The following is a 975175-nucleotide window of genomic DNA, read 5'->3' as shown; positions in this document are numbered from 1 at the left end:
GTTTGAAATTTAATTTCAAAGGAATAATTTTTTTCATATTGAAATTTGAGCCTAAAGGCGGATTATAATTTATTTATAATATATTTATAAAGAGAGAGTTGATCTTTGTTTCTCATCAAAAATTGTAAAATAAACTATTTTTGTTATACAAGTATATATATATATATATAAATAAAAGATGACATATATAACGGTGATCGTAAAAAATGTCGTATAAAATGTTAAATTGTCTTTTGGTGTGTTTGGTTACTGTAATTTTGGAATTTAATCACTTAATCTAGAAAACCATTTCGCACGGTCTTTCTTTGGGTTGTAATTTCTACAAGGATATATATAGAGGGGTTTTGGTTGTGGAGAAAAGGTGTTTTTAGTGTTTTCTCGTGCGGATTTTCAGAATAGAAGGAACATTCGTAGGATGCGCGACCCCATAAACATAAAAATCTTCGCGTACTCGGAATTTCAAGCATTCGGACTTCCATGCATTCTTTATCTCATTTCAACATTCTTCGACTCTCTTCTTTTATTTTCTTTTCTTTTTTATTTTTTTTCTACATTTTCACGTTTTGTGCATTTATAATCAGGTGGCAATGCTGATTTACCAATTAGTGTCCCAAAAGCAGTAAAAGCATCAGGGTTTTCTTTGGTAAAAAAAAATTACACAGTCTTTTTCTCAATATTAATTATTTAAAATAAAATTAAAATTTTTAATGGAAAATTAAAAACTTTTTTTTAATTTTAGAAAACCCTGTAGACTTTTTATGAAATATTTGTAATTTTAGTGATTCTAGATGGGTTATTTAAGTACAAATGAACATCGAGAGGTGAATTTTACGCTTAATAATAATTATGTTTATACAAATGCCTTAATCAGTGAATTAAAGCAGTGTTTGGCTTTTATCATCTTTTTGAGAATCTCGTCTCGGCGTCTTTTAAGAAAGGAGCGACTTTATCGGGCAAAGGGAAATCCACTTTCTCGGATTAACTTTCCGTAAGACTTTATAAAGTTAATTTTCCCTTTTAAACTATAATCTTTCTTTTTTGTTAATAAAAAATGTGATTAAAAAAAACTATTTTGAATAATCTTTAGAATATTTTATTTTCATTAGAATTGAAAAAAAATTGATACTACAACGAGTTCGACTCGAGTTTCAATAAATCCGAGAAATACGATTAGTAGGTGAATTTCTTTGCTTCATGTTATAGAAGAAAATTGATGAGAAACTGGAGAAATAATAAAATAATAATAAAAACGCGAAGGGGAGGGAAAAAGACATGATTTCGATTCTGATGGAATTTATGTAGCTATTTTCGATTCGAGATACACGTCTTTTAGTGTGAGAGTTGCGAGTATAGAGGATTTCGAGAAATAGAGATTTCAGATTGGAGATTATATGGCATTGCTATATAGGGCACAACTGGGACTTATATAGGAAATTCGATAAACGTTTCATATAGAATTTCTTGTTCGATCATTGAAAGCTTCATCTTATGGATCACTGGACAGTCTTTTAATATTATAACGACAGTAATCTCGACCAATGATGTCCTCTTTGGGAATCTCTTCCTCCAATGGCTCCATACCTTCATCTGCCATTTGATCTCTTACCTGTAAGAATAGTCATTGATTTTCAATTTAATTTTTTATTTTTAAATAATTTTTTCTTTTTATTATTTTTTAAACTGAATTTACAATTAAATTTTATTTTTTTCATAAGTTTAATTTGTGGCTTTATTACTGTGTGTAATTCCACGTATATCTATATCGACCATACACTGATTGTTACAAATTGTCCTTTTTTTTTGCCCCCCCCCCCCCTCCCCCTTCTTGTTGAGAAAAAAAGTCGCACACACTGGTTAGGGATTTTTGTGGTAAAAAATCGCACTCGTTTCTATTTAAGTAAAAAAAAAAAAAAAAAAATAGGAAAAAAAATCGCTGTTCGCGTATATCACGCGTGCTCTCTGTACGAGGGGGCCATCAATTTTAGGTAAGCCCATTAACCTCTTCCGAGCGTAACTCGTCCAGAAGTAGAGGAATCGTGTGTGGAGTGGGAAAGTGCAGGAAAAGAGTGCCGAGCGTGTGCAACCGATGTCTACACCTTTTTTTTTCGTTTAGAATAATCAATATCTATATGCATATATATAGACCATCTCTTGTATAATCTCCCGAACGATTTAAAGTCAACACATTTGCATATTTTCTCTTTTTTTTTTGGAAAATAGAGAAAAATGCCTTTGAAAATTACTAGTTGTATTTCAATTTTATGTTACTTTCATTATTATTTAAAGTCCGTTTAGATATTTTCTATTCTTTCCACATTAAAAAAAAATTTTCTTTTTCAAATTTACTTTAATTTAAATTTTTTTTTTCTGAGGATCTCAAATTGAGACCATAAATTGTATCAAAAATTGTTGATAATGCAACGTTTTGATGCTGTTTATGGTCTCAATTTAAGAACTTCAGAAAACTGTGATTAAAATTTATTGATGAGAACGTTATTAATTGTGACAGAATGTGTCGTGTTACAAAAAAAATTTTTTTTTTAGTTCAAAGGTTTTTTTTTTTATGTATACAGCTTTATAAATATCGCATAAACTGAATAATTGGCCTCTGTATGGATATGTACTGAAATATTAAAAGGATACATTTTTCATGAAAGAATATAAATTCTTTTTTTTTTTTGCGTGAAACTGAAAAACACAAATATTACATTATGGAAGAATTGAGTGCGAAGTTAGGTATACATGAACCTTTTAAAATTATATGGCTATTGACAAAATTTTTCATGCTTTTAAAGTTTTATTTTTAACGTAAATCTGCATTGGCACTTTTAACGTATATCTTTTTTAAAGCTTTTTATTTAAAAAAAAAAAAACTTACTATGAATAAATAACATAAAAAATGAGATATGCTTTTATGAGTAATATTGCGTTTGTTGTGTTATATTTTTAATATTTAACTTTTAATAGAAATAAAATTAAAGAACGAATGGTTTTTATAATATAAATAAAAATCAGAATAAAACTAAGTAAAAATAAAAATCAGAATAGAAATAAATAAAAATAATTAATAAATAATAATTAATTTTAAATTTAATTAAAAGTGTAAGGAAAGAAAATTTTCAAACATTAATGTATCCTTTTATGTTTTTAATGTGTGTGTATGCAATATTTATAAATGTATATAGAACATTTAAATTCCGTTTTAATTAAGCTCGAGTCAATAAATTTTTGATTTGTAATTAAAATACGTTCTTTGAAACAAAAAAAGTAATTACGTTTTCACAATAAAAAGTTGAAAAAGGGATATTAATGGACTTCTTTTATATAATAGAAGTAACAAATTTGAAATAGCATTATTGTACTATATATATATAGAGGAAATTTAGTTCAGGGTTTCTGCTCAAAGGTCGACATTGGGGATTTCAATTATATAAATGGCTGCCCAATTTCTCTGGAAAATTTAGTTGACAATAAAGGTTTAAAAGGTAGATTAAATATAATGTACGAATTATTATTATTTAGAAGAGTTTTTATCTATTTCTTACTTAAGCTTATTTTAATGATTCTATAAAATTATTTCAATTTTGGAATATTTTTTTTTTTCGTGTGTATGAAAATTAAATTGATTTTATTTTCTTTTATAAATGAAATAAACAAATTTCTTCGAATTAAAATAATGCTCAAGACAGTAGATTTACCTAAGTGCAGAGCTTACGCACATGAACAATACATAAATTCATGGAGCAACCCATTTGTCGTGGTAGACAAAGCATTCTCACTATCATGCTGAGGAAGAGGCTGAAAGCGATACGCAAGCCGCACATTGTGCTCCATCATCCTACGTGTGAGCTTGCTATTCACGTGCGAACATGCACGTGAAGTTTGTGCAGATTGCGTTGTGAAAATTTTTGTCTAATATTTGTTTCTACAGAACTTTTATTTAAAAATATAATATACAATGCAACGAATACAATTTCTGTTTGCAGCCCTTCTATATATACGCATTCATATTTCGCATATTGATCAAAAGAATTTAAGTTGAAAATAGTTTTTATTTTGAAATTTTTTTCCTATAGTGATTAAAAAATATTCCAAAAAATTGAGAATTCTGAAATTAAGAACAATTCGTACATTATTTGTTATAATATATACTAGCTGTCTAAGCGCGCCTAAATTTAATAACAAAACATGCTTTACAATAATTGTTAAAGTAAAATTGTGTGAATATAGAAATTAATAAATAAATAGTAATATAGTAAATAATTGCATTGAAACATTCATATATTTTCAAAGTTTGAATTCATTTCATGTCACATATTTGTAATTTTTACAAAAACTGTAAAGAATTTTTGTTGTTTTTATTTGAAAAAATTTAGAATAAATTTATAATTTAAAAAACAATTGTTAAACAACACTGAATTTTAAAAAAGTATGTAAACATTACTTAAAATTGTTAGGTATACAATAAAAAGAGAACAAAATTTCGAAAATATTTTCAACAACACAGATCTAGAACTAAACGAGAACAAAGTTCTATAATCTTCTCTCTAAATCTGAATTAGTAAAAATGTTTACTAATTTGAATTAGTGACTCACTTTTTGCTTCTGAATTAGTAAAAGTTTACTAATTATTAGTAACTTTTACTATTAGTAAAATTAGTAATTAGTAAAATTTAACTAATTCAGAAGCAAAAAGTGAGTCACTAATTCAAATTAGTAAACATTTTTACTAATTCAGATTTAGAGAGTTTGCGATTAAAATGTTCTAAAATAATTACAGAACATTTGTTACAGAAAAATTCCAGAACAAAATTTCAGAACTTTTCTGTAACATAATTGTATCGTTCTAGAACTCTGTTACTCCTTTGTTTTAGAATAGTTACATAAATTTATTGGTACAAATATTCTAGAACTATGTTCTTTTCATATTATAGAATAATTGTGGAATGTGTTCATTGGGCAGTTATCTTTTTCTTTAAAAATACAAAAATACATAAAGTTTTACTGAATAATTATAATTGGAATAGTTTTGGAATTTTTTGGATGTATACATATATCACGTTTCATGGGAGGTTTGCCATCTTCGCTAACAAATACAGCAGCTACTTCGTTACAATGCGGAATATTTAAAGTTTTATTATTTAATAATTTATCACGTTTAATCTACATTTCAATATCTCTTATAGGCTTCTCTATTAAAGCCGCTCGCTTTTCTTCTTCAATCTCAAAAGATCGCATAAATGCTTCAGCATATGGATTAATTTTTCGAAGTAAAATATCTAATTCCAAAAATAATTTTGGCAAACTATTATTATATTTATTATTTAACCTTTCCTGAATAGCTTCACTTGTATCAATTATATACAACTGACCGAATCTACGTCTATCATCTTGATTTGGATGAAGAGAATATGTATTATGATAGATCTGACCGTATATACGAAAAAGATAAGGCCCCTTCCCTTTTGGAACTTCTAATTGAGTTTGTTATAATATATATATTACAAATTGGTAGAAATTTTTGTATAGGTATCAAAAAAAAATTGAGAATCTACTTTATAAATATTTAGTATTGTGTTTGTTTACCTGTTCCACTGCTTTGAAGACACGAATTAAATTTAAGCCAGCCAGTTTTTGAATGTCTCTTTCCGACCAGCCTTTCGCAAGTAATTCGGCAAATAATTCAGGATATTTGCTGACATCTTCTAAACCAGTTGGTGTTCTAAAACAGAATGCCATTACTACATTAATTTAAATTTAATTCTCAACGGTGTATTTTGTAAGGATAGTATACAATAATAATATTATTCCAAGAGTCTTATTCTGTCTGACCGTATATTGTTTTACTCTATTGTGAAAATGTAATTTGTTTTAATGGTACTTCGAAAATTAATATCTATATACATACACATTTAAGTTTTAGTTCTGTTATCATCTTCATTTGAGTTTCAACATTTTCCAAAATGTGTTTCCATGTTTAAATTAATTTGCGTTGAAAATGAAAATTTTCTCTTTAAATTAATTTAAAGAGAAAATTTATTCTTTTGTCATTATGAAAAAAGAATTTAAAATTTTTGTTTTTATTTTCTTATTTTTCAAAGATTATTTTCTTATATAGTGTAACGATACACGAAATGAATCTGCCGTTTGATATTAAAACAGTTGAGGAGTGAGTTAAGCTCTCGTTTATTATAAACGGTTTAAGAAATTGACAGTGTAATCGATAGAAACATGAAATGAGTTTCGAAGCGAAAAATAACGTTAAAAATTTTGTACTATTTAAATAAAATATCCACTGGAATTTACATTTCTCTGCAATTTGAAAAAAATATGAATCGTTAAAATTTAAACTAATTAAATTTACATTTCGTTTCCTTTCGCGTGAATTCCGTTATTCTATATTAAAAAAAAAAAATCATTTAGCGACACTTTTTCTTTTATATAATATTGGACTGGAGAATTAATAATGTGCTTTCTCATATGAATTTTATTTTTAATAGCTGACTGAATAGAAATGGTAGCTTTTGTCTCGTAGTTTCAAATGCGCGTAACTTCACAACGGTTAGATATTAAAGTTTCATGAATGGTCGTGAAGAGAAAGAGAGAGAGAGAGGGAGAGACCAAGTGATGAGGCAGTAGATTTTGTAAATGTGTTGGTGCGTGTACGATGAATTTGGTTAATGTTTGTTATATGTGCGCAGCAGTAAGGCATGAGTTGGTTTTGGAAACAGCGTTGGCATATATACTGAAATTTGGCTAAACTTGGTTGTGTGTGACGACATATCCTTCGCTGCGAGTTTCAGGGTTTCATGTTGTATGCTTTAGAATCGATTTTGGCTTGAGGTCTCGTGGTGGAAATGGGGACTTATTCATGGCATGTCGTGATTGAATTTGACAGTTATGTGCGACTACTTGTATTTATCGAGTGTCTGTGGTTTGTGTCCCTCAATCGTTTCTATAAATAGACTAAACACAAATTATCCACTGTATATGTAGGGAGCCATTAATGATCTTTACTGTTCAAAAATTTAAAGGCCAACTCTACGTATGACATATGAATGATCCCTATTCTCTAAGTGGGAAATACAAATTCCTGATATTTTGGTATTGAGCAAAACTCAATTATATCTAAAGTTTATCTAATTTCTTTAGAAGAAAGTTTTTTTGTTTTGAATATATGTGTGCTTTTAAAATAGAAAATGGAAAATATTTTAGAATTGATTTAACTTTTATATTCTTAATCTAAAGAGTATAAAAACTCGATTAACTTTTCTTCCATTATTCTCTACTGCGATCACACATTTTCTTGTCATAGAAATGAAATTGAAGTTCTCTCGTTTATATTAGTTAATGTTATGCGAATGTCCATTTACTTAACCACTCTTTTATAAAGTCGTTCCTTTTTTTAACCTTCTTATTCTTATTCGAGACGGAAAAGATAGAGCTAACGAGATGAAGTGAGTTAAAGGGAAACTGAAAGCTCTTATCCCAGTGAAATCCTATTCGGACCTTCTACCACCCGGAAAAGGAGGGATGTATTTCATTATTTCCCAGAAGAAAAAGTAGGTCAAATAGGTTGTGCAAAGGTTTGTGGAACAGGAATATATATATATAGGAGAGAATTGGTGTGAGATATAAAGATCGTTGTGTGACTCTAGATTTTCAAAGTAGTTGTAGAAGATGAGAGAGAGAGAGAGAGACACGCGCACATGCTCAATAAGCTTTTACGTGAGATTAAAATTCATATTACAGTGTAAGGGCTGGTGGTTGGGGCATTATTGCTATAAGTCTGAATGTAGGGGTACCTTGGTCGGTTCACTTACGGCGAGAGAAGTAGGTGGGTATATCTAAGGCCGACACAGGACTTTAATGTAATAATTACCATTAATTATCCTCGACCCTTCTCTCTCTCACTCTTTGCCTGCTTCTGACCTTTCCAGACATCGTATAATGTTCTCCAATATTGCACTTGTGAATTCCTTCACAACCAGTCTTTCCCGACAAGAGATTCTGCTGTGAAAATTGGGTTACTCAAAAAGATGAAAGTGCTAATGTGACAAGGAATTTTCATAGAGAAAGATATTTATCTCTATAAGAAGTTGTTATTTTTTTTACTATAATTTTGGACATGTCGTTTTTCATTATTAGGAATAGGAAAAAGTAGTTTTCAGTTTTGTATAAAGTACGGATTTTACAAAGTACGGATTTTACAAATTACGGTTTGTACAAAGTGCGGATGGTACAAAGTACGGATTGTACAAAAAACGGATTGTACAAAGTGCGGATGGTACAAAGTACGGATGGTTCAAACTACGGATTTTACAAAGTATGGATTTTACAAAGTACGGGTGGTACAAAGTACGGATTGTACAAAGTACGGATTTTACAAAGTACGGATTTTACAAAGTACGGATGGTAGAAAGTACGCATTGTACAAAGTACGGCTGGTAGAAATTACGGATGGTACAAAGTACAGATTGTACAAAGTACGGATTGTACAAATTACGGATGGTACAAAGTACGGATTGTACAAATTACGGATTGTACAAATTACGGATGGTACAAAGTACGGATGGTAGAAAGTACGCATTGTACAAAGTACGGTTGGTACAAATTACGGATTGTACAAAGTACGGATGGTACAAAGTACGGATGGTACAAAGTACAGATTGTACAAAGTACGGATTGTACAAATTACGGATGGTACAAAGTACGGATGGTACAAAGTACTGATGGTACAAAGTACGGATTGTACAAATTACGGATGGTACAAAGTACGGATTGTACAAAGTACGGATGGTACAAAGTATAAATTTCATATATTACGGATTGCATAAAGTATAAATTGTACAAAGTACAAATGGCATAAAGTATAAATTGTATAAAGTACAAATTTTATAAATTACAGATTATATAAATCTCCCTTTCCTTAAATAATGAAATATTTTAATACTTCTAAATACGATTGTAATAAAATATTTTCCAAGTCTATAAAACTGATCATTCAAATATTAACTTAGTAAACTAGTTTCCTTTGAAGCATTCCAGAGTGTTTTTTGTAAAAAAAAAAAAAATTCTCTTTATACGTCAAAGTATTCTGTTGTACGATAGTTGTAATACTTTGTTCGCTCTCTTTTTTTTTCTTCCTTTACTCGTCGAGGTTATTTCTAGATGCCTTTATTGAATGGAAATCTCTGAGCCTTACGAAGAACGTTGCAAATTTCAATTTCTTCTTAAGTACGTTTAATCGAGTTTAAGTGTAATGTTAATGTAGGCAGAAATGTAATTTGAAATTAAATTCGACGGAAAAGTATATGCGCGCGTATACGATAAAAGGTTCGGTTACATTTACTTTGTGTGTGTATGTGTGTGGCTCGTGTGAAAGAGAGACAGAAAAAAATAGTGTTAGTGGAAATCTCATAAAGACGAGTCAATTACAATTTCCTTACATTAGTAACTATCTCGTTATTTTCAACAATCAATAGTTTCATGCGGATTGAGTGGGGGAAAAGAGTAGAAACGACTCGGGAAATTATGTCTTCTCAAACTAAGTGTATTTTCAATTTTCATCCAATGAGTTGAACAAGAGTGGCTAAGACAGCTTTGGAATGGATAAAGTAGAGAGAAATAAGGGCATGAAAGCAGGTAACGATTCCTGCTACTCAAGAGCAGCGTAAAATTTAATCTAACTGCAGAAGATTAGTTTCCTGGTCAAATAAGAATCTGAAGATTTTTTTTTTTCTCTTCTTTTTTGCGCTTCTTTCCTGTTGGAAAGGAACTTTATTTTTCTCTCTTTTTTATTGTGAGGTTTATTATAATATTTTTATATAATTTTTTAGTTCCTTTTTTATTGTTTGTGATAAATTTTTTAAAGTTGGGAGATTTTTAAAAATTATTCCTGGATTTTTAGAAAATATTCTTTTTTTTGGAATATATATATACTCTATTCTTGAATTATTCAGAGGGGTTTGAAACATTTTAGAGACACGGCATGTCTAATTTGAAACTAAATATTCAACAGTCGGATAAACTAGTTAGAAGAAATTGATCAAAACAAAGGACCATTTGTGTGCTTGCAATTAGGTTTACAAACCAAACGGGTGTGTTTATATTTAGGCAAACAAGCTTTCAATTGTAAACCATAATAATATTGGCAAATAAATTTAAAAATTTCAAAATCTATTCTATTTTTATTAAGTACTATTTTTTTTTGGTTTCAGATTCAGTATTTTCAAAAGGTCAACTTGGGATATTTTTCAATTCACGAGAGTCCAGCATCTTTGGGAATGTTCAGACACATTCAGCTGAACGTAAGTTTTTTCTTTTTAGTATTCATAATAGTTTTACTATTTTTTATCCATCAAATCCTGTTTTTTGAAATATTACTTTTATATTTTTGTTTCAAAGTTTAAATGAAAATTAAGAATAGAATTTTCAAATTCTTGATTTTTGTTCATTTAAAACTTTGAGCTCTTATTTCTTTGCCATGTATATATAAAGATGAAAACTGTGAAATGTTTTTACTGATGATTTAAACAAGAGATAGGGGCACTCTATGTTTATTTAATAACCACGCGCCCAACTGCTAAATCCCTGCTGTGCTTACATAAGTATTCTTGTGTGCAAACTAGGAAGCTTTCGGTATGAAATGCAAATCGCGTTTACGAATAAATAACGTGAGTTAGTAATAAAAAGAGAAAAAAAAACAAGATTCCCTTTGATTATAATCTCAAAAATAAAAAAAAAAAAAAATTTCCTTTTTCTTCAAAAACAAAATTTAATTAAATCCGTCTGTTAGTAATTTTAATTTTTATTATATCGAACAAAAAAAATTTACAAGCGTATATCAAATTAAAAGAGAGAGAGAAAGAGGATATATACATGAAGTATTAAAAAGTAATATATTTAAAATTTATGATCGAATGGAGACTATTTAATTATTGGAAACATTGAATAATTTAACAACTTTTTCAACTACCTTGTATTTTAATATTCTGCAAAATTCATATTCATAAACTTTAACTCATTATACCTTTGATACAAAATATTTATTATAATTTTTCTCTAATAATTTTTATTTTTAATAAAAGAGTAATTAAATTTACTTCTAAAATGTACGACAGAAATTATTCAATTTGTTCAAGCCTTGTTCAAATAAAAAAAAAAAAAAAATTGTTAGGGGGGAATTTGCCCTTGTACTTTCAATACAATATTTAATTAATAGTGATAAAAGTAATCGAAAAATATACTCACAAATTGATCCCATCGTAGCCAGCACCAATTCCCACGTGATCGATTCCAGCCACTTTTCGTATATGGTTGATATGAGCTAGAAAAAAAATCAATTTTTTTTCTCTAAATTTAAAACAATTTTTTTTTTTTAATTCAATTTTAAAAATTTGTGATTATATGTGTTTCTTTCTTTTTCTTTTCGCAATGTAATGACTTTAGTTGAGTGAAATAAGGATATACAGGTTGTATATATATATAGTCTTCTTATACTTTTCCCGTTTCTTACTGTTATACTCATAAGTTTCGTTCCAACTCTTTTACATAAAAGACTCTTAAAAGGGTAAAAGCTCAAACCCAGCAAACTTTAATTACTTTTTTTTTTCTCAAAACTTCTTTTCATTTATATTTTAATTATTCATTGAAGGCACTTTCTGCGGAAAAAGTTATTTATCGACTTTGGTTTACCTTTTCTGATGAACAGTTAAATAAATCCTTTAAATAAGTATATTAGTTTAATAAATAATTGTCCGAGAATTAAAAAAAAAAGAGTGTGAGTGATTATTTCTTTAAAATAATTAATTTTTAAAAAATTATTTTTGGTAGGCAAGAAAGGTTTGAATTTGGCATTAAATAATTTTGTTTAATATACGTGCAAATTGTGGACGGAACAATAAAATTTTTTCCAAAGAAAAATGAATCAATTTTGGTTAACCAAATGTTTGGTTGTGCCAACTATAAAGTTTTGACAATCAAATTTTGTTGACGCAACAAAAAAATTGCACCGTATATTAGATAAAATGTTTTGTTGTAATTTCTCTGAAAAAAATTTATTTGAATCAAATAATCGGTTACTTATTATCAAATAAATATTTACCCAAATAATTTTTGAAATCAAATAATTGAACTGTATTTGAAGCAATAATTTCTGTATTTGAAACAAATACTATTTAGTTGACTTAATATAATTATGTAATACAAATAAATATTTATTTGATAAAAATCGATTATTTGAATCAAATAATTTTTTTTTCACACTGTATGCAATGTGAGGAATCTTATATTTTTTTTAGATGAAATATATGATCTTTGTAATCTAAACATCATTAGGGATTGATTTACTAAACATTAGCAACGAGCTTAATTGATATTGTATATGAAAATTATTAATGTTCAATGATATTGAAATGTTGCTTTGAGATATACATGTATGTATATTGATGAGATAATGTTAGAGCATACCGTTCGCATAATTTTCCCTATATTCAAGTAAACATTATATTCGAGCACGGTCCATAATCTCGTGGTTGATCCCGTAATTTCACGATGTGACTAATCGACTGAAGTTCCGCTTCCACATCGACATTGTCATTTATGGGAGGGATTGCTCATTATAAATTTTCCAATTCTCTTATAAAGCCAACCGCCACAAAATATTCGTTTTTTTTATAATTATTTATTCTTTTAATAATTCAAATTATTAAAAAAAAATTTTTTATTATTTTTTCTTTTAATATTTCAAATTTTCTATGAATTTATTTATTTTAATAATTTAAAAAAAAAATTTTATTTAAAAATTGTATTTTATTTATTGGAAACATTTTAATTTAATTACCTTAAGGGTTTGTTTTTGTTAAAAATAGAAATTTTGAATTTTTGCTCAAATAGACAAAATTTTTTTATTACAATAAATAATTTATGGAATATAATTTTTTTTTTTCATGACAATGTAATCTGTCTGTTATTTTTCCCATTCATAAGCAATATTTTAATCGGTTGATTGGGAATATTGATTGTGAAAAATCGGGATATCGACACGCTGATATGGTTCACTAAGCGCGAAAGAATTATAAGCTCAGTGTTGCATGAATTATTGCTGGGATGAACTGTGCAATTTACCTTCTACATATGAATTGAATATACGTGCGAAAGATTTTTATTTACGGTCAGTTGACAATTATTGATCTCGTATGAGGGGAAAAAGTAAAATTTTTATAAATGTTTATAGGATTCACTATAATATTTTTATAATATTTTCCTTTTTTTTTGGCGATACAAATTTTGTTCAAGATCGTTTTTTTAAATCAGATTTAAAAAAAAATAGTTCCTTTTACAAATAATAATTATATACTGAAATTTGAGGCGCGAAAAATCTTCTCGTTAACTACCGCAAGATTTTTGAGTGCCATATTGCCGTCTCGCTTTCTTTACTTTGCCACATTTCTTTTTTGGTTAAATCTCTCTCACTCTTCTCTCTTCAATTACTTCTTACTCTTCACATAGGTTCAGAGTTTTTATGGAGACTGAATCACGGACGTTTTTGTATTTTTTTTTTCGCGGGACGAAAAGGATAAGGGTCGCTTTTGCGCGGAGTGAAAGGGAGATTAAAAGCTATTTGTCAGTTAACAGAACGTGCAAAAAAAATCTCACCAGCTACGTCTTCTAGCGTAGACTTTTCACCACAGCTGATGAAATATGGGTAGAATGATACCATTACTATGCCACCTGATTGTGCCTGTAAAAAAAGTAAATTTTTTCCAAAATTATTATTTTTTCGGTAATGTTAGGCTTTATATAATTTAATTATTTAAATTAAATTTTGATAATTGCGTTTGTTAACATTGAATCATGAAAAAAATATTCTAAAATTAAAAATATAAAATTGGGATAAATTCACTTTGATTTGAAAATTGTAGCTATTGCTGAAAGTTTGACTGACTTAAATTGACTTTTACTACTTGCGACAAAATTAAAGTCATTTTGATAATCTGTGTCTGACCAAAACCGAATTCTACTACTTATTTCTGAATTACAAGAATTTAGAAAAAACTCTGTCTGACTAAAACATACTCTAACTACTGATTTAAAAATTAATTATATTCGTAAACGCGTGTCTGACTAATACCGAATTATACTACTGATTTCTAAATTATATATAAATAAATAAAATAAGAATTTGAGAATATTTTTTTCTGATGCAATTTTTAACAATTTATTTTCCTATTTACTATTTTTATTTTTATTTACTTAATATTCACTTTGATTTGAAAATTGTAGCTATTGCTGAAAGTTTGACTGACTTAAATTGACTTTTACTACTTGTGACAAAATTACAGAAATTTTTATAAGTTGTGTCTGATTAAAACCGGCTTTCACTACTTATTCCTGAATTATAAGAATGACTGAAACATACTTTAACTACTGAAAATCATTGGCTTACACTGCAAAACGAAAGGTATTATTTTAATACCAACTTTAGGTACTAAATTGTCATTTGGTTCTACTTTAATACCTAAAAGTGGTACTATTTTAGTACTTTTTTTTACAGTGTAAATTTTGTCTGACTCGAAACTGACTTTACTACTTATAAATATAAATATTATATATTTAATAAAAATTATTATTGTTATACGTAGTGTAAATAGACTTTATTGCTTTCTCCTCCTAGAAAGTATTAGTCTGACTTAAATTGACTTTTACTACTTGCGGCAAAATTAAAGTCATTTTGGTGTCTGACTAAAACCGAATTTTACTACTTATTTCTGAATTATAAGAATTGAGAAAAAATTCTGTCTGACTAAAACATACTACTGATTTAAAAATTACTTATATTCCTAAATGCGTGTCTGACTAATACCGACTTATACTACTGATTTCTAAATTATATAATAATTAAATAAATAAAATAAGAATTTGAGAATATTTTTTTCTGATGCAATTTTTAACAATTTTTTTTCCTATTTACTATTTTTATTTTTATTTACTTAATATTTAATTTGTATAAATTAAATAATAGTTTGCATAAATTAAATAATAATTCGTCTAAATTCAATAATAATTTGTATAAATTAATTATTAATTTGTATAAATTAAATGTCAATTTATACGAATTAAATAATAATTTGCTTAAATTAAATGTTATAATTTGTACAAATTAAATATTAATTTCCACAAATTAAATATTCACCAATTCAGAAATCAATGAAAAAGAGAATAAAAAGGATTTTTTGATATTCTATTTTTTTTTTCTCAAATATAATATATTATATATATATATAAATTTTCTAGAAGAATTCTGAGAGAATTGCGAGCGTATATAACATATAAAAATCTCTCCTTTAAAAGAACTATGCGGTTTGCCAAAGAAAAAAAGTTGTGCACATCTGTGTGTGCGCTTTTGAAGTTGAAAAGGATTCTCTGAGCCCTTATTTGCATAGGTTTAAAGTTACTTTTCTCTCGCGCACGCCAACTTACCAAAAGACGTAATGCGTGGTCTGGTACATTTCTTGAGGAATTACAGAGGGCGTGAGCGCTACTATGACTAAAGATCACTGGAGCTTTTGATGTGCTCATGGCATCTAACATTGTGGGCACCGATACGTGTGATAAATCCACCATCATTCCCAGTCTATTCATCTCCTGGACGACGCTCTGAATAAGAAACAAACAAAAAAAAAAAAAAAAAAGACAAAGAATCTTTTGTTAGTGACAAGAATGATTTTTTTTTTCGTGAACGCCAAGAATGAGGGATAAAATGTGAAACAATCATTTAAAAAAAAAAGAGAGAGAGAAAAGAGTGTTTGCGGAGGTTTTAGATTTACGTTGGTATGCTGCATTATAAACCCATGTTACAAGTCTTGACACCTATTGGCCCGAAACACGACGCAGGAGATTGTGCTTTTTTTTCTTTCTTTTCTTCTTCTTATTTTTCTTGTTTTTTCTTATTCTACTCTTTTCTGTGCTTGATATCCAACTTTCTGCAAGAATTTCAATGTTCTTTGCGTTTTGTAAATTTCTTTTTTGTTTTTGAAGTCGCAACGTGTATAACATTCTTGAATATTTGAAACAGGAGAGGGGGAGTCATTTAGAGTACGTTAGAAGAAGTGGAAAAAAATTTTGTGGTCAAAAAATATCTGCTCTTTAAAAAATAAAGTTAATTTGTTAGAAAAGAATTTAAAAATAATTAATATTATCGTTTTACTCTCTAAATTGGAATTGGTAAATTTTTTTAACTTGTTTGAATTAGTGACTTTTGCTTCAGAATTAGCTGAATTTTACTAATTTGATCTGTAAATAATTTTTTTTTACTATTAATTAGTTATAGTTTAATAATTCATAAGGAAAAAGCAAACTAATTAAAATTAGTTAAAATTTTTATTAATTCAGATTTAGAGAGTAAATTAGTTAAAAATAACTAATCGTTAGTCAAATGTTGGCTATTTATTTTAATAATTATTAAAAAAGAAATTTTTATTTGTAAAAAAAACTAATTTTTAGTAGAAAAAAATAAACAAAGAATAATAGAATTAGTTGTAAATAAATAATTGTTAGTAAAATATTGCAAATTTTTGTTTTCAACAATTAGTTGTGGTCAAAAAATATTCGCTCTTTAAAAAATAAAGTTAGTTTGTTAAAAAAAGAATTTAAAAATAATTAATATTATCGTTTTACTCTCTAAATTGGAATTGGTAAATTTTTTTAACTAGTTTGAATTAGTGACTTTTGCTTCAGAATTTGCTAAATTTTACTAATTTGATCTGTAAAAAAATTTTTTTCCACTATTAATTGGTTATAGTTTAATAATTCATAAGGAAAAAGCAAACTAATTCAAATTAGTTAAAATTTCTATTAATTCAGATTTAAAGAGTAAATTAGTTAAAAATAACTAATCGTTAGTCAAATGTTGGCTATTTATTTTAATAATTATTAAAAAAGAAATTTTTATTTGTAAAAAAAACTAATTTTTAGTAGAAAAAAATAAACAAAGAATAATAGAATTAGTTGTAAATAAATAATTGTTAGTAAAATATTGCAAATTTTTGTTTTCAACAATTAGTTAAAAAATGAAGTAATTATTAGTAAAAAGTAACTAATTTTTAGTAGAAAAATAATTTGTAAAAAATATAGACAAATTCGACTAATTGAACTAATTTCAAATAACTAAATTGTTATTAAAATATAGGGTGATTATTTGTTTCAATAATTAGTAAAAAAATAATTATTAGTAAGAAGTAGCTAATTTTTAGTAGAAAAATAATTAGAAAAAATAAACAAATTCGACTAATTGAATTAGTTATAAGTACTCTCTAAATCTGAATTAGTAAAAAAGTTTACTAATTTGAATTAGTGACTCACTTTTTGCTTCTCAATTAGTAAAATTTTACTAATTATTAGTAACTTTAACTAACAATTAGTAAAATTTAACTAATTATAAAGCAAAAAGTAAGTCACTATTTTAAATTAGTAAACATTTTTACTAATTCAGATTTAGAGAGTAAATAGTTAGTAAAATGTTTGCTATTTAGTTTAATATTTAGTAAAAAAAAGGAAATAATTATAAGTTAAATGTAGATTTTTGATAGAAAAAAATAATTTTAAAAAAAGCTAAATTTGACTAATTGAATGAGTTAGAAATTTTAGTTATTTTGACTGAAATTAGTAGGTAGAAATTTAAATTATCTTGAATTAGTAACTAACTGCTATGAATTAGCGAATTTTTTTTTTCGACTAATTGACAGTAAAATTTATTTAAATCTAACTAATAGCAGTTAGTCCCTAATTTAAATTAGACTCTAAAACAGAAATAAAACTCAATTGCTTCAAAAAATATATATAAAAATAACTTTAGTTTTCTCTTCGTTTAAGAAAAAAAAACAATCTGAAATTTCATACGTTTGCAAAAAAAAAAAAGTAGAATTTTTTTCGAGTTGTTAGTAAACACGTATACGTTGATGCCTGATTTATTTATTCTTTTTGTGCATGCATAATTTTGCTAACAGTAAAAATGGCGAAAAGGTGCTTGACGCTCGTTAGCAAGATGTTCGTGTGTGTATAGACCACCCCCTTCCCCTATCTTTTTTTTTAACTCTTTATATGCGTTTCTCGAAGCGCTCAAGGCTATAGAGAGAAAGAGAGAGAGAGTAGTGTGTAGCTTTGAGATAAATATTTTCCCAAGCAAGGAAATATACAAAGTTGAATATGAATATGATTTAAAAATAATTAAACCTCATTGTTCTCTATACCGAATTCGTAGAAGGGTGGGGGGGGGGTGATTTTTTTTTACATTTTTTGTAGTATAAAATTGTTTCAAAAATTTTTCAATGCATTCTTGAAATTTATGAAAGCATCTGGTTCATACTTTCTCTCTTCCTCTCTGTCTGGTATTATAAAAAAGTTCTCGTTTCTCTCTATATATATATGACAATGTGTGATAAAGTATTTGCATACTTTTAGAGCATTTTTCATTTAATAATACCACTATTTTCGTAATCTGTTTGGATATAAATGCGTAGAAATAACTTTAAAAATATTATTTCGACAAAATGTTGTATAAAAAAAAACTTGAATATGAGTTAAATATCGTGGTTTTTGAATTGATATCTTGTTTTAAATTAATCTCTATTTTAGTGCTTTATTTATTTTTTTTTAATTAGTTAGTTTTTTATTTATTTCTCTTTTATTTCTTTTTTTATTTATTTATTTTTATTTTATTTATTTATTTACAAAATCAGTTTATATTTTCAAAAAGTAATTTAATATATAATTATGAAATTTTCTATTTTTTTGATAATTTTAGAAACGTTAAAATTATTTTCTGCTGGCGAAATTTTTATTTTGTAAAAAAAAGTTTGGAAAATTATGCCTGACAATGTAAAAAATGTATACTACTTAAAATAGGATGTTTTTTTCTTGCACGATGACTATTGTTTCTCATATTTTCTTTTGTTCTATTTTTTTTTTAATTTTACAATTTTGGTTTTTAAATTTGCGAGGCAAGCATTTGAAATTTTTTTTCTCTTCCTGAAACATTTTTTTTTTAATTATTTTTTTATTTAGTCATATGACTCAACGCATAAATATTGCATGCTCATATATGTGGTCTTTTTATTTTAAATGTATATATCATGTGAAAAATTATGCGTTCATATTCATTTCCATTCGTACAGCAAATAAAGCAAAAACGTTTCTTTCAAAAAAAAAAAAAAAACGAATTATTTATTTTTCGCAAAAAACGAAATATTCTCTCAAAATCCTAATTTTTTTTATTTCATTTTATTTTAATTTTTTTATTTTATTTTAATTTATATTTATAATTATTTTAATTTTTTAATCAGAATATTTTTTTCTTGCAATTTTAGTAAAAAAAAAAATCTCTTAAGTTGGATGAATGCTGCTCTATCATTCAAAACTTTATCACACATTTTTGGCTTATTCGCGGTGAATATGTGTTTTGAGTAGATGTCTTTTTCATATATATATGTATTTGTGAAAAGAACGCATTTCCTCTTGTGGGATTAACTTCCGCGCGTCTTAGATGTGGGGGGGGGGGGTGTGTGTGAAAGAGGATATCTAAGTGACAAGGACTGAAAGCTTTTTGTCGTTTAGAGGTAATAATTTGATTGACGTTCTCTTTGGCGCCATATTTGTCCATATAACATGAGCTACCCTTTGCGAGCTATTTCCTTTTCTTTCACTGCCAAAATTGCTTGGCCTCATTCATGAATAGCGATGCCGGATTTTGCGATATATATGTATATACAAAAGTCTCGAGACAGAATGACAGATGCGACTTTACTATCTTGTGCTTTACGCGCGCGAAAAGAGGATATTCATTGAATTGAAAAATGGTATAAGAATGTTTTCATCGCCACAGTCATATACTTGAAATTAATCAATCTTATTCATCATCTAAAACAGAGAGGGATTTTCAGGGTTTTTGAGAAAAAGAAAAATACTTCAACCGATCTTAATTTTTTTTCTTTACTGTTTTTATTCAGACAATGAAAATTTTTTTGAAGCAAATAAAAATATATTTTCTAAATCTGAATTAGTAAAAATGTTTACTAATTTGAATTAGTGACTCACTTTTTGCTTCTGAATTAGTAAAATTTTTACTAAGTATTAGTAACTTTTACTAACAATTAGTAAAATTTTACTAATTATTAGTAACTTTTACTAACAATTAGTAAAATTTTACTAATTCAGAAGCAAAAAGTGAGTCACTAATTCAAATTAGTAAACATTTTTACTAGTGACTCACTTTTTGCTTCTGAATTAGTAAAATTTTACTAATTATTAGTAACTTTTACTAACAATTAGTAAAATTTTACTAATTATTAGTAACTTTTACTAATAATTCGTAAAATTTTCCTAATATTTAGTAACTTTTACTAAAAATTAGTAAAATTTTATTAATTCAGAAGCAAAAAGTGAGTCACTAATTCAAATTAGTAAACATTTTTACTAGTGACTCACTTTTTGCTTCTGAATTAGTAAAATTTTACTAATTATTAGTAACTTTTACTAACAATTAGTAAAAATTTTCCTAATATTTAGTAACTTTTACTAAAAATTAGTAAAATTTTACTAATTCAGAAGCAAAAAGTGAGTCACTAATTCAAATTAGTAAACATTTTTACTAGTGACTCACTTTTTGCTTCTGAATTAGTAAAATTTTATTTTTGCAGAAGCAAAAAGCCTAATAACTTTTTATTTATTTCAAATAAAAAAAATTTTCTTAGCACAAAAATTATATTTAACGAAAATAAAATTTTTATTTAACCTCAAATGAAATTTATTTTGAAATAAATAAATATTTATTAAACTCCGAGACATTATATTTTCTCTGGGTGCAGAATTGCATATTCCAATTTTTATAATACTTTTTTTTTTTTTTTTTTAATTTAAACATTGAATGGTAATTAAAAATATGATATTGAATTTTATTATTTATATGAACTCGTATATAAAATATAAATCTTTAAATTGACAATATAAAATGGAAAAAAAAATTTGTTATATTTTATTTTGAATGGTTAACAAAAATTTGAATAAATTTATAATTGTCTGAATACTCCGAGGATTTTCTATTACTCATTAAAATTCATCAAGTTGTGTATATATGGAGTATATATATAATATCTGTTCAAAATGAAAATGCTTTGCAACGGATCTATATGTAAATGAAAAAGAGATTTTGTCGGGATTAAAATAATCTTTTTTTTCCAGTTTTACACATTGTTAATTAGTCTTTTGTCTTTATAATATGATTTAATTCAAAGTAGTACAATATTTTTCGTGCTTTATCTAAATGCGAGAACAGTATTTTTTTGTTGGGAAAAAAATTATTTTATTATTATTATTATTATTATTATTATTATTATTTTTAAGAGGTTTAAGAATTTTTTTTTAAACAATGATTATTAAATAATAAAATAAAAATTTAATTTCTTATCTCTTCAATGAAATCTAATAGAAATTAGTTAGTAATTTAAAAAAAACCAATTTTCTTCTAATCTTAATCTCCGTTGGGGTTGCTCATTCTAACTAAAATTTTACACATAAATTACGAGAGAAAGATATGATCTTTCTCTCTCTCTCTCTCCCTCTCTTTCTCGTTCATTCTTCTCGGTAAACTCTGCTAATTCGTTGTCAACGGTATTTCCTTTTTTTTTCCCAATCTTCTTTTTGAAAAGTTTATCCGCTTATAGTCAGGCCTTCGCTATATCGTTTTGCTCGTATTGTAGGGACAACTTTAGTTTGAAAGCTGGAGAGAAGCTTGTTCCGCTTAATTAGGAGAGAAAAGTTTTGCTAGGCCAGCAGCTGGTCTCAAAGGGTTATATCCTATACCCAAGAAATACATGTCTCGAACGTTATATGGAAAACTGATTGTCAGATTATTAGTTGTTAATTCAAGGGTCAAGATTTATAAAACACATAAATAAATACTGACAGAAATCCAGATTTCTCTGATTTACATTTTCATTTAATTTAGATGGTATTAATTAAATTTTTTTTCAAAAAGTCTAGTGCAATTTCATTTTTGTTAATTAGTTTTTAAAAATTATTTTTCTCTGGACAAAGTGAAAAGAGCAATTTATTTATTTAGTTAAAAACACTGTGTGTACTAAATCATGAAAATTTATTTGAATTAATTATATGTTTGCAATTTTAAAATATGTAAAAAGATTGTTTTGTTATATTTTTTTTTACAAAGCAAAATATTTTTATCAAAGAAAATTTAAATTGAAACAAATTAAAGTAATATACGAGTTTTTTTTATCTAAAAGGAATTCTTATATTCAACATTAGTAAAAGAAAATAATTTCTAAAGAAAAATGTCTCGGTTTTTATATACAAAAAAATGAAAAGCTTAATTCTCACGAAAATACATTTAAATATTTTTCTGTATCATAATATAGGCGCAAAAATGAACATCAAAGTAAAAAAATTTCTTTGCTAAATACTTTTATCTGCATTTTTTTTTTATCAAATGTTGCACTTTAAGACCATTTACCTTAATAACGCTAACAGCTTCTTTAATCTTTGAAATCTCGGAAATTTATAGTCATATTTTATCTTTTTTTTAAATATAATATTTAACTTACTAATTTTCATTAAATGTCCCTTTTTAAAAATAATTTTAAAAAAATATATCTGGACATGAAAATAAATTGCCTGAGTGAATAATTCACTTGCTATAACCATAAAGAAAACCATGCTTTGTCTCATCTCGGGAAAAGTTAATTAACCAACGGCTAAGAGTTGAATCCTAAAATTAATTTGCTTATAAAGGATCGCATATGGTTGCATATAGTATTTTCAGAGTGTCCAGTAAATTCATTGCTCTTTTCACCTCTCGGCAGAAATAATTTACCACTGAGAAATATATACATATATAGTAAGCAACAAATTGTTCTCGTGGCGATTAACATGAAACTATATCCGCTTTACTTCAGTACCAATGTGAACCAGAATATTATTAAAACTTTGTTATATATAACCGAGTTTAATGAAAGTCTTGATACATTTAAATTTTATTCCCCTTTTTGATATTGTCCAGACAAAAATTAATAAAAATTCGCAATTATAATTTATTGATGGAATATGTAAAACGTTTTTTTTTTTTTTTTTCTTTTTTTTTAAACGGGAAACCATTTTTAAGAGTCGAAATTATACCAACTGATATTTGTTGGAATGATTAGCGTGTCGCTCGTAAGTATTTTATGAGCACTTAAAAATATACCGAGTAGAGCGGATTATAGCAAACGATTAGCAATAAGCTTTTTACCATTACGAGCAATGAAAAAACCATTGCAAATACTTACGTATATTAAAAAAAAAATATGAAGACGCATTATAACAAAAAATCAATAATATGTATATTAAAATTTCTTTTTTTTTATCATATTATTATAAGATATTAAATGTCATCTTAAGCTTTAAGAATGATAAAGAAAGGGAAGAGGAAAATTTTTGCATAAATTAAATTTCTGAAATAGATAAAAGAGAACGAATTTCTTTTATCTTCTTAATATGTACATAAAGAAAAGATAAAATTTTCTTTATTCCTAAAGACAAGAAATTGAATCAACTTAATATTATAGTATAGATACATTATTCTGTATAATTATCTTTTTTTTTTTTTTTTTTTAAATGAAGGTATTTTTATATTAAATTTTTGAAAATTTCAAATTATAATTTCATTAAAATATTAATTATATTATTTGTAATTTAACTCGTTTTAAATTAAAAAATATTTATTATTTTGAAATTTTTTTTATTTTTTTAAACAAAGGGGTTAAAAAAATAAAATGCGTGACATGATGTATGACGTGTATTTGCGTTGTGGGAAATGAAAAATTGCTCCACCTTGACGTGTTTTTTTTTCACTATATATATATTGTAAATTATAAATGAACTAAAGTACTAAAGTGTGTATATACTTTGAAAACAAAATAATAGACAAACTGAAAAAATTTTCTTTTTTCAAATAAAATTATATTATTATATTATATTATTAATTAATAAATTTTTTCAAATTACTATATATCTTGTAGGAAATTTTCTGGTGCATCTTTATTTTCATCATAAATTTTTTTTTTGTTTTTGTAACAATTTTTGAGAAAAAAGCAAAAATCTAAATTTTTCATAAAATCACTTTAAATTAAAATTTTTACTTTAATTCGTTCTAAAATGAAAAGTTTTGAATATTTTTCCATACAATTTACAGGAGTTATAGTTTAAACCATCCTTTAAATGATTCTTAATAATAATTCTTCATTTTTTAATTAGAAAAAAAGTTATTAATTCCTCTGAATAAAATGTTTATTGATACACAATAAAGATTATTGTAAAGTTTTATTTTAATACACTTTTTTTTTTATTATCAATGAACATTTTATTCAGAGGAAGGTTTTTCCTCAGAGAAAATTCCCTAGATAAACGAAGCTTTTAAATAATATTAAGTCTTGCAGCACTGAGCAACAAAAGAATTAATAATTTTTTTAAAATTAAAAATGAATTATTATTAAGGATCATTCAAAGGATAGTTTAAACTATAAATCCTGTAAATTGTATGTAAAAGTATCCAGAACTTTACATTTTATAACGAATTAAAATGAAAATTTTAATTAAAAGTGATTTTTAGGAAAATTTAGTTTTTTGCATTTTTCTCAAAAACTGTTACAAATACAAAAAAATTTATGAAAAGAAAAAAGATGCGCCAGGAAATTTCGTACAAGATAGTAATTTTTTTTTAAAAAAATGTTTTTGTTGATAAACGTTGCGTACTTCAGCTTCGTTTCAATTCTATTAAATATTATATAAACATATAATTTTCATTATTATCATTTTATATGTAATAATTTTCTGATAAATTTAAATTATTATTGATAATATTAATTTTAATTTCTTTATAACAAACAATTGCACAACAATTGCGCGCCTTTAACTTTGCTAGTTAATTAATATTTTTTGATTAAATCAAAGAGAGGAAAATATTGAAAAATTTCTATCCTCGAGTTTCAAATGTTTCGGACAATTGAATATTGATTTTTGTTTCATGATCATTGACATTTAACATCAGTGAAGTTACAAATACAAAATCTACACACTTGTAGTATTGGCAACTAATCTAAAAAAAACACAGAATAGGTTGAGACTCAATTTCAATACAATTTTTTTTTGTGTTTGCTTGAAAATAAACAAATATATCTTCATATGTATATATATATATGTAAAAACAGTTTTGAGAAACGTTTTTCATTTGAAAATGCATCAGTTTGTGTTTCCGGGACTGATTACATCTAAAGGTAATTTCCTTGCTTTGAAGCATGTTGTTTGTACAAAAGAAAATCTCTGTATATTCTTTTTTTTTTTTTAACAAAGTTAAGTTCGTTTTGTTTTATTACATGTGTGTGGGAAAAAAAAAAAAAAGTTTTCAACTTTGCGTGATTGAAATTTTCTGAGAGAAAATTTTCCAATTATTTCACATGGTAGAATAGGAAAGCACACATCAAATATGAAGCGATGTTTATACTTCACATTATTTTATCTTCTCTTTGTTTCTCTTTTTCTTTGTATATATAAAAGAATTTCTGATTGTATAGGTGATGAGAAAATTTTTGATATTTTTTTCGAAATATGGTGAAAGATGAAAAAAAAAGTGTGGCTAATTGAAGAAAATGTGTTTTAAATGATAAATTATCGTTTTTTCTTGTATTCGAATTTGCAAAGAATGAAAAGGATAATAAATTTGAAAAAAAGTCTGAGGTGGCATTTAATTTATCGTTAGTGTTCGTGTCACAGGTTTTTTTTTTTTGTAAAGCACACACCTGGTTTCCTAATTTACTTTAGATTTGTTGGTTCGATGCATTCTTTGGTATTTTTTTCTTCTCTTTTTTTTTCTTCTTCTGAAACTTAAACGGGTTTTGCACTCTTTGCGATTGGTTGCCACAGACGTAATTGTTCTTCCCTATCACGTACAGATCGAAATCAAATTCTAAACCAAACACTCGGAACTCATTTCGCAACGATTGGTTAAATTCTTTATACACACTTCTTTTTTTGTATTTAAATTTTATAATTGAACAAAACTAAAATTTTAATTTAATTTTTCGTTATGGAAAATTGTATCATAAAAAATAGATAATTGAAAATATTTTGAAAATATTAATTATAAAAAGATTTATCTGTTATATGGAAGTTTATGTTGAAGAAACATTTCTTTTTGATGGGAAGTGTTTCATATTGCATTTTGCTCGATACCAAAAAAACATTCTGTTTAAGACTGTTCGAGGAATAACAGTTATTTATTTTCTGCGATTGCTTATGTCATATCCGTAACGATATTTAATGTACCGGATATTTTTCCACTTTTTTTTGACATTAAAATATAATTTTTTTTCTTTTTCTAAACATACAGTTAAAATTTGTTAGTTTCTTCGTGAATTTGTGAAAATTGAAATACAAAACATTTTCTTGGGAGGAGAAATTATTGTAATTCTTTGAAAAATTTGAAGTTATATTTAAGAATAATAAATAAATTAATATTTTTAATTGAATTAAAAATATTACTAATTTAATTAATGTTGGTTTTTTTTTAGTGAAAATTAAAAAAGGAAAATTAAATTACGGAAATGTAAAAAAAGGAGTAAATTATAGAAGAGAATTTTCAAGAGAATGTTTTGCTTGAGTTTCTTTTGTCTTGACACACTTGGGTTGGTTATATATATATGTAGGGGATGATAAATGAAATGTTAACTCACCTTTCCAAAATTGGAAAGACCGCCGGTGTGAGGCACTTGACCTGGTTCATCCGCCGTGCTGCAGTCTGCCCTACCGAACCAACAGGTCAGTAAGGCATTTTTCAAATTTCATTTTATTTGTAAAAAAAATAATTATAAAATGTTATTTGAAATCTCAGAAAACAGTTGAGAAAGTTTTTCTTTTTTTTTAATTCGAGAAACAATAAGAAAAAAATTATTTTCCCCACTCTTTTTTTTTTGTAAATAAAAATTTGATCAATACAATCAAATTTGGGTTAAATCAAACAAACTGTTGCCTGAATCGAAGGGCGAATAGAAAAAGCAGTGAAATTGTATTTTTTTTTTTTAATTAAAACAATTTTTTTTTGGTTTTGTTTTCATTTGGATAATTTTTGTTGATTGAAAAAGAAAATTCATTTCGTAATATTATTTCGAAAAAAATACGTTTTTCGAAAATTTTGTAACAAACTTCAATTATTATATAAATGGGACGTTCCACGTCAAACGGAACAGAGCTCTAGCCAAAAATTGGCTTGATAAAAAAAATCGTTTAAGGGCTGAAAAAATTTGTACACTCTTGTACTTTCGAAAGCAGATGGGCGATTTCAGAAATTCAATATGGCGGCGCCTGTAGATGTGATATAAGTCATCAATGTCACGATTCGACAAATACAAACATGAATAAAATTTCCAAAATTAATTAAATTGAATCAAAAAATACACTTTTAAGCATTTTTGGGGTCGCTGAATACGAATCTGAAGTCAGATTTTAAAAATTCAAAATGGCGGATCCAAAATGGTGGTCGATTTTTAAAAATTTAATATTTTTCCTCAAAACTTACTACTTGGGGGTTTTCGGGGTTGTAGAATACGAATCTGAAGTCAGATTTTAAAAATTAAAAATGGCGGATCCAAAATGGTGGTCGATTTTTGTTAAAACTAAATATTTTTTCTCAAAACTGGTTACTCGGGGGTTTTTGGGGTCGCTGAATACGAATCTGAAGTTAGATTTTTAAATTCAAAATGGCGGATCCAAAATGGTGGTCGATTTTTGTTATAACTCAATTTTTTTTAACAACTGGTTACTCGGGGGTTTTTGGGGTCGCTGAATACGAATCTGAAGTCAGATTTTTAAATTCAAAATGGCGGATCCAAAATGGTGGTCGTTTTTTGTTAAAACTCAATTTTTTTCTCAAAACTGGTTACTCGGGGGTTTTTGGGGTCGCTGAATGCGAACATGTTGTAAATAAAATAATAATAATAAAAAACTAAGCGCATATGAAAAATAAAAAAATAATATGTAAAATTAATGAGTAGTAAAGTGTTTGTAAGGACTTTTGATATTTAAATCTTTCTTTTACAAAGGTAAAATCATAAAGCTCTAAAAAATATACACTGTTAATTACAATGCTATCGTTCATAAAAGGTTTCAAAGACACTTGGCTAAAAAATATACAAATGCTCCTTTGTTTTAAAAATAAGCGACCTTTAAAACACCCGAATAACATATTTAATCAAAAAAATCTAATTTTATAATTAATTCATCCACACCGAAAACCCTAAATAACAAGTTTCGAAGAAAAAATTGAATTTTAACGAAAATGGACAGCCATTTTGGATCCGCCATTTTGAATTTTTAAAATCTGACTTCAGATTCATATTCAGCGACCCCAAAAACCCCCGAGTAACCAGTTTTGAGAAAAAATATTTAGTTTTAACAAAAATCGACCACCATTTTGGATCCGCCATTTTGAATTTTTAAAATCTGACTTCAGATTCGTATTCTATGACCCCGAAAACCCCCAAGTAGTAAGTTTTGAGGAAAAATATTAAATTTTTAAAAATCGACCACCATTTTGGATCCGCCATTTTGAATTTTTAAAATCTGACTTCAGATTCGTATTCAGCGACCCCAAAAATGCTTAAAAGTGTATTTTTTGATTCAATTTAATTAATTTTGGAAATTTTATTCATGTTTGTATTTGTCGAATCGTGACATTGATGACTTATATCACATCTACAGGCGCCGCCATATTGAATTTCTGAAATCGCCCATCTGCTTTCGAAAGTACAAGAGTGTACAAATTTTTTCAGCCCTTAAACGATTTTTTTTATCAAGCCAATTTTTGGCTAGAGCTCTGTTCCGTTTGACGTGAAACGTCCCAAATATATAATTATATCTGATTTAAAGTAGCAAGTTGAAGGAAATTTACAGTGATGACAATTTGTAAGTTGAAAATCGCTCAGTGAAACTTTGAAGACATTGAAATTTCAAAGCTCGTAAGAGAAAGAAACAGACATTCACTGTTAAGATTCAACTAATGCGTTCTCTTTCTCTTTCTTCCCATCTTGTGAAATTAAACAAAAGAAAATGGAAGCTATTCTATATAAATTGCTTTTGCACATTTTCGAGTAGCTTTCAGAAAATTACTTCTTGTAAAATGAAACAGCCATTGATGTGTTTTTTTTCTTGTATAAATTTTTTCTTACCAATTTCTGTTTAGTGTACACACAATGAGTGTGTTTTAATAATAGTTCAACAAGGAATTTTTTTTTTTTTATTGTTTTATTTTAGTTAATTTTTCCATTATTGGATAAATAAAAAAAAAAAACAATTTGTTCATATTTCTGAAATGAATGTTTTTAATTGAAAATATGAAAGAGGTTAAATGCAGTATGTAATTTGAAAATAATTGATATATATGAATAAAATTTCACGCTAGAGAGAATGTAAATTTATTTTTATTGATTGCACAGACATTATGGAATTAAAAGATTTGAATTAGTTTCATCCTATTTGCACTTTTGCGTTGATTGTTTTTGTCAGTCGAGCTATAAATTAATACTTTTTGATTTTGATTCTATATACAGTTGAAACTATTCGAGAAAAGAAAATCGGATAACGACCAATCGCTCTATATATATATATATACACGAATGGTAACAAAAGCAACATGCTATCAGCGTATTTATACAGATATTGGTTGTATGTACTATGTGAAACTTGTTTGCAATTATTGTAGAACGTAAAATCGTTTTTAAATACAATCACTGATTTCACTGCTTTTATGAATATCCACCAATTATGCAAAATTTTACATATATAGAGGTGTTGTTTCCAATTCAAACGTTTACTCGGAAAATTAAGTTTTATTTCTAAAACACGTAAAAAATTTTTATGAAATAATTATATTTGTAATGAAATTTTCATAACAAAATTGTTTGTGAAATGTAATTCATTTTTAATTATTGGTGTATTTTTACAAATTTAAGTTTTTGAATCAAAGAGATAGAGAGAGAGTAGGAAAAAAAGTAATTAAAATAAAGATTGAAATAAGACTAGACTTTTGAAAAGTCGATTAAACTGGAGGAAAACTACTTTTACGAGGGGGGGGGGGCTGGTTTTTTTTCCCTCCAAGAAGTAGTTTTTAATTTTCTTCTTCTTGTTTTCAAAAGAAAAGAAAAAACTTTTCAACTTTTCGTATCCGATACTCACCAAGGTGTATTACACGTATGAGTTAGAGTGAGATATCTGGCTCCTAACTCGTACAGCATCCGCAGCACGGCGAGACTTGCTCCAACTGCATGACCCCCTTCTACCCCTATGAGACTTGCTAATCTACCATCTTTGTGAGCTTCTTCTATCCCTGTAATTTCAATTAAAAAAAAAAAAATTTCTTATTACAACTTTTCATAAATTGAGAAAATTTTTTTTTATTGATTTAAATTTCTGAAAATAGTTTTCAAAAAGAAATTTTAAAAAAATGAAATAATAAAAAAATAAAATGATAAATATAATAATAATAAAAATTTTTATTATATCATAAATTAATTATTGTTGCGATTTTTCTATGTTGCAGATTCCATATTGTGATTTTGAAGCGCCTTTCCAGTGATATGCAAATTGGTGAGTAGTATTTTTAATTTTTTAATTGTAGTTTTAAATCATTTTTTTAAAGACCTACAAAAATTTATTACAAATTCCGGTTACGTTTTTTCGTATTGAATATTTTGTTTAGTAATTTTTTTTATTGCTTTTGCAATTATAACTCTCTAAATCTGAATTAGTAAAAAAGTTTACTATTTTAAATTAGTGACTCACTTTTTGCTTCTCAATTAGTAAAATTCTACTAGTTATTAGTAACTTTTACTAACAATTAGTAAAATTTAACTAATTCTAAAGCAAAAAGTGAGTCACTAATTTAAATTAGTAAACATACTAATTCAAATTTAGAGAGAATAATTGTTTACCCGTCTATATTAAATAAATATATAATACAAAATTCAAATTATAATTTTAATGTTAAAATTATAATTTTGCCATTTTTGTATTAATAATTCAATCTATTTTACAAAATACCTATGTTTATAATTAATTGGTGATAAATATTAATTACTGTATCAATTACTAATATTAATGAAAATCTCTATATTACATATTGTAATAGCAAGAAATCAATCACTAATTTGAAACACAAATAACCGAAATATTGTCTAATTTATTGGTTAATTATTTAATAATATTGAATAATTTAGAAAGAGTAAATTCATTTTCCGATTATTTATTTATTTAAGGCATTATTTTCATTACAAGTTCAATTCGACTTTTTTTTTTTTTTTTTTTTATTCGTGTCTAGATGGGCAATATCGTTTATCTAAACTGATTTTACTTACGCGGCGAAATACCGCAATCAAATCGAGAGATTACACGTGAAAGTGGGTTTATGGTTGTTCATTTGATTACACATAACTGTCCAGTTCAACTTCTCGTCAAATACATCGAAGCATATTCACTTGAAAACTAGTATCGGAGAATAAAATTGTTGACTTTTTTTTTTTCCCCCGCCCCATTCCAGATGTTCCCTCTTATTTAATTGAAAGTGACTATTTGCTTTTATATATATATTTTAAAATATGAAAAAGAATTTCGAGTTTATTTTTTTTTCTTCTAATAAAATGAAATTCTTTTCTATTTTTTTTAATAGTTTTTGAATTATTATAATTAATTCTTGACAAATTATTAATTAATTTGTTAATTAGTTGTCAATTATGATTTTCTTGTTTGGAATCGAAAAAAAATTGTATAGGTATTCTAAAATATATAATTTTCTCGTTTTTATTTCACGCCGCTATAAATTTTATCATTTTACTATTTTCGAGAGTTTCAGCTCACTTACTGGGTACTCGAAAGTTGTTAAGCTGCGAAAAGTGTTTATTTAAACAACTTGAAAAGTGCTTGATTCGCACACTTGTGATATATCGATATGAGAGTGATATATATATATATATATATATATATATATATATATTTATTTGTTAGAGAATTAATCGTGAGATTTTATTCCTCGATTCAGCAAACTCGAAACGTGTCAAAGGGATTGCACGAGTGAGTATTGAAGTTCAATTATAAAATTTTCTATCGTCAGGGTCGTTAAATTGAACTAGAAAGTTATAATTGCTTTACCCGAATTTAATTTCGTTTACCGGGGTATGAACAATTTTTTGAAATATCTGATTTTCTTTCTCGAAATTTTTTTTTGGAAAAGAGAATTTAAAAAAAAAATAAAATATAATAAATAAATATATAATAAATTGCAATTTAAATTAATTGGTTCTGAATTTTAAAAAATAAAATAATGAACGAAATAAAAATTGCAAAATTAATAAATTTAATAAACTTAATAAATTAAATAAATTAAATAGATTTAATAAATCTAATAAATCTGATAAATCTAATAAAACTTAATAAATTAAATAAATTAAATAGATTTAATAAATCTAATAAACTTAATAAATTTAATGGAATTAATAAATGAAATATTTGAAATAATGGAAATATTCATCTTTAAAGGGTTTTTACAGTTTTAAATTGGCAGAGAAACATTGTGTTATATATCTCACTAAACCCGTTAAAGGTGGAGGAAGACGCTGAGGATACTCTGTTACAAACACTGACGTTGGCTGTGTGTTGTCTTTTTCCGACTTGTGCGGGTTAAGAGAGATATATGTCAGGGCGTCTATCAGACGTTCCACGTCCGTGTAAAAGCTCCCTTATCGTGCTTTCTACTTATTTCAACTTTGCGAGTATAAAGCTTATACTGTGTAACTAAGTTTCAAAATTTGTTTGTCAAGAGAGAATGTCCGTATATTAATAATAATTTCATAATGTCAAGTATTTCATGTACAAATATTTTCAACAGAAGAATTAGTGTTGAATTTTATCAATCTTTGAGAATTATTTGCAATTTTTCTAAATTAAATTAAAATTGTTTTAATCTTCTCGGAATTAATTTTTTTAGGTCCTCCTTTTTTTGGGGGGGAAATTGATTTTAGAAAATTCATAGAGATTTTTTTTCGCACTTATTATTCTAGAGGTAGATAAAAATTTGTATTCTAATTTGGCTAATTTTATAATTTACGATTAATTCGATAATTTTCGATTTTTATATGAATTACTTTTTTTTCTGTGGCGATTGAAAAAAAAAATCTAAATCCTGATTCATTTTTAGTAGATAAAGGTTGTGTTGTAGCAAACGTTCTTTTGGCAAATGGCCAGAAAATTCTGGTTTTGTGCGTCGAATACACTTGAATCGAAACAAATACATCGAGTGGATACTTGAAGCTCAAAGTGGCATATCTACTCTTCTATTTCCCATATTCGCATTTGAGATTTCGCCTCTCATGCAAAGCAGATTTAATTCTCTTTTGGTCGCAGAAAATTGAAATCAACTGATATGTTTGACGTTCATCCAAGAATCAAATTTCACAAAGTTTATATCTTCTTTGTAAAGGATTTATCCTCTAGAAAAAATTATATTTTTATTTCCATTAATTAATAAAATAAAATAATAATAATAATTACACAATCATAACAGTTTTTATCAGTTTCTTAATATTTCTCTCGATTAATTCCATTTCTATGAAAATTGCTTTTATTTCTACACACAAAACGATTAACTGGGATTTTTTGCATCACTTGTTAGTTTCGATTTTAAAGTGAATAGCAAGACGAATCGAAAATCAAATAGGTCGGAGAGAGAGAGAGAGAGAAGGGTTGAAAACGACTGGACCAGCGCCAGACAAATGGACCGGGTTTGGAATTTTATCATCATTCAGGAACGTTCGCGATGCTTGACCCAATAACGCGAGATATTTTCTCCATTTATCGTATGGTCGTTTTGTCCAGCCTTCATATATAGAAAAGTGCCGTTTGACAAGTACGCGAATTGCGCCTGAAGCTCAATTTTTATCAGACAAATTTTATTTTATTTTTTTTTTCAAACTTTATATGTCCAAACATCAATTTAAAAATTGACAAATATTTTCACAACAGTTAAACTAAAAAAAAAAAAAAATAATAACAAATGTAAGCTCTAACTTTTTATAGATATTTCTCGTTATTTTCTGTTTTACTTTTCGACATTTTTTTTTATTGTCCCGTCGACTTATTTAAATAAAATATTAAAAAACTAGTAATTAATTTAATAACGCGATGGGAATATAAATCTATTTTTATTTTTGTAAAAAAAAAATAATAAACTACTAGTTATATTCTATAGGTCATATTATGGGATATATAGCTTCAAACCCAAAAGTATCTTCCATAAACATGAAGACAGTATATTTCTATGTCGCATAAATTTTTCGACATATATATTGTACCATATGTAGAAATTTATGTATTCGATACTGAAATCTATAACGAAAATCATTTCTCCTTTAGAATTTATAGCCTATGAAATTTATATAAATTATACTCAACAATTTTACATCCCCCCCCGTGGCAGATGTATAGCATAGAATGAAATTGCGTATCACTTTTTTTTTTTTTTTTTTTTTTTATTTTTTTTAATACACTATAGAGTTAAATAATAAATGCGTGAATTAAGTAAAGTTGAATTGCAAATTTTTTTTTTGTAAAGTAAGAGACGATAGAAAAAAAAAAGATGTTGAATATGTAAATGGATGAAAGGTGCGACTTGCATTTATTAATGATAAAAAAAAAAGAAATTTAATACAAGAAGCTTTTACATAATGAAACCGTAAAGTAATAGCAAGTTACTGGTTAAATAAAGCGAAAAGTAATTAAATGCAATATATAATAAAAAGGGGTTAAATGAAGTTGAACAGTAAAGTAAAATTTTTTGTAAAAATATACGCGAAACTTATATAATTTTATTTAGTTCAAATAAAATAATAATGATAATAAAAATAATAATCATAATAGTAATAATAAATATAAATAAATACACTGAAAAAAAAATTTATTTGATTCAAATACTCGATTACTTGACTATTATCAAATAAATATTTATTTTTTATCAAATAATTATTATTTGAGTCAATTAAATGGTATTTGTTTCAGAAATTATTGGTTCAAATACAATTTATTTAATTCAAATAAAAATTATTTGGTTCAAATAAATATTTATTTGATAATACTCAAGTAATCGAGTATTTGAATCAAATAAATTTTTTTTTCAGTGTAAAAATGAAACTAAAAAGAAATTTATTTGGGATTAGAAAAATTAAATTATTAAAAAGAAATAAATTTAGAATAAATTTTTGTTTGGACGATAAAGTTTAAAGAATGAAAATTTAAAGTGACGTGAAAAAGTGTGCGACTTACCCTCGGCAGTAGTAACGAGAACCATATTTTGGGGATGTTTGTTGACCAGTCTTCGAATTAGGTCGATTTGCTCGAGGGCAAGTTGTACCGAGTCCAAATGCTGTGAGGAACATGGCACATATGCCGACCAAAACTGCAAAAAGCATATATCATAAAAAATTTATTATTATTTATTATCATTCTTTTTTTTATAACGTAGAAAATCCACATGTGCTTAAAATACATAATCATAAAAGGGAACTCTATTTATTACATAATAATGTAATTTTCAAAATGCAAGCACATATAAATTTTGTAAATTATAAATATTGAACAAGTTTCAATTAAATTTCTGTTTTTTTTTTGTAGAGTACAAAAATATTTAGGAATAATATATATGTAATTTTAATAATTTGTCTCTACGGGTACAAAGGAGATAATTAATTTCACAATTTGCACACGTTAATTATTTTATTGTATATATAAGCGGGAAAAGAAAATTTTTTCCTCCAAATTAGGATTTAATTAACAAAATTTGTCGAATTATATTCTTTTTGCGGTAAAAATTTTAACTAAAATTAGTGATTGACATATTGCACATTTTTAAAAATTAAAAAAAGTATTAAAAGTTTTGTATAAATAACTAATTTTTATTGGATTAAAAATTGAGTGAATTAATTAAAATTTTTAAATAATTTTATATTTAATTTCATTTTTATAGTTTTTAATATTTTTCTATGAGATTTTTAGAAATTAAATTTGTTTACTGTAATTTGCTTCAACTCACTTTGAATTCAATTAAGTCGCTATTAAATTACTATATACATGACACGTTCTACAGTGTCGCTGTTTATGAAAAGAATTCCTTTTTCTTTTTTTTTCTTTTTTTTTTTTTTTTGAAACATTACAATTTTTTGTACGATTATAGATAAGCGTATATATGTAGAGAAAAATACGCGCGCTTGTAGGCGAAACTAATTTTTCACTGGTCGTAGCATAGAATATAAATGTCGACGAGTAAACTTTTATTTAACGACGCGAGACGATATTTATGTTTAAAAACGTGTCACTTGCTTTTTAAAGCAAACGGCTGAAACGGATGTGGAAATTTTTTTTTTAATATAGATGTTGATGAACTTCATTTTCGGTCGCAGAAAGTGTTGGATAATTTAGCCAAAGAGTCATTTATATTTTCTAAAACTATTATATTATTAAAAATAATATAATTATAATATAAAATATAATATAAAATATAATATAAAAGTATTTTTATACTTTTAAGATTTAAGAATTTTTTTTTATTATATTTTTATTATCTTTCTATTATCTTTTTTATCATCTTAATTTTTTATTATCCCCCTGACTTTTGGCGGGGATTTTCTTTTTCATCGATTTCGACGCGTATGAAAGTAATTGTAATAATCGTTCTTCGTTTTTTTTTTTCTTTTTTTTTTCTATAAAGGTCTTTCTTGGTATTTTGTAATGAAACTTGACTCTCGTAAAAGTTAAATGCACTTCAATTTATTTTGATCCACGGAGCCTTTATTTATTGCTCTTTGCTCTCGCTTCGGGGATGGGAAAATTGCCATCTCGCTAGCAGAAGACGACGACGACGGGGACCAAACAGCCTTTTTTTCCTATGTGTCCTGCGGAAGTGCAAGATCCGTGCGGCTTCTGGCTGAGCGAGAATACTTGTCGGCTATGGATCTTCGATATCGAAAAGCAAAGTGCTTCAGGTCTATGCTTTCATTCTCATACCCAGACTTTTCCTTCACTTGTGAACCATTTTCCTCTTATTTTCTCTCTTTCTCTCTTTTGCTCTGTCCAAGACTGGAAACTTTTGGGAAACTACTTCGATAAAAGCACCCCTGCTGAAACAGTGGCCTGTGTGAAAGAGTATGGAGTTTGATCAGGCCATTCTCTTTTTCACTGCCACCCCTCTCTCGTCCGCCCTTCAACATTCTCTCTCTCTGTATATATACCTTTAAGATTCTTAAGTACTACTCATTCGTTTTGATTTTTATTACTTTTCTTTTCATTTTCTTCTTTCCTTTTGAATTTCTTCTCACTTTCTCACTCGTTATATATACCTCTTGTGATTTTCTATATAAAAAAGTCGTCTCGAAAGTATATATGTATATTGGATCGATAAATTTAATTTTCCTTGAATAATATGGGAACGTCAATGATATCTTTCTCACTAAGATAAACAGTAGATCAGATGCTGAATTAATTTCGAATTTTTTTGAGATATTTGAATACTTTTATAATACAGTATCGAGAGTAGGAGGAGGTGATTATTCCTTTTGAATAACATTTGAATAATATATTCAGTGTTTTTGTGCGATGGTGTGTAATTTTTTCGATTTTTGAAAGATTTGTTTTTTTAAAAATGTGAATTTTATTTTTCTTTAATTGTGCGCGCATAGGCATGAAATATTTTAGGAAAATATATATTTATTTAAATTAAAATTTTACTGACTGTAACTGACCTTTACTACTTTTAAACGAAATAGTGAAATTAAATTAATTAAAGAAAGTTATAATTAATTTAAATTAGTTTCTAAAAATTAAATAAATTAAAATTATTATTACAACCGAGTTAATGTGCTTTGTGTCTGACTGCAACTAGATTTTACTACTGATAAACAAAATTACGCCAATTTAAATTTATTGCCCGTCTAAAACTGGATTTTACTACTTATAAACAAAATTACGACAATATAAATCGTTTTGTCTGGCTAAACCTGGCTTTTACTACTTATAAACAAAATTACGACAATTTAAATCGTTTTGTCTGATTAAATTTCTATTTTATTTACTCGTTTTCAATTTATTATCATGTTTACTACAAAATAACAACATTTAATGAATTTAAATAGTTTTGGCTGATTGTAAATGTTTTTTTCTACTGGCAAACAAAATTACTAAATTAAATTAATTAAATCATCGAATTAACTAAATTATTAAATTGAATCAATGAAATTATTATATTAAATCAATAAATTGAATTAATTAAATTATTACTTTAATTTATTGAAATTATTAAATTGAATTCATGAAATTATTGAATTAATTTAATTAGCTTCATTTAAAAAAAATTAATTAAAATTATTATTTTTATTTATTAATTAAGCTTCAGCCTTTCGGCCCAGAAGTGGACTTGGTTTAATACAAAATTAAAAGAATATATAATTAAAATTATTATTATTATTGTTGTAACAAAATTAATGCTTTGTCTGACTGAAACTGGATTTTACTACTGAAAAACAAAATTACATCAATTTTAATTGCTTTGTCCGACTAAAACTGACTTTTACTACTTATAAACAAAATTACTGACAATTTAAATCGTTTTGTCTGATTAAAACTTCTATTTTATTTAACTGGTTTTAAATTTATTATCATCATCATCGTAGACAATAATACTCTCTTAATCACATCCATTTATATTTGATTTTCATCACATTATTTATATAGCTCTCTTTCTCTCTTTCTCTTAATTCAACTAATATAAAAGTTAAATCCTCTCTATAATTTTCCAAAATTCTTATCTTAATTTCTATTTGAAAACTTTTCCCTCTGACATTATAAAAGGCGAAAACACACGCTTTTTCCGAGAAAAACATGTTTATAATGAACTTTCGAATCTAAAATACACACGCAAGTTTCTGATCGAATGAAATGCAATTTCGAAAGTGGCAACGGCGGAAAATAATATAAAGGTTTAGTTTTATCTTTTCCTTTTCTTTTCAAGAAAAACTTGAAATCTTGAGAGCTGGCACGTCTTTTTGATAAACTGGACGTGAGATGACAGATATGATAGATAGGAGAGAGGGATATATATATGATATATATATATAGAAATATAAAAGAAACTTTTTGAATTTTTGCGAAAACGGGCAGAGAATAAAATTGAATATTACAAAAGTTAAAAAGAAACTTTCACCAAATTCTTATACTTTTTATTTTTATTGAAGTCACCAATTGATAAACAGGGTAATAATTCATATTCTTAAAAATTAACAATTCCAAATTTGTCTAGTACAAAAATTGTTTTATTTTATTGATTATTTTTTGGATTTTTCAAAAATTTTTTCTTGGTAAATAATTTTTTTTAATTTATAGATGGAATTTTTTTAATATGAAGAAAATTTATTTGATTTAAATAATCGTTTATTTGACTATTAGCAAATAAATATTTAGTTGAATCGAAAAAATATTTATTTGAATTAAAAAAAATTATTTGTAGAAAAAAATATTTTATTTGTTTAAATAAATATTTATCTGCATTTAATAATTATTCATTTGTATTAAATATTTATTATAGTTAAATTGTTTTAATTTTTTCAAATACAGAAATTACTGGTTCAAATACAGTTTATTTAATTTAAATAAAAATTATCTGGTTCAAGTAAATATTATTTGGTTTAAAGTTCAAAGAAATATTTATTTGCTAATAAGTAACCGATTATTTTATTTTAATAAAATCTATTTTAATTAAATACAATTTTTTTCTATATATAGAAAATTTAGAAATTTTGCAAAAGTTGTTCAATTTTTTTTTTTATTATTATTTTGCGATCAGAATCAAGGGCTTCTTGATAAAGTTGGTCACGATTTAACACAATAATCTTAATCTAGTTATGAAACAGATGGACGTTAATTTTGTTAATGGACTTGACTTTTGGGTGGGAATAGTTAGTCAGGCGCTTGATTCTCGAGGTTGTGGTTTACGTTCCCACCGTTAAGCTTTCCTCTCTCTCTCTATCTATCTCCCTCTCTTTCTCTCTCCTTCTGCAACGGTCAGGCAAATAAGGATTAATTAAGCGGGTCACGGGTGCTCGGAATATCCCTTTAATTCGATTCACACACAGTGTGTACTTCCAAAGTTTCTCTATAGTCGCATTTTATTTTTTCTCTTCATATGTGTACGAAGAAAATTTTCACAAATTTGTCCTAAAATTACCTTTGTAATGTTTGACCTTTGCTGGACACACTTATCTTCTCTTGACTTGTAATTTTCAATGTAAATTTTCACTTTCAAAATTAAAGGCTCTCTCATTCTCTCAAATTGTTTCAGAATATTTGTTGAAAATAATTTAACAAATTATTAGAGGAAAAAAGAAAATTTTCAAATTTTTTTTTATTTATTAATCTTGAAATATTTCTAATAAAATAATTATAATTTTAATAACATATTTAATTATTTACCGCATATAATTTAATATGCTTGAGATATTAAATTTACATTTTTGTTTTATATAAAACAAAATATATATATATATATATATTTATAATTATGTTGTAAAATTATTGACATTTTACATGGGTTTTGATCATAAAATCTTTGATAGTGTACATTTTATTATAAACTATTATATAATTTTATAGCGAGGTGGAATTTTATTGCGTGAAAAACTGATAAACTAAACGCAAATAAAACATGATAAATGCATTAAAATGAAATTTGTAAATCCTGAAATTATTTTCAAATTTATTATTACGTGTATTATTATTATTATTATTATTATAAAATACAAAACGTAATTAATTGATATAAAGGGACCATTTATATATATATTATTAATATAAAAGAGAATTATAATTTTAAAATAAGTGATTACGCAAGTGAATATTAATTTTCTCCTTTTGAAATTTATTACATATAATAATAATTATTATTATTATAATAATACTGTTCATTATTTATTTTTTTTATTCCATATTACATGTTTTAGTAGGTCTTTACATTAATTTTCAAACACTTAGAGTTTAATTATATAATAATAATAATAAAAATAATAAAAATAATAAAAATAAAAATAATAAAAATAGTAAAAATATTAATACTATTATTATTATATATTTATTATTTAACATTTTCCGAGGAATTATGTAATTGTGATAGACAAATAACGATTCTAATTATAATTGTTGGCAAATAATGACAAATCATTATTTCAAGTGACTTCAAAGCCGAACTGAAAAATCAAATTAAATTGGAATAATTTATTTCCCAATTGAATTTTCAGTTACTTTTGTAATTATCATTTAAATATCAATTTGTCTCTTTGAATATGAAACAAATTTTGAAATACTGTTTTTAATATTAAGTGATTTTGAGTTTACTTGTTTATAAAAAATATTTTTAAATTATAATTTTTATTATATTATTTTTTATATTTGACAATAATAATATATTATTATTTTATAATTATAATTATTATATTATAATTATTATATTATAATTATTATTTTTATTCTTATTATTTTATAATTTAATTATAATTGTGAAAAATTAAGAAAGGATTATATTCTGTCTTGAAAATTGGAATGCAAAGATTATAAAGTGAAGTAGAAAAGTTTATCACTTTTTTCTTTTCTTTTTTTTTTTTTGCAAAAAAGTGTAAGTTGATTCAGGAAGTTAAATTGAGTAGATAGAGTACCTGAGCTGCAACCATGCCTTCCTTTAGTCTCCGGAGATCTGTATGACTCCAAGCACTCTGGGACCAAGGGGGTATGTTTCTGAGGTCATCAAACTTGAATTCTCTCAGCTGATTCTTTAGGAACTTTCGTATATTCCAGGGTAAATCGTTGTGTCTAGAATCAAAAAAGTAATTCACTTTTTTTAAAAAAATAATATATTTAAAAAATACCCGAAAAAATCTTTGTTGTTGATTATATGATATTTCTATAGAAAAAAAAAAATAATCTCATTTTTAGAGAAAAATTCATCTTCTGATAGCATTTCATTGAAATTTGTTTTTTTCCTTGTATTATTGAAATTTTTGTTGTATATATCGACTTGGAACAAAATTTATATAAAAAATTAAATACATTGTGAAATAAAATTGCATTCTGAGTGCTTTTAAGTAAGTACATTTCAATGTTGTGTTTGTACAGTTTCTGAATGCAGAATATATAAATTATAAAAAAAAAAAAAAACTCGAGCACTTGAAAAAGCAGAAACGTGTTTGGCATTTGTAAATTCCTCGTCAACTCTTTATGTATATTTTAGATATTTACATTTATATTTTAAAACAAAAATAATGAGAATTTTTTTTTTTCATTTAATCCGTAATAACCTTTTGTCGGTGGATTTTATTTTTTAATTGATTTTATCTGGTTGTTTATTGGTTTTATTATTAAAATTTCTGTATGAAATGAGCTTTTTTATTTGTTTACTATTTTTATTATTGTTTTTTTTTGTTTTTTTTTAATAATCACGAACCGTCAGTAAAATATGAAAGTAAATTAAAAATCCCTTTTTTCTCGTTTTAACTGATGAACAAATAATACTCGACTACACAGAAAAAAGTTGGTGTTATTTTTGTGGCGGGTAATTTTCTCTAATGTTAAAACCCATAAGATTTAAGCCACAATTTGGGTAAAATTTGTTGCGTGTTATTTTAACACCAATTCTGATGTTAAAATAACACTTTCTTTTTGATGTAAATATTGCAATTTTTTGTTTTTATTTAAAAATTTTCAATTTAAAACAAAAAAATAATTTTCAATTTTTGAATTTTTATTTTTAAATTAGAAAATTAGGTATTAAAATTGAAAAGATTGGGAATTTATTTCTGCTATATCACCCCTTTTTTTCTTTGGGCTAAAAAAGTAACTTTTAGAGGAGATCCTGTCAGTTTACTCGTTTTTTTCAAGCATCTGTGTTTGTATTGAGAAACATCTTAGAAACTCGTTTGAAAAAGTTTTTCCTCGTGTGCGGATTTTTACTTCCTGTAACTTTTCACCGTGTGGCAATTTGAAAGTTTTTTTTTCTCTCTCTCTCTCTCTTTCCCTCTGCCGGAAACCAGAACGAAAAGTGCCACACCCTTAGCGTTCACGCGTGCAAAAGTGTTCTCGAAAAAGAAATTGAATAACGATCAAACAAAATTTTTCCAAAGCTTGACATTGCGCGGAAATTTTATATTCATATATCAATAAGTTTCGAATTCTATAATTTGCAATATAGAAAACTTTTAATCTCAAGTGGATTTTTTTTACTTCCCTTATATTTGTATTTTTACTCGATTTTTTAAAATTTATTTTTGAGAACTGTTTTTTTGGGATTTAATTTTGAATTTTTGGAAAACAAGGTTAAAGTTTTGGATTGAAATTAGCAGTTTGTAGGCGAGTCAAAACGCTTTTGATCCCACAAAACCCACCCTTTACCCTTGGAGTTCATGAGTCGTGTGTCTGATCGAAAATTGCTTCCCTTGTAGTTGACCAACTTTAACGTTACCATTTGAGAATTTAACTTTAGAATGTTAGCAAGCGTCGTTGAAGTTTAGCAAGTATGTGCATGTGCATTTTGCTTTCTACTGACTAAAGTTTGTTTTAGTCCCGACATTAGCCCAAGAGTAGACTTGTGTTTTGGTATAGTTACAATACCCGTTCATTACATGACTTTACAAGTTTCTTGCTCTCGCACCCATATTTGACCCACCGCCGTCAAATACTGGAACTACACACGAATGAAATCAGTTTTAGAAAGCTATTCCGTCCTGTAAAAGCATATACATATATATACCTTGATTAAATTTTGACATAAATGAAATAGAGATTGAGGAATTTCGATATGGGAATTTTCATATGTGTGTATAAATTTTAGAGAAACTTTGTGTTAGTCTCTTTGTTATTACATGTATACTGTCTCTAAATTTGAATTAGTGTGAATTTAGTTCACTAACTTAAATTAGTAAAAATTTCTACTAATTTTTAGTTTGTTTTCATATAAGAATTTAATAAAAAAAAATATTACTAAATCAAATAGTAATATTTTGCTATAAATTAGTAAAAATTTTACTGTAAATTTCGATTAATTTTGAATCAATTTTTACTAAAATTTTAGTAAACCAAAATATTACTAAATCAAATAGTAATATTTTGCTAAAAATTAGTGAAAATTTTCCACTAACTTTAGTTAATTTTCTGTACTGATAACTTCTATTAAATTTTAGTCATTTTTTTTTATTAAAACTTTAGTAAACAAAACTATTACTAAATCAAATAGTAATATTTTTCTAAAAATTAGTAAAAATTTTACTGTAAATTTCGACTAATTTTGAGTCAATTTTTACTAAAATTTTAGTAAACCAAAATATTACTATATCAAATAGTAATATTTTGCTAAAAATTAGTAAAAATTTTACTAAAAATTGCGACTAATTTTTACTCAGTTTTTACTAAAATTTTAGTAAACAAAAATATTACTTAATCAAATAGTAATATTTTTCTAAAAATTAGTAAAAATTTTACTGTAAATTAAATTTCGACTAATTTTGAGTCAATTTTTACTAAAATTTTAGTAAATCAAAATATTACTTTATCAAATATTAATATTTTGCTAAAAATTAGTGAAAATTTTCCACTAACTTTAGTTAATTTTCTGTGCTGATAACTTCTATTAAATTTTAGTCATTTTTTTTATTAAAACTTTAGTAAACAAAAATATTACTAAATTAAATAGTAATATTTTGCTAAAAATTAGTAAAAATTTTACTGAAAATTGCGACTAATTTTTTTTTAGTAATTATCCTCTAAAAAGTAAAAATTCTCAATAATTTAAATTTAGAGACTATACAATGAGATATAAGATAAAAGTTTATATTTTTTTATTAGATTTCCTATTCTTCGTGATTTGTCTGACTATACACTGATCTTACTACTTGTCGACATTTTTCCTCTGTCTGACTGAACTCTGATCTCTTTCACTGTAAAAATTTTCCTTTTCTCTCTTGCAGTGAATTGAACAATTTTAATTTTAACTCCGCCAATTTTTGCTTAATTAAAACTAGAAATTTTAATTAAGAATTTAATTAAAAAGGAAAAATTTTGTTTTATATATATAACAAAAATAATTGTAACATTTTTTTTCGATCGCAGTTTATTGAATTAATGTTGTAAAAATAAAATTTAAAAAAAAATGTTAACCAGAAAAATTTGTACGTTGTAAAAAGGATATGAAATTTGATACTGCGTGCGAACGTAAAAGTATTCTAGCAAATGAATTTTCTTATTGTTACTTGTATAGTTTACGGGTTTTTATGGTTTTTTTTCAGTGTAAACTCACGCCAACCGTCAAGCCACATTTCTTCAGAAAAGAAAATAAAACTTTTGCTTCCTCACAGAGGAAGCTTTATGAAAGTGATGATTTTCGCCTTTTTAAAAATAGATGCGATATTTTATTGTTACAAAACTAAACCAAAAATAAAATTGCGTTATTTTTTCTTTAATTTTACATTAGGAAAAAAAATTTTTTTTGGTCCACTTTAGTCAATTATATGTCAGAGTCTGATATCTTGAGATTTTTCTTTATCAGTTTTTTTTTACATTTTTTTCAATTGGAAAAAATGTAAAAAAAAACTGTTTAATATTGCGCTCTTTTTTTCGTTATAAAATTCTTCAATTAAAAAAATTAAGTCGTATAAACTTTGTATATAATTGTTTCGTTAAGGCTAATGTGTTGTGATATATATTTTTCACTTAATGCACTTGAGATTGAAATTGAATATTTAAAATTTGCCTGTATGGAGATTTAAATAATTTAATGTTCATCTCTGAAGTGTACAAATTGTGATATATTGCGCGAGATTTTAAGTGGGTACAATTTCGCATGATACATTACTCGAAAATCTCCCTTCGAGTTCATATATATGGAAACATATTTCCTTTGGGTATAACGTGACTGATCTGACATAGTGGACAGTAAGTGAATTTTCACTGCTCCAGCCCTTAAACGTTACCATAAAATATGCTTATGTAAATAGAAGACGGCATCACACGATTTACCTTGCGAAGCTTTCTCTCTCTCTCTCTTCTCTCGTGGTTGTGTAGTTTCAGAGGTAAATGTCAAAGACACAATTTTTCCTTTTGAATAAACTTTTCTTTTGGACTCTCCGCGACGACCCATGAGAATTTAAAATATTGCTTTCTTTATAGATACAATTTTTTATTCTCTAAAATTGTGTATACATTCTTTTCAATTTTTCGTCTGATATTTTCTTTTTTTTTCCCTTTTGTTAGCTTTTATTTTCATTTCGAAAAAAGTGAATTATACACACTGAAAAAAGGTATCGTTGATTGAAGAAAAGAATTTATTTTGTATTTGATCAATTTTCTTAATTCAGGAAAATTTACTTCAAACTATAGTAAAATTTTATTGGATCAAGAAAATATAAATATGGACAAGTAGATAAATAAAAATAAGACAATTTTCAAAAGAATCGCCCTGAAAATCTTGGATAAAAATTAAAATGCAAATTTAAAAGGGAGAAAATCTTAGAAATAAGGATTTTAATAATTTAAATTTCCTCGTTTAAAGCATACAATAAATAAGAAAATTTTCAAAAGAATTGTCCTGAAAATCTTGGATAAAATTTTTTAATAAAATATATTAAAGAGAAAGAAAAATAATCTCAGAAAAATCAGTGCACAGAATTTTAAATATCTCAATCTTCTCTTGTATTGATTCCTGTATTATCCACGCATATTATATATCCACGACATTATCCTTTTGACAACACTTTTATCTTGCGCACCGCCTCTGGTTTTGGCGTTTCATTTCGTTTTCCGATTGTCGTAGAGGAAGAAAATTGAGAAAGAGACGAAAATAAAAAAAGGGGAGAGAAAGGTTTTTAAAAAAGACAGAAATAAAAGAATAAAGGAAAAAGGTAAAGGATCAACCTTCTTTTCCATCTAGAGTTGTTTTCCAGGCAAAGCTTGGAAATCGATTCTTTCCACGTGTATCTATATATAGTTTGAACTCTGAATTCGGCGTTTGATAAGAAAACACGAGGAGATGACGAGAACAAAGGGATATAGCGGGCAGTAGTTTGGAAAGAGAGAATGATGGAAAAAAAAGAAGAGAGAGAAAGAGTATGGGAATCGTCTATAGTACTGGCGGTTGCTTTTGAATTGTTTTTTAGAAGTTTCTCTTTCTCTCTCTCTCTCTCTCTCCCTTCAACTGTATCGGTATTTCTCTGAAAACTATTTCGTCCACACGATAATGCTCCAATAACTCGAAAATACGTTGAAAACGTATTGAGGTCTCGATCCGTTCGATAACACACACGTGTATTTTCAATTCTACAATTTTGCGAACCTGAAAACTCGAGCTTGTGGAAATTAAACGTGCATTTATTTCAAGTATTAAATTTCTCTTCTGTTGAATAATAAAACATCACACTGTCAATGATAGATTCCAATTTCAAACAATGGAATAGTTGTGCCTCGAAAAATACTTTCTAAATTTGAATTAGTAATTCTAATTAATTTTAATTAATGACTCATTTTTGGTTTCGAATTAGTTAAATCTTACTAATTGGATAGTAATTTTTTTTTACTATTAGTACAATTATTCTAAAGAATTAGTAAAAATTTTTAACTAATTTTAATTAGTGACTCACTGTTTGTAAATTAGTTCAATTTTACTAATTCGATAGTAAACGGTTTTTTTTTACTATTAGTACACAGAGAAAAATGGAAAAACGAATAAAGTAGCTTTTACTATTTTAAAAGTAAAACCTGAACTGTCCCTAGTTTCTGCACATTTCTGTCAATTTTTACTCTAGAAATAGTAAAAATTTACTCCTGAAATAGCAAAAATTATTCCGGAAATAGTAAATTTTACTAAATATTTCTGTATTAAAAATTACCAGAAATGTACAGTAACTGCGGACAGTTCAGGTTTTACTTTTAAAATAGTAAAAGTTACTTTATTCGTTTTTCCATATATATATTTAACTAATTAAAAAGCAAAAAAAAACTAGTTAAAATTTTTACCAATTCGTGGTAAATTTCAGAGAAATTTTTTTCTTTTATACAAAAAATTATTTGCTTAATTTTTATCCGAGTTTTATTTTTTATATATATATTTTTTTTAATTAGCATTCCGAGGGGCAAATAGAAATTATATTTGGTTGGAAAAAACAAAATTAGAAAACACTTGAAGAAAATAAGTCTCCCCTGTCGGGGTTTTACATTATACGACCATTTGGTTGGAATCAATGGAGCAGAGACAGTTAATGGATTATATTGCATTAGCAACCGATTTCTTTCTCTCTTCTTTCTTTCTTATCTGCGTGTAATCTTGTCGGCGTTTTATGGTTTTGGAAAAGTTTTAAAATGAGTTTGGCTGAAAAGATTGCTGAACTTGCTCAGCGCGCGCTTGAGCCTTGCGCGTACATTTTAATGCTATCCTCGTTTCCACTTTATACTCATCTCCTCCTCTCTTTTCTCTCTCCTCCTTTTTTTTTTAGAGATGGAGTTGTAATTAAAAATTTTAAAGCTCATACCAGTTTTCAATGTTTCTTCTTTCAGTGAAAAAGAAGAAAAAAAATTTTTCTTTTTGCTGAAATTACATTTTTTTTCGCACTCCCCTTTTCTTTATTTCTAGAACATAAACTTGATATCTCTTGTGTAATTCTAGAAATTCAATCATTTCCCGTTGGCTGACTATTCACTTGCGTTACTACTTAAGTTGCAATTTTATCTTTTTTATTTTGTATAGAATTTCAGTTAATGCATTTTTTTTTTAGTTGTTCAATAAAATTTTGCCTAGTTAAAACAATTATTTACAGTAAAAATTTTTTTTGTGTAATTTTTGTTATAAGAAATTAAATTTCAGAAAAATGGGGAAAAAAAAAAATTTGTTTTGTTATATAATTTATACCACGCGTCAAAATATATATATAGGAAGGTGTTAATTTTGAATTTCTGGTGTCGACACGTTTGGGTCCATGTTGGCTTGACGGAACCATGCTGATATAGGAAAGTTCCTCTATATATGTATACAACATAAGCATTAGCTATACAAGCTCAAAGTTTGTGTGTCCCGACATTGAACTAACGTGAACGTGTTATGTAACTGTCCGTAAAGTACGGATGTTAGGAGTAACGTCTGACACCTCTTTGAACTTTACCATCTCAGCAAAATCTGATTTTGAGATTCAGAAATTCTCCGCTTTGATTAAATTTAAAAAAAAAAGATTTTAATTTAAATAATTTTATTCCATATAATTATTTTTTAAACGAATTTTTATTTTTCGACTTATTATTTGATGGGAATTTTTTTTTTAAACAAATGTTTATTTTACAAAATTTTTAGGTACTTTTTATTTGGTAAAATTTTCATTTAGTAATATTTTTATTTGGTCAAATTTTTGTTCGTCCGTGTAATGAATATACAGACTGCGGTTTAATTTCTTTTTCGGTACAAATAGTCGTTTCTCTTGTTAATAAATTTATTATGTCAGGGAAAAATAATATTACTGTCGTGTATATATATGTATGAGCAGATGGATGGTCATGAGAAATTGGTTAGGGTGCAGGAATGGAGTAGGAGAGAGAGAGAGAGTAGAGCAAGTGTAGAGTCGGAAGTGGCATTTGCATCCTGTGACTGTACCGTCTCTCGAAAACGGAACACTCTATTCATATGCATATCGCGCAAGCCACCTTATCGCGCTTTGCCAATTAACCCCCTTGCCGCTGCCTTCATCAAGCCGTGTAGTTACCACTTTAACCCTTTGTGTGATCGAATTAACGCGCGAAAATCGAAAAACGACCATATTTGCATTTCCTACCAAAATTTCCATATAATAACTGCAAATTGATATTGAATTTTTAATGAGAAGGAGAAAAAAAACAGGATCCATTCAATAAATTCTTATTAAATTACTAGCAAAATTAAACGCGCGCAAGCGCACCAAATTGACTATTTAATTATTTGTTATAAAGAAATTAAAGATTAATATTATCAATAATAATTTAATTTATTAGAATATTATTACATATTAAATAATACTAATGAAAATTACAGGCCTCGGATTATACGACTTTTTCCGACTTTTTTCAAAAATACATACAACTTTTATCGACTTATTTTAATAAAATGCGACATTTTTTTTACATTTGAAAAAAAATGTAAATAAAATACATTTTTTTTAGTATAAAATTTATATCTTCTTCAGATCTTCTTCAATTCAATTATTTAACAAATTTTGAACTAAAATGATTCTTCACTAAATTAATTTTTTTGAATAATTTTAATGAAATACATTACAAATTCAATTATATCAAAATTATTTTTCAATTAAAATTTTTATGAAATTTAACAATTGTTTATAATTTAAAAAAAAATATCACAATAAAATTGAATTATTTTTTAAAAATGTCAATTCAAAATAAACTAAAATTCAATTACTCTCTAAATCTGAATTAGTTTAAAAAAGTTTACTAATTTGAATTAGTGACTCACTTTTTGCTTCTGAATTAGTAAAATTTTACTAATTGTTAGTAAAATTTACTAATAATAAAAATAATTCTCTAATAAAAAAATAATTGTTAGTAAAATTTACTAATAATTAGTAAAATTTTACTAATTTAGAAGCAAAAAGTGAGTCACTAATTCAAATTAGTAAACTTTTTTAAACTAATTCAGATTTAGAGAGTATTACCTGAAATTTTAATTCAAAATCAATTAAAAATCCAATTATTATCCAAAATTTTCAATTTAAAATTTAATTATTTACCAAGTTTTCAATTTAAAATGAAATAAAATTCAATTATTTTCTAAAATTTCTATTCAAAATTAATTATCCAAATTTTCAATCAAAAATGAACTTCAATTAAATTATTATCCAAAATTTCAATTAAAATTCAATTATTTTCCCAAAAATTTTCAATTTAAAATCAAATAAAATTTCATTATTCTCAAAAATTTGAATTCAAAATTAATTGAATTTTCAATAATTTGAATTTAAAAGCATCTAAAATTTAATTATTTCTAAAATTTTCCATCGAAATTTTTTTTTTTGAAATTTAATAATTTTAATTATAACTCTACGGAAATTCAATTATTTTGAACTATTTTAATAATATTCTTTGAAAATTCAACTATCTGAAACCATTTTTCAATTAAAAATGATTTTCAAATTATTGTATTTTGTCCGCATTTTCTAATAAATTTTTAGTGAAATCATCTAAAATTTTAATTAAAAATCACTTAAAGTTTCAATTAATTTCAAAAATCTCAATTTTAAATCTTTGAAAATTCAATTAATTTTAAAAAATGTTTTCCAAAAATTATTTGATAAATTATTTTTAGTTCTGTAAAATTTAATAATTGTTTGAAAATTAACAATATCTTTTGAAATTTAATTATTTCTAAAAATTTCAACTTTTTACTTCGAAAAGGATTATTATTAAAAAAAAAATTTTTATTTAAAAATCTGTAAAATATTTTTGTTAAAATAAAAAACAAATCCACTTTTTTTGGAATATAAATCGACTAAAACGACTTTTTTGTGTCTTTAAGTTGATTCGAGGCCTGTGTTTTTATAATTAATATTTAATAGGTATTCGTTGGCCCCTGGTACCTTAAAAATAAATTTTTAAAAATAAATTTTTTTCAAATTACTATCTTGTACGAAATTTCCTGGCGCATCTTTTTTCTCATTATAAATTTTTTCTATTTGTATACAATTTTTGAATCAATATACAACTTTAAAAAAAATTTCGTAGGTAAACGTTGTGTACTTCAGCTTCGTGAATTGAATTTTCGAATTTGAAATTTTAAAGAAACTTATTCCGAAATTTGGAAACACAATTATACAACTTTGGCAAAAATGAGAAAAAGAATTGTCAAAATTTGACACGTCATAAGATTACTATTCAAAAAAAAACGTGAAATCAGAAAAGGCCAACTTCAAGTTAGGACAGAAGGACAGACCAAGCATTTTATTATTATATAATAATTCCCCTTAATTTGAAGCAAAAATTCGATTATTTTTTTTTAAAATTAACTTTTTTCTTCATTAATTAATTTAAGACGTTTTTAATTATTATATTTTTTATTTACTATATAATAGATTATTATATTCTTATATAAAGTATAATATTCAGATGAGAAATCTAATTATGGTTTATTAAAGCAGTCCTTTGACATTGACTAGAGTATTTTGTATATTATAAAATTAATTACTAAAGTGAATATTAGAGGGATTTTGTTGAAAAAATTGTCTAGAGAGTAAAGATAAAGACAAAGAAGAAGAAGAAGAATAAGAGAGAGAGGATTTTGTAAATACGACCTCTTGACTGTAACAAGGTATCATGATCGTGAGGACAATGAGACTTCGTGAACAGATACGAAGCCCTTTGTTCACACACAAGTTGTTATGATCGTAACTAGTGCTCAATGATGGCCGCCCTCTGTTCGTTGGTCTATCTGATATACTATCAAAAGGAAAAGCCCTTAAATTCCCTTAATATGACATAAATAACAATTTATTCAAACATGAAAATTCATGTCAATATTTTTATTTTCGTAAAAAGATATTTCAATAAAATAAAACTAAAAAAAGATAAAATTAGTTTCTAATTAAAAAAAAATCAATTTAAATTTACATTTTTTTTTTTATAATAAAATAAAGAAGGAATGTCATTAATAGTATGCACGTAGTTGAAAGACATTTTTTTTTTTTTCGTACGCAGTTGAGAGAAAGAGAGAATAGTAGAAATGAGTAAAGTGCAACGTCAAGGAGAGACTAGACGAGAGCAGTCTCTCTCTGTACTTGTCACGTTTGTCGTTTCGTAAATTCGTCGACTCCATTCGTCTAGTGTTCTCAAAAGAAGCCACTTCCAACATTCTCACGTTTAACCTCGGCATAAGTCTTTTACTCCGATTTTCAGCTAGATATAATTTTAGACTTGACTTTCAGACTGTTTTCATTCATTTACTAAACGAAAATTATTATTTTCTTTACACTGAAAACTTTTTTGTTTTCATATACAAATTTTTTTTTTTTTTTTTGATCGCAGAAAAATTTTCTATTTTCCATATCAAAATTTTTGAACCACAAAAAAATTTTGTTCTCCATATCAAAATTTTTGAACCACAAGAAAATTTTGTTCTCCATATAAAAATTTTTGGATTACAAAACAATTTAAAAATTTGTTTATTTTTAATCGAATAGTAAACAGATTATTATTGATTGAGTGAAATGAAAAATAAAAGAGGATGTCCTATTCTTTTCAAAGAGAATACGATATACTATTGGTCCTATCAAGAAATCTAAAATGAAATGAAATCGCATTGTTACGTTCCTTAAATTTCCCTTTTTATGAGGACACTATACTTGCGCTGCGAGAAAATCTCATTCTATTGTATAAAATAGCGTAAAAGTTGTGCGAACTTTTTACGACAAAGACATAAATCTCTAAGCCGATCTAACGCGCTTCAATTTTGAGAGTATCGTGTCTATGTCAAATGAAAATGTAATCAAGTCGATCGTTGAAACAATGGCAATTTTGTTCTACTCAATCAATGTCGTAAATCTCGATTGTTATTGCTAGGAACCTGCAAATAACCTATTTCGTTTTTCTTGATATGTCAATTTCAGATAAACGACTAGCAGATTAGATAATATTTAATTTCTTTATTTCTTTTTTTTGGTATGTAAAATTTTATATAAGAGAGCGACATAAAAATATTAATAATCATAAATATTATAAAAAATGATTAATATTCAGAGAAAATTAAAAGACATTAAAATAAGCTGCAACGCTTATTATTTTAATCCATTTTGCTATTAAAATAAGCAAAATTGGATTTAAATAATAAACGTTGCAGCTTATTTTAATGCTTTTTAATTTTCTGTGTTATTAATATCATAATTTTATTAACAATAATTTCTTTATTGAAAAACTTTATTTACTTATTCGAAAAATAAATTTTACTCTTTAAATTTTAATTAGTTAAAGATAACTAATTTGGTAGTAAAAAGTCAGTTAGTGATTCAAATAGTAATATTTCTACTAATCTTTCAGTTAAAAATAATTATTTATTAGTTAAATTCACTTTTAGGTTAGGTTAAAATAACTAAAATTTTTTAGTAACTAATTCAATTAGTCAATTTTGACTTGTTTAAAAGTATTTTTCCACTAAAAATTGGTTAATTTTAATTAATAATTTTTGCAAATAATAATTAATTAATTTTTAGTAATAATTTTAATATTTACTAATAATTAGTTAATTTATACTAATAATAATTAGTCAGTCTTTCCTAATAATTAGTTAATCTTTACTAATAATTAGTTACTTTACTAATAATTTGTTATTCTTTACTAATAATTAGTTAATTTATACTAATAATAATTAGTCAGTCTTTCCTAATAATTAGTTAATCTTTACTATTAATTAGTTACTTAACTAATAATTTATTATTCTTTACTAATAATTAGTTAATTTATACTAATAAAAATTAGTCAGTCAATAATTAGTTAATCTTTACTAATAATTAGTTACTTTACTAATAATTTGTTATTCTTTACTAATAATTAGTTAATTTATACTAATAATAATTAGTCAGTCTTTCCTAATAATTAGTTAATCTTTACTAATAATTAGTTACTTAACTAATAATTTATTATTCTTTACTAATAATTAGTTAATTTATACTAATAAAAATTAGTCAGTCAATAATTAGTTAATCTTTACTAATAATTAGTTACTTTACTAATAATTAGTTAATATCTACTAATAATTAGTTACTTCACTAATAATTAGATAATATTAACTAAAAATAATTAATTTTTTACTAATAACTAGTTATTTTTAACCAATTTAAATTTAGAGAGTAAAATAATTAAAATTCCATTAATAAATTTTTTTAAACATAGTTTTAAAAAAGTATTATTAAAAAAATTATTTGAACTTTAATTTTGATTCACTTTATTTTCAAATGTAAAAAGAACTTGACGGACCACTTTTGTGGTGTTTAAATTCATACCCCTCTTATGTTGGCAAAGAAGCCAACATTTATATAGAAAAGCTGAAACTGCAAAAGTTTTTCGCTCCAAAGCATCGGGGGAAATAAAAAAAAAAAAAAAAAAAAAAAAGAAAGGAAAACTACGCCTCGAACCTGATTAAGTCCTGTTTGCAGTTGACGGGGCTTTTTAACGTCTCTTCTGCCTAATCTTACATTTTACGTTAACTGCTCGACTTAAGCTCCTTCGAATGCTTGTCCCACAGTAATTTAATATTTCCTCTTATACACGTTAAAGAATACTGTTAATTGCCCAGCAACTTTGTAATTACAGAACACTGAAGAATGATAAAGACCTTTTTTATTTCCATTATGACTTCAGTTATCTGCGAATTTTTCTTTCTCCTTTTTTTTTTTTTATTAAATGAACGTCCAGTTTTTTTTTTTCATCATTGTCCAGGATTCATTTTCATATTTTTCTCGTAATATCTGTTTTTTTCAAGTTTCCTCAGCTAATTGCAGGTATTTAAAAAAGTTGTGATTATATAGAATAATTATTTAAGGAAAAAAGTTTTTAACACAATTATTTTTTTGCTGTGAAAGAAAATGTGCCCTCTAAAAAATATATTTTTTTTAATTATAAAAATAGTTTTACAAATATTAATTTTTTGCAAAATAAATATATTTTTTAAAATAATAATTTGTCAGGTATTTCTTTGGTGCTTTGATGTCAGTATAGTAAAGTAAGATACCTTGTTGGATGGAAAGTGGGAGATAAAAAAAATAGTGTATTTGTGTTTTTTTTTTTAGTCCAACCTTTTGTTGAAAACAGTTTGAAACTCTCTCTGGGTTTTCCTAACAGAACCATTAATCATAAAAGCACCTTGACTACAACGGTTGACACATAGCTGCATAAATACACAATACACATATCCGAGTCGATATTAACACGATCTGAGTTTTACTCTATGGCACGACTCGGCAATAATTTTTTTTCATTTCTCTATTTATTGTTCACATGGGATCAGTAGTGGTAGTAACATGTTTGAAAATCGACATCAAATCCTTGTATTTCAAACTCCTATTCATATTCATTTATATACTTTTGAAAATATATTTTATCCCTTCATATATGTGCGTGTATCGCGTAAATAATGGAAGAAAATTTTGCAATAGTTGTATAAATATTGTGAATGATAGAATTAACGATGTATAATGTTAATTTATTTTCTTTTTGAATATGGAAAATTTTTTTAATATTCAATAAAATTCTTTCTTTGTTTGAAAAATTTATTAAAATTAAAAATAAACATTTGGTTTATTTCGATAAATTTTTCTAAGAATTTTTTTGAAACAAATTTTGTTTTAATAAAAAAATTGTATTAATGTAAAAAAAAAATTGAATATTTGTTTCAAACAAAACTTTTCCAGTATTAAAATTTATATAAGAAGCTTATTTTCCCAAACATCAAATATTCCATTTAAATTTATGAAATATTAAAAAATATATTCCATAAAAGCAAATTTTCCATTGGTTTTTGAATCTTACATTTTTTTTACTGGAGAAAAAAAAATACTAAATAAAAAATAAATTTTTTTGTTGTAGAAATTGGAGAATCGACGAAATTTACGGTGATAACGAGTGGTCATCTGGCACAAATTGTTCACAATCGCCGCCAGATCCGATATCCTGGTCCAGTGGAACTAAACATTTGTAGATCATAACTTCCGTTTATGATCTGCTTTCTGTCTGTTCCAGAGTTTAAAGGTATGTGAGTATATATATATATATTTTTTTATACGTTCTGCTATTTCATATACATATATATATATTTTTTTTTTTACATTTTCAATTACAATTTACATAGTTTTAGCGATATTGACATTTTTACATATACAGCCAGGATTGTTTATATCGTATATTCATTTAGCCGCGGCGGAAAATTGTTTAACTAAATTAAACTACAAACACATATAGACCCTCACTCAATTTCGATAAAAGTTCTGCATATTTGTTTTGATTAATTTTTCCTATTTGCTTTTTTATAGTACAATGTGAGTGTACTATCTCTAAAAAAAAAATCCATTTTTGTATGATTATACATTTCTTTATTTTTTTTTTATATTTCATACACATTCTTCCGTGTGTATAAAAATTTTGTATTATAATATTTCGATGCGAAAAATTACATTGAAATGCTTATTATAATAATTATACATGCGCGGTAATTAAAAGAATTTGTTTGTTTTTTTTAATTGGAGAAAACCTCGAACAAATAAAGCTAAACAGAACTCTTGAGAGTTTTAATTAAAAATGAAATGTTATCATTGTTAGATAATTAAAATTCCATATATATATAATTTATAATTGCATTTAAAATAATTTTCATTTCTTTTATAAAAACTATACATATTTCACTTGGTTTTTTATTTTATTTTACTAAAGAAAAAGTTTTGAACATTCTGTCTGCTTGCTTAAGCGTTAGTAGATAAATTGCTACATGAAAAGTATAAGCTCTTAAAGTTTGCCGCGCCTTCATTATACAAAAAGGATACTTTAAGGTTCCGATCATAAAAATGCGATAAAGTCAATACTTTGCATATTGAAGAAGCGCGAGCTTATACCCATCATTTAATTTTTTTTTTCTCTTCCTCTATCACTCTCATATTCTTTAAGATGATGAGTAAAAAAAGGAAGGTTTTTTTTGTATATATAGGTCGAAAAAATGATGTATAAATACATTTTTAAACGTTTATGCAAAGTCAAAAAAAAAATTCGTTTTTTGTAATCGATGTGAAAAAAGAAATTTTTAATAATAAAAAATGTTAATCTATGAAAATAATAAATGTGAAAGAATTTTATTAATACAAAACTCGGAGAAATAACGATTCTATATTCGTTAAAGGTATTGTCTAAAGTTAGCAATGTTACGCATTTACATACTTGATTTTGCAATTCAAAGAGAGATCAACAGTGAGATTGTGCTTTCTAAAATAAGATTAAACTCCATTTGAATCGTATTTTGAAATCGCATGTTTATGCGCATGTTTAAAATCACAAGATAAAGACTTATTGTCTAAATTTTCGAATTATATTCCCTTTTTTTTTTTACAGAGAATAAAATAAAAAACTAAAACTTTTTACATATGTCAATATTTAAACGTAATTAAAATTTATTAGCATAAAATAACATATATATATGGCTTTTATGTTTTATTCAATTTTTTTTGTTTATTTTCCATTATAGCCAAGAAAAAAAAAATGTCGGCTTTAATAATATTGATGGATAATTTTACAATATAGAGAATATAAAATATCTTCACATTTATTATTCACGATTTAGCGAAACGTGCAAATACTTTTTTAAATAATAATAAAAAGGTATTTTTTTTAAATAATAATAATTATAAATAATTTTTTTTGAATATTTTTAAAAATTTCTTTTTTCATCAATATGTATTGCGAAAATACTCCGCGGTAATGTTTGAAATATTGTGGGAATATTTTTTGGAATAGTTTAGGAATACATTATGCAATACTTTTTGGAATATTTTAGGAATACTGTTTGAAATATTGTAGGAATACTTTTAGGAATATTGTAGGAATACTTTTTGGAATATTTTTGGAATACTATTTGAAATATTGTAGGAATACTTTTCGGAATATTGTAGGAATATTGTAGGAATACTTTAAGGAATATTTTAGGAATACTTTAGGGAATATTTTAGGAATACTGTTTGAAATATTGTAGGAATACTTTTAGGAATATTGTAGGAATACTTTTTGGAATATTTTTGGAATACTGTTTGAAATATTGTAGGAATACTTTTCGGAATATTGTAGGAATATTGTAGGAATACTTTAAGGAATATTTTAGGAATACTTTAGGGAATATTTTTGGAATACTGTATGAAATATTGTAGGAATAGTTTTTGGAATAATGTAGGAATAATTTTTGAATTATTGTTGAAATATTGTAGGAATACTTTAAGGAATATTTTAGGAATACTATATGGAATACTTTTTGGAATATTTTAGAAATACTGTTTGAAATATTGTAGGAATACTTTTAGGAATATTGTAGGAATACTTTTTGGAATATTTTTGGAATACTATTTGAAATATTGTAGGGAATATTTTAGGAATACTGTATGAAATATTGTAGGAATAGTTTTTGGAATAATGTAGGAATAATTTTTGAATTATTGTTGGAATATTGTAGGAATACTTTAAGGAATACTATATGAAATACTTTTTGGAATATTTTAGGAATACTTTATGGAATATATTAGGAATATTGTAGGAATACTATATGGAATACTTTTTGGAATATTTTAGGAATACTTTATGGAATATACTAGGAATACTTTTTGGAATATTTTAGGAATACTTTATGGAATATATTAGGAATATTGTAGGAATACTATATGGAATACTTTTTGGAATATTTTAGGAATAATTTATGGAATATACTAGGAATACTTTTTGGAATATTTTAGGAATACTTTATGGAATATATTAGGAATATTGTAGGAATACTATATGGAATACTTTTTGAAATATATTAGGAATATTGTAGGAATACTATATGGAATACTTTTTGTAATATTTTAGGAATACTTTATGGAATATATTAGGAATATTGTAGGAATACTTTTTGGAATATTTTAGGAATACTTCATGGAATATTGTAGGAATACTTTATGAAATATTTTAGGAATACTGTTTGGAATATTGTATTAATACTTTTTGGAATATTGTTACAGTATTGTAGGAATATTGTAGGAATACTGTATGGAATACTTTTTGAAATATTGTAGGAATACTTTATGGAATACTTTTTGTAATATACTATGAATACTTTACGGAAAATTTTAGGAATGCTGTTTATTATATTGTATGAATACTTTTAGTAATACTCTTTTTGTGTATAATTAAATAATTATTTTTAAATAAAATGATTTTTAAAACAGAAATTCAAAAAAAAATTTGAAGAATTTTAAAATGAAAAATTTTTCTCTCGTGAAAAAAAAATAATCTTACCCATCGATAAGAGGGACATCGCGAAGAATTTTGCGAGCCGCCGCAAGACGATCGACTGTATGTGCTGCGAGCAGGATTCTTGTCAGTAGCTGGCCAAGCACCATCACGCCCACCACCATCCTCATCCTCCTCCTCGCAGGGCCCGAAGCTCCTCACTAATGTCCTCATGCCATCGCCAGCTAATCGCCTCAATTGCTGTCTCTCCACTTTCTCTCTCTCTCTCTCTTAGTTACACCTTTTCTTGTCTCTCTCTCTCTCTATAATAATCTCTAATCTTCGCAAACTCACTTCACTTGCTCTTCCACTTTGCTCATAATGTCCTGTCTCTTAATAATAAGTTTACCTTTTGTTTCTCACTTTTTTCCCCTCTTTTTCTCTTAATTACAACATTGCTTCAATTTTTTTCCTATTATTCTTTCATTTTCCGCTGAAATTCTCTGTTTCTCTCTTTCTCTTCGTGTTTTTCTCGTTTTGCTCTAGGTACTTACTTAAATATCTCTCTTGGTATCTCGTATTTCCGTCTTTTGTATCTTTATCTTTTGTTCTCGTATTTATATTTTTACTCTTCTTGTACTTACACTTTTTTTTATCGTTTTTTCATATATTGTGCGTATTTTTTTTTAACGATATCGATCTTTTATATTTTGTAATTATTTATATTTTCTAATTTTTCGCTAGCGGCGTTTTTGTATAATCTTTTGGAGTAAACTTCTTGATTATTCTTATCTTATTCTTGTCTTCTAATTCTTTTTATCTTCTGATCAATTTTAACTTTCATTATCTATTCTGTTCATTCTTATCATCAGATCTTCTAATTTTGGAAGTCTGATCTTGTAATTTTATCTTCTAATTTTAGAAGACTCTTCTGATTTTGTAGTTTTATCTTCTAATTTTTTGCATTATTTTTTTTTTGTGACTAATTTTTTTTTTTCTTAAGTAGAAATTGCTTTTTTTTGGTGTATTTTTTTTCCTATTTTTTGCTAACTACTTTTCTATACTGTTTTTTTTCTATTCTACGTGATTTTTAGTTAGATGAATATTTTCACAAATTTGTGTTGGTTTTGGTTAGAAATTTTTAAATTGAAATTTTCTATTAGGGTTTTCTGGGTAGAGGCTTTTTTTTTTTTGTTGGTCACACGAAATGTGAGACGACGTCGTTCACTTAACTTCCTGCTACACGTATCAACATGACCAAACACCTTTTAGGGTAATAACTGTCTTTTAGGGTCACCAACATGAACATCGATAGCCTTCAATTTAACACCTCTGTTGGTCAAACTTTTTTATACATATTTTTTTTTTATTTCTTATTTTTTACCTCTTCTATTTTTCTTTTTATTTCCGTTTTTTATCACCTTTGCTTTCCTTTTTCTAGTTTATTTCTATTTTTTAATTTTTTTCTTCTTCTTTTTTTCTATTTTATTTCTATTTTTAATCACCTTTTTTCTTCTCCTTTTTCTATTTTACTTCTATTTTTTAATCACTTTTTTCTTCCTCTTTTTTTCTCACCTATTTTTTTTAAACTTTTTTCTTCTTTTTTTTTTATTTCACTTAATAAATTTTTTTCTTCTCCCTTTTTTTCACCTATTTTTTTAATCACTTTTCTTTTTTCTTCTCTCTTATTTTTCTCTTCGTTCTTTTTTTTGGGATTTTTCGTCTAGAATAGTAAGAGACCTTTGGCCTTTTTTGTGATCGACTCTTGGACCTTTGATCGCCAACGCCCCTTCTATGATCGTTTTAACTAAACCCTGACACTATCACAAACTTTTTCTTGTCTTTTTCTTTTTTTTTTTTTTTTATCACCGCACTGGACTATCGATCCATGATCTCTCGTGAGTATCGTTAAGCAAAATGTTCTGGCTCATCACCACCGACCACAAACCGATCCCAGAGTGCTCGTTAGCGCCTGAGATTAATTAGTGCGACTGCGGGATCTGATCACAGTCCTTGCTCAAGAAAAGTCCCTCGCGACAACCTTAACATATTGACTCTAATATATATATGTATATACATATATACTCTTATCCAAATCAGATTCATGATTCACTAGAGACTATTTCATTTCGATTTTTTTTTTTTTGAGAATTCTTCTTTTTTTTCGTTATCGATCTTCTTTTATTTGTATTCAACCGGCACTTTCTTTCACATGCCATTGCGGTTTGATTTTCATTTTTTTTTTTACTACTGTTTTTGTCACATTTTTTTTTTTTTGGTTGGTATTGTCAGGAAATTGCAGTTCTTTTTTGTGTGGGATATTTTTTATTTTAAGAAAGAGTTTAAATAAGTGCTTTTTTTTGGGGTGAAGAAAAATACACTTCCTACTTTTTCCTTTGGACTGGTATATACTGAAAGTGAGAAATCAGTTGAGGTATACTTTCATTTCACGAAACCACCCTAAGACATCAACTTTAAGGTCTCTTTTTGCTTTTTTGAATTTAAGTGCTTCAATTCCGGAATTTTTATCTCTCGGGCACTTATTTTTTGTGTGAACCATTTTTTGAAATAGATTTTCTATTTTATTTATTTTTTTTTGATTTATTATTACTAATATTATTATTATTTAGTATTATTTATTATTACTTAGTTTTTAGTATAATTTATTATTATTTAATAGTATTTAGTACTATTAAGTATTATCTAGTAGTATTTAATATTATTTAGTATTATCTAGTAATATTTAGTACTATTCAGTATTATTTAGTACTATTTAGTTTTATCTAGTATTTTTTAGTATTATCTAGTATTTTTTAGTATTATTTGGTATTATCTAGTAATATTTAGTACTATTTAGTTTTATCTACTATTTTTTAGTATTATCTAGTATTTTTTAGTATTATTTGGTACTATTTACTAATATTTGGTACTATTTAGTATTAATTAGTACTACTTAGTTTTATCTAGTATTTTTTAGTATTATTTGGTACTATTTAGTAATATTTAGTATTATTTGGTACTATTTAGTAATATTTAGTAATATTTAGTAATATTTAGTACTATTTAGTAACATTTAGCACTATTTAGTACTATTTGGTGCTATCTAGTATTATTTAATATTACTTAATATTATTTAGTATTATTTAGAATTATTAATTCTTATTATTTATTTATTTATTTATTTTGTCTTTGTTAATATTTTTTTTCAAAATGATTTTTTTTAATTGTATCAATTTCTAAGGGAAATATTCATTGTGTCACAGCGTTACATACACACGGCATAATTAAAAAGTTCTTTAAGTGTAAAAAAAAAATCTTGAAAATGAAATTAAACTGTTGTCGAAGACATAAAAAAAAGTTAAGACGTGAAAAATTAAATTTCTTTTTTTTGTACCTACAAACATGGTAATTTCTAGTATGATTTAAGAGAGGGCCCATAGTAGGAACCAGCTTATCGTGATCATAATGAAGAATTACTAAATGTAAAACGTGATATATCGTAAAGGGAAATGTTTTTGGCTTTCAGCCAGGACCTTCATCCTCGAGTTCACTGTACTTTCGGTTTAAGTTTAGAATTCTAAGGCAACGCTCGAAGTCATTGATAAATTATTATTATTATAAATTTTATTGTTATTATTATTATTATTATTATTATTATTATTATTTATTACTTCTATTTTTATTATTGTAGTAAAAAAAGTAAAATTTTCGAAATTTTTTTGATATAAAAATCTAAATTAGCAAAATTCCGTTAAAATTATAAATATATTGTAATAATTAGTCAGATAATAAATTAGGCAAATTTGTTTTATATATAAGATTAATGAAAGCAATTTTCAAAATTGGTTAATGTCATTAAAAGTAATCGAATCCATTTTAGAATGACAAGTCGTTAATTTAAACTAACGAATGACAAAAATGTGTTTATCGCGACTAAATTCAATTGACATTTGTTCATCAAGATAATGTTTCAATTGGAAACATAAAATAAATTACATTTGAAAATTTTAAATTAATTTGAAATTTGTGCGCGTGTGTGTATTGTCAACCCAATAAAATATCCGTTGCGTATACATATATATATATATATATCCGGTGAGGCAGAAATCATTATTTGAAATCCGTAATTGCTTCATTATTAAACTCGGCTTGTTTTCCTGATAGTCACCATAAATGTTCGCTTCATTGAGATCAGTTATATATCATATGTCAGATAAAAGTAAAGTTTTTAATTCATTGGAAAAAAAAAGAAATTCACTTTCTATACTTAAAAATTCGTTGAACCGCATATATATCTCAGTAATTAACGCGAGTTTATATTGTCATCGATAAACTTGACAATATTTCTCTCTCTCTTTAATAAATTTCTCTTTAAAAAAAAAAAAACCAAATTGAATTACTTCCATTGAAATAAACTTTAATCAATTGCTTTTCAATGAGCAAATATCTCATTGTTCAAATCAAATTGTCATCATGAATTTAAATTTTTTATTTCATTTCTATTTGTCTTTGAAAAATCTTTTATATTATTTGGATAATTATTATATAGTAAATTTTTTGGTTCAATTTTAATGTTTAAATATTGAAAAATATAAAGTAATTCAATTTATATATAACTGATAATATAATAATAATAATAAAATAATAATGATAATAATATTAATAAATTTAATTAACTTTTGTGACGCGAATTGTCGAAATTTGTGTTTTGTGAAAAAAGATGTCGGGGAAATGATTAAATTGTGTGTGTGTGTTTTTTTATGTGTTAATATTTCTCTCTCATTTTTTTGTCATTATAAAGTTTCCTTAATTTTTGTTTTTATGTTTTTTTTCGGGTTTGAACAATTTACTACTGCAATCAGTGCATTTAGAAAAGTTTTGCGATTGTTCCTGTGTGTGCCTGGGGAACAATAAACGCGCGTTTCTGGTGATGAAGGCACACACACACACACACATACACACAAACGGAAAATGCCCGTTAATCGAAGAAGTTCGGGTCCGATCGACATCGCAACAATCGACTGTAACTAACGAGTTATCCCACTCCATAATTATTGGTAAATGCGGCGGATAGTGAGTAATTAGATAGATGCATGTAGTCACGTATAATACTGATTGGTTACCATATATCATCAAATATATATATAGAGAGAATTTTCAGAGATCGATTTTTCATATGCTCTAAATTTAAAGAAAAAAAAATTTTAATTTCACAAAATTTCTAAATATTTTTAATTTAAAGAAAAATTCGTTTTTATAATATTAGAAAAAAAATTATATTAATTATTTAGCAGTTTATAAATAATAATTATAAAAAAATTATAATAATTTAAAAAAAATATAATAATTTTAAAAAAATATAATAATCATAATATTAATAATAATAGTTAATAGTTAATAATAGTTTAATATATTATTATAATGGTTTAATATATTTTTTAAAGCACTGTAACTTAATTAAAATTTCATAGTTGAATTTTAATTAAATTCCGTTAATATGTGCTTTGATTTAAACAGTTCAGCTAATACATTTTGATTGAAACGCTTTAAACAATGAATTTTAATTGACGCAATTAATTTGTTACGCACTAAGAAATTCTTTACATTTATGATGCCATATAAAACAAATTAGTTTTTTTTTAAATATATACGAGAATTAATATTTAAAATTACTGCTTTTATTATATTTAAAATTTTAAATATTTCGAATATTTTTGTTTGCAACTTTTTCGAAAAGTAAAAAAAAAAAATTGAAAATCACATTCGTTATTTAATTTGACTTTTAAATATTTTATTTGTTCAAAAACTCGTTGTTTTATTATTATTATTATTATTATTATTATTATTATTATTATTATTATTATTATTATATTTATTATTTAGTAGAAATATAATATTGTATTTATTATTATTTTATTTAATATAATTTTATTATTATATTTATTTTTTAATATATATATATATATTTATTGTTTAATAATTTAGAAAAGTGAATTTTTTATTATTTGAATATTTTCCTCGGTATATAATTTACACTTTATAATTTGGTAATATAGTAATTTAATATTGAGATAAATTTTATTCACCTGAAAATGACTCTTATACAATACATATTAAAATTAATTTATTCCATTCGAGGAGGAAATAAATTTAAATTATTTGCTAGTAGATTAAATTTTATTTTTTAAAAATATATTTCATCGTAAATTGAATCACAATTCAAATATCCTATTTATATGTTGATAATTTAAATATTAACGTGTATATTAGATAAATAAATTGAATAATAAATTATATTCTATATAATAATAAATAATATAAAGTCTACTATAAATACTATAATAAATGTATAATTAATAATTAATAATTAATAATTAATAAATTATATACTAAATAATAAATATATAAAAAATTTATAAATAAATATTAAAAAATAAATAATAAATAAATAATAAATTCATAAATTATACTATAAATACTACAATAAATGTAAATTATCAATTTTTTAAAATTCATTTCAAAAAAATATTTGATTACTTTTAATATTTTTAAGTATGAAATTTTTTTTTTATATTCAATTTTTTATTCGAAAAAATCGTCTTTTTATTATAATTTAAATATATGTATATCTATGTATATATGAATATGCAATTTCATAAATATTTTCTCATCAACTCAAATCTTGATCCGGTGTTCAATGAACCGGGAAATTTGAACGCGAGCTCGTGGAAAAAAATTCTATCTTTCATTCCTGTGTCACAGAAAACAATTTTGAATTTTTTCCATTTTTGTTTATTTATGTATTTGTATAAAAAAAATTTTTTTCCACTAATATTTTAAAAAAAAATGGTTCACACAATTTTTTTATTAAAAATAAAAAAAAAAAAAAAATTTTTTTTTTAGGGAACCTACTATTATGAGTCTATATATATATGTTAATTTTCGTATGGGGTGGTTCCGTGAAGAAGTGTTTAGTTATTGTCGCGTAAAACGAAATTCCAAACACGTGTACACCGAACGGGGTTGAAGACTCGACTGTCAGAATCGGCGTCCAACAAAACTCTCGAGGGGGATGGTTAAAGGACGCACGCGCATTTCAAGTCAGTTTGGGGGGATGATCTCCCCCCTCTCTCTCTCTCTCTCTCTCTGTGAGAGTCTTGGTTCCATATCGCGGACACTGGCGCATCGTCGTGTTCTGGTCCCGTTTGCCAAACTTGGGTGTCAGCATAAACCCATTGTGTATAAGGATGTCAGGATACATATATAGTAATGTCGACCTTTTACGATATAGAGAGTTCTATATATATATGTATACGAGAAGAGGAGAGACATTCCTCATTCCTTGTTTGGAAATTCACCCCCCCCCCTCCCCTTGTGAAACTTTTCCCCCGTCACCAATCGAAAGTCAAGCGCGCGTCAAGGGGTTTGACTAGAAGTTTACTTTCGAAAAGTTTTCCGTCTCCAATCGACTATGGCACTACTTGCATATATGGAAATTAAATGTCCGGCTAGGGAGTCATGGAACCTCCCTTTCCCTTCCTAGGTCCTGAACATAATTTTCCTAACTGACTGATATTTATATATACATTTTTCTCAAATACCTTCCTTTTTTTTTCCTCTAGACGATTTTTATTATTATTCTTTTTTTTTTTTGTCGTGAGAGAAGAATATTATATGGCTGGAGTAATATATATATATGCGACTGGTTTTTATTATACGTGTGGGTCTTGTGCCAAAGTTTCCTATTAAGTTCGATATGAAGGGCGTGTTGGTAGCCAAAAAAAAAAAAAAAAAAAAGTTGGAAAGGGTATAATAAAAAGAGAAGGGGTATTGAGAATGAGAAACTTTTCGTTGGAATCGAAATTGGAATTTAAAGAAAACACGAGTGTCCGCAAGTGAAGTATTGCTGAATTGATAAGCAAAAAAAAAAAAAGAAAGAAAAGGGAAAAGTTTTACTTGGGAAAAAGACACACTTCTTGGTTTGAGATAAGTTGAACTTGACCGAGAGGCAAATGCTTCTCGTTTGTGAATTTTTGACTCAATTTTTTATATGCAAGGAAAAAAAAATATTTACCTGAAACAGCAATATTTACCAGTAGAAAAAAAATTTCACTAGAATAGCGAAAGATTTAATTGAAACAAGTAAAACTTTTTGACTTTTCTTTTTATGTATTTGCTAATTTTATTTATTCTTATTTATTTGCGAAAAAGGTTTTAGTCGGACATAGGATTCAAAATTAGAAAATCAGTAGTAAAGGTAAATATTCGGTCGGACATTCCACTTTTGTAATTTTATGCGTATGATAGAATCGGGATTATACTCAGACAACTTAATTCGCAAATTAGTAGTAAAAGTAAATATGAAGTCAGACTTTTCAAAATTAATCAGTAGATTAAATCGGTTTTCGTCAGACATGTGGTGTAAAATTCGAAATGAGTAGTAAAAGCAAAAATTCAGTCAGACGGCGATTTTTATAATTTTATCAGTAGTATTAATTGATTTTAGTCAGACTGACTTTTATCGGACAGAACGTGAAATTTGGCAAACAGTAGTGCAAGTAAATATTTAGTCAGACTTGTATTTTTGCAATGTTAGTATATCAAAACGGTTTTAGTCAGACATAATAATTGAATTTGAAAATAAGTAGTTCATCTCAATATTTAGCCACACATTAAATTTTTCTATTTTTTGTCAGTAGTACAAGTTGATTTTAGGTAGACATGAGGAGTAGTATTTAAAAATCAGTAGTAAAAGTAAACATACAGTCAGCCATTTTTTAATTTTTCTACTTTTTTCAGTAGTATTAATTGGCTTTAGTCGGACAAATAATAATAAAATTCGAAAATCAATAATAAAAATCAATATTTAGTCAGACTTTTTTTAATTTTCTCCTTTTATCAGTAGTATTAATTGGTTTTAGTCAGACATAAAAATTTAATTCGAAAATCAGTAGTAAATGACAATATTTAGTCGCACATGGAGATTAAAATTCGAAAATCAGTAGTATAAGTAAATATTCAATCAGACTTTAAGTTTTTCTATTTGCTTCAGTAGCACAAGTTGGTTTATAGTAAGACACGTAGGAATTAATTTAGTTAAACTTAATAACTAAATTAGAAAATTAGTCGTAAATAAAAAAAAAATTAATTAATTAATTAATATAAAATTTTGTAATTTTATTCGCAGTAGGAATAAATGTTGAGTAAGGCTAGTTAAATTCTAGTAATTTTGTCAGTAGTAAATTTTAGTTTTATGTCAGACATTATCAATAAATTAGAAAATCAGTAGTAAAAGTAAATATTTTGTCAGACTTTTATTCTTTTAATTTTATGAGTAATAAATGTTTGTTTTGGTCAAACATAACGGCTGAAATGTCAAATCAGTAGTAGAAGTAAATAATCAGTCAGACATAATTTTTTTTTGTAATATTAGTAGATAAAATCGGTTTTAGTCGGGCACAATAAATAAATTTGAAAATCAGTAGTAAATGTAAATATTTACATATACTACTTTTTTTGTATTTTTTTTATCAGTAGTACAAGTCGGTTTTAGTCAGACAAAAATATAATCTCATTTAAATTCTTTGAATTTTTCATTTTCTGGGAATATTTCCACTTTAGTAATTTTTTTAATAATTAATAAGAAGACATTACTTGTCATTGCACGGTTGTAAAGAAACTTTATGAAACTCCTCTCTCTCTCTCTCTCTCCCTCTCTCTCACTTAAACTCTCAATAGATGAAAACTTGAGAATCCTGTCAAGTAGTTTGTTTGAAAAAGCTTCTAAATGCCCTCATGAAACAATAAACTTGTGAAATTGCATGAAAATTCTTATCCAAGTCTCATAAACCGTTATCTCCCCCCCCCCTCCCTCTCTCTCTCTCTCCTCTCTTCAAAAGCCACAAACTTTAGAGAGATTACATCTTTACTATTTCCTTCCTTTAAACCTTTTTACGCTCTTTTAAATCGTTTCATTCTTGAATAAATCATTTACACATTAAACGTGTATTTTTTTGTTGTGAAACAAAAAAATTCCAATTACACATATATATATTTATAAAACAACGGGATTTTTGGGGACAAATTCTTTTCACATTTTTTGTTGTTTTGTTTTACAAATAACGGATTGTGTGACGTGTGCGCTGTGTTGCGTGAAATTAAAATAAGCTCGTTGCTGATAGTTCGACAGACTATATATGTTCGTGTGTCACATTTTCATGCAAAGATAACAAAGAGGTTGTCAGAGAAATGACACTATCGATATTATTCCTGGGTCAGAAACATTGCGCGCAATTTAATATCAAGATTACTTTCCTATATGCGCGGACTTTTTGTGTATTGGGAATAATAATTTTGTATTATTTGCAAAAAAAAATAAACATAATCTTTTTTTATCATCAAAAAAATTGGGAATCTTTGTTCCTCGATAAGAATTTTTTTTTTTTAATTTTTCTTTTCATATATTGGATTCGAAAATATAGGGAATCAATTTTCTTCTGATTTAGCGTCTCTATTTTCTATATATATATTTTTTTTTCGTATTCTTTTCTTCCTCAAGGTGCTCTCTTATTTCTTTTTCCATTTTTCTCAAACGGATCCTGAGAAAAGCTGCAGAGTATTATTACGTTATCTCTGATTCAGCAACGGGCCCGGCTGTGTAGAGAGAGAGAGTGAGAGAGTGAGAGAGAGAGACTTCAACTCGACATACGTGCAATGCAAATTTCGGAAAGCCTTCCCCGTCGGCCATAAATCGTGTTAGCGTTATCCACGTCCGTCGCCACGCGACGCTATATTGTACAAGTAGATATGCTGTATATTGCATATCACTCCACTATAAAAGCATCTAAAAAAAAAAAATTTTTTTTTCTTTTTGTAAATTTAATTTCCTCCTATATACACTGTCAGCTTATGTTTAAATCAGGGTTAAAAAAAATTTTTAATTCCCCTCTGATATGAATTAACGTACATCCAAAAATATACAGTTAAATAAATTTTATTCACGCTAAACAATATTATTAATAATTCCATTATTTTTAAATTAATTAATATCACGAAAAAAAATTCTATGGAACAGCGATATGTTTCTTTAGTATAACGAAAACATTTTGTTTTAGTTAAACATATCGCTGTTCCAGGTGAATATTTTTTTCCGTGTAGTTTCAATATTTATTATAAAAATTATTAATAATTTTAATATTTAATTAAAACTGCTTAATAATAAGAAAAATATTAGTAATATAAAATTATTAATAATTTTAATATTTAATAAAAACTGCTTAATAATAAGAAAAATATTAGTAATATAAAATTATTAATAATTTTAAATTAAATTAGATTTTACGATTTTGGTAATTCAGATTTAGTAGAATATATACATATTATAACAGGTAAAATTAAATAAATGTTATTAAATTATGTCAGGCAATAGAAAAGAAAAAAGATTTTTTTTTAAAATGTATATATATATATGGCAACAAGTATTATACAATTAAATCAAAATTCCCTTGAGGTGATAGTAATTCGCGAGTATAAATCGCATCTGTGAATTGTATTGTTTGGGAATACTGTAACTTTGGTGTCTGCTTTCGCCTTTCCGCGACGCTAAATGCATTATCATAATGCACCGTTGGTTGGTGATACAGTGCGCGTAAGTAAGTAATAAAATTATCTCTTGCAAATTTGGTCGTTAGTTTGTAGAGATGCAAGTTCCGTTTTGCAAATTACAAGCATTTATGGCCAATGTTTTGAATTAGTAAATATCAACGTTCCTTTTCCAAAAATTTCACTGGAAATTCATTTTTTTTACTTAAAATTTTTTATTTTCTTACACTTTTTTTTTTACCAAAAACTAAATAAATAGTAAATAATAATAATAAAAATAATTTTAAAAAAATAAAAAAAAATAAAAGTAGATAATGACAATAATAATAATTATTATAGGAATAAAAATAGTAATAAACAAGTTGTAAATTCAGATTCGATTAAAAAAAATTTTTTGGAAAAAGACGATAAATTTTTATTTTTTTTGGTATTTTTTAAAATCCTTTGGTCAGATTTGAGATATTAATATGATAAATGAGCCTACCAAATTTTATCTAAATCCATTAAAACCTGTTGAAGTTATCTTCTAAACACAAAAAGGATCCATACACACACATACATACATCCGGACAATTGATCAGGATCTCATATAACATGTTTCTATATAGAGAAAAATTTGTTTCCGAAACTTTGAAAATTTTTATAAACGAAAGAACTACAAAGCTTCCTCCACGAGGAAGCAAAAAATCGAAAAAAAACTTATTATTCTTACTCTCTTGCAATTTAGGTTTAATTGGTAGGGTTTTTTTTAGAGGTAATATGTTTTGTTTGAAGGTAAAAAAATAATAGAGACATGATGTTTAATTTTATTTGACTATGTAAGGGATTTTTTCATTTTCCAGGAAAACATTCTATCCACAGTACAAGTAGTAGTACAAGTAAATATTTAGTTGGACGGGTTTGCAATTTTGTTAGTAATATAAGTAAATCTTTAGTCAGACATTCTGAATGTTTGAAATTTTCTCAGTAGTATCACTCAGTAGTATTACTCAGCAGTAGTACAAGTAGTAGTACAATATTGTCAGTAGTAGAGGTTAATAATAATTAGTTGGACGGGTTTGCATTTTGATAGTAATACAAGTAAATATTTAGTCAGACATTCTTGATTTGACCTTCAAACGACCTTGAATGACCTTGACTTGACCTTCAAATGACCTTGAATGACCTTGACTTGACCTTCAAATGACCTTGAATGACCTTGACTTGACCTTCAAATGACCTTGAACGACCTTGACTTGACCTTGAGTCATGCTTTTAAGTAGTATTACTCAGCAGTAGTACAATTTTTCCAGTAGTATTTCTCAGCAGTAGTACAATTTTCTCAGTAGTATTACTCAGCAGTAGAATAATTTTCTCAGTAGTATTACTCAGCAGTAGTACAATTTTCTCAGTAGTATTACTCAGCAGTAGTACAATTTTCTCAGTAGTATTACTCAGCAGTAGTACAATTTTCTCAGTAGTATTACTCAGCAGTAGAATAATTTTTTCAGTAGTATTACTCAGCAGTAGAATAATTTTCTCAGTAGTATTACTCAGCAGTAGTACAATTTTCTCAGTAGTATTACTCAGCAGTAGTACAATTTTCTCAGTAGTATTACTCAGCAGTAGAATAATTTTCTCAGTAGTATTACTCAGCAGTAGAATAATTTTCTCAGTAGTATTACTCAGCAGTAGTACAATTTTCTCAGTAGTATTACTCAGCAGTAGTACAATTTTCTCAGTAGTTTTAATCAGCAGTAGAATAATTTTCTCAGTAGTATTACTAGGCAGTAGTACAAGTAAAAATTAAGTTGAACGGGTTTGCAATTTTGTTAGTAATACAAGTAAATATTTAGTCAGACATTCTTGATTTGACCTTCAAACGACCTTGAATGACCTTGAATGACCTTGACTTGACCTTCAAATGACCTTGAATGACCTTGACTTGACCTTCAAATGACCTTGAACGACCTTGACTTGACCTTGAGTCATGCTTTTAAGTAGTATTACTCAGCAGTAGTACAATTTTTCCAGTAGTATTTCTCAGCAGTAGTACAATTTTCTCAGTAGTATTACTCAGCAGTAGAATAATTTTTTCAGTAGTATTACTCAGCAGTAGAATAATTTTCTCAGTAGTATTACTCAGCAGTAGTACAATTTTCTCAGTAGTATTACTCAGCAGTAGTACAATTTTCTCAGTAGTATTACTCAGCAGTAGAATAATTTTCTCAGTAGTATTACTCAGCAGTAGAATAATTTTCTCAGTAGTATTACTCAGCAGTAGTACAATTTTCTCAGTAGTATTACTCAGCAGTAGTACAATTTTCTCAGTAGTTTTAATCAGCAGTAGAATAATTTTCTCAGTAGTATTACTAGGCAGTAGTACAAGTAAAAATTAAGTTGAACGGGTTTGCAATTTTGTTAGTAATACAAGTAAATATTTAGTCAGACATTCTTGATTTGACCTTCAAACGACCTTGAATGACCTTGAATGACCTTGACTTGACCTTCAAATGACCTTGAATGACCTTGACTTGACCTTCAAATGACCTTGAACGACCTTGACTTGACCTTGAGTCATGCTTTTAAGTAGTATTACTCAGCAGTAGTACAATTTTTCCAGTAGTATATCTCAGCAGTAGTACAATTTTCTCAGTAGTATTACTCAGCAGTAGAATAATTTTCTCAGTAGTATTACTCAGCAGTAGTACAATTTTCTCAGTAGTATTACTCAGCAGTAGTACAATTTTCTCAGTAGTATTACTCAGCAGTAGTACAATTTTCTCAGTAGTATTACTCAGCAGTAGAATAATTTTTTCAGTAGTATTACTCAGCAGTAGAATAATTTTCTCAGTAGTATTACTCAGCAGTAGTACAATTTTCTCAGTAGTATTACTCAGCAGTAGTACAATTTTCTCAGTAGTATTACTCAGCAGTAGAATAATTTTCTCAGTAGTATTACTCAGCAGTAGAATAATTTTCTCAGTAGTATTACGCAGCAGTAGTACAATTTTCTCAGTAGTATTACTCAGCAGTAGTACAATTTTCTCAGTAGTATTACTCAGCAGTAGTACAATTTTCTCAGTAGTATTACTCAGCAGTAGAATAATTTTTTCAGTAGTATTACTCAGCAGTAGAATAATTTTCTCAGTAGTATTACTCAGCAGTAGTACAATTTTCTCAGTAGTATTACTCAGCAGTAGTACAATTTTCTCAGTAGTATTACTCAGCAGTAGAATAATTTTCTCAGTAGTATTACTCAGCAGTAGAATAATTTTCTCAGTAGTATTACGCAGCAGTAGTACAATTTTCTCAGTAGTATTACTCAGCAGTAGTACAATTTTCTCAGTAGTATTACTCAGCAATAGTACAATTTTCTCAGTAGTTTTACTCAGCAGTAGAACAATTTTCTCAGTAGTATTACTAGGCAGTAGTACAAGTAAAAATTAAGTTGAACGGGTTCGCAATTTTGTTAGTAATACAAGTAAATATTTAGTCAGACATTCTTGATTTGACCTTCACACGACCTTGAATGACCTTGAATGACCTTGACTTGACCTTCAAATGACCTTGAATGACCTTGACTTGACCTTCAAATGACCTTGAACGACCTTGACTTGACCTTGAGTCATGCTTTTAAGTAGTATTACTCAGCAGTAGTACAATTTTTCCAGTAGTATTTCTCAGCAGTAGTACAATTTTCTCAGTAGTATTACTCAGCAGTAGTACAATTTTCTCAGTAGTATTACGCAGCAGTAGTACATTTTTCTCAGTAGTATTACTCAGCAGTAGAATAATTTTCTCAGTAGTATTACTCAGCAGTAGTACAATTTTCTCAGTAGTATTACTCAGCAGTAGTACAATTTTCTCAGTAGTATTACGCAGCAGTAGAATAATTTTCTCAGTAGTATTACTCAGCAGTAGTACAATTTTCTCAGTAGTATTACTCAGCAGTAGTACAATTTTCTCAGTAGTATTACTCAGCAGTAGAATAATTTTCTCAGTAGTATTACTCAGCAGTAGAATAATTTTCTGAGTAGTATTACTCAGCAGTAGTACAATTTTCTCAGTAGTATTACGCAGCAGTAGTACAATTTTCTCAGTAGTATTACGCAGCAGTAGTACAATTTTCTCAGTAGTATTACTCAGCAGTAGAATAATTTTCTCAGTAGTATTACTTAGCAGTAGTACAATTTTCTCAGTAGTATTACTCAGCAGTAGTACAATTTTCTCAGTAGTTTTACTCAGCAGTAGAACAATTTTCTCAGTAGTATTACTAGGCAGTAGTACAAGCAAAAATTAAGTTGAACGGGTTTGCAATTTTGTTAGTAATACAAGTAAATATTTAGTCAGACATTCTTGATTTGACCTTCAAACGACCTTGGATGACCTTGAATGACCTTGACTTGACCTTCAAATGACCTTGAATGACCTTGACTTGACCTTCAAATGACCTTGAACGACCTTGACTTGACCTTGACCTTGTGTCAAGCTTTTAAAGCACTTCAAAATTTATTTAGTGGTTCAAATAAATATTTAGCCAGACATTCTAATGGTTGAAATTTTCTCAGTAGTATCACTCAGTAGTATTAGCCAGCAGTAGTACAAGTAAATATTTTGTTAGAAACGTTCTTTCTATAAAAATCGAATAAAATTGATTATTCTTATTCTCTTGCAGTTCAGGTTTAATTAGTAGGTTTTTTTGAAGGTAATTTGTGTTGTTTGAAAGTAGAAAAATAATAGCGACATGCTGTTTAATTTTATTTGACTATGTAAGGAATTTTTTCATTTTCCAAAAAAACAACCATTTTAAACAAGGAACACAATTAGTTTATATTTAAACTTGAATTTAAATAAATAAACAATTTTTCAACTATAATATGTATTTTCTATTTTTAACTTGCATGAATTTATTAAATTTACCTCAAATGTAAATATAATAATAACCTTAAATATTTATATTTAAAATTTTTTTTGAATAAAAAAAATTTTTGGAAAAAAGACGATAAAACTTTTTTTTTTGGGTATTTTTTAAAATACTTTGGTCAGATTTGAGATATTAATATGATAAGTGAGCCTACCAAATTTTATCTTAATCCATTAAAACCTGTTGAAGTTATCTTTTAAACAAAAAAGGGATCCATACACACACACATACATACATCCGGACAATTGATCAGGATCTCATATAACATGTTTCTATATAGAGAAAAATTTGTTTCCGAAACTTTGAAAATTTTTATAAACGAAAGAACTACAAAGCTTCCTCCACGAGGAAGGAAAATTGTAGTAAAAATAATAGTCAAACAATTTTTTTAAAAAATTATGTTAATTAAAAAAAAAAGATTCACTTAATTTAATAATTAATCGTGACGAGAATAATATTATTCGCCCATTAATATATGAATATTTAAAATGTGTTGAAAAAAAAAAGATTTCTAATCAGTCCTTTGCGTGTTATGCAAATTGACGATTTTTATCTTTATTACTTCTTAAGGACTTAATGTAAAGATAAATACAAAAAAAAGATTGAATATACAATTCTTCAAAGTATTTTATTATGAACGAAAGAAAAAAAAATTATGCTATTTTTCTAGTGAAATTATATTGGAAAATGTTTCGTTATTATTTATTTTATATGAGATAAAATTTATTCCTTAAGTGCGCGCGTCAAAGTGGTATATTTCGAAGCGTTGGCTGACTTAAATGGGCTTTTACTACTTACACACAGTTTGAGGCAATTAATTTGCATTGATATAAATATGCAAAATCACACTTGAAACTTGAGAAGTCAAGGCTTTAATTTATCCATTAGTTGGAAATTTACTTCACTCGATGGTGCACTTTATGTATATGTGTGTCTGACTTAAAAGTACTCTTACTACTTGTTCGCTTCGAGTGTACAAAAAAAAAAAAAAATGGTAGAAAAAAATAACAAATTTAATGTAAATTTTTTTAATTATAGTAGAAAATAATAAAAATAAATACATTTGTTTATTATTATTATATTTCTGTAATAAATAATAAATAAAAAATAAAATTAATAATACTCAGGTAAAAAAAGTCATTAGGCAAAAATAACAATACAAGTTAATTTTTTCACTAATTTATATTTCACCAATGTCTGACTGAAAATTTATGTTTACTATTTTGTACATATATAGAAATTCGCTTTATTGATAAAAAAAAATTAGGGGAAAGGCTACAAAATCACGTGTGAATAAGTAAAACGATAAAAATAAATTTTGTAGTTTCTTTTATGCATAATAAATATACACACACACATTCTATTTGAAACCATTTTCATTCTCCTCTTTTCTTTTTCGACACCTGCACACACACATAGAAAGGTTTAGAGACGAATGAAAGTTCGCGAGAGGGAATCGACACGAAACGAAATGGGCGTGAGTCATGAGAATGTGATCCACTGAATCGTTCACCATAATGGATCTCAGAGACGAATTCGTGGATTTAAATTCTTCTTGTGGGGTTTGAGTTGAGTGGAAGGGTGGGGGGGGGAGAGACGCAAGGGTTTATCAGCATGCATTGCTTGGTTTTTCAAATGTTTTTCTAGAAACTTTCTTTTTCTTAATACTACTGTTTATAGAAAAATTGCGAGACACAATAATAATAATATAATATAGGATTATGCAAAAATAGGATAGAATTTTTTTTTTTGTAATATTATTAAGAGGGGCAAACATGTTTTTCGTGCGTGAATATTTTTTTGGATGATAACAAAAAAATGTGAAAAATTTGTTTGAGTAATGTTCGAAAATCAGTGGTAACAGTAAATATTTAGATTTTTTAATTTTTGGTATTTTATCAGTAGTAAAGCAAGGTTCAAGTCGGACATGACTTAGTTAGAAAGAAATCAGTAGTGAAAGTAAATATTCAGACTTATTTAATTTTTTACAATTTATAAATGTTTTGCAAAACATTCTAAAAAGTAATTTTATCAGTAGTAAAGGACGGTCCAAGTCAGACATAATTGACTTCATTAGGAAATGAGTAGTAACAGTAAATATTTGGTCAGACTTTTTTAATTTTTTCTATTTGCCAGTAGTAAAATTTGATTTTAGTCAGACATGGGGAATAATATTAAAAAATCAGTAGTATAGGTAAATATTCAGTTAGCCGTTTATTAAATTTTTCTACTTTCATCAGTAGTATTTATTGGTTTTAGTCAGACATAATAATTAAATTCTAAAATCAGTAGTTAAAATCAATATTTAGTCATACATTTTTAATTTCTATACTTTTATCAGTAGTACAAGTTAATTTTAGTCAAACGGAGGGGATTAAAGAATAAATTAGAAAATCAGTAGTAAAACTAAATATTTCGTCAGACTATAAATTTTTCTTTTTTTTATTAGTAGTACATGTCACGAAATGAGGGTGTAGAATTGCGAATTGTTCTCAAATTCAATTTAATATATGAGCCAGAATTTCCAAGAATTAAATCATCTACCTAAGGAATAAAAGTTTCATTTAATCATACAAGTTAATTTACCCAGTTGCGAAAAGTGCGGCAGCTTCATTGGGTTGAAAAGGTTAGGTTACAAATTTATGTGTTACTCGGCTCGCTAAAGTCTCAAGTTTTTCAGAAGTAACTAGTTAAGACGTTAGTGTAACTGTAGTGTATGTGTGTGTGTATATTCACGTCCCCGAGTTCGTTCAGTTATATAAGAAAAAGAGGTTATGAAAAGGCAAAAAAAAAAAAAAAAAAAAAAATTCACATAAGGAAAGGAAAAACGTAAAAAAGAAAAAAAAAATCTAAAACACCTTTTCCTGTTAATTCTATCCAATCTAACTTAAGCGTTGTTTGTTCGATGTTTCACACCTTAAGCGAATTTTCAAGAACAGAAAGAAGTAGAAACAAAAAAAAATTATTTCATTATTTATTTTGTTAACTTATTTATTTCTTTAGATTTTATTTTTATTTCATTGTGCCAACTAAAGTTTTGATTGAAACAACCAAAATTTTGTTGCTTCAAGAAACAAAATATAATATTAATTAAATATTCTTATTTTATGAATTTCTTTTTTTAGTTTGTTTTATTATAAAAAAAGTTATAAATGGCAGTTACAGAAAATTTTTCGTCTTTTTCTTTTTCTTCAAACTGAGATTGAACAGGAAATCGGAAATTGTGACGAAATATCAGTTTTGCGTTCGTTTCAATAGTTTTGTATATAGTATATATATATATATATATGCGCATGTGTTTCTCTCTTCCATCAAAAGTGGCTCGTCTGAGAAGTTAGAATTGCAAAATTAATTTGAACTAAAGTTTGTCGAGTAAAAGAGAGTAAGAGAGAGAGAGAGAGAGAGAGAGAGAGAGAGAGAGAGAGGAAGAAGGGTGAATCCGGAAGGCAATGTGGCGCCAGTCGAAAAGTGCTCTCTATAGCTGTTTTCGTTTTTCCGGCTTTCTCCTTTATATACCTCTCTTATATATATATACACACACAGGTCTTTCATAAATAATTCAGGCCGCAAATACTTTAATTACGACGCTCGTTTCGGGAACAACGCTCAATTCGCGCTCCGAGTCGCGAGAAGGAGAGAGAGAAAGAGAGCTCCTCAAGTATTCTTGAAATATTTTTCAAAGAGAAATTAATTTTTATTCTCTCTTTCATAGTGATTTTTATTAGGTGTTAATGACGTTTTTAAAAAAAACAATGTTAGCTCTATTAACTTCCAGTATTTAGTTTTTTTCATTTCGATTATAAAGTCCAGAAAAAAAAGTGTTAAAAAAAATTTATAATTCTGTTTTAAAGAATAGAAAATAATTTTTAGTATTAGCATAGACTTAAAATTCATTTTAATATGTCTAACGTAGAAAAAAAATTGGTTGAGCCAATTAAAATTTTTATTGAATCAATAATTTGTTTAAATAAAAATAAATTTATTTCGTTGATTCAAATAAAATTTAATTGTTTCAACCAAATTGTTTTTTGAGTTGAATTTTTCCAAATTCAAGTACAAAAATTATTTTTGTATAAAAATATTTTTTTCTATTTTTTGTTAATTTTTGTCAGTTTATTAAAAGAGAGAGAGAGAGAGAGAGAAACAAAATTCAGATTCAAATAATTTACCAAAGTCTTTTAGTTTAATTGCAAATGCGAGAGTAAAATTTATCATGTTTCTTTCTTTCTTTGTTGCTTTCCTGTTTTCTTCTACGGGAAATTCTCACTTTATACTTTTTCTCCTATGTTTATTATATACCTATATTCTTCTTTGAACTTTTTGGAGTTCGCATAGAAAACTTTTTGGTGAACTGAAAAGTGATCATAAACAGTAGTTTGACTTTGTGCACAACTCGAAACTTGAGAACATGCATTTCTTGTAACTTTATGACTTCGAATTGAATAGGTCCTGATGAAATCCCTCCTCTTTCAAACAAATATCAAATATAACCGGAATAGATCCATATACTTTTCTGAATTTCCTCATAAGATTGGGAAATTCTATATTAAATTGAATGTGAATTCAGTGATGCGTAATTTAATTCAATTATTTTCAAAAACTCCAAACAGTTTTCATATATTGTATATTTATTTTCGAATAATTTTTGTTTTTTTTTTGTTTTAAGAAAAGGTACCAGTGAAATTTTAACCTTTTGAAATAATAATTTATAATAATTTATTGAGAAATGATTTATAATTTCATTATGTATTTTTTAAATATTGTTATTATTAAAAATTAATTAATTTAATAATTAATTGATAATAACGAAAATTTCAATAGGTTAAAATATCAGTGGTTCCTTCCTTTAAGAGTTGTTCTTTTTTTTTTTATTTTTGGCTGTTGAATTATTTATAGAAAATTAATTAGTGAATTGAGTATATTAAAACATTTAAATTATACTTAAATACATAAAATTTTAATTGGATTGCGCAATGAGATGGAATGTATAGGGAAATTGAGTTTATCGAATATAATGTATGTACAAATCTCTAAGGACGAAGGAGAACCAATTACGGTCAAATTTGTATCTTGAAACTCAGCTTTAGATTGCCGTTGCACTTTGGCTGGGCTCATAATTAGACGATAACTCTAGAAACAGGAGGCTTCTATTTAAATACATACACCGTCATTATCAATGAATAATTAAAATCAATTATTTTTAAAAATTACGTTTATTAATATATTAAAAATTCCCTCCAAAAAATGACGATAAATTGAAAAAAAAAAAATTATTTCAGTACAGTTATTAATAGAATTTTAGAATTTGGTTAAATGGATTTTCGAAAAAAAAATCTGTAACAAAAATTAAATATAAATATAAAATAAACAATTAATTATACCTAAATAAATTAATTAAAATTTAAAAAAAATTACAATTTCTAATTTTATGAATTCGTTTATAATTAAAAGTTTAAAAAAAAAATTCAAAACAACACACTGGGGAAATAAAAAAGTCATCGTTTTTTATAAATTTCTATATAGACTCATAATTATTATTATCTCGATATATTTACGAGGAATGGGGACTTTATATTGAACTTCTTTGGATATAAACCAAAGAACTTTGCAAATAATGCGATACAATTCTCGTGGTGCTTTTATATTTATATCTATCCAATAGTTTGTATTTCGAATTGGAGTTTCTGTTTGTTTTAAGTGACCCTCTAATCATGACGTTTATAGTTTCTCTCTGTTGATTTACAACTGATAATAAATATATATATTTTTTCTCAATTGAGTTTTTAGTAGTTTAAATTTAGTTAGAAATTAAAAAAAGAATTTACTTTTTTTTTTTTGAAGAAAAAAATATTAATAAATTTAGAATGGAAATTTGAAATTAGAAAAATAATTGCAACAGTCTTTTTTCTTTTTATAATTAATTTCACAATTGTGTTGAATTTTCCTCGTTTTCTCATTTCAACGCGGGTGCTGTAATTTTGAAATTGAATGGAGGCATATAAAAACGAGTAGATAGAATCTTTAATTTTACAAGTTGTTTCTCGTAAAATATATTGTATGTGTAATTTGACCACTTATGTGTGTATTTCCACATTTAATGTTCATTTATAATTTTTCTACTGTAAATATATACTGTTACAAATGGAAAAAATCATTTTTTTTTTTTATTATCGATTGACAGTCTCAACAAGGTCTTGCAAAAATTCTGATGTTAATCAAAGAAAAAGAAATTGAAAAAAAGAAAAGATTTGCTGATTAAAGTGGCTAATTATTCCTTTAGAAATTGCATTACTATAGCATAAAGTGCTTTATTGCACGCAATGAATGGAAAATTCAATTGTGGTTATTCAAATTTGCATCTCTAATAGAAATACCAACGTAACTAATCAAGACAACGATAGGGCGAATTTCCAACAGAAGCCTTGCTTCTCTAATGACTAAAAGAGTATTAATTTCTTTTATTCCCATTTTATTCGCTTTTATTCCCTTCTTTTTTCGCATCTTATTCTTTATTTTTTGATTCTCTTATTTATTTATATTTTATTTTCTTATTCCTTTTTGCTTTGTTTTCTTGTTCTTATTTTTTTTCTTTTTCTTATTCTTTAATTTTCAATGAAAAAAAAAAATCTAGAATGGAAAAGAAAAGGAAAGATAATAAATTTTTGAATAGAGACGCCTAATAGAATTTGTAAGAATAGGTTCTTATTCGATTTCAATATACCTTTTTTTTGTGGGTTATAACATTTTTAACGACGTGATTTTCTTTTTTGGATAAAAAAAAAAAAAAAATTGTTTGATTCACGGTAAAAAAAAGAAGAGAGGAATTTTATTACGCCCTGAGGAAGAAAACGTCTTGCCAGACATGAAAAGAGGAATTACGCAAAATGATCTAAGGTCACAGCTTTATGAAAAAATTTTGAAATTGCTCTCTTTTTCTCTCTTTTTCAAATAAGCCCGCGAGTATTTCAAAAGAACCACCAGATTATATATTTTTATTATACGAAATTAAATATATTATTCACTTTTTTGTGATTGAAAACAATTTTTAAATTGGTAAAATTTAACTAATAGTAAAAAAAAAAATGTTGTGGTAAAATTTAACTAATTTTCTCTTTCTCATTGAAATATGAGATTTTAATGTTTTCCAATAGGGTTTTTGCTTTGATAATATTTTCTATTTTTTAAATCGCAAGTCTTGATTTTATATATAAAATATGTTGGGATGATGTATTATATAACATGCGTGCAGTATCACAAGGCAGCACCTGGTAGGATGACAGAAACCGTTTGAAGAATGACTTGCGTGTCACTGTGCAATTTCTCAAACTATATATATATATATATATGTAGTGAGACTTGGATTTTCTAGCAAGCTTCCTGCACTATAGTCACTAAAGCAATCTGACACTGACAGAATGTACATTCTTTGTCAAGATCTATTCTCATGTCCTGCTAAATACATAAACTTCATAGACAGTTTTCCATTTCATTACTCATCTAAATTTAAAATTAAATTAAATTAAGTTATAATCCTTAAAATAGCATGTTTTTTTACCAATAAAATTTTTTTTTTTATAATTATATCAATACTATAAGAAATAAATATTTTTCCTTGTAATGCGTCCAAAATTTTGAAAAATAAAACTATAAAAAATACGGACACAGAAATCTACATTACCGACGGATGGTAAAACAGTTTTTTGGAAAAATGAAAATATAACAAATTACCGACACAGAAATCTACTTTACCGACTGACGTAAAACAGTTTTTGAACAATAAAAATATAATAAATACCGACATAGAAATCTACCTTACCGACTGACGGTAAAGCAGTTTTTGCAAAATGAAAAAATAAAAATACCGACATAGAAATCTACCTTACCGACTGATAGTAAAACAGTTTTTTCCTAAACGAAAATATAAAAAATACCGACAGAAATGTACCTTGCCGACTGATGGTAAAACAGTTTTTCAAAAAATGAAAAAAATAAAAAAATTACCGACACAGAAATCTACGTTACCGACTGACGTAAAACAGTTTTTGAACAATAAAAATATAATAAATACCGACATAGAAATCTACCTTACCGACTGACGGTAAAGCAGTTTTTGCAAAATGAAAAAATAAAAATACCGACTTAGAAATCTACCTTACCGACTGATAGCAAAACAGCTTTTTGAAAAATGTAAATATAAAAAGTTACCAACACAGAAATCTACCTTACCGACTGATGATAAAAATTCCCAGTTTTCTCAAAAAATTTACCATCAGTCGGTAATGTAGATTCCTATGTCGGTAATTTTTTATATTTTCATTTTTTATAAAACTGGTTTACCTTCGGTCGGTAAGGTAGACTTCTAGGTCGGTAATTTTTAAAATTTTTTTCTCAATATTTTTTACTATCTTTACTATCTATTAAATAATTGTATTTAGCTATCAATTAATTAATTATTATACAAAACTGCTAATTAATTATTTAATTATATATAACTGCCCATTAATTTTTTTATTATATTCAACTATTTTTTAATTATTTAATTATATTCAACTATCAATTAATTATTTAATTATTTAATTATTTAATTATTTAATTATTCGTTTAATAAAGACGAAACGTGAAAAAAAATCAAAAAACATACTTTTGCAAATTGAAAAAGAATTCCAAGAGATAGAGAGAAATTTCCTTTGTGATAAACATGAGAATGAAAATTTCACGTATTTAATAGTCGAGTGACAATAAATTCCAATCGTATTTATTGACAAATCCATTTACAAAAGCATTCCAATATAAAAAGAAAAGAAAATGATTTTCTGCAATTTCCCCTTTTCTATAGTTGACGCGCTTAAATTTTATGATAATAATGAACGTTGTCAATATTACAGACCTCGGGTATCTAATAAATTTTTTTTTTTTTCTTGAGTCGATTAGATGCGGTCGATCAAACTTGAGAAGTAGTGAAAATGAAAGTGAAAAAAGAAAGAGACAATATCATCTTATAATATAGAAAAAGTAGAAAAAAAATTAGGTTAAAATGAATTTTTTTTTTATGTATAAGAAAAAGATTGACCTGGTACGATCTTACTCCAAATGTTATACATCAGTCTTCACCTTTGCAATACCATTTTTATTTATATTTCTCACGCTATTTCTTCCAATAATCGAGTGCCATCTGGCATTGTGAGCAGTTATTTTGGCATTCAGCCAAAATAATGGCTAGACCAGTTTACATATATATGTATATACACTAAAATGGTAACATGCTGCCAAATTGACCGGATTTTCAGACAAAGGTTGGCAAACTAACTTTTCAAAATGAATACGTTTCTTAATATTTCATTTTTATAATGTCCAAATTCGAATCTTTTGATAAAGTGCTTATTATCAATGATAAATGTCTGTGAATTTACAACGAAAATCGCTTTACAAGTTTTCAAATAAGAAACTAGTTTTATTTTTTTAAAATTTATTTCAAAACTTTTAAAATTAAAAATTAATTAAAAAAAATTTTTTTTTTAATTGAAATTTACATTTGAAAAAATTGGAAATAATTGAAAAAATAACAATACCAACAAAATTGGCAGTGACATTTTATTTCTGCAATAGTGATAGAAAAGTACAACAAAACAATGGTAACAAAGAACGAAGAGCATATATATAGCACTTCTTTTGAGTGTCGAAGACGTTTTATTCTATGCAATTTTTTTTTTTTTTTTTTTTTGCGTTAAAATGGCCAACTATTAAAAAGACTCAGAGAGCGTGAGAGACTATATATCGTTCAAAGTATACCATTATGTATAGAGAAATTGTTATTAAAAAAGAACGTGCAAATTCGTCGGGAAAAGTCAAGCTTCAACAATTGGCTACAATCGAAAAAAAAGTATGGAAAAATAGAAAATAAAAAATCAATTCTCCTTTTTATTGTACAAAACGTCTTTTCTAACTGCACTCCAAGTCGACCAGCGACTTTTCGACGATTCTTTTTTTTATAAAAAAAATTTCTTTACGTCAACAGTGAAGGGAAAAATTTATTTTAAGACACGTTTGAAATTAATAATTATTGAATAATATAGTTTTTGAAAAAATGTTTTGAAAGAAAAATATTAAAAACACTATCAGAAAATAATAATTTAAATTTAAGTAAATTTTTTAAAAATTATTTAAGTTTAAAATGTTATCAAGTGTCTTAATATCAGTACATTTAGTGCTTAAAGTAAGTACATTAATCTTAAAAAATGTTTGCCCTTTAAAATAAGATTTTCTAAAAATAAAATTTTCCATTCACAATAATTCGTAAAATAGAATCCTCTCGAGAAGGTTTCAAAGTTGATATTCGTTTTTCTTTGTTATCATCATTATCATACTCGTGTCGAGAAGGGACTGGTACTTTCAACAATTGTTGGAGCATTGACAAATTTAGGTGCAACAATTGCTGTCTTCGATCCAATAGGCACACTAGCATCAGGAAAAACGTATTCCTCGAGATTTGGTGCTCCAGCGAATGGATTTTCAAATGTCCTATGTCCATGTGAATGATGTAGATGTTTCTCAAAACCATGATGATGATGATCCTCGTGATGTTTATGATGATGATCCTCATGATGCTTGTGCTTGTGATGATCGTCATGATGATGCTTATGTCCATGATGATGATCGTGTTTGTGTTTATGTCCCTCGTGATGTTTATGATCCTCGTGATGCTTGTGATGTTCATGATGATCGTGATGGTGTTTATGATGATGACCATGTTTGTGTTCTTGCTTGTGATGATGTCCATGTTTGTGATGCTCATGATGATGATGCTTGTGATCCTCATGATGATGGTGTTTATGATCCTCATGGTGGTGATGATGATGATCTTCCTTGTGTCCGTGTTTGTGATGATGACCATGTTTATGATGATGGTGCTCGTGATGTCCATGTTTGTGATGCTCGTGATGTCCGTGTTTGTGTTCTTCATGATGACCGTGTTTGTGATGATGTCCATGCTTGTGATGATGATCCTGATGATGTCCGTGTTTGTGATGCTCGTGATGTCCGTGTTTGTGATGATGTCCATGCTTGTGATGATGATCCTCGTGATGTCCGTGATGATGTTTCTCGTGATGACCGTGTTTGTGGTGATGATGATGTCCGTGATGATGACCGTGCTTGTGTCCGTGTTTGTGTCCCTCTTTGTGTTCGTGTCCGTGATGATGGTGATGACTTTCTTTTTCTTTGTGAGTGTGATGGTGATGATGTTCATTGACGTGATGGTGATCGTGATGATGGTGGTGTTCATTTTTGTGGGCGTGTTTGTGATGATGATGATGTTCGCCATGGTGTTTGTGTTCTTCGTGATGTTCGTGTTTTGAGTGATGTTCATGATGGTGTCCGTGATGATGGCCGTGGTGATGACCGTGTTTGTGACCATGTTTGTGTCCGTGTTTGTGACCATGATGATGCTTGTGGTGATGACCGTGATGGTGTTTATGATCTTCATGATGACCGTGCTTGTGTCCATGATGATGTCCGTGTTTGTGATGATGATGATGACCGTGTTTGTGATCTTCGTGATGTTTATGATCAGCCTTGTGATGATGTCCGTGTTTGTGATGATGGTGATGACCGTGTTTGTGTCCGTGGTGATGATGATGGCCGTGTTTGTGATCGTGTTTATTGTCGTGATGATGACCGTGTTTGTGACTATGATGAGCGTGATGGTGATGATCATTGTGATCATGATGACCATGATGACCAAAAGTGTTGTAATGATTTCTACTTAATTTAGAGTCTCCTATGTCGGGTGGATTTTTTAGATCAAAATCAATTGGCCCGGGTGATTCGAGGGGTGAATTATCATCAAAGTTGCCAATATTGAAATCATCAAGTTGTCGTTTTTGATGACTTCCAAATTGTTGTTCGGGTTTTAATTGTCTTATTGTTCTTGGCGGTTCTGTTGATAAAATAACAGGTTGTACTGGTTCTTGGATTGTTGCTTTTGGATCTAGTCCAGCTGTGAAACCGGCTGCTGCTAATAGCCCGAGGACCCATATTGATGTCTGTAATAACAATTTGTTTGCATTTTTTTATTATATTAATGAGATTTAAAGAAAATTCACGATCTGGAAAAAAACAAAATTAATATTTTTTAAAATTGGAATTATTTCTTTGGTATAAAGAATCAAATTTCAAATTAATAATTTTTATTTCTATAAATATAATAAAATACAGAAATATCGTAAGGACTTATAACAATAGGCACGTGAAAAATTACATACAAATGTCGATTTCTACGATACAATATCATTAATAATATCAGACTTTCCATAATTAATTAATGTATAGTGTAAACTCGGGTGAAATTATTGTGCATCACTAGGAATATTCCAGCGTCAATTCTAAGTACATTTTTTAAATCATTAGAATTAAAAACAGTCATTTAAAGAATCTTTATCATAAATGTTTAAATTTATCTCCAAATTTCAAGAGTGGTGAATTAGATATTGTCACTGGCATTGAAACACTAGCTTCGGGGAAGACAGATTCCGGTTGAAAACGATCACCAAAATTTTTGTCACCATAGAGAAGATGTTGCTCAAAGGCATGATGATCGTGACCCTCGTGATGTTTATGATGTTGATCTTCATGATGTCCATGCTTGTGATGATCGTGATGATTGTGACCGTGCTTGTGATTGTGATGATGTCCATGCTTGTGTTTCTCGTGATGTTTATGATCCTCGTGATGTTTGTGATGTTCATGATGACCATGACCGTGTTTATGCTCATGGCCATGTTTATGCTCTTGTTTATGATGATGTCCATGTTTGTGATGTTCGTGATGATGATGTTTGTGTTCCTCATGATGTTTATGATGATGATCCTCGTGATGATGGTGCTTGTGTTCTTCATGATGTTTATGATGATGATCCTCGTGATGATGATGCTTGTGTTCCTCATGATGACCGTGTTTATGATGATGTTCTTGTTTGTGATGATGTTCCTGTTTGTGATGGTGCTTATGTTCATGGCCATGTTTATGATGATGATCTTGATGATGTCCGTGCTTGTGTTCCTCGTGATGGCCATGCTTGTGTTCGTGTCCGTGTTTATGATGATGTTCTTGATGATGATGATGTTTATGTTCTTCGTGATGACCGTGTTTATGCTCGTGTCCATGATGATGATGATGACCTTGTTTGTGTTCATGTTTGTGGTCTTCCTTATGCTCATGACCGTGATGATGATGATGACTTTCGGTTTCCTTGTGGGCATGATGATGATGATGTTCATTGTGATGATGATGATCGTGATGGTGGTGGTGCTTATTGTGATGGGCGTGTTTATGATGATGATGATGTTCTCCATGGTGTTTGTGCTCCTCGTGATGCTCGTGTTTTGAGTGATGGTTATGTCCGTGTTTGTGATGATGATGATGCCCGTGTTTGTGATGATGGCCGTGCTTGTGACCGTGTTTATGATGATGACCGTGCTTGTGATCTTGTCCATGATGGTGGCCATGTTTGTGATGATGTCCGTGTTTGTGGTGATGATGATGGCCGTGTTTGTGATGATGATGAGCGTGATGTTTGTGTCCGTGATGATGTTTGTGCTCGGCTTTGTGATGATGTCCGTGCTTGTGACCATGATGATGACCGTGTTTGTGATGATGATCTTCATGATGGCCATGTTTGTGATCATGTTTTGCGTGATGATGGTGGCCGTGTTTATGATGATGGGCAGAGTGATGATGATGTCCATGCTGATGATCTTGATTGAGAAAGGTTCGTAGTTTTGGTTGTAGTGCTAAATTTTCATCTGGATGAATGCCAATGTCATTTCCTCTTAGAAATAATGGTCTTCTTATTCCACTTTCTTGTGATCCTTTTTGTGGAATTGGCAGGGACAGGAGACTTTGTCTCAATTTACCGAGGTGATGACCTAATTGTCGTCTCTGGTTGTTTTTATCGTTTCCAAAGTGGAATGATGGTATTTTTGGCTTTTGAGCTGGTTCCGATAAGATATTGTTACCGAATGGCTGTGAAAATCGAAACTTCTGGTTCTTTGATCTTGGATCTTCGCTAGCTACCAGGTTGGTTGCTGCCAATAAACCGAGGACCAATAGCCACGCCTGTAACGGTAACATAAATTTTGTTTTTAAATTCATTTCGAATATTTAATTTCAAGTAAATATTTTATTGAAATATATTAACCTGTGAGTGTCAGATGTTGAGTGATAGTGTCGAGTGTGCTGATATTTGTTGCGTTTATGTTGTATTTCACTTTTGCTATTCACTTCACGTTATAAATTTTTGTTTTAGTTTTTCACTAAATTTTTCCTAGTTTTTGCAATTTTTCACTCGTTTTTTTCAAATTGTTTTACATTAGGGACTAAAGATTTTTTTAGTTCAAAGGTTATTTAGTATAAAAAATAAATTATTACTACTCTTTTTAATTTTTATACAAATAATATATTTACATATATTACAATTACTAACTACAATATCTAATTTACTAATACTAATAGATATTTACTAATTAATATATTAAATATTAATTTCTCTAATAGTATTTAATAAGATGCAACTATGTTGGGGTAAAAAAAATTTATTAGACTTACCACTAATAACTAATAAAAGAAAAACAATAATAGATAAATTCATTACTTGAAAAGATGTTTTACATTTCTCTGTACCAATTTTATGATAATGAAAAATTGAATCCGCTTATTTTTAAAGTTCTCTTTATTAAAAATATGTCGATGACAATTTGATATCGATTGATTTATATTTGTAAGGCATGTGCCAAACTTATTTCAAAGAATATAATTTAATTTCTTTGAATGAGCTAAAATAAATTGAAATAAGTAACTAGTACCTCAAGTTATATAAAAGTATTGGCAATCAATATGATAGGAAGCAGTTTATAATTCATGTTCTCTCTCGATATCAAAACTATGGCATATAAACCCACAGGGTTAAGATTGAATTACACATCTTTTCATATAAGGAATAGTAAGAAAATTTTAATCAGTCTCTTCAAAAATCGTCTCAAAAAACCATTTTAAAGCTACTAAAAAAATTTTAATTAATTTTATTTTAATACCTTTAAATCAGAATATTTAGTAAGTAACGATTTTTAGCCAATTGCAAAAATAGTACTTTAAATAATTAATTTCTTGAAAATTAATTAAATTAAATTAAATTAATTAATAATAAAATTGAAAAATTGTCAATTTTAGAAATACGTTATTAAAATTATAACCTAAAATCGTAACGTAATTTCAGTTCTTAACTTTTAACTCGAATAATGAAGGCACTATTCTTCTTTGTTGGTTTAACTTTTGTTAGGTTAATAGAGGTTCGGTTAAGAGAGGTTGTTACAGTAATTGGTGCGTTTGTAGTAACGGAAGCGGATACAATGGATGAACTTGCTACAAGAGGTGTCCTTGCTACATTAGGTGCGCTTGCTACAATCGGTGCACTCTCCTCAGGAAAAATATATTCACCCGAGCCACTTGCGTACGAAGCAAAATTATTATTATTATTATTATTATTGTTATTCTGATTGCCAAGTATGTAGGGATTATATTTCTCGAGAATATTATTGATATTAAATCCTGCATAAGTTGGATGAATAAGTTCATGATATTTCTGATGATGATTTTTCTCAATTCGTTGACCGTGTCCATTATAAAGACTGTGACCATTATGATGATGATGATGATGTCCATTCTCATGATGATGATTATGTTCATGATTATGTCCATGATTGTGATCATGATTATGACCATGATTGTGTCCATGATGATTATGTTTGTGATCATGTTCATGATGATGACCATGATGGTGTCCTTCATGATGTTTGTGATCCTCCTGATGTTTGTGTTGCTCGTGATGATTGTGATGATGTTTATGATCATGATTGTGTTTATGTTCCTCTTTATGAAGATGTCCGTGTTTATGATGTTGATGATGTAGATGCTTGTGATCTTGATGATGTTCATGTTTGTGTTCCTCCTGATGATTGTGATGATGTCCCTCGTTGTGCCCGTGTTTATGATGATGACCGTGTTTATGTTGATGTTCCTCGTCGTGATCGTGTTTGTGAGATTCTTGATGTTCGTGTTTATGTTCTTCATTGTGATCGTGTTTGTGTAGATGTCCGTGTTTATGATGATGTCCCTCGTGATGTGAGTGTTTGTGTTCCTCTTGATGATTTTGCTTATGATCGTGGGCATGATTGTGATGATGATCTTGTTTATGCTCGTGTTTGTGTTCCTCTTGGTGGGCGTGTTTATGATCGTGTCCATGTTGATGTTGATGTTGCTCTTGATGCTCGTGTTTGTGATCCTGTTTGTGCTCGTGTCCATGATGATGATGATGCGTTTCGGTTTCCTTGTGGGTGTGATGATGATGATGTTCGTTGTGATGATGATGCTCGTGATGATGATGATGTTCATTGTGATGGGTGTGTTTGTGATGATGATGATGTTCACCGACGTGTTTATGTTCCTCGTGATGTTCATGTTGGGAGTGATGTTGATGACCGTGATTGTGATGATGACCGTGTTGGTGGTTGTGATTGTTTTGATGTTGGTGGGTGTGTTGATGATTGTTGTCGTGTTTGTGATCGTGATTGTGTTGTTCATTGTGATTTTCGTTGTGAGTGTGATGATGATCTTGATAGTGACCGTGTTTATGTTGATGATGGGCTTGATGTTTGTGACCGTGTAGATGATTGTGTTGACTTGAGTGTCCATGATGATGAGCGTGATGATGATCGTGTTTGTGATCATTACTGGTGAGATGATTGTTTCCATGATAGAAGCCATAGTCAGTGAAATGTTTTTTATTGTAATTGTATCCAGTGGTTTTATGATTGTACCAAGGCATTTCGTAATAGGTACCATAATGATTTCGTTTCTTGAGAATACTATTGGGTTTTGTGATAATTGACATTTTTGCCGTTGGTGTGTTATTTGCCTTGATTAACATGGATTTGAAGCCTCTTTGATAGGGTCCTGGCGTTACGAATGAAAGAGATTGAAAATTTCCAAGTCCTAAATGACCCAGCTGTCGCATGTAGGAAATATTTTTTGACGATGGAACAATATTGTAAAATGGTTGTTGATTCCTGAGATGGATGATTGGTTGTAGTTGTCTAGGTGCTCTTAGTGTTACTATTTCTATAAATGGATGCTGCAATGACTTCTTATTGATCATTGTGAGATCTTGGGCAGTTGTTTGGCAAGCAGCAGCCAGGATAAGAAACCATTCCTGTAATAGTGATATTACTGATGTAGGAATAATTAACTACTGTATTTAATCTACTGCTACAAAAAATACAACAACAAATAATTTGCACTAATTTTATAAAATATTTTCTAAGTGAGTGCAATTCAAACTATTATCTAATTATAAATTAGTAATACAATTATTACGATATCATTTACGAAATATTCAACTTGCATAATTACTACTTAATAAGCCTAATTTTTTTTTTTTTTTGCTCTAAATACTGATTTACAATCAAGTTAAATGATTTACAACTTACCCCAAATAGTGTAAACTCGTCCTTAAGTGATAATGTCCAGTATTAATTAAGGAAAAAAAATTTGCACTCTTTTATTTCGGTTCTATATATATAAATTGAACCTTCTTGAAAATTATTTTTTTAATATCATTTTATTTAATATCAGAGGTTGAATTAAATTCACTTTTGGACAGGTTCACTCTACGTTTATTTTTAATTTAGTCGAATTAATTAAAAATAATTTTTGGCTTCCCATTATATATATTCAGCAAGAATTAAATTTAATCGAAAAATACATTTACCTTGGATTTAAATATTAAGAATAGAAATGAAAATGCAAATTCTTAGTCATCTTGCGTATTTTCAATAGGTGAGTTCTAGAAATGATGATTTGAATATATATATATATAGAATCAACACTCTGATGAGGACTTTAATGAAATAAAGTTTCGGTAGAAAATTCACTTTTGAAAATTAAATTTTCATCACGTGTTGTATTTAATTAATTTAATCATAAAATACTATTTCGAAACTGGATGGTTTTAAATAAAATACTTTATTGTTAATAACAGTTATTAGTGATTAATAATCATTGTTATTAATTAATAATTGTTATTAATTATTTTTAATTCCTAATAATTGTTTATTAAGAATTATTAATTAGCAATAATTTTAAATTATTATTAATTTAATTAATTATTATTAATTAAATTAATTATTATTAATTAATAATAATTATTAATTCTTGAACATTATTATTTTGTTGAAATATCCACTTGTTCGATTCTCATTATGTTGTAATTGTCTCTTGCTCTGTCTCATTGACTTTGACGGAAATATTAGAAAGAAAATAGATATTATATTTTATCTAATTGCAAAGACGAAAGTAAAATTCTAGAAACGAACACTAATAACGGAAGTGATAATATTTTCACAATTCTCTAAACCGGAAAATAATTATAAAAGTGAATTAAATATTTAACAATATTTGTTGTGTAAGTAAATTTTATTTGATATCAAGATTTTTATTAGCGAAAGTAGTAGTGGTAGTAGTAGTAGTAGTAGTAATAGTAGTAGAAGTAGTAAATCTTTGATTATTACTGTTGAAAGTGATAAATTTTTTTTTTGTCAGATAATTGTTACTCCCTCGCTTTTCGCTTGAACGATTTGCAGTAAAATCCCTTTCTTGTGATTACAACAGCAGTTTTGAGGTTGTGTAAACGGTTATTAAATTTTAATAGGAATTTCCCCATTAAATTATGTTAATTTTATACAATGTTTGTTTGACCCTATAAACTGTTATATGTCACACAGGTATTAATATCAAAATGTTGAAGGAAAATTTGATTTTCATTGGTTATTTTTGTCACGTATGATAATATATTATTTATAATATTTTTTATAACATTATTCTTAATATTATTTTTAATATTATTTTTAATATTATTTTTAATATTATTTTTAATATTATTTTTAATATTATTTTAAATTTATTAATTATAAATTTTTTATTTACCGCATTTTTAACCAATCGAATTTTATCCAATTTTGTACGTTTAAAATTTTTGAAAATTTAATTTTTCAAAAATTATTAGTTACATTTATGTAATATTTAATACTAGGTGAATTTTACTTAAAATTTATTATTTAAAAGCACTTTTTTAAAGAGATGTTTTAATTAATTGTATTGTATTAAAAAAAAGTATTAAAAAAAAAATTGCAGTTAATTTTCCAGTAATAGACAATTGAGTGTTTATTGTATGATCAAATTTTTCGTTGAATTATTAAATATGCACGTATTTTTAGATATGTCATTGATATAATTTTTGAGTAAAAATAAATTCTTTTTTTTAAATATATTTTTGTCTCTCGGAAATCGGATAAAATGTCATTTTATACAGCTTCATTTTTTGAAATAATTCATTATTATTTGAGACAAGATAAGAGAATTTAATTATATATTACGATCGATTTTGTATAATCACATTTATAAATCCGAGATGTTCACTAATTATTCACTCGATTTTATATTTCAAGTTCCGATGTATTAATTTTCATATATGTTATATTATATATGCTTATTGTGTTTCTCGATATAGTTATATTATATTACACGAAAGTGAAGAAATGAAAAATTTTAAATATTAATTAAACTTTAATAATAAACATTTTTTTTTCCGATTTCCGGGAATCCAAAATAACATCACTGAAACTTACCCACGTAGCCATGTCGCCGTGTTTGGGGTGCAGCCAGCGAACAACTGGATGCCAAATATCATGAACAATGAACTTTTATAGAGACTATTGCTCACGGGGTACTTTCTTCCGTGCTAAGGTACCAATGTCGTTTATGAGGCGACAAATATCTTAATTGTTGTCATAATGCGCGTCGAAGCGGGACCAAACTGTTATAAATCTAGAGAAGGGAGATTTTGTCGCAAAAAGTCATTCATTCATTCATAATAATTATTATCATTATTCTAACCAAGAGGATTTGTTATTGAAACGGAAATCATTCGTGAGTTTAGTAATCTTACTTTTTTCATAGAATAAGAATTTGTAATTCATTTCCTATATATATATATACAAAAAGGAAAGTTTTTTTTTCCCTTCATTTTTTTTTAGACGCACATATTTGTGTGAAGTTTATAATTTTTATCTACATTTCATTTTATGAGAGGAAAATAAGAATTCATTGGGTGCTTTTATGGGTTTTCATGTTGTTTGTCGAACAAAACATTGCGATCATTTTGTAGATATATGAGTAGAAGCTATAAATAATTTTATTGATATTAAAAAAAAAAAAAAAAAAACAGTATTCCGATTGTAATTTGGATTTTATTGTTATTATGGGATTGCACTTTAATATCGAAACGCAATACCACTCTTAGGGAAAATATTAAATTAAATAATATATGTATTGGATTATAAAAATATTGTAATGATTTTTTTATTGTGATAATTTCACTTTTTGATATGTGAATTTTAAAATATTGATGCAAGGTAATTTTTATGTTTTTTTTATTGAAAATTTTATTTTATTAAAATTCGTATTTTTGAAAGTATCGAAGGTATAGGAAGGGATTTCTTATTTGTAAATTTGTTTATAGAATAAATGTAATCGATTTTGGAGAAATGGAAAAGAACATCTATATACATGTTTTTTTTTTTTTTTTTTTTTTTCATTCGTAAAAGTGTAATGCTCACTCAGCGTTTTTGGAAGCAGTCAGCTTTTGTGAACTATCATGCACGTGGAATCAAGCGAAAGGTAAATCTAGCATCGATAGTAAATCCAGGCCCGCGTGGTTAAGGTACATATACCTAAACCGCACTTCTACTTCCGGTACCCACAGCGATTCCTATGCCCTCGAATGCCTCGTAAAACTTCTCCCCCAAGACCATGCTCCAAATACTGAAGATTCTCGAAAAGAGTCGCTTAGAATGCAGCATCTGTTTTCCTCCTTTTCGATATATATATAGAACTACTATTTGCGAATAGTTGTTCGAATAATTTTTATATTTATTTTAAAAATTAAGAATTTTTATTTTATTTGTTATTTTATTTATTTGTTTCAGGTCGAAGGAAGAAAAGGAAAAAATGGAATGGTCCTGCTGCTGCTATTTCCAAAAGATCGGTAAGTTTGGTTTGAATAATAATTTTCCTCTTAAGATGAGAGTACCTATTTTTTCGGTGTGGAAAAGAAAAGGTTTTTTTTATTTTTGATGAATTCTCGTAAAATTTGTTGCAGAATTTTTATGAAAAATTTTTTTGCAGAGAAAGGGATTTTCACATAGAAAAAAGATATCACTGAAACAGTGAATGTTTTTACTGGAATAGGGAAAGATTTAACTGAAACAATAAAAATGTTTGCTTTTATAGGTAAAATTTTTTTTTACCCACGAAATTAAGATTTTGAAAATAATTTTTTCGGTATTTTATTTCGCTGGTTCAGGAAAATCATTTTTACCTACAAAATTTGGATTTGCAAATTTTTTCGGTAATTTATTTCGCTGTTTAAGGTAATTATTTTTTTACCTACTAATTTTGGATTTACAAATATTTTTTTCGGTATTTTATTTCGCTGGTCCAGGTAAATCTTTTTTACCTACAAAATTTGGATTTGTAAATTTTTTCGGTAATTTATTTCGCGGTTTAAGGGAAATATTTTTTTACCTACTAATTTTGGATTTACAAATATTTTTTTCGGTAATTTAATTCGCTGTTCCAAATAAATTTTTTTTACCATCCAAATTTAGATTAGCAAATGTTTTCTTTTTTTCTGTAATTTATTTCAATCCGTTACAAATATAGACATATATTTATATAGAGAGAGAGAGAGATGAAATAAAACGAAGTGCATATAGATAATAAATGAAGAAACTAAATCGATTTTATTTTATCGACTTGCAAACAGCTTCCGTTGTATAGATCCCCGTAAAAATGGGAAATGGCAAGAGATTTTGTTACCCTTATGGAAGATTTCGTGTTTTTTTTTTACTTTTCTTTTTTTTTTTCTTTTATATACAAATGGCTCGTCTATGTTTTTATGGTCGATTTATACGCACACGCGTCATACCATTTCGTAAAATTTATATGTTCACGTACGAACAGTATATATACGTTCTTATAAGTTTATGCGACGCCTGAAATGCGCAGCTGTTCTATAGGTAAGCACCACATAACAGTGGTGTTCTTATTGCTGCATAAAATCTGCAGAGTTTCGAAAGAGAGTGAGATAAAGCAAGTGAGAGAGAGAAAGAGAGAGAGAGAGGAGAAAAAGAGGGAGAAGGGAATTGAAGCTCAAAGCGTACCAGAAACTGTCAGAATGTGAGATACGGCATTTCATAGAAACAGCAATTGGAAATCGATAAATATTATTACCCTTCAGAATTCGATAGATATTCGTGACTAACCTCATCTCTTGTAACGCAAAAAAGGAAAAAAAAAGATTCAAGATTTAGAATCTTGGTATTATTTAGATACTTGAATACATTTATTCCTTTGTTATTGCACTTTCGTGACTAATATCGCTTTGAATTTTGAAATAACTCACTTTTTGATGAAAGAAGTGAAATAAAATAGTTTTTTTTGTATTTCAAATACAGAAAAGAAATTATTATTCAAATAGCATAATGACTCAATAAGTAGTAAAAATTGAGCTTTACTGCGTTAGAAAAGTGTTGCGGAATTACTTTTCCATTTTTTATAACTTTTGTCCAATTTGGTATTTTATCTTTTGTTCTTTCTCTCTCTCTCATTATTTTTATCCATTTTTGTTATTGTAACTTGTTCGAATTTTAATTCGTTTCATTTTTTCCATTTTTGTTATTTTAATTTTTTTTCTTATCGTTAATTTTTTTTTCCTCCTTTTGGTTGGAAAAAGAAAGAGAGAAAAATATGTGAAATTCGAGTAACTATCACTACTATATAGTGCACATTTATGACGTCAATAAAAAGTGATAACAGACTTCTATGACACCGGAAGTTCCTTCGGGTCAATGCATTTCCCAGCTGGACAGCGTTGTCCCAACGAGAGAGAAACTTCTTTTCTCTTTATGTTTCCCATCAATAAAGTCAATAGAGAGACAAACCACTTGCATATACGCGTCTTTTCTTTTTCACGTTCAATTGTTCGTTGTGTGGCATTATCTTCTCATTTTTCCCTTTTATTATTATTTTCGCATCTACATTTCAAAACTATTCCATCGAATAAGGTAAAAAAAACTATTTTTTAAATGTGTTTTATCATGGAAAAAAAATTTGCTTCTATTTATTAAATATTTCTTTATTTAAAAAAATATATTTATCAAATATTTTTTAAAAGATAAAAAAAAACTTTTCACCTTTTTTTTTAAGAGATGTGCTTCGATTTGAAAATTGTGACATACATCTGGAAAAATGATGTGAAACTGATGACAGATAAAGTTAGGAATTTGCTTCTCGTTTTTTTTCTTCGCAAAAAGTTCATTATTTTCCGAGTACATAAACTTTCGTCTTTTTTTTCGTTGCTTTTTTTATGTATCTATCAGAAGAGTACGACGATCTTGCTAAAACCTCTAAAATCGACTTATCACTCAAGGAATTACACATTTACGTCTTATGGGAATTTTTTCCAACATCTTTCAATTATATCTTTACGAGTAACAGAGAATGAGTGAGAGAGAGAGAGAGAAATTCAACGGTTACACTCTCTTGAAGCCAATTCAATTAAGGCGGTACTTTGACAGAGTCGAGATGAATGGCATTTGGAAGATTTTATGAGCACTGGATTCTGTATCTTGTTTCTTTGTAGCGACGCGAAACTGTACTCTAAGAGTCTAATTGAACGTTTTAGGAGATTAGCCAGCATGTTTTATTTCCTTTTGGACATTTGTCAAAAATTAATTTTTTTTTTAATTAATTTTTTTAAATTTTTGATGACGAGTTGCTGTTTTAATGTTCCTTTCAATTTTAGAATCACACAATGTTAAAAAATTTTTTTTAAAAAGGAAAAATAATGATTAAAAAACTAAAAATATGAGAGAAGGGTTTCGTGGACAATATTAATATTATCGTTGCTAAGGAAAAAAAATTTTTTAGCAACCGTAGTTAAGAAAAAAAATCTTTAGCAACGGTTGTTATTGAAATGGTTGTTATGGTAACGGTTGCAATGGAAACGGTAGTTATGGTAACGGTTGCTATGGAAACGGTAGTTATGGTAACGGTTGCTATGATAATGATTGTCATAGAAACGGTTGCTATGGTAACAGTTGTCATGGAAACGGTTGCTATGGTAACAGTTGTCATGGAAACGGTAGTTATGGTAACGGTTGCTATGATAATGGTTGTCATAGAAACGGTTGCTATGGTAACAGTTGTCATGGTAACTGTTGCTATGGTAACAGTTGTCATGGAAACGGTAGTTATGGTAACGGTTGCTATGATAATGGTTGTCATGGAAACGGTTGCTATGGTAATAGTTGTCATGGTAACGGTTGCTATGATAATGGTTGTCATGGAAACGGTTGCTATGGTAACAGTTGTCATGGAAACGGTTGCTATGGTAATAGTTGTCATGGAAACGGTAGTTATGGTAACGGTTGCTATGATAATGGTTGTCATGGAAACGGTTGCTATGGTAACAGTTGTCATGGAAACGGTTGCTATGGTAATAGTTGTCATGGAAACGGTAGTTATGGTAACGGTTGCTATGATAATAGTTGTCATGGAAACGGTTGCTATGGTAATAGTTGTCATGGTAACGGTTGCTATGATAATGGTTGTCATGGAAACGGTTGCTATGGTAACAGTTGTCATGGAAACGGTTGCTATGGTAATAGTTGTCATGGTAACGGTTGCTATGATAATAGTTGTCATGGAAACGGTTGCTATGGTAATAGTTGTCATGGTAACGGTTGCTATGATAATGGTTGTCATGGAAACGGTTGCTATGGTAATAGTTGTCATGGAAACGGTAGTTATGGTAACGGTTGCTATGATAATGGTTGTCATGGAAACGGTTGCTATGGTAACAGTTGTCATGGAAACGGTTGCTATGGTAATAGTTGTCATGGAAACGGTAGTTATGGTAACGGTTGCTATGATAATAGTTGTCATGGAAACGGTTGCTATGGTAATAGTTGTCATGGAAACGGTAGTTATGGTAACGGTTGCTATGATAATAGTTGTCATGGAAACGGTTGCTATGGTAATAGTTGTCATGGTAACGGTTGCTATGATAATGGTTGTCATGGAAACGGTTGCTATGGTAATAGTTGTCATGGAAACGGTAGTTATGGTAACGGTTGCTATGATAATGGTTGTCATGGAAACGGTTGCTATGGTAACAGTTGTCATGGAAACGGTTGCTATGGTAATAGTTGTCATGGAAACGGTAGTTATGGTAACGGTTGCTATGATAATAGTTGTCATGGAAACGGTTGCTATGGTAATAGTTGTCATGGTAACGGTTGCTATGATAATGGTTGTCATGGAAACGGTTGCTATGGTAACAGTTATCATGAAAACGGTTGCTATGGAAACGGTAGTTATGGTAACGGTTGCTATGATAATGATTGTCATAGAAACGGTTGCTATGGTAACAGTTGTCATGGAAACGGTAGTTATGGTAACGGTTGCTATGATAATGGTTGTCATGGAAACGGTTGCTATGGTAACAGTTGTCATGGAAACGGTTGCTATGGTAATAGTTGTCATGGAAACGGTAGTTATGGTAACGGTTGCTATGATAATAGTTGTCATGGAAACGGTTGCTATGGAAATAGTTGTCATGGTAACGGTTGCTATGATAATGGTTGTCATGGAAACGGTTGCTATGGTAACAGTTATCATGAAAACGGTTGCTATGGAAACGGTAGTTATGGTAACGGTTGCTATGATAATGATTGTCATAGAAACGGTTGCTATGGTAACAGTTGTCATGGAAACGGTTGCTATGGTAACAGTTGTCATGGAAACGGTAGTTATGGTAACGGTTGCTATGATAATGGTTGTCATAGAAACGGTTGCTATGGTAACAGTTGTCATGGTAACTGTTGCTATGGTAACAGTTGTCATGGAAACGGTAGTTATGGTAACGGTTGCTATGATAATGGTTGTCATAGAAACGGTTGCTATGGTAACAGTTGTCATGGTAACTGTTGCTATGGTAACAGTTGTCATGGATACGGTTGTTATGATAATGGTTGGCCTGGTCCACGAAACCCTAAAAATAGGAAACAAAAAATAAAGATTAAAAAAGGAAATAATAAACGAAAAATAAAAATTAAAAAAATAAAAATAAGAAACGAAAAAGAAAGATTAAAAAGAACTAAAAATAAAGGCAAAAAAGTAGAACTAAAGATAAAGAAAATGCTTCTCATCGCGCTGAGAGAGAAAACTGCAGAAGCTCTTCAGTTTAAAGTTGACATTTTTTCTAAATTAAGATTTTCATTATTTTGCTCAGTAAATTGTCGTTGTTCCAAGCACACAGGAGGTGAGCAGATATTCTTTTATTTTATGTACCTATATATATATATAGAGTTTCGTGTCATTTTCTTATCTTTGTAAACACGAGGAAATTTTTGTTTCTCTTTTTTCTCTCCCCCCCCGTTCTCTTGGAAAAAAGGTGGTCAAGATAAAGAGGTCTCTGGCAAATAGGCGCGAGATACACGATCGTAAAACAACTGGTACGGAAGCATGAGATTCTGTCTTGTTCCTTCCTCGCTTTATTTTCTCTCTCTCTCAAACCCGAGACTTCAACTCATCCTCACCTTTCACTATATAACGTCCAACTTTCTCTGAAATGAGAGGGGAGAGGGTGTTTGAGAACATTGCACACAGTATGGAATGAGAAAGTTTTGGGGAATGAGAGAAGGATGATGATGAGGGAAAGGGTGAGAGAAAGAGAGAGAGAGAGAGAGAGCAAGAGGGGGTAAAAGTTTTACTAGTGAGGGAGGATTTGAGTAGAGAATAGGTGACGGAGAATTCGATGTTTAGCAGACGTTATCTCACCACAATGTGCCTGATTACGGAAACGCCTTGAAACCATTAGCTCTCTAGAACTATAGATATATATATATATATTGTGAGGAATTTTCTTCTTGTCTCTTTCTCCCTCAACTCCACCCTTCTCGTCTACACGATTTGTGGAATTCAGTTTGATTGTCGACATTTGATGAAATTACTCCTGTACACAGCATCCATCTTTCTCTCTCCATCTCTCGGGATCGTCCTTCCTCATCTTGTTTCGAAGTGCTTCAATCGATATAGAACTATTGTACATGCTTATAGTACTCAGCATCTTAATGCATCTATATATATATATATATATATGTATAGAGTACCTGTAAGTGGATGAAGCTAAGCAACAAGGTATTAAACCGCAACATAATCAGAATTCAGTTAATGCATCGAATTCCCGACATGTTTTTGAACGATTTAGCTCCTATATAGATTTAGTTCAGTGAATTAACTATTTATGCTCAATTCGAAATTAATTGGTTCTTTTTGTGTTTGAATTAATTTTCTAAATAGGGAAATTAATTTCAATTTTGATCCTTTCTTCATTTTCCAGTTGAGTGTAAGGTGTGTTTTCAAGATTTTTTTTGTCATTCGTTCAATTTAGGGTCTAATTTTAAAGCTGCATTAATTTTTATCGCGAAAATTTTGAAATAAATTTCTAAATTACCAAAAGATTGAATATATACAACAGATGGCGTTGCGTTAGTTGGAACAATTAAATAACAAACAAATTAACTATACAGGCTTCATTTGAAATTAATTTTATTTCATTAATTGCATAAAAAAAGATCGTTAAAAAATTAACAAGATGGTAGAAAATTTTGAAAAATAAAAGTGTAAAAAAATTACCGACTTAGAAATCTACCTAACCGACTGATGGTAAAACAGTTTTTTTTGTAAAAAATTAAAATATAAAAAATTACCGACACAGGAATCTACCTTACCGACTGATGACAAAATAGTTTTTTTGGAAAAGAAATTATAAAAAATACCGACATAGAAATCAACCTTACCGACTGATGGTAAAATAGTTTTTTTTTGAAAAATGAAAATATAAAAAAATACCGACATAGAAGTCTACCTTATCGACTGATGGTAAAAAAATTTTGAGAAATTTTTTTAGGAATGTTTTACCATCGGTCGGTAAGGTAGATCTGTACGTCGGTAATGTTTATATTTTCATTTTTCAAAAAAAACTGTTTTGTCATCAGTCGATAAGGTAGATTTCTATGTCGGTATTTTTTATATTTTCATTTTTTAATTAAAATAGTGACTTAAATTAATTAATCGTTAATTAATTAAGGCTCTGTTCAAAATTAATTATATTTCATTAATCGATTCTTTATGTTTTTAATTTGGGTAAATTTTCTTTTCAGTAAATTTAAAAAAAAAAAACTGCTACTAATTTATGAAAATCGCTCATCATCAAATTTTTCTAGCGTGTTTTTTTCTTGCTTTCGTGAATTTTACAAAATTACAAAAAAAAAGAGCAAAGAATGCAATATTCGTTTTGTGCGCTCAATGTGAAACTGACTTCTTCCAGACGTTCGCAGAATTTCCCAGGGAAACTCGAGTATAACCGCGCGCTTTTAGAGAAAAGAGATAGAGAATTTCTTCAACAATGCTATCCAAAGTGTGACGGGCAGACGATCGCAGGTATTTTAGCACACTTTCCTAGTCGCCGTTGCAGTAGACATTACCCCGATAATTGCAGACTCGTTTTTGCAAAGCGCACTGAGTGAGTTCCACCCCCCACCCCCCTTTTTCTCCCCCTGAAAGAGGGTAAAACTCGAAACTTCAACCTCTTCAGGAATGAACGCTAATTGAAACCTCACTAGCATTTGTTCCTTCCATTTTCGTCTCATTGAGAAACAACTAATGTTTAAAATTATTTTTCTCTTTTTTTTTTTTTGTTTATATTTTTCTTTTAATGGAAATTAGAATTTTCTTAAATATTTCCGAGTAAAAAAAAATTTACAGGCTAATGGAATTTAGTTTAACACTTTTTTTACTGTTTTAAGAAAATAAAAAATTATATAATAATAATATAATTTATTAAGGAATATATTATCTGTATTATTGAAATTAAATTCGTGGTTCTGTTTTATAAATAAGAGAATTATTTACTTAAATATAAGAATAATTAAATAAATAATAAAATAAATAATAATCGGTTGGGTCTTTATTGTATTTTCCAGGTATAGTGGAACAAAGCAATAACTCTGCGAGCGAATTCTTGTGTCCATCTTGAGTTGACCTTCATTTGTGAACTAGACCTCGGGTCGAACATAGCAGGTCATAACCGGTAATAAATAAAATTCATAAATAAATAATTTCAGTTTAAATTCTGCTGCGAATAAATTTTTGAACATTTTCGTGTGCGCGTATTTTATTTTCTAAAAATCGCGAATAATTTTAGTATTTTTAAAGATATTTAAAAAAAAATTTTGTTTTATTTTTTTTCTAATTATCATTTCTTAAAAAATTTATTTTTATTTCGGGAGTGTTGGAATTTATTTTCAAACGCGATCGTATTAAAATGTATCTAATTTTTAAATTTTCCTTTTTTCGATTTTAAACCCCCCCCCCCCACGTGGTCCCGGGAGTGTTCGAATTTTCTTAAAACCGCGTTCGTTCGCTATAAAGTATGTAACCCTAATTTTATCGCATAGTATTTTATTCGAAAAATTTTAAAATCGCGAGTGTTTTTTTTCTAATTTGAAGGAAGGATGCCACTACAGAAGAATGGAAAAGAGCATTCGTTTAAGGTAGAATTTTTCTAAAAATAGTTATAATATTATTAGGATACATATTATTTTTTAAAAATATAAAAATGTTTTTTTTTAAATAAAAAACGCAACCATACATTTTTAATTTGTAAAATATTAAATTTACAAATTAAAAATTCTCATATTTATGATCGAAATATAATTATTTTTCCAACATGTTATTTATAATCTTCTCCAAAAGTGACGCATCAACAGATGTTGAAAAAATATTTAAAAGCCACGTGTATTATAAAAATGAAACTTTTAACCAATAGATTAATAAACCAGAGGGTAAAATCTCTTTTATTTTTCATCGTAAAAAAGTATGGAGAGTAATCGGGTGGAGTTTTTTCTTCTTCTTTTTTTTTTTAACAAAAACCGTTTGCTACAATGCGTTAAATAAAATTATTTCAGTTTTTACGAGTACGAGAATTTTTTTCAAATCTAAATTTATTTGTCTGTGATTCACATGGGTGCATACTTAATCCTCTTTAAAAAGGGGTTTTATTGCCTCTCTACAATAAAAAAAAAGATGTCGTTAGTTCATTACCTGTACAATATTATTTTTAATCGATTCACGTATTTATAGTATTCGTGTAAAATAAAATAATATCTATTCTAAAATTATATTTATAGAATTCTATATATATATTTTTTTAAATATTTAAAATATATTTTTAATTTTACCTTTCTTTTAAAAAAACCGTTACTAACCCTATATTTTATAAAAAAAAATTTTACAGTACAACTATTTTTTAATTATAATAATGGGAACAAAAATTTGTAATTCGCTCCAAAATCTTTCTGTCGATTGTTTTTTCGAACATTTGAAATTTCGGACAAATGAAAATTCGGTAAATTAGAAATTTTTACATTTAAAAATTCGAATCCTTGAAAATTCTGTTGAATGAGAATTAAGCTAAATTCGGTTAAATTAGAATTCTTTTAAATAAAAAGTTGGCTAAAAAAAATTCTGTGAAATAAAAATTCAGCCGAATAAAAGTTCGGTAACTAAACATTTATTCTAGCAAATAAAAATTTTGCTATTGTAAAAATTTGTTTAAAAAAGCTGGTAAAGGCTAATTTGAAAAATAATAAAGAAAATAATCGAATAAAATTCGTTAAATGGAAAATTCTAATTATTTGTTGGAATAATCACATGCCCCTAGAAATTATCTAATTAATTTTATTAAAAAAAAAAAAAAACGTTAAATAAGAATGATTAATTAATCGGAAGAAAAAAAATATTTGAGCGAAACAAAAGGAAAATTTTAAAGCGGAAATCATGTCCAATAGATTAAATACCAAAAGCGGACGTGTACATAAACGATTCTATTATCACGGCGTAGCACTAATGTTTAAATCGATAGTCGACGGCTGTCGTCGACGGAAAGCGAATTGGGACCCCGTGCTGAGGTGAAGGGAGGTAAAGAGAGGGAAGACGTTCTCCTGATACTCGACGCGATGTTCCGGCTCGTTACCTTGATACATTTCGCACAATTACATTTTTACGTTTACGAAATCGCTTCTTTTTCTCTATATACAGACACATATACACACACGCTCGCCATATCCAGGAAAATTGCGTGGAAATAATTACAGACCTTTTGTTTCAACGCTCGAACGTATTCGGAAAAAAAAGAGGGCGGGGAGGGGGGGGATTTTTCTCTCTTCAGTTGGACGAAAGGGAAGATAGGTTCGGTTCGGGAGATCGCGCTCTGATAAAGATAAAACCGATGGCTCGACGAGCCTCTCGTAATTCTTTTGTCTCATTTGGTAAATACCTGGAAATTACTTTAAATGATGCTTAAAAAAAGAATACATCTTCCCTTTTTTTGCGATAAAATACGACTTTGAAAAAAAAAATATATATATAATTGTTTTTTTTCCTTACTCTCAAATTTCTTTTTTTTGTTTCAACTATATAGAGTTGGAAAATAAATTCTAAGCTCTCAGGATTCGATCACGATTCTTTTTCCCATTTTTTTGTGGCTCGGGACTTTAATTAATTGGATAATTTATAGAAGGGGAAAAAAATTCTCATTGTGGGGGGTTAAAATAGACGATTCTTTAAAATGGTAATTGTTTTTTTTTTAAGTAATGTAGAGAAAATTGGGATATAGTACTGAGAAAGTAAATGTAAAATAAGGAATGTCAGGGGATGTAAATATTGGTATACGAATTATTTTTATTTTAATACTTTTGCTAATTAGTAGTAAAAGTATTTTTAGTCAGGCTGGACAAAATTTAAATTACCGACATTTTTTTGTATCAGGATAGTCAGTTTTAGCTAGACAAAAATATTTAGAAATTTTTTTCTATTTAAATATCAAGGTAAATATATAATTCCACAATCGGTAATAAAAATTCAGTTTCTGACAGACGAAATGTTTTGAATTCCTGAAATTTCTTAACAATAGTAAAAGTACCTATGTTTTAGTCAGATATATTTTTATCACGAACTCTCACAAGTTTTGAACATCGTTAACAATAAATACAATAAGAAAATATTTAGGAGATCGCAATTTTATTTCCCCCTTTGTGAAAAAAGTTGTGAAAATAATATTTCAGCGTCCTTCTACTGTGTGTGTCAATTTGAGCGTGAAATCCGGGTAAAAAGGAAACGTACATGTTCTGAAATAAAAAAAAAAAAAGTGTGATTTATTATGACGAGGCGTTTTCAGTGTAATATATATAGAGAGAGAGTTAGAAGGAGGGTTAGTCATACTACGTCCGCAGTAATATTTCGATGTTCGATGGACGTAAACTCATGGTGCCACTTGCAAACTCCACATTCGGTCCCTTGTTCAATGTTGTGGTTCGTGTGAACCTTAACCTCCACTCGAGTTTAGCGCACTATAACGAGATAACGACCAACACTGAAAGATATATCGTATGGCAGGGTACGAAATTAACTAAAGTTACCCCTCCCCCCTCACCCGTACTCCTGACAAGTCTCAAGGACAATATAACAAACTCCTAAACTGTTCTCTCACTCTCCATACATTCTTGGAAATTATTACATTTATTTAGCCGAATTTACTTTTGGTCAAATTTTTTCATAGTCATGAATAAGCTCTAAAATTTGTTTGTTTGAATTTTATTGGATAGAATTTATTTTTGAATTTTTATTTATTCGAATTATTATTTAGCAGAAATTCCATTTAACCGAATTAATTTTGGCTGAATTTTCATTTGTTCAAATTATTATGTAACAGAAATTCCATTTAACCGAATTACTTTTAGCCGAATTTTGATTTATCCGAATTATTCTTTAGCAGAAATTCCATTTAACCGAATTACTTTTGTCCGAATTTTCATTTATTCAAAGTATTATTTCACAGAAATTCTATTTAACTGAAATTACTTTTGGCCGAAATTTGAATTTTCCAAATTATTATTTAGCAGAAATTCCTTTTTAAATGAATTTTTATTTGTTCGAATTATTATTTAACAGAAATTCTATTTAACCAAATTACTTTTAGTCGAATTTCGATTATTCCAAATTATTATTTAGCAGAAATTCCATTTAACCGAATTACTTTTAGCCGAATGATTATTTTTCAAAAATTCCATTTAACTAAATTTTTTATTTTTCTAAATTATTATTTAACAGAAATTCCATTTAACCAAAATTAATTTTAGCCAAATTATTATTTAGCAGTAATTCTATTTAACCGAATTACTTTTGTCCGAATTTTCATTTATTCAAAGTATTATTTCACAGAAATTCTATTTAACTGAAATTACTTTTGACCGAAATTTGAATTTTCCAATTTATTATTTTGCAGAAATTCCTTTTTAACTGAATTTTTATTTGTTCGAATTATTATTTAACAGAAATTCTATTTTACCAAATTACTTTTAGCCAAATTTCGATTATTCCAAATTATTATTTAGCAGAAATTCCATTGAACCGAATTACTTTTAGCCGAATGATTATTTTTCAAAAATTCCATTTAATTAAATTTTGATTTTTCCAAATTATTATTGAACAGAAGTTCCATTAACCCAAAATTACTTTTAGCCAAATTATTATTTAGCAGAAATTTTATTTAATCGAATTACTTTTAGCCGAATGATTATTTTTCAAAAATTCCATTTAATTAAATTTTGATTTTTCCAAATTATTATTTAACAGAAATTCCATTTAACCATAATTATTTTTAGCCGAATTATTATTTTGCTGAAATTCCATTTAACCAAAATTACTTTAAGCCGAATTTCGATTATTCCAAATTATTATTAAGCAGAAATTTTATTTAATCGAATTACTTTTAGCCAAATGATTATTTTTCAAAAATTCCATTTAATTAAATTTTGATTTTTCTAAATTATTATTTAACAGAAATTCCATTTAACCATAATTATTTTTAGACGAATTATTATTTAGCAGAAATTGCATTTGACCAAAATTACTTTTAACCAAATTAATATTTAGCAGAAATTCCATTTAACCGATTGATTATTTTTCAGAAATTCCATTTAACTAAATTTTGATTTTTCCAAATTATTATTTAACAGAAATTCCATTTAACCATAATTATTTTTAGCCGAATTATTATTTAGCAGAAATTCCATTTAACAGAATTTTTATTTTTACATTCTCTTGAGTGAAAAGAAAATGAAATAAAAATTTGACATGTTGACGAATCGCAATTTTTCTGAATTAAAATTCGATTTCTGAAATAAAAAAATTGAGAAATATTCCAACACCCCGGGGGAGGGGGGGTAATTTTTGACATTAAAATAGATAAAAAGCCATAAAATTATTTGACACGGATATGTTTGAGAGAGAGAGAGAGAGAATGGGATATATTATTTTGACCCTAAAAACAAACAAAAACGAATAGACATTGTATATATAGGGCAAAGAGGGAATCCGTTCGACCAAGAGGTATCAAAGATCCTTAGGGGGTTCTATGTGAAAGTCTGACAGACGTGAGGATAAAACTTTTGGAGCCATCTAAATCAACAGTGTAGCTATACAGATTCCAAAGATCGGTGAGCAAGCCCATTGGCTAGCGCCGATCTCCCCATATATGCGGATTCTCCCTTTTCATTTCTCTCTCTCTCTCTCTCCCATTTTATCTTTTTTTTTCCTCTTTCTTTCTTTGTGGTACAATTCGCATCAACCATAGATCTCTTAGGCTTCTCCTCTACCCCTGGAGACTCCAATTCCACTTTGAAAACCCCTCACACACCTGTACGAAGTGCTTCCATTTTCCTTTTGGCTCTCGCATCTCCAATTTGATCCGATTCGTTGAGCACCAACACTAGTTTAAATCAGCCACACATTTCCGTTCTACTTTTTCTCCATTCGAATTCGAAATTGCGACACTCTTTTCCAATTAGGGTGGCATCCAAATTGAAAAATGACGACGACATTTCAACTTTGCGTCAATTTTATTTTCTTTACAGTGAATAAAAAAGAAAAAAATTTTTATTTGTTTCAAATAATCGGTTGACTATTCTCAAATAAATATTTACTTGAAGCAAATAAATTTTGAAACCAAATAATTGAATTTTTGCATATAATAAATAATAATTAAATAATTGGATTTTGCTTAAAGAAAATTTTCATTTAGCAACTATTCAAGAGGATTTAAATTTTAATAAATTTGCTAAACAGCAAATATCTGGTTAAATTTAAATTCAGCTTAATAAATATTTGTTCAAATTGAAAATTTTGCTAAATGCAATTTTAGATTAAATATTGGAATTCGATAAAATTTTAATTTCAGTAAATTAGAATTATGCTCAATATTTTCGTGCAGAAATTTTGCCAGGGCCCAGATCGGGGCCGAATCAGGCTGCCCTATTAGGGAATGAAACGCCACGCTTGATGTGGCCCTAATTAGGAAATCCACATTTTCTGGTCGCCTTGATTTGGCCCTGATTAGATGTGGCGTTTCATTGCTTACTAGGGTCCTGCTAGGGCAATTTCTACACGGAATTAATTTGGTTAAATTTTAATTTTGATAAATTATCGTAGTGTTAAATATTAGGTTAAATATATTAATTTCGGTAAATTAAAATATTGTTAGATACAAATTTGGTTAAATATTAATTTCAGCAAAATTATAATAATGTTAAATATAAATTTGGTTAAATATTAACTTCAGCAACATTATAATAATGTTAAATATAAATTTGGTTAAATATTAATTTCAGCAAAATTATAATAATGTTAAATATAAATTTGGTTAAATATTAGTTTCAGTAAATTAGAATAATATTAAATACAAAGGCTAAATATTAATTTCAGCAAAATTATAATAATGTTAAATATAAATTTGGTTAAATATTAGTTTCAGTAAATTAGAATAATGTTAAATACAAATTTGGCTAAATATTAATTTCAGCAAAATTATAATAATGTTAAATACAAATTTGGCTAAATATTAATTTCAGTAAAATTATAATAATGTTAAATATAAATTTGGTTAAATATTAACTTCAGAAAAATTATACTAATGTTAAATATAAATTTGGTTAAATATTAATTTCGGTAAATTAGAATAATGTTAAATACAAATTTGGCTAAATATTAATTTCAGCAACATTATAATAATGTTAAATATAAATTTGGTTAAATATTAATTTCAGTAAATTAGAATAATGTTAAATACAAATTTGGCTAAATATTAATTTCAGAAAAATTATAATAATGTTAAATATAAATTTCGTTAAATATTTAGTAAATTAGAATAATGTTAAATATAAATTTTTTTCGCTAAATACAAAATTTTGTTTATTAAAAAATTTTGTCAAAAATTAAAATTTTACCAAAACTGTTAAAACAATTGTATGTTTATATTTTATTAGTCAATTATAATGTGGAATTTTATCGACTTTCCGTCTGAATAAAGTATCATTATCTGAAATAACTTTTCATTGCGCGCGTCTCATAATTTGCGCTCAAACGACTCTTCAACTGATTTCATAACAGAACAAATAGTGCGTAAATTAATTTTGTGGAAATAAGTAATAGAAGCTTCATTTATAATCAGGGTTTTATTTTCCTTTTTTTTTTTAAGAAACGAAATATATTCGTGAATAAAAATTTAATGACTGAGAAAAAAAAATTAAATGGAATATTTTTTTTTAATTAAAACTAATTAAAAATTGTTCCATTTTTTTTGAGGATAATTATTTGTGGTATTTTTTTAAAGTCATATTTACTTGTATCAAAATCCAGATATAAAATATTCTCGTCTTTTATAGTGAAGAGCACTTTTCTCTTATTCTTGGCGTATGTATATATATATATATACATTTTCTCGTGCTCACATTGTGAATTCCCGCTCTCTTAGGAGACGAAAGAACCAAGTCGTTCCTCTCGAGGTTTCAAACAGACTCCACCTTGGAGTCTCATAAATATTTAAATCTAATGAACTTTACAGTGAGCTACCCGTGTAGATTTAAATCACAACTTCCGTTTTCCTCCATCTCAGTCCAAAACCCGTTGATTCTCTCTTTCTCTCTCTCTTTTCTTTTTTTTCTCTCTTTCTCTTTCTACAATTCACCTTTTCGTTTTTGGCCACAGTCATACTTATGACAATCGTCCATTTTCCACTTCCTCAGCTCGACAGTTTCTTCCTTCCTTTAATCGGTAGATAAACTTGCTCAACGAGCACCAACAGTCGAGTGAACAAAATTATCCGGTTCAATGGTATTTCCGGTTCTGATTATGGAGAAATCGCGTTGTTGCCTCGTCAATGAAAATGAAGTGAAAAAGATATAATTTTTCAAATTAATATATTTGTTACGTTTAGTTTTAATATTGGATCTTTTAATAGTCGGTTAAAATATAATTTTGTGGCATTATAAAAAAAAATTATTATTAAGAACCTTTTGTTAACTTTTTATTATATTTTACTTCCGCATGTTGTTTTCGTATCATTTAGTTCTTGTTTTAGGTTATAGTTATATTATTATATTGAGAATTTTATTTAGTTTTCTGTTTGGATTTTTTTTTGTTCCGGTTATTATCACTGTTATTCTTTTATTTGTGACTAGGAGCTCCGGAAGTGTATTTAACTAATTTTTTTTCTAGTTACATATTTACTAAATTCTTGAATAATAATTTTTAGTTTAAGTAGTGAAAAACAGTTTTAGTCAGGCGAAAAATTGAGGAATTTTATTTAAATATCAGTAGTGTAGGGAATTTTTAGTGAGACATGAGGTTTACAAATTTTTTTTCAGTAGTGAAAAACATAGTTTAAGTCAGATGAAGAATTAAAAATTTTTTATTTGAATTATCAGTAGTACAGGTCAATTTTAGTCGGACATAAATTAAAATTTTTTTATTCAAGGTTGTGAAAATTATTTATTGACACTCGAAGAATTGAGGAATTTTTTTTAAATATCGGTAGTACAGGTAATTTTTGTCAGACGTAAATTTAACAAATATTTTATCTGAGTAGTAAAAACCAGTTTCAGTCAGACAAGTAACTAAAATAATTTGTTTTTTTAAATATCAGTAGTACAGGTAATTTTTAGTCAGACATGAATTTAAAAAAAATTTCTAAGTAGAGAAAACCAATTTAAGTGAGACAATTAAGAAAACATATCTTAAATATTAGTAGTTTTTAGTCAGACATGAAAAATTATTCTAAGTAGTAGAAACCAGTTGAAGTCAGACACAGAATTAAGAAAATTTTATTTTTTTCATTATCAGTAGTACAGGTAAATTTTAGTCAGACAATAAATAATATGAATATTTGTCATTTAAGAATTAATAATAATTTTAAAAATAAATAAATAAAAAATAATATAATTTAAATAATAAGACAATAAAAAATAATAACAAGAAAATAATAACAAATATCTTAATATAAATACTATAAATTTGTACCGGAAGAAACGGAAAAAGAATATTCTTTTTTTTTTGCTCCTTTTTGCGGTTTATGTTTTATTATTTTTGTAGTTTATCCGTTGTATTGCTTCAATGGGGGAAAATAAATAAAACTTTTGACGATGACGTGAAAAGACAAGTTTTGAAAGGAACTTTTCGTTCTTTTGAGAAATAAAAAGTTTTACTCTCCAGAGACTGCAATTGATACAAGCAAGAATTATTTTTAGATTTCATTCTATTTTTATTTTTCTCACCTTTTTTTTCATTTGGTTTTTTTTTTGTTAGTTTTAATTGCCCTCGTATTTATTTCATTGTTCATGAAAATGAGAAATTCTTGTTGATTCCTTGTTAATGTAGTGAAAAAAAATTAATGGGAAAAATAAAAAAAAAAAAGGAAAAAAAGATGAGAAGAAGATAAAAAGAAGTAAAAAAAGTCAAAAAATTAAAAAAAGAAGTAACAATTAAATAAAATAACAAAAAAACTATAGTAAAATAATAGTTATTTTTATGGCTTTATGAAAGTTAGAAAGATAAATAAAAATATTTTGACAATGATGAAGTTACTATAATTGCATTTAGGCTCGTTATGTTATTTTAACTATGTTAAACTGGAAGAAAGTTTTTGGGGGATGAAGATGGATGAGTTTCCTTCCCTTAAGTGTTATAGTTTTCTTAATTTTGCTTTACTTTAGGCATTATTTTGACCCTAAAATCGTGTTTAGAATAAAATCTCTCCCCCTAAGGATATATTTCCACACTGGCATTAAAGACTATAAAACAACTTGGGGGGAATTTTTATCACATTATACCAAAAATTCTGTTCTATATCTTAACAAAAAAAACTTGATCATTAGATAAAGTTTCATAAGAATCTAATTTGTATGCTTTTTTTATTACGTCTTTCAAAATATATAAATTTTATTTTTGTAAATATATAAAAAAAATATTTTTAAATGAAAAAAAGAATATAATTGAAAATAATTATGTAAAAATTAAATAATACTTTTTAAATAAATAAATAAATATTAATTAAATAATAATTATATAGTAGATAATAAATAAATTAAATATTTTTTAAAAATATAAAATACACTTTTTTTGTATACTAATTAAATCAAATGAATTTATTTCAGAACTTTTTTTTTACTAATATACTTATTCTGACACCAAGAATTTTTCTGCATAGTATGATACGCGAAATTTTTGTCTGAGTGCACACTGCTTAATTTACTGTTATTAATTCCCATCAACATTGAAAATTATTTCATCCAGAAAAATTGGCTCTATTTTCATTAGCGTTCAAAAAAAAAAAAAAGAAAAATTCATGTAACTTTATTTTAAAAACATTTTTCTTTTTTTGATACTCACCACGTGATAAAAGTTAAAAATATCTTTTTAATCAACGACAAATATTCTCCTCAAATACTCTTCTTTTTATCTTATTTCCATTTTTTTTTATTTGTTATACATTTTCATCGTCAAAAATTTTATATTGTCAACAAATTCTATTGCTACAAATTTCATATTGTCAACAAATTCTATTGCTGTAATTTTTATTTTTTAACAAATTTTATTTTTTTTTTACAAATTCTATTGTTAGAAATTTTATTGTTATAAAAATTCTATTGTAGGGAAAATTTTATTTTTCCCAATAGGCCTCGAAATTTTATCACTATTTTATTTTTACTTTTTTTGACATAGAAATTTTTACTGATTGCCTAGAAATTAAATTGATATAGAAATATTTTTGGTATTTTTAAATATTTTTTGATATTTCTAGTATTTTTGGTATTTTTGATATTTTTTGGTATTTTTGATATTTTTGGTATTTTTGGTATTTTTGATATTTTTGGTATTTTTGATATTTTTGGTATTTTTGGTATTTTTGATATTTTTGGTATTTTTGATATTTTTGGTATTTTTGGCACTTTTGATATTTTTGGTATTTTTGGCACTTTTGATAGTTTTGATATTTTTTGATAATTTTCAAAGTTTCTTCTTGTTTTATAGAAAGAGAATAATTATCACCCCCCCCCTGATTCAATCTCTTGTTTTGTCGCTCTTTATTTTTTTGTATGATTAAAGTCGCGAAAATTTCACTTTGAATTAGGTTATGTTCTTGGAATTATTCATGGAACCGTTTCGCTATCCTGGGTCACTTCCGGGTTTCCATCTACTTAGGGATATTCATGTTATCCGGGGGTAAATAGTAAAACCAGCTAGCGTCTCATCTCCTGTTGCCCGCAAGATTATAATAAATTTGAACGCGTGCCTAACTGACAATGAGGAAGTGAAGAGAACGGTCACAGGATGTAGGGACTTCCTGTAATATTAAGCGGGCCGTCGTAGTACCGTCGTAATTAAAGTTCTGAATTATTTCTCAACTTGTTAAGCGGGCGCGAACATCGTTAGCGCCCAGAGATGTTTCACACATATATATATATAGAGCATGGTCCAACCAATGTATATTATGGGTTTTTTTTTTTTTTTTTATTCACTTTTGTCTCCTCTAGCAAATTAATAAATTTTATCGCAGTGTTAATTTAGTTTTACCTTTTTTAAAATTAATTTATTATTTATTTATTATTTATTTATTATTCAATAAAAAAAAATCTTTATCTGGAACAGCGATATGTTTCTCTAGAATAGCTAAAACTTTCGTTGTTTTAGCGAAATATATCGCTATTCCAGTGAAACTTATCGCTGTTCCAGGTAAAGATTTTTTTCCGTGTTTATTAATTTATTTTTTTTCTATTTGGCTAATTTATCGTTTTTTAAAAAAATAAATTTTTTTTTTATTCAAAAGTATTAAAAATGAAAAAAAAATGGAAAAATTGTGGCGAGAATGGTAAAGTTTTGGTTTACGTCGTCTAGGTGCCAATTACTCTTGCTGGCTTGTATCCAACAAGAACTTGTCGTCATTGAATCTAGTATCCCTCGCACAAATACAATTTCTAAAGTTCGAATGTGTGTAGTTGTCACAGAAGTAACACGCGTTGCATTTTGAACAAGGGGTGACTCGTCCGATTCTGTAGGCGCTCTTTGTGGCATATATGTATATATATATATATATATATATTCTCTCGCGCAAACTCTCCTATTTCAAACATGACAGAATTCAACGGCTGAGAACAATTATCGAAATCCGAATCGTTAATTGCATTTTGACTTGAGTTTGTGAAACAATAGTATCGCGTTGCTGACCGGAAACGAATTACTCTCTCTTTCTCTTTCTAGATAGCATTTATTCTATCTGCATAAAATTTTATACCAATTTTTATTATTATTATTATTATTATTAAAAAAAATAATAATAATATTACACTGAAAAAATGGTTTGGTATTAATAACCAAACGTTTGGTTGGTATTTAAGCAACCAACATTTTTTTGTTGAATCAACAAAATTTTGGTTGTCCCAATCAAACTTTAGTTAGGACAACAAAAATCCTTCTTTTCTAATTTTGATTGTGTCAAACAAATTTTGATTGAGACAATTAAAATTTTGTTGATTAAAGAAAAAAAATTTTGGTTGCTTAAATACCAACCAAACGTTTGGTTGTCAATACCAAACCCTTTTTTCAGTGTATTATAATTATTTTTAAATAATAATAATAATAATTTAATAAAATACCATGTGTTACGCTTCTGTATTTATAGATATAGACACGTGACTTTTAACTATTCACATTGCGAAGCAAGTATTTTGTTAATAATTAACTACTCGGTTTTGACGTGACAAATTTGAGATGACTTCTATATATATATATATATATATATATATTATATGTGAAAGAGGAAAGGTTAGGTATCATCTCAAGCGATTTAAACGTGTACTTCATTGGACGAGAGATCGGAGGCAGAGTAACATTAATTTAGATTAATCGGGACCCCAACACAAACCCCTCTTGTACCTGTGGCTGGTTTATTCGACTCCCACGAGCCTTGCTATGAACTATAAATGTCACTTGCTACAGATACTATCTTGACTAGAATTTCTAGCAGAACAAGGAAATAGCCTCGTCAATCTTGTCTCTTCTCCTCCTCCCTTCCATTGAAGGAGTTGTAGTGGAGGGGAACCATCAACGCCAACATATGTTGTTAATTGACGTTCAAAATTGTCACTTTGAATATAGAATTACTCTTGCAGCTGCTGACTAGCTAATATTTCATATAGATATATATTCTTGATACAAATCTTGGTAAATTTTAGTTAATTGTTAAACGTTGCTTAAATGTTTCGCTAGTTTTCATATTGGGTGCATAGTAAAGGATATTTATTATTGAAAAATTATTTTTTTTTATTAGTAATTGAAGTCATTTATTTTTAGGCAAAATTTTTCAAAAAAGTTGTAATTTTTTTTTAGTTAATTTTTGAGTTAAAATATTGAAATTGATACTAAAGTATCAAATTGGTACCAGAGGTACCAAATGGTACCAAAGTATCACATTATTACCAATTGGTATCAAATGGTACCAAAGTATTAAATTGGAACCAAATAGTACCAAAGTATCAAATTGGTACCAAATGGTACCAAAGTATCAAATTAGTACCAATTGGTATCAAATGGTACCTAAGTATTAAATTAGTTCCAATTGGTATCAAATTAGTACCAATTGTCATCAAATGGTACAAAAGTATCAAATTGGTACCAGAACTACCAAATGGTACCAATTAGTATCAAATGGTACCAAACTATCAAAATGGAACCAAATAGTACCACAGTATCAAATTGTTACCAGAAGTACTGATTGGTACCAAGTATCAAATTGGTACCAAATGGTACCGAAGTATCGAAGTATCAAATTGGTACCAGAAGTAACAAATGGTACCAGAAGTAACAAGTGGTACCAAAGTATCAAATTAGTACCAATTGCTATCAAATGGTACCAAAGTATCAAATTAGTACCAAAGTATTAAATTGGAACAAAATAGTACCAAAGTATCAAATTGGTACCAAATAGTACCAAAATATTAAATTGGAACCAAATAGTACCAAAGTATCAAATTGGTACCAGAAGTACCAAATGGTACCAAACTATCAAATTGGTACTAAAAGTATCTTTTTGACTTTGCGACAGGACCAACAGCATCCGCTCTGCAATGGACCACAATAGACAAAAAAATGTTTGAAATAAACCATTTCGAATTATCCATTTATAGACACTTTAGAGAAAACTATTTTTGTCATAAAAATAAAAAACAAAAAATATTTTTTTCAAGTTAAAATCAGCACAAAATAAAAGAAAATAATTTTATTCCATTTTTGAAGATATTTTCTTCTTCTTCTCAAATAGCAAAAGTGTATAGAGTAAATGTGCTAAACCTAAAAACAGCAGCCACTTTTTTTTTTGCATCTTGAGTGTGAAAACTGACTCTCTGCCAAGAATGAATAAAAACCAAAAAAAAAAAAAAAAAAAAAAAAAGATGTGCTCGGCATTTAAGTGCAATCTCACGGTCTAAGTAGAACCTCGTATCTATTGTTTGTGTGAAGTAAATACCAGGGTTTTATGAGGTGCAGCCGACTTCTTTTCAGTTGGACTGTGAGAGTATTTTCTAGTTTCTTTTTTTTTTTTTTTTTAAATGGACTTGTTGCATCACAAAACATACTTTCATAATCAATTTTTCCCCCTATAGCAAAAATAAATATTTATTTACCACAATTTTATTCCCTCAAAAGAGCAATATATATGTGAAAAACAAAAGCTGTGCAAAAAATACTTTGATGTGTTGATTTAATTCATTGTCAATATCTAAAAAAATAAAAAAAAAAAAAATGAAATGAAAGCAAATTGAATAAAATTTTGACATTTGCATTTGAAAGATAAATGTAAATTTAATATTACACTTTTGCCAGAAAATATATCGAAAAATAACGTTAGCAAAATTGTATTTTATATATATATATATATATATATGATATCGATACTCCTTTTCACAGGTAAATATGTGCATTTCGTACAAAAGCCGTGATTAAATAAAGTATATATAGATATGTATAATAATTCACTGAAAATACAGTTTTCACACATATTGAAATGCTTTATTTGTAAATTTGTAATTTTCAATTTTCAGGAATCGTAAATTATTTTTATTTTCTTTGATGTATGTGTATTATTTTAAACACGTGTTTAAAGCAATTTTTTTCAACAATATTGTTTAAAAAAATTATCCTAGTTTTTAAATTTTTCAAAAATCTTACTATTGAAACTTTTTGGTACTTGATACTTTTGGCATTAATTTGATACTTTGGTACCAAATTTGATACATTTGGTACCAATAGGATACTTTGGTACCAACTGAATACTTTAATAATTTAATACGTTGGTACCAATTTGATAATTTACGAATTCAATACTTTGGTACCAATTTGATAATTTACTAATTTAAGTAGTTGGTACCAAATTTGTTACTTTTGGCACCAATTTGATACTTTGCCAATTTAATACGTTGGTACTAAATTTGATACTTTTGATACCAATTGGATTTTTTTAGTACCAATTTGATCCTTTTGGTACCAATTTGGTACTTTGTCAATTTAATACGTTGGTATTAAATTTGATACTTTTGATACTAATTGGATTTTTTTAGTACCAATTTGATCCTTTTGGTACCAATTTGAAACTTTGGTACCAATTTGATAATTTACCAATTTAATACTTTGATACTTTTGGTACCAATTTGATTTTTTTTGGTACCAATTTGATTTTTTTGGTACCAATTTGATACTTTACCAATTTAGTATGTTGGTACTAAATTTGATACTTTTGATACCAATTGGATTTTTTTAGTACCAATTTGATCCTTTTGGTTCCAATTTGAAACTTTGGTACCAATTTGAAACTATGTTACGAATTTGAAACTTTGCTACCAATTTGATAATTTACCAATTTAATACTTTGATACTTTTGGTACCAATTTGATTTTTTTGGTACCAATTTGATACTTTACCAATTTAATACTTTTTTTGCAACAACAACTGTGTTAAATAATTATTTAAAACAATTGCTTTAAACAATTATTCTTTAAAATTTTTTTTAAATCTTTTACTATTGAGAGAAAAATGAAAAAAAAAATAAATGATTTTACTTTCATATAATAATGAAATATGGTTGTATTTAATTAACCTTGACAGAATAGTGGCTCGCTTGAGTTCCCTCTGTGAGATAAAAGATATAACTACATGAAATAGACGAGTTTGTCGTTGGGGGTTTCCATTTAGTTCAAGTTGCGATATTGCGTGATATTGCACCGTCTAGAGCCACAAGATAAATATACGCTGCTCAACGTTATTTCGCGAAAATTGCGAAAGCCTCTCTCATCTCTTCGACTTAATACAGAATTTCGTCATGAGAAAACAACTTGTTTGTTCAAAGATTTAAGGTGGTTCAACTCTTGAATTTGATTTTCTATTGCTCTCTCTATCTCTCTCTCTTTCTCTCTTAAGGAAAATGTCAATATGATCTCGTTAATAGATTATGCAACATTTGCAAAATTCTCACAAATATTTTCAAAAAGGATTGTCAACTGGATTTTGAAAGATACATAACTTTAATAATGGTCTGATTGTAAACGACTTTTACTTATTTATTTGTCCACTTTGGTCCATTGTACCTCGGATGCTGTTGGTCCAGTTAAAAAGTTATTTTTTGTAGATGTTTTTTGTTATCTTGGGATAACTCCTGTGTTCATTCCATAGATTTATCTTGAAAATTAAAAATTTTCTAAATTTTTTCTTTTTTTTGGTCCATTGTAGCTTGGATGCTGTTGGTCCTGTCAAAAAGTATCCTCATAAATTTTTTGGAAATTTTCTTTCTTGGAATAACTTCTGTAGGTTTGTCTCGAAAATTTAGAATTTCGAAATTTTTTTTATCGACTTTGGTCCATTGTATCTCGGATGCTGTTGGTCCAGCCAAACCTCATATATTTTTTTGTAGATTTTTTGTTATTTTAGGATAACTTCTGTGTTCTTTCCGTAGATCTATTTTGAGAACTAAAAATTTTCTACATTTTTTCTCTTTTTTGGCCCGACATTCTAGGTCGAATGCTGTTGGTCCTGTCAAAAAAGTTAGCCCATACATTTTTAGAAGATTTTCTTTCTTGAATTAACTCCTGTGTTCCTTGCGTAGATTTATTTCGAAAATTTAGAATTTGGAAATTTTTTTTCAACTTTGGTCCATTGTAGCTTGGATGCTGTTGGTCCAGCCAAAAAGTGCCTCATAGATTTTTTTATTATCTTGGGATAACCTCTATATTCTTTCCGTCGGTCTATCTCGAAAATTTAGAAATTTTATTTCTACTTTGGTCCATCCTATGTTGGATGCTGTATCGTATCTGGAATTATAATCCACTAATCTCATAAATTAAATATTATATTTTTCACTCATTACACTTTTTTTTCTTTTAACATAATTTTTAATATTTTTAAAAACTTTCGATTATTAAAAATCGTGTTGAAAATTCCTCTCTCTCTCTTTTAGTAATCCAATTTATATACCTTGGTGCTGTGAAGAAAATTTAGCTGTAATCGTGAAACCCTTAACAAGGTGTGAGAAGGGAGGGGGGGGGTGAAATAAATGACGTGGTCACGTGCAAAGTCACGTTTTATGTGAAACGTTGAGTACAGAGTAGACAAAGTTATCAAAAAGTTTTCAAGAAAAATACATGGGAATAGACGATATATTCTTCTTAAGGTGGTCATTTTTGCCCTCGAGCCCGGTTGAGCTCACTTTAACCTTATACACACCATGAACCCCTTTCTTTCTCTCACTCTTTTCATTTTTTCTCTCTCCTTTTTTTTCTTCCTTTCCATTTCATTCCACTGTTTTTAATGACGACATCGTTACTTTTTGAGATGAAAATGTTTTTTTTTCTTAATTCTGAAATATCTTTCTCATCCCCCTTAAGAGAGGGATTAAAAAGAAAAACTTCAATCCTTCTTAATTTCGGAAAATTTTAAATTACTTAATTATAATATAAGGCTTATAATAAAAATTTTATTATTAGAATTACAATAGAATTATAATAAAATATTAATAATAATAATAATAATTGTTGTTACTATTGTTATTTTTCGAATTTACAAATTTTCAAAGCGTTCATTGTATCAAGTATCAAAAATGTATCAAATTTTGCAAAAAATTATTTTCTTAAAATTATTTGATTTACAACGACAAATATAAAACAGAGACTTTGGAATTACTTTGGAATGCGAATATTGCGAAAATCAAATACAACGTGAAATTCACAAGAGGAAGGGAAAAAGTTGAGTCGCGCGCGCGCGCGCTTTTACTCTTGGTGTTTACGTGACCTAAATGCTTTTGCAATTTTTCTCAAATCGGACGTAAACCTTTTGTGAACCCATTTATTTGATGAAGCCAATTGAATTATATTATTTTTATATAAATGTATTCTTAACAAAAATAAATAATTAAAAAATGAAAAAAAAATAATAGGGAAAATAAAAAGTTAAAACTTGTCCCGTCAACTTTCTAAATAAATAAATAAACAAGTTGTAAATTCAGATGTCCATTACATGAACATTTTGCTTCCTCTTTACGATCAGCAAAAAAATTTGCTTCCTCGTGGAGAAAGCAAAATTTTATTGACAAATGTGAACAAAAAATGTATGGCGCACTTTTTGATTGGTCCAGCGGATGCTGAGCTACACTCAAAAACATTTTTGAAAAATTTTGGAAAAATTAAATTTGCGAGATAACTGCTCCGGAATACCGCCAATAAAATAGGGAAAAAGTTTCGAACAAAAAATGTATAGCGCACTTTTTGATTGGTCCAGCGGATGCTGAGCTACACTCAAAAAGATTTTGGAAAAATTTTCGAAAAAAAAAATTTGCCAGATAATGACTCGGGAATATTGCCAAAAAATTGAGCAAAAAGTCTCGAACAAAAAATGTATGGCGCACTTTTCGATTGGTCCAGCGAATGCTGAGCTATACTCAAAAAGATTTTTGAAAAATTTTGGAAAAATTAAATTTGCGAGATAACTGCTCCGGAATACCGCCAATAAAATAGGGAAAAAGTTTCGAACAAAAAATGTATAGCGCACTTTTTGATTGGTCCAGCGAATGCTGAGCTACACTCAAAAACATTTTTGAAAAATTTTGGAAAAATTAAATTTGCGAGATAACTGCTCCGGAATACCGCCAATAAAATAGGGAAAAAGTTTCGAACAAAAAATGTATAGCGCACTTTTTGATTGGTCCAGCGGATGCTGAGCTACACTCAAAAAGATTTTGGAAAAATTTTCGAAAAAAAAAATTTGCCAGATAATGACTCGGGAATATTGCCAAAAAATTGAGCAAAAAGTCTCGAACAAAAAATGTATGGCGCACTTTTCGATTGGTCCAGCGAATGCTGAGCTATACTCAAAAAGATTTTTGAAAAATTTTGGAAAAATTAAATTTGCGAGATAACTGCTCCGGAATACCGCCAATAAAATAGGGAAAAAGTTTCGAACAAAAAATGTATAGCGCACTTTTTGATTGGTCCAGCGAATGCTGAGCTACACTCAAAAACATTTTTGAAAAATTTTGGAAAAATTAAATTTGCGAGATAACTGCTCCGGAATACCGCCAATAAAATAGGGAAAAAGTTTCGAACAAAAAATGTATAGCGCACTTTTTGATTGGTCCAGCGGATGCTGAGCTACACTCAAAAACATTTTTGAAAAATTTTGGAAAAATTAAATTTGCGAGATAACTGCTCCGGAATACCGCCAATAAAATAGGGAAAAAGTTTCGAACAAAAAATGTATAGCGCACTTTTTGATTGGTCCAGCGGATGCTGAGCTACACTCAAGAAGATTTTGGAAAAATTTTCGAAAAAAAAAATTTGCCAGATAATGACTCGGGAATATTGCCAAAAAATTGAGCAAAAAGTCTCGAACAAAAAATGTATGGCGCACTTTTCGATTGGTCCAGCGGATGCTGAGCTATACTCAAAAAGATTTTTGAAAAATTTTGGAAAAATTAAATTTGCCAGATAACTGTTCCGGAATACCGCCAATAAAATAGGGAAAAAGTTTCGAACAAAAAATGTATGGCGCACTTTTTGATTGGTCCAGCGGATGCTGAGCTACACTCAAAAAGATTTTGGAAAAAATTTCGAAAAATTAAATTTTAGAGATATTCTTTTCGGAATACAACCATAGTATTTAGAAGAAAGTTCTGAACAAAAAATGTATGGCGCACTTTTTGATTGGTCCAGCGGATGCTGAGCTTTACTCAAAAAGATTTTGGAAAAATTTTGGAAAAATTAAATTTGCGAGATAACTGCTCCGGAATACCGCCAATAAAATAGGGAAAAAGTTTCGAACAAAAAATGTATGGTGCACTTTTTGATTGGTCCAGCGGATTCTGAGCTACACTCACTAAAACTGGGAAAAAATTTTCGAAAAACAAAATTTGCCAGATAAAGACTCGGGAATATTGCCAAAAAATTGAGCAAAAAGTCTCGAACAAAAAATGTATGGCGCACTTTTCGATTGGTCCAGCGGATGCTGAGCTACACTCACTAAAACTGGAAAAAAATTTTCGAAAAAAAAAATTTGCCAGATAATGACTCGGGAATATTGCCAAAAAATTGAGCAAAAAGTCTCGAACAAAAAATGTATGGCGCACTTTTCGATTGGTCCAGCGGATGCTGAGCTACACTCAAAAAGATTTTTGAAAAATTTTGGAAAAATTAAATTTGCGAGATAACTGCTCCGGAATACCGCCAATAAAATAGGGAAAAAGTTTCGAACAAAAAATGTATAGCGCACTTTTTGATTGGTCCAGCGAATGCTGAGCTACACTCAAAAACATTTTTGAAAAATTTTGGAAAAATTAAATTTGCGAGATAACTGCTCCGGAATACCGCCAATAAAATAGGGAAAAAGTTTCGAACAAAAAATGTATAGCGCACTTTTTGATTGGTCCAGCGGATGCTGAGCTACACTCAAAAACATTTTTGAAAAATTTTGGAAAAATTAAATTTGCGAGATAACTGCTCCGGAATACCGCCAATAAAATAGGGAAAAAGTTTCGAACAAAAAATGTATAGCGCACTTTTTGATTGGTCCAGCGGATGCTGAGCTACACTCAAAAAGATTTTGGAAAAATTTTCGAAAAAAAAAATTTGCCAGATAATGACTCGGGAATATTGCCAAAAAATTGAGCAAAAAGTCTCGAACAAAAAATGTATGGCGCACTTTTCGATTGGTCCAGCGGATGCTGAGCTATACTCAAAAAGATTTTTGAAAAATTTTGGAAAAATTAAATTTGCGAGATAACTGCTCCGGAATACCGCCAATAAAATAGGGAAAAAGTTTCGAACAAAAAATGTATAGCGCACTTTCTGATTGGTCCAGCGAATGCTGAGCTACACTCAAAGAGATTTTGGAAAAATTTTCGAAAAATTAAATTTGCCAGATAACTGTTCCGGAATACCGCCAATAAAATAGGGAAAAAGTTTCGAACAAAAAATATATGGCGCACTTTTTGATTGGTCCAGCGGATGCTGAGCTATACTCAAAAAGATTTTTGAAAAATTTTGGAAAAATTAAATTTGCGAGGTAACTGCTCCGGAATACCGCCAATAAAATAGGGAAAAAGTTTCGAACAAAAAATGTATAGCGCACTTTTTGATTGGTCCAGCGGATGCTGAGCTACACTCAATAAAACTGGGAAAAAATTTTCGAAAAAAAAAATTTGCCAGATAATGACTCGTGAATATTGCCAAAAAATTGAGCAAAAAGTCTCGAACAAAAAATGTATGGCGCACATTTCGATTGGTCCAGCGGATGCTGAGCTACACTCACTGTAACTGGGAAAAAATTTTCGAAAAAAAAAATTTGCTAGATAATGACCCGGGAATAATGCCAAAAAATTGAGCAAAAAGTCTCGAACAAAAAATGTATGGCGCACTTTTTGATTGGTCCAGCGGATGCTGAGCTATACTCAAAAAGATTTTTAAAAAATTTTGGAAAAATTAAATTTGCGAGATAACTGCTCCGGAATACCGCCAATAAAATAGGGAAAAAGTTTCGAACAAAAAATGTATGGTACACTTTTCGATTGGTCCAGCGGATGCTGAGCTACACTCAATAAAACTGGGAATAAATTTTCGAAAAAAAAAATTTGCCAGATAATGACTCGGGAATATTGCCAAAAAATTGAGCAAAAAGTCTCGAACAAAAAATGTATGGCGCACTTTTCGATTGGTCCAGCGGATGCTGAGCTACACTCACTGAAACTGGGAAAAAATTTTCGAAAAAAAAAATTTGCTAGATAATGACCCGGGAATAATGCCAAAAAATTGAGCAAAAAGTCTCGAACAAAAAATGTATGGCGCACTTTTTGATTGGTCCAGCGGATGCTGAGCTATACTCAAAAAGATTTTAAAAAAATTTTGGAAAAATTAAATTTGCGAGATAACTGCTCCGGAATACCGCCAATAAAATAGGGAAAAAGTTTCGAACAAAAAATGTATGGCGCACTTTTTGATTGGTCCAGCGGATGCTGAGCTACACTCAAAAAGATTTTGGAAAAATTTTGGAAAAATTAAATTTGCGAGATAACTGCTCCGGAATACCGCCAATAAAATAGGGAAAAAGTTTCGAACAAAAAATGTATGGTGCACTTTTCGATTGGTCCAGCGGATGCTGAGCTACACTCACTAAAACAGGGAAAAAATTTTCGAAAAAAAAAATTTGCCAGATAATGACTCGGGAATATTGCCAAAAAATTGAGCAAAAAGTCTCGAACAAAAAATGTATGGCGCACTTTTCGATTGGTCCAGCGGATGCTGAGCTATACTCAAAAAGATTTTTGAAAAATTTTGGAAAAATTAAATTTGCGAGATAACTGCTCCGGAATACCGCCAATAAAATAGGGAAAAAGTTTCGAACAAAAAATGTATAGCGCACTTTTTGATTGGTCCAGCGGATGCTGAGCTACACTCAATAAAACTGGGAAAAAATTTTCGAAAAAAAAAATTTGCCAGATAATGACTCGGGAATATTGCAAAAAAATTGAGCAAAAAGTCTCGAACAAAAAATGTATGGCGCACTTTTTGATTGGTCCAGCGGATGCTGAGCTACACTCAATAAAACTGGGAAAAAATTTTCGAAAAAAAAAATTTGCCAGATAATGACTCGGGAATATTGCCAAAAAATTGAGCAAAAAGTCTCGAACAAAAAATGTATGGCGCACTTTTCGATTGGTCCAGCGGATGCTGAGCTACACTCAATAAAACTGGGAAAAAATTTTCGAAAAAAAAAATTTGCCAGATAATGACTCGGGAATATTGCCAAAAAATTGAGCAAAAAGTCTCGAACAAAAAATGTATGGCGCACTTTTCGATTGGTCCAGCGGATGCTGAGCTACACTCAGTAAAACTGGGAAAAAATTTTCGAAAAAAAAAATTTGCCAGATAATGACTCGGGAATATTGCCAAAAAATTGAGCAAAAAGTCTCGAACAAAAAATGTATGGCGCACTTTTCGATTGGTCCAGCGGATGCTGAGCTACACTCACTGAAACTGGGAAAAAATTTTCGAAAAAAAAAATTTGCTAGATAATGACCCGGGAATAATGCCAAAAAATTGAGCAAAAAGTCTCGAACAAAAAATGTATGGCGCACTTTTTGATTGGTCCAGCGGATGCTGAGCTATACTCAAAAAGATTTTAAAAAAATTTTGGAAAAATTAAATTTGCGAGATAACTGCTCCGGAATACCGCCAATAAAATAGGGAAAAAGTTTCGAACAAAAAATGTATGGCGCACTTTTTGATTGGTCCAGCGGATGCTGAGCTACACACAAAAAGATTTTAGAAAAATTTTCGAAATATTAAATTTGCGAGATAACTGCTCCGGAATACCGCCAATAAAATAGGGAAAAAGTTTCGAACAAAAAATGTATGGCGCACTTTTTGATTGGTCCAGCGGATGCTGAGCTACACTCAAAAAGATTTTGGAAAAATTTTCAAAAAATTAAATTTTAGAGATATTCTTTTCGGAATACAACTATAGTATTTAGAAGAAAGTTCTGAACAAAAAATGTATGGCGCACTTTTTGATTGGTCCAGCGGATGCAGAGCTACACTAGAAAACAAATTTGGAAAAAATTTAGAAAAATTAAATTTGCGAGATACTCGTTCCGGAATACCGCCAATAAAATAGGGAAAAAGTTTCGAACAAAAAATGTATAGCGCACTTTTTGATTGGTCCAGCGGATGCTGAGCTACACTCAAAAAGATTTTGGAAAAATTTTCGAAAAATTAAATTTGCCAGATAACTGTTCCGGAATACCGCCAATAAAATAGGGAAAAAGTTTCGAACATAAAATGTATGGCGCACTTTTTGATTGATCCAGCGGATGCTGAGCTACACTCAAAAAGATTTTGGAAAAAATTTCGAAAAATTAAATTTGCCAGATAACTGTTCCGGAATACCGCCAATAAAATAGGGAAAAAGTTTCGAACAAAAAATGTATGGCGCACTTTTTGATTGGTCCAGCGGATGCTGAGCGACACTAGAAAACAAATTTGAAAAATTTCCGAAAAATTAAATTCGCGAGATAATGTCTCGGGATTATTGACATAAAATTGAGCAAAAAGTCTCGAACAAAAAATGTATGGCGCACTTTTTGATTGGTCCAGCGGATGCTGAGCTACACAAGAAAACAAATTTTGAAAAAATTAAGAAAAATTAAATTTGCGAGACATACATTCATCCGGACAATTGATCAGGATCTCATATAACATGTTTCTATAAAGAAAAAAATTTGTTTCCGCCACTTTGAAAAGTTTTATAAACGAAAGGACTACAAAGCTTCCTTCACGAGGGAGCAAAAAATTAATAAATATTTGAAATAATAATAAAAATTAAAAATAATAATAGAAATAATAAATAAAAATAATAATTGATAAAAAAATTAAAATTAAAAAAAAATTATATAAGAAATGAAGTGGATTATACGAACAGGTTGTCGTTATACTGATAACTTGAATCGTGTCCTGCACAAGGATTGCAGTTCTTATCGAAAGATCTCGGTATACTTTTCAGTGGTCATGAACGTGTCTCTGGTATGATTCTAAAATCTAGATGACATTTTTTTTATCACGTATCCAAACGTGCAGAGCAATATAAATATTGCATTTAAAAACAAAAAATAAAATTCCTTTTGTTTTTTTCTTTTAGTTCCAATTGGCAGTGAAAATTTAAGTTTCTGCGCAAAATTAAATTTTTTTATTCTATTGTTTCATTTTGATTAATAGTTTTTGTTTTATATCGAATTTTAGGCTGAAAAAAAAATTTTTAATTAAAATTTTTTTTCAAAATTACAATTTATTTGTAGGTATTTAGAAAAATTTTGAAAAATCGTTCATAAATTTTTTTTTGTCTTAGATGGCAAATGAAGAGGGAATTTGTACAATTTGCGTTCTCTTTAGTACTGTTTCAACTTGTATATTGTGTATACGTATATATATATATATATATATAGGAAAACCTTGCCTTCCACCTTTTGCTTATAGTATTATTCACAGCGCGTCGCTAGTGAAATCGTTCGCAATTTCGAGAGTGGATATTACCAGTGGAAAGCACTGCAAAGTTCCCTATTTCCGGTTAAGGTCCGATGGTTACATTCCAATTTGAGTACAAGCGATATCATTCGGCGTAATGGTCTTGGAAATAGAAATGCCTATGGGGGGTCCTGCATAATGTTTTCAATGAGATTTCAAAACCCTCCCAGAGAAACACTATAGCCTTTCTCTCTCTCTTGTACGTTTCCCTCTCGATATAAAGTCCTTGAGAATTAGAGATCCGATAAATTGATATTAGACTATTGAAAATTAGACTCCAATTCAGTTGTGCAAAAATGGACCAAATAAATTCTTATTGCAAAAAATTTTCGCAAATTAAATTTAATTATTACAAATAAATTGTTACAAAATAAATAGTTACAAAATAAATTATTAATTTAATATAAAATAAAAAAAAAATTATTGAAATCGTTCATAATGAAAGATTGGTTGGGAAAAAGTTTTTTTTGAAAAGTTAAAAATTATATGGGAAGCAAAGTTGAAAGTATACATACAGAAATGCTGCGTGAATGTTAAATATTAAATTCACGTATAAGAAAGTGTTTAATTCCTGAAGTTGAAGGATAAATTTCGAGAAGTTGCTTGAGTGTAGGTTTCGTAACTTTGCTGAGAGTAATATCCCAAATACAGTGTTGAGTGTTGCTGCTCCTTTCAAGAGGGAAGACTTGAGAGGGTGCAGATTTAATATTAGTTTCTCCTCAAAGTTCTCTCCTCTCTCTTCACTCTCGTGACTATCAAAAGATCTGCAGATTCTAAAGTAATAGCCGGATAAATCAATTTTCTTCCAAAAAAAAACAAAAACGTCAAAATTTTTTTTTTGTATAAAAAAATAAATACAATACAGTTGGAAATTTTTTTTTTTTTTTGAAGATATTTTTTTAAATATCTATATATAAATATTAAAAATGCGCTATTTATTATAAGGAGAGAAAGAGGAAAGAAAAAAGAGCAACTAAAAAGAAAAGTAACGGAAGCTTAAAAGCTGACAAGCACTACTTTATAAAAAGCATGTCTTTCACATATAAGAAAAGAAAGGTGGAAAAGTGTTTTTTCCGTATAAAAAGTAAAATACCAGATAACCTCAGCAGCTGCGACAATTTTTTATTTTTTTATAACTCCCCGTGCTTTCGAGTCTATATTCCATTGCATAAGTGGAAACGAAAAGAATTATGCAGTTATACTTTTAAATTATGGCAAATGTCCCGGAAATGTTTTACTCGAGCTTTAAAGCAAGAAAGGAAGATGCAAATAAGCCTTGGTATATGAAAAATAGCGAAACAAAAAAGAAAAAGAAAATAAAAAGCAAAAAACAAAAAAAGCAGAAAAGAGGAAAAAAAGCAAAAATAAACAAAAAGAGCAAAAAATAAAGAAAGAAGGCAAAAACAAATTAAAAAAGTAGAAGCGAAACAAGAAGCAAAAACTTGGTACGAAAATATTGAAACAAAATACCAAACAAGAAGAGGACAAAATGAGTACGATAAGAGAATAAAAATAAAAGAAAACAAACAGAAAAATAGGTAAATAACAATAAAACAAAGCTGAGAATAAAAGAAACAAAATCTCGATAGGAAAATACAAGAAATTAATTAATTATTTAAAAAATAAGTAAATAAAAAATTGTATCAATTGAAAAAAAAAAATTATTTGATTTTATATTTTCAATAAATTTTAATTTTCAAACAAGTGTTTTCGAACCGATTTTTCTAATATTCAATAAACAAAAAATTTTCCCCTATTTTGAAAAGTCGAAAAATTTTTGGTGATAAATAATGAAATAATAAATAAAATAAATAGAAAATAAATTTGAAAACAATTTCGAAAATAGAAGAAGAGGAAAAAAAAATTTTATATTTATTATCACGAGAGAAAGAAAAAAATAAAGAAGTAGATGGAACTTGAGAAAAGCAGTTGTGAGAGTAGGAAAAGTTTACAGCTAGGCTATTTGACAAGATGCAAGAGAGAAGGAGAGAGTGAGAGAGAGAGAGAGAGACCTTTGGAATTCGCAGCATCCCTCGAGTTTCTCCCGCCATCAGAATCGGGTTCCTGTGGGTAATTTCCTGTACACGATCACTTTACCCCCCTTCCCCCTCTTCTGTGACGTATCCGACGCAACCAAAACCAACGGAATCTTACACGAATAATAGCTTCAAAATATTTTATATATATATATATATATATATATATTGAAAATAGGCCTTAATTTTTTTTTCTCATATTGCTTTCATTTCCTATTTTGTGTTGCATTTTGTGGTTGAATATATTTTATATATGTATATTCAAGACTTCCTTTTCGTGATTTCCTCTCGTCAAGAGAGAGAGAGAGAGAGAAAAAAAAAAAAACCTCGAGTCTTTTATACACTATATACTCATATGCTCCATCTACTTCTTTCTTCAATTTCTTCCATTTAAATAAATTGCGATGCGCATAAAGTTCCTTCTATATTTGCAAGAAAATAGTGAATTGTTCCTTTTTACTTGTGGTTCCAGTTCAATTCACAATTTTCTCCGTTTCTTGATGTATATATATATATGTACATTCTCAGACAATGCTGATTTTCAGTTTATTTTTGAGTTAAAGAATTTTGTCCTGAAAAGTCGTGTGTATTTTTTTTTATACAAAAAAAATTGCTGTGCTATATTATTTTGGTTGGTAATTTAAAAGAATTCGTTTTTTATTCAATTTTATGTTTTTTTCTGCAATTGTAAAATAAAGTTATTTTTTTTTTACACTAAAACAACCAAATTTTTTTTAATCAATTAGAATTTGATTAAAACAACCAAAAATTGCTTGAAGCAACCAAATTTTTTTTTAATCAACCAGCATTTGATTAAAACAACCAAAATTTGTTTAGAACAACCAAATTTTAATTAAATTAACCAGAATTTGATTAAAACAACTGAATTTCTTTCAATTAATCATATTTTTTTGTGAAACAATCAAATATTTTTTTAAATCAACCAGCATTTATTTAAAACAACCAAATTTTGATTGAATTAACTAAAATTTGTTTGGAACAACCAAATTTTAATTGAATTTGATTCAAAAAACTACAAATTGTTTAAAACAACCAAATTTTAATTGAATTAACCAGAATTTGTTTAAAACAACTAAATTTCTTTCAATCAATCATAATTTTTTGTGAAACAATTAAATATTTTTTAATCGATCAGAATTTATTTGAAATAACCAAATTTTGATTGAATTAACTGAAATTTGTTTGAAGGTACCAAATTTTAATTAAATAAACCATAATTGTTTTTAAAATGAATCAAACAGAATTTATTTAAAACAACCAGCATTTGATTAAAACAACCAAAATTGGTTTAAAACTACCAAATTTTAATTAAATTTGATTCAAACAAACTGCAAATTGTTTGAAACAACCAAATTTTAATTGAATTAACCGGAATTTGTTTAAAACAACTAAATTTCTTTCAATCAATCATAATTTGTTGTGAAACAATCAAATATTTTTTTAAATCAACCAGCATTTATTTGAAACAACCAAATTTTGATTGAATTAACTAAAATTTATTTGAAACAACCAAATTTTGATTGAATTAACTAAAATTTGTTTGAAGGTACCAAATTTTAATTAAATCAACCATAATTTTTTTAAAATGCATCAAACAGAATTTATTTAAAACAACCAAATTTTGATTTAATCAACCAAAATTTCTTTGAAACTACCAAATTTTAATTAAATCAACCAGAATTTGTTTGAAGAAAAAAAATTTTGTTTAAATCAATCAAAATTTGTTTGAAATAACCATATTTTCGAATATTTAAAAATTTGATTATTTTTTTCGAAATATATTTAGAAAAAAAAACTCAACTTCTAAATATTTGCTAAAAATATGATATATACCAAATAATCGTAAAAATTTCTATATTTTCTTTGTAAAAACATGGAAATTGATATCTACTATTTGGAAAAGTGATTTAAAATAACGTGAAGTCAAATTCATATTTTTCCGGTTTCTATTTTTGAGAAAAACGGGTCACGAGGATAAATAGAATTTGAATTTATTGAATTTTCTTCAAAACTACATATATATATATATGCGGAGAATTTTACTTTCTGGTATATAATAATCTTCCTTCAGTGAATATTTCATCGAAGGGTTTAATAAAATATATGCTGTATATGTTTTTCTTTAAAAAAATATAATATCCAATGTATTTTTCTCGGAGATAAGAATAGAAATTTTTTTTCTACAAACATTAACAATAATCTAGGAATTTTTTTTTGTAATTCTGTTTAAATAATTACATTTTTACTATATTTTTTTCCTTAATTAATTTTATAAGAATATAGTAACTTTTTTCCGCTTAGAATAAGGTGTTTATTGTAACTGAAATTGATTAGAAACAGTTTTTTTTTAAACTGAAATTGATATTTTTGTTGTGTCTGACTAAATATTGACTAGTCTACTTAGAGAAAATAATTTTTGAATGTGTCTGACTAAACATCGAATTTACTACTTAATTTGTTTCAATTTGACTGACTAAAAACGGGAGTTTTCTACTAGAAATAAAATTCCATTTGTCTGACTGAATATTGACTTTTCTACTTCAAGTCAATGTTTCGAAAGTCTGACCAAAAATTGCCTTTTCTACTAGAAGCAATATTTTGTTTACGTCTGATTAAGAATTGATTTTTCTACTCGGAGAAAATAATTTTTAAATGCGTCTGACTAAACAGTGGATTTACCACTTTAAGTGAATTTTTCGATTTGTCTGACTAAAAACTGTGTTTTCTACAAGAAATATAATTCCATGTGTCTGACTGAATATTGAATTTTCTACTTCAAGTCAATGTTTCGAAAGTCTGACAAAAAATTGACTTTTCTACTAGAAGCAATATTTTGTTTACGTCTGATTAAGAATTGATTTTTCTACTCGGAGAACATAATTTTTAAATGCGTCTGACTAAACAGTGGATTTACCACTTTAAGTGAATTTTTCAATTGGTCTGACTAAAAACTGTGTTTTCTACTAGAAATTTTTTTTCTGTGTCTGACTAAACAAGGAGTTTATTACTTTGACTCAACGTTCCAAAAGTCTGACTAAAAATTGAATTATCTAGTTGGAAACAAACAATTTTTGAATTCGTCTGACTAAACATCGAATTTACTACTCAGAGTAAATTTTTTCATTTCGTCTGACTAAAAACTGAGTTTTCCACTAGCAGCAATATTTTCTCAGTTCCAAGAAACTTTAGTCAAAAAAACTATTCAGTTTTATACCCATAAAAGTATTTTCCAAAAACTATTTCTCAGAACCAAGTAAAATAAAGATATCGCGAATATTTTTTTCTCTTAAAAAAAAATAAAAATAAATACAGTCTACATTTAAAAATTATAGTTCCTGAAGATTACTTCCCGTTTTTGTATATATGAAATGAAAGAACCAAGAAAAAAAAAAAGAAACACTCGTGCATTTATATACGTAACAATAAATTGTCTTTCTCTCTCTCTCTCTCTCTCTCTCTCTTGTGGTTTCTTAGTAGGTTGTACATTATTTCGTGCAACGACCCTTACTTAGTTTGTGGCTCTGAATGTCGCACTAGTGCCGGTTAGCATACTGCCGAGATACGGTGCTTATGGTTGTAAAGGAGCACTGAACCGTATTCATCGTGCGATAGTCGGGGACGCCTTGCACGATTATCGATAATGCTCAGGGAATTCTCGTTAAGTCGTCTGCGGATAAAGTTATCAGGGATCAGACACGTTCAAGACTGTGCACCAGACAGAATTTATCATAACAATAGATAACCTTTCGAATCCTTTATGTTTACTCTCAAATACCAAATATAATATACAGGTTGATTTTTTATGTTCCGGACCCGAAAAAAATGTTTTTTTTTCCTAAATCGACTGTTTTTGCCCCGCGTGGAAATGAAACTATGCACTGTAAAAAAAAGGAGTTGAATTTCAACTCCCAAGGGGATGCTATAAAAGTCCCACCCTTTTGGAGTTGAAGCGTAGGGAGTTAATGCTTTGCGAGTTAATTTTATGCCTAGGGAGTTAGTTTTAAGGAGTTAATTTAATTATTAACTCCCTTTTTGAGTTGATTTTTAACTCGAAAAATTTAACTCCCAACTCCTCGTGCCGTTAACTCCCTAATTTTTTTTACAGTGTGGGTAAAATCATAAAAACCAACGGCGAAATCGATTGCCAAGGAAAAAACGATTAGACCCATGGTTTAAAACTTGGCAAAAATCTCAAAAACCATTGCTTATGTCCGTTTCCCATGATACAATTTCCTATAGGAAATTTTTTTTTAATTTTACGGATTTTTAACCATATTGCTAAAATCTTGGAAACCATGGGAAAATTAATTTTTTAATTTTACTAATTTTGGGCCATTGCTAAAAATTTACGAACCATGGGAAACAATTTTTTAATTTTACGGATTTTTGACCATTGCATAAATCTTTCGAACCATCGGAAAATTTTTTTTTTCTTTTTTTTACGAATTTTGGACAATGGCTAAAAACTTGCGAACCATGGGAAAATTATTTTGTTTAATTTACGGATTTTTGACCATTACAAAAATCATGCGAAATATGAAAAATTAATTTTAAAAAATTCCTAATGGTTCGCAAGTTTTTAACCATGCTCCAAAATCCGTAAAATAGAAAAAAAAAATAATTCCATAGTTCACAAGATTTTAGCAATGGTTTAAAATAAAAAAAAATTATAAAACTTTTTCCCATGATTTTCAAGATTTTAGCAATGGTCCAAAATCGGTAAAATTAAAAAAAAATAATTTTTCCATGGTTCGTAAGATTTTTATCAATGGTTCAAAAACTGTAAATTTAAAAAATTAATTTTCCCATGGTTGGCAACTTTTTAGCAATGATCCAAACCCTCCCCATAAATTTATTTTATTTTATTATTTATTATTATATATTTGTTATTTAAATTTGAGCCTTTTCACAAAATACGTAACGTTTTTTTTTTTTGAAATTTCAACCCCCCTCCCTCCCTCAATGTAACGCACAGTTACATAAATTTGCGCCATTTTTTGGCTGGCTGTAACAAATAGCTTAACCCCCCTTTCCCCTCCTGGAAACGTTACGTATTTTGTGAACAGCTCCTTTGTTGTTATTATTATAAAAAATATATATATATATATATACATATATGTTATTAAAAAAATATTTCTCTTTTTTTACAGATTGACCTCAACCAAATTGACGTTTCCAGTTCAATATTTCGGTGAGTTTTAATTTTTGACAAATGAATTTTCTATTGTGATAACTTTTTTCATTTCTTTATACAAGAAGGTTTTTTGTTTGAAACATTTTTGTTTTGTTGATTCAATGAAAATTTGGTTATTTGAAACAAATTTTGTTTCTGAATGTATAAACTAAATTAAAATTTGAAAAATGCGAGATAAAACTAAATCTTGTAATAGTAGGAATAGAATTTTTCTCAATTATTTTCTAAAAATGAAAAAGAAAAGAATCTAAATAAACGTTTTGTAAAATTGAAGAGAAAAACCGTTTAGTACCGGAAACTTTATCAAATTTCCGCAGATTATTTTTTCTTTTTTTTTTTTTTTTTTTACAAAAAAAGAGTATAATTTCCCAGGTTGAGAATTAGATTTTAAAAAGTGATACCAGCCATAAAAGGCACATATTGTGTGTTTTTTGGATGTGTAAAACATGGTCTCATTCGGAGAAGTATAATTGAATGGTGTAGAGACACGCGACTCGAATGAACGAGAGAAAAGTATATATAGAGAGAGAGAGATACAAGGGAAAAATGTTGGAATAAATAGAAAAATTGTTGTTAAAAAAAAGAGAGAGCAATAATTTTTCCCGTTAATTTTTTTTAATTTCCAATTAATATTTTTTTATTGATTATTTTGAATATTTAAATTTTTTTCCAATACACTGAAAAAAAAGTCTGGTTAAAATAACCAGAATTCTGGTTAATCTAACCAGAATAAAAAGTTATATATACCCTTACTACTTTTTCTGGTTAAAAGTACTAGAAAATTTGGTTAAAAAATTCTGGTTAATTTTACCAGAATTTCAAGTTAATCTTACTAGAATTTCAAGTTAATCTTACTAGAATTTTTCTAGTTAAAAATTTTTGGTAAAAAAATTTCTGGTTGATCTTACCAGAAATTCTAGTTAATCAGAGAATTAATTAAATTTATTATTATTATATTATATTCTAAAATATTATAAAATATGAATTAAAAAAATTTGTATTATGTACATATAAATGCAATCAAACAATAACACCTTTACACTGCAATTCTCTTAATAATGTTTATTTAAATATGATTATTCAGAACTAAAATTCTGATAAAACGTGTCGAACACGTTTTCAACATAACCTTCAAACTATTTTCCACACGAACGGGTTTGCCGTTCGTCAACAATTTTTTCACTTATATTATAAAATTAATTAACCATCCTTTAAACAGATCTTTTAATTCTCCCAAACCCCAATTTTCCAGAGCTTGGTTAACTTTTTCATCCATTCTTGCGATCCGCACGATAAACTATTCGAAAAAGAACAACAGACGCTATGCAGTGTCCGCGAACGCGCGTTTTTAACCAGAATTATTTTAACCAGAATAATTTAACCATACTTATTTAACTAGAACTGTTTAGTCTTTTTAACTATATTTTCTTGTTAAAATAACTAGAAATTTTTTAACCAAACGCATCTAGTAACTTTAACCAGAACTTTTTTTTCAGTGTATATTGAATTTTTTTAAAGAAATGTTTTTCTGTTTCCGTAATGTGAATAAGAATAGCTTGAGGTACTTTGAAAGTTGTTGTCCATAAAACTTGTAGTTCTCAACTCTCCGGAGATACATTTTAATAGTCTAGGGGACTAGACACACAAATCAAACGATACCGCTTTCAAAAATTTTACATCAGATAGACAATTTCTTTTTTTTTCCTTTACTTTTTTTTTTATATCGCTTTTTCTCGTCACTTTTATTTTAACTAGAAAAAAGAAGGTAGAGAAACAAAATAACAAAATAAAATTATTCGTAGGCCTGAATAAAAGTAGTGAGAAAATGTTTATTAATTTAAATTAAATAATTTTCGAGTCATTTTTTTTTTACTAAAACTTTAGTAAATAAGTAAATTTTAAATATTACTGAATTATGTAGTTAATATTTTACAAAAAAAAAAAAAAAAAAAATTATTGAAAAATTTTACATAAGTTTTAGTCATTTTTTTAGTACAATTTTAGTAAAAAAATATTACTAAATTATATAAATTATATAAATTATATAAGTTTTAGTACTTTTTTTCGTACAATTTTAGTAAAAAAAATATTACTAAATTATATAGTAATATTTTACAAAAAAAAGTGAAAATTTCTACTAATTTTCACTAAAATTTTAGTAAAAAAAAATTACTAAAAACTTATTGGGAATTTCTACTAATTTTAAGTTATTTTTTTTACTAAAAATAAATTACTAAAAACTTATTGGGAATTTCTACTAATTTTAAGTTATATTTTTTACTAAAAATGAAGAAATAAAACTATTTCAAAATTAGCAATTATTACATATATATTTACTATAAGGGGAGAGTAAAAAATCTAGTTAATATTATTGCTCACTCTCGAGAAGGAGAAAAAGCAGTAGAGAGGATTTTCCGTGCAAGTGTATGTGTATTTTTTTTTTCGCTATATATGAAAGAATTGTATTCACGTGTACATGAATTACGTTATGGTACCGCTCGTTGGGAGTAGGTGAGAAATTGTAGAATGCTTTTACGTGGATGGCAAACGGAATTACAGACTCCTAAAGCCGATATAACAACTAAATATATATATATATATATATATATATATATATATATATATATATATATATATATATATATATATATATATATATATATATATAGTTTCAACGAGAGTCAGCTTGCACGCATGACTGACGCTTCTTTAGTCAAGTATAGAGAGTGAGAGAAATAGCACAAGAAGTGACCAGTATAACGCTATATTAAGTTAGGTTAGGTTAGGTGTGTGTTCTCTCACTCTCTAAAAGCTTCACTGGGCTTTTCAAGTGCTGTATTATTACGTTACTCCCCGTATTATTCTTATCTGAGCTCGCAGCCAAGAAGGACGCGCTTCATCCCTTCTGCCGGCTCAAAAACCTTCACAACTTTCCGGCCTTCAGTCTACGTTCTTATCTTTCGAACCGATGCTAGCTTTCAACTACAGAAACTGCAATCTTCACTTCAAAAGCTCTGATTCTCAAACACTGTGTATATATATATAGAGACTTTCAACTTTTATCGGTTCAAAAAAAGTTGTTCAATTCCTCACAACAGTGCAAAAAAAGAGGGGATCTTTTTTTATCTTGTTAAAATTGGATTAAGTTTTTTCTAAACTTGAAAATAGAGGTAGAAGGCAATCGAAACGCGTCGGAAGTGATAAAGTCAATTTTTAGTCAGACGGAATCAAAAAATTGTCCTCAGGGTGGAAAAGTTTTCATAGTCAGGCAAATTGTCTTGGTGTAGTAAACTTAACGTTTAGGCAAACACATTTAAAATTATGTCTCCAAGTACAAAAGTCAATTTTTAGTCGGACGAAACCGAAACATTATTCTCTGGAAGTAGAAAACTCAACGTTTAGTCAGACTCGTTTAAAGTAATTGTCTTGAAGTAGAAAAGTCTATATTTAGTCGATGGAATTCGAAAAATTATTGCCTCGAAGTAGAAAACTCAAAGTTTAGTCAGACGCCTTCAAAATAATTGTATACAAGTAGAAAACTCCATTTTTAGTCGGACGAATCCGAAAAATTATTGTCTCGAAGTAGAAAACTCCATTTTTAGTCGGACGAATCCGAAAAATTATTGTCTTGAAGTAGAAAACTCATTTTTAGTCAGACGCCTTTAAAATAATTGTTTACAAGTAGAAAACTACATTTTTAGTCGGACAAATCCGAAAAATTATTGTCTCGAAGTAGAAAACTCCATTTTTAGTCGGACGAATCCGAAAAATTATTGTCTTGAAGTAGAAAACTCATTTTTAGTCAGACGCCTTTAAAATAATTGTCTACAAGTAGAAAACTACATTTTTAGTCGGACAAATCCGAAAAATTATTGTCTCGAAGTAGAAAACTCCATTTTTAGTCGGACGAATCCGAAAAATTATTGTCTTCAAGTAGAAAAGTCTATATTTAGTCGATGGAATTCCAAAAATATTTTGCCTCGAAGTAGAAAACTCAAGGTTTAGTCAGACGCCTTTAAAATAATTGTCTACAAGTAGAAAACTCCATTTTTAGTCGGACAAATCCGAAAAATTATTGTCTCGAAGTAGAAAACTCCATTTTTAGTCGGACGAATTCGAAAAATTATTGTCTCGAAGTAGAAAAGTCAATGTTTAGTCAGACGTAAAAAAACCATTATTTTCTAGTAGAAAATTCAGTATTTAGTCAGACACAATCAAAAAATTGTTTCGAGAGTAGAAAAACATAATTTGTAATCAGCCAAATCGAAAAAAAATGTTTTGAAGATGTCAAATTTTATGTTTAGGCAAACAAATTCAATAATTCGCAAAATATAGAAAAAGTGGAAAATTCAATATTTAGTCAGACGCGAGTATAATTTTCCAAAATATAGAATATAGTAGAAGAGTCTATATTTGGTCAGACAAAATATTGCCTCCAAGTAGAAAAGTCAATTTTCGTGTAGCCAAATTTAAAAATTGCCTTTAAGTAGAACGTTCGATTTTAAGTCAGACACAGCTAAAACACCTCTAAGTAGAAAATCCAAAGTTTAGTCAGACACATTTACATTTTTTTTATCGAAATATAAAAAAATAGTATAAAATCCTACAAATCTTTTATTTGTATATATTAGAACCACAGTTATAAATTAAATAGAATTTATATAATTAAATATTCAATTCGAGTGCATATAGTTTAAACCCTTTAAATCCTCAAAAGTTTCAAAATGAAGTACTCGTGTAATTTTATGTAATTTACTTGGCGAATTATTGTATTTCCTTATGTAATCAGTGGCGTTTTCTCTTTAAATATAATCTCCAACCAATCTCCTGTGATTCATTGTAATTCCTGGTGCAAGCTATTGGAAAGTCCCTATATAATCCCCAAAATTTCTCGCAGACTTTTGCCTCTAAAGCTTTTCTAATCACTTTTTAAACTTTTAAATCTCTTGTCATAATCCTTTAAAGTCACTTAAAACTTCTTTTTTTTCCAAATGGCAAATCAGACTTAATTATTGAGTTTTCAATTTATTTTCAATAGAATAAAAAAATTTTGTTAGAATTAAAAAAAAAATAAAAAGTACTGCCCAATTATTTTGAAAAAGTCCTGAGCCGGAAAAATGAAGTGTTGAGTGTGCGAAGATAATAAAACTCCCTTCTTCATGGATCAAAGTTGCGTCATTGAGATTGCCTTGTGGAAAACGTGTGATGCATAGGAAAGCCAGATAAGAAGGTTCGGAGAGAATCTCAGTGGGAATTACAGGGTGAAAAAAACGACCGAGGAATTCCCTTCGTATTACACAGTAATCCATTCTTGAATAGAAAATGTTGAGCTGTGAAATTGCAATAAAAGCTGATCATATGTCAAGTGCTTTTTTTGAATTAAAAAAAAAAAACGCTAACAAATGGTAAAATTTTGAAAAAAATATATTTCTATCTTTTTTTATGTTAAATATTTTTTACACATACGAAAAAAAAAGATTTACCTGAAACAGCGAAAAAGTTTCACTAGAATAGGGAAAGATTTTACTTTAAACAAGTAAAACTTTTGCTACTACAGTGAAATGTTTCGCTGTTCCAGGTAAACGTTTTTTTTTCCAAAAAACAGTCAGTTTTTAAAAAATTATATTTTTATTCTCTCTTTTATTTAGAATATAATTTTTTTTATTTATTAATTATAATTACTATAATTACTATAATTACTATAATTATTATATTTATTATAATTATTATGTTTATTATAATTATTATATTTATTATAATTATTATGTTTATTATAATTATTATATTTATTATAATTAGTATATTTATTATAATTATAATATATTAAAAACATATTTTTATACCCTCCTTTATAACGAAAATAAAAAAACTTTGTTACACATTAGTTTAGGGTGCGACAACTTTGAACGCAATCATTTTTTTCCTTCTCGTGTCTTAAGCGTTTTTTTTTCTTTCTTGATTTTTTCTCTCTCTCTCTCTTTAATAATATGTCTCATATTTTTATTTTTCTCATTTCTCTCCCCCTTATATATCTCCAATATATATATATATATATATATAGTTTTTTCCAAGCCTTGTCTGGGCTGTTTTTACGATCGATTGAAAATACCTACAGGTGTCCTGTACCAATATGATGGTGTTTCAAACTGGGAAAATAATAATAGAAATAAATCGGAAACATTTCTCTGTTTCCTCAAAAACAAAACATTTTCCCAATAAAAAGAAATGTGCGCAGATGCATAGTGAGAGAGATAGAGAGAGATCTGTCAGCAATTCAACCTACTGGGATTATGACAACCGGAATATTGAATCGTTGTTCACTTCCAAAGCTCATAGTCTTGGGGGAATTGATCGACGAACCAATGTGCCCTCGAACTGTATATATATGAGAATTGATAGATAGATATATATATAAATTATTCGCTATTCCCTTTCTAACAGTAGTTTTGAATTATTAAAATTTTTCTTCCGTTAGAATTTTGGAAAAATTTTCCTTTGAATTTCGTTTCAATTTTTTTTTATGTTTTCGGTTAGATGAATTAGAATTACTCTCTAAATCTGAATTAGTAAAAATGTTTACTAATTTGAAAAAGTGACTCAGTTTTTGCTTCTGAATTAGTTAAATTTTACTAATTGTTAGTAAAAGTTACTAATAATTAGTAAAATTTTACTAATTGTTAGTAAAAGTTACTAATAATTAGTAAAATTTTACTAATTGTTAGTAAAAGTTACTAATAATTAGTAAAATTTTACTAATTGTTAGTAAAAGTTACTAATAATTAGTAAAATTTTACTAATTGTTAGTAAAAGTTACTAATAATTAGTAAAAGTTACTAATAATTAGGAAAATTTTACTGATTCAGAAACAAAAAATGAGTCACTAATTCAAATTAGTAAACCTTTTCACTAATTCAGATTTAGAGAGTATTTTTTAATATTTTATGTATAATTATATGCTATTATAGTATTTTAGTTGTCTGACTGTACTTGGCTTTTTCTACTGATAAAAAAAATTTGTTAGAAAAATTTTTCTGTTTGAAAGATTTTCCACTTGGAGATATATTATTTTTGTGTGTCTGACCAAAAACGGGTTTCTCTACTTAAAATTCAATTTGTTTTGCGTCTGATATTGAGAGATATTTTCTACTAATTTCATTTACTTGGAATTTTTCCTAGAAAATATTTTTTAATTCCAATTTTTTTTACAGTATTTGTCTGACCAATATAGGATTTTTTCACTGAAAAAAATATTCGATTTATGTCTGTTCAACAGTGGAATTTTCTATTTTGACGTATTTTTTCTGTCTAACTATAAACGGGTTTCGCTACTCTAATTATTTTAATTTGTTCTACGTCTGATAGTGCGACGTATTTTCTACTAATTTCATTTACTCGGAATTTTTCCTGGAAAAGATTTTTTTATTTCTTATTATTTTTTACAGTATTTGTCTGACCACAATAGGATTTTTTCACTGAAAAAAAAAATATTCGATTTATGTCTGTTCAACAGTGGATTTTTCTACTTTGACGTATTTTTTCTGTCTGACTATAAACGGGTTTCGCTACTTAAATTAGTTGAATTTGTTTTACGTCTTATAGTGCGAGGTATTTTTTATTTGGAATTTATCTTGGAAAATATTTTTTAATTCCAAATCTATTTCACAGTATTTGTCTGACCAAAATAGGCTTTTTTCACTGAAAAAAATATTCGAAGGAATTTCTGTCAGTTCAACAATGCAATTTTCTACTTTGACGTATTATTTTTCTGTCTGACTAAAAAAGGATTTCGCTACTTAAATGAGTTTAATTTGTTTAACGTCTGATAGTGTGAGGTATTTTCTACTAATTTTATTTACTCGGAATTTTTCCTGAAAAATATTTTTTAATTCCAAATCTCTTTCACAGTATTTGTTTGACCAAAATAGTCTTTTTTCATTAAAAAACAAATATTCGGAGAAATCTATGTCTGTCTATACGTGGAATTTTCTACTTTTGAAATATTAATTTTCCGTCTGACCAAAAATAGATTTTTCTACTTATAATTAATCAAATTCAATTCATCCTTTGTCTGATAGTGCAATATATTTTCTACTAATTTTATTATTTTTTTTTCGAATACATCTGAAAAAAAATAGGAAATTTTCTACTTAGGATCAAGTGAAAAAAGAAATGAAAATAAGATAGGAAAATAGATGCTAAAGATGCAGAATTCTCGAATAGATGTTTATCTTCTTTTTTCTCCTATTTTTATTCCGTCAATAAAATATTTATACTAAAGTGCAATTTTTGATCCTACAACGATTCCCTCGACGAAAGATGAGTAAAAATTCAGAAAATTGATATGTACACTTTCGTAAATGTTCTTAATCTTTCAAACCGCTGGTCTATCGAAGTAAATCGTCTTCTATCCCGTTGCTTTTCAAATTGATATACGTGTGTGGTTTATATATATACAAGAAATCTTTATTTGAAACTTTGTGAAAAAATAATATCAATTTAGAAAATAAATATAAATTTTTTTTAATATTTTTATATTTCAATGTAACTTTTTTAAATGTCTAAACAAAATTTTTTTATTATTTTTATTTTTCAATGGAATTTTTTTAAATGTTTAAAAAAAATTTTTTCGATATTATTTTATTTACTGATGTTTTTGCATAGAAAGAGTTAGTTATACATAAAAGTATTAAATTACAAGAAAAAGCCTTTGAAAATATAAATAAAATCTTAAAAGAGAGTTAATAGTTTTGCAAAAGTGTCGTCACAGTGATAAATTAAAATTAAATAGTTTCATTTATCATTTACCACTGAAAAAACTGAAATATGGTTTTTCGAGGTCTTTTTAGTTATTCTTGAAAGTGTGATATAGTTCTATATTTGGAATTTTATTTTCGCAAACTATATATAAAATAATTTCTACAAAAGTCTGGATATTATCCTAGATATTCTTTTATCTTCCATGATGTTTGACCTACTTCCGGTTTATATATAAAAAAAAATACACACGCACATCCAAAATAATATTTTCCGGACGCTCATTTTTTTTTTTTTTTTTTTTTGTTTATTTTCTTATATAATTTATTTTCCACGCGATATCACGTCTTTAATCATGATTTTATTTTATTTTCTTTAAAAATTCATTTTCATTGCGCTTGGAAGAATTTTTACTCGCGCGCGTCTACTTGGCGAACACGCGAGATTAATTTAGATTTTCCATTTGCTTGAACGTAATTCTTTTTCTTTTGCGCCGTCGCTTTGTGGAAGCGTGTGAAAATATCGTGTTGTTTGCGAAATAATGAAATTTAAACGTATACCGTGCGGAAAAATGCTTTTTATCCCTCCCTGCTTCCCTCCCCCCCCTCCAAATTGGAAGGAGTAAGTGAGAGGGAGAGAGACACCATTCTCCACACATTTTAGTGGAAAACACAATTTTCACGTTTCAACGACAACGACAAATGAACACTTAAAACACTGTCCTCTTAATTGTAACTCCCAGTTTTACTTCTTTTTTTTCTACATCTACTTTCCATTTTGAATTAAACTGAATAAAAATTGCTCAGAGAATTTCGCTCGCAATTTTTTTTTATGAAATTTTTTCCGGTACATTTTTTTTTTACATTTTAGAATCAAATTTTAGTCGATAATGATAATAATATAACAATGATAAGAAGTTAAATAATAGTATAACAATAATAATAATGACAATAGTAATAATAACAATAATAATAATAATAATAATAATAATAATAATAATAATAATAATAATAATAATAATAGTTTTCCCTCTCTATTTACACTGAAAAAAAATTTATTTGATTCAAATATAATTGGTTACTTATTATTATTGTCAACTAAATATTTATTTGAACCAAATAATTTTTTATTTGAGTTAAATAAAATTTATTTAAACCAATAATTTCTGTATTTTCAAGCAAATACCATTTAATTAACAAAAATAATAATAATTTGATATAAATAAATATTTAGTTGATAATAGTCAAGTAATCGATTATTTGAATCAAATAAATTTTTTTCTGTTTATTACAGTGTACTTTCTACTTTAAAAAAAAAATTTATTTGTTTCAAATAATCGATTACTTGGTTATTATCAAACAAATATTTATTTGGACCAAATAATTTTTATTTGAATTAAATAAACTATATTTGAATCAATAATTTTTGCATTCAAATTAAATATCTTTTTAATTGACTCAAAAATTATTAGGTTCCAACACCCAGAGAAATGATTTATTTGAACCAAATAAAATATATTTGAGTTAAATAAACGTATATTTGTTTCAGAGCCTACTAACTTATTTATTTGGCATAATTAAAAATTTTATTTGTCATAAATAAATTTTTCTTTGGTTCAAATAAATTTTTTATTTAAACGAAATAAAATATATTTGTAACAAATAAATGAGTTAGTAGGCTCTGAGACAAATATACAATTTCTCTAAGTGAAGTAAATATTTATTTATAGTCAAGTAACTGATTATTTAAATCAAATAATTTTTTTTTCAGTGTACAAATGGGAAAATTTTGTTATCCTGTTTACTCATAAAAAAATAAATAAATGATAAAAATAATTTTTTTAAAGTGATAATTTTTTTTTTTTGTCTATAAATTTTTTTTAGCAAAATTAAATCAATATCTAATTAAACGTAATTATACATTATTAAAGTATGGATTGAAATTTGAAAAATTTATAGATTTTGTAAAAGAATTTATATAGACTTGTAATTTGTTGATGAAGTTTATTAGTGATATTTCTTGGGGAATTTTGAAATGCTTTACAATTTTATATTTGAAAAAGCTTCGCTTCGCGCTTGGGAAATCGAAATGAAAAATCAAGAACTACGGAATTCAATATTTGAAAAGATATTGCATATATATATATATAGGGCAATATTCGTTATATCGAGTCGGAAAATTGTTATCCAACAATATTCGTTCATGTACATTTTGAAAATATTCACTATATTTTTCATTGAAATTGTTGTATGACAAAAATTTATTTGATTTTAATAATCATTTTTTTGAGCTATTAAAAAAATATTTATTCAAAGTAGAGAAATTAATTTATTAAAAATTAAATTGAAAAAAATTGATTTATTGGGAAAAAAAAAAAATTGAATAAAAATTGTTTTCAAATTTTTTTGCAAATTGTAGATGTGGTTAAAAGTGGAATCGCGAAATACTAAAAAAGGGGACATTCTTTGAATTTTATATAAAAAGGTAAAATCTTTTCTGAGAAGTCTGCGGTAAAGCAGCTTCGTCTAATACCTGAACAATGTGCGGTTTACTTAGCTGTTGAGAGTATCGAACAATATAGTTTGCCAACTCAAGTAGAACGTTACAACTTTCGTGTATCCTTTCTGTCTATATATATATATATATCTATATATTAGGATCGAAATTTATTTTCCTTTTTTTACGATTTATTTTTCATTTTATGTTATTTTACAATGTTTTCTATTTATCAAGAATATGCTCAGTGTGAAAATTTATCTTTTTATAATGAAATTTTTTTTAATTTTAATAACAATAAAATTTTAATAATTTTTTATTTATTTCTAAATGTTAATTTTTTTTGCCCTTATATTCTGGGACGCATGATTATGTTCTAAAAATCATTAGTCATAATTTACATTTTATCGAATTTTATTTGTCCTAATTAGTTTTGAGCCGAATTTTTATTTGTTCGAATTAGTATTTGGCATAATTTTCATCAATCCGATTTTTCATACTACAGAATTTTTACTTAACCGACAAATCATTTAATAGAATTTCTAAATGATAGAATTTTCATTTGTTCGAATTTGCAAATGTCCGAAAAAACAATCGACAGAAAGATTTAGGCGCGATTTTTAAAATAAACCAATCACAATTTTATGGATAATTTTTGATTGGTTTATTTTAAAAATCGCTCAACACTAATTAGGACAAATAAAATTCGATAAAATGTAAATTATGACTAATGATTTTTAGAACATAATCATGCGTCCCCATATTTTCTAAAAATTTTAATAATTTTTTATTTATTTCTAAATGTTAATTTTTTTTGCCCCCATATTCTCTAAAAATTTTAATAATTTTTTATTTATTTCTAAATGTTAATTTTTTGTTGCCCCCATATTCTCTAAAAATTTTAATAATTTTTTATTTATTTCTAAATGTTAATTTTTTTTTTTTTATGCCCCCATATTCTCTAAAAATAGTTTCTATAATGAAACAAATGGAAAATTTCTTTTTATAAATGGAAGTGACAGTCGATTAATTGAACTTCGACGTGCTATCGATTTGTACGCATCGTCCAGACTATGGAATTAGTTTGATGGATACTCTAAACCGAGCAGTTCCGCAACTTTTTAGCGGAAAATTGGCACCAATTTACTACCAGTAAATGTAGATGCGCGCGTAGTTGTCCTCAAATGGTACAAATTCCTCCCCCCCTCTCTCTCTCTGTATAAAAGTTGTGAAACACTATTGAAATCTGTTGCCAATTTAAATAAAAATAAAAAAAAAAAATTGACAACTTTAATTAGTAACAAGAAAAATACGAATTATTATTTGCAACACAAAAATATAGGTAAATTGCATTTTCGTTTTTTTTTATTGCTTTCTATTTTAAATTCAGATTGTTTTAAACATTATTTCGAAATAGATTTATTTTAATAATAATAATAATAATAATAATTTTTAAAATAATCGTGTAATGAACCAATGGATAATTAAAAATATAATAAATTTTTTTTATTGAATTAGAAATTTTTATCGATTATAATGAATTTTTATTTTACTGGTACATTTATATATATATAGTTAAAAATATCTGATTCAGAAGGCATACAATAACTTGAAAGTTAGTGCAACAAATGAAAATATATATAATTTAAATTCGTATATACTCTCCTCATTTCTCTCTCTTGCTCTCGTGTAACTTCTGAAATAATATCTCCCCGGTGTGTTAAATTCATTATGGTCACAGTAAGAATTTTCAGAGAGTGGATGTCAGCTCAAAGGCTGATGGAATGTTAAACACAGATGCGTGTATATATATTGCGCTTTTACATAATAAAATTTAATTATTTCATTTACCTTTGCTAATTTTCGCGAATATTATTTTTATTGTTTTTTTTTTATTCTTTTTATTTATTTTTTTAATTTTTATTGTTTTTTATTATTTTTATTTATTTTTTTAATTTTTGTTTTTTTTATTTTTTTTTATTTTTTTTTATTTTTCATTACGAGCGATGATAAAATATTGAATCCTCTATATTATTTTCTTTTATTATATTTGTTATTACATAAAGTAAATACGAGTTTTAGAATCGAAAAAAAATTAAAGATCTATAATTAAGTCGATCAATATACAAAAATAAAATTTAAGAATCCACTTTTTTCACTAATTTTTTTCTCTCGATAATTTGCGAAATATATTCTCTTAGATAATATTTAACTCAAGGCCTCTGTTTACTTTTGTTTTTTTTTAATAACCTCATAATTTTGTTGTTTGATGTGAATACAGGGACAAACTAATACTAGAGGAAAATCATAAAAGTAGATTTTTATATTCCAGACAGGAAACAGTAAATAAGACAATTTTGCAGTAAGAGAGAGAGAGAAAGAGAAAATATAAAACTTCTTGTAACGTCGTTGAAATTTTATTGTCGTGGACTTTCATCTTTTTCTGCTTGATTGAAGAATGCGGGATTTGAATCATAATAGTGTTTTTTTTTTTTCCTTTTTTTTTCTCGAGAAGTTCATAATTAGAATTTTGAAAATACTATAATTGCAATCAAGGGGAAAAATAACATACTATTAAAATGTAAAGTATAAATAAAAAAAAATATAAAATCAAAATGTCAAATAATTTACATTTTAATTGTACATTTTTTTTACTAGAAATTTTCATACTAATTATAAAATTTTTCTGTTATTTTCTGTTTTTGTTTTATGATTCTTTGTTCTTGACAATTTTTAATATTGATGTTATTTTTTGCCTGTTTAATATTTGTTTAAATATATTTATGAGGTTCTAAAGGTGAGATTTTCATTCAAAAAAAATTTTTTCGAAATCTATAAAAAAAAATAGGCACTCAAAACAATTTTTTTCTAAAACCGTGATATGTTTCAATAAAACAGGGAAAGTTTTCGCTATTCTAGAGAAACATATCGCTGTTATATAAAAAGTTTATTTCCCATGCGTATTCTTTATAAAATAATATACCTAAAATATATTTATAAAATTTTGTGGATAAAAAATATGAAAAATAAATTTCAATACAAAAAAAAATGATCTGTTAAATATAATGATTGTCTCGATAGAATTCGGACAATTGAAGGTTTATATTTATATATAAATAAAGAGAATGTGAGCGTGGACAAGAAAAAAAAAAACAAGAATTGGATGTGTTCTGAGTACAAGAATTTATTTCTGCTCACTTACCGCGAAATGCTCGAGCGATTCATATAAAAGTTTATTATCCCAAGAGAGCTATTTCGAGACGCGCGCAACGTATTGCGAGAAAAGAAACGAGAAAAGAACTCCGGCACACAAGAGCAAACTTAAGAGTTTGATCGCTCCTCGGTACCTCTACCGTGTTCATCTTTCGTTTTCATTGCGACCTTTCGCTTTTTTTTTTACTCTTCTATATTTATGTAATAAATTAAATGACATATCCTTCACAGTTTTATTATTATTAGCTTCGTTTCGTTAATCATTCAAAAAAAAAAATAAGGTATAATACAAGCAGGGGAAAATAAATTGAAATCTTTAATAACTTTTCCGGCTCATTAAATTTACTCGTTCACACTGTAATGAAAAGTTTATGAATTTTTTTTCTTTTTTTATTTCATTTTTACTTTTAGTTTTTTTTTTTATATTTCTGTGTCTATAAAAGGAGATTTAAATATAAAAATAATGAGATAAGTGGAATACTTTAATTTAAATTTATTTTCACACTGAAAAAAAATTATAGATTAATTAATTATTATTATTATTATTATTATTATTGTATGGTTAAAAAATTTCCAGCTAAATTAACAAGAAATGTAACCAGATTTTCCAATATTTCTGACCAGAAAAAGTTTTTTAAATTCTGCTGAGACTAAACCAGAATTCGAGTATTTTTTTTATATATAAAAAAAAAGAAAAATTTATACGAAATTGGAAAAAAAAATTAGTGTTGAATTTCGTTTTAAAATGAAGAAAGAAGTGTTTGTTAATCCAGTCGAAGGTTGAAAAAAACCTGGAAATAAAATCTCTTTGAGTATAATACTTGTGAAAATCGACTCTGCCACTTTGATTTCTTCATTCTGAGAATAGGTGAAAGAAAGAGAGTAAGAAAAAAAAGAGAGAGAGAGAGAGAAAAAAAGAGAGAGAACCAGTGCATAGTGTTGGTTCAATTCCGGAAAACATAGTGCTAGAATATAAAGGACGTGACTGGAAGAATGAATTTGGTTTTTGTGAAAAAGTCAGATGAATTGTCGAGACATTCAAGCGAATCGGATGATTCCACTTTTTTCACACTTTTGAATAAAAAATTTCTTGTTTGCATTTTTCTCACAATATAAATAATAATTATTATCATTTTTTCCCCCAATTTTTTAAAGTTAGTTTTTTTTTAATTTCTACTGTGATAAAAATTGTCTGAATATATATGAAAACATTTTTTTTTACGAAATTTGTTTCTTGAAGTTAAAAAACAGTTGAATTGGTTGATTCTAAGAAGAAAATCGTCAGCAACGGTTGTCATGGAAACGGTTGCTATGATAATGATTATCATGGAAATGGTTGCTATGGAAACTATTGCTATTAAAACGGTTAATATGGTACCGGTTTCTTTGGTACCAGTTACTTTGGTACCTGTTACTTTGGTACCAGTAACTTTGATATTAGTTACTTTGGTACCAGCTACTATGGTACCAGTTACGTTGGTGCCATTTAGTTACTATGGTACCGGTTACTTTGGTACCGATTACTTTGGTACCAGTTACTTTGGTACCACTTACTATGGTACCGGTTACTTTGGTACCACTTACTATGGTACCGGTTACTTTGGTACCAGTTACTATGGTACCGGTTATTTCGGTACCAGTTACGTTGGTGCCATTTAATTACTGTGGTACCGGTTACTTTGGTATCAATTACTTTGGCACACGTTGGTGCCATTTAATTACTTTGGTACCTGTTACTTTGGTACCTGTTACTTTGGTACCACTTACTATGGTACCGGTTACTTTGGTACCACTTACTATGGTACCGGTTACTTTGGTACCAGTTACTATGGTACCGGTTATTTCGGTACCAGTTACGTTGGTGCCATTTAATTACTGTGGTACCGGTTACTTTGGTATCAATTACTTTGGCACACGTTGGTGCCATTTAATTACTTTGGTACCTGTTACTTTGGTACCTGTTACTTTGGTACCACTTACTATGGTACCGGTTACTTTGGTACCAGTTACTATGGTACCGGTTATTTCGGTACCAGTTACGTTGGTGCCATTTAATTACTGTGGTACCGGTTACTTTGGTACCGGTTTCTTTGGTACCAGTTACTTTGGTACCTGTTACTTTGGTACCACTTACTATGGTACCGGTTACTTCGGTACCAGTTACGTTGGTGCCAGTTACGTTGGTGCCATTTAGTTACTATGGTACTGGTTACTTTGGTACCAGTTACTATGGTACCGGTTATTTTGGTACCAGTTACGTTGGTGCCATTTAATTACTATGGTACCGGTTTCTTTGGTACCAGTTACTTTGGTACCTGTTACTTTGGTACCACTTACTATGGTACCGGTTATTTCGGTACCAGTTACGTTGGTGCCGTTTAATTACTGTAGTACCGGTTACTTTGGTACCGGTTTCTTTGGTACCAGTTACTTTGGTACCTGTTACTTTGGTACTACTTACTATGGTACCGGTTGCTTTGGTACCAGTTACTATGGTACCGGTTACTTCGGTACCAGTTACGTTGTGCCATTTAATTACTGTGGTACCGGTTACTTTGGTACCAGTGACTATGGTACCGGTTACTATGGTACCAGTTCCTATGGTAACGGATATCATAGAAACAGTTGTTATGGTAACGGTTGCTATGGATCAATTAACGGAAAAGTAAATGATTTTCTTGAATCAATGATACTTTTCTTCAGTGTATTGAAAACAAAATTTTAATTTTCCACTATTTTCCACAAAATCGTAAATACAGAAACAGAATCTACTCTAAATCTGAATTAGTAAAAATGTTTACTAATTTGAATTAGTGACTCACTTTTTGCTTCTGAATTAGTAAAATTTTTTACTAAATATTAGTAACTTTTACTAACAATTAGTAAAATTTAACTAATTCTAAAGCAAAAAGTGAGTCACTAATTCAAATTAGTTAACATTTTTACTAATTCAGATTTAGAGAGTAGAAATATATTTTACTGTTGTCAAATGGATGATTGAAATTTGATCAAGGAAAACGTAAAATCTTTTTTTTTTCTTTCTCTCTTTCTTTTTTTTGGGGTTTCCTATTTCATCTCCTTTTATCCCCTCAGTTCCATTTGAGTATCATTTCTCTTCGCTTTTCTTATCTTCTTTCCTATTTTACGTCTCGGTGCAGTACATCTTACTTTCAAAGTCAACTGCATCGACTGAATCGAACGAAAGAAGTGACAAAAACGTAGCCGTTTCTTCTTTTCGACTTTCGACCTTTTTATATATATATATTTCTCGCGAGATCAAACCAACTTTATACTTGAAACTTCAAGAACTAACGGACACAACTTGCATATACATAGAGAGAGAGAAAACTTGTTCGGGACAAGTTTACACTGAATTGCCTCAACTCTCACGAGGGCAACTCTTCTTTATTGATAAGTTTCTTGGACTTGCATATAACCCAAAAATAATGTCAAAACAATTTCTGTGAAATTTTAATTTCAAATTGAGTGCTTGTCACAAAACTTTGTTTTTCTATAAACAATATATGAGGTATTAAAAAGCATTGGAGATTAAAAAATATTTTTCAACTTCCATATATAAAAATTGTTTTATAAAAAATGTGTCAAAATTGAAATAATTTACGAAAGAAATTTTTTGTGGTTGTCTTATGTCACATATAATGCAAGGATTATTTAGCAGTTAATTCCAATTTTCCGTCTACGGCAGTAATAAATCTGAATGAATTCGTGTCTCATGAGACAATGCTCCATGACCCCTTAATTCCTTCTAAGCTACCCCACAACTCTCGTAAATACACAGACGTACTTAGAAACTATGGTCGACGTTTTTTTTTTTTTTTTTTTCATCTCCCCACTTTCTCAATTCTCTCTATTTCCTGTGTTTAAAGAAAACCCGTGACTTCTGATAAAAAGTTCCACATAAACAGAGTAGTCTCTAAATTCAATTGTAAACTTTCTTTTTTCTTTTAAAATTTTATAGACTCGAAAAAGCATTAGGAATTTATTTCAGTGGATTTGTCACAATTTGAAGTTTTCTTCGAATAAATAGAGTGAGAATAAGGATTTGAATTAACAACAACAAAATTTTTGTTAAAATATATGTGGATATTAATTTTTTATTGTCCCAAACAAAATTTAGTTGAAACAATCAAATTTTTGTTGTCCTAAACAATATTTAGTTGGAAAAAACAAATTTTTATTGTTCCAAACAAACTTTAGATGGAAAAATCAAATTTTTATTGTCCCAATCAAAGTTTATATGGTTCAACCAAATTTTTATAATCCAATCAAACTTTATTTTTGACAACAACATTTTTGCTGTCCCAAACAAGTTGGTAAGACCAAATTTTTATTGCTCCAGTCATATTTCAGTTGTCACAACCAAAGTTTTGTTGTCCTAACCAATCATAAGTTTGCACAACCGAATGTTTTTGTCCTAATCAAAGTGTATTTGCTAGTATTAAATGTTTAGTTGTCCCAAACAAGTTGGTAAAACCAAATTTTTATTGTCCTAGACATATTTTAATTGGCATAACCAAATTTTTCTTGTCCCAACCAAAACTTAGTTTGCAGAACCGAATTTTTATTGTCCTAATCAAAGTTTAGTTGGCCCAACCATATTTTTGGTTATTCTAATAAAATTTTAGTTGGCATAACCAAATTTTTGTTGTCCCAACCAATCATAAGTTTGCACCACCGAATTTTTTTGTCTTAATCAAAGTGTATTTGGTAGGATTAAATGTTTAGTTGTCCCAAACAAGTTGGTAAAACCAAATTTTTATTGCTCCAGTCATATTTCAGTTGTCTCAACCAAATTTTTGTTGTCCCAATCAATCATAAGTTTGCACAACCGAATTTTTTTGTCCTAATCAAAGTGTATTTGATAGGATTAAATGTTTAGTTGTCCCAAACAAGTTGGTAAAACCAAATTTTTATTGTCCTAGACATATTTTAGTTGGCATAACCAAATTTTTCTTGTCCCAACCAAAACTTAGTTTGCAGAACCGAATTTTTATTGTCCTCATCAAAGTTTAGTTGGCCCAACCATATTTTTGGTTATTCTAATAAAATTTTAGTTGGCATAACCAAATTTTTATTGTCTCAAACAAACTTTAGATGGAAAAATCAAATTTTTATTGTCCCAATCAAAGTTTATATGGATCAACCAAATTTTTATAATCCAATCAAAGTTTAGTTTTGACATCAACATTTTTGCTGTCCCAAACAGGTTGGTAAGACCAAATTTTTATTGCTCCAGTCATTGTTCAGTTGTCTCATCCAAATTTTTATTGTCCCAATCAATCATAAGTTTGCAAAACCGAATTTTTTTGTCCTAATCAAAGTGTATTTGGTATGATTAAATGTTTAGTTGTCCCAAACAAGTTGGTAAAACCAAATATTTATTGTCCCAGACATATTTCAGTTGGCATAACCAAATTTTTCTTGTCCAACCAAAACTTAGTTTGCAGAACCGAATTTTTATTGTCCTAATCAAAGTTCATTTGGTAGAACCAAATATTTAGTTGTCCTAATCAAAGTTTAGTTGGCCCAATCATATTTTTGGTTGTTCTAATAAAATTTTTTTTGGCATAACCAAATTTTTGTTGTCCGAACCAAACCTTAGTTTATACAACTGAATTTTTATTGTCCCAATCAAAATTAATTTGGTAAAACTTTGGTTTTACCAAATTAATTTTTGTTTAGTCAAAGTTTACTTAGTCCTACCAAATTTTTGGTTGTTCTGATAAAATTTTAGTTGGCATAACCAAATTTTAGTTGACAGAACTGTATTTTAATTCGCAAAACCAAACCTCGGTTAAGATTTAAAAATGTTTATTTGTATTTAAAATTAAGGAAACATTGTTTTTTTTTTGTTTCTTTCGAGACAAGAGTATTTTTTTTTATTCGCGTGTAAAAAACGAGGGGTTTGTGCGACAAAAGTTTTCCCTTTGACTACCGATTTGCGTACGGGAACTAATGACATGGTCGTCGACATTTGTACGCGTCAGAAACAGCAATCCTGGGGACGAGAAGACGACGTGGAATGGGAACTATCGAACCAAACATTAATAATGTAGAGAGAGAGAGAAAGAGGAGATGCAGAAATCGATTCACGATCGTCTGGGTGACCTTCTTTTAAAACTATTCTTTACAAATTAACCTCACTGACCCAAAAGTCACGTAGTGAATTGATTTTTAAATATTTATTGTCAGTTAAATTGAAGTTTATTGGATTTTTTCTTTTCTGTTTTTTTTAATTACAATTGATTAGTCTTTATCTACACACTGAAACAAAAATTGGAACAAAATCGTTTGGTTTGGCAATTATGGTTGTTTTAACCAAATTTTAGTTGGCTGAAACAAAGTTGTAGTTATCTCAACCAAACATTTAGTTAGGCTAAGCAAACATTTTTGCTATGCTAACAAAAAACACTCAATCAAAATTTATGGTAGACACAACCAAAATTTTTTTCTAGACTTAACCAAATATTTTTCATTAAATACCAACTAAATTGTTTTGTGGGCGTAATAAAATTTTTAGTACACTGAGAAAAATGTTTAGTCAGAGCAACCAAAATTTGATTGGGCCAACAAAAATTTTTTTTTGGTATTTAAGCAACCAAATTATTTGTTTGAGTCAACCAAAAAATTTGGTTGAGTATTTTTTGTTGGCATAACAAAAATTCTTGTGAGAGATTTAAACTAACTGTTCTCTTAAGCTATGAGCTGAGAGCGAATCAAATTATTTGGTTGTCGCAACCAAATTTTGGTTAGAACAACAAACGATCATTTGGTTTTTTCGACCAAAATATTTTGTTGTGTTAGCCAAATTATTTTGTTGTCGTAACCAAATTTTGATTGGAATTTAAAAATGTTCAACCAAATAATTTTGTTGGCCTAACCAATTGTTTGGTTAAGATAACTCAACGACTTTGTTTCAGCCAATCAAAATTTGGTTACAAGAACCAAAATTGACTAACCAAACAATTTTGTTGCAAACACTAAATTTTTTTTGTTAGTGACATTAAAAAATCTATATCGTCGATGTCAGATTAACATTTATACACCAGAGATAGAGAGTACATTATGTTTGCAGGACTCTCAAGTCCTTTACGTAAGATAACATCTCATCATTTGCCATTCATCCTTTTGTTTACATCGTTAGCATTGTCTCTTGAATCTTGAGATAGATAGTGCATATTCTCCCCCTATAATATATTCTTGGTGCAAAGGGATATGCCATCAGCAGCACGTCTTTGGTCATTGAGATATTTGGGTTAATTTATATAATACACAAACACACATCAAGGAACTTTGAGAAGTCACGAGAATTATGCGAAGGTCGCTTCTTGCTTTCAGAGGCTCATTATTATCGTTACACCTGTCTCTCCTCATTATAGCCCATTTTGCACAAAGGACCGCTTGGGATGTAATAATTGAGCAATTTAGTCTAGACGATGCTATTATAACTGCTACTATTATTATTGTTATTATCATCAGATGTGTGTGTATATATGTATGTGTCTACATTACCCCGTAAATTCTTATCCAGACAGTATTACAACTTGGAAAGTGCTTACAATAATTGTATTTTGAGTTCTCTGTAGTTTAATGTCGGAATTGAGAAACTGTTTCTTCGCTTCATTTTACGTTACTGTGATAAAAAAATTCTGGTTGGAGTAAATATGAAGAATTCGGGTTATTACAACCAGAGATTTGGTTATTTTAACCAGAATTCTGTTTATTTCACCTAAAATTCTGGTTGGGGTTTTATTCAACATTAGGATTTTGGTTATTTCAAGCAGAATTTTGGTTATTTCTACCAGAATTCAAGTTTCGGTTTTATTTAACATTGTAATTCTGGTTTGCTTTAACTAAATTTAATTTTTATTATGGTTCCTTTTACATTAACCAGAATTCCTGCTTTCCCAACTAGAATTCTGGTTAAGATTTTATTTAACATTAGGATTTTGGTTATTTCAAGCAGAATTCTGGGTAATTCAACCAGAATTCTGGTTAATTCTACCAGAATTCAAGTTACGGTTTTATTTAACATTGTAATTCTGGTTATTGTTTTGTTTAATCAGAATTCCTGATATTCCGAATGGAATTCTGGTTAGGGTTTTATTTAACATTATATTTCAGGTTCGACTAATTAGTATTCTTCTTATTGCAACCAGAATTCTAGTTAATTAAACCAGAATTCAAGTTAATTTAACTCGAATTCTGGTTAATCCAACTGGAATTCTGGTTCTACCAATTTGAATTTTTGTTATGGATTATTATTATTATGATTCTAGTAAGATTACCCAAAATTTATGCTGTTCTAAAGAGAATTCTACTTAGGATTATGCTTCTTATCAGATTAATCAATATTCTGGTTATTTCAACCAGAATTCTATTTAATTTACGCAAAATTCTGGATATTCCAACTAGAGTTCTCGTTAGGGTTTTATTTAACTTTAGGATTTTGATTACTTTAGTAGAATTCTAGTTAATTTAACCAGAGTTTTGGTTATTGAAACTAGAATTCTGGTTTTTTGTTCCAGAATTCAGGTTACGATTTTATTTAACCAGAATTCTGGGTAATGTAACAAGATTTTGGGAAATTTCTACTAGGATTCTGGTTTGCTTTAACTAAATTTAATTTTTATTATGGTTCTCTTTACATTAACCAGAATTCCTGCTTTCCCAACTAGAATTCTGGTTAGGATTTTATTTAACATTAGGATTTTGGTTATTTCAAGCAGAATTCTGGGTAATTCAAATAGAATTTTGGTTAATTCTACCAGAATTCAAGTTACGGTTTTATTTAACATTGTAATTCTGGATATTATTTTGTTTAACATTATGATTTTGGTTAGATTAACAAGAATTGCGGTAATTCCAAATTAAATTCTGGCATTAGTTAACCAACGTTAATTTTCATTTGATTCTGGTTTAATTAATCAGAATTCCTGATATTCCGAATGGAATTCTGGTTAGGGTTTTATTTAACATTATGTTTCAGGTTCGACTAATTAGTATTCTTGTTATTGCAACCAGAATTCTGGTTAATCCAACTAGAATTCTGGTTAGAATTTTATTTAACATTAGGATTTTGGTAATTTCAGCAGAATTCTAGTTAATTTAACCCGAATTCATGGTAATCCAACAGAAATTCGAGTAATTACTACCGGAATTCTGGTTTGGATTAACCAAATTTAATTTCCATTTGATTTTGGTTACATCAACCAGAATTCCTGCTTTTCCAAATAGAATTGTAGTTAAGGTTTTATTTAGCATCATGATTCTGGTTAGCTTAATCAGTATTCTGGTTATTTAACTCAGTATTCTGGTTATTTAACTCAGAATTCTAGTTAATTTAACTAGTATTCTGGTTACTCCAACAAGAATTCGGGTAATTCCAACTAGAATTCGGGTAATTCCAACTAGAATTCTGGTTTAATTTAACGAATTTCGATTTTCATTATGATTCCGGTTAGATTAAGCAGAATTTCTGCTTTTCCAACCAGAATTCTGGTTAGGATTTTATTTAACATTAGGATTTTGGTTATTTCAGCAGAATTCTAGTTAATTTAACCCGAATTCTGGGTAATCCAACAGAAATTCGAGTAATTACTACCGGAATTCTGATTTGGATTAACCAAATTTAATTTCCATTTAATTTTGGTTACATCAAGCAGAATTCTTGCTTTTCCAAATAGAATTGTAGTTAAGGTTTTATTTAGCATCATGATTCTGGTTAGCTTAATCAGTATTCCGGTTATTTAACTCAGAATTCTAGTTAATTTAACCAGAATTCTGGTTACTCCAACAAGAATTCGGGTAATTCCAACTAGAATTCTGGTTTAATTTAACCAATTTCGATTTTCATTATGCGGTTAGATTAAGCAGAATTTCTGCTTTTCCAATCAGAATGCTGGTTAGGTTTTTATTTAACACTATGCCTGTGGTTATTTCAATTAGAATTCTGGTTAAAAAAATTAAAAAATAACATCTACAATAAATAGAATTCGGTGAATCGAATTTTTTTTTAGTATACATGTAAATATTTGCTATATAAATGAGAAGGCGTCCTTTTCTTTTGAAGTTGACGCTACCCCAGAGCGTCAAATATCGTGTTCGATTTTTGCTAGTGAAAATCCTTTGAGGGGTGGGGGGGGGGCCAGCATTGAGTCGTAAATTTCAGATAATCGGACGAGACTTTGGTGAAGGAGTAAGGGAATTAGAATGGGAGGAGGAAAGGGATCGCGAAGGGGTTGAATTGAGAAGGAGTGTGCAAGAGTTGACCGAGAGAGATAGGCAGAGAAGAGGCCAGAATCCGGCTTAGACCCATGCCTATTTATCAGCTATTGTCTCAAGATCCCATTGGCACCAGATCTCTAAGCTCCGAGTTCTGTGACTATCTTCTTGACTCCCCCACCTTTCTCTCTCTCTCTCTCTCTCTCTCTCTCTCTCTCTCTCTCTCTCTCTCTCTCTCTCTCTCTCTCTTTCTCTCTCTGTATCTCTTACATTCTCTGTCACATTCTCTCTCGTTTCCTCTCTCTTATTTTCTCTGTCTCTCTCGGGAAGATTCAGGAATTCGCGATATACGTATACATATATATATATATATATATATATATATATATATATACGTTTCTCCATTCGACTTCGTACCTTCTGGAATCTCGGAATTCACCACATATGTATAGGAAAACAATATGTTTCCTGATTGTATTGCTTACCCCTTTTCTCTATCTCTGTCTCTCTTTCTCCCTTTCGTTCGATCTCCATCTTCCCACTAATAATAGATAGCGCACCGAGTTCAAATGTAATTTTACAGCAATGTATCGAAACACATTTCGTAGCATCTAACCGCGCATTCTCGCGAGTTATATTACCTTCAATAGTGAACACACTATAGGCAACTTTGGCTAAAAGACATTAATCGATTAATCGATCTAGTTCCGATTTACTCTCTTGGGCGGCTTCTCTCTCTCTCTCTCTCTCTCTCTCTCTCTCTCTCTCTCTCTCCCTTGAGATTTTTATTCGGCATTCACGTACCAGAATTCCATTTAGATTCTGTGTTCGTAAAATTTCGAAACTTTTGAATTTTGCAGAAATTTTCTTTTTTATTGCACTCAATTTTTAAATTAAAATTTTAAATATGTAAGCAGTATAGATGTGGGGAATTTTTTTTTTTTTTTTTTTTTTTACAAACTTAGAGAAAAATTACGAGAAATCGTAAAAATGTCATTTGCTATTAATGGCAAAAATTAGGCGATAATTTAAAAATACATTTGATTATTTAATTTTTAAAATTGGTTTGTCTGACTAAAACCTACTTACACTACTGCAAGAAGAAATAACTGGAGTTCTGCTAAATAATAATTCAATTAAATAGAAATTCGGTTAAATAAAAATTGGGTTAAATTACAATTTAGTTCAATAAAAATTTGGTTACATAATAATTCGGTTAAATAGAAATTCTATTAAATTATAATTTAATTAAATATAAATTCGGTTAAATAGAAAATCGGTTAAATAACAGTTTTAATAAACACAAATTTGGTTAAATAATAATTTGGTTATAAATAAAAATTCGGTTAAATAATAATTTAATTAAATAGATATTTGGTTAAATAATAATTTAAATAAATAGAAATTCGGTTAAATAAAAATTGGGTTAAATTAAAATTTAGTTCAATAAAAATTTGGTTACATAATAATTCGGTTAAATAGAAATTCTATTAAATTATAATTTAATTAAATATAAATTCCGTTAAATAGAAAATCGGTTAAATAACAGTTTTAATAAACACAAATTTGGTTAAATAATAATTTGGTTATAAATAAAAATTCGGTTAAATAATAATTTAATTAAATAGATATTTGGTTAAATAATAATTTAAATAAATAGAAATTCGGTTAAATAAAAATTGGGTTAAATTAAAATTTAGTTCAATAAAAATTTGGTTACATAATAATTCGGTTAAATAGAAATTCTATTAAATTATAATTTAATTAAATATAAATTCCGTTAAATAGAAAATCGGTTAAATAACAATTTAAATAAACACAAATTTGGTTAAATAATAATTCGGTTAAATAAAAATTCGGTTAAATAATAATTTAATTAAATAGATATTTGGTTAAATAATAATTTAAATAAATAAAAATTCGGTATTAACACCAATTTTTTTTATTACTTCAAACAAAATTTGTTTGCTTCGAATAAATATTTTATTTGCATAAAATATATATTATTTGATTGAAATAAATATTTCTTTGTTTCAAATAAATATATTTCTTTGTTTCAAATAAATATATTTGTTTGTTTAAAATAAATATATTTATTTGATACAAATAAATATTTATTTTCTCAATTAATTTATTGAAAAAAAAAAAAAATTAATTTTCGAATTTGATTTAGAAAATGAAAATTCGCGAAAAAAAAAAAATATATATATATAAAACTGTGATGCGCAGTGTGATACGAGGTGAAAACTTGCCGGGTGCCAGAATCTACTAAAAGCTTCCTGTGGCCTGTTCGTGGGTCCATTTGCTTTGAAGAACCCTCTTGCACAATGTGTGCCGATAACTTTAAGTGCGGAGTTAATAGTCGAACGTGACTGCTAGCTTTTACTTCAACTTTTACCCCATTCGATGCTATATGGAATCTACTTCAGCCATAAAGAAGATTTGCGCTCGAGTAGTAATGGAAATACTCTATATTTGATCAGAGCAAAAATCTGCAAATGAACCAAAAAAAAAACTTTCAATGATGACATTTTTTCCTTATTCTTTTAATTCCATTTTCGCAAAAAACTTTATTATGGAAAAAAAGGGAGAAAAGAATTTTCTTTCAATAGATGAAGTGAAAATTTAAAAATGAAAATTACATAAACAATAATGAAATTAAGAAAGTGATGTGATTATACATATTGTTCTTTGGATATATCAACAAATCGCGTTCACAGAACCTTTTGAAAATCATTAATTATTTTTCAAAGTGTAATTAAATACGAGGTGAGAGTTGCTTAACAAAAGTTAAACAAATAGCCTTCTAGAAAAGTTGAAAAGCGAAACTTTGAATCCCGATAAATTTTCGTCGAAGAACTTTCTTTTGCACACGGGGAAAACCGTACATTCGTTAAGTCGTTAGCAAAAGATAAACGATCCTTGCTTTCAAAAAAAAAAAAAAAGAAAAAAAAATAGAAAGAAAAGAAACGAAAATGAAGGAATGGACTTGCAGGAAAAGTCGGACCCCCTTAAAAGCACTTGTCATCCATCTTTTTTAACATTTTATATGCTCCTTTGTCTTCACCAACCATCCTAGTTCACTGTGGCATCGACTAATGAAGAACTTCCTTAAAAAGAAGAAAACATGCGTGAAAAATTTTTGCCAAATGTGTTTAAAGAGTATGATTTTCACGCTTGAGGGAAAAAAAAATATATTTGAGAATAAGAAGTGGATTTTTTTGTTAGTGCGATTTATTTTTATTATTTTCGCTTTCACTTTCACTGATTTTTTTTTATTTATATTTTTTCATTCACTTCTTTTTCTAATTCTGTTTCTAATTTCCACTGTTACTTCCATCTTTTATTATCATTTTTACTTTTGTTGATTCCATTTACAGTTTCATTTTCACTTTTGATTTCACTTTCACGAATTCAGATTTTTATTTACATTTTCACTTTCACTTATTTTTCTAATTCTGTTTCTAATTTCCTCTGTTACTTCCATCTTTTATTATCATTTTTACTTGCGCTGATTCAATTTACACTTTCATTTACACTTTCGCTTTCACTTTCACTGATTTTTTTTTTTATTTAAATTTTTACTTTCACTACTTTTTCTAATTCTGTTTCTAATTTCCACTGTTACTTCCATCTTTTATTATCATTTTTACTTCCGCTGATTCAATTTACACTTTCATTTACACTTTCGCTTTCACTTTCACTGATTCAGATTTTTATTTACATTTTCACTTTCACTTATTTTTCTAATTCTGTTTCTAATTTCCACTGTTATTTTCCTTTTCACTTTTACTTTCACTTCACTGATTCTAATTTTCTCTCTCATTTTCACTTTCGCTGATTCTGATTTTCTCTTTCAATTTTACTTTTACTAATTTCTAATCGGTAATAGTAAAACGGAAATTAAAAATGAAAGAGAAAATTAGAAATTTCACTAATTTCTACCCAGTGAAAGTAAAAGGAGTATTAAAAATAAAAAAATTAGAATCAGTGAAAGTGAAAGTGAGAGTGAAAATACGAATCAGTGAAAGGGGTATTAAGAATGAAAGTAAAAATAAAAATTACTGAAAGGGAAAATAAAAATGAAAATAAGAGTAGGTGAAAGTGAAAGTAAAAATAATAGTGAAAATAAAAATCGGTGAAAGTGAAATGAAAGTCGAAAATGAAAGCAAAAATAGGAATCAGTGAAAGCGAAAATAAAAATAATATCGAAGCTAAAAATCAACAAAAGTAAAAAAAGGAATTGAATTGTTCTAGAATTTAATTTTCAAAAAAAAAAAAATAATAAAATCCACTAGTGCAATAAATTTAACATTTTACGAAGGATTGTTTGGTGGTTTAAAATATATAGGGACAAGAAGATTTGTGGTGTAACGCGCGGTGGGACAAACGTGGTTAGTTATAATGTAATGAAGTCATTTGCGTGTTTCTCCGGGTGCATCCGAGTTGGGTATTGCGTGCTAGGATGAAGAAGGAGTTCCGAGGTGAGGTTTTCCTGGTATTGTACTGCAGAGACCCCGGTAGCTAATTTCACCCACTGCTTCTCTTGTACAAATTAAAAAAAGAAAAAAAAAAATAGAAAAGAAAAAAAAACATGAACAAAAGACCAACATAGAAAAGAGAGAAATAACAACAGGAAGAAAAAAAAAATTCCCGAGTATTTGCTTTCGTGACACCTCTGCAGCAGCAGCAGTAGCCAATGTATTTGTAGACAATTCGAGAATTTTCTCTCTATCTCTCACACACACACTCACTGTCGAAGAAGTTACAAAAAGTTTGGTTATAATTTAATAAATCAAAATTCTCCCAACGAATGAGATTTATTGCTTAAGTTAAGTGATATAATATTTGGTACAATTAGAGGTTTAATTTATTATAGAAAATCATTACAAATTCTTGAACAATTTGTTCTTGGAAAACATTTTCCACAAAATTTGCAGATGAATTATTGATATATACTAGGGTGAATGTCTTTTGGAAAAGTTATTATTTCTTAAAAATATTATTTTCAGTTTTTAAGTTTTCCTTGAAACTATTCGAAAGTTGATATTGTCCAATTTATTTCTGCGATTCAATTATTAAATTTTTATTGTTTTATTACTATTATTATTATTATTATTATTTTTATTATTTCTATTATTATTTTGTTATTATTTCTATTATTATTATTATTATTATTATTATTATTATTATTATTATTATTATTTTATTATTTCTATTATTATTATTTTGTTATTATTTCTATTATTATTATTTAATTATCAACGAAGAAGATTAAAAAATTGTTTTAATTTCGAAATAAAATTTTACGGTAAAATCTTTATATATATTGGTAATTTGAGCTTATGGGTATAATAATAATAATTATAATAATAATAATTACTATACTCTTTCATTAAAATCGACCAAAACTTATTAAAAACTTTTTTTTTTTGTAGATAAAGATATTTTTTAGGTGGATTAATATATTGCGCTGAAAAATAATATCCGCTCTGGTTAATCTTTTTATGATACTCATGTATATATATATATATGTGTGTGTGTATGTGTATGTGCGAGGCTGAAATTATATCGGCGAATGGCTCATATTCCTTTTAAAAATCAATAACACCTGAAAAAACAAAAATCGCCCAATTGAAAATTTTAATTACTTCTTATTCTCTCTTCTTTTTTTAATATCACTCTGATAATACAAATATATTAATGTGTAATAATTAACATTAATTAAAAAAAAAAATTATTTTGTCGAAATTAATTAATTATATACACCTAGAAAATTTCTTTGATTCAAAGAAATCATGTTTGACAAATTTTTTCTTTGATACAAAGAAAATTTATTTGTTTTTAACAAATTATTTTTGACTCAAAAAAAAAAAAATTAGCATCGTTTCAAAGAATTTGATACTTTCAGCACCAATTTTTAGGATTAATGTCATCACTGTAAAACGAGAGGTATTAATTTAATACCAACACTCAGAAAAAAATTCGTTTGAAGCAACCAAAACTTTGGTTAAATCAACAAAATAAATGCATTGATATACAGTTAACCAAACATTTGGTTGCATAAACCAAACGTTTATTTAGCTCAATCAAATTTTTTCTTTGTTTAAAAAATTTATTAAAATAAATCAAACAGTTATTTAGATCAAATAAATATTTATTTGAATTAAACAAATTTTGTTTGAACTAACTAAAAAATTGGGTAAATATAAAAAAAAATGGTACATTTGGTTCAAACATATCTTTTTTCTGAGTGAACTTTAGGTACTAAATTGCCTTTTGGTTCTATTTTAATACCTAAAATCGGTACTATTTTAGTACCTTCTTTTTACAGTGATACTGTCAAGTTAATTGCGATTAATTAATTAATTAAATAATTAACGAAAATAAAAAAAAGTAGTCCCCTTTTCTATTTATCAAAAAAAAAAAATTTTCCTTGTGTCTATTATTTGATGATGGGCTCAAGAAAAAAAAATTAAAAAAAAAAAATGAGGAAAAGACACGTACATTGGCTAAAGGTTTTTGGATGAGCTTGCAGACATAAAGGAATGAGAAGATGTCTTACACGCTTTTTAGAGTTAGTTATAAATCAAGCCGAGTGAATGTATGTCGCATGAAGGTGCTGTGTCGTGTGTTATATGCGAGAGCACGGACTGCTTTTCTTTTCCTCCTCGCGCGTCGAGAAGGAGCCTCTCTCTCTCTCACTCTCTCACTCTCTTGCTCTCCTTTTTCTTCGTCACACCGACAACAGCCAACACACATCCCTCGTTTCGCTCTTTCCTCTGAAAATTGACATAATTTATGAACCGACTGATAGTATTATGCGACGCCATAATTACACTTTCCATCCTTCCCTCTCCTTCATTTTTCTTTTATTACTTATGCTGAACCAGACTCTATTCTCTCTTGTGGCATTTTTCGCGTATATATATATATATATATATATACCATTTCCATTTGGATTTATTTTCACTTTTGATAAAATCCAGGACACAAAATATGTGACTAGATTTTTCTTCATCAAAACAAAACAAAGACAAAAAAAGAAAGAAACACTTTGTATCTGATAAAAAAAATGTATATATCTTTTCTCCAAAATTCAAGATTTGGGGAATTAGTTTTTTTTTCGAATATTATGGAATTTTACTGAGAAAAGAAGAAAAAATTTTTTTTTTTTAAGTCTGATTGAATATTTAGTTCTACTACTGTTATTATTTTTGGTGTTTATGTCTGACTAGAATGGTGTTTTACTACTTATTCGATTAAGAAATTTTTTTGTATAGTCTGGCTAAATATTTACTTCTACTACTGATAAATTTACTAAAATTTGAAAATACTGACTAAATATTTACTTGTACTACTTACAAAATTGAAAAATAAATTTAAACTTCTGACTCAATATTGACTTGTACCTACAAAATTTACTAAAATTCAAACGTCTGACTAAATATTGACTTGTACTACTTAAAAAATTAAAAACCATTTAAACGTTTATTTACTTAAACTACCTAAAAATTTAAAAAAACAACTTGAATGTCTGACTAAATATTGACTTTTACTACTGAAATTATAATTTAATCACTGTATCTTATTAAAACCGTATTTATTTACAAATAAAATTACAAAAATTTAAAGTCTGACTAAATATTTACTTATACTGTTGACAAAATTAAAAAACCGATTAGTTTATATTTAGTATGACTAAATATTTACTTGTACTACTGATAAAATTACAAAATTTTAAAAAGACTGACTTAACATTTACTTGTACTACTAATTTTTTAATTTTCTTTTTCTTTTCCTTTGTGCTACTAATAAAAATACAAAAATCTTGAAAGTCTGACTAAATATTGACTATTCTACTGATAAAATTAAAAAATGTTTAAATTTTTACTAAATATTGATTTGTACAACTAATAAAATTACTGATTTTTACGAAGTCTGACTAAACATTTACTTGTTTTACTTTAAAATTAAAATAAACAATTAGAATGTCTGACTACATTTTTACTTCTACTACTTAAAAAATTAAGAAATAAGTTAAACGTCTGATTTAGTCTTTATGTTTGACTTAAAACATATTTGATCTACTTAATAAAATTGTATTAACTATGAAAATATTAGGCACATCGATAGTCTGACTAAATATTGAATTGTACTACTTAAAAATTAAAAAAGACATTAAAAGGTCTGACTAAATTTTTACTTGTATTACTGATAAATTTACTAAAATTTAAAATGACTGACTAAATATTTACTTAAAAATATTTACTTAAATAATTATACTAAATATTTACTTAATTGAAAAAATTTAACCATCTAACTGAATATTGACTTATACTACTTAAAAAATGAATAACAATTAGAACGTTTGACTAAATATTTAATTATATTACTTTAAAAATTGAAAATAAATTTAAACGTCTGTGTAAATATTGACTTGTACTACTTAAAAAGTAAAAAAGCCATTCAAAGGTCTGACTACATATTTACTTATACTACTGATTTTCTTATTTAGTTTTTATGGCTGTCTTAAAACTACTTGTACTACTTAAAAATTTAAAAATTAAACGTCTGACTTAATATCGACTCTTACTACTGATAAATTGACAAAAAATTTAGCAATTCTGTCTGAGTAGGTACTATTTAAAAATCATGCATAATTTTTTGCCGATGCCTGTATAAAGAAAATTAAATGATGAAGGATAAATAACAAAAAAAAAAAAGAAAAGAATCTTCTCGGGCAAAAAAAGTATAATATATGAAAAGATGAAAAATTACTAAAGGAAGATGAAGTGTTGCTCACCTAAGCCTTGAGAAAAGTAGAGGATTATTTGAAAAAAAAAATGAACGCAGCATTTTTTTTTTTGCTTTAGTTCAAAGCAAGAATTCAATATAATGAAGAGAGCCGAGGGTAAAATATAATAATTCATCTTTTGTACAACATAATTATTTCCTAACAAAAAAAAAAATTTCTCCTCTTTGTCAATTTAAAAAATTACAAAATATTTGAATACGCTCTTTTTTAATTGAAAAATAATTTTATTTACATACTTTTAATTTATTTACGTAATTACCAATTTACTTACGTAAAATAATATTTATAATTATTAAATAATTTCTAATTAATATTTTTTTTTATAAAATTAAAAATTATAATTCATAATTATAAAATTGAAAATATTTATTAATCGGGGGAAAAAAAAATTGGAAATATTTGTATTGAGAAAAATAAAAATTTTTGTATATATGTAAAACTAGATTCGGCACTTTCTTGAAAAATTGAATTCGTGAATAGTTCAGTTGCAGGCAGCGCGCAAAAGGTTCGACAAGTACATGTCGGAAAAAGAGGTCGTCGTCGTTGGGTTTTCATGTCGCCAGGATTTTTCTCTCCCCTAAAGTTTCTGCCCGTATACCACGAAGAGTGGATCTATTGCCGACGGCATTGACATTGATGGATACGAATTGAATAGCACACAACGCGAAAAACGTCGATTCCTCCCAAGTGGGTTGGAAGTGTTTCCGTCAGGCAAAACTGGCCCTTTAACTGTAGATACACACACATTTATATATATACACACATTATGGTTTCCAATTACATTCATATATATATATATATATATATATATATTGAAACCCAGTATTTCTAGATTTCGATGAATTTCCTCCCAATATATACATATTGACTAAAATGTATTCCCGAATGAACATCAATATTATACGTTGATTTATATTCAACGTACAACTAATGGATGTTTAAATAGCCATTTTGCGCCATTTTGTTAGATTTCTGATTCATAGTGTTGAAAAAGTGACGTGTGGAGAATTAGACTTTTTTTTATAGAAAAAAAAAGTGGAAAATGTCTTATAAAAATAAAAATAAAATGGAATATAAATTTACCTGGAATAAATAATTAATAAAAAAATAATTAAAAAATTTAAACAAATAAAAAAATATATACTGAAAAAAAAGTTGCCGCTCTCTAAATCTGAATTAGTAAAAATGTTTACTAATTTGAATTAGTGACTCACTTTTTGCTTCTAAATTAGTTAAATTTTACTAATTGTTAGTAAAATTTTAAATCTGAATTAGTAAAATTTTACTAACAATTAGTAAAATTTAACTAATTTAGAAGCAAAAAGTGAGTCACTAATTCAAATTAGTAAACATTTTCACTAATTCAGATTTAGAGAGCGAGAAATTCAACTACCATTGGGTAGTTAACTAGAAGGTAGTTAAAATAACTACTTTTTTAGTTAATCTAATCATGTTCATGTAGTTAATGTAACTATTTTTAAGAAGTTAATAAGTAATAGTTGATTTTACGCAAATATTTAGTTAAAGTACAACTAAAGGTCGGTAGTAAAATTAACTTTCTTAAGGGAGTAAAAACAAGTGGAATTGTAGTCAACTCAAAATTTGAAGATTAGTAAATCCAATTACTATTCAAAAATTATTATATCAAAATATATAACAAAAATTGTTAATAATTTTTTATTTATAAAAATATAATGTATATAATTAATTAAAATATTTTTTAAATAAATCATATAATAATTATATTTATTATTTAATTATTTTAATTTATTTTCTTTGGTAGGAAAAAATTTAATATATAAAAAAAAGTATAAAACTTATAAAAATTAATTTAATAATTTTATAAAGTATTTTTAATTTATATAAATTAAATATATTTCATTACCTCGAAATATTAGATTATAAATTATTTATATAATTCATTTTTAAAACTTTTTTTTTGAAATAAATGAAATAATGTTTAGGAATTAATAATATTGCAAATAAATTAATATATCATTTTAGAAAACAAATGAAATGATTATTTTATTAATCAAATTATTATAGAATTTTTTTTTTTAAGTATTTAAAAAAAAAATTATTCAATCTTCAAAAAAATTAAACAAATTTTTTTTTAATATTCATAAAAACAAAAGTAATATATTAAAAAAGAAAACAATGAAAATAAGAAAGGAGATTTTTTGAAATATAGTAAAATGAATTATTTTCTTTAATTAATATAACTGTTTTTTGAGTAGTAAATTTTTTATTAATTTCTATGATTTTATAGGCTTCAATAAAATTCTTGTTATAGAATTAACAAGTCGTCTGTAATTAAAACTACTACTTTAAGTAGTAGATTTTTACTATTTTAATTAATTCGATAAACTTAAAGAAGATTTTTGATGTTGAATTTACAAATCGTTTCCAATTAAAACTACTACTTTCAGTAGTAGCTTTTACTACTTAAAGTGGTTCAATAGGCTTAAAGAACATTTATGTCGTAGAATTAAAAAGTCCTTTGCAATTAAAACTATCACTTTAAGTAGTAGATTTTACTGCACTATGCAATTAAAAACAACTTATAATATAATTAAAAGATGAAAAATTTACAAGTTCTTTTCCTTTGTGCTACTAATAAAAATACAAAAATCTTAAAGTCTGACTAAATATTGACTCTTCTACTGATAAAATTAAAAATGTTTAAATTTTTACTAAATATTGATTTGTACTACTAATAAAATTACTGATTTCTACGAAGTCTGACTAAACATTTACTTGTTTTACTTTACAATTAAAAGAAACAATTAGAACGTCTGACTATATATTTACTTGTACTACTTAAAAAATGAAGAAATAAGTTAAACTTCTGATTTAGTCTTTTTATGTCTGACTTAAAACTTATTTGATCTACTTAATAAAATTGTATTAACTATAAAAATATTAGGCACATCGATAGTCTGACTAAATAATGAATTGTACTACTTAAAAATTAAAAAAGACATTCAAAGGTCTGACTTAATTTTTACTTGTATTACTGATAAATTTACTAAAATTTATAATGACTGACTATATATTTACTTGTATTACTGATAAATTTACTAAAATTTAAAATGACTGACTAAATATTTACTTGTCCTACTTAAAAAAATTGAAAAAAAATTTAACCATCTAACTGAATATTGACTTATACTACTTAAAAAATGAAAAACAATTAGAACGTTTGACTAAATATTTAATTATTATTACTTTAAAAATTGAAAATAAATTCAAACGTCTGACTAAATATTGACTTGTACTACTTAAAAATTAAAAAAACATTCAAAGGTCTGACTGCATATTTACTTATACTACTGATTTTCTTATTTAGTTTTTATGGCTGACTTAAAACTACTTGTACTACTTAAAAAATTAAAAACTTAAACGTCTGACTTAATATCGACTCTTACTACTGATAAATTGACAAAAAATTTAGCAACAAAAAAATATTCTCTGTAAAATAATAATTCGGTCAAATAAAATTCGGTTCAATGAAAATTAGATCTATTGGAATTCTATTAAATGAAAATTCTAACAATTGATTTTTAAAACTTATTGAGTTTGAAAAAATTTTCTTTTTATACAAATCTTGATTATTTTTTTATTTGGAGAAAAAAATCTACTTTCCGAAAAAAAAAATTTAAAGGTCAAAAAATTGATTTTTTTGAGAAAACTTTCCTCATCACGTTTGAATAATAATCTTTGTTCTTAAACATTTAAGTTAGATCATTATTCAACCTAATAATGTCAGATACGTTCATGTCTCATTTTGCTGTTACCTTTTGATGGTATATACATATATATATTCCACCAGACGTGTAAGAATAAATGATAGAACTGAAATTCTATAGTAGTAGTTTTCTCATTGATTTTACAATTTTACTCTACAATCTAGTTTGCATTATTCCCATCATTGTTATATATTTGCATTCAAATTTTATCCAATTTTCTTTTACTGATTTTTATTTTCCAAGTTTCAATTTCAATTGTTTTTTTTTTCTTAATTTCTATTTTTTTATTCTTTACCTATTTTTATTATTTCCCAATTTTTCTTCTTTTCTTTATTCTATTATTTTTTTTTCACAAAATTGCATTAAAAATCTTTTGTTTCCAATTGAAAAACTTTTTTCATTTCCTTTTGATTTACTGAGAAAATTTAACGAGATTATTTTAATAATAAATAATAATGAAATTTATATGGCAAAATTCTGTATATAGAATATGAATGTAAAGAATGATTGAAAGTCGTAAAAAATAAGTCCATCGTACGACTGAACGAAGTTCTATATATATATATATATATATATATATATATATAGAAAATGTGACAGGAATAAGAAAACAGACTTTCTAAAAATGATCACAGAATGTTTCAAGATTGACTTTCACCCTTGCTCTCATCTTAAAAAAAAAAAAATAAAATTAAGTTCAAACCCCTCTAATTTAACATCTATTTTTTTTTGCCAATCACTTTCATGTGGCGAAAAAGATGCTGGGCAAAAGGAACATGCGACAATTCGCGTTCTACGATAAATTCGTGTCCTGATGGTGTCCTATGGGTTACCTATATATATAGTGTGTGTGTGTGTGTTCGTTTTCGTCGATGGCAACGAAGATGAATCGCGGTGATTCTAAAAAGGAGAGAAGACGTGACCCGAATTGAACACACTTCGCATCATAGGATTTTATATATATATATATATATATATATATATATATATATATATACATGAAATAGAAAGTGGAGGGGAGGGGGTAATACAAAAGAATTTTTGCCAAAAAAAATAGATAAGAAACAAAAGAAATAAAAATAGAATTTTTTTTTTCATGTATTTTTAAATTTATTTTTTTATAATAAAAAAATGCGAATTGAGTTAGAAAAAAAACAGAAAATAATTAGAAAAAATAGATGTCTAAAACAAATTTGTATTACTGATACAATTTTAAAGAATGTAGAGCTAAATATTGATTTTTACTACTGAAAACTTAAAACTCTGACTAAACATTTACTTTTTCTACTCATTTTCTAATTTCTGCTTCATGGCTGGCTAAATATTTACTTGTACTACTGATAAATTTACTAAAATTTGAAAAGACTGACTAAATATTGACTTGTGCTACTTACAAAATTGAAAAACAATTTAAACGTCTGACTAAATATTGACTTGTACTACTTAAAAAATTAAAAACCATTTAAACGTTTATTTACTTAAACTACCTAAAAATTAAAAAAACCATTAGAATGCCTGACTTAATATTGACCTGTACTACTGAAATTTTAATTTAATCACTGAATCCGATTAAAATCGTATTCATTAACAAATAAAATTACAAAAATTTAAAGCCTGACTAAATATTTACTTGTACTACTGATAACATTACAAAATTTTAAAAAGACTCACTTTCATTTCCTTTGTGCTACTAATAAAAATACAAAAATCTTAAAGTCTGACTAAACATTGACTATTCTACTGATAAAATTAAAAATGTTTAAATTTTTACTAAATATTGATTTGTACTACTAATAAAATTACTGATTTTTCTGAAGTCTGACTGAACATTTACTTGTTTTACTTTAAAATTAAAAGAAACAACTAGAACGTCTAGCTAAATATTTACTTTTGCTACTGATAAATTTAATAAAATTTAAAAAGACTGACTAAATATTGACTTGTACTACTTAAAAATTAAAAACCATTTAAATGGCTATTTACTTAAACTACTTAAAAAAATTAAAAAAAGAATTTGAATGCCAGATTTAATATTGACTTGTACTACTGAAATTTTAATTTAATCACTGAATCTGATTAAAATCGTATTTATTAACAAATAAAATTACAAAAATTTAAAGTCTGACTAAATATTTACTTATACTACTGAGAAAATTAAAAAACCGTTTAAAATGTCTGACTTAATATTTACTTGTAACATTTGGCAAAATTATAAAATTTAAAAAAGACTAACTTGTACTACTACTGATTAGTGTCTGACTAAAATTGATTTATACTACTGATAAAATTATAAAAATTGTGTGAATAACAATTAAAAATTATTAATAATAATTAAATTTCACTTCTGTAAATAATAATTGTGTTTTTTTTAACAATTTTTCAGAATGGATAATGCAGAGATGATATAATTGCTCCAACGAGGACTATCACAATCGGTAAGTCAATTTTTTTTTTTTTTTTTGAAGAAATATTATATCGAATCTTCATAATTTATAAATAACTATTGTTCGTTATAATCTTTTTGCACTGAACATCAATTTCGCCACCGTAAATTCATGTCAATAATAATTCACTTTCTATTCTCAATGCAATAAAACTATTAAATCTTTGCAAAAATTTAGAAAGTCGAACTAAATATTGACTTGTACTACTGACAATAGTAAAAACGTTTACTACTGAAAAAATTATAAAAATAATTTCAAGTCCGACTAAATATTTGCTTATACTACTAATAAAATTGAAAAAAATTAAAAAGTCTGAATAAATATTTACCTTTACTACTGATTTGCGATAATTTTTGTCGATGTCTGAAAAAAAATCGATTTGTACTACTGCAAAAAGTACAAAAATTTAAAAAGTCAAACTACATATTGACTTGTACTACTAAGTTACAGAAAATTAAAAAGTCTGAATAAATATTTATTTTTACTATTGATAAAAAAAATAATTAAATTTCTATAAAAATAGAAATAATAAAAAATTAGCCTGACTAAATATTAACTCATACTACTGATAAAATGGAAAAAAATTAAAAAGTCTTTATAAATATTTACCTTTACTACTGATTTTCTACTTCCACAATTATGTCTGACAAAAACCGACTTTTACCACTGAAAATATTTTTAAAAAAATTAATAAATCTAACTTAATATATGTTGCTTGTCATGTACTATTTATACTTTATTAGAAAATATTTTTTTTATTCTCATTTTTCTCAAGAAAAGTGGGATAAAAAAAAAGAGTTGAGGAGTTTTAGAAGAGTTCTTATATTGCGTGTGGCGGCTGTTGCATTCAATAGCCCGGCAAACGAGAAAAGTTGAGGAAACACGTGCTGAAAATATGCACTATCACTCTCGTGTCTCTGTCACTGCTTTTCAATAAGCAGTAATAAGGCTAACATCTCGAATTGAGAGCGTAGACACTATATAATACAGAGAAAAGTTTCCACTATATGAATATTGAAAATCGAGAATTTTTATTTTTCAAAAAAAAAAAAGAAAAAGAAATTTGTTCCTTGTTTAATATTTCCATATAAAAAAAAAATAAAAATTATTTTTTCATTTAAAAATAAATTTTTTTTCTCAGTTAATTTTTATTTAAATTAGTTGATCTGTTCCTTAATTTTCTCATATTAAAAAATTAATATTTTTCATTATTAGAAAAATTTTTCATTATATTTTTTCATAAAAATAGATTTAAAAATTCGTTTATTTTTTTTTGGAATTAATTGATCTTGTTTTGGTAAAAGACATGTAACAAAAGAATTCCTATTTCGCAGTAATATTATTCTTTCATCTAAAAAGTTATATACACTTTGCTTTGGTAAACTTTTATAACATCATAAATCGTAATATAAAAAGTTGTTTCTCAACTTGTTTGTTTTATTTTTTATGTTTGTCATTTTTTCGATAACTTTAATGTACACAGTTTTTATTCCTGTCTTGTAGATAAGTTAATTTCAAGTTTTCTTCTTTTTTTTAACACAAAATATAAAAAAAATAAAAGTGTAAACAAAGTTATCTCAAAGGTGTCAAACATTATTATATAAATAAGAGATAGTAATTTTTTTTATTTTTTTACGAATTTTGAAAAATAAAAATTTTTTTTCTTTCATCTCCATCACACATTTATGTATAGAAGCCAGATGCTTGAAGTGCAATTTCCGGGGGTTTGCAGTCGTGTGTAAATGGCGTGACACTGACAACGATGTGTGTCCAGAACACTAAAACCTGCTTTCGCATGTAATATGCCTTCTAGTGTATAATATTCCTCTGTATTCAACACTTATCGTGAATATTGATTTTAGCTTTGAAAATTACTTTTCATTGTGTTATGATACAAAGAATAATTTTAATATTAATTTAGTTTTCTTTTTTTTTACAAATTCTTACTATAAATCCTACATTTTTTTTTTTTTTAATTTTGAAATTAATTTTTATTAGTTTTGTTTAACCATTTTTCAGTTTTTGAGGTTATGTTAGGGCCACCACTCTCCTTATAACACAATATTTTGGTTACTTAAACAAAATTTGACTCAAGTAAATTATTTATTTGCTATAAATAAATATTTATTTAAATAAATGTTTACTCCCACTTGGAAAGATTCCCCGGAAAGTGCCCCCTGGAGGTTCTATCAGAATTCCGCCGGAACTTCCAACGTAATTCCGTCGGAATTCCATCGGAGTTCCTAAGAATTTTCGATGGGATTCCGACGAAATTCCGATTAATTTTTTTTACAAACTTTTTAGAGTCCTAATTCCGTTGGAATTCCGTTAGAAATTCTTTGGAACTCCGATGGAATTCCGACGGAATTACGATGGAAGTTCCGGCGGAATTCTGATAGAACCTCAAAGGGGCACTTTCCGGGGAATCATTCCAAGTGGGTAAAACTTTTGCTACCATAATGAAACGTTTCGCTGTTTCAGGTAAATCTTTTTTTTTCGTGTAAATAGAAATATTTATATAAATAAATATTTACTTGTTCATAATAAATAATTATTTGATGTAAATAAACCGTTGAGTTTCTTTAAATAAATTTTTCAATTGAAGAAAGAATTTAATTTTAATCAAATTGATTGATTCAATCAAAAATTTAGTTAACTGAAGAACAAATACATTTATTTGATTGAATCAAAAAAATTTGGTTGTTTCAAACAAATTTTTTTTTTCTCTGCGGTACAATTTGAATTTATATAGTTCAAAATTTGAAACTAAAATTAATTATTAAAAAAAAAATAGAAAATTAAATTAAAAAAATTAAAACAAAAAATTTAATTATTAAAAAACATCTTTAAAATAAAATTTATTAAAATTAAACACTACTAAATAATCAAATAACTTGTTTAGAGAAACTATCTAATCGTAAATAATACGCTTTTGTTTAAAATTATACACAAAACAGTAAATTATATCCACCGCAAACTATTTTGAATTGTGAAACGTTTACAATTTTATCATCGCATACATCGACTAATTCCACATATATATATATATAGCTTTAACAAGCAAATATCAAACTAATTGCCTTGTTTCTATGCAAACATTGATGAAAGATGAAAATTATTGGAAATTGTTAATTGAATTTTGTCCCCAAGGATAATAACTTGTATGAGAGAGAGAGAGAGAGATTTTTTTTTTGGTCCGCTTTTAAATTAATAATAATAATAATAATAATAATCGATTATTATTGTATATATATATATATATGTTATAAACAAAATTGATTTCACTCTCGCGAATTTATAAGCCCAGAGAACGGTGAAAATTAGCCTGTGAACGTGCGTCAAAGTTGGTTTAGTAGGGTTAGCCCGTGATGTATTCACGAGCGTGTAATTTTCATCATATCCACGAGGTACGTGAGGTCGAGGCTCGTTGCCGTTGGCAAGCGTTAGGCGCCGTGTAATAACCACTACCATCACCCTCCCCCCACCCCACCCCTTTTCAAAATCCCTGTTAACGCTTCACTCTCTTGTCCCTTTTGGTGGGAGGCTTTTGAACGTTTGCAGCTCTAAGCATTCAAGAACACATCCACTTATTCTATATGTATATATGTAGGTACAAATGTGAATTTTAAGCAGAGGAAAAAAATTTTTCAACCCCTCACCCCCCAAAAAAAAGAAACCGAAAAAAAAGGAAATCTTTAATTAGTGAAAGTAATTATAATTTATAATTGAAAATAATTAATTAATAATATTTTATAATTTGTTGATTATCAATTATAATTAATTAATTATAAATTATAATTAGATTATAATAAAAAATAATTAATTAATAATAATAATTTCTGATTAGTTGATGATAATTTACTAGTATTTAATTATAATGCACAATTTATAATTAATAACTTACTAGTACTAGTAGTAGTAGTAGTAGTAGTACTAGTACTAGTAGTAGTACTAGTAGTAGTAGTACTAGAAGTAGTAGTAGTAGTAGTAGGAGTAGTAGTAGTAGTAGTAGTAGTACTAGAAGTAGTAGTAGTACTAGTCAATTTTAATTAATAACTTACTAGTAGTACTAGTAGTAGTAGTAGTAGTAGTAGTACTAGAAGTAGTAGTAGTACTAGTAGTACTAGTCAATTTTAATTAATAACTTACTAGTAGTACTAGAAGTAGTAGTAGTACTAGTAGTACTAGTCAATTTTAATTAATAACTTACTAGTACTAGTAGTAGTTCTAGAAGTAGTAGTAGTACTAGTAGTACTAGTCAATTTTAATTAATAACTTACTAGTAGTAGTAGTAGTACTAGTAGTACTAGTCAATATTTGTCAGACATAATGTCGAAATTAGAAAATCAGTAGTAAAAATAAATATTTAGTACGACTTTTTAATTTTTTCTATTTTTTTGCCGTAGTAAAAAATATTTGGTGCAAAATTTTTTTAAATTTTCAGTAGTATACATCTGTTTTCGTCAGACATAATAGCAAAAACAGGAAAACAGTAGTACAAGTAAATATTTAGTCAGGCTTTTTAATTTTTTAAAACAAATTTTCAGAAGTAAAAAAATTCATAACCACAAAAAAAGGTAAATAAAACAAAACACATGTGTATATATTTTTTGTTAAAAAAAAACAAATATTCGTGAAGAGTAACGCGACTCAAATGTTGACAGGCAGATAATGTACGAATGTAGTATATATAGGTATATTTTATCGATTGAATATATTGTGTCATTGTGACAGTGATACATTGATCAAAAGTCAGGACTTTCAAACTCTAAACTCGTGTTATCAACATATGTATACATAACAAACCGTTACTTTTGTTTACGCGTTGATTATACTATATATGTAAACTGAATTTTCATTCTACAAAAGCGAATTTCGCTTTTTCATTTTATTACAAGGAAAGAAAAAAATTATTTGATCAGTGATTGAAATAAACAAATTATCGTGTATAAATTTCATTCATTTGCAAAGCAACGTAATTGATTTGAATATACATTAAAAAAAATTTATTTGATTCAAATAATTGCTAACTTTACTGTTATCATATAAATATTTATTTGTATAAAATAATTATTATTTGAGTCAATTAAATAGTATTTGTTTCAAATAAAGAAAAAATATTGGTGTACATACAACTTTATTGAATTCAAATAAAAATTTTTTTGGTTCGAGTAAATATTTATATGGTAAAAATATTTAGTTAAATTTACTATTTTTATATTTTCAGTAGTATAAGTTGGTTTTAGTGAGACATAGTGGCAAAATTAGAAAATGTATAGTAAAAGTAAATATTTAATCAGCCTGCTTAATTACTTGTCATTTTTTCAGTAGTAAACAAATATTTAGATTTTCAATATTATATTTTTTTCAATTTTATCACTAGTATTTATAAATATTTTGTTAGATTTTCAAAATATTTCTAATTTTTTCTACTGAGAAAATTATTCAAAAAAAAAATTAGAAAGTCTAACTAAATATTTACTCATACCACTTAGTTTTTAATTTTTTCTTTATGTCTGACGAAAATTGACCAGTACTACTTAAAAAATTAAAAAGTCGAACTGATTATTGCCTTATACTGATGATATAATTTGGAAAAATATATAAAAGTCTGACTAAATATTGACTTGTACTACTGACTATAGTAAAAACTTTTACTACTGAAAAAATTATAAAAATAATTTCAAGTCCGACTAAATATTTACTTATACTACTTATTTTCTATTTTATTTTCGTTATGTCCGACGAAAATTGACCACTACTACTTAAAAAAATTAAAAAGTTAAACTAATTATTTTCTTTTACAGCTAATAAAATGAAAATAGTTAATATCTGTTTTTGTATCTATTTTTTAATCGTTTTTTAAATTTGTAATTATTTTTCTAACTTGTATATAAACGATAAATCGTGGTTTTATTATATATACATATATATATATATATATATATATATATATAAAACGTGTGTGGCGATAAATTGAAAAGTTGTTTGTTGGCAAAACATAAGGAGACAAGTGAAACAGGACATTGGTCCCTGGATTGTATTTGCTTTGTCAGATGTAAAGTGCGAGAGAGAAAGAGAATGGAAATAGCAGAAACTAGGAAAGTGGGCGATAACACTATATGTGTGTGTAGATATGTATGTATGGAACGGATGCGAAAGGCGCACTAAAAATATCGATGCGACGCGATATTCACTCCCAGGAAATGGAGTTCTCTAGAGAATCGACCACACCATGGTCGGCACTCGTCCCATTCGCGGTCCCAGTAGCTCCTGGCACGTCGCATACTTTATCTCGAAAAACAGAAGGGGATAAAAGTGCTCTACAATTTTATTTCCTTCTCTCTCTCTCTCTCTCTCTCTCTCTCTCTCTCTCTCTCTCTCTTCGTTTCTCTCTAAACATGTCTATATAAATAACGCATCCAACGATATCTCGATGTGTGAAACTTTATTATAATCTTCTTTTTCTTCATCTTCATTTTCTTTTCTATATACATATAGTTATATCTTCTCAGTAAAGGAGTAATTTTTTTTTTAAATTCCTTTACATAGGGGAATAAACGATTCTCGTAAAATAAACGTTTCTTGACTTTATCGATGCATAAGTGCCGTTAAAGGTTTTTTCATTGTGAATCTATATGTAAAGAGGTTTTGAAAAACGATTTATGATTTTCCCTTGGAATTTATGATATCTCTTTGATCTCTCTTTTTTTTAAGTTGTCTTTCATTGTGTTCATAAGATTTTTAGGAGGAAATAATTTTTTGGTAGAGTTTTTTTTATATTGCTTTACTCACATAGGAGCACAAAATAACAAACAATAAATAAACAATGATAATATAAATAAAAAAAATACAAAATTTGTCAAGTACGAATTACATCCGCATACCCTATTACTCCCCCTTAAGGCCAGGTCCAAGTCGTGTCAGCTGTTTCATTGAAACTTCAAAGGAACAACTGACTCGACTTGGACCTGGCCTTAAGGTAGTATTACACTTTACATCGTCAAAAAAATCAAATTTTTTTTTTGCATTATCCTATTCCAAATCATCTAGAAAATATAATCTCAAAATATTAAATCAAAATTCGACAAAATAAAAAAGTTACAGAATAAAATGCAGCGCAGTGTATTCAACACAAAGCGCCAGTTTTGCATTTTTTATATAAAGAAACAAGTATAATTTGTTTACTTAAAAATTTGCAAAATTTTCTTATGCACCATTCAAAAGAGCGGTTATTGGCACATAAGAAATAGCTATTGCAAACTATTTTTTTTATAGAATTTAATTGCGAAAATACAGCGTCAAACTTTGCTTTAGGAGTTAAAACTTTATACGCGTTTTCCTGCACAAAATACACCCAAAAGTGTATAAAAAAAATCGACAGCCCGATCGGAGTAGAGGAAGAGCCCTATTACCACCTTTAAAGCACATTTCGTTATAAAAAAACTATTTTTATTATTTATTTAAATAAATTAACAATTTTTCAGCTAAAATGTGTATTTTCTATTTTTAACTTTTATTAATTTATTAAATTTACCTCAAATGTAAATTTTATATATATTAATCGATTCGTTTTCATGTTTTCATGCCAGACATTTTAAATGTTCGACATTTTCTCAGTAGTATCACTCAGCAGTATTAGTCAGCAGTAGTACAAGTAGTAGTACAAAATTGTCAGTAGTACAAGTAAACATGTAGTTGGACGAGTTTGCAATTTTGTTAGTAATACAAGTAAATATTTAGTCAGACATTCTTGATTTGACCTTCAAACGACCTTGAATGACCTTGAATGACCTTGACTTGACCATCAAATGACCTTGAACGACCTTGACTTGACCTTCAAATGACCTTGAACGACCTTGACTTGACCTTGACTCATGCTTTTTTCAGTAGTATTACTCAGCAGTAGTACAATTTTATCAGTAGTATTACTCAGCAGTAGAATAATTTTCTCAGTAGTATTACTCAGCAGTAGTACAATTTTCTCAGTAGTATTACTCAGCAGTAGAACAATTTTCTCAGTAGTATTACTCAGCAGTAGAATAATTTTCTCAGTAGTATTACTCAGCAGTAGAACAATTTTCTCAGTAGTATTACTAGACAGTAGTACAAGTAAAAATTTAGTTGGACGGGTTTGCAATTTTGTTAGTAATACAAGTAAATATTTAGTCAGACATTCTTGATTTGACCTTCAAACGACCTTGAATGACCTTGAATGACCTTGAATGACCTTGACTTGACCTTCAAATGACCTTGAACGACCTTGACTTGACCTTCAAATGACCTTGAACGACCTTGACTTGACCTTGACTCATGCTTTTTTCAGTAGTATTACTCAGCAGTAGTACAATTTTATCAGTAGTATTACTCAGCAGTAGAATAATTTTCTCAGTAGTATTACTCAGCAGTAGTACAATTTTCTCAGTAGTATTACTCAGCAGTAGAACAATTTTCTCAGTAGTATTACTAGACAGTAGTACAAGTAAAAATTTAGTTGGACGGGTTTGCAATTTTGTTAGTAATGCAAGTAAATATTTAGTCAGACATTCTTGATTTGACCTTCAAACGACCTTGAATGACCTTGACTTGACCTTCAAATGACCTTGAACGACCTTGACTTGACCTTGACTCATGCTTTTTTCAGTAGTATTACTCAGCAGTAGTACAATTTTATCAGTAGTATTACTCAGCAGTAGAATAATTTTCTCAGTAGTATTACTCAGCAGTAGTACAATTTTCTCAGTAGTATTACTCAGCAGTAGAACAATTTTCTCAGTAGTATTACTAGACAGTAGTACAAGTAAAAATTTAGTTGGACGGGTTTGCAATTTTGTTAGTAATGCAAGTAAATATTTAGTCAGACATTCTTGATTTGACCTTCAAACGACCTTGAATGACCTTGACTTGACCTTCAAATGACCTTGAACGACCTTGACTTGACCTTGACTCATGCTTTTTTCAGTAGTATTACTCAGCAGTAGTACAATTTTATCAGTAGTATTACTCAGCAGTAGAATAATTTTCTCAGTAGTATTACTCAGCAGTAGTACAATTTTCTCAGTAGTATTACTCAGCAGTAGAACAATTTTCTCAGTAGTATTACTAGACAGTAGTACAAGTAAAAATTTAGTTGGACGGGTTTGCAATTTTGTTAGTAATGCAAGTAAATATTTAGTCAGACATTCTTGATTTGACCTTCAAACGACCTTGAATGACCTTGACTTGACCTTCAAATGACCTTGAACGACCTTGACTTGACCTTGACTCATGCTTTTTTCAGTAGTATTACTCAGCAGTAGTACAATTTTATCAGTAGTATTACTCAGCAGTAGAATAATTTTCTCAGTAGTATTACTCAGCAGTAGTACAATTTTCTCAGTAGTATTACTCAGCAGTAGAACAATTTTCTCAGTAGTATTACTCAGCAGTAGAATAATTTTCTCAGTAGTATTACTCAGCAGTAGTACAATTTTCTCAGTAGTATTACTCAGCAGTAGAACAAGTAAAAATTAAGTTGAACGGGTTTGCAATTTTGTTAGTAATACAAGTAAATATTTAGTCAGACATTCTTGATTTGACCTTCAAACGACCTTGAATGACCTTGACTTGACCTTCAAATGACCTTGAATGACCTTGACTTGACCTTCAAATGACCTTGAACGACCTTGACTTGACCTTGAGTCATGCTTTTTTCAGTAGTATTACTCAGCAGTAGTACAATTTTTCCAGTAGTATTTCTCAGCAGTAGTACAATTTTATCAGTAGTATTACTCAGCAGTAGTACAATTTTCTCAGTAGTATTACTCATCAGTAGAACAATTTTCTCAGTAGTATTACTCAGCAGTAGAACAATTTTCTCAGTAGAATTACTAGGCAGTAGTACAAGTAAAAATTTAATTGGACGGGTTTGCAATTTTGTTAGTAATACAAGTAAATATTTAGTCAGACATTCTTGATTTGACCTTCAAACGACCTTGAATGACCTTGAATGACCTTGACTTGACCTTCAAATGACCTTGAATGACCTTGACTTGACCTTCAAATGACCTTGAACGACCTTGACTTGACCTTGAGTCATGCTTTTAAGTAGTATTACTCAGCAGTAGAATAATTTTCTCAGTAGTATTACTCAGCAGTAGTACAATTTTTCCAGTAGTATTTCTCAGCAGTAGTACAATTTTCTCAGTAGTATTACTCAGCAGTAGAATAATTTTCTCAGTAGTATTACTCAGCAGTAGAATAATTTTCTCAGTAGTATTACTCAGCAGTAGTACAATTTTTTCAGTAGTATTTCTCAGCAGTAGTACAATTTTCTCAGTAGTATTACGCAGCAGTAGTACAATTTTCTCAGTAGTATTACTCAGCAGTAGAATAATTTTCTCAGTAGTATTACTCAGCAGTAGTACAATTTTCTCAGTAGTATTACTCAGCAGTAGAATAATTTTCTCAGTAGTATTACTCAGCAGTAGAATAATTTTCTCAGTAGTATTACTCAGCAGTAGTACAATTTTTTCAGTAGTATTTCTCAGCAGTAGTACAATTTTCTCAGTAGTATTACGCAGCAGTAGTACAATTTTCTCAGTAGTATTACTCAGCAGTAGAATAATTTTCTCAGTAGTATTTCTCAGCAGTAGTACAATTTTCTCAGTAGTATTACTCAGCAGTAGAATAATTTTCTCAGTAGTATTACTCAGCAGTAGAATAATTTTCTCAGTAGTATTACTCAGCAGTAGTACAATTTTTTCAGTAGTATTTCTCAGCAGTAGTACAATTTTCTCAGTAGTATTACGCAGCAGTAGTACAATTTTCTCAGTAGTATTACTCAGCAGTAGAATAATTTTCTCAGTAGTATTACTCAGCAGTAGTACAATTTTCTCAGTAGTATTACTCAGCAGTAGAACAAGTAAAAATTAAGTTGAACGGGTTTGCAATTTTGTTAGTAATACAAGTAAATATTTAGTCAGACATTCTTGATTTGACCTTCAAACGACCTTGAATGACCTTGAATGACCTTGACTTGACCTTCAAATGACCTTGAATGACCTTGACTTGACCTTCAAATGACCTTGAACGACCTTGACTTGACCTTGAGTCATGCTTTTTTCAGTAGTATTACTCAGCAGTAGTACAATTTTCTCAGTAGTATTACTCAGCAGTAGTACAATTTTCTCAGTAGTATTACTCAGCAGTAGAACAATTTTCTCAGTAGTATTACTAGGCAGTAGTACAAGTAAAAATTAAGTTGAACGGGTTTGCAATTTTGTTAGTAATACAAGTAAATATTTAGTGAGAGATTCTTGATTTGACCTTCAAACGACCTTGAACGACCTTGACTTGACCTTCAAATGACCTTGAATGACCTTGACTTGAGTCATACTTTTAAAACCCTTGTAAATTTTTTCAGTGGTTCAAATAAATATTTAGCCAGACATTCTAAATGTTTGAAATTTTCTCAGTAGTATAAATAAGTTATAGCAGTAGTACAAGTTAATATTTAGTTCGACTTTTTTTTTTGTAATATTTTCAGTAGTGCAAGTCAGGTTTAAGTCACCCACAATGGCAACATTAGAAAATCAGTAGTAAAAGGAAGTGTTCACTCAGACATTTTAAACTATAGAATTAGAGACATTTTAAAATTCTACTGCAATTGTAAAAAAATTAAAATTAAAAAAAAGAAAAGAAATATGCTAAATGAAAATTAAAATAATGAGTTAAATATGTTAAACTTTTGTAAGAATGACAACAGTTTCACTAATTTCCTAAGGGATGTTGCCAACATCTTATTTGTCTTTCTCTGTCCAACACACACACACACATACATTTTCTTGGGAAAGTAGGAACAACATATATATATATATATATATATATGTATATAGAAAGATAGAATTCTTTTAACAGAGGTTGTCTAAAGGGGAACAGACTAACGAAGTAACAAACACAGAATTGGGAATTGGACTTCTCTTTTCCCTTTTCTTCTCCAACCATCCGAGAACGCGCGGACAAACGAGGGAGCATGAGATAAAGGGAGAGAAAGAGAGAGAGAGAGAAAGAGAAAAAAAAAGAAAAGAGTCCTGGACTAACGAGGACGCAAGGGATTGCGCAAAAGAAGACTTCCGGTTCAGAATAATGCCATTTACCAATCAAGATGATGAATTTTTGTCCTCCTCTCTTAAATCGAACTTTTCTTCCAAATATTTGTCAAAGGCAGAGAACAAAAAAAAAACGATTTTCTTTTTGATCAGAGAGTCTTTTTATTAAAGGCGTTAATTCTAATTATACATTCCGTTCTTTTCTTTTTTATTCTCATTATTAAGTTAGCGATAGTATTCTCTAATCAGGTGAATAAGTGAAGAAAAAAATTTTTTTTTCACCTGTTACAGTATTCCGTGACTAGTTACTTTTCATAATTTGCAAAAATTTTAATTTCGCTCTAATTAGATTTTTTTTTCTGTGTTATACGATTGAATTAACTTTTCACGAAAAAAAGAAATATTTTTTTCTATTTTTTTATTTATTGGAGAAAAATGGAAAAATGAATAAAATAACTTTTACTATACTTTAAAAGCAAAATCTTAACTGTTCGGAGTTTCTGCTCATTTTTGGGAATTTTTACTACGAAAATAGTAAAAATTATTCCAAAAATAGTATATTTTACTATTTTTGGAGTAAAAATTACCAAAAATGCGCAAAAACTCCGGAAAGTTCAGGTTTTATTTTTTAAAATAGTAAAAGTTAATTTATTTGTTTTTCTATTTTTCTCCGTGATACTATTATTGTGTGAGATAAAAGAAAAGAATTTTTTCCGAATTTCGTACCAAGAAAAAAATATAATAAATAATCTAAAATCAAAAAAATAAATATATAAACTTTTTATCAGAGTTTTGTTTCATTAAAAAAAAAAACATCTTTTAAGCATCAGGCATTTGGTAAGCGGTATTTTTTGAATTTAAATTTATATCCACGATTCAAACTGGACGTTCGTCAGTACATGACGAGTGTTCAACTCTCTATCTTTCTCTCTCTCTCTCTCTCTCTCTCTCTCTCTCTCTCTCTCTCTCTGGCTCTCTCCCGATATCACGAACACATGCGAGAATGTTTGAGCGAGTCGTTTTATCTTCTACGTCCGATGAAATTGCGAGATTTGCATATCGTGCTCGAACCGCGGATCGTCGCTTCTCCACGAACTACGTTATTGAAAATCCCTCCCCCTTTTCCCTTCCATGAACCCCTTTTTCACCCTCAATCCCTCTCTCTCTCTCTCTCTCTCGTCGTCAGGGCTTATGCAAACTGTTCCCTTGGGTATGACTACTGGCATCTTAATGCATTTCTAGTTCAGATCTTGTAACATGGAAAACAACCCATGAAAGCTTTCGTTTTTGAAATACTCCTCTTGGTATTATTATACATTTGTCTGTATGACTTTCAATGCCTTGGTTATGTGTGAATATTTTCTGCCCGGAAAAAAAAGATAAAGAGAATATAAATAAAAGAGAGAGAGAGAGAATAGAGAATATAAAAATTTTTTTCAATTGCATTTTTTAAGAGTTTCTGTTAAATTTAATATTTTGGTTTTTTTGAATAATATAATATATACATAAATATTTGATAATTTATTCTATTAATTAAACATTAAATCGTATTAACGATATCTTAAAATTAAGAAAATCAGTAGTTAAAATAAATATTTAGTCAAACTTTTCAATTTTCACAGAAAATTATAAGGTATTAAAATAAGCTGCAACGCTTATTATTTTAATCCAATGTTGCTTATTTTAATACCAAAATGGATTAAAATAAGCAAAATTGGATTAAAATAAAAAGCGTTGCAGCTTATTTTAATGCCTTTTAATTTTCTGTGTTCTGTATAATTCTTTTAGTAGTAAAATATATTTATATAGATTTGCAATATTTTTTTTTATATTTTCAGTAGTATAAGTCGGTTTTTGTCAGACATAATAACAAAATTAGAAAATCAGTAGTAACAGTCAATAATCAGTCAGGCTTTCTAATGTTTTTTAATAATTTTGTCAGTAGTACAAGTCAATATAATTGGGGTACAAAAGTTCCAATGCCTAAGGGCCCAAAGTATTATTTTCCCAAACGACATTTTTTTTCAAAAATTCTTTTTCCCAAAGTATTGTTTTTCCAATAGTTGTTTTCTTTTATTTTTCAAAATAAAAAAAATTCCAAGTTTTCAGTTGTAAAAGTAAATAATCAGAGAGACTATTAAAATTTTTTAAACTATCAGTATAGTATAGGTCAATATTTAGCCAGACTTGCTAATTTTTATTTTAAATAGTAATTTAATTTGAAAATATAATGTAATTTTAATTATATAATAATCATACATATATGAATAATTATATATATGAGGCATTCTTTTATCAAAAAACACCCCCTCTGGACAGAATAGATTTAATTTAAAAAACCTCTATATGGGCTTAATTTATAGTAAATTTTGGCTATTTTTAATGCCGTATAGCAATTTTTAAATATTTAAACATGGGGGACCACAAATGTTAAAAAAAACTTCAATATTATCGAAAAAAATAATATTTCTTTAATACAAGGTTCAAACATTTGTTTAAATAAAAATCACATCCCACACAGTTTCTAAGGTACTTGATAACAAAGACATTAATAACATTATCGACTGATGGTAAAAGCAGAAAAATAATAATATAAAAAATTACCAACTGTTTTACCATCAGTCTGTAATATAGATTTCTATGTCGGTAATTTTTTTTATATCATTTTCCTGATTTTACCATCAGTTGATAATGTAGATTTCTGAGCCGGTAATCGATTCGAATAATCAGTTTTAATCTTGCAGTAAAAAAAAATATTAGTTTTTTCCATAATATTGAAGGTATTTTTTAACATTTATGGTTTCCCATGTTTAATAGTTAAAAAGTGCCATACCGCATCAAAAATAGACAAAAGTTTCCTTAATTTAAGTCCTTATAGAGCTTTTTTCAATTAAATCTATTCTGGGCAGAGAGGATGTCTTTTTAACAAAGAATGACCCATATATATCGCAGAATATATATATATATATATATATATATATATATATATATATAATTAATAATAATTATGTTAAATTCTAAAGGTAATTACCCTTAGCGTGTGTTCTACCTGCTGATGTCAATATTATATTAATATGACATCCTTATTAGCGCATAGTCAAAATTGACGTGGCTGACTATTAAGGTTGCCAGCTAATGCATTTAATGTGTCTGTGTGTTACCGTTAATTATTATCCAAATGACAGGAACATGATGATAATCCTTGTTAATCTTTTGACGTTACATAATTCATAATATTAACAAGTGTCGAAATTCACTTCAAAAAAAAAAAAAAAAAAAAGAAAGAAAAGAAACAAAATAAAGTTCAATAAACTACTTGAGTAATATTCGGTTTCGAATTTTGTATTTTTTCTATTTTTTGTATTTTTTTTGCGCAAGGGCAAGCGTGGAAATCGTATTTTGTATTTTTTATTATTATTATTATTATTTTTTTTTAACTTCACCTAATATCTTAATTTTGACTTGTGATGACAGTTTTATAACTTCATCACTTTTTTCTCTCTCTTTTTTTTTCTCTCATAAAACTTGAGGAATCAAGAACTTTTTTCCATAATGTCTTTTAACAGCGTCATAGCAGCTTTTAGAATTTACCAATTTTTTTTTTTTTTTTTTTTTTTTTTCAAAAAACAGATGAAAGCATCCAACAGTTTTTTTTTTGTTTTTTATTTTAACTACTATATGGAAAGCTTTTTTTATGTCGAGTTTTAGAAATAAGAAAAAAAAACAAAAAATGAAACTTGATTTATGTTATTCTATTCCGTCTTTTTTTTTTATCTTCTTGTCATTTTCTATTGCAATGGAATAAGTTTTAGTTTTGTCGAAAATTTCCCAGCAATGGATTTTCTATATCTATATATATATATAGTAATCAACCGCGTTATGTGATAGAATCTTCGATTAACGTGTTTGCAACGCGAGCCAAACGACATTTTCCACAAAACAGTTGACGGATCGTTAGTTCCGGAAATTGGAAATTGAGAAATTATCGATAGGGAACACTTCTTTTGTTTTAAACCAATTGGTGTATTTTCGTGTGAATTGAATTTCCCCCCCAAAAAAAAATGGGACTCGAAATTATTTCCTTAATTTTTTTTTTATTAATTTCATAATAATTAATATTTAAAAATATAATTTTTTTTATTAATTTCATAATAACTAATATTTAAAAATATAATTTTTTTTATTAATTTCATAATAACTAATATTTAAAAATATAATTTTTTTTATTAATTTAATTGAAATAATTAAATTTTATTTAAAAAATATATTAAATTGTTTCATATATTTTGAAACGTTATACTCTTTTAATGAATGTTTTTACACATTTGTCGTTTAATTTAATTATTTTTAACAATTTCATTTTGTAATTATAAATTTTAACAATTACAATATTCGTTTTATAATATTCGTGAAAATAATAAATATTTAAATAATTTAATGATTAAATGTAATTTTTTTTTTTTTCATTATACAAAATAAAATTTTAACGTTTCGAGAAAATGAAGTGTCGTATTTTCGTATATATATATATATATATATATATATATATATATATATATACATATATATATATATATATATATATATATATATATATATATATATATATATATAAAATTAAGTGTTATTTGAATAATAACATTAGACAAAGTTTAGGATTCAGTAAACCTGGTGGGGGCTTATCGTCAAATACAATTTATCCTTTTATAGCAGCGTTAAATCTCAATAAACGTTGGCTATTGCCTTTAATCCATTATTTCCAACTATTACTGACAAAAACGACGACGAAGGATAATAAACGTTTAAATTTTAGTTGTAACTCAATTTAAGGGCCACACACATAGACGGGGGCTTAGAATATATTTATATCGCAATTTTTTTTTTTAAATCCACCAAAAAAAAGGGAAAGAAAATTTAAATGAAATTTCCGAAAAATTATATTTTCCTAATCGAATGTATTTTTATATTTATTTATTTAAAAAGTAGAAATATTTTAATTAGCCTAAAACATTGATTTATTAATTAATTAATTTAGTTAGACAAATTTTGGTATTAATTTAGTTTTATTAATTAATAATAAATAATTATAAATTATTATAAATAATTAATAATTAATAAAATTAATAATAGATAAATTAATAATTTATTAATAATTTTAAAAGCCTCTATATGTGGGATTTAAAAAATTCCATACTCCAAATTTCATATGTCGAAATATCAATTGGATTTTTGAAATTCATTCAATATCTACAATTCCATAACTATATATATTTGTCAGCTGATCGATTGTTGGCATAGCCAAAGCTCTTGTGCATGAGCCAAAATTGCCGCAGGTGGTGTCACTGTGAAGCTATCAGTTTGCGATTAACCCCCCCTCTCTCTCTCTCTCTCTCACAAGCATCGACAGCAAAAAGTTGAACCGGGCGTAAACTTTAATCGACGACGGCTTTGTACACTCGTACACGCGGGTACATATCAAACATGTCTAATCATCTCAAACTATATTCAGTTTCAAAATTATCGACATTGTTTTATCTCTACTTGTATAAATTTTTTATTTTATTTATTTGATTAAACAGACTAAAAAGTCCTTAAATAAACAAATAAAAAATAAACAATTAAAATAAATAAATAAAAAAATAAAAATAAACTAACAAATAAAGAATTAAAATAAAGAAATAAAAAATAAATTTACAAATAAACAATTAAAATGAATGAATAAATAAATATATGTTAAATAAAAATCTGAATTTTTAAATTAAATCACAATTAAAATCAAAATTAATTTAAATGTAATAATGAAAATTAAAAGAAGAGAGAACCTTTTGAAAAGGAGGGATTAATAAGAAACTTGAACAATTTAGCAAATATTAGGATAATTACGAGCAGGTGTAACGTGAGCTGAATTTTGGTTCTCGGGCGCTTAAACTGAGCTTAAATAAGCTCGGAAACCTGAAGAGAGGGAAATAGAGAGGGAAATAGAGAGAGAGAGTTACCTCAAAGTTACCTCTTCTCTCTTTAAGAGCCGTGTTCCCTCGACATACCCCCCTCTCTCTCTCTCTCTCTCTCTCTCTCTTTTGTGTTAGCGTGCGCAACACTTGGAATTTATGTCGAGGGCCACCTGTGCCAAACGTGAAACCAAAAATATCCCCTGAGAAGAAGATCTTTCTCTCTCTTTGCGAGAAATTTTTTTTTTTTTTTTTTAGGTCCTCTTTTCCAAATTCAACCCGCGAGAAAATGGATGTGTCGACCTTGTGCGCGAGAGTTAAGTGAAGAAAAACGACTTGCCATCTTTTCTCTAAAAAAAGAAAAAAAAGAGGAAAAAAATTCAACCGAAAGTTAGAGGGCTGATCTTTAACGCTCGTAAAAGATGTTTAGGTGGCACGCAAAAAAAAAACAAACATTTTTTTCCCCCACAAAAGACAATTTATTCTTATACAGATGAAAATGGTTTACCACCAGCGAGTAAAAAATACGACTGGGTTAAAAAAGAACTTTTAGAATCAAAATGATACATTTTTTATATAGAGTGAACATTTTTCGTCAACACTTTTTAACGCGAATGATTTATTTTACTTTGCTTCTTATTTTTAAAAAAATAATTTTTTTTTTAATTTTGTTTTAGTTTTATTTAAAAAAAAAACAGAAAAAAATAATATTTTTATTTTACTTTGCTTCTTATTTTTAACAAAAGAATTTTTTTTCCCCCAATTTTTTTTGTTAATTAACAAAAAGGGTAGAAATGTAAAAAAAATAATTTAGTAATATTTTTATTTTACAATAATTTTCTTTCGGTGTTTTTTGTTTTTCAACGAAAGGTAAAAATACAACAAAAAAATTCCCACAATAAGAATTATTTACTCTTACTTATATAAAGAGTGAAATCATTTTTCTTCGCGGATAAAAAAAAAATATAAAACTAAATTTAAAAATACTCTTTTCAAGAAAACGAATAGAAAATATTTTTCATAAATCACAATTTCTTTATTTATTGACAATGAAAAGATTTTTCATTTCATTTGTAAAGCTGAATTCAAGGTAAATATAACCCGACCATGAGAAAGAAAATTTTTGAATTGAAAGAAATTGCACTCTTGATCATATATAAACTTGAAAAGTGACATTGATCGATTGTTTAATAATAATGATTGATAATGCGTTGCATTTCAATTTTTTTTTTTTTAAATTTCTATTATCACATAGAAAATTTTGATTTATATATATTTAGAAAAAAAAAATGTGCGAATAGTTCTTGATAGTATTCTCCGATAACTGCTTTATCGTCGCGTTTCAACTTCCGTGTCGACCAAAAGCAGGAACTTTATTAGCTCCTGAAACTCTCAATATCGAAATCAGAACCAGTCGAAGGAGAGAGAGAGAGAGAGAGAGAGAGAGAAAAAAAAACGATTTTCCACGGTTGAAATATCAATTCCCGAAATCGAGCGGAAATGTCGAATTTTCTCACAAAAGGTCAAACTTGAAATTAATCTTCAAAAAAATAGAAGAGAAAAAAATTTCTCCTCAGTCCCATTTTACTGATATATTATTAATATTAATTAAATTATTAATAATAAACATATAATATTAATAGCTACCTCGCTTCCGGCAGGAAAATATTAATTAAAAACAAGTTGTAAATTAAGATGTTCATTACATAAACATTTTGCTTCCTCTTTACGATCAGCAAAAAAATTTGCTTCCTCGTGGAGAAAGCATTAACATTGAAATAAACATACAAAAATATTATAATATAAACATTTCAGTCCCTATACATTTGAGTTAAATTTAAAGAATTAATGGAAGTTAAAAAATCAAAAATTCATATTTTAACCGAAATTTCTAAATATTAATGAAAAATAATATATAATTTATAATTATTTACAATTATATCGATTCGTTATAAAGCAAGGAACATAATTATTTTATATTTAAACTTGAATTTAAATAAATAAACAATTTTTCAGCTAAAATGTGTATTTTATTTGACTATGTAAGGGATTTTTTCTTTTTCCAGGAAAACATTCTATCTACAGTGCAAGTAGTAGTACAAGTAAAAATTAAGTTGAACAGGTTTGCAATTTTGTTAGTAATACAAGTAAATATTTAGTCAGACATTCTTGATTTGACCTTCAAACGACCTTGAATGACCTTGAATGACCTTGACTTGACCTTCAAATGACCTTGAATGACCTTGACTTGACCTTCAAATGACCTTGAACGACCTTGACTTGACCTTGAGTCATGCTTTTAAGTAGTATTACTCAGCAGTAGTACAATTTTCTCAGTAGTATTACTCAGCAGTAGAATAATTTTCTCAGTAGTATTACTCAGTAGTAGTACAATTTTCTTAGTAGTATTACTCAGCAGTAGTACAATTTTCTCAGTTGTATTACTCAGCAGTAGAATAATTTTCTCAGTAGTATTACTCAGCAGTAGAATAATTTTCTCAGTAGTATTACTCAGCAGTAGTACAATTTTCTCAGTAGTTTTACTCAGCAGTAGAACAATTTTCTCAGTAGTATTACTAGGCAGTAGTACAAGTAAAAATTAAGTTGAACGGGTTTGCAATTTTGTTAGTAATACAAGTAAATATTTAGTCAGACATTCTTGATTTGACCTTCAAACGACCTTGAATGACCTTGAATGACCTTGACTTGACCTTCAAATGACCTTAAATGACCTTGACTTGACCTTCAAATGACCTTGAACGACCTTGACTTGACCTTGAGTCATGCTTTTAAGTAGTATTACTCAGCAGTAGTACAATTTTCTCAGTAGTATTACTCAGCAGTAGAATATTTTTCTCAGTAGTATTACTCAGCAGTAGTACAATTTTCTCAGTAGTATTACTCAGCAGTAGAATAATTTTCTCAGTAGTATTACTCAGCAGTAGTACAATTTTTTCAGTAGTATTACTCAGCAGTAGAATAATTTTTTCAGTAGTACTACTCAGCAGTAGAATAATTTTCTCAGTAGTATTACTCAGCAGTAGTACAATTTTCTCAGTAGTTTTACTCAGCAGTAGAACAATTTTCTCAGTAGTATTACTAGGCAGTAGTACAAGTAAAAATTAAGTTGAACGGGTTTGCAATTTTGTTAGTAATACAAGTAAATATTTAGTCAGACATTCTTGATTTGACCTTCAAACGACCTTGAATGACCTTGAATGACCTTGACTTGACCTTCAAATGACCTTGAATGACCTTGACTTGACCTTCAAATGACCTTGAACGACCTTGACTTGACCTTGAGTCATGCTTTTAAGTAGTATTACTCAGCAGTAGTACAATTTTCTCAGTAGTATTACTCAGCAGTAGAATAATTTTCTCAGTAGTATTACTCAGCAGTAGTACAATTTTCTCAGTAGTATTACGCAGCAGTAGTACAATTTTCTCAGTAGTATTACTCAGCAGTAGAATAATTTTTTCAGTAGTATTACTCAGCAGTAGTACAATTTTTTCAGTAGTATTACGTAGCAGTAGTACAATTTTCTCAGTAGTATTACTCAGCAGTAGTACAATTTTCTCAGTAGTATTACTCAGCAGTAGAATAATTTTCTCAGTAGTATTACTCAGCAGTAGTACAATTTTTTCAGTAGTATTACGTAGCAGTAGTACAATTTTCTCAGTAGTATTACTCAGCAGTAGAATAATTTTCTCAGTAGTATTACTCAGCAGTAGTACAATTTTCTCAGTAGTATTACTCAGCAGTAGAATAATTTTTTCAGTAGTATTACTCAGCAGTAGTACAATTTTTTCAGTAGTATTACGTAGCAGTAGTACAATTTTCTCAGTAGTATTACTCAGCAGTAGTACAATTTTCTCAGTAGTATTACTCAGCAGTAGAATAATTTTCTCAGTAGTATTACTCAGCAGTAGTACAATTTTTTCAGTAGTATTACGTAGCAGTAGTACAATTTTCTCAGTAGTATTACTCAGCAGTAGAATAATTTTCTCAGTAGTATTACTCAGCAGTAGTACAATTTTCTCAGTAGTATTACTCAGCAGTAGTACAATTTTCTCAGTAGTTTTACTCAGCAGTAGAACAATTTTCTCAGTAGTATTACTAGGCAGTAGTACAAGTAAAAATTAAGTTGAACGGGTTTGCAATTTTGTTAGTAATACAAGTAAATATTTAGTCAGACACACACACACACATACATACATCTGGACAATTGATCAGGATCTTATATAACATGTTTCTATATAGAGAAATTTTGTTTCGGACACTTTAAAAAATTTTTATAAACGAAAGGACTACAAAGCAATATTAATAAAATTAATTATAATATATCAATAATAATTATTAATATTATTAAACATATTTTGGTTTTGTATTTGAAATTTGTTTATGAAAATGAAATGAAATTTGTATAGACAATTTGCTATAGTGATGTAAACGTAATAAAATTTATTTTCAAATACACTGCTCGATAATTTTCATTCACGGTAGCAATTTCTGTTTGATGATCCTTTTAATTGAACCATCAGAGTCTCATTAAAACTAGATACGCTTATGATAGCAATCAGCTACTTCGACTAACTATAACATAGAACCTTTCAACGATATAATAAACAGTATTGTTTTTGAAATTTTCTAAAACAATATTTTCTTTCGATTTATTTAACATTTTATTTTATTTTTTTTAAATTGAAAATTAATAAATTATAATTATTTTTTCTACTATTACTAATTTAATTTTTATTTAATTCAATAAATATTTAATTGACCGAAATAAAAATTATTTGATAATATAGTTAAGTAATTATTTGAATTGAATAATTTGTTTATTTTCTTGGATTTAACTGAAACAAAATTCCAAGTAAATCTTTTTTTTTTTTTGAGTAATAATAAAATTTTGAATAATTCATTTTTTTTAAAGAAATTTTTTTTTTTTTTTGTTTTGCAAAGACAAATATTTGAAAAATAGAACTGATATATATATTTTTTTCGAAAAAATTTAGTTAGGTTTTGCATCCTTTGCCTTATGCAAACACGAACACCTTTGAGCATACCAATATTTATTTTTCGTCGAGCGATAGTTTCTATTTGTATAACTTGCTTGTAGAAGCAAGTTGGAAGCGCTTTCAGCAAAATGACCATACGTTTTCAGTAGTATAACTCAACGCTTCGCAATACTGCGGTTGTAAACTGTAGATACTCCAAAAACTCTTTGCCATTATACATGATTTTAAATTTTTTCTCTTTTTCCCACTAATAAAATGGAAAATTTATCTACAAAATTTTTTTTCAAATTACTATTTCTTTATTATTATTAATAATAATTTTCCTATATTAATTTTTATTTGTTTTTATAATTTTGTTGTAATTCTGCCTTTTGTAAAAAATTCAATAAAAAATAAATAAAATAGAAAATAAAATAGAAATTGAAATAAAAATAAAAATAAAAAATTAATAAATAAAAATAAATTTTTTAAAATAATTTAAGAATATAAAAATTAATACTGTCTTATACAGCTTTGATATTTTTACTAATATTTCTGATCGTAACAATTGAAGTGAAAAACTAAAATATTTAAAAGAAAGAGAATAATGGAGTGAAATTAACAAAAAAAAAAAATCAAGCTCGTTGGTCCTTGATAAAAGTTGCTTCAACCACCTGTTACAAATCAACTTGCGTTTTATCGTTACCACTTTAACTCACGAGTAAAAGCTCTCTTTCTCTCTCTCTTAACACTTTTGTAACCACATTGCATTCATTATTAAAATAAACCATTACTAAAGAAAACGAATGAAAATTCGACTATAAACACTTCTTTTGTACTCTCCTGTACAAAGATAAATGTGGGCAAATATTTATTTTTAATTAATATCGTTAAACATTATTATTAATTTTTATTTATTTACAAGATTTTTTATTTTATTTTTTATATATTTTACAATTTCGGTAATGCGAAGCAAAATTAAATTTCTTTTTTTTTCACGACAAAAAGAAAATTACGTTCCACCATTGATAAATATAAATGACACCTTTTTGTTTATTATCTACGAATTTATTTCCAACTTTTGTGAAGACAACATTCCTCTTAACTTGAACATAACTTTTGAATAGCATTTAAGCGCATCCTCAAGTTGAAAGTTTTCAAGTTCCACTCTCATCTCGAAGAAGATCCATGAAATTCTCGAAATTCCGTACATAATTGATGGCGCTTGTCTCAAAAGAAAAAAGAAAAAAATTTTTTTTTTTTTGATAATGACATATATAGAATAGAAAAGTTTGTAGTACGCAAAATAATCTATAATAGTCCACTAAAATCTTTTCAGAAACTTTTTTTTTTTAGTTTAAATTGAAATTTCAACTTTTTTCACAATTTTTAAATTACACACCCTAAAAAAAGTAATTTTCAATCTAGAGGATTCCTCTAAAATAAATGCATATTTTCCTCTTAATTTTGGTATCAAAATTATTATTCTTCATTTAAGAGGATTTTCCTCTTAAATTAAATGTTGACATCCAAACCTCGTAAAATTGTTTTTAATGTCAAAGCCATCAATAAAATATTTATAATTTCAATCAAATAATAAAATCTTTGCAGAAAATACATTTTTAAATTAAAATTATAATAGTTCACTTCAATATAATAATAAAAATTGATTTTTAATATAACATTAACAATGTCATGTTTTTGGTTAATTATCAACATTTTATATTGATAATTAAAATACAAAAAATAAGTTTTCATTAATCATTTGTAATGATCAAAGAGATTTTCAGCGCAAAAATAATTTTAAAACATGATGATATGTTTAAAAGTTAACATTTTTTATAGGACAGAAAAAAATTTCATATATGAAATTATTTAACGTTTTAAAACTTTTTTAAAAAAATAAATAAAAAGATTTAAAAAATTCGAAAGATTCAAAAATAGGGTTATAGTATTTCTATTTACCTGAGTAGTAAAATTTCACAAGAAATATCCAAATTTTTTTAAATCTAAAAATAGCGTTAAAAATATTAATAATAATAATAATTTGAATTTAACTATATTTTCTGTATTTTTAATAAAGCAAATCCATTTTTTTGTTCTTTTTGTTGACATTTTACCAGAAATATTAAAACTGAAAGGTTAAAAAACAACTTCACAACTATCATATCCAGGGAAAGGGATCAAACGATTACATTATTTTTTTCCGTTTCCTTTTTTTAAATCTTCTAAATTTAAAACAGAAAATCTTAATTAAAGAGGAAAATACAAAAGGAATCCTTTTGTCATTCTTCCATTAAAATGAAGAATAAAAATATTCTACATTTCAATTGAATAATCTTGTTTTAAGAGGAAATATTTAGAGGATATTAGAAGAGGAATTTTCCTCTGAATATAAGATTACTTTTTTTTGGGTGCATTTAAGATTTTTTTTTTCTAAAATATATTTTTTGAATTTCAATAACACAAAACATGTTTAAATAATAAATAATTTTAGAAAAAAAAAGTTGCCTAATAACAATGAAAATTTTTATCCTTAGAAAAAAATAGAATAATTTTTTTTATATTTATTATTAAATCTAAGTATCGATGATAGACAAAGAGAAAAAAATAAACTTAAAGTAAAATATTGTCAAAAAAAAAAGTGACGGAAGTAGGTAAAAAGAGAGAAAGAGGGGGAAGGGTTGATTTTTTACCTGGTCGTTGGTTCGATGCGTCGATAAAATTTTCATTTCGCGGTTCGCTTCGCGTCACCACCCTTTCTCGCATTTTTCTTCAATACCTCACCCCCCTCTTTTCTCAATTCTCTGTCACTCCATTTTCGAACCTCGCACCCCTTCCTCCCCCTTTCCCCCATTGCCTTCGCATTCTATCTCACATTATGGTCCACTGGGACATTGATTTGATCTTTCGAAAGTATCCCAACGCCTCTGGTGCGCTTTTCACACACACACACACACACACACACACACACACACACACACACACACTCTTATGTATATATTTCACGGAAAAAAAATCTTTATCTGTAACAGCTATATGTTTCTCTAGAATAGCGAAAACTTTCTCTGTTCCAGTGAAACATTTTTTTCCACATTATACACCAAGTAAAATGATATATTCGTCTCACAGTCTAATAAATATTTATTTGATTCAAATTAAGTTTTATCTGATTTAAATAAAATTTTATCTAATTTAAATAAATTTTCATCTGATTTAAATAAATTTTTATCTGAAATAAATTTTTATCTGAAATAAATTTTTATTTGATTTAAATAAAAAAATTTATATACGCTAAATAAATAGGTTAGTAGGCATAAGTAAAAAAAAATGGACAGAGGAGCTACAAACATGAAAATCTTGCTTTCTATGAGAAGGTGGAGTTTGAATATTTTTTTTTTTTTTTTTTTTTTTAACGTAACTTTGAAAAAAAAGGAGTAATTCAGCACTTTTTAACGATTGTATACACGAGCAATGACAGGATCTTGATTAAAATGAAAAAAAAAAAAAACAGTTGCCAATGAAAAATATTGTCTGTTCAAAATAATAACGAATCTCTTGTTTCTCGATATTTAACAAAAGGAAACTTTTTCACAAACTCCTTTTTTTTAATATTTGACAAAATCTATATCAGCAGTGAAAATAAAATTTATTTTCTAATTAATTATCACTGCTGAATGTTTAATAAAAAATTTTTTTTTTATATATTTATTAATAAATATAATTTTTTTTTATATTTTTATATATAATTGTTAATAATTTTACCACTATTATTATTAATTAATTTTATTTTTTTCAGATTCTCCATTTGTCCGTTCATCGACTGGTAAGTTTTTTATTATTATATTATTGTGAAATAATAATAATAAAAATAATTACTACCTATATTATTTTTGTTAATAACTATAAAAAGAAAAATGCTTTTTTATTTTGTAATTATTATTACGAAAACAGTTTTAATAAAAAGTAAATATTATTTTTATTACAGTAATAATAATAATTATAAAATAAAAATGCCGTTTTATTTTGTGATTATTAATACAAAAAACGGTTTTTAACAAAAAGCAAATTTTATTATTTTTATTATAGTAATTATTTTTATTATTTTTATTATAGTAATTATTGTTATTATTATTATTATTTGTCGTTGTCGTTTGTTCATGCAACTATTTATTCGATTAAATTTGCAATTCTTTTGAATACAATATATATGTAAATTGTCATGAATTCATTAAAAGAGAATATCTGGTTCTCTTTGTATGTTTCTTTATATCATGAGTCGCGAATTTAACTGTACTTGCATATATATATATATAATGTGGGTAGTGTTAAATCTGTGGTTGGTGGTTTGAAAATGTGTACATTGCTTTCTATCTCACTCTCGGACAGTGAACACAAAATATTCACACAGAGGTATCTGTGTGATACTCATTCTAAAATCCAACCCACTTTATCAGTGTCGGTGCTGATTTCACATTGCAATTGAGCAGAAATGTAATGAGGCGAGTTAATTTTCGAAAATTTCTCACGTTATACACACAAAATACATTACAGGAAATTTTATTTTTCGAAATAAATAAAATTAGGATAATTTACATTTTTTTCTAATCTCTTAATTAATAATAATTTTTTTTTAAATTATTATTGTTAAAAATAAAATAATTATCTTAATATTATTTATACACACAGAGAAATTTTTTTATTTGATACAAATAAAAATTTATTTGTCTCTGAGATTATAATAATAATAATAATAATAATAATAATAATAATAATAATAATAATTAACTAAATAATAACTAATAATAAATATATAATTATATAATTTTAATAAAACTCTTAGATACCTTTTGTCTTTTTGAGCCAAATATTGGCCTAAATTTTGAGGTTATGTTTGTTTCTTGGTCATTTCTCGACAAAATAACTTAACCTCAAAATTTAGTTCAATTTCAGAAGAAAATCCATCTCTCCTTCAACGTAAGGAAGGAGGGGGGCCTTGCGACTATATTCACAGTCTTGAAACGAACATAACCTTTAAATTCAGGTCATTTTTGGCAGGAAAAATTTTTGGCACTTGCGGCTATATTGAAAGTCTTTGAACATAACCTCATAATTTATGTCATTTTTGGCGGGAAATACGGAGAGAGATGAGGAAAGGGGGAACGACTTGCTGCTCTATTCAGAGTCTTGAAACAAACATAACCTCAGAATTTAGGTCACTTTTGGCGGGAAATACGGTGAGGGGGGGAGGACTTTCGACTCTATTCAGTTTTGAAACGATCATAACCTCAAAATTTATGTCATTTTTGGCGGGAGACGGGGGACTTGCGGCTATATTGAAAGTCTTGAAATGAACATAACCTCAAAATTTATGTCATTTTTGATGGGAAATACGGAGAGAGGGTAAGGGAGGGGGGAGGACTTGCGGCCCTATTCAGAGTCTTGAAACAAACATAACCTCAGAATTTAGGTCACTTTTGGCGGGAAATACGGAGTGGGGAGGAGGACTTTCGACCCTATTCAGTTTTGAAACGATCATAACCTCAAAATTTATGTCATTTTTGGCGGGAGACGGGGGACTTGCGGCTATATTGAAAGTCTTGAAATGAACATAACCTCAAAATTTATGTCATTTTTGATGGGAAATACGGAGAGAGGGTAAGGGAGGGGGGAGGACTTGCGGCCCTATTCAGAGTCTTCAAACAAACATAACCTTAAAATTTAGGTCATTTTTTGCAAGGGAGGGGGAGGAGAAGGGGGGGGGGGACTTGCAGCTATATTAATATGGGTCATACCATATCAAGTATATATATATATATATATATGATTCCTGTAGATATGTATGTATACATTGAAATAACGAGCATGAAACGAGTTTTGGTGTATGATATGAAACGAGGATGTAAACATAATTTAAAAATTTAAACCGATATCCCCCGCTTTTATTTCGAATACGTATTAGCCTTTTCGCGTATGTTCGATTTCTCATACATATTCATTGTGTCACATGAATATTAATTTTTATAAAACGGTTCCTCGGGATCTCGAATACGGCCGTTAGTTAAAAAATGGCCAAATAGAAATTTATCGCTTAACAGATTTTTAAGTATAGTCTTCAAAAAAAAAAAAAAAAAAAAATTTCTACCCCGCCAAAAAATTTATTTTCTCCCGAATGTGAAAATTTAATTTAAAAAAAATTCTATCAATGAAAAAATTTATTAATAAAAAAAAATTGTCCATTTCTAAAAAAAAAGATTATTTTTCTTTTTTTATTCAAAAGTTAAAAAATAAATATTCAGTGCAAATAGTCGATCGTTATTCGACACATCAGTATTGCGGTTGTTCGTATCGTGTTTCTTTTTCTTTTTTTTTTTACTTTCAAAGAACGAAATTTCATGTTATAGACGAAAGAAAAGAACGATCTAAGTGTGCTGCACTTTTATAAAAGAGATGTCGAATGCAATACGCGTTTAAAAGATTTTTTTTTCCCCGATATTCTCTTTTTTATCTAGATGAGTGAGAAAATTGGAGAAAGTAAAACCGGAAAAGCGACAGAAAAAATAGATTTATAAAAAAAAAAATGAGATTTAAAAAGAACAAGAATTAATGAAAAAAATAAAATAATGTCACATTGGAAAAATGTTACTCAAAAAATATCCAATCAAAAATTTACTAATGGCGCAGTACTGGCACAGTACTGACAAGTGTTGGCGCAGTTATACAATTAGCTATTTAATTATTTTATTATTCACTTTAATTATTTGCATCAAAATAAATTTTTGAAAAACTTTTTTAAGAAAATAAAAGTTGATTTTTAATTTTTAACAAGTGTTGTCAAGAAAATTTTTTTAAATTTTTATTTTAAAAATTATTAATTTTTTTATAAAAAATTTTATTTATTTTTAGTTTGATCGTTTAAAATTTTTTTTGATTTATTGCATATCTGAAAAGAATAAAAAAAAACTTGCAAAATATTTTGGAATTAGTCTCAGGAAACTTTTTGTTTAAATAGTTTTACCCACAAAAAAACAAAATAAAATACCTTTTAATTTTCAAAAATAAAATCAAAGTGAACAAAATTTTTATAAACAAAATATTTAAACAAAAAGATTCATTAGGTTCACTATAGAATTTTTTGTAAACTATTATTAATCAAAAAGAAAATCTATTTGAGCCAGTACTGGCTCAATATCGGCTCAGTACTGGTTTGCCAGTAATAGAGAAATAGAGATATAGAGAAATAATAGAGATAATAGAGAAATGTGATTATATAATTTTTGAAACAGAGTATTAATATATATTTAAAATAATAAAAAAATTACATTTAATAATTATTCGAAATATTTATTTAATAAATAGAGACAAAAATATAAAGTTGAATTTTTGAGAAAAAAAAAACTAATTTCACGAGATATAAAGGAAGTTTTGATATAGTCATTAAAGAAAATGTTACTTGAGGAGAAAAAAGTTGAAAAAGATTATTTCGCAAAAAAAAAAACTGTAAGAATCAGCAGCTAGAAAGTTAGAAAATTCGTGATTTATTTGTTTACCAAAGTCAAGGAAACGTGCATCAGTTTGTCTTGTGAAAATTTTCAGAAATAAGTAGATCAACTCTCCTTCTCTCTCTCTCTCTCTCTATCTATCTTCTCATTCAAGTGACCCCATTACATTATTCTTTATGTTAAAATTCTCCACGGAAATAGTGTATATACTCTTATTACTTCGTTTGAATTAAAATTATACTCTCGCAGAGCTTTACATATAAATTCAATTTTGTTTACTCTCATAAATTATATTTTTTTCCTAAAAAAAAAAAAAATATATATATATATATCTTTCCAACCAACTTGCTTTCATTTAAAAAAAAAAATCTCTTTAAATAGAACGAAATATTTTTCTCGGAAAATTATTTTTAATTGAAAAAAAAATTTTTTTTTTTTTTTTTTTTTTTTAATAAAAAAACAATTTTTTTTCACTGATGAAAATTAAGGAAGCACCTGTATTAATATTATATATTTCGTGTGTGTGGTTTGTAAAATATGGCTTAAATGAGCTGAGCTTTTCATTATGTAGGGTGAAAGGGACGACCACCAAAACCACAAACGATTCGTTGCTCTTTTGGTATGTTGCCAAAAATTTCGATGATTATATTATTTTCACCAACAGTGACATTTTTACAGGTAGGGGGAGTAAAAATGGGGGGGGGGTAAAATAGATTTTCTGTCTCATTTAATTTCTTTTGCGTCAATAAAAAAAAATTTATTAAATATTAAATATTAAATTAAATATTAAATTTATTAATAATATTAAATTAATTTTAAAAAAAATTTATTTTTTAGCCCCAAATTATTTATGCCCATTATGTAGTAATTTTTGTAATTTTTCTGTCTAACTATTCTTTGTGTAGACTACTGAATTTTTTTTTTATTTATTTTTATTCGTTTACTTATTATTTAAAAAAAATAAAATAAATAATAAATAAAAATATATTACTATAATTATAAAATTAAATTAAAAAATTTTTAAAATGGATTTTTTTTTTTAAATTATAAATATTCTTTATTTTTTGTAAGAAGAAAAAAAAATTGAATATTGAAAAGAAGGTTGTGTGTTTATGTATCAGCAAAGTATCAGGTTTTTGTGAGTGGTATATTTCATTTTAGTTTTGAAATACCAAGTTGTCGAGGAGCAATAGAATTTGTATTGAAATGATACAAAAGTATTCATCCAGTGTTACACACCCGATATATATATATATGCATATGTATATTTACAAAGCTATATTTTCGTTAAACGCTCCCAAATCCACTTTGATATGTATTCACTGTGTCCAAAAGCATGAATTGAACAGCTTATTTATATATATATATATATATATATATGTGTGTGTGAAATAGCGACCAGTTTCCATTGCTTTAAACTTTACATCATAATGATTTATATACGTTTTTGAAAATGTAAACACTTATTTATAATACCTTCATTTTCAATATAATAACTCTGTCTATCATATCACGAATTAACAGTAAAATTAGTGGATTATTTATTTTTAGTCATTTATTTATTCATTATTTTTATTTATATAAAAATTAGTATTCATGTTAAGTTTTTTAAATAAAATAAAATTTTAGGATATAAATTTGAATTTTTTTTTTTTTTAATAAAATATATCTAACAAATACCGTCTGACTGAATGTTGATTTTACTACTAATTTCATGTAATTTTCCAAGCCAAATCCAAGCGCAAAATTATTCATAATTTTATTTACTTATTTTTTATTTAACAATTATTTAATATTTATTTATTATTTATTTATTATATATTATTTAATATTTATTTATTATATATTATTTAGTATTTATTATTTATTATTTATTTATTTATTATTTTGTATTTTTTTTTGTAGTTTTTTTAATTTTTTAATTTGTAAATTTTATTTATTTTGTATAATTTCCCTTTTTCCGGTAATATATTCGTAATTTTTATAGGTAACGACTTAAATTTTTATTGTCTGACTAAACGTCGAGTTTTCTACTGATTTAATGGTTTTTTTGCCTCCATTATGTTTATTCAACAAAAAAAAAGTATACGTAGGTACAAGATAAATTATATTAATCTCCTTATCGCAAATTACCCCTTTTCACATTTGACACAAGTTTAATATATACGTATATTAATTTGCAGCAAAGTATATATATATATATATATATATATATATACAATTGAATATTAATATTCATGATACGCTTATCGAGAATAAGAATAGGAAAAAAAATTGCATATTTCAGAAAGAAACGATTTAATAAATAAAAGAATTATTTTCTTTTTGCGTGACTTACTGGTATTGACATTAGGGAAATTGCTGTAAAATATTAATTAATATTTATAATTCCTATGAATAATTCCTTTTTTTCACGTACCTAGACGTATATGAATCAATTTTTCAGTTTCATATTGTGGAAGCAGTACTAAAATTTAATTATAATATAAAATTAAATTATAGTGCAAAATTTAATTACAATATAAAATAGAGCTGTGCAATGTTCGAATCGAATCGAATTTTGTTCGGTTTTTAATGACCCTGACTCGAATTTCGAACTTTCGCCATTCGAACTCGGCGTAAAAATTCGAACAGTTCGGTTCGATTTATTTTGCACAGGTCTAGATTTTTTCATTTTCCAGGAAAACATTCTACCTAAAAAAATGGAATAAATTTGATTATTCTTAGTCCACTGCAATTTAGGTTCAATTGGTAGGTTTTTTGAAGGTTCTTTGAAGATTCTTTGAAGGTAAAAAAATAATAGAGACATGCTGATTAATTTTATTTGAATTTGTAAGGAATTTTTTCATTTTCCAGGAAAACATTCTATTCAAAAAAATCGAAAAAAATTTATTATTTTTAGTCTACTGCAATTTAGGTTCAATTGGTAGGTTTTTTTTAAGGTTCTTTGAAGGTTGTTTGAAGGTAAAAAAATTATAGAGACATGCTGATTAATTTTATTTAAAATTGTAAGGAATTTTTTCATTTTCCAGGAAAACATTCTATTCAAAAAAATGGAATAAAATTGATTATTCTTAGTCTACTGCAATGTAGGTTCAATTGGTAGGTTTTTTTGAAGGTTCTTTGAAGGTTCTTTGAAGATAAAAAAATAATAGATACATGCTGATTAATTTTATTTGAATTTGTAAGGAATTTTTTCATTTTCCAGGAAAACATTCTATTCAAAAAAATGGAATAAAATTGATTATTCTTAGTCTACTGCAATGTAGGTTCAATTGGTAGGTTTTTTTGAAGGTTCTTTGAAGGTTCTTTGAAGATAAAAAAATAATAGATACATGCTGATTAATTTTATTTGAAGTTGTAAGGAATTTTTTCATTTTCCAGGAAAACATTCTATCTAAAAAAATGGAATAAATTTGATTATTCTTAGTCTACTGCAATTTAGGTTCAATTGGTATGTTTTTTTGAAGGTTCTTTGAAGGTTCTTTGAAGGTAAAAAAATAATAGAGACATGCTGATTAATTTTATTTGAATTTTTTTCGAATTTTTTCATTTTCCAGGAAAACATTCTATTCAAAAAAATGAAATAAAATTGATTATTCTTAGTCTACTGCAATTTAGGTTCAATTGGTATGTTTTTTTGAAGGTTCTTTGAAGGTTCTTTGAAGGTAAAAAAATAATAGAGACATGCTGATTAATTTTATTTGAATTTTTTTCGAATTTTTTCATTTTCCAGGAAAACATTCTATTCAAAAAAATGAAATAAAATTGATTATTCTTAGTCTACTGCAATTTAGGTTCAATTGGTATGTTTTTTTGAAGGTTCTTTGAAGGTTCTTTGAAGGTAAAAAAATAATAGAGACATGCTGATTAATTTTATTTGAATTTTTTTCGAATTTTTTCATTTTCCAGGAAAACATTCTATTCAAAAAAATGATATAAAATTGATTATTCTTAGTCTACTGCAATTTAGGTTCAATTGGTATGTTTTTTTGAAGGTTCTTTGAAGGTTCTTTGAAGGTAAAAAAATAATAGAGACATGCTGATTAATTTTATTTGAATTTTTTTCGAATTTTTTCATTTTCCAGGAAAACATTCTATTCAAAAAAATGAAATAAAATTGATTATTCTTAGTCTACTGCAATTTAGGTTCAATTGGTATGTTTTTTTGAAGGTTCTTTGAAGGTTCTTTGAAGGTAAAAAAATAATACAAACATGCTGATTAATTATATTTGACTTTGAAAGGGATTTTTTTCATTTTCCAGGAAAACATTCTATTCAAAAAAATGGAATAAAATTGATTATTCTTAGTCTACTGCAATTTAGGTTCAATTGGTAGGTTTTTTTTTAAGGTTCTTTGAAGGTTCTTTGAAGGTAAAAAAATAATACAAACATGCTGATTAATTATATTTGACTTTGAAAGGGATTTTTTTCATTTTCCAGGAAAACATTCTATTCAAAAAAATGGAATAAAATTGATTATTCTTATTCTATTGCAAAATAACTTCAAATAGTAGGTTTTTTTTAAGGTTTTTTTTTAATATAAAATTTAATTATAATACACAATTTAACTATAATATAATAATTAAGAAACTTAACTACATAAATTGTAAAATTAGGGAAAATACACGAAACAAAAAAATAAATTTGATTCAAATAATCGGTTACTGAATTATAATCAAATAAATATTTACCTGAACCAATCCCACTTGGAAAGATTCCCCGGAAAGTGCCCCCTGGAGGTTCTATCAGAATTCCGCCGGAACTTCCAACGTAATTCCGTCGGAATTCCATCGGAATCCAAATAATTTCTGATGAGATTCCGACGGAATTCATATTAATTTTTTCAAAATTTTTAAAGTCCTAATTCCGTTGGAACTCGGTCGGAATCCCATCGGAAATTCTTTGGAACTCCGATGGAATTTCGACGGAATTACATTGAAAGTTCCGGCGGAATTCTGATAGAACTTCCAGGGGGCACTTTCCGGGGAAATTCAATTATTTGCGGTTTCAAAAATTATTTGTTTCAAGTAAATATTTATTTGATAATAGTCAATGAATTATTTGGATGAAATAAATTTTTTTTTTTTTCACTGTAGTCAGTAGAGGAAAAAAGTTTATTTATATCAATATAGATAAATATAAAGGTTGAATTGAACTGGGTCTCAGGGAAATTTGTGATATTTGTTGTGAGAGCGGTTTAAAGTTTTGGGTTTTGGAACTATTGTGTGCTGAACTCTCTTTGTGTGTATATGTGTGTGTGTGTGTCAGTTTCACGCGAATGATAGAAAGTCAGAACGTTTGCAATAAAGTGAGACGTTGAAATAGAATTTAGAAAGACTTGGGGGATGCATAAACCGGACAGCCAGTCACGAGGGAGTGAGCAAGCGAGTTTGTGTGTACTCGGAACAGCGTCGAGCATCGCGACGCATATAAATCAGCATAAATTGCAATTCTGGATTCCATAGGCGGTATGCACGTTCAGTAGTTCTCTGCTGCTGCTGCTGCTACTGCTCCTGCATGGCATGGCGATCTCCTATATACAGTGCAAGCAAAACGGTTATTACTTATTTTGAGAACTCAGACAATTACTAAACTTGTTGTTGTTATTTATTTATTTTTTTCAAAGTAATATAAATAAAATGTTTCAATATTTTTTTTTTATATAAATTTTCTACAAAACAAATTTAAAATTAATTTAAATTTTCTCTACTGAAAAAAATATTCACAGTACCGCACCAGTATTGTGACAATAGTCAATTTTTAATAGGGATTAGAAAACAAAAAAAAAAAATTAAAATCTGAAACTATTTTGAATTTTTTTTTTTTTAATTTTTTTAAAATGCACTATTTTTGAATAATAATAACGTGGAAAATGACTTGTTGAAAGATAAATAGAACCTTGGTCTTAAACTGTGTGTATATACGTAAGGCACATCATATTTATCTTACAGGCTAGCTCATGAAATTTGGCTAAATTACACAACCCCTTCAGCTGACTAAGGCAGGATGTGTCTACTATACTCGTGAATACTGCAGTACAAACAATGCTAATAACATTGTTAAATAATTAATTACAATGTTAGATGAAAATAATGAGAAATTAATATTACTTAAAATTAATTAACAACAATTGAGAACATTAAAAATGAGAGGGCAATTTTAATATTTATTATAATTATTCTTGGAAAAAGAATATTAATAGGAATAATAACAAGAAAAAAAATAATAGTAATAGTAATAATTATAGTAATAGTGTAATAGTAGTACTAGAAGCAATACTAGAAATGACAGTAATTGTAAAAGTGTAATAGTAGTATTTGCAGAAATAGTAGTAATAGTAGTAGTAGTAGTAGTAGTAGTAGTAGTAGTAGTAGTAGTAAAAATAGTAAAAAAAAGTAAAAATAGTAGTAATAGTATTATAGTATTTTTCGCAGAAATAGTAGTAATCGTATACTAGTAGTAATAGTAGTATTAGTCAAAATAGTAGAAAAAATAGTAATATTAGCACAAATAGTAGTAATAGTAAAAATAGTAGAAATAGTAGTATTAGGGAAAATAGTAGTAATAGTAGTATTAGCAGAAATAGTAAAAATAGTAATAATAGTAGTATTTGCAGAAATAGTAGTAATAGTAGTATTAGTCAAAATAGTAAAAAAATGTAAAAATAGTAGTAATAGTATTATAGTATTTTTCGCAGAAATAGTAGTAATCGTATACTAGTAGTAATAGTAGTATTAGTCAAAATAGTAGAAAAAATAGTAATATTAGCACAAATAGTAGTAATAGTAAAAATAGTAGAAATAGTAGTATTAGGGAAAATAGTAGTAATAGTAGTATTAGCAGAAATAGTAATAATAGTAGTATTAGTAGTAATAGTGGTATTAGTCAAAATAGTAAAAAAATAGTAATATTAGTAATAGTAATATTAGTAAAAATAGTAGTAATAGTAGTATTATCAAAATAGTACAAATTGTAATATTAGCAGAAATAGTAGGAATAGTAAAAATAGTAGAAATAGTAGTATTAGGGAAAATAGTAGTAATAGTAGTATTAGCAGAAATAGTAATAATAGTAGTATTAGTAGTAATAGTGGTATTAGTCAAAATAGTAAAAAAATAGTAATATTAGTAATAGTAATATTAGTAAAAATAGTAGTAATAGTAGTATTATCAAAATAGTACAAATTGTAATATTAGCAGAAATAGTAGGAATAGTAAAAATAGTAGAAATAGTAGTAATAGTAGTATTAGCAGAAATAGTAATAATAGTAGTATTAGTAGTAATTGTTGTATTAGTCAAAATAGTAAAAAAATAGTAATATTAGTAAAAATAGTAAAAAAATAGTAATATTAGTAAAAATAGTAGTAATAGTAGTATTATCAAAATAGTACAAATTGTAATATTAGCAGAAATAGTAGGAATAGTAAAAATAGTAGAAATAGTAGTATTAGAGAAAATAGTAATAACAGTAGTATTAGCAGAAATAGTAAAAATAGTAATAATAGTAGTATTAGTCAAAATAGTTGAAAAATTAGTATTATAGTAGTATTAGCAAAAATGTTAAAAATAGTATAAATAATAATAGTAATAATAATAATAAAAATAATAGTAATTATAGTAATAGTAATAGTTTCATAGTAGTAATAATAACAATGTAATAATAGTAATAATAATAGAATTTTACTTGTATTTTAAAGAAAATAGAAAGGTGCTTACTCAATGCAAGTAGTAAAAGAACAGTTTAGTCAGACACAAGTAATAAAGAAAATCAATTTATCTCCTATTTTACAAGTAGAATAGTACGCGTCTAGTCAGACGGTATTTTTTCAATAAAGAAAAATTTCATCTTGTATTTTTAAGTACTAAATTATTTTTTAAGTAGTAAAACAAACGTTTAGTCAGTCACTATTTTACACTTGGAAATCCCATCTTTTCTTAAGTAGTAAAAGACTCATTTAGTCAGACAAATGTATCCTCCAGGAAAGCACATTTTATCTTCTATTTTGTAAGTAGAACACTAGTTAGGCTTTTTTTAACATAGAAAAATTTCCTTCTTTTAAGTAGTAAAAAAATTTCTAGTCAGACATTCCATTTTTTAAGTAGTAAAGGGTGTGTTTAGTCAGACGTAAATTACACGTGAGAGTGTCTAAATATAATATATTTTCACACTTATGTTATACGATATATATATATATTTACCTTTTTTTTTAATATAATGTTAGAAACATTTGTCTCTAAATAATAAAAATAGGATACACACTCATGTGGAAACGATGTGAAAAGGGTTTTTCCGTTTTACTTCTCTACTTTTCAAGAACATTATTGTGTCAGCGACATTTACCACGTTCGATGAGTTATCGGCTCCTTTTCCTCCATTCTTCATTTATAAAAATATATATAGCCGCAAATGGATAAATCCTGCACATCCTTTGAACTTTATTTTCCTCTATGCGAGATTTATTTTTTTTCCACCTTCGTTATAGTAATAATAATTTAAAAAAAAAAAAAAAGAATCGACACTAAATTTTCATTTGCGTGGAAATTATTATAAAATTAATCAAAAAGTACTTGGAGAAAAAAAATTTGTTTTGAATCCTGTGTAAAGAATAAAAAAAAAAAAAAAAAAAAAAAGATAAATTGATGCCAAGTCTCGGGTATAATTAACTTTTTTTTTAATTCCAGCGCTTTTTCTTTATTTTTCAAGCGCAGATGAGCACACACGTAATCGTAGAGAATTTTTTTTTTTTATTTTTTTTTGAGTTTTTTTTTCCCCCATGTTTGTTGTATAAAAGATGAAAAAGTTTATGTAAAAACTTTCAACTTTTCCATTCCATCCATTGTTGGCTTTCCATTCCCACTTTACATTTCTCATTCGCTCGTAAATTTGTAAAATTTCCAGCCTTATTCCTGCCAAACTGAGTTTTCAGAGTCTACTCTCGACAGCACGTCGCCTCATAACATGTTTTTCACGTAAAGAGAAGAACTGCCGATTGTATTATCCGTTATTTGTTTCGAAGTGAAACAGCCAAAAAAAAAAAAAAAACAAAAACAAAAAAGTTATCATTATTTTTCATGATTTATATCGATTGTCGATTTTTTCCCATATGAAACTTTATTTTCTTTTTTTATTGCGAGAAATCATTTATACTTTTCATTTAATTGAAAAGAAAAAATAAATAGAAATATTAAGTAAAAAAAAATTAATTAAAAATTAAATTAATTAATAATAAAATTATAATTAATAATTAGGTTAATATAAGGAGACAGATTTTTTTTTGTATATATTTTTTTTATTTATTTCGCAAAAAAATGTGTATATATATAATTTTTTTTATCATTCTCTCTCTTTTTTTTTATCGTTGTCGCGCACGCGCGTACTTGTAAATTTTTTTTTTTGACACACTCATACACACACAAAGACCGCACAATTCGAGAATATATAAATTTATTCTTATACATAACAAGAAAAAAAAATTAATACTTTCCACGTCGACATACTGCTAGTATCACTGTATGTTTGTGTACATCTTGCTCTCATATATTTCATTTTTAAATAATCAATTTGAAGATAAAAAAAAATTACCCCTCATTACAAAACAAAAAACACGAATTCAACAAATAGTCATGAACACTTTTTAGCTGTAGCAGCAAAAAAAAAATTGACACATATTTTATTATAGTCAAATAATTTTTTATTTTAATATTTACCACCACAGCGAAAAAAAACGTGTCAAGCAAAAAATTTGTTCAATATTCTTTTTTTATAGTATTTTTTTTCACAAAATTCGTATTAAAAAACAAAATTTATTCTATTATTTTGTTCGCAATTATACAATTGATTAAAAAAGTTTTTTTTTTTAAACGAATAACAAAGAAAAAACTTAGAATCTAGGAACAATTTTCATTTTAAGGCACTGATTAATTAATCAGTTAATTTGCCAAAATTTTGATTATCAAAAAATTTTCGATTCGTATGTTTTTTTTTTCTACTAACATGCACTATAACAACTTTTATCAGAAATCGAAAGCACATAGGGAATATTACAATTGAAACTTGATAAAAATATATAACTTTCTAGACATATGAAAAAATATTCATGCTAAATCTCTATTAGAATTATAATAATAAAAAAAAAAACGAACGCCATCTTATATATAAATGACTACATATTGTCATTGCGGCAAAGCAGTTATAATTAAGTATCGCATTTTTAAGTAGGTCTTAAGTTGATTGGATATAAGAAGTGATATATATATATATATAAAGGCACCTGCATTATGAACTGGAATATAAAACAAAAATATTATATCTTCATTCAAAAAATCTTATTTCTCAAATCTATTTCCGCTTGATTAATATATAATTAATAAATTTACTTATACAATTCTAATTTAATCAAAAGTTTTTAAAAAAATATGAATGAAGTAAAAATTTCAAAAGAGGAAAAAATAATATTTTTCTCTTTTTTTTATGAAATACATACTTTTATAAAAAAATAATTTTAATTGAAAGTTAAGAATTTAATTTAAAATTTTTATTTAAAAACTTTAATATAAAGAACATAGAAAAAAGAATGGATCAAACAAAAAGTGGAAAAAAAATTCCCAAGTAAAGAAAGGAATTAAAAAATGAAATAAAAAAAAAGGAGGAAAAAAAAATTAAATGTTATCGTAATTATTAATTTCCTTCGGCAAATTAATAATAACAGTTTTTAAAAAAAAAGGAAAAAAGAGTTTGAAAAGCAATTATGTGCTGCTTGTTTTTAAAATTGGTTTTTTTTTTTTGAGAAGCGAAAGTGAATTATTCTTGTGACTTGGGAAATGAGAATCGACTGTAACTCGAGATTAAATTAGAACTCTATAAGTATTGGAAGCTGATTGGAAATGAAAGTGGAAGGCACAATTTTCTAATGAAGCCCCCCCCCCACCTCCCCTCTATTCGTTAACGAGACTACTAATTAGCTTACTTTGTAGCTACACTGTGATTCGCACCACCAAGTGGAAATACATGGGAAGAGCACCTACTTGAAACTTTCGGGGGCAAAAAAAAAAAGCTAGAGATCCTCAACTTCAAGATTAAAAAAAAATATCCTATACATTAAAGCTCATTTTCTTTTATCTTAACAATGACTATTGATTATTATAATTTTCAAAAAATCTACTCTCATATTTTTTAAATCTTTAAAAATGATATTTCCATAATTTAATTTTCTAACTAATTTAGCAGTTTTTTAATTTTCATTTTTTTAAAATGGAAAAACCTTTTTTTTCTAATCGAAAAAAAATTTTACAAATAAATCAGAAATTATAAAAAATTAACAAAATGAAATTTTAAGAATTGAAATAATTATGGTAGCAAAATATTTCTAATGTAAATTTTCGCAAAAAATTAAGTTAACATTATTTTGAATGGTAATTTTGGCAAAAAATTAAGTTAACGTAGAATAGAAATTTTTGCAAAAAAAAATTATGTTTAAATTTTGAATAAAAATTTTATTAAAAAATAATAAAAAGAAAAAATTTCTATTGGACGATACACTTGGCACGTATATGATATCAATAAATTTCGATATTTTCAAGTCGTGATCATATTTGTTTTTTTTACGATTGAGGCTCTATAAATTTTTCTCCTCGGGCAGGTTAAAAGTTTTTCTCATCGCGTGGGAATAACGGTGAATACTTTTTTTTTGATACATGATATTCGTCTTATATCAATAAAAATATATATTTCAAAGTCAGAAATTTTCTTTCTTTAATTTCGTTTAAAAAAAAGAAGAGAAAAAAAATGTCATAACATTAAATAAATATTCCCTTGAATCTACACGATGATGAAACATTTAAAAGTCTATAACAAAAAAAATTATTTTAAACCTCCAAAAAAATTAAAATTTTATTTTATTAAAAATTATATCCCTTTTTTATATAAAAAATTTATCTCCTATTATTTTGGAATCTCAAAATTTTTATCGAATATTTCTAAAATATTTATTTTGTTTGTAAATTGCATTTTTTCAAGAAAAAAGAAATTGAATTTTTTTCTATTGAAAGAGAAACTTGACTAAATTACATATTGAAAAAAAAATTGACTTTCTCATTTATTCGAGTTGATTATTTCGACGATAAAAAAAAATTTTTTTTTCGCCATTGACATGAAAAAGTGTCTTTTTTGTGCCTGTTTTGGGCAGATAAAGTAGCACTTTTTAAGGCAGTTTGGGCCAACTGCCTAAAAAAGACTTTTTTAGGCAGCAAACTGCCGTATAAAGTCTTTTTTAGGCAGTAAACTGCCCTATAAAGTCTTTTTTAGGCAGTTGTTAATTTTTGCATAATTTTTTTTTTTGCTTTTATTTTATTTATCAATTTTTATTATTTTTTTTCTTTAAAATTGTTTCACTTTTTCATAACAATGGCGAAAAAAATAGCGTATGTGGCTCGCACGTAGTAATTTTTAGGTTCGGATGATTTCAATACTCGCTGTCTGTGCGACTTCGGTTCGACTCGGCTCGCTTTCGGCTCGACTCGACTCGCCTTCGGCTCGTCTTCATCTCACCTACAGCTCGCCTTCGTCTCACCTACGTCGCACTAACGACAGCTCGTACTGAAAATTACATCCTCACCTAAAAAGTACTACTTTACGTGCTTGCCACATAATATACTATTTTTTTTTTTCATCCGCTGCAAATACTAATTTGTCGATTACTTTTTAATAAACTCGACGCGAAACTTAGAATATAAGTTTATCGTTGGGGAATTGCCGAGAATTTGCACTTAAACATAAATATTCTAGCGACCGGATGGCAGTACAGTCATGAAGTAAGTTTATCGAGGTATAGAAGCAAACTGAAGGAAACGTTTTGAATATTACATTAAAGCAATCTTGACAACTTTTTTTTTTTCCTTTCTTTTTTCTTCTTCTTAGAAACTGATTTTTCAAGAAAATTTTAAAAACATAGTTTCGCAGTAGCGTTATACATAAATGATCGGGAAATTAATATTAAAAATCACTACCATTAAGAAAAAAAAACAAAAAAAATCGTAATTCAATAAAAATTAATTTTTTGTCGATTGTTTTTTTTTGACATGAAGGCACTGAAGTTTAAAACAATATTTCCAGATTGTCCAATCGACCAATAACTTTTCTCGAGAGCTTTTTCAAAGAGCAATTACGAGGATAATAGAGAGATTATATGTTTCCTAGATATAAAGAGAGAGAGAGAGAGAGAGAGAAAAAGGAGGGCAAAAAAAGAATGGATTTTTAAAGGATAAAGAATTTTTCTGTCTCTTCGAGAATCTTTTCGAGTTTTTTGCCAAACAGGCAATCAATATGAGAGAGAAAAAGAATAGGAGACACAGAGAGAGAGGATAGAGAAATTTTCCGCATTTTCCTAGTGAAGTGTGAAAAACTTTGTGTGATCAATGATTACCCTTCCATGGCAGTTTCCTGAAGATTGTGCAAATGAGCGTAGAGACCATCGGCGGCGATGAGATCGTCGTGTGTTCCCATTTCGGCGACTGTTCCTTTTTCCAGGACACAAATCACGTCAGCATTCCTTATAGTGGCCAATCGATGAGCGATGGTTATGCAGGTCCTTCCCTCCATGGCTTTGTCCAAGGCAGCTTGCACCACCTGAAATAAAAATAGCCTTGGAAATAAAATCTGCTGCTTTTGAACAATTTTTTTTTTTGGAACAATATTTAACAATATAAAAATATACCGACACAGAAATCTACATTACCGACTGATTGTTAAACAGTTTTTCTTAAAAAAATGACAATCTAAAAAATATCGACATAGAAATCTACCTTACTGACTGATGGGAAAACAGTTTTTTTGGAAAAAATGATAATATGAAAAATCACCGACATAGAAATCTACCTTACCGACTGATGGTAAAACAAGTCGTTTGAAAAATGAAAATATAAAAATTACCGACATGGGAATCTACTTTACCAACCGATGGTAAGGCAAATTTCTATGTCGGTAATTTTTATGATAATTTTTCAAAAAACTTTTTTGCCATTAGTCGGTAAGGTAGATTTCTATGTCGGTAATTTTTTATAAAACTGTTTTACTATCAGTCGGTAAGATAGATTCATATGTCGGTAATTTTTAAACAGTAGGATTCCGGTTATCCGAGCTAATGTGGACCGGACCTACCTCGGATAAGGTGAAAACTCGGATAATCCGAATTGTTATTACAATTTAAAATTATTATTTTTTAAACAATTATTCTTTTATTATAAACGGGAAAATAATATTGTATATATTTCATAATAATTTAAACAATTTGAATTTATTAAAAATAAACTCATATTTATAAAAAACTAAAATTAAAAATAACTCGGATGAAGTAGACAAGACTCAGATAATACAGAATTTCCTACTGGGACACCACCTCGGATAATCGAGACCTCGGATAAAGCGAGCTCGGATAAACGGGGTTTTAGTGTATTGTCTTTTTTATAAAACTGTTTTATCATCAGTCGGTAAGATAGATTCCTATGTCGGTAATTTTTATATTGTTTTTTTTATAAAACTATTTCACCATCAGTCGGTAAGGTAGATTCCTATGTCGGTATTTTTTTATATTGTCATTTTAAAAAAACTGTTTTATATTTTAATTTTTCAATATTTTTTATCATCTTGTTAAGTTTTTAACCATCTATGTATTAAAATTGATTTATTATGCATTTTCTTTATTGTCTTTTTTTTCCTAATAACTTTTATAATTATTCTGTTTGTTTATCAATTAAATAATTTAAATAATTTTCCTAAAAATACTGCTCTCGCTATTTTGCCTTCGCCAACCATTTTGCCATTACTTTTTATTTGTAAAAATAATCACATATTTTCGATTTCTACTAAAATTTATTAACGTAAACAGGATTTAAATTCAATACCACGGAATTTACTTTTCTCGAAATGTATTGTTACGGTAAAACAATAGAAGATAATAATAAACAGACTATGCTTTTTCATTCCTTGTTGATTTGGTGAAAATCCCTTGAGGAAAAAAAAAGAGTGAATTCTGATTTTTCAAAAAAAAAAAAGGCACAATATTAACGCAGTGAATTGAAAAAATAAATCTTTATCTTAAAAAAAGGAAAATAATTGAAAATAATTGAAAATAATTGAAAAATCAAATTGAAAATAAAAAAGGAAAAAAAAGATAAAGATCTCTCTTTCTTTTCTATTAGAAATTTTCTCATTTTCTCTCTACTGTCTGGTCGTTTTATAATTATAAGACTTTTTTTGCCCTACCGGATAATCGTTTTCCAGCACTTCGTCAACTCTCTGTAATTCGTTTAGCTGGCAAGCTCAGCATTCGTGGATCTTTTCATGATTAACAGTATTCTACGAAATTGTCTTTTTAACCATCACGATGAAATGTGCGTTCGTCGAAAGGAACCACAATCGTTCCACACGATTTCATCGAAATTCATTCTGTGCTATTCTATATATATATATATATATATATATATACGTATATTTACTATATAGTCCAGTAGCAAATTTTCCCAACTTGAAGAGAATCGCACGCGATCATAAAGCCTATACGTACTTCCGATTGTCGACAGTATTGCACGTGCAAGTATTACTCGATGAGGCGAACGAGTGCGACAATCCACTCATCGATTGTATGCGCGACGCCAAAGAAAATTCTAAATAAAAAAATAAAAAAAAAAAAAAAACTCCAACAAAAATCCTCTCTCTTTATCAAGAAAAATATTTCACATTTATATTTAAGCGAAAAATTCCAATAAATGATTTTCTAAATTTTAAAATATATACTATAATTAAAAAGTACCGCATTAATAAAGCACCATAAATAAATATAAAATATAAGAATAAAAAATGAATAACCAAAAAAAAAAAAAAAAAACTATAATAACAAGAACATAAAAATAAAGTATATAATAATAAACTATAAAATTTTTAAAATGTTCTTCTTTTCTTCTATATATTTGAAGCGTACATATTTTGAAGAGGAAAAAGAAGAAGAAGAGAAAAAAAAAGAATACTCATTCTTGCCTTTCTAAGGGTTTATTAACTCAGCAACGAAGAAAACACCATCCGAAACTCTATCCGCCTAGTAAATCCCCCCTAAGACCCTTCATCGGATCGTTGTAATCCTATGTTTACTTTTCCTTTACTTCTTATGATCCTCCTGACAACTTATTGATATCTCATAAAGCCTACTTTATCGGAAAACTCTGATTCTCTATTTTTATTAACTCCACATCTTCTTATCTCGCAAACATATTTTTTCACACACACAAATACACTATAACATGAGAAAAAATAAATTTTTGTACAAGATTGAAAAAAAAAGATGAGAGCAATTAGAAGAATTTTTATATTGATTCTAATTAAATAGAAAAAAATTTATATGAGGGTCAGAATACTCAGAATTTCTCAAACGGATCACCTAAAATTCAGAAATTTTTTTTTTAATCAAAAAATTATTTCTTTTGACTCCTTACATGGTAAAAATAAGTCCCTGAATTTTTTAGGTCAAAAAAAATTTTTTTTTTTAAGTTATAAACAATTGAAATTTTTTGCAGTCTTATTTTAAAAAATTTTTTTCTCGAGTTCCTGTTTACCAATTAAAAAAAAAAGGTTTTTCTCGTCTTAAAATGTAGTTTCTAAATATAATTTTTATTTTGAAAAAATTTCATATTTAATAAATTTTTATATTATTTATTTATAAAATGTTATTAAAAAATAGTGTTCTTGACGTCCTACAGAAAATTAAAATTTTTTTTTGAATAAAAATATAAATAATAAATAATATAATATAAATAATATAATAATAATAATAAATAAAAATAAAATATAATTTTTATTTTGAAAAAATTTCATATTTAATAGATTTTTATATTATTTATTTATAAAATGTTATTAAAAAATAGTGTTCTTGATGTCCTACAGAAAATTAAATATTTTTTTTTTGAATTCCCCACACAATTTTGTGTAAGAAACCGTTGAGAAAAAAAATGAGACTAAAAAAAAAATTTCTGAATTTTAGGTGATCCGTTTGAGAAATTCTGACCTATGAATTAAAAAAAATTCCAAACCAACATAAAGAATAATAAGAATAATAGGATTTAAAAAAATCAAACAATTTCGAATCAAAATTTTGATGTTTATTCCCCTAAAGAGAGAGAGAGAGATGGAAAAAGAGGAAATTAACTTTTTAACAAGTTCCCATAAAGATTTTAACCTTGGCCATAAAGTTATTCTTTTTCTTACAACAATAAAGCTTTTATGCATTTTTTGCGGACATTAAACTACCCTCAATTTCATTTCTGTTTTGGAGTTATGAGATGTTTAATGGGGATGTTTCATAAAAGTGAAGTAAATAGCTCTTTCTCTCCACATACACTCGGCTTTGTTTTCCCGTATGGCTTCCCCCCCTCCTTCTCTCTCTTTTTGCCTTTGAGGAGATGAGAGACATACTTCAAACAAAATTACATATACAATTATTTGATAAACGATTATAAAATAATAATAAAAAAATTATTAAATAAAAAAGTAACAAAAAAAAATTAATAAGATAAATAAATTAATAGAAATATAATAATTAAATAAAAAAAACAATAGGAAATAAAAAAATTTAAATAAATAGTTTTCAATTAACCGTAAAAAAAATTCTTATTAAACGCAAAATACTTGTTATTCCAATTAAGAGAAAAATGTATATTCTTTTTTTTTTGTTGAATTATTTGATATGCAAATAATTGATCCAGCAATATTTGTTTTCACTTTATTCGCAAATAAATCGAAAATGTATATCAATTTCTTGAAAATACACGAGGGGGAAAATGGACAAATTAGATTAGCAAAGTTGCATTCGCGGAACGTTAACGTATAATTGTTGGTCGATGAATCACTTGAATACTGATTAAAGAACGCAGTTACCGTGAATGGGAATGAATCCTCGATTTAGTCCACGTACAGCACAGTAAATACATTAGCACTAATTCGTGTTCATTAGAATAATGACATTAAGTGGTTTTCCGTTTAAGCCTCAGTGGAGTGTAAAGAGAGCTATAGAGAGAGAGAGAGAGAAAGCTACCCGAATGTACATAGACTATAAATTGTATCTCAAAATGATTATGGCTAGTGATTTGTTTCGCAAATTAGTGCCAATTAAGACGAGGATAATTAACTATTACTAAAACAAGAGAGAGAGAGAGAGGAAAATTATATTTAACCCGCTTCAATGTTACGATAATCGAAAATTTTTACTTCAAAAACAGTTCAGTGATACGTGCTTTCCAAAGAGGATCAAACATTTCCCAATTTAAAACTTGTTGACTCACCTTTTCACTTTGTGTATCCAGCGCAGAAGTGGCTTCATCCAACAGCAGAATTCGAGGATTTCTGACTAAAGCACGTGCAATAGCGATTCGCTGCTTTTGCCCGCCGGATAGTTGCGTTCCCTTCGTACCTAATCTCGTATCATAACCCTGCAACAAAAAAAGGGAAAAAAATCCTCTAACTCGATTTTTCGATAATCAAAACTCTCCAATCTCCGAAAACCAATTTTCCAAAATTCACTTTATCTAAATTACATCACAAAAGATTTTTTTTTGCCTTCTTGTAGAAAATATTTTAAATAACCTTCTGTAAATTACTGTCAGGATTAAATATATTTAAATTTATGTGAAACTCACCAAAGGTAGAGAGCTAACGAAGCTGTGAATATTGGATTTTTTTGCAGCTTCAATAATTTCATCCATTGGCACATATCGATCATTGGCACCGTATGCAATATTTTCAGAAATTGTACGATCAAAAAGCACTGGCTCCTGACCAACAACACCAAGTTGTCGACGTAAAATAGGAAGTGAAACAGACGATATGTCACGACGATCCATTGTAATTGTTCCCGTAAGCGGATCGTAGAGCCTTTGCAAAAGTTGAATGCAAGTGGACTTACCGCAACCGCTCTGACCGACCAGCGCTACCATTTGCCCTGGCTTCACAATTAAATTGAGACCCCTGAGAATTTGCATCTCCGGCCGTGTTGGATAGTAGAATTCAACTTTCGAAAACTGAATCAGTCCATCCGCTTTCTGTTAGAACAAAAAACAAAAATTAACAAACAAAGTTTCTACAAAAAAAACAACAGTTAAACTAACCCAATCTTTGTCCTTTTCATCATACTCCGGCGGTGTCATAATTTCCGGTACACGATCAAGCAATCGAAATATTCTACCAGCTGATATTTTCGCTGTATTAAAATTCGGAGCAAATGCAAGTGCCTGTCCAAGCATCCACGAGCCAAAAATTAAAGCCTCGGATACTTTGATAACATTCTCATAGGCTAAACCTTCTCGCGCTGCCAAATAACCACCGTAATACAAACTCAATGCATAACCAAAATAGGGTGTTGTTTGACCACAAGAAAACACCAAACCACGAAGTCGATTTTTAATTCTCGTTGCTCTTGCCACATGATCCAATTCAACGCAATATCTCGTTAAAAATGCCTCCTCTTTACCTAAACTAGCAACAGTTCTTATATTCGATATCGCTTCAATTGCAATTCGTGTTGCACATTCCATTTTTCTCTTCTCCTGTAATCCCTGTCCGCTCATTATTCTCGCCTCAAAAAATACAGCACCCAATACCAATGGTATTGACACAACTGACACCAATGTCATTTTCCACGTGTAATACATTGATATTCCAATACCCAATACCAATGTTGAGAGAGCTTGAAGTATTGCACCAATACGACTTCCCGTTGCACCTTGAACTGCTGCAGCATCCGATGATAATCTTGCACAAAGTGCACCAACGCTATTTGTATCCTCATCGTACCAACCCATTTCTTGTTTTAACATTGCTGCAAATGTCATTGAACGAATTCGCGTTGTCATTCGTACGCCCGCCAAACCAAAGGTGTACATTTGTAGAAATGTACCGAGACCAGTGAATATTCCCACGAGAATAAAAAGAATTGCATAATTTACTGTTCTTTGATGTACCATTGTTTCATCTCTCTCGGTAAATACACCGTATACCTCACCGAATAGTACGGCAAACGCGGGAAATGATGCACCAACTGTGGCTGCTGCAAGGCAACCTAAAGCAAATGGATAAAAGAAATATTTTTCAAAATTCTATTCTTTTGAGAATTTTTCTAGAAAAATAGTTAAATTTTTTGTATACGCGAAAAAAAAGGGAGGTGGATTTTAACTGTCAATGGGGAAAAAAATCCTTAGCAACGGCAGGAAAGGATACTTAACAAGAGGAACCCACTAAAAATCAGAATTACATTACTTAGGATTCCTAGTTATTATGACAAGGAATTTGTTTGTCACATCCTAGTTAATGTGACTCTGATTTTTAGTGGGTTCCTCTTGTGAATAGGAGCATATAGCTAAATCGCCTAGGAATTTTTTTCAGTGTACCCAGAAAGCACGGAAACTTGCGGCAAGCTTACCGTGGAAGCTTATCAAGCTTGCCGCGCAAGCTTGCTGCAAGCTTGTCTGAGCTAGCAAAATGTCCCACCCAGGGCAAGCTTGCCGTGAAAGCTTGCTGTAAGCTTTCCAGGAAAGGTTGCTGCAATCTTGCCATGAAAGATTGCTACAAGATTGCTGCAAGCATAATAAGAATGAATGCGGCAAACTTGCCGTGAAAGATTGCTGTAAGCTTGCTACGTAAGGTTGCAGTAGAATTTCAACAGGCTTCTGGAAAGGTTGATGCAAGGTTGCTGCATGCTTGCTGCAATTTTAAAAAAATACATTTTAAATTAAAAAAAATTTTATTTGTTTTCTAAATTTGAAAATCCTTGTGACGTTTATTATTATTATGTCCTGTTTATTTTCATTTGGAAACTTAACGAGAAAATTTTCGAAATAAATTTGAGGAGACTGGGAATTGAACCCGGGTTCGACAGACACTAACCAAAGACCCTAACCGAGAACCTATTCGATCAACTATCAGAGAATAAAAAAATCTTGCTCTTAACCCTCGTTTTTCAATTGTCTTTCAACTCATAAAAACAGTCGAGGGTTAAGAGCAAGATTTTTTTATTCTCTGATAGTTGGTCAAGTAGGTTCTCGGTTAGGGTCTTTGGTTAGTGTCTGTCGAACCCGGGTTCAATTCCCAGTCCCCTCAAATTTGTTTCGAAAATTTTCTCGTTAAGTTTCCAAATGAAAATAAACAGGACATAATAATAATAAACGTCACAAGGATTTTTAAATTTAGAAAACAAATAAATTTTTTTTTAATTTAAAATGTATTTTTTAAAAATTGCAGCAAGCATACAGCAACCTTGCATCAACCTTTCCAGAAGCTTGTTGAAATTCTACTGCAACCTTACGTAGCAAGCTTACAGCAATCTTTCACGGCAAGCTTGCCGCAATCATTTTTATTATGCTTGCAGCAATCTTTCATGGCAAGATTGCAGCAACCTTTCCTGGAAAGCTTACAGCAAGCTTTCACGGCAAGCTTGCCCTGGGTGGGACATTTCGCTAGCTCAGACAAGCTTGCGCGGCAAGCTTGCCGCAAGCTTGCTGCAAGTTTCCGTGCTATCTGGGTAATTCAGTGATTATCATTTTCGAGAAATCTCACCAATGACATTGTATAGCCATTCAGGTCGATTCAGATTAAATATTCTCATTAATGGTGCATCATAAGGCTTCTCATGCTCCTCCAATTGAATTTCTGATGTATCTGAACCTCCAGCCAGGGACAAACGATGAGAGTGCATAGACAATGTTGAAAATTGTTTCTTTAATGGAGGTTTTGGCTTGACAGGTTTAGTGGCAGTGACAGTTTTAGCAGCCGATGCTGTTGCTTTTGCTGTAAAACAATAGACAAATTTTCATCAGTGATAATGATTTATTTATTATTATTATTAAAATAATATTTACAATAGTCTTAAATTTTTTTTTTACATGAAGAAAAAATGGGTAAATATTAATTTTTTTTTTCTGTTCACCTTTGGCAATTGCTGTGGCATCAGCTGAAACAAGACCATAGTAATGTTGGCCAAGAAGCATTAGTTCTTCATGTGTTCCCATTTCAACGACTTGTCCCTCTTTAATGAAAACAATTCTATCAGCATTTGTAATTGTGGAAAGTCTATGAGTGACAACAACAGTTGTACGTCCTTTTGCTGCAGCATCCAATGCACGTTGAACAGTTGCTTCGCTATGTAAATCTAAAGCCGATGTCGCTTCATCCAATAATAATATTCCCGGTTTACGAACTAAAGCTCGTGCTATTGCTATCCTCTGTTTTTGTCCACCTGATAATTGTGAACCTCTTTCACCCACTTGACTGTCATAGCCCTTTAAATCAAAATTTTATTTATTATGCTCTACACTGCGTTGAAAATTTTGCTTTTCAGTTTTAAAAACAGTTTTAATCGGACGTGTATCGTTTTTTGTTACAGTAGTAAAATTAGTAGTTAGTACTTAGTACTTAGTAATTAGAATCAAATTTAGTACTTTATTTAAATTAGTAAAAACTTTCTACTAATTTCTAGTCATATTTCCCTAAAATTTTAGTAAAAAAATATTACTAAATAAATTAATAATATTTCACTAAAAATAAATGAAAATTTCTACTAATTTCAACAAACTAATTCGAAATTTAGAGATATGGAAATGTTAAATATGAAAATCAGTTATATAATATAGTTTTCAGCTATGAGAATTATGATGAAAAAATTGTCCATTGTCATGTACAATACTGTCTCTCTTTGCGCTTCAATAGATGTTTAACAGTTCCAATCCTGCCGGAAACAATAGCCATTGTACATTATACCTAGGTACCTCTGAGAATTTAACAAAGGGATCGGTAGAAGGAATCCTGAGAATTTTGACCAGAATAGAGAGCGATACAATATCTGAATTACTATTCTTGATTCAAACACATGCTGCTCATTGCAGTTTACAATATATATATATATATATATAATAAAAATTTAAATCCAAATATTTTATTTGTTTCTTTCATAACGAAATTTTTAATAAATTCCGATAAAATGGCATTCAAAATTGAATATATGCTCAAGGTACACGGTCACTGTACCCGTTACCCTTTATTAGACGAAGAAATAAAATAGGGTAAGGGGTACAGTGACCGACACCCTGGGCATACTTTCAACTTTAAATGACATTTTATCGTAATTTATTAAAGATTTAGTTATAAAATAAATTTTAAATAAAAGATTTGGGTTAAAATTTATAGTACACAAGTTTAAAATTAAAAAACACCTTGATAAGAGTTTATAATATTAATTTAAAAATGTATGGTATGAAAACAGTGAACGACACCCTTTAATAAAATAAAAAATATTTAAACTTCTATTTAAGTAACATGATATTTATTAGTATTATCATAAATTTTATTATTCAGACTTAATGTACAAAAAAAGTTGCTTTTAAAATATAATTATTTAACAATTTTTTCATATTTATAAAAATTTGTAATCAATAAAGCAAATTTTTTGAGGTTAGTTTTCTAGAAAGTATTAAATATTGAGGAAAATATAAATATATAAAATTTTGGATAAACTGTATAAGTTTTTAAATATTGTATATTAATTAATTTACTAGTGATATTTAATTCAATATTATTATTTTTGTAGTTATTATCGTTTTTAATAGCAGGTGTCGTTTACTGTCTGGGTGTCGGTCACTGTACCTTTTACCCTATATTTAATAGAATTATTAATTTAATAAAGTATAGAATATTTATTCTTTATTTGAAAAACTCTGGAGTAGAACTTAACATAATTATAATAGGAATTAATTTCTTGATACTTTTAATAATAACAGGATTTTGCAATAAGTCGACAAGCGCAGGTAAGAAGTAAACAATAGTGCAATAAAACAGGTAATAAACCACACTGTTTGTTGTGACCCCTTAGATCACATAGTACTTATCAAAGTTTATAAATAAAATAAGTTAACTTTAATATAATATTTAATGTATATTTTAGCTATTTGCGTTCATATCGACAACAATTTTTTGAAAATTATAAAGTCATGTTTTCAAAATTTTTGTATCATTCGATTACATTAGGTATAGTCTCGATGCCAGACTTATTTTTTTCAAATTTGGAAATGAAATTTTTTATAGCTTTCTATATGATAATTCTATATAATAATATAATTTATAAAATAGCACATAATATGGTATATAATATAAGAATATAGTAAATAATAACTTTTAGCCAATCAACGCCTGGCGTTAATAGCGAAAAATGTGTTCCACCCCCATACAGCTCCGCGCGCCAATTTCAGTAGAATAATAATTATTATATTAATTATATAATATAATATGAAATATAAAATAGTATAAAATAAAATCTATAATATAATCTATAATATAATCTATAATATAATCTATAATATAATATATAATATAATATTTAATATAATAAATAATAATTTTCAGCCAATCAACGCCTGGCGTTCATATCAAAAAATTTGTTCCACCCCCTCCAGAGTCGCGCGCCAATTTCAGTAGAATAATAATTTAATATTGTATTAATTATATAATATAATATAAAATATATTTTAGTATATAATATAATATTTAATATAATAAATAATAATTTTCAGCCAATCAACGCCTGGCGTTAATAGCGAAAAATGTCTTCCACCCCCATCCAGCGTCGCGCGCAAATTTCAGAATAATAATTTAATATTGTATTAATTATATAATATAATATAGAATATAGTATAGTATATAATATAATATATAATATAATTTAATATAATTTTATATAATATTTAATATAATAAATAATAATTTTCAGCCAATCAACGCACGGCATTCTCTACGGGGTCCACCGAAAGCACATTTCGAGGCTTCAACCATTTAGTCCGCCATTAGCCACGTGCCTGCATCGTTCTGATTTTGTGCAAGTCAGTAGGCACGTTTTTCAAGATGAAGAGGTCCGGAATTTTGGTGAGTCTTTCTCAATTACTTACACCCAGATACCACACTGTGACTTCTACATTTAAAAAGGAAAAAAATTAACTTTTTATTGAATGGTGATTCTGATAGAAAAAAGTTTTTTCTATAAGAATCACCAATCAATAGAAAATTAATTTTTTTCCCTTTTGTAAATGTCCAAGTCACATCCTCCTTTTCCAGGTTGTTAACCATGTTAAGTTCCATACTTAACTCTGTTAACTTCCAGTTAATTTCCTTGAATGTCTATATTCTCTCCTTTTTTTTCTTTCCTTTGTTAATTTTCTAGTAATTATCAATAATTTACTGGAAAAATGCAAGGGATTTTTCTGTACAATATTAAAGTGTATTTTTTAAAGATTATAGTTTTAAATTTTTCATGAAACTAAAAGTGACACCTAGTTATCAGCTCCAAGTTAATTTTGAAAAAATTTATGTTAGAAATAACAGAAATAAAGTTAACTCTATTAATATTAATTTATTAATAGAGTTAAATTTATTTATGTTATTGATAACACATATTTTTTCAAAATTAACTTGGTGCTGATAACTAGGTGCCACTTTTAGATTAATAAAATTGGGAAACTGAAATTGCACCTACCAATCAGCTCCAAGTTAATTATGAAAAAAAAAATGTTATGAATAACATAAATAAAGTTAATAAAATTCACTCTATTAATAAAATAATAACATTAATAGAGTTTATTTTATTAACTTTATTTATATTATATTTCTAATATAATTTTTTTCAAAATTAACTTGGAGCTAATAGCTAGGTGCCAATTTCAGTTTCCCAATTTTATAGAACTAAAAGTGGCACGTAGTTATCAGCCCCAAGTTAATTTTGAAAAAATATATGATATGAATAACATAAATAAAATTAACTCTATTAATAAAATAATTATATTAATAGAGTTAACTTTATTTATGTTATTTCTAACATAAATTTTTTCAAAATTAACTTGAAGCTGATAACTAGGTGCCAGTTTTAGTTTTGAAAAGTATCTAATCAAAGTAATTACATGTGAATTTCCCCAAAAATTAAATAATTAATTTTTGGTAAATGGGACATTCTACTTGAAGTAGATAATCTTGATCCTCGTTTGTTTTTTAATATTATTCTTTTAAATAAAATTAATTTATTAAAAATTTATTAAAGAAAGGAAAATCGATGAATACTTTGCATTAAATTTAATACAAAGTATTAATCTACTTTCCTTTTGTTCGATAGAATTTTAATAAAATAAGAATATGCTAAATGTAATAATATTAAAAAGAAAAAAGAGGGGGTTGTTTTGCTTCATCTAGAAAGCCCCAAATGTCATTAGATAAGTTTAATATATGTTGATATAATAATATTTATCTATATGCAATATTTTTTTACATTATTTATTTAATTAAAGTCTTAGTCACACCAAGAGCATTAAATTTAAAACATAGACGTAATAATCGAAGAGAATATATTCGCGTTTGATACAAACATTCTGCACAGACGCTAATATACTATCCTCGCTTCCTACGCCTGTGTCTTAAATTTACAGCTCTCGGTGTAACCAGACTGTATTTTTGTATAATTATTATTAGATTTTTTTACTATATATTTCTTATTTCTTTAAATATGTTTAATATATAAAATTAAATGAATTTAAAGAAATAATAAATAAATAGTAAAAGAAAATAGAAAAATAGTAATAATTAGAAAAGTACATACAAAAATACTAAATAAATGTAAAAAAAATAAAATATAAATAAATATTAGAAATAAATATATAATTAAACTTATTTAACTGAGGAAATTCAAATGTAAACAAATATACTTTAAATAGATACTTTTAAAGAAAAATTTAAAACTATAAACAGTCTTTAAAAATTAAGACTTTAATATTTTGCGAAAAATCCTCTTTATTTTTCAAGTAAATAAACATTGATAATTACAAGAAAGTAAACAAAGAAAAGAAATAAAAAAGAAGAGATTATAGACATCCATGGAAAATCAACTGGAAGTTCGCAGAGTTAAGACCGGAACCGAACATGGTTGACGAACCTGAAAAAGGGGGGGCTGTGGTTCATATCTGGGCTGTGAGGAGAGAGAGAGAGAGAGACCACCAGATGAAAGGACCCTACCAGAAGGGGAACCCACGACGAACGAAATAATGAACAAATAAAGAAAATTATAAACAAAATTTATATCTTTTTTTCTTTGTATGTCTGTCTGTCTGTCTCTCTCTCTCTCCTCCTCCTCCTCCTTTATCCACCTGCCTGCTGGTCCTTCATTGGTGCAGTCCTCCAAATTACTGCCCAAATACCACGTATTCTTCTTCTTCCAATTTGCTAACATGCGTCGTCCCTGTTTTAAATCTGCAACTTGGCGTTCATTTCCCCGTATATCTATATTTACAACTCCTTTTTTTTCTTTGTTTTATTTCTTGTAATTATCAATGTATATTTACTTAAAAAATACAAAGGATTGTTTCTGAATTATAAAAGTGTTAATATTTAAAGACTTTTTCTAGTTTTAAATTTTTCTTTAAAAATATCTATTCAAAGTATGTTTGTTTACATTTGAATTTCCTCAATTAAATAAGTTTAATTATATATTTTATTTTTAATATTTATTTATATTTCATATTTTTTACATTGTTTATTTATTTAGTATTTTTGTATGAATATTATTAATATTTCTTTTTTATTTATTTTTATAAGATTAGTTTTTCATTTACTTATTTCATATTGTTGTTCTCTTTATTTTTAGATTACTATTTCACAATCTGAAGAGGAGAAAAATCATTTTGAGAAGGTCTACCACTGGTAATTTTTTTAAGTTAATATTGTATTAATAATTGATAGAAAATAAATAAAAATATTTATAAAATATGAGTATGTTATTGAGACAACCCTATTACACCTGTAGTCAAAAAACCAGCAAAATTATTTTTTAAACTTTACTCTCTAAATCTGAATTAGTAAAAATGTTCACTAATTTAAATTAGTGACTCACTTTTTGCTTCTGAATTAGTAAAATTTTACTAATTATTAGCAACTTTTACTAACAATTAGTAAAATTTAACTAATTCTAAAGCAAAAAGTGAGTCACTAATTTAAATTAGTAAACATTTTTACTAATTCAGATTTAGAGAGTATAATTATTGGACATTATTACCATTTTCAGTTTTACTTTATTATTTCAATAAAATTATATTTGACATTTTTAAAAATTAAAAAAAATTATTTTTGTGTATTTAAAAAATTTTATTTTTTGTAAAAATTGCAATTTTTTCAAATAAATTTTTAAATAATCTGAATTGTGAAAGAAGTTGGATTTTCAAAGACTCACTAGTAAAATTTAAATTGCTATTAAACAATTTTGTAATTGATAATATTCATACAAAAGTATTAATTAAATAAATAAAGTAAAAAAATATTGCGCATATAGATAAATATTATTATATCAACATATATTAAACTTATCTAATGACATTTGGGGCTTTCTAGATGAAGCAAAACAACCCCCTTTTTTTCTTTTTAATATTATTACATTTAGATATTCTTATTTTATTAAAATTCTATCGAACAAAAGGAAAATAGATGAATATTTTGTATTAAATTTAATACAAATTATTCATCTATTTTCCTTTCTTTAATAAATTTTTAATAAATTAATTTTATTTAAAAGAATAATATTAAAAAACAAACGAGGATCAAGGTTATCTACTTCAAGTAGAATGTCCCATTTACCAAAAATTAATTATTTAATTTTTGGGGAAATTCACATGTAATTACTTTGATTAGATACTTTTCAAAACTAAAACTGGCACCTAGTTATCAGCTCCAAGTTAATTTTGAAAAAATTTATGTTAGAAATAATATAAATAAAGTTAACTCTATTAATATTATTTTATTAATAGAATTAATTTTATTTATGTTATTCATATCATATATTTTTTCAAAATTAACTTGGGGCTGATAACTACGTGCCACTTTTAGTTCAATAAAATTGGGAAACTGAAATTGGCACCTAGCTATTAGCTCCAAGTTCATTTTGAAAAAAATTATATTAGAAGTATAATATAAATAAAGTTAATAAAATAAACTCTATTAATGTTATTATTTTATTAATAGAGTGAGTTTTATTAACTTTATTTATGTTATTCATAACATTTTTTTTTTTCATAATTAACTTGGAGCTGATTGGTAGGTGCAATTTCAGTTTCCCAATTTTATTAAACCAAAAGTGGCACCTAGTTATCAGCACCAAGTTAATTTTGAAAAAATAAATGTTGTCAATAACATTAATAAATTTAATAAAATTAACTATTAATAAATTAATAGAGTTAATTTTATTAACTTTATTTCTGTTATTTCTAACATAAATTTTTTCAAAATTAACTTGGAGCTGATAACTATTTGTCACTTTTAGTTTCATGAAAAATTTAAAACTATAATCTTTAAAAATTGCACTTTAATATTTCATTATAAAAATCCCTTGCATTTTTCTAGTAAATTATTGATAATTACTAGAAAATTAACAAAGAAAAGAAAAATGGGGTGAATATAGACATACAAGGAAATTAACTGCAAGTTCAGAGATAAGTACGGAACTTAACATGTTAACTTTCTGGAAAAAGAAGGTGGTATTTGGGTTAAGTAATTATAGAGGACTCACCAATTTTCCTGGACCTTTTCTTCCTGAAAATCGTGCTTTCTGACTTTGATACAGTCAGGACGATGCAGGCACGTGGATAATGGCGGACTAAATGGTTGAAGACCCGAGAAATGTAGAAATTGCGTGCGACGCTAGAGGTGGTGGAACACGCCGTGCGTTGATTGGCTGATAATTTTTATTTATTAAATTATTAAATTATTATATATTGCATTACGTATTATAGTATATATTATATTATTATATTATTATATAATATTCTTCTTTACATATTATATTATATATTATATTTTATATTATTATATAATTAATATAATATTAAATTATTATTCCACTAAAATCGGCGTGCGACGCTGGTGGTGGTGGAACACGCCGTCGTTGATTGGCTGATAATTATTATTTATTATATTATATTATATTATATTATATTATATTATATTATATTATGTTATATTATTATATTATTATATTTTTCTTTACATATTATATTATATTTTATATTATTAATATATTATTAAATTATTTTATAATTTAATATTTAAATTTAATATTTATTTTCGCTATGAACGCCGTGCGTTGATTGGCTGAAAATATTATTTCATTGAAATTGGCGCGCAACTCATTTAAATTTGAATTTTCCTATGACAAAAATTATTGTTTTTATTAATAATTTATAATTAATTTCTTTTCGATTTCCTTGAAAAATTGTTTCCAATGTCGATAAATTGTAACAATTTATATAAAATTGTTATTTTCGACTTCAATATTTTTATTATTAATAAATAAAATAAATAATAATTATCAATTTTCTTTATATGTTTATAATAATTTATCGGAGATAATTTTCAGATTAAATAATAATTCTGAATTTAATATAAAACTTTAGTAAAAAGTTAATATTGTTTAAACATTTTTTTAAAAATATTCTTAATGAGATAAAATTAAAATTGAATATTTATTATATTTACAGTTTTCTTAACTAATTAGCTGTAACTATTATTTTATATGAAGAAAAGTTCAATTCATTTTTAGTTTATTCGATATATTTATATTATTTCAGGGAAATGTTTAAAAATAAAAATTAAAGTTTTAAAAAATAAAATAAGAATATTCCTTTTTTGATTAGGTACACCCTATATATATTTGTAATTTTCCATAAAGTATGACGTCAGAACAAAAGATAAAGAAATACTTTAAGTAATATTGTTATATGTACCTATAATTCCAATATGCAGGTATAAAAGGACAACTAATACAATAGAGTATCATAAATGGTTTATTATGACTAGATTTCTAGTCAATTTTATTGTTGTTATGTACCCTTCCCTTTTTATTTTTGCTTTTAAATGTTTAATATTTTAATTTAATTTAATATTTTAAAACAAATTAACTTTTAGACTACAATAAAATTATGAACCTTTAAAAATTCTTGTTTCCTCTAATTCAAAACTTAATTCTGAACAGATTAAAAATATAATTCATTTCTGACCAAAAATTTATAAAATTTGTTTATATAAATGATAAAACAAATTAACATTAATCGTATAAACCAGATTAAACAAAAAGTCAATTTTTCATTTAAATTTGAATTTTTCTATGAAAAAGTTATTGTTTTTATTAATAATTTATAAATAATTTCTTTTTGATTTCCTTGAAAAATATTGTTTCCAATGTCGATAAATTTAACAATTTATATAAAATTGTTATTTTCGACTTCAATATTTATTATTAACAAAAAAAATAAATAATAATTATCAATTTTCTTTATATGTTTATAATAATTTATCGGAGATAATTTTCAGATTAAATAATAATTCTGAATTTAATATAAAACTTTAGTAAAAAGTTAATATTGTTTAAACATTTTTTTTAAAATATTCTTAATGAGATAAAATTAAAATTGAATATTTATTATATTTACAGTTTTCTTAACTAATTAGCTGTAACTATTATTTTATATGAAGAAAAGTTTAATTTATTTTTAGTTTATTCGATGTATTTTTATTATTTCAGTTAATATAGGAAATGTTTAAAAATTAAAATTAAAGTTTTAAAAAATAAAATAAGAATATTCTATAGGTACACCCTATATATTTGTAATTTTCCATAAAGTATGACGTCAGAACAAAAGATAAAGAAATACTTTAAGTAATATTGTTATATGTACCTATAATTCCAATATTCAGGTATAAAAGGACAACTAATACAATAGATGGTTTATTATGACTAGATTTCTAGTCAATTTTATTGTTGTTATGTCCCCTTTCCTGTTTATTTTTGCTTTTACATGTTTAATATTTTAATTTAATTTAATATTTTAAAACAAATTAACTTTTAGACTACAATAAAATTATGAACTAAATTTGAAAAATTCTTGTTTCCTCTAATTCAAAAACTTAATTCTGAACAGATTAATAAAAATATAATTCATTTCTGACCAAAAATTATAAAATTTATAAAATTTTTTTATTATAAATAATAAAGTTAATTGCAAACAAATTAAGATTAATCGTATAAACCAGATTAAACAAAAAGTCAATTTTCCCAACTAATTTCCTCTAAAAAAAAATTTTCGTCTTAGATTAAGATACCTTAAAAAATAATAAATTAATACTTACTTATTAATATAATTAGTAATAAATAATTAATAACTAATGATTACTAATTAATAATTAGTAATTATTATAATAATAATTTAATACCTCATCTATAAATGAGAAACAAGTTGCATTTCAAGAGGATACATTTCTTATAATAGAAAGAGGAAAAAAAAGAAAATTAAGTGGTAAAAAAAGGTAACATTGAAAATACGCGTAAAAAAAATGAAATGAATGGACTCGTAGAACCGAGAGAAATTATCTCGTTCGCGCCATGCTCATCCGTAATCGCATGGGAGATATAGCAAGGGACGATGCTCTCGGGCTATCAGGTCGTCAATTGTCCGAATTGCTTTCGAGCGATTTGCGGTTAGAAATTCGCGGAGGCGCGATTCAAAGTGGAATGGGCATTTTAATTAACGCACCAGTTTCTAGTCCAAAGTGAAAATTACATCGACGAGATGAACAGCATTTGATAAAGGAGAATATATATGTATATATATATTAAAGAAAATTCAACAAGAAAAAAAAAGAAGAAACCAAATTTATTCCAATTTATTCTCATTTCAGGGCGTGCAAAAAACCTCGGAACATCATGAAACTGATATTTTACTTCGATATAAAATCGACGAAAAGAGGGAAAGAGAGAAAGCGAGAGAGAAAGAGAGAGAGAGAGAGAGACTAAAATGAAATTGTATCCGGTGTATAATATTTCATGTTATTGTACTTTTAAATATTTTTATTTGAACTTTTTCTTTTTTTGTTTAGAAAAAAATACTAAAAATTTTATGAATTGTTTTTATTTTCGTATTTAAGTAGTCAAAGTCAGTCATAGTCATACAAACCTAATTCGTGGAATTAGTAAAAGTCAGTAATAAATTAGTCAGTAGCAAAAGTCAGTTTCGGTCAGACGCAACGTTTTTAATTCCTTGTAATTTTAATATCAGTAGTAAAAGGCAGATTAAGTCAGCCAGAATATTTTTAATTAGTGTAAGTTTAATATCAGTAGTAAAGGTCAGTCATAGTCAGACGGAATAATTTGAACTGTAGTAAAAGTAGTAAAAATTATGCTCAGTCAGACAAAATTCTTTAAATTTACCTAATTTTAGTATTAGTAGTACAAGTAAATCATAGTCAGACGCAAACGTTTTTATTTATTATATTTTTTGTTAGTAGTAACATTAACTTCTAGTCAGACAGTCCTAGAAATATCAGTAGTGAAGCTCATTTTCAGTCAGGCAGAAGGGTTTTAATTCACGGAATTTCATTAGTAGTAAAAGTCTGTTTCAGTCAGACATTCATAATTAGTAGAATTTTTAATCAGTAGCAAAAGTCAGTTTCAGTCAGACATTCCCAAATAGTGGAATTTTTTTATCAGTATCAAATGTCAGTTTTAGTCAGACATTTCCAATTAGTGGAATATTGTGATCAGTAGTAAAAGTCAGTTTCGGTCAGACGCAACGTTTTTAATTCCTCGTAATTTTAATATCAGTAGTAAAAGGCAGATTAAGTCAGACAGAATATTTTTAATTAGTGTAAGTTTAATATCAGTAGTAAATGTCAGTCATAGTCAGACCGAATAATTTGAACTATAGTAAAAGTAGTAAAAATTATGCTCAGTCAAACAAAATTCTTTAAATTTACCTAATTTTAGTATTAGTAGTACAAGTAAATCATAGTTAGACGCAACGTTTTTATTTAGTATAATTTTTGTCAGTAGTAACATTCACTTCTAGTCAGACATTCCTAGAAATATCAGTAGTAAAGCTCTTATTCAGTCAGACAGACAGTTTTTAATTCACGAAATTTCATTAGTAGCAAAAGTCACTTTCAGTCAGACATTCCTCATTAGTAGAATTTTTAATCAGTAGTAAAAGTCAGTTTTAGTAAGACATTTCTAATCAGTGGAATATTTTTATCAGTAGTAAAAGTCAGTTTCGGTCAGACGCAACGTTTTTAATTCCTTGTAATTTTAATATCAGTAGTAAAAGGCAGATTAAGTCAGACAGAATATTTTTAATTAGTGTAAGTTTAATATCAGTAGTAAAGGTCAGTCATAGTCAGACGGAATAATTTGAACTATAGTAAAAGTAGTAAAAATTATGCTCAGTCAGACAAAATTCTTTAAATTTACCTAATTTTAGTATTAGTAGTACAAGTAAATCATAGTCAGACGCAACGTTTTTATTAAGTATAATTTTTGTCAGTAGTAACATTCACTTCTAGTCAGACATTCCTAGAAATATCAGTAGTAAAGCCCATTTTTAGTCAGACAGAAAGTTTTTAATTCACGGAATTTCATTAGTAGTAAAAGTCAGTTTTAGTCAGACATTCCTCATTAGTAGAATTTTTAATCAGTAGTAAAAGTCAGTTTCGGTCAGACATTTCTAATCAGTGGAATATTTTTATCAGTAGTAAAAGTCAGTTTAGTCAGACAAATTTTCAATTTCCTTGTATTTTTTTTTTACAAATAATTTCTCTTAAAAGAATAAAATTATGTTTCATTGTTGTCTTTCAACTCTAAAACAGTATCGTTGGCAGTGAAATGACAAATTTCCAAAATTATATTTGCCTTCTGGCTTAGTGAAATATGAATCTCTTGTTGACATAAATTACGAAATGTTTGTTGACATATTTTACTACGTTTGCACTGGATTCAAACGCAACTTCTCGAGCACCTGGGGCTTGAATATAAGCTTGATGGAATTAGATAATGATATTATCCTTCCAATCCATTGAATCATCTCTATTACAATTTCAAATGACAAATTCACAAAATCATCCACGATTCGACAATAATAATAAAATTTTCAATATTTTTAGAAAAATTTCATTTTTTACTTCAAATTTTGTCTTTGAAAAAAGATTAATAAAAGAGGAAAACGCAGCATTAAGAAAATGGAAAAAAATAAAATATCAAGAGACCAAATGCTCTTTGTATCGAATTATTATGGATGGTTCATCAAACTTTTGAAGGAATTTTACTCTTGAAAGTTTTCACTTCAAAGTGTGTGTATATATAGTATATGAAGAGAAAGAGAGACAGAGTGGATGGGGTTTAATTTAATTTCAAATGTTTCCGCTTCCCATCAATTCACTTTAAAATATAGTCTTTGTATGCTTATTTTATGAAAGTTCTCATTACAGCTTCTATATTGAGAAGCAAAATAGAAATGAGGCGTGGAAAATGATTCGAGAGAGAGAGAGAGAGAGAGAGAGAGAGAGAGAGAGAGACTCACCTCTGGCAGTTTACTGATGAAATCGTGAGCGTTTGCTTCCTTGGCAGCTTTAATCATTTGCTCTTCGGTAACGCTGTCATTTCCGTAACGGATATTCTCGCGTATTGTCGTGTCAAAAAGAACTGGTTCCTGACCAACAACACCGATATGCGAACGAAGCCATTGTACATTCAATTTTCCAATATCAACACCGTCAATGAATACCTGAAAACAGAGAGGAAAAACGGTTGTCATTTTTTTTTTTTTTTTTGAAATAACAAAATATATGATGAAATAGAAAAATATTGAAAATTACAAGTAGTAAAAGTCAGTTTCAGTCAAACGTAATGATGAAAATAATAAAGAATATAATTATTAAGATAAAAAAATTAGAAGTAGTAAAAGACATTTTTAGTCAGACGTAATATTCACAATAAAAAGAAGGAGAAATAGTAAAATTGAATTAAAAATTACAAGTAGTAAAATTCAGTTTCAATCAGACGTAAACAATTTTTGAACCAGTAATACAAGTAACACAGAAAATTATAAGGTATTAAAATAAGCGTTCCCTCATAACAAAAGGATATCCCTAGGATATCCATATCAATGGTCGATATCCTAGAATGGTCCCCAGGATATCTTGGGATATCCATATGATATCCCTAGGATATCCAAACCGCCGGTCTGTGGGACATCAATAGGACATTCATAGGATATCCCTAAGACATCCACAAAATATCTATTGGATATTATATCGCAGGATATCCATGGGATATCCTCAAGATGTCCGTGGGATATTCTTAGGATATTCACGGGATATTTAATATCTCAACATATATTTTTAAAGGTTGAAATTGTTAAGCTAATATAATGAATAATAATTATAATAAAAACAAAAATCTTATGAGCTTCTAATTTAATTTAAATGAAGATTTGAAACGCATTTTTCAAAGTTTTTAAATAAACTCATGCACTTAATGTATAATTAATATTAATAGTTATTCGTTATTTGCGGGGAAAAAAAATTAGTTAATAATTTTTCAAATTAAACAACTTTCTCGAAAAACAAGTTGCATTTTATTTTATTTATATAAAATTTAATTCACAAAATATTCTCACTCGTAGTCTCATAATGATTTTAAAAACAATATCCTGAGAATATCTTCTTGACATCCAGAAGATATACTGAGAATATCCTGACGATATCTATGGGATATCTGGAGGACATTTATGAAAGTCTATAGAGATATCCAGAATATATCCTGTGGATATCCTCAGATATCCATGGAATATCCAAAGGATATCCAAACCGCCGATTTTTTGGATATCCTTAAGAGATCCTTTTGATATCCATAGGACATCCCTAGGATATCTGCGGGATATTATCAATATATCCCAAGATATCTTGTGTTATTAGGATTGCAGCTTATTTTAATGCCTCTTAATTTTCTGTGAATGTTTAGTCAGATAGAATCTTTGATTTTTTGAATCAGTAGTAACAGCCAGTTACAGTCAGACAAAACGTCTGTAATTTTTTTTTTACAAAAATAGTAAAAAAATTTAAAAGTAAAAATTAATTTAATCAAATTCTTATAAGTGCTGATAGTTTTTTCGTAGTTTTTGTTTATCAGTAGTAAAATTCAGTCAATAGTCAGACAGTATAAATTTTCCCATCATTAATATAGTAGAAAAATTCGGGTCCAGTGAAAAAATTTCTTCACAATTTTTTTGTAATCATTAGCAGTAAGTTGACAAAAAAATTATAATTTTTATAGTCTAAATTGTAAAATATAGTAAAATTCACTAAATAGTCCGACAAATTATTTCAAATTATCATTCTCATAATACAAATTCTAGAGAAAAAAAAAGTAGTAAAACTTAGATTCAGTCAGACAAAACAGACTTTTAACTTTTATTCACCTCTTATTTTTATTTCCCGTCTTTTTTTTTATAAAATTCTATTCCTTTAATTATTACCCCTTTTAATTGTACTCTTTTATAATTTCTATAACAGAAAAAAAACAAATAACTTCTCTTTTATATATTCTCTTGCTTATACTCGTGAAATTTTTATACCTTCTATTTTATTTAAAAACCCTTCTTTCGCAGTTATTAAAAGTACAAAGCCTCTTCCGAAAGAGGAAGAGTTTCTTTTCTTACCGAAGAAACTAAATAGGAAAAAATTCAACAATTTTTTTTTTCAGATATAAAGAAGAATTTAATTGGATAAATCAAAATAAAAAAAATAAAAGCAGAAATTTTCAATTTTTATGCAAAAAAAAAATGTATAATTTTTTTTACTTATCCTACAAAGGTTTTTTAGGGGTGGGGGGGAAACTCGTAAAATAATTATTCCTTATGGATCATAAAAAAGAACCGTTGAATATAAGGAGGGGGGTGGCAGGGGGTTTCTATATGCGCACGTGGCTTTAAGCGACTGCCATTCGTTGAATGTCCACCATAATTTCTCTCAAGATAAAAGTGTCGCTTGGTTATTCATGACGTTGCTCTTCGATATTAACTTTCCGCTCGTAACGCTTAGAAATGCTCAGATATCTACAAGCATGAATATATATATATATCTATATGCAACTCATCCTTCGTTTTTTCTCTCTATGCAATTTTTTTTTTCATTCTTTCTCGTAAAACATATCAATGGAATTGAAACGATAAAAAATCGTCGATGAATCAAATACACTTGAATATGTAATCTTCAAAACTGTTCATGATCAATTGAATTATTATCTCTGTCACTTTATTTTTCAAAAAAAAAAAAAAATTTCTAAATACTTTAACTTCAATATTTTTTTTAATTACTGTTAATTTTTTATTACTATTATTATTTTTTTATTACTATTATTTTTTATTTAATTATTTATTGTATTTTGGGAAAAAAAATCAACGTAAATATTTTGTTCATTGAATAAAAAAAACGACTACTATTTCAAAACAATGAGAGGAAAGAGAAAAAAAAGAAAAAAATAAAATAAAGGGCGAATGAAGTTGAGATATTTCTAAAGTTTTGAAAACTAACCTGTCCCTGAAGAGGATCGTAAAGTCTCTGAATAAGTTGAAGGCACGTAGATTTTCCACATCCTGAACCACCAACGAGAGCTACGGTTTCACCGTGTTTGATCTTTAGATTTAAACCCTGAAGTACTTTGACATCTTTTCTAGCAGGATATCGAAAATGAACGTCCTTAAATTCAATCTCTCCATTAACCATTTTCAATTTTTGTCCTTCCTTACTCAAACTATCAATTATTGGTACACGATCCAACACCTAGAAAAAAAAATTGAATTTTCCATTCATAATTTATTGCAAAAAAAATTTTGTATGTAAAACAACTTGAAAATTCATTTTATAAAAAATTACCGACATAGAAATCTACCTTACCGTCTGCTGGTAATTTTTTTTTAAATATAAAAATTACCGACATAGAACTCTACCTTACCGTCTGCTGGTAATTTTTTTTTAAATATAAAATTTACCGACACAGAAAGCTACCTTACCGACTGTTTTACTGTCAGTCGGTAAGGTAGATTTCTATGTCGGTAACTATTTATATTTTTCAAAAAAAAACTGTTTTACCATCAGTCGGTAAAGTAGATTTCTGTGTTGGTAATTAAAAACAAAAAATTCCAAACCTGAAATATTGCAGCCGCAGAACCACGTGCAACGGCAAATGCCTCGAGATGAGGCGATGTGAGACCCATATTTTGTGCACCGGCAAGAACGCCAAAAAATACAATAACAAGTACAGCCGGTGTATATGCCTTAACATCCTTGGGACGATCTTCAAGTATTAATTGTACACCATACCAAAAGGCAAGTGCATAACTCAAATAAATAATAAACCACATTACACCACCACCAACGCCCGACCATAAGCCACGTTTGATTCCTGTTTTTTCTGCTGGTATTAATTTTGTTGAATATCTATCGACTTCCTTTTGTTCCCCATTGAATGCAATCACCGTTCTCACAGCGCCAAGTACCTCTTCGGCGACACTACCCGCTTGACCGTATGCCGCCAATTCTAATGCTGACAATGAACTTTGAACTTTGGCAACAATTGCCGTTGCAATGACAATTACTGGTGCACAACTCAATACAACAAGTGTCAATTTCCAACCGTATATAAATGAAATTATTATCGATGAAATAAATGATACCATTAGATATGTGAAGATTCCCAATTTTTCGCCGATTCCATCTTTCATTTTGTCCAAATCTCTGGAATTGAAATATTTGATTTGATTTGATTTCAGTCTGACAAAACGTTTCTAATTCGTAAATTTTTAGTATTAGTAGTAAAAGACAGTTATGGTCAGACGTAACGTTTTTTGATTCGTGTAATTTTGGAAATATTCTCTCATAAGTAGTAAAGGTCAGTTTCAGTCAGACGTACATTCTACAATAGAAATAATAGAAAAGGGGAAATAAAATTAAAAATTCCAAGTAGTAACAGTCAGTATCAGTCAGACTTAATGCACACAGCAATAAAACCAGAAATAGTGGAATAAAAATAAAAATTACAAGTAGTAAAAGTCCGTTTCAGTCAGACGTAATTTTGATTATAGATATTTTCTTATAAGTAGAAAAAGCCACCTTCAGTAAGACAAAATTTTCAATTCGTGTAATTTTGGTAACAGTAGATATTTTCTTATAAGTAGTAACAGTCACTTTTAGGCAAAGTTTTTTAATAATAGAATTTTAATAGTATCAGTAGTACAAATCAGTTTTAGTTAGACAATGATTTTAATTTTTCTAATTCTAATAACAGTAGTACAAGTCACTTAAAGTCAGACGGAATTTTTTTTTATTCGCGTAACTTTACATTCAGTAGTAAAAGTCAGTTTCACTTAGACGTAACATTTTTAAAGTGTGTAATTTTAATATCAGTGGTAAAATTAAGTTAAAGTCAGACAGAATATTTTTAATTCGAGTAATTTTAAAATCAGTAGCAACAGTCACGATTAGTCAAACATTACTAATTAGTGAAATATTGTTATCAGTAGAAAAAACAAGCTTTAGACAGACATATTTTTTAATTCGTGTAACTTTGTTAACAACAAATATTTTCTTATAAGTAGTAAAAGGCAGTTTTGATAGGACAAAATAGTTTTAATTCGTACGATTTTAGTAATAATAAATATTTATTTATACACAGAAAATTAAAAGGCATTAAAATAATCTGCAACGCTTATTATTTTAATCCAATTTTGCTTATTTTAATACCAAAATGGATTAAAATAAGCAAAATTGGATTGAAATAATAAGTGTTGCAGCTTAATTTAATGCCTTTTAATTTTCTGTGTAAGTAGTAACAGTCACTTTCAGTCGGACATAAAATTTTTAATTTATAGAATTTTAGTATCAGTAGTACAGCTCAGTTGCAGTCAGGCATTCCGTACTAGTAGAATATTGTTAACAGTAGTAAATGTAAGTTTTAGTCAGACGCAACATTTTTGTACTTTTAATATCAGTAGTATCAGTCCTTCAAAGTCAGACAGAATGTTTTTAATTTGAATAATTTTTCAATCAGTAGTAATAGTAAATTTTAGTCAGACATTATTAATTAGGCAAATATTCTTATTAGTAGTAAAAGACCGTGTTACAGTCAGACAAAAAGATTGCTAGCCGACTAATTTTTAAAATTAGTAGTAACAGTAACTTCCAGTCAGACTTTACTAATTAGTCAATTATTGTTATCAGTAGTAAAATTCAGTTTCGGTCAGACAAAAAATTTTTAATTACGAAAATTTTAGTATCAGTAGGGAAAGTTAGCAGTCAAACGTTGCAAATTTGTATTATTAGTATTAGTTAAAAAATATTCCGATTCAGTGAAACAAAATTCCTTGCATAATTTTTGGTAACAGTAGTAAAAGTGGGTTATAGTCAGACACTAAATTTTTTTGTCAGACATCAACAGTGGTAAAAGTCAATTACGTTCCTTCCGTTTTTAGGAAACAATAGTAAAAGCAAATTTTGGTCAGACAACGCATTTTGAAGTATACTTTTTGTAAATCAGTAGTATAAATCAGTAGTATAGTCAGACAATTCTTTAATTCTTAATATCAGTAGTAAATGTCAATTTCAGTCAGACAATATGTGAGTAATTTTTATAATAAGGAATTTTTTACTATTAAAAATTAAACATTTATTGAGTAAATATTTATGGAACAAATATTTATTTGTGGTAATAATTTAATTAAATTAAATTAATTTAATTTAAATGAAATAATTTAATTGAAATACCGTCTCAAAACGAGAAACTGAAAACCCCTGAAATCAGTTCCTTAATTCTCAAAGGCTTAAACAAACGGGAGTTTAAATTGTCAAAGGATTTAACCCTAAATTGAAATTGAGATGGGGGAAATTGGTTGGCAGATCGTTTAAAAGATGCGTAACTTTAGCTAAAGAGAAACACAGAAGACAAGCTTTTAGGGACCTCTTAACATCACCTGTTGCACCTTTCGACTTACTAACTTTTCTCTTTTGCAACTCTGTTCCGTTTACTTTGTTAATTTCATAAACTATACATATATTTCATCTATACATAAATTATACTTCTAATCTTATTGAATTTAAAGACTTCTACTTGCTATTTAACAGTTACTATAAAAATTTCTCCAGGATCATTTTTTTGTTTAACGATAATAATTATTATTTTGTATAATTTTTTTTTGTAAAGAATTTTTTAAATGTTACTTACTCGGTGATTCGGCTGGCAAAATTTGTGGAAGTATTAGTGTCATACCATGACATATCCTGTCTGAGAACTGCTTGAAGGAACATTTTTCTTAATCTTGCAATTTGTCTCGATGCAGCAATATTAAGTAAATCAACAGTGAAAATTGCAAAAACAAATTGAAAACAAGACAATGCTGCGCATGATACTCCAAAAGCTACTGAATCATCGTATAAGGCATCCATCCGTTCTTCGTATGTTGAATTTGCGTATCTGTAATTAAACAAATGAATTTTTTTTTAAAAGTTACATAATTCTTACACAATTTATTATTTAAAAGTGTATAATGAAAGAAAAATAGTATAGTAAACGTCATTTTTAGTCAGACAGAACGAATTTCTTTGCAAACTTTGTTTTTTTTTAGTCGAAGTAGTAAAAGACAGTTCCAGTCAGACAGAATATTTTTTTCAATTTGAAAACTTTTAGTAACAGTAGTCAAAGGCAGTTTCAGTCAGACAGAACATTTTTTTCAATTTGAAAATTTTTAGTAACAGTAGTCAAAGACAGTTTCAGTCAGAAAAATGTTTTCCAAATTTATTTTACTATCAGTAGTGACATTCATTTTCGGTAAGACCTAAAAATTCTTATCTCAATTAATTGAGTTATCAGTATCAATAGTGAGTTATAGTCAGACGAACATTTATTTTGCCATCAGTAGTAAAAGTCATTTTCAGTCAGACAAAAATTTAAGATTCATTTAATTTCAGCGTTAGTAGTAAATGTTATTTTTTGTCAGACAGAACGAATTTTTTTGCAAAATTTGTTTATTTTTAGTAGAAGTAGTAAAAGACAGTTCACGTCAGACAGAATATTTTTTTAATTTGGTAATTTTTAGTAACAGTAGTCAAAGGCAGTTTCAGTCAGACAGAACATTTTTTTATTTTGAAAATTTTTAGTAGCAGTAGTAAAAAGGCAGTTCCAGTCAGACAGAATATTTTTTTAATTTGGTAATTTTCAGTAGCAGTAGTAAATGACAATTTCAAACAGACAGAAAAAATGTTTACAGGCATTTTTACTAGCAGTAGTAAAAAACAGTTTTAGCCAGACAAAACATTTTTTTCAATTCAGAAATTTTTAGTAACAGTAGTCAAAGAAAGTTTCAGCCAGACAGAACATTTTTTTGATTTGATTATTTTCAGTAGCAGTTGTAAAAGTCAGTTTCAGTCAGGCAGAATTTTTTTTTGCATTTTTCTCTAGCAGTAGTAAAAACAGTTTTAGTCCGACAGAACATTTTTTTCAATTTGAAAATTTTTAGTAACAGTAGTCAAATGCAGTTTCAGTCAGACAGAACCTTTTTTTATTTTGGAAATTTTTAGTAACAGTAGTCAAAGGCAGTTTCAGTCAGACAGAACATTTTTTTCAATTTGAAAACTTTTTGTAACAGTAGTCAAAGGCAGTTTCAGTCAGACAGAACCTTTTTTTATTTTGGAAATTTTTAGTAACAGTAGTAAAAGACAGTTCCAGTCAGACAGAATATTTTTTTAATTTGGTAATTTTCAGTAGCAGTAGTAAAAGACAATTTCAAACAGACAGAAAAAATTTTTACGGGCATTTTTACTAGCAGTAGTAAAAAACAGTTTCAGCCAGACAAAACATTTTTTTCAATTCAGAAATTTTTAGTAACAGTAGTCAAAGAAAATTTCAGACAGACAACATTTTTTTAATTTGATTATTTTCAGTAGCAGTTGTAAAAGTCAGTTTCAGTCAAACAGAAATTTTTTTTGGCATTTTTATCTAGCAGTAGTAAAATCAGTTTCAGTCAGACAGAACATTTTTTTGAATTTGAAAATTTTTAGTAACAGTAGTCAAATGCAGTTTCAGTTAGGCAGAACCTTTTTTTATTTTGGAAATTTTTAGTAACAGTAGTAAAAGACAGTTCCAGTCAGACAGAATATTTTTTTAATTTGGTAATTTTCAGTAGCAGTAGTAAAAGACAATTTCAAACAGACAGAAAAAATTTTTACGGGCATTTTTACTAGCAGTAGTAAAAAACAGTTTCAGCCAGACAAAACATTTTTTTCAATTCAGAAATTTTTAGTAACAGTAGTCAAAGAAAATTTCAGACAGACAACATTTTTTTAATTTGATTATTTTCAGTAGCAGTTGTAAAAGTCAGTTTCAGTCAAACAGAAATTTTTTTTGGCATTTTTATCTAGCAGTAGTAAAATCAGTTTCAGTCAGACAGAACATTTTTTTGAATTTGAAAATTTTTAGTAACAGTAGTCAAATGCAGTTTCAGTTAGGCAGAACCTTTTTTTATTTTGGAAATTTTTAGTAACAGTATTCAAAGGCAGTTTCAGTCAGACAGAACAGTTTTTTCAATTTGAAAACTTTTAGTAACAGTAGTAAAAGTCATTTTCAGTCAGACAAAAATTTAAGATTCATTTAATTTCAGCGTTATAGTAGTAAATGTTATTTTTTGTCAAACAGAAATTAAACAGCACTCAGTTTTAAGAATATTTTTTTTTTCGAAATTAACACAGAAAAAAAAAACTTACAAAATTTTTCCTCCTCCGAACCATTCCATAATTATAGTTTCGGTACTTGTTTCATTTTCATTGTTACGATCAACCAATAATGTTGTGAACTCTCCATACTGAATGGTAGAAATGGGAATGCAAAGTCCAGTGAGGGTTCCCATAAAGAGACCCCCAAACACAAGCATCAGCTCCCCAAACGTTGCAAATCGAAACTAATAAAAAAAGTTTAATTAAATTTTCAAAAAATATAATTAAAAAAAAAATTTTAAATACGTTTAAAATGCAATATTCTTAAAATATTTATTTTTTTTGAATTAAAAATAATTTCACTATAATTTTCTAAAACGTAAGAATAAAATTCTTATGGAATTTATTCTTGAAAAAAAAGAATAAAGAGGAAAAATTATATATTCTTAAATTTAGAATATCGTTTATTTGGATGGAAAAAAAATTGCCACTTACTAGTCTGTAATAAGGTACGGGTGGTAGTATAGGTGCTGTTGGAACGACCTTCTCCTCTTTGGTTTGAGGGGGCACGAATTCACTGTGGACAGAAGAAATTGATGCTTCATTAACATCGTGCTTGAATTACAAAGTCATGCCCGCCCCATTATTATCGATAAAGAAATAGAAAAAAAAATGAAAGATGAAGAGAGAACACTTCCGACATAACGATTCATGTTTTTCCAATATTTAAATATATTTTACATTGATCCTTTGAATATTTTTTGTCCCGAAAAATTAAGTCAATAAATATTCATTTCATCAATTTCTATAGTTATAATTATAATAAATTAATTATAATTATAATTTAATACAATTTGGTACAATTTAATATAATTTGACATAATTTTATATAATTTGATATAATTTAATACAATTTAGTACAATTTAATATAATTTGACATAATTTTATATAATTTGATATAATTTAATATAGTTAATTATATTTATAATTAATTAATTATATAATTAACTCGTAATTTTAAATTTATATTCAAGCTTCTTTTCACCCAATAATCAGAAATTGATGAAATATCAATATTTTCCTTGAGATACTAATTAAAACCTCGTACTTCGTTTTACGAATATTTCTACAATATATAAGATAATATTTGACATAAATTATTATTCGTTTAAGAAAAATGGAAGCAGTAATAAAACCCCAAAAATTGAACAATGGTTTTTTGTAAACAAAAAATTAATTTCAAAACTATTTTAAAAAATTTAAATGTTATCCATATCATCAAGAAAAAAAAATTAAAATTTCTTTTTAAGAATTAAAAATCGAATTTAAATTATTTTTACAAAAAAAAAAAATTTTTTGTCTTTAAAAAAATAATTACTTTTTTGTACGAGAAAAATAATTAAAAATAATTTTGCAAATTCGAATTATTTTTTAAAAAAAAATAATTTTTCGTCAACTTTTCTATATGAGAAAAACCACTTAGAATGATTTTCAATCTTTGAAAATATGTGTAAATTAGCCAATTTAAAAGCAGAAATGCATTATCAAGTCTAATCACGGGGTCCAATCACGAGTCAACGTTCTGGAAAATATCTGCAATTCAATCTCATGAAAGACGCAGAATCTTCAAACCCCCCCCCCTCCCCTCTCTCTACCGGAAGTGAAGAAAATTGAAGCAAAGCATTTCTGTCGGAAGTGCTCTCAAGAACCTATGCAACTGTTCCAATTGAATGGAACCATGTATCTCTTTGCTTGTGAAGAAAGAGAGAGAGAAAGATTTGAATCTCTCTCTCTCTCTCTCTTATTCGCACCAAAAGCGATTTTCAAGCGACCAGCACAGTAACATTTCCTTTCATGTACCATTGAATTTTCGTTTATTTCTCTCTCGCTATATATACACTGCTTTTGCATTTTTGAGTTTTATTTACTTTCCCTTATACGCTTGTTTTTTTTTTTTTTTTTTTTTTTTCTTTCTCTATATACAGTATTTTTTTTCTCCCTCTATATATAGTATATTTATTTCTTCCGTTTCATTGATAAATTTGTAATTTTTGTCATCTATATTTGTGTTTTTGTGTACTATTTGAAAAAAAGATTTTCTTTTAGAAAAAAAAAAAAAATTCGTACATTGGTTCTCCATTTTCTTGTAGCATATATTCCACTTCTCCATTAGCCTTGTCCTTGTCTCGTTGTGTGTCTGGAAAGCGAAATATTTTTACCGTAGACACACGCGTTTATTGTTACTTACTCTCATTTTTGCACCAGAGAATTATAATTTTTTTCTAAATCGAACTTTTATTTATTTTATTATTAAACTGCAAAAAAAAATTTATTCTTTAATTTTTCTCTCTAAATTTGAATTATATTGTTTCCACAACGGGGCGCCAGAAGGAGGTTTAAGGCCAGGTCCAAGTGAGGCAGCGCCATCTACATTGAAACTAAAATTTTGGAAAATTTTCAATAGCCTTTTCTTGAAAACAAGAAGGTAAAATGCTTTTTTCTTTATGGATAATTGATTATTGGCAAGATATACACACCAGCTAAAACTTTTTTTGAGTTAAAATAATAAAAAAAATTCCATGTCAATAAATTAAATATGAGCACTTTTTTCACCAAAAACTGTAACAGTACTTTCTCAGAAATTACAATGAAAAATGCAATTTCCATTTGGAAAATTAATAAACGCTAAAAAATACACGACCTAAGATTTACCAATCACGAAAATAACAAAAAAAAAAAGTATTTTAACATAACATATTTTACTCATTATGACAGCCGTTTGGCAGGTTATATATGTCACCAGACGTTTCGCAGTTTTGCCGAAAGGAGGAGATTGGCGCTGTTGCTAACCACCTGAAATACATAATCTTACCAAAGGGCTGTCACAATCAGTAAAGCAGTATCAATATGTTAAATATTTAATAAAATTTTTTTTTGTTATTTTCGTGATTGGTAAATCTTAGGTCGTGTATTTTTTAGCGTTTATTAATTTTCCAAATGGAAATTGCATTTTTGATTGTAATTTCTGAGAAAATAACTGTTACAGTTTTTATGAAAAAAGTGCTCATATTTAATTTATTGACATGAAATTTTTTTTTATATTTTAACTCAAAAAAAGTTTTAGCTGGTGTATATCTTGCCAATAATCAATTATCCATAAAGGAAAAAGCATTTTACCTTCTTGTTTTCAAGAAAAGGCTGTTGAAAATTTTCCAAAATTTTAGTTTCAATGTATATGGCGCTGCCTCACTTGGACCTGGCCTTAAAAATTCTTTTTGATTATGGTTCTAAGATGAATAAAAAAACTTTTCTCAATAGGTTTTAAAATCAGCTTTTACGTGCCCAATTTAAAACAAATTGAGTTTTAAATATTTAAAAATAGTATTTTATGAGAAACCAGAATTTATTTAATGTATACTTATATGCGTATAGATAATAGATGTTTTAGATTTGGGTTCATATAAATTTATTAACAATGAAGTTATATTCTTGTTTCGTTTTTATATTTATGCTTTTTTCTCGAAACACGAACACTTTTAACAAAATCAGCCAAAATCCTCATCTTATAAACTTCCTAAATCCAAAAAACTGTACGAATCCATAGAAAAACATGGTTGCAAAACAAAAAGTAGAAAAGTAATCTAATAACAGCTGCGACTTTGTGCGCCCTGCATGCTGCTGCCATCTGACGGCGGCAGGAGGTAATGAACCCCTCATTATATTACTTTTCGTTTTGCAATCGTGTTTTTGTATGGATTCGCATAATCATTCGGAATTAGGAAATTTATATAAGATAACGATCTCTAGCTGCTTTTGTAAAAAGTGTCCGTCTTTCGAGAAGAAAGTATTTTAAAATCAATGTTTATCATTTTCACGTTTAGTGCCGTTTTTATAGAGCGATAATTAAAGGTCTCTTCTTGTCAAAAAATTTCAGAGATCATTTGACTCTCAAATAAATTTTGTCACTCTTAAAATCGTTCTTTTAACATTATAATTTAATTTTTTAAAATACACAAACACTACAGCAATATAATTATTTATATGTAAAATTGAAAATAAGTAATTATTTTATCATTTATTGCAGTATTTATTAGATTAAATAAATTCTGATTCCCCATAAAACACTGTTTTAATATAAAAACTCAATTTGTTTTAAATTGGGCACGTAAACTGATTTTAAAAACTATTGAGAAATGTTTGTTATTCATCTAAGAATCATAATTCTAATTTTTTAAAGTTTTTAATTATTTTCTTCTTATATACAGATTTAATTAAAAATATTTTTTCAACGTTTGAGTTATGAATTAGAATTAATTTGATACTAATTAGTAATTATTTATTTACATATAAAACATATAATTCAAATTTAAAGAGTAATTCTCAAAAAAAAAATTTTTGATTGACTAAGGAAAAGAAAAAAAAAACTAAGTAAAACTACACGGAAAAAATCTTTACTTGAAACAGCGATAAGTATCACTAAAACAGAGAAAGTTTTCGCTATTCTAGAGAAACATATCGCTGTTCCAGATAAAGATTTTTTTCCGTGATAAGAAAAAAAATTGTTAACAGAACGGAAATCAATTTCAAAAATAAAAAAAAAATGTAATTTTCCATCCAGTATTATATAAAATATGAAATTTCTTCAGTATTATATATTTAATAAAACTCAAATCTAAATTTACTTTTTATATAATCGAGATTTATATAAAACAATTTATATAAATAAATCAATAAATCCAGAATAATCTGAGTTTTATTAAATATTTTAAACTTTGAATAAATATATTTCTTTAGAAACAAAAAATAGAAAATGACAGTATTTTCAAATATTTTTTCAAATTTTCTTTTTCGAATAAAGAAAAATTACTATTACTAAAAGATCAATATAGTTTTTTTCTTTTTTTTTTGAAAAAGAGAGAGAGAAATTTTATAACGTAGTTCTGGGATCAAAGGATTGATCTCGAGTGATATCAATGAAAAGATAAAAAAAAAAAAAGGAAAAAGGAAATGGTAAAAGGTCTTAATGGAACTCGAACGGCCAAAGAAGAATGTATACACACGCGGGGGCACATCGACAACAAAAGGGATTGAATCGACATCTGTACGTCCGATTAAAGTCGTGATAGACGTTCTAGACATGGATTCGTTTCCTTGCCGCGGTGAATCAAACGCTTCATAAATCACTCAATATGTGTCTACAAAAAAAAACCCCTCTCACATTCATCAATACTTTTAGTATTTCTACTTGAGATATAATAAAAAATTAAATTATGATTCTTTTCTAAATATTTTTATAGCTTTAGAAAATACTTTAGTAATAAGAGTGAAAAATACTTTAATCGTAAGCTTTTGAATACTTATAAGTATTACTTATTACTTACTTTAGTAATACTTAGTAATTCAACATTTTTTTCGAAATATTTTCGAAAAATTTATTTAGTAATACATTAGCAATTACTATTATTTTTAGTAATTACTTTCTGAATATTTAGCTATTTTTAGTAAATTATTACTAAAGTAATTTAGTAAATACTATTTAAGGCAATACTTAGTAATTTAAATTCTTTTCGAAATACTTTTGGTAAAATTTATTTAGTAATACATTAGCAATTACTATTATTTTTAGTAATTACTTTCTGAATATTTAGCTATTTTTAGTAAATTATTACTAAAGTAATTTAGTAAATACTATTTAAGGCAATACTTAGTAATTTAAATTCTTTTCGAAATACTTTTGGTAAAATTTATTTAGTAATACATTAGCAATTACTATTATTTTTAGTAATTACTTTCTGAATATTTAGCTATTTTTAGTAAATTATTACTAAAGTAATTTAGTAAATACTATTTAAGGCAATACTTAGTAATTTAAATTCTTTTCGAAATACTTTTGGTAAAATTTGTTTAGTAATTAATTAGCAATTACTTTTATTTTTAGCAATTACTTTCTGAATATTTAGCTATTTTTAGTAGATTATTACTAAAGTAATTTAGTAAATACTATTTAAGGCAATACTTAGTAATTTAAATTCTTTTCGAAATACTTTTGGTAAAATTTATTTAGTAATTAATTAGCAATTACTTTTATTTTTAGCAATTACTTTCTGAATATTTAGCCATTTTCAGTAAATTGATTACTGGAATAATTTACTAAATACTATTTAAGCCAATACTTTAGTAATATACTCAGTAATTGTAATTTATTTTGAAATACTATAATTTTTAAAGCTTTAAAAAATACTTTAGTCAAAAGCTTTTAAATATTTAAGTAAATACTTTAGTAATTCTTAGGAATACTTAGTAATTACTTTAGCAAATACTTTGGTAATTAGTTTCTAAATAGGGGAGACCGGGGCTGAAAGTGCCGGGGGTAAGTTGTGCCGATAGGAATATCTCAAAAAGAAAATTTTTTTTTTGAAAAGTGGAAGTGAGAGAAGTATTGTTTTACTTATGCGCATCTTTGGCAACTATTTTGATTTTGTTTGCTTTATGGAATAATTAGCTGTTAGTAATTTGGTGCTTTGGCGTCACTTACGTGCAAGTTTTCATGTTTACACTTTTTGGTCTATTTTTTGCATTTTTAAAGATATCGATACGTATTTTTTTTTAAAATGATCCAAATTTATCGAGGGATTCAATGGTGTATTGATCTTAACATTTTATTTATCTACTTTTTTAATATATGATAAAAAGTGAGCGTTGACGCAACGAGGTTAATTGTGCCTTTCGCTTGGGGCTGGTTGTGCCGCTGTCAATCGCTACATAACCATAATCTATACTATTGCCTCGTTTGTTCGAATAGTTATTCCAACCCGAAATCAAGAGAAAAGTTGATTCAATGCATAGTTTGCAAAAACTGGGCACATTTAAAATGTGTGAAGTGTAAAAAAAGGGTCAATTGTGTGTCAATTGTAATTTCAATAAATCGCATTCGGAATAAGTATTTACGCCTTAAAAACTATTTATTAATCAGAAAGTAGAGTTTTTACACTTAATTAACGATACAAATAATTATTTGAAAAAATATTTTAAAAGACTGATTAATTATGTAATTGTAAAATTTAAGTCAGAAATGTTTATTTATTTATAAAAATCTATAAGTGTTACGATTGTTGGAAAAATCTTTTGAATGTTTATAATAAAAATACTTATTACGAAAACTATATTTTAAGTGACTGACTAACTATGTAATTATAGAATATAAGTCAGAAATTGTTTATTTTTACCTACTAAAAGTGGTACTAAAATCTAGAAATCCTAAGATTGTTCACAAAAACCTTTAAATGTTTATAAAAATATATTAATAAATAATATTAAATCATATATTGGAAATAATTATTTTATTTCTTACACGTAAAATCATTTGCTTCAAGTTAAGCAACTACAAAATCTGGGCGGCACAACCGACCCAGGCGTCGGCACAACTCTCCCCAGGGCGTAGCTCGATGTGTCGCTTCGCCTCGCTGCAGAAAATCAATTTTTACAAAAAAACTATTCAATATTATCAAAAAATAATACTGGATTCAAAAACTACATTAAATTTCACAAAAGATAGACTATGAAGTAAAATAAAAAGTTGTCATTTTACTAGTATTTTCTTTAGTTTTCTCAAAATCGGCACTTTCAGCCCCGGTCTCCCCTACTTCAATTAAATATTATAGTAATTTTAAAAATTTGTTATTAAATAATTCAATAATATATACTAAATATTGTTTAAATACTTTAGTAAATACTTTATTAGTAAAGGATTGAAAATTATTAGATAATAAGGTTTTTTCATTTTTAGCTAATACTTTTGTAGTTTAAATACCTAAGCAAATACTTTAGTAATATCAGATAATTCGTTTTTAATTATGTAAATAAAATTTGCCTTGTAATTATTTAGTAAATACTTTAGTAAAATTTAATTAATATTTTCTAAATACTTTACTGAATACTTAACTAAATATTTTAGTAATTTTCACCAAAATGATTATAAATACTTATTTTTAATACTTGAACAATATTTTATATTTTTTCAAATTCTTTAGCAAATACTTTAATAAAATTCAGTAATAATTGATTTCGGAATACTGAATTGAATTACATACTTTAGTAAATACTAAAGTATTTGATTTTAGTATTTTCTTTCAGTATTTTTTTCAGTATTTGCTTTTAGTATTTCCTTTTAGTATTTGCTTTTAGTATTTGCTATTAGTATTTTCTTACTAAAGTAATACACAGAAATAGTAATTTTTCTCTAAATACTTTAGTTGGACAATATATTAACCTATTAATTCATAATTAATTTTCTTATTTATTTAGTAATTTATAATTAGTTTTAAAAATTAGTAACTTTTTCAGAAAAAAATTTATTAACTCTCGCAATTTTTACTAATTTTAACCCCACTTGGAAAGCTTCCCCGGAAAGTGCCTCCTGGAGGTTCTATCAGAATTCCACCGGAACTTCCAACGTAATTCCGTCGGAATTCCATCGGAGTTCCAAAGAATTTCCAAAGAATTTCCTATGGGATTCCGACGGAATTCCGATTAATTTTTTCAAAATGTTTAAAGTCCTAATTCCGTCGGAGTTCCAAAGAATTTCCTGTGGGATTCCGACAGAATTCGACGGATTCCGATCAATTTTTTCAAAATTTTTAGAGTCCTAATTCCGTCGGAATTCCGTTGGATTTCCGTCGGAAAGATTCCCCGGTAAGTGCCCCCTGGAGGTTCTATCAGAATTCCGCCGGAACTTCCAACGTAATTCCGTCGGAGTTCTAAAGAATTTCCCATGGAATTCCAACGGAATTCCAACGGAATTCCGATTAATTTTTTCAAAATTTTTAAAGTCCTAATTCCGTTGGAATTTCGTCGGAATCCCATTGGAAATTCTTTGGAACTCCGATGGAATTCCGACGGAATTACGTTGGAAGTTCCGGCGGAATTCTGATAGAACCTCCAGGGGGCACTTTCCAGGGAATCTTTCCAAGTGGGACATAATCATTAGTAAATACTTGGATAGAATTAATTAATTTTTCTTATTTTATCCTTAAAATTTCTTTCATTCTTTTTTACCACCTAACAAATTAATTAGTTCCTCTTTCTAATTAAATTAAATTCTATGAGAAAAGTTGTAAATTTTTTTTCTTTTTTTCTTTTTTTTTTAATACAATTTCATTCGAAGTGCATTCACGCCCGAAGGGTTTAGTAAAATTTACTGGAATCTTGAAGGAAAAATGGGATTTAAGATACTGCTTCGAAAAGTCGTGTCGAGGAAATTCCCGATGGAGCTCCATTAGCGATGTAATTGCCATTTTCCAAAGTTTCTCCCGACAAAACTACGCGATCGCGGCTGACTGAATCTTTATATATCATCGCGGAACCAGAACATCCTGATTACCGATTTCAAGTCTCGTTTCTATGTGACCTAAACTTTATAAATATACGAATGAATTCACATATAAAATGTGAAATGACGATTTGATGTGCCCATAATAATTTTCTGTTTCTTTTTTTTTCATCCCTATTGGGTACAGGAAAAGGATATCGTAAAATATACAAATTTTCTACGTTCTAAATTTTCTCTATCTTTTTTTGTTTTTCGTGAATTTATATTCATTCTCGATAATCTCATTTAAATAAATTTTCAATTTTCTTCGATATTTACAAATTATTGAAATTCAACAATTTTTTCAAAAAATAGTCCAAGAATAAAAATCATTAATTTATCATTTATAATTCTTAATAGAAATTAATAGGAGAAAATTTGTAAAAAAAAAAAATTACATTTTTTTTTACATTTCAAAGAATAAATAAATTAAATATATATTTTTCCCCAACTGAATATTAAAATTAGATTCGAGATAATATTTACTTTTTAAAAAAAAATTTTATTATTAAAAAAAATTGATTAAAAATAATTGATAAATAATTAAATGATAAGAATTACTTACACCTCGAGTGGATTTTTTCTGATCGTTTGGAGTTTATTTTGTGGGGTTCCATTTGGATATCCTGTGGATGAGTCTCGCGAGGATTCGAGGACCACTGATAAATTCGCTGTGTCATCGCGCATTCTCAGTTAACAACTCTGTAATAAAATAATAAAAAAATTATTATTTGCAACATTTTCTTTTTTATCCTTAATTCTATAATTACAAGAATTTATTTCCATAAATATTATTTTCAGATTTTTTCATTATTTGGCAAAATAAATTTTTTTTTTAAATAAATTTAATTTAATTTAAAATTTCATTTAATTTTTCAAAAAAATTATTTTTCGAGAAAATTAGAATAAATAATTCTTTATTCTGTATTAATTTTGGATTAAAATATTTTTTAACACTTATATAAATATTTATATAGAAAAAAAATATAATTTTGTAGATAATTTTTTTTATAGTTTTTTTTTTTTTTTAATTTAAATAATATATTTCAATTTATTAACCATATTACCTAATAAATAATAATTTTTTAAGAATTTTACAATATAAAAAACAAATAATTGAGCAATATTAGAAAACGAACAACTGTTTCTATAAATTATAGAATTTAAAGAATATATAAATATTTTATCAAAAAATATTATATCTATAAATATAATTCTAGGCAGTATAAAATGGCAAAAATTTATCATCAATTAAATTATTATAATTCTCTTATTTCTGTTACAATAAAACAGAAAGTGAATAAAAAATTTTTTATCTCGTTTGGGTAATTTTTCATTTCAAAAAAAAAAAACTGATTAATAATTTAATTAACAACTATAATTGATTAAAATAATTGGATAATTTATTTGAATAAATTAATTTATAGTTAGATATAAATAAATATAAAAAAAAATATATACATAATGAAAATATTTACATTTGTGATATTATGCATTGTGTTAATTACACTAAATTTTCACTGGACCGATGGATCGGGAAGTAATTGGTTTTCTTATTATGACCTTACCAGCTACGCAGCAGCAAAAAGTATATAAAATATTAATATTATTATTAATAAAAAAAATTAAAAATATTTTGTTTTATAATTGGTCTTTATAAAAATAATTGAATGATTTTTGTATTTTTATAAGAATTTTTTTTCCTTTTGTAGGATACTGTTATAAAAAGACAGATTCAGGAACCTATAAATGTGTATTTAACACCGGAGAATACAATGAGGAACAGCATGCTGCGTGTGAGTATTTTTAAATCATATTCGTAATTGATAAAAAATATTAGAGCTATATTAATAATAATAATAATAATTATTATTATTATTATTATTACTATAGCTGAGACAATTTTTTTTCTTTTTTATAGGGCACTGCATTGAGGAGACTGCAACTACCTTTCGTTGTAGATAAAAATATACCTATATAATATAACCAAATTTTATTTTTATATAAGAATAAAAATAAATAAAAATAATATACACAAGAAAAAAAATTTTCGTTTTGTCATATTCACAATGAAAATTATAATAAAATAAATTAAAATAATTATCTTATTTGTTTTGAGTTTTATTTCCAATATATAACCAACAATAGATTTTTATTTCTATTTATTTATATTTATAAAAAAAAAAATTTTTCAGTAAAAAACATATTAATTTTTTTTTTAAATAAAAATTTTTATTGTTATTTTTATAAACCTTTGCATTTTTTTGTGTACTAAAAAATTTTTATTTGTCGTTAAATTATTCACTTGGAAAATAAAAGAAAAAAAAAGGAGTAAAATTTATCATCGATTACATTAGTTTGAAAGTTTCTGTTACAATAAAACAGAAAGTGAATTAAAAAAAAATATTAATCCATCGTATCTCGTTTGTTAATTTTTCTTTACAAAAAAAAAATGATAATTTTGTTAATTATTATTTACCCGAATTTTAATATTATATATTTATAATTATAAAATAAAATACCATATCTTAATTCAAAAAAAAGAAGTATTTTTAAAAATTAAAAGTCATTAATTCATTTTTATTAATTTATAAATAATAAGGTAATAAAAAAAAAATTTAGAAATTTTTGCGTGCAATTTAACAAAAACCGGAAACTTTTTTTCTGATTATTTGAATGTTCTCTTTTTGAAAAATGTACTTTAACCTTTATACGATTGTTAGTCTTTTGCTTGCCAATAAACGTAGGCGCGTGCAATGATGACCTGAAAAGATGACTAAAAATAATTTTCACGAAACCTTTGCCAGAAAAGAACATTTCGCTAATAATTCCTCATTTCCTTTTCTTTAATAATATATATATATTTAAATTTTCACATTTATTAATATACATGAATAATAAAAATAATACTGAATTATTATAAACATTTATTTTGTCTCTATAAATAGACGTTTCAAAAATTTAAATTCAAGAAAAAAATACTTATATCTATTTTTTATCTTTTCATGAAAAAAAAAATTTTAATTAAAAGAATTAAAAATTTTTTGTTGTATTTTCCTTCAGTTGGTGAATTTTTTATTTGTTTTTTAGTTTTAGTATAAAATAATATGTTTTAGTTTAGTTGGACGAAGGATTACTATATATATATATATATATATAGTAAACCATGTGACACAGAGGAAGTTGCTTTTCAAGGGGTAATTGAGTTGAGAGGGTGCAAAAGTGGTAGGATCCATTCTCGTCCTGCGGTTCAACTTGTGGGGGGACGTACCACGCTCGCGGGTGCGACAAAACGCTACGAAGCCTGTTCTCGTATCTCTCTCTCTCTCTCTCTCTCCCTCAAACTCACTTCCGCTTTTCCTTCCGGTTCTATGCTCATTGATGATTTACAACTATTGTTACAAAATTTCTCAAACTCAACAAGCCTCATTTATTATATGTCCCTATAGGTATTTTCACCATCAAAAACTATTTTAAACACCTTGCTGTTCAAATTATATATTCAATAATTAATTAATCTGAATTTTTAGTTTTTTTTTTTTAAATAATTCCAAAACATCCCCTTCTGTTCTCTTTAAAATTGATGATAAGTAAAAGTTGAACTCCAATCGAAGGAAATTCGATCGAAAGAAATTCAATCGTAGAAAACTTGATCGAAAAAATGTCAATTGAAGAAATTTCAATCATAGGAAACTCGATCGAAGAAACTTCAATCCATGGAACCTTATTCGAAGGAACCTAATTCGTAAGAACCTAAATTAAAAAAATTCATTCGAAGGAACCTTATTCGAAGAAACCTAATTCGTAAGAACCTCAAAAAAATCCATTCGAAGGAACCTTATTAGAAGGAACCTTATTCGAAGAAACCTTATTCGAAGGAACCTTATTCGAAGAAACTTAATTCGTAAGAACCTCAATTAAAAAAATTCATTCGAAGGAACCTAATTCGTAAGAATCTCAATTAAAAAAATTCATTCAAAGGAACCTAATTCGTAAGAACCTCAATTAAAAAAATTCATTCATAGGGACGTTATTCGTAGGAACCTTATTCGAAGGAACCTAATTCGTAAGAACCTCAATTAAAAAAATTCATTCGAAGGAACCTAATTCGTAAGAACCTCAATTAAAAAAATTCATTCATAGGGACGTTATTCGAAGGAACCTTATTCAAAGGAACCTTATTGGAAGGAATCTTATTCGAAGGAACCTTATTCGAAGAAACCTTATTCGTAAGAACCTAAATTAAAAAAATTCATTCGAAGGAACCTTATTCGAAGAAACCTAATTCGTAAGAACCTCAAAAAAATCCATTCGAAGGAACCTTATTAGAAGGAACCTTATTAGAAGGAACCTTATTCGAAGAAACCTTATTCGAAGAAACTTAATTCGTAAGAACCTCAATTAAAAAAATTCATTCGAAGGAACCTAATTCGTAAGAATCTCAATTAAAAAAATTCATTCAAAGGAACCTAATTCGTAAGAACCTCAATTACAAAAATTCATTCATAGGGACGTTATTCGTAGGAACCTTATTCGAAGGAACCTAATTCGTAAGAACCTCAATTAAAAAAATTCATTCAAAGGAACCTAATTCGTAAGAACCTCAATTAAAAAAATTCATTCATAGGGACGTTATTCGAAGGAACCTTATTCCAAGAAACTTCAATCGAAGGAACCTTATTCTAAAGAACCTGATTCGTTAGAACCTCAATTAAAAAAATTGATTCATAGGGACGTTATTTGAAGGAACCTTAATCGTAGCCACCTCAATCGAAGAAAGCTCAATCAAGGAAATTTTTCGATCGAAGGAACCTCAATCAAAGGGATTTAAATTGAAGAAATCTAATTCGAAGGAACCTAATTTGAAATAATCTCAATCGAAGGAACTTCCATCGTAGAATTCTAATTCGAAGGAACCTCAATCAAGGAGGCGCGATTTGAAGGAATCTCAATTAAAAGAACCTCGATCGAAGAAACTTCAATCGTAGAATTCTAATTCGAAGGAACGTCAATCAAAGAAACCTCAATCGAAGGAACCTTATTCGACGTAACCTCGATCAAAGGAATACAATTTGAAGGAACCTCAATCGAAGAAACCTCAATAGAAAAAATTTTAATCGAAGAAACTTTGAGTCGTAGAAATTCCAATCAAAGGAACAATAAAAAAATGGTTTATTCCCTTTTTTATGAAAAATATAAATGCTTTGTTGTGTTTGATTTTTTTTTTTTGTTTTTTGTATGTCAAATATAAACGCATACAATATATATTTAAAAAAAAAGAAAATAATCGCTTCTTTTGAAATATGTTTTCTGTTAAAAGGCAGGAGGGAGGGGAATTGTAAAAAACTTTTCTACGTGCCAAACCAATGGAAATTCCCTTCAATGTTATAACATACGCGACATATAATCGTTAAAAGCCGAAGAGACATGTCTGTATTTTGCCTACGGCTGCGTTGCGAAAACTTGTCTGCCAGATTTAAAGTTGAAAACTGGACCCGTTTTTTTGGGAGGGGGGGGGAAAGAGAAATTTTAAATAAAATATTCAAAATAATTGAAAAATTTACAAATAATTTCATTGTTATTTTTTTAAAAAAATCAATTGAATTAACAAATAAATATAATTTTATATTTTATAAATATATTTTTATATTTTGTAAATATATTTTTATATTTATTTATATTTGTTTATATTTATAAAAAAAAAAAAAATTTCCAGTGAAAAAATAATTTTTTTAAGATAAAAATTTTTATTCTTATTTTTATATACTTGTGCATTTTTTTTGTGTACTAAAAAATTTTTATTTGTCGTTAAATTATTCATTTGGAAATAAAAAAAAAAAGTAAATAATAATGACTATATTGTAAGGAAAAAAAATTATAAAATAAAATTATGTTCACGTAAATGATAAAATCTTTTCAAATAGAACGAAAGAGTGATTTATATTTAATGAATAATAATGTTTAAACCTGACACAATGGAAAATTAAGTTAACATAATACTTAAAATTCCATTTCATTGTTCAATATATAACTAATCAATTTAATTTAAAAATCTACTTTACAATCCTGTCCATTTGCAAATTAATTATAAACCGAATTTTTTTTTTTTTTTTTTTTTATAAAATTATATAAAATTCGTAATTTAATATTAAATAAATTTAAAAAAATATATTTTTCAGAAAAATTACAAATTGAATGTTAAATAAAATTTGAAAATTAATTTGATTTTATTTATTTCTAAATTTATGTATATATTAGTTTCGAAAAAAAAAATGTTTTCAAAACTCTCTGCAAAAATCTATTTCTCCTGAGTTCACATAAAAATCTCAAACAGATGCTCGCGCAAGTAAACTAAGAAAAAAAATAGCCTGCTTGGAAGCTTCTTAGCTTGAGAGTGAAAATAAACGAGAGCTTTTTGGGTTGAAAAACGAGAAAATATGAGGGGAATATAAATTCGAAAAAAAATGTGGCTTCCGAGTTTTAGGATAAATTTTTGACTTTTTTTTTACATATATAATAAAGCCTCGAGATAAACTAAAGTATTAAATGTGGAATGGGATGCTTTAATTGGTCCAGGGAGTTGCGTTATAATTGGTTCTGGGACTCGACGCAGCCCTAAGCAAATAATAATCCTTTTGGATAAGACTTGACCTAATCTCGGTTATGGGAAACCACCTGATATATATTACACACGTATATATTTAATATATAAATTGAATTACAAAATTTTATTATTTAGTAATAAAATCATTAGAAAAAAAAATTAATTAATTTATTGAAATTATTTTAATTATTAAATGAAATAAATAATAAAACAATTAATAAAAATTTATAAAATAAGGACCAATTATGCAAAAAAAGAATGAAAAATAAATTTGACTATTAGGATTTTTTTTCTCTTGATATGTTCAAAATATTAAATTTTGAAAAAAGGAATTTTTTTTTTTTTTTAATCAGTCACAGAAAATTTCTATTGTGAATTGAAAAAAATGTGAAAGAATTGACGTTACAATGGATCGTCTGTTAATCTATCTGATGGAGTGGATTATTTTTCACCAAGTTTTTTTTTTACAGCAGAAAAATATTTTAATCAAAAGCTATTAAAGACAAATGAATAGGTTTTGTGAAAAAAAAAAATTGTGTAATTAACACGACAGCTGATTGATATAATATTTATAAAAACATGGAACTAAAAAGAAAAATGCAATTGAAAATTTTTCTAAATACAATTGAATTAATAATTCAATTGAATAAATAATAATTGTTTCTTTTTTTATTATTTTTTATCCCATATATAGTCCAGTTAGGACGGCGGGAAGTTATTATTACTGTAATAAATAATAAATAAATAAATAAATAAATAATTAAATTATTATATTAGTAATATTATAAATAGTTAATTTATTATATAAAAAACAAAATTAATAACTATTTTATTATATTAGTAATATAATTAATTATAATTTAATTAATTATTTAATTAATTAATTAATTTTTTTTTTTTTTTTTTTTTTTTTTTTTTTTTTTAATAAATATTGATTAAAAATTCCAATTTTCCAATTATTATAAATGTGGGAAAATTAAAAACAAAAAATGGCTAATTTAATGTATTAACTGTTTATCATTGTCAGTGAACAATAATTGAAAAACATTAATAGAAGAAACCTCTTAAGAATGATTGATAAATGAATCACAGATTAGAGGCTTTTATTTGTTTTCCTCAAGTGTAATGCAGTAAGTTTCCGATTTTCATAATTTTCATCAATCACATCTATATATATATATACAACATTTATGATCTCCCGGAAATTTGAGAAGAAAGCAAACAATCATAACGTGGAATTTTTGTTTTGATAAATGACACGTTCTTTATTATGACCAAAAGTATTCGCGAAGCAATGTTTAATTGATTCAACATTATCATATATAATCAAATTTCCATTAGGCTTCAAAATCATTATGCAATAATTAATTAAAATTTTCAATTTTTTTTTTTAAATTTATAAAAATTAAAATTTACAAGTTTAAAAATTTATAAAAATTAAAAATTATAAATTTAAAAATTTATAAACATTAAAAATTATAAATTTAAAAATTTATAAAAATTGTAAATTTTTTAAATTTACAAATTTATAAAAATAAAAAATTTATAAATTGAAAAACTTATAAAAATTTGTAAATTTACAAATAATTTTTTTGGTTCTTTTATTTAAATTTTATTATACTACAATTTAATTTCATTCATAAGAATTAATTTTCTACTGATCATCAATTATTTTGCATATTTTTCATAGAGGTAGTATTTTTTTCACGTATTCATTTATTTTCCCCAATATTTTTGTATTAACAAAAATTGATCCTTTTTTTATTTTTCAAAGTAATTCATTTTATTTTTCCTTTTTTAGAAATAAATTTTAGAATTTTTTTTTTTTTTTTTTTTAGAAAAAAATAATAAAAAAAAAAACAAAATCAATCTATAAAGAAAAAATACCTGAACACGGCTACTGTTTCCAATCAATATCCCAAATGTGTCTGATATGAACGACTCTTGTGAACTCTGATAATGAGTTAACCGGGCCCTTCATAAGTGTCCTTCTCGATAAACGTGATACACTTTTTTTTTTCTTTACTTCCGTCTTTTCTCGCGCACTCACAGCACACTTATAAAAGCACTTGTGAAAAAAAAAAAATTACTCGAGATGAAATTTTTTTTCGAGGTTAACTATTTTTCTATTTTCTATAAAAATATATATATATACATATACAATGTCAAAAACACTGCGATATAATTTTCGCGGTTTTTTTTTTGAGTAACGTAAAATAAATTAAAAATTCAATTGATCGCGCAGTGACTGTGTGAAATACTGAAGATTTCCTCTGTCAGTCTTTCCTTTTATACTAAAGTGGAAGACACCTTAATGAGCCGATAACACGTATTTATATGTTGACAATATTAACTTCGTTGACACTGCTTTGACAGGAAATTAGGAAAAAAAAAAAAAATTTTTTTCAGTTACGGTCAACTAAATTACCATATCGTTAATATTTTTCCTATTACTGTTTACTAAATATTATACAATCACGAAAACTGCATTAAAAAAAAAATTATTAATTAATCTATTTATTTTCAAACAAGAAATAAATTGTTCCTGTAAAAAATTTTATTCACAATTTTTCTCAAATTTTGATTTAAAAAAAAAAAATAAAGATCACTAATTTTCTTTTTTTGCCAAAAAAGTGACGGAAAAAATTTTTTTCGAGAAAACTTTTTTTTGTCACTTCTCGGCGAAATAAATAATTAAAGGACTAAAATTAAAGAGACAGAAGTATGTAATTTAAAATATAGGTTATAATTTTCTTGTTCTGATAATAATTACTGTCGAGTGACGCCAATAATAATTTTGATGGGATAATCATTATTATATTTTGAAATAAATTGACTTATTAAAGCAATATTGAATGACAAATAATTTCTCATCAGAGGTTATTAAAAAACAAATTTAAGAAATTTATAAGTAATTTCTAAATTGAAATTTAGAAATTCTAAATTAAAATAATAAATTTGAAATTTCCATGTAAAAAATGATTTTTTTTTAGCTTTAAAAATAAATAATATTCACAATATTACTATTAATAAAAATACGAAAAAATTATTCTGCAGAACTTATTTAAAATTTTATTTTAATTTCATTCCAACTCGATAGAACTATTATTTTTCCAAACAAAAGTGAAATATGTTTCTCTCAATTCCTATTGATGTTTAAAATTGAAAATAATAAAATGAGACAATAACATTGTATAAAGTGCAGGAAACTCGTAACGAGTAATTTAATTTTTCTTCTCTTTAAAAAAAAAAAAAAAAAAAAAAAAAAAATATCTAATAAAATAATAAAGCCCTTAATTGTTAATTAGAAATTAACATAAAATAATAATAAATAATAATAAATAATTGTAATGAAAAATATTAATAATAAAAAATAATAATAATAATATGCGAAAGTTGTTGAAAAATGAATATAATAACAAGGGAGAATTTAATTGATTTGATTTTTATGAAAATCAGGAAATGCGCCACGATCTCTTGTCTAGGGTAACATTGACCCCTAAAAAAAGAAAGAGGTTCAAGGCCACGTGCTCGAAGGCACATCAAGGTCTCAAGGTCTAGGTCGTCGGTGAAGCAGACACCTACCCACTGCAGAACTATCGATTACCCCACTTTTTTTCTAAAACTCTTTTTTTTAATTTTCTCCCCAAAAAAAATGCATTTTTTATACAGTTAAAAAAAATTTCACTACTCACTATATTTCAGTATTAATATAATAAAACAATTTTTCAATTACGTTTATAATAATAATAATAATAATTGTAATAATAATTATTATAATAATAATTATTATAATAATTATTATTATTATAATTATTTTAATAATTATTATAATATAACCAATATTATTAAAAACAACGAATAACGAATATTATTAATAACAATAATAAAATAATTAAAATTTGTTTTTTTTTCTTTTGTTTTTACTCAATTATTTAATGAATGATATATTAATTTTTTATAAATTACCATTTATTTTTCTTAAATTTCATATTTAAATTTTATATTGTTTTATTTATCGAAACAATATGGAAAATTATTATTAAATTAAAAATATGAATATAATATGATATAAAATAAAATTTGGCGAATTTTTTTAAAATAAAACTAAATTAAATTTTTTCATACATATAAATAGGGTAAATATTAAAAAAAAAAAAAAAATTCAAAAATTATTCATTGCAAACATTTAAATAATTAAATATAAAGCTTTTCTGTTAATGACAAACAAACGAATAAATAAAAAAATTAAATGAATAAATTCCATTGTCGATGATGTTATATATAAAAGCACAAAAATAATTTTAATTTACAAACAGAACATAATTGATATAAATAAATTCATATATATTTTTATAAAAAAGAATAATTTCAATAAATTTTATTTAAAAATTAAATATCAATAAATTAACAAATAAATGAAAAATTAAATAAATAATCGATTTAAAAAAAATAAGGACTAATTATTTAATTATTATTAATTTATTGATTAATTCATTTATTCATTTGTTTATTAAATTATTTATTTATTAGTTTTTTTTGATAAAAAATATTTTTATTATTTATAATTTTATATTATTGTTATTAATTATTATTTTATTATTTATTATATTATTGTCCTTAATTATTATTTTATTATTTATTATATTATTGTTATTAATTATTATTTATTTTTTTCAACATTGACCTTGTGAAAAGGTCAACTGTGAAGAAAATAAGGAAGCGCTTCGCGTTGACAAATCGCGTCGTTGCCGATATTATACAATGACCCGGTATTTTTTTTTTCCTATGTCTACCTATATATAAATTTTTTTTTTTTTCAAACGGAACCGTAAGGGTTAAAAGCGTTCGAACGACTGACGCCACAACGATTCAACATCTAGACAGTTACGCAACGGCGCCGCTCTTACCCCTCAATACATAAAGCATCGTCGTCGACGTCGACGACAACGACAACGACGACGACGACGCTCTCAGCATGTCCACGGGAAGAAGATCATCTCTTAACGTCTAGACAAACTAGTTGAAACCGGCGCGATCTAGTAAAGGCGTGTCATCAAAGAAATTGCGTTACGATGCGGGGGCGGATGTCGCGATACAAGGGTTGCTGTACTTCCCAAAATCACGTCATCATCATCACTTTTCTGACGAACCAATAATAATAATGATAATAATATTACTAAAAATCATCATTAATTTAAAAAATAAAAACGAAATTTATTTGAAAATTTAATCATTAATTAATTAATTATTTATAATAAATTATTTATTACTAATTATTTATAATTAATTATTAATTATTTGTAATTATTTATGATTAATTATTTTTAATTAATTACAATTAATTATTTATAATTAACTATTTGTAATTAATTACAATTAATTACAATTAATTATTTATAATTAAATATTTATTATTAATTACAATTAATTACAATTAATTATTTATAATTAATTATTTGCAATTAATTACAATTAATTATTTATAATTAATTATTTGTAATTAGTTACAATTAATTATTTATAATTAAATATTTGCAATTAATTACAATTAATTATTTATAATTAAATATTTATTATTAATTACAATTAATTATTTGCAATTAATTACAATTAATTATTTATAATTAATTATTTGTAATTAGTTACAATTAATTATTTATAATTAAATATTTGTAATTAATTACAATTAATTATTTATAATTAAATATTTATTATTAATTAGTTGTTACTAATTATTTATATTTATTTATAATTAACTATTAATTAATTATGCTTCATACTTAACAAATTATTATTAATTATTTGCAATTAATTAATTAATTATAAATTAATTGTTTGTAAATAATTATAGTAAACAATGGTGAATTTGTTTGATAATTTTTATCAGCGCGATTTAATAAAAACTGCTATCAATAATGATGGTACCAAATTGTAATTTGAATCAATGGTAATTTAAATTAATAATAATTGCAATTAATGGTAATTTTAATTTATTATAATTTAAAACAATTGTTATTTAAATAAATTTTTATGTGAAATAAATTTTTATTTGAATAAATTGTTATTTAAACTAATTGTTTATTAAATAAATTGTTATTTAAACTAATTGTTTATTAAATAAATTGTTATTTAAACTAATTGTTTATTAAATAAATAGCTATTTAAATAATTTATTATTTAAAACAATTATTATTTAAATCAATTGTTTTTTAATACAATTATTATGTAAATCAATTTTTATTAATACAATTTGTTATTTGAATCAATGATTGAAGTTTAAATTTAAATCAATGATTAAATAAATCGATGGTATTTAAATTTATTTTTCATTTATTTCAAGTACTTTAAATCACTGTCTGACTAAATATTTACTTATACTACTTATTTTTCAAGGATCTTTCTCCTAAATTGTAAAATTTGATCTTTTCTACTCTAAATAAATACTATGATTATTTAAACAAATTCTCGAAGGTCATTTTACATAAATAAAATCTCAGTACAATGACTTGCATCAAGATGAAAATAATTAATAAATAAAAAATTAAAGAATAATTAATTAATAAAAAAATTAAATAATTAATTATTAAAAAAATTATAATATCAAAAAATAAAAATTGTATTATTCAATGAAAAAAGGAAATGACTTGCATTGTCTACAATTACATTATTGCAATTATTTAATATCACAGAATTGATAAGATAATTTTAAAAACCATTGAACTATTTTTTATCGATAGTGAAATTTTGATGAAAAAAATTAAATATAATTAAAAAAAAAAAAAATTTTCACTTCAAAAATAGTCGCTGTATTTTTCTCGCATTTACTATACCGGAAACAATGGGAAACACTATTATTTAAAAATACCGATTTTTTTTATTTATATACCTAATTAAAAAAAAAAATTCGCGACTTTTTTTTTTTGTCATATAATATCCATACGCCGTAGACTTCGATAAGAACTGAAAAATAAAATGTGGGACCATTCGTGAAATTCCACGAGAGATTCGATTTGAGGTCGGAAAAAAAGCGCTTGACCCTGACAAGTAAAGCGCAGGCTTGGCGCAAGTTTTCTCACATCAAGGTTATGAATCTCGTGTGTATGTGTGTGTATATATATATGATTATAAAAAGATGAAATCTCACTTCAAAATTTCCATCATTTTTTTTTTTTTAAATTAAATCCGACTATAATTATTATTTAATCCAGGTGACAAAAATAATTAATTTTCTGCTTCCACTTGAACTCAATTAATTACTATTATAATAAATGAGAGATTAAATTTTGCCTAGTCCAAAAATATATGTTTTAGTTCCGGCACTTGTTTTTAAAAATTGAGAAAGCAAACGAAAAATTTATCGATTTTATTTATTTTTCTTTGTATTTTTTAATAATAAAAAATTTTTTAGACCAGTTTTTTTTATTTTCTATAAAAAAAAAAAAAAAAAATATTACCAATTTAAAATTTAGTTGTAAGTTAATTTAAGATAATCTTGTGAAAAATCGAGAAAACCATTTTTTTTTTAGTAAAATAAAAAAAATAAAGTCGATTCAAAATTAACTCATACAAGTAAATTTAAAAAAAAAAAATACGAAATTTAGTAATTTGTATCGCATATGAAAATTATTATTATGATTATTATTATTATTTTTTTATATGTTATTATTATTATTATTATTATTGTTTAACGAGGTTGACTCGCGTGTCACAAAAGTGTTATTTGAATTTTAGAAAACATTGTTTCGCTTTATAATTAGAAACTCATTCGAGTTGAAAAGTTGATGATGCTTTGCATCAGAGAACTTGTCAACTTTCATTACGCAGTGAATGCCGGAAAATGTACAAGAGTTCATCCCCCCATAATGAGAAATTATATCTCCACACAAACACATATAAAACAAATGTGTCTCTCTTTCTCTCCCTCTCTCTCTCTCTTCGAAACGGATTCACCATTGTGACATTCAGAAATATTTATACGGCAATTTTACACTCGAAGTCGTCTCAACCAAATTTTCCTCACAATATTGGATGTACATAACTCACGTCGAAATGGCAAATTTGACACTTTATTTATTGCCCTTTTCGATGTCATGTAAGCAAAAAAAAAAAAAAAAAAAGAATCTACGTCTTTTACAAAACAGTGGCAAAATATTATTATTTAGAATTAGTTTTATTATTTTATGAATAAAAAACATTTTTTTTTTTTTTTTTACTAATTTTTAGTCGGCTTTCACTAAAACTTTAGCAAAAAGAAAAAATATTACTTAAATAGTAAATATTTTACTAAAAATTAGTTTAAAACTCTACTAATTTTTGGTAATTTTTTTTTAACAAAACTTTAGTGACAAAAATATGAGGAAATCAAATAGTAATATTTTATTAAAAATCAGTTAACATGACTAATTACTAAATTGAATAGTAATATTTCACTAAAAAATTAGTTAAAATTAGTAGTTACTAAATCCAATAGTAATATTTTACAGAAAAATGAATATAAAATCTCTACTAATTTTTATTCGTCCTTTACTAAAACTTAAATAAAAACTATTACTAAATAAAATAGTAATATTTTACTAAAATTTAGTTGACATTACTAATTACTAAATCGAATAGTAATATTTCACTAAAAATTAGTTAAAATTAGTAATTACTAAACCTAATAGTAATATTTTACAGAAAAATGAATATAAAATCTCTACTAATTTTTATTCGTCCTTTACTAAAATTTAAATAAAAACTATTACTAAATAAAATAGTAATATTTTACTAAAAATTAGTTGACATTACTAATTACTAAATCGAATTGTAATATTTCACTAAAAATTAGTTAACGTTACTAATTACTAAATCGAATAGTAATATTTCACTAAAAATTAGTTAACGTTACTAATTACTAAATCGAATAGTAATATTTCACTAAAAATTAGTTAAAAGTAGTAAGGGGCCGTCCATAAACTACGTTACCACTTCTTCACTCTTTTTAGACCCCCTCCCCCCCTCGTTACCATTGCGTTAAATGCATTTTTTTTAGAATTTTTGACCCCCTCCCCCCCTAAAATAGGTAACGTAGTTTATGGACGGCCCCTAATTAATAAATCCATATAAAATCTCTACTAATTTTTATTCGTCCTTTACTAAAACTTAAATAAAAACTATTAATAATTAAAATAGTAATATTTTACAAAAAATTAGTTAACATTACTAATTACTAAATTGAATAATAATATTTTACTAAAAATTACTTAAAATTAGTAATTGCTAAATCAAATAGTAGTATTTTACTTGAAGAAATTAGTTTAAAATCTCTACTAATTTTTATTCGTCCTTTACTAAAACTTAAATAAAAACTATTACTAAATAAAATAGTAATATTTTACTAAAAATTAGTTGACATTACTAATAACTAAATCGAATAGTAATATTTCATTAAAAATTAGTTAAAATTAGTAATTACTAAATCCAATAGTAATATTTTATAGAAAAATGAATATAAAATCTCTATTAATTTTTATTCGTCCTTTACTAAAACTTAAATAAAAACTATTACTAAATAAAATAGTAATATTTTACTAAAAATTAGTTAACATTACTAATTACTAAATTGAATAATAATATTTTACTAAAAATTACTTAAAATTAGTCATTACTCAATCAAATAGTAGTATTTTACTAAAAAAAAATTAGTTTAAAATCTCTACTAATTTTTTAGTCGTTCTTTACTAAATTAGTAATATTTTACTAAAAATTTAGTGAAAATTTCTACCATTTTTCAAGTATTGAACAAATTCTCACGAATCAAATTTAGAAACTAATTACTACATCATAAAGAAAAAATTGCGATTGTAATTACAATATATCATTGAAGACTATTAATAAAAAAAAAAAATAAACAAAATCATAAAACAATTAGCAAATCGTGATCCACCATTTTTGATAAATAGTCTAGACGTTTGTTATCACAATTTTCAGAATTGATAATACTAATCATTGTATATCAAAAAGGAAATATTTATGTGAATCTTTCTCTATTAATATTGTTAACGTGAGTCAACAAAATTTTTGAGAAATATCGGAAAATAAATAAATCGCGATATATTGAATATATCCAAACAAAAGTATAGCTGACGTTATAGGAAAATTTTAATATCCATATATTTTCTAAAAAAAAAATTGATGTGTTTGTATTTTCTATACAGCAGGCTATTAAATTTTTTTACTTTCCTTTTTTTCGCACTTGAAAATAGATAACAAAAGAAAAGAAGGAAGAAAATATTGTGTTTAAATATTTTATAATTAGAAACACTAAACAGGTACTATTAGTAAACTACCACGTACTTGGCATTGCAAAAAAGTCACTGAACGTCAAAAAAATGACGTCAAAAAATTTATTTCTATTTTAATGCAAAATTGTTTAATAATAACGTCAGAAGAAAATCGTATCTCCTACGTAAATTGAAACGTAAACAAAGAAATTTATTTTAACTCGTTAATTAATAAAATATTTAAAAAAATTAAAAAGATTTTTTATAATTAAAAATATTTTAATATTTTCTTTTCTAAAATTAATATAATTTATTAGTATTTTTTTCCTTATATTTTTTCTTTTATTAAGATGAAAAAAATCATCATTTACAAGGAAGTGAAAATTTTAATACGCGAAAAGAGAAAAGTAGCCTACTTTTGATAAAACGATTCTTGAAATGATTATAAAAGATATTTCCCGATAAGATGCGATGATGAAATAATTATAAAGAATTGCTATTACTAATGTCATCTGTTTCGGAAGATTGTTCATTGCACACAATCTAATCTAAATGCAAACCTCGATGCAAACTAATACATGAGACACTTTTTTCTCTTGGGTGATTTTTTAAAATTTATTTAAAATAAAAAAATTTTTCCCCAGATTTAGTTTTCAATGAAAAAAATAAAGATTTTACTTATATATATAATAATAAATATTATAACAATAAATAAATAAATACAATATTTATATAACTAATAATAATATTATACTTATAATATTTAGTAAATTTACTAATTTAGTAATTTAATTTAGTAATATTTACTTTCTAAATTTGAATTAGTTAAAAATAATTTATTTTTTGTGGAAAAATAACTGAAAAATTAGTCAAAATTATTTGATTTAGTTATTAAAAATTTTAGTTATTTTAAAATAAAGCTAAAAATTAGTTACTACTACTAATTAGTTATTTTTAACTAAAATAATTTATTAATAATTAATAATTTATTTAAAAATAATTTATTTTTTGTGGAAAAATAACTGAAAAAATAGTCAAAATTAATTGATTTAGTTATTAAAAATTTTAGTTATTTTAAAATAAAGCTAAAAATTAGTTACTAATACTAATTAGTTATTTTTAACTAAAATAATTTATTTTTTGTGGAAAAATAACTGAAAAAATAGTCAAAATTAATTGATTTAGTTATTAAAAATTTTAGTTATTTTAAAATAAAGCTAAAAATTAGTTACTACTACTAATTAGTTATTTTTAACTAAAATATTAGTAGAACTTTTATTTTAGTTATTTTTAACTAAAATATTAGTAGAACTTTTATTACTTAAATTAGTAACTAACTTTTTGCTATAAAATTAGTTATTTTTAACGAATTCAAATTTAGAGAGTAAAAATAAAAAAAAAATCTGACAAAAGTGGAGCAACTAAAAATAACAGATTTTTTCTCCTTAAAATAAGAATTTTTTTTTATTGTTTGCAAAAACGGTGAAAAATTTCAAAAAAAGGAAATTTTTTTTTTAATTCTATTTAAAGTTAAAATAGTCCTATATATATATTAAATATATATATATTGCTGGAAACAATATGCGAATTCCTAAATCAACTGCACAATGCTTTAGTGAAACTTGGGATATAATATTTGCTTAAATTCTCTACTCGCAAGACTTGAGAAGCATTCAGAAACGTTTTATTTACCTAGCACAGCGACATTGCCCAGTATACCGACATGAATTTCTTACCTTCTTTTCTTTATATTCGAGCCGGAGGTAATACGAAAGTTTAATCTGGACAGAATATATACTTTTTCTTTTTTATGAAGATTGCATATAAACAAGTCTGTATATGGCAAAAGTTATATCTCACAAAAAAAACCAACAACAACAACAACGCGAACAATTCACGAACGCGAAGTATAAAAATAAATCAATTTTGTAAAAAAAATAAATCCCATATTTTTCTTCTAAAAAAAAAAACGCCAAAAACTTTATATGGTTACAAAATTTTTAATTTTCGTCAAAACTAAAAATATTTCTGTAAATTTTTTTATATAAATGTATAAAAAAAAAAAAATTTTTACTACCTGAATTTTGTAACAGAAATAAAAAAAAGGTGATTTTTCATTACTGAAATATTTTAATTTTTGTACTAAAAGTTATGTACTTTGACATTGGGTCATTTTCTTGATAAATATCTTTTTTTTATTACAAACAAAAGTTTTTTAATAAAATTAGTTTAAGTATAGTTTTATATAATAATAAAATAAAAAAGTTGAAGTGCTATTTTCATTATTACAATTTTAGTATTTCTATAGTAGAGATATAAATTTTTTGATATATTTTTGGCGAAGACATTTAATTATTGATAAAATAATTATTAATCAATAATTAAATAAAAATAACTGAATATATAATTAAATAATTCGAAAATTTATTTTTATATTTAAATTAGTGAGATTTTGTTCAGTAATTTCAATTATAGTGAAAATTTCTACTAATTTTTAGCAACTTTTACTAATACTTTAGCAAAAAAAAAAAATATTTCTAAATCAAATAGGAATATTTAATTATACATATTATTATTTTACTAAAAATATTATTAAATTAAATAGTAATTTGTACTAAAAATTTGTACTGAAAATTTGTACTGAAAATTTCTACTAATATTTAGTCACTATTGACTAAAACATTACTAAAAAAATATTACTAAATTACATAAAAGTATTGTACTAAAAATTAGTGGAAATTTCTACTAATTTTTAGCCATTTTTACCAAAACTTTAGCAAAAAAGAATATTACTATATCAAACAGTAATATTTGACTATAAATATTATTAAATAAAATACTAATATTTTACTAAAAATATTACTAAATCAAATAGTAATATTTTACTAAAAATTAGTAGAAATTTCTACTAAGTTTTAGATATTTTTACTAAAACTTTAGCAAAAAAGAATATTACTATATCAAATAGTAATATTTGACAATAAATATTATTAAATAAAATACTAATATTTTACTAAAAATATTACTAAATCAAATAGTAATATTTTACTAAAAATTAGTGAAAATTTCTACTAATTTTTAGCAACTTTTACTAAAACTTTAGCAAAAAAAAAATATTTCTAAATCAAATAGTAATATTTAATAATAAATATTATTATTTTACTAAAATTATTATTAAATTAAATAGTAATTTGTACTAAAAATTTGTACTGAAAATTTCTACTAATTTTTAGTCACTCTTCACTAAAACATTAGTAAAAAAAAATATTACTAAATTACATAAAAGTATTGTACTAAAAATTAGTGAAAATTTCCACTAATTTTTACCAAAATTTTAGCAAAAAAGAATATTACTATATCAAATAGTAATATTTTACTAAAAATTAGTGGAAATTTCGACTAATTTTTAGACATTTTTACTAAAACTTTAGCAAAAAAGAATATTACTATATCAAATAGTAATATTTTACTAAAAATATTATTAAATAAAATACTAATATTTTATTAAAAATATTACTTAATCAAATAGTAATATTGTACTAAAAATTAGTGAAAATTTCTCCTAATTTTTAGTCGTTCTTCACTAAAATTTTGTTTAAAAAATTATTATCAAATAAAATATTAAATAAATAAAATAAAAAAATAATTTTACTAAAAATTAGTGAAAATTTCTACTAATTCAAAATTAGTAAACGAATTCTATTTCAAATTTTATTCGTATCTTATAAATTTCAATTCCTTTAACAAAAAAAGGGGGGCGGATATTCAATAGTAGATGAAAATACACATATATATATATATATAGAACATTCATCAAATCTTGATTTGGAAGATTAAATTCGTGTTGATATGTAGCGTGTAATTAGAAGCTTTACTCACGGGGTACTCGAAGCCCTCGTTACGCGTCTGTTCAACTTGACCAAGTATTTGGCATCGTTATCGACGTTAAGCAAGGATTCGCAATATACCCCGTAATGAGTAGGCAGAATGATGTACGTGTATGCAAGTATGATCTCACTCTAAATCAAGCGCGATAATATAATTTCGATATGCATTTGAGAATATAACGTACAGAGAGAGAGAGAGAGAAAGAGAGAGACAACTGGGCAAAAGGGGGGTAAGGTGTATATACAAGTTTCATAATCCGGAAACATTATTATTATTATTATTATTATTATATTGACCAATATCAAATAATCATTTAATCATCCGTCACTACCACAATCACTGTACTGCCAAAAACACACTCATTTCATCTTCAAAATTATATATAATAATAATTCTGTTCGACCATTGCAATATTTTTTATTTGGAAAAAAAGAAAACTTAATCCTATAAAAATAATTACGATTTTTATGAATTTTATTAAATATAATTATTTTTTAAGACGAATTTCCATTTTTCAAATTAGAATTTGATAGAATTTTTAAAACGCCGAATTTTCATTTGTCCGAACTTGTAAATGACCGAACGAACAAACGCCAAAAAAAATCGGCGCGATTTTTAAAATTCACCAATCACCATTTTTTTGTTATAATTTTTTATTGGTGAATTTTAAAAATCGCGCCATTTTTCTGTCGATTGTATATTCGGTCATTTACAGTTTCGGACAAATGAAAATTCGGCGTTTTTTATTTTTTTTTTATTCGGCAATATTTTTTATTTGGAAAAAAAGAAAATTTAATCCTATAAAAATAATTACGATTTTTATGAATTTTATTAAATATAATTATTTTTTAAGACGAATTTCCATTTTTCGAATTAGAATTTGATAGAATTTTTAAAACGCCGAATTTTCATTTGTCCGAACTTGTAAATGACCGAACGAACAAGCAACAGAAAAACGGCGCGATTTTTAAAATTCACCAATCACCATTTTTGTTATAATTTTTTATTGGTGAATTTTAAAAATAAAAAATATTGCCTAATAAATAAAAAATAAAAAAATAAAAAACGCCGAATTTTCATTTGTCCGAACTTGTAAATGACCGAACATACAATCGACAGAAAAATGGCGCGATTTTTAAAATTCACCAATAAAAAATTATAATAAAAAAAATGGTGATTGGTGAATTTTAAAAATCGCGCCGTTTTTCTGTCGATTGTATGTTCGGTCATTTGCAGTTTCGGACAAATGAAAATTCGGCGTTTTAAAAATTCTATCGAATATAAAAATTCACAATATAAAAATTCCGTTAGGAAAAATTTGTCAAAAAAAAAAAAAATTCTGTCAAATGCAAATTCGAAAAATTAAAATCCGTAAAAAAATTATATTTAATAATATTCTAATTAATTACTAAAAAATTTTACTAATAATTTCTAAATTAAATTAAATTTATAAATATAATTGAAATTTTTAGCTGGCTTAGAAGAAAAAAAAATTTTCTCGAGTTGACAAATTTTAAAAACAAAAAAAAATAAAATTGATTCAGTAAATAAAATTGTCAATTTAATTTTACGGATCTGTAAATGTATAATGAATTTATAACTCTAGATAAAAAAAAACAAATTTTTTTATTAATAGAAATGAAACATATGTTGTCTATTAATATCAATTTCCCTGTGTGATCATATAGTCAATTAACACCAACCACAATTTCTATTTACAGAAGTATTGAGAACGCAAAATTATACGAATCATCGTCACCAAGTGAAGCTGATGTTTAATTAAAGCCAACACTATGCTATATACATTTGCAAATTTATATATATATATATATATATATATATATACTGAAACCCAAAGAATTTCACTTCCTCATAACTGATGAAAATTCAATAATTGATATATACAATTATTCTAATTACTATTTAGTAATTAAAGCTGATTTTGTGTGAAAATTAATTATATAAATAAGTCAGTCTCTCGAAGTTTATATTTAATTTTGTTTTCGTGTTTCAAAAAGTATTGAACTCTTATTTAAAAAATAAAGAAGAAATAATATTTATGTTTTTCCAATGATGAAATGCGACGAAAAAAAAGTGTAAAAATTATAAAAGCAACAAGGAAGAAATGTGAAAAATTAAAAAGAAAATTAAGAATTAAAAATTAAAAAATTAGCAATAAAAAAATTAACAATGAAAAAATTTAAAAAAAAAATTAAGAACAAAAAATTAAAAAATTATCAATCAAAAAAATTAACAATCAAAAAATTAACAATCAAAAATGTAAAAAATTAAAAAATTAAAAAATTAAAAAATTAAAAATTAAAAAATTAAAAATAAGAAAATTAAAAATTTTTTTAAAATATACACAATTGTCTGTGATTTAAATTTTCGGATGACAGAAAATTGTTTCTTCTTCTTCTTCTTCTTTCTATACATTCAAATATTTATCTCTCTCTCTCGTTCTTTTTAACCCTTTTTTATTGCCTCAGGCAAATGTTGACAATCTGACGCGTCAACGCAATTTATAAAATGTGAGAAAAAATAAAATTTAAAAAAAAACCCCAAAAAAAAAATAAAAAAAAAATCTACTTTTTCAAATATACGAATCAACTTTTAAAGTATTTAAATTTTGAATATTCTTTTTGCCATAAAATAGACGGACGTAAAATTTTCTTTTTTATGGAAAAGTATATTTTTTGAAAAAATTGAAAAGAAAAATATAGAGTACATTTTTTCGTACTTTGAGAGCGTGGCTATCATAAAAAAAAAAAATCAGGGAAACTATATCACTGGTGGATATAACAACCATCATGATTTTGAAACTACCACTAAACTAAAATTATACTATTCTACCACAAATATTTTATAACTCCCCCAATTGATTTTAATTACTTTTTTATTACTATTTTGATTTACTAGATAGTCCATATGGCAATGTTACTTCCATTCATCATAGTGTATTATTTTATTGATTAATATAATTTCAATCCAGATTAACATTGATTATAATTTATTTATTTATTTAATTATTTAAAAACAATTTATTTATTTATTAATAATATTATTTCTGTCCAATTATAATTTATAATTTTTTTTAATTTATTAACAATTTATTTATTTATAAACAATTAAAAAACAATTTTTTTTTGCAAAAAATATTTATAAATAATTGAATCTGACGAAAAATGTTATAAAAAAATAACTAATAAAGCAAATTTTCACTCTTATGAGGAAGTTTTCGCTTTTATTAAATATTTATAATCGAATTTGGTAAAAAAAAAATTTTTTTTTTTATTGTTATATAAACATTTAAAAGAAACATGATTTACAGTTTGTATGACTAAAAACCAATAAGTGGCTCCATCCACAGGCTAAGTTATAAAGTTCAGATAATGAATAATCGTTGAATGGATAATAAATAAAGAAAAACGAACATATGTGTTGATATCGATAAAAAAAAAATTGCTAAATGATGAAATATTACAATTTCACATTTATTACTATATATATATAGCAATCATTATGTAATGAATATACATAATCTCTCTAAGGTTAACGCGAGAGTATTACAATAATATCAACTTAAGAGAAACAGAGAGAGAGAGAGACAGAGATAAAGATGAAAATATTAATAAACACGAGATGCAAATAGCAAGCATGTGCTTTTTTTAATGAAAAATTTTTATTTCCATTTTCAAAATTAATTAAAAAAAATACTTCAATTTTTTTTTTTAATCAGATTGTTTATAATTTCAGATTGAAATTTTTCGTATATTTTTAAATTTACCTATTGTAAATTAATAATAATAATTATTATTATTATTATATTATTTTATTATTATTATTATATAATTATTATAATTATAGTATAATAATATTATTATATATTATATATTATATATATTATATTATAATATTATTATTATTATTACAAAAATAATAAAATTATTATTTATTTATTTAACAAGATTACGGACAATTATTAATAAAAATATATTTTGTATTTAATTACAATAAAAAATATAATAAATATAATATTATTATATTAGAGCCCAAAAATTATAAATAAATAAATAAATGATTATTATCAGTAATAACAATTATATATTAATAATATTAATTATATATATTATTATATATTATATTATATATTATAATAAATAATAATTATTATTTTTAATATTATCATTGTAGTTAATATATTATTAATTATTATTATTAATAATTAATTACTAATAATAAATAAAAAATTCGAATAAAAAATTTAGAAACTGCTATATTTGTATAAATATCTAACAAAATATAGAGTGAAAAATTAAAAAGTATTTTATGAAATCATGACACCAACAGTTGAACCCGATTGTGATCAATTATAATTGACATCACTTGCTACCTGATCAGAGAGCATTCCTCGAGGTCGTTCATGATCTCATTGTATCGAATCGATAAATCAATTTAACGTTCATTTTTTAAAATCATTTTAAATCATTGCCATATACGAAAAAAAGCTCTAATTTGTGCCATTTATTTTTAATTTTTCACTAAAATAAAATAAAAAATTTTAAAAAAGACAAAAAACTAAAAAATGCTTTTAATTTGAAATAATTTACGTCTGGTAAATTCAAGGAACATATATTGATTGGTGATAATTTGTGCTTTTATGAGGTTTGCATTTGACACGCGATATATAACCAGTACCAGGAACAGTCTCACAAAAAAAAAAAGAAATATAGAAAAAAAAATTGTGACAGAAATTTTCTAAGTCTTTTTTTTTATAGCGAATAATAACTAAATTAATTGAATATGATTTATGTATATTCGAATCAAATATACGTATTTTTTTTATATACTAATCATTTTGAATCAAATTGCAAATCGTATGTATATATATCTTATCAACAGGAATGCTGAAACATTACATATTTCGCTCTCTTATAATTTTTTTTTTTCGTTTATCTTTTATGATTCGATTTATATTAAATAATTGTCTTACAATTTACATAAATAATAATGAATTAAAAAATACTAAATATAAATAAAAATAAATAAAAACAAAAAAAAATTAATAATAATAAACATATAATAAATAGAAAATAATAAATAAACAATATTAAATAAATAATACTAAAATAAAAAATAATATATAAAAAATAATAAAGAAATAATAATAAATAAAATAAAAAATAACGTAGGGATTTAAATAAAAATTTTGTTTGTAAAATTATTTATAAAAAATCAGTTTACTATTTTCTTAATACTTAATTTTCTTTTTTTAAATTTTCAATTTGTACTTTATAATTACTTTTTTTTAGAAGAAAAAAAGAAAGAATTGAGAGCAAGTTTACAATTTCTCTGCTTCATGCTTGAATGACATTGAAGTTAATTTGTATAAAATATAAAGACTAAATTCAACAACTTGAAGAATTTATAATTTTTTTTTTTTTTTTTTAAGGTCAATTCATTTCTCGTCTTATATATTATATATGAAAAAGAGTAAAAAAAAAAATCGTCTGTTTGCGTACAAATGTAGATTGCGTAAGATATAATATGAACGCTCTCTGACTATCCTCCTCTGACCTTCTCTAACAAAGCTAAAGTGATGTGTGAAAAACAACGAATCTAAGAAAATAAAATTTTAACCATTTAATTTTTTCCACTATATTTAAATTATAAACAAAAATTAATTTTTTTTCCCATTTTTTAAGGCGTTTATAATTTTACTTGCTTTCTTTATTAAAGAAGAAATTGTAATTAAAATAATTTTATTAGAATAAATAAATAAATTTTATAATTTTATAATTTAATAATAAAATAATTTAAAATAATTCGTATTGTAATTTTAAAAAACTGATTTTTGAATATTTTTTTGAAAATTATTTTTGAAAAAAAAAATATGGAATAATTATTGATTTCTTAAAAAATGGAAAATTATTGTCTCCTTGCGTATTTCTCTCTTTCTATCTATCTATATATATATAAAACTTGTAGGTTCGAATATATAACGTTTTCGAGAATCGCGTTCACTGGCCGCTTTTGCCAGCCAGTGGAAATTTCCGCTCCATCGAGAAATGCCGGCAAACCCAAGCAAGACGGCATTTCCGATTGAATGCTACCTTTTTTAAAACTCAGTCCACGACTCCGTGAAAAAACGGAAAAAATACTGTCATGCGAAAATGCAATTTATCTGATATATGACCGTTCACTCAGGACCTTCATTCTATTATATAGAGTGAAATTCAATTGCAAAATAAAAGAAAAAAAAAAAAAATTCCGGAAAAAAAATTTTTTTTATTCCCTAAAACATGTGAGAAAATTTTTGATAAATGGGGAAAAATTTCCTAAAACTGAAAAAAAAATTTTTTAGTTAATTCAAATATGATTATTATATATAAATATTTACTTGAACTAAATAATTTTTGAAATAATTGAATTAAATAAACTGTATTTGAACCAATAATTTCGGTATTTATAACAAATACATAAAATACAAATAAATCTCAAATAAATATAATTATATTTAATACAAATAAATATTTATTTAACTGCCAAAAAAATAATAATTATTTGATACAAAATAAATATTTTTATTTAATTGCCGCAAATAATAATTATTTGATACAAATAAATATTTATTTACTTGACTCAAAAATAATTATTTAATACAAATAAATATTTATTTAATTGACAAAAAATAATTATTATTTGACAAAATTAAATATATTTATTTAATTGACAAAAAATAATTATTATTTGACAAAAATAAATATTAATTTAATTCGCGAAAATAATAATTATTTAATTCAAATAAATATATTTATTTAATTGCAACAAATAATTATTTAATACAAATAAATAATTATTTAATTGACAAAAAATAATTATTATTTGACAAAAATAAAAAATTAATTTAATTCGCGAAAATAATAATTATTTGATACAAATAAATATTTATTTACTTGACTCAAAAATAATTATTTGATACAAATAAATATTTATTTAATTGACAAAAAATAATTATTATTTGACAAAAATAAAAAATTAATTTAATTCGCGAAAATAATAATTATTTAATACAAATAAATATATTGCAACAAATAATTATTGAAAACAAATAAATATTTATTTAATAATAAAGTACAAAATTATTTGAATCAAATATCAATTTTTTTTACTAGTATATAGCGAATAAACAATTGAAAAATTATATAACGCATAATTAATTTAATAAAAACGCTACGAACAAAGGAAGGATGTTGCGATTAATTCTCTTCAGTCGGAAATGATAAAAAAAAGAAACATTTCTAGAGAGAGAGAGAGAAAAAAAAAGATGAAAACTTTTCTCGTATTGAGAGAGAGAGAGAGAAAGAGATGGAAAAAAAAATTTTATACTTCCATCCATATTAATGAAATAAATGCCATTAAGTTGATGGGCATTTTTATACGACTCATGAGACAAGAAAAATCAAACTATTTCCAAGAAAGAACTAACAAAGCTCAAATTATGCCTCGTATAATTTTTTTTTTTTGCAGATAAAAAGAATAGTAATTGAATCCCTTTTTAATTGGACTACTGTGTGTTTATATATATATACAGTATAAAGGCAATGCATGTCTATTTGTCATTTGCATTTTTCATTCAAGGTTTTCTTTTGAAAAATTCTCTATTTTCAGATGTTAATTACATTCACTTTGTCATTAATAAGTAATGAATTTCATAAACCATATCTAATTTCGCAACAAAATAATGTTTTTCCTATAATTTTTAATTAGACTTTTCTAATTTATTCACCAATCGCTCGCATTTGGTTTTTAAAAAATATTTTTTTTTTCTAAATAATTGTATGTAATTATATAAATAGTTAAATAAATAATTGAATTTTTTATTTAATTATTTATTTAATAATTTTTTAAATTATTTATTTAATTATTTTTTTAATTATTTATTAATTTATTTCTTTAATTATTTATTTAATTATTTTTTTAATTATTTATTTAATTATTTATTTAATTATTTATTTATTTATTGATAAAAAAAATTTTATCTTGTGTATAATTTTTTTCACACAAAATTTCCCAAAAAAAAATGTGAAACAATTTTTTCAAATGAAAATTAGATATAAAAATTTTTATAAAAAAAAAAAAATAATTGTACTCACCATTATGAAGAAACTCTGCCTTGACGGCACAACAGTTGAAAAAATAAAATGTTCCGTTTAAATTTAGCGCACAAGGCGCATCCACAGTGTTTTTTTCGATTTTGCCACAAAATTCTTATTTCAATCAAAATCACAAGCCGATTTTTTTTTCTATATATATATATATAATATGTAGAATATAATATATAATTAGTAATTCTTATTTCGTCCTTCTTCTTCTTCCTCGGTGTATATTAAAAAAAAGAGAATAAAAATCAAAAATATCACTGATTCCTTTGGCTTTTTTTTCAATTATTTCCTGCTTAAGTCTCTTTGCGTATATACCTAATAACCTGGAAAAAAAGAAATTTTTCTTAAATTATTATTTAAAAAAAAAATAGTTTTACTGAAACATCGATATATTTCACTAAAACAGCTAAAAAAATTTTCCCTATTCTAGAGAAACATATAGCTGTTTCAGATAAAGATTTTTTTTTTTCTATTATATATACCTGTGTAAAAAAAACAGCACGTCCAAAGCATGGGAAACTTACTAAATCACAAAAATAATCACTGCTGGATCAATATTGATTCAGCGAATTCGTTTTTTTGAATACCTATTCAATACCTGAAAAAACATAAATCAGCAGAGAACTGCTGCAAGCCTGCATTAATTGCTATCTTACGAATGCAGGAACGCATTCAGCGTTTTGTGTGGTTTTTTTTTTTTTTTTTTTTTTTTTTGTTTTTAGACTTTCAGGTCCTTTCAATTACATATCAGATGCCTCATGCACTTATTGGATTATAAATGTTCCCGTATATTGATCATCTTATTATTTGTATTGCCGATAAACCTCCTCTGCTTCACCATATGGCCACCTGTCAATCTAACCTGTATCGATAAATGCAAAAAAAAAATATTTTTTTAACATATTTATGATTTTTTTTTTTAATATAAACGAGTACAAAAAAAATTATTACAATAATTAAAATTATTTAAAAATAATTCATGGAAAAATTTTTTTATCTAAAACAGCGATACGTTTCTTTAGAATAACGAAAATTTTCGCTGTTTCAGTGAAACTTATCGTTGTTCCAGGTAAAATTTTTTTTTCCATGTTGAAATTAATTAACAATTAATTAATAATTATTTAAAATAATTGAAATTAATTAGTAATTATTAAAATAATTATTAAAATAATTGAAATTATTTACAATAATTACTAAAACAATTGAAATAAAATTATTAAAATAATTACAATTATTTTAATTAATTAGTAATATAATTGAAATTATTTTAATTAATTAGTAAAATAATTGAAATTAATTAATAATTGTTAAAATAATTATCAAAATAATTGAAATTATTTACAATAATTACTAAAACAATTGAAATAAAATTATTAAAATAATTAGAATTATTTTAATTAATTAGTAATATAATTGAAATTATTTTAATTAATTAGTAAAATAATTGAAATTAATTAATAATTATTAAAATAATTGAAATTATTTACAATAATTGAAATTATTTACAATAATTACTAAAACAATTGAAATAAAATTAATGAAATAATTTTTTTTTTTCTATACTAAAATAATAATTTTTTATTTATCGAAGAATAAAAACCAAAAATTTCTAAATTATATAGTTTATATACGAAATGAAAAAATTTGTTCTGAATTTTTTTTTTTTTCTACATTTGATAATATTTTTAGGCGTTATTATATATTTATTTATTTCACTCTTTCTTATTCATTGGAGGGTATTTGTTTTTCATTAAAGTGAAAAGGTAAAAATTCAAAAAGTAGTTAAAACTTTCAAAAAGTGTGTCTTTCTTGCGGCAGTGAATCGCAACTTAAATAAAGTCGAGAGAAAGAGAATTTTAAAAAGAAATTCATCTGATTTTGTAAAAGGAGAATCTTGTTAAGATTTTTAATGGCCAAGTGGATTTTGCACTTATTTCATTTAATTTAAAATGAAAAAAAAAATTGCAATTGCTAATTGTCGAACAGAAATTTTTTTTTAATGAACTCAATTTAAATTAATTAACAAAAAAAAATTTTTTGTGACATTGAAGACAAAAATAGTAATGGGCGGTTGAATTCAATTTTGTTTAATAAAAAAAAATGCAAAAATGCATATTTTCAATAAATAAATTAATAAATAAATAAAAATTAAATTACAAAAATAATAAATTAATAAAAAAATGAAATAATAAATTAATAAAAAAAATGAAATAATAAATTAATAAAAAAAAAATGAAATAGTAAAATAATAAAAAAATAAATTAAGAAATTAGTAAAATAATTAATTATTTAATTAATTAATACCTAAATTAATTAATAAAGTATACATTCTAAATTTTCAACTCAAGAAGTCTTTAATATATAGCTTTATGTAAAATGAAAATTCCCTTATCAGCAATTATAATTAGTCATATACTATATGTTAATATAGTTTACTTAATAATAATAAAATACATTTTAATTAGCAATAATTTTTCTTTCCATTTTAACATGTGCCGCGATACAAGCAAATATATGCCTCGAATTTAAATGAAAATATTCCTATATATTGAGAAAATCAAATAAACCGTATTTTTGAATAGCAATGTGAAATCGAGTTTAATTAATTCAACCTTTATATATAAAACGTTCAAATATTTTATTTAAACAATACTCATAGTATATATATATAAATTTGTATACTTACACTCATCGGTTACGGGCTGTGGTTTTGTTTTTCTTTTGTTGTTAAAAATCAACAAATTGTCCCACCAATTCTCAAATGCTTTTATCCATTCACAGCTTCTTCTATATCAACCTGTAACAATAAAAATAAAATGTTTTTTTTTTAATTATATTTATTATAATAATAATTATAATAGTTTATAAAATAAAAAAAAAATATATAAAATTAATATTATTATTATTATATATATAAATTATTTTTAAAGTAAAAAATTATTATTTTTTTGTATAAAAAATACCCAAGAAGCACGTAATATATCGTCAATATCAAGGTAATATTACACGTGAGATTCGTAATATAACGCTGTAATTACAGTAATATTACAGACTGATTTGAGTTATTCATAAAGCATAAATAACATAAATATATTATAAGTCAATTTGGCTTGTTGGTAAAACTCTGGACTTGTGTGCTTTGAGTTCGGGGTTCGATTCCCTGGATGGGTAGATTTTTTTCGTAAAGAAATGTTCCCATAATATTACTGTAATATTCTCTTGTAATATTACCTTAATATTACGGTATAATATTACTGCAATATTACTGTAATATTACCTTAATATTAGCGCGTAATATTACAGTAACATTACCGGTAATATTACCTTGAGGCGGACATTTTAAGATCACTGTAAGATTACTGTAATATTACAACGTTATATTACGAATCTTACATGGAATATTACCTTGATATTGAGGTTATATTACGTGCTTCTTGGGTATTTTTTCGGGGGGTAAAATAGGAATTAAAATACGTGTTTTTATAATGTTAATTAAATGTATTTTAAGAAAATATAAACACACTCCTCCTTTTGGAAACAAGTGACTTTGACTTTAATTTGACAAAATATATATATATGTATATGTATAATATTCATCTCTAATGTAGAAGCCGAGAAGCTGAAAGACAATAACGTAACAGTGTCGTCAAGTTAGAATAAGCACCCCATGGTTCTGTTCTCAGATGTCTGTTGCAGATTTGCATCTCAATCGCACATCCTGGCGTCTCAACGTTGGAAAATGCCATGAATTTTATTCTCGTTTCTTCGCATATAAATAAATATATATAATATATATTCGTCGACCTCACAATATGACTGTAGCAGATTTCACCTCCCCCCCCCCTCCCTCTATATCTATCATCGAGCTGTCGTTTGCCCCCCCTCCCCTCTCTTTATTTCCTAAGGGCATGTATACATCATAAACTCTCCTCATATGTGTTTATATCTTTTTTTTGTGACTTCCGGTTTGACATATATATATGACATTCCTTTCAACTCTTTTCGTTTTTTGTCAATTCGTGAAATATTTTTTTTTTTTTCTTTAAGACCTTTTCATTTTAATCCCCAAGGGTAGAAAAATTACTTTTTTGACACTAGAGAGTAAAAGAGAATTTTTAACCCTAGGGAGTAAAAAATTATCTTTTTTTTTGCTCTAAGGAGTAAAAATGCTTTTTTCAAGATTAGGAACTGAAATTAATCACAGAAAAATAAAAGGCATTAAAATAAGCTGCAACGCTTATTATTTTAATCCCCAAGGGTAGAAAAATTACTTTTTTGACACTAGAGAGTAAAAGAGAATTTTTAACCCTAGGGAGTAAAAAATGAACTTTTTTTTTGCTCCAGGGAGTAAAAATGCTTTTTTCAAGATTAGGAACTGAAATTATTTCTTTAAACCCTAGGGACTAAAATGAACCTTTTTTACTCTAGAGAGTAAATAATAAAATAATTTCTTTAAATTCAAAGGACTAAAATGATCTTTTTTTTTGCTCTAGGGAGTAAAACGATCTTTCTTTACCTCAAAAAAAAGAAAAAGTTCTATTATAAAATCTTCTAAAAATTCTTTTTTCCAAACTTTGGTACGAAAATGATTTCTTTTAACCCTAGGAACTAAAATGATGCTTTTTTATCCTAGGGAGTAAAACTATATTTTTTTCACTCTAGGGAATGAAATTCCCTTCTTATTCTCTATGAAGTAAAATACTAAATTTTTCTTTTGTAGAGAAGAGAATTATTAACAATTTTTTTTCTCTCTCCATTTTTTTCAGAAACTTTATGGATTCGATGTGGGGAATTTTATAAAATGGCGACTCGATACGTTATCAGCGGTGATTGGGACAAATTTCTTTTCATGCGGGTTTACATTTTAATCCCCAAGGGTAGAAAAATTTCTTTTTTGACACTAGAGAGTAAAAGAGAATTTTTAACCCTAGGGAGTAAAAAATGATCTTCTTTTTTTGCTCTAGGGAGTAAAAATGCTTTTTTCAAGATTAGGAACTGAAATTATTTCTTTAAACCCTAGGGACTAAAATGAACGTTTTTTACTCTAGAGAGTAAATAATAAAATAATTTCTTTAAATTCTAAGGTCTAAAATGATCTTTTTTTTTTTGCTCTAGGGAGTAAAACGATCTTTTTTTACCTCAAAAACAGTAAAAATTCTATTATAAAATCTTCTAAAAATACTTTTTTCCAAACTTGGGGTACGAAAATGATTTCTTTTAACCCTAGGAACTAAAATGATGCTTTTTTATCCTAGGGAGTAAAACTATATTTTTTTCACTCTAGAGAATAAAATTCCTTTTTTAGTATTTAAAATACTAAATTTTTTTTTTATAGAGAAGAGAATTATTAATAATTTTTTTTCTCTCTCTATTTTTTTCAGAAACTTTATGGATTCGATGTGGGGAATTTTATAAAAAGGCGACTCGATACGTTATCAGAGGTGATTGGGACAAATTTCTTTTCATGCGGGTCAAAACGAAAAACTGTCACGTGTTCTATTGAAGAAGCACAAGAATGAATGAAAGACACAAAGTTTTTTTTTGGGGAAAATAAAAAGATAAAAATTATATCCTTAAAAAATCAATCACTCGTCATTTAAAATAGTTTTTCACGTTTTTCTTCAAACATAGTAATTTTTTATTTTATTAATTTAATATTAATATAATAATTTATTTTCATAATTTATTAATTACTTAGTGAAATTTATTTTATTTACATATTTTTATATTCGTTAATTATTTTAAAAAAAATTATTTTATCGTTTTTTTTATTAAAAAAAAAGTTATTTTAAATTTAATAAAAAAAAAATTGCCGAGAGAATTTAAAAATATGCAAAAAAAAAACATTTCGTTTATTGGAAAATAAAATGGCAAATGTATGAATAGTTTTTAAGATTTTCGCACTCTGTTTTGTGTGAAAATCTTTTCAGGGTGCCATGTGCAAGTAATTTAAAATCGATCCCTTGTTCTCCAGTTAGGAAAAGCATGACTTTAGTCTAGGCGCTTTGACTGTAGTATAAATTTACTTGCGTCATGTTGCCACTTCTCGCACTTCCTGCACTCTGCCCATTTTTTTTTCTCTCTCTCTCTCTCTCTCTTTGTTTTCACGTAAATCTAATTTTGATTTTCCCTTCAGTCGCATTGTATAAATAGAACTTTAAAAATTATTAAAATGTTACCATTTACAATAAAATATATTATTTTACCAAAAAAATTATTTTATTCCAAGAATATATATTTTTTTTATTTTATTTTTTATTACCCTTAATTTTTTTTTTATGGAAATAATGTATTTCCCTTCGATGTATATTTCTATAATTATATTACGAGAATAACTTTTATGTTTTATATTAAATATACATAAACTTCGAAAGTAATATACTTTTATGAAATAATAAAATCACTTTTCGCTAATTTAAATTTATGGAGAATGAAGAATCTCAGCTTTATATATATATATATATATATATATATATATATACACAGAGAGAAAGGGGAAAATGAATTCTGCCGCTGCGCGTTTTATTATCCCTTTAACCCTCTCTTCGCGTCCTAGATGGAACTTAAACTTTCTTCTTCATATAGGGCTAATACAAAATCGCGTGAGAATTTAAATAAGTGGAGGAAATTCACTTCTTAGTAAATGCAAAAAGGGTTAATACAATTTACAACTGTTTAAATTATACCTACATCAAGATTCGTGATACTAAATTCAGAAAACTTAGGAAAATTACTTCTGGCATATAAAAATTCTTATATCTCCAAAAAGAATATTTTAAATTTCATTTTTTTTTTATAATTTATTAAGAGGGCTTTTATTTTATTAATTATATGTTTAATTAAAAATTATTCAAATAAAATATTTAATTATTAATTATTAATTATATAATAATAAAATGCTTGGTCTGTCCTTCTGTCCTAACTTGAAGTTGGCCTTTTCTGATTTCACGTGTTTTTTTGAATAGTAATCTTATGAAGTGTCAAATTTTGACAATTCTTTTTCTCATTTTTGTCAAAGTTGTATAATTGTGTTTCCAAATTTCGGAATAAGTTTCTTTAAAATTCCAAATTCGAAAATTCGTTTACCAACGAAATTTTTTTTAAAGTTATATATTGATTCAAAAATTGTATACAAATACAAAAAATTTATGATGAGAAAAAAGATGAGCCAGGAAATTTCGTACAAGATAGTAATTTGAAAAAAATTTAATTTTAAAAATTAATTTTTAAGGTACCAGGGGCCAACGAATACCTATTAAATATTAATTATAAAAACACAGGCCTCGAATCAACTTAAAGACACAAAAAAAGTCGTTTTAGTCGATTTATATTCCAAAAAAAAGTGGATTTGTTTTTTATTTTAACAAAAATATTTTACAGATTTTTAAATAAAAAATTTTTTTTTTAATAATAATCCTTTTCGAAGGGTTAAAGTTGAAATTTTTAGAAATAATTAAATTTCAAAAGATATTGTTAATTTTCAAACAATTATTAAATTTTACAGAACTAAAAATATTTTATCAAACAATTTTTGGAAAACATTTTTTAAATTTAATTGAATTTTCAAAGATTTAAAATTGAGATTTTTGAAATTAATTGAAACTTTAAGTGTTTTGTAATTAAAATTTTAGATGATTTCACTAAAAATTTATTAGAAAATGCGGACAAAATACAATAATTTGAAAATCATTTCAATTTTGAAAATTTGAAAAATGGTTTCAGATAGTTGAATTTTCAAAGAATATTATTAAAATATTTAAAAATAACGAGTTATAATTGAAATTATTAAATTTCAAAAAAAAAATTTCGATGGAAAATTTTATAAATAATTAAATTTTAGATGCTTTTAAATTCAAATTATTGAAAATTCAAATTTTCGAGAATAGGTAATGAAATTTTATTTGATTTTAAATTTGGAAAATAATTGAATTTAAATTCATTTTGAATTGAAAATTTTTGGAAATAATTGAATTTTAATTGAAATTTTGGATAATAATTTAATTTAAGTTCATTTTTTATTAAAAATTTGGATAATTAATTTTGAATAGAAATTTTAGAAAATAATCGAATTTTATTTCATTTTAAATTGAAAACTTGGTAAATAATTAAATTTTAAATTGAAAATTTTGGATAATTATTGGATTTTTAATTGATTTTGAATTAAAATTTCGGGTAATAATTGAATTTTAGTTTATTTTGAATTGAAATTTTTAAAAAAATAATGCAATTTTATTGTGATATATTTTTTTTTAAATTATAAATAATTGTTAAATTTCATAAAAATTTTAATTGAAAAATAATTTTGATATAATTGAATTTGTAATGTATTTCATTAAAATTATTAAAAATAATTAATTTAGTGAAGAATTATTGTAGTTCAAAATTTGTTAAATAATTGAATTGAAGAAGATCTGAAGAAGATATAAATTTTATACTAAAAAAATGTATTTTATTAACATTTTTTTTCAAATGTAAAAAAAAATGTCGAATTTTATTAAAATAAATTGATAAAAGTCGTATTTTTGAAAAAAGTCGGAAAAAGTCGTATAATCCTATAATTTTCATTATTATTATTTAATATGTAATAATATTCTAATAAATTAAATTATTATTGATAATATTAATCTTTAATTTCTTTATAACAAACAATTAAATACTCAATTTGGCGCGCTTGCGCGCGTTTAATTTTGCTAGTTATTAATTAATATTCAAATTGATATTAATAATTAATTATTATTCAAATTAAATAAATATTTTTTAATTAATATGTAAATTAATTATTATTAATTTACTATTTATTATTTAATTTAAATTAATTTAGTGTAAATTCATTTTACATATTTTATCAATTATTTCAATTCGAGAAACTATATTATTGTAAATATTTTTAATTTTCTATGCGCCACTTTAGATGAATATTCCTGCATTCTCAATCATCCGCAGAAAAGTTAGAAACTAGTTTATATATATATTGTATGTTGCTTTTGTTGTATTATTATTAAAGTTATAAGCACGCTATCGTGATTCATTAACAAACGCATTATATATCGCATTATTTGATCTATAACGAAAATTATCATATAATTATTCTATTAATAAATAGGTGAAATATAATTAGAATTAAATTTATAGTAATTATGCAGCTATTCATTGATTATTATTATTAACAAAAATCGTATCCTAATGGCAGAATTTATTACCTTTTATAAACAGATCCATTATATGTATATATATTTATATATAGAAAATTATTAATGAGGTTTAATAATCACTCAATTATTTCAAAAAATATTGAATGTAATAATCATACTAAAAATAATAAAAAGAATAATAAAAATTATAACAATAATTAAACAAATACTCTCTAAATCTGAATTAGTAAAAATGTTTACTATTAGTAATAATAAATAAATAATAATAATTAATAAAATTTTACTAATTATTAGTAACTTTTACTAACAAAATTAGTAAAATTTAACTAATTCTAAAGCAAAAAGTGAGTCACTAATTCAAATTAGTAAACATTTTTACTAATTCAGATTTAGAGAGTAAATTTTTAATTCGGAAATGAACTAGATATAATACATTACTGGATGTATGTGTAAAAAATTGTTTGAACAATAATTAAAAAAAACTAATAAATAATCGAATATTATTAAAAATAAATAAATAAATTTTTCTCTACTTAAAAAATTATACGTGTTTTTGCAAAAAATAAAATTTCCCATTTTCTTTTGTTTAATACTAAAAAAAAAAAAAATTAATAACAAAAATAAAATTCATTTATAGTGACTTTAAAAAAAAACGTTTCACGTATTTTGACATAGATTTTTGTTACATATGTGGATATTTTTTTTCTATTTTTTTTTTTTTTTTATTGTAAAATACGCGAAAAGGAAAAAGCAATTACAGAAGCAATGAGAAAAAGACATTATTTATCACCAAAACTGAATTGCTGAAAGGAACAGTCGAATGACTGACAAACAAAAATTTATCACACGAAAAACAATAACTGTCGGATGTTATATTTATTGATGCTATTAATCCGAATGTATTGCTTTTATTTGTATTTAGAGACATCGAACTGATCCATTTTTTTCCCAAAGCATTTTTTTTTTCGTTTTCAAATAACTGAATAATTCATATTACTCTTTCGAAACGTATCAAAAAAAAAAAAAATGAAAAAGAAAGAAAGTTTTTCAGATATATATTCTAAATTCTAGTTTAGCTGCAAAAGAAAAAAATTCTATTCTCTTAAATACAAGTAATTTACTACGTATTCAATTAATTAATTTTACAATTAATTCAAAAAGTACCAAATTTATACTAAAAACAAATAATTTTTGTTTTCTTTTTTTCTAAATAATAATGTAAAATAAAATTTATTTTTGTAATTTGCTTCTGTAAGGACCCTAGAAATATTTAAGAAATTAAATAAATAATTATAAAAATTTTGATCAATTTGATACTTTTAGTATGATACTTTTAGTGTATGGTATTTTTAATATATGGTACTTTTAATAAAAGTACTAAAGTACTAAAAGTATCATATACTTAAAGTATCATTTGCCAAAAATATTATATAAAAAATATCATACTAAAAGTATCAAAACGATTGAAGTATATGGTACTTTTAGTATATGCTATTTTTAGTATATTCTACTTTTAGTATATGGTGCTTTTATTATATGATACTTTTACTAAAAGTACTAAAGTACTAAAAGTATAATATACTAAAAGTATCATATGCCAAAAATATTAAACTAAAAATATCATACTGAAAGTATCAAATTAATTGAAGTATATGGTACTTTTATTATATGGTACTTTAACTAAAAGTATTAAAGTACTAAAAGAATCATATACTAAAAGTATTATATGCCAAAAATATCGTACTGAAAGTATTAAATTAATTGAAGTATATGGTACATTTAGTAAGTGGTATTTTTAGTATATGTAACTTTTAGTATATGGTACTTTTACTAAAAGTACTAAAGTACTAAAAGTATCATATGCCAAAAATATTAAACTAAAAATATACTGAAAGTATCAAATTAATTGAAGTATATGGTACTTTCAGTACATGCAACTCTTTGTTTATGGTACTTTTATTATAGGGTACTTTTACTAAAAGTACTAAAGTACTAAAAGTATTATATGCCAAAAATATTAAACTAAAAATATCATACTGAAAGTATCAAATTAATTGAAGTATATGGTACTTTTATTATATGGTACTTTAACTAAAAGTACTAAAGTACTAAAAGAATCATATACTAAAAGTATCATATACTAAAAGTATCATATGCCAAAAATATCGTACTGAAAGTATTAAATTAATTGAAGTATATGGTACTTTTAGTATATGGTACTTTTATTATATGGTACTTTAACTAAAAGTACTAAAGTACTAAAAGTATCATATACTAAAAGTATCATATGCCAAAAATATCATACTGAAAGTACCAAATTAATTGAAGTATATGGTACTTTTATTATATGGTACTTTAACTAAAAGTACTAAAGTACTAAAAGAATCATATACTAAAAGTATCATATACTAAAAGTATCATATGCCAAAAATATCGTACTGAAAGTATTAAATTAATTGAAGTATATGGTACTTTTAGTATATGGTACTTTTATTATATGGTACTTTAACTAAAAGTATCATATACTAAAAGTATCATATGCCAAAAATATCATACTGAAAGTACCAAATTAATTGAAGTATATGGTACTTTTAGTATATGGTACTTTTACTATATGCTGTTTTTAGTATATGGTACTTTTAGTATATTGTACTTTTAATATATGATACTTTTAGTATTATGATACTTTTAGTACATGAAAATTTATTATCAATTTGATACGTTCAAGTTATAAAAATAACCACAAAAAGAAATCATTAAAAAAAAAAAAATTGCGTAAAAAAATAATGAAAACAGAAATTCTATTTTTTGTTTATGTAAATGATAAAAATTTATCATTCATTTGCAAAATTTAATTAAAATTTAAAAGTCAAAGTACCACTGTGCGGTTTTATGTCAAAATTATTGTTTACAAACATTGTGGTTTTTGAATTAATCAACTTATGCAAGCTTTTATGTATATATATATGTAAATTACATATTCCTGTATAAATGAAATATTTTATATATAAAATGTATTTCATGCTATTATTTTCTTAGAAAAAAAAAATTTTTTATGTAAAAATTTTCTATAGAAATATAAATTAAAAATCGAAAAATGAAAAATTCTAAATTAAAATAAGGCTATCATAATAATTTATAACTATTAAAGTAAATGATCTTTTGGAGAAAATATTTTAGGTTCAAGGAACGTTCTGGAAATAGCCTGATCGTGCTACAAGACACTGTGTGTCTATTTCCATGCATTCATGACGTAAAACCATATGTATGATACACACACACACATTTTGAATAAAAAAAAAAAAAAAACACACATTCGTCGATCGCTACAAATTCACTGATTAGTATCAAAATGAATACATTATGTATATCATTGCAGTCACTGATACATTTGAATGCAAATCATCTCTCCCCCTTTCACTATATATACATATATATCCATAGTTCAAAGACATTCATTTCCATCTACAAAATTCTTTATCATCATTCCACACGTGTGTGTATGTATATATATATATATAGATTTCAGCAAAAAAAAAGAAAACTATGATTTTAAAAAGGGATCCTTTGTATTGAAAGAAAGAATTGAAAAATCGATAAAACAAAATTTTACTCTAAAAAAAAAAAAGAATTTGCATTGCAAAAAACAAATTCTTTTTTTATTTGCATTGAAATAACAGTGATTTAAAAAATTGTGCATTGAACATAAAAAATTATCTGTTAAATTAAATATTTTTTAAATAAAACTGTTTTTTATAATTTAAAAATTTTTTTTTTAATGTAATTTTTTTTAATAATTTTTTTAAACAATTTTTTTAAACAATTTCTTGAATTTAAATTTTCGCCACAATTTTGAAATAATTTAAATAGAAATATAAATTTCACTATGTGAACATAAAGAAAATTATTTTATATATTCTCACACACACACACACTGACATTTTCATACACATATATTATAGAGATAAGAAAATTGTGTGTCAGTGTAAAACGTGCTTCCCAAAGCCACACAGACATTTGCGCAAAAATATGTGTGTTGAGGTAAATTTTTTTTTTACAAAAAAAAAAAATCCAAATAATTAATAAGTTCACTGACACAATGAAAATACTAAATTTTCCCATATAAAAATTGAAAATCCAATAATAAACATTTAATACCTTTTGTTTTGCTTTTAAATGAATCCGCGGCTTTTGAACTTGTGTGCTCGGGTCAAGTAATTGACACACAAATACACAGTTATATACGATCTCTCTCTCTCTCTCTCTCTCTCAGTATGTGTCTCTGTCAGTCCTTGATTGTGTCTATATACAACACATATAAAAATTTTAATATATATATATACTTTCTCTTTACACTCTCCCCTATGAAAATAAAAAAAAAAAATTACCCAAAAAATTAAGTCGAATGAGATAAAACAAAAAAATTGCAAAAAAAAATTGATTTGTTTGAAAAAAAAAAATGGTTGAAAAATTGAATATCGATTGGCTTGCTCGATCGGTAAATCGTAATAGCGCACTTTTTTTTTAAAATAATATTCGATACCGTGCCGACAGAAGGCCGTTTTACACTGGCTCCTTTCGCTGCTGGAGACTCTATGTATACCGTATATACCAATCGTCCTGTTGTCTGCCTTATAAGAGTGTGGGCTTTTCGACGGCGACGTGTGTGTGTTTATGTGACTCACACTGTACAGCATGGTTAATTAAAGAAACACGAATATTGCACTTCAAGAACGTCTTCACTTTTGACATTGAATGAGAAAAGATAATATATACTATCAATTAAAAACAGAAAAATAGATTTAAAAAAAAAACACCACAAATTGAAGCTGACGGTATAAAAACTACCATAAATTAAAGCTGCCAATGTAAAAATGAAAATAAGTGAAATTACTAATAATTGAAGCTACTAATAATTATAGCTACTAATAAGTGAAACTACCAATAATTGAAGCTATCAATAGTTAAAGCTGCCACAGATTAAAGCTAACGATATAAAAATTACCATTAATTAAAGCTACCAATGTGAAACTAAAAATAATTGAAACTACCAACAACTGAAGCTATAAATAATTTAAACAACCAATAATTAAAGCTACTACTAATTGAAACTACCATAAATTAATGCTAACGATATAAAACTATAATTAATTAAAGCTACCAATGTAAAACTGAAAATAATTGAAATTACTAGTAATTGAAGCTACTAATAAGTAAAACTACCAATAATTAAAGCTATCAATAGTTAAAACTACCACAGATTGAAGCTAACGATATAAAAACTACAATTAATTAATGTTACCAATGCAGAACTAAAAATAATTAAAATTATCAGCAATTGAAGATACAAATAACCGAAACTATCAATATTTAAAACTGCCATAAATTAAAGCTACTGATATACAAACTACCATTAATTGAAGCTACCAATAAAAAAATAAAAATAATTTAAACTATCAGCAATTGAAGCAATAAATAATTGAAACTACTAAAAATTATAGATATAATTAATTGAAACTACCAATAACTGAAGCTATAATTAATTACAAACTACCACAAATTAATGCTACTGATATACAAACTACCATTAATTACAGCTACCAATGTAAAACTGAAAATAATTAAAACTATCAACAATTGAAGCTATAAATATTTGAAACTACCAATAATTGAAGCTAATAATAGATGAAACTACCACAAATTGAAGATAACGATGTAAAAACTACCATTAATTACAGCTACAAATGTAAAATTAAAAATAATTGTAATTACCAACAACTGAAGCTATAAATAATCGAAACTTCCACAAATTGAAGATAACGATGTAAAAACTACCATAAATTACAGCTACGAATGTAAAATTAAAAATAATTGAAATAACCAACAACTGAAGCTACAAATAATTGAAACTACCGATAATTGAAGCTAATAATAGTTGAAATTACCAATAATTGAAGCTACTACTAATTTAAACTACCATAAATTAATGCTAATGATATACAAACTACAATTAATTAAAGCTATCAATGCAGAACTAAAAATAATTGAAATTATTAGCAATTGAAGATACAAATAACTGAAACTACCAATAGTTGAAACCACCACAAATTAAAGCTACATATATACAAACTACCATTAATTGAAGCTACCAATAAAAATACTAAAAATAATTAAAACTATCAGCAATTAAAGCTATCACTAATTGAAACTACCGTAACTTGAAGCTAACTATATCCAATCTATCATTAATTAAAGCTACCCATATAAAACTACCAGTAACTGTAGCTACCAATAATTGAGATTACAAATAATTGAAATAACCAATAAATAAAGAGGTACTCATAATTAAAGCTATACTAATAATTAAAACTACCAGTAATTGAAACTACATGTAGTTAAAACTATTAGTAATTGAAGCTGCTAATAATAATTGAAGCTAATTCAAGTAATTGAAGCTAAAAAAAATGGAAACTTATAGTATTTTAACTACCATAAATTGAAGCTACTAATAATTAATACTATTAACATGTGAAACTACCATAAATTGAAGCTACTAATAATTAATACTATTAACATGTGAAACTACCATAAATTGAAGCTACTAATAATTAATACTATTAACATGTGAAACTACCATAAATTGAAGCTATCTATAGTTAAAGTTGAAAATAATTAAAACTACTAACAGAAAACTACCAAAAATTAGAAATACTAAATTTTGAAGTACTAAAAGTTATAACTACCAAAAATTATAACTACCAAAAGTTATAACTATCAAAGGTTAAAATTACCGAAGGTTAAAACTACCAAAGGTAAAAATTACCAAAATTAAAAATTGCCAAAGTTTAAAACTACCAAAGGTAAAAATTACCAAAATTAAAAATTACCAAAGCTTAAAACTACTAAAGGTAAAAATTACCAAAGGTTAAAACTACCAAATCCTAAAATTACCAAAATTAAAAATTACCAAAGGTTAAAACTACCAAAAAATTCTATGTTTTAAAGAAACAAAAAATAATTTGATAATTGTACAAAAGAAGAACTTTTATATTTATTTTGGAACAGTGACTTTTTTATCACTATTTTATTTGTAAGCTAATTGCCATTTTATCATTTATAATTGTATAAACTCTATATATAGAAATAATTTCCCTCGCAATCAAACATATATATTTCTTCACTACTAATAAATTTCAACCAATTTTCGATAAAAACTTTTCTTCATCAATGGCACTAAATTGCAGTTAGTTTCCAATTCACTTCGTCTCTTTTTTTCCCCCCATGAGGTGTAGTGGTGGTAATTACAATTTTGATTCGTAATCCAAACGTTCTTATATACTACATATATACTGCTGATCTGGACAAAAGTTTATCAAACTTTTGATATCAGAATACGAACTACTAATTTTTTTATTTAATTAATTAAAACTGCTGTATAAATTTAATTTTGTTTTCTATTCAAAAAAAAAAAATTATAAATATTTGCAAATCCCTATTTGTAAAAACAAAAATATATAAACGTTCCAATTTCTATATATATTTTCCTCAATATGAATAAGTCGAAAATACATATTGCGATCTTTCGATTTAAATATAGATGGAAATATAGTTTAAATAGTATATTTTAAAATAGGTAGTGCCAAAAATTTTCTTAGAATTCAATTTCCAAAAATAAAGATTTCACATATTGGATTTTATGAAAATTAAAATTGTAATGATTTTTGTATTTAAAAAAAAAAAGAAAATAAAAATAACCACATAAATCTGCATTTGACATTTTAGAACAGATTAGAGTAAAAATATAAAAATGAAGATTAATCTTCATGAGTACGATATGTGAATGGTCGAATGGATATTAATAGTTGATATAAAAAAAAAAAAGTTATTCTTCTAAGAAGTATAAGTTAACATAACGTATTCATAAGGTCAATTGTATGTTTTTTTGTATAATATATATGTGTGTGTTGTTAATTGTGACAGGCACGCGTTTAACAATGTTATAATTGCTCAAAAACCAGTTAAAACCAGTATCTTGGTATTTTACCGAAATGAATCGCATATGTACATGACTTAAAATAGATTCCTCGGACTTTTGTGTATATATATATATATATACAATAAAATGCAGGCAGAGGAAATATTATTTTAAAATAAAAATTATGCTCCTCTTAATTTAAATTAGTCACTTATAACTAATTCAACTAAACCGATTCATTCATTAAATGAATTAGTAACTGTTTTGACTAATTTTTAGTCAAAAGTGTCTAATTCTTAGTAGAAAATTACTAATTAGTAGTGGAAAACTAATAATTTATTTAGTAAGACTACTATTTTAATTAGTAAACTTTAATAATAAATTAATCATTTTCTATTTAATTTCTATTAAAAGTTATTAAAATGAATTAGTAACAATTTTGACTATTTTTCAATCAAATCTGACTAATTAGTAGTAAAAAATTACTAACTCTTAGTAAAAAAGACTAATTATTAGTAAAAATTACTAACTCTTAGTAAACAATGACTAATTGTTAGTAGAAAATTATTAATTTATTTAGTAAGCAGTACTATTTCAATTAGTAAAGTTTAATAAATTAATTAGTAATTTTCTACTATCAATTAGTCATTTTTTACTAAAAAATTAGTCAAAAATGACTAGAAAACTGCTAATTTTTTTAGTAAGGTTACTATTTCAATTAGTAAACTTTAATAATAAATTAATCATTTTCTATTTAATTTCTATTAAAAGTTATTAAAATGAATTAGTAACCATTTTGACTATTTTTCAGTCAAATCTAACTAATTAGTAGTAAAAAATTACTAACTTTTAGTAAAAATTACTAATTATTAGTAAAAATTACTAACTCTTAGTAAACAATGACTAATTGTTAGTAGAAAATTATTAATTTGTTTAGTAAGCAGTACTATTTCAATTAGTAATTAGTAAAATTTAATAAATTAATTAGTAATTTTCTACTATCAATTAGTCATTTTTTACTGAAAATTAGTCAAAAATGGCTAGAAAATTGCTAATTAGAAAGGTTACTATTTCAATTAGTAAACTTTAAAAAATGATTTACTTAATAGTTTTCTATTTAACTTCTATTAAAAATTATTAAAATAAATTAATAACAATTTTTACTAATTTTTAGTTAAAAATTACTATTTGATAAGAATACTACTAATTTATTCACGAAAGTTTACGAAATAAAACAGCAACCGAATTAATGTATTACTTTTTATATTAAAAGAATTTTAAAAAAGTTCAGATTCTAAAATTTTTATAAAATTCACTACATCTTTTTTTAAGTAGCTTATATTTTTAAAAATATTCGTCTCCTCTCGCTTTTATTTCATTTCCTCTCTCTCTCTCTCTCTCTGTGTCTTTATACCCACATATATATAACAAAGTAAAAAGCTATTTTTCCATCAATTTTATACAAATTGATTTTCTACCTCATCATCAAGTTTCTATCCCTTAATTAAGGAAGAAGAGAATGGTTTCAATTTCGCACTATAGGGGAACTATTGGATACTTAGTTAATTTGCATACGATTAATCCTGATTGACCTGGCTTGATTATACTGTGGTTTATTTGATCTTTTATTTACAAAAAAAATTTACACCCTATTTATACACTATATATATATATATATAAATTTATTTAAAAGATCAGTATACTTTTTGCTAAATAAAAATAATCCTTTTGAAATAATTTTATACGACATAGATATTTTTAATATAATTATAATATTATAATAATATAATAATATTATAATTTTTAATTAATTATAAATAATGTAATTATTGATAACTATTTTTAATTATAATAAATAATTATAAATAATCTAATTAATTATTTATTTAATTATATTGAAAATGTTCTTAAAAATTTTTTTTCACTGCTCACTTTAATTTTATCTGAAAAAATAGAAAAAAAGTGTTTTTTGAAAAAAAAAATATTTTCCTACCAAAACACCTTGACGTTTTTATAGTATATATTTTTTCTTTTATGTAAGATTTACTTTCAATCACTTCAATACAAATATATATATATACATATATTTTGATGTCCCACAAGTTTTAAGCTCGCTTACACATGCATAGAATTTTTCAATAGACATGTTGACTCAAGGGAAATTTCATGCATGCACGCACATACATATATATAAAGTGGCGACTGCTATTGTATATATATATACAATATAATTCTTTTTTTACTCCATTTCCCTAAGGTCTATATATAAATCATTATTATCACGAATCTGATTTTGTTGTGATTATAAAATTTAAATAGTGTATAGTAAATTTTGTTACTAAAAAAAATAAAAGCAAAATGTTTAATTATTTCGAAAATGCATTTTCAAATCTGAATTTCCACTTCTCAAAAAAAAAATTTTTTAAAATATATAATTAATATAAATAAATATAAATATGTAATTATAATAAATTATATTTATTTATTTATTTATTTATTTATTTATTTATATATAAAGTCCTGTAAAAAGAATATGAATTTTTGCTATCGATTTAAAAATGAGGTTGGCAACGTCTCGACAGTGGTTATAATAAAAGTGCAGAAAAAAAATCAATACCACGCCATTTGCATAAAAGATTTAGCATTGTTACATTTGCAGTAGAATAATTTTTTTTTTCGCTATTTTGGCTTCTATTTCAGAATAAAATCTAATGCATATTGTTATTAAAATTAGAATATAATTTCCTAAAATGAGAAACTATTTTTTAACTGAGAAATATGTTAATATAATATAAATATAAATGTAAATGTATTATATGATATAAAAGAGTATTATAAATTAAAGAAGTATTTTTTAATTCAAAAATATTGTATTTTAACTTAAAACTACCAAATGCTAAAAAATATCACGTTTAGCGCCTTTTGGGTCTGCTGGACCGGGAAATAAAATCCTTACACTACTAGAGCTATTTATTTGTAGATAATAGTAACTATTCTATCAGATTTTACACCTCTCTATTAAAAAAGTAATTTCTGTACTCTTTCTTTTAAATTTAATACTTTTTTGAAAGATGAAAATATAAAAATACCGACACAGAAATCTACTTTACCGACTGATGGTAAAAATTTCGAAAAATAAAAATATATAAGTTACCGACGCAGAAATCTACCTTACCGACTGATGGTAAAGTAGATTTCTATGTCGGTAATTTTTATATTTTCATTTTAAAAACTGTTTTACCATCAGTCGGTAAGGTAGATTTCTAGGTCGGTAATTAATTTTCATTTTTCAAAATTTTTTACTATCTTATTCAATTTGTTAACACCAAACAAGTTTCAAAAATCTTTTATTTTTCTTTAAAAAAAAAGAAAGAAAATGTTCACCACGACAATGAATATATTTACTTCGATCTATTATTTATATAAATAAAAACGAAGACAACGAATTAATTAGAACCTCGCTAATTTCAGTGAAACATTACAGCAACGAAAGTGCACATATATATATAGTACAGCGTTAATGTTTCAGTGCACGTAGTGTGGCGGTTAAATTTTTCAGGACATTACACATTAGCATTTCCAAGTTGTATAACATTATACGAAAGGATATAGTGCCATTCTGGTAAATACAGTAGCGAGAGTATATATATATATATAGTAAAATTGGTCTTAGTCGCGAGTCGAGCATCTGGAGATGACAGCGATTGTTCCCAAGTTTAACCGTGGCTTAAGTTCTCGTAAGCCGCGCCGCCACCACCACCGCCAACGACGACGACGACGACGACGACGCTAGCAATCTGAGACTTTGGGGAGATGGGAAATTCAACTCACAGAGAGTATAATCGCGACCGCCCTACATCTGATCCACTGAATTTGCAAAGTCGATTTTAAACCGCTATATGCGCGAGTAACAGCCGGAAGTGAGTATGCTTAATAACAATTTATCCTCCTTCCTTATTTCCTTCCTTTCTCATATATATAGAGAGAGCTAGCTAAATACTCAAAATCACTGGCAATTCGAAAGATAATTTTCGGAAATTTATCCTTAGTCATTATTTTAAAAGACCAACTGAGAAACTGGTGAAAATTTTCCAAAAATTAACCTTCGCCGATTTTTAATTGTTTAAACAATTTATTATTAATAATTTACTTTTGAAATATACATAAGTAGCAAAAATTTCTATAAAGTCAACTTTTCACAGTCATTTATTTATTTTTATTTATTAAATTATAATAAATAATAATTTAATTAATTTAATTAAACAATTAAATTATTCAAAATTGTTTAAACAAAAGTAACAATTATTTTTTTAAACAATTGTTGAAACCGTAATTTTATTTTTAATACCTATATTATTTTATTCAGCTTGATAAATTGCAATATTAGGAAAAAACTGCTTTGTGTACTAAAAAAGTTAGTAAATAACAACAATTATTTGTTTAAACAATAGTTAAAAAAATAATTTAATTTTTAGTATCTGCGTTATTAGATTCAGCTCGATAAATTGAAAAATTAAAAAAAAAGCCGCATCTTTTTTTTGATAGTAAAAAAGTTAAATAGTTAACTAATTTGTTAATAAAATATTTTTGTCACAATAATGATTTGTTTAAACAATTTATTACTGGCCTAATATAATAACAAAAATTTAATATTTAATTACTGTTTCAACAATTGTTTAAACAAATTATTATTGTTACTTACTTATGTTTAAACAATTGCGTAAATAATGATTTAATATTTATTTGTTTTTATATTTATCTAGATCATTATTAGAAAAAAAAAACTCTCATCTCTCTAGTGGTGCTGAGTGAAAAGTATGTAAATAATAACAATTTGTTTAAACATTGAAATAATGTACTCTTCGAAAAAACTTAGTAAATAGTAACAATTATTTGTTCTACTATCTATGTGTATTTAAAAATATTATAAATTATTAAAAATTTAAAAAAAAATTAATTATTAAATTGTTTAAACAAATAAAAAATGCAATATAAAATTGGCATTATTTTTTAATTCTAGTAAATTCTAGCGAAATTCTAGTAAAATTCTAGTAAATTCCAGTTAAATTCTAGTAAATTCTAGGTAAATTCTAGCTAAATTCTAGTAAAATTCTAGCTGAACTCTAGCTAAATTCTAGTAAAATTCCAGTAAAATTCTAGTAAAATTCTCGCAAACTCTAGTAAAATTCAAGTAAAACTCTAGTAAATTCTAGATAAATTCTAGTAAATTTCAGTAACATTGTAGTAAATTCTAGTAAAATTCTAGTAAATTCTAGTAAATTCCAGTAAAATTCTAGCTAAATTCTAGCTAAATTCTAGTAAAATTTTAGTAAACTCCAGTAAAATTCTAGTAAAACTAAAGTCTAGTAATGCTGCTTCCAATGAAATTCTAGTAAATTGTAGCTAAAGTCTAGTAAAGCTAAATTCCAGTAAAATTCTAGTAAATTCTAGCTAAATTCTAGTAAAATTTTAGTAAACTCCAGTAAAATTCTAGTAAATTCTAGGCAAAGTCTAGTAAAGCTAAAATCCAGTAAAATTCTAGTAAATTCTAGCTATATTCTGGTAAAATTCTAGAAAATTCTAGCTAAACTCTAGCTAAATTCTAGTAAAATTCAAGTAAAATTCTAGTAAAACGCTAATAAATTCTAGCTAAATTCTAGTAAATTCTAATAAAATTCTAGTAAATTCTAGTAAAATTCTAGTAAAACGCTAGTAAATTCTAGCTAAATTCTAATAAAATTCTAGTAAATTCTAGTAAAATTCTAGTAAATTCCAGTAAAATTCTAGTAAATTCTAGCTAAATCTATTAAAATTCTAGTAAATTCTAGCTAAATTTTATTAAAATTCTAGTAAATTCTAGCTAAATTCTAGTAAAATTTTAGTAAACTCCATTAAAATTCTAGTTAAACTAAAGTCTAGTAAAGCTAAATTCTAGTAAAATTCTAGTAAAAAAATTTGATGATTAAAATAAGTTGATTAAAAATAAAATACAATTGGCATCCCCAATAAAAATCTCTAGATCGGCGAAGATTAAACCAAAAGTTACAAAAAAAAGAAGAAAATTAAATTATTAAGTAAATTGGGACACATTTACAGAACCAAAATAATTTCAATGTAGAATTAAAAAAAAAACACTACCAAAAATTGATACTAATATTAATTTAGAAGAAACTAGACAAATACCCAATTAAAATAAATACGAAATATTAATTGAATTAGAAGATTAAAATACCAATACGACAAAACTTAAAAATATGAAAATTATTAATTTTTCCTCTTTATATACAGAAATAATTATATATTTATAGGAATTCTTCTGTTTCAACAGAATTTTTCCTATTCGAGATTCTTAATTTCCTCTCAAGTTTCATCATCATTCGCAAGAGACGACAAAGTCCCGAAGAGAAAAATTCTTCCAAGTGCGAAAAATTGCATAAAGACATGACCGGTCGAGTGTAAACTAAGTGCTATTTCAACGAAGCTATTATATCTACCATCTCGCCACCAACTGCTTTCTTTGTCAAGCAATCTCGTGGAAAATCGGTGTTTCCTTGCTCTCTGATGGCAAATATTCCTGTCAATTCATTTTTCCCATTTGGGCTTAAAAAAAAAAGAAAAAAAATTCCAGCATAGCGAAATTTTATATTTTTTTTTCTCACGATGAATTTAATTTCAGTAATTGGCATTAAACGTTGCATGAAAGGAAAATTTCTTTCTGAGAATCTTTAATATGAAAAAAAAAAAATCTTACGCTTACATTTAAAAAAAATAATAATTTTTCTTATAAAAATTATTTTTAAAAAATATTTTAAATCTGTCGATAAATAATAAAGAAGAAGAAGAAGAAAACAATGAATATTGCAAAAAGGGCATAGACGCATTTTTTAAGAGTGAAGGCGAATTTAACGAAGCTGACGCAATATTTACTGCGACAGAACACATTAAAAAAGTGTTGAAGTGAGAGCTAAGCCTGCAAACTTTAAAAAGGACGACATTGTAAAGCTCACGACCGAGGCGCGCATCCTGGTAAAAAGGGCTTTTAATAATAAAGTCGCACGAACTCTCGAAAGTTTTATATATTTTTCCAGGCCTGCGAGAATTTAGCGCCTTTTCTCATTCGCAACTTTTATTTATTTTTTTTTTTTTTATAAAACCAGATGGTTGCATCTGCGCTTATTATAACCAACTTTGATAATGTTCCTCTGCGACATCATACGACAAAAAAAAAAAAAAAAAAAAAAATATGCTAAATGAATGCTTTTCATCGCAAAAGCGACTAGAATTCTAAGTATAATTTTTTTTTCCCCTAACAATATATAAGAAAACGTCAACTTTTTTCGATTTTATTTTTTTTGTAACTTTTTTTTGAAATTTAATGATGATATAAAGTTTAATAAAGTTAAATTCAAAATATATTATAGATATTTAATTATATATGCTTAGAGCTATTTTCATAATATAGATTCGTTAAAATTACTATATATATATATATACAGCAAATACTGTGACAATATAACTTTATAATAAATTATACGTAACTTCGAATTAATATGAAATCGAGGGGCTGTTCACTGAAAATCCAATTGAACAATATTGGAGAATTCATTAAAGATTTTTAGGACTCGTACGTATTCGGCTTCGGATTCGAATGGAATCGCACGGACTCGTTGATATTCACAGTATTTTCACAAATTCCTTCTTTGCGCTGCTTCGTGTTGCAGACTAGATAATAATAATAATAATAATAATAATAATAATAATAATAATAATCGGCTGCCGCCGAATTCGCTCGTATTTCTCCGTAACCATTCGTGACTCGCAACAATTCTTACTGCATGACTTAGGATTTTACTGTAATCGACGAGATTTGTTGGATTCGCATAGTATTCGACAAATTCGAACGTCCTTTTCAGTAATCGCCGGTAATCTCCACTTAAAATACAATTTATTCAGAATCAAGAAATTTATATTTTCTTATGTTAATTGATGAATATTCGGAAGATACCTAGTATATTCTCTACATTACAAATCGGGTATTTGAGAGTGAACAGCCCCTCGTATGAAATCAATAATTCTAATTGCGATGCAACCTCGTTACAAATGGACGAAATTTGTCACCGCAAACAAATTACCCCCGGAGCTTATAACAATTTGAATGATGCTATGTATTAAATATACCACGATTTTCTTTTTATTTAGAAAATATTATTTTTTGTACACTGAAAAAAAAATTTATTTGATTCAAATACTCGATTACTTGACTATTATCAAATAAATATATTTATTTGTATCAAATAATTATTATTTGAGTCAATTAAATGGTATTTGTTTCAAATACAAAAATTATTGGTTCAAATACAATTTATTTAATTCAAATAAAAATTATTTCGTTCAAATAAATATTTATTTGATAATACTCAAGTAATTGAGTATTTGAATCATATAAATTTTTTTTTTTCAGTGTAGCTACACTCAAAGAAATCATTTATTTGAGACAAATAAAATTTATTTATTTAAAAAAATAAATTATTGAACAATTATTTATTTCAAAGTATTAATAATTTTTTATTTGTTTCAATTGGTCCAGCGGATGCTGAGCTAGGTCAAAATAAATTTTTCCAATTTTTTTGAAATACCACTTTTAAATTTTGAGAATTTTTTGAAAATTTTTCATTTTTGGAAAAATTTTTAATATACTAATTATTTTTTTACAAAAGGAAATAAATCTCTTACCTTAACCTACATGTTAACATATTTGTTTTGGACGCATAATTTCTGCAGGAAATGCACACGCGATTTAAAAAATTTCGAACACTCCCGAAAACGAATTTAAATAATTAATAAAAATACTTTTTTCATTAAGATTTGAACGATCGCGATTTAAAGAATTTCGAACACTCCCGAGGTAAAAAAAAAACTTTACTAAATTAACAAAAAAAAAAATAATAATTTAAATAATAATAATTATAATATAATAATTGTAATTATAATAAATTATTATATATTATATTATTATTATTATATTATTATATTATAATATATATTATAATATATTATAATATATTATAATATAATTATAATATAATATTATAATTATAATTTAAAAAATTTAAATTAAATACAATACATTGAAAATATATTACATTGATTTTAAAATAATATTGACCACGTCTAAACAGGTCAATACACGAATGACAACGGAATTAATTATCTTTGGAATTTTATGACCTTTGGTTTATTATTTTTCCCTTATTTACCTCAATAAATTCAGCTCGGGATGCAGGTATATATAATTCCAAAATCGCTTTTGAAACATTTTAAATAATACTTTGGAAATTATAATTATTTTTAAAAGATTTGAATTTAGTTTTGTAATCATAATTTTCTGATTGGATAAAAATTCCCAGCTTTTTTCTCACAAAAATCCAAACTAAATAATTAGTAATTCAGTGAAAAAAAAACCCTGAATAATAATATTTTTATAATTGAAAAAAAAATATTTGAATTAATATTAAAAATTTTTTTGATTCGTCAACAAAATTTTTATAATCTCTACACCCAGAGAAATAATTTTCCATTTATTTATTATTCTCCTTCTATATTTTGGGAAAAAATTTTTAATTATAAAAATAAAAAAAATCGTGTGAAGTTCCGATTAAGATTTTCAAAAAAAATTTCCAAAAATCTAAAATTGAATGAAAATTTAATTTTACCTTTATGAAGAAATTTATCAAGTTCATTGTTAGCTCAGTCCACTGAGTCCTTACCAGAGAACCTCTAAATAGAATGATTTAGGTGTGCCGGCAAATACGACCTTGTCTACTTTTACACCGGCATCAGCTGGATCAAACTGACTTGATTGTAGATGTGCAAGTATAAAAAAAATACGCAGACCAATTGTGTCTATTAGTCATGTCTATAAGTGAAGATTTTTCCCTAGACGGTAATAACGATTCTAATATTTCAATCATTTTCTTCCATTCTTCGACGTGCAATCATTTCTCTCACACAGTTTTCTTTTTCTCACAAACTGTACTCACCTTGATATTCTGAAAAATAAATAAAAAAAAAATTAGTATTTTTTTCGAAATATAAAAAAAGTATTGTTTTTGTCATGTATTTTATTAGCAAAAAAAAAAAAAATAAAACTAATAAAAAAAAAATTCTAATTTCTAAATTAAATTCGAAAATTTTATCACGTTTTGAAAAATATACATCTTGTATAAACAGTTTTTGAAAATATTTTTTTAATACCTAATTTTCATATATTTATAACGAATATACGAGTTTATAATAAGCGTAATTATCGATAGCACCCCTACATACAAATCTCACTTTCACTGACGACACACAAAAATAATTGGCTGCGGTACAAAAAAATATGATAATAAATTTTCCTTTTTTTGAATTTTTTTTTCCAATCATTTACATTTTTTATAAATTCTCTTTTATGATTGAAACAATTTCTGCTACCAATTTTTCAATTTTGAATATTATTTTCTATACTTTTCTCTTCTTACTTATTTTCTATTTCTTCTTATTCTAATGGTTTGAAAAAAATTCTAATGAGAAAAAAATCGAAGATTATAAAATCGCACTCTTTTTATAAAGAAGTGAAAGCTTTCTCAATTGCAAAACTTTACTTTTATTGTCGGGTAATACTTGGAAAGGCACTATTTTCTTTGCGGAGTAGAACAAAGAGGAAAAAAGGGAAATTGCAAATCGAAAATTCAGGATGAGTTGTAAAAAAAAAAAAAAGAAGACAACATAAAGGAAAATGGAAGAAAAGCGTAAACCTTGTCAGAGCACTACACACAGAGTCTTATCCTTTCTAAGTGCACTTGAGTTTCTTTTCGTTATACGATCGTTTAAGAAAATCAAATTTCTGCTACCACGTCTCTTCCACAAATCACCAGTTTCACAATTTTTTATCGATTTCTTTTTTTTTTTTACAATCGATTGATTATTGAATTATTTTGAACAATTTCAATATACAACTAAAAAATAATAATTCTTATAGAAATAAAAATTTATAGAAAATAATGAATAAAATTTATATACAAAAATTAAAAAAAAAAAAATATTCAAAAATTCAATATTTATATGAATTTAAATGATAATTCGTTACCGCAGCCATAAAATATTAGATTATTCGAAAAAATATAAATGTACACATCGATTTTTCTTAAATACCACTTAAAATTAAATCTATAAAAAAAATACTAGACTTCTAAACCAAAAACTCCAATAAAGAAGATAAAAACACTATAACTAGTAATTCGACGAAAAGTAAAAATTAAAATCATTTAAAATTACTTTCTTTCAAGAAGAGTCGTTTTTTTTTTTTTTTTTTTGTTCGAGAAGAAATATACTGGCATCGTGATGAAAAATATTTTCCTAAATAATTTTTAAGGAATAAAAAAAAAGAATTTGAAATATTAAAATGTATCTAAATGAATGGCATCACTGCTGACACACGTGTTTATAAAGCACATTGCACTGTCAGAATTGTCTTCCAGTTGTTCTGAAAAGCTGACCAGAACCTGGAAAAATAACAAAGCTACTTTATTCTCCACTGATGAGGCAAAAATATAATAATTAACTTTTCTAATAATAATAATAATTAGCGTACTCATTAAGGACCAAATGCTTCTGACAATTTTTTTTCCCCCAAAAAGAACAATTTTTAACATAAAAAAAATTTAACAAAATATAATTAGATAAACAGAAAAATTTTTGTTAATTTTAAAAAATTAATTAATTTTCCAATTAATTTTAATTATTTAAAAAAATGTATTAATTTTAAAAAATAAATAAATTTGATCAGTATTTAAAAGTATAATAAATTGCGTTTGATATAATGAAATGAAAATGAAGGATTTTGTTAATTTTGAGAAAGAATCACGTTCATCTGTAACTGACTAACAAAAACAGTTGGAGAGCTTGGGGTTCATTTAGAACGAAACTCGTGAATCGATCCATCAGACGAGACAGTTTCGCAATCTTGTGATAGTAGCAACACCGCTTGTAACGTGCGACGAACTCTTATCGCAATTACCTGCCGTCTACGAACATCGATTTCAAGTTAAAACGGTTAGGTATAAAGACGCGCACGTGATGCGACCCAAAAAAAATAAAAAAAAAAAAAACTAATTCGTTTCCGCAAATGCCACACGAAAATTAATAGATTTTTCCCAATTTTCACCGCATCTTTTTCATCATATAATTTTACGTTCAACAATTCGTCTGAAATAAATTTCCAAAAATTATCAAATAAAATTTAATTTACTAATTTTTTTCCCTAATAGAAAATTTATTGAATTTTATTTAGAAAAAAAAAAAATTATTAATTACTTTTCTTAATAAAATTTGAATAGTTTAGAAATTATTTTCCAGAATGGAAAATTACAAGGATAATTGTAACCGGAATCACAGATTGTTAAAGGGGATTATGTAATATTACAAAAGTTACGCAGGAGTTTATAGGGATTACAAAAGATTAGATTAAATCATCACATTGAGAAGGAAATTAGATCTGCGCAATTTGGAAATTATTTTCCCTCATCAGAAAAAAAGGAATATAATTTTTTATTTTGCATTTAATTGATTTTAAAAAAAAAAATTGAATCAATTTTTTTTAAACTTTGAAAAATAAAATGAAAATTTTATTCAAAGAAATTAACTGAATCGAGTGTTTTACGACTGATTTGCATTTTTCCAATAACATGTTAACGAAACAGAGAAAGAGAGAGAGAGAGAGAAAAAGAGAACAATAAAAGAAAAAGACTCAAGTTCAGATAAATTTATCCTGAGGAAATTTCCATTCGTCGTTTCCATATTCTTTTAATAAAATCCTGAATTCTTTTTTTCTCGATAAGCTTATGAAAGAGAAAATCCGCATCTAATAAAATCGATTATATATATACAAAATCATTTACTTTATCCTATATATTATTACTTTTTATTTCGAAAACCTTGATCTAAATTTCCTTTTTTACAACCAAACAAACCAATACTTATTTTTATTTTTATAACTTCTTGAATTCTAAAGTTTTCAGAAAAAAAAACAGAACAATCCTTATACAATTTTTCTTATTTTTCAAGAAGAAAATAATTTATTGTAGCTGAATAAAAATTACTTGAGTTTTAAAAATTACTCGCAAGAAGAAAATATTCCAAAAATTAAATTGTCTGACTGAAATGGACTTTTACTACTGATACTATAATAATACGAAAATTAAATATTTTACGAATATATAAACGTCTGACTAAAATTTACAACGAATGCAAAGATTACAAGAATTTTCCACCGCTAATTAAAATTTACCTTCACTATTGACGCGAAGATTACAAAAAAAAAAAAATTTCCAACGTTGTCTGACTAAAATTTATCTTTTCTACTGCTACAAAAGTTACAAAGAACTAATTGCTACTAATTTCAAATTTATCTGTAATTTTTTTCCCTTTTTTTCTATAATTAAATTTTTTAATCCCATTAAATGATTAATTCGACAAAATCGAAAACAACGTTTTTTTTGTTATCAAAACTAATGAAGAGTGGCTGACAAAATAATAAAAAAGGGACAAACCCTTAATCTCTCGAAATCAATAATAATAATAAGAGAAAGAGAATAAGTGGATTAGCCTTGGACATGGGCTATAATCACAAATCGAAGAATTTATGATTTATGTGAACATCGCGTATAAGCGGCTTCAGGTCATCGTGTCATTAGTTTTGCAAGCATCCTGCCCAATCGCATATATATGTGGATGCTTGGTACACAGAAGCGAGTTTCCGGTTTGGCTACGACGACGAGGCTCATATATAGGACCATGTGAGCTAACCAGATCCATTAATATCCCTCAGGATAGGTTGGAAATGGTATGGGTGGTTCTCTATGGTAGTACATCATCTGCGAGAGACACGACCTTAGAACATCAGCCGTTCGAGGCGAATATACCATGACTATACATATATATATATATGCCTATATCCCTGGAAACCCTTAAGTCAATGCTCACATTCTGTCGTCCCTCAGATTTCAGACTAGTCTGATAACGATCAATAAATGACACCTATTATTCACGATGAAAATTATGCCTTGGATAAATTAATCATTTTCAAGTCCTTCGCTAGAAATTCATATAAGAAAAATGTTATTCATAAAATTATTATTGTTCTTGCTAATTTTTTTGTAATATAATTACTTTAATTATAAAATAGTTTAATACCAAAAATATATTCAGAGAAAAAAAAAATGTTTTCCATTTTACAAACTCAAAAAAAATTGCTCTTAATTTTTATCGAAAAGCTTTTTAAATAAAATTCCAATAGAAATTCAATCAATTCATTTATATGATATAATTCCCAAACGTTCACTTATTTTCAGATCGCACCACGAAAAGCCTTAGAAAGTTTCAATTCCCTCAAGTCTCATTCAAAACTAAACGCAAGTTGTGATACAATTAAAAAAAACCCCAAAAAGAGTCAATTAAACTCTTAAGAACTAAAAACCAAAAAAAAAATTATTTACTTATTAATTAATTAAATTTATAAATTTAATTTTGTTTAAATGGAAATTTAATTAAACGAATTGAAATTGAATCCAAATCCCGAAAATCACTAAGCACCATATATATATGTATATTTACATTTTCAACTGAAAATGAATATATAAGCGAATATGGTAATGTACATATATAATAATTGAACAAAACGATATTTATATAGAAACGTAATTCCGAGGCATCAATAAAATTTTCACAATATATATCAATTAATTGTTTGATTTAGTTATATAGTTAATAAATCAAATATCATATTTTGAATTTTCCCTGTTTGTAATCAGAAATAATTTTCGTTCAATTTGACATATAAATATTTGTATATATATATATGAATATTTAAAAAATTGTTAATGGAAATTTTCATGAAAAATTTATATATACTATATTTATATATTAAGAGATGAGGTTTCAACTGACCTGATCTAAGGAACTTTGTGTTAAAGTGAAGTCAGTGGCTTGAAGATCCTCAGCGAGACTCTTCACTTTCGTGAATGTGACACTCAAAGTTATATCCTGACCTCGAGGTATTAGAAGACGTGCGGTTCTTGCTTGCCTCGAACATACAATAGCTTTTGGAATGTACTTTGAAATTGCTTCCTTCAAATCATCAACCGTCAATGACTGATTCGTTCTCAAAAAAACGATATATCCTTCACCAAATCTAAAATAAAAAATAATTTATTAAAATAAATTTTTCCAATCAAAATAATTCCATGTCTGGAACTTTTTTGTCTTCTTTTTTTAAATAATTTTAAAAATTTTTTTCTCAATTTCAAAAAAAGAAAATAAACTTTCAAAAAAATAAAATTTTGTGTAGAAATAAAATTATACTGCAATTGAAAAATAATTGAACGATTTTAGATTTGGTTTCAAATTCTAAGTTATATATAAATATTCTCCCTCGTCGTACTATTATCCAGTTTGCCAATGATTATGTCTCTCGCAGTATGTAGAGATTGCTCATGGTTGTAATCAGCCTAACATGCAGAGTGAGTATCGATAACCAATAATGGATACTTCCCCCGATTAATACCTCCTAATTTTGCAAAATATCGACGTTGTTTAAGAACAAAGTACACGCCATATAGAGAAGATGCAACTTGATATTGTAATTATTATCAGCCAACAAAATATACATAAAAACACATTTTTTTTCTATTAATAAAATTTTTTCATTAATAAAAAAAAATACTGTAATTAAAAAATAGAAATCAAATTATTTTACTCTTTCACAAATTTTTTAATCACAAACCGAATTTTAAAAAGTGGAATTTATTAAAAAAAAAAAATTTATTGCAATATTGTATTTTATTCTCACGATATTTACATATTTATGGACTTTTTTTTTTGGAGACACCACAGTGTCTAAAATTACAGCATCTTTGTGTATATGTATGTAAAGGCATATCTCAAGTGTAATGTGTCTCAATTAGAGTAAATAGCTGTTGGGTAAGTGCCTTTCCTCTTCTCTCAACGTCTTTCTTACCATTTCTTACCCACACCCCGAACTACAAAGTTAGGTGGCGAGATAAAATAATATATTACAACTTCCACTCTCTTGAAACGATACAGACTTCCAAAAAAAAAGAAAACTTTTTTTCACTTTACAATAAAACTATTTTATCAATCAATTTCTTGTTTTTATAATTTGATTTAAAAATAAGAATCAAAAATAAAAAAATTTTAGAAATTCTTCTTAAAAATGGAAATTGAATAACGAAACTTTTCTTTTATTTAAAGAAAAGAAGAAGAAGAATCGCGGTGATTTGCACAGCAAAAGAGCCATTTTCTCATTTGGTCGGGGGTATTCTTATCGTTAAAGAGAAACACAATCGAAACTCACGTAAAACTTTATATATACAAGGGCACAAAAAGAAAAGTGGCTGTTGAAACTCAAGAGGGAATACAAATAAGTCCGATATAAAAGCCACGCATTATTCGAACATTTATCCACTGCTGAGCTATCAGTCAAGAGACGAAACGATCGTTTTCCAAGTGTGTGTGTACTTTCCTGCAGGGTTATTAAGGGTTTACGGTGCCAATTTTATATCCACCAAGTAGTTTACCGATTTCTCGTAAATGAGCAAGAGTATTTCTTCCTCTTTCCTTAAAATGGATTCATCAAAAGAACAAAAAAAATAATTTCTACCTACGAAAAAAATTAATAAATAAAAATTTTTGTGATTTTTTGAAAAAAAAAATGAATGTAACTTGATGTACTATTTTATCGTTCTTATAACTGTTTTTATCTTCGTAGCAGTATTTTTTCTTCACAACGATAAAATGTATGTGACTCAAAAGATTACGTAATTGTTCAGACAAATATAAATATACAAAAAAATTAAAGCGAAGAGAGAAAAAAAAATTGTGTAAATTAAAATCACCTGTGTTTCAAATGTTGAGGACTGCCAATACATCTGAGACCCGCTTTTGCCAAAATTCCAACTCTTGGACAAAGTTTCTCACATTCCACAACACTGTGCGATGTCATAATCACTGATCCCTGATTTCTTGTCACATGACGAACAGCATGTGAAACCAATTCCTTGGACGCTGGATCCATTCCACTGCAAGAGAAAAAATTCATTTTTTATCTTTTTTCAAAATTATAAAATTGAAATATAGAATAACAATTAACCTTGTGGGTTCATCCATTAGAACAATGGACACAGGAGCCATTACACTGATAGCAGCGCAAAGTTTTCTCTTATTTCCCCCACTTAGACTGTCAACCCTCTGATGAGCATATTTAATAAGATCAAATCTCTTCAACATTCTTTCCACAGCCTAAAATAGAAATATAATTTTTTTTTTTTTATTCACAATCACAATTATTCTATAATAATAAAATGCTTGGTCTGTCCTTCTGTCCTAACTTGAAGTTGGTCTTTTATGATTTCACGTGTTTTTTGAATAGTAATCTTATGACGTGTCAAATTTGTGTCAAATTAAACTTGAAAATTTTAGAAATAATTAAATTTCAAAAGATATTGTTAATTTTCAAACAATAATAAAATTTTACAGAAATAAAAATAATTTATCAAAAAAATTTTTGGAAAACATTTTTTAAATTTAATTGAATTTTCAAAAGATTTAAAATTGAGATTTTAGAAATTAATTGAACTTCAAGTGATTTTAATTAAAATTTTATATGATTTCACTAAAAAATTTATTAGAAATTACAGACAAAATACAATAATTTGATAATCATTTTTAATTGAAAAATGGTTTCAGATAGTTGAATTTTCAAAGAATATTATGAAAATATTTAAAAATAATTGAATTCCCTTAGAGTTATAATTGAAATTATTAAATTTCAAAAAATTTTCGATGGAAAATTTTAGAAATAATTAAATTTTAAATGCTTTTAAATTCAAATTATTGAAAATTCAATTAATTTTGAATTCAAATTTTTTAGAATAATTAAATTTTCTTTAATTTTGATTTGAAATTTTGGAAAATAATTAAATTTCAATTAAAATTTTGGATAATAATTCATTTTTAGTTGATTTTTTATTGAAAATTTTAATAATTAATTTTGAATTGAAATTTTAGAAAATAATTAAATTTTATTTGATTTTAAATTTAGAAAATAATTGAATTTTAGTTGATTTTGAATTGAAAATTTTGAAAATAATTGAATTTTCTTTGATTTTGAATTGAAATTTTGAATAATAATTTAATTTAAGTTCATTTTTTATTGAAAATTTGGATAATTAATTTTGAATAGAAATTTTAGAAAATAATTGAAGAATTTTATTTCATTTTAAATCGAAAACTACGAAAATAATTGAATTTTAAAAGATTTTGAATTAAAAATTTGGAAAGTAATTGAATTTTCTTTGATTTTGAATTAAAATTTTGGAAAATAATTGAATTTTTGTTAATTTTCAATAGATAAATATAGAAAATATTTGAATTTTAGTTGATTTTAAATTAAAATTTCGGATAATAATTGAATTTTATGTGATTTTAAATTGAAAATTTGGAAAATAATTGAATTTTAAAAGATTTTGAATTAAACATTTGGAAAATAATTGAATTGTCTTGGATTTTGAATTGAAATTTTGGAAAATAATTAAATTTCAATTACAATTTTAAATAATAATTCAATTTTAGTTGATTTTTGATAATTAATTTTGAAATGAAATTTTAGAAAATAATTTTATTTTATTTGAATTTAAATTGAAAATTTGGAAAATAAGTGAATTTTAGTTGATTTTGAATGGAAATTTTGGGTAATAATTGAATTTCATTTGATTTTAAATTGAAAATTTGGAAAATAATTGAATTTTAAAAGACTTTGAATTTAAAATTTAATAATTTGAGAATTAATAATCTGTGGCCTATAAACATATAATTTTTATTTTTATCATTTAATATGGAATAATATTCTAATAAATTTAAATAATTATTGATAATATTAATTTTTAATTTCTCTATAACAAATAATGAAATACTCAATTTGGCGCGCTTGCGCGCGTTTAATATTGCTAGTTTTAATTATAATATCAAAAAAAATAAAATAAAACCTTACCCTGGAGACATCAGCAAGACCGCAAACTTCACCGTGAATTGTCAAACACTGATGTGGAGTTAGAAATCCATCAAGTGCATCGCTTTGAGGACAATATCCAACTTCACCATTACACAATGGACCCATTCCAATTTCTTTGTTATTAATAAATATTTTTCCACCCGTTGGCATTATTTCCGTTGTTAACATTTTGAATATTGAACTTTTACCAGCGCCATTAATTCCCAATAATCCAAAACAAGTTCCAGATTCAATGCCAAAACTTAAATTTTGTACAGCAATATTTTTACCATAAAAACTTTTATATTCTTTGCGTAATTTCACAATTTTCAAAATATCTTCAACTAATTCCTTTTCCACACGAAGTCTCTCTCTTGCAACATCTGGATCTTCTTTCACTTCCTCGTAAGAAACTTTATGCCTGCAATCAGTCATGGTTTACTTTATTTCGTACGCTACTTAAATTTATTTCCGTTTCTACAATTCGAATGCATTTCGGGTTGAGGGTCGAAAGGCATTTTAATTACTTTATTTATACGAATAAAGTAATTAAAATTTTAATTACTTGAATTGTAATTACAAATTTAATTAATTTTTATATAAATTTATAAATAATAAATCTTTAACGGAAATTTTCCCTCAAATATATATTTAGTTGTAAATTTAAATAGTACTTCATTGACAATTAAAACGACTTAATCTTTCGGAAATTAACCTATTAACTCGTCTATATATTTGACGATTAATAAAGTTATCCTGTACCGGATATTGAGTATCTCTCTCGAAACTCTATCTTCGATAATATGATAGCTGTTAATATTGAACTGATGCTATTACAAAGCCCTTTGAAGCTTCAGATGATACTCAGAAGTATATCAAATTATATTCTCTTGAATACATAGACAAACTAAAATATCAATTAATCATTCTTTTAATACTAATAATTAATATTAATTATTCAATAATTTAATTTAATTATAATTTAATTTAAAAAAAAGAATTTTCTTAATATTATTGTCCATATAAATGTGAATGTAAAATTTTAATGGAATTTAATTACCTCTTCCATGAAATGTCAGGCAGTAGTCGGCACTCAATGGCAAGATTTGCCAAATATAGAATAGTACCAACTACGAAGAGGCAGACATAATGTAAGCCAATTAAATCCCAACCTAAGGGAGATTTGTACGTATCCATGTTGAATCTACCGAGTAGTTCAGCAGTGATGTCGTTCTTCGTGATTTGCACAAGAGCATCGCCGAGTGCATATTGAGGTAGTAAAAGCAGTACGTGATGTAGAAAATCACGAACGTCTGCTGCCGTTTGACTTTTGCCGAGAATGTCAATTACAAGGATCGTCGTTAGAGATGCTACACCCAAAAATGTATTCACACAAAAGAGAACCATATTTGATAAACTTGAATCGTCAAAGGCCTTTTCTACAAGATGAGTAAATGGCACCACCGCCCATCTGTGAAATATTCAAATAATAATAAATTAATAAAAATAAAAATTAACATAAAAAAAATAAATTTCAATATCAAAAAAAAATACTTACGCGAACATACACAATAATAAAGTAACACCCATTAAATTATCTCTTTCAACGTAGGCGGGAAGACCAAAAATTTCAAAAACAATAATTGCCAATGTAATTGCAGTTTGAAAGACCTAAAATCAGATTTTTTTTTTTGTTTTTTTGTTAATTATTTTTTTTGAAAAGAATTTTTTTTTTAATTTACCATGTTGTCCCAGATTAAAGCTGTCGTCCAATAAGTCACAGGATGCACGCCAGCAAGATATAAGATTCGTTTCTCCTCCGATAATCTCTCTCTAACCAATTCCTTAGCTCCTTGGGCTCCAACCAAACTAAATGCGACCAAAAGAACTAAGGCGATTCCAACATCAGCCACGTGTTGCAACCTGAACAAAGAAATCTCTTTCGAATTATGTCTCTTTGAAAATTTACTTCCTCTCTTAAAGAGAAAGAAAATAAGCTCTTTGCAAAATTAAAAACATCTTTTTTTTCATTATTCAATGATGCAGGAATATTAAATTATTTATTAAATATTCAAATAATTTGAAAATTTATAAAAAAAATTAAATAAACAATTTTTCTAGAAAGAAAATTTTAATTTTCATCACCAGTTATTTTATTATAATTATAATTTCAATAAAATTGGAATTTATAAAAAAAAATATATATATCACGTTCGTTTCGATTGTTAATGAATTTCAGTAAATAACCAAATGTCTCATGAATAATATGGAAATTGAATTATTTGTAATAGGTAAATTCGGTTCACAATGGACGATTTAATTATTTCTCACTTTGCCATAATGAGGCTGGTGATAATGTTTCAAAAACAGAACATGTCGCGGACTTGGCAATAAATGAGAAAACAATTCACAAAAGAGAGAGAGAATTCAAAATCAAAATGATTATTTAATTGTTCTTTTTTCAAATTCAAAATTTTTTATTAATTTTTCATTAAAATAAATAAAAATTTTTCAATAATTTCCAAAAATTTATAATTCTAACGAATTTGAAAAATGAGAGTATTTTTTTATAAAACAAAAATAAAAAAGCAAATACACAAACGTGATTTACGAGGCAAAAAAATTTCGTTTTCCACAGACAAATGGTTCTAGATTTCACTGACGTGGCAACACACAGTGATTCATACAAATTATGGAAAACATTTCTATGATCAATTTTATCTTTAGATTCGCGGTAAGAAATTAATGAGAAGTGAAGAAAATGAGAAAGACGCCTTTCGGATTTAATAAAGCATCAATGTTTTAATTTTTTTTCTCTTTAGAAAATATTTTTTGATCATTTTATATTATTTTATAAATTTTATAAATTTTATAAATTTTGCAAATAGATAAAATTCGTTTTAATGGAAAAAAAATATTTTTAAAGACAAATTAATCGTTTGAGACAAAATTCAAAGAATTTGAATACTTACAATGTAGTTCGATTTAATTGATCACTGGACAACTTCAAAGGATGATTAATAGTAATCAAATATCCATCAACTCCTGAAGCTCGCATGATCGCTTCGTTCAGAGCATTAAGGTAAGCTGGCAAGGCATGATGTCCTTTATTATTAAACCAAACAACAAAGAGAGGATCATCTTTCCAATGCGATAATGACCATCCACCATATCTAAAAAAAAATACCAATTAAATATCTTCAAATAAATTAAATATTATCTTTTTTCTTACTTTTCTAATGATTTCTAATTTTTTTTAAAATTTAATTTATCTAAATTCTTATTATATCAAAACATCTACTTTTCTAATATTTAAATTAAAATCTAAAGTTAATTTTCTAATTATATTTGAGAATAATTTAAAAATTAATTTTGCTGATAAGATTTTCCTGAACTGATTCTTCTAAAGTGGAGTTTAAATTTCAAGTGGGTAACAGAGAAGTGGATGTTAAACGAGAGTGCAAATGATTCCTTTCCAATTTGTAGATCAATGTTTGCCAGTCACCTCTTCTCTATGTACTCCTGATGAGTTGAAACTATCCAGTCAAGAGTTGGACGTCCAGGTGGGGTTTGTAACAGACCCTCGACAGCTTGGGACACTCCACGACAAACTTGTTGACCCTCGAGACATTCGCACGTGCCGGTGTCCTGAAAATCGAATTCAATTCAAACTTGTCTATGTGTGAATCAAAAAACAATTATTAATCCAATTTTATTTCCCCTTTAGAATTGAAATACCAAAACTTTTTTTTTATACTAAAAACAAAAATAATTTAAATCATTTCAAAATTATCCTAGTAATTTAATTTAAAATTTCTTTTTAATAAGAATAGTAAAAAAGAAAAATTAAATATATCGTACATTTGGAAGAGTTTGCCAAGCTCCTGCCGTATCGCCTCCAAATCGATCCTGAAGTTGCATTGACACGTGTTGAAGAAATGGATCATAGTCATTGTCAATACTGTAAGAAAATAAAAAATTTTTTTTTCTAAAAATTTTTTTTGGATAAAAATTTATTTGTAAAAATTAAATACTTGTAAAAATGAGTTGGATGTGCATTGTATAGTTTGGGCTTTAAAATTAATGGTGGTTCATTCTCGGATGGTGGTCTAATTAATGAGAATCCCATAGCTACAGCAACGAACACTGTTGGCAAAATTAAAGCCGCCAATGGTGATCTCCAATCTCGAGTAAAATGCCATATTCTCTTTTTTATCAAAGCCTTTCCTTGTCGATAGGCCGATGGTTTTGGTTTCGGTTCAAGGCCAATTAAATCCACATCATCATTCATTGGATATAATTCTAATATAATAAAAAAAATAAAATTAATTATTATCAATAATAGAAATTATCGCAAAAATAATAAAATAATAATTTACCAATTGACGGTGCAGAGACAATGCTATCTTGACTTGCTCTTAAAATTGACGATGATCCATTTTCAGCATCGGAACAAAGATCCAAAAATACTTTCTCCAATGTATCACATTCGAGCGAAAAATGTGTAAAACCAATTAAATCCTTATTATCCTCGATAATTTTAAGAGCCGCTGCAATACTAAAAAATAATTCCAATATTACTGAAAAAAAAAAATAATTATCGAAAAACTACATTTTCGAAACTTACTCATTCATAACACCATTTGTACCGAGGAATGGTAAAATAACAAGTATCTCGGTTTTCGATTCCTCGCGAATAAAAGCATTAGAAACGACATTTTTGACAAGTGACGAAACACATTCGTAGAATTTTTTATTAATGGATTTCGATTCTTCTGTAATCGAGAATGATATATGAATTTTATATCCCTGGTTGAGGGTCATCTTTAAGGTTAACGGTGATCCGGCACGAAGGATTTTCCCTTTGTGCATTATGACAACAGTGTCACTTAACATGTCAGCTTCATCGAGATGATGTGTGGAGAGAAGGACAGTTCTGCCAACTCTATGTTGATCTATTAATCTCCAAATCCTACGTCTCGCTGCTGGATCAACTCCCGCTCCCGGTTCATCAAGGATCACAAGCTTTGGCGAGCCAAGAAAAGCAAGAGCAACACACAATCGTCTCTTTGTCCCACCAGAAAGACGATAAATTGGCTCATGCTCCTGACGACCCAATTCCAACGATGCCATCATTCTAGAATTTTCATTTTTATTCCAAAATCATTTTTTAAATTCTAATTTTTTTTCTAATTTTAAAATCAGAATTTAATTTAATTTTTTTTTTTAAATTATCAATTTAACTTACATATCGACATTTCTCGTCATTTCCGAATGATCGGAGGGTTTTTTCAATTTAGCGTAAAATATCATGTGTTCTCGTGGTGTTAAAGTTGGAATGAGAACATTGTCCTGTGGACAAACTCCAATATCCGGTTTAGTACCTTCTTTTCCGTTTAAACGAATTTCGCCAGTGGTTGGAGCAATCATTCCAGTTAACATTTTTCTAAAAAGTAAAAAAATATTTAATTTCAATTTAAAAAAATAAAAATTGAATTCGATTTTGATATTTTGATAAACTCACATAATTGTAGTTTTTCCAGCTCCATTTCTTCCCAAAAGACTTGTCACTTCGCCTTCGCAAAGCTTCAAAGTAAAATCATCTACAGCGACTCGGGTGCCTTGTTCGATTTGATATACTTTACGAACTCCTTCGAAACTAACGCCAGCTTGTGCCTCATTCACTGTCAAACTGCTCGAGTCAGTTTCCTCATCTAAATTTCAAGATGAAAAATTTAATTAAGAGGTCATTTGATTTTTATAACTTTCTCTAATCCCAGGAAAATTTTCTTTTTAAAAAAAAAACTAACTTAAAAGTTAGTTCCTCGGTAAAAAAAAAAATAAAATCAATTTTCAACTCACGAAAAAGATGATTAAATACTTCAGTTATTATCAACCCAGCAAAAGCGTAATGAATTATCTACTAAATACTGATGATTACGAAAATATGATCCTTTTTTTTAAACTAGAAACAATAATAATTAAGATCCTCAAACAAAAAGGGTTTTTTTTTTATAAGCGAAAATGATAATATTTTGAGGATCGAATTTTTTTTTGAAGCTTTTTAATAGCATGCGAATGTGCTAGCGTGAGGATGAAACCTCAATACCTTGATAAGTGTCTGAAGGGTGTAGAACGTCGTTAGTGAAATAAAGGTTGTTGATGAAAGCTAGATAGCTAGGTAGACCATATAGGGTACGGTTGTTACCCCACCATAAACTGCGAGATCGTAATCCATGAAAACCCTTGCCTGTAATTTAGTTAACTTTGGACAAACAGTACTTACTTTTTTTTTCAAACGACCCCGTGATTTTTTTTTTTTATTATTATTAATTATTATTTAGTAAAAATATGACCAAACACAAATATGACAACTGCACAATATCCAAGGTAGTATTAATAATATATTATCAAAAAAAAGAGTATTAAAAATTATTCAATAATATTATAGGCGTTAATATTAAATTAATATTTAAAAAATAAAAAGCAATTATAAAAAAAATTATCAACATCCACCGTATTATTTTACGATTTTATAATAATTATTGATGTGACGTCAATGTGCCCGGAAGCACATTCAAAGCCAAAAGGCAAGAACTACATAATCATCCACCAATAAAAGACAATAGACAATGATCGATAATGAATTTTCCATTATAATTTCTTCACAATCAGAATTTACGAGTTTTTTATTTTTCCGAAATTAAAAATTTTGAATTTTTAATGTTTTTAAAAATTTTAATTTTTGTTAAATAAAATCTGATTGTATTTAGTGGAAGAAATTATAATTATATATAGACAAACACAAATACTTGATAATATATAATTTATAACAATAATGAGAATTGAAATAAAAATTAATTGAAAAATTTGGATAATACGAAGTGATTAAAATAGAATTTGATAAATATTTTTCGTTACCTGAATTGATGTATTTGGCTATAAGATAGCCAATGAGAGAGTAAATGCAACCATCTACGAAAATCATAATGAGCACCAAACCTAGTGACATTGGATCACCGGGAGTCGATTCCTCCCACATTGAATTCCATTGTAAACCAACTCCCTGTACTTCTTTTCGAACGGCAAAAAGACATCCATAGGAAAAACTCGTTGACATACTCAAACACTAGAAATAAAAATCAACAATTTTTTTTTTTTTGTTCTTATTGTTAATGAATTATTTTATAAATGCAAAATTTACAAAATATTGATTTATCAATTATAAAAAAAATTAGTAAAGTAAATAATATGTTGTTCTTACGATAAGTAATTTATAACCAAGACCCATCGCAGCTTCCATGGCAATTACGATAATATAAGGCATGAACGTCAGCAAAAACATGGTCACTGCTGTAACAGCGGCCAAACTTGCTGAACTGAACATTATTGAAATCATATAGCTGAAAATAAAAAATATTGACAAAAACAGGTAATTTATTTTCAAAATTGAAAAAAAAATAGAAAAAGCTTACCAGAAAGCAACAATTGAGAAAATATAATCGAAAAATAATGTCAAAAGCAATAATGGATCAGATTTTGGAAGAATTTTTCCAGCTACAAGTATTAGGGCAATACATAACATTATTATTGATAATTCAATGAAAGATGTTATCCACCATGCAGCAGTGTTCCTCCATGGTTTCAGACCCATAACACTCATGACCTGAAAAATTACAAAAAAAATTGTAAACAGAAAATTTTTATTTTTATTTTTCAAAACTTCTTTTTTTATCCATTGAATATAAATACCATTGAATTTTGAGATTCTCGTTCCCAAACAATGTGTCGAATAGAAGCTCCAACACACATCATCAAAGCAAAAAAGAAACAAACTATCACTCCTTGCGATTCATAAAGTGTTGATTGGAATCTGCAATAAAATTATTTTTCCAATAGAAATAATAATTAATTATTTTTATCCTTTTTTTTTAAATTTTACTATTTTTCATTATTTCACTTACGGAGCAAATTTCCAGCAAGGATAAGGCATCTGTCGAATAAGTGTCATCCAATCTTGATTGGTGCGTGATTTAACTCTAATAATTGCACGATCTATTGAATCTTGCAATTGAATAAATCCTCGCATATATCGTAAATGTTCCAAAAAATCGGCTTCCGGTCCAGGTAGCCAAAATTGATTTTTCAATCTTGTTGTCGTTTGTACATAATCAACATCCATTCTTATTTTATAAGTCACATTATGCGGTAATTCATATTCCAATGATCTCTTATGACGATTATCATCAATAAAAACAACTCCCGCTAAAAATTCATGTGTTTCCATTAAATTCTCAGCCTCCATTTCTAATTCCTCCTCTGTTGCAAATCCATGATATCGATCCAATAAAACACAATCCATCAAATCGTTCAACATTTCAATCATATTTATTAATCTATTAAATAACATATTCAATTTTAATATAACAATTTTTAAAATCAAAAGCAAAATAAAAAATAAAGAAAAAAGAATAGATTGACCTTAAAATTTTACCTTTCAGAATTCTTCAATTCCCAAGCGATTTCCGTGAGATCAATATTTGACAAATCCGTATTAACATTTGATTCACTCGATCCACTCATGGATTTGACGGCAACTTTCATAACATCCGATGACATGATATTTTCCAAATCCTTTAAACTGTCACCCATTTTTGCGAGATTTTTCAATGCAACGAGTGTCATTTGAAAACTATTCATGAGCGTTGAGAATTTTTCAAATTCAATAAAACTTTGATTGGAAATTTTTATCACTTCCTGAATTAATGTTGTATTTGGTGTAAAGAGAATACGTCCTCTTAATAATGGTTTTACATATGACCAAATTATTTTACCACCGGGCATACTTAAAACATTTTTATAAGTGTCTCTGCAAAATTCAGCTGTTGACAGACGATTATTAAATATATATAAAGGATTTTTCGATTTTTCATTAAAAAAAAGAAAGAAAAAGAGAATTTTTTTTGGAAAAATAAAAATTTAGAGGACTTACTCGGCAAGGTGCTAAGTTCTCTCTCATCAGCGGCTTTTCGATTGTCTTCCAAAGACGTGATCACCTTGTAAAATTCTCCGCCTTCTTGGACCAAAGGTTTGCTGCACAACATTTTGCTCGCCTCTCCCAGAAATTGACCTCCTGAAAGAAATTTAAAAAATATTTTCATGAAATTTAATTTAAAAGTATATTTTTAAAAAACAATTTTTTTTTTAAATAAAAACTTTTATAAAAATAATTTATTTTAATTATTAAGAAATTATTAATATTAAAATCTGTCGATATTATTTTAAAAATAAATAACTTACTCGACATCGATTCAGAAGAATTTTTATTGACTTTAGCTCTCGCTGAAGAGAGACTCGATGTGAGTTTTTCTTTAAAATATGGCACAAGTTCAGCAACAACTCCAAGATTATCCAAAATAGCTTTTCCATCAGATTCTGTTAAATTTGCATTTAACAAAATATTTTTTACATTCGCACTCATTAACTACAAAAAGAAAATAGAATTTTAACAAAAAATAACGAAATTAAATAAATAAAATATATTCTAAATACGTACGTTTTCGAAAATATATTGAAAATTAAGATTTGAAATAAGCGTAATAGTCATATTTTGACTTTGTTCACTGTCCATTTCGCATAAAATCGAACTAACTTCTTCGGCGGAAAGATGTGAATTCTCAAAACTCAACATTTCATTTAATTTCGTTGGCGAACAAATTGTATCCTTTAAACTTACGGCTTTTTTTTCTTTTAAAAATACAGAAATCATGTCAACTTTAGCCCCACTCATAATATTCATTGCTTCATTTGGAATACCAGCTTTTTCAATGAGATATTTCTTAAGCACATCCCAATTTCTAAATAAATCATTCACACCATCTGAAAATTATTCAAAATTATTAAATATTAAAACAATTAATTTTGGTAATTAAATTTGTAAAAAAAAAATTACAAACATTTCATATTCAGGAGTCCTAGATTTTTGAAAATTTCCATTGATTCAAATGTTTGTATCATAGTTCGAAGATCTCTTTTTACCTCAGGATCTTCAATAAATGGCTCGACATCGTCAAGAATTTCGTTTATTCTATTCGAGGAAAAAAAAGAAGTTTAATTTATAAATAAATAATTCATAAGAAAAGTATTAAAATATTAATTTAAAAAAAAAAATAATTTACCCCTCAAACAATTTGTCTATTGTTTTTCCATTGACAATACTGACAACATCGTCAACAATATCAGGAACTCCAAGTGTATTGGAAACATTTTCAAAATCAATTTTTCTTGCAACGTCAAATAAATTTCCTCCCTCTTCCATGACAGTGGACACGTGTTTTAAAATATTTCTTATCCACGTCAAATTAGTGGCAGCTTCCTTTCGCCAATTTAAAATTTCACTTTCAATTAATTCAAAATTCAAACTCTTTGAAAGTAATTCGGCAATTTCATTCGTTGAGTCAAAATTTGAATTTTTTCCATTAAGAAGAATGAGTTTCTTCACTTGCCTGCCACTGAGAATATCATAAAGAATTGTTAAATTTTGACAATGCTTCGGAGGATAACATAAAGTATCTTTCACTTCACCAGACAATAAATTTACATTGATTTTTCCATCTGGAAGCAAATTATTCATTTTCTCTATGTCTGAAGTTTCAATAACTTCAGAAATTGGTTTCCAAATGGGCAAATATTTCTCAGCCAGGGCGGTTAAATTTTTTATTTTCTCATACGTCATAAAATTGTTGAAAATTTGAACATTTCTGTCTAAAGTGTCGAGGATTCCGTTCATTACCATTACATATCTGCAAAATAAAAAATTTAATTTAATTATAATCTGAATTAAAAAATATTTTCAAATTTTTAAAAAATTTTCTATTATAAATCAATTTTAACTCACAATCCTGGTCTTGAAAATGAAGGGCCTCCAACTAATTTATAAAAGCATTCTGTCACTTCATTTTTATATGTTTCATTATGATAATCAACTAAAATATCCGCTATATAATGTAGAGAATTTTCCAAAGCCCCCATAAAACTTTTCAATGTTTTCTTGTTATTCAAATATTTATAATCCTTAATCTGCAAAAAATAAATCAATTTAATAAAAAAAATTTTACACACGATATATATTTTTTTAACTCTCACCATATTAATTGTTTTATTCCAATAAAAATCTCGTAACATTGTATCTTGAATTTCCCTCACATTCATTCGTCGCATTTTACAAATTAATTTCGAATATTCCGAATGTTTTATTAGTTGAGAATTTACAATTTCTATCATAAGCGTATGACACCAGGAACAATTTCTAAAAATAGAATTTTAAAAATTACTTTAAAAAATTTGTAAAAAAAAATAAAGGAAATTAATTATTAAAACACTTACTCCTCGTGAGGTGTCGAATTTAAAATATTATATAAAACAGCAACAGATTTTTTCATTGATGAATGTGCTAATTTTCTCATATCCTTGCTTTTGTATTTTAATAAAAATTCTTTTAAAGTTCCCTCTTTAAACGAAATCCACCAATTAGGAACTTCAATTTCCTGAAAACCTTCCGATGCAATTTGTATCAAAATTGCTTGAAGTTGATACATTTTTTCCACAAGATAAGTTTTATTATAAATTATCAAATTCTCCGGTCCTGAATTTATTCTCATTTCATACAAATGTTCTTTCTGAAAAATTCATTTAAATGCAAATCTTCTTTTTTTAAATTCTAGATTTAAAAAATTGTTCCAAAAAAATTTCCCTACCTCAGCATAAAAATCCAAAGGTAAAAAATCCTCAGCCTCAAGTTTCTCGGCGCCATTCACAAATTTTTCACAAACATTCGTGATACTTGTAAGAATTTTTTTCTTTTTAACAAATTTCGATGGTATCAAATATTTATCAATATCGCAAAGATTCACTTTTCCGGCAAAAAGTAATTCAGCAAAATCATTGAGTCTTTCGGAATTGACAAAAGTATCGACAACAGTTATCACAAGATTTGGTAAATCTTCAACGATAGTCAATAGGGGTTTTATTTTTGAATCTTTATAAATTATTTCCAATTTTTGCCAAATATCACCACCGGATAAAAGTTTTAAAACTGATAACAAAACCTGAGGAACCCTGTATAGAAAAAAAAAAGAAAAAGAAAGAGATTTATGATAAAAGTCAATTTAAATTGAAATAAGAGTAATTTGTTGAATATAAACAAACCTGTACATTTGCCCCATGAATGAATCATTTGGAAAATATTCACTGACAAATTTATTCACCCACGAAAGTTCCGTACGATTAATTGATCTCCAAGTGAGGCCGTCAATTGGAATATCCCTCCAAGTGGTGGCATTAAAAATATTTGATTTGAAAATTACTTTTGGATTTTGAGATCGTAATTTTATAATTTCGTTTAATAAAAGTGAAACTGATTTTGAAAGTGGTGTTACTCTTTTTAACACGTCCGTGTGACCGTTTGCTACCATCTGAAAATTATATTTTTCATAAAATCAAAAAAAGAAATAAGTTTTTCTTTAAAAACACTTACGAATAATTCCTCACTGGTTAGTGTTTTTAGCAATTGATCAAAATCAAAAGAACAAATACTGCTTAAAAAATGAGTTGCATTTGGTTGAATCCACATTCCAGATTTTGGATGAGTTGTACACCAATTTTTTTTAAAATGTTTGATTGGATAAGGTTGCATCGTTTCCGGATCAATTTCACTAATAACAGCAAAAAATGAAATCGCTTCCCTTGGATAACTTTCCAATAGTTTCACAAGCTGATGAACATCACCTTTTTCAAATAAATCCCAACTATAAAGTTCATTATTCTTCAATTGCAATTCACTCAATGTTTTTGCCATTTTGTTTATAACTTCCGAAATACCTTCCACTGCTAAACGATAATTTCTACCTTCTGGATTATTCTGTAAAAAATTTGAAAAAAAAAATTATTAATTTTAAAATTAATTCTTACAACTCAAAACTTACACGAAGTATTATTCCACCAACTTCTGGAACATCATCATTAAGCTCACGACTCAATGTCCTTGCAATATTATTCAAATAATTTTCATCGAATGGAAAAACAATTTTCATGCCATTTTTAGTTCGATTTACAATTTTTTTCCCCAAATCAGATAATTCAATGGCTAAACTGAAAAAATATGATTGATAATCAGCCAGAGATTTTCGCCAAACTGTCGATTCTTTCATATAGAGATCAGTGAATGCATTAAAATTATCAGCGACAAGATCGCAGGTGAAATTTTTCAATATTCTATATTCATCAACAGTGAGATCAACACGTGAATTATCGAACCATGAAAATATTTCCGAACAAGATACACGTCCATTTTTCATTGCATTTATTGCTTCACTGTCAATTGTTGGATCTGACATTCCATTTATAAATGTTGCTAAAATATATGGTAAACGTTCATAAGCAATTGCAATTGCACTTTTGTTCTTAAATCCAAGAAGTGTTAAAAGATTTATATTCTGTTGATCTGAAAAGTATAGAAAAAAAAAATTAAATATTTACTAAAAAAAAATATTAATAAAATTAGTTAAGAGAATTTTACCTCCGCTGAATGAATCAGAAAAAATTGTAAAAACATCATGTAAAACGTTAGAAAAAAATTTTCCAAGCGCTAGAAAATAATCAAAATCCCTCGGAGTTCCCATTGAATCCCAAACATTTTTTGCCGATAATTGACTATTTAAAATATCCACTCCTTTATCAATTTTATGATCGATAAATTCCACTATTTTTCTGAAATTAATTTACATATATATTAAAAATAATAAATTTAGGATGAATTTAATTAGTAATTAATTTTACCTGCTTTGATCTTCAGACTCGGGAAGACTTTCAATCACCATTTTCTTCACCTCGGGTAAAAAGTTTTTTATATAAACAGAAACACTTGGCGCATTTAAAAGTTCAACGTCTTCCGGCGAGTCAATTAAAGTATTCATTTTTTTTACCAATCGACGAAAATTTAAATAACCTTGTGTCCAATTAAAAGGTGGCATTTGAACATTACTGTCACCCTGAAACTAATTCAAGAATATTGTAAAATTTATTTTTTATTTTATTTAACTATTTAAAATTTTTTAATTATTATTTTCAATTTATAACTTACGATCTTATTAACTTTTATTAGTAAAGGTTGTTCATCCCATTCGGTCACTAAAGGACTAGGATCGCAGGATATCTTTTCAATTTCTCGCACCAATTCTCGACTTCCTGTTCTCAGTTCCAGAGCCTCTCCAATACTCTCATTCATGATGCACGGCCAATTTGGTTCACGATCTTTATAATCATCAATTGCCGACATCTAAAAAATGTTTTCAAATATAAAAATTTCTTGTATATTAATCATTTAATTATTATATTAATTATTGATCATTTAATAATTAATTTTTAAAAAAAACAATTATATTATTTGAAAAAGATTAAAGTATTTTACTTACAAAATGTACAGGAATTTTCATAGTCATATCAACAAAATCAAGTGTTATTGGTGCAAGATTTCTCAATAGTTTACTTAATAAAATTTCTGTCTCTGGCATTTCAATGAAAATATCCTTTAAATCGACACTGTTATTTTTTCTCTGAATTTGATCGACAACATTTTCAATATTGTCAGCAATTAAAGATGAACCCCAAGCGACTGCATGTAAATCCGACCAATTATCTATTGTTTTTGCATTAAAAAGAGGATATTCCATAATGGTGAACAATTTACACAAGACGCCTACGCTGCAAAAATAATCAATTGTCATCAAAATTAGAGTATTTTTTCATAATTCACAAAAAAAATATATTTCACAAAATAAAATACAAAAGTAGTTTTTCAAAAATATTACAAAAAATACGAACCTTGCTTCCCATGCATCTCTCGCTGTCACATAATCAGTCCAAGCTTCTCTAAATTTCTCCACTACATTATTTAAATATGTAACATTTCCTTCATCTTTTTGATGTACAAGTGAATCAATATAATGATAAATTTTCACAATTTTCTCATTAAAAAGAGTCCAATTGAAATTTTGATTTTGAAACGATAGAGTTGCATCATTTTCCACATTTATTAGATCCAAATTAAGAGCTGATTCCACTGTTCTTATTGGACGACAAATAATGTTCATTAAAAAAGTAGCATTTGTTCCCATTGGAAAATTGAGAAAATTTGACGAATTCTTATCCATACAAACGGTTTCTGTCATATTTGAATATTCCAATAATTTTAATACCTAAATTTAAATAGGAAAAAATAAATTTATTAAAAAAGGGAATAAAAAAATATATATAGGAAATAAAAATGCAAACCTTTGGTCTATCAGCGACAGTTAAATAAAATGATTCAATTAATTCAGATTTATGAAATCGAACATCAGCGATCCATTCAGTGGGATGAGTTTCAAGATCTCTCAAAACGGAACTTGCAATAAGATCCATTTTAATTAAACTTGGTAAAATTGTTATTATTGTGAGACTTATTGATCCAATTGATTTTGCCACACTGAGATGAAGACTCAATCTATTAATAAAAATTAAGAAAACTATTGAAATTAATTTACCTAAATTAATTAAATTTAAAAAGAATTATAATTTTATATTTTAGAAATGAATAAATAATTAGTAAATAAAGTAAACTCACATGTCTTGACGTCCTTGAATTTGTGTTTCCTCAAACACTATTTTCCATTCGTTTGGAATTGAAATTGAAGACGACAAATTCGCAGATTCCAATCTTTTTGATTCGGGATCTTGTAGATAGGTCACAAAAGAACGAACACTTCTCACCATTGCTGTGAGATTTGATTTTTCAAAAATCATCGGCTTTCTTAGAGCCATAGTTTTAAATGTATTCAAAGTATTGTCAACCTGAAAATTCGAAAAATTTTTAAAAAATTCAAAAAAAAAAATTTCTGAATTCAGATTTTTTTAAACTTACAATTTCACTGAAATTTCTTAATTCCATGGCATTATAAATATCGGAGAGGAATTTTTTTCCTTCCTCGCTACAAAGTGAATCGTTCAATTTTGATAATTGACTATCTTTGTTTTCCAAATTGTAAAATACTTCTTTGAAAATATCATCTTCACAAAACAGATCTTCAGCATTCTTTGATGGTAATTCCTCGACAAATTTCTGGGAAAATAAATCGATACTTTGATCAAAGATGATTGAAAAAAAAAAAAAAATGACACTCTCATTAGTCAGGAGAATGTAATAAAATTCAATAATGACAATTTTTATCTCATTTTTAAAACTGACCTCAACAAAATCCAATCGAGAAAAAGAATTTATAATTGTCCTATAAACATTAGGTTCAATAGTTGTAAATATTTTTTCCACAAATGATTGATGATTGACTACAATATTCTTGAATTTTATCAATAATTCCTCGTGAATAATGGCAACATGATGAGTCATTTGAACCACATTATCAATCATTGATACCAAATACGAAATGTTATAAAGTATCTTTTTTGAAAAGAAACTTTTTAATCCATCTAATATTTCTGCTGCACTAAAAAAAGATATTGAAATTTTTTTTTCATATCTAAAAATAAAATAAAAGAAAAATTTCCATAAAAATTCACTTACAGCTGAAATTGATCTTCATATTTCTCAATTAATTTTTTTGTAAGCTTAATACTATCCACTAAAATAAGATATGAAATATCCAAAATTTTAGTGACATTTGTCTCATATTCATGATAATATATTGATACAGTATCTTCCACATTTCCACCAATTCTTTTCATCACACTAGAAATAGTTTCATTATTCGTGTCCATTTTTTTAATAATATTCTTCACCAAACTAAGAAGATCATTTAATTTCAAAAAAGCACTTCGAGCAGTTTTCCAATCATTTTCCCCCTTAAAAATTGGATCCAATATTGTTACCGTTTTATTAATACTGAAAATAAATAAATTAAAGCAAAAACATTAATTTAAAAAAATATATATATATAAATTACTATTTGCAAAAACTTACAAGAAAATATCAATTTCTTTGAATGAGGTATTTTTAAATAAAGGAATAATCTTTGGCACCCAATCACGCAGTCTTAAATAATCGGGAACATATTTCTCAACAATTCCCAAATTGAGAATAGTCTCAACGGTTTTTTTAATATCTTTAAGAAAATCATAATCTTGGAATTTGGCCATAACACGACTGACCATTTCCAAAAGTGAAGTGAAATCTAAATGATTTGTCAATTGTTCAAAAATACCGGGAATCTTTGATGGATCTATTTCGCAAAGTACTTTTGATATTTTGACTAGATCCATTTCCTTTGGCACAATTAGAAATTTTTTTAAATTCTCCGGAACGCAAACAGTGTCTTCAATATTTGTCGAACCAAGACCCTCGACTAACTGTTTCGAAAAAAAAAATTAATCAGTATTTTTTTAAATTAAAAAAATAATAATTGATTAATATTTACAAATTTAGAAACTATTTTTTCGATATAATAATAATAAAAAAAAATAATACTCACGTAGATCAATTTTATTGAGGAATTAAAGAGTCCATCGAGCAAATGATCAGTTGCTTGTGGTATTTGATTTTTCAAGGATCTTTTAATTGTTTCGTGATTGTTAAATAAATCACCGAGAAAAATTCCCCTGTCTAAAAAAACAAAATTAGATTATTATAATGAATTTTTCGATTTAAATTCAGAATCTACTTTTTTATTTTTAAATATTTTTAAATCTTTTAAATTTATAAATTTTTATTCTATATAATTTTATTAAACTGAATAATATGAGAGAAAATAAATTCTTCCTCAGTGAAAAAGCAAAAAATGTACAAAAAAAAAAGAGTAAAATATAATTTAATTAATTAATTTTAAAAATTACTTACCAAACAATTTTTTAATTTCCGGCTTTGTAAGAATTTGAGCCATTGATGTAAAAAGTTGAACGCCTTTTGGTAAATAAGAAACTGCTGACAGAATCGTATCATTTCTCAAAACTGTTTGAAGTTCCACAATCAAAGGACTCAACCTGAAATACGCAATTTTTTTTTATTATTTATTTTACCTAATTTACAAATTCTATTCTAATTTAATTTTTATAATTTATCATTTTTTCAAAAATTCTAATTTTTTACAATTACATTTTTTTAAAATTATTTTTTGGTATCGAAAAAAATATATCTATTCTAATTTAATTTTTATAATTTATCATTTTTTCAAAAATTCTAATTTTTTACAATTACATTTTTTTTAAAATTACTTTTTTGCTATCGAAAAAAATGTTTAACAATATGAAAAATTAGTTTCAATATATAGTGAAAAATTAAAAGATATCTGATGAATACTAAAAGGACGATTAGTAATTTTTTGCAAAAACAAACTTTAATTTCCCGTGATTATGCAAAGATTATATGAAATTGTGTTAAATAGTCCTCATTGTACTGTTATAGACTTACATTGCATTTTTATAAGATGGTACTTCCTCGTATTCTGACAGTGGTTCACATGGATTTCCCACACCGCAAACGAAGCTTTGAACAAATGGCAAGATTCCATCTTGAGGCATGAATCTTGCCGGGAATTGACATGTGGGAAAATATTCTGGATCGATATTATCTCTCACCGTATAAAGAAGCATAAATACAAAAATTGGCCATAGAAATACCAGGCTCATAATACCCTGAAATGCAAAAAAAAAAAAAAAACAAAAAATTAATCGAAAAATAATTACAATTGATTTAAATTATAAAAAATTAAAAACTCACCGGTTGACGTTTTCTAACAACATAATTCTTCCAAAGGAGGAGACCAAGCTGGTCACCTCCCATCTTCCTGCTTCGAGAACCTAAAATTAATAATTTTAATAATTAATGACATGTAAAATTTAATTTTCGGAACGGAAATAAATGTAGATATCAAGCTAAAATTAGAATTTTATCACAAATTTTCTTTCCGGTTTGATGGAAGATAATTTTGACAATTTGTTTTCTTGCTGTTTTAATAAATAATATATAATATATGAATCATCAATAATATAAAAATAATGTAAAAAAATTTTAATTCTAATAATTAAACATCGTTTTTTTATAAAAATAATTAATCGTTATCGTTATCAAATTCTAGTTAATTAAATTTAGAATGAAATTTTATATGTAACAACACCTTCCTTCTTACTTTATCAGCAAAAAAGTGCAAACTAATAATGAAATTTAAGCACATGTGTAGACGTTGGGTCATTGTACTTTATTTCTCAATTTTCTACAATTAATTATATATTTTGTTTTCTTTTAGCAAAAAAAAAATATTCAAATACCAAAAATATTTTCTTTTTTTAATTTTTTTTTTTTATTAGGGTTTTTATTTACTCTTTTTAACAAATAAATTATATATTTCCTAAAATTACCTGAAATTGGCAGAATATCAATAAAATTTGAATACAGTCAACCCTCCCAATAAAGCCGCTCTCAATAAAGCCGTTTCTCCACTTGACGCTCGAACTCGTACCCCCACTCACGCGCCAGAAAGTCCGTCGCTTGAATTTGATCTACCTGTCTCCCAATAGAGCCGCTAAGCAAAACAACTTTTTGTTCTCTTACACATGTATATTTTTTGTAATAATGCGCCGGCATTATTGAGATAGTGTGCGGAAAACTTTTCGCAGCTAGGAAGCATGAGTAGTGGGGGAACTTGAGTTCCACGAAAAACGCTTCCCCTTTCCGCGTAGACCGGCTTTATTGGGAGGGTCGACTGTATATTGAATTGAATATATTGAGGAAAACGTGAGTACTTTTTTAAAATTCAAGACAATGAAAGTTCAATGGAAAAGACAATGAATTTTTAAATCCTTAACTTGTCAGATCATTGTTTATTATATTAAAAAAAAAATAACAATATTTCACTTGCGTGATTTCCTATATAAAGTTAATTCGATGCACGTGGTATTTTTTTTTTATCAAAAAACTTTCATTTATCACTCAACAAAAAATTTCCTGACAATAATTTATTATAATTTATAATCCTTGAATTTAAAATATGAATTTTCGAATGTCAAGATTTTCAAATTACGATTTTTTTTTTGTAAATTATCGTTAAAATTGAAAATATTTTTGAAATTTATCCAAAATGCTCAAATTTGAAAATATTTTGACTGATATAAAAAAAAATTTGTTTTTTTTTAAATTTTTTCTTTAGAAATTAATTAGAAATTAATTTTATATGAAATTTTACAATTACGCGAATTCAAAAGGCGAAGAAGTTCATGGTTCAAGGCCATCGACCTGAACGTCATCAGTTGAATGTAACCTTAGCCTTCCGTAGGAAATAAGGAAAATCTCGGAAATAGTGGTCGAACTAGTTTCTCATCAAGGAAAAGAGACAAATCTTGGTGATGATAATCGTATTTTTTTTATCAAATATTTTTATTGTTACGTAAATTTAAATAAATTTATAGAAAATAATTATAATTAAAATACAAATGTCACGGAATTTGAAAAAAAATTAACAAATATTAAAAATTTTTAAACCAATAAAAAAATGTATATGTCTAATAAATAATAATAAATAGAAATTAACATTAATTAATTAATTGAAAAATTAGATAAAGTAAAATTTTAATTAATTAAAAAATTAAATTAAAATTTTTAACAAATTTCTTTTTTATATATATTTATTTTCTACAATAGAAATGAAATCAAATTCTAACGAATGATAAAAATGGATATGATTAGAATATTAAAAATTATGATTTGAAAAAGGAAAGTTTTCATTAGCATTTGTTGCTAATTAGAAAAAACAATTCATTTTGTATGCCTGACAGAATTTTGCAAGACAAATTTACAACTGATAATTGTGTCAGTGACCGCGAGAGTATACTTTCAACTTATGAGAATTACTAATTTATTATGTAATTAAAAAAAAAACCATGTCACTATTAACAAAGGGATTAATTAGTCCTTATATTTATGATCGGATATTATTTTTAAAAAAAATTCAATTGTTAAATAATTTGAAAAAAAATCATTAGTAAATGTCACGTATAAGTAATAATAATTATATAGTGTCGCATCTATTATTTCCTCAATGTTCGATAATTAAATTTTATTACACAGGATTTTTATTTTTTTCGAATAATATTCTATGAACTTTGATTTTAATTATTAATTATATATGAATAATTATTATCAACTCGAAATATTGGACAAAGAGCATAATAATTTTTTAACAATAAATCTTTTGATATTTAATTTTTTTTTCAAATGATAAATCCTTTCTTGATTGTTACTATATAGTCAGAAAACATATACATTGTAAGATAAAAGATTAAATTGAAAAATTTCCTCGAATTAATTAACACAATTTATGCAGATATTTTTTTTCGATATTTCTAATAATTTTATATTCCAGATATAAAATTTTGTTTAACGTTAAATTAATTATTATCAGAGAGAAAAAGAATAATATTTTATTTGCATACTAATGATAATTTATTCAATTTACTTTTTATTGCGTGATCTGAATTGTTAATAAAATGGTTTTCATATTTTTTTTTTTTTGCATTTGTTACTCCTAATTTATAAAAAACATTTTAATAAATTACAAAAGTGTCTCTATTAAAAAATTTTAGTAACGATTTCTAGTTATTAAAATTAAGATTTTATTTTGCAAAAAGTAAAATAGAATATTAGACAAATCTCTGTCACCTTTGCTAGAATTTTTTTTTGATAAAGTTCAACACTAATGACAAAAAGGAAAATCAAAAAATGTTATTGAATCTCGACGTAATCAGGCTATTATTATTATTATAAACAATGATGTAACAGTATTTAATTCATTGCAATATAAATTTACATTGATTGATAATCAATTTAGTTTAAAATAGAACGTGCGCAAATTAATAAGTTCCAGTAAATTTTAGTTCGTTCAACTATATTGCAAATAAAAATTTTTCAATTTCTCTCTTACTTTTTGAAAAATTAATTAGAAAAACAAATTTATTTATGAAATTTATTAATCTATTTGATTTAAAAAAAATAAAAAATATTTTTTTTACTCAAAAATGAAACTGTAATAAAAAAAAATAATAAACAATGTTAATTATATATTTGTAGAATAGAAAAAAAAATAACATAAAATCATAACTTTTGTTGAAAATTGGGCCTATGCTATATTATATATCCGCAGGCAATTATGTATATACATTGTTACATTTTATGAATTGTATATGTGAATAAAGAGAAATATTCACTGGACCATAAAAATCCAATGCATTCTTTATACTATACACAGCAATTATAAAAAATTTTTACAACTGTTTTCCTATAGTTAAAAAAAAATTATTATTTTGTATTTCCTTTTTCATATTAGAATAACATAATTTTTATTTTTGAAAAAATTTTAGTTTTTCTTTAGCTGATTTAATTATAATTATATATAATTTAACTGAGTCAAAATTAATAATTGTATTAAATGCAAAAATTATTAAATTAAATTAAAATTTAAATAAAAGAAAAATAATTTTGCAGAAATATTTTACCGGCTCCAGAAAGCTGACAAAGGGTTTCATCCGTACGAAATAGCCTTGGAGGGAATATTAAAAAAAAAAACTTTAAAAAGTAAAAACTGAAATTATCTTTTGTTACACGGGTTTTTCTTTTTAATTTTAAAAAACACTTTTCTTTCACTCCTTGCTTCTATAGTATATTAAAAAAAAAATTATTTCACTTTCTTTTTCAGTCAGTATTATTAGCTATTGTATACAAAATGATATATTGTATATAAACTCACTATAAGAAATATTCGCGTGCCTCTGTGGCGAACGGCGGCTCGAGTTCGACTGTCGACCTTACGAACCGCAAGGGAGTACATGACCACGTGGTTTCACTCTCTGTAAATCGACAACGTATTTGCACAAAACTTGCAATTTTTATTTCTTCACTTTTTTTTTTTTTTTTTTTGATTTCTTTGAACAGTGCCTCCAATTGTTTGGAATGAAGAAGAAGAAAAAAAAGAATGCAAAGAAGGACGTTCGTTTAGGGAGAAGAAATAATGCAATATTTATACAGATACGGCACTGGACCAACAGAGAGATTCACACAGACCATGGCTGTTTACTATAAACAACCGCGGCAACCGGTTAATCAAAAATCAACGATTGACTCTCGAGGTCGACGACAATCGATCCCCCATCTCATTTGTAAACTACCTGCTTTTACTTTGATTTTAAATATATTATAATAATGGATAAAGAGGGATTTTGAAATTTCATTTACAGTAAAACCTCTTTAAGTGGGCACATTTGCTTTTTCAATGCTCGTTCACTGCCAACTAATTTTTACTGACTGTTAATATTATAAACACTATTTTTTGTAATTAACAATAGCAAATCCTATTTTTTGTAATTACTACTAATTGTAATCAGTAATTGTAATTGCAATTGCCACTAACAAACCCTATTTTTTACTATTTTATTTTTATTTTTTTTTATTTTTTTATTTTTATTTGTTTTTTATTTTACTATTTTTATTTTTTACCCTATTTTCCTATATTTGGTAATTACTACTAGTTGTAATCACTAGTACTTGTAATTATTACTAATTGTAATTACTAGTACTACTAGTTACAAATCCTATCAGTTGTAATTACTATTAATTGTAATTACTATTTTAATTTTTAATTGATAGTTCAGTTGTAACTACTATTGGCTGCAATTATTTTTTTTCGTCGTACTGTAATCTCTATTAATTATACTATAAATAACTATTAATTTGAAATATTCTATTAGTTATTAATACTATAGTAGTTGTAACAATTAAACATTAAATTTATACATACCAATTTAATTAATCTTGCTGCGCGAAAAAATCCAACACTGCAAGGGCTCGAACTCCCGAACATTGTATCACAAGACAAGAAGGCTTACCACTCGGCTACGAACCCCAACGAAGAAACTTTAACCCAAACGTTGTGTAGCTCCGAATAAAAGTCCTGAAAAAACAAGAAATAAATAATATTAGTAAATGAATAAATAAATATAATAACAAATAAATAAATATATTAATAAATAATTTAAATATTATTAAAATAAATATATAAATATATAAGTAAATGAATAAATAAATATAATAACAAATAAATAAATATATCAATAAATAATTTAAATATTAATAAATTAATTTACGAAAAATCAATAAATAAAATGAATTAATTATTAAATTAATTTAATAAAAATTAACAGTAACTTCTATTAATTGCAATTGCAAATGACAAATGATGATAACAACCAACAATTAAACATTATAAATTCACAATCTGTCACAGAAACCAGATGTTTATTCATTTTTTTTTTTATTATTATTATTAATTCAATATTTTTCAAATTAAGTTCTTATAACTGAAAACTAAATTTTTCTAGAGGCCAGGAATGCAAATCGAATTTTTTCTTTACATGTGTCAATTTTTGTATTTTTTTTTTTTTTTTTGCAGTTTATTATTCAGTAATATAGAATACAGAGAGGAGATGATGAAAAATTATAGTATATATCAAAAAAGAATACGTAATTTATTGTTTTCATAAGTAACCCGAACTAAACGGTTACATATCATTATGCACGAGCATTATTTATGCTTTAAAATCACTTTATACCATGAGTTTGCATAAAAATACCAAAACTCATTAAACTTTAAAGAAACATTTTTTTACCACAAAAATCTACAATCGAGATAATTACAAGTATACTCTACTATTAGATTTTTTCTTTGCAAACGATCGTTTTATCAACAAATTTTTATTTATTTCTTTATAGTAATATATTTTCAAAAATGATTACACAATTAATAATTCATTTTTCTAAACTTTAATCCAAATATTTTAATTTATTAATTAGAACTAGATTGTTTTTTTTTTAAAGCAAAATTAATAAATTAAATTGTTGTTTTAATTATAGTAAATTAAATTCTATTCCATTTTAATGATAAATTAGTATACAAAGTTAACGAAGCTAAAGTACGCAATGTTTGTATAAACGATTTTTAAAGAAATAATTTTTAAAAATGAAAAATTCTATAATTTTTTGCCTAAAAAATATTTCTTGTAGTTTTCATTAATCAACAAATTATAAAAAAATATTTCTTGAGCAAAAAATTATAGAATTTTTCATTTTAAAAAATATTTTTTAAGCAAAAAATTATAGAATTTTTCATTTTAAAAAATTATTTCTTTAAAAATCGTTTATATAAACGTTGCGTACTTCAGCTTCGTCAAAGTTATGGATCAAATTAATAAAAAAATTTTAAATAAACATATTTTTAAAAAAATTAAAACTGTGAAGGAAAAAACGGCCTAAAAAAATTATTATTAATAAACATTTTGATTAATTTTAATTTTGTATTGTCGAAATGGTGAAAAATTAATTTGAAATCAATAAAAAAGATTTATATTAAGAAATGTTCTTAATTATCCTCTAATGATATATTAGAGAGAATTCAACGTAATTGAACATCAGTAAACCAGCATCGCGTTATTTTTTATTAATATGATCATCGAATAATCACTTCCGTCGAATTCAGATTGCGAAACGCTTTTATTATAATGTACAACTCGAGTTGTTATTATCAAAAATAGAAAACACTTGAATTCTTATGGTGTTCTTCATATTCAAGAGCCCCTATAAAATTAACTATTATTAATTTATTTTATAATTAACATTTTTTTTTACATTTATTTATTTAAATGTATTTATTTAAATTTAAATTTTTATTTATTTATTTAATTTGATTTCTTATTTTAAAATTACAAACGATTCCAATTTTCATAAATAATTATTAATTTATTTTGTAATGTAATTTTTTTTAATTTTATTATTTTTTCACCATAACTTTAAAACATTCGTGAATCTAAAAATACCACAGAGTGCCACTTAAAAGAGAAAGAAAGAAAAAAAACCCATAAACTCGTCCAACAAGTGCGGGCATAGAGTCAAGCCACAATTGTTATTATTCCTGGAAAACTTATTACCATTTTGTTCACCATAAACTTTTAGTAATATTTCTTTCAAATAGAAAAAGAAAGAAGAAAGACGAAAAAATATATAGTGGGTGTTCAATTAAAATTATTTAAAAAAATATTAACTGAAGTGTTAACAGCTCACATTAACACTTCATGAATTCGCAAATATACGTCATGGAGAAAACGAGATTATATATACATATATATATTAAAAAAAAAAAAAAAAAAAAAAATTTGCAATATTATGAGTATTGTATTACGTATTAGAGGTAAGATGATATGCAATCGTTCGTGAGGCAAGTATCCAGACTGCACACAATACAACAAAAAAAAAAAGGTGTAAAGTGAAGACAACATAATTTAAAATTTTAATCACGTATTTTAAAGATAAAATAATTTATGGAGTGTCAAATTTTTTTTTAAAAAAATTAAAAATGTTTTAATCACTCGCTTCTGAAAAATAAATACAGATTTTTATGGGTAGGATTTTTGACTACACAGAATATATAATAAAAGAAATTTTTTTATTATTTGAAGAGAAACACTATTTTAACAATATAGATACATTTTATTTGTATATAAATATTATAACATATTAAAAATATGTAAAATTCGATGATAAATTAAAGAATCAGGCACACATTTTCAAAAAAAAAGATAATTTTTCCAGATTCTCGAATTAAAAGAAGCATGAAGAAAAAACCGACAAAAAGATTTGTCAATAACATGCATTTTATAAAAGTCAGGTTCAATGTCAAACTATTACGACAAGGATTACCAGCAAAAAAACGTAATAAACAATTTAAACAGTTATTTTACAATTACATATTACTGCTCTGAATCCAGGCAAAAATTAAGGATTATAAAGAATCCTAAAAAAAAAAGAAAAAAAATGCTGAATCAATTTCTATCGAAATTGTAAAATAAAAATAATATTTTTTTTTTTAATCACATTGGATTTTTTCATTTTCTACTCTTATATATTAAAAATTTTTCATTCTTGAAATATTATTTGATATCTATATAACTTATAGATAACTTTCTTTGAAAATTGAATTTTAATATTTTTTTTTTATTTAATTTAATATTTCCTTACATTTTTACAAATATTATGCAATTATTTAACTAGAAAATGGCAACTTAAATTTATATTATCAAATTAACTTATAGATTATGCTTTTTTCCGAAATCACATTAAATATTATATTGAACCAATTAGAATTAGAATTATATTTAATCCATTCATTTATTATATATACAGCGATTTCAAAAATCAATTTCAAATCGAAATTATATTCGAAAAAAGTAAAAATTCGATCCATATGTAAAAATTTTTTTTTTAAATATAAATATGTAAAATAATTTTTGGATTGAATTGCACTAAAAAATATCAAAAAAATTTTTTTTAATTTTCAAAGGAAATTAAAAAAAAAAACTAAAAATACTTCAAACTAAATACTAACTGAAAAAAAAAATTATAAAAAAAGAGATTTAAAATAGAACACGCAGAGTAAAATATTTTATACCATTATAAGAAAAAAAAAAAAAAAAAGTAAAAATTTTCATGTAATAGCATAAAAATAAAAAATATTATGCCTAGTACAAAAAAAAAAAAAAATGTACAATATTTCAGTCTTATCTTTAAGAATTCTTTCTCCTATAAAATTCTTTTTCTTTTCTTTTCCTCAATCTTTTTTCAAATAGGAATAAATTCGTTTTGTCTCATGTTCATTATTAGTTGATGTGGAAATATAATAAAAATCATAAATTGTTGGAAAATATCCATTATAATTACTTGTACAATCAACAGCATAATGTATCATTTGCTTGAGACTAAGCATTGGTGATTTTCGTTTAATTTCCTTCATTTTTATTGATGTACGATCAATGGATATATATAAAATAATACCATTTTCACGTCGTCTCGTTGCATTAATTGCTGTTCTCACTAAATCTTTACTTATCAATGAACAACCACTGAGATTTAATATTTTTAAACCATTTGCAAAACGAATTATTCCCATTAATGATTCATCAGTTATACTCATACAATTTTTACAATCCAATACTTCTAATTGTGGTATTATTCCAAAATATTTACCACTTACATTATTTATTCCACCCAATGCTAAATAATTTAAATTTGGCAATGTATTTAAACGTTTTGTTCCCTCGTCCGTTACACTTTGACAACCTGTTAAAAAAAAAATACAAATAAATATAAATATAGAAAAATATTTTTATTTTTTAAAAAAATTACTCACCACTAAAATTGAGGAAAGTAAGTTTTTTGCAAAACGTTGACAATTTGTAGAGAAATTCATCATTAACATTGTCGTTCAATTCAATATTTAATTTCTCAATATTTCTCAATTGGCCAACTGACAGTGACCACAGTAAATTATTCGATGAAAATGACATAGTGATTCCTAAATTTTTTATCGGAGAATTGGCGGAAAAATTTAATCTATCGCCAGCTGTTAAACCACTCGAGCAAAATGTATGTAATTTAGTCGATTTTTGTAATACCTAAAAACAAATATTAATTAACAAAAATAAATATAAAAAAAAATTAAAAAATTAATACTCACATCTAACAATGGATTAAGTTCAATTTGACCGCAATTTTCCATTATTAATTCCTCAAGAGATTCAAGTGGAAGATATTTAATAAAATCATCACCAATAATACTGTCAATAAAAAATAATTTCAAATTTTTCATCAATGACAATAAATAAAATAACATTTTATCCGTTAATATCATTGATTGATGTGCATAGCCAAATTTTGTTAATTGTAAAGAATAATATTTCATCCATTTAATAAGTTCATTTATTTTATCATTATCGGCAGTAAATGGATATGTTAAAAATAATGTATCAATTTTGTGACAATTTTCCAAAACATCACAAAGAAATTGTACACTTATTTCTTGTCGTTTAACTATTGGATATTGACGACTCAAATCAATTGATGTAATATAACGTGCCAATCGCATTATTATTTTTTTCGATGTATTATCATCGCGAAATATATTACATGGTAAATTCCAAGAATCATGATTTATTGAGAGATTTTTAAATTGATAATGACACCATGCTTTTTGACATAAATGTTGCCATCTCTTGCAAACTGTAAAGAAATTTCGAAATTAGAATTTTTTTTTCTAGTATTAAAAAATATTAAAATTTTTTTTATTATTAAAAATTTAATTATAGATCAATTAGAAAAGAGTTTCAAAATATTTATAAAATATTTCTTCTGTAATAAAGTAAAATCGAAAAAATAGAAACAATTAATAAATAATAAAAATAAGAAAATAAAATATAAAAATAAATAAGTTTCAAAAGGACGAAAAATCAAAACGAAATTACAAAAAACATACACAATTTTAAAAAGGAAAATTTTCTAATTAGAATATAATGAGTTTTTAAAGACTTACCCTCCTCGGCATTGAGTTTATCATCAACTGTCAAATATTCAAAAATATGTATCAAACAGTAATCGTTTAAAATTTTAATATTTCCAGAATCCACAAATGTCACCTCATCATTAAGGGACTCCATTTTCTAAAATTAAAAACACTGTTATTTATAATAATTAATTAACTAAAAAAAATTCCCTTAAAAAACATAATATATTTTTACTTAATTTTTCAAGTTACTTAATGTTAAATTTTCTCCTAACCTTTTGCATTTTTAATTATTCTCCATAGAATTGAAGTCAGTCGAAGAATAATGCAGCCCTTTTATTCCTTTGTCAATAGGGTAAAAGTCATATACAACTCCAGGTAAAAATCTCAAAATTCATCTATTTTGGAAAGCACGAGAAAGTAAAATATACTCCGAAATATTTACTCTAGTATATTGATTGAATGAAAAATTAATTGTTAAAACTGAAATAGAAAAAATTTTCTTATAAATAAACAATATTTAAAATTATTATTTTTATTATTATATTTACCTGATTTTTCGCATTGTTATATTATTTATTTTTTCTCCAAAAAAAAAAAAAAAAAAAAATTGTTATTTACACACTTTCAACACTTGACGCGACTACACACCGTATGAGAACTCACACCATGATGATCATAGCTGGGAAACATTTTGCATAAAATTTTTTTTGAGAAAAATTTTGATATTTTGAAATTATTCATTTATTATTTCAATTGTCATAAAAAAATAATAAAATAACAAATATTACAAATATTTGTATAGTAAATAATTTATCCAAAAATTGTATAAATATTAAAAATTAGAAAATGATTGCAAATTTTCAAATTTGAACTACCCAATCCTGACTCTTCAGGAGGGGACATTGAATAAAAATAACCAGACCCTTAAAATTTTGAAATTATTTTCGCTTTTAATGTTAAAAAAAATAATTATTTTTTATTATTAAATCTCTTTTATTGGGTAAATAAAAATGTTAACAACAAAAGAATAATTTGGTTGAATTTTGACAAAAAAAAAACCTAATTTTTATTGCGTAAAGATTTTTCAAATATATTTGTAATTACATCCCTGAATCAGGAAAGTAACAAGAATATTGTGGACCCTAAGGTATTTTATTTAGAAAGAAATATTTGAAATATTTAAACATATTTAAATATAAATTATTTAAATAATTTACATATTTCGAAAATTTCAATAAAAAAGAAGAAGATAATAATTAAAATTTTTTTTTTAAATAGTATTAGGTAAGAAATTCTTCATAAAATTATGTAGTTCTTGATTTCCAGGCTTATTTTTTTCAGCATAACCCGGAAGATTTTGCTCACATAATTTTAGCCATGCTTGAATATTTGGATATTTGTCCAATGATCTTAAAGCCTAAAAATTTTATAGAAAAATAATAAATTCAAATAATTATTAATAAATAATATATAAATATAAATTCAAATAATTAATTAATAAACAATTAATAATTAATTCTAATTAATTTTAGAATATTTTTACAATAAATCAATTTTATGTAAATTTCTTTACTATAAGACTGGAAAGAGTTGAAGCACAACTAATATCAGCCAAAGTATAAGAATTGCCAACGAGCCATTTTTTTCCTTGAAGGCATTTTTCCAAAATTTCAAATGTATTATTTAAAAGTTCAATTTTTTCCTCAGGAATATCGTATTTTCCAATTATAAACCATGGTCTCTTAAAAACCATATATAATTAATTAATTCAAATATAATTTTTTTTATTTAATTAATAAATATATTTGATTATTATACTTTATTTTGTTTATTAATAATAAATTGGTTGCTTATTTGTATAAAATATTTTTTTTTAATTTTCTTACAGTAATATTTGCCAATGTACCAAATAGATATTCATTATCAAACTGAAGAAATTGATTAATTTTTGCTCGAGTCTGCAAATCCTTTGGATAAAGAGAATCATTTTTGGCATATTTTTCCACTAAATACTGCGATATTGCGTGACTAAAAATAATAAAAAAAAATTTTCTTATCTACAATTAGGAATAAAAAATATTAAATAAAAATATTTTAAAAATTTTTAAATAAAATACCTGTCCCAAAGAATAAATCCATTATCATTCAAAGTGGGAATAGTGTGTTGTGGATTTATCTAAAATTTTATAGAAAAAAAATAATTTGGAGAATAAAAAAAAATTTTAAGTTAAAAAAAAAAATGTTTTTTGAATTTAAAAAAAAATTATTAAAAACCTTAACAAATTCTGGTTTCATATTTTCTTCAGTATGAAGATTAATTTCACGAATTTCTAAATCAAGTCCAATAGCTGCTGCTGTTAAAAAAACACCTCTACATGGAGGGCTTATATCTGTGGCATATAAAATAGGACGTGGCATTTTTCTAAAAAAAAAGTAGAAATTAATTTAATTTTAATTAATTTAAATTTTATATTATTTATTATTTTAAATAATATTATTTTTTTTATTATTTTATTTAAATTTAAAATTTTTAATTTAATTTTTTTTTTATCGTTATTTACATTTATTTAAATTCATTAAAACTGTATATATATATATATATATGTTATGTAATTTTAAGGTAATTGAGAATTCACAAATTTAAATTTCAAATCAAACAGAATGAAAAATAAATTAAATTTTAAATTTTCCAGAAGAAAATACAAATTTTTTTAATATTTATTTATACGTAATTTTGTAAAAAAAAAGTACCTTTTTTTATACCACGTTACATTAAAAAATAAAAAATAATTAATTAAAAACAATATGTAGTAGAAAAAATTTTACTAAAGAATATTTATCCATTAAAAATTATTAAAGTGGAAATAAATAGTATATTCATTTTGGTAATTAATTTCAAAATTACAAGTTTTATATTAATTTATAAATATCAAATATTTAAATTTAAATAAATGAAAAACTTACAATTTTTTTTTTAGTAATAATAGTTTTAAAAAATGTATGCTTCTTCTCTTACAGTTCACTTTAAAATGAATATAATCATTCATACAAATTGCAAAAATTAACATACAAGTATAATATATTGAGAATCATTAATATTAATATTAAAAATAATATTAAAAATATTACGAATCATTTTCATATTTTAAAACAATTTTAGTATAGAGAAAAATTTTTGCAATACAATTTTTTATATTATTATTTTTATTTAAAATTTTTTTTTTAATATGCCTCTGGAATAAAAGAGAAAATATTTAAATTTTCAAAATTAGAGAGAATGAGGCAAGATATTCGTGAAAAATTGTTCCACTAGCTGATTTCCAGGTGCATTTTTTTCTGCATAACTCGGAAGATTTTGTTCGCATGTTTTTAGCCAAGCTCGCATGTTTGGATATTTGTCCAAAGGCCTTATAAACTAAAAAAAAAGAATTGGAAAATTTAATTATTTCACACATAGGTTTCAATTTTTTTTTTTATTTTTTTTGAAATTTCTTTTTAATTAATAATTTTTATTAATAATTTAAATTGAAAAATTTAATTAAAAAATTTCTTTACTATAAGACTGGAAAGAGTTGAAACACAACTAATATCAGCCAACGTGTAAGAATCGCCAACAAGCCATTTTTTTCCTTCAAGGTACTTTTCAAAAATTTCATATGCATTGTTCAACATGTCAATTTTTTCATCCGTGACACAATATTTGCCACTTAAATACATTGGTCTCTATAATAATTTTTCAAAAATAAATAATAATTATTATTACTATAATAATTACTATAATAATTATTATTAATATTATATAAAATAATATTATATCAATAATTTCTTACAGCAAGGGCTCTCATTGTACCAAACAAATATCCTGTTTCAAAATGAAGAAATTGATCAATTATTGACCGAGTCTGTAAATCCTTTGGATAAAGAGAATCATTTTTGGCATATTTTTGGACCAAATAAACCATAATTGCATGACTAAAAATAAAATTTGTTTATATTAAATTAAAAATAAAATATTAATTAAAAATAAAGTATTTTTACCTTCAATTAAAAATAAAGATAATTAATTTAATTTTGTTCAATTATATCATTAATCAATTTTTAATTACCTATCACAAAGAATAAATCCATTATCATCCAAAGTGGGAATAGTGTGTTGTGGATTCATCTATATAAATTAAAAAAAAAAAAAAAATTTTAGCAAAATAATAATTTCAAAAATTTTTTAAGTTTGAAAAATAAAATTGACAAAAAATTTAATTTGTTTGAATTTTATTTAATATTAATTTTTGACAAACCTTGATATATTCTGGTGTCATATTGTCTTTTGTTTGAAGACTAGTTTCGCGAATTTCTAATTCAAGTCCAATAGCCGCTGCTGTTAAAAAAACACCTCTACAGGGAGGACTTCTGTTCGCGGAGTACAAAATAGGTCGGGACATTTTTCTAAAAAAAAAAAAATATATTTTGTTAAATTAATTTTTTAAAATAATATTTTATTAATTTATTCATTAATAAATTTTAATTTATTTTATTTATTTAAATTATTTTAGACTATTATATTCTACTAATTAATTTATAGTTTTCATTAATCAACAAATTATAAAAAAATATTTTTTAGGCAAAAAATTATAGAATTTTTTATTTTAAAAAATTATTTATTTAAAAATCGTTTATAGAAACGTTGCGTACTTCAGCTTCGTTCTTTTTGAAGATATCACCTAATTTCTTTTAATATCTTTTTTCTTCTCTTAATATGTTAAGATGCAATAACATTTTTATTTTCTTTATAAAATTAAAAAAAATTAAATTTAATTAAATAATATTAAATAAAATTAAATAAAAAAAAATTTTAATTGAAAATTAATAAAAAATTATATAAAAATAAATAAATAAAACAAATAATATAAAAAATAAATAAATAGAAAGTTCTCAAGGAGTACTTTTCTCGTAGACAATGGAAAAATGACCTCAAGATACATTTATTAGTACTAGTAAATATGCACACAGAAACCGATTTTTAATTAGTAACACATATTTTATTCTTTTTTGAATTTTCTTATTTATTATTTTTTATATTAATTGTTCAATTTTCAAATTTTTCAATCCTTTATACATAAAAATATTTATACTGATAAACTCTACTCTATATTGATAAAAATTTAACAAATTTTAATCCTTTCTACAAATTTAATTATTATTAACTACTTAAAAAAATGTGAATATGCATGATATAATTTCATTAAAAAATACCACGAGAAAAATTTTCAACGATGCTGAAGTACGCAACGTTTATATAAACAATTTTTAAAGAAATAATTTTTTAAAATGAAAAATTCTAAAATTTTTTGCCTAAAAAATATTTCTTGTAGTTTTCATTAATCAACAAATTATAAAACAATATTTTTTAGGCAAAAAATTATAGAATTTTTTATTTTAAAAAATTATTTATTTAAAAATCGATTATAGAAACGTTGCGTACTTCAGCTTCGTAATTTTCCATAAATATTATTTTATAAAATATGCAAAAATAATAAATAAATTTAAATGAATAATAAATTTTTAAATAAAAAAAAAAACTTACGAAGTTTATCACAATGATGATATTAAGAAAAAAAAATTGCGTGCTTCTTCTGCTGCAGTTCTCTTTAAAATGAATGAAATCATTTAATAGAATCATTGAATCATTGCATTCATTTTAAAAGGAACGTAACATTTAATACAAGAACCAGAATCAAATTTTTTTTTTACAAAAAAATCTATATTATATATAATTATTGTATTACATAATAATATATAATGCAAAAAAAAAATAAATTTCATTATCATATTTAAAATAAATCATCTACAATTCTCGTTATGTAAATTTCATATATGTTCAAACAAGATATATATAGGTAATATCATCATTTAGATTATGCAACAATTACCTTGAAACAATTATTAAATGACAATTGAAGAAATTAATAATAAATAAAAATTTGAAAAATTTGTAAATTCAAGGAATATATCGAGAATCATTAATATTAATATTAAAAATAATATTAAAAATATTACGAATCCTTTTCAAATTTTAAAACAATTTTAGTATAGAAAAAATTTTGCAATACAATTTTTTATATCATTATTTTTATTTTATTATTTTTTAAAATTAAGTTAATTATAACTTCAGTATATAAATTTTTTTTAATATCCCTCTCGAATAAAGAGAAAATATTTAAATTTTCAAAATTAGATAGAATGAGGCAAGAGATTCGTGAAAAAATTATGCAATTGCTGATTTCCAGGTGAATTTTTTTCTGCATAACTCGGAAGATTTTGCTCGCATGTTTTTAGCCAAGCTCGCATGTTTGGATATTTGTCCAAAGGCCTTAAAACCTAAAAAAAAAGAATTGGAAAATTTAATTATTTCACACATAGGTTTCAATTTTTTTTTTTATTTTTTTTGAAATTTCTTTTTAATTAATAATTTTTATTAATAATTTAAATTGAAAAATTTAATTAGAAATTTTCGTACCATAAGACTGGATAGAGTTGAAACACAACTAATATCAGCCAAAGTGTAAGAATCGCCAACAAGCCATTTTTTCCCTTCAAGGCACTTTTCAAAAATTTCATATGTATTGTTCAAAATGTCAATTTTTTCATCTGTGACACAATATTTGCCACTTAAAAACATTGGCCTCTATAAGAAAAGTTTTTTAAAAATAAAAATAATTATTATTATTACAGATATTAGAATTATTATTATATCAATAATTTCTTACTGCAACGGCTCTCAATGTACCAAACAAATATCCTGTATCAAAATGAAGAAATTGATCAATTTTTGACCGAGTCTGTAAATCCTTTGGATAAAGAGAATCATTTTTGGCATATTTTTGGACCAAATAAACCATAATTGCATGACTAAAAATAAAATTTGTTTATATTAAATTAAAAATAAAATATTTATTAAAAATAAAGTATTTTTACCTTCAATTAAAAATAAAGATAATTTATTAAATTTGTTCAATTATATCATTAATCAATTTTTAATTACCTATCACAAAGAATAAATCCATTATCATCCAAAGTGGGAATAGTGTGTTGTGGATTCATCTATATAAATTTAAAAAAAAAAATTTTTAGCAAATAATAATTTCAAAAATTTTTTAAGTTTGAAAAATAAAATTAACAAAAAATTTAATTTGTTTGAATTTTATTTAATATTAATTTTTGTATTGGCAAACCTTGATATATTCTGGTTTCATATTGTCTTTATTTTGAAGATTAGTTTCGCGAGTTTCTAATTCAAGTCCAATAGCCGCTGCTGTTAATAAAACACCTCTACAGGGGGGACTTATGTCCGCGGTGTACAAAATAGGTCGGGACATTTTTCTAAAAAAAAAAAAATATATTTTGTTAAATTAATTTTTTAAAATAATATTTTATTAATTTATTCATTAATAAATTTTAATTTATTTTATTTATTTAAATTATTTTAGACAATTATATTCTACTAATTAATTAAAATTGATTAATTAGCGTAATTAATTTAATTTAATTCATAATTTAAAGAGAAAAAAAATTATTCTGATTTTTATTGAAAAAATTGGAATAAAAGAATCATTCATAAGATAAATGCTATTCACATTTTTTATTGAGTCTTTATCTCTTTTTGAAGATATCACTAATTTCTTTTAATATCTTTTTTCTTTTTTTAATATGTTGAGATGGAATAACATTTTTATTTTCATTATAAAATTTAAAAATATTAAATTTAATTAAATAATATTAAATAAAATTAAATAAAAAAAAATTTTTATTGAAAATTAATAAAAAATTATATAAAAATAAATAAATAAAACAAATAATATAAAAAATAAATAAATAGAAAGTTCTCAAAGAGTACTTTTCTCGTAGACATTGGAAAAATGACCTCAAGATACATTTATTAGTACTAGTACATATGCACACAGCAACCGGTTTTTAATTAGTAACACATATTTTATCCTTTTTTGAATTTTCTTATTTATTATTTTTTATATTAATTGTTCAATTTTCAAATTTTTCAATCCTTTATACATAAAAATATTTATACTGATAAACTCTACTCTAAAATTGATAAAAATTTATCAAATTTTAATCCTTTCTACAAATTTAATTATTATTAACTATTTAAAAAAATGTGAATATGCATGATATAATTTCATTCAAAAATACCACGAGAAAAATTTTCCATAAATATTATTTTATAAAATATGTAAAAATAATAAATAAATTTAAATGAATAATAAATTTTTAAATGAAAAAAAAAACTTACGAAGTTTATCACAGTGATGATGAAAGAAAAAAAAGAAAGAAAAAGAACTAAGAAAAAAAAATTGCGTGCTTCTTCTGTTGCAGTTCACTTTAAAATGAATGTAATCATTTATTGGTTACTGTGATTCGTATATGATATTATATACACGATACTATATAGAATCATTGCTTTCATATTTTAAAGGAACGTAACATTTAATACAAGAACCAGAATCAAATATATTTTTATAAAAAATTTCTATTATATACATAATATTATATAATAATAAAATGCAAAAAAAATATATTTCATTATCATATTTAAAATAAATCATCTCTACAATTCTTTGTTATGCAAAATTTCATATATGTTCCAACAAGATATATAGGTAATATCATCATTTACATTATGCAACAATTACCTTGAAACAATTATTAAATGACAATAGAAAAAATTAATAATAAATAAATAAAATTTTGAAAAATTCGTAAATTCAAGGAATTATATTAATATTTTCTTTATATTTAAAGAAAGTTCTTATAATTATTAAAAATATTCGTTAATAGAATAAATCAATAATAAATTTTTTTTTCAAATTCATTTATATTTTCTAATTTTTTTTTTGAATTTTTTAAATACAACACTAATTAAAAATGGAAATTCTTTTTTTGAATTTATATACAATTTTCATTTTCAAATTTCATCGGGAAGTACACTTTTTATGAATCCAAGAACCATTTTCCTTCCTGGTTCATTTTTCTCAGCATATCCCGGTAGAGTCTCTTCACATCTCTTCAAATATGCTTTTATATTTGGATATTTGTCAAATGATCTCATTGCCTGAGAAACAAAAAAACAAAAAATAATAATTTGTTTTTTCATTTTTTTTATAATTTATAAAATAAAAAATTTACCTGTATAGTAGATATAGTAGTAGCAATACTTATATCAGCCAAAGTATAAGAATCGCCCACTAACCATGTGCGACCTTCTAAAAGTTTTTCTAACGAATCATAAGCTTCATTTAATTTTGCAATTTTGTCATTTGAAATTTTTGGATCTCCCGATAAGAGTCCATACTGAAAAAAAATAAATACAATGAAAATTAAATTAATCAATAATTATAATTGTTAAACAAATATTAAGAATATACATAAATTTTTTTTATAACTTACGAAAATATTTCTCATAGAAGAAAATAAATATCCATTGTCAAATTGCATCATTTGATGAATTTTTGCTCTCACTTGTAGATCTTTTGGATAAATTGCCTCGTTATTGCCATATTTATCAGCCAAGTAACAAATAATTGCATGACTAAAATTAAGAAAAAAAAAACAAAATTAGAAATTTTTTTTAAAAAATCAAGTATTTCATTTTTTTTTTTTCTCTCACCTGTCCCAAAGATAATATCCATTGTCATCTAAAAGTGGAATTGTATGTAATGGATTCATCTAAAAAAAAAAATTACTCGATACAGATCCTCAATTATGAAAAATTTTGAAAATATTTATTTTTTAAAATAAAAAATTTTTTATTTAATTATTAAAATTTTTTTTCAATAAAAAAAATTTACCTTCATAAATTCTGGCGTAAGTTGTTCACCTGCTTGAAGATTTACTTGACGAAAATCTAAAGCAACTCCAAGGGCAGTAGCTGCCATTAAAACTGCTCGACATGGAGGACTTGGATCCGTTGTGTATAATATTGGAGTCGTCATTTCACTTCTATAAAAAAAAAAATATTATTATTTAAAATTAAAAAAAATTAATTAAGGTAATTAATAAAAAATTAAAAATTTGGAAATATTTTTCTAATCTTTTTATTATCAGTAGATAAATTATGTTTTAAATTCAGGATTCCTACAGACCCGAGTAAACCTTGAAAACCTGGAAAATAACCATGAATTTTTTTTACAAGTTTCTAGAAAACCTGAAAAATATCTTAAATTTTAAAAATGTGTCTAGACAATTTTTCGATAATGCCCCCTTTAATTTAGTTCTAATTAAAATTTAAAAACAATTAATAATAAACAACAATAAAATTTATATAAAAAAAATTATAAAACTGATAAATTAAAATTTAATTTAAAAAAAATTTGACTCCCCAAAAAATAAAACGCGAACTGCTAAAAATAATTATTAAAATAATTATTTAATTAAATTTTGACCTGGAAAATCTGGAAAAGAACCGGAATTTTGTACCCACATATTTTCTATAGGAACCCTGAAATTTGTTTTTTAATTTAGTTTAGTAAAAAAAATGTATTTTAAATAAATAAAATTTTAATTTATTTATTGAATATGTAATAAATAAAAAAATAAATAATTACTTATATAGGATTTATATATGGTTTTTTTTTGTACTTACATTATGAAATATCAAAGTTAATAAATTTTATATTCACTGAAAAATTTAGGAAGTGAACAAGCTAATTTATATTGCAAGTTCTTGTGGTACGGGAAATTTACAATTTTGACATAAAACGATAAGTCATCAATTGTAATGATATTGGATTATATGGTCTTTTGAGCACTAAATACATCCTTTGATAATATGTTTATGTTCACTGATTTAACCAGACGATTGTATAATTTTTCATATTCCCTTTAAGTAATTCTTAAATTAAATCCAATTCACCTTTTAAAAATAAAAAAAAAAATTCTCATTATAATTTTTTTTTTAATTTCATAAATATATTTACGAATTGGTATTTAAATTCAAATTTATTTTTAAACTTCATTTAATACTGCAAACAAAGCAATAATTAATAAAGCAGAAAATAATTAATAATAAGTTTAATAATTATAATAATAATAATAAAAAAAAAATAATAGTAATAAAAAAATAATAGTAAAAATTAACTAAAATATTGAAAATTTTATTTACTTATTTTATTTATTTATTATTATTTATTATTATAATTATTAATTAAAATTTTTTTTTTATTTTAAAAATATATAAATAAAATGACATTCCGAGTAAAATAAATAATTTATTGACTCGAATTTATAGGTATTTTTAAATTTATTTTTCAATAAAATTTTTTTTAAATGTTTTATGCAATATACATATTATACGCACATGTAAAATGCACTTATATGGCAGATACATTTTCTGTATAAAGGGACTTGCGCGAGCTTTCTCGTTCACACGTTAGTCGAACATTGGCAGTCTCTTGAACTATAAGTTCTTCGTTTATAATCACTTATTAAATTCAATAAAATAATTAAATTTTTAATTAGTGTTTTAATTTTCCACTAAAATTTTGCCAATGACAATTGAATTTCAAATATAAATTTTCTGAATTAATAAAAAAAATTTGAAACGTGATAAAAATATTATTTACCAAAAAAAAAAAATAGAAGCATGACATGTATTATAATCAAAAATCAAAAGAGTTTCGGCTTTAATGATATCGTAATCGATGTTTATTAAATAAATTAATCGTACCCGGAAAAAAGTTGTTATTCCCATTAGAATGGCGTGTCCGCTTGGAAATGGATTGTAAGTTTTTCTTTTTTTTTCGAAATTTTTGTTTATAAATCAAATTTAATAATAAATAATTTCAAAATAATTTTTTTTTATTAAATTAAAAATCATCAACTTTTGAAATTTAAAATATGGTAAATTTTTTAATTTTTGAAATAAAGGAATTTTAATTATTAATATAATGTTATTTTTAATTGCGGTAAAATTAATTATTAATTTGGGGAATTTAAAAAAATTTTTAAATTATATTTTCAGTGATGATTTTGGACAAGATGGAGAACAATTAACGGAAGGTCCAGGACTACTTTATGGAGAATATCTTCACCTTGATAAAATTCTCTCGGCCCAAAGATTATTGAGTGCAGAATATAATAAAGAAGTGCATGACGAGCATCTTTTTATTGTAACACATCAAGGTTCAAATTAACAAATATTATTTTAATTAATAAAATTAGATTAATTAATGTATATTTAATTAATTGTAAATTCTAATAATAATTATAAACTAATCAATGATAATAAAATTTATTATTATTTTATTATCATTATTAATAATTATTTAAAAAAAATTTTTAATTAATTAATTAATTTTTTAATTAAAAAATTTAAAAAGCAATTTTTTTTCTCATTTAGCCTATGAATTATGGTTCAAGCAAATAATATTCGAATTGGACTCAGTGAGAATGCTTTTCACATCGGAAAATGGACAAGAAAATTTACGGGACCAAGAAACTAATATGGAACAATCATTTGAAGGACTTGATGAATCAAGGACATTGGAAATTTTAAAGAGACTTAATCGAATCGTTCTTATCCTCAAAGTATGTCAAGTTATATCCTAAAGATCTATATTAGTAATTTTATTATGAAAGTAAGGGGTCAAGTATCTGCTTGATAAATAAAAAGTTCAAGTCAACATTCAAGATCATTTCGATATCTTTAAACTATTTAATTATTTTAATAATTATTTAAAAATTATTTAAAAATTAATTTTTTGAAAATATTTTCTATAAATAAAATATAATTTCACAAATAAATTAATTACAAAAATTTAATCCGTAAAAAACTAATATAAACTCAGGTAAATAATTCTCTATCAGTTCTATACTAAAAATATACAAATTTGAAGATTGCATCTCTTATCTTATCATTAAAAAAAAAAAAAAAAAAAAAAAAAAAAAAAAATGGATTCATTTTGAGAAAATTTAATCTTTTATTAAATGTTCCACTAATGAAATTTTTGTTTTTCATTTCGGAAAAAAAAGAGACACTTATTAACTATACATTAATTTTGCAATGAATCTTAATCATGAGTAAAGAACATGATATGACTAGTGTTGCCACTATATAAACCATTCATAACGCAATCGTTTTGACGTAACTCAAGAACATTTTCACATTTTTCCAGTGTCAATAAAATTTATAAAAATAAAATTTCTCTAATCAGAATATATAATTAATTCTTTTATTCTAGTAAATATTATTCATGTAAAATTTGCTATTAGCAAATTTGCTATTAGCAAATTTTTGAGTTGTTTAAAAATTTCATTTTTGAAAAATAAAAATTATTTTTTTTCACAAATTTTTTGCAAAATAAATGCTTCTAATCATATTTGTGGATGACAATGAAAAGAGTGTTTTGTTCCGAGGGTGAACAACCCGTAAACGTGAAGCCGATTAGTCAACTGGAGTGTTGAGGGTGTCCCCTTACCATTGCAGGGGTTCTAATCGAATTTCTCTCCGCAAATAACGAGCAAACTAAGCAAAGAAATGTTTTTTTTTCACCTATTTTTTTTTATTTTAAATAAAAAAAAAAAAAAATAAATTGGGTCAAGGTATCGTGATAAATAAATTTTTCATATACATATAAGCTCATTTGTTATGGTTTTTGATTGGTGAGAACCCATAGTGCAAAATGGTCACTCCACAGTAAATTGAAAGGAGACACCATTTGACGATATTGGATACCAATGAGTGACACTGGCCAGTTCTTATATCTCGTTAGGTAACCATCCCATTGGAGTTCTTTTATATATACCACAAAATGTGGTTAATGCAACTGTAGTCATTTCATCTCATTCCTTGTACTACAAAAGTATTATTAAATATTACTTAACAAAAAAAGTAATAGAAAAAAAAAAGAAATAGAAAAAATGAAAAAAAAATAATAAAAGAAAAACAATGCAAAAAATAAAATAAATAATATTTTTTGATAAATGGAGAAATAATAAAAAAAGAAAGAGAAATCGAAATATTTTTTTTAATCAAAAAATTTTTCTATTGTAGAATTTACGAATTTTCTTTTTTCCCCACTTTATTGTGTATAGTTGTACTTTAATTTTCTCAACTCGCGAGAAAAGGAAGAAGCCCCACATATTAGTGTCTTGTATATACAAATGTACTTATTTAAAAAGTGAAAATATTTCCCACACACAATAGATAATAATTAAAATATAAATTTTTGCAATATAAAATTAAATAAAAAATTTTAATTTAAAATTTAATTTCATAATTAAAAATACATTAATTAATAATGTAAAAATTATTTAATTTCACAATTTAATAAATATAATAAAAAATTTATAATTTTTAATTAAGAATAAAATTTTCAATTTAATTAAAAAAAAAAAAAAAAAAGTTAATTAATTTAATTTTCAGCTACTTGTGGATCAAGTGACAATTTTGGAAACAATGACACCATTGGATTTTATGGCATTTCGCGATTATTTGTGTCCAGCATCTGGTTTTCAATCATTGCAATTTCGATTATTGGAAAATAAATTGGGTGTAAAACAAGAGCATCGTGTAAAATATAATCAATGTTACACACGAGTTTTTGGAAAAGATCCAAAAGCAATAGAAGCTATTAAAAAATCAGAAATTGAACCAAGTCTCAGTTGTTTGGTACAAAGGTGGCTGGCACGAACACCTGGTTTAGATTCAAATGATTTCGATTTTTGGGGAAAATATAAAAGAGCTGTCGAACTCATGTTGGATGAGCAAAAAGATGCAATTGATGTAATTCAATTTTTTTTTTTTTAATTAAATAATAATAATAAATGCAAATAAATATTTATAAATAATTTATTACTATTATTTATTTTTTAAATAATAATATTAATTATTAATTATTAATTATTAATTATTAATTATTAATTATTAATTATTAATTATTAATTATTAATTATTAATTATTAATTATTAATTATTAATTATTAATTATTAATTATTAATTATTAATTAATATAAAGTACGAGAATAAATATTATTTTTATTTTCAGAAACAAACAAACGAGCAACATCAAAGACATTTAATGTCAACATTATCGTCACGTCAGGCGGTTTTTGATACAATTTTTAAGGAATCATTGCACAATGCCCTTGTGTCGAGAGGCGAGAGAAGGTTCACATTTTCAGCATTACAAGGAGCAGTGATGATTACTCTCTATCGTGATGAACCACGATTCAGTCAACCACATCAAATTCTCACTGCTCTAATGGATATTGATTCTCTTATCACAAAATGGAGGTGTAAGACACCACTGTTTAAAAATTTTATTTAAAAAAAAAACATAATTAATAATAAAAAAATAATTCCCCCAAAAATTAATTAAAAAAAAAAAAAAAAAATCTAAAAATTTGCAAATTTTAGTCAAAATTCATGATTTTTCAGATAATCATGTCATTATGGTTCAGAGAATGATTGGATCACAACAATTGGGAACTGGAGGATCGTCTGGATATCAGTATCTAAAATCAACTCTAAGGTAATTTAATAGTAATCAATTTTATAAATTTTATAACTGATTAATTCTTTTCTTTTTTTTTTAAAAAAAGTATGAAGCATTATATTTATTTAATTAATTAGTCAAATATGTAATTAAATAATTATTTTTATCAAATATTAACGGTAATATTATTTTCAGTGATAGATACAAAGTTTTTTTGGATTTATTCAATCTCTCAACATTTTTGATTCCACGACCTTTGATTCCACCGTTAACAAAACAAATGAAAACTAAATTATCAATTGGTTGGGGCTGTTGGGTACCAGAGGATGAGCAAAGCATCTCTTCAAATTCCGCAGAAGCGTCATTATGATGATTTTTTTTTAGAAAAAAAAAATTCATTCAACTATTAATAATAATAAACATTGAAATTTTTAAATAAATTATTTTATATTTCTATTAACAAATTTATATATTTTAGATTGTATACAGAAAAAAAAATCGTAAGCAATTTTTTAAATTAATTTTCCAAGGTTATAAAAAAAGTAAAAAAATATGAGTCTTCAGTCTATAAAATTTATTGTTTCAATTTTTCATTAAAACAATTATTGTTCTTAGTTTCATTTTCATTAAATCACATCAATTGAAGAAACTTGATTTGCAATTCCTGAAAAAAATAAAATATAATTTTATTTGAAATTTTATATAAAAAAAAATATATATATATTTATTCATAAAATTTATTATATACAGATTGTGTTCAATTAGCATTATGCTAATATAGTTCATTTAGGATTAGTTTCCACGTATTGTATATATATAAACTAATAGTGTAAATTTGTAGAAATAAAAATTAAATGAAATTGCGTTAATAAAATAAAATATATTAAATAAATAGTAAATAATACTGTTAATCATCTGTTAATTAAATTAAAAAAATAAAAAACTAAAAAATTATATTTTACTAAAAATTTTAAATTTTAAATTATAATTTTTTTTTTTTTGAAACAACACTCACCACACATATTGTTACCAATAGAAATATATAAATAGCCGTTATCACCGAAAAATGTTCCCCATGAATTTCTCACAATGTAAAAAGGAGTTGGTGCTGAATTGTCATATCCCACGATTTGCACTGCATGATTTAAATTACTAAATGCACCATCGCAGTGAAATTGAATCACTCCGCCGAGATAATTTTGCCAAGATAGGGCATTGACTGCTGCTGCAACTGGTCCATGTGTTGCAATTGAATTTAAAAGTTCATCTTCCGCACCTACAAAACTAATAAAAAAAAAACATTTTTCTTAATATTTAATACATTTTTAAAATTATTTATTTATTAATTAATTATTTAAATTACAAAAAAACAATATTGTTGCAAATATTATTATACTGACTGCAATAATGTCAAAGTGTTATCTTAGAAAGATTTATATTCCTTATTGTGGTATAACAATAATGATTATAACCATCAGACAAAATAAATTATAAACTCAAATAAAAAATTTTAAAAACCTAATAAAAAATAATTTTCTAAATTTAATTATTTTAGGTTTAATTTAACAAAAATTTGCAATAAATTTGTTTAAAATTTTATTTTATAATTATTTGTTTATTAAAAAATTGAACTTACTTGTCACATGTAAATTCCGTTATTTTTATTCCCTCCGTTTTCGAAACTGTTCTAAAAATTGTATAATTTACATTTTATTAAAAATTTAAAAAAAAAAATAATAATTGAATTTAAACAAATACTTACTTATTAAATTTACATTGATCGGTCCTTCTTGTAAGTGGATATGAAATTTCTGGGAATATTTTGATTTTTGCTTTCAACAACCAATTGAGAAGACTACAAATATCACCACCGTCACATCCTAAATTTCCATTTCCCGCACAATCAATCATCTAAAATAAATAATTTATATAATAAATATTTAAAAATAATTAATATAATAAATATTTAAAAATAATTAATATAATAAATATTTAAAAATAATTAATATAATAAATATTTAAAAATAATTAATATAATAAATATTTATTTAAAAATATTTTTTAAAAATATTTAAATACCTCTTGAACACTAAAAGAAGTAAGACTTCCATTTTTAATTGCAAACATTGTTTCAGCAACTTCAATTGTACTGAAAGCCCAACATGCTCCACATGTTCCCTGTGCTTTTACAGGTGTTATTAAATTTTTTGTTCGCCAATCGAATTTTATTGGAATTTCATTATTTATTGTTCTTTTCAATCGAACAGTTACTCTTGATAGTGACATTGATTCATCCGAATGATGTGAATGATAATGTGGACTTATCACATGTTTTGCACCTCTCACCGATATATCAGGTCGTAAATGTAATTTCAAAAATTCCTCCTCACTCAAATCCGAAAATTGAGTTAAACCATAATATGCACTATTCTCAGATGTTCTCATTTCATTCATTTTATTGATGTGTCGTAAAGATCTCTGAAAAATAATTCAATTTTTAAAATATTTAAAAAATAATAATAATTAAAAATAATTTTCAATTTATAAAATACTTTATAGTATATGTTACACATTGGCGATAAGGTATATCAAATATCAGAAGCCCTTGTGAAAAAACGAAGGGCGCACAAAAACAAGTTTATTTCAACTTTCACCGAAATTAAGTAAAAAATTTTGCTTAAAAATTTTATTTTATTAAAATTAAAATTATTTTATTAAAAATTAAATTTTAAATTTGCTTTAAAATTTGCAAAAATATTTTTATTAAAATTAAAATTATTTAATTAAAAATTTTATTTTATTAAAATTAAAATTATTTTATTAAAAATTAAATTTTAAATTTGCTTTTAAAATTTGCAAAAATATTTTTATTAAAATTTTCTTTAAAAAAAAATGTATAAATACTTCTGCAATTGAAAAGCAGATTAAAAATTATATTTATCTGATTCAAAATATATATATACATATATCACAACTCACCTGAAATCGTTGAAATCTCTTATCATATTCATTGGGATTGTGTCTATATGATTTATTAAAACGAACGACGTATGATTTAAATAATTTTAATTCCTGATCGGAATTATTATTTGGACCAATTCGAATGGGCACAGCAAAAAAACACAAACTCACTATTAAAATTGTTAATACCACTGTTTTCCACTGCATGACTTCACAACAGCCATGCAAACATGATCATCAAGTCTGTCGATGTGAACTGACTTATATGCTTAAGAAAAAAAAAAAAAAATTCAAAGCATCGTATTATAAATCCGTACACTGCATGACTCAACATTTGCTCTCACTGATAATTAAATAATGTTTATTATTTTTAAATAAAGAAAAATTATTTAATTTCTATTTTTTGAAAATTATTAAAATTTACTGGCATTTAAATAATTAATTATTGTCTAATTATTTAAAATCAAATTTTTATTTAAATCACAATTAAATTAAATAATTTTAAATAATTAATTATTGTCCAATTATTTAAAATCAAATTTTTATTTAAATCACAATTAAATTAAATTTTACTTATTAAGACATAAAAAAAAAATTAAATAATTGTTTCCAATAAACAAAATTTTATGAATTTAAATAATTGTCTGCCCCTGTAAAACATTCCAGTTCAACACCGAATTTTTAAAATTTCGCGGCACATTCGCTGGTCTTTATTTTGACTTGCCATTGCATCCGGTTTTACGGTTTCCGGCTTCTATGGCTCTTTTTCTTTTCTCTTTTTCTCTGGACACAGAAACATGGCTGCACGCTCAATATCAAAGAAAAGGAAGGTTAGTTAAATTAATGTTTAATCCAAATAAAAGATAAAAAATACAAAGTGTCACGTTTTCTGTGGTGTTTCATTTTTCATATTTTTTCGAAATATCACCAAAAAGTGAAGTTTAATATTGCAGATGACAGGGATAATTTTACACTTTTTTATAACCTATAAAATGTTATGTTTAGCATTATTGAATAGTAAAAACAATAAAATATAAATTCAAGTGATAAGTTTTTATAATAGTGTCAAGTGTTTATCAACAAGAATAATTAATTTTCATTGTTGATAATTGTTTTATTTGTTTACTCAAAGTTTGGATTGATACGCGGATTTAAATGACATTTTGAGGTTATGTATGACCTAATAACAAACTGACGTTGAATGTGAATTATTACTTTTCTTTATTTTTATTTAATTCTGAAATATTTTAATTAACAAAAAAACAAAGTAGTTTGTATTTAATTACTAAAAACTAAAAACACTTTTTATATACGAAATATTTTGTAAAGACATAAATTTTTTTTTGGGAAAGATGAAAATCTGGAATTCGTGCACCAAATTATAATTAGAATAATAATAATTCTATTAAATTATATTAATAAACGAAATTTAATTTTATTTCAGTTTGTTGGAGACGGAGTCTTCAAAGCTGAGTTAAACGAGTTTTTAACTCGTGAACTCGCTGAAGATGGTTATTCAGGAGTTGAGGTACGCGTTACTCCACAACGCACTGAAATTATTCTTATGGCCACACATACCCAAAGTGTCCTCGGTGAGAAAGGACGCAGAATCAGAGAATTGACTTCTGTCGTTCAAAAAAGATTTAATTTTAAGGATCACAGCGTAGAATTGTACGCTGAAAAAGTTGCAACCCGAGGTCTTTGCGCTATTGCTCAAGCCGAATCATTGAGATATAAATTGATCGGAGGTCTTGCTGTTCGAAGGTAAATTTTATTTCATGATATAAAATACTATTATATTCGTCTAATTGGAAGAATTAAAAAAAAAAGCAGTTTCGAAATTTATTTCGTTTTCTAGGCGAAACATTTAATTAATTTTCATTCATTACTTTTTAGAGCTTGCTATGGAGTTCTCCGATTCATCATGGAATCGGGTGCTAAGGGATGTGAGGTCGTAGTTAGTGGTAAATTGAGAGGACAGCGAGCCAAGTCCATGAAATTCGTCGATGGACTTATGATTCATTCCGGAGAACCAACGAATGATTATGTTAATACCGCTACACGGCACGTACTCCTCAGACAAGGTAAATATTTTATAACATCATTTTTATTTGAATAAATTATATTAATTTGAAATTAATATTTGAATTATCTCCTTTTTTAAAAAATCTAAATTTATAATATATATTAAAAATATATTACAAATTTAAATACAAAAAGAAAATATAATTTAATTTATAAAATACTTTAAATAGTTAACATTATTGTCTAATTTTATTTTTATTTTTCAGGTGTCTTGGGAATTAAAGTTAAAATTATGCTTCCGTGGGATCCAAATGGCAAAACTGGACCTAAAAATCCATTGCCTGATAATGTTTCGGTTGTTGAACCCAAGGATGAAGTTTTACACTCCCAACCCTCATCTGAAATTAAAGCAGCGAAGGATCTTCCTCCAGCTCCACAAATTCCCGTTTAAATTAAGTATGTTCAATGTTTTGCATTGTTCATAATAAAATTTAAAAAAAAAACACACATTTCTCTTATTTTTTACAATAATCCTAGAAAATTCACATTCTCCAGAAAATTAATAGACAAAAGAAAAAATAATTTTATATTACATATAAAAGATTAAGGTATAAAATAATAAACAATTTTCTTTTCTTAATAATTTAATTATAAACTGTGTAAATTTATAAATAACCACAGTGAATAATGAACATTTACAATTAATACAAAGTGTAAAAAGAAGGCCAGTAATAATATAAAATGAAATTTTTAGAACAGACAGTTTTATTTTTGGTTTCATTGTTGAAAAAAAAATTTGAAATGTATTATAAAATTTAATTATTGCTGAAATAAAAATAATTATTTCTAATTGTAGATTATTTATAAAATAGAAATTAAATTATATTAATTTAAATTTTTTTATGTTAATGTAAAGATACATTCACACTTGTTTAATTAATAATAATAATTAGCATTTTATTAACTATATAAACACACTTCACGTTTGTGCAAAATATATACGATATTATTGGAAATTATTGAGCAATAATAATAATAATAATAATTTAACATATAATTCACTGCAAAAATTTATTATGGTCATATTATGTTTTTAAATTAGAAACATTTAGCGTAATATTTCATTTTATTGTACAAAAAAATATTTTCAGTACGTGCAAAATATTTTTCACACTTTAGTCAACAATGAATTTATTACTAAATACTAGTTTACAAAAGCTATCCAATATTAATTTTTTCGATAAAAATATAAACTGTCTGATCTAAATTATTAATATGATAAGCAATGAAAAAGATCTGTTGAATATAGACATTAAGACAAATTCTTTTTTTTTTTTTATTTTTAAGATTTAAAATTACGGTAAAAATTGTAAATGTCTAGCATAACTAGCATTCGATTAATCACTTTATTTGAAAGTTACGCCTAGTTTAGTTTTAATGAAAAAGAAAATACTTGACAATAAAACATCCAAGAAACAAATTTTTATTAATATTTACTCTCTGAATAAATAGGAACTATCAAATTATTATTTTCGAGAGTAAATTTTAATATATTTAAAAAATTAACCCCTAAAATTTAATCTTATAGAGAAATGGACAATTTTAATTTCATCGAAAAAATAGCAACAAGATGAAATTTTTGACACAAAAACTTTTCTCAATTACTTCTCTTTGTTGTAAAAATGTTGTTTTTTTAAAATAATTTCTATATATATATATAGATTATTATTCACAAAATTGTTTTCAAGATTAATTTGAAAAATAAATTAAGAGAATAAAAAATATTGGTATAGCTTATAATGCAAACAGCATTAAGTTTCTCAGTGTCTTTCAATTTGAAATGTGCAAGTATCACATTACGTGAAATGTCTATAACAAATTTGTGGGGCTTAAATTTAAGACATCACGTATACAAAAATCCTTGACATTCCTCACAGACATTATATTTATATTTATATATATATACCTAAAACACGATCAAGGAACATTTTAAAATTGTAATCGAAATTTTAAATTGTTCCTCAAAATGAAAAATTTACAATTTTTTCCCCTCTCCAATCACGCATTATTGTTGTTGTTGACGAACAGGTTCCATCATTTGAAGAAAATGTAAGAAATAACTTAAAACACTTCTTATAATTGGAGGTATAGATTGTTTTGCAGCAAGACTACTGATTGAATTTTTAATTTCATAAAAAACGTTGCGTGTATAGGGATTTCGTCTTGAATTGAGACGTAATCTCAAAAAGTGGTAATAGATAAATGGCGTTAGTAAACCGGCACGACCCCTAAAAAGAAAATTTATATAATTAAAAAGAAATCTAATAAATTTTTTTAAAAAATAATTTTTATTTTATTTTTATCATAATACTTACGAGAAAACTAAAAATATTGAAATTGGCATTAAAATGACCTCAGTCAGTGCAATGAAACGTAAAATGTTGCCTGATTGAAATTCCACCAACGAGATCATTAATCGTGCTGCCCACATGCGATTTTGACCTATACACTGTGAATAAAAATTATATAATTAAAAACGATGACCAGAAATTAATGGTCTATAATCAATTTATATAACAATCTAATAATAAATTACAAAAAAAAAAAAATACTACTTACGTCGAGCAGTGTGAGAGAATAACTTGAGAAATGAAGTAATGCGAATAAAAATATGGGAATAAGAACCACTATTTTTTTTAATTAAGGAAATAAAATTTCTCAATAGTAATTAAAATAAAATTATTTCAAAGATTAAATGAAAAAAAAAATTGTTATCCTATATTTAATATTTTGAATAAAATTTTGTTCATTTGAACTCTTTTTTTTTACCACAGAAAAAATAATTTTATGCAATAATGCATTGAAAAGGATACACGCTATTGGAGAAGCATAGAGGAATATTGATGCATAAAACAAATAATGGAATGAATCTTCTAAACACAGCTCTGCAAAAAATGCTGCTGAAAATTGAATAGGTGGCATTCTTTGATGCAGTCTCAATGCATTGATTGCTGAATTACTAATTAACGCTTTATAGTATACATTGTAGGGATTTCTGAAAAAAAAATATTTACAATTAGAAAATAATTTTTTTAAAAATGAAATATAAATATAAAATTTTTTTTTAAATTGAATAAAATTGACATAATGTATAATTTTTCATTTAGGCCTATACTTTCTTTTGAGATAAAATGTCTGAAGGCTAATACAAAATAATTGGATGAGCCTTGATGGGAAAATCAATAACACTTTTATTGATTTCTTTCATGTTTATATTAAAAACTGTCCTCTTATAGGCATTTATGAATGAAAAATAAAAAAAAAAAAAACAAGAAGAAAACAAAAAAAAACTTACCCAAATATAGGAATGAAATACGCTACTGTAAAAAGTATAGCGAGTAGTCTCAATGCCCATAATCCAGCTTCAATTTTATGTTCAACCACATGTTGTTTCAAATTTGCCCATCCTCTCTCAGGTTGTGTCGTAGTCGTTGGCTCTGCCATAATTCTAAAATTAAAAGTGAGAAAATTTTATTACTACTTTTGTTTTATCGTTTATCCTTTCACTGAATCAATCTTAAAAGATATACACACGCGAGCAGAAATGAGGACGTGTAAAAAAAATTCAAATCACGAGGTTTTTTAATAAATAGAGAACATTTAAGAGAGCGCAGTAAACAGAGTGACAAGGCAAATTAAAATAGTATTAATAATGTCCCTGATTTTAAATTATACAATATGAGAAACTTCTTTTAATTTATTTTTAATTTTTTTTTTTTCAAGTGATGTGTGACGTTTACAGAAATGTTGAAAATGAACGGTAAAATTTTAGACTTTGGAGCAGGTAAAAATGTACTTACCTTGGAGATGAGCAATTGTTATAGGTTAATATTTCACTTTAAAAGCTCTTCTTTATTAAAATAATTACTTTTATTATATGTACAAAAAAGCAAAAAAAAAAAATAAAACTTTCTCAACTGTGATCACTTTTATATAAATATTCACATAAACTGCTATGAACGTCCGTTTATTGCAATTAACGATATGCAATTTAATATTTGATCAACCGCTTTCGCTTTTCCACTTCTATGAGCTGTTGCTGGCTGCTGCTGAGTTGCCGTGTTTTACATTTGAAAGTCAAGCATCCGTCAACAGATAGCTCTGCATTTATGTTTTGATTTTGTTGTGTAAATGTCAAAAAAAATTTTGAAATTTTTTTTTCAAAAACAAAACAGTTTAAACTCAAATAAAAATATAATGAAGAAATATCTTTTAAATAAAATAAATGTAATATTTTACATAAATATACAATAAATATTTTAATTTAATTTTCAATATTAAATATGATTATCCATTTATTTATAATTGTAAATAAATTACAAAAAAAATTATTTTTTTCAGAAAAATAAAGAGAAATTGTTGGTTTTATTTTTCAAAATTGTCATATAAAAAGACTATAGGGAAAATTAAAATTTTAAATTGAAAAAAAAAAAACGTTTGGAGTAAAATTAAATATATATATGTGTTGTAATATATTATTGCTGACGTTTTTTACGTGGAATAACGTTAATAAGCATCGACCGAAAGCAGTGAACGAACTATTGCAGTGTGATTCCTTTCTAAGCTCAAAAGAGACCACACAACCGTTTTGACAATGATACTCATCGCAGGTTCGGCTCTTGCTTTTATCGCGGGTATTTTACTTTTTCATAAACCACGAAATAAAATGATATTTTTTATAAATACAATTATTTATGAAATTAAATACAACACTATGGGAGTACAAGAAATTGTCAGAGAATTTGTATTTGCAAGATTCAACAAAACTGGTGAGAAAATAATTATATTTTTGAATAATTAATTTTTTTTTTTAATTTACCACACATTAATTTAAAATGAAAATTATCTAAATATAATAATTTAAATCAAATAAAAACATTAACTAATAATTTTATTTGATTTTTTTCTCTAGAAATTGTCCGTGACCTATATTTTATTCAATTTCTCATAATTTCTTTAAAAATCGAACTTTTATTATTTTATATTAAAAAAAAATAATTTTTATAAAATCTTAATTTATTAAAGAAAATATTTTTTTACAATATTTATTAAATTTTAATGCTGACAATATGAAAAAAAAAATAACAAATGTTCCAACATTAATTCGGTCAACGAGAAAAGAAAGTTATACGAAAGTTGTGAAATAAGATTTTGGTTTTTAAAGAGAAAATGAAATATAATTTTACTGTAATATTTATTTTTTTAATTTGTAAATTATTAAAACTAAATTTCCAACAAGAATAAAAAAAATTAATAGAAAAAAAAAATTTATAAATATTCGATATTTTATTGAGAAAAATGATATGTGGTAATTTTAATAATTAATTAAATTTTATAATTTTTTTTTTGTTATTTAAAGATTTACCTCAACGAAAGGGAAAAGTGGCAATAGTGACAGGTGGTTCTCGAGGAATCGGATGTTTTATTGTAAAAATGCTAATGCAATGTGACATGGAAGTAATCGTTGGTAATTAGAATTTTTTTTTTTTTTTTTAATAATTAGGACTTTAAATAAGACAATTTTTTTTAATATTGTTAATTATAGCCTGCAGAAATATTAAAGCTGGTGAAGATGCTGTTCGAAAAATCAGAGAATCAGGCGTGACCTCAGGCACTGCAAAAGTTTATCATATGGATAATGCTAGTTTGGAATCTGTTCGAAAATTTTGTCGAGAGATTAAAAACGATTACACAAGAATCGATACTTTAATAAATAACGGTAATAATATTGAGAAATTTTAGAAATAGTTTTCTATATTTTTTTTTCTATATTAAAAATTCAAAATTTTCATCCAAAACGTATTTTAAATTTTAATATTAATTTTTTTTTAATTTTCAGCTGGCATTATGTTTACTCCTTATTTAAAAACCAAAGAGGGCTTTGAACAACAATGGGTAGTCAATTATTTATCACATTTTCTATTAACATCATTATTATTACCTCTTTTGAAAAATTCTGGAAATTCAAATGAAAAGGCAAGAGTAATTAATGTCACATCTTGTGCTCATTTAGTTGGGACAATTGATTTTAATCATGTGGATGATAGGTAAATAATGTTTTTATTAATTAAAAAAAAATTTTTTTTTTAATAAATAAAAAAAATCTTGTAAATAAATTAAATTTAAATTATGTATCGTAATTTAAGTTCATGAAATTTATATTTCATTCCTGATAGGAAATTTTAGATAACAGAAATGTAAATTTTCATTTACATTCTTAAAAAATATATATATTTTTCTAATATTCTGGGAAATTATAATTTTTTTGCATATGGTCAATGGGTCATTCAAATATTACATAAACATATTTTCAAGGGTTCCTTCTCCTTTAGATACTTACGTAATACTTGAATAACACCTTATTAAACCTGTTTTCTATACATAGTACTAAACTAATTTATATTATTAAAAAAAAAAAAGAAAACAAAAAATATTTTTAAACAAATAAAAATTAATTTTCCAAAATATATGACTAATGATTTTTATAAATTTTTCACAGTCAAGGATTTCTTAGAAAATTTGCCTACGCTCGAAGTAAACTTGCTCAAGTTATGTTTACAAAGACAATTCAAGAACTATTTTCCAATAAAAATTTACCAATACAATCTTATGCCGTTCATCCAGGACTTGTTAATACAGAAATTTATCAACATACAAGCATGAGGCATTTAAAAATTTTATTTAATATCCTTTTTAAGGTAAATTTGGGTTTTTTTTTATATGAAAAAAATTAATTATATAAATAAGCAAAATAAATTATATATGAAAAATTAATTTCAGACTCCTGTACAAGGAGCGACACCAGTTATATACGCAGCTGTGAATAAATCAATTGAAAACAAAGGTGGAATTTATATTACAAATTGTCTAGAGTGTCCAGTAAATTCTGAAGCTCACAATTCAAAAATTCGAGATCGTCTATTTAAACTTTCCCTCGAGCAAGTTCAACTCAAAGACTTTTTCGAATCGATTAGTAATTAAAATTCATCGTATGTATATTATTTTTGTACAAATTATCCATTCCTTCCATGTCCGATAAAATCAAATATGCATTTATTATAATATTACAGTATTAATTTTAATAATGTTAAATAAAATAATAATATATTAAAGAAATTTTTAAATAAAAAAAAAAAATTTGTACTAAATATTTAATATAAAATAATCTAATAATAATAATTATTATGATTATTATTATACTATATTATATTCTATTTTTTATAAACGATTAATAATTTATTTTACGACATCGAATTTTGTAAATTCGAAAAAAAATATTTTAAGGGGACCAATAAAATTAACAGTTATGTTTTCAAATAATTTAATTATAAATGTACGCCTACATTTGTAGCAAGTGAGTGTGTTTCATTACGCCGTCTAGCGTTAGCATATAAGTAGAATCATAAATCTTTAAAACATTCGTACCATTCTAATTTTTTTTTTTTATGTATATAAAAAACACTTATTCTCTCAAACTTTTCAATGTTCACATGCATTTCATAGTATAAATCGTGAAACTCATTGTAAATCAATAACAAAAAGAAAAAACAAAAAATGTCACGACTTTTTTAATAATAAATATTTTACTATAGCGCAATATCATAAATGCGTAAAATTTCATCGAAATTTTTTTTTTTTACAAATAAGTCCCCTTCAGAAAAATCTCAATGCAGAGAGGCACTAAACTTGGTATTACATATTAATTCGCAAATGTTCCTCAATTTCCAAACGTTATTACATTAACAATAATTTTTAATTAAAAAAAATTTTTTTAAACAATTTAATTATTAAATTAATTAAATATCAAATTAAATATTTGAATCGAATAAATATAATCGTAATGTCATAATCGTTTGGTACTCGAGGACTTTAAGTCTTTGATTATCGAATCAAGAAAGTAATTTGACAATTTTTTTTTTTTTTTGTTATCGCAGACTTCATTTCAATATTTTTGGAAAGTCTTATAGTTTTGTATATTTTATTGACGATTCGAATAATCTTATACAATTAATATATTATGTATGTAAATGGAAGATGCACGAATTTTTATCTAATTCTTATGTGTGCAGACAAGGGGAATCTAAATAAGTGTTTTCATGAATAAAACACTAAATAGATTGACAATAAATTTGAAATTAAATATTTATAGGGACCACGAAATGTGATATACATATTATAAATTACGCGGTATTTGATACATTAATAACGACGATTATCATTTTCGACGAATAAGCAATTGTTTTTTTTTTTTCTTACAAAAAATTATAATGCCCACAAAAAGCCGCTACATTAATTTATTGCAATGTAAATTAAATTATTTTTTTTTCCTTTTTTTGAATTGATATGTCTTTTTTTTATAACTGTATATCTTCATTGAAATATTATCAGGAGAATATTGCAATGAAAAAAGTATTTGTCATTTTTTAACATAATAATTAGCAACTCGAGAGAATTACTCGCAACATTGAAAACTTAAACAATCAGCGATTTTTATACAACAAACTTTTAAATTCGTTATTTTTAAACAATTTTCATAACAATTCACTTTTATCAATTACCAATATAAATGGATTATTTTACTTAAAATTTTTTGTTTTTAAATAAAAAATTTATTTTTGATAAAGAAATAAAAATATGTTCTTCATCGTAGAACGTACAAAGAAATTAAAGTATTTGAAAGAAAATAGAAACAAATTGCGTCGTTTATATTTATAAATTATAAATCAATTGAAGCAATAATTTGTCGCAAATTTGTTAACTAATTCTTTTTAATAATTTCAATATTTTTTGTAAATTGTACATAATTTTGTAATTGTAATTAAAAATCATCACTCATTTCTTTTAATATATAATTAATTAACAAATTCGTGGCTACGTTTAGCTTTATTAGACTTACAAAATTATTCGATTTTTTTTAAACAAATTGTATTTTTAAACAATCTAAAATTATATGAGGCACTGCGAAATGTTTAAACAGTTAATGTTTAAAAATAATTTTATTTAAAGTTTACTTTCGGCAAAAATAAATAAAATTAAACACAATGTGCATTTTTTTTTTCAAAGGCAAACATTATATCAAGAGAGTGAACTTTTGATTATTATTATACTATTTCTAAATTTTTTGAACTTTTACAATTGGTCGTTGAAAATAGAAAAGTTCGCTATAATGCCTCATCTATAATTTGATAAAAAAATACAAAATGTGCAAATCGGAGTAAAAAAAAAAAGGAAACTCATGAAATTACTTATAGCACCAATCTACATGTCTACTTTAATAAATAAGTTTCAAAAAATTACGATTTCGATAAATTGTTACATGTTCTACTTTCATATATCGTTTTTAAGTTTAGAAATTTATTACATACTCATATACGCAGTAATTGCTAATAATGGAGTATATTCAATAATATTATCTACTAATAATAGATTGACTAAAAGGTTCATTTTCGTTGTTACCATTTAAATAACTTTTACAGTTTTTTTTTTTTTTCCCAAAAGATCACGCAATCATTCATCTTCGGTAACAATGTAACTGTTTTGCGATGAGTAAACAAATGTAACGATTGCGTTTGCATAATATAAATGACGAATATTTTCGTACAATAAAAAGTTGACCTTTTTTTTAATCTTAAATGTGTGTGAAGAGACTAGAGCAATGATTTAACAAAAAATATAATTATATATAATATATGTAATCAAAACTGCAAGAAGAAACTCCCAAAAGAAAACTAAATCACAGTCAAGAAGAAAATATATATTCTCAGTCAATTTTTCATTTATCAAATAGTTATGAAAAATCTTTTTCAATAAAAATAAAAAACAAGTATAGCATTATTTTTTTTAAATTGAAAAACAGTCGTAAATAACATTTGAATATGTAATTTCATAAAAAAAAAATCTTTGAAATACTATTCATAATTACTGATTTTTAGAATTTAAGTCTTGATTACGAGAAAAAGAAACGTCGAAAATCATCAATTGTTATATAATTGCTAATTTTTTGTGAATTATATAATAATTCAAAATCATTGATGATTAACGACGTTATTTCTTTTATCTTGTGCAACATAACTAATAAGCCTTTAAAATAAATATATACCCACTAAAAAAAAAACTAAAAATGCTTAAATGAATCCAAATTACTAGCTTTTAGCTATAATAAATGGTTATTTAAGCAAGATTCAAGTAGGCGATAGGAAATTATTTTTAGTCAAGTCTCAATTAATTAGAAATTAATTCTACCTTCTAGAATTGAAATCCTATGAAAAATTAATTTAAACAAATTATTTCGTACCGCCTAAATAAATTTATACTCAAAGTAATAATTGAAATTGAATGAAAATACAATTTGTAAATTTCAATTCCTCTCAATAATATTTTCGAGTGAATTAGAAAATTGCAAGTGATGTGTAGGTAGAAAATAGTTTGAAGTTGGTGTAGAGAATAAAGCACTTTGGTGAATTTCCATAATTAATGGAACAACCTTGTCAACTGAAATCTGTCCCTTGTTTTTCTTTTTCGTTAATAAATCAAGCAACTAAATAAATATTAAATCACTTAGGTAAAACGACCGCATCCACAGTTGGTATAATCTCCTATTGATGTTGTTTTTCCTTTGATGGAAGTTGTATTCGTTTCATATCGCGGTAACTCCTTGCAACGTGCTTGCTGTAAAGAAAAATTTAACAATTTAATTAAAATAAATTTTAATTCGCCAATAATTTGTTATATTAGAGAAAAATAAAAAATTCACCTCCATAAGTTCAGCTGCAATTTCCATAAACAGCCTTTCAACATTTTCTGCCTCCTTTGCCGAAGTTTCTAGAAAATACATACCATGACGTTGAGCAAAATCTTCGCCAACATGCGTCGGTATTTCTCTATCTTCACGATCAATTTTATTTCCTGTAAATTATAATTACCATTTATCAATATAGTAATTTAATAATGGAGAAAGTAGGAAAAAATTATTTAAATCTATTATATACCGACCAACTAATATCCTCAGTACTTTATTACTCGCGTATTCTTCGATTTCTCTAAGCCAATCAGGTAGACAATCGAAAGTTGGTTGACAAGAAATATCATATACTAAAATTAAAGCATGAGCAGATCTATAATAACTTTGAGTAATTGAACGAAATCTCTCTTGTCCTGCTGTATCCCAAATTTGTAGCTAAAACAATTACATAAAATTTTTATCTTCGTCAAAAGAAAAAATTAACCATTTTAAAAGAAATAAATTTTTCTTTTTATTATTCATACACATATGAAAATTAGAGATGTACCTTTACTTTCTCATTTTCCACTCCGACAGTTTTTATCATAAAATCAACTCCAATCGTTGCTCCTTGTCCAGGTGGAAATAATCCCTAAAAAAAATTAGAAAATATTTAATTTAAAAAAAGAAATGATACATGAAAGCAAAAAAAAAAAAAATTATCTTTACATATATTTCTTTTAAGACGCGCATAGAAGAAAAAAGAAACTTTTTTTTTATCCTGACATACTTCTTAAATTAAGCATCAAATATTATATTATGATAGTTGCTTATCTAACTTTCATCGATTTTTGTTCGAGATAAAGGTGTGTAATCACATTAAGTATACTAACAATAAAAAAAAAGAGACAAGCATTCTGCAAAATATAAAAAATGATATGTGTAAGAAAAAAAAATCAAAATAAATAATAAAGAGAAATCGTTTATGTACAGGTGAAATTTAATATAATGAAGCAATAATACTCACTTGAGTGAATCTTCGAACTAGACATGTTTTACCAACACCGGCATTGCCCACAAGAACAACTTTAAACAAAAATTTATAATCTTCCATCATTTTTAACAACACTCCAAAAAAAAAAAAAAAAAATCAGAGTGATGAAAAAATTATTCTTTATCGTTGCATTTACAGAACTAAAAATGCACAAATTATCCTTGAAATTTATCCTTGATAGATTATTGTAAAACACATTAACTTTTTTCAATTTCTTGATCACTGACACTATTAGATTCTTAAAATGATCGCATGATTCGTTACGATTGGTTAATAATCACTGATAAACAATCAACAACATACACTGTAAACTTATAAAAAAAAAACAATCTGACAACGGTAAATATAGCAGAGTCTGTGATCTGTCATCAGGTCATCACGTCTAAAGATAGGGAGTGAAGTCAGACTTATATAGTAGAATCGATTCACGAGATTCAACATTTTCCGCGATTTATTGTGTGGGAAATTCAAAACATTTTGTTAATAAATAACGGCGAATTAATTTATTTAAAAAAATATTAATTTAGATTGTTTTTGACAATCTAAAAATGATAAATTTTTGTTTTAACACTCTCAAATGAAAATTTAAACAATTATAAAATAATTTATTATTTTTATTTTATAATTGTCAAAGTAATAAAAAATAATTAAGTAAATTGGAATTAAAATCATAAATTATTATAGTTCCTTATAAATTATAATCATCTTCAAGTATCTCTTTGTTTTTTTGTATGAGCTTAAATAAATATTGTTAATCATTTTATTTATTCATTGAAATCAAAAATCAAACTAAAACGAAACACTAAATTATAAAAAATCCGGCCTCAAATCGAAGAGACACTTTGTTATTATGCATTTGTTGTCACACTTATCGAGGGCATAACAAACAAAAGTCGAATATAATTAATAAGAAAACCAGAGTCAAGTGTGTGATTTCAAAATATAAACATTATAACCTCTAACAATATTTGATGGAAAGTAAAAGAAAGTTGCAAAAATTCACTCACCGGTGTTGCCCAGCATCCACCAACTGAAAAATTAAACATACATATTTATTAATTACAATGCTCATTTGATTTCTAAGAGTACATATATACACAATTAATAATGTTAACAAAATTTGCATACCTTTGGCGATGCTGAGAATAAACATAGCGATGATTTTCCTTATAATAATCCTTTTGGCGCTCAATTTTAACACTCACTGACACAATTATTTCCACATACATTTTGCACTTTTCTCATTAACAAAATTTCACTAATTCACTTAAATAAATACACTAAAAGAACCAAAATCTCATTATTCTTTGGAGAAATAATGATAAAAACACGTATTCACTGTGAAACACTGCGACAAAGAAACAAATGATGTTTAGCGACAATTTGCATAACCTAAAAATGACACCATCCTGATTTGGCAACAATGTCACACTCCCGAATAGCGCGGAATGTAAAGTAATTATCTGAAAGTGATAATTGAATATTGACAATTACTTTAATCACATTAATATCTAAAATTAACATCACTGATTATTCTAAAACTAGCGAAAATAATTGCACAACTGAAACTGGTAACCGCCAAAGACAAGAGAAAATTTTCTACTGTTCAAATTTCGAGAGTATCGAATGGTCGTAGCTTTTGCGCGCACAACTTCAGACTGTTCTGGTAATTTCGATTTATTTGGCGGCAAAATTCAAAATTTATTTATACGTAACAATAAATATTTATTATTTATTTTGAATGTAAAATTATAATATATTGACTATAATTATTATTTTATATGAAAAATATATTTACTAAATAAAAAGTTTCTTTATAATTATAAAGAATTATTTATATTGCAAAAATGTTATATTTATTTACTAATTTACAATTTAAAAAAAAAATAAGTTAAATATCAAACTAATAATTAATTAACAGAAAAATATAATTAATAGGTACTATCAATGAAATTTAATTTGTTACAAATTGTTCTTTTTAATTGTAATTTAATATTACTGATAAATATTAAGATTAAAATTTAATAAATTAGATTTAAATAGAACATAATTTAAGTAATTTTCTCTACTAAACATTTAAATTAAAAGCTACAATTTATTTTTATTAGCAAAACTTTTAAGTAAAGTATTAAGACGATTAATTTTTTTTAATTTTAATTTTCTTTAAATATTAAAAATGAATTGCTTATTTTAATTATTTAATTTTCTATTAGAAATTTATCAGTTTTTTTTAATTCAAATATTAACAAATAATTTAACGTAATTGTTCATAAAAATTCTTATTCTAATTAACAATTAGGTAATAAGGGGAAATTATTTATAAACAAAATTGACATTTTATCTTTTTATTATAATTAAAAAAGTAAAATACAAAAATAATGTAAATTACTTTTTGCCGGACAATATGATACCATCATATTTCTGCTGGAACCATTTCATTGCGTCTTCTTTATTCAGCCTGTGTGGAGCGCCAACTTTTCCTGTCTTTCTCCTCCTGTGAGCTACATTGAATCCTGAAAACAAATTTTTTCAATTTTAGAAAAATACTCTTTTATTTATTCAAATTATAATTGTAATAAAACAATATTCTTTCTTATTAAAAAAATCAAATAAAACATTTAATCAGTTAAGAATTTAAATATTTATATTCTATTAATATTATTTATTTTATTTATATTGTCGCCTCCATTAAGTAACACACCCAGTAAAAGAAGTGGGCATGGGTTGCAAATAAGAAGCTTTTTCTCTTGCACATGTTTTATAAAAAAAACTTTAGATAAAGCATAAATCAGCAGTGTCTAAAATACCAGAAAATGTGCGAAAAAAAATAATAAATTTTTTTGTCAGAAAAATCTTTAAACATACCAGGTCGACCTAATACGACGTAAAAGTCCAAACCGTAGATTCCAATGCTTGGATCGTATTTAATTCCCAAGTCAATGTGTTCTTGGATTCCAAAACCGAAGTTTCCAGTGTCAGAGAAATTCTCCTTACGCAATTCGTATTCTCGTACCTAATAAATAAACAAACGAACATTATTGTTATATTATAATAATTAAAACAAAATTTGTAAATTAAATCGAATGATAAATTAAAAATGCATAAACAAATGCAAAATAAGTAAATAAAAACAAATGTTTTTTGTAAATTTACTCACTTTCAAACCACGTTCAAGAATTTCCTCGGCCTTAGCTCCTCGAACTGTGCAGTGTACGGCAATTTTTTCATTCCTACGAATACCAAAGGAACGAACAGTGTATCGAGCTTTTGAGAAAACTGGTTGTTGACCTGTCAATTGTTCCAATACCTAAACAAAAACAATGTTTTTTTTTTTAATGTTTATTAAATCAATTTATAAAAGATTCAAACATAATTTATGTATCATTTAAGTTTGAAAATACAACTCCAAAAGTCAATATTATCAATTTAGAGGTTATGTTCCCTTGAATACACAAATTAGAAAAAAAAATTAACACAACAAAATAGAAAATAAATAAACTTACTTTGGATGCACGAGTTAATCTATCTCCAGACTCGCCAACACAGATATTTAAACATAATTTACGGATACGGACTTCTCGCATAACATTTTTTGATGGATCTTTAGGTTCCTTCTTGGTTTTATCTTTTTTCGCACTTTGCTTGGGTGGAGCTTTTGCCGTGTCCTGTAAAAATAAAGAATACTTAAATTTACATTTTTAAATAACAAAACTAAAAAAAAATTACGATTAAATAAACAAAATTAAAAATAGTTTGTCATATGTATAGGTTAAGTGACAACAAGCGTGACACGTCGTTTGTTGTTAAAGATTCACAACTATCACTGAGATAAAAACGATTGTTGATTATATAGAATAACATATATTTTATATTGTTTTCGAAAATTAAATAACCATTTTTATTATTGATTTCGATGATAATGAAGGATTTTAGGAAAAAAAATTGACAGACTTAAAGAAATAGATTTCACTCACCGCCATCTTGGAGAAAAAGAAATATTTTCCCAGTGCCCTCTAGCGGCGGACGACAAAAAACATGGCGACTTCCGTTTCCGGAAATTGACAGTATTTAAATTTTTAAACAGGTACTAAAAATTAAATAAAACATTTAATTTTATTTTTTTCCCTAATTAAATTAATTAAAAATATTAATTTATTGCAAGAAAAATAAATAACTAATAACTAATTATCAATAATGGAATTAAAATAAAATGCAAAAAAATACAAATGCAAATTATAATGGAAAAATATTCACTATTGTGCATAAGATTTTATCGTATTAGAATTTAAATATTCATGAAGTGGTATAAAATATTTTTTAAGTTAATAAACATTTTTATTTATTATTTACACGAAGTTTCCTTTGGTAAAGGGGATTTTTAAAGAAAATATGCCCTTTTAAAAAATATACGCAGTAACATTATGCGCAACAAAAATCTAGTTTTTTAAAAAATGTGTTTTAAATCAGTATTTACACACGCACATATCAGATAAATTTAAAAAAGAGGTGGGGTCGAATTACAAAGGTATTAGTTACTCTTTGACCTTGACAACATCCTCTCCTGCCAATCGAAACCTCCAATTTTGGGAGCCCATTTGGAATAATTGCATTGCATAATGTGTGTTATAAATAAAAAACAAAGAAATCAAATTGACCATTTTTTTCAATGAATTGTAGATAAAAATTTTTCATCAGTGCTGCTACCGTTTTCCATTAAGTAAGTATATATATTTGTAAAAAAAAAACAAATGTGACAGGTGCAATGCGTAAATAAAACCGTTTCTACTCCCACTTTTTTGGTGGAAGGTCGGCTGCGCGCGAGGTTATGTTATTGTAATGTCATTCAGTGTTTCGAGTCTTCCTATTATAAACGTGTGTGATTTTTTTTTCCTTACTTTTCCTACTTGTTTAATTGTATTTTTCTAACTTGTATTTTTTTTGATCACAGGAAATAAAGGCCTAGACGGATAAATAAACAATCATCGTATGTGAAGTGTGACAAAAAAAGCTACAATACTATTAGACAAAAAAGGTATATTTATAATTTGGTCCTAATATATTCGTTAATTCAATATCAGGTCAAGGCTTCAAGTTTTTTTTTTTTTTGATTTAATGAATTTCACGTGAATTTTCTATGTGGTTTGATGTTTTCTAAAAATTTTAAACTGGTGAAATATCGATTTCTTTTTTAAACTTTGTCATTTATTTGAAAGTTGGCACAAAAATTGTTTCCTATTTTTGTAACACAAGTAGAAAATACATTTTAGTCTCATATAACAACACGGGTTATTTATTATAAATTACATTTTTTGCAAATTTTTAAATAATTATAAATATTTAATTATTATTTATTTAGTTATATTAAAGTATTATTTAAGTACAATGTTTTAATGTTATTCTATATGTTTTAACAGGTTTCAATAAAATCATTAAAGAAACTACGTATGGGTGTGCAAATGCAAGAAGTGAACACACTTTTACTTTGTAAGTATTTGTAAATTTTTAGACGAATGAATATTGCGTAACTTGAATTATAATTAATCGTTTGTCTAGTGTTTCTTCTATACCAAATATGAATTGTTTTGAAATTATTTTCCACTGTTGTATAGCGTGATCGCATAAGTTTAAATTTGAATAATAGAACTGATGATATTTTATTTAAATTAAATTCATGTTAAATAATTGTTAAATTATATAGAAGAATAGTTATGAAGTTTTATTAATATTAAGGGAAATTTTTAATAATTCAATTAATATTTGGTTTTAGATGTACTTTGAAGTTTCTTTTTTCTGTAAATTTAATAATTCTTTTTTTTTCATTAATAGAATATTGTTATGAGTGGAGTATTATCCATGTACGATGGTTTGGAACAAGGGACTACTTCAAATAATGGTCCCTTGGAAACAGTTGAAGGAGCTCCTAAAAAATTATCCAGAGGCATTTCCCGTGCGACGGAAAATGATGCCCTTGTGAACAAAGCACGTTCTCAATTAGCTTCTGATGGTTTAGAAGCACCGGAATTTACGTTTTCATTGCCTGACTTATCAGTATATCCAGGTAATTTTAATTGAGATTTTTATCAACTCTCAATTATCAGGAATCGTTAAGAATTGACTTTTTTTCTAGAAAAAATATGATTTCTATTTTTAAATTTAAGGAAATAAAATTTCAATTCTGAATTATTAATATTAATATTATTCGTAAATGAAATTAATATTAAAAATTATTTAAAGATCCATTTCTTCAGTTTTTGGAGAAGGATCTATTTGAGGCGGGCTGTATGTCATCATTAGAGGCTGCTGGTCGGCTAAATTGGTGGTGTGGAGGAAAAAATGATGGATCGAGAGCACTTTGGCCTTTGCAAACTATCGGCGATGGAAATTGTCTTTTACATGCAGCTTGCCTTGGAATTTGGGGTTTTCAAGATCGTAATTTGACAATGCGTGAACATCTTCATAATATGCTTGCCGAGGGAAAATACCGTGACGCAATTTTCAGGTATATTAAAAATGTAATCTACATTAGTCATCGTTAATTGTTATCATTAGCTAATATTAGAAAACTTAACTAAATATAACCTAATCATTATTATCTGATTGTGAGTAATTAAATAAAATAGTTAAATTATAAAAAAATTTTATATTTGTATTTTAGGAGATGGAAATGGCGACAAACGACATTAAATGCAACGGCAGGTTTGGCATATACAGAAGCGGAATGGCAACAAGAATGGCAAAGTGTTGTTGACATGGCTTCGATTAATCCACGAAATCAAACAATAACGTCTTATCAAAGTTTAGAAGAGGTATATTTCATAGAAATTTGTCATTTTAATTTTTATTTATGATTCTTTTTTTTGTAGGTACACGTATTAGCTTTAGCCCATGTTCTTCAACGTCCAATTATAATCATAGCCGAGACCATGTTAAGGGATTCCGAGGGCGTTGCTTTGTCACCTATTAATTTCGGTGGAATTTATCTACCTTTGGAAATTCATGCTTTCGAATGTAAACGAACGCCTTTATTATTGGCCTATCATTCGGCACATTTTTCGCCATTAATCTCCGTTGCTAAAGGACAAAATAACGAGGAAAGAATTTATGTACCTTTAGTTGATCCTGAAACAGGACAACTTTTACCTGTACCATTTGCTGTTGATCCTGGACCCGAATGGGATTGGTCGGCATCTCAAGATTTACTTTCATGTTCACAAGATACGGTATGAATATCTTTTTAGTAAATTTATAGGCAAGAAAAAATTAAATTGTTTAGAATAAAATTGAGAAAATTAAGATTTTAATTCGAATTTTGTAGATGGAGATTTTAGTGAGGAAATATTTGGACTGTGAATATCAATTATTAGCAGTTGATGACATGGAACGTTTTTATGATGCTGATGGTTCGACTGTAAATAGAAATAAAACCGCAAAGCAGCTTTTAGATGTAACAAAACACTTTGAATCGTTCAGTAGATCGCTTAGTATGAAATTAGGATTTAATTCACACAAGAGACCAAAGAGCCCTCCATCGTCTTCGTCATCGTTTCCAACTGGTCCAATTGGCGACGGCGTTCTAAGTGTCAAAGTCAAAATCACAAGAATTGATTACATGAACCAAATGATACAAAATTATCTCGACTGCGCACAAGAAAGGTACTTTTTTTATATTAATATTAATTTCGTTGCAAAATTTGTAATTTTTTTTCTAAATATTCAGATTTTTGCAAGATCATCATTCGGATATGACTGGTACAGTGATGAATTACGGAGCTGGAAAATCCAAATTTTACACAGCCAGCGATAGTTGCAGTCACGCAAGTGTTAATAAATTGACACCGAGTACGAATTCTAATACTCCAGATGCTCTTTACCTGGCCAAGTAAGTTTAAAAATTCTCTTTTTCTTAAAATAAGATTTCAGTTCTCGGAGTTTGATAACTGTTTGATTTACAGTTCAACTTTCTTCGTAAAATCTTCAGAGGAGGCTGACACGCCGAATTCTGAACAATGGCATAATAAAAATACTGTGCGCAAATGTCGTAATGACAAATGTACTTTTTATGGAACTCCTGAACATCAACACTACTGTTCACAATGCTGGGCAAATAGACGACAACGTTAATCTGCCTAAAAAATTTTTTTTTATCTCTCCATGACAATAATCACCGTCTGAATTATCTAACCAGTAGGAATATATCGATATAATTATCTTTCTAATCGTATTAAATCGCTGTCTGACTGAATAGGTTTTTTTTTTTTTAAATGTAACGTCTTAATAATACTTTGCTTTATTTATTAACTATTACAACTTGACCGCATTAAATGAAACGTTACATTATTTTTATGATACGATACATATCTTTAATGACTCTATTAAGAATCTCAGTTTTCGGTATTATCAACAAATTAATATTCGATTTTCAATATAAGTAATATCATTCGACGAGATTACAATTTGTTTAACAAACAATTCTTCCATTGTTTGGAAAGAATGTCAATTGTTTCTGATTATCATTGTAAAAATGAACAAATTTACTTAAAACTGAGTACAAGTTTTAGCTGATAGCTTTAATATTATTCAAATTTTAATATAAATGGAATTTAAAATAAGTTTTATATAATCAAAGAGAATATGTTGGAAATTTTTAAAATTTCGTTATTCAAAAAAGAATTTTTTAAAAATAATAATTAGTCTATAGTGTTATAGTCACTAGAATTACTAGTAGTACTAAAAAAAAAAGAAGAAAATTTATCAAACAATACATATATATATTTTAATGAGAAATCTTAAAGTACAAAATTATCGATTTTTCAAGATATTGTTTTTTTTTTTAAAGCTACAGATTTATCGAACATTTTTCATAAATCGTGCCTTGTCTCGTAAATTTACTTTAGAATTCCACTTTATTCATTAATTCTCGCTTTATATCGTGCACATATATATATAAAAAAATATATATATTAATAAGAATATTGCATAATAATTTCAAAGATTAGCGCTACATAGTTTTAAAATCAAGAAAAAGATATTTAAGAATCACGCGACATTTCACGCACTCTCTTATATTATCAAAAACATATTTGACTCGTGCCTTGTCAAGTTTCAAAGAAATACTCCATACTAATATTGTGCTGTGATTATTCTTTTTTTTCTTTCTCTATTTCTTTTTTTTTCATTACTACATCTTGTAGAAATTAAAATAGAAATCTATAATTCATTAATTTGATTTCAATTTTCGTGTAAAACTTGACTGGTTTTTTTGTATTTATATTATGATTAATGAAAATTAAAATGCTAAATATTTCAACTAAAAAAAAATCTCCGTATAGTAACTTCAATATATTGTTCTTCGGATTCAGTCGTTCACAAAAAAAATAGTTGATCTACAAAAAAAACTCAGTAGTTTCACTTTGAAAATGACTGTAAAACTGTGTGAAAAATAAAATAATATTTTTATACAGTGCTTGGATAATTCTCTCTTAGTTTCCTCTAAAAGGAGTTTTATTATTTAGCGTTTAGTTAGTTTTCTAATTAATTAATATTATTAGTTAATTTAATAATAGGTACTTTATTTCAATTAAATGAAATTATTTTCCATAAATAATTTTTTAATTTTTAAAAATTATTTTACAATCTAATTTATTGGTAGTATATTTTTTTTTATAAAGAATTTTACATAAATATAGAAAATTGGATGTTCTCGTATATAGGATCAGAAGATTTAATGGGGAAGACGGCTGATATTATAATTTATGAACTAAAAAGATACCAGGTGCTTCAAAAGACTTTTCTGTTTTTTTTTTTTCTTACAGATTCTTGCATATTCCACTTGTAGCAAGAAATCACGTTCTTGTAGGTTCATCAAATATTTACAACGAGCTTCATTATGTTTTTAACAATGGTAAACTTTTATCTGGAATAGAGTCATTAATTTTCCACACAATAACCACACAATTGAGGTACGTATCAAAATAATTAATGAAAATTACTTAAAAGTTTCTCAGTTAAACATTTATCAAAAAAAATATGACAGAATATAAATTATAAAATTTTATTTTCTTTATTAATAAGTTTTAATTTAATACAGAAAATTAAATCCAGAAAATTTGAATTATTACTATTTTTTCTTTTATATTCTGAATTGAAAAAGTAAAATTTTTGTGAGAAGTAATAAATTGTTTATTTTTCAGGTTGCAATTAAAATATATCAGTTTGATTGGTTTTTTTTTGGTTTGGAACGCGTCTGGAAAAGGAAATCTTTCTCTTGGGTCACGAACAGACGCAAATGTATACCTATATATAGACAGTGAAGGATAATTCACGACTTGAGGCATCATGTATTCGCTCAGCAGTCGGGGGTGTAATTTGCGGGTTGTAATACCAAGCGCATCGTTTGTAACCCGCTCGCGACAGGAAGCCAGGTACACGATTGGAGTGAGAAACATCCCAGAGAACTATGTAACCACATCGTCGTCTTATCGGCCTGATGGCTCCCACTGGTAACTGTCCTCTCGTTGGCATCGTCCTGTGCCAACAGACGATTAAAAATTCAAAAAGTCAAATTTCAAATTCCATTTTATCGTAAAATCTTGAAATTTTTACTCTTTCAAGATCTTTAAAAATTTTATCTCACTCAAAAAACTTTATTTTACAATCCCTGAAAATTTTTTATAATTTTTATTGAATAATTTATTTCTTTTAATAATTTTTTTTTTTGTAAAATAATTAATTACAATTTTTTTTATATTTTCAGGACAAAAAAAAAGGAAAACAGAGAGAATTTTACCGGACAAGGAAATAAAAAGTAATTTTTGAATAATTAATTAGATATATTTTTGGAACGAGGGAAAAACGAAGGAGGCGTTTAATAATGCAGGGGTTTTATTTAAAAAAAAAAAAGGAAGATAAACTTTTTTGTTGGGGAAATCGGCTTGGCCGACATTTATGAAGTTCGCGGCGTCTTTTCTTTCCCGACAGGTACAGCTCTTTCTCACTATTCCCTGGAGACGAGTCGTATGAAGCGTCAAAAAAAAGTAGCATATCCAAAAAGTTGAAAGTACGTTCTTGTACGGATGGTTTTGCACGGATATTCACACACTGTGTGAAAAGTTTGTGAGTGTCGGGGAGAGAAAAAAAAAAAAAAAAAAAAGAAGTGGCGAGAGTAGGCGATTCCGAGGCCATGGAATAGGGGGTTAACTCGTCCCCAAAGTGCAGTAACCTCAGCGAAGAGACTCACCTTCTCTCGTGCGCGCTACTCAAGCCGCCAGGAGGACCTTATGACCCGTGCAAAATGTATACCCTGTCCTCATCCTCATGTTCTCTCTCTCTCTCTCTCTCTCTCTTTCTCTCGACCCGGATAAATCGAGCTCAGAATTTCATTTCGTATCACACTTTCTTCATCCTTCGCTTTTCAATGAATATTATCAATGATCTCAACGATTCCAATATTTTTATTTTTTATTAAAAAAAATATTAACAAAATTTTATAATTTTCATTTACATTTATAATAGAATCACAAAAAATTGTCTGATTTCTTTTTTGTAAATTTTCTATTAGAATTATTTTTATTCAATTTCTTTTTTTTATTATTATTTTAACAAATATAGTATTAAATTTTTTTTTAATATTTTCTATATTTATTATTATTTTTCCTTTTCTTTTTCGCAAAAAGAAAATGGAGTGAAATTCGATATATTGAGATTAGAATTTAGGTCATTTAAAGTCCATTTTTAGAATTTCATCAAAAATTGGAGGAAATAAATTTGTATGAAATGACAAAAGTGTCCGGTTATCGGAACAGTGACTGAAGGACAGGTGGGGATTAGCTATTTCCGTGGAGAGCAGTTGGGGTGGGGGATTGGGGGGAGGGAGTATAAATGGGCAAAGTGCGGAAGAATCGGATTTGGGGACAATTGCAGAAAAAGAAAAATGCTGCTTTATGAAAGTATCTTTCCTCTTCGCACCACCTTTTCTCTATTTCGCATTGTAACCCCTTCCCACAATCCCTCTTGGATGAAACTTCACTTTATACATTTTTTTTTCTTTGGAAATCGCTTAAGAAGTAGAACAAAAAAAGAAAAAAACTCTTTTCTTTTCCAATGTATCTTTCTGCGAAGACGGAAAAATGGAACAATTGATATCGAGAAAATGGTTTATTAACTGTTAAAAGTTTAAATTTTTCGTGAAATTGAAATATTCTTATTTTTTAAAAAATTTCAATTTCTCAATACTTTTTAAGTGTTAATAATTTGTTCTTTATTTTAATTTATATTTAATATTATTTTCTGACAGAGTGAGTATTATAAAATTTTTATTTTATGCATTATTAAACGCCTCAGAATTACGTAGATTTATTTTAATTATTTTTAAAATTGTTGTTGTTAATGACAACAATAATATTAAATTCAAAAATTTGAATCGACTTTCGCGGTAAAATTTTAAAATTGTGCGCAAGCGCATTGCAGTGTTGCTGATTTGACTAGTTTATATAGATGTGAAGTATTTTATCGCTTATATGGAATTCCCGGGTTTTTAATACTAATTTTATCGAAAATGTCCTTTATTTATTTACAAAAGATAGATTATCGTAATTAGTACACATTATTTTGTTAGCAATACATAAAATATAAGCCAAAAATCATAAGATGACGACGTAAGTATAAAAATTGTCAGAAAATTACTTTGTTATAGGTTTGGTTGAACAATTCACAAAATTTTCATTTATCGAATAAATCAATGATTTTTTAAAAGTTTTTTAGTAATTAGATAATATATTTTGTTTGTATTTATAAAAAATTAGATGTAATTTTTATTTTAAAGAAATTTTTTTTATAATTATTTCACATCTGCGCATGCGCAAAACAAAGTTCAATTGTTGATTTGACTAGCTGCCCATTCTTGTCGATCTTGTTGATCTTGTTGAACAGTAATCACATCATGTGATATTCCGAGTAATATTTTATTAATCTATTGCAAAATTTGTGTTATTTTCCAGTAAATGATCGATCATCGTAACTAGTGTACATTCATATACAGATAATGAATAAAATTTTGGCTGAAAATCGTAAATTGGCAACGTAAGTATGAAAATTGTCAAAAAATTCTTTTTTAGGTTAGGTTAGACAATTTACATTTATTGAATCAATCGATTATTGTTTTATAGCTCTTTTTTTTTAGTAATTCGATCATTTATCTTGTTGTATTTATAAAAAATTAGATAAAACTTTCATTTTAAATAAAAAAGTTTTAATCGCATTATTTCTCATCTGCGCATGCGCAAAAGTAAAATCAAGTTTCCAGTTGTTGATTTGACTAGTTGATCATTCTTGTCGATCTTGTTGAACAGTAATCACATCATGTGATATTTCAAGTATGATTATAGTAATTTGTTGCAAAATTTGTCTTATTTTCCAGTAAATGATCGATCATCGTAATTGGTGTACTTCCTTTTAATATCAATGAATAAATTTTTGGCCGAAAATCGTAAATTAACAATGTAAGTATGAGTTATTTTTTTAGGTTAGATTAAACAATTATCAAAATTTTCATTTATATATCGAATCAATCAATTAATGTTTTTAAAGTCTTTTAGTAATTAGGACATATATTTTGTTGTATTTTTGAAAAATTAGTAATTAACTTATTTTAAAGAAATTTTTCTATTACATGAGATATTTCACATTTGCTCATGCGCAAAGCAAAGTTGTTGTTTTGACTAGTTTATTTATATTGTTGACAAATAATAATTATCTATTGTCATTATTGAGTATTATTATATTAATTTAATGAAGAAATTCGTGTTATTTTCTTACAAGAGATTAATTATATAGTAATTAGTGCACATTTTTTTAATAATGAATAAATTTTTGGTCAAAAATCGTAAGTTCACGGCTTATAAAAGTTATCACAGTAACTTTTTTTTTAGGTTAGATAAAAAAACATGATGCTTTTTTTAATTGTGATAAAAATATCTTAAAGCTTTCTTTAAAAATATTTTGTCCTTTGTCAAATTTTTTCTTAGTGATGTGATATATTTTAAGTAAATCATAAATTATTGAAATATTGAAAATAACTACATTGTTATGGTAAATTGAATTTTTTTTTTCTTGTAAATGGAAATGAAATTTCTTTTCTATTTGCCAAAAATTCCCGAAATTCATCAACTCCATTTCAAATTGTCCTTTATCTATTTAATCTCCCTTTATTCACCTTTAATTGTCAGGCCATCGACATTCGATTGGCTTCAACCCAATATTGATGATTTCAAAATCAAATAATCCAATTCTAAAATTGCATTATCTGATAATTCGTAGGCATTTGCAAATGGATAAATCATTTCATGATATTTTGTCAGAAATATGTCATTCTAAAATACGTATATATTGTCATATTTATTATTTGTCGCTATAAATACAATTGAGAATTAAATTTTAATTCTTGTTTTAATTGAAATTTATTTTTAAAAAATTTGTAATTATTGATTAATAATAATTGAATAATGTGATTATTTTTACTGTCTAATTTGTAAATTTTAATAATGATGAGGGCTCGTTTTTTTTTATTTTTAGCAAGTCTGGAGCAATTCAAGAATGAAGAAATCGCAAGGGAATTGAAATTAAAATTAACGTCCCTGTGGGTCAGAATGAAAAGTTAGCTTTTTGCGATTAAAGCTTTTTTCTCTTCAAGTTGGTGACCACCTTACCCTGACGATTCTTGGTTCTTTTCTTCTTTCTGGTAACATTTGGTTGCTAAACTGCTGGATCTCGCCTCTCGATAGTGCTTTGCCGTCTGCCAAATGAAATTTTAATTTTTGATAAGGCGCCAGACGCCGTGACGTCCTTTCTTTTTTTTCCTGACCTCCCTTCTTCCTCCTCCTCAAACACTCTTTTACACTCTTCACTACCAACAGTTTTGTTCCACTTTCTGTTCACTTTGTCCTTATCGTTTTTCTCACAATATAGTTAAAGTTTACGTTTAGAAGGAAAAAGAAAAGCAAAAGTCAAACTTAAAAAAAAATTCATTTTTGGCATGACGTAAATGTAATATCGAAATAATCTAGTTTACATTTAGTTAATTTTGTAAAATTTAGTTTAATAATTGTTTTTATTTTTTTTAAGTAATGTTTTTTAAAAGTTATTTTTGTTTAAAAATTTTTAAAAATTGATATCTAAAAGAAATTCAAGTATTGTTGCGTATAAATAAGGAACTTATTATTTCATTATTCGGGAATAATTTATTGACTAATTTGATTTCAGGGCTAATTAATCTTGTGTGGTGGAATCGTTTTTGGAAATTTTCAATCAGAGCACCATCGACTGTCGGAGGAGGGTTGATATGCTTGTGGTCTGGTGAAACGGAGTGAGAGAGAGAGAGGAAAATCGGATAGAAAATGCAAAAGAAGAGAGCGAGAGAGAGAGAGAGAGATGACTTCCATAGGATTGAACGAAAACCAAGTGCAGGGGGGAATTACGTCATGTGTGAAATTACAATCACCCTCAACCCTCCTTTCTCGCTAATGTGTTCACTCGCCTCGCTTCAATATATTCGTATCCTCTTGTTATACCTGTACATATAGGAATATTGTACCCTCATATTCGGATATTTTCTGAACAAAAAAAAGGTATGTATAGCGAAAAGCATCTAAGAGCTTTCGTCAAAAAAAAAATAATCGTTCCTTATTCTTTATCTCTCAATTACGTATATTTTTAAAAAATATTCAATTTCTACACACAAAAAAAAAGGATTTTTAAAAAAAAATAATGAAAACCAGAATAATTTAAAAAAATTAAAATTATTTTAAAATCACATTCAATTTTTCCTTTTTTTTAAATTCAATTTTTATTTTACCACGAAAATTTTTTTTTATTTCCTAAATGGATTTTTTTAAAATAATGTTTTGCGAAGAATATTTAAAAAATAATTTTCGTACGTTTAAAATATTTTTTTTTTTCAGAAAAAAAATGAATTATTTTCTGTCTAGCGTTAAGAGATAAAAATAATTGTATGTTTTAAAAAGTCTTTCCAATTTTCAGGATTAATTTTTGTCAGTATATATATAAATATAGGAAAGTGTTGCAGTTGAATTGAACTTAATACTATAATTTGAATTATAAACAAGTGGAGAGTCGTGCTTAATTTTGAAAGGGTCAAAACAAAAACAAAAAGTGTATGACGATATAAAAATGAATTCATATTTCATTTTTGTTGGGACAGTTTTATTATGGAGAGAACGTGGATCCACCAGTTTTCAAATAAATAGAAAAGTGACAAAAGGTTGTCTGGGTAAGGCAGCAGTTAATTACAAAAAATCGGTAGATCATTAAAGCCGTACGCCTCACGCCAAATCCTTTTTTTGTTGAGGCATTATATTTCTTCTCGTTCCAATGCAATCCTCCTCCCCCTTCTTTTTTTTCCTGGCGAAACTCAAGGTCGTAGACTGTGCTAATTCAATTTTCCCTGAAATACGCAATCTCAAATTTATGACTCTCTCTCGCACAATATTATACCCTTTGGAAAATAAACGGAAAAATCAACAGTGGAAAAATATGAATCAACATTGCATCTCTTTCAATCATGACATTTCATTGTCTTCATCATATATTTGCAAACTCGTAATTATATTTCACTCAAAAATCTTTGTAAATTATTTTTGAAATTTTTTTTTCAATTTCTTTTTTTTTTTGAGAATGTTCCTCGCTTTTTTTTTTGCAGAGTAGAATGTAATTTGTTGTGTATTTCAAAAAATGTTTTTTCCCTCGAGCTGCGGATAGATTTATGATATTTTTTTTTTTGGTTTAACAAAAAAGGCGAAATTTTGTTGATTTTATATGAATGTAGGAGCAGGTGAATTCTGTTGAGAGAGAAGTTGTATCGATTTTTATACAGTTGTTGTTAGAGTTGCGCTCGCTTTTGTAGCCATCCGTTTTCACTGGTACAATCAACTCTCCACAAACCATCAGTGTGTGTTGTTTCTCCCTTCTGTTCTTTCTCTTTTGGTTTCTCTCTGAATTCTGAATTTTTTCTTTTATAATTCGAGTCACTTCCCACAAGTTTTGGTATATCTATTAGCTTTCTTTAGAAAATATAATAATAATAATTTATAATGAAAATACAAAAGGAGGCGAATTTTTAGGAAAGTACAAAAGACAATTCAAATTATTAAAATAATAATTGAAGAACAATTCAATTATATTTATTTTATAAGGCATTTGTTTTTTAATAGAATTTTTTTATTTTTTTTATTATTATTCGAATTATTAAAATAATAATTAAAAAACAATTCAATTATATTTATTTTATAAGGCATTTGTTTTTTAATAGAATTTTTTTTTATTTTTTTATTTATTTCTTTTTTTAATCGAATTATGAATAATATTGTTTATATGCAGGATATTTCAGAAACTGAATTAACTTGTATAATCAGAATATACTTGTAGTATATTTTCAACACGTATAATTTATGGTAATTTAAATTTAATACATCTTATAAAGGAATTTTTTATTTGTTACATAATTTACTTTATTTTGTCAATTATTTTTTAATTCATATTTTAAATTAAAAGAGAAAACATTAATTTCTAAAATATACATATAAAAAGTTTAAATTAAATTGATAAATAAAAATTAGTAATTTATTAATTTAAATTAAATTTAATATTTTTTTAATTATTTTATTCAGAGTTTATATGTATTTTTTCTATTGTTTTCGAGAATTCAAATTTGAATTAATTTTCGCGGTACATTTGTAACATTGTGCGCATTCGCAGAAAATTTGCTGATTTGACTAGTTTATCGATATATCGATGTAAAGTATTTTATCATCGTGATTTTATCTTAGAGCTCTTAGAGAAACATTCCCTGTTTTATTATACTAACATCATTTAAAAAGTGTTTCATTCTTTTCCTAAAGATACATTATCGTAATTAGTCAACATTTTTGTATTAAAAATGAATAAATTTTGTGCAAGAAATCGTAAATTGACGTCGTAAGTATGAAAATTTTCAGAAAGTTACTTTGTTAGGTTAGGTTATATAAGTAGGAAAATTTTCATTTATTGAATCAATCGACGAATATTTCTTAATATTTTTAGTAATTAGGTCATATATTTTGTTGTATTTATAAAAAAATTAGATAAAACTTTCATTTTATTCAATTTTTTTATTACAATAAATGTTTCGCATCTGCGCATGCGCAAGGCGAAGTACAGTCGAATTGAACTGACTAGTTGATCATTTTTGTCGCTTCTCTCAAGCAATAATGACGTCATGAGAAATTCCCAGTTTTATTTTATTATTTTACTGCAAAATTTGTCTTATTTTGTCGCAAAAGAATGATCATCGTAATTGATCCACATGCTTTTAATAGCGATGAATAAATTTTCTGACGAAAATCGTAAATTAACAGTGTAAGTATGAAAATTGTCAGAAAATATTTTTTTAGGTTAGGTTAGATAATTATCAAAATCTTCATTTATCGAATCAATTAATAATTGTTTTTAGAGGTTTTTAGTAATTAGGGCATATATATTGTTGTATTTTTGAAAAATTACATGAAACTTTCATTTTAAAGAAATTTTTCTACAACTTGAGATATTTCACATCTGCGCATGCGCAAAGCAAATTCCAATTGTTGATTTGACTAGCTGCCCATTCTTGTCGATCTTGTTAAATAATAATCAGTTTTTTATGATTCCAAGTATTATTATATTAATTCAGAGTAAAATTTGTCGTTTTTTCTCACTAAATATTGATCATCGTAATTAGTGAACGTTCTTTTATTATCAATGAATAAATTTTTGTATGGAAATCGTAAGTTGACGATGTATTTATAAAAATTGTTATAAAAATATTTTGTTAGGTTATGTTAGACAATTTACAATTATCAACTAAATTTTCGAATTTAATTTTGTTTATCAAATGTTTGGATAATTTGGTAAAAAAAAAATTCGAACAAAATAAAGATTTTAGAAATTAAATACTTAATAGATTCTCACGCACAATTAGTTATTTCGTATTATCTTATTGATGGTTTTAAACATTTATTTTGTCATATTTCTAGTATTATTAGTTACTTATTAATAATTTTCTATAAAATGGGTTACTTTTTAAAGGTAACAATTATTTTTCCTGAAAAAAGTGAAAACTTTATTTAATTTTAAATAAATTATTTTTTGTTGCTAGTTTGTATTATTAATTTGGAATATTTTTTGTCAAATTATTTTTTTTTATAAATTATAAATGAAAGTTAATTGAATAATAATTTTTTGTTTGTAAATCTAAATAAATAAATAATTTTATTATTTCTTTTATGAATTAAAAAAAGATTGAAAGTATATTTGAATTTCAGAAATAATTTTTAATTAAATTAAAAAAAATATATTTTATGATAAAAATTAATTTTGTAATGATAACTTTTGTTTGTTTATATATAAATTTTTTTTCAGTTATCCAGTGTTTTTTTGATGGGTGTTTGTTGCGGAGCAGCTCCTGGAGGAGATCTTGCATGGCTGAGCGCAGTTCAATGTAAGTTGATAAACATTTTTCCTGTAATATTTTACATCTTGAGATTATGCAGTTGAAGTAATTAAGAGCAACGTGTTTTCAAAAAATTAATTATATCGATTAATTGACAAAATAAATTATTTTTTTTGTATTTTTCATAATATTTATGAATTTTAATATTAATTAATATTTTATTATAACGTTATTAATTATTATATTTTTTTCTAAAAATTTTCAGACAGTTGGTGCAGTGCAGAGGAAGTTTCGTCTTTTTGCTGTCATCGTATCTATCTTTCACAGTGTGTAAATAAGTGAAAGTAAGTCTTTTTTTCAATAGTTTATTTTAATATTTAAAAAATAATGTCGAAATTATGTGTAAAATTGAAACAAAAGTTAGTGATTTTAGTTATTTTTTTATAATTAATTAATTTATAAAAACGCAGGTGGTTGCGATTATATTTTTACCATTACCATGTGAAATTATTTATTCTTTTTTAATAAATTTTTTTTATTTTTTCAGAGTGTGCTCAAGAAAGAAAGGACATGAAGGAAGGATGTGGACGAAGAAAAGTGGCCCCAGCATGCTGCCATATTATTTTCCAAATGTAGTCTATTTTTTTTTATTTTATTTTTTTGCTGGCAGCATCCCCCCCGACCTGTGCAGAAGTGCAGGAAGAGACAGGGATCTCGGGGGTGGTCCAAGAAGAAGCCAAGGTAGGGGCATTGGTTATCATTGCTCCAACGTTGGATCGCCGATCGGTGAGTCGTATTTTTGTTTAAAACCTTCCCTGTTTTAATTTGTTTCTTTAATCAATTTTCTTTGCATCAAAAAATTAATTACAATGAAATTTAATTCATAAAATGAAAATTAATTTGTTTTTAATATTTTTAATTTATTAATTTTTGGAATAATTTTTTCTACATTACGAAAAAATGAATGAATTATATTATATTATATTCATTCAATCGTAATATTAAAAACAGGGAGGGAATCCTTTCAACATGGTGACATCATTGACAAAATTTATTATTTTATGTAGTAATTTTTATAATTACTATTTTGTCTCGAAATTTGAATTGTTGGTTAAAAATAACTAATTGTTAGCAAAAGCTTGGCTCACTTTTTTTTTATCAATTCTTTAACAATAACTAAATTTCAGTAAAATATTAAATAAAATTTTTTTTTTATTTTATAAAAATTTTTTTTTTTTAATTCTTTAGTGATTTGTTACTTCCAATTAAATAATTAGTAGAAACTATTTGAATCAGTGACTGATTTTTTTGCTATCAATTTACAGTTATTTTTGATTAATTCAAATTAAGAGAATGAATTAATATTTTTGTCAATTTTTTCTTCTTTATTGTTATTGTTTGTGTATGTATGTGTATGATTTTGAGCTCAGGTGACGGTAACGGTCCCGGGACGTTAGCCCTAGTTTAGGTCCTTTGCACCTGGGCGGTATGTGAGATTCGGCGTTTGAAAAATAAAATTTTTTATTTTAAATATAGCTATAGGTAGGAAGGAATAGCTTTTTTTTGTATGAGTGTGTTTTATTTCGATTTAAATTTACGGGCAGGTAGGAAAATCAGGAATACACACATAATTTGTGTGTGTCACATTTACTGGTGAATCCAGTAAAATATACTTTACTATTTTCTTTATGTCACTATGTTGTTGGGATATATTATTTCTTGATTTTCTTTCTGAATTGTATATTAAATATTTTTTGTTTGTTTAATTATTTTCTTTTTCAGTTATTTTGGTGAGAAATATTTTTATGTTTTTTTATCTTTTTAATTCTATTGTTTATTTTTCAGGAATTTATTAATTAATTTTTATTTATTTTCAGTTTTTTTCTAGAAAATGATTACAAATATTATAACACATTCTCTAGAATTTATAATATTTTGTAATTATAGTATTATATAATAATTTCGTATTTTAATATTGTTTAGAAAAAATCATCATCATGGAGTTGTGTGATGACATTATTGTAATGTCATCACACAAAAAGGGAGGATGTCTATTTCCGGGTTACCTGTGATTCGTCATCTTGATTATTTTTGTAAGTTAGAGTGAATTTTTGCAAAATTTTTTTTTATTCTATATTAGGTGAAAGCGTCATTTTTCTAGTTTTATTTTTTTGATTATTGACTATTTAAAAACAGTTTTACTGGTATTTGATAAAATTTTGTTTTTACCCTAAAATTTAAGCATATGGAATTATGGCAAATTTTCTGTTGTAATTATACACGCAGAGAAAAGATTTCTTTGATTTAAAGAAACCAGTTTCTTTCACTTGTTTTCTTTCATTCAAAATAAAATTTTCTTTGAAACAAAAAAATCTTTTTAGTTTCAAAGAAAATTTCTTTGATTCAAAAAAAATTTATTTTAAATGAAAGAAATTTGTGCATTAAATCGAAGAAATTCTAATATTGATATAGGGTCAAAGGAACATTTATTTGAATTAAATAACAAATTTCTTTGAAACGAAGATAATTTTTTTTTGAATCAATAAAATAATTTGTTTGAAACAAATAAATTTTCTTTGAATCAAAGAAAAATTTGTCAAAGAAATTGATTTCTTTAAATCAAAGAATTCTTTTTTCTCGGTGTATATTTCCTACTCTCTGAATCTGAATTAGTAAAAATGTTTATTAATTTAAATTAGTGACTCACTTTTTGCTTTAGAATTAGTTAAATTTTACTAATTGTTAGTAAAAGTTACTCATAATCAGTAAAATTTTACTAATTGCGAAGCAAAAAGAGAGTCACTTATTCAAATTAGTAAACTTTTTTACTAATTCAGATTTAGAGAGTATACTGTATTTTGGTTGAATTATAATTCGATATTAGTGAATTTAGAAAGAAGGGAAATTTTTTTATATAAATATATTACGTGTTTAATAAATTAAGAAGGTAATTCCTATTTTTCTTGTTCTCTCGTATATCGTTTAAATTCTGGTGATTCAGAGTTTGAAATATATATATAGTATACTGTACTATATAACAGTGTAAGAAGAGGGATGAGTTAGAAGGTTGAATTCTCTATATAGGTTGGTTTGCGCAGGGGTGTTAGTCACAATTGTTCGTCCCTGCTATACTCTGGGTAGAATGGAGGGGTGATTATTTAGGGGTTGCTTTGCGCCGTTCTTCAACAACAACACTAGCGCCACTGTGTGTTCTCCCCTAGAACTATTCTTCGTTTTTCGTCTATAACCTTATCATCTGGTTTTGCTGCTGCTGGCGAGAGAGAAGAGAGAAAGAGAGTTTCGTGCGCTGTCACGTTTCTCAATTTCTCGTGTTATATACTTGTTCGTTTTGTTATTATTTTTTTCCATTCATCACGCACACAATTATTTGTTGCAATATTGCACGCGAATTATTCCAAGTTTATTTGTAAAACGTAGATTAGGAAAAAAAAAAAAGAAAGGTAGACGTGTTGTGAAAAACAGTGACAAACAAGAAGTAGAAGAAGGGTAAAAAAAAAAAAAAAACGAAAGGACGATCATCCCTGAAAAGCAGTGCCCGGGAATTCTATCAACAGCTGCTTGGCCTTCATGGCAAGTTTCATTAAATATTTATATCTGTTTATATTGTTTTAATTGTTTATCTTGTATGATATTTTGTCCTTTTGTTTTTTAAAAGAATAGTTTTGTTATTTTTCATCAACGTGGCTTTCGTTTGGTTGTTGTTGTATTTGAAAAATGGTTTTTTTTTACTATTTAAAATATTCCTTATTTAGTTTTTTTTATTTTAAATTATTCTTTACTGGAAATTTTTGTCGTCCTGAATTTATGTTTATTTTGTTTTTTACTAGTTTTTATTTTTTGAGAACGAATTTTTTTGTACTCGAAAAATTTATTGTTTATTTTCGTATAGAATTATGTGGAAAATATTTCGAATATTATATATTGTTTATTGGATTTTTTAATATAATAATACATACAATAATATAATAATAATAAATAATATATACAATTAAAAAAAAATTTGATTCAAATAATCAGTTACTTGACTATTATCAAATAATTATAATAGTTGAGTCAACTAATTAGCATTTGTTTCAAATACAGAAATTATTCGTTCAAATACAGTTTACTTGATTTAAGTAAAAATTATTTGGTTCAAGTAAATATTTATTTGATGATAATCAAGTAACCGATTATTTAAATCAAATTTTTTTTCAGTGTATATAATATATATAATAATAAATATATATTAATATATAATAATTTATAATAATACTTATTATATAATTACTATATTATTATTATTATTATTATTATTATTTTATACTTTGCTTAAGTTTTTTATTATAATTAAAAACAATATGTAAAATTTGTATTACATATTTTTTTTTCAGTAGGTTAGGGGCGAATTTTTCTTTTCTTTTTTTTTTTAATTTAAATTTTGAATTTGTTGTCAGTCAAGTATAAATTATAGAAAGTTGGAGACGAAATAATTTATGGAATATCGATGTCTATCCTTTTAAAGGCAAGGCTAAATTTCTCTTGTCAGTAGAAAAGAGCTTTAATGGAACGTCAGTCTGACCAAGTCAGACAAGCTATTACTACTGAACCATTATTCTCTTTTCCAGTTCTCATGCTGTATGAAGATGAGAGATATAGAAAAGAGCTTTTGGTAGAAACTACTTTTTCCCAAAGGTTTTCTTAATAGGTAATTCTTGTTCAATTCCAAACTCTTGTGATTACAATTTAAATTATGATATATTCTTATAGAAATCGTATAAAAATGCCAGATAGCAAGTTTATATATATATATATATTACTATGATGATACCCGGTTTATATGCTGTTTGAATCATAATTTTTGTTCTTTTATCATTTCTTTTAAAAATGGATAACTTCATAAAATATTATAAGAGAATTTGTATTTGAAAAAAATACTTTATTGCAATTTATTATTCATTTATTAAATTTAAAAATTCCTGATTTATCAAATTATATTGAATTTAATTAATTTTTAATTAAAAAAAAAATTTATATTAAAATTTAATATATAAAATTTAATTTTTAAATTAATTTCAAATTTAATATATAAAATTTAATTTTTAAATTAATTTCAAATTTAATTTCAAAATTCCAGTTATAAATTAAAATTAATTAATTAATTTTTGAAATTCTTTGCTCATTTTGCAATGATTTTATAATAGAGTGTCATTAATAACCAATCAAAGTTTTAATAATAAAATAAAAAGAAAAATTCGATTTTAATCTAAAGTTCGCGGTATTAAAAAGTATATCAAAAGTTTATTTTCACTATACAAAGGAGATTAAGAAAACTTTAGGTATTCAGATCGCATATTCCGTTTTTGTATCTACATATAAAGGCTTCCTTGGTTCAGAGCATGGTCGAAACTAGAAAATAGGTCAGGGATTTTATTTGAGTTTCCCTTGAAGCAATGTTCTCTCTCTCTCTATATATATAATATATATTTATATGAAAAGAACGTGTTACAAATAGAGAAAAAAAGAAAAATTTTTGAAAATCAAAAAATGTGCTAGACATTTTTGTTCTCGTATGATTTTATTTTTTGTCGTCGTTTTGAATTTTAAATCTGATAAATCGAACAATACAAATTTTAAATTTATTTTCAAAAGTATTTTAAAATTATTTATATAGGTATTTTAAATTTATTTTCAAAAGTATTTTAAAATTATTATTTTTTGGTATTTTAAATTTAATTTTAAAGTGTTTTAAAAATTTGTTTAAAAATATTTCTTGTGGGTGATTTGTTGATAAAATTGTAAAGTCTATATTTGTCATTAAAAATTTTTTTTTTAAATTGGAAACGTATGTAAAAACGGCCATTTACATTCTAACACTTTCAGTTTGATTGCCAATCGAGTTGAAACGTTTCACAGTTTAGTTTGTTCATTTTCTGAAGTGTTGTTTTACTTCGTATTTAATTGTTTCGAAAACCAAACTGTCGTTGAAAAGCCAAAAAGGTCTTGTTGATTTGTGTAAATTTATTCTAAACGACTTAATAATGTATAGAGAGTTGAAAAGTTTAAATTTGAAAACTATATATTTAGAATTCTTTGATTTACATTTTTAAATTTAGAATATTTTTTTTTGTAAAATTAAAAAAAATATATATTATAAAATATATATTAATATATACTAAAAAGAAATTTATTTGGTTGAAATAATTGGTTACTTGACTGTTATCAAATAAATATTTATTTGTATCAAATAAATTTTATTTGAGACAATTAAATGTTATTTGTTTCAAATGCAAAAATGGTGCAATAGTTTATTTAGTTCAATTATTTGGTTTCAAAAATTATTTTAAGTAAATATTTATTTGATAATAGTCAAGTAACCGATTATTTGAATCAAATAAATTTTTTTTCTGTGGCATATATATTTTTAAGTTTTGTATTCATTGAATTTAGGAATAAGTTGGAAATATATTAAAATATTGAAAATACCATGGATTTATTAATAATTCAAGATAATTTTTTTCTTCGGTGTATATATATATATGAAATCCGGAAAATTGACGACGAGAGTATATAATAAATGCATTCTTTTTCCGAGGAGTCTTGTGTTTTAGAAATTCGACTCTTGTCTGGTTGGAAGGAGTCTATTTGCTGTATCCTGGGTGAGCCGAGGCCAGGGATATTTTTCTTTCTTTCTTTCTTTCTTTCTTTCTTTCCTCTGACTCTCCTTTGTCTCCCTGGAAACCTTGCGGTAGTTATGCGACGTTCGGCTCCTAAGGAAACGCTGGTGTGCAGCATAGACGGTTGCGGGATGAGGGTACGATCCAGAAACGTGACTTGGATGCAATATTTAAAAGCAGCTCTCGGCGTCAATACTCTCTGGCGACATCCTTACGCACGAAATTCAAAGTTTTGCTTGTCTTTCGCTTTCTACACTTTTTTTTTCCTTCATTTTATTACCAACACACTCTGTTTTTTTTCTTTTTACTATACACAGTGTAATGTTCTTTTATCTCTATTCTCTCTCCTTGGCTCTTGTTCTTTTTCTCGATATGCGTCTGCCTATTTCTTTCAAGGTCTGACCTTAACCTCAAAACATTTGATCTTTTTTTTTTTCAATGCAATACAATGCTCTTGTTTGGTTATATTAAAGAAAATATTTAGTGTTTATGGTTGATGGGATAAATTTCGTTTTGACGTTTAGAAGAATTAATATGTGAAGAGAAATTGTTTAAAGTTACCACAGAGGTGTTTAAGTTTTTTTAATTTTTTCTAATTTTAGTAGATCAAATCGTTTTTAGTTAGACACAATAACTAAATTAGAAAATCAGTAGTAAAAGTAAATATTTTGTCAGACTTTTCAAATATTTCCAAAATTCCATTTTTTCAGTAGTACAAGTCAATATTTAGTTCGACATTCTATTTTTGTAATTTTATCAGTATTACAAGTGGGATTTAGTCAGACTTTTTAGATTATTGGAAATATTATTTTTTTAGTAGAACAAATCGTTTATAGTCAGACACAACTTAATTTTAAAAATCAGTAGTATAAATATGAAGTCAGTCTTCTTAAATTTTCCTCATTTTATCAGTAGTACAAGTAAATATTTAGTCATACTGTCTATATGATTGCAAAGTTAGAAAATGTAATTTTGTAAGTAGAACAAGTAAATTTTTCGTCAGACTTAGAAAAAATTTGGAATTTTATTAGTAGTAGAAATCAATATTTAGACAAAATTTAAACATTTTTAAATTTATATGTAGTACAAGTCAATATTTAATCAGACTTTGTAAATATTTGTTATTTTTTCAGTAGTAAAACTTGGTTTTAGTCAGACTTTTTTGTTTTTTTGTAATATTATTTATTAGTAGATCAAATCGATTTTAGTCAGACTTTCTATACATTAGTAATTTTTTTAGTAGTACAAGTCAATATTTAGTTCGAAGTTTTGCATTTTTTTTCATTATTAGTACAAGTTGGTATTAGTCAACTTTTCTAGTTTTTGATAATTTTACTAATTGGTAAAATCGTTGTTAGTCAGACACAATAATTAAATTAGAAAATCAGTAGTAAAAGTAAATATTTAGTCAGACATTCGTATAATTATGACTTTTTTCAGTAGTACAAGTCAATATTTAGTTCGACGTTTTGCATTTTTTATTTTAGTTAATTTTTTTCGCCTTTTTAATTTTTTGTAATTATACTAGTAGATAGAATAGTTTTTAGTCAGGCACAATAAATAATTTAGAAAATCAGTAGTATAAGTAAATAGTTAGTCAGACTTTCCAAAGATTAGTAATTTTTTCAGTAGTCCACGTCAATATTTAGTTCCACGTTCTACATTTTTATTTTACTAGTAGTACAAGTTGATTTTAGTCAGCCTTTTCAGTTTTTTTTTGTAATTTTACTAGTAGATAAAATCGTTTTTAGTCAGACACAATAAATAATTTAGAAAATCAGTAGTATAAGTAAATATTTAGTCAGACTTTCCAAACAGTAGTAATTTTTTCAGTAGTACAAGTCAATATTTAGTTCCACGTTCTACATTTTTATTTTATTAGTAGTACAAGTTGGTTTTAGTCAGACAACGAAAAGTATAAAAAAAGTAGTACAAATAAATATTTAGTATGACTTTAAATTCATACAATTTCCTTTAATTAATCTTTTAATTTGCATTGAAATATATTCTCAAATAATGCCAGTTATAAATTTTCAATTTTAAAATTTTCTTTTTAATTTCACGATGTTATGAATATTGCTTTGATTATTGTGAAAATAATTTGTTTGTGTTTATAAATTTAATTAATACGAATAAGGCAAAAAAAAAAAAAAAATAACAAAATTTCTCTGGTGTATTTCGCTTAAACGTATTCATATTTAATACCCACCATTGTGACGTAATGGCATTTGTGAATGTTAACTCTCCTCTCATTTCAATATAGAGCACAAAGCAATGAACTGCAAAACGGGATTAAAATGATCTTTGGAGAACTTAAATCATTAAACCGCTCCGATATCGAATTAAATTTTCATTCCATTTGCTCTTTCATTTTCATATGTGTATATATATATGGGAATTTTTCCAATTTAACAAAAAAAAAAACTAATATTGAGTTTCAGTACGTATGGCTTATAAAATTCATATGCTACTTTTATTTTCCTTTTATTGCTGAAAAAGGATTATGTATATATGCATGTTTCTAGTAATGAAAGCATTTATTTACATTATTTACTTTTTTATCTGTTTGTTTTTTTGTAAATCAACAGATTTTGTATTTTTTTATTTATTCTCTCTCGTCGCTTCAAAAAAAAATTTTTAATTAAATTCTGTTTAATAATGAGAATAAATACAAAATTTTCTCATACTGTAATATTTTTAATACAATTTTCGAATATTGTGATTCAATCAACAAATTAGATTTCTCCTTTTTGGAAGAGACAAAATATTTTTTTTTTCTGAGTCATTCGGTTGTATTTCTACCCTCCAATAGGATTTTTTTTATGACACATTTGGATTGTACTTTCCTCTCATTTTTTACTCTTGGTTTGTTTTTTTTTATTTTTCTTGAAATCCTGTGTTTTTGGTTGTCGTTTTTTTTCTATGTTTAGTTTTATAGTGACATTTCAGGTGTAATAAATGTTGACTCTGTAAAAAGTGTGGCAAATTTTGGCTATTTCGACTTATTAATAATTAATAATTATTTTTATTAATAATTGTTTTTATTATTAATTATTTTTATTAATAATTATTACTATTAATAATTGTGTTTATTAATAATTATTACTATTAATAATTGTGTTTATTAATAATTATTACTATTAATAATTATTTTTGAGTGGCGCGAAAATAAGACAGTTTTTATATATAGATGGATATAAGGATAAAAAGTCAAGGTTATTGGTATAACGAAAGAGATGACTAGTGCGGTGCTAAAGAGGGAAAATACAGAGAGTTACGACAATTATGGTCGGAGAAACGAGAAAAATGTGACGTGTTTGGAGGTTGGGGTTGAGCCATTGTGCAACGGAACGCGAAATGAAACTGGGAGATGGGTGATCGTTTATATAAGTTCGACAGACGTATTCGCAGTCTCCCGCGCGTTTCTAGCGTTAACTTCGTGGAAATTCAACGTTGAAGATAGAAATTCTATTGAACTCGACATTGACGTAAAACGTATTTTGTCCAGTGATCTATATTTGTTAAAACTTTCTCTCTATTTATTTATTTATTATTTATTTATTAAAAACTTGTTTATAATAAAATTAATATTCAAATTATTATTATTGTGATTAGGCGTATATTTCGCATTGGGCTTTTAATATTTAAATAAGTCTATAAATATTCAAGAGTAATTCTCAACTTTCAATTTGACTTCAAAATTCATTAAATACTTAGTCTAAAGTTAAACAGTATTTAGAAGTAGTAAATTTATATTTTAAAACTTTGAAGAAAGCATCAACTTTTTTTATTCATTAAATGGAAAAGTAATTCACTTTTCCCTTGATGTTTTCACTCATGTTTAATTGCTTTTTCAAGTTTTCAAATATAAAATTTTTAATTGCTTTCATTTTCTTTTTTTTTAATATTTTTATAAAATAGAAATTAAAATTAGGATTTTTTTATCATTAAAAAATAACGTTTTGATGTTTCAACTTAGTTTACCAGATTTGGAGATTTTTAGCCCCTTTTATATCCTCGATGAACTCAAGTAATTAACTTTTCGTTCTGGTAATAGCAAAAGTTTTCCTTAACCACGATTAACGTTTAACGAATCACCTACACGCAAAGTTTTATTCGGAGGGATTTTCTGAGTTCTGTCGTTAGGATTTTTGTTGAAATGTAGAAATTTATATATGGATTAAATAAAAAATTTGTTTTTATTTAAGAGACAATTTTTTGGGGTTTTTAATTTTATAATGAAATCTATTTTTTTTAGAAAAATTCTGTTTGAAACAGATGTCAAATCTTTCTTGTTATATATATATATGTATATATGATATAAACTAAATCCTTTGAGGAGGCTCAAATTCATTGACGTCTATTAATAAAAAGATTGCCTATAAAGTTGAAAAGTGTTCAATCTTTCGTGAAATTATCGATTGGCTTCAACTCGATTCACCACTTTACCTCTCAATTTGACCTAATTCAGTGAATCCTTTCATCTTATATTGCTTTTACCAGGCCAGTTAACAGCCATTAAATATTTCAATATTTATTTAAAAGTTCATATTGCCTTTGAGTTCGAAAACCTCCAATTACATTTCCGAGGAAACTATTTTTTTTTTTTTTGCAAAAGAGCATCCGACAATTTCTTTTTTTAAGGATATAATTAAAAACAAATGCTAATGAATTTTTAAAGCATTTTTTTATTCAAAAAACAAATTTCGAATGAAATTATAATTTATTTAATATTTGTTTTTTGAGGATTATTCCTCGCTGTAAAATTTATGGGAGTGTTTGAAGAAGTTTCCTATACCAGAAATTCGTGAAATTTAGAGCTTAGTTGAGACACAAAGGTCAACAGAGCGAAGGGCGTTAAAACGTTAACACCCCAACCTTCATTCTCTTGGTACCCTCTTGTTTCCGTGTGTTTCAGGATCCTTTGTATCCTTCCGCATTATTCTAAACCACACCCAATTGTTTATAATTAGAAATCTGTCGCTTCTAATTTTGCAATTAATTTGTCATTATTTTGAATGAGAGGAAATTTTCAAAAAATTTATTTAAAATTATATTTATTTAAAAAAATATATTTAAAATTATATTAAAGCAGTTATTATGTAATAATTTTAATTGTATTGAAAAATAGAGAAATTTTAGATTCTTCGTTCTAGAATATTATTTTTTTTTTTTAGTTCAGTAATTGACTTATTCAGTGTTTTGGGAAAAATTTAAAAGGTAACGAATTATGATTTGCTTCGCTTTACATCCAATTTCTATATATATATATGTACATACATATATCGCGTTGCCTGCAGATTTCTTCGGTTTCTGAAATTCCATCGACTAAATTTTTCATTCGATGGTAGGAAAAGGCTCGTTTCCGGGATTTCGACGGAAGAAATCACGATATAAGCTGCATGATTTTTCCAATAGGCTGTTCAAAAAAATATGACTAACAAAATTTCACTGTCTGCATATTTATATTCGAGACTTTTAACGGAAAATGTAGATTTAACATTTTTTTTTTTTTTAATATTTCAAAAAAATATTTTTTTTAGTTTAAATCTGTTATTTAGTTTAGTGAATTTGGTTGTAAATTTTTATTTAATAGAAATTTATAATAAATATAAAAATTTGTTGTTTGTTCGGAATAGTAAAAAAAATTATGATTTTTAAAAAGTTATTAATCTAGAAAAATTGTTCTCTATTTTCTGTAATTATTGTTAGCTTTTGTCGATGAGTTTTGGCAAATTGATGAAATTTTAGATACTCAAGTCGATTGGATTTCGGAATATAGGTTCATATATATTTTCTATTAAAGTCCAATAATTTTTCTGCGTTATTGGATCTAATTTTTGGTAGGATGAGGAAAAAAAAGGATCAGCCAAACGCTAAACGAAATTCCGAGTATATATATATATATATATAGTATAGCAAAAGCTATGAAGGTACTCTTAACCTTAATAAATCTTCTCCCGAGAAGCTTCGTGTGTGTGTGTGTGGGGATGCGAGTTGCGGTGTTAAGGATGAAATATTTATTTTAATGTTCTGTAATTATGTAACAAGCCTCGTATAGTGTAACGTAATTCACTCTCCTAAACCTTGATATAGAAACACGATAACATTTACCCCTGAATTCTTTTACAAGATTAGCTATCTCGTTTCTCTCTTTCTTTTTTTTTCTTCTTTTCTTTAGAATTGTATAATAGTCACATACATTGAAAGACAATTTTTTCTTTTCTCGAACTTGAGTAGATCATTATAGGAAAAATATATTCTTTCACATATATAGAAATGTGTTTTGTATTATATATATAAGAATATAATGGAAAAAGAAAGTAGGATTGTTGGAGAATTTTAATAAAATTTCTTTTGAGATATTTTGTAATCTTTTTTTTTTTTTTTTTCTTCAATATTTCTTTCTTATGTTAGCTAAATCTTTAAAATTCAATCCCGCGCGCTTTATATTGACGTCATAGAGTTTGTATAGAGGAAAGTCTATTAATTGGAGTTATCAATAAATCTTCTTCTTTATAGAAAGATAAGGCACGTTCTTCTATCAATCTACTAGAAACCTTATTTTTTATAAATTAAATAAAGAAAAATTTTTTTCATACATTGGAAATTATTTTCTTTTTAAAATTGTTTTAAATTATTTTAAAAACTCTTTATTATTAATAAAAATTTTTGTTGATACGATTTTTTTAATTGAAATTTTTTTATCACTTCGGTATAAATTTTCGAAAATTATTTAAATTTGAGTGTAGAAAAGAAGGAAAAAAAGTGGATAAAGTAATTAAATAAATATAGGAAACTGAAATTATTGTTTGCTCGTTTACATTTTTCATTTAGAGAAGAAATTTTTTAAATTTCAATCTAAAAGTTTGAATTGGTCTTTGCAAAAAAAATAAAAGTAGAAATATTGTGGTGGAATTGAAATCAAATAGTGCTTTATCAGTATAAGGACATGCTTACAGAAGGCATTGTGACCATTCAAGATTAGAGCTTTTGTTTCGCACTCTGTTCGCTTGAATTGAATGGCTTTGCTTCAATGAATAGAGAAACCTGCTCTATCCATTTTGATGAGAGCGCTTCTTCACTTCAGTGCGCATCATATGCCATTGTCAAAAATTTTCAGAAACACACATATATAGAATTTTTCTCATATTTTTGTGACATATATATGGTTTTTTTTATAGATTTTTCTTCGCTAGAATAGAAAAAAAAGATAATTTCATTTTGAATGCGATAAAAATTTATTTTCTGATAGCATTTAAATTGGTGAACAAACAAAATATTTTAGTTTTTTTTTTTTTTATTAGGGTTTGTGAATTTTCGAGATGCGTGCGAATAAGTTATAAAATTAATTTGCAGGAGTTTTCATTTGATTGAATTTCATTAGCTGGAATTTACTTATTAGAATTTACTTTGAGAATTTACTTTTAGCTGAATTTTTATCTCTTTCAATTATTATTTGTCAGAAATTTCATTTAAACGAATTTTTATTCTACTTTTTTATTTGTTCTAAAGGGTGCAAATTTAAAAATTTAATCATAATTTTTTTTGATACTTTGGTTACTTTTAAAATTAGCAACTTTTCTGACAGATGAAAGAAATTTCTGACAAATGAAAGTTCTGTAAAATAAAAATTCCGGCGTTTTAAGAAACTTGTAAAATGTAAATTCGAAAAAATGTAAATTCGGCTTGAAAAGAATTCTAATATTTCTGTAAAATAAAAATTCTTCTCCATGACTGTTCTGACTAATAAAATATAATAATTCTGACAAATTCAAAGACAAAAATAAAAATTTAAGTAACAATTCTGTAATGTAGAAATACGGTTATAAATGGAATAAAATAATAATGCGGGGAAATTAAAAATTTACCAAACATAATTAATTTGGCTAAATTATTCTAGGTAATGAAATTTTATCGAGTGAAAATTCTGAAAAATTAATTTATTGTCAAATTTATTTATTGTATTATAAATTGTGGTTTAATTTGAGTTTTTCTCTGCACCTGGTTAATATATATAATGTTTTATATAAGTTTTGTGAATCATGAATGATTTACAACTCGCATGTTTGTAGATCGTCAAACATGGTTGCAGGTATCACACGATATAGTCATTTGCAAACGGAAAGTGGAACTATAATGCAAGTTTGTTTTACTTGAGCGTATATATATATATATATATAGTTATTTGCACTTTCCCGTGCGTCACAAGATTTTCAAGTGTCAACGAAAATACAGAGAGGCGGAAACATATATATACATTTTTGACAAACTTTGCTTTTATGTTCCTTCTTTTTATTTCATGTACTCCACACGGGAAAAAGAGAAAAATATGAAGAATGTAAAGAAAATTGTTTTGTAAACGCTTTTCGAAAATCATTTTTTTTTTTTTTTGTAGAAAAAGTAGATTTATTTTTATTTAGCCTATTTTAGATAAGAACTGATTTCCAGTGGAGGTTAAAAATTATATGCGGATATTTGTTTGGGAGAAGTGAAATATATTTTATATTTTCTTTTCTGATTTGCCCGAAGCGTTTTTCAGATTAGTATAAGAAATATTTACCGCAATATTTACTTGGTTCTTGTATTGCTCTCGGTAGTCGACGACACGTTATCACGTTTTGCCATCCCTTCTTTCGTTTTTTTTTTTGCCACATTTTTCATAGAGACACTCTTCTGCTGTATATATATGCATCCAATATTATTCCGCTTCGTCATTATCCGGAACGTATGTGTGTCGAGAGGCTGCGACGAGGATTATATATATATGGAAAAGCTAGATATGGAGGCTGTAGTGAAACAGGTTTGGATAGTAGAGAAGGAAGGAGATGTGAAAAGCGACAAAGCAAAATCCGCTTTGCATGGTGCTATTTGAAGCAGAACTGTGTATATAGATGTGTATATGTGTAGGAAAAGCAGCAACCTTCTAATTGCATACCAAAAAGAGATAGGAGTATTTGCGAGTCACATCCCCTTTCTTCTTCTTCTTCTTCTTCTTCTCGGTGAAAATTCATCCTTGCAGCATCTCTCTAAGGAAAACCCTAGTGGTATAAGAAACGTTATTGCGCCACTTGGTGAAATTTCCTAGTTTCATCCCTCTCCTTATATACATTCTTCATTCCATCTCTGTTACTTCCTTGGTCTGCGGTGCATTTGGCACGAAGAAGCATTTGGTATGCTGTATTACTTGCAAGGTTGACGTTCCTCGAGGCAACTCTCCGAGATTAGGAGTTTCCTGGGATTTTCAACTTCCTTGAGGCATCTAAAATCTCCGATCCGACTCATGCAACCTTGACGTTGCTTATACTCTCACAGAATGTTATACTCTGGATTTTTTTTTCTTTTTTTTATTAAATCTTATTGAAACGGGATTTCAAATTTCTGTCGATATTTTTCTTTTATTATGTTTAGTGATGAAAGAAAATTTTTATATTTATCTTCGTTTTTTAGAATTTCTTTTTATACGAATTTTTTACTTAATATAATTCTTTATATCGAATTTTATTGCACAAAATTTTGAAAAAGTTGAATTTTTATTTTTCCGAAATTGTAAATGTTAAACAATCGATTTTGGCGCAATTTTTAAAATTGACCAATTAGAAATTATACAGAAAATGCGGTGATTGGTCAATTTTAAAAATTGCGCTGAAATATTTCTGTTGATTGTTTGTTTGGCCATTTGAAATTTCGGACAAATTAAAATTCGGCGTCTTATAATTCTATCAATTAAAAAAATGTACAAATTTAAATTCCGTGAATTTGTAATTTCTTTCATTAAAAAATTTGTATCATAAAATATGAAATAAATGTAAATTCTGCTAAATCAAAGTTCTGCTTAATTAAAATTCTCTTAAATAAAAAGTTAGCGAGTATATTTAAATTTTTAACATCTATCACTGAGAGAAACAATTGGTTGCAATTACCATTTCGTTAGTAAGAGTATTTTTGCTAATTTATATTAGTTACTGTTACCATTTAGTTAGTAAGCCTAATCATTTCGTTAGTAAGGTAACTAGTTATTCCAACAAACTAATTAGTTATTCCAACCAATAAAAATAGTAACCACAACTAATAAATAAGTAGCAGTATAGTTTACTAACTAAAAATGTTCATATCAAAAATGGTAATACCAACCAATTTTTTTTCTCAGTGTAACTTTTTTAATTTTTTTTTTGTTTGGATGAAAAATTTTGTTGTAAACTTATAAAATCAGTTCAGTTCAGCAAATAGAAAATTTTGAATTTTTGAAAATAGAGAAAGTATATATATATGAAAAATAAAAGAGGTGCAAATGGAAAAAAAAAGAATATCTATTCCGTGCGTCTGTGACTTTGGAGTGGATTATTGTTTTTCTGAAAGTAGCCAGAGGGTCATGGGATTTCGAAAAGCTTTGACAACAAAGGGTAGAAAGTAAGGTATACTTTGAGGGTTTCTTTTCTCAAACATATTTCGAAAGTTATATTCCTTCACATAAGTCCAGTGGACTTTTGCGTATATGGCTTTGAAAATTTTCCAATATACATTTTGTATATTATAAACCTGTTGATCCGAAAGTTTAGAAATGAAAACGAAAAAGATGCCCCCCCTCCCTTATAACATTTGAAGCTTTGAGTACTAGGCGATAAAATAAATCATTGTGTACATATATATATACATAGGAACAAGTAGCATTCGACGACTTCTTTTACCTTATTTCTCGTTTGAAAAACTAGGGAGCAAGATGGATAAAAGCATCCTTTGGGAAATCAGAGAAAGATGCACTGCGACAGTCTCATATAGTTTTCTATTCGTGATTTCCGGTCACGATGCGTAGGAAAAATTTTTTTTGTGAGAAAATTCACAGTTTAAAGTTTTTAGTTTTGATTTCTCGTTTCCATTAATCATTGCCGACACAATGGAGATGAAAATTTTCCAAGGGATGAAATATTGATAGTATGGAATTATCGGTTTTTAATCATAACGTAATTTACGTTGACATAAAAGTTGTGTTTTGTTTTTCTGTTTTTATTTATGACAGTTTAAATTGATCGTTAATAAATCAATATTTTTATGTGTGGTGATAATAAATTATTTTTGAATTATAAATGGGAATTTGTTTTGTAAGATTTTAAAAAATAGTTTATTTTTCAAGGTTTTAAAATTTATATTTCTATGATATATATATATATAAATAAATTCTCCTATATATGGTGTTTAAATCTTTTAGTTAAAAATGAAACGAAACAAAAGCGAGAGAGAAAGAAAGGGAGATAAAAATGACAAAATGAACCGAATTTCTTGTCGAGCTATCAAAAAAGCGCAAAGCAAAGGTGTTCTTTACCTTACTTGGTCCGTATTTTCCACGTGTGTGAGATATGGTGACCTATGTCTCAGACATACCCCAACGGGCTGCTTGAGTGGTTTCTCGTGTTTCTTCGTCGTCGGGTACATAACCCCCTCGATATATATATGTATTATATAGTACATTCGTATTCTTATTTTTTTTTATATGCACAACGTGTTTTACCAAAATTTATACTTCTTTGTTTCCTGTTTGCTCGATTTAAAAATAGTAAAATGTCATTTTTGATTTTTCTCAAAATATATTCGAAGAGAATTTTTTGCGAAGAAAAATTAGTTAAATTTTTACAAAAAAATTTAGTAATTTTTTAATGAATATTATTCGTATTTGAAAAATTATTTATTATTTGGATTAAATATATATATACACTTTGTGTACAGTATGCAATACAATTTAATTATTGTTGAACGTATTGAAAATCATAAATTGGATTATGTAGAAAATTCTATTATTTGCATAAATTTTGCAATATATGTTAATTAAACATGAATTTCTATTATTTTCGTGTAATTAAATAAGATAAGTGATTTTTGTGAAATGAAGTTAAATACATTGTAGATTTGGTTTGCATTCCAAAATGTCCAATTAATTTTCTGGCAGCGCAATTACTTTAAAACTTGCCTTAAATTACGAAACGATATCTTCTACTTTGGCAAACTATATATATATATATACTTTTGAGATAAAGGAAATCGATATAGTTCACTGTGTTCTGGACCACTAATCAATCTTATACTGAGACATTCTTGATTACGGCTAATGATTCAAATTATTAATTCTCTTTGCACGGCCTTCATTAAGATAACAATTACTCTTACAATCCTTAATTTATTATCATCTCATTAAATCCTAGATTGCAATAAAATAAAAATTCTTCTTCTTCTTGATTCTTTTCGTATTCGAGGGGATTTTATTCATTATTTTCATTGGCAATTAGAAGAAAAAAAATTTGTAGTTATAATTAGTTAATTAGTATATACAGTTTAGAATTAGTAAAATGAATACTTAATTAATTTAATATAAAAATTAGTTTGTTTTTCTTGAGTTTTTTTAGAATTCGAGGGGAGTTTATTAATTATTTTTATTGGTAATTATAAGAAAAAATTTAGTGGCTAATTTATTATCCTTTTTATCGTTTCTATATATATATACTTGACGTTGATGCTGAATGAATATTGCTCCAGGGCTATGTTATATAATAATTATTTCAGATTAAATGTGAAATGATGTTTTGAAGAAATGATAAAAAAAAATAAGTTGTAAATTCAGATTTTCATTACATGAACATTTTGCGTCCTCTTTACGATCAGCAAAAAAATTTGCTTCAAACATTTGAGTACCTATACATTTGGGTTAAATTTAAAGAATTAATGGAAGTTAAAAAATCAAAAATTCATATTTTAACCGAAATTTCTAAATATTAATGAAAAATAATATATAATTTATAATTATTTACAATTATATCAATTTGTTTTAATGCAAGGAATGATCTTGACTTGAACTTCAAATGACCTTGACTTGACCTTGACTCATACTTTTAAAACACTTCTAAATTTTTTCAGTGGTTTAAATAAATATTTAGCCAGACATTCTAAATGTTTGAAATTTCCTCAGTAGTATCACTCAGTAGTATTAGTCAGCAGTAGTACAAGTAGTAGTACAATATTGTCAGTAGTACAAGTTAATATTTAGTTGGACGGGTTTGCAATTTTGTTAGTAATACAAGCAAATATTTAGTCAGACATTCTTGATTTGACCTTCAAACGACCTTGAATGACCTTGACTTGACCTTCAAACGACCTTGAATGACCTTGACTTGACCTTCAAATGACCTTGAATGACCTTGAACGACCTTGACTTGACCTTGAGTCATGCAGTAGTGGTTTTAATAAATATATAGCCAGACATTCTAAATTTTGAAATTTTCTCAGTAGTATCACTCAGTAGTATTACTCAGCAGTAGTACAAATTTCTCAGTAGTATTTCTCAGCAGTAGTACAATTTTCTCAGTAGTATTACTCAGCAGTAGTACAAACTTCTCAGTAGTATTTCTCAGCATTGGTTCATTTTTCTCAGTAGTGTTACTCAGCAGTAGTACAAATTTCTCAGTAGTATTTCTCAGCAGTAGCTCAATTTTCTCAGTAGTATTACTCAGGAGTAGTACAAATTTCTCAGTAGTATTACTCAGCAGTAGTACAAGTAAATATTTAGTTAGACAGGTTTGCAATTTTGTTAGTAATACAAGCAAATATTTAGTCAGACATTCTTGATTTGACCTTCAAACGACCTTGAATGACCTTGACTTGACCTTCAAATGACCTTGAATGACCTTGAATGACCTTGACTTGACCTTCAAATGACCTTGAACGACCTTGACTTGACCTTGACCTTGAGTCATGCAGTAGTGGTTTTAATAAATATATAGCCAGACATTCTAAATTTTGAAATTTTCTCAGTAGTATCACTCAGTAGTATTACTCAGCAGTAGTACAAATTTCTCAGTAGTATTTCTCAGCAGTAGTACAATTTTCTCAGTAGTATTACTTAGCAGTAGTACAAATTTCTCAGTAGTATTTCTCAGCAGTAGCTCAATTTTCTCAGTAGTATTACTCAGGAGTAGTACAAATTTCTCAGTAGTATTACTCAGCAGTAGTACAAGTAAATATTTAGTTAGACAGGTTTGCAATTTTGTTAGTAATACAAGCAAATATTTAGTCAGACATTCTTGATTTGACCTTCAAACGACCTTGAATGACCTTGACTTGACCTTCAAATGACCTTGAATGACCTTGAATGACCTTGACTTGACCTTCAAATGACCTTGAAGGACCTTGACTTGACCTGGACCTTGAGTCATGCAGTAGTGGTTTTAATAAATATATAGCCAGACATTCTAAATTTTGAAATTTTCTCAGTAGTATCACTCAGTAGTATTACTCAGCAGTAGTACAAATTTCTCAGTAGTATTTCTCAGCAGTAGTACAATTTTCTCAGTAGTATTACTCAGCAGTAGTACAAATTTCTCAGTAGTATTTCTCAGCAGTAGTTCAATTTTCTCAGTAGTGTTACTCAGCAGTAGTACAAATTTCTCAGTAGTATTTCTCAGCAGTAGTTCAATTTTCTCAGTAGTGTTACTCAGCAGTAGTACAAATTTCTCAGTAGTATTTCTCAGCAGTAGTTCAATTTTCTCAGTAGTGTTACTCAGCAGTAGTACAATTTTCTCAGTAGTATTACTCAGCAGTAGTACAATTTTCTCAGTAGTATTACTCAGCAGTAGTACAAGTAAATATTTAGTTAGACGGGTTTGCAATTTTGTTAGTAATACAAGTAAATATTTAGTCAGACATTCTTGATTTGACCTTCAAACGACCTTGAATGACCTTGACTTGACCTTCAAATGACCTTGAATGACCTTGACTTGACCTTCAAATGACCTTGAACGACCTTGACTTGACCTTGACCTTGAGTCATGCAGTAGTGGTTTTAATAAATATATAGCCAGACATTCTAAATTTTGAAATTTTCTCAGTAGTATTACTCAGCAGTAGTACAAGTAGTAGTACAATATTGTCAGTAGTACAAGTTAATATTTAGTTGGACGGGTTTGCAATTTTGTTAGTAATACAAGTTGTAGTTATAATTAGTTAATTAGTATATACAGTTTAGAATTAGTAAAATGAATACTTAATTAATTTAATATAAAAATTAGTTTGTTTTTCTTGAGTTTTTTTTTAGAATTCGAGGGGAGTTTATTAATTATTTTTATTGGTAATTATAAAAAAAAATTTAGTGGCTATAATTAGTTAATTATAATCTTAGTTTAGAATTAGTAAAATATAATTAATAGAAAATTAGATTGTTTTTCGCCTATGTTAAAATTTTTTAAGAAAAAAAGACGAAATCACTTTCTTGATTTCTCTTTTTATTTAAGTTGGAAGATATTCTGCACTTAGGATTCTATATATATATATATGTGAATGCACGATATCTTGGATAAAAGCCGGATTACTACAAAAGATTAGAGAAAAAAGTAGGATAAGAAACTAGAACATTTTTCTCCATTTCTTGATTTTGAATAAGGCAATTTTTCTTTATAAAAATATTTTTAAAAATTATAGTAATAATATTAATTATATGGAAAAAAATTTACCTGGAACAGCGAAACGTTTCGCTATAGTCGCAAAAGTTTTATTTTGTTTTTATTTTGCTATTCTAGTGAAACCTTTCTCTGTTTTAAGTAAATTTTTTTTCCATGTAGTAAACAATTTTTTTTAGTAAAATTTAATTCGTAGTAAAAAGTGAATAAATGAAATTAATTACAAAAATTTTATTGAGTGTTGAATATATTTCTGTATTAAAAAAATATATTTAGATAAAGAGAGAAAATAAAAATTATATAAAAAAAAAAGAGAGAGAGAGAGAGGATTTTTAGTTCAGGGGAAACGATGAATTGGAACTAGCGATAAAGTCGAGCAAGGCAACTGATCTTCTGCTAAGTGATAACTTATCTAGCTCAATAGAAAAAAAGTGAAATGTGGAGAGGGTTTAGAGTAAAAAAAAAAAAGAAATTCTTCAGATAGAATTCGCTATAATAAAAGTATCTTTAGATTATTTATCTGGATTTTTTTCTAATTATTCAAAAGATTAAAGAATTTTTCTTTATAAGATTAATTGGAGAATTTATTGTAGATTATTACAATTTAGTATTTTGTGTCTCTATTTGTTTTCTGAAAGAGTAGATTTTTCAATTAATTTGAAAATGTCATATAAGCTCCTTCGAAAATTCCCCACGGTAATAGTAAACTTTCTCTCCCTGATAAATTTGAAACTCGATTCACCTAGATTTTAGGACCTCAATTAAGCAAACACAATCTAGCGCAGAGAAAGCCCTTCGATGATTATATCTTACTACTATAACACACAAATAGCCTGTTGTACGAAGCAAATGAGCTATTTTGATTCTGAATTGAACGAGACAATCTCTCCTCTTCTGATAATGCGTGTACCAAACGCTAATCAATTTCATCCTTCATTTGTTTGCATCCACTTGATTCACCTCATCCTTTTCGGCTTAATTTTCTATTAATAATAATTTAATTGTCGCATTTTAATTGAAAAAATATTTTCTTGAATAAATTATAAGTTATTTTTCTAGAAGATAATTGATTAAAAAATGATTTTATTTTCTAATTAAAATTTTTTAAAAAATTGCCAATTAACGTAACTTTGAAATTAAAAAGAAAGAAAAGAAAACATCTGTGGTATTTAACCTTGGAATTTCTCTGTTTATGAAAGGTATTTTGACGTTTAATTAAGAAATGTTTTAGAACATTCTAAGTAAAGTGAGAATTTTAGGAGTTATTTAAGGTCCGCACTCAGTTAAACTTTGAGAGTTTTGGTATATAATGAAATTAATTTACACATATGCATATATATAGTGTCATTAATGTTTTGATGCAAAATTCTCCATTTGTTAGAAATGAAATTATTGTCATACACATTTGTGGTTGACTTGTGACCAAAGGCTATATATATGCATACATCGATCGACACGAACTTACGAAAGTCAACTTTGGAAACATTAAGCAAATCTCCAACCTCTAAAATGTAATTAAATTTCAAACTTTCATAGTTAAAAATTAGAAAATTAATTGAAACTATATATTTTTATAATTGTTGAAATAATTAATTAATTAGGAAATATCGTTTTGTTATTTCGATAAAAGGAGGAAATTAAAGTGTATTTTATTTAATTGCTTTAACAATATATTTCCTTTGCCTCGCATATAACGTACCGGAGAACGAGAAATAAATGGAAAATTAATTTATGATAATATCGCTTTGGTATACGCGCGGCATTATTTCTGTTTGGTGATTAATTTTTCTGAACTCTCATCGTCCAATTTTCTAGTTAAATTTCACTTCTCTCATTCTCGAATTCGTTTATTCGGGATATTTTGTGGTTAATTGAAATTCATTTATTCATTTATATGAGAGAGATAAGAGTAATTTCAACGAAAAAAACTTGTCAATACAAGAATTTTCATTTATAGCATGTAATTATTATATGACTGCACATATAAAAGGGGAATATATATAGGGTGTGATCGCATTCATTACTCCTGGTTATATAATTCATCTCTCAAGACCTGCCAGAGCACTCGTCAGCGACATTAATCCGTGTGTCGTGAAAATTATTATAATTATGAAACCGCACACACATTTATCGTACCTCGTTGGGTATTTCCCTTTTCTGCTTTTAAATAAAGGTACACCAAGTGTTTCTGGTAAAGATTACTTCAAATTTCTATGTTAATTGCGGTTTCAAGTTTTTGAATTTCCTTTTTTTGAAAGTAAATTTATATAAAAAAAAAAAATTCGGTAATTTATAATTTTAGACATAATGAAAAAAATTTATTTGTCGATTACTTTCACGGAAAATTAAAAGGCATTAAAATAAGCTGCAACACTATTTAAATCCAATTTTGCTTATTTTAATCCATTTTGGTATTAAAATAAGCAAAATTGGATTAAAATAATAAGCGTTGCAGCTTATTTTAATGCTTTTTGATTTTTTGTGTTATTATCAAATAAATATTTATTTGAACTGAATAATTTTTATTTGAATCAATTAAATATAGTTTTAAATACAGAAATTAATGATTTAAATACAGTTTAATGTAACTAAAAATTATTTGGTACAATATTTATTTGCTAAGTCAAGTAATTGAATATTTGAATCAAATTTAGTTTGAATAATTATTTTTAGTTTAACTCAATTGTCGAGTATAATATTAATAATAATTCCCGGCATCGTAAAATAGAAAACATAAAGCTTCTTCTTCTTTCTTGACTCATGACCTGAGCTTAAATACATATATAAGTGAGCTTTGCAGCTTTATTCTCATATCACATAAAATGGGAGAAACAGCTTCATGAAGTAATGGCCAGGAACGTTACAACTGACAGAAATTATCAGACTTGGGTTCATTGTTCATGGGTTATTTCAGTTGAAACTACTCTCATGGATTATTTCTGTTTTATTCTCTCTTCTAAGCCTTATACTCTGAGTTGAGATGCAAAAGGTGCCCTCTCAAAAGACTTTTCAAACTTTCGAGGACGAGTTTTGGAGTCGATTTAGACTTTAGTATATATATAGTAAACTTCTAAAACAACTTAAGTTTTAGGGATTTTGATTACTGGGATGTGTTTTCTAAACGACTTTGTGTCATTCTATAGAACAAAAGAATTTGTTTTTCAAATGTGATTTTTTGATTATTGGAAAATATTAAAAAAAATTTGATACTTTCTCAATTTTGTAATTTCTCAAATTACAATTTCTCGTAGTTTTGTCAAAAGCAGTAAAAAGAGGCAGATGTATTTTAAGAGCATAATTTGGGAATTTACTACTATTGGTTGACATAATTTTGAGTGTCTGCGTCATTAGATGACAGTATATATATATAGAAAGAGAGATGTGGTAGGTCACCTTTACTAGATACATTCTCGAGGAATCATATAAGAGCTCGCATAAACTAGACCAAGTACATTCTTTCTCTTTCTCTCTCTCTTCTTATACCACTTTGAGATGGTTAGGTCTAGAGCTTTAGAGTCATTCGTTGTTCTCTACTGTCACTGCCTCTCATTCTCTTCATTTTTGCCCCTCTTTGATTTTTTTTTCTACTCCTTTTACTCTCGCACCACTTTTACGTTTGCCACTTTAATTTTCTCCTCTACTTCTCGTCTCTATGTTCAAATTAAGTTCTGTGCTTCTCAAATCTGACAAAGAATTTTTTTTTTTAAACCCCCCTTTTCTTTTTCAACTCATCATCAACCTTTGAGCGTTTCACAAATATATCTGTAGAGAGAGAGAAAGAGAGAGAGTGTATGTTTATAGTTTTAATTAACTACATTTGTCAAGATTCATTAGTGACAAAGGGTTTCTAATTAAGGACAGTGTACACATTTACGTATGGCGTTAAAAAAAAGTAGTTTTTTTTCCCCCAAATTATTTTGAATATCATTTAGAATTTATTTGTGAATTTTAAATTTTTACATAATTTTGAAAAGTGATATTAGAAGGGAAAAATGGAAGTAACAAATTTTGTTTAGTTTTGTTGTAGTAATTCCTTAGTAACAATATATTTGTACTAACAATATATTTGTTGGTGACAATACAAATTTTGTTGTAACTGAAAAATTGGAACAAATATGTTGTGCAATACAGATTTTTTTGTAGCGACTAAACAAAATTAGTTCCTGGTTTGGTATTCATTTGTTTTATGTAGTGAAAGGTTGTTTTTTTTTAAATTTAAACAAACAATGTTTGGGGTTAAAAACAGTTGAGAAACACTGAATGGCGCCAAGTAGACTGGCGCCCGACGTACGATCAATCAACCTGCTCTGCCCTGACCCTTGCACCCTCTATTACTGGCTTCGAACCTTTTACCTGAACCTACTGCATGAGCGCTGATATTGGCGTGAGGGGGGAGGGGGTATTGAATTGTGGTTAGGAATGACATATTGTAATTTACGATCAACTAGGAGTTCGTGTATGTTTGGAAACTTCGGCCTGATTCAGATATGAGGGGAAATCAATTGGGAGGGTGGCCCCAACTAATTAGATACAGATTAAAGTCCCAAACTTTCCATACAAGTTAATTACAAATCGTTATACACAGCTTTATCTATGTATTTTTTTTTCCTTTTTGAATTTTAATTTTTAATTAATCAAAAAAGATATGGGAAAACAGTTTTTAGTAATTTTTAATAATTTCTAGTATTTTTTAGTAATCAGTTTAGTAGTATTTTAGCAAAAAAAAAATGAATATTTTATGAAAGAAAAGCAATGAGCATATAGATTACGAGGCAATTTATTGAAATGAATATTTTGTTATCATCAATATTTATCATAAATATAATCGATAAATAATCCTCTCGATATATTTTAAAGAAACGTTGCAATTTAAATTTTCCGGTATCGCGATGTATATGCATCAGATGCACTTTCCTCTTCTATACGTATACTGTAATAATCGTGTTTCAAATATATGTATAGTTTGTCTATCACATATCGAATTATTCCTGACAATATCTATTCATTTCCATTGGCATTGCTTGTATATAAATTGTAAAATGGATATTCTGAACATGCACCCCTAACCACTCGAGTAAATACTCACTAGCGAGCAAACACCACATCCAATCTGTTTTGACGTAATCTGCCATTTGTTTATTCAGTCTCACATGAAACTCGCTCATTCAAATAACTGATATCACACTTCAGAATGGTACTAGGGATTGAAAATGCCCAATATAGAATTTCCATTTTCATTGGTGCGGTTAAAGAAAACTTTTATTCCTTATAATTATTTTCTTTTAGAGACAATCTTCTGGTCATAAAAAAATCTCCTTATATTATGATTTCGTATATCAAATCTGTTTCTAAAGATTATTTTTATGTTTATTATCCTTTTTATCGTTTCTATATATATATACTTGACGTTGATGCTGAATGAATATTGCTCCAGGGCTATGTTATATAATCATTATTTCAGATTAAACGTGAAATGATGTTTTGAGGAAATAATACAAAAAAAAAAGTTGTAAATTCAGATGTTCATTACATGAACATTTTGCTTCCACTTTACGATCAGCAAAAAAATTTGCTTCCTCGTGGAGAAAACATTAACATTGAAATAAACATACAAAAATAATATAATAATATAAACATTTAAGTACCTATACATTTGAGTTAAATTTAAAGAATTAATAAAAGTTAAAAAATCAAAACTTCATATTTTAACCGAAATTTCAAAATATTAATGAAAAATAATATATAATTTATAATTATTTACAATTATATCAATTCGTTTTAATGCAAGAAATGATCTTGACTTGAACTTCAAATGACCTTGACTTGACCTTGACCTTGAGTCATACTTTTAAAACACTTCTAAATTTTTTGAGTGGTTTAAATAAATATTTAGCCAGACATTCTAAATGTTTGAAATTTCCTCAGTAGTATCACTCAGTAGTATTAGTCAGCAGAAGTACAAGTAGTAGTACAAAATTGTCAGTAGTACAAGTAAATATTTAGTTGGACGGGTTTGCAATTTTGTTAGTAATACAAGTAAATATTTAGTCAGACATTCTTGATTTGACCTTCAAACGACCTTGAATGACCTTGACTTGACCTTCAAATGACCTTGAATGACCTTGACTTGACCTTCAAATGACCTTGAACGACCTTGACCTTGTAGCTTCAGTAGTATTAGTCAGCAGTAGTACAAGTAGCAGTAGAATATTGTCAGTAGTACAAGTTAATATTTAGTTGGACGGTCAGTAGTATTAGCCAGCAGTAGTACAAGTAGTAGTACAATATTGTCAGTAGTACAAGTTAATATTTAGTTGGACGGGTTTGCAATTTTGTTAGTAATACAAGTAAATATTTAGTCAGACATTCTGATTGTTTGAAATTTTCTCAGTAGTATTACTCAGTAGTATTACTCAGCAGTAATACAAGTAGTAGTACAATATTGTCAGTAGTACAAGTTAATATTTAGTTGGACGGGTTTGCAATTTTGTTAGTAATGCAAGTAAATATTTAGTCAGACATTCTTGATTTGACCTTCAAACGACCTTGAATGACCTTGAATGACCTTGACTTGACCTTCAAATGACCTTGAACGACCTTGACTTGACCTTGACCTTGTGTCAAGCTTTTAAAGCACTTCAAAATTTATTCAGTGGTTCAAATAAATATTTAGCCAGACATTCTAATAGTTGAAATTTTCTCAGTAGTATGACTCAGTAGTATTAGTCAGCAGTAGTACAAGTAGTAGTACAATATTGTCAGTAGTACAAGTTAATATTTAGTTGGACGGGTTTGCAAATTTTGTTAGTAATACAAGTAAATACTTAGCCAGACATTCTAAATGTTTGAAGTTTTCTTAGTAGTATCACTCAGTAGTATTACTCAGTAGTATTACAAGTAAATATTTTGTTAGACACGTTTTTTCTAAAAAAAATCAAATAAAATAGATTATTCTTATTCTCTTGCAATTTATGTTCAATTGGTAGGTTTTTTTGAAGGTAATTTGTGTTGTTTGAAGGTAAGAACCATTCTAAACAAGGAACACAATTATTTTATATTTAAACTTGAATTTAAATGAATATAAAATTTTTTAGCTAAAATGTGTATTTTCGATTTTTTAACTTTCATTAATTTATTAAATTTACCTCAAATATAAATTTTATATATACCAATCGATTCGTTTTCGTGTTAGGAATACAATTATTTCATCTGTATTATTAAATTTAAATAATCACAAAATTTTATAGCCAAAATGTGAATTTTTTGATTTTTTAACTTTCATTAATTCTTTAAATTTATATTAAAACTGTACTTTATATATACTGATCGATTTGTCTTGATGTAAGGAATACGATTTTATTATATATAACCTTAAATTTTTCTATTTAAAATTTTTTTCGATTAAAAAAAATTTTTGGAAAAAAGACGATAAAATTTTTTTTTTTGGTATTTTTTAAAATCCTTTGTTCAGATTTGAGATATTAATATGATAAATGAGACTACCAAATTTTATCTAAATCCATTAAAACCTGTTAATGTTATTTTCTAAACAAAAAAGGGATCCACACACACACATACATACATCCGGACAATTGATCAGGATCTCATATAACATGTTTCTATATAGAGAAAAATTTGTTTCCGACACTTTGAAAATTTTTATAAACGAAAGGACTAAAAAGCTTTCTCCACGAGGAAACAAAACAAACAAAGATTGTTTGAACGATCTCGCGTTCAAAGAACATGTAATTTTCGTACCGGGAAAATTAAAGTTTGCTAAAAGAAACTTTTTTTTCTCAAGAGTTTTCAAGAGCAAACATTTATCAGCGAAAAAACACTTTCATTCTAAAGTAAATCGAGCCAAAAAATTATCATCGCTCCTAGCAAAACTTATTCCTTTTCTAACACTAGAATTAAAAAAGTTTTCGTTCAAGAAACCCCATTTCAGGATCGAAAGTTTTCAACTGAAAAATACTATAAAGCAATTGCCGATATATATATATTTAAAAAAAGAAAACCATCAGAAAAGTTTAATTCAAAATTGATTATCAATTTTTGTTAAAAGTCAGTATGGTTTTTAAAATCGGGTTTATTATTTTTATTAGTTTTATTATTATAATTATTTACTATTTCTTTTTAAACGAATTTTTATTTAATAGAATTATCAAAGAGACGAATTTTTATTTGTCCGAAATAGAAAATAGCCGAACACGCAATCGGCAGAATGATTTCGGCGCGATTTTTAAAATTGACTAATCAGAACAATTGTTAAGAAAATTGTGATTGGTGAATTTTAAAAATAGCGCCGTAATCTTTCTGCCGATTGCGTGTTAGGCTATTTTCAATTTCGGATAAATAAAAATTCGGCTGTTTAAGAATTCTGTTTAATAAAAATGCGTTTAAAAAAAAATCCTATCAAATTTTAATTCGGAAAATAATTATTCGTTAATAAAATTATTTAAAATGAAAATTCAAATTGATTTTTATGGGATAATCATGCAGTGCTAAAATTTTGTGTAGGCGTTTATTATTATTTAATTACCACTGTAGAATTATATTTATAACATATACACTGTTTAACGGAATTGGAAAATGGTTTTAATCAGTGAAAAACACTAATTACTGTAAATCTTAAGAAATCTGTGGACCTTTCTGCTTGAGTTGAAATTAAATCTTAATTTTCAAAGATTGAAGACGGTTGCAGAAGGATTTAATGTCCTTTTTACGTGAGTGCCTTTGCCAGATGACCAAGTGGTAAGCACGGTGTAAAAGTAAAATCTCATTTTGTCGAAGGGCGCTGGGGATACAATTACATCGAGTTTGCAGGGCTTTACGAGCTTTGCCAATACGACGGGAACCAAGACAATAGGGTCGTATATGTGGGAAGGAAGGAGAAACCAGTAAATTACGTCTCTTCGTCCTTTACTGATCCGCGGTGGGCTTAAGATGGCACAATGTCTGAAAATGGAATTGATCTAGATACCTTTTTTTTTTTGTTGTTGTCTCATCTTTGTTCACGTTTTTTTTTGATTCTTTTTTCGTTTTGTTTCTCGCACCTTTCGTTCGATTTTTCTTTTCTCCTCTAACTTACTATACTCTCTTTTCATCTTGGCAGGGGAGCTTTAGAGATCTCACTCTCTTTTTTTATATATATATATATATATAGGATAGCAACCAGGTAAATGGAATAGATCCAAGAAATGGTCGATTTACGAACCAGAAGGAATGGTTCGATCCTGCTTTCCATTATATACGTTTCGACTTTTGATAGTGTGAAAGCTTTCGATTCTCTGCCTGATATCGACTTTATATTGTCTGCAAAGGATTTTTGTAACTTTGAGGAAATTCCACTATAGCTTGATTTGTTTAAGATAGTGTCAAGATCTTTTTTTTTGTAAGATAATTCGAAATTTATTGTTTTTGATGGAATAGTAAAAAAAAAAGAAGTAAAAAGTTAAGAAATCAGAAAACTTATTTTTGTAGACATTTGCACTGGACACTTGGAATAAATTTCTTTTCACGTTGCGCAAGAGGGCGTAAAAATGTAAAAAAGGAAAATTCACCTCTCTGATGAAGCTGTCAGCTGTTCTCGAGAGTTTCTAAAAGGCAAAACTTGAAGGTATAAGGGATGCTTATTTTTCTGTTTTTAAATTTTGTAAAATGAGAGAAGCCATATAATCTTAACGGGTTGTATTATACCTTTTTTTTCCTTCTTTTTGGGACTCGAAAATTTCTTTTATTTTATTATGCACTTTACGCTGCTTAGAGGAGTTTTGCAAAGGCGTTCCCCGACCACCCCAATTCTCGTACCTTCTCGGTGTGAAATGTATTTACGTGAAGAGAGAAGGAGAGAGAGAGAGAGAGTAGGTTTCCTTGGGTCAAAGCATTCGGGGTTGATGGGGAGGAGTTTGATGGCGCCCGCACGTCTACCGTGCGCTCCTGCTCTACGGTCGAAGGAACCTTGCATCAAGTCCGGGACTCCACCGTTTCCAAGGAACCTGTATATTCAGTATTGCTATTGCAGTGTAGCAACATTTTCCTATATACGCGTTCGTTATAACTGAAATCGAGGGAAAAAAAGACAATAAAAGAGAGAAACGAAATCGAAAAAAAAAATGGGGAAAAGGTGAATGAACTTTTTGAAAAAGGTTGCAAAAAAAAAAAAAATTTATGTATATGTATGTAGGTCATGTGGTATATATTCAGACAAATGGCCATATAAAACTATAGTGGAAAATGTCTAGAATTTTTGTGCATAAAAGTTGTCCATAAAAACGGTGTATGTTCTTCTGTACATATATAGAGAGAGAGAGATCAAGTGACTGGCATTCTAAATTTCTCAAGAATCAAAAATTTCGTTTTGTAATGTAAAATATGTTAATTTAGTCTTGAAATGATATAACAGATGAGTTTCTAACTATTCCACAGGTTTTCCTGCGAATCTAATACATTTATACTCAATTTTAATTTTTAGATTCCAGAAACAAAATTTCACTTCGGCTCTCTATTTTTCTCTCCACTCGTTGAAAAAAAATTTTTTATTTCCTTTTCAACATGAAATTAAAATGACTTCCATTGGGAAATATCGGGGATGTTCCTCGTAGAATAGAGATTATCATTTCAATTTCCTTCTTGTCAGTCTCGACACATTTCCTCATCAAGATTTTTTTTTTTTTCAACCGTCATCTATATTCAATATTGGAATTCATATAACCTGATGTAAAAAATCGTCTCACGTAGTTCACACACTTTAGGGATGCAGGTGCAAGTGTTGTGTATATGTATACTATATATACATAGGAATCCCTAACACGTGAGAGTCGTTTTCATCGAAATTACCCGAACATCTCCCAACACCATTGAATTCGCATAATCTTCCGACTGTGACCCCCACTGGGATATCTTCATTTCAGATTTGGGTCTCGACTAAATTCCTACCTTAAATGCGAGTAGCGGCTGTATTGACATTAATGGATATTTCCCATGAGTTCTCTCTCTCACTCTCTCTCTCTCACTCTCTATTGCTGCGTTAAATCGCGCATGATATCGTGAATAGGAAATTATCTACCTTTGAATATAGAGAAATTTCCTGATCATATATGAAAATGATATACAAATGGACGTAACAAACGTAAATTTAATTCGGAGATAATTTTACGAATGCAAAATATGACTAAATTATTTATGATATGCGCGAAATTATTTTCGTTTAATATTTTTTTTTTTAGTGGAAAATAATTTATGAGTTAAATGTAGAAAAGAGAAAATAGAAAAATGACGTTTTGATGATTTTTTAGGGTTTTGTGGCTCAGGGTCGAAACTATAGCAAACGTTTCCATAGCAACGGTTTCCATAGTAACTGTTTGCATAGTAGCTGTTTCTATAGTAACTGTTTCCATAGCAACGGTTTCCAAAGTAACTGTTTCCATAGTAACTAACTGTTACCATAGTAACTTTTGCTATAGTAACTTTTGCCATAGTAACTAACTGTTACCAGAGTAACTTCTGCCATAGTAACTTTTGCCATAGTAACTTTTGCCATAGTAACTGTTTCCATAGTAACTGTTTCCATAGTAATTGTTTCCATAGCAACTGTTTCCATAGTAACTGTTTCTTCTGCCATAGTAACTTTTGCCATAGTAACTGTTTCCATAGTAACTGTTTCCATAGTAATTGTTTCCATAGCAACTGTTTCCATAGTAACTGTTTCTTCTGCCATAGTAACTTTTGCCATAGTAACTGTTTCCATAGTAACTTTTGCCATAGTAACTAACTGTTACCATAGTAACTTCTGCCATAGTAACTTTTGCCATAGTAACTGTTTCCATAGTAACTGTTTCCATAGTAACTTTTGCTATAGTAACTTTTGCCATAGTAACTAACTGTTACCATAGTAACTTCTGCCATAGTAACTTTTGACATAGTAACTTTTGCCATAGTAACTGTTTCCATAGTAACTGTTTCCATAGTAATTGTTTCCATAGCAACTGTTTCCATAGTAACTGTTTCCATAGTAACTTTTGCTATAGTAACTTTTGCCATAGTAACTAACTGTTACCAGAGTAACTTCTGCCATAGTAACTTTTGCCATAGTAACTTTTGCCATAGTAACTGTTTCCATAGTAACTGTTTCCATAGTAATTGTTTCCATAGCAACTGTTTCTATAACAACTGTTTGCATAGCAACTATTAAAGTAATAGTTGCTATGGAAACCATTGCTATGGAAACAGTTGTTATGGAAATGGTTGATATAGTAATAGTTTCCATGGTAACGGTTGCTATGGAAACGGCTGTAATGGTTTACAATTATGATTAATATAACAAAGCCACGTAACCCTTTAATGAAGACACTGTTCACCTTGTTTATTAAATTAATTTTTATTATTGATCTAAATTTTTATAATTTTTTTCTTTGTTTTTGTTTCAGGTAGTGAACGTTTTGAGTGTGACAAGATTAGGAACGAAGGAAGATCGCAGCCGCGTCTCCGATAACCTATGTTGTGCGGAGAACTTTTGAACGGCGGCCTCGTGAGTGCAGGTGCAGTACCTTTAGTGCCCTGCAGTTTCCTTGGACCTTGGCTTCCAGGTTTTCTGCGAGCCACCAGTCCAGGATCACTCACATCTCCGTATTTGACATTGTTGGCCGAATTGATAATATCAAATTCATTTGAAGAGGAAGAGGAGGATATTTGTGAATTGAAAAAAAATCAAATGGACCTCACCACAAAAAATCATCTTCCAAATGGTTCTGTCAATCTTGATTTGGATCTTGATATCCACGATATTGACGAAGACGTTCTTCTCGGTGAGTTTTAATTTTCTATTTAACAATAAAAAATTATTTTCTATATATTATTGAAATAAAAAAAGGTTGGTTAATGATGTGCTTAAAAATGAAATTTATTTTTTTTGTTCTTGAAATTAATTTTTGATAAATTTATTTCATTAATTTGAATATAACATTGTGGCGTATAGTAAACAATAAAATATAGTGATGTTACTAAAAACAAAGATTCATATCTAACGACTGTTTGGAGAAATTGTCCATGGCCTCTGAACAAAACAGAAGTCTGGCATTGGTCCAAATTTTGGCTCTCTTGGTTTGTTCTTCTCAACATTCCCAGTAGAGCTGTGTGGGCCGCTCTCTCTCTTTCTCTCTCTCTTCGCGAAATAATGGAGAGCGTTAACAATCTTTGCGGCTGTTTATCAAGATTTAGTCTCACAACTGGACCGCGGGGGTGCCATTAGTTCGCGCCACGTAGACTGAAAATTCGTCGAGATTCTATCTTACGACAACACGAATTAAAGGGGCTTTTATTATTGACTCTCTCTCTCTCTATCTCTCACAGTGTAGGTGTCCAAGCGTACAATAATCATCTTCATAAAACATTATCTATCAATTTCATTTTTAACTTTATTTCAATCTCATTTTGTCATATAACAATTTTGTGCTTTAATTATTAATTTTTTTTTTGCTTTTATTTCTTAATTATAATTATATATATACTCGAGAGGAGAAATTCATCAGCTTCTATTTATTTTGTAGTCTCTTCAACAAAAGTTTAAATACTGAGGAAATTGTTTAACTTGAGAAAATTTCTGAGTTTCACTTAACTTACACTTTGCTTATAAAGTAAATATTTTAATTGCTTTATATTATTTCTTGATTGTATCTTTCATTAAAGTTTGTAAGAATTTTAATAATGTAGCAAAATTCAGTAGAGTGGCAAATTTTTAATTAAATTATTACAATGCAATTGTATAATTAATTACTATTTGTTATTTTAGAGATAAAGTAATAGAAAATTATTTGTTTATATTTATACAAATTAGAATATTATTTTCTATTGATGTTTTTAAAAAATCAAAAATGGTTTAACTTTGAAATTTTTTGAAAGTCTTTTTATCAGTTGAAACTTGTGTTTTTCATTATATTAGGATTATTGTTTTTTTGATTCTCATGCGCATCATTTATCAACAAATATTTTGTTTTAAATATTAATAAATTATAATAAATAAATATCAATATGAATTTTATAACTATTAAAAATTAATACTTAATTTAAAAATTAAATTAATAGTTAATAATTATAATTAATAAATAATTGTCATTAATAATTATTAGTGAGAATTATTTATTTGTTGTAAATATAATTGAAAATCATTTTCACATTCATTTTTTAATTTTTGTTTTTCTCTTTTCATTTCAGGTCAAAAATTGGGTAAGTAATCATTCAAGCCGATTACATCATTATATTGTAAGTTTGCACAAAATTTATACATTTTCACTTTATAACTCTGATATGTACCAAAAAACATTTATATATTTTTGGGAGGGAAAATGAATATTATTTAACGAATTTATTTACAAGACCATCTTTTTTTTTTGTTGACTCGTTCTTATATTCAGTTACCCATCGCATTTTTGAAATTGTAAGGAATATAACGTAGAAAACTTATAGAAAATAGAACCCGACAGCTCTATATAATATCGAAAAACTATATTCGTCTCGTAATAAAACATAAAATTTTTTATGATTTTCACGTCACATATATAGGGAATAGATATTTTAGTCATCCAACATAGATCTTTACAGTTTTTCATATTTTTGACATTTGTTATATCCACTTTTTATTTATTTTTACAGTGAGTATTATATAGAACTTTTTTTTTTTTTACTACTTTATTTTTTTTTTTATTTCATATTTTACAATATGAAAGTGCTTTGAAATTTATTTTTATAACTTCTGCTAAAAGTTTTATATATTCTTTTTTCTAAATTAAATATTAAAATGGTTAACTAAGAATACGTTCTTTCAAATGTATATAGAGAAATTCGAAAAAATATTGCAAATTTAAAAGATTCCAACTTTATTTTTATCGAATGATGAGAGACGTGTTTTATTGATTTATATTTTCTATTTTTATTTTATGGGCAAAACGGAATCATTTTTCATGTTTCTCTCCATTTATGGTAAACAAGTCTGTATTTCAAAATATTTTTTTTATTACATCTTTCAAATTAACTTTGTCATTTGTAAAATAAAAGTAAATAAAATTTAGATAGAATTTTGTTAAAAATTAAATAACTTTTTTAAATTTAAATATTTTGTAAAAAAAATTGTTGAATTCAATTTAACTTTATTTATTAAATTAGAAAAAAATTATTTTATATTATTTTTTTATATTATTTCTTTAAAATTAATTTTATAACGAAAGGAAAGCAAGAGATAATATTTTATTTGAACCTCTTTCAATTTAATTTAAACTGGTAAAAAAAATTTTTTTTTTTTTTTTTTATTATTTTCACCAAAGGATTGAAACTTGATTTAACGACATAAACCAATGAAAGAAACGTTATCTTTTAGTGAAACTCGTTTTTCGTGAGAGTCGTCGTTCTTTGCAGCGGTCAAGCGAAAATCTCGAGTGAACCCCAAGTTCTTCTTTTTTTTTTTTCTTACTCTCACTCTTTCTCTTTTTGCTCCTTCTTCAAGCTTTTCCTTCAGAGGATCCTCCCCTATTTCGGATCTTAATAAATCGACCTCAGTTCGTTCTTACCTCTGTAAACCGAGTGTTGCTAGAAAAAGTCCGATCAAAAGAAAAATGGAGTCCCACGATACTAGCCCTTCATTACTTTTCTCAATCGGAGTCTCCATAAACTTTTAATCCCTAGTCACTTTTCTTGTAACGTCTCGTCTTTCTCTCTCTTTCGAAGCTTCATGTTTTTGTAAACTGTTTTCATTTAAAAAAAAAAAAAAAAAAAATTGTCTTTAAAAATATACTGAAAAAATTATTTTGAATAATGCTACAGTAAAGTAAATTATTATTTTTTATAGATTTATTAATTGAAAAAATAAATAAAAAAATTATTTTAAATTATCTTTCAAGTAATTTATTTATTAGCTAATAATTAATTACTTCAATATTTACCTTTATATGTGAAAAGTTTGTAAGCTATAAAATGTAATGTAGGTAAATTTTGGAAAATTATTTTTTATTATTCAAATTAAAGTACTTTCTGAGTATATATAGGGATTAATATTGCAAATCAATATACATATACATATGCTCTTCAATGTGAATATTTCAGTAAAATATTTTCTGCTTTGTGAATTCGATTTTTTTTTTTTTTTTATTTTTTATTAAAAAGGTTTCAATTTAAGTTGTAATCCGGTGATATGTTCCAGTGCAAAGCTGACATGATTCTATTTCCATTTTTATTCTGCTTCTGTTCACAATACGAATTTTCCGCATGATTGATAAAATTGAAGTGCTACTATATGTATCAAAATACTCCAATTATAACTTTTCGTTTGACACAATTCAAAAAAATATTTTTGTACTTCAAAATAAAACTCTAATAAAAAAATATGATACTCTTTTGGTAGAATATTAAATTCTCATTTTGAGGGTAGAGAATAAAATGCGGGGTATTTAATTCTTAAATAAAGGATAAAATTTATTTAGAATTAATTTTTTTTGAAAATTTCTTTTTGAAAATTTCTTTTCGAAAATTGAGTTTTTGAAAATAATTTTTTCTTTTTGATATTTGAGTGTAATATATGAGTTTCATCGAAAGTTGCAAACTCCTCTCTTCTCGAGAGTAGAATTTAAGGCAGATTTACATCGCTTCTGATGTCGGGTGGTAGTTGTCGTTCATGTTGAGCACTTTGTGAGTTGAGTGCTAAGTTTGTAAAATTAAATCGTCCCGCTGCTTATGTCTCGTAAAACTTCATCTCTTTTATATTCCAAACTCTCTCATCTTCAATTTTCATCTTAAAATATGATATACGTGACTGAAATCAATATTATCACTTTTATCATTATTCTCGATATTGGAATCTGAATCTTCATTTTTCTCTCGCATGTATTAATAATTAATTTTTTCAATTTTTAATTTGAAATAATCGAAAATTATATAAATATAATTATATTATATTTTATATAATATTATAATAATATTTATATTTTCTTTTAAAAATGAGATTTTTGCGATGCTTTTCGATTACGTTAGTTTTTGATTATTTGGTATCTTATCGGCTCCTTTGTATTCTTCACCGTTGAATATTTGTGATTTCAAGATATGGCTGCGAGTATATAAACGTTTGCCAAATAAATATATAAAAATAAGATCGAAGTCTTATATCCGCGCTATATTCTATATTATTTACCACGCTAATAAATCATATTCTATATTTTATTTTGTTCTCGCGGCGCTTAAAACGCTGACAGTAAAACTCGTATTATAAGGCCGCAGTGACTCACGTCTCTGACCATATAATACTTGGAATGCTTTAATGGTTTCTGCTTTGTCAGCAATCGATGTTTGAGTTCTATTTTATGATTCCAGTTCTGAATTTATGATTTTTTTTAAATTACACCAAAGGCAAGACTAAATTCGAAAATGCTGTTGGTTTTTTTTTAATAATATTACTATTATTAATATAATAATTAATAATTAAAATTTTTTTTTGAATTTATTATTGGTTTTTATAGAAAAAGTCGATTGTGAAAAAAATGTTTTTTTTTGGGTGGTTTCCCAGTATATTTTGATATGTAAAAGAGATGGAATTTGTTTAAAAAGCAAAATTTATTTAATACTGATGGAATGTTTGACTGCTTCTCTGTCTTAACGCTTCTTTGTCACGTTTTTAATTACTTCCGCATCCTCGACTTGTCAGAATACTTGGTCTCTTTGTAAAATGAAACTATTTGCAATTAAGCGCATTCAGAAAATGTCCTCAGTCTTTATCCGTCCGATGAGTTCTTTTTTTCATTCACATTTTTTCCCCAGTATCTTTCTCGGGCAAAAAAAAAAAAAAAAAAAAAAAAAATGAAAATCGCAGGCAAAACTTAACGAAGGTTTATTCTCTCCATTTTTTTTTCTATTTGACGAGATGATTTTTTTTATGCACAAATTTTCTATTTAAGACGTTAATTTTATTATTAAATACTTTTTTATTATATTCACAGAAAATTAAAAGGCATTAAAATAAGCTGCAATTATTTTAATCCAATTTATTTTGCTTATTTTAATCCATTTTGGTATTAAAATAAATAAAATTGGATTAAAATAATAAGCGTTACAGCTTATTTTAATGCCTTTTAATTTTCTGTGTTTAAATATATTTTTCTATTATATAAATTTTTTATTATATTTAAATTTTTTTTTTCTTTTTGAGTATGATAAAAAGGATAATATATAAATATTCAAGTGGAAAATGAAAATTTAAAGCTTCGAATAAATAGCGTTTCAAAATGAATTAAGAAACAAAGAACTTTTAGCAAAATTAACGTCTAGAAAAGCACGTGCGTGGAATTCTCTACATTGTGTAAGAGTTGCTGAGGGAAAGCGGAGGATTAATAGCAATGGGAATTGGAAGCTAATTAATGCCTCTGAACGGGATTACTTCGCGTAATTCGGCTTCTAGTATAGGGATCGAGATCCTCGACAGAGAATGGGAAGACATTTGAGCTTGCAAATAATGGTGAATTGAGTGATTTAAAGTATCATTTATTATCGTTTCTTTAATTCAAAATCAATATCTTCTTTAGATTTATAAACCAAATAGTTGGGGGAAAAATAAAGAATAATTAAAATTTATTTATTTTAGGTTATAGGTATTTTTCTGATCCTGCGGTCTGACTATTCATTGTTTTTTCTATTATATTTTAGGAAAATTTCTTCTTTTTACATTTTCATCGTAATGAGAAAGTATTTGTTGCAAATAAATTTGAAATGATTTAAATAAATATTTATTGATTGCAAATCAATTTTTTTTCGATTTAAATATAAATATTTTATTTATGACAAAATTTATTTGAAATAAATAAATATTTATTTGGCTCTGAAATACATTTATTTACCTCAAATATATATTTTATTTGGTTCAAGTAAAACATTTCTTAGGGTGTATAATTGAGTGTATTAAAGGATCATTTATTATCGTTTATTTAATTCAAAATCAATATCTTCTTTAGATTTATAAACCAAATAGTTGGGGGAAAATAAAGAATAATTAAAATTTATTTATTTTAATATATAGGTATTTTTCTGATCCTGCGGTCTGACTATTCATTGTTTTTTCTACTTATCGCATTATATTTTAGGAAAATTTCTTCTTTTTACATATTCTCATCGTAATGAGAAAGTATTTGTTGCAAATAAATTTGATTTTATTTAAATAAATATTTATTGCAAATAAATTGTTTTTCGATTTAAATATAAATATTTTATTTGTGACAAAATTTATTTGAAATAAATAAATATTTATTTGACTCTGAAATACATTTATTTACCTCAAATATATATTTTATTTGGTTCAAGTAAAACATTTCTTGGGGTGTATAATTGGGTGTACAATTTATGGGTACATTTTGAAATGCGTGTGATGCGTTCTCTCTTTTTTTGAGAGCGAATTTCTTTTTTTCTCCTCTCTATATTTATTTTAATTTGTTTTTTTTTCTATTTTCGTGTCGTTTAGTAATACTAGACTTTTTTTTTTATTCGTCAAGCCTCATGAATTTAGTTTTCCTCGAATCTACCATATTGGAGGGAGGAAAGGCAAACCGGAATATGTCGCTAACGTAATAACATTTCAATTCGAGAACGGAAATTGCTCCAGGGCAGAATGGTTCGTCCCTAGTAGTCAGTAAGTTGACCATTCTTCTCGCGTTGTTCTTTTCACTGCATTTCCGGAACTCCCGTAGTGAAAACGTATTTCCTGTTTTGGTGTTTTTAACATTTTATTGAAAAAAAAAAAATGATATCATTTTTAAATGTTCAGTTCAATATTAAAATTATGAATTTTATTTAAAAATATTAATTTTAATTAAAATTTTAATTAAAATTATATACATACTGATTTATTTATATTATTAATTAAAATAGCTTTTCTATCGCAAAGTTATTGTAATATTCTAACTAATTAAATGTTGTCAAAAGTTGTCATTCAACGTGTGTTAAAAGTTAATTTGAAACTTGAATTTTGTTTTAGTTATATGAGCTTTTATTTCGATATTATTCGTTTTATAATTAATTATGTGACATGTCAATTTATTAAAAATATTTAAATAAATAATGTCACTTTTTAATTTGAAAATTTTGGATAAAAAAAAATAGTTTTTTTTTAACTAAAAGGCTATTTTATAGTCAGTTTGCAAATTTGTTTTTTGTTTCATTCAAAAACAAAAAATTTTTTTTTTATCCTGCGTTTGTTAAAAGTTTCCATCAGAGGGAAAATTTTTTTTATCTATATAGAGAATCGTTATTTTTAAATAAAAATTCTAGGTGAATAAAAAGTTGAAAAAAAAGGAGTGCGCGGACTGGTGCGAAAAATGATTTCGTTAGTCGTTGGCGAAAAAAAAAAAAAAAAAAGTGTGACGTTGCGTTGTTAGTTCTTTCTTTCCAATAAAACTCGTAAATTTGAATGGCAAATAGTTTCGAGAATTTTTTCATGCGAAAAGTATTAAGTACTTAAGTACACAAGAGTAGCAGAGTGACATATTTACTTATCTCTTCTTTTGCGTTTCAACAATTTTCCCGTTTAATAAAGATTTTCTGTTTGTACACTTTTGTATTTCAATTTAAAAACATCAGAGACATTTTTTTTTTCAAAAAAGTGTTTGCAATAAATGTAAATTTTTTTATTTTGCATTTATAATAAAAAAATTAGTTATTTTTTTTTCTTTTGCTTTTTGTAAAGAAATTGTAAAAGAAATAAGATGATTTATTTGATTTTGCTCATTTATGAGTAGGTATAACGCGCGAATGATAAATTATAAGGGCTCAAAAGAAATAATTAAGCTTTTCTACTGCAAAAACGTTAGAGTTGAAAACGATCTGGCGCGACTTATACGCTCGCGGCGTAAGCTTTAATTAATGCGACATACTTTCCATCTCTGAAATGATAGTAGTTCTCCTCTCATATTTGAAAATTCGCCTCTCACTCTCCTGGCTTTTCAACTTCTCAGTACTTCCTCTTTATATAATATCTGAAAAAAATAAATGTTACTCTAATCTATGAACTTTAAATCCCAATATTTTTTTAAATTTTATTTTCTAAAAAAAGTGAAATAAAATTTCTTGCCTTTGTTTTTATGTAAAAATGAAACTTTTTTAATTTTATTAATTGTGAAATGATTTTTTTTTATTAAAAAAGAAAAAAGGTGAAAACTAAATTTTTTTATTATTTACATGGAAATATAGAGTAAATATTACTAAAAGCACAATTTTTATTTTTTGAATAATAAAAGCCACCTTGAACGTTCAACAATAAATCCTTTTATAACAACAGCCATTTAAAATTTAATTCCCATCGCGCACATTATTGGAAACGTTCGCCAATCAACATTTTTTTTTTTATTTTTTGCCCAGAAAATATTAAATGTAAACAAAAATTTAATTTCAAGCTTCAAGCTTTAAAAAAAACCAGGAATATTGTTATATACATATTTTCTATAATTAAATGTTGAACTTTTCGACATACGTGTTTGAAAGAATTTAATAATGAAAAAAAAATAGAATAAAGTTTCTGGAAAAATAAAAACATCGAACTCTTGTCAATAAAAGATGTGTTGCGAATGAAAAATATTCGTATTCATTTGTGGAAAATTATATGTCGGATTTTTTTTTTTTTTCATAAAAAAAAGAGCGATAAATTTAAACTGAATTTGAAATGTCAGTGAGTTGGTAGATTATTATCAAGCAAATGTTGCCTCTCATCTCTTTTTTTTTCTTTTTTTTTTGTTTTGAGCTGTGAATTAGCGTAGACAATTTCTCGAAATTCGTGTCGCGCTGAACGATAGCAATGATTCGGTACGACGTATGCGAATGCCAGGTCGTGATTTATGTAGATTATTATGCACCAATTGTCGTCCTCTCCAGCAGGGACTCGAGGTTCAACATTGCCGAGGTTCTGCGTTTAATGTCGCTCTGCACGAAGTCACCCTGGCGGATCGTAAATTTTCCCTGGATGTCCATTGTCTCTCTCTCTCTCTCTCTCTCTCTCTCTCTCTCTCTCTGGCTCGCGAATTCTCGCGATCTATTCCCCATGTATTTCGTATATACACAAATACGTATGCAATATCTGACAAATAAAATTGTTCGACAGTAATTGTTGCGCGCGCGCTTCGCACACGCGGAGACGTCGATATCCCATCAATGTACATTTTGATGTACAATAAACACATTTTATAGTCACTTTTTTTTTTTTTTTTAGATATTGTGAATTATCAAGTTGAAATGAGGCTTTTATAAGAATTTTATGACGAGCATAAAAAATTCATGCGTAGATCTCTTTATTTTCTTGTATATTATTCTCTCTGAATTTTCGAAAATTTGTTGGAGATTTTTTTTTTTATTTAAATTAGCAACTAACTTTATTAGAGAATTTTAATTTAAGCGAGGAGATTTTATTAAACGGAATTTCTAATTATAAACGCATTTTTTTTTTTTATTTCTAGTTTACTATTTTTTTCCTTCTTTGAGAGTAGAATTTTTATAGGGCAGAATATATAGAAAAAAAATCTTCAAACAGCGATAAGTTTCACTGGAACCGAGATATTTTTCACAAAAACAAAGAAAGTTTTCTCTATTCTAGAGAAATATATAGCTATTACAGATAAATATTTTTTATTTTATTTTTAATTATAATTAGTTATAATTTTAATTCTGATTTTGTATTTAATTTTTTTTTTAAATTTTCTCTCTCATACTCATTTTTAATACCATCCTTGAGAAAAGTGTGATTATAAATTTGCGTTTTTGCGATTAACAATTTGTCCTCCTTATATCTATATATTTCTTAAGATGTGAAAATCAGTTTCCCATTTCATCACAGAAAAGTGAATTATAACTTTGTGTAGTTAAAATTAGATCTCGTTGAAAATTTCCATTTAATGACAAAGACTCTCTCTCTCTCTCCCTCTCATCAAAATGTCGCTTGAAAATTGTTTTCAAAAAATTAGGAATGTTCTTGTCTGGTTTATAAAATCGATTAACTGATTTTTCTTATTTTTACTAACGGAATTTTTTTTTTTTAATTATGCAAATTTAGTCAAATATTTAAAAAGAAAAAAAATGCTAAAAGTTTTAAAATACCAATATTTTCGATATAAGAAAAATAGAATATTACTTCTGCGACTGTTTTATTATAAAGGGATTAATTTTGAAAATATACATATATTGGATTTACAAGAAATAATCGATGAGACATTTTTGTATATATCCTATATGTAATATCCAAGGTGGCCTATTTTCCAAACTCCACGAACCTGACCACTCTCACGTGGATTCTCTCAAAAAGTTGGCAATTTTTCAAGAGAAATCCACTGATTTATCCAGAGCACGTCATCCATGAATGCCTCCGGGTTATGCAGGGAGGAATTTCATTTTGGTGAATGCTCCTGGCGTTCGCGAAAATACCCTTGGCTTTTCCACTCCTGCTCTCTTTCGTCCCTTTTTTTCAACGCCCTCCACTCCTCCTCCTCCTCCTGTTCGCCTTCAACCCTTATGCTTCTTGTAATCCTTGCTGGTTTTGCGACTCTCACAGTGTGCACTATATTGTATATGCATATATATATATATATATGTTCAGTCAAGTTTTCTTGTTTTAATTTTGTCTCAATGAGAATGCTCCGCATTTCGTGACACTTGTTATATAACAAGTGTTGCACTCGTTTTAGAATTGAAAAATTATTTTATGTTCTGAATAATGTTTTTTTTTTTGTTTTAGTTAGAAGTAATTTATTTTGGCATAAAATTATAATTTTGGTTTCAGTGGAAAAAGATGGTTTTAGTGAGACTTCAGAATTAAGTAGTGAAAGGCAGATTTAGTCAGACAATACTTTTTTTAATATTAGAATTACACTCGTATTAAAGTATCATACTAGTAGTATTACTGATTAGTATTATATTAGTATTAAAGTATCATACTAGTAGTATTACCATTTAGTATTATATTAGTATTAAAGTATCATACTAGTAGTACTACTTAATATCATACTAGTTTCATACAAGTATTATTATTAGTTATAGTAAAACTTTACTATTAAGTAGTAAAGAGCAGATTTAGTCAGACAATACTTTTTCTAAATATTAGAATTACACTCGTATTAAAGTATCATACTAGTAGTATTACTATTTTGTATTATATTAGTATTAAAGTATCATACTAGTAGTATTACCATTTAGTATTATATTAGTATTAAAGTATCATACTACTAGTACTACTTAATATCATACTAGTATCATACAAGTATTATTATTATTAGTTATAGTAAGACTTTAGTATTAAGTAGTAAAAGTCAAGTTTAGACAGACAATACTTTTTAAAATATTATAATTATACTAGTATTAAAGTATCATACTAATAGTATTACTAAGTATTATACTATGATTATACTAGGATTAAAGTATCATACTAGAAGTGATTATTAATAATATACTAGTATTATATTAGTAGTAGTACTTAACATTATACTATTATTATTATTAATTTTAGTAAGACTTAACTATTAAGTAGTAAAAAGCAGATTTAGTCAGACAATATTTTTTATAAATATTATAATTATACTAGGATTAAAGTATTATACTAGTAGTACTACTTAATATCATATTATTAATATTATTATTATAGTAGCATACTAATACTATTACTCAGTATTATACCAGTATTATATTAGTATCAAATTATCATACTATTAGGGCTACTCAATATTATTCTAGTATTACTATTTAGTATTATAATAGTTTTATGCTAGTATTAAAGTATCATATTAGTAGTATTGCTTAGTATTATACTAGTCTTAAAGTATCATATTAGTAGTAATGTTTAGTATGATACTAGTTAGTATCATAGTTAGTTAGTTTTATTCATTTTGAAATTATTCTGGGTATCAGTAGAAAATGTCAGTTATGATCAGACACAGGATTCTTGTACTTTTCACATCAGTAGTAAAAATTACATACGGTCAGCCATGATTATTAAAATTCTCTCTACCTTCCAATCAGTAATTTTAATTCTGTTACTAGTAGTAATTAGTTAAATTATATTAAATAATTAATAGCAATTAATAATAATAATAATTAATTATATTTTATATTTCCTATTTTAAGATGAGTAATTAAAGATAGTGTTAGTCAGACTTTTTTCGAATATCATAACTTTTTTTTATCAGTAGTGAGTCCATGTATCAGTCAGACAGAATGGTTATCTCGTTATCTTCACTTTATTTCTGACGTATAATTGAAATTAAGTGATTTAAAATTTTTTTCCTCATCAATGTGACTTCTTTTACATTATTAAAACTAAGACTTAATTTTCTCTCTCTCTCAAAAAAAAAAAACCTTATCTTCGCTAACTTTTTTTGTGCGAGCTAATAATTAATCATCCAGTTGCGTTTGATTTAACAGTGAAGCTAATCTCCTCTCGAGATGAATCCTAAATGATTTAAAATTCCATCTTCGTTCTAAAGAAGAGAACGAGAAACTTAATCTTAATCGATGCTCTCTCTCTCTCTCTCTCTCTCTCTCGTGTTAACAAGGTTACTATTCCCACGATGTAGGAGATGCAAAGTCCTGTAGAAGCTTTGATAAGAGTATAAAACGTGCAAGGGAAGTCGATCGACGTTTTACGTCACGTGTGTGTCAACGTAAACGTTTCCTACATTGGTGGAGGATACACATCAGGAAATCTTTTTTTTCTTTTTTTTTTTGGGGGGGGGAGAGACTTTATACAATCCCTCCTACCCTCGAATGTAAATCTCTCTCTCTCTTTCTCTTTTGCGCGCTCTCTCTCTCTCTCTCTCTTGTGTTGAGAACCTCTGGGTGACGTACGAATGAAATCTGATTGGCCAGCGAAAGAATCACGTGACCACTACTCCAATGTGCGCCGCGAATAACGAATGGAGGTAAAAAGAGAGAAAGAGATGGCCAATCCCGTTTCGTGAGACAGAATGAAGAGTGGGAGAAGGAAGAAAAATTAACAAGAGAGTGAGAGAGTGGGGTGGGAAAGGTGGAAGAGAGATAGAAGACGTGAGAAAGAGGGGGTTGCCCGCGATGCTCGCCAGTCACTGCGACGCCCGCGACGCCCCAACGTCTCGGGGTTTCATTGGTCCGTGAGATAAGCGAACACGAAATCGCGATTAACGAGAGCAATTTTACCATCGCTAATTCATTATCGTCAAAACGGTTTGACATTTTTTTCCTTCCTTCCATCTCACTCACTCTCTCTCTCTCTCTATTATTCTATATAGTAAATTTATAATTTGACGGAGGTTGGCGGAAAAAATCGGAACGTGAGATTTGAATTCTTTTTATTTTAAATAGCCCGCTTTTTTTTACATTGACGTTGCGCATGAAATTTGACGATGATTTTTCGATAAAATAATATAGAAAATTAAAAAATAAATTGCGTTCGGAGAACTAATATTATAATGAGTTAAGTTTCCTGCGCAGTACGCAATTTGCTTTTTGCATAATATACGTAGACAGCTTTTTCAAATTCGTCCTTCGAGATCGTTTCGAGATTTGACAAAGACACGATGGTCCTACATACTGTTAATCGTAAGTTTTTTCTGGAGTATTTTTTTCGTATAAATATATATATATATATATAGATTTGTGTATATATAGTCTTATGAAACGAATTATGTAACTTGTTGAGGGTAAATTTAATTTGTAGCTAGAGGAATATGATTTGAAAGTAGTTCAGTTGGGTTATCACGTGACCGGAGGGTTTTTTTTTCTACCCTATTTCATATAGTTATGCATTAGTATGAATAATTAATAAAAAAAAATATATAGTTGATGTCTAATTTTGCCTCGTTTATAGTGACAAAATTTTTTATTACTTGATTATAATGAAATATTTAATTGAACCGAATTATTATATTTGTGTCAAGTATTTGAATTTATTTGAAAAAAGAATATTTAATTTATAAAAATGATAAATATTTATTGTAAATAAATATATAAAAAAATAATTAATAATTATTTATTAGAAATATAGAAATAAATATAAAATAAACATAAAATTTATTTAGTTAAGGAACCGATTATTTGGGTCAAATAAATTTTTTTTTCATTGTTCAATAGAGAATAATTATTTTATCCTTTTTTTCAATGCACGAATAATAAAATTAGTATTTTTTTCCCTTTATATCGTTATCGGTAAGATATTGTTTTTTTTATTATATTTATTTTTTATTTTAGACTAATTAGTGATCTAGAATAATACATGTTAAATGAAAGTTTTTAGAGCTTAGAGTAATTATTGTTGCATGTGAAGAAAATCAATAGAAATGTAATGAAATTAACTGAAATTTTTTTAATGTAAAAAAGATAAATAATGCGAGAATTAAGTTTTACCGATAAAAAATTTACTAAAACAGATAAAATTTTCGTTGCTATAGAAAAATATTTTTATTCATTGAAAAAGAATTTAATTCAAATAATTAGTTACTTGATTGTTATTAAATAAATAATTATTTTTATAACATATAATTATTATTCGTTAAATGATATTTGTTTCTAATAATTATATTTATTTTATATTTATTTATATATATTTCTAATAATTATATTTATTAGAACTAATGATATTTATTAAAAATAGTAATATTTATTATAAATAATTATATTTCTCGTGATATTTGTTACTAATAATGTTATTATTTACTAATTCAAATGTTATTTATTTTAAATACACTTGCAAAAAAATATTATTCGGTTCTTGTAAATATATTTATTAACGATTTTCAATTCAAAAAAAAATATTTAGTTTTCTAAACAAAATTTTAGTAAAATTTCAGTAATTTTTATTATTTTATTTTCTTTATAAAATGTATAAGTGTTTAGTATTAAAAAAAAAGATTTTCAATCTATTTGCTTTCGTATTATTTTCACGAAGATTTTTACGACTGTGACCGAGAAACACTTATACAGATATATACGAAAACATAAAAACAAATTGTCGCGTGACACATGATAGACAGTTGATCACGCGAAATATCAATGTGATATTCGTTTGATATAAGGCGACGTTGAAAGAATTCTGACCGCGATTGTTATAATTTTAATAGAAAAAAAAATGACTAATTTCGAATCAAATTTCTTTTATATTCAAATTGTTCGTGACAACAGTGAAAAGATCATGACTAAGTTTTATTTTTGTTTCTTGTCTTTTGAAATTCTTGTCGATATTGGAAAAATAGCAATTTTTGAATATTTTAAATCTCCAAATTATGATTTTAATCATTTTTTAATTTAATTCCATTTGTAATTAATTTTATAAGGAATTTATTCTTTATTTTATATTAATTTAAATTTTGCCTTTAATTAAATTCACTATCTTAAATTATTTATTAAAATTAAATTCTAATCTGAAAGTAAATTTATTCTAAAATTGTTGCATAATATAATTCTATTTTGTGTTTGAATTTATTGAATTATATACGCTATTATAATTGAGTGCTTTTTGGCTCAAAGATTGTCTCTATAATTTTGTATTATCATTGGAAATCTCATTTTCGCATTTTTTTTTTTTTGGTTATTAATCATAATGTGGAGATTAATCAATTATTTTCCAATATCCGCTTTTAGTATTGAATCATGATTGTAATTTGAAATTGTTGTTGAATTCAGTGCCAAAACCACAGAAACCACTCTCAGATCATCACAAGCGCTTTTGTGCTTGACAGTAAAACCGTCACAATACAAATTCACTTTTGAAACACCAATTATAATATACGTACTATGAAAATTAATTGTATTTTCGTAAATATTTAGAAAAAAAAGAAATTAGAATTTTTTTATATAATTAATTTTTGGCTTTTTTTTTATTATCGTTTGCTGTATGCAAAAATAAAACAAAAATATAATCTTATTAAAAATCGATAATATGAATCTGATAATAATTGGGTCAAGTATTTTTATCGTCTTATGCTAGCATTGATCAGTTTTTGTCGCTTTGTTGTAATTATTAGCTGTAGCAACAAATTTATTTTCTATTATATATAATCTTTTTGAATTTATTATTAGCTTTATAAAATTATTTTATACTGTATTATTTTAAATGATTATAATAATAATTATATTCTAATTATTGCAGTGTATAAAAAGAATTTATAAAGGATATATCTTAATTCTCTTAATACAAATGATTTTAAATATAGCCAAGTTTCAGAATTGATTTTCCATTTCATTTTACGATTCTTACTGAGAATTCCAGGTTGGAGAATGAAAAAGTAATATTACACTTTTTCCGGGAAAAATAGCTAACACGTATTGTAATTTACTGTGTTCTACAAACTGAACAAACATTTGCGAACGAGAGACGAGTTTTATATATCTTTTTGAAAGTATCGTGCATTTTATTTAGAAAAATATTTGTTGAAATTTTTCATTTATTTGCATTAAAAAAAAAACGAAATTTTGTCATTTGAAAATAATTCAAAGTAAATATTTTTTGCTTTTTTAATTAAAAAATTTTGAACCAAAAGAAAAAAATTTGAATAATTTATTAAAAAATTAAAAATATTGTTATATTTATTACGAAATGGCAAAATTTAAATCAGATTTTTTTTTTTTAACAACCAGAGATTTTTTTAAATAGAGAAATAAAAGTACTCTTTTTATTATTGGTCCGGATCAAACTTTCGTCCTGACAATCTGTCGTCACGAGATATATCCGGCGCGTGCTAATAAAACCTTTCTGTCGCCTGTATGAGCGGCTCGATTTTCTCCTGAATGTGACGATGAAAAAACGAGTTGCAAAAAAAAAAAAAAGAAAAAAAAAAACGAGAAATTTTCCGGACTCGCGCATTGCGAAACTGGAGACGTGCCAATATGAGGGGGGCAAGGTGGGGGGACAGGCTTTCTGTCACTTTCCAACTGCACTGGGTGTATAGTATTCGTGCTGTATTTTTTTTTTTTTTTTTACTGATGGAATGGGGAAATCGCGCTTTATGGTCTGCAATTATTGGGGGAGTTTAACTCAGCGAGAGAGTGAGAGAGAGAGAGAGAAAAACTCGGAGTTTCCTCGGGGAGGGTGAAACTCGTAAAATCCGTATCTGTAGCCACACGCCTCGATGCATTAGCTAATTGTTGCGCCACTATATGCGATTTGTTCAATTTGTCCAAGAGACATGTTACTTCCGAAATTTTTTTTTTTTTTTTTTTTTTTTTTTGTCTCGCACGTTCGTCATCCATTGCTTTTCCATCCATTTAAAAATTCATTCATGTCAACCCTCACCCCATTGGCACAACAACCAATTCTATATTGAGATATAACTTTTTCAAGGAGAATTGAAACTTTAACAAGAGAGGAAGAACAGATTTGTTTTTTTTTTTCCCCGATAATAATTTGTGGTCGAGGGTATAAATGAAAAGCTTTCATTTTTAAAAGCGGGGTGAATATTTTAATTGTTTTCCGAAAAAAAATTTATAGCTTTTTTTTTAACTTGTTTATTTTTTTTTTTAACGAAACGTTATTGGAATTTTAATAAAGGAAGTAATTTATTTATTTTTTTTTTTTAATAATTTAGTTTGTTGCAATTTAAATTAAGAAGTAAAAATGAACTTCAGTATTTATTTGTTATGTTACACTAAAAGAAAAAATTTATTTGAGTCAATTAAATGGCATTTGTTTCAAATATAAAAATCAAATAAATATAGTTTATTTAATTCAAATAAAAATTATTTCGTTTACGGAAAAAATTATTTCCCTGAAACAGCGAAAGGTTTTACTAGAACAGCGAAATACTTAACTGGAATAAGTAAAACTAATATAGTGAAACGTTTCGCTGTTTCAAGTAAATCTTTTCTTTTTCATGTAAAAGTAACTATTTGATAATAGTCAGGTAAATGATTACTTCAATCAAATAAATTGTTTTTTGACTAGACGGAAAGTTAAAAAAAATTTTCCTAATAGAATTTTGTGTAAATAAAATAATTTCATTAATTAATTATTAATTTCGCTTCGTTTAGATTATTTCGTTGTAGGTGTGAAATAATAGGCAAATAAGGAAGTTATTTTTCAATTTAAAAAAAAAAATAAATAGAAAAAATGAAATAAATTCTCGTGAGAGAGAACAACCCCTTAAAATTAGATCAATCTGTTATATTCGGAAATCTGTGTGCCCATAAATCGTTTTCGAGTGGGAACAAATTTTACTGAAACTTGCGGGAATATATATTGTACTGCTGTGTATATATATATATATATATATATATATATAGTATCATCAGCTATAAATCTTGGAGATGAAAAAAAAATACTGAATACCTTTAAAAATTATATTTCTCTGACTCTAAAGAGGGATATATATATATATATGTTATTTGAATATTATATTTTCTTTTCTCAACATGCAAAAATTATGTGCAAAAAAAAATTTTTATGTACTGTTTTATTATAGTTAAAAATGACAAGTGTCTAGATGTGAAATGAATTTTTAAAAATCTTGTCTCGTTCCAGAACCGGTTTTTTTTGGGGGGAGGGTGAAATTTATTTCAATTTTGTGTTTTTTTTCCGTGGTTTATTTTCATGCAGAGCTTGTCATTTAATTGTCACACACCATCAATCAATGTTAATGGAGGTCACAATACTTTGACAAACAAAGCTGGTTTAATTTAACAAAAGTACTATATAACGACGTGTGTGGCTTTGATATAAAAATGTATATACATAATTGTCGATGGTCAGCACATTTTCCTCTAATTTTTTTTTTTTTTTAATCAATTATCAATTTATGTTTCCATATTCCTGGTGGAAAATTTTATTTTTTACTCCGTGTGGAAAAATTTCTTGGTAGACTATTTCGATACTGTTGAAAATATTTATAATGTTACTGTATAAACTTTTTTTATTGAGAGACTAGATTTTGTCTAGAAAACCTATTTTAAAACTATTTTAAATAATTTGTAGATGCATTGGATAGATTCCACAAAGTTCAACTATTGAGAAACTAAATAGTTTTCATATATTTAAACTATCCAGAAACTAGATAGTTTTCATATAAATAAACTATCCAAAAACTAGATAGTTTCCATATAGTTCTACTATCTACAAAGTAGATAGTTTCCATATAGTTTCCAAGCAGTTCAACTACCTGGAAAGTAGATAGTTTTCATATAGTTCTCCTATCTACAAAGTAGATAGTTTCCATATAGTTTCCAAGCAGTTCAAGTATCTAGAAAGTATGTAGTTTCCATGTAGTATCTAAACAGTTTAACGATCTAGAAAGTAGATAGTTTCCATACAGTTTTCAAGCAGTTCAACTATCTAGAAAGTATGTAGTTTCCATGTAATATCTAAACAGTTTAATTATCTAGAAAGTAGATAGTTTCCATATAGTTCTCCTATCTACAAAGCAGATAGTTTCCATATAGTTTCCAAGCAGTTCAACTATCTACAAAGTATGTAGTTTCCATGTAGTATCTAAACAGTTTCACTATCTAGAAAGTAGATAGTTTCCATATAGTTAAACTATCTAGAAACTAGATAGTTTTCAAATAGTTCAACTATCTAGAAACTAGATAGTTTCTAAATAGTTCAACTATCTAGAAACTAGACAATTTTCATTTAATTTAAGTATTTAGAAACTTGTTCGTCGTAGCGTTACATTTGTAACTGGTTGCGGTATATTTCAACTATGCAGCGACCATATAGAAAATATTAAAACAGTACCGTTACTTTATAGAAACGTCAAATATTTCTACACAGAATTCTTTTATGACAATTTATTAGCATAAACTCGATTTTAATTTACATTTTCAAATAGTTCTCTGGGTAAATTAATTAAATGCAATAAATGTGATTATCTAAACAAATTGGAATTGATTTTGGTCTGATAATAATTCTCATCTTATAGTGAACTACTATAACAAGACAAGTGGAAGTTTGTTTAAAGTCGCGCTTGTTTTGGTGCGATATTCGACGTTGGCAAGAGTCGTTCGTTTTAATGAGGTTGTAGCGTGGCATCTCCAATGTTTCACACCTCCCTCCCTTCCTCCATTCTTGCACTTCTCTGATCGCTGTTAAGAAAGTAACAAGACCAAAGACTCACTCGGGACCCCTTTATAAAACACAATTACGAGTTTCGGACAAGTTGTGACTTGCGACATACTTAATTATCTGAAAGTTCCTTTATTCTTTAGTCCAAAGTACTTGCGCGAGTTCAAAAAGGATTTTGCAACATTCTTTGACTTCCTTTATGTAAGCATAAACTTAACATTGTCCTGGAAATATTGAGTTTTATGCTCATTAAAAGAGAATTTAAAGAGACTGGTATTTTTTGCTGATTTTTTTATACTATAATAATGACCGTGAGAATGTTAGAGACAGAAAAATTGTACTAAAAGCCGGAGTTTAATTTTTAGTGATAGTAGTAACGGGCTGTTATAGTCAGACAGAATGATTTTTAGTTGATTTGATTTTAGTATCAGTAGTAAACGACGGTTATAGTCAGACAAAACTATAATTCATACACACGAAAAAAAAGTAGAATTTTTACCCCAAAATCGGTATAAAAATTACCTGCAACAAATTTTATCCTAGTTGAGGGCGCCACCGTCTATGTGAATTAGCATTGGTGAAAATTACCCGCAACAAAATTTACTCAGCGTTTTTTCTGTGTATAGATATAGTGACAGTAGTAAAGGACATTTTTAGTCAGACATAATAATTTCGATATTTATAGTTTAGTATTAGCAGTAAATGTAAATTTTAATTTTAATGACAGTAGTAAAGAACTGTTATAGTCAGACATAATTATTAAAAAATTGTATAGTTTCAGTGTCAGTAGTACAAGTGATTTATAGTCAGTCTGTTTATTTTACAATTTGTTTAATTTCAGTCAGAAATGATTTTAATTCGTGTAGTTTCAGTAACAGTAGTACAAGTGAGTTTTAGTCAGGCTTTTTTTGCAGAATTTTAGAATTTTAGAATTAGTAGTTTTAGCACCAGTAGTACAAGCGAATTTTAGTCAGACAAAGTACTTTTATTTTTTTGTAGTTTTCGTGTCAGTAGTTAAAGTAAGTTTTAGTCAGACATGATGGTAATTTGTTTTTTTTAGTATCAGTAGTAAACTTCAGTTATAGTCAGACAAGTAGTTTTTAATTCCTATTCGTTCAAATGTCAGTAGTAAAGGGCAGTTTTAGTCAGACACTTCGATTTTGCTATGTGTAATATAATATCAGTAGTAAAAATAAATTTCAGAGTCAGTAGTGAAGGACAGTTTTAGTCAGACACATAATAAATTTTATTGTTTTAATTTCAGTAGTAAATGTAAATTACAGTCAGACATTTTTTTTCAAAATTTTCTTGTACTTTTATGTACTAGTAGTAAAATTTTTTTCTTTATTTTATAATATAGTGAAAAAGTCCTTGGAGTTGGGATTATTTAATTTTAAAAAAGTTTTGCTATATATAGAGAGAGAGACATAGATGTACAATTCTTGATACGTTTCTGTGGCAGGAATACGGAAGTATATGAGGTATACGGGCAAGTCACAACCTCTCCGTATTTTCAGGTTGCGACAGGGTCGTATTTTGTGTGGCTTCAGCCATATCTCTGTGAAGGTGGAAGGATGAGTCCACACACGTGTAAAAGCGGCTCTTGCGGTTTCGCTCGACGCGGTCTAGGAATGTCCCCTTGTCCGTTCGCGGTTCTGCACCTAAATCCTATTCGCTCCATAAATTACGGGGCAGACTGAAATGCAACGATATTTTGCTCTTTCGAACTTCTTGTATACGTACAAATACTATTCTCGTATATATATATTGTAAAATTCGACGAGGTTAGACTTCTTCTAATTTAAAGTTTCCTTATCAGAAATTGACTTTTGGTTTTGGTACCAGTACCGCGACAGTAGTGAACTCTGGCAATTTTTAGTAGGGTTAAATAATTTTTGGTATTGTGAAATTAGTAAAACTATAATTCAGGTTTTCCAAATATTGCTTTAAAGATTTTGCTATCAATAGCGAAAGTTAGTTTTAGTATTATAAATAAATTATTTTTTTTATTTATTTAGATAAGATTAGATTCTTTTTAGATTCTGTATCGAACTGTATTATGACGTTTTACTGACGCAATATACGTTATATTAAAACTTGTTGCTGATAAAATCTTACATAAGATTTTTTTTTATCTTTTCCCCTTCTTCTTATCTGCCTGGTAAGAAATTCCACTCTTTGATAAATTACGTAATATTCAGACGTATTTTATCATTTAATTGTGAATATTTTGTGAAATTATTTAGGTTTTTTCAAAACTAATTTACTAAAGGGTTTTTAAAATTCGATTTAGAAGAATACAGTTCGAGATGCTGTTTTTTTAGTAGGGGAAAGCGAGGTAGGTTATAAGTCTGGTTGAACCAATGGAAACAATGGAAACAATGGCAAGTAACAACAATGGGAAATTTTCATTTTCCTATGCCTTCTATATATATATAGTATAAGAAACAAGCGAGCAACTCGACATGGAGCCATTCGTGTGTGGAAAGTTTGCATCGACTAGACGAAAATTTCTATACTTCTGAGTTCAGGAATGGTGGAAGGAAGGTGGAAAATGGAGGTGGAGGGAGGAGGTATAGTTGAGACGAACGAGCTACTTGAGATGCATCTCGAATGAGCTTGCTCGCCTCTCTCTCTCTTTCTCTCTTCCAGTTTCCACCTTCTCTGGTAGTCGAGGCTTTTCTTCTGGGATTAATATCTTTCCGCTGTTTGATGTCGGCAAGAGGGCCGAGAAAATGCGCGCGAGAACGCCAATAAGTGCAGACTCTCTCTCTCTCTCTCTCACTCTCTTTTTCTCTCGCTTGCCAACCCGTTTTGTCTCCTATGGGTAGAGAATTTAAGCCCCCAATGAACAATGCGCAGCTTAACATTTTTATTCCACTGGCGCGCGAACTTGGAAAATTCTTTCATCGCCTCTCAGGAAATTTGTTTTCTTTATAATTAAAAATTCAGAGTGACCGCAGGTCAGGGATTTATAAGAAGGTAAAAAACTTGATAAAATAAAAATTTGAAAAAAAAATTAAAAAATAAGGATAACTTGATAAAACTTTGTATTTAAAAAAATGTAAAATGTCAAAAATTTTATAAAGAAGAGTTTCTTTTTTCCGTTGTATAAAAAAATGAATTTTTTTTCGTCGAATTTTAATTTTAAAAAAAATTTGGATCTTTATTTCATTCGGGTAATTTTTTTTTATATTCTTCTGGGCTTTTACAGATTAACCCTTCTTTTAGTTTCCCTAGTTTTTTGGTTAGTTTTTTTTTAAAGCCCTTTTTTCAACTTTCTATATATGCTTGCAATAGTTTTTTAGAAGCCATTTCAGTTAAAAGCAGATTTAATTCTAAAGGGCTTTCAGTTTTTTAAGCTTCTTAATGGATAAAAGCATTTTTTGATTTTGAATTTTTTTCTGAAAGAAAATTTTCATTTTTTCAAAGGAAAAAAAATAAATCTAATTTCCGTTATCGGTACGGTATTAAAAATTACTAAATTAGTGGGAATTTTTATTAATTTTTAGTCGTTTTTCACTAAAACTTTAGTAAAAAATATTACTAAATAAAATAGTAATATTTTACTAAAAGTTTAGTAAAAAAACATTACTAAATAAAAAATACTAATATTTCACTAAAAATTAGTGAAAAATTTTACTAATTTGAATTAGGCAAGTTCCATTAATTTAAATTCAAAGAGCATTATGCCTACAATTTTCAGTACAAGTTGGAAAATTTCCACAAAATTAAAAATTTAATTTTAATAATAATAATTTTTAGATATATCGTTGTCATCATTTTTTTTTTTTTTTAATATAATTCACAATTTAAAAAGAAAAGTGTTTTGCAATTTTAAAACAGCAATTTTCACACAAAATTATGGTTTATGAAAATTGTGAAATGTCGTTGTCATAACTTTCATGGTCATATTCTAACCACATGTTTTCCGCGCCTCTCCAATGGCACACAATATCCATATATATATATGTGTGGGGGTGGGATTTTAAAAATCTGATGCATATTTATATTTGTCGACAAAACATAAATCGCAGGAGAGAGAATATGCCTTTAGCGTTTTTGGTATATATGGAACATTATCGGTTTTGCATCAAGGGCAGTTTACTTTCTTTCCATATATATGGTATTTGTCCTTTGCCCTTATATTCATTTTTTTTTCTGCCCTCCTTTTTCATCCTTCCGGGCTTTCACAGCATCCCATCTCTATTCTTTAAGCATCTCGTGTCGTTACATCTTACACAGGAAGCATAACACAAAAAAAAGGGTTACCCTTTATCTGCCCTTTGGTAAATGTGTCAAATCCTCAACCTTACGACACGAATGTCGAAGGTGAAAAAGGACAAATCTAATGTGATCGCTAGAGGGTTTTCCCTTACGTGCGATCTTATTTTTCAGCATCCTTTAAGCGTCACATGAACAGAAAAGTGATATGATTCGATTTCGAAGTGCGAAAGAGAGAGATTTCAAACAGTCGATAAAAATTGAATTATGATAAAAAAAAAATGAAATAATTTTTTTTTTTATTCAATTTTTATTTTTTTCAATTAATTTAATAACAAAAAATAATAAAATTTTGTGACGTGTTTAGTCAAGTAAAAAACAATTTTCGTTGCAATCAAATGAAAATGCATTTCGATGGAATAATAATAATTAAATTGAATATTTCTTTTTTTTTACGATTTTTGAAATTTGCAATTGACTGAATTTTATTCGATTGAGTAATTCAAGAATTAAATTACATAAAACATATTTCGATTATTATTTTTTCAATTATATAAAAAGAGGAAAAATTGTTTAATAAAAAAAAAAGACGAAATTGTTTTTTGCGCTAAACACTATTTTGCGTTAAATCGAGTGTCCTCTTTCGTGAAAGATGAACTAGGAAATAAAACACAATCTTTTAATGGCTTCTCGTAAAAATTTAAATGGCCGTAAATTCATGCAAAAAGTAATGATTTTTCAACGGCATATTTGTGCTTTGAACCAAACATTTTTTTTAACGAGGTACTTGCATTAAATACACATCTTTTGCCATGAATATTCTCTAAATTCTACACAGTTTATGAAGGGAAAAAAAATAGAAAAAAGTGAATTTAAATTAAAAATTATGGAATATTTATAAATGACATGATTTATTATACTATTTATAAAATATTTTTTTACAGAAATTTAGAAGGAATTTTAATTGACCTAGTCTAGGGTTAATGTTTTAAATTCTTGAATGTGTTGGGAAAATTTTTTTTCTTTGATGTCCTTCAACCACACAAAGAAAATTTTTTTTCGGATTAATAAACCTTCCAACAGACGCCTCGACCTTTTCATGCATAATACATGTCGTGTGCAGCAATATGTTGCTCCTCTCCCTCCTTTCTTTGTTTTTATAAATCTTTTTTATACCACCAAGGTTCTCAGTTGCTTTTTTTCACAAAAAAAAGAATCGTATAGCTTTTATTAGCATTGTTAATTAATTTCGTTTCTAAAATACGACAAACTTTCGTTTTTCTCATCACAAGGTGAAGAATATAATTTTTCTTTTTGGAATTAAATGAAATTCTTTGGTTACTGAAAATTGTGATTCAAAAAATTTCCTTTTTTTCAAGTATTTTTGTAAAAAATCTTTACTATCAGGATTGTAAATGAAAGATTTTTGAAAGTAAAAAATTTTACATTTGCTCTTTGCAGTTTTGGAGAAAATGTATATTTTTCACAAATAAATGGTATAGGGAAATATTACGATAATAACGGGTGCGGCAAATACTGGTCGCAATTGTGGTACATATATAGGCTCATTCGTGGCTGAAGCGGTTATCGTAATTCCAATGAAATTCACCGCAGGTTTCGCTATTACGAATTTTATTAATATCACACTGCAATCTATTATGTATTTCAGATTTTCACATTATTTTGTTATACCATTGTCTTTAACTGTACAAAGTATAACCAATTTGTATGTTTCCTTTCAATTTGTTTTTAATTCGTTTCAATTCGTGATGAAATATTCGGGGCGCATAATTATTTCTTTAAAAAAATAGGTAGAAGTTTCAATTTAAAGAATTTTATTAGAGTTAATTATTATTTAAACGAATTTTTGATTTAACAACATTTTTATGTACCGAACTTTTATTTGGCAAAATTTTTATTTGTCTGAATTTTTATTTGACAGAATTTCTTTTTACCCAACTTTTAATTAGAAGGAATTTTTATTTAACCGAATTTTAATTTAGCATAAATTTTATTTAACAGAATGTTGGAGCAAAACGAATTGTTAACTGTCAAAATTTTTAATTTGCCGAATCTTCATTTGTTCGAATTTTTATTTGCCCGAATTTTTATTTGACAGAATTTTTATTTGACAGAATTTCTTTTTGCCCAACTTTTAATTAAAAAGAATTTTTATTTAACCGAATTTTAATTTAGCATAATTTTCATTTAACAGAATGTTGGAGCGAAACGAATTGTTAACTGTCAAAATTTTTAATTTGACGAATCTTCATTTGTTCGAATTTTTATTTGCCCGAATTTTTATTTTACAGAATTTTTATTTGACAGAATTTCTTTTTGCCCAACTTTTAATTAAAAGGAATTTTTATTTAACCGAATTTTAATTTAGCATAATTTTTATTTAACAGAATGTTGGAGCGAAACGAATTGTTAAGTGTCAAAATTTTTAATTTGCCGAATCTTTATTTGTTCGAATTTTTATTTGCCCGAATTTTTATTTGATATAATTCTTAAAACAACGGTTGGTTAATTTTAAAAACAGCGCCTGTTTCTGTCATTTGCAATGTCTGATAAATGAAAATTCAGCGTTTAAAAAATTCTATCAATTAAGAATTCGTAAAAAATTTTGATAAACTAAGAATCAGTGATTGGAAATTTAAGACTTTAAAAATTCGAAAGCACTTAAAATTCTATAATAATAATTCTGTATAATAAAAATTCTACCAAATTTTAATTGGTATAAACCTAAACCTAAAAATAAAAGTAAAAATTTGTTTTAAAATTAATTTTGTATCTTTCTAATTTGTATGGCTTAAAATTTTTTTTGCAAATTTGATGAAAATTGATAGTCTAAAAGCATTGTGACACAATTTAAGGGAAATTATCTATATATAGAGGAAATAGATAAGCAGTGCTTCCATTGTGGAGTTGATGAACTCTTGTTGTGGACACTCAAAAGACCGCAAGGAACCCTGAAATGGGTACCTTGAATTCTGGGGTTTCGTCGTGTTGTCATGTGTGCGAATTTTCTCTCTCTCTCTCTCTCACACACTCGCAAGACTCCCAATGGGTTAGTGTGAATGCCTCTCTGTATAATGCAATGCTTTAATCGCAACCCAGGGACGATGATGATCCAGCTGGATGAGGATTGGGTTGCGCCTCATGTCTGTTAGTGCCAAGGAGATGAGAGGTTGTCCTAATAGAGCTGGACAACCCTCGGGGCAGCTTCAATTTCGACTAGATCAACTAAATTTCCGACGAGTCAGGGGGTCAGAATGGAACCCGAAAAACGAAGAGTAGACTAAAACTCTCATCCTCCTCTCTCTCTCTCATTTCTGGCAACCTCGATACAAATAACCTACAATTCTCAAATGGGTTTAGAATTAAAGCTGAGAGATGCAAAGAGAAAAAAAACTTTAAAGTCATAATCCTATATCAAAAATTGACTACTGGCGCAGTACTGTACCAGTACCAATAGTCAATTTTTGGTACGGAAGCAGCTGAATTTTATTTACATCCAAAAAGTAATTTTGAAAAAATAGAATTTATTTCGTTGCAGTTAATTTATAAAGGATGCATTATTATAAAATTGTAAATTATTTATAAAGAAAAGAAGATTTGAAATGCTAAATGAGGAGCAAATTTAATTAATCAAAGTATACATGGTACAGCATTGCATGGGGGCAAACGCAGTTCTCTAATCGATATTCTCACGGGAGACAAACATAGTTGGAGGAGCATCATCATGGCTTAGGTACAACCTATCCATCTAATGGGTTAAAGACACATGACACATGCAAGCATTTCACTGCGTCTCTCTATATATATATATTGTTTCCTTTCCCTCAGTCAAAGATCGTACATGAAGTAAATCGCTCGTGCTGATCGGAGCACGTTCACACATGTTTGTTTGCACTTCTGCAACACGAATTCAAGTACAAATACGTGTTTACTACTAAAGTATCACTTTAAAATGGTAATTTCAAGAAATAGAATATAAATTTACATATGGAATTAAATTTTTAAAAAAAGAGAGGAAATTATTTTTTTATTGGAAAAAAATATAGTAATTCCATTTTGTTAACATATATATATATGGAAGATATAACTTGGGAGTAACATTGTCTATAGTTTGTATGAGATGGATCGAAATACAGTTGACGTGTGTATAGACACGTCAACTAAGATTGTATTTCCATATTAATATTCTCAGACAGCAACGTCCCCGCAAGGCATTTCAGGACGTGATACTTGTTCGACTCTATATTTCCATGCTCTAATCCCCAAATTTCTCAGAGAGGGAGAGAGAGAGAGAGAGAGATCCCTCGTCCAAGATCCATTTCAGAACCACGAAATCGTAATTCTCCTCTTCCCTAACCAACAATCTTGCCACAAGATCTGTAACATTCTTCCTCAATCAGAGACAAATATTTGGAAATTCTGTATTGGATTTGTTTTTCTTTAAATATTGTTGCGAGGGAATTTAAATAATTTGGATTAATTTCTTGATAATTTGGTTAACTAGTAACATATAGTAACCGTTGCAATGGAAACAGTAGTTATGGTAATGGTTGCTATGGAAATAATTACTATGGTGATGGTTGCTATGGTAATAATTACTATATTAATAGTTGCTATGGAAACCGTAGTTATGGTAATGGTCACTATGGTATTAATTACTATGGTAATGGTTGCTATGGTAATAATTACTATAGTAACCGTTTCTATGGAAACAGTAATTATGGTAACAGTTACTATGATAATATTACCATAATAACCGTTACTACGGTATTAATTACTATAGTAACCGTTTCTATGGAAACAGTACTTATGGTAATGGTTGCTATGGTATTAATTACTATGGTAACAGTTGCTATGGAAACCGTCGTTATAGTATTGATTACTATAGTAATATTACTATAGCAACCATTTCTATGGAAACAGTACTTATGGTAATGGTTGATATGGTATTAATTACTATGGTATTAATTACTATAGTAACAGTTGCTATGGAAACCGTCGTTATAGTATTGATTACTATGGTAATATTACTATAGCAACCGTTGCTATGGAAACAGTAATTATGGTAACGGTTACTATGATAATATTGCCATAATAACCGTTGCTACGGTATTAATTACTATAGTAACCGTTTCTATGGAAACAGTACTTATGGTAATGGTTGCTATGGTATTAATTACTATGGTAATAGTTACTTTAGTAACCGTTGCTATGGAAAGCGTAGTTATAGTAACGTTTGCTATGTTAATATTACTATAGTAACCGTAACTGTTTCTATGGAAACAGTAATTATGGTAATGGTTGGTATGGAAATAATTACTATGGTAATGGTTGCTGTGGTAATAATTACTATATTAATAGTTGCTGCAGTAACCGTTGCTATGGAAACCGTAGTTGAGGGGCCGGAAACAATAACAACCAGTACGCTCGGCCGGTCGCTTTGAAGCCAATCAACACCTCAAAATTGAAACTCAAAATTCGGATTTTTCAGAAGCACTACTTTATAGAAGATAAAAAAACATATCTTTTTTCTCTTAGAAACTTTTTTTTAAATCCAATATTTTTGATAATAAAAGCAAAAAGCCCAAAAAAAATTTTATCAAATGTAATGAAATTTTAAAATGTAAACGATTATTTTTTTCACAAATAGTATAATAAATTTGTTTACAACTTGGTATACATACTAAATTAGGTCTAATAAAGCCATTAAAACATTAGAAAAGGCAAAAAAAATTATTGTTTTATTATTTTTAATTAAAAATTGAAAGAGGTCGATATTCACATTTTCTAACTTTTGACGATAAAATGTCTGCAGGGAATTTCAAAACTGTAAGAACTTCTCTTATAATATTTATATTATTTATATTTATTTATATTATATTTATAATATGCGTATTTTAAATATTTACAAAATATCAAGTATGAATTATAAATGTTACTAATATTAATATTGTTAACAATTCTAATACTAATGTACATACATATAAGATACTGATCACAAAAAATAAACATAACTTTCTTCTTATTTCACTAATTTCTTATTATTCGAGCCGAAATAATTTCACATACTTCAAGAAAGAGTCTCCAGCGGGTTAAGTGAACGCGATGGGCTATCCGCTTTTTCTTGAAAATTAATTTTTTTAAAAACTATAACAGGAATTGATTTGGAATTTTGCAGAAAACTTCCTGAAATAGTAGTGAATAAATATTATAAGAGAAGTTCTTACAGTTTTGAAATTCCCTGCAGACATTTTATCGTCAAAAGTTAGAAAATGTGAATATCGACCTCTTTCAATTTTTAATTAAAAATAATAAAACAATAATTTTTTTTGCCTTTTCTAATGTTTTAATGGCGTTATTAGACCTAATTTAGTATGTATACCAAGTTGTAAACAAATTTATTACTATTTGTGAAAGAAATGATCGTTTATATTTCAAAATTTAATTAAATTTGAGAAAATTTTTTTTTGGGTTTTTTGCTTTTATTATCAAAAATATTGGATTTAGAAAAAAATTTCTGAGAGAAAAAAGATGCATTTTTTATCTTCTATAAAGTGAAGCTTTTGAAGAATCCGAATTTTGAGTTTCAATTTTTTCACCTTTTTGACGTGTTGACTGGCTTCAAAGCGACCGGCCGAGCGTACTGGTTGTTATTGTTTCCAGCCCCTCAGTTATGGTAATGGTCACTATGGTATTAATTACTATGGTAATGGTTGCTATGGTAATAATTACTATAGTAACCGTTTCTATGGAAACAGTAATTATGGTAATGGTTGCTATGGTATTAATTACTATGGTAATAGTTACTTTAGTAACCGTTGCTATGGAAAGCGTAGTTATGGTAATGGTTACTATGATAATATTACTATAGTAACCTTTGCTATGGTATTAATTACTATGATAATAATTACTATAATAACCGTTACTGTAGAAATTTTCGTAATAGTTTGATAGAGTAAATGTTTCCTGACAATTTTTACTAATTTCAATGAAGAGAGTGGTTGATGAAAAAAAAAATTAGATGCTTGAAACAGTTATTATTTTAAAGTAATATATAAGCAAAACATTAGCTATACACTTCATTTTTAAAAATGAAAAGAGTAATTAAGAATTTCCATTCATTCTTGATGGTATCATTAATCATTTTCCGAAAAAATTTACATAAACAATATAAGTTAGCGCACTCGCGCTCTGAATTTCGAGAGTTGCAATTCTCCGCAGTGTCATTTCGCACAAATACAATTGTATTCTCAAGAGAATTTCCACGAAAGAGGAAAATAGCTGGCAATTTTGAAGAATTATGAATATACCCTGGAACATATGAATACTTTTCTAACGAATGTGGGAATTTTTTTTTTTTATCTCCTCTTTTTGATATATTCTCTGATTAATCTTGAGTTCTATTTATATAGAATAGATATAGATATTTTTAGGAATAAATATAGGTATATTCAGGAATATATATATATATATATATAGAGAGAGAGAAAGAAAAGTGTATATACATGAACTGAGAAACAGTTGGGAAAACTGCTTTGGAGAACGATTAGATGCTCGTTCGCAGACGAGCTCGTTCGGATTAAGAGGGTAGGTATCGCTAGTAACAAGATTATCCTTGGAGGGTGAGAAGAGCAGTGGGAGGAAAGAGGGGGGGGGGAGGGAGAAGGCGATGGGTTGGAATTGGAGAAGGAGTTTGAAATGCGCGTGCTCTAGTTGAAGCCTTAGCAGAAGATGTCTGCTGATGTTGTACATTGATCTCGTTACCGACACTCACGGAAAATTTTCCAGTCTTCCTGATCCGTTCAACCCCATTGATTCACTGTATCGATATATCTATATATATATATATTTCAGTTACAGTTCACAACATGTTAGAACCGGAAATCTTGCACTGCTCGTTTTCACATTTTTTTTTCCTGTTTTCCTCTTACTATTTTTACTTGAGACTCTTTCTCTTATCAATCCAATGGTCTCGATTAGTATCCTTTATATATATATATAGAAAACAATGTAACGCCTCAATTGTTACTGGGCAAAATGAGAGAAACTTTTGTCTTGTTTTCCTTTTTTCTCCAACCCCCCCCCCCCTCTTTATACTCACATCTTCTTCTTATTCTTCTCTTTGGAAAATTGGTTTTATAGGCGGAATTCTTTGAATTCCTTTCTATATACGCAGGAATTGCGGTTGATAAAGGAATGAAAATGAATTTTCGTTTTCGAAAGAGGGAAATTTGTCCAGGGGCGAAAACGTTTCTGGGGGCTTAATCTGAACCATGGAAAATTACGATCTTGTCTTATTTAAAATAGGGTGAAGTAAAATTTTGTTAACTAATTTCCATTGTACACAAAGTGAATCTTTTCTTATAATGGAAATATAAATTGAGTTTCGTTGACGAATGTTTACTTTTAATTTTTTTCTTTATTAATTGGTTTTTATTATGTATAGGTTTTGAATATTATTTATTAATTTTTAATTAATTGGTTTTATTATAGATTTTATAATTTAATTTTTTTCTATTATTAAAATGAGAAATTTTGTTTCGAGTATAACTTTATTTTGAATTTAACTTTGATAGAAAAATTATTTCGTGCCGTTACTGGAGAAATGAGTTTCCTTTTTGGGGAAAAGTACCGTGAAAAGCTTTAAGGAAACGAGTTTCGAGATTTTCTCCCTTTAATATATATATATATATATATATATATATATATACATATATACCACTATTTCCTTTAACAGTAAGAAAAGTTTTACGTATATAGAAACCCACAGGTTTCTCGTCTGCAAAGTTAAGTTACAGCCTCGATTCGGTGGGTTAGCTCTTAACCCTGAATCGACAGGGAAAAGTTTTCTGAGCTTTGCTTCCTGACATCGGACCAATTTTAGATTCCAGTAACAGATAGTTAAATAGATAATGGAGATAATAATTACTCATTCGCTTTTGTACCATTTTCTTTTGAATTTAAACTTTTAGTACTTTGTATATTTTTCCACATTTTTGATATAATTATATTTTGTTTTCTCTTAATTATATATTAAATTATTAATTAAAGAAAATTTAAACTAATTTGATAAATCTTTTTCTGTTTCAGGTAAGTGTCTATTGATTCGCTAAAGAAAGTATTCCTTCTATTTTTGTGGTAAGAAATTATGTTTATATAAAAATATAAAATTTTTTTTTACTGTTTTAACTAAAAATTAATAATTTCACAGAAAATTAAAATGCATTAAAATTTTATTATTTTTATCCAATTTTGCTTATTTTAATCTATTTTGGTATTAAAATAAGCAAAATTGGATTAAAATAATAAGCGTTGCAGCTTATTTTAATGACTTTTAATTTTCTGTGTTGAAATAAATTTTCCCAAATTGTAGTGAATTAATATTATTGTTACACGTATTTCGGTAAAAATATGTGACTTTAAAAAAATTTTTTAAATTACTTATTATGAGAATAATATATAAATGTAGGTATTTTTTTAACGTATACATATATATGTATGTATGTATACATATACTTCATTTTGAAGTATAACGAACTTGGATACGCGCATTGCGCCTCGAGTAACTTGAAAATTTTCCGACAAGAGCTTTTCTCACTCTTCGCTAGTTTTATGTAAAAAAAAAAAAAGGAAAACGCTGCTGTAAACTTTGCTTCTAGCACTGCACCCACGTCGCGAGTACTTGTTTCTCTGGTCTTTTATGCATCGACCGGAAGTTCTCGCCTTGGAAAATGCTCTTGTGTCGACTACTCCGTTATTTTCATCTTAAAAACTTTCGAAATTCTCGTGACATGCATTTATTGAGCATTTCTCTCTCACTCTTGTTTTATTTCTATTTTAATTTCGCATTTTAATTTGTAGTTATATTTATCCTCATAATGAGAAAATATATTCTTACTTTAAGAATAAATATATTCTTACTTTGAGAATAATTATAATATTTTTACTTTAAGAATACTCCTTTTTTTAAGAATAAAATAATTTGGATTTTATTCTTATGTTATTTCACATTTTCTAAATGGATTTGTTATGGGTCTTTGGACAATAAAATGTTAAATGATAGTCGTTCTTTTGAGATAACCTTTCAGGTCATATCCTCTTTATTTGTTGCGATGAAGCTTTCAATATGGATCATTTGTTTTTATAAAAGAAAATTTTTCTTAAATTATCTTTTTTTAATAAATTGCTTATTGAAATTTATATGGATAAATTAGACAACATATTTTTCATAAGTATTTCTAATATAAATAATATTGGGTTATATTTATCTAATTTTTAATTTTCTAACAATTTTCAAAGTCGATAAAAAAAGAAAAAAATTTCATTTATAAAAATACAAATTCTCTATACGATTTATACTTTTCTGTACTAGAATGCGTGTCTGACTGATTAATGACTTATACTACTTGTTTAAACTCCTTTTTAATAGTTACCAGTATTCTTTGAAATTTGGGGAAAATTATTTCATTATCGGAAAAATTAGGTTTGATTATGTTATTTCGTGAAGTGTAAAATAGGTTTCGGACTGTCTGACCATATATTGACTTTTACTACTTGTTTTAGCTACTTTTGAAAATTTTCAGTACTCTCAAAATCTAAATTAGTAAAAATGTTTACTAATTTAAATTAGTTACTCACTTTTTGCTTTAGAATTAAAAAATTGAAATATTTTTAAAAAATAATTTAATTATAAAATTATAGTATTAAAAAAAGGAATATTTTTAAACAATAATTTAAATATAAAATATTTAAAAAAATTGAATTTATGGATTGGGGTAAATTATTTTCTTTTTTTCTCTCTTTCTAAAAAAATGAATTATAAGTGCTCTTGTATATATATATATATAAATGTATAAAAGTGTACTAAAATGTCCACCCCCCAGGAAACGTGAAAGTATGTGTATATAGTACGCGTGTGGAGACATCTTCAACTCCTACGCAATTTTTCTTGTTTGCCGCAACCCTCCCTTTTTGTTTTCTGAATACTCTCGCTTTCGTCCCTTTTTTTTCTTTCACCTTTCCACGCGTCTTTAGTTTCTCTTGGACACATTTCCTGTCGAAACGGCCTCAATAAGAGCAGCGAAAATGCTCGCGGGAGATTTCCCTCAACAGTCATAGATTCTGGTTAAAAAAAAAAAAAGAAAAAAAATACAAAAGGGAAACAAGGATATATATATATATGTAGTTTCGACCTTGAGACACACTCGATATGCTTCAGATAAAATTCACTAGCATTCCTTTTTCTCCCCTGCTACTTGAATTATTATACTTGAATACTTATTCTCTTTTCTTTCCGCACACTTTGAATAAAACATATATATTTCCATCTTGAAGAGATGAAAAAAATTTTTTTTTTTTATTTATAATATTATGCAACGTAATTTAATTTTCTTTTTTTATTATTATTTTTAGTGTACATGGAAAAAAATTGACCTGGAACACCGAAATGTTTTACTATAGTAGCAAAAATTTTACTTGTTTCAGTTTAATCTTTCGCTTTTCTAGTGGAACCTTTCGTTGTTTCAGATAAATTTTTTTTACCGTGTAAAATAAATTCAAGTGAAGAATATTATATAATTATAAAATTATAATTTTAGTATATAATTTAATTAGAAAATTGTAATTGAATTATATAATTTAATTAGAAAATTGTGATAATTAAATTAATTAAATTAAAAAATTATCAGATTTTAAAATACATAAATTATAAAGTAGATATATATATTCATATTGGAAATATTATGTTATTTTTGAAATGTAACCAAATTTCGCCTAAACGAAACCATTTAGTGTAAATTAATTGTTCTTGCGGCAGTGGAATAATTTATCTTTGCCAGTTGCACAATGATTAATCATATATAACGGTATTAATATCTCGAAATTTGCATTTTATAAAGATAGCGTATAATTTTCCATAATAGCGATTATATAGGAAATTTACACTCACATTATTTTGAGAAATAAAACCAGCCCCTTTTTTGATAGAGAAAAAACTCAAAATATATTTTTTTTCTTTTATTTAAAAGCTGATACTTAAAAAATGCCACTGCGAATTTTTTCGATACAAGTTTTTTTTCCAATCACAGAAAATTAAAAGGCATTAAAATAAGCTGCAACGCTTATTATTTTAATCCAATTTTGCTTATTTTAATACCAAAATGGATTAAAATAAGCAAAATAAATTGGATTAAAATAATAAGCGTTGCAGCTTATTTTAATGCCTTTTAATTTTCTGTGATTTTAATTAGAATTTTTTAAATTTTGAAAAATATTTTTTAAAAATTAGAAATTAAAAAATTAGAAACAAGTGTAAAAAAAGTAATTTAAAAAATGTTCTTTTAAATTAAAATTGAAATGAAATTTTTCGAATTTATCTTTTTTATTTATTCAGGCGAGAAAATATATTTTCGATCTCATACCCAACCCTAAGCTGTTTGTATCTGCAAATTCATCGTGAAGCAATTTATTCTTTATGTACTTGTGTACTATACTTTATATCTTACAATGAAATAATATTGCATACTCAGCGTTGACACTCGTAAATATAAAGTTCATTTTAAAAATTTTTTCTGTTATATAATCAAAAAATAAACTATAAAATAATATATTTTTATAATATATTTAAAAAATATATTTATTTTTCTAAGATATATTAAAAAAATTTATTTTATTCTTTGTTTATTTATTTTACATTATAAAATAATAAAATTTATAAATATATATAATAAAATTTTCTTGAAAATTTTACAAGATTGAAAATGGAAAACGTAGATCAAAACCTTAGTCATATATTTTACGAGCAATATTTTACGCATCAGAACTTTGCGGTATATAGAACATAAATAACTTTTGCTGAAGGCGGATGTCAAGTCAAGTCCGGAGGACGTTTATATACGTGTTTATACGCGAGTTTCTCTACCTCTATTGCCACACACACACACACATATATATACACACAGTTTCGAGGGTAGTAACGACATCACTATAAAGGAACCGGAAAGACCAATAGATCCGATCTATCTTAATCGCAATTGTAACAAATTGAAATCACCAATTCGATACTAAATTGGCTAGATTTTTTTTTTTTCATTTATTATTAATTTTTTCGATATATTTTTTTGGAATTATTTTTATTTTCGTTTAAATAAAATTAGAAATATTCCTAATTTTATTTTTATAATACATATTTCCTATTCTCGATATAAAATATTTTTCTTCTTTTTATTTTCATGAAATTTTAGTTGAAAATTTTTCGCAAAGTGACGATTATATTTTACTTTATAGCCAAGGTAGACAACTTTTATAGCACGCAATGTCCAAGGGACGTCTAACTTTTAAAAGATGAGCTAAATCATGAACGATTCTTTTAAAAGATTCATTTGACGTGTTCTCCTCTCTCTCTCTGGCTTTTTTTTTTGAATTAAAAATTCAATTTAATCGTTTTGAGTGAGACTCGTCAATTTTCAACGTTGAATAATTATTTATAATTTTTTTTTTTACTACCATGATACTGGTTTGAGAATATTTAAAATTCATTCGAGGAATTTTATAATTTTATAACGTTGATTTTTTAAATGAATTTTTATTTTCTAGTTTTTAATATTTAATTATTACGGAATTTTTATTTGAACGAATTAGATAATAAAAAATAAACTTGGGACAGAGATAAGTTTCACTCGAACAGCGATATGTTTCACTAAAATAGAGAAAGTTTTAGCTATTCTAGAGAAACATATCGCTGTTCCAAATAAAGTCTTTTTTCCGTGCAACAATGAGAAAATAACTCAGAGTTTGATGAACGATTTTGTAAATCTGTGTTATTTTTTTTTTATTTTATTTTTTGAAGTTTTTATATATGCGTTTAACTTTTCTCAGAAACTCTATTACAAAAGCTCTCGCTGGAAATAACAAGGAAAATTTTCAAGAAACGAGCAAATTCCAACTTGGGACGTTGCACGTTTGAAAATAATCGTGAATTTCACACTCGTTTTACAATGTATATAGAACTTGTGTGAGATTATTGCCAGAGTGACTTTATACATACATACATTGAAATGGTGTGCCACACTCGTAAAATTCTACCCCCCCCCCTTCTCTTCTTTGAAAAAGACATAAAAGTCTATAAGAAAAGGATAAGAAATGAGTTAGTGGTGAACGAAGGAAAAATATATAAGGCCCAGAAACTAACTCGATTACAAGCGAAAAAAAAGGTTGTAGAACATGAAACCCATTCTTTGATTAACTTGCGCGCCTCTTTTGTGAGAGTTCACTCTTTTCATTAAGTTTATGACTCTCGGTATTTTTTCACATTTTCTCTCTCTGTGTGTGTGTCACCTGGCACTTATTTTCTACATCTTTATTTTTTATAGTTTGCTAGTTCAACCTCGTCTTACTTTGTTTTTTTTTGTAACTAACTTTTCTTTATTAAAACTCACATATATATTATTTAGAAACTTTTTTTTATAGTGTGTTTTACATGATGTTAATTCAAAATTATAACAGTGGACAGAAAAAAAATTTGATTTAAATAATTTCATACTTGACATATAAAATAAATATTTATTTGACTCAAGTAAATTTTTATTCGATTTAAATAAAAAATTTTATTTACGACAAATAAATAGGCTAGTTGAATATAGACAAATTGTAAAAACTACAAAGAAAACAGTGTTTGGAGAAATCACAAAAAAAATCTATTTTTTCACTAAAAAAAATTTTCGCGTGTGCTAAAAAATTTTGTTCTGTTCACAAATTCGATTTGTGTATTTCCCAAAATCGTCTGTTTTGTGGAGACAACAACTGCAGTTTGTAGATAACACAAGAAAATTTTTTCCCGTGATTATTATTGGTTAAAATCAAAATTGATTCAAGTAAATATTTATTTACATCTGTCAAGTAACCGATTATTTGAATCAAATATTTTTTTTCAGTATAAATAGGTTTTTGTTAATTAAAAAGAGTCAAACGATAAGTTTAAATATTTTCCTTTTGTTGAAATTAATAATTTTAATTCTAAACGACAGAATAATTATAATATTTTAAAATGCAGCTTCATTTTGAGTTGTATTTTTCTATTTTGTATGCAATGCGACATATCAAGTTTCAAGAGCTTTTCCTGGACAATTGGCATTATCGCGCAAATATGTATTTATAGACTTCTTCTCGGAAAATGGGAAAGACGCGAGAGAGAGAAAAAGAGAGACAGAGATAGGGGCAAAAAGCAGGAGAATTTTGCGAAGCACGAGCGAGTAGACGTGCCGGCAGCTAATATCGCGAGAAATACTGTTATTACTGGTAATATTTTGTGCAAACTTTCGTCCGTGTTCGACTAAGCTCCAGGAGCACGAGCGCAGCTCCTCCGACTCTCGTCGCGGAGGATTTTAAACGATACCTCGCCTCGTATTTCACGTCAGCTCTTATTTAGTCCTTTTCGTTGTTGGAGGTGGAGAGCAAAACACACTGAGCGAGAGAGAGAGAGAGAGAGAGAGAGAGAGAGAGTGAGAGAGAGAAATTGAAGTGTATAGGGTGAAACTCATCGCCACCGGTCTTCATTGGGGCGACTTTAACTCCAACCAAATTATAGTTCTACCCACGTGTACTAGGCACGTTCTCAAACACCTTGCCAACTTGTCCAAACAGTCTTAGACACTATTCCAATTTAAAGTCGCAGTTCTCTAAACTGTTGACAAATTTCATCGTATATATATTCGAGACAAAATGAAATTAACTCTGACTGGAATTATTTGATTCGAATTATTTGCTTTGTAGTAATAAAAACTTTTTTTTTAAGTTCAAAAGAATTGTTCTATTTTTTCAAGAAGTAATTGATTAGATTCATTTTAGGTAGTAATTCTGTTTTTTTGTATCCTATAGAGAGTAAAATTGCATTTTTTTGACCCTAGGGGGAAATTTTACTAAACGCTGAAATGAAAAATAATCTTTGTGTAACAGCTGCGAAAAAATGACACTTAATTTTATCGTGGATAAATTAGAAATTTGTTTATTTCTGTGTACTGAAACTATACCTATGGAGAAAAGTATACTTTCCCGCACTGTATTTTAGGTGGCTACATACTATATTAAGAATAGTTTTCGTTTTTACGTATACTATGCAGAAAAGCTTTCTTTTCCGCACTTTTTTTTATTTTGCTGTACAAAGTATACTTTTTTCCACTATTTTTGTGTAACTGTGCTGAAGACTATGCAGAAAAGTATAGTTTTCCGCACTTATTTTTTTTAGTTACATACTATGCAGAAATAGCTTCTTTTTTCGTAGTGTTTTTATTTTGCTATAGACTATGCAGAAAAGAATACTTTTCCCCACTGTTTTTGTGTAACTTTGATGAATACTATGTAGAAAACTATATTTTGCGCACTGTTTTTTTTACCTTGCTACATACTATACAAAAAATACTTTTCCTTTTCGTGCTTTACTTTGCTGCACACTGTGAGGAAAAGCATACTTTTCCGCACTGTTTTCTATAACTTCGCTGCATTCTATGTGGAAAATTGTAGATTTTTGCACTGGTTTTTACTTTACTACATATTATGCAGAAAAAGCATACTTTTTCTTACTGTTTTCTTGTAACTTTACTGTATACTATGTGGAAAAGTATACTTTTCCGCACTGTTTACTTTGCTACAATTTATGTAGAAAAAAAATACTTTTTCTTACTGTTTTTTTGTAACTTTGCTGTATACTGTGTGGAAAAGTATACTTTCCCGCACTGTTTACTTTGCAACAAATTATGTAGAAAAAACATAATTTTTCTCACTGTTTTCTATAACTTTGCTGTATTCTGTGTGGAAAAATATACTTTTCTGCACTATTGTTTATTTTGCTGCATACTATGCAGAAAAGCGTACTTTTTCGCACTGTTTTTATAACTCTTCTATATACTGTATGGAAAAGTATACATTTCCGCACTGTTTTCTATAACTTTGCTGTATACTGTGTGGGAAAATATACTTTTCTGCACTATTGTTTATTTTGCTGCATACTATGCAGAAAAGCGTACTTTTTCGCACTGTTTTTATAACTCTTCTGTATACTGTATGGAAAAGTATACATTTCCGCACTGTTTTCTATAACTTTGCTGTATACTGTGTGGGAAAATATACTTTTCTGCACTATTGTATATTTTGATGCATACTATGCAGAAAAGCGTACTTTTTTGCACTGTTTTTATAACTCTTCTTGTATACTGTGTGGAAAAGTATACATTTTCGCACTGTTTACTTTGCTACAAATTATGTAGAAAAAACATAATTTTTCGCACTGTTTTCTATAACTTTGCTGTACACTGTGTGGATAAATATACTTTTCCGCACTGTTTACTTTGCTACTAATTATATAGAAAAAACATAATTTTTCGCACTGTTTTCTATAACTTTGCTGTATACTGTGTGGAAAAATATACTTTTCTGCACTATTGTTTATTTTGCTGCATACTATGCAGAAAAGCGTACTTTTTCGCACTGTTTTTTATAACTCTTCTGTATAATGTATGGAAAAGTATACATTTCCGCACTGATTTTTTACTTTCCTGTATAGTATGTGGAAAACTTTATTTTTTCGCACTGTTTTTTGTATAAATTGTAATTTAAAAAGAAGGAAATCTTTTTTACAGTTCATCTATAGTTTTACAATAGCGAAAAAAGAAAATGTTTTCTCACTTCTATCAAAACTACCTCATTTTTAATGTCTTCATTCACTAAATGGAACAAATAAAAAAAAGTTCCTCTCACTCTTTTTTTGCAAATAAAAAAAAAAATTATGGTGTGAATTTTATTTTTGCATTTGGATGTCATGTTTGGTAAAACAAAAGTATAAAACTGTCTTTTCCTTTGAAAGGTGTCTTTCAAAGTAGCTTAGCTTGGAAGACAGTGCTCTCAAACAATGCTAATCTCTTTACAGAGGCCTTTTCTTCCTCTCCTCTCTCTTTCTATCTCGCGCTCAAGGTACATTACGAAAAGATAATCCAATTTGTCATCGTCTTCTCTGGCCTACTTGGGGGCTCTACCTTTTAAGTTTTACGTTATATTTCGTAACAACTTCAACCTCGACTGGTTCGACCATGGAAATCGATAGTTCAAGGATGTCTTGACGCTCCGAATGAAAAATTGACGGTGGGTCGCGTAGGAACGACCGATCGATCAGTTGTGTGCAGTCGATTTTAAGACAAAAAAAAAGTACGTTTTATCATTTTTTTTTTTATCCCGGAAATATTTTTATATTAATTTTTTGTCAATCGTTTGAAACAAAATTTTAATTGTTCTTTTTTGAATTGATTTTATTTATTATTATTTATTATTGTGACTTTTATAATCGCATTTGGTAAAAATATTATAAAAATTTAATTATTTTTCTAAAATCTTTTTTTTTTTTTTAGATACTGAATAATATAATATTCTGAAACGTCTATGTATATAATAGACGATAAAAACAAGTATTGATTTTGTTTCATATACAGCTTGAATTTTATTTAGATATACAATAGAAGAGTTCAGTGAAATCAGTACGTGACACAAATCAATAGAAAAATAGTAATTCTGGAATTCTTTTTTATCTTTTTATATTTATATTATTTAGAATAGTTCACAAATATATATACGTAGGGAATTGCAAAATGCAGAATGGAGTTTTGGTAAAAGAATCCCTTTTAGATTCAGATTTAGATTAGAAACTGCTTTCTCCAGTAATGACCAAAAGTTTAGTCATTTTTTCTCCATTTCCTTCGCAATTCAAAACTTTAGCCTTTGCGACCGCGTGTATGTGTGTGTGTATTTGTATATATAGTAAATGAAGCAGATATTATACAAAATTTAATTTCCTCTCCTTGGATACAAATTTTCATTTTAATTCACATTTTAAAATTAATAATTTTTATTTTTCAGTTTAAATTTTTTAATTAGTTTTTTCAGATATTATTATTCTCTAAATGTTTATTTATTCGAATTGGAATTTATTTTGTAAAATTCGAATTCGAATAAATAAACATTTAGAAAATAATAATTAATATATTCTGAAAAAAAATTATTTGTATCAAATAATTATTTACTTGTATCAAATAAATATTTATATCTATCATATAATTATTATTTGAATCAATTAAATGTTATTTGTTTCAAGTAGAAAAATTATTGGTTTGAATAGAATTTATTTAATTGAAATAAAAATTATTTGGTTCAAGTAAATATTTATTTGATAACAGTAATTGAGTATTTGAATCAAATAAATTATTTTTTTCAGTATAATTTTACAGAATTCTTATATCATATAATTTAATATCTAGAATTTTATTTATTAATTCAATATTCAAATATGATAAAAAAAAATGTATAAATATTGCTTTGATCTTTAGAGGAATATATTTCCATCTCAATTTCGCTGTAATATCTTAATTCTGTTGAAACTCATTTTGGCACGTTCAGCTATAGTAGAATGTGTGTTTTTTTTTTTTTTTGCTTTTGCGGATTTTACCGCATTCCCCATAAAACCGATATTGCAATGGAGAAATTTTCACAACCCTCTGAACGCGCAAAAAGCAGGGAATTGGGGTTTTGGACATCTTACTATAAGGAAAATGTCGTGTATGTTGTTCTAAACTTATATTGGTGTGTGTGTGTGTGTATTTTCGGTCTTCTAGACTAATCCATTTAACTGCTTCCAGTGCAATGACTTATTATACGTGTACACAATTTTACGACATGAATGTACTTTATCGACAATCTAAACATATATACCTCGTTTCTCTGCGGTAACTTATTAAATGATATCCTCACATCACAATTTGGGAGTGGCTATATGTATACGATAAATGTTCTATTTCATGATGTCATCAAAGTTACATCGTAAAAATACTTTAGTGTCGTTTAGTTGCCCGAATATAATTTCGATAATATATATATATTTCGTTGAATACCGTTTTACTTTCGTCACTCCCTTATTTGGTGAAAAACGTTTCTTTTTCAAATTTATAATTAATTAAAAAAAAAATTTATAAATTAGTAATAAAAAAATTTTAATTTATAATTAATTAGAAACAAATAATATTTATTTATATTCATAATTAATTAAACCAAATAATTACTAAATTTATTTGGTACTATATTTATTTATTACTATAGTACTATATTTATTTAGTACTATATTTACTATATTTATTTGGTACTATCCCACTTGGAAAGATTCCCTGGAAAGTGCCCCGTGGAGGTTCTATCAGAATTCCGCCGGAACTTTCAACGTAATTCCGTTGGAATTCCATCGGAGTTCCAAAGAATTTCCGATGGTATTCCGACGGAATTCCGATTAATTTTTTTTTCAAAATTTTTAGAGTCCTAATTCCGTCGGAATTCCGTCAGAATTCCGTCGGAATCCCATCGGAAATTCTTTGGAACTCCGATGGAATTCCGACGGAATTACGTTGGAAGTTCCGGCGGAATTCTGATAGAACCTCCAGGGGGCACTTTCCGGGGAATCTTTCCAAGTGGGATATTTATTTAATATTATATTTATTATATTTATTTGGTACTATATGTACTAAATTTATTTGGTACTACTCTCTAAATTTGAATTAGTAAAAATTTTAACTTATTTGAATTAGTGACTTACTTTTTGCTTTTAAATTAGTTCAATTTTATTAATTCGTCAGCAAAAAAATTTTCAACTATAAATTAAATTAAAATTAGTTACATTTTACTAATTCCATAGTAAAATTTAACTAATTCGAAAGCAAAAAATGTATCACTATATTTGAAATTAGTTAACATTTTTAGAGTATTTTTGTTATTTACCAAATTTATTTGGTACTATATTTATTTGACAATTGTAAAAAATAACCAATTTAATTGAATCAAACAATTTTCCTATTGGCATGTAGGAAACAAAAAGTTTTGTAAAAAAAAATTTTTTTTTTTGTTTTTTATTAAAAAATAAAGTAGAAAGTTTTTGTTTTAAAAGAGGGGAGTAAAATTCAGCGAGCCTCGCTATATGAGGAAGTAAAACTGGACCTTGAAAGTTATTGGTGGATCCTCAGGGCACTCTTAGAAAGCATATAAGGTAGCATATGGATAACATATTTGGGGGAAGAGCAGCTGGCAGCAGATGTGTATATAGGAGCCGAATACATTTAAAATGTATTTCGAACTATACTATTTGAAATACTATATTTCAAACTAAATTACATTCTGAACTTATACTCGTTGAAGATTCACTCGAAAATATCTGTATTGTTATAGTATCGCTTTTTCATCCTCCTACAATAATATCTTTCTGACACTTCTATATTTATATGTGGAATATTCATATATATATATATATATATATATATATATATAACTACTTCCCATTTGTGTCTTTGTATATATAATTCATATCCATTATATATATCTTGTTAAATATCCGGTATCGTTCCTAAAGTAGAAACGAATAATTTAAAGAGGAAATTGCAATTACAATTTTGAGAAATATAACCGTTTTGACTAATTTTTAGTTATAAATGACTGATTGAAAGCAGAAAACTACTAATTTATATAATACTTATAAATAAATGGAATAGAAGCCTCACTAAATGTTTTTAGTAGTTTTCTACTAACATCAGTAGTTTGCTTCTGGAAATTGGTAGTTTCTTCTAATAATTAGTAATTTTCTACTAACAGTCAGTAATTTCTACTAACAATTAGTGGTTTTTCTAACAATCAGTTTTTTCTACTATGAATCAGTATTTATTATAAATAATTAGTAGTGTTCTACTAAAAATTAGTAGTTTTGTACTAAAAATCAGTACTTTTCTACCAAAAAGTAATATTTTTTCTGCTACTAAATAATAGTAGTTTTTAATTAACCATCAGTAATTTCTACTATCAATTATCAGTTTCCTACTAACTATTTGTAAATTTTCGACTGATTAGTAATTTTTTACTAACAATCAGTGGTTTCTACTAATAATTAGTAGTTTCTTACTTAAAAACCAGTAGTTTTCTACCAGCTTTTAGTACTTTTCTGCTACTAAATAGTAGTTTTCAATTAACAATCAGTAGTTTCTACTAGTATTTAGTACATTTTCTACTTACAATTAGTACTTTTCTACTAAAAATCAGTGTTTCCTGTTAATTATTAGTAATTATCTGCTAACAATGAGTAGTTTTCTACTAAAAATTAGTAGTTTCTACTAACAATTAAAATTTTTCTACTAAAAATTAGTATTTTTAATAGCAAACAGTCGTTTCTACTAATAATTAGTAATTTTCTACTAACAATCGGTAGTTTTCTACCTAAAATAAGTAGTTTCTTACTAAAAACCAGTAGTTTTCTACCAGCTTTCAGTACTTTTCTGCTACTAAATAACAGAAGTTTTCAATTAACAATCAGTAGTTTCTACTAACATTTAGTTAATTTTCTACTTACAATTAGTACTTTTCTACTAAAAATCAGTGTTTTCTGCTAATTATTAGTAATTATCTGCTAACAATAAGTAGTTTTCTACTAAAAATTAGTAGTTTCTACTAACAATTAAAATTTTTCTACTAAAAATTAGTATTTTTAATAGCAATCAGTAGTTCCTACTAATAATTAGTAATTTTCTACTAACAATCGGTAGTTTTCTACCTAAAATAAGTAGTTTCTTATTAAAAACCAGTAGTTTCTACTAACATTTAGTACCTTTTCTACTTACAATTAGTACTTTTCTACTAAAAATCAGTGTTTCCTGTTAATTATTAGTAATTATCTGCTAACAATGAGTAGTTTTCTACTAAAAATTAGTAGTTTCTACTAACAATTAAAATTTGTCTACTTAAAATTAGTATTTTTAATAGCAATCAGTAGTTTCTACTAATAATTAGTAATTTTCTACTAACAATCGGTAGTTTTCTACCTAAAATAAGTAGTTTTCTACCTAAAGTAAGTAGTTTTATTATAAATATCAGTAGTCCTTTTTACTATCAATTAGTGAAAATGCTTACTAATTAATTTAATGATCAAATTCGACACGCTGAATTATTCATAAGTAACTAATTCAGAATTAGAGAATATTTTACTGCATTCTCATTAATAATTCAAAGAGTATCGCAAAAAATTAAAATGTCAAAACTCATCTAATTTTACACTATCCTTGATCATCAATAATAAATGTAAAATTGTATTCAATTATAGAGGACACTGTGTGTGTGTGGGAGTAATTAGATGAAATTTATTTTCAGAATTTTCGGCAAAAGTTGTATAATAAATTAAATATCATATCGAAATAAAATTCCCTTTGAGAGAGAAAATAAATGTGTTTTAAAATAGAGTTTGCGCAAGATCAATTGCCTATATCGTAATTCGATTTGCAACAAGACAGGTACACGTAACTTCCGGTTTCTGGTCGTTGCCACTTCGCAACAGCGAATAACATCATGCTATAGAGAAACGCTCGCTCAAGGCATACAGACGTCGCGGCGCCATTTGTACGGCGCCGCACGCAACCCTTAAACACTATTACTACCCTTCCCCTCACTCTCCCCCTCACCTTTATTTCTTCGCTATTCTATATTATAGTTACATACAGGCCTTTCTAGAAGCTATATGTTTTCACCTTTTTAGTATATCTACAACTACCTTCGTGAAGGTGGTTTAGAAAAAAAAAAAAAAAAAAAAAAAAAACCAATCGGATTATTGTCAATATATATATTGTGAAAAATAATCTTCGTGGCAGTGTTCATCCCCCTCTTGGAAAAGAATAGATTTTCGCCCACTAGAATTCTCTTTATCTTTTTATAGAATTTTTATTCCACCTGAAAGCGTATGGTTTATATAGCTTTTGTTATATTTTTCTTTTCTTCCTGCTCGGAGAATATAAAGTTTATTTAATAAAAAAAAAAAAAAAATAGCGTTTTGTTAGAATGTCAATTAAAAGAAAGCCGATAGGAGAAATTCTATTTGTTGAGAAAAAAAACAAAGAGTTTTTAAATGTTCTATTTTTAAATTATTATTTTATAAAAGTTTTAAAATGATCTTTCACAGACTTTTGTTTGAGATTTATTTGCACATTTCGTGAAGTAGATGCAAAAAGAGAAATGAGATAACAATTTTCATCATTATTGTTTTTTTTTTTTAAACCGTGTGGCATGCAATGAATTAAAGGTGAAGGTGAATAAGGTTCGAAGGATGTGTTTATATAAAATGATTGTGTGTGTGTGTATTTTATTTAAAGATAACCTTCAACATTTTCAGAGACTTTTCTCGATCAATTTGATACACTATTTTGCACACCATATATGCGTTTAGGTTTTTTTTTTCTCTCATTTGTATTTCAATTCAAAGGAAAATTGATAGATTTATCTTTGATTTAAAAAAAAAATGCAATTGAAAATTCTTTTTTCATTTTTTTGAAGAATTATTTTTTTATGCTAATTTTGTTCTACAAAGGAAAAAAGAGGAACAAAATTAGCATCTGGTTTTTCTAGGAAAAAAAAGATTATTAATTTTGTTGATTGATAATAAAATAGTAAGGAATTTCCAAATTGGCAGTTTCCTGACCATGAAATTTAATATCAGGATAAACTGTCTGAGAAAAAAAAGAGGGAATCGCCTCTTTTTTTTGGAAGGGAAAAGTCCTTAGACTCTCCTCTTTTCGAGAGGAATCGATATGGTGACTCATCTAGGGCGGTGACAGCAGCAGCAGCAGCTCTTGCACTCTCGTCTTCTTTCGTTTTTTTTTTTTGCTTTTTTCTTTTTTCTTTTTTTTGCTCCTCAAGCCCTCACTTGCCATCTTGCTCTCTTCTACTCTCACCCTCTTTTGCCTTAACATCGAAAGCATGTCCAAACTTTTCAAGTTGACTCGTACCCTGCTCAGAAAGTCTTGCTCTCACCCTCTATCTTTCTCTCTCTCTTTCGCTCTCACTGAACTTTGTCTCTCGTTAACGAGAAACAATTGAACAGTGCAAGAGCAAAATACAAATACAACCACTATATAATTTCTCATTTCGTGAGTCATAATTTTAATGTCACTCTTCACGACTTGATAATGAGCAACGTTTCATATAATGAAAATGTCATGGTTTTCCTTGTAATTTTCGTTGTTTCTTGAAATTATTAATTTTACTAATTGTTGCTATTAGTGATAATTGAATTTTTTTTAATTTTTAATATGTAAATTGTGAGGTTTTAAAAAGCATTGCAAATTTTAATAATAGCCATAAATATTACCATAATTAATATAATTATAAAAAAAAATTTTTATTTATCTCAAATAAAATTTTTATTTAACTGAAATATTTATTTGGCTCTGAGAAAAATTTTTTTTCTGAATATAAGTTCATTTTTTAAAGTTTGAAATTTAAATCCTTTAATGAATTATTTTTACCTCACAATTTACTGTAATAATAATAGAAAAAAAGACCATTTTTGAATGGAATTAAAAATTGGCTTTAATAAAAAAAAAAAATTAATTGTGTGGAATTTTAAAATCTATCAATTTAGAAAAGTGGGTAATTTTTTTTTTTTTGCTAGATACGCAGCGTACTTTGAATTCTATTCATTTTCATTGCTCCTCTCTTCATTCTTTTAGGCTGCCTTGAATGGTGGCCCATTGTAGACGCAAATTGAATGCGAGACAATTGGTCGAGAGTAATTCATATATATTTTTTTTTTTTTTGATATGAAAAGAAAGTAGTACTTGAAAGCAAATGGTTCATTTCAGAGTAGTTAGTTTCGGTAATTAGACTCCTAACGAGAGATCAATGTGACTTGAAAATAAAAAATTCCTGAGGATTATTCGCTATATACTTGAGAAGAAAAAAATAATTCTCATTTATTTTAATTTTTTATTTATCAGAAATTTTATTTATCCGAATTTTCATTTTTGAAAATTTCAACAAATAGAATTTTGAACGAATATAATTTTTCAGTAAACGAAATTTTGGACGAAAAAGATGTAAAAGAGCTTATAGAAATTCGGACCAATGTAGTTTTGGACAAATGAAATTTTAAACAAATGTACTTTCGGCCAAAAGTAAATTCGGACGAATGTACTTTCAGCCAAAAGAAAATTCGGACAAAAGAAAAATTGGACAAATATACTTTCAGCCAAAAGAAAATTCAGACAAATGTACTTCCAGATAAAAGAAAATTCGGACAAATGTACTTTCAGCCAAAAGAAAATTTGGACGAATGTACTTTCGACCAAAAGAAAATTTGGACAAATGTACTTTTGGACAAAAGAAAATTCGGACAAATGTACTTTCAGCCAAAAGAAAATTTGGACAAAAGAAAATTCGGACAAATGTACTTTCAGACAAAAGAAAATTCGGACAAATGTACTTTCAGCTAAAAGAAAATTCGGACAAATATACTTTCGGCCAAAAGAAAATTCGGACAAATGTACTTTCAGACAAAAAAAAATCGGACAAATGTACTCTCAGCCAAAAGTCAATTCGGACGAATGTACTTTCGGCCAAAAGAAAATTTGGACAAATTTACTTTTGGACAAAAGAAAATTCGGATAAATAAAGTTTCGGTCAAATGCAATTTCGGACAAATGAAATTAAATTGTTCAGCCAACATTTACTTTAAATACATTTCAAAATAATTTTTTTTTAATTTAATAAAAATTATTTTTCTCTTAAAATATGAATTAAGTTTTTGTTTCTTGCAATTAGTTGTTTTTTTTGGGAGGAATTCTTTTTTTTTAACTGCGTTTCATTTGGCGAATGGGAATCAATACAAAGGCCCCTGTATAAACAGACAGAAATCCAAGAAAGAAATTGTGAATAGAGAAGGATGGAAGGGAAAGAGGCCAAGGAGATTCGACTTAAGTAGACTTGTACACGTTTTAGCCGCAGTTCTCTGTGTAGAAACACACATCGTGCCTGCAATACCGAAAGAGAAAAGAAGAAAACGTGCGCCTACAAAAGGGTTTCTGTTTTTTTTTTTTTTTTTTTTTTTTATTATTTTTCACGTTGCCCTATTCGCGATACCGAACGAGGGTGATTTTCCCGGCAACATGAACGCCAACACGTCGTTATGGACGTACTTTGCCGCTACCTGCATAGTGTCGTGTTCGCCGCCTTTTTCATTCTAAGAATCATAAGTGAGTTTTCTCTCCTGTGAAAAAAAGTCCAAGTGTTTTGAGAAGAAAAAGGGGAAAATAATGAATATATGAAATTTAATTAATTAATATTTAATTTGAATTGTACCTGTGAAAAAAATTCGCTAATCTCGCGCTAAACTGGCTGAAACAGGGAAGTCGATTTAGGGCCTAATCAGAATCTGATGTGTCCTCGATCGGGCTAAAATGGGACTTCTTCCGTAACCCAATCAGATTTTCATACAGTCATGGGCCTTCCTATTTTTAGCCCGATTAAAATCGATCAAAACCGGGGCCCGATCAGGGCCTGGTGCGGCCCAGGCCAGAGCCTGATTGGCGAATTTCTTCACGACTAATTTACTAAGAAATTTTCCAGACGGATTGTTTATCCATTAATTATGAAATAATTATATTATTAATTATTTAGTAATTATATTATTAATTTTTAAGTTAATATATATAATTAAAATAACGTAAGGTCCGTTCTTCCGTGGAGCGTCACATATAATATATTTGTCATATATTTTTTTCTATTATATAAGTTTCTAAATTTTGGTATTAAATAATGTTTAATTATTATTTTTTTTTTGCAAAAAATTTATAACAAAAATGGAAATTTTTGTTTTAGAAAATGGCCTCCTCTCGTTTGAAAATCCAAATTATCATTTGGATCCAGCGCGTTTGGACGATGCAATAAATAGCAATGACAATGGCAGTACATTGTACGATGAACTCTATCAAGGAATTGTCACAAGTGGTGGTAGAAGTGGTGAAGTGACGGGTGGTGGTGGAGGTGGTGGTGGTGTCGTCACCAGAGTGCAAACTCGAAGAACCTATGCATCATTGGATCTTGGTAGCATGGGCGTTGATGTCACACAAGGTCCAATATCAAAAAGTTCTGTCAACGAAGCAATTCCCAAAAAAACGGACAATCATATCTTGGGGTGAGTTTTTACAAATTATAAAATCATTTCTTTTTTTTTTTTAAGGATTTCGTGGCCCGGGTCAAAAAACCTTTCATAGTTTCGCTTTAGCGTCCGCCCGTCCGTCCGTCTGTCGTACACTCGTAAGATTGCTATGGTAATCGTTACCATAGCAACCGTTTCATGACAACCGTTACCTTAGCAACCGTTTCCATAGGAGCCATTTCCATAGAAACCGTTTCTATGACAATAGTTAACATAACAACCGTTACTATAGCAACCGTTACCATAGCAACAGTTACCATGGTAACAGTTATTATAGTAACAGTTACCATAGCAATATTTATTATAGCAACCGTTACCATAGCAACAGTTATTAAAGCAATAGTTACTATAGCAACAGTTACCATAGCAACAGTTATTATAGCAACAGTTACCATAGCAATAGTTATTATAGCAACAGTTACCATAGCAATAGTTATTATAGCAACAGTTACTATAGCAACAGTTACCATAGCAACAGTTATTATACCAACAGTTACCATAGCAATAGTTATTATAGCAACAGTTAACATAGCAACAGTTACTACAGCAACAGTTACTATAGCAACAGTTACCATAGCAACCGTTACCATAGCAAAAGTTACTATAGCAAAATTTACTACAGCAATAGTTATTATAGCGACAGTTACTACAGCAATAGTTATTATAGCAACAGTTACCATAGCAACAGTTATTATACCAACAGTTACCATAGCAATAGTTACTATAGCAACAGTTAACATAGCAACAGTTACCATAGCAACCGTTACCATATAGCAAAAGTTACTATAGCAAAATTTACTACAGCAATAGTTATTATAGCGACAGTTACTACAGCAATAGTTATTATAGCAACAGTTACCATAGCAACAGTTAACATAGCAACAGTTACCATAGCAACCGTTACCATAGCAAAAGTTACTATAGCAAAATTTACTACAGCAATAGTTATTATAGCGACAGTTACTACAGCAATAGTTATTATAGCAACAGTTACCATAGCAACAGTTATTATACCAACAGTTACCATAGCAATAGTTATTATAGCAACAGTTACTATAGCAACAGTTAACATAGCAACAGTTACCATAGCAACCGTTACCATATAGCAAAAGTTACTATAGCAAAATTTACTACAGCAATAGTTATTATAGCGACAGTTACTACAGCAATAGTTATTATAGCAACAGTTACCATAGCAACAGTTATTATACCAACAGTTACCATAGCAATAGTTATTATAGCAACAGTTACTATAGCAACAGTTAACATAGCAACAGTTACCATAGCAACCGTTACCATATAGCAAAAGTTACTATAGCAAAATTTACTACAGCAATAGTTATTATAGCGACAGTTACTACAGCAATAGTTATTATAGCAACAGTTACCATAGCAACAGTTATTATACCAACAGTTACCATAGCAATAGTTATTATAGCAACAGTTACTATAGCAACAGTTAACATAGCAACAGTTACCATAGCAATCGTTACCATATAGCAAAAGTTACTATAGCAAAATTTACTACAGCAATAGTTATTATAGCGACAGTTACTACAGCAATAGTTATTATAGCAACAGTTACTATAGCAACAGTTACCATAGCAACCGTTACCATAGCAAAAGTTACTATAGCAAAATTTACTACAGCAATAGTTATTATAGCGACAGTTACTACAGCAATAGTTATTATAGCAACAGTTACCATAGCAACAGTTATTATACCAACAGTTACCATAGCAATAGTTATTATAGCAACAGTTACTATAGCAACAGTTAACATAGCAACAGTTACCATAGCAATCGTTACCATATAGCAAAAGTTACTATAGCAAAATTTACTACAGCAATAGTTATTATAGCGACAGTTACTACAGCAATAGTTATTATAGCAACAGTTACTATAGCAACCGTTACCATAGCAAAAGTTACTATAGCAACATTTACCATAGCAATAGTTATTATAGGAACGGTTACTATAAAAACTGTTTCCATAGCAACCAATACCATGGCAACTATTGCCATAGCAACCATTTCCGTAACAACTCTTTCTATAGCAACCGTTTCCATGACCATTTTTTCATTAGCAACGGTAATATTGCTGCAATATTGTGTCAAATATGTAGTTCTATTTGGGTTTTTATTTTTTTTAACATAATTATCAATTTCAATTTTAATTTTTTTCTAAATTGAAAAGAACATTTTTATCAATTTTTTCTTTGAGATTCTTAGAATTTGAAATTTTTTTTTCAAATCTAAATTGCTTGCGATTGACTTTGGGTGTAATTTATGTATTGCTTGTGGATATTTTTCTTCCTCTAACAAAGTAATCGAATACGGTCTCGAATATGGTTATTTGATCTGTTTTATATTTCTGCTTTGAATTTCTTTTCGGATATATATATATATATATATATATATATATATATATGTATGGGTGTCAAAGGAATAGGCTTGTACAAAAGGGTGGGGGAAGTATTGATTTTCGATGGAAGATCTCGTCTTTTTTTCTCATTCCATTTCTTGGTTTGTCTCGCTCTTTTTCTTTTATCTGTAAAAAAATATACTGACACTCGATAAAAAAAAAAACTTACAGGTCGAACTTGATCGTGATACCGTATAAAATTTCAATAAATCTGACCCGCGCGCTAGCGATGAAACTTATGGCCAAATACTTCGTATAGTATTAAGGACAGTTATTCCTTTCACAAAGGAAAATTAAGGAGATCGATTATAATTTGTAAATTTCGATTTATTTTTAAATATCGTTTTATTCGTTGAAATTTTTTTTTATTCCTCTCGACAAAATAAATTTTTTTTTTTAATACAAAAATTAAAATATTTTTTATTAAAAATTTATTTTTCGTTTTCCTTTTTCTTTTTGCCAAAGTAAGAAGGGAAAATCCAGTAATTTTCATTTAAAAGTTGTTTGAAAGCAATTCTCCGCGGCTATTTTTTTTATTCTCGAGAATATAAATAGATATCTATCCATCGTCTGGTGGAACTTAATAGAAATTGGTTTGGAAAATCCGAGCAAGTATAAAAATGCAATTAAGAAAATGTCGGTCGACTTAAACGAGACCTCAACTATATAATGGAGAGGAATTTCACTGAGACATTTCTTTGGAAACTTATTTCTATCATTAAATTTCCATGTATATAGGAATTGAAAAAAAATAATCTAATCACTTTTGGTGCGGTATTTTTAATAAAAGGAAAACAATGTCGCTATATAAACAACCTTAAATTGATCGTTAAATATCATTTTCCGTCAATTTCCGGTTGATCTTTATTTATATAGAAATATATATATTTATAGCGAATACGGAAACATGAAGGGTGCATGAGAATTTAATGAGATTGATTATATTTTTTTTTTTTTGTTGTTGTCTCGAGGAAAATGAAATTTCTATGTTACGTCAGTCCATCGATAATGAATTTGCTTCCCAACAGGAGAAATTGAATTTTCATGAAGGCATTGTGATGTAGACGAAGCCATTATCGAGGATTCCTGAATTAACTTCGTTAGCTTATACGAGTCAGTAACATTACATCGTTATGTCCTCTCGACTGATAGTTGTCCTTCTGACAGTAGAGGAAACTTGCTTCTCGACTGATGTATATAATATATATATATATATATATATATATATATTAATTGAGACGATTCAAACCTCGGAGAAATTCAAACACGCGCTCTCTCCTTGACATAATATATATATGCAAACGTTTTGAAGGGTGAGCGAAATCAGGATCTAATATATAAGCATTTCCTATGTACCGTAAATTTTAACAAAAATCCAAAACGTGGAACTCATTTTTTGAAATTTTTTTGCTTTTGACAAAATTAATAGAAAATAAATTAAATAATTTTTTACAAATATATTTATAAATATAATATAATATATAATATATTTTTAAATTTAAAGAATAGTAGAAAATTTAATTTTTGAAAATTAAAAAAAATTTAATTTCTACTACACTGAGAAAAATGTTTAGTATCATCTACCAAAGTTTGGTTCTCTCTACCAAATTTTTTATTTGATATATGTGCAACTAATCCGTTTGGTTCGGGCTACTAAATTTTTTCGTTGAATCATTTTGTTCGGTCTACCAAATTTTTTGTTTTGCACAACTAACTTATTGTTTTTAAGCAAACAAAAAATTTAGTTAAATGAAAATTTTTTTTTTGTTTTCTCAACCAACTTATTTTTTTGTTTCACCCTTTTCTCTTTATATAACCTACCTATGCCTACTTAAATTAATTTCTATCGCGGAAAAAACCTAACACTGCTGGGGCTCGAACCCTCAGACTACGCAACGCTAGTCGAGAACGCTGACCACTACTCTACGAATCCTACTAACAATTTGAGATTAAATCATTTTCACAATGTATAAAAGCTGGAAAAAAACTTTCGTTCTTGTAACAAGTTTTATTTATTTATTTTCACTACACAAACTTTTTTTTTAAAAAAATGTCTGAAAAACATAAAAACTTCAACACTGAAACTTCACGACGCGAACGACATATGGTTAATGTTGACATCCCGTGAATGGGAAGCGACGCCATATTTACGAGAAGAGCGCGTGCGCAATACAGCATGTCAGCTATTTAGTACTGGGAACCAAACTATTTAGTTCCTAAACATGAAAGCTTCAAATATATTTTTTGGTAGAGCCAACTAAACTTCCCGATTTATTGCCACTTTCTATTCTGTTGTGACAACCATATTTTAGTAACGCCAACTAAAAAAGCTCAACTAAATTATATTCTTATTATTACGAAATTATTTTTCTCAGTGTACTAATACGTTTTTAATTCAATAATTATACTATTATAAGTAGTGCAAATAAATATTTGGTCAGACATTTTTTTACCGAATTCTTATTAACATTCAAGTAGTATAAACAATATTTTTTTTAAACTTTTATTAATAGTCAGGCGATAAAAAGAGACTAAAAAAATTACCTTGTCTGACAAAATTTAGTTTATACTACTTAAAAGTTGAATGAGCTTTGGAAAATATACTTTGTCCGATCAAATATAATTTATACTACTTAAAAAATATTTAAAAATTTATATGTGTATTGAGGTTACTATAAAATATTTTTCTGACCAAATATTGATTTTACTACTTAACATTGATAATAAAAAGATGGAAAAATACTATGGCTGACCAAATACTGTTTGTACTACTTAATTTTTTAACGAACGATTGTTAAAATACTTTGTCTGACAAAATTTAGTTTATACTACTTAAAAGTTGAATGAGCTTTGGAAAATATACTTTGTCTGATCAAATATAATTTATACTACTTAAAAAAATATTTAAAAATTTATATGTGTATTGAGGTTACTATAAAATATTTTTCTGACCAAATATTGATTTTACTACGTAAAATTGATAATAAAAAGATGGAAAAATACTATGGCTGACCAAATACTGTTTGTACTACTTAATTTTTTAACGAACGATTGATAAAATACTTTTGTCTGGCCAAATATAGTTTATTATTATATTAAGCCAGACTGAGTATGTTTTTTAAACTTTCCTCAATTTTTTAGTAGTATAAAGAATATATTTTACAAAACTCCCTAAGTTGTATTCACTATATTTAGGCAGATTTTATTTTATACCAAATTCTTTAAGTAGAATAAAGTATATTTGGGCAGACAGTAAATTACCAAACGCTATTTGAACTTTTAAGTAGTAGAAACTTTATTCGATCAGACAAAGTATTTTACCAAAAGGACAATAACACTAATACTAATTTATAATATAATTATAAATTTATTATTATTGTAATTATAATATTATTTATAATTATACATTTATAAGTATTATTATCATTATTTATAATTAGTTATAATTATTATAATTATTATTTATAATTATAGTTATTGAATAAAAAATAATTAGTAGAAATTAATACCCCCCTCCCTTAAATAAAGACCAAAAAAAAACAGAATATTTTTCTTTTTTAATTGAATACAAATTATTAAAAGCGTTTAAATTTTATATTTACATCATAAATAATTTTGTTTGTGAATATCTTAAAGAATTTATATGTAATATTAAATTATAAATATAAATAACATGACTCTTGAAATATAGGCAAAATTCGCGAAATTCAAACGAAGCAAAGTTTCTATATACAGTGAATAATTGAATTCCCCGTGGCACTGGGAATAATTGAGATTCAATGAGGATGAGTTCAATGTTCGAACATTTACTCGAAAACAGAAACAGTCTGTAATACTGTACTTTACGCGCTCAATACTATGGCTGTGAATCTAATTTCAACTATAATGGGACATAATGTTTCGAATTACTTGCATTAGTTTCTGTTTAGCTTTTTCCTACTCTCTCTCTCTCTCTCTCTCTATATATATATATAGAGAATACATGTATAGATTTCCAATTTTGCTGTGTGTTCATTAAGCTAGAGATATTTTAGGTTTGTGTGTGTCCTCCTTTTCTGAAAATAGCCTCTTTTTAAAGGGTTCTAATTACTTCATAAAAAAAGGTAGAAGTTTCTTCGATGCTATGTATTTTTATGGTGTTATTATTTTTTAGGAGCTCTATTTTTTAACGGAAGTGTTGGGAATTTTTTTTTTAAATTAAGAACCTCTTTTAGAATATTTTCAAAGAATTTATTTTTAAATTTACTGTTTCATTTATTTTTTTATTTAGCTTTTCGCTGATTTGTTTATTTTTTTAATTATTTTTTTTTTGTTTATTTATTTTCGATATTAAACATCTTTTCAGTTTTCATTTTGTGATTTAACAAGTAATTAAATTTTGAACATTTATTGAAAACACATTTAAATAAAACGAAAAAAAAAACTTTTATGAAATACATTTTGTTGGAAAGAATTTTCAATGTAGTTGAATTCCACAAGGGGAAGTGTAATAACATTGAGGGAAGAACGAACTCTTTGCAAACTAAATTTGTGGATGAAGGAAATCGTGTAGATGATAGGGAAAAATAGTATAAAAAAAAAAATTCTTTATATTGGGCCAATCAGTTTGTTCGTGGTATTCCCGCTTTGAATCTGCGCGGATATTAGACGATTCGGTGAAAAAGGATGGGTCGACACTCGCATATTCCCAACAATCTAAACTTCAGTCAAAGTTTAGTTCCACTTTTCCATTTCTGCGTCAATTTCTCTCGTCGAGATTTTTCATTTTTCTTCTCTCTCTCTCTCACTCTTTTGCACAAACGTGATATACTTTGTTATGCAAGGCAGAGAATTTTTCTTTTTTTTTTCTTGTAAAAGAAAAAAATTTCTCTACTTTTCAAAATTATTGTAAAATAGTTAATTTTATCACATAAAAATAAATTTAAAAAAAAATATTTTTTTTTCTCGAAACGACAAAATTAGTTTGAAAAAAGTTCTTTGTTGACAAAAAAAAAAAAAGTTTTCCTTTTTTGACATTAAATAAAATGAAATATTGCGATTTTTCTGGGTCAATTTTGTAAAAGTTTGTTTACCCTCGTTTTTTTTTACCTGTGACAAAAAAAAATCTTGTTTCTCGCTACAAACGCAATATCGAGAGGAAAGAGAATTTTCATCGAAATGTATTACACGAAGCTCGTTTGGTAGACAGAAGGAAAGAAGAAGGATAGAGTAAAAAAAAGGAAGAAAAGAATAAAGAAGGAAGACTTTCCTATTTCTTTCATGTCTTCCGAAAGCTGAATTCCCAGTCTCGAGAAACCGCGAAGTCTGAACCGATCGATGAATAATTGCTTCACTGGCGTAGATCCAATGAATTTTTTTTTTTTTTTTTTTTTTTTTCGTCGAACGAGGAAATTCGTAGCTTATGACCAATAACGACTACCTTTAGACTCTATATCTTATAACGGGAAAAATTGCCCGGAAACTGTTTATTTTTTGAAAGCAAATATTCTTTCGATGAGAAAAATTTATGCTGCAGAGGAAAAATTAATTATTTTTTATAGAATTTTATTAATTTTAGAAAATAATTGTTTAACGAAAATCTGAATGTTAATTTTTTGAAAAATAATTGTTCCTATTTTATTTATTTATTGTTTTTTATAATTAATTTATTATTTAGTTGTTATTTATTTATTATTTTTTTTATATAAATTCTTAGTGTAAATAGAAAGTATAAAAAAGTAAATATTTAAAGAAATAACATAATAGAAAAAAAAATGATAAAAATTTTATTGAAAATGAAAAATCAAATAGAAAAAAAAAATATCAAGCACAAATTAGATGTAAAATACAGATGGAAAATAGAAATGACAAAAATAACGAGAAATCAATAATAGAAAAAAAAAACCAAAAGATCTGAAAGTCAATCCATCATGTTGATTAAGAAACGTGCGACTGAAAATATTGGAAAATATAAAAGCTATATATATATATATATATGTGCGACTATACTAAATGTAAGTGAAAAACGGAGTGGAAAAGCTGAAGTATATAAATACGAGGTGGTTTCTCAAGGGTAATCGAGCCTTCAACTCTGATGGAGATTGATACGACTCGTATTAATCTATCCTTGTCTGTTCATCCGTTGTATAGAGGACGGAAGAAATGTCCTAACCGTGTTTTTCACCTGAAAAATAATTTAGATATATTACATTCCCAAAGCGTTACTGTAAACATCAAAATAATTACTTTTTATTAAAAGGAAAAAAATTTAGGTCACTATTTTTATTTCTATTTTTTTTTAAATATTCTATTTAATTTGAAATATAGAATAAATAACCAAGAAAAATCAAATTAAAAAAAAAATTTTTAATACACTCGAACTCGTCTTACTGAGACACTCGTTGTGTCCCAATAACACGAGTTTCAGTGTAGTAAAAAAAAGTAAATTAGAAATAAAAAAATAATGGTTTAAATTTTCATTAAGTCAATTTTTGTTATTGAGACAAAAAAAAAGTTTGTAACCCTTTTTTTTTTGCTTCAAAGTGAAATGTTTGTGTCAGTGTAAATTTCTGCTGTTTTTTTTTCGTTAGATTCGAGCTATAATTCAATCGTTAAATCCAAACTTTTACATAAGCAGTAAAAAGAGTTTTCTCGAGATTTTTGCTCTCTGTTTTTTTTCCTCTCTTTTTTTTTCCTAGCCATTCTTTCAGGGTGTACTTCGTAAAATATAATCTTCTTATCCCAGCGACCCGATAACCTCGTTGGAAACTCCTGAAGTGCTGCGCAAAAGTAAACCTCTCTCACCGTTCGTTTTCATTGTTCACTTGTATATATATGTATACTTGATTCTTAAAATCTTGGATTGCAATTCTTCTTTATACTTAGGTATTTCAATTCTTCTTCTTTTATATATTTTTGTAAATATATCGGAAAAAACGAATATATTTTAAATTCGAAAATATAATCTTTAAAAATTAAATTTCGGAAAAGATTAAAAAAAAAAACATTGAGAAAAATGGTTTAAGGTTTCTTAATCCATTAACATAACCTCAAACTGAATAACAAAAAATTGTATTGATTGTCCGTCCGTCCGTCGTAAACTCGTATGGTTGCAATGGTAACAGTTATCATAGCAACCGTTATCATAAAAACTGTTACCATAGCAACCGTTTCCCTGATAACCGTTACCATAGCAACGGTTTTTTCATGATAACCGTTACCATAGCAACCGTCCTTTTCGATAGCAACCGTTTCCATGCCAACCGTTACCATAGCAACTGTTTCCACGACAACCGTTACCATAGCAACCGTTCTTTTCGATAGCAACCGTTTCCATGTCAACCGTTACCTTAGAAACTGTTTCCATGACAACCGTTACCTTAGCAACCGTTTCCATAGCAACCGTTTATATGACAATAGTTACCATAACAACCGTTACTATAGTAACCGTTACCATAGCAACAGTTACTATAGCAACTGTTACCATAGCAATAGTTATTATATCAACAGTTACTATAGCAACAGTTACCATAGCAACTGTTACCATAGCAACCGTTTCCATAGCAACGGTTTTTTTCATGATAACCGTTACCATAGCAACCGTTCTTTTCGATAGCAACCGTTTCCATGCCAACCGTTACCATAGCAACTATTTCCATGACAACCGTTACCGTAACAACCGTTTTTTTTCCATAACAACCGTTTCCACGACAACCGTTACCTTAGCAACCGTTTCCATAGCAACCGTTTATATGACAATAGTTACCATAACAACCGTTACTATAGTAACCGTTACCATAGCAACAGTTACCATGGTAACAGTTATTATAGCAACAGTTACTATAGCAACTGTTACCATAGCAATAGTTATTATATCAACAGTTACTATAGCAACAGTTACCATAGCAACTGTTTCCATAACAACCGTTTCCACGACAACCGTTACCATAGCAACCGTTTTTTTCCCTTAGCAACGGTAATATTAATTTTGGTTTTTCTTTTTGTTTTCTTTTTTTACATTTTATTTATTTTTTGTGTATTTTGTTTTTTTTTGTTTTTATTTTCTTTTTGTTTCTTTTTATTTTTTTCTGTTTAGAATATCGTTGGGAATAGGAAAAATTTATTTGAATATTTCAGTAGGATAAATTTTTTTTTTCATCCCTCTTTTCGCAGAGAAATTGAGAGAAATTGAGAGAGAGAGAGAGAGAGAGGGGGGGGGCAGGGGTCCCTTTCGGACTGCATTGAATTCGTAAATGGACTACGTGATCCGGAAGTGAAAACAGAATGCGTTTCTCATTTTTGGTTGAGACTTATCGAAATCGTTTTGGACTCAGCGTTTCCTTGAAATGTCCATTTTGGCGCATAATCGTGCGAGTTTACAAAGCACTATAGGTCGTAAGGGCGAGAATCTCCGGATGTCTTTCGATAACGGACTTTTAGTCCCCGGATATAGGAAACATAAACCCATAAGAAACGACGTTGAACGGTCCAAGAATAGGAAGTGAAAAGACGATTTCATGTTGATATTCATCTTAACGATATCTTCAATGTCTCTCTATAACAGAACACGATACATTCGATTTCTCTTCTTACAAGTTGTAATTCTTTGCAAAAAGAAATCAATTCTAGTCTTATCGTATTTTTTTTTCTTTGTTTTTTTCCTGTAGTGTCTTGAGTAGTATGAAGAATATTCGGTCAGACGGGAAAATTTTGCTTTGATACTTTTATTCAACTATTAAGTAGTATAAACTGTATTCGATCAGACAGGAACATTTTTGTGATTGTTTTAATAATCTCCTAAGTAGTATAAACTGTATTAGGTCAGACAAAGTATTTTTACATAAGTTTATTTAGGTATTCAGTAGTATAAACTATTTTTGGTCAGACATAATATTTTTCCAAAGGCACACTGAAGTTTCAAGTAGTATAAACCACATTTGGTCAGACATATTTTCCAAAAAATTTCATTGAATTTTCTAAGTAGTATAAAATATATTTAGTCAGACACAATACTTTTCTATGAAAATTTCAAGTAGTTTAAACTACATCTGATCAGACGGGATATTTGCCTATCAAATTTTTAAAGTAGTATAAACTATATTTAGTCAGACACAATACTTTTCTATCAAAATTTCAAGTAGTTTAAACTTCATTTAGTCAGACAAAGTATTTTTGTATAGGCCTAGTTAACTATTCAGTAGTACAAACTATTTTTGGTCAGACAGAGTATTTTTTCCAAAAGTTTATTGCATTTTTCAGTAGTATAAACTACATTTGATCAGACGGGATATTTGCCTATCAAATTTTTAATATAAACTGTATTTTGTAAGACAGAGTATTTTTGCATAAGTCCACTGAACTATTTAGTAGTATAAACTATTTTTGGTCAGACTGTGTATTTTTCTAAAAGCTCATTGAATTTTTAAGTGATATAAAACATATTTTGTCAGACATGATATTTTCCAAAAATATCATTCAACTTTTAAGTAGTATAAATTTTATTTATATCGGACAGATTATTTTTCGAAAAGCTTGTTGAATTTTTTAAGTAGTATAAACTATATTTAGTGAGTCTGTGTATTTTTCGAAAGGGACAATAAATTTTAAGTGGAACAAACTATATTTTGCCAGACAGAATTCTATTTAAGTGACGTTGAACTCTCGTATGTAGTATAGACAATTTTTGGTCAGACAATGTTTTACTAAACGTCTTTAATTAAAATATAAATAAAATATAAAAGAAAAAATATTAAGTAGTAATAAAAATAATAATAATTATTATTACTATTATTATTACTATTATTATTACTACAAATACTACTACTAGTACTACTATTATTAGTATTAAAATATAAAAGCATATTTAGTCATACTGTAATTTACCAAATACCTGGCAAACTTTTAAGTAGTATAAACTTAATTCGGTCAGACATTTTGTATATTTGAATAAGTTTATTTAATATTCTTCTTTAGTGTTAAATCTTGCGAATGATATTTGTAAAAAATATGGAAATAGTTTGAAAATAATGAAAGGCGTTAAAATTGTAGGTATATTGCGAACTTTTGTTTGCTAAATATGGATAGACGTAAATTCTGTTATTGTATATCTTTCGAAATAGCCACTACAAGTGTTTTCATTGTGCCAAGGATGATGATGTGGATAGGAAGTGATTTCAAGTGTGTATACGATCAAGAACATCTTCTACAAACTTTAAGCTTAATGAATATTCATAAGCGCTTCCCAAAACAAAGGATGTCGAGTGGAGAATATACTAAAGACCTAAAGACCGGAATTTAATACCTCTACTAGATATATATAAATATATAAAATGTGAATTCGACTTCTTTTGATAACAATCGATTCAAACTGTAATTATATATTTTCAAAATTTTTATTTTATTAAACGTATATAAAACGAATAAAATACCATATTATATAATATAAAATATATAATATATAATATGGTATATATTAATATACTAGAAAATTTAAAAAATTTCTAATAATAGCAAAAATTCTAAATATAGAAAATTTTTTATATTATTTTCTTTATATATTTTTTTGATAAAATATATAAAATAGATTATCGCAATATATATGTATATCGAACAGATTATTATAATAATCCTTATTATCAATGTTTGATAATAATGTTCGACATAATTGCATTTTCAGACTCGATTTAGTGGCATTATTGATCTAAAATCTTTGTCGTAATCTATTACATAATCCTATATGTTAAAATTTTCTTCATTATATGAAAGAGGCTATATTCGCTGTGAATTGAGATAAAATTTTTAAAAGCATTTTTCGAATCCAAAGAACAGCGTCGAATATTTCATTATCATAATCCATTAATACCATCAACCTTCGATCGTTCAATTTTTTTCAAACGCGATATGTTATCTAAATGTTGGAAATATTTTTTCTACTTATGAAGACAGATAACGAAAAAAAAATCTGAAATCCATTTAAAAGATATTTTTTTTTATCGTGAATTAAATCAGTTATTATTTGATAATTAGAGGAATTATTGAATTGCGTTTAAATTGAAATTCTAATTGATTGTAGTGGGTGTTTTTTTTTAATTAATTAGTGTATTAATTAATATAAAATATTAATTTTTGATAGAATAAATAAAATAATAAAAAAATCCGTAACATATTAACGTATGTAGTACATTTTAATATCGTATTAAAAACTATTTTGTGTATATATAAAATTCGCTTCCATCGAATTTTTGGGGAATTTTATTTATTTCTTTTGGTTTTTTTGGTAAAAATTAAAAAATTTCTATAAACAAAAAAATATCTAATGTTATTTTTTATGTTTCTCTCTTTGAAATCAATTTATGTTTGTTCCCATTTCTCAAACCCTGATATGTATTCGTCCAGCATTTGCTTATAAATGCCAAGCGTTTGATGGACATATGTCAAACTATAATCTTCTTATATGTCACATGAAATATTCAACTCGCTCCTCACGTCACTATGACGAAGATTTTACTTCGTCAAGTTTAATATATCCATGTTCTTGAAAAAAAAATTGATGTTCTGTTTTTAAAATATGATGTTTAGAAAAAATAAACTTATAAAATTAATTATGTAATAACAATACTATTATAATTATTATATTATAATTATTGTTATTATTATAATAATTATATTCAACTATTATATTTAAAATTTAATAAATTACACTTTAAATATTTAATTTCTTATAACAATAAATCAAAATATTAATTAGACGTACGTAATTTGTAACATAAAATACAAGCAATAATTTTAGTCGGTAAATTTGAATTGTTGGTATATATATATACAATTCAGTGAAATAATTTTAGAGAACGTTATTTGAAAACTTAATTAAAGTACCAGTCGTAAAATTTCACATAAATCGATCTTAATGTGAGTAAATAAATTCTTCCTCCAAAGGCAAAACAAGACACTTTATTTTTCTCCAACGATTAATTATAAAAGTTCTGTTTCGATTAGTATTTAACAATTCATTATAATTGATTTTGTAATTTATTTATATGTACTTGTAAATTTATTATTTACATTTAATTTCCTGGTGGAATTTTATTGAATCAGGAAATGTGTTAAATTTTCCAAATAGTAAAGTTAATTAAACAAATACAGAAAAAAATTAATTAAAATTTTATTAATTACGCATATTTAAAAAAAATTACCGTAATTATTTTAATTTTCGAGTAGTGCAAACTATTAGGTATTTAAATACAGAAATTATTATATTAATGAAAATAAATAAATTAATTAGTAAAAATAAAAATTAATTAATTGAAATAAAAATTATTTAGTACAAGTAAATATTTATTTGATAATAGTCAAAGAAACGATTATTTGAATCAAATAAATTTTTTTCAGTAGCACAGAAAATTAAAAGGCATTAAAATAAGCTGCAACGCTTATTATTTTAATCTAAGTTTGATTATTTTAATCCATTTTTTGGTATTAAAATAAGCAAAATTGGATTAAAATAATAGCAGCTTATTTTAATACCTTATAATTTTCTGTGATACTAATTCAGGGGACAATGAGAAAGCATTTTCAATGACATAATATATTTTTGTTATATATGTAAAATATTTTTTATGATTGTTTCAATAAAAAATTCAATTTGTGATTTTCATTCTATAATGAAATTCCTAGTTGATGTCTACCATCGGGCGAGTTTCAATTTCATGCAAATTGAGGATGAGCGTGTGTTAGTGAAAAACGAGGTACAAAAGATACTTGTCAAACTCCAATAAAAATATAAATAATAAGAAATAAAATAAATAAATGAAAAATAAAAAATAAAATAAAGAAATAAAATAAATAAAAAATAAAATAAAGAAATAAATAAAAAATAAAAAATAAAATAAAAAAATAAATAAAGAATAAAAAATAAACTAAAGAAATAAATAAAAAATAATAAAAAAATATATACAAAATATATTTAATTAATAAAATATTTAAAAATTATTTAAAAAAACGAATTTGAGAAAATAACACAGATTTTAAATTTGAAATTATAGGATTTTGGTAATAAAAAAAAAAAATTTCTAATTTACGACATAAAAAAAATATGTCTAATCATTTTTTTGTAGATATTTTTTTACTACCCTTTTTTTTTGCTCCAATTTTTTTTTTCAATTTCTTTTTGTGCACCAAGCACAGACCACGTAAACACTCGATAAATCTTATTACAGCGGTTCTGTTTTCGCAATTTTCTTTCTCTTTCTTTTTTTTTTTTTTTTTTTCTTCTTTCGGTTTCTCTCTGTCTCTTTTTCTCGCATTTCTTCTCTCTCACACTATATATATACTGCTGTTATAATATAGGCGAAAGCCGAGCGGCTTATTTTACAACATTTAAATACTCGTTAGCTGGTTCAAACCGGTGAAAACTTCTCATTCCACTCTCGTGAGCGCGAGATCCATTGTAACACGCGCGCGGAAAACGAAATTTTCTGGCAGAGCATTGTTCTCCTTTATTAAAATTTAATTCCATGCGATTTAACGAAGCCCATTGCTAAAAATGTTGCCATTTCTTTTTTTTTTTTAGCTCTATATATAAAAAAAATTTTTTTTACCTTATTCTCAATTTTCGATATTATTAAATCACTTGCGAATCTCAATTAAAAAATAAAGAAATTAAATTAAAAAAAAAAAGTCTTTTATTGAAGCTGACGCGCACGGTGGTTACTTTTGTTGAGTTGTGTGTAATTGCAATTAGGTGCCTTATAGTTGCAAGTGCGTTTTCGTTGGTCTGACGAGAAACTTACTTTACTACTCAAGAAACTTGGATGTGAAACTGAGCTAATTTCATTCTTGTGTGGTAAAACCTTTGTTGCTTTCATTGTCACTTTATGTCTGGGAAATTCTCACAATGTCCCTTGTAGAAACTCTTTAATTCGTTTATACATAAAGGAAACATAATTTTTTGTTGTTATAATAATAACCATCAGTGAAAAGAATAACAAACAGAATAGGAAAATTTATTTACTTTTCGAAATTGAAATTTATGGAATAATTTTTTAAAATAAAATATAATAATAACCCACTTGGAAAGATTCTCCGGAAAGTGCCCCCTGGAGGTTCTATCAGAATTTCACCGGAACTTCCAACGTAATTCCGTCGGAATTCCATTGGACAATTCACAATTTCAACAATTTCCGATGGGATTCCGACGTAATTCTGACGGAATTCCGATTAATTTTTTTTCCAAATAAGAGTCCTAATTCCGTCGGAATCCCATCAGAAATTCTTTAGAATTCTTTTCCAAAGAATTTCCGACATAATTCTGACGGAATTCCAATTAATTTTTTTCCAAATTTTTAGAGTCCTAATTCCGTCGGAATTCCGTCAGAATCCCATCAGAATCCCATCAGAAATTCTTTAGAATTCTTTTCCAAAGAATTTCCTATGGGATTCCGACGTAATTCTGACGGAATTTCGATTAATTTTTTTTTCAAATTTTTAGAGTTCTAATTCCGTCGGAATTCTAAAGAATTTCTGATGGGATTTCGACGGAATTAGGACTCTAAAAATTTGGAAAAAAATTAATCGGAATTCCGTCAGAATTACGTCGGAATCCCATCGGAAATTCTTTGGAATTCCAACGGAATTACGTTGGAAGTTTCGGCGGAATTCTGATAGAACCTCCAGGGGGCATTTTCCGGGAAATCTTTCCAAGTGGGAAATAAAATATATATTAAATAATAAAAAATATTAAGAATATAAAATAATAATAATATAAATAATTATAACTAATATAATAATTATATTAATTATTATATTATAATATAATAATTAATAATAATAATTTTAGAATAATGACAAAAAAATAATAGTGTATTCGATTTTTTGTCATGAATGTAATTAGCGTGAAGGTAAATTTTTTTTTTGCACAAGTTAATATATATTATATGATTTAATGAACTTCAAATAATAATTCCGATTGTATGATAATACAATGAAATTATTTATAAAGCAGTTATCATTTTTAATGTGTGAGATTTATATTTATATATCCCTTTAAAAAGTAAATTTTTTTTTTTTTCGTAAGAAATTCTATCGATTTTCTCGTAGGTTTATTATATTTTAGAATGAATCCAAGCGTTAAGGTCATGAGGTTAAAGGCAGCAAAAAGGGCGTTAACTTGATAAAATTTAATCACTTTGACCTTGAAGTAAATTTAATTTAACTCCCAAAACAAAGGAATACTGTTTTTTTAATGAAAAATTTTCATTCTTAATTTTTTATAACTAATTCTAAATTTCTTAAGTAATTTCGAATTTTTATTAATTAGTTCTGAATTTATTAAGTAAATTTTGAATTTTTATTAATTAGTTCTGAATTTATTAAGTAAATTTTGAATTTTTATTAATTAGTTCTGAATTTATTAAGTAATTTTTGAATTTTTATTAATTAGTTCTGAATTTATTAAGTAATTTTTGAATTTTTATTAATTAGTTCTGAATTTATTAAGTAATTTTTGAATTTTTATTAATTAGTTCTGAATTTATTAACTAATTTTCTATTTTTCCTATTCTATTATAATATTTTTATTTATTTAAATTTATAAGAGTTTTTTTAATTTAATTTTTTTTCTCTATTGGAAATTTAGTGTTTTATGTGTGTGAGAGAGAAACTAATTTTTTTTTCTTTTTTTTTTGCAAAAGTTTAATGACTCTTTTATTAACAAGAACGATAAATAAACGTAATGTGAGAATTGTTCATTTTGTGCGTGACACACTTTATCGCATATTTCTTTCAAAACATTCTTTTATATATATTAGAGAGAGAATCGCATATAACGAATGCTATGTAACGCTCGTGTACTTTGCTCGTTAGTCGGTTTATTAATTAAGAGTTAAATTTCTACCCCTATATATATAACTAACCTTAAGGGAATTTGTCTTTTCCAAAAGAGGTAAAGAAGAAAATATCAGACTCGGTATTTATAATATATAATATATCTCGCGAATTACGTCGCTATTTTAATAGGATCATTAAAAGCTTCCTTCAAAAAAAAGTGATATTCGTTATTTTTTTTTTCATGAATTTGTCGCATATTACAAGAACGAGAGCTTTTTTAATATCATTATTTTTTATTTTTCCTTATTTATAATAGTTTCTGTTATTTTTGTTTCTGAAAAGCAAATCTCGAAAAAATTTCTATAGAAGCAATTTTTTTATAAAAAAAAAAATTTCTTAGAAAAAATTTTCTTTTTGTTCTAAAAAAAATGATTTTTAAAATTATTTCTTTGCTCAGAGGAAATAATTATTTAGATAAAAAAAATAAATTTTAGTATTACTAAATTGAAAAAAAAATTAAACCAAAAATAGATTATTTTAAATTTTTTAAGTATTAATTTAATCTGCAATGCATATTAATACTGGCACCAAAATATTTTATTCGCGTTTATTTGAGACAAAATTTATTTTGAAGAAAATAAAAATATATTTGTCTCAGAGCCTATATATAACAAGTATTTATTTGTATTTTGAATAAAAATATTTATTTAGCACGAATAAAATTTAATTTAGGACATATAAAATTTTTATTTAGCACAAATAAAATTTTTATCAAGCACAAAAAAAATTTTATTTATCGCAAATTAAATTTTTCATTAAATTCAAATAAAATTTATTTGAAAGCACTAAATTATTATTAAATTGACACAAATAAATATTTGTTTGACTTCTTTTCACACTGCTACTGTGAATTATAAAAAAATGGATTTTTGAATAAATGTACGTGGAAAAAAAGACGAGTAGAATAATAAAATTAAAAATCGAAACCAAAGGAGTGGAACAATATATTGTTAATAAAAAAAAAAAAGCCATAGAGAAAAAAAAGCTTTTGGACTATATGAACGAATTAATTCCAGAAGGTTGCGATCAAAAGCGCGGTCGACTCAACGTCCGCTAACTAATATAGTACGTGCCAGCACAATGAAGTAAATATCGATCTCAATTCTGCCCGAGTACTTACCGCCCACTTTGGGGTTACCCTTATAGCGATTTACCGTTCCAGCTTCGACAGCAGGAATGCACACACAGTTGGTGGGTGTTTGTATGTGTGTTTGGTGCGAATAGGTCGCGGGAGCGAGAGGAATCTTAAAGGGCAAAAAAAAGGAGAGAGAGAGAGAGAAAAAAAAATAAAGGATAGAGGGCAGAAACCCCAGATTCTTCCCAACACAGAGGAGAAAAGGGGAGGGTTTGTCATGTTGGACACGTGTAGCGAGTAGTATGCCGTAAACATTTCTCTTCTTTTTTTTTTATTCTACAAAAAACCCTTTTTTTTTTATTTTTGTTCTGCTCCAAACCCCCTTACACCTTTTAAGAAAGACCGGGTGCGACACCTCGCGTTCATAAAGTACCCTCAGGTGCCAGTTTATACCATGGAGAAAAAAGTTTCACGTTCAACGATGTTTTTTTCCTGAAATTACGTCAATATCCTTAGGAATTGTAACTTTTTTTTGTGAATTTTTTTTTTATTTTCAAAAATTGTGGTTTTGTTTCTCAAATTTTTATTTATAGAAACTAATTAATTTTTATTTATAATTAATTATTGAGATAAAAACTTATTACTTTTTATTTATAAAAACTAATTAATTTTTATCTCAAAAAATTAATCAATTTTTATCTAAAAACTAATTAATTTTTATTTCAAAAACTAATCAATTTTGAACTAAAAAAATACTCAATTTTTTGTAGGAACAATTAAAGTAATAGCTAAAGAAAAATTGGAATTAATAAATTTAAGTAGTACAAAGTTTATTTGGTCAGACAATGTATTTTAGTAAGAGGTAATTTAATGTTTAAGTAGTAAAAACTATAGTCTGTCAGACAAAGTATTTTACCAAACGTAAATTAAAAAATTAAGTAGTAAAAACTTTATTTAGTCAGACAGAGTATTTTATTCGGAATTTTAGTAGATTTTAAGTAGTATAAATTATATTTAGTCAGGCAGAGTATTTTTTCAAAATTTTAGTAATTAAGTAGTATAAATTATATTTGGTAAAACAAAGTAACTTATTAAACGTTCGTACAAAATTTAAGTAGTACAAATTTGTATTTAGTCAGGCAAAGTATTTTTTCCAACTAAGTAATATTTAAGTAGTAAAAACTATAGTCTGTCAGACAAAGTATTTTACCAAACGTAAATTAAAAAATTAAGTAGTAAAAACTTTATTTAGTCAGACAGAGTATTTTATTCGGAATTTTAGTAGATTTTAAGTAGTATAAATTATATTTAGTCAGGCAGAGTATTTTTTTCAAAATTTTAATAATTAAGTAGTATAAATTATATTTGATCAGACAAAGTAACTTATTAAACGTTCGTACAAAATTTAAGTAGTACAAATTTGTATTTAGTCAGACAAAGTATTTTTTCCAACTAAGTAATATTTAAGTAGTATAGTTTATATTTGGTCAGACAAAGTATTTTTTTCAAATTTCCATAAAAAATTAAGTAGTATAAACTGTATGTGGTCAGACAGATTAATTTTCCAAACTTTTATTAATATTTAAGTAGTACAATGCATATTTGGTCAGCCAAAGTGTTTATTAAAAACTCATTTATTTATCAAGTAGAGTATAATCTATATTTGGTTTGACAAATTGAAATATTTTTATATAAAATATAGAGTGTTTAATTATTTATATAATATTGAAAAAAACTACTTCATTATTATATTAAACATTCGTCTCTCTCTCTACTTGATAAATCTATGTCCCAGTTATATTTATTCATAAAAAATCAATATTGCTGTTATTTAAAAAACAATATAAAAATAAATTTTTAATTTATAAGATGTTTTATATTAATTATTATTTATTTAATAATTTTTCTTATATTTTTATGTTTCAGGTGAGTCTTCTAATATTTTGTACTCTCTTATCTTTTGTTGGCACGACGGTAAGAAAAGCAAAAATAATTAATTTTAATATTAAAATAATTTTCATTTTTATTTTTTTTCAATTTTGTTTAATCAAAAACATTATAATAATAAAAATATCAATAATACCTAAATATTATTATTATTATTATTATTATTATTGTAGTTATTATTACTATTTTTATTTTTATTAAGATTATTATTATTATTTTTTTATTATTATTTAAGATTGTAATTTACAATTTTGTTTTTAACTTAAGTTATTTAAATTATATTTATAATTGATATTTATTTTTAGAAATATATTATAAATTTTTCTTCGGAAAATTAAAATTATAATTAAACTAAATTATCATTAAAAGCGTCAATTTTAGTCGGTTAAATTCAATTGAAGTAGTATAAAATAATTGAGGTCAGGCATTAAATAGCATCAGGTGAAAAGCTTATCATTTACATTATTAATAATCGCGCGCTGCGAATAATATTAAATATCCACTGAATATTTTTATAGAAATTTTAAATTTTACTTGAAATTTCGCTTGGTTTAAAAAAAAATGCACTCAACATTGATAAAATTCTTTTTAATTTCAACTCTAAAAATATTTAAAATTCCATCATTCTTTATTATTAAAAATTAACTATTTTCACAGAGAAAAAAAAATATTATTTCTCTTTTATTAAAAATAGATAAAAAAATTTTCTATAAATTAAATATTATTAAAAAATATTACTAGAAACAAAAAAAATGGTTTATTTAGTAGTATAAAATATCTTAAGTCAGACATTAAAATAAAATAATTCTTAATTATTAACATAATTTTTTTTTCACCACAGTATAAAAATTTATGTTACATTTTCTTATAAAAAAGAAACTTGTACAAAAATAATTTGAGTATTATTTTTTTAAATTTTTAATTAAAGTTTTTAATTAAATTTTCTTAAAGTGAATTTAAAGAAAAAATTTTCTATTTGTAAAATGAAGTTTTTGAATTGGTATATTTCACAAGCACATGGTATAACATGAGACGATAGAATAATAAGAAAAATCGATATAGAGAGAGGAGCAAAAGCGCACAGGTAGAGAGAGAATGCGGTAAAGACTATAAGCGTGGTAGGTAAGTAGAACAGGCAGATATAAGCTGCCCAGTTCTATTGCAGGTAGCATCGTCGAATAATGAAGGGCCAATGACCTTTCCTACCCTCTGACTCAGTTAGCGTTCAAACACATATATAGCAAAACTTTTAGTTGGCTTCCCTTTAATTTCTGCCAATTAAACTCAACATTTTTACTATATTTATAATATAATTAAGTTACAAAATTAAAAAAAAAAATGAAGACAGATTTGTAAAAGAAAATTTAAAAAAGGGAAAACATTTTTTAGAAATATTTTCTAAAAAGAATTTTTGCAGTAGTTTTTTAAAAATATATATATATATATATATATATTCTCATAAAAAAAAGTTGATGAAATTCTTGATTTTTTTGAGAATAGAATTTAATATTTCTTTCTTTTAAATAAAATTTTTAAGTGAGATAATATTTATTTAATTAATTTTTTTTAAACTATTTTTTTAATATTTCAGTTTTTTACATCTAAAGAAATGTTTTATTTGAAACAAATATAATATATTTAGGTTAAATAAACATATATATTTGTCTGAGAGGCAACTAACTCATTTATTTTGACGTAAATAAAAATTTTATTTTTCATAAAAATAAAGTAAATATTTATTTGCAACAAATAAATAATTATTGGTAACAAATAAATATTTATTTGCATCAAATAAATAATTATTTGCAACAAATAAATAATTATTGGTAACAAATAAATATTTATTTGCATCAAATAAATAATTATTTGCAACAAATAAATATTTATTTGGCTCATAAGATAAATATATTTCTTTTCTCTGGGAGTAAATTGTAAATGAAGACTAAAATTTTTTTATTTACAATTAAAAATAACTTTTTTTTCTCTTCTATCTCTCTCTCAATCTTTTTCTTCTTTTTTCAAAAGAATCGATAATAAAATGTATTTTTACTTCAATTGCGCGCAAGCAGTTTTTTTTCTCAACGTTTGGATCTTTTATATAAAAAATAATTCCTATAATATTTATCGAATTAATAATAATTTAATTATAATTTCTATAATTTCTACAATTAATAATAATAATAATAATAATAATAATAATAATAATAATAATAATGATAATAATAAATAATTATCTAATTATAATAACAATATATGATAATTATATATAATTAATTTCTATAGAATATTTATAAAAAAAAATTGAACATGAAAAAAGTTTGACGCTTTTCTTTTTTTTATTTGACACTTTGAATAGAATATAGTTGTACTGTCTTTGAAAATGGGTAAAATAAAAGTGAAAAAAATGGATAAATATATTTTTTTTATATGTATTTTGATAACATCTAATATATAAAATGGGTAGAAAGCGATCTATATAAAGGGTGGGGGAGGGTGATATAGAAGGAAACTATGAATAAATATTCTTGAAAGTCACACACACACACACATACACACACTTCGATAAAAATTGCCCTCGTTCGCCTAAAATTTTACCGTGCTAGAGTGCAACCCTCCTCGTTTCGAACAAGAAGGAACCCTTTTTTTACCGTCATCAAAAGCTTCCGTTAAATAAATGGATAGCCCGCTTACCTCGTTCTAATATAACAAATCAATCTCATTTACATAACATATACATATTTTATATATGAACTCTATGACATAGCACAAAAAATATTTCTATGAAATTTTATTTTCAATGTCAAAAAAAAAAGTTACTTTGTATTATCAGGAAAATATAGAAAAGTGGGTCAAAACGTCACCATTCAATTTTAAATAAATAAACTCGTATTTTAACAAATATTAACTTAATACGATTTTATCAAGTTTTATTTTATTTTATTTTTATTTATTTATCTTCTTTATTCATGTATGAAAATCCATTGGATTTATGTTTACCCATTTGGGTAATATATTTACCCCACAATGATAATATTTACTAATAAAAAAATAATAATAATAATAATAGTAATAATAGTAATAATAATATAATAATATTATTTCTCTGTTTTATAATATAGTAATATTATTTACCTTACAATAGTGTATAATTTACATATGTGATATTTACATATCTGTTTTATCTAAATAATAAATAATTACACAAAAGTAAATTCTCATTACAAAAGCAAAAATCTTTATTACAAATAGTAATTCTTATTATTATCAGAAAAGAATCCAATATTCCTTTCGTTTTTAATATCGCACATTTATTAATGGCATCTCGTAAAAAAAATACAATAAAATAAAAGCTCGTTAAATTGTGCTCTCAAAGTTTTCTAGGTCAGATAATAATTTAAAGCAAAAAAAAAAAAAAAAAAGGTATAATTCTCTTCTATATAAACTCCGAACTCAATTTTGCCATTTTACGTTTCTTTGAAAACTGATATTATTGTGAAAAACTTTCAAGTGTTTTTTTCTTTGTTGCCCCCACTTTTTGAAACGTGAATTATATAGTTTCCTTAGTAAATATGTGCAGAGGAAAAAAAAATTCATTTCTAATTAAAAACTTGAGACATTTTTTAAAAACTAAAAAAATATATTGTATTTTAGAAAATTTATTTCAGAAAAAGTATTTTATTATTGAATTATTTAGTGGAATAAATTTTATTTTGTCAGACAAAAGATTTTATTGAACGTTCCTAAAAATTTAAGTAGTAAAAATTGTATTTTGTCAGTCGGAGTATTTTTCCAAAAACTGATTAAATTTTTAAGTAGTAAAAATTATATAATGACCAGACAAAGTATTTTATTAAACTGTGAAAAGTAGTATAAATCCGTATTTAGCCAGGCAGAGTATTTTTCCAAACTTTTTAGTAATATTTAAGTAGTATAATTTATATTTGGTCATACTAAGTATTTTATTAAAAGCACATTAAATTTTTAAGTAGTACAAATTCTATTTAATCAGACAGAGTATTTTTCCAAACTTTTAGCAATATTTAAGTAGTATAAATTATATTTGCTCAGACAAAGTATTTTATCAAACTTCCATAAAAAAATGAAGTAGTACAAACTGTATTTGGTCAGACAGTATTATTTCTCCAACTTTTGTTAAAATTTAAATAGTACAATGTATATTTAGTTAAACGAAATATGTTATCAAAGCATCAGTAAATTTCTAAGTAGTATAAATCATATTTAGTCAGACCGAGTATTTTAGAAAGGTTTATTATTATTTTAGTAGTATAATTTCACTTTGGTCGGACAAAGTGTGTTTAATTTATATAAAAAACCTCAACAAAAATTGTCAGTAGTATAAATTTTATTTTGTCAGACAAAAAAGTATTTTATTAAACGTACATGAAAAAATTAAGTAGTGAAAAATGCATTTAATCAGACAGAGTATTTTAGAAAGTTTTATTATTATTTTAGTAGTATAATTTATATTTGCTCAGACATAGATTTTTGTTACCAAAAAAAACTCAGCAAAAATTCTCAGTAGTAATATAAATGTTATTTTGTCAAAGTATTTTATTAAAATTTCAGTAAATTTTTAAGTAGTATAAATTATATTTCGTCAGACAAAGTTCTTTACCAAAAGCACATTAAATTTTTAAGTAGAACAAATTGTATTTAGTCAGGCAGTGTTTTACCAAACTCGTAATAATTGTTAAGTAGTATAAAATACATTTAGTCAGGCATACAATTTCACCCAAAAAAAAACGTAAAAATTAATTAAATATTTTCTTGTGTATTATAAATTTATATTTACTAAATTTAGACAATTTTTTTTTATTTAAAAAAAGAAAATTTACAGAAATAAAAATTTTGTTTCCGTGGTAAAATTTTTTCAGTATTTTGTAAAAAAAACATGTTTCGGCGATATTTCGTTATTTTGCGAGTTTTTACGAATGATACTTTCATTTCCATATTGGGTCGGTGACTTTCTCGAATGTTGAGAATCTGGATAACAGTTTGATAATACGCCAGTTCTATATAGACTCGACTATATATATATATATAAATGTATATATACACTACTGTCTGTAAAGCTGCAGCCCAGCTTTGAGCTCTCCGATATCTTCCGGATCGGTAGTTTCATTGCTCACATGACCCCTCACTTAACCCCTGAATCTATCGCTTTCATCAATCACTCCAAATAAACACAAACGCGAAGAGAGAGGTTCGTTATAACTCCATTTTAACTTTGTGCGAAATGTTTTTCATTCTATTTAATTGCAATTCACCTTTTTCTTTTTTTTTCCTCATTTTTTTTAGTAAAAATAACCATTCTCGATTTTAAAATGCTCATTTTGTATATACTCGCGTATGTGCTTTCATATTCCAACCAGTTAATTGCATAAAATGCTTCTGAAAGCTCGTACATTCTCACTTTCAATTTATAAATTGGAACAATTTCCTCTCTTGGAATTTCGCCATTTTCACGTTTTCATATGTGTGTGTTTATATATATAGATGAATATGAATATATTGTACTTGCTGTTCAATTTTCGACATGGGGGAAAAAATATGCTCAAATTAAGGATTTATGAATTTCGAATAGATTGTATAATGTTTCTGTAAATCTTACAATATGCTTCTATTGTAAATGGTACAAATATATTTTTTTGTAAATTTTACAAATTCTTTTTTTATTGTATAAATAATTTTTTTTATTATAAAATTATATTATATTATAACCGAAAGAAAATCTTTATCTGGAACAGAGATATTTTTATCTAGAATAGCAAAAACTTTCTCTATTTTAGTGAAACATATCGCTGTTCCAGGGAAACTTATAGTTGTTCGAGGTAAAGATTTTTTTTACATATATTTTTTTTAATATAATATGATATATCATACTACATTGTATTATATTATACTATATTATACTATATTATATTATATTATACTATATTATACTATATTATACTATACTATATTATACTATATTATATTATATTATACTACATTATATTATACTATATTATATTATACTATATTATACTATACTATATTATACTATATTATACTATATTATACTATTTTATACTATATTATACTATATTATACTATTTTATATTATATTATATTATATTATATTGTATTATATTCTAAAAAAAATTATTATTTATATTGTCTATTTTTTATTTGCTGAATAATTTGCGACTCTTTCATACGTGTGAAAAGAAGTTAATGAAGCAACTGAATAAAAAAAAATATATATATCTATATGTAACAGTGATCTTTTCGATATTATTTTTTTTTTTTTTTTGCAGTACAGACAATGTGAATAGGGTTTATGCATATTTTATAGATACTCACATAACAGTTTATAACAGTGAATATTCGGAAAGAAAAGAAGAACAATACAAAATAGTTTAAGGTTCACGTGTAAGCGTATATAAAATTCATAAAATGACCTGTAAAAATAGTTGAAAGCAAGTCAGAAGCGCAGTTTTTATAGTAAAAAAAAAATATGTTTGTAAAATATGCCTTGAACCGTAACCTGCATTAGGAGAACGTTATAATATATATAATATAAATAAATTGTTCTTTTAACGAGGTGTCAGATATACAATGTATGACTCATATATAATTGGAAATTATAGTAGTTTTTAAGTAGTATAAACTAATTTACGTCAGACTCAATACCAAAAAACAAGTCATATAATAATTTTAATAAATTATAATAATAATAATAATAATAATAAATAATAATAATAATAATAAATAATATTAATAATAATTATAATAATTATTATTATAATAATAATAATATATAATATATAATAATATAATAATACATTATATAATAAATAAATAATTATAATTGAAAAAAATATTTTATTTGATTCAAGTAATCGGACACTTGACTATTATCAAATAAATATTTACCTGAACGAAATAATTTTTATTTGAATTAAATAACATCTTCGAAAAAAATATTTACCTGATACAGCGAAAGGTTTCACTAGAATATTGAAAAATTTAACTGGAACAAGTAAAAGTTTTGCTACTATATTGAAACGTTTCGCTGTTTTAGGTATAAATCTTTTTTTTCGAACCAATAATTTCTCTATTTGAATCAAATATCATTTAATTTACTTTCAATAATTATTTGATACAAATAAATTTTGTTTTCTATTTCTAAAAATTGGAAAAAAATTGTATGTTTAAATATATAGTTTTTCTATAAATAAAAAAAAAATCAGTCAAAAAAAAAAGAATCAAATTCTCATTTTCCGAAATTTATCGCCGGTAAATTAAGCACTTTTTTTCTCGCGAAGTAAATAACAAGTCGTTGGTATATAGAAAACTTTTTTTTTTTTTTTTTTTGGAACCCTTGTTTGGGGCGGCGCGTTGGAAATGATTTAATGTCTCGGTACAATCATGCTCGAAGAATAAAGTAGATTAGATTCTTGTAGTTTTGGCTCAGTGGCAAGAAAAGGGAGTTTTGGCCTTTAACAAAACTTCCTTTAGTTCTCTTGGTGTTTGGTTCTTCCTATATATATATATCACCATAACTTTTGTAGAAATTCTCCTTCATTATCCATTTGTTATCCAAGAGTCTTAACCAGCGCCAATATAACTCCAAACCCACCAAGTCTAGTCAGTGACCTCCCTTTTGCTTTTCCTATATATATATATAGTTCTCCCTTATTTTCTTTTCATCCATTTTGCAGGCTTCAAAGGGTGAGAAGGGGGTGAGAAAGAGAAAGAGGGGAGGGGGGGTTGGAACAACCCTCCAGAGCAATGTCCGCTTAGAGAGTGGAGAATGCAAGCTCGTTTTGCCTCGGGGTATATCTGCCATCGAGAGAATGCACTCTCGATAAGACCAGAGTTTGAGGGGGACAGAGAGAGAGAGAGAGAGAGAGTATCCTATTGATTGGGCTGCGGCATTCTGTATCGAATGCCGACAGTAATTCTCCTACGCGAGATATACTAGCTGGACATTTCCAGTTTAAAATATATATATACAAAATGAACAAATATCCGATATATACTTAAACAGGCCAGTACCTTTTTAGGCCGGAATTTGTTCAGGGAATATATATATATACTTTAAACTACCTCGATTTACTTCAACAATTCGCCTTTGAATTCTATTGAATTTGCCAAGTTAAATCTTTTTTTTCTTTGTATTTATTTTGTTTTATTCGTTTGGAACAGTGCGAAAGAAAATTTTATAATATTTATAAATTTTATGGGTAAAAAAAATATTTATCTGGAACAGCGATATGTTTCTCTAGAATAGCTAAAACTTTCCCTGTTTTAGTGAAACGTATCGCTATTCCAACTTATTACTGTTCCAGGTAAAGATTTGTTTCTGTTTTGTTTGAAAGGAACAAGTAGTATAAACTATATTTCATCAGACAGGGTTTTTTTTTTAAAAGAATTTCATATTTAAGTAGTACAAAATATATTTGGTCGCACTGAATACATTTTCTACTACTTAGTTTTTTTACAGACATTTAGTAAAACACTTTGTCCGACTAAATATCAATTATACTACTTAAAAGTTTACCAAGCTTTTAGAAAAATAGTTCGTCTGACTAAATATTGATTATACTACTTAAAATGTAATTAAAAACTTGAAAAAAATACTCTGTCTGACCAAGTTTGGTTTATACTACTTAAACTCTAAAACAGCTTTTGGAAAAATATTTGGTCTGACCAAATGTAGTTTGTACTACCTAATAATAATAAAAGTTAGTTATAATACTCTGTCTGATCAAACATAGATTTTACTACTGGAAATTTAAAAAAAAATATGGAAAAATACTCTGTCTGACCAAATACACTTTGTACTACTTAGTTTTTTACGGTCATTTGGCAAAAATACTTTGTCTGACCAAATATAATTTACACTACTTAAAAGTTTACTTTTAAAACAATATATTTTGTCTAACTAAATGTAATTTATACTACTTAAAAGTTTACCAAGCTTTTAGAAACATATTTCATCTGACTAAATATTGATTATACTACTTAAAATGTAATAAAAACTTGAAAAAAATAATCTGCCTGACCAAGTTTGGTTTACACTACTTAAACGCTAAAATAGCTTTTGGAAAAATATTTGGTCTGACCATGTGTAGTTTGTATTACTTAATAATAATAATAATAGTTATAATACTCTGTCTGACCGAACGTAGATTTTACTACTGGAAATTTTAGAAAACGTATGGAAAAATACTCTGTCTGACCAAATACACTTTGTACTACTTAGTTTTTTACGGTCGTTTGGCAAAAATACTTTGTCTGACCAAATATAATTTACACTACTTAAAAGTTTACTTTGAAAACAATATATTTTGTCTAACTAAATGTAATTTATACTACTTAAAAGTTCAATGAGCTTCTGAAAAAATACATTGTCTAATCAAATATAAATTTTACTACTTGAAATATATAGACAAAATTGGAAAAATACTCTGTCTGATCAAGTACAATTTATACTACTTGAACGTTTAAAAAATCTTTTGAATAAACATTTCGTCTGACCAAATACAGTTTGTACTACTTACATTTTTACTTATCTGTTTATAACTAAATATTTTGGCTGACCAAATATAAATTTTACTACTTAATTATAAATTTAATAAAAGCTTGGAACATTGTAAAATCAATCGGCAAACTAAATTCTATTTTAAAATATTATTTTCTATTTTTTTATTTTTTTATATTTTACTAAATTAGAGTACATTGTTCTATTTTTATAATACACAAATGGAAAAAAATATTCACCTTGAACAGCGATAAGTTTCACTGAAATAGCGAAATATTTTACTACAACAGGGAAAATTTTTGCTGTTCTAGAGAAATATATCGCTGTTCCAGGTGAAGATTTTTTTTCGTATAATATATCGAGTATTCTTATATCAAAATTAAAAATAAGATGAAAATACAAAAATTAGTAGTAAATAAAAAGCAGAGTGGGGGTAAAAAATCTCGTGATGATATAATATAAAGCCTTGCCTTTTATTTATTATTATTATTATTATTATTATTTTCCCTCTCTCTCTTTCTCTCTCTCTCTTTTCGTAACAAAACCCTTTAATCATACTTCACAACCCCCTTAGTAGCGAGTGACTGCATCGGCTGCAAGGCGCCAGTAGTAAAAGCACGCGATGGTACGGCATATGATGACGTCACACGAATCACCGAAATTCACCGAGTTTATACGATTTTTACCGAAGCAAGGTTGTTCGTTTCAGCCATTGGTGATCAGTCTTTCGCGAACCACCGAATGGCCCTGACAAAATTTCATTCATTTTTGTTTGTGATTTTTTTTTTGTGGTGAGCTTCTCTATATAATTCCGTAGTTATAAATAAATTTAAAAAAAAAACACGCTTGACATAAAATTCGAATGTGTAAATTTAGAAGAACAAAAAAACCCTTATTTGTGATTAATGAGCGTCTAATTTTAATTGAAAATCGTGAATCGATTGTTTGCTAATATTTTTCGAATATATATTTTTTGAAATAAATTACAAAAAAAAAAAGTTCAATGAATAATAATATTCGAAACGTTGAAGTTAAGGTGATGAGAAATTTAGTATTAGCTGCAGATCTTCAAGGCAGTGGTACTTGATTGTGAGTTATTTTAAAAAAAAAATTTCATGGAAATATTAATTATTACATAATTTAATTAAAATTTATTTTTTACAACTTTTTTATTTTCTTACCATTAAATGTATTATCATACAAATGTTATTATAATAATAATAGTAATAACAATAATTTATTTGTTTAACGATTTCAGTTATTATTTTTATTATTATTATTATTATTATTATTATTATTATTATGATTATTTTAATAGTATTACAAATAATAATTCTTTAAAAAAAATCGTTTTTTATTTTTATTGGCAAAAATAATTAGAGCACTTAGAAAAATTATAATATAATAATAATTTTTTGATCAATTACCTATGAAAGTAAATATTAATTAGCAGCTGGGGATTTTTTTTTTATTAAAACCAAATAAACAATTTTCTGTATTTGAAGATATAATTTTTTATTATTGTATTATTCGATAGAATTTTTATTTTCTGCAAAAAAAAAAAATTTATAAAATTATATTTTTCTTTATAGTTTTTTTTTTTGAATAAATTTTTTTTTTAATAAACATCTGTAAAAAATAATGGTCAAGAAAAAGGTGAAATAAATTTTAAATGATTTCACGCAAACAATATTCTCTCGTGTGGAAGAAAAAAAAAAGAAAAATCGTGTAACGAATTTTTAAAACTCTTTTGAGAGCACTTTCGTTGGTAGAAAGTTTAAATTTCAGCTATCTCGTAAAATCAAACGGAAACGCGCACATCCGATAGTTCTTAAGGTTGGCAAGGCAGAAATCGTTACAGAATGTAAGTGTGCTCCAGAGGGAGGTCGATAAAAGGGAAAATATGTATAGAGAAGCCTCTTGTTATATTCTTATAATCTCAAATCGAAAACAGAAACTCTTTTTATTATTCCATTTTCTAGGAAAATTTTGTTATTTTCTTTTTTTTAGAATTAATAAAAAAATTGACAAAATTTTCATTTTTTTTTAAATTAAATTAACTAAATAAGTAAAAAATTATTTTTAGTTAATTACAATTATTTTTTTTTAATTTAATTTTTTTTTGCAATTTTCATTTTGTTTTATATTTAATAAAAATTTCCCCGAAGGAAAAGAAACTGAAATTCATTCATTGAATGAAAAATTCTTTTGAAGAAAAATTTTTCATGTGAAACATTTTTTTTTTTTTTTCTTTTTTTTTTTGTACAAAGTGTATACACAAGGAGTATAAGGGTCCTCGTTAGTGAAGAGCACCAATAACAATAATAATTATCCAGTGATCGCATTGCTCATACTTTCATTGAACAAAACTTCCCTCATTAACCGCAGTTTGCAGTGCATGCAATCAATTCACAAACGAGTTTGCCAGCTCAATGTATACCTATTCAATTGTTTATTGGACGCATTGATGATCGATATCTCTAAATCGTATCTCATCCTTTTGATGAATCTATCATCATCAATGTATATACGATTTTGCAAATAAATTTATATATATATATATTGTCTGGCTATGTACAGTCACTGAAAATGTGAATTTTAAATACTCGCTCCCCTGCGAAATAGTAAATAATATTCCCAAAGGTAATTTTAATTAATATTTTTTTTCAATTTAAATAAATATTTATTTAGTAAATATTTATAATGTAAATTTTTATTTTTAATACGTATTTTTTTATTTCTAATAAGGTTCTAATTAATTGGTTGTGATATTTAATTAATTATCTGTAACATCCAATTAGTTGGAATTAGAAATTGATTCTTACATCCAGCTAATTGGAATTATAAATTAATACTTACATCAAATTAATTGGAATTAAAAACTAATTCTTACATCCAATTAATTGGAGTTAATTATTAATTCTTACATCATATTAATTGAAATTCAAAATTAATTCTTACATCCAGTTAATTGTAATTATAAATTAATACTTACATCAAATTAATTGGAATTAAATTAATTCTTACATCTAATTAATTGGAACTAAAAACTAATTTTTGCATATAATTAATTGAAATTCAAAATTAATTCTTACATCCTGTTAATTGGAATTATAAACTAATACTTGCATCAAATTAATTGGAATTAAAAATTAATTTTTTCACATAATTAATTGGAATTAAAAACTAATTTTTGCATATAATTAATTGGAATTAAAAATAATTCTTACATCCAATTAATTGGAGTTAATTATTAATTCTTACATCATATTAATTGAAATTCAAAATTAATTCTTACATCCAGTTAATTGAAATTATAAATTAATACTTACATCAAATTAATTGAAATTCAAAATTAATTCTTACACCCAGTTAATTGGAATTATAAATTAATACTTACATAAAATTAATTGGAATTAAAAATTAATTTTTTCATATAATTGATTGGAATTAATAACTAATTTTTGCTTATAATTAATTGGAATTAATAACTAATTTTTGCATATAATTAATTGGAATTAAAAACTAATTCTTATATCCAATTAATTGGAGTTAAATATTAATACTTACATCATATTAATTAGAATTATAAATTAATATTTACATCAAATTAATTGGAATTAAAAATTAATTTTTTCATATAATTAATTGGAATTAAAAATTGATTCTTTCATCCAATTAATTGACCGTGAATCATAATTCATTCTTTTCATCTTAATAATTCAAAATATACCCAGAGAAATATTTTACTTTTAAATAAATTAATATATTTGAGTTAAATAAACGTATATTTGTCACAGAGCTTAATAACTTTTTTATTTGACATAAATAAAAATTTTATTTGTCATATAAATAAAAAAAAATAAAAAAATAAAATTTTTATTGAATTCAAATAAAATTTATTTGCAAAAATAAATATTTATTTGCAACAAATAAACATCTATTTGAAACAAATAAAAATTTATTTGAAACAATTAAAAATTTATTTGGCTTCAATTATTCAATTTGTTTAATTACAAAATATATATTTTGATTTATATTTTTATAATATTATTTTATTAATTTTTATTTATATTATATTTTTATTTGTAAAATATTTATTTTGTTGTTTAATATATATATATAGATAGTGGAAAATTTGATATGATTCGAACTAAAAAAAAACCCACGCAAAAAATGAAATACTGTATGAAGGAAATATAAAGAAAAATTTTTATTATAGCAACATTCTGCAAATATTGAGAAATTTTTGTGAATGGTAGTCACTTAATCTTGTATCGCGTATATATATATATTTTTTTTTCTGCAGCGATTCTTATATATATATATATATATATATATATATATATATATATAGTTCATGAACATTCTTTCCAGACAACGTAACTGATTTTCTTGAGAGCCTTTAGAAATTAATGACCTGTGAAAATAAATGCGCGTATGTTCTTATCGACGTCTGGCTTTTACGTACTCTCAATGTTATTTTTTTTTCGTTTTCTTTTTTTATTTTAAGTTGGCTATTAAAATAAGTCAATGCTCTTCTATTCTTCTTCCGGTTGGAATAAATTATTTTCTATAAATTAGAAAAATACGTAAAAGGAAAATAATTTTTTTTTTTTTTAATAGAATGTAGAAAAAAAATGTGTTGAATAGAAAAATTATTGGTTCAAATACTATTTATTTGACGCGAATAAAAATTATATTTGATTCAAGTAAAAATTTATCTTGTTCAAATACTATTTATTTGATGCGAATAAAAATTATATTTGGTTCAAACAAAAAATTTTAGTTCAAATATTATTTATTTGCCGCGAATAACAATTCTATTTGGTTCAAGTAAAAATTTATTTGGTTCAAGTAAAAATTTATTTGGTTCGAATAAAAATTTATCTGTTTCAAATAAAAATTTACCTGCTTCAAATACTGTTTATTTAATACGAATAAAAATTATATTTGGTACAAGTAAAAATTTATCTGGTTCAAATACTATTTATTTGATGCGAATAAAAATTATATTTGGTTCAAACAAAAAATTTTGGTTCAAATATTATTTATTTGCCGCGAATAACAATTGTATTTGGTTTAAGTAAAAATTTATTTGGTTCGAATAAAAATTTATCTGTTTCAAATAAAAATTTACCTGCTTCAAATACTGTTTATTTGATGTGAATAAAAATTATATTTAGTAGAAGTAAAAATTGTATCTAATTCAAATACTATTTATTTGATGTAAGTAAAAATTTATTTAGTTTAAATAAAAAATGTCAAATAAAAATTTATCTGGTTTAAATAAAAAATGTGGTTCACTTTAAAATTTATTTGATTCGAATAAAAAATTTGGTTTAAATAATTATTTCTTTGCGTTAAAAAAATATTTTTTTTACTTTTTTTTAAAATAGTTTTAACTGTATTTGCATTATTATTCGAGTTAAATTTTTCTCCCCAATGTATTTCTAATGGTTTATAAATTATAATAAATTAGTATATAAATAATATGAATATTTCTATTTGAAGAAGAGGAGAAATTTTTTTTTTTTTTTCCTGGTGAAAATGAAAAATGTTTGAATTTATCATAATAAAATAGTGAGGAGGTGAAAAGAAAATGAATTTCATTTCAATGATTTATGTCGATTCACGTGCAACTACGTGACTCGTAATGTGCACCCGAGAAAGTCGTAATTTCTCAAAGCTTCAAGTAATACGAGATGTGTCACGCAGTATTACAGTTATAGTTTCACTTCCTTTGATGAATATATTCGAATGCTTTTTCCTTCAATTTTCAACTTTTCTGAATGAACCAAAAAATGAGTTGTTTCATTTTTTTTTCTACATTCATTGGAAAATAAAATTTATTTTATTCGAAGTAAACATTAAATCAATTTTTTCTTAGTTAAAATAAATTTTTTCTTTTTATTATTATTTTATTTAATTGTCTCAATTTATTTATTTCTAAATAGAAATAAAAATTTATTTCCTGCAACTATTTTTAATTAATAACAACTAATAACTATTTTTAATTAATAACAATTTTCTTTTCAATGTTGAAATAGTTTTTGACAAAATTTTTAAATAATTTTCTTTTATATTGATAGACAAATATTTTTTTTTCTCCCTGAGGGAAAATTGGAAAAAAAACTAAAAAAAAAAAAAAAAAGATATTTCATCTAGAAAATGATGTCTGCAGACTGTGTCTAATATCGACAGGGATTTTCGTTGAATTTCGTCTCTTGAAAGTAGACAGAACGAGAATGCATGCTTGGTTTTATGTTTGTACTTTAAGTGTTGTGACACACCTTGACTTTATATATTGTTTCTTAAATTAAAAAAGAAAATATCAAATATTAGATTTTTCTTTTTTTCTCCAGTCAGTTGTAAAAAAAAAATAACATTTTTGACTTTTATAATGAAAATTTATTAATTTTACACAAAACAATTATTTCGACAATAAAAATAATTTTAAAAAAACAGGAGTAAATTAAAAAAAGTAAAAACCAATTTTTTTTTTAAATCGACTTTGTAATTTAAGGATAATTTTCTTTGACGTATTTTTTTTAATAAATAAATTTTTTAATAATTTTTTTTTAATTATTAATTAATAATTCTGTAATTTAACTATTTATTTTTTTTATATGTTTATTAAATATTATAGTATAAATTATGTAAAAAATAATTATAATTAATTAAATAATAAATAATTCGAAAATAACAATGACATATAGAGGTAATTAAAATTGTTAGGAAAAAATCAAAGAAAAGTAGAAGAAAAATGAAACAAAAGCTCAGTGAAATAAAGGAGTCGAATTTCGATATCGATCCTCAATTGTTGTCTCGGCATTCACCTTTGATACAATGTTCCGAACCCTACACCAAGGCTTTTTTTTCTTTTTTTTCTTTTTTTTTTTGCAACAACCACCTCTTTGTGGTCTGTTAGTAAAATACCGTTAAACCGCGTGTCACGTGACAATTCAGTCGTCTCCTTATTATTCTGCATTATTAATAGTTCACACATTCAAAATAAGTGACTCATTTTTTTTTACATTGCGTGAATTAATTTTAAGATAAAATTAAATTACAATTTAGAAAATTGTCAATTAATAATTATTACTTAATTATTATGTATTTATTATTTATTTATTTATTATTAATATTAATAATTAATAATCAATTAATTAATATTTAATTAATTAACAATCAATTAATTAATAATTAGTGGTATTCTCAAATCAGTTATGTGTGACATCCAATTAATTGGATGTGACAAACATTTAATTAATTGGTAGCATTTGGAATCAATTAAGTGTTACATACGGAATTAATTGATTGTGACACACTTGTAATTAATTGTTACTTTCAATTTATTGTTTGTGATATCAATAATAATTGGTTGTAAAGATCCAATTAATAGGAAATAAAAAATTAATTCTTATATCCAATTAATTGGAATTAAGAAATTAATTCTTATATCCAATTATTTGGAAAAAAAATTAATTCTTACATCCAATTAATTGGAATTAAATTAATTCTTATATCTAATTAATTATTTCTTACACCCAAATAATTGGTAATAAAAAATTAATTCTTGCATCTAATTAATTAGAAAAAAATTAATTCGTTCACCCAATTAATTGGAAAAAAAAATTAATTCTTACATCCAATTAATTAGAATTACATTAATTCTTATATCTAATTAATTGGAACTAAAAAAGTAATTCTTACACTCAAATAATTGAAAATAAAAAATTAATTCGTTCACCCAATTAATTGGAAAAAAAATTAATTCTTACATCCAATTAATTAGAATTACATTAATTCTTACATCTAATTAATTGGAACTAAAAAAGTAATTCTTACACTCAAATAATTGAAAATAAAAAATTATTTCTTACACCCAAATAATTGGGAATAAAAAATTAATTCTTACATCCAATTAATTGGAAAAAAATTAATTCGTTCACCCAATTAATTGGAAAAAATTAATTCTTACATCCAATTAATTGGAATTTAATTAATTCTTACATTTAATTAATTGGAACTAAAAAAGTAATTCTTACACTCAAATAATTGGGAATAAAAAATTAATTCTCACATCCAATTAATTGGAAAAAATTAATTCTTACATCCAATTCATTGGAATTAAAAAATGAATTATTACATCCAATTAATTGACCGTGAATTTTAGTTTTTTCGACTCATCTTAATAATTCTAAAAAAAAGTATCTTATTATTATCCAATTAATTGGCAGTGATAATAATTTGTTACTATATCAAAATTTATATAAAAAAAAAAAAAAAATTTCCCTATATTTACATTTTTATTAAATAAAAAACGCCCCTTTAATTATTCCAAAATTTTTATCCTATATACTTACATTTTTATTAAATAAAAAATCCTCTTTTAATTGTTCAATTCTTTAATTAATTCTCTATTGAAAATATAAAAGCATCTAATTATCTCGTGTCCAATTTTCGATAAAGAACAAATAAAATTAAATAAATCAAAAAATATAATTATGATATTTAGTAGAAAAAAAAGGAAGAACATAGAAATTTTTTTTGAAAAATGTTTTATTTTAAACGAGAGAAAGAGAGACGTATATAGTTGCTAGTAAGTGGAGAATCGATGGGGTACAAATCAACATAAACTTAATTACCCGCCACCCTGGTTGAGCGCTTTGAGCCACCTACATAAGGGTGAGCCACCTTATATATACACGACTAGCTAGCCGGTAAGACGCCAGTACCGTTCGTGTACGATATATACATATATACAGCAACGAAAGCAAGTTAGAGAGGTAGAGGTAGTTCAAGGGGTTGAAAAGAGGAGGTGATGGGGAGGAAGGAGGGGGGGGAGTAAAACTCTGGTGTAGAGGGGGTTGGAAAATGGTAGTGTGTATTGATCGACCGAGCGTCATCCCGACGCCACTAGGACTCTGCATCACCATTCTCTACAATACGCAGATATACCTCTCGTTACTATACTCCGTATAGCTATATTTCCAATATATATATATATATATATATATATATAATGTAGTATTTATTATAACAATATAAAATTCAGGACACAACTATTTTTATTTTTCTCTATATTTTTAGGAATACAAAAAGACGTGACGTCCGGGTCGTTGACGCTTTACATAAATTTTAAATGTAGGAAATCTTTAATTATTTCACGATTCTATTTTACAATTTTTTTTTCTTATAATTTAAAAAAAAAAAACATTTTTCTATTCATGGAAAGAATTTTTTTTATTTATTATATTAATAATTTTATTTATTGGGAATTAATACAAGTTCGTAAATTTATTATTATTAATAATAATAATAATAATAATAATAATAATAATAATAATAATAATGATAATAATTGTTTAATAAAAATAAATAATTATTCAATACAAGGAGATATTTATTTAATACAAGAAAATATTTATTTAATCCAAGGAAATATTTATTTAATCCAAGGAAATATTTATTTAGTTCCAATATTTATTTACACTCAGAGAAATGGTATATTTGTCTCCGAGCCTACTAACTGATTTATTTGTTGCAAATATATTTCATTTCATTGAAATAAAAAATTTATTTGAGCCAAAGAAAAATTTATTTCTGACAAAAAAAATTTTTATTTACCCCAAAATAAATAAGTTAGTAGGCTCTGAGACAAATATACGTTTATTTAACTCAAATATATTTTTTATTTGGTTCAAATAAATCATTTCTCTGGGTGTAATATAAATAAATATATTTATTTGACATAATAGTCAAGTAAGCGATTATTTGAATGAAATAAATTTTTTTTTCAGTGTAAAATTAAAATATAATCTTGTATTGAATTTCTCTGGTAAATATAGAAAATTTAATAAAACATTATTTGATCATTATGATAAAAAAAAAGGTTATGTAAACCTGGTTTTTTTTTCGTATATCGTAATCTTCAATTCTCGTTTCCACCCCCTTAAATTTAACATATTCTTTCTTTTTTTTTTCCTCCCCCTCGAAAAAAACAACCAATTCTAACTTGAAAAGTCTCGTAAGAGAAAATTGTCATTTGCGAAGGAAACTACCATAAAAGTTTCATTCGCCCCCCCCCCCTCTCTCTCTCTCTCTCTCTCCCCGTTACCCCTAAATCTTCCGGAACAAGGAAAAATATCCATAAAAGTCTCAAAACCATGACGTGTACAAATTTTAGTCCAGTATTTTTTTGAGTAATTTTTTTTTTTAATAATAATTTTAGTCCAGTTTTTTCTTTTAAGACAATTTTTTTTTAATATAAAAATTTTTAATATAAAATTTAACGTAATGAAGTGAAAAATAAAATTAATATATAATAAAATAATAAATTTGTATTTGATACAAATATAATTCTATGGAAAATTTTACAATTTCAATTTTTATTTGGAGAAAATTAAAAAAAGAAATTTTCTCTCTCTATGTGTTTTCTGTAATAGAATTTTTTTTTTGAAAGTCTATGAATTTTTCATTTCGATTTTGTTTGGGAAATTTTTTTTTTTTTTTTTTCGTCCGCTTGTTTCTAGAAGACACGGTGAATGTTATGAGAATCATATATGAATTCGCAATGGTCATTGTAAAATGGAATAGGTGAAATGCTATCCCTTCTGCGGCTTCTTTGATATTCCATTTCACACACCAATATTCACCCCTATATAGTTGGCGACTATCCAACTTATATGCATGTGGTTAAGTAACCTTCATATTACTTACCGCAAAGTAGTGCTTCTTCCCACATTCTTGTTCATAGGAATTTCTAATTTACAATTTCTTTCTTTTTTTTTTTTTATTTCTGTCACAAAAGAAAAATTTAACAAAAAATAATTATTAAAAAATTCGATTTTTTTAAATTTATTATTATTATTATTATTATTATTTATATATAATTTTTTATTTAGTAAAACATTTATTTTTTTCCAAAAAAAATAGTAAAAAAAAATATTTGTTTTTATAATAATAATAATAATAATAATAATAATAATAATAATAATAATAATAATAATAATAATAATAATAATAACAATAATAATATAATGGTTCTGTGCGTTTTTCTAGCGTTAGTCAGCAAATACTTTGCTAATCCTTTAATTACGTTGACATGGTAGGCGAATCTAAAGTAAATGTGTTTTAGAATAAAGGTCTTAGTTGGAATATATATATATATATATACATATATATATGTATATTTATAAAGAAGGGTAAAACAGATCTGGCTGTGTTCCCTGATCGTTAATTAAAATGGTGCTAGCATAAAGAGAAAGCGTTAATTTTCCTATTATACGAATATCCAATAATAATAAAAAAAAAAAAGTAGACAACGAAATTTATGCAAATAACCATGAGGACTATGTCACGGACACCAAAATAGGGTCACAAAACTTTTCATTCAATTCACCATTATCACAAAGTTATGAAAATTAAAAAAAAAAAATTTTCTTTTGTTTAATTTAGTTGAAATTAATTTTCAATTTTTTTTGTTTTTTTAATTACATTGTTATTTTTTAAATATCTTTATTTTTATTGATTTTCTTTTCGAAAAACAATTTTTTTAATTAAAAATAAAAATTTTCATTTAAATTCAAAAAAAAAATTTTTTCTACAATTATCCGAATGCTGAATAAAGTATTAGAACAGAAAAAAAATATGCTATTGAATCTACAGTATTTCCACCGCAAAGGCATAGAAAATTATTTATTCAAAAGCTTATACGTTATAAAATTTGTAAAATATGAGATATAAATTCTACAGCAGATGCTTTTAAAATAATATTTTTTATACTTTTTTTTGCAAAAATACTGTTGAGCATATTTTTCTCAATATAATTATTATTTAAAATATATAATAGAATTATATTATGTAACTCTCTAAATCTGAATTAGTAAAAATGTGTACTAATTTGAATTAGTGACGCACTTTTTACTTCTGAATTAGTAAAATTTTACTAATTATTAGTAACTTTTACTAACAATTAGTAAAATTTAACTAATTCTAAAGCAAAAAGTGAGTCACTAATTTAAATTAGTAAACATTTTTACTAATTCAGATTTAGAGAGAATATAATTTTTATATTATTAAAATTGAAATTATAAATAATATTATATAATTCTATATAATTATATAATTATTATTATAAATTACTATTATTATTATTATTATTATTATTATTATTATTATTTTTTTTATATAATTATAATTTATATAACATTCCATAATATTATATTATATAATAAAATAAATAATATATTTTTTCCAAATATATTAATCCTATAAAAAATAAAAGGGAGAAATTTTGTGATTTTTTTTTATTATTGTAGGATATTTTTTTTTTAAAAAAAAAGACAGGATATTTTCCTAATTTCAATAATACCGTGATGATTCAGATACGTCAATGAGGGTGTGGCAGTGGTCGCTGAATCCACTTTGATCGACGACACCCTCAATGGGAATCCCCGATCGACTAGCAAGCTTCTGCCGAAAGCTTCCACTCTGGAAAATCATGGAGAACCAGTCGCCAATCCTTCCGGCGCCGACGTCATAAAGTATGTACGAATTCGTCGTACACTTTTTCTAGATCTCCCCCCCCCCCCACCATCACCACCCCACTTAGGAAAAAAATAAAATTAAAAAGAAATTTCTGTCTGACTAAAAATGTTTTTTATAAAAAAAAAATTTTTTTTGTATTTTATTATACATTTTTTTTTATATTTCTTTGAAACAGTAAATTATTTTTTTCTGTCTGACTTAAACCGGCTTTTACTACTGATTAATAATAACAAATAAAAAAATTAAAACTTTATGTCTGACTGAAACTGGTTATTACTACTGATAAAAATGACTTTTAATGAAAATAAAAATAATCAGAAAAATATTTTGCCTGACTAAAGAATAATTTTACTACTTAGAAGAAAATTACAAGAATTTTTCATTATTACTGTAATAATAAATAATTAAATTATTAATAATTAATAATTAATAATTAAATTACAAAAATTTTGAAATGTCTGACTAAAAACTGACTTTAACTACTGATTTATACTGAAGAAACAAAATAAATTAAACCATTATGTCCGACTGAAACTGTCTGTTACTACTGAAAAAATTGACTTTTAATGAAAATAAAAATAATCAGAAAAATATTTTGGCTGACTAAAGAATACTTTTACTACTTATAAAAAAATTACAAGAATTTTTAATTATTACTGTAATATTAATTAATTAAATTACTATATATCTTACAAAAATTTTGAAATATCTGACAAAAAACTGACTTTTACGACTGATTTTAAAAATTATAAAAAAATTCTGCAAAATTCTTTTTAATAATTAATAATTCAAAATTATAGAATTTAGAGAAAGTTTTGTCTGACTACAACTATCTTTTACTACTGATACTAGAAAGTTAGGAAATTCTTGAATGTCTGACAGCTACTGACTGTTACTACGTCCATATAAAATAGTTTGAAAAACTAAATTTTTTTACTCCTGATAACGAAATAACAAGAATTTATAATTAATAACAATTAAAAATAATAATAATAGTAACAATAATTAATAATAATAATAATAATAATAGTAATAATAATAAAAAAAAAAATAATAATAATAATGATAGTAATAATAATAAAAAAAATAATAATAAATAAATAAAAAATAATAAAATAATAATAAAAATAGTAAAAAGTAATTTTTAAAAACATTGTTAATAAAAAATGGAAATTCAGGCAGAATTTATATTTTTATTCTTGAACTTTTTAATATTTCTTTTTTCTATGCAACAAATTCAATCGTTTGTTCACTTCTTCGGTCCTAAAATTTTTTTTTGCCTCCTGTATTTTCGCTTCTAGATTCTCGTAAAGCTTCTCCTAGTGCTTTTGATGCTTCAGCACTACTTGAATAGCTCTCTAGAAATTTTCAGGACCAAAGCACTTTACAGCCTCAGGATATGCGTAAAATACTCTCTATATACACTCGATTTCATCATCAAACCTCCACTGTTTCTGACATTTCAAAAAACTATAAGTATCGTCACAAAAAAAAAAATTAAATAAACGCGCGTTGAATGATAAAAATTTTAAAATAGAAAAGAGGACAAAAAAAAATAAATATTTAAACACTCAAAAATCAAAGAAAATTAAAAGGCATTAAAATAAGCTGCTATTATTTTCATCCAATTTTGCTTATTTTAATCCATTTTGGTATTAAAATAATCAAAATTGGATTAAAATAATAAGCGTTGCAGCTTATTTTAATGCCTTTTAATTTTCTGTGTTATATTTTAAGGAATTTATTTAAAGTTTAAAAATAAATTCGATTAAATTATAAATATATTTTTTGAAAGAAAGAGAAAAAAAAGGCCAAGATATTAAAAGTTAATTACTATTTTGTAATTATTGTTTGAATATTTAAATTTTCCACTTGACATGGTATATAAATTAACGAGGCAACTTGATCACAACAACGTGATAATGCCGCATTTAACGGTCGTTAAACTTCCCTGTGAAATCTTTATAGTTCCTTGCTTGGTAATTGTCGCATATATTCATTTAGGCCAAGTTGCTTTATCGTCCAAGTTTGTATTTCTTAGATTAACGACACCCTAAACACCATTCTATATAGGACTCGTAAAAATGTCTTGTTAAACCCTTTTTTGTCTAATATTATCGAAAAAATTACATATTTTATTAAGTGCTCATTAAAATATATCGACGTTAAAAAAATATATTCCAAAAAAAATTTAATATTCCAAAAATTTATTTTTACTATTTTTAATATTTTTGAAAATTTTATTTTTAAAATATACACGGAAAAAAAAGATTTACCAGAAACAACGAAAGGTTTCACTAGAATAGCGAAATATTTAACTGAAACAAGTACTGTACAGTGAAAAAAAAAATTTTTTTGATTCAAATACTCGATTACTTGACTATTATCAAATAAATATTTATTTGTATCAAATAATTATTATTTGAAATGGTATTTGTTTTAAATACAGAAAGTATTGGTTCAAATAAAAATTATTGGTTCAAATACAATTTATTTAATTCAAATAAAAATTATTTGCTTCAAATAAATATTTATTTGATTCAAATAAAAATTATTGGTTCAAATACAATTTATTTAATTCAAATAAATATTTATTTGATTCAAATAATTTTTATTTGGTTCAAATAAATAATTATTTGATAATACTCAAGTAATCGAGTGAATCAAATAAATTTTTTTTTGAAACGTTTCCCTGTTACAAGGAAATTTTTTTTTTTCCATTTATTTTTATTTTTAAAATATATTTTCAAAAAATAACAAAAGTCAATATTTTTGGGACAAAAAAGAAAATTTATTAATTTTTGTTATTTATTTAAAAAAAAAATGTTAAGTACCTGATTTTTAATGAAAAAAAAAAATTTTTTTTTGTTTCAGTTTTTGCGAGAAAGGTGGAAATATTGACACAACCGACATGGGTGGAACACCGCACGTTGAAGGTGGATTAAATGAATTACACAATGTTCCTGTAAAAAGACGACAGCCTAAGGAGCAAAAAAATGCAAGTTTACAAAATAATGTTACGGAAAAACCACCCACTGTAATTGACGTTGAAACAATTGAGTCCAAGGCCAAGGACGAAAATTTACCACACGGATGGGAAAAACACGAGGGTGAGTATTTCATTTCTCTTTTTTAATTATTTCAATTTATTACCAAAAAACAATTTTTTGTCCTCTTGATTTATTTCAAAAAGAAAATTTTGCAAAAAAAGTTCGTTTTACAATTTTCAATTAAGAATTTTAATATTTTTTTTTTTATTTATTTACAAATAAAAATAAAAAATAATTTTAATTGAAACTTTCAATTTTTAATTTCTAAATATATTTCTAATTTTTCGAATTGTTGAAAATTTTCATTTACAATTTTTATTTAAAAAATTTTTTTTACATTAATTTATCCTTCTTAATTTAATTCTTTTTTCTTATTTTTTAATTTAATTTTGAAAATAAAAAAATAAGTGGGAATTGTGTAGGAGATCTATTATGTATATCGTTCAACACACTTCCCAGCTATATATATATATAGTCGAGAAGCGCAACAGGTGACTGACCGACCGAATTCTAAAATGATTTCAGACCAGGAAGGTCCTTATTACTGGCACATCAAAAGTGGCACTATCCAGAGAGAACCACCAGAACCACAAATCATTTCAAAAACGGAAAATCGTCGTTCACTGGTCAAAAGCAATGACAGTGTAAGTTCTTAAAATTTAAGATTTTTTTTACAATTTACAAAAAATAGAATTTTTTTTTAGAAGAAAAAAAGTAATAAATATTGAGAGAAAATTTATATAAACCCTTATTATAAATACCTATTAAAACAATCAGGTATTTTTTTTAATAAATTTTTTTTTTTTTTTTTTTTGAAAAATAAAAATAATTCTAAAAACAATTAAGAGCATAATTTTTAATGTTGTACATTTTTTTTAATAATAAATATTATAGGTATATTTTTTTTTACATTTCTACATTTTTTTCTAATAATAAATAAATCATTTTTATAATACACTGAAAAAAAAATTTATTTGATTCAAATACCGGTGTATTTGGTTATTATCAAATAAATATTTACTTGAATCAAATATTTCTTATTTGAATCAAATATATAATATTTGAATCAAATATTTCAGTATTTGAAGCAAATACCATTTATTTGATTCAAATAAGAAATATTTGATTCAAGTAAATATTTATTTAATAATAACCAAATACACCGGTATTTGAATCAAATTTTTTTTTCAGTGTAATAAATACTTAAATAGGTAATTAATAAAAAAAATAAATAAAAAAAATGAAAGAAGGAAAAAAGGAAAGAAAAAATGAAATTAAAAATAAAATAATTTTTAAACCAAATTTTTTTTTTTAAATAATAATTGTATTTAGTATTTATTTATTTATTGTTTAATTATTTCAGGTGGATAATTTTCATTCTTTGAGTGGAATGACAAACACTGTAACACGTAGCAATACAAGTTCAGCTCTAAGTCAGGAATTGAAGAACAAGAGAAAAGAAGAATTAGCACTCAAGTACTTTTTATTATATATATATATATTTTTTAATATATAATTAATTTTTATTATAATAAAAAATTCCCATGCATAAAAATAAAAATATAATATTTAATGAAAAAAAAAAAATAATAATTTTTTATTTTGCAGAAGAAGAAGTTATCCAGCAAGAGCTGATTCCGAGGGTAGAGACAAAAGAATTAGATTCGCAGTACGATCATTTGGTTGGGTTGAAGTTGCCGAGGAAGATGTCACTGAGGAAAGAAGTAGAAAAACTGTTAATAAATGTATCGTTGATCTCACCTTGGGAAGAAATGATCTTCTCGATGTTGTTGGCCGATGGGGAGATGTGAGTTTTTTTTTTTTTTTTTTTTAACAATTCCAGATTGGGATGAAAAAATTTCCCTCAAAATCAATCTGTCGTCTTGTTTTTATAGGGTAAGGATCTCTTCATGGATCTTGGCGAGGGGGCTCTTAAATTAATTGATCCCGAAAATCTCACTGTTCTCAATACACAGCCATTCAGTACACTCAAAGTTTGGGGCGTTGGACGAGATCAGGGAAAGTAAGGAAAAAAAAAGAATTTTTTTTCTGAACAATAATTAATAATTTTAAAAATTAATTTTTTTTAAAATTTATTTATAAAAATTGGAAATAAAAATTAAAATAGAAAAAATAAATTTAAAAAAAAGAAAAATTAATTTGAATTTGAAGTATTAATTCTCTTGTGCTTTTTTTTATTCTGCTTCTCTTCTCTATTTTTTGGACAACTCAATCAGTGAGAGGTAATTTATCACAATAGTAGATATAGTTGGTTAAAAGAAAAATGGAAATATAGTAAATGATTTTTTCTTTTTTTTTTTTTTTTTCGTCTACCATCAGGGATTTTGCATACGTGGCAAGGGACAAATCAACCAGAAAATACATGTGTCATGTATTTCGTTGTGACATTCCTCCGCTTACTATTGCCAACACATTGCGAGATGCATGCAAAAAAGTTTTGATTGAACGTGAACTTCAACAAAATCCAACAAGGCCTGTGGATATTAATGGTAGAACAAGTTTAGCTGCGAGGCCAACAAATCTTCCAACTGAGCATCGACGTTTTCACCGAAATGGACAAGCACTCGTCAGTAAGTTGAAAAAATAAAAGAAAAAAGAATTTTTCAAACCAAATTTATCTACAAAATAATTGCAAAGCAAAAAAAAAAAAAATTTTCAAACCAAATTTATCTACAAAATAATTGCAAAGCAAAAAAAAAAATTTTTTTGAAACCAAATTTATCTACAAAATAATTGCAAAGCAAAAAAAAATTTTTTGAAACCAAATTTATCTACAAAATAATTGCAAAGCAAAAAAAAAAATTTTTCAAACCAAATTTATCTACGAAATAATTGCAAAGCAAAAAAAAAATTTTTGGAAACCAAATTTATCTACAAAATAATTGCAAAGCAAAAAAAAATCATTTTTTTAATCCATATCTAGAAAATATTTTGCAAAATAAAAAAAAATTTATCCTTAAAATAATTGCAACGAAACAAAAAAAAAATTTATTAAAATTTATTTACAAAAAATAACTGCTTTCAAAATATTAATAATAAAAAAACATGTAATTTTTAATAATAATAATTTAATAATTAGTTAATTTAATAATTTTTTTATGTCAATTTTTTTAAAAAATCAAAAAGAAATGAATTTCTCAATTTGTTAAACAAAAATTGAAAATTATTTTAATTATTATTTTTTTTTTTTTTTTGAAGCACAATCGTTTCCTACACCAATGGAGGAGCCTAAGAAGGTGCTTCGAGCACAATACCTTGGATCGATGCAGGTCAACCAAGCCAGTGGAATGGAAGTATTAAATAATGCAATAGACCACACTGTTACCAATACACCCCTAAGTCAGTGGCGAAATGTCAACGTTGCTGTTGCGCCGAGTATGATTTCTATATTAACACCAAACGTAAGTGACGTTTCAACATTTTTTTTTTATATTACAAAAAACAATATTATTAAAAAGAAATTATTCCGAAAAAAATTTATTTGATTTCCCTTTTTGTAATTTCATTCATTTCAAAAAAAAAAATTTATTTTCTGTAAATAATAATTATTATTTAATTAATTTATTAATTATTTATTTTGTATTTATTTATTATTTACTTATTATTTATTTATTAATTTATTAAATAGAAATTATTTTTTTCTAAAAAGAAAATAATTTAAAAAAAATTTTAATTTCTATAAATAATAATTATTTATTATTTATTTACTAATTTATTAAAATAGAAATTATTTTTTTCGAAAAAGAAAATCATTTTTAAAAAATTTTAATTTCTATAAATAATAATAATTATTTATTATTTATTTATTAATTTATTAAATAGAAATTATTTTTTTCGAAAAAGAAAATAATTTCAAAAAAATTTTATTTTCTATAAATAATAATTATTTATTATTTATTTATTAATTTATTAAATAGAAATTATTTTTTTCTAAAAAGAAAATAATTTCAAAAAAATTTTAATTTCTATAAATAATAATAATTATTATTATTAATTTACATAGTTTACAAAATGAAAAATTCCTTCTTTTATTTTTAATTTACGAAAAAATGATTTCTTTTTTTTTCTAATTTTGAAAATTGTTAATTTTTTTTTGTTGTCAGGACGACAAGCTAATCACAGAGTGTCGAGTTCGTTATTTATCATTTTTGGGAATTGGTCATAATGTGAAGCAATGCGCTTTTATCATGCACACAGCGCAGGACACATTTATCGCACACATTTTCAATTGTGAGCCAAGCAGTGGAGCTCTCTGCAAAACAATCGAAGCTGCGTGCAAGGTGAATTTTTCTTTTCAAAAAAAAAAAAAATCAAATAAAATCAAAAATCTCATAATTAATTGTCTAAATTAATTTACATGAAATTTTTACAAATTAAAAAATTTACCTACACTTTTTTTTGCAATTAATGTAATAATATAAAATTAATTTGAAATAATTTATAAAAATCATAGAATTAATTTGAAATAATTTATAAAAATCATAAAATTAATTTGAAATAATTTATAAAAATCATAGAATCATTTTGAAATAATTTATAAAAATCATAGAATCAATTTGAAATAATTTATAAATTTAATCATAGAATTAATTTGAAATAATTTATAAAAATCTCTCATAATTAATTGTCCAAATTAATTTACATGAAATTTTTACAAATTAAAAAATTTACCTACACTTTTTTTTGCAATTAATCTAATAATATAAAATTAATTTGAAATAATTTATAAAAATCATAGAATTAATTTGAAATAATTTATAAAAATCATAAAATTAATTTGAAATAATTTATAAAAATCATAGAATCATTTTGAAATAATTTATCAAAATCATAGAATCAATTTGTAATAATTTATAAATTTAATCATAGAATTAATTTGAAATAATTTATAAAAATCATAGAATCAATTTGAAATTTATAAAAATCATAGAATTAATTTGAAATAATTTATAAAAATCTCTCATAATTAATTGTCCAAATTAATTTACATGAAATTTTTACAAATTAAAAAATTTACCTACACTTTTTTTTGCAATTAATGTAATAATATAAAATTAATTTGAAATAATTTATAAAAATCATAGAATCAATTTGAAATAATTTATAAATTTAATCATAGAATTAATTTGAAATAATTTATAAAAATCATAGAATTATTTTGAAATAATTTATAAAAATCATAGAATTAATTTGCAATAATTTATAAAAATTTAAAATAAAAAAAAAATTCCAGTTAAGGTATCAAAAATGTTTGGACGCTCATCCACAAGGTTTTCGAAATGCCCGAAGTTTAAATACACCAAATGGTCGTGGCTTTGGTGCAACTTTAAAATCACTTGTTGGTTCACTCACGGGACGTAGAGGTAAACAAGGTGAATCCTGAGACGAAGCTCTCTCGCTACAGGTAAATTTTTGATATTATTATTATTTTCGTCTAACCCAAAAAAAAAAAAAAAAAAAATTTGCCCCCCTCCTTTTTGAAAATTATTATCCAATGATCATATTTCTGGCAATGTTGTCAAAGGAATTGCATTCCAGGAACTCTGGCCGTTGCCTGAGCGAGAGATCATCAAACACACACACTTGCAGTCGCCTTTGACCCTGTTGTACTTTGGTGATTCCTCTCCAAGTGATTCTCTCAGATCGTTACTCTCACCTTCTCTCGACACAAGACGTAAACAATTTTCACGCTGGGAAAGCAATCCATAAAAAAATTCGAGAGAAGAAGAAGAAGAAGGACTGACAACGCAGAATTTGGAAATCGAGCGTTTAATATTGAAAATGTATCACAGAAAAAAAAAAATTTATAGTGATCTACGCTTACGTGTATGTATGTTATCGCAGTGTCTTGATTAATTTTCGAGCAAAGCGTTGCAGTTCCTTTTCAAAAAAAAAAAAAAATTGTATATACAATCGAATTCGAATCTATTTTTTAATTAAATTTTCAAAAAAAAGATTCGTTTTTGAGTTAAATAAAAAAAATAATGGGAAGGGGGGATAGAAAAAGGCACACACAACGTTTCCACGAGGCATTTTACGAGAAAGCTTTGAGAGCTTAAAAATAAACGTGTATTCTGTACAGACTAGCAAAAGAAATGAAAGAAAGATGAGAGAAAGAAATAGAGTGAAAAAAAAAAAAAATGACGTTGTCGTCGTTTGTCCAACACGGTTAGCTAATAGGGAATTTATTTTTTATGGCAAAAAAAAAAAAAAATAAAAAAATAATAGAACTCGTGTCTCGAGAGGTGATATGACAAATATTAGCGCGAAGTTGCCCGAAATTTTGTCGGGTCTCCGCAACGTATGTACGTTAATAATAAAAAAAAAAAGTTTCAAAAAATAAAAAAATGAAAAAAAAAAAATAAAAAAAAGTTGTGCGCTATATACATATTATATATATAAATATATATAATATATTGACATATAAAAATATATGTACGTATAAATAAGTTAAGCTCGGCAAGCCGGATCTGAGATCTAGTGTGATCCAAAAAATTAATACCTAACGTCCGACGCACCCTGCACACTTCGCATGCATTTCTACATACAAAAATAAAAAAAAAAGGACAGGCACGACAGATACCTAATTACAATGTATATTCGTCGATTAATCATCTTCATTCCACACACGAAGCACTTTACACCTTTTCATGGAATACTAAAAAAAAAAAAAAAATAAAAAATAAAAAAATAAACTGTTACAAAAAACTTTGTGCACGCGCGCGGTTATCGAGTAGATCTATGAAATATAGTCGAAAGTTCGGCTTGCTCGAAGTCGTCCGAATATTCGAAAATCGAATTTCTTTGCCTCCAAAAAAAAAAAAGAAAAAATTTCTCAGCGACTTTCGAATATTCGTGTCGAATGTGTATATTCGTTCGCTTTGACAATTATCCGCACGAGTGTTAAAAAAAAGGAACCTCAGGGGAGGGAAAATTCGAAAAACTTCTACGTTTTCTCTAAGTCGAAAACACAAAATATTTCCGTTCCAAAATTAGAGAATCTATTTTTCACTTTAGAATTCAAATTGTTCAATAAAAAAAAAAATTGAGTCAATTCGAATTTTTATATTAAAAATAAATTTTTTTCGAAAATTTCTGTTTATTAAAATAAAATAAAAAAAAAAAGATTTCTATCCAAATTCCAAAATTGTAAGGAATTAAAAAATTGGGAAATTCTCTTACCTCGATTGTTCCGAATTCTGGTTCTAACACTCGTTAAAAAAAAAAAAGAAAAAAAAAAAAAAAGCCCGCGTTTATCATATCGTAGAAGTACGATCTGAGCTTGACCGCAGGTCACATTAGAGAGACGAAAATGGAATAAAAAAAAAAAAAGAAAATTTCTTTTTTTTTTTTTTGAAAGCAGCACAATATCTTATGCATATTTATATAATGAACCGCATTTTGTCCAGTAATTTACCTTCCATGTTGAACTCCGAGCTTGAAAACTGGAATTTTCGAAAGGGTAAAACGGGCCATGTAAACTTTTATTGGGATTCGACGGATTGTTATATAAAATAGTCACATGGGTATAATATATAGGCGTCGATCTCACAGACTGAACCGGTTATTAAAAAAAGAAAAGAGAAAAAAAAAAGAAAAACTTGAATATCAGAAGCGGCACAATAAATGGAATGGATTAAAGCAAAAAAAAATTGAATTTTATTTCTCTATCCTCTATCCACAATTTTTTCTTTTAGTTTATTATATTAACTAGTGAATTATTTTTTATTATATATTTAATATTTATTTATTAAATTAATTATTTTTTAATACAATAAATATTAATATATAAATATATTTACATGAATAGTAAAATAGATATTTATATAAATAGTAAAACAAATATTTATATAAATAGTAAAATAAATATTTATGTAAATAGTAAAATAAATATTTATGTACATATAATAAAAAATATATTAATATAAATATAATAAAAAATATATTAATTTAAATATTATAACTAATAGTCATTATTAAAATATTATTCCATTTGTCTAAAAATTCACAATTTGAATGTAAAAGTGCAAAATTTTTATAGGAAAAAAATTCTGATTACAAAATAATTTTCCAAATTATTATTTCTCAATTTAATTTTTAATAAAAAAAAGTCAATGATGAAGGTACCATATTCTATGAATAATAGAATAATAAAAGTATCAACTGAGACAATATTAAATTAGAAAAAATTAAATTATTGAAATAATGAAAAAATTGGATGCTTTAATTATTAACAATTATTTTTTTACTTATTTAATAAATTGTTAATAATTATTTCTTTTATTTATTTAACAAATAATTCATAATTTATTTATTTAACAAATTTTGAATAATTTATTTATTTAACAAATTGTGAATAATTTATTTATGTATTTAACAAATTGTTAATAATTTATTTATTTATTTAACAAATTGTTTAATTATTAACAAACAAAACCACTGTTTTTTTAAACAATTGCAAAAAATGAAAATTTCCATTTTCCATCATTTTTTTTTTTCAAAAGAAAATTTGATTCCTTTTTTTTGAAAAAAAGGAAAAATAATTTTTTTTTTTTATTTTCCAACTGCTGAAAATATAATTTTCCCACTGGCTATCCAGTATGTGGCTCCACCTGTGTAGAATTTTATTCAATATTCCCACAACGTAGACCACAGTCAATGTACTAATAGAAGTGTAACGTGACTCTAATAAGAAAGGTAAGTCGACATTTCTTTCCTAAAAATAAAATTTTCTCATTTAAAATAACTGAAACATTATATTATTAAATTTATTATCAATTCACAATAATTGTTGTTATTTAATAAAATTTCCAACACTAATTAAAAATGTCATTGTTTAATATTAATAAACTGGTCTAATTAACTTACTTGTCATAAATGTTTATGTACATAAACTCTGATTATTACTCATATTAAACGTGTGTTTAAGTCATTAATAAACATTTATTGTAAATTTTGCCTTAGAAATTCACATTACTATTGTTATTATAATTATTATTATTATTACTATTATTATAATTATTATTATTATTATTATTATTACTATTATTATAATTATTATAATAATAATTATTATTTTTATTAATATTATTATTTTTATTATTTTTTTATTTACTTTTTTTTATTTTTTTTTTTATTTTTTTTTTGTCAATGAAAAATAGAAACTAGAACATTCTGAACATTTAATGGCAATTATTGTGTAATAATTCTCAGTTGTTATATATATTATACAAAAGTTGGAGAAAATAAATCGATTTACCAATAGACTATACAATGAAGGTTGACAACAGATTTAATTAATGTCAAGGTATATATATATGTATTGCAAAATTGCGGAAAAAAAAAGAATTTATTTATTGATAATAATTCTTTTGTTTCGTGTAATGGAAAAAATTAAATTATTGCCTTTATTTTTAAATATTCTTGCATAAATGTGATGTCATTTTTTTTTTTTATTTTTTTTTTGCAAACAAAAGAAAAAAATAACAGATTGTGTATCTTAGACTTATCTTTTTTTAAATGTGGTCGGATTAACGTACACGGAAAAAAAAACGATAACCATATCGTCTAATTTCAGTCTTAATTGCACATTCTTTCTTTTTGCTTACTATTTTTTTTTTCACCATTATTTTTCTATAATAATTTTGAAAAAAAAACACGTTAGTTTTTATTTTATAAATAATTAAAATGGAAATATTTTTTTTCACCATTATTTTTCTATAATAATTTTGAACAAAAAAAATACGTTAGTTTTTATTTTATAAATAATTAAAATGGAAATATTTTTTTTCACTATTTTTCTATAATAATTTTGAAAAAAACAAGTTAGTTTTTATATTATAAATAATTAAAATCGAAATATTTTTTCCAAAAAAAATATTAATAAAATAAAAAAATTATTAATTTACAAAATTCGTTTTTTCAGAAAATGTCGAAGATTGTAAAAAAACAAACGGCGAGAGAATCAACGTACACTGAATTAGATGTTGAAAAGGCATTGGCGGCAATAAAAAATGGCATGTCAATACGAAATGCAAGTAAAATTTATCAAATTCCAAGAACAACGCTTTTATATAAATACACGGGTAAATCGCCAATATCAGCTAAAAAGGGACCAGCACTTGTATTAACAGAAAAAGAGGAAAATGAACTTGTCTCTTGGTTTACAATGATAAGCGATAAAGGATTTACATTAACGAAACAACAACTTTTGGATAGTGTACAATTATTAGTGAATAAAATAGAAAAACGAAAAACTCCATTCAGCGATGGTCGTCCAGGTCGTCATTGGTATGAAAAATTTATTTTACGTCATTCAAAATTAACGAGAAAAATCGATGATAATACACGTGAACGGCGTAGTGCAATGTTAAGTGAAGAGAAATTAAAAAATTGGTTCAATGAAATAAAAATATATTTAATTGAAAATGAACTTATTGACATTCATCCATCGAGAATATTTACTTGCGATGAGGCGGCATTTTTTCTCAATCCTGAAGGTGATAAAATTTTAATTCAACGTGGTTCAAAGACAGTTTATAATTTAGCAAAAAGTAATAATAATAATGAAAGGGAATGTCTTACAACAATGTTTATGGTTAATGCAAATGGAATAATTGCCCCACCAATGGTAATGTTTCGCTATCAAAGAACACCGTACAGTATTAATAGTAGTATTCCTGACGATTGGATTCATGGAAATTCATTAAATGGATGGATGAATGGTGAAACATTTTATAATTATATAACTGGTACATTTTATCAATGGCTTGTAAAAAATGAAATTGAATTTCCAATTATTTTATATATCGATAAGCATTCATCAAATATGACAATGTCATTGAGTCAATTTTGTGATGAAAATCAAATTTATTTAATTCCATTGCACGCAAATGCAACGCACATAATACAACCATTGGATGTGGGATTTTTTCGTTCAATGAAACATGCATGGAAGGATATTGTTAAACAATGGAATGAGGAGAATTTTGGAAGAAAATTTCGTAAAGAAGATTTTTCATTTGCCTTAAAACAAACAATTGATTTTGTTTATGATCAAGAATTTTTGCAAGCCAGTTTCAAAAGTTGTGGATTGTGTCCATTTTCTCATGAGGCAATTGATTGTTCATTAATTAAAGATTCGGAATCTTATAAAGAAATTCGATTAATTGGTTCGAATAAATTATTATCAATTGTTGACGATTATGAAAATGAGAATATGAAATTTCTTGAACTTTTGGAAAAATATTTGCCTGATGATAAATTAACGGCATTCAAGGAGAATGAGGAAAATCCATTGTGGATTGGCGATGAAAAAGATACAAATCTTTTTTATTTTTGGTTAAATATTCGTACACTTGCATATTCTGCTGGCGATAATATGTAAATGAAAATTATATATTTTTTTTTTTATTTTCAATCGTTTTACAAAAAAGGAGTTTTTATTTTATTCTAATTGTTAGAAAAAAAATATTTTATTAGAATTTCAGAAAATATTACTGAAAAAAAATGTTCAGTTTTGAGAGAATTCAAAGCAGTTGAAAAATGTAAGAAAAAGAGAATATAATAAAGTTTTGAAAAAAAAAGAATCTCACACGTGAGTATTTTTATTGACACAAAACTGTGATTTTTATGTGTTCAATAATAAAAATACCAAAAAAAAAAAAAAACACTGTATATCTTGTCAAATAAAATTGTTGCACTATTTACTAAGTTTACTACTATTTACTTAATTCTGATAAAACTAGAGATTTCACAGCCACTTCCTGAAACAAAAATGTATCACAAAACTTCAATTTTTTATTAAACATTTTAAATCACTTAAATAGTTCAATACAATTTAACTGAATTTTAAAATTTTAATTTGAAAACATTTTTTAAATATCAATTAAAAAATGTGTTAATCTGTAAATTACTTTTTGAATGGAAATAAATAAAAATTATTTTCATTGAAAGAGATAATTGAAATAAATTTAAAATCAATTAAATACTAAATGATTTTATATTTATTTTTAAAATCATTTTTTAATTGTCAATTAATTTATCTGAATTAAAAATTCAAAGCTTTTAGGATTTTTCATTTATATAAAAAAGAATCGTTAAATGCAAATCAAATAAAAATGATAATAAAAAAAATTACAGAATTAAACTGATATTTTCATTGTGAATATTAAAAAATAATTTTCCAAATCATATCTCAATTTAATTTTTCAATAAAAAAAAAGTCAATGATGAAGATATTGTATTCTATGAATAATGGAATTAATAAAACTATCAACTGAGACACTAGTAATTGAAGAAAAATTAAATTATAGAGATATTCAAATAATTGGATACTTAAATTATTCACAATTAATTATTCAATTATTAACAAAAAATCGTTTTTTCAAACAATCGCAATGAATAAAATTTTCCTATTTTTCCAATTTAAATATTTAATTTAATTTTAACGATTTAAAATTAATTTTTAAAATCTTTTTTCAATTATCACAATTAAACAATTAATTAACTATCGATTAGTGAACACTTTTTTTTTGAATAGAAATAATAGAAATTTAGTTAAATAAGAGAATTTAGTTTGGAAAAATGAACCGAAAAAATTCCGAATAAATACAAAAAAAGCTTTCTTATTTGTACAATTTTTTATTTTTTTTTATTAAATAAATAAGCGACACTGAGTAAAATCGATTTTTATCGATTAAGTCACGTGCGCGTTCATCACTTTCTCTCTCTCTCTTTTTTTCTAATATCTTACAAATTTTATCTAGTCGTTGTTCTTTAATTTATATAACAATATTTCATTCTCTCACTTTATTAATTAATTTTTTTATTTTTTTTTTTTTTGCAAAAGGCACACGACTTTTAAGTACACATGTCCATTCAACTTTTAATATTGCACTATATATTTATATTTTTTTGTATAAAAAGGATAAAAACTTTTTTTTCTTTTAAAACTCCTATTAAAATTCTAAACGCACTTCCATTCGCAATTTTTGGTTGCTTCACTTTCCGTTGGACGGATAATAATGTATAAAAAAAAAATTTACAAATCTCAACTCTTTCAATCCGAGAGTCACAAACTCAGATTATATGATTCAAAAAAAAAAAAAAAAAAAAGAAGAGATCATTTCAGTTAAAGAACATTTCCGTTCTTGTCGAGGACTCAACGCGACACAATATGCCCATTATTATCGATAATAAAGAAAGCATTCATGCCTCACTTCTCTCGCAATAATTCCATTTAAAAAAAAAACAGTATTACAAATTGTCAAACATTTTGCTACCGAAGAAATAATTACGGAATTCAATTTACATAAATTTTCTTTTGCAGGAAAATAATTTTCCCAAAAAAAAATTCAATTTGAAAATAAAAATAGTTTTGAATTCTTTTTTTTTTATCCTTATTTTTGATTCGGCCATAATGAATAAAAAGAAATCTCTAACTTTCAAAAAAGTCCAAATCTCTTTTTCGAGGTACTTGAATTACGCTTTTTTCTCGCCGGTGCAACAATATCCGATCCATCACCATTTGATGATGATGATAAGGCACCAGGTGTCAATTTACTTCTAACGTGTTCATCGAGCAATGCTTGCATATCCATTTGCCATTGTTCGAGTTGTTGGCTTAGTTCAATTTTTTGCTGAATCGCCTCCATTAGTTGACTATTTGCTTGAAGTACATCGATTCGTGTCCTTGCAAGTTCAACTTCAACTCTATTTTTCCTTGCAATCGCCTGATCTCTACTTTGATAGGCCTGTGCAAGGATCTCGTCCTTTGTCAATTCAGAGTGTTCAATATCGCCCCTTGCACGATCACGTTCCTCACGTGCACCACGTAATTCAGCTTCAGAAACACTCAATTTACTCGTCATTTCAATTAGCGCCTCACCCCTACGCTTCAATTCATCTTGCGTTTGTTTCAATTGTTCCTTTGTACTCTCAAGTTCCTCACGCACACGATGAAGTTCAACAGCAAGACCCAATTCACTTGGACCACCACTTCCGGGTAATGCGAGACTATAGAGTTCCTCTATTAATTCGGATAGAGCACCCGGACAATAATTCACCTGCAAAAAAAAAAAAAATTGAAAATTCTAATTATTATAGTTTAGGAGAGAAAATTTTCATTTGTCCGCATTTTTAATTGTACGAATTTTAATTTGTATATGAATTTTTAATTGATAGAATTTTTAAGACGCCGAATTTTTATTTGTCCGGATTTTTTATTTGTACGAATTTTAATTTGGACGAATATTTAAGACGCCGAATTTTTATTTGTACGAATTTTAATTTGGACGAATTTTTAAGACGCCGAATTTTTATTTGTACGAATTTTTACGACGCCGAATTTTTATTTGTACGATTTTTAAGACGCCGAATTTTTATTTGTCCGGATTTTTTATTTGTACGAATTTTAATTTGGACGAATTTTTAAGACGCCGAATTTTTATTTGTACGAATTTTAATTTGGACGAATTTTTAAGACGCCGAATTTTTATTTGTCCGAATTTTTTATTTTTACGAATTTTAAAGACGCCGAATTTTTATTTGTCCGGATTTTTTATTTGTACGAATTTTAATTTGGACGAATTTTTAAGACGCCGAATTTTTATTTGTACGAATTTTAATTTGGACGAATTTTTAAGACGCCGAATTTTTATTTGTCCGAATTTTTTATTTCTACGAATTTTAAAGACGCCGAATTTTTAATTGATATAATTTTTAAGACGCCGAATTTTTATTTGTCCGAGTTTTTATTTCTATGAATTTTTACGACGCCGAATTTTTATTTGTACAAGTTTTTAAGACGCCGAATTTTTATTCGTACGATTTTTAATTTGTACGAATTTTTAAGACGACAAGTTTTCATTTGTCCGGATTTTTTATTTGTACGAATTTTTAAGACGCCGAATTTTCATTTGTCCGAATTTTTATTTGTCCGGATTTTTTATTTCTACGAATTTTAATTTGGACAAATTTTTAATTGATAGAATTTTTAAGACACCGAATTTTTATTTGTACGAATTTTTAATGGACAGAATTTTTAAGACGCCGAATTTTTATTTGTACGGATTTTTAAGACACCGATTTTTTATATGCCCGGATTTTTCATTTGTACGAATTTTAATTTGTACGAATTTTTAATTGATATAATTTTTAAGACGCCGAATTTTCATTTGTCCGAGTTTTTATTTCTACGAATTTTTACGACGCCGAATTTTTATTTATACGAATTTTCATTTGTCCTAAATTCGAAATGGCCGAACGTACAATATATACATAAAAAATTCGGCGCATTTTTAAATATTTAAAAATTACCAATCACAATTTTTTTTTTGATAATTTCCGATTGGTCATAATTTTAAATATTGCGACAATATCTTTTTGTCGATTTTTTATTTGGTCATCTAAAATTTCGGACAAATAAAAGTTTATCGTTTTAAAAATTCTATTAAATTCGGACAAATTAAAATTCGGTGCATTTGAATTTCTGATAGTTAAAAAATTCGAATTACTCAAAATTCTAGACTAGATTATAGAACATTTAGCGAAATTTTTGAAAAGAGTTCATTTTCCCGTGTCAAGTGCATATATAGAACATGAAACCAAAAGGAGATCTTGAATTTCATTGACCACCCACATATTGTCTTTTGAATGGGGTAAAAAAAGGAAATGCGAGCCAATGAGATAAGGGGACTAAAAAAAAAAAAGGTATATTTTTATTCACCTCGGCTTCGGTGCCATTGGCAATGACGAGCATCGACTCGTCACAATCACTCTGAAGACCTGAGTCGTCCTCGCCCCTACGTAGTCGGGAACACAATTCCCTCAAACGCTTACACGATCGTGTCACTTCCGCTCTAAGGTCTTCTTGCTGCTCCCCCAGTGAACTTCCGCTCTCCTCGCATTCCATTTCCGCTTGCAGTGATCTCGGTGGCTTCTGAATCGATCCTGATCTTCCTCTTCGTTCGGCCTCGATTGTTGCTAAAGCCGCCGACAGTTCATCTCTGTTGAATGAAAAAGAAAACATACATAAAATAAAAAAAAAAAAAATAGCAGATGGTCACGTAAAGATTATGTTTTTTTTCCCCACCCTATTATTCCTTTATACAATGGATGATCAGAAATCTATTTACAAGTTTTCTGCACCTTTCTTTCCTTTCACTTCTCTTTTTTTCGAAATTCTATTCTTTGATATTTTAATACGAAATTTTGAAAAAGCGTGAATATCTAAAATTAATTTTTTTTAGAAGAATTTTTCATGTTTTAATTTCGATATTTCAAATTTTCATTTAGAGAATTCTTAAATATACTAATTTACCGTCACAGACATCTACCTTACCGACTGATGGCAAAACAGATTTATTGAAAAATGACAATATAAAAAATTGCCGACATAGAAATCTACCTTACCGACTGATGGTAACACAGTTTTTTAAATGAAGATATGAAAAATTACCGACATAGAAATCTACCTTACCGTCTGACGGGAAAACAGTTTTTTGAAAAAGGGATCATATAAAAATTACCGACATAAGAATCTACCTTACCGACTGATAGTAAGGTAGATTTCTATGTCGGTAATCTTTATATGGTATTTTTTCAAAAAAAACTGTTTTACCATCAGTCGGTAAGGTAGATTTTTATGTCAGTAATTTTTATATGATCCTTTTTCAAAAACTATTAAACTGTCAGTTGTCAAGGTAGATTTCTGTCGGTAATTTTTTATATCTTCATTTTCAAAAGAAATGTTTTACCATTAGTCGGTATAGTTGATCTCTATGTCGGTAAATTTTATATGATCTTTTTCAAAAACTGTTTTACCATCAGTCGATAAGGTAGATTTCTATGTCGGTAATTTTTTATATTGCCATTTTTCAAAAAAAACTATTTTGCCATCAGTCGGTAAGGTAGATGTTTATGTCGGTAATTTTTTATATCTTCATTTTCAAAAAAACTGTTTTACCATTAGTCGGTATAGTTGATTTCTATGTCGGTAATTTTTATATGATCTTTTTTTAAATAACTACTTTACCATCAGTCGGTAAGGTAGATTTCTACATCGGTAATTTTTTATGTTGTCATTTTAAAAAAAACTATTTTGCTATCATTCGGTAAGGTAGATGTTTATGTCGGTAATTTTTTATATATTCATTTTAAAAAAACTGTTTTACCATTAGTTGGTATAGTCGATTTCTATGTCAGTAATTTTTATATCTTTATTTTTCGAAAAACCGTTTTATCAACAGTCGGCAAGGTAGATTTCTGTTACAGTGTAAAAATACTAAAATCTTTTACTATAAAAATACTATTTCGAAATGTAGAAGAAATGTAAAAAATAATCTAATATAAATTCAAGCAAATAAAAAATTACAAGAATATAAATTCCTTTTAATGTTCTTAAAGGTAAAATAAAAATTCTTTTAAATAACTTTTCTTAATCTTTGCTTCTGAAATGAATAATACAAATAATTTAGATTTCATAATAAAAAAAAAAACAGAAAATTCAATAAATTGGTAAAAAAGGGCCTCAACTTCGTTCAAGCAACTCTATAACATCCGGTATATCTTTTTATTCATTAAAATAATAATAATAATAAAAAAAATCAAGAAGCTACGTGTTTAGACTGTGGAAAATCAGGGTAGGTAGCATGTCCGGTATAAAATGAAGCGTGGGCGTTGAAAACGCATTAATGCAAAATGTCGTAATAAAATTGAACCGATCAATCGTTATCTCTATATAGTTTCAGTTTTACTATATATACAAATAAATATATATATATATATATATATATAAAACAGACAAAGCTATAGATTTTTAATAATGATATACATTATATAAGTATTGGTTTGTCTTTGCGAGAATAATATACCTTTCTTGCTCGGCTACTCTCGCTCGGTGTTCTGCTTCGTTACCTAGTCGCTCCAAGGCCGCGGCCCTCTCTTCGGCTTCCTCGAGGGCTGCCAAGGCTCGAGCCCTTTCCTCCCGTAATTCCAAAGATCTCCTTTCCAATTCTGTTCTTTGAGCCGAGACTAATTGCACCTATAAAAATGAAGAAACATTAGTTTATAGCCCCCAAAAAAAATCTGATAACAATCTTATTATTATTATTATTATTATTATTTCAAGTTTTATTATCTTTCGAAAACATAATAATTATGCTCACTCGTCAAATATTTTTCATACAATATTTTTTTTTTGTATTTATTTCAAACTGTTATTATTTTATTGTTACTATTTTTTTTTCTAAAAAGAAACTATTTTTTCTATAACGAATTTTCGAAAATACGATTTCTTTGAATATTTTTTTAAAGAGTTTTTTAGTAATAAAGTTTTCAATAAGAATTTTTTTTTTTCTGAAAGACAGTTTGTTTTTTATTTTTTAACAGAACGTTTTCGTTTAAACAAAAAGATCATATGTTTGTCACGTGATTATAATTTATTTGAGGAAGAAAATTCAGAAACACTTGTCTAAACACAAGATTGTCAAGCATACGTCAATTTCTTTTTTATGATTTTGTTTTTTAACGTTCGTTTTATCAAAAAATTTTTTTTTTAAATTAGAAATATTTGATAAAAACAAAAATTAATGTAATTTTTTTTTTATCTATGACAATTTATTTAAATTTTAATAAAATATTTTCCTATTGTTAGTGTAGAATACTAATTATTGCAAGTTGGAAAAATTTCCATAACGATCGATTTTTGACGTAGGAGGAAAATTGTATATAATTTATAAAAAGAAATCTAAAAAAAATAAAGAATAGAAAAAAAATAGAAAGAATTTTTTTTTTTTGGATTTCCGATAAAATTAGAAAAAAAGTTTGCAAAAAACAATTAAAGATACATGAGATGAACTTGGATAATATTTTTTGAAAGTAACACGCATATTGTGCCCTAGAAAAGTTTATGTCTTAAAATCCAAGAATATTTGGCAATCTTAGTCATAGGTTTGACCTTCAAACATTTTAACGAGTATAATCCCGCAACTATTTTGAAACTAGGCCATATTAACTGATGTAATATTATATATATATATATATGGTCTAAATTTTTCACCAAAATTTCAAGTGAATTTTTTTTCTCCAATTAGAAAAAAAAGACGTCACCATAATCTCATATTAAATCAGAAATGGATTCTATTTTTTTTTCTTAATTCGATTAAATAATCACTTTCTATATCGAAAATATAAAAATTTTCGTCATCTTTTTTTTTTCAAAATCTTCTTCTTGATTTAGCAAAAGAATTACTAAATTCTTTTTTTACAGTTTCGGTTTTTATTATTAAAATTTTGTTTTTAGTACCTATGTTTCATAAAGATTGAGGTTTTTTCGAAAGTAAATTTTTTGCCTCCTTTGTAGAGGAAGTATTTTTTAATTTATAATATTATTATAATAAATTAATAAATAATAATTATTATTTATTATTTTATCAGTATTATAATAATTATTATTATAATAAATAATTATAATAATAATAAATTGAAAAGAATTATCGATCATTATTATTACCTCGTCTCGAAGGACTTCAAGACTGCTGACATGATCTTGAAGGGTATTATTTCGATTGGCGCATTTTTCCCTGAGAACTTTTACTTCCATAAGGAGTTGTTCTTCTTGTTTTGCAGCTTCTCTCAACTGATCAGCGAGTCGCGTGTTCTGGGCCGTTAATTCGACAACTAAAGTCGCCTGATCCCGTTCAGCTCTTCGTGAACGTTCGCTTTGTTCCTCCAATTGGCTTCTTAACGATTCAACATCAGCCTCAAGTTCCAGGGCTCGAGCATCACTCTCGTCCCTCGCCTCCTCCAATCTTCTTCGAAGAAGATGCCTCTCTTGCTCCAGATTCTGTTAAAATAAATCGTTTACAGTCAAAAAATTTTTAATTCAATATTATTTCTTTATTAAATTTAACCATCAATTTTCATTTTAAATGGCATTTTAATTTGGCTAAAAAAATATTTGGAAATTCAATTTTAGCGAAAAAAAATTTGGCTAAATAAAAATTTCTGGAAATTAAAATTCAGCTAAATGAAAAGTTGGCTAAATAAAAATTTCTCTAAATTAATCTTTTGCTAAATAAAAAGTTGGCTGAATAAAAATTTCTCTAAATTAATATTTTGCTAAATAAAAAGTTGGCTAAATAAAAATTTCTCTAAATTAATCTTTTGCTAAATAAAAAGTTGGCTAAATAAAAATTTCTCTAAATTAATCTTTTGCTAAATAAAAAGTTGGCTAAATAAAAATTTTTCCAAATTAAATTTTTTGCTAAATAAAAAGTTGGCTAAATAAAAATTTCTCTAAATTAATATTTTGCTAAATAAAAAGTTGGCTAAATAAAAATTTCTCTAAATTAATCTTTTGCTAAATAAAAAGTTGGCTAAATAAAAATTTCTCTAAATTAATCTTTTGCTAAATAAAAAGTTGGCTAAATAAAAATTTTTCCAAATTAAATTTTTTGCTAAATAAAAAGTTGGCTAAATAAAAAATTCTCTAAATTAATCTTTTGCTAAATAAAAAGTTGGCTAAATAAAAATTTTTCCAAATTAAATTTTTTGCTAAATGAAAATTTGGCTAAATTAAAATTCTATTAGAATGAAAATTCATGAAAATAGAAATTCCATTAAATCCCATAATAAATCACATTTTTTAGAGGCACATTTTTATTTACATTTTTCTTTTTGTAAAGTTAAATAAAAATGTAAAATATACATCTTTGTTGAAACTCAAAGATGAATAAGGTATATATATATATATAAGCGGTAACAGGTTGTAAATGGATGACAATAAGTAAAGTTTAAAGACCCTTCTCTCTCACAATGGAAGTTTGCTGAACAGGTCAGCAAATTATCATTTACACTGCGGGTTTAGTTACTGAGAATCTTTTCTAGTGTGAAAAATTTCTTTTGTATATTATTTTCTTTCGTCAAGCCTATATTCTTTTTCAAAAATCCCATCATAAAAAAATACGTGAACAGAAATATTAAAGGAACAAGTGAAAAATATAATAAAAATTCCAGTGGGGATTATTCGATAATTATCGGAACAAAAAAATAAATAATAAATAAAAATAAATAATAAATATAAATAAATAATAATAAATTAAATAAATAAATAAATTTTTGAAAAAATATTTCTTTTCTAATTTTGCAAAATATTTTTGTAGAATACTTTGCAATAATCATTTTACTATAACTAAAACGTTAGAATCGCTCTATTTAACATTCTTCTTGGGCAATTTTTGTTATTTATCTTTTGTGATGACTATAGACAATATAAACTAGTCAATAAAAACCAAGAGAAAGTAATAAATTGTTAAACCATAATTTTTCAGTTGCAATTGAATAATTTTATTTTGTGATCTTCGTGAAATTAAAACTCATATTTTTTTTTTGTCTCGTGAAAAAATAAAAGAGACAAAAATCAAAATAATATATAACAATTATTATCTCTCCTTTTTAATTATTTAACTTTATCTTTTTAATATAATAACATAAGAATAATACATTGTGTAACAATTGGAGAGAAAAAAAAAAATATATAAGTATATCAATTATCAACTCTCGACTAATTTGATAGAAAGTATTGCCTTTTGTTTATACTAATTTATATGAAATAGGAAGCATTATATTAAACTTTTTAATATTTTTCACACACACATTTAATAATTAATAAAAAAATATTTTGAAAATCACGATTTAAAAAGAGCGATTAATTATTCTATTTGGAGAAAAAATTATATATAGCATTTTCTCAAATTAGTAAAATTTTATAAAATAATTTTTTTTAGAATTTTTTAAAATTTTTTATGAGAAATTAAGAAATATATGCAGTATTAATTTTTGTTTTCAATTTTAAAAATTGTTTTTTTTTTTTTTTTTAAAGAGAAAGAATTTTGAAGAAACTTTTAGTGAGTGTAAATTATTGTAATGTTAAAAAATAAAAATGATAGCAAAATTTCTCATTATAAGATAAAAATAAAGTTGACGCATATAAAAAAGTAGAAAACTAGAAAGAGGGAATAAATCTCAAGTGTATCATTGTGCCCAATGTCCAAAATTGTAACCCACGGGTTACCATCAGAATAATTTTTTTATGAGAATAATAAATACTTGTGTTCTTATTATCATCATCTGAATCATTATTCGCATAAATTATTATCTATAGACTAACAGTATTTGAAAAGGGAAATCATTATTTATTTATTTATTAATTTATTAATTAATTTATTTATTAATTTATTTATTAATTTATTTATTAATTTATTTATTAGCAATCATCATAGAAAAGATGCGGGTGTAACGATGATGAAAAGTCAACTTTATAACCATGTTTACAAAACTAGAATAATTGCAATTATCCAGAATGACAAATGAATTGTTTTCACAAGTAAAAGTAAACGAGAAAAAACAATTATGTCATTTACAAAATTGCTATTATTTTTAATATAGAGATCTTTTACAAAAAATTATTAAATTATTTTTTAAAGTAAAAATTAAAAATAAATTTTTAATTTTAAAGGAAAATTTGCCAAAAAAAAAAATAAACAAAAAAGTGTTTTGTATAAAATCTGATAAGTTTATAGCAATTGCAAAGTTTTTTTTTGCAGATTTAGAGAAAGCGTATATAATAAATAAATGAATTTTTATAGCAGCGTTATAATTGTAGCGTAATATATATCTAATATAAAGAAAGAGAGAGAGAGAGAGAGAAAAGTTTCGAAAAAGGTGAAAATGATTCTTATTTCGCGTCTTGATTTCTCAAACATTGTTGCAAATATATGCGCTCTTCGTGACGTTTTATATATATAGTTTCTCCTTTTTATATTTTATGTTACACAAGACAATATCATCGACAACATTTGATTGAATTGATGATTGTCTATTACAGCAATAATCCATCAAAAACACTTAGATAAATTATTTCTAAAATATAGAGCAAGGATTATTTAAAATCGAACAATATGATAATATCTCAAAGATAAGATAATATAAGAAAAATAAATGTAATTTTATTTTTTTGCAAATCACTACAATATTTATAGCCAACTATATATTTATTTAATAAATTTATTTATTTATTGTTTATTATTTTTATTATTTGTATTACTTTTATATTTTTATTATTTTTATTCTTACATTTAGAAAAAATTAATTTGATTCAAATAATTGGTTACTTTACTAGCATTAAATAAATGTTTATTTGTATTAAATAATTATTATTTGAGTCAATTGCAGCTAGCTTACTATTCGACCTTACATCAATCTTACAGCAAGCTTACGATGCAAACTTGCCGAGCAATCTTGCGGCAATGTTACCGTGCAACATTGCTGCAAGCTTGTGGTGCAACCTTGCCATAACCTTGTGGCAAGCTTACTGTGCAATATTGAGCAAGGTGGGACATTTTAATGTTGTGGCAACATTGCTGTAATGTTACAAGGCAATATTGCGAAACTTGCCCAGCAATATTGCCGCAACATTGCCGCAATGTTATGTGCTGTCTGGGTAGTCAAGTAACCGAATATTTGAATCAAATACATTTTATTTACAGTGTATTTAATTTATTTAATTAATTTAATTTATTATTATTATTATTATTATTATTATTTTTATTTTTATTTTTATTATTTTCTTTTCTTTAATTTTTAATTTTTTTTAAATTTCTTATTTTTAACGACAATCTGAATAAAAATAAATAAATAAAAAATAATCTGAAAACAGTTAAGATAGTGACATTTATCGAATCTCCACCCGCGAGAATTCTTGTCATGGGCATTGCTCATCTGGAACTCATTAACATATAACATACACGCCTATTATTATTGTAATAAATTCATATGATCATAACATCATATCCACAATGAAGGAAAGTAATAAACTTTTGGTATAATAATACGTACACTAATTTGGAAAATGTTGAGGGAAAAATCGTGAAAGTCAATAAAAAAAAAGAAGATAAATTATTTCCTCGATTTTACTACCGTATTTTATACTATATGTATATCGTGTATACATAAAATGTCAAAAGTAATCGATGTTTCCTCTGTTCTTTCACAAATGCTTGAAAAAAAAAGTTAAATATTTTTAACATTTGTCATATTAATTACGAGCAAGATGACAATCCAAAAAAACCTACTTTAATAAAAAAAAAGTAAATGTTAATAAAATAACAAAATTACAATTTTATATAATTTTTTTTTAATATTATTCTTATTTGAAAATTGAATTATTCAAATTAAAATTAAAATTTGTATTTTTTTTTAAATCTCTGAGATTTAAATTTTTTTTAAAGTATTTACGACTTTCATTTTCAAAAACTAGTTCTTAACGCGAATATCTTAATTTTAAACATATTCGATTTTTATTTCAAACATATTTGTGTAATTTCAAAACAAATATTGATAATAATTTCAAAAATAATTTCTATTTTTACTGGTCAAATGGGTTATCTGAAAATTCAAATTCTATTTTTAATTTAAATAATATGAATTTAATTTAATATTTTTTTTCTTTTTTTTGAGAAAGTTTCTTTATTAATGTAATTTTTTAAATCGAGAAATCAAATCTTTTTTCTACTCTCTGTTTTATCCACTTTTGTATCGTGCACTTGAAACCACATAGTCGTGCCTAAAAATGGAGTTCAGAAAAACCGCATTCAAGTCTGCGCGAGGTTTAAAAAAAAAAAAAAAAATATCGCATCCTGTTGGATTGAAGAAGTCACGAAACGCCTCAGACCTTCGAACTTATAAACGGTACATTTTCAAACGCAAAATCTATATAGTCTAAATCTTCACTTTTAACTCACAAAAAATATTTTCCTTTCAATAAAAATTTGTTATAAATTTTCTATTTTTTTAACCAGAAAATTAAAATCCCAAAAAATTTATTTCAATAATATTATAAACATTCAATAAAATGAAATTAAATAAACAAATTATTTATTAAATTAAATTTAATAAATAATTTTATTTAAGTTAACAATTAATTTACTAAATTAAATTTAATAAATTGTACATTTAAATTAAAATTATATTTATATAATAAATATAAATTATTATTATATATAAATTATTAAATATTATATATATTTATTTTTTCCTTAAATTTATTTTTATATTTTAAACCACATTGTGAAAGAATCATCATCGTATTTTTAACGTGACAACATTTTTTCAATTATATAGAGAAAGTCAAAAATATGATGGATGATTTTTTTTTTTCCAACTGTCAAGTTCGTCGTCCCTTCTTTTATTGTTGCATTAAAGACACTCCTTTGAAAGTTGCGTGGGAGTGGATATCATAGACGAAGGAAAAAAAACGCCCTCCCCAAAAAAAAATAGGAGAAAAAAAAATATGGGAGCGTTTTGAAGAGATATTGGAATTTATTGAGCCGTGTAAAGTATAATAATATGTCCTTGGTATCCCGTGGTAACTCATCGACCAATTGCCGTGCCAGAATCGACGCACAGAATATATAACGCGGAGTCATTGTTCTAACGATCAGTTTATACACGATTTACATACTGGGGCACATTCCACTGTTCAATATATTATCTTCACCCTTTGACAAAAACAAACCTTGCTCGTTTTATATCGATTTTTACAGATCTTTCTTTTTTTTCAACACTTGTACTTTTGTTTATTTTAATTTATTTATTTTTATTTATATTTATTTATTTATTTTTATTTATATTTATTTATTTATTTTTATTTATATTTCTTTATTAATTTTTGTTTATTTTTATTTATTTACTTTTGTTTATTTATTTTTGTTTATTTACTTTTATTTATTTCCCGTAAAGAAATTCGCCAACCTGGCCCTGACCTGGCTGAAACAGGGCACCGGGGCCAAACCAGGCCCTGGTGGGGCCCCGGTTTTAATCATTTTTTTTTAAATTTTCCATTGATCTTATTTTTCCAAATGAACCACCTATTTCAAAGAATTATTATTACAAATTCATTGAAATCTGAATAAATATTATTAAAATTAAAATTATTAAATTTTAATTAATAAATTAATTAAATTAATAATAAATAAATAATTAAATAAATTAAAATCGACATTAAGAAATTATTTTTAAAAATAATTTCAATGAAATTGCCTAATAACCATAATAAATTATTAAAAAGTCTTGAAACGAACATAACCTTTAAATTCAAGTCATTTTTGGCGGGAACTCAACCTCCACTTGCGGCTATATTGAAAGTCTTAAAATTTTCATAACCTCAAAATTTATGTCATTTTTGGCGGGAAATACGGAGAGAGATGAGGGATGGGGGAAGGACTTACACTGCTTTATTCAGTCTGAAAACAAACATAACCTCAAAATTTAGGTCATTTTTTGCGGAGGAGGGGAAATGAGAGGAGGGAGGGGGGACTTGCGGCTATATTCAGAGCCTTAAATCGAACATAACCTCAAAATTTATGACATTTCAGGAGGGGGAGGGGAGGGGACTTGCGGCTATATTCAGAGACTTGAAGCGAACATAACCTCAAAATTCAGACTATTTTGGCGGAGGAGCGGAAATGAGAGGAGGGAGGGGGGAATTGCGGCTATATTCAGAGTGTAGAAACGAACATAACCTCAAAATTTAGGAGGGGGGACTTTTTTTGGGTGGTTTCCACTAAATCGAGGCAGAACCTAAAATATACAATTTATTTCTTAAAAAATAATAAGCCTCCTTTTGAAAATAATTCAAGTCAGAAATTAAGAAATATATTTCATAAACGGAAATTTAAAAACCTAATTAATTAAATTTTGATTGACAATGATATTTGCCTCTCAGATATTAAAAAAAAAGAGTTAATAAAAATTTTATCCCCACGCATATAAATTAGGTATACATATGAGCAAATTACTTGAATAGTGTGACTCATTCTCTCTGTATGATATAAAAGTTATTTTAAGTAACAGGTAGTAGAATTTTATTTTAAAAAAATGAAGAAATTTTATTAAAACAAAAATTTTGACAAGTTACTTGAATAGGTAATAAATATTAAGAAACTAAATTTTTATACAATCCAACTATTTAACTAGAAATTATTAAATGTCACTTATTTTATATAAAAAAATATTTTTTTTTTAATTTCATAATTTAAATAAAAAATATTATTTATTTATAATTCTGTTTTAGAAATTGTTAACTATTTTTTTTTTCTAAAACTATTAATCATGTTTTTATAAAACTGTTAATTATGTTTTTATAAAAAAAAAAAAAAATGCTAATTGAACGTTTTCTAAAATTGTTAAATAATTTTTCCACACGCAAATGTAGATAATTACTTTGAGTAAACGCTAATTACTCAGATCTATATAATTGTATAACGCAAATACGTTTTTTTTGTGTCATTAACATCATTATCTATATATATTATAGATTATAGTAAGCAGTGTATAGTTTATTATCGAGTATTAGAAAAAGATAAAGAACATTTTATTATTAACTGATAAAAACAAATCTCTTTTAAATATAATTTTTTTTATTAATTGTTATTAATTATTTGAATCAAATTTTCTTTCAAGTAAAAAAACAAAAATTGAAATTTTAACCTCATTTCCTATCAGAAATTATTATTAACAAATGAATAATTATTTATTTATTTCTAATAATTATTTAATTTCAAATAATTATTTATAATAATAATAATATTAATAATTTATAATAATTAATAATAAAATAATTAATCAATAATAATAATTAATTAATAAAATAATTACACGCAAAAAAAATCTTCATACCTAGAACAGCGATATGTTTCACTAAAACAGCAAAAGTTTTGCGGCTATTTTAAAGAAATATATATAGCTGTTCCAGAGAAACTTATCACTGTTCTAAGAATTTTTTTGCGTTTATTTATTATTAATAATAAAATAATTATTAATTATTTGAACCAAAGAATATTTGTTTCAAATAATTTTTATTTTGTACACCCAGAGAAATGATTTATTTGAATCAAATAAAATATATTTGAATTAAATAAACGTATATTTGTCTCAGAGCCTACTAAATTATTTATTTGGCGTAATTAAAAATTTTATTTATCATAAATAAATATTTCCTTGCCTCAAATAAATTTTTTATTTAAATGAAATAAAATATATTTGCAACAAATAAAAGAGTTAGTAGGCTCGGAGACAAATATACCATTTCTCTGAGTGTACTAATTATTTCGAATAAATTTTCTTTTGGTAATAAAACGAAAAAAAAAAAACATAGTATTATTGAAACTTCATTTCCTATCAAATCTAATATTGTAACGATGAAATTTTCTACAAAGCACGTGTGCTGGTTTCATAATTTTAACGTTTATTTTTTACGATAAACTACATGTTTATATATATACACGAGCACATTGTAAAATTTACCTGCACGGGATATACTCGGTTAAAATGAAGAGGGAGGCAAGGATAACCATGACTCATGCCCACAGAGACCTGTTTTCATTTCCACTTTCAATTCTATATATCTATTCCAACTCACGTTTCTTTTACTTCTTTATGCATATGTATTTTGATCTCTCGCAGAGTCATTGAAAACTACCTGTAAATGCGAATCACTTTACGTCCAAAATATATATATATATATATATATATATCTATACACTTATACACATTTACAAAAAAGATACATATATATATTTCTATACAATAATATATATATTTTCAGATGTACATTCACCTGAGTGTTAATACTATATATATAATGCGTATATAAAACAGGTCCAGATTATAAACTGAACCTTGAGAAAATAGTCTTTTAAATCTTTGCTTCCATGTGTTTGTATATAAAATGATTTTAAACTTCATATCGTTAAATCTCCTTCACGTACTATTTAATATAATATCTATAAGCGTTTTTAATTATATTAATTACAAGTGGCACCTATTCAGAAAATTGTTGAAACTCTAGTCGAAAAGGTATTTTACGACTCATATTTCAACTAATTAAAAATTAAGAAATTTTAACCCCCTAAATAAAAAAAATTGAAAGTAATTTTAGAATTAAAAAAAAAATTGGCTATATAATAATTATTAATAATAATTATTTTAGCAATTATTAATAATAATTATTTTAGTAATTATTAATAATAATTATTTTAGTAATTATTTTATTTATTTATTTATTTCACAAATAGAAATTATTTTAATAATTATTTTACTAATATTAATGATTAAATAAATATTATATAATATTGATATCTATAATTATTATAATAATTATTTTAATTTTTTATATTAATAATATTTTAGTTTTTTATAATAAAAATAATTATTTTACTTTCTTATTAATAATGCTTCTTTTTTCTTTTTCAAAGTAGAATTTTATAATTATATATGTATTTATCATCAATTTATTTAATTTGAAAGGCCCCCCTAAAAATACAGATACAGAAAAAATTGATGAAAAAAAAGTTTTTAATAAAACATTATTTATTATTCTATTATTAAATACGTAAAATACTTGTATTACGAAATTTATAGAGAAAAAAAATTTAAAAAAAAACTAATACGTAAGGCGTTAATGTACTTTTGATTATGTATATAGACAAAGAAAAAAGGATTTAAACAGATTCTCGCGAGTCTAATTATTTTCGTCTATATATATACGAAGCATTAACCTTTTTATGAAAACGATGTTCTTATATAGGTGATCATTTTATTATGCAACTTTCAAACTGAAATCTGTAATTTATTTTATAAATCTCCTGACATTTCACATCTCTTGGAAAAAGCATTTTATTTGTATATATAGGTATACTATTTGAGATTCTCTGGTGATGAATCGATTATAATCTTGACAATAATTTTTGCGCGCGATTTATAATCAAATATACGCGGTATTTTTATCAAGTAGAGAGAGAGAGAGATAAAAAAATAATTACTAACAATTTAATGAATTTTCCAGAAAATTGGAAAATAATAAAAGAATTTGATTTATTATAATAAAATAAAAAAATAATTAGTGAAATTAAACAAATAATAAATAAAATAATAAATAAAATAATAAATAAAATAATAAATAAAATAATAAATAAATAATATAAATAAATAAAATAATTTTTTGAAAATTAATTAAAAATTTTTAAAAAATAATTTTTTTAAAATAAAAATATAGTTTTCAATATAAAATTTCCACGATATTAAATCTGTGATAATAAAACATGACTCATATTGAGGAAAGTAATAAAGAAGCGCAAAATTACTTTTTTGTTACACTTTAAATATTTCCTTATGTTTAATAATAATAATATTTCGAATAAAATTGACAACAAATCTATATTTCGCTTTGTTTAAATAATAAATTGATCTTATAATATCTCGATAACAAGGAAATTAAATTTAATTCCGTAATACAAAATATCTATAGTACGATCAGTGATAAAGATTTGAAAAAAAAAATAGTTAAAAATTTTAATAATTATTCTTGATATATAGTATAGCATTATTCGCCTTAGAATAAAAATAATTATTATTACAAATTGCCTAAAAAATATTAAGAAATTTTATTCCAATTTTAATAAGAGAAAATAATGGTAATTAAAAATAATTACAAAATTGTTAAAATAATAAATAAATCGATATAAAAAAAAAATAATAAAAATAATTGCAATGATTAAAATAATAACTGAAATAATGTTAATTACAATAATTATAATTATGAAAAAAAAAATTTATAAAAATTTAATGTAAACTTAACATAAATATAATAATTGCTGAATAAAATAAAATATTATTTTAAAATAGAAATTTAATTTTGAAATATTGTCAAAGTTAATTAAATTATTTGCAAAAAATAAAAAAAAAATTTTTCCCAAATAACCTACTCTTTCTAAAAATCTATTTCGAATCTAATTTGATTGAAATAAATAAAATCATGTTAAATGAACTATAACTAATTAGAGAGTATTGGACCTCAGGGCAATGAACCTATCATCCGCACAGAACAGTGCAAATTGACAAAAGAAAAAATAAAATAAAATGGTCATTGAACTAAATTGAAAAGAGAAAAGAAAATTTTTTTTTTCCTTTAAATTTTAAATAAAGACAAAATTTTTTTTTTTTATAACGAATTAACGATTTCTACCTTATGAGGAATTTAAAAATTAAATGCGGCTCAAAGAGAGAGAGAAAAAGATAATAAGTGAGTGTAGCAGAAAATTTTTTTTTTTTTTTAACTTGCGACATGTAACAATGCTGTTCATAACAATAGCGAATTTAATTCACAAGCAGAGTATAAATAAGTTAACGATTCACAACGCACATCGAGTATACATATATCGTTGCACAGTCAAACGCCAACTTAAAATACCATTGTTATTTTTTTTTTATTTGCATAATTTAATTGTGGTGTAAGATATTACATTTTTTTTCTTCTTTTAAATACTTAATGTTTACTTTATGCAAGAATTAATGTCACAGATAATGAATTATAATTTTATAAAGAATAAAATAATTTTTTTTAAATAATTATTTGTTAAACAATTTTTTAAAATAATTTTTTTAAAATAATTATTTGCTAAACAATTTTTTAAAATAATTTTTTTAAAATAATTATTTGTTAAATAATATTTTTAAATAATATTTTCAAATAATTATTTTAAAAAACATTTTTACAAATAATTATTAATAAAAAAAAAATCCTCTAATTTGCATTATAAAAAATATAATAGAAAAAAATTAAACAATTAAGTTTGGACAAAAAATGAATTATTATTGAAGTTTATTGAAACTATAAATATTGTAATTTATATTCTCTCTAAACTGTAAATTCAAATTAGAAAATATTTATAGTAGAAACAATTTTAATTATGTATAGAATAAAAATTATGAATATACTTTATGAAATTTTAGATTTTTTAAGAATTTGATTTCTCATTAAATTATGTGTGATAATTTAACAAGATATGACTTAAGAGTAAATTTTTCATTGAAAATAATAATAAAAAAAAAAAAAAAAAAAATAATAAACTAGAACCGTTTTCTAACAACTCGTGTGTGGAAATAACGATTGAAGTTAAATTGGATTTCCTAATATCTAAATTAAAAGTAATTCGATTGAGTAAATTTCGGGCATTTATATTTAAATAGTAAATAAATTACTACTAATTTAATAAATAAATTACTATTAATTTATATTAATAAATAAATTATTGATTAATGAATAAATTACTTATTAATAAATAAATAATTGATTAAAAAATAAATTAGGTGCTCTTTAGTAAATAAAATTACTGATTAATGAATAAATTACTAATCAATAAAAAATTACTGATTAATAAAATAAATTAGGTACTCTTCAGTAAATAAATTACTGATCAATAAATAAATTACTAATCAATAAAAAAATTACTGATTAATAAATAATTTATTGATTGAAAAATAATAATTTACTGATTAAAAAATAAATTACTGATCAATAAATAAATTTCTAATGAATAAAAAATTACTGATTAATAAATAATTTATTGATTAAAAAATAATTTACTGATTAAAAAATAAATTACTGATGAATAAATAAACTATTTGTAAATTTTTCTAAAAAAAATAAATAAACTATCAAAATGAAAAAATAATAAATATTTCGTTTATAAAAAGAAATAAAAATAAATATAATATAATATAAAGAATATATAAAATAAAATATATATTATAAATCATTGATTTATATAAGGTAAAAGATTTGAAAGTAATTTAACAATGCGAATATTATATATATACACCAATTTCACATAAATATGCATCTATTATCCGAATAAAGAATGATAACCATGAGACTAGATATTATTACTATATATAAAATTGCTTCCCATTCACTTATATATATATTATAGTGAAAATATTATATATAGAAATTTTCAACTCCAATTTTTCAATAGAATCCTTTCTTTCAATTTTTTTTTTCAATATATAAAAGAATAACCTCAAACTCGAAACGCTCGTCGATTCTAAAGAATGGAAAGTAATTGAAGGACTAACCGTCCCCGAAATTTCATTGTAACAAAAAAAAAAGAACGCGATTCCATGGACACGCGCATAAAAATTCTATTAGCCTTTTACTTTCATTATAACGTCTAAATCACACATTAAGCAAATTGCTTATTAACATACATTATCATTTAATCGCCGTTTTTTTTTAAAGAATTCTTTTGTTAAAAAGAGAAAAAAGCAAAATTCTTTTGTTTTCTCGAAATTTTTTTTTTCAAAAATATCTTTTATTGTTCTAATTTTATCAATGAATTTTAATCAGTAACTGATTGTTTGTTAAATTTTAATAATACTTGAGAAGAAAATAAATTCTTTTTAAGAAAAATAATTTTTTTTTCGGAAATTTGTTTTTAAATTTAATTTTTTAAAGAAATTTTTTTTAAAAAAAAAGAACAATTGGAGAAGAAAAATTGTTTGTATTTTTTTTTTAATTTCCACTTCTAAATAAAAATTTGGAATTATTACCACACGGAGAAAAATGGAAAACGGGAATAAAGTAACTTTTACTATACTTTAAAAGTAAAATCTCAACTGTCCCCAGTTTTTGCGCATCTTTGGTAATTTTTACTTTCGAAAATAGTAAAATTTACTATTTTCGGAATAATTTTTACTATTTCAGGAGAAAATTTTACTATTTTTGGAGTAAATTTTACTATTTCCAGAATAATTTTTACTATTTTTGGAGTAAATTTTACTATTTCCAGAATAATTTTTACTATTTTTGGAGTAAATTTTACTATTTCCAGAATAATTTTTACTATTTTTGGAGTAAATTTTACTATTTCCAGAATAATTTTTACTATTTTTGGAGTAAATTTTACTATTTCCGGAGTGAATTTTACTATTTTTGGAGTAAATTTTACTATTTCAGGAGTGAATTTTACTATTTTTGGAGTAAATTTTACTATTTCCAGAATAATTTTTACTATTTTTGGAGTAAATTTTACTATTTCCAGAATAATTTTTACTATTTTTGGAGTAAATTTTACTATTTCCGGAGTGAATTTTACTATTTTTGGAGTAAATTTTACTATTTCAGGAGTGAATTTTACTATTTTTGGAGTAAATTTTACTATTTCAGGAGTGAATTTTACTATTTTTGGAGTAAATTTTACTATTTCCAGAATAATTTTTACTATTTCAGGAGTAAATTTTACTATTTCTGAAGGGAAAATTACCAGAAATGCGCAAAAACTGCGGACAGTTAAGATTTTACTTTTAAAGTATAGTAAAAGTTACTTTATTCTTTTTTCCATTTTTCTCCATGCAATTGGAGAATTTTTTGAGAAAATATATAAATTTTGAGGAGAAAAGAAAGTGAGTCTCCCACGAATAAAATAAAAGACCAATAAGGAACTAACATATATAATATAATTGTGAGTCACGCATTCATTTAGGTATGAATATGTAACCTGTAACATTTTGCAAATAAATAAGACGTAACACTCGAAATAAATAATAAAGAAATTAAATATACAATTGGATTAGACAATGCAAAGTTCCTCATTTCACTTCCTCTATATCCTCGTTCTCTCTACTTCGCGTATTTTATAATATATGTTTACACATTTAGTGCCAGAGAGAGAGAATATATAGTCGAAGAAAATAAAGTGAATGTCGTTTGCATACAAATTCATTCACAACATATATATATATGTATATTTTACACATATACCAATTCAACTATATGCATTAAAAAAAAAATAAAAAAAAACTACACATATAGTGAAAGTAACAAGATTTTTCATTATTTTACCTCGAATCTAATCGTCAGTCATGATCCATGATTAGTAATTAAAAGAAGTCTACTCCCGCACAATAAACGAAGCGTACATATATGAAAAAAAAACAAACATTATTCTATTTCTTGTTATTAATTGCCATTTGCAACGATTTATTAATCTTTATAAGGAAAATTAATTTTACTTTGTGTATATATATATACTTTCCCTACATTATTATTATATAGTTTTATAATAATTATTGAAGTAAACAAACTCTTTCCTGAAAATAATTAAAAATTATTTTCACATTTTTTTTTCATAATAATAAAAGAAATATGAAAATAATATTGTAATTTAATTCAGGAAGTAGTAGAGAATTAAATAATGTGTTTAAATGAGCTAATAATAAATGTAAACATTTAGAAAAAAATATGTAGTGGAAAAAATGCGAGAATTTAAAATTGAAATATTTTATTTTATTTTTTGTATTGAGCTTTTAAAGAGGATTTCACGATCTTTAAGAGGTAAGCGCGCGCGCGCTCTAGAAGTTCATTCATATGGAAACATATTTTATGGAACACAAGGAGAATCACACTTAACTGATCTTTAACGATCATTTATAAACAAAATAAAATTATTTTCACTGGAGTTTAATTCAATTCATTTTAATTCAGTTTAATTCAACGATTAATAATAAATTATATTAAATATTTAAATTTTTTAAAATTAAAAAAATGTATTTTTAAAAACTAACAAATTGTATTTTTAAAAAATACAAAATTTTTAAATTTCAATTGATTTCAATCAGTTTTTTTTTATTTTCGTTTAGTACTACAATTTTAAGAAAATTATGTCAATGAGTTACTTCCTAATTTTATATATATATATAGTAGCCTCATTATCATTCATGCGGGAAGACGGAAATTGACTGTGAAAATAATTAGCATTTATGGTAAATCACATGTACCTTATTACCTCTCATAGTTATCTGCCGCGTCTCTCGTTTTACCTCTCATTTAAAATTTTTAACATTTGACTCTAGAGAAAGATAATTTTTCTACCTCTTTATAGCGTTTTACCTATAATAACGTTTTTAAACTGGAAAACTTATTTTCCACCATAAATATCTGCAATTATTATTTTTCAAATATTTTTATTTATTTTTACTACTACTATTTACTACTACTATTATTATTACTATTATGTTTACTATTATTATTAATATTATTTTTACTATTATTATTACTATTATTATTACTATTATTATTACTATTATTTTTACTATTATTTTTACTATTATTTTTACTATTATTATTACTATTACTTTTATTTTTACTATTATTATTACTATTATTTTTACTATTATTTTTACTATTATTTTTACTATTATTTTTACTATTATTATTACTATTATTATTACTATTACTTTTACTATTATTTTTACTATTATTGTTATTATTTTTATTGTTACTATTTACTATGACTATATTTACTATTTATTAATATTATTTATTGTTACTATTATTATTATTATCATTATTATAAATATTTTACATTCAGTAATAATCAGATATTGTAGAATTGAACAATGAAAAAAACCTAACTCTGCGAGGATTCGAACCCTTGAATTTCGTATCACAAGTCGAGAACGCTAACCACTGAGCTATTTTTCCTTTTCTTTGAAAAATAAACCTTATCAATATAATATAGTAAATAGAAACCACTAGGCTAAGAACTATAGTAGAAATGAACAAAAAAAAATGTTGCAGATCCTTAAAAAAAATTATATTTTTTTTTTCTATCAATCTAATTGAAGAAAATAATTTAATATATGAAATATTAATTAATAATTTTCACAATTTTGCGCACCTGGTGACCACCTGGTTGCATGAGAAGTATATACAAATATAAAATACTTTGGTTTACTTTCCCTTTAAATAGAGGAGAGCTGTTCTATTAGTGTCTGTCTATAATCTCTATATATATAAAGTTGCGATAGCAATAAAGCAATGAACCGTGTCTTTTTTCTCTCTCTCTGTTATATTGTCAGTCAGTAAGTCAGTCACTATTAACCGATTCCGATTCATCCGCACAAACGTCACTTTGTTTTCTACTTTTTTATATTTTCTATAAATAAATAAATATATCACCAATCACCATAATTACATCATTTAATTGGTACCACTATATTGCAAAATCTCACTATCGTCGCAGATTTCCAGTATTACTGGAATATAAATATATATATTCCTGTTTTATACTTGCTATATATAAACACAATATATTATTATCTGGGTCCAACAAGTTTACACATACGCAATTATACCGGAAGTAACGGGCCAGGAATCTTAGACCGGATACGAAAAGTTTAGTACAGTTGACAACGTAACTGTTTTCATAATCTATATAATTATTTCTATCACATTGTCACTGTAAAAAGCCAACAACAATTAACACTTCAATTTTTTATTATTTATTTCAATTAATAATAATAAAAATAAATAAAAATATTATTAATAGTTTAAATAAATAAAATAAATAATATTTATTATTATTATTATAAACATATGATTTTTAAATTAAAATTTATCATAGCAATAAAAAATGATTCAATGATAAAATACATGGAAAAAAAAATACAGCAAAAAGTTTCACTAGAATAGCTAAATATTTAACTGAAATAAATAAAATTTTTGCTACTATAGCAAAACACGTTTCGTTGTTCTAGGTAAATTTTTTTTCCGTGTATAAAAAAAAATAACAGAGTCAAAATAGTTGACGATAAAATCAAAAGGCAAATAAATGCTAAATATATATTGTAAACATAAAAATGTGTATCTGGCGTAACACTCCAGTTAAATTTAACTCAACGTGCATTTATTAGTTGCGCTAACTTTGAGGACCTATATAACCTTCTCGCGTTAAATTCCCTCTAAAAGAAAGAAGAAGAAAAAAAAACAATCACCTCTGCTCACCATGCACAAAAAAGGATTATACAATTTTTCTTTCGAAAAAAATGACAGAGAATTTCTTTTTTAAAGACGAGAAGAAAAATAGAAAGACTTCCTTTTTTTGAAAAAAAAAGATATGACAATAATCATAAGTTCCTTCTTCTCGGATGCAACATGAAAACAAAGGATTCTTCTTATTATTACATTTCCTGTAATTGTAACGGCATAAACGCAAGCGTGGTAATTAGTTCTAGTAAGCGGAGAGATTCTATACAATATATATATATATATATACGGACCTCGTCATAGGAGTTGTATAAATATATTTTTTGAGAAATTCGTAGAGAGAATACGATTGCAGTCTCTACTTTATATAGGAAGATGTGCAAATGTGCGATACAAATCAGAACTGTTGCTATATAATGTATATATATATGTGTGTTAAAAAGCTGGAAAATCTTGCGAAACAGTTCCCATATGTAATTGAGACATTTAAGGAGGCGAGGTTGCTTGAAAGATGGCTAATGATCTTCACAAACGTGGAAAAGAGACCAATTAATGGCAAAAAAAAAAGAAACGAAAAGAAAACAACTTTGGTCGTGAATATTTAAAGATAAGAATTTTTTCATCACTCTAATTTCTGCCTACATTTCAACAATTGCATTCATTAACCAGGTTATTAAACAAAACAAAAGTTTTACTATATACAAAAATTCAGTGTTTTTAAAAATGAGATAATTTATCCACACTGTAAAAAAAAAGGAAAACTCATAATATGTGCAATTTTTAATAAAAGATTTATAAAAACGATTCTGAAATTGAATAAAAGAATTGAGAGTACAAATGCGATAAAGAGAGCGTGACAAGAAAGAAGTCACCATTTTAGAAAAGTGTAAGTCAAAAAAGGAAAAGACAATATATATATTATATACTAGTTTTGTAAGCAGTGATTCGTAACGTACTGTATAACTATGGTTCTCCAATTACGTCTTTGTAATTCAATATAAGTGCGAGTGAAGTTTAAAACAAGAAATCGTGTGCCCTTGCAAAATATGTGTGCGACTTTGTAATTTTACACCCGCATTTTATTGACGATATATGACAGTTTCATGATCGCGTATGTCGAGGTCTCGCGGAAGATAAAACGGAATCAATGACACTTAATCTGTAGACAAAAATTACCATATTAACTAAATGGTATCACAGTAATTGGTACCATAGTAGTTGGTACCAATGTAACTGGTACCAATATAACTAGTACCAAAGTTACTAGTACCATAGTAACTGGTACGAATATAACTAGTACCAAAGTTACTAGTACCGTAGTAACTAAATGGTACCATAGTAACTGGTACCAACATAACTGACACCAATATAACTAGTACCATAGTAACTGGTACGAATATAACTAGTACCAAAGTTACTAGTACCGTAGTAACTAAATGGTACCATAGTAACTGGTACCAACATAACTAGTACCAAAGTTACTGGTACCATAGTAACTAAATGGTACCATAGTAACTGGTACCAACATAACTAGTACCAAAGTTACTGGTACCATAGTAACTAAATGGTACCAAAGTTACTGGTACCAACATAACTGGTACCAATATAACTAGTACCAAAGTTAATAGTACCATAGTAACTGGTACCAACATAACTGGTTTCGAAGTTATTGGTACCATAGTAACTAAATGGTACCAAAGTAACTAATGCCAACATAACTAGTACCAAAGTTACTGGTATCAAAGTTACTGGTACCAAAGTTACTAGTACCATAGTAACTAAATGGTACCATAGTAACTAATGCCAACATAACTAGTACCAAAGTTACTGGTACCATAGTAGCTAAATGGTACCAAAGTAACTGGTACCATAGCAACTAAATGGTACCAAAGTAACTGGTACCTAAGTAACTGGTACCAAAGTAGCTGGTACCAAAGTAACTGGTACCAAAGTAACTGGTACCAAAGTAACTGGTACCAAAGTAACTTGTACCAACATAACTAGTACCAAAGTTAATGGTACCAAAGTAACTAAATGGTACCAAAGTAACTGGTACCATAGTAACTAAATGGTACCGAAGTAACTGGTACCTAAGTAACTGGTACCAAAGTAGCTGGTACCAAAGTTACTGGTACAATAGCAACTGTTACCATGCCAACGGTTACTACAGTAACTATTACCATAGCAACCGTTATCACAATGGTTACCATAGCAACGGTTGCTATATGAACTGTTTCCGTAGCAACAATTTCTTTTCTTTTTGGAAGAAAACAATACAATTTTCCATATAAAGTGAATCGTTCCTTTTAAACTCTAATTTTAATGGTAATCATCTTTTTAAAAAAACCGGATATTCCCTAACATTACAACATCTTTTAGCCTTAATAAGATTTACTAGTTTTTTTTTTTTATTATGACGTTTCAAAGGCAGGAAATGCGTTTCGAAGGATCTAAAAAGATCCTTATAGCTGCGAAACTCACGCGCAAAACCCGTTAAAATCAAGACAAAAGCGATAAAGAACTAGGTATTATTCAAAAGGTCATTTTCCCCAGAACGGTATACTGTATTCTTTTTTTTTGTAATTAAACATTGTTTTATTACGTAAGAAGCAAGTAACCATATTAGTTTACCTTTTTTTTTTGCTTCAAATTGTAAAAGCAATATTTGTATACAAATATTATATTGTATATATTTTATTGCTGTAATTTGCTATTATTCTAAAATTGATACTTTTATATTAGAACCCCATAAAACGAATTGGTTTCTGCTTTATAACTTTTTATTACTAAAATTTATAATTAGAATTTCGAAGAGTTGAAAAAAAAAATTATAAATTAGTTCTTATAAAAAAAAATTGAAAATTTTTTTTTTTTTATTAAAAATACTTTCCTTCATAATTTGGAACACATCCAACGCTCTGTTTACTTCATGTTTCCTCGATAAAATTACTTTTTTCCTCACCCCATTAAAAAGTCTACAAACTATATATATAAGACTGTGTTTCGAGCTTAATTCCGCTAGCCTACATATTATAGTCTCCACAACATTAATTATAATATATAATTTTTAATTTCAATTTTTCATTGAATAATAAAATAACAAATAGTAGTAAAAATAATAAAAATAAAAAAAATAATAATACATAGTAATAATAATAATAGTAATAATAATAATGATAGTAGTAAGAATAATAAATAAATAAAATAATAAAATACAGGAAAAAAAACAATATATGTGTGAAAAAAATTAGATGACGAATAAAATAAAGTTCATGGTAACATTTTTCAATAGCGCGTATATGCGTCGACCGATTAACCGAGATATCTTTCTCATATATTGTTTTTATTTACTCTCTCACACATGTGGAAAATGTCGAAGAAGATATGCACACGAAAGTTATTCCTAGGAGTGAGTAATTATATTATATTATATTAAAACAAAAGTCTACTTGATTTATCAAGAAGAGAGACAATTGAAAATAGTTACATGCGCGCACAAAAATTCTCAAGATGTCGTGAAATCTTAACTTTCTATATAGACCTTGCTGTCGAATCGAACAAACGTCAACTATGCGGTTATAGTTTTTTTTTTTCACCTATAAACATTTCCAATCACGTTTACTGGCCTTTTGCCATTAAAAAAAAAAAAAAGTGAACAACTTTTCAGGGACGCAATTATTATAACGAAAGGATAATTTTTTTTTTTCATTTTAAAAATAATAACTAAAAGAAGAAATGATCTATGAATTTTTAAATTAATGACAATAATAAAGAGGAACTTATCGTATAGGGAAAAAAAATTTTTATCTGGAACAGGGATATTGTTCTCTACAAATTGGGAAAACTTTCGCTGTTTTATTGAAACGTATTGGTATTTCAATGAAATTTTTCGCTGTTTCAGGTGAAATTTTTTTCCTTGTAAGATTTGAAGAATTTATAGTATTTAACAGTTGCTATGGTACCAGTTACTTTGGTACCATTTAGTTACTATGGTACTAGTAACTTTGGTCTCAGTTATATTGGTACCAGTTACTTTGATACCATTTAGTTACTTTGGTACCAGTTACTCTGCTACCAGTTACTTTGGTACCATTTAGTTACTACGGTATCAGTTACTTTGGTACCATTTAGTTACTATGGTACTAGTAACTTTGGTCTTAGTTATATTGGTACCAGTTACTTTGGTACCATTTAGTTACTTTGGTACCAGTTACTTTGGTATCAGTTACTTTGGTACCATTTAGTTACTATGGTACCAGTTACTTTGGTACCATTTAGTTACTATGGTACTAGTAACTTTGGTACCAGTTATGTTGGTACCAGTTACTTTGGTACCAGTTATTTTGGTACCATTTAGTTACTATGGTACCAGTTACTTTTGTACCAGTTACTTTGGTACCAGATACTTTTGTACCAGTTGCTTTGGTTCCAGTTACTTTGGTACCAGTTAGTTACTATGGTACCAATAACTTTGATACCAGTTATCTTGGTACCAGTTACTTTGGTACCATTTAGTTACTATGGTACTAGTAACTTTGGTACCAGTTATGTTGGTACCAGTTACTTTGGTACCAGTTACTTTGGTGCCATTTAGTTACTATGGTACCAGTTACTTTGGTACCATTTATTTACTATGGTACTAGTAACTTTGGTCTTAGTTATATTGGTACCAGTTATTTTGGTACCATTTAGTTACTATGGTACCAGTTACTTTTGTACCAGTTACTTTGGTACCAGATACTTTTGTACCAGTTGCTTTGGTTCCAGTTACTTTGGTACCAGTTAGTTACTATGGTACCAATAACTTTGATACCAGTTATCTTGGTACCAGTTACTTTGGTACCAGCTACAATCCTAACTTTTAACGATGACCTATATTTTTCAATACAAAATAAAAATCATAATGAAGAACGTATTAATCAAATAAAGTAGACCAATAATTATTTTCAATGACTAACTAAAAAAAAAACTCCCGAAAAAATATAAAGATCCTTTTGAAATACAAATAGTAATTCAATATCAAGGAGAGATTTCAGTAAACATACTTTCGACTTTTATAAAGGATGTAGTGTACAATGATGCAATTGTGTAAAAAAGACAAACGAATTCCTGATGACCTAACTAACCATTGTACAAAATAAATATTTTTATGAATCATATTTATTATGTAATAATTATATTCATAAAAATGAAAAGAAAAATTGCAACGACATTTTTCTCAATTATTTCAAATTTCAATATGAATTTTATTACTATATATATATATAGTAAAAGAAGAGAAAAAAAAGTCAATGAACAAAGAGGAATTTTCATTAAACGATAAAAAATTCTCAAAAGAGGATGTACTAATTTTTCTCATTGTTTATTACCACGACTCTATTGTATCATATAGAGAATTTAAAAAAAAAGACAAGAGACAAAAGTGAGAAGACATTTTTATATGCGTTCCACTGTACCAGTAACCTATATACATATATATATATATGATAATTATTTATTTATTTATTTTTATTTCACTTAATTAAAATTCTGAATCATTAAATTTTCTTTGAAAAAGATAAATTTTGTTGAAAAAAAAATTATCTTTTACTTTTCTCAGAAAGTAATTATATGTTATACACTTTTTCTGTATTAAAATATAACAATGCGAAAATGTTTCATACTTAAAAAAGTGAAACTCAAAAGAAACGGATTATTGTTTACATAATAATTGAAAATATTTTTTTTATGAATTAATTATTGTGGAACAAAAAATAAGTTTATATTTAAAATTTAATATAATTTTTTAATATTAATTATTAATATAATTAATTAATATTAATCTATCTATATTATTATTTTTTTTATTATTATTATTATTTTTAATTCAATTTTTTTTTTAGCTGAATTGAAAAAAAATAGGACACCTGGTAATGACCTCCTCCTGTATATAGAAATAAAATAATATAATACCAAGATACGAAAATTTTATTATGCTAAAATTTTCATAAATATGACACAGAATTGATAATATATACGCGTGTTGGAAAAGTTTCCTTACCAATAATTTCGTCACGCGATGTTCAAATAGCGTTATACCTGTAAATATGAAATTCACGATATATCTACTCGGCAAAAAAAAATGTCCCCTGATCTATTAAATATTCATAATAGTAATTTAAAAAAGAATTTTAGGAAAATTTCTATTAAAAAAAATATATTTTTTTTGTCATTTTTTGAGTGCATAAAAAATATATTTAAAAAGAAATACATATGTAAAAATATAGGTTAAATTTACACCTGATTTTATTTTAAGATCACGCACAAATTAAATTCCAAAGCTGGAAGCGCAAACACGAAACTTATAACTGCTTTTTTGCGTGCGTTTAATGACGTATTTTTTTTTTTTTTTAATGAAATTACTTTACGCACATGATTTAATTTTAATGAGAAGTGTACGTATATTTTGTTCATCAAATATGTGTCGATTCCTTTCAATTTTTTTTTTTCATTGTTATTAAAAGACGAGATTTGAAAGAAAGAGAAAAATCAAAAGTAATTAACAATATTAAATTAAGGTAATTAAAAATTAAATTCTATAAAATATTAATTAATAATAATTTAAAATTAGCTTTATATTTTTTTTCTGATATATTATTAGTACCTTAATAATATAATTAATATCATAAATAATTTTATTAATTAATAATAATTATTGTTATTTATATTAATATTATATATTAAACTTATATTTTTTCCCTTTGTTTTATTAATTTAAAAATAGAAAATTAAATATAAATTTTTTATATAAAAAATTTTTTAGTGTTAAGAAAAATAAAGATACAATAAAAAAACTTTTAGACAGTAATTAGTGCTTTTTTCACTATAATAAGGAAACATAATTCTTTTATAAAGTGGTAAATATAAAATTATATAAAAAAAATAAATATATGATGCTTCTTCTTAGAAGGAAGTAGTGAAAAATAATGATGTGAGTAATTAATAAAAATATAATAAATTATAAAATGAAGTATAAAATGCATAATTAAGTTGCAATTATATATATATATATATTAAAAAAAAGAGCATTTAAAAATTATATCAATGACCTTAAACTTGCTCGTTGAAAACAGTAACAAATTTTCTTATCTACAAATGAACTATACGTCAATGACGACACAAATGACGTTTGTATAATGTCACATGTAAAAGTTTATTACTTTTGTTTTTCCTCTACTTTACATCTCGCGTAATTTGTTTTTCATTAGATAAAAAAAAAAAAAAAAATTCCCAATTATTCATTAATTTAACAATAATCGAATAATAATAATAATAAATAACAATAAAAAAATACTAATAATATTAAATAATAATAACAATAATAATTGTACCAAAGGGCTTTCGGCCCGTTGGAGTATAAATAAATAAATTAATAATAAATATAAAAAATATAAAAAAATAAAAAATAAAATACTTTGATACCGTTGGTTTTTAATATGTGGGACAACGGAATAATAGAAAATGAAAGTGAATTCCCAAATATGGAGCATATTTTTTTTTTTTTTATACAAAGGTCAAAAAACAGGTGACAATATTTAACTCGGAACAAAAACTAGCCAGACAGACGTATACACAGAGAGCGTGATACCGGGCATTGTCTTTTAAATTATGTTGCCCAAGTGGCTTATTTCCACGCTTTCATAGGTTTCGCGAAACATGCGCGAAATACCAGTTGAATATCATTTGAGCTTAAAAAACATTTATAGTTACATATATACAGTATATGCTCTCTCAAATCCAAATGCTATATAATTAATTCTACCTGCAGCTCTTCTGTTTGTGAATTCACTTTCAAGTATATATATATACAATATTCATCATAACAAAAATCATTCATTATTTTATTTATAGTTATCATAAATATATATATATATATATCATTACTTTTATTTACCATAAGTCCATAACAATAATTTGTTATTTATATTTAATATACTCTATAAATCTGAATTAGTAAAAATGTTTACTAATTTAAATTAGTGACTCACTTTTTGCTTCTGAATTAATAAAATTTTACTAATTATTAGTAACTTTTACTAACAATTAGTAAAATTTAACTAATTCTGAAGCAAAAAGTGAGTCACTAATTAGTAAACATTTTTTTTACTAATTCAGATTTAGAGAGTAACCATAAATTATTATTTATTACTGATGAATAATATATAATAATAATATTTAATATTTACTAATAGTATATTATAATATTATTAATTATTATTATTGTTATTGTTATAACTATTATAATAATTATTATTATTTTTATAATTATCATTATTATTAATTAATTACTATTAATAATATTTATTACCAATTTTATAAATTATTATTTTTTATTATTATATTTACTCTACAAAAAAATATTTTAATACCAACAAATTGGACAAAAAAAAAAACTAAAAAAAATATTTCTAAAATTTTTTCTAACAAAGTAATTATGTATGGAAACAAAGTGAATAGTGTCAAGTTAGACAAAAATTATAACGTAATTCTCTCGCGGAGTAATAGAAAAGGTTTCTATAAACATACGTAATAATAGTGGATTTCTTGCACCCATGTCAATTATACATTTTTTTTTTTTTACATATATTAACAGTCGACCTGATTCTATATATAATAGCGAAATCTAACAGAAACACATATGTTTATAATATATATATATACATATATATAAATATATGAACAACTTTCATTCTTTTTCGATTCACTTTCCAAGTGTGTAACTCGAGAGAGCTTAGTGTCGGTTATAAATGCATTTGCACTTGACAGTAATGAGTCTTTCTTGGTATATATATCGTCTTTCTAAAAGTGAATTCAAGATTTATTTCATTTCAAAAAGGATCGTTATCGCGTCATCGAAGCACGACTATATATATATTTTCTTTTTTTTTCTTTTTTTTTTTTTTTTAATAATCTTCACATATCCAACGTGTCAAATATCGCGAAATCTTTTAGAATCTTTAAATGCAAATTGAACATTCAAACCTGTTTTGCATAATTCAATAAATTCAGGAGAAGAAAAAAAAGAGGATAAATATCGAATTTTAAACAAAAAGATTCGGGATCTTTAATGGAAAGTAAAATAAAGATATATATAAAGATTTTTGAATTCAAAAGAGTGCAATATTTTGTGAATTTAACTTTCAAATAAATAAATAAATATATATATATATATATATATATATATATATATATATTTGTATAAGAATGCACTAATCAACATGCAGTACAAGATTTCCACATAAACATTCCACTCTCAGCCTTCAATCAACGTCAGAATGTCAATATAAACATTTGTAGCATCTTAAATGCTTGTAGGCGTTTGTTACATGTTCCATTTTTTATAAAAAAAAAGAAAATAATGTCATTATTTTATTTATTTTTTAAATTAAAAAAAAAATTTTTTATCGTTAAATTTCAATAAAAAAAAATTTTGCAACTATTTATTCCCACACCCAGAGAAATGATTTATTTGATCCAAATAAAATATATTTGAGTTAAATAAACGTATATTTGTCTCAGAGCCTACTAAACTTATTTATTTGGCGTAAATAAAAATTTTATTTGTCAGAAATAAATTTTTCTTTGGCTCAAATAAATTTTTTGTTTCAATGAAATAAAATATATTTGCAACAAATAAATGAGTTAGTAGGCTCGGAGACAAATATACCATTTCTCTGAGTGCAATTTCAATTTTATTGAATTGAAGAAAAGGAAACGAAAAATTGCATTTTAAATAAAAATTTGTTAACATTTACAATCATTTGTTTTTGTCAAATTAATAATTTTATTTCAAATACAGTAATACCTCGGACTTAGGTGGGACCGAGCGACGACCGCGTGTAAGTCGAATTCGCGTAAATCGGAGTTTAAGTTTTCATATAAAATAAATACAATAATTTACACCCAGAGAAATGATTTATTTGAACAAAATAAAATATATTTGAGTTAAATAAACTTATATTTGTCTCAGAGCCTACTAATTTATTTATTTGGCGTAAATAAAAATTTTATTTGTCAGAAATAAATTTTTCTTTAGCTCAAATAAATTTTTTATTTCAATGAAATGAAATATATTTGCAACAAATAAATGAGTTAGTAGGCTCGGAGACAAATATACCATTTCTCTGAGTGTAGAATTTATAAGAAATATGTTTAATAAAATATCAAGTAATAAAACTATTTACATTTTTATGAATAAAAACAACGTAAAAAATAATAATAAATTATTTATTAATTAATTACGAGTTAATTCGCCATAAAAAACGCGTATCTCCGAATTCGCGCATAAAACGGGGTGTAGCGTAAGTTGGGGTTTTACTGTACAGAAATTATTGGTTCAAATATAATTTATTTAATTCAAATAAAAAATTATTTTGTTTAAGTAATTCCAAATAAAAATAAGATTTTAAATAAATAATAATTTCAATAATTTAAAATTGTGTTATACAAGAACAAAATTGAAAGTAAAATTCTCATACCCATCTGAATGGAATTTCAAAATTCCTTTTTTTTCGGCAATAAAAAAATTGACCCTGACACAAAATTAAGACTATATTATTCTATATTATATATATATATATTTTTTTTATCGTATATACTTGTTTTACATCATGTGTATGATTAACTGTCTGAGCCACCCCCTTAATTAAATTAGAATGCGCAGTGAACATGCTAACAGATCAGAACTTTTATGGACTTACAATTACATCGATCAATAATACAAGAAACTTGATTCCTATTGTAATCCACCCCGCCTCGTTTTATATATATTCAATAAAATCAGTGTCACACTATTAAGAATTGATTCATATATTCCCTCTTATTTTTATATTACCGTATCATATAGAAAAAAAGATGAAAAAATAATCTTGAAAAAGATAAAAGAAATCAATATAAAAAATGATAGATTCAGATAAATAAAATTAATTTTTTCGAAGTTAATTTTTGGTTTCTTTATTTTTTCCCTTGATTAAAGCTCAGTGGACCATCTAAAGAATTAGGCTAATCGGATGCCATAAAAGGTTTATCGTTAACTCGCAAATAAACTCTCAAGGCTGCGTGTGCACAACTCTATTGTATACAATTTGCAAAAATTCTTTCTCTATTTTCAAATTGATCCTCTAATCGCGTCGCACTTGTGAAAAATTAAAGTTGCGAGCATAAAATTTAATTATAGAAAAAAATGATGAAATAGTAATTTTTTTATTATAGAAAAAATAGAATTTTTCCGGAAATTGTCTTTTTTTTTGCCAATAATGTCTTAACAGAATTAAGCAATTTTTTTTAATATCTTATTGTTTTCATATATTTTAATGGGGAAAAAAAACAATTGATCCTTTTAATGAATATTTCATTTACAGCTGAGTTATTTATAAAAAAAAATTACGCAAAAATATTTATTAATAGTTGTTGAATAGTTGCTGTAAGAATCTACCACTAATTTTTTTTATCGATTCAGAAATAGATAAAGACTCAAGGACTCTTTGCATTAGCTATAATATATTTTTCCATTGTAATCAGAATGAAATTTATGGATTTGTCTTTTACATTAATTTATGATGCTACTAATAAAGAAAGCAATTATTTCCCTCTATATTTGACCCAAAATTAGTCTTTCCATAATTCCGAACTAATTTAAACTATAATTATATAAATTTCAATTATTTTTTTTTCCATAAAAATTAGCAAAAATTAAGAAACCTATAAAAAAAAAACCTTATCGTACAAAGAAATCTGCTTTCCTTTTTTTTTTTTTAGAATTATTGACAAATAGCGTGTTTTGCCTACACAATGGAAAATTGTTTAATCTCGTTACTTTATAAAATCGAAGAGGAAAAGAGCAGATGTATGCAAGATAAAAGGAGAGTTATATAGATTTAGAACGATGATACACGAGGGTATGGAAGAATTATGGAGCTAAGGAAAAAAAAATAAAATTCCTTATGTGTTCATAAAGAAAGTAAAATTTACCAAAAAGAAATAAGTATAACTAATAGAAAAATAAAACATAAAAATGAATACCCAATTAGTTTTCAGGATTTTCCTATTTTAGATGATTTACAACGAAGCTCTATATTATTATATGCTATTACCACTCGTTACCTAACAATTGTTATTTAGATAAATTTTTTTTTACACAATTTTCACACTCTGGTGCAATAATCTAAAAGCAGAATTATTTTTCATTCACAAAACAAAATCGATTTCAAGAAAATAAACTCCATTGAAATTTTAACATATGTGTATACGTAAATTATAACGTCTTTCTATATTGCTAAATCAATGTTTCATCATTTCCCATTATTATAACCAGGTTTCTAATGTTGAAGTACTAAAACGCGTTTATAAATTGCCATTTATTATTCACTCGTTATAATTTACTATCAGGTATTAATCTGAACGCCATCAATTTCGAATAAAAGTTGAAAATTAAAAAATTTTTTCCCAACAGTAAATTATCAGCTACCTCATGAGAAAGCAAAATTTATTTTTACTCTCTAAATCTGAATTAGTAAAAATGTTTACTAATTTGAATTAGTAACTCACTTTTTGCTTCTGAATTAGTAAAATTTTACTAATTCTGAAGCAAAAAGTGAGTCACTAATTAGTAAACATTTTTACTAATTCAGATTTAGAGAGTAAAATTTTGATTCAATAGCATATTTTTCTCTTCAGTTATCAAAAACGTGTTAAAAGAATTTAAATATGAAAATTTATTGTCAAAACAAACACGTGTTAAAAAAAATATAAACAAAAGAGTAAAAATTATTGTAAAAAATACTTTTGTAAATCAGATACAAAAGAAGATAAGAAAATACAAAACCCGCATCAGGTTCAGTAGCTGATAAAATTCTATATATAAAAATCATACACGCGAATAAAAGATAATTGTTAGGAAAATTTTAAGAAAATTTTTTTCGATTTTTCTGCCTTTAAAATATATTCTTTAGAATCTTAATCAAAAATTATAAAGAAACAATGGAATGCAAATTTTTTACGAACCACATATCATGAAAACTGGTTTTGTAAAACCCCTTCAGGGACGGATATAATACCTCAACTTTATTCATCTTTAATATTAAAAAAAAAGAAAATATTAACGAAAATTCTCGATTCGTCAAGAAATATTTATTTATTCATCAGGAACTATTTGTTTTGAAATAATTTTTATTTTATTCCGTTTCGAAAAGATAGTAAATCTTTATCATGTTAAAATGACTTTCAAAAAGGTGCAACAAGTACATACATGATGATGACTCATCATAAGAGAACAAAAACATTCATATATACAACTAACCTCTAATTTTGCTGCATATTCCTCGGCAAGTGTATCACTTTGTTTCGTTAATTCTTGATTTCTTTCTAAAAGTGCTTTTCCTAATTCAGCAGCAAGTACCAAATCCCTTTCTCTTTGTTTGAGCAATTCCAAAGGATCACCCTCATCATTATCGAGGGAATTCCTCCTCGTCTGAAGATCAGAGATCATATCCTCAAGAGCATAGGGCTCAGGTTGTCCCTCTTTTCTTGGCAACATATTTCACAATTTTTTTTTCTATTCACTAAAATTGATACCCAATTGGATATAGTATTTATATATGTTAATATTTTGTGCAACAAGTGGACGTCTTTAATAAAAATTTACACTTTTCATGCTTCATCTCATTTTTCACAAACATAATTCATTAATCACTTATTTCACTATTTTTGTGCTTCTAAAACTTTTTTCAAAAAACTTTTTTCCACTTAAGAACATCATCTTGAATATCCAATAATTCGTTTTATGGTGAATCAACTCTATAAAACTGGTTTTTCGTCATTAAAATCTTAAGTCGCCGGAAGCTAAAACTTTTTTCACTCCTTGCGCGTTTGACATTGAATCTATATATGTGTGATGCAACAGTGCGAGACGTTTCTTCGCGAACCCATTTAATCTCGTTGTTCTAGATTTCGCGCCGACCGTGACTTCATCTATAAAGAATATATATATATAAAATAGGGGCATAAAGCAACCTGCGCGACCCAAAAATTTTTATTCCGCTCCGAAACACAAACAGACACCTGTGTTCATCGACGCATAGATACTAAAGTTTTTTTTATCAGCAGATATCAAATCTGATTATTGGATTTTTAGTTTATCTCTATGGATTACTGAAGCTAATTTTGATAATGAAGAACACGATTCTATTGATGTACCAACCTCTTTAAAATCATAAATCCTTTGTGTGACTAACAAAATGGTTTTAATTGTATATTCTGGAAGCAAATGAGTTTCTACAACAGATTTGTTTGTAACTTACTTACTAAGTACTATTTACTACTAATAGTTGTTCCCTTCAAATCATTACTTCTCATCCAAATCTAATCAATTCTTATTCCTAATCGCACCACTTCTAAAAATCGAAATTTTATCTTTTTGAGAGTATTTCCCTCAAATTGAAAAAACGAATTTCCATTCTCAAGAATTGTTGGCCTTTTTGGAAATGAAATGGCAAGTCTAGCCTGGTAGTACATCGATCGTGCCGCACCTGCGAAGGTTATGAATCCTTAATGCCTGATAAACACTGGCGCATTTCCGTTTGTCGTTATTATTTTTGTATTAACTTCCTGTCACACTTGTTAATCGATGTTAAAAATTTTTTTCTGCTATTGTTGTCAATTGATTTCTAAATCTCACTTCACTATCACAACACGCGCGCAAATAGCTTCACGAGGACACAAAAGAAATATTATATATACACGTAGGTGTACACGGCGCCGCAGTCGGCCAGGTAGTGACTCACGGTCGTAGAGTGGAAAATAAATATTACGGAATCATGCCCTGCTCCCGGAACGAACCCACAGCGTGTCCCCTCCCCCCTTCTTCTCCTCCTCCTTTCCCTCACAATACCCTTCTCTCCTATAGACTTCAATTCCCCACACCGCTTTTGTGGTTTTACAACAGCTTCTGGGATAGGAGACTTAAAAAAAGACTTAAAAAAGGACTTAAAAAAGGACTTAAAAAAAGACTTAAAAAAAGACAAAAAAGATTTTTTTAAAAAAAGGCATAGAATACTTTTACACTCCCTATGTTAGCCGGAGACTTGAGACTACTAAAACTTATTTCAGACTGAGACTAGACGGAACTACCCTTCGGATTTCTCTCTAGAGCTCCTTCTTTACTATATATATATGTATACTACAAATCATCCCCTCCTTCCTTATTTTTGTTTTTCTTGAACGCGTGCCAAGAACATTTTCCCCCCTCAAGGATGGTATATAATCTTCTATCGAGACGGTGACCTATCCCCACAAAACAGGGTGGTCCAATATAACAGAAGGAAAAAAAAAAGACATGTGTTTTAGGATTAAGAAGCAGATGCAGAAAAATAAATATACCGAATATATAAGAAAGAAAAAGGGGCCCGAATAGAAAATCTATTTTGGATTTTTGCTTAAAAAATAATAAAATATCTGCCATTTAGTTGCAAAAATTTAGTAAAATTATTTATAATATGTGACGCGATCTGAAGAAAGGGACCTTAGAAGCAAATGAATTATTGGTTATGTTTACAATAGTTTTACTTGAACTAAAAGTTTATTTTTTTTTTTTATTTATTTTTTTTTTTTTTTGTAAAACTGAAATCAGTTTTTATTGAATATTTTGGATGCAATGAAGACCTAAATATCATTAGTTTGCATTACGAGTTGAACGTCTTTGTGTATTTTCACTTTAAAATTTCTTAACGTAACCTATAATTTTTTGCTTCTAAGGTCCTTTTCTTCAGATCGCGTTACATATTTATTTTATAGAAGAAATTTTTCAAAAATCTGTTTTGAAAGTTTAAGCAAGTCATGAATAATAATATGTTTGTCTTAGTCGATCGGTTAGTGTTCTCGATTATGGTGCGACGAACACGGGTTCGATTCCCCATGTCTTAATAATTTTTTAAGTATAATATAAGGAATTCAAAATCAAATTAAGGACCTACTGAACCATGTATGTAAACTAAATAATAATAATAATCAATAATTATAACAATAATTAATAATAATAATAATAATAATAATAATAATAATAATACACTGAAAAAAATTATTTGATTCAAATAACGTGTTACTTAACTATTAGCCAAATAAATATTTACTTGAACCAAATAATTTTTATTTGAATTAAATAAACTATTTTAGAATCAATAATTTCTGTTTTTGAAACAAATACCATTTAATTGGCACAAATAATAATTATTTAATGCAAATAAATATTTATTTGATAATAGTCAAGTAACTGATTATTTAAATCAAATAAATTTTTTCTTCTATGTAGTAATATAATAATAATAATAATAATAATAATAATAATAATAATAATAACGCTTGCCCTTGCGCAAAAAAAAAATAATAATAATAATATAGGGAAAAAATCTTTACCTGAAACAGCGATAAGTTTCACTGGAATAGCGATAAATTTTACTAAAACAACGAAAGTTTTAGCTATTCTAGAGAAACGTATATAGCTGTTACAGATAAAAAAATATTTTTCATTTTTGAATTAAATACATAATTAATATTAAATTATTAATTAAATTAAATTAATTAAATAATTAAAGTAATTAATATTGTAAAATTAACTTAAACAATTTTACTAATATAGGTTTTGCAAATAAAACAGCAAATATTTTCATTTTCAATCATTAAATGAGAAATTTTTGTTTGTAATTTTTTTAAATAAAAAAAAAAAAATTGTTTAAAAATTATTATTTTTTTTTTTTAACGTCTAATTCTTGGTGCCCGTTGAATTGTATATGGAAATTATCAATAAAAAGATAGTTCAAGGACAAAGGAGTAATCAATAGTCATAAAAAATATATGTGTGTGTCTTTAAAAAGAAGGTATATTTTTGAAAAATATTCAAAAAGTATTGTTTAAAAAAAATGGGGTTAATTTTTAAATATATAATTCTATAGATTATGTAAATAAATATTCTATTAAGTTATAGATTTTTGATATAATATACAATATTTCGCTAATTCGCTAAAATCGTTTAAATATTTAATTTAATAAAAATTTAACACAATAAAAAAAGCAGGCGCCAAAAAAATGCATATGGAGAAAAATTCAGAAAAATTTTCTTTATAGAATTTAACGATAAAATGACATGTTTTTTTTTTTTGTATAAAAATGACACAATCAGGAAGTTGCCTTAGTAACCATTGAACCAACGGTTCAAACAGCTGACATATATATATAGTGGCTGCGCGCCTCTAGTGCTTAGTAACCGGAAATTCACTTCGATGGGGTTGTATTGGTACATCTGCCCAGGGTTGTTGTATAAAGTGACAGAAATTTTTAAAATTCAAAAAATGTTAACCGAAATCTAAATTCCGCGAAATTATTTTTTTTTTTCCAAAAAAAAAATTTATAAGAGAAGAGTCGTCATTTTTTTTTGTGGAATTTTTTAACACTGGAAACAAGTTACAGGTTAACAATAACAAGTAACGATCTATAAAAACAAATACTAATTTTAACAAATATTCAACTTGTGAAAATTTTGCATAAAAATTAATTTTTTGACATTTTGCAAAATTTAATAAATTTTAATAATTGATGGAACTATTTTTAAAATTCGTTTTCTGATTGAACGAATTTTTTAGACGATTGTTTCTTATTTATTTTTTATTAAATTAAATTTAATTAAAATTATAAAATAGTTATAAAATTATTATAAATTTATAAAATTATTATAAATTTATAAAATAATTATAAAATTATATTTATAATTAAAATTATTATTAAAATTATTATTAAAATTATTATAAATTTATAAAATAATTATAAAATTATATTTATAATTAATATTATTATAAAAATTATTATTAAAATTATTATAAATTTATAAAATAATTATCAAATTATTATCTCCTTCTATATAATTATATAAAATTTCAATGAATATTAAAGTATGTTCAGTATTTGGTTTTAATGAGAAGAGAGTGAGAGAGAGAGGAGGCACTTGACTCCCTTTTAGAAGATGAACAAAGTAGTCCTTTCATCGAATTTGCATCCGAGTATATATCAAAGGGTTTGCCAGACCCACTTAGCAGATGTCTATTTTTGCTCAGTGGAATCTATCTCGTGATTCATTCTCGATGAGAACATCATAAATGTACACTCCTTTGGCACGCGTTATTTTCTTCAAAACCTTTCAATTATTCTTTTACAATTTATTCAATGTGCGTCATCTAAATATACAGTAATTTTAATCCATCGAAGAAACATTCTTTTCAAAACACTTACTCACAGAAAATGCAAATTCATTACTAAATCATTTGTTTTAAAGTGGCATGTAATAATACATTACATAGAATTCAATCTTTTTTTTTTTTAATAAAAAATTATTTTCCAAGAATAAAATTTCTATAATAAATAATTTTAATAAAAATATTCTATAAATAATAAAAATAAATAATATTTTATAAAAAATAAATAATTATAATAAATAAAAAAAATTTAATAAATAATAATATTTTACAATAAATAATTATAATAATAATTTAATTAAAAATATAATTAGATAATGAATTTTTAATAATTTATTTTATCAAATTTTTATTATATAAAATAAATAAATTTTTTTGTAAGCATGACATTTTTTTTTTATCTAGAGATAAAAAAATGTCCTATCGACAGCAGAATCAAGTTCAAGATGAGATGGAATTAGAAGCAATGGCTGAGGCTGAACTTGCTAGATTAAAAAGACAATATAGAATAATGGAAAATGATCGAAAATCATATTCAAAAAAAGTTGAATTACAATTAAATAAACAAGAGCAAATAATCGATCAACTTGAACGTGAAAAATCGGAGCTTCTATTGACAATAAAAGCAATTAAATCGCCGGCAAATTTGAAAAAAGATGAAAAAGATCGTGAAGAAATTAAACAACTATTGGAAAAAAGAGCCAAATATATGGAAATACTTGAAAAAGAAAAACAACAAATTGCCGAACTCGATGAACAAATTTCCAAGGTAAAAATGAAAAAAAAAAAAAATTAAATTTATTTATTATTATTACTATTATTTATATTATTATTAATTATAATACGAAAAGGCATAGCAAAAAATTAATAATTATTATTATTTTCATTATAGTAATTTTAATTAATAATAATGAGATTAAGACTGAGACTAAAAGTGAATTGCAATTCATTAATTTGCCATATAAGTATACATCATGAAATGAGACAATTTCCTGTTTAATTTATATATATATATATATATATATATATACAAAATAGAAGTTGAGAAATTCTCAGTTGATTTACAAAATTTTACAGAAAACGTGCAGGCTTTAATGCAAAGGTGGAGGTTAATTACAGGTATCGAAGGAAGTGAATGCCCTGAAGAAGAAAGTTCGCACGGATGCTCAATCAAAGGAAATGGTGATGAAGCACAATAAATTTGTTTCTATATTGGAAAATCGTTTGGAAGTTGCAACAAAAAAATTTAATTTAACAATAGCAAAAAATACTGAATTACGTAAGGAAATTGATAGTCTTCTTAAAGAGAGAGCACAATTTAACGCTCTTTATAATAAGCTTGTTAATAAAATTAACGCTGGCAAACAAGTTATTAATGATCTCATTGAACAAGCAACAATTGCATTTAATCAAAGAGATGAGGAACTCAGTAAAATTTATGCACTACGCGAAAGGTGAATTTTCATTAATATATTATAAAAATTTTCATTCAACATTATTTTAATATTATAATTAATTACAATTAATAATAAAAATAATAATACTAATACTACTACTACTAATAATAGTAATAATAATAATAATAATAATAATAATAATAATAATAATAATAATAATAAAATAATAATATTGATAATAATATTAATAAATAATTAAAAAATAATTTTTTATTATTTAAATGGTAATTTAATTGCTAAATAAAAAAAATAATAATAGAAATTGATATTTATAATAAATATAAAATATTGAATAAAATTAATTAATTATTATTAATTAATTTTTAAATATAAATAATTTATATTTAAAAATTAAAAATAATTATTATTAAAAATAATTTGAATAATAATTGTAATAATTTTTTTTATATATAATAATAAAACAAATTATAATAATAATTATAAATAATAAATAATTTGAAATTATTAATTTAAATAATAATTTCTCCCCTAATTTTCACGTATTATTTATTAAATTTTTCAAAAATTTCTATTATTAAAATTCTACTCGTGAATTTGTTTTCAATTTTTCTGTACTGAATTCTAATTTTCTTTATTTTCCCACTGCTTCTATTTAAAAAAAAAAGAAAAAAAAAAAATTGGAAGTGATGCGAAAGTTAAGGTGTTTAGATGATTATACCCGATTAGACATTCATTTGGCTTCCTTGTGTGTTAATTATCTGAAATTGATCCTCATTCTATGTATATAAAAATACAAGTAGGCTTAAAAATCAATGAAATTAGATACGAAATTGTATAAAGCGATAACAATCTAATAAAAAGTGAAACCAATTGAAATTAATTGGTCTAGAGATTAAATTCTTTTGCATTCGGTTAAATATTTACAAGAGAAAAAAATTTTAATTTTTTTTAAAAAAAAATTAAAAAATTTTAATTTTTTAATAAATTTTTTTTTTATAATTTTGAAAAAAAAATTTTTTTTTTTTACAGGGGAGCACGTGATTTAAAGAATCACACGTCTGAAATGTGTGAACTTCAACGAACCCTTGACAATGAAATGAAACTTCAAGAATTTTTGGGTGTGAAAGGTCAGTGTCGAGAGATGACGAATTTAAATGCAAAAAAAGACGCTGAGGAGGTTGCCAAGAAAAAAGAAATGGAAGACAAAGTTGCGGAATACACGAAAATTCTTACAGAACTCAAAGAATTTACAGGTTGTAATTAAAATTTTCAAATAAATTTCCAATTAAAAGTAAAAATATTTTTTTTATACTTTTTAGGAAAAATTTATATAAAAAAAAAAATTATTTTCATTCTTTTATAATATTAGTGAAAAATTTAATTGAAAAATTAATAATAAAATTAATTAGAGAAATACTTATTAATTATTATATATGTACTATACAATGTTCCGCAGGGGAAGAAGATGTAGATAAATTGGCTGCTAATTTTATAAAACAGGAAGAAGAGAACTTTGCACTCTTTAATTATGTGAATGAACTGAACGATGAACGTGAAACTCTTCAAAATCGTGTTGAACAATTAAGAGCAGGAATTGAGGAAGCTAAAGCACAAAATACCGAGGAGGGTCAAAAACAAGCTGAAACTTTAGAGAAATTAAAACAAGAACTCGAAGATGAGACTCGACTTGCAGACGAAGCGGAAAAAGAACTAAAGAAAGTGATTATTGAATTTATTAATATTATTATTCACTTAAAAAAAAATTAAATAAATAAATAATAATAAATTAAAAGATTTTAATAAAAAAATTTTCAATTTTTTTAATAAATTTTTTTATTATTATTCCAGTCCAATGAGGTAATGGATAAACTTCTCAAGAGTGTTGACGACATGTTCAAGGCAATAAAATGCGATAAATCACCAATTTTAGAATTACTTGGTGATGATACACAAGTTACGATGAATAATGTTATGTTATATCTTGGTATTATCGAGAAAGAAGTTTCCAATATGTTAAGTAAACTTTATTGGATTGACAAAGCAAATGGCGATGAGAGAATAAGTGAAGAAAAAAGGCCCATTTTTGTGCCACCTTTACTTTCCGATATTGCACCCACCCAGCCTTGTCCTTTGTAAGTTAACATTTTTTTTTTCTCCAAAAAAATTCCCTTTTTAATTTCCATATTAATTTCCTTTCACACTATCCAGTTTTAATAATTTTTTTTTAATAAATCAAAAAAGAAAATATCTATTTCTTTGTTGATTAAAAATTTTATAGAATTTTGAAAAAAATTTTAAATTTTAAAAAAATTAAAAAGAAAACCACGTACCTTTACAAACAGATGTTTTGAGAAAGAAGAATTTCAAAAAGTTTCCGAAGGTTTAGAAGCACCAATGACTCAGGAAGACGCCACTGAGAAACTGAAAAAAAGATTGAATAATGATATTACCGAATTATTGCACAGTGTATCTGGTTGTAATTTGCCAGCGGCAAGAAAAATCATGCAAAAGAGATATCAATAAAAAAAAAAAAAAAAAAATAGAAACAATGAAAAAAATAGTAATAGTAAAAAATAATAATAATTACAAAAATATTAGTAATAATAAAATAATAATAATAACAAATAGTAATAATAACAAAAAAATATTTGGGAACAGGGCGTATAAGAAAAATAATAATAATAATAAAAATTAGTAATTTTAAAAAATAGTAATAATAAAAAATACTCGGGAGAAAATTTTGCTACAGGGCATAAAAAATAGTAATAATAAAAAAAATAAAAAAATATTAATAATAACAAAAAAATACTCGGGAGAAAATATGCTGCAGGGCGTATAGTTATATAAAAGTGGGATATAAAATTACATATTATTGAGAGTCTTATAAATCAGGGTTATTAACTAATTATTATTGAATTCAAAAGAGTCACGTCAGTTCTAATTTTGCTATAGGTGAACCAACAAGAAAAAAAATATACAAGATTGTTTCTATGATAAATGAAGATTTTCAAATCAAAATAATTTGTGAAAATCGTCATTTATATTATAATTCCTTTTTATAATACTCTATAGTTATAAAGAATATATAAATTATTAAATTAATTAATTTATTAAATTTATTAATCAGTTATTATTAAATTATCAAATTAACTATTTAGTATTTAAATTTATTAATTATTAATTCCTAATTATTAATTATTAATTACTAATTATTAATTATTTATTATTAAATTAAAATAATACGATTTTAATTTCAATAAATTTCTATATTTTAATTTACTATTTTTTTTTATTATTTGTATTAAAATTATTTTTTAAACATACTTACACTGGAATCTCGATTTTATGAAATTTGTCTAAAAAATCGAGGTTACAGTGTATATAAATAAATTTATCATTTTACATTGTATAAATGAAGTTATAATTAATTATAATATTATGCTTTTAATTTTTATTCTCTCTTGATAGGCTTCGTAGCTTTCTTCTTGGCAACTTTGATGATTCTTTTCACTTCCAAGATAGTACGTTTAATTTGTAATAATTGTTGTTCATAATCATTAGGATCTAATTCAATTGCAATTCCCTTTCTCTTGCAAATTTGCGAATAAAGATTCCAACAGCACGCTCGCATTTGTGTTAATTCAGAATTTTTTACAGCCGCCGATGCTTTTATTCGTGCAACAATTGTTTCCCATCTTATTGCCAATGCTTTTGCTCTATCATATCTTCCTTGAAGTTGTGCCAATTCATTACTCAAATCCATTAGCATATTTGTTTTTGTTTGTGTCATTTCGTGCTAAATTGAAAATATATTCGAAAATCAATTTTTTATTCTACCATTTTTTTAAAAATTTAATTAATATAAAATTAAAAAATTAAAATTAAAAAATTAAAATTAACATAAAATTAAAATTAATATTAAAATTAAAATTAAAATTAAAATTAAAATTAAAATTAAAATTAAAATTAATATTAAAATTAATATTAAAATTAAAATTAATATTAAAATTAATATTAAAATTAATATTAATATTAAAATTAAAATTAAAATTAAAATTAAAATTAAAATTAAAATTAAAATTAAAATTAAAATTAAAATTAATATTAAAATTAATTTTAAAATTAAAATTAATATTTTTTAATTGAATATTATTTTAAATTGTATCTAAAAAATTGTAACTGACCATATTTTTACTAGCTTCTTCTAAAATTGCAAGACTTTTATCTTGATTCTCAGATAATAATTCTTTAGCCTCAATTAATGTTTCATAACGATTAAAAATTTCCGGTATTGATTGAAATTCATTAGTTTCATTTACCACTTTTTCAAGATAATTTTGATAAATTTTATAATCATTGACGTAATTTTTCATTTTGTCACGAGCTTCAGAGAATTTCTCGATATTTTTTTTTAAATCTAAAATCTGAAAAATGACGTATTAAAAAAAAATAATAATTTAATTTATAAAAACAAAATTAAAAAAAAAAAAAATTTCCTTACTTCTTTTTCTCTTAATTTTTGACGTTCTTCTTCATCAGAAATTTTTTTCTCAGCTCGTTCTCTTTTCTCACGATTTTCTTTAACAAGCTTATTATATTCTATAAATGATTGTCGCAATGAATTTTCTTTATTTCTTAAATCGCTCCATTGTTGATTTATATCGATTTTTTTAATTTCTTGTTCTTTCCATTTTTCTTTTAACTCATTTTCAGCCTGTATTAAATCTCGTCGTGCTCTCATTAATTCTGCTTCGGGAGTTGCTCTGGCAACATCCATATCTGGATATTTTCTATATATATATACATAGAATAATTATATTTATCAGATAAACTTCAATTTTCCAAAAATTGTAATAAAAATATTTAATTATTTAATTAATAATTTATTTTATTTATTTATTTTCAAAATCTAATTTCTATTTTATTTTATATTCATTTAAAAAAAATTAATTAATTTCATTTGTTTATTAATATAATTAATTAAATAATTATTTATATAGTTGAAATATTTACTTTATAATCGGACGATCTCCTTTTATATGAAATATTTGTGTCAATGTGTCATTTCGTTTTGGCTGAATCAAAATTTTTGATTTTTGATTTTCTTCCAAATTAGCCATTGTTAAATTAAATTTCAATATTAAATATTTCTGGTATTTATTTTCTAAAAAGACACTGATATAATTTTAACAAAATAATTCCATTACATTCAATACCATATGAGTATTGATCAAACATTTTCTATTTTAAAATAAAATTCAAAAATAATTTTTCCAATAGAAAAAGAAATTTTTCAATAAAAAATATAATTTTAAATCTTTTAGATTATGTAAACAAATAAAAAAAAAATTTTTATATACGTTTTAATAAAAACAAAATTGAAAATAAATTTAAAATTTCCCGCCTAAAGTGACGTCATCTAGGTATGTAAATGTAATCACAAGAAATACTCTAGAAATCACTAAACCTCTAGGGAATTTAAATTTTCCTTGTCAATTGATTGGCGACGCTTGGTTCCAAAATGGCGATCTCGTTTCGCAAAAGAATTGTAATCAAAACCTCCGGTTCAATATTACAGCTGTTTAACATTTGACATGTGAATACACAAAACAATTTGATAGTGATTTATCATAAAATACAATTTCATAATAGTGTTATAATAAAAATATTAATTAAATTTTCAATGAAAATACGTATGATACGTTTTTGACAGCGTGTTTGCAATGGCCGATGAACCTGTCCCAGCACCAAAGAGGCGACAATTGGTAAACAAATAAAAAAAAAAAAACAGTGTAAACATTTATTTTTTCATTTATAAATCTTGTATGGTAATTATTTTTTTCTATTGAAATTTTAGCGAGAGAGAACTAAGAAACTTTATACAGATGATTGGGCTATTGGCGATGAGGATATTGAAGGTAGAAGGACATTTCAACTTGATGAAAAAATTGAATGTGAAAGATATAATTTGAGCAATTTTACGGGATTATTTCGCGAAATGACTGGACATGAATTAAATGTTGCTTATTTACAAAAACACGGTTTGGGAATACCACTTTTATTTAGAGATAAAGCTGGTTTGGGACTTCGTGTACCAAGTGCAAATTTTACAATTAACGATGTCAGAACTTGTGTTGGTATGTTAATACTCTTTTTCTGAAATTTTTTTTAAATATAATTAGAATTAAAATAAACGTTAAATTTATTTAGCCCGCTAGCGGGAGAAATGCAAGATTTTGGCTATTTAGCCCGCTTATTTTTAAAAAATCACCAAAATGAGAACTATTTAGTTTGCAGTAAGTATATTTAAAATATTTTTTGTTTTTATTTATTTATAATAATAATAAATAATAAAAATAAATAAATAATAAAATATATTTTATTATATAAAATGTATATTAAGTGCAATTCAAAATAAGGCAATTGTTTATTAAAATATATTAATGTGATTTAATACAAAGTTTATTTACTCCAAAATGAAGTGGTAGGATTGTTTATTTAAAATATATTATATTATTTAATTTAATTAATTATTTAATTAAAGTTGTGGTAAAAAAAACAATTTTTTTGTTAAAACCAAATTTATTGTAAGAAAATTGTTTAACTACAACAGGTATATTTATTTTTTAATAAATTATTAGAAAATAGTTTATGAAGGGTTAAAAATAAATAAATTTCTTTGATGGGAATTAGAATCCTTATCTTTTATTTTTTTCGTTGAATCAACGTTGGTAACTTCAGTTTTATAAAAAAAAACATGATTCGAACAAAAAAATTTTTGAATGAAAATTTCCCGTGGAATGATGCCCCATACGTATTTATAAAATACAAGAATTTTAATTGTATTTCAAAAATTAATTTTTATTTGGAAATTTAAAGTTTCAATAGAAAACAATTCCATAAACTATTTTCTAATAATTTATTAAAAAATAAATATACCTGTAGTTAAACAGTTTTCTTACAATAAATTTGGTTTCAACAAAAATATGTTTAAAAATTAATTAATTAAATTAAATAATATAATATATTTTAAATAAACAACCCTACCATCATTTCATTTTGGAGTAAATAAATTTGTATTAAATCACATTAATATATTTATATAAACGATTGCCCTATTTTGAATTGGACTTAATATACATTTTATATAATAAAATATGTTTTATTATTCTAGAATAAATAAATAAAAAAAACAAAAAATATTTTAAATATAATTACTGCAAACTAAATACCCAAAATCTTGCATTTCTCCCGCTAGCGGGCTAAATAATCTATCGCCACTATTCCTCCCGTTAACGGGCTAAATAGACACAGCGTAAAATAAAAAAGTAATTTTTGCATTTTTAAGGTTCAAAAAGAATATTAGACGTAATGGATGTAAATACACAAAAAAATGAGGACATGACAATGAAGGAATGGCAAAAATATTACGAGGATCCAAATAAGGGTCGACTTTTAAATGTAATATCATTGGAATTTAGTCATACAAAATTGGAAAATTATGTACAATCACCAACATTAGTAAGACAAGTCGATTGGGTTGATGTAATATGGCCTCGTCATTTAAAAGAAGCTCAAGTTGAGGCAACAAATCTTTTAGAGGATATGATGTATCCAAAAGTGCAAAAATATTGTCTAATGTCAGTTAAAGGTTGTTATACTGATTTTCATGTGGATTTCGGAGGAACAAGCGTTTGGTATCACATTCTTCGTGGTGGAAAAATTTTTTGGCTAATACCACCAACTGAAAAAAATCTCTCACTTTATCAAGAATGGGTTTTAAGTGGTAAACAATCGGATGTATTTTTTGGCGATATGGTCGAAAGATGTGGTCGTGTTAGTTTAAAAGCTGGTATGACTTTATTTATTCCAACTGGATGGATACACGCTGTATATACACCACAAGATTCACTTGTTTTTGGTGGTAATTTTCTTCATAGTTTTGGCATTGATAAACAATTAAAAGTTGCACAAGTTGAGGAACACACGAAAGTACCGCAAAAATTTCGATATCCATTCTTTACGGAAATGCTTTGGTTAGTAATTAATTAATTAATTAAATTTTAATTTAGAAATTTGTTAATAAAGTAAAATTATTAGGTACGTTTTGGAAAAGTACGTTCATGTTCTTTTGGGAAGAAGTCATTTGGATATTCCTGAATCGCATCCTCAACATTCAATGCCATTGCAGCATCATCATCATATTCATTTGACTCCATACGAATTGCATGGATTAAAATCGATAGTAATGTACTTGCATTCTTTGCCTTCGACAAAAAAAAATGTACCGGATTTAATACGTGATCCTGTGGCCTTAATACACGATGTAAGGTGTTTGGTTGAACAACATCGACATGATAATCCAGAAGCAGCTGTTACGGGCATTCCTGTTTTACCACCACCACCACCAATGACAATAGCCGAACGTGTAAGTTTTAATTTTCACTAAAATTTTTTTTTCCCCTATTCGTTATTTTTAATTTTCAAAATTTTTTTTCCTATAGGAACGTTTGAAAGCGACTAAAAAGACATTGACAAAAATTCAACGTCAGCAAATAATAATTGAAAAACAAGATTCAAAATCTGCTTGTGCAAGAAGACGACGAACACGTTGTAAAAAATGTGAGGCTTGCACGAGACAAGATTGTCAAGAATGTGTCTATTGTCAAGATATGGTGAAATTTGGCGGTACAGGAAGAGCAAAACAAACATGTCTAATGAGACAATGTCTAAGGCCAATGTTGCCCGTTACCGCTGCTTGTAAAATCTGTAATCTCGACGGATGGGGTCAACAACCTTCGCCTCTAATGGGTTTGTAATTATTTTTTTTTAAATCTCAAATAGTACAGAATTGAGAATGTAAACCATTTCAGGCAAACCGATCCCAATGACACCGTCTGGTTTATCAGAATGTCAAGTCTGTTTCGATATTGTTCATCCACAATGCGTTGGTGTTGATCCCTTGTCAATATCATTTAACGAAGATTTGCCAAACAGTTGGGAATGTTTGAATTGTTGTGAGAAGGGACGAAATTTAGATGGAAAACGTCAGGGAAAAGTTCGTGCGAGAAAACTCTCGGTATCGAGCGCCGCTTCATCGGTACCGACAACAGATTCCGAAAGAGCTACAACGCCAAGTAAAAGATCGAGACCTGATCCAACAGAGGTAGGTCTAAAATTTAATTTCAAAAATAATTATATAATAATAAAATGCTTGATCTGTCCTTCTGTCCTAACTTGAAGTTGGTCTTTTATGATTTCACGTGTTTTTTGAATAGTAATCGACCTGTCAAATTTGTGTCAAATTAAACTTGAAAATTTTTAGAAATAATTAAATTTCAAAAGATATTGTTAATTTTCAAACAATAATAAAATTTTACAGAATTAAAAATAATTTATCAAAAAATTTTTTGGAAAACATTTTTTAAATTTAATTGAATTTTCAAAAGATTTAAAATTGAAATTTTATCTGAAATTAATTGAACTTCAAGTGATTTTAATTAAAATTTTATATGTAGAATTTATATGATTTCACTAAAAAATTTATTAGAAATTACAGACAAAATACAATAATTTGATAATCATTTTTAATTGAAAAATGGTTTCAGATAGTTGAATTTTCAAAGAATATTATAAAAATATTTAAAAATAATTGAATTCCCTTATAGAGTTATAATTGAAATTATTAAATTTCAAAAAATTTTCAATGGAAAATTTTAGAAATAATTAAATTTTAAATGCTTTAAATTCAAATTATTGAAAATTCAATTAATTTTGAATTCAAATTTTTTAGAATAATTAAATTTTCTTTAATTTTGATTTGAAATTTTGGAAAATAATTAAATTTCAATTAAAATTTTGGATAATAATTCATTTTTAGTTGATTTTTTATTGAAAATTTTGATAATTAATTTTGAATTGAAATTTTAGAAAATAATTAAATTTTATTTGATTTTAAATTTAGAAAATAATTGAATTTTAGTTGATTTTGAATTGAAAATTTTGAAAATAATTGAATTTTCTTTGATTTTGAATTGAAATTTTGGGAAATAATTGAATTTTAATTGAAATTTTGAATAATAATTTAATTTAAGTTCATTTTTTATTGAAAATTTGGATAATTAATTTTGAATAGAAAAGAAAATAATTGAAGAATTTTATTTCATTTTAAATTGAAAACTACGAAAATAATTGAATTTTAAAAGATTTTGAATTAAAAATTTGGAAAGTAATTGAATTTTCTTTGATTTTGAATTAAAATTTTGGGAAATAATTGAATTTTAGTTGATTTTTGAATTGAAATTATGGAAAATAATTGAATTTTTGTTAATTTTCAATAGAAAAATTTGGAAAATATTTGAATTTTAGTTGATTTTAAATTAAAATTTCGGATAATAATTGAATTTTATGTGATTTTAAATTGAAAATTTTGAATTAAAAATTTGAAAAATAATTGAATTGTCTTGGATTTTGAATTGAAATTTTGGAAAATAATTAAATTTCAATTACAATTTTAGTTGATTTTTGATAATTAATTTTGAAATTAAATTTTAGAAAATAATTTTATTTTATTTGAATTTAAATTAAAAATTTGGAAAATAAGTGAATTTTAGTTGATTTTGAATGGAAATTTTGGGTAATAATTGAATTTTATTTGAATTTAAATTAAAAATTTGGAAAATAATTGAATTTTAAAAGACTTTGAATTTAAAATTTAATAATTTAATAATTAATAATCTAAGGCCTATAAACATATAATTTTTATTTTTATCATTTAATATGGAATAATATTCTAATAAATTTAAATAATTATTGATAATATTAATTTTTAATTTCTCTATAACAAATAATGAAATACTCAATTTAATATTGCTAGTAACAATAATAAATTAATAATTTTTCAGACTTGGGCGGATCGAGAACCAGCTGAAGGTGAACAAAGAACAGCCCTAAGAACACAATTAGCATCACAACTAACAGGATCGAGTAGTAAATCTCTAAAACGACCGAGTGTTGTTGTTCGACCGATGCCATTGCCTCCAATTCATAGACCAAATCACGACAGTAGTGGACAATTTTACGTGTACAATAAAATTGCAATTCTCTCAATTTTCAGGTATTTACCAATCAAGGACCTAGTGAATTGTGCACTAGTTTGTCGTGCCTGGTCCAGATACACGATAGATCCATGTCTTTGGCGACGACTCGATTTATCACATGTTCAATTGACACCGGCACATTTAACAGGTATAACACGTCGTCAACCCGAGAGACTCACGTTAAATTGGACAAATGTTACAAAACGACAACTCGCCTGGCTTCTCAGTCGATTACCACAATTGCGTAGTCTTTCACTTCAAGGTTGCACTTGGTCTGGTGTTTGTGCCCTTCGAACATGTGCCTGTCCACCATTAACATCACTTGATTTAAGTCATGTCTCTGGTTTAAATGATTCGAGTTTACGTGAAGTTTTAAGTCCACCAACTGATTCACGTCCAGGTTTAATTGACAAGACATCGCGTTTAAAATATTTACGAAATTTATCCCTAGCTGGCTGTGACATAACCGATGTTGCTTTACGTTATGTATCTCAACATTTACCTCATTTGGAAAATCTCGATTTATCATCGTGTGGTCGTGTTACTGATGCTGGTGTTGCACAATTAGCTGCACCACCCGCACAAACAATGAATCATCTTGTCTCATTGAATTTATCAAATTGTAAATTACTCACTGAAACCACACTCGATCATCTATTGAGATGTAATGCATTAAAACGTCTTGATTTACGGCACACAACTCAAGTTTCAACGCAATCAGTTATTAAATTTGCGGCAAAAAGTATTCATAATTTACATGTGACAGATGTTAAATTAGTTGAGGAGAAAAAAGGTAAAAATGAAACTCGAGGAACGTGAGACGAAGCCGAAGACGATGAAATAAACGAGTAAAAAATCAACTGGATCTCAAAAGATTTTTTTCAAATCTTATAAAAGGTGAATAATATTTGATGTATTAATTATAGCCGATTTTAATTTTAAACGCACAATAATTTTTTTTACACCCTTTTAAATTGATATGATTTATAAAAAAAAAATATATATATATAAGAATTTTATCATATAAAGTGGTGTAATATGTGAAAATTAGAGTGCTTTAAAATTTCACTGGGCAGTATTCTTTCTTGTTGTTATAATTATAACAAGTGATAAAAATGCTGGTAACATTTTTTTGTATTAATTGAAAAAAAATGTACTGGCAAAAAAAAATAACCGTCTATATACTAATTAACAATTCTTATAAAAATTATTCAAGTAATTGTTGTGAAATTATTGTTAGAATTTTGTAAATCATTAAGATTCGTCAAATTGTAAATAGTTTATCATTTTTTATCTCTCTATTCAAAATGAGCATAATTTTTATTTCTCTAAATGTATATTTAAACAATCATATAAATTTACGTTAGGCAATAAATTTATCGTCCAGAGTATATAATTAAATGAAAAAAAAAATATATATATATAGAAATAAGCAATAAATTAATGCAATATAAAAAAAACATAGTAACGCTAGTATTCTATATAGACAACGATTTTTTAATTAAATTTCTATTTTTTGATTAAATTCCATTTTGCCAAATTAATTTTTCATTGTACAAAAGAAGTAAATTTTTATATCTTCAAAAAATTTATATTTTTTTATTTCAATTATAATTTATCTCAAGAAAAAGTTAATGAAATTTTATAATTTTACTTTAATAACATTAAATGAATTGTAAAGAAAAAAATGAGATAATTCCGTTCATATAACAGCGAAAAAAAAAACAAGAACTGATTGTTAACACCTTTGATAATTTTTGGGTATTTTCTAATAGAAATTTTATATAAACAAAGATTATTTTTTATTTCTAGTTAAATTAACTAGTATTCAAAATATAGTGTCTTAGTTTAATACACCAAATGTATTTCTGAAATATGTTCTCTATAATAGAAATATAATTTAACATTATAAGCTTAAAGAATGTTTAAATTTTTCCCATTTGCATTTTTTTTTCTAATGTATAATTTATTTTTCAATATTTAGAATTCTAAATATTCAGAAATGTCAAATTTTTTTTTTTATAAATAAAATTCTAAAATTTTTTGGAACTATAGGTGAAAATCTATTAAATCAAATTGGATTGTGTTAAAATATTAATTTATAATTACAGAAAATGCGTATTTACAAAATATTAAAATTAATAATATAAAAAAGTAAATTTATACTATTTCTTTTAGTTTCCATTATCGTGTGTTTTTGTTCCTACATTAACTGCACTTGCAAGATCTTCCTGAGTCATTTTTAATCTATCTCTGATTAATTCCGCTATTGCTTTTTGTGTACGCCTTTCTAATTTTTCTAGTTTCTTATCAACATCTCTTTTTAAATCCCAATCAGGCTTTCTAGGTGCTAGATTATGAATATCCTGTAATAATAAATTACTCGATAATTTCCAAAAAAAAAGATTGTTTATAAGAAAATTAAAAATCGAACGAATATTTAAATAAAACTCACAAGTTCTTCGATAACAGCTTTTGTAGTAGCTGCTTTTAATTGTTCCGCAACTTCAGATTCTACATCACCTGGTTTAGCATCGTCTAATATTTTTTCTTTTAAACTTTCATCCTGTGGTCTATAACTTCGAAATTTTGGTCTAAAATAAACGAAGGCAAAATGTGGGCAAAATAAAATTACAAAATAGATTTTATAGGTTAGTTTTGGAGTACAAGATGTATAGTTATTAATTTCTGACTAGTACTTACGTTGGAAGTTTCTTTGAAGGTTCAAGTTTTTCATTAGATACTTCATTTTTTCTTTTTAATGCTGCTAATCTCTCTTTTCTTTTTAAAGCTTCATCAGTAAGAGTACCGATTTTATCGTCATCTGTCATTTTTCACTTTTTTGAGATAACACAACAAACAAAACAATCCCCCCTCGTGTCAAATATTAGCGCATGCGTCGCTCTTATTTCCGATTATTTCCCCGCGCTCATTTGAAAAAATAATTAATATTATAAAAATCAAAAAGTTACAATCAAATTTAACTCATCATGGAGGTAAATAAAAAAATTAATTCAAATTAAATTCCTAATTTTAACGAATTTTTATAGGAATCAAATGTAAAAAATGTAATTTGTTAAATTTAGTTTATAGATTAAATGATAAATAGTGGCCCTGACAAATAATTTTCAATTTTTTCTCGTGAAATAATAATTACCCTTAATATTTCATAATATATAGCAAATAAATCATAGTATTAACAGTAAAAATCAATTATAAAAAATTCGAAAATAACCATGTTTAGTTTTTTCATTTCTAAAAAATAATAAATTTTCACACTTTTCTGACCTTACAATGATGATAATAATGTTGAGAAAGATTCTCTCCTCTTGTTAACACGTCCCATTAATTTATTTAATCACAAAACACTTCACTTTACGAAAAAAAAGATACTTTAAATTCGCGTGCAAAAAATATACTTTGACTTTATCCGTTGAATTGTCCGTTACTATTGATTTCTAAGGGCACATACACAGTTGTTGGAAGAAATGGAATTTACCAAGGAAAACAATTTGATTGGTCCTTCCAGTAGAACACTTTTTGAGACTGATTGTGAACAACCAATCAGGTTAGTGGATTTTCTTAGCGTAGGTTTTTTTGTTTTGACAAAGTTGGTACTACTGATCCCGCGCGTTGTAGCAAGTTAGCAACTGTGTTCAAGTAATAGAAATCAAATTCTACGCAAATCCAAACGCAATTTTATTTGTAATCATCGTAATCTAAATTAATTCTGATTATATTGTCAAAGGAAAATTGTTTTCAATCTTCATTAAAAATCAGGTATGAAATCTATAGTTTTATTATATCTGTTTTATTTGTACAATGAATACTGGGCAATCGACAGGCTCATCGCCATGTGATTAAAGTTGATTAAATTTAGTGCATTTTTTGTTTACTTAAGTATTTTTTTTTGGTAAAATAATCATGTGTAATTCTATAAAGCAGAATATCTTTGGATTTGTATGATACTCGATATTATTTGAGGTTAGAAAGCTATGACATTATAAACTTTGGTGTAAACATGTATAAATTCCATTTGTTTAATATTTTTCCAATCAGTTTTATTTCCGTTTTAGTGCATTTATTATTTATTTTTGCCATACAGAAAGTTTATCTAATTTTTATAATATTAAAATTTATCGGAAAAAATTAATTAGATATAAAAATGAAATTTGTCAAGAGCAATTTTTATAACCTCACACATTTTTTGTAGTGTGAATAATAATAGTTTTAACGAGTTTTATTTTTATATCATTTAATAATTATAAAAATAAATATGCTCTCAATGGAAAATATTAATATTGGAGATATAATCCTAGGTAATAAAATAATTTATTATTATTATATTTTATTTCATTTTCAAAAGAGAAATGATTGTAATTTTCTCTCCAAATGGCAAATTTATTGTCTCTCTAATTAGTAAGAACTTTTTTTTGGCAATTATAAAATTATAGACGAAATTTACTTTATTGAATTTTTTTTTCTAACAAAATTTCGTTGGAAAATTTTTTTTTTTTTGCTCCAGAATAGGATGATGGCAGTTGTTCTTTTAAACGTAATTTGAAAGAGAAGTTCCTTAATTCCCAGTAGTATTTCGCAAAGTCAGCTTTAGGTTGGTGATTAGCATCGTGGAATCATTGACCTGGATTTCTTTAATAATGAGAGTATCCAAGTACAAGTGTGCAAGGGAAACAGAGAGGAAAAAAAAAAAAAAAAGAGGATGTTTTAAAGGGTCGATGGCGTCGTTCTGCCATACATAGTAAAGTTGATTTCCACTTTAGTTCTGGCCACGTGGTTGGGCATTTATATTGACGATTTAACCCTCCTCGTTCTGTTAAAAAAAAAGTCGTTAACCACCCAAGTAAAGACCGTTACACGCGCCATCGCCTCCTCTCATATAACTATATATATGAGAGATGATTGGATAAATTTTCGTCATAAATTTCTATTTTCTCTTTTCCTCGATCAAAAAAAAGGATAGGAATTTTCTTCGATTAAAAACAATCACTTGTCAAAAATCTTTATTTTATCTCGATAAATTATTTTGATATTATTTCTTTAAAAATTTTAAAAAATTCAAATTTTCTATTTAAAAACGATTATTGATTATAATTTATATACTATATATCAATTTGATTAAAAATTTTCCTTTTCTTTTGGACAATGGAAAAGACAACTACATTAACAATAAAAGAGTCGTATAAAAAGTTTTGCCCCAAAGGCTTACGTTTGAATAGTTTTAAATCCAGAAATGGACAAAGGCAATGGGGAAATAAAAGCAAAGTGAGCCACACTTTTTCGAAACGAAACTGTTATATCGAGTAAATCGAAAAGGACAAATAGATTTTTCGTAAATGCTCAAGTGGTCTCAATGATACTCAAAAGAGAAACCGAGAAAAATAGAAACAGATGGATAGTTTTTATAGTAAAAAAAATATACTCAAATCATGAAATAGAAAAAATCTTTTCCAATGATAAAAATTAGTTATATAAATATATTCTCATACAATATATGAGAGATTCTTTTTCAATCGCCCCAGCCCAAAAAGTCAATGTTCTGGGATTGGCTTCATACTTTGGTAAATTGTTCTCCTATATGATAGTAATAAATCCCTAAAATATAAACTCATTAAAAAAATATTTGTAGAAAGTAGAGGGGGTTGAAGTTTTGACGTTAAGGGTAACATTGTCATTTTCAAATCCGTTTAACTATGACAAAAGTTAATGGATTTTAATTTATCTATAATGAATTTTATTGCATTTTTCACGTACTTTTCAAAAATGTATACGAAATTTAAAAAAAAAAATTTTTAACCCCTTTTTTTTCAAAATCAACCCTTATTTTTCGATTTTCACCCCTTCGGGTATTTTTTTTTTTTTTTTTTATTTTCATTGGAAAGCTGAGGTTTTTTCCCATGAGCTATGTAAATATGAAAATGGGACAACAATAATTTTGTGAGTAACAGAATATTAAAGTAGGCGGTGCCGATAAGGGTGCCGTTAAGGGTAACATTGTAATTTTCAAATCTGTATAACTTTGACAAAAGTTAATGGATTTTAATTTATCTATAGTGAATTTTATTGCATTTTTCACGTACTTTTCAAAAATGTATACAAAATTTAAAAAAAAAAATTTTTGACCCCCTTTTTTTCAAAATCAACCCTTATTTTTCGATTTTCACCCCTTCGGGAATTTTTTTTTGTTTTTTTTTTATTTTCATTGGAAAGCTGAGGTTTTTTCCCATGAGCTATGTAAATATGAAAATGGGACAACAATAATTTTGTGAGAAACATAATATTAAATTAGGCGGTGCCTATCTAAATCCTCAAAGATGATCTCCAGGTACACCCCTTATCGGCACCGCCTACTTTAATATTCTGTTACTCACAAAATTATTGTTGTCCCATTTTCATATTTACATAGCTCATGGGAAAAAACCTCAGCTTTCCAATGAAAATAAAAAAAAAAAAAAAAAAAAATACCCGAAGGGGTGAAAATCGAAAAATAAGGGTTGATTTTGAAAAAAAAGGGGTTAAAAATTTTTTTTTTTAAATTTCGTATACATTTTTGAAAAGTACGTGAAAAATGCAAAAAAATTCATTATAGATAAATTAAAATCCATTAACTTTTGTCATAGTTAAACGGATTTGAAAATGACAATGTTACCCTTAACGTCAAAACTTCAACCCCCTCTACTTTCTACAAATATTTTTTTAATGAGTTTATATTTTAGGGATTTATTACTATCATATAGGAGAACAATTTACCAAAGTATGAAGCCAATCCCAGAACATTGACTTTTTGGGCTGGGGCGATTGAAAAAGAATCTCTCATATATGTATTGAAAATTGTGTTAGAAAATTCTATATAACAGCGAGTTAAATTAAAATCCAATTTGAGAGAATATAGTTTTTGTCTACTGTTTGGTATGAAAGAAAGAGTTTATATAAAAAGAGTATGAATGTGTGTGTGTACAATGGAAAATAGAAATCGGTTTCGAGTTTCCATATATTTGACGATTTCCCTTTAAATGCAATGGTTGAATTTTGTTTCAGTTCGTCATAGTTCATTCGGGACGGATCCAGTTCGATGAGTCGAAATATTGGTGAAAGACCCCAGGGGTATGAGGTGAAAGCAATAATAAGTCGTGAAAACAGAGAAGGGTTATATAATGTCAACCGCTTTGTCTAGGGATTGACCAAAACTTGTCGCTTTACATTTTCATCAATTCTCATGGGTAATACAATGTGTGAAAAAAAAGGTGAGTTCAATTAAAAAAAATTTTTTATTTATTAAAACAGTACAAAATAAAATAAATATGATTAATTATAATTTTTGAATATTTTCAGCAAATTCACGAAGAAGGAAGATTTATCTGAGAATGTTGAAAAAAAACAATGAGGAAAAATTCTTAATAGTAAGACTCTTAATTTAATTAAATACAAATTCAATTTAGTTTTTATTTATATATTTGAATGATTTTTTTTTACAAAACGTTGAACTAATTGACAATTATTGTTTTAGAAAATAATTATATAAAATTTTTTAATTTTTAAAAATTTTTCAGTTCTTCAAATAGAAAACAAAGAAGGATGGAAAAGATGTCGACAACGAAAAGCTGTTATATTTTTCCAAAATATGTAATTCATCTTTCGGTGAGTCTTTTACTTATTTATTTTTTTTATTTAATTTAGAAAAAAAAATCTGGAAGGGAAAATTAATTTTATAAACAATTATTATTTTTATTTGCTTTCGCAAATAAATTGATACATAGAATTTTATTTATAGGACAATTAGCAATTTTTTAAAAATAATATTAAAGTTCTAAAATAATAATAATAATTTGTCGGGAAAAATAAGATCGGCTTTTTTAAAAACTCGTGAATATTTTATTTTTCTTTTATTTTAAGAGAATTTAATTTTCTTTTACTATTCATATAGTTCCAAATATAAATATTGTTACATGAAATTTTGAAGAAAATTGTCTGGAAAATTTCTGTAAAGTGATGAAATTAAAAATAATTAAAAAAAAATTAAAATTATTTTTTTAGTTTAAAAAAAATTGTTTAAAAATTATAATCACACGAAAACTAGTTGAAAATTCGATATTTCTAAAAAAAAACAAGTCTTGTTTCATTAAATAAATCAAATATATTAGCAAATAATTTTTAAATGGAATTTTTATATTTATCCCGTAGATTTTTCTTCGCAAGTAAAACGTTTCTTTCTTAATCTTAATGCCAAAAAAGTGGTGAATCGTGGAATGGTATGATACTCGTAGAAAAAAGGAGGATTTATGAGAAAGAGAGGAGAGAGAGAATATCGAGGAAATCCATTTCGATTGAAGGACACAAAGAAAATGCTCTGCTTTCGTATTTTCTGCTCTACTAATTCTTTTACAGTGTCCTTTATACTTTTCAGAGTTGCAATATGTCATTTTAGTTTTCTCGCTTTTTTTCTAATACAATTAAACTTGAATTATCCAATCTCTTATAATTGATGTGTGATATTTTTTTTGCTTTTTCAATTTTCTATTGTATGATTTTTTTTTAAACTTGCAGTTTTCTTCATTTTCTAATTTTTCAAATGTAAATAGACAATTTTCTAAAAGGAAATTTTACAAGTGAAAAACGATCAGATCTTATAATACTGCGTGTAACAAAGCAGTTAACGTATTATGGTAATCGGACCTATTGCAAGAAGCTCGTAATTTCCACTAGAAACTCGGTAATTTCTTAGACCATCGAGTTCCGCACCCTCTCTCTCTTTCTATATATATATCTCGTTTTTCTTTTTTTCTATATATTCGCTTGCTTTTGCAGCTCTTGTTTTCTTACCATGTTGACCTCTCTTCTTTTTCTTTCTCTCTCTCTCTCTTTCTCTCTGGGTCTTCAAATACAGTGTAGCACGTTCTTTGGAATCGCGATCAATTCTTATAGATCGAAGCTAAGAGAGAGGACGGCCTTTTTTTTTACGGCTAGTCTACGTGACTGACTATAAAATTTATCGACAGACATGTTATATACATTTAGAAAAAAGAGAGGTATATGTATGAGGGAGAACATTTTTTGATCCCCCTCTTCGTCCCCTAATTTGTCTATTTTATGACCATAAAAAAAAGAGAGAAAAAAAAGAAATGAATAAAATTTTCAGTATATTTAAATTTTTATTTTATTTCTCTTGAGAGAAATATTTTTTTCGCTATCTAATTTATCATGATATAATAAAAAACCTTTTTTTTGTAATTTTTTGATAGAATTCTCATGAAATAATATCTTTTACAAAAAAAGCCCAAAAACTAGTTAGAATTTCTCTATTTGAGAATTGTTTTAACACTTTTTTTTAATTTTTTTTTGCAAATCACTCGTCACGCAAACATATAACCAACATTGGTGCATTAGTCGAATGTATATATATATATATATATAAGTATAAGGGTTTCCGCTCACGCGAAGAAACGCGCAAAACGCGCGATTTGCTAACGATGTGCAAGCTTTAAACTTCCATTAGATTGTTCTATAGTGCAAGTTGTTTTTTCTTTTGCCTTCAATTCTTTTTCCGCGAGCGAGCACGTCATTTGAGAAGGGAACAAAAAAAACAAAAAAAACAAAAAAAAAAAAAAACCATAGCCTCCCTGCAATGCACAGATCATTGTTCTCAGTTAAAATGGAAAACTCCTGACACTACTATTGTATATACACTCTGGGTGATATAGCCTGTAAACGAACTTACCTTTTTCTCTTTTTTATCGCGAACAAAATTTTTTTTTGTTTTGTTTGTTTAACATAGATTAAAATTATATTGAAAAAAATTATATTCTTAATTTAAAAATGTTTAATCTCTCATTTTGAATTAGTGAAAATTTTTATAATAATTTGAATAATCCATAATAATAATTAATAATTAATAATTAATAATTAATAATTAATAATTAATAATTAATAATTAATAATTAATAATTAATAATTAATAATTAATAATAATAATAAATTAAGTAATAATTTAATTTAACAATTTTAATAATTTGTTTGCTTTTGAATTAGATAAATTTTATTAATTAAAATAAATTTAAATAAAAATAATTCGGTAGTAAAAAAATAGTTAAATTCTATTAATTCGTTAGTAAAAAAATAGTTAGTTTATTAATTAGTTAGTAAGAAAAATAGTTTAATTTTATTAATTAAAAGCAATTTTATAAATTAAAAATATTTTATCAAAAAATAAAAATAAAAAATTTTTTTGTAGTGAATCTATATTAATATTTGAGGCTTCGTTATGATAACCTGTAATTATTATATAATTAGAACTTCTCAAAAATAATTTGTACTAATATTAATTAAAAGACTATTAATATTTTGTATCAATATATATATATACGTATATAATTTTCTAGAAAATCAATTGAAAGATATAGAAATCATTGATGAAAAATAATCCCCAAAGGTATATATATACAATTCGCAACTTTTGTATGTGTGTGCAAATTTACAAATATCAATATTCTATTATCAACCTATAGTAAACAATTCGAAAGTGAATTTTCATCGCTCTTTCTATTTTATTCTTCTATCTTTTTTTTTTCTTTTTTCTTCCTTTTTTTTTTTATTTTTGAACTCCAAATTGAAGTTTTCATAAATTTTTATTTGATAGCCAATACATTCAAGTTTGAAATTTTTGATATATATTTTCTATAATCATTGTCTCTTAAACGAAATAATTCGTGGATTTCAAATTAATTTTTTTTTGCGCGAATAGAAATTTTTTTAAATTTTAATATAAAGAAATTTATTTATTTAATAAACGGGACTAAAAATAGTGAAATAAAAATTTTTTACATAGTTTCTCTTCATAGGGAAGAAAAGGGAGAATATTTTTTTGGCACCTATTTGGGAATATTTACCATGCATTTTTATTCTTTGTTAAAAAAAAAGACGATGCTAAAGTTTATGATCAATTTAAAGAAAAATTTTTTTTTGAACGAAAAAAATAAATTTTCGTTTTAAAGATGTTTTTTGCCTTCTTTTTTTGTAAAAAATTTGTAATAAATATTTTCTTGATAAAAAATATAGTTCTACGTGGTAAAAAATATTTATTTTTTTCTAATTGTTGATGATAAAAGTTGTGAACTTCAGAATCATAGAAAATAATATTTTTATTAAAAGGATTCTTAAATTAGAAAATAGTTTTTGAATTATAAAAATAGTTTATAAATTAAGAAATAGTTTTCAAAATTTAGAAATAGAATTAAAAACTAGTTCATAAATTAAAAATTAGTTTTTAAATTAAGAAATAGTTCTTTAATTAAAAAATAATTAAACTAAAAATACATTCTTATTTAGTTAAAAATATTCCCATTTAGTTATTTTAAAAAAAAAAAATATTTTTTTTCCACTTTTCGGAATTTGGTATAATAATAAATTTTTTTCGGGGATATTTATATTATTTTCTCATTAGGCAAAGGGGCGATAATTTGTAATTATTTTTCCGGTAACGCCCTTATGTATATACACAACTTCCGTGTAAGCTACCATTATAATGGATCAGGATCACAATGGAATTGGTTAAAGCCGTATTCAGTATAGTTCTTCGCATCCCCTAGTTATATAGAGGAGTTTTCTCTCTTTTTTTCTCTCTCTCTCTCTCTCTTTCTCTTTCTCTCTCGCTTTATGTGCCCCCATTTCAACCATTGAGGCGTGCTCGTCTTTTCTGCGCCACAATTTTTGCTTTCGTTTCTAGAGCTCTTATTTCAAGCTGCGAGGTCCGTGATCATCCTTTCGAGTTTTACCTCTTTGCGTGTGCAACAACCGCCTTCTTTTCTTAAGCACCTACAACTTTCATTCTATATATTCTCTATATATACATCGAGTATTGCTAAACTCACTAAAAGAATTGTTCTTAGAATTCCACGCAGTTCCTTTTCTACAATACCAATTTTGTATTTTCATTGCATCGATCTTGCGTAATTTTCTTCGAAAAAAATGTTTATATTATTACTTTGAATTTCAGATGCAAAATGAATATATTCTTCTATTTTGTTCCAAAAAAATAAAAAAAAAAATTTTTTTTATTTTTTCAAAACAGGCCCTAAATAGAATTTTCTATTTCAGTTCCTGTATTTTTATATTTATATGAATTTTTTTTATTTTGAACGAGATTTTTTTCAATAACTGATTGTAAATTTCTCCATCTTTTTTTTCCATTGGAAAATAATATTTGAATGGAAATGTAGTTGATGCGCGGGTATATTGTTAGAATATTATTGATAAACTAAAATTGTGATATTATTCTTACCACGGCGATATTCGTATTGATTCTAGCATAAAATTATATTATATGTATGAGGTTTCATATATTATATATATATATCTTACGAGATAAAATTCGTTTCTTTTTTCGCAAAAAAAAATCTCACAAATTTATTTATTTTTTTTGGTAATAATTTTTAATTAATTTTCATAAAATTACAAATGTAATTATCTTTTTTTTCCCCTGTTAATAACACTCGAATAAATGCAATTTTTGAAAACAAAAAAAAAATAGAAAATTCTACAACAAAAGAGATGATTAACTCGATAATTTATGTACATTTTAATCGCATAATAAAATCAAAGAGATAAAATTGCAAACTCTATAATTAATACGATACATACATATAAATATATTGAAAAATGTCATTCCCCTTTCATTACATAATTCTCCGTTCAATTTACATTTACTTTGAGATAATTAAAAGCATAATTTATAATTTGTTTTTCCAAATTTTCGTATACGGGAAAAAAAGAGATAAAATTATAATTTTAAATTCATTTCTAAACAAAAAAATTGAATATTGGTAATAATAAATCATTAAAATTAATAATTTGAAAACAAGGGCGGAAAACCTGATCAAATTAAACTCATTAAAAGTTACATTATAAATCAATTTTCTCCGTTTTATTTAATGTTTTATCACGTTTCATACATATATATATATATATATATACACCCAGTTTCGAAACTATTTTGCACGTTTCCCGCAAAAAAAAGAAGAAAAATAAAAAATCATAAAAAATGAAATACGTGACCCGATCACCCGTTTGCCTGTTTCGTTATCAATAAAGAATTTCAAGCTCAATTAAAATAGTGCTAGAATGTTTGAGTTTCGGCTAGGGTACATATGCAACTGAATTAATTGCAGTCGATTGCATTTTTTTTTCAAAATCATACTCAAATCTACAATACAACAAATGGACGTTAAAAATCAATTGAAGATTAGCTTTTTTGTTTAAATAATAATTATATTAGAAGCAGAATTCAACAAAAAATATAAACCAGATTTTAGGGAAAAAAAATTCTTTTCTGACTATTCAGAACGAAAATCAGAATACTTGAAGAAAACGCAAAGAACGAGGTACATGTAGTGTTTCCAGTTGGTGGTTGTATATAAAGGTTTTTGGAATTGGAGAAAATGAGCTCTAGATTCAAGACCCTGAGTCGAGTCAGCAATTCGGGGTTTTTATCCTTTTTATTTATTATATATAAAAAGAAAAAAAGTAAAGGACATCAATCAGAATCTACACGAAAATAAATATACACATATAATATATGTCGAAGGCAAATAAAAATCTTTTTCAAACGCGAGAACTATATGTTATTCTGATTGACTTAAGGCTGTATGTATTTTATACACACATAGAAAATCGATCTCTTGGGACACTAAAAAATAAAAAAAAATAGGCGTCTGTTACCACCTATATATACAATATACACACATCGAATTCCACAATTTCGTATTCAGGTTTCGTTTCACCTCTTTCTTGATTTCAAATATCGTTTGAGATTTTTTTTTTTTTATAAGAAAAATTTGTCAAGCAGACATTCTTCTAGGTGGCAATTAATTGTATTTTCAATATTAGTTTTGAAAAAATTTTCGTTTTGGAACTATTTTTAAATTATTAGGAATCAAATTGTTTTTCTGGAAAAGAGTTACCAGTATGTCTGATCATATATTGGTTTCACTACTGAATTTACACACGACTTTTATTTAACAATTCAATTCTTACAATTGGAATAGTAAAAATAATTTTAAACAATTTTTTTTGGATTGAATTGAAAATTTAAATACCTAAGTGAAAATTTTTACTAATTTTTGGTATTTTTTATTTATTAATATAATTCTTTAACTTTGAAAAAAGAAATATTAATCAAATAGTAAAATTCTACTTAAAAATTAGTGAAAATTTCTACTAATTTTTAGACATTTTTCACTCAAACTTTAGTTAAAAAAATATATTACAAAATCATGTAATAATATTTTAATAAGAAATTAGTAGAAATTTCTACTGATTTTTAGTCGTTTTTTATTTAAATAATTTAATTTTTTTTACTTTGATAAAAAATATTATTGAATCAATTAGTAGATTTATTTATTTTTTTCATATAAATTTATTTGAATCAATTAGTAAAATTTTACTAAACAAGTTGTAAATTCAGATGTTCATTACATGAACATTTTGCTTCCTCTTTACGATCAGCAAAAAAAAAATTTACTTCCTCGTGGAGAAAGCATAATAATAATATAATAATATAATATATAATATAATATATATAATATAATAATAATAATAATAAAAACATTTGAGTACCCCTATCACCACCATTAAAGCACTTTTCGTCATTAAAAACATCCCAAAAAAATTCATTTTTTCTTACAGGCAAAATATTTCATTGCAATTTCTTGCACAAAATACACCTAAAAGTGTAGAAAACTCAGTAGTATTACTCTGCAGTAGTACAAGTAAATATTTTGTTAGACACGTTTACAATATTGTCAGTAGTACAAGTAAACATGTAGTTGGACGAGTTTGCAATTTTGTTAGTAATACAAGTAAAAATTTAGTCAGACATTCTTGATTTGACCTTCAAACGACCTTGAATGACCTTGACTTGACCTTCAAATGACCTTGAATGACCTTGACTTGACCTTCAAATGACCTTGAACGACCTTGACTTGACCTTGAGTCATGCTTTTTTCAGTAGTATTACTCAGCAGTAGTACAATTTTATCAGTAGTATTACTCAGCAGTAGTACAATTTTCTCAGTAGTATTACTCAGCAGTAGAACAATTTTCTCAGTAGTATTACTCAGTAGTATTAGTCAGCAGTAGTACAAGTAGTAGTACAATATTTTCAGTAGTACAAGTTAATATTTAGATGGACGGTCAGTAGTATTAGCCAGCAGTAGTACAAGTACTAGTACAATATTGTCAGTAGTACAAGTTAATATTTAGTTGGACGGTCAGTAGTATTAGCCAGCAGTAGTACAAGTAGTAGTACAATATTGTCAGTAGTACAAGTTAATATTTAGTTGGACGGGTTTGCAATTTTGTTAGTAATACAAGTTAATATTTAGTCAGACATTCTTGATTTGACCTTCAAACGACCTTGAATGACCTTGAATGACCTTGACTTGACCTTCAAATGACCTTGAATGACCTTGACTTGACCTTCAAATGTCCTTGAACGACCTTGACTTGACCTTGAGTCATGCTTTTAAGTAGTATTACTCAGCAGTAGTACAATTTTTCCAGTAGTATTTCTCAGCAGTAGTACAATTTTCTCAGTAGTATTACTCAGCAGTAGAATAATTTTCTCAGTAGTATTACTCAGCAGTAGTACAATATTCTCAGTAGTATTACGCAGCAGTAGTACAATTTTCTCAGTAGTATTACTCAGCAGTAGAATAATTTTCTCAGTAGTATTACTCAGCAGTAGTACAATTTTTCAGTAGTATTACTCAGCAGTAGAATAATTTTCTCAGTAGTATTACTCAGCAGTAGTACAATTTTCTCAGTAGTATTACTCAGCAGTAGAATAATTTTCTCAGTAGTATTACTCAGCAGTAGTGCAATTTTCTCAGTAGTATTACTCAGCAGTAGTACAATTTTCTCAGTAGTTTTACTCAGCAGTAGAACAATTTTCTCAGTAGTATTACTAGGCAGTAGTACAAGTAAAAATTAAGTTGAACGGGTTTGCAATTTTGTTAGTAATACAAGTAAATATTTAGTCAGACATTCTTGATTTGACCTTCAAACGACCTTGAATGACCTTGAATGACCTTGACTTGACCTTCAAATGACCTTGAATGACCTTGACTTGACCTTCAAATGACCTTGAACGACCTTGACTTGACCTTGAGTCATGCTTTTAAGTAGTATTACTCAGCAGTAGTACAATTTTTCCAGTAGTATTTCTCAGCAGTAGTACAATTTTCTCAGTAGTATTACTCATCAGTAGAATAATTTTCTCAGTAGTATTACTCAGCAGTACTACAATTTTTTCAGTAGTATTACGTAGCAGTAGAATAATTTTCTCAGTAGTATTACTCAGCAGTAGTACAATTTTCTCAGTAGTATTACTCAGCAGTAGAATAATTTTCTCAGTAGTATTACTCAGCAGTAGTGCAATTTTCTCAGTAGTATTACTCAGCAGTAGTACAATTTTCTCAGTAGTTTTACTCAGCAGTAGAACAATTTTCTCAGTAGTATTACTAGGCAGTAGTACAAGTAAAAATTAAGTTGAACGGGTTTGCAATTTTGTTAGTAATACAAGTAAATATTTAGTCAGACATTCTTGATTTGACCTTCAAACGACCTTGAATGACCTTGAATGACCTTGACTTGACCTTCAAATGACCTTGAATGACCTTGACTTGACCTTCAAATGACCTTGAACGACCTTGACTTGACCTTGAGTCATGCTTTTAAGTAGTATTACTCAGCAGTAGTACAATTTTTCCAGTAGTATTTCTCAGCAGTAGTACAATTTTCTCAGTAGTATTACTCAGCAGTAGAATAATTTTCTCAGTAGTATTACTCAGCAGTAGTACAATTTTTTCAGTAGTATTACGTAGCAGTAGTACAATTTTCTCAGTAGTATTACTCAGCAGTAGAATAATTTTCTCAGTAGTATTACTCAGCAGTAGTACAATTTTTTCAGTAGTATTACTCAGCAGTAGTACAATTTTTCAGTAGTATTACTCAGCAGTAGAATAATTTTCTCAGTAGTATTACTCAGCAGTAGTACAATTTTCTCAGTAGTATTACTCAGCAGTAGAATAATTTTCTCAGTAGTATTACTCAGCAGTAGTACAATTTTTTCAGTAGTATTACTCAGCAGTAGTACAATTTTTCAGTAGTATTACTCAGCAGTAGAATAATTTTCTCAGTAGTATTACTCAGCAGTAGAATAATTTTCTCAGTAGTATTACTCAGCAGTAGTACAATTTTTTCAGTAGTATTACTCAGCAGTAGTACAATTTTTCAGTAGTATTACTCAGCAGTAGAATAATTTTCTCAGTAGTATTACTCAGCAGTAGTACAATTTTCTCAGTAGTATTACTCAGCAGTAGAATAATTTTCTCAGTAGTATTACTCAGCAGTAGTACAATTTTTTCAGTAGTATTACTCAGCAGTAGTACAATTTTTCAGTAGTATTACTCAGCAGTAGAATAATTTTCTCAGTAGTATTACTCAGCAGTAGTACAATTTTCTCAGTAGTATTACTCAGCAGTAGTACAATTTTCTCAGTAGTTTTACTCAGCAGTAGAACAATTTTCTCAGTAGTATTACTAGGCAGTAGTACAAGTAAAAATTAAGTTGAACGGGTTTGCAATTTTGTTAGTAATACAAGTAAATATTTAGTCAGACATTCTTGATTTGACCTTCAAACGACCTTGAATGACCTTGAATGACCTTGACTTGACCTTCAAATGACCTTGAATGACCTTGACTTGACCTTCAAATGACCTTGAACGACCTTGACTTGACCTTGAGTCATGCTTTTAAGTAGTATTACTCAGCAGTAGTACAATTTTTCCAGTAGTATTTCTCAGCAGTAGTACAATTTTCTCAGTAGTATTACTCAGCAGTAGAATAATTTTCTCAGTAGTATTACTCAGCAGTAGTACAATTTTTTCAGTAGTATTACTCAGCAGTAGTACAATTTTTCAGTAGTATTACTCAGCAGTAGAATAATTTTCTCAGTAGTATTACTCAGCAGTAGTACAATTTTCTCAGTAGTATTACTCAGCAGTAGTACAATTTTCTCAGTAGTTTTACTCAGCAGTAGAACAATTTTCTCAGTAGTATTACGAGGCAGTAGTACAAGTAAAAATTAAGTTGAACGGGTTTGCAATTTTGTTAGTAATACAAGTAAATATTTAGTAAATATTTTTTAACTTTCATTAATTCTTTAAATTTAAATTAAAACTATACTTTATATATACCGATCGATTTGTCTTAACGAAGGAATACAATTTTATTATATATAACCTTAAATTTTTCTATTTCAACATTTTTTCATATAAAAAAATTTTTTGGAAAAAAGACAATAACGATTTTTTCATAAAAAAAAATTCAAATATAGAGAAATATTTTACTTAAAAAAATGAAAATTTCTACTAATTTTTTGTATTTTTCAATTTAATTATTTAATATTTAATTTTCATAAAAAAAAATTTAAATACAGAGAAATATTTTACTTGAAAAAAAAATTAGTACTAATTTAAAATTAGAATTCTCACTTAAATTAAAATTTAGAGAAAAAAAATCTTGCATTTTTTTTTTATTTCATATACAGTTGTGCATAAAAAATTTGTCCTCACTGTATAATTTCAATTTTGCATTTCAAACTGTCTAGGCGCGCACACACAATATGTGCAAATGTCGACATTAATTGCATTTTAAAATTTTCTATACATATATATATATAACTTTCGCTTGAAAAGAGTGACAATTGCCATGATAAAAATTCTATTGACATGATGAACTTGATAAAATTTTTTATGAAGGATAAATGATGTTTGTCATTTTTGAAAAGAGGTCCGTGTTTGAGTGTAAACGTAAAAATTCACGCTAAATTATCAAATAATTACATAAATGATCGCTTCGTGTTCCTTCAAATGTATATAAAAACAGCATTTAGTCGAACAAAAACATTTATTTCAATCGGAAGTAATCTATTATATTTGCATTCTCTCTTTCTATGTATATATATATATATATATATATATATATATATATATATATATATATATACAGGTAAAATTATATAGAAATTATTTTCCTGATATGAAAGAATCTATGCTCCATTTATTTAAAGCAATTTTTTTTGTGCCATTATTTTCTCTTTGTATGGTGGTTACTCTGTTTAAATTAAAAGCCATTTATATTTATTTTGTTTGGATATTCGGTGTCTTGATTTTGAAATAACAAATAAAATTTCACTTTTTTATATAATGCTTTCTTCCAAATTTAAATTTTCCTCAATAAGAATTATTTTATTATTTTTATTGTTATTAGGGTAAGGGGTACAGTGACCGACACCCTGGGCATACTTTCAACTTTAAATGACATTTTATCGTAATTTATTAAAGATTTAGTTATAAAATAAATTTTAAATAAAAGATTTGGGTTAAAATTTATAGTACACAAGTTTAAAATTAAAAAACACCTTGATAAGAGTTTATAATATTAATTTAAAAATGTATGGTATGAAAACAGTGAACGACACCCTTTAATAAAATAAAAAATAATTAAACTTCTATTTAAGTAACATGATATTTATTAGTATTATCATAAATTTTATTATTCAGATTTAATGTACAAAAAAAGTTGCTTTTAAAATATAATTATTTAACAATTTTTTCATATTTATAAAATTTGTAATCAATAAAGCAAATTTTTTGAGGTTAGTTTTCTAGAAAGTATTAAATATTGAGGAAAATATAAACATATAAAATTTTGTATAAACTGTATAAGTTTTTAAATATTGTATATTAATTAATTTACTAGTGATATTTAATTTAATATTATTATTTTTGTAGTTATTATCGTTTTTAATAGCAGGTGTCGTTTACTGTCTGGGTGTCGGTCACTGTACCTTTTACCCTATTATTGTAATTAAATTATTAATTATGGAAATTAATTAAATTACTATAGCAATTACTAAAATTAAGAAAATAAAAATTTTAAAATTAAGATAAACAAAATTAAATATTTATTAAATGTAAATTTATTTTTTAATTCAAAAGGCAAAAATTTTTTTTAATAAAATTTGAACTCAAGTAGTAAAATAATTTTCCGTTTATTTAAAAGTTCAGAACTTGGAGAACAATTAAAATTTTTTATAATGAGAAAAAATATTAAACGAACTTTTTTTTTTAAATTATTTACTGAAAATATAATGTAAAAAACTCTTTACAATAAATCTGTTTTCATTTAACTTTTTTTTAAAAAAAATTGTATTTTTACAAGTTTTTTTTTTTATTGTACGCACAAATATGTATAAAGTGAAATTTAGTTGTAGGTCAACCGTATCAAAATGGTTTAATGTATTTTTGTTTGAAGGGATCATAATTCATAAAAAAAAAAAATCGATTATATAGTTTTTGGTATAGACGCAGGGACATAAATGCCCGGAATAAATATCGGAAAGAAATAAATGCTTCCCGTTTCCGTTTAGTTTATTTTCTCTCGTCTCTTCTTTAGTTCCGCGCACGCATCACTGATTCCTATTATTTGATTTTTTTTTGTTTTTAATCTTTAGATTTAAACGTTTCTTTGTAGCTTTGATTTCCATAACAAGAATCATCTTTAAAAAAAAAGTTTCTTCAAATAAATATCATTTTATCTGTCAGAAAAAGGAGTTCAATTTTTTTTTCTTTAGTCAGAGGTCTTTTTGAATATATTTATTTATTGAATTTTATTAAAAAGGAAAAAAGAATTGATTTCCATAACTAATTTCCTTTAATTTTTTTTTTTTTTTTTTTTATCTTTAAGAATTGTTTTAAGTTTAATTTCACGATATGGATTTCGTTTTGTGTATAATATATAGGAAAGCCCTTTGGGGGATTTTAAATATATGCGCAATGCTTTTGAACAGTTTCATTTTATCAATATACCGGAAAAGTTGAGGCGAAATAATGAAGTCACTTTATATAAGAAAGGAATTTCAAACGATGTGCTTTTATTACAAATTGGCGAGTTTTTTTTGGGGGAGGGGGATGAGTTTATTTCTTACAATTGTTGAATTGAAATGTAACTTTACACAGGGCTCGACATAGATTTGTTACGGTTCTCGATCTCAAGAGTAAAGTTCTGCAAACGGAAATCTCTTGCGACAGTTAAATCTTCAGAATTTCCTTTCGTGTCTTTTCTAAACTGAAATTCTCAGTTTTCATGATATTTCCTTTATTACCTGAAACTTATATTTATCTTGTTATATATATATTCTTTTCTGTTAAAAATAATTAAAATCGTAAAAATTTTTTTTGAGTTGTCATATTTTTTAAGATTTTTGTATTATTCGATTTGCTTTAGGTTTAGTCTCGATGCCACAGTTATTAAAGTCAAATTTGTAAATGAAATTTTTTATAGTTTTCTACATTACCGACCGGTTAAAAATTTAACAACGTACAGCGCTGACAGCCGAATTTTAAGTATAAAATAAATAAAAATTTTATAAAATGAATTTTAATTACATTAAAAATTTTTTTTTTTGCAGATTCTATTCTCGATGGCTTGTGGTGTTTCAAAGATAAGGGCAAAAAAAGAGGGAAAGGAAGGACACAATTTCTTCATATTCAGACTTTTTAAAACTCGGTCTATTTTTACGGTTAATTTTCGCATTTTCCAAATGGAAATTTAACTTGAAAGTAGGGATCTCCGAGGGCTATTTAGTTTTGAAAGAATCTCATTGAAGCTGGAAAATTCGTCATTAAGGTAAATATTTATTTATATAAGGAAAAAATTTTTTTAGTATACCAATTTTTTTTGACAATTAGGGAAATAATTGTTACTCTTTTTTTTCGCACATTTAGAAGAGGATATCTCTTTCAAGTAGATTAAATATTTAGAGATGTGTGTATATATTTTTATCGCGTGAGAAAAAATGTTTACGAAGCAGGTACACACAGCTTACCTTTCCAGTCTATAATCTGTATTGTAGATTATATATTCCAAGCTCGTAGGGAATTTGAAAAATAAAATGTATGCCATAAATTTTTCATACTCCAGTATACCAATTCAGCCAGAAAAAGAGGTTAATCCCCCTTTCTGTAATCCTTTAAATTTTATAGTCCTTCTCTTAATCTGTGAGGCAACATCGATTCGGAATTTAACTGTTACATATTTATCCTTCTCTCCTATATATATATATATATTCGTGAATCTGTCTTATATACGCAATGATTAACGCAATTTTTTTTATATTTTTATTTTTTCCTTTAGTTCGTCAATTTTATAATCGAAAATTATTTAAATTTAAAAAAAAATTGAATTCTTTTTCTTCAGAAAAATATGAATTTAAATAATTTTCAATTTTCCCTAATTTGTGGCTAAAAAAAATCAAATTCACTCTTCTGTGTCAAAATTCAAAATTACTCCAAATTCTCTGAACTGATAAGAGCCTTCAATTATTATTTTGCCTTTGGAATACATATTATGAAGTGCGATGAAAACAGTGTTTTGATATCTCTGATGATGTGCACATCGAATTTTATCGGTGTATTTTGTTCTTGTATAACCTGGGAAAATGAACGACTTTACGGTACGCTTAACAAAATGAATTAAAAAAAAAAAAATAAAAAAAAAAAACGAAAAAAAAAATATATGAAACTGGTTGTATACACGTTTATTGCGGTGTAGATGATGATGGTATAGTCATATACGACCAATTCATGTTTCCATGCACGACGATTATTATTTGCCATTTTAACTGATTTACACATTCATATGGTTTTGGTTATCATGTCCGCAGAACCATTTTCGATGTGGCGAAACACAAACAAACAAGTTCTCTGGGTTATATTCCCCACTTTGAAATCCGCACCGGTTCGCACAATTATTATTGCTGAGAGCTTACCTGGAAAAACTAATTATTGTCTTCATTGTTTTAAGCCCGACATAAACAATTTCGTTAATTTTCGCGAGCAATGTTAATCGACGTTGTGTATGCCGGCAATATCTATATTTATATATATATATATTTGTTAAATTCATCCACTTGAAAATTATACAAAAAGTAAATTTTACATTTGCGTTCGTATTTCTTTTTTCGTGGAAAAATTTTTTTCTTTTGAAATTTAATGATATTGATAACAAAAAATTTATTTCATTCAAATAATAATCGATTGCTTAATTAAAAATAAATATTTTCTTGAAGCAAATAATTTTTATTTGCCTGAAATTTTTGAGTCAATTTAAAATTTTATTTCATTCAAGTACATAATATATCTATATATAAGTCAACATTATAAGTTAACAAACATTATTATTATTATTATTATTCATAGTTCATATGCCTTTCGGCTTTTGAACGTTATTATTATTATTATTATTATTATCAAAAAATATTAATATTATATTATATTTGTCAATATAGGGGAAATACCTGAGTAATATCGGACCACTCCGTAATCAATTATATTTGACTATTATCAAATAAATATTTTCTTGAGCCAAATAATTTTTTATTGACTCAATTAAATTTTTATTTGAATTCAAAAATTTTTAATTTTGTTTCAAATATCGAAATTATTGGTTTAAATATTTATTTGAATCGAATAATTTTCTTTTTTGCTATCTTTTAGTATTATTTTCAATTAGAAAAATTAATTTTTTTTTGAGATAATTAAAATTTTTTTGTGATTACAATTAATAACTTAATTTGTATATAAATAATAGAGTTATTAATAGTTGTTTGTAATATACAATTTCCTTGACGCAAAATCTGTATACATTTATTTTTACTTAAATTGAGAGAAAATTCTCTTCAATTTAGGGTATTTCAGTCTCTAAAATTTGCAAGCAGGAAGCAACAGTTTCTTTGTAAATTAGCTCTATTCAGAGAATCTAGAACTACAGGTACTTGCTTCTCTGATTTGCAGAAAAGATCATGAATTTAGAATTTTTTTTATCCTTATCTTTGAAATCTTGAAAAAAAAATAATAAAAGAGCTCGGAAAATGACACATTGTTCGGGATTTTTTCCTCTATTTTTTTTTTTTTTTTGAAATATTTTTTTTTTAATAAAACGCAATATATAATTAATGAAACGAAATATTTTTACAAAAATATAAAATTATTAAAAAAAATATAAAAAAATATGTTTCATATTTAAAAAAAAAATTAATCTCATATTTTGCGGTTGGTTCTAAATATAACAAGTCAATTAAAATTTTTGAAATGCTTTAGGAATCATATCAATTTTTAACGAGGTTTATTATTTAAAAACAAAAATTATAAAAAAAAAAAAATAAATGAAAAATCGCGTTTCATTCCTAAATATTTTTTCAAATAACATTTTTTAAAATGATTTTTAATTTATGGGAATGTTTAATTATTTTAATTAGCAATTAAATGTATTTATATTTTGTGAATGCAAATACTGTAAACTCTATATATATTTAATCGAATGATAATAATATATGGAATGAACATTGGCTTTGCCTTCAATTTAAATGGTTTATATAAGTTGTGTTTAATCACAGTAATATTTTGTTTAATTATGTATAAAGGGGGGGGGGGAATACTTTTTTTGAAACACTTTTTCTGTATTTAAAAATTTTTTTTAATCAATTCATTATTATATATAAATATTTAATAAGAGAATTTTTTTTTCTTTTTTTTTCAATGAAATGGCAAATAAATCAGCTATAGATGTAATTAATCCAATATTCTCTTTAGCCACTATACTGTTTCTAAAGTAGTATTTGTGTCACACACAGAAATTGCTTTGTGAACAATTATATATTTCATGATTTATGCGCGCGAATTTAGCTTATCAAACTATTGTTACCAGCATTAGTTTCCAAATATCATTAGCAAAACAGACATGATATGTTTGTTTTAGTATTTATGGTTATTATCATACTCACACAAATGAATAATATATAAAATAATAATAATAATAATAATAATAATAATAATAATAATAATAATAATAACAGTAACAAATAATAATAATAAAAATAATATAATTATTATTATATTAAATTCAATTTTTTTATTTATTATTATTCTTTTTATTTATTATTACTATTATAGTAATAATAATAATAATAGGGGAATATACTCAGGGTTGGACACTTCGCTTTTCTTAAAATAAGAACACTAGCGCCATCTACGCACGGACGTGGCGAAGCTTCTTGTAGTGAAACCTAACTTTTTGTGCCATTACATTTTTTGGAGGATCAAAAGTAGCGTCTGCTGTGACGTCGGTGCATTTGTAGGAACGAAAAAAGTTTTGTAAGCGATGTGATTAAACATAAAAAATGAATAAAGAAAATAAGTAAGGAAAGTTTATCGCATGTATTGTGAGGTTCATGATTGAAGAAAAAAATGAAGTGTAAAATCGAATCGCGAAACATGTCTGGTTATGGTTAGCACAATTTGAAAATGTTACTTCTACTTAGGGTTGGACATTTTGTTAATTATGAATTTGACATTTTGACAAAAAAATAACTTAATTGACTAAATTTTTTTTTCTTTTTTTAAATTATAAACAAAGTCCAAAACGGTGTCCAACCCTGAGTATATTCCCCTACATTATTTATATTATAATATTCATTATATTATTTCCAATTCGATTTATTATTATATTAGAAATATAATATTGAAAATATAATTTATTCCGTTTTGCTGGATTTATATATATGCGATAGTTCCACACATATATATATATATGAGTCGACAAATTATCGAAATTGTAAGCTCAGCACTTGAATATCAGTGTTGAATGTTGGCAAGAATGTTTTCTGAACCGAGAAGATAATTAGCAGACTCGCGAAAATTTGGAATTAATCTAATGGGCGTTATGAGCGCGCTTATGTAATTTATCCCCCACGAGAGTCGTTTTATATTCATTTGAAAAAAAAAAATTCGTGTCATTTCTTTTTAGAGATTTTTATTGCCGAGAAAAAAAAGGGAAAAATCTTAAAATATTTTTTTTTCATCATCGTAGATTACATAGTCGATTTAAATAAGAAAAAATTTAGTTAAAATATTTATTATTATTATTATTATTATTATTGCATGGGAAAAAAATCTTTATCTGGAACAAAGATATGTTTTTCTAGAATAACGAAAACTTTCGTTATTTTAAGGAATTATATCACTGTTTCAGTGAAAATTATTGCTGTTACAGGTAAAAATTTTTTTCCGTGTGTTATTATTATTATTATTATTATTATTTATTATTTTATTTATTCATAGTCCACACCTTTCGGTTTCGGACGAACTTCCGGTTTACATCTTTCTATTCTTATATTTTTATATTATTATTATTATTATTATTATTATTATTATTATTATTATTATTATTATTATTATTTGAAACAAGAATAAAAATCCCTGAACCTGTTTGAGGACAACTCGTGATATTTATCAATACAAGTTTCATTGATGGAAAATTATAAATATATATATATATAGTTGAGATTGTAGATTTCCTAGCAAATTCATGTCCCTGTTCAGTTCTTTTAAAAGGGTCAATTCCCACCGACTACGTTATCTGATGTCAATTGATGTCAATTAACGCAATGATCGTACGATTTCGTATCAGCCAATGAAATTTAAGAATTGAATCGAGCCTCCGTCGCTGTCAACGAAGAATAAATGATTATTTAACTTAAACTCGTAAACATCTTGTTGGCATTAATCTTCAAAACCGCGTCGCTGACGCGCTAAAATCTCTCTCTCTCTCTCTCTCTCTCTCTCTCTCTCTCTCTCTCATCTAATTATAGATTCTTTGACGTATGGAGCTTTATATTTTTGAAATTTATTATTATTAAATTTTTTATGTTTCTTTATTCTTGCAATTAGAAAAAAAACTGATGCTTCCTGTCGAGTCAAATATTAAAAAGAAAAACAAGAAAAAAATTGTATATAAAAAAAGTATATAAAAAAAAAAAATTGTATGCGTAATTCAAATAAGTAAAAGTCAAGAAAAATGGTAAAATTAATTAGGTAAAAAATCCCTTGGCTAAAGATTTAAATTCTCATTTTAATGAGTTGTTAATGAAACGAATTTTTTTTTCTCTTTTTTAAAAAAAAAAAAAAATAATAAAAAACAGAAATTTCGGTTACGTTGTGTTTTGTAAAGCACACGGAAACAAATTTTTCCTCATTATAAAGAATTCGAAATATACGAGGAAAATGTTAGTATTTTTCAGGAAAATGCGTTCTTTCTAGGACCAGAAAAATTATATCTACTTTCCTGCTTTTTCTTTTTTTTTTCGTGACAATGTACACTCTACATTTAGTCCATCAAGTTTAACTCGCAGTTTTTTTTCCTCTTCTTATTTTTCCTTATACATATATATATATATATATATATATATATATATATATATATATATATATATATATATATATATATATATATATATATATACACGAGGGTAGAAAAGTGAATTTTACAAGCTCGTCTCTTTTTGAGTAATGGTAGTTATGCACTAGACTACAATTAACAAATACATTCGTGGCAACCCCGTAGACTTGAGTATATAATTTAGAATAATATCGTGAACATATGTGAACTTTTTCATGCAGATATTATTTATATATTAAAATTTAATAGGGCTTTATGAATTATTCTCAAAGGAATTTTTGAGCGATTTAATTTTGAAATAGTTGAATTTAATTATTTTATTTTTTCTTTTGACTAATATTAATTATTATTATTATTATTATTATTATTATTATTATTATTATTATTAATTATTATTATTATTTATTTAATTATTTTAATATTAATTTATTATGTATTATAATTATTGTTATAATTATTATTTATAATAACTATATATAATTATTTATTTATAATTATTGTAAATAATAATTTTTAATAAATAATTATTATAATTTTACTAATTATTGAATTAAAATAATTTAATATTGCTTTAATCAATAAATTAATTAAATAATTAATAATAAATAATAAAAAATAATAATAATTTAATAATAAATTAATTAAATACTATACTTTTTCAATTAAATATTTTTTAATTCAAAGCAATTATTCAATTTTTCTATATTTATATATTTTCATCAAGTGTTTTTTTTAACATTTAAGAAAAATTTTTCTGATCCAAAGCAGTGTTTTTTAAAATTGTTTATCGATTAAATTTTTTTTTTCTATTAAAGACAATTTTTTTTATTCATTATTAATGTTCTCTACAAGAGAATTAATGTCATTCTCAATTCTCAATCATATTTCTAAAATAAGAATAATTTTTAAATTAAAATAGTTTAAAATTAAAATATTTCTAAAATAAAAATATTTTTCAAATTAGAACAGTTTGCAAGGGAAATATTTTTAAAAAATGAATTTTTTGCAAATTAGAATAGTTTGAAATTAGAATATTTTTTTTCAAATTAGAAAAGTTGCAATTAAAATATTTAAAAAAAAAAATATTTTATAACTTAAAATTCCTAAATAAATAAATAAATAAATAAAAATAGTTTGAAATTAGAATATTTTTAAAATGAGAATATTCACGAATTTAAAAATTGTTTCTTATTTTAAGAATAAAATAATTCTTACCTTAAATTTAATGAATTTACATTCTTCTATATATATATATATATGATTTATAATAATATAAAATTAGTGTAAATTTTGGAGAAATTCTAAAATAGAGCCGCGTATATATGTATATATGTAACGTGAAGTAAAACAAATAAGTAGTTACATTATTTGTGTGCTCATGCACATAAATGTATATACATATGTATATAATTATACACACATGCATATTTATGTATCAAGCGTTAAATCTTCCTAATGCATGCCATGCATCACTGCATTGCAACGCACCCGTATATACGATAGAGCTGTATATGGAAACGTTTTGCAACGTATTCCACCGTACAAATCTACAGAAATGTGTGAATATACTAGAAACCGACTGGGAAATTCATCTCACTCTCCTAGGGGAAATGGTCCTCTTTTCTATTCTATTATTATAATGAATTCTAATGGAATTTATTGTCGAAAATTTTATTCTTCTTTTTTTTTTTTTTTATTTTAAATTTTAAAAGAAGTACCTAATTTTATTAATGGATTAAATTTTTTTAGCATTTGAATATAATTTTTTATAAAAAAAAAATATAAATTTTTATAAAAAAAAAGTTTTCTCTTATTCATACATTCAGAGAAATATTTTATTTATTTGCAACAAATAAAATTTATTTGAATCATATATTTGTCTCATAGCCTGATAACTTTTTTTTTTTTATTGTTATTTGCAAACAAAATTATTGAGCACAGTCAAAAGTTTCATATAAAAAAAATTTAATTTAGCACAGACGAAATTTTATTTATGGCAAATTAAATTTTTTTTTTTTTTATTTATATCAAATAAAATTTATTTAAAGAGAATAAAATTTATTTAAAAACCAAATAAAATTTATTTCAACCAAATAAATAGTTATTTACCTCTGAGATAAATATATAATTTCTCTGGATGTGGAAATTATATTCTTTAAATAAGAAAAAGTTATCTCATGGAATTATATTCTGAAAATAAAAAAAAAATGTCTTTAAATCGAAAAGAAATTTGTTTAAAAAAAAATTTTTTTTAATATCGCAAATATTTTTTGATTTCAAAAAAAAGAGTACAGTTCTAAATTTAAATAATTTCAATAGGATTATATTTCCTTTGTTTTGTTCTTATAAATTGCAAATATAATTGTAAATTATGAGACGAAACTTTTGAAACTGTGTCAGACTTTGTACTTATCGACATTCTGTCAAAACTTGCTTCAACGCCTCAACAAATATAGTCATTTATTTTCTTATATATTAAGATCTATTTTCATCATGAATCAATAAATTAAAAAAAAAACACTTATATTCTTTTATCGAAAAATGAAATTATATTTTTTAATTTAGAATAATTTTTTTTTCTTTAAATATTAATAAATAAAATATCAAATATATAGCAACAAATAAAAATTTATTAATAATAATAACAATAATAAAATATTAATAAATGAAATATATATGTCAATTTCCAGGAATTATTTTTATGAAAAAAAAAGAAAAAAAAAATTTCACATATTTTTTTATAAAGCGCTTTTTAGCTTTGGAAATCAAGTAATAATAAAAGTAACAATTTTATTTTGTTTGTGAAGCATTTTAGTACATGAATGTATATATATATATATTGGTATTGGCGATATGTATAGTACAAAATGGTACGAATAGAAAACCACAGAACAGATTTAGCAATAATGTTGCATGTTACATCGTTACACATTTATATACGAGTGATCTGACGCGAATATCTCTGTTTCACCGAAACAGAAGTGCAAAACCTACAAAGTGAAATTCGTTTCATGGACCCTTGAACATTATTCGCTTTTCACGATTTTAATCAAACTATATGAACTTATCTGACCTCGTTCTCCAAATTTTCAGGTAGATTTTTTTTGATTGAATGTATATATATATAGATTATTGAAAAGCAATAGCTCATTTCATTAAATTATATTAATTACACTTTTATATAATTTAATTTAAATTATACGTGAAATCGATTAAAGAATCAATAAAAGAAAATATTTTAAAATTTTAATAGAATATTGACTTCTATTTGAGAATATTATAATCCATGCATTTTATTCGTTATTATATTTATTAAAATATATTATATATAAATTATAAATAAATTATAAATATTTTTAGTTTGATAATTTTTTTATATTTGTTTTTTTATTAAAAAAAAATTCCATCTACTTTTAATTCGTTAAAATTATTTTGATTCGATTTTTTGAAAAAAATTTTTTTTTTTTAAATCTCCACTTCTTAATGAATAAAATAATCGAAACAAATATAGAAATAAAGACCGAGTAAATGGATATTGTTAATTAACAATATAATACAAGTGTTTCTCGTTGGTTTAAATGAATTAGATCGTTACAGTTAAAAGCAACAATTCAATAAAATTTAAGGAAATGAAAGGTAATAATGTAGTTTATTTCTGAGTCTTGAATTAATTTATGAGAAATGAAGTTTGTGATAAAATGTATATTTATAGTAAAATCTAATATTTTATTATTATATTATAATTATTATAATATAAATTAATATAATTTATTATATTACAAGAAAGCAATTTTTGAGTTTCTTGAATATTGCTAAATTTTTTTTTTAATTCCCTTTTCATTATAATAACAATTTTTTTTCTTCTCTTTTGAACTTTTTCATTGAATTTTATATCAATTGTCTGAAACAGAATGACTTTTTTTTTGTTATCTTGAATGATCTTCTTTGTGCTCTCTATTTGAAATTCAGAGAATATATTGTAATGATATTTAATCAAATTTTCATTTGAAATTTAATTTTGAAAAATATTTTAACAAAATTATCATTAAACAATCGTTAAAAAAATATCTTTCAATTTTTGTTATTTAAATTAGAAAAAAAATTATTTGATTCAAATAATCAGTTACTTTACTATTATCAAACAAACATTTACTTGAACCGAATAATTTTTATTTGAATCAGATAATAATTATTTAATATAAATAATTATAATTATAATTATAATTATTTAATATAAATAATTATAATTATATAATTAATTGGTAATTAGTAATTATTTAATAAAAATAAATATTTATTTGATAATATTAAAGTAACCGATTATTTAAATAAAATAATTTTTTTTCAGTTGCTTAAACTGTTTTTATTTAGAAATAAATTAAATTTTTTAATTTTAATTTATATTTTAGTTAAAAATACGAAAAAAAATGTTTGCAATTGAACTCAGGAAACAAAAATATTCGCACTAATGTGTAATTAATATAAAATTGAAGTTTCAATTGTTGTTTATTAAAAGTATAAAGTGATGACGTATAGAAACGAAGGGAGAGAACGTAAAGAAAGCTTCATTAAAGAAAACTTGTTGGATGAAAGTTTAACTCGACGAAGTACGAGACTAATAGTTAGGTAGTCGGTCCAATACGACTGCCAAGTAATATCGACTTTTCCATCCTGTTGTCCACGTCTCTCTCTCTCTCTCTCTCCTCATTTCCCATCTTTATTTTATTTTTTCTTTCCTCCTTTTCTCCACGAGAAAGGAGGAATTGTTGAGCTCTGTATAGTCTCTTTCCTTTCTCTCTCTCTTTCTCTCTTGCACTCACTGTAGAACGAGAAGACCTTAATTTAAAGTTTAAGTCGATCCTCAAAACTCATTAATTATAAGCTTAAACTGCATAACTCGTTGCCTCGAATAATGTACGTGGGGGGGGGGGAGTAAAGATTTTTCACAAATCAATAATTATTCGAATTTCAAATAATTATTATATTCTACCTCTGCCAGTTATAGATTATTTTATTATTTCGCAAGGAAATTTTAATTAACAATATATTGAAATTTTATTAATTTTTTTTATTGAATTTTATATATTTTTAATTTTATTACAACTGCACAAAACGAAACTCTTTTGAGAATATTTTCCATGCATTTTATTCTTAAAAAAATTAAAAATTGAAAAAAGAAATAAAATTTAAGAAAAAAAATCAAAATTTCTTAAATTACTATTTTTAATTTTATAATTATTAAATTTTTTTTTAATAAAAGTATAAATATTTGAAAATTCTTATTTTGGTATTATTTTAAATGTATCGAAACAATTTTGGAATTTTATTACCTTTATAGTACCTGCATCCTAAGCTGAATGTTTACATTGTTAATACAAAGCTGAGGGTCATAATAACATAGATAGGAAATCCCAAAGATAATTATAAATCAGTTGTAATTTGCGTAGTGACCTGTTTAGACGTAGCTAGTGTAAATTTTATAATTTTTAAACCAAAATTTTTCTCTACTTTTTTCTTTAACTTTTTTTTATTTTATATTTTTCAGATTAAAATACTTCACGAGTGTTCGAATTTTTAAAATCGCGATCGAAAAATTTGTGTTTAAATTCATTTCTTTTTCATTTTAGTAAATATTTTTTTTCGGGAGTGTTCGAAATTTTTAAAACCGCGATCGCTTAAATTTTAAGATAAAAGTATTTTGTTTTCAAAAAATTTTTTTAAATTCGGGAGTGTTCGAATTTTTTTTTTTAAATCGCGTGTGTATGTTTCCAGAAGATTTCCATCATCCAAAATAGATCATCAACTGGAGACTATAAGGTTAGAGATTTATTTATTTTTTCTAGATAATAATATTTTTTTTCTACCCGAAAAAGGATAATTTGGATTATTCAATAAACTATCCAACAAGCGAATGATTTTTTCTTATTATGCCCCACATATTAAACGGAAAAGAAAAAATTATCATATTTCTCAGTGGTTACGTGCGGTAATAAAAATCTTAACCACTCAAGATCTTAGGAAATCAATACAACAGGTGCCGATAGAAGACTCATCAAAATAAAAATATTAAAGGTAACCATACCAAATATTTAAAGAAAGAATTATTTGATTGTACAAATTGTCAGGAACATTTATATTCTTTAAAATAAATAATTTTTATATTATATTATTTTCTTATAAGAAATTTTCATAAGGGATTTATAATTAATATTATTACTTAATAATTAATTAATATTATTAGTTCAAATGCAATTTATTTGAGGTAAATAAAAATTATTTGATTTTAGTAAATATTTGATAATAGTCAAGTATAAACGATTATTTGAATCATAAAAATTGAGAAATAGATGAAAAAAATCGGAATTTTTTTTTTCGAAATTGTTTACAAAAAATCTATAGATTTGTCGATTTAGGAAAAAAAATTTTTTTTAAACAAAAGAAAATAGGAAAAAAAAATGAAAAATACATCTGTCGACGTATAAAGGGTGGCTTCTCGTAAATTGATTATTCATGGGTGTCTAGTGCTTTTCAGTTTTGAGAGGATGTACACATCGTCCGACAAGCGATACTAGTGATGGTGGTGGTCCTAGGATGCAATAGAGAGTCAAATCGTGAATAATCTAACAGAAGCCAAAAGCCTCTTAGCTTCTTAGAGCTTGTTGCAGGGCCTACAGTGTCAAAGAGCACTTTATCACAAATGCGAGGTTCACAACAGCTGAAAGGACTTTCAGATATATATATATATATATATTACGTATATAACTGCTTTTCTATATATTGTTCCTTTGAGCCATATTTTTTATTTTTTTCTGCAATGAGGTCACAAAATTTTTCCCATTTTTCATCGAAAAATATATTGCGAAATTTATTAAAACGGAAAGTTTCTCTTAAAACTTTTCATTAAAAATTTCTATTCAAAAAGAAATTAAAAATCTATTTTTTATATAAAGTGAAACATAATAGTAAATTAAAGGCTAAATTCATCCGGCTAAGATAAATTGACTTTTATAAGATAACAAAGATTTTCTGCATATAAGAAAATTCACTTCGTTAGTTACTAACTAAAAAAAAAAAAAACTATATACACATTTTAAGAAAATTGTAAGGGAAAATTTTCAATCAGATGATTTCGATTGAAAAGGGAAAAAAATTTTATTTTATTGAAATAATCGCGGTTACTTTACTATTATCAAATAAATGTTTACTTAAATCAAATAATTTTCTTTTTTGAGTCAATTAAATTGCATTTTTTTTCAAATACAAAAATTATATTCGTTCAAATACAATAATTAATAATTAATAATATTAGGAATAAAAAGAATTATTATAATTATTATAATAATTATAATAATTATTAATAATCATAATAAAAATAATTATATTATTATTAATTAAAGTAAATATTTATTTGACAATAGTCAAGTAACCGATTATTTGAATTAAATATTTTTTGTAGGAAAAATTTTTCAATAAAAAAAAAAATTCCTCCCAATTCTTGTTTTTTGGAGGGGGGCGGTGGAAAAAACAATTCTTTATCTCATCGTGACGTTTGAAAGACTTAATGAAGTACTTTGAAATTATTCCGCCCTTCCAACTGTTGACGCTCTTCCTTTTTAAGTAGACACAGAGCATATCTTCACGTTCTTATTTAAATTAAGAGAAAGACGTTTAGATTCTTCTTTATATAAGTTTGATGAGGAACTTTGTGGTTGTGCGAGGATCAGTAAAGGGTTAACTTTGCAGAAAAGCAATAACTCTTTGAATCAGGATTTCTTCTTTAAAAGCGAGGAAATAGATTCTCTCTTTTGCTACTGTCTCTTCGTGGCCGAATATCATTTAAACGTTCATCTCGAACAAAATCCTTATTCTCTCTCTAGCTAGATGAAATCCAAACAAACTTTCTTGTAAATCCCAGATTTGCCCGGTACTATTTTTTAATATTTTTTTTTTTTGATAAATAATAACAATAATAGACAAATTGACTTTTTTTACAATTTTTTTTATATTCTTTTGTTTTTAAATTTATTTTTTAGTTCGATAAAATATTTATTTGGTTCGAATAAAAATTATATTTGGTTCGACTAAATATTTATTTGACAACAGTAATCGATTATATTTAAATCAAATCAATTTTTTTCTGTGTATAATAAAAAAATACATTTGGACTTTTGGCCTTATTCGCCAATTTTTTTTTTTTTTTTTGAACACATTTTATGTAAATTTGGGACAAGTAGGTTTGACGAGAGCAATGAATGCAAATGCGGAAGCTGTGTTTAATTAATGATTGAATCATGTATTTTTACGATAAAGGAAGTACCTGATAAAATAGTTTGAGAGTTTGGGAAAATTATTAGCTCTCTCTCTCTCTCTCTTTTCCTCTTTTTCATTCTCTCTATGAGCGAGCGCGAGTGTCTGTGCTTTCACACCGCAGTTCAAGTTTCATCGATTCGCAACCTATGATTAACTCTATTTAACGATGGCCCAATTAACGCCTTAATTAGAATCGGTCATAGTCCTCGTCATCAGATATTGTTCCTCTACTCTTATTACCCTATAGTGCTCATTCGTTTTTTTCTATATTTATTAAATTTTTTTTCTTTTGTTAATTTATACGAAAATGATGAATATTTTCTAAAACTAATTTACAATGGGTAAATTAACAATAGAAATTTTACAATTTATTAATTACAATTTTTTTTAGAATATTAAAAAAAGGGAGTGTAGATTCTAAATTCCAGATAAAATGAATACGAACTTATTATAAATAAAAGAAGAGATTTTCTTTTTTAATACCGATTCTTAAATTGTCGTTTGTTTTTTTGAGTTCAAAAAGTGTGTGTGTGTGTGTAAGTAACAAAATTATATAAACGAGATGATAATGTCGCATTTCCTGTATGAATCCATATAATACAATAATAACTGCAACCGCGAGTAGTTTTCCTTTTTTGTTATGGTTCTATTTTATATTCTCGAAAAATTCTCTTTTTCTCTTTTATGACGTTCATTACACAAATGTAACTTGGTTTAATATGTTTTTCCCTTTCGCCACTTCAAAGAAAGATTTTACCTTTTTATGCATTTTTTTTACTTCAAAATTCTGTGGGGAAAATAGTGATGATTCACACGTCACAAATATTATTTGATAAAACATTATTTTAATTTTAAAAAGAAATAAAAATTATTCTAATTTAATTCCGGAGCGAATGTCTCGACAATTCAAAAAGTCTAAAAATTTATTATGACCTAGCTCAGCATCTGCTGGACCAATCAAAAAGTGCGAAATACATTTTTTGTTCGAGACTCACGGGTTTATAATTTGGCGGTATTCCGGAACAATTATCCCGAAAAATTTAATTTTTCTAAATTTTTTCCAAATTTGTTTTCTAGTGTACCTCAGCATCCGCTGGACCAATCAAAAAGTGCGCAATACATTTTTTGTTCGATACTTTTTGTTCATTTTATTGGTGGTATTCCGGAAGGATTATCTCGATAATTTAATTTTTCGAAAATTTTTCCAATATGTTTTTTAGTGTAGCTCAGCATCCGCTGGACCAATCAAAAAGTGCGCCATACATTTTTTGTACGAGACATATTGCTCATTTTTTTGGCGGTATTCCCGACCGGTTATCTCGCAAATTTTATTTTTCGGAAATTTTTCCAAATTTGTTTTCTAGTGTAGCTCAGCATCCGCTGGACCAATCAAAAAGTGAGCAATACATTTTTTATTCGAGACTTTTTGCTCAATTTTTTGGTATTATTCCCGAGAGATTATCTTGCGAATTTAATTTTTCGAAAATTTTTCCAAAATGTTTTTTAGTGTAGCTCAGCATCCGCTGGACCAATCTAAAAGTGCGCCATACATTTTTTGTTCAGAACATTCTTCTAATCACTATGGTGGTATTCCCGAACGATTATCTAGCGAATTTAATTTATCGCAATTTTTTCCGAATTTGTTTTTTACTCTAGTTCAGCATCCGCTGGACCAATCAAAAAGTGCGCCATACATTTTTTGTTCGCTACTATTTGCTAAAGACAGTTATGGTATTCCGGAATGATTATCTCGAAAATTTAATTTTTCAAAAATTTTTCCGAAATTTATTTGAGTGTAGCTCAGCATCCGCTGGACCAATCAAAAAGTGCGCCATACATTTTTTGTTCGAAACTTTTTCCCTATTTTATTGGCGGTATTCCGGTACGATTATCTCGCAAATTTAATTTTTCTAAATTTTTTCTAAATTTGTTTTCTAGTGTACCTCAGCATCCGCTGGACCAATAAAAAAGTGCGCTATACATTTTTTGTTCAGAACTTTTTGACTATTTTTTTGGCGGTATTCCCGAACGATTATCTAACAAATTTAAATTTTCGAAAATTTTTCCCACTTTTTTTGAGTGTAGCTCAGCATCCGCTGGACCAATCAAAAAGTGCGCAATACATTTTTTGTTCGAGACTTTTTGCTCAATATTTTGGAATTATTCCCGAGAGATTATCTTGCGAATTTAATTTTTCGAAAATTTTTCCAAAATGTTTTTTAGTGTAGCTCAGCATCCGCTGGACCAATCTAAAAGTGCGCCATACATTTTTTGTTCAGAACATTCTTCTAATCACTATGGTGGTATTCCCGAACGATTATCTAGCGAATTTAATTTATCGCAATTTTTTCCGAATTTGTTTTTTACTCTAGTTCAGCATCCGCTGGACCAATCAAAAAGTGCGCCATACATTTTTTGTTCGCTACTATTTGCTAAAGACAGTTATGGTATTCCGGAATGATTATCTCGAAAATTTAATTTTTCAAAAATTTTTCCGAAATTTATTTGAGTGTAGCTCAGCATCCGCTGGACCAATCAAAAAGTGCGCCATACATTTTTTGTTCGAAACTTTTTCCCTATTTTATTGGCGGTATTCCGGTACGATTATCTCGCAAATTTAATTTTTCTAAATTTTTTCTAAATTTGTTTTCTAGTGTACCTCAGCATCCGCTGGACCAATCAAAAAGTGCGCTATACATTTTTTGTTCAGAACTTTTTGACTATTTTTTTGGCGGTATTCCCGAACGATTATCTAACAAATTTAAATTTTCGAAAATTTTTCCCACTTTTTTTGAGTGTAGCTCAGCATCCGCTGGACCAATCAAAAAGTGCGCCATACATTTTTTGTTCGAAACTTTTTCCCTATTTTATTGGCGGTATTCCGGTACGATTATCTCGCAAATTTAATTTATCGCAATTTTTTCCGAATTTGTTTTTTACTCTAGCTCAGCATCCGCTGGACCAATCAAAAAGTGCGCTATACATTTTTTGTTCGCTACTATTTGCTAAAGACAGTTATGGTATTCCGGAATGATTATCTCGAAAATTTAATTTTTCAAAAATTTTTCCGAAATTTATTTGAGTGTAGCTCAGCATCCGCTGGACCAATCTAAAAGTGCGCCATACATTTTTTGTACGAGACATTTTGCTCATTTTTTTGGCGGTATTCCCGACCGGTTATCTCGCAAATTTTATTTTTCGGAAATTTTTCCAAATTTGTTTTCTAGTGTAGCTCAGCATCCGCTGGACCAATCAAAAAGTGAGCAATACATTTTTTATTCGAGACTTTTTGCTCAATTTTTTGGCATTATTCCCGAGAGATTATCTTGCGAATTTAATTTTTCGAAAATTTTTCCAAAATGTTTTTTAGTGTAGCTCAGCATCCGCTGGACCAATCTAAAAGTGCGCCATACATTTTTTGTTCAGAACTTTCTTCTAATCACTATGGTGGTATTCCCGAACGATTATCTAGCGAATTTAATTTATCGCAATTTTTTCCGAATTTGTTTTTTACTCTAGTTCAGCATCCGCTGGACCAATCAAAAAGTGCGCCATACATTTTTTGTTCGCTACTATTTGCTAAAGACAGTTATGGTATTCCGGAATGATTATCTCGAAAATTTAATTTTTCAAAAATTTTTCCGAAATTTATTTGAGTGTAGCTCAGCATCCGCTGGACCAATCAAAAAGTGCGCTATACATTTTTTGTTCAGAACTTTCTTCTAATCACTATGGTGGTATTCCCGAACGATTATCTAGCGAATTTAATTTATCGCAATTTTTTCTAAATTTGTTTCCTTGTGTACCTCAGCATCCGCTGGACCAATCAAAAAGTGCGCTATACATTTTTTGTTCAGAACTTTCTTCTAATCACTATGGTGGTATTCCCGAACGATTATCTAGCGAATTTAATTTTTCTAAATTTTTTCTAAATTTGTTTCCTTGTGTACTTCAGCATCCGCTGGACCAATCAAAAAGTGCGCTATACATTTTTTGTTCAGAACTTTTTGACTATTTTTTTGGCGGTATTCCCGAACGATTATCTAACAAATTTAAATTTTCGAAAATTTTTCCCACTTTTTTTGAGTGTAGCTCAGCATCCGCTGGACCAATCTAAAAGTGCGCCATACATTTTTTGTTCAGAACTTTCTTCTAATCACTATGGTGGTATTCCCGAACGATTATCTAGCGAATTTAATTTATCGCAATTTTTTCCGAATTTGTTTTTTACTCTAGTTCAGCATCCGCTGGACCAATCAAAAAGTGCGCCATACATTTTTTGTTCGCTACTATTTGCTAAAGACAGTTATGGTATTCCGGAATGATTATCTCGAAAATTTAATTTTTCAAAAATTTTTCCGAAATTTATTTGAGTGTAGCTCAGCATCCGCTGGACCAATCAAAAAGTGAGCCAAACATTTTTTGTTCGAAACTTTTTCCCTATTTTATTGGCGGTATTCCGGTACGATTATCTCGCAAATTTAATTTTTCTAAATTTTTTCTAAATTTGTTTCCTTGTGTACCTCAGCATCCGCTGGACCAATCAAAAAGTGCGCTATACATTTTTTGTTCAGAACTTTTTGACTATTTTTTTGGCGGTATTCCCGAACGATTATCTCGCAAATTTAATTGTTCGTCATTTTTTCCGAAATTTATTTGAGTGTAGCTCAGCATCCGCTGGACCAATCAAAATGTGCGCCATACATTTTTTGTTCAGAACTTTCTTCTAATCACTATGGCGGTATTCCCGAACGATTATCTAGCGAATTTAATGTTTCGAAAATTTTTCCAAAATGTTTTTTAGTGTAGCTCAGCATCCGCTGGACCAATCAAAAAGTGCGCCATACATTTTTTGTTCCGAACTTTTTGACTATTTTTTTGGCGGTATTCCCGAACGATTATCTCACAAATTTAAATTTTCGAAAATTTTTCACAGTTTTTTGAGTGTAGCTCAGCATCCGCTGGACCAATCAAAAAGTGCGCAATACATTTTTTGTTCGAGACTTTTTGCTCAATTTTTTGGCATTATTCCCGAGAGATTATCTTGCGAATTTAATTTTTCGAAAATTTTTCCAAAATGTTTTTTAGTGTAGCTCAGCATCCGCTGGACCAATCTAAAAGTGCGCCATACATTTTTTGTTCAGAACTTTCTTCTAATCACTATGGTGGTATTCCCGAACGATTATCTAGCGAATTTAATTTATCGCAATTTTTTCCGAATTTGTTTTTTACTCTAGTTCAGCATTTGCTGGACCAATCAAAAAGTGCGCCATACATTTTTTGTTCGAGACTTTTTGCTCAATTTTTTGGCATTATTCCCGAGAGATTATCTTGCGAATTTAATGTTTCGCAAATTTTTCCAAAATGTTTTTTAGTGTAGCTCAGCATCCGCTGGACCAATCAAAAAGTGCGCCATACATTTTTTGTTGGAAACTTTTTCCCTATTTTATTGGCGGTATTCCGGTACGATTATCTCGCAAATTTAATTTTTCTAAATTTTTTCTAAATTTGTTTCCTTGTGTACCTCAGCATCCGCTGGACCAATCAAAAAGTGCGCTATACATTTTTTGTTCAGAACTTTCTTCTAATCACTATGGTGGTATTCCCGAACGATTATCTAGCGAATTTAATTTTTCTAAATTTTTTCTAAATTTGTTTCCTTGTGTACTTCAGCATCCGCTGGACCAATCAAAAAGTGCGCTATACATTTTTTGTTCAGAACTTTTTGACTATTTTTTTGGCGGTATTCCCGAACGATTATCTAACAAATTTAAATTTTCGAAAATTTTTCCCACTTTTTTTGAGTGTAGCTCAGCATCCGCTGGACCAATCTAAAAGTGCGCCATACATTTTTTGTTCAGAACTTTCTTCTAATCACTATGGTGGTATTCCCGAACGATTATCTAGCGAATTTAATTTATCGCAATTTTTTCCGAATTTGTTTTTTACTCTAGTTCAGCATCCGCTGGACCAATCAAAAAGTGCGCCATACATTTTTTGTTCGCTACTATTTGCTAAAGACAGTTATGGTATTCCGGAATGATTATCTCGAAAATTTAATTTTTCAAAAATTTTTCCGAAATTTATTTGAGTGTAGCTCAGCATCCGCTGGACCAATCAAAAAGTGAGCCAAACATTTTTTGTTCGAAACTTTTTCCCTATTTTATTGGCGGTATTCCGGTACGATTATCTCGCAAATTTAATTTTTCTAAATTTTTTCTAAATTTGTTTCCTTGTGTACCTCAGCATCCGCTGGACCAATCAAAAAGTGCGCTATACATTTTTTGTTCAGAACTTTTTGACTATTTTTTTGGCGGTATTCCCGAACGATTATCTCGCAAATTTAATTTTTCGTCATTTTTTCCGAAATTTATTTGAGTGTAGCTCAGCATCCGCTGGACCAATCAAAATGTGCGCCATACATTTTTTGTTCAGAACTTTCTTCTAATCACTATGGCGGTATTCCCGAACGATTATCTAGCGAATTTAATGTTTCGAAAATTTTTCCAAAATGTTTTTTAGTGTAGCTCAGCATCCGCTGGACCAATCAAAAAGTGCGCCATACATTTTTTGTTCCGAACTTTTTGACTATTTTTTTGGCGGTATTCCCGAACGATTATCTCACAAATTTAAATTTTCGAAAATTTTTCACAGTTTTTTGAGTGTAGCTCAGCATCCGCTGGACCAATCAAAAAGTGCGCAATACATTTTTTGTTCGAGACTTTTTGCTCAATTTTTTGGCATTATTCCCGAGAGATTATCTTGCGAATTTAATTTTTCGAAAATTTTTCCAAAATGTTTTTTAGTGTAGCTCAGCATCCGCTGGACCAATCTAAAAGTGCGCCATACATTTTTTGTTCAGAACTTTCTTCTAATCACTATGGTGGTATTCCCGAACGATTATCTAGCGAATTTAATTTATCGCAATTTTTTCCGAATTTGTTTTTTACTCTAGTTCAGCATTTGCTGGACCAATCAAAAAGTGCGCCATACATTTTTTGTTCGAGACTTTTTGCTCAATTTTTTGGCATTATTCCCGAGAGATTATCTTGCGAATTTAATGTTTCGCAAATTTTTCCAAAATGTTTTTTAGTGTAGCTCAGCATCCGCTGGACCAATCAAAAAGTGCGCCATACATTTTTTGTTGGAAACTTTTTCCCTATTTTATTGGCGGTATTCCGGTACGATTATCTCGCAAATTTAATTTTTCTAAATTTTTTCTAAATTTGTTTTCTAGTGTAGCTCAGCATCCGCTGGACCAATCAAAAAGTGCGCCATACATTTTTTGTTCGAGACTTTTTGCTCAATTTTTTGGCATTATTCCCGAGAGATTATCTCGCGAATTTAATGTTTCGCAAATTTTTCCAAAATGTTTTTTAGTGTAGCTCAGCTTCCGCTGGACCAATCTAAAAGTGCGCCATACATTTTTTGTTCAGAACTTTCTTCTAATCACTATGGCAGTATTCTTGAACGATTATCTAGCGAATTTAATTTATCGCAATTTTTTCCGAATTTGTTTTTTACTCTAGCTCAGCATCCGCTGGACCAATCAAACTGTGCGCCATACATTTTTTGTTCGCTACTATTTGCTAAAGACAGTTATGGTATTCCGGAACGATTATCTCGAAAATTTAATTTTTAAAAAATTTTTCCGAAATTTATTTGAGTGTAGCTCAGCATCCGCTGGACCAATCAAAAAGTGCGCCATAAAATTGGTCTGGACCGATTATCTCAATGATTTTAAAATTCGTCATACATTTTTTGTAGACAACTTCCGGGTAAGCGTTTGGCTGTTTGTCGGTACGATTATCTCGAAGTTTTATAAAATCCCTAAATTTTTTTTGTTCTAATTCAGCATTTTCTGGATTAAACAAAAAGTGTCCCATACCTGTTTTGTTTGAAACTGCCCGAGACTAAAAATTTTTAATTTACTTTGATCTAGGACAAATAACTATGACTAAAAAATTTGCGTATTTATTTTCTTATTTTTTCATTGAAGTGTAGTTTTTTATTTTTTATGAACGATTTAAAATTTGGAGGAAAATAAGATTTTCGAATGTTTGAAAATGTAATAATACGACTTTGCCATGTAAAGAATCTAATGAGTTGTGGTAGTGGGGAACGTTTTAGTATGTCGCTGGGGTTAAAGACGTATATGGCAGAGAGGTTTTCTGAGGTTCATGGAAAACGACCCTGCAGTAGATAAACAAGTGGTAACAAGCTACGTGCTTTGGCCTCTCTTTTTCTTTCGTAACCGCATGTCGACAATCTCTATGACAAATTTACCCACTGCGTCTATTTTCAAATTGACTAACTTCATTTTCTATATATATATATATACTTAGATATCTTCATTCTTAATCCGTTGCTACAAATAAAAATAAAATTCAATTTGGTAGTTTTTTTTTTAAATTAATATTTAATTATTCTTCCTTTTCATATCTCGTCAATTTTATGCGCACAATTGGGTGTCATTCAGAAAGGCTTTTTTTTATCCTTTAAGGAAGAATGAATCGAAATTTCATTTTGGTAGAGATTCTCCGCTTCAATAGTCTCTCCGGGGATCGTTTATTTGCTGGAAGATGGGAAAACTGTAGTTACCTTAGAAACGAGATTCTTTTCTTGTTAGTTATTGTTGAGCTTAAGGAATTCTATTTAAAGTCTTCTGCAGAATTGTTTAAATCTGCTTCTTTTGTTATTCTATATAGTGTCTCGTCAATTAAAACTTCGTTGTTCTTATGTAGGATTGAATAGAGAGAATTTTGTTCAATTTTTTTTTTAAATTTATTTATATTCAGCTAAGAAACGATATTCTTTTAGGGATATGGCTTCTATTTTTACACTTATACTATTTTTTTTATATTGTCACTGTATAGTTTAACTATATTAAAACTAGCTAGAAATGTAATGCTACGCCTAACAAGTTTTTGTATAGTTATATATGTAAACTAGTGTAGGTTATTTAGAAGGGACAGGAAAAGTTATACTATCTTGTTGTAGATACTTATCTAAATAGAAAGTTTCCATATAGTTTACCTATCTAGAAACTGGAGCATAAAACTGTCCTGATGTTTCTAAATATTGCAGAAGTTCAAGATAGTTTCCTCATAGTTTAAGTGTCTAGAAACTGGATAGTCGTAGCGTTACATTACTAGCTAGTTTCTTTATAGTATAACTATACAGAAACTGTATAGAAAAAATATAATTTTACTTCAACTGTACGGTATTTTACATAGTTTTCATGTTGTTTAAATATCCAAAAACTTGTAGGGCGAAGCGTTACATTTCTGGATAGTTTCAATATAGTTTCTATCTAGAAACTAGATAGTGGTACTTTTTCTGAACTTTCTAAATAATCTAGATGCAATAGTTTCAAAATAGTCCAAGTATCCTGAAACTAGATAGTATCTAAAAACTTGCGCGTAGGGTTACATTTCTAGCTAGTTTCTGTATAGTATAACTATACAGAAACTGTATAGAAAAAATATAATTGTATTTCAACTGTACTGTATTCTATATAGTTTTCATGTAGTTTAAATATCCATAGGGCGAAGCGTTACATTTCTGGATAGTTTCAATATAGTTTCTATCTAGAAACTAGATAGTGGTACTTTTTCTGAACTTTCTAAATAATCTAGATGCAATAGTTTCAAAATAGTCCAAGTATCCTGAAACTAGATAGTATCTAAAAACTTGCGCGTAGGGTTACATTTCTAGCTAGTTTCTGTATAGTATAACTATACAGAAACTGTATAGAAAAAATATAATTGTATTTCAACTGTACTGTATTCTATATAGTTTTCATGTAGTTTAAATATCCATAGGGCGAAGCGTTACATTTCTGGATAGTTTCAATATAGTTTCTATCTAGAAACTAGATAGTGTTACTTTTTCTGAACTTTCTAAATAATCTAGATGCAATAGTTTCAAAATAGTTCAAGTATCTTGAAACTAGATAGTATCTAAAAACTTGTTGTGCGTTGCGTTACATTTCTAGCTAGTTTCAACATAGTTAAACTATAATAAACTATTTATTAGCTACATTGAAAATAGTATAATTACAGAAACATCAAGTTTTTCCACAAATAACTAAAATTCTCTATATAATACATTTTGAGATATAAAACAGTTTCGTTTTACCCCCTACCGAATTACCCCGTCTCTTATTTTATAACCTATTTACGATGTTAAATGATGTACATTATCTCATATATATGATGATGATAATGATCTGAATATGATCATATAGACTTTATGACAGATACGTGCAATATATATATATAGATGAGATAAAATTGTTTACAAGTTATATTGTGACAATGGATAATGAACTTGGAATAGGATGATTTAATTTGATATATTGAGTATGAAATGTCAGATACGGTGTATATTGGAGGTATATACGTATGTCATAGTGAATCGTTCTTGCAATGATGGTATTGTATAGTTTGGTTATATTGAATACATAACATCATATCGCACTACGGAAACGTGCACCATAAACGAGAGGTGAAGATTTACTTATACGAAAACTCTATTAAAGAAACGATAACACAAGATTGATATTGTATATACATGGAATAAGCAAACTTTGATAAGAAATATAAAAATTGTTTATGTACTATCGAAAATGAAATTGCTTTTCAAATTTTAAAATTAAACAATTTTTTTTGTATTTGAAATTTATAATTTTAATAAAAAAATTTAATAATAATAAATATTAATAATTAAAAATAATAATTAAAAAAATAATTAAAAATAATAATTAAAAATATGTATTACAATATCAATTTTTAATATTTATAAATAAATTTTTTTTAATAAATATTCTTAATATAAATACGAATATAAACGATTTTATTTTCAAATAAATAAAAAATTATTACGAGATATTAAAAAGCATTACAGATTAAATTAAAAGCAAAAATACAATTAAAATAATCCATTTTATAATTAAATTTCATTTATATTAAACTTGTTTTCCACCATAATCAAATTCAAAATGTCAAACGGATAAATAATAACGGTAATAAAATTTCTATTTTAATACTTGATGCTGGTGTTTAAATTTTATTTTACTTCAATTTTTTATTTTGGTATTAAAATTATATTTGAAAAATATTTTCAGTAAATAGAAGCAATAAATTTTTAAAAGGAAGAAAATTTTTTTTCTTCTATTTATTCTACGTTAGAATCAACTTAAGAATGTGTTTAAAGAAATGTATTTAAAATATAAAATGAAAATGAAGTTTTAATTTAAATGCACTACTAAGTGAGTTATAAAATTCTGTTTTATATAAAAGGAGAAAAAATAATTAAAAGCAAAGTTGATAAATAGACAATGCGACGACGCGTATACTTTTATTTTGAAACTAGGTGAATAAATTTTAAGAATATAAAAAGATTCAATTAAAAAAAAACAAAAAAAAAAAAAAAAAAAAACAATAGAAATCTAGGTCGGGTCGCAATGAAAAGAAGGAAGAGAAAGAATGAATACCTCTTCGATTTATTTCAAATTATCAGCTTTTTAATTATCAAGTTTTTTTTTTTTTTTTTCGTTAATATACATCAGAAAGTTTGAAGCAAATTCATTGTGTCAATATTTTATTTATAGAAAAAAAAAAATGAAATTGAACGCAACAAATTGCGTTTGAAAAGTTAAATTAATTCAATAATTTATTTTATATAACTTTTTATTACTTTTCAAGCGAGGGGGGAAATATAATAAGTTTTGAAAGAGGAAAATCGAGTCCAATACCGGAAATGGTAAAAATATATTTTTATTCTCTCTAATCTTGCGGTTGTCTCATAAATATATAATTCAAATTTGAGAACCAAATTAGAAACAATTATAATTTTTTAATAAATAATTCAGGTTAATATTGATTTCATTTAAATTTGTAATAATTTAATTAAAAATTAACGTAAAATTATTTGACATTTATTTTAGAGTGTTGAATTTAATTATTAAAATTTATGAAAAATAGAAGAGAAAAATTCTTTCTTTTTTTTTTTTGATTTATAATATATTTAAATGAAATTAAAAAGAAAAATTTCATTTTATTTGCAAATATTCAGATATTTATAAAGATAGTTGAGAATTAAATGTAATGAATTTTTTTTTGTAAGATTAATGAAAATTGACAAGTTGATAATAATAAAATATATATATATATATATATATATATATATAATTTAATTTAAATAAAATTACTATGCAGGGTATTTAAATATTTATTATTATAAATTATAAATATAATATAAAAATATATTTTATTTTATGCTGTAATAATTAGGGAAATAAAAAGAGAGAATAGTATATTTGTATAAATAGGGAGAGAGAGAGAGAAAGAGAGAGAGAGAGAGAGAGAGAAAGGGGAGAAAAGGCAGTAGTTGAGTCCCGATCTCTGTCTGACCAGTCGGAGTCTAATACTACTGAGAATTCGCTTTTAACCACAAAGCTTCTGGTCTGACGCGTAACGACCTAACCACTAGACATTGCGCACCCCTTCATTTCCGTTGAAACTTTTCCACAGCAAAGGCGCTCTGATTTTCTGGATTTCTTCTTTTTAACGACTTTTTATTAGCAGCTATACATTTATTTCCCCTCTCTTCTTCTTTTTCTTTTTTCTTTAATTAATTTTTTTTTTTATTCACAAATGAATGAATATTTAGGTAATTTAAAGGAAAATGCAATTATAATACACACATGGGTGGCTTTACTAATTTTTTTTTATATTAGTTTATCAGCAGTATAAGTCAAAATTTAGTTCCCATTTTAGGAATTTTATCAGTAGTAAAGGTTAATATTTAGTCAGGCCTTCTATTTTTTTGTAGTTTTATCAGTAGTACAAGTCAATATTTAGTCAGACTTTCCATTTTTTTTAATTTTCTCAGTAGTAGAAGTCAATATTTAGTCAGGCCTTTTATTTGTTGTAATATTAATAGTAGATTAAATCGTTTTTAGTCAGACATATTCTTTAAATTAGAAAATCAGTAAAATATAAGTAAATAATTGGATTTGGTAATTTGTTTTCAATGTTTTTTCAGTAGTGCAAGTCGATATTAGTCAGACATAGTGAAAAAAGAAAGAAAAGAAATTTATTTAGACTTTTTTTTTAACTTTTTTGTACTTTTATCAGTAGTACAAGTAAATATTTAGTCAGGCCTTCAATTTTTTGTAATTTATTAGTAGCACAAGTCAGTATTTAGTCAGACCTTCTTTTTTTGTAATATTAATAGTAGATTAAATCGTTTTTAGTCAGGCAAATTCTCTGTATTAGAAAATTAGTAAAATAACTAAATAATTGGATTTGGTAATTTTTTTCAATTTTCTTCAGTAGGGCAAGTCGGTATTAGTCAGACATTGTTGATAAAAGAAAGAAAATAAATTTATTTAGACTTTTTTGTACTTTTATCAGTAGTACATGTAAATATTTGATCAGCCGTTTTAAATATCTGTAATAATATTAGTAGTATAAATAGATTTTTGTCGGACATTTAACTAGTTCAATTAAATAGTCTTTGTAATTTTTTCTAATTTTATCAGTAGTAAAGGTTAATATTTAGTCAGGCCTTCTATTTTTTTGTAGTTTTATCAGTAGTACAAGTAAATATTTAGTCAGATCTTTCATGATTTTGTAATTTTATCAGTAGTACAAGTCAATATTTAGTCAGACTTTCCATTTTTTTGTGTAATTTTATCAGTAGTAGAACTCAGTATTTAGTCAGGCCTTTTATTTGTTGTAATATTAATAGTGAATTAAATCGTTTTTAGTCAGACATATTTTCTAAATTAGAAAATCAGTAAAATATAAGTAAATAATTGGATTTGGTAATTTTTTTTCAATTTTTTTCAGTAGTGCAAGTCGGTATTAGTCAGACATAGTTGAAAAAAGAAAGAAAAGAAATTTATTTAGACTTTTTTTTAACTTTTTTGTACTTTTATCAGTAGTACATGTAAATATTTGATCAGCCGTTTTAAATATCTGTAATAATATTAGTAGTATAAATAGATTTTTGTCGGACATTTAACTAGTTCAATTAAATAGTCTTTGTATTTTTTTCTAATTTTATCAGTAGTAAAGGTTAATATTTAGTCAGGCCTTCTATTTTTTTTGTAGTTTTATCAGTAGTACAAGTAAATATTTAGTCAGATCTTTCATGATTTTGTAATTTTATCAGTAGTACAAGTCAATATTTAGTCAGACTTTCCATTTTTTTGTGTAATTTTATCAGTAGTAGAACTCAGTATTTAGTCAGGCCTTTTATTTGTTGTAATATTAATAGTGAATTAAATCAGTTTTAGTCAGGCTATATTCTCTAAATTAGAAAATCAGTAAAATATAAGTAAATAATTGGATTTGGTAATTTTTTTTCAATTTTTTTCAGTAGTGCAAGTCGGTATTAGTCAGACATAGTTGAAAAAAGAAAGAAAAGAAATTTATTTAGACTTTTTTTTAACTTTTTTGTACTTTTATCAGTAGTACATGTAAATATTTGATCAAACGTTTTAAATATCTGTAATAATATTAATAGTATAAATAGATTTTAGTCAGACATATAACTAGTTCAATTACATAGTCAGCCTTGTAATTTTTTCTAATTTTATCAGTAGTAAAGGTTAATATTTAGTCAGGCCTTCTATTTTTTTGTAGTTTTATCAGTAGTACAAGTAAATATTTAGTCAGATCTTTCATGATTTTGTAATTTTATCAGTAGTACAAGTCAATATTTAGTCAGACTTTCCATTTTTTTAATTTTATCAGTAGTACAAGTCAATATTTAGTCAGGCCTTTTATTTGTTGTAATATTAATAGTGGATTAAATCAGTTTTAGTCAGGCTATATTCTCTAAATTAGAAAATCAGTAAAATATAAGTAAATAATTGGATTTGGTAATTTTTTTTCAATTTTTTTCAGTAGTACAAGTCGGTATTAGTCAGACATAGTTGAAAAAAGAAAGAAAAGAAATTTATTTAGACTTTTTTTTAACTGTTTTGTACTTTTTATCAGTAGTACATGTAAATATTTTATGAGCCGTTTTAAATATCTGTAATAATATTAGTAGTATAAATAGATTTTAGTCGGACATATAACTAGTTCAATTAAATAGTCAGCCTTTGTAATTTTTTCTAATTTTATCAGTAGTAAAGGTTAATATTTAGTCAGGCCTTCTATTATTTTGTAGTTTTATCAGTAGTACAAGTAAATATTTAGTCAGATCTTTCATGATTTTGTAATTTTATCACTAGTACAAGTCAATATTTAGTCAGACTTTCTTAAATTTTTCAGTAGTGCAAAATAAAATTTAGTCAGACTGAATTTTTTTTCTATAATTATCAGTAGATTAAACCGGTTAAAATCAGCCAAAATAACTAAATATGAAAATCAGTAGTACAAGTAAATATTCAGTCGGACTTGGTAATATTTTATTAGTAGATTAAATAAATATTTGATCTGACTTAAAAAAATTTTTTTTTTGTTACTTTAGCTCTTTGTTTTGTTGGTAAAATCGGTTTCTGAAATTTATATTGTATCAAATTATATTTAGTTTTCGTTTTCCAAAAAGTCGTAAATTTCATTGTAAGAGAAAAATTGCAAAATTTAATATTTTTCTGGTATATATATATAGCTCAACAATTTTCAACAAAGATGGATATGCATTGTTTTTTGTTTTTGACATTAAACAGCATCCAAGTCAAATTAGTGAGAGAGAGAGAGGTAGATATATAGATAGAGGAAAACTGCCTTCTGGCATTGGAATCCCTTTCCATTACATTTCCAAACCATATTTCATAATGCGACCGCAGTTGAGAACGAAAATGGAGGAGTTCTAGTCTGCCTTAAATATAGATTCGACCGGAAATCCATGTAACTTGGAGCTGGTTTCTCATCGATGTTGAATTTTCGTAAATTTATGACTCTCAATTTTAGTCGAAATTTTCCTTGTATATATATAGAGAGAGAAGTCCCTTGTATAGAAAACCACAATTCTATATATATATATATACCCCAGCTGTCACTTCCTCAAGGCTATTTTCATTTTCACAAATATTTCTTTCGCGTATTAATTAATTTACCTTTTTTTTATTTTAATTTATAAACCTTTTTTACTTCAATACATCAATAAACTATAATATAGTAATAATATAATATTATTAATAGTAATAATAAAAATAATAATAATAATAATAATATAATTATATTATATTATATTATATTATATTATATTATATTATATTATATTATATTATATTATATTACATAAAAATAAAATAATGTTAAAAAATAAAATTATTTATTATGAGACTTTTTAAGAAGAAAATTACTTTTTTTTCGTAGAATATATATTGTATAAAAAATTATATACCATAATATGTTCATTGAAACGCAGAAATGGGAATGAGGTTATCTTTCGATATATAGGATATATAACCGTCTGTCATTCTATATCTGGCACGCATCTCCGATTTATCAGAGTACCAGTATTTCCTTACAATAAATTTTGAGAATTCTCGCTGTACCGAGCAGAAAACGACTAGCTCTTTTCCGGCGTCATTTTTATATTCGCGGATGTGTTATAACCGAGAAAGAGAGAGAGAAAAAAAAAGGAAAGAAGCTATTACAACCGTGAATATTTAGCGCGGGGAAAAAAGAAATTTTTTTTTTTCTTTTCGGAATTTCTAACCTTTATTGTTCATATATTACACATATATAGTCTTTCTTTTTACTATTCTCGAGCGCAAAATCTGAGTTTGGTCCGACGTATAATATTATAAACTACCTAATAAAAAAGTTTCAACCGTAAATGTATATATCAAATGGTGTGTGTGTGTGTGTGCATTTTTAAGTCGTCGAATGGCCCGTTAAAGATTACTTTTTATGCATTTTTATCATTATATATTAAAAAAATGAAAATTATTTCCGTTTATAATAGTAAAAATGTATGTCAAATTAAATTATTTAATATAAATAGAATAATAATATAAGTAGAATATAAATAATAATAAAATGTCTGACTTAACATTTACTATTACTACTGATTTTCCCATTTATAAAAAGTCTGACGTCACATTTACTATTACTACTGATTTTCGGATTTATTTCATTTATTCAACAAATCCAACAGTCAAAGACCAATTACAGGATTATAGTAATTATATAAAAATAATCTAAGTGGCGGAGAAACATACAAAAATTTACATAATAAAAAAAATTAATAAAAAGTTTGACGTAACATTGACTATTACTACTGATTTTCTGAATTAGGATTAAGTCTGACTAAAAATCACTGGTACTACTGATAAAATTACATCAAGTTAGTAAGTCTGACTAAATATTGACTCGTACTACTTATTTTCTAGTTTATTAATATCGTCTGACTAAAACCGTTTTTATCTACTAACCCATTTGGAAAGATTCCCCGGAAAGTGCCCCCTATAGGTTCTATCAGAATTCCGCCGGAACTTTCAACGTTATTCCGTCGGAATTCCATCGGAGTTGCAAAGAATTTCCGATGGGATCCCAACGAAGTTCCGACGGAATTCCGATAAATTTTTTTCAAAATTTTTAGAGTCCTAATTCCGTCGGAATCCCATCGGAAATTCTTTGGAACTATGATGGAATTCCGACAGAATTACGTTGGAATTCCATCGGAGTTCCAAAGAATTTTCGATGGGATTCCAACGAAGTTCCGACGGAATTCCGATTAATTTTTTTCCAAATTTTTAGAGTCCTAATTTCGTCGAAATTCCGTCGGAACTCCGTCGGAATCCCATCGGAAATTCTTTGGAACTCCGATGGAATTCCGACGGAATTACGTTGGAAGTTCCGGCGGAATTCTGATATAATCTCCAGGGGGCATTTTCCGGGGAATCTTTCCAAGTGGGAATAAATTTACAAAAACAAATTATATAGGCTAACTAAATATTTACTTCTACTACTGATAAAATGACAAAAAATTTAAAGTCGGACTAAATATTTTCTTTTACTACCGATTTTGAAATTTACTGATTATGTCTGACTAAAACCGACCTGTGCTACTGATAAAAAATCGTGAGCGTAGAAATTATTATTATCTTGTACTACTTGAAAAATTACAAACTTTTAAAAAGTCCGACTATATATTTACTTGTACTACTGATTTTTCTTAATTTACTCATTACGTCTTACTAAATATTGACTTATACTACTTACGGAATAAAAAAAATAGAACAAAAACTTAATCAGTTAAAAACTCATTTTTACTACTATTTTAGACTTTATTTGTTATGTCTAACTAAAACCTAATTTTACTACTAATAAAATAAAAAAAATTACGACTGACTGAATATTTGCTTGTACTACTAATAAAATTACAAAATTTTTAATACTTATTGTTCTTTTTGCTTTGAAAAAAAAAATGCGTACGAAAAAATACGAGTAAAATAATTGTTTTGATCGTGAAAGAAAATAAATAAAGAGAAACAAAGATATATAATTGCCTTTGCAGGGAGGCAATAAATATTGTTTCTTCCAATATTCTCCACACGGATAGAAAACAGGTCCTTGCAGAATATAATTTCAAAAAAAAATTGCTTTTTATTGTTTCCCAAGTCGCTCCCCCTTTTTTTTGTGAACTAAATTTAGCAATAGAGAAAATTTATTCTTATTTTCTATATCGTGACGAATCGATAAGAGAAGATATTGAAAATTTTTGAAGCTAAAACAAGTAGAAATTTTGTTGGTAAAAAAGATCCGCGCTCAAGAATAAGATATAACAGGGATTTTGAGGCGACAAAAAAAAAAAAAAAAAAAAAAAAAAGATATGGAGGCTCGTTCACTGGGGAAAAGGAAAACTAAATTTGGATTCGTCTCGGTTCTTCGACTCCTTTACACGACCCGATTTTTGCAAGCCTATACATATATTGTACTTGTACGGGATTTTGTATTCGTAGTATGTTGGTTCTTGCTCTCTCTCTCTTCTTTTTTTTCTCTCTCTCTTGAAACATCTGTATCTATATACAGTATGGGGACATGTAGCAAATCTAACCTCTGTAAACACGTATACAGAATTTTCTTCGACCTCTCGTTCACTACGTGTCTGGGACGAAATACTCGTTCCCTTCTTGAAAATTGGAGTAGTTGCTGCGGTACTTTTCTTTTATTCTCTTCCTGTTTTAAGACCCACTAAAAGATCTCAATCATTCTCTAAAATAAAGTGCACTCCACAAAAATGCCATACCGCCCCCCACCCAAAAAAATGCAGAATTTTTTTTTTTTTTTTTGGCAAATTTTCTATTATTTTTTGCGAAAAAAAAAATTTCATCCCTTGCATCTTGAGCAAAAAAAAAAAATGGTTGCTCACAACTTTTCACAAAAAACGCGAATTAGATTTTTTCGGTTGAACATAAATTTGTTACCGAGAAATATAATTTTTTTTTAATAATTGAATGAAGGAAATATTCAGTCGGAATTAAAATAAAATTTTTACTCTCAAAATTTGTGAATTAGTGAGAAATTGTTTAACTAATTAATTCAAATTTGTTTACACCATTTAAATATGTAGAAATTTTTGACTAATTTTTCGTAAAATAGAATCTTATTTAAATTAGTATTTTGCTTTACTAAAGTTTTAGTGAAAAACGTATAAAAATCAGTAGAAATTTTTTTTTAGTAAAATATAATACATACTATTTTTAATTCACATTTTCAGTAGTAGAGGAAAATATTTAGTCAGACCTTCTAATTTTTTTCTGTAATTTTATTAGTAGTACAAGTAAATATTTAGTCAGACTTTCCATTTTTTTGTAATTTTATCAGTAGTAGAAGTCAATATTTAGTCAGGCCTTTTATTTGTTGTAATATTAATAGTAGATTAAATCGTTTTTAGTCATATTCTCTAAATTAGAAAATCAGTAAAATATAAGTAAATAATTGGATTTGGTAATTTTTTTCATTTTTTTTCAGTAGTGCAAGTCGTTACTAGTCAGACATAGTGAAAAAAAAAGAAAAGAAATTTATTTAGACTTTTTTTAAAACTTTTTTGTACTTTTATCAGTAGTACAAGTCAATATTTAGTCAGGCCTTCAATTTTTTGTAATTTATCAGTCGCACAAGTCAGTATTTAGCCAGACCTTCTATTTTTGTAATATTAATAGTAGATTAAGTCGTTTTTAGTCAGGCAAATTCTCTATATTAGAAAATTAGTAAAATAACTAAATAATTTTATTTGGTAATTTTTTTTCTAATTTTGTTTTAGTCAGACATAGTGAAAAAAGAATAAAAACCATAGTAAAAATAAATATATTTATTAAATATTTATTCTTTTTAATATTTATTTATTATTTAGTCTTTTTTTTTAATTTTTTGTACTTTTATCAGTAGTACATGTAAATATTTGATCAGACGTTTTAAATTTCTGTAATAATATTAGTAGTATAAATAAATTTTAGTCGGACATATAAAAAATAAGTAGTTCAATTAAATAGTCAGTCTTCATAATTTTTTCTAATTTTTATCAGTAGTACAAAATCGGATTAAGTCAGATATAATCAATGAATTAGAAAATAAGTAGAAGTAATAAATATTTAGTCAGACGGTAATTTTTTTCTTTTAATTTTTTCAGTAGTGCAAGTTTATTTCAGTCAGACATAATTTTTTTTGCTATATTTATCAGTAGATCAAAACGGTTTTAGTTAGACATAAAAATTAAATTAGTAAATAAGTAGTAAAAATAAATATTAAGACAGACTTTTTTTGTAATATTTTTTATCAGTAGTAAAAGTAAATATTTAGTCAGCCTTTCTGAATTTTTGTACTTTTATAAGTAGATCAAACCGGTTTTAGTCAGACATAATAATTAAATAAAATCAGTAGTATGAGTCAATTATTAGGCAGAGTTTAAATTTTTTTATTTTCATCAGTAGTACAAGTAAATCTTTAAAGAGACTTTTGAAAATTTTTCAGTAGTACAAGTGAGTTTAGTCAGACATAATGAATAAAATTTTTAAAAAAAGGCAAATAAATATGTATTCGGTTTTTCTACTTTTTTTTGTAATTTTCTTAATAATACAAATCTTTAGTAAAATATTCTAATATTTTTTACTAGTAGTATAAATAGGTTTTAATCAGACTGGTAAAATCAGTAGTACAAATAATTTAGTCATACTAAAAAAAAAATTTTTCTTTGGCACTAAGAAGCTTTTTTTTGTTTCAAAGAAAATTTTATTTTGAATGAAAAACTTTTTGTAATTTTATTCGTATTATCATAAAAACGATTTTAGTTCTGGCATAAACAATAAATTAGAAAATCAGTAATACAAATAAATGTTTAGTCGGACTTTGTAAAATTTTTTTGTAATTTTATCAGTAGTACAAGTAAATATTTGGTCAGAATTTTTAATTTTTAGTGCTTTATCAGTAGATTAATTTAGTTTTAATCAGACAGCAATAAATGAGAAAATCAGTAGTACAAGTAAATATTTACTCAGACTTAAAATTTTTGTAATGTTATTAGTAGAACAAACCGGATTTAGTAAGACATAATAATTAAATAAGAAAATCAGTAGTATGAGTAAGGGCAGAGTTTAAATTTTTTTATTTTCATCAGTAGTGCAAGTAAAACTTTGGAGAGGCTTTTGTAAATTTTTCAGTAGTACAAGTGAGTTTAGTCAGACATAATGAATAAAATTTTAAAAATAGGCAAATAAATATTCATTTGGTTTTTCTACTTTTTTTTTGTAATTTTCTTAATAATACAAATCTTTAGTAAAAATATTCTAATTTTTTTTTACTAGTAGTATAAATAGGTTTTAGTCAGACTGGTAAAATCAGTAGTACAAATAATTTAGTCAGACTTGAAAAAAAAATTCTCTAGTATTTTTTCAAAAATTCCAATTTTATTTCTTTGGCAAATTTTTTTCAAATTTTTTTTTTCTTCAACTACAAAACTAGATATTACACTACTTTGAGGATTCACGATAAGAAATTTGAACAGCATACAATTAATGTGTGTATGTCTACTATATATACTAAAGCGAATGTACCAAAAAATAGAGCTTATTTTGCTTTGTGATAATGTTTTATATATATATATATATATATATATATATGTGTGTATGTGAAATCCGTTGTGTGTCAAGTATATAAGAGGATCTGAAGATGGAAGCTTAGAAGCTTTCTACCCTCGAAAATTCAGATTCGCCTTGAGTTGAATAGGATTCTGTTGTTGGATTTCCAGCAACAAGCAGACGAAGCATGAACAGGGACGTAATACGCGATCCGTTTCGACGGCTATGGTGGGCATACTCCTTGTTTCCTGACGGGCTGACGTTGTAATTTCACACTGCATGCGCCCTACAGTACCTATGTCGCGTAATACCATACCCCCCACCCTCCTCCCTTTGCCTCATTCCAACCCCACCCCCCCACCCTTCTTCACCAGTTAAATTACCCTTTCTCTCATCCATATTGCTTTGTGTATATCGTTTCACGCGCTCACCAATTTCCGGTCTTGGTCTCCTTATGCATCGTTACATTCTACATTAAATATTGTATTGTTCCATATCCTCCACTTATTCTCTTAGTAAGATGGAAAATTATCTTTTTCTTTTTTTTTTTTGTAATCAATTTTATTTTTACCTTGTCATTCTGGGTTAATAGTTTAGGACAAAAAAAAACATTTATTTACACTTAGAAAAAATAATTTTTTTGATTCAAAGAAATCAGTTTCTTTGACAAATTTTTTTGATTAAAAGAATATTTCTTTGTATCGAAAAAATTTTCTTTGGCACTAAGAAGCTTTTTTTTCGTTTCAAAGAAAATTTTATTTTGAATGAATATTTTTTTGTAATTTTATTCGTATTATCATAAAAACAATTTTAGTTCTGGCATAATCAATAAATTAGAAAATCAGTAGTACAAATAAATGCTTAGTCGGACTTTGTAATTTTTTTGTAATTTTCTAAGTAGTACAAGTAAATATTTGGTCAGACTTTTTAATTTTTAATGCTTTTATCAGTAGATCAATTTAGTTTTAATCAGACAGTAATAAATTAGAAAATCAGTAGTACAAGTAAATATTTACTCAGACTTTATTTTTTTGTAATTTTATTAGTAGTACAAGTAAATATTTACTCAGACTTTATTTTTTTGTAATTTTATTAGTAGTACAAGTAAATATTTGGTCAGATTTTAAATTTTTTGTAATGTTATTAGTAGATAAAAACGGTTTTAGTCAGACGTAATCACTAAATCAGAAAATCAGTAGTACAAGTAAATATTTAGTCAAACTTTTTAATTTTTAGCGATTTTATTAGAAGATCAATTCAGTTTTAATCAGACATAAGCAATAAATTAGAAAATCAGTAGAACAAAACGGTTTTAGTGAGACGTAATCACTAAATTAGAAAATTAGTAGTACAAGTAAATATTTGGTCAGACTTTAATTTTTAGCGATTTTATTAGTAGATCAATTCAGTTTTAATTAGACATAAGCAATAAATTAGAAAATCAGTAGTACAAGTAAATATTTACTCAGACTTTAAATTTTTTGAAATGTTATTAGTAGTACAAGTAAATATTTGGTCAGACTTTAAATTTTTTGTAATGTTCTTTGTAGATAAAAACGGTTTTAGTTAGACGTAATCACTAAATTAGAAAATTAGTAGTACAAGTAAATATTTGGTCAGACTTTAATTTTTAGCGATTTTATTAGTAGATCAATTCAGTTTTAATTAGACATAAGCAATAAATTAGAAAATCAGTAGTACCAGTAAATATTTAGTAGAAATTTGTATTTTTTGTAATTTTATCAGTAGTGCAAGTCAATATTTGGTGAGACTTTTCAATTTTTAGCGATTTTATTAGTAGATCAATTCAGTTTTAATCAGACATAAGCAATAAATTAGAAAATCAGTAGTACAAGTAAATATTCAGTCAGTCTTAATTTTTTTTTGTAATTTTATTAGTAGTATAAATAGGTTTTAGTCGGACATAATAAAGAAATTAAAAAAAAAAGTATAGTAAAATTAATTTTTTATTATTTTTTTGTTATTAATAATTTTGTAAGTAGTGCAAATCAATATTTAGTAATGACTAAATTTAAAAAAAAAATTAGTTCTGCAAATTAAATATTTTCTAACGTCTAAAAATCAGTAGTAAAAATAATTATTTCCTAATGGCTAAAAAATCAGTAGTACAAGTAAATATATAATCAGACATTAAAACAGTTTCTAATTTTTGCCAGTAGTTCAAATCAGTTTTAGTCAGACGTAACGAATATAGAATAAAGAATTTAAAACAGTATTAAGTTTAGTCAGACTTTCTTTAATTCTTTAAATTCCAGTAATAGTAGCACTTAATATATTCATACATTATTCTTTATTATTACATAATTTCTCGTGTCTGGGCAAATACTTTTGCAAAAATGGAACATGCATTTATAATCAAATTTATTTTTAAAAAACGAACAGATTTTCTAAAAATATGAAATTATTTGAAAAAAAAATTTAATTAAATTAAAAAATTTCTAAATTTATTTCGAAAAAAATAGTTTCTTAATTTTATAAAATAATAATAAATAAAATTAATTATATCAACTGTATTTTTTTTAAAAAAAAAAGTTTTCTTATCCAATAATTGTATAGTAAAAACAAAATTTTCTTTTAAAATCGATTTCAAATAAATTTTTAATTCTACTTACTTGACATTTTAAGAAAATTATAAATACACGACCCAATAATTCTAAAGTTGTGTAAAAAGCTTTTATGATTATAAATATTCTAATTTCTTTTCTTAACATACGAATATAAAGATCTATTTATAAATAATATTTGCAGTTAATTTAAAATTAGTTTCTACTTTTAGTGTTAATTTTGATATTTTCAAAGAATTTATATAATTAAAAATTTAGATTTTTAAAAATAATAAAAAATTTTTAAAATGATAATTTAATTTTGAATTATTATAATAATTTGATTAAAAAAAATATATATATATTTGTTTATTTATTATGTTAAAAGTAAATTTTTCATGAAAAAAATTATGTTTTAAGATCCCCTCACGTATTGTAGACGATTTTCTATAAAAAATTTAAGATTCTCTCTCCTTTTATAGAATCTTTTTCTTAAAGGTTGACAATGACACCTAATCCGCGCGCACAAGCCAGAAATTCGACCATATTCCCTCGTTTAACGTACATAATTGACAACTTGATGGACATTCGAAGTTAGTGACAGAACGAAATTCACTAACCCTGTATTTAGACTCTAGGGGACTGCAAATCTAATTTTCCTCAGTATCTCTACTTACACTGTATGTTACAGATCCAAAGAATTTTCCACCAAAAATAGTATTCAACAAAAAAATTCGTTTTCATTTTTGTCATAAATAAAAAAAAAAATTTTGTTTTACACTGAAAAAAAAAATTATTTCCTTCAATTAATCAATTATTTTCAAATATAGTTTATTATCAATTAAATATTTATTTTTATTAAATAATCAATTTTATTGAATATTTATTCGTATTAAATAATATTATTTGTATTAATTATTTATTTATACATTTACTGCAGTATTAAATAATTATTTATTGGAATTATAATTATTATAATTTATATATTTAGTATAAATTATTATTATATTTTATTACAATTATAATTTCTATTTCGTACAGTAATTATTTATTGTAATTATAATTATTATAATTTATATTTAGTATAAATAATTATTATTTTTTATTACAATTATAATTTCTATTTCGTACAGTAATTATTTATTGTAATTAAAATTATTATAATTTATATTTAATACAATAATTATTTATTACATTATAATTATAAAACAATAATTAATTCATAGAAGAGATAAATAATTATTTTCGAAAAATCAATTAAAATAATATAATCTATTTTAAATATATAAAAATTATTTCAAATTAAAAAATAATTACCAAAATATGTCTGATTTTAATTCTTTTGGTAATTTGTGTTTAATTTTCTGGAAAATAAGTATATAAATTGTAATAAGAGATATTCTCTATTTTTGAATATATGTTAAATATATGTATATGAAAATTATGGACAAGTACTTTATTAAATTGTTGGTACATATATACACAATATTGGATTATATAGTTTTCGAGATCGTTGTGTGTTGTGTATAATATAATTTTGGGGAGAATTTAAACAATAACGAAAATTAGAATATTATTGCATGAATGATAATGCTATTGTATTCATCTTGCGTTTGTGGAATGCATAATAATCATCATTAAAACGTAATATCTAACATTGATGTGTCAAACAGAGAACGACCACATTTATATATCTGTTTTCCACACATATGTGTTTGTGTATATATATATATAGTAAATAGATGCAATTTATATACACGAAATATTCGTATCTATTCTCATGTAAATTGGTTACGATTACAATCTTTACATATTAACGTTTCTCACTATATATATATAATATAGTTAAATCGTTATATAATGTAAAACGTGTTAATAATAATTATTGTCTATATTTTCATTATCAAATTTCACCAAATATTTGATATAATTATTTTATTTACTTTTTTTTATTATTTTATTTAATTTATTTTTTTCTTAATATTGTTTATTTTATTTTGTAATTTTTTTCATTTTTATTTTTTATTCTATTTATTTAATTTATTATATTTTATTTTTTTAAATTAATTTTTTTTTCATTTTGTTTTTTATTCTATTTAATTAATTTATTATATTTTATTTTTTAAAATTAATTATTTTTTCAATTTTCTGTACAAATTTCGAAAATCTTCCCTTGGATTTTAATTCTCAAATTATATTTGAGTGATTAAAACATACAGCACCAAAAAAAAAAAATTTCTAAATCTGTTTTTAAAAACCAGAAAAAAATTAAAAATTTTTTTTTTTTTGTTGTCTAATACATTTTGATATTACTTTGGATATGTGCACTGAAAAAAAAAAATTTTATCTGAATCAAATAATCGGTTACTTGGCTATTATAAAATAAAATATTTGGATCAAATAATTTTTATTTACAATCAATAATTAAATTTTATTTAAATAAATAATTTCTGTATTTGAAAACAAATATAACCAATTTAATTGACTCAACTAATAATTATTTAAAAATATATTTATTTAATAATAATCAACCAATTATTATTTAAATCAAATAAATTTTTTTCCAATGTGCGTATTATATTTATTATAAATAATTATAAATAAAAATACATATTTATTATAATAATTATAAATAAATATAAATATTTATTAAAATACCTTATATTTTTTTTATATATATATTTTTTTTAATTTCCTTTTTTTTATATTTTATTTATTTTTATAATTTCATACAATTATTTTTTAAAAATCGGTTTCAACAAAAATAAAATATAATTTTTTTTTTTGTTCTTATTTGACAATAATTAATTAATGACAGTAAAAAAAATAAACAAAAATTGTTAGATACTACTTCTGTGGAAAAATTCCTTCGATCTGTAATAAAAATAATTTTAAAAATAATAATAAAAATATTAATAATAATAAAAAAATTAGTAATAATAAAAAAATTAATAATAATAAAAATATTAATAATAATAATAATTTCAAAATTATTAATAAAATAAATTATAAACGTGTTAAAATATCGAAAATTTTTATTGATAAGATTCTTATTACCGAGAGGAAATAGTATCATTAATAAAAAATTATAATTCCCGTTTAAGCTCTCGATTCTCTTCATTAAAAAATAATTTAAATTATTTCCCCTTTTAAATTGATTTTTCATATAGAAAGTACATATTGCAAATGAAATAAAAAAAAAAATAAAAACAAATCAATATTCGACTACTATAGTGTAATTTGACTTCACACAGAGTAGAAATGTCGAAAGCCAACTGTTTCCTGACAGTTACATGATTGCTTGTATAATAGGTCCCATACACACACACACATACACACACCTATATACTGTCTTATTGGAATGTTTCCAAAGTAAAATTGCTTTCCAGTTTTCAAGACGTTTTGTTCGAAACTATAATCCTTGAACGATTTAAAATTCCAAAGTAGTTTTATATAGCAATTTTGCTCCATCATAAAAAACAAAACTTTATGGGTATAACGTTTAAGAGGGAATTTATGAAAAGTTTTGTCATCAGAAAAAAAAAAATGTTTTTCTTTCTTTCGATAGATATTGATAATAATTGCTCGTAAATAAAAAATAAAAATTTTTTCGATGAAAAAAAATAATTCAAAGAAAATTTAATTAAAATTTGAAAGGATTGAAAATAAAAAAAAAATCTTTTTTTTTTTTTGGGTGTATGGGAAATTAATTTAATTATGAAACTAAAATTTCCATTTCGGGTAAAGAGAATATATATACATATATATTTGTCTGAGGGTGAAATACAAAGAAAAGAAGAGAAAATTTAGCATCGTCTGCTAATATCGGTTTGAAAGGTAATTTAATTGAAATCAAGCGCTTGCAGCGATTTACCTAAACGGCTGTCGTTTGATATCCACTGACGAGATGAAATGGAAGTTGAGCCACTGCCCGAGGGTTCCGGAAATAGATGAGCAATGATAGGAAACGAGAAAAAAAAAGATAACTGAATCGATTAATAACTTCTTCTTCCATATTGAGTTTCAATGTTTTTTTTTTTTTTATTTTCTCTTCTTTTTTTTTGTATTTTTTTTCCTAATCAGTCGCAAAAAAATTAAATACAATTTTTTTCAAAAATTATTTTATTTATCGAAAAAAAGAATTTTTTTGTAATTTTATCTTTTTTTTGCAAATAAAAGCACAAAAATTTTACGAAATGGAAAATTTATTTTCAGTAAAAAAGAAAGCAAAAGAAATAGCTTTTTTTAATTAATTTTTTATTTTATTAAAATAGAAGTATTTTTCACTAAAAATAAAATTCTTTTTCAAATAAAAATATATTATTTGCAATAAAGAAAATTAAAAGTAAAAAAAATGAAAAAATGTATTTAAAAAAAAAATTTATATTATTTAAATATGTCGCAAATAAACGTGTTTCCTGAATTAAAAAATTAGAGAAATTAAATTTAAACATGTGTCACTTCCAAATTTAGAAAAAATCCATTTTTTCTCAATTTGAATAATACATTTTTTTTTCAACAATTTTATAATATGAAATTAAAAAAAAAAATTACATAAAGTTTTCATTGAAATATATTTCTATTTTCATAATGGAAATATTTTTAACATTATTGATTTCATAAATATTCAGTTTTTTTTTATTCTAAATTCACATTATATCACGTTGACATATTAAAAATTTAATGGAATTTTAATTATAATTGACATTAAATTATCCGTTTACATATTAAATTAATTTAAATTAAAATTTTTCGAAAGTTTTAAATTTTAACAATTGTAGAAAAATATTTAATTTAATTTAAAGAAAGGAAATCACTTATTTATTAATAATTTATGAAATAATATAATAAAATAAATGTGAAAGAAAATTAAGAATAAACGTGAATTTTTAATTTAATGGAAGTTGGTATGAAATAAAAATTATTATTTTTTTTTTTTTAAGATAAATTTTGTCGAATAAGATTTTTTTCCAAAAAAAAAATAAAAGGACTAAAACTTTTGTATATGAGATAGAACGTTTTTCAAAACATTTTCGTTTGATCAGCGAACTGTGGTTGGAAAAATAATTAAATCCCTGCTTAATCTGTTTTGTTTGAAAGTATATTAACAAACAAAAAAATTCCCTTAATACGAGCTTTAAGAGTCATTTAAATATGATGGGGGGGGAAAAAAATAAACAAATAATTTGCAGTTTTTCTTAATCTTCCACATCAATTCGCAAATTCGTAAAAAAAAGGGTGAATAAAAATTTTTTTCTCTTTCTGCAAATCGTGAAAAATTATCTAACGAATTATCTTTATAGATTTCTATTTTAAAAATTAAAATTAAATTAAAATTATTATTATTATTATTATTATTATTATTATTATTATTACTATTATTATTATTACTATTTTTATTTATTACTATTTTTATTTATTACTATTAATATTTATTACTATTAATATTTCTATTATTAAGATTATTTTTAGAATTATTATTAGGATTATTATTAGAATTATAATTATGATTATTGTTAGGATAATTATTAGGAATATATATAAACATTTCATATGTAAATTTTTATAATTTTTTTTTGTAAATGCCATTTATATAGAAGAATTTAATTTGTGTTTGAATTCTATTTTCGGCGAGAAAATTTTATCCTTAAACAGGTTTGCTTCACTTTAACGCAGGAAACTTGAACGTAAATTGTACTTAAATCCCAACCAACTTGGAATTTCCCCTTCCATAACTTATTGCAAGCCAAAAAAGCACTTGAGTGCATCTTCGTTCGTTACGGCTTCAGGTAATGCAACATGTTACTCTGGAGCTTCTTTTTCTTTTTTTTTTTTACTTTTTATATCTATCTGTTTTTTCTTTTCTTTACTCTTGTTAACATTATATAGAAAAATGTGTGGAAACTTGAAAATTTATGACCAGTGAAAATACTTTTATCATTTTATTGATTATTATTATTTTTGTAATTATTGCTTTTTTTTAAAATTATTTTTATTATTTTCATGATTATTTTCATTATTATTCTTAATATTTTTTTTATTATTTTATTATTATTTTTGTTATTATTATTATTATTTTTTTTTTTATTTTATACAAACAATAATTTTCATTGAGCAATTTGACATCACTTTATTATTTTGACAATTCAAAATGTCACTTAGTTCTTATTTTCCATTTCAATGGCATTTGGTGTTCCTTTTGGGAAATATAGTTACACAAGAAACGTCAGAGATTCAGTTTCTAAACTTTGGATACACATAGACGTAGTAGATATAGGAAAGGGAATATATATATATATATATATACATATATAGACGTTATGGCAATGTCTAAAAGGAAACTTGGAACATTTATCAAAAGAAATAGTATCTCTGTAAAATATATAGTTTGAATGCTGGCGATTTTCAAACCTCGTGTAAAGAAACAAAAATTGGGTAAATAAAACGACTTGTTTTTTTTTTATTTTTTTTTTTTTTGATGAAATAGCAAAACCTTTTTCAGTGATTGCTCGGAATTTTTGAATTGGAAGCATTGATAGATCATATTGAACGGAAATTTAAAAGCGAAGGGAAAAAAGTAATTTTTTTTTAAATTAGTAGTACTTTAAAAGCAAAATTTTAAATTCAGTAAAAAAATTCTGAAATTAAGATTAATTTTCTGTATTAAAATCAGAGGTTTTTAAATATTAAGAAAAAATTACTAATGTTTGGTCCTTTTTCTACTGAAATTTAGTTAGTGACAACTGAAATTAAGAAAAAAGTTACTGAATTACTGAAGTTACTGAATTTCAGACTCGTTTTTTGAATTTAAGACACTGGTGTACATGAATTAGGAAAATATTTTCTGAAGTTGAAATCTTTTTCTTGAATTTTTGACAATGTTCTTGAAACAAGAATTGAAAACTTACTTGAATTAAGAAAACATTTCATGAAATAGGTAGGTTTTTTTGAAGATATTACGTGTTGTTTTAAGGTAAAAAAATAAAAGCGACATGCTGATTAAATTTATTTGAATTTGTAAGGAATTTTTTCATTTTCCAGGAAAACATTCTATTCAAAAAAATGGAATAAAATTGATTATTCTTAGTCTACTGCAATTTAGGTTCAATTGGTAGGTTTTTTTGAAGGTTCTTTGAAGGAAAAAAATAATAGAGACATGCTGATTAATTTTATTTAAAATGGTAAGGAATTTTTTCATTTTCCAGGAAAACATTCTATCCCAAAAAATGGAATAAAATTAATTATTCTTATTCTATTGCAATTTAGGTTCAATTGGTAGGTTTTTTTGTAGGTTCCTTGAAGGATCTTTGAAGGTAAAAAAACAATAAAGACATGCTGATTAATTTTATTTGAATTTGTAAGGAATTTTTGACATTTTCCAGGAAAACATTCTATTCAAAACAAGTTGTAAATTCAGATGTTCATTACATGAACATTTTGCTGCCTCTTTACGATCAGCGAAAAAATTTGACACCCAGATCCGAGTAGAGGAAGGCCCTTTTTATGACCAAAAACGCATCCAAAAGCATAAAAAACTAACCAAAAAAATTCAATTTTTCTTAGGCAGACGATTTTATTGCATAATCTTGCACAAAATACACCGAAAAGTGTAGAAAAAAATTGACACCCAGATCCGAGTAGAGGAAGACCCTTTTTATGACCAAAAACCCATCCAAAAGCATAAAAAACTTTCCAAAAAAATTCAATTTTTCTTAGGCAGACGATTTTATTGCATAATCTTGCACAAAATACACCGAAAAGTGTAGAAAAAAATTGACACCCAGATCCGAGTAGAGGAAGACCCTTTTTATGACCAAAAACCCATCCAAAAGCATAAAAAACTTTCCAAAAAAATTCAATTTTTCTTAGGCAGACGATTTTATTGCATAATCTTGCACAAAATACACCGAAAAGTGTAGAAAAAAATTGACACCCAGATCCGAGTAGAGGAAGACCCTTTTTATGACCAAAAACCCATCCAAAAGCATAAAAAACTTTCCAAAAAAATTCAATTTTTCTTAGGCAGACGATTTTATTGCATATTCTTGCACAAAATACACCGAAAAGTGTAGAAAAAAATTGACACCCAGATCCGAGTAGAGGAACACCCTTTTTATGACCAAAAACGCATCCAAAAGCATAAAAAACTAACCAAAAAAATTCAATTTTTCTTAGGCAGACGATTTTATTGCATATTCTTGCACAAAATACACCGAAAAGTGTAGAAAAAAATTGACACCCAGATCCGAGTAGAGGAACACCGTTTTTATGACCAAAAACGCATCCAAAATCATAAAAAGTTACCAAAAAAATTCAATTTTTCTTAGGCAGACGATTTTATTGCATATTCTTGCACAAAATACACCGAAAAGTGTAGAAAAAAATTGACACCCAGATCCGAGTAGAGGAACACCCTTTTTATGACCAAAAACGCATCCAAAAGCATAAAAAACTAACCAAAAAAATTCAATTTTTCTTAGGCAGACGATTTTATTGCATATTCTTGCACAAAATACACCGAAAAGTGTAGAAAAAAATTGACACCCAGATCCGAGTAGAGGAACACCCTTTTTATGACCAAAAACGCATCCAAAAGCATAAAAAAGTTACCAAAAAAATTCAATTTTTCTTAGGCAGACGATTTTATTGCATATTCTTGCACAAAATACACCGAAAAGTGTAGAAAAAAATTGACACCCAGATCCGAGTAGAGGAACACCCTTTTTATGACCAAAAACGCATCCAAAAGCATAAAAAACTAACCAAAAAAATTCAATTTTTCTTAGGCAGACGATTTTATTGCATATTCTTGCACAAAATACACCGAAAAGTGTAGAAAAAAATTGACACCCAGATCCGAGTAGAGGAACACCCTTTTTATGACCAAAAACGCATCCAAAAGCATAAAAAACTAACCAAAAAAATTCAATTTTTCTTAGGCAGACGATTTTATTGCATAATCTTGCACAAAATACACCGAAAAGTGTAGAAAAAAATTGACACCCAGATCCGAGTAGAGGAAGACCCTTTTTAGGACCAAAAACGCATCCAAAAGCATAAAAAACTAACCAAAAAAATTCAATTTTTCTTAGGCAGACGATTTTATTGCATATTCTTGCACAAAATACACCGAAAAGTGTAGAAAAAAATTGACACCCAGATCCGAGTAGAGGAAGACCCTTTTTATGACCAAAAACCCATCCAAAAACATAAAAAACTTTCCAAAAAAATTCAATTTTTCTTAGGCAGACGATTTTATTGCATAATCTTGCACAAAATACACCGAAAAGTGTAGAAAAAAATTGACACCCAGATCCGAGTAGAGGAAGACCCTTTTTAGGACCAAAAACGCATCCAAAAGCATAAAAAACTAACCAAAAAAATTCAATTTTTCTTAGGCAGACGATTTTATTGCATATTCTTGCACAAAATACACCGAAAAGTGTAGAAAAAAATTGACACCCAGATCCGAGTAGAGGAACACCCTTTTTATGACCAAAAACGCATCCAAAAGCATAAAAAACTAACCAAAAAAATTCAATTTTTCTTAGGCAGACGATTTTATTGCATATTCTTGCACAAAATACACCGAAAAGTGTAGAAAAAAATTGACACCCAGATCCGAGTAGAGGAAGACCCTTTTTATGACCAAAAACCCATCCAAAAGCATAAAAAACTTTCCAAAAAAATTCAATTTTTCTTAGGCAGACGATTTTATTGCATATTCTTGCACAAAATACACCGAAAAGTGTAGAAAAAAATTGACACCCAGATCCGAGTAGAGGAAGACCCTTTTTATGACCAAAAACCCATCCAAAAGCATAAAAAACTTTCCAAAAAAATTCAATTTTTCTTAGGCAGACGATTTTATTGCATAATCTTGCACAAAATACACCGAAAAGTGTAGAAAAAAATTGACACCCAGATCCGAGTAGAGGAAGACCCTTTTTATGACCAAAAACCCATCCAAAAACATAAAAAACTTTCCAAAAAAATTCAATTTTTCTTAGGCAGACGATTTTATTGCATAATCTTGCACAAAATACACCGAAAAGTGTAGAAAAAAATTGACACCCAGATCCAAGTAGAGGAAGACCCTTTTTAGGACCAAAAACGCATCCAAAAGCATAAAAAACTAACCAAAAAAATTCAATTTTTCTTAGGCAGACGATTTTATTGCATATTCTTGCACAAAATACACCGAAAAGTGTAGAAAAAAATTGACACCCAGATCCGAGTAGAGGAAGACCCTTTTTATGACCAAAAACCCATCCAAAAGCATAAAAAAGTTCCCAAAAAAATTCAATTTTTCTTAGGCAGACGATTTTATTGCATAATCTTGCACAAAATACACCGAAAAGTGTAGAAAAAAATTGACACCCAGATCCGAGTAGAGGAACACCGTTTTTATGACCAAAAACGCATCCAAAATCATAAAAAGTTACCAAAAAAATTCAATTTTTCTTAGGCAGACGATTTTATTGCATATTCTTGCACAAAATACACCGAAAAGTGTAGAAAAAAATTGACACCCAGATCCGAGTAGAGGAACACCCTTTTTATGACCAAAAACGCATCCAAAAGCATAAAAAACTAACCAAAAAAATTCAATTTTTCTTAGGCAGACGATTTTATTGCATATTCTTGCACAAAATACACCGAAAAGTGTAGAAAAAAATTGACACCCAGATCCGAGTAGAGGAACACCCTTTTTATGACAAAAACGCATCCAAAAGCATAAAAAACTAACCAAAAAAATTCAATTTTTCTTAGGCAGACGATTTTATTGCATATTCTTGCACAAAATACACCGAAAAGTGTAGAAAAAAATTGACACCCAGATCCGAGTAGAGGAACACCCTTTTTATGACCAAAAACGCATCCAAAAGCATAAAAAACTAACCAAAAAAATTCAATTTTTCTTAGGCAGACGATTTTATTGCATAATCTTGCACAAAATACACCGAAAAGTGTAGAAAAAAATTGACACCCAGATCCGAGTAGAGGAACACCGTTTTTATGACCAAAAACGCATCCAAAATCATAAAAAGTTACCAAAAAAATTCAATTTTTCTTAGGCAGACGATTTTATTGCATATTCTTGCACAAAATACACCGAAAAGTGTAGAAAAAAATTGACACCCAGATCCGAGTAGAGGAACACCCTTTTTATGACCAAAAACGCATCCAAAAGCATAAAAAACTAACCAAAAAAATTCAATTTTTCTTAGGCAGACGATTTTATTGCATATTCTTGCACAAAATACACCGAAAAGTGTAGAAAAAAATTGACACCCAGATCCGAGTAGAGGAAGACCCTTTTTATGACCAAAAACCCATCCAAAAGCATAAAAAACTTTCCAAAAAAATTCAATTTTTCTTAGGCAGACGATTTTATTGCATATTCTTGCACAAAATACACCGAAAAGTGTAGAAAAAAATTGACACCCAGATCCGAGTAGAGGAAGACCCTTTTTATGACCAAAAACCCATCCAAAAGCATAAAAAACTTTCCAAAAAAATTCAATTTTTCTTAGGCAGACGATTTTATTGCATAATCTTGCACAAAATACACCGAAAAGTGTAGAAAAAAATTGACACCCAGATCCGAGTAGAGGAAGACCCTTTTTATGACCAAAAACCCATCCAAAAGCATAAAAAACTTTCCAAAAAAATTCAATTTTTCTTAGGCAGACGATTTTATTGCATAATCTTGCACAAAATACACCGAAAAGTGTAGAAAAAAATTGACACCCAGATCCGAGTAGAGGAAGACCCTTTTTAGGACCAAAAACGCATCCAAAAGCATAAAAAACTAACCAAAAAAATTCAATTTTTCTTAGGCAGACGATTTTATTGCATATTCTTGCACAAAATACACCGAAAAGTGTAGAAAAAAATTGACACCCAGATCCGAGTAGAGGAAGACCCTTTTTATGACCAAAAACCCATCCAAAAGCATAAAAAAGTTCCCAAAAAAATTCAATTTTTCTTAGGCAGACGATTTTATTGCATAATCTTGCACAAAATACACCGAAAAGTGTAGAAAAAAATTGACACCCAGATCCGAGTAGAGGAACACCGTTTTTATGACCAAAAACGCATCCAAAATCATAAAAAGTTACCAAAAAAATTCAATTTTTCTTAGGCAGACAATTTTATTGCATATTCTTGCACAAAATACACCGAAAAGTGTAGAAAAAAATTGACACCCAGATCCGAGTAGAGGAACACCCTTTTTATGACCAAAAACGCATCCAAAAGCATAAAAAACTAACCAAAAAAATTCAATTTTTCTTAGGCAGACGATTTTATTGCATATTCTTGCACAAAATACACCGAAAAGTGTAGAAAAAAATTGACACCCAGATCCGAGTAGAGGAACACCCTTTTTATGACAAAAACGCATCCAAAAGCATAAAAAACTAACCAAAAAAATTCAATTTTTCTTAGGCAGACGATTTTATTGCATATTCTTGCACAAAATACACCGAAAAGTGTAGAAAAAAATTGACACCCAGATCCGAGTAGAGGAACACCCTTTTTATGACCAAAAACGCATCCAAAAGCATAAAAAACTAACCAAAAAAATTCAATTTTTCTTAGGCAGACGATTTTATTGCATAATCTTGCACAAAATACACCGAAAAGTGTAGAAAAAAATTGACACCCAGATCCGAGTAGAGGAACACCGTTTTTATGACCAAAAACGCATCCAAAATCATAAAAAGTTACCAAAAAAATTCAATTTTTCTTAGGCAGACGATTTTATTGCATATTCTTGCACAAAATACACCGAAAAGTGTAGAAAAAAATTGACACCCAGATCCGAGTAGAGGAACACCCTTTTTATGACCAAAAACGCATCCAAAAGCATAAAAAACTAACCAAAAAAGTTCAATTTTTCTTAGGCAGACGATTTTATTGCATATTCTTGCACAAAATACACCGAAAAGTGTAGAAAAAAATTGACACCCAGATCCGAGTAGAGGAACACCCTTTTTATGACCAAAAACGCATCCAAAAGCATAAAAAACTAACCAAAAAAATTCAATTTTTCTTAGGCAGACGATTTTATTGCATATTCTTGCACAAAATACACCGAAAAGTGTAGAAAAAAATTGACACCCAGATCCGAGTAGAGGAACACCCTTTTTATGACCAAAAACGCATCCAAAAGCATAAAAAACTAACCAAAAAAATTCAATTTTTCTTAGGCAGACGATTTTATTGCATATTCTTGCACAAAATACACCGAAAAGTGTAGAAAAAAATTGACACCCAGATCCGAGTAGAGGAACACCCTTTTTATGACCAAAAACGCATCCAAAAGCATAAAAAACTAACCAAAAAAATTCAATTTTTCTTAGGCAGACGATTTTATTGCATATTCTTGCACAAAATACACCGAAAAGTGTAGAAAAAAATTGACACCCAGATCCGAGTAGAGGAACACCCTTTTTATGACCAAAAACGCATCCAAAAGCATAAAAAACTAACCAAAAAAATTCAATTTTTCTTAGGCAGACGATTTTATTGCATATTCTTGCACAAAATACACCGAAAAGTGTAGAAAAAAATTGACACCCAGATCCGAGTAGAGGAAGACCCTTTTTATGACCAAAAACCCATCCAAAAGCATAAAAAAGTTCCCAAAAAAATTCAATTTTTCTTAGGCAGACGATTTTATTGCATAATCTTGCACAAAATACACCGAAAAGTGTAGAAAAAAATTGACACCCAGATCCGAGTAGAGGAACACCCTTTTTATGACCAAAAACGCATCCAAAAGCATAAAAAACTAACCAAACAAGGAGGGGGTCCTTTATGTTTATTTCATAAACATTATGCTTCCTCATTGTGTGAAGCAAAAAATTCGCTTCCTCGTGAAGGAAGCAATGAATTTGTCCAATTCAATTGATTGATTTAAAAAATTTCGAGTTAAAAATGTTTTAAATTAATTAAATTTTTTGAAAAATAAAGAAAATTTTAATTAATTTTGAGTGAACATAAACTTTATATATACGAATCGATTCGTTTTAATGCAAGGAATACAATTATTTTATTCATCAACTTGAATTTAAAAAAAACACAAAATTTTTTAGCTAAAATATGAATTTTCGATTTTTCAATTTTTATTAATTCTCAAATTTTAAATCAAATCTATACTTTATATATACCAACCAATTCGTTTCAATGCAGGGAATAAAATTATTTCATATATAAACATGAATTTAAATAAACACATCATTTTTTAGCTAAAATGAGAATTTTTGATTTTTTAACTTTCTTTAATTCTTTAAATTTCAATCAAATCTATACTTTATATATATGAATCGATTCATCTTGACATAAAGAAGACGATTATATTATATATTACCTTAAATTTTTCGATTTAAAAAATTTTTCAATTAAAAAAAAATTTTTGGGAAAAAGACGATAAAATTTTTTTTTTGGGGTATTTTTAAAAATCCTCTCGTCATTTTTGAGAGATTAATGTGTTAAATAAGCCTACCAAATTTTATCCAAATCCATTAAAACCTGTTAAAGATATCGTGTTCACAAAAACGATCCACACACACATACACACACACACACACACACACACATACACACACACATACATACATCCGGACAATTGATCAGGATCTCATATAACATGTTTCTATATAGAGGAAAATTTGTTTTCACCATTTTTAAAAAGTTTATAAACGAAAGGACTACATAGCTTCCTCCACGAGGAAGCAAAAAATTCAATTTTTCTTAGGCAGACGATTTTATTGCATATTCTTGCACAAAATACACCGAAAAGTGTAGAAAAAAATTGACACCCAGATCCGAGTAGAGGAAGACCCTTTTTATGACCAAAAACCCATCCAAAAGCATAAAAAAGTTCCCAAAAAAATTCAATTTTTCTTAGGCAGACGATTTTATTGCATAATCTTGCACAAAATACACCGAAAAGTGTAGAAAAAAATTGACACCCAGATCCGAGTAGAGGAACACCCTTTTTATGACCAAAAACGCATCCAAAAGCATAAAAAACTAACCAAAAAAATTCAATTTTTCTTAGGCAGACGATTTTATTGCATATTCTTGCACAAAATACACCGAAAAGTGTAGAAAAAACCGATTCTTAATTTAAAAAAAAAAATTTCCCTATGTTGAAATAGTATTTTCTAAATTGAAAACTAGTTTTCAGTCAACAATAAGTCTTAAAAAAAAATTAAAAATTGAAATATGTCACCGAGCATGTTTTAAATATTAAAAGTTTTCTAGAGACAAATTGAACGAATTCAAAAGAATTATATATTGACAAAAAAATTGTCTAGAAATTCGTAAACGTGATCGTTTCATCTTATACAGTTTACAGGTCACATAAAGTACGATATCATCGTCTGAAAAAGAGAATATCATAAAACGAAATATATATATATATAGTGAGAGAACAAGTATGCGATTTTTTTTCTTTCTTTTTTTTGCATATTCTATATATTTTCCAACAAACTTTTCGTTTCATTTTACTTCAATTTTATGGTTTTTCATTTTCTGCATGCTTTATATCAAATTGAAGTAGGATAGAATGAGGCTCAAATATCGCAAAACAATCGAAATGCGCGACATGCATATGTACCTTAAAATTGACTATTGGAAAAAAAAGAAATTTTATAAATTCACAATTTATTGTGAAAAAGATTTATTTTTTTATTTTTTTTTTTTCTAAATATTTTTCTTCTTTTTATGATATATATCTTCTCTCATTATTGATGGATTGATGAAATTCTCTTGAATTCAGCTTACGAGTTTCTGAATTCTATATGTAAATTTCAATTCATTAAACTTGAAAATCCACAGGGGGGGATTTAAGTCATTTTAATTATTAATTAAGTCTCCTTTCTCTAGTTTACCTCAAATATAACATTTGAAAATTCAGTATTATAATAACGTGATTATAGAATTAAATTAGAAATCAAAATTATTAACTGGAAAAATATTTATTTATTAAATAAATAATAATTATATGGAAATTATTGTTATTTTTATTATTATTATTATTAATAAATAACTAAATAAATAAAAAATATCTCCTCAATATAAGAACTTTTTTCTTTATATTATTATTATTCTATTTTTTATAATAATTATTATTTGTGAAAAGATTTTTTAATAATAATAATAATAATTATTATTATTATTAGTATTAAATTAAATTAATTTAATTAATAATTAAATTAAAATTTGAAAAAATTTAAATATTAAAAAAATAAAATTCGGCGATTTTGTAGGATTGTAAAGGAAGGTGGAGAGAAATGAAATAGCATTTTTAAAGAAAAATAATCGATTTATTACGAACGTCTTAAATTATGTTACAGCATCCCTAAAAAAAACGATTTTTTAGGTGGTGCACTTAATAAAAATTATATTTACAACGACTTTCATTTATATTACAAATAAATATTGCTCCTGAGATCGATGCACTCGTCGGCAAAACACAAGTTAAAATTTTTTTTTCTTTTTTTTTTTTTCATGTTGCATTGTCAGTTGCTCTACAACATTCTTTCTTTCGTTTTATTCTTTCTCACTTCGGTTTTCACTCATACACAAGTTCACACTTATTCTCTCTTTCTCTCTCTCTCTCTCTCTCTCTCTCTTACTCGATCGGTCGCCGTCACGGAAATAAACGGTGCAATGATCTCTATACTTAGTATATCTTTAGAGCAGTAATGCGGAGTAAAAGGTACAGATGAACTTGTTGAATAATAATACTATAGATTTCGATTTTAAATTACATACGATGAATTCATTTTTTTTTTTTTTTTCGTCATCTCTATACCCCAGTAATGCAATATAATATGATAAATTTTCATCTAATAAATATATAGTCTGAACGAGCGCAATAGGTAATTTTTATTTTAGTTTTCAAATTCCAATTATTTTCTATATGTAATAAATTTTTTTTTTCATAACAAAAAAAAAATTGGTTTGTAAAACAATTTTTCATATAATAATTAAATTGTTGTGTAATTAATTAATATAACAATTGTTTTATACAACAATTATTTTATACAAAAATTATTTAGAAAATAATTATTTCACATAATAAATATTTCATACAATAATTATTTTACACAATAATTATTTTATACAATAATTAAATTGTTGTGTAATTAATTAATAATTAATTAATATAACAATTGTTTTATACAACAATTATTTTATGCAATAATTATTATATACAACAATTATTTTATAAAACAATTGTTTTATACAATAATTATTTTATGTAATAATTATTAAAAACAATAATTAAATTATTGTGCAATTAATAATTATTAGTTAATTAAAATAAAAAATTGTTTTATATAATAATTATTTTATACAACAATTATTTAATAAAACAACTATTTTATAAAACAATTGTTTTATACAATAATTATTTTATGTAATAATTATTAAAAACAATTATTTAATTAAATTATTTAATAAAAAAAACTATTTTATAAAACAATTGTTTTATACAATAATTATTTTATGTAATAATAATCAAAAACAATAATTAAATTATTGTGCAATTAATAATTATTAATTAATTAAAATAAAAATTGTTTTATATAATAATTATTTTATACAACAATTATTTAATAAAACAACTATTTTATAAAACAATTGTTTTATACAATAATTAAATTACTGTACATTAAATAATTATTAATTAATTAAAATAAAAAATTGTTTTATACAATAATTAAAATTTTGTCCAATTAATATTCATTATTAATTAACGTAAAAATTATTGTTTTTTAACAATTATCTTATACAATAATTTAATTATTGCATAATCAATAAATTATTAATTAATACAACAATTGTTTTACATAACAATTATTTTATACAATAATTAAATTATTGTATAATTAATTATTATCTAATTATTAATTAATAAAACAATTGTTTTATGTAACAATTCTTTTAGAAAACAAATGTTATATAAAAAAAACTTTTTTTTCTACGTAATGAATTTAAAAAATTTTTTTTTTAATTTAAAAAAAATACTACTGTAATTTTACGTTAAAGGACATTAATTTTGAGCGGATTATAACTATATTGCTTTTTTTTACATTTATTTTCAAAATTTCTTGAAAATTTTCTTCTTTTTTTTGTAATTTTAATTTTTCTTTATTTTTTAAAAAATATATATTTATATTTCTGGGACTAAATTGTGCTAATTTAATTTGTATATATGTATGTATATATATATAGTGATAACGCGCTCGTTCTGATTCACTTTGAATTTATTGTGAGCGCATATTAATAAAATCTAATCGATCGTGTCGAAAGAATGGAGGAGCGTTTTATATGTTTGTAAAACACGAGAGCTTTTATGAAAACTAGAAATGAAGGAAGCATCAAAGCGTCAAAGCCCAGTTTCCGGAGAGAAGCTGAGCTTTCAAAAAAAAAAACGAATCATTTATATATATATATATAGTTTTATCTTTTATATGTACACAGTACAAAAATAACGAACACGCTCGCATTTTCTATTCGATCGTTTTCCAAGATGTCTGGTTTGAAAAAAAAATTGAAATAAACTTTTTATATATTGTTAATTTACTATGCACATAAAATTGTAAAATTGCAATTTATTTTTTATATATAAAAAAAAAATTTTTTTTTCTCTTTTCAAACATCGTGAAAAAGTCGATCTTTGGTATAGAAGCGAGATTTAATCTAAAAAAAAAAAATGTTTCTTAGAAAAAAAAAACAAAAAAAAAAATTCGAAAATTAACTACACTTAATAATTAACTTTGACTTCCATTTCTATAAGACATTTTTTTCAACATTATACATTTATTTAGGTACTGAAAAGAGAACAAATCACAATTTTCAAAAAATGCAAATATTGATAATGGAAAAATTATAATTTTTTTTTGTTTTCAAATTGAATATTTTTTAGTTAATTATTTCTTTATAATTTTTTAATAAAAAAAATATTTTTCGGTAAATGTTTATAATAAAAAATATTTTTTTGGAAAATATTTTTCGGAAATTTTTAAAGAATGTTTTTGAAAAATAATTTTCTAATAAAAGAATTTTTAAATGAAGAATATTTTTTCGAAAAATAATTTTTTTTTTTTACTATAAAAGGAGAAAATTTGACAACTTTTAAAAATTGGATTAAAATTATAATTTTTGAGGTACTAATAAATATTGATTGTTTTATGTAGAAATATTTTTTTTTTTGGAAATATTGATATAGAGTGATTTTGCGTTTCTGATAATTTATTTTTTTTCTTTTTTTTTTTTAATATTGCAGAAGTACACCAAGCAGTGTTGCTGTAGCTTATATTTTACTATAAACGAGTATTAGAATACATATGCGATGTATACAACGTGTACGAATTTTTTTTTTTTTTTATATATGTTATCGGTTCCCAAATTTTACGATTCCCATTTTTCGCCTCGCGGACGGAACTCAATGAATATATTTGTTGTGATTTTTTTGAAATTTACAATTTTGTTTTCATTGAGAAAAAATAATTTTTTTTTCTAATTATTGAAATTAATTTAATTAATAATTAATTTAATTTTTGGAATTTTTAATATTAGAATTTTTGCCATTTCCAATATTAGAATTTTGTTAGTTTTTTTTTTTATTTTTTACTCGAGAATTTTTTTTTTTACTAAAATAAAAAAGAAAATAGTCATGAGTGGCTTTGTTTAAAATTCCGAGACGAGAGTAAAAACAGATTTAACGGGAATTAATATATATATATATATCTGGGAACACTCTTAGATAGTCACAGCCATGTCTGCGACCCTATAGAGAATACTTTGCTAAAAGGACTTGTTGGAGCTTCCGCCGTTAATTAGAATCGCTAGATGGATTCGGTTTTAACGAATCTCCTGGATTTTCGCATTCACCTCGCCTCTCAGATCTTTTTTTTTTTTTTTTTTTTTTTTCTATTTCTGTTCTTATACATAATCTTATAATCTTTATCTTCATCTTTTTCAATTGATTCTCTTCATTTTGCTTCCTCTTTTTCTATACTATACCTATATGTGTGTATACTTTCATTTCCTTTCGTGCAAAAATCGAAAGCATCACAGACGAGTGAGAATAGTTTTTTTTTTTTTCGTTTTTTGCAAATAATAGTTGTTTAACGTCGAAAAAAAATTTTCGACACTTTTTTTCTCTCTCTCTCTCTCTCTATCTCGAGGTGGCATTTCATTTTATTCGCCTATTTATTCGTGAATCGACGCGGGGAAGAATATTTTTTTTTTTTTTTAATAATCATTATTTTGTGTATTAAAAAAAATTTCCACTTCCGGTTCACGATAATTATTTCAATTTATTTAAGTGAAATATCTGCTCAATATGATAAGAACTGGAAGTAGCAGGCTGGATAGGCTAATGGACGAACTTGAACTGCTTGGACATGTCGAGAGTGGATAACTTTTACAATGTGACTGAAACAAAAAAATTAAATAACAAAATCACTTTGGGAAATTTTTTTTTCCAATAAAAAAATTTTAATTTTTAACTGAAATTTCAAATCATGGTAATTGGATTTAAAAATTCGAATCTTTTTTGATCGAAATATAAATGAGATCCCGTTTACTTTAATTATATAGTTTTTTTTTAAAAAAAAAAAAAGTCATTTTCATTTTCCCATTCAAGTGGGTAACATTAGCCTTTTAATTTGTAAATGTATACAAAATGTAATTGAAGTTTCCTGGGCAATACTCGTTCATAAGTATTCTCCAGTGTAATGACAATGTTTGGTCCCTTAACAAGAATTAGCCAATTTTCTTACTTTTATTGCAACTCGCAAATACAAATTCAAAATCGTATAATTTAATTACAACTCATTTGGTCGCCATATAATCGTGGTTTTTCTCTTGATAAAAAAAAAAAAAAAAAAATCCTATATTGTTATTTTTTGTACTCACCTCTTTCAATGAATTTGACATTCGATCCAAAAAATCTTTTGTAAATTCCGCCGTGTCTGCACCACATTCTCTCAGTACAACATTGTGCGAACAATCCAAATATGTTTGGAAATAACTGAAACAAAAATAAAGGCAATAAAAAATTATTAATTGTTGACACTTGTCAATTTATTTTATTTTTTTTTTTTTAAAAATGATATTTTTGCAAATATAAAAATCCGTTAAATATTTTGAAAAATAAACAAAAAAAGAAGGTTCTAATTCTGAATTATTGCTCGCTTTATTTAAATTTTTTTCTTTAATTCTATATTTTATTAATATTTGAATTTAAAATTTATTATTATTTTTTTACTAAAAATAATTTATTTATTTATATACGGGGCCCTTTCGTACAAAGTACTAGAAAATACAAAAATTATAATAATAATAATAATAATAATAATAATAATAATAATAATAATAATAAATAATAAAATAATTATAACTACACTGAAAAAAAATTTATTTGATTCAAATACTTGATTACTTGTCTATTATCAAATAAATATTTACTTTAACCAAATATTATTAATTAAATAAATTGTATTTCAACCAATAATTTCTGTATTTGAAACAAATACCATTTAATTGATTCAAATAATAATTATTTGATACAAATAAATATTTATTTGATAATAGTCAAGTAATCGAGTATTTGAATCAAATAAATTTTTTTTTTCAGTGTAAATAAATAAATTTCGAATAATATTAAAAAATTTATTTATATATTTTATTTAATTTTTAATTTAATAATTAATTTTTTTTAATTTAAAATTTTTTTATTTTAATTAAATTTAATTTTTTAATTTTTAATTAAAAATAATTTTCCTTTGTTTTTCAAAAAAAAAAGAAGTCAATATTCCGAGATTGATATATATATATTTTTTTTTTTGTTGTATTCGTTTTAACGAAAAATGACAATTTTTTTTTTTTCAATTATAGCATATTACTTTTCGTTAAATGGATAAAATTATCAAAAAAGAAAAAAAAATTAAAAAGAGAAAAAAAGAAGAAGAAAAGGAAAAAAACTGTTCATTTCCCGACGGGGTAATACTTTTTCGAGAAATGACGACTTTACTGGAAGGGAAATTGCCGTCGCGCTTTACTCGGTCAGCCGGACATTTCAATATACGGGTATTTCCACGTGCAGACCCAGTAAAGTCATTAGCCTATCTATGCCACGGTCTGCTGCAGCTTTTCAACTCGTTCCCCCCTGGGATCCAATTGCAGGGATGAAGGTGTCGAGAGTTAGGCATGAAAAACTCATAAAAGTTATTTGTTACTCACGTATACTTATTCATCTCGGTATTATTATAATTAGAGCAAAAAAAAAAGAAATTTTCATATTTTTTAATATTAATATTATGCTGAATTAATTTTTTTGAAATATTTTTTTTTTGTGGAAAAAAATTATTTTTTAAATCAAAAGAAAATTCAGCTTTCTAATTGGTAGAATATTTAACCGAATTTGCCAAATTTAAATTATATGAACCAAATTCCAATTTAGCTGAAAATTTAAGCAAAAATCTCTTTTAATAAAAATTTGGTTCATTTAAAATTTTGCTAAAGTCCGGCTAAATAAATTTAATAAAAATTCCGCCAAATAAAAATGTTAGAAAATTCAGTTTTTATCAAAAAAAAATTCTGCTGAATTAATTTTTAATGAATAAAAATTCGGCTAAATAAATTATTTTTATTGTAAATTCTGACAAATAAAAATAATGTCAAAAATTCAGTTAGAAATAAGTATTTGGCAGAAAAAATTTATTTAACAAAAATATTCACTAAAATAAAATATTGCTGAATAAACAAATTGGCTAAATAAATTCTTTTCAATTCTAAATTCTGCCAAATAAAAATCATGTTAACTATTCAGTTAAATGAGCATTTTTCCAAAATAAAAATTTGCTTTACAAAAAAATCTGCTCAATAAAAAGTCGGCAAAATAAATTCTCTTTAATGGAAATTAGTTAAGTAAGAAATTTCCTTCGACGAAAATTTGTTGATTGAACAAAATTTTGGTAAAATGGAATTTTGCTAAATAAAAGTCCGGCTAAATAAATTCTCTTCAATGAAAATTCTGCCAAATATAAATGTTAAGTAGTGAATTAAATAATAATTTTCCTAAAACAAAAATTTATTTACCAATCAAAATTCTGCCAAATATAAATGTTAAGTAGTGAATTAAATAATAATTTTCCTAAAACAAAAATTTATTTACCAATCAAAATTCTGTAAAATGAAATTTTGCTAAATAAAAGTTCGGCTTAATAAATTCTCTATGATGGAAATTCTGCCAAATAAAAATCATTTTAGAATTCAGTTAAATGAGAATTTGCCTATAATAAAATTTTGTTAAATAAAATTTGGCTAAATAAAATTGTGCTAAATAAAAGTTCGGCTTAATAAATTCTTTATGATGGAAATTCTGCCAAATAAAAATCATTTTAGAATTCAGTTAAATGAGAATTTGCCTATAATAAAATTTTGTTAAATAAAATTATGAAAAATAAAATTTTGTTAAATAAAATTGTGTTAAATAAAATTTTGTTAACTAAGATTTTGCTAAATAAAATTGTGCTAAATAAAAATTCGGCTAAATAAAAATTCTGTTTAACTAACTCTTTTGAAAAAAAATGTTTAAAAATGGAAATTCGGTTAATTAGCATATTTATCCTAAACGGCCAACTATAGTTTCTATTATTTTTTTGTTTGTAAGGGAAATGAATAAATAACCATAATGGTATGGCAATATACCTTAAGGTGAAATAATGATTGCATTATATTTCTCATTAAAGTGAAACTAGAAATTTGACGATAATGACCTTGACGTTCCGCAAGGGTCTCAAGTGCATCTATATAGTCGATTTACATACATAACGTGCGAGCACAGTTTCCGGTGAAGTATACATATATGTATATACTATATAGGAAGTAGTATGATTACATTTCCTCATTTGCATGAGATTCATTAGGAAACATGATCTTAACATGTTGCTACGACTGCGCATTTAAATAATTTTGTTTATTTCACTTAAAAGCAATAGAAATGTACATTTACATATATCCAATGATATAATTAATACTATAATCGTCTTAATAATTTTTTTTTTTATTAATTTTTTCAAAAAAAAAATAAAATAATTTTCATTCATAATTTACTAAATAATAATAAATATTTCCTTGGACCAAATAATTTTTATTTAAATTAATTTTTCAAATACAGAAAATTATTTGGTTCTTGGAAATATTTATTTGATAATAGTCAAGTAATTATTTGAATTAAATAAAAAAAATTTTCCCATTACAGTGATGATTATTAATTTTATTAAAAGTTTAGAATATTAATTTTTTCAATATGTCAAGGGTGAAAATTCACAATATTCATTAGCACGTGTCACATTGTAATGATTCATTATTAAAACAAAGTATAATATACAATGTGAGAAAATTGATAATTAAAAAGCATTTTTTGTATATTATTAATGGACTTTCTATTGTGAAAATTGTACATTTTAAGATGTTAATATTTTCAATGTCAATAGTTCATTTGAATATTAAAAATTTGTGTAACAATATTTAACCTTTCATTCAATGTTTATATTTATATTTTTTAGTATTTATTAATTCAAAAAAAAAAAAAAAATTCTTTAAACGAATTCTAAACAATTATATTTTAATTAACATTAGCAGTAAAATTTTAATAATTAATAATTATTATTAATAATAATAAAGTTAACAATATTAATAATTAAAAATAATTTTCATTCATAATTAAATTGTTTAATATTAAATTAATTAATTTACAACAATTGAAGAAAGCTGAATGTATAAAAAATTCAATTTCCCTTTTGTTTTTAATTAATTTTAATATTTAATGATTATTTGCTTTTTGTTAAAAAAAAATTTAATTGTTTAATTTCGTCATTGTTTAAATAAAATTTACTAAAAAAATTATTATTATTATTTATTTAAAATTTAATTGTAAAATTTTGTAAATTTCTATTTGCCCTTCACAAGAATATATTATAAAATAGAAATATATTTTTTTAATGTTTCTCTGGTTTGCTTTAGGAAAACAAGGAACTTACCAGCAGAGTGATTTCAGAGAAGTTGGACCTCCACGTCCGGTGAGTGATGAATTTTCCATTTCCTTTAATCCATTTTGGTAAGCGTCCGAGCACTTATTATATTCTCTCTTTACTGTCTCTTTTTGCATACATGGAACGTGCTCCAGGAAAGCTGGACATTCATTAAAAAAAAAAAAAAAGAAGGAATTTTAATTGAATTAATGCAATTCACAGTTCTTTTTATATAATTAATTTTTTTCTCAAAAAAAAAATTTCTCCTAATTTCATTATTTTCTTTTAAATATTTAAAAATATTTATATTTATTTGAAATAATTTTTTTTTCCTTTTTTTTTAAACGATAATTAACAGTCTATATTAAAATTAGTATAAATAATTGATAGAGAAGGAATTCGTGATTTATTCAATCGTTATCGCACTTTGAAGTTAAAATTTATAATATTGATTAAAGGAGACTGGAAATGTGATTAAATTTTGAATATACGATTCAGTTTCATTAAATAGAATTACAGTTGTTAAACACATGAGAGGAGAGTGTTTGTAATTAAAAAAATATATATATATATATATATATATATATATATAATTGAATTTTAACGCTGACTTTACCATTGAAAATTAATTTATTAAATTTGCTGTGGTTTTCACAAAAATTTTTCACTTACCAAACAATTTTATAAACAAATTTTATATTTTTCGATAGAGAAAATCAAAAATTACTAAACATTTTTTTTTCTAAACAATTATTTAAAAATATTTTTCAATAAACAGAAAAAAAATTTAGAAATTAAATTGGAATTTTAAATCACCAGGGTAAAAAAAAATAAATCTATAGAATGATAATAATTTACGTTAATTTGTTCTGAGTGCATTGAAACAGTGAAAGAAAATTTTTGAGGTCACAATAGAAACTAACATTAAATTTTGAGTGTTGAAATGACGCAGGAAATGTATATTTTGTGGTCTCTAGTCTTTGAATATGTTGCAACGTCAAAATAATCTCGTGATTTTCTTGGTCATAAATTTTAGTGAAGAGAGAATATAATATATATATATATATATATTGTCTTTGTATATAACATTCGAGTTGAATTTTCCAAAATTATGAGGAAAATAATTAAACAGCGAGAGCCTATCTAAATATATGATAATGCACTTCGCATTCTCTACATTATTGGAATGATTACCGGTTAGCTTTGATTTTGACATAGTCTAAACCCTCCTCTCACTCTCATTAATAATCAATAAATCGATATATTCGCCTTCCGATCTTTCTCTGATTAAGAGTCAATCCTTACCTTCTTGATAAATTCCATCTTGACAGAGCTCTCTAATTGCCATATTTGTGCTTGCATAGAGTGCATTGAATTGATCTCTCTGTTGCTCCTTCATACACCTTAATGTATAGAAATTAATGCACTTAACACTGTCCTCCAATTTTCTGTAATTAAAAAAAAAAAAAAATTTTTAATTATTTTTTTCTATATTAATTAAAATATTTGACGTGAAATGAGGAAAAAATATTTATTTTTTTGTCCTAGAAAGGAACAAAATTATAGGTTATGTTTATGATAGTTTAGAGCCAAAAAGGTAAACATAACCTATAATTTTTTGCGTCCCTTTCTTCAGAGGCCGTCACATTTTATTATTTCTATTAATTAATATAATAATTAAATTATAATAAATATGGAAACAAAATTATAATAAATTATAATTAAATTATAATATTATTAAATTATTGAACCTAATAAAAGTTTTGTATTCTTTTTTTTTTATTTAATATTAATTAAAATATTTGACGTGAAATGAGGAAAAAATATTTATTTTTTGTCCTAGAAAGGAAGAAAATTATAGGTTATGTTTATGATAGATTAGAGCCAAAAAGGTAAACATAACCTATAATTTTTTGCGTCCCTTTCTTCAGAGGGCGTCACATTTTATTATTTCTATTATTAATATAATAATTAAATTATAATAAATATGGAAAAAAAAATTATAATAAATTATAATTAAATTATAATATTATTAAATTATTGAACCTAATAAAAGTTTTGTATTCTTATTTTTTTATTTAATATTAATTAAAATATGTGACGCGATCTGAAAGAAAAAAGTTGCCAAGCAACTAAATTATAGGTTATGTTTATGATAATTGCCTGAGAAAAAGGTAAACTATAAACATAACCTACAATTTTTTGCTTTTTTTCAGAGCGCGGTATACATTTTATTATAACATATTTATTTATTTTCAATTTACCGGCAATTTATTTAATTAATTATTTAATAAATTAATAATTTATTATTCAATTAATTATAATTTAATAATAAAAATAACTAAATTTTTTATTCGAAAAACAAATTCAAAAAATTTTGAAAAATACTCAATTGAATAAAATTGACTTTTAACCAAAAATGTAAAAAAAAAAAATTCACTACCAATTTTTCCCTCCGAAAAAAAATAAAATAGTTTGCCATTTATCTTTCATCTCGTTTAATATATAATATTTTTTCGATTTAAATATAGAATAAATCTGATAATAGGGTGAATAGAAGTGCAAGGTCTCACCTCAATTGAGGTAGAAGGAAATTTTTTTTTTTTTTTTTTTTTTCGAAAATCCCATTCGATAATTCAGCTACATCTGCTGCTATCTGAACCAACCAATCGTAGATTCGTATTATCGAAGCCGAAAATTATGAGGATTCGATAAATTATTTCCCCCTAGATAGTCAGATAGATAATACACGCGAAAACTTTCCAAGTTTCCTCATGGAAGTAAATTTTCAAAAGCACATGTTGAAATTACATTTGCATTATTTGTTTAATATATGAAAATTTATTTAAGATTTTCATAATTATTTCATATAATCTTTATATATAATGTTTTTGAATCAAAAATAAAAATAATACACAGAAAAAAAGAAAAAATAATTTTTACTACTTTCATAGTAAAATGAAGTTTCTGCGCATCTCTGGCAACTTTTACTCCAAAAATAGTAAAATTTACTATTTTTGTAGTAAATTTTACTGTTCCGTAGTAATTTTTACTATTTCTGGAGTAAATTTTTACTATTTTTGGAGGAAAAGTTGCACAGAAACTTAGGACAGTTCCCGTTTTACTATGAAAGTAGTAAAAATTACTTTTTCTTTTTTTCCGTGTAATAATAAAAATAATTTAAAAATTCTTTTCTGTCGCAATGTTCAATTTTTTATTAATTTTGAAAAATATAGATATTATAAATACAATATTTTATTTATAAATAATTTATTGTAATAAATAAGTTATTAGAAAAATAAATAAAATATAAAAAATTATTAAATTAATTTAATTAATTGATTGAATTTATTATTAAATAAATATAAAAATTATAATAAATGAAAATAAAAAAAAAAATGGTGAAAATCGAGAAATAATTTTCTATTTAGGGAAAAAAAATTTCGAGAAAAAAATTCTCTTTTTTTACAAAAGGAAAAAAATAATTTGCAATGGGAATTTAGAGGCGGAATTTTCTATTATTTTTTTTTTCACTATTCGAAATCTTTGATGCGCTTAAAGTGAGGACACGTGACTCGAATCTCTCACGAGAAGTGAAATTAACTTAAGAGCTGTGGTAATTAGTGACATTCATCTTTCTCTTTGTCGTCCCATTCCATACTTTGTGTTTGAGAGATACCTCTTCACATGGCCACGGCCAAGAAAATCAGAACCAACAAAATTCAGTAGTGAACAATCAAGTCCCCTCTAAAGTAAATCGTTTCCATTTACAAGGTATCTCCTTCTCTTTCTCTTTCTCTCTCTCTCTCTCACTCTATCTTACCGCATTTTGCCTTAACCGAAAACTTGTCGAGTGATTCTACGATTAATCGCATTTAAAGTGGATTCTCCCACGACTAACTTTTCAAGTTACTTAAAATAATTTATTTTACAACATTCTTATAAGATGAATTTAACTTTAAAGTTAAAAGCAAACAAATTTCCTCTTAACGAAAAAAAAAAAAATTTCTTTCAATCTACGATTTAGTTTTTTTTTTTTTTTGAAAATACAAATACTTTTCAGATAATTGCTTTGAAAACAAACAAAACATGTAACAATTACGCTAAGTGGAGAAAATTTCAAAAAGAATTTATATAATCCCTATATATATATAGAGTGTATGGATTTGGTATGGGGGAGAAAAAAATTAATCTAAGTGGGGTATTTTTTTCAAGCTTAATTAATTAACAAAAAATTTCCTCTATTATTGAGAAAAAGTATTATTTTTTCCAAAAAGAAATTAAATTTCCCTCCACAAATTTTTAATGGGATTAATTAACAAAACATTTCCTCTCCCATTGGAAAAAAATATTTTTCCTCTATTTTTTCTAAAAAAAAAAAATTAAATTTTCCGCTGCGAATTATAAAAAATATTTTGTTTTTTTGAAAATTATAATTTTAAAAGAAATTTAATTATTATATTTTATAACTAATTACTATACGCTCTCTAAATCTGAATTAGTAAAAATGTTTACTAATTTAAATTAGTGACTCACTTTTTGCTTTAGAATTAGTTAAATTTTACTTATTGTTAGTAAAAGTTACTAATAATTAGTAAAATTTTACTAATTTTTAGTAAAAGTTACTAATAATTAGTAAAATTTTACTAATTGTTAGTAAAAGTTACTAATAATTAGTAAAATTTTACTAATTGAGAAGCAAAAAGTGAGTTACTAATTCAGATTTAGAGAGCGATTATAGACTTTTTTAAAAAAATAAAAAAATAATAAAAATAATAAAATAAATAATAATAAATAAAATAATAAAATAATAAAATAAATAATAATAAATAAAATAATAAAATAATAAAATAAATAATAATAAATAAAATAATAAAATAAATAATCCCGAGTAATGCATATTGAAGTAAAGAATAATCGTTTTTATAAATTTTCATTTAATTGAACCCCGCCGCCTTTTGTTTTCTGTTATACAATTAAATAAATATTAATTAATTTAGAAAAGCTGGGAAAAATACTCACGGGCAGACAACTTGATCGAGTTCTTGTTTCTTGATGAAAAAGCTCAGTTCGCTGTTGCGGGTGATTTCTTGAAGTGGCTTGGCACATCTGGATAATTCCTCGTGTCCGCACTCCTCACCACGGCCACTAGCCAGAACTGAAAACAATTGAAAAAGAAATGAAAACAAAAAAAAAACCAGATGAGACTTGGTACTTTCTTTTTTTTCTTATATATATATAGTACAGGGTAAAATGGCTTTTATATATCGCGAGCGTAACCTTACCGTCAGTTCAACTTCTGGCAAAACACAACAACAATTTCAACTAATTTTATTCGACGACTTTCATGTTCAAGTTATAAAGTATTTTATGAAATTCGTATATAAAAGTCAATTTTCCCATTTTATTTATAAAAAAAAAATATATTTTTTGTATGAAATTTTATTTCCTTATCAAAATTTTTTTGCAAACAAAAAAATTATTTTTTTTTTGACAAAAAAGAAAACTTTTTTTTTCTATTTGAGGGAATAAAAAAGAAAGGAAAATTAATATTTTGAAAAATTTTTTTCTAACCAATATTTATTAATTAATATTTTTATAAAGATCAAGATAAAATTTAATAATAATTTTAATAATTAATTATTAATAATAATTATTATTATATAATTATTAATAATAATAATTATTATATAATTATTATTTATTTCAATTATTTCAATTTTCTAAACAATTTTATTTTATCGGATAAGTATAATAATAAAATTTATATATATACAGAAATAAGAAAAAATACGATTTAAAAAAGGGAAAATAAAATGAAAAAAAGAAAATTTTTTTTTTTCTATATATGAAGTTTGTAATCTGTCGAGGGTCGTATATAAAGTAGATGTCGGAAAAAGTAACACTACTGTATACGTCCGACCAAACACGGAGTTGATCCACTTAAATCTCCTTACTTTTCCTTTTTCTTGAATTAAAGAAGGATTACAACTATATAAAGTTCTCGTCCAAAACATATTCAATCTATTTTTTATTTCTATTAAATATTTCCGCCCCTCGATTGAAAAAGTAAATTTCAAAATAAAAAAGCAGTTTCATAGTTAATTTAGAAAATTATCATATTGATATCAAAAATTATTAAATTGATTAACAAATTAATCAATAGGCCGTAAAAATTCTTAAATAAATTAATAAATAAATTAATAAAAAAATAAATATTTATTAATGCAATAAACTAATTTTATTAACAAATATTTATTAATGCAATAAACTAATTTTATTAACAAATATTTATTAATACAATAAATTAATTTTATTAAATATTTATAAATAAAATTGTTTTTTTTTTAATAAAATAAATTTTTCAAACTATTGTTGCACAAAATTTGCTTATATTCAATAAATATATTTCTTATCATGATTCAAAGTAGAGAAAATTGAATTAAAAATCCTTTACTCTTCCATAACTCTAAAAATAAACTTTTGCCTTAAATATTTAAATTGAACTAAATTTTTCATATTCGATATATACACAAACCTCTTTTGCTCACATTTATTTATATCAGAAACTAATTTTATCCGAATCATCGAATTCTGAGAAAGAGAAGAGAAGAGGAAGAAAAAGTCATTTAAAAATATCTTGATACCTTTTATGATTTATTGTATGTCCTGTTTTTATTCTTGTGCGCCAAATGTGGAAAAGTAGTTTACTAATTACACTTGTATTCGTGGAAAAAGGTTTTTTTTTTCTCTCTCTCTTTTTTTTCATATAATAGAGGAAAAGAAGTTTCTATAGATATCCGTTCAATCATTTATTTCCGAATTTGGAGAAAACAAAAGCAGAAAGTGATTGAGAGAGAGAGAGAGAGAGAGGGGGGAGAGAGTTGGCAGGAATGAAACGAAAAACAAAACCCATTAAATCCGTATCAACTTCTTAATTTGAACGAATGGTTTTTGCGACTTGCGTTCAGAGACCTATGGTCCACACTGGTCATATAATATTACGTTCATCCTTCATCGTTAAGCGACAGAAAATGCGCTTTCTATGTTTTGTTTTCCACTTCTTTTTATATTTTCCCCACATGCAAATCCGTTTCATTTAGACAATCTCGTCTTTTTTATATATATATATATACGTTCGCATATATTGACAAAAATTTTAATTAAAATTGGTGATTGCAATTTTTCTTTATTTTCAATCTTTTATCGAGATTTTCAAAAATAGGGAAAAACAAAAACCATTTATCTGAATAATAATTAAAAAATTACGAAAATTAATTTCGATTAAGAAAAAAGAAAAACTAAATAATAATTATGTGCAATCAAAAAAAATTTATTTGATTCAAATAATCCATTACCTACTTATTATCAAAATAATAAAATTTCTATCAAATAAATTTTTTTTCAGTGTAATAAATTTATAAATTATAAAAATTAATTTTTGGTTAAAAAAGAAAAACTGTAATATAATTATAAAACAAAAAATACAAAATAATAAATAAATAATTAAATAATAATTAAATAATAAATAAAATAATATATAAAAAATTCTACACTTGTCTCAAGTTAAATACAATCTAGGAAAATTTTTCGTATTCTGTTGTTTCATCCGCTGTCGACTCAGTTTATTCTATTTTTTTTTTCCTCCTCTACCTTATAGCAATAATATAAAGTAATTAGACTTTTTAAGGTCCGGAAAAAGGTGAGAAAAAAATTGCCTAATCTAATTTCTCGATTTTTCCGTCCATTGTTCTTTCTCTTAAATTCAATTTCTTTTACTCTCATATATATATCTACCTCTCAAGAATTTCGTATTAAAAATAAAAAAAAAAAAACTATTTTTATTTTTATCAAAATTCTCCCGAATTAAAAAATAAAAAATTATTTACACTTCCATTTTGTATTTTTTAAAAAAAAAACAATATTCTTATATATTGATGAAAGTGTTCAATATCTAATTTAAAACAATTTTCAACATTGAGAAAAGAAATTGTGCGAAGACAATTTTCAAGCTCAATTTTATTTTTATTTTCTCGTGAAAAAGAATTAACTGCAAGTAACAATGTCGTAAAACTGTAATAGTTTCATTAAGTGACAAAATGTTTCATGTACCGGAACAATTTATTATGTATGGAGAGTAAAAAAAAAAAGAGTCACATATATATGACCTTTTCTATCCTGTCCTAATTAATTTTTTTTTTTTTAAGGTAAATTTTCCCTAAAAACAGTCCGGTGAATTAAAAATAAATGTGAAAATGAAATATTAAATATAATCAATTGACAAAAAAAAAACGAATTGAAAAATTAAATGGATGAACGAAAATTAGAGATGAAAAAATAAATATTAAATTCTTAGGATATATAATAGCTTAATTAAATTAGAGCCCCGCTATTTTAATTCATATTTAATTTCTATTTAACATTGGGGAAAATTGAATAAAATTTGTTTTAAATTAAAATAGAAATTTAAAAACGTTTTTAGACCATTTTCATAAAAAAAAAAATAAATATAAATAAAAAGTAATTAAAATAAGAGAACAAGAATTTAATTTCTGGTTATGATTTTAACCGAACATGTTATAAAATAAATAAATAAATTGAAAGTCTTATCAAATGCCAACTCGTAATCGTGAAGAGAAGCACAAAAATAATAAAATCTTCGACCCTCATCTTTTATTCTTTTATTTCACCTCCTGGACCACCGCGTATCTTCGCGAGAGATTTCTTCTTTTTTTTTTTTTTCCTCATTCTTTCTCTCGTTCCACTTTTCTCTCTTGGCAAACATTAATTTTTTTGTACGCGAGAAAAAGATGAAGCACGATCAGAAATTGTAAAAGAAAAAGGATTATATTCGATCGCCATTAAAATAATAATGACATGAAAAATCCTCTGCGAGCATCAAAATCGTGTCTATATATAGAGATATCTTAAAAGGGAAATGTTTAAAAAAAAAAAAAAAAAAAGAAGTGCGATATTAACTCTCTTTCAGAATTGTCCTAACGAGTTTCCTCTAATTTGCGCGCGCCAAGCTCTTATATACCGGAAAATCCTCATTACTATCAAGGAAAAGCAGGGCGCTCACAGTCATAAATCTGAGACACTTAAGTTCCCTGGATGCCATTTATTTAATAAAATTGTCGACAATTTTGCCCCCAGACACTTAGAGGATTCTAAATTTTAGAAAAGCGGATACAAGTCTATGGAAAATGTGCGATAACGCTATTATTGAGCTGATTAAAAAGAAAAAGGCTATTACAAAATCTCTAAAAAATACTTCCTTTAAAATTTTTTTTTTCCATTAGAGTATTTAATTTAAAAATCGATTCAATTAATGCCTTATAAATTAATGCAGATATTAATTATTAATTAATTAATGCCATGGAAAAATATGATATTAAATCAACAGTATTTCTGCCAATGGTACACTGAGAAAAATATGCTTTTGAATCAACAGCATTTCTGACAAAGGTATAAAAATTATTGATTCAAAAGCATATGCTATAGAATCTATAAAATATTTTACAAATTTTATAGTATATGCTTTTGAATCAATAATTTTTATGCCTTTGGCAGAAATGCTATTGATTCAATAGCATATTTTTCTCAGTGTATATAAAAATTATTGATTCAAAAACATATGCTATAAAATTTGTAAAATATTTTATAGATTCTATAGCATATGCTTCAGAATCAATAATTTTTATACAGAAATGCTATTTGAATATTTTTCTCAATGTACTTTTTAATAATTTTGAAATTAAATTATTAAAAAAAAAATTTTTTGTGCAATATTTAGAAGAAAAAAAAAAATTAAATTCAGTGTGAATTTATGTAATTGAAAAAAATATCAACTATTAATGTGTATGTGTGTGTGTTTCGGATTGTGGGAGCATTTTGCAAGGTAGAAGGACATTTTAAAGGGAACCGCGATGTTACGGCTCCCGCAGGTCCGAAATTACGAGGACATTATGCAACCGGGCATTAGTTAATTTTGAATGCCACGTGTGCATCCTTGTAATGTCCCACAGGCACACCAGACACCATGTCGGACGACATTATTTATACTGAAGATCTACTACCGTGTTCCATATACATATTCCAAAAAGCAAAATACCTAAACATGAAAAAAAGAGAACACAATTTTTCGCTTCATTCATTTTAAAAGAAAAAATTGTCCCTGATATCATTTACGATATATTAACCTTCACACCTTTTTTTTAAATTTATTAATCGTGGCGTATAAAAAAAAATTCCCAACAAACGTCCTTGTATTTAATGCACCCTTGTGTTATTGAAAAATTTCCTATATGTTGCTTTTACATCAGAATCTGTTTTTATAATCTTCTAATTACTTTTATCAGAAGCATTTTTAAAATTGTTTCCATAAAATTTTGTCGATCATCAGTGAAACGAAAATTTTGTTTCTATATCCTTAACAAAATTTGAAACAGTAAAAATAAAATAGAAAATAAACGGAAGTTATTAAGGGGAATAAATAATAATCCTTCGGTTCAATAACATCTGCTGCTCTTGAACCCTTATTCTATATAATATGACGTGTCACATCTTTTATATCCATTAAATTTTATAACATATATATAGATGTCTAGTAGAGGAAAATTTACGATCTATTAAAATCCATTAAATTATTAACTATGTGTTTCATATATATCAATTGAATCGTGATTAAATGATCTATTGCTATAAAAGAAAAACAACGCGTAGAGAGGAAAAAAAAATGATTTAATAATTAGTAAACCAGTTAATAGATAATAATTTATGTTACAAATTATTTATCCCATAACTTTTTCATAATCACTATAATATGTATTTAGATTTTATTTTCTCGATAAGTTTATTTGATTCATAAATACGTTTGTTTACAATTAATAAGGGCAAATATTAGTTAAAAAAAATTGTATATATATATATATAACTTGGCGTGAATACATTAAACTCCCTGACAGCGGATATTGTGAGTCTAGAATAATAATTATGCAATTGATATACGCAGTAGCGTGTCTGTAAGTGGCTTACAACCTGTCATGGTTAGTTACTTATATATGAAAAAGTGTGGAAACCACAAAAAATAACATTCAAGTTCTATTTTTCAAATGTCGAGTTTATCTTGATCTCTTGTTTGCCTTTTTTTAAAAGTTAGAAAAAACTGCAATTACAGATAATTTTAACTTTCAATTGCTTCAATTAATCATCTAGTAATTCCAATTTCCTGATGATCAATGGTATCAGAAAATTAGGTTTCAAAATCGCTACATTAATTCACAAATCTAGCACTAACCTAATCTAAATAACCCTAACATTAAAAAGCACGTGCTTAACCACGTGGAGTAAATGTGTAAATTTTTGTTTTCTTTTTTTTTCCAAAAAGAAAAAAGGGCGTGAACAGGGTCAAGAAGCTGTGGGATCATTGATATAGAAATATGTATACTTAGTTTGTATATGAAATAATAAAAAAAAAAAAAAAATTATGAGATTCTCGGTCGCAGACGAGTTTAAAACTTGTCTAGTGTATGTGCGTGAAACGGGCCGCAAGGCCAGACCACAAGATAGCCGCTGATTGGTGGAACCGGCATCGTACGATGGTCCTGACGTGTTATAAATAAACGCGCCTTCAATCCCCCCCTTTCCCCCTTTTGCCCCTTTACCAATAACCCCTTCCTAACACACACACACACCGTATATTGACCACCTCTCACTCCCTTGTGATTTCTCATGCATGACCGTATGCGTGAATAACCAACGTTCATTTACACGAATAACTCTCTATAACATGTGTGTGTATATGAATCCCGTATGTGTCAAAAATTTTAACATTGATTAAAGAAATTTAACATGAATGTGTGTGTGTTTCTTATATGTAATTTTGTCAGATGTATGTCTCATGCATAGAGATGTATGTTTGAATACATACTGCTGTGTTACAAATATGTTTTCATACATATAGATTTGTTACGTGTTTTCGTGTTACATACATATGCATCTTCTAAACATACATGCTCCATAAATATGTTTCTTATGAACATAGGTGTTTCGTATGTGCATTGAGATGTGTTTCTGTATGTACATACAGGTGTGCTTCTGATGTAGAGGTATTTTTTGATAACGTACAGAAGCATTTTACTCTTATGGAATCCGTACAGAAGTATTTTGTACGTACGTAATTATTTTGTACGTTCAGAATTAGCTGGAACTATTTTGTATTTAAAGGAATACATGCGGAAGTATTTTGTGCGTACAGAATTATTTGGTACATTCAGAATTATTTGGAGCATACAGAACCATTTTGTACGTACGGAATACGTATTGCAGAATTTCGTACCTAAAGAATTATTTGGGGTATACAGAATTGTTTTGTATATCCAGAACCATTTGGTACGTACTGAATGCGTACAGAAGTATTTTGTACCTAAAGAATTATTTAGGGCATACAGAACTATTTTGTACGTCCGGAATACGTATATTGAAGTATTTCGTACATGCAGAATTATTTTGTGCATACAGAATCATTTTATACGTACGGAATAAGTACAGAAGTATTTTGTACCTAAAGAATTATTTGGTACTTACAGAATTATTTTGTACATCCAGAACCATTTGGTACTGAATAAGTACAGAAGTATTTTGTACCTAAAGAATTATTTGGGACATACAGAATTGTTTTGTACATCCAGAACCATTTGGTACGTACTGATTTCGTACAGAAGTATTTTGTACCTAAAGAATTATTTAGGGCATACAGAACCATTTTTTACGTCCGGAATACGTATTGAAGTATTTCGTACATGCAGAATTATTTTGTACATACAGAATCATTTTGTACGTACGGAATAAGTACAGAAGTATTTTGTACCTAAAGAATTATTTGGTACATTCAGAATTATTTGGAGCATACAGAACCATTTTGTACGTACGGAATACGTACTGCTGAATTTCGTACCTAAAGAATTATTTGGGGCATACAGAATTGTTTTGTATATCCAGAACCATTTGGTACGTACTGAATTCGTACAGAAGTATTTTGTACCTAAAGAATTATTTGGTACATACAGAATTATTTTGTACATCCAGAACCATTTGGTACTGAATACGTACAGAAGTATTTTGTACCTATGGAATTATTTTGTACATACAAAATTAAATTCTACCTACAAAACTATTTTTGTACGAAACACATAAAGAAGAAATTTATGAATACGTATATCATATACAAAGTAGTAAATGTGTTCAATACAACATATAAATTTATCAATGCTTATGTTAATGAATGTTAAAATATCAGCGTCTGACACATGCAACCATATTTGTGTAAAGGAATGTTTGAAAAATACTCATGTACACACGTGTCATATGTGATAGGTGGAACATTATTACAAATTCGTACGGAATGAGAACTACTTATATGCACTTTTCAACACAATGAATCATATTTTCATGGACGAACATTATTTTCACATATCGATATATATTTTGTATACATTTTTCTTCAGCAATATTTGTATACATCTGTAAAATTCCTTCTTCACATATTATAAATTCAAGTATTGTACACATATACAACAGATTTCGATTCGTTGTATTAAATTTTCCCCACAATTGTACATACAATATACTTTTGGGTTTCTGGGTCATTGGGTTTCCCCAAAAAAAAATGTTTAATCAGATTAGTATTGCGTCATATTAATTTGGATTGTATTCGAAAAAAATCTTTCAAAATCATCCTTATTTTAATAATTTCAAATCTTTCAAAATCATTGTATGCTTTATCCAACAAAAGATCTAATATATTTTATAGATTAATTTTAGATTTTATCATTAATTTAAAATATGGATATTTTTTTCCACTAGACATATTACTTGAATATGCGTCTAGAAGATAAAAAAAAAGTACCGCACACGTTAAATTCATACGCAGATAGGATAATGAAGACTGGTAATGCTTCTAAAGCATTTTTATGCAAATTAAAGCTGGCGGTATCATTTGTCCACTAATTCTTTGAGGCCTTTTTATGTCATGCTGTACAGTCCGTTATATTATTCAAGATTATATTCAACTCTCTTTTGGATGTATATTACAGTATATATATATACATATGTTTTTGAATGTGTTTTTTTCCAAATATTTTCTTCCGGTATTCTCTGGAAAAATGGCACGTTCCTTTGGCAGAAGAATTTTTACTTTCGAATAAATAAATAATTTGCGAATTACATAAGATTAATGTAATAACGAGTTATTAAATGCGTAGTAAACGAGATCCATAAACCTTGATAGGCTTAGAGGAAATATTTCTTCGAAAGATTTCCGCAAATCCTTGATGTGACACTGTTTGATGGTATTCAATAAAAATGATAAATAATATCAAAACAACTTTTTCAAAAATTAGTTATTTAAACAAATCGAATTCCATTTCTCTAGAAATTTTAATTATTAAATCAAAAATAGTGTTGTATTCGCGAGTATCATTTTGTGACGAGAGTCTAATAATAAACTTTCGAAAGTACTGTAAATGTGTATGATGATTAAATTAATCGCGTGTTAATGTACTTGGTTCTGCAGAGTATGCATAGCGTGACAGTAGGTCTCTCAACTTCGTCCTTGCTTTTAAAAATAAAATCAGAAGTTGAGAATCAAGATAACCTTTCGCGCAATTTTGTAATGACAACAAGACAATTTTTTTTTTCCAAGATGTTTCCGTTACATATCTATAGACGAATGTAATACACTAGCAGTATTAAATTATCATCAGAGGTATTTATAACAAAGCTGATGTTGTATTCTTGTGGATTGACAAAAAAAAAAATTTTAAATTAATCTGCTACTGCTTTTTCTAAAATCAAATGATTTTCAAGGGTTGTTTCTTTTGGATTATATTTTTGAAAGGTTTCTCTTAGGTATAGTAGCAGTTTTTTTTTGTGTTTTCATTTATTTTTTGAGCCATTAAGATTTGATCAATGCTCTCTCTTCTTAGAGTAAACGTTTTCAAAGGCCAGAATACTCTTTACATTTAAATTCAACTTCAAAGTGGATACATGTTTGAGTATCCAATAAATCTTCAGCGCAAGTAAGACGTGGATATATAGAGAATAAAGGGTCAGAGAACAGAATAACATTGTCAATTTTACATGACAGACGACCCTCTTGTATATGCTGTGACGTCATCTTGAGTATAAAATTCAATTTGTTTCAGTCATCAATTTTTTTATATTGTAATCAAATTTCAAACATTTGGTGGTTTTTCTCGTACATTTTTTACCGAATTCAAAATCACTGTAGAAAAACAAAAAAGGAATGCGGTCTAACAGACCGGAAAAGGAGCCTTTTTAGCATCTAGTTAAAGATTAATTTCCTTTTAAAATTTTGATTTAATTTTTATATAAAATTTTTATTAACATAAAAATTGTACATAAAAATTTGAAATACACTTTTTAAAATTATATCTGAAAATGTATTTTATAATTATAAATAATTGTACACGTACAGGTGCATTCCTCATGGTTGCGAATGTATTTGTGTGTTTCACTGACATGGGTAAAATTTGCAACGTATGTGGCGCACGCCCATCGTCTCGACCAATCGGAATTCTTGACGTCACATCGTACGATGTAACGGAGACACTTACCCACGTGGTGAGTCTACTTCTTCGTTTGCACCACACATACACATTCGCTATTTCGGTATCATCGTTAAAGAGAAATTTTTTGCACATTCGCTCATCACTTGCACGATCATTCTAGAATTCTCTTGTCGTTAAATCTTCTTCTTCTTTTTTTTTTTAATTTCTCATTCATATACAGGATCGAAAATTCTCTAAATATAAATAAATTATCAAATAAAACCTGTTTGTGTATATATATATATGTCTTTCCCGGCGAGTTTCTCAACCAGCTGTTGATCATTGAATGAAAGTGACCAAAGTTTCCTTTGTAAATTGTATGGAATTTTGAAAATTATTTTCCAAAAAAATTAGAGATGTGGGAATTATTTTTTTTTGGTGCTAGATCCAAAATTTTTAGATTGTTTTAATTAAAAATTTTGATAAAAATTATGGGGATGTCAACCATAAAAATGTATGTTCTCTAAATCTGAATCAGTCATATTTCACTGATTAGCAGTAGAAATCTACTAATTGCTATAGCGAGAATTGAGCAACTGATATAATTAGTAGAAATTTACTGATTCAATTAGTAAAATATCAATTACTGATTGAAACTTCAGTTAAAATTAAAAGTACTGATTGAATTAGTAAAATTTCTACTGATTCAGATTTAGAGAGCAGAGAATTTTGCTGCCACAGCAAAACATTTTAGCTATGGAAGCTAATTATTAGCTGTATTAGCTAACAATAATTGCTTTCCATATAATAGCAATTGGGGTTAGCTAAAATAACAAAATTTTAGCTAATATAGCTATTTTTCTCCTTGTAGTTTTTATTTATTTTTTATTTTGTTATTCAACATATTCACATATTTTCATTTGTTTTTCAAATTCTACAAGAATTAAATTCTATATAATTCTTCTATATAGAAATTATTATTCCATTAGATATGCTCCGATTATATATTTGTTCTTTTCATATATCATTCGTCTTCGAAAAGTATATATATATATATTGTATAGTGATTGCATATTATAGATAAAGTTGGACCTACTTTTTAATGGTAATAACTGAGTTATAAATTTCGTGGCTCTCTCAGATTGAGTGCGATATTTACATTTTCATTGAAATGTCTTTTGCGTGTTTGTGATTTTGTGCCAGAATATTACACGCGAGATTGATAAAAAGATGCAACATTTCAATTCTATATTATATACTTGACGTTGAATCAAGATTTCCTCTCTCTCTCTCTCTGATTATAAAGATTTGATTTAAAATTAAATAATAATAATTATATTTAGTCTCGAATGCACCACGTGGAACAAAATATATATGACAAGGAAAGAGTAAATAAAAACAATATATTATTTATGAGGAAAAAGTGTCGCATCACTAAATCTTTAAAAAAAAAAGTTGTCAGTGAACTAATGAATATTCTTCAGTGAAAAAAAAATATAAATTACTATTTAAGTAAAAATAATAGAAAAATTATTTTTGCAATTGACTAGGTCAGTTTTTGTTTTATTGAAAAAATTCCTATTATTATAGCAAATTGCAGATAATCATAAAAGCATTGGGAAAAAAAAAAGAAATGCAAACAGAAATTGAAAGGCTCTAGTTTATCGCCAATTATGTCATGAATTGCTTCCACAAACACTTTTCTGTGAGAGGGAGAGTTGTTGAGACGAGCGACTTTTTTTTTCTCTCTCTCTCTCTCTTGTCTCGTCTGCCGATAAGGCAAGGCCACAACTAAATGCTATTCACACGCAAGAAAAAAAAAAAAATTCACCGATAAGCGGAAAATTATTATTCATAACTCGCGATTCAAATTTCCCGCTCTTTTTCGTTGCCCAATAGGTAAAATTTCGGAAATTTTTTTAAATTAAAAAAAAAAAAATTAAACTAACAGAAAGTTAGGAAAATTTTTAATAATTCTCACCAGAATAGAAAGCGGTCAAAAACAACGCGAACCAAGATGTATTTTGTCTCTCCATAAGATTACGCATCTTCTTCTTAAAAAAACTTATTTCAAAAATTCACCCTTTACAAAAAAAAAAGTGCAAATTGAGAAACTTTTTTTTGAATCTCCACTATAGTACACTGTTTTTTTTTCGATTCCCACACACGCGGGGAAACACACTTTCAAAAAATTTTTGTCAAATTAAAACGATTATATCGTTTCTAATTTTTTTTTTAATAACTAAAAAAAACTTTTAGACCGGTAAAATTTTCAATACAATTGAAAATCGATCACGATTTTTTAATTGACAATATTTTTGATAGAAAATAAACTTTCTTTTTTTACACACAAGTTTTTTTTTAAAATAATAAATACACTTTGTGAATCGATAACGATAAATATATAAATATATGTCCCGTATCGTTCACAACGGACGGCCGTTCACGACTAAAACTCGACAACTCGCGGAACGTGATTTTGGCGGCAGACAGCTTTGAAGAAACTTAAGTTTATGCGCATGTGCAACGCTCACGCCACTTTATTCCCTCCCTCCCCCCTCAGACCTCGTCCCTCTTGTTACAGAACCTCTTACCTTCCCACCTAAGCCGGTCATCGCGCGCCTTTTGCCCCCCCTTTTCCCCTTTGCTATATATATATATATTTTTTATACCCATATGTATGAATACATATATTTATTTTTTTATTTATATTTTTTTTTGCTGTAAAATTATACCTTGTAATATAGTTGTTTTTTATTTATAATGTACTTGACAATGAAAAAGAAGAAAAAAAAACGTTTAAATAACGTTCGTATATTCTTGAGTTATATTTGGTCCCGTGGTTAGTGCGTTGGATTTGTAATTTTAAGGGTCCTGGGTTCGATTCTTGGTGAATTTGAAATTTTTTCAATTATTTCACTTCGAGAAATTTTCTTTGAATGTTTGAATTGAAAAAATTATTCAAAAATTTGCTTATATTTCAATTAATAAAAGTGGATAAATGTCAAATTAATAATTGCAAATTTTATACTAAAATCGATGAGTAATTATTTACAGTATTTTAAATATAGAAATAAATTGATTAAAGTTGGGAGAAAATAATTTATGTAATTAAGTAATTAATCTGATAAATTGCTGAATTATTTGTTAATAATTAGTAATTAATTGCTTAATAATTAGTTAATATAATTAGTAATTAATTATTAATAATTAATTACTAATTTATTCAATGTTATTATCTCTATTTTTTATACTAATTATTTTATTATAAAAGAAATATTATTAAATAAAATAAAAAATTTTATATTAATTTTTCAAAGTAGATTTCCAGTTACAAAAAAAATTATTGACTTTTTGCAAATAATATTGTGTGCGTCCTTTAGTTATTCATAGTGCACAAGGAAATCGATGTTCAAATTGAAAGATTTCCTTGAAACGAAAAATTTTTCCTCAAATAGCGTGAAAAACCTTTTTTGACATTACAATATGAGAACTACGTTTCCTTGTATGATGAGAAAATATCAAATAGTCATTATTTTGTATTTGCAATCACGTGTGCGCTATATAACTTCACATTTATCATCTTTGACTTATTTACGAGTTGTTTATATGTTTTAAATTTTTGTTTCAAGAAAATTAATTATTCACTTAATTAATGTAATAATTTAATTATTAATAATTGTTTTTAATAATAATAATTTACTGCATAATTTTTTAAAATAATAATTTCTTTCATTAATAATATTTTTTTTAATGATAATAATTTTTTTATTAATTAATAATTAATTAAAAATTAATTAATAATAATTAATTAATAATAATTCCATTATTTATTAATGATTTCTTTAATCAATAATAATTAATGTAATTATTAATTTCCAAGCAGTTGGCATTTTATATATATTAATTTTTATTATTAACAAATATAATTTGAAAAATTTGACGATGAAAAATATTTCACCTCCATCGGGAATCGAACCCAGTACCCATCAAATTACAAATCCAGCGCTCTGACCACGGGACCAACATTAATCTACAAGAATATAACTTTTTTTTCTTCATTATCAAGCATATATTTGGTATTGTTGAAATAAAATTATCAATAATTATAATTTTTATTAACAGTTAATTGAATAATAAAAAAAAAATTCTAATTAAAATATATTTTTTCTCAATTTCAAAATTTAGAGAATCTTATTTGAATATCGAAATAACATTTTAATGGAAATTGACTAGTAACCTATAGTTTAATTGTCACCGATATTGGCGTTATTATTTATCAACAATGTAATTATCAGTGATTCACATCGATAACAACAAGTTAATAGGTATTTTACTAAAACGTGATCAAATCTTGTTTTAGTGGAATAAAAGTATAAAGCTAATTTTTTTAATCATACGTTAGACAAAACTGCATTTCAATTACTTCGCACGTGTGAATTAATTATTATTGTTTTTAAAAATTTATTATTATTATTATTGTAGTTATTATCATTATTATTATTTAATTTTTAATTATTAAAAAAAATGCAAAAATTCTTTGAAATATTTGCCAAAGAAATAAAAAAATAATATAACGTATGTCGTCAGAGAATGTTTCAATAGTTAAAAAAAAAAAAAAATTTGTTCTGACGTGTCTTCTTCATTTTACGTTTCTGACTAATCGTATGATCAAGTGGCGTTGTCATCAACATATGTATATACGTATTAACCACGTGTTTCTTTATTCATAAGACGCGGGAATGGAAAATTATTTTTTCATTTTAAAATTAAATTTTTTAAAAATTATTTGATAGTTTAAAAAAAAATATTCCAAAATTTAAAAATATACAATCTTGACTTTCATTCAAGAATATAATTCATTCTTACAGTTAAAACATATGTACCTAATATTTTTAGACGACGAATAAAGTATTTCTTAAAATAAAAAAAAAATTCTATACAGAAAAAATATTATACCAAAATATAAATTTCAGATAAGAATAAAAATTTAAATTAAAAATTAAAAAAAAAAAATTAAAAATATAAAAAATAAAAAAAAATAAATAAAAAAAAAAATAAAATAAATAATAATAATAATTTTAAAATAAATAAATTTTTTTTCAAATTATAATAAAAATAATAATAAAAATTATTTTAATCACGTTTTTTTGGAATTAAAATAATTTTTTATTTGAATAATAATTTTAATATTTTCTTAATTTTTTATTAAAAATTATTTATGTTTTATATATGAAACCCTGTATATTTAAAAAAAAAAAAGAAACTAATCTTCTATTCACTTTATTTTTTTTCTGTTTTTACTATTTTCCTTAATCAACTTTTAACCCCTTGACCAATAATGACGCATTAGAGGCATTTCTTATGAAGATTCATGTCACAGATTTTTTTTTGTTTTTCTATAGTAATCGATAGCAATTTGGGTACTAAATAAGTGTACCAAATTTGAATTTGAAATTTTTATATTTTTTCCCTTTTAATAATAGAGAAAAAAATTATTCAAATATTTTATATGCAAAAAATGTTAAACTTTTAAGTTATTGTCAAAAAAAAAAATTTCTTTTTAATAATAATAATAATAATAATAATAATTTAATTCACAGTAAATTATTGTAATTGTGTTAATTATTGTAGATTATCGAAAAATTATAGAAATAAATAAAAAAAAACTTATCTATTTTGATTAAACTATAAAATTATTCTTTTAAATGGTTCTGGATTTAAAAATATATAATTTATATTACTAAAAAGCTTTTTTATCACTTTAAAGTACTTTATGTCTATCAATCATCAATATTAATATAAAACTCATATATTAATCGATTCTTGATATTTAAGCTTCAATCTTGATATATATATATAAAATTCGTTATTGCAATTGAGATCTATTTTTCCATTGAATGATGAAAAGCGCGATTTCACGGTTGCTAGTTAAACCATCTATCACTGATAAATACTATAAATTTCCATTTTCTACTTTTTTATCTTTTTTTAAATTTTTTATTCTTCTTTTTTTTCATAAAATGTTATTCTTATAGAATTTTTTTATATACAAAGAAATTTTTTTTATGTAAAAAAAAAAATCTTTTTTTTATTTGCAAAAAAAGGAACTGAGTTTTTTTTTTTTATTACTAATTTCAATGTTATAAAACTCGACGTGTAAAATCTTTTGAAAAAAAAAATTCCAATTATTCCTTTGATCATTTGGAATTGAACATTTTTAAAAAATACAAAACTTTATTTTTCTTTCAGTAAACTGTTTCGTGAAATTTTTTAACATTGAAAAAGTATTTTTTTTTAAATAATCTATTAGTCAAATAAATATTTAAATAATTTTTGCTAACGAGATATTATTTAATAATTAAATAATTATTATTAATTAATAATTTAATTAATTAAATTATTATTTAGAATTTAATAAATAAGTGATTATTTGAATTAAATTATTTATAATATTTATTTATAAATATTATTTATAAATTTTATTTATTTTTTTGTTTATTTTTTATTGATTTAATTAATTTTATTGGTGAAAATAGTTGGATGAAGGAAAAATCAATTATTATATACGTATAAAAAAATAAGAAAGACTGAAAATTGTTTAGAATATATTAAAAATTAGAAAAAAAAATACTAATATGAAAGTACTGGAGTTTTTAAAGAAGTAAAAGAAAAAATACATATTCATGTATTATTAATAAAAGTCTGAAATTCATATTTCAATAAATGTAAGTAAAAGCTTTGACTCAGAACATTTTTTACTCAAAAGAATATCCAAATCAATAAAAAATCATTCAAGGAGTATATATCTTGAGTTCTATTTTCGCAATAAAATAATAAAAAAAAAATCGAGTTCGATTTCAAAAGAATGAATAGTAAATATTTTTATTACATTATTTTTTCAATTTTTATAAAATTATTATTATATATTTATTAATAATAATTTATCTTAATAATTAAAAATTAAATTTTTGAATAAAGAAAAAAATTTAAAAATCGAAGTCAAAACTAAGGATGTATAATTTATAACATATGTATAAATAAGTTAAATAATTCCAATACATGGATATTGGAATTCTATAAATTTGAATATTTTAAAGACATTATATATTTTAAGATGTGAAATTTAATGTTAAATAAATTTTATCAGTTCCCCTTTATGAAAATGGTTTAGTCTGCACTTGAGAGGCCAAAGAAGATAATATTCTGCTATCGTTTCAAACATTTGAATGATATGTTTATAAAAACCCATAATACAGACATTATTATTATTTTTTTTTTTTTTAATTCTTTTTACATTTATTATTTTTACTCTTTATTCATTATTATCCGGGTATGTAATTTCAACGTATAATCATATATTTTAAAATAATTTATACTTATATATTAAATTTCATTTCTTTCTTTTATATTAAATATATTTTACATATAAAAATATATTAAATTTATATTAAATTAATTGAATTATATTAAAATAATTAAAAAAAAATAATAATAATTATTACTTAATTTATACGATAAAAATTTTACCTATATCAATAAATATTTTGAAAAGAAAATGGAAAATTTTCTGCATTTTAGACGCGGGAGAAAAAAAAAGGAATTTAGAAGCTTTATAAACAGTTCTTTGGCTTCTATATGCTTGGCAAGCACATTTTTGTAGGTTATTGTGTTAATAGGGTACAAAAAGTAGCATAGTTCTAAATATTGGCTTGCAATACTTGAAGCAAATGGAGATGAAAAAAAAAATTTTCCATTTAGTAGGATTTAAAAAAAAATTCAATGAAATTCATTTGAAAATTTCCCTTGAAATTCTCTTAAATGAAAATTCCGCTCAATGAAAATTTGATTTAAACAAAAATTCGCTTAAAGAAAAATTAAGCTAATTACAAATTTGGTAAAATAAAAATTTTTTCTATGAAAATTCTGTTTAATAAAAATTTGGCTCAATAAAAATTCGGTTTAATCACAAATTTAGTGAAATAAATTTTTTTTAATGAAAATTCGGTTTAATATATATTCGGTTTGATAAAAATCCAGCTTAATAAAAATTCGATTTGATAAATATTCGGTTTGATAAATATTCGGTTTGATAAAAATTCGGTTTAATAAAAATTAAACTGAATACGAATTTTATAAAATAATCTTTTAAATGAAATTTCGGTTAATAAAAATTTAGTTTAATTAAAATTCGGCTTAATAAAAATTCGGTTTGATAAATATTCGGTTTGATAAAAACTCGGTTTAATAAAAATTAAACTGAATACGAATTTTATAAAATAAATTTTTAAATGAAATTTCGGTTAATAAAAATTTAGTTTAATTAAAAGTCGGCTTAATAAAAATTTAGTTTAATTAAAATTCGGCTTAATAAAAATTCGGTTTAATAAAAATTAAACTGAATACAAAAAATACAAAAATTTTATAAAATACTTTTTTAAATGAAATTTCGGTTAATAAAAATTTAGTTTAATTAAAATTCGGCTTAATAAAAATTGTTTTAATAAAAATTCGGTATGTTAAAAATTCAGTTTAATTAAAATTCAGCTTAATAAAAATTCGGTTTAATAAAAATTCAGTTTGATAGAAATTCAGTTGAATAAAAATTCAGTTTAATAGAAATTCAATTTAATAAAAATAGGGTTAAAAAAAATTCTATATGTAATTTTTTTCGCTACATATAATATCGATAAAGTAAATTGATATACGACATTAAATTTTTTTTTTATATAAATATTATAGAGGAAATATATTTAACATCAAAAAGAGGGGAATATTTTTGTCCTTGCCATATCATCTGTATCCTTTTGATTCTATCACAAGGGTGTATCATTGAATTGACGTCACAAGGACGACGCCGCGACGCCACGGCGCCTTTACATCGTTTTCTCTTTTTTTCTCCCTCTATATATATATACTGTTTTCCTAACCACCCCTTTCATATGTTAGAACCGACCTTCTCAAAGATGGACTTCTGTGAAAATTTACATGTATTTCAATCTCAAAGATTCGCGACTAGGTCAATTTAAATATAGAAGAAAAAAAAATCATTATTTACAAAAAAGAAAAAAAAATGAATAATAAAGATAAAAAAAATTTATTCCTTTCTCTTTCTTTGCGCGGCTTAATTTTACCTTTAACCATCATCAAAGGTAAATTTAGAAATTCTCAAAAGTCCACCACGAGTTTTGTGTATAATATAAAGCGGGCTTTTCCATTATTCATTTGTCAAATTGTAAAGGTAAAACTTGATTTTCTACTTTGTACAATTTATATATATATATATATAGCCAAAACTTTATAATATATATAAATGCACTCGCACACATTCACATTCACCTACACATACACATATACATATATCTCGTTTTCAATTCTGTTTTCCATCAACTCCACTCTATGTTTCATTTAATTCTTTGAAACCACAAAGTGAACATTTCTTTGCTTATTTTACCAAACTATAGCCAAAGGTTTTAATTGTTAATTATAACTGTTAATTACTTTAAAAAAAAATATTGTAATTTTTTTTTTACCTTTTTTATTAACCTTTTCGAATTATTTTTAGAATTTATTGGCATTAAGAATATGAAATTTTTTATTTCAAGTAGTTACACTGAAACCTTAGTTATGTATGATTCGGAGGGGAAAGGAGGGTTGTCCACTAAACCGAGGTTTCAGTGTAATAAATATTTTATTTTTTAGAAATTTAGGTAAATTAATCTTTATATTATTTTTTTCTTTATTATTTTTATTACTTTTTGCTTCCTCGTGGAGGAAGCTTTGTAGTACTTTCGTTTATAAAAATGTTCAAATTGTCTTTTTTCCAAAAAATTTTTTTTAATCGAAATAATTTTTAAATAGAAAAATTTAAGGTTATATATATAATAAAATCGTATACCTTACGTCAAGACAAATCGATCAGTATTATATAAAGTATAGTTTTAATTTAAATTTAAAGAATTAATGAAAGTTAAAAAATCAAAAATTCACATTTTGGCTATAAAATTTTGTGATTATTTAAATTTAAGTTTATAGATGAAATAATTGTATATTCCTTATATAAAAACGAATCGATTGGTATATATATAAAATTTACATTTGTGGTAAATTTAATAAATTAATGAAAGTTAAAAAATAGAAAATATATACATTTTAGCTGAAAAATTTTGTATTTATTTAAATTCAAGTTTAAATAGAAAATAATTGTGTTCCTTGCATTAAAACGTATCCATATAATTGTAAATAATTATAAATTATAAATATTATTTTTCATTAATATTTAGAAATTTCGCGTAAAATATGAATTTTTGATTTTTTAACTTCCATTAATTCTTTAAATTTAACTCAAATGTTTATATTATTATATTATTTTTGTATATGTTTATTTCAATGTTAAATGCTTTCTCCACGAAAGCACGAAGCAAATTTTTTTGCTGATCGTAAAGAGGAAGCAAAAATGTTCATGTAATGAACATCTGAATTTACAACTTGTTTAATATTATTTTTTATTATATTTATTTTTATTATTTTTTTTTATTTTTATTTTTTATATTATTTAATTTATATTATTTATTTACTTATTGTATTTAAAATTTTATTTATTTATTCTATTTGCATTTTTATTTATTTATTTATTTATCAATTAAATTATGAAATTATTCTAAAGAAAAACAAATTTCTTGAGAAAATTTAGAAATATCGTATACATTGTTTAAATAATTTAAATAATAATTTTATAAACAAGTGAAGCATGAAAAAGGCTATATATATATATATATATATTAGTCTCGTGCAGATATGATTAGTTGTTGACGTTAAAAATTTTGTTCAGTGACCTAAAATGGTCGTCAATCATCTTTATATGTATATATGTATGCGTTTACATATGCATATGTTCTTACGTCGCGTTTAACTTAAATTGATTGAAGTCTTGTGAAAAACAATATACTCTCATATATATATATATTTATATATATATGTACTACGTTCTATTATATATCATCTCCTTAAATATCTAAATACAACTCGTTTCCGTGAATTTTTAATTCAGAAAAATATCAATTGCAATATATATATATATATATATTTATATTTGTGTGTGTGTAAATATTTCATTAGCATTTCATATATAATCTCAGCTAATGATTAATTATTCACGTATATACAGTTATTTCTGACGTTTATTAAGTAAAGTGAAATGATTGATCAACTGGAATAATTATAAATTTTATTTTTGTATTCATTCCCGTTGAAGTCATAAAAATATATATATATTTACGCAAAATATTACGTATATATATTTTTTTAAATATTTAAATGGTTTAAAATAGTAATAACATTTTTTTATATATTAATAATTATTTATTTTATTTATTTATTTTAGATTTATTTTCTCTATTTTTTTTTGTTTAATTTTTTTTTAAATTGTTTAATAAATTCAAATAAAAATTATTTGATTTCAAATAGATATTTATTTGACAATAATAAACTATTATTTCAAATAAATTTTTTTTCCATGTAATAATAATACAAAATAATAATTATATAATTTCAATATATATATAATTATCATAATTTTTTATTATAATTGGAGAAATTTTTATTTATTTAAAATAAATAAAATATTATATTAATAATTATGTATTTTTTTTTTATTTTTTTTTTATTTTATTTAAAATAGTATTGAATTTAATTGTTAATATTAATAATTTTATTAATTTTTTTTTTTATTAATCGTGGAACAACAGATGTTGCATATATTAATAAATGTTCATTAAACCTAATCAATAGACTTTTGTTCTACATAAAAGTTTTTATTCCTGACACTCACTGATCTTTGTATAACAACAGTTCAATTAAATATTAAATTGACAGAATAATCCCTTAATATCTTTTTTTCAAATTATGAAAAATTACACAATTTAGAAAATTATTTATTTTTTAAATACTCGAGATTTTGTTGTTGTAATTATTACTCAATTGTTTAAAAAAATAAATATTTGACAAATTTTTATAACCGTTTTTTATAGAGTAAACTTTTAAACTCAACTTTGCAAAAAAAAAAAAAAAAATTATCAATGTTATATATTTGCTCGTGAAAAAAAAATTGTGCAATGAGATTTAAATATTTTTATCAAATATTATCAGTAATCTAATTAGTGAAAAAACAGTCGTACAATGTTTGAATACAAGTACCAAAAAAAAAAAAAAAATAATTCTCCAGACGAATAAGTTATGTAAATACTTTGCAAGTGAATTTATCTCGCGCTCACACATTTTCTATATATAAAATATATATAATGATCTGAAAACTATACTTTTACTTGTAGAAATTTTACTTTACATCAAAAAGTGACTTATATGAGCAGTAAAAAAAAAATCATTTAATAATTTATTTTCTTCATCCAAGACGAATTATGATAATTTATGTAATAATAATAGAAATAACTTCAATTAAATATTTCATACAAAATTTTCATTTAAATTTTAATTGCGGAAATTTTTTAATTAAATTTTCTTTTATCAACTTATTTTATATTATAAAAAATTAAACACAGGAAAACTCCAGTTTTACTCGGAACGAATTAATTGAAATCTAATTTAATTTTGTAATTAAAAAAAAAAGGAATAAAATATTAATTCGATAATTGGCAATTTTCTATAATTTAGTCATGTAATTTTTGATATTATTTCATAAAACAAAAAAAAATTCTGTATTTCATACGAGAATATAAATGAAAGTTTTCCAAGCATTCGAATATATAAGAACGGGGACACAATTTGTTTGGTTTTTTTTTTTTCAACACACATTACGAGGGGCATTTAATTTGGAAACTGGAAATTTGAAAAGCTCTGTTTCTAGGAATATAAAAAGCGCACAATAAATCCGTATATTTTACGAGGGGTAGAGGAGTTGAACGTGAGCCATATATAAAGGTGGGTAGAATCATAAAGCTTCAGCTAATTCCAAGTTGTGAACTTTTTTAAAAGCACGAAGAGGATATCTCCTCACTCTCTTTCTCTCTCTCTTTGTGGGTCTTCAGCAGCCCTTCTCAACAATTGTCCTTTTTCTTAAAATGCGCATGTGCGGAAAAAAATTGTGGTTTGAGATAAAAGAGACCAGTGTCGTCTTCAACTTTTCTGATATCATACAACGAACTATGTTCACCAGTCTCGAAAGGGGCGTCTTTTTTTTTTTTTCTTTCTTTCTTTCTACTTTGCAAATCGCTTCTGAGCCTATGCTTTAAATCATCATCTTCCCTCTACTGAGACTAAACTTTTTCCTTCAAATTCAATGCACAAGATGAAAGAGAAGGAAAAATTCATCTCATATTTTTTTTTTTTTTTTCATGTAGTTTTATAATCAAATTAATAGCAATAATAAAAAAAAAAAAACGGAAATTATAGTTGGAGAAAATTTTTTTGAAAATAGCCAGGTGGGAATAGTACTCTGCCGTCAGTGAAAAGTCATTGCGTTCGAATCCTGCCTCAATTTTTTTTTAATTTTATTTTTTATTTATTATTATTATTTATTATTTTCATTTATTATTTTTAAATATTGTTATTATACGGTAACTGTAATAATTTTTTATATAAAAATTTTTTTTTAGCTATTTTTATTCTATTTGAGAAAAAAAGTTAAATTTTTTTATTTTTTATGTAAAAAAAACCTATTTTAATTATTCTTATTTTATTTTACAATGTAAATGGATTTTATAAAAATTAAAAATTAGAAAAAATAAATTTAAATACCCGAGGGAAATTGATTAAATAACGTTATCATTGTAAAATGATTAAAAAAAAAAGGGCCGTTATTGTTCCCACTTGGTTTAATTATAATATTTAAAAGAAAGTAAATTAAATTTTTTTCCATTTTGACTCCCTTTTTTTCTCTCTCTCTCTCTCGTGTAAAAACTTAAAAAATCTCAAGAGCCATTTCGGAAGTTAGAGCGCTATCATGGGAACGGTTCCTTTCATTTAAAGTCTACGTTATGTCTCCAAAGTGCTCTTTAAAGTCACAAGAAAACTGCCCCCGTTATATATATAGTATATATATATATATTGGAAGGATGACAAACTTTTGTCAAAGCGAGAGAGGGGAAGAAAATAGATGAAAGAAACGTTTGTCAACATTGCCACTTTTTTGTAACAATTTAAAAAATTTAATATTTGTAAAAAAAAACGAAAATAATATTTTTTACACATTACATATAATATTTTTGGGAAACTGTAAATTACTTTTTTCCTAATTTTTAGAAATAATATTTTATTATTTTTATTATTATTTATTTTATTTTTTTTTTTATTGTTAATTTTATTATTATTTTATTTATTACTTTTATTATTATTTATTTTATTATTTTTTTTATTGTTAATTTTATTATTATTTTATTTATTACTTTTATTATTATTTATTTTATTATTTTTATTATTGTTAATTTTATTTTATTTCTTAATATTATTTTTTATTTACTTAACAATGGATAAAAATATCAATTTCTTTCCCAAGGGTTAGTTAAGCAAATTTTACTGTTCGCGGGGTTAAAAGAAATAATTTTACTCCCTAGGAATTAAAAAGGAAATTTCATCCCCTACGATTGAAAAATCTGTTTTAAAATTCGGCAAATTAATAAAATTAAAAAACTATTAATAATAATAATTTTAAAAAAACACTTTTACAATTCTGCAAATTAAAAATAATAAAATCAATTATCAATAAAAAAAAAAATTTCATTTGTTAAAAAAAATTTGTATCATTAATTAATTTTACTAAACTCAATACAATAAATGAGACTTTTCGCATTTTGCAATAAAATCAGATGTTACAAATTTTGACACAAAACTCAATATTGAAATGCATTGTTCTGCTTTTGTTATAATAATACTCTCGATTAATGGAGTTTGACACTTTAAAAATGTTATTCATTTTTTTTTCTGTTATTGTTGTTGTTGTAAAGTACGTATAAAGCTAACGAGATTTTTTTTTTTTTTTTTTTTTTTTTTTTTTAATGAATAATGAACTTTGCGTACATTTTATGTTACTGGCGATGTACAGCATTGTTTGAAATTGCATATACAGATGTATAGGCGAAAACAAGCCTCGTTATATTTCAAGAGAACCGTTTCACAGACAAGTTTAACGAGAGCGTTCAGAAGTAGTTACAGTTTCCCATCGTTGCTTTTCCCTCTACTCTCTCTCTCTCTCTAAAAGTCCGCGGAAATTTCCGGTTTTCCTACTGGGGTATTATTATTCACCCCCTTTACCCAAAGTCATTTTTTAACCCCCCACCCTCAAAAACAAAAAAAAAATAAAATAAATTCAAATTAAAAACCTATTTAATAAATAATTAAAATAAAAATATTTTTGTATTTTAATTTTTTTATTAATATTTTTATCTCGATTTTTTGTTTTATATAATTATCTCTTTTATTATTAAATAATAAAATTTCAATGTTTCATTAAAAATTTTAATATAATGGTCATTAAATTCATTTGAATTATAAAACAACTATAAATTCACAAATAGTCCATAAAAAATATTTTTAAATTTGCAAATAAATAAAAATTTTATAAATAAATTTTTAATGCAAAAAATATAATTAAAATTATAATTAAAAAAATTTATAAATATATTTTATGAAAATTTTACAATTTTTATTTTTGATTATTAGAAATGAGTTTAAATAAATTAATAATAAATATTCACGACGAACAAAGAATAAAATATTAAAGTTTTTAAATTTCCAGATTTTTTTTTTTTTCAAATAAAATAAATCTTTCTTTTCGACATTGTATATAACATTAACAAAAGAAGCAATCTAGTGAACTTTTCCCATTTATCTTAAAACGGTGTACTAACGGGTTTAGAACCTCGGAATGTAATTTTGAGTTCAAACGTCCCTTGAAATATGCAGGAAAAGGGGTTGATCGCGCTAGTTTCCGATCGTGTACTCTATCCTATGTATGAGTCACCAAAGTTATAGTTTCTACAGTGAAACCTTTAAAGGTGCGAGCTAAAAGGATTTACATTCCAGACGAACTCATCAATATTCTAACAACTCTATCAAGTGAAAAAAAAATTTTTTTTTTTTTTTTTTATTTTATTTTTTTAACGTACTTTCTGCCATCTAAACTTTCAGTATTATATTCACGATCGTCCACAATCAATTTCATTCTGTTTTTATTGCTTGCGGTTGTTTTTTTATTTTTATTTTTTTTTTTAATAAAGAATTACAAAAAAATAAAAAATTATTGATAATGAAAAAAAAAATTCAAAAAAGGAAGTAAATAAAAAAATTATCTCTTTTCTGTAAGTCAAGATGAGAAATATCTGAAGATGTGTAATAAGAACAATACTCAAGGAGGAAGCGTAGGTCGACAGCTGATCTCATTGAAGCTTAAGGCAAACTCGATCTGCAAGGAACAGCGGTTTGCCTCATTCCAAAGAAGTGGAATGGGACGCAAACCTCTTTTTGGTCTAACTCCGAAATCTCGTGGATTTCGAAACTGTCTCCTAAACTATTACTAAGATAGTTTGCTAAACCTAGTCTTCCTTTACGTGCAAAATCATTAGGATCTCTTCCCTTAACCGAGTGATCTATCTCTTCTATATATATATATATCTTCCCTCAAGTTATATATACTCATATATATGTATATCATTATTGAACTTCGAAATTAATATTTTTAATAATTTATTCTTTATCTAAAAAATATTTTCGTAAAGTCAAATTAAGAAAAATTCATACAGAAAAAAAAATCAAATGAAAATAATCATTTCTAACTATTAACGCAAACTGACGCTAAAAAATAGAAAGAGAAAAAAAAACTTGATGTGTTCATCCTGGATAAAACGATTTCTTTTTCCTCGCGCTTTCCGACCATGAAAAGTGAGAAAAGACAAAACGTTTTCACCTATAAAGGCGGTTCTTGGCAGACGCAACGCTAACTTGGCGAAAATTGAATAGATAAAACCCATTGAAAAAGAATTCTGCTAAATTTTCAAGAGAAAAACTTGCTAGTAGAAATTTTACATTAAAAAAAAAAAAAAAATTGCAATAATAAAACAATCAAAGAAAAATTATTCATTGAAGAAATTTGGTAAAATTTTTAATCAAATGTAAATAAAATTAAAAATTTTTTTCACCAAATGAATTTTTAATAAAATAAAAAGACAAATTTCTATTTTACCGAAATTAATAACTAATTTTTCCTTAAACTGAATTTTTATTAAAAAATCACAAAAATTAGAAAAAATGTGTTTAAAAATAGATTTTGTTATACTCACATTCTATTTTCCTTATATAAAATTCGATTAGAAACTCGGCAAACCATTGATTCAAATTAAAAATAGTCCTCCACGGAATTTGATATAACGCTAAGTCATCTGAAATTATTTAATTTTTAATTATATCAATAGTCAATGAGAGACAATGGAGTTAGTCTTGAGTGCAATTTCAGATGTCCTTTAATTAACAATACAAAACTTTAATTTATAATAAACTTTGAACTTTTGATCCATATTTGTTCGCAATTTACAATATTTCAAATGTTATCAATTTTTATAATTCAATATTTTTAATGAAACGATAAAAATTGATATAAAATAATTTAATAATAAAAACCTTTCTTATCTAGACACATTTTTTCTCGTGAAAAATAAAAATCTTTAAAAAATTTAACATTAAATTTTTTATGTACATGTATTAATTCTTGTATTTTAAATAAGAAAAAACTTATTTAATTATTTAAATATAAAATTTCATTTACAAGTCTTTGTAAGAGCAATAACCTAATTTTACTATATTCTTAATGAAGAATTGATTTTTAATTAGATAAGATGAGAATTTAATTTTTCGTTAATTTTATAATTATATTTTGAAAGAACGAAATATATTTAATTGTTCAATAATTATTATATTGACAGTAATAATTTAAATGACAGGTTAAAAAAAAGTAAGGTTAGAATCGTTTACATCGAATATTATTATAGATACAAATATTGAATAATTAAATTACCTTTAAACTTTCTGAAGCAACAAAATATTTTAATGATTCCAATATATCCATGACATTCATAATTAAAAGAAGTAAAAACAATAATGTAATATGGCATAATAACAATTATCAAAATAATGACACCAACTTCATGTACATTGAATAGTAATAACTTCAACCAATCACAGAGCACTAAACTAATTTTCAAATATTTGTCCAATTTTACGTAAAATTCAAATAGTAATGAAAATCGACCAATCGAATATTTACAAGAATTACAAATCTAAAAAATAAAAACCCCTAGAAAGTACTAAATCATAGCGCGGGAATTTAAAAAGTTCGCCTTGTCTAAAAATAATTCTTAATTATTACAAATATATTACTGAATACAATAACATATAATTAGTAAATAATTCTAATAATATTAATTAATAAATTTAAATATTAATAGAAAATATTTATTAAAAAAAATGAACTATGTTTTGACCAATCAGAATACAACTTTAGGACCTTTATGTTTGCGCGTGCGTAGTTTATTAAGTCGTCACCAGGCAGGACGCCCGACGCCATTTTGCTCTGCCATTTTCAGCAACACTATCGTGAAGCGTGGAGGTTCTTTAAATTAAAAATATTTCCTTGAATTTTCATCAATATGAGTGTAAAGTGTTTATTTATTTAATGTGAAAGTTTTAATTACGTCAAAATGACACAATATTTGCCTCCAAATTTATTCGCCTTATTTGCCCCGCGTGACCCAATTCCTTATTTGCCACCGGCATCAAAACTTCCCCATGAGAAAAAAAATTGTGGCTATTTGGGTGTTGGATCTTTTCTTAAATACTTTGAGGTTAGTATATATGATATAATATACTGAAATATATATTCCATCGATTATTATGTTCAAATACTGGTTTCCATTGACTACGCATTATCTTTACATTATTACATTCATCAATTATTTACAATCACTTTGTTTAATTTTTTTCTTAATATCAACTAATTTAAATTTCTTTCGTAATAACAATATTATTGAGTTTACTGTTATTTAGGTATAACACCTTTTTTTTTGCAGCTTTGCTTCTTTTAACGGTATTATTTATAAATATCTTATTATTGATTCCTGAGTATTGTATTGACAAAGCTTACTCTTTTTGAGAATATAATATAGTCGAGTTTTATTGCTTAACGACGAGTGCATTCTTTTCACCTTGATGTTTATTTTTGTCATGATTTAATTACGTTAACTTCGAATTAAAAAACAAATTAGAAATTGCAATTTTTTTATTGCTTTAGAAATAAAATACTGTATTTTAGAACAATATGGATACTTTATTAGTTTTTTAAATTAGAAACTTAAAAATAGAAAAAAGAAATTGTGAGATAAAGATTATTTTTTTTTTTTTATCAATTTTAAAAACTTGCAGTACTTATTATAAACTTACAAGTACATAAAAATTTATTATTAGAGTTGTGTATTCTGATAAAAACGTTATCACATTTTTTGTAATTTGTTTCACAAGTTTTGAATTAACTCTATTTTAAGAAAATTTTCTTTTAGAATAAAAGTTGTAATAAAAATAAAATTTAAGATTTTAATATCTAAAATTGTGTATATTTTCTATGAAATATACAAGAATTTCTAATTTTTCTTAAATTATTTTATTTTATTAAATTAATCATTAATTTTATTAACAAAATCGAAATAAATAATTTAAATGAAATTTTTTTTCATTATTTCCTCTTTTTTGTGGAAATGATATTTAAGTTTTTTTGGGAAAAATAAATTCTATAAATAAGAATCTTTTAGTATGTACAAAATTAAATTTAAAAATTGTTGATTCAATGAAATTAATTAGTATTTTTTTTTGTTAGGATCCCAAAGATACACCGCCTCCTGTTCGAGTAGAGACACGTGAGGAACGACTTGAAAGAAGAAGACGAGAACGAGCTGAACAGACGGCCTACAAATTAGAGCAGGAAATTGCAGTTTGGGATCCTGCAGGAATTCCAAATGTCACAGCTGATCCTTTCAAAACACTTTTCGTTGCCCGTATCGTAAGTTATTATTTATTGTTTTCAAAATAGAAAAATCACAAATTCACGTATTTTTATTTTAAAAAATATACATTTTGTTTGTTACATTTCCAAAAATGCAAATATTCTTTTTATATTCTTAAAATTAATTTTTTGTTTACTATTCTAATAATTGTTTTCGATTTTAGAACTACGATACTTCGGAGTCGAAACTAAGAAGAGAATTTGAAGTTTACGGTCCAGTGAAAAAGGTATTTTTACGTTTTACAAAACACTTAATTAATTCAATCAAAATTGAAAAATATTTCTAGAGAATATTTACAAATTTAATAATATTAAAATAAAAATTAAAATATTTTAACATTTTTCTATTAAAGAATAATTTAAAAACAAAATAGTTATTAATTTTTTCTTTAATAAATAAATATTCCATTAAAAAGTTTTATTATTTTAGATTGTGGTTAATCATAATACAATAAATGGAAAGCCGAGGGGATACGCTTTCATTGAGTATGAGCACGAAAGGGATATGCATTGTAAGTATGCAATTGAAAAATATAATCTCCATTTTATTCATCGATGATCAAAAAGATAATTTCAAAAGTTCATTCGCGTTAGTGTCACTTTATTAGATTAGCAAAAAAAAAAAAGGGTTTTGGGAGCACGAGATAAAAAGAAACTTACCCAATTTTTTCGTATATATTTCGAAAACGAAATCGGTGATTAGGTTAGTGTTTAGGGTGGGATAAATCCCGACATATCCAATACAGGATTTCAATACTTAAGAAAAAAGAAAAAAAAATTACCTTTGTTGATAAAACGATTCAATGAAAAGAAAATATTGGCTATTTTCATTAATACAGTTTTTATCTTGTTCTTGGTACAGCGTGGTGGCCGCTGCCGGCAACTAGTGCCGTTCGCTATTCCATGCAAAATCCCTGAACCTGCCTGATATGATAGGTTTGTATGTGTATGCAACATACAAGAAAGTTTCTTAGAGTCTATGCTTATCCTGCTTCTATTTTGATAAGAAAAAAAATAATTAAATTAAATTTTTTAAAACGTTTGTGGACTAAATGAGCCGAATAGGGATTTATAAAAAAAAAATCTTTGGCCACACTCGTTAAAAAAAAAAAAAAAAATGCTCTCGAATCTGACAATTCTTTTGCTATTAAAAATTCCGTTTTCTTAACGTTCTCATCGTTAATGAAATTAGCATTCTATATTGAAATTGATTCTTGGGCTTTAGGAAAAAGGTTCAGGGACTTAATTTCTTTATTTTATTTTTTTTTAATACACCGCGTCGGGAAAATTTGTCCGCGTGGGGACCCAGTCTTAATTTTCTTTAGCACAAGATTCATTAATTATTCTCAATTTTAGGTGATTTTCAGTATAATTAATTTTTCTTTGATTAGAAAATTGAATAAAGCTTTGATTAAATTATTTTTAATAGTTAATTAATTGAACAAAATTAAAAATTGGTAGGGCATTATTCTATTTGGGAATTGAAAAAAAAAAACTCAAATGTCGCCAATATGACTTAAGAAATTTCCTGAAATCTTTGAGTTTAAGAAACATTTTTTAAGGTAATTTGAAAACCTTAAGGAACCTTATATTAGGCTACAAATACTACATTTTGTTTTAAAAAAATTCGGCAACTCTAATTTAAAATGTTAAAATATTCCTTTTAAGTACGAAAATTTTTTAGATGCGAATTTAGAATGAAATTAAAAAAAAGGGAACTCGTTAGTCAATTTTGTAATACAATTACAAATAATAATTTATAATAATTATAATTTTTGTTAATTGTTAATAATTATTTATATTATTTGTAATTGTATTTCAGGTATTTTTTTTATTATTCATACCAAAGAGAAAGTTTCATAAATCATAATTATTAATTAATAATAAATAATAATAATATTAATAATTTATTAACTACAATTATATATTTATAATTGTATAATCAATCCGAAAGATTATATTTTATATATTTCGACTAAGAGGTTTTACATTTTTTTTTTTTGTCGATTTTCATTTTATTCGTGGTAACAAAAAAAAAGTTAGCAAAGAGAAGTCGCGTTCTAAAATTAAATTTGTTTATTTAGCTAAAAACCTGGCTCCTTAATAGTCTTTAAGACTCAATTTCGATTTAGAAGACTAATTTTAAAAACTTAATTTAAATAATTTGTCCATAACTTTTTATCTTGTTTATTTTCTTTTCTTTTCTTTTTGTTATTATTTTTTATTGTGTGCTCAGAAAAAAGTAATGTATATTTAAAGATTTATATTTCGACGAGTTTGTGAAAGAAAAACCTTTTTCTCTCAAATTGTCTTGTCCGAATAGTAAATTATTTACTCATACATTTATTTTTGAAAAAAAAAATTAGAAGAATAACATTAGAATCATGTAATAAAAAAAAAGAAAGTAAATGCGCACGGTCTGATAGTAAGTAAACAAATTAATAATATTAAAAATAAAAAAAAAAAAAAAATGGTAAGCGCACCAGGTAAATGCAAAATAAACTTCTCTGGAAATTGAACGAACTTAAAGGAAGACTGGGCTCGCGAGTCACAAGTTCATTTCACGATTAAAAGTACTTCTAAACTTTGTGTTAAACTTCCGTACGTAAGTAGCCGCGGTAGGTATTTTTTGTATATGATAATAATCTCTTTTTCCAAATAAATTAAAAAAAAAAAAAAAAAAAAATTCTAGGTTTAATGTATTAAGAGTCTGTTCAATTCGAGAACTTGATCGAGAATTCGATTAATTTTTGTACCACATCTGAGAATCGTTTAATATAAACTTTATCAATTTAAAAATTTTAACGACATTTCGATTCAACTTCCATTGATAGAAATTTATATTATGATTCACAGTGTTGTGCAAATAAAATTGAAAATTGATACCTAAAAAGAACCAACAAATTCATTTTTTTATTTTTATTTGCTCATTTATTTATATATGTTTTTTAAATTAGTTTCTTTTCACTAAAATTTTTTAATTGTAAGAAAAGAAATATTTGTTCTTTTAAAATATGGAAACAATTATTATTTAAATACTATTGCGATAAATTGTCAATTTTTATAATATTTTGAAATATTTTTGTTTTAATTATTTATTTATAATAATATTTGAATTGATAATTTTGTATCATAAAATGATTGAATGATTGAATTAGCAGATCTCTTAACAACCTAAATAAATTGCGAAAAAAAAAAAATAATAGTCATTGGGTAAGGTGACTTAAAGAATCGTCAAAATAAAGATCTTCAGGAAACTTGGTGGAGAGAGAAAATAATATGAAACTCGGTAATATAATGTTCGGTAGGTTTTTTTTGCCATCAGAAGTATAATAATTATTTTTTTCAAACTAAAAATTTCCTCATTGAAATTAATTATCTCTAGTTGTTTGCATATGACACAAACCGATACCAGGCCAAGTATATACAATTTGGATTAATTCCGTTGAAAAAAAAAATCTCTTAATTAGTAAATTTATTAATTTTTTTTTTTTGAATTCTGAAGAATATAATAATTTTTTCCTTCATTACAGTATCGATTTGTTCTTTAACGTGCACGCAACAAGTATATACAATATACATTAGAAAAAAAAATACTCGTTCTAGTCGTGTCGAAAAAATTTTTTTTACAAAATATCCCTGCGTTTAAATCGATTATTATCATTTAGTCCAAAATGGAAAAAAAAGTATTTTTTTTACCCATTTCACGTCCAACTCCTCCTTGGAATTGAAAATTATTTCAGGTATTGAAAATTTCCTTTTTATTATAAATTATGAATAAAATTCATAATATGGGAATTTATTTATCTATAGATTTAGATTATTATTGTATTTTTCTTTATTTAGATCGTTTAATATTATTTGCCAATTAGTTGAAGCTCATATTTAAAATATTGAGTACTTTTTTTTTGTGTAAATTTTTTTTTTTATAGAAATAATTGTTTTTAATTTGTTAATTCAATTTTTTGAAAGATATTTGTTTTAAGAAAATATTTTACAATTTAGTTAATATTATGAATTAAATTTTCTCTAATTATAAAAGTAAGTATAGTATATGAAAATTTATTAACTAAATTTGAAAAAAAAGGAAGAAAGGAGTTACTTTTTCGAAAATGAAAATAAAGATCAAGTTTTTATAAGTGATATTATCGACACGACTTGTAGGTATTTATGGGAAAATAATTTAGATAAAGTTACAACCAGAATATTGGAAATTTTAGCTGCATACAAGCATGCTGATGGCAAAAAAATAGATGGACGACGAGTATTAGTGGATGTTGAACGTGCAAGGACGGTAAAAGGGTGGCTTCCCAGAAGATTAGGAGGTGGACTGGGAGGTACAAGAAGAGGAGGTCCGGAGGTAAATATTAAGCACTCAGGCAGAGAGGATAACGAAAGGGAAAGAGAACGATATCGACTTGAGAGAGAACGGGAAGCCACCGGTCGCTTCGATAGAGACAGGTATTTATTATCATCATCTACTTTTTTTTCCCCCACACTCAAATTTTCATCTAACATGAAAAAGGTGTGAATTCAAACGCCTCAATTTAATTTAATCTTTGTTTTTTAATTAAAAATATATTTAATTTTGTCAATTTCAAAAATTTATCATTGAAATTGAATTTTAATTGATTTTCAGAGTTTTTTTTTTTTGTTCCTAAAGCAAATAAATTAATGTGAAATTGTTTTAATTTAGGGATCGCGATCGAGCTGATAGGGAAAGACGAAGATCACGGGAGAGAAAGAGACGAAGTCGAAGCAGATCTCGCGATCGTAAGAGAAGGCGCAGCAGAGAAAGAGCATTTGATCCTGATATTGAGGAAATTGAGCGTCCACCGCGAGATCGTCGTGATCGTGAAAGAGATCGTGAACGTGATCGGAAAAGAAGACGTTCAAGAAGCAACGAGAGAGAAAGGGACAGGGAAAGGAAGAGGGATAAGCGAGATCGTGAACGTGGTGAACGTGGTGATCGTGAACACAGGGATCGTAAGGATCGTGGTGATCGTCCCGAGGAGGATACTAAGGTTCAAATTAAAGAGGAGCCACTGGATGGTGAGTTGAAATTATTTTCCCCAACTTCTATTATTATAAAATCTAAAACATAAATGATATTTTAGATTTATCTGAATAAATAAATTAATTATTAGTTGATAAATAACAAATTATTAATGAGAGGAGAAATAATTTTTAATTAATTTTTTCAGATTATCCCGAGTATACAAATAATTATCCGAATCCTGCGTATTTCACTGCTGTGAAATATGAAAACGATGAAGAAGAAGAAAAATACAGAATCCCAGATAGAATGATGTATGATTCTATGGCTTCTTAATGATTCAGAACGATGATTTTTTTTTTTTTTTTTGTTAAATTTAATGTGTAAATTAAATTACAATTAACTAGGCGTATTTTTTTCAAAATACACACACAAAAAAAACACATCGTTTTGCTAAATAATTTAAGCGATTAAATTTGATCCCTTTATGTGACTAGGACTATGACACACATTTAATTGTTTGACAAAATAGAAATTGTTTTTTTTCCTATGGAAGAAAGTGTAACAGTTGAAATGTTTTTTTTTTCAATTTTTTCTTGTTTTTAATTAAATATACATTTGTTTTTTTTTTCCTTCAGTTTTTCAAAAAAACACACGATTATTGTCAATTATTATTAATGGATTTTTAATAAAAAAAACAATTTGTATTCAAGAATTAATGAGAATTTTTTATTTTTTTCTTTGATGAAAAAATTACGAGGGAATTTTGTCGACTAGAAAGATATAGCGAATTGTGTGAAGTCAACTATCGAGAGGGTCGTTCTTGTCCTATGAGGCATCTTGAATCACTTGGAACAACGAAGGTGTGAGAGAAGCAAACAAATGGCTTACAAATTAGAACAAGGGATCACTGAGTGGGATTCTGCTACTGGAATTTCAAATGGAAACTTTGGCACGAATTTCAAGTCAATGGCACTTTCGATCCACTTGAAAGATTGTGGCAATCAATTTAAGAAAACTTGAATCCAACTTCAATATTAGTGGGAAAAAAAAATTTATTTTCATATTCATTTGATGAAAATTCATTTATTATTAATAATTTATTTAAATATGATTTTTATTTTTCGAAAAATTGAAAATCATTCATTATTTTTAATCGATAAATATTTGATTAAATAATAGACTTTTTTAAAATAATATATTTTATAAGAAAATAATTTTTAAAATTAAATAAATTTTAAAAATATTAATTTGTTTGTAAAATTGAATTTTTATTCATTTTTTGAGTTTAGGAGACATTTTTTTTTTACAGAAAGTCAAGTAATTTTTCTTCTCTAGTTAAATTTTTCTTTTTTCAGTGAAGTGAAAAAATATAAGAAAAAGTTACGATCGGTAAAATGAAGAAAAATGTATTCTTCAAAATGAACTAGAGTCAGTCTTTTATTCAAACGTCTTTCAAATACTCTTCATGTTCTCTCATCTATTGTTGAGATGCTTTTTGTGAAGAGAAGCTCTGGTGTATTCTGTTTACCACGTTGGGCTTTATAGAAACGTTTGCTCTTTTTTTTTCAAGTGTTTTATGACAAATGTTCAGCAGTGCTTTTTTATTGACAATTTTTCACACAAAGATACATACTTGGAAATTAACATTTATTTATTTAAAATTTGATTAACAATTTTAATTTGAAAATCAACTTTAATTTACTTTAAATATTAATTCAATATTAAAATAGTTGTTAAATATTCATTGAAAATAATATATTTAATATTATTGAAATATATTTAATTACTTTTAATTAATTTAAAAAATTAATTAAATTCGTAAAATAAAAATACTTATTTTAAATAATTTCACTCTAATTAATTAGGCAGATTAATTAATTAATATAATTAAAGAAATACAAATCTAATTATTAAACTTAATAAAAAATTATTAAGTAAATATCAAAATAAATAGAAAGTTGTTAAATATTCATTGAAAATAATAAATTTATTAATAATTACTTTTAATTAATTTAATTGTTTTTAATTAATTTAAAAAATTAATTAAATTTGTAAAATAAAAATTTTGATTTTAAATAATTCCACTCTAATTAATAAGGCAGATTAATTAATTAATATAATTAAAGAAATACAAATCTAATTATCAAACTTAATTAAAAATAAAAAGATTTAAAAATTCAAATTTAGCGCCACTTTATAAGGTTGATTTAACTTTGATTATTTTTTTAATTAACTTCGGTTTTGTTTTTATGTTACATAAACTCTTATTATTTTAACTAAATTTAAATCATTTTATTAAAATAAAAACAATTCTTTTCTATTTAACATTATTTAACTATTTCAAATTTTTTTTTATTCATGTTGGTATTCCTGACAAAGCGAAGCGTCGTCATTCAGAAGTAAGATGGCAGCCTTTCATCAGTATCCTCGAAGTGTCGCTAAAGTTTTCACTTAATCGTGATAATATACAAAGTATTTCTATTTAAATATTTGGTTTATCAAGTTCAGATAAGATTTTTAAGTCCACAGAAATAAAAAGTTTCAGTATATTTTGCAAGATGTGGCAAAAATAAGTATTTTTCATATGATGCGACCCAGAGCTCCTGATTTGCAGGTAAATTGCATTTATACATATTTTGAAGTATCTAAATAATATTTTTGTTTAAATTGAGTCGTAATTAAATAATTAGTTATAAATTTTTCCTGAATTTGTGTAATTTTATGAAAAAAAAATTAATTTTTAATGTTAAAATTTTTCACATAGCAAAGAATTGGTTTGCGCATGCGCAAACGCCAAATACGAGTTTTTCCTTTCTCTGGGTGGCAGCCCTGATGAATAATTAAAATGGCTGCCATCCTTGTACGAAAGTGTTTGTCGTTAGTGATTCTCGTCAAATTTTTTGATATAATCGTGTCTTTTTACATACATCCGGTTAGTTATTTGATTTATACAATTTAGCTCGGTCTTTTTAATCATCCGCAATAAAAAGATAAAGTATTTTTTTGAAGATAGTGACGAAAATCAGTATTTTCCAAATGACGCCATCCGAAGGTCACATCTTGATGGTAAATTATTATTTTTTTTTAATATTTTGATATATAGTTTACCACTTCGTTTACAAATGACAATTTAATAATAGATCGTGATTATTTTTATAATTGTATTTTCGTCAAAAAAAAAAATATATATATATATATATATTGGTATTGAAAATCAGTAGAAAAAAAATCCACATCTGCACATGCGCAATCGAACAATCTTCCAAATTTGGAAGTGATTAATTTATTTCTTTTGGAAATTTTTTTTTCTAAATTTTAGGGCATATTACAAGGTAAGAAAATGTTAAATACATTAAAATATGTATTTTATCAATTATTTGCTGATTTTGTTAATTGTTTTACTTTCTTTTCATTTATGTTGGTATTTCTGATGAAAGTAGGCGTTATTTTTTTTTTTTTTGCCTTGTTTTAAGTTGGCACACGTGATTATTTCTCATAAGAATTTGGCGCAATTTCATTTTTGGTCGCGTCCTTTTTATTGTCAGTTAAAATCAGTGTTTTATGAAAGTTAGAAGGTGTTTTTTATAATTAGTAATACAATAATCGTGAAATATAATAATCAGTTTATCAGCATAAATGAAGGCATCACTAAATTTTACCGGAAAAGTCATTTATTTCTTTCGGGAAAAATTTTTCTATCAGATTGGCGGTTATGTTGCAAGGTAAGAAAATGTAACGAAGTGTGCAAGCTGGTATTAATTTATTTTTTAAAGTTAAAATGTGGATTTATTTAATCAATTTGATGATTTTGTTAATTTATTATTTGATGTTTTAGTTAATTAATTGCTTTTTTTACTTTGTTTTATTTATGTTGGTATTTCTGATGAAAGTAGGCGTTTTTTTTTTTATTTTGTTTTAAGTTGGCACACGTGATTATTTCTCATAAGAATTTAGCTCAATTTCATTTTTGGTCGCGTCCTTTTTATTGCCAGTTAAAATCAGTGTTTTATGAAAGTTAGAAGGTGTTTTTTATAATTAGTAATACAATAATCGTAAAATATAATAATCAGTTTATCAGCATAAATGAAAGCATCACTGAATTTTACCGGAAAAATCGTTTATTTCTTTTGGAAAAAATTTTCTATCAGATTGGTGGTTATGTTGTTTGGTAAGAATTTTTTCTCCACATTTTCCATTGATTTTGTCGTTATTTTTTTTATCATTGAAATATTGTTTTAAAAAGTTTTCTGATTAATAATTTTGATAATAGTAAAATCGTGATATATATATATATATATATATATATATATATATATAATATTCAATCTGTTCGGAAAAACAAAGGTATAAGTAAATTTTAGGAAATTATCGTATAAATTTGTACAAATTTTTGATAAAATTTATGGTTATATTGAAATGTAAAAATGAATTATTATCGATATTTTTCAAATAGAAATAATATTTTTATTTATTTTTTATTCAAATATCATTCACCAATGATGAATAATTTGAGTTTTTTTAAAATATTTTTTTTTTTTTATTAATAAAAAAGAAGATAATTTTTACAACATGAATAACGGATTAAAAAATATTTGGATAAAAAATGACTAGAGTAGTAAAATACGATTAAAAATGGCTGCCATTCGTTGCCGGTCGGTGTTTATTATTTACATCGCAAAGAGAATTTGTATATACATATTTTGATTTATATTTGTTAATATCCGAAAATAGTATATTATCTTGATCTAAAATGTAAAGTTTAACCATGCAAGTGTTCGCGTGACTGCATTTTATGGAAATTATCTTTATAATCCATATATGTGGTATATACATATATAATGGTGAAAAAGTTTTTGTGTAAATTTGAGGTTACGTTTGTTTTAAAATCGTAAAAAAATCACACAAGACTAAAATAATTAAATATATATGTATATTTAACTTTTTTCGTTTCGTTTTTTTTTTTACAGAAAAGAAAATAACGATTCTAAGTTTGTTTACAATTCGAACAAATGACTGTCATGATAAAAACAACTCCGATGTTTCTTGCGACGACAATTTGGACTCATTTCATATATGAACGCAGCTATTTTTATTTTATTCGGAGGATTGAATAAGGTATTTTTTTTTTATTTAAATTTTTTTATTTTTACAAAAAAAAATTTTCCAATTATGTTTGTAATTTTTTGTATTTTTTCTAAATTTAAAATTGAATAGGTTCTGCATTAAATTCAGATTGAATAGATAATTCGTTTAGATATAGTAAATTAGTTTTCAAACGTGTGTCTATATATATGTATAAAAAATATTTAAGACATATTTTCTATGTTTGAAAATTGATGCAATGACACGCTCACTAAGTAAACAAAATCTCTTTAGCAAAGGAAGTGAAACTAGTAATGTTATGCAAATGACGCGCCTTCTGAACTGCTTCAGGATCGGTGAAGAAAGTTATCTGAAAGTTAAGACCTTTTTTTTTTCCATTAAAAATTTTTTTTTTTTTTCCCTATCGTTTCCACTTATTTTCTCGTCTCTCTTATATATTATTATCAACTAGATTATTCACTTTTTTAAAATAATTCTTCTACGATTATTCTCTTTAAAAAAAGAAAATTTAACTTTTTTTCTCTTTGTGAACATTTTTCCTCCCTTTTATTTTTTTTTCTTCAACAATGTTTAAAATTCTTTAATTTAATAAATTTCTAATTTATTAACTTCGTGAATTTTCCTTTGTTAATAAATTAATTAATTAATTAATCTAATAATTGACAATAATTTTTTTTTAATTTCTTAAACAAAATTGAGAAAAATTATTTTTCAATAAGAAAAGATAAATTTGGTAAATAATTGTTTTTTTCTTTAAATTCAAAGTAAACAAAATTGGGAAAAATTATTTTTCATTTTGGTAGAAAAGATGAATTTGGTAGTTTTTTTTTTTAACAAAGCTTCTCATGGAATATGTTCAAGTTTGAGATATGTATAATATTTTATACATACGCCACATTATGAAACTTTTATGACCAACTGTGTATATTACAATTTTAAATTTTTGTCCCCGGCTTAGTCATAGGCTCACTTGAAAATAACACGTGTTAAACTTGTTGAAGAAAAAAACAAACTTTTTTTTTAAAAAGTAACTTTTTTTTTTAAAAAAAAGTAACTTTTTCTGTTCATTTAAAATTATAATTTATAAACTAAAATTTTTATTTATTAAAAAAAATGGTCTTTTTTTAAATATTATTAATTTCTTTTTAGTTGGAAAATAATTTTTTTTCCTCGAAAAAAAAAATTGAAAATTTCTACTGTGAAAGAAATTTAATTTTTTTCCAATAATCCTGAATATATATGTTTAATAACAAAAAATTGAAAACTCGAATTTCTTTTTCGTTATATAATGAAAAATATTAGATGTTCGTGCTCTTTTTTAAATGTGTTGAATTTTTTTTTTTTTTTTTTTTTTTTTCCTATAGTAAAGTCGAGTGATTTAATTTGCGGTTATTGAAATTTCCTGTCCAACCACATTTCCGCACGTTTATAGTCGAGTAATACGGACTACCGAAAGGATTTTGGTTATTACCCCAATAAATCTCGCTTCTAATGGCTATCAGCATTTTGAACAATCAAAACTTTCTGTTGCAATTTTCGCGTGTCGGATTAAAGTCAATTTAAATTGTATTACAATAGAACTTCGATATAAGTTAAATTTTGAGAAAATAGAGAGAATGAAATATTTTACAATTTTGAATTTTTTTTTTTTTGAATTTTGAATTTTGAATTCGAAAAAAAAGAAGTTTTGACTGACAGCAAATTTAATTATTAATTGATTCGATTTATTGGGGGCTCATATGAAAATTCCCCCCAAAAATTCTATTTACTAGAATTTCCATTTTATATACAGCAACTCATGTAACCAAATTTTCGTTTGATCGAAGTTTTGTTTAACAAAATTGTCGTTTAATCGAATTTTCTTTTTTGGAAATTTTCATCAAAAACCAAATTGACATTTGATCAAATTTGAGTTTGATAAAATTATCATTTAATCGAATTTTCATTAAACAAATTTCCATTTGGAATTTTCATTTGCGACTAGAATTTTTTTTTTTGACTTTAATTTTCTTTTAACTTTTGTTATTCTATTGAATTTTTGTCTGACAAAATTTTCTTTTACGAATTTTTTGACCAATTTTCGTAAACCGAAATTTTCATTTAATTCACAATTATTTTTTTAGAAATATTAAATTGCTTTCCATTCAAAAAAATGTTGTACAAAAAAATTTTTAAATGGTTTATTCTTTTTATTAAAAACAAAAATTTATTTTTTAATTTTGAATTTGAAAAACAATTTTTTAGTAAACTTTATTTAAAAATAAATTTTAGTTATTTACCGAAGGAAATTTTCGTAATCATTCAAATTAGAATTAATTAATTTTTCTTACTCTCATAAAACTAAATTTTGTCATATAAAAGGTACACAATTAGACTTTATGATCAGTTTCGTGGACGTTAGTTTAACGTGATAGTGGAATTTAAGTTGTAATTCAAAGGAAATTATTCTTCAACGTTTGAGTACAATTTAAGTATGAATTAAGTTCAAAATCCTGAAATTACTGAATGGTATTATACATTTCACACGCAGAGAGGCTATTTAAATCTTTTATGACGCGTAAAATACATACTAAAATGTTATAGTCATTTCAAGTTTGCTAATGTATGTATAGTCGAAACGATACATCTTTACAACATGTTTTCTTTATAAATCATTAGAATAGTTTTTTGTTTTGTCGAAAATCGAAATATATATTATTAAAAATATTAAATTATAAAATAATTGGAGTTTAATTATTTTTCACTTTTAGTTTCTTGTGGTAAATTATGTTTATAAAGAAAAAAAAATTTTTTTAATTAAATATTTTTTCTCGATTGTATAGAAAAAAAAGTAGTTTTTCAGTAGATGAAAATATAGAAATAAATTGTTTATTTTAAATATTTATTTAAAAATTTAATTATTTATAAAATTCTTTAAAAATTGAAATTACTTTCAAGGAAAATTTTTAAGTTGACTAGACACATGACTGATCGGAGGGTTTATCATTTAAGTAGGCTACAGCTTGGGGCTAAAAATTCTAGATCTAAAAAATCTTTTGATATAGCAAAAATTTCAAATTCTGATAGAAAAAGTAGAAATCGGGACATAACGATTATATTTTTACAATTTACAATAAGAAAATATTTTTCAATAATTTACCTTTAATTGAAAAATTATTTTCCGTAGTGAAATTACTTTTTTTTTTAGAAAATTAATTCAAATGAAATATTATAATTTTTCTTATAAATATTTTATAATGAATTTTTATTTAAAATTTAATTTTTTAAAAATTGAAAAACAATAAATTAAATAAAAAGATTCAGAAGAATAAAGCATATTTAAATTTTTTTTAAATTATTCTCCAATAATGAAGTTTAGTAAAACGTTCAAAATGAACAAAATTTAAAAAATACATTCGTCCAATTAAATCGTAATTATTGTTTATATATATATTTTTTTGGAAAACAAAACAGTTGTAAACAATGGTTTAATATTCGAATTTTCAACATTCTGTTCGCCATTTATTATTCAATTATTCCAAATGAACTGAAACGCATGGGGATTTTCAGTATGTGATACCTTATATGGATGCAAATCGCGCTTTCATATTTGAAAGTTTAAAATAGATTTATGACACTGAAATAATATTTCCTTTAAAAATAAATAATACCTCTAGATTTAATAATAATAATAAAAAAACTCCCAAAATAAATAATTTAATATTTTATATATATATAAAGTAAAATTAAATGTCATTTTCTTCTTTTGTTAGAAAAAAATATTTTCTTTTATTTCCATCCAACGAAATTAACAAAGATAAAAAAAAAATTTTAAAAACATGGAAAAAAAAGATGGTTGAATGTGTATTTCAAAGGAAAATGTGAATGTAGTCTTGAATGTGAGTGGATTGGTCGAAGGTAGAAGAAGGAATTCTCATCTCGTATTCCTCTAGATTCGCTTTTAGCTTCACAGGAAATAGGAAGCTTGAGATGAAATTTATCTCGTCGATAATCTTAAAATCCTTGATTTCTATTCGTTATTTAGAAGATATATATATAATATAATAATTTTTATTCGATATTATTACGATCATTTTTATTTCACGTATATAATTTTGATTTTTAATAATATATTTTTTTTAATTTCAAAATTATTAATACAATAATTTTTAATAAGTGATTTGAAAAAAAATCTATCACACTTTTTCTTGCATTTCTCAAAAATGAATGTTTATGTCACAAAAGGAATTTGTAAATTTCTATTTTCGTTGAATTGCGCTTTATAAAAGTTTCGAATTTCTCCTCTTTTTTTTTTTTATATTTATTTATTTGACGTGAAAGAAGAGCTCGTTCGATTTTTATAGATTTTTGTCGCCTCTACAAAATATATATTCTAGAGAACACACTCTGCATATTTTTGGGTATCTCGTGCAAAATATGTGTGCGGGCGGTTCCAATGCGACCATTCTATTCAACCATGACAGGATGGATTTTTCGATGACACAGCCAATTTCATTCTGGTTAAAATTATTATAGTGTGAAGTGGTTTTTTTTCAAGGAAATTTTTTTTTAAGTTTTGAACAAAATTGTTTTAAAGAATTAAAAAATTTTAAAAAATAAAAAAAAAATTTATTTGATTCAAAAAATCGGTTATTGCAAAAAAAAAAAATATTTACTTGAACCAAATAATTTTTATTTGAATTAAATATTTGAATGAATAATTTCGATTTAAAATAGAGTTTAATTGACTCAAAAATTATTTGATTCAAGTAAATATTTATTTGATGATAGTTAAGTAACCGGTTATTTGGATGCAATAATTTTTTTTCCAGTGTAATTGTTAGACAAAGGAAATTTTTTTTATGCAAAAAAAATTTATATACACTGGAAAAAAATTTATTTGATTCAAATAATCAGTTATTTGACTATTATCAAATAAATATTTACTTGAACCAAATAATTTTTATTTGATTATAAAGTTACGACATTAAAAAAGAAAATTTATATATTAAGTTTAAAAAAGTGTTTTTATAATATAAATACAGTGACAAAAAAATTTATTTGTCTCAAATAATCGATTATTTGACTATTGTTTTTTTTTCAAAGAAATTTTTTTTAAGTTTTGGACAAAATTTTTTTAAAGAATTAAAAAATTTAAAAAAAAAAAACAAAAAAAAATTTATTTGCTTCAAAAAATCGGTTATTGACAAAAAAAAAATATTTACTTGAATCAAATAATTTTTATTTGAATTAAATAAATTGTATTTGAATGAATAATTTCGATTTGAAATAAATAGAGTTTAATTGACTCAAAAATTATTTGATACAAGTAAATATTTATTTGATGATAGTTAAGTAACCTGTTATTTGGATGCAATATTTTTTTTCCAGTGTAATTAATTGTTAGACAAAGGAAATTTATTTTTATGTAAAAAAAATTTATATACACTGGAAAAAAATTTATTTGATTCAAATAATCGGTTACATGACTATTATCAAATAAATATTTACTTGACTCAAATAATCGATTATTTGACTATTGTCAAATATTTATTTGTATCAAATAATTATTATTTGAGGTAAATAAATTTTTTTTCTATTTATTTATATTATAAAAATATTTTTTGAAACTTAATATATAAATTTTCTTCTTTAATATCGTAAATTTATAATAATTATTAATTAATTGTCGGTGGAACAAAGTTTTAACTATTTCCGTACAACTTGTATCAGCATATTTCTATATATGATCTTGTATCAGAGCTTAAGGGGACATGATCTTGGATATGTCCGTCGTAAAGTTTGCTCTAATGTCCTAATTTTAGATTACTGTTTAATCGCTTCAAACTTCACTAATGCTTTTCAGACTGTTAGTCGAGAAATTTGTGTAATGAATTTTAAATGTTCTAAACTCTCTCTCTCTTGCATCGTATGTCAGACGCGAGTTGAAATTGTTAATTCGATAAATAAAGGTTAATTTGAGTGTTTGGAAAGTGCAGATATTTAGCTTGTTTTTTTGTTGTTGTTATTATTATTATTATAACTTCAACATGCAATTTTAGCATAAAATTATAGTTTCGATAAGGCAGTTATGATCTTGCTGTTTTTCTTTTCCTATATATTACGAGGGTCTTAAAATTTCTCTTAAATTCTGTATTTTAATATCACGATATTGTTTATGTGAATGGATCCAAATGAAATCAGATGGAATACAGAAAAGGGTAGATTGTAACTAGTACGTGATTTGTGTGTATCATTCATGTGAATTACTAATACGTTAGTAGGGTATTACGTGACTAGTGTACATATAAGGATGCAGTTTACTATGAACAGGATCCTGTTTACAATTCAATATCCAAGATGGATGAAAGCAGAAAGCGTTCAGTCAGGATTTGTTTACTTCTGTGACATTGAGATACATAATAGACCACGTATATATATAGATATATTTATTCATCGTCTATTCAACTTTTGTTCATATAATTTCTAAACGGTAAATTTCTATTATTTTAGAGAATTCATTTGGATTTAAAATAATTACCAACTAATTTATATTATAATTATTATAATTATAAAATTTTAATTATTATAATTATAAAATTTTAATTATTATAATTATAAAATTATTATTATTATTATAATTTTTTATAATTTATTTAAAATAATTATACAATTTTTTTTAAAAATTTTAATCAAAATTTACATTTTTGTAATGTTCTTTTTTTATGATATGTAATATTGTATGTTGCGAGGAATAATTTTTAAGGAATACCATTTTTATTTTATATACAGCTATATACTTTGTCGAAACCCTCACACCCTTTAGAATTCAGAATCTGATCTTGTGATTCTCTTAGGAGTCATCCTCTTTTACTAGTTTCTACAACCCTTCTTAGAAAAAGCCAAGCTTCTCCTATCGCAGAGTTTTTTCTCGCTTAGAATAGATTTTCTTTCTTTTTTCTTTTTTTTTTTTGGCAACTAACCTTTTCAACATTACACACATAAAAATATAATACAAACCATACGAAACGAAAAATACATATAGTAAAACCTATAGAGTAAATATTGTTTTTTCTACTTTTTCTCTACAATGAAAAATTTCACCACCTTTGTTTTCCTTTCCAAAGTAAATAATCACTTGTTTTTTTTGTAGAATTTTTGTTTAAATTTTTTCCATCTTATTCTCTCTTTTTTTCAAGAATTAAATTTTATTATAATGTTTATTCATTTTTTATATATCTTATTATTGTATAAAAATGTAATTTAAATGGAAATATTTTAAGCTAAAATCATATTTGAATAGATGAATTATGTAAGACAAATTTCATCTCTAATTTATCTCTCACAGTGCCTTATTCGAAGTGGTTAAAAAGTGGAGAGGTGTCTGGCAGTGTAGGGTTTGAAGGAAGGCAAATTTTGCATAAAATTGGAAATCTAGACGCCTGTGAGTGTCAGATGAACGAAACTGTTTTTACATTCAACATTCTTGTCAAATTATAAATTAGGTTACATTAAAATTATATTTTCAATATTTGTCAAGAGAAAATATTAATTTTATTAATTATTCTGTAATTAATTTATTATGCACTTCGTATATAATTATGTGAGTTTAGTTATACTCTTGTTCAATAAGTTTATTACAGGAAGCATAATGAGTTTCAAAGATTATGTTTTAGTTACACATTAGTTCTTTCAAGCTCATTTAAATTAATGAACGTGAAATTTAATATAATATTTTTTACATAAGGGTTTATAAAACTTTTTTTTTTTTACCGTTTTAAATAAAACGAATAAACTTTCTATTTTTCCGGAAATAAATGAACAACATCAATCATTGTTACTGCGACAGTATTTGTATTGCAAATATTTTTTCGTGTAAAAACGATAAAAATGTCAGTAAAAATAGAAATAAAAAACTTTGTAATTTATTTTTGTTAAAAGAATAGAAGTATTTTTTTAGAATTAGAAAAATTATTTTAAATCCATTAAATTTATTGAGTTTAAATGAAATAAGTTTTCTTTTTTTGGTCCAGAATGGAAAATGAAACACTAACTAAACTGTTGCATATGAATTAGGGTTTCGAGATGAATGAAAATTGAATTTAGGTTTTATAATTATCAGTAGATTTTTGTCTCATGCAATTTGAAGTTAAAATGTCCTCTAAAAGAGTATTTGGCAGATATTCTTCCGAGTTGGCTCAAAAATCTAATTAACATTCCTAATGGCTTCTTTTTACTCTGCAGTTTTGATTTAAAAAAAACTATATCTACATTCACGAGTGCCAATTTTAGGATAAAATATATTTCTTCCCTTAATTTTACACGAAAAAAAAACTATAGAGTATGTTCATAAAAAATTAATTGTAGCTAAAAATTTAAAAATTATTTAACTGTGAGTTAATGCAGTGCATATTAGGTGTTTTAAACAAAATATTATTTAGTTTTTATAAAACATAAATCTCACTGAAAAACTAGTTTGGATTCATTTTTGTTGGGTATTTTAGCTGAGTATCAATTTAAGCTAAAAGCAAACAAGTGATTTTGATAAGAATCAAATGTCAGTTTATATGCCATAGTAAATATTTAAAGACACTAGGGAAATTGAAATACATAAAAAGTTAACTTATTCAGATGCGAGAATTTTTTTTTTTGGTATTAATGTTTTCTTTTTTTTTAATTTTCAGGTACTTGGACCAGGAGACGAAAAATTTATCTGTTTGGAGAGAGTAAAAGAGAAAGAGGATATGCTGTCATCGTATTTCTGCCACGAGACATGGAAATCCGTAGTGGTAAGTCTTCTGTTTCATTGTTTAATTTTATAAAAATTTAAAAATTAGGTTCCGTAAACTCTTGCCCCCCTTAAATACTTTATTTTTTTTTAAAAAAAGAGTGCTTAAAATTCGTACACACAGGTATTTTCATATATAGATTATAGGAAAAATATATAGATTAGTGATAGTGAGAGTGATAGCGCTGTAAAAGAAAAACCATGATGTTCTACGAAAAATGATACAGTTCCCAATCTAGCGGACAAACTTTCTGACATAAAAATCTGAAATTGCGTATACATATGTATTAACAGGTCTAAAAAACAAAAATAATATAGAGAACTTGATTTGATATGATGGACACAGCGTTGTTAATAACAACCAAAACTGGAAAAAAAATTTTACATAATTTTTCTGATATATGATGTAGGGACTACACTTCAGTAGTAGTGTACTTTAAGTTGTAGTTTACAGAAAAATTTTTTACTACATTAAAAATTAAATATATTGAGGAAAACAAAGACAAAAAGGAAATACAGGATTCGACTAATTAGAACGACCATTTAACTCCCCAGTAGGAATATTTTTTAATTTAGAGATTAGAACTTAGGAACGTTTAAATATGAAATCATTGTTAAATTATTTTTCAATTAGTGATTTATAGCATGGGATTATATTTTTATTTTATATATATTTTTAGTAGTGCTTTTGCTTGTAGTTTTAGTTGTTATCAATGGTTGTAAAAATCATTGGTAATTTTGCTTGTAGTTTTAGTTGTTATCAATGGTTGTAGAAATCATTGGTAATTTTTACATGTAGTTTTAGTTAGTCGTTACCAATGGTTGTAGATATCATTGGTATTTTTTTGCATGTAGTTTTAGTTAGTTGTTATCAATGGTTGTAGAAATCAAAGGTAACTTTGCTTGTAGTTTTAGTTATTATCAATGGTTGTAGAAATCATTGGTAATTTTTAGCATGTAGTTTTAGTTAGTCGTTACCAATGGTTGTAGAAATCAAAGGTAACTTTGCTTGTAGTTTTAGTCGTTACCAATGGTTGTAGAAATCATTGGTAATTTTTGCATGTAGTTTTAGTTAGTCGTTACCAATGGTTGTAGAAATCATTGGTAATTTTTTGCATGTAGTTTTAGTTAGTTGTTATCAATGGTTGTAGAAATCAAAGGTAACTTTGCTTGTAGTTTTAGTCGTTACCAATGGTTGTAGAAATCATTGGTAATTTTTGCATGTAGTTTTAGTTAGTCGTTACCAATGGTTGTAGAAATCATTGGTAATTTTGCTTGTAGTTTTAGTTGTTATCAATGGTTGTAGAAATCATTGGTAATTTTTGCATGTAGTTTTAGTTAGTTGTTACCAATGGTTGTAGAAATCATTGGTAATTTTTGCATGTAGTTTTAGTTAGTTGTTATCAATAGTTGTAAAAATTGTTGGTAATTTTGCTTGTAGTTTTAGTTGTTATCAATGGTTGTAGAAATCATTGGTAATTTTTGCATGTAGTTTTAGTTAGTTGTTACCAATGGTTGTAGAAATCATTGGTAATTTTTGCATGTAGTTTTAGTTAGTTGTTATCAATAGTTGTAAAAATTGTTGGTAATTTTGCTTGTAGTTTTAGTTGTTATCAATGGTTGTAGAAATCATTGGTAATTTTTGCATGTAGTTTTAGTTAGTTGTTACCAATGGTTGTAGAAATCATTGGTAATTTTGCTTGTAGTTTTAGTTGTTATCAATGGTTGTAGAAATCATTGGTAATTTTTGCATGTAGTTTTAGTTAGTTGTTACCAATGGTTGTAGAAATCATTGGTAATTTTTGCATGTAGTTTTAGTTAGTTGTTACCAATGGTTGTAGAAATCATTGGTAATTTTGCTTGTAGTTTTAGTTGTTATCAATGGTTGTAGAAATCATTGGTAATTTTTGCATGTAGTTTTAGTTAGTTGTTACCAATGGTTGTAGAAATCATTGGTAATTTTGCTTGTAGTTTTAGTTGTTATCAATGGTTGTAGAAATCATTGGTAATTTTTGCATGTAGTTTTAGTTAGTTGTTACCAATGGTTGTAGAAATCATTGGTAATTTTGCTTGTAGTTTTAGTTGTTATCAATGGTTGTAGAAATCATTGGTAATTTTTGCATGTAGTTTTAGTTAGTTGTTACCAATGGTTGTAGAAATCATTGGTAATTTTGCTTGTAGTTTTAGTTGTTATCAATGGTTGTAGAAATCATTGGTAATTTTTGCATGTAGTTTTAGTTAGTTGTTACCAATGGTTGTAGAAATAATTGGTAATTTTTGCATGTAGTTTTAGTTAGTTGTTATCAATAGTTGTAAAAATTGTTGGTAATTTTGCTTGTAGTTTTAGTTGTTATCAATGGTTGTAGAAATCATTGGTAATTTTTGCATGTAGTTTTAGTTAGTTGTTACCAATGGTTGTAGAAATCATTGGTAATTTTTGCATGTAGTTTTAGTTAGTTGTTACCAATGGTTGTAGAAATCATTGGTAATTTTGCTTGTAGTTTTAGTTGTTATCAATGGTTGTAGAAATCATTGGTAATTTTTGCATGTAGTTTTAGTTAGTTGTTACCAATGGTTGTAGAAATCATTGGTAATTTTTGCATGTAGTTTTAGTTAGTTGTTATCAATAGTTGTAAAAATTGTTGGTAATTTTGCTTGTAGTTTTAGTTGTTATCAATGGTTGTAGAAATCATTGGTAATTTTTGCATGTAGTTTTAGTTAGTTGTTACCAATGGTTGTAGAAATCATTGGTAATTTTGCTTGTAGTTTTAGTTGTTATCAATGGTTGTAGAAATCATTGGTAATTTTTGCATGTAGTTTTAGTTAGTTGTTACCAATGGTTGTAGAAATCATTGGTAATTTTGCTTGTAGTTTTAGTTGTTATCAATGGTTGTAGAAATCATTGGTAATTTTTGCATGTAGTTTTAGTTAGTTGTTACCAATGGTTGTAGAAATCATTGGTAATTTTGCTTGTAGTTTTAGTTGTTATCAATGGTTGTAGAAATCATTGGTAATTTTTGCATGTAGTTTTAGTTAGTTGTTACCAATGGTTGTAGAAATCATTGGTAATTTTGCTTGTAGTTTTAGTTGTTATCAATGGTTGTAGAAATCATTGGTAATTTTTGCATGTAGTTTTAGTTAGTTGTTACCAATGGTTGTAGAAATCATTGGTAATTTTGCTTGTAGTTTTAGTTGTTATCAATGGTTGTAGAAATCATTGGTAATTTTTGCATGTAGTTTTAGTTAGTTGTTACCAATGGTTGTAGAAATAATTGGTAATTTTTGCATGTAGTTTTAGTTAGTTGTTATCAATAGTTGTAAAAATTGTTGGTAATTTTGCTTGTAGTTTTAGTTGTTATCAATGGTTGTAGAAATCATTGGTAATTTTTGCATGTAGTTTTAGTTAGTTGTTACCAATGGTTGTAGAAATCATTGGTAATTTTTGCATGTAGTTTTAGTTAGTTGTTACCAATGGTTGTAGAAATCATTGGTAATTTTGCTTGTAGTTTTAGTTGTTATCAATGGTTGTAGAAATCATTGGTAATTTTTGCATGTAGTTTTAGTTAGTTGTTACCAATGGTTGTAGAAATCATTGGTAATTTTTGCATGTAGTTTTAGTTAGTTGTTATCAATAGTTGTAAAAATTGTTGGTAATTTTGCTTGTAGTTTTAGTTGTTATCAATGGTTGTAGAAATCATTGGTAATTTTTGCATGTAGTTTTAGTTAGTTGTTACCAATGGTTGTAGAAATCATTGGTAATTTTGCTTGTAGTTTTAGTTGTTATCAATGGTTGTAGAAATCATTGGTAATTTTTGCATGTAGTTTTAGTTAGTTGTTACCAATGGTTGTAGAAATCATTGGTAATTTTGCTTGTAGTTTTAGTTGTTATCAATGGTTGTAGAAATCATTGGTAATTTTTGCATGTAGTTTTAGTTAGTTGTTACCAATGGTTGTAGAAATCATTGGTAATTTTGCTTGTAGTTTTAGTTGTTATCAATGGTTGTAGAAATCATTGGTAATTTTTGCATGTAGTTTTAGTTAGTTGTTACCAATGGTTGTAGAAATCATTGGTAATTTTGCTTGTAGTTTTAGTTGTTATCAATGGTTGTAGAAATCATTGGTAATTTTTGCATGTAGTTTTAGTTAGTTGTTACCAATGGTTGTAGAAATCATTGGTAATTTTGCTTGTAGTTTTAGTTGTTATCAATGGTTGTAGAAATCATTGGTAATTTTTGCATGTAGTTTTAGTTAGTTGTTACCAATGGTTGTAGAAATCATTGGTAATTTTGCTTGTAGTTTTAGTTGTTATCAATGGTTGTAGAAATCATTGGTAATTTTTGCATGTAGTTTTAGTTAGTTGTTACCAATGGTTGTAGAAATCATTGGTAATTTTGCTTGTAGTTTTAGTTGTTATCAATGGTTGTAGAAATCATTGGTAATTTTTGCATGTAGTTTTAGTTAGTTGTTACCAATGGTTGTAGAAATCATTGGTAATTTTTGCATGTAGTTTTAGTTAGTTGTTATCAATAGTTGTAAAAATTGTTGGTAATTTTGCTTGTAGTTTTAGTTGTTATCAATGGTTGTAGAAATCATTGGTAATTTTTGCATGTAGTTTTAGTTAGTTGTTACCAATGGTTGTAGAAATCATTGGTAATTTTGCTTGTAGTTTTAGTTGTTATCAATGGTTGTAGAAATCATTGGTAATTTTTGCATGTAGTTTTAGTTAGTTGTTATCAATGGTTGTAAAAATCATTGGTAATTTTTTGCATGTTGTTCTTATTTATTTATTTTTTTTTGTTACCAACGGTTTCATATTTAAATTGCAGAAAGACATAGAAAATATAGGTTATATTAAGGATAATGAATTTAATAGGAAATCTCACCGAATAGATAGTGGTAGTCTTATACAAGAGTTTTTAATATTTGCCCGATAGTTTTAATAGATATATTAATTTTTTACAAAGTTCGAAAATGATGTTTTGACCTGTTAATATCTATTCATTACGTCCGTGTAATAAATACAGACCCTAATTTAATTTTTTTTTGTTTCAGATTCTATCCTGGATGGCTGGCGGTGTCACTTCAATGATAAGGGCAAAAATAAAAAACGGTATCTTATCTTGAAGGACACCGAATTCTTCATATTCACCAGTTTCAGACTTATTAGAACTCGGTCTATGTTTACGGTTATTTTTCACATTTTCTAAATGCGGAAATTTAACTTGAAAGTAGGGATCTCCGAGGACTTTTTAGTTTTGAAACTGTCGGCTGGAAGTTGTGAAATTCGTCATTAAGGTAAATATTTTACTTTACTATAAAAATTCTAATCCAAAAAATTTGGAAATTTTTTGTGTGCAAATTATATTTTATCATAATGCTAACATTATTTTTTAAATTTATATTTGTATTGCAAATAAATTCGACGGGTGTACGGAACTGATTTTTTTTTTTCAAGGCGATAATTCGTTTTTATACGACAGATGTATATGAAGTGATAAAAAATTTTATATTCCTCTTAAAGTAGATTTTTTTTTTTCTATATGATAGTTTTTGAAAATAGAAAAGAAATTGATTTGTGACTTTTTGTTTTACTGTTTATTTAGGTAGAAAATAAAAAAATAGAAATTGCCCTTCTGAATAGTAATAATTTAGGACAGAAATGTTTTTTTTAGAAAGTAATGGTTTAAATGCATTAAATATTTTTTGTTTCAGTTAGTGTTGTAATAAGAAGAGGAGGAAAAGCGGCATACAAGCATGCAGAAATGGGAGAAAGCAGCAGGGAACTTCGACAGTGGCTCAGAGATTCACCGATCGGTGAGTGTTTTATTAATTTCTGTATTAGAAATAATTGCGTATTTAGGCCTTCCTAACATGATCATCACTACACTGAAAAAAAAATTTATTTGATTCAAATAAGAAATATTTGATTCAAGTAAATATTTATTTGATAATAACCAAATACACCGGTATTTGAACCAAATAAATTTTTTTTTCAGTGTAGGGCTGATTAAAATTTTCCACACTGAAAATAAGTATAGAAGAAATTATTTTTGAATTATATTTTTCATGTAAGATATTTGAATTCTATAATTTTTTCCCGGTATATTTTTTTTCTCGCGGAAAATAAATTTTCTTTCTTCGCAAGTGAAATGGAAAAAGAAAATATCATTGGCATTAATTGACATATGATTCTCTGTGTTTCTTTATTTTACTTGGATAGATAGTGTTGGTGCGTGCTTTTGGCATGCAGTATATAGAGTTGGTGCTATGGCGTATATGCATGCACCGGCAGTGCTCGCTGGGTACGGCGCAGGCGGCAGGTGTGCGGCGTTGGCCCGGCCGCTGCTGTTCCGTACACGTCTCGTGTACGTACTTGAGGGATTCGTAGGTGAAAGAGGAGGAGGAGGCCGGGTGGTAGAGGGTTAGAGGGGAGGGGGTTTGGTGAGATAAGGATAGAGCCGCTGGCGGTTGTTAGATCTCGCGCGAGAGAAGAGAGAGAGTGAGAGAGAGAGAGTACTCTTGGGGGTGAATATACACCACCGGCTTGAGGGGAGGGTGGTTTGGAGGCAGTTTGTGTTAGAGAGGGTTGGAAAGGTGGTCGCCGCAGCGAGGGAGCAGGGAGGCGCGGAGGTAGAACAGCAGAAGTAGAAGGGGATGGTGCGTCACAGCCTGCAGTGAGCCCGGCAGTGAGGCGGAACGTTGGACTCCGCGCGGGAGTCTCGTGCGTCCGACGAGACGCTTCCTTGCTAAGCTGGCTCGGCCAGCCTGCCTGGCTCGCTACTTCCTTTTACTTCCTCTCTCTTATATACCCTCTTACCATATATACTCGCTTCGGGCAATTCTCGTTCGAGACACGCGACTTAACCCTATATCGTCTCTCATATACCCGGACCAAGTGATTCCTATATTTACATATAATTATTATTAATTATTATAATATATAAAAAAAAGAAAGGAATAAGAAGAAGAAGGGATAAAAAAAACTACGCACTGCCCAATTTGGCAAATTACGGTTTTTATAAATAGAAAAAAAAAATTACGCTCAAGCAACGTGAGTTTGATTACACACAGACATGTGTCTACAATCAACCGGAATGATTCCTAGATGGCCATATTCGAGTAACTGTTAACTGCTACTGCAACTTGTACATGGAATCAATTAGATGAGAATCTGCACTGAAAATGGGGGCGTATTGACAGTTTGGCTTAGCTCTTATTCTTAGATGTGGATCGATTGACCACTAAAACCTCTGTTTTTGGAATGACCAACGCTCTTCTCTACAATCTATTGTTTTCCTTTTTTTTTCCTGAACTGTTTGTGTATACCGCTTAGTGATGATTTCCGCGCGCGCGACGAGACACATCTCGTTTTGGATAGACGAGATTTTCTTTTTTTGACAATTGCGGTACTAGCCGCTTACTATATATAGTAAACACGAGCTTTTTAAGCTTTACTTTTTTTTTTTTTTTTTTTTTTAAAGAACTCACTTTTGCAGTGCCTTGAAATCACTGTGCAATTAGTTAATTCAGGATTTTTTCACTTTTTTGTGATTTGCTTGCCGAGTATACAATTAAAAAAAAAAAAAAAAATCAACACTCTTTTACGCACAAAATTTTTTCTTATCTTCTTTTTATATTCTTCTTCTATATTTCTTCTTATTATTCTTCTTTCGTATCTAAGCATCTTAGCATGCATTTTGCACGCAAGGATATATACTTCCCCTGAATGCCAATTATATATTTTATCTTGTACCTCTTACATACATTGATACGTCAGTTGTAGCTAATACTTCCCCCTTCGTAATTTTTTTTTTTTTTTTTTATTTTTCTTCAATATCTCAGTCACGGAATATCGAAATCATACAACACCTTTAAAAGTCAATTTCATTTACGAGGGGATGATAAAAGAAAAAATGGTTTTTTTTATATTTGTAATTTTTTACTATCGATAATATTGAGCGATAAATGTTTTCCATCTTAATTATTTTATAATTCTTAATATATTTTCATATTTTATATATTTTTTTCTATTAATAATTTTTTCTTAATCTTAATATTAATACTTTTTTCTTAATATTCTGCTTAATATTTTTTACTCAATATTCTTATAATATTCTTTTTTTTTGTTTTTTTTTTTTTTGATATTCTAAATATTTTTTACTCTCAATATTCTTATAATATTCTTCTTTTCGATATTCTGAATATTTTTTTCTCAATATTCTGCTTCAAATTTTTCTCAATATTCTTTTTGATCTTACTGTTTTTTTATTTTATATTTCCCTTTTTTTTTTGTTGAAAAATACAAATCCGTCATTTTCTTTGTAATATATGTTATTATATTCTCTTTAAATTTATATTTAAAACAAAATTATTTCTATCCGAATAATTAAGATTATCAATAGTAATAAACTTAAAAAGTTTATGAGTCCATATGTAACATTTTCTGACGTCATTGCACTGAGACATTAAAAGAAGTTAACTGTAATTTTATTTTAAGCAAAACGAAGATGTAAATTGCATTATTAAATAATTTCAACATTTTTAAAATGATATGAAATTCTATTTATTTGAAATGTAAAATTATATTTAATTTTTTTTTGTATTTATTTTTCTTGAAAATTTTATATATTTTTTAAAATAAAAGAAATATTATTAATTATATACAAATAAACAGTATTACATTGAATGGGGAAATTATTAATTAAATCGTAATTTGAACCTTCAGTTTGAAAATTATTAGACTGCTGAGAATGTTTAATGTTCTGTTCTATATGACGTCATTGAATGTCACGTATGCCCTTTTGTAGGATTTATTAACTATAAATTTTGAGGTTACTATAATTTCAATTCTAATTGAATAATGATTTATTAATATCATGTTTCATGATTATTATGATTTCTTGTTTATAATATTAATTTGTCTTGAAACACACAGTTCATATATATAACACTACTTGATATTCTAATTATTTCTAATTATTAAATTATTAAATTATTAAATTATTCTAATAATTAAAATAATGATTATTCTTGTGAGAAATGGGAAATTTTAATTAGAAAATTTATTAGTTCAATTTATTAAAATTCTATTAGATTAATTTATTAAAATTTTATTAGTTTAATAAAGCAATTATTAAATTATAAAGTAATAATAATAAATAATTTATAAATAATTTATAGAATAATAATTTTGAATAATAAAATTTAATTAAACAGGTATATTTAATTATAAAATATGGGAATATAATTTGGAAAAAGATAAAAGCGCGCCTTTAACTTGTACGAGTAATTTTCTTTAGTAGCACACACGTGTTACATTATTTGAATTTAACAAACGTAAAATGAAAAGTTTTAATTAAAATTCCAAAGTACGTATTGTGCGTTGAGACGTATATTTATAGTTTCACAATATGAACCACTTAAGAAAGACGTTTCTTATAGTAATTTTGCATTCCAGATAACATTGTTTCGATTGGTATTCGTAGAATGTTCCGAATCCTTTGAAGATGACGGAGAGCAGATGCTCAGGGTATCCTGAGAATGATCCAGTTACTCAATGTTATGTAGGTTAGGGAACATTCATTCATTCTCGTTTTTCTTTGTCTTCTTATATATTCTCCATTTTCTTCGTCTCCTTTATTTTCTTCGATTTCTTCTTCATTTTCTTTGAGATTATTATTTTTTTTTTTTTTCAAAATGAAATTGAGAATAAAGTGGCTTTTCATCATGAAAATTATTGTAATATCAATGTGAGACTTTCATCCTTCAAACACAACGAGATTTTCTCTAAAAAAAAATATAAAACCCTTTCATCCTCAGGTTCCTTGAAACTAAATTGATTTCCATTTGAGAATTTAATGCTATTGAATTCCAATCAGCAAGGATGACACCAGTATAACTGAATCACAACCCCTTAGCAAACGATTCAATTATATCTCACCAGGGGTTTCAAAATTATATATATATTATTCTCCAATTAAGTGGAAATATTGTAAACATTGAATAAATTATTTCTTATATAATAATTATTATATTCTAATAATTCTTATAATTATATTCTAATAATTCTTATAATTATATTATTATAATTATTTGAAAATAATTATATTCTAAAAATGAAATATAAAGAGGATTAGAAGTGACGTTATTTCTTTCGATTTTATCCAGGTGTTCTCGCATACCTTTTGAATTTCATTGAAATAGTTATGGATTAGATGAAAACGAATTCTTTGTGAGAGAAGAAAATTTTCAACAATTATTTATGAAGAAGACTCGTATTATTCCATTAATAAATAATAGTATTTAAATTTTCTTTTTGATATAAAATTTAAAAACGATTGAAAAATTAATAATTTATTGAGAGTGCCTGATATTTTAAGTAGCAATTAATTTTTTATAACAATCGACGAGACATCGTTTGTTCTGTATAAATATAAGACAGTTGAGAAATGAAATGACCTAAAAAAAATTTTCTCCTCAAATCTTCTTAATAGTATTAATAAAAAAAAAAAATACTCTTAATCGAAGAGGAAAATAAATTAAAACTTAATAAATAATAATATATTTTATTATTAAAATAATTAAATTATTATTTATATAATAAATAATAATAATATATTTTATTATTAAAATAATTAATTAAATTATTATTTATATAATAAATTATAATTCTAAATATTATTTGTAAATTTTTTCCCTTTAGTGATAGTAGTAGCAATGAAATAAAGTGAATATATTTACATAATGTGGGATTTGCTGGATTTCACACTGGTTTTTGATGAATATTAAGTAAATTTTGGCAAGGCCACAAATTAATCCGAGTGTTAACGCTTGATTAGTGTATAACCCGTCGATCATTGTCAGTGAATTGAAAACGAGGCAACACCTGTTGTCGCGTGCTCATTGTTTTAATGATAAAGGGGGAATTGCCAAAGCAATATAAGGGAGCAACTTGCGACCCAAAATATATATATAGAGAGAGAGGTTGTTTTCTTTGAATTTGATAAATCGTTACAACTCGAGTATTGTGAAATAGCTAACGCGGATAAAAGGGATAAAACATAATGGTTCGCTCTATATATATATCTATCTATAGGAACGCATTAATACATACAGACAAAAGTACGTGCTGAGAATATTTCAAATATATAGCCTTACTCAAAGATCTGCACATGGCATTGTCTCCGTCTCTATATTGCATATTATATCGCATATATATATATATATATATATATATATATATATATATATGTACATAAAGTTATGTAGAGAAGTCTCTTTGGTACTGTGTGTGCATTACGTTTTCAAGATGTGATTGAGTTGAAGTTTCGAATATATATGTATGCATTTCAGCTTAATGGTTTTCGACAGTTATCGCGTGAATATCAACATTATTGCTTTTTGAAAATGAATGCGAATTATTTATTACATACCCAAAAGTGTGAGGTAGATAAAAACAAAATTGAAAAAAGGGGGAAATAATTGAATTTTTAGGACGAAAATGTTCTTTTTTTAATTTCTCAAAAAAAGAATTTTTTTTAATATCAACAAAACGGTTTTTTTTCAAATTTTTTTTATTTGTTTCAAAACAAAATTTTGTTTAGCCGGAAGGCTATTCTATATGAGTTCGAATTTATAAAATTACGAATTTTTAAGAGTTCAGGTTTCCAAAATTTAGAATTGTTATGAGTTCAAGGTTCCGAAAATTAGAATTATGATAAGTTCGTATTTCTAAATGTTTGAATTTCCATAAGTTAGAAATGTTATGAGTTAGAATTTTTAAGAGTTCAAGTTTCCAAAATTTAGAATTGTTATGAGTTTAAGCTTCCAAAATTTAGAATTGTTATGAGTTCAAGGTTCCAAAAATTAGAATTGTGATAAGTTCGTATTTCTAAATGTTTGAATTTCCAAAAGTTAGAATTGTTATGAGTTAGAATTTTTAAGAGTTCAAGTTTCCAAAATTTAGAATTGTTATGAGTTCGAATTTTTAAGAGTTCAAGTTTAAAAAATTTTTAAATTGTTAAGAGTTAAAAATTGCCAAAATTTAGAATTATTGTAAGTTGAAATTTTTAAATGTTGGAATTTCCAAAAGTTTCCACTGAACAAAAAATTTATTTTATTCAAGTAATCGATTATTTGACTATTAAAATAAATATTTACTTGAACCAAATAATTTTTATTTGAATGAAATAAATTGCATTTGAATAAAAAATTTCTCTATTTGAAACAAATATGATTTAATTGACTCAAATAATAATTATTTGATAAAAATAAATATTTAATTTATAATAGTCAAGTAATCGAGTATTTGAATCAAATAAATTTTTTTCAGGATAGAATTGGTAAGAGTTCAAATTTTCAAAATTTCGAATTTTTAAGAGTTCAGGTTTCCAAAATTTAAAATTTTGAAGAGTTCAGGTTTCCAAAATTTAAAATTTCGGAGTGTTCAAGTTTTCAAAAGTTCCAATAATAATTGTTATAAATTCGAATTTCTGAATATTTGAATTTCCAAAAGTTAGAATTGTTATAAGTTCGAATTTTTAAGAGTTCAAGTTTCCAAAATTTAGAATTGTTATGAGTTCGAGCTTCCAAAAGTTCGTATTTTTAAGAGTTCAAGTTTAAAAAATTTTTAAATTGTTTAAAGTTAAAAATGCCAAAAGTTAGAATTATTGTAAGTTAAAATTTTTAAATGTTGGAATTTCCACAAGTTTCCACTGAACAAAAAATTTATTTGATTCAAATAATCGATTACTTGACTATTATCAAATAAATATTTACTTGAGCCAAATAATTCTTATTTGAATGAAATAAATTGCATTTGAATCAAAAATTTCTGTATTTGAAACAAATACGATTTAATTGACTCAAATAATAATTATTTGATAAAAATAAATATGTAATTGATAATAATCAAGTAATCGAGTATTTGAATCAAATAAATTTTTTTTCAGTATAGAATTGTTAAGAGTTCAAATTTCTAAAAGTTAGAATTTTTATGAGTTCAAGTTTGAAAAATTTAGAATTGTTAAGAGTCCAAATTTTACAAAAAAATAAATTTTTTATAACTGGTATTTAAAATTACCTAAGTTTAATATTTTTTTAAAAATTTGCATTTTTTTTAACTTTGTACTTTAATGCAAGATTTTTAAAGTTTTAAATAAAAAAAAATATCGACTTAAAAATTATCATAACCTATTTACATTTGTCATATCAGAAAAAAGCATTGTTATTTTGTTCCTTTAATAAATGTACAACTTTAAATTAAAGAGTATACAAATAAGCTTTACTTGAAAATTATTCAATATACAATATGTTTGAAAATTATACACCTTTAGAAATTACTTTTAGTTTTAGTTCCTTGATTTTTCTGATTACTGTTTGAACCCCTATTATTGACATCTATTATTTTCTTTATTATACACAAATCTGAAAAATTTATTTTATTAAAAAATATAAATTAGAATTAAAGAAAATATTTTTTCATTAATTTTCTTTTTTTTGCGCAAATTTTTTTGTGTTTATTTTTTTGATTTAAATTATTTAGAAATAATAATGAGAAGTAAACTTCTGTTTTTTAAAGAAATGAGTAAATATTGTGACATTCAGAAAAGAGTACATAAAGTAATTTTTTGCTTATTTGTTTAGAAAAATATTTTTTTTTTTTGTTTTCTTTTTTTCAAAAAAATACTGACATATTTCGTGCACAGGATATTTGAAGTTGAAATTATTAGGGATGACTGTGACAGACGAGTTCACAGGGCTAGCTGAATTGGAAGGTATGGCTTCCTGCCAAAAATGAGGCAATTTGTTGCGTCCCGTTATATGATGCAGTAGTTGAGTTCCTCTGACCCTGTATGATGATAGATTTTTCATTCTCATTAAAATTTCGATTTGAAAATATATGAAGAGAATTTTACTCACATATTCATTCATTGTTACTCTCTCTCTCTCTCGCTGAAAGTAGCTATTTTTCAGTTTTGTAAATTTTTTTTCGTTTAAAATTTTTTTTTTTAATTCTCATTTTCACAAAGGTTGTGTATAATTTTATTTTCATTTAATTAATTTTATTTAATTAAAATATAATAAAATTTTCATATGAGAATTATTTTTTTTAACTCCTCGAAATAAAAAAAATGTTTTAAACATTTTGCTCGCTCGATATTCCTTGAAATTATTCAATTGGCATTTAATTGCAGGAGAAGTATAGAAATAGTTTACGAGGTAATCAATAAGGGAAGGTATTTTTTTTTTTTTTTTATTTATGTCCTTTTATTCATTTAGGTTTAGAGGATCAATTTTTTTTTTTTTATATTTATTCTTGGTAATCGTAAAATTTATCTCTCTCTCCTCCCCCCACCCCACCTTATTTTCTCTTTCTCACTCTCTTGAAGCGTATATAATTCATTTCCGGTTTGGTAACTCGAGTAGATAAGAAAATCGTGTATTAGAAACACTTGGATGGCTGACCATGTCCATCCTTTACTACTGTTAGTAGTGTATGTATTCGTTTTCAAGTAGTGTTGCCAAGGCTTAGTTCAGACATACGTTCCGCCTGACTCTGATTCCCTTTATCTACTTCGCTCGACTTGTCGATCGAATACCGATCGAAAATTCCAATTTAACATTAATTGAGTTTAGATTTCGTTTACCCTTTTTTTTATTCATCCAAGTAGTTTCACACTAAATTATTTATTTTTCTTGAAAATGATAAATGAATTATTATTATTATTGTGAATAATAATTTTATTGTTAGGTAAATTAAAATTTAATAAAATTAATAGAAATTAATTAAATAACATAAGAAATTTTAATTATAAATTTATAATTTTTTATAATTTAATTAAAAAATAAAAATTGTAAATTTATTATAATTTTTTTTAATAAATTTATAAATAAATTTTTTTTGCTTTAGCATAATGTACATACGCTTTGTTCAAAAGTTTATATTAAAAAAGAAATTAGAAATTAGAAAAATATAGACGCTCTCTGTATTTGACGAATAAATAAAAAAAAAATAATCACTGTAATACTTCATTGACGATAGTTTTAAATATTTGCCTGCCCATATAGTTTCCTTTAGTATTTCCAAATTAGTGTAGTACTATATAGATGTTTCTTTATTTATAATCTTTCTTTTAAAAATTTTATATTTTTCTCTCTATGTATTTTTCATCATTTATCTATCAATTTCTTTTTTTTTTTGAAAAATTTATTCTTTACAATTCTTTAAATATTTAATGAAAATTAAATTTTCTAAAATTTAATGTCTAATTTTAATTATCTTCTCTTTACTATTTAGCATTGTGAATATTTCGTTTTTATTTCCAAAATTGTTTTGACATTTTTTTACTCTTACATTCGTTATGTTGAAATTAATTTTATTTATTTACAAATAAAATTAATCACTAAATCATTTGCTGTAGGAAAAAAAAATTATTGAATCAAAGAATTTTTCTATTGGAAACAAATAAAAAAAACCGTTTTGTTGAAATTAAAAGAAATATTTTTTAGAACTGTAATATAATAATATAATAATAATAATTAATAATAATAATAATAATACAATAAGTATAAAATAATATATAATTAGATCGAATTTTCGATAAATATAATAATTATCAGTTGGAAATAAATATTTCTATTCTCAGATGAATTAAATGACAAATAATGATACATATGTTTTTGTGAATAAATTTTCGCGACACCTCTTTCAAAAAGAGACCCTTGAGAAATTGCTGACTGAATAATATGTTGTTCGAGAAAAAAATATTAACCTTGAAGTCCAGTAAAATTCGCATATATATATATACCAATAGTCCTTGAAATAATACAGTGTATACATTTTTTTTTTATTTTCCTTTTGTTTTTTTTTTTTTTTTTTTTTTGTTCACTCCGTCTCGTAGATAAAAAAGAAGAATTATTATCTGCATGTGGATCGAAGTGAAATATCTATGCAGTGCACGCAATATAACAAAACGGAAGTCCTGGACGAAATCCAAATGACTTTAAAAAACTTCTTATAAAAATGCATGCGCGCTTGAAATCTTATAATATATTTATATTTTTTTTTGTGTATATATCTCGCTCTTATCTTTTATTCGAATGATAAAAAAAAATTAGTGTAGGCTCAAAATTTTAATTATTCAGAAAAAAAAATAGAAAAATTTTGAATTTTGACAAAAAAAATTTGATTTTTGCCAAAAATATAATAATAATTACGACGAATATTAATAATAATAATAATAATAATTAATAGTAATAATAATAATATTTCTTTTGCGATACTTTTATTATTGATTATTATTCATAAATGTTAAATTTATATTTCTCGATGCGCTACATCGGTCAAGTTGATTTTACATTGTTTCTAAGTTATCGATTATTATTATTTATTACATTCCTATATATATACAAATATATGGAAAAAAGCTTTAACTGTCAGACATTGAATATGAAGCATAAGATTAAATATTTATTCTTTCTTGATTTTTTATATATGTATGTGTTACGATAAATTTTATTCGAATTATATTTATGTATATATATATATATTTATGATATGCATATTTTATATGCACGCTATATTATTTGTCAAAATCTGCTGCTTTAGCTGACAAAATAAATCTAACGGATCACTTGATGTGATTTTCGCGCTTGAATACATTACATTACACAGACACATATATATACACACACATGTGGGACGTGGATCTTTTTGTTCTAAATTTCCATTCAGCTCACTCGCAGTTCCCTTTAACTTAACGTTTGGAAAAGTTGAACGAAAAAGAATGAAAAAACTTCAGTTTCAAAGTAATGAAAAAGTTTTCAAAAAAAATGTTCATCTTTTATTTTTTCAGAAATTTTTAATAATAACTACAACGTAAATAATCAATGTTCTTTTTAAACACTTGTTAACAACTTTACTGTTAATACACCAACTGTTATTATTATTTTTATTATTATTATTATTATTATTATAAATATTATTTTATTATTATTATTATCATTATTATTATGATTATAATTATTATAATTATTATTATTATTATCATTATTATTATTATTATCATTATTATTACGATTATAATTATTATTTTATTATTTTTATTATTATTATTATTATCACTATTATTGTTTTTACTGTTGTTTGGTTTTATTATTATTATGAAAATTTAATGTTTATTTGTGTAAATTATGTAAATTCACATACACTGGGGGCAAATTATGTAAATTTATTTCGATTAACATAAATTTATGGAAATTTTAGTATATAACGCGTGTAAATATAATAATTAACATAATTATGTTGACAAATTTAAAAAAAAAAATTAATTTTTTCTCCTTTAGAGATTAAGTTACATTTCAATAATAAAACAGCAAAACAATAATAAAAAAAAAATAGTAAGTAATATAGAAAAAAGAAATTTTTATTATTTTTACAACAAAATATTAAATTATTAGGAAAAAAAATGATAATTTTGTTTATTCACAAAATATTCGTTTTTTAAAAAGAATATTTTATTTATTAATATTCTTTTTTTCATTTTTGATTATTGGAAATCATATCAAAAAGCTGAACAGCTTAAAATTGATTATATAAGAGTTTCAATTAATTTTCTTCGTTTATTTTTGACAGATAGATACATATATATGTATATTTTTTTTATAATATTTTTGTTATAGTATTGAAAAACTTTTTTTTTTTAAATATATTTGATTGAAGTTTTATAAATAGATTTGAATATGGTTTTTGTTTGAGGCTTTTATGATCAATTTAAAGTTGAATTGTTTGACAGATACGAGAGGAGAACTTGTTGCTTTTCAAGTTTCGATACACGTACTGACTCTCAGTTTATATATATATATATATATATATATATATAAACAAGACCAACTTGTATGCAAATTTTATTATAATGATTTTGACCTACTACCTTATAAACACTTTGGGTGTCTTCAGTTTAATCGTTGCTAATAGTGGCAACGTTTTATTATATAGACTTTACGAACCCCACTTTAGTACTAAAGAGAAAATTATGACTTCACGTTTTCATGGAAGGCCATCTTTTTCATCTAAATCATCTTCTTAAAAGTTTCCTCCTATATTTTTTTTTCTGATAATAATTTGTATTCTCATTTTAAACTTGATAAGTTTTTTCCTATAAGCGTTGAATTTTTAAAATATCCAATTTAATTTTTCTGTCAATTACAAGATTAATTTTTTTTTTTCGTTAATTAGAATATCAAATTTTTACTCTATATAATATATAATTTTACTCTATATAATATATATATATATATATATATATATATAATATATAATAATATATATAGATTATATATTATTATATAAATAATTTAGAAATTTTTATTAATTAATTTTTGTTTAATTATAATTAAATTAGAAAATAAAACGTTGATTTATGAATAAAAAGTACTTGTTGATAATTTGATTATTCATCATAGCAATGAGAATTTTAAATTAGAAAATGTAAATTTATGCGCAAGTATCATGTAGCAGACAATTTGAATTTGAAAAAAAAAAAAACAAAAAAAAGTGTTTCATGAATATATTTGAAACATTTATTTTTTTTTACAAAATATAGAATATGTATATAGGTGAGAAAAATTGTTTTATTTTTGCTGCAGTACAAACTCATTATCATATATTGCCATAAATGTGTAGTGAAGGTTTTTAAATTTGAAATTTTCACTTAGAATCCATCCAAGAGTATGATATTGAATTGCTTGAGAGACAGCACTATATATATATATATATTTCTAACTCTTTTGGGACATATGAGGAGAGAAATTTGTTCCGATTTCGGAGGTCATCCCTCTTTTTTTTTTGCTTCTAAACTCTGATTTGAGAGGGAAGACAGGCTTCTCTTCTTCTTCATTTTCTTATTTCTTCTTTTTTATTACTTCTTCCTCTCTGCTCGTAGTACTGCAATAACCTTGCTCCAAATAATTTTTGGAAAATTTCCTCTCTTTAATTCATATCCAATTTGTAAAGATTAATTTTTTTTTCTAACGTCTCATTAATAATTTTCGTTTCAAATTTTAACTTATTGTTTATTTAAACACTTTTTCTATTCGTTTTTATTTTATAATTTATATTTACTATTTATCAAAGGGTTATTAATTCTATTCGAAATTCTCGATAAAAAAAAATTTATTTTTATAAATCAATCATTTTTATTTATTATTATTATTATTTATTATTTTATTTATTATTTTATTTATTAATTTATATTTATTTAAATTGATTAATATTTATTAATAAATAAAATAAATATATATTTTTATTTATGTTCGGTGTGAACAAAAAATTATCCATTCTAAAAACCATTGAATTTGCGTTTGATTTCATGCTCGTAAATTGAATGTTATACATTTTGTTCCATTTGACCGCACTCTGAATTATATATTATTTCTCTAAAATAAAACATTCACTGAATGTAGAACCTTAAAATTTTTTCTTCTACTATAGGGTTAATGTTTTTCTGGTCATATAATTCAATAAAAAAGTGAGGTTATTGATATCCAATATTATAGTTTACTATTCCCGACTCGAAGATGAAGATAAAAAATGGGTGCATTCTGTTATTGATCAATGTTTGGTATTTTCTTGTCACTATTACATACATATAGATATTGTATTATACTCGGAAATATATTATTTTTCATGACCTCTAGTGATTTTAGTAGAATTTTTCATTAAAAAAAAAAAAAAAACCCCTAACTGATTAGAATTATTCGAAAATAGTTTTTTTCAAAACCAAATTATCACTAAAATACTTTCTAATTAATTATAAAAATAGATTTTGGGTAATTTTTTAATAATTCGATAATGGTCATCTAGTGAATCTAAAAAGAAAATTATCAATTTCTAAAAATTTTCCATTAAATACAAATATATAGGATATGTGCGACAAAAAGAAAAATATTCAAAAACAGTTTATAAGACTGATTTGATGTTCAGTGTGCTCTTTAAATATTCTCATGTGTGTTATGTATACGAAATTTATTTCCGGATAATATGTGTTTAAAGAATAAAATAAAAAAAATTACAACAAAATGAAGAATACGAATAGAATGAAGAATAGTAGAAAGACAAAGACTAGTAAACGGATAAAAAATAGTATAATAAAAAAGCAAAGAGTAACAAAAGGACAGAGAATAATAAAGAGATGGAGAGTGTAATCCCAATGTAAATGGAAAAAAACGAAAGAAAAGAGGAATTTTCTACAAAGTAAAGTCACCTAAGAAAAAGAGAGAGAGAGAGAGAAACAAGGATCAAAAAGAAAGCGTCGAGTGCTCTTGGAAAACGAATTAGGAATACATATCGATTGGATTTATTTTTCTTTTCTTTTTTTTGTTTCGTTTTACGAAAAATGCTATACAATATGGCTGTGTAAAGTGAAAAAAAAGTGTATTATCAAAAAGTGAAAAACGATATTGTGTGGAAAAAAAAATGAAATAAATAGAGTGGCGGATGAAGAAGAATCGAAGATGTAGGTGGATGAACGAAATATCGGATAGATTAGATGTCCGAGGTGATTATTTGTCGGTGTTGGGAGCCCAAGGGGCCGTGCTGGTTATCTTGCACTAGCCCATGTCTCCCGAGTGAAATAAAAGAAGAAGAAAAAGAAAAATTAGTGTCAAGTTTATTGTTTTGTTTCTCTATTTTCGTTGACAACAACAAGTCAACGTTTTATTGTTGGTATATAGTGTCGCACAAGTTGGAGCCTCAGCGAGGTTCCTTCTTGTTATTGTGCGAGGCTGGCGAGCGCAATGTGGCAAAGTGGGGGCATGGGCACCCATGCGGCCAACAATCCATGGATGAAATTAATGGGCATTGTGCACAGCAAAGAACGAAGACATCACGAAAATGTTGCCGGTTCTGGAGCGCAAACAACTGGAACCAATCTCAATGCGGAACGGGGTCTCAATCAGTGAGTTGTTTTTTTGCATTTCATAAGCACTCAAAACACAAATTTTTGCCAGGAAGTAGAGAGACACTTTTTTTATATTTATTTTCACCTGATGAATATTATTATCGTTCAATTATAACATTTGATTCATAATCAGCGATCCCGAAAAACCAAGAGTGCAAATTTTCAAGGCAGATTTGATAAATAATCGAAAAATTTTCCACCATATTGGATTCGCTATTTTGAATTTTTAAAAACTAATACCGGATTCGTAATCAGCGACCCCAAAAACCCCCAAGTGATAATTTTCAAGGGAATCTGATAAATTTAAAAAAAACTTCAGCCATATTGCATCTGCCATTTTGAATTTTTAAAAACTAACACCGGATTCGTAATCAGCGACCCCAAAAACCCCCAAGTGGTAATTTTCAAGCGAATCTGATAAATTTTCAAAAATTGTCAGCCATATTGGATCCGCCATTTTGAATTTTTGAAAACTGAGGCCAGATTCGTAATCAGCGACCCCGAAAACCCAAGAGTGCAAATTTTCAATGCAGATTTGACAATTTTTTGAAAAATCTACCTCAATTTGGAATCCGCCATTTTGAATTTTTGAAAACTAACACCGGATTCGTAATCAGCGAGCCCAAAAACCCCCGAGTGGAAAGTTTCAAGCGAATCTGATAAATTTTCGAAAAATCAGCCGCCATTTTGGATACGCCATTTTGAATTTCTGAAAACTGAGGTCAGATTCTTAATCAGCGACCCCGAAAACCCCCGAGTGGAAAGTTTCAAGCAAAGCTGATAAATTTTAATAAAATTCCGCCATATTGGATCCGCCATTTTGAATTTTTTAAAACTAACACCGGATTCGTAATCAGCGACCCCGAAAACCCCCGAGTGGAAAGTTTCAGGCCAATCTGATGAATTTTTGCAATCATCCGCCACATTGGATCCGACATTTTGAATTTTTGAAAACTACTTTCAATTTTTTAGTTATTTTTGATTTTAGTTTTTAGAAATTCAAAATGGCGGATCAAATATGGCGGATGATTGCAAATATTCATCAGATTCGCCTGAAACTTTCCACTCGGGGGTTTTCGGGGTCGCTGATTACGAATCCGGTGTTAGTTTTTAAAAATTCAAAATGGCGGATCCAATATGGCGGAATTTTATTAAAATTTATCAGATTCCCTTGAAAATTACCACTTGGGGGTTTTTGGGGTCGCTGATTACGAATCCGGTGTTAGTTTTTAAAAATTCAAAATGGCAGATTCAATATGGCGGACATATTTTTTAAAAATTGCTTGCATTTGCTTAAAAATTTGGTACTCGGGGGTTTTTGAGGTCGCCGATTACGAATCCGACGTTAGTTTTTAAAAATTCAAAATAACAGATCCAGTAAGACAGAATTTTTTGAAATTTTTTTTTAAATTGTTACTCAAATGAAAATTAAATTACTACTTAATTAAATCATTAATTAAATCAATTACTCTGTAACAAGTGAGATAATTGATAAAATTAACTAATCCATAATAATTATATTTACATATTGAAATAAATTAAATCGTTTAACTGTAAAATATGAGAATAACAAATTTGCTACGAAATTTTTAAATTCGTTAAAATAAGTGATATATAATTTTCAAAGAATAGATTTGTATATTACTTGTTGTAATTTATTTGTATAATGTACAAGTCTGCATTGCAGTTGAAAATTTGAAATTTTATATTATTTGAAGTTGAGAGTTTGTAGTGCCCTTTTTTTTACTGTGTTAAGTTAAGAGAGAGAGAGAGAGAGAGTATTCCAGATTTAAACTTCGTAGAAAATGCTTGTGATCAAGTAGAGGAAATGATTTAAAAGAAAGAAGGAGAAAAAAAAATTATCACAAGTGCCGTATAGAATTAAAGTTGAAAATTACCTTCAAAGGGGAAAAAGAGAAAAAAAAAATTTTTCTCTAGAGAAATTTAAAGAGGGAAATTTTCTCTAGAAAAAATATAAGTATAATTATATTTCACAACTCTATTTTAACTAATTTTAACGTTAAACAAGAAAATTTCTCTTAAACATAGATAAAAGTTTATTAAAAAAAAAAAAAAAATTCTTGATTTTTTTTCTATTAAAAAAACGTTAATTAAACTAACAGTAATTTTTAACTGTTTTTGTTGTAAAAAAAAATAACATAATTTTTTATTCTAAAAGTATAACAGGGGTATTATTATTATTATTATTATATTTAAGTATATTACTAAAAAAATGGTTTTTTTATAGTTTTTGGTTGTTAAAATTTCTTTAACGTTTTCTTTTAAAGTAAACTTTTATATTTTTATAGTGTTGTCTATCCGTATAAAATACTTCATGTGTCAGTAGGTGGAAAGTGGATATTGAAGAATGGGTTCGAGATCAAGTAGACTGTAATATACATTGCATATTATGTATAGATAAAAGACAATTGAGAACGTCCGATATGTAAAATTAAATTGAAAATGCTTATTCAAGTTAATGCCACGTGAAACGTAAACAGAAAAATATTTTATATTATATTGCCCTCGGGGAAATAATTTTAAAAACGGATATTAGTTTCATTCTTTTTATAATAATTTTACCGGAAATGAAAAATATGATAGTTCGAACAATAATTTCAAAATATAAATTTTTAGTTAAAATAAATAATAATAAATTTTATTTATTTATAAATTATTATTTTTTAAAAAATATTATTTAAAAAATATTTACTTGAAACAGAGAAAGGTTTCACTGGAATAACGAAAGATTTAACTGAAATTAGTAAAAATTTTCCTACTATAGCAAAACGTTTTGTAATTTTAGATAAATTTTTTTCCATGTATATTGGATATTGGATGGAAAAAAATTTATCTGAATTTGAAATCTGAAAAAAATAAATTTTTTTCCATGTATAACTATACATGGAAAAAAATTTATCTGAAATTACAAAACGTTTTGCTATAGTAGGAAAAATTTTACTTATTTCAGTTAAATCTTTCGTTATTTCAGTGAAACCTTTCGCTGTTTCAAGTAAATTTTTTTTTTCGTAATCATAATAGTGAAAAATAATAATTAAATGTTATAATAAATATTATATTATTAAATAATAATTAATTATTTTAAAAATATGTTTTTGTAATAAAAAAACATTTTTTTAAATAATTTTATTTTGAGGAAATTAAAAATGTTTTGTAAATATATAAAAAAATAAGTTATAATTATATATACTTAATAATGTTCTCTGTATATGTAAAGTTTACATTAAAAAATTTGCCTCTTTATTATTTGCAGTTGAACGAATAAACAGAAATCTTTATGAAAGGAGAAAAGAAAACCGTCTATATGTATAAGATAGGAAAGACGTAATATTTAGATTGCAAGAAACATTTCCCTTTCATAATATATAATGAAAGTAGAAATTCTTGTTAAAACACTTGCTGTACCAACGAATATATATATAGATACGTACTTTTGATTATGTTTCGGTTCAACATATTTCTTTTTTTCAGAAAAAAAATTTTTTTTTTAAAGAAAAATATATATATATATTTGTAATTATTGTTTCGAAAACATATTTTTTTGTAAAATATCTCTTAGATTATAATTAATTATTTATTAAATAAATATAATATCTTATTTTATAATTAATAATTAATAATTAAATATAATCTCTTATTTTATAATTGGCACGAAGTATTATTAGTACTGAGTTCAATTTATATATTAAATATAAAGCTTTGAGTATTAAAGTTTTGTTGAGAATTTAATGGATTTTCATTGGGAAAATTTCGCTTGTACGAATTCTTGAGAATATTCGGTCTCATAATTCTTGTTAATCTCCAAATAGTAGGTAATCTCTAGGTCGATTGTTCTCTCTCTCTCTATCTCTCTCTCTCTCTCTCTCTCTGTCTCTCTTTCTCTCTTCGTACATAAGGTGGGCGGAAAATAATATGTTGTGGCTATCCATGGGTGGTATAATAATTAGAACTTGCAGAAAGTCTAGAAGTTTTAAGCTAAGCGGTCATCAACACTGCATTATATTGCTACTAAAATACAGAAAAGCAAATTTCCATCTTATCTTATAATTTCTTAATGAAAATTTTTTTTCAAAATTTACTTCACTATATTTTTACCGAAAAAATGTTTTGAAAATTTTGAATTTTTTAACTCTTCATTTTTTATATAGAATTTTTTTTTTAATATAGAATTATTAATAATGTTGAAAGAATGCAAATATATACATATAATAATAACGAAGAGGATTGAAACATAAACTTTCAACTTCCTTTATAAAGCAAATATTATATCCCACTGGTTTTTGCTAAAATTAACTCTCTCTCTCTCTCTCACATCATTTTAAGTTTCAAGCTTTGATATTATAAATTTCGTTGGAATTCACGCTATAATTGCGCGTCCCTGATTTTTTTTAATTGCTGCAATTAATGACTTTTGATGTTTGAAACGAGAGTAGGAGGAAAAAAAAAAGATTTTTGCATTTTTTCTTTTTCGCGCATTCAATGCAATTATATGGCAATTATAAACTTTCGTGTATGGAAATTTAGTTTTGTTTATAGTTCCATTAAAATCGTTTATGTTTATTTTTATTTTTTTATTTATATTTTTATTTGTTTTTTTTTATTTATTTTTTATTTTTATTTATTTTTTCTATTTTTTTTAATTTTTTATTTATATTTTTATTTGTTTTTTTTTATTTTTTTTTTTAATTATAATTGTTTAGTTCCATGATTTATGGTTCCATTTGGTTCCACAAAATTGTGTTTATAAATGATTATAATTATCATTAAAATTTTATAATTATATATGTTTATGATTTTATATTTTTAATGATAAAAAATTAGCGTTTTTTTTTTTTTTATTATGCCAATGTTTTTTTTTTTTTTTTTTTTTTCTAAAATCGTATACATTATAATTTAGCTTTGTGCGTGTATAGCTTGACAGAGGAAACTATGCTTCTGTGTTGCCGGAAACAAGGAGTACATAACTTTCAGGGGGAAAATCTACCATTAGCCTCCTCAGGCAATACGTTTTCCCTTTGCATTATTTAGTTAGCCTCTCACTGTGAATTTCATCATGTACCTGATTTTACATTAATTATTAAAATTAAATTATTCCTTTGATAAACAAACATTGTATATATAGTGGCGACAATAGAGTAAGTTGCGAAACCAACAACCATAAATATAAAATTTTTTTACAACATTCGACTAAAGTCATTTTTTTTTTCATTTCGAAATGATTTACTAATTGAAATAGAATTTCAATTTTTTTTTTTATTATGAAAATACAATTAAAAATAAATTCATTAACTAAAAATAAAATTTAATAATAAATAATAAAATAAAAATAATAAATTTGTTATTTAATAACAAAATAAATATTAATCCATTATTATTTTATAATTAGAGAGTGAAAAAGGGTGAAATTATTTTTTTTTTTTAAATATATAAACAGGATTTTTATTTTTGAAATGAATATTTGTCAAAGAAACAAGAAGCGCGCATGTATTAGAGTAGATTTCAAAGTTTCATTGTTTGAAGACACTTTTTGGACTTAACATTTTGGTCCTTAACTTTAGTCAAGTTTTCATCACTAGTCTTGAAGTTCAAAGGTTCAACAGAGAGAGAGGCACGTAGCTTGAAAATTAACTGCTCCAGGTATATATATATATATATATATATATATATATAGGTAGGATGTCAAGCTTTTTTCTTTATGAACTTTCCTAAGAACATAAGGAGAGAGAAAACAAAAGACCACGAGCGCGCTAATTTCAAGCTATACTATATACTTAAAGAGAGAAAGAGAGAGAAAGGGAAAGAGAGAGAGAGAGAAAGAGAGTGAACGCTGCTTTCAATATCGCATCTTTACTCAACAACGTTGGCAGCAAAATTTACCAATTAGTTGGTTCTCCATTTTGCTATATTCGCCTTTTGACATATTTATTATTTTCCTACTTCCTTAAAAGCACGACTTCAACTTGAACAATATCCTTAACTAGAAAATGAATCTTTGCGAGAGAATATTGTATTTTAAATGACGCTCTTTTCAACCAAATGCAACAAAGAGCATTTATTCTCGTGATTCTTTACGTCAATTTTTTTTCGGTTTTTTTAATTGAAATTAACTTTGAGAAATTATTTAATTGATTTGAATTATAAATTAATTTAGTATATATATATAATTACTGGTTAATTAATCCAGATTATTTGTCCGCAAATCGAATTTGGATGAATTTTTAATAAAATCTGAATTTTCATTGAATCAATTAAACCGAACATTAAAATTTCCATTTGACCGAAATTTATATTTTGACCGAATTATTATTTAGCCGAATTTTCATTTCAACGAATTGCTTTTAATTGAATTTCCATGAATTCTAATTCACGTTTGACCAAAATTTACATCTGACCGAATTTTCAATTTCAACGAATTGCATTTAACTGAATTTCCATTAAACTGATGACCAAAATTTATATTTTGGCCGAATTATTATTTGAATTATTTAAATATTTGAAAAACTGAAATTTTGTATTTGAAAATATTTTTTTAATTAACCGCATTAAAATTTCGGTCAAACGGAAATTTAGTTTAATGGAAATTTAGTTAAATGCAATTCGGCCAAATGAAAATTCGGTTAATAAAACGTATACGAAAATTTCGGTTAAATAATAATTCGGTCAAACGTGAATTTGGTTTAATGGAAAATAAATGCAATTCGGCTAAATGAAAATTCGGTTAATTAAAATTCTTATCAAATGAAAATTTCGTTAAAATAACAATCGGGTCGAAATACAAATTTCGGTCAAACGGAAATTTGGTTTAATGGAAATTAAATGCAATTCGGCCAAATGAAAATTCGGTTAATTAAACATATCCGAAAATTTCGGTTAAATAATAATTCAGTCAAACGGAAATTTGGTTTAATGGAAATTAAATGCAATTTGTCCAAATGAAAATTCGGTTAATTAAAAATATCCCAAAATTTCGGAAATTTAGTTAAATCCAATTCGGCCAAAGGAAAATTCGGTTAATTAAAATTCTTATCAAATGAAAATTCCGGTTAAATAACAATTCGGTGAAAATATAAATTTTGATAATGAATTTGTTTTAATGGAAATTTAATTAAATGTAATTCTGCCAAATTTGATTAATTAATAAAAATTGAAATTAAAATAGTATTAAATGCAAATTTCAGTTAAATAACAATTTGGATAAATAAAAATTCGGTTACAAAATTCGACCAATTTTTTTTTAATACAATGTTTGTATAGAAAACACTTTTGCTCTAACAACTTTATATTTATTTATATATATATATATATATATATATATATATATATATATATTTATTAAGGTAGACACAATTCGCGTTAAACTCATGTCTCTGTTTGCAGACCTCTGCCCACGGTCTCTTTGCTATTCCCAGACCAACTATTTACCTCTGATTCCAAAATATACTTCTCTCGTCTCCCGCTTTTCTCAAATATAATTCAAGATCGTATGCACCAATTCTCAGTGCCCTTGTATTTGACATCCCATCACTTTTTTTTTTCTTCTCTTTTTTATTTTTCCCCTGTCACTTGTTCCTGAAAAAAAATTCTATTATAAAATAAATTACGTTTTTTTTTTTAATTTAATTTGCAATTTTTCTAATTAAATATTAAAATTTCAAAGTATTTGAAAATAATTTTCTTTATAGGATTTTTTTTTTATATATTTAAAATAAATTTTTTTTTTCGTTATTTTTTTCTGTTAAATTTAGAGATTTTGAAAAAAAAATAGATGAGTAATTTTTTTTTGAAACGAAAGAAATGGGATGATTTTTTACAATCTCTTATGACGATAGGTTAATGGTGGGGGGAGGGGAGGATTTTTTTCTTATTCTTGTCAGGCAATCCCAGGGCATCAATTTACTTAAGCACTGCCAATGATCGTCTCTGTTCTTTTCTCTTGCACATACAATGAGGTGGTGGGCATATTATGTTCAAGTGTCGTTTTCTTAGTTCAGTGTCGATTTGTTCTTTGCACTTGACATTCATGATTTTTTTATTTTGATTTTCTTTTTTTTTTGTTTGGTTAATAATCTCTTGTACACAGTTGACAAGGCTAAATCGATCGATTATTAATGAATTTTATAATCTGTAGCCGATTTACCATGAAAAACCTTCGAGAATATTTCGGGACTACCTGGTTGTGCAGTGACACGTGATTAACGGATACCGGGAGTGGATCCTTCAACTCCAGTATCAGAGCACTTTTTTTTTTTTTTTTTTTTTTATAATGTTCGTTTTCTTTTTTTTTTTTTTATCCGGCTTTTATATAAATTGAACATTTTCATTAAAAGAATAGTAATAAAACAAATAAATTGAGAAAATGAATGAGAGATAATTTTTTAAAAGGATTAATTTCTTAGAGCTTAAAGAGAAAAACGTTTTATTTTTTTATTGCAGACGAAACTGATTAGATTTTTATTGATATATTGAATTTTCGTTTTAATTGGTAGTTTTAATTTATATTTTCTACTTTATTATCTGAATTAACTGATTTTATTACTCGTATAATAATTTTTAATTAGATTTTACTTTTATTTTTTTTTTTTTATCATCATTTGTTAATAATTTTATTTCAATTAAATAATAATATTTAATGAAGAATTTTGATTTCATTTAAATAATAATTTTTAATCATAATTATAATTATTGTTTATCAATAAAAAATCAGTATTTTTTAATTTTAATTTTTTAAAAAACTATTTCTCTAATATTTTATTTAAAAAATTTTTTTTTTGGATTTATCAAAACTAAATATTTGATGTCCAAAAAAATTTCAGTATTGAAGAAATAAATGTTATTTTTTATGATTAATAATTTTAATATATTTTAAATAAATTTTTAATAATAATAAACAAAGAAATTTATAGATAATAAATATTTTTTTTAATATTTGTTATTTATTTATTTATTATTATGTATTTAAATATTAGAGAAAGTTTTTTATTTCTTTTTAAACAAATCAGAGCCGGGATACGCGAAAAATATTCTAAATTTGTTGCTAAAATATACATATAAAATATAGTGATAGTGTTCCAATGATTTCTGATACATAAGTGTAAATTTAGTGTGCTTTTGTTTTTCAAATATTGAAACTCGGAATAATAGGGAAATTAAACAAGTTTTGCGTGAGCTTGAGCAAATTTTAAGAATCTAAAAATAAAATTTATATATTGACGAAACTAAATTTGTATTTGCAAGAGAGAGAAAAAGAGAGAGACAGGAGACAATTTCACAATAAAGATTTTGTTAAAAATATTTATTTAAAATGTCCAAAGGCAATTTGTGAAAAAAAAAATTTATCAAAGTACATTGTGCACGGTTCAAGTCTTTTTTTAATATTAAAAGAATAAAAAAAAAAAAAAATGCATGCTGGAATGAGAAGTACTATTTTGAATACTGCGAGAGTAGGACCACCAAGCTTTCGCAGGTAGGAGCAGGTAATGCCAATTAGTGGAATGAATTCAATTAATATTTTAACAAAATTTTTTAAGCGGACAAGTGATTTTTATTCACTTTTCAACGCCACTCTTTATTTTTTCCCCTTTTATAATTCAAATATATTTATGAGTGACATCAATTTTTTTTTGTTGTTTTATTTTTAAATACTTAATCGATTAATTACCGATATAATCAGTGTGTTATTTTTTGATGAATTATATTACGAATTAAAATTGTCATTTAACAAATTGTTTACTAATTAGAATTAATTTTTCTTAAATTTTTTATTACAGAAAAAATTAATTTTTACTATTAGCAAAAAAAATTTTAATTTTTAAACTGATTTTCTATTTTATCGAATTTTAACCAAATTACTATTTAATCAAAACTTGGTATGACCGAATTTTTTTTACAGCCTAATTTTTATAAAATCAAAATAATATTTAACCGAATTTCTTTCCTAACTGATTTTCTATTTTATCGAATTTTAACCAAATTACTATTTAAGCGAATTTTTTTACAGCCTAATTTTTATTAAGCTGTAAAATATTTAACCAAATTTCTTCCTTAACTGATTTTCTATTTTACCGAATTTTAATCGAATTATTATTTAATCGAAAGGTCGTATGATCGATTTTTTTAAAGCCTCATTTTTATTAAATCAAAATAATATTTAACCGAATTTGTTCCCTAACTGATTTTCTATTTTATTAAATTGTAAATTAAAGCAAAATTCCATTTGATTGAATTTTCATTGAACATTCGTTTAACCGAAATTTTATGTAACTGAATTTTTTTCCCCCATATTTGAGTTTAATTTTATTTTACATTTAACCGAAATGCCATTTGGCCTAATTTTTATATTAATTTGCTTTTGATTGCAGTGAATTTTGAATTTTTAGAATTTGTATTTGATGTAACCAAATTTTTTTTTTATTAATTTTCTAAAACGTAAATTCGTTTAAATGAAAAATCAAATGTAAATTCGGACAAATGGATATTTAGCTTAATACAAAAAACAATTCGGTGAAATGAAAATTCGGTTAAATAAAAATGCGATTAAATAACAATTCGGTGAAATGAAAATTCGGTTAAATAAAAATTCGGTAAAATGAAATTTCGGTCAATTTTGTGACCGAATTTTTATTCAAGCAAAATTTTCATTAAACCAAAATTCAATTTAATCGATTTTTTTAAATCGAATTATTTATTTTATTATTTGTTATTTCCAAGTTAAATAATGAGCATTAAAGTAGAATTTCATAAATATAATTAAATGAAATAAATTATTTTTGTTATTGTTAGTATTAATAAAAATAAATTATACATAAAGTTTTGAATATTCATTTGTTTGTATATATGTATACAATGTGGGAAAATGGAAAGTGAATAAATTCGTGTAAATTGAAGGTGATTTGTAATACAACACGCGGATTCCCTTCAATGGGCTATTCACTAGAGTTGCTAATTGTCTGTGCGCACACACGAAAAAAAAAAAGAAAAACTTTTTCTCGTCGCTTTACTGAATACTATTGTTCGGCTAAAATCACGAAACGTCTACCGTAAAGCCTATACAAGTGTAATGTATAAACCCATGTCATATATATATATATATATATATATATATATACATTGCTTGTTCATTTCTCTTTTCAAAAAGCTCGCAGGGGGATAAATAAAGCTCGATACACTCATAGCAACACCGCGATATCTCTATATACTTAAATGTAGGTCGTAAAAAGGCTTCCTCAATTTTATTAAAGTAAATCTCAATTTTTTTTTCTTTAATCTTTTGAATTTTTTTCTTCTCTTTGTAACAATGGATTTACAAAAGTTAAATTTTTTGTATTTAAACAATTTTTTGTTTCTATCGTTTTTGCAAAACATTTTTATTTTTATTTTCAATTTTTTTTTTTTTTTTTCTTTGAATCGATTAAAATACTCGATTTTAATGTCGGAGATAAATATCTTTGACAAAATTAAATTCCGCAATCTTAATAAGAAAAATTCCAAATTTTTTTCCAACAAACTTTCTCATATTCTTATATAAAGAATATTTTTCTGATAAACAAGGAATTTAATTCACATTCTTTTGGACAAATAATTTTCAAGTATCGATGACTAATTCATTAATTAGTAATAATAATTAATCGAGTGTTTAGATTTAATATTAACGAGTTTTTTTTTTAAATTTATTAATAATAACTTAATAATTTATTAATAAAAAAATTAATAATTTATTAACAAATTAAATATTTAAATTTAAATTAATTTTTTTTTTCTAGAAAATTGTCTCTATTGGAACTATTCAATAAAAATAATAATAATATGGAGAACTAAATTGCGGAAATGATTCGCGAAATTTTCATTAGAGTTGAATTAAGTGTTTGCGATGAGGAAAACTCATATTCGCAAATTAAGCTAATGATATCACTAAAAGTAGATTATATCCGCTTAATTTGCAAAATTTCGAATATGTAGAAAATTATATTTTAGATAAAATTTTTTTCTCGTTTTTTTTTTTTTTTTTGTGGAAAAATAAACGCTTGTATGAAACAGTCAATCTTTAAAAGGGAGTTATAAAAACCGAATTGGGAAAATTAGTATAATTTTTTCAGTTCTCGCTTTACACGAGTCATAAACCTCTATTTTTATTATGAAAGCTTTCAAAAGCTAACTTTCGAGATAGAAATGGCAGAAAAAAGAGAGAGAAAAAAAAAAATTAGAGAAATGAAAAAAAGTGTTCCAAAATCCCTGTTGCGAATACTGACTATTGGAAATCTATCATCTCTCTACTTTCAAGCAGTTCATTGGAGAGTTCTAACTAATGGGTGTCAATAGTAATTATTTTTTCTGTTTACCTTAGAGGTAGCACGGTGGTACTTTCAAAAGTGATATTTTTCACAATGATAATAATCTTAATACCAAAATCATTATTTTATGTATATGCAAATTGTGTCACAGATAAAAAAAATGCTATACTTTACCTTCTATTTTTTTCAAATGAATTTTAATTTTTTTTTAGAATTTAAAAAAATTAATTTTAAATTAAAACTTTGTTTATCATTTTAAAATGATAAAAATAACGTATAATTGATTCTCTGTGAAAAAAAGGGGAAAATTATAAAATATTTATTACGAACCCACTTGGAAAGATTCCCCTGGAGGTTCTATCAGAATTCCGCCGGAACTTCCAACGTAATTCCATCGGAATTCCATCGGAGTTTCAAAGAATTTCCGATGGAATTCCGACGGAATTTCGATTAATTTTTTCAAAATTTTTAGAGTCCTAATTCCGTCGGAATCCCATCGGAAATTCTTTGGAACTCCGATGGAATTCCGACGGAATTACGTTGGAAGTTCCAGCGGAATTCTGATAGAACTTCCAGGGGGCACTTTTCGGGGAATCTTTCCAAGTGGGAAAAAAAGTATAAAATCCAAATTAATTAATAAATTAATTAGTTAATGGAATCTTTAAATAAAAAACAATATAATATTAATATTAATTAGTGATTAATAATAATTATTAATAAAAAAAGTAATAGAATAAAAAACAAATAATAAAATAAATGAAAATAAAAAATATTATTAAAAAAGAAAAAAATTAATTTAGCCTTGAATTATTTATTACTAATATTATTTTTTTTATTATAATTTTTTTATTAATTTTTTTATTTTGTTAATAATTAATTAATCATTACAAAATATTAAATAATATTATTATTTAATATTTTGTAATGATTAATTATTATTGATTAAAAAAAATAAAATAATTGATAAATAAATTATAATAAAATAATAAAAATAGAAAAAATAAAGAAAAATAATAAAAATAGAAAAAAATAATAGAAAAATAATAAAAATAAAATATAATATTAGTAATAAATATAATTCAAGGCTAAATTAATTTTTTTCTGTTTTAATATTATTTTTTATTTTCATTTATTTTATTATTTAATGTTTTTTATTCTATTTCTTATTTTATTAATAATTATTAATCACTAATTAATCATTAAAATGTATGAATTAATATTCTGATCGACTTAAACTCCTTTTTTTAATTTACGAAAACTTGAATTCGAATTTAATGCGAGATAGGATTATATTACACGGAAACTGAGTTAGCTTTTTATTATTTTGACAATTTGAACTAGCTTCATATTGAACTGAGCTCGAGTTGGCATTTTATTATTCTGACAAATGAACGGGCATCTTATCAACGGGAGGCGTCGAATTGTAAATAATTATAAATATAAATAAATAAAATTAAAAATTATTTTTATTAAATTTATATATATACCCGTGTGGAAAAAGCCACGATCTTGCCCTCAAGAGTTCGGGGCCCCCGGCGGGGGCCCATGAGGGCTGATCCATATGGCGAATCCATGAGGGGCACCGTAGGGGCCCCGCATGGATCGCCCTCATGATCGATTAGCAAAATTTTCTAAGTCCAAAATTCAAATATTTTTTCGTCAACAAAAAATGAATGTTTCCAATGATTCAGAACAACGAAAAACGCGTTTTTAATTAAAATATATTTTCACTTTTTTGAAAATAACACTCACACTTATGGCGAATCCATGAGGGGCACCGTAGGGGCCCCGCATGGATCGCCCTCATGTTCGATTAGCAAAATTTTCTAAGTCCAAAAATCAAATATTTTTTGATCACCAAAAAATTAATGTTTATAATGATTCAGAACAACGAAAAACGCGTTTTTAATAAAAATATATTTACACTTTTTTGAAAATAACACTCACACTTATGGCAAAATAGATGAGGGCCACCGTAGGGGCCCGCATGGATCGCCCTCATGATCGATTAGCAAAATTTTCTAAGTCCAAAAATCAAATATTTTTTTATCAACAAAAAATGAATGTTTCCAATGATTCAAAACAACGAAAAACGCGTTTTTAATAAAAATATATTTACACTTTTTTGAAAATTCACCTGAGATGATTCATGATAATAATCATAAAGCATATAATTAATTATATTTTATAAATTGCATTTGATTGGAAAATATAATTTAATATCTTAACTTTAACTAAATGATGTTAAGCACTTTTCTTTGTTAGGTATTTTTCAAGTTTAAATAGCATCAAGAAGTTAGCATTCGTTTTGAAGTAGCGTGCGTAGCGTAGTTGGTAAAGCGTTAGACTCATAGTCCGTAGGTCGTAGGTTCGATTCCCCCCATGCGTTAGATTTATTTATTTCTCAGGTTTGCGTTTAATCATTAATTCTATGTATGAATTAATTGAAAAATGAAAATATCCGTTAATAGTATGCATAAATTACATATTTTTTAATTTTTTAATTAATTAATTTATTATTACTTTTAATTATATCCGACAGTTAATTAATTAGAACGTTAATTAATAAATTCAATTTGAGTAAGAATTTAATTTAAAATTGAATAATTATTAAATAAATATGTTATTTATTCATAACTTAAGCTTATTTATTATTAATTAACTTTTATTATTAATATTATTGATTAAAAAACATTATGGCAAACTTGAGGGCAAGATGAGGGCAAACGTGAGGGCCCATAAGGGCGCCCGTAGGGGCACCCTCATGGATCGCCCATGCGGGCGCCCTCATCGATGAGCATGTCGTTTCCATGAGGGGCCCCTATGGATCATCCATATGCGGCCCTCATGGCATGAGGGCGATCCATAAGGGCCCCCGCTGGGGGCCCACATCACTTTTCCACACGGGTAATTAAAAGAAATTATATATTTTCTTATAAATAGTTTTTAATTGTAAATTATTATTATTATTATTTTTTTTTTTGTTGATTATTTTATTTTATCATAGAATTTCAAGGATATTCACAAGCAATATATAGAGTAAATTGGTATAGAGAGAACTAGAGTGCAAATATCCAGTTAATGTTAAGCCCAACACTAATTCCATCCGGTCCAAAGGCGCCCTAAAGGCCTTCTGGATATATCCAGTAATTAATTACATGATGTAACAATTGATTTCATCTGAAATTTGTAATCTATCCACTTATCATTAAGTGCCAATTATTTTAAAAAATATTTAACTCATTTATTTTTGTTATATTTGTTTTCAAATTATAATAATTGTTTTATTTTATGTTTTGTTTCATTACAGCTGAAAGAAAAATTTATTTTATTCAAATAATTAATTACTTAAATCAAATATGAATTTTTTTTCAAATTTTTATTAATATTAAAATTATTTGTATTTTGAATAATTAAAAACTAATAATTAATTTATTATATAATGGAAATAATAATAATAATAATAATAATAATAAAAATAATATGAATAGTAATAACATTTAATTTTATAAATACTAATTGTAATTAATTTAATTAAATTCAATACTAATTGTAAATTTTTTTTCTTCTTTGTTTCAGGTAAGTTTTTTTTTATTAAGTCTTCTTAGCTGTATCACCGCCATCTACAAGTTTGCGGTAAGAAAAAAAAAAGGTCACTATAATTATGTTTCTTGTTTAACAAACTAAAAAAACTGTTTCTATATAGAAATTATCACGAATTAGAAAATATTCGCGTTTTTAAAAGAAAAATAAACTTAATAATTGTTCGGTAATTATGAGAGATCAATAGTAGTTATTTTCTGAACTCAAAGAAAGAATAGTTGCATTTATGTATCGGTCATATATGCACTATTCTAAATTTACTTAATAAATAAAACTAAAAAAAAAATTTATTTATTATAAAAAATTTTTTCAATTGCCAAAAAAAAATTTGCTATTCCATTTTAGATTTAAAAAAAAGTATTGATGCGCATAAATTTTTCATAAAAAATAATTAGAATTTTTATTTTCCTTTTAATTATATTGTGATAATTATTTTTTATTTTTCAAATTTTTGATTTATTTATTTCAATAAATATCTAATTTAATCGAATATTAATTTAATAGAATTTCCATTCAATGGAATTTTAACTTTTAAGTGATTCGAATTTTTAAATGACAGAATTTCAAATTTCCATTTGTCCGAAATTTACGTCGAAATTTTTCTATCGGTCAAATTTGAAATTTCGGACAAATAGTAATTCGGCGTTTTTCGGAATTCTGAATTCTTACTAATAAAAATCTAAAGAAATTTGAAAAAAAAAAATTTTAAATAAAATTATTAAAATAATTATTATTAATAATAATTTTTTAATAAAATTATTAAAATAATTATTATTAATAATAATTTTTTAATAAAATTATTAAAATAATTATTATTAATAATAATTTTTTAATAAAATTATTAAAATAATTATTATTAATAATAATTTTATTAAAAAAATTAGTTTTTTCAAATTTCTTTAGATTTTTATTAGTAAGAATTCAGAATTCCAAAAAACGCCGAATTACTATTTGTCCGAAATTTCAAATTTGACCGATAGAAAAATTTTGACGCAAATTTCGGACAAATGGAAATTTAATAAAATTATTAAAATAATTATTAAAAAATAATTATATTTAATAAAATTCTTTGAAATATAAATTTTAACTAATGATTTTTATGATAAATTCATGCGGAACAAATTATTTATATTTTTCCGGATCTAGAAATAAATAAATAATTAATTTGTTTAATATATTTTTTCCAAAAAATAATAAATAAATATTTGTTTTTATATTAAGTAGATATTAATTAATTTATAATATTCAGAATTATACTCAGAAAAAAAGTACAGTTGAACTAAATAAACAGAAAAAATTGCACTTTTGCAAAAGTTTAAAATGCAATTTTGTTGATTTAAAGAAGCAGTGAATTTTAGTTTTATATATATATATATATATATATATAATGTTACAATTTGTGTGTATAGAGCAGGGTTAGCGACTCGCACGTGATTTATGCAAGATTATACATGCACTTCGTGCATATAACGTATTTAAAAGTCAGGATCATTACACGCACTCACGCGAAGTAGGATTTTGTTATCAAACAAGCTGCGAGAGGAAGGAAAATAGTTAACCTATACCAAAATCATTAACCAACTGGTTTTTTATATATATTTTTTTTTAAAAGAAACACCTTTTTTTATTATTATTATTATATTTTTTTTTTCTTTTACGACCTATGTCATGAGACACACAAGTTACCGCAGTCAGTTACTGTGTTGCCGTGAACCGATCCGCATGCACCAAAAAGTATTTCCAGTCACGTTTGATTCGTGTATCAATATCGATTCCCTTTCCTATATATGTGATATATAGGTATATATATATCCACTATACACTAATATCATACAAATTTCGGTCAAAATTACTCCCCTAACGATTTTAGTGACCTAGGTGTTTGGCATTCTAATTGGCGAAGAAAATCTCTTAGGTAAACTTTGAGCACTTCGTGATCTCTAAATGAGAAAAATTACTGAAACATTTTTTTTGGAGATTTTTTTCTTTTCGGATGAAAGTATTTTATTTGCTGTAAAGAAAAAGAATTATTTGATTTAAATAATCGGTTACTTAAAAAAATAAATATTTACTTGAAGCAAATAATTTTTTTATTTGAATTAAATAAATTTTATTTGGATAAATTTCTGTATTTGAAATAAATACAATTTAGTTGACTCACAAATAATAATTATTTAATACAAATAAATATTTATTTGATTTTATTATACACTGAAAAAAAAATTTATTTGATTCAAATACCGGTGTATTTGGTTATTATCAAATAAATGTTTACTTGAATCAAATATTTCAGTATTTGAAACAAATTCCATTTAATTGATTCAAATAGGAAATATTTGATTCAAGTAAATATTTATTTTATAATAACCAAATACACCGGTATTTGAATCAAATAAATTTTTTTTTCAGTGTATTAATCATAATATATATTAATTATAATATTAATCGAAATTTATTAATTATAATTTTAATTAAAATATATTAATTATAATATTAATCGAAATATATTAATTATAATTTTAATCGAAATATATTAATTATAATTTTAATCGAAATATATTAATTATAATTTTAATCGAAATATATTAATTATAATATTAATCGAAATATTTTAATTATAATAATTTTAATATTAGTATTATAATATTTAATCGATTATTTGAATCAAATAAATTTTTTTCAGTTTAGTTATGGAGGGAAAAATCACATTTGACTGTGTTAGCAAAAATTAATTTTAGAGCACAAAAAGAGAATAATTTTTTAAGGAAAAAAACTTATTTTAGCAATATTTTTGAATGGTGGATTTTTCTTCTTTCTCCTAATGTCAGTGATATTTAATATACATTAAATTAAGACAATTATTACACATAAAATCAGATTAAATTTCGGTGGAACCTTTTTAAATTAAGAAAGAAATATTAAAGAAAGGAAAACTAAAACTAAAAAACGGTTTTTAATTGAAAAAATATAAATTAAATTAAAAAATTTTAAATTTATAAAAACTTATTTGCAAAATATTTCAAAAAAAAACCACAAGATATAATTTTCCGAGGTCTAAAACAGCTGGCTATGATTTAAAATTTTTTTTCCCCCTTTGAAAGTGCATTTAAAGTTACGAAATTGTCTATAAACGAATTCCCTCGAGTTTTGATGGAAAGCATAAATGCAATTTCTCGTTGGGGTTTTTGCAGCACATACACATAAGCTTCTCTCTTTTCTAGTGTTTGAAAATGCATAATTTTCCAATTTTCAACATACGTATAATTTCGTCCAGTTGAAACATTATAATCCTCGCATATGATCTCCAGAGTCTCGACATTATATATATATATATATATGAATATATATATAACCAAAGTCGCAGAGGGAGAATCATATTTCTATGTGACGTGCTAAATTTCAAACCACGACAATACTAACAGGCATAATTTCACTCACAGTACACACCTATATATATATATATACATATAGAATAATTTTGTTTTCATAGTCGAGTAGATTGAGTAGAAGGTTAAACTTGAAATCACTGTTTTCTAGTTTGTTCCCATCAGACAAAATTTTTCCCATGCGATAATTTTCATCACACTTTCGTTGTTTTAAAAAAAAATTATTCAATGTTTTTTAAAACATTTTTTTATAGAAATTTTTAATTAGTTATTTTAAAATTTTTTAATAATATTTTATTATATTTTTTCATATTTTATTACATTTTTTATATTTTAGTTTATTTTTCACATTTTATTACTTTTTTTTATACTTTATTTTATTTTTTCATATTTTATTGTATTTATTTTTATTTTCATATTTTTATTATGGGGCGTATGAATTTTCCATAAAAATTGTTGGAGAATTTTCATTTCAATGAATAATTTTATTCGGTATAATTATTTTTAAGGCAAATTTTCATTTTTCGAATTAGGAAATATTCGATGGAATTTTTTTTTGAACGAATTTTTAATTTAACCGATTTTTTAATTATCGAATTTTTATTAAACAGATTTTTTTTATAAAACAAAATACAATTATTTAACAAAAATTTTGGAATTTAAAAATTCGAATCACTTAAAATTCTGTTAAATGAGAATTCTACTAAATTATTATTCGATTAAATTAGAATTTTTGAATAAAAATTTCGACAATGAAAAATTCTGTTCTAAAAAAAAAAAATAAAAAATTCAGGTACTAAAATTCGGTACCTACAAAATCTGTTGAGTAAAAATTCGCTTCAAAAGAAATTCTTCCAAAAAATGCTAATTTGCAAAATGAAATGTTTTCTAAAACATAATTATATTTTAGAAAATTCTTTAAAATGAAAATTTGAACTAATTATTTTTATGAAAAATTCATGGACCCCTTATTTATTATTATTTATTATTTATTTTATTTATTTATTTTTATATTTTTAGAATATTTATATAGATTAGATTTATATTCATTTTGATAATCTTTTTATTTATTTATTTTTTTTTTTTTAATTTAAAAAATTTTTCGCTCGTTCAATTATAAGAGGATCATAATTTAAAATTCTTTTATGAACGAAAAAGGAAGAGCTGATTATTATTCTAAAAGTGATGTGACTTTTATTAAAAAGGATTTCTCTTTTTTTTTATAGAAGAAATGAGATTTTCAGATATAGCGAAATAAGTATAGGAGGTAATTTGTTTAACTATAAAAATTTCATCATGTTTCGCTTTAAAATCCCCATGGCTTTAAGCCAATGTTGAGAGAGAGAGAGAGAGAGAAAGAGAGATGTAAATTAAAGTATCGCTTTCAGAATCTGAAAAAGCTTTTTTGATAGGACAATTTATTTGCTTCATAAGGTCGTATCGGGTATCTAACGTTTTTCCAATACGGTGCAAACCGTGACAAAAGTTTCAATAAACACACATACATATACACACACATATATATAGTGTAGAATTTAATGCACGTTAATTACACAGTAGATACGCCTGGTTTTGGTCAGCCATCCAACTCAAATTGATTTCACTCGCGTCGTTTCAAGGAAACATGGAACAATTTTTTAAAAAAAGAGAAAAAAAATTGAAAAAACACATTCTACTTTATAAAAATCTATATTTCACACTAAAATCTCATTTTGTTATTGAAAATGATTAACGATTTTTTTATAGGTTTTTTTAGGAACGATTAATTATATATATTTTTTTTTGTATAGAAATATATATAGATTATAATAGATATTTAAATTTAAATTTTATTTTAATTATTATTTTAATTATTATTATTATTATTTTAAATTTTATTTTCTTTTTATTTTCATTTTATTTTCATTTTATTCTCATTTTTTTTAACAAATTTAATCTTTGAAAAAATTTCGATTAATAAAAATCAATTTTCGACTTAACTTCAATGTTCCCTTATCCACAGATGGTAAATTATAATTTTTATCAAATATAATTTTTTTATATATATAAAATTTTCTAGATTACTAAAAACATTTTTTTTAATTTTTCCTATTTAGAATTTTTAATTTAATTTCTAGATTTAGAATTTTTGTAATTTTTGTAATTTTAATTTAATTTTTTAACGTTTTTTTTGCAACAATTTCTTTTTTCACTTATTTTTTATTTCTTTTGTACATTTTTTTAGTTACAAAAATTTTTTTTTTTGAAAGAATTCTTTTGAAAAAATTAATTAAATTTTATTGGAAAAATTTTATATTTTATTTACTATTCTTAAAATATTTTATTTTATTTTTATTAAAAACAATTTTTATAGAGTATTGAATAAATTATTTGAAAATAAATTTTTTGAAATAAATTTTCTCAACAAATTTTTGATATAAAAATCTTTTTTTTTAGTCTTTTTTTTAGAAAATTAAATATGTGGAAATTAATATTGCATAGGTGGATATAAAATTAAAAATAGTTCAAAGGTCAAATGAAATAATAAAGACCGACATTAGGAAATGAAAATTTTCTCTCTTTGACTGATTTTCTTTGATTAAAATAAGTGAGATGGCATCACGTGATTCATCTCGCGCATTCTAGAGAGAATAAAGTCGATTGCCTTTATTCGACGTAGTTCCCAAAGAATTCAACAGAGGACAGTATCGAACAGGACCCTATTGTAGAAATTGAAAAAAATTCATAAAAAAAAATTTTCATTTAGTTATTTTCGAATTTTTTCTCTATATTTGTATTTTAATTAAATTAATATTTCTAACATTTTTTCTAATAACAATAATAATAATAATAATAATAATAATAATATTTTAAATAAAATCAGAATTTTTTTTTATTTTTTAAGAATATTTAAAAAAAAATTTTTTTTAAATTTATATTTTTTTTATATTTATTTTCATAATTTTTTTTTAAATAAAAAAATAATAAAAATATTTTCAATTGAATGACGAAAAAAAATTTATATAAATTTAAAGCTTATTTTTATAGTATTTGTATATATATAGTATTAATTAAGGTTTGATTGCAAATATTTGCTGAAAGTGTTGTGTCGAGTTTATTGTTTCCACTTTGCCTGGCTGACCAAAGCCGCTCTTATCTACTGTTATATTTATACGCTTCACTTGGAGTAAACAGATTATCACAAAATAACCACTTATTTCTCAGCTTATATATAGTGATCCACATTTTAACACCATTTAGTCAATTAAATTTTGAATATTCACGAAATTCTCAATTAAAATACAAAAAAAAATTTATGTCGCGATAAGATTTATTTCGTTTTATTTATTTCGATTAAAATAACTTATTTTTTTCTAATATTCAATTAAAATAATGAATTTAATAATAATAATAATAATAATAATACTAATAATATAAAAAATAATATTTATTAATTATTATTATTTTTATTATTATTATACTATTTTTATTATAATAAAAATTATAATTACAAAATTAAAAATAATATAATAATATAATAAATATTCAAATAAAAATAAATAAGAAAACTTAAATCGATTAAATGATTTTAATTAATTAATTTAACATGATAATGCTTTTTGAAAAAACATTAATATACAGTTTTGTCCCAGAAAGGGCGACAAGTTTAAAAATTAATTAATAATAAAGTCTAAAAATATGCTTTTTCAAATAAAATTTATTGAGATCATTTTAATAATGTTGAACGAATTTAAAATTCACATTTTATATATGTTATGTTTTTTTTTCTTTTTATCTCAACATTTTGAATAAATTATTTTCTATATATATTTTATATGTTGTGAAATGTAATTTTTACGTTCTATATAGAGATAGAGAGAAAATGTAATTGAAATTTCATTAAACGTCAAAGTAAGCCCAGTAAATAATAAAATAGATTGAATTTTTCGTTAACGGAAATTTTATTATTTATTTGAGATTTATTTCAAACGTTTGTTGAAAAAAAAAAAAAAAAATGTTACAAATAAAAGATATGCGATTACCTTTTTTTTAAATTAATTATATGATACTGGATTTTTAAATATAAAATTTTTATCTCACAATTTAGAGTCGATAGAATTATTTGTAATATTTATTATTTATTAATTATTCTTATTTTTTATAATATTTATTATTTTTATTTATAATTTTCATTTATTATTTTTATTTATTATTTTTATTTTTAATTTTTTTTTAAATTTATTTTCTTTTATATTTTTCTATGTTAAAAAAATTTGATTAACTTGTAATTCGATTAATTATTGAAAAAATCATCTCTCTAGTTTTGCTAAATAAAATTTTGATATAAATTTTTTATCCATAAATTTTTTTTTACTATTTATCTTGTACGATACATGATTATATATATATACGTCAAAAGTCTTATCCTCCTGTCAATATAAGAAACATGAAAAATTATTTTCGTGTTAATACTTTTCGTAAACTGTCAAAAAAAGAAAATGTCGATCAATATAGAGCTTTCTTGTTCGATGAAGGAGTGAAATAAAGTAGGATGTTCAACCTTCACTCCTCTATCATCACTTCCTTGCACGATAAATCTCAACTTTGAAACTTGCTCTACTTTCTCTATATTTAAAACCCACGTGCTATCCTAACCGTCACAAGTTTCATTCAAGTTTTTTTTCCCCACCCCCCTTTTAAAAAGTATTTTTTTTTTGGCAAACACGAATTTTTCTCTCTCTCTTTTTTTTTTTATTTTCATTCTCTATTTTTTTATCAGAAAAAAAATTCCCATAATCGAAACATATCTAGTTTCTAATCCAGGTTATCATGTCGACAGGACGTTTGGTATTGACCGGGCTTTAGCACCATAAGGGTTGTTTTACACATTTCCTGTCAGTGCTGCCATCTTCCAAGTGTCCCGCGAAACTTGAGCTTGCAAGCTCGGAAAACCATTTTCATGAGACAGAGAGAGAGAGAGAAAGAAAAATAGAGAGAAAATGAGAGCAAACTGTCCTTCGTTATCTCTGTGCCTGTGGACACAATTCCTTTTTCCTCATCATTCCCTTGAGGGAAAATAAGAAAACAAAACAAAACAAAAAATTATCAAGAAAATGAAAAGGTGTATTTTAAGGGTTCTTTATGAAAAAGGTGTTACGGAAAAACGGCGTTAAGCGATGAAAAAAAAAAAAAAATAATAATGATAATAAGGAATGGCAATGTGAGGAAGCACAAGGTAGGAATACTCTGTTGCATTGTTGCATAGAATGTAGTACGAGAAAGGAGAAAAAAAATTGAATGTATAAATGGATGAATGTGTATTCTATATATATAAAGAAATTGTGTGCTTTTAATGGTTATATATTCTGTAAAAGCAGAAAATATATTGAGTGTGAAAAATAAAGGAAAAATTATTCCAGTGTATAGAGACTTGTAAAGATAATGAGTTTGGTAAAGAAAAGTTTGTTATTTTTATGTACTTTGAAACATAGTTTCTTGGATGTAATAATGATAACTTGAGCGTATATGAAAAGATAATAGGGAGATAAAAATCCATTCATTCTGATGAATGAGAAGCCATTTTCCTTTTTTTCTTTGAGAATTTGCTTTTTTTATTTTTTTATTGTTTGTTTTTGTTGCATTATATTTTTTTTCTCTGTTTGGATTTTTTTGTACTTTTTTGTTTTGCTTGTTTGTTAATTTTTATTTGCTTTTCAATTGTTATTAAGTTAAATTTTTTTTCTTTCTGTTACCTTTTTTTTATTATTTTGTTAATTCTGTGAATTGTTATTTTTTTTGCCTTTGTTACTTTTGTATTTTTTGTTATTTGCATTAGTTATTTTTGTATTCTTATTTTTTTTGTATTGGTTACTTTTGTATTTTTTTGTTCTTTATATTTGATATACTTTATTTATATTTTTGTTGGTTACTATTGTATTTTTAGTCATTCATATTTGTTACTTTTGTCTCGTATATTGTTTTTTGTTTCTTTTAATACTTGTTGGTTACTTTTCTATGTATAGTTGTTATTTTTGTCTCTTAGATGGTTTTTTTCTTTTTCTTTGTTTGTTACTTTTGTATATTTTGTCATTCATTATTGTTACTTTTGTTTTGTATATTGTTTTTTAATTCTTTTAATCCTTGTTGGTTACTTTTCCATTTTTTGTCATTCATAATTGTTTCTTTTGTCTCGTATATTGTTTTTTGTTTCTTTTAATCCATGTTGGTTACTTTTGTATGTATAGTTGTTACTTTTCTCTCTTAGATTGTTTTTTCTTTGTTTGTTACTTTTGTATATTTTGTCATTCATATTTTATACTTTTGTCTTGTATATTTCTTTTTGTTTCTTTTAATCCTTGTTGGTTACTTTTGTATGTATAGTTGATACTTTTATCTCTTAGGTTGTTTTTTGTTCTTTCTTTGTTTGTTACTTTTGTATATTTTGTCATTCACGTTTGTTACTTTTGTCTTGTATATTGTTTTTTGTTTCTTTTAATCTTTGTTGGTTACTTTTGTATTTTGTCATTCATAATTGTTACTTTTGTCCCATATATTGTATTTTGTTTCTTTTAATCCTTGTTGGTTACTTTTGTATTTTGTGTCATTTATATTTTTTACTTTTGTCTCGTATATTGTTTTTTGTTTTTTTTAATCCATGTTGGTTACTTTTGTATGTACAGTTATTACTATTCTCTCTTAGATTGTTTTTTCTTTGTTTGTTACTTTTGTACATTTTGTCATTCATATTTGTTACTTTTGTCTTGTATATTTCTTTTTGTTTCTTTTAATCCTTGTTGGTTACTTTTGTATGTATAGTTGTTACTTTTGTCTCTTATATTGTTTTTTGTTTTTTCTTTGTTTGTTACTTTTGTATATTTTGTCATTCATATTTGTTACTTTTGTCTTGTATATTGTTTTTTATTTCTTTTAATCCTTGTTGGTTACTTTTGTATTTTGTGTCATTTATTTTTGTTACTTTTGTCTCTTTTATTGTTCTTTGTTTCTTTTAATCCTTTTTGGTTACATTTGTATCTATAGTTGTTGCTTTTGTCTCTTAGATTGTTTTTTGTTTTTTCTTTGTTACTTTTGTATATTTTGTCATTTATATTTGTTACTTTTGTCCCGTATATTGTTTTTTGTTTCTTTCTATCTTTGCTAGTTACTTTTGTATTTTTTGTCATTCATAATTGTTACTTTTGTCTCTTAGATTGTTTTTATCTTTTTCGTTACTAATTGTTTTATTATTTTTTCCTTTGTTAGTTACTTTTGTTTCCTTGATTGTTTTTTGCTAGGGTTACTTTTGTATATTTTGTCATATCTATTTGTTACTTTTGTTTCGTTCATTGTTTTTTGTTTTTTTTTTAAATCTGTGTTGGTTACTTTTGTACTTTTTATTTATTTCCTTGATTGTTTTTTCTTTGTTGGTTACTTTTGTATATTTTGTCATATTTATTTGTTACTTTGGTTTCCTTGATTTTTTTTGTCTTCGTTGGTTACTTTTATTCTTTTTGTTTCCTTAATTGTTTCTTCTTTGTTGGTTACTTCTGTATATTTTGTTACTTTTGTTTCGTTCATTGCTTTTTTGTTTCCCTTTAATCCTTGTTGGTTACTTTTGTACATTTTGTCATTTACAATTGTTACTTTTGTCTTCCTAAATTGTTTTTATCCTTTTTAATTACTAATTTTGTTTCATTATTTTTGCCATCGTTAGTTACTTTTGTTTCCTTGATTATTTTTTTTTGTTTTTGTTGGTTCTTTTTATATTCTTTGTTACTCATATTAGTGTTACTTTTTTCCCTTAGTAATTTTTTTTTTGCTAACTATATTCTTTTGTCATTTATATTTGTTACTTTTTTCTCTTTGTTTGTTTTTTATCTTCGTTGGTTACTTTTGTACTTTTTGTCCACTATGTCTGTTACTTTATTCTCCATAATTGTTATTTTCAGTAATTTTTTTCTTTGTTAATTGTATTGATATTTTCTATTAATTTTTTCTTGTCTTCTAAAATATTTTTTGTCATTTTCATTTTCATTTGTTACTTTAATATTATTATTTTCTTAACATTATTCCCATTGTTCTTTGTTTAAATCATCAAAATTATTCCACAAATCAATAAAAAAAAAAAATCGATTTCTCAAACCGTAATTATTTTTTTAAAATAACAATTTCCAAATATAAATTGTTTTAACCTTGTATGAAAATTTAGAAACAAGAGAAGTCGATTTTACGTCGACTTTGTTAGTATATATATATATCTGTTTTGATATAATGTTTGTATGAGTGTATGTGTGTGATGAATGTTATGGTTGGTCATGAATTAGAACTCTATTCTATAACCTAGCTTTTTGACCAACAGACATACATATATAGATATATTCACGAAGGAAGAGAAAAAGGGGAGCACAGGTAGTGTGAAGATTCTCAAGGGTTAGAGAGAGGGCGTCAGTCTGTGTAGTGATCATCGAGTTGAATGGGTGGGCCGGGCAACGAGCAGACTAAAAAGCACGAGCTAAATGTCTTGCCACAAAAAATATCATATGGGAATCATCCCCCGATGACACAGGATTCATCTTCTTCTCTTCTTATTGGCACGTGTCGTCGTTATTATCAAAATTATCATCAACGCTCATTGCTTCAATATCATTCAATTATTAATCCTCTTAATTATTTAATTCACGACATCAGTTACAATAAAAATAGTAATAATAGTACTAATAATAATAATAAAAATAATAATAATAGTAATAATAGTACTAATAATAATAATAATAATAATAATAATAATAATAAAAATAATAATAATAGTAATAATAATAATAAAAATTGTAATAATAACAACAACACGGAAAATAATTATCTCATCATTGAAGAAAAAGATAAAAATTACGAGAGAAATAATAAAAAGAAAAATAGAAGATTTGAAAAGAATTTTGAAAAAATAAAAACGATTTCTAAAGATAAAGTCAAGACTGCAATGTCTTCACCGCCTAAACATCGTCGGGGATTTGATAGCAACGATCCAACTGGGAAAGATTTTCGCCGCTATCGCCGGTTTAAGATGCGACAGCGGTGAGTATTTGTCTTTTTCTTTATTTTTTCTGTATTTTAATATAAAATATCTCAAAAGCATCCGCTGATAGATTATATTGTATATAAAAAAATATAATTATTATAATAATTATATTATAAATAAATAAAAAAATATATAATATATATATATATATATATTATCAACAGGTGCATATTATGGGGAATTTTGTTTGAGCACAGATTGTTAAGGTTTTTTGCTATTTTTTTTTTTTTTACGAGGCTATCAATTTCATTGTCAGTAGGTACAAGGAAGCCTTTTGGTCAACGGCTGTGAAAGCAATATAGGATTTAGGTATATATATACTTTTGGAATGTAAAAAAAAAAAAAAATATCTCCTTTCATAGAATCGATTTGCGTGAGAGCTTTGTAAAGGAATTTATGTGTAAGAAACCGTGAAAATCCCTCGAATTTTCACTATAGAGGATATAAAAATCGGATTCAGGGAAAATTGTATTCAATGGTAAACGGAAAATGTAGTAATTTTTTTTTTGTGGGTAATTTTTCAGTACGATTAAAATTTTTCATTATTTCTATTTTTTAGTTTTTTTTTAAAAATATTTTACAATTTCTAGTTATTCTGTTTTTTTATTTTGAAAATTATTTTTAAATAAATTCTGATTTTTCATGTAAAATTTTATATTTATATTATTTAATTACTTGAATATTTGAAAAAATAATAACTCCCTCTTTTATGAGAGTAAAAATTCAGAAATATTTTCATTCTAATATGCAAGGGGTCAAAAAAAAGTATGTGTTTTTAATACCTTTGTCGTTTTTCATCATGCTTGTTCAACGTCTGACCAAAATGGATCGTATCTACTGAAAAATGTATTCAACTTTATCTCTTCTTTATTTTAGAGTAAAATCTACTAAAAAAAAATAAGAGCAGATATTTTTCATAATATTGAGCTTTCTTATATATATATTTAATTTAAAGTAAACGAAAAAAATTTCTTAGTGCAATATTTCGCGTAAATATTTGTGATTGTAAACACGCGGTCTTTTTTTTTAACGCTTCTCAAGATTATTTGACGAGTTAATATTTAAGTATTGCGATGAAGAATTTTTTACTTTCAACCATTTTTGCTCCCTTTTGAAATTAAATATTGAAAAAGTAAATATTTCTTTTTTTTAAATTATTCTAATTTATTAATAAGAATAATTTTTATTCGAATTTTAATAATTGAAAAAAATTGATTTTAAAAAATGTGTTTATTTTCTATTTATTTTTTTTTTTTGATTGCACTTAAAATTCTCGAGTGTTACATAAATTTTCTATAGTCCAGCATAAAGTAGAAGAAAGAAGAACCTTATTTTAGTTTTGAAAAATGACTGCTCATATTTTCTTTCTCTTATATAGCCTCAGTATAAATCACAAAGAACCATAAAATTCGCTTTTAATGTTGAAGTGTATTAAATAAATTCAAATTTCACGCGAATTTATTTAGAAGCTTTCAAAAAATAACTATTAGCTTGCTTTATAGAACAATTTATTTTCTATATTAATGAATTTTTCAAAATTTTCCATAATTTTTCAATTAAAAATAAATTTTGTTTTTTATAAATAATTTTTTTATTAAAAATAAATTGTTCTATTTTTATAAATAAATATTTCGTTTATGAAAATTACTTTTACTTAAAAAAAAAAGTATCTTTCAAGTTATTGGTATTACAAAATATTTTTTAAAAAATTCTGTCTTGTGCTTTTTCAAATTCCGCTTTTTTTTTAATGTTGATAACATTTTTTAAACGTTGCAAAAAAAAAGTTTAATCGATTTTTTAACCATTCGAGCGTAAATAATGAAAGCACCAATAAAGGAGAAAGTGGAAATGTGAATTTTTTTGGAAAATTAAAAAAACTGAATATAAATGAAGTTTTTATCTATACTTGCATTTATATTAAAAGTTTGGTATATTTTTTTTTCCAGAAAAATGAAATGATCCACTGTAAACCACTCTTCTTTGTATATATATATATATATATATATATAGACAGAGAGAGAAAGGGGGGGGGGATGAGTGCACAGAATGCCGAATTCACATTGCAGCTTCACTGATGCTGAATGCACAATGTTCACAGAAGCTTTGCATATCTCACACCGTTGAGAGACAGAGTGGACGCTCGGAAACAGACTTCCGCTGACTTCCTGATGCGCATCCAGCACGACATGCTTGATGTTTAAACAGTGGACCGCTTATTCGAGTTGAAACCACAACACACCTGGTCAACGACGATCGATGTGCCTTCTGTATTTTATCATCGCTTCTTAACGTCAATGTTGCTGATGTAAAACCACTCTGCGTGTGTGTGTGCTTATATGTTTATTGTACATATACATTCTTCGATTCTTAACGTCCAAAAAAAAAAAAAAAATATCTCCTCTCTAAATCTGAATTAATGGAATTTTTTTTATTAATTCATTAGTAAATTCTTACTTTTAAATTAATTTTTTACTAATTCGAAAATTTTTACTACAAGAAATTGAAATCTGGTCCTGATTGGGCTGCTATCAGTATTCCCTATCTGGTATTTTACAGCGAAACTTACTAGTACCCGACTGGATTGTTACGCTGTTACTGACCTTCCCCTGATCCCTACTTAGGGAAAAATTTGGCAAGCCCCTATCAATTTTCCTTTCAATTGCCCTATTTTGAAAGATTTTTATTTTAAATAATTAGCTATTTATAATTTTTATAGTTTTAATTTTATAAATACTTATAATTTTATAATTATAGAGTTATAAATATTTTTAGCATTATAAATATATGTTTATTATTATTTTTAGTATCATTTTAAATTATTATTATTATTACTATTATTATTACTAAAATTATTATCATATTAATTCATATGATATATTAATTATTATATATCATATTATAAATTTTCAGAAACAGGTAAAGCAGGTTTTATAAAAATAAAAATATAAAAAATTACCAACATAGAAATCTACCTTACCTACTGATGGTAAACCAGTTTTTTTAAAAATGAAAATCTAAAAATTATCGACATAGAAATCTGCCTTACCATCAGTCGGTAATGTAGTTTCTATGCCGATAATTCTTTATATTTTTATTTTTTCAAATACCTGTTTTACCATCACTCGGTTAAGTAGATTCCTATGTCGGTAATTTTTAATATATTATTTTTTCAAAATTTTACCATCAGTCAGTAAGGTATATTACTATATCGGTAATTATTTATATCTTCATTTTAAAAAACTGTTTTATCATCAGTCAGTAAGGTAGATTCCTTTGTCGGTATTTTTTTTATATATTTATTTAAGAAAAGAATGTTTTAACATTAGTCGGTAAGGCAGATTTCTTTGTCGGTAATTGTTAGTTTCATTTTACAAAAACTTGTTTACCATTAGTCGGCAAGGTAGATTCCTTTGTCGATATTTTTTATATATGTATTTAAAAAAGAATGTTTTATCATTAGTCGGTAAGGCATATTCCTTTGTCGGTAATTGTTAGTTTTATTTTACAAAAACTTGTTTACCATTAGTCGGCAAGGTAGATTCCTATGTCGGTAATTTTTATATAGTCAATTTATAAAACTGTTTTATCATCAGTCGGTAAGGTAGATTCCTATGTCGGTAACTTTTTTATTTTTCAAAAATCTGTTTTACCATCAGTCGGTAAGGTAGATTCCTATGTCGGTAATTTTTTTATCCGATATACGTGGGTTTAACTGTAATTATACTGGATATTCGAAATGAGAATTTTTTTTTGCCTCTTTGAAAAGATAGGTGCTTTGTTATGAATAGATATATACAGTGCAAGTCAAATGGAGGAAGCACGTAAGCTGTGATTTTTTCGCAAAGATAAAATGAATATTTATGGTGTGGATTCTTCTATACTTGTAAGGAGAAAAGTTTTCTCAGATTACGGTGCTATAGGTTGGGAGAGTTTTTTTTCAAAGAACTTCGTCTTTTTTTATGGGAAATATCATACATGAATGTAATTATTAATTTCGCAGTAGTTACAAAATTTTAAAATTCGGTTGATTGAAAATAAATTCAAAATTCGATGAAATTTATTTTTAATAATTAATTTAATTTTAAATAGAAAGTTTCTTTTTTTTAAAGAAAAGCATCTTTCATTTTTTGCTGCTAAATTATAAATTATAAATTAAGTAAAATAACAATAGCGGGAAAAATATTAAATAGAAAGTAATTAAAATTATTGGATGAATTATTATTATTATAGTTGAACTTTATAAATGAATTTTGAAATATTTATAACCGTGTTTAAAGGTATATTGTGAATTATACATATATTTGTACATGTTTTCGTTTAGGAGGCTTGTCCACTCATGGACAAGTGTGAATATACATACACATATATATATATTCCATTTATATACATATAAATGTACTGAATGGTTGTTCCTCCATGCATTGCTGCCAATTTGATTCGCCACTATAAATCACTGAAATCGCATATACATATATATATATATAGTATATGTGTTTTGTAGCTTTTAAACAAATATGAAAATGGATTTCATAAAATCCATTTGTAATATAAAAATTTCGACGCTCACAAATTGAAATGACTTTATATTTTGTACTGTATATTCCATTGTTTAATAACGAATTTTCACTAAATTAATACTTTTCCCTCTCTTTTTCTCTCTTTTAATTCTCCGCGTTTTAATATTTCGAGTTATTTACTTTCAATGTATTTTATTTTTTTTTGTTATCAATAATAATCAACCGGCAGTGCAGAGGAATTAATTTGCACTTTCAAATTAACGAGTTTTTTTAAAATATATTTTATAATTTTGAAAAAAAAATTAATTTTTCTTTAATTTGTTCGTGATCCTTTGATTAAAAGGAGTTAAGCCCCGGGAGTTAAAAATTTTACTTCCTTACAATAACTATGAGAAGTTAATTATAAATTATGATTTATTTTTTTATTATTAATTTTATTATTTCAAATTATTATTTTTTAATTAATTTATTAAATAAATTAATTAATTAATAAAATTGATTATTAATTAATAATTATTAATTAATTATTATATTTATTAGTTAAATATATTAATTTCTAAATTAATTTCTAAATAAATTAATCATTATCTTTTAAAATAATTATTATATTAATTAATTATTTTGCTTTCTTATACAGAAAGTATTTATTATTATAATTTTAAAATTTTCTTAATCGAGAAATTTTTTTATACTGCACCATAAATTAGTTTCAGTTGTAGATTATATTTAATAAGATTTTCATTTGATGTTATCGATTATAGATAATTCGGAAAAAAATGCAAGCTCAACATTATTTTTTTTTTTTTTTTTAATATTATTATATATTGTCATGTCAAGTTATACAATCAAGTTTGTCTTCCATGTGTGTATACTTATTCTGGAGGCCGAGGGACCTCAAAGCTCCCCTTCCCCTTATCCATCTCTTTTTAGTATCGTGTCTTTTGTCATTGGTTACTAGCTTTAGGAAGCCAACTAACAGTCTTTGTATTGTAAACTTACACTGTATATCGAAGACAGGGTCGTATCTGTTGATTTCAATTTCTCTTTTTTCTAATTATATATGTACTTTTTAATACATATTTTCTATCCCTTTTTTTTGTTAAAAAAAATTTAATAAAAGTAAAACAAAATTCTGGAAAGGAAAATTACAAAAGCTCTAATTTCTCTTTATTAATAAAATAGACAGAAAATATTTTTTTTTTATAAGGTAAAATTTTTCTTTTACTTGGTATAAAAATTAATAAATATTTTTATTATTATATATTTTTAATTATTAATATATTATTATTAATTATTTTAATATTATCTTGTACTATCCACTACTATCTTGTACTATTTTAGAAAATTATTTGGATTTCATTTAGTATTTTTTTCAATTTTTTCTAATATTTTTTTTGTTTTTAAAATTTTTTTTTGGTTTTTTGAAATATTAATTATGGAACTGATTTTTTTTTTATACAGCACTGAGTTGTCGCTGACAGCTGCTAATATTTGTATGTCATTCTCTTCAGTAGTTAGTAGTTGTCGCGAGAAGATAGTTTCAAAAGGGGTGCGTTGAAAAAAAAATTTTTTTTTTTAAAAAAAACCCCATCTGCCCCATGATTGAAAAATGTTTTATAATGTATTTTATTTGTATCGGACATGACACACAAGAGTGATATGGGCGTGGGAACTATTTTGGACATTGTGATTTTATTAATTGCTACTAACATTGCACTTAAATCATTTGGAATATGTGACGTTTGCATACCATATTCAATTGTTATCACTTTCTTCTTCACAGGATGCTTACTCTTGTAAGTTCATTCATATTTAAAAAAAAAAAACAAAAAAATTTCTTTAAAAAACTAAATTTATTAAATTACGAGATTTTTTTCCCTAAAGTTCTGAACAATTTTATTTTATTTATTTTTAATTAATTAATTAATTACATTTGTTAATTTTTTCTAAAATAATTAATTTATAATAATAATAATAAACCGCGAATATATATATATATATATATATATATATATATAAGTCAACATTATAAGTTCACAAACATTATTATTATTATTATTCATAGTTCATATGCCTTTCGGCTTTTGAACGTTATTATTATTATTATTATTACTATCGACAAATATTAATATAATATTATATAATATTAGTCAATATAGGGGAAATACCTGAGTAATATCGGACCACTCCAATAATAATAATAATTATTATTATTACTGTTATTAATATTTTTTATATTAGTTTATTTATATTTTTATTTATTTATTTTATTATTTATTTTTTATATTTTTATATTTAAATTTATATTTTCCGTAAAAAGTTATTTTGAAATTAATGTAAAAAAACAAAGTTCAGAACTTTAGGAAACTTTGTATAAGATATTTAGTTTTTACTTTTCTTTTTTAAAGATTTTTTTTGTTTTATCTTTTGTTAAAAATAATTTTAAAACTTCAAAAGTATCATAATTTTTTTTTTGTATGTAAAAGAATATATAAAAAATATATATATATAAAAAAATATATATATTTATTTATTCGTCGTGTGCCATATCGCGTGTTTATTCCATTTCCGGTAGTAAATACTTGCGGTACGACTGTTTTTGTTTTTTATGGCTTTAAAAAGAAAAAGGGAATAGGAATAATATTGGTCCCTGTAGGAGTAAATATCAAAATCAGAATAGTCTGCCAAACCACACGCGTTAGGCACGGCAAATTGTGGAATCGTTTCTGGATCGTGACCAGAAAATCTTTTTCCAACTTTACTACAGGTTGTTGAAATCATTCCCTTAATTTTATTTGACGATTATCCTCAACAAGTTTACCTTTCTTGGTCATAGATTTATGTAATTTTATTTTTGTTTTTTCCTTTCTTTTTTTTTGGAAATTTAATAAATGCAGAAAAATTCTTTAAATACACGAAAAAAAAAATTTATTAATTTAAAATTTTTTAATTAAAACAAAAATGGCGTAAATTTTTTTTTATGAAAAAATATTTTAAAAAAAAAAAGGAAGGTTCTGACACGTAACGTGGTGTTGCTTGGCAGCTCCTACCTACGAAGTGGAAAGAGCTGAAGAGGATGTCGATGGAGATCATCAAATTATGCCTAGCATGGGTGCTGCTTCCTGGACAGGGAATCACTGCCTCTTATCCGAGGCCAAAAAATCGGTGATAATATTTGAAAAATACAACTTTTTTTCCCAATAATTTAGCAGCTAGCTGCTTATTTATTAAGCTCATATTATCGTGAATTCAAATAATTTTCTTCTTTACAAAATTCTTCATCGGACAAGTGAATTTTTTTTCTTTTGTTCGATTAAGAATTAATTCATTGTCTCGTATGATTTCATCCACTCCGAAGAAAAATAGTTTTAGTTGTTTTCAAAATAATAATTCTCAATAGAAATGGAAAAATAGAAAATTTTTCTTTTTTATAATTGATGCTTAAAAAATAGTTTAGAATTTTAAATATTCAAAAATTTAAATATATTTATTTGCTGAATAATAAAATTATAAATTCTAAATTTATCAATATAAAAAATAGATTTGAAAAATTAAAATTAATTAAAAATAATTAAAAATTTTTCAAATGTAAAAAAATAAAATGGAAAAAAATTATTTTCGAAATAAAAAATATTAAATGATTTGGATAAAATAAATTTTGAGAAAAAAAATATTGAAAACGTAAAACTATTTTTTTAGGCTCATTTCCACGTAAGTAGGAGGATTCTGTATTTTCGTTTAATGTCATTCTTCTGAATATATATATAATTTATATCATCTTCATTGTTGTATTTGTATTTTTAGGAAAGAAATTTTTTTTACATACACAATATTGCTAATGAATTTTAATAATTTATATAATTTAATTTAGTTAATATTTTCAATTTTCCTTAACAGATTTTTGAGTACTGAATTTGTTAAGTTAAAATTTTCTTAATATTCTTTTGAAAACAAAATATTGTCAAATTTGAAAAATGAAAATTTGTCTAAAAAAAAAAAAATTTTAAACCGTGAAAAAGAATATAAAATTAGTGAAATAATTTTATCAATAATTTATAAATGAGCCACTCTGGATTATAGTACTTTTCCCGGGATGCTTTTGAATTTAGTATACCCTTGTGTTAAGCTGAGCTTTAAATGCCCATTAGGAGAAGAGCCTTCAAATTAGGTCTGACTATTAATAACCACAGATAACATCAAAATTAAGCATGTATTGCGCGCTTCATTAAAGTAAGATTAGCACACTTATGTGGGAAATTTTTATATATATATATATATATCGTACACAATCCATTTTTCAGGCAATTACTTAAAGTAATTTGAAACTTTTGAATATTTTACAGTACTTGATGAATTTATAAAGAATTAATTTTTTTTATTGAAGAATTTCTCTTTTTTATTAATCGAAAATTGATTTGAGTCAAAGTAAAATTAAAAAAATTTTATTTTAAAAACTTTTAAAGTAATCAAAATGTAATTTTACTTTGATTCATTATTTATCGATTAATCGATAAGTAAATAACAAAAAAAAATTACTAAAAACAGTAAAATTTGACTATTTTTGGTATATTTAATTTTATTTTCGGAACTATTAAATTTTAAATAATTTACTATTTAAATATAACTATTTTTAATTGCTCTCAAGTTTTTATTTAGTTTACTGATAGTCAAGTTTTACTGATTTTTATAGTCAATTGGTTTTAGTAAAAATTTTTTGTCAATTTTAACTGATTTGGATAGTAAAAATTTTGTACAAAAATTATTAGTACTGTATACAAGTAAAATTTTTTGATTGATAGTTAAAATTTTACTGCCTTCTAGTCGAAAAATTATTTGATATTAGTCAAAAATTTGACTATATCATTCAGTAAATTTTGACTATCAATGAATAATTTTTTACTATCATTCAGTAAATTTTGACTAACAATGAATAATTTTTTACTATAATTTAGTAAATTTTTACTAACAATGAATAATTTTTTACTATCATTCAGTAAATTTTGACTAACAATGATCAATTTTTTACTATCATTTAGTAAATTTTCACTAACAATGAATAAATTTTTACTATCATTCAGTAAATTTTGACTATCAATGAATCATTTTTTACTATCGTTCAGTAAATTTTGACTAACAATTATTAATTTTTTACTATAATTTAGTAAATTTTTACTAACAATGAATAATTTTTTACTATAATTTAGTAAATTTTGACTAACAATGAATAAATTTTTACTATCATTCAGTAAATTTTGACTAACAATGATTAATTTTTTTACTAATATTTAGTAAATTTTTACTAACAATGAATAATTTTTTACTATCATTCAGTAAATTTTGACTAACAATTGATTAATTTTTTACTATAATTTAGTAAATTTTTACTAACAATGAATAATTTTTTACTATCATTCAGTAAATTTTGACTAAAAATGAATAATTTTTTACTATTATTTAGTAAATTTTCACTAACAATGAATAATAATTTTTTACTAGTAAGCAGTAAAATTTGACTACCAAAACAAGAAATTTTACTCAACTGATATTATAGTACAAAAAAAAAATTTTTATACTGTACTTCAGTGATGTTACTTGATTGATAGTCAATTTTCACTGATTAGAAGTCAAATTTTATGGATTGTAGTCAAATTTTTACTTATTAGTAAAATTTACTAATTGTTAGTAAAAATTTCTGATTGTTGGACAAAATTTTTGATTAATAGTCATTCTTACTAACTATTAGTTATAATTTCTAATTGTTAGTAAAAAGTTTTGAATAGTCAAATTTTTTTTGTAGTCAAATTGTACTGACTAGTAGGCCAAATTTTTCTTCATTTGATAGTCAACATTTTACTGCCTTATAGTCAAAATTTACTGAATCATAGTACAAACTAACAGGCTAATAATTTTACTAATAGTAATACTCTACTAATTTTTCGTCAGTTTTTTAAAAAATATTTTTAGTCAAATTTTTACTAAAAGGACTAAAAATAATTTTCTTTTTTGTTTCCAAATATTCTATTTATTGAAATAGTAAATTTTTTTTATTTTTTTAATAAATATAATAAATAAATATAATAAATATAATAAATATAAACTATTAAATAAATAAATTAAATAAATTTTTTTAATTTTATTTATTGAGGAAAAAAAGTAGATACAATATGGTTACAATAGAACAATATGGTTGATAAAGGCAAAATATTTGATAAAGGAAAAAGAAGATTATAAAGTAAAGATATGGTATAAAGTGACTCGCGGAAGGGCAGGAAGCTGTTAGTATATACTTAACCCACTCTAGTACTCAAAGCCAAGTCCTTGTTCTTCTGAGTGGGGAACATATTACCTTCTTCAAGAACCAAAGGCAAGAAGGCACCCTGACCTCTCTCTGTCTCTCTCTCACTCTCTCTTACTCTCTCAGTCGCACACCATCTTTTTTCCACCCCACCAAATTCTTGAAGAACTTTAGTGAAGCAAAATCTATCCGATGGTATTAAAGCTCTCTCCCTTTCTCTCTCTCTCTCGCGTGCTTTCGTCTAAAACTAAAATAAGCTTCTTTTCTACCAGCGAAGCTTTATCTGCTTTGTCGGCATTTATATTGATTCCTCGCTCGTCTGCCAGATGGCACCAGTTCGTCTCTTTTTACTATTTCAATATTAGAAAAATGTTTATAAAAATATTTTTTTTAATATTGGATATAAAAAAATTGTTTTTTTTTATAACTGCGTTTTTTGATTAGTTTTTCCGTAAATTTTTTTAATTTATTAATGACTAATTAAATTTTATATAGTTTATTTAGTAATCAAATATTTCTTTATCTTTTTAAATTAAATTTTTGCAAATAATTAAATATTTATTTTTTTAATAAAAATTTATTTATTTTTCTAATTATTTTTATTTTATAATAAAATATTTATAATTTTTATTATTCAATTAAAAAAAGGAATATTTATTTTTTATAGAAAAAAGTATGGTATTAATATAAAATGCAACGCTATTAAATAACAAATTGGAATAAAATCAGCTATTTGATTAAAATAATTTATTTTATTATTTTTATTAAAATGCATTGCATCTTATATTACGAAATATTTCTTTTGTTTAATGAATATAAAAAATAAAAATATTTGAATATAAAATAAATAAAATTTTTTCAGTTTAAGAAATATTGAAAACAAAAAAATAATAATAAATAATTTTTTTGTTTTTTAAATGAGCTGCATTATGTCAAATTGTACATCTGATGATGTAGAACTTTATTATTTTGACCTCCTCAGTGTCGCCCTAATCTTATAAGTTGGCGTGCTGATTTGCTCTATGCGAAACGTGTAGCTTCAACGTGTGTATTTCAAATTTATGGCTGTGAAGCTATCGATCTGAATCTCTCTCTCTTTCTCTCTCACTCACTCACTCACTCTCTGTCCTTCCCCCCTTATAACTGAAAATAGGACATGTCACGTGTGTTTCCTTGATATTACTCTCTTGGGTAACACGTGTTCATAATGATTTGCTTTGGAAAAAAATGCTCATTTTACAAATAAAAAAAAAAAAAAAAGAAAAAAAAACGTTTCTCTTTTTTACGTCATATATAGATGGAAAGGAGGTGGGTCCCACTTGTACAGCCCCCAGAAATTTATCCGCAAGACCATTGAACAAATGTATAACTTCAATTCTCAATGTTTACAAGAACTTTCTTTACCCCCGTTTTTTTTCATTCTTTCTTTCTTTTTTTTTGGCTCGATAAATTTCTTTTCTTGAAATGAATTTTTATTCCCAAAAGAATTGAGAATTTCATGCTCTATAACAAAAGAGTAACAATTCCACTCAACTTTTATTGGATAATTCTTCACTTGAAGTGAAATGGTCGTGTTTGCAGTCTTAAATGGTAAATAATTAAAAAAAAAAAAAGTAGTGTGTATGGGGTTGGGGGAAATATTGACAGTTTTTTATTTATCTTTTCAAATTTTATTACTTTTAAATTAATTATTTAAATTATTTTAAGTCAAAATTTGTTGTTATTTTAATAAGAAATTTTGAATCAAAATAATTTTTACCAACCGTACGGTTTTAAAAATTTGCTCAAATTAATTTTAGTTTATTTATTTTTGAAAGAGACGTTTTTTACTCCCTAAATCAGAATTAGTCACATTTGACTAATTCAACTGAATTTTTTTTACTACTTTTTAATCAAAAATGACTTATTGCTAGGAGAAAACTACTAATTTATTTGGTAAGGCTGTTAATTTATTTTAGTAAGGTTACTATTTCAATTAATAAACTTTAATGAATTTATTAGTAGTTTTTTACTATCAATTATTAGTTTTCTACTATTCTACTACCGATTAGTAGTTTTCTACTACCGATCAGTAGTTTTCTACTATTGATTATTAGTTTTCTACTATCGATTTTCAGTTTTCTACTATCGATTATTAATTTTCTACTATTAATTAGTACTTTTCTACTATTAATTAATACTTTTATACTATTAATTAGTCTTTTTTTTCTAAAAATTAGTCAAGAGCGAATACAAAACTGCTAAATTATTTTAGTAAGGTGAATTAGTAGTTTTTTACTATCAATTTTTAGTTTTCTACTATAGATTAGTAGTTTTCTACTATTTATTAGTAGTTTTCAACTATTAATTAGTAATTTGAGACTAAAAATTAGTCAAGAGCGACTACAAAACTGATAAATTATTTTAGTAATGTTACTATTTCAATTAGTAAACTTTAATAAATTAATTAGTAGTTTTTTACTATCAATTAGTAGTTTTCTACTACAGATTAGTAGTTTTCTATTATTAGTTAGTTATTTTAGACTAAAAATTAGTCAAAAGTGACTCATTAAAAACTAGAGAATTTATAATTTGCTAAATTTTTTACTAATTTATAGTAGAAAACTATTAATTTATTTAGTAAAGCTATTATTTTATTTAGCAAAATTTAATAAATAAATAAGTGGTTTTCTAATATCAAATCAGTAGTTTTTGTACTATGAATTAGTTATTTTTGGTTAAAAATTAGTCAAAACTTACTAAATCAGAGTTAGAGAATTTATACTTTGCTAAATTGTTGACTAATTGATAGTAGAAGACTACTAATTCATTTAGTGAAGCTGCTATTTCAATTAGTAAACTTCAATAAGTAAATTAGTAATTTTTTTACTATCAATCCGCAGTTTTCTAGTATCAATTAGTAATTTTCTACTATTAATTAGTAGTTTTCTACTATCAAGTATTTGTATTCTACTATCAAGTAGTAGTTTTCTACTAACAATTATTAGTTTTCTACTATCAACTAGTAGTTTTCTACTATAAATTAGTAATTTTCTACTATCAATTAGTAGTTTTCTGCTATCAATTAGTAGTTTTCTACTATCAATTATTAGTTTTCTACTATTCTACTACCGATCAGTAGTTTTCTACTATTTATTATTAGTTTTCTACTATCGATTTTCAGTTTTCTACTATCGATTATTAATTTTCTACTATTAATTAGTACTTTTCTACTATTAATTAATACTTTTATACTATTAATTAGTCATTTTTTTCTAAAAATTAGTCAAGAGCGAATACAAAACTGCTAAATTATTTTAGTAAGGTGAATTAGTAGTTTTTTACTATCAATTTTTAGTTTTCTACTATAGATTAGTACTTTTCTACTATTTATTAGTAGTTTTCAACTATTAATTAGTAATTTGAGACTAAAAATTAGTCAAGAGCGACTACAAAACTGATAAATTATTTTAGTAAGGTTACTATTTCAATTAGTAAACTTTAATAAATTAATTAGTAGTTTTTTACTATCAATTAGTAGTTTTCTACTATAGATTAGTAGTTTTCTACTATTAATTAGTAGTTTTCGACTATCAAGTATTTGTTTTCTACTATCAATTAGTAGTTTTCTACTATAAATTAGTAGTTTTCTACTATCAATTATTTGTTTTCTACTATTAATTAGTAGTTTTCTACTATCAATTATTAGTTTTCTACTATCAATTATAGTAGTTTTCTCCTATCATTTTGTAATTTTCGGCTAAAAAAATCATTCAAAAAATGATAATTTACTAATTCATTTAATGAACTAATCGACGTATTTATAGTCAAAAGTGACTAATTCAGATTTACATTGTATTTTGAGGTTATTTTAATCAAATCTTCTTAATTATTAATAATATTTATTTTTCCTTGAAGTGGGAGCAATTATTATGAAATAGGAATTATTAATTTTAAATAAAAATTGCAAATGATGTATATAAAATTATTTTCTTTGCTTTAAAAAAAAAAAAAAAACTTTCACCCAGTGTGAATTTATTGACAGTTACTTTAAAAATTAAGATTTCATTGATGCAAATGGTGTGTATTCATATCTGATTTTCACGCTTTGAGTGTTATTTTTTTTTTTTCTTTCCTTTTTTTTTGACATGAATCCATTCATATAAAATATTGTTGGTATATCAGTTTCAATATAGTTCGCGCGAGGATTATATTTTTTATCGCGTTTGAATCTTAAGGTCAGATTTAAGGAGCATGTTTCTAACAAAGCTATTGGCGCCATGCGATGGCCTATATTATTAGACCTAGGCTAGTAATTGACAGACCTTGATTACTTAGAAACTGCATTAGTATGGAAATAACCGTATCGGTTCATTTATCTCACACTAAGCTATCTCTCTCTCTCTCTCTCGCGTCCTATCGAATCAGCCCCATTCACACTTTACCATTTTGAATTGAAAATAATGGCTTAAAAAATACGACCTTTCACGTAAAGAAGAATGTTCTGATGAAAGAAATTACCATTTTAGATCTTTTCCTCTCCAAGGAGGTGAGGTGAAAAAAAAAAAAAAATTGGAATAAATGCAAGAAATTGGCCAATAGGTAGAAAAAAAAGAGAGGAAAAAAAAAGATGAATTTCATTATTAAAGTGAAAAATATTTTTTAATCTCCTTGGAATATGAAAATAATTTTCTTTGATTTTTTGATTCAAGAACACATTTAAGTTCAATGATCGGTTGAACAGTTCATTGTTAGTGATTTAATGCTTTTCTATATACATATATTTCCTCATCGTTTTTCCAAGAGCCGCACACACACGGCAAAATATGATGACCCCAATTTTCTCCAATGGAACTTCACTTTTATTTGTGAATATTTCATTGATTGAAATTTTCACTGAAAAAAAATTCAATTTTTTAAAAAAATATAATTTTCACTTAAAATAATGTAATCACTTTTAAAAAAAATTTAATTTTTCAAAAAATTGTATAAAATTTTCATTTTTAAAAAAGAAATTTAAAAATATATACATGTCATTTGAAATCAGATTTCAAAGAATTATTTTTGTATTTTTTACACTGAAAGAAATTTCATAGGAAAAAATAACAAAATGCGTATTACATTTTAATATATTCTTTTAGAATTTAGGGAAAAGTGTACTTTTTATTAAAATTCAATATACTTTATATTAAAGTTCCAACTTAAAATCTTTTTTCAAATATTAATAATTATTGTAGAAAGAACGTAAAAAGATTACCAATATTTGAAAATATTATATTAAATTCTCATAGAGTTGTTGCATTATATGGAATGTAGCGTTCTAATATTTGTAAAACTTTATACGAAAAATTCAGAATGTCGGAAGAAAAGGGAAAAAAAGTGGAAACTCGGACGTTTCCGTTAATTCTCGGGAGGAAGAGGAGTGAGACTAGGAACAACACATTCACACTTACGATACAGGTTAACACACATACTAATGAACACGCACGTTCATTTCGCTTATACATAGACATTACACGATCGCAACGAAACCTACACTTACAATTCTATACGCATAACGATAAATTTCGCTGGGGGTCGGCATATATCGTTTTCTTATATACTAACTACTGAATATTTTTACCACTTGCGAGAAAGAAGTTTACTTATAATAACTTAATAATAAAAAATAGTTTACTAGTGCCAATGGTGTAATTTTATAGAGGTTACGCTGGGTTCATTTTTATTATTAATTGTTTATATAGATTTTTCTTTTTTTTTCAGATTAAAAATTATGATTGTTATAAAAATTTTTATTGCAAATAAAAATTAAATAATTGTAAAGATGACATCAAAAAATAAAAATTAATAAAAATAATAATAAATTTAATAATTAATAATAAATTTATTATTATTAAATAACTTTAATAAAACATTTTTTATAAATTGAAAATAAATTTAAATTAAAAAGAATTTAAAACACTATAAACATTTGAAACACGTGTGTTGACAGTTGATAGGTACGTTCTGCTGGTTAACAACACTTTCGAAAATCGGATCAAGTCGTAGAAGTTCGAGTAGGACACGAAGCCGCAAACAGACAGAACTTCGGTTAAATTCGTAGTCTCTCGGGAAAATCCGTGACTTTTAATATAAAGTTTTACAAAATGTGAAATAAGTATACGGATATATGTTATTTTTCTTACTATTTTGTGAAATTATTTATTATAATATTTCGTATTCTGTGAATTCATAAAGAAAATACTAATTTTTAAAATAAATATACTAATTCTTATTTCTTAAAATAATAGTTACTCTTAAATTCATTATATATTTTCATAAAAACTGTAATAGTAATCAGTATAGGTGCACTTTTTCCCTAAATTGTAACATTTATATTAAACTCTAATATGAGTTTAATACTTAGTAGTATGAATTTTCTTTCAGTGTAGAAACAAAAATGTTTTCTCTTTTTATAAACTATAATGATTTTCACATTATATTTTTTTGATGAGTTATTTTATTAATTTTTTTCTTTACTATTCAAATTTTCAGTTTTTTTTGACGTTAGGCCTTGAAATTTATTTTTAATTTTTATGAAGCTTGTTTCTTTTTGTGTAGAATGACGTCTTAAAGATTATTTTCATCTTTTACGACACACTCGTGAGTTTCATTATTCATTTTTCGTTGGAAATTTTTTATTCTTTTTTTCCTTACGAGTATATTAATGTATTACTCCTTGGATGAAAAAAAAATGTAAAAAAAAAAATTCTCTGCTCTTTGTTTATAATTTTTTTTTCAGTAAAAAAAATTTCTACTTTTTTCTTTAGTAATTTTTTTTTATTAATATTTAAAAAAAATAAAAATTTTATTTTTTATTTATTTAAAATAAAAAAAAAAATTCAATTTTTTTTATCAAAAATAGAAAAAAATAAAGTTCCCCTTAATTTTCTGTATAGTTTGATTGTTTGTGTTGCTTATGCAAGTACATTTTGTGCTTTGATTGCTAAACATCACAGTCGGAAGTTTACATGTTTGCACTTCGTTGGTTTTACAATCGCGGGTTCGTATATTTTATAGTTTCCACCAAACACTAATTTATCTAGTTAATTGAAAATCGTATACAATTGATTTGATTGAACGTAGAAAACAATTTGAGAGCCTGTAAATAGAATTCAATTGTTTTTAAAATCATTTATATTTTTTATATATATTCATTACTAATTACTGTATAATAAAAATAATAATAAAAAATTTTTTTTAAACATATTACCACTATAATACAAATAAAATAATAAAGAATAAAAAAAAATTGCTCGAAATAGAAACAAAAAAAGTAAATATTACGGAATAAAATAATCTCCTCTGAAAATATATATATCCGCAGTAAAATATATTTTCGTCTATTTAACAATAGTTCTAGGTTGAAAAAAATATATATCAATCGTCGAAGTCAAGTTGTCAGAAATAAAATAAAAAAAAAAACTTCAAAATATTATTTTATCGAGTGACAAATTTTCTATTATTACTATAAATAATTCTTTGTTAGTTTTTTCTCATCTTATATAAAAAACACGATATAAATTTAAAGGAAAAAAAACGAGAAAATTTATTACTAATAATAATAATTTATTTATTATTATTATTATTTAAAATAATTTTTTTTTAATATGTAATTTTAATTACAATTGTCAATAAGTGAATGTGTTTGCATCACTCTTGAATAATTATTTAATATTGCAATCGTTTGCTAAATCTAACCAATTATAAATCAATTTTCAATTATTCAAATGCCCCTTTGACATAAATCAATTTAATAAATGTATTATCGACCAACATGTCAATAATTTTTTTGTTTTACTATTGTAATTAATTAATTTGAAAAAAATTGAACAAAATTATTTGTAATAAAAATACACTTTTTTTTTGTTAATTAAATATTTCATTTTCAATATTATATAACAATCAATCAATAACAATCAATTAATAACAATCATATAATATATAAAATAAATAAATAATATAAATTAATAATTAATTATTATCAATTTTTTTTAATAAAATAATTTAATTATTATTCATTTTATTATTATATTATATTTGATTATTATTATAATATATTATATAATAATATAAATATGAATTTTTGCAATTTTTTTTTTAATGCATTTTAATATATGGTAGAATAAAAAAAAAAAAGTTTCTCACGCTCAAAATTTACATGAATTTATGGTGAAAATTTAACATTTTATGTGTATACTACGTATGATTTGAAAATTCAGATGCATTCATGTAGAAATTCACCCATATTCACGCAACACACGTTTAAGCATGCACTCATGCATGTACCCATGAACGATTGTACTCGTGACTACAAACGTGGATACTTGCAGGTCTATGAACACTGGCATCTGTTAACGACAGAGATGTAAAATTTCCGTCTAAATTGAGTTTCAAGGTAACTCTCAGATTTTGAAAAAAGACTCTCACCCTTTCCCCTCTTTTTTTCCCTCTTGTTGCAAAACACAAAATTTTTTTCATTCAAAAAAAAATATCGAATAGGAAAATTTATTTTTATAAATGATTATTATTTTATTATTAATAATATTTTACAATTATTATTTATAAATAAATAGTATTTTCTAATGAATTTTATTTATTTATTTAATAATAAAATAATAATGATGAAAAAAAAATAGTGATATAAATTAAAAGGCGATATAATATCTGTAATGAAACTATTGAAAATTTATTTACATTTAACGCTTCCTCTAGAAAATAGAATAATGTATTCGTGTTGAATTACTGCACCTGGTGTACTTTATCGATAATGAAGGACGTTCCAATTTTGAAACAATGGAGTTTGAATGGATTAATTTCCCCTTTGAGATCGTATTCGTTTTTATAGAGAAAGAGAGAGGAGGGAGGGAGTCTCTATAAGTACATTTTACACTCCGTCAAAATTAAAACTCCCGATAAATATCTTAATACACAAAAGAATGGATAATGAAGCTCAGACCTTAATTAACAGTCCGGGGAATTCCTCATATATTTTTTTTTCTGCAAAATATTCACTGTCAATTTTTCTCATTTCACGAATGAACAAAAATTTAACCACTTTTCGCCTATCAATTTTTTTTGCTTCCTTTTTCCTTTCATTTATTTCAATATTTCTCTTTTTTTATTATTTTTAATTGATTTATTTCAATTGGTAATTTTTTGTATTTTCATTTTTAAAAAAAACTATTTTACCATCAGTCGGTAAGGTAGATTTCTGTGTTGGAAATTTTTATTCTTTTTATTTTTCAAATAAATATTTATTTAAAGCACCCTCCGTCATAGAAAAACATCCTAAAAAAATTCAATTTTTCTTAGATAGACTATTTCATTGCAATTTCTTGCGCAAAATACACCTAAAAGTGTACAAAAAAATTGACAGCCCGATCCGAGTAGAGGAAGACCTCTATCACCACCATTAAAGCACTTTTCGTCATAAAAAACATTCCAAAAAAAATCAATTTTTCTTAGGCAGACTATTTCATTGCAATTTGCATTTTATTTGCAATCACACAAAAGTCTACCTTACCGACTGACGGTAAAATATCACCATCAGTCGGTAAGGTAGATTTCTGTATCGGTAAATATTATTTGAGTCATTGCAATTTCTTCAACTTAAATCCAAAAAAAATTTATATCATTTTTTATATTCTTTTTCTTTTTTTACTTTTAAAAAATTTTCTACTTTATGGAGAAAAAAAAATAACTTCAATGATTTATGAAATTTTGCATAAAAATATATCTAAAGAAATAAAAAATAATGTCGAGACAGGAGAAAATTAGTAGACTATTTATAGTTTTGATTTATTCAGAGCGTTATTTCAACTTTAGAAAATTGTCTCTACTATAAGAATAATAAGAGAAAATAACACGAATAGCATTTAAAATAAGCACTACCTTTTGCTTATAGAATAAGAAAGCTCGAATGCAGACGACCAAATTGGGCCAATCGTAATCCGGGATCTTCCTTATCCTATTTAATTTAATCTCCTACTTTCATCACGAATATAATCTCTCTAATATGATTAATTGACTTTCGCTCATATTCGCGACAGTAAAATGTAAAATTTATCTATATATCTATATATATATATATTACGTTTATGAATTGGATCTTTTTAATTACATTATTCCACTTTGCGCAATTTTAATTAAAGTGATGATAATATTAACTGCTTTATTAACTTGAAAGGAAAAATTTTTAAAAAAATTTTTCGACAAGGTTTCTATTTATAGAACACATGTATGAGTATTTCTATTCTTAATTAGCCGTTTTATTTTGTGGTTCTCTTGTCTGTTAATAAATTTCTTGGCAGTTTATTTTTAATACTTGTCATATTGAAATTAATTTCTTCTTTATATATAGTAATTTTTTACAATAATAATATAGTAATTTTTTTTGTTCTCTTGTCTGTTAATAAAATTCTCCGCAGTTTATTTTGGTACTTGGCATATTGGAATTAATTTCTTCTTTATATATTTCAATTTTTTATCATAAAAATATTGCAATTTTTTTTCTCTTATCTGTTAATAAAATTCTCCGCAGTTTATTTTTGGTACTTGTTATCAGATTTTAACTTTCTTTATTAAAAAAAAAAATTTATTTGATTTAAATTCTCGGTTACTTGACTTCAAATAAATATTTCTTTGAACCAAATATATACAGTGATTCCCACGTATACCTTACCAATTGATGGTAATTTTTTAAATATAAAATATAAAAATTACCAACACAGAAATCTACCTTACCGACTGACGGTAAAATATCACCATCAGTCGGTAAGGTAGATTTCTGTATCGGTAATTTTTATTTTTTCATATTTTTTACCATCTTGTTAATTTTTTAACGTTTATTTCTTTGAACCAAATAATTATTATTTGAGTCAATTAAATGTTATATGGAAATTTTGTTTTCTTGATAAAATTCCTCGCAGTTTATTTTTGGTACTTGTCAGCAGAATTAAAATTTCTTCTTTCACATTTTGTTCAGTTTATAATTAGTTTAATTTTCTTTAATAATGAAGAATAATTTTTCTTCTGTTAAAAAATAAACGTTTATAAAAAATTTAAATGTGAATATTTGAAAGGAGAAAAAATGAATTTCAAGGGAAATTTTCAATGTGTGAATTGGTCGAGAGAAATATTGAGACACGACAACCATTTCTCTTCCTCTTGAACTTTTATATTACATAGAGATAGAGAGACGTCATGAGCATCTCTGATGGACATGTCACACCTTTCTCTCTCTGTCTCTCTCTTTTTCTATTTTGAGGGAAAAATTTTTCAAGTGACTCTCGCTTTGTTCAATTGTCTTTTTCTGGTTTTTTTTTACAGTCACTGGTTTCTATAAAGAATTTTTGACAGTAATTTATTTTCGCCACATACATAGTCATTTTTCAAAATGCATTTTATATTTAAATATTGTTTTCTAGAAAAATAAACATATACAGTGTTATAATTAAGTTTATAATTAAATATAAAGTGTCACATGTATTAATTATAAACTCGGTAGGAGAAGAAAATATGCTTTAATTTAATTTAATCAAGATTATTGTGACTAATGGGTCAAGGTACTTAATTAGCTGGTCCGGCGAATTGTAATGACAAAGTTTACGAAAGTTAGTATAATATGAAAACTTGGGTTCTCATTACCGCAAAATTATATATATATATATAAATTTTTTCTTTTTTTTGTAAAATTTTTTGAAATTTCACTAAAAAATCTGGTAGTTTAATTAATTAAATATTTATAAAAATAGTTTTGCAGATTAAATTCCTTTTCAGTTTATTCGGAGAAAAATAATTTCATAATTTATATATTAGTGAAATATTATTTTTATTTATTTTAATTTCCAAGTATTATTATTATTAATATTATTATTGAAAAATAAGTCGAAGAGATTTTCAAATTATATTTATACCGTTATGTTTACATTGAAAAACAAAGGCGCTACCCTTAGGCTGAAGGTCATAACAATATGCGATGGGGAAATCACAAAGATCATTAAATCAGTTGCAATTCGTGTCTTTACCTGTTAACATGCGTTCAACGTGAGTCTAAAATTTGCAAATTTAGTTTATCAATTTTTTCATTCTTTGTTATTTTCTATTTTAATATTTGAAAAAGTAATTAGCTTCGAGAGTGCACGATAATTTTTAAAATCGCGATCGTTTTTAGGAAAAAGTATTTTCTTTTTTTTTTATTCGTTTTCAATTTCAGGAGTGTTCGCAAATTTTTTAAATCGCGAGTGTTTTGCAGAAGATTATCGTCCGAAATAATACATCGGTTACAAACAAAGGTTAGAGATATGTTTTTTTTTATAAATAATAATACATATGCAAATTTTTTTTTAAATAATTAATTAATTTAATTAATTTTAAAATTTCTATAAATTTTTAATACTTTACATACAAAATTTTTTAGAAAAGTCCTGAGACAAAGCCATAATAATCCCTTAACTACAATTAATTTACAAAATAAGATAGTTCCATAAATTATTAAAAGCGCCAAATTAGTTGAATATATTTTGTAGAAGTTAGTAGCAACTATGTTAATGCATAGAGTTAGAACTGTATACAACAGATGTTCTAGAAGACCTGTCACATGCATTAAAAAAATTATAGTTTGAATAACCAGAATTCTGGTCAATATTCTAGTTAATTTAACCAGAATTCTGGTTATTTTGATCAGAATTCTAGTTAATTCAACCAGAATTCTGTTTTTTTGGACCACAATTCTAGTTAAATTAACCAGGATTCTTATTAATTTAACCAGAATTCTAGTTAATTCAACCAGAATTCTAGTTAATTCAACCAGAATTCTGGTTTTTTGGACCACAATTCTAGTTTAATTAACCAGAATTCTGGTTATTTTGATCAGAATTCTAGTTAATTCAACCAGAATTCTGGTTCTTTGGACCACAATTTTCTAGTTAATTTAACCAGGATTCTTATTAATTTACCGAGAATTCTAGTTAATTCAACCAGAATTCTCTTTTTTTGGACCACAATTCTAGTAAAATTAACCAGGATTCTTATTAATTTAACCAGAATTCTAGTTAATTCAACCAGAATTCTGGTTTTTTGGACCACAATTCTAGTTTAATTAACCAGAATTCTGGTTATTTTGATTAAAATTCTAGTTTAATTAACCAGAATTCTGGTTATTTTGATTAAAATTCTAGTTAATTCAACCAGAATTCTGGTTCTTTGGACCACAATTTTCTTATTAATTTACCCAGAATTCTAGTTAATTCAACCAGAATTCTTGTTATTTAAATACCAGAATTATAATTGATTCAACCAGAATTATGGTTCTTTGGAGCAGAATTCTAGTTAATTTAACCAGGATTCTTATTAACTTAACCAGAATTCTCTTTTTTTGGACGACAATTCTAGTTTAATTAACCAGAATTCTGGTTATTTTGATCAGAATTCTAGTTAATTCAACCAGAATTCTAGTTCTTTGGACCACAATTTTCTAGTTAATTTAACCACGATTTTTATTAATTTACCCAAAATTCTATTTTTTGGACCACAATTCTAGTTAAATTAACCAGGATTCTTATTAATTTAACCAGAATTCTAGTTAATTCAACCAGAATTCTTGTTATTTGAATATCAGAATTATAATTGATTCAACCAGAATTATGGTTCTTTGGAGCAGAATTCTAATTAATTTAACCAGGATTCTTATTAATTTAACCACAATTCTAGTTAATTCAACCAGAATTCTAGTTTAATAAACCAGGATTCTTATTAATTTAACCAGAATTCTAGTTGATTCAACCAGAATTCTTGTTATTTGAAAACCAGAATTATGGTTCTTTGGACCAGAATTCTAGTTAATTTAACCAGGATTCTGGTTCTTCGGGACAGAATTCTAGTTATTTAAACCAATATTCTATTTAATTTAACTAAAGTTCTAGTTAATTCAATCAGAATTCTTGTTATTTAAGAGCCTAGATTGCTAGTTAATTTAACCAAAATTCTGGTTATTTGAATCAGCATCCTAGTTAGTTTAACCAAATTTCTGGTTAGCTTAACTTTGCTGTAACACTTCTTCCAGAACGCTATTCTCTTCAGAGTCTATAACTGTTTCCAGTACGTACACACTGTGCATAAACTTATAACAATATACAAACTAAATTGAACTTTATAATACTTTAGTTCTGTTAATTAATTCCCATATATGCTTTTGTGCATTGAAATTCAGATGATGTAGTATACAAGTACCTCTCCTCGAGAAATTAATATTGTATCAATTATCGCTTAGTCAGTACACATATATATATATATATATACAAACAAGGGTCACTTCAATCCCAAAACTGCTGCAGATGATCAAATTCAGCTTCCATTATATTCAATGAGTTTTGTTTTTGAACTCCTGTATCCTGTTTCCGTTTTACCAAAAATTTATCTTATTGCTCTTCATCCGTCTATTATATATATATTTAAAGAGTGAAAAAATCTCTATAAACATTTTGGGTTGAGGGTTGGATAAAAAGTACAAACGATTGTCGTTGAGCGCGCAGACTCACAACGTCCCTTCCCCAAGATACTCGGGGTTAGGTGCAGCTGCACCTAGAGAGACTGACAACGTCCGACACACACGGGTAGGTCAGGAAACGACCTACCTCGACCTGTGATGCGTGAGGCTGATCATCCTCGGCCTTGAGGGAGATAGAGTGAGAGAAAAGATATAACCGGCTTTTTTTCTACTCTCTTTTTTTTTGATAATTGTATAGCTGTAAATCAAGGCTGTGCACTGGGGGTTGATTTTTGGGGGGGGGTGTCGCTATAGTCACATGGCGCTGATGGGTGCGAGAGGGTAGAGTGGAGAGAGGGGCAGGGGAGGGGGTTGATATCGACTGGAGACTGAAGGGCAGACCCGCGCGCGTGGATACCGAAGTAAGGGTGGTTTGGCTGCAACGCGAGGTACTTTCTCGCTCTACCTGCAAGCTCACTTTGCCCCACTCCTTCTTTTCGTCTTGCTCTTACACTTGCTGTTTCTTGATTTTCCTCTCTCTCTCTATTCCCCCCTCTCTTTCGATTCCTCGTTCTATTTCTCTTTTATTTTTTTTTGTCTGTTCCTGTCTGTACTTTTTTTTCTTCTCTTACTCTCTAATTCTGCTTCCATTTTCTGTTTCTTACTGTCTGTATTTCTCGATTTTACTGTCTGTACTTTCTTTCTTCTACTGTCTGTATTTTTCATTCTCCTACTGCCTGTACTTCTTTCTTTGACTGCCTGTATTTCTTTCTCTTACTGTTTGTATTTTTTTTTCTCTTACTGCCTGTATTTTTCTCTCTCTCTCTCTTACTGTATATATTTTTCTTTCTATTGCTGTCTGTATTTTTTTCTCTGAAACTGAAAAAAAATTATTTCATTCAAATATTTAGTTGTCTGTTTTTTAAAAAATGTTCATTTGTATCAAATGATTTTTATTTGTACTAAATAAACTGTATTTAACCAATAATTTCTGCATATGAAACAAATAAACTGTAATTGACACAAAAAAAACAATTATTTGGTTCAAGATAATATTTATTGGATAATAGTTAAATTAGCGTTTACTTGAATCCAATAAATCAAGTTAATTCATCTAGAATTCTGGTTATATAGACCATAATTCTAGTTAATTTAACCAGAACTCTGGTTCTATAGACCAGGATAACCAGATTTCTAGTTAATTTAATCAAAATTTCAGTTAATTTAAGCAGAATTCTGGTTATGTGGAGCAGTATTCATAATAATTTAACCAGAATTCTAGTTATTTAGATCAGTTCTCTGGTTAATTTAACCAGAATTCTGGTTCTTTGGACCACAATTTTCTAGTTAATTTAACCAGGATTCTTAGTAATTTAACCAGAATTCTAGTTAATTCAACCAGAATTGTTTTTTTGGACCACAATTCTAGTTTAATTAACCAGGATTCTTATTAATTTAACCAGAATTCTTTTTATTTGAATACCAGAATTATAATTGATTTAACCAGAATTCTAGTTATTTAGATCAGTACTCTGGTTAATTTAACCAGAATTCTAGTTATTTAGATCAGTACTCTAGTTAATTTAACCAGAATTCTGGTTGTTTGGACCAGAATTTTATTTAATTTAATATGTATTTTGGTTGTTTAAACCAGAATTCTGGTAAATTAAACCAGTATTCTTGTTAAGTTAACCAGAATTCTATTTAATTTAAACAGAATTCTAGCTATGTGTGCCAATTTTCTAGTTAATTTAACCAGAATTCCAGTTCATTTGAACATAATTATGATTATGTGCACCACTTTTCTAGTTAATTTAACCAAAATTACAGTAAATTTAAGCAGAATTCTATGTTAACCAGTATTCTAGTTAATTTAACAAGTATACTGGTTACTTAGATCAGCATTCTAGTTAATTTTTACCAGAATTCTGTTTTTTGGACCAGAAATATAGTTAATTTAACCAATATTCTTATTAATTTAACCTGAATTCTTGTTAATGCAACCAGAATTCTGGATATTGGACCAGAATTCTAGTTAATTTAGCCAGTATTCTTATTCATTTAACCTGAAATCTTGTTAATGAAACCAGAATTCCGAATATTGGATCAGAATTCTAGTTAATTTAGCCAGTATTCTTATTAATTTAATCAGAATTCTAGTTACACAAACCAGTGTTCTTATTCATTTAATCGGAATTATTGTTATTTGAATACCAGAATTCTAGTTAATTAAACCAGAATTATAGTTAATTAAAACCAGAATTCTAGTTATTTAAACCAGTATTCTTTTTAAATTAACCCGAATTCTAATTAATTTAAGCAGAATCAGAACTCTGGTCATGTGGTTCCGTTTTTTAGTTAATTTAACATAAATCCCAGTTTATTTAACCAGAATTCTGCGTATTTGGACCAGTATTCATAATAATTTAACCAAATTTCTAGTTCAACCAGAATTATAGTTAATTCAACCAGAATTCTAGGTTTTTAAAAACCAAATTTCTAGTTCAACCAGAATTCTAGTTAATTCAACCAGAATTCTAGGTTTTTAAAAACCAAATTTCTAGTTCAACCAGAATTCTAGTTAATTCAACCAGAATTCTAGGTTTTTAAAAACCAAATTTCTAGTTCAACCAGAATTCTAGTTAATTCAACCAGAATTCTAGGCTTTTAAAAACCAAATTTCTGGTTCAACCAGAATTCTAGTTAATTCTACCAGAATTCTAGGTTTTTAAAAACCAAAATTCTAGTTTAACCAGAATTTTAGTTAATTTAGCCAATATTCTTATTAACTTAACCACTGTTCTTGTTGGTTGAATACCAGAATTCCCAATTAATTTAACGAGAATTCAGGGTATTTAGACTACTATTCTATTGAATTTAACCAGAATTCTTTTTGTTTTAAAAACAAATTTTTAGTTAATTCAATCATTATTCTATTTAATTGATTCAAATAATAATTATTTATCAAGTTTTTTCTTGCAATTTGTCAAGTAACCTATTATTTAAATCAAATAAATTTTTTTTTTGATTTTTCCTATATTTTTTTGTTTTTGTTTTTCCCTCTCTTACTGTTTGTATTTCTCCCTTACTTACTGTTTATTTTTTTTTCTCTTTTTCTTTTTTTTTCTCTATTACTGCCTCTATTTTCCCTCTCGCTCCCTGTCTCTCTTGCCCTCTCTTATTTTTGACTATTTGTCTCTCTCTCTCTTTCTCTCTTGTTCTGCGTCTCTGTTACGCTCTCTCCCTCCGTTTTCCTCTTTCTCTCTCTATTTCTCTCTTACTCTCTCTTTCTCGCTCTCTCTCTCTTTCTATCTTGCTTCTCGTCTCTGTAGGCTCTTTCTCCCTCTTTCCTCCCTGGCAAAAGCTCTTTGCGCACGTCGGGCTTTTCCCGCGTGAGTGGCGCCATCGCGTTACGTTGCCGCGCGGCATTAACCATCCGCGCTCGCTCGTATCCTACGTTCTCTTCTTCTTCCTTATTCTTCTTCTTCTTTACCTCTTTCTCTTGTTCCTCCTTTATTATTCTCATCTCTTACTGAAAATTTTTCCAATTTTTCTCTCCTCTCCTCTCTTTATCTCTCTTTCTCTCTCTCGCATTCTCTCTTATACACACATATACTGATTTACTCGCTAATAAATCTTCATTTCCATTTCTCTCCCCATTGCCAACTGATCCCGGTCACTGGTACATTGGTTATAACGTTGGACACAAAAACCCATCGCAGTTTCTCCCAGAAGGTAGTGCACACATCATCGTTGTGATTGTGTCGGCGTGCGCCACATACGTCATATACTCTCTCTCTCTCACTCAGTTTTTCAACGGGGTGCGCGTGCGAGAGAGAAAGAGAGATAGAGAGAGGAAGAGAAAATAGGAGAGTGAGTCTGATCATTGAACACACTACAGTTCGCGTGTATCCCCCACGAGAGAGACAGAGAGAGAAAAATAGTAGTGTGTGTGTTTGTGTGTTGTTATGAAAAATAAAAAATTTAATAATTTTTCTTGCAACAGAGAAGAAAATTGTGATTTAATTTTTTGTTTTCTTTTGTTTTTTTATTTCGGTGTGTGGGATTAATAAAATGTGCATCTTGAGGGAAATTGTTATAAATCCAGTCCACTTGTACCAATTAATGTCCAATTTTATATTATCTTTTTTGAATTCATACCTTTCATTATTATTATTATTATTATCATCAGTCCATATTGTCCGTCCTTGATAAAAAAAAAGTGATTTTTGGGATCCTTAACGTCCATCTCGAGAGAGAATTTATTATTCTTTATATATATACAAAATAAGAGGTAAAGCTAGGGAGAAGGATCTTCTACTTGTAACTGGGACCGAAACAAGCAGCCGCCCCCATGCAACATGCAGATGATCCTGGTTGCTGGCGGGTGAGTCCAATCGTTTAAAACTGATTCTCGGTGAAATTTTCCTTTATCGATGTTGGAAAAATTGAAAATTTTTTTTTCCCCATCCCTTGTGTGGAGTGATGGGTGATTATTTATTTATTTTGAGAAGCACGTGGTGGAAGATAGAAAGAGTGAATGAGAGACACAGTGTGTATGTGTATGTGTGTTTGTGTATAGAATGAATGATGTCATTAATATTTTAGAAAGTGTTTTGATTTTCATAAATTCAAAAATGATTCATATCTTTAGTGAATTTTGTTCCGCTTGTTTGTTTTTTTTTTATATTATCTGTTTTGCTCAAAGTGAAATTGACAGATTTTCAATTTAATCCTGACCCGGTCAATAGTACCGCACTTGTTAAATCAAGGTGGCAACGATTCTAGATATATATATATATATATATATATATATGTATTGGTGATTTATTGAGAGTAATGAGAAACGATGTAGTAGAAAATCTGAGAAACGGAAACAATTCGAATTTCAAATATTTTCCTGTGAAAAATTGCTTTTCATTTCATTACTTATGATACGGAAAAAATTACTGTTTTTTTTTTTTATTTGTGAAAAAATTTGTTAAAAAATAATTTATTTGTAGTAGAAAAAAATAGTCAAATTTATTAGACAAATAACTAACTAATACTAAAAAAAAATAACTAATTTTTGGTGAAAAAATAGTCAAATAACTAATACTAAAAAAAATAACTAATTTTTTTAAAGAAAAATAATTGAAAAAATAGTTAAATTTATTAGTTAAATAACTAATACTAAAAAAAATAACTAATTTGTAACAGAAAAAAATAGTCAAATTTATTAGTCATATAACTAATACTACAGAAATAACTAATTTTTTGAAGAAAAATAATTGAAAAAAATAATCAAATTAATCTAGTTATTAGTGAAATAACTAATACTAAAAAAAATAACTAATTTTTGGTGGAAAAATAGTCAAATAACTAATACTAAAAAAAAATAACTAATTTTTGGTGAAAAAATAGTCAAATAACTAATACTAAAAAAATAACTATTTTTTTTTGAAGAAAAATAATTGAAAAAATAGTTAAATTAATTTAGTTAAATTTATTAGTTAAATAACTAATACTAAAAAAAATAACTAATTTGTAACAGAAAAAAATAATCAAATTTATTAGTCAGTTAACTAATAATACAGAAATAACTAATTTTTTGAAGAAAAATAATTGAAAAAAATAGTCAAATTAATCTAGTTATTAGTGAAATAACTAATACTAAAAAAATAACTAATTTTTGGTAGAAAAATAACTGAAAAATTTAGTCAAATTTGTTAGTAAAAAAAATTAACAGTTAGTAAAAAAAGTAACTAATTTTCTAGTAGATAAAATAACTGAAAAAAATTATCAAATTTGACTACTTGAATTAGTTACAAAAAATTTTTGTTATTTTGACATAACCTAAAAGTAAATTTTAGTAATAATTACAATTATTTTTAATTAACTGATTAGTAGAAATATTAGTATATTTGAATCAGTGACTGACTTTTAGTTATCTTCTTAAAACTATTTCAAATTACGAGTAAAGAATAATTACAAATTTTCACAAAATAAATAATAAAAATAAATAAATATAATAATAAAAATAAAAAAATAATAATAAAAATAAAAAAATAATATTAAAAATAAAAAAATAATAATAAAAATAAAAAAATAATAATAAAAATAAAAAAATAATAATAAAAATAAAAAAATAATATTAAAAATAAAAAAATAATAATAAAAATAAATAAATAATATTGAAGACTTTGTCAATGTAATAAACATTTTTATATAATTCTTGAATGATGTGTAAATCTGGATTTTAATTTCTTTTTTTTTTTTTAATAACCAAAAAAAAAGTCTTAATTTCTTTGATGAATTATTGCTCTTTTGATAAATTAATGTAAATGACTGTTTATTACACAAAAATAGGGGAAAATTATTAATGATATTTTATGAATGATTGCGTACATAATATATCTCTAATATGTATAAAATGGAGATTTATTTTGATAAATAATTTTTCAGTTAGAAACATTAATTTTTTTCCTATGGATATTAATTTTTAACTTATTTATTTATTTATTTATGAGTAAACTTGATAACAAAATTTTCCCTAACGTATAAAGTACTATGATGGAAAGAGGGGGAAAAAAAATAAAAATTGATTTAAAAAATTTGACAAAAAAAACAATTGAATTTTTTTCTATATATAAAAATCTTAAATTTCAATGAAAACCTATCAGTGAGAAGATTAAGTGTAACTTGAGTTTTATTCCCATGATTAAATAAAGCCGATTAGATTAAAATTTTTTTAAAGTTTGTTTTTATTCAAATCTATTCGTTTATTGTTTATTATTTATATATATGTAATTTTGACTGTGAAAGTTTAAATTAAAGAATATAAAGTTTCAAAAAAAAATTCAAAATGATGTATTACGTTTGATTTGAAGAAAAGTTTATTTCACATAAATGAAGGTACTTCATCATGTTTTAATGAATATTATTTTTTTCATTTTTAGTTAATTTTTTTTCTCTCATAAAGAAGGAAATGAATAAACTTTGCTTATTTTCAACGTGATATCATTTATTTCAATTATTATCATTATTATAACTTTTAATTTATAAATTTAAATTATATATATATATATATATTTATAATAAACAGAAATTTCAAAAATGTAATATAAAATATATAATAATAATTAATAATAAATAATAAAAAATAATAAAAATAATACTATTAATATAATTATATTATCAATAATAATTTTTTTTTTTTCTGAAATATAAAATTATTTATTTATAGAAAATAATTAATATTTTAAAATTGTTTAATATTTTGTTTCAAAACGAAAAATTTGAATAATTTATTTACCTTGAATTTATACAATGAAATGAAACCAGTTTTCCTAAATGTTGAATATTGTAATAGAAAATATGTTCAAATACACTGATTTTGAGAACATTTCTCTTCAATAATTAAAGCAATTATTCAAATATATTAACGGATAATATTTTAGATTATTATTTATTTTTTAAATCAATTTTTATAATTAATTCACTCAATCGTTAATTCTCCATTAATTAAAAATTCTAACTTTAATAAATATTAAATAATAAATACATAATAATTAAGCTTGTGCGTAATTATCATTTTTTTTTTTTTTTTTTTTTTTTCAAATAGAAATTTTTAATTAATTTTAATTTTTAAGGGTTTCTTTTTTGAACAAAAAAAAAATTCTTTTGAATTATGAAAAAGTGGAGAAAAAAATGACGAAAGAGTACAAAAAAAAAATTAATTCAAGGAACAATAAATTTTTTTACCAATATAAAAGTATAGTAACATAATAAATTATTGTACGTGAAAAACTATCACATAAAATTTTATAGAATTGGTATTAGTACACTAATGTCAAACTACCAGTGCTTTATCATATTTCTGCGGTCAATTTTATTATGATTTCCGGCCGATTTAACCATAATTGCATTTTTCTTTCTTCTAATAAATGATTCTGGAAAATCGTTTTTTTTTTCAACATCACAATTTTCGGAAGCAATTTATAATAAAAAAAAAAATGTAATTTTAATCTTATTGCAATTTTCTTTATATGAAATTTGTCAAAGGAATAGAATTTTTTTTTGAAAGTTTCTTTTGAAATTATTATTATTATTTATTATTTATTATTATTATTATTTATTATTATTATTATTTATTATTATTATTATTATTATTTATTATTATTATTATTATTATTATTATTATTATTATTATTATTATTTATTATTATTATTTATTATTATAAAAATTTTATTCCCAACAGTTTTTGGTAAAATAAATTTACACGATACAAGTAAAGAAAAATTGTTTCGAAAGAATGACGTAATATTTTTTTTTTTTTTTTTGACCTATATAAAATGAATTTAAAAACTTTCTTCGCAGTGTTCCTTTTTTTTACGAGCAAACGAAATTGAGTAAATTTGAAAAAATCTCTGAATGAAAATTGCAGATTGTCACAAGTCAAAAGTTAGTACGTTACTAAAATGAAAATTTTTTTTCATGTTTCTATTTCAAATTCCCACGCTTCGACTAACCAACTTACACTATATATGTATTCGAGAGAGAAAGAGAGAGAGAGAGACACAAATCCCTGTAACCCATATAAAGGTCTTCTTGGAATTTGCAATAAGGAACCTCCAAGGTTTTTTGGCAAGCATTGTTTGCTGTTTTTAAAAGTGACGCAAAAATTTTCCTGACCTTAACCCATTAACCTCTAACGACTTTTCTTTTTAAACATATTAAATTACACTGCAATAAAAAAAAAAACTAAAAAAAAAGTCAAAAACTCCAAAAATCACTTAAAATCTAAAAATGACTAAAAAAAATTTTAATTTTTCTATCTCAAAATTTTTTAAAAATTTTTTGTACTTTTTTTTCAATGATTTTTTTAAAATTGTTAATTTTGGAACAATTTTTTTTTTGTTAACTTTATTTAAAATTCTTTTTTTGTTTTTAAAGAAATAAATTTTTTTTTCCGCATTTGGAACTATTTTGTAATTAATATTTCAAACATCGAATTCTATAAAGTTTATCTCAAAACAAACTAGAAACTGACTATGGATTAAAGCGAATATATACGCGTATATCTTGAAACTTAAGAGCATTGCAAATGATTGTATTAGTTTAACTAAAATGTTGGCAACAATTTATACAACAAAATGAGACATTTTCCGTTAAATCAAGCGTTAAAATTCAATTAATCACTTTTATTTTCTAATTACTCTTTTCCAAGACTTTTAATTTACTTTTCCATTTATATTTCAATTAAAGTTTAATTAATACAATTTTTAAAAATTTATTACCAAATCTGTAACAAAAAACGATTTTTTCTGCAATTTCAATTTTTGTAAAAAATGTTTTTTGCAATTTTAATTTTCTTTAATTAATTAATTAAAATTAATTAAAATTATTAAAATTTTTTTTTTTAAATATTGTGTAACTTTTTTAACATAACGATTTATATAAAAAAAATTTTTAAAATCGTTTTATTAAATTTATTAAATTCGAAGATTATATATTATATATTATATACAATTTTTTTATTTCGCAATGAGAAATCGTACAAGTTGAAAGTGATACGTAAAACGATAAATGTCAATCAAAAAAAAAATTTTGTTCTTATATCACATGGAGAATATATAGAAAATAAATTGACGATATTCTTCAGTGCCAAAAATTTCATATTTTCTTCGCGCAGAGTTGTATTTCTGACGTTGGCAATCCTTCAACAATATATCTATAGAAGAGGATGATCGAAACAGTTCAAAAGCAATTTTATTAACTCAATTTATATTGCTGGGGAATTTTTACGCAACCTTCATTTTTTTTTTTTTTTTTATGAAACATTAAACTCCTTCCGAATCTTCCATCAAGTTTATAATCGATTTTATTTGATTAAGCTTCACTCGATCATTTCATCAAAAATGTTTGTATTTTCCTAATGGTTTATTCTTTCTGAAAGATCAAATATAATTCCACTTCTCAATTTAGTTGTAGGTTTTTTTATTAAAAAAAAAAAAAAAAGAAATTACAATTTTTAAAAATAAATTTAATTTTTATTTAATTTTTAAAACGGTTTTATTGTAAATATTATTATTTATTAGTAATTAATAAATATTATTAATTATTAATAAGTATTATTAATTATTAGTTAGTAATAAATAATATTAATTATTAATTATTAATAAATAATATTTATTTGACAAGAAAATATTAATTATAAAATAGAATTATTTAACTAGAATGAAATGGGAAATTAAAAAATTAAATTGGGTCAAGGTCACTTTTTTTTTTTTTTTTAAGCGAATAAGAATTTTCCGCGGAATAATCTTGAATACTTGAAGCCGAATATCCGATATCTTTTTTTTTCAATTTAAAAAAAAAAAGAAGACGAGTTTCTTGTCAATAAAAAAAAATGAAGCGCGTTAAATGAAGAGTAGTAGATTCTTAAAATAGAACTTATTTTTCTTTCATCAAACTTTTAACAATTTTTCTCTATATATCGAGAAATTCACTTTTTAGTTTCTTAAAATTATTATAAATTTTATTTTTATAATATTTATTTTATATTTTATATAATAATATAAATATTAAATATTATAAATATAAATAATATTTATAAAAAAATATTTATAATAATATTAGGCAATTATAATAATATAATTATAAACAATTATGTAAATTTATATAATAATATAAATATTAAATATTATAAATATAAGTAATATTTATAAAAAAATATTTATAATAATATTAGGTAATAATAATAATATAATTATAAACAATTATATAAATTTATAATATATTATAAATATTAATATTTTATCTTTATATATTATAAATATAAAAATTGAATTAAATTTTATTTGAAATAAAGTTCAAATAAAATATATTTTATAATTAAAATTGTAGAGTGAAAATGAAAAATTTTGAATTTTTTTTACATAAACATTTTTTTTTGTTTTTTTTTTTAAATTCGTTTTCAGTTTATTAATGTTAATATAATTGTGCCCTAGTTTTTTTTTCGTCAATAAACACAATTTCATTTGTATGTATGTGTGTGTGTTTGTGTATTTTTTTTTTTTTATATCGAATTTTCCAGCATCAAGTCTCGAATGATACATATACGCGAGTATAAATCGCACCCCTATAGTAGGTCAAAGAGGTTTTAGTGAGAACCTTCAATCGAGCACCATGTTTTTCGATAGGCAAAATCAGGACATTTAAAAAAGAATACGAAAAGATTTTTATTATTTTAGAATAAAATTCTCCCAAGAGAATATATGTATACGATAAAATCAATTGTATATATATATTGTTAGAAAATTTCTAAATTTTATTAAAAAATAAATATATGTTGAAAAAAATTAAAAGGGAAAAAAATAAAAAAGAGGTTAAAAATTAAAAACGAGGATAAAAAAATAAAAATAAATAAAAATTAAAAAAAGAATGTAAAATAATAAAATAAATAAAAATATTAGCTACTAGAGAAAAAGTTTGTTTAATAAACAAAATGAAAAAGTGGAACAGAACATTTTTTAAAAATTTTATTTACATATTATTTTTTTCTAAAATAAATAAAAATTTTATACTTAATATAAAATAAAATAAAATAAAATAATAAATTTATATAGTAATTAAAAAATATTTTATAAATAATACCAATATAATTAATGTAAATAATAGTAATATAAATAATTTTAATTTAATTAATATAAATAATAATTTATTTATTTATTTAATTTATTTAATGAACCAATTAATATAAAAAATAATTTAATTATTATAAATAATAATGATATAATTATTATAAATAATAAAATAATTAATATAATAATATTAATATAAATAAATATATCGCTTTTTTTTACATGCCAATTAAAAATAAGTCTTCTAAATTCACGAATATTTGAGATAATATTTTTTATTTAAATAGCATAGCGCACAATTGCACAAAACGACATATAAATATAGAATCACGCAAGTGTAAATATTACATCTTTTGTTGTCATCATATATTTCTGGGAATGTTGACAAGATTTAATGGCTCGCTATGACAGGCAAACTAATGTTTTCACTTTAATGATATTTGGTTTACAGGAGGAAAAAAAAAATTAAAAAAAAAAAAAACTAAAAAAGGGAGAGATTTATTAAAACAGGTGTTGATAAATTATATCAGAGAGATATTGTTCGATATTTCGTTACACATTGTAGACTGACAAAGAGAAAGATGACTCTCAACGAGCATTAAAGAATCATTAATTGGAAAACATTAATTTCTCTCCAGAGTATAAATACTAACAATCAATCAAGATTTTCAATTATAAATTGGCTTTTTCACTATGTATATGTATATATATATATATATATATAAATTTTGAAAATTCTCTAGAGTGACATCAGAATCATTTTTTATACATTTTAATTTGTCCCAAACGTTAAATGAAGCTAAAAATTGAAGGCATTAAAAGTTACTTGGGTTGTAATTAGTTGTTTAAGTGGAAAACTTTTTTAATTAATGCAAATCGACCCTGGATCTTTGAATTTTCACAAAGACAACTTTGTGACAGTGGGATAGTGGCTGTGTCATAAATTACATATGTTTATGTATCATTGTCGATTTATCAATATTTATATAGTTATGTTAAGCATCCAAAAATATTGCTGTAAATTAAGTGTTAAAATAACAAATTTTGTTATTCTTGGCTCACATCTTGTGTATATGTTATTCACACTGTGTAAATCTTGATTTGTATGATCGATTCCATATGTAATTGAAATTTTCAATATTTTGGTTAAAATTAATAATTATTAATTCTAATTAAATAATAATTTTATTTTTTATTGTTTACATAGAAAAATATACATATAGAGTAAAAAAAAATATTTATTTGATTCAAATAATCGGTTATTTGACTACCCACACAGCACGTAAGCTTGCAGCAACCTTTCGGCAAGCTTACCACGCAATATTGCCAACCTTGCACGGCAAGTTTGCCGCAAGCTTTAAATGTCCCATCTAACTCAAATTTGCATGGTAAGCTTGCCGAAAGATTGCAGTGTAAGGTTACTGCAAGATTGAACAGTAAGATTATTGCAAGATTGCATTGTAAGCTTATTGAAAGATTGCAGTGTAAGGTTACTGCAAGATTGAACAGTAAGATTATCGCAAGATTTAATTGTAAGCTTATCGGAAGATTGCAGTGTAAGGTTACTGCAAGATTGCATGATAAGATTATCGCAAGCTTGCATAGTAAGCTTGCATGGTAAGCTTGTGTCAAGGTTGGTGCAAGGTTGCCAATAACTCCCCCCAAAATTATTTTTGTTAAATTCCGCAAGCTTGCGTTAAGCATGCCATAAGGTTGCCGAGCAAACTTGCATGGCAAGCTTGCTGCAAGTTTGCTGCAACCTTCTGTGCTGATTGGCGAGGTTATTTGACAACCTTGCACCAACCTTGCAACAAGTTTACCGTGCAAGCTTACTGAGCAATCTTGCGATAATCTTACTGTGCAATCTTGCAGTAACCTTACACTGTAATCTTTCGGCAAGCTTACCATGCAAGCTTGGATTAGGTGGGACATGTGAAGCTTGCGGCAAACTTGCCGTGTAAGGTTGGCAATGTTGCGCGGCAAGCTTGCCGCAAGGTTGCTGCAAGCTTACCTGCTATCTGGGTATTATAAATTATTTATTTGTATTAAGTAAATATTTATTTGTGTTAAATAAATATATTTACTTGTGTTAAATAAATATTTATTTGTATTAAATAAATGTTTACTTTTGTTAAATAAATATTTACTTTTGTTAAATAAATATTTACTTTTGTTAAATAAATATTTATTTGTATTAAATAAATATTTACTTGTGTTAAATAAATATTTATTTATATAAAAAAATTATTATTCGAGTCAAATGTTATTTGTTTCGAGTACATAAATTCTTGGCTCAACTAAAATTGAAATAAAAATTATTTAGTTCATGTAAAAATTTATTTTGTGCAAGTAAAAATTACTTGGTTCAAGTATATATTTATTTCATAATAGTCAAGTTTTTTTTTTTTTTTTAATTTTTTAAACTAATTATGACAAATATTTAGGATTTTTAAACTAGTGAAATGTTGAAAATTTCTTTTTATAAAATTTTTGACAGGGAAAGGAGAAAGTGATCCTATATGTATGAAATATATATATATAGAAAAAACCTCTTGAGCCTGAAGGGTCGTCAGTGCTCTTAAACATTTTGCTCGTGACTTGAATGCAGGGTTAAATTAAGGGTTTAAAACCATTATAGATAATAATGAACTCTCGCTTATATATATATAGCCGTAATATTACACATCCGTTATTATTTGCCAGGAGTAATTCATCATGTCTCGAAAAAAAAAGATCTACAAATAGGAAAATATAACACATACTCTTGTAAAAAGTTTTCTCATTATTTCTTTTTATTATTTTATATATGTATATTTCACCGTAATTCTTTTTACATTATTTTTCACATAAAAAAAAGACAAAACAAAGAAAATTAGATATAAATACTACAAAGAAAAAAAAAGTTTACCTTATATTTTAATTATAATAATTTATAATAATAATAATTTTAATTTAATATAAATAAATAAATTTTTCAGAAAAATATATATTTATTTATTATTATTATTATTATTATTATTATTATTAAATTAACATAATTGTAATTATTATTATTTTTATTATTAATAAATAGATTATTAATTAAATAATTAAATTATTAATAATAAATTAATTAATTATAAAATTAAAATAAAAGATAAAAATTGATTGTTACTAAGTTTAAAATAAAATCGATGATTCTTAAAAAGTAAGACCTATTTTACACAAAGTATATATACACAAAACGTATATATGAAGCTTTGGCATTTTGTGATTTCTCTCATCACACAAGAATAAACTAAATAGCATTGAACTCAGAATATGCGTCAGTTATGTTTAGCGCAAAGTTGAACCAATTCGATCCCCGATATTTTTGGATTCAAGTATAACTGTCTAGGCTTCTCCCATTGGGATCGATCAAAAATTGAGACACGTTTTCTCTCTTTGCAAAAACAAAACATTTCACCTTCACAAAAAAATATCGTTTCACTTCAAAAAAAAAAATATCAGTTATTAATAGTAGGCATTATCTGTTTTTACATTCAATCTTTGTTTCGACTAAAAAAATCAAACTTCTTTTTTGTCTCCATTTTTTTTGAAATTGTTTTATAAATTTTTAAAGGTCCTATATTTAATTATAAACGTAGTAAAAAATATTTTAAAAATTTTCATTTCAATTTTATGATAATTATTTATTATTTTTGGTTTTTTTTATTTATTATTTTTTAATTATTATTTTCTATTTATTATTTTCTATTTATTATTTTCTTTTTATTATTTTCTATTTATTATTTATTATTTTTTAATTATTATTTTCTATTTATTATTTATTATTTTAAAAATAGGTATGAATGATTTTTTTATTTTTGATAAATTTATCGCATAAATAATTTTGAAGCAAAAATTATGTAACGTTCATTTTTTAATTTCTTTATAAATCTTCTCTTTTGAATTGAATTTTTTTTTTGTATATTTATTCTTTCGAAAAGTCTCCCCTGTAATTATATACTCTATACGTTTATTTAGTTCTCCAAAGAAGACTGCGCTAAAGTCATAAAATTTTTTTTTTCTTATATTTTTGCTTTAAATAAGCATGCAATGAATTCTACTATACACAAATTTCTTATTTTTCCAGTAAAGTTTTCTTTATTCTAAAAAAAGCTTATTTTTTAAAATCGTTTATAGAATATTATATTTTTAAAGTCCGTTTTGTTAAATAAATATAATATTATACAATTTTTTTTTCATTTTTAAAAATTTATTATTTATTTTAAATTAATCATTTTTTTAAACTTATTATTTATTATTTTTAATTTATTTTTATAAAATTAATAAATTTTTTTGATTTAATATTTATTATTTATTTTAAATTATTCATTTTTTTTTGAATTTATTATTTGTTATTTTTAATTTATTTTTACAAAAATTAATAAATTTTTTTGATTTAATATATTTATTATTTATTTTTTTAAAAATGTTAATATTTTCAAATTAAATGATAATTTGTTGATAATTATTATAAATATAATTTAAATATTAATTTGGAAGTTGGAGAATATTGCACATAATTTCTAAACGAATTCTAATTAAATAATCAATTTTGACCTAGTAACGTTGTAAACAAATTTGAAACTGGAGATAAACTCGGAAGCATTTTGCCGTAAGGCTTTATTTCGGTTTAGGAGGTCTTCATTGCCTGTTACGAGATATAACATATATAATAACGTTACCATGTTATTTCGAAAAAGCGATAATTATAATAACAGAATGAAAAGATTATATTTATATATATAAAGAGGGAGTGGAAAAACTATATATTGTTCCGTTTTAGAAATTGCTCAATCACGTGTTAATGTTAAAGATTATGGGATAAAGTTTTATAGGTATGAAATATATGTCAGGAATTTTCGTTGCCAAAAATAAGCTATATAAAATCGTAGAATAGTTGAACTATTATTATTTTTATATTTCATCTTTTTAACTTTGTTAATTAAATTATTTTTAATTTTTCTTCAATTAATTTTTTCCACATTCAAATTTTTTTATTTTTTAGTTAATAATAATAATAATAATAATAAAACAAAAAAAATATAATAGTAATAATATTGGTAATTATTATTATTTTATAATAATTATAATTTTTCTGACAATATATAATTTATATTTTTTTATGTTTTAATAATATGAAAAAAAATTTAATTAACCTTTAAAAAATATATTTTTTAACTTTCATATTGTTTTAAAATAAATTATCTACTAAGGACAAAGATTTTCTCTTTTTTAATGTCAATTTTCGACAAACTCGAGGGAAAATGCTTTGAGAAATATTCTATAAACTTGAGCTCTCCTCAAAATCTTGTAAATGGACTTAAACAGTTTTTGAAATAAGCTCTTGAAATTTTAAATGAAAGTCAAGTATAACGGATTTTTTTTTTTTTTTGGGATAAAAATAGGATATGGTTTATAGTGTATAATTTATCACTATAATCCATACTGAAACTGAAATGAATTATTCACTGCTAAATTCCAATAAGACAATGAATAATTCATTTCAAAATATTGTACACACTACTATATATATATATATAAAATAAGAACAATATACAAATTATTTTTACAAAATATTGCCATTTTTTTGGGGGGGGGAGGAGTTAAAAAAAAAGAATTTACTCCCTTTTGCCAAAAGACGTATTTAATAAATATTATTCCACTTAAATGAACATTTCACATTTTTCAAGGATTTTTCTCTCACACTGTTTATATTAATTATAAGAGTCGTATTTTTATATTCTTTGAAGGATTTTTTATTTTTACACGCCTATAATTATCGATTTTTGGATCCATTCTTTTTTCTATTTACAGAAAAAAAAATAATTTAAAAAAAGAGAGAATAGAAAAAAAATTCTACATATTATTGAATTTTTTTTTTTTTTTGCGCGGTTAATTATTGCGAATATAAAATTATTAATAACTTCATTAGTAAATTATTATAATTAACGTTTTATAGAGGATTATATCAATATATTGGAAATATTTAATATTACCCAATTGCGTCAAATTAAAAATAAAATATATATACTCTAAATACTGAAAATAGTATAGAAAAAATAATAATTAATAAATTAAAATTAATTTTAATTCACCGATAGGTCGTTTATTTATTATTTAATTAAATATTTCCGTCAGAAATGAAATATTAAAAATAACTGGAGAAAAAAAAATTGTTTTTCATATACATCCGTTAGTTTATCAAAAAAAAAAAAAATGATTGAAATTTCCAAAAGGATTTTCATTTTCCTCCTTCGAATATATTGTACGTGCCTAGTTTTTCGTATCCAATTGAAATCATGTGGTTTTGATATTTTCTTGGGTCTTTTCTGTCCTTAAAATGATCTTCTACAGACAGTACGTGCAACAAAATACAATATTTCACTTATTTTCGATCATATTTCATGCATTTTCATTTATTTCAATCGATAACTTCACGAGCATTGAATTTCAATTGTTTTCAATATATTTTATATATATATACTTTTTTATAATTATAGTAGCTTCAATTATTGGTAGTTTCAATTAGTAGTTGCTTCATTTAATAGTAGTTTCAATTAAAAAATTTTTCAATTAAAAGTAATTTCAATTAACAATAGTTTTCATTAATAGTAGCTTCAATTAAAATTAACTTCAATTAATGGTAGTTTTTATTGTAAGTAGCTTGAATTAATTAATTGTAACATCAATTAATTGTTTCCATTAATAGTAGCATCAATAAAAAGTAACTTCAATTACTAGTAGTTTCAATTATTTGTAGTTTCAATTATTTGTAGTTTCAATAATAGTAGTTTCACTTAAAAGTAGTTTTAATTAATTGTAGTATCCATTAATAGTACTTTATATTAATAATAGCTTCAATTAATTATAATTTCAATTAGAAATAGTTTTAATTAATAGTAGTGTTAAATAATAGTTCTTTTAATTAATTGTAGTTTCCATTAATAGTAGTTTTCATTAACAGTAGCTTCAATTAATAGTAACTTCAAATAGTTATAGCTGCAATTAATAGTAGCTTCAATAAAAAGTAACTTCAATTATTAGTAGTTTCAATCATAGTAGTTTCCCTTAAAAGTAGCTTTAATTAATAGTAGTTTTAATTAATTGTAGTTTCCATTAATAGTAGTTTTCATTAACAGTAGCTTCCTTTAATAATAGCTTCAATTAATTATAATTTCAATTAAAAATAGTTTTAAATTATAGTACTGTTTATTAATAGTTCTTTCAATTAATTGTAGTTTCCATTAATAGTAGTTTTAATTAACAGTAGCTTCAATTAAAATTAACTTTCATTAATGGTAGTTTTAGTTAATCGTAGCTTCAATTAAGATTAACTTCGATTAATGGTAGTTTCCATTTTAACTAGCTTTAATTAACAGTAACTTTAATTAATTGTAGTTTCCATTAATGGTAGCTTCAATTAATAGTATCTTCTATTAATTATAGCTGCAATTATTAGTAGCTTCAATTAAACTTAAATTCAATTATTTGTAGTTTCAATTAATGGTAGCTTCAATTAACAGTAACTTTAATTAATTGTAGTTTCTATTAACAGTAGTTTTCATTAATAGTAGCTTCGATTAATTATAGCTGCAATTAATAGTAGCTTCAATTAATAGTAGCTTCAATTAAAAGTAACTTCAATTATTAGTAGTTTCAATTAATAGTAGTTTCGATTAATAGTAGCTTCAATTAATTATACTTTCAATTAAAAATAGTTTTAATTAATAGTAGTTTTAATTAATAGTTCTTTCAATTAATAGTAGTTTCAATTAATATTAGTTTTCATTAAAAGTAGTTTCCATTAATGGTAGCTTTAATTAATAGTAACTTCGATTAATTATAGTTTCAATTAATAATAGCTACAATTAAAATTAACTTTCATTATTTGTAGTTTCAATTAATTATAGCTTCTGTTAACAATACTTTCAGTTAATTTTAAATTCAATTAATGATACTTTCATTTAATTTTATTTTAAATTACTGATATTTTTAATTAATAATAGTTTAAAAATAATTGTAATATTAATTAATGTGTGCACTTATTTATATTTTTTTATTAATTGTCGTTTAAGTTAATTGTAGTTTTTGAAAATTATGCTCTTAATATTTTTTATTTTTATTTAATTACAGTATCAATTATATATTAATTATTGCTTCCATCAATTGTAATTTCTGTTAATGACACTTTTAATTTATTATTGTTTCTATTATTTATAGTTGCAATATTAATTGTAGATCCAATAAATGATTGTTTCATTTAATTGTAGTAATCAATTGTATTGAATGGCAGTTACAATCGGTTTTAGTTATAATCATTAGTGTAGTTTATTATTAGTGGTAGTAAAAATAAAAAAAAATTTCCTTTTTCAGTTCTATAGTACCTAATAATAATTTAGTAATAATTATTATTTCAGTAATAATTTTTATTTTAGTAATAATTTTTACTTTAGTAATAATTATTACTTTAGTAATAATTTTTATTTTAGTAATAATTATTACTTTAGTAATAATTTCATTATTATACAGTTATTCTACCGAAATTTTTTATTCAAATTTTTTTTTTTTTTATGATAAATGTGTAGAATCAATTTTCTTTTATTGATGGTAACCTTAAAAAATGACTTGAAAAATATAAGACTGTGAAATATTGTGTTTGCCTATCTAGAATGAGATGGAATCATTACTTATCTATATATATGTATGTAGTCGAATAAATATTATTATAGATTGTCTTTAACGAGAAAACTCAACCCATTCATCACATTGAACACATATGGCTTTCAAGTACTTCTTACAAATGTTGGCGAAGTATCCACAAAGAGTATAAAAGTTAACGATTTCAAAAGAGTCTATAGACGATCAATAGTGCTTCAGAGTTTATCTTGTGAAAAGCATTATGACTCGACTTTCATAAAAAAAAAAAAAAATTTCTTTTTTTGCAATAACAGATTTCATCTTTTTATTATTATAATTATTATCATCAAATTACATATGGTTTATTTCTTTTGTCATTTTTTTCTTTTAAGACTTTATCAAGAATTTTTAAAGTTTAGTATATTTGCAAAAATTAATTGTAGAACAAAATTATCCTCTTCAATTATTTATTATTATTATTATTTTATTATTATTAATAATATAATTATAATTAATTTATAATTGTAATTATTATTTGGAAAATTTCGCAGACAATATTTTTAATTTTTTTATCAATTATTTATTAGTATTATTATTATTTATTATTATTATTATTATTATTTTATTATTAATAATATAATTATAATTAATTTATAATTGTAATTATTATTTGGAAAATTTCGCAGACAATATTTTGAATTTTTTTTGGCAATTATTTATTATTATAATTATTATTATTATTATTATCAAATAAATTATTAATATGGTAAATTTTGGGGGAAATCTCTTTTAGATGATTTTCAAAAATAGCTTTTGGCAAACAATTGAAGAAAATCGTTTTCAAGTTTCTTTATGACAATTTGAAACACTTAACTATTATACTTTATTCATTGTCCTTAGAAAAGCTTTTCTTTTATATAGATACGTATAGATATATAAAATACTGAAAGTTGAAAACACAATTTGAGAGAAAGAAAATTCAATTTCAATGTTGGAAGATGTTACTGTCAATAAAATAGGTCCCATTTTTCAGAAAGAAAAAAGGCCAATTCTCTAAAATAAAAAATGGTTTTGTCGATTCGGAAACAATGATTATAGGGACAATTAGGAAATGCGGCGCTTGTTGATTATAGTTTCAACAGGTATACATATATATACAAAAGTGAGAGAAACAGTTTTGTATTTTTTTTTTTTTTACAATCCCCGATTCTATTTTTTTTTTATTAATTATTATTTTTTTTCATTTTTTTTTTTCATATAATAATTAACAAAGATAATTTTTTTCCCAAACATTTATTTCGAGTATTTTTCGAATATTTTTTTGCCTAATAATTTTTAATTAAATGATAAAATTGTGTTTTTTAGCGAAATTCGAGTATTAAAAAAAAATTAAAAAGAAAATTAAAAATTACATGAAAAAAATTTTCATTGTTTATTTTTCAAATTTTCATACATTTGATTTAAAAAAAAAAGTTTTATTACTGTCGTAGTTTTCCAAGAAAAAAAAAGAAAAGAAGAAAATTAAAAATTACATGAAAAAAATTTTCATTGTTTATTTTTCAAATTTTCATACATTTGATTTAAAAAAAAAAAAAAAAAAAAAAGTTTTATTACTGTCGTAGTTTTCCAAGAATCTACGTAAATCATGAAAATTAATGTCTAAATGAAGTGCACTAAGTTAAATTCCTTGGTTCGTTCATTAAAACAAAATTTATGAAATGCAATTGCATTTAAGTAAATTGAACTGACTTTTAAAATTAATTGAAATGAATAAAATAAAGTGATTTAAGATTAAGTGAATTTTTTTCGACACGGGTAAAAAATAAAATAAAAATTAAAAAAATGAAAGAAAAAAAAACACAATTTCAATAAAAATTAAAAATTAAAAACAGAAATAGAAATTTTTTTTATTTTTTTTATTTATTTGCATAAATTATAATTTATTTATTATAATTATAATTCGAAAAAGAAAAAGAAAACCAAAAAAATCTTAAATCTGTGTATTTGTACATGTCAATTTCATTGAGTTTGTGATTTATAAAAAGAAAACTTTTTTTTTCTGTTTTCTTTTTTCCCTCAACATGTGCACACGAAGGAAAACGATTTTTCCCAACTTGAAATTCGTCTCTTTTCCTCGCGAAGCGCTAAGTAGAGCGCGCAGGAAATTCACACAATGCCGTTTGACGAACGTCATTCGTTTTTCTTCAACTCCATCTCTTTTATCTCAATCCCGGTGACTTTCATGCATTATCTTTTTACCATTTCCTTCCATCATTCTCTTCCCCCCACTCACCCTCCTTTTACCTCCAAGAGGGAGATTTCTCGTCTCAGTGCCTTACTTTTTTCTCACGACACCAATATATATATATATATATATATATATATGCTTATTAATAAGTAAAAAAAAAGAAAAAATTGCAGCAAAGGAAACGCAAAAGAACTTATTAATAAAAAATTCTTTTTTAAAATGAAGCAAAGAAAAAGAAAAATAGGAGAAAAAAAAGGAAAATAACGTCTACTCTCAACAAAACACGGCAACAGTAATCAATTAAAAATGAATTTTAATAAAAGTACCGGTAATGAAATTGTTTTTTATTTTTTATTTTTTTATTTATTTTTTTTTTTTGAACTCTTTGACAATTTAAATTCAAAGTTAATTAATTTCTTATTTTTTAAATTAATTTTTAATTAAATAGATTTTTAATATGGCAATGGTTATAGATATAAAGAAAATTAATTGTAATTTTAATTAATAGAAATTTCAATTAATAGTAGATTCAATTAATAGTAAATTCAAATAACAGTAGTTACAATTAATAGTAGTTTTAATTAACAGTAGTTTGAATTAATAGTAGTTTTAATTAACAGTAGCTTTAATTAACAGTAGTATTTATTAATTGTAGCTTTAATTAATAGTCAATTCATTAATAATAGTTTCAAATAAAATACTATTAATTGAAACTACAATTAATTAAAACTACTGTTAAGTGAAACTATAATTAATTAAAACTACTTTTAGTTCTGATTATTGTTTATTAAAACTATTATTATTAGTTGAAACTACTATTAATTAAAATTACTATGAATTAGAGCTATTTTTAATTAAAACTACAAATAATTAATGTTAATTTTAATTGAAGATACTATTAATTAAAACTATAATTAATCAAAGTTATTATTAATTTAAACTACTATTCATGAAAATTAGTATTCATGGAAACTACAATTAATTGAAGTTACTATTCTTGATAATTAGTATTAATGGAAAATACAATTAATTGACGTTACTATAATTTAAAATTACTTTAAATTAAAGGAAATTTTATTGAAAACTACTATTAATTAAAGCAACTATTGTTTAAAACTACTATTAATTAAAACTACTAATAATTAAAACTATTAATAATTAAAATTTTGAATTAATAGTGACTCCAATTAATAGTAACTTCAATTAATAGTAAATTCTACTGTCAATAACTTCAATTAATAGTAAATTTAATTGTTAATAACTTCAATTAATTGTAGTTTCCATTAATAGTAGTTTCAATTAACAGTAACATCAATTAATTATAGCTTCAACTATTAATAACTTCAATTAACAGTAGATTTTCTTAATTATAACTACATTAATTGTAGTTTCCATTGTAAGTAGCTTCAATTAATAGTAACTTCAATTAATTGTAGTTTCAATTAATATTAATTTGAGTTAATAATAGTTTCAATTAATAATAGTTTTAATTAATAATAGTTATAATTAATAGTAGTTTTAATTAATTGTATCTTCAATTAACAGTAGTTTCAATTAATCGTATTTTCAATTTGAAACTATTATTAATTGAAGTAACTATTAATTAAAGCCACTATTTATAAAAACTACTATTAATTAAAGCTGCTATTAATTAAAACTACTGTTATTTGAAGTTACTGTTAATTGAAGCAAATATTAATTAAAACTACAATTAATTGAAGTTACTGCCAATTGTATTTACTATTAATTGAAGTTACTATTATTTAAGCTACCATTAATTGAAACTACAAATAATTGAAGTTACTATTAATTGAACCTACTATTAATGAAAACTACATTTAATGGAAACTTTAATTAATTGAAGTTGCTGTTAATTGAAAGTACAATTAATTGAAGTTACTGTTAATTAAAACTACAATTAATTGAAGTTACTGTTAATTGAAACTACTATTAATTGAAGTTACTGCCAATTGTATTTACTATTAATTGAAGTTACTATTATTGAAGCTACTATTTATTGAAACTACAAATAATTGAAGTTACTATTAATTGAACCTACTATTAATAAAAACTACTTTTAATGGAAACTACAATTACTTCAAGTTACTGTTAATTGAAACTACAATTAATTGAAGTTACTGCCTGTTGTATTTACTATTAATTGAAGTTACTATTATTGAAACTGTCATTAATTGAAACTACAAATAATTGAAGTGAACTTTAATTGAAGCTGCTGTTAATTGAAACTATTATTAATCGAAGTTACTTTTAATTGAACCAACTATTAATGAAAACTACATTTAATAGAAACTAAAATTAATTGAAGTTACTTTTAATTGAAACTTCTATTAATTAAAACTACAATAAATAAAACTACAATTAATTGAAGTTACTGCCAATTGTATTTACTATTAATTAAAGTTACTATTAATTGAAGCTACTTTTATTAGAAATTACTATTAATTATAACTTTTAATTATTAGTTTTAATTGATAGTAGATTTAATTAATATTAGTTTTAATCAATTGTAGCTTCAATTAATAGTAGTTTCCATTTTTTAATAGCTTCAATTGACAAATAGTTTTAATTAACAGTGGTTTAATTTAATAGATGTTTTATTTAAATAATAATAATTTTATTCAATTGTAGTATAAATATGCATATTTCTCTTCAATCGATTCTTTACTTAAAACTCCATAGAAAATAATTTAAAGTAAAAAAAAAGAGCAACTTCCGAGTGACTTTTTTTTCCCCCCCTTTCTTTTTTCTTCTATTTGCCCCTTTTATATTTTGCGTTCTCTCTCTCTCTCCCTTGTGTAGAGATTTCTCGTCTCATCGACTTATTTCAAAGAAGAATTCTCACGACACCAATATATGCTTATTATTAACTGGTAAAAAGAGAAAGAGAGAGAGAGTGAAAAAAAAGAGTGGAGAAGTAGAAGAAAAAGATAATGACAAAAAAAAATGTTGATAATAATAACAATAACAACAACAATAATAATAATAAAAAAAAAATAAAAGCAACCAACCCTCAAATGATGCTGGTTGCTATAACGCAATAGAAGGACTAGCGTGGAAATATCGAGCTGATGCTAGTGGGGTGGGGGGGGGTGATGAGGAGGATGGGTGGAGGGGGTTAGAATCGAGAAAAGAGTAGAGGGGTGGGGGGTTCAGGGGTTGAGGTAACGGGGTAGAGGACAGCGCGTGTAATGGAAAAAGAGTGAAAATGCGGTAAAAGAAGGAAACGCGCTAGAAGGGGGTTAACGAAAGGGTCGAGAGTGAGTAAGAGAGAGAGAGAAGGAGAGAAAATGAGAAAGGGAAAAAAAGAGAGAGAGAGAGTTAAAACAGCTCGAGTAGAATGGCACGCCGTATGCCCTATCAGTGGAGCCACTAGACCACCACTGAAGCTAGTATAGCAACGGTTACGTTCCTATATTATATATATCTATATAAAGAGCGACTGATCAACCAGTTCCGGTCTGCGCGCTACTATATACCGGTTGCGTCGTCTGATCACTAAACGACAATCTGTCAACTCTATATAGTATAGTATTCAGTCACTCAGTGCCAGTAAGACGTTTGCAATCGCCACGTCAGTTACTTTTCTTTTTTTTTTTCTTTGCCATTATTATTATTATGTCATATATATATTTTTTATATTTCACGCTCGATTACTTCCGGTATTTTTTTTTCATTTTTTTTTTTTTTATAACTGACATCCGGACATATTTACAATGTCAGCGGAAAAAAAATTGCAAATTTACGTTATTCTGTTGTTTTTGTTTTTTTTTTATTTTTATAATATGGATAAAAACGACGATTGCTTGAAAAGTGCTGAGATTTTGTAAAAATTTTTTTTTCTTTTTATGATTTTTGGTGCGATGGCAATTTTTTTTTTCTTGACCTTTTTTTATGACGAGAGTGATTGATTTACAATTTTTGAGGCAGTTTTATTTTTATTTGTAATTTTTTTTTTTTTTTTTAATTTAATTTGAAAAAAGGGATTTTTTATTGTCCTCGGAATCAAGATAAGAGGGAACATTATTTTTCAAAGTGATTTTAATTTGTTATTTAATAATAAATGGGGGACGAGTTTTAATGTATTAATTAAATTGTTAATATAAAATATTACTGTAAAAAACTACTATAAAATATTAATAAAAAATATTACTATAAAAAAGTACTATAAAATATTACTATAAAATATTATTATAAAATTTTATTATAAAATATTATTATAAAATATTATTATAAAAAATTACTATAAAATATTATCATAAAATATGATTTTAAAAAATTATTATAAAATATTATTATAAAATATTTTTATAAAAAATTATTACAAAAAATTATTATAAAAAATTACTTTAAATTATTATTATAAAATATGATTTAAAAAAATTACTATAAAATATTATTATAAAATATTTTTATAAAATATTATTATAAAATATTATTATAAAAAATTACTATAAAATATTATTAAAATATATTTTTACAAAAAAATTATTACAAAAAATTACTATAAAATATTAATATAGAATATTATTATGAAATATTTATAAAAAAAAATTACTATAAAATAATAATATAAAATAATAATATAAAAAATAAAATAGTTGTTAATAATAAAAAACAAATTGTAATTGCAAATTTTTTTTAAGTGTTAAAAAAGTCAAATAAAATTTTAAATTTTAATAAAAATATATAAAAAGTTGTTCCCTCCCAAAAAAAAAACAAAAAAGAAAGGAAAAATTTCCTTGTAAGAAAATATTAAATTTTATATTAACAATTTTTTTTTTTGCCCAAAAAAAAGGTATTCTAACTTTACTAAATAATTTTATATATACTTTGATCAGAACTTGTAGGTAATTAGTTTAAAAAAAAAAAAAAAAATTCTAAAAGATACACAGAGAAAACTTTTATATGTAAACTTTTAGAATTCCTTTAAATTAAATTTTTTTTTACTATCTTAACTTTTGTTTAAAAAAAAAGACTTTAATTAAATACAAGTTTTATGTTCAGTATTTAATTTTATTTACAAAGTGATTTAATATGTTAATTTTAATTTAAAATTTCCCCTTTCTTTTATTTTCTCCCTTTGTCTAATTGTTTAGATTTCTAAAAAATAACAAATACAAAGTTTTTTTTGAAAATATTTTTCAAGAGTTTTTTTTATTCATTTATTTAATATTTATTTATTTGACACATTTAATATAAAAAAAATTGTTTGAAAATAATAATGACAAAAAAAAATATTTCTAATAGTATTTTTTCAAATTCTCACAATAATCATCAAAAAAAAGAAAAATACTTTCTTAACATTGTTATAAAAGTTTCAACACGCAGTTATAAACTTTAAAAAAAAAAAAGACAATACATTTATAGAACAAATGTGAAGACTATTTTTTTTTTTTTTTTTATAATGATTATAACATCAGCTTACTTATTTTTTTCCAAGAAAGATAAAATAATTGTATTGGAAAATAAAATATGAACTAAAATAGAGAGGAAAAAAAAATATATATATAATTTATAAACTATAACAGTAGTATTATTTCAAATGGAAAAATATATTTTTTGTATATTTACTTGTTCAACTTGTCTCGAATTTCAGTTTAAAAAGTGATGAATAATTGAAGGCAAAAGTCAGTGGATTATCCTTAATACTTTCACACCCCGTGAAACTAAAACTCGGTATTTAATTCATTTTCAAAGCCTCTTATATTTTTTCAACACATGACGAATTTGATACTGAAAAAAATAACTCTTGAAAAATATATATTATTTTTTTTTTATTTCGCATTGGATTTTTATTTTACTAAATTTTAAATATATATATATTATAATAGAGGGAAAAAAATGAAATTTTCTCCTGAGAAAATAGAGAATTCTATATATATATATATATGTATTACTGGAAGTCTATCGATCCTGAAAATTACAGCTTTTCCTATCTCTTACTTTAGACTTCCGTGTTTTAATAAAACGAAAGAGTGAAGTCACTGGCTATAAAATATTCTACTAGTATTTGATATACATAATAAATGATAAAAATCATTGTAAACCAATTGAGAGGGTAAATTTTTCTGATTTTTTTTTTTAATCTGCAAAAAAAATTTTTTTTCAATTTTTTTTTAATAATAAATATATATTTGTATTTTTTATATACAAAAAATAAATTTTTTAAAAAATGAAAAAAAATTTATTTACATGTTTAAAAAATGACATTAAAAAAAAAAAAAAAAAAAAAAAAATGTAGAAAAATTTTCTATATTTAAGTTATAAACTAGTGTCTTAATCTATTGATCGTGTAAGGTGTCTGTCTGGTAAACCTTTGCATAAATTACTTAATATTGTCTGCAAAATTTGCAAACAATAATTTATATCAATTATAGAAAAATACTTTACAGAAGCTCGTTAGATTCAACTAATTTATTTATTATTTTTTTTTATTATTAATTTTGTTTATTAATTTTTTTAGAAAAAATTTTTTTTTTAATTATAAAAATATTTTTTAATTTTTATATTAATATAAATATAGTAATAATAGTAATAAAAATAATAATAAAAATAAAAATAAAAAGTAATAATAATAATAATAATAATAATAATAATAATAATAATAATAATAATAATAATATGAATATTAATAATAATATTAATAATAATAATTATAATAATATGAATATTAATATTTAAATAATAAATAATTTTAAAAAAAAATTGTTAATTAAAAAAATTGTTTAATCATATATGAAAATTTTCATTTATTTTTATAAATAATCTCTTTAAATCGATATAAATATAATAAATGAAATGATTGACTATAATAATAATAATAATAATAATAATAATAATAAAAAGTATTATTGCAACGTTCAACAATGGAATTTAATTTAAATTCAATTTAAAATTTAATTCCCTCTTCTTCAAGTTTCAAGCGTTCAAATGGGGATAAAAATACATTCAAGAATATTGGTTTATTGGCAAAGAAATAAATAGATATGAAATTTTACTGTGAGAAAAAAATGACAAAAAAAAACGATAGAAATATAATATACGTGACATAAGAAAATTTTTTTTTTTTTTTTTTTATTTAAATTTAGAATAGAATACTGTTTTCTTTGAATCAAGTTAAAAAAAAAATTTTCTTTTTGCAAGTAGAAATTATTTTTTAAAATTCCGAAAAATTGATTATAATTTTTTTCCAATTTAAAAAAAGATTTTCTTTGATAGAAATTTTCTTTTTTAAATCTAATATTTTTGTTCAAAAATATTTTTAAAAAATTTAATTTTTTTTTTAATTTAATTTTTTTTTATTTAAAAAAGCTTTTCTTTGATGAAAGAATTTTTTTTTGCCTAATAATATTTTTACAGTAGAGGTTAAAAAAAAGGAGGGGAGTTTTTTTTTATTATTTATTTATTTTAAAAAAATCATACAAATTTTCACTCATTGAAGACACAATTTGGAATTTAGAAAAAAAAAATCCAAAAATATAGGGAAAAAAAAGAAATTCTCTAGGAAATCAATATAAAATAGAGAAAGTCAAATTTGTTCGAGTTTATTTGAATGATTTCAATTTAAGATTAATCGAAGTACGATTTTCTCATTGTCGCTTTTATCCATTGTTTAAACACCACTGAGAGAGAAATTTTGTGTATGTGTGTGTGTTTACGAAAGTTTCTCGGGCTCGACAAGTATTTAACGTTGATTTTTCAATCTGGCAGGCTGTTTTATTCAAGAATAGAGAAAACGTGCACTAGCCACAGTGAAATTGACTTTATATTCACGTCACAACATCAATTTCTCACAAGTGGTAAAAGGAGATTGAAAATTCGTTCTTTTCGAATTTAAGGATATATAAGGAATGTGAAAGTGATTTGTGATTGTCGATATAAATATATATAGTAGATTTCATGAAAATTACGTGCGCGGATTTTTTTTTTTGGGTAAATAAATTTTTTTTTTTTCAATTCGGCGACAATTTTTCATGTTTTGTTTACTTTGGTGAAAAAAAATTTTAACCATTACCGTTACAATTATTGAATTTTTTTTTACATTTTTGAATTTCTAAATTTATAAATAATTTATAAATAATTTATTATAATAAATAATTAATTAAATTATTTATAAATAATTTATTTATAAATTTCATAAGTTTCAAATTTTACAGATTTTTAAATTTTTAAATAAATTAAAATTTTTTTATATTTTAAATTCGTAATATATTAAAATATTTAAATTCAAAATTTTTCATTTCCTAATTAATTTTTTTTACCATTGAAACTACAAAGAGAATTAATTAAATTTTGATAAAATTTCTTTAAAATATATTTTTTTCAAATTCTAAATTTTTTCTGACCCTTTCAAGCAGAAATTTTTTTTTTTTTAGAATACTTTCTAGTGAGACAAAATTTTGCTGGACCTTGCAAAAGACTATATATAAAATAAATCCAACACTGAAGCTAAAATTTATGCTGATTCATTAAATAGAGAAAATTTAACAGTCCAGTCATGAGATTTTACTCAAAATATACGAATTTCTGAAGATTTATCATATACGTGATTTTTTTTTCTTTTGTTCATATATGCAAAGTTTTCATTATATTTGAATTTAATTTTAAAAATGTCAAAAATATTTCAACATATTCTTTATATAAAAATTTTAAGATTCAGAGACAAGATAAAAAATGAATTTCCTGTCCGAATGTGATAAAAAATGTTCTATATATCGCATCTTCTTTTATCAAAGAATTTTCGATATTAAATGACGCTTTCATTTCGTGATATTTTAATTAAAATTGTATTTGAAATGGTCAGTGTTATTAAAGAAAAAAGAAAAAATTAAAAAAAAAGAAATGTGAAAAGAAAACTAAAAATATTTAATTTTTTTATATGAAAAAAGATATTTATTTTTACAACTAAAAAATTTATCATTTATCGTCTTCTAATATTAAATATTTAATTAAAACTTAATTTTAAATAAAAAAAAAAATGGTAATTAATAAATTATTGATTTTATCATTTTGACAGTTAATTAGGAAAAGTTAATTAAACATTGCGAGCAATTAATGCAATATTATTAAATTGAAACCTTAAAAATTTATTTTCTCAAAAAAGCCAAAGTAATAAACGTAAAAACAAATCATGAGAAAGTTATTGTACTGATATCGTTAAATTATAAAACAGAAACTTGGTGCGCATGAATTTTCCTTAAAGTGGAACTGTGAGCTGAATAAAAGAAAAATTAAGTGAAACAATAACAACTTTCCATTGACATAATATATTCAAAAAAATACTTTACTATTAATTTATTTGAAAATAAACTTAAAAATCTCTAAAAAAAAAAATAAAATATGGAAAAAGTAAAAAATTTTCCCTTAAAAATTGAAAATTTATTTTTTAAAAAAGTGAAATTTCGTCATTAAAAACTATGTATTTCCATAAAATCAATGTGATAATGAACCGAGTGAATTTAATAATGAAAACTATAATAATAATAATTATTATTAACATTATAAGTGTGAAAAAAATAGTGTTAAAAAAAATTAAAAACATCTGTGATAAATCATTAAAATTACAATTATTTAAATTTATTAGTTTAATAATTTCTTTGAAATTTAATTATATTTGCAATTTCAATTAATTATGATGCTTTTCAAGAAAAAAATTAAAAAACTTAAATAAAAATTTGTATAATGGCAATAGCTGAACTTTCTTAAAAAAGGAATGGCCGCAGTAGCGGGCATATACGGAATTACTGACGATCGACATTTGAAACACCATGAATTACGATTATATACGTAAGTTTATTTTAGAAATTAAAAAATAATTATTTGCAAAAATAATTTTTTTTTAAATTTAAATTTATCTTATTTTTTCAATTCTCTTTGAATAGAAATTTTATTTCACCGAAATTGCGCAATTTATTTATTTTATAATTCGATAATTTAGGCGAATTTATTTTTTCGGCAAAAAAAAAGAATTTTATTTGACCGAAATTACGTTTGATCCAAATTTTTTATTGACCGAAATTCTATTTAGCCGAATTTGTTTTGGTCAAAAAATTTTGATTTGACCGAAATTCTATTTAGCCGAATTTGTTTTGGTCAAAAATTTTAATTTCACCGAAATTCCATTTAGCCAAATTTGTGCTTTGGACAAAAAATTTTATTTGACCGAATTTTTACTTGTATTTTTATTTGATTGAATTTTTCTTTTTTTTTAATAGAAATTAAATTAAAGAAAATTCAAAATAATGGGAATTAGAAGTGAAAAAAGTTTTTCTTTCTTTGCTTTAATAAAATACTTATCACTGAAGTAATCATTGGAAATGATAAAACGAAACAATTTAAAGAATTAAATGTTCGCTTTTGTATATAGATGAGCTTGGCACGTGACTTATTACTATGAGAATGCCAAGCAAGTAATTTCCTGACTTTTAGAAGTGGGCAATTAAGAGTGGATTTCATTGTCAAGTTTATGACTTTCCGGATGATGTATTTTGCCTTACGCTTCAAACGTAATTGCCGTAAAAGGAATTTAATCCTTTCCCTCTACACTGATCAGTCAGGAATCTTAAGCTTAATATATAGATATACAAAAAAAAATACAAAAAAAAATATTTTCCACACTGTATGCCAGGAAATTTCAATTTTTTAAAATTTATATTAGAAAAAGAAGAATTTTGCTGTGTCAGCTAATTTTTTTTGCTACTACAGTGAATATTTTTGTTGCTGTAGCAAATTTTTTTCAGCAAACATTCGTTAGCATTTGTAGTTAATTTATTATTTTCCATGAAAGTAGAATTTTTTTTATAATACTGTATCAAAAAAGAAGAAGTTTGCTATTGGCAACTAATTTTTTTTTTGCTACCACAGTGAACATTTTAGTTGCTGCAGCAAATTTTTTTCAGCAAATATTCGTTAGCACCTGCACTAAATTTATTCTTATCCGTGAAAGTGGAAAAAAAATTTTTTTTATTGTAGTATATCAGAAAAACAAGAAATTTGCTGTGGCAGCAAATATTGTTTTACTACCACAGCAATTATTTTTGTTGCTGCAGCAAATTTTTCTCAGCAAACATTTGTTAGAATGTGTAACTAATTTATTATTTTCCGTGAGAGTAAAAATATTTGTTTATATATATTATATTAAGCAATGGTGAAATTTGCTGTGGTAGCAAATAGTTTTTTGCTACCTCTGCAAATATTTTAGTTACTACAGCGAATTTTTTGTACTAAACATTCCTTAGCATCTGTAGTCAATTTATTCTTTTCTGTATAAGTAAAAAAAAATTTTTATATCCTATATCAGACAAAGAAGACATTCGCTGTGGCAGCAAATATTATTTAACTACCACAGCAATTATTTTAGTTGCTGCAGTAAATTTTTCTCAGCAAACATTCGTTAGCATCTGTAATTAATTTATTATTTTCCGTGAGAGTAAAAATATTTGTTTATATATATTATATTAAGCAAAGGTGAAATTTGCTGTGACAGCAAATAGTTTTTTGCTACCTCTGCAAATATTTTAGTTACTACAGCCAATTTTTTTTACTAATCATTCCTTAGCATTGGTAGTTAATTTATTCTTTTCTGTATAATCAAAAAAAAATTTCATATTCTCTATCAGGCAAAGAAGAAATTCGCTGTGTCAGCAAATATTATTTAACTACCACAGCAATTATTTTAGTTGCTGCAGTAAATTTTTCTCAGCAAACATTCGTTAGCATCTGTAATTAATTTATTATTTTCCGTGAGAGTAAAAATATTTGTTTATATATATTATATTAAGCAAAGGTGAAATTTGCTGTGACAGCAAATAGTTTTTTGCTACCTCTGCAAATATTTTAGTTACTACAGCCAATTTTTTTTACTAATCATTCCTTAGCATTGGTAGTTAATTTATTCTTTTCTGTATAATCAAAAAAAAAATTTCATATTCTATATCAGGCAAAGAAGAAATTCGCTGTGGCAGCAATTTTTTTTTTGCTACCACAGCAAAGATTTTAGTTGCTGCAGCAAATTTTTTTCAACAAACATTCATTAGCATTTGTAGTTAATTTAATTATTTTCCGTGTAAAAAAATTCATTTTTATTTCCCGAAAACTATAAATGGAAAAATCTTTTTTGCGTCAATAAATATTTTTTGCGAGATAACAGAGAGAATACAACATATTTTTGAAATACAATCCCGAAGTTTCAGGCGCGCGTTTACATGGAAATTGCGGTTGAACTACAAATTTTCAACGGTTGAATGACGTTATATGTGTATACGTATATTACATGCACTAGAGAATATGCTTCATATATATATATATATATATATTATATAATATTTTTTTTCTCTGCTGTTAATCCCATATTAAAGCCGATCTTAGTTTACTACATATTACATTTTTTGTATATATATATGCATTTACTGCTGAAATTAAGAAGATTAAAGTTTTATAAAATGTGTGATATTTAAATTTCACAATGAATATTTCAAAATAATTTATATATTTTATTCTCTTAGAGTATAATAATCGTATATAATAATAATAATTTTATAAATAAGAAATTTAATAAATAATAATATTTTATTTTATTTTTACATATAAATTTTCATCTCAATACCTTTTCGCAACTTTATTGGAATATTCTAATCTAAAATTAATTTTATTTTAAAAGGAAAATTTCTATATTGAAATTTTTATTTTTTTTTGTATTTTTTTATTTCTATGTACAAATTTTCCTCTTAAAATGAAATAAATTTTCTATTAGATTATTTGAATAAAGTTCCGAAATTTTTTTTTTTTTGAAAAAATATAGAAATTTTCCTCTCAAAATGAAATTAATTTTTATCTAACTTGAAAAAAGGAAAAAAATACCCTAATTTGAAAAAACATAGTTTTCCATTCTTTTTAAAAAAATATATAAAATTAACTACGTGAAAAATCTTTTATTGGTGGCAGAGAATAAAAAAAAAACCCAGGAGCTTTTATAAATAGAGAAAGATGTCTAACGAGATATAAATGAAAAGTTTATTATAGTGGAAGGCCATATAAATGTAATAGAAAAAAAAAATCCTATACTTTTTCTTTCTTTGTTTTTTTTTTTTTTTTTCGAAAAAACTTCACGGGAGTTTAAAAAAAAAAAAATGGGACAAGGTTGAATTAATGTTACAATTTTTTTTTTCTTTGCAAAAACGAGCGCAAGTTAATCTTGTAACTTGGTGCGTTTGAGAATTGGGAAAACTAGCCATTTAGAAAGCAAGTTGGCACCAACTTCGTCTGCCATTCCTTATCTGTTTGACAACTTATGGATCGTTTATTAGTACCATAAAGACCTCTCCTTTACTAAACTAGATAGGCGTCATTAAGACGCTGAGCATCTATAGTTATATATATAGCATTTATATATATATATATGTGTGTACATATATTCTCACCCCCCTCAAAAACCTATTGTTGTCGTGTCTCTTCTCACGTTCCTAAACTCTCTCTTTAACACGCTCATTCAACTCTCCTATTAAAATTTGCATTTGGAAACTCAACATAAATGTTCACAATCGACCGAATTTATGCAAATTTCTACTTTAAAACGTGAATTACTTGTTTAGTTTAGGAAACTTAAATTTATATATATATATATATATATATATATATATATATATATATATATGTTTGTGTACAAAACCAAAATTCGAATTTCCATTTATCTTTGCATTTCAAATGTGATGTGCATTTAAATATTATTTCTACTGTTAAATTGCAAAATTTGTTTTTATTATCTTATGAAAAGTGTTTGTTTGGTATTTTTGTCAGTTTTTTTTTTAAATAATGTTAATTATTGTAACAGTGACGTAATTTTCCCCTCATACTACATTGAAAAAAAAACATATTGAAAATATTCGAAATATTTTTCATGTTCTCAATTTTTTTGGTAGTTTTTGTCTCAGTAGTAACAGTCATTTATAGTCAGACATTTTTTTTTCCAAAATGGTTGATTTTAGTATCGATAATTTTTTTTCGGTAAATTTTATTTTTATTTCAAAAATTTTTCTTAATTTTCAGTAGTAACGGTCAGTTTTAGTCAGACATTTCCAAATATTTTTGTAGTTTTTGTCGTAGTAGTGACAGTCATTTGTAGTCAGACAAAAAATTACGAAAATTGTTAATTTTATTATCGGAGGTGAATTTGATTTTTATTTCAGAGAGTTTTCTTAATTTTAAGTAGTATTGGCCAGTTTTAGTCAGACCGTTCCAAATTTTTGTAGTTTTTATCTCAGTAGTAATAGTCATTTTTAGTAAGACAATTTTTTTTGTCAAAAATTGTTGATTTTAGTATCGATAAATTTTTTTTTGTTAATTTTTTTTTATTTCAGAAAATTTTCTTAATTTTTAGTAGTAACGGTCAGTTTTAGTCAGACATTTCCAAATATTTTTGTAGTTTTTGTCGTAGTAGTAACAGTAATTTCTAGTCAGACAAAAAATTACGAAAATTGTTAATTTTATTATGGGAGGTGAATTTGATTTTTATTTCAGAGAGTTTTCTTAATTTTAAGTAGTATTGGTCAGTATTAGTCAGACCGTTTCAAATTTTTGTAGTTTTTATCTCAGTAGTAACAGTCATTTTTAGTCAGACAAAAAATTACGAAAATTGTTAATTTTATTATCGGAGGTGAATTTGATTTTTATTTCAGAGAGTTTTCTTAATTTTAAGTAGTATTGGTCAGTTTTAGTCAGACCGTTTCAAATTTTTGTAGTTTTTATCTCAGTAGTAACAGTCATTTTTAGTCAGACAATTTTTTTTCAAAAATTGTTGTTTTAGTATCAATAAATTTGATTTTTATTTCAGAAAAATTTCTTATTTTTCAGTAGTAACAGTCAGTTTTAGTCAGACATTTCCAAATATTTTTGTAGTTTTTGTCGTAGTAGTGACAGTCATTTGTAGACAGGCCAAAAATTACGATAATTGTTAATTTTATTATGGGAGGTGAATTTGATTTTTATTTCAGAGAGTTTTCTGAATTTTAAGTAGTATTGGTCAGTTTTAGTCAGACCGTTCCAAATTTTTGTAGTTTTTCTCTCAGTAGTAACAGTCGTTTGTAATCAGACAAAATTTTTCAAAAATTGTTGATTTTCGTATCGGTGAGAGATTTTTTTTAGAAAGTTTTCTTAATTTTCAGTAGTAATGGCCATTTTTTGTCAGAAATTTCTAAATTTTTGTACTTTTTGTCTTAGTAGTAACAGTTATTTTTCGTCAGACATACAAGTTTCGAAAATTCTTGATATTATTATCGAAGGTGAATATCATTTTTATTTCCAAAAGTTTTTTTTTTATTTTCAGTAGTATTGGTCAGTTTTAGTCAGACATTACCAAATATTTCTAGTTTTTGTCGCAGTAGTAACAGTCATTTAGAAACAGACAAGAATTTTCAAAAATTGTTGTTTTTAGTATCATAAATTATTATTATTATTTTCAAAGGTAAAGGTGTGTTTTATTTAAGAAATTTTTCTTTTTTTCTGTCAGTAGTAATGGTTGGTTTTAGTCAGACTTTCCAAATTTTTGTCATTTTATCAGTAGTACAAGTAAATATTCAATCAGACTAAAAATTTTTTTTTAATTTTAAAAGTAGTACAAGTAAAAATTAAATCAGACCTTTAAATATTTACCAGTGGAACAAGTCAGTTTTAGTGAGAAATAACTAAAGTTTAAAAAAATCAGTAGTAAAAGTAAATATTCAGTCAGACATACGGAATAAATTAAAATCAGTAGTATAAGTAAATATCCAGTCAGACATGGAATAAATTAAAAATCAGTAGTATAAGTAAATACTCAGTCAGATATTTCTAAATTTTTACAATTCTATTATCAGAAGTTTACATGAAAATTATTTAAAAATTTTTTTTCTTTTTATATCAGTAGTAAACATCAGTTTTAATCAGACATTTACATTATTATTGATCACACATATATATCGTCTATTATCTATAAGATTTCTAAATCAATTACCAAAGAAATGTTATTTTTCCTTTTCCTCATTTTTTTTTCTCTGTCCTCTCCAATCTATGAGAGAATATTATTTTTCTTTTCCACCGTATCTGGGTCAATATATAATGATACATTTTTATTTTTTTATTTTTTTTTTTTTGGTAACAGAATAGAAGATATATATATATGTTTTTTTTATTGTAAAAGAAATTCTTTTTTTTTAATGATGTTCCTCTATACATATATATATGTATATTATGCAGAAAATAGATAATTCTATTCTCGTCCCGTGCATCTAGTATATATACATAATCAGAATATCCATTATTGACTCCTTGGGATTTCCTGTTCCTAATCTTGCAATTGGATTGATAACGTGTAACAGTATAAACCACTATTCGTCCTACAACATTCCAATACTGAATATATTTACATTATTGTGAATTGAGCTCGGTTGGACACATTATTGGTTCAATTTTGATTCTCAAGTGAAAGGTCAATTGTTAAATGTACGAGGAAATGTATATAACCCACTCCATACGAATATATTTAATATTGCATAAATATATATATATATATATATATATACATGTATTTCCGTTCTCTCGATAAATTTCACGTATATGTACTTTTTTCTCTTTTTCAAATATTTATTTTTACTTTTTGAACCATCGTTAAAAAACAGCTTTCTACAAAAGTAACGTTTTTATTTACTGTTTTATTTTTAATGGAAAAAAAAAATTATCAGAAAGAAAAATTGGGATATATAAATTTTTGCTGTTAGTAGATAAAGCCAATTTCAGTGGGACATATTTTCAAATTATTAGAATTTAGGGATTAATGTTAAAAAATCATTTTTTTATTTTGTTTAACAAAATTGTTGACAATCAAACCAAAAAATTTACATACTATTTTTTTTAATTTTCATGTTAGTAGGCAATGCCAGTTATAGTGAGACAAATTTTCAAATTATTAAAATTTACGTAGCAATAGTTAAAAAAATAATTTTAGTGAAAGTTTGGAAATTTTTTTGTTTTCAAGTAGTAGAAGGTAGTTTTAGTCAGACAGTATGAAATTCGTGAATTTCGAAATCAGTAGAAAAATTCCGGTATTGTCAGACAAAAAATTTTTTTTGAATTTTTCTTCTGCTGTATTTGTACTAGTACAAGTCAGAAATTTTATATCAAGTAGTAAAAGACAATTTTAGTCAGACATTCGAAATATTTTTGTAATTTTATGATTATAAGTAGTAAAAATCGGTTTTAGTCAGACAATATAATATTTTTTTATATTCGCCTAATATTCCCACTTGGAAAGATTCCCCGGAAAGTGCCCCCTGGAGGTTCTATCAGAATTCCGCCGGAATTCCATTGGAGTTCCGAAGAATTTCCTATGGGATTCCGATGGAGTTCCGACGGAATTTTGACGGAATTCCGATTAATTTTTTTCAAAATTTTTAGAGTCCAAATTCAGTCGAAATTCCGATTAATTTTTTTTTCAAAATTTTTAGAGTCCTAATTCCGTCGGAATTCCGATTAATTTTTTTCAATATTTTTAGAGGCCTAATTCCGTCGGAACTCGGTCGGAATCCCATCGAAAATTCTTTGGAACTCCGATGGAATTCCGACGGAATCACGTTGGAAGTTCCGGCGGAATTCTGATAGAACCTCCAGGGGGCACTTTCCGGGGAATCTTTCCAAGTGGGTTGTTTTCAGTAGTAAAAATATGATTAAGTCAGACGTAAAATTATAATTAAAATTCCGCCGGAACTTCCAACGTAATTCCGTCTGAATTCCATGGGAGTTCTAAAGAATTTCCGACGGAATTCTAACGGAAATACGATTAATTTTTTTCAAAATTTTTAGAGTTCTAATTTCGTCGGAACACGGTCGGAATCCCATCGGAAATTCTTTGGAACTCCGATGGAATTCCGATCGAATTACGTTGGAAGTTCCGGCGGAATTCTGATAAAACCTCCAGGGGGCACTTTCCGGGGAATCTTTCCAAGTGGGTTGTTTTCAGTAGTAAAAATAGGATTAAGTCAGACGTAAAATTTTCGAATTATTTACATTTTAAAATCAGTAGTAAAAATCAATATATTTACTTTTTTATTTATTTTATTATTTTTTTTATTTACTTTTTTTATTTAATTACTTTTACTTTTTCTCTTTTTATTTAACTACTTTTTATTTTTAATTTTCTTTTTTTTGCGATAAATATAGCAATAAATTAGGAAAAAAAAAAATTTGAAATACTCAAAATCGTATTTCAAAAAAAAATTCCCCTTTTTTATTAACCAATTATTTGCCACTACTATATTGATAACGCCTCTGATGACAAAGAAATTGTCCCTGTGTTTTTTCAAATCCAAACTTAATGTACTCATTAAAATTTTATACTCGAATTCTTCTTTTATCTTGTCTCGTGAATATAGTGTACATACAACTTACATTTTTAAAATTTCAAGCTTCACGCGAATGCTCGGCAATAATTTTAAGTATTTTCTTTCTCTCTGCAAAAAAAAAATGATAAAACTTAATTGCCAACAATTTTTGTCGTATACATATTTATTTATTTTTTTTTTTTTTTTTACAAAATTGTATAACTATACAAAGGGAAATTAGGTTTTATAACTATTCATTATATAAAGCAAGCGAGAGTAATTAATTTATCTCGTGAAAATATTTTCTCTTATCTCAATTCAAAAAAAAAAAAATAAAAAATTTTATTACCCTTTTTTTTCTTTTGTCTCTATGTATACAATGTAAATTCATTTGATGCTGCTTTTTTATCTTTTTTTTTTTGAATGAATAATTGAGTTAAAATTGTTTATGAAAAAAGTAGAAAGAATTTTTCATTGGTTTTTGAAATTGAAATTGTTTTTTTACTCGTTATAAAAAAAAGAATTTTTTGCCTTTTGTATGTGTGGAAACAAAAATATTTCTTCTTGACTTAAGAGGATTGTATTTTTTTATTTTTGCATCAGAGGTTAATGACAGTAAAATATACTATCATTTTTTTTATATTTTTAATAGTACTGTTTTTACTATTTTTTTTTTATTTATTTTTAGTTACTTATTTTTAGTTCTTACTTTTAAGTAGTAAAAGTCACTTTTAGGTCAGACTGCGTTTTTTAATGTAATTTTTTAATTGATTATTTCTAAAATCTAGTAATTTTTTTATAAGTAGTAAAAGCCACTTTTAGGTCAGACAATTTAGTTAAAACTATTTTTTATCAGTAGTAAAGATTAATTTTAGTCAGACAATACGTTTCTTAAAACGTAATTTTTAGTTTTATTTCACGTGAGTAGTAAAAGTTATTTTTAGTCAGACGTAACTATTTCCAAAATACTACTAATTTTATTACTATAAGTAGTGAAAACCGATATTAGTCAGACGAAAACTTTTTATTCCCGAACTTTCATATTTAGTAGTACAAATCAACTATAGTCAGACATAAAAATTTTCAACTCACGACAATTAAGGTGGAAGGGCCCACGCAGTAGGTCGAAAGCAAACTTTTTTTTTCTAAAAGTTGAAAAAAAAGTAAATTCTATTATGTAAAATAAAAAATCATATTTTCAAATAATTTTTTTATGTTAGAACGTACAAATTTGTAAAAAATAAAAATTAAAAAAAAAAATAGTAATATTTTGAACAATGTAGTGTTTCGCCGTGCGAGACGTGGCAACACTGCAGTCACTGCAGAACAGCTGATGCACACAGCACACAGCTAATTTCTACGTAACTTATTTTAAATCAAAATAAAATATAATGAATTGTTTCAAGAATAAATAATTATGAGTTACAAGAATTTATTCATTAACTTTCTTGAAAAAAAGATAAGTAAAGCAATATGTTCTAAATACTTGGATATATTTAAATCTTCCCGCCATTCAATTTCTCCCTCACAAAAGTTGCGCTGTTGCCACGTTCTCTGTGTCTCTCGTGTCATAGAAAAAATTACATCCAACTTTAATTTTTGGATTAAAAATACTCGGTAACTAAACAGTAAATTGTACAATACTTGAAGCATTATGATCCTTGAATTTCAAATTAATTTTGCTTTAATTTTGAGATGAATCCTTATTGACCATAAAAAGTTATGAAGTAATATATATCGAGTTGTCAGTTTTTCGTTCGCAGCGGCCATAAGCACAATGCTAAGTAATAAGAAAAATAGTGAATTTCGGACGACAATATCTTGAAAACCGTACGATAAAAATTGCTCATATTTAACAATAATGTGCATTAATATGTTATTCAATTTTGCTGAAAGTTTTACACGATTCCGTACACTTTGTGATTTTGACCCTTCCACCTTAAGTACAAGTAGTTAAACTCAATCTTAGTCAAAAACAAAGTGTCCTAATTTTAATTTTTTATAGAAAAAAATTCAAATAAAAATAAATTTAAAAACAAACAATTTCTATTCTATTTGAAGATTACAAATTTAGTGTCAGGATTTTTTTTGGGGTTTTAAAAAACTATTTTTTAGTGGGATTAATATTGAAGAGAATAGTTTAGAAGTTTGGATCTAATTTAACTGTTTTCGTTTCAGAGAGAGAGAGAGAGTGGAGAGATGAGTTATACTGTAGATATAGATAGAACATCTATAGATATATAGTATATATATCTGAAATGATAGTGAACCGCATGCTTGACTGATTACATATTTGAAGGCCTATAATGCATTCTGTAGAACATAATGAGCGCACATAGTATCTCATAACTGAGGTCTCTGTTAGTAGCCCAAGTGCGAAATCGATAGCAGTCTGGGATTCACGAAAAGCATTCATGTGTTTCATGTCAAGATAAACGATTCTTGAAGGGCGTAAGCCATCAAATAAACTATATATAATTCAATTTAATGACTCAAAGATTATTATTCCATTTCTCTTTATCATTTTTTGATAATAACTTAAATTCCAATGTCTGACTAAAATGGTTTTTACTACTTACCATAATAATAATAATAATCATAATAATAATAGAATCAATTTTTTTTCTACTGATACTAAAATACTTCGAAAATGTTATGTCTGACTTTAGCCTATTTGTACTACTGAAAACCATATCGATTTTTTAAGTTACGTCTGACTAAAACCGATTTAAACTACTTAGAATAATAAAATCACTAATATTTCGGAAAAATGTATGTCTTGAAAGTAACTTTTACTATTTTTTCTAAAATATTAATGTACTATTAATACTTTTACTACTGAAAATAATATTAAATAAATTTTAATAGTTACGTCTGACTAAAACTGAATTTTACTACTTATTGTAATAAAATGACTATAATATTGCGCATGTCTGACTAAAAATATCTTTTACTACTTGTTTTAAAATATCCGACTTGTACTAGTGTAGTGAAAAAAATTTGGTTATTTCAAACAATATTTGATTGTTTCAAACAATATTTTAGTAGTTTCTAAAAAAAATTTGTTGAACCAGTTGAAATTTGGTTATTTCAAACAAAATTCGTTTGTTTCAAACAAAATTTGTTTATTTCAACCAAATTTTTGGAGTATTTAACAAAATTTGTTTTATTTTAAATAAAAATTTGGTTGATCCAATTGAAATTTGGTTGTCTCAATAAAAATTTGGTTATTTTCAAACAAATTTCGATTGTTTCAACCAAAATTTGGTGGTTTCAAACAAAATTTGTTTATTTCAAACAAATATTTGGAGTTTTGAACAAAATTTAGTTATTTTAAATAAACATTGGTGGATCCAATTGAAATTTGGTTGTTTCAATAAAAATTTGGTTATTTCCAACAAATTTTTGTGGTTTCGAACAAAATTTGTTTATTTCAACCAAATTTTTGGAGTTTTAAAAAAAATTTGGTTATTTTAAATAAAAATTTGGTTGATCCAGTTGAAATTTGGTTGTTTCGAACAAAATTTGGTTATTTCAGACAAATTTCGATTGTTTCAATAAAAAAATTAGTGATTTCAAACAAAATTTGTTTATTTCAAACAAATATTTGGAATTTTGAACAAAATTTGTTTTATTTTAAATAAAAATTTGGTTAATCCAATTGAAATTTGGTTGTTTCAATAAAAATTTGGTTATTTCAAACAAATTTCGATTGTTTCAACCAAAATTTGGTTATTTTCAACAACTTTTTATGGTTTCGAACAAAACTTCTTTATTTCAACCAAATTTTTGGAGTTTTGAAAAAATTTGGTTATTTCAAATAAAAATTTGGTTGATCCAATCGAAATTTGGTTATTTCAAACAAAATTTGATTGTTTCAACCAAAATTTAGTTATTTCCAACAAATTTTTGGGGTTTCGAACAAAACTTCTTTATTTCAACTAAATTTTTGGAGTTTTAAAAAAATTTGGTTATTTTAAATAAAAATTTGGTTGATCCAATCGAAATTTAGTTATTTCCAACAAATTTTTGTGGTTTCGAACAAAATTTAGTTATTTACAACAAATTTTTGTGGTTTCGAACAAAATTTAGTTATTTCCAACAATTTTTTGTGGTTTCTAACAAAATTTGGTTATTTCAAACAAATTTTTGGAGTTTTAATAAAATTTGGTTGATCCAATCGAAATTTGGTTTTTTGAAACAAAATTCGATTGTTTCAATCAAAATTTGATGGTTTCATACAAAATTTGTTTATTTCAACCAAATTTTTGGAGTTTTGAACAAAATTTGGTTATTTTAAATAAAAATTTGGTTGATCCAGTTAAAATTTGGTTGTTTCGAACAAAATTTGATTATTTTAAACAAATTTCGATTGTTTCAACCAAAATTTGGTGGTTTCAAACAAATATTTGGAGTTTTGAACAAAAATTTGGTTATTTTAAATAAAATTTGGTTGATCCAATCGAAATTTGGTTATTTCAAACAAAATTTGATTGTTTCAACCAAAATTTAGTTATTTCCAACAAATTTTTGTGGTTTCGAACAAAATTTAGTTATTTTAAACAAAATTTGGTTTGTTTCAAAGAAAATTTGGTTATTTCAATCAAATTTTTTTTTCTGAGTGATCAATAAAATGTATCGTTCCGTAAAATACAGATTCGCGAAGATTGACTAAATAAGATTTTATGTTTATATGTAGAAAGATAAGTGGAATTTAATATAAATAATTATGTATAGGAATTTTCATGTGTTATTGTTGAAATATGAAATTGGCCAGCGGTGTCCATTTGCGATCCGAGGGAAAATCCACCCACACACTTGCATTGTAGTGTTCCCCCTGGTCAACTAATTGATTTTCAATATTGGAGTGTGGTGTTGGCTTTAGAACTGCCGTTCCATGTTCAAGTACATTCACAGTGGCCTGTCAATACGATCTGCGTAGCGAAATCTGTACTCATCGAAGCAATTAATGATAGTTCACTTAATATTCAATAAGGCATTATACACTCACACATACACCCAATTTCATTCAGTACTAGTGTATATATATTTTGTGGTCCACTTTCGGTTTCTTCATATTATTTGCTAAAAGAAAATATAATACAAAAAAAATATAATTTAATTATAATTTTTATAATTTAATTATAATATTAATAATTTTCTATAAAAATTATATTTATAATTTTATATAAATTATAATATTTATAATTTTATAAAAATTTGAATTGTTATTATTTTTTTTATATATATTTAAGAGCTTTGTGATTGATGTTTAAAAAAATTGAATTCTAGAAATGTCTTTAGAAAAATGGTATGTAGAAAAAAATAAACCACCTTGAAAAAAAAAATTAAAGAGGTCATTCGCTTCGAGTAGGTGTAGGTTGTCGCAATTACTTGTTCAAACTTGGTCGTGTAAAAGCAGAAAACTTACATTTTATATGCACTTTGAACTTTAGAATTTTAACCCCTTTTCTTTAAACCTCTACTTTTTCAATGTTATATTGAAAATTAATAAAAGTCTCAATTTTATTAGCAATCAATTCATTGTTTAAATTAATTTATTCTAAATTTATTATTAGTTAAATTTTTATAATCAAAAAAATTTTTAAGTTTAAAAATATTATTTTGAAAAATAAGAACATTAATTAAAAAAAAATTTTATATTTACATTTTCATAAACAAAAATTGTGTTATTTTTTAATTATTTATTTATTTAAATTTTATATAAGAGTTCACAAATAAATTATAATATTTTTTTTTATTTTTATATTTATATTTAAAATTATAAATTATAAAAAATAAATAAATAAATAATACTGACATTATTCGCGTGACAAGTTTTATTTTAAAAAAAGAAAATCGAGTCAAAATTATTTGAGTATCGCTATTGAGAGGAAGACACTCGATAAAAATGTCGACGACATAAAATATTTTATAGCTTTTAAATCGAATTTCTGTCTGACCTGATAAAGCTGATTATTCAGGTTCAATTATATGCATTTATTTTTATAACTTTTACAGGATTATAAAATTATTATGACATTTTCTTTTTCCTTGGGAGTTTTTATTTTTATTTTAATTTTTAATTTTTTTTTGTTGAAATTTTCATCTTATTTAAAAAATATTCTTTTCTAAATTAAATTTTCAATTTTTTCGAATTTGCATTTTACAGAATTCTTGAAACTGAATTTTTTATTTATTTTTTTTTTTATTTGTACACAAAGAATACATTTTACGGAAAAATTTATTTGTTCGAATAAATATTTAGGAGAATAAGAAATTTTGTGTTCTTATTTTTTAAAATTAACCATATTAGGGTGGTATTAACGAAATTAGTATTGGTTAATTTTTAATTTTGACTCTAAAAATTTTTCTGACAATATTTATTCGGACAAATGAAAATTCTGTAAAAAAAAAAGAAAAATTCGTGTTTATTAATTAATTTATTAATAATTAATTAATTCATTAATAATTAATTAATTTATAAATAAATTAATTTTTTTAAATAATTATTTTATAAATAAATTAATTTTTTTAAATAATTTTTTAAAATAATTTTATAAATTTTAAGAATAATTTCAAAAGTAAAAATTGAAAATTCGGCAAAAAAATAAAAACTATTTAAAAATAAATAATAAAAATAAAAAATCCCTTCTAATATTAATTTTGTAAAATCAAAAATTTTAAATATTTCTGTCCAATGAAATTTCGAGTAATTTTGGCCCTAAAATTCGTATTCAATGAAATATAAATGTAAAATTTTAAATAATTATTAATTTGAATAATTTATTATTATTAAATTAAAATAATTAAATAAAATAAAAAATTCTTTTAACAATTTTTTAGTACAGAAATTCGAATAATAATTTGAAGAAACAAAAAATTAGACTAAAAATAAATTCGGGGTAATGAAATTCTGTCAATTGAAAATTCAAAGAAATTAATTTTAGAATTTATATTCTTGTGTCTGTATCTAATTCTCTTTAAATTTCATCTTTATATATATATATATATGTATTAAAAGAATGACGTTACAAACACACACACACACACACACAAAGAGAGAGAAATTGTTTGAAGAAAATATAAAGTCAATTGTATACAACATTGAGTACAAGTATTCAAAAGGTGGTTTAGTGACTCGTAAACTTTTGCTGACGATGTTGGTTAGCGCGGGGGAAAATGGGACAGTGGGTCATTTGGTGCAGAGTAGTCGATGGAAGAGTATTTTGTCGTCTCGTGGCGCCATCCCTCGTTATTATCATGAATTTCACGAGAATTTTCAAACCCTCCCCACAATTTTGTCCCTTTTGGTATAAATATTATATATCTCAACATGAACGAGAAGAAAATTTTCCATCTCATATGGAACAGTAGTGTCTCTCGTTGCAGTTTCCATTTTATCGCATTCAATATTACCGACTTTTGTACCTCACTTTTTTTCCGACCATTGTTTTTCATTTTTTTTTATAAATCATATTTAAAGAAAATCTATTTTCAATTATGACAATAAAATAATAATAATAATAATAATAATAATAATACATAAAAAATATAATACCTAATAAAATAATGAATTTTTTTCTTATTTGCAAAATTGAAATGCTAATTTCACACAAAAAACAAATACTGAAACCATTAATATCTTAAAATCAAAATGCCTTAAAACTAGTGTAATTTTAATCTTAAAACTAGATTAAGTCAATTTTAGGACTTAAAATCATACACTCATGGCTGAAATTCAGTAAAAATGGTTCTAATATTAACGGTTTTAGTCAAAAGTGAACTGAAAGTAAATATTATTTTTTAGTGTGTTTATATAAATTATAAATTTATATTACAACAATGTTAAAAATCGGGCTTCAACTTTACTCTAAAAAAAAAAATGAATTTATATAGTTTTTTATCACGAAAAGTGCGAAAGTTTATATTTCATTGGCTTAAATTTTTTTACTCCAACCAATGACATGGAAACATTCACACTTTTCTAGATTGAAATTTTTTTTATTTTAATCTTTTTAGTGTAAAGTTAGAGTCAAATTTCTAACAGTGAATAATTAATTTACAAAATTAATATAACAATACAGAAAATTAAATTGCATTAAAATAAGCTGCAACGCTTATTATTTTAATCCAATTTTGCTTATTTTAATATACTAATTTACCAATTTTAATAACAAATTTGGTATTAAAAATAAGCAAAGTTGGATTAAAATAATAAGCGTTGCAGCTTATTTTAATGCATTTTAATTTTTTGTGAATTATTATAATTTATTTATTTAATAATAACCGAATGAGCAAAGAATATTAATTATGTTAATAATATTAATAATTAAACAATTTTTTAAAAGACACAAAAATGTTAATAATAAAAAAAACAATTTTTTATTATTAAAAATAATAAATATTATAATAAATAATAATAATTATTATTAGTAGTGTTATTATTATTATTATTTTTCATTAATTTTTTTAGGCAATAAATTTTTCCTCATTTGATAATACAGAAAATTGAACTTTCCAAATGCTTTTGAAAATTTTCTCTCAATGAAATATTATCATTTTGTCGCTGTCATGATTACGAGGAAAATGAAGTAGAGCAAAGCGTAACCGTCTGGCCTGAAATGTCTGACTTAAACCAACTGTATCTACTGTGATACATTAGCAGCTGTCTGCAATTGGATAGGAAAAAAAAATTAATTTTTTTTTTAATTCAACAAAAGCAGTACTTTTTTTTGCTTTTTTCCCACAAATAGTCCAAGGACTTGACTATTATCACCAAAAAAAAATTATTTCTATTAAATAATTATATTTATTTAAGTCAATTAAATGGTATTTAAAAAAATGCCATTTAAATTTACCCATTTTAATTTACCATTTAAATACCATTTATTTTACGAAAATAATTTCAAAAATAGAAAAAATTATTAGTTCAAATATAGTTTATTTAATTCAAATAAAAATTATTTGGTTCAAGTAAATATATATATATATATATATATACTTGGTCCAAGTAAATATTTTGTTTAATTAAAATAAATATTATTTGCTCCAAGTAAATGTTTATTTAATTAAAATAAAAATTATTTGGTTCAAGTAAATATATATATACTTGGTCCAAGTAAATATTTTGTTTAATTAAAATAAATATTATTTGCTCCAAGTAAATGTTTATTTAATTGAAATAAATATTATTTGCTCCAAGTAAATGTTTATTTAATTAAAATAAATATTATTTGCTCCAAGTAAATATTTATTTGGTCTAAGTAATTATTTATTTTGTCTAAGTAAAAATTTAATTGGTCCAAATAAATATTTAATTGGTTGAAGTAAATAATTATTTGATAATAGTCAAGTAACCGACTATTTGAATTAAATAAATTTTTTATTTTGTGTATAGACAAATTATAAAATTAATATTCTAAATTAAAAAATAATTGCTAAATTGAAAAATATTCTCGTCTTAAGATTATTTAAATTTTTATTATTATTATTATCATTACTAGTATTATTATTTATTGGTATTTTTTTTTTTTTTTTTTTTTTTTTGATAAAATTCAGATTTAAAAAGCAATATTTTATTAAATATCTTTGAAATTTTTGAAAGTAATAAATTTTTTTTTATATATAAACCGGAAAAGATTCAATACTGACATATATATATATATATATATAAAATTTGATTTATTGACGTTATATAAATATATCGAAAAAGTTGTGTAAAGTAGTTAAAAATCAATAAAATTTTTGTTGACCATAAAGTATATATAAATCAAAAGTAGGAAGGCTTATTAAAACTTCTTTATCTACTCAAATTTAAATTTTATCTTCTCCTGCCGAGAGCAAAACAATAAATAAATTATTAAAGAAAAAATAAATCGGGAAATTTTTTTAAAATATTTTATTATTATTAATATATAGACAAAGAAATAAATAATAATAATAATAATAATAATATTAATAATAATAATAATAATAATAATAATAATAATAATAATAATAATAATAATAATAATATTAATAATAATAATAATAATAATAATAATAATAAATAATAGTAATTAAAAAAATTAAGAGCAAAAAAAAAAATAAAATAGGCAATTAAATAAAATTACCACTAAAAATAATAATTTCCAACAATTTATTGTTTTAAAAGGAATTTTTTTCATTTTAATTAGTTTAAAAAGAAAAAATTTTTGTGTGATAATTTTTGCAAAAATCATTTCAGCGAAGAAATTATATAATTACATCGTTACTGATTTGCTTAAATGTTTAATGACATATAATGACTGTAAGGATAAAACTTTAGGTTTGTAATTTGAAGTTAATACCTGGTTAATATAGTATTTATAACGTATATAATTATATACTTTTGTCCAAAGAATTATATATGTTTATTTGTTGTTGGTAATTGGTTGGATGTGAGAATACTTTGTTATCGATGTTTCATTGATACAAGAGTTCTCATACGTATGACTCTGCGTTACCGACTATCAAAGCTTCATTCATGATTCCTCAAAAGAAAACCCAGCTGACGAGAGATTATCCTTCCATTTAATTCAAGTACTTTATATATATATATATATAACTATACATCTATATATAAACGTGGCTTGCAATTCATTTCTAAATAGGGTGAATAAAATGAAAAAATTAAAAATCTAAAATAGAAAGTATTTCCCTTTCACTAATTTTCATTCAATGAAAATTATTGATTTTTCATTCACTATTTAAAATTTGATTTTTTTTATTTGCAAAAATTTTTGAAATTCTCACAAAATTTTTATTTGAATGTTAAAATTTTTATTTACTCGAATTTTTTTAGAATTTTTTTATTATTAATATAATTTTATTTAATTAATTTTGCTACAAGTAGTAAAATACATTTTTAGTCAGACACAATCAAATATTACTGATTTTTATTATTAGTGGTAAAAAAATAGTTTCAGTCGGAAATTTATTTACAAATGATATTGAAAGATTTTATTATTGTAAATAGTAAAAGTCAGTTTTAGTCAGACGTAACTATTGAAATTTGTTAAATATTTTTTTAAGTAGTAAAAGTTGAATTAAGGTCAGACATAAAGTTTTAAAATAGAACTTTTTTCGTGAGTGGTACAAGTTATTAATTTTTTTATGAGTAGTAAAAGGCAGTTTTAGTCAGACAATATTAAATTCGTAAGTTTTGGAGTCAGTAGTACAGGTCCGCTACAGTCAGACAAATTTTTTTTCTATTTTTGCCATTTATTTGTATTAGTACAAATTAGAAATTTTAAAATCAGTAGTAAAAGTTAGTTTTAGTCAGACATTCGAAATATTAATTATTTTATGATTATTAGTAGTAAAAATAAGTTTTAGTCAGACATATAATAATTTTTTTTTAATTCGCCTATTATTTTCAGTAGTAAAAATAGGATTTAGTCAAACATAAAATTTTTGAATTATTTACATTTTAATATCAGTAGTAAAAGTCAATATTTTTTTTACTTTTTTTTATTTAATTACTATATTATTTCTTCTAATTACTTTTATGTTTTATTTATTTACTTTCCTTTATTTATTTAGGTTTTCTTTTTTTTATTTATTTACTTTTCAGTTTTATTTAATTTTATTTTCATAATGAAATAAATACAATAGAAATAAATAAATTCCGAAATAATTAAATAAATAAAAACAAATAAATTGATAAATAAATATTTAATTTACATTAAATTAATTAAATTTGAAAAAATATTTTTTAAATTAAAAACGAAAAATTCGGCTATTGAAAAAGTTCTATAAGATTTCATTCAACACTGAAAACAGATATCGCGTTGGCTTTTGTCTTTTAAAAAAGAATTTTTGTACAAAGACCACGAAATATATATAATTTTTTTTTTCTTTTATTTTTTTAGTTTTTATTTATTTTTTTTTCTTTTTTTGTTACTCTTTTGTCACCAATATCACACTTGCATTCGAGTGTTTTGCCGGCTTTATATAGAAATGCTCGTTCATTCTCTTTTTTTTTTCTTTCTTTCTCTACCTCTACTTTTTTTTCTGACAAGAACAATCTTCTATGTACGATAAAGGATATAGAGAACTAAAATTCTTGTGCCAAGCTCAAGATCCTGCAGATCAAAAATCCCCTGTGTCTCTTTTTCTATACACATATACGTTCTTATTTTACCGCTTTAGGTTTTTTTTATATAAAAGAGAAAGAGAGAAAGTTCACGTTTCTTTATTCAGGAAAATTTATTTGCTGAACCAACAAAATCGTTTTATTTTATTTTTTTATCTACTCAGGAATTATTTTTTTAAAAAAACGTTTTTGCGGCAAATTTCTCTTGAACGTTTAAAAATTTTCAAATAAAAAAAAAAAATAATAATAATAATAATTTAATAATTAAATAATTAAATAAAATAAAATTTATTTTACTATTATAAAATCATTATAATCCAGGGTGTCTACTAGTCCTGGAATTCCTGGAAATGTCCTGGAATGTCCTTGAAAGTCCTGGAATTTTTAATTTTTGTCCTTGAATTTTTTATATTTTGCTTTTTTAAATTTTCAAAAATTTATAATTTTGTCAATCAAGTTAAAAAAAATTCATTAAATAAGTAAAATGAAAATTTACTTAATTAATTAATTTTTTAATAATTTCTGAAAACAATAGTTAAACTAAAAATTTTTTTATTCCTTAAGGTCATCCTTAAGGTTCTGGAAAAATAAGAAATTTGTCCTGAAAAAGTCCTGGAATTTTAATTCAGATTTTTAGTAGACACCCTGTAATCGCTAGAAAGAAATTGATATATTTTTTTAAATTCTATATTTAAAATTTTATTTTATTTTTTTTATCAATAATTGTTTATTTAAATTTGGATTTATTTATTTATTAAAAATTTTTTATACTAAATGCTAGTAAAATATTTAGAAAATTCGAATTGAGAATATAGTATTTTATTTTTTATAAATTTAGTAAAATTATTTTTGTTTTTATTCGAAGAAAATAAAGACAAAAAAAAAGATGTTTCTATTAGAAGAGATAATAATTGTTCTGTTGTTAGCTTATAAGATAAAAATGACGAAAATTTTCTCGCATTACAAAATGTAATTGTGGCAAAATAGAATCGATTTCGATGCAATTAAATGGTTTTCTAATAGTGTTAAAATATTGGAGAAGGAATAAACATGAAATGAAAATTTTATAAAAATCCTTATTTTTATTTCTGTGTTTAATATTTGTAATATTTTTTAAATTATAATATATATATATATATATACTAAATAATATTAATAAATTAATTGAACAGAATTCCAATTAAATAGAATTTTAAATTTGTCCGAAATTTCAAATAACCGAACATAATCTACAAAAATATTTTGGCGCGAATTTCAAAAACTAACCAATTTTCTTAATTAAAACAAAAATTTTTTTCATTATATTAATTTTAATAGTATTAATCGTGAATTTTTTTTTTATATTCGTATTCATAAATAATTTATAATATTTTAAATCAGTGATATTTTAAACTAGTTATAAATTTTAATCATTGATACGAAACAATAGAAATAGACTATTATTTTCAGTTATATCTGCGTGTCGTATATAATTTTGTTGGAAGTAAAAGTTCGTTCTCCTGTAGTTGTGTAAAGTTTTCAAAGCTCTTTATCGCCTGCAGTTGATAAGTAGGTTTTTATGATGAGAATATAGTGGCTAATATTGTACAATAATTGGTAGAAACAAGTTTCGAAGACTCCATTCGATTCTTTTTTTTTTTTTTTTTTTTTTTTTTTTTCGCCCAATGCGTCAGAGAATGACGTTCGTTTCATCAAAACTGTCATCGGTGGCCTAATCCCTAGACTGCGGTTGATCGAAGGAATCGACCAAGAAACCAGGTCAACTAACCGCAACGTTGGATTGGGTCACGTAAACCCCCTTTTTGGGTATGGCGTTCTCTCTATATAAAGGAGTTTTGTCTCGTCATATGTGACGCGAATAATTTTCTTCTCTAATTATACGATGAGTAATTAATTCACAATTTTTCCTCTGACTTCGATTGTGAGAAAAAAAACCCAAGTCAAAAAAAAGTTCGGAAAATTTTGAATTTTATATTTTATTAATTTTTATTTCAGTGGTTTTGGAAATTTTCCGCTTTTTTTTAATAAAAATAAAAATTTTAGTTTCGATTAGTGGTAATTATTACGATTTTTCATCGATTTTTTCAATGGACGAAATTTTGGATTTTTTATTCCTCGTTGGTCGCGGTCGTTAAGGCGCGTAGAAATTCGAACGCAATAGTTGTACGTTCGAATCCTCCCAGATGAATTTTTTTTTTTTACTTTTAATTTTCGAATTTATATTCGGATGCATTTCAAATTAAATATTTCTAATAGTAAAATACTAAAAGAAATAATAATAATAATAATAATAATAAAAAAATTCGGTAATTATTTTATTTATTTCACATACTTCAAAAAAATAAAAATATTTTTTTTTAATATTTCACATTTTTTAACAATCGGGAATTTAAATTAAATTTAAATTAAATTTAATTAAATTTTAATTTTTTATTTTAAAAATTAATTAAATAATAATTTTACAAAATTCTGAGGATTATTTTTTTTTAATTAAATTCAGATTCGAGAAATTCTTTAATCAGCGATTTTTTTTTCGTTTTTGTTCTCACTTCATTTATTAAAATGAAGTCTGTGGATTAATTTTTATTGATACTTTTTGAATGGATATTGAAAAAAAAATCGCAAGGCATTGTATTTTAATCCACCTTACCAAAAAAAAAAAAAAAATTAAAAAAAAAAAAAAAATTGGGAAATTATGCAGTGGCATTTGCCGCATTGCAATAAAAGTTGAGCATTGCGATTCGTGCCATAAAAACCTACAAACTGTAAAAGGTATTGATTATACACACCTTTTACCATCATTTTTTTTTTCGGCGAAACAAAAATTTCCATTTTTTAAACACAATTTTTTTTTTCTTTCTTTCTAGTTTTCCAATTTGTTTACTTTGGTTTATAAAAGACCTTTCTGAACTCTTTGGTTTATTAGCTGCCATGTTTGGTGATTAAAAAATCCGAGTGAAAAAAAAAATCGAAAAAAAATCGAAAAAAAAGAAAAAAAATTATTTAAATAATTTTATTATTTGAATAAATAAATTTTTCGAAAAATAATTTATTATCACAATAAAATTGTATATTTATTTCAAATAGAAATTTTTTACAAAAATATTTATTTATTTAAATTAATTATTTAATTTAATAAATTAATCGAAGAAAAATAAATTTTTTTTTTCAAATGGAATTAAATTTTTTTTTAGAAATTTCGATAGATAAAAATTTCTATAAATTTTATTGGTATTTTTTTAGGGCGTCGGTTGGGGAGGGGGGAGATAAAAATATAATTTTATGAATATTGACAGAGATGGATGGTCAAAAAAAAAAAAAAAAATAGTGAAAGTTTTTCGCATAGTGTATTGTGAATGGAAAACATCCAAAAGAATTATTTTAAATGTCCGAAGAGCTGCAGAACTACCGCGCTGTTGGCTTAAATCCATGTCGCGTTGCGGACTGCGCGTCAGTGACCCATATTCCTTGATATTTAGTAGTGCATCTTTAATAATATACACGAAGGTCCTAATTAAGCACGGTAATTATAATATGAATGAATATTGATAAAACTTGGGTTGAGTCTTTGAGATTATGCTTTGAAGAAAAAATTATAATGTCAAGTATCTATTGCAACAACGTGAACAAAAAAAAAGAAATATAATACACTTACATGTTTTGGCCTTTTTTTAAATGTCAGATTAAAGGCAGAGCTTTCATAGTATTTATAAAAATTTTGAAAATACTAATTTTTTTATATTTATTTATACTTATTATTATTATTATTATTATTTTTATTTTTATTATTATTTTTATTATTATTATTATTATTATTATTATTATTTTTATTATTTTTATTACTATTTTTATTATTTTTATTTTTATTATTATTATTTTTATTATTATTATTTTTATTATTATTATTTTTATTTTTAATAAAATTGCTATTTTTATCAATACTATTATTATTATTGTTGGAAGAGAAATATATTTTTATTTTTTGCTTAGAAATATATATGGTAATTGAAGAAAGACTTATCTCAAGACGTTTTCTATTTTCACCGCTGTCACAATATATTTCTTCTTGTTCTTTTCCCAAGTGTCAAATATCAAACATCGAGAATCAATGCAACCATGTTTGTATATTACAAAATAAAATTGCTCTCTTCGGTAAAATCGAATTTCTTTGGAAATTCCTTTTTTTTCGTTTTTTTTTTTGGTGGGAAAGAAGAGCAATTGTGATAGGTATAGGAGAAAAAAATAGGGAAAAGAAAAAGTGAAAATCAATTAAACTATATATAATATAAATTACTAGAATAAGTCACGTGGAAAGGTATTTTTTTCTTACCTTTCTTTTTTAAAACAAATAGCTCTCGTGGATTTTTTTTTAAACTTTTTTTCTTAAGTATTCCCTAATGCCTGTTCATTATTCTTTTTCAAGTACCAAATTTGTTTCGTTTGGTACTGTCCGTTTATATTTTAATAAATAAATAAATAAGTTAATTAATAAATATATTTATTAATTTATTTATTAACACAAATATTTTTCAGAGAGACGTATTTTCGAAGATAATTATAAATAAATTAATAAAATAATTAATAAATAATAATAAATTATATTAAATAAATAAATTTTAGTAGAAAAAGACAGTTTTACTCAGACCGAAATTTTTTAATACTTTACAATATTTTGTGCCAGGAATAGAAGAGATATTTTTAGCGCGACATAAAATTTCGCAATTTTTTTCTAAATTGAAAAAACAGTAGTAAAAGTAAGTTCCAAACAAATAGAACTTTTTAAATTATATTTAAATTTTACTGTAAGTAGTAAAAGTCAATTTTAGGAAGACAAGCCATTTTGCAATTTTTTTATTTAGTCATTTTTAAATTTAGTGGTAAAAATCAATTTCCGGTAGGTGTATTTCAAATTTTCTTGTAATCTGGAAGTAGTAAAAGTAAGTTTCAGTCAGACATTATTTTTTAATTCCAATACTAGAATCAGTACACTATTTTGTAAATTTTACTTCATTAAGATTAGTAGTAAAATAATTGCTTTTTTTTAAAGTAGTAAAAGTGTTTTTTGGTCAGACATAGGTTTTTTACCTCTTGTAATTATTGTACAAAGTAGTAAAAGATATTTTTAGACAGACATATTTTTTTACCTTTTTAAGTTATTGTACAAAGTAGTAAAAGGCATTTTTAGTCGACAGATTTTTTTACCTTTTTAAGTTATTGTACAAAGTAGTAAAAGGAATTTTTAGTCAGACGGAATTTTGTTTAATAATAATACAAAGTAGTAAAAAGCATTTTTAGTCAGACAGATTTTTTTTACCTTTTTAAATTATTATACAAAGTAGTAAAAGGAATTTTTAGTCAGACGGAATTTTGTTTAATTATAATACAAAGTAGTAAAAGACATTTTTAGTCAGACAGCAAGTTTTGATTGTTGTTATCTCAAATACACACTAAAAAAGAAATCTTGATTTCAGCCTATTTTTGAGGCTGAATTTAAGGTGTAAACGGAGTCAGACCAATTAAAAAAGGACAGACTTATGCAAAATATATGGGCTTAATTTAAGGTGTAAACGGTTTAAGACATTGTTTTTACTGTGTATCAGTGGTAAAATACATTTTTCGTCAGCCGGGTTTTTTTTGTGTTACCATTAGTAGTAAATTTAGTTTAATTTGTCCCACAGTAGTATAAACAATTTTTAGTCAAACACAGATGTTTTACCTGCTGTATTTATGGTTAACAAAGTAGTAAAAGTTATTTTTAGTCAGACAGTGTTTTTTTATTGTTGTAATTTAAAAAATCAGTAGTGAAATAAAGTTTTCGTCAGGCGTAACTTTAGTGGAAATTATGTGTTACGATCAGTAGTAAATTTAGTGTTATTTGTCCCACAGTAATAAAAATAATTTTTAGTCAGACACTAATGATTTACCTCCTCTAATTATGGTTTACAAAGTAGTAAAATACGTTTTTAGTCAGACACGGGGGATTTTTTGATTGTTGTGATCTAAAAAATCAGTAGTAAAAGATGGTTTAAGTCAGACACAACGTTTTTATTCTTGTTGATTTGTATACAGTAGTAAAAACCCGTTTTAGTCGGACAAAGGTTTTGATGTTTGATGCATTTCCTTCTTCAGTAGAATAAGTGGGTTTTAGTCAGACAATAGTTTTTTGTACTTTCTGTAATTATATTGTAAAATTGCGAATCTTGCTGTAAAAAATCATGCAGCTGCAGATCATTCAGTTACAAATCATTCAATTACAAATAATTTTGTTACAAATCATTCAGTTACAAATAATTCAGTTAGAATTTTTACAGTTAGAAATCATTAAGTTAGAAATTTTGCAGTAACAAATCATTCAGTTAGAAATTTTGCAGTAACAAATCATTCAGTTAGAAATTTTTCAGTTACAAATCATTCAGTTACGAATCATTCAGTTACAAATCATTCAGTTACAAATAATTTAGTTACGAATCATTCAGTTAGAAATCTTCCAGTTACGAATTATTCAATTACGAATCATTTTGTTACAAATCATTCAGTTACGAATCATTCAGTTACAAATAATACAGTTACAATTTTTGCAGTTAGAAATCATTCAGTTAGAAATTTTGCAGTAACAATTCATTCAGTTAAAAATTTTGCAGTAACAAATCATTCAGTTTCAAATCATTTAGTTACAAATAGTTCAGTTAGAATTTTTACAGTTAGAAATCACTCAGGTAAAAATTTTGCAGTTACAAATCATTCAGTTAGAAATTTGGCAGTTACGAATCATTCAGTTACAAATAATTCAGTTACGAATCATTCACTTACGAATCATTCAGTTACGAATCATTCAGTTACAAATAATTCAGTTAGAATTTTTGCAGTTAGAAATCATTCAGTTAGAAATTTTGCAGTAACAAATCATTCAGTTACAAATAATTCAATTAGAATTTTTGCAGTTAGAAATCATTCAGTTTGAAATTTTGCAGTTACGAATCATTCAGTTACAAATCATTTAGTTACGATTCATTTAGTTAGAAATCATTCAGTTAGAAATCTTCCAGTTACAAATCATTCAATTACAAATCTTACAAGTATCACTGGAAAATAATTTTGATTGGCTTTGGTTTTTTTTTTTGGTTATACTAACCGAATTATTTGCTTAGCCTAACCAAAGTTTAATTGCTACTAACAAAGAAACCAAATTTTAAAAGAAACCCATTTCTTAAGATTAAAAAAAAAAATTTCCCCAAATCTTCGAGAAAAAAAAACCCACCCCAAAAATGACCAATAAAAAAACGTGTGGGCGCGCGCATTTTCAGAATCAGCTGATTCGATCATCATGGTGGATTGCATGAAACCCATAAACATGAACACACATTGAAAAGAGAGTGGAATTAGTGGTGGTAAGGTTTGAGAAGGGGGAGAGAGAGAGAGCGAGAGAGAGAAATGAAGTGCTGCGCCGTAGGGGGGTATGATAGGGTTTTGGGGTTTATGTTGTCGGGGGCAAGGGGGGGGGCAAAACCAGGTGGTGCGCACAGTATGGAGGTTGTGCAGGATGGAAGTTTGTGAGTGTATAGAGTGGGGAAAGGTGGGAATAGAAAAGAGGGGGGTTGTATTGATTGCGCGTGGTTGTCGAGAAGGAGAGAGAAATAGGCCGAAAGAGAAGGAGATAGGAAGGAAGAGAGAGAGAGAGAGAGAGAGAGATGAGCATCAACGCTTTGCGACCTTGTCTATGTCCGCTTCGCGTAGCGTACCCACACCCATCTCTCTTTTATATATATATATATATATATATTTCCTTCCTCTCTTTTATCTTTCTCTCTTCAAATTGTAGAGTCTTCCGCGTTATTCAAGTTTTCTCGTCCGCAAAGCGAACTCGCGGTACGAAATATGCATTTCTAGTGCCTACGGTGTCAAATATATATATAGAATAGAAATATATATATATATATATTTAAATGCACTTCTGTCTACTTTATGCCACTACATAGACAGTGGGGTAAGATCAATGCCGTCACTGCATCTTGGTGTCAGATTGTCTGCATACATGCCGGCGACCTTCTTCTTCTTCTTCTTCTTCCACCTCCTCCATTTCCCGGAGATGCATTTCCCTCTCGGAAAAGGTTAACTACTTCAGGATATATCTTTCTCTCTCTTGAGAGTGCGCGCGCTGAATGTCGAAAAATGAATTATTCTTCAAAATCGTATTTCAATATTTAAACAGAAATTTGATTTTAAAATTTTTTTTTTCAAAATTTTTAAAAAAATTAATAATAATACCACGGAAAATTAAAAGGCATTAAAATAAGCTGCAACGCTTCTTATTTTAATCCAATTTTGCTTATTTTAATCTATTTTGATATTAAAATAAGCAAAATTGGATTAAAATAATAAGCATTGCAGCTTATTTTAATGCCTTTTAATTTTCTGTGACACGTAAAAAATTTTTTTTCACCATGGAACAGTAATAAGTTTCACTGAAACAGGGAAATATTTTTACTAAAACAGGGAACGTTTTCTTTATTCTAGAGAAACGTATCGACATTCCAGATAAATATTTTTTTAATCAAATAAAAATAATAGTACTATTTAAGTTTTATATTTTCAATATTCGAATTAAGGGAATTCGTTTGAAGGGGAAAATTAGTTGGTATTTTCACTAATTTTTTTTGGGGGGTAAAATAGTACTATTTCATTTAGTAATAATTTCATTTACTAAAGTTTTAGTTTACAAAAATTATGAAAAATTAGTAGAAATTTTTATTACTTTAAATTAGTGGAAATTTTCATCCACTTGGAAAGATTCCCCGGAAAGTACCCCCTGGAGGTTCTATCAAAATTCCGCCGGAACTTCCAACGTAATTCCGTCGGAATTCCATCGGAGTTCCAAAGAATTTCCGATAGGATTCCGACGGAATTCCGATTAATTTTTTTCAAAATTTTTAGAGTCCTAATTCCGTCGGAATTCCGTCAGAATTCTGTCGGAACTCCGTCGGAATCCCATCGGAAATTCTTTAGAACTCCGATGGAATTCCAACGGAATTACGTTGGAAGTTCCGGCGGAATTCTTATAGAACCTCCAGGGGGCACTTTCCCGGGAATCTTTCCAAGTGGGCATGAATTTTTAGTAAAATATTGCTATTTCATTTAGTACTACTTTTTTTTTTTACTAAAATTTTAGTGAAAATAACTAAAATTTAATCGTAGTTTAACTAATTTTTTTAGTAAAATACTACTATTTAATTTAGTACTATTTAGTAAATTACAAAATGTAAGAAAGTCTGACTAAACATTTACTTATACTACTGATTTTTTTAAATTTAATGCTTATGTCTGACTGAACATTTACTTATACTACTGATTTTCTAAATGTAGTAATTATGTCTGACTAAACCCGATTATATCTACTATGAAAATTACGAGAAAAAGATTAGAAAGTCTGACTCAATATTTACTTGTACTACTGATCAAATTACAAAATATGAAAACATCTAAATAAATATTTACTTATATTACTGATTTTTAAATTCAGTGAATAAGTCTGACTGAAACTGACTTCATCTACTGATTTAATTAAGAAAAAAATTGCCAGTCTGACTAAATATTTACTTGTACTACTGATTTTTATTATTTAGTAATTTTTTCTGACTTTATCCATCGGGTATTACTTACACAATTAAAAAAATTCAAAGTCTGACTAAACATTTTCTATTACTACTGATTTTTGACTAATTTATTATGTATCATTAAAATTGATTCGTACTGCTAGTAAAATTACAAAAAAATTAATTAGAAAGTCTGACTAAATATTTACTTGTACTACTGATTTTTCATTTATTTATTATGTATCATTAAAATTGATTCGTACTACTAGTAAAATTACAAAAAAATAAATAAGAATTAATATTTACATTTACTAGGGAAAAAATAAGCAAAATTCAAAAAATTCCACTAAAAATTTACCTTTACTACTGATTTTTAAATTTACTGATTGTGTCTGATTAAAAATCAATTTAATCCACTTATAAAAATTACAAAAAAATTTTTAGTAAGTTTGACTAAACATTTACTTGTACTACTAATAAAATTACAATAAATAGACAGTCTGACTAAATATTGACTAGTATCACTGATTTTCAAATTCAGTGATTATGTCTGACTAAATCAAATATTAACTACTAATAAAATTACGAAAAAAAAAATTGAATGTCTAATGAAATATTTACTTGTACTACTGATTTTTAATATATTAGTGATTTTGTCTGGCTTTAATCGACTTAATCTACTAATAAAAATAAAAAAAAAACCCTTTCTAAATATTTATTTACATTACAATTATATCGTTTTATATTTCAATTTATTTATAATACAATTATATAGACGTACTATGTATAATAAATTATAATATGGAATAAACAAAGATGAAAATAAAGACAGCGTTTAAATATAAACGCAAAACTAAGAAAAAAGTAGAAAATACTTCTTTTTGATATTCAAATATAATCGACTATACTTGACTTTATATTAAACATTATTCCAATTATCAATTAAATATCTATACTTTGAATTGCAAATAATTTTTTTTTTTATTTCCTTTTGAATTATATTTGAAACACAATAATTGCAAATATATTTAAAATAAATAAAATTTAATCGATTTAAAAAATAATATATAATACAAAATAAATTTATTTATTTAATAATAAATTCTATAATATAGTTTAAATTTTAAAATAAATTTTAATAATAGTTATTATTTGTACTAAAAATAAAAAATATTTAGTTTAGAAAAAATCGGAAAAAAATTTTTTTTTCTTTTTTTTCCAGAAGACAGAAAAAAGAAAACTTTAGCTTTATTCCTTTTTTTTCAATGCCTCTTTTCTTTTTCCAATGATTATTATATAAAACGAACATTTCTTTTTTCTACTTTACTTTTATTCCTGGGAGGATATATTTGTGAATGATATAAGCTGTCACGATAAGAATTGACGATATATAATATCCCTCATCTTCGTCCCCCATCTCATTTTGCAAAAGAATCATATCTATCTCCTCTTTGCTATATTATATATCATCTCTTACTCTCTCTCTCTTAAATAAAAAGATGACTCTTTACCCCTACCAAGAAATTTTTTTTTTTTTATTTTTTGTCGTCTAATTTGATCTCTATCAATTTGCTAATGTCGCTCACGAAACATGGTTCTATTATATATATATATATATCGTGCAAAACGAACGGTCACGAAAATCCTCGATTTCATCCCACCTGTCCGGCATATTGACTTTTATATATATATATATAGGAGAACATTGTCCATCGTCGCGAAAAATTTATTGTGACACTGTTCACTCTATGTGACCTCGTTTCATTTGGACCTTGCCTCACCAGTGACGAAGGGGGGGGGAGGGGAGGGGAAGGGGGTTGCACTCCACAGTGGACTTTGCAACGTAGAAAATTTCTATCATTACAGACTTTTCTTTTTTGACTGAAAATCGATTTTCTAGATATTAAACATAAAAATCTCAAGTTGACAAAAAAAAATTTTTATATATATATAGATACAATATATAAACATAAAATTCCTAACCTAAAAAAAATATATTCTATTTATGTGTCCTAACGCGGTGATAGGGACCTTAGAAGCAAAAAATTATAGGTTATATTTTGAAATTTTTAAGTAAACATAACCTATAATTTTTTTTTTTTTTTGCCCCTAAACTCACTTTTCACCGCGTCAGGACACGTATATATACTTTTTTAGGTTAGAATTTTTATATTTAATATCTAAAAAGTCTGTATAGAAATAACAAATTTATGTATGAGTTGAGAAAAAAAAAATTCACCTATATTTATAGAGTCAGGCCTTTTTGAATATTTAACATGTTTGAAAATAGTAAACCTCAATGGTTGAATTGAATCGAGTTGAATTAGTAAACAAATCTAATTTTGTAGAAAAAAATTTATATTAAAACGTTACGAAATTTCTATATATTTATTTTTACAATTATTTTTATTAAAATAATAAAAAAATTATAAATTATTTTTAAAATAATATTAATATTATCATTAGAAAATAATTATAATAATAAAAATAATAATAATAATAATAATAATAATAAGAATAATAATAAGAAGAATAATAATAATAAAATAATAATAATAATAATAATAATAATAATAAAATAAAAAAATAATATTATTATTATTTAAGTAAATTGAATATAAAATGAATATAAAAGACATAAATCAAAGAACAAAGCAGAGTTTCAGCAGGAGTGAATTAAAGATTTGAATGCGTCTGACTTAACGTTGATTTTACTACTGCGACAATTCTCACGATATAATGTCACGCTTTAGAGTTGAAAATGTGTTCTAATTAATTATAATTAAAAAAAAAAAAAAGAAAACCTAATTCTTACAATTTATAAATACAATATTTGTTTTAAATTATTCATTCTCAAATTAATTAATTAGTAAACAAATCTAATTTTGCAGAAAAAAATTTTGTATTAAAACGTTACGAAATTTCCATATTTATTTTTACAATTATTTTTATTAAAATAATAAAAAATTATAAATTATTTTTATTAAAATAATAAAAAATTATAAATTATTTTAAAAATAATAAAATAATAAAAATGTAGCAAAATTTTTTCAGTTAAATATTTCGCTATTCTAGTGTAAACAATTCGCTGTTTTAGGTAAATATAATTTTTTTTTCCCCCGTGATATTTGTGTACAAAGTCATTTTCCACTCTTCTATTGTTACAAATCTCGAGATGAGAGTGAGACTTATATATTGTATAGTTTCGATTTTTAAAAGTTTTCTCCTACCCTATCCCCATACATTTTCTCATCTTTCTTCGCTCGCTTTACTACGCGTTTGTTGCGTTTGAACCCAGTAAAAACGTCAGAGGGTCAGAGGCCGTTTATAAAAGGGAAACTCCTTTCAAGGGGATTACATATTGCTATATAGAGGGGCAGCCACTGATAAAAAAAAAGAAAAAGAAAAAACATTCTATTACTTTCCTTCCGATTTTCACTTGACATCTAATACGCACTTTATATTTCTGATTTAATCTTGTTATTAATTATTTTGCGGAAAAAAAGATAAGAAAAACACACTTTCTTTTCATTGAATAAGAAAAAAACGAGGAACTCTTCTCTAAAAATTAAAAAGGAAGATAAAAGGTTTTTTTCCATTTTAAAATAAAAAAAAGATTTCCACTCAAATTTTTTTGGAAAAAATTTTTTATTTTTTATTAAACGTTTATTTTTTTATGGTAAAAAAACTGAACTAAAAATAAATTTAAAAAAAAAAAACTAAAAAAAAAGGAAAATAAAAATAAAAAATAAAATAAAAATAATAAAAAAAATTACTGAAATAAAAATTAATAACAAATAACTATAAAAAATTGGGTAAATTTTTAATAATTAGTTGACAAATTAAAAAGGAAGATAAAAAGTTTTTTTCCATTTTAAAATAAAAAAATATTTCCACTCAAATTTTTTGGAAAAAATATTTTATTTTTTAGTAAACGTTTATTTTTTATGGTAAAAAAACTAAACTAATAATAAATTTAAAAAAAAAACTAAAAAAAATGAGTCAAATAAAAATTAAAAAATCAGTAAAATAAAAATAATAAAAAAATTACTGTAAAAATAAATAACAAAAATAACTAAATAACTATAAAAAAAATTGGGTAAATTTTCAATAATTAGTTGAATACTAGTTAGTGTAATAATTAATTGTAGTGGAAATTAGTTCCCTGAAAAATTTGCGATCGTGAATTTATTTTCTTTTTAACATGGAAAAAAAAAAGTTGACCTTTATACTTTTTATACCATTGAATACAAGTTTTTTTGGCACATTTTGCCAAATCGGAAGCAACAGTTGACACTTTAAATGATAAATTTATCGAAGTTTGGCTCCAACTTTTCTTGGATATAATAAAGACAAAACTCGAAAACATTTTCTTCTTTATAAATATATGCAAGTCAACTTTATATATATTTTTTTAATTTTAATATATAATAAGAAGTTTTAATTTTTTTTTTATTTATTAAATATAATTATTTATTTACATTATTTTTTAAAATTATTTTTTAATATTTATTTATAATTTAAATTATTTACATATTTTTTTTATTATTTAATTAGTAAGCTTTAAAAAAAAGAATCCGTTTTTTATATATATATATGGAAGATTATAACAAAACATTTGCAAAACAATATATCTTTTATTTTTCTTTTTTTATTTCTGCACCGTGATATTCTTTTGGTTTTAATCCCAGAACTTATTTCAACAATTGTTTCTCGGCACAATATATATATCTGCATTATATATTGTAGAGGGCGAAAAAAAAAAGAAACGAAAATCGTAAAACAGTATCGCAGAAATATTTACTATATATGGAAATGTACCAGAGGGAAATAGCAGTTTCCGATATAGCGCGTGAAAAAAACCAAGTGTCATTATAAATGAAGCGAAAAATTTTTATTTTTTTTTATTTTTTTAAATTTAGTAAATGGAATTTTTTTAATATTATTAATAAGTTAGTTAATCAAATAATATAAATAAATTTTTATTTTTAATTTTAATTTTTTAATTTTTAATTTAAAATTTAATTATAGATAATTAAAGAAAATTCGAGAAAATTAAAAAATTAAACTTAAATAATCCTTTGGGATTAATTTTTTATTTCTATTTTTTTGACCAAATATCGAGAGGAATAAAATGGTTTATTGCCCCTTTTTTTCCCCAGGCATTGATTTTTTTTGTTCGCCCTATTACACAAAAGTCCATCTATAGCAAAGTTTTATATCCAATTTATTTCGCAAAGATATCCACAAAGTTACCCTCCCCCCCCCCCAAAAAAAAAAAAAAACATTCTGACAAAACTAGAAATTTTATTTAAGTACTAAAGATCCCTCTCTTATTATATTATAACATATGAGATTAAAGTAGTATTTCTCATTATGACTTTGTTTGTCATTGAGATTAGAAAAGGTTCTTTTAATTGCATTAACTAGATTTTTCTACCAATATTAATGTGGTAAATAATAATAATAATAATACATATAATAATAAGTATATAAAAATATATTTATACAATTTTTATATTTTATTATTTTATTAAAGTATTTTTTATTTTTGTTTATCTAAAATTTTATTTTACTACTAATACACAAAAATTAAAAAACTTTCGTCTGACTAAAACGGCTTTTTACTACTTTATACAAAACTACAAGAAACGTCGTGTCTGACTAAAATGGTGTTTTACTACTGATATTTTAGAGTAAAATAAAAAACCTTATGTCTGAACAAAAATGCCTTTTACTACTTTATTCTATAATTACTAAACGTTTTACTAAGACATATTTTAATTTGTCCTAATCGGTCCTAATTTTAAAATCAGTAGTAAATGATATTTTTAGTCAGACAATTTGAATTCTTTTTTTCTATTAGTAGAGAAATCCAATTTTGGTCAGACAGAAAATAATAATTTTTACTACCGATGTTTTAGAGTAAAATAAAAAAAACCTTATGTCTGAAAAAAATGTCTTTTACTACTTTATTCTAATAATTACTAAACGTTTTACTAAGACATATTTTAATTTGTCCTAATTTTAATATCAGTAGTAAATGATATTTTTAGTCAGACAATTTGAATTCTTTTTTTCTATTAGTAGAGAAAACCAATTTTGGTCAGACAGAAAATAATAATTTCTACTAACGATATTTTAGAGTAAAATAAAAAACCTTATGTCTGAACAAAAATATCTTTTACTACTTTATTCTATAATTACTAAACGTTTTACTAAGACTTATTTAAATTTATCCTAATTTTAATATCAGTAGTAAATGATATTTTTAGTCAGACAATTTGAATTCTTTTTTCTATTAGTATAGAGAAAACCAATTTTGGTCAGACAGAAAATAATAATTTTTTTTTATAATTATTATAATATAATAATTTTTCGAACATTCTTTTAATTTTTAGTCGCAGTAGTAAAAGCCGAATTCGGTCAGACGGTATCTTCCCTTTTTCGAGTAATAAAAGAAAATTTCAGTCAAACAAAAAGTTGTTTATTCTCTAACGTATCATCGGTAGTAAAAGACATTTTCATTAAGTTCAGTAATTTTCCCTAGGATTTAGAAGAAAACATTTCTGAAAGTTTTTTTCTTTTTTTTTTTTTGTAGTATTAAATATAATTTAGCGATTTTTTTTACGATATATCTTTTTTTTTTTTATCTTTCTCGAACAATCCCCGGAGCGAATGCGTACTAATCATGAAAACAGTATTTAGAAGTCACATTCCCTTTATAGTTAATAAGTATGATATGGGAAGAAGTGGTGACGCAAGATGTGAGTAGGGAGAGGTTCTCCTTAAGGGAGTCAAAGAAAGGAGGGAAACGCCTAAGGGGATTTAAGTAGGTGAAGTAAGTGAGCCGGCATGCCGCGGCAAAAGACGAGTGCATACATGAGACGAAGTATAGTTGAAGGTGAAATGAAAGAAGAAGAAGAAGAAGAAGAAAAACGAAAAATAAAGAAGAAGAGCCAAATGATGTAATACAGACACAGAGAGAGAGAAAAGACAAGGTTTCTTTCTCTCCCTCACTCCTCTATTTTAAAAATTAAACAATTTTGTATGTCTGGATATAATTAAAAAATATATTTTTTATTTTTTTATTTTTTTTTATTATTTTATTTATCTTTTTTACCTTTTATATCTTTGTTTGTCTTTTTTTATCTTTTGTATCTTTGTTTAACATTTTTTAAAATTTTTTTTCTATTTTTTTCTATTTTTTCTATCTTTAAATATCTTTTGTTATCTTTATTTATCCTTTTTTTTAATTTTTTCTATCCTTGTTTATCTTTTTTTTAAATTATTTTTTACTTTTTTCTATCTTCAATTATCTTTTTTTTATTCTTTTCTTTCTTTGTTTATCTTTGTTTTTATTTTTTTCTATCTTGCATTATTTTTTTTCATCTTTTATATCTTTAATTATCTTGTTTTTATTTTTTTATATTTTTTTATCCTTTTTTTATTTCTTTTTTTTTTTTCTTTGTTTAAATTTTTTTAATTTTTTTCTATCTTTTCTATTTTTAATTATGTTTTTTTAGTTTTGTTATTTTTGTCTATTTTTTTCTTTCTCTATTTATCTTTGTTTATCTTTATTTTTATTTTTTTCTATATTTTCTATCATTAATTATCTTTATTTTTTCTTTTTTCTATCTTCAATTATCTTTTTTTCTTTTTATTATCTTTGTTTATCCTTTTTTTTATTTTTTCTTTCTTCGTTTATCCTTTTTTTCTTTCTTTGTTAATATTTTTTATATTTTTTCAACCTTTTCTATCTTTAATTATCTTTTTTTAAAATTTTTAAAAAATTTTTTTATCACTAATTACCTTTTTTTAATTTTTGTTATTTTTTATATCTTTATCTTTTTTTAATTTTTGATATTTTTTATATCTTTATCTTTTTTTTTACTTTTTACTACCTTTAATTATCTTTTTTTCTTTTTATTATCTTTGTTTATCCTTTTTTCTATTTTTTCTTTCTCTATTTATCTTTGTTTATCTTTATTTTTTTCTATATTTTCTATCTTTAATTATCTTTATTTTTTCTTTTTTCTATCTTTAATTATCTTTTTTTCTTTTTTCTATCTTCAATTATCTTTTTTTCTTTTTATTATCTTTGTTTAACCTTTTTTCTATTTTTTCTTTCTTTGTTTATCCTTTTTTTCTTTCTTTGATAATATTTTTTATATTTTTTTTATCCTTTTCTATCTTTAATTATCTTTTTTTAAAATATAAAAAAATTTTTTTATCTTTAATTACCTTTTTTTTAATTTTTGTTATTTTTTATATCTTTATCTTTTTTTAATTTTTGATATTTTTTTATATCTTTATCTTTTTTTAATTTTTTTTACTTTTTCTATCTTTAATTATCTTTTTTTCTTTTTATTATCTTTGTTTATCCTTTTTTTCTTTCTTTGTTAATATTTTTTATATTTTTTTCAACTTTTTCTATGTTTAATTATCTTTTTTTAAAATTTTAAAAAAAATTTTTTATCTTGAATTACCTTTTTTTTAATTTTTGCTATTTTTTATATCTATATCTTTTTTTTAATTTTTGATATTTTTTATATCTTTATCTTTTTTTAAAATTTTTTTTACTTTTTACTATCTTTAATTATCTTTTTTTTTTTATTTTTTATATCTTTATTTATCTTGTTTTATCTTTTACATCTTCATTTATCTTTTTTTGAAAAAAATTTTTCTATATTTTTTCGTTTTATTTATTTTTTTTATTTTAATTCCTTTACTAAATATATATTTTTTTGATTTTGTTGTTCTAATTTCAATAAAAAATAATCCCTTGTACTTCACTTTATAAGTAAAATTCATTAGTAAACTTTTAAACATCGTCACGTGAAATGGCTAAATGGCATCGCTACTGGATTTACAACCACAAGGACCAGGGTTCGATTCCTGACGACTGAGGATTTTTTCTGTTTCAGAATTCGATTTTCCAGTGTTCTATCACTCTCTATACATATAAATATATGTTTTCAAAATAAATAATAATTGCGAATAATTGCTAATTTACAAATGTTTGTCTCTCTTTCCCTTCGCAGAAGCTCAACAAAAGGGGAAAAAAGAAAAGAAACAGATCAAGAAATGAAGAAAAGTAGTATATAAAAATTGAGAAGAAGAAAAAGAACAAAAAGAGAAGGAGAAAAAGAAAAAAAAAGGAAGAAGAAAACAAATAAAAAAAGAAGAGAAAGACAGAAAACAATGCTTAGAGAGCAAAGAGGAGCAAAAAACGAAACAGAAGAAAATGAAAAGAATGGTTGAAAGAGTAACAGAGGAAAAGAAAGGTTTAAAGAAGAATTAGAGAAAAAGAAAAAAAAGAGACAGGCAAATAGAAAAAGAAAGAAAAAAGCAAGAGACAAGAAAATAGAGAGAGAAGGAAAAACAGATAGAGAAAAGGAAAAGGACAGAGAGAGAGAACAAGACAAAGACAGAGACCAAGAGTCAGAAAAAGAGAAGAGACAAGAAAATAGAGAGAGAAGGAAACAGATAGAGAAAAGGAAAAGGACAGAGAGAGAACAAGACAAAGACAGAGACCAAGAGTCAGAAAAAGAGAGAAGGAGAGAAAAAAGAGAGAAAGGAAAGAGATTACGATAAACAGAAACTATGCTAGAGAGTAAGAGAATCAGAAAAAGAATAGCGAATGATACATAAAGGCGAGAGAAAAGAAGATAGCGGAGGACAAAGATAGAAACAGAGAAAAAGAGAGAACGAGAGAGAGAGAGTAAAATAGTGGGAGAAAAGCACGAGCTTTTGGGTGGTGGCGTCAGGGGGGGAAAAGAGGGGGAAGAGGACGGCAGGAGAGAGAGGAAGAGGAGAGAGAGAGAGCAGAGAGTGGAGTTGATGCCACAGGCGCGGTGGGGAGCGCGCATAGCTCAAGCAGGCTGGCAGGCAGCGCACCGCAGCCTTGCTACCTCGGAAGCTTAGAGCTTTTACAAGCTCAGTACGCCCCGCTGTATCCGCTAGTTGGATCTCTCTCTCTTATAATACACACGGGTTCTTCTTCGTTTTCATATTTGCTCGACGCGAATTAACGGGGGAACATAAGCAAAATAAAAAAAAAAAAACACACTTTTATAAAAGAAGAAGAAAACAAAGAGCAAAAAAAAAAAAGGACAACATGTCGTCACAAGTGTACCCAATAATTCGTCCATTACAAATAATAATAATGACGGAAGTGACGATTCTGTGGTATTCGCGGTCATTGTCGGCGATCAGCCGCGGGTGACACTCCCAAGTGTTTTTGTTGTCAGTGTGTATATTATTGGGGTGGGGGGAATTGGCAAAAAAAAAGGTGTTATTATCTCTCCAAAGTGGAGTATTTGTTAAAAAGTGTGTGTGTGTGTGTCTGTGTATATGTGTTATGTGTAACAACCGATAAGGGTTGCTTTGCCTCCTCTCTCTCTCTCTCTCGCTCACGATCTCGCGACGACGGAGGCATCGATCGGCAGTGGCGACGACGACCAGTCCCCCTAACCTAGGGGATGATCTCGCTCGATTCGGTGATGTGGCGGCGCTGAGATCGAGGGCAATTGGTGGCGGCAACGTGTATCTTGAAAGATAAAAAAAGCGATCTGGAAGAAGCAAAAGAAGAAGCAGAAGAAGAAGAAGAAGAAGAGGTGGAAGAAGAAGAAGAAGAGGAATTAGAAGGAGGCAGTGTGGAGGCAGCAGCCATTTTGGTGGCTTCACTTGCTTTGCGCCAAGGGCGTTTAGGGGGGTGGGAGGGAGGGAGGGTGGGTGGGCCAGCAGCAGCAGCAGGAGCAGGGGTGAATCAAGTGAGTCTCTGTGGGGGTGCGGCGCTCGGGAGCAATGGGGCTCGAGGGGGGGAGAAACCCCCTCTCGTAACCGCCGCGAAGCGCCAAGATTTCCCGCATCGAGTTAATCGAGAAATGGGGGCTGACCCCTGTCCTCAAGCCGAGGCAGGACCTACGCCCCCTCCGGAATGGTGCGGAAGACACGAGGTATCGTCCTTTTTCAATTTTTTTTATATCTTTTTTGGGAACTATATGATTTAGTTTATGTTTGTCCATTCATATCCATCTTTCTAAATCATTCTGTCGTCTGCCTGGTTATGGATTAATCCATCTTTTTCTATTTTCGGGATTTATTTTTTTACTCTTTCGTTTTTGTAATTTACTACTCTCTCTCTCTCTCTCTCTCTCTCTCTCTCTGTCTCTCGGTTAATCGTTTTCTAGTTGGTAGAATTTTTTTTTCGTTTCATTTTCGCAACAATTTTCTTTTTTTAAATTAAATATTATGAAGGGTAAATAACTACACTGCAATTACATTGATGTACTAGAAAATTATCTTAAAAAATATTTTTAAATACTGTGAATTTTTTACAGTAATGTAAATTATATGAGGTATCGTAAAATACCTTGAAGCACGTTGGATTTTTATTATTATTATTATTATTATTATTGCTGTGAATTATCTTAAATTACTGGAAATATCCTTAATTATCTAGAAGAATTTTTATATTATCTAAAGTATCCTGATGAATTATCTAGAAGTACTTTAGATTATCTAAAGTATCCTGAATTATCTGAGATAGCGTGAATTATCTAGAAGTATTTTTAGATTATCTAAAGTATTCTGAATTATCTGAAGTATCCTGAATCATCTGAGGTAGCGTGACTAATATAGAAGTATTTTTAGATTATCTAAAGTATCCTGAAGAATTATCTAGAAGTACTTTAGATTATCTGAAATAACCTGAATTATCTGAAATATCCAGAATTATCTAAAGTACCCTTAATTAACTAGATGTATTTTTAGATTATCTAAAGTATCCTGAATTATATGAGGTAGCGTGAATTATCTAGAAGTATTTTTAGATTATCTAAAGTATTCTGAATTATCTACAAGTATTTTTTAGATTATCTAAAGTATTCTGAATTATATAGAAGTATTTTTAGATTATCTAAAGTATTCTGAATTATCTAGAAGTATTTTTAGATTATCTAAAGTATTCTGAATTATCTAGAAGTATTTTAAAATTATCTAAAGTATTCTGAATTATCTGAAGTATCCTGAATTATCTGAGGTAGCGTGACTAATATAGAAGTATTTTTAGATTATCTAAAGTATCCTGATGAATTATCTAGAAGTACTTTAGATTATCTGAAATATCCTGAATTATTTAAAGTATCCTAAATTATCTAAAAGTATTTTTAGATTATCTAAAGTATCCTGAATTATCTGAAGTAACGTGAATTATCTCAAGTATCGTAAAAACATCCTCAAGTACCATGAAATAGTCTAATTTATCTTAAAATATTCTAAATTATTTTCATGTATTTAAAATATTTTGAATTAACTAAAATATCTTCAATTATATTGAAGTATTTGAACAATTTTGAATTATCTGAAGAAAAATAAATATTATAACCCAGAGAAAAGATATATTAATTTAAAATAAATTTTATAGGAATTAAATATAAATTTTATTTTCGCTAAATAAAATTTTATTTGTGCTAAATAAAATTTTATTTAGCGCAAATAAATTATTATTTGTGATAAATAAATTTTTTTTATTTAAAACAAAACCTGAGTATTTATAATTATTTATTAAATTTTTCATTATTATTTTAAATTATTTTTCTTCCTGTTGGAATATTTTTTATTTATAATTTATATAATTTATTTTATAATTTTTATTTTTTAACAAAACTATTATAGTTTAAAGAAAATAATTTTTTTAATGTTTTTAAATTTGAAATATTTAATAATATTTAATAATAATAATAATATTTAATAATATTTACTGTATATAGAAAATTAATTTTGAAAACCTAATTTTCAAAATTTGGTAAAATTTTTTCTCAAAGAAACGAACTATATCTTAAAGAGTTGAAATTTTTACTCTTTCTGTTTTTTACTATCGTTTTTTCTTGTCTTCTTTCTTTTTTGCACCCTTTTGTAATTTAGATTCTTTGTTTTATTATTGTACAGCATTTTTTTTTTTTATTTTTTCTGTACCGTTTTATAATTTTTTTTTCTTTTTTTTAGTTTTCTGTCTTTTATATTTTTTTTTATTTTCTACCTTTTTTCCTCAATTTTCTATACAGATTTTTATTCTTTTTTTTCTGATTTTTTTATTGACACATTCTTTTATTTATTTTTTTTTTGACGTATTCCATTATGTTCGGATTCCATTATTTTCAAAATGAAAATTCCTTCATTTTGAAATTTTGACATTTCCGTATTTTCTCTCTCTCTCTCTCTGTATGTCCCAAATCATCCATCCCTTATATAAATATATATATATAAATCCTTTGCGCGACGACACATAGACGTATGTTGCGGATCAAGTACCCACTTGGCACGAGAAACTGAAAAAGAAAGAAAAAAAAATTTTTTTTTTGCTTCTTCTATATAAGCCAATATATATATATTATATATATTATCTATATATATGATTTTATTTGCTTTGCTATGAAGAGCGGATGTGAAGCAGTGATATTCCATCTGTTCACTTGATACGGTCATAAAGCCAAGGCCAAATACAGTCAGGCATGCGGCAATATATACATATATATATATATAAATTATATGATATTCTAGTCAATTGAGAGGAATTAAGTTTTGTGTTTTTTAAGAGAAAAATATATTGTGCAAAAATGTTCATTCAGTCAACAGTGTTCTCAATATGTGTTCAGAAAAAGTGTCAAATCATAGGTATGATTACCATAATATAATAATTCCTTTTATTGTTAAAAATTCCGAATAGCATATTTAATCATATTTAATTATTATCAGTAAAAACGAGAAAGAATATAATTTGTTTATAATTTTTCGCTAATAATAAAATAAATAGAAAAATAGGTCACAGGTATAAAAAACTTTTTTAATTCCAATTTATTAATTGTTTACATAAAAAATAAAAATATTTTTTTTATTAAATAATATTTTTATTTAATTATTATAATTAATTATTTTTAATAACAATCGTTTCTATAATAATAATCGTAATAAAAATAATAATAATAATAATAATGATAATAATAATAATAATAAAAATAATAATAATAATAATAATAATAATAATATATTACAATATTATAATTATTATTGTAATTTTTATTAATTATAATTTTTGAATAATAAATTGAAATTAAATAAAATGTATATCTATAAATAAGGAAAAAAAAAGTTGAAAAGAAAGAAAGAAAATGAAATGTTTAGGAAACAATTAATATCGTGTGAAAATATTTGTTTTGTAAATGTTTTTTTGTCACGTAAGTTGGACATAAAATTCAGAAAGAAAGCGACGATTTTTATCATTACATATATATCTTCACTTTCCTAATTGAAAACGCATATTAAATTAACATTTGGCAGAGTGCCACTTTTTCATCGTCGCGTTGAATGTTCAAAAAAAATTAGGATAATTTTATTTCTTAAATAGCTCTTTTTGAGTAAAAAAAGGGGAGGGGGGGTAAGTGGAAATTATTTATAATTTAATTTTTATTTATTTATTTTATTTTGTATATTTATTGAAATAAATCCTACAGTCGTAAGACTGTATTATTTTAATAATAAAAATTGGTAAAAAATAAATAAAAATTAATCAAAATTAATTTATTTATTTATTTATTGAATTTATACGGGTAGAATAATAATTAATGAAAAAAAATAATAAAAAGTAATGCAAATAATAAAAAAATTATAAAAATTAATATTATTTAATAAAAAGTATAAAATTCGTACCTAAAAAAAAATGTTTAAAAAAACCTTCTTCTTTGTTTTGTATTTTATTTGTTTTTTCTGTTTTTTTTTTCTTGTTAAAGAAATTAAATTACGTTAAAGAAAGAAAATCTTAATGAGATTAAATTTCTTCAAGAGGCTTAAACTTGAATTTTAATACCTTTATACATATATATATATATATATATTTATATATACATGTATAGGTTTCGTGGCCAGGAAATGGTTGTCGATAACATCCAAACGATTAAACTTATAGTCATGGTTTTGCACGCTTTAGATGACTAGCTAATCGATGGGAAAATATTATGATGAAAAATTACAATGTTTAATGCATTAAACGATATTTGTTTAGTTTCTTTTAATTTCACATTATTTGGATCCATTTTTTTTTTTTTTGCTAATAAAAAAAATTCCTTTATTTAAAATCAACTAAGTAAATTTTTTTAAAACAATAAATTAATTAAAATAAAAACAAATTTTTCCGATTATTTAAATTTTCTAAATTCTTTGATAAAAATAAAAATAAATAAAAATAAATAAATAAAATAAAAATAAATAAAAATAAATAAAAATAAATAAAAATAATTAAAATTAAATAAAAATAATTATTTTTAATTTTTTTTATGTTTAATAAAATAAACTTTTCTGTATAAATGAAAATTTTTTTCTAATTTTTCAAATAGAAAGAAAATATTGCATTAGTAGAAAGAAAAAATTAATGGAGAAAAATAATTACAGTGGAAAATAAGTAATTTGGTTTTTTTTTTTTTTTTATTAACGAAATTACTGCGTTTTCTGAGCACTTGTTTTTGAAGTAGTAACTGAGTGTAATAGCACTTGAGGATGAAGTAGTTTATATATACTTAATACCTACTCAACATTGACATTTGCAATGCTTTGGCACTTTTATTTTTTTTTTCCTAAAAATTTCATTTAAATGGTATTGCAAGTTAATGTTTTGTTTTTTTTTCTTCTTTTTCTTTTTTTTTTTTGATAATTAATCTATTTTTGAAATGCAAGACACGTATAAGATATTTGCTTGCTTCTCCCAGCGAGTTCACGTCGTTTTCTGTAGGTGGTGTTTAAAAATAGACAAAAACCCACGTGTCATTGCTATATATTGCATCTTTTACGAGGAAAAAGGCCGTCCTCGAATTTATTAATATAATCGTTTAATAATAAATAACAATGTGTATGTATGTGTTTACATTTTAACCCCATATTTTCTAGGGCAAGTTCAATATAACGCCATACATATTTGCGAAATTTATTTATTTCCATGGAAATTTTCCTGAAAATTTTCGTACATTTAATTTTATAAAGAGAAAAAAATCTTTTTTTCAATTAATAATTTTTGTAAATCAAATTATGAATTTTTAATCATTTTTTTAAAAGAATTTAAATTTAAAGAACCGGTTCTGGAAAATTAAAATTTTTCAATATTATCTACCATTGCATCAAGGGGAAAAGTCAATGAACTGTTTTTCTAACTTTAAATCGTTTAAAATAAAATAGTAAATAAATAAAATAAAAAATAAAGAAAAAAATAAAAAATTGAAAATAAATTAAATAAAAAGAAGAATTTAAAAATAAATAAAGAAAATGAAAATAATTAAAATAAAAAACAGAGATTATAAAAATAAATAAAATAAAAAATAAAGAAGAAAATAAAAAATTGAAAATAAATTAAATAAAAAAAAGAATTTAAAAATAAATAAAGAAAATGAAAATAAATTAAAATAAAAAACAGAGATTATAAAAATAAAATATTAATTTAAAAAATAATTTAAAAAATAATTTAAATAATAATTTAAATAGTAATTTAAAAAATAATTTTAAAAAATAATTATATTTTATTTTCAACGAAATGAATTTTTATTTTTAGATTATTTTTTTTTTTGAAAAATCGTTATTTGATTCTTTTTTGTTGTGAAATTTTAAACTTACTAGAATGAGTGCATTTTCAGTGCAACTGACTTTCCCGTCAAAAGAGACACATTTTTTTTTCTTTTTTTTTTTTTTTTACTGAAAAGGTTCATGCAACGCTCAATACCTGAGAGCAGCGGGTTCTCTCTTGAGAAAAGAAGTAGGGCACTTTAATAATTTTCTCGGGCAATTTTATAAAAATCCTCACTTCCTTTTTATTTTATCAAATCATATCTATATATATATATATATATATATATATATATATGTAAGTATGTGTTTGGTAAAATAAAACCTTAGTCAAACTTTGATAAATCGAATTTGTTACCAAAAAAAATTATTTTTATTACCACAAATATTGTTGTATAAAAAAAAATTTTCTTTCGTAAAAAATTCTTTGCCAATTCAGAGAGATTAAAAAAATTAATTTTTTATTAAAAAAATTAAATAATTTACTAATTAAATTAAAAAAAAAGTTTTTCTTTATAAAGAAAAAAAAACATATCCCGTTTATTAATAAACAAATGAATAAAAAATAAAAGCTTTTATTTATTTATTTATTGAATGTATACGGGTAGAACCCATTCGTACAAAGTACTATAATAAGAAATTTTATAATAATTAAAAAATTTAGTTGGCCGCATTAACATTATTGTTGTTATTATCGTACAATAGGTTACGAAGCTTTTGAAAAAATAAGTTTTGAAAAATAACTTTGTAAAAAAATTGTAAGGAAAATTTTTTTGGATGAAAAAAATGTTTTTAAATAAATATATTTTTTTGAAATAAAGAAATCAACATTAAAAATAATTTTTTTTTTACCTTTTTTACAATTTTTTAAAAAATTTTCTTTTTGATTCGAATTTTTTTTTAAATGTTTTTTCGTTGATTCGAATTATCAAAATTTTGATGAAAAAATAAATAAATAAAATAAAATTGATGACTTGTTAGTGGGCTTTTTTTTGCCAATAACATACAAGCTGTGAAAATATATATATATGAATCTGAAGTTAAAAGCTGAAAATTTGAAAAATAGGTATACCTGTTCCGCATTCACGTTATATATACTGACAGGAATGATGAATAAGTGTTAATGCGATGAAATAAATCCAGAGTGTAACGTTTTTTTTTTCTTTTTTTTTTTTTTTGATTCAATATTTTATCTAAACAAAAAAAAATTTCACTTCAATCAAGCAAAAAAAAAAAAAAAAAATTTTAATCAAGTTAAATATCTCACAATATATATGAAACCGGACGATTAGTTTTTATCGAGTAAATATTTTAACGAGTAAATATGTTATTCAGGACGATCAATAATTTTGTTTCATCGAAAAAAAAGTAAAGTTTTACATAAAGGAAAAACTTTATTTTTTTTTTTTGCATTTTTTTAGCAGAATTATTTTAATTCTATTTTCTTTTATTAATTTTTTTTATTGCAATTTTTTCAAATTCTTTACATTTTAATTTTGTTAATTTAATTTTTTTATTTTTAATTTCTTTAAAATATTTCTAAATAAACAGAATTAAAAAATAATTTTTACAACTATGGAGTAATTACATAATATTTATTTCTAAAAACAATGAAAAAGAATAAATTATACTCGTATACAAATAAATACATAATTTAATAAAAAAAATTTAGTTGCAAAAAGAATAATTTATAAAATAAAACAATTTTTCAAAAATAATTCAAATTAATAAATACAAATTAAAATTATAATAAATAAACAATAAAAATAATAATTAATAAATAAATAATTACTCTTTTTGGTCACAGAAAAAAAATTTCTATATTTAATAAAAAAATTTAGTTGCAAAAAGAATAATTTATAAAATAAAACAATTTGTCAAAAATAATTCAAATTAATAAATACAAATTAAATTATAATAAAAAAATAATAATTAATTAATAAATAATTACTCTTTTTGGTCACAGAAAAAAATTTTCTATTTGCAAAATATTTTATAAATTAGAATTATTTTTAAACTAAATTATAATCATTATTAATTAATTTACTAAAATATTATTATTAATTTTGGAAAATGAAAATTACTAATTTATTTAAATTGAAATTATAATTATAATTAATAATTAATTATGACAAAATATATTTTAAAATTTTTTTAAAATTTAATTATTGAAAAGATTTTCGTTTAAAAATTTGCGAAATTATTATTTGGAATGTTTTAAGTTGAGCGCATGTTATATATGAGAGAATGTAAAGATCTTAACGTGTGGCAACGATGAATGTAGCGGCAAAATTAGGCGCAGTGGAAGAGGTCGATATTCCCCACTTTGAGGTTTATTCAGGTGATGTTGAATGAACGTGCTTTGACTTTTTCACTTCTACTCTTGTTAAAAATAAACTTAAAAATACCTTTACATAGGGCACGATTCAAAAATAACCTTTTTGTTTTACCATCCAACAAGATCAGAAAGAGAAAGAAAGAGAGAGAGAGAGAAAAAAAATATTCTCAAAAAAAAAAAAAAAAACTTGATGTTTATATAAGCTTTCACTTGAATAGAAAAAATATTTCTTTTTCTATGATCACATAAAAACAACATCTCAAAATTTATCGTCAAAACACAATAATAAAATTGTATTTTTCCCTCTTTAAAAAAAAAAAAGTTCAATTATTATTTAATTCAATTAATTTGTTTCATTTTTTACCACTCTATTTTTTGTCTGTTTTTTTATTACTTTTTTTATATTTTATTTGTTGTTTATTACTTTTTTGTTTATTATTTTTTTCTTTTTATTGTTTATTACTTTTTCTTTTTTTTGTTTGTTTATCACTTTTTCATTTTTTGCTTATCAATTTTTTATTTGTTTCTACTTTTTTTTGGTTATTTGTTGTTTATTAATTTTTCCATTTTTTGTTTGTTTATTACATTTTTATTTTTTATTTACTAAATTTTTTTCAATTTTTGTTTTATTACTTTTTTATTTATTGTTATTGTTAATTTTTATTATAAATTTTTTGTCCTATTATAAAAAAAAATATTTTTTGAACAGAAAAATATTTTTATTTAAATCAAAAATTTTTTTTTTTATTAAATATCCAAAAAAATTGTTTACAATTTATAATTAAAATAAAATTATAAAGATTAATTAATAATAATAAATAAAAATAAAATAATTCCCTCTCACGTCAAATACCGGAAAAATAGTAATTAAAAAATTTTTCAATTTTCTCTTATTTCACTTATACGTGTTTCTTTTACAATGGTTGTAAAATTAAGTGTTTACAGAGAGATTTATTGCAAAAAAAAAAAAAAAAAAAAATTAAAGATAAGAAAAACAATTAAAAGATAGAAGGAGAAATAAGAGGAAAAATAGAAGAAAAGTAGAGGAATAGAAAAAAAAATAGAGAAAAGAAAAAAATAGAAAGAAAGAGAGTAAAAATAGAAAAAAGAGAGAAAAGAAGTAAAAATAGAAAGAAAAAAAGGATATATATTATGAAAAGAAGATAAAGAAAAAGTGACACTGAATGATAAAAGAAAAATTGGGAAAAAGGATCTGACACTTAAATTTTATTTTTATTGAAAAAAAACTTTTTTTTAAATAAAAAAAAAAAAAAAATTAATGAAAAGTTTTTAATTGAATGAAAAATCTAGATGAAGTTGTAAATCTCTGTTACCTTTTAATATATATATAATAGATGTAATAAAAAAAATTTTATCTAGGTCGTACACTCAACCTGAAAATGTATAAATCTTTTTAAGGGTACATAGTATTTTATGACGTCATGTTATGCAAATGAGAATCCTAACGCCCTTTTTTTTATATATAAATTAATCCAATATCTCAAGACTGGGGGAGAACCCCTTTTGTTTATATTTATTTTCATTTCGCAACTTTTGAAACTATAAATAAAATCTATTTTTTTTCTTTTTTATTTATTTATTTTTTTTTTTTGAATGAGATACAAAATTTGTTGTAATAAATAAATTTTTTCCCTGAACGTATAATAAAAGTTTTTATCATTTTTTTTTTTTGGAAATATTGTACATTTGTTTTTTTATAATGCAAAATTATTGAATAAAATTAATTTATAAAAATTAATAATTCATTATTAATAAATATTAATTTTATTAATAATTATTTAATAATAAATTAATTATTAATAAATTAGTATTTATTTATAATTAATTAATAATAACTTAATTATTAATAAATTAGTATTTATTTATAATTATTAATTAATAATTAAGTTGTTTGTTACATTTGTTTTTTTATAATGAAAATTATTGAATAAAATTAATTTATAAAAATTAATAATTCATTATTAATAAATATTAATTTATTAATAATTATTTAATAATAAATTAATTATTAATAAATTAGTATTTATTAATAATGAATTAATAATTAATAAATATTTATTTATATTTAATTTATTAACGAATATTAATTTATTAATTTTGAATTATTAATAAATATAAATTTTTTTTTAATTACTAATAAATATAAATTTATTCATTTAAAAAAAACTGAAAATTGATAAAAATAAATTTTTTTTGTTCAATGAGATGAATGATTGAATATTCTTCTTTTTTCTTTGTTTTATTGTAATCCTATCCTTCTCTCTCTATTAAGCATTTGAATAGTTTTGTGCACGCATTGTCTTTCTGCATATAAGAGACGAGAGGGGGGGGGAAGGGGGTGAAAAAAAATACTAGAAAAACCACAATAATCTCAGCAATGCATCAACTATTCTTTTGTTCATTCATTTCACTTTTCTCTTATATAGACTTGTCCTCTCATATCTCTATATATGTATATGTATTCACCCAGAACATGGGGTTGTATTGTTCTTTCCATAAACCATGAAAAATGAGTGATTGTTTTTTTGTGCGATGAAAAATTCCAAACACATATTTTTGTATTAATTCGTTTTTTTTTGTCAATTCATTCAATAATTTGTATTTTTTTTTTCATTGAAAGCAAGGAAAAATTAATTTAATACTTTTCTAATTTTTTTAGATAAAGAGAAGGGGATATAAATTTGCTATATGACTTAGCAAAAGTTTTTTTTTCAAAAAAAAAAATTGTTTTTAATTTAATAAAATGGAAAAATTAATTTTTTTATACAAAAAATTTTTTATATTTATTAAAAATAATTATACATTTATTTATCTATTTATTAATTAATTTTTGACAATAAAAAAATCCATTCATTTTTATATATTCAAAAAATTATTAATTATTGAATTTATTATTAATAAATAATAATAATAATAAAAAATAATATTTATTTATTCTTAAATAAATAAATAATGTAAAATAATAATATAATAAAATATGTAATAATAATATATAATATTGATTAATTTATTTATTTCAAATTATTTATTATTATTATTATTTTTTTTTTTTTATTATATTATAAATTATTATATTTATAATTATAAATTTTTATTTATTTTTAATGAAATAAAATAAAATTAATAAATATTATATTAATTTTTAAATAATTATTATTAATTATTATTCAATGATTAATAATTTTTTTTGAATATAAAAAAATTAAATGAATTTTTTTTTGTTTTCGATATTTTTTTTTTTGATTAAAAAAAAGAAAATACATTTTTTTTATTATTATTATATATATATATATAATATTTTGTGATTCCGGTTATTGTAGAGGATTCGAAGGCTTCTTTATTTCAAAACATACTTGACTTCTCATTGAATGGCTTATATACATATATATATAGTATATGTATACATCTAGTCTCAAGAGCGATCTATCGAGTGTTGACTGGTCGAGTAGAGAGCTGCTGGCTATTCCGCTTTGTTATATAGGAGATACTGTTCTCGTTTTGTTGGCAGTGTGAATATATCTTTTAACTTCTCTTATACGTTTGTTTTTATAAAAAAAAAATTATAATAATAATAAAAAAAAAAAAAATTGCTACTCTTAAAATTTTTCGACCTCATAAGCCCAAAAATAAATAATAATTTAATTTTTTTCTTTTATTTCCACTCAAAACTTTGTGGTGTAAAAAAATCGAAACTCTTAATTTTAAGAATATTTTCTGTTTGACAATTATTTTCCATCCATTTTATTCTATTTTTTTTATCCTCTAATTGTGAGAATAAAATGCATATAGAAAATATTATTTAATAAGCATCGAAAAAATATTCATTATTTTCCTTATTATTTATATTATTTAATTAAATATTAAATTTAGAATTACGTTTTTACTGAAAGAAGAAAAAATTTATTCTCAAATTGAGAATAAATGCTTAAAACCAGTTTGGAATATACAATTTCGAGGAAATTTATTATCTTGTCTCTTAAAATATTATTTTGAATTTCAAAATTTGCTCTTTGCATAGAATATAAATTTTTTTTTTGAATTTGCAAAGGTAGTTTCTTTTTTTTATGAGTATAAAATATGCTAAATTCAAGAATAAATTTTAGTTTCAAATATTGTAGAAAAGGTCCCGAATCATTTCATATTTCAAAATGAAATTTTTACTGTACTATTTTTTTTTTTTTTTTTGCAAAATATATTTGGCATTTAAAAATAATAATTATTAATTATCAATATAATTATTATTAATTATCAATATAATTATTATTAATTGCATCGAAAATAAAGGTAAAAATAAATAAAATATATACTAAAAAAATTGATAAAAAATTAAATAATAGAAAAATAATTTTACAAAAATACTATAAAAATATTTAATAGAAAATTTTATATAAAATATTATAAAAAAAATTTTTTTTTCTTTTTCGAAGAGGTCAACCCGTTTGAAGTTATGGGCAATTGAAAGGTCCTCACTTTACTCTTCGAACGTTGGAAAGTGGGCAATGAAGTGGATGAAAGAGGGGTTGTGTAGAGTAGAGGCGAGAGTGAGAGTGAGTGGGAAAGAGAGGAAAATAGGGGGTGGATGGGCAAAAGAGTGGGGGACATAGAGAAATATATAGGAATACTAGGAGAGAGAGGGTGTGTCCATGGCATGTAGCCAACGCCGTAGTGCCGCAGTTTCTGCTGCCGACTAACCCCTTCGCTATATATCACATCGTTATACTGCACCTATTTCCAACATTCAACATCACTTCGTATTAGGCACTCATCATTTTAATCAATTCAACGGCATTATTTCATTTTCCTTTATATCACTATAATAATAATAACAATAATAATTATTTATTTATTAAAATTTATAACAAATTTATTACAAAATTATTATAAATTTATTACAAATTTATTACAAATTATTACGAATTTATTACAAATTATTACGAATTTATTACAAATTATTACAAATTTATTAAAAATTATTATAAATTTATTACAAATTTACTAGAAATATATTACAAATTTATTATAAATTATTATAAATTAATTACAAATTTACTAGAAATGTATTACAAATTTATTATAAATTATTATAAATTTATTACAAATTTACTAGAAATTTATTACAAATTATTACAAATTTATTAAAAATTATTATAAATTTATTACAAATTTACTAGAAATGTATAACAAATTTATTATAAATTATTACAAATTATTATAAATTTATTACAAATTTACTAGAAATGTATTACAAATTTATTAGAAATTATTATAAATTATTACAAATTTATTACAAATTATTACTAATTTATTAAAAATTATTATAAATTTATTACAAATTTACTAGAAATTTATTACAAATTTATTATAAATTATTATAAATTTATTAGAAATTTATTGAAACTTATTACTTATATTTATTAAAAAAAAAACGGCGAACTTTCACTTGACCGAAATTAGCAAATGTCCGAACAAACATAACCTAGAAAAAGAATATTTTGCCGCGAATTTTAAAATTCGACATGATTTATAATTTAAAATATCATTATATTTTTAAATATCATAGATTTTTTATTTCTATAATAATAATAATAATAGTAATAATAAAAATAATAATAATAATTTTATTCATTATAATAAATAAAATTATAATAATAATAATAATTTTATTTATTATAATAAATAAAATTATAATAAATTAATATATTGAAATTTTTTAAATGACAAAATTTTCCAATTTCTCAAATCTTCATATGTCCGAATTTTTATTTGTCCTAATTATTATTTGACAGAATTTTTAAAAACGACAAATTTTCAATTCACCGAATTTCGCAAAAAGCCGAAAAATTATAACCTAAAACAAAAAATTACTAGAAATTACTATAACTAGTAAAAAAAAATATTTCGGCGCGATTTTTAAAATTCGCAATCAATTGGAAATTTGCTAAATTGTCATTGTCCGAATTTTTTTTTTTTAAAAAACGAGCTAAAATCTTTTAGTTTGGACATTTTCAAATTTCGGTAAAAAATTGTATTTAGTAAAAAAAAATGGAGTAAAAAGAATTTTTTTCAAATTCTAAATTTTTTTAAAATTTGTCAAAATTTTTATTTAATTAAAATTGTTTTTAAAATAAAAATTTTAATTAATAATAATACTTTATATAAAAAAATAAATAAATAATTTTAAAGGTCAATGATGATGTGGCGTACCGCGCGCGTGAAATCAGGAAATCGAAATTCAAGTTCAAAGTGATCTATATAAATTTAGCTGCGCGACCAAATCCGTACATATAACTCAATTTCCGAATCGTTCAAGCCAAATAGAAATGGAAACTCGTTTTCAGAAAACTAACTCGAAGTGTTAATTGAAATCGATTTTTTTTTGTATACTCACAGGAGGAAATTTGCTTAATTTAAAAAAAAAAAAGAAAAACAGAAAATAGATTGACTTCGAGCTAATAATTCGTTTCGAGGGCATAATAAGAAGAAAAAAAAATGAGAGTAATTTTTTAACAAATGGCCTTTTCTTATTTTTTTTTCTTCTAAAACCTCGATTCACTTTAAAGAAAAAATAATTTATTTTTCTAAATTATTAGTACCCTATATAATTTTTTTTGAGAAAACAATTTTTTTTATTAAATAAAAAAAATAATCAATAAATATTAAATAATAGTAATAATTATTTTATTAATGGAAATAATTAATTAAATTAATAATAAAATAGAAATAAAAAAAATTATTATATTATTTATTTATAGAATTTATTATATAATAATTAATAATAATAATAATTATTATTATTATTATTATTATATATAATACATATATATAATATAATATATTATAATAATTTATTATATAATAATAAATAAATAATTTATTTTTTAAACAAATTTTTGCTAAAAAAAACAAAACGAAGGAAAAAAAATTGAGAAATTTCTGTGAGGTGAGAATATAAATTCACAATATATGAAGGGTGTTAATTTTCTGATCAAGTCAACGAGCGAGAAGATTCTTGGCACCGATTTCAATTGAAGTTCACGGTCGTCTGGCCGGCGGCGACGGCGCGAACTCACTATTTTCTATAGGAATGACTTTTTCATTGTCGAAATATTTTTTTTTAATCTTCACTTTACCATCTATCTAAAAGGAGCAATTACTTTTCAACTTTTGTTCAAATTTGCCATTTAAATTTTTTTCTTTTTTTTTGTGAAACTTTCATATTTATTATTTTTCAAGTGTACCCAAAAAAAAATATATATATCGCTGAACCAAAAAAATAAATAAATAACAAAACAAATTTTATCTCACAATTAAAAAATTTTTTTTTTTAATTAATTTTTAAATTATTTTCTTATTTTATTATTAATTTATTATAAAATAATTTAATAAATAAATAATAAATAATTTATTTACTATTATTTTTTAAAATTATTATTTATATGATAATAAATAAATTATTTATTATAATAATAAAGCATAATTAAATAAATTATAAATAAATAAATAAATAATAAATAAATTTATTTACTATTATTTTTAAAAATTATTATTTATATGATAATAAATAAATTAATTATTTATTATTAATTTTATTGTTATAATTTATTATTAATAAATTATTTATTTTATTACTTAAATTATTTTATTAAAAAATTGAAAAAATTTATTTTTTAATAATTAAATTAATAATAATTTAAGAAAATAAATAATTTCACACAAATCTAAATTATGAGATTATTTTTATTTATAAATATTTATTATTTTTATAAATATTTTATATTTATAAAATTTATTTATTTTTTTATTTATTTATATTATTTATTTATTTTTGTAAATAAAATTTTTAAAAAATAACAAAGGATTGGAATAATGAAGATTAATGATTAGATATAAATCATTAATTTTTTTTTTTTTTTTGCAATTGAGGACAACACTTACGTCAGATATGCTATTTTTAAATATATTTGGATCGTTGACCTGCACGTTTTTGTATGAGCATATTTAAAGTGTAAAAACACTTGAACGAAGAGATGGTTACTGTATAGACTTTTTTTGCATTTTTATCGTATATATATATAGTACATATATAGCTATATAGGAATTGCGTGGTCCAAATGAGATGCTGCACCACTTTGAGTAGGCCACCAGATAGCTTAGGGTCACAAGAAGTATACTAGACTCTCTTACTTTTTTTTCTATTCGAGAAATATGTGAATTAGTAATGAATCGAAAAAAGCCTTCTTGTATATAGTGTACTCGATGTTTTACAAAATTTTTCCCCTTCATGATCCTCTTTTTCATATTATCCCAACGTCATCATTTTTTATCACATAATTTATTCATTAAAACTATATTTTATTTATATTTTTTTATTATTTTTTTATAATTTTTTTTTATTATTTATTTTTTTTTTGTTTCTTTTTTCATTTCTTTAACAAAAATTCGTACAAAATACTAATGTGAAATTATCAAAAAAAAAATTTTTGGAAACGTTTATTGCATCCGGACACTTAATTAAATTTTTATTAGAATAAAAAATTAATTATTATAGTTTTTATAAACATAAATTTTTAATTATTTTAAAAAATAAATAAAAAAATGTTTTTATTTTTTTACAGATCGCTGCCAAAGCTCAGCAGCCAGGACGAAGATGGGCCAAACGCTCACACCCAATACACAGGCGTCACACACTTCGAGCCCATACCACACGATCATGACTTTTGCGAGAGGGTCGTCATCAACGTAAGTATAATGAAATTTTGAGGAAAAAAAAAATATTAAATCACTTTTTAAATTTATTATGCAATTAAAAATAAAAAAAAAATTTTAATTTATTTATTGTGCTGCGAATTCGAAAATTTATTTATAACCAATTTATACTTCATTTATTTATAATGAATTATTTATTTATAATAAATTATTTATTTGGAAAAAAAATTAATAATTCATTTATTTATAATAAATTATTTATTTGGAAAAAAATTAATAATTCATTTATTTATAATAAATTATTTATTTATAATTAGCAACTGAATTTAAGCTAAAATTATTTTAAAATTAAGGCTCAAAATAGACTGACATAAATTTTTTACATTGAAATATAAATGAGTTTATAAAATTTTTTTTTTTTTTATTTAATTTTCAGTATTAGTAAATAACGGTCTTAATTTCAAACACGTCTTAATGGAATTTTCTTTTTACATGTTTTAAGCCAAAAAATTGACTGATTTTAAATAAGCGATTTTTTTACAGGAATTGTTAATATTAGATGGAAAAAATAATATCTCTGTGAATTTCAATTTAATATTTTGAGTAAAATTCAATTTTCTTTTTGTGTCTTAATTTAAGAAAAATTTGTCTTAATTAAAAAAGCTGTGTTTTAATTTAAGAAAAATTTGTCTTTATTAAATAAAGTTGTGTTTTAATTTAAGAAAAATTTGTCTTAATTAAAAAAAAGCTTTGCCTTAATTCAAGAAATCTTTTTCTTAAATTAAGAAGAGAATAAATTTTATAATCTCAAAAATGCAATAATTTAAAATGTTAAGAAAACTTTAATTACACTTTTTTTTCTTTCACTTTCACTTATGTATATATCATAAATTTGAAATTTATATCTACTTTAGTAATTGTATCCACAGGCAAAGAAATCAGAGTCCAATTATTTTTAATGATTTCCTGAAATAATAATAATAATAATAATAATAATAAATAAAATAAAAAATAAATAATACACACATTACATGATGAGGAACATGACGATTTTTTTTGTGTTTAATAATTATTGAATTTTTTCCCCTAATATTATTGTAAATAGTTGAAATAGTTTGCAATTTTATATTGTGATACATAATGCGTAAAAAAAAAAAAAAAAAAAAAGTACTCAAACAAGAGAAGTATTTTTATATAAATATATGAAGCGCACATACAGCTCAGTGGTTTTGCAGATCTCGGTGAAAAAAAAAATTTTCTGCATAACTGCGCACACGATTTTAGCAAGTGCAACTTTTGGCCAATAACCAATAACGACGATTTAAATGAAAAATATATTATAAATTTAAAAACCAATAAAAGTCAGTTTCAACCAGTTATTAAGGGAAATTTTTTTTTTCTTTTTAATTTAATTTCCTCGTTCGATAAAAATCAAATAATATTGATTTTTTTTTATAGTAAAGAGAAAATTTTAATTTTGACTAATTTGAAAAATTTAAATTAATAAAAATTTTTTAACTAATTTAGTTGAATTTTTTATGAATTAGAATTTTAACCTCGATTTTAACTAATAAATTAGCGAAAAAAAATTTTTAATTAAATTATTAGTAAATAATTTATTAGTAACTAATTTATTAGTAAATAATTTATTAGTAAATAATTTATTAATAACTAATTTATCATTATTAACTAATTTGAATTAAAAAAAAAATTTTAGAAACAATTTTAGGGTTTCTTAATTAATTAATAATAAATATAAATTAATTTTTCTATTTTTTATTTTTTTATTTTTAAAAAAGAAGACAAAAATATAGTACAGATTATTATTTTAATTTTTTTGGAAAATATTGAATTTTTTTTTTGGAAAATATTGTAAAACGTTTTTCGTTTAGTACAAAATATCTTTTCCACGAGGAAGTAATATTTCATTATGTACATTTATATAACATACATTAGTGTCATTTACGTGTGGGATGATTGTTAACAAGAGCATTATATACAATTTATATATGGCACTCAATGTATTCGCATTTCACCACTTGCAAATAATAATAATTATTATGTAAAGTGTGGATTTTATTTCAAAATTTCAATTGTCCTTCGTCAAGAATTTCAATTCAATTTTTAACACTTTAGGTGTACCATTACACAAAAAAAAAAAAAAAAAAAAAAATTACATATAGGAAATTTAATATCACCTATACTTTAAAAAAATGCAACGAGTTTTATTTTTCGATTTTAATTAATTTATTTATTTAATTATTCCCTTATTTAAAAATATTATTCTTTTTTAAAAAAAATATTAAGAATAATTTAAGTGTATTTTTTTACTGTTAATTTTGAATTATTTATTTTAAAAAAAAATAAAGCAGTCCGAAATTTTTTTTCTAAAAAAGGAAAGGCAAACAAAAAAAATGATGATTAATCTCAATTTCGTAACCGCGTGTGAGAAGGCTGATCGAAATTATTGCCAAATTTTTTTTTTTTTTTTATATATATTTACTAGGGGATTCCCATTTCTGCCCCAATGCTGTGCTGATAGTTGCCTCATTAAAATCCTTTTTGTAAATATTTGGTGAGTATAAACGAAATTTCGCGTTTCAAATAAAAAAAATTAAAAAAAACGATTCGGTTTGAGAGACAAAAAAAATAGCCCTCGTTCTATCTTTTTCTTTCTTTATTTTTTACTCAGCCTCTCACTTTCTCTTTCTTTCGTTTTATCTTTTCGTATAGCGCCTGTACGTGTGTAGAATTTAACGACGATACTTATTTTTTTACAAAAGGCAAAAAAAAAACCAGAAATTATAGAGATAGAATTTTATAAAATATCTACGAGACTGCTGTAAAAGTTCAACTAAATCTTATAAATTATATATATTTTTTTTTATGATAAATTATTTTTAAAAAATATTTTCGAAACATGTGAAGAAAATTTTAAACGAAACTACAATAAATTTGCAATTTTTTTTTTTTTGTACTATTAATTTATTTTTATTTTACTTATTTATTTATTTTCATATTTATTCTCTCAATTTTTTTTGTAAAATTATTAACGTACCTCAGTTTAATAATTTTTAATTAGTTATAATTAATATTTTGTTTTTGCTTTTTTTTTCTTAAATATAATAATATAAAGAAAAAAAATTGTCCCCTCAATTTATTAAATAAATAAAACTGTTAAGTAAAAAGAATCCTTTACCTAAAAATCCAAATTAATTAAATTAATTTAGATTTTTGTGAAGGATTTTTTTAAATTGAAAAAAATTAGACAAAAAATAACTAAATTTAAATAATTTAAAATATTTAGTAAAAATTTTCAACTAATTTAAATTAGTGACTGACTATTTACTACATTAGTTAAATTTTACTCACACTAATTAGTAAAAAAAAAATTCACTAAATTAGTTACATTCTACTTACACTAATTAGTAAAAAAAAAATTTTTTTTTCACTAAATTAGTTAAATTTTTTCTCACATCAGTAAAAAAAATTTTTCGATAAAATTTAATTAAGAAAAAAATAGATTCTTACTAAAATTCAAATTAGTTGTGAAAATTTTTACTTAAATTCCAAAAATTAAGAAAATGGAAAATTAATTTATATAAAATTTTCCCATAAGTCTATTTTGCATCGCTATAAGTTGAATGTGTTTGGCCATATTCAGTATCCACAGACATCGATCCATCTTCAAAGATAGATTCACAAACATGCCAATCAATTGATATCAAGATGTCAATCAAAATAATTCAAGATGTGAGTAAAATTGTAAACTTATGGAATTAAGTCGAGGCACTTTATTAATGAAAAAATTTTCAGCTTCTTGTTTATTATAATATAGATTGATTATTATTATTATTATTATTAAAAATATAGTTTACCATTTTATATATAGAACATTCAACCTTTTTTTGCATGATTTTCTTTTTGTCAAAAAGATAAATTTATTGACAAAAATTAATTTCAATAGATTTTTTTTACTAATTATTTAATAGTTGAGTTGATTCTATGCATTCATAGAATTAGATAATTTAATTAATTATAAATAATATAATATTTAAGAAATATTAGAAAACTCTTAGGTAGCAATTTTTTTTAAATCTTTTAGCATAACTCTTAAAGTTGCATTTTACAATTTGAGCTTTATATTAATTGTAGTGATGATAATTAGCGAGATACATTTTTTTCGAAAGTCAATTTTTTATTTTAATCTTAATTTTGAATTTTAATCCAAATTTATATTTTCATTAGAATTTTAAAAAAAACTATTTTTTTTTTATTTTAAAATTAAAATTTAATTTTGATTTCGTACCGAAAGAATTTATTTTGTAATATGTAATTTATGAATTTGAAACCAAATTGAAAAATCAAATTTTTTAATTTTCAAAAATTTGGATTATAATTCAAATTTAATTAATACAATTTTCATAAATCTAAAAAAATGTTAATTACACTTTGAAAATTTTCTGTAAAAATAAAAAAATAATTTAACAAAAATTTAATTTTTGAAAAAAATTTATTGATATTTTCTGTCAACAGAAAAGGGTTGAAAATTCTAATAACTGAATTTATTGAAAATAATATTTAAAAAAAAAAATTACAAAAAAATATTTTTTTATATACAATTTTTCCATTAGAGAGAGAGAGAGTGAGTGTTATTATAAAAGTTGGCTGTTACGAAATTGCGAGATATTTTAAGAAAATACATTTGTTATTTACAAGTTTCTTTTTTTGCTAAAGAGAAAAATATTCCAAGATATTGCAAAAAGTTTTTATATCGACCGGATACTAAAATCCACATTTATTATCAACGATTAGAAAAACAAATTATTTTTTAAGATAGAATATATAAATATTATTTTAAAAAATTGTTTTTTCATAATTTTTTAATTTTCTCTTTTTATTTATCAGTGACAGTTAATTGCGTCCTTAATTTGTAAAATCATAAATAATAATTTCTTGTGTGTCACATTTTTCATTTCCAGTAAGTATAGATAGTGTACCTGTTTCCTGTTTGTCCATCAATCTCGATCAAAAAAAAAAAAAAAGTAATAATAAAAGCGGAAGAAAATACTTAAAATTATTTTTTTATATTATTAAACAATTTTTTCATATTTTCATTAAAAAATAAAAATTCAATTAATTAATTAAAAAAAAAAAGAAATTTCAAGATAATTTAAAAAAAACGATCGGAAAATTAATTATAAATTTAGAAAACAAATTGAAAGTGGAAATAATTATAGAAAATTAAAACCAATTATAGAAATTATAATTATAATTATAGAAAATTAAAAACAATTAAAACATGAATTATTTAAAAAAACAAAATGTAATTACAAATAACCGGAAATTAAATTAAATTATTATTCTTACAAATGCAAAAGTGAATTTAAATAAATAAAAAAATTAATTTTCATGAATTTTTTCCAGCGGGGTAAAGGGAATAAAAATAATTTAAAAAAAAAAAAATTGAGAAATATATACCATACCTACTATTTAATAATGTAAATTATTTTCTGAATGAATATTATAGTGAAGGGTATAATATTTTAAATATTTAAATATTTAGAGAGAGAAATATTAATGAATCGATAACAATTTTTATGTAACAGGTGAGCGGACTAAGGTTTGAAACGCAATTGCGTACATTGAACCAATTTCCGGACACACTGCTTGGCGACCCATCAAGGCGGATCCGTTATTTCGATCCGCTTCGCAATGAATACTTTTTCGATCGAAATCGACCCTCCTTCGATGCGATTCTCTATTACTATCAAAGTGGTGGAAGACTTCGCCGTCCAGTCAACGTACCCCTCGATGTCTTCTCCGAGGAGATTAAATTTTACGAATTGGGAGAGTTGGCCACGAATAAATTTAGGTTTGTCACCATAATTATTATTATTAATTCAATTAGTTTCATTTTATAAATTTATTTATTTTTTTCTTGTTTTTTTCACAGGCAAATTGATTTTTTTTTTGCATTTTCCTTCAATTCTTCACTCAAATCTGATTTTTATTTAATTTATTCACTTTTATTCGATTTTTATTTTTATTCCGTTTGGAATTTTTAATTTATTTGGTAATTTGATTTTTAATTTAATTTTTATTCCGTTTGGAATTTTAATTTATTTTGAAATTTGATTTTTAATTTAATTTTTATTCAATTTTTTTTCAATTTTTGTTTTTATTCCGTTTGGAATTTTAATTTATTCTGTAATTTCATTTTTTAAATTTAATTTCTATTCAATTTTATTTAATTTTTATTCAATTTTTATTTTTATTCCGTTTGGAATGTTAATTTATTCTGTAATTTGATTTTTATTCAATTTTTATTTGTATTTTGTTTGGAATCTTAATTTATTATATAATTTGATATTTTTTATTTTTATTCCGTTTGGAATTCTAATTTATTTGATAATTTGATTTTTTTTTTATTTAAATTTTATTCCATTTTTATTTTTATTCCGTTTGAAATTTTAATTTATTCTGTAATTTGATTTTTAATTTAATTCTTATTCAATTTTTTTCAATTTTTATTTTTATTCCGTTTGGAATTTTAATTTATTCTGTAATTTTATTTTTTAAATTTAATTTCTATTCAATTTTATTTAATTTTTATTTTTATTCCGTTTGGAATTTTAATTATTGTGTAATTTGGTATTTTTAATTAATTTTTATTCAATTTTTATTCAATTTTATTTAATTTTTATTTTTATTCCGTTTGGAATTTTAATTATTGTATAATTTGGTATTTTTATCCAATTTTATTCAAATTTTTATTTTTATTCCGTTTGGAATTTTAATTTATTTTGTAATTTGTTTTTTTTTTATTTAATTTTTATTCCGTTTGGAATTTTAATTTATTCTGCGATTTGAATTTTTTAATTAATTGTTTTATTTTTTTATTAATAAAATTTCAGATTGTATTTTTAGTCTGAATATTTTTTTAATTTAACTTTTTTCAATTTTAGTATTTATTTGATCTATTTTTGTTTACAGATTTTTAATTTATTTATTTTAATTTCTATTTGTCAGAATTTTTAAATTGTGTTTAATATTTTGATTTTTTTTCGATTTTAAAAAATTTTTCTAATTTTATTTTTAATTAAATTTTTTTTTTCTTTTAGGGAAGACGAAGGTTTCATCAAAGAAGAAGAAAAGCCGTTACCGTCGCACGAATATCAAAGAAAAATTTGGCTATTATTTGAATATCCAGAGAGTTCGCAGGGGGCGAGAGTCGTTGCCATCATATCCGTGTTCGTGATTCTCCTCTCGATTGTAATATTTTGTTTGGAAACACTTCCCGAATTTAAGCATTATAAAGTGTTCAATACGACGACAAACGGTACAAAAATCGAGGAGGACGAAGTGCCGGACATTACGGACCCGTTCTTCCTAATAGAAACTATTTGTATAATCTGGTTCACATTCGAGTTATCGGTGCGCTTCCTCGCCTGTCCAAATAAGCTAAACTTCTTCCGTGACGTTATGAACATCATTGATATCATCGCCATCATTCCTTATTTCATCACATTGGCAACTGTTGTCGCCGAGGAGGAGGACACATTACATTTGCCGAAGGCACCTGTTAGTCCACAAGACAAAAGTACGAATCAAGCGATGTCCCTCGCGATTCTCAGGGTGATACGACTGGTCAGGGTGTTTCGAATATTCAAACTGTCCAGGCATAGTAAAGGTCTTCAAATTCTTGGCCGAACTCTAAAGGCATCAATGCGAGAGCTCGGTCTGCTCATTTTTTTCCTTTTTATCGGTAAGTCTCGCCTTATTTTTCCCAATTATTTTTGTTTCCATTTTTTTTTCCATTCTCGATATTATTTGAATAAGTTGAAAAATAATATTCAATTTTGCCAATTTCAATTTAATATTTTAAATTTTTTAATAGTAAAAATTATTTTCGGTCAAAAAAGTAAACTGCTCGTTGGAAAAGTTTACAGATTCAGCAGAATTCTTTTATTTTTAACTGATTCAAATTTAGAGAGTGGGTTTTGATTACTTTTAACGATTTGAAGGTTGATCCAACTCTTCTTTTTTTTTAAACGAGAGAAATAAGACGGAAATAAAAATTCTTTTTTCGAAATTGTTTTTATAATCCCTAGTTTGGAATATTAATTTTAAAAATTCCAAATAAAACTATAATGGATCAACTTTCAAAAAAAAAAACTTTAGTTTAGTAAATTTTTAAAATAGATTTTTTTTTTAAACATAGAATAAAATAGTTTGCTTATTATAAAACAGAAAAAAAACCACAAAGTTTGGAATAAAATTTTTTTATATTTAGAAATCAATTTCTTGATTTTTGTGAGTTTCTCTTAAAATTTCTACTAAAAATTGTGTTACAAAATATATTTTCTACAGAAAAAATTTGAAGAAATTTATTCCACTCTTTTTTTTATAGGATTAAATAAAAAAAAAACTTGGCAGATTTTTCGCATTTTGACAATGAAAATTTAAATTTTGTAGAATTTAAAAAAAATATAGTTAGTGTATCACTAAATACTGAAAAAAATAGTTATTATAACAGAATTTTTTTTTGGATAAATTTACAAATTTACAGTGACTTTTGAAAGTAGGTATTATAAAGCACTTAATCTAGTCCTAATGCACTTGAACATTTACATTGACTCTTGTATATTATATATACATATATATATGTGTGTATATATACATAAAGTATAGTGGCATTAGGATGATCATTAATACCCGTAGTAGTGCTTTTCATGCGCAATTTATTCTATAGTTAGACGATAATCTTAGGAAACGACAGTACCTCAAGAGGTAAATTTTCATGTGATCACTATCTAATTGCTTTTGCAATCAATAATTGAATCCCTTGAAATTAAAGTATACCCACGACGTACACAGTTAAAATCAATATTTTATCTTTACTTAACTATCATCTTATCGACAATAATTTTCTCCCTTTTTTTAATTCTTTATTCAAAAGAAATCTAAAGAAAAAAAAAATTTGCTTAAAAATAGAAATTAAAGTATAAAATTTAATTATATTTATTTAATTTCTATACAAATTTTTTATATACGAATTTTTAAATACGAATTTTCAATTACGAATTTTCAAATACGAATTTTCAAATACGAATTTGTATAAAAAATTTCACGATATAATTTTCTAATTAATTTACAATTTTATTGTAATTAAATATTTTTATCATTAAAATTATATCGTGAAATAAGGAATTTTTTTAGGGAATTTAGTATTTAATTATTATTTTTATCTTATTCTATTTATGGTTATAATAATTTATAATGTTGAATAATATTTTTTATTAATAATGAATTTCCTGTATATTTTGATACAGGTATAAGTTTTTCTTGTGGAAAGACGTAAGATTTATAAAAATATTTGGAAGAAAATGTTCTCATTTCTCAGTTCTCGTGCAGAAATAAATTGTAATTTTTCATTTTTTAAAGACAATTTAATTTTTTCTTGAAATTTTGATTTAGTTTCTATTGAATTTTTATTTATTCGAATTACACTTGAAATCAATATTCAATAATTTTTAATTTTAGTTGAGAATTTTCAAAAATCAAATTTCATTTCGCCAATCGGAGATGAAAATTTAAATAATTATCAAATCAGAAAATAATCCAATAAAATTGTGATTACTGTTAATTGAAAAAAATTTCAATCAAATATTTGTTGGAAAAAAAAATTAAATAATTATTTTCCCAAAGATCGAATAAATAAAAATCTACTTGAAAATCGAATTAAATAAAAATTATTCACCTTTTTGTTAATTAAAAATTATATTAAAATTCAATTTAAAAATTAGGAACTAAATCAAAAAGAACATTTTTTTTTTTTTTTTTTTATTGAAAAAAAAAGAATTTCTGCACGAGAGAATAAAATGAATAGGATTTTAGTAGCGATAAGATCATGTTTCAGGAGTGATACTATTCAGCTCGGTTGTCTACTTTGCTGAGGCTGGCTCGCAAGACAGTTTCTTCAAATCGATTCCAAATGCATTTTGGTGGGCGGTGGTCACAATGACAACCGTCGGCTACGGGGACATGAGGTATTATTAAAAATTCACATTGATATTTCTGAACGGGTTTTCTCCATTATATTGCAGGTGTGGTGCTATTCTCATCAGCGGTATACTTCGCGGAGGCTGGCTCCGAGAATTCGTTCTTCAAATCCATTCCGGACGCGTTCTGGTGGGCCGTTGTCACGATGACGACCGTGGGCTATGGTGACATGACGTATGATGTACTCACTTTCATTAACACTTTAGTTAATGCCACAGTATGTCCCTCTTGTGCTGTCGTTTGTACCTGGTTTTTAATTACTAATTCGTTGATTGATTGATTGATTTCCATCAACTACTTGTATTTTGCCCTCACGTTAATACTTATACTCGAAACATTCATTTTTTTTTCTCACTCATATAATCACGAATTTTTTTTTTCTCATACACACATTAAAAAAAGAAATCATTGATTCTCCAGAATTTATCCATTTTTTTAGTTTTTAAAATAAAAAATTAATTTTTTTATTTGAATTACAGAAAGAAAAATTTTCTTTTAATTTGAATTCTTTTTGTTTTTATTTTCAATTTCTTTATATTCGTTCATAATTTTTGAAATTTAATTCTAAATATCTTTTCTTTTTTCATTTATTTATAATTAAACAAAATATGGATCAACATTTTGTTTATATTTTTTGTGAATTTAACTTTTTGCGAATAAAATTTACTGTGGAATTTTATTTATTTTGTTTTTAATTAAAAAAATTGTTTTTAATTTTAAATATTTGTTTTTTAATTTTATTTAAATTCTGGAGAATTACTCAATTTTTAAAATTCACTACAAAAAAAAAAAATATTTCTGAAATAAAGGAAATAATTTTTCTTAAAAAACAAAATGTTTTACTCTTAGAAAGAGAAATTAATTTAAAGCAATTTAAACATAAAATAATATTTCTAAAGATAAATTCAAATCAATTTTACTTTATTTTCTCTAATTATTTAATTAATAATTTTTAATATTAATAATATTTTGAAAATTTTTTATCAATAAAATTTTCCTACTAAAATTTTATCAAGTTTTTGTTTGATAAATAAAACCAAATTTTCTATTATTTTTTTCAAATAAATTATCAAACATTTTTTTTGAAAATTACTTTATGAGATAAAATAGCTTTCTTAAAAAAATATTTCAATGTAATAAATTTATTATTAGAATTATTTCATTTTTAATCAAAAAAAATAGTTTTGGATACTTCCCGTTAATAAATAAATAAATAAATATTTGAATTTGATGAAGTAACGAAATTATATTTTCTTTCTTGGGGTAATTCACAATTTAATTTCTTTTTGAACATTTTTTTTTTCATTTATACAAAATATACTGACAATTACAATTATTTGGAGCTTGAGTAAGAATTTTTCGAATTTAGAAATATTTGTTTTTTTATGGAAAGTAGAAACATTGTTTTCCTTGAAAAAGAGGACAAATATTTTAATTATTAAAATTAAAATGTTGTTACAATAATGTAATGTCTAATAATTAAATAGTTAAATTTAAAGTACTTTAAACTTATTCATTCATAAAATAGTTTAAACTATATTCATAAAGTAGTTGCAATTCAAAATTGATTAGTTTAAATTTAGAATTAAAAAATAAATTTATTAATTTTAGAAAATTCTTAATCAAATAGTTAAATTAATTTTTGTTATTTATAGAAAAAAAAGAACAATTTTACATTTTTCGTAGAAAACATATATTTTTAAATTTAAAAATTCTTCAACGCACAATTTAATCTCAATTCAATTTTCAAAGCCAAATATTAAATTTTTGCTCTTTTATTTCTATTTTATAGTCACGCCTCTAATTTTAAAAAGAAAAGGAAAAAAAGAAAATTTTTTTTTTCTAAAAAAATAAATTGTATCTTTGTCACCTTATATCATTTTACTATATAAAAAAAAATCACTGCTATTGTCATTTCTCATTCATTCTATCTCATATTGGCCTTGAAGTAGATTTAGATTTCAATTGGCACGATGCTTTCATATATACATATATAACGTCATTTACGTCACAAGTTTTACACTAATATGTTATACAAACTGGTCTCTCCCTCTTAAATTTAAATTCAATTTTTTTTTATTTCTTAAAATTTTATTCTGATTTCAAAAATATTTTTTCTTTCAATTTTTTATTTTCTTTTTATTTATTTCAATATTTTTTTTGAAGAAGAATTTTTAAGTTTTCCTTCTTTTCTTTTATTTTTAGTTTTGTTTTTTTTTTCTATTTATTAAGGCATTAGCCCAGTGCAAATTCTTTGTATAGTGTTACAAATTGTAAGGCATTATCCGACAATCGTGATCATTATCAGCGAATGAGTGGGATTTAATGAGGTGACTGATCGATAAAAGGTCGTTGACACCCAAGTCGCACTGGCGATCTGTTAACTATTATGAAATTCCACGTTTTTCTAGATATTGGCAAAAAAAAAAAAAAAAAAAAAAATGTTGCCCTTCAAAACTACAAAAAAATATTTTCCTTTTATTCTCATCTTGAGATTCGAATATCTCCAGTCGCTTCGTTATCCATTTTTATTTTAATTGAATATTTTTTCTTTACTCATTTCGAGTATTCGAATTTTTTTGTTTTTTATTTTCAATAAAAACTGTTCTCATTTTCAGTCAAAAATGTTGTTTTTTGTGAGTGGTTAAAAAAATCTTGAAAATTCTTTCTTTTATATATATACAAATTTTTTATTTCTACACTAATAATAGTATTAATAATAATATTAATAATAATATTAATAAGAATATTAATAAAAATAATAATAAAAATATTAATAATAATAATAAAAATATTTAAACAAATAATTTTAAAAAATAATAGAAAAAATAATATGTATAATATTTTAAAAATGATATTAAAATAAATAATAATATGACGAATAATTATAATAAAAAAAATTTGTTATCGAAACAATTTTTGTTTTGAAAAAAAAACAAATATTTTGAGAGAAAATGATTTTTTTTTCTTTTTTTTTAGTGAATGTCAAGACGGAGAAATTTTCTCATAGGTTTTTCTAGTTCCTATTTCCATTAACTTGTGATTAAGTGTTTTGCGTGACAAATCGTGATTACACACATTATATAAGATTTCACTGCCACTTTTCGCACTTGGACTATTAAAACATATTTTATACTCCCTTTAAAAATAGCAATTTTTTTACTTTAACAAATAAAATTCCATTTCTTCTATATTAATTTAAAAACTAGTTTTTTTAAATAAATAATTTGATTTTTGTATTTATAATTATTATTTGATATTTAAATAATTTTAAACATTTTAAATTATTAATTTAAAATTAATTATAAATTTTTAACAAATTTTCGATTAATTTAAATTAATTTAATTAAATCGACATAAAAAGAAAGACATAAGAAAAAAGAAATTAAATCCAATATATTATATAGAAATGGAAAAAAGAAAAATTAGAAAATGTCGGTTAATTTATGGAAAAAATATCGCAATGTTTAAAAATAAATATAAGGTAATTAAATTGAAATAATAATAATAATAATATTGAAGCTCTCAATATATACGTATCATTTGGCAAAGAATGACTGATAACAATCAAGCTTGAAGAAATGGGAAATTGGCCAAGTAGTTTAATTAATTTAATAGTCCGAGAGCGTTCAAAGAACCGATTGAAATATTATATAACACATTAAATGTTAACGAAGATTTTGTTCCGCTATATTGACTGGAAAATCAAAGAAGTGCTGTTAATTACTTCAACATTATATAATACACGGCTTTTTGAAATCAAAGCTCACTTTGATATTATAAATAATAAAATTTTCCTCTACATAAACAATATTTTTTTCATGAAAAAAGAAAAAAAACAAGAATTTTCTATTAAAAAAAAAAAAATATAGAAAAAAAAATTCAATTGTAAAATACAATTTTAGATTTTTTATATCAATTTAAAAAAAAAATAAATAAAATTTTTTCTTTTGTGAAATGAAAAAAATTTTCTTTTGAAAAATTAAAGAAGTTGTTTTAAAATCGTATTTACGATGGCTCTTTGTTTATTAATCTTTGGATTAAAGCGGAAAGCTTCAAACTCAACGGGGTATTTATTCGGATTTTTTGAAGCGCGTGTTATTCCACTGTTAGTAAGAGAACACGAACCTTATTTGCAGAAGTGATTTGCTTTTCGTGTCGACTAGCCGAGTTCAAACTGACTGATGTCCCCAAATATTATACATCACCAATACACATACACGCAAATACACGTAAAACACAAAGAAATTGCAATCAACGTGTGTTTACTGGAAAAACTTGTCTGTAGTTTATTCACAAAACGGAAGCCAAGTTTCTGCCACCTGCAAAAGCTTTTCTATATCCGACAGAATAGCAACGCGAAACACATTGAAACTGACAGCAATTCAATCCGGTTTTCTCATTTCGCATCTATTATTAAAGAAAATTCCGGATAAAAGTCAAAAATAAAGGAAGAAAAGAGAAAGAGAGAGAAAAAAAAGGAGGAACAAGACAACGAGACTGAAAATGAGAACAACGTAAAAGTGAAAAATAAACAATAGGGGAAAAAACAATTTCAAAATATTTTTTTTTTAATTCAATTTTTTGAATTTCTGTTTTTATTTAATTTTTTGGAATTTAGTTTTTTTAATTTCGATTTTTTTGAACTTTAAACATTTTTTTTTATTTCAATTGGATTCAAATTTCAATCTTTTTGTATTTTTTGTATTTATTTAAATTATTTAACTTCAAATTTTTTCTAGTTCAATTGTTAGCTATTCAAATCTTTTTACATTTCAATATAAATTAACTAATTTTTAAATTTGTTTTTTATTTAAAAATTGCAATTTAAAAAAACCTTTTTGGAAAAAATTATCAAAAAAAATTATTAAATTCTTCTTAAAAAAGAAAAAGTGGAATTTCATTTCTAATATTTTGAGAAAAATTTTTAGATATTTTTTGTTTTTTTTTATTATTTTTTTTACCGATTGACATATGAAAAAAAAATTCAAATAAAACAACTGAAATGATTTATTCAATATGACTCGGGAATTATTCTACTCTATGACTATATATATATAAAACAGGGGTATTTGAAATTTCATTCTCGGTATGCAATCTTAGAATTTTTTTTATTAAGACTAAATTGAAAAGGAAATTCTCTGTTGTGAATCAAGTACACGATTACACGAAATTGTACGTTTTTCAAGAGATTCCTTTAAGAACTGCCGGAAATTGTTAAAATTGTTTTCATTTCAAGCACCAAGCATTGATATTTATGTATAGAAGTTGAAATCGAATTGCGGTGCTAAGGTATTATTAAAATCTTAAAATAATCCAGTTTTTTTTTTTTTTTGCATCAGCGAGAATTTTTAGTCTCGGAAAATTGTTTTTTCTTCCTTTTTTTATAATTCTTAGCAATTTAGAAAAAAAATTATTACTATTTTTTTTTAAATTACAAAAATAATTATATTCGCTTTTTTTGGAATTTAAATTTTTTTTCGTTTTATTTTACTAATTTTTTCTTTCTAAAAAAGAAAAATTTCTAATTGAAAAATTTGATTTTTGACAATTTTTTTTTATCAAAACAAAAGTTTATTTTAAAATTTATCTCCCAAATTCACCACCGAGATCCCCAAAAGGGATTTACTAAAATCTAAACAGTAATGGGACTGAATAAAATCTTATAGGATTCTATCAAGTTCCATTTACCTTTTTTTTTTTTCCTTTTCTTCTCTCTCCTTCTCTATCGTATCTAAAACGATTGGCAATTCTCGTATCTCACATTATCCAGGCTTTATAAAAATTTTCAATACTGGCTTTTACTAAAAAAATTTATTTCTGAAAAAAAACTGAAAAACAAAAAAGTTCCTTTTCTACGAAAATTAAATTTACAAAATCAATTTTTAAAAAAATAATATTTGTCGTGAAAAATTATATTATCGTTGTATTAAATAAATAGAGTAAATTAGTTTATTTAATTTTTAGTTAGTAATTAGTAATTAGTAGAGTAATAATAATTTAGTAAATTCTAGTAAATAATTAATTCCTAATTAGTGATTAGAATAGATAATTAAATTATTAACTTCTCGTTAACGAATTTTTTCGTCTGATTAAGGAAAAACATTTTTCACTATGACAAAATAATAATAAACAAAAATGTTGTTGATCACAATAAAATTAAGTTTGCAAATTTAACTAGCGGAAGTTGAAGTCTAGCCAAAATGAAGATTTATTTAAGAGTCATCGCGAAAGGCTTGAAATAGTGAATAAAATATTTTTTCACATATATATTGTTATGAAAATATTTTTTTTTCAATGACACATACACACGACATTATTTGTATAGCCTTGTTGTTGTCATCATCATCATTTTTCGATCATCGAATAAATATCCTCATTTTATTATTGCAATTATATATATATATATTTTATACATTATAAAATATATATATATAAAATTCAATAACGCACGTCGACTGACAAGCACGAGGTACAGGCCACAGAATTTGTAGCGCATTGATTAGCATGCCACATCGTGTCGGACACACTTTGCCCTGACCGATCATGACACCGTTCGTCAAATGCACGACATTTAGATTTCACAGTGTTGATGCACGTGGATGCACGTTTGGAATTTAATCACTAATTTTTTTAATTTTTTTTTTTTTTTTCATTAGTTTCATAATTTTTTTTTAATAAACAAAAACTTTTTTCTCTTTTCGAAGAATTGCGAATAAATAACATAACAAATAATAATAATAGACTAATAAAATGTTAATTACAAATATTAATTATAAAACTAAAAAAAAGTAATAAAAAAAAGTAAAAGAATAGGAAAAATAATAAAAAAAAAGTTAAAGAAATAATAAAAAGTAATAAAAAAGTAAACGAAATAATAATAAAAAAATAATTAGTACTTTAATCATTAATTGTTTTTTTTAATAACAATAATAATAAATTTTTTATTAATATTATTTTTAACATTTTTTTTCACTCTGGAGTAATTAGTTGATTAATTAATTTTCCTCATTGCGAGAGGAGTTATTGAAATTTTTCTAATTTGAAAAAAAATTTTAATGTTTCCGTAATCATTCTCGTATCTCTTATATAGCAATTTCAATGTTTCTTTGGAAACTTTTAACTTTGATAACTTTTTAATTTGATAAATTTGAACACAAGAAATAAATGGGGGGGGGGTTTGACGTTTAATTCTTATTCAGAATTTAAGTAAAATTTTCCTTATAATTTTCTAATGAAAATTTTAATCAAAAACAATAATTAATTTTTAAATATTAATAATAAACAAAAATATTTTAATAATAAAATCAAATAAATTTCTTTATTTCTATATTTATTGTCAAAAAAATTATCAAAAAGGAAGTTTTTTCATCTTAAATAACAAAAAAATTGTTTTCTATTATTTTCGTTTTCCTATGGCTCAAAGAAAAAAAAAAAAAAAACTTGTGTTCATTGTTCTTTTACTTTTATGTTGATTGCTTTATTTTGTTTGTGCAGTGATTGTTTTAGTTTGTTGATTGTTTCACTAATTTTTATTTTCATTTAGATAAATTTGCGTTATTGCAAAAATAGTAAAAATAATTATTTATTTACCGCTAACAGAGATTTCTCTAATTAAATTTAAACATTTTTTCTACTCAAAAAATAATATTTAATTTTAATTTTTTTACTCATCTTTATATATTATTTAATAATCAATATTATTTATTTCAATTAATAATAAAATTTGGAAAATTAAATATCAAATTATATTTTATAAACCTTATGTAAAAAAAAAACAGAGATTGAAGATTTTTCTTTTCACTCACTGAAAATACTCATTATTCAATTTGTATATGCTTTTCACGAAAAAAATGGATGGTCTCGTTTTTTTTGTAATTTTAAGTTTTATCAAAATGAATGAGGATCAATAAAAATTTGACAAATTTTTAAAATATAAATACTTTTTTTAAGAACGAGGAAGCAATATCTGAAAATGAGAATAAAAGTACAAAATAAATAATTATTGTCAATTTTTAATATTTTCAAAAAATCCACAGGAAACTGGAATTGCGAGGGGAAAAATTGAATTTAGTTTTTTTAATTGAGCCGTAAAATTTGTTTTAATGATCCTTTTTCACAAGAAATAATAGACAAAAAAAAAAAAACAACAAATATCATAAACAAACAAATTAAAATGACCAGGCCAGCACAAGCATTTCTCTTATCACGCAATTGTGCCCATTATAGCGAAGTCCATTTTTCTATTGCATTATAGTTAAAATTTATATGAGTAAATAGTAAATTTTTTTTTGGTATTTTATTTGCCTTAATTTAGAATAGTCGAGCTCTTTCTCGAATTAGGCAAGTGATTTTTTCGGTCGCCTATAAAATTAATAAAAAAGAAAAAAAAAAAAAAATATTTTCACAGACGAGCCTCCCGCAAGTAGAGCCCACACCCGGCACGGTATATATATACACAAAAATAGACACCACACCTCGCACGAAATTTCTTATCACTTTTGTTTTTTTTTTTTTTCTTTTTGCGCCAAATATATAAAATAAAATTGTATTTTGGGTTTGAAAAAAAAAAATAACAAATTTTTTTCTCTTTTTTTCAGGCCCGTTGGTGTGTGGGGGAAAATTGTTGGTTCATTATGCGCGATTGCTGGTGTATTGACGATTGCTCTACCCGTTCCTGTCATCGTTTCCAATTTCAACTACTTTTATCATCGTGAGACTGATCAGGAGGAAATGCAGTCGCAAAATTTCAATCACGTGACTAGCTGTCCTTATCTTCCTGGCACACTAGGTATTTCTAAAAAAAATTTCTCTTTATATTTTACCTTTTTTTATTTTCATAAAATAATATTTTTTTCATTTATTTATTTACAATTTTGTTGGAGTTTTCTTTTTTTTTAGATTGGAAACAATCCATGAAAATGGAAGGAGAAATTTTTAGGGATTTAAAAAGCGAAATTGTATCGAAAATTTGAAGAAATTTTTTTTTTGTTTTTGAAAGAGAAAAGATTTTTTAAGTTTTTGAGAAGAAAATTGAAGAATTTTTTTATTGAAGAAAGAAATTTTTTTTTTTTCTACAATTTTGGATGAAGGATATAAAACTTTTCAGAAATTTTCATATTCAATGGAAAATGAAAAAAAAGAAGAAAAAAGGTTGAGAGAATTTTTTTTTTTCAAAAATCAGAAAATATTGTATCATTCGAGAATTTTTCTTTCAATTAAATAGAAGAATTATAAAGGTAATTTTTACAAATAAATAAAATCGAAGAAACTATTTTTTCGACAAGAGATAATTTTTAGAATATAACACTGAATTTTGTTAAACAGAAACAAATTTTATTTTAAATATAGGGAAAATTTACAGAATTTCTTTTCTGGATAAAAAGAAATATAAAAAATTTCTCACAATTCAGGAAAATGAATTTTTACAATAATTTAAAAAAAAGGAACTCTGAAGATATTGATGTTAATCTACTTAATATTATTATTATTATTATTATTATTATTATTATTATTATTATTATCCGCAGTAAAATGAAAAAATCTAATAATTGGATTTTTTTACAGGTCAGCACATGAAGAAAAGCTCGATGTCGGAGTCGTCATCGGACATAATAGAGCTGGAGGAGGGTCTTACAATAACTCCCCATGCGGAGGTTACGAAAAAACCCATCTACAATCCTCTCCATAACAATAACATCAACGTAGCCTGCATGATCGTTGAGACTGACGTCTGACTACTAGGTATCCATTTTCAAACCCCCCCTTTAATTTGACAATCATAAAAAAAGGATAAAAAAAAGAAACGTAATCTAAGAACTTAATCTCCGTAGCAATCTCCGACAAAATTTATAATAATGAAAATCAAAAATTATTTCGAGAATAAAAAAAAAAAAATTATTTTAAATTTATTTTTTGAAAAAAAATTTAAAAATAGAGTGGTTTTGAAATTAAATTATTTAGATTAATTGCCATAAGTTTTTTTTTTCTCGTACGTACATGAATTTTTCTGTATCGAAGGGGAAAAAAATCATTTACAATATGGAATGAAAAAAAAAACTAATTTATTTTCTCAAGGATTATCCTGAAAAGAAACTTTTGTTATTTCGTCAGATTTCCTCGGACTCGACAACTTGAATGTTAGTAACTGGGCCACTTCTGCCTTCGGGCAGAAGTTTAACCAAAACTTGACCCGGTTAAATATTAAAGTCGTAGGCTTTTCCTCACTGTCTGAGCGCGTTATTTCTGAAGAAAATATTCTTAGAAAGATTTTGAATTATATATTATAGTTTAGATGTGGGTCGTTGCCAGAAAATTGTGAATTTTCACTTTGCTTCAATGATTCTTCGAATTTTCTATTGTATAATTTTGAAAAAGACGATTTATCCTTCAATTTCATTGCATTTTTTCGAGATTTATTTTCAATTTTATTTTATTTTAACTTTACGTGAACAAAAAAAAAAAAATATTTGCCACTGAATTTTGTTCATGAAAAAAAAACAGAACATTTGAAAATCGTAAACTTTTTTTTGAAAAGGGGAAAAAAAATTTTTTAATTAAAGAAAAGTAGAAAAAAGAACTCTTGAGCTATATGAAGTATTGTTAAATTGAAGTTATGGATAAAAGGAGAAAAAAAAAAATGAATTGAGTCGAAATAGCTTTCTAGGTCGATGAAAAAATTGAATTTTCGATATAAAAGAAGACTTCAAAGAATTTTCTTTTCCTTTCAAAAAATTTTCTTATATTGTAAATAATTGAAAATTTATCATCAATAAAATATTGATTGAAAATTTTTTAATTTGACTAAAAATTCAAAATTTTCTAAATATAATTTCCCTCTCTTTTCAATTATATTTGTTTTGGAAAAAAAAATAGAGAGAAAAAAGAAACTAAAGACGAAATAATTTTGTTTCTTATTTTCAGCGAAGGAGACGGTGGAAACGTGGTGGCTGGTACTAGAAGAATTATTGAAGAGAATCCATTCCGTGCGGTTCCTGGTATAGGGCTTTCTACTCGAGTTAAAAAGAGAAAAAAAAAAGAACGGACAGATGAGTGACTGTCCATTTTTATGCTACAAAAGAAGAAGAAGAAAAAAAATTGGTTCTATACTACCGGAACAGAAGGGAAAATGCATTCGCATAATAGTCCTAATGATAGATACGCTTGTTAGGCGCGCGCACCCCCCTCCCTTGAAGGGATTTTACAAGACATGAAATCACTTTGCGCCCCACACCACCGACTCCAGTGTTCAAAAAACAAAAAAAAAAAAAACGAATCTCTCCGTAAACGCCGCTCACTCCTTCACAAATTCCCTAAGAAGAAGAAAAAAATCATCTAGAGGGAGATAGAAGAGGATTTAATTATCAGTGAGCAGGTATCGGAGCCATACCAGATAATACTTATTATTATTATTATTATTATTATTAAAAAAGAAAGAAAAAAAATATTAATTAATTATTAGATTTAAGAAACAAAAAAAAAAAAAGCGATATTATACGTCTTTATGAGCGAGTTAACGAAAAAGAAAAACCAAAAAGACTATAGAATACGCGTTTTACGGCAGTGAAAATTTTTTAAACAAAGTCATTTATATGTGATAGATGCATTGTCTGCGTCTTAATAGTAATTATACTTTTTAAAAAAAAAATATCAACGTCTATATAGAGAATTTTTTAATCTTTTTCTCTTTATAGACATTGATTTCTTTTTTTATCAAGTGTACGCGATGCTCCAAAAAAAAAAACCATTGCGCGACTATTAGGATGAAATCGTGGAATATCTGTCACGCTTCCACCATACACCGCAGATAGTTCTGCATTTGCACGTGATAGTCTGATTTCCATAATATGTATATATAAATAAAAAAAAAGGTAAACAAAGACAAAGTAATAAAAAAAAAAATGACCGCAGTGAAAAACGTTGAGAATATTATAAATATATGATATAAATAAATATATATATAATATATATATGAACGGAGAAACGGTAAAATCTAAATATATATATACATATATTATATATTATATATATTAAAAAATGAAAAAAAAACAGATGCTCCGAACTAAATATTTTCTTTTTTTTTTCATCGATGTTCACAATCTCCATTCGTCAATCGACGCGCGTATGCAGGTCATCGTTAGTCCACTTGCTGACAATGCGATTGTACACCGATGTTTGTAATATATATATAGAAAGAGAGAGAGAAAGAGAGAATGCAGTGAAATGGTGCGACGTCGAACGTAAATCGTTCAACCGAATTATTCCGAAAAAAAAAGGAAAAAGACTTCCTTGAATATTTTTTTATTTTTTTGTTTCGTCTTCAGAAAATATTTCTCGCATCTCTTTCTTTTATTACTTATAATTAATCAAAATACATACTTTTATCTTATTGAAATTTTTTTTACAAAATTGCTATAAATTTGCTTTTAAATATAATTAAGAGATAATTTCATATTTTTTTTTTTAGAAAATTGACAATTTAATAACAAATACTTGACAAAATATTTATTTTTTTTTACATACATTTATTATTTATAAATTATCTTTATTATTATATATTTTTTCTATTGTTTTTTTATTTTCTTGTTAAAATCGATACAGAATTTTTATTTATTATTTTTGCTGAAATTAAAAAACAAAAGAAAAAAAAAATTGTCGAAATTTGTGCTTTTTAGTACAAGTGTGCCAAAATAAATTTCGTATAATAAACCTCGATTTTAGAAAAGCTAATTAGCTACATTATTTTTGATAATGAAAATTAATCTTCTCACCAGTGAAAAACAAAATTTCAAAATTAAATTTTGTCAATTTTTTAAAATTTCAAAATCGCAAGGCAATTCTCATTATTTCAAATATGAAACAAAAAACGAAATAAATAGTTCAAAAATTAAATTCTAATAGTAAATTCAAAATTTTGAAAAAAAAATTTATTCCAGTTTAAAAAACTATAAAACTAATTTATGCAGTAATGAAAAAAAAATAAAAAAATTTAGTCAAAAGAAAGAAATGCAAATTGAAAATTAAAAAAAGGACGTCTTCTGATCGGAAAAATTCGGTGTCTTTTGAGAGGTACACAAAACATTCCTGATTAAATATATTCGGTTAACCACTGAAGTCTTAAGCTTTATCTTTAAGTCACATTTTTTACTTACGCGAAACTCCGTATTTTACAAAAAAAAAAATAAATAAATAAATAAATAAATAATATTAATAATAAAGAACGCTGTTATTTGAAAAAGTGTAGCGTTATCTCGTGTATAAAACCAAGGAGCCAAATTAAATACAAAAAAAAAAAATTGTCTCTCGAGATGATCGTTTAAAACATCACAAGTGACAATTTCAAGAAAAGAAAAAAAAAATTATTTCCTTTTTTCGCTCCCAAAATCGATGTGTGTTCGGAATAATATGGATCTGTTTTTTATTAAAAGTTAAGACGGTATTAACGCAAATTCCATCCGAAGTAGACGCTATGCTAGAAAAAAAAATTTTAAATATCGCGAATGATAGTTTACGAATATGTTAGTCTGTTTCGAAGAGAACAAAATAAAAAAAAAAAAACCCAAAAAAAAAAAAAAAAACAATGTTAATGCGTGACAAAAATTTTCTTTGTCACACTTTTTATTTCTCGTTTTATGAACTATAAAAAAAAATTTTTTTTTTCTTTCTTTCTGATCCAGAATTCCACGGTACCATCTCCCTTTTACGCCTGGTAAACGTTTCAGTTTTGAACATTCGAATTTTTCATCCCGTGAATAAAAATTAATTTACAAAAAAAAAGTACCAAGAAACGCAGACGCGAATTTTTTTTTTTTTTTTTGCATTAGGGAAAAAAATGTCTACCAGTTAAATAAGGACTTTGTAAAGTGAAATAGCGTTAAAAGCGTCTTACGAGTCATTTTTTCGAGAAAAAAAAGAATTTTTTTTTATTGATTAACGAATTTTTTATCTGATTTTTTAAATTTTTATTTCGATTATTATTTTTTATATTTTGGAATTTTGTAAAAGAAAAGTAATAAGAATTAAGAGAAAAAACGGTAAAAATTAAGAAACTAATTTATTTTTAGAAAATATATTTTTTTTTCTTTGCTAAAAATTATTTTTAAAAAAGAATTTTCTCCTTTTTCTCAAAAATTATTTTGTTTTTCCAAATGTTTTTTTTTTGTCAAAAAATGACCCGATGTGACTATAGATAAAAAAAAAAAAAGTTGCGCCTAATTTGAATGAAATCTGTGTGCTGCAGGTGAAATTTTGCCTAAACAGCAATTCGCCTAACTAATTTGTAATTTGCTACTTGATAAATTTTATATCGCAATCATTTTTTAATTAATCAAATCAAGCATCATTATAAATGAACAAAAGAGAGAGAAAAAAAAAAACAAATAACCGAGAAAAAATGCACTCGCCCTGAATGCTTCGTCAAAAAAAAAAAAAAAATCATTTTGCACATCCTATTTTCCAAATTCTCAACTATTTTTCTCCCACGAGATTTAAAAATAAATTTTAATTCAAAATTTCATAAAAGAAATGCGAATTTCATTCAAAAATTCTCGAGAAAAATAGTGGAAAATTTGGTTTAAAAAAAAAACATATATACATTGTGTGCCTCGTGCAAATCACACAAAGAAACAAAACGAAAGTCTTCGCAGCTCAGAAGACAATTTTAATATTTTAAAAAATAAGTAACATATTGTGTGACTAAGACCTGCTTTACAATGTGTCTTGTGCTTCCTAATGGACAATTTTATACAATTTTTTATGCCAGTTGCCGCGGAGTATAATCTATAAGGTCATAATGCATTTTCTCTATTCCAGAAAATTGAACATTAATGAAGTGAATTTGTTTCCATCTCAATGAAATGTATTTGTTTGATTTTTTTTAAATTTCCTTTCTTTAACAAATAAAAAATAGTTAATTATCATAATTAAATTTAAAAAAATGAATTTTTCAAAATAATACATTTTATTTTAAATATAATTATAATAAAATAAAACAAATTCATTTTATCAGTGAAATAGAAACGAATTTAATTTCAAAAAAAAAAAAAAAATATGTCAAAATGAAATGAATTTATTTCCATTTCAAATGGAAACAAAAATTTCATTTTACGACAAAACGAATTTCCCTTTCATTTCCAAAATGAAATGAAAACAAAAAAAAATTATTCACTTTACAGACTCCTTAGAGAATCTTTGAGACATATTCTCCGCAAATGACTGGACAGTGGGCACTTCGGCCTGCAAGCGTTTCTTGTTGAGGAGAACCGTGAGATTTTATTGACGCCAAGTGTGTAAAAAAAATTTTTATATTAAAGAAAAAAAAACCAAAAAAAAAAAAAAAAAACTATAGAAATGAAAACGCGCGGTGTAAATGAATTCTGCGATGTGCCCTGAGAGTGCAAATTGAAACATTATTGCGCGAATGTATTATGAATTATTATATAAATATATAAATGGTTGAGAAGAGCTTAAAGCCTAATAATCGATTTTTAGGACCGTATCGATCGCAACTCTGCTTTTATATATACAAAAAAAAATAAAAATAATAATGGTTGTATGAGTTATGTAACTACGCTATTTAAAAAAAAGTAACGTAGTTTTTAATACGAATTGTAAAATGTAAATGTCACAACTTACAGTATTCTCCGAGTTACTCGACGTTCTAGCTCAAAGTAAACTTTAACAAACAAACAAAAAAAAAAAAAGAAAAAAAATAATAAAAACAACAAGAAAAATTGTACCACGCCTACACGAAGAAAAAAAAAGATTTTTCCGTCTTAGCGGAATGCTAAAATGAAACTTATTATAGTACCGACTGCAAAGATACGAAAAAAAAAAAAACAGAAAACATTGAGAAAGTAGCTCTTGTTTCTTATTATAAAGAAAAAAAAATCTAACAAGTCGATCATAGTAGGACTTTGGCGATAATAAACGCAAAATTTACAAGTGCTGGCTTTTATATAGTGAAAAAAAAAAATTGTAGCAACGTTTCCCGTACGACAAAAAAAAAGAATATTTGATAGATTTTTAGAATTCCAAATATTTTTCTCCGTGTAGGGCTGATCTGCGAAATTTTCATTTTTTCTCATTCTAAAATCCGTCTTTATTATTATTTTTTCTTTACTCCAAATGCCTAATGCTTGAATCTCAAATCTTATATCGATCGAATCTCTCCTTTTTACTCTATAAACATGACTTTAGACAGTCTCTGTTATTCTAATAGTCGAATACTTGGCGATACGAATAGAAAAAAAAAAAAAATCACAGAACTAGCGAAAGAAACGGTGGATATCATCGCGATCGAATTTTCAACGAGGAACGATTTCAAACTGAATGAATTATTTTTCACAAAAAAAAATATGTCCCATTTTCTTTCTTTTCAATTTAAATTTTATTTAAAAAACTGTTTTATTTTTCTTTTTTGTAAATAAGTTTTAAAAATTTTATTTTACTTATTTAAAATACAAAAAAATATTTTACAAAAAATTTTCCTTCATTGAAAAATAAATTTTTCATATTGAAATCGTTTTTAATTATCAAACTCATACCACTTTTCTCGGTAGGGTCACAATTTTCCAAAAAAAAGAAGAATTTTTTTTCCAACCTCTCTTTCTTTTCAAGAGACAAAATAATGCGAATTTTTCTATTTTTTCCCCCTCCTAATTGTTAAAGAATAATCGTATTTTTTTGTATCTTGGATAAAAAAGAGATTTTTTTTTTTTCTGAAAAATTGTGTGCATTATGACCCTATCTCTTTCTCACATACATACATATCTCTATCTATATACTATAAAAAAAAATATCATGGCGTTTTCCAGAAGTGTTACACGATTATTATTTTTTTTTTATACTGAAGAAAATTAAAAAAAAAAAATGAAAAACTGCTTGCACCTGTAATAATTTGCTCATTACAATTTAAGCAGCTAAAACTTGCCAAAAATAAAAAAAAAAACTGGAGATATTTCAATTTTTCAGAACGTCCTTTCACAATCAGAGCAATTTTAATCAATCTATACAGATTTTGAATTGAACTCGAATTCGTATTCCACAATTCCGTCCATTGTTTTTCGAATTCTGCATAGAGGAAAAAAAAAAACATTGCTAATTCTAAAACGCGTTGCTTATCATTTTCATTTTTCCTCTTAAATTTCTCTTATTCTTATTCTTTTTCTTTCTCTACTTATTTTTTTAATTTGTTATTTTTTTCTCTGAATTTTTTTTGTCAGTTGCCCTTTTTTGAATTCATCAAATTCGAATTTTTCGCTAAATTTTATATTAAAAAAAATCACTCTCATTTTTTTTTCTTCTCATCATAAGTAACAAAATGCAATGATTGATGATGATTTCAAGTCTGAGAAATGCCAGGACGCAATTGAAAAAAATCAAATAAATTTTTTATTTTGAAAATTCGCCCAAATAAATATAAAAAAAAAAAACCTGATAAGCTCAACTATCGCGCATTCGTAATGAGAAAAAAAGGAAAAATTTTTTTTTTATTATTTTTTTTTTTTGCATTTACTATCTATCGAGAAGAGTACCATTTTCATAAAAATGCTTTAAAAGAAAAAATTATCTCGCGTGTATAGTCGATCCATATAATGGCACATACTTGATTCGATAATTTTATTAATTTTGGAAAAATAATTAAATTAAAAATTAATTAAAATAATTAAATTATTAATTATAATTACATTATTATTAATACAATTATTAATTATTGTATTATTATTATTTTATTAATTCGTTAATAATTAAAATAAAATCGAATTTAACAAAAAAATTGAATTATGTAAAATTTAACAAAAATTAAAATGTAATTTTTCGAATGTCAAAGAGTGTCAATATTATGGATCATTGCTAAATTAATGAAAAAAAAGCATCCTTTAAAAAAAAATTTCTCTTCGTCATTAATGTACACTAGAGAGTCTCTTTAAAAATAATTTTTCTTGTAGATAGCTAAAAGATCATTATTCTGTAGATAGAGAATTAATCATAATCAAAGAAAGGTTTCTTCTCGTATCGAAGAATTTAGGGTAGGATCGTTACTTGATCATTATGCTATTATTCGTATTTTTTATTATCGAATTACAAAAAAATAAAAATAAATTCGTTGACGAATTTACAGTGGTAATCGGCGTTATAACACATTAACAAGTACAAAGAGAATGTTAAGTGACGTTGATTTTTACTGTGTAAACGTGTAAACTTCCAAATATTCTTGACCAAATAATCAATTGTACGATTAAAAAGCGCCATTAATTAATGAAAACAAAAAAAAAAATAAATAAATAAATAAAAATGAAATCATTATAGGAAAAATAATTCTTAACTTCATTGTTCTCAGAGCCAATCGCTATTATCGCTAATTTATAAATTAAAACTGCTGAACATTAAGGCGTGACAAAATTGAAAATTCCCATCATTTATTTTTTTTAAATAAAAAAAAGAAAAAAAAATATATAATATGAAGTCTGTGTTCAAAGTCAATACTCTGTATGAAGTTACGATAATTATTAAAAATTATGTCGTTACGAATATTAATTAGAAAAAAAAAAATGAACTGTCGATGACAATTTTATTGTAAAGTAGTTAAGAGTTGTTAAATAATTTATCAAAATATTGTTAATTGTAAAAAAAAACTTTTTTCTCATCTTTATTATTAATTAATATTATTTTTATTATTATTATAATTATAATTAATAATTATTCTTATTGATAATTATTGCTTTATTCTCGATTCGCCAGATTTCAAATATAATAAATGTACATACATTTTTAGAAAAAAAAAAAAAATAATAATACTTTTGTAAATAATGTGCAAAGTATAGTATTCTAATTCTATTTTAGAATATAATTGTTATAGTGATGTAAAAAAATTTCCAATTCTGGAAATTTTTGGAAGTGTCGAGAATATTTGAAATATTTTATAAATATAAATATATTTGTTAATTGTTAAATTTTTTAATGGCTGTGTTATAAAAAATTGTTAATTTTAGTTTCAAACTCGAAAATTCAAAAACTATAGAATTATTTTAAAAAATTATATAATTACTTCGTGAAATATTTGTTAAAATAAATTTATTGCCATAAATTACATTGTAAATATGTATAAATAAAGTTAAATAAAATAAAAATAATTTTTATTCAATTAAAGTAAAAATCATCAAAAAAAAAATTTAATACAAAAAATATTATTTTTACGTATATAAAAATCGAAATTAAAAATTAAATAAATTATAAGTAAAAAAAAATAAAATTTGTGTAAATTAAAAAACATATGAAATGTTTCAAGTATTTGAAAAATATTTCCACTTTACATCACAAATTCCTAAAATAAATATAAATTTCCATTTTGTCCGCCTTAATGGTTTTCCCTTTGAACCAAAAAAAAAAAAAAAAAGAATGAATATTTATCGGTAAAAATGGGAATGAATATGTAATTCAGATGGATAATATGAAATCTTTTATTATTGAAAGATAAATAAAAAGAAAATATAATGCACGTTAAGCAGAAAAAGAAAAAAAATATATATATCGAAAAAAATAAAATCCAAGCGAAGTGTGTGGTGAATTAGGGAAAAGCTGTACAAAAAAAAAACAATCTGCCAGAACTCGGTTCGAAAATCAGAAATTCTTTTTATTGTCAGAGACGAAAGTTCGAAACTGAAACATAAAACTGTACGCAAACGATCCTTCCAACCCGTCACACGTGCCGGAGAAAAACCTATTCTAGTCATATAAAAAAATTAATCGACTGTATTATTCTATACTGTATACGCACGTTACTGTTATATTTACGTATGGGGTTGTTGCCAAAAAAAAAAAAAAAAAAAAAATGAAAAATATCACATTTTATTTCATCTTATTTTTAAAAAAACCATTTAGGACAAAATATTCTAATTTTTTTCCATTTTTATTTGACTAAAAAAAAATTATTTTTAAAAGTATTAATAAATTTTTTTCTTTTAATTTAATACAAAAAAAATAATTTTCTTAAAAAAGAAAGAAATATTTTGAGATAATCGAGAAAATTTAGTCATAATTTTAAAAAAAATTTCATCAATCGTACAGTTTGTCATTTTACTTCCTGACAGACCTTCCCCCCATTTTTTTTTTTCCCCCAGAAGTTTTTTGCACCGCAGCGAAAATTCTTAAAAAGAAAAAAAATCTTTTTAGCCTATATTTAGAGAAGATAAAAAAAACAAATCAATCTAAATAAATTATCGAAAATTTCGACTCACACACCTATCACCACCGTCGCTTTTTAAGAGATCTAAAGGCTCGTATCGATTTAGGGTAATTTGATGCCAATTCCATAAATCAGTGCGGAATGTCGCGCAGGTTTTGAGAAGTGTAAATAGTTAGTCTTAGGGCGAGGTGTTATAAAAAAAAAACAATAGGCGGGTAATATGAGATTTTTTTCAATTTTTTTTTTTTTTTAAAGACTTCGCCAAAAGTCCGTTTATTCCTTTCTTCTTCCCCCCCTTTTTTTTTGATAACATAACTTCTTTTTTTCAAAATAGGAAAAAAAAATTAAATCGAAATTTTCATTTTCTATGTAAAGAAAAACTCTTTTTGAAAATAAGAAGTCATGTTAATATTCTTTTTTTTTAACATTGCCAGACACATTATTTTTTTCAATAATTTCCCAAGGGAAAACATTTTTGAGGTTGCTCAATGTAATTTTGTTAATATGAAAATCTTCTATACAATTTTTTATGTGAGTTTAAAAAATTTTTTCTCTCACTTTCCTGTAAATATATAAAAAAAATATCTAATTTTCTAATAACCAGTTCTAGGTTTAATTGATAATATTTTTTTCTTCAATATTTGACAAAAAAAAAAAGAGGAAAAAAATAAATAATTTTGAAAGGTGATTAATTTACCCAAAAAAAGAGGATTTTTTTTTTTTAAATTAACAAAAGTGTTTTCTCAATTAAACCTGCTGGAATATTTCGAATTTCTGCAAAAGCAAAAAAAAAAATAACAATTGTAACGAAATAATTGTAATAATCACAATTTGTACTATTTTGCAATCCGTATTAATTGTAATTTCTGTAATTTAAAAATTTCATCGTCTATTTGTTCATTCTTCTTATGTGGGATATTTATATAAAATGTAAGGAAATAATAATTGCCAAAATTAAGATAATTATATCAACGAAACAATTATAATTAATGAGTGAAAGCAAATTTTTGCCGAGAAAAAAAAAATCTTCACAAATAAATAAGAGCGAGAATGTTATAAAAAAAAAAGCGATTATAAAAGTACGGAGTGAAACTCAAGAGAAATTGTGTTCTCCTAAACGTGAATACGTAATAAATCCATTATTTTGTCAAGTGTCTCATATTACCCGACAAAAAAAAAAAAAAAAAATTCGAAAATATCATGTTTTGCAGGGTGTTACAGTCTTCTTTTATTTCTAGTCCCAACACCAATTTTAAAAAATAATAATAATAAGAAAAATACAGAAATTGAAATATAAAAAAAAAATTCAATACCGGAGGGAATGAAATTAAAAAAAAAATACGAAGAACCTCCTAGTTTTTCGAATTCTAGTATTGTAATTTTCGTAGGAGATTTTATCAACTAAGTATATTAAAGAAGCTCGCCGAGAAAAATAAAAAAAAAAATTGTTTGTTTAAAAGAAAAAAAAAAAAAAAAAATACGTTTGAAGCAGACAAGCATATCTCAGAACGTCCAGTGCATTACCTTGTCGTAGGACTGACAGTAAAAATATTTTTGTTATTTGTATAACGTTGCAAAAATCCTTGGATTGGTTAACGGGAAATCATCCTTGGATTATTTTTATTTCAAATACGAAATATATATAATATAGTTGAAAAGAAATCTTTTTTGCGCGGACTCAATTTATTTAAATCCGTCTAATTTAATAACAAATCATTTCAATTTTCTTTTCTTTTTATTGCTGATAAAAGTATAGTTAATATTCTTTAAGTAGAATTAGAATTTTTAAATAAAACTTTAAAGAACTTAAAAAAAATTTAATTTTGAAAATTGAATTTTAATTTTATTATAGAAAACATTTGTTTAATTTTGTAAATTTTCAATAATAGAGAATTGAAAAAATTAATTTTAGGCTTTTATAAATTAATTAAATTTTTTGTATTATTACTATTGATAATTTATTGCGAATGTACAATTATTACATATTCTGAACACATGATTCACGAATAATATCATAAAATCTACAACAATAAATATTTACAAAAAATTTGCTTTACAAGAAAAATATACGAAGAAATATAATAAAAATCTTTAAATATATATATCTATACACATCTATTAATGAAAAAGAGTAACAAAGGTACTAATATAATAAATAAATTGAGCAGTGAGATAAAGTGAGATTCAGATCTTTGCATAGAGAGAGAGAAAATGTTGTATATATATATATATATATATATATATATATAAAATAAAAATCAGATGCAAACATTTTTGGAATATTATATTCCAAAAATAAAAAACAGTCTCAATTATTAAACAAACGTATCGCGAATATATTAATGATATTAAAAGCTTAAAAATTCAAAAAAAAACATTAATGACTATATTCTGCAAAAATTTCGATTATTCTATATAAATGTCGTTTCTTTGTTCATTTTTTTTTTTGTTGCTTTTTTTTCTTTAGTTCAAAGTGAGAAAATAAAATCAACATACAAAAACTTTTATGTCATAGAGAGGCACAGACGAGAAATATTTCATTATATATTTTTTGCTAAAACATTCATTCCATTTTCAAATGTGATACTTCTTTTCTTATTTCAAAGTAGAAAACGACAAAGTGCTGAAACAAATGATAAATATAAATTTATAAAAATAAATAATTAATTTATTATAATTTAAGTCACTTGATTAGAATAATTTAAATTAAATAATTTAAATTTTAATTTAAATTAAATAAATTAATTAAATAAACAAATATAAATAAATAAAAAAATAAATAGAAAATTAATAAAATAATGGAAATAAGAGAAAAATAATAATATCAATAAAAAATAGAATAATTTATTTTATATAGATATTTAAAAAATGATTTACCATTAATCGTCAAGGAATGTCGAAATCGCCGACAGGATATTCCAAACTGTAATTAATTGTTGGATTAAAATACTGTTGATGAGTATAATTTTCAGCACGTACATATCCCCAAAGTTGCATTGCATCTTTACATGCCTCCTGTATTTCATTAACTTCAAAAAAAGTTAAATCCGTTCGCCAATGAAATGGAGCTGCTTTAGAATTCCTAAAAGTACTTGACATGTCTCCAAAATCAGTCTTTGTGTGAGTATCCAAATATCTTATAATGTTCGGATGAAAATCGAGACCATAAAATTGATATACATCCTTTACATATTCGTATGGATTGACTGATAAGTCCTCATATCGTACAACACTAAAGAAGACAATTTATTTTATTATTATTATTAAATTATAATTATTATTAATTAAACATTTAAAAAATATTACTGTTAAAATTCTTCTACAATAGGAAACAAAATTTAAACATTCTGTTTATAAATATTATAAAATTCGTTTCAAGTATTTTACAATTTTATTATATGTAGGTAAAAATAATATAAAATAAAAAAATAGAAATAATATTTAAAGTAGTAGGAAAAATATTTAAAAGTAAACATTTGAAGAAAAATAACCAGTTAATATTTACTTTAAAAAAAAAAACTTTTTTAATAATATTTTCTATAAGTTCAGTTCCTTCCAATTTGTCAAAGAAAAACTAGTTTAATACAAAATTTACTAACAGTTCTCAAGAAAATTTAAATTCCGTTTTCAATTTTGTAATTTTTACTAAATTTTCTAGAGGAATAAAAATGATAAAATTAATTATCAGTATTGGATTATTAATTTTCAATAATCAAAAAATAGAAGCTGAAGATTCAAAATGGATGGAGGGCTTATCTAAAAGTATTCAGGAAAATCGAGAAATTCATCAGGTAATATTTCTCATCAACGAAAAAAATGTGACAACAAATCAAATTTTTGCCAATCTAATTAAGAAATTATCGAAAGATATTTCGCTTCGAGAAATTTTCACCCCAAACAATGAAAAACCAACAAAATTCGATTTAATTACCTACAATCCTCGGATTTCGTTATTTATTCTGACAAATTCGGAAAATGATCGCAATTTTTCACGAGCAATCGATTTTATCACCGAATTATCAGAGTCAAGACGTCGACCAAAATGTTTGTTTCTCTTCATACACAAATTTGACAATTATCGGAAATTTTTCGAAATTCTCTGGAGTGAACAATTCCCTGATGTTACTCTAATCGAAGTCGATGAACAAATTAATAAAAGCAAATTAGTTAATTATAAAAATTATAATAACCAGAATTATTATCCAAAGCTATTTCAGTACAATCCTTTTTTAAAATTGATTACCAAAGAAATTGCTTCTCAAAAAACAATTTGGTTTCCAAATAAATTGAAAAATATGCATGGCTATCAATTAATAGCAACTTTACTTCACGCTCCTCCGGATGTTTTTGAACCAAATAATCCATTAGAAGAAATTTATGGTATAGGTATCACGAAAATAAAAATGTTGCAAGAAATTATAAATTTTACAATTGAAAAATTACCAATTTCCAATTGGGGTACATTGACATGTTCGAATGTTGGAAGTACTGGTGTTAATTATGCAATGTACAATTATGGATTTCAAATAATGGGCATAGAAGTATCATCAGCATTTTGTAGCAAAAATCCCATTGAACATAGTAAGAGTTTAAAATCACTTCAAATTGGAATGGTTGTACCTCTGATAAGAGAAGATGTTAATTCGTCAAAATTTGAATGGCAAGAAAAGGGCATAATTACAGTGATTATTTTACCATTTTTCTTTTGGATTATTTCCCAATTTTTAGGCTTTAATCGAAAAAAATGGAAAATTCACTATATGTTTCAATTAATATTGGGAAATGTCATTCCAGATGAACCAAAAAAATCAGTGGAGAGAATAATTTTCGGTGCATTTCTCATTGGTTGTTTTATGTTCTCATCGGATATTTACACATCAATAACACAAGTTCAGATGAAAACTGAAACATCATTTAAATATGAAATTTTGGACGATGTTCTCGCTTCGAATATGGAAATTTTGATTGATAAAAATTATTATATTCAAATAAATACTACTGACGATGTTGTAATGCAACAAATTTTGAAGAAATCAAATTCAATGCTTATCTCACAAGACGAATGCGTGGAGCTTTTATTGAAATACAAGAATTTAACTTGTATTCTTGAAGTTCCAAGAGCAGAAATGATGTTACGTAATAGAAGAGATAAATGTGGACAACCGCTTGTGAAATTTTTTACAGATAAATTTCCTTCCGATACAGGAGTAACTTTACTTGGTATGGGTGCTCCTTACGCTAAACGTTTCAATCAAGTAATTCAAAGAATGATTCATTCTGGTATTAGATTAAAATGGTTGGAACCATATACAGTAAAAAAAGATGCTTTCAACCATGTTGGTAAATCTTGCTCATCTACAAAACCAAAAAATGTTATGATGATACATCAAATGGTTTTTGTTCTTTTCACTGGATTTGCCTGTTCAACTGTAACATTGATTTTGGAATTAATTATTTATCGTTTTCTTTAACAAATAAAAATTTGAAAATGAAAAAAATTGACTAAATTTGGATTAATAATAAAAATATAGGTGATTAATTAATTAAAATAAATTAAAATATGATTAATTTTAAATAGCAAAAATTATTAAATATAAGAAATGAATTATTTAAAATTTTTAAAATTAATAAAATTGTATTTTTCATTTTAAAAATGTTTCATTTATCCTTCAAACATAAAATTTTTTTTGTATCGAAGGTAAAACTGACTAAAAAAGTAAATAAAAGAAAATAATATAAAAAAGTAGTAAGAAAAAAATTTAAAATAAACATTCAATTACAATGAAGAAAAAAAATGAGTAAATAGTTAATATTTATTTAAAAAAAATTCTATCTCTAATTGCAAAAAAAAAAAAATACGTAGTAAATTCGAAACTTTTTTAATAATATTTTCTATAAGTTCAGTTCCTTCCAATTTGTCAGAGAAAAACTAGTTTGATACTAAAACTTACTAATAAAATTTTCAAGAACAATTAAATTCTGTTTTTAATTTTGTAATTTTTACTCAATTTTCCAGAGGAATAAAAATGATAAAATTAATTATCAGTATTGGATTATTAATTTTCAATAATCAAAAAATAAAAGCTGAAGATTCAAAATGGATGGAGGGCTTATCTAAAAGTATTCAGGAAAATCGAGAAATTCATCAGGTAATATTTCTCATCAACGAAAAGAATGTGACATCAAATCAAATTTTTGCCAATCTAATTAAGAAATTATCGAAAGATATTTCGCTTCGAGAAATTTTCACCCCAAACAATGAAAAACCAACAAAATTCGATTTAATTACCTACAATCCTCGGATTTCGTTATTTATTCTGACAAATTCGAAAAATGATCGCAATTTTTCACGAGCAATCGATTTTATCTCCAAATTATCAGAAGCAAGACGTCGACCAAAATGTTTGTTTCTCTTCATACACAAATTTGACAATTATCGGAAATTTTTCGAAATTCTCTGGAGTGAACAATTCCTTGATGTTACTCTAATCGAAGTCGATGAACAAATTAATAAAAGCAAATTAGTTAATTATAAAAATTATAATAACCAGAATTATTATCCGAAGGTTTTTCAGTATAATCCTTTTTTAAAATTGATTACAAAAGAAATTGCTTCTCAAAAAACAATTTGGTTTCCAAATAAATTGAAAAATATGTATGGCTATCAATTAATAGCAAGTTTACTTCACGCTCCTCCAGATGTTTTTGAACCAAATAATCCATTAGAAGAAATTTATGGTTTAGGTATCACAAAAATAAAAATTTTGCAACAAATTATGAATTTCACGGTAAAGAAATTGCCAACTTCTAGTTGGGGAAAATTGACATGTACAAAGGAAGGAAGTAGTGATGTTAATTATGCAATGTACACAAATGGATTTCAAATTATGGGTTTAGAAGTATCTTCATTACTTTGCAGTGAAAATCCCATTGAGCTTAGTAAAAGTTTGCATTCATATCAAATTGGAATGGTTGTGCCCCTTGTGAAAAAAGATATTGACTCAGCACAATTTCAATGGCAAATAAAAAGCATCTTCACAGTGATGATTTTACCCGTCTGTTTTTGGATTATTTCACGATTTTTTTTCTTTAATCGAAAAAAATGGAAAATTCACTATATGTTTCAAATAACATTGGGAAATGTAATTCCAGAAGAACCGAAAAAAATAGTGGAGAGAATAATTTTCGGTACATTTCTCATTGCATGTTTCATGTTCTCTTCGGATATTTTCACATCAATAACACAAGTTCAGATGAAAATTGAATCATCCTTTAAATATGAAACTTTAGACGATGTTCTTGCTTCGAATGTACAAATTATGATTAAAAAGAATTATTTTTTTCAAATAAACAATACGGATGATGTTGTTTTGCAAAAAATTTTGAAAAAATCCGATTTAATGATATTCTCACAAGACGAATGCGTGGAACGTTTATTGAAATATAAAAATTTAACTTGCATTCTCGAAGTTCCAAGAGCGGAATTAATGCTTCGAAATAGAAGAGATAAATGTGGACATCAACTTGTGAAATTTATTTATGATAAATTTCCATTCAATTCAGGTGCTACTCTACTTGGTTCTGGTGTTCCTTACGCTAAACGAATCGATCAAGTGATTCAAAAAATTATTGAGTCTGGAATAAGGGAAAAATTAATTAAATCATATTCAACGGATAAAGTTTCTTCTAATCAAATTGGCAAATCTTGTACTTCTAGACAACCGGAATCTATTATGATGATGCGTCAATTAGTTTCCATTCTTTTTATTGGATTTACTTCTTCGATTTTTACTTTTATTTTAGAATTAATCGTGTATCGTGCTTTCGACAAAAAAAATAATTCTGTAGCAAATTTTTCGAATACAAAAAATATAGGTAATAAACATAAATTAAAAATATGAAAAAAACTCACCGAAAATTGCGAGGATACTTTTTCGAAAATTTAACAGCTGCTTTAAAATCAGATACCAAATCGGAGCATAAAAGACTAGGATCGGAACAATCGGGTTCACCTGGACACCAGTCTCTATGTTTTCTCGATTGTAAGCTGCCTCGTGGATCACGAACCAAAAATACTACTTTTGCTCCCAAGCTAAAAATATTTAAAAAAATTTTTCATTTGAAAATTTAGAGCAGAAAAATATTTTAATTAATGAAAATATCAATAACCTGTCTTGTGCTAAAATTTTTTCTATAAGCCGTAATCTTAAACGTACAATCTTCATTGATTGAAATGGAAATAATTGACAAAAGGGAGAAAGAAATCTTGGATCCCAGCAAATTGATTTGTGCATTAGGCATTGTTCCCAAAGGGGGGCATTGTGGTTAAAAAGCCAAACATGAGTTTTTCCAAAATTCAAATAATGTTCTGAAAATATTATTACTTTTATTATTAAAAAATTATTAAATTAAAATTCTTTAAAAATTAAAATTTTGTTACTGTAAATTAATTTTTCTATTATATTTTATTTATTTCTTTTTTTATAAATATTACTAATTAATTTGCCACCGACCCATGTTTGAGTAATTGCACTTGAGCAATGATTCGATATTTTTAAGAGCCATATCAGCGAATGGCTCTTCTCTTATTTGAATAATTCCAAAGTCCAATAATGGCTCGTAATGATAATAAGTGGCAGGATGAGCATTGATAACTTCACCAAGAAAAGTACTTCCGCTGCGCCAACTTGTTAAAATAATACTTCTCAATGGCTTACCTCCTCGTTCCATTACAAAATTGTCGAGATTACTAGAATCAATTCTTTAACAATTAGTGTAGTAGAAACAATTGTTGTACAACTATTTGATTTTTAATTTAGAAAAAAGAAATATTTTTTACAAAAAAAAAAAACAATTTTAACTTACTCATTTTCCCCATTAAGATATCTATAACCGCTCATATTTTTCTCAATCAATTTTCTTTGTAGATTTATAACTTTTTGAATTTCATACAATGTAACATCGCTTGCTGCGCCTTTTATGTAATTCTAGAACAATTGTAAATTTCCATTTGTTTCTTATTTTCAAAAATTTGTTTTCAATTTTAATTTAAGAGATGCTATTTAAAATGAAATTAAATACACAAAAAACAAATTTCAATTTCTAAAAGTAGATAAAAAAACGAGAATTAATAACATGCTCATGCAACGAAAAATAAAATTCTTTTCTAATAGAAAAACTTTTTTTTTCAAATTTATTTAAAAACTTGAAAATGACAACTAAACAAATTTCTATTCTTTTTTTTTTTTATCAAAACTAATAAATAAAAGAAATCACGAACTTCGAGCAGAAAACATTTTTTCAAAAATACACATTTCTTTTTTGCCCCTCCATTACTTACTGTGTAAGATTGATGTATTTTCGTATGCCGTAACTTTAACTCGGCATCCTGAATTTAAAAAAAATTAAATAAATAAGACCAAAACTTCATGAATAATTTTTCGTTGCAATTTTTCTTTTTCCTCTGAATAATTTTTAACGGAAAATTAGAATTTCATTGAATTTAAGAATTAAATACTAAAGCATTGTGCTCTAATTGAAAAATATTGAAATTGTATAAAGCAAAATTAATTTACATTAATTTGAATTTAATGTGCTATAAGTGCTGATTGTGAATTTCTAATATAATAACGCTAAATCTGTCTAAAGTAACGTATAATTTTCATTATTGAAAATTGTCCAATTTGAATTTTTTTTTTAATTTTAAAAAATTTTTCAAAATTAAATGTAAAAAAAAATTTATTTGTATTTTTAATAAAGATAATTAATTTATTCGATTCTATTTAATTAAATCGAATCTTCATTTAGCTGAATAAATAACTTACCGATATCATTGGCTGCAATTGATGTTCAAAATAGTTGTTGTAATGTTGATTTAATGCCAAAAAAAAGATAAAAGCCGTGGCAACTCCAACTAAAATATAAAAACTCCTCTTTCTAGACATATTTTTTCCTAAAATTAATATATTCATTGATAATTAATTTTCTGTATTAATTATAAAATTCATTCATATCGTAAATTTATTAATACCTGTTCGAGTGAAACGAGGACGTTGCATTTTTAACGGCATAACATTCACAATATTCCCCCTAGAATCATGAATTTTCTTCATAATCGACAAATATGTATTAAAATGTTATTAAAAATAAATCCAAAGTGTGTCAAATGGAAAAAAATAATATTTTCGTTGAATGTAAATTTTCGTATTTAAACAAGAAAAAGGAAATTTGTCATGCTGTAGTAGATATTCATAAAACTGTTTTTAAAAAAAAAGGAATTAGAAAAATATAATAACAGTAAATAAAATAATTTATCATATTTACCTTGTAATTCAGCCAAAAGTCGTGTTCGTCGTGCATCCAGATAATTTGATAATATTTTTGTATTAACTTTTTTATAAAGTCGAATTTTATTTGATATTTGAAAAGACAATCCCATCGTGTTTTAAACGAATGAAATTTCAAATATTATAGTAATTAAGAAATTTGATATGATAATTCAATTTAGAACTTCGTGTATTACTTTGACATTTACTTTCATTTGTCTCTTCTAATGACTAACATCAAAGATAATATTGGTGTATTTTCATGGTCTGTTGATATATTTTCTGTTTTATTGATAAATAATCACGTACAACCTTGAAAAAAATGTGTTTAATTTCAGGCTACATGCTTGTTTTTCACTATTATAGTTAAAATTATGTTAAAATGTCAATTTCTTTTTCAGCAGACGACATTTTCTATACAACAATGTCATTTGACATTTTGAGGTTAGGAAAATTTCGTCCAATCACAATCTCCTCAAGGAGAAACTTAAATCTGATTGTCATTAGTGATAAAATATTATTGAATTTAAAAAAATTTTTGAAAATTAAATTATTATTTTTTGATTAAATTAACTATAATACTTCTGTTTTTATTACTTTTAAATTAATAAATGTTAGAAAATTTGAATTCCCGCGAATGTACTCAACGCTATCTATCGGTGAAAATATTGATATTTCGTGGAAGCTGTCAGTTGTCACACGTGTGACAATTACATCAAATTTTATTCAATTTATAATAATTTTATATAAAAAAGAAATAAATAAAACAAATTATTATTTATTTCTTTAATTAATAGTTTTTCTAAAATTGCCAAAGATTTTATAATTAGTGGAAAAATATTCTATTTAAATCTGAGTGAAACCACAAAGTGGGAACCAATTTTCAACGGAAATATATATATACTAATTAATTTACAAACAAATTAGAAAAATATTTCGTTATTAAAAATAGGGATTTAATATGCATAATTTGTTTCTTTACGAATCGTTAATTATTGAAATGGAAAATATTGAATATATTGTCATTGATAATCAATAATGTAAATATTTAGTTATTTATAACTTTAAAGGTAAAGAATAATTACGGTATTATAAAGTGTTAATTACTTACTATTGTTATAAATTTTTCATTATTGAAAATGTTCTTCCAAAAGTGCGGGAGTGTAAAATCGTGAATTCGCCTTTTTAGGTTAGAATATACAATTTATATATTTATCATGGCACAATCCTCAGCAAGTGGAACTTCTTCGAGGAGAATCATTCGCGATAATGATGTCTGTCCCTCTGGAACAACTCGTTACACTGATAGTGACTGGGAAACAAAAGAGGTAATTTTTTTTTGCTTTACGACTTATTTTTTTAAAACACGAAAATTGACATTTGATTACTTAATCAATTTAAAAAGGTTCCCTTGGAAAAAAAAACACTTTATTTTAATAGTTCTATATTGATTTATCCAAATATATTCAATTTTTTCTATTTATTCAAGTGATCGATAAAATTTCTACGTCAAATGCTTTCAGAAATAGAAATATTGGTAAAATTTTTTATTTTATGAAAAAAAAAAAAAAAAAAAAAAAATTACAGGCCTTGCGACAGAGAGAATTGGAGGAAGCACGAGCGAGAGCGGCACAAATGGAAAAAACAATGAGATGGTGGTCAGATTGTACAGCAAATTGGCGTGAAAAATGGAGCAAAGTTCGCAATGAACGTAATAAATCACGAGAAGAGGCAAAAGTATTAAGAACAAAATTAGAAATTGCAATAAAAGATGCAAATACATATAAACATGAAGCGCAAGATATGGAAATGCAAAATGAACAATTAAAAAAAGAAATGGATAAAATACATATGATATTATTAAAACACGCTGGTAAATTTGATCAACAAATTGTTTCAATTTTAGAATCAGATCCACAATTAAGAAATGCATTGGGTATCGATGAATTATTAGAGGTTTACAATAATGTTGAACAAAGTGATAATTCAACATCAATTGAAAATAAAGAATATATTATTCATAGTCCAACAATTGATTTAGATTCAAATAATGCTGAAAATCATAATTCATCGTCTGATCGTGATATTGAGGAATATGTATTGCAAGGTGCTGTTCCAAAACATGCTGTTGAATTATATAAAGAGAGTTCAATGGTTTCATTGGATAGAGATATTGCAAAATTAGTTGCCGAAGCGTCAACAACACAAAATGATAAATTAAATAAACGTCAATCATCATTGGAAATACGAAATGAGGAATATCTTTTACAAAAAATGTCTATGCTTCAATTGCGATTGGAAGAAGCAACTAAAACAATTGCCGCCGAAAGAGAGTGAGTAAAGAGAATTTGAAAAATTTTTAAAAATTAAAATTTGAAAAATTAAATGCAAAAAAATTTGTTACAGAGAAAAATCATCTCTACATCGTGGTATGGAAAAATTAAAATCCGAAGTAGCGGCTTTAAGGGAATTACAAGACAGTAGAACAGAAGCAATTAAAGAGCTTTTAGAATTGAAAGAAAAATTTCAAGGTGAACTTAATGCAGCACAAGCTGATTTAATAGACGAAGCTTCTAATCGAGAGGGCATGGATCGTCGTCTCTCGGAACTTCGAACTGAGGTCAATTTTTTTTTTATATATTACTTTAATTTTTTCCTCTTTATAATAATTAATAATATAATAATAAATAATAATTTTTCAGCTGGAGAGATTACAAGTGGAAAATGCCGCTGAATGGGGAAAACGTGAGCGTTTAGAAACAGAAAAAATTTGTTTAGAACGAGAAAATAAACAGTTACGAGGTGAAATGCGCGATTTACAGGAAAAAGTTGATTCACGAAGAACGCGACCTGTTTCAACGTCCGACGCTGACGGAAGAATTTTACAACAAGAACTGTTAGACAGAAATAAGGTAATGTTCCAGTTTTTAATTCTCTTTAAAAACGATTTCACTTTTCGTTTTAATTTAATTTTTTCTTCATTCTATATTTATATTTTTTGGTTTCTAATAATAATAATAATAATAATAATAATAATAAAAATAATAAGAGTAATATTTCGAAAATAATTAATTTAAGAATTAATTAGTAAATTAGTATTTAATAAATCTAACCATTTCTTTTCCCCCAAAGGAATTAGTTGAATTGAAGCACGCTTATTCGAAGATGAAAAAAATGTTTGGTGACAAAACTATGGAATTGTCGCACGCAATTAGAAGATCAGAGCAATATGAAGCGGAAGTGAAAAGAGTTCGTTCGAGAGTTGAGGAATTAAAGAAGGAATTGGCTTCTGCACAAGATGATATGGACGTGGCTACAAATAATGTTCGAAAGTTACAAAGAACAAATGAATGTCTTGTGGAGCAATTTGAAGCAGCGAATATTCAACTAGAACATTTCAAAAATAGGTGAGATTAAATTAAAATTTAAAAAATTATATATTTTAACAATAAATACAAAAATACAAATTTTTAATTCAATTGAAAAATTAATATCTAATTATTTTATTTAATAATAATTTTTATTGATATATTTTTTTTTATAGAGTCTCATTGAACAACTCTGAAAATTGTGCACCTGATATAGTAACAGAGATAAAAGATGACAAAAGACGCGAAGAAGAGAATGAAGAATCAAGAGAAATTTCGCCAGTTTGGCGAGATATTTAAAAAAAAGCAAATATTTGTAAAATACGTACCTGGACTATTATTCTTCGAATCAAATAGAAATTTAAAAAAAATTATATTTAAGGCAAAACGGAAAAAAAGACACTCCTTACTAAAAGAAAAACAGTTTAAAAATATAAACTGTAAATTGAAATTAATTAAGAAAAAATTGTATATAAAATAGTAAGTAGAAAATAGTTATTATATAGGTGTCGTTTTAGACATTCGTCGGAGATTATTAACAAAATAAGATTCTAAAATTAACTGAAAAAAAAAATGACTGAAAAAAATCGTGTCAAAACGTCATGAGCAAAATACTCCTGTTATGTATTTATTTTTTTATATTTTTTTGTTAAACTTTTTTACAAGGCATATTTTTATTTTTTACATTCCTTTTGTAGCCTTTTTTTTTTAAATCGAATTATAAATTTTTAATATTTGCAATTTATATTTTTCTTTTGCTACAATTTTATCTGCCACGAAAAAGAAAGGAAAAAATTTCCTCTATTTTTAACTGTAAATTCCTCTCGTCAATAATAATGCGTATTTTAATACGCAGCCTCAAAATACCTCGAGATTACACTCTTTAATGAGCAATTAATTCTTTTTTTTTAAATTATTTTATCCATCAAACTAGAGTGTATGAAGAAAAATAAATAAACCGTATATATTGAATTTTTTTTTGTTGTCTTTCATAAATTATTGACTCATTAATTGTAGAAATTATATTTTATAGAAAAAGATTTTATTCTAAACACTATAAGTACATAAGCACGATAAACGTGTGATATATTAAACTTAAAGCCTAATTGTAATTTATACAATTTAGATTAGTAAAGATTTTTTTTGTAAATAGCGAACAAAAAAAGATAAATTCAATTTTCGTTAACATTTAATTGGAGTTCCGTCTGGATGTGTTGGAACTTTAGGTTTGCAAATTTTTGTTCTTCCATTTGAGCCATAAACAACATTACATGAGAATGTAAAATAACCGCACGTTGAACTTTTTGTATAATATCGATGCTCGTATTTTTTTACAGGTACCTTTCCATCTTCCATTTTACCAGCGATACTATTTGAAACTGTGTAATAATTTGTTTTTGCACTACTATTTGATGATTGCTGATGACTTGAACTCTCTAGATTGTGAGTTTGATTTTTTTGCTCATAATCAGTTTTTGTGAATTCTGATTTATTTTCCTGTGTGATGCTTTTATTTTCCAATTTTGAATTACGATAACTTGGGGACATTGTATAACCGGGTAGTGCTTCATCTTGAAAACTATCACTGTCACGAATCATTGATGATTCTTTAATGGTCTTATGAGAAATATCCGAATTACTTCTTCCATTATAATTAAATTCATCGTCTTCATAGTCCTCATAATCGTCTTCATCATAATTTTCCTCCGCTTTGTGTTTATTTTCAAATTGCATTTTCTTTTCTTCTTTTGATAGAGTAGCGACAACTGTTTTTCTCGAACTTGAACTTGTTTGTAGACCTTGTCGATCATCTAGATCATAATCGTTAATATGAGGTGATGTGGTGCTGTCAATTTTATCTTCGCCTAATGCAGGCGGAACGTAGGGTTTGAATTTTTTAAAGAAATCTGAATTTGAATCGGAAAAATTGAATGGTTTTCTTGCTGCAGCTGCTCCTGATCCTGAGCCAGCTTGAGCTGCTCCCGTATAAGTGATTCCATATTTAAAAGAGCCTTCAATTTGTGATTGTGATTGTCCTCGATAAGTGCCACTTTGTGCTGATGCGGTACCACCACCTCGGAATGGTTTTGTATTTTTCTCTGGCTTCTCTTCAGTTTTCATGTATGGTTGAAAACCAATTTGTGCCTGACTGAAAGTTTGACCTTCGCCATTAGCCTGAGCGTCTGCCATTCCACCTTTAGAACTTGCTTGAACTTGAGAATTTGTCCCGTGATTCCAGCCACCGCTTTGGGCATTTGTTGACGTTGCACCTGATTCCGAATTTAATTGAACTTGTACTTGACTTTTGCCAAGACCACCAGATCCTTGTGCACTGCTGATTGCACCTTCTTTGCCACCACTGACTTGTGTTTGTGCACTTTTATTTGCATCCTGCGTGCCAGCTTGTGCGGAAAATGACCCACCACCAGTGTATGTTCCACTTACTTGAGATTGAGATGAACCTGTGCCAAATTTACCCTGAGCCGATGCACTCGCGTGCGTTCCACCCTCGCCTTGTTTCACTGAGCTAATTGCACTTGAATCGGATCCATCGTCAACTGGATAACCTTCTGGTTGGTAAACTTGTCCGCCCTGTCTTCCTGGTGTTCCTGAAAAAATTCCACATTTTGAAACTGAAAAAGACTTTGTGTTTTGATTCCGTTACCTGGAACAACTCCTCTTGGATATCCAGTCGTTCCTCCAGGTATGACTCCGCCAGGAATACCTAGAAAAAAAAAAAAAATTAAGTCCAACTGTGATCTTTGTTACAGTCATTGATTAATAAAAATGAAAATACATACCTCCCGTTGGATATGTTCCTGGTGGGTAAGTTCCACTTCCAGGATATGTGCCAGGGATACTGCCACCTGGATAACTACCAGGAATTGTACCTGGAATGCCACCTCCTGGATAAACTTGACCCATTCCTGGAATACCACCAGGATACGAAACACCAGTTCCAGGAACTCCTCCTGTTATTAACAATATGTAAAACAAAAAAAAATAATTATTAAAATCACATGATGATAAGAAGATTAAAGAAAGTGATTAGAAAACAAACTCACCTGGAATGGTACCAACGGGATAAGTTCCTGGAACAGCACCGCCGGGATATGTCGGTCCTCCAGGACCAGTTTGACCGGGATAAATACCTGGCATTTGTCCTGGAATTCCACCTGGAACTCTTCCAGGTCCAGTAGTTCCACCTGGCTGAGAGGGATAAGTTCCTGGATAAGATACACCAGGAGGACAAACATTATTATAACATCCGGGATATGACACTCCTCCTGTTCCTGGAATTGTTTGTCCAGGTGGTATTCCACCGGGATATGATACTCCAGTACCTGGCACAGTATGTCCACCAGTTCCTGGAATTGTTTGACCAGGTAATGCTCCGCCGGGATAAGATCCTCCTGTTCCTGGAATCATTTGGCCAGGTACTGCTCCGCCAGGATAAGATCCTGCAGTTCCTGGTATCATTTGTCCAGGTAGTCCTCCGCCGGGATAAGTTCCACCAGTGCCTGGAATTGTTTGTCCAGGTGGAACACCACCAGGATATGATACACCGGTGCCTGGAATCATTTGCCCAGGTATCGTTCCGCCAGGATACGATCCACCAGTTCCTGGAATTGTCTGTCCAGGTGGAACCCCACCTGGGTATGATCCTCCTGTTCCTGGAATCAATTGTTCCGGTATTCCTCCACCAGGATAAGATCCTCCTGTTCCTGGAATTGTTTGTCCAGGTATTGCTCCACCTGGATAAGATCCTCCTGTTCCTGGAATCATTTGTCCAGGTATCGTTCCGCCAGGATACAATCCACCAGTTCCTGGAATTGTTTGACCAGGTGAAACCCCACCGGGATACGATACTCCAGTTCCTGGTACAGTTTGTCCAGGTATTGTTCCTCCGGTACCTGGAATCATTTGCCCCGGTATTGCTCCTCCAGGATAAGATCCTCCTGTTCCTGGAATTGCTTGACCAGGTATTGCTCCGCCAGGATAAGTTCCACCGGTTCCTGGAACCATTTGTCCCGGTATTGCTCCGCCGGGATAAGATCCACCAGTGCCTGGAATTGTTTGTCCAGGTGGCACACCACCAGGATATGATACACCAGTGCCTGGAATCATTTGCCCAGGTATCGTTCCGCCAGGATAAGATCCACCAGTTCCTGGAATTGTTTGTCCAGGTGGAACCCCACCTGGATATGATCCTCCTGTTCCTGGAATCATTTGTCCCGGTATTCCTCCACCTGGGTATGATCCTCCTGTTCCTGGAATCATTTGTCCAGGTATTGCTCCACCTGGATAAGATCCACCAGTTCCTGGAATTGTTTGTCCAGGTGGAACCCCACCGGGATACGACACTCCAGTTCCTGGCACAGTTTGCCCAGGTAATGTTCCTCCTGATCCTGGAATCATTTGTCCAGGTACTGTTCCTCCAGGATAAGATCCCCCTGTTTCTGGAATAGTCTGTGCACCAGGATACGTCCCCGACGTTCCTGTTTGTCCAGGTATCATTCCACCAGGATAAGCCGGTCCAGTTTGTCCCCCAGGATACATTCCCCCGGGACCAGTTTGGCCAGGATATGTTCCAGGTCGTCCGGGAACGCTACCACCTGGATATGAACCTCCTCTCGTTCCTGGAATTGTTTGTCCAGGTATTCCTTCTCCTGGATAGGACACTCCTCCCGTTCCTGGAATATTTTGTCCTGGTGGTACTCCACCTGGATACGACACTCCAGTTCCTGGCACTGTTTGTCCAGGTAAAGTTCCTCCAGTTCCTGGAACCATTTGTCCTGGTATTGCTCCACCTGGGTACGATCCTCCTGTTCCTGGAATCATTTGTCCAGGTATTGCTCCTCCAGGATAAGTTCCTCCTACTCCTGGTTGGGTTGGATAAGTGCCTTGCGTTCCTGGAATTGTTCCACCTGGATAAGTTCCTGGTCCTCCTCTCGTTGGTCCCGTTGGATAAGTGCCTTGACCTGGGTATGTTCCAGGCTGTCCTCCAGGTTTCTGTCCAGGATAAGTTCCTGGTTGACCTGGAACTACACCGCCAGGATAGGTACCTCCCCCTGTTCCTGGCACTCCACCTGTTGGTCCTGTATGTCCTCCTGGGTATGTTCCTCCAGGTCGCGCCTGTGCTGGATAAGATCCAGGTGTTCCGGTTTGTCCAGGTACCGCTCCTCCGGGATATGTAACTCCTCCCGTTGGTCCTGTTGGCCCAGTTTGTCCTCCTGGATACGTTCCACCAGGTATTTGTCCCGGATAAGTTCGTCCTGGAACTGATCCACCGGGATAAGTACCTCCTGGTACTCCACCTGTTGGTCCCGTCTGTCCTCCAGGGTAAGTTTGCCCTCCAGGTGTCGTTTGTCCTCCAGGATAAGATCCAGGCGTTCCAGTTTGTCCAGGTACAACACCACCAGGATAAGTGACTCCAGTTCCTGGTCCTGTAGTTCCTCCAGGATACGTACCACCAGGTACTTGTCCTGGATAAGTTCGTCCTGGAATTGCACCGCCAGGATAACTAACTCCAGGTATTTCGCCTGTTGGTCTCGTCTGTCCTCCAGGATAAGTTCCAGTTTGTCCAGGTACGGCACCTCCTGGATAAGTAACACCTCCAGGTGGTGTTTGTCCTCCTGGATAAGATCCAGGTGTTCCAGTTTGTCCAGGTACGGCACCTCCTGGATAAGTAACTCCTCCTGTCGGTCCTGTTGGCCCAGTTTGTCCTCCAGGATACGTTCCACCAGGTATTTGTCCCGGATAACCTCGTCCTGGAACTGCACCGCCAGGATAAGTACCTCCTCCTGTTCCTCCAGTTCCCGTTTGTCCACCTGGATAAGTACCCGGTGTTCCCGTTTGTCCAGGAATCATGCCTCCTGGATATGTTCCTCCACCTGGTCCAGTAGTGCCTCCTGGCCTTCCTCCAGGTATCATTTGTCCAGGTATTGATCCCGGTTGTCTAACTGTTCCTCCAGGAATAGTCTGTCCTGGAACTGTTCCTGGTGGCACACCACCAGGATAACTGACTCCATCTCCTGGTCGTAATTGACCTGGAATTCGTTCTCCGGTGGAACCTGGTGGATACGGCGGTATTAAAACTCCAGTAGTCCCTGGTTTTTGAATAACACCGGGATAAACACCTCCTGGATAAACAGTTGATCCTCCCGAAGGTCCTGTAGGTCCTGTTGGAAATCCAGGACATCCTTCACATCCAGTTCCACCTGATGACATACTTTGTGCCTGGCCCATTCCATTGCTACCGCCTAAGAAATTAAATTTTTTTTTTTTATTGTTTAACATTAGTTTTTTAAAAAGAATTTTTTTATTTTAGTTAATATATTAACTAACAGAAAAAAGTGAATTTTATTTTATAAATTTATGAATAATAAAAAATAAATAAATTAAATTAATGAAAATGAGCTTTAAAAATAAAAAATTAAATATAATTCGAGTTTGAAAATATTTACGTACTGACAACTGCACGAGATGATTGTTGAGTTGCCTCAGCTTCTGCTTTACCATCTTTTGGACCATTAGAATTTGTATTCATATACTGTGCTTGAGTTTGACCTCGAAATCGACCACGAAAAGGATTTGTTTGTCTAGTCTTTCGTTTATTATGATCCAAATGTTGCTTTGTAAAAATATTTCTCTTCAATCGATTTTGAAATGGTTGAAAATTATTCAAATTTTCATTGAATTCAAAATTTTTATCAACAATTTCTTCTTTTATTAAATTTGATTTTCTATCCACTAATAATATTATTATCGCATCTTGACAAAAGTGCACTATTCGCTCACCTGCGAATTTTTCCACCTATAGAATTTAAAATCACATTCATTTGTTTAAATTAATTCGTACTCTAAATTAATTATTAACTAATTGTAAATTAACTGTTAGATAATTAGATTAAATAATTAATTTATTACTATTAAATATTAAAATATTTACTTCTGATTTATCTAAAATTTCACTTGACACGTATAGAGTCCTCGGTTTACTTTTGTAGATGTTTTTAAAAAAATTCGTATCAGGAAAAACATCTCGTTTTATTCTTTCCAGATAACACGTGTTTTGTATCTCATCTTTGTATGCAATGAAATTCTACAATGAAAATGAAATCATAAATTTAATATTCCCTAAACGTTTAGGAAAATAAATAAACAAAATGTACTCACTGTACGGTAATCCGTAAAACTTAAAGAATTAGAATAATAATTATCTTCCGGCGAAACATTATTACTGCCTATTGATCTGTCATATCTTGTTTTTTCCTAGAAAGAAAAAATTGAATTAAATACCAAAAAATGACTCCAATTTTTTTTAATTTTCATTCATTTATAAATTATTAAACACTTGTCAAAAATTTGAATTTTTAAAATAATATTTAAGATTTAAAATTTTTTCTTATTATGATTGGATAAAAAAAAAAACAACAAATGACGAATCTTACATAAAACTTGGAAAAAACGGATCTCGCGAAAATGACGAGGACCACGAGAAATAGCCGCATGTCGAGCATCTGGAGGTCTTCGTCGACTGGAGCTTCCCCAAGTTCCCTTTTTGCACTCGAGACGAAAACTCCCACTCTTCACGTCTCGCGAAAATGAGATTTCTTCAGTGGATTACCCTCTCTTGATTCCACATCGTCTAAGGGACCTTTTCGTCGTTGGGAGGAAAAAAAGGGACAATTAATAGAAAACCATTCCGCGAAACTCGGGTCTCATTACACTCGGCACAGGGATGGGCAAATTACCAAAAATAATTTTCACATGAAATCAGTTTTTAGCATATGTCACTGACAATAATATAAAACTTTCTTTTCGTAATTTAATTAAAAATTCCATTTGAAATTAATTTACCGATGAAATAAATTAACAATAGTTAAATAATGTTTTTTTTTTTTTTAAATAGTTAATAAATTATGAAAATTACGATTTTTAATTCTAGTAATAAAATTTAAAGAAAGAAAAAAATTGATATTGACAATTAATTAATTATTTTTAAAAACTAATTCTGATTAAAAAAATTGATGAGATATTTGTTGAAAAATTAATTAATTCTATATCTACATCCCTGATTTGTGAGATGCATCTCTCTAAGCTCTCACGCGAATTTTCTTACTATCTGTTTTTGCTGTAGCTTGTCTCGCCTTGTGTAATATCCGTCTCGAGATCTAGTTACTAAAATGATTAGGCGAATTAAGCATTATATACGAATGCACGTGAGGGAGAAATGCTATAATTATAAATTAATCTAATAATAACGCCAATGATGTTAACATATAGGAATTATTTTCTAACCATCAATTTCAAATTTTTATATGACATCAATTTTCCTGAAATTAAAAAAAAATGAATAAAATAATTAAAATTTAAATTTATAGTAATAAAATTAATATTTATAATAATAATAATAGATAAAATTAGATTAAATTAATAAAACCAGGTCAAATTCTCTCCAACGTTAATGAGAAATAAATTCTAAGGAAATTTTTAAAAAATTTAAATTATGAATTTAATGAAATTAATAACAAATTAAATTATATTTATTTAAATTAAATAAAAATAATTAATCTGTGTTTTTAAATCTGTAATAATAATGTATTTTGTTTAATTAATTAATAAATTAATATTACCAAATATTACTAATAATAGTAATTAATATTTTTCTTATTGACAACACCTGATAAAATCTATAAGTTTTGATATTGATGTCATCAATTCTTTCAGTGACACGGATTCGTTGATCATAAGGCATGTCCTCCTTTAGATGCTCTAATTATGCATTCCAAATCATTTGAAGAAAACAGCAAACTATTCTCTTAGACTTGTAGTTATCAAATATTCCTCTTATTAACATTTATCAATTGGATAATTCGCTTATATATATATGCAGTGTAATGTCACGCATCAGTTCAAGATCACACGTCTTGTGACCGAGAAAATTTTATTGAAAGGAATCATTTGCTTCTTTCCATTTTTTTTAAATATTGTTAAAATTACTTTATTTAAATATTATTGCGAATATTATCGTAAAAGAATCCTAAAAATAAATTCTTTAATTAGATAATTCTTGAGAATAATTATTTACTTAATTCAAAAGATGCATTTTTAATAAAATTAAGAATAAATTACATTAAACTGCTTCTAAAATAGATACCAATAATATTAATGAATTCAAAACAATTTTTTTTTAATTTATACCTTTTTTTAAAAAGATATATTTAAACATTCTTGTAGAAAATTATCCTAAATTTTCTTTTCTTCAATTTATTCATTATTGTTTGGAGTAGATATCTTCTATTAAAATTGTCTTCTACTTTCATTAAAAATAAAAGTTGATATTTAATTTAAATTATTTTAGTTCTTGAATCTTTTTATATACAAATTTACATAATTAATACACATAATTAGAATTTGTTTACTATTTGTTTACATAATAATAAAATTAAATTGATACAAAAAGTGAGGTTAGAAAATAATGTAACAACTCAACCCTGCAATGATTTCCAATTCCATTGTTGCCAACCTTAGAAGTTCACTACAGTGTAATTTGTCCTCCAATGGCGCTTGTGCTTGCTATCTCTTAATTGGCCCAAAATATGAAACTAATTTTCCGTTAACAGTAATAATTATAATAAATCACATTAATACAAAAATAATCATAAATTATTAAACATTATACTTCAATATTCAGTTTCCATATCATGAATTAATATAAAAAGTGTTGTATTAATATTAAAAAAAAGATTATAATTGTTGTGAAAAAACGACAAATTTCGAATTTCCTCCACTGGCCAATGAGAGCAATATCCGCATCATTCGGACCAATCAGAGACCTGCAATGAAACGAAAGCTCCTTCTCTTCCGGTTAGCATCCCCTTCTCTTTTGTATGGCGTCCATTGTTCATTTGGCGCGCCTTTGCGGCGATTTCTTCAATCTACATCAATCCACCTGGTATTTTAAAGAAGAATAATAATATTTCTTACTGCCCTGATGTTCAACAATGTCTACAAATTGTAAATGTGAGTATTTTATTGTTTTAGGAAAAATTAATACATTATAATCGCCATTTTTATTCGATTCTTTTATTCATTTGCATGTGCCAGTGTTTTTTGTTCAGTGCTTTTTTCTCAAATTTACATTTCTTTTTTTGTTCGTTTTTATTAGTGTCGCGATTATTAGCACCTGAGATCATTTTTTAGTAAAAATTAGCCATTTTTATTTTTGATAACGGCAGAGAAAATCGCATCGTGAATATTGGGGGGGGGGGGAATTTGGGATGAAGGGAATTTTGTGTGACCGGTGCGACATAGCCACATGTGTGAGGTGAAGCAAATTTCTTTTAACAATATTTAGAAATTAATTAGTTTTTTGTTTTGCAAAGTTGAATGATATATGACGAAAATTGAACTCATGGCGGCCATTTTTATTCGATTCTTGATTGATTCGCATTTGCCAGTGCTTTTTGTTCAGTGCTTTTTTTTCTTCAATTTTCGCTTTTATTATCAGTATGTGCTACAAGCATCGTATAAATCGGATAATTTTTGGTAAAAAAAATTAGTCATTTTTATTCGGGCTTTATATTTGTGATAGCGTCAAATAATAATTTGAACAAAATTGTAACAATGAAAATTTTGTGCGAACCTAACCTTGTGTGTGAAGTGAAGCAAAATTTTTTTTTTCTTCGCTTTTTTTGGAAAGTTTAGTGATAATTATGGTGCATTTTTTTTCATTGTTTCAGATTTTTCTCCTAACAGCTACAATCAATGGGCGATAATCAGATGAAACGTAATCAAATCCAGGTTTCTGAATCGCCAGGAGAGTAATTAGGGGAATTTGTCTGCTAATGGTGAGTTAATTAATATTTTTATTCTTTTGGTTTCTTTTTTCATTTTGATAAAAAAAATTATATTATTGTTTAAAAAATTATTATTATTATTATTGTTATATTTTTTTTTGGTTGTGTATTTACCTCTTTATAATAATTCGGTAATTAACGTATTATTAATTTGTCTCTTCGTTTTCAAACATTTTTTTTTGTAACATTTTTTACACTTTAAAAATATATTTTTATAATATTTCTTTGGAAACAGGGGAAATTTTATTATTTTCTAAAAATAACTACAAGTTAAAAATACTTTTTTTTTTGTTTAAAATAGAAAATTATAAAGTGTTAAATCTCTCAAAATTTTTTATTCCAAAAATTAAAATTCAATTTGATAATTTTTTAATTAGTATTTTATTTTATACATTTAGTAAACTATTTTTTTTCTTATCTTTTATTTTCTCCCTTTTTTTAGGCCAATTTTCGTTCCGTATTAACGTTCTTTAAATATTCAATTCAATTTCATTTTTTTTTTGTTTTTTTTTTTTGAAAAAATCAAGTTTAATTGATAAAATAAAATTTATTTGTCGTTTTAAAATTGTCAGAAGTTAACATTTTTTTAAATTACACAAATTTTAAAGTTAATCCGGATTTTTTATTATAATTAATATTCAATAGTCAAAATTTTCTAAATTTCGAAAAAAATACTTTTTTTTTAATAATGCGCTTAGGTGGACCCAGATGTTTAATGTAGAACCCATCGATGGGAAGCGTATTTTGCTAATTAGATATTTTTTTCATTACAAGTATTTTTATTTTCATTTTTTTTCGGTAAATTATCCAAACTTGTAATTTTTTTGAAAACTCATATTCTTTTAAACCGCGTGTCGCGTATGTCTTCATGAAGATAATATTCCTGATGCTGCCTTCAAGATGAGCTTAGTGCACAATCGAATATAATCCATAGTGAGTTTTTTATTTGAATTAGGATAAAATCGACGAAAAAATTTTGTTTTCTTTGTTTTTATAACATTTTTTCAATTTTCAGTTGTCCAATACATGAAGGATGGGTGTTTGTTGCAGAGCAGCTCCTGGAGGAGATCGGGCATTGCCGAGTCGCAGTTCAATGTATGTTGATAAAATTTTTTCCCTTTTTTCTATTTTATTATTTGATTTTTGAAGAACAAAACAGTATATTTATAACGTATTGAATTATTACATTTTTTTTTTCTGAAAATTTTCAGTCATTTGGTGTCAAGAAGAGAGAAGAAGGGGTGGATTTGCAGTCATCGTTTTTTCTTTTCTGATGAAATTCACAATAGTGAGTATTTTTTTTTAAATTTATATATTATTTTTTTTATGATTAATTTTGTTTCGTTTAATTTATTTTTTATTTAAATAAATAATTTTCTATTAAAAATATATCTAAAATTTTAAAATATTCAATAAATCATAATTTTCCAAATTTCTGTTATAGAGAATAATAAATAACACGCTTTAACAATTAATTTGTCAGCAATAATTAGAGTGTTTAAAAATAAATAAAAATTAATGGTAATTGATTTTTTAATAAATATTTAATTTAGTTTCAGCTTTGGCGTTCAAATAAATTCAAAAGAAGGAAGGATGTGAACGAGGTGCAGGGCGGAGCAGTACCAACGTGCTCCAACGTGGGATTCACCGATAATAGTCAGTGATTTTTTCTTTAATTTCTTCTCTGTTTTGAATTATTTAAAATTAATTAAAATAATTAATTTCTAATTTAAAAATTGAAATTTTAGATACAAAATTTTAATTTATAATTTAGTAATTGATTTTTCTTTGGTACAATTTTTTAGTTTATTAATTTAAAAATAATGTTCTCAATTTTTTTTTAATATGCAATTGCAATTATTAAAAATTTTCAAAAAACAGAGAAGAAATAATAACAACATAGTGGCGCCATTGGCAAAATATATTATTTTCTAGTAAATATATTATTAACTACCAAACGATTTATTTTGCCAATGTTTTTCTTTTATTGCTCATATATTTATTATGTATATTTTGTTTAATATTTTGTTTTGTAATTTTTCTTATACAATTCAAAAGTAATTTTTCTTTTTTTCAAAATTAAAATTAAATTAAAATTTTTATTAAAAATTCTTTTGTCTTTTAGTTTGTTTTCTTTTTTTAAATTGTATTTTACAATTCATTAAAAATTAAAATTAATGCATGCAAATTTAAAAAATAAAATTAAAATTTTTTACAATTTCAATTTGGAGATTACTAATTTTGTACTTTACCTTTCAGAAATTTGAGTGATTTTGAGCTCATGTCCCGCGATGTTTAGACTAGTTTTTTTTTTCGTTATATAACTGTAGGTAGGGAAATCGGAAAATTTAGGGTTTTTTCGTTTTAAATATAGCTGTAGGTAGGGAAATCGGAAAATTTTTGACGTCCGATGTACATCAAAAATATGTGACAAATATATTTGTCAAAATAACTGGAAAAGGTACCAGTTAAAATTATAATTGATATTTTTATTTTATTGTCCACTATGTTGTTTAATTTTATTTTTTAAATTTGTCTATTGTATTATAAATATTGTTTTTGTTTAATTAATCATTATTTTCAGTTGTTTCACCGTGGTGAGAAAATTTTTTATATTTTCAATTTTATATTAATCATTTATTTTTTCAGCAATTTATTTTAGTTTATTTTTATTATATTTTCAATTTTATATTAATCATTTATTTTTTCAGCAATTTATTTTAGTTTATTTTTATTATATTTTCAATTTTATATTAATCATTTATTTTTTCAGCAATTTATTTTAGTATATTTTTTATTACATTTTTAATTAATTGATATTTATATTTATTATGCATTACTTATATATTATATTTAGTATACTTAGTAATTAATTAAGAAAAAATTTTACAAAAAATCTATAATTAAATAAAAAAGACAAAAAAAAAATGAATAGGAAATTGGAGGGTATTTTAATAAAATTAGCCGGTAATTACTTATACAGTTCTTTTGTTATTATTGATATAAAATGGCAGATGTTCTCCAAAGAAGATCAATTATAAGATGTTATACATTAAATTTTACGACTGATATTTATTTGATACTTAAGAATACATAATCAAGTCGTTTTTTTTTTCCTTTATAACGATGTTTATTACAACTACTGCAGTTCTTCAGTCAGTATTTTTGTTTTTTCTTTCTTTCACATAAATACCGATATAGGCAAATTGTGTGTAGTTGTATTTTTTATTTAAAAAGTTTTGAGCGATCTTCTTTCTTTCTTTTTTTTTACAATAATTTTATATAATTCTACCTATCCAAGATTCGCACGCATTTTTTTTTCTTTTTTACTTTTTTTTTTTTTGGGAATCCCGAATCTAGAAGTTGAAGTTTTATTTTATTCGATTAAAAAGAATTCTGTTGTCACAAAATTTTCTTTCGTTTTCTCGTTTCTTTTTTTTTTTTAGAATTGTATGGTACTTTTCTTTATTTAAAATTTTCCTAAATTCCA

At 25.3% G+C, this 975175-nt stretch overlaps 32 protein-coding genes and 5 long non-coding RNA genes across 74 annotated transcripts in view; 16 read left to right on the top strand and 21 right to left on the bottom strand.

Annotated features, from left to right (window-relative positions):
- Nucleotides 1-337: 337 nt before the first annotated feature.
- On the bottom strand, nt 338-67180 carry LOC127281868 (dipeptidase 1). Its single transcript, XM_051305837.1, has 11 exons — nt 67045-67180; nt 60199-62543; nt 41835-41988; nt 35407-35539; nt 30274-30424; nt 26778-26847; nt 15484-15660; nt 13660-13744; nt 11254-11329; nt 5587-5722; nt 338-1606 (listed from the first exon to the last, which is right to left on the bottom strand). Exons 2-11 carry the CDS (start codon nt 60321-60323, stop codon nt 1487-1489), a joined length of 1227 nt encoding a protein of 408 aa, XP_051161794.1. The 5' UTR covers nt 60324-62543; nt 67045-67180; the 3' UTR covers nt 338-1486.
- LOC127281867 (tryptophan 2,3-dioxygenase) lies at nt 56761-373996 on the top strand. Of its 2 annotated transcripts, XM_051305836.1 has the most exons (12): nt 56761-56922; nt 97732-97790; nt 105856-106425; nt 139076-139116; nt 178778-178829; nt 205673-205699; nt 369972-370132; nt 370350-370537; nt 372375-372734; nt 372998-373247; nt 373390-373483; nt 373643-373996. In XM_051305836.1, exons 8-12 carry the CDS (start codon nt 370400-370402, stop codon nt 373815-373817), a joined length of 1017 nt encoding a protein of 338 aa, XP_051161793.1. In that variant the 5' UTR covers nt 56761-56922; nt 97732-97790; nt 105856-106425; nt 139076-139116; nt 178778-178829; nt 205673-205699; nt 369972-370132; nt 370350-370399; the 3' UTR covers nt 373818-373996. The 2 variants fall into 2 exon arrangements, with proteins under 2 accessions (XP_051161793.1, XP_051161792.1); XM_051305835.1 differs by lacking the exons at nt 56761-56922; nt 97732-97790; nt 105856-106425; ... (1 more) ...; nt 178778-178829; nt 205673-205699 and adding an exon at nt 369407-369731.
- On the bottom strand, nt 86998-88949 carry LOC127281887 (histidine-rich glycoprotein-like). Its single transcript, XM_051305862.1, has 2 exons — nt 88851-88949; nt 86998-88680 (listed from the first exon to the last, which is right to left on the bottom strand). Exons 1-2 carry the CDS (start codon nt 88947-88949, stop codon nt 86998-87000), a joined length of 1782 nt encoding a protein of 593 aa, XP_051161819.1.
- LOC127281886 (histidine-rich glycoprotein-like) lies at nt 89075-90787 on the bottom strand. The gene has a single exon (XM_051305861.1). The coding sequence runs from the start codon at nt 90785-90787 to the stop codon at nt 89075-89077; it is 1713 nt and encodes a 570-aa protein (XP_051161818.1).
- On the bottom strand, nt 91911-93845 carry LOC127281885 (sarcoplasmic reticulum histidine-rich calcium-binding protein-like). The gene has a single exon (XM_051305860.1). It carries the CDS (start codon nt 93843-93845, stop codon nt 91911-91913), a length of 1935 nt encoding a protein of 644 aa, XP_051161817.1.
- Nucleotides 218647-306092, bottom strand: LOC127281865 (multidrug resistance protein homolog 49-like). 8 transcript variants are annotated; one of them, XM_051305825.1, is made up of 20 exons: nt 305835-306043; nt 305605-305748; nt 294981-295091; nt 292777-293156; nt 292286-292617; nt 263938-264074; nt 256133-256202; nt 254500-254581; nt 254056-254249; nt 251522-251770; nt 248451-249039; nt 247837-248085; nt 244824-245027; nt 231338-231689; nt 230968-231198; nt 228525-229474; nt 228057-228458; nt 227703-227849; nt 222800-223002; nt 218647-219661 (listed from the first exon to the last, which is right to left on the bottom strand). In XM_051305825.1, the coding sequence occupies exons 6-20, from the start codon at nt 264050-264052 to the stop codon at nt 219655-219657; spliced, it is 4044 nt and encodes a 1347-aa protein (XP_051161782.1). In that variant the 5' UTR covers nt 264053-264074; nt 292286-292617; nt 292777-293156; nt 294981-295091; nt 305605-305748; nt 305835-306043; the 3' UTR covers nt 218647-219654. The 8 variants fall into 8 exon arrangements, with proteins under 8 accessions (XP_051161782.1, XP_051161784.1, XP_051161787.1 ...); XM_051305827.1 differs by lacking the exon at nt 305605-305748 and having other exon boundaries at nt 305990-306092; XM_051305830.1 differs by lacking the exon at nt 256133-256202.
- On the bottom strand, nt 319647-351346 carry LOC127281863 (uncharacterized). Of its 3 annotated transcripts, none has more exons than XM_051305822.1 (51): nt 351057-351346; nt 347290-347369; nt 346981-347204; nt 346411-346553; nt 346046-346176; nt 345538-345923; nt 345142-345459; nt 344809-345064; nt 344485-344682; nt 344188-344414; nt 343857-344067; nt 343407-343780; nt 342998-343286; nt 342667-342861; nt 342363-342580; nt 342103-342293; nt 341510-342027; nt 341062-341445; nt 340734-340999; nt 340283-340643; nt 339912-340204; nt 339672-339834; nt 339424-339605; nt 338705-339328; nt 338483-338613; nt 338083-338405; nt 337827-338010; nt 337519-337659; nt 337021-337408; nt 336491-336922; nt 336279-336399; nt 336002-336192; nt 335791-335929; nt 335448-335655; nt 334636-334776; nt 334051-334240; nt 333775-333972; nt 333154-333663; nt 332906-333084; nt 332561-332828; nt 332388-332487; nt 332032-332174; nt 331499-331699; nt 330269-330449; nt 330085-330197; nt 329587-329997; nt 328527-328947; nt 326628-326776; nt 326374-326556; nt 324407-324650; nt 319647-320964 (listed from the first exon to the last, which is right to left on the bottom strand). In XM_051305822.1, exons 2-51 carry the CDS (start codon nt 347350-347352, stop codon nt 320860-320862), a joined length of 12210 nt encoding a protein of 4069 aa, XP_051161779.1. In that variant the 5' UTR covers nt 347353-347369; nt 351057-351346; the 3' UTR covers nt 319647-320859. The 3 variants fall into 3 exon arrangements, with proteins under 3 accessions (XP_051161779.1, XP_051161780.1, XP_051161781.1); XM_051305823.1 differs by having other exon boundaries at nt 351308-351322; XM_051305824.1 differs by lacking the exon at nt 334636-334776.
- LOC127281866 (uncharacterized) lies at nt 355061-358603 on the bottom strand. 2 transcript variants are annotated; one of them, XM_051305834.1, is made up of 7 exons: nt 358492-358603; nt 358216-358423; nt 357971-358097; nt 357119-357660; nt 356792-357056; nt 356636-356721; nt 355061-355399 (listed from the first exon to the last, which is right to left on the bottom strand). In XM_051305834.1, exons 2-7 carry the CDS (start codon nt 358222-358224, stop codon nt 355388-355390), a joined length of 1041 nt encoding a protein of 346 aa, XP_051161791.1. In that variant the 5' UTR covers nt 358225-358423; nt 358492-358603; the 3' UTR covers nt 355061-355387. The 2 variants fall into 2 exon arrangements, with proteins under 2 accessions (XP_051161791.1, XP_051161790.1); XM_051305833.1 differs by lacking the exon at nt 355061-355399 and having other exon boundaries at nt 355759-356721.
- On the bottom strand, nt 358972-368460 carry LOC127281884 (uncharacterized). Its single transcript, XM_051305859.1, has 20 exons — nt 368395-368460; nt 368095-368113; nt 367801-367951; nt 367620-367678; nt 367400-367541; nt 367139-367303; nt 366922-367064; nt 365173-365320; nt 364983-365041; nt 364708-364849; nt 364458-364625; nt 364175-364318; nt 362050-362108; nt 361774-361915; nt 360908-361002; nt 360218-360365; nt 360061-360119; nt 359830-359971; nt 359517-359684; nt 358972-359360 (listed from the first exon to the last, which is right to left on the bottom strand). Exons 1-20 carry the CDS (start codon nt 368432-368434, stop codon nt 359214-359216), a joined length of 2340 nt encoding a protein of 779 aa, XP_051161816.1. The 5' UTR covers nt 368435-368460; the 3' UTR covers nt 358972-359213.
- Nucleotides 361158-363660, bottom strand: LOC127281870 (glutathione S-transferase 1-like). The gene is made up of 6 exons (XM_051305839.1): nt 363525-363660; nt 362239-362386; nt 362050-362108; nt 361774-361915; nt 361499-361666; nt 361158-361358 (listed from the first exon to the last, which is right to left on the bottom strand). The coding sequence occupies exons 2-6, from the start codon at nt 362380-362382 to the stop codon at nt 361212-361214; spliced, it is 660 nt and encodes a 219-aa protein (XP_051161796.1). The 5' UTR covers nt 362383-362386; nt 363525-363660; the 3' UTR covers nt 361158-361211.
- Nucleotides 373997-374006: 10 nt separating the features above from the next.
- Nucleotides 374007-376686, bottom strand: LOC127281869 (cathepsin O-like). The gene is made up of 6 exons (XM_051305838.1): nt 376427-376686; nt 375527-375925; nt 375210-375358; nt 375084-375134; nt 374463-374731; nt 374007-374111 (listed from the first exon to the last, which is right to left on the bottom strand). The coding sequence occupies exons 1-6, from the start codon at nt 376613-376615 to the stop codon at nt 374074-374076; spliced, it is 1095 nt and encodes a 364-aa protein (XP_051161795.1). The 5' UTR covers nt 376616-376686; the 3' UTR covers nt 374007-374073.
- Nucleotides 376687-377096: 410 nt separating this feature from the next.
- LOC127281862 (40S ribosomal protein S3) lies at nt 377097-378940 on the top strand. The gene is made up of 4 exons (XM_051305821.1): nt 377097-377238; nt 377853-378172; nt 378305-378492; nt 378700-378940. Exons 1-4 carry the CDS (start codon nt 377206-377208, stop codon nt 378882-378884), a joined length of 726 nt encoding a protein of 241 aa, XP_051161778.1. The 5' UTR covers nt 377097-377205; the 3' UTR covers nt 378885-378940.
- A 545-nt stretch (nt 378941-379485) lies between these two features.
- LOC127281860 (Krueppel homolog 2) lies at nt 379486-382544 on the bottom strand. 2 transcript variants are annotated; one of them, XM_051305818.1, is made up of 6 exons: nt 382294-382544; nt 381789-381941; nt 381307-381488; nt 381053-381120; nt 380809-380942; nt 379486-380721 (listed from the first exon to the last, which is right to left on the bottom strand). In XM_051305818.1, exons 2-6 carry the CDS (start codon nt 381935-381937, stop codon nt 380499-380501), a joined length of 756 nt encoding a protein of 251 aa, XP_051161775.1. In that variant the 5' UTR covers nt 381938-381941; nt 382294-382544; the 3' UTR covers nt 379486-380498. The 2 variants fall into 2 exon arrangements, with proteins under 2 accessions (XP_051161775.1, XP_051161776.1); XM_051305819.1 differs by lacking the exon at nt 382294-382544 and adding an exon at nt 382028-382202.
- Nucleotides 382545-382964: 420 nt separating this feature from the next.
- LOC127281859 (dehydrogenase/reductase SDR family member on chromosome X) lies at nt 382965-386090 on the top strand. Its single transcript, XM_051305817.1, has 6 exons — nt 382965-383262; nt 383853-383960; nt 384039-384212; nt 384333-384540; nt 384993-385191; nt 385274-386090. The coding sequence occupies exons 1-6, from the start codon at nt 383088-383090 to the stop codon at nt 385472-385474; spliced, it is 1065 nt and encodes a 354-aa protein (XP_051161774.1). The 5' UTR covers nt 382965-383087; the 3' UTR covers nt 385475-386090.
- On the bottom strand, nt 385798-390653 carry LOC127281861 (ras-related protein Rab-30-like). The gene is made up of 5 exons (XM_051305820.1): nt 390241-390653; nt 389782-389865; nt 389486-389669; nt 389247-389398; nt 385798-389161 (listed from the first exon to the last, which is right to left on the bottom strand). Exons 1-5 carry the CDS (start codon nt 390328-390330, stop codon nt 389051-389053), a joined length of 621 nt encoding a protein of 206 aa, XP_051161777.1. The 5' UTR covers nt 390331-390653; the 3' UTR covers nt 385798-389050.
- A 1943-nt stretch (nt 390654-392596) lies between these two features.
- Nucleotides 392597-394278, bottom strand: LOC127282030 (60S ribosomal protein L11). Of its 2 annotated transcripts, none has more exons than XM_051306102.1 (5): nt 394161-394278; nt 393771-393932; nt 393425-393574; nt 393133-393280; nt 392597-392780 (listed from the first exon to the last, which is right to left on the bottom strand). In XM_051306102.1, exons 1-5 carry the CDS (start codon nt 394161-394163, stop codon nt 392653-392655), a joined length of 591 nt encoding a protein of 196 aa, XP_051162059.1. In that variant the 5' UTR covers nt 394164-394278; the 3' UTR covers nt 392597-392652. The 2 variants fall into 2 exon arrangements, with proteins under 2 accessions (XP_051162059.1, XP_051162057.1); XM_051306100.1 differs by having other exon boundaries at nt 394242-394262.
- Nucleotides 394279-394737: 459 nt separating this feature from the next.
- LOC127282029 (OTU domain-containing protein 7B-like) lies at nt 394738-399730 on the top strand. Of its 3 annotated transcripts, none has more exons than XM_051306097.1 (10): nt 394738-394984; nt 395216-395299; nt 395682-395751; nt 396094-396325; nt 396502-396766; nt 396923-397073; nt 397131-397487; nt 397583-397920; nt 397985-398146; nt 398220-399730. In XM_051306097.1, exons 4-10 carry the CDS (start codon nt 396103-396105, stop codon nt 398386-398388), a joined length of 1665 nt encoding a protein of 554 aa, XP_051162054.1. In that variant the 5' UTR covers nt 394738-394984; nt 395216-395299; nt 395682-395751; nt 396094-396102; the 3' UTR covers nt 398389-399730. The 3 variants fall into 3 exon arrangements, with proteins under 3 accessions (XP_051162054.1, XP_051162055.1, XP_051162056.1); XM_051306098.1 differs by lacking the exon at nt 394738-394984 and adding an exon at nt 395007-395139; XM_051306099.1 differs by lacking the exons at nt 394738-394984; nt 395216-395299; nt 395682-395751 and having other exon boundaries at nt 396185-396325; nt 396516-396766.
- A 357-nt stretch (nt 399731-400087) lies between these two features.
- Nucleotides 400088-405881, top strand: LOC127282027 (uncharacterized). Of its 2 annotated transcripts, XR_007843134.1 has the most exons (7): nt 400088-400226; nt 400458-400766; nt 401021-401071; nt 403263-403344; nt 403682-403763; nt 404836-405001; nt 405523-405881. It is a non-coding gene; the product is annotated as an uncharacterized LOC127282027 (long non-coding RNA). The 2 variants fall into 2 exon arrangements; XR_007843135.1 differs by lacking the exons at nt 400088-400226; nt 400458-400766; nt 401021-401071 and having other exon boundaries at nt 403192-403344.
- Nucleotides 400561-427859, bottom strand: LOC127282024 (uncharacterized). Its single transcript, XM_051306095.1, has 2 exons — nt 427739-427859; nt 400561-400792 (listed from the first exon to the last, which is right to left on the bottom strand). Exons 1-2 carry the CDS (start codon nt 427846-427848, stop codon nt 400561-400563), a joined length of 342 nt encoding a protein of 113 aa, XP_051162052.1. The 5' UTR covers nt 427849-427859.
- Nucleotides 408917-411839, top strand: LOC127282026 (uncharacterized). Of its 2 annotated transcripts, XR_007843133.1 has the most exons (5): nt 408917-409075; nt 409711-409789; nt 410007-410085; nt 410289-410527; nt 411725-411839. It is a non-coding gene; the product is annotated as an uncharacterized LOC127282026 (long non-coding RNA). The 2 variants fall into 2 exon arrangements; XR_007843132.1 differs by lacking the exon at nt 411725-411839 and having other exon boundaries at nt 410289-411698.
- On the top strand, nt 412978-551170 carry LOC127282025 (protein Fe65 homolog). Its single transcript, XM_051306096.1, has 15 exons — nt 412978-413332; nt 444284-444661; nt 496816-497131; nt 540409-540567; nt 543446-543681; nt 544147-544265; nt 544985-545097; nt 545230-545428; nt 545517-545644; nt 545859-545864; nt 545962-546212; nt 546841-547043; nt 547746-547922; nt 548876-549046; nt 549181-551170. Exons 2-14 carry the CDS (start codon nt 444352-444354, stop codon nt 549023-549025), a joined length of 2367 nt encoding a protein of 788 aa, XP_051162053.1. The 5' UTR covers nt 412978-413332; nt 444284-444351; the 3' UTR covers nt 549026-549046; nt 549181-551170.
- Nucleotides 551171-552202: 1032 nt separating this feature from the next.
- LOC127282037 (uncharacterized) lies at nt 552203-555354 on the top strand. Its single transcript, XM_051306107.1, has 2 exons — nt 552203-552339; nt 553568-555354. The coding sequence occupies exon 2, from the start codon at nt 553571-553573 to the stop codon at nt 555026-555028; it is 1458 nt and encodes a 485-aa protein (XP_051162064.1). The 5' UTR covers nt 552203-552339; nt 553568-553570; the 3' UTR covers nt 555029-555354.
- A 910-nt stretch (nt 555355-556264) lies between these two features.
- LOC127282050 (bicaudal D-related protein homolog) lies at nt 556265-596175 on the bottom strand. The gene is made up of 5 exons (XM_051306120.1): nt 594645-596175; nt 563156-563488; nt 561516-561685; nt 559370-559649; nt 556265-557708 (listed from the first exon to the last, which is right to left on the bottom strand). Exons 1-5 carry the CDS (start codon nt 594879-594881, stop codon nt 557088-557090), a joined length of 1641 nt encoding a protein of 546 aa, XP_051162077.1. The 5' UTR covers nt 594882-596175; the 3' UTR covers nt 556265-557087.
- Nucleotides 596176-598561: 2386 nt separating this feature from the next.
- Nucleotides 598562-603977, top strand: LOC127282051 (coiled-coil domain-containing protein 63). Of its 2 annotated transcripts, none has more exons than XM_051306121.1 (7): nt 598562-598804; nt 599989-600352; nt 600703-601037; nt 602031-602254; nt 602458-602720; nt 602850-603133; nt 603344-603977. In XM_051306121.1, the coding sequence occupies exons 2-7, from the start codon at nt 599999-600001 to the stop codon at nt 603522-603524; spliced, it is 1641 nt and encodes a 546-aa protein (XP_051162078.1). In that variant the 5' UTR covers nt 598562-598804; nt 599989-599998; the 3' UTR covers nt 603525-603977. The 2 variants fall into 2 exon arrangements, with proteins under 2 accessions (XP_051162078.1, XP_051162079.1); XM_051306122.1 differs by having other exon boundaries at nt 598562-598818.
- A 437-nt stretch (nt 603978-604414) lies between these two features.
- Nucleotides 604415-606602, bottom strand: LOC127282052 (coiled-coil domain-containing protein 42 homolog). Its single transcript, XM_051306124.1, has 5 exons — nt 606469-606602; nt 606015-606165; nt 605503-605791; nt 605186-605425; nt 604415-604797 (listed from the first exon to the last, which is right to left on the bottom strand). The coding sequence occupies exons 2-5, from the start codon at nt 606119-606121 to the stop codon at nt 604453-604455; spliced, it is 981 nt and encodes a 326-aa protein (XP_051162081.1). The 5' UTR covers nt 606122-606165; nt 606469-606602; the 3' UTR covers nt 604415-604452.
- On the top strand, nt 606525-612933 carry LOC127282048 (jmjC domain-containing histone demethylation protein 1). Its single transcript, XM_051306119.1, has 7 exons — nt 606525-606766; nt 606859-607138; nt 608350-609037; nt 609102-609429; nt 609506-609812; nt 609875-610167; nt 611906-612933. Exons 1-7 carry the CDS (start codon nt 606725-606727, stop codon nt 612917-612919), a joined length of 2952 nt encoding a protein of 983 aa, XP_051162076.1. The 5' UTR covers nt 606525-606724; the 3' UTR covers nt 612920-612933.
- A 1248-nt stretch (nt 612934-614181) lies between these two features.
- On the bottom strand, nt 614182-614971 carry LOC127282053 (coiled-coil domain-containing protein 12). The gene is made up of 3 exons (XM_051306125.1): nt 614804-614971; nt 614556-614694; nt 614182-614466 (listed from the first exon to the last, which is right to left on the bottom strand). The coding sequence occupies exons 1-3, from the start codon at nt 614929-614931 to the stop codon at nt 614275-614277; spliced, it is 459 nt and encodes a 152-aa protein (XP_051162082.1). The 5' UTR covers nt 614932-614971; the 3' UTR covers nt 614182-614274.
- A 4495-nt stretch (nt 614972-619466) lies between these two features.
- On the top strand, nt 619467-633846 carry LOC127281824 (uncharacterized). The gene is made up of 3 exons (XR_007843096.1): nt 619467-619518; nt 619669-619756; nt 633645-633846. It is a non-coding gene; the product is annotated as an uncharacterized LOC127281824 (long non-coding RNA).
- Nucleotides 633847-691840: 57994 nt separating this feature from the next.
- LOC127281782 (uncharacterized) lies at nt 691841-731215 on the bottom strand. Of its 2 annotated transcripts, XM_051305671.1 has the most exons (7): nt 731059-731215; nt 730328-730426; nt 702490-702625; nt 698773-698915; nt 697477-697627; nt 693347-693461; nt 691841-692863 (listed from the first exon to the last, which is right to left on the bottom strand). In XM_051305671.1, exons 1-7 carry the CDS (start codon nt 731153-731155, stop codon nt 692750-692752), a joined length of 855 nt encoding a protein of 284 aa, XP_051161628.1. In that variant the 5' UTR covers nt 731156-731215; the 3' UTR covers nt 691841-692749. The 2 variants fall into 2 exon arrangements, with proteins under 2 accessions (XP_051161628.1, XP_051161629.1); XM_051305672.1 differs by lacking the exons at nt 730328-730426; nt 731059-731215 and adding an exon at nt 715021-715511.
- Nucleotides 731216-731586: 371 nt separating this feature from the next.
- LOC127281761 (U1 small nuclear ribonucleoprotein 70 kDa-like) lies at nt 731587-738806 on the top strand. Its single transcript, XM_051305636.1, is given in 9 exon segments — nt 731587-731884; nt 732910-733092; nt 733260-733322; nt 733526-733607; nt 733958-734002; nt 734005-734031; nt 737316-737556; nt 737792-738147; nt 738300-738806. Coding segments are annotated over 9 exon segments (1269 nt in total). The 5' UTR covers nt 731587-731740; the 3' UTR covers nt 738428-738806.
- Nucleotides 738807-740506: 1700 nt separating this feature from the next.
- LOC127281945 (uncharacterized) lies at nt 740507-757041 on the top strand. Of its 2 annotated transcripts, none has more exons than XR_007843119.1 (4): nt 740507-740708; nt 743062-743209; nt 751861-751965; nt 757017-757041. It is a non-coding gene; the product is annotated as an uncharacterized LOC127281945 (long non-coding RNA). The 2 variants fall into 2 exon arrangements; XR_007843118.1 differs by lacking the exon at nt 740507-740708 and adding an exon at nt 742057-742262.
- A 1602-nt stretch (nt 757042-758643) lies between these two features.
- LOC127281941 (potassium voltage-gated channel protein Shaker) lies at nt 758644-947144 on the top strand. 6 transcript variants are annotated; one of them, XM_051305950.1, is made up of 9 exons: nt 758644-759015; nt 771888-772921; nt 916787-916910; nt 922487-922752; nt 924002-924645; nt 926987-927116; nt 935543-935733; nt 936510-936686; nt 937866-947144. In XM_051305950.1, exons 2-8 carry the CDS (start codon nt 772761-772763, stop codon nt 936677-936679), a joined length of 1686 nt encoding a protein of 561 aa, XP_051161907.1. In that variant the 5' UTR covers nt 758644-759015; nt 771888-772760; the 3' UTR covers nt 936680-936686; nt 937866-947144. The 6 variants fall into 6 exon arrangements, with proteins under 6 accessions (XP_051161907.1, XP_051161908.1, XP_051161909.1 ...); XM_051305952.1 differs by lacking the exons at nt 758644-759015; nt 771888-772921 and adding exons at nt 807404-807586; nt 808834-808955; XM_051305951.1 differs by lacking the exon at nt 758644-759015 and having other exon boundaries at nt 771856-772921.
- Nucleotides 946740-958712, bottom strand: LOC127281943 (carbohydrate sulfotransferase 4-like). 6 transcript variants are annotated; one of them, XM_051305958.1, is made up of 11 exons: nt 958564-958712; nt 957451-957764; nt 957158-957383; nt 956952-957079; nt 956468-956515; nt 955993-956114; nt 955641-955888; nt 955297-955495; nt 955040-955219; nt 950005-950359; nt 946740-949750 (listed from the first exon to the last, which is right to left on the bottom strand). In XM_051305958.1, the coding sequence occupies exons 3-10, from the start codon at nt 957237-957239 to the stop codon at nt 950014-950016; spliced, it is 1353 nt and encodes a 450-aa protein (XP_051161915.1). In that variant the 5' UTR covers nt 957240-957383; nt 957451-957764; nt 958564-958712; the 3' UTR covers nt 946740-949750; nt 950005-950013. The 6 variants fall into 6 exon arrangements, with proteins under 6 accessions (XP_051161915.1, XP_051161914.1, XP_051161917.1 ...); XM_051305957.1 differs by lacking the exon at nt 958564-958712 and having other exon boundaries at nt 957451-957889; XM_051305960.1 differs by lacking the exon at nt 958564-958712 and having other exon boundaries at nt 955641-955876; nt 957451-957889.
- Nucleotides 958648-961792, top strand: LOC127281942 (coiled-coil domain-containing protein 102A). Its single transcript, XM_051305956.1, has 6 exons — nt 958648-958780; nt 959040-959785; nt 959859-960072; nt 960155-960364; nt 960585-960859; nt 960997-961792. The coding sequence occupies exons 1-6, from the start codon at nt 958670-958672 to the stop codon at nt 961118-961120; spliced, it is 1680 nt and encodes a 559-aa protein (XP_051161913.1). The 5' UTR covers nt 958648-958669; the 3' UTR covers nt 961121-961792.
- A 48-nt stretch (nt 961793-961840) lies between these two features.
- LOC127281939 (collagen alpha-2(IV) chain) lies at nt 961841-968668 on the bottom strand. The gene is made up of 8 exons (XM_051305936.1): nt 968275-968668; nt 968000-968095; nt 967773-967925; nt 967292-967637; nt 963886-967083; nt 963622-963792; nt 963486-963545; nt 961841-963429 (listed from the first exon to the last, which is right to left on the bottom strand). The coding sequence occupies exons 1-8, from the start codon at nt 968341-968343 to the stop codon at nt 962003-962005; spliced, it is 5520 nt and encodes a 1839-aa protein (XP_051161893.1). The 5' UTR covers nt 968344-968668; the 3' UTR covers nt 961841-962002.
- Nucleotides 968669-970715: 2047 nt separating this feature from the next.
- LOC127281944 (uncharacterized) lies at nt 970716-973335 on the top strand. The gene is made up of 5 exons (XR_007843117.1): nt 970716-970849; nt 971569-971676; nt 972701-972780; nt 972897-972973; nt 973239-973335. It is a non-coding gene; the product is annotated as an uncharacterized LOC127281944 (long non-coding RNA).
- Nucleotides 973336-974656: 1321 nt separating this feature from the next.
- Nucleotides 974657-975175, bottom strand: part of LOC127281940 (glucose transporter type 1) — a 59235-nt gene continuing 58716 nt past the window's right edge. For all 8 annotated transcript variants that reach the window (XR_007843116.1, XM_051305938.1, XM_051305940.1 and 5 more), the window contains one exon: nt 974657-975175. This exon is cut by the window's right edge and continues 2183 nt beyond it. The gene's annotated coding sequence lies outside the window, so the exon portion shown is untranslated.

The sequence above is a fragment of the Leptopilina boulardi genome, unplaced genomic scaffold (assembly GCF_019393585.1).
Source record: "Leptopilina boulardi isolate dan_hultmark-lab unplaced genomic scaffold, ZJU_Lbou_2.1 LbouV2_278, whole genome shotgun sequence".
Taxonomy (NCBI): Eukaryota; Metazoa; Arthropoda; class Insecta; order Hymenoptera; family Figitidae; genus Leptopilina; species Leptopilina boulardi.
Note: the sequence above shows the minus strand (reverse complement) of the source record. Positions and strands in the feature narration are given on the sequence as shown.

Excerpts from the sequence above, each read along its gene's own strand:
- LOC127281868 (XM_051305837.1), bottom strand. The coding sequence starts at position 60,323 with ATGAGGATGGTGGTGGGCGTGATGGTGCTTGGCCAGCTACTGACAAGA. Across the intron at positions 41,989-60,198 it reads GATGTCCCTCTTATCGATGG|ACACAACGATTTACCCTGGA; the intron begins GTAAGATTATTT and ends TTTTGATTCTAG. Across the intron at positions 15,661-26,777 it reads GTCTTTCCAATTTTGGAAAG|AGCGTCGTCCAGGAGATGAA; the intron begins GTGAGTTAACAT and ends TTTCTTATTCAG.
- LOC127281887 (XM_051305862.1), bottom strand. The coding sequence starts at position 88,949 with ATGGAAAGTCTGATATTATTAATGATATTGTATCGTAGAAATCGACAT. Across the intron at positions 88,681-88,850 it reads TAAGTCCTTACGATATTTCT|ACATCAATATGGGTCCTCGG; the intron begins GTATTTTATTAT and ends TTGTTATTACAG.
- LOC127281886 (XM_051305861.1), bottom strand. The coding sequence starts at position 90,787 with ATGAATTTAAAAACAAAATTTATGTTACCGTTACAGGCGTGGCTATTG.
- LOC127281885 (XM_051305860.1), bottom strand. The coding sequence starts at position 93,845 with ATGATCAATAAGAAGTCATTGCAGCATCCATTTATAGAAATAGTAACA.
- LOC127281865 (XM_051305827.1), bottom strand. The coding sequence starts at position 264,052 with ATGACACAGCGAATTTATCAGTGGTCCTCGAATCCTCGCGAGACTCAT. Across the intron at positions 256,203-263,937 it reads AGAAAAAATCCACTCGAGGT|ACACACAACGAGACAAGGAC; the intron begins GTAAGTAATTCT and ends TTCGCTTTCCAG. Across the intron at positions 223,003-227,702 it reads TGGATACACAAAGTGAAAAG|GTGGTGCAAGCTGCCTTGGA; the intron begins GTGAGTCAACAA and ends TTTTTATTTCAG.
- LOC127281863 (XM_051305822.1), bottom strand. The coding sequence starts at position 347,352 with ATGGGAGGTGACCAGCTTGGTCTCCTCCTTTGGAAGAATTATGTTGTT. Across the intron at positions 329,998-330,084 it reads TTATTATTGTGTATGTTCGC|ATGGGCGGTGGTGCCATTTA; the intron begins GTAAGTATTTTT and ends AATATTTCACAG. Across the intron at positions 326,557-326,627 it reads CTAATGGATGAACCCACAAG|TGGAATGGATCCAGCGTCCA; the intron begins GTTAATTGTTAT and ends TTTCTCTTGCAG.
- LOC127281866 (XM_051305833.1), bottom strand. Across the intron at positions 357,057-357,118 it reads AACTTAATCCATTGTTAGAT|GTATTACAAAAATCGACTAA; the intron begins GTGAGTATTAAT and ends ATTTGTTTTTAG. Across the intron at positions 356,722-356,791 it reads TACTTTCCTCAATTTTAGTG|GTTGTCAAAGTGTAACGGAC; the intron begins GTGAGTAATTTT and ends TTTTTTTAACAG.
- LOC127281870 (XM_051305839.1), bottom strand. The coding sequence starts at position 362,382 with ATGTCCCGACCTATTTTGTACTCCGCGAACAGAAGTCCTCCCTGTAGA. Across the intron at positions 361,916-362,049 it reads GGATTTATTCTTTGTGATAG|TCATGCAATTATGGTTTATT; the intron begins GTAATTAAAAAT and ends TTTTATTTTTAG. Across the intron at positions 361,359-361,498 it reads CAACTCTTTCCAGTCTTATA|TTTATAAGGCCTTTGGACAA; the intron begins GTAAAGAAATTT and ends CTTTTTTTTTAG.
- LOC127281884 (XM_051305859.1), bottom strand. The coding sequence starts at position 368,434 with ATGTGGGTACAAAATTCCGGTTCTTTTCCAGATTTTCCAG. Across the intron at positions 365,321-366,921 it reads AGTGTACTTCCCGATGAAAT|AAAAATGTCCCGACCTATTT; the intron begins TTGAAAATGAAA and ends TTTTTTTTTTAG. Across the intron at positions 364,319-364,457 it reads CAACTCTATCCAGTCTTATG|GTTTTAAGGCCTTTGGACAA; the intron begins GTACGAAAATTT and ends CTTTTTTTTTAG.
- LOC127281867 (XM_051305835.1), top strand. The coding sequence starts at position 369,706 with ATGGCGTGTCCGCTTGGAAATGGATT. Across the intron at positions 370,133-370,349 it reads TTTTATTGTAACACATCAAG|CCTATGAATTATGGTTCAAG; the intron begins GTTCAAATTAAC and ends TTTCTCATTTAG. Across the intron at positions 373,248-373,389 it reads TCTTATCACAAAATGGAGGT|ATAATCATGTCATTATGGTT; the intron begins GTAAGACACCAC and ends ATGATTTTTCAG.
- LOC127281869 (XM_051305838.1), bottom strand. The coding sequence starts at position 376,615 with ATGCAGTGGAAAACAGTGGTATTAACAATTTTAATAGTGAGTTTGTGT. Across the intron at positions 374,732-375,083 it reads ACGGAATTTACATGTGACAA|TTTTGTAGGTGCGGAAGATG; the intron begins GTAAGTTCAATT and ends TTTTTTTATTAG. Across the intron at positions 374,112-374,462 it reads TATTGGTAACAATATGTGTG|GAATTGCAAATCAAGTTTCT; the intron begins GTGAGTGTTGTT and ends TATTTTTTTCAG.
- LOC127281862 (XM_051305821.1), top strand. The coding sequence starts at position 377,206 with ATGGCTGCACGCTCAATATCAAAGAAAAGGAAG. Across the intron at positions 377,239-377,852 it reads CAATATCAAAGAAAAGGAAG|TTTGTTGGAGACGGAGTCTT; the intron begins GTTAGTTAAATT and ends ATTTTATTTCAG. Across the intron at positions 378,493-378,699 it reads GCACGTACTCCTCAGACAAG|GTGTCTTGGGAATTAAAGTT; the intron begins GTAAATATTTTA and ends TTTATTTTTCAG.
- LOC127281860 (XM_051305818.1), bottom strand. The coding sequence starts at position 381,937 with ATGGCAGAGCCAACGACTACGACACAACCTGAGAGAGGATGGGCAAAT. Across the intron at positions 381,121-381,306 it reads CTATGCTTCTCCAATAGCGT|TGGTTCTTATTCCCATATTT; the intron begins GTATCCTTTTCA and ends TAAAAAAAATAG. Across the intron at positions 380,943-381,052 it reads ATTCTCTCACACTGCTCGAC|TGTATAGGTCAAAATCGCAT; the intron begins GTAAGTAGTATT and ends TTTTATTCACAG.
- LOC127281859 (XM_051305817.1), top strand. The coding sequence starts at position 383,088 with ATGATACTCATCGCAGGTTCGGCTCTTGCTTTTATCGCGGGTATTTTA. Across the intron at positions 384,213-384,332 it reads CGATACTTTAATAAATAACG|CTGGCATTATGTTTACTCCT; the intron begins GTAATAATATTG and ends TTTAATTTTCAG. Across the intron at positions 385,192-385,273 it reads TATTTAATATCCTTTTTAAG|ACTCCTGTACAAGGAGCGAC; the intron begins GTAAATTTGGGT and ends AATTAATTTCAG.
- LOC127281861 (XM_051305820.1), bottom strand. The coding sequence starts at position 390,330 with ATGATGGAAGATTATAAATTTTTGTTTAAAGTTGTTCTTGTGGGCAAT. Across the intron at positions 389,670-389,781 it reads TGGAAAATGAGAAAGTAAAG|CTACAAATTTGGGATACAGC; the intron begins GTACATCTCTAA and ends TAATTGTTTTAG. Across the intron at positions 389,399-389,485 it reads AGTACTGAGGATATTAGTTG|GAAATAAAATTGATCGTGAA; the intron begins GTCGGTATATAA and ends TATAATTTACAG.
- LOC127282030 (XM_051306100.1), bottom strand. Across the intron at positions 393,281-393,424 it reads TTCTTGAACGTGGTTTGAAA|GTACGAGAATACGAATTGCG; the intron begins GTGAGTAAATTT and ends TTTATTTATTAG. Across the intron at positions 392,781-393,132 it reads CGTCGTATTAGGTCGACCTG|GATTCAATGTAGCTCACAGG; the intron begins GTATGTTTAAAG and ends ATTTGTTTTCAG.
- LOC127282029 (XM_051306097.1), top strand. The coding sequence starts at position 396,103 with ATGAGTGGAGTATTATCCATGTACGATGGTTTGGAACAAGGGACTACT. Across the intron at positions 396,326-396,501 it reads TGACTTATCAGTATATCCAG|ATCCATTTCTTCAGTTTTTG; the intron begins GTAATTTTAATT and ends AATTATTTAAAG. Across the intron at positions 396,767-396,922 it reads TACCGTGACGCAATTTTCAG|GAGATGGAAATGGCGACAAA; the intron begins GTATATTAAAAA and ends TTTGTATTTTAG.
- LOC127282024 (XM_051306095.1), bottom strand. The coding sequence starts at position 427,848 with ATGTACCCGACGACGAAGAAACACGAGAAACCACTCAAGCAGCCCGTT. Across the intron at positions 400,793-427,738 it reads GAAAATACGGACCAAGTAAG|GACGATGCCAACGAGAGGAC; the intron begins GTAAAGAACACC and ends CTGTTGGCACAG.
- LOC127282025 (XM_051306096.1), top strand. The coding sequence starts at position 444,352 with ATGTTGTGCGGAGAACTTTTGAACGGCGGCCTCGTGAGTGCAGGTGCA. Across the intron at positions 540,568-543,445 it reads TCCGGCGCCGACGTCATAAA|TTTTTGCGAGAAAGGTGGAA; the intron begins GTATGTACGAAT and ends TTTTTGTTTCAG. Across the intron at positions 546,213-546,840 it reads AAATGGACAAGCACTCGTCA|CACAATCGTTTCCTACACCA; the intron begins GTAAGTTGAAAA and ends TTTTTTTTGAAG.
- LOC127282037 (XM_051306107.1), top strand. The coding sequence starts at position 553,571 with ATGTCGAAGATTGTAAAAAAACAAACGGCGAGAGAATCAACGTACACT.
- LOC127282050 (XM_051306120.1), bottom strand. The coding sequence starts at position 594,881 with ATGTTGCCAAGAAAAGAGGGACAACCTGAGCCCTATGCTCTTGAGGAT. Across the intron at positions 563,489-594,644 it reads AATATGCAGCAAAATTAGAG|AATCTGGAGCAAGAGAGGCA; the intron begins GTTAGTTGTATA and ends TTATTTTAACAG. Across the intron at positions 561,686-563,155 it reads TTGAAGTCCTTCGAGACGAG|GTGCAATTAGTCTCGGCTCA; the intron begins GTAATAATAATG and ends TCATTTTTATAG.
- LOC127282051 (XM_051306121.1), top strand. The coding sequence starts at position 599,999 with ATGTCCTATCGACAGCAGAATCAAGTTCAAGATGAGATGGAATTAGAA. Across the intron at positions 600,353-600,702 it reads TCGATGAACAAATTTCCAAG|GTATCGAAGGAAGTGAATGC; the intron begins GTAAAAATGAAA and ends GGTTAATTACAG. Across the intron at positions 601,038-602,030 it reads ATTTATGCACTACGCGAAAG|GGGAGCACGTGATTTAAAGA; the intron begins GTGAATTTTCAT and ends TTTTTTTTACAG.
- LOC127282052 (XM_051306124.1), bottom strand. The coding sequence starts at position 606,121 with ATGGCTAATTTGGAAGAAAATCAAAAATCAAAAATTTTGATTCAGCCA. Across the intron at positions 605,792-606,014 it reads GGAGATCGTCCGATTATAAA|AAAATATCCAGATATGGATG; the intron begins GTAAATATTTCA and ends ATATATATATAG. Across the intron at positions 604,798-605,185 it reads AAGAAGCTAGTAAAAATATG|CACGAAATGACACAAACAAA; the intron begins GTCAGTTACAAT and ends TTTTCAATTTAG.
- LOC127282048 (XM_051306119.1), top strand. The coding sequence starts at position 606,725 with ATGGCCGATGAACCTGTCCCAGCACCAAAGAGGCGACAATTG. Across the intron at positions 607,139-608,349 it reads CGATGTCAGAACTTGTGTTG|GTTCAAAAAGAATATTAGAC; the intron begins GTATGTTAATAC and ends TGCATTTTTAAG. Across the intron at positions 609,038-609,101 it reads TTCTTTACGGAAATGCTTTG|GTACGTTTTGGAAAAGTACG; the intron begins GTTAGTAATTAA and ends TAAAATTATTAG.
- LOC127282053 (XM_051306125.1), bottom strand. The coding sequence starts at position 614,931 with ATGACAGATGACGATAAAATCGGTACTCTTACTGATGAAGCTTTAAAA. Across the intron at positions 614,695-614,803 it reads CCTTCAAAGAAACTTCCAAC|ACCAAAATTTCGAAGTTATA; the intron begins GTAAGTACTAGT and ends CGTTTATTTTAG. Across the intron at positions 614,467-614,555 it reads AAGCTGTTATCGAAGAACTT|GATATTCATAATCTAGCACC; the intron begins GTGAGTTTTATT and ends TTATTATTACAG.
- LOC127281782 (XM_051305671.1), bottom strand. The coding sequence starts at position 731,155 with ATGCCATATTACATTATTGTTTTTACTTCTTTTAATTATGAATGTCAT. Across the intron at positions 702,626-730,327 it reads TTATATAAGGAAAATAGAAT|TTCTGGCTAGTGGCCGTGGT; the intron begins GTGAGTATAACA and ends AATTGTTTTCAG. Across the intron at positions 693,462-697,476 it reads TCTCTGAAATCACTCTGCTG|TTATTTCCAAACATATTTGG; the intron begins GTAAGTTCCTTG and ends TTTTTGTTTCAG.
- LOC127281941 (XM_051305950.1), top strand. The coding sequence starts at position 772,761 with ATGTGGCAAAGTGGGGGCATGGGCACCCATGCGGCCAACAATCCATGG. Across the intron at positions 916,911-922,486 it reads GCGAGAGGGTCGTCATCAAC|GTGAGCGGACTAAGGTTTGA; the intron begins GTAAGTATAATG and ends TTTATGTAACAG. Across the intron at positions 922,753-924,001 it reads TTGGCCACGAATAAATTTAG|GGAAGACGAAGGTTTCATCA; the intron begins GTTTGTCACCAT and ends TTTTTCTTTTAG.
- LOC127281943 (XM_051305958.1), bottom strand. The coding sequence starts at position 957,239 with ATGAAGAAAATTCATGATTCTAGGGGGAATATTGTGAATGTTATGCCG. Across the intron at positions 957,080-957,157 it reads TCCTCGTTTCACTCGAACAG|GAAAAAATATGTCTAGAAAG; the intron begins GTATTAATAAAT and ends TATTAATTTTAG. Across the intron at positions 955,496-955,640 it reads GTGCAATTACTCAAACATGG|AACATTATTTGAATTTTGGA; the intron begins GTCGGTGGCAAA and ends TAATATTTTCAG.
- LOC127281942 (XM_051305956.1), top strand. The coding sequence starts at position 958,670 with ATGGCACAATCCTCAGCAAGTGGAACTTCTTCGAGGAGAATCATTCGC. Across the intron at positions 960,365-960,584 it reads AACTGTTAGACAGAAATAAG|GAATTAGTTGAATTGAAGCA; the intron begins GTAATGTTCCAG and ends TTTCCCCCAAAG. Across the intron at positions 960,860-960,996 it reads CTAGAACATTTCAAAAATAG|AGTCTCATTGAACAACTCTG; the intron begins GTGAGATTAAAT and ends TTTTTTTTATAG.
- LOC127281939 (XM_051305936.1), bottom strand. The coding sequence starts at position 968,343 with ATGCTCGACATGCGGCTATTTCTCGTGGTCCTCGTCATTTTCGCGAGA. Across the intron at positions 963,546-963,621 it reads AGGAACATATCCAACGGGAG|GTATTCCTGGCGGAGTCATA; the intron begins GTATGTATTTTC and ends TTTTTTTTCTAG. Across the intron at positions 963,430-963,485 it reads TCCAAGAGGAGTTGTTCCAG|GAACACCAGGAAGACAGGGC; the intron begins GTAACGGAATCA and ends GAATTTTTTCAG.